Here is a 935,193-nt window from a genome sequence, read left to right on the forward strand (position 1 = left end):
GAGATCTTTTATCAATCTTACTGACCCAAGGTGCAGCCTACATCTACCGTGTTCTTGGCGCAAATAGTGCTGCGTGATGTTGCAGGCTGAAGGGCTTGCACAAGGCATGAAGGCTTTCTGCACAGGAAGCTTCAGATTGATGACCAATCCCGTGGTGGCACAATGGGCTGACAGTTGGCCACACTGAGCCAGTGTTCTCTGCAGGTAATACAGGCAATGACAGGGTTAATGGCATGGTGACTTCTGATTGGCCAGCGTGGCTCAGTGTAAGGCACGGGATTTACCTTGGCAACACATCCATCAGCCACGGCTTGTGGCGGGTGTGGGGAATTTGAAATGCACCTGCGGGAACTGGTACAGATGACTCCATTTTATTGCTTGATTACCCACCGGCTACTCGCCAAACACGTGGACCCTGATATCCCAGACACCTGCCTTGAAGAGATTTCCATTCCTGAGTGGTGAAGGGGCTGAGACATCACGCGCCTTTGGAAATGAGGTAACTCCCAGTAAATCAGTCTTTGGCCCTTCAGAAGTTACAAACAGCAAGAGATTATCTGAGGCGGCAGAGCTTAGCAGAATGCCTGCTCCACTCCGACCAGCTGGAAACGTCTTCAGTGGACGGTTCATGCGGCTGACGACCCACTTGGTATGTGCATCAGCCTAAGTTGTCATGTCATGGAGCCTAGAATATGGTGAAGGGATGCGGTATAAACCCACGTCTTCATCATCTTCCCATGTCTCTTAGCACCTAGTGTGTGCCTTACAAAATAGGTGGCCTGGGGAGATACCTCACCAAAGACAGTGTGCTTAACTAGAATCTTAAAGGATGGATACGAGTGGGAGTTTTTGAGTGGAGGGGCCCAAAGTATACACTCTACATTTCAGGTGTGCAAAAGATGCAGCACAGTGTGTTATAACTGACCTTGTCATGCTTATCTTCTGGGGGTGGAGGTGGCTCCTTCGATGTGATAAGATTAAAACACTGGAGAGTCATCACCTCTGAGAATTTCCCTTACGTGAGCCCGCCACCCCGCCATCCACATTTCAGAGGAGGTAACGGGTAAAGACTGCACTTTCTCATAGTCTAAGTGCCCTGCCTGCCGTTCACAGAATCGTGGTTCTCGATTCATCACCATTAAATTGATTGTAAACTTCAGGAGGAAGAGGGGATACAATGTCTACTTCCCCTGAGTGAATCTTCGAGGGGTGGCCAATGAATTTTCATTAATCACAACAGGACACTTTTTGTTTTTTTTTACTTTTCATTTTATATTGTATAGCCGATTAACAATGTCATGATAATTTCAGGTGCAGAGCAAAGCGACTCCACCATACATATACATGTATCCATTCTCCCCCAGATTCCCCTCCCATCCAGGCTGCCACGTAACATTGAGCAGAGTTCCCTGTGCTATATAGTAAGTCTTTGTTGGTTATCCTTTTTAAATATAGCAGTGTGTACATGTCAACCCCAAACTCCCTAACTATCCCTCCCCTCCACCCTTCCCCCCACCCTGTAACCGTAAGTTCATTCTCTAAGTCTGTGAGTCCGTTTCTTTTTGTAAATATGTTCATTTGTATCACTTCTTCTTAGATTCTGCATATAAATGAATATCATACGATACTTCTCTTTCTCTGTCTGACTTACTTAACTTAGTATGACATCTCTAGGTCCATCCATGTTGCTGCACATGGCATTATTTCATTCTTTTTTATGGTCGAGTAATAGTCCATTGTATATATGTACCACTTCTTCTTTATCCATTCCTTTGTCAATGGACAATTAGGTGGCTTCCATGTCTTGGCTGTTGTAAACAGTGCTGCAATGAACGTTGGGGTGCATGTATCCTTTCGTACCGTGTCTTTCTCCAGATATATGCCCAAGAGTGGGATTGCAGGGTCATATGGTAGTTCTATTTTTAGTTTTTTAAGGAATCTCCATACTGTTCTCCATAGTGGCTGTACCAATTTACATTCCCACCAACAGTGTAGGAGGGATCCCTTCTCTGCACACCCTCTCCAGCACTTATCGTTTGTGGATTTTCTGCTGATGGCCATTTTGACTTGTGTGAGGTGATAATCTCATTGTAGTTTGATTTGCATTTCTCTAATCCTTAGCGACGTTGAACACCTTTTCGTGTGCCTCTTGGCCATCCGTATGTGTTCCTTGGAAAAATGTCTATTTAGGTCTTCTCCCCATTTTTTGACGGGGTTGTTTGTGTTGATGATATTAAGCCACATGAGCTGTTTGTAGATTTTGGAGACTAATCCCTTGTCGGTCACATCATTTGCAAATATTTTCTCCCAATCTGTGGGCAACAGGACACTTTTGTCTGACTCGCCCAGTGGGTTTTAATTGGTAGGCCTCTCAAAGGCAGGATTTGCTGTGGGTAGTAACCATGTTTCTGATGCTTGCTTCAGAGTACATTTGTTTTTTTAAAAAAAAAGGCAATAAATATCTCTCAGTCGTATTTCTTTATGAAAGGCACATGGCTCATTTTCTGACTCAATAGTTGATGTTCAATGATGTTAGGCTCTGCAAAAAGATTAACTCATCTGGATGCTGTGTTCCACATGGAGAATAAAATTTTGACTTACGCTCCTCTATTGATTTTTTTTCTGATACAAAACAGCAAAAAAGGGGAAAGTTTAAGTACAAAATTTATTGCAGGAAAGAGATTAAAACAATGTTCTTATGTAAACCAAAATTACATTTGTCTCACATGACTACCAGTAGTTGGAAAAACCATCTATTACAAATTCAAACTCTGGACGATAGCCCAGTTATAGAGCTTGTTCAGGTCAGTGAATGTGCTCAGACCCCAAGGAAAATTTCAGGATAACCATCTCAGTAGAGGAATAGAAAGAGATGACAAGAGAGAAATAATAAATCGCCTTGCTAATAAATGACCGCCTTCCTGTTGGAGAACCACGAGTGACCTTCATGTCCACTTATGTTCTTGATGTCAAGGATTCAAATCACAGATGCCCAAAGTCCTGCTTTGTGTAAAGGAACCAGGATTTCCTTTTATGGCTTCCTGTGTATTTGTCAGGACATGCTTCATCTGAGCACTCAGCAATAACAGGGAAGAGGAGGCTACAGAGGCCCCATCCTACCTCTACAACCCTTATCCTCTTGAAAGCTCTCCATCCTTCCCACCGCTGTCCAAAGCCCTCCTGTGCCCGTTCACCAAGGCTGTCTATTATCATTAGGAACCATCTTTCATCAACAGTATAAGAATCAGATGAAAGGAAATTACACCAGGAGGTGAGGGCCAAGCTCCTAGGCAGAAAAAGGAGGGCTTATTTACATTTTAAAAGAGCAGCCAGACTGTTAACCCTAAAGCAACCTTTGCTGCCTCTCTTTAAGATAGTGCTGCAACCCTGGGGCTCCACTTCCTGTTAAAGTGGGAGACAAGTCCAAACTGTTCCCTGGGAGGAGGAAGTAGGACAGGATTAGCACAACCTAGCGCAAAAGTGTGAAGTCAGCATGTCTTCCCATGCCCCCTAGGAACCTTTCTTCACCCTCCTGGAAATAACTGTATGTTGTTGGAAAGGTTTCTTAACGTCTCCAAGTCTCGATTTATGCATCTGTAAAATGGGAATAACCATAGCACTTATCTCTGAAGGTTATAGCGAGGGCTAAATAAAAAGCGTAAAAAGTTCATAACACAGGGCCCGTGATATAAAAGGCATTCCCCGATTGTTAGATATTAATCCCAACAGAAAGTCCTCCCTTGATGGGGGAGGAAACTGAGGCCCAGAGAGATGAAGGTTTTTGCTCAAGCTCTAAAGCATCAGGCTGCATCTCCTCCCACCATTCTGCCACCTGATTTGTCCTCTTGCATTAAAACTTATAATAAGATATAATGAAGCTGACGAGGAATCACTGGGCTTTCAAATAAATGTCCTAAGTCTAAAAGTGCCTGGATCTGTATCTTGAGACACAAAGAATTTTCTGTTAATGATTAAGGTACTACAATATAGTCTCCTTTCTTTCAAATCCTAGAGATTTACAGGGGGGGTTCTCTGAAATATATGGGTATTTTAAAACTTTTCAAGATGTATGTCCAATTCTGTATTAATACAACCTATGGCTAGTACAGATTCTTTTTTTCCTGAATCCTGTGTATGATGAATTTTTAAGTATTCTCTTTATTCAACTTGAGTCTCTAAGAAATCTTATCATATATGCTTGTACAACCATCCATTCTTAAAATACTCATTTAAGATTTTGTACTTGAGCCATTTTGAAAGCAAATAGTGAAGTCACTTTCCTTTCACATAGAAATAAAATACACGTATTTAAAGTAAAGTCATTCAAAATAACATTCATGGGTTCCAGAGGCAAATCTCTTACAGTGTGAATTACTGTGTCACTCTGGTAATACTGTAAATGAGGATAACTTCAAAGCCAGCCAGCAGAACCCACAATTTAAATGATAATGCCCCTTCATTGCCAGCATGCTTTCCCTTTGTGATTATTGGTAATTCAGTACAGGAAGGTACGTGGTGTCCAAGCAGCATCTATTCCTCCCTTTTGGGGGTCTAGGTAATGGGAGAGGAGTTGAGAGAGCAGAAAAGCTCTCCGTGGAGCAGAGCTCTCACAACACTTTTGCAGTCCAAAAGTTCACCTGGGTTGAGATCCTTTGAAACGTTTGCCTGGTGCCGACCACACCCTTCCAGGGCTCCGCTCTGCCCTTGCAGGCCAAGCACGTGTGCGGAATTGCATTGCTGTCACACGCAGCATCCCCTCTGCAGACTCCCATGTGGGATCACTGATGTGGCTTTTCCTCCCACAGTCCCTGCCTGGGTTTATTACTAGCAGCTGCATCCCATGAGGGTGCGTCATGAGGGCTGGAGAGCTTCCCCTGCTTCAGCACTCTTGGTTTTGCCTCTCAGCATCCTGCAGTGGCGTTGCTGCCTCCACCCTGTCTGCTACAGACTCGTCATAGGATGGTGGGGCCTCCGGGTGGGCATCACCTTCATCCTCAAATTCGAGGCCCATCTCTGTATACGGAGGTGGAGGAACATCCGAGGTCTCTTGCTCTGCAGGACAGCCTTGCTTTTCAGCATCAAGACTCTCTTCATAAGCAGGAGGGTAAAAATCTGGCCTGGGGGACAAAATGCCACAAACATACATGTGTTATTTAAGCGGTTCATGCCAAAGAGGCATATGTCTGCCTCTCTCAAATCACATCGTGTGAAGTTAAACTGTTAAGAAACATTGATTCGGAAACAGATGTTCTTCCCTGGCATCACCAGTTTTTTAAAAATGTGCTGCTCTTCCAGCAAAACCCTCTTTATCAGCCGTTGGACGTGTGCCTCTATACTCATCTTTTTCCAGACTATTCCCTCTCTCTTACTCATTGGAACCAGGGACTTTCAGTGTGAGATCCTTAGCAGGGGTAGGGGACATGGGGGCCTTGGCTGGAGCATCTCTCTATCCAGTTATTTAGTTCATTCACATTTTTGTCCCCATTCACACACATCCTCTTCTACTCGATTGCACTCACTGTCTCAGATCCACACAACCAACAAAATGGTGAATGAAAACCAGCTCCATGAAGATTCCGGAACTATATCAGATGCTTCTCTCTTTCCTATCACTCTTTCAATCAGCTAGGCCGCCCTTCCTCCCGCCGCCATACTTATTTCTCAAACTATTTCAACTGACAACTTTATGTAGATTTCAGTCGTGGTCCTTTCCATGCCAACAGGCCAATGGCTAAAGGAGCCGTTCATGCCAGAGCTGATGTACTCATCGGTAATCTTGCCCAGTGTTGCTAACTGCTAAATCCTCTGGCTTCTCCGTCGTGAATGGGATTGGGGGTGGCGTGGAGGTGAAGAAGCGGGAGGGTGAGCTTGATTTAGTTGTGTATTTATAGAGTGAGTCCTTCCAGTGCCTACAGGGAGTGTTTATGGTACGTAACCACAACAGAACAGGGACTGCCATTTGTAGCCACAGCTCCATTCCAATGTTACCAGGCCCAAAACCAAAGAGCTGAAGGAGCTATCTACTGTACAGCATAAACCTCAGCCTTCACTCAGAATAGCCAAGGCTGTGCCCTGGGGCACATGTGTAAAGGCATTGAAGACAGAAAGTTGAGCTGTTCCCTGGAGTGATTTGAGAGGCTCCAGGATGACTGCTGCCTGCCCCCATGTCCCATCCACTTCTCCCATCCCCCAGTCTCCCCACACTGCTTCGCTTTCCCAGTGTCCTGAATTCCACCATTGCAGACCCCTTTGGGTACCCATTTTGAATGCAAATCCTTCTGAGAAATGTAACTTAACCATTTACTGACTTACTAGCCATTCTGAGTGGGCTGGGCATCTATTAGATGCAGCAGAAAGGGCAGTAAAAGGGAGGTGTCATGATACCATAGTTTAAAGTATTTCAGCACAGACAGTGCAATATTATGCATGTGTTAGTAAATTAAGCTACATCCTAAAGGCAATCAGTTATTCTTATCAGGAATTCACACTCTGGAGGCAATCATCTAACATTTATACCAAAATAAAAGAAAGAAAGAAAGAAAACCATCACTCTAGAAGCATCTTCTACAATCACTTCAGTTATCTTTAATTTTTTATCAAACCCAGAGACCTTGCAGTTAGTATAATAAACATTGGAAATGGATTTTGGTCATTGTAATTAGTATCTTATTAATTAGCATAATCATGTCAAAAATCAACTGTCATGGATAAAAATCACTTATATTCAAGGTACATGGAGTAGCTAAAATATTGTTTGGCTAAAAAGTTCGTTCGGGGTTTTCCATAAGATGTTACAGAAAAACCCCGAACAAACTTTTTGGCCGACCCAATATCTTAGATGAAGAGAATAAAAGAATTTATGGAGTCTTGCAGACTGTACCTTAAGGATGACGCCTGAGGTTTTATCCCTAAATGATTCCGTGTTCAGCCAGAAATTAGGAGATTTTTGGTTGTCCGATACTTACCATAAGGTTAACTGAAATTTTTTCATTGTGGTAAAGTACATATAACATAAAATTTACCACTTTAGCAATTTTAAGTGTACAGTTCAATGGTATTAAATACATTCACATCGTTTTGCAGCCATCACCATTATCCATCTTCAGAACTTTTTCATCATTCCAGGCTGAAACTCTGTACTCATTAAACAGTAACTCTCCATTCCCTCCTCCCCTGGCACCTGGTAACCACTGCTGTACATTCTGTCTATGAATCTGACTGCTCTAGGTACCTCATATAAGTGGAATCATATAATATTTGTCTTTTGGGCTTATTTCTGGCCTATTTCACTGAGCGTATTGTCTTCAAGGTTCATTCATGTTATAGCTGCATCAGTATTTCCTTTCTTTTTAAGGATGAATAATATTCCATCTTTTGTACATACCATATTTTGTTTATCCATTCATCTATTGATGGATATATGGGTTGTTTCCACAGTTTGGCTGTTGTGAAGAATGCTGCTGTGAACACTGGGGTACAAATATCTGTTCAAGTCCCTGCTTTCAATTATTTTGTCTATATACCCAGAAGTGGAATTGTTAGATCAAGTGGTAATTTTATATTTAATGTTTTGAGGATCCTCCGTACCACAGAGCAGCTGCACTATTTTGCATTCCCACCAGCAGTGCACAGGTTTCCCAGTTTTTCCACATCCTTGCTAACCTTGTTGTTTTCTGCTTTTTTGATAATAGCCATCCTAATGGGTATGAGGTAGTAAGGTTAACCAATGATTACCTCTGGAATATGAGTGCCTTGTCTCAGGGAAATCTTTCATGTAATATGTGATCAGAACACCTAAGAGTACAGAAAGCTGGGACTTCACTGAGTTCACGAAGAGATTGTATAGCTGATTTCATGCTTGCTTGCTCATTTGTTGCGTGACAGAATTTGGTCTGGGACTTGCTTTCCTTACAACCTGGTAGCCAGGTTATGAGGAATAACTAACCATCACCTGCCTGTAAGGACAGCTCCCATGATACAACAAAAGAAAATGAGTTTGGCCTCTTAAATTGGCTTTGGTGTGTTTTTCAGTGGTGATGGGAGAAGGGTGGTTATTCTCTGGCATAAATTCCCTCTACTTCATAGTTTTCCCCAGAGGCAGCACCATTCTTCCTAATGTCTAATCCCAGAGTCATTCCCTGACAATAAAGCTTCAGTTGTAGACACACAGCCCCATGGGACGTGTAAGTTGCTCGCCAGTGGATTAGAAGTCATTGACCTTTTCCGGAACTCAGCCCCACCTCAGTGCTCCCCAGTCCTCTGGCTTCTCAGCACGTACCTGTCCACTGTGGCCAGGGGCAGGGCCCCCTGAGCACCATAGTGTCTGAGCACACGGCTGAACACCCCTTTGCTTTCATTGGCCTGGTGGTAGGTGCTCCAGAAAATTCCACTCAGAAGGATCACAAACCCCAGAGGCAGAAGCAAATAGGCCAGGATCAGGTTCCCCTGGCAGTTGAACAGGGAGCCCGAGGAAATGAAGAAGGCCCCCAGGCAGATCATCAGGAAGCCCGTCAGAAGGGCAAAGGCACAGAGAACTAGACAGGTTCTGTTCTGCATCCCTGCTTCTTTGGAACCCAGCTCCCTGACCCTGCCACTCCCCTGCTTCCCCTGCTCAGAGAGAATGCTCTCATTAGCCAGCTGTCAGCTTTATATGCTCTGGGACCAACTGGCCTTTGGACAATTAAATGAAGCAGGCACTTAGAAGCTATTCATTAACTATTGAAAGTAACTGTAATATCCTTGATTAACCTAAAAACGCAGCATTGTGTACTGCAGGAAGGCGTGGCATAGCTCTCTTGCTCTTCTGAGCTGAATGGGACCCTAGGCTGACCCCAGTTATTTGAGGGAAGGTTTCCCATCCTTTGATTAAAAGAGTCTCTTGATTCCCATGCGGGTGATTCCAAACTAATGCTAGAGAAATTAGCATTCCTTGCTGAACCCTGTTCTTTGTGGTTTGGCAGGGAGTCCTTTCCTAATTGCGTCTTCCTTTTTCTGTCCTAAAAAGATAATTGTTAAGGCTCTTACCATATTTGTCTTGCTTCTCTCAGTGATTCTCCCTTTATTGCCTTCACTTTATAATGTTGGAAAGATTCCATGAAAAAAGCTGAGGGGTGAACTCCCTGATTCAAAGGGGAGTGTCAGCAGGAGGGGGAAGAAAGTGCTATGGAGAAGGATTGTAATGGACAGATCTTCAGGAATGTGAGGGGATTTCTGAGGATGGTTGTAAATGGTAATAATCTGGTGACTTCTGCTCTGAGTCTGATTTTGTATCTTTCCCATCTTTCCCATTGTCCCATTGTATCTTTTCCCATTTCCCCAGCCCCAATGCTGAAATAATCCTAGGGTCATTTCTTGTTCATACATAGGTGTTAGATACATTTTTTTGCTTATTGCTCAACCACTGGCTACCACACTTGGCTCAGTAGAAGTATTTAAACCAGATCTCACCGTTCCTGCTCTCAAAAAAGCCACAGGTATTTGATAAAAGAGCATTCCCTAAACATGTGTAGCATGTTTCCACCTCCATGAAAAACAAATACGTATGAGAAGTGCTGCCTGTTCAATCCTTACCCTCCCCCCAACATATCTTAGGCTTTCACAGAGCGCACTAAAATATTGAAGGCTCTGAAAAGTCCTACAATATTTTCCCCTCACAAAATACATATTAAATGAAATTTGTTTTGGTAGATGCTGCTAAAAATTGTTCCCTGTCTTCTCCTCTGTACCATTGCTCTATGTAGCACTGCCTTAAAAATTCTTTCCAGGGCTTCCCTGGTGGCGCAGTGGTTGAGAGTCCGCCTGCCGATGCAGGGGACACGGGTTCGTGCCCCGGTCCAGGAAGATCCCACATGCCGCAGAGCGGCTGGGCCCGTGAGCCATGGCCGCTGAGCCTGCGCATCCGGAGCCTGTGCTCCGCAACGGGAGAGGCCACAACAGTGAGAGGCCCGCGTAGAGCAAAAAAAAAAAAAAAAAAACAGAAGCAAAAATCTTTCCAGAACCAGCCTTCTGTATTCTGTTTGGAATTGGTTTCTTCCATCTTGTCTGTCTTTGGTTTAGACACCCTACTCCAGAGCAGGTTCATGCTCTGATTCCTTCCTTTTTTATTTGATGCTTTGACATGTCCCTGCCAAAAGTCTCCTCCCACAGGGACTCTGGATCACTTTTGTCCAGAAAGGTTATCTTCAGTTCCTCTTTGATACTCCATTACTGCATTACTATTCTTTTCCATTTACTATCCTAATGGAAAAAGCAGTTCTTTGTGCAGTGCCCTAGTAGAAGTTCCATGTATACCCTTTCGCCTCATACCCACCACCTCCTCAGCTCTACTTTCATGTTATGGGCTAGGAGAAAGAGAGAAAGTCACCGGATAAAAAAGAATATACAGGGCTTCCCTGGTGGCGCAGTGGTTGAGAGTCCGCCTGCCGATGCGGGGGACACGGGTTCGTGCCCCGGTCCGGAAAGATCCCACATGCCGCGGAGCGGCTGGGCCCGTGAGCCATGGCCACTGGGCCTGCGCGTCGGGAGACTGTGCTCCGCAACGGGAGAGGCCACAACAGTAAGAGGCCCGCGTACCGCAAAAAAAAATAAAAATAAAAATAATAATAATAATGTACAGTCCTTCCTCATTTCACCTCGTAACCTTTATCTTTATTAGCTTCAATCCTTATCCTCACCTACTTTCATCTTCTAATCTTGATATTATCCTTGTAGCTTTAAAGCAACCCCTTCTCCCTTTTTCTCCAACTGTTTCTTTTTTTTGCCATATTCAAAATTTTAATCAAATGTATGTTTACTTCCAGTATCTAACATGTCAATTTATATATATGTTTATTTTTTAATTTTTTTAACAAATCTTTATTGGAGTATAATTGCTTCATAATACTGTGTTAGTTTCAGCCATATGCATACATATGTCCGCATATGCCTTCCCTCTTGAGCCTCCCTCCCACCCTCCCTCTCCCACCCCTCTAGGTCATAGCAAAGCACCGAGCTGATCTTCCTGTGCTATGCGTCTGCTTCCCACTAGCTAGCTGTTTTACATTCGGTAGTGTGTATATGTCGATGCTACTCTGACTTCGCCCCAGCTTCTCCCTCGCACTCTGTGTCCTCAAGTCCAACCTCTATGTCCACATCCTTATTCCTGCCCTGCCACTAGATTCATCCGTACCATTTTTTTTTAAGATTCCATATATATGTGTTAGCATATGGTATTTGTTTTTCTCTTTCTGACTTACTTCACTCTGTAGGACAGACTCTAGGTCCATCCACCTCACTACAAATAACTCAATTTCGTTTCTTTTTATGGCTGAGTAATATTCCATTTTATATATGTGCCACATCTTCTTTATCCATTCATCTGTCGATGGACATTTAGGTTGATTCTGTGTCCTGGCTATTGTAAATAGAGCTGCAATGAACACTGTGGTACATGTCTCTTTTTGAATTATGGTTTTCTCAGGGTGTATGCCCAGTAGTGGGATTGCTGGGTCGTATGGTAGTTCTATTTGTAGTTTTCTAAGGAACCTCCATATTGTTTTCCATAGTGGTATCAATTTACGTTCCCAGCAGCAATGCAGCAGGTTTCCCTTTTCACCACACCCTTTTCAGGATTTACTGTTTCTAGTTTTTTTGATAATGGCCATTCTGACTGGTGTGAGGTGTTACCTCATTGTAGTTTTGATTTGCATTTCTCTAATAATTAGTGATGTTGAATATCTTTTCATGGGCCTCTTGGCCATCTGTATATCTCCTTGGTGAAATGTCTATTTAGGTCTTCTGCCCATTTTTTAACTGGACTGGTTGTCTTTTTGATATTGAGATGTTTGTATATTTTGGAGATTAATCCTTTGTCCAATATATTTATTATTAGCATAAAGAATGTTGTACATCCCTCAATGTGCAATTCTTTGAGCACTTTCAGTTAAACTTACAGAGGAGTTCTTAGATTCAATTGGTCTTGAGGTTGACAGATTTCTAAAATGACCCCTGGAGATCCCTCCCGCCTGCTATCCATGTCCTCTTGAGTGTGGGCTGGACATAATGACCTGACTCTAACCTATAGAATATGGCAAAGGTTATGGGATGGTACTTTTTAAAAAATTTTATTTATTTTTATTTTTGCTGTGTTGGGTCTTAATTTCTGTGCGAGGGCTTTCTCTAGTTGCGGCAAGCGGGGGCCACTCTTCAGTGCGGTGCGCGGGCCTCTCACTATCGTGGCCTCTCTTGTTGCGGAGCACAGGCTCCAGACGCGCAGGCTCAGTAGTTGTGGCTCATGGGCCTAGTTGCTCCGCAGCATGTGGGATCTTCCCAGACCAGGGCTCGAACCCGTGTCCCCTACATTAGCAGGCAGATTCTCAACCACTGCGCCACCTGGGAAGCCCGATGGGATGGTACTTCTGTGATCAGGTTACAAAAGGTTGTGACCTCTGTCTTGCTAGCAGACTTTCTGTATTGCCCTCATGGCTTGCTCTCTTTGAGAAGGAAGCCACCATATTGGAGAAGCCCACATGACAAGGCAGCTTCTGGCCGACAGTCAGTAAAGAACTGAGGCTCTTAGTCCCCCAGCCAGTGAGGAGCTGCATCCTGCCAATGACATGAAAGCCTTGCCCAGATGAGCCTTGAAAGGACCAGACCCTAAGCAACACCTTGATTGAGAGAACTTGAAACCGAGGACCCAGCTAAGTCATGGCCAAATTCCAGACCCACAGAAACTGTGAGATGATAAGTGTGTGTTGCTTTAAGCTGCTAAGTTTTGGGGCAATTTGTTAGGCAACAATGGGTAACTAAAACAGTTCTTTAGGACTTGGAAACCAGAGGAGACAATCGGTTTTGTGTGTTTACCCAGTACCGAGCACATAGAAAGTGCCCTATCAAAGTCAGCTATAATCATCCTCACCATTATTATTACTATCATCACTGCTGTAAATCCAAAAAGCTGGGAAAGACCCAGGATTTCCAACGGAAGGGTCTGCACTAGGACTTGGGTCCCAAGAACAGGTAAATGGTAGAGCCCCCGAGCTACAATTAAGTATTAGAGTAAGGAGGGATAACATTCTCATTGAGAACTGCCCATAAAAGCGCATAGGGTTGGGCTTCTTTGTTTTAAACCAAAACTTGAGGATTAGTCAGGCTGGGCCTTATGACAGGTCAGGCCTATAGTTCCTGGGATCACATGAATATCTGAGTAAGGAAGTATCTCTATGTTTTCTCTCCTCCAGTTCCAGTAAAGAGTAGCTAGTGCCTTATAGCTTGTCAAATAGGTTCTTCCTCTCCAACACCCTTTAAGGAGGTGTGTGTCATTCCAGAGCAGTGTATTTTGTTGTGGTGGTTGGTTTTTTGCTTCTTTGTTTTGGTGAGAAATTGAATAGGAAAGAGCAAGATCCAGGAAGTGGCAGAAGGGTGGAAGATATTAGTTATTTTATATAAAATTTATATAAAATAAAGAGTGAGTCCCTGGGCTCAGAGTATTTAAAGAGTTTATCTGGGATGAGATGGGGCCCCAAAGAGGAAGTATAGGAGAATCTGTAGTATATGAAGAAAGTAGATGAGAAAGCGGGGGTGAGGCAAAAGTCAGTATAGAAATATGAAGTATTAGGACTTCCCTGGTGGTGCAGTGGTTATGAATCTGCCTGCCAGTGCAGGGGACATGGGTTCGATCTCTGGTCTGGGAAGATCCCACATGCCACAGAGCAGCTAAGCCTGTGAGCCACAAGTACTGAGCCCGTGTGTCACAACTACTGAAACCTGTGCACCTAGAGCCCGAGCTCTGCAACGAGAAGCCACCGCGATGAGAAGCCCGTGCACCGCAACGAAGAGTAGCCCCCACTCGCCGCAACTAGATAAAGCCCGCAAGCAGAAACAAAGACCCAACGCAGCCAAAAATAAATAAATTAACTAATTAACTTTTTAAAAAAAGAAAGAAAGAAATATGAAGTATTTCTGAGAACGTGTGTGTCTCCTTCATGGTTCTTGAGACACACTAGTGAAGGATTTATGTGGAAGTTATTTTTGCATGATTGTGTTTATTATTATAATTAAATATATAAATTATTAATTTTTTTTTTTTTTACTGTGATTCTCCTTCAGTTCTGAACCACATGCATCACTGCTCTATGAGCATTATTCCCCTCTGATACCTCAAAAATGACCAAGGATAACTAAAACCAGTGATCTGTAGTTTTAAATAATCCTAATTACTTGTGGTTTCCCTGTTTCTTTGTGCTGTGGTATATGCCCTCTTTCCCCACAATCACTAGCAGTGGAAACAGTTTTGAAAAGTGAAAAATGAAAGAAGGTGTGTGCTTGCTTGTGTGATACTACAGTAGCACAAACATTGAGAGGAAGCCTTCTGGTCTTCCTCAGCCTTGAAGGGGCAGAAACCCCAGCAGAAGAGCAGTTGTAATGATAGAGAGGGGAAAAAAAAGCAGGCCAGATCCTCAGAACTGGGGAAAAAATGAAAACATCCAATAAACAGCCAAACACCAAAAATATCACCTTAAAGAGTCAGTTTCAGGAGACCTTTGGGCCTCTGGCTGGCCTTCCTTAGGCTGGGCCCTGTCTTCCGGCTCTGCCTTCACTCCTAGGCCTCCTTTCCTGTGCTCGCCCACCTTGCCACTTAGCCAGCACTCAGTGTGAGGGGAAGAGGCCAATGATACTGACTCCATTTCAGGCAGAGAAACTGCAAGAGGGAGAGATGGATGACTCATCTAAGTTAAGATGGTCAGCATGGGATTGATGAGAAAATGGATACTCTGGGAGGAGTGTGGACAGAGGCCCACCTTCTATAAAGAAACGTTCTGGGACCCAGTGGAAGCCAAGATCCCCCATCCCAATTCCCATCCCCTCCACAAGAGATTCACCTAAGAAATGATGCCTTCCTTCTAAACCAGTTTATTTATTATTATCATTCATTAAAATTCACCAATCAACAGTAGTGCCTGACGTGGCAGTAGGCAGTGACATGTTATTTGGTGGACAGCCCAACTATCTTAAAACGTAATCACTCTTTCAACACTCTGTTCCTTTGAGCATGACTGACCCACCAGTGCCGTTCTGAACATTGAGTGCAGCTGAGTTCCAAGCACTGTTCTGCCTTCTACAACCGAGCCTCCAAAACCTCACCCTTTTTTCAAACTCTCCAGTGTAAGATGTGTCTTGGAACTTCTAACAGCCCTCTGCACGCCCGTCTTTGTTGACTGAGCACACGGGCCAGCACCCTTCTCTTGAAAGCCGGAAAAGCATGTTGCCCTTCATGAGAAGTAGATGGGGACTTTGGAAAGAAGCTAATGGTGTGTAAAGGGTGTTGCGTAGGAGGGACATGGGGCCAAGAGCTGGGACACAGTGGCCAGATTTCAGAAGGTCACTTGGGTTTAGGAAGTGAGGCTCTGTGGGAGGTGGGGAAGGTGAGTATCTGCGCAGTGAGGGATGTCACCTGGTCTGATTTCATGGTGGTGATTACTGAGTGATTTCTGGATTAGCCTTTCACACGTGTGGGTTCACTGGGCACTGGCCACTTCCTCCTCCAGCTCCTTGTTTTTTTTGCTTCTGACCCTTTCCCCCACCTCTCTTTTCTCCCCTCACTCACTCAGGAAGGTTTAAATGAAGGCATTTTTAGGTCAGCAGAGGACAAACAGCTTCAGAGAGCAAGTGTGGTGTAGTGAGGTAAGGAGCTATGAGACCAGCACGCAGGACTCATGCTGCCCCTGCAGGGGGAGGCCCACGAGGCACTCAACTAGAGTACAGACTTCTGGGGGCACCAAAAACTCAGTACTCAAGATAAATCAAAATTTCAGACAATGTTTAAAAAATCAAATTGGCAAATATGGCTTACGAGCTGCCCCCTGTTTCTGTAAGTAAAGTTTTGGTGAGGAAATTGGGTCATGTCTGTGGAGCAAGCAAGACAAATTCTGCTCTAGAGAGAGCTCAGCTTCCAATTTAATCCAGAAACAAGCCACAAGAGATTTAATTTCTTTATGGATCCTTAGAAAACTGAAAGGAGGCCATACTTCGGTGGCCACTTTGGATCAGAGCAGAAGCCTCAGGCCAGGGCAGCTTTGACTGCCTAGCTTACACCAGTTGGTGTGACGGCCAGTGACTTGGAAATATGAAGTGGGTTCTGTATCCCACCTCATGACATTTTCTTTAATATTGATCTTCTATTTCCTACCTCCCTGGTTTTTAATACTCTTGGATGACTTAAATGATAGCATAATTAGATGTTCCTCAAAGATTTGGTAGAACTCACTCATAAAACCACAGGATCCAAGACATTTTTTTTGCTCACTTTTTTATATGTTACAGTTTGGGTTTTTTTTTAATTGAATGCCAGATGGTATGCATATGATAGTAGAGGCTAAGGTAAGTAGTATTTATGCCATGCCTGGAAATGGGAACACCTCCTTCTGTGCTCACCTATCCGTGGACTGGGTCGAGTGAATCTAGTCAAGATTTGAACTGAGTTTGGGTTTCATTGTCACTATGGTTACCTTCAGTGCACTACTGGTTTCCAATTCTTCATGTGTTAACTGGTGCTTGGGGTGAGGGTTGGGTTGCTGGAGGGGTTTTTTTCAGTGTTTCTCCTCTGCTCTCAACTGTAGAGCTTCACTGTGGGCCCACAAGGGGTCTTCACACTCACCTATTCCCTCAGCAGTAGACTGCTGTTGCTTGAGACTGGTGCTTGCTAGCTGGGTGGTGGGGTCAGGGGCTTTCTCTGTTATCCTGTCCACCTCAGTCTTAGGCAGGCTCTGTGGTCCTGGGTCTTGGGGGTGAGGGCTTTCTCAGTGGTCCCGCGATTTCTCCAACATTAGTCTCCTCTAAAGATCTGGCCTCAGGATGGTTCCCTGACCCTCCTCTTGAGGTAGAGGGTTTTTTTCCTTTTCGTTGACCCCAGCTACATGGGTTTCAGCTCTGTCCTGGGGGAAGAGGTTCTGCTGCCCTTCTCTCCCCAAGCTGCAGCTTAACAACGTCAGGTGGGGTTTTGACATTCATGTAGCAGCTTGGTGAAGGTCCACGGAAAAGAACCTAGAAAAGTAGGTGCAAACTCCCCTTGTGCCCGCAGCTCCCAGTGGTTCTGTTCTCTCAAGTTAGCCCACATTTAACATTTAACAATTCACTAAAAATGTTAACTGGATTCTTCCTACCAGCTTGTGTGACCTACCACAAGTGAGCCAGGGCTCACGTCCCAGCTTCCCTTGGAGACTCCTGTCTTTCCTTGGTCTTCAGGCTGTTTTCCCTTTAACTTCAGCTCTCTGATGGATTCAAGAAAAATTATGGTTTTTGTAGGTTATCAGACATTTCCTTGTTGGGAGAGTGAGAACAAAGCTCTTTCCAGCTTTCTACATTCTAGGCAGAAGCAGACCATCCTTGGCACAATCTTTTTAAATGGGGCAATTTTAATTACTTTTTCAAAGTTTCCTAGGGATTAATATAGTGTTATCTCCTTTTCTTGAATCAGTTTTTGCAATGTACAGTTTCCTAGAAAATGCACATAGAATATATATATATATATATATGTTTCACTCATAATTTTAAAATCTCTTCTGATTCTGTAGGTATGTCACCTTTCCATTTCTTTAACATTGCTATTTGTGTCTTTACACTTTTTCCCTGATGAGACAAGAAAGCTATTTTACTAGCTTATTTCAAAGATACTTGTTCATGTACTGATCTTTTCCAAGAGTCAGCACATTTGGTTTTATTATTCAGGCCTTTTTAAAAAGGCCTTTGTGTGGGCTTCCCTGGTGGCGCAGTGGTTGAGAGGCCGCCTGCCGATGCAGGGGACACGGGTTCGTGCCCTGGTCCGGGAGGATCCCACATGCCGCGGAGCGGCTGGGCCCGTGAGCCATGGCCTCTGAGCCTGCGTGTCCGGAGCCTGTGCTCCGCAACGGGAGAGACCACAGCAGTGAGAGGCCCACGTATGGCGAAAAAAAAAAAAAAAAAAAAAAGAGCAAAATATATAAACATATAAATGATAGAAAAAGAAATGAAAATAGCCCTTAAATAATGAAAAAATATTCAACCTTACTTGTAATAGGAAAAACACTAAAATACAATTTCTCACCAATCAGATTGGTAAATCTCAAAGTCTGACAACACATTCTGCTGGTAAGACTTAGGAAAAGGCACTCACTCTCATATGTTACTCGTGGGAACACAAAATCTAGCAAAATTACGTTTGTATTTTTCTTCTGACCCAGAAATCACACTTCTGGAGATTCGTTCCAAAGATACACTGGCAAAAACCCAAAAGTATAAATGCATACATCCACTCATTACAGCAGCACTGTTTATAGTTACATAAGACTGGAAACACCCAAATGGCTATGAATAATGGGTCAGAAAAAAAACTAAGGTACATCCACATAATAGTGTTATACAGTTGTAAAGGAATGAGTAATATTTTTATATTACTATAGAATGATATCCAGGATATATTGATAAGATAAAAAGTCAAAGTGAACAACAGAGTTTAGAGTATAAAAAAAGGAGTAGTTGATAAAACAATGGTAGATACATGCCAGTATAAATTTGTCCAAACCCATCGAATGTACAACATCAAGACTGAATCCTAATATAAACTATGGGCTCTAGGTGATAATAATCTATCACTATAGGTTCATCAGTTGTGGGGTTTGATAATGGAGGACGCTATGCATGTGAGTGTGGCATGGGATATATGGGAAATCTCTGCACTTCCGTTCAATCTTGCTGTGAACCTAAAATTGTTCTAAAAAATAAAGTCTATTAAATAAAGTCATTTTTATAAAAGAATGGGATAAAAAATATAGATGCATCAATGCCTGTATATTTTCAAAAAGAAACAATGAAAGTATCAAACAAAATTAATTTTTAAAAAAGTGATTACCTTTAGGAAGAGGGAGGTAAAAGTGTAGGAGGGACAAGATTGGAAAACAGACTTGTCCGAATGTGCCTTTTAAAAATAGTTTGGACATTGGAACTGACACACGCTTTATATAATTAAAACAAAATTAAATTAAAACTGAAAGACAGGGCAATCCCTAAATATTTTCTTTTTTAAATGAAGGACTTAAGGTTTCTGGTTCTGATGTAAGGAACTTGGAAGTTGCCACACCATCCTAACAAGTAAGGAGCTAAATAGACTGAAAAATCAACAATTTTCTTGGATCCTTGAGAGTAGGGAGGACACAAGGCAAACCACTGCCTCCAAGATTAGAAAGACTGACAGGTGAATACAGGGAGTCATGGCTTCCTGGAGCCCCTCGAGGCCAGGAACCATGGTAGGGACTAGTGCCAGTGCAGGAAGACACTGCACTGAAAATTGAATTGAAAATTGCTGGAGACTCCCCGTGGACAGCTCTGAGAGTTAAAAACTCCAGAGGGGCCCCGTCAGAGGTGGACCCCTGCACAATATTGTGAGATTTACTTCTAGGAGCTCAACCAAGTTCCCACAGTAAATACTGGGGGGAAATCCCCTCATGCTTCTGGCAGGGGGAGGGGAAAAGGAACTATTCTGAAATATCCCTGAGCACTCTGTTCTTCTTAATGAGGCCTGCCCTCAGGAGAAACTAGTTAAGAGGAGCCGAACCAATATGGGAGAATGGAAATACCCAACTCTAGCTGGCTCTAGCCTTTGATATGGAGGAAGATAAATACCCAAATTCATCCCGTCTAGCCATCCTGTCCCACTTAAGGGGGAAGAAACAAAACAAAACAAAACAAAACTGAGAACACTTGTGAAGTTCACAGTCCAGAGGGCACAAGCTCACTAAAAACCTGAGACACAAACATTCTCATTCTATAGCGCTCCAGAACACTTCTCCTCCCTGCCACCTCTCCACCACATTACTAAGGGCCTGTTTACTGCTATTCCTCTTACCTGGTACATCGTGTCCAGCTGTCAACAAAGAAACAAACAACCAAGCAAAAACAAGGCCTACCAAAGGGCAAAAGACAGCATTTGAAAGATTAGAACCAGACATTGTAGGGATGTCGGAGTTATCAGACCAGGAATTTAAAACAACTGTGATTAGTATGCTAAGGACTCTGATGGATAAAGCAGACAGCGTGCAAGAACAGTCGACAATATAAGCAGGTAGAAATCCTAAGAAATAACCAAAAAGTAATGCTAGAGATAAGAAACACTGCAGTAGAAATGAAGAGTGACTTTGATGGCTTGTGTAGACTAGACACAGCTGAAGAAAGACTCTGAGCTAGAGAATCTATCAATAGAATCCTCAAAATAAAGAAGTAAAGGGAACAAAAGACTGGATAAAAAAGAAAAAAACACAGAAGAGACTATCCAAGGACTGTGGGACAACTACAAAAGGTGTGGTATGTGTAATGGGAATACCAGAAGGAGAAGAGAGAAAGGAACAGAAGGAATATTTGCAACAATAAGGACTGAGAATTTCTCCAAATGTCAGACACCGAATCAGAGATCCAGGAAGCTCAGAGAACACCAAGCAGGAAAATGCCAACAAACAAACAAACAAATACATCTGGGCATATTTTCTGGCTACAAATAAAAAAAAAAGAAATAGGAAACAAATAAAGCTAACTCCTGATCAGGTTGATAACCAACCGTAATGAAAATAATTATTTTAAGTAAATTTAAAATGCAGTATTTTCACTTAGTGGAAAAGACGTTAATGAAAAACAAAACAAAAGCAAAACCTAGGAATAAATCCTACTATATATTAAGTAGTCTTATTGTTAGTAAGAATATAAAGTATTATTTTCAAATTTTTATATGTGTATGGTAGGATAAGCCAAACAGGTTAATGTCAGTATGGACAAAAATTTCAGCATAAGATACACATAAAAATCAAAGTTAAATAAGATCTGCATAGTCTTACATTTTAGCTTGAAAAAGCACTTACGAATTCATGATTTATTTTGCTGTTTATGAAAATTGCATATAATCTGGCACTGAAAAGCTTTTAGAAGCAAACAAACCCAACAGCAAAGAGCATCCCTAGCACTCAGATTGTGGTCTCTCCCCAAAATAAACAAACAAAACAAAACAAAACAACCATCTTTGTAAACAAATGGTTGATTCTAGGTCTCGGGCAGAAGACCTAGGAGATATAATAGTGACCCCCCAAACAAGGAAACTAACAAAAACTTCGGGAGTTATGCCTAAGAGGTGTAGGAGCAAACCTGAAGGGGCACTTACTAGCCTGCACGCATCCTCTGCACTACATACTGACATGTTGAACCAAATAATCCTTTGCAGTGGGGCTTACCTGTGCCCTGTTGTACATGGTTTAATAGCAGCCCTGACCTCTATCCACTAGATACTCAGTCATGGCAATCAAAAGTGTCTCCAGGCGTTGGTGAACGTCTCCTGGGGATCAAAATTGTCCCTAGTTGAGGACTGCACTAGCCCAAGAAGGGGCAACCTGGGACCCAAAGTTTCAAAAACTGTAATGAATAGAAACAAATAAATTACCTAAAAACCCATGACTTCATATTTCTTCAGCTCTGAAAAATAGTCCTCTCTGACTTTTGAATGCCCTTCCATCTATTGCCTTTGTTCCCTCCATTACAAAACTCTCTAGACAGATGTAGTAGCTTCTGGAAATATCTTCATATCTTTGCACTGTTTTGAAAGAGCTCCTCGGCCCAATGTTGCAGCTCATTAAAATAATATTCATCTGTGCCCATGTATGGTCAGGCCACCCAAGGTGGCTGTTCTCTTGGTCTCTGTACATCCCCTGCCTGACCAGTGCCAGCTTCACCTACACTCTACTCACCTGACTGACCTCCTTTTTACATACTCGCCTCAGGCCCCAGCTGATGATTGTTCTTATCAAGGGGGCAGTGAGGGGCGTGCCCTCTGCTGGTTTCCCTGGTAACCAGCGAGCGCACCTGCTGTCAGTCCCCCTATAACTGGCAATCTCCCCTCCCCCGGGAGCGAAGCCTGCCATGTTGTCCTGCCCGCCGTTGGACGTACACAGTGGGGTGTAGCTCCAGGACCTTGCTTCAGACAAGTAAGCTCCCCTATCGGTTAAACCATTGACGTCTCTGTCGCTGACCCCGGGCTCTTTCTTCGGTCTTAAAGCTGGGCGAGTACAGGCCTCGTAGGCCTGCGGGGTGCCGCTCAACAGCCCGTTTGAATATTCAGCCCAATTTTTTTTTTCTTTTTTGTTTGCGGTACGCGGGCCTCTCACTGTTGTGGCCTCTCCCGTTGCGGAGCACAGGCTCCAGACGCGCAGGCTCAGCGGCCATGGCTCACGGGCCCAGCCGCTCCGCGGCATGTGAGATCTTCCCGGACCAGGGCACGAACCCGTGTCCCCTGCATCGGCAGGCGGACTCTCAACCACTGCGCCACCAGGGAAGCCCTCAGCCCAATTTTAAGTAATGGTGATTCTATTTTCAGTAATCCAGAAGTCTGTGTATTTCTTTCACAAGGCTGCTTTTCTATGTTATGGCTGCAATAAGCATCCCAGGTGAATGAAGGTTCTGACTGAAGAGCCGCCTTCTAGGGTGTGTAGAGTAGAATGTTGCAGACATGCAGGTAGATTATCTTCGTGTGGGAGATGCCTCTCCCCAGCGTAAGAGGTCTGGGAACCTCTTGTATCAGAAGCATTTTGTGGTTTCTTTTTCTTGTCACCTCTTCCCACTCTAATTCTTGTTGTTATATGGGTAGACGTATCAAGTTCTGCCCTACTTCTCTGCCCAGAGGCCGCCCTTCTGATAGGAGACCACCCAGCTTCACTGGTTGAAGCAGTTGCTGAGGCTTTAACATAGGAGCAGACGTCATTCGTGCCAGAACTTCAGCGTATGATGCACATGCGTGGATCATGCTAAGCCCCTCAGTTCATAATACAGTCTTTTAGTTTATTTACCAGATAATTATTGACAAGGCCCCTCCCTACGCTGTACTGTTAACCCTGAGCTTGAAGTTCCTCTAGAAAGTTAGTGCACAAAACAGCTGTTACCTTTGCAGTGTCCTTCTGCTGGCTTTTCCCCCCCTGCTTTTATTGCTCTTTCAATCCAATTCTCTTTCCTCTGTTTTCCAGGATAATATCTTCACATTATCTGATCTTTGATTGTAACTTTTCTTGTTTGGTATTTCAGTGGAATTTAGTGGGGAAGGAAAAGCAGACAGGTGTGCTCAGCCTGTCAATTTGATCCCCATATTTTTTCTGAGTGTATGAGTAGAACAACATATGTTTTCGAAAACATTATTTTTAATGAATGAGCCTTCATAGTTCATCATACTGGAGTGTATATACTAATTTTCTTCTCTTTCTTCACCACTAAATCATAAGGTCCTTGAGGAGAGAGAAGAATGTCAGCTTTGTAGATCCTTAAGACTAATTGAAATGTCTGGCATGTAGCAGTTCATAAGCATTCCTGATTCAATCTGATTTTTTTTTTTTTCAGTTGAACAGGTGAGAACAAATGTAGAGACTTGGGGTAGCAGTGGAGAGAGAAAGCAGGGAGGAAGGTTGATTTGGGAACAGAGAACACTAACTGTGTGCGTTCCTGTGTTTCTATGTGATTCCCCCTCTCCTACATTTCTGTGCTATTGCAGCAGTTGATCCTCGTGCAGCCACTATGGAAAATAGTATGGCGATTCCTCAGAAAATTAAAAATAGAACAACCATATGATCCAGCTATTCAACTTCTGGGAATATATCCAAAGGGGAAAAAAAAACCCCCACTAATTTGAAAAAATATATGCACTCCTAGGCTCATTGTAGCATTAAGTACTGTAGCTAAGATATGGAAGCAACCTAAGTATCCACTGACGGATGGATGAATAAAGAGTATGTGAGATATATACACACACAGACACATACACACATGGAATACTACTCAGCCACAAAAAGAAGGAAATCTTGTGACAACATGGATGGACCTTGAGGGTATTATGCTAAGTGAAATAAGTCAGGCAGTGAAAGATAAATACTGTGTGATTTCACTTGCATGTGGAATCTAAAAAACAAAACAAAACCAACACCCAGATACAGAAAACAGGTTGGTAGTTATCAGAGGGGGGAAGTGGGTGGGTAAGGGGTGGGTAAAATTGGTGAAGGGTGTCACTTGAATAGTGATGAATGGCAACTAGACTTATGTGTTGATCACTTTGTAGTATATACGGAGATTGAATTATTATGCTGTACACCTGAAACTAACAATGTTATACACCAATTTTACCTCAATGAAAGAAAAAGAAGTTGATCCTTAGTTGGACTGGGAAATATGGAGTTGAGATTTTCCTCTCTCTTTCTAAAGCCGTAGAAATAAGAACCTATCTTTGGAGCACAATGTTTCTTCCAGCACATATCACAGTATGTATAAAACACTCCAGAAGGGATGTGTTTCTAAGTTACAGGTGTAGTAAGAAATATAAAGATGGTGTTGATCTACCCAAGTTGCTCTTTACTGCCTCAGAAGGATGAGTCACTCTGTTTATGTTGAGAGACTGAAGTCAAGACTCCTCACAGCCAGGAGTGTAATCAAGTCGTGAAAATGCTATGATAGGAACTGTAAACTCTCATGGGATTGTGACATTCAGATTGTTAGAAACCTTTATGGAAGCGTATTGGGATGAATAGTTCACTACACTTGAACAAGTATTGGAAATCAAACCAAGAAGGCATAAGACAACATTATACTCACATATCATCAAACCTAGAATTATTTTTTCAAATTTTATAAATATAACTGGGAGCCTCAAAATCTGATGATTCCGATTTTCTATCCACAAAAACTGAAAAACAAATCCAGTCTTATTTTTTTTCTCTTTCACCTCCTGCCCTTTTTTTTTGTTTTTGACCATGCCATGAGGCATGTGGGATCTTAGTTCCATGACCAGGGATCGAACCCGTGCCCCCTGCAATGGAAGTGTGGAGTCTTAACCACTGGACTGCCAGGGAAGTCCCTCTTTCCCTTTTTTCAATGCATCTATTTATTTACTGTGAGTCACTGGTGTCTAGCAAGCATAAAGTTGAATAATTTATTAAAATTTTCCTTTCTCTAAATGAGAAGTGATGTTTATAAGTAAACTGTCATCTCTTCACATATAATAGTTTCATAGATTTTTTTTTAAATCAATAGGGGCCCAAATTTATTTCTTTTTTGAAAGATGAGTGAAAGAAGATTGGTGAGGACAACTTGCTGCTGATGAATAGGAAAGAGTTAGCAGTGAATACCTTGGTTTAAATGGAAATATGTATAGTTTCTCACATCTCATGATCCAACGTGGAAAACACCTAAAACAATTGTGATAACAATTTGTTGAGTACCACCATGTACCAGGTACCACTCATTTACTATTTCTAATTCTTGCATCTATACCACAAGGTAAATATCATAAGCTCCATTCAAGATCGGAGGATGCCGAGTTCTGAGAGAATCAGTGACCAAGGTCACTTAGAGCCTGTCTGCAAACCCTCATGGGCTCTATATCCTACACTCTTCATTGTATATCACAGTGCCTCTCTTGACAGCTCCGTTTAAGTCTGGCGATTTTACTTGATTAATTTACAAGTGATAGACATTGATTGCTGCTTCTAATGGATTTTGTAAAAATTCTAGACTCACAGTATTACCATTTACAAGTGTATCCATCAGGATGGGGTAGGCTTTGCTTTGTGGCAACCTCCAGATCTCAGTGACTTTCAATAACAAAAGTTTATTTCTTGTTCACTCACCATGGCCGTCATAGATCAGCTGGGGCTCTGTTATAAGTTGACATTATTCCAGCTGAGGGAGGAATTATTCTCTAGAGCATGAACAGTCACAATAGCCAAGAAGAAAGGTGACCTAAAGGGTCTTGCATTGGTGATTAAATTTTGTCCCAGATGTGTCACACATCACTTTACTTACAACTCATTGGTGCTGATTGGCCACATGTCCCCAACCAACCATAGGGGACCAAGAAGTGAAAACCTGTTATAGACCCAGAAGACTCTAATAGCCAGAAATATTTGGTGAGTGGCATTAACTCTTAGCAGGTTTGCCCCTCGGTGCTGGGGGGAGCACAGAGAGTAAGGCATGGTCTTTGTCGTTAGAAAACTTAGTGTGAGACATGCAAAAAATCAACCATAAGGCAAAGGAAAATAAGTTCTAAACTAGTATAAGCATCGCATTAGAGGAACACGGAGGAAAGAATGATTAATTTTAAATGGTGAGACTACAGAAGCCTTTGCAGAGAAGAATACAGATGAGCTTTAAAAGCTTGAAGGATTTCAAAGCATTGAAGGATTTTATAGACCCTCTTTTCTTCTCACCATGTGTTCTCTAAATTAGAGTATTCAAACCGTGGGTAGTAACCCATTGTAAGGCCATTAAATCAACATAAAAGTTTTGACCAGCACAGAAAAAGAACAGAGAATCACCGCACATCAGGCGTGGCAGAGGTGAGAATTGTTCAGGGTAATTTGTTTCTGGGATGTGTGTGTGTGTGTGTGTGTGATGTAAAATATATTTCTTACTGTAGATCCTCATCAAAAAAGTTTGAGAGGGGCTTCCTTGGTGACACAGTGGTTGAGAATCCGGCTGCCGGTGCAGGGGACATGGGTTCGTGCCCCGATCCGGAAGGATCCCACATGCCGCAGAGCGGCTGGGCCCGTGAGCCATGGCCGCTGAACCTGCGCGTCCGGAGCCTGTGTTCCACAACGGGAGAGGCCACAACAGTGAGAGGCCTGCGTACCGCAAAAAAAAAAAAAAAAAAAAAAAAAAGTTTGAGAGCCACAGGTGTATATGGTCTCATTATTTCTTTGACTTCCAAACCTTTGTCTTTACCTGTCTATCTATATCAATTCCAAACCCATATCTTCAACTGCCTGCTTAACATGTCCGCTCAGAAAGCACAGAGCAGTTCACAGTCAGAGCTCCTTTTGCCATCATCCCTTCCAGGCCTGCTCCCATCCCTACCCCACTGCCAGCTCCAAACCTCCCTTGTTTCTTTCATCAGCCATCTACATATCTTTCATGACCATCTACCCACTAGGCAAACTGGAACCCTGGGAGTCATTCTTGGCCCTTCACACACTACATTCTCTGTCTCTCAATTTTATTTCACGCCTATATAGCTTTCAAAAAGGTATTTTTGCAATAACTTTCACCCCTCTCCCTTACACGCTACCATCCTGATGCAAACTACTGTCATCTCCCTTCTGGACAAGGGCATTTGCTTCCTAACTTGCCTCTCCACAGCATCCCTTGGCCCTTTCCAATCCATTCTTCACTCTGCAGACAGAGGGATCTATTAACCATGTCACTGCCCTACTAAAATCGAAAGGCAGAGCCACAAATCAATCTGGCTTGAAAGGTGCTCCGTAACTAGTCCCTGACCATCTCCCCTGTCTCTCCCTCATAGCTTCCCATCTGGGGCTGCTCTCAGCCTTTCGTACGTACCATACCATCTCATGTCTGGGTCTCTGGAGATGCTTTTCTTTCCAGGAGCCCTCTTCTCCCCTCATCTCTTAATGTATCCAAGCTTCCCTTATTCCTTGAAGTCTCAGAAGGCTGTCACCTCCTTAGGGAGGCCTTCCTTGGCTCCTGAGTAAGATTAGGTCCTTCCAACGTAACACATAGCACAATTGTAATTATTTACTTGTTCTAAGGTCTATATTCACCATGAGACTCTCAACTCCGTCAAGGCCAAGAATGCATCTGCTGTGCTTCTTCGCCTTGGAACCACAGTGCCATGCCCAGGGTCTGGTACACAGCAGTGGCTCCATCATTCTTTTTGAATAGATTGAAGAAGACTGTGTTTAAGACATTTCTTTAAATAATTACGGTGGCCAATTGTGATGTTACGTCCTCGAAAGAACAATTGTGCTCCATCATTCTTTTTGAATAGATTGAAGAAGACTGTGTTTAAGACATTTCTTTAAATAATTACGGTGGCCAATTGTGATGTTACGTCCTGAAAGTGGAACGTTGCCATGTGAGCTTTTCTGGGAGGTTTGGACTTCTTTGATATTCCAGATAAGGGCTGTCAACTCCAGCTCAACTTCATCTGTCTAACAGAAGCGTGTGTTCACCAGGTGTCTGACTGTGCTACTCATCTGATAGTAAGTTGCTGGCTAATCAGATCCCTACAATGAAATCGTTCATCCCCGTCGGACTTCTCTGTGTCGCTAATGATCAGAACACACATTCAGAGATGTGACTTAGTGATACCTGAAGTGGCGTGATTCTCTCTCTGCCTTCTACTGCCTACCATTCTTTTTCTGTCTCTTCTGCTCCCCTGCCAGCCTCAGGCCTACAGACAGAGAGGCGCCAGCTAGGCCACTGACTCCTGATAACAGAGGCCTCACTTACTTTACTTTTCATGCCCTTCAACATGTTATTCCTCAACCTGTCCCCAGGGGATACTAAAATCATCCGCTTGGCCTTGGCCTCTCTTTGAAGTTGAAAATTAAAATGAGTTTTCTCCAGTTGCTTTAAGTAATATAGTTAAATATTACAGTGTGGTTGACCCCTGCCTCCCGACATCTCCCCTTTGACGTGATTCTGACCAGCCTGCTGATCAGACAAACATGGGTGAGCTACAGAAGGGAGTTAGCAGGGAAAGGGACATGTTATACTTTAATTAAAAAAAAAAAAAAACAGCCATTTCACGTTCCCAAGAAAGTTATCTTGGGACAGGCCATGGAGGCGCCCATACTGCATTCTGTAGAAACTACAAAGGCCAGGCCTCACTCGGGGTCCATCTTCCCTTCTGCACCAACCAGTGCAGGAGATGTGCAAGGGGCGGCTCCTTCCTGCTGCTGGTGAAGAGCCTACACACGTGTGGGGACTCTGCCGGTGTCTCCATCACTTGTAGGCCCAGCACTGCTCAACAGAGAGGAAGCACAGGCCTTTTCCTACCTTTCCAAGCCACTGGTCAGAAGCAAAACACCCACTTGTTCCCCCATTAGGCTATGGGGAGACCTCTGCTGGTGGAGCGAGTTCAAATTTTGTTTAAATAAAGTCCCTGGCAGTGTTTCCCCTTCTCCGTCCATTCAGAGACAGAAAAGGCTGAGGTGGCTGCTGTGTCTTCTTGGCTTTGGGGAAGGATGTCTGCTATGGTTCCCAAAGCAGCTCCAGGGAAGTCATCACACTCTTAATGACCATTCTGCCTCTGGGGACTCTTCACCTTGTCTTCACTCCTGTGAGAGTCCCCATCTTATTTTATGTGGACTCTTCTAATTATTTTCTCTCTCTACTTTGCCCTCTTCCCAGTGGAATATGTCTTGGCGAATTAATTGTTCTTGTTTCTTCACGTGCTTCCTGTGTGAGTGCAATGCTCTGTACACCAAACTAATGCAGCCTTGGCTTAGTTTCGGTTCCCTGGAAATAGGCTCTGTGATAGAGAGCTGCATGCAGGTTCATTAGGGGGTGCTCTAGGGGGCTGTACAAGTAAGGATGTGAAAAAGCCAGAATTGGGCAAGGGGAAAAGCTGTCCCACGATGCGGCTGCAACCCAAAGGCCTTAGCCAATCGTGCAGGGATCTCTGCAGCTGGATGGCCCTCCAGAGGTGTCCCAAAAGGAAGCTAGGGGCCAGGCCTTTGTTTCCCTATATCAGCTGGTCACTGGCCACAGGCTGTCCTTGGGAAGGGGTTTATTTTTGGACCAGGTCAGGTAGTTCCCTTCAGTGGAGGGGAGTTCCTGGGGACGGGGACGGCAGTGAGCTGCCCATAGCTGATAATCCCAGCAACTGGCAAGGGATGCGGCAACCCTCATCTCAGGGAATAGTGCTGCATTGGCTCCAAGGCTGAATTTGGTCTTCAGATACATGTTTTTCTATCCACAGTATTTTAAAAAATGAGTGATTCCATAAAATAATCTAGATACTTAGCTTCTCCGAAAGTCAAAAGAACTGGTGAATCAGTCAGAGTCCAGGCAGGCAAAGAAAACCCACACTGGGTATTTCAACAGAGATTGAATGTCGTGGGGTCATTAAACAAGTGTAGGGGAGGCTGAAAAGTAAAAATGGGGGACATCGTGGTACCCACATGTAGTAACTACAGGAGAGAGCCACCGCTCCTGGGGTTGGTGGAATGAAGGGAATAAACAGGGGTTATCAAAACCCAGGGGCTCAGAGAAATGGGGTCTGTGGAGCTGGGTAGGAGGAGCCCCCTGTGAAGAGGTGGGAGCCCCGGGGCAGCTGCTGGTTCCTTTGTGGGGACACAGGCTGATTCTGGGAGTGGGAAAGAAAGATGGCATCTGAAACCAGATGTTGCTGCTGGCGTGAAGGTAACTGCCGGGGTGAGGCTGGCGCCTCCAACAAGCAAACAGGCACAAGGGACTTTTGCTCCCTCCTGTCTCCCGCCGTCCAGGCTCCCTCTACTGCCGTCTGCTGGCAGAACCTACCAGGAAGGCGGTTGACGAAAGAGAAAGGCCCCAGCATCGCTAAACTGAATGTAGAAGAATAGATAATAGCTTAACAACCGACACGTCACGGGGATTCTGCATCCGTGATCCTGTATGATAACAATCAAGGAGCTGCACCTCAGCTGCCTTTTTTTAAAAAATTGAAGTATAGTCGATTTAAAATGTTGTTTCCAAGGTACAGCAAAGTGATTCCTTTATACATATATATTTTTTCATATTCTTTTTCGTTATGGCTTATTACAAAATGTTGAATATAGTTCCCTGTGCTATACAGTAGGACCTTACTGTTTCTCTATTTTATATATAGTTGTTTGTATCTGCTAATCCCAAACTCCTAATTTATCCCTCCTCGCCACCTTTCCCCTTTGATAACCATACGTTTGTTTTCTATGTCTGTGAGTCTGTTTCTATTTTGTATATAAGTTCATTTGTATCATATACTAGATTCCTTCTAAAGAAGCTTACTTCACTTAGTACGATTATTTCTAGGTCCATCCATGTTGCTGCAAATGACATTATTTCATTCTTTTTTAATGTCTGAGTGATATTCCATTGTGTATGTGTGTATATATATATATATATATATATATATATATATATATATATATACATCTTCTTTATCTGTCGTTGGACATTTAGGTTGCTTCCATGTCCTGGCTATTGTGAATAATGCCCTCAGCTTCCATTTTAAAGAGACAGGTGAGGTGTCCTCTAGTTCACTGATCCCACCTGGCCAGTGTCTCACTCATTTACCTTCCCAGCCGGGCCCTTGGGGGCTTCTGTTTGCTACCCCTGTATGAAAAAACTATTGCCCCCAAAGGATCCACATCTTCTTGAGGAGTTCCAGGAATGAGTATGGGCATGGGATTTAATGCCCCATGCATTAATCACAGCCAGTACCACTACATGATGTTTTTCCTGGGCCTAAATTCTCCTCCTCTGTCTTCTCCCCGAGTCCATAGGCACCCTCACCCAGCCCCTCTGGCTGAGAGAAGGTTGGGGACTTCCCATTCCTGATTTTTCTGGAACCTGGTTGTATACTACCCGGCGCTGGGTTTGTAACCTGTCTGTCCGTCACCCTCCTCTTTTGTTTTCCCTCACTATCTTTGTCCATTGAAGAGGGAGCTGTGTGTAAGGCCAGGCTGTTTTTCACAGCATGGGACTCGGCAAATGCTGTCTTGAGGGAATCAAAATTGTCTTGAGAGAGACCAAAGCCCCAAGTGGAACTATTTCCCCCTGATATGGATTTGTTTTGTTTTGTTTGAAAATTGATGTGATCAGGAATTGGCAAAAAAGTCACATTTTTCTGGCTTTCTAAGAAAGGCCACAAATGTTTTAGCAAATTAGTAGATAGCATTGGAGCCAATGATCATTTTGGAAATCAAGCCCCTGGGACCCAGACTACGGAAATATGGGTCATAGATCTTCAGAGCCTTCCAGCTTTCAGAGCCTGGAGCCACCGATTGGTTCAGGAGAAGGAGGCCGATGGGGCATCAGGTGGGAAGAGCACAGTGTCTGGAGGGGCCTAGGTCTGGCTGCCCCTCACTGCTTAGGGTCCATGGGCAGGGTCCTGCAACGCAAAGGCTCAGTGTCCTGACCCATGACCCGAAGGGGAAGTGGATTCTGTGATCTCCCTTGTTTTCCAACAGTTTTAAGATATTCAGAATTGAACTTTCCCATCTATCCTTCCCATCTACTCCTTAGGACCCCTAGCAGATAAGCAGATTCCTCAAATCAGTAGCCCTCCAAGCATCTTTACCCTGCCTCTGCTGAACGTGAATTGTCACGCCCACCTGATGCTTCGCCCACCCCTGCTCTGCTGAAGCAAGGACAGGTGAGATCCCACACCTGTGCTTTATTTCAAGCACAGAACTATAGTCTTTTTAAGAAGCGACCATTGATCATAGTGACTGATTGAGTGCCTACTGTGTGCCTGGCTTTGTGTACATGTGATGTCTACACCTCTGAGGTTGTTCTCATTTTCAGATAGAAACCTGAGGCTCAGGGCAGTCAGATGACATGGGGCAAGGAAGGGACAAACTCAGATTGGGAATCCAGAGCACATAGTAAGAAAATGATGTTTGAGAGTCTTTTATTCATTATCATTATGTTAAGGAGAAAGTCAAGTTCAGTTTTATTCTGGCATTAATGCATACTTTAAATTTTACTTTTTTTAAAAAATTAATTAATTTATTTTTGGCTGTGTTGGGTCTTCATTTCTGTGCGAGGGCTTTCTCTAGTTGTGGCAAGCAGGGGCCACTCTTCATTGCGGTGCGCCGGCCTCTCACTAACGTGGCCTCTCGTTGCGGAGCACAGGCTCCAGATGCGCAGGCTCAGTAGTTGTGGCTCACGGGCCTAGTTGCTCCGCGACATGTGGGCTCCTCCCAGACCAGGGCTCGAACCCGTGTCCCCTGCATTAGCAGGCAGATTCTCAACCACTGTGCCACCAGGGAAGCCCTAAATTTTACTTTTTGTTATTTGTTTTGTCTTATGTTTTGGTTTTAATATATTTTTAACACCTCAGTAACACCTGCTTCTCTCCACCCCCTTGCTCCTTCTTCACAAAGAGAAAGCAAATCTCTGATCTTGGCAGGCAGGAGAATCAAGCTAGAAGTTAATAACATTGTTTTGCATGAATTCTATCCGTTTTCATAGTTACCTCCTATTTATGGCAAGTGATACTGATTTTCCACCTGCAATTAGAGACATGAAGTTTCCTTTTGAAATAAACTTAAGTTTTAAAAAAAACTTTATCAAGTTAAAAAAAAATCAGTACCTAATAGCTGAGGTGTATTGGCTGTAGCAAATATCATGCGGGCATGACCTTGCATAACGTTTCTGACCATCTCTGTGCCTCAGTTTCACCAGGATATGAATAACACCTACCTCCCAAGGTTGTTGTGAGGATTAAATGTGTTAACCTATGTCAAGGGCATAAAGCAGCACCTGGGATACAGTAAGCTCTACATAGGTGATAGCCAGTGTTATTATAACGCAAATGTGTGACATTTAGAGACGATTTCCATTTGGTTCTTGTGTGTGTCCTGAGCAAATGCAGGCTGATGAAGCAATGACAACCAGGGGCATCCAACTTTTAAATACAGATTTATTGGTAAAAGCCATACCTAGTTCCACACTATTCTGTAAATTTTGCAGAGTGTGGGGAAAATTTTACTGTCATTTATTGTAATCAGCATGCAATTTACCTTTTAAAAATTCACACTGTGTTTATGACTATAAGGAGCTTACAGCTTTCGCAGCACTTTATTTTTAACGTGCTCTCCCTGCCACCCCTCTTATCCACACACCCACAAAAAATTGAGAACAGTAGTCAAGCTGTGGAGATTGCTTCAGTAATCATTTACCAAGTACTAAGCTTATTAAGAGAAGTCCAGGGACTTTTAGCACGTATTTCACTCACACGGGGCATCATTATGATGACGTAAAACTTTGGCGTCTTCTCAAACAACCAAATATCTGGAAATACAAAGTGGCATCTGTGTGTAGAGGTGAACTTTTAAAAGAGCTCGGGGGGCATATTTTAATGTTACCACAGAGTTTCAGCAGGAATTAGCTTTCAACAACCCGCCACGTAATTTTGGAGATTAAAGGCTGGTGTGAGGTGTTGGTCATGGGAGACTGAAATGAAGCTTCCCTGGGCTGTCAGGTGTGAGATATTTAGTAGTCAGCAACAATTAGGTCCTCAGGGTTGAAAGTAAAGGAGCATACTCCATGATATTTAAGGTACAAGGATTCTAAAGGAATACACTGTCGACTGAAGAAAACTTCACAACCTAAAGGACGTAAGTTAAGTTTTATTTGGGGACCTTACTGAGGACTATAGCCTGGGAGACGGCCTCTCAGATAATTCCAAGGAACTGCTCCAAAGAGGTTAGGGAAGAACCAGGATATGTAGGAGTTTTTGCTTGGAGAGAAAAACAAAAACAAAAACCAAAGACAACTCATAGAGTTGAACATCAAAAGATTACTGCTAATCACAAAAACAGACATCTCACGTTATTGATTTCAGAGCTTGTCTGTGTATGGGAGGGTGCAAGAGTCTGGGGTCATTGAAGTTATTCCTTAGATATGCATCTTAACTATCTAGGGCCAGTCTCCTGTTTTTCTCCACGGTGAATTCTCCTCAGTGCGCCCAGTTAGGGGCAGCTGCAGTGGATGATGGCTTGATGGCAGGCAACATTCTTTGTTTACCGAAGCGGCAGCCGACATTCTTTTGTGCGCACTTGCTTTGGAGAGGGTGTTGCAAAGAGCCCAGAGCTGGACGCCTCCTCAGTTTAGTCATGGTTCTCTCACCCTTCGTGAATCTGCAGCCTGTTCGTTAGATGAAACTCGCCCTGTCGCTTTGCACCTCTGGGTCTCAATAAAATAAAAACAACAAAGAGCACGGTGATTTTAGCTTAATCCCACAAAGGCAAGGGAACCTGCCTTTCTCGTTCACCAGTGTCTCTAGGGCCTGGAACACTGCCTGCTGCGGAGGTGATAAACATTTGAAAAAAATCAGTGAGGCTGGCGGTAGTTTGTTATCAAGATGAAAGATGGGGCAGGGTTTTCTCCCTTAGACAGCCAGGCAGGAAAAAGCCAAAGGGTGACACTCCTTATGGAGTAACTTGGTCAGTCCAAAGAAATTGGGGTAAGTGTGAAAGTCCAAAGGAAGGAACAGGGATGAAAACTGGACAGAGTCAGTGGTCCGGAGGTGGGCAGAACTGAACTTAAATGGGATCAAGGGAAGGAAATGGGGTAAGGATAGCCCTGGCATCCATCAACTGCCTGGTACATGAGTAGGTTAGGTTGGCTTAAAGTTACGTTAACTAATATTCGACAAGTATTAAGTCCCTACTATGTGCCAGGTACTAGTCTAAGAGGCACTTGTGATTTTGCAGTAAAGAAACAAAAATCCCTGCAATCATGGAGCAGATAGCAACTGGCTCTGGAGGGAACATTAATAACGGCTACTTAATGATTTGATAATAGCAATTAATGATTGTTTACCATGTGTCAGGCCTTGTCCCCTGCTAGCTCACTTAGCCCTCGTAAATGGCTGATGAAGTGATTTCTATGCTTATTCTGAGTCTTACTTTTCCAAGGGTCATCCTTCTTTAGACCAGCACCCTGTGGGACACAGCCCTAGGAGTAAGTAAGGTCAGAACTTATGGCCTGGAATGTTGCATTTCAACTCTGTTACTAACATGGAGGCAGGCAAGTCACTTTACCTCATATCACTCTTTACGAAAGACCAGATAACATGGTTGTACTTAATGGAATGATATGAGGCTTTGGTGGAATGTTTATATGAATAATAAGTAAAGGAAATGTTTTAAAACAATGAGTATCAAATGTTTTTATCCCATGGCATGTTGTCAGAAGAACATTAATAATGAGCTCGTCTATAAATTCTCTCAACAATGATTTTATTAAAAAAATAATACTGCCCAATCGATAGGAGTTCGGTTAAAAATTCCAGCCAGACGGTGATTACTTGAAAAAAAAATCCTGATAAGTTAAACACACACACATTACACGCTTGTATAAAAATGTTCATTATGAAAAACTAGATAGAGATACCAGCCCAAAGTGCCTGTAGGACAATAGTACTCCTGGATATCAAATAAATTTTTGAGAAATTTTCAGCTTTATCAAGGGGTTCTCATTGTTTATCTCATACCTTCTACACATGGAGTTTGCTTATGTTAAACTAACTTCATTTATTTATTTAACTGACAAATGATTATGAAGCATCTACACTGTCCTCGGTGTAACAAGACAGACAAGGCAATTACCATCCAGTGGGAAGAAATATCCTGGACAAGTAAAGCTCGGGTGTTGACAGTTGTTACAAGAGGGAAACCCAGGATGCTATTGTGGACTTTTGCTGGGTCCGGAGAGACAGGGATCGGCTTCACATGAGTCTTGGAGGAAGTCTTGCTTCCTAGCAGGGGACCTAGTCTTTTGCCATGTATACTTCTCCATGTATTTCTGGGAATGCACCTGGTGAATGCTTCTGTGTGTGAGAGAAGAAAGTATAGCGTTTAAGGGCCCAGCCTCAGTAGCCAAGCCACTTAGGTTCAATTCCTGGCACTGCCACTTACTAGCTATCTGATCGTTAGGCAAGTTATTTAACTTCTCCATGTCTCATTTTCTCCATCTGTAAGATGGGATGGTAGTAGTACATCAGGGGGTGATTAGGAGGCTTGAGTGTGCTCATAAAGATAAAGTGTTCAGCGTGGAGGGCGTCTGGGGAACGCACTGATAGTATAATTCTCTTTTGCAAATCTGCTGGGCTGTCCTTGGCCCATTCAGCTGACCCTAGACTGCCCTTCCCTCTGAAGGTCTCCGTCTTCCATCCAGATCCTCTTTCTTCACATTGCTGCTGCTGTCTCTTCCACCCAGTATCACCCGTAATTCCCCACAGCCCAGAAGAACCGAGCAATACCATTAGTATAGATAAAAAAGAGAGAGGGCACAGAGGGAATGTTCCCTCTCCGGCAGGGGCCCATAAGCATCTTAGTGTTGATTCCTGCGCTGGCTCAGGGCTTAGTCCTGGCCTTTTCCATGTGACCAGAGACAGTTCTGTGCAACGACCCACACCTCAGAATTTGCCCCCAGAATATAGAACCATATTTTCCCCTCCCCCTAGTCTAAGGTCCACCACCAGAGCATCCTGCCCCTGGATCGACCCCTCTCTAGGATGGCTGAGAGTTGGAGCATCCCTTCCCTCCAGGGCAAGCCCCACCCCACCCACAGGGATGTGAGACAGCCCTGAGGCCCCAAAAGACAATCCCATCAGGGTTTGATTTAGAGAGTCTCAAGAAGTGTGGCCGTAATTGCATACGGACCCCCCTGCCCGCCACACCGTGCTGTTCAGCTCCCATTCCGCCAGTTCCTCCAAATCAAGATTCCAGAAGTCTTAGGGTCCAGTCTCACCCGGGGTTGCCTTGACCTGGGAGAGCTTGGGGTTCTGAGAGGCCCACATGCCTAGGATTCAGCGTTCCCTGCTCTATCAAGGACTATTTTAGTTATATTATAGTTTAGGAAGAATTTGAGCATCCCTCTGGAGACTTAACTCTATTTTTAACATTGTTTCTATGGGAAAAGTGTTCCAAGTGACAATTTAAAACAGAATTCTTAGAATACAGCCTTTTCGTTGCTAGAGACTGCAAGTAATTGTTTTTTCACATGTAGCGATGATGTTGAAGCTTTCTTTTTAAAAATGCATCTAGTATAAACAAATAGAACAAGAAAAAACAGGTGTTGCTTCTTGCGTTTTTTGGCAAGTTTTAAAAATTGAGGGTTTTTTTTAAAAAAGAAACTATTTTAATTTCAAATTTCAACATTTATTGAGTATTTATTGTTTCCCGGACACTGAGTTAAAGGCTGTTTGTGTATAATCTCATTTAATCCTCACAACAACACTCTAGGGTGGTATAATAAAGAATCTGACCCCGTTTTTGATGTTTAGCTGCTGACAGCGGTCAAGCCCCCCCAGGCCCCTTGCCCTTCTCCCCCACATCTTGGCAAGTTTATTAAAAAAAAAAACCTCAAGTGCTCCCTACTTTGGTGCTCTTGGGAAATTCGAACCATTTAAACCCCAGCTGCAAGGGGGAGCCTTCACTCCAGCCCCCCACCCCCTCATTTTAGAACCTCAAATCCAGTGTCCTTTCCTTGTTTCCCTAAACTATTCTTGGACCTGCTTGGGGACCCACCTAACTCTCCCCGGAAAGCCTCCTTATGTGAGTTATAAACCTTTTCAGACCCTCTTGGCATCTCTGTGGCGTAAATTTTGGGTGAGGGGTCCATTTCATTTCCGCAAGGCGACCACAGCAGGTGACTACAGTATTCTCTATTCTACAGATGAGGGAAATGAGGCTCAGGGACATTAAGTTGTTTGCCAAAGGTCATAGAGCCAGTTAATAATATCATCTTAACTACTCTACTATTTCCCTACTACAGGCCAGATGAGCTTGGCCTAAAAATTAGTGAATACATTTGCAAATTAGTGAATACATTTGCTTATACCTCTTGCTAATATGTGACATGTGTGGAACACCTACCTTGTTCCAAGCCCTTTTTGTGAGTTAACTCATGGTATCCTCTTAACAACTCTTTGAGTTACATGCCATTATTATCCCTATTTTTATAGATGAGGAAACTGAGAAACAGCAAACTTAAATAACTTATGGAGGGTCAACCAACTAAGAAACAGCAGTGCTTGGATATGAACGCAGGCAGTCTGGCTCAGAACCCAGACTTTGAGTCACAGGGCTACAAGGCCTCATACCTGGTGTACAAATAAAGAAGCTGCTGTTACCCCAGGTTACAAGGATTGTATTCTTGCCACTGCTTAAGTGGACAACACCTGTTTAAAGAAAACCTTATATTAATGACAAATTCATTGATTTCGTTAGTGCTCTTATATTATCCATACATACGTCACTCAATATTGTATACTTCTAAAGGGAAAAGCCAATAATGTGTTGTCTTTGACATTCCTCTCTCTTCCCTCAACAACTAGGAGATTGCTTTTGAGACAAGAGGGGCTCAACAAGTGCCCCTTGAATAGCTTAAAGTCCATGGGTGTTGCAGAATGAATCCCTGCGATTTTACCTTCACCCTAGATACTGCACAACGCATCACTGCAAATAGGCCACGGCTCTTCTGCAATTGCCATGGAAACTCTCTAGAATTCTTGTTCTCTGTCTTGTGCCATCTGTCTGACTAAAGGTATAACAAGGAAAATAATGATCTGTAATTTCTTATAGGAAAGCACCCCAAATTTACTGGGAAAGATTTTTTTTTTTTTAAACCATCTGCTTTCCCTCTAGGCTTTCCAGAAACCTCTCTGCAGCCTAATAAATAAAACTATGAAAGTTTTCATGGCCGGTTCACCATACATGGCTACTGGCTCTAGAAAGCCAGTTATTTGGAAGATTAGGATTAAACAAAAACGTCTGAATCAAAGAAAATCAGCATGAATTACGGCACTAATAGTTGGAACAATTGTTAAAGCTAGTCTCTGATTCAGTCTGGGTACCAGAGGCAAGGCTCGCTGCCTTTAAATATTGGCTCTGACCTTGTCCCTCTCAAAACCCTTGGGCAAATAAGATTTATAATTTGCCCATGAACAAAGCTAGCTAAATAATGGCTTCCATGCAGAGCTGTTAGAAGATAAAGGAGGCTATGAAGGATTATGAGGCATAAAAAGTTACATAATTAAGTGTCAAATATAGTCATTCCTCTGAGGAAATAGTTCAAAGCTAGAGAGTAAAGTGTTTGAGTTGGAAGGCACTTAGTTCAGTGGTTTTCAATCTGTGTTCCAAGGAACCCATGGATTGTCTCCGATTTCCCTCCGGAGCTGCCAGAGTTACGAAGTGAGTGTAGTCACCTCTCGACTCACCTACCAAACTTCCCCAAAGCAACTCTACATTTACTTGATTTTCACTGAGGATTCTCATAAAATTGATCTTAACAAATAGTTAGTTTGAGAAACCCCTGATATAATCCAGCTCCCTCATTTTATAGATGAGGACATAGAACTAGCTAGGACTAGAGCAGTTCTCTTGATTCCCCAATCTGCTCTTCTCTCCATGGTCTTTTGGCTGGAAATAGAACACGAGTGCACAGCTGCCACTCAGAGACAGTTCTGAACCATTCTTCCCCACCTCCGTCCTGAACTTCATTCTCTTGTCTACTAACTTCTTGCTTCTCTAATTTTATTTTCACCGGGCCAGTGGGGTTTGCTGCCTGGCATAGCTTTTTCCAACAATAACCTATTTGCTCTTCAGGTAGATAACTAAGTAAATGTTTATTTCCTAAAAATTCTCAGTGTACTCTGTCTTGGGAAAAATAAACCCTGCAGAGGTGTATCAGCAAGGTGCTGGGTCTTGATATCTTTAAGAAATGGTACTACAAGTGACCCTCTTCAAAGAAAACACTATTTTTATTCATGGAGTGGGAAAATCATAAACTTCTTTGACATAAGTAAAATAACTAAAATTATGGCTTTTCATCAGGTGTTCCAGGTGAAAAAAATAATAATATAAAAGGAGAAAAGTCTATGTTTTCTTTGTTACATGGAACTGTCTCTAGATCACAGCATTGGTACTACTAGACAGGACCATGGAGATCATTTCTCCTTCTGGAGAATCCATGCTTTCCAATATTGATCATTATTATCATCTTTAATTCTGCCACCATTTTTCTGAGCACTTCCTATGGACCAGGCAGCTGTGCTAAGCCCTTCACATGTATTGTCGTTTAATCTCCATAACTACTCTGGGTGTTACTAGTCTCCCCATTCTTCAGATACAGAAACTGAGGTTCAGAACACTTTCATTGAGGCTAGAACCTTGCACTACTACAGACAACCTCATCCACTTCTTTTCTAGGTAAATGGCGCCTCCTGGGGAACAGTGCAGCAGCCCTGGTTAAAACGACTCCCAGCTTCACAGAGCTAGTAAATGGCAGATTTGGGAATCACACCAGGACTGTTGGGATCCAAAGCCCATGTTCTAACCACTTACACAAGCTTTTTTTTTTTTTTTACTTCAGAAATCCTTCTGTGTGCTCAGACTCTGTGAGTCTTGTTTTGGATAATTATTATTATTGGTAATATATTGATAATAATGAATCAAGGAGGAAGGAAGTTGGCTCTTGTATATTGAGCATGACTCAAACCCACCACAAGTGCCCAAGGAGACTTTATTCATATTGGTTTTCTTTTTCCCAGATAGCAAATAATTTTAGTTTCATGGTATAATTTTTAATTTTTTAATTTTTATTTTGAAAGAATTTCAAACTTAAGGGAAAAGTTGCATTAAGGGTAAAGAATTCATGAATACTTGTTACCCAGATTCACCAATTAACACTTTGCTACATTTGCTTTATCAGTTTCTCTCTCTCTCTATATATATATAAATATGGTATCACATATGTATCGTATAATGTATGCGTATATATACATGTACATACACATACACATATACTTTTTAGTTCTTAAAGTGTGGTCCCTGGGAACAAGCATCACCTGGGTAGTTGGTAGAAATGCAAATTCCTGGGCCCAGCCCCGGAACTACTAAATCACAAGTTCTGGGAGTGGCACCCAGCTCTCCAGGGGATACTGAGGTTACCTGGATTTGAGAACCACTGTCCTATGGAAGAACACTTGGGGGGAGATTGTTCTAAGCACTTGCTATTTTTCTCATAAAAGGAGAGAAGTTGGGAAGTGTATGTTAGTTTTTCTAGGGTTGCCTGTGACATAAAAGAATCATTGTTGAATTTTTCTCCAGTCTGCTGAATTGATTCACACAAAGGGACTCCATAGGCTAAGGTAAGTTCTAGGGCTTAGTGATCTAATTAAGGTTCAAATATGACTTTTCCAAATCATTGCCTTGAATGAATTCACTTCTGTGTACTTAATCTCTCTAAAATTGTTCTAACTTTATTGCTCACACTCATACCAAAACAATCTTACAGAAAAACAATCTTAACAAAGAAGCTTAATGACTATATACATTAGTGTTCACCAAAGTGGCTTATTATAATTTTCAGAGGATGAGAGTTCAAATTGAATCTACCCTTTCTAGAAGGCAATTTAATAAGATTGTCAAACATTGAGGTAATTAATGAAATCATCAACTACATAAAATTTCATTCATCCTTACAATTATAAAGTCACATTTCTCCCTTTAAACAAATGATTTAGCGTTTTACAACCTGCAAAGTGAAGATTCCCACTTTGAAAGCGTGTGTGTGTGTGTGTGTGTATTTGAAAGTGGAGCCTGAGTCTTACAACAGGTTGACATTGTTACCAATAATTATGTCTGTAGCCTGGTTCAGTTACCAGCAATCATAAAATAGGCTGATCATGATTGTGTACGTAGAATAAGGAATAAATTTCTAAAGAAGGAACACTGGAAAACATTTATCTGGGCTATTAACGTCTGGGTACATCTCTGTGGCGCAGTCCTTTCAGGGAAGTTCCTTCATGATTAATATGACAATTAAGTCAAATTATAATAAATAGCTTAAATTTCAAAGCCTAGATTGTGATACATTTATTTCAGAGAGAAGGTGGTAAAGAAGAGCAGTAGGGGAAGGAGGGAGAGGAATAATAATCATCATCATCATCATCACCATCATCATCATCAGGGACTGTTTCTTAGAGTGTTCTAAAATGAAATCCTTCCTGTATTTAGGATTTTTGTGTCAAGAGGGGAAGTAGGTTTAACATTCGTTCCCTGGGGTTTATAAGCTATAGGACTTTGATAGTATTTGTGTATGTTTATTCTAAAACTTCAAAGCTCACATCATCTCAGATAAGGAAGATGGGAGAACAGATGAACAAAGGACACGACCTAATATATTTTGGGATAATTTTACTCCTTTCCTACAGGCAAATCAATCTTTTGGAAACTGACCATTTTCAATAATCTCCCTGTAATTTTGATGGTATATCTCCCAACAATCCTAACCATCATTTACATTTAAAAGTCTTCCAACACCCTGCTCATACCACCACCCCCTGCCCCATTTGGTTCTCTCTCCTTAGGATTCACTTTGACAACGGGCAACTCTTTCCTCTGTCCTAACTTCAAACCCAAGATGCAGCATGTGAAGTCCTGCCCCATATCAGATCACATTTCTGATAAGTGATCCATGAGAAATTAACAATACAGGTTTTATGGCAATGTAATCATAAGAGCTCTGAATTTGGGATCCAGACACCTAAATTTGAGTTTGGGTCTGGCTGCTAATTAGTTTGTAACCTTGGACTCATGCTAAAACTCATTGTTCTCATCTGTAAAATGGGGTAGTTGGAGTAGGTGAACCAGAAAATACCCTTGACCGTTCAACTTCTGATACCTTTTCTCCCCCAGTTTTATTGAGATATAATTGACATATAGCACTGTATAAGTTTAAGGTAAACAGCATGACTTACCTATATTGTGAAAAAATTACCACAAGTTTATTTAACATCCATCATTTCATACAGATTAAAAAACAGAAAAAAAAGGGGAAAAAATGGTTTTTTCCTTGTGGTGAGAATTATTAGGATCTATCCTCTCAACAACTTTCAAATATACCATACAGCAGTGTTAACTACAGTCATCATGTTGTGCATTACATCCCTAGTACTTATTTATCTTACAGCTGGAAGTTTGAAACTTTTCATCACCTTCATCCATTTCCTTCATCCCCATCATCTGCCTCTGATAACTGCAAATCTGATCTCCTTTTGGATGAGTTTGGTTTCCTTTGTCTTCTTCCTCTTCCTCTTCCCCTTCTTCTCCTTCTTCTCTCCACATGTGAGATCATTCAGTGTTTGTCTCTCTGTCTGACTTATTTCACTTAGCATAATACCCATCCATGTTGTCACAAATGGCAGGACTTCCTTCTTTTCATGGCTGAGTAATATTCTAGTGTGTGTGTATATGTATATGTGTTTGCATATATATGTGTACATATATATATATACATGTACATACATATATATATATCACGAGTTCTTTATTCATCCATTGATGGACACTGAAGTTGTTTCCATGTCTTCAGTATTATAGATATCATGCTATGAGCATGGGGGTGCAGATATCTCTTTGATATAGTGTTTTTGTTTCCTTTGTATATATTCCCAGAAGTGTAATTGCTGGATCATATGGTAATGCTATTTTTAATTTTTGAGGCATTTCCATACTGTTTTCCATAGTGGCTTTAGCAATTTACAATCCCACCAACACTGCACAAGGGTTCCCTTTTCTCTACATCCTTGTCAACACTTATCTTTTTGATAACAGCTATTCTTATAGATGTGAGGTGATATCTCATTATGGTTTTGATTTGTATTTCCCTGATGATGAATGATGTAGAGCACCTTTTCATTTGTGTATCATTTTTGGAAAAATGTTTATTCAGGTTGTTTGCCCATTTTAAAAATTGGATTATTTAGTTTCTTCTATTGAATTATGAGTTCCTTATACAGTTTGGATATTAACCCCTTGTCAGATATATAGTTTGCAAATATTTTTCCTGTTCCATAGGCTGCCTTTCCATTTTGTTGATCATTCCTTTTGCTGTGCAGAAGCTTTTCAGTCTGATGTAGTCCCATTTGTTTATTTTTGAATTTGTTGCTTGTACTATAGGTGTCATATCAAAAAAGTCATTGCCTAGACCCATATTAAGGCGATTTTTTCCTATGTTTTCTTCTAGGAGTTTAATGGTTTCCAGTCTTACCTTTAAATCTCTAATCCATTTCAAGTTATTTTTTTCAAGTGTTTGTAAGATAGGGGTCTAGTTTCATTCTTTTGCATGTGAATATCCAATTTTTCCAGCACCATTTATTGCAGAGACTGCCTTTTCCCCACTGAGTAATGTTGGCAAGTGTTAGTTGACCATATATGCATAGATTTATTTCTGGACTCTTAATTCTGTTCCATTGGCCTATGTGTCTGTTTTTATGCCAGCACCATGCCATTTTGATTACTATGGCTTTATGATATAGGTTGAAATCAGGAAGTGTGATGCCTCCCACTCTGTTGTTCTTTTTCAGGAATATTTTGGCTATTCAGGGTTTTAGGGGTTCTATATAAAACTGGGGATTTTCTTCTTTTTTAAAAAAAAGCCACTGGAATCTTGATAGGAATTGCTTTGAATCTATAGATGGCTTTGAGTAGTATGGACATTTTAACTATTAATTCTTTCAATCCATGAACACAGGATACCTTTCCATTTATTTGTGTCTTCTTTGATTCATTGATGTCATAGTTTTCAGTGGAGAGAGCTTTTACCTCCTTGGTTAAATTTATTCCTAAGTATTTTATTGTTTTCAATGCTATTGTAAATGGGATCATCTTCTTTATTTCCTTTTCATGTAATTCATTATTAGTGTATAGAAATGCTGTTGAATTTTTGTATGTTAATTTTATATCCTGCAAATTTACTGAATTTGTTCATTCTAACAGGTTTTTTTCTGGATTCTTTAGGATTTTGCTGGATTTTTAAGGATTATTTCTTTATAATCATGTCATCTGCAGATAGAGAATTTGACCTCTTTCTTTTTAATTCTGATACTTTTTATGTCTTATTCTTGCCTGATTGCTCTAGCTAGGACTTCCAGTACTATGTTGAATAGGAGTGGTGAGCATGGGCATTCTTGCCTTGCTGTTGATCTTAGAGGATAAGCTTTCCACGTTTCACCTTTGAGTATGATGTTAGCTATGAGCTTGTCATATATGTTGTTTATTATGTTGAGGCATGTTTCTTCTATACCAAATTTTTTATGAGTTTTTATCATGAATGGATGTTGAATTTTGTCAAAGGTTTTTTCTGCATCTATTGAGATGATTGTATAATTTTTTTCTTTCATTCTATTAATGTGATGGATCACATTGATTTGCATACTTTGAAACATTCTTACCTCCCAGGAATAAATCCCACTAGATCATGGTGAATAATTCTTTCAGTGTGCTGCTATATTTTTGGTTTGCTAGTATTTTGTTGAGAATTTTTTGCAATCATATTCATCGGGAATATTGGTCTATAGTTTTCTTTTCTTGTAGTGTCCTTATATGGCTTTGGAATCAGGGTGTGCTGGACTCATAAAGTGAATTGGGAAGTATTCCTTCCTCTTCAATTTTTTTGAAGAATAAGCAAAGGATTGGCATTAACTCTTTTTTAAATGTTTGGTTAAATTCACCAGTGAAACTATCGGTCCTGAGCTTTTCTTTGTTGGGAGATTTTTTTTTTTTTTTTTTTTTTTTTTTTTGCGGCACGCAGTCCTCTCACTGTTGTGGCCTCTCCCATTGCGGAGCACAGGCTGCCGACGCGCAGGCTCAGAGGCCATGGCTCACGCGCCCAGCCGCTCCGCGGCATGTGGGATTTTCCCGGACCGGGGCACGAACCCGCGTCCCCTGCATCTGCAGGTGGACTCTCAACCACTGTGCCACCAGGGAAGCCCCTGTTGGTAGACTGTTGATTACCTATTTCAGTCTCCTTACGTGTAATTGGTCTGTTCAGATTTTCTGTTCTTCCAGTCTTGGAACGTTATATGTTTCTATGATATCTTTTTCACATTATGTCCCAAGAGCTGCAAATATAAGTTTAAAAAAAGCATAATAAATAGGAATTTAAAAGGAAATGAACATGTTAAAAGCACAATGTACTAGAAACTGCGCTGAGTCTATTTCTATGGATCAGCTAATGTAATCTTTACAACTGTGCAAGATGTTTTCTTTTATCTCCATTTTATAGATAGAAAATTTAATTTCATAGGAGGCAAACAATTTCCCAAGATTACATGGTTTAAAAGTGCCAAGCCTGTCATTTGAACTACTTGGGTTTTAGAGCAAAGAGGTTTGAATCTGTATTTACAATTTTTTTTTAACAGAATAGAACTTGTACAAGCAACCATGTGTGTTTGAATATGTATTTCGAGGTACATATATTACTTAAGGACAATTTAAAAAGTAGGGTCAGAGATCACAACCATTTTATTTTTTAAATTTTTTATTTATTTTGAATGAGGTAAAGATTTATAATATTATAGTAGTTTTAGGTATACAGCATAGTGATTCAAAGTTTTTATAGGTTATACTCCATTTAAAGTTAGTGTAAAATATTGACTCTATGCCCTGGGCTGTGCAATATATCCTTGTAGCTTATTTATTTTATTTTTTAAATTTATATTTTATTGAAATATAGTTGATTTACAATTTTGTGTTAGTTTCAGGTGTATAGCAAAGTGATTCAGTTTTATGTATTTATAAGTATATATATCATTTTTCAGATTCTTTTCCCATATGGGTTATTACAAAACATTGAGTATAGTTTCCTGTGCTATACAGTAGGTCCTTGTTTACCTATTTTATATATAGTACTGTATGTATGTTAATCCCAAATTCCTAATTTATCCCTCACCTCCCTTCTCCTTTGGTAACCATAAGTTTGTTTTCTGTGTCTCTGAGTCTGTTTCTGTTTTGTAAATAAGTTCATTTGTATCCTTTTTTTAAGATTCCTCATGTAAGTGATATCATATTAATATTTGTCTTTCTCTGTCTGACTTACTTCACTCAGTATGGTAATCTCTAGGTCCATCCATGTTGCTGCAAATGACACCATTTCATTATTTTTTATGGCTGAGTAATATTCCATTGTATATATATACACCACATCTTCCTTATCCATTCTTCTCTTGATGGACATTTAGGTTGCTTCCATATCTTGGCTATTGTAAATAGTGCTGCAATGAACATTGGGGTGCATGTATATTTTTGAAGCATGGTTTTCTCCAGACATATTCCTAGGAGTGGGATTGCAGGATCATATGGTAGCTCTATTTTTAGTTTTTTAAGGAACCTCCATTCTGTTCTCCATAGTGGCTATACCAATTTACATTCCCACCAACAGTGTAGGAAGGTTCCCTTTTCTTCACACCCTTTCCAGCATTTATTATTTGTAGACTTTTTGATGATGGCCTTTCTGACTGGTGTGAGGTGACACCTCATTGTAGTTTTGATTTGCCTTTCTCTAATAATTAGCAATGTTGAGCATATTTTCATGTGCCTTTTGGCCATCTGTATGTCTTCTGTGGAGAAATGTTTATTAAGATCTTCTGCCCATTTTTTGACTGGATTGCTTGTTTTTTTTGTTTTTTTTTTTTAATTGAGCTGCATGAGTTGTTTGTAGATTTTGGAGATTAACCCCTTGTCAGTTGCATCATTTACAAATATTTTCTCTCATTCTGTAGGTTGTTTTTTTGTTTTGTTTGTAGTTTCCTTTGCTGTGCAAAAGCATTTAAGCTTAATTAGGTCCCATTTGTTCTTTTTGTTTTGTTTTGTTTTTTGCGGTCCGCGGGCCTCTCACTGTTGTGGCCTCTCCTGTTGCGGAGCATAGGCTCCGGACGCGCAGGCTCAGCGGCCATGGCTCACGGGCCCAGCCGCTCCGCAGCATGAGGGATCTTCCCAGACCGGGGCAGGAACCCGTGTCCCCTGCATTGGCAGGCGGACTCTCAACCACTGCACCACCAGGGAAGCCCCATTTGTTTATTTTTGTTACTATTGTATTTTCATTACTCTAAGAGGTGGCTCCAAAATGATATGGCTGCAATTTATGTCAAAGAGTGTCCTGCCTATGTTTCCTCTAGGAGATTTATAGTATGCGGTCTTACATTTATGTCTTTAATCCATTTTGAGCTTATTTTTTGTGTATGGTGTTGGGAGTGTTCTAATTTCATTCTTTTACATGTGGCTGTCCAGTTTTCCCAGCACCACTTACTGAAGAGACTGTCTATTCTCCATTGTATATTCTTGCCTCCTTTGTCAAAGATTAATTGACCATAGGTGTGTGGGTTTATTTCTGGGCTTTCCATTGATCTATATTTCTGTTTTTGTGCCAGTACCATACTGTTTTGATTATAAAGTATTGACTATATTCCATGTGCTGTATAATATATCCTTGTGGCTTATATATTTTATAGATAGTAGTTTGTACCTCTTAATCCCCTACCCCTATCTTGCCCCTCCCCCCTTTCCTCTCCCTACTGGTAACCACTAGTTTGTTCACTATATTGGTGAATCTGTTTCTGTTTTGTTATATTCATTCATTTTGTTTTTTAGATTATACATACAAGTAATAAGATACAGTCTTTGTTTTTCTCTGTCTGACTTATTTCACTAAGTGTAATACCCTCCAGGTCCATCCATGTTGTTTCAAATGGCAAAATTTTATTCTTTTTCATGGCTGAGTATATTCCAGTGTGTGTGTGTGTGTGTGTGTGTGTATTTATCTATAAATAGATATTTATCTATATATATCTATATATATATATATCACATATTCTTTATCCATTCATCTGTTGATGGACACTTAGGTTGTATCTATATCTTGGCTATTGTATTGATAAATAATGCTGCTGTGAACACTGGGATGCATGTATCTTTTTGAATTAATGCTTTTGTTTTCTTCAGATAAATACCCAGGAATTGCTAGATCATATGGTAGTTCTATTTTTAGTTTTCTGAGGAACCTCCATACTGTTTTCTATAGTGGATACACCAATTTATATTCCCACCAACAATGTAGTAGTGTTCCCTTTTGTCCACAACCTTGCCAGCAGCTGTTATTTGTGGTCTTTTGATGATAGTTGTGAGGTGATATCTCATTGTGGTTTTGATTTGCATTTCTCTGATGATTAGCGATGTTGAGCATCTTTTCATGTCTCTGTTGGCCACCTGAATGTTTTCTTTGGAACAATGTCTATTCAGGTCTTCTTCCCATTTTTAATTTTGGGTGTTTTTGATATTGAGTTGTATGAGCTGTTAATATGTTTTGAACATTAATCCCCTGCTGGTCATATAATTTGCTAATATTTTCTCCCACTCAGTAGGTTGTCTTTACATTTTATCAATGGTTTCCTTTGCTCTGCAAAAGCTTTTAACTTTAAGTAGGTTCCATTTGTTTATTTTTGTTTTTGTTTCCTTTACCTTAGGGACAGATTAAAAAAATATCGCTATGATTTATGTCAAAGAGTATTCTGCCTATGTTCTCTTCTAAGAGTTTTATGTTTTCCAGTCTTACATTTATGTCCTTTATCCATTTTGAGTTTATTTTTGTATATAGTATGAGAAAATGTTTTAATTTCATTCTTTTACATGTAACTCTTCAGTTTTTCCAGTACCACTTATTGAAGAGACTATCTTTTCCCTACTTTATATTCTTGCCTCCTTTGTCACAGATGAGTTGACTCTAAGTGTGTGGGTTTATTTCTGGGCTCTCTATTCTGTTCCATTGATCTATGTATCTGTTTTTGTGCCAGTACCATACTGTTTTGATTACTTTAGCTTTGTAGTATTGTCTGATGTCCACAAGGATGATACCTCCAGCCTTGTTCTTCTTTCACAAGATTGCTTTGGCTATTTGGGATCTTTTGTGTTTCCATACAAATTTTGGAATTATTTGTTCTAGTTTTGTGAAAAATGCCATTGGTATTTTGATAGGGATTGCATTGAATCTGTAGATTGCCTTGAGTAATATGGTCATTTAAGCAATGTTAATTCTTCCAATCTATGAAAACAGTATATCTTTCCATCTTTTGTGTCATTTTTAGTTTCTCTCATCAGTGTCTTATAGTTTTCCGAGTACAGGTCTTTTACCATCTTAGTTAGATTTATTCCTAGATATTTTATTCTTTTTGAGGTGATGGTAAATGGGATTGTTTTTTAAACTTCTCTTTCTGATTGTTTGTTGTTAATGTATAGAAGTGCAACGGATTTCAGTATATTAATTTTGTATCCTGCAACTTTACCAAATTCACTGAGCTCTAGTAGTTTTTTTGGTGGTATCTTTAGGATTTTCTATGAATAGTGTCATGTCATCTGTAAACAGTGACAGTTTTACTTCTTCCTTTTCAATTTGGTTTCCTTCTATTTCTTTTCCTTTTCTGATTATTATGGCATTATAACCATTATAGAGAATGAGAAAGTTGACACAGAAGAAATACATAACTCACTTAAGGATTAATTTTCTGGTAGTAGAACTGGAAAGGAAGGGATTTTTCATGGGGTTCTTCTATAGTTTTAGAAGTCAAAGATTCCACAGTGGACATTATGAAAACTATGTAGCCATAAGCAGTCTTCCAGGGAGGATGAAAAATTGTACCCTCTGAATTAAGTTTTTTAAAATTCAAGAAGCTATTTAATAAGTTGCAAATGTTTGTTTGGTGTCATTTGAGAGATACCCCTTGAGGGATGTACAGATGGCATCACCTGCCTGAGAGCCCTAATAGCCATGCATAAGCCCTAGGCTGCATGGTTTGGATAATTTACTCAAATGGAAAGGCTGACTTGTTCCTTTAGGAAAACAGACCATTCATTTAAAGAAAGTGAAAATCTTTTTCTTTTCCTAAGATGGGCACAAAAGGCTGTGTAAATTCCATTCCACAGAAGGTGTCACCAAAAAAAAAAAAAAAAAAAAAAGATAGTGTCAAAGGAAATACTTCTAATGGAAGAATATTGGCCAGTAAAATGTACCTGCCCATTTTCCTTAGACCCCTGACATATGACTCCAAGGAAGTCTCTTTTCAGGACTCTTGTTTGGTGCAGTGAGTTGAGTCTGGACAGGGCTCCAAAAAGATAGTTGCTGCAGGCTTCCGCTAGCAGCGTTTACTGGCAAGGGGAAATATTCCCCAAGGTCAGGGGCAGGGACATTGCCTACATGCAGATAATCAGAAGGCACAGGATGGACTCAAACATTTGTGGGTTTCTCACCCCCTTCAGTGTTTCTCAATATGTAGAAAATCTCTTTCTATAAACTACTGACACCTTTTAACTCAAACTGTCAACACTAATAGTGGTACCAACCCATTTTTTCTACCACAGGTAGTGACTCATTTTCTTGGGACCAGAGATTCCATCACACATTTTTCAATCTGTTGCCCCTGCTCCCACACCACCCTTCCCAGCTGCAGAGCAAGGCATACCATGGGTGTCAATGAATGGTTAGTGGGTTTAGTTCATTCCCAGTTCGATTTTTTTAATACTTACAGGTTGGGCTATACAAGTCTCACAATTCCCTTGACGATTGCACATTACTACTAGTAGTGAAAGCTCAGAAGTAATCATAATTACTCAGCCATAAAAACGAATGAAATAATGCCATTTGCAGGAACATGGATGGACCTAGAGATGATCATACTAAGTGAAGTCAGTCAGACAGAGAAAGACAAATATTATATGATATCACTTATATGTGGAATCTAAAATATGACACAAATGAATCTATGTACAAAACAGAAACAGACTTACAGACATAGGAAACAAACTTATGGTTACCGAAGGGAAAAGTGAGGGAGGGAGGAACAAATTAGGAATATAGGATTAACAGATACAAACTACTATACATAAAATAGATAAGCAACAAGGATTTACTGTATAGCACAGGGTACTGTATTCGATATCTTGTAATAACCTATAGTGGAAAATAACCCGAATATATATCTCTATGTATATTCAGTTATATATATAACAAAGTGATTCCGTTATATATATATTTATTTATTTATTTATTTATAAACTATATATATATAAAAAAACGGAATCACTTTGCTGTACACTTGAAACTAACATAATACTATAAATCAACTATACTTCAATTTTTTAAAAAAGGAGTAATCATAGTGGGGATTAGCTGTACATTTCTGAACTGCAAAAGCCAGCCCAAGTTCGCGGTCAGGGCTTCTCCTTCTGCTTCCTTGAAAAGTTGTGACAAGGGTCAGGTCACTTCTTGTCTTAATCCTTTAAATCAATGTGTGCCTGTCCGTCCGCAGTGAAAAGGGTGCATGAAGCAGACAGACCTTCTAGATCCAAATATGGTGGAAAGGAAAGGGCCTGGGTTCCCTTCTGCAGCATCAGGCACTGTCGCCCCTCACCCTTCCAGAGTCACTATCCTGTACCTTCAACTGCTAGAAACATAGTTGAGAATCAGAATGTACTATTTGTTTGTTCCCTTGTTTGTTTCTAAGACTCTGAAACATACAATACTTATGTAACAAAGTCTGTATACCAGGATCTTATTTTGGGTATGGTTTCTATGGCAATTTCTGCCCAGTCTTCTAGACTGGACAGCCCAGGTGAGATATGCACAGATCCCTCAGATTCACTGCACATTCCTACTACAGTGCCACCCATGTTGGGGGTCCTTTAATGCAGACATAAGAAAGGAAAGTATCTTTATTTGAACATAACCACCTCACTATAGGCAAACAAAATTTCTACTAAATAACTTGACACATTTCAACTAAGAAAAACCTCATGAATGGAGGTCCGGTTTTAATGTTTACTCCTTCTTTTGGACTAGTGGGTAGGGCTGTAGTTCTCTGTCCATGAGTAGCTAGGACAGAGCCACCATCTTATTTATGATGTTTTCACATGTCTGTATATGCTCTTCATCATTATGCAAGATGTTTATGACCACGAAAAGCATCTCCTAGACCGTTTGTTGCTGCTTCTCACAGGGTTATTTACATTGGTCTCTTCTTTTTCCGTCCTCATGTTATACTCATGATCACCTTCTTATGCTGCCCTGGGGATGGACTTCCAGGGACTCGTTTATTCTCTGGTCATCCACTTAGTAAGAGGCCTGGGGTCATGTCAGACCCCATCCTGTCCATTTTAATTCCAGGTGTAAGACTCCACTGGTCACATCTTTCTCGAGGGCATTCTTGTCGTGCACTGGTGACTCCAGTTCTTTAGAAGGTCTGACTCTGGCAGCTGACTCAGTCCTGCACTCTCAGTCTTGGGAGGGTCTCTTCCCTAATCACAGTGCCCTGGATAAGGAAAAATTAGCTCTCTGGATGAGCAATGTTTCTTTACCAAAATCGAATCCATAGAATACTAGGTAATAGGGATCTAAATACATGTAACATAAAGCAAAAAAATGATACCCTGTGTGTCCATATGGAGGGATTTGAGGGCCTTTACTCATTCATTGATTCACTCATTTACCACATCCATAGTGAAAGTTCTAGAGGACACCACTGATATCCTTCCCAGGTCCCCAGCTTTTCTGTGCCACACAGCTAGCTGCTCACAGCTTCGCCTTTCTTTTAACTTTTGACTGTGACTGCTGAAGTCACCTTGTCCACTTAGAGACTCTGGGAGTTGGTGACCCACCGTGCCCTCATGGCCTCTGCTGCTTAATGACTGGCCTTACTGTGGAGGAAGCATTTGACATACCACCTTCCTTGCCTCCCAAAGGGACAAACTCTGAGGTGCAACTGATGCTCCAGAGCTCCCGTGGGACCCGGAGACCGGGACTTTCCCCTGGCATCACACCATTGCTTAACTTCATCCTCTTTTCTCTCTTGCCTCCACGATCCCTTAGCAACTTCTCCCAGGAACACATCCTTAATAAATCACATGCACTCATATGTTTTTTAATTTAAAAATTTTTTTAAATTTATTTTTAACTTTTTATTTTATATTGGAGTATAGTTGATTAACAATGTTGTGATAGTTTCAGGTGTACAGCAAATTGATTCCGTTATACATACACATGTATCTATTCTTTTTCCAATTCTTTTCCCATTTAGGTCATTGCATAATATTGAGCAGAGTTCCCTGTGCTATATAGTAGGTCCTTGTTGGTTATCCATTTTAAATATAGCAGTGTGTACATGTCAATCCCCAACTCCCTAACCATCCCTTTCTCCCACCCTTCCCACCTGGTAACCATAAGTTTAGTTCTCTAAGTCTGTGAGTTTGTTTCTGTTTTGCAAATAAGTTCATTTGTATCATTTGTTTTAAGATTCCCCATATAAGTAATATCATATGATATTTTTCTTTCTCTGTCTGACTTACTTCACTCAGTATGACAATCTCTAGGTCCATCCATGTTGCTGCCAATGGCATTATTTCATTCTTTCTAATGGCTGAGTAACATTCTGTTGTATATATGTACCACATCTTCTTTATCCATTCCTCTGTCCATGGACATTTAAGTTGCTTCCATGTCTTGGCTATTGTAAACAGTGCTACAGTGAACATGGGGGTGCATGCATTCTTTTGGACCGTGTTTTTCTCTGGATATATGCCCAGGAGTGGGATTGCTGGATCATATGGTGGTTCTATTTTTAGTTTTTAAAATAAACTCCATACTGTTCTCCATAGTGGCTGTGCCAACTTACATTCCCACCAGCAGTGTAGGAGGGTCCCCTTCTCTCCACACCCTCTCCAGCATTTATTATTTATGGATTTTGATGATAGCCATTTTGACTGTTGTGAGGTGATATTTCATTATAGTTCTGATTTGCATTTCTCTAATAATTAGCAATGTTGAACATCTTTTCATGTGCCTCTTGGCCATCTGTATGTCTTCTTTGGAGAAATGTCTATTTAGGTCTTCTGCCCATATTTTGATTGGGTTATTTGTTTTGATGATATTAAGCTGCATGAGCTGTTTGTAAATTTTGGAGACTAATCCCTTGTCGACCACATCATTTGCAAATATTTTCTCCCAATCTGTGAGTTGTCTTTTCGTTTTGTTTATGGTTTCCTTTGCTGTGCAAAAGCTTTTGAGTTTAATTAGGTCCCATTTGTTTATTTTTGTTTTTATTTCCATTACTCTGGGAGACGGATTGAAAAATATCTTGCTGTGATTTATGTCAGAGAGTGTTCTGCCTATGTTTTCCTCTAAGAGTTTTATAGTGTTCTGTCTCACATTTAGGTCTTTAATCCATTTTGAGCTTATTTTTGTGTATGGTGTTAAAGAATGTTCTAATTTCATTTTTTTTTTACATGTAGCTGTCCAGGTTTCCCAGCACCATTTGTTGAAGAGGCTGTCCATTCTCCCTTGTATAGTCTTGCCTCCTTTGTCTTAGATCAATTGACAATAGGTGTGTGAGTTTATTTCTGGGCTTTCTATCCTGTTCCATTGATCTATTTTTCTATTTTTGTGTCAGTACCATACTGTTTTGATGACTATAGCTTTGTAGTATAGTCTGAAATCAGGGAGCCTGATTGCTCCAGCTCTATTTTTCTTTCTCAAGATTGCTTTGGCTTGCACTCGTATTTTTGGTTCAGGGTCTGCTTCTGAGAAAACACTGTCTAAGATAAGCACCTTCTACATGCAAGACAATGTGATTATGTTCTAGTGAAGAGACTGTAGTGGAGAAATTAAAAAATGAAATAAATGGGTTTTAAAATGTTGTTAAGCATCGTGGATCTCTAATGAAATACCTGGTCTATGAGTCAGGATCATGAAAGAAAAGAGATGGTATACTCAACTTACCTATGGGTGAAGGATCCATACTCAGAAAACTATAAGATGCAAGTGAAAGAAATTGAAGACGACACAAACAGATGGAAAGATATACCATGTTCTTGGATTGGAAGAATGAATATTGTTAAAACGACCATACTACCCAAGGCAATCTACAGATTCAATGCAGTCCCTCTCAAAATACCAATGACGTTTTTCACAGAACAAGAACAAATAACTTTAAAATTTGTATGGAAACACAAAAGACCCTGAATAGCCAAGACAATCTTGAGAGAGAAGAACAGAGCTGGAAGAATCATGCTCCCTGACCTCAGACTATACTACAAAGCTACAGACACCACATCTCCACTTCTTACCTTGTTATTTATACTCTCAATCATAGACCCACCTTGCTTCTCCTCACTGTGATCTTTGCTCCCGTCTTGAGTCTGGTTCAGATTCTCCTCCAGTTATGCTCCCCTGAGCAATATCTGCTTGCCCTCCTCTTATCACTACCTGCAGGATCCTTTTCTGTGAGACAGCAGCCTCCGGCAGCACCCTGCCCTCCTAACCACTAGAGGGCAGTGCTTCCAGCCTAGGGAGCAGAACCCAACTCTCCTTCCCCACCCCTACCCCCCACAAGGAGACAAAAATCAAAAGAGAGCTTCCTCAAGAGCTCTCAGCTCGCATGATCAGCTTCCCATCCTAAGAAAAGTCTTTTAACACTTCCTTTTTTAAATTTTTGCTCTTTCCTACTCCCTGGGTATGGATTCCATAGGCACTAAAAGGCATACTTGTATTCAGATAGGAGATTATGTGTTTTGCAAAGAGGGGAAGAGTTCAGACGTTCCCGCTAGAGTCTATTTAACCTATTGCATAAAACAGAATTCTAATCAGCTCTGTTACCTCATTTCTGACTCCACAGTGGATTCGAAAGAAGGGTGGAGTCAGCAGTGGTGTTAGAAATGGGCAGTGAGATAGTGAGGGAACAGGTGAAAATGGAAATAGAAACCAGAACTCAGAATGCAGTGCAGGCAGTTCACATGCAGACCACCAGCTTTGTAGTAGAAAAAAGTCAGAGAACTGTACTCAGACCTCAGCCACTTCTTAGCACCTTATTGCTCTTACTTATGGGCGCAGAGTCATTTTTTACAAGGAAAAATATGAGCCTCCTAGAAAATGGTTAATGTCGGTCATTGTACTCTGTTTAAAAACTCAGTGAAGAACGTAATGCACCTTTTAAAAAATGTTCGTCTTCTGGTTAAATAGTAATAGTTAACATTTGCTAAGTACAATGAGCTAGGCACTGTGCTAATATATTTATTACATTCTTTAATTGTCATAACTCTGCAAGGTAGGAACTATCATCCTCCTCATTTTGTAGGTAAGGAAGGTGAGGTTTTGAAAAGTTAAGTCAGGTGCCTGCCTGCCACCCAGTTAGCAGAACCAGTGCTGGAATTAGGCATGACAGCCCATGCCTTTAATCACTATCTTCTATCTGCAAAACCTGACAAACGTTATAGTGGTTCAGAGGCTACACCATCAGCTCTCTGAAGCATTCCCTTCATCCATAAACCATGTCTGATAAATGGGGCAAAATCGTACTACTGAAACTGGGTAATTCCAAGAGGATGCTCAAAGTAATGGAATAAACAGAACAATAACAAAAGGTATTGAATAAAAAAGACATACAATTCAATCATCCTAAAGGAACGAGAATCGATTTGATTCAGCTTTTAATAAATCTCTGAGGGGGAAAAACATACACAAGCTCTGCCGGAGGTGACTCAGTGTTTACCAATCCGTCAGGTCAAGTCTGTCTTTGTCAGTCCACCGGTTTCTCTGTAGCCTTGGTCTCTGCCATCTCAGAAATGTGGATGTCTTCTCCTGCCCTCCACAAGAGGGCGCTGAGTTTCCCAGCACGGGACCCACCTCATGCCAAGAGACCCGCTGAAACAGGATAGAACCACTAGGGGGAAGCAGTGAGGTCCTTATGCTTCACTCTTCCCTGAGATTTCAAATTTGTACTCTTTGTTTTTGATGTCATCATTTTAAAGATGCTCTCATCTGAGAGACATATTTCATCGTGCGTGGATGGTGCCACAGAAAACCGGGCTCTGCAAATCACCGGGGCACACTTCAGCTCAGCGTTTCCATCTCATCAGGGCGAGTCTGATATCAGCAGTTAACTTTGCAGGAGGCCCCAGGTAAACAGCTTGCCTAGTAGAAAAGCCATTTTCTTCTACTCAGTCTACTCATAACATTTTGCAGGACATATTAAATCCATTAAACTTTTCCCCGTTTCAAGAATGCATCATCAATCACAAACAACTGCAAAATATCTGATTCTTGTCATTTCTTTTTTGAGGGAGTTAGAGTGAATACAGAAATACAAAGACAATAGGAGAGGTCAAGTCCGGATAGAAGTAGCCCACACACTCTTCAAATGAGTCGTTTGGGTTCTGAAGGAACTGTGCCACCTAACAGCACCTCCTGAAGACTCTTCTGGAAGACTACAGAATGCTACATCAGGTATGCCCTGAAAAGAGCTCTGAAGTGATTAACTCGACGATGATTACTCTGGGTTTGATTTTTCAAGCGCCCTCTTCTGTACATGTGGCTAAGAACACATCGCTTGAATGGATACAGTTAAGATTTTAACACAAATAGAAGTGGGAGATTGGAGACGGTTCAGGATGTTCTTCAACAGGGACTAATAAATGGCCATTTAAAATGATGCCGAGGAGTGTACGTATTGATACAGAAAGATAGTCGCAAGATATTGAGTTTTCTAAAGTAAGTTCTAAAGCAGTGTGAGCCCATTTATGTAACATAGATTTATATCCATGCATTCAAAAAAGTCTGAAAGGCATGTTTATTATCTCTGGATGGTAGAATTATAAGTGATATTTCTTTTTTCCCCTTCCTTTTGCTTATCTGTGGCTTCAAAATTTCCTACCCAAACCATGTATTGCATGTACGATTTTAAGTTCACCAAAATATGCACTTTGTATCGTTTGCTCTGCAAGGGTTTGTTTAGGTAGAGCCTTCTGAACTTTTTACACAGGATGTTCTCAGACTCACACAATTCTCATCCCTCTGTGCGTACCCTGGATCCGCAAGGTTGAATTAAGAATGAGCCAGGAACAATTGCTGCTCTTATGTGATGTCGTATTTGCCGTCTTGCTTTCAGAGGGCAATGCCACGTCTCCCAACTGTCCCCGCTCAAGGCTCTGGTCCCCAACGCCACCCCAACCATCTGACGTGTCCTGTCTTATTCTATTTCCCAAGCTCTGTGATTACATAGACCTTTTCCTCTTCCTTGATCATCCCCTGCACGTGCAGGGCCCCAGGCCTTTGGTCAGTTTTCCCACCACCTGGTAAACCTTTTCCCCTGGGCTCACCTGTCAAAATCTTCTCCATCCTTCAAGGCCCATCTCAAGTGTCTCTTCACTTGGAGCCTTTCCTGAGTTCCCATAGGCTGTGAGCAATCGAGTGTTGCGAGGGTGGGAGTGGGTGGGTGATGAAGCCAAGACGGTGCTCCTGTGGTCTCTGCTTTTCATGGGTGCTTCTCAGGGGCAGTAACCACATCCGCGAACAAGCAGCAACCTTAGCCCCCAAAAGCCACCGGCACCACGGGTGTTTATAAAGTGAAGTGACATATCTTAACCAAAACTACATGCAACAAACAAGAATTGGACTCTTACTAAAATGTTCTATTGTAGTTGACAGGTTGTTTAAGAGAATTTCAAGAGCATATCTGAACACACCTTTCCCTCTTGAGTCACAGCAAAGGTTTTTGCAGAAATGATTTTGGTGGCCGCTGCTTGTCTAAGACGGCGGGAAAAGATGGTCTGGGAGCACACAGGGCCGTGAGGAACAAGCCCACCCCACACGCCCCGGGAGAAATGGCACACCAGTCGCACCCCGGCCTCTGCTGTCCTGGCCGATGGACATGGGCTCCACGGGGCAGCTGGAACTGCTCGGTCCCTGCACCCTCCCCACCTGAGAATTCCAGGAGGCCCCGAAGCCCCTCCCATCCTGTTTCCTTGTTCTGTCCTGGTCCCCCAGTGATATCGCCATTTTCCCCACTGTCCTCCCAGCCCACCTCTCCCGGGCCTGCCCTCAGCCAGGCAGTGGGGGGTCTCCCTGGATGTAAGTGGCCGCTAAGGACAGTCGCAGCCCTCCCGGGTTGGAGGCAGGCAGGTCCTGACCCAGCTGGGCTCAGCTACTCCTGGGTCCTCAAACACCCCACGTGCTTCCCTCCTGTTTCCCACAGGGCATATGTCTTGACCCCTGCCTGGAACTTTCTATCTTAATTCCATTCCAACTCCCACCCAACCTCCAAGGCCAGCTGAGATCTCTCTCCCCTAGGGCTCTTCTTGACCGTCCCCACCCCCAGAGCATGTGTCCCCTCGTCCTCACAGCACTGGCCTTGCTGTCATTCATTTAGTCCTGGGCACATGCAGGCTTTGCAATCAGGCTGCCGGTTCCCAGGCTGGGCCCAACCACTTGCTGGCTGTGTGACCCTGGGCAAGTTACTTACCTGCGGCTTCCTCAGTTTCCTTGCCTGTAAAATGGGAATAATCGTAGTACCTACCTCATAGCATTGTTGTAAGAATTCAATGAACGAAGCCAGCCATTCCTGCTACATAGTAAGAACTTCGTAAGTGTTCATTTTCCCCTGGAGAGCACATCTTTCTCAAGTTAGTACATTCTTATTTACCTTTCTATAATTTACATCTTGTCTTCCTAACAAGGTTACAGCTCCTTTTAGTGCTACGACTGAGCCATTTATCTACAGGGCATTTTTGTAGTCTTCACAGCACCTACCCTGTAACCTACACACAGTAGGCGCTTAATAATTACTTACTGCCCAACTCACAACATGGCAATAGGAGTGTCTTGTCATCTACAAAATAGACCAAAGCAAACTGCCGGTCATGGGTCAGTGTAGCTGACTCTGCAAAACAAACCACCCTGAAACATGGTGACCTAAAGACCCTGATGACTCCTTATTTCTCATGATTCTGTGGATTGGCTGAGGAGTTGTGTTGGTCGACAGCATTCAGCCAGTGGGTCAACGGGGCCGGAAAGTCCGAGATGGCCTGACTCACGTCTAGCCGTTGGTACTGGCTGTTGGCCGGGTTTCTTGATTCTTCTTGACTTAACTTCACATCCTCCAATAGGCTAGACTGAGCTTTCCAGCCTGGTGGGGGGTGTCTCGGGAGTCTAGGGTGTTGCAGTGAAAGACACATTACCCTGGAGGTCTAGGCTCTGGAACTTGCCGTGTCACTTTCACCATATTTTGTTGATCACAGCGGGTCCCAAGGCCAGCCCGGAGCGGAGGAGTGGAGAAATAGGCACCACCGTTTGACGGGAGGAGTGGCAGAGTCATATTGCAAAAGGGGTGTAGACAGAGGGAGGCCTGATCCACGGGGGGCCGTTACCGGAAGCATTTTCCACACATCCTTGGTAAGAGGTTTGGTCAGCTTGTGAGCTGACAACCTCAGTAACCTTCCTCTCCCGTGCTTTGGGGTCTCACAAAGAGTTTCACAATCATTAGCTGTTTTGACCTTCACAACGACGCCAATTCCTCTGAGGCAGGGAGAAGAGGTATTAATCGTCTTTACAACGTAGAATAATAGAAAGCTGAAGTTAGACACGTGCCCTGCCTCGCACGGCGATTATTAACAGAATTGTACTAGTGTGACAGTTTCCTTTTTTATGAGTTATGAAATATTTGTCTTACAGAAAGTGTGGAGAGTAATACAAACACCCACCCACGTGACACCACCTTGCTTAAAGGCTAGAGTGTGAGCGCCTCGTTGGGGGCCCCCGTGCCTGGGTCCCCATCACATGCCCTCCATTTCCACATCAGCGTTCTCTCTATGGTGATAGCAGCCATCTTGGATTTGGTGTTTATCATTTCCATGAATAGTTTTTACATTTTTATTCATAAATAATACCTACCATACTGCATCATTTCTAAGGCACACATCTTTTTTTTCTTTTCCATTATAGTTTATTTCAAGATACTGCATTTAGCTCCCCGGGCTATACAGTAGGTCCTTGTTGTTTATCTATTTTATATATATAGTAGTTTGTATCTGCTAATCCCAAACTCCTAATTTGTCCCTCCCCACCCCCCTTTCCTCTTTGGTGACCATAAGTTTGTCTTCTATGTCTGTGAGTCTGTTTCTGTTTTGTAAATAAGTTCATTTGTGTCATTTTTTAAGATTCCCCATATAAGTGATATCAAAATGTTGATTTCCTTACAAAGCTGGATTGGAAGATGTGGCATGGCTGTGAAGTCGAGTGGGTTTGCTAATACTCTCCTATTTTGAACTTACCCTCCAAAATGTAAAGCACACATCTTTTTTCACATTTGAATATCTCAGAAATCAGGATGCCCTTATACCTGATGACACCTTACAATAGCGGCCAGCCAGGTAGCAGTCATGCCATACTGCCTGCACATCCTCCAACATCAAAAGTAGCAGGACTAAACTTGCAGAAAATTGTGGAGGCAATAGTGGGGCACTCTTTTTCCCTTCAGGAACCAAGTGGTTGTGAGGAGATCGTGGGTACGGAGGTAATTCAGAAATGTCCAGCAATGTTCCAGAAGGAGGACTCTGAAGGAGCTTAGCTATACCTAACTGTAAAAATAGCTTAAGAACCCAACGACAACAGCCATGAGTTCTCTTATGGATTGCTTTCAGGGATGCCTTATCACCAGCCCTCTAGTTTGGTGGAGGATTTATTATGTGGGAAACGCAGACTTCAGTGACTTTAAGTCAAAAGAATTTAGAAGAGTCAGAATTTACATGTGGAAAAACTGATTTATTTCACTTCTATTTATTTTACTTTTTTATGCACACTCAAGAGTAATATATGGTAAAAAAGTGTCTAATCAAGTATAAAGTATCAAATAATAAGTGACAAGAAAGCATTTTGTCAGAGTTTAATTCTCAGCATCTTTTCTGTCTTAAGGGTGCATAAAGAAATGATAGACCTTAGAAGCTTTAAGTACAGGATGTCAAGTCGTACCTGTATTTCTGCAAACCATGGCTGTTTGTTCAACATTATGCTTTTGAGATTTTTTCAGTTTGATAAATCCAGCCCCAGTCCATTCATCTTAACTACTGCATAAAAATTCATTGTATAAATATAGCATGTTTTATGTATTGCATTTTATCCATTCTCCTATTAATGGGCAGTTAAATTGCTTCCAATTTTTTATTTCAAAGAATACAGTTATGAGCAACTTACTCATAACTTCTTGTGAACAGAATTTCTGGATCACAGGGTACACATATCTTTGACTTTACTAGACATTCCCAAACTGTTCTCCAAAGTGTTTGTCTAATTTACACACCCACTAGCAGTGGTATGAGAGGCCCCAGTGCAAGAGCCCCTTGACGGGATTCCCAGTCTCATTTCTCATTCCCTCCAACTCACTCCCCTTACATAGTCCAAGTGATCACGAAAACACACAGCAGGTCAAATCACAACTCAGCTTTACCCCTTCCCTGGCCCTAACTGAGCTCTACCACCTCTTTCTGCCCTTGCTAACCCTCTGTCACAGCAGACCCATCCCTGACATTACAATCCAGCAACTTCAGAATCCTGCTATAGTTCCTAGCATGACACACACCCCTTCTCTGTCCTCAACCTCCGCATCTGCCGTTTCCTCTCTCAGGAAGCCTCTTCCCAACTAAACTACCCTGCCGCACCTGACACCCAGTTTTTGCCAACTCACCCTCCATGGGTTAGAACAAACTTATCCCTCTCTTTCTCCTCAGAGCCTCCTTTGACCTCCCCTACACACACACCACTGCCTCTGGAGTAAGTGCCTCTCCGCATCCCCCACAGCGTTATCTCAGACACGCCCCATCGACACCTCCTCACACGGTGCTGAAATGGCCTCTTTGCTTGTTTGGATCTCGCATTAGACTTTAAGCTCCCAAAATGGGAGCGGAGGGGAACAGTGTTGACCTTGCTCACCGCAGTCTTCTCACCCAGTAGCTAGCCCACGTGGTCTTCAATAAATTCTGTATTTGTTGAGTGAACAAGAGCATGTGTCAAGTCAGCAATGGAACCTAGTCATTCGGGTCCCAGTTCCTTGAATTTCCTACTACGGGTTCCCACGCCACCCAAGACAGCTCTCCTTCCTAAACCTACAAATTATCAGCAGAGGACCAGGTAGGCTACAGAAGCCACCGTGAGGGGGAAATACCAGGGAAGAAATGGGGAATTTGGGTGTCAAACTACAGAAATTCCTTTCGGCTCACTGCAACTGAAAGCCTTTAAGTGGGTCCTTGGGTGTTTTGGTTTTTTTTTAAATTAGTTTTTATTGAAGTATAGTTGCCTTACAATGTTGTGTTAGTTTCTGCTGTTCAGAAAAGTGAATCAGTTATACGTATACATATATCGCCTCTTTTTTAGATTTCCTTCCCCTTTAGGTCACCACAGATCATTGAGTAGAGTTCCCTGTGTAGGTTCTCATTAGTTATCTATTTTATGCATAGTAGTGTATATATGTTAATCTCAACCTTCCAGTTTGTCCCATCCCCTCTTCCCCCCTTGGCAACCGTAAGTTTATTCTCTACATCTGTGACTCTATTTCCGCTTTTTGTTTGTTTGTTTAAAGTATGTTTTTTTTTTTTAATTATTTATTTTTGGCGGCGTTGGGTCTTCGTTGCGGTGCGTGGGCTTCTCATTGCGGTGGCTTCTCTTGTTGCGGAGCATGGGCTGTAGGTGTGCGGGCTTCAGTAGTTGTGGCTTGCGGGCTTAGTTGCTCCGCGGCATGTGGGATCTTCCCGGACCAGGGCTCGAACCCATGTCCCCTGCACTGGCAGGCAGATTCTTAACCCCTGCGCCACCGGGGAAGTCCCTCTATTTCTGCTTTGCAAATAAGTTCATATATACAATTTTTTTCTAGATTCCACGTATAAGTGATATTATACGATATTCGTTTTTCTCTTTCTGACTTACTTCGCTCTGTGTGACGTCATACAGAATGGATGGCCCTTGGGTGTTTAAAGGACGAATCTATACGGTGTAATGAGGGAGCCAAGGAAGGAGCCAGCTGGGCCGGTCCTGTTCGCAGCCACCTACAGTGTACAGCTTGGGTAACAGAAGGCACATCTGGAGGTGTTCGAGAAGAAACTAGCCATTCTCTAAATAGGATGGAAACAAAATGGAAAAGGTTGAGTTAACGTTAAGAGATTAAAAATAGTCTGAGATTACTTTGAAAGAATGGGTCTAATATTCGATGTGTTTTTTAAGACAAGGAATGAATTTGGCAGATCCTGAAAGCCTTCTCCGACAACTCAAGAAAAAGGCAAAACCATTTTTGCTTTTGAAACGTCTATACTGACTCGGGGTTTGGGGCAGAATAAAAAAATCCTGAATTTAGGAACCTAACAACTTCCTTCTATGTCAAAGAGCGTAGGCTGACATCTCCTAAATCAGGAGTTCTTAAACGCTAGGATGCCTTCAAGTAACCAAAAGGGCTTGTGAAAACGCCAGTTGCTGGACCCCACCCTCAGAGTTTCTGATACACTAGGTCTGGGTGAGGCAGGAAATTTGCATTTCTAAAAAGTTCTTAGAACCGTAGAAAGGAATGAAGTGCTAACACATGCTACAACCTGGATGAACCTCAAGAACGTTATGCTAAGTGAAAGAAGCCAGACACGAAACGTCACGTATTGTGTGACTCCATTTCTATGAAATGTCCAGAACAGGCAAATCCGTAGAAACAGAAAGTGATGAGCGGTTGCCGGGGGCTGGGGGAGGGGAAGTAAGGAGTGACTGCCTAATGGGGACAGGCTTTCCTTTTGGAATGATGAAAATGTTTTGGGACTAGGTAGAGGGGGATAGCTGCACAACACTGAGAACGGACTACATGAGGACGAACTGTACGCTTTAAAATGGTTAATTTGATGTTATGTAAATTTGACCTCAATTGAAAAAGAGATTCCTAAGTAGTGCTGATACTGCTGGTCTAGGGGCCACACTTGGAGAGCCACTGGCCTGAGTTACAGCGCAGAGAGGGGAAGAGACTGAAGGGAGGTCGACCTCCAAAGTGAATGGAAGCTTCTCTGGACTCCACCAAGCTGGTCTGTGACTGAGAATTCTGAAAGTCTGACACAGGTTGTTGTATTGAACCTTAGTTCTCAATTTGGGCTGAGACCCAGCAGCTGGCAGCAGCTTCCACATTTCAGATCTAAGCCCTGGACCACTTAACACAGGTGTTTAGCTGAGAACCAGTTTTGCCCTTCGCAGCTGATCATTCACCTCTGGCAGCTTATTCTTTATAAGCTTTATTGGTTTTACAGGATGAGGGGAAGTTGCCAAGTAGAGAGAGAATTTCTTTGGATGTAGTCATTGGTGTTCCGTGAGTCTGACCACAGGCACTGGGGAAAGCATGAGAAGTCTTCCCTTTCACCTCATCAACCCTGTCTCCAAACACTACTTGCTATCCTAGGACCATTTATCTTTGTAAAGAACTTGAGAAGGTGGAGACGATTTAATCCCCGCTATAATATGTAAAGAGAGCATTGAACCTGAAGCCAGAAGGACTAGGCACTTTTGAGCACATTGACCAGTGGTTTCCTTTCTCTGTGCTTGTTCCTCAACTGGAAAATGCAATAAGAATAGCCCCTTCACAGGGCTCTTGCAAGAGCCAAACCAGATAACTTGTAATTATCAGTTATTTCCCACAGTTACAATGTGGCTCTACTCTTGTCTTCATGGATCCAATCCCTGCGTCTCACATCCTCCGAGTGACGCCTCTCCTCACGTGGAGGGGCAGTTCTTGATCTTTGTTTCTATGGCGACACATGAAAGATGGCATTTATGTGTGTCACAACACAATATGCATTTGTGTATTATTTAAGAAAAATCACTGCTGCTTCAGAAGACAAGAAATACAAATGGGAAGTGTGGATAGGTACGTTGGTGACTCAGGGGACATGATAGGGCATACAGAGCGTGTAAATGCGGAACTGAGAGAGGAAAGAATGGAGGGACCAAGAGGCGCTTAAAATTCGTGAGGTAGTCAGTATTCATAAGGCCTTAAATTGACCCCAATGATGATGGCCATTCTGGTCCCAAGAAACACAGTTGAAGACCACAGCTGCTCGTCAGGCTAAAGGGTAAACTACAGCTTGGGCCAAGTGCACCTGCTCCTGGGATCCGTCATAGGAGCAAATGTGTGTTGTTGACTCGAGACCTTTCATCCGCCAATCTCCCTTGTTCAGACATCCGCACTGTGTTCTGTGTTCTGAGAACACTGTGGTCTGTGTTCTCATGCTATAGGGAGGGGTAGGATCAGTGGTTGCCAGGAGCTAGTGGTTGCGGGGGGGGGGGGGGGGGGGGAGGATTGACAACAAAGGGGCATAGTAGGAGAATTTGGAAGAGGGGGTGGAATTGATCTGTGTCATGACTGTGGTGGTAGTTTCATGAGTGTATACACACTGGCCAAAATTCACAAAACCGTACACTAAAAAGCATGAATTTTATTGCATGTAAATTATAGCTTAATGAAAAAATAAAAATAAATATGGTTTATTTAGCCCCCCCCCCCAAATTATACTTCATTTGTTCTGGGGTACAACCAAGAAATTGTTTTACAAAAACTCCCCAGGTGGGGAATATCTGCTTCCGTCTAAGATGTAGTAACAGGGTGGATTTTCCTTCCTATTCCTACCTGAGACGACTAAAAAAACAGACAAAATATGTGAAACAGTCATTTCCAAGTAAGTGGATGCCAGGCAGCACCAAGGACAGTGAGTGAGCCTTGCAATCTGGAGGTGATAAATATGTTTATTATCTTGATTTTGGTGACGTATGTTAAAACTTATCAAATTGCTCACTATATGTACAGTGTATTGTACATCAGCTATATCTCTATAAAGGCTTTGGTTTTATTTAAAGGTTCCCAGGTGGGCTTCCCTGGTGGCGCAGTGGTTGAGAGTCCGCCTGCCGCTGCAGGGGACGCGGGTTCGTGCCCGGTCTGGGAAGATCCCACGTGCCGCGGAGCGGCTGGGCCCGTGGGCCATGGCCGCTGAGCCTGCGCGTCCGGAACCTGTGCTCCGCAATGGGAGAGGCCACAACAGTGAGAGGCCCGCGTACCGCAGAAAAATAAATAAAGGTCCCCGGGTGATCCCAAGTGTATAGCCAGAGTTGAGCACCATCAGCCCAAATACATGACCTTACTTGGCCCTGGGATCTACCCTCATATGATTCTAATAATGTGAATTTAATGTTATGTTGAAGAATATAAAGTATTAATGTTTATTAGAAGACAGACTTTGCATAAATGGAACTCATTTTGGAAAATAAGTCTGCACTTGCAGGAATAATATTTATTGATAAGGATTCTTTTGATAGCTCACTGTAAAGAAAGATAAAATAGACCTTCCATGGAGAATTTTTAAGTGTTAGTACAAAACATGTCAATAGGGGCTCCTAGGCAATTTGGAATATGTATTAAAAGTCTCAAAATTGTTCATAACATTTAACCCAGAGTTTAAACTAAGGAAGTAAGAAATGAGTGCAAGGGTGTACCACTGCAGCAATGCTGGGGTTTTTTTGAAGAGCAAAGGAACTTTTCCCAGAAGTTCCCTACAGACTTCCTTCCTGTCTCTTTGGCCAAAATAATGTCACATGTTTATTCCCAAGCCGGTCACTGGCAAGACGAGTAGAATTATCCAGAACGACCTAGACCAATTTAGTTGCATTACTTCAGGCTGGAGAAGGTCCCGTCCTTCCCTCAGGCACATGGCTGTCCTCTATTTGGACAAACCCAGGGTTTACTGGCAAAGGAGAAAGCAGAGAAGTGGCTGTTAGGTAACGTGATGAATGTGATATGATTCCATTTTTAGAAATAAAAAGTGAACATAGATAGGCAACCCCCCCAAAATGAATGAAATGCTATATATTCTTAAATATTATCTCCAGTTGGTGGGATTATAGTGAATATTTATTTTTCTTATTTCTGCTTTGCTTTTTTTCTTTCCTACATTTTCTGTAATGCATATATAATCTTTGACCAAAAAATTACCCAAGAAATGTCATTTTAAAATAAAACATGTTTAGCCCTCACCAGAGCTCTTTAAAAAGTAAGTTATAAGAGTAATTATGATAAGATCCAAGCCAGGGCATTCCGTGGACATTGGAATCTGTCTGATGTAGCGTCCAAGGCAGGGCCTCTGCAGCTACATGAATCACGAGGACCCAGAGGCCCCACAGAGATTCCAGCAGCTCGGTTTTGAGGGGCCACCCCTGCTGCCTGGAAGACTGTGCCAGTTAGTTCTTTTCCCAACCCAGAGGGTTGAGCAGCAGATTCTAAGCCCGTCCTTAGAACACGGGGGCCGAGAAGGTAATGTAGATCAGACGAGGGAACAGAGTTACACAGAGACCCTTGCCCCTCCCCACCCGCTATAAGCAGGAAGACAGAGGTGGAGGAATGGAAATGAAAGGCATGAACAAGAAGATGATTAGAGACAGCGAGGCCACTGTCTGCCCCCAGGCCACATGTCCGACAACTTGTGCTTGACCCTTAAGCACACTGATGTTGTGGCCAAGTCAGAGTGGAATTCTGGTGTGTCCCAAGTGTCACCTGTGGCCACTTCTCAGTCCATACCTGGGATTCAAAGGGATGAAGGAGACCCAGAATGGCCAAAGTTGACCAAAACTGAGGGAAGACGGCCAACAGCCGAGACATTTGACGGCAATCTACATTGTCACTAAACCTCTGAGCTGCCCTCACACCCAGCCAAACCTGGCCCCTGCATCCGGCCCAGTCTCCACCTCCAGCCCGGTCTTGGGAGCACAGGGCAGGCAGTGCCGTCAGGGAGACGGAGAGGCAGCCCAAGGGGAAAAGACACCAGCTTTAGGGTAACACAGACCTCAGTTCATATCCACCTCCACCAACTCCTGGTTGTGCAAATTTGGGCGAGCTGCTTCCCCTCCCTCTGCCTCAGCTTCTTTACCTGTAAAATGGGGATAAATCTGTTTAAGGCACTCAGTGAGCTGGTGTATGCAGGGTGTGACAAACCTCCACATAATCCAGTGGAGAAGCTGGGAGAGGAGCAGTTGCCTGTGAATGCACCTCTGACACTTGCCCAGGAAATCTTTCTCTCCCTCACCTTGGACTTGGAGCACAGAAATTAACCGAGTGCCCTGAGGCCAGGAGTCTGGGGCTGTCATTTTCACTTCTCTGAATCAAAGTTTCGTTTTTTCTGGTTTTTTAAAATAAATTTATTTAATTTATTTGTTTTTGGCTGCGTTGGATCTTCGTTGCTGCGCGCGGGTTTTCTCTAGTTGTGGCGAGCGGGGGCTGCTCTTCGTTGCGGTGCGTGGGCTTCTCATTGCGGTGGTTTCTCTTGTTGCAGAGCGCGGGCTCTAGGAGCGCGGGCTTCAGTAGTTGTGGTGCGTGGGCTTCAGTAGTTGTGGCCTGAAGGCTCAGTCGTTGTGGCCTGCGGGCTCTAGAGCGCAGGCTCAGTAGTTGTGGCGCACGGGCTCGGTTGCTCCGCAGCATGTGGGATCTTCCCGGACCAGGGCTCGAACCCGTGTCCCCTGCACTGGTAGGCGGATTCTTAACCCCTGTGCCACCAGGGAAGCCCTGAATCAAAATTTTGATGGAGGCAGATGACAGGTGCTTACTCTTGCCAAAAATAAACAAATAAATAAATGGTTTTTGGGAAATGATACCCGGCTCACTTCACCTGTTCACAGCCGGACCACCCGGTGCTGGGATGGCGAGCTCTGACTCTGGAGAAGAACAAATCGTGCCTGGGAGACCAAGGGAGATCACCAGAACCTCACTCTCTGCGGAGGATGGTGTGGGTGGTAGAAAGGAGGAGCAGAGAGGGAAGAAAGAAAAAGCAGCAGGAGGTGGACACTGGGGAGAATCCTCTGTCTGGGAGTAGCTGTGACTTTGACTTTGACTTATCTTTCCTCTGTTGAGCTCTTTGCTGGTTTAGCACAGTGAGGGAACTGGCTCATGGGAACTTGAGGGGAGGTGGAGAAGAAATTCTCTCCAATGAAAATTTCTGAACTCTCCGCTTCATTAGTTCTACACAGGGCATCTTATGCCTGCAAGGAACACACAGGGATCTCTCTCCAGGGGGAAGATTATTCTTGGTGGCTTTTCTGGACACCAAATTCTGGTTCAAGAACTATTGAAACTGTCCTGAGGTGCCGGGGGCGGGGGCGGTGGGGAATGGGGCATGTGAAAATGAGAACCCTCAAGGTCATATTCATTTATGTATCCACATTGCATAGACTGAAAGTGGATCTCTTACAAGGCTTGCCAGGCTATGAAAAATGATACATGACAAAACATGGCCAGTATGTCAGAGTTTTTGTACTCCTTTCTTTCTTTTTTTTAACCTAGAGTGTTTTGGTGTGTTTTAGTATTTTATCTATGAAAAAGACTTGCGCTTGTGAAAATAAGGAGTTGTCTTTTTACAAGTGTTACAAGGTATTTTACAAGTTTGCGTTTTGGTAATAGTGCATTTGAGATTTCAGAGATCATAGATAATCAATTCAAACCTCCCACCTACAGATGGGGAAGCAGACTCAGAGGTGCAAGTACTTACCTGAATCCTTGCTGGTGTGGTTGACTCAGGACTGGAACTCAGGGCTTCACGTAAATATTAAGAATATTTATTAGTATTTACACAGTAACTAATCCTTAAAATATGGACACAATATTGCTCTGAAATAAAGAGTCAAACTGCACTACCCAATTTGTAACTGGAAACATAAACCATAGAATCAACATAGAGATGTTACTGGTTCAAAGGATTCACTCGTGTCAAGTTGAAAGCAAGACCAAGAAATGCTGATGTGCAGAATCAAAGGTTAAGGTTGACTTTTCCAGGAACTGGGACAAGGGCACCCAAAACCATCTAATCAGGCAGCCTTGCTAGCAGCTGTTGCCGTAAGTGGTCTCCATCCCTGAATGCATCTCCTCAGAAGTAACCACGTCCACATCTGTCGTGTGGCTCCTCTGGCACGTACGTGCCTCTATGTTTTTAAATAATCTACTCGTGGTGATTTCTTGATTTACCTACTTTATGCATCATCTATTGATTTCCTAATTTGCAAGATGAAGATTTAGTACGTCCCCAATTTCTCCATCTGTCCCACCTATATTTGGCAGTTATTATAAAATTTCTGATTAGATCAATAATCAGCAAAAAATTTATTCTTGCCTGCCAAGTCAAGTAATAATTATGATATCCTTTTTCAACATTTTCTTGTTCTTAAGAGTTAACAATTGCCTTATATTTTTAGATGCCCTCAGTTATCCAGGTACTGTCATTAATTTTTCCCAATAAAGTGTACTCTCCCTCTAGTACTATTTTCCACATACATCAAGTTTCCCACCAGTTTTTTGTTTTTTTATCGGTACGCGGGCCTCTCACTGTTGTGGCCTCTCCCGTTGCGGAGCACAGGCTCCAGACGCGCAGGCTCAGCGGCCATGGCTCACGGGCCCAGCCGCTCCGCGGCACGTGGGATCTTCCCGGACCGCGGCACGAACCCGTGTCCCCTGCATCGGCAGGCAGACTCTCAACCACTGCGCCACCAGGGAAGCCCCCCAGCAGTTTAATGTAGTTCCTGGTTAGGGCTCCCCTGCAGACCCAACCTCCTGCTCCAAGCTGGCCAATGCTCTCGAGGCTCTGCCCAGACATCAAGCTGGGGATGCCTTTCAACGGACTCTCTCTATCTTGGGTTGGATTCCTCTGTCTCCTAATCCTGTGTATTCTTCTTGGATGAATATCATTGCGGTGGAATACTTTCTGAGGAAGGGTGCATAGGCTATAAAATATTTTGTGAAAATGCTTGTATTCAACCGTCATCCTTACTTGATAGTTTGGCTGGGTAAAGACTTCTCTTTCATAGTTTTGAAGGTGTTGCTCCTTTGACATCTCTACCTTCCAGTGTTGCATTTGGGAAGTCTGATGCAACTCTGACTTCTAATTTTTTTATATGATCATTTTCTAGGGTATTCTCTTTGTCCCTTTGCACAGGAAGCATGTACTGAGCATCTACTATATATTAGACATTGTATTAGAGGCTTTCCATGTGCTCATCTTGTTTAGTCCTTACCAAAAACAAAAATAAAATCCTGAAATAGAAACTTCTCTTTTTAAATAAGGGAACTGAGACACAGAGAGGGTAAGTAATTTACCCAACATATGAGAGACCATCACTGTAGGTTTTGCTTATGATATAGTGACGACCCCAAAATCTCACCAAAGTTTCTCATGGATATCACGAGTTGTCAGTGGGCTCTATTTTTTATCACAGTTACTCAGGGACCCTGGTTCTGGAGGTTCTAATCCAACATGTGCTTCTATGATTAGTGCAGCAGAAGGAATGTGACAAATCTCATCACAGTTGTCACAGTTTCCGCCTGGAAGTAACATGTTCCATTGGTCAAAGCCCACTCCATGTTGCACCTCACTTGTAAAGGCCATGGTGCTGTTTCCATGAGTAAATGCCTTCTTGGCATTTTTCTAGAAATGTGTATGTTTTTCCAAATCCCAAGTCCCAATACAATTCAGTCAAGAAATTGGGAAAACAGGAGAAAGTTGTGATTCTCCTGAAAGAATTAAACCATAAAGAAGCAACATAGAGATGTTACTGGTTCAAGGAATTCACTCATGTCAAGTTCAAAGCAAGATCAAGAAACACTGATATGCAGAATCGAAGGTTGAGGTTGACTTTTCCAGGAACAGGGACGGGAACACCCTAAAAGCCAAGACCATCTAATCAGGCAGTCTTGCTAGCAGCTGTTGCCATGTTTTCAGTGTGTGTTCATGGCCATGTCTGCTGGGTGAGGCATTCTTTCAAATAAATATCAATAAATTTGTATGCTTCATATATACCTCATCCGAATCCCTTGAGTGATGTTCTAAGAAATAAGTTTTGGAAACATTCAACACACGCTCCCATTTAGTGCTATTAACTTTGCTAGTAGATCTTAATGTTATGTTATTTGAACACAACCCAGTAATGTTCACTGGTGTTTTCCAGTGTTTGAATATTCCCTCTAGGCTACAGTTCTTTGTAAATACTTTAGCTGAAAGAAATGCAGAGAGCTGATGATGGGAAAATTGTTGTGGAACGCTCTGACAGGAAATCAGAAACTGAACAAAAATCTGAATTAGCAAAAGCAATATCAATTTCAACAGCAAAATCAAAACCAGGGCAAGAAGAAAAGAAAAATAAATATTTTTAATTTTCATCATTATTAAAGGAAATGAACTTATATGAAGCAGTATGTACTCTAACACTTGACTTGAAATTGCTTTTGGATGCACTGCTAACAACTGAACGAATGTCAAGGCAAAAAAGAAAATTGGTTAGGCAATTAATGCTTTGTGGGTTTTAAATTTTCATTTTAATAGCAATACCTTATAGAAATATTTGTGTTACATTCCATTTTTATAATAATTTTATTGAGTGTTTATCTTGTGTCCCTCCCCTTCTTTTAATATTTTTATTATCAAATGTCTCCATAAGGAAGAGATTATTTGTACATGTTATTGAAATATATAATCTTGTCACAAGAAATTGATTCGTAACTATAATAAACCATGCGTTTATTATTATATCATTTTTACAGAAAACCTCTGTCAGTATAACCCTATCACAGAAAAATGATTCAATGTTCATTATTATGGTTACCCATTATTATTTAAATATAGGTAAATAAAATGTCATGAAAAATACAGAATAATTTATGATTTCAGAGTTCCTGGGGATTCTGACCCCTTATTCCCAAATCCCAAAGACTGATGCCTTTTGGGAATTTGAAAAACACTAAGCAATGCAAGATAGAATTACCAAGTGCCTGAAATGACTGTGGCCAGAAATATTTGGTGAATACTTTGTACTTAAGGACCACCCAAATGATAGAGCCAGAACCCAAACCTTTTTTATTCCCAAACTCATATTCTGTCCTCTACCTGAAACTTCCTCTGTTGTCACTAACTATGTTTTAGTGTTCATTCATCCATCCATCATTCAGCAAGCATTTACTGAGCCCCATGTGTGGGAACCATGTTGGTGCAGCACAGAGAAGTTCAACAGTATTTGTTGACTGCCTGACTATGAGGCACAAAAAGTACTTGAGCCTGAATCAGTGGTCCTGAGGGAATGAGACACAGGACAATCCACTTTTGATTGGGGGTAGAAGATATGGTCTAGGAAACAGTGGGGCAGCTTGGATCTAGAGTGTGGTAGAGGTCTGCTGGAGTTACACCTAGTATTGTAAGTGTACTCATGGCAGGAAAAGAGGAAAGAAGGAAGGTCCTGAAATGGAGATGGTAGGCTTTTAGGAGAAAGATGAGAGGTCTCCAAGATGCAGAGCTCACTGAGTAGGAACATGGACTTTGACATCTGATAGTCTTGCGTTCAAATCCCAATTTTGTGATCTTAGAGAAGTTACTGAAGTGCTCTGAGGCTCAGTTTTCTCGTTTGCAAAATAGGAACAATAATACTTACCTTTAAAGCTTATTCTGTGAGTTACATCTATTTATATTTACTTATAATGCATATCAGACTCTTAGCATTGTATCTGGAACATAGTAAATACTCAGTAAGAGGTAGCTATTAATCATATATTTGTGTCATTTTGCCTGATCCTAAGTACTGGAAATTAAGAAATTTCCAGTATTTATGAATAATGTGCCATGAAGAGTTTTAGACATTTCTTTAATGAATCAAGAGTTCTTTGCTAAGGGAACCCTCTTGCACTGTTGGTGGGAATGTAAATTGATACAGCCACTATGGAGAACAGTATGGAGGTTTCTTAAAAAACTAAAAATAGAACTACCATATGACCCAGCAATCCCACTACTGGGCATATACCCTGAGAAAACCATAATTCAAAAAGAGTCATGTACCACAATGTTCATTGCAGCTCTGTTTACGATAGCCAGGACATGGAAGCAACCTAGGTGTCCATCAACAGATGAATAGATAAAGAAGATGTGGCACATATATACAATGGAATATTACTCAGCCATAAAAGAAACAAAATTGAGTTATTTGTAGTGAGGTGGATGGACTTAGAGTCTGTCCTACAGAGTGAAGTAAGTCAGAAAGAGAAAAACATACACCGTATGCTAACACATATATATGGAGTCTAAGAAAAAAAAAAGTGGTCATGAAGAACCTAGGGGCAGGACAGGAATAAAGACGCAGAGGTAGAGAATGGACTTGAGGACACAGGGAGGGGGAAGGGTAAGCTGGGACAAAGTGAGAGAGTGGCATGGACATATATACACTACTCAATGTAAAATAGCTAGCTAGTGGGAAGCAGCTGCATAGCACAGGGAGATCAGCGTGGTGCTTTGTGACCACCTAGAGGGGTGGGATAGGGAGGGTGGGAGGGAGATGCAAGAGGGAAGAGATATGGGGACATATGTATATGTATAGCTGATTCACTTTGTTATAAAGCAGAAACTAACACACCATTGTAAAGCAATTATACTCCAATAAAGATGTTTAAAAATAAATTAATTAATTAATTTAAAAAAAGAGTTCTTTCCTAAGGAGAGACTATTTAAAATGTAGTCTAACTTTTGGAGGAAGAAAATAGCCCAAGCTTTCATATTTCCTTTTCTATTCAGTGATGGGAAAGGTTTTTCTTAGCATGTTTGTCCTGAAACCATGGATACGGCACAAAAATAAAAGAACGTGGCTGCCCTGGGATTTGGGATGCATGTGTTAGTCAGAAAGCCTAAATAAATATATCTAATATGTTTCCAATATCTTTTCTTTCAAGATAAATGTGGAACCCATCCCTCCTCAAGCCTGTTGTGGTGTCACGGTGCGCCCTCTGGTGGCCCATTTTTCAATGGCTTCATCGACCCTGATGCGCAAAGTTAAGGAACCGTCTCCTGGTGAGTGCTTCCCTCTTCCACTATGGAGGAGGAACCACAGGTGGGGGACAGGTTTCTGAAGTCAGAGTCTTGTAAATGGCCAGGTCAGAGCTGCTTCTATGATTTCCCCAGGAGAAATTGCTTTATGTGTGCACATTGAGGAGCTGCACATGTTTTCTCAAGAACACGTTTCATATACGGTATGTTTCCTTGTTCCCATCTTGGTCTGTCTGGCCAGAAGTGAGGCCAATGGGTAAGAGGCGGTTCCGTGATGAAACATATCACTGGCGAAGTGGGCCAACTCTAGGCTGTGGGCCTTGTATGCCATGTTAGGGAGTTGAGACTTACCACTTTAGCCAAATGATCCTTGAGGGAATGGGGAGCTACCAAAGGGTTTTTTGTGGTGGTCGGGACATGATCAGATTTATACTGCAGAAAGGTCACTCTGAATGAAGTGAGAGGAATGGATGGTAGTTCACAAAATCTTGGAGGCAGGGGGACAGTCAGGAGGCTGTTGCAGAAGAGCAGGTGAGAGATGCTGGTCGCCTGGACCAGGTGGTGTCATAGGGCTGGAAATAAGAGGGTGAATTCTTGGGGATGTTTGGAAGGTATCCTCACACAGGATGGTTGGTAATTAGGTGTGGAGAGTCAGGAAGAGCTGGGACTAGAGACTGCCGCCCAGATTCTTGGCTTGCGCAACTGGGTAGATAGTGGTGATGTTCACTAAAATTAGACCTCTGAGGGAGGCACAGGTTTGAGGGCGTGATCGCCTCAAAGGAGTTCAGTTTAGGATGTGTTCATTTAGAGGAACCCGTGGAATCTCCAAGTGCAGATGCCAGATCATTGCTCATCTGACTCTCAGGCTCAGGCTCTTGCTGCTGCACCATGGCTGCCTCATCCTCCAGGCAGAGCTCAAACTTTGGAATGGTGGGGTGAAGGTGCTGTCAGGGACCTTGAGTCATTTTGGCCCAAATGGCTTGCCTGGGGCCTCCCTTGTCCTGTTAGAGGAGGAATAATGGGGAAAGGCTGCAGGGAAGAAACCTCACTATTACAATATTCCCTTTTCCGAAAGTATCTATGCACCATAGTAATATTGTAATTGATTCAGGCAAGGGTTGTCAGTGGATACTAAAGCCAGTTTCCTTGTAAACAAGATATCTACACAGTCTAAAAATATCTCTCCATATTATTTATTACAACAAAGGGAAAAATTACCTTTAGAGTGAAGAAATCTGGGTGAAAATACCAATGTCTACTCATTGATTATTTACTGATTATGAAAAGGGCAAGTATCCCATAAAGTGGAGAAATCATCTGGGTACCACATGATCAAAGTCAATGTCACCAATAATGGGACAAATTGACAACAGGTGCCTCTTACTGTGATGTGCTGAGAAGGACACAGCATGTACATAATTTGAATCTTGTCCGAAGGAAACACCAAACAAACCCAAATCAAAAAACCTGCTAGAAAACCACTGGCCTGTACTCTTCAAGAATATCAGTATTGTAAAAGACAAAGGCTCAGGCACCATTCTGAAACAAAAGAGACTAAAGAAACATGACAACTAAGTGTAAATATGCAATCCTAGATTGGGAGAACATGTTATAAAGGACAATATTAGAAATATGGCAAAATCTGAATATGATTGTGTTCAGTAATAGTATTACATCATTGTTAAGTGTCCTAAATTGGATCATTATACTGTGCGCTCATTCTTAGGAGACACTTGCCCATATGTTTAGGTGGAAAGAATCACAATGTCTATAGCTTGCCTCGAACATTGATGTTTCCTGCCGTAGTCTATATGGGTTGCTATCACAAAATACAACAGACTGGGTGACTTGTAAACAACAGAATCATATTTCTCACAGTTCTAGAGCCTAGAAGTCCAAGGTCATTGTGCACATTTGAGTGAGGGCCCTCTTCTAGGTTGTTGACTTCTCCTTGTATCCTCAAATTTGGGGAAGGGTCAAGGGAGCTCTGTGGGGTCTCTTTTTTCTTTAATTTTTTTTGTGAATACTTTAAAAAAAATTTATTTTATATTGGAGTATAGTTGATTAACAAAATTGTGTTAGTTTCAGGTGTACAGCAAAGTGATTCAGTTATACATATACATGTATCTATTCTTTTTCAAGTTCTTTTCCCATTTAGGTTGTTACAGAATATTGAGCAGAGTCCCCTGTGCTGTACAGTAGGTCCTTGTTGGTTATCTATTTTAAATATAGCGGTGTGTACATGTCAATCCCAATCTCTTGATCTATCCCTCTCCCTCACACTTCCCCCTGGTAACCATAAGTTCATTCTCTAAGTCTGTGACTGTTTCTGTTTTGTAAATAAGTTCGTTTGTATCAGTTTTTTTAGATCCCACATATAATCGGTATCATATGCTATTTGTCTTTGTCTGACTTACTTCACTTAGTATGATAATCTCCAGGTCCATCCACGTTGCTGCAAATGGCACTATTTCATTCTTTTTTATGACTGAGTAGTATTCCATTACATATGTATATACCACATCTTCTTTATCCATTCATCTGTTGGTGGACACTTAGGTTGCTTCCATGTCTTGGCTATTGTAAATAGTGCTGCTATGAACATTGGGGTGCATGCATCTTTTCAAACCTGAGCTTTCCTCTTTGCCAATATATGCCCAGGAGTGGGATTGCAGGGTCATATGTTAGTTCTATTTTTAGTTTTTTAAGGAACCTCCAAACTGTTCTCCATAGTGGTTGTACCAATTTACATTCCCACCAACAGTGTAGGAGGAGGGCTCCCTTTTCTCCACACCCTCTCCAGCATTTATTTGTAGACTCTTTGATGATGGCCATTCTGACTGGCGTGAGGTGATATCTCGTTGTAGCTCTGATTTGCATTTCTCTAATAATTAACGATGTTGAGCATCTTTTCATGTGCCTCTTGGCCATCTGTGTGTCTTCTTTGGAGAAATGTCTATTTAGGTCTTCTTATAAGGGCGCTACTCCTAATCATGAGGGCTCTGCCTTCATGACCTAATCACCTCCCAAAGGTCCCACCCCAATACCATCACATTGGGGGTTAGAATTTCAACATATTGGGTTGACCAAAAAGTTCGTTTGGATTTTTGGTAACATCTTATGGAAAACCGAACAAGCTCTTTGGCCAACCCAATATGAATTGGGGGAGAGGGAGGCATAAACATTCAGCCTACAGCAGTTGCTGACAATAATATTAATATGTATATTTGTATATATAGAGATAAAGCAAATATGATAAAATGTTAACAGTTGGTGAATGTAGGTAAGAGTGTATAGATGTTCAATGTACTCTTTTTGCAGTGTTTCTGGGGGGTATTTTTTTCAAGGTAAAAAGAAAAGAAATACATCTATCCGACCCATATACAAATAGAGGGGATTCTGAACACTGAAAATTCTAACCAGGGTCTCTTTTTTAAGGTCAACTCTAATATTATCTTTCAAAGCCACTAAATTCCATCTTGATGAAATATCAAAATAGCAAACAGGTGAAGGAGCAATTTCCTGTCCTGCCAGGCTCTTAAGAATGTACAGTATTTGCTGTCAATTTAGAACCTTCAGTGTTTAGAGAGGAATTTGTTTTCTTTTAAATCAAGGTACCTAAGTTGAAAGTGCCCAAGGTCCAAAGAGCAGCTGGAACAATCATTACCGCCCGCAGGCGTTCCTGTCCACTAGCCACATGTCAGTGGGCGGCCTCCGGAAGCAGCCAGGCTGTGCATGCACCGGCTGTTCCTGCTGCGGGTAGGAGTAGGGGGCCGGGGCCATTTGGAGGCTCCTGTTCACAGAGCTCCTGAATCTTTCTCACTGCCTGCTGAGCATGCGCAGGAAGTCAGGGACGCAGAGCGCTGAAATGGATCTTGGAAGGCGCTCAGTCCAACTCTCCCCGCCTTCCCATCTGTGGCTTTAACCTCCTCTACAATGTCCCAACCAAGTGGTCATCCACCCACTGCTTAAACATAGCCAGTGGCCAAAACTCCTAGACAGCCCCTCCATTTTCAAACGTCTTAAAATCATTTGAACATTTTTCCTCTTACGAACATGTATCAGAGCAAAATATCTACTATTTTTTTTTTTTTTTTTTTTTGCGGTACGCGGGCTTCTCACTGTTGGGGCCTCTCCCGTTGCGGAGCACAGGCTCCAGACGCGCAGGCTCAGCGGCCATGGCTCACGGGCCCAGCCGCTCCGCGGCATGTGGGATCTTCCCGGACGGGGGCACGAACCCGTGTCCCCTGCATCGGCAGGCGGACTCTCAACCACTGCGCCACCAGGGGAGCCCTTCTCTCAAAATTTAAACAACAACAACAACAACAACAACAAAAGACACGTCACTTAAACTGAGGCAAAATCTGATTGCCTGGAGTTTCCATTCTGTACCACACTCTGGGCAACTCAAAATAAGCCTATTCCTTGTTGCACATGGTGGCGAGTCAGCCACCTGATGCCACTTCTGGGGGCCCCCATGTTGTCCTTATTGAAGCTATATGTTCCCATTTTCTTCAGCTGTCGTTCAGTTGACAGGGTTTCAGGTCTCCTTGACATCCTGTCACCCTCCACTGAGCTAGAGCATATCAAGTGAGCTCAGAAAAAATCTATTTGCATGTTCAGGTGGCAGTTGGTCATCTGTTGAAAATCAGCAAGTCCATGTGTTCGTCCACTAACTTGGCCTAACTTTGTGGGTTCTCAAGTGCTCTATTAAGTGATTTTATCAGTGATGGACAAAGCAGGTCCCCCATGCAGTTTTTATCTCACAGCGCTTATAAAACCTGGCTGCCTTATCAATGCCAACCCAGGACAAGAACAGAAAGGGTGTCACATGATATCCTAGTTGGGCTTATCCAGAATAAAACCTTTGTCATAGCTCGAAGATGCTAATTCTGGATGGAAGGTTAAATTAGGAGAATGGGATTAACAGATACACACACACACACACACACACACACACACACACACACACACACACAAGATGCTAGTTCCAGTTTCATTTATCATTAGAGTGACAATACCTTCTGTTGGCCAAGTTGAGTCTTGGTTTAATGCCTAGTTGTCCTTGCATAATTATTAATGCCACCTTTACTCTTAAAAGTATTGCAATTTGGATGATTAGCTATATACATGGTCACCCCACTTATCACATACCAATAATAATATCTCCCTCACATAGAGAAATTTTCTTAACATTGGAAAGGGAACTTATCCCTGGCTTCAGCTAAATCCAAAACATTTCTGAACATTTCAGATCTATAGATGCTGAAATTCAGGGGATGAGGCTGCTGCTAACATGATTTTTCCTCTCTGGAATTACATAACCATTTGAAATGGGAGCCCCCAAACTTCATATTGCGAAGCCAAGAACCAGATTCCTTGAGACAACTGATTTCAACGAAGTCTAAGGTTAACAGGGTGGCCATGGTACATTTTTTCTTTCCCCTCTTCCTTAGCAATATGCATTCCCTTGAAACTCCATCCCACCTCTCCCACCCAGGAAAATTTATTCCCCCAGGAATCAAGAGAATCAGCCAATCGGTGCAAATTACGTCAGCACAGATCAAAGATGAAAGCACAAAGCACATAGTCCAGAGTACTGAGTCTGCCGCTTACTTGTTCAGGTTTCTTAACCACTCCGTGCCTCAGTTTCCCCATTTGTAAAATGGGAATGATAGTGGTCCCTACCTCATACAGTTAACAGGAGGCTTAAATGAGTTATTAATTTAAAACAGTGCCTGGCACGTAACATGTGCTACATGGGTATTTGGTAAACAAACAAAAAAATGAGGTAACTTGACCTTGATTCCATGATTCCAAGACTGGAATGGTCAGAGGAAAGAATATAAACAAGAGGTGTGTGAGTGGATCTGCTTGACAAATTTGAGAATTAAACTGGGCTCTGTTAGGAAACATCCCTGGAGAATAGAGTTCTATCAGCTGAAGCATCCCACCCGGTGCAAACAGAGCAAATTGTCCTTTCATAGACTGGTGCTCTGGACACCTGTCTGCCTGCCATTTCCTCCTTGTCAATAAAGTCTAAAATGGACCAGCCTCATTAGTGCCAGGAGGACAGGAACAAATTAAATGGTGGCTACACTGAATCCTGTTCAAAGGTACAATGACTGAGGAGGAAACCACTGCCATTCCTTCGTTTACATGAAGCCTCAATGAGTGTTTTTTGGGGGGGACACACAATTGAAGCTCTATAATTTCTCCCATAATGTACCATCATTGTTTGTACGCAAGGCAGATTGGATGTTCAGGGAACTAGGGTTCTCACTATGCTGAACATATCAACAAACTACAAGTTATCCTTGAACCAGGTCTTTCCTAATTCTGAGTTCTTCCCCTGTTGTCTTCAGCTTACCCTCACTTCAGCTGGTATCTCCCCGCGAGGCATTGCCAAGAACTTCCTCTTCCAATCTGTCTCTCCCATGCGCAGAAGTTAATTACCCCCTTTCATATCATAACTTCCTTTCATGTATTTGCTAATGTCACAAGTTTTCCTGCAGTCACATGACTGTCCTGGGAAGTTTTGAGTCGATTTCATTAATTCAACTCAGAGTTGAAGTATAGATCTTGTTTCCCTTTTTTAGGTTCTGGGGAGATATCTCACTTGGCCTCCCATGCTGCCTTTGGTCGATTATAGATTTTGCTGGTTTTTAAAAAAAGTACGTCTGTGTGTGTGTGTGTGTGTGTGTGTGTGTGCGTGCGTGTATACTATATATATAGAACTTTAGTGAAAGAAAAATAAAAACAAGAAAAGAATTACTTTTTCCCTGAATTTAGAACCAGACTCTAATTCCTGTCCTAGACTGTCATGACCACAGGAAATGAGGAATATCCTCCCATAAAATGTTTTCCCTCATGATTTCTTTCAGATGCTTCAAAACTGAAGTTTTCGGTCTTTGCCCAAAATCTGGTTCAGGTTGTGTATTTATTCTGTGCCTGAGGGTGGCATGGTTTAGGAGGAGCAAATAACATTGGAAATCTCTTCTAACTAGGGTTGCCAGATTTAGCAAATGATAATTGAATTTCAGATAAAAATGAATACATATTTAATATAAATCTGTCCCATTCAAATTGGCAGTATCTGCAATATATGGGACATACTTATACTAGCAAGTTATTTCTTGTGTATCTGAAACTCAAACTTAATTGAATGTCCTGAGGGTTTTCTTTGTTTTGGGGTTTTTTAAAAAAATTATTTATCTTATTTTTGGCTGCATTGGGTCTTTGTTGCTGCGCGTGGGCTTTTCTCTAGTTGTGGTGAGCAGAGGCTACTCTTTGTTGCAGTGCACGGGCTTCTCATTGCGGTGGCTTCTCTTGTTGCAGAGCACGGGTTCTAGGTGCGTGGACTTCAGTAGTTGTGGCGTGTGGGCTCAGTAGTTGTGGCTTACGGGCTCCAAAGCTCAGGCTCTGCAGTTGTGGCACACGGGCTTAGTTGCTCCACGGCACATGGGATCCTCCTGGACCAGGGCTTGAACCTGTGTCCCCTGCATTGGCAGGCGGTTTCTTTTTTTTTTTTTTTTTTTTGCGGTACGCGGGCCTCTCACTGTTGTGGCCTCTCCCATTGCAGAGCACAGGCTCCGGACACGCAGGCTCAGCGGCCATGGCTCATGGGCCCAGCCGCTCCGCGGCATGTGGGATCTTCCCGGACCGGGGCATGAACCCGTGTCCCCTGCATCAGCAGGCGGACTCTCAACCACTGCGCCACCAGGGAAGCCCTGTGTTTCTATAACGTTTTTATAATGTAAAAAATTCCCTAACTAATACATGTTCCTTAGAGAAGTTTAAGAAATACATGCAAACAAAAATAAAAATCTCTTCCGTAAATCCAACGGGTGGGTATTACTCCTGTCACCATTTTGGTGCATGGTGAGAGCACGTTGGTGTGGGTACCAGCATTCAGTCTTCCTTCTTCAGAAAGCCACACCCATATTTTCCTCTGAGGATAGCCCCTCAATCAATGGAGCATCATTTCTAGTCCAACTGCCAATCCAGATGTCATGTCCTCCACTGCCAAAGCAGGTGACCAAGATGAGATTTCAGTCTCCAGCCAAGTGATCCTCAGGGATTGAAAATGGTAAAATTCCTTCATCCTGAGAGGAGAACCTTGAGGAGGTCACCCATTAGTTGCCATCACCCAGACACCTGAGCATCCCTGCGTCCTGGGCCTTCTGAGAACAAATTCTTCAGCTTTTCCTTCAGTTCTGTTATGGTAAAATGATTGCACTGATGGTCCCAACTAGTGGCCTTCATATCCATGTCCTTTGCAAGAGTTAGAGCCCTATGAAGAGGTGGAGTCTAGTTCCTCGCCCTTTGGGTCTGGAATGCCTTGTGACTTGCTTTGGCCAACAGAATGCAGGGGAAGGGAGAGTGTGCCAGCTCAGAGCCTAGGCTTCAGGAGGCCCCGTGTGTTTCCACTCTCTTTCCTGGAACATTGACTCCACCATAAGAACTGACCTTGTGGGAGATTGGGATTGATGTGTATACACTGATGTATATAAAATGGATGACTAATAAGAACCTGCTGTATAAAAAAATTAATTAAATAAAATTCAAAAAAAAACTTACAGTGTTGCTTGATATGACATTTGAAGGCTTTAATTCAAATGAATACTTATAACAAAGAACTAAAATATATTTCCATCAAAAAAAAAAAAAACTGACCTCATCTTGGCCAGTCTGCTGGAGGATGAGAAACCATTTGGAGGAGAGCCCAGGGGCCTCAGCCAACTCACAGAAGCAGAACCACCTAATGGACACACAGGTGCATTCAGATAGATGGAAGACCAGCCTACATTCCTGAGCTAAATAAATTGATTTTTCAAATCACTAAGTTTAGGGTGGTTTGTTATGCAGCAGTAGCTAACTGATACATCTGTGAACTTCCACATCCTTCCAATAACTTCCTGTCCTGGAGAGCCAGAGTGAATTTCTGTGGCTGCAAACCAAGAGCTCTAATTGACACTTTCAATTCTTCTACCAGAATATGATCATATGATACATCTTCTTTTGTAATCTACCTTATTTCACTTAGCAATTGATTTTGAGCATCTTTCCCTAACAATAAACTGGGCACAGTAAAGAAGGAAAAATTGCCAAATACCACTTCAGAGCCTCTGCCCAAATCAGTTTCCATCATGACATAATGGCCTTTGGTCAAAAAGCCATTCTTAGATAGGCCTAGAATGATCCGTTCTGTTCAGCAGGAAGTGCCTTTAACCTGTTTCTCAGCGAGATTATTGAACAGCAGGATGATTTTTCACAGCTTGATGACCAAGAGAAGGACAGAGCCATGTCTCAGAGGTGCTTGAGAACAGTAACATTTCCCGTCATTGTTTACCTCTTTGGAAAAGGAAAGCATTCAAAATGTTCTATTCTTTACAAATGTGTAAGACATTTGGATGGAGAAGACAGAAAAAGAGATAGGTATTCCCTATAATGATTTTATTTTTGGACCTAAAACTGAGTGATGGAAGTTCTGTAGTCCTTTTCTTCCTGATCATCCTGTTTCTATTATCCTTTTTTTTCCCCCACTAAATGGTAGCTTTAATTTGAGATACTATTTGTTTGCCAGAATGGGACAAGGGAAGGTGCAATGCTTGCCTAATAATCATAGTGCTAATGGAAATACATTCATACTTTCCAAAAAAAATGAGCGTTTGTCAAAATGGATCCCCTGCAACTCTGCAAATGTTTCTATTGGAGGGAGTTTTCTGGATGCATTATCTACATGGGTCCTTTCCAACAAGGTGCACCACTGGAAGTCAATTCTTGTCTTGATTGGTTTTCCTTTGAATTTGATTTTTGCTGATAATAACAATAGCTAGCATTTGTAACACTTCCTATCACATTTATCTCATTTAATCTTCACAAAAACTCCGTGAGGTAGATATTATTATGATTCCCCTTTGAATAAATTGAGGCTCAGGAAAGGCAAGTAAACAGTGCAAGGGCCCACAGGTAACAAGGATCAGAGCTGGAATGTCAACCCTGTTTATCAGACTCCCAGGTGAGAGTGCTCTATGGTACCTCGATGTTATATTGCCCCAATCACTCTGGAATTTTTTCCATAGTGATATATGGAAAATTCATGATATATATATATATGTATATATCAAAAAGACATGATATATATATGTATAAAATCACCAAAATATGGGTTAAATACCTCTGATGCCCTTTTTATCCAATGGGAAGCAATAAGCGGTCTTAATGAATTTCCCTTCTATTCTAAGAGGGTATGATGTTGAAATCATACTTGATCTTCTCTGTTTCTTTCCACTTGAAACACCTTCCTCAGTCTTCCACACAAGCCTGAAGGGGCCAGGAGAACACACAATATCTCCCTGAATGAGACGACTGGGAACCCTTGTACAAAACATCATTCAAGAACTTGAGAAACGTGCTCAGTATTACCGCAGGCAATTGCTGTGGTACTAGATGGTGAGAAAGAATACGCTGTGTGTAGAACAGGCTCTCCTCTTTCTGAAGTGGATCTCACCTTAAAGAGTAAACATGGGAAACATGAGAATACCTACAAGAGACACCAGAACTAAGAACTGCAGTACATCCTACAGATCTGTACTGTCCCACAGAACTTTCTATAATTATGGAAATGTATAATGTCTGTGCCATCCAGTATCCTAGCCCCTGACCTCATGTGGCTATTGACCACTTGAAATATAGCTAGTATGACGGAAGGACCGCATTTTAAATTTTAATTAATCTTAATTAGTTAATGAACCAAAATTTAAATAGCCACATGTGGCCACGTCTGGCTGCCATATTGGACAGTGCAGCTCTGGATGGTTGCCAAAGTATAGTGAATGAAATAGGGAAGGGTGCCTGGGGAAGCTCTCAACGAGATGTATCTTGAGCAGTTTTTGAAGAGGGGTAGGGAGGAAAGAAAATGCAATTGGGTTGAAAAAGAAAGGAAAGGGGGAACACAAGAGCTTTGTCCTAGGAGAACACCACGGTTATAGATTCAAATGCCTACCACAAGGACTGTGAAAGTAACTTAGACAAGGGAAGCAGGTTGGGGGTAATGGGGTATGGTGGGGGCTCTGGAGAATTAGGGACCCTGGCCCCCTCTAACGCATAGGTCACTAGTCAGCTCCAGCCAGCTGTTGTCATACAGAAATGCAGACACAATGTTGACTACGCTATTTTTTCAGAGAAGTTAGAAATCCAGATTTGTGTGTGAAGTCATCTAATTTTAAATGTTGGCACCCATATCAGTCAGTGTAGGCTACGTGTCTTCAGCAGACACTGTTGGTGCCCCCGTTCATGTCCACATGGCATTCACCTTTGCCAGGCTGCCCCCGGTGAACACCTTTAACTCTCCTCCTGAAGACGTGGCACACACACTTGGCCTTCATGCAGGGAGGGCTGAGAGAGAATCCTGCAGAGTCTGAGTTCTTGGAAGCAGCTCTCCACCAATGCTAGACATGAAGGAAGCCCATCAATACCCCAGTCTCCCACCTCTCAGTTGGGATGGCTGTGAGGTACCATCTAAACTGTCTCCCAGAGAGACCAGCTCGGTGCTTTGTGACCACCTAGAGGGGGTGGGCTAGGGAGGGTGGGAGGGAGACGCAAGAGGGAGGCCATATGGGAATATATGTATACGTATAGCTGATTCACTTTGTTATACAGCAGAAACGAACACACAATTGTAAAGCAATTATACTCCAATAAAGATGTTAAAAATAATAGATGAATAGATAAAGCAGATATGGTATATGTATATGTATGGAATATTACTCAGCCATAAAGAAGAATGAAATTGTGCCATTTGCAACAATGTGGATGGACCTAGAGGGTATTCTGCTAAGTGAAATAAGTGAAATAAGAGAAAGACAAACACTATATGTTATTGCTTGTGTGCTGAATCTAAAATATAAAACGAATATTTTAAAATATATATATAAAAAAATAATAAATTGTCTCCCAGAGCTCTCTGTGAGATGAACTCCAGCTGTCCACAGCAGAGACTGGCAGAGGCTGGAAACCCATTGGTTTCCATGCCTTCCCCATCTCACTCCCACCCTCGCCTACTCATGTTTCCTGGGATCACCTTCAAATAAACGACTTACACACCAATCCCTATCTTAGAACCTGATTCTGGAGGGACCTGAACAAAGATACAGGTTGTAACAAAGAAACTCAAAATCTCAGTGGTGAACTCAGCGAAGTTTTAATTTTCACTCCATCACAACTAGCGTGGGTCATTGCGGAGATTTCTGTCTGGTCATTCAGGGACCTGGGTTCCCTTCATCCTATGGCTCTGCATCCTCTATGATACCTTTCTTCTCTGCATTCAGCTGCAGATGGAGAGAGAGAACCTGCAGCCCTGGGAGAAGGATTTTTATTGGCAAGGCCTAGAAGAGGTGAGGAACCCTTCTGCCCACTTTCTACTGGCAAAACAGTCATGTGGTCCCTCATCCGCTCTGAGGAAGCTGGGAAATGCAGTTTTGCCGTGCATCTGTTACAGAAGGAAGTTGCTGTTTCTGCAGCTTACCTAGATTTTGTAAAACACCGTCCAGACCAAAGAAACCACGTCTGGGAACCAGATTCAGCTTGTCAGCCACCAGTTTGGGATTTCTTCCCCACACATCACTCCCTACAATTGAGAAAAAATGCTAGCAAGTCACCCAACAAGTCCTTAACGTACACAGAAACAAGCGCGACACATTTTACCCAATTGTGTAATCAAATAAGTGTATGAAAATTGAATCTCTTCTTCCTTGACTATAATTTTGTAATTTCAGGGAGAAAATTATCATTTCATTTCTGATAGTTCTTACATGGACAGTGTCTCCCAACGGGGTCGCTTTCTTTACTTCCTGTGCTCTCTGTGAAGTGATTATCTCTCCGTAAACAAAAGATTTAAAGGTAGTCCTACACCCACCTCATCTTTGAGCATCCTCTCCTTGGCTCTCTACACTCCAGCCATGCCGCCTTGGGGTCTTTGCAAATGCTGTTCCCTCCTCTAAGAATATGTACCCTCCCTTGTCTAGTCTCCTTTTCTCACCCTCTACCTAACTGCTCCTATTTCTGATTCCAGTCTCAGTATAAACATTGTTTCCTCGCAGAAGCTTTCACTGACCGCTTCAAATCAAGTCACTTTCTTCTGCCCAACGTTATTCTCTCGTTCCATCCATCACAATTCAGGACCACATTTGTATATTTTATATATGTCTCCTCCAGAGACTGCTCACTTCAGCATCATACACACAGCACACAGTGTCGGGCACACTGCTAGTGCCCAAAATAGATTTGTCCAATAAATAATACCGAGAAAAATCCACTGCTTCAAAGAATCTTCTAGGGATATTTTTTATAATTAAAATAACATTTTTCAATCTGTTTTGGAAGTTTAGTTAAACTTTATTGGGATTTAAGAACGAGGAGTGTTTGTACATTGAATGCTACCTGAAGCAATGAAATAAAATAAAAATCCTTTCTTTATCCCAGAAATCCTTGAACTTAGTCTCTTCTAAAACTAGCCTAGATAAAACTCCATGGGATCATTTATGGCAACAGGGGTGGAAACATGAAAGCTCTTTGAAAAAGTGAAAGAGGTATTATTACAATGTAAAGGGTTATTTCTTAAGAGCGTAATTGGCCGAAATAATCTACCAAATTGCCTGGGCAGGGGAGCAGGGTGGAGTCGGAGTTAACTTCCCCAATTCTTCCCTTTACTTTACCCTGCGCATTTCCAATGCATCTGCCATCACTCCTAGTTGTACTCCCAGCTGGAGCCCCTCCCCCGCCCCAGTCCTTTGCCACCAGCAGTCAGAGTGGTCTTTCCTGTTTGTAAACCTAACCTTGTAGGAATTGCTCTTGGTCTTAGAATGAAATCCAGATTCCTACAAGGTTCTGCACAACCTGCTTCTGGGCTACTTCTCCATCTCATCTGGTGTTCCTCTCCCTTTCTGTCAATCTACTATAGGACTATTAGTCTTTTTGTTTCTCAGACTCGCAAGATATTCCCCAGAGGGCTTTAGCGCCCTCTGCTTGGGATGCCATTCCCCATCTCTTTGCCTTAGCTGGTAAATTCTCAGCTGTCTGAAACATGATTTCTGCAAAGCGGCCCTTCCTGACTACTCCTCTAAATGTAGACCCCCCTCTTCACTGCCAAGTGCTATCACATCACTCTTCATTTTTCCCACAGAACCTATCCCCATCTGTGAGCATCTACTTTGTTATTACTTGCATCTCCCCACTAGGTAATGAGGAACATGTCTGTTTCTATTTGCTACCATATCCTCAGCATTCAGGACAATGCCTAGCAAATAGTAGATGCTTAGTTAGGTGTTTGTTGAATGAATGAATGAACGTTTAGCTAGCATATTATAATAGAAGGTTTATATCCACAGATGTTACATATCAACGCTGTTAATGTGTCACTATTACTATTATTATATCTGATATACACAATATCTTTATGCATGTTGATTCTTTGTGAATGTTCGGCCCAATCAGAGGTCACTTATATATTCCAATATTTCAACAGACATTTCTCGAGCACCCACCAGATGCCAAGCTCTGGGTTACTCTAAGTACTAAGCTCTCATTCCTAGCTGCACATTAGAATCATAGTGATGTAAATCATTTCACAATGTATACATGTATCAAAACATCACGTTGTACACCTTAAATATATATCATTTTATTTGTCAAAAATAAATGGAGTCCAATAAACCACTGATGTAAAAAAATTAATTAATTAAATAAATTTTAAAAAGTTTAAAGAGTAACTATGGATACAGTCAGGGAAAATGACTCCTGCTAAAGGTTATGTTTTGTATAGAAAAAACAAACAAAAAAAGAATCAAACTGATGTATACTGGGTCCCACCCAGACTAAGTAAGCTACATTCTCTAAGGGTAGAACTTGGGCATCTGAATGTTTTATAAACTTTGTAGTGTGTACCGTGAGAGCTGAGAATCCCTTGCTCTGTGCTGCGCAATACAGTAGCCATTAGGTACATGTGACCATTTAAATTTAAATTAATTAAAATTAAAGTTTCAGTTCCTCAGTCACATTTAAAGTGCTCACTAACCACATGTGGCACGTGGCTACAGTATCAGTGCAGACGTAAGGCATTTCCACCACCAGGAAGTTCTACTGGACGGCGCTGCTTGAGATATTCAAAGGAGAAGAAGACAGTTTCTGCTGTGGAAATGCTCACAGTCTAGGGGAAATTCTTCCTGAAGTCTCATCTTCTAGGAAATTTGAACCTATAGTATTGCTGTTAGATAATTCGTATACCAATGAAATGTCCACAGGAAAGATACAAAACCAACCCAAGGTTTAAGAGGTAAACAGTGTCCTCACAGCTAACATAGAAATGATGTCAAAGAGGCTGGCTTGTGATGTGCACAGTGTCTGGAACAGAGAGGAGCTCAATAAACACCTATGAATGAATGAATGAATGAACAAGTGAGCAAATGAATGGAGAGCTGTAATGTATATGGACCAAAATGTGGTGTGCCCAATTCCCTTTCCTGCCTTCAGAGTCAAAACTAAAGAGACAGAATGGCCTGTATGGAAATAAGGTCAGAGTGTTACATGAAAGGATTGAGGAGATTCTTAACAAGACTGTTTTCTTCTTCATGCCTGAGCTACATTTTGTCTTCAGTTGCTCTAATGTGGCCCTGGGGATCTAAGATCAGGAGTGAGCTGATCAGAGATTAGGAGTGAGCTAGTCAGACCATTTGATTCCAGGGCCAGCACTTGCCAGCTGTGATGCCGGGCGAGTCACTTAGTCAGGTCTCAGCCCTGATTCCTCATGTGTAGAAGAGGAGTATTGGTACCTCCCTCATAAAGTGGTGATAGCCAGGGATGAGTACTGCAACATGTGGACACTTTGAAAAAGAAAGAAAATGAAAAGGACACTTTACCTTGAGTGCACTGTGAACTCTTTATGTATTTAGGTCCTTTAAACTGTCCGGGATGCCCCGATTTTTTCTAAAACAGCAAATGAAGGGGTGGTAGATACAGGACTTGTATTGTGCTTTACAGCTGACATTCTCCAGTTCCTGGTAAACGATAAGAGATGTGAAGGTTCCGCTTCTGCCAGAGATTGTGTCACTCTAAGCTACCAAATGCAGAACAAAGCTTTAGTTTGGGTTTGACATGATTTTTGGTTTTGGGCTTTTGTTTTGGAGGGATTTGTTGCCAACTGGTGGGATTTGAACGTGTTTTCCCTGTAGGAGGCAGAGTCGGAAGTCTGGCCTGCTAAGACTCTTTTGGAAGCTGAAACTAATTAAAATGTTTATTTTAGCCCCTGTAGCTAAGACACGGCAGGGGAGAAAGTCCAGCATTCATTTTTATGCAGATGTAATTATACCCACCAAGCTCGGTGTGACCCGTTCAGCATCTGCCCCAGGGCCACCCCACCTGTTCAAACACCTGCCCAGGACACGAGTATTTGGTGGAACAGTACTTAATGCCAAGCCTAAGGCACCAGGATTCCCCACCCACACCCAAGGACAATAAAGCCTTGTTCCACCTTTCGTTACCTACAGACTCACCTCTGAGTGAAGTACAGTCTGCCTTCCTGTCGGCAGATGTGGAAACCAGGGATACAGAGGGCCAACCATACAGGGTCATTTTATCTAAGGGACTTGAGTATCCTGGATTTTGGTATCTGGGAGTTTGTGGTGGTTCCTCGAACAAATGCCCCACGGATACGGAGGAACGACTGTACTTTCCTAGTTTCCTTCTCAATGACATCCATAAAGTTACACAAAAGAGAAAAAGAGAAAGGGAAAGAGAAGAACTCAAAATAAAGTAATTGAGTGTTAGTTTTTTGTGTGTGGTATCACAGAGATTGAGAAAGATACAAGAATTGGTGTGAGTCCTCTGTACTTCCTGAGTACTTACAAGGTCCTTGAAGAAGTGTAAAGGTACAAGACAAAGCTAATGGAGACATTCATGGTTTTGAATGGAGGAAATTAATGAGGTCACCTCTGAATACCCAGTTTGTCTGAGCTCGGGGTGGCTGCTTCACTTACATCACCAGGTTACTCCCCGATACTCCCCACTGTAGGTGCTGTTATGAATAGTCTGCAAGAAGTTCAGTGACTTGGGAAGTATAACTAGAGGGCTAAGAACATAGGCTTGGCGGCCCCATGGATATGGGAAGGAGCCCCAGCTTTGCTAATGACCAGCAGTGCAATTTGGGGCAAGTTATTCATCTCACTAAACCTCTGTTTTGCCATTTGTAAACTGGGGATGCTAATAGTGAACTACCTTTCTTATGAAGAGTCAATGAATGAGCATATGCAAAATGCCTGACGTACCACCTGTCACAGGAAACATGTCCTCAAAGCAAGGTTTACCATCATCCTCCTGCGAGACCACACACTGAGGGGCGTGGCAGAGCCAGGAGACCAATTTGGGTTGTTTTATTCCACTCATAAACCTTCCATATGTTCACTTTTCAAAAACTAAGTTCAGAGAAGATAGTGGGAAGTAGAAGGGGATAAACAGGGAGAACACCACAAGAACTGGAAAGAGACAGACCCGTCCTCCTGTCTCTGGAACACACCCTGCATGTAGGTCCTTTGACTCCCATCCCAGGCCCTAGAGAAAATCTGTTTGGTGGGCTAAGAAGTATTTGTTTTCATCAAGAGCAGAGACAGTAAGGCCTGTAGAATTCCCAACCTTGATGGTGAAGAGAAATTACAAGGTACATATTATATTGTTACAGGCCAACTCCCTGTTTTCTTCCCCCCAAGACTTTTCTCACACCCTTTTCCCTTCTCTCCTTCTCCATCTCTTGACATTGGCTTCATTCTTCAAGGGACACTTCACATCCCACTACCGCCCCATGATCTGGTCTCCCCTTTCCCTAGATGCCAGAACATGTATTTTCAGTTTAACATTTAAATTGATTTCTCTGTTTCAGAAGGACTGATCTCCCTTAAATAGACTTATGTACTTCCTTTGTCTATGCCATAGGGTTTGCTACTAAGTTGAAAGCCTAGGAGGCTCTAGTGACCTGCTTGGTATGAATTCTTGTTGAGAACCAGACTGATTATGGCATTTTTGAAATGCTAGTGAGGTAACGAGGACCGAACTGAGAACTTGGCACAGAATTTTAAGACTTGGGTCTCCACCTGCAAGACACTTTCATCCCTAAAGAGAACAAAGCTCACAGTATTTTGTACCCGGGAGACACTGTAGCAGAGAGGTTAGCAACATGGGTTCTACAGTTACCTAATTTCCCTTGCTTTTCTTAACAGTAAAATGAAAATAATAGTAGTACCTACTTCATGGGATCTTTGTCGGGTTTAAACAAGATAATGCAAGTCAGCCTCAGTGCAGAGCCTGGCATCTCCTAAGAGCTCCTAGTTAGCTATAGGTAGGTTCAGAAATGAGAAAAACAATTGTTCAAATGCCAGGGTAGAACAGCAAACATACCCAAGAGGCTCACCTGGACATATCCCAGATACAGCCCAAGCTCTGTGGAATTATTTTGAAGGTATTTAGTGCTAAGCTCGCAGTAGGAACAGATACTGTGCCCATGCCAGTTTCTATGCAGTGTGCCAGGGGACAGGGAAAAAGAGCTGAAGAATGGCAAGGACCTTGCTTCTGGGCTTGGGAAAACCCAGGTGGAAGTCAAAGCCACTTCTTGTCCTCTCTGACCCGGATCACAGGGACGAGTCAATTGAAGACACATGAAGTGACAGAGTTCCAGGTAGTGAACGTAGAGTTTTGTTGCTGTGTATTCCATCACGAGGGGAGTGGAGGGCTGAGGACACTGGGCTACAGTGGAACTGGGAGATTTTTTTTTTAACAGAGGCCCCTTTTCAACACAGGCAATATTTCTTTTCTCTGAAACTGCTTTGAGGAGAACAAGCAGGCAGATATGATATCACTGAGCTGGGAACATCCAGCCTCAGAGGCATCTCGGCACAGCAGTCTGATCCCGGGGGGCAGTTGTGTTCGACACTGGCACAGTGTGGAGGGGGGATATCAGCTGTTTGGGAAATGACTTTGGTCCACATTAATGCGCTGTCCTGAGGAGGTGGGGGGAGGAGTTCTTGGACTAGGTAGTGACTTGGTTTCTGGTGGTTGCTGGTCCTGCTGGAAGCACTTACAGCACTAAAATGAAGCTCCCCCAGCCGCTGCACTTAGCATGAGGGTGCCACACGTAGCTGAAAGTGGGTTCTGGTTCAGAGGCTCCTGTTCCAAATTTAACTGTGTGGTTTTTTTTTTTTAAAAAAACTGAAAGGGCTTCCCTGGTGGCGCAGTGGTTGAGAGTCCGTCTGCCGATGCAGGGGACGCGGGTTCGTGCCCCGGTCCGGGAAGACCCCACGTGCCACGGAGCGGCTGGGCCCGTGAGCCATGGCCGCTGAGCCTGCACGTCCTGAGCCTGTGCTCCGCAACGGGAGAGGCCACAACAGTGAGAGGCCCGCTTACAGCAAAAAACAAGAAAACAAAATAACAAATTTAACTGTGTTTTTGATGAACTTGGTTGGGGGGGTGGGGTGGACACCTGCCAAGAGGGTCTCCGGTGGATCCTATTAACATGCATCCCCGCAGCTGGGGAAGTCACAGTGCTAAGGTGCACTTGGTTGAGCTCTGGGTTTGGATGTGATCATCCTCCTAGCCTGAATGGAGATAAAAGAGAACCGCCTGCGATTACAGATTCAACAGAAGCACGTGTTGAAATGCACAGAGGAAACGTTGCAGGCTCAGCAATGATGAGCTCCAACTCTCTTAGGAAGGTGATACGGTAGACTTCCTAATAACAGTATCCGCTCCAGGGACAGCACTTGCTGCATGCCTCGTCTGTGCGCTGCACTCAGGACCACACCCACATTAATTATCTCAGACTCATCGCCATCGTCACTCTGTGATCTTCCTTTTCTGTTGAGGTGCCCGAGGCACTGAGAGGTCAGCCACCTGCCTGGAGTCACACAAGCAGAAGGCGCAGAGGCAGTGCTTGAATGCAGGTTAGCCTGATTCCAAAGTCTCTGTTCTTCCTACCAAGCTGCCCGTGTCAGTCACTAATGCAGGTGGCACTGACAGCAACACGTACCGAGCACCTGCTGCGTGTGAGGGGAGACAGAAACCGTGCCTCCAAAACAGTTCTGAAAAAACAGTGAACTTCTTGTGTGTTACTAATTGGATGAGAATAAGAGCCATCTCCCAAAGAAAACAGGAATCCTTTTGAGAGGGGGGACTACGTCTGCTTCCTACCCAGCGTGCTTTGCTCAAGAGCCTATGCCTAGGAGGCCCTGGGCAAACATCTCCTGATGCTGAAAGGAGAACAAACCAAGTCTTGGGGCTGAGGGTCCTGAATTATGGTCCCAGCTCTACCCCAGACTAGCTTAGTGCCGTGGGCAAGTTACCTCACCTCTTTGGGACTCAATTTCCTAGTTTACAGGATAGAAATAATAAAGTGAAATTTTAATGTATGTCCTGGCCGACATCACAAGTTCCAGTGGAGATCAAACGAAGTAATTACATAAACGTGCTGGAAAACACTAAGAAATGTCGTTATTGGGCTTTATTCCTTGGATTATTAGGGAGGGGATATTACTGAGGCCTGAGTGCTGGGGGATGGCCTCACAGATGCAGAGGATAAAGGGAGCTATGGAGTCTTCGGCATTCTAGAAGCCTTAAACTGGTCAGTTCTCCTTTTATGGTGGCTCATAATCAAGTTTGAAAGTCAGGGGGTTAAGGATGGGATCCAAAATTCCGTCCAGCTTTGGGATCAAGGGTCTCCTTGTTCAGTGCAAGTGGTCCTGCCACCCTTCCTCCCTGTGAGCTTTGCTGGCTTCCTCTTCCACACCCTCTCCACACCCAAGGAGTGACATTGCCTGGGGCTAACCCTCAAGACCCAGGGCCTGGACTGGAGTCGTTCTTATTATGACAGATTGCTTCACCACTCTAAACTGCTTCCTCAGCAGGAAAGAAGAAAAAAAAAAAAAAAGAAAAAGAAAAAGGAAGATGATAATGGAACCAACCTTACAAAGCTATTGTAAATATTTTAAAAAGGTAATCACTATAAGATGCTGAGCCCAGCAGCTGGGAAATAAATATAGGCTATTATTAATATTATTACTATATTTATAATTCTAAGTACTATGTAGTTCTGACCTTCTGCCAGACTCATCCCCTGATATACTTGTTTTTAGCTAAAGTTCAATTTCCTAGAAAGAGATTTTAAAGAATTGGGAAAGGTTAGTGAAATCAAGGAACCAAAGGTCGCTAAAAATTTATAAGGCAAGAAGCCGGAAGCATCACTTTCCCAGGATCCAGGTTTTCCCCCAATAATCCAAACTGAAAAACATAAATTCGGACAGAGATAACCTGCCTTGCAGGGTTATTTATAAATGACATCAAAAGAATTTCACATTCCGTAGCCCCTCAGTTGCGAGTTTTGGAGAGAGCAAATTTTTGTGCGCCGTCATCACTATCATTTGCTATGAATCGCCTTAAATTTCCAGGCTCGCCATAATTCCAAAGCCAACCCCCTGGAATCTGCCAACAAAAGCACACTGACTAGATTACAAGTCTTCTAAAGTTTCCTGATTCAACCTCGAAAGGCCAGGAATTCCTTCCAACAAAGAAGGTGAAGGAAAAGAAGGAACTTCAACAAAAATGTCTATTTGTGTTATCTCATTAAATATCTTCAAGGTTTATAGGTTTGGGGAAAGATTTCCTCTTTGGGTGAAGTGGCAGGAGGAAAGAAAGAGGCTCAACAGCATTGCTTGGCTTTCCAGAAGTAATGGTGGAAAATCCGCACCCCAGAGGCTTCCTTTCTCTCTAGACAAACAGTGCTCCTGGAGTCACCGGAGCTTAAAGGTGAGGTAGTGAATTCATGCGCACATCCTGGTAAACCTGCAGCCGCGGGTCAGATTTCACTACGGTTAATTAAAAATGATGGAAGACCCGTCCTTTGGAAAAAAACCAAAAAAAACTCTGGGCAACCATTTTGTCTCAAGGAGGCTGCTCAGACCCAATGTAAAGTAGTTCTGGATATGTCTTGGTTGTGTATGGCGTTGCCTTGAAATAAGCAAACAGTTCTGGAAAAGATCTCATGACAGAAGAAAGTGAAGTGCGCTGTGGGGAAGTAGCAAGACGTAGCCTTTCCATCCTGGCAACTATCTGCCCTCAGGCTGCTCAGTAAAAGCCTGGAAATCCCAGAGCAGTAACTTGGTGGTCCCACCTGCTATATATTTGCCTGAGCACTTTTATGGTCATATCGACACTTGTCCTTCTGTTTGTGTAGTTTAACTTTAAACACACTTGTTCTCGTTTTTGGTGGCATTTTCAATTTCATTTCTTTTGATTCTTGACCCTCTCCTATTTCACGATCACTTCCATTGCCTTTGTGACACTTCAAGAAGAGAAAGCCTTTAATGAAGGGATGATGCCGTGATCGCCTTCAAGCCATAAACACAAGCGTTAATCTTAAATGAGAAGACTGTCTGCTTCCCTGCCCAGACTGGTTATATCTGAACTGACTTGTCAATCAGCATCTTTTCTGGTGAGGCATGTAGCCCAGAATGGCAGTGAGAACCCTGCAGCAGGCAGATAACGTTTTGAATCCTGTAGTTACCACTGAATAGTGCATGATGTCAGGTCAGTTACTTAACCCCTCTGCCTTCAGCTTCCTGATCTCTTTTTTTTTCTTTTTGCGGTACGCGGGCCTCTCACTGTTGTGGCCTCTCCCGTTGCAGAGCACAGGCTCCGGACGCGCAGGCTCAGCGGCCATGGCTCACGGGCCCAGCTGCTCCACGGCATGTGGGATCTTCCCGGACCGGGGCACGAACCCGTGTCCCCTGCATCGGCCGGCGGACTCTCAACCACTGCGCCACCAGGGAAGCCCCTGATCTCTTAAACTGAGAATACAACAGCATCCTCCTCACAGAGATGTTATGAGGATTACGTGATTTTATAAAGCTTCAGTAAACCCTAACTCCAACTACAGTATTTTATTGCGGGCTCACTGAACTAGATGCCTGATAGAAAGAAGATAAAGTGGAGATGCTTAACATTTTATGACAACTTCAATGTGAAATTCACTTTCCCTAAGGATTACAATGCTTGCGTGACTTCAGTTTTCCCAAGATGACAGGGACAAGATATCATTCATTCTGAACGGCAGTTTCCTACTTTCTGGCCCCAAATCTGTGTCTATCCTCCAATTTTAATTATACCTTCTCTTCAGCCTCATTAGCGTCACCACATGACATGTGCTTTTCATCCAATACTCTCCTACCTTCCCAGAAACCTTAGATGTATCAATTATCCCTTCTTGCCTCTCAACTAGGTCCTTCCCATCAGTATCTAAGCCCATGAGTACTAGAAAATAACCTCCCTGGTCCGTGTCCCCACTCTTGTTACTATTCCTTTTCTCTCTTTTCCTTCAGGGCCAGCCTTTTAACAAACGGTGTACTCATTGCTGCCATTTTTTCAAAACTGATTCACTCCTTAGCCCATTATGATCTGGTTTCTAGCCCAAAAGTTTCTCCAAGAGTGCTCACTAATATCCTTAATGCTCTTTGTTAAATCCAAAGACTGTGTCAGTCTTCATCTCATTGATGTGTCAGTCTTCATCTCATCTTCATCTCATTGACCCTTCATCAGTGTTGGACGTGGTCCCTCCTCCTTGACCTTCCTTGGCTCTGGGACATCACATCTTGGATTTCCTTTCATCTCTCTGGCTGCTTCTTTTTTGTCTACATTTCTGCCTCATTCTCCTCCACCTCCTTTCATTAAATGTTGAATTTCCTCAAGGCTCAGTCCTAGACCCTCTTCTCCCTTTATGCACTATGTCCAGGAAATAATTATCAATTATGATTTCAGTTATCATCTACATGTCAGTGGGTACCAACTTACATCTCCAGCACAGACTGTTTCTCTGTGTTCCAGGCCCAGATGTCCAACTACATATTAAATCTCCATTTGGAAACATTCCTTTTCAGCATGTCCAAGACCAAGTTCATGATCTTTCCCAGCAAATCTACTCCTCTTCTTTGTTCCCTATTTCAGTGAATGGCACCATTATCCAGCCAGTGTGTAGCATCCTTGCTGCCTTCCTTTCCCTCATTACCATATGTAAGTTATCACCAAGATCTGTCTCTTTCCCCTACAAAATGTCTTTCAAAACAATCCTGATTCTAGTATTTCCATAGCCATCACCCTAATCTATGCTGCCATCGTGTTCTCTCTGTTTTATTGTACTTCTTCCCCTATTTACTCTGCTTTCCCAGGCCCCTTCCTTTCACACACTATAGACAATCAACCATGTGACATCTTTCCATAAAACTTGCCAATTGATCACATTGGCACTTCCTATAGATCACAGGAAAATAACTAAAATCCTTAATACGGTGTGGCAAGGACTGACTTTCCATCATATCCATTTTCCCTTCTTCCTTACAAAAATATTAGGATGGTAATGTCTCTCTCTCTCTCTCTCTCTCTCTCTCTCTCTCTCTCTCTCACTCACACACAAACACACACACACACACACACACACACACACACACACACACGACACACACATTTCCTAGCCTCCTTTACAGAGAGAGTTATAACCTGTAAGATGCAAGCAAAAGTTGTTAAGTAGAGTGGCCAGGGAAGCCCTCTAAACTTTTCCTTTTAGTTCTTCTTCATGCCTGGGTTGTGGATGTGATAACTGGAAATCCAGCAGCCATCTTGAGACCTTGAAGGTGGAAACTAGTAACTAGAGGTGATAAGGCAGAAAGATGAAAGAAGCCCGGGCCCTGATGACTTTGTGAAACCACTGTACAAGACTTGACTGTCTACTTCTGGGCTTCTTTCCTATGAGGAGACAAAATCCTTATTTGTTTAAATTCACTATCATTGAATTTCTGGCTTTAAGAGTTGAAGTCAATTTCTAATAGATTCATACAGGATTTATAAGGCCCTCCATGGTCTTGCGTCTCTCCATAGCTTCTTTCTGCCCCACCTTTCGCCCTTACATTCTTCAGTTCATACTGGCCTGAATTCAGTTGTTCAACTGCACCATGTGGGCTTTCCTTCACGGGGCCTTTGTATGCTCTTCTCTCTGTCTATAGGATTTTCCTTCTTGACCCTTCATCCTCCAGCCTGACCTAATTTACCTCTACTCATCCTTCAGATCTCAGCACAGCTTTCTTAGGGAAGCCCTCCCTGAACGTCCCTTTTACTCTTCTCATCCCCTCCCTCCACCAGTCTAGACCAGGTTCCTTTGCTACGTGCTGTCATGGAACTCTATGCTTTTGCTTCAGATACTTTTCCTAAGTTCAGTAATTAGACATTTGTTTATGTAATTTTTGGATAAATATCTGTCCCCTCTATTAGATTTAAACTTTATGAAAGCAAGGGCCATGTCTATCTTTGTTCAGAATTTTATTTCCAGCACCTGGCACAGTTCTTGTGTATGTGTGTGTGTATAAATATGTATATATTTATTAGGCACAATATATATAGACACAGACATACCTCATTTTATTGCACTTTGATTACTGTACTTTGCTTTATTGCACTTTGCATACACTGCATTTTTTACAAGTTGAAGTTTTGTGACAACCCTGCATCGAGCAAGTCATTTTTTGTGTCATTTTTCCAACAGCATTTGCTTATTTTGTGTGTCTGTGTCACACTTTGGTAATTGTAGTAATATTTCAAACTTTTTCAGTATTACTGTATTTGTTATGGTGATCTGTGCTAGGTGATCTTTGATGTTACTACTATAACTCACTGACGGCTCAGATGAGGGTTAGCATTTTTTAGCAATAGAGTATTTTTTTTATTAAGGTATATACATTGTTTTTTTTTAGACTTAATGCTATTGCACACTTAATAGACTACAGTATGGTGTAAACATAACTTTTATATGCACTTTTATATCATGTGACTCACTTTATTGCAGTGAACCAAACCCACACTATCTCCAATTTATACCTGTATTTCATGCCTAATAACTAAGAGTCAAGTGAATGAAGAAAGGAAGACCCCCAGTCTCTTTTTCATAATCGATCTCAGTTCCCCCCATTCTCTCTTGCCTCAATCACTCTTTTGCCAAAACTCTCAACCACCTTGCACTAACGTTTTCATAGTAGAGGTATCCTCTACTTTTTGAAAGTTTACTTTACACCACTTCACTTTTACACAAGACCTACATTAGTACCTGTTTTCACTGACCAAAAGAAATCCGAAGAATTTTGCTTTTACAAAAAAGGGCAGAAAGGGCTTCCCTGTTGGCGCAGTGGTTGAGAGTCCACCTGCCAATGCAGGGGGCACGGGTTCGTGCCCCGGTCCGGGAAGATCCCACATGCCACGGAGCAGCTGGGCCCGTGAGCCATGGCCGCTGGGCCTGCGCGTCCGGAGCCTGTGCTCCGCAACGGGAGAGGCCACAGCGGTGAGAGGCCCACGTACCGCAAAAAAAAAAAAAAAAAAAAAAAAAATAGCAAGAAGAAGTAGGATGACATCTCTGACTCCACTTTAACTCTACTGATGGCTTATAAACTGGAATTATTTCCTCTGTGATCCTAGCCATCCACCCGAGTCTGATAATCTTGGCAATCTTAATATCTGAGCATTTTACGGTTTTCTCCCACCAAGATACTTAAGTTGTTTCACGTTTTCCTTTTAAAATGGTCTGGGGAATTCGGTTTGTTCGTACAGTGTGGTTGTGTCTACTTTCATAACTGATGTTGAAAACCTGTTTGGGGTATAAGGCCCAGGACCAAAATAGAGACTAGTAAGATTTAACTATTCCTTTAATCCACTCAACAAACCTTTATCAAGTTGCAGACTGTGGGAGGCACTGGGATAGGCAGGGACACACAAAAAAAGAAAAATGTCTTCATTGCTCTTAAGGATCCTCTCTGAAGCCTCAGTTTCCTCACCTGAAAAATGAAGGTAACAGTAATAACCCCTATCTTACACAGTTGCTGTAGGAATTAAGTGCGATAATATCAATACATATTAAGTTTTTAGTAGCATGCCCAGTGCATCACTGGTTGTTATTAAATTAGGTAGAAAGATAACAGCACCAGTGTTTCAACTGATAGGCAAAAATATATTATGACTTTATCATGGTTTGAGTAAACCAGTACTTAAAAGTGTAAAATTTTATTACAACTCCCATCACTAGCATTACTATCCTAATAGTCACTTAGGTTATTACCCACCGCCTTTGTTTAAGGGGAATTGCATAACGCCTATAAACCAGTTTAAGTTGTGTCTTTACAGCCTTAGTCTCCGGTGCATGTACGATGACTACTACTGTCAAATAATAATAACTCCTAACACTTTCTGAGCACTTACCATGTACCGTGCACTGTTCCTAAATGCTTTGCAAGTATGATCTCATTTAACCCTCAAGAGCACACTAGAACACAGATACTATTTTTCATCACCCTTTTACAGATGAGGAAACTGATACCCAGCGAGTTTAAGTAACACAGGAAACTTCCCATGGCTCTTACTATAAACATGTATAATACTTTTCAGATATGCTCATGCGTGTGTGTCAGGAGGAAAATGAACAAGTATGTAAGTGTCCAGCTCTTACAATGCTGAGGATTCTGGTTCTACCTGCTCCATTTCTTCTCCTCTACTGCCTGAGGAAGGTCCAGCTTGCCAGAGGTCCATTATGTTGAATCTTTATGCTGCAAAATGGGTAAAACAGATGGAGGGGGAGAAGAATAGGAGAAACCTGAATTAGGGTTGTAGGAGGAGTTTGAGGAGCGTTGAGAAAAGAAGTGTGGGAGTTGCCACAGTGTGTGTCAAACACGGATGAGGGAGAAGAGGAATTTTGAGAGACGCTCACTCTATTGTGTTCTCAAAAGACAAGTAAATAACTTGAGTTATTTTTGACTAATTTTTTTGGATGCCAGATTGGGTTTCTTTGAAGAAGATGTGGATGAACAACTTTTAAACATCAAGGTTGTATATTTAAAACATTATAACTTTATCAAAACTGTCCTGATTTTATGTGTTTGTTTGCAATATAGTACCATTGGTGACAACAGGTTTTGAAAAACTTTGTCCTGGGATACTGTTTCTTACATTTCTTGTCAGTCAGAATGCCTAGAAATTACAGTGCCCTTTGCAGAATGCCATGAAATATTGCTATGTCTAATTCCCTCATAGAATAACTTTAAAAAATTATCAGTCAGGCTGAAAATAGATAAATGGAATTTGAGAGCTGGACAAGTATCCTAAAGAGATGAAAACACTCAGAATCGTAGAAAAGTTTACTTCCAGAAATGAAGACTTTATTACATAAACTCTGTGTAGATCTCTGCATCTTCACAGAGAACCAGTATATATATGATAACCTAACAAGTCAAGTTTATGAGTTTTTCTGCTACAACTTTCCTACTAATTCATCCATTTTTGAGTAGTAGCCAGCAAGTACTTCTGGGTACAAAACATTAGAAAAACATTATGGGGAAATTTTTAAACTGAGAAAATTGATATTCGTTAGCAAAGAGTTTTCTGCAAGTTGGGGATCTGTTATTGGATATTGGTGGTAGAACATTTTAGTTTAGATCACTGAAAACTAGTGTTCCATAGGAACAAAATATGAGAACCACTGTTACAGAAACAAAGGCGGTTACAAAGGGATCAATATGGGAGCTGTGCCTGTTGAAATAGGGTACCGATGTGCCTTCAATCATATAAATGTTTTGAGAGTGGACATCGGATTGTGAAATGCAGCTAAGAACCAACATTTTCGCTCTCAAGAGTCCCTTTAATTGACGCTATCAAATGTCATTCAGAAAATGTAATCCACATGATATACTAATATTTTTCAGACTTGATGTTTTGACTAGCTTGTGGATGTAGATACTCAGACTTGTATAGATTTAAATGAGGTTTTTGGGAAAAGAATTTGACAGTGGGTTTCTGTATCTGGCATTATGACAAACTACATAGCCAGAAAACCCAAGGAAATGATCAGTGACCAAAAATGAAGAGGAAATTGAAAACTACGGTGATAAGCAAATAGACTGATGCTAGGGAAGCTTGGGAAAGAAGGGTCTCAGTTACTTAGTGTCTTGTGTTTTAATGGCTTTGGACCCATGCAAGGTGGGGAGTTGAAAATGAAATTCCTGAGTAAAGCCAAGACCCCTGAAGGGCTATAACTTTGCCCACTGGCACAGGGCAACAACCAAGAAACTTCTAAATTTCAATCTAGGTGTTGGTGGGGGAGAAATATCTCCCCTAAGAATTTGTAGTCATAGGAACGTCCTCACATGGGTTAGGCATGGGTTTGGATTTCAAATTTACATGACTCACATGACTCAGGAAGCCTAGGAAATAAAAATCAAAGTGGTTTTTGGTGGGTCATACCCAGTAGCGACTGGCAAATGCACATGCAAAGCCTCTCTAGAGGGACACAGAGCAGCATGAGACTCCTAGAGTTTCAGATAATAGAATTTCAGAGATTATAAAATCAGTTTTAAAAGCGATTAAGGATTAAAAAAAAGAATTAAAAATATATGAAAAGAACAGTAATGAAAAATGAACAAGCTGAGTTGAAAATTGACAAAAAAGAATTTCGAAAAATGTCAATGTAGTCAATGAAATTAGAAACTCAAGGGAGTAATAACACAAGTAAAATGCAGCTGAAAAAAACATAAACAAACTGGAACACAGATCAGAAGAAATTTCTTAGATGGTAGCACAGAGAAATAAAAATATTAAAGTGAGGATAAAAATAGTGTTTATAGAATGAGAAGGTATAACATACATCTAATAAGAATTTCAGAAGGACAGAATAGAGAGTAGGGAGAAGCAATGTTCAAGGCAGGACACTTAGACATATCATAGTATAACTGGAGAATACCAAAGGCAAAAATAAAGAAATTGGAGAGACTATTGACTGAAAAATGTCAAGAAATAATGATGAAATTCCATCACAATAAGCACACCAAACATCCATTTTTTTAAATGCAAGATACCAGTTTGTACTAAAATAAGCCAGGCCCCCTTGGGGACATGGCTGATTCCAGATCTGTCTAGGAAATACCCAAAATGAACCTAGAGTATCTTGTCATAACCAACAGTAAGGAAATATCAAAGACTATGAAAGCCATGTTAAAATGGCTTGAGAACCAACCTGAATAAGCTCCCTTTGGCCAGAATGGGACAATTGAGTGAGAAAAAGGAAAATAACTGAAATGAGTTAAAGTAAATCAGATGTGTTAAAATCCATACTTCATACTAATACCAGTGATCACCTGGGAGGATGCCAAGGTATAATAATAGACACATAGATCAACCACAGTATTTTGAAAACTGGTAAACAAAGAGAAAACATCTGTCATTTGTCCTAATTTTCCTATATGATCTCAAACTCAGGATAACCAAAAGTATTTACAAAGGAATTTATAAAAGAGTTTAGCTAATAACTGAAAAAGTAATTAAGGAATTAGACTATCATTTTACACACCTTAAGGAAATAATGGGTCTAGACAAGGCTCACCCAAAACTGCTAATATTCCAAAAAACTAGCAGACATTATGTACCTCCTTATGTAAACATGCAACACCAACTATGGAGGTGTCTTGCAAAACACAAAATGCAATAAAAACACGAATCTGGTCAAGCCTCTAGATTAACTATCAACTTACAGGAAATAGAAGGGAGTGGGGGAGTGTTCATACCTTGGGGACGCGATCAGCAAAATCCAGATTGTGGGAAATTCTACAGAGCAAACTAACCAGGTTCTTCAACAAAATGTCTCAAGAAAAACAAAAAACGAGGAGGAACCTATAGACTAGAAGAAATTTAGGAGACCTACTAACAAATTACAATGAATGGATCTTATCTGGCTCCTGATTCAAAGTGTTAAAAACATATATAATACAATCAGAAAAAATGTGAACATGAACAGAGTATTTAATGACATCAAGGTATTATTATTAACTTTAGGTGTGTTAATTTATCTTGGTTATGTTAAAATGTACACACATACACAAAATTCTTAAAGTATTCTGCCTTAGCACAATTTGTTGTCTTGTTAGTTAAAAAATCAAAAATATCTAGGAAATCCAGGACAAGGCAGTGAGAGTTGATGTGCAAGTATTAATTAGGTAGAACAACATATGATGACCAGTGAAAGTAGTTATTCTTATGTTCAGGAGCAGCAGTGAGGAGCTGGTTTATACACTGTTGGGAACATGACAAATTGGGAAAATCTCTGAAACAGAGCTCTTAAACTTATTCAAAATGCCCATCAAGTGAGTTTTAATAAAATAGCGCTTTTTAAAAATGGAAGCGCATGGTAAGGAAGTGAACCACTTGGCATTCAACATCCTTTCAACCATGATGAGGAAAGCTATGAAGGCGTGATAATAAACCTCAGAGCTAAGTGAATCTTTTTCCGGGGGAAAAAGATTATACAAATCATGTTCTCACAGTTTGAATGAGATGTCTAGGTCTATTTTATTTCCAACATTGTATAAAATGCTAACTCTAGGAAACTAGAAATGATTTAAAATATTACATTAGAGATATCATAATGGGAAAATATCATTTAAAAACTATTCAGGTAAAACTAACACAACATTGTAAATCAACCATACTCCAGTAAAATTTAAAAAACAGAACCAAACAAAACTATTCAGGTAAGCACATGCAAATTGCAGGAATTATGGGACTTACAGGGGAGAATTCAGAGTTAGAAAAATAGTGAGATTCCCCCATTAATTTATTTTGGGTTGATATGTTAACAGACAGATGTTAAGGTTGTTTTATTGATTTTTCTTTAAATGTTCATCTCTTGCAAAGAGTTTTTTTATTTTTGGAACTGAGGGTCTTTTTATAGTCATCAAAAAAAAAAAAAACAAACCACATCCTCATGATGTGTTATTGTTCAGAAATACATTTTTTAAAATTTTTAATAAAACCGATTTGAAACTATTCATGGGTCCGAGAAGAAATTATAATGGAAATTAGAATTATTTCAAATTAAATGAGAGTCGTGAAATTAAAAACCCAAGGTAGCAGTAATAGAAGTAAATGCAGCTGAACGGAACATGAAATAATCCAAAGCAAGAAGGGACCACACAAAACAGAAAGAGCACAGATTAATGAAATTGGAAACAGAAATATTGTTGGTGTTTGAGAGAACCAAATAGATGACTTCGCTATGTTCTTTCACATGGTGAACACACTGAGAGATCAAAGATCAAAGATATGAAGATTAAATTATCACCTTTATTGATGATAAACTACTAAGAGGGTGTGACTTAGAGCAAGCATCAAATGGGTCTACTAATACTCCCCAACCACCGTCCATTTGTAGAACTTGGAACCACACACTAGCGAGAACCAGATGTGCTCACCCAGCATTGTTATCTTGCGCTGGTCTGGAGGGTCAAAAGAGAGCCGATTCCCAAGTGCTTAGGAGGTTTGATGATTGACACTCACCCAATCAAGAAATGGCATAGATGCAGTGTCTGTAGCCTTAGTGGAAAAACTCAAGTTTAGTGGTTTCAGCCTCGTGTGGCAAATAGATCTTAAAGGACAAAGCAGTATATTGGTAGCTGTTAATAGAGCAGGGCCAGCTCTGTCTATATAAATAGGGAAATGGGCTTAGCCATAGAAGTTCAAACCATCTCGTTATCTCATGTATTAACACAAACTGGGTCTCAGTTACACAGTTGTTTTTAATGTTTTATGATCTCCTAGACTTTCTAGTCCAGGCACTTTTTGGCAAACCTTTGTCCTCATTCGAGGGGTTTTGTTGTCGGGTTTTTCTGTTCGTTTTTGTGGGTATTTGCCTCATTCCATCCCTGAGCTTTGCAGCTAGACAGGTGTGATTCAAAACTATGTTCTAAGGTGTTTCCTGTAGTGGAGTAATTGGTTTGCAGTAGTAAGTCATGCTTTTCCACTAAAAGGGGACGGAGAGGTGGTAATCCACGAGATAAGCTAAAGTTAACTTGTTAGAAGAATTCCTTGATCAGAAATGATAAATTTGCGTTGTGTTGCTCTATTTCCTGAAAATCACTTGGAGATGCCCCTGATTTGTCCATCTACTGCTTTGATTCCTTGGATACCACTCATTCTTTCACGTTAAGCAAAAACAAGTAATTGTTGCAGAGGTCTCTGTATTTTGCAGCTGCCCTTTTGTAAGACGCACTTTTCCCAAATAAAACAATTTTAAACTGCCCCCACCCCCAAAAAAAAGAAATGGCTGTCACCCAACTACAGATACTCAAGTTCACCTTTATGCAGAGGGATAAGGAATGGAAGAAAAAAGTCAGATTACTTAAGGAAATCTGTTCACATGTAAATCATAGGAGTGGGGAATTAGTATTTCCTCCTGTTAAACACATGCAAAGGATCAACCAAATCAAATACTTTAAGTTTAATCAAGTAGACACATTTTGGGCAAAATTGAAAAAGAATATAAAAAGGAGAGAGAGAGCACAAATAAATACATGGAGGTGAAACAGGGAATATACATGAAGATAAAGCAGACATTAAAATAATAAAACAATAATGTGAACTTTATACAGATAAATTTAGACAAAATGGATAATTTCCCAGGAAAATATAATGTTGCATAACTGAGTCAGAAAAAAATAGAAAACCAAACAGGCTTATAACCATTAAAGAAATTGAATCTATAATTGCATAAAAAATCTACTCCACCTCACCGCCCCCCCCGTACAAATAAATAGGAAAAGAAAGAGAAGGTGGAAAGAAGAAAAAGGAGAAGGCAAGGAACCGTCACCAGGTTAAAATTATTTTAGTGCTAAGTTCCACCAAGTATTGGAACATGTAAGTCCAGTCTTATACAAGTTCCAGACAATTTGGACCACCCAAATATTTCCCAAGGGTGACTTAAATTTCCTCTCTGAGAAGGAACAATTCTGTTTTCCTTTAAGTTTTTGAGTTTTTTTAGTTTTTTACTTTCTTTTCATAAAGTATTCAAAGGGAGGCGAACAGGCTGTAAAAATATTGTTCTTTCATTTAATGGAATAATGGCTGTTGTGAAATGAGAGATTAGAGATATTTATATATATATTATATGTGTGTGTGTGTGTGTGTATATATATATATGGTATATGTATTAATTTTTAAAAGGTTGCAGAGGGGACCACGACACATCTATTAGAATGGCCAAAAATCAGAACAATGACCATACCAAATTCTGGGGAGAATGTGGAGCAACAGGAATTTTCATTCATGGCTGTGGGAATGTAAATACAGCCACTTTGGAAGACAGTGTGGCGGTTTCTTACAAAAGTAAACGTACTCTTACCATACAATCTAGCAATTGCACTCCTTGGTATTTACCCAAAGAAGCTGAAAACTTATTTCTACACAGAAACCTACATACAGATGTCTATAGCAGCCTTATTCATAATTACCCAAACTTGGATGCAACCAAGGTATCCTTCAGTGGATGAATGGATAAACTGTGGTACATCCAAACAATGAAATATTAATTAGCACTAGAAAGAAATGAGCTATCAAACCATGAAAACACTTGGAGGAAACTTAAATGCATATTACTAAATGAAAGAATCCAATCTGAAAAGGCTGCATACTGTATGATCCAACTATACGACATTCCAGAGAAGGCGAAACTAAGGAGACGGTAAAAAGATTAGGGGTTGCTAAGGGCTGCGGGGGAGAGATGACTAGGTAGAGTACAGAGGATTTTTAGGGCAGTGAACACACTCTGTTTGATACCATAATAATGGACACATGTCATTCTACTTTTGTCCAAACCCATAGAATGTACAACACCAAGAATGAACCATAATGTAAACTGTGGACTTTGGGTAATTATGATGGTCAATGTAGGTTCATCAATTATAACAAAAGTACCACACTGGTGGGGGATGTTGATACCAGAGGAGGCTGTGCATGTGTGAGGGCAGGGGATATCTTTGTACCTTTTGCTCAATTTTGCCGTAAACCTAAAAGTGTTCTGCAAAAAAAAAAGACTAGTACGTTTTTTTAAAAGAGGAGACAATGCATGCATAATTAAGGTCAATTCATTTGATTACCTGTTCACGGGAGGAAAATTTTATGTTCCTCCTTCAACCAAGAAAAGCCAAGGAGTCCCATTCTAAGTTCACTGCCATAAGTGATCATGTTTTTTTTTAAGAGGTGAAGATGATCCTTTACAGGTGTTATTTCGGAATTGCCAGCCTGCCCCCAGATTTCTTTCCAAACCCTAGTGTTTTCCAGAGTTTTGCTGCTTGGGAAGCCCTAAAGATTCCTAAAACATTGTCCACGGGCATCCCTACCCAGATTCATTCTATTTACTGTTGGCCTGCTTGTGGTATAACTGTGAACTTTCATCGGCATCCTCTTTCTTTTAATTCCCCAAAGTTATGAATTATGAGATAAAACGTGGGTTGCAAGAAGTCACTGATTAAGGATAATGGTCATAATCTAGCTTTTGGCCACCTGTTTACTTCCTTCCAGATGGCCTGTGAGCCATCACCTCTGTGAGGGTGCCCTGTTGCCCAGGTTGCCCGCTCTGAGCACCACCCGAGATGGGCTTTCTATGTGACCCTGAAGACTTCATGTCTGTTCAATGGGGTTTTTTCCCCTGCTTTCTGTCTAGAACTCATCTTTGCAAAGAGTTCCACTTCTTTGATTTAAGGCCTCCTCCCCCATTATATGTCATCATTCCTGGGAGGAGTAACACCGTAAGCTACACAATGGAAGTGGATGGTAGACTAGGATAAGCTTAAGATGGCATTTTGCAAGGGGTGGGGGGTGAGGGCTGAATCTTATGTTGGACCAGTCACTCCTCCTTCTCCACAAGATCTTCGGAGGAGGTAAATACAAACAGTAGGCAGAGCAAGAAAAAGTGATGCTTTTGATTAACTTCCTCAGTGAGGAGGTGCTGGTCTGGTTATCAGGGTGGACTTCATCTGATACCCACCCAATGCATCTAACATTGAACCTCAGAACCTATCATCCCAATGAAAAGCCACACACCTCCAGTGCCAGAGGAAAGGGAATTCAGGAATGCTTAGAGCTGGCTCCCGACTCCCCACTCCATTCTTCTCCCCAGCCCTCCCAGGTATGCCTGCTGCAGAAGAAGACAGACCATCTAAAGAGAGAAAAAGAAAAGGCAACCCCATGCAATCTGACCATTATAACTGGAAGAATATTAGTAAAGAGAGACACGCGCCATTCCATGTGCGGTCCTAGAAGCCATTCGGAGTGCCCTAGAATTTCACCAAGTCATTGTTGGCGACAGTGATCAAAGCAGATTAGCACATCCTCTCCTTGGAGTAGGATAAAAGGCGGGGAGAGAAGAAGGGACTGAAGAAGACTTTCTAAAGGTCAGAATTTACCTCCTACAGCATTTACACATTAATATGAATTAATTAATCACAGGAAGTTGACAAAATAAACATACGTTAGGAAAGGCTGAGAGGAAGGAGTCTATCCAGGGAGAGATGGGGAAAGTGTGGAGGTTCTGCTGTGCTAACATGTTCAAAGTCCCAAAGCTGGTCGGTGGCAGAGGAAAGATTTCTATCAAGTTCCTTTAGGTTTCAAAGATCACGCTCTTCCTACCATCTTGCGTACCAAAAAAAAAAAAAAGGGTGTCTAAAGAAGGCTTGACTGCATCTCAGCTACCTAAGATAGTATCACACCAAGAACTACTTGAAAATAAATTCCTGTGTCGGTATCTGACTTAATTCTTTTATGGTATTCATTCTTGAGAAACACCAGAAGAGAATGAATGCCTCATTTTATTTGATTAAAATAAACTTGTTAAAATAAACATGTCAGAAAAAGATTTGAGAGAGTTGTTTTCTAATCCTTCACGCATATTTTCTCTCCTTAAAGAACAGGAGTCAAAGAGATGGAATGCATCATCATACTTTGCACTTCAGCACCGCATATTCCAAATGCCTGTTAACTATTCAAGTTATTCTGTGATACCAGTTGACACCTCAAGGAGATCTCCAGTGGCTACACTGAGTTCTCAAGAAGCTGCCTGTTCTAGATTCTTTGAATCTCTACACAAGGCAAGCCACCCATACTATTAAAAAAAAAAAGTTTCACTCCCTGGTATGTCATGCGATACCAGCAATGTGTATGGGAGACCGTAAAACGACACCCTGTGTCATTTATTTTCAAGAGAATGAAGGATTGACGTGGACATTTATTGTGGGAAGGAGTCACTGTGCTGCCGTATTGTCAACTGAGAAATATGCTTCCCAGAATCCCCTCCCCTGTAATGATTCTGAGAGTTGGCCAAAAGTGACGCTGTCGAAGATCTGGAAGTGAAAGCAAAGAGACTGCCACTACTCTTTGAAGGTAGTTGTTGCTTAGAGGTCATGAGAGACCGCTTGAAAAGGCCGTTGTTAGAGACTCAATCTTCTTTTGAGACAAGTTAGTACCATCCTATTCTGACAGGCACTCGGATTCCAAAACGCCATTTCAAAGATGGCATAGACTTAGAAATCACACTGGTTTAAGAGTCAGAAGCTTGTCCTAAGACAACTAATAATAATAGCACACATTTATTGTTTGCGATCTGCTCTGTGATTCACAGTACATATCAGTCTTCACAATGACCCTATGAGGTAGACACTGCAATTATCCTCATTTTACAGATGAGGAAACTGCGGCACTGAGATGTTAAGTAACTTGCTCATGGTTGTATATAGCTTATACGAGGAATATTACCAGGACCTGGATATTAAGCTTCACTGAAACTCTAAATTTCTAGTTGTGTGTTGGTGGCCCAGTCACTTCAACACAAGAAGTCTCATTTTTCTCATCTGTCAAAGGAGAACCTCATACTGCATGGCCTCTGAGGCCCTTTCTGGGACAGTTGGTCTATTACTCTACTTCCCTCATATTACGCAGTGACATTCTCCCCAGCAAGAATTTGATGCCACCCATTTAAAATTCCTTCATCAAAAATCACCTCTTGGGCTCCCCTGGTGGCGCAGTGGTTGAGAGTCCGCCTGCCGATACAGGGGACGCGGGTTCGTGCCCCGGTCCGGGAAGATCGCACATGCCGCGAAGCGGCTGGGTCCGTGAGCCATGGCCGCTGAGCCTGCGCGTCCGGAGCCTGTGCTCCGCAACGGGAGAGGCCACAACAATGAGAGGCCCGCGTACAGCAAAAAAAAAAAAAAAAAAAAATCACCTCTTAGGATAGATTGGGAGTTTGGGATTGACGTGTACACACTGCTATATTTAAAATAGATAACCAAGAAGGACCTACTGTAAAATAAATCAATAAACAACCAAATAAATAAATTTGTTGACAAAAATAAATTAGTTTTTAAAAAATCACCTTTTCGCTCCCCTCTAAGAAACTCATCCCAGGTGGCTTCATCTTGTCTTCATCTTTGTATCTTTTCATCCAGTACCAAAATGCAGTGGAAGTCAATGAGAAAGTGATTTTATATACAAGTTTTTGTTTGTTTATTTGTTTTTACACAGATCTTCCCAGCAAGTTACCCAGAGTGAATGTCTGAATTTTCTTATAACTTGGCATGCTTTCTCTCTTCTGCATTCTAGTATGCAACAAAATTCATAAAGTATCACCATTTCCTGTTACTAAGCACCTGTTGTCCAACTTGTTTTTAGAAGGCAAAAGACTCTGGTATTCCTGGTTTTCATTTTGAAGCAAAGAAGGAGTTCTGAAGCTAAGCTGAGTACAAGGAGAAGAAGATCAGCTGGCGTTCCATGCTGCCCTTGGAAATGCTCACAAGGCCTACAACTTGAGAAATATTTGGAGGCTTTCAAGTTCGGCAGGTTTCACAACCCATCCCTTAACTGGGCTCAAGGATAACAACGGCTCTAGTGAATTCTTTCCCACACACATTAGTAAAGACCGTCAGAAGCTGTTTGCTTTCATCTGGCAGGCTCGGCAGTAAACCTTCACTGTCCTACCCCAGGACTCTATCCACTTTCTGGTCCTCTGTCAACATCTAGTCTGCTTGGATTTCATTGCCTCTGTATTCCACAGGATATGACGCTGGTCCACTGCATTGATGATATCATGCTGTTTTGACCCGGGGAGTAGGAAGTAGCCATTACCCCAGACAGCGTGATATAACACATCCATGCCAGAGGGTGGGAGACAAATCTGTCAAAAATTCAGGTGTCTGCGATGTTTCTCCCATGGCCAGGATTTATGTGTCTTGGAATCAAGGGGTGCAATGAGACTGGCTTCTTTCTCTTTTATCCCTGGTGATCCGTTAGTAAAGTCTTTGCTTTTTGTTCCCACAATTTTGCGCTCTTAGTTTAGAGATCTCAAATCCCAGTGGAGAAATGTTGCCACCGGCAGACACAATAGTGGGTTTTTAGCTGATATCTGACATGCTCTTCTGATCATTTTAGGCAACTCGTACCAAAGAACAAACTAACCAAAAAAAAAAAAAAGATCTCAATACTTACTGGCTGGGGTGATTGACCCTGACCATCAAGGAAAAGTGGGGTCAAGGAAGAGTATGTCTGGAACTTCGGAGATCCTCTTAGGCTGCCTTTTAGCCATCCTGTGTCCTATGATAAAAGTTAATAAAGGACTTCCCTGGTGGTGCAGTGGTTAAGAATCCGCCTGCCAATACAGGGGACACGGGTTCAAGCCCTGGTCCAGGAAGATCCCACATGCCGTGGAGCAACTAAGCCTGTGCACAACTGCTGAACCTGTGCTCTAGAACCTGAGAGCCACAACTACTGAAGCTCACGCACCTAGAGCCTGTGCTCTGCAACAAGAGAAGCCACTGCAATGAGAAGCCAGTGCGCCGCAATGAAGAGTAGCCCCCACTCGCTGCAACTAGAGAAAGCCCATGCACAGCAATGAAGACCCAACGCAGCCAAAAAAAAAAAAAAAAAGTTAATGGAAAACTACAACATCCAATATAAACTGGATTGGTAATGGCTGAGACCCTGCTGGAATGAAGGTTTGGTTTACTCCATCATGCAAGATTAGGATCAGCTGTACTGCTTGCTGATGGAAAAGAAAATATGAAATATAGTAGTGAAAGAGAAAAGTAATAAATACCAGCTATGACCACATGACTAGTTGTAGAAATGAGGACTGTAGTATTTATGACTGTTTCTTCCTTGCTTTGATGTGAACATGTTTGTAATATATATTAACCAATACATTTTTATTTTTACTTCCCCAATTCTCCTACTATCTAACATAGGATGTGTCAATAGCAGTTAACTTTATATCTCACTGTTTAAGTTAAAGGCTATCAGAGTGTAACTCAGCTAGAAGAGGACTGAGCATCGTTCAATAATGGACAAATGTTACACGTGAGCTTCCAAGTAGCCTTTTTTGGGAAAAGGGTTTGCGTTTTTCTGCTATATAAGGAATACCTGCGTCATGTTAAACGGAAGCATGATTTCACTATTGTCTTTATTTGAAAGTTAAATGTAATTTGTTTGTTTTTTAAGCATTTATATACATGCCAGGGTGACGGAGAGTGGACTGTGGTGGTTTTGCTGTGTCACCTTGGTTAAACTTGAAGCTACATTTTCCAAAGATATATTTCGTGTGTGGTTCCAAGTTATAGTTGGTCAAAAGAGGAATTCTGTGAAATTTAGGAGGCAGAAGTCAAACAGCAGCCTTTATTCTCTAATGGTCATTTTGTTGTCCAATGTGGTAACAGATGGACGCAGAGGTATCCAACAGTTTCCAGCTGGAACTTACTCTGTTCTGTTGCATGTCCAACTCCTCTTCCCAACTCTTGGCCCTGCTGACACACCCCAGATGTTTGGCTGAGGACCCCCAGACATGGGAGCAGCTTCCCATATATCTCGCCGGGAGCTCCCCCTTTCCAGCCCCTTCAGCAGCTCGACATGCTTGGCTTCTCAAAATAACCAGTTGGTGATGCCTTCTCTGACGCACCAACTTTCTGCAGCTTCTCCCAGAATGTAGGGTCTATTTTTCCATAATAAATCCTTTCGCCCATAACACTTATAATCACTGGAACTCTGATGGATACCGACAAAATCAGAAACATCATGTGCAACTTCTCAAAGTAGCTATAAAGGGAATAGGCGTTCCATTCTTCATCCATTCCTTCTCCCTGCTGCCTGGAATGCAGAAGTGATGGCTGGGGCTCTAGTAGCAGTTCTTGGACCATGAGGGAGCAGTCACATTCCATGGATGGAGGAATAGCAAAAGAAGAAGCCTAAGTTGATGATTGGTAAACCACAACCTGCTTACTTCTGGCTTTTGTTTACATGAAGAAAAGCACATTTCTGTTTGGGCAACTCTAATGTCAGGTTTTATATCAGTCACAACCACTCTAATTTCAAATTTTCTATCACTCATAGCCCAAATGAATCTTAACTGAAATAGTACCTGAAGACCTTATTTTTTCTTTTTTATTTGTTACATGTTATGTCATCATATTAATATACCATATTATATTTAACCATTTCTCCCTGTAGATGGGCACTAAGGTTTTCTCCAATTTTTTGATGTTATAAATGATGATGCAGCAAATATCTTTGGGAATACACCTTTGCCCTTCCCTATTTACCAGTCTCTCCCTCCACCCATCTGTAAAGCCCCTCACGGAATTTTACTGTTCCCCATCTTTGTGCCTGGAACACTATAGCACTCCAAGCATGTCTGAGCATGAATGGATAAATAAATGAATGCCACATGGCTCTAGCCACGGTGCTGCAAGCCCTTCCCAACTGCTGGTCCTACTGACCAAGTTCTTACCTAAAAAGCCACATCCTACAACCACCCTGAGCCCAGGAAATACCTACACAGCCCCAAAATGCAAGCTAATTTTTGTCTTAATATCAAGTCCATGCTTTTTATGCCTTCATGCATCTATCTATCCATTAATCCACCTGTCCATACATTCATTTCTTCAATGAACAGTTATTGAACCTCCCTATAATATACCAGGCATCAGTGTCTGTTGCTAGAGATGCAATAATGGAAAAGAATGAAATAAATAATGGAAAAGTCCTAACACTCAGAGAAGTCTCAGCCTAGTGGGGAAGCCAACGGGCGACAATTATAAGGCAGAGGGGCAAATACTCTGATGGGATAAGGTCCATGTGTTGTGGGTAGAGAGGAGGCGTTTCAACACAGACAAGGCAAGGGGGAGAGAGAACACAGAATTCTTCAAGGGCAGCTCCTCTGAGTGGTGGAGGAAGGTAGAGGGTATCCCTAGGAAAAGAGAACAAGGCCCATTCGTGGAGAGTGTGTCCTGCAATTGCCTTTACCTGGACTTAAGCTTCTTGAATCTTGTCCCTGATCCCTGGTGACTCAGAGACACCCCGTGCGATGTTAGACTCATAACATCACTTCCTTCTCTGTTCTTTAATCGTATTATGTTCTTTTTTTTTAAACATCTTTATTAGAGTATAATTGCTTTACAATGGTGTGTTAGTTTCTGCTTTATAACGAAGTGAATCAGCTATACGTTTACATATATCCCCATATCTCTTCCCTCTTGCGTCTCCCTCCCACCCTCGCTATCCCACCCCTCTAGGTGGTCACAAAGCACCAAGCTGATCTCCCTGTGCTATGCGGCTGCTTCCCACTAGCTAGCTATTTTCCATTCGGTAGTATATATAAGGCCATGCCACTCTCTCACTTCATTCCAGCTTACCCTTCCCCCTCCCCACGTCCTCGAGTCCATTCTCTATGTTTGCATCTTTATTCCTGTCCTGCCCCTAGGTTCTTCAGAACCTTTTTTTTTTCTTTTTTTAAGATTCCGTATATATGTGTTAGCAAACAGTATTTGTTTTTCTCTTTCTGACTTACTTCACTCTGTATGACAGTCTCTAGGTCCATCCACCTCATTACAAATAACTCAATTTTGTTTCTATTTATGGCTGAGTAATATTCCATTCTATATATGTGCCACATCTTCTTTATCCATTCATCTCTTGATGGACACTTAGGTAGCTTCCATTTCTTGGCTATTGTAAATAGAGCTACAATGAACATTGTGGTACATGACTCTTTTTGAATTATGGTTTTCTCAGGTATATGCCCAGTAGTGGGATTGCTGGGTCGTATGGTAGTTCAATTTTTAGGTTTTTAAGGAACCTCCATACTGTTCTCCATAGTGGCTGTATCAATTTACATTCCCACCCACAGTGCAAGAGGGTTCCCTTTTCTCCACACCCTCTCCAGCATTTATTATTTGTAGATTTTTTGATGATGGCCATTCTGACTGGTGTGAGGTGATACTTCATTGTAGTTTTGATTTGCATTTCTCTAATGATTAGTGATGTTGAGCATCCTTTCATGTGTTTGTTGATTAGTGATGTTGAGCATCCTTTCATGTGTTTGTTGGCACTCTGTATATCTTCTTTGGAGAAATGTCTATTTAGGTCTTCTGCCCATATTTTGGATTGGGTTGTTTTTCTTTTGATATTGAGCTGCTTGTATATTTTAGAGATTAATCCTTTGACAATTGCTTCATTTGCAAATATTTTCTCCCATTCTGAGGGTTGTCTTTTTGTCTTGTTTATGGTTTCCTTTGCTGTGCAAAAGCTTTTCGGTTTCATTAGGTCCCATTTGTTTATTTTTGTTTGTATTTCCATTTCTCTAGGAGGTGGGTCAAAAAGGATCTTGCTGTGATTTATGTCATAGAGTGTTCTGCCTATGTTTTCCTCTAAGAGTTTTGTAGTTTCTGGCCTTACATTTATGTGTTTAATCCATTTTGAATTTATTTTTGTGTATGGTGTTAGGGCATGTTCTAATTTCATTGGTTTACATGTAGCTGTCCAGTTTTCCCAGCACCACTTATTGAAGAGGCTGTCTTTTCTCCACTGTATATTCTTGCCTCCTTTGTCAAAGATAAGGTGACCATATGTGCGTGGGTTTATCTCTGGGCTTTCTATCCTGTTCCATTGATCTGTATTTCTGTTTTTGTGCCAGTACCATACTGTCTTGATTACTGTAGCTTTGTAGTATATTCTGAAGTCAGGGAGCCTGATTCGTATTATGTTCTTTATCTTCTTTATCCCCTCTCACTGCCCCATCTTTCTCCCGAAGCTTGGACTTCACTTTGTTTCCTTACTTCAAGCCTCTTTTAGTTTCCTAGGGCTGTTTGTGGTACAAAGTACCACAATCTGGATGGCTTCAACAACAGAAATGTATTGTCTCCTAGTTCTAGAGGCTAGAAATCTGAGATCAATGTGTCATCACAGTTGGTTCTTTCTGAGGGCTTTGAGGGAGAATCTGTTCTTGGACTTTCTTTGGCTTTAGATGGCATTCTCCCTGTGTCTTCACATTGTCATCCTTCTGTGAGTCTCTGTGTCTAAGTTTCCCCTTTTTATAAGGACACTAGTCATATTGGATTCAGGCCCATCCTAATGACCTCATATTAAATTAACTTGATCATCTGTAAAGACTCTGTTACCTGAAAACTGGGTTTGCCTCTTGGAGGGTGTCAAGCCAAAAGATAAACCAAGCTAAAGATCAGGAGAAGGAAGCTTTTATTACTTGCTGAAAGTAAGGAGAACACCAGAGATCCTTCCAAAAGCAGCATCTCCTTGAACACCAAAATTGGGGAAGTTTTAAGCTAAGGGTACATGCATATTCATGAAGGGGCTGGGTGGTGTTTGCAAAGTCATGAGGGCGCTTGAGTGGAGGTAAATTCAACGTAGTGTTGGGGCAAAGGTTGACAGACTCCAAGCTTTAGTTGATTGAAGTCACGAGGGTCAGAAAAGGTCAACTTCATCATTCCCTAGGTTCCGACCAGTCTGGGGTCTTAGCATGTAGTTACCATCCTCCAGCTGGTTGGGGGCCTTGGTTCCTGTAGAACAACTCAAAAGTGTGTATCAGGTTGTTATGTATATCCCTTGAGGAGGAACTAGGACTCTGTTTTATTGCTGAACTATTGTTTCTTGAGTGCTTTTCCTCTGTTCCTGCATTCCTTTGTTCTCTTAAGATCATTAATTTCTGAGACCTGTTCAAGGGCAAGCACTGTGGCCAGGCTTAGATCACAAAATGGGCTTAGGTAAAAAGTGGCTTCCCTTATGTCAAGAAGGCCATACCTGGTTTTCTTTCTCCAGGGACCCCTACCCTATCCGCTTACCACTCTACTTCCAAATAAGGTCACATTCAGAGGTACGAGGGTTTAGGACTTCAACATCTTTAGGGGAGGGACACAGTTCAACCCTAAACAGAACTTAAGATCTCAGCTCCCCTCCAATTGTTCCTGCTCTGCTCTCACCTCCTCCAATGTGACAATTAGGAAAGCCACCACCAAAAAGTCCTGATGCTTATGCCTGGGATTTTTAAAAAATTGCATTTCATCAGTAAGGCCCCCATGTGCTGCTGGTTTATTTCTTAATAAAATTGACCACCTCCTCTGTGGGCTTTAATTATAAGGCAGAGGAAATGAATAACAGAGAATCCAATCTGAGGTGGCAGTGAGGCCATTTCCATTTAACTTTTTTGCAGATCCCCACTGTGTACATCATTCTCATAAGCCATGGAATTAAGCAAATGAGCCCACTGCGTCAGACCTTGCAGCTCACTACTGTCAGAGTGGATGTCTGGAGTAAATAGTGATAGCTGGGTCACGTGCACAGATGGGGCTGCACTAAGCTGAGCGGGCTGGGTGCAGTCCTCAGCATGAATGTCTACTACAGGCTGCTCGGGAGAGGGCTCACTTGAATATCTGCTCCAAAACTTATGCCTGAGAGGACAAGAAAGCTGTCCACTGCTTAAACAGGACAATAGGCTCTTGCAACTAGAAGAGATGTTAGTAAACCTCTTCCAAAGGCTCTTAACCCATGTGCATGGATGAGCTTCCCAGGATCCGCAGCAGTGTTAATGCCCCACCCACATCCCCCCTTGGCCCACCCAGAACTTACCTTCAGCTTCAGTGAACAATTCCCATACACCTGGAAGCCTTCTCAAACACCTGAGGGCTTTCTTTTACCTGAGGGCTTTTTTGGCTGCAGGAATGTGCTTGCCCCAGGGCAGAGCAGTCTGGAATAGCTGGAAAGTTAACGCCACAATTCTAAGGTATGTTCTGCACATTGTCTCAGAGGGACCTCCAGCAAAATGGAGCCTCTCTTATCCACAGTGGTACCTACTAGGTAACACATCCTTTTTTGGGTTTCTTCCCTTCTCTGTTTTACTTCCTCAATGTATTCCTCTGAATCGCCTACCAAATAAACTACTTACATCCAAGTCCTTATCTCAGGGTTTATTTCTGAGGGAACGCAAATTAAATCAATGTTTATAAACCCCCTGAAACTACGTGCAAAAGTCTGCGTGCCTGTGCGTTTTTCTGGGAAAGGGTACATAGCTTTCCTCAGATCCTCAAAAATTTTTACCCTAAACCCCCAAAATGGTAAGAACCACTGCTCATCATTTCATGGATGACAGCAGTTTCTTTCAGGTCTAATCTAATCACTTTCAGCCTGGGAAACCAAAAGGAAAAGAGTCAACATTTCAACTTGTTGACAGATCAGCACAATAGGAACCAGGATGGGAAAGAGAACAGCACCCATGTGTGAGAGTTCAGAACAGGAAAGATCTTTACATACAGTCCTCAGATGCTGTTTCCAAGGCCCGTGGTTGTTTAAGGCTAATCTGATGTGTGTATGTGTTTTATTTTATTTCCAAATAGAAGGGCCGGTCACAAAAAGACAAAAACTGTATGATTCCACTTATATGAAGTACCTAGGGTGGTCATATTCATGGAGACAGAAAGTAGAATGGTGGTTCCCAGGGGCTGGGGAGAGGTGGGGAATGGGAAGTCGTTGTTTAGTGGGTACAGAGTCTCAGATCTGCAAGATGGAAAGAATTCTGGAGATTGGTTACATAACAGGGTGAATGTACTTAACACTATTGAACTATACACTTAAAAATGGTTAAGCTGGTAAATTTTATGTTAAATGTGTTTATCACAATTGTAAAGGAAAATGTGTAAAAGCCACTGATCTCAATAAACAACAACAACAAAGTAGAAGGAAATGTGACCCCCATATTGGCACTACCTCTTTTCAGGGATCATTGCTCACAGTGTACAGTAATGACTTCAGAGACAGATTCTTGGGATCCTCAATGCTCAGTAAGAATATTTTAATGTATTTTTTCTCCATCATGATAATCAAAAAACAATTTAAGTATATTCCGCATGATACGGCATTTGAGTATGTGGAATTGCTAAACAGTCCCCTCGCGTTAGTGAATTTGACTTCTGTTGACTTTGACTGTGTGGCCACTGTTAGATGGGTTCAATGTCCTAATGTCAGACTGTCAGTAATAGGGCTGTGTCTGCCACTGTCCTCATGTCAAAGTCCTGTACAGTGATAGTTTTCCATTGGACAATCTTTTTTTCTAGAATAAGATTTTAGTCTCTCTGTTATTTAATAAATTGAGACTTGAATTCGCCATCATGACAATGACAGGGCTTGGCAGTTATGTACCACTGTGATTGCTGCAGGAGATGTAAAATGTAAGTGAGATGCTGGAGCCAAGTAGACACCAAAGGACATGTGACTCCTCGACATCAGCAAAGGCTTCACAGGAGCTTAAACAGCCTAGCTTGAAGTCAAAGAGACTATGATGTAAAGAAAACTTGGCTTAAGGTCAAGTTGTTAAAATGTTCTCTTTCTAATATTTACAGGATTCTGTCAACATTCTAAGAGTTAACTCTATAAATCCAGACATTTGTTTTTGGCATCTGCTAGGAAAAGGACTTCAGATGTTATTTTCCTACACTAATGCTACCAAAAATTAGATTAAAGAACACATTTGGTCCAGATTTTGGTAATTCAGTAGAACTAACAAATTTTAAGTGAATATGATAACTTTTCACAGTTTGTAAAACAATGTAACATTAAAATTGCCTTTTAAGGTTGGTTTTTTTTAAAGTTATAATAAAATATTGACTATATTCTTTGTGCTGCATGATACTTCCTTCTAGCTTATTTATTTTATATATAGTAGTTTATACCCCTTAATCCCCTACTCTTTTTTTAAAAATTTTTTTAAACATCTTTATTGGAGTATAATTGCTTTACAATGGTGTGTTAGTTTCTGCTTTATAATGAAGTGAATCAGCTATACATATACATATACCCCCATATCTCTTCCCTCTTGCGTCTCCCTCCCTCCCACCCTCCCTATCCCACCCCTCTAGGTAGTCACAAAGCACCAAGCTGATCTCCCTGTGCTATGCGACTGCTTCCCACTAGCTATCTATTTTACATTTGGTAGTGTATATATGTCAATGCTACTCTCTCAGTTCATCCCACCTTCCCCATCCCCCCTCCCCATGTCCTCAAGTCCATTCTCTATGTCTACATCTTTATTCCTGTCCTGCCCCTAGGTTCATCAGAATCATTTTTTTTAGATTCCATATATATGTGTTAGCATATGGTATTTGTTTTTCTCTTTCTAACTTACTTCACTCTGTATGACAGTCTCTAGGTCCATCCACCTCATTACAAATAACTCAATTTCATTTCTTCTTTTGGCTGAGTAATATTCCATTGTATATATGTGCCACATCTTCTTTATCCATTTCTCTGTCGATGGACACTTAGGTAGCTTCCATGTCCTGGCTATTGTAAATAGAGCTGCAATGAGCATTGTGGTACATGACTCTTTTTGAATTATGGTTTTCTCAGGGTATCTGCCCAGTAGTGGGATTGCTGGGTCATAGGGTAGTTCTATTTTTAGTTTTTTAAGGAACCTCCATACTGTTCTCCATAGTGGCTGTATCAATTTGCATTCCCACCAACAGTGCAAGAGGGTTCCCTTTTCTTCACACCCTCTCCAGCATTTACTATTTGTAGATTTTTTGATGATGGCCATTCTGACTGGTGTGAGGTGATACCTCACTGTGATTTTGATTTGCATTTCTCTAATGATTACTGATGTTGAGCATCCTTTCATGTGTTTATTGGCACTCTGTATATCTTCTTTGGAGAAATGTCTATTTAGGTCTTCTGCCCATCTTTGGATTGGGTTGTTTGTTTTTTTGATATTGAGCTGCATGAGCTGTTTGTATATTTTGGAGATTAATCCTTTGACAGTTGCTTCATTTGCAAATATTCTCTCCCATTCTGAGGGTCTTTTTGTCTTATTTATGGTTTCCTTTGCTGTGCAAAAGCTTTTCAGTTTCATTAGGTCCCATTTGTTTATTTTTGTTTTTATTTCCATTTCTCAAGGAGGTGGGTCAAAAAGGATCTTTCTGTGATTTATGTCATACAGTGTTCTGCCTATGTTTTCCTCTAAGAGTTTTATAGTGTCTGGCCTTACATTAAGGTGTTTAATCCATTTTGAGTTTATTTTTGTGTATGGTGTTAGGGAGTGTTCTAATTTCATTCTTTTACATGTAGCTGTCCAGTTTTCCCAGCATGACTTATTGAAGAGGCTGTCTTTTCTCCGTTGTATATTCTTGCCTCCTTTGTCAAAGATAAGGTGACCATATGTGCGTGGGTTTATCTCTGGGTTTTCTGTCTTGTTCCATTGATCTGTATGTCTGTTTTTGTGCCAGCACCATACTGTCTTTATTAATGTAGCTTTGTAGTATAGTCTGAAGTCAGGGAGCCTGATTCTTCCAGCTCCATTTTCTTTTCTCAAGATTGCTTTGGCTATTCGGGGTCTTTTGTGTTTCCATAAAATTGTAAAATTTTTTGTTCTAGTTCTGTGAAGAATGCCATTGGTAGTTTGATAGGGATTGCATTGAATCTGTAGATTGCTCTGGGTAGTATAGTCATTTTCACAATGTTGATTCTTGCAATCCAAGAACATGGTATATCTCTCCATCTGTTTGTATCATCTTTGATTTCTTTCATCAGTGTCTTATAGTTTTCTGCATACAGGTCTTTTGTCTCCTTAGGTAGGTTTATTCCTAGGTATTGTATTCTTTTTGTTGCAATGGTAAATGGGAGTGTTTCCTTAATTTCTCCTTCAGATTTTTCATTAGTAGTGTATAGGCATGCAGGTGATTTCTGTGCATTAATTTTGTATCCTGCTACTTTACCAAATTCATTGATTAGCTCTAGTAGTTTTCTGGTAGCATCTTTAGGATTCTCTACGTATAGTATCATGTCATCTGCAAACAGTGACAGTTTTACTTCTTCTTTTCCGATTTGGATTCCTTTTATTTCTTTTTCTTCTCTGATTGCCGTGGCTAAGATTACCCTGAATTAGCAAACAAAACCTTACTGTTATTAATACAATTTTGTGCAAAGTACTTTACAAATAGATTTATTGTTCACATTGATATTTATAGAAATTAAAAATACAGAACAGGATAAATGTAGATCTGGACTTGTGTTTTGGCTTTTTTTTTTTCTTTTCATATACCAGTTTATTATAAAGGATACAGAAGAACAGCCATATGAAGAGGTACACAGGGCAAGGTCCATAGGGTCTGGAGCACAAGATCTTCTGTCCCCATGGAACTGGGATGGACCCACCCTCCTGGCATGTAGGTGCATTTACCAACCCAGAAGCTCTCTGAATTCCAACCTTTTGTGTGTTTATGGAGCCCTAATAACATAGGCATGATTGATTAAATCATTGGCCATTAGCAATTGATTCATCCCCTTGCGCAGAGGTCAGGGTGTGGAGGTGAAAGTTGTTTGTCTTTTCAGTATTAAGCCTTACACCTACAATTCAGTTTTAGCCAAATAATAATTTCTCAACATTACTTTAATATTATAAATATGAAATCAATTGCTTTTCTTGTTTTAGCCAAATAATAATTTCTCAACATTACTTTAATACTATAAATATGAAATCAATTGCTTTTCTTGTTTTAGTTTGCATTTAATTTATACATTTTTTCCTTTTTGTCTAGTGTGTAAGAGCTATAGCACAATGAGAATATACCTAGCTTTACTTGTACTTAAATAGTGTTATACTAGAAGTGCTTAAGTGAACCCCAGGGAGTCTATGAGACTTTGTTTTTTCAGAAGGGCTTTGTACATCACTCAAGCTAGAGAAATACTGTCTTAAAGATTCAGAGGAAGGTGTTATCAATGTAGCCTGGGTTGTCAGTGTTGGGAGATAGTTCTCCATGGGACTCTCATGTTTCTAAACATCTTGTGAGCAGAGGTGCTCACTGACTTGGTTCTGGACTGTATCTTCAAGGATGTTTGCATCGTGAACAACATTGGCAGATAGAGACAATGTGTCTATGAAGCGAAGTGCAGATTGGGTTATAGCATTGGAAGATAGAGATAGTAAAAGGGGACCATGCTTACTGTCCATTATAAAAGGTTCTAGTTCCTTAAGCTCTGTGTTCCTCTCCTGTAATGCAGCCTACTGTGTATGCAGGTGTCACCTGATCCACTTCACAGTACCCTGTGGGCATCAGGACTTGGGAAACTGGCACAAAAAATGCTAGTACTCTGGCTATTACTACTGCTGTTGGTAAAGAAAACAAAACAAAACAAACAAACAAAAAACTATCCTGTGCCTTTGTCATGAAACCCAGGAGTTTCATGGCTCCTGCCACATCCATGAAACTGTAACTGGTTAAATTGTCAACTTGCAAGTAGCGTGGAATTTCAGACCCTTCATAGTTCTAGACAATCAGGTTGGCCCTATGGATGAAGTGGAGTTTGAGATATGACCTGAAGAATGGGTACAAATTGGCTGGGTGGATATGAAGCTGGCATTCCACCTGGGTGAATGTCACAAGATTCGTAATGGGAATTGGCTGTGGTCTCTAGTGGGGTGGTGAGTAGATTAGCCTGATGAGAATAGAGGATTGGGACTAAGAAATAACAAAAATTAGATTAGAAAATTAATTTGGGGCTATTTGTCATGTGTTTAAATGTTAGGTTAAAACAAATTCTGTATGTAATAGAAAATCTTTGAAAGTTTCTAGTCTCCTTCCTTCAAGTCATTGATTTATCTGTTTATTTACTTAAGTTTCTAAGCAGGGAGATGACATATTGAATCTCAGAGTATGATGTCATAAAAGAGTAAGGTGTGGTGTGATAAAAGAAGATCACCAGGTTTCTCATTCTGACTCTGCCATTTGCCAGCTCTGTGACCTTAAGCAAGTTAGTTCTCTGAATGCAGTGTTTCTATCTATAAAAGAAGGAATAATAGTCACCTTAGCTTAAGAAGGCGTTGCAAATGTCATAGATAATGTCTCTAAAATGCTTAATGTAGTGCCCAGTACATAGTGGGGTCAATAAATGGGGAGGAGTTTTAACTAGCTAAGTGCAGAATGTAGAAGAAGTGAGGACACCGGTTTCCTCTGTTTTGAAGTTATTACAGTTATATAAGGATAAGGTCATTAGGACATGGGCTAAGATAGTGATGGTGGTCACAGGAAGGACCCTGAATAAATGAAAATCTACTCGAACTTGGAGATAGATTAGACATGAGAGCTAACATTTATTGAGTGCCTACTATGTGCCAACTGTTATTCGAAGCACTTCAGTATAATAACAGTTCTCCTAAATATGCTCTAAGGAGGGACTATTATTGTTGCTATCTCACAGTTGAGTAAGCTGAAGTTCACTGAGATGGAATAACTTGTCTGAAATCAAATAACCAAGAAAAAGCCAACCAAGACTCAAACCCAGGCCGCAGAGTACCAAGCCTGTGTGCTAAAGTACCATGCTGCACTCTCCCTGGCCATCAGAAGAAGTAAGGAAGCAGTCAGTGAGGACTTGCTGGTCTGGCCATCCCAACATCCTTGCCATGTGTGGTTCTGATGCTTCCTCTGTTTCTTCACATTGTGCGTTTTGCTTTTTAGTATGACTTGTAATTTTTTTTTTTTCATAGCTGGACATGGTGTACCAGGTAAAAGGAATTGCTATAAATATGTGGTGGTGAGGTATGGGGGAGGGGAAACGTGCTGTAGTCCTATGATTAGGTCTCAGTCTTTGACCTGTGCCCCTGGACTGTGAACTTCACAAGTGTTTCTCAGTTTTTTCCTCCCACCTTAGATGGAACAGGCTGGCGAGAATGGGATGGAGTTGGGCATTTCCCTTCTCGCAATTAGTTAGGCTCCGATAATACCCCAGCAGGTTAGGTTCTGGTTAACTAGTTTCTCCTGAGGGCAGGCCTTGTTAGGAAGAGCAGAGTGCTCTGGGATATTTCAAAATGGTTCCTTTTTTCCTTACCTTGCTGGAAGCCCAAGAGGAATTCCTTTTTATTTATTTACTATGGGAACCTGGCTGAGCCTCTGGAGGTAAATCTCACAATATTGTGAGAGCCCCAGCCAGGTCCCCCTGGAGTTTTTAACTCTCAGAGTTATCCCTACTGAGTCCACCACAATTTGTCAGTTACAGTTCAGGTTTTCCTCCCTCGGCAGTGGGGCACCAGGGCGGTTTCTGTTCTGTGAGTCTCAGCTCTCTCTATGCACCTGTCTTTCCAGTCTTGAAGGCAGTGGTTTGCCCTGTGTCCTCCCTCTGTTACAGATCCAAGAAGAGTTGTTGATTTTTCAGTCTGTTCAACTTTTCACCTGTCATTGGTGGACTTCCAGTTCCTGTGGGATCAGGAACTGGAAGTCTTCCTTGCTGGCCTGGGAACTGAGGACGGTGGGGGGAGCAGAAGCTTGCACTGAGAAAATGATGCTGTGTGTCCTGACATGTTGAGTCTGTGGTTGGGGAACATTGGAATGGAGGTGGCCTGGAGGTGCTTGTGTGAGAGGCTACGTACGAAGGCACGGGTGTGAGGGTCACCTACTACACAGGAAATGGTTGCGCTCTTTCATCAACGTCACCCTCTTTGACTGTCAAAGGTGTGTGACCTTGGGCAGAGACAGCCCAGCATAGCTGACCAGGAATTGGAGAAGAGCTAGGACACCTGGCACCCCTTGGACTAGGCTTGCAGGAGGTGGTGTTACACCTGAGCATACTATCTTCTCAGAAGGACACTCAGGCCACAGGACACAGTTCTGGGACACACTGCCACCAGTGACTCTTATTTCCCAAAAGCAAGGAGGTAAGACGATGGTCTTTTCCCTTTAACCCCTTAGCCCCCATCACTGCACTGTCTGCCGTGGTTGACTCGTCTTCCGTTCTCTGTGGTAGACATCATGGTATAGTGGTACAAGCTCCAGAGTTGGAATTACATGGGTCTGGGTTGAAATCCCAATTCTCTAACTCAATAGCCCAGCCACTGTGTGTAAGTTAATTGTAAGTCATTTAATTTTGGATGTGTGGATTTTTTAAAGCTGTAAATGGAAATAATAATACCGTTCTCACAAGGTTTTGGTGAAATAACTATGAAAAGCCTTTAGTAAATGTTGGTTGCCTGCCCCCAGTGATTCCCTCGTCTTCCCGCCCATCCCCGGCCGGTTGTAAGCCCTGACCACAAATTCTTTGGCACTCCATTGAAAGGTGGGGAATCTGTGTCCCCTCTCCTCGAATCCAGGCAGGCTCATGACTGCTTCAACCAATAGAGTAGGGTGGCATGTCATTATGTGACTTCTGTGACTAGGTCAAAAAAGATGCTGCAGCTTTTGCCTTCTTCGCTGGTACACCTGCTCTTGGTGCCCCGAGCTGCCATGTAAGAAGTCTGGCTACACTGAAGCTACCAGGCTGGAAAGGCCACGTTCGTAGACATGGTGGACAACCACAGCAGAGCCCAGCCTTGTAATCACTCCCACCAAGGCACCAGACAAGTAGTAACGCTGAATTGGACCTTTCAAAGTAGCCCAAATGTCAGCTAAATACCACCCAGGGATCTCCACTGATGCCACATGGAACAAGGTCAGCCAGCCAAGCCCTGTCCACAAAACCATGAGATACAATAAATGGTTGTTTTAAGCTGTTAAGTTTGGAGTAGCTTGTGACCCAGCAACAGTTAACTAGAACAACCCCTTTAATCCCATACACTCCAATCTCCCAGCCTCCTTACCTGAAATTGCCAGTCCTGAGTATATTCTGATTTTAGGCTCATTCTTCTAATATTTCATCATGTGAAATGTGATTTGGGGGAAATTCATTCTATCTCCCTACGCCTCCTTCCATCCTTCTTTCCTTCAATAAGAGGTTCCTGAGTGTTTTCCCCGTGTCAGATGCTACATTGGGCATGATTGCTTTCCTCTACGTCAGGGATCAACAACCTTGTTGAAACTAGCCGAGAGTACATAATTTAAGCTTTGCAACTCTGCCTTTGAATCACAAAAGCAGTCATAGATGTGAACGTATAGGTATGGCTTTATTCCAATAACACCTTACTTACAAAAGTAGGTGTTAGGTGGGGCTTCCCTGGTGGCGCAGTGGTTGAGAGTCTGCCTGCCGATGCAGGGGACACGAGTTCGTGCCCCGGTCCGGGAAGATCCCACATGCCGCGGAGCGGCTGGGCCCGTGAGCCATGGCCGCTGAGCCTGTGCGTCCAGAGCCTGTGCTCCGCAACGGGAGAGGCCACAGCAGTGAGAGGCCCGTGTACCACAAAAAAAAGTAGGTGGTAGGTTTGATTTGGTCCGCAAGACTATAGTTTGCTGACAGTCTTCCCATTGAAAGGTGGGGTACTTTGCATTGGCAGGGGCTACAGCAAAAGCATCAGGAAGAGGAAATTTAAGACATGTTTTGTTTTCTTATCATTTAGCAAATGCTGCTACCACCTTTGACACTGGTATTAAAAGTCTACAAACCCATCCTATAGAAATGGTACTTAACAACTGGCTGGGAACATGTTACCTGTGCAGATGTCCTTCTGGGCAATGTGTGGTACATGCCAGCACTAGTGGCTCAAGAAAGATTCTCCCTCCACCCCAACTCAGATAGGACTTGGGATGCAAGGTGAGTCTTGGCTGACAGAAGGATGGATGTTCAGATGCGGAGATCATGGCACAAAAGCAGGTAGCCCCAAAGTACCAACAAGGATTTCAAAGAGGCTGATTGAGCTGGAGATGAGAATAGGCCTAGAAGAACTATAAGAGGTAAGGCAGAATGCTAGAGGATCTCATTCTGTGAAATTGAGAGAATGCCTCTTTGGCTCACTCATTTTTTCTGCCAGGACTTGTAAGGACAAATCAGATAAGGTAAAACAGTTGTGAGCTCCGCAGATGCCTGTCACGTGTGCCTGAGGCTATCATCTTTCCTATTCAGAAAAATAGCTCCTGAAAGGAGATGTCTTCGGAACATGGTGTAAACCCTCCCCCACCCTGCAACAGAGCTGGCGTTCATGGGAGGGAACCAGAATAACATGTCATGTTCTAACAGCTCTTCCAGCAGTGAGACTAAATACACATAAACTCTTCCAAATTTGTATCTGCTGTGAACACGAACAATGACACAGTGTCATTCCGCTGTCAAGTTCATCTGGACAGATTATATGCGAAGAAGGAATTGCACGCTCCATCCCTTTTCCTGACTTTTCCAGCTTCAACCTTTGTGACCAAAAATAAATAAATAAATAAACTCTGGGGCTTCCCTGGTGGCGCAGTGGTTGAGAATCCACCTGCCGATGCAGGGGATGCGGGTTCGTGCCCCGGTCCGGGAAGATCCCACATGCCGCGGAGCGGCTGGGCCCATGAGCCATGGCCGCTGAGCCTGCGTGTCCGGAGCCTGTGCTCCGCAACGGGAGAAGCCACAACAGTGAGAGGCCCGCGTACCGCAAAAAAAAAAAAACCTCTGGCTTCACTTTTATTATCCTTTATTGGGCAGTTCTGTCACAAAGATAGTGGATCCAGATTAAGATGGAAACAGGACATTTACAGGAGATACAATGCAGGTTTTTCTGGCTATCTCAGCTTTGTATCTTTAAATCAGTTTATCTTAGTTAAAGGAGTTTATCGGAGGGTTACACAGGGAAGTAAATAGGGTGAGATATCTTTTCAGAGCTATAGATATCTTTTCAGAGCTATAAAGCAAGGCAGTCTTAAGAAGAACTAACAAAGTGTGGCGTACGGCACTAGCTCTAATCCTCGACGCAAAGGTCTGAGAACCTAAGAGCAAATGAGCCTTGCTGCTGAGGCAGCTTCTCTGTCTACCTGCTGCCTATCCTGACTCTTCTCTGTGCCTCTTGCCTGGTAGCTTTGTCATTGTTTTCTGTCTGATTTCTTAGTGTCTTTTGACTTATACCTCCATTGTCAAGTGCTTACTCACTCTTTCTATGTCTCCCACTAAAACTCCATTAGAGAAAGGGTGTGATTAGGGTAGTCAGTCCCTTTAAGAGTAGAACCCACCAGTGGGAAGAACAACGCAGGACCACTGAACAGCCTGTGATAGCTTGGGATCAGTTACTCGCCCTTGGTTCCAGCAGCGGGGGCAGGGGTTGGGGGTCGGGTGGGAGTCGCTTTCCTCATAGGCACCTCTCCTGACCCAAGTCAATACACCTTAGCCCCAGTGTCCAGCCATGAGCACAAAGAGGCAATGCTCCATCAACTACCTGTAGTGCTTCCACTCTTGTCCTGTGTCCACCAGTTTCCTAATTCTGAATTCTCAATCATGATTCCACACCTGGCCACTCATGTTTGTACATGTCTCTCTGGCTTCTGACTCTTCAATACCCTTCAAGGGCTTTGCCTCAGCCTACTCTGGCCAGCTCTCTCCATTGCACGTTGCCTCTGAAATAAATCCTGACCCAGCAAGCCCACTGGCAGTGAAGGGTACAGGTTAAGCTGCTGTAACAAAAGACCCCCAAAGTATAGAGGCTCCAGCAAATATGACCTTACAGCTCTCAAGTAATAGTCCAGAATGATGTGGTCTACCATTATCTGCTGTCATTAACACTTAGCTTAGCTCTCTGGATCCAAGGTGGCTACTGCACCAATGCCGTTTTACCAGCCAGCCGAAAAGGGGGAAAGAGAAAAAGCGAAGGGCACATCCTTGATATTTCTCACATTACCTGTGCTCACACTCCACTGACAAAATCCTAGTCACGTGGCCCTCCTTGGCTTATAATAAGACTGGAAAATATTGTCTCTAGATGGGGAAGTCACACCCAGCTAAAACTTGGCGAGGGGATGGGTGATTGGATCATTGAAAGGAATGGGGGAGAGTGAGTTCCGTAGAACAACTAGTGGGCTCAGCCGTAGGGAACAACTTCTGGCCCAAGTCCAGGGGCAGTTCTGGATTTTAGGAGGCCTGAAGTTTATGCAACTCTTGGGCTCCTCTTTAAGATAAAGAATGTAAACTGATAACCACAAAATAATGAAGTCAGGACTTTGGAACTGGCCCAAGCTAGTGAGGGGCTGGAAAGCCTAAGTTTCCTCAGCTTCATGGTAAACCTGCCTCTGCTCAGGTCCATTAATCAATGTCCCAATCAAGTTCTCCCAACCCCTGCAAAGGGTAGTTTAAACCATTCCTACAGGATGAATTTTGTAGACTTTCCATGCCAGTGCCAAAGGTGGTAGCAGCATTTTGCTAAATGATAAGAAAACAAAACATGTCTGAAATCTGCTCTTCCTGATGCTTTCACCGTAACCCCTGCCTGTGCAACGTAATTTGCTGGTGGGCTGCCCCAGGAAGGGTTGAAAAATGTTCTGTTGCTAATGGTGTAACTGGGTTACAGTGATAAAACTTGCTGCTGTGATTTCTCCTTCGGTACAGTCTACTTCCCAGCCCCTGACTGGTGGAGAGACCTCCTTATTTATGGGCATTTATTCTATGCAGACAGGATACCATAAGAAACCTGTGTCGCAGCTGATCTTGGAAACTCTTACTGTGTCTTCATTTTCGTATCAGTAAGCACGCTGTAGGAGATGAAGAACAGACAGGACGATGGCATTTTCCCGCACGCAATCAATCAAGCCCAGGCTAATTAGATTTTCCAGGTGCTTGGATACTACGGGACTGCATACTACATAAACATTCCCGGCCATGAGAACCAAAGAATTACTGCAGAATAAGTCTTTAGAAAAGGCTTCAATGCTCTTGCTTGCATGCTCTCCCTCTCTTTTTTAGAAAACATAATGAAACTTCAATACAATTGAAATGCTATGATTTGTGTACTATTGATGTTTCACAGGGCACAGCAGTGTTCCTCAAAAAGTGAAAATCTGAAAATATACATCCTGGAGGTTAGATGAAATCGAATATGTAAATACTTGGCAGGTTAGGGAAATATCCAAGAACAGTTTGCTGTGAGGGATAATGATTGCTTCCTTATCTGTGTTCATACCATCCCTCAGCTACATTTAATCTCCCTGACTTTATATCAGAGGTTTTTAAAAAAATCATCTTCTTCATTCATTAAAGCTATAGCCTTAATTACAGCTTGCTTCTGGCTCTTCAGAAGCCATGGGTTTACTGATGAGCAGATCGCTCATGCACAGCAAACCCGCTCTTCAATAGCCTTAGCATATCTCTCCCACCCCCCAAACACCAGTATCTGTGTACCTAAGAGCATTGTGACTTCTCTGAATATGGACATCTGGGCATTTGCCTGGTCACTTCACTAGCATTTCCTCTTACGCCTTGCATGGATATTCTTCGGGGGTTCATCCTTAGTCCTTCCCCTCTCCTTTATTTATTTATTTGTCTATCTATCTGTCTATCTATGTATCTATTTATTTATACTGAAATATAGTTGATTTACAATATTAGTTTCAAGTGTACAACATAGAGGTTCAGTATTTTATAGATCACACTCCATTTAAAGTTATCATAAAATAATAGCTATATTTCCCTGTGCTGTACAATATATCCTTGTTACTTATTTATTTTATGCATAGTAGTTTGTATTTCTTAATCTCCTACCCCTATCTTGCCCCTGCCCCCTTCCCTCTCCCCACTGGTAACCACTAGTTTGTTCTCTCTATACACTCCCTTCTTTAATTCAACATTCATATGTTGATGGTGTTTCATGCTTTATCTCCAGCTCAGAACTCTTCTTCCTCCCTCAATTTGGGATATCTCCACTTGGATGTAACACTAGGACTGTAACATTTCCAAACCTGAACTCGTTTTCCCCCCAACCAATCTGACCCTCTTCTCGTGCTCCATATCTCCATGAATGGCTGTCATCCCACCAGTCTGGGAGCCGTACTTGACTTCTCCCTCTCATTTTTCTCACTTTCCATGTTCAGTCACCAGCCTGTATTGATTCTGTGTCACTAATTTATTTCACATCTGCCTACTGCTCACTCTTCACTGCAGAGATGTTCAGCCAGATTCTCATTCTCTCTTACCTAGATTACCGAACAACTTTTTGTTCCCCTGCTTCCCACTGCTGGGGTGATTTTTCTAAATACACATATCAGTTATGTTACTGCCTTGTTTAAAACCCTTGACAACACCTCGCAACTTTCAGGATAAAGCCGAAGGTCCTTAGCATGACATACGAAGCCCTTCTTCTGTCTCTTTCTTACCTATTTGCTAAAATCGAGTTACATCAGAGCTCAGAAAAGTCAGTGCTTTCTTTGTTCTCTGGAATTTTAGTGCCCTGCTGTTCTTCACTTGAAGACCTCGCCACCATTCAGGAAGCTCCCTCTCACCCCACTGCACTGGGTTTGGTGCCTCTTCTCTGTGCTCTCACAGCCCACTGTGTCTCCCTGTCCATGGCTCCTGTCACACTGCATGGATACTGTCTGTTATTTTTTGAGTTCCCCACACTTAGACTAAGCCCCTGAAAGTACTTGTTCTTATCATAAATAGACACTGTGCCTTGTTTTTCTTTGTGTTGCCTTCATCTTAGCGTGGTACTGACATATAATAGATACTCAAGAAATGTGTATTAAATGAGTGAATTTGGTAGCAAAGAATCAAGTATTAGATGGATAATTGGAAATTTCTAGGAATTATTCAGATAAAATTCCTTGGGCAGATTCTACTCTACTGTTTAAGCTATTGCTTTCCATACTCTCAGATCCAAGTTTCTTACCACTTAAACCATAGCTAAGTGTTTGATGAACACCTACTATGTGCCAGGAACTGTACAGTCACCAAGCATGTCTGGCACATAAAGTAGTGTGTAACACTGTCCCTCCCTCAAGAATCTCGCAGTGCAGGTTAGAGACGTGGCTACTAACAAATAATGATATTGCAACGAGACACTTCCTATTGATTAATACAGGTGATAAGGGAAGTCAAAGGAATGAACACTTTATTTTTCAGAAAAGGAAATAAGGAAGGGGTGATATTTGAATCTTGAAGGCTGGAGTGGTGTTTACCAGGACGATAAGGGGTCGGGAGTGGGCCTGCGGAGGACATTACAGAGGGAAAGATCAGCCTCTAGATTATGTGTATGAATGAATTCCAGGGATAGGTCTTAGAGAGTTCAGGTGGACAAAAATTGTGAAGGGCAATGCAGGTCATGCCAAGAAGTTTGGACTTCACCTTCCAGGAGATGAGGAACCACTGAATGGGTGAAGCAAGTTTAATCCAATTTGCATTATTGAGGGATCGTTTGGGTGGCTATGTGAAAGGTCTTAGAAGGAGAAACAAGAGGCAGCAGGAGCAGCTAGGAGGCAATTGCAGGATTCCAGGCTAGACTACGGAGGCCACATATCCTGTGGTTACTCACGCAAATTCCTGCATTCAAGTTCCAACTCTGTTGTTTACTAGCTTTGGCAAGTTACTCAACTTCTCTGGGCCTCACTCTCTTCAACTGAAAATGGAATTGTGAGAATAATAACTGATGAGCTAGCTGTGCAGGATTAAATGGAAATTTATACAAATGTTTAGAACAGTGCTCATCTAAAAGTATAAAAGCATTATTTTTTTATTCTATGAGAGCCTGAACAAAAGATGAGAACATAGAATACCAGAGGTAAGCCAAGAAATATCTAGCAAGTAAAACTGAAAGTATTTGGAGTACGATAAGATATGGGGGTAAAGAAGATGGATAAGTGGAGGGTGATCCCCAGGTTTCTGGCTTGAGCAGCTGGTGAGTGATGATATCTTTCACAGGAATTTCTTTGAAAGTAAGTGATTGTAAGTGAGTTTGATGTTTTTTATCTTTTTAATTTTTATTGGAGTATAGTTGATTTACAATGTTGTGTTAGTTTCTGCTGTACAGCAAAGCGAATCAGTTATACATATACATATATCCACTCTTTTTTAGATTCTTTTCCCATATAGGTCATTACAGAGTACTGAGAAGAGTTCCCTGTGCTATACAGTAGGTCCTTATTAGTTACCTATTTTATATATAGTAATGTGTTTTTGTCAGTCCCAATCTCCAGATTTATCCCTTTCTCCTTGTCCCCTCTGGGAACCAAAAGTTTGTTTTCTACATCTGTGACTCTATTTCTGTTTTATAAATAAGTTCATTTGTACCATTTTTTCTTACATTCCACATATAAGTGATGTCATATGATATTTGCCTTTGTCTGGCCTACTTCACTCAGTATGACAATGTCTAGGTCCATCCATGTTGCTGCAAATGACATTATTTCATTCTTTTTCATGGCTGAGTAATATTCCATTGTATATATGTGCCACATATTCTTTATCCATTCCTCTGTCGATGGACATTTAGGTTGCTTCCATGTCCTGGCTATTGTAAATAGTGCTGCAATGAACATTAGGGTGCATGTGTCTTTTTGAGTTATGGTTTTCTCCGGGTATATGCCCAGTAGTGGGATTGCTGGGTCATATGGTAGTTCTATTTTTAGTTTTTTAAGGAACCACCATACTGTTCTCCATAGTGGCTGTATCAATCTACATTCCCACCAACAGTGCAAGAGTGTTCCCTTTTCTCCACACCCTCTCCAGCACTTGTTGTTTGTAGATTTTCTGATGCTGCCCATTCTAACCAGTGTGAGGTGATACCTCATTGTAGTTTTGATTTGCATTTCTCTAAAAATTAGTGACGTTAAGCATCTTTTCATGTGCTTTTTGGCCACAATGGCAAATCTGAGTTGCTTGCAGCAAATTCAGGGCAACTTATTCAGTAGGCTGGTGGGAATATAGATCTGGGGCTTAAGGGGAGATTCTCAGGCTGAAGATGGAGAATTGGGTCCTATTAGCATCCAAGTGGGGATTGAAGCCATGAAAGTGTGTGTGGCCAGATGGCTTAAGGAGAAAGTACAGAGGAAGAAAGGAGGTGAGGGCAGAGCTCCAGAAGACACTGACACCAAAGCAGTAGTGGGAAAAAAATGTCCCAGAGAAAGAGGCAAAGCAAGACAAAATAGAGGAATATGAAGAGAATCACAGCAGAACAAACTAAAGAAACGACAAGGTCACCTGTTGCTTAGCAATGGCACAAAACAGTATGTGCCTGAAAATATACTGTACCAGATCAGTGGCTCCAAATTCTAAATTTTATGAGAATTTTTAGGAAAGTCTGTTTTGTTGAGTCCAGCTTCAATTCTTTGAAGCTGCAGGTTTGTACTAATTTGCACGGATAGTTTATATCCCAGAATCAAAGCAAAACTGTGGTATTGTAGCTGAGATAATTTTCCTTTTCAGGAAGCAGGCTGTAGGTAATTCAGTTTTCTAACAAACACTCACTGTTCGTTAAATCAAGAGTTAAAACACCTACAAGGATTAACTCTTTGACAAGTGATGAGGAAAGAGCCATGTGACACGGTGGTCCGCCTTTTTGGCAGTTCAGGAATTCAAAACAAATTCTCCAGTGTGGGTCATTTGAAACAACACCTAGTCTGTCATACATGAAAAATATATACATATCAGTAAGTGATACTTGCTCACAAGGAAATCAGTAAGCATTATCCCATAGAATTCTCATAATTGGCAGTTATCCTGCTGAGGGTCTGCTAGAAGGCAGAAACAAAACTCCTCTGTACAGAAATGCATCTACCTAGAATTTTAAGACTTCAAGAAATTCCAATTCAGTGTTAGAATGTGCAGTATGATTGTGTGTGTGTGATTTGACTTTCATTTACTCGTCACATAGGTATTGAACTTCTACTTTTGTCAGGCAGTATACAGAGGGCAGGGCACACAGTGGCATCCAAGGCAGATACCCCCATGCCTTCCCAGAGCTCACAGTCATGCAAGGACATCAGCTCAAAAGGTAACAGAAAAATAAACAAAAGTTGTTTTAATTTGTAATAAATACTGTGATGGAAAGAAGGGGCTAAGCAGGAGGACTACAGAAAGAGCTCGCTGTAGTTACTATGGTTGAACTAGAGGCTCACTTAGGAGGTGACATTCAAACTGAGCTTAGAGATAAGAAGGAGTAACCCTGGGGAGAAAATATTTGCAAATGATGTGACTGACAGAGCTTAATTTACAAAATATACAAACAGTTCACACAACTCTACATCAAAAGAAACATAACCTAATCAAAAATGGGCAGAAGACCTAAACAGACATTTCTCCAGAGACGACATACAGATGGCCAACAGGCACTTGAAAAGATGCTTCACATCGCTAATTATTAGAGAAATGCAAATCAAAACTACAGTGAGTTTTGATCATCTCACCCCGGTCAGAATGGCCATCATCAAAAAATCTACAAACAATAAATTCTGGAGAGTGTGTGGAGAAAAGGGAATGCTCTCGCTCTCTTGGTGGGAATGTAAATTGATACAGCCACTACGGAGAACAGTATGGACGTTCATTTACAAACTAAAAATAGGGCTACCATAAATGATCCAGCAATCCCACTCCTGGGCATATATCCAGAAAAGATGAAAACTCTAATTCAAAAAGATACATGCACCCCAATGTCCACAGCAGCACTATTTACAATAGTCAAGACATGGAAGCAACCTAAGTGTCCACTGACACAGAATGGATAAATATATGGGATATATATATATATATATACACATACACACACACAATGGAATATTACTCGGCTATAAAAAGGAACAAAATGGTGCCATTTGCAGGGACATGGATGGACCTAGAGACTGTCATACAGAGTGAAGTAAGTCAGAAAGAGAAAAACAAATATCATATAATATCACTTACATGTGGAATCTAGAAAAATGGTACAGATGAACTTATTTGCAAAACAGAAATAGAGACACAGATGTAGAGAACAAACGTATGGATACTGAGCAGGGAGGGGGAGTGGGATGAACTGGGCAATTGGGATTGACATATATACACAATTGACACTATGTATAAAATAGATAACCAATGAGAACCTACCGTATAGCACAAGGAACTCTACTCAATGCTCTGTGGTGACCTAAATGGGAAAAAAGAGGGGATATATGTATATGTATAACTGATTCACTTTGCTGTACAGAAGAAACTAACACAACATTGTAAAGCAACTATACTCCAAAAAAAAAAAGAATGAAATAATGCCATTTGCAGCAACATGGATGGACCTAGAGATTATCATACTAAATGAAGTAAGCCAGACAGAGAAAGACAAATATCATGTGATATCACCTATATGTGGAATCTAGAATATGATATAAATGAACTTATTTACAAAACAGAAACAGCCTCATAGACATAGAAAACAAATATATAGTGACCAAAGGGGAAAGGAGGTGGGGGAGGGATAAATTAGGAGTATGGGATTAACAGATACACACTACCATATATAAAATAAACAACAGGGATTTACTGTAGAGCACAGGGAACTATATTCAGTATCTTGTAATAACCTATAATGGAAAAGTATTGAAAAAAATATATATTGGGTTGGCCAAAAATTTCGTTCGGGTTTTTCTGTATGATCTTATATATGTATAATCGAATCACTGTGCTGTACACCTGAAACTAACACAATATTGTAAATTAACTGTACTTAATTTTTTAAATTTATTTTATTTTATTTATTTTTTATTTTTGGCTGTGTTGGGTCTTTGTTGCTGTGCGTGGGCTTTCTCTAGTTGCAGTGAGCGGGGGCTACTCCTGGTTGCAGAGCAGGGGTACTCTTGGTTGTGGTGCGTGGGCTTCTCGTTGTGGTGGCTTCTCTTGTTGTGGAGCACGGGCTCTAGGCGTGCAGGCTTCAATAGTTGTGGCACGCAGGCTCAGTAGTTGTGCCACACGGGCTTAGTTGCTCCGCGGCATGTGGGATCTTCCCGGACCAGGGCTTGAACCCATGTCCCCTGCATTGGCAGGCGGATTCTTAACCACTGCGCCACCAAGGAAGCCCTGTACTTAATTTTTTAAAAAAAGATTCTGAAGACAGCCATTAAAAAAAAAAGAGGAACAACTCTGGAAAGAGTTGGGGGAGAGCATTCCAGGAAGTGTAACCACACCGGCAAACCCTACTTGGGAATTCAAGGAAGAGACCGGTGTAGCTGGAGTTTAGCAAACAGGATTGGTAGGTGAGAGCTTCAAGAAGCATCATGGTATCCTTTTCAAGTAAGCAGCCTGAGGTGAGCTCTAAAAATGGGTTGCCATTCACTTGATCCAGAAAACCCCACAAAATCATGCAAGTCAAGAGGTTCAAATCTTTGTGTTCACTTCAAGAATATTCGTGAAACTGCATCCGAAAAGCACCAAGTATCTGAAGGATGTCACTTTACAGAGGCAATGTGTGCCATTCCATTGTCACAATGGTGGAGTTGGTAGGTGTGCCCAGACCAAACAGTAGGGCTGGACGCAGGGTCAGTGGCCCAAAAACAGTTCTGCATTTTTACAGCACATGCTCAAAAATGCAGAGAGTAATGCTGAAGTTAACAGCTTAGACGTAGGACTCTCTGGTCACTGAGCACATACAGGTTCACATACAGGTGAACAAAGCCCCCGAGATGTGGCAGAGGACTTACAGAGCTCATGGTCAAATCGACCCATACATGAGATCTCCCTGCCACATTGAGATGATCCTTACTGAAAAAGAACAGATTGTTCCTAAACCGGAACAGGAGGTTGCACAGAAGAAAAAGATACCCCAGAAGAAACTGAAGTAGCAAAAACTGATGGCCCAGGAATAAATGCTGTAAAAAAATAAATGCAAATAAAAGTTAAAAAAAAAACCCATCATAGTAAAGATCTAAATGTTTCCCTAAATTCATTGGGAAGGGTTGACATGGGAAGGGATGTGGCTAAGAAATTTAAATTCTTAATGTTTAAGAAGTTTCAACCAAGATGATACCAGAAAACTACTAGAGCTAATCAATGAATTTGGTAAAGTAGCAGGATACAAAATTAATGCGCAGAAATCTCTTGCATTCCTATACACTAATGATGAAAAATCTGAAAGTGAAATTAAGAAAACACTCCCATTTACCATTGCAACAAAAAGAATTAAATATCTAGGAATAAACCTACCTAAGGAGACAAGAGACCTGTATGCAGAAAATTATAAGACACTGATGAAAGAAATTAAAGATGATAGAAACAGATGGAGAGATATACCATGTTCTTGGGTTGGAAGAATCAACGTTGTGAAAATGACTCTACTACCCAGAGCAATCTACAGATTCAATGCAATCCCTATCAAACTACCAATGGCATTTTTTACAGAACTAGAACAAAAAATTTCACAATTTGTATGGAAACACAAAAGACCCCGAATAGCCAAAGCAGTGTTGAGAACGAAAAATGGAGCTGGAGGAATCAGGCTACCTGACTTCAGACTCTACTACAAAGCTACAGTAATCAAGACACTATGGTTCTGGCACAAAAACAGAAATATAGATCAATGGAACAGGATAGAAAGCCCAGAGATAAACCCACTCATATATGGTCACCTTATCTTTGATAAAGGAGGCAAGAATATACAATGGAGAAAAGACAGCGTCTTTAATAAGTGGTGCTGGGAACACTGGACAGCTACATGTAAACCAATGAAATTAGAACACTCCCTAACACTATACACAAAGATAAACTCAAAATGGATTGAAGACCCAAATGTAAGGCTGGACACTATCAAACTCTTAGAGGAAAACATAGGCAGAACACTCTGTGACATAAATCACAGCAAGATCCTTTTTGACCCACCTCCTTGAGAAATGGAAATAAAAACAAAAATATACAAATGAGACCTAATGAAACTGAAAAGCTTTTGCACAGCAAAGGAAACCATAAACAAGACAAAAAAAGACAGCCCTCAGAATGGGAGAAAATATTTGCCAATGAAGCAACTGACAAAGGATTAATCTCCAAAATTTACAAGCAGCTCATTCAGCTCAATATCAAAAAAACAAACAACCCAATCCAAAAATGGGCAGAAGACCTAAATAGACAGTTCTCCAAAGAAGATATACAGATTGCCAACAAACACCTGAAAGGATGCTCAACATCACTAATCATTAGAGAAATGCAAATCAAAACAACAATGAGGTATCATCTCACACCAGTCAGAATGGCCATCATCAAAAAATCTACAAACAATAAATGCTGGAGAGGGTGTGGAGAAAAGGGAACCCTCTTGCACTGTTGGTGGGAATGTAAATTGATGCAGCCACTATGGAGAACAGTATGGAGGTTCCTTAAAAACTGAAAATAGAACTACCATACGACCCAGCAATCCCACTACTGGGCATATACCGTGAGAAAACCATAATTCAAAAAGACACATGCACCGCAATGTTCATTGCAGCACTATTTACAATAGCCAGGACATGGAAGCAACCTAAGTGTCCATCAAGAGATGAATGGATAAAGAAGATGTGGCACATATATACAATGGAATATTAATCAGCCATAAAAAGAAATGAAATTGAGTTATTTGTAGTGAGGTGGATGGACCTAGGGTCTGTCATACAGAGTGAAATAAGTCAGAAAGAGAAAAACAAATACCATGTGCTAACACATATATATGGAATCTAAAAAAAAAAAATGGTCATGAAGAACCTAGGGGCAAGACGGGAATAAAGACACAGACCTATTAGAGCATGGACTTGAGGATATGGGGGAGGGGAAGGGTAAGCTGTGACAAAGTGAGAGAGTGGCATGGACTTATATACACTATCAAATGTAAAACAGATAGCTAGTGGGAAGCAGCCGCATAGCACAGGAAGATCAGCTCGGTGCTTTGTGACCACCTAGAGGGGTGGGATAGGGAGGGTGGGACGGAGGGAGATGCAAGAGATATTGGGATATATGTATATGTATAACTGATGCACTTTGTTATAAAGCAGAAACTAACACACCATTGTAAAGCAATTATACTCCAATAAAGATGTTTAAAGAAAAAAAAAGAAGTTTCACCCATGACCTGTCTGAAATGTTACCCCTGTCCATATCCCTCAGTGCATAGTAGGCTGTGATAGCATGGCTGCCATTATAAGGGGCAAGATTCTTAATGGCATTTCCCCCATTGGTGACAGGTGCTTATGAATCTAAACAGCAGCTAAGGGCACTAAGCACTCCTTCGGATCCCTGGAACACTTCTTACATTACACTAGGGAGATGTTTACGCCTGCTCTTGACAGGTTTGGGTGGCAGATTCTATCCGTCTGAAGGAGAGCTTCCCTGACCTCACTTGTGAACTGATGTTTAAGTCAGGAAGGCTTAGCCTCTATTAACCCACGTAGGAAAGACTCACATTCAAAAGTAGCATCGAAGAGCTGGAGTGGTGCTAGCCATCCTATAAACAAGATTTTGAGAAAGTAAATGGATCTTAAAAGGATGTGGGGATCTCTACCACTTAGTGACAAATAATTTTTGCTGTTCTCAGCATACAGCTTAGCAGTTTGTAGGTAGTAGATGGCTGGCTGGCTGAATGAGTGAGCAGCGTGGCATGAATTGAGAGGCAGCCTGGCGTAACAGAAGGCAGCCACGCTCTGGAGGAGCCAGACTTTGTCATGCTGGGTTTCTGGGACCCTCTGCTTTTGTATGTGTATTGAGGGGATGATGATGCTTTGCTGGGAGGTTGGATGAACATTGGAGATAGTACTGATAATTTGGTTGCTGTTTTCATTCTTATCATCTCATTGTCCTTACTTGGTACCTTTGGCTCTCAGCCATCTCCTAAGTCACCCCAGGTGGGGTTGCATCCTGCCCCCTCTTATTGTCTCTGGTCATCTCCTGGGCTGGCTTGACTCACTCATCTCTTGCCAACCCCTGCTCACTCTAAATCCACCCTCATCCTCAGACCCTCCAGTTTCTCTGACAATACCTTCCGGTCTGGAACCCTCTTTCCTTCTTTCTCCACCTTCTCATCTTTCAAGACTGGGTGACACTTGGAAGGCAATAAGTTGAGGCCCAACATTTGAGTTTTGAATGAAAACAAGCAAACCCACTGTGGCCTCATTCCTCGTCCTATATGCCAAAGGTGTTCCTGGAGGCCTCTAGTTACCTAAGATATTTTTGTGCTTAGTGACTCTCTGCATAGAGTCATATTAGGTTCGGTTATTTTTCAGATTCTTCATAAAGCTGTGTTTCAGAGCCCAGAGTTAGTGGTGGGGAAATATTGCTTCCGGGAAATAGGAGGGATCCCTGGCTCGTGCTGGGGAAATAAGATTCTGTAAGTCACACCCTTTATTTATCTGAGACACATCAATAGTAAATAGATTTGATGCACCTCACCTGCTCACAATAAACAAGTGGGCGTGGTACTTTAAGAGCATAAGACATGCACTTACAGTTTATAAAAAAATGAAGCGCTTAGTCATATAAGAAACCTCTAGCATCGGATTTTTAAGGTTGCCAGTGAAGCTGAAGAGAGACAATTCAGGAGAGATATCCACTAGACACAGTGTAAGCCTAGCCCTCCTTCCTCTATCTCAGCACCCTGAGCTCTACGAAAGTGATTTCTATCAGGCTGTCTCTTCATGGAGAAAGATTTGTAACTCATTCAGTAAACAAATTCCTTTTTTCTTTAAAGTAAGAATGGGAACCATGTCGATAATAGGAAAATAAGTAACTGTAAGTGTACTGAGTGCTTAACAGGGACCTCGAGCCTCTCCCCACTGGTCCTCCAGAACACTGGTGACCAGACATTTACCTACAGGAGGAGGATTTTAAACCTCTTCTTGGAGGCGGAAGGGTAGGAGTGCAGAGATCTGGCCAGCCTAGGAGGAATGACTCTAGGATACTAGCACCAAAGTCCCCCCAGAAAGCCTACTTAGATCACCTTAGAGGGATGCTCTAAGTTAATAAGCTCTACCCATGCCCTAAGAGATACCAATCAGCATTTTAACTCCCCCCCCACACCCAAGCAGACAACCAAGATTGCCAGACAGCTTAGGAAAGCCTCCAGGAATCACAACAAACAAATAAAAATGGAACTAGGAAGAAACAGGCTATTCAGGGAGAAAAAAACTTCATCGCCATAAACTAAAATAAATACCTGGAGAGAGAGAGAAGATATTGCAACCATGAAGTTAGAGTAGGACACAATAGTAAAGGACAATTTAGAAAACAAAAAGAGCTTTTGGAAAAAGAGCTTTTGAGAGCCGAAATAATCATGTAAAAGAGAGGTCAGAAGATAGAGCTGAGGAAATCTCCCAGATAGTAGAGCAAAATGACAAAGAGGAAAAAAGAAAAGAAAATAGAAGAGCGGTGGTCCAGAAAGTTCACGCTTACATGATGGGACTCTGCGAATGGGAAGATAGAAAAAACAGGGGAGATAAAATCAGTGATAAAATAACTCAGTGAAAATTTCCAGAACTGAAGAAGTGGGATTGCCAGATTCAAAGGATATACAGCATAACGAATGAGAATAGACCCACACCAATGCACATCGTTATAAGTTTGCAAAAACACTGGAGACAAATACAAGATCTTAAAAGCATTGCTCCCCTACAGAGGAGCAATTAGAATAGGCGCAGACTTCTTAACAGCAAGACTGGAACCAAGAAGGTATGGAGCCATTCCTCCAAGATTCTGAAGAAAAATGATTCTGCCCTAGAATTCCATATCCAGCTAAGCTCTTTGTGTAGGAGGATAGAAGAAGGATTTTTCTGGAATGTATGATATCAAGAAAGAAATCTCCCATGCACACCACCCAGAAAGAGGGAGTACACCTAGAAAAGGTGAGATACCAAAAAACAGGAGATGCAACACAGCAAATGGTGAAAGCATTCCCCAGGGATGTGTCAGAGGGAGAGCTCAGAGTGACAGCTCTGCCGAAGATGCAAAGGGCTACCTGTCCGGATGGAACGACGTGGCATGATAAGAGCGCTGTCACCGTCATGATGCTTGCCGCCACTGTCCTCACTTAAACGGCAAAGTGTCGGGCTTCCCTGGTGGTGCAGTGGTTGAGAGTCCGGCTGCAGATGCAGGGGACACGGGTTCGTGCCCCGGTCCGGGAGGATCCCACGTGCCGCAGAGCGGCTGGGCCCGGGAGCCATGGCCGCTGGGCCTGCGCGTCCAGAGCCTGTGCTACGCAACGGGAGAGGCCACAACAGTGAGAGGCCCGCGTACCGCAAAAACCAAAAACAAACATAAAAAAAGGCAAAGTGTCTAGGTGAAACTGGCCGGGTCTGACTCCCCTCCATGCCCTCCTCCCTGGATCAGCAGGGACACCTATCACACCCTCACAAATGTGTCTGCTTTGCCCTATTGTTTTTTTTCTAATTGTGGTCAAATATACGTAACATTAAATTTACCGTATTAATTATCAAAAATTTAACTATTTTTAAGTGTGCAGCTCAATAGTACTTAGTCCGTTCTTATTGTTGTGCAACCAATCTCCAGAACCCTCTTCATCTTGCAAAACTGTAACTCTATACCCATTAAACAACTCCCCATCCCCTCTCCCCCCAGCCCCTGGAACAATCCTTCCCCTTTCTATAACTATGAATTTGATTACTCTAGGTACCTCATATTAGTAGAACAATACAATATTTTTCATAAAAACGCTGGCTTATTTCACTTAGCATAACGTCCTTAGGGTTCATCCATGTTATACCATGTATCAGAACTTCCTTCTTTTTTAAGGCTGAATAATATTCCACTCGCTGTACATTCCACATTTTGTTTTTTCATTCATCCATTGATGGGTATTTAGGTTGCTTCCATATTTTGGCTATTGTGAACAATTCTGCTGTGAGCCTGGATGTACAAATATCTCTCTGAGACCCTGCTTTCAATTCTTTGGAATACATACCCAGAAGTGGAATTGCTAGATTATATGGTATTTCTATTTTTTCAGCTTTATTGAGATATAATTGACATATAGCATTGTATAAGTTTAAGGTGCACATGGGTTGACTTGATACATTTATATTTTGCAAAATGATTACCAACATAGCCTTAGTTAATACCTCTATCACATCATATATTTACCATTTCTTTTCTGTGGTGAGAACATTTAAGAACCTCTACTCTCTTAGTCACTTTGAAGTATATAATATAGTATTATGAGCTACAATCACCATGCTGTACTTTAGATTCCCGAGAACTTACTCATCTTAAAACTGGAAGTTTGTCCCCTTTGACCAACATCTCCCCTTTTCCCCCACCCCCCAGCCCCTGGTAACCATCATTCTAGTCTCCATTTCTGTGAGTTCAGCTTTTTTAAGATTCCACACGTAAGTGATATTATATGCTATTTGTCTTTCTCTGTCTGACATCTCATTTAGCATAATGCCCTCAAGGTCTGTCTATGTTGTCACAAAAGGCAGTATGTCCTTCTTTCTCATGGCTGAATAGCATTTCACTATTTATCAATAGTGTGTATACACTATTGATAAATCTTCGTTATCCATTCATCAGTTGATGGACACTTAGTTCTTTCCATACCTTGGCTGTTGTGAATAATGCTGCAACGAACATAGGAGTGCAGATATCTCTTCAAGATAGTGATTTCCTATCCTTTGGCTATATGCTGAGAACTGGAGTTGCTGGATCAAATAGTAGTCCTAGTTTTAATTATTTGAGGATCCTCCATACTGTTTTCCACAGTGGCTGCGCCAATTCACATTCCCACCAAGAGTGCACAAGTGTTCCAACTTCTCCACATTCTTACCAACACTTGCTATTTTGCTATTTTCTGCTTTTGTACTTTATAGTAGCCATTCCTAATGAGTGTGAAGTGGTATTTCATCGTAGTTTACCTTGTTTTTGAGAGCTGAGGGAATCCATGATGAATTCAGAAGACACAGGTTAGAGTACAAATCCCCTTGACCACATTTCTGGTAGACATCTAGTATCTGGGTGATTGTACAATATCGCCAAATGCCCCCACTATCGTGATCTGTATTGAGTTCATACAAAATGTCAATTTGTCAGATGGGATGATGAGAATCCTAGGTTTTACTCAGCACCAAACTTTACTAATGATTAAAAAGATACAGGCAAGCAACAGGCACAAAACAGAGCATTCTTTCCCTGGAGGGTCCTAAAACCACCAGTGTCCAAAAGTGTCCCTTTCACCTACATTAGGACATATCTTGGTGTCAGATCTACGTATGGGTTTTGAGCCATATATGCAGTTACTCTCAAAGGAAGCTATATCTGTTTGGGGGCCCCCCTCAGTTTTATACTTCATTTATATTTTATTTATTTATACGGGTAGGAAGTAATTACACAGTTAGGAAATGCCCTGCCCCTCCCATTCTCCAGCCAGCCATGCTCTTAATCCATAAATTCCACATTTATTTACAGCGATCAATCTAAACAGAGCAGGTAATTCATGTTGAAAACACTTTATAAGTAGACCTTTTCCGTATCTTTCTCCTCCTTAATACCATCGATGGAATTACAGCAATGGTCTGACAGAGGCATCCCCTAGTGGGGAAGGAGTGAGTTACAGGCCTGTGTTAATCTTTTTTCTCCCCCTTCTTTCCCCGGGACTCAGATGTGACGTTTGCCCACTGACTTCCCTAGAAAAGGCTCCATAAGCTCCCAGGGAACCTGAAGGCCTATTCTGGCTCTGGGGATCTTCCGCTTATTTTTCCTGGGAGTCTTTGTCTAATAGAGGTAAGATCATCCTGTCCTTACACAGCTAGGTATGTGCTTGCTACTCAGTATTTAAAACTAAAACATATTTTGTTTAGATACATAGAGTAGTCACCACTTACCCATGGTTTCGCTTTCTGCATTTTCAGTTACCCCTGGTCAACCACAGTCTGAAAAGATTAAATGAAAAATTCCAGAAATAAACAATCCATAAGTTTTAAATGACACACCATGCTGAGTAGATGAGGCAATCTTGGGCCATTCCGCTAGGTGCAGCCCAGGTCGCGAATCATCCCTTTGTCCATCATATCCCACCAGGTGGTCATTCAGTAGCCTTCTGGGTCTTCAGATGACTGTTGATGGTACCGCAAGGCTTGTGTTCAAGTCACCCTTATTTTACTTAATAATGGGTACAAAGCACAAGAGTAGTGATGCTGACAATTCGAATCTACGAAAGAGAAACAGTAAAGTGCTTCCTTTATGTCAAAAAGGGAAAGTTCCCGATTTAATGAGGAAAGAAAAAAAACTTTTTTAAATATGTATTTATTTATTTGGTTGTACCGGGTCTTAGTTGTGGAAGGCAGGCTCTTAATTTGTGGCTCACGGTCTCCTTAGTTGTGGCATGTGGACTCCTTAGTTGCGGCATGCAAACTCGGTTGTGGCATGCATGTGGGATCTAGTTCCCCAACCAGGGATCGAACCCGGGCCCCCTGCATTGGGAGCGCAGAGTCCCATCCACTGCACCACCGGGGGAGTCCCTAGGAAAGAAAATTTTATGCTGAGGTGGCTAAGAACTATGGTAGGAACGAATCTTCTATTGGTGAAATTGTGAAGAAGGGAAAAGAAATTCATGCTAGTTTTGCTGTTGCCGCTCAAACTGCAAAATTATGGCCACAGTATTTGATAAGTGCTTAGTTAAGATAGAAAAGGCATTAAAGTTGTACAAGTAAGTATTTTGACAGAGAGAAACCACATTCACATAACTTTTATTACAGTGTATTGTTACAATTGTTCTATTTTATCATTACTTATTGTTAATCTTCCTATGGCACTTAATTTACTAAACTTTATCATGCGTATGTATGTATAGGAAAAAAAATAGTATATATAGTGTTTTGTACTGTCCGTGGTTTCAGGCATCCCCCGGGGGTTTTGGAATGTACCACCTGCAGATAAGGGAGACTGTTATATGTATAAGTAGGAAATCTGTAAAGAACAGCAAGGGACTGGTTAACCCCAAAGTAAGCTAAAGGTGTACTTCAAGGTGGGAAGGAGGGGACGTGGTTAGGGAAGGATGCATGGGAGGCTTCTCAAGTGCTGGAAATGATCTACTTCATAACCAGGATATACGTACATGGATCTTTATTGTTTTTCAAACTGTAAAATTTTATACTTTTCTGGATGTATGACACATTTTACAATACAAATCATTGAATAAGTTATAATATTCTGGAGATTTCTCAGTGGTTAGAAGACATACCCGTGAATTCGTACAAAAGCAAGCCCATCATTTTGACCTCCGTGTTCTTTGGCATATTCCCCAAAGTCAGCATAGGATAGGGAGGTAGTAAAGGGAAAAAGACCCCTAACCTAGGAAAAATCAGGTCACTGGGATCCCGACGTTCTGCCCTAACACCATAGCTGTGCTTCACTGGACAAGTTACTTACTCTCTCTGATCAGCAGTTAGCTCATCTGTAAAATGGGATACTCACACCTGTCCTGCCCATCTCTCAGGATTGTGATGAGAATCAAATGAAATAAAATATGAATGTGCTTTTTAGTGTCAGAGCTTTGCTCTCTTTCACTGAGCATTCACTGAGCAGTTAGAATGCACTGGGCACTGTGGCAGACATTGGGGAAATAATGGGGAATAAAACTCAGCTGCTGTTTTCATGGAACGTGGAGGTTGGTGGGACAGAGAAGCAAGTAAATATAGGCTCTCCAGGTGCTCGAATGGGAAAAGCAGAGAGCACGTTGGGAGCACAGAGAAGGGATCTCTACCTAGTCATCACAGTTTGAAAATAAGATAGTACCATATATTATATATCCATAATATATATGTGTGTGTATTATTTTTAAGGGAATTTTTCTACTTTGGGGCTTAAATAGAAGGCTATAGAAGTTCTATCTTACAAAATATGAATAAAGGATCATTCTTACCTCTCTCTTGCCTCCTACCTCTACTCCTCCTACACACCTACCTCAATTACAGTACTTTGCCCACTGTAGTGCATTTGTTCATGTGTTTGTCTCTTTCACTAGATCACAGCCTCCTGAGGGCTAGGCTCTGTCTCACTCACCTTTTTGTGTCAGAGACACTTGGCCCAGGCATTGCTATCTTCTAAGGACTGAGAATCAAGTCTCCTTTATCATGGCTTCTCCCTACCTGCAGCGCCTCTTTGCCTCTTTAGGCTCTTTTGTACCACCATCCCCTGCTTAATGAAACTCCAGACTCTCTGGCCCCCTTCCTGTGCCTCAGTCACACCAAGCTCATTCTCACCCCAGGACCTTTGCACTTGCTGTTGTCTCTTCCTGGAGGGCTCTTGCCTCAGTTTGTTCTTCTCACTCAGGCCTTGGCTTAAATGATGCCCCTCGGGAGAGGTCTTCCGCAACCACTGTATCTAATACCACCTTTTTCTCTGTCTTCTCACCTGTCCCCTCTGTCCTATTACCTTGACTTATTTTCTCCAAAGCATTTCACTACCTGAAATTAGCTTATTTATTTACTTGTCTACTTATTGTCTCTCTCCTCCATTAGAGCAGGGCTCTTCATTTTGTGTGTGTGTTTTGTGCTATACCTCCAGTAGCTAAACTATTACCTGGCCTATAGTAGGTACTCAATAAAATTTTTGAATAAGTGATTTAATGGATGTATAGGTACTGTATAAGTATTTCTATAATTGAGATGAATAACTGCTTCTTGAAGTATTTAGCAATGAACAAAGTTGACTCAAGATTAGTGTGCTAATATAGTACCTGATACACAGCAGGCACTCAATAAGTATTTGGCCAATGAATAAATATACAGAATATATAAAGGACTCTTGCAAATCAATTTTTAAAACCCACAAACCAAGATATAAGTTGGCAAAGGAAAAATTTCTGGAAGTAATGGGCTTAGCAATGTTGCAGGATTCAAGGTCAACATACAAAAAGCAATTATATTTCTAGATACTAGCAACAGGAAAGCAACCTTTTTTATTTTAATTTTTTAATAGTTGATTTACAATGTTGTGTTAATTTCCGATGTACAGCAAAGTGACTCAGTTATACACATATATACATTCTTTTTTATATTCTTTTCCATTATGGTTTATCTCAGGATATTGAATATAGTTCCCAGGGCTATACAGTAGGACCTTGTTGTTTATCCATTCTGTATGTCATAGTTGGAAAGCAACCTTTTTAAAAGTACCACTGACAAACTGCACCCCAAAAAAGAATACTTCGGTATAAATCTAACAAAATATGTGTAGGATCCGTATGGTGAAAACTGGAAAACACTGATAAAAGAAACAGTGAACTAAATATGTCAAAAGCTACATAGCCCTGGGATAAACCATAATGGAAAAGAATATATATATATATATATATGCACATTAGAAATCAACTATACTTCAATAAAAAAAAATTAAAAAAAGACACATAGCATGTTCATTGTTATAATCTCAGTTCTCCCCAAATTAATCTACAGATTTGACATAATCCTAATCAAAATCTCAGCAGAGTTTTTTGTAGATATCAACAAGCTGAATCTAAAACGGATATGAGAAGGCAAAGGAATTAGATTAGTCAAAATAACTTTGAAAAAGAGGAACCAACTTGAAGAGTCATGCCACCTGATTTCAAGAATTACTGTAAATCTCCAGTAATCAAGACAGTATGGTATTGGCAGAAAGATAGACAAATAGATCACTGAAATCGAACAGAGAGCCCAGAAATTGACCCACACGTGTATGGTCAATTGATTTTTGACAAAGTTACAAAATAGTCTTTTCAACAAATAGTGCTAGAACAATTGGACATCCGTAAGCAAGAAAATGAAATTCAACTCATATCCTGTATTATGTACAACAATTGACTAAAAATGCATCATAGACCTAACTATAAAACCTAAAACTATAGAACTTGTAGAAGATAAAATAAGGGGCAAAATCCTCGCAACCTTGGGTTAAGCAAGGATTTCTTAGACATGTCACCAGCAACATGACCCATAAAAGAGCAAACTGATGAACTTTGCTTCATCAAAATTAAAAACTTCTGCTCTGCAAAAGACACTTCAGAGAGTGAGAAGACAAGCCACAGGCTGGGAGAAAATATTTGCAAATCATATAGCCAACAAAGGACTTGTATCTATGATATAAAGAGTTTACAAAACTCAATAATAAGAGAACAAACCCCAGTTTTTCAAATGGGCAAAAGATTTGAACAAACACCTTACCAAAGAGGCTATATGGACAGAAAATAATCCCATGATAAGATGCTTTTCACTATTATACATTAGAGAAATAGAAATTAAAACTGCAATGAAATAGTTTTACATCCACCAGATTATAAATATAAGTTTTACAACTCCAAGTGGTGTGGAAGATGTGGAAAAACTGGAACTCTCATGGCCTATTGATAGGAGTATAAATTTCAGCTGACTGACTCTGGTCCATCCAAATTATCTAGGATGATCTCCTTTACTTAAAGTCAACTGATTATGGAGTTTAATCACACCTACAAAATACCTTCACAGAACACCTAGATCAGTGTTTCATTGAATGACTGAGCACTGTAGTCAAGTTGACACATAAAACTGACCATCTCATGTATCAATAAAGATAAATCTTGTAAATATAATGCTGAACAACAAGTTGCAAAATGATATGTGAGGTATGGTAACCTTTATATGAAAGCTTAAAATAATCATAACAATTTAACAAAATTGATGTATACATGGATATATAAAACTATGTGGAACAATGATAAACAGTATCATAAAAATGATACTGTTTGACACTGGGGAGGAAGGAAAGGAATGGAATTGAGGGTGGGTATACTGTATCTGTAATTTTTTTTTTTAAGGCAAGAGACTCCAAAGCAAGGGAGGCATGTAAGAATCTTAATAAGCTTCACCCTGGTATTGCAATTTTAAAACTGTATTATTAACACTATGTGTGTTTGTAATCTTTCACAATCATTATTTTTTTTAAAAAATCATAAGGATTGCCCTCCTTTGGACAAGCTTGAAAAAGCACGTTTGCACTGTGCAGTCAGCTTCAAATCAGCACCACACTGGATAGGATCAGAGAGTAAAAGCTTCTTTTTTTCCCCTAAATGTCAAACACCCTCTTTGGGGGCTACTTCAGTTTTTTTGCATGGATCAGTATTTCAGGGACTGAGCCTCACATCCTGGGAGCCGAGCATGGAAAATCACAGTGTTCATCGTGCTCCAGCCTGTGCCCAGAGGAGAGCATGGAGCGGGGTGTGAGTCATTCTTACTGGAGCCCTGACCTTGGCTGACCTCCACAGTGTCAAGCTCTGTAGCCAAACAGAACTCCTGACTTAAGGAGCTAGAGATAAAGAGGCAGGTGGCTAGTCACATGGCACCTGGCTGCTGATGGAATGAGACTTGTCAGACCTCCCAGGGGGCTCTCACCAGGGCCCGCATGTGTGTTCACACACTAAGGGACACAGCACTGAGCATTCTTCCTGAAGAATGTCAGAAGATTTCTGATTTAAGAGGTGGTTAAGCACAGATCCAGAGATTGCAACCTCCAGTATGCCTGCAGAAATCGATCAATTGACGTTTCATACAGCAAGGCAACATGACTCCTTTTGCAAAAATTAACTCTTTTTTATGATTCAGAAAAGTACATGATCTTTGTAAAAAATTGGAATATCTGAAAAGCTAGAGAGAAGAAAGCAAAAATCCCCCTATGCAGAGTTATTGGTGGTTATATTCTACTATTTTTTCTTTGTCATATATATTTTTTTCTATAGTCAATTCATCTTTTCAGCAATGATTATTGAGTACCTACTATGTGCCAGGCTTTATTCTAGGTGCTAGAGATATATAAATAAACAAAACCAAAAACATCAAGGTCTCTACCTTTATGGAGCTAGTAACGAGGAAGGTAAACCAACCATGGAAAAGTAAATACATAAAAATGCAAGAGAAATTTAGACTATATGTGGTATAGTGGAAAAAATAATACCTAAAAATACTTGACTTAACAATGTGCTGTTCTAAGCCCTTCACCCCATATGTATTAATACATTGAGTAAAACCAGTGTGCATGTGTGTGTTTCAGATGGAAGATCGTTACCATAAACCTTTCCGTACAATGGTCAGGAAAGTCCTCTTGCAGGAAATGACACGGGAGTCAAGGTTTACATGAAGGAAAGAAGACAACCAGGGAAGATCCAGGTTTTAAGGGCTTTCCTGGCAGAAGGAACAGCAAGTTTAAGTTCCCTGAGTACACAATAGTTTAGCATGTTCGTGAAACAGAAAGAAAAAGACAAGCGTATCTGAAACTTTGGGGAGCAAGGGACAGAGTGGTCTGCAATGACACCAAAGACGTATATTTTGTGATCACACCATGTAGGGCCTTGAGGGCCACAGTAAAGAATTTAACTTTTATTCTAAGACATTAGAAAGACTTTAGAATATTTTAAACAGCAGAGGGACAAAATCTGATTTCCACTGGTTTAAAGATCGCACTGCACAGTGTTTGGCAAATGAATTTTAAGGAGGCAAAAGTGGAAGCCAGAAGACTTAGTTAAAAGTTTCCTGAGGTCATCCAAGCAAGAGGTGATGGTGCATTGGGCCAAGGTAATGGCAGAATAGATGTACAAAAGTGGAGAGAGTTAGGATTTTGTTGAAGTGATACTGTTTTTGTAGTTTTATGTATGCCCTAATTATTTTGCTTAATTTTATAAAATAAAAAGGATTTAGAAAAGTCTTCTAAAACAGAATTTTAAAATATATCAGCCATACTTCAGGAGACCCAAGCTGGAGAACAAGCTGGGAAGCCTAAGAATGATAGATCCTGAGAAGATGAAAGGGTAACCCCAGACTGTCATTTTGGGGGCTCCAAGGAACTCTTAAGAAGAGAAGAACCAGGCAATTTTTTCCAGCTGTTTCATTCTCTCCCCATCCCAACCCCTATTTTCACACTCTCATTTCAGTATGAGTAAAGGCCTGAACTTTTGTTACAGTTGCCACTCAAGGAAAAATTGAGACCCCCTAACTGACACAGTGCTTGCGCCTGACTTACCAACATCTTACAGACAGAATTTGAAGCTTGGGGGCCCTCTTTGCTGAAACTCTGCCCACGCTTAGGTCCATGCAAAGTTGAAGGCAGTCGCAACTGGGGTTTTACCAAAGGCTGTAGAGCTCACATTATGGATTGCTACACAAAGTCACTCTCTAGTACTTCTTCCTCTCCTGAGAGCCTGCCCTTTACTATAAAGAGTGACAATACCAGATATTTTTCCTAGCCTCCCTTGCAGCAAGATTACCAATCTCAGAGTCTTGTCTTGGTTCTTAGATTTATTTCCTAATGACCACAGGATGCCTGCCTCTGTTTCCCAACAAGACTTTCCTACAGTCTGGATTTTGAATCTTTATGATGTCATTTAACATGGTCTTCTGATCTCTATATTTCCTATAAAATGATAGTTGTAAACCTCCACACATATATAATCCTTGCAACAACTCAAGGAGGCAGGGCTATTAATGTCCCCATTTTACAGAGGAATAATCAGCTAAGGCATAGAAAGCTTCCGTACTAGAGGTCATGTGGTCAGGGTTTGAGTCTAAGCAGATGCTTCTAACCTCTATGCCGCACACAAGGAAATATATCAGAAAGACATTTATGCAACTCCCATTGTTTGAACATTCACCAGGAGCAGATAATTGGTTGGCTTGTAAGCCTAGAAATCAATTAAGTCAATTAGCAGCAGTTAGTGAGCATCTACAGCATGTGCTTATCTAAGCTGTGGGATGCAAAGAGTGACAAGATGCTGTTGAAGATTATGATGGCTGCCCTACTGAGAGCTTCCTGTGTACCAGACCCTGGGCTAGGTGCTATGAATACAGCGGTGATCATCACAGTCAAAATGAATTTTGCTGTGTATCTCAGTCTTGTGAAAGATGAATCACAGTGTGTTAAGTGCTATAATGGGAATTGTTGAGAGCTGTGTGGTCCATCCAGTGGTCACTAGCCACATGGGGCTATTTCAATTTAAATTAATTACAATTAAATAACACTTAAAATTCAATCTGTCAGTCTTTGTAGCCACTTTTAAAATGCTCAATAACCATATGTGGCTAGCGGCTACCTACTGGGTAGCACAGATTACAGAACGGAATCATTGCACTAAGTTCTACTGGACAGCACTGGTTTAGAGAGTTGGGAAAGCACAGAGGAGAGACACTGCCCTGTCGAGACTTGGAGGTGAGGAGGGGTATATGAAGAAAGGGATCCCAAAGAAAATAATATTTAAGCTGAGACTTGAAGACTGAGTAGTTTTAATCCTTACTGTACTCCTGTAAGATGTCTTATATCCCTATTTAATGAATGAGGAAATGGACTTTGAAAAGTTACAAAATTTGCCCAAAGTCTCAAGAAAAATGTGAGTGGGAACATTTGATCCCAGATCCATCTGTCTACTCAAAACACTAATGATTGAAATGCTAATACTCTAACTAAAGGAAACCAAGATATAAGTTGGCAAAGGAAAAATTTGGAACCTGGGCAAAAGAGACCTCTTTTAGAAGAAATGGGTGACAGCTTCAGAAATTTTTTTTTAATTAATTAATTTATTTATTTATTTTTGGCTGGGCTGGGTCTTTGCTGCTGCCTGTGGCCTTTCTCTAGTTGCAGCGAGTGGGGGCTACTCTTTGTTGCGGTGTGCAGGCTTCTCATTGCGGTGGCTTCTCTTGTTGCGGAGGATGGGCTTCAGTAGTTGTGGCACGTGGGCTCAGTAGTTGTGGCTCGCGGGCTCTAGAGTGCAGGCTCAGTAGTTGTGGCGTGTGGGCTTAGTTGCTCCACGGCGTGTGGGATCTTCCCGGACCAGGGATCGAACCCGTGTCCCCTGCATTGGCAGGCGGATTCTTAACCACTACGCCACCAGGGAAGTCCCAGCTTCACAAATATTGATTGAACACTTTGTGCCGTATTTCAAAGCACTTGGTAAGCACTGATGTCGTTTGGGCAGTTTACAAGAACGGGGGCCTCTCACCACAGGGAGTTTGCCACCTCACTGTGAAACGGGTGCAGAAAAGTGAGTGTACTCTAAGTGCTTTGGGAATCACAAGTGGTGGCGATGGCTTCCTGTGAAGACGCCTTCGAAAGAGGAAGATTTAAGGGGGTCTTGAAAGACCCATGGGATGTGATATGATATTGCTTATATGTGGAATCTTTTAAAAAGGGTACAAATGAACTTATTTATAAAACAGAAGTAGAGTCATGGATGTAGGAAACAAACTTATGGTTACCAGGGGATAAGGGGAGCAAGGGATAAACTAGGAGATTGGGATTGACATATACACACTATTATATATAAAATAGATAACTAATAAGAACCTGCTGTATAGCACAGGGAACTCTACTCAATTCTCTGTAATGGCCTGTATGGGAAAAGAATCTAAAAAAAAAGAAAAAAAAAAAAAGACCCATGGGATGTGAATAGCAGGAGCATTCCAGGATGGAGGAAAGGCTTGTAGGAAGGCTTAGGGTGGGAGTATACAAGGCCAATGCCAAGACCACAGGTAGTACCTCCATCAGGTTGGAGATTTATTAAGACGAGATGTCTCAGTCCTTTCTGCAGGCATGGAATTTCAATGCAAATTCTTCCTGAACAACATTTATGGGTATGTTTATAAACAGATCAATTCAGAGGCAGGTCAAAGACATTGCTGATTTCCCCCTGATCTTAGAGAGCATCACTGATATCACAGCAGAGTCTGTCTCTTTCCAACAGGAAAGTCTTCAGGAACATAAACACGAGAGGTTTTGGGGGTGACGCATTTTTGATTTCAGAAGCATCATGGTGCTGCCCCTGTCTTTCACACCCCTCTTCAAACCCTCAAATGGACCCCAGCTCCAGAGAGGGAAGGACATTTAATCATAGAGTGCAAAATTAGTTTTGGGAATTTTAAATCAATGTACTGTTATGCACTTCACTCTATGGGGAAAATAATCCAATTAACAAAAAAATCAGAATTGACTTGTGAACAGTGCAAATATGACACATCAATGTTGTACAAACGTTTTTTATAGTAGTGTTCACTCTTCACAAACTGTCTATGGTGTTCCATTTTTTTGTCTTAAATTAATTCATGTACATCTTTTTGCACATCAATATAGTCCAAATAATATTTCCTTATAGTGATAGTCTGTAACATAATGTCTTTAGTTGTTGACTGTTGAGTTTATTTCTTGTCACTATTAATATCAATGCAATGAATAGTTTTGAACAATCATTATTTTTTAAGTTATGTAATTTTTTTAGAATATATTCCCCAAAGTAGAATGTCTGGGACATAGGTATTAATAAGTGTATGCTTTTTGTTAGTTGCTCTCTAAAAAGACTATGCCAGTGTTCATTTGGTGTATCTGTTCCCCCAAAACCCCATCAACACCGGGTTTTGTATTATTCCTTTGCTTTCAGTAATTTAAGGTATTTGGAGCCATGGAGAATCTCAGCCCTGTTAGCTTAGGGACTTAGCCTTTCTGCCTCAACTGCTTCATTTCAGAATGTAAATAAGACTAATTTCTTGGGTTGGGGATTGCATGAGGTAGTTCAGGAGAAGCAGCTGGCACAGGGCCTGATGCACAGGATGTAGGCAGCCAATGTCTACTCCATGTCCCTTCACAGGGGTCAGAGGTACCGTAGAGCTCTCACTTTGCGTTTTCCCTTTATTGCTACTGAGGTTAAGCATTTTTTTTCAGGTAATTATCATTGGGATACCTATAGAATATGTAAGAACTACTGTCCCTTCCCACTCTTCTCCATCTCCTCTGTCCCACAGGATGCCCCAATCTTGAACTAGACTCTGTCATCCTCTCTTTGCCACCTGGTCCAAGATAATCACCACAGCATCCGGATGTGAGGTCCAGTGCTAACAGGATATAGCTGAGCATCCTCCTTACAAACCCAAAGTTCCAGACTCACAGACTCTCTGAGTTTAAAGGAAGCCACAGTGGTTATCATCCCACTTTCATCTGGATGTTTGACGGCTTCCCGTCAGCATAAGTGGTCTCTTCTTAAAATTGATTAAATAATGCCTATTGGGTAAATACTATGATGAATTTAAGGTGAGGCTAGTATTTGGTCTCTCTATTCTTGGCCCCCAAGCAGCACAGCGTTCTTGTACACTATGGTCAATTCTCACAGAAATTTTTTATCACTTAGCCAAATTTTGAGAAACATTTTAAGTTCTGAATGTCATAATTAAACAGGGTAGGAAGCAGTCTTCTGTTGATAAAACTCAGTATTTTATTTAATTGAATTTCTCCCATGTAGTTTATGTAGTTATGAAACATCTAAGGTCTACCTCCTTCTAGTTAATAGATGGTGTCTAAGATTGATAAATCAAGAAATAGAGGCTTGAGTATATTATTAAAATTATAAAAGTGGAAACTATTACAAAAATAAGAAACACAAAAATTGGGAGGCAGAAAGGAGGAGAGGATATGAGAGTTAGTAAAACCATGTTAATTTTCTTCTCTTTCAGAGCAGAAAGTCAGATACTTTTTAATTTGATAGCTCAATTAACAAAAGTATAACTATATTATTTAATGTTAAAATGAGAACCACATGAAGAACAAAAAACCAGAAACTTAAAAATGGTCTTCTCTAGAACTAGAGGTTGGATGGTGAGTAGGAAGGAAAATCTTACTTTTAATTTTAGATTCTTATATGGTTTTAATTTTTTGACATATGTATGTTATTTTTTTCCTTTTTAAAAAACTGCTTTATTGAGATTAATTTACATACCACTCCATTCACCCACTTAAAGTGTACAATTCAATGTTTTTCAGTATATTCACAGAGTTTGTACATTCATCCCTGCTATCAACTTCAGAGTGTTTTCATCATCCCCCCCCAAAATCCAGTACCTATTAGCAGTCACTACCATTTCCCCAGCCCTAGGCAACCACTAATCTATTTTCTGTCTTTATAGATTTGCCCATTTTGAACATTTCATATAAATAGAATCAAACAACCTGTAGATTTTTGTATCTGGCTTTCTTTGAATTACCATAATGTTTCAAAGTTCATCCATGTAGTAACACATATCAGTACCCCATTCCCTTTTATTGCTGAATAATATTCCTTTATATGGATATACCACATTTTGGTTTTTGGGTTTTTTTAAAATTTTATTTGTTTTTTTATACAGCATGTTCTTATTAGTTATCCATTTTATACATATTAGTGTATACATGTCAATCCCAATCTCCCAGTTCATCCCACCACCACCCCCCCGCTTCCACTTTCCCCCCTTGGTGTCCATATGTTTGTTCTCTACATCTGTGTCTCAATTTCTGCCCTGCAAACCGGTTCATCTGTACCATTTTTCTAGGTTCCACATATATGCGTTAATATACGATATTTGTTTTTCTCTCTCCGACGTACTTCACTCTGTATGACAGTCTCTGGATTCATCCACGTCTCTACAAATGACCCAATTTCGTTCCTTTTTGTGGCTGAGTACTATTCCATTGTATAATATTCCTTTATGTGGATATACCACATTTTGTTTATCCATTCATCAGTTAATGGAGATTTGGATTGTTTTTACTTTTTGGCTATTGTAAATAGTGCTACTATGAACATTTGTAGACACGTTTTCCTGTGGATGCAAGTTTTCGTTTCTCTTGGGCATATTACTCTAGCAGTGAAATTGCTGAGTCATGGTAACTCTATGTTTAACCTTTTGAGGAAATGTCAGACTGTTTTCCAAAGCAATTGCACCTTTTTTATATCCCCACCAGCCGTGTATGAGAGTTCACTTCTCCACATCTTCACCAACACTTGTTATGATGTCTTTCCGATCTAGCCATCCTAGTGGGTGTGAAGTGGCCTTTTGTTGTGGTTTTGATTTACATTTTCCTAATAGCTAATAATGTTGAGTATCTTTTCATGTACTTATTGGCAATTTGTATACCGTCTTTGGAGACATGTCTGTTCAGCTCCTTTGCCCTGTGCACATGTTATTTTCACCTTTAAAAAATAGTATAAAATATATTAAAGCAAAGTAAGCAAATTCCAAATGTTAGAGGTGATGGTCTCTGTGTGAAGAAGATTAAGTTCTTTCTTTTTTGCTTTTCTAATTTTTTCTAAAATTTTAAAACATGCATAATTTTTATTCATCATCAAACATTAACATTTCCCTCATTTCTTTATCTTTCTCTGATTTGAAAAATTAGCGCAAGGAGTTTTTTTGAAAGGAGACACGATATTAACCTAAAGGCAATCATAGCTAATATTTTAGCAGATTTCCCTCCAAGATATTTTACTAGACTTTCTGTACTTTTTGAGGTTGTAGCATACGTGCAATTTCAAATTATGCCTTTTATTCTTATCATAATATAGTAAATAAGCCGCTGCATATCAAACAAAGCTCTTTAGCCATTTCGTCTGAAAGTTTCTAGAGGAAATGCCACTAAATCTTTTGGTGTACAGAATGGTCATGAGAGAGGGCTTCTGTCTTATATTTGTTGCTTTAGAATTAAGGGAAAAAATTAGGTCACACACCTAATACATACTGTCCCCAAGCTGTGGAAAACACAAACCCAGTAGAACTTGTTGAGGACATAGCCTGGTCTTTTGCTGCAGTGTGATGCTCTCTCCCCACTTCACATAGGAAAAGACAGAAAGGAGTCTCATGCAGTAGGAAGAAGCTGGGCAACTCTCCAACTTCTTCTAACTTCTATCTTCATGGTGTGGCTTTGCCTTCTGGCTTGAAGTATTTGTAAATCCCCACGGTACCACCAACTCCTGTATTTTTCCTTACAGAGTATTTGTGCTAAAAAGAACAAGTATACTTCTCTTGCTTGTCATGCTTTTTCTCTTTCCCTCATTATAACTCTTTCTTCTGAAATCACTCATGCCATCAGGACAGGCTGACTGCAGATAGAGCTATGACTTATGTTTCTTTTCATCTTTTTTTTTCCTCCCAAAGGCTCCAGAGTTTGCAGTTGCAGCCACTTCAAAAGCTGATTGCACGGATTCCATTTTCTCCCATGACGATGGAATCAATAGCCCTCTCCTTGTGGCAAGAGTTCCAGAAAGACACTTTTTAACACACTTGCTTCAAGCGTTCAATTTTCTGTAACAATATAGGCTGCTGACTCTTTATGCTTCCATGTATGTCCACAAACGCTTCCAAGATAGCAATGCCATCCCAAACTACACACATACAACAGGCTGCTTCTCGTCTAAAAATGCAGGGAAAACACCGGGATGCAAGCATAGGAGAATAAATCTGACTACCAAAGACTCCCCCCAGGCCTCCAATCACAGCTGTGCAAGAATAAACTTAAGATGAATGATTCATCTTTAATTCAGCACATTGGGAAGAAAATATAGCGCTAACACCCATGCTCTCCTCTTCTTCCTGAGCACAGCACTTAGACATATCTTTCCAGGCTTCATACTGGTAGGTGGGGCCCTGGACCGAGTTCTGCCCAGTGGAATGTGGGTGGATGTGATATTCACCACTTCCATACCTGGCATCTTAAATCCTTTGCTCACTCTCCCAGTTCAGCAGGGATTTTGGAGACCACTTGTTGAAGATAATGGTGCCACAAGATGGAAGGACCCAGGGTCCCTGAATGGCTGCAGAAAGCCAACCCCACCACCAGACCATGTTGAACAGAGTCATGAACAAGCAATGAACCTTTATTATATTAGTCCGCATTAATTGGGGATTGGGGGTTGTATCTTTCATCATTTGCATATCCTGATTGACACATTTGCTTTTTCTATCTCCTACCCCAGCAAAAGATTCTAGGTTTCTGTGATAGCTTGCAGGCTATATCTTTTAAAAGTGGACAAAATAAGGGCTCCATTTTGCTAGCAAAGCATTCAAATTCAAATATCACCAAGAGGAGAAGCTTGCTAGTAAGGTTCTGCCTAAATGGTTCCAAGTCCAAGAAAGTTCCTAAATTTTTTGAGAAATAAACGCAAAAATCAACCCTGTCTTCCTGGTTCATTCACATGGTGAGGTGTCACAGAAGACTTGAGAAATCTTAGTGGGGGCTTCATTGGTTGACTGAAGTTAACATTCGCTTCTCTTCACCAAGTATCTATTGTGTCATCAGCGTAATTCACACCGTCTCCCTTCAGACAGCAAGGCTGAGAAACTCCAAGTCTTGGCCCTGGAAGCTGCCCCTCCACAAAGGGTGGGAGCTAATCTTTCTCATTGTAAGCACCTGAACCCTTCCTGAAATGGCTGCAGAAAAGCATCGGTTAACCCAGGGACATCTTGGGTAGGCAGCCATTGCCTCTATTTAAGAAGCTCAAGTGTCTTTGTTGAATTCATTACCTTTTCTTCTTTTTCAGCCTTCCTTGTAGATTCCATTATTTCTTGGTATTGTTTCTAGACCTATCACCCTTTTATTGTGACCCATTTAATGTCAGATGTGCTCACTATTAATGAGAAACTGTTTTAATATTTCAATGAGGTAGAACACAAACTGAGCATTTCACATTTTAGGGCAAATGAGGCTTTGGCATGAAAAACCGATGCTTAGTCATGAAGAGTCCAGGGCCCATTCTGCCGACCACTTCCTGATCCAGGGATAAGACGGCAGCCCTAGGTTTTGTTCCCGGTTCTATGGCTGGGTTTCGTGACTTTAGATAGATTATTTCGATACACTCTTCCTCAGGGTATAACAATTGCAATAGAGTTTGCGAAGTTTTGAGGATCCCTGCTGATTCGTTTCTGCCTCCTTTCTCTACTTTAAGCTTTTAAATTAGCCCCTCCAACCAAAAAGGGGTTTCTTTCTGTCTTATGAAGGCCTTGACTTTCAGCTTCTTTAAAACCCAAGTTCAGACTTGATATACAAAATGTGTGTATAAATTTTACATGCCTTTAGAATGCTGTCTTAAATGCCGCTTGGTTCTCTGTGCCATCCTACCAATTCTCTATTTTTTCTTCTTTCTTCCCTTCATTCTGATATTCTCTTGTTTCTTGTTCAGTCTTCAAATCAAACACTTAAGTTTACGTGGTTTTTGGAACTTCTGGGCAACGTGAACATTCACCTAGAAAAGGTATGCCTGTGAGTCTGTTTGTAACTAGAGAAAACCATTGAAGAGAAAAGGAGTAACTGAACTCAACAGAAAACAGGTTGCACAGGCCAACAGAAATTAGAAGTTGTAATGGCATATGCATTTTTTAAATGTAAAAACAACATAACATCGAAACTTTTTAAATCTTAGAATTCCCCTACCCTAGCACAAGCACCTTAATTTTTAACTGTTTTCTTTCAGGAGTTGTTCACGTGCATGTTTTTCCACATAATTGTAATCTCAATGCATATAATTTTGTATTTTGGTATAAATTAGTTACGGAAATCTTTCTCAGCTCTTTTTCATATTTCTTAGATGAGTTACCAGGTATTTGGGGAAACATTTTTAGGGTCAGACCTGAACGCCTGCTAACACTGGGCCTCCAGTTTTCAGACTGTTTCTGGCTAACAGATGTAAAACACCAGCTGGTCTTGAGAGCTAGGATGATACCAACCTCTGGGTAAAGAGTAATGAGTTAAATAGATAGGGCTTGTAGATGGTAGAGTTGCATGTTTTCTAATTAAAAACAAACAAACAAAACCTTAGGGAAAAGTATTGAGGTGCTGGGAATTGCCTGAGAAAGGTTGAGACACATGTGTACCCCTTCTAAAGGGTTCTGAGTCCTTAATATTCAGCCCCCTCCAAGCCTTGCCACTGTATGTATTGCAGAAGCATCTAAGGATCATAGACTGTCAGGCTTGTGACCTTTCAGAGCATCTCATGATACAGACATGAATCTGAATCCAAGAAATATGGAGCCAAGAGAGAATGCAGACTTCACTGTTGCAGGGACGGTCCTAAGCAGGCCTAGGACTCCTAGTTCAGTGCTATAGGGTTAAGGAAGAAAGGATGCAGCAGGAAGAGAAAGCATAGCTAGAGGAAAGGAAGATGGTACAGGGAGAAAGAAGAGATGGAAGGGAATTGGGGGTGAGGTTCTCAAGTCTTTGCTAATTTTAAGAGCAAACCTGAAATTAGAGAGCATAAGGTGCCCCGCGTAAACGCACCCTCTGAAATGAGCATCTCAAGTTATACAGGGGAGTCAGCTAAGCAGTTAACTTTTCTTATCTGCTTAGAAATCAAATTTCTAGAAAGTGAAGACAAGACAATGTTATGAAAGATGATCCTTGAGGAGTCATGATGGATGCCTCCTCTACTTTACTGTTCGATGTCCATGGAGGCAATGCATGCCTTTCACGTGGCATCTTGAGAATTTTTTCTTGAAAAATAATTAACAGATGAACTGCTAAAAGTGCCCATGGTTGATCAATGTGCCCCAGATTCCCTCTGGCAACTCCTTTTTAGATATTTATTGGACTTCAGTTTGCCCTTGAGACATCACCAAAGAAAAGTTAAATAGGCATTAGCAATATAGAGAAACTCAACCTCCCTCATTTCATAGAAAGGTCCAGAAAGGACTTGTAAGTAGTCCAAAGTTCCATAGCTTAAAAGAACAACCACTCCAAAACTTAGGAGGTGCGGTCGTCTCCCCACAATGGCTGTGATAAGGTCCTTTAATTCCTGTACATACATGCTGCCCCTCAAATCAAAAGTTAGAGTCTATTTCCTCTCCTCTTGAATTTGGTTGGTCTTGTGACTGCTTTGACCAATAGAATGAAGTGGAAGTAATGTTCTAGAACCTCCCAGCTCAGTTCTTAAGAGGACTGGCTGTTTCCAGTTCCTCCCTCTGAGAAGCTAGCTGCCGTGCAAGAAGTCTGACAAGGCTGAAAGGATCACATGGCACGAGGAAGTCCAAGCTAACTACGTGGAAGGAGAAAGGTCAGGGGAGGCAGATGGAGGTAACTGATGTGTGAGTGAAGCCTTCTCAGACCTTCCCCTTTGGTCCAGTTGTCAGCGGCCACCTAAATGCAGCCAATTGAGTGACCCTAGCCAATGCCCAGCCGAGCCCAGTTGACTCACAGACTCATGAGAAATAGGAAATGGTGGTTGTTTTTGGCTACGAGTTTTGGGGTGGTGTGTTACGCAGCAATAGATAATTAATTGAAGCCATGACTTAAAACAGCGACCATGTAATATCTCTCATGAACCTATGAGCTGGGTGGGAGGTTTGGCTGACCTGGACCAAGCCTGGCAGATCTCATTTGAACTTGTTTGTACCTCTGCAGTCAACTGAGGGCTGGCTGGTCAAGGATGACCTCAGCTGCAATGACTCAGCTCTGTTCCACAGGGTCTTTCATCGTCCCGGGGGCTTGTTCTCCTGATGATGGCAGAATTCTAAGAACAGAAACAGAAATGCACACAATTTTTTAAAAATAGACTTTATTCTTTAGAGCACTTTTTGGTTCACAGCAAAATTGAGGGGAAGGTACAGAGATTTATCATATACCTCCTGCCCCGGCACATGCATAGCCTCCCCATTATGACCATCCCCCACCTGAGGGCACATTTGCTACACCTGATGAACCTACACTGACACCATCATTATCACCACAGACCACGGTTTACATTAGGGTTCACTTTTTTTTTTTTTTTGCAGTACGCGGGCATCTCACTGTCGTGGCCTCTCCTGTTGCGGAGCACAGGCTCTGGACGCGCAGGCTCAGCGGCCATGGCTCACAGGCCTAGCCGCTCCGCGGCATGTGGGATCTTCCCGGACCGGGGCACGAACCCGTGTCCCCTGCATCGGCAGGCGGGCTCACAACCACTGCGCCACCAGGGAAGCCCTAGGGTTCACTCTTGATGTACATTTTAAGGTTTCGGACAGATGTATAATGACATATCTTCATCATTACAGTATTGTACAGAGTAGTTTCACTGCCCTAAAAATACTCTGTGCTCTGCCTATTCATCCCTCTCTCCCTCCAACTCTTAACAGCCACTGAGCTTTGTACTGTCTCCATAGTTTTGCCTTTTCCAGAATATCCTATAGTTGGAATCATACCATATGCAGCCTTTTCAGATTGGCTTCTTTCACTTAGTAATATGCATTTAAGTTTCTTCCATGTGTTTTCATGGCTTGATAGCTCTTTTTTGTTTGTTTGTTTTTAGCACTGAATAGTATTCCGTTTTACCACAACTTAGCCGTTCACCTACTGAAGGACATCTTGGTTGCTTCCAAGTTTTGGCAATCATGAATAAAGATGCTATAAACATCCACATGCAGGTTTTTGTATGGACATAAATTTTCAGCTACTTAGGGTCTACACTAAGGAGGATGATTGCCAAATCACCTGGTAAGAGTATGTTTAGTTTCGTAAGAAACTGAAAAACTATTGTTCAAAGTGGCCATTCCATGTTGCATTCCCTCCAGCAGTGACTGAGAGTTCCTGTTGCTTCACATACTCGCCAGCATTTGGTGTTGTCAGTGTTCTGGATTTTGGAAAATTTAATAGATGTGTATTTCTTTGTTGCACAAACGTTTTTCAAACCTTCGTTTACATCAAGTCTGCTATTGTTCCACTGACCAAAGTAACTCATGTGGGTGAGCACAGAGTGGGAGGAGACTACAAAGTTAGAAGGAAAGGACCTGGATAAAGGGAGGTCATTAACTGGAGCCATTAATGCTCTCAAATCTACCATAAGAAATCTATGCATGTTTCTCATAGGGGAGTATTACACAGCATCATTAAGATTTTGGACTAAGATCTGAAATCAATTGGAGAAATTATACTCGAAATCAAGTAAAACAATGAGATAAGCATTATCTGATTTTTCAATATTTCCAGATTTTATGGCCAAGCCACTATTGCTAATGGTAGTGATACTGTTTTATTTCCAAAAGAAGGTGACTTTCGCAAATTGCTGTTGATAGATTTTGAGCTAGAATCCAGGAGAAATATCAGGTCTCATGGTATGTGGTCCCTTGTTCCATTAATTAATTTACAGTAATGATGATCTTAAGGCTCTTGGTAGATTTCCTTAAAATCCTGTTTAATAGAGTTAGCTCTCTAAATGGCCAGTGGAGAGTCTGCTTTGTGACTTCTTTCTGGAAAATGAAGCCTGTTGGCATCTGTGCTTTACAGAAGGGAATCAAACTGGCTCTTCATGGAAAAGGGGGAGCGTGTATACACATGTATGCATCCATTTGTATGTAGCATGTCCGACCACCTCTGAGCCACTGTGTTTTAAGTTCGGTTTTACCTGTTTTCACCTCCTCTGCATTCCCAGGAAATATTGAGAACTGACTTTGCATTTTCACTTATCACTACCTCTCTGGGAAGCAGATTTGTTTTCTTCTCCTTGGATTTCAGAGCAAACGTCTGAGAAGCAGAGAAGAGACTGGGATTACCATCCCCAGATCCCAGGCAGTCTGCTACTTACAGCAGTGTGCTTCTGCCCTCTGCACAGTGAGTCACACCAGGCAGATGAAGGGTTCTTTGATCTGTTTCTCTTTCCTCCACCTGTCTCTCTTTAGACCCCAAATGGAACTTTGTTAGTCCAGTGTTTCTGGGAGTCATGGAACCTATGTTCTCGCCCTTTGGTCACTTAATGTCTCTGGGTCTCAGTTTTTACTTCTGTAAAGTGAGCATATGCTGGACTAGACTTGTGTTCTTGCTCTGAGCTTTGAAGAGCCTAGGATGCTAAAATAAAACCAGACACGAGTCACAGGGTCCTAAACAAGCGATGCCAAAAAACACAAAAAAACAAAAAACCCCAAAAACAAACCAAAAAAGTGATGCCCTAAAACTCCCAGTGATGGCTAGACACATCTGGAAGAAGTATGCTGGAAAAACAGTCTAACAGATACGTGTTACCAAGGAATTATTGCACTCCATTCTGAGCTCATGTGGTGGGAGGTGGGAGGTAAAAAGGATTTCAAAACTGAAAAAGAGGGTTTTCATTTGCTGAGAACGAACAGAGTATCCTTTCAAAGAAATTCATTTTGGCTTGCCAAGCCGGTGGTATCTGAGGATAAGGACCATGAAATGTTGGCTTTGCTCGGACAGAATGTATCCCACATTTCCCATGAGTGTGTTCATTTGTTTTTTAAATAAGGGTAAGGTGGAAGGAAGGGGTGAGGGTGAGAAATACCACTTGCTTTGATTCAGCTGGGAGAGATCCACTCCCTTTTCGGTTCCAATTAAGGACATTTAGCTATAGCTTCCACGATAGCATTCCCCTCCCCCGCCCCGCAAGAGAGCCCTTTAGACCTGGCCCGTGCCCTCTCCGCAGCTAGGCTGACGTCAGGTGAGATTACCAGGGCCCCACGCCCACTCAGTGCTGTTAGTAAGATTTAGCCCGAACTCCCATCACCACCTATCCGTGCTTAACGTCCCTCCAGCCTTCTCTCTCCCAAGACCCCTCGCCTACCCACTTCTACCTGTTTGGTAGGTCTTACTTCCTGGGAACACCTGCTGTCCTCAGACTAGCTTGTCCCTTCCTGGTGAAGGGGACACCTGTGCTTAAGTGCGGGTTCGGCACAAGCAGAGTTCCAGAGGACAGGCGACCAGGTGTTGCTGAGGAAGCGGGGAGCCCTATCCTAACAGCCCTGTTTTCCGGGGCTACAAGACTTTTAGCACCGCCGGAAAGCCCTTGGCTAGCCCTGGAGCCCTAGAGGAACCGGCCAGATCGAGGGGTCCGCCCCAGCCCCGCTCTCCGTCTTAGGCACGCGGCGGCGGGACGGAGCGCCTTGTCCCCGAGCATCGACTCGGACGCCCAGTCCGACTGCAGCGGAGGCTCCCGCCACCTCTGCTGCAAACCCGTCTGCTTTCCCTGCAGGGCGTGCGGGGATGGAGCGAGGGGGTGGAGAGAAAAGGGGAAGAGCCTGGGCGGCCGGCGGGCGGGGCTTGTAGCCTCCCGGAGCCGCGGCCGCCGCCGCGCAGCCCGCTCGGTCTCCGCGCCTCGCTCTCTGCACCGGGACTCGCGCCCGAGCCCGGGGGCGCCCTGCTCCTCGGCCCCCGGCCCCCAGCCCCCGACCCCGAACGCGCCGCGGCCAGAGCGCGCCCGGCTGCGGAGCCGCTCGGAGCGGCTGGGGCTTTGGCGGCCGCTCGCGGCTCAGTCTGGCCGGAGGACCGGCGGGGAAGGAAGGGGAAAGCGGGGACACACACCCGCCGCGGCGCGCGCGCATTGCACACTCGCAGCCGCGCGCCCCCGCCGAGGCGCGTCGGGGGCGAGTTTGGCCCCGCGGCACGGGCCCCGGCACCTGCCCGCTCCTCGAGCTGCGCCCCGGCCCGGGCCCCGCCCCGCCAACCCTCCGCCCCTCCCGCCCCTCGCCTGCACTGCTCTCCTTTCGCCCGGGGGAAGCGACAACGTCCCGATAACTTGCAGACTGTGGCGCAACTGGTCTCGACACCGGAGGCGCCCGAATGCTGTCCGGGTGAGGTAAGTTTCCTGCGCGTCCCCGGCCCCTCCTCCCGCGACCCTCTTTCTGGGCTCGAGCTTGGGGGCTCTGAGTCTCGGATGAATCCTGGAGGTCTCTCGACGCTTTCACTTTGTCCGCCTTGTGCTGGGGGTAGGGTGTAGGGGTTGCGCGTGGCTACCGAAGCGGGACCTTCATTCCCCCGGGCCACGGCTGCGCGCTCCCCGCGGGCACCCACCCGCTTACCACCCGGATCCCCGGAGCCGCAGTGACACTCGGGGGTCACTCTGGGTTCACTTAAGCAGGAGCCCCCTCCCCTTTAATGGGAGCCAGCTGAGTTTGGCTGCAGAAAGAGAGATCTCCCACCACCCTTCCCCGGTATTAAACAGCGGAGAACTTGTTAGGCGCCCCTGGGATCTCAAGAGGGGCTTGCGAGTCAGTGTTTGGTCATTTTTGGCGCCGGAGCCGGGTTGAACAGGTGCGGTATGGTTCCAGCCTAAATGCAGCAACCGACTTCTGCATTTCCCCTGCTTCTCTCCCCTAGCCCCGTCAACGTGAAGCTTCAGCAGCTGGGGAGGGGGGGTGGGAGTGTGGGGCACCGGAGAGGGAGAATGCCGGGGTTTGATTTGCCACACCGGTGCCAGGAGTCACCAAAACAGCAGACAACAAATGTCTGCTTATCGTTCATCTATGCAGATGAGCCTGTTGTCAGTTCTTACCAACCCCCCACCCCCGGCTCACTTGTCTCTGGTGCCCAGCGTGGTTGGATAGAAACCTGTTCCAGAGAAGTTGTTTGGGTAGGCTGATGAATTCTTTCTTCTGATCAACTGAAATCAGGGTTCTCAGCAAGGAAATGCTAGTTACTCTGATGCCTTGTTAAAGGCAGCGTATTGCAGACCCAAAATACCGGCCCCCGCCCTTACTATTTTTCTATGACATTCTCAGCCTGCCAGAGGCCCTAGGTCCTAAGGTGAATGACTCTTGAGGGACCGGTTGGGCCTCAGAATGTGTTAGTCTCCTGCAAAGAAGCAGCAGTCTCCTCATCAATACTACTGAGCGTGGGTTTGGGTAACCCTTGTTGCCCCTCCCGTGAAAAGCGTCCACCCAGACTTCTGTCTCATTCTATGTAAAGGCTGAAGTGTTCTGCAGTGGTTAGGAGTGGAGAAAAGCCAAAGGGTTGGATTCATTACCCCTCTAACGTGATGAAGTAGAATAGTGTTCATGGAAGCTTTTGTCAGAGCGTTTCCAGTCGAAAGGAGGCCCTAGAAAAAAACCTTTCTTAGTCAAGTCCATGCCAGTGGGAAGTTGAGTAAGCAGTAAACATCTCTGAGCTGAGGGAAATGGTGCGTTCTTTGGAGACTTAGGAAGACTGATGAGAAAGCTGGTAAGTCTGAGACTGAATGCACAATGATGTCTTAGTTGAGGAGGAAAACTGTTAAAAAATGAATAATAAAACCATGTTACATTTTTGTCCAAATTAAGACTAGAGGGATTTGGTAATAATACCTTACGTTTGCATCAATGCCTTGCTATTTGTAATTGTTTTTTAGTACTCTGAAAAGCATTTAATTCTGTCCATTTCTGAGGGAGGCAGGGCAAAGATTATTAACCACATATTCACAGGAGGAATGTGAGGCGCACAAGTTCAATGACTTATCAAGGTAACAAGTGGCTGGAATTAGAGTTGAAGCCTGGTTTCACCACCATTTCAGGTGGTGAAATCACCACCACCACCACCACTACTATCATCACGCAGTGTTAGTCTGTACTTGTATAAGGTTTTTACAATGGCCAGACTTTTGCATTTATTGTGGTCTGTACTGTCTTACTGTGAATTACTGTTCACATTTCAACGGATGAGAAAACTGAGGTTTAGACAAGTGATTAGAGTTTTCTATAGTATCATGTCTAATCTAGTAGCTTACGGGACTAGAACTCAGAGCTTCTGATGTCTCGTCCTTTGCTTTGTGGATTATGCCGTTGTTCCGCTTGTGATAGCAATGAGGACACATCATGGGATACAGTACATGCAATACACCAGAGACTGTTAAGCATGCCTGCTGGTGACCTGGGTTCTAGTTCTGGCACTATATTTGGCTGTATAACCTGGACCAAATTCTACCACCTTTGAGCCTCAGGTCTCCCACATATAAAACAAGAGGTTTGTATTATTTTTCTCCTTCTAGTTTTAGCATTCTATAATGCTTATCAATATATTTGTAATCCAGTGGTATCATTTTTCTCTAGGGGAAAGAGAAATTTTCACCCTGTATTAACTAAGGGATTTAGCTAATAACCTATTCCACCTGTATTCTAATTTACTCCCCGTTCCTCGTCATCGCATACCACTTAATGAAGGGAAAGAAAATTCCAAGTGCACTTTAGCTTAGCATCTGTATTGTTTAGTATTATTTTTTGATTTGGAAATATTCTCAGGGGCTGAACTACTCTAAAATAAATGTCAAGATTCACCTGAATATTCCAGACAGTCGACTCATACCTTTGTTTATTTATTTATTTATTTTTTTGGCTTTGGGGTTTGCATATAGTAAGTATTTAATGAAGAGTTGCTGAGTGAAGGAGGGAATGAAATCACTCATAAGGAAAACACATGCTGTAAAACATAGAAAGCATCTTATCATGCAAATTCCCAGCATCTGCTGACCCGTAAGGTAATTTACCTACACGAGGTATGCCTCCTGAAGCTGGCAGGTGCAGGTGCCCATTGTGTCTCTCCTACCTGAATACATCATATAAAGAAGAGTTTTTATTTCTCCGGGTCGACAGTAGACTCACATCATCTATGTCATGCTCTTTTGCTTGCCTCCCCCTGCCCCTTTAGTTGTTAGTAATGTGTAACTGGCTGAAATATATATTCCTAGAAATTGACTTGTGCCATTTTCTGAAAGAGTATATCTTGAGATGAAGAAACCAACCACTCTTATATTTGGGTAAATTTCAGCAGGTGCTAATACTGGCTCGTGGTTTCAGAGGGGGAACCTAATTAACAAAACCAACCTAGTTTCTGTTCCCTTTAAGAATCCTCTTCTCTTTCCACCCCTTCGTCCTATACGCACAAAAGTAGTGTTTTTACCTTTAGGAGTATGATGACAAATAATTAGAATGGGTCTTAAATATTATTAACAGATTCAGCCATTGGGGATTGAGGTAGATTTCTTTCTGATAGAGAATTAAAATATTAGCTAGTTCAGAAACTCGCACCTTTTATGGGTAAGACAGCTGAGGCTTGGAGAGGTGAATTGACTTGTTCATGGTCGAACAGATGTTTAGCGACCAGGGCTAATGTGGAATTCTTAAGAAGGTTCTTACTCAAGGTTTTGCTAGGGGTTCTATGGTGAAAGTGCATTTTTGACTTCTAGAAATCATAGAGGTTAACAGAAATTTTCTGTTTACTAGTAATTAATGAGTTGTCACTTTTTTTTTTTTTTTTTTTTTTTTTTTTTGCGGTACGCGGGCCTCTCACTGTTGTGGCCTCTCCCGTTGCGGAGCACAGGCTCCGGACGCGCAGGCTCAGCGGCTATGGCTCACGGGCCCAGCTGCTCCGTGGCATGTGGGATCTTCTCGGACCGGGGCACGAACCCGCGTCCCCTGCATCGGCAGGCGGACTCTCAACCGCTGCACCACCAGGGAAGCCCGAGTTGTCACATTTTAACATTGTTTAGTATTTATATTTTTATACCTTCTTGTCCAAGCAGATAATTAAGGAGACAATGTCCATTTTCATCCATTCACCGTGATTCTCTTGGCTTATATATGTCCCTGAACTCAGAATTAATACTTTGCTCCAACCGGTGCTTGGGCAGAGAGAACTATTTGAATAGAAGTACAAATGTATGGTGGTTTTCCAGGCTTCTCTTCCTGGTTATTAAAGCCAGAAGCCAAAGGTGGCCTTGTCATACATTGGTAAAGTCATAAATATGTATACATTTAATTTCCATTTTCATTTTACTTGTACTTCTTTTAAATGGTGAGTCAAAAGATTTAATATCCTGGAAAAATCATTTTTTTCCTGTGGCTGGAGCCTTCATTAGTTACTCTGTAAAGCGTCAAGCCTGAAATGTATTTGTTGCAGAAACATGTTCTCTTTATATCAAGTACATTAACTGGGGTTGGAAGGAGTCCTTTTATTTTTTTTTTAGAAGCTGCGCCGTTAGAACTGTACATTATGCAGCTCAGCTGTTCATTTGTGAACTTATCTATGGCAGTTCTTCTAAATGCCAGGGAAATCGGGGAGGAAGGAAACCTAGCCTTTTGTTTTATTTAGTATTTTTCTTTTTTAAAATAAATGGTAAACTTAATCTCTTCATGACATTTTTGAAGTACTGTGTAGTCAAGATTGGCTGCCATTGATGAAGCATTTTATTCAGTCAGGTTCCCTTTCAGTATAAAAGATGAGGGCAGGGAAACCAGGCTTGATTTTGTGTATTCCATTCTCAATTGCATACGAACTTCAGCAGAGGTGTATAAGGAGATGATATAAGAAAACACAGGAATCCTACCCAAATTAGGTTACTCTTGGGAAGATTTGAAACATAGTAATTGAGATGTTGTTACATGTCTAGTCAACTGGCAGTCCTTGTTATTATCATTTTAAGTTAAACCCCTGTTTAAAAGGACAACTCCATGAAGTGTGTATTCTTCTTGTAGAAAGTCTTCTGTGTTGTTTATGGGATGAATTAAAAATAGGTGTGCAGTATGTCTGTGGGAGTTGACATAATGGGTGAGCAAGTTCTTGAGACCTGTTTCTCTAAGAGTTTTAGAAAGTCAGTTATAAAATTGAGTATTGTATTGAACTATACAGCATTGTGTGTGCAGTATTGCTCCCACTAAAAATGGGCTTGTGTGTCTTTCAGTAGAGGTTCTTCAGGCAAGGGTTGGGCTTGCAAGCACTGGAGGCCTAGAAAGTATAATTACCTGGTGTTGGAACTAAAATCCCAGGACTAAAGACACAGGACTGTAGACTATTCCTCTATTTCGTAGGAGAAAGGTGATATCTAAGACTTCGCCATCCAGTAATGCTGAGCAAGGGGTTTAGGAGGAAGTTATAGTTAGCCATAAAAATGTGTTTCTTTGCTTCATAGACTGGCACAAGAAATGCAATCGATTCTACTTATTGGGTAGTGGGTTTTCTTGTTTTTGCTTAAGTATAGTTGATTTACAATGTTGTGTTAATTTCTGCTATGCAGCAGTTATACATATATATTCTTTTAAAAATTCTTTTCCATTATGGTTTATTAGAGGATAGTCAGTATAGTTCCCTGTGCTGTACAGTAGGACCTTATTGTTTATCCAGGGTTTATCCAGGATTTTGCCCATCATAATCATCTCTTGATCATTTGGTCATGACGTTTGTTGATAAAGTAAGGAAACAAAACAGTAGCAATAAAAAGAAGCAAAACTATGACCAGCTTGAGGAAGCGGTAAGTGCATGATAGGTGTTTAGCTAATATTTGTCAGTGGGAAAGGTTAGGCATCATGTTTTATCTTTGTATTCTTGGAACTTAGCACTTTGCATGGGAAATGGTGGGGATTTAATGAATGTGTACTGAACAATTTATGAATTTACATGATATCACTCTTCAAAACCTTGGAGTGTTTTATAATTATTCTGATGTTATTATTTTCCAGACCATTTTAGAAATGTCAGGCAGGCTGATAAACACTAGTTTCAATAGTTTATAGTGGTCCTTCCTTTTACATCCTAAATGGTATTTATTCACTGGACCTCCAACTTTTTGTAACCAATATGCCTAGGAATGATGTTTTTTCTCTTCCTTAACAGAAATAATAATCTAAGTATGAAATGTATTATTCTTTTTACTTTTTATAAGTATCAGATAAACATATTTTTAAAGCTCCCAGGGTGGCTTAAGAGTGAATTTAGCTCAGGGTACACAGACAAGAGTGGACTTTAAGCTTCTCTAAGTTAATCAGTGTAAACATCACCTCCCTTAGGGAGGTGATCATCTAACCTAAAGGGGACCTTCTTCATATGTTTTCTTCACCTATCACAGTGGGCACTTATACATTTATGTATTTTACTTGTTTATTTTTTATCACCTCTACTCAAATTCACACTCAATTTATACGCTCCTTGAGGGCAGAGGTCATGGTTCGTTAACACTTTTTCAAGAAAGTGCTTGAGGTATAGTAGGTGCCCAGTAAACATGTAAATGAATGAATGACTAGGTCCCATCCATCCTGTCAAGATGAATTGAGCCACCATTGAGGTCACTCAAGCCAAGCAGGTTGAGCTGTGAAGACAGTTCTTAAAGGCTGGCTATGGCAGGTCCATGAGAAGGACAACTAGGTCCTCCAGAAGAAGGAAACAGTGCTTGTTTAGGTGAATAGGTTCTGGCATGCATATGAAGTAGTATCTCTATTTAAAGAGTTCTCACATTTTATTTACTGAAAAATGAATAGCAGAGAACAGATAAGTAGAACTTACGAAGCGTAAGACAATATGTTCCAAACCTATTAAAATAAGGTCTGGAAGTACCTAAATCCCAGACATATGTAATTTCTAATTAAGACACCTTAGTGATGGTATACAAGACAACATCCTGTGACACTCCACGTAAAAGCTTCCCAAGCTCAGCTGGTTTTTCTTTAAATGTTAGAAACATCAATAGCCCGGTCGCAGGGAAGAAGCCAGGACAGTGGTTCTCAGGTGTGGCCCCTTGACCATCATCATCTTGAACTTGTTAGAGAACTTGTTAGAAACTTGTTAGAAATGCAAATTCTCCTACTGTTCCCCAGGCCAGCTGAATCAGAAACTCTGGGGATGGGGTTTAGCAATCTGGCAACAGGTGATTCTGATGTACACTCAACATTGGCAGGAAATGTTAAATCCATTGCTCAAAATCTACGCCTCCTGAAGTGCTTGGTATTCCCAAGTGAATTTCAGGACCTACGGAGAGGGTACCATCTGCCTGCTCCACTAGAAATACCAGAGGAGAAGTAAAGCCAGTCTTTGCTTTTCTCACATCCTTGTGGATCACAAGAAAACAATTTCATATGACTGGATTGGGTATCTAGGACTTCAGACAGTACAAAACCGCTCTGGTTCGTCATTGGCCCTGCCAAGTGATGGTTACTCCCAGGGCTGGGAGATGTGGCTGAAGAGGGGTAAGACACGCTCCATGCATAGCTTACGTTTGGGTGTTGCTTCAGTAGGACCCCAGGTGGAGGAATGATTTCGGGAGCTAGTGGTTGTCTAGGAAACAGTGGCTTACTGACAATTCTGAATATTTCAGGTCAGTTCAACATACTAGATACTGATGGACCCCTTGGCCAGGACAGTACCAGGTGCCATGGGGTATACAAAAAAGTACAGACATGGCTCTGGCTCCACTGTGCGGAGAACTTGCTGTGTTCCAGGCACTTCTCAAGTGCTGTTTCTTTCATCTCCACCATGCTCCTGACAGCGGGCTGCAGCATCCTTGCTGATAGAGGAGGAAATGGAAACCTAATCAGGCAGGTACACGCTCATGGGCCCAGAGCCACTAAGGCAAGGTTCCGTCTCTGGCTTTTCTGATTTTAAAGCCCACATTCTTTTCTCTGCTTCATGCCGTTGTGCCTCGAAATGTAGTTCTGGTACAAGAGTTTAAAAAAGGAGGACACAAGTGAATCTAAAATTTGTATCTCCAACCTAGGCCTCTCTGTGAGCTCTAGATTACATAATTGACATTGCACCTGGATATCTCAAAGGCACCTCAAGTTTTTCATGTCCAAGACCAGAATCCTGATTTTTTCTCTTCATACCTCATCCTCTTGCACGGATGCTTAGCTCTGTGATGGGCACAACTAGCCACTACCTCGCACAAGGCAGAAACTTGGGAGCCATCCTTGCCCCGTCCTTTTCATCCACCACATCTAACCCGTCACCCATTTCTATAGATTTTGCTTGCTTAATAGCTCTCCCATCCGTCTGCTTCTCATTGTTTCTGCTGATTCTGTCCTAGTCCAGCTTCTCATCTCTCTGCTGGATTCTAGCCATCGCCTCCCTGGGCTCCTGAGTCCACCCTGGCTCTCCTCTAATCCATCGTCCATACTGCAGCCAGAGCAATTGAAATGGCTGGAGAGGACCCTAGACTTGGCTGGCTGGATCCTTACCTCTCACATCTAGCCAGGCCCTCCAGGAAGCAGACACATTTTGGTCCCTGAACTCGTGCACAGGTCTGAGGACTTGCTCTTCTAAACAGCATCCTACTCTGATGCTTTTGCTCCCTGGAATGTGGTCAGGCCACGGTCATAACTATAGTCGGCTGCTCTTAAAGCCACAGGATGAAGACTTCAGTGTGATCCTAGGGACCGCCCAAGCCACACCGAATACCAAGATTTTAGAGTGGTCTGGAATCCCGAGGTGCACTCTTATTCTAACAGGAACCAGAGACTGCTATTTAGATAAGAGAAAAGCAGTTGTTGAGTAAGGAGTTAGTTGGAGGCCAAAAGCATTATCTTTGATGTTCTAGGTGTTTTTAGGATGAATCCGAGGCAGGATTGTAGGATCCTACGGAAACTAGTTAAAAGAAATTAGCCTAAGCTAAGCTCGCATTTAATCTTTGCACGTGGCTTTTTCAGCTACTTGGTGTCCCTTGACTGTAAGTAATTGAGAAGTACCAAGCTGTCTGAGTCAGTTCCGGCTGCTGAAACAAAGTAACATAGACTGGGTGGCTTGCAAGCAACAGAAATTTATTTCTCACAGTTCTGGAGGCTGGAAATCTGAGATCAGGGTGCCAGCATGGTCAGGTTCTGGTGAGAACCCTCTTCCAGGTTGCAGACTGCTGACTTCTCTTTGTGTTGTCGTACAGTGGAAAGAGGGCAAGAGAGCTCTCTGGGGTCCCTTTTATAAGGACACTAATCCCATTCGTAAGGACCCCACCTTCATAGCTCTGTTACCTCCCAAAGGCCCCATCTTCTAATACCATCACACTGGGGGTTAGGATTTCAAAATATGATTTTGAAACACATTCAGTCCATTACACAACCCTTTATGGCCAACTCAGTGCCCTTTAGGAAGCACATTCTGTGTTGAGACCCAGTACAGACATAAAGATATAAATAATAAATATATTCAAAATAAAGCTTTCATGGAGCGATACTTAGCTATACTGCGTGAAATGTGCTCTAGTATTTTCTGATAAGTTCCATCCCACCTCCAAACTCTACCAAACACTGATCATGATTCACCAAATTGATTTTACTCCCCGCTGATGGGCTGAGACCTGCAATTTGGAAAACAGATCTATCCTATTGAGCCTTCCAGTGCTGCCTGTACAGAAGCTCAGGCCAGAGGTGTGCATTCATTGAGGAACTGAGTATAACTTCTCATCCGGTGCTCTGTCCATCCCTGTGTGTTCAGGGAGGGTTGTGAGTTAACAACTCCATAAGGCTCCCTCTGCAAGTTTTTTTTTTTTTTTATAACATCTTTATTGGAGTATAATTGCTTTACAATGGTGTGTTAGTTTTTGCTTTATAACAAAGTGAATCAGCTATAAATATACATATATCCCCATATGTCCTCCCTCTTGCGTCTCTAATTTCTGTCAAAAAGCATTGTGAAATCGGGAAAGTAGGCATCTGATAGAACTTGGCGTTGGGGGAAAGTAACTCATAAAGCCACCTTGTCAATTGCATAGGATAAATAATCTACAGTGATGAACTATGACCTTTAAACTGGGGCAGGGCTACATTTTTTCATCTACTGTTCACCCTAAAGTTCCTAATAATTTATTTTAGCAAGAATCTAAATAGTACTTTAAGAAAGAAAGACCTTACTTAAAAAATATGTCAAGAACAGTTTGACAGTGTGGTTTGTTTCTGCCTGAATTTCATTGAGACATCAAGCCTGCCAATTTTAACTGGCTGTTCAAGCACAAAATGAAAGAAGCTTAAAACAGGGAATTCTTAGGTACTCAGAACTTTGGGGCAGGCTGTTTTACTTCTAGAATAAATTTCCTGATTGCTGAGGGTTTGCTTATTTAAGAATCAAAATTTATTATAGCCAATTTTTGTATAGAAAATTTCCCCAAAGTTGCTACAACCTTCCCTGATTCTTTAAAAGATTATACAGCACAGAGTGTGTCTCTAATGTTGTAATAAAGTGATAGCTTTCAGACTCATTCACGGATACAAGGCTCTTTGCACCTGTACCAAACGGCCCCGCTTTGCTGTTTTTGAAAATCTTACCTGCCTTGATTTTTTTTTTTGTTTTTTGATGCTATTTCTGTGGCTTTCAGCAGTGATAACCCTTCACTCACTCATTTGCTACGGAGAATCTGTTGTGATCTTGGGAGCCAGATAACACCCATATTGTCTGAATTGTGTTTCCGAAATAGACTCATCTTATGCATTGACTTGAAATTTATTTTAAGAAAGAAAAAAGGGGTTTTCGAGGGAGGGTCTCAAGGAAGCAAGCTTTAGTTCTTTCTCATTCACTTAGGTCCTTGGCCAATAAAGAGCATGTTTTTCTTATGTCTTGTTTTTGGACTGTTCAGGTAAATAAAGTGCTACTTTTTTAGGCTGAGATATTCATGGTTTCTTTTTTATTTGTATAAAATATTTGTGTTTACTATATTATGGTCTAAAGCACACTTTCATAGACTTTTATCATTTAATTTAAACAGAGTGGTAATTTATGGGTGTTTTGGTGAGAGTTTCACTTTTAATATTTTATGCCCTTGGAGGATATAAATTACCAAAGGTTATTTCATGTCCCACTGGAGAAATTGCATAGAAACTTCTATTGTATAGGACCTCTGATGTCTATCTTCTATTGGAAAACTAACTTTAATACCTACAATAAAGCAAATAAGGTGCATATGAAAATTTTAACTGTTTTTAAGAAGTGATGTGAGCCAGAGTGTTCTTAGACTTATGAATTCATCATATGGAAACAAACAGTAGCGTCATTGCTTTGGCAAGCTCTATTGAAATGATGCCCTTTAGTGTTTTTCCCATGTAGTTTAGGCAGAGTGGTGAAGATTTATGGAAAATGAGAAATCAGTCTCCCATGCTAAGGATTAAGAGAGAAACATGCCTTTGCTTATATTTGTTTATAAAAGATCGAATGGAAATGCAGCTTTTAAGATTTGTATGGAGTTGGGCTTCACTATTTAGTTTTGCAGTTTCTCAGAAAATTCCTCTCCTACGTGGCAATTTATAATGTAAACATGATGCATCATTTCATTTTGTGCAAACTATCTGTAAGGAACAGTCACTTTCCACATATGTCAGGGGACTCCTGGCAGCATTTTAGAGCCTAAAGTATCCTCCACAAGCCCTAGCAGCTTTAGAGACAGTCGCCAGCACTCCCTGACAATCCATTTTTATTTTCTTCATTGTCTGCCTCTTGTACTGGAAAGTGAACTTCCACAAGGGGAGGACTGTGTTCTGTTGGCTCCTGTATGCCTAACACCTAGAAAAGTGTCCAGCGCAGATGGCTCTCAATGAAAGTTTATTGAATGAATGATTTTCTTAAGCCACAACTGTCTTTTCTTCAACTTCCTAGGTCCCTCTTCCTTTGTAAAATGTTAACAGTCAAGCTTCTAGCCTTCCCGCTGCTTCAAGCTCCTTTCCCAATGAGTGGCCTTGTTTGTGGCCAAATTTTAGTCTTTTTTCTATCTCTTGCATTTTGATCTGTTACATTTAGAACCATTTAATAATTCATGCCTCACTCTCTCTTAGCTGCTTATCTACTCTTGTGAGCCCAACTCTTGCCTCTGTCAAAAGTCCCTATATTATGAAATCTGAGCTTGTGCCTTTCAAAAACCCGAATCTGTCTCCTTCCCCAAATTCTAGATTTTCATCAAAGATACCCCCTTTTTTTTTTTAACCTACTTTTAAAATTTCAGCAATCTTTTTATCTTGCTCATCTTTGTTTCTGTGCAGCTACCAAGTCCAGAGGAAGTTTTTGAAAAGTTCTCTTCCATTTTCACGTGTATTTCCTATATTAAATGCTTCTTACCTGGACTATTGTAGCAGCTTCCCAAATGGCCCCTGTACCTCCCTCTCTCTCCCCCTTTAGTCAGTTATAATACTTGCTACCAGAGATTATAACTTCATCACCTCCATGCCCCCAAATCCTTAGATGCTTTGTTATGCCCCAAATTTAAGTACCTTGGTTTGGTCCATAAGAGCATCCACAGTTTGGCCCTAGTTCTCTAACGTCGTCATTGTCGTTGGTGTCATTGTCATCCTTGTAGTAGTGACAGCAACTACCATTTCTTAAACTCTTACTCTGTACCAAGCCCAACACATAGGAAGAAATGAAGTCATAAAGGTTCGTGGTATGTTTGGAGCTATATCTGATAATGAGTAGGGTAGGTGTGGGTGGGAGGAAATAGGGCTGGAGTGGTATGTTGGCTCCAGACCACGAGCAGCTTGTCAGATGGGCTAAGGAGTTTGAACTTTTCTTCTATAGGCAGGGAGGCAACAACTAGAAGATTTTCACAGACGAGTGATGAGCTCATGCCTTAGGTTAGATCAGCAGCATGGCCTCCAGTTTGGGAGGTGAATGAGGTGGGAATGAGACTGGAGACAGGGAGACTAGTTAGAGGAGATGATGTCATTACAAGAGAAATGATGAGAACCTGAATTCAGTTATGGAGGGGATGGGGAAGAGTGAGCAAATTAGAGATTTAGGAGGAAGAATCGATAAGACTTGTTACCACTTGCATGTGGATTTTGAGGGAATGGGAGAGGTAGATGATGATAATTCTCTGGCTTTGGCTTGACTAGCTGGAGAGATTGGAGAATGATGATCAACAGAGAGAGTATGGAGAAGAGGCAGCATGTATGTGGTGGCAGAGGTGGGAGGGCTGTAATGATGAGTTCAGTTTTGAACACGCATTTCAGATCCTTGTGGGGTATCTGGGTGGAGTGTGGCTGTAAGGAGAGAGGCCCACGATGGACACACTGGCTGTGTTATGGTCATGGGTCTTTGGGCAGCGATTCAAGCCATCGGCCTGGATGAGACCGAGATGCCTGCAGGACTTCAAGGTATATGAGCGTGGAGGCGAGGAGAGAGGCCTGGGATGGAGACAGCGTTATGATCTCTTGCCAGCGATTAAAGCCATGGGATTAGACGAGGCTTCTGGAAGGGTTTGTAGACCAAGAAGAGAACATGTCTGAGAACCACCATCATTCCCTGATCTTCCTTTGCGATTTCATTTCTTTATACCTTGGCTCATTACATTTTTCTCTTAGTGAATCTTCTTCCGTTTTCTTCTCCGTTGAGGGGAGTGGCATCAGGGTTTCATGACACCACATGGATCCCACTTCTCTGATCCCCACAAGTGCCCAAGAGTGATTTCTCGGGCACACACTCCCTCTGGCATTCTTGCTCTTACCACTCTCTTGGAACTTTCCCTCAAGGCTGACTTTTCGTTTGTTCTCCACTTAGCTCTCCACGCAGGCTCGAGTCCTGACAGCAGGGACCACATCTTCTCTCACTTCATGTTTCCCACCCAGCCTGACAGCTCCAGTGTCTCCTTCACACTAGCTGCTCCTACACCTTTTTGTTTATTTTCATTCTTCTGTAGAGAAATAAGGAAAAAGGTGAACAACTCCAAGTTCTCTAAGGATTTAGAGCAGTTGAGGTGCCTTGAACTAAATTGGAGGTGCCTGCTTACAATAAGTTTGTGGCTAGAAGTTTCTGTTTCTCACTAAACAAACAAACAAGAAACTTAACTAGCAAAAGAGTCCATAAAACCAGTGCAGAGGTCTTGTCATTTATCATTCTCACTATTTGAAACTTTCAGAGGAAGAGAATATATCTTTTGGCAGCTCCCCTACAACTACCATTGCTTATTGCAAGCAGAGTTTATCTCCAGGTTTCACTGGGTTGTACTTCCTGTGTTTTTAAATAACACTTCACATACATTTGCACAGGCTGAATCTGGGTGCAGTGAGAGATCTGTCCCTAGAAGCAGGGATTCTGGCTTATCCTGCCCCTCTCCTGATACTTTGGTGACCTATGGTCAAGTGGCTTGACCTCTCTTGTACCTTTTTGTTCTCATCTGTGGAATGAGAATCTGTACACTGGCTCCTGGCCTAGTTCAAAGGTATGTTGTGAGGCCAAATGGAATGATGGCCTTTGAGGTTCTTAGAAAAAAAGCATCATGTACATTACATTAGAGAATTTATTTCATAAGAATTATGAAAGGAGGTCAGGCTCCAGACAGCCACCTTTATAGCCCATGGATAAGGAAATTTGAAGCAAAGGTGGTAGCATCTACTGTGATGGGTTTCCCATGAAAGAAGTCTCCTCCCCAATCCCCAGAGGCCAAGGGTGAAAGTGGGACTCTTCGCTAAAGTCTGTCTGATCAGAGTTCCAGAATTTAAACACACCCTCAGCATGGATGAGAAGAGCAACATACTCTGATCTTTAAAAAGGGATGGATCTTGGATGTGGAGGTTTGTTGAAGAAAGCAAAACTCATGTTTACTTGTTAAAGAAAAAGAATGCCGGTCGAGTAATCTATGACAAAGGATGTAAGAATATGCAAGGGAGAAAAGAGTTCAGTAAGTGGTACTGGGAAAACTGGACAGCTACATGTGAAAGAATGAGATTAGAACATTTCCTCACACCGTATACAAAAATAAACGGATTACCTAAATGTAAGACCTGAAAACATAAAAATCCTAGAAAAGAAAGTAGGCAGAACACTCTTTGGACATAAATTATAGCAATATTTTTTTGGATCGGTCTCATAAGGCAAAAGAAATAAAAGGCAAAATAAACAAATGGGACCTAATTAAACTTGAAAGTTTTTGCACAGCAAAGGACACCACCACCAACACGAAAAGACAATCTACTGAATGGGAGAAAATGTTTGCAGATGAAATGTATGAGAAGGGGTTAATATCCAAAATATATCAAAGAAACAACCTGATTAAAAATGGGCAGAAGACCTGAATAGACATTTTTCCAAAGAAGACATACAGATGGCCAACATGCACATGAAAAGATGCTCAGCATCTCTAATCATCAGGAAATGCAAATCAAAACTGTATGAGGTATCACTTCACATCTGTCAGAATAGCTATTATCAAAAAGTAAATAGCAACTGTTGGCGAGGATGTGGAGAAAAGGGAACCCTCATGCACTGTTGTTGGGAATGTAAACTGGTGCAGCCACTATGGAGAACAGTATGGAGGTTCCTCAAAAAACTTAAAATTGAACTACCATATGATCGAGCAATTCCACTCCTTGGTGTACTTCTGGAAAAAACCAAAATATTATTTTGAAGAGATACATGCACCTCAGTGTTCATTGAGCAGCATTATTTACAATAGCCAAGACATGGAAGCAACCCAAGTGTCCATCAACAGATGAATGGATAAAGAAGTGTGTGTGTGTGTGTGTGTGTGTGTCTGTGTCTGTGTCTGTGTCTGTCTGTCTGTCTGTGTCTGTGTGTCTGTGTGTGTGTATGGTGGAATATCGTTTAACCATAAAAAGAATGAACTTCTGCCATTAGCAACACAGTGGATAAACCTAGAGAGTATTCTGCTTAATGAAGTAAGACAGAAAAACAAATACTATGTTATCTCTTATATGTAGAATCTAAAAAATAAAACAATTGTATATAATGAAATAGACTCACAGATATAGAAAACAAGCTAGTAATTACAAGTGGGGAGAGGGAGAGAGGGGCAAGATAGAGACATGGGATTAAGATATACATACTGCTCTGTATTATTTAGATGAGGAACAAGGATATACTGTACAGCTCAGGGAAGTATAGCCATTATTTTGTAATAACTTTAAATGGAGTATAATCTATAAAAATATTGAATGACTGTGCTGCACACCTGAAACCAATAAAATCTAAATTAACCATATTTCAAATTTCTTAGAAAAGGAATGTTGGTGGGCAGCAAATAATTCATATGCTAGAGTCCAAAGTAGGACATCATGCTCAATGTATTAAACAAGTTCATTGCTTATTCAGTTTAGATTGAATGGTATGTGGTGGTCATTATCACCCCTAATGCTGTGCCTCATATACAAAGATGGTCAGTGTTTCAATGAGTGCCTGTTTAGATGGAGTAGGAGAAGCTCCTAGAGGTCATTCAGGAGGCATTTTTAATACCTGTGGAATCCTTAAGGCTGCTTGAGGTTAATTGGACATTCCTCAAATGCTAATAAAAGCTTCAATTAATAATATAAATATTTATAGTTCAATGACCTGTATCACATGGCAGAGAGGTTTGACTGGAGTCACTGATGTAGATAATATCTGATCAAAAGTGAGGGGAACTCAAAGAGTTTAACATCATTGGCATAGGGGTAATAACATTGGATCTGTAGTCATGACATGGGATCCACAGTAAGAGACCAAAATCTTAATTCCTTCTGTAGCCTGGCTGTGAGCATACTGGCATAATCATAATCATACAGGTGCTTTTTCTCAGTTTTCTGCCCTTAGAGTCGACTGTGGACTAAGTATGGTGGACTTGGTTATGTTGGTAGGCTAGATTGCAAATTGTAGCAACCTCAGCAGAGTAAAAGTATAGCTGACAGAAGGTGGAATGTGGAAACAGGGAAAAGGGTTAAATGTGCTAATATTCTCACCTCCTAAAATGGGGAGTAACATATAGTTGTTAAAACTTGGTGGGGGGACTTCTCTGGTGGTCCAGTGGTTAAGACTCTGGGCTCCCAATTAAGGGGGCCTGGGTTCGATCCCTGGTCGGGGAACTAGATCCCACATGCGTGCCACAGCTAAGAAGTCCTCATGCCACAATAGCCTAAATAAATAAATAAATATTTCCCATCCACCACAATGAAGAGTAGCCCCTCCTCACCACAATTAGAGAAAGCTTGCGTGCAGCAACGAAGACCCAATGCAGCCAAAAATAAATAAAATTAAAAAAAAAAAGTTGGTGGAATTCTGGAGTTGTGCCATCTTGCATTCCCACTGGTGGCATATGAGAGTTCCAGTTGCTCCACATCTTCATCAACACTTGGTATGGTCAGTCTTTTATTTTAGATATTCAGGTAGGTGTATAGGGGTAGCTCATTGTGGCTTTAAATTGTACTTCTCTAAGGGCTAATGGTGTTGAGCATTTTCTCATGTGTTTATTTGCCATCCTTACATTTGGTGAGGCGTTAAACTCATGTATTCATTCTGGTAACTTCTTTTTTGTAGTATGCATAGAATTTTTTACATGGACAATCATGTTGTCTGTAAATAAAGACAGTTTTACTTAAAAAAAAGTTGGCGGAAACACACATGAAGACCTGAATACGTAAAATTGCAAAGGTAATGAACAGAGGAATTAAAACAATGATATATATTAAACTTTGGATGGAAACCAGGGCAGTATGAGCAAAGTCCCTGATATGAGTCAAGAACAAGAGATTTAAGCATGTTATCAAGAGTTATGGAGATAACTGAGACCAAAATAGAAAATTTTAAGAATGGTTGTCTTGGGAGAATGGAACTAATGGCAGGAATAGGAAAATCAAGAAATGGTGACTCTCACGAGGTCCTTTATATCATTTGATATATTACCTCGTACATGCATTTCTTTGATAAAAATAAATCATTGGCATATTGGTCATTAGATCATAAAGATAAAAAGCAACATGAAATAAAACAGGTAGAGGGTGAGAGCTGAATATTATAAAATAAGAAATACTGGGGAAATAGTCTGGGGAAATTATAAAATAAGAAATACTGGGGAAATAGTCTATGTTTAGAAAGCTGTATAAAGGAAGGAGGGGCCCTAAAATGGCCCAAATAAGTGTTAGGTACATTGCTGATATGTACCTAACACTTATTTGGGCACTTACTACATTCTAGGTATTTTTTAAACAGTAGACATTCATTAACTTGTTTAATATTCACAGCAACCTGTGAGGTCGGTATTATTGTCATCATTTTATAAGTGAGGAAGCCATGGAGCAGAGATATACGTATGTAATTCGAGGCCACACAGCCAGGTTTCAAAGCCAGGTGGTCCAGCTCCAGAACCATCTCTTTTAGCTATGATACTATGTGATATCTCATGGTAGGGTGACAGGTGTCACACCCCACAGTACATACAGTGCATGCTCACTGATTCTAAGATGATGACTTGTTCTTTGAAGCTGTCTCCTAAAGAGGTACTTGACTTAAGTTCACTAATAATTTAACAGATATTTGAGTGTCTATTGACATGGTTTTAGGTACTAGGATTATCCCATTTTAGTGGGGGAGGCCAATGATGAAGATGTAGAATTTATATTTACAAAAAATACGTGTAGAATTTAACATAAGATGCTGTAGAGAAAAAATAAAGCAGGATAAGGAGTAGACTGATGGTAGGGGTGGTGGAGGAATGTTATTTTAGAAAGCAAGGTCAAGGAAAACCTCTCTGAGGGGACTATACTTGAACATTGTCTTAGCTCAGGCTGCTTTAGCAAATATACCACAGGCTGGGTAGCTTAAATAGCAAACATATGTGAAGGTCCCAACAGATGTGTCTGGTGAGTGCCTGCTTCCAGGTTTGCAAATGGCCTTCTTCTCATGGTATCCTCATATGGGGGAGAGCAGAGAGAGAGAGAGGGGAAGCAAGCTCTCTCATGTCTCTTCTGATAAGGGCACTAATCACATTTATGAGGACTCCACCCTCTTGACCCAATTACCTTGCAAAGGCCCTACGTCCTAATAGAATATTGGGAGTTAGAATTTCAGCATGGGAATTTTGGGGGGGGATACAAACTTTCAGTCCAACACAAACATAAATCTAAATGAAGGAGAGAAGTGAACTATTCAATATCTGTTAATTATACTGGGAAAAGCATTCCAGGTAGGAGGAATAGTAAGTGCAAAGCTCTGAAGCAGAGCTCCTTTGGCCTGTTTGAGGAACTGTACAAATGGCCAGAGCTGTGCGAGTGGAGGGAAGTACTTGGTGCCCAGGCAAGTAGAGCCTCTTAAACCTGATAGTGACTTTTATTTTTGGTGCCCGACTAAGGCACTTTCCTTGCAGTCGTAGTTGAAACCTGGTCCTCCTTTACTCACCCTTCAATCATTAACAAGTAAATAGATATGACCTTCGTAGTCATCACTCTTAAGGCTGTCACTCTTAAGCCTATGGATCCTTTTCTTTTTAAAATTATTTTATTTTATTTTTGGCTGTGTTGGGTCTTCGTTGCTGTGTGTGGGCTTTCTCTAGTTGCAGTGCGCGGGGGCTGCTCTTCGTTGCAGTGTGCGGGCTTCTCATTGTCGTGACTTCTCTGGTCGCAGAGCACGGGCTCTAGGCGTGCAGGCTTCAGTAGTTGTGGCACGTGGGCTCAGTAGTTGTGGCTTGCAGGCTCTAGAGCTCAGGCTTCAGTAATTGTGGTACGTGGGCTCAGTAATTGTGGCTTGCAGGCTCTAGAGCTCAGGCTCAGTAGTTGTGGCTCACGGGCTTAGTTTGCTCCATGGCATGTGGGATCTTCCCGGGCCAGGGCTTGAACCCGTGTCCCTTGCATTGGCAGGCAGGCTCTTAACCACTGTGCCACCAGGGAAGCCCCCTATGGATCCTTTTTAATATGTGTGATAGTTTAGTTCAAGGATCATGGGTCATGTTCGAGTGCCGCTTTAGAATCTTAGAGGCTTGTTCTAGAACTCTTGATGTCTGAAAGTTGTAGTATTTCAGTGTGACAACAGTGTATGAATATCTGTTGACCAATATGATTCCTGATGCTCCCAATGTCTGGATAAGATGTGTATGTTTTGCAGGGGAAAGTGAGGAGAGGGGAACCTGACATCGCATTGTGTACAGTGGACAGGGTCTGAGATAATTCAATCTCTTTGTCTTCCTAGCAAAGAACAGCCTCTAAAATGAGCCTAATGGTGCCCACTTCAGTGTGTTCTTGAGAGAATTAAAGGAATGCGGGTAGTAGGAACGAAGTAAATGTGAGTTCCTTTCACTTTTTATGTGCGAAGCTTTTTGTAAGGTGCTGAGGACAAAAGGGGTAGCATTTAGAGCGAGGGAGTGGGGTAAGGAGGCAATAGCAAAAACGGATGAGTGGTCCTTGCCCTCAAGGAATTTACAGTAGATAGGGGAGCCAGGCAGATACCCTTAATTAGGGGAAGATAATGCAATTAAAAGAAGAGTGGCAGGGGCTTCCCTGGTGGCGGAGTGGTTGAGAGTCTGCCTGCCGATGCAGGGGACACGGGTTCGTGCCCCGGTCCGGGAAGATCCCACATGCCGCGGAGAGGCTGGTCCCGTGAGCCATGGCCGCTGAGCCTGCGCGTCCAGAGCCTGTGCTCCGCAGCGGGAGAGGCTACAACAGTGAGAGGTCCAAGAAGAGTGGCGAAAGTGCTGAATGTGGCTTGAGCTAGGGTAAAAACCAGCCTCCAGTTTCCAAATTAAGCCTTGGAGTTTGTAGCGTGTGATGCTGTTTCTCTTCAGGTTTGAAGATAGGCTGGTGCTGAGGGCGAACACAGCTATGAAATTACTCTGAGAGAGTCACACATAATGCTAGAATTATGCTCTTTGCTTTTCAGAATTGCCTGTTTTTCACTGTATTTCAGGCAGTATTTCGTATTAAGCAAATTGCACTCCTTTTTGTTATGTGGATGAGAGGAGGCTGGGAAGGGAGCTCATTCTATTCCTCTTCCTCTTCCAGGGGCTGCTGTCAACTAGTCCCAAGGTAGAATTCTTCGTGAAGCTCCTGAAACCTTTGTGACACTGGAGTAAATAGGGAGGTGGAGGAGATAAGCATTTTATTTGTACTTCTCTGACGGGACTTACCGCCTTTCAGTGTGTATTTTCAGTTATTTGCAGGCGTGTCTTGTCTTCTCTGCTGAATTGAAAGTTCCCTGAAGGCAGAAAGATCTCTTGTTTATTTTTTAAATAAAACTTGTCCAAAGCAATTCCCTTTATCCCAAAGTCTTGCTGACAGAATGAATTACATGGATAACTTTTGCTTAATAGGGCTGTTCAAGGAGTATCCGAAACTCTGCATTCGTTTGGGTTTTGGCGTATTTGGGATTCAAAGGAAATTCATTCCCTCACCATTTCTAACTTAATCCTCTGCTAGCATTTTGCCTTTCGTCTGTTTAGGAATCAGCTACGGTATGTTTTAGTCTTCATTCAGATTTTTTTTGGAAACTCAGAACTATAGCTATGTACTGTTTGCAAAGGGACATCATTAGAGGAGGCACTGGTCCCAAATCTGATAGCTAAACCAGACATGTGGGTCTGGTAAACAGAAGCTGGTGGGGCCCAAAAGATGAGTAATTAACACGTCTAAGAGATGGAGGAAGGACAGTGTTTTTCCCTGGGCAAAGCTTTCTGCGAGGCTTAGAGTTCAGTAGCAGCTGGCATGAGAGTGATGGCAGGAACTGGGCAGAGCAGAGAGGTCTGCCTGTCCCTTAGGCAAAGCCTGGTGATTCTTTTTTTTTTTTTGCGGTACGCGGGCCTCTCACTGTTGTGGCCTCTCCCGTTGCGGAGCACACGGGCCCAGCCTCTCCGCGGCATGTGGGATCTTCCCGGACTGGGGCACGAACCCGTGTCCCTTGCATCGGCAGGCGGACTCTCAACCACTGCGCCACCAGGGAAGCCCCAGGCATCCTTTAAAAGCTCATCATCTGGTGGTGCTGCTAGTGATGATGATGATGAAAAAAATGGAGCCTTATACCAGTTTTGACGCTTTGCACCTGCTGAGGCGTTCAGCACCGTCTTCCTCTCATAGATAGGATAGTGGTTTAATTTTAGCCATGGGCTGCAAGGTGACTGTAAATACTCATGTACTTGTGTAATTGAATTGGTGGTAAACTTATTTTTAGAACTCTTCTAAGAAGCTGATCATCCAACCACAAAGTTGCCAGGGGGAAATGAGAAGCAGATGGCTGAAGAGGACCTCGCTGTGTTGTCTGTGCCCATATGGGATGGTGCTGGGTGCTGGTTGCTCCTCTAGCAGGGTGCCTTGCCTCTGCCCAGTTTCCTCAAAGTGTATGAGCCAGCCTGGCACTGCAGTCCCAACTGTCCAGACTTGCATATTTTGTTTTCCTCTGTTGGTTCATTCTGTGTCCATCAGCCCTCCGACTGGTTCATGTGTGAAGAATGATGGCTAGCCACAGTGCTTGCTAAAGAATTGGTTTATGATACAGCTTTATTGAGGTAGACTTTATATGCCAAAATTTCACCTATTTTAAGTATGTATTCGGAAGACTTTTAGTAAATTTATACAGCGGTGCAACCATCATTACCATCCAGTTTTAGAACATTTCTGTCACCCCAAAAGTTATCTGGTACCCCTTTTGCAGCCAATTCACCCTTTCCCATTCTGCCCCAGGCAGTCCCTGAAAATGATTTATGTTTCAGTCAAAATGCAAATAAGGATTTTGGTGATGCACAAAGTCAGGATATATACAATGGAATTACTAAAATAAATCCATGGAGAGACATTTGCGCAAATAATTGCACATATAACACACTATTTCCTAAAGACTTGTTTTACAGTACTGTCTCCCACGAGTCCTATTGTCTGTGCTATAAACAAACTGTGATTTTTAGGTTTTTTTGGAGGAGGGACAATTGAATAAAAATATTCTCAGTCCATTTGAGGTCCACAGACCAAGGGTTTTTTGGTTTTTTTAAAAAAATACTTATCGGAGTATAGTTGATTTACAGTGTTGTATAGTTTCAGTTGTACAGCAGAGTGAACCAGTTATACATATATCCACTGTTTTTTTCTTTTTAAGATTCTTTTCCCATATAGGCCATTACAGAGTATTGAGTAGAATTCCCTGTGCTACACAGCAGGTTCTTATCAGTTTTTTTTTTTTTAGTTATTTTAGTTTTGGCTGCATTTGGTCTTCGTTGCTGCGCGCGGGCTTTCTCTAGTTGCGGCGAGTAGAGGCTACTCTTCGTTGCAGTGAGTGGGCTTCTCATTGTGGTGGCTTCTCTTGTTGCGGAGCACGGGCTCTAGGCGCGTGGGCTGCAGTACTTGTGGCACGCGGGCTCAGTAGTTGTGACTCGCGGGCTCTAGAGTGCAGGCTGAGTAGTTGTGGCGCAGGGGCTTAGTTGCTCCGCGGCATGTGGTATCTTCCCGGACGAGGGCTTGAACCCCTGTCCCCTGCACTGGCAGGCAGATTCTTAAACGCTGCGCCACCAGGGAAGCCCTAGTTTTCTGTTTTATATACAATAATGGATATATGTCAGTCCCAACCTCCTGATTTACCCTCCCCCTCCTTATCCCCCGGTAACTATAAGTTTGTTTTCTAAATCTGTGACTCTACTTCTGTTTTGTAAATAAGTTCATTTGTACCCTTTTTTTAAAATTCCACATATAAATGATATCATATTTGTCTTTCTGTGTGCAACTTACTTCACTAAGTATGACAATTTCTAGGTCCATCCATGTTGCTGCAAATGACATTATTTTATTCTTTTTTATGGCTGAGTAATATTCCAGTGTATATATGTACCACATCTTCTTTATCCATTCCTCTATTGATGGACATTTAGGTTGCTTCCATCTTCTGGCTATTGTAAATAGCGCTGCAGTGAACATTGTGGTGCATGTGTCTTTTTGAATTATGGTTTTCTCTGGGTATATGCCCAGTAGTGGGATTGCTAGGTCGTATGGTAGTTCTATTTTTAGTTTTTTAAGGTACCTCCATACTGTTCTCCATAGTGTCTATATCAATTTACATTCCCACCGACAGTGCAAGAGTGTTCCCTTTTCTCCACACCCTCTCCAACATTTATTGTTTGTAGGTTTTCTGATGATCGCCATTCTAACGGGTGTGAGGTGATACCTCATTGTAGTTTTGATTTGCATTTCTCTAATAATTAGTGATGCTGAGCCTCTTTTCATGTGCTTTTTGGCCATCAGACCAAGATTTAAAATTTTCCTTCTGGGATCACCACTTACTAAAATACCTAGACTCTGTAAAAGATCAGTTAACTAGTAAGTGTGTGTTAGGAGGCAGTGGATGTACTGAGGTGATTAAGAGCTTGAATTTGGGTTCGTATTCAGGCTCTGCAACTTGCATGTAACCCTAGTGAAGTCACTCAGCTCCTTTATTCCTCAGCATTTGCAGCTCTAAAGTGGAGGTAATTATGTGCCTACCTCATTGTTGGCAGATTAAACACTCAGTGGCAAGCTTTCAAATATTTGCTGATGTTTACTGGGCAATTTGAATGATCCGTGCACAAAGCGTATACAGAAAAGTAGATAGAGGAGTTCTCCCCAGTGAGGAGCTTGCAGTGTAGTTGAGGAGAGAATGCTCATGAAACCAGTGGTGCTAAGAATGCAAAGTGAGTAAGGTGGGGTTTAGGAGAGTTCAGAGAAGGGGAAGATCACTCCTGTGTGGGAGGCACACAAGATTAATGAAGCTGGAAGAAACAAGAGAATAGGGAAATGGCCTACATGGGAGGGAAGGACAACAAGAACAAAGGCTCAAAGCTGCACCCAGCGTGTCTCTACTGCTTGGTTAAGGACTTTTAGCCAGTGAGGGCTGGTGTTAGCAGGCAGGTGGTCCAGAATGTGCCAAGTGGACCCGATATGGCAGGTCCTACTCCTTTCCCCCATACTTCTTTTCTTTAACATGGGGGTTGATGTTTGCCCCCAGGGCTTCCTGCCCAAGTGGTCCTGAGACTCACAGGAATGGACTTGTCTCTCCCATCCACGGAAGAGAAGAGGAGAAACAGGATTGATAAAGAGGGTGGAACACGCTTATCTGTAAACCTGCAGTCTGATGGAGGAGCCATTCTGCAGAGCGTTTGGTGAAGTTAAAAGGAAAAAAACCAAAGCATCAGTTTGACTGTTGTGCGGACATTCTGCTAACCAGACAGATGGAGACTGAAGCTGAGGATACGTTGTTGACACAAACTGCAAAACTGGAAGAGGCAGTAGGAGATGGCTGTCTCAGCTTCTGCGGGCTGGATAATTGGGCTAAAAAAAATCGAATACCTTGTGACCTTTTTTGGGTCATGTCTCAGAATAAAACAAAGGAAGTTGTTATATTAGACTTAACATTAACCGCTAAGGCAGAATCACTTTATGAGGTGGAAGATGGAGGAGCCTTTGAAGACAGTGATTATGATCTCTTGAAATTATTTTTAGCACATTTTGAGATGTAGAGAACTCTCCAGAAGATAGTATAGAGGATTCTTGTATACTTCACACAGAGTTTTCCCTGTCATTGTCTTTCATGAGTATGGTACGTTTGTCCCAATTCATGAACCAATGCTGATACATAATTATTAACTGACGTCCATACTTTATTCAGATTTACTGTTTTTCCCTGCTGTTTTTTTGTTCATCTCGTCTGGGACAGCACATTACATCTAGTTGTCACGTCTCTCTAGGCTCCTATTGGTTGTGACCGTTTCTCAGATTTTTCTTGTTTTTGATGATCTTGACAATTTTGAGAATTACTGTTTGGAAGGAAGTCACTATTTGCAGCCCACACTTAAAGAGTGGGGAGTTAACATTTCTCTTCTTTTAAGGAGGTGTCCCTATAAAAATTATGTGGAATTTTTCTGCGTGAGAGATTTGTCTGTTCTCCGTTTGTTTATTTATTCAATCATTTATTTATATCACTATGGACTCGTATTTGTTATACTTTGAGTTACAATCCGGGCCATGATTAGGGGCTAGAATTCCTGAAATTGAGGTGTCGGCAGGGCTGTGTTCCTTCTGGAGGCTCTAGGGGAGAATATCTTGCTTTTTCCAGCTTCGAGAGGCACCTGTACACTGTGACTCATGGCCCCTTCCTCTGTCTTTTTTATTTTTAATTTTTAAAAAATTTTTGGCTGCGTCCTGTGGCATGCGGGATCTTACTTCCCTGACCAGGGATCAAACCCGTGCCCCCTGCAGTGGAAGCGCAGAGTCTTAACCACTGGACCCCCAGGGAATTCCCCCCTTCCTCTATCTTTAAAGCCAGTAGCGTAGCATCTCCGCATCTCTCGCCTCCCTCCTCCCCACTTCAGTCTCTCTGTCTCTCACCTCTGCTCCTGTCATCACATCTCCTTTTCTGACTTCGACCCTCCTGCCTGCCTCTAAAGTGGACACGTGATTACATCGGGCTCACCTGTATAATTCAGGATAATCTCCCCCTCTAGAAATTCTTAATTTATTCACATCTGGAGAGTTCCTTTTACTATGTAAGGTGGCATATTCAGAGGTTCTGGGATTGGGGGTAGCTGTCTTTGTTGTGGGGCAGGGGCATTATTTGGCCTACCGCAGTTGGTATTTTGTGGTTCATAGCCATTGCCGTCGTTGGACACTTAGACTATATCCAGTTTGGGCTATTATGAGATGCCTAAAGACATATTTTTGTATACTTCTTTTCTTTTTGCAATGTGTCCCTTAAGATAAATGTACAAGTGTAGGGTTCCTGGAGCAAAGGGCATGAACATCTTGTATTTGCTCTCCAAATACAAGTACATTTCTGGTAAATATAAGTATGTCCATTCCCCTACAACCTCATGAACATTACTTTGATCCCTTAAAAGGTATGTGCCTATGGTTTGTTATAAAATGACATTTCATTGTTGGGTTCATTTAATTTCTTGACTGGCTGGTTTGCACATTTTTGGTGCACGTGCGTGTGTGTCCAAGTGTGTAAGGTGTGTGGTGTGTCATTTGTATTTTGAGAATAGTATCTTAGTTTGCTTTGCTCTTTAGTTGTATATGGAGCTAGAAGAATAGAGACAGAGGCGGACTCTTGCTTAAGTAAGTGTGTAAGGCGGGTATCAATAGATGACATATACAGAACTGTCTTGCTTTCACTTCTCCATCGAAGAGAATGATCTTCAAAATGGAACAGAATTAAGAGGGATTTTAGAAGACAGTGAAAGATCATCTAGGTAAGTTGAATGAGTTCACATCTCTAGGGCCCACTAGATTGTGTCTCAGGGTGTTGAAAGAGTTAGCAGATAGCATCTCTGCGTCACTGCCAGTGATTGTTGAGTAAATCTTGGAGAGTGGGAGAGGTTCCAGAAGACCAGAGACATGCAAATGTTCTGTATAGCTTTTGAAAAAGTCGAATTCCTAAAGCTGTTAATGTGGAAAAGCTCCCTTGCAAAAATTCTGCATTATTATCGTACAAATGATTTATGAGCCTGTAGGAGACACTGCATTGATCCCTAGGAACCAGTATAATTTTACTAATGTGTAGTGACTGATTTATCACATTTTTTTAAGATAAGGGTTTTAGATTGGTAGAGTAAGAAAATGTCATAGACGTTGAAGCATCTGATAAAAATCTCCCACAGGTCTCCCTATGCACTTAATAGAGAAAAGTTGGAGGATGATGGAATAATTACATTCACAGTTGATTCTGTTCAAATGCCATAGCATAATTAATGACTGAGTGTCGGCCTGGGAAGAAGTTTCTAGTGTCAGAACTTCAAGTTTTCCTTTGGCCCCAACTTAAGAAAGCTCCTTAGGATTTGGATAGAAATCTAAAAAGTCATATATTTTATGTGATTGATGATGGAGAGTTCAATGGGTTAGCTAAACCTATAGAATAAGGATTCACACTATGCAATACATACCCACCAATGATGAAAATACACCAACTAGATCAATTTAATAGAAGTGATGAGAATTTTTAAAAACTGAGGTTTTTAGAATTGAAATTGCAGTTCATTTTCCTCCTCCTTTGGCTTTCTTGAATTTCCCCCAATTAAAAATGAAAGCAGTAGTACTTGTATGGTGAAAATTATTATTTTATTTCATGTATGATGGGAGAATGGTGGGTCCACCTATATATGGTTGATATGAGAGCAAGGTATAATATAGAAATTGCTGGAATGAGAGGAAAATATCTGGGTGCTAACCCTGGCACTGCCATGAACTAGTTGGCATCTTGGGCGAGCAGTTGGCATCACCTTTCTGGGTCTGAGTTTTCTTATCTGAAAGTTGGGGATGGCAAAGGGTGGGGTGAAGCTAATTGCTTTGCCCCATTCCCGCTCTCAGGTTCCATCAGGCTGTTACAAGTTCATCCTCCTGTTCCTTGGTAAGTTTGGCCAAATTTCTAGACTAAATGGAACCTTCCAGACTTTTCTGGATTAAACAGACCCTTTCAGGCCCTCTCTGAAAGGGGCTCCATTTTCTTTTAATCTGCAGGTTCCTTCAGGTCTCCCTCCTTCAAGGTTCTGTTAGCCCATCCTTTTTTCAACCCTTTAATCCAAGGGTAATGAAGCACTGTACTTGGGCCCCTTTTGATCTTAGGAAGACCAACATCTTTTTTTGTTTAGGGCTCAGGCCGACCTTTGGGATTTCTGGATGAGCCTGGAGCCTCTCCTTCATCACCCCAAAAAGTTCTCCATGGCTTTACCCAAGGGCACTTGCCTTCAGCATCTCCATCCTCCATCAGTCTACCCTGGACCATCCTGGCGACCACTGGCTCCTGGTCCTTGACTCTTCTCCTAGCTATCTTCCCAGCACCATTATTTTGATTTAGTTGTAGCCATAATGAATGTTTAATTTTGAACTTTTAAACTTCATATTGGTTCTCATTTGTATCTTCATGTTATCATTTCTAAAGGGGTTGAGAATATTTCATGTGCCTTAATTTATTCTTGTCTAATTCTCCCCTACCATTAGTCACCAAGTAAGATCTAGTGTTTTTACTTTTGCTTTTATAGAGTACAATGTATTATGCACCTTCATACAACCTAGCCTTTTGCTCCTTTTGTCTTATTGACTTAGATTAAATTCTCAGAGTTGATTCTTTTTATTTTATTCTTTTAATTGAAGTATGGTTGATTTACGTTGTGTTACTTTTGCTTTACAGCAAAGTGATTCAGATATATATATACACTTTTTAATATTCTTTTCCATGATGGTTTATCACAGGTTACCGAATATAGTTCCCTGTGCTATACAGTAGGACCTTGTTGTTTATCCGTTCTGTATATAATAGTTTGTGCCTGCTAATCCCAAACTCCCAGTCCATCCCTCCCCCAGCCCCCTCCCTCTTGGCAACCACAAGTCTGTTCTCTATATCCGTGAGTCTGTTTCCTGGATAGGTTCATTTAAATTCTGAATTCTCAGAGATGAGAGTCTGATTGAGAGGTACATTGGTAGGATCCTTGTTGCATTTTAAGTGTTTTTGACTGACGAAATAAAGAAGAGAGATCACTTCAGCACATTACATTCTTTCCTTAAAACTTACAGATATTTAAGAATTTGGCATTTATAGTTAAACATATAAAATTCAGTCTCCTTCTAGGGCTTCCCTCAATACTGAAATAAGTTTGGTAGGAGGAATGTTTTGCAACCTGAAATATCTCAGGTTGCAGTACTTTTCAGCCTGCTCTTACCTAAATTTCTCCTTGGAGTCTTATACCGTAAATTCTTCCAGTGTCAGCAATTTCACATTTTCGCAGCCCGTGTTAGGTCCTTCCTGCTCTCCTATGCCTGTGCATGCTATAAGCTTTGCCTTATTTCGTATGACGTGCGCAGCTAACTTCAGATTCTAAGTCTAAGTTAATTACTGCTTATCTCAGGCAACTGCTGTATTGTCCAGACTCCTGCACGCTCTCTGCCCAGCGTAAGTATATCTTGGGTTGCCTGTTATGTTTCTGGTTAGCACACTGGGCAGGAAACAAGCTAGCTGCTGTGCCTGTGACCAGGGTTAGAGTCTTTGCTTACCTGAAAAACAGTTCTTTGACTTGCCACCTGTGGCCCGTCCTCTGCTACTGTGTCCTTGGAGGCCACCTCCCCACCGCTTGCCGAAAAAGCTTTCCCAGCCCCACCAGCTCAAGATAAGCAGAGCAAAATAGGAAGACACTTCTGTGTGGCCCATGGCTGCTCTGTACTTGTGTTTGCATCAGATGTCTGAATTTTCTCCCTTAAGAAATGAAAGAGCTTGAAACTGATCTTTTTGTCAGATTTAGGTGATGCTTTGTTCCTAACAAGGTTTCATGTTTATAAATAGGAAGTACTTAAAGCCTTTAGGATGTGAGAGCTTCTAAAGAAGGTTTTCAGTCTGTCTGCTTTTTCTGCGTGTTTTGGGGCTGGATAAATGTTAAGTAGTTCTAATACAGCATGATATGGTGGAATGGAAGTTAAGTGACTGTTGTATGTGATGTTAGCAACAGTGGAAGACGGAAAATAAGCCACTTCTTCCCCCATCGTCACAGAGATGCCTAGCCTGTGGACAGAGGCGCCTTCTGATTTTGTTCATCTTGAAAGTCTCTGAAGGTGGGTTTCTATGCAATGCAGGAGTAAAAAATGTAACCAGAACTCTGGTTCAGTAGCTCTGACGAAGTCACCAGAGCTCCTTTAGCAACTGAGTTGTTTGCATGTCATAAAACTATGATATGACTCTAGGCAAATATTTATTTAGTGAGAAGTATAGGTGTGCACAGTAAGACTTTCTCCTTCCGTATGGAGTATTTCCTTCTGAAGTTCATTAGTCCCTGACTCCAGGACACCGTGATGTCATGGGAGTGGCACAGACCGTACATGTCACAAGATCTGAGTTCAAGCCACAGTTTGGCTAGTTCTCCATTAGTTGGAAGACTTCAGGCGCATAAGTCACCTGAGGGGCCAGAGGTGTTTTCCCTATAAAATTAAGAGGGGTTGGAGGAAGTGTTGGATTAGGGCATTTCTAAGAATCCTTTTTGCTTTAAAATCTCTTATTCGAGTTTCTAAATTCCATTTTACCCCTTTTAATATAGTTACTTATTCATTTAACCAAACTTGGGAAATACAGAAAATTATAAACCAACACACACACACATACACACAAACACACCCTGTATTTCCATAACACAGACAAAATAATTGTTCATGTTTTGGAGTCTTTTTCCTTCTAGTCTTTCTTCTAAACAGATATGTAAGGATGTACAAAACATAGCGTGTACATGTATTTCAAAATTGAAATCATACCGTATATACATTTTCATGAAATGACTTCTGTTTCATTTAACATTGTATCATAAGTATGGTCCCATGTCATCCCAGTAGTGCTCAGAGTTTTATGCAAAACCAGATTCCCTTGGTCATTTCTGCAGTTTCTTTTGACTTTTCCATATTAGAGACAACATTATAGGAACTGGCCAAGCTGCATACACTCACTTAGCCCGTGAACATACTGTAAGTCCAAACAGCCAGCCTCTGCCACTCCAAAGACAAGCAGGGCGGAATACCCCAGGGCACTCTGTGCCTTTTTGCTGCCCATTGCATGAAGTCAGAGTGGGCACGGCCAGGGGTCAGACTGAGGCTGACAGATAACCCCTACAAAATTGCGTATGCATGGTGACCCATCGGGGTCTCAAATGACCTCCACAAATTGTTTTAATTTGTGCGCAACCAGGTGAAACAGGGCTGACGCTGGGAAAAGTGAGAAAGGAGGTGAAGTTGGTAACCAAGGCCTTTCTTCCTGTGCCCTGCTCCACACCCACACCTCGTCCCCTTTGACACACCCCCTCCCCCAGTTCTCTCTGTCTCCCCTGTGGGCCTGCTACATTTTGTTCACGCTGCAGATAAAGTTCCTATCTCATGTTAACTGGAAGTTGTTGGATGTGGGGAGGGGCAGGGTAGGTTATAAGAAAGAAGAAATTGTCTCCCCACTTTCTACATCAATGAATTTCCAAGTGGAAAGCTAATCTTAGCTAAGGTTAGAAGATCATGTGAAGATGAACTGGTCAACATTTAAAAATCATTTTCTACTATTTTTTGTTTGCTGACGTGTAGTATTTCAACTACATTATAGGTCATGTTGGTTTTGAGTGACTTACCTGAAACTTAAACCCCAGGGAGCGTACATTAGGAAATACTCCATTCAGTGGGAAGTTTTATTACATCACTAGATGAGCTTTGAGGCACCTTCTAGTTCTGAAACTCTACGATTTATAGCATTGTTCCTATGGGAAAATGCATTCCAAGTTCCAAACAGCTGAGTCTTAGATCTCAGCTCCTTTAAGAGTTGTGGACCACTTATGTATAATATCATCTTTAGATGCAGGTAGGTGTATGTAATTCTCTTTATGTGTAGATAATGGTCATAAAACTGCTGTTTGAGCCCATATGATGTGTCAGATACTATAATCAGAGCCTCCGTACATTCCCTCGTTCTCTGCACAGTGGTTCTTTGAGGTAGGCGTTATGATCTCTATTTTACAGATGAGGAAGCTGATGCCCAGCAGAACCAAGATATGACGGGCTGCAGACCTGTCCCAACTCCAAATCTTGTGAGCTTTCTTCTTCGGTGCCTGATGCCTCCTAACCATCTGCTAGTGAACCTTTCCTCTTTCTGCTTTGCCCCCAAAGGTCCTTCCACAAGAGAGGTGAAAGTCAGTTCTTTTCAGTGTATCTATTTTAAAGCAGTATTATTCCCTTTGAGAGACCCAAAACATGGATTCCCTTAGACGGAGTCACGTACCATGACGGATCTTTGCTGTTGCTCAGTGGGGGTGCATGGACAGTTGACCTGGTCTCAGGGGCCTGTTGAAAGAGTAGCCTTAGAAAAATCTTTTATACAAAGTAACACTAAAGTATCCAGTTATAAGATTAATACACACACTAAAATTGGTAGAGAGTAGAAGGGTGTAGTCAGAAATGATGGACAGCAGGTTTCTCCCTTTTTTAAAACATATTCAATTACAGTATTCACATAAATCTAGCTTGAAATGTAAGCCAAGATATTCATTTGTTTGTTCATTCACTTATCAGCTGTAGGACTTTATTGAACCCTCTTAGGTACCAGATTCCATGCTAGGCCCCAAACGACGCAAAACAGATGAGACACAGTCTCTGCCTTCATGGAGCTCAAAACTTAGCGAACGCAGGCCCAGAAATACCTTTTAAAATTATCTTGATTTTAAATGAACTCTCATCAAAGTAGAGCATATATATCTTGTATAGCATGTATTTGGTACCAATATTTCCAGTAACATAAAGACTAGTCCAGTATGTGTCGATTCTCTAAAACCAACTCACATATAATGATGCTGAAACTGTTGATTTTGCACATTTGCTTGACCAAAGTGTCAGTTTATTTATCTATTTATTTATTTATTTATTCATTTGCGGTACGTGGGCCTCTCACTGTTGTGGCCTCTCCCGTTGCGGAGCACAGGCTCCGGATGCGCAGGCTCAGCGGCCGTGGCTCACTGGCCCAGCCGCTCCACGGCACGTGGGATCTTCCCGGACGGGGGCACGAGCCCGCGTCCCCTGCATCGGCAGGTGGACTCTCAACCACTGCGTCACCAGGGAAGCCCCAAAGTGTCAGTTTATTGAAGATGAGTTCTGTTTCATGTTTTACTGCTCTGCATCCTAAGATATGCTTCTCATGACCCATAAGACAAAGGGAAACTGAATGGAGGGAGTTAGAGAGTCCGCCATTTTGGGATTGATACCCTTGGGTTTACCGCTGGGTGTGAGTTGAGGTTCTGGGCTTCTCAGCTGGGTCCCAGTGGAAGGAATCCTATTAGAGTGATGTCTAAGGAGAAGACTGGTGAGGCTCCAAGTTGGGAACTCAGTCAGAGACTATTTCACACAGATCAGAGCTGAGCATGGTGGTGGCTCCCAGCGGCAGGATCCCCTCCTGGACCGTGTGTGTATTTCTGGAGGAGCAGGAGGGTGTTGGGGACAAGAACTCTGCTGTGCGCAACAGGTCAGTAGATTCAGCTGCTGCAGACTCTGCATGGCCCTCCCAAGGCTGGAGGGTGTTACAAGGGGAACCCAAAACCCACAGGGATCTTCATGTTCAAGTTGGGACACAGTGGACCTCATTTCTGGAAAGTACACTTTCCATGAGATGTGCTGCCACAAATCGTTCCGTGTATAAAGTGCCTCCAAGTAGATTTTGTGGGAGAGAATGGGGAAGGGGGGAGGGAGAGAGCCAACTTTATCTAGTTGTCAAAAACCAACTTTATCTAGTTTCCCACTCTCTCATTAAAATTTATTCAGTGGAAAGCATTTCCCCTGTTTCTGGATGAAAACATATCCCATGACTATTCTGATTCGTCTTACATAATAAAAAGTCCCAGTTTAATGTGCCAAATACTGAAAATGTCTTGTGTCATCTCATAGTCAGAGCTCCCAACTTCCAACTTCATTCCTACTTAGCCTGCTCCCCTTTTTCCAGGGAGGGCCAGTTGCAGCGAGAAGGGGCTGGGGTTGGATGCTTTCCCTCTTGCTTACTCAGTAGCTATTGCTTCTGGCTTGGGCAGGGGTGAGGGGGACAAGAAGGGGCTCAGGAAAAGTTTGATTGGCAGGCAGAATCACAGGTGAGCCGCTTGTGTGTTGTAAGTGTCTAGAATCGGTTCTTTCTCTGGTGGGACCCTTTTGTGGTTCCTCAGAGATATCCTCTTACCTTGTCTCTGGAGACCTCTTACCTCCAGTTTCTTTGGTGTGACTGCTGCACTCTGTCCTTTCATAGACTCTGGAAAGCCCCCTGGTCCATGTGGACTCCTGTCTACTGGGTTCCATTGTTGTACAAGAGGTGGCCCTTGTTGGGCAGAGCCTGAGATAGCCCCATACATGTGCTCAGGGTGTGGTCCATGTGTGGTCTTTGGGAAAGACTCATACATCTTTGCTCCCGCAAACTTGGGGGGAGCAAGCCAGTCCCAGGGCAACTGTTGTTTCCTCTGGCTTGTCCATCAGCATCTAGCCAGCCTACTTCTAGTCCTTTAAATTTCTTAAGTAGAAGTCATCAACAACGTTACCGTGTCTCCCACTTTGCAGGAGTCTCCTGCTCTCCTAGGCCCCTCACTAGGCTAGCAGGGGAGGGCTGGTACTTCTGCCTCTTCCGGAATCTTTTACCCTATGACCAGAGCTACAGCCAGCTTGCTTCAATCATTCCCTCCTTTTAGCTACCAACAGGCTGGCCCATCTGCACCCTCACTGTGGGCGAGGAGCTGAAGGTCAGTGAAAATAGTTTGGGACCATTGTCCTTTGAAGAATTGCATCCAGGCCTGGCACTTAACTTTGGAATCTGATATCTAGTCTTAGTGGTTGCCATGTCCATTTTGATATCCTGTAATACTCTTCTGGGAGGCCGTGCTTACCATACCCCCGATTTTGCCCTAGTTTCTTCCTCTCTCTTTTTTTTCTCTCAGTACTTTTTACTGAAGAGAAGTAACAGTACATGGACGAGTAGGTTATTGCATACAACAAATTCTTCAGACACATAGTTCAGTGTTCTTCCCAGCTTGTGCCTTTACATTCTAGTTTATCAAAGTGTCTGTAATAGATTCTCAGTGCAGAGGAGATCAGCTCTGCCTGGTTCTCTCTCTCTCTCTTTTTCTCCCTCCCCATCTCCCCATTCTCTCTTTCTTCTTTTCCCTCCCCCGCCTCTTTTCTTGGTAGCTGTTTGGCACAACGAAAGGATTTTCTAAGACATTTATTTAAAGTTTTTTTTAATTTATTTTATTTTTGGCTGCATTGGGTCTTCGTTGCTGCACGCGGGCTTTCTCTAGTTGCAGCGTGCAGCGGCTACTTAGATTTCCCCCTAATTTTCTGCCACTGCATTCTCTTTATTTCCTTCACAACACATATTTAGTATCTTTCTGTCCCATCAAATTGGAAGCCCTACAAAGGAAAAGTTCATACCTGTTTTATTCAGTAATATATACCTAACTGGTGCTCACTAAATATTTGTTGAATAAATGAGTGAAGGCATGAATAACCAAGTCAACTAAAGCCATCATTTCCCAAATACATCTCTTCTTTTGTGTGAACTATTAACATCTGGGGGCTTGGTTGCATGGGATACACCTGTGGGGTTTAGGAAGCGCTGATGGCTTAACTTTTGGTGTACTTTTCATTATTGTCCCTTTCCCCCCTTCACTCCCACTTTTTTTCTCTTTTTCTAAAAATTTAATTTAATTTTTATTTAGTTTTGGCTGCGTTGGGTCTTCGTTGCTGCGTGCAGGCTTTCTCCAGTTGCCGCGAGCGGGGCTACTCTTTGTTGTGGCGCGCGGGCTTCTCATCGCACCGGCTTCTCTTGTTGCGGAGCACGGGCTCTAGGCGTGAGGACTTCAGTAGTTGTGGCACGTGGGCTCAGTAGTTGTGGCACGTGGGCTCAGTAGTTGTGGTGCACGGTCTTGGCTGCTCCACAGCACATGGCATCTTCCCGGACCAGGGATCGAACCCGTGTCCCCGGCGTTGGCAGGCAGACTCTCAACCACTGCGCCACCAGGGAAGTCCCTTTTCTCACTGTTTTCTAACAGGAACTTAGTTTGAGGCTGGCAGGGCCACCGCCCCATTTTACAGGTAACCACAGCAACAGGAGGAGGACTTAGGGGTGAGATCATGGAAGGGGTTACTGGCCAGTGTGGCCCAGAGATCAGCACTGCCAGCTGTCTCCTGGGCTTTTCCCTGTCGTCACAGCTGTCCTCTGGCCTTGCAGCAAGGCTGTGGCCTGGCTTACCACTTCCAAATCACACAAAGGTGACAGCAGCCCAGCTGCCGTTTGGAATGCACTAGTTCCCCGCCCAGAGTCTATTGTGCATGGTGCAAAGCAAGAGAATCTCTAAGAGTCATCCCTAGGAAAGTGGTGCGTTTGCAGGTGGCATGTCCCCTCCCTGTGCTCAGCCCGCATAGTTGGAGGCTCCTGGGCCTGCTTCCTGAGGGAACAGTAGCAGCTGGATTCTGAAGCAAGGTGTTGGGCTTGGACTGGGGTAGGCTGGGCAATTGCCTTAGCTTTCATTCTCTCCCAGCTGCTCACCAGACTGCCCTGACCCGGCCACAGTCGGAGAACTTTACATTCTTGAATGTTTTACTGGCACAGGGCCCCTGGGGCAGCCAGGCTCCCTGAGGCGACAGCCTTGAGGTGCTCCCTCAGGAGGAGGGAAGCTTATCTCATAAGTGCACATTCTTCTGGTCTGTCCTATCTGGTTATTATCACATCGAAACTGCAGCTGTTGACGTTTGCTTAATTACTGTCTGTTGATTGTGCAGTAATAGACCATCAATTTCTTTGGTTAGTTATTACTGCCTTGTCATTTTTTTTTTTTTTTTTTTTTTTGCGGTAGGCGGGGCCTCTCACTGTTGCGGCCTCTCCCAGTTGCTGAGCACAGGCTCCGGACGCGCAGGCTCAGCGGCCACGGCTCACGGGCCCAGCCGCTCCGCGGCATGTGGGATCTTCCCAGACCGGGGCACGAACCCGCGTCCCCCGCATCGGCAGGCGGACTCTCACCCACGGCGCCACCAGGGAAGCCCTGCCTTGTCATTTTAAAGTGCTCACTGCAACATGGCAGTGTTTTACTTGCTGCTGCCTTTTTGATGATTATCATTATGTGTACTAACAATAAATGCCTTACATTTGAGAGGTGCTTCAGAGTTAGCAGAGCATTTTCATTTTGTTATCTCATTTGGCTTTTTTATAGGAAAATCCAAGTAGGCAACTTATTTTAGGAGAGTGGGAGGTAAGGTTTTTATCCTAGGTATTACTTTACTACAAATTTGGCGTAATTAGTTCCTACACCAAGTATGTCTTACATTAGTAGTAAAAATTAAAAAGTGAATTAAAAAATTTTATGGCCTCCATTTCTTTAACACTTCTTTTCAAACTTCAAAAAGTAGAATAGTAGAGGACAGATTCTGTCCAGGGACGTATAAAATAAATCATAGTTTCTGGGCTAGGTGCCACTACTCTAGGCATTGAACCAGATTATGGTTTAACACTGTATCTATCATAAAGAAATGGGTTGTCTACCCCAGAGTTTGCTTAGCATAGAGGTCTCCGTTTCTTTGTCTTTGTTCATATTGAGGTGAAATTCGCACGACATAAAATTAACCATGTTAAAGTGAAAAACGGAGGCAACCGCCACCTCTATCTAATTCTGAAACATTTTCATCACTTTAAAATAAAACCTCATGCCACTAAGCAGTTACTTCCCATTCTCCATTCCCTGTAGCCCTAGGCAACCAGTAATCTGCTGTTTCTATGGATTTAACTATTCTGGACGTTTCATATAAATGGAATCATACAATATGTGTCCTTTTGTGTCTGGCTTCTTTCACTTAGCATGTTTTTAAGGTTCGTCCATGTTGTAGCATCCATGCATACTTCATTCCTTTGAATGGCTGCATATCCAGTATTTTTAATATCAAAAAATTTGCGGGGTTATGAAAACTCCAATATCTACCCACACGTAGACCCACCATATCCTTCCCTCCATTGGCAATAACTTCCTCTCACCATAAGCTTGGGATTTTAGTCCATTATAATGTACATATCCTGAAGGAACCTGTGCAGTTAAAGCTGTAATTTGTAGCATATTACGTAAGACTCAGGAAGTAGGCTGTAGGCTGATCTGTGCAAGGCTTACACATAACTCGTTGTACCGTAAGATACCTCCAAGGGGGATAAGAAATGATCACTGGGGGCTTTCCTGGTGGCGCAGTGGTTAAGAGTCCGCCTGCCGATGCAGGGGACACGGGTTCGTGCCCCGGTCCGGGAAGATCCCACGTGCCGCAGAGCGGCTGGGCCCGTGAGCCATGGCCGCTGAGCCTGCGCGTCCGGAGCCTGTGCTCCTCAACAGGAGAGGCCACAACAGTGAGAGGCCTGCGTACCGCAAAAAAAAAAAAAAAGAAAGAAAGAAATGATCACTAAATTATGTAAAGAAAATAATGAATTAATGCAAATATTCTCAAGACCCTCACATCATGGAAGTTTGTGCTTTCATGATTTTTACTGGTTATTCTTGGAGCACATGTCGATTTTTAGTCTCCTTTTATTAGTGCCCACTCGGTGGTTGGGACCTGCTAGTTTAAAATCTTTTCTTCAGCTTTCCTAAGTGTCGTGGCATAAAGATAAGAGACTGAGCTTCAGAGATGGACAGAGCGAGGTTCAAATCCCACCTCCACTGCTTGTTAGCCATTTGTCCTTGGGCACATGACTTAAAACTCCACCATGGGTATAATGGGAGTGTGCTATCTGCTTGTAGTAGGCTGAAAAATGGCCCTCCAAAGATATCCATGCCCTAATCCCTGCAACCTATAAATATTACTTTATCTGAAAAAGAAGAGGCTTTGCAGATGTGATTAAATTAAGGATCTTGAGATGAGGAGATTATCCTGGATTATCTAGGTGGGCCCTAAATGTCATCACAGTAGCCTAATAGGAGAGAGACAGGGGGATTACACATAGAGGCCCAGAGAGGAGACGGTGATGTGAGGATGGAAGCAGACTGAAATGACATGACCATCAACCAAGGAGTGCCAGTGCTGGTAGCAGCCAGCAGCTGGGAGAGGCAAGGGACAGAGTCTCCCCTAGCACCTCCAGAGGGAGTATGGCCCAGCCAACACGTTGATTTCAGCACAGGAATACTGGCTGTGGATGGCTGGGCTCCAGAACCATGAAGGAATAAATTTCTGTCGTTTGAAGCCACCAAGTTTGTTGTCATCTGCTACAACCTTCTCAGGAAACAAATATCCTTCTTTTATATAATAACTTATAACTGCCTATTACTGGCACGTTATACTTAATTTTCCTCCTTTAGTCCTTGTGTCAATGGTGGTGTTTCTCAGACTTTGAGAACAGTGGCTAAGAGTTTTAGCTCTAGAGCAAGGTTTCTCAGCCGTAGCACTGTTGATAATTCTTTGTTGGGGAGCTGTCCTCTGCATTATAGGAGGTTTTGCAGCATTTCTACCCACTAGATGCCAGCAGCACCTTCGCTTCAGTTGTGACAACAAGAAACATCTCCAGACATTGCCGAATAGCACCTGGGGAACAGAACACTCCCTGTTGAGAACCACTAACCTGGAGTGTGACTTCTGGGTTTGATCCCAGCTCCATCACTGAGTAGCTGTGTGGTCCCGAGCAGGTTAGGCAACCCCACTGGGCCTCAGTTTCATTATCTATAAAATAGTAATAGTACCTACATCACAGAGTGGTTGTGAGGTTATTCAGATGACGTGAAATACGGGAAGGCCTCAAAACAGTGCCTGGTACCTAGTAAAATGTTTAATAAGTGAAAACAATTGTTAACTCGTGCTCTGCCATTACTAGTTTATCATATGATTTTCTCTAGTTTCCTTTGCAGAAATAATGAGCATTTTAAAACATTTCCAAATATGTAGTGACTTCCGTTGTAAAGATCAGTGTTTGAAATTAAACATCCTGCTTTCGTTGCCCTGGCCTCCCACCCCGCTACTCCCCAGCCCTGTGCCTGAGAGTTGAGGAATCATGGCTTGAATTGCATGCTCCGATCACCTGTCAGTCATACTAACTTACTGAACTCTTCATATAATTCCCTGGGTAAGGCGTAGCAACAAGAAAACCCCCTTCCATCTGTCAGTGATACTTCTATGATTCCATAATTACAGCTTTCTCCTCAGTGACATAGCTGTTGAATTCATGTATGGATGTGTCAGTGTCTCCACTCAAGTTTGCGAAATATTTAGCAGCATTTAGCAGTTTTTGGTGACATGTTAGAAAGCGTTTTGAATAGATACCATCATCTACTTTTGTGAGGAAGAGGAAAGCACTCCAACTGTGGTTTAGGCCATTGTGTTTCTTAGCACGGGGGACACAGCAGTGAATAAAACAAAGATTCCGCCATTCTCAATGAGCTTGCGTTCTAGCACAGAGGAGAACTATGCACGGTCCGTAAGTCAGCGGTGTAGTGTATTAGATGGTGATGAGAACTGTGGGAAAACAAATAGTCCAGCGTAAGGGGGATTGGGAGTGCTGGAGGTGGCACCCGGGAAGAGATGCGGTCTTGAGCAGGGCAGGAACATGTTTGAATATTTTCATAGGGATAAGTGAAAATGTCTTTGACGTGGATTGAAACCAATGTTTGCTAATGTATTTCTGCTGATAACGAACAGTTGGAATATCCGAGGAGCTGAACCTCTGTTCCTTCTCCACAGTACTGCCTGGGAGTGTCTTTCACAGTTAAGCCATGTGGCTTTGGTTTATCCCAGCTGCCGTGGGAATTCTTGATAGAAATGGTTCCGGGATAATTACTGGCAGTGCAGTCTCAGGGAAGGACTATGCCTAGCAGATCAGAGCACTTTTTTTTTTTTTTTCCTCTTACGTCAAATAGATCATCTTTTTCATTCTGGCTCTCCACATATAAAGTGGATGATCTGGGGACAAGTCACTTAATCTCTCCAAGCCCCAGTCTCCTTATAACCTTTGTCAGGACTAAATGAAATAATGTATTGAAAGCACTTTGACCTGTGTCAGGAGCATGATAAACCCTCAGAAGATGCTGGTACAGGCATACCTCGTTTCATTGCACTTCACTTTATTGTACTTCCAAGATACTGCATTTTTTACAAATTGAAGGTTTGTGGCAACCCTGCATCAAGTGAATCTATGGGTCATTTTTCCAACAGCATTTGCTCATTTTGTTTCTCATGTCACATTTTGGTAATTCTTGCAATATTTCAAACCTCCACTAGCAAAAAGATTATCACTCACTAAGGCTCAGATGATGGTTAGCATTTTTTAGCAATAAAATATTTTAAAATTGAAATGTACATTTTTTAAGACATAATGCTACTGCACACCTAACGGACTACAGTCTAGTGTAAACATAACTCTTATATGCACTGGGAAACCAAAAAATTCGTGCGACTTTATTGCAATATTCATTTTATTGTGATGTTCTGGAACTGAACCTGCGCTATCTCTGAGGTCTGCCTATAGTTGTAATTTTACAATTAGCACAATAAATATTTCTAAGGGAATATGTAAATATGGTAATTGTAAAGTGTACCCGTAATTGTAAAGTGTACCCGTAATTGTTGGTTTCAGATGCATGCAAACATCTCTGTAATAAACTCTGCCTGCAAAAGGGGGGTCCTAGGTAGAGAGCCCGTGAACTGGCCTCTTGTGAGCTTGGGCCCCAGACACACTGTAAGGACTCTGTGCAGACCCTCACAAAGGGAGATTGAAATGAGAGCGTAGACACAGTGAATAATTCAGATAATAAATGTCTGGCTGTTGAAAAACGTGATTAATTAGTCTCATGGATGGTTCTGTTGATTGGCTTTTCTAAGTAATTGCGTGGCTCTTCACTTTACTGATAGAGACCTAGATGGACATTTGTTAAATGGTTCTGGAGTAGAATGAGTCACCCAGTTATGCTGAATGACTTCAGAAATTCCTCCAAGAATCAAAGGCTTCGCTGGGAAAAGGTCAGGAGCGGGGGTGGGGGGGGGGGGTGCATCTGGGATGGAGGTGGTGGCTGCACAACATTGTGACTGTACCAAGTGCCACTGAGTTGTTCACTTTAACATGGTTACTTCTGTGTTATGTGAATTTCACTTCAGGAAGTTTTTAAAAAGTAAATTTCTGACACTGCCAAATTCCCCACCTCCTTGTCCAGTCTTTAAGAGTTATTAAAGGATATGATAGTCTGACATTTATATATATATAAATATATATGTAAATTTACATATGTATAATATATGGAATACCTTTTCTTTAACTTTACAAATGTATTAGAAGTTTAATATTTCAGTATATGCCAACACTTTGTGCTTGTTTGCTAATTTATGCAATTCAGGCCTTCCCAGCTCTAAAATTTTATGGTGCTATATTGGTTACATAGATAGAGGCCAAAGCGATATCCCCACAGTATCTGTCAGGGTATCTTGCCCATAGTAGATGCCCAATAACTGTTCATTGAATTGAACGTATGTTGTTTTCTGTGTTGCTCATAGGTTATAATTTCATACTTTAATGGAAGTGGACTTACACTGTACAGTATTAGAGATCTTCAAGTTCAGTTTGCTCTAAAATGAGTAAACCTAGGCCCAGAGGGGTTAGGTTACTCCTAGAGCTAGGGGAAGGGCAGGAAGTTGTGGTTCCCTGCCTTACCCAGTTTTATCGAGCTATCATTGACATACAGCAGTGTATAAGTTGAAGATGTACAGCATAATGTTTTGACTTACATATATTGTAAAATGATTACCACAGTAAGTTTAGTTAACGTTCATTATCCCATACAGGTACAAAAAAAAAAAAGAAAATGGTTTTTTCCTTATGATAAGAGCTCTTAAGATCTACTCTCTTAACAGCTTTCAAATATAACACACAACAGTGTTAACTATACTCATTATGCTATAGATTACATATCTCCAGTACTTATTTATCTTATAACTGGAAATGTGTACCTTTTGACTACCTTCATACAATTCCCCCTTACCCCATGCCCTACCTCTGGTAAACACAAATCTCAACTTTTTTTCTTTGAGTTTGTTTTTTTCTTTTTCTTTTAGATTCCACATGTGTGAAAGATCTATAGCACTTGTCTTTCTCTGACTTTTCACTTGGCATAAAGCCTTCAAGTTTCATTCATGTTGTCACAAATGGCATGATTGCCTCCACTTTTATGGTTGAATAATATTCTGTTGTATGTATGTGTGATATATATCACAAGGTCTTTATCCATTCATCCGTCAGTGGACACTTAGGTTGATTTCATGTTTTGGCTACTGTGAATAAGACTGCTGTGAACATGGGGCTGCAGCTATCTCTTCAACATAGTGTTTTTTCCTAATTTAATTTTTATTTTATATTGGAGTAGTGTTGATTTGCAATACTGTGTTAGTTTCAGGTGTATAGCAAAGTGATTCAGTTATACATATATCCATTCTTTTTCAGATTCTTTTCCCATATAGGTTATTACAGAATATTGAATAGAGTTCTTTGTGCTATAGAGTAGGTCCTTGTTGGTTATCTACTTTATATATAGTAGCGTGTATATGTTAATCTCAAACTCCTAATTTAAGTTTTTTTGAAATCTGTGAGTCTGTTTCTGTTTTGTAAATAAGTTCATTTGTATCATTTGTTTAGGTTCCACATATAAGTGATATCATAGGATATCTGACAGTTCACTGAGTATGATAATCTCTTGGTCCATCCATGTTGCTGCAAATGGCATTCATTCTTCTTTTTATGGCTGAGTAATATTCCATTGTGTATATGTAGCACACCTTCTTTATCCATTCCTCTGTCCATGGACATTTAGTTCCTTCCATGTCTTGGCTGTTGTAAATAGTGCTGCAGTGAACGCTGGGGTGCACGTATCTTTTCGAATTACGGTTTTCTTCAGATATATGCACAGGAGTGGGATTGCTAGTCAACATAGTGTTTTAATTTCCTTCAGGTATATTCTCAGATGTGGAATTGCTGGATCATATGGTAATTCTATTTTTAATTTTTTGAGTACCCTCCATAATGTTTTCCATAGTGCTTGCAGCAATTTACAATCCCATCAACAGTGCACGAGGACTTTCTTTTCTCCCAGGATGTTGTTTTTTAACTTAGCATTTGTGAAAACGTGTGGGTAATTCATTCATCCATTGGAATGGCCACTGGAATATGATTGGAATATGGAATATATTGGAATAGCCATTGGAATATGATTTGGTGTCCTTTTTTTCTTTGCCTTTTCTCTTTTTCCTCCCTCCCTCCCTCCCTCCCTTCCTTCCCTTCCTCTTCCCTTCCTCTTCCCGCTCCTCCTTTTTTAAAAGATTCATGTGACCTGATGCTCTAGAAAACTTACGTTTCTAGGAACATAAGACCAGAGTTTCATTCCTCCTTTTGCCACTAGTTAACCGTGTGTTAAAATTTTAGCCAGTTCTTCCTCTCCGGGTTTCTCTTACCTCACCTATCAAAAGGCCAGAGTAGTGCTTTCCCTGCCTTAAGAGTCAGGGACCAGACTAGATACTAGAAGTGCTTTTGAGGCTTCATTTGATTTTACATCCCAATTCAGTGATTAGTTGGTGGATTTGCTTTGAGCTGACTTAAAGATGAGGGGCTATTGCAGGTTCTGTTTATAACTATCTTTCATACTGTTCTTAACTATTTTTCATACTGTTTTCATGATAGCACTTGAGAAAGGATATAGGAGGAATGGATATTGCTGTGGAAGAGGTGGAAAGGGGTCATATCTGGAGTGCATGCAGACAAGGATTCTATTGTATGTTAAGTTCAATGTAATAGAGTGTGGTTGGGTGAGATTAGAAAGTTTGAAGGGGTGTTGTGAACAGTAGGATCATTAGCCCCTGGGACATAAAAATGAGGCTGGCAAACTGTGTCCAAAACAAACAAGGTAGTTCTTTTGTTTTTTTAGTGAAAGTAAAGGAGGAAATGGACATTTTTTTAAAAAGGGAAATAACCCAGGAAGAGCAGGCAGGAGGAAAAAATATGGAGAAAGGGGCAGTTTAGATTCAGTAAAAATAAAATCCAGTACCTGAGCTTACTGGCTAATATAATGCCACGTGAATCTTGAAATCTGCAAGTTCTATTTCATCTCTTCACAAGTCTTCCCCCAGCAAAATTTGCTGTAAATCTACTTTGCATAAAAGTTAAATATTTATTTGTATAAAAGGAATACATTGCTCATGTAGAAAATTTAGAAAGTACAGATGATAAAAGAAGATAAAACCTCTAGTAACCTAACAATTTGGAATAACCAATTTAAATAATTTTGGTATGTATCCTTCAATCTTTTCTACGTCCATTCACTGCACATCTTCTAAAAACATAATCATAGGGGATATGCTGCTTTAGAATCTGCTTTTGAAAAAGTTAAGATGGCTTGACTATATTTTCTGTCTCTAAATAGTCTTCAATAATATTTTTAATCATTGCATTTTTAGTGGACATCGCATAATGTATACAAATTACTAGTGTCAGAAATGTATTTTAATCATTAAATATTATAAATATGCTTTAAACATCTGCAGTCATTTCCATGCGATAAATTCCTGGAAATGCAATTACTGGATCGGTGTAGTTGCAGAATGTTAGGTTTTTTAAATGTGCATTGCCGAATTTCTCTCTTGGAAAATGATACCTATATAGATTCAGACCAGCAGTGGGAGTGGGCAATTCCTGTTTGCTTGAAAGCACTGGATGTGATCACTTTTTTAAAGCCTTTGACACGTTAATGTTGAAAACAGTGTGTCATGTTTTAATTTGCACATATTTGCTTTTAGATATGTTTGAATTTGTTTGTATGATTTCTTTTGTAAATTGTCTTATGTCACTTGCCTGTTTTTGAAAGCAAGATTTTTAATCAGTTCACAAAAACTCTCTTTGGTTAAGGTTATTAACTCCCTTTCTGCCACATGTTGCAAATATTTTGTTTAATTCACCTGCCTTTCAGTTTTGTGTTTGGTGGTTTTATTTTTCTCAAAGATTAACATTTTTATGCTATCAAATCTAATATTTTTCCCTGTGATTTTGGCCTGTATTAGGCTTAGACATTTCTTTTCCACCCCATTATTATATAAATATTACCTTAATTTTCTTCCAGTACTTTTGTGGTTTCATTTTTCACACTTAATTTTATTGCATCCAAAATTTATTTTTATGTGAGGCAGGAGATGGGGATCCAACTTAATCTTTTCCAAAATGAATAACTGGTTGATGAACCTGATTTAATAATCCATCCTTTTTGCATTAATTTGAAATGTCATTTTAATTGTATGCTGAATTTCAGACTGTATTTGGACCTTCTTTTCTGGTAAGAACAAAACAGGTTTCAACCCCGATAGCTTATAACACATGTTGATATCTGACAGTGTGAGCTCTATCTAGTTAACTCATCCCTTTTCCTCCAAATTTTCGTGAATATTCTTGGCTATTTATTCTTCTAAAGGAACTCTGGAGTAATTTTGTCAAGTTCTAAAGACAGTTTCTAATGAAATATTATTGATAATTGGAACTGCATTACATTTCTGAATTTATTTGGAGAGAAATTCTAATCTTTACAATTAAGCTTTCACATTCAGCAGGATAGTACCTCATTTCATGAATTCAAATCTTCTTTTGTGCCGCACAGTAAAGTTACATGGCCTTCTTTATGTTGGCTCTGTATACCTCTCTTTAAATATATTTCTATTTGTTTACTGTCTTTTTCTTCCTTTATATATATGACTTTTACTCTGTTATATTTTCCTGCTGGTTATTTCGGGAAATTAGGGAAGCTGTGGATTTTGTATGTTGACGCTGAATTGTTTTCAAGCATTTCTACGGGGTCTTATCAGTGAATTATCATGTCATTTCCAAATAATGTTAATTACATTTTCCAGTTTCCATTATCTATAATTGTTTACCATTTTGGCTAACACTTGTAAAAACAATAAATATTAAAATAACAGAGCTGATAGGAGGCATCCTTGTCTGCTTTCTGACTTTAAAGGGAGTGTCACTAGTCTTTCACCGTCATACATGATTTGTGGGGTACTAAAAGTACTTTGGCAATGCCAGTCTCTTTCCTCTCCAAATAAGATATTTTTAGTAATATGTTATTTGTGTATGGCCTTCTTGATGTATAGCAGTTAAACTCTGTGAAAATGGTAGCTACATTTGCCTGGAGCTCTATGACTAAAAGGTGACATATCAATCAAATAGATACCTTTCGTATTAGATTCTAAGTGATTTGTACCTCTCTGCCCTGCTGAACTTTTAAAAATCTGTAAGAAATAATTTGAAATATATCATACTCAAGGTAGAAAAGTGGATCAAAATTCATGTAATGTAAAGTCTTAATTTTTCATGCAGTATTATCAAGACCTTAGACGTACAATGTAATTGAATGGTCGAAATTTCCACTCGTACTTCAGAGAAGAAATGTTTTAGGTTTATTGTATCTTACTTTGGAGACTACTTTCCTAAAAGATCCACTTTTTAGTAGTGATCCTGTTTTTTGGATTAGCAGGGTGACACTTTGAAAGTACACTTATAAATATACCTCTGCTTAATGATGTTACAAGCAGTTTATAAAATGTATTAGGTGCTAATATCAAAGGAGCATGCTAACTCAAGATATTTTCAAGCACCTTAGGAATGTGGACCCTTTTTATTTGTTAACACTCCCCTGTACCAAAAATAAAAATAAAATAAAAAGGAAAATTGGTCTGTATGAGTAATACAGGTTTCCCCCCACCAAAATGTGGAAAATATTGAAAAGTATAAGCAATATACTCCTTCCAGTAGAGTTAACCACCGTTGGCATTTGCAGTTGTTTTTTCCTGTGTTCATGTAATTACAACCACACTGCATATATGGATTGTATATTGTCCTTTTATCTAAAATTTTTTTAATCATGTGTTTTTTGCCTGGTGGTGGAGCTTTTAAGTATGAAGGCTGGACTGTTTGGGCTGTGGGAATGGAGAATGAGGTGATCTGAGCAGGCTTACAGATGGCCAGAGTCCTGAGGATGAATCCCAGGATGAGCTCAGCAAGGTCCACCACGGTCCTCAAACAATCACTGACCCAGGTCCTCAGAGTGCCTGGAAAACAAAGCTGAGATTATCCCGCGTGACCTCTGGGAGGCTTAGGGTCAAAACAAAATACTCCTTTTCTCTGAGCAACCGGGTGTCCTCTGGAAGCTGGCCTCCTCTGAGCGGCAGTGTAGACTGCCGTGACTTCTTTGGTCAGTCGTCTGGCACACGGGGATATTTCCAGGGTAGACTCACTCCTGTTGTGCATGAAGAATCCCGTGAAGAAGGAAGTCGGATAGATTGGTTTACTCCTAAGGCCAAATTCCAGGGATTTCTGTAGGGCCTTTGGCCATGTGATATTTTTACATAAACATTTTTTAAGACCCCTGTCTGATCGATCAGCATTTCTCTCTCTGTGCAGTAATACTAGTTCTAAAAAACTTATAGCTAATCCATTACCAAGACTGAAAATAGGGAGAGCTTGGATTGGCAATTTAATGCAAAGTATTTGTGAATTGCTTGTATTCTCATTTTGTCAGCTTGACACATTTGTAGAAAAAATAGATTTCTAAAAATGTATAATAACTGCTATGCAGTCTGTGTGCTCATTCTTAGTTTACAATTTTGTTTTACAAGGTTATCTGTAAATTAAGAGCCAATAACAAACAAGGGATGTTTTAAGAAGGGTAATTTTTGTTCGAATCGTCCTTGTATTCCAATTGATTAAAAATAAAATTAGAAAAAACTTTTATCTGTGCCCTTGTTACAAAGTTTGAGGATTCTGGTCATATAGATGTGTATTCTTCTGTCATGTGTTCCCTCTATAATTTCTTCCTTGCATCAAACAAATGCCTGGTATTTTTGCTGTTTCCATTTTGTAGAGTATCAAATTAAAATACATGTGTATCTCAATCTGTTCCTTTAGGACATCACTGTCTGTTGGGAATATGAGAGCCACATGTGTAATTTAAAATTTTATAGTAGCCACATTTAACCTAATATATCAAAAATACTATCATTTCAACATTGAATCGTATGAAAAATTAAGGATACATTTTATATTTTTTCTTCAGACTGGATCTTCTAAATCCAGTGTGTATTTTACACTTAACAGCGCATTCAGACACTGGATTTTCATCAGAAATACTTGATCTGTATTTAGATTTCGGAAGCTTTACAGTTGAAAAAGTAGACTCACATCCCCAGGTTGTTCCAAACATACCTAAAAGTTTCCCGGTAACAGAAACATCAGGTTTTTTAAAAAATGAAATAAAATTTAAAATTTACCTCTTATGTAACTAAGCAAGTAAAAGCTCAAGTGCCATTTTAGTTGTATGCCCAGCATTTAATTTTAGTTACTAGTAGCATAGGGCAGTGAAAGAATTGGAGAGAGAGGGAGAACGAGAGAGAACGTGTACGGCTTTGTGATTAACTAGCTGTGTAACCTGGAGAATAGTGCTACCTGCGGCCTTCTGGCCTGGATGTCATCATTTATAAATTAATTATGGGGAATGGACCAGATGTTCTTCTCTGAGGTCCCTCTGGCACTCATAAAATGTTATGAATCTTGTATGCACAGAGCCTCAAAACGCCACACCAACTTGACTGTATTTCAGACCATTTCTGTAAAATAGGTGGGTGTGAAGTGTTCTGTTTCATGATAAGGCTTAAGTTTGAGGGCAGAGATGGGAAGGGCCACATCAGATCTGGTCGTCTGCAGGAGCTCTTGGCTCTCCTTGGGGGGAATAAATGGTCACCTGCTACAGAAATTATAGAAATCATGTATCTCTTCTCTCAGGTGAAATTCCCTGTATTCCTTTCCTGTTGCTCCTGTTACAAATTCCTACAGATTTAGTGGCTTAAAACAACACAGATTTATTATTTTCGTTCTGAAGGTCAGAAGCCCCAAATTGGTCTCACTGGACTAAAGTTAAGGTGTCAGCAGGGCTGCGTTCTTTCTGGAGGCTCCAGGGAAGAATCTGTTATCTTGGCGTCTTTCAGATTGTTGAGGCCAGCAGCAGTCCTTGGCCCATGACCTCCTTCTACCATCAAAGCCAACAATCCCCGGTTCAGTCTCTCTGTTCCCTTTAAAGGCCCCTTATTTTAAGTTCTGCTGATTAGTAACCTTAATTCCACCTGCAACTTTAATCCCCCCATGCCACAGTCACAACATAGTTACAGGTTTGGAGGATTAGGACTTAGACATCTTTGGGGGAGCATTTTTCTGCCTACCACATTGTCAAGTCTCTGAGGTTTCATAGTTTATATGAATAATTTCAGAGCAAGTCGTTTTTGTCTCTCTGTTCCCTCTTCCCACTCCGAGTTAGGCACAGTCAGCCAATAGAAGGTAGGAGTCAACTGTGGGAATTAGGGCTAAATAGTGACCTTGAATGACTAAAGAATTTCTCTTCAGCGAAGCCTGCCTCAGTCTCCAGCTGTTTCTTAAAGCTAATTGTGTGTAGAAAGTTCTTTGACCAAGGACCATGTTCCCACCCATGGAAAGACAGAAACTGTGTCCTTCTAAAGAAAATAAGAATGTATTGCCTAAGCTTTTTTTTTTAACCTCTAATCAAAGATATCATAAATGTTTGCCAAAGTTCAGTGTGCAATTTTTTCTCTCTGCTGAGCAGGTGGTTGCAAGTTGTGGAATGTTGGTTTTCTGAATTTAGAATCATGCTGTCTTTGTGAACGTGCTCATTAAATAGAAAAATTGGACTGTCTTAATTCGTATTTCAGTCCACTCTTTTGGGTAGATTTTTATATCTGGCTCTCACTACGATTATTTGCGTCTCTGGTGAAAATGCCACATTTATTTGCAGATTAATTATGCCATTATCAAAAGCTTAGAGGGAAATCTAAATTCACTGTTAGCATTTAGAGAAAATGTACAAGAAACTGATGTAGAAGAGACAAGGCCGGGGTTTTCTGAGTGTGCAAACTAGCACTTATCTTTCGGTTGACAGTGTTGTTTAGGCTTTACCCTGTGAAGTGTTGGTTTGGAGGGGAATGAACTGGTTGGGAGACCTCAATGGTTAAGCACCATTTCACATTTATTGTGAGCTCTGTCCCGGCCATTCAGTCACTCAGCAACGTGCCAAATTCTTTGGAAGGCAATGGGGATACTGTCCTTCAGAGCTGCCATATCGTACAACCCCAGGAGTCACCATTTACATCACTCTGTAGTCTATGAATGGCACCCCCTGGATTTGTGCGGTGAAAGACTATGAGGCCTTACTCAGTGACCCTGATATTGCCCGTGAGAGAGCCTGTAGCCCAGTGGGGGACAGATTTGCATACAGACTCTTACAATCCCCATGTTAGGTGTGAGTGGATACATATTGGTAATAGGAGTGCAGAAGAGGGAGCATCTAACTTATCTTAGGGAAGTCAGGGTATCTAGAAAGGTTTCTCAGAGGAGGCCCTGCCTCAGCTGAGTCTTGAAGAGTCAATAGGAAATGGTCAGACAAGAAAAAGTGGAATGGTTTTTCGGGCAAAGCCAATCGTGTGCAAAAGCATATGGCGTTTGCAAGACCTGCAAATATTTCAGTATGACTGAAGTGTGAGATTCATGTGGGAGCGTGATGATGCAAAGCATTTAACCTTTCTGTGCCTTAGTTCCCCGTTTAGTAAAACAAAGAAAACAACGCTCGCTTACCTTGTGGGGTTTTATTAGTAAGATCTCATAAGTAAAATGCTTAGAACAGGGCCTTAGATATAAAAAAAAACACTTAACAAATGTCAGCTGTTGATGTTGATCACAATCATATTACATGAGGTTGAAAAAGTAGGAAAGGTCTGCATAGCCCATGCTGAGGAGTTTCAACATCAGAAATTGTTGGGGAAATTGTTGATTTTTTAAAAAAAATTTTTATTTTGCAAGGCTGATTAGACCCTGGTGATTCGATTCTTACTACTCAAAATCATCAGAGAGACTGATGAAGAAAAATGACACTGTGATCAATTCATACTCAAAATGGAAACCTCTCAGCGTGCTGTGACAGTTGTGGCAATGAGGTGGTGTATTTTCTTCCCACGAGCTGGTAAACTTTCTTGAGCTCCTGTGTTAACATCAAATGGTCTCATAAGTAAGGATGAGGATTTGAAGCAAATGCAGATGAATGCTTTGAAGGGCTGGTTTCAGCAGACGATGCCAGCCCAGTGGATCAGCCTTACTTAACGCCATGTCTGCCAGACAAATGAGAATTCTCAGAGCATTTGGTTCAGGGCACCATCTCTCTGGAGACACCAGAGACACTGATTTTCTCTTCTCTCTCCTTTTATAGATATCCCTTTTTTGGGACATATTCCTCCCCTGATTTTTTTTTTTTTTTTTTTAAATCATCACCTTTGTTTCAGCATGCTGTCAGGAGATGTCATGATGTTTCGGTTTATCTTGACTCTCTTTAAACTTGATTGCTTTTTGATGATACTAATCTCAACAATAAACAGTCTCCACAGTGGTCATTTTTTCATTGCATTCAGGAGCTAAGTGGTGGGTTATTTCCGGGAATATTTACTCGGTTAAGTCCATCCATTGTGGGTGAATTCACAGTACTATTAATTCCATAAAATGGCCTTTCCATTTCTTAGTGTCATCTTATTTTCCTAACCTGTTGCTTTAATCATCTCTTATACTAGATTTTAGAATCTGTTATATTTGGGGGCCTATAGCTCAATGAATGAGTTGGGAGGATAAGATTTGTTTCCCAAAGTTGCTATATTTGTCTAGTAATTCTTTCATCAAAGTACTGTTGAAGGACCTTAGAATTTTAGTATCTTTCTACTGAATGCTTTAGGAATATAAACTTTTTTTTTTTTTTTTACTGGATTTTCATTTAATGCTAGAGTGTTGCTTTATACATTATATCAAGCGTTGCAAGGTCAGACAGATTAGGCAATACTTTATCAAAACAAAAAATAATAATGGTAAAAAGACTAATAAAGTAAACCTTTTCTTGCCCTCACCTTTATTATGTGATCTCTTGATGTAAACATAAGCATCAGTGTTTCCCACAAAATTGATTTTATGTTTCAATTTATAATTACCTTGATTTCTTTAATGATAGTTATTTAAAAACACTGAAGCATTTCACACATTTGACGTGTGCCTTTTAAAATAAAACTAGAGTTTAAGAAAAAGTGGAGAAGGCCCATCTAAATTTGCTGCCTTTTGGAATATGTATTCTGAATCTTGTTTTTAAGCATTTAAACAAAAATGCTTTGATGGAATGCTACAATCACTGCTCATTATCTTGAATTCACTCGCAGGTCATTTGTTCTTAACTGTTTAAAAAAAATAAAAGTGAATGTTCACTATGTTATTGCTCCAAAGGAAATCAGTCACAATTGTTCATAATGGGTGCTTATTTAAAAATGAAAGCCCTGAAAAAAACGAAAGCTCTGAGAAAGATTGCACTCCTTATTTTTAATGCTTCAGACATTACAGATGTTGACAATGTGATGAAACTAGCCTGCCTCTAGTATTTTAGCGGTCTGTTCCATGGAGCAGTTAGAGATGAGACTGTATTATAATGAAATATCTATTAAAATGCTTATGCTATACTGGAAAGTTGGGTGTGTACCCGTGCTACACTGAATTCTGTGCTCCAACAAAACATTTTGTAATGTTCTGGTACCTGTTCATGTTAATGCAACATGGAGAAAATGGTTGCTCTCCCTTACTTGGAATAAACTTAGAGCAAAATTCCAACAAGAGCACCCAGAGCTATTTCTAAAAATGCAAGGCATGTTTTTCTTTTTTTTTTTTTTATTTCTCCAAAATAGGACTGAAGATTTTAAGAAATAAATATGATTTATTATGGCTATTCTGTTTATAGATAGATACTAGATCATATAAAGTGATTTGGTAACTTGTGAAGAGCCAAAAAGTACATGAAAAAAAAATACCCAATTTATTAATAATTTTTAAAATGCAAAAAACAGGGATTTCCCTGGCGGTCCAGTGGTTTAAGACTGCGCTTCCAATGCAGGGGGCGCGGCTTCAATCCCTGGATGGGGAACTAAGATCCCACATGCTGCAGGGCGAGGCCAAAAAGTTAAAAAAAAAAAAAAAAAAACGCGAAAAACAGCAAACCTAAGTGCCACTTTTTGTTATCTACGCCTAAGTTTAAGAACAAAAATGTTGAGGTTGAGGTTGAGGTGCATGTGGAGAGCAAGCACTCAGACTCTGTTGGGAATGCTGATTGATGCAGACTTTCTCAAGGGTCTTGTGTTCATCAGAAGCCTTGAAGTAAAAATCCTTTGATCTAGCAGTTCCACCTCTGGGAATTTAGCCTAAGGAAATAATTGAACAATGGAGCCAAAACTAAAGACAGTGATATTCATTGTAGCATTGTTTATAGTAGCAAAAATTGGAAACATCTCACATTTACATCAGTAGTTAATCAAATTATGGTTCTTTTATCCATTGAATATCTTATAACTGTACAGAATGATGCTGTGCAGGAAAAGATGGCATAATATGGAAAGTAAGTTACAAATTAGTATGTATAATATGGTCTCATTTATGGTTTAAAAAAAAGTATACACTAAGGCTTGGTGGCTATACCCCTAACAAAATGTGAACAGAAGTATCACTGGAGAATGGATTGCAGGAAATATTTACTTTGCTGATTTTTTAAATATAAGAAATATAGACTTTTTATAAGCAAAAAATTGTTTTTAAATATATCTATCTTTGACTAGCACTTCTACTTTTAATAATCTGTCCTACCAGTATAACTGGAGGAGCATGCAAAGATGTTAGTTAACGTTCAATGCAGCATTGTTAAAAATAGTTTTAAAAAAATAACCCATCTACCTATCCCCTATTGTCAGGAATTTAAATAGGAAAGTCATGGTATAATCATGCTTCACCGCCATTGAAATTGAAGATGTAAATATGTATTTATTGATATGGAAAAGATGGTCACACCATATAACAAGGAAGAGACTGATTAATAAACGCTGTGTGTAGGTAGGAAGGTAGGTTTGTAGGCAGCCAAAAGTCTGAAATGTTCCACATGACAGTGTCAACAGTAATTATTTCTGAGTAATGGGTAATTTTTAACTTTGTGTGTGTTTTTATTTTTTAAATTTTGTTTTTATTTGTGTTTTTATTTTTAAAATTTTGTATGGTGAACAAGTATGTCTTTTGTTCTCTTATTACCAGAGAAAGTAAAAGTCAACAAAATTAAACACCAAAAAGAAGAAATAACCAAAAAATATTGTAAGGTACTGTGTGAAATTCCATGGAGATAGATGAAGTATATTTCTAGGAAATTTTACTGTTTCAAAGTGGCTCCCAGGAGAGAGAGCTTAAATCAATAACCATGGAAGAAATGAAAAATTATCAGAAGATGCTTTCTAAATTCAAAGTGCAAGGTCCAGTTGGCCTCAGTAAATTCTTCCAACATTCAAAGATATTAAGTAGGGTGACCATATAATTTATTAAAGGGAGTTTTACTTGGGACAAGTGATGTAAACTGGAGCTTTCCCATGTAAACCTGGATGAGTGTTCACATTACTGTTACAGCTTTTTCTAAGCAAAGAGCAAAAGGCAAACTTCCAAGTTTTTTTAATTCCAAAATGATCTTTATATCAGAACTTCACAAAGATAGTGTGTATGAACATGTACATGTGTATGCTCACACACACCGAAGATCAATCCGGCTTATGAATATCGATGCAAAACCCTTCAATAAAATACCATCAAATAGAATTTAGCAGTACATTAAATAAATACGTGGTCAAGTGGGGCACATCACAGGAATGTGAGCTTGGTTCAGTATTGGAGAAGCTGGGCTCCATATTAGATCAAAAAAGAAAAATCTATATTGTCATCTTAACAGGTGACAAAAATGCTTTGCTAAAATTCAACATCCAATGATATATTGATTGTGGCAATGGTTATGTGACTATATACATTCGTCACAACTCACTGAACCGTATTCTTTATAAAGGTGAATTTTATTGCATGTAAATTATATGTCAATAAACTTCATAAGAATAAATAAAATCAGTCTTTGGTAACAGAAAACATATCCAACACACATTCTGGATTATAAAGAAAAAATTTAAACTTAGTAAAATTAGAATAAGGATATGTTACTTTTGTTGCTTTATTTTAAATACCGCATAGTCTCATGACAAAGCAGCATCATATTTTGTGAAACACAAGAAGCATTCCCATTTAAGTCAAATGCATGATAAGAATGCTCATTTTCATTGAAATTATAAACCTGACTCAGAAAGTACCAGCCAGGAGACAAGAGAAAGTAGTAATAGATATAAACACTGAAGTGGAACTTATTATTTGTAGATATTTGAAGTACGTACCTAGAAAGAAGAGAATCAACTGGAAAATTATTAAAAACAGTAAGAGAAGTCAGTAAGACACAGGGCTGGTTATAACTGGTGCTGGTAGGGGTGGCAGTAGGAAGAAAAGGAAAAACTGGATGCATCCATCATCCACTAGGAGAGGTTTCAGAGGTATCACCCACCATCATTCTCATGTTCCTGACGTGCACCAGGCCCCAGGTCAAGCACTGCAGGGTTTCCCTTTACTTCTAAGACATGGCTGCTGTCCTCTTAGCCTGTAGCCAGAGACTAGGTTGAGTATAAAGAAAAATGACAAAGGATATTGTGGAGGGAGGGGTCATCATGCAGCAGACCAGGAATGACAGTCCTGGGGAAAGAGGGCTGAGACTAGAGTGGCATGGACATATATACACTACCAATAGATAGCTAGTGGGAAGCAGCCGCATAGCACAGGGAGATCAGCTCGGTGCTTTGTGACCACCTAGAGGGGTGGGATAGGGAGGGTGGGAGGGTGGGAGGGAGGGAGACGCAAGAGGGAAGAGATATGGGAACATATGTATATGTATAACTGATTCACTTTGTTATAAAGCAGAAACTAACACACCATTGTAAAGCAATTACACTCCAATAAAGATGTTTTTAAAAAAAAAAAATGAGAGAAAAGAATGGGTTTTCAGAGGTCATGAGCTGGTGCCTCAGAGCCTAAACCAGCATTTATACCCTTTTGATCAGGCCCACCCAGTGTGTTAATTAGCTTTTTTATTTTTTTGTAATTTAACATGTACAGATTGTGAGAATCCATGGTTTTGAAAATCTGAATGCTCAGCCTCTCTTGAAAAATTAGAAGCTTCAGCATTGAATGACACCCTTTTCTGCAAAGGGCAACAGTTGGCTAGAATTGCACAGTGGCTGTCTGTCTCCTTTAGATGCCCCCCAGCTCTCCAGTCTGCTGAGTGCAAATGCTCTTTCTTGTAGTGCTATCACTCCTCTGTCTGCCTGCCCTCGGAAGCATTTCAGTTGTTGATAATAAACTGAAGCGAGATACTGGGCACACGTGTAGACAGTTGACTTAGTCACACTATTGGGAAAAGTGGTGGAAGCATTTGAAGAAATTAAATATTTGCTTCATTAAATGCACAACTTCTTCAAACCCAATAATATATCCCTAGTTCCCTCATCTTATTTTAAAAATTAAAACATTATATACATTTAAAAAATTATTTTATTTTATTTTTGGCTGCGTTGGGTCTTCGTTGCTGCACGCGGGCTTTCTCTAATTGCGGCGAGTGGGGGCCACTCTTCCTTGCGGTGCACAGGCTTCTCATTGCAGTATCTCATTGCAGTGGCTTCTCTTGTTGCATAGCGCGAGCTCTAGGCACACGGGCTTCAGTAGTTGTGGCACGCGGGCTCAGTAGTTGTAGCTCACGGGCCCTAGAGCACAAGCTCAGCAGCCGTGGCGCCCAGGTCCAGTTGCTCTGCCGCATGTGGGATCTTCCCGGACCAGGGCTCAAACCCGTGTCCCCTGCACTAGCAGATGGACTCCCAACCACTGCGCCACCAGGGAAGCCTAGGCTGTGGGTTTTTTCTAGCTTATAGTCTATATCCGGCTTCCAGAACTGCTAAGTATAATAAAAGCACTAGCATTAATTGCATTTTCCCTTCATTTTTGCTGAAGAAAAGTGGAAGTTTTCATGTTGTCAGTGATGGAGTACATCAAATGTAAGCAGCCCTCTGAAACTGTAACTAGCTATTATTGATGAAGAAAAGAGCGATGTAATTCCCCCAGATTTGACTTCTCTAAAGCTAAAGGATATTTTTATAGACTTTAAATAAATATTTATAACCTGTTGCTTGTGCCCCCAATTCCATTTCCTCCACTCACTCCAGGACTTTCTGTCCCAATTATTTTTCCTTTCCTATCATTAGTATTTCTCTTACCACTAGTCACTTCTCGGGAAAGAAAAAAAGTTTAAGAAAATCCTGTCCTTAAGAACCCTTCCGTGACCCGTCATGGTGATGTTTTATTGCTTGCTTTCCTCTGAGTCTATGCGGAAGCACCTGGCACCCGTCAGAACTTGAAAAATGTTTTCTCAGTTTGAATCAACCACATTTTTCAGAGCATAGTCTACTGGCTTCCTCCAGTTTCTTATCACCCACCTAAGGTGCAGCTCCTCCCAATTCCTGCACACTCCCTCCCTCTGTTTCTATCTCCCTCCCTCTGCCTCTCCCTAAGATCCCCAGGTATCTCCCGGACATCATCCTCCCTCCCTACAAACAAAACCAAATCCTTCAGCATTTCTGCCACATTTGACAAGTGTCATTTTATTTTATTTATTTTATTTTTTTTGCGGTACGCAGGCCTCTCACTGTTGTGGCCTCTCCCGTTGCGGAGCACAGGCTCCGGACGCGCAGGCTCAGCGGCCATGGCTCACGGGCCCAGCCGCTCCGCGGCATGTGGGATCTTTCCGGACCGGGGCACGAACCCGCGGCCCCTGCATCGGCAGGGGGACTCCCAACCACTGCGCCACCAGGGAAGCCCGACAAGTGTCATTTTAAATCACGGTTTGCTGCTGGTATCTCCAATGTGATTGGCAGAGCCTCCAACTTCATTTCAGCTCTTCTCCCCTCCTTCGGTAAGGCCTGCTGCAGGCAAAAAGCCTCTTTCTCAGCCTTTGGCCATCTTGCTGAGCTCCTGTCCTCTCCAGGTCAAAACAGGGATAGGAAGGAGTCCAGATAACAGAAAAACAAAAATTCTCACATAAAGGTTTCACTCAGCTAGTGTTATTATTGGAAGATGGCTTCTCATGCTCCAAATTGGGCAGGTTAGAACAGACTCCCTGGGGATCCTGTCTGCAAGAATTCTTCATAGACTTTGTTATTCCCCTCAATCAGCTGAAAGCAATCTCCTCATCTTCTAAAATGTTAATATATATATATATTTTTAGATGTTGGGGGTAGGAGGTTATTAATTTATTTTTATTTATTTTTGCTGTGTTGGGTCTTCGTTTCTGTGCGAGGGCTTTCCCCAGTTGCGGCAAGTGGGGGCCACTCTTCACTGCGGTACGTGGGCCTCTCACTATCGCAGCCTCTCTTGTTGCGGAGCACAGGCTCTTCTAAAATGTTAATATTTTAATAAGTACTTGTGAGCAGTAGAGATGCTTTTCATTCCAGGAGTTTCCAACCTTCGGAGCACATCAGATTCACTTGGAGAATATTTTTTTTTTAATAAAAATGGCAATACCAGGTCCCGGGCCTATTGAGTGAGAATCTCTGTACTGGGGCTCTGTTGTGTTTGTTTTAAAAATTCCGCAGATGATCCCGATGCTCACTTAAGGCTGAGGATATGAGAAGTAGCTTATTGTATGGTTAATAATGTGCTGCTTACCTCCTTCCTGGATTCTCAACTTCCCTGGGGTCTTTTTCATCTTTATAATACCCACTGCAGAGCCTTCATTGTAACAGGTTTTGAGTGTTTTGTGGTTTGAAGGATTTTGAAATCTCAGAGTTCTAGCAGAGAAGCTTTGTCACCAGTATTTGTTCAGTCTCCAAACTGAACTGCATGTAGATGCGGCACTCAATACATATTGCAGGAAGAGCTGGCTAGGTGGTCGGTGCCTAGGAAAGAGAAGTGAGGCAACAGTCTGGTTAAATAAGATGTACTGGTTATGGTTCTAGGATCTGTTTTGAGAAATCTCATGTCTGGCTGTGTTCTAAGAGTTTCGTGCATATTACCTCAATTAATGTTCACAACAGTCATTTGATAGAGGGACTATTATCCTCATTTTTCGATGAGGAAACTGAGTCTCAAGGAGGGGAAGTAACTTGACCCCCAAGCCACGCCTGTGTAAGTTACACAGTCAGGATTTAAACCCAGATTCTCTGACTTCAGAGCATGATTTCTTAAATACTGTGTTGTAGTACTTTCCATTCAAAGGAAGTAGAGCTTTAGAGCAATTTGGGCAGATACTAGGGTTAGCCTCTTCCTTCCTCCCTGCCACCCTCCTTCCTTCTTTTCAGTCTGTCTTCCTCTCTGTAGTCTGTCTGTCTGCTCTTGTGGTGAGATTATTTCAGAAAATTCATCCTGGCAGCACTTATGCAAATTGGGTAGGATTGGAGCCATCCTCACATGCCCAAGACTCATTGAAGTTGTTGTAGTTCAGGGGCAGACGGAGTGCTTTAGTAATAGAGGCCAGAGAGAAAGGGGAGGCTATCAGATGTTAAGCAAGTAAAATTGAAGAGATTTAGTGATGGTTTAGATGGAAGACGTGAAGGGGTGGAGAGATCTAGAATCTGTGCAGTTTTGCTGTGGCTGTCTGGAGAGATTATTGTGTAATTCATTCTCAAGAGAAGAGTGGATCTGGGGTAGGGAGAAGTGAGCTTGTTCACAGACAAGTTTGAAGGACCTGTGAAGAGTAGAGTGGAATTGTCTAGTAGGTAGTTATATATTACAGTCTAGAGATAGGACAGCCCTACTTAGGGACATGAATCTGAGAGACGTCAGCACATTGGTCATAGTTGAAACCATGGAAGTGGATGCTGTTTGTTTAGAGAAAGAGTTGAAAGTGAAAGGGGAACCCGGAGAGCAAACATGAGGAAGCAATTTCTATGACTTAAATAAAACGTCTTGCCTCTGTGCTGGATGCCTTTTTGACCTTGAAGAAATCACTGGCTCTCTCTGAACCTAATTCCTTGCTGATAAAGGTTAGTGTAGGTGATTTCTAAAGCTCCTTTCAGAGCTGACATTCTGTGGTTCTAACACTTTGCATTCGTTTTCGGGACTGCTTTGGGCCAAGTAGGGCATTTATTCATTGCTGAATTTTGTAACCTTGCTAGTGTCTGTAAGCCCATGCAATTACATGGATCCCTCATCTGTCTTTCTGATAAGCAGAATGATTATCCTGTACGTGTCAAGTCCACCATCATTCTTTCAAAATAGCCTGGAGCACCATGAACATGGCAGGTTTGAGGAATCCACTTGTGTTACGTGAGCTGTGAGCCCCTGAAAGCCAGACCCCTGGGCTTAAATTCCTCTACCCCTTAACTGGTTATGTCATCTCAGGCCCCTACGTTAACCTCTCTGTTCCTCCTTTCCCTCATCTATAAAATGAGGGTCATAATCCTAGAAATGGTGTAGGGATTAAATGAGTTCATATACACACAGTACTTAGAAGGGTACCTGGCACATATGCCCTCAGTAAATGTAAGCTATTATTGTATGATGATGATGATCATGATGACGACATTGTCTGGTAAAAGTGTCACAACCATAAGGGCTGAAGAAGTCTCCTCTTTTAGACTTTGAGTTTTCAAACGGAGAGTGAAGAAGAAAAATCTGTACCACTTCCTAATAAGTGGAACTTTCAGATGATAGAACTCCATGGGTGGTAAAACTTCATTTCCTACCAACAAGTTGAGCTGCAGGTGGAAAAGGCATACAGATGGTGAATTACGGTTGCATTCAGTTTATAAATTAGTAAGTATGAGATAGGAGGAAATAGAGCACTCCTCCATAATACATATTAGCTTAAAGTATAGCTGGGTGAAAGGAAAAGAACACATTAGAAACTGCCCTCTCTCTCAGTCATAGAATCTACTTTCTTCAAGCGTCTTAGAGATTAGGTGACTCTTGGCTATGCAGCTGTCATCCTCTAAAGCCAAAAACATTTCCCTTTTATGAATCTTTAGGTCTGGGGCAGCAGCTTCAAACTTCTTAAGATCGTTTGGCGTGATCTTCAAAACATACCTACAAGGAGTCAGCTACCTGGAGAGAAGGGTGTGCATCTCGAGGAATGCATCTCTTGAAACTTCTTGCATCTTTTTCTGGTCCCTTCCCCTTTCCTCTTCCGGTTTTGTCTGAGAGTGGCTGGGTTCATCTTGTTTATCAGGCTCAGCCTGATGTGTGTCTGTGCAGTTCATTATATGCCAGCAAAGACAGTAGCACGACAGCAGAATTCAAAACAGGGTTTAAAATGAATAAGTGACAATAAGCCTGTGGGATTAGTCCCAGTTGAAAAGTTCAGCGCCATCAGGGAGGGTAGCTGCTGCTGTTGGGGACAGACAAATGACTTGCTGCGGGGAATAGGATTCACTGATCTAGCCACATTTTTAGTTCCTGATGGCCTCTCCACCCTGTGGGGTCCATCTCCTCTCAGGCAGACTCAGAGAGTGAAATTCTTAGAAATGTGTTTTTTCTTATTTCTCCTTCTTAGAAATTGTCCACCTAATTGCACATGAACTTTTCAGTTCATACTTCTGAGACCACAGAAACTGTGTGTCTCTAAAAATGACTAATTGTCTTAGGGAAGAAGGCGGGGAGAGAATTTTATTTCACAGAATCAAACTAAAAGCAAGAAAACAAAGGAAGCTTTTTGATGAGAGTAGGGGAAGAGTAGGCAGGGTCATTTTGCAATCATAGCACTAAGTATTTTCATTGAGAGAAGCCTGTTTGTATAGGGCCTTTACCATTTGCAAGGCCTGTTACGGACATAGCTCGTTTGATCTTTACAACAGAGAGGTTGTGTCCCCACTTCATAAATGAGAAAAGCAAGCCCAGAGAAGTTGACAGACTTGTCCAAGGTCACTGTGCTGGAAGTATGATTGTCTGACTCCAGGTTTGGTACCTTTTTTTTTTTTTTTTTTGCTATAGTCCTACTGGCACTAATATGTTGAGCCCTTTTAGAAGTTTCCCAGACATCCAACTGGAAGACCCAAGTATATAATCCAACTAGATTTGCAGCTTTTGCATGTTTCAAAGTTAACTTTATGCATTATCCGTAAAGACATCAGTTCTTTTTTCTTGCTTGCCAGATGGCCTAATCTTTTAAGGGAAAGATAGCAGACAGGTAGAGAGAAACATGAAAACAGTAAAGGACAACAATCATAACCTTGGTTTATGGCCTAGGAGAAGTTTAATGCCAAAGAGAAGGCACTAAAAAATGGGTACTGCCTAAAATGTATAAAATTGGCGAGGATCAAAAAATGATACCAACTCATTGTTCTACTTTAGTCGAAGGACTTAAAGTAGAGAGTGGGGGCTGGATGGCTATTTTTAATACCTTCCCTTGAAAAAAATTGAACAAAATAACTACAATTCACATATATTTGTTTGCTTGAACTTTGGTGAGGACCTAGGCTGTTTAAGGCTCCTCTGTCAGGCCTTTGAGGCCCCCTTTCTGCCTTTTTACTTCTTCCCTATAAAGATTGTAGCTCCATGCAAGTGGCGTGATGGCTTTTAGCAGTTATCAAAAATGAAAGGTGAGCGGGTCAAAAGCCCCTTAGTAAGCTTTGTGCTTTGATCTTCTAATCCTTGCTGCTGCTTTAAAGTTTTAAGGATTAGATTAGCAACCTCGAGGGTAGATGCTAGGAAGAGTCTCTGTACTTACTGGCTCTCAGTAAGTGTACAGTAAATGGTTGATAACAGTTTCTGAGATCATCTACTATTTTTCTTTCATTATGATAACAAAATAAGTTCCCTGCGGCCAAAGTTGCGTCCTCAAACACAATTCTCATTCCTTCCATATGTAATAACAGGCCCCGCTGAGTTCCTCTGACGTTACTTTAACTCTGTTTCATTTCATGAATTATGCTTAGGAGGATACTGCAGAACCGACTGAACAGAATACACGGATTGCAGTTGAGAAAGTCAAAGGCTCTAAAATGGGCTTCATTTCCTCTTTCATGCCTTCATAGAAATAAGTAACTTTGAGGGCTCTTTGGGAACAGGGCCAAGGAGAACGGATCGTTCTGTTGGTGATCTGGCCTCAGACAAGTGTCCAGTGTTTGTGTGAGGCTCCTGGAGTCTATTGGTGTTTAGGGCCCCAGTGAAAGGCAGCTTGAAGGGCGTATGTGTGTGTTTCTGTCTGCTTTCTTTGTCCTGTCAAGGCCAACTAGCTATTCTTCCCCTGATAATGTTGTGTGTCAGAGAGATTTGGAAGCTTAGTGTTCGAATTTAGAGTTAGACTCGTGGTTAGCGTTTGAACAAAATATCTTCATCCCGACTAAAGTACATTCTTATTCTGTTTTGTCCTCCATTTACATTCCAAGTTCCCATTCTGTTTTTCTCTGTGTCGATAACATTTTGAGGACAAACTTGATATGCAATAAAGTGTATACATTTTAAGTACTTACTTAATAATTTTTTACCTATGTTGATGCCTGTGTCAACAGCACCCAGAACAGGATATGGAACATTTCCTTGTGTCCCTCCCAGTTAGTAGTCCCAAGGGTAACCACTATTTTGGCTGCTACCTCCATCGATTGCTTTTGGCTGTTCTTGAACCCCATAAAGAGGTAGTCAAAGAGTATGCACTCTTTATGTGTTTGATTTCTTTCATTCAACATTGTACTGTAACTCATCCATCTTGTTGAGTAAAAAATTCCATTGCATAATGTGTTCACCCTTTTGACTGTTCTGTTCATGGACATTTGGGTTGTTTCCAGTTTGGGGCTATTATGAATAAAAATGCAAGGAACATTCTTGTACATGGCTTTCAGTAGACATAAGTACTCATTTCTCTTGGATATATACCCCAAAGTGGAATTTCTTAATCATAGAACATGCATATATTTTCTTTTAGTAGGTAGTATGATGTACTGCCAAACATTTTCCCTAAGTTGTTGTACCAGTGAACACTCCTGAGCTCCTATGCTTGGAAAGTATACTTTTCCTCTGCAATATTTTTATTCTAGATAGGTGATATTAATAAATGTGGGATATGGAGACATTTTCCAGCTCATCTCAGATTATACATGCACACATATTTTTGTATTTCACATTCATTCAATATGGATTCAGAAGTGGATATCTGCCTTTTTATATGCTTGGGGGTTTAATAGTCAAAAATTGCTCCTAGATGTTTATAGAACTCCTATTTGCTGTAGCCCCAAACTGTAAACGGTGCAAACTTCCACTACTGTTGGAATGGATAAATAAATTGTGGTACATTTAAAGGGTAGAATTCTATACAGCAACATTATGTTGAATCTCAAAAATAAAATGTTGAGTTAAAAGAAATTGCTCCTAGGAATTAAAAGGAAACTACCTGTTAGTTTGAAAAAATAAAATATTAATCACAATAAAGTTTAATGAGCAGATGTTTGATTTTATGACTTACTCCTAAGTGTGGTATTTAATTCATACCCGGAGTGAAACCAGAAGGGTGAATTGACTTAGGGAAGATCTAGACCTGCCTCTGGTATTATTTTTGCAGCAGGCTGAATTGCATTTTATGGCTGCTCTTTTCTTTCATTTATCTTTTATTCCTTTGAGACGAAGCACTAACTCAATATATTACATACTGCTTAGAATCCTCAGCCTGAGCATTTTAACTCTGTCAAGTGTGTATAAGCAGATGGTTTAAAAAGAATGGAAACTTAGGACTTAAACGTCTTGGTTCACGTAATGGTTTGTTTGGGTAGCCTACCTGCATGGACTGGAGGGCCCTGTAACTAATAATGATATTCTTGATATGAGAAAAGGAATTGTCAAAGTAAGGAGCACTTAGAATCAGTCTAGAAAAGCCTATTAGGCTTTTCTGGACTTTCAAATACCAGAGTTCTCTTCCCTTTTGGACAGAGCTACATTAGTCCATTCATTCATTCATCATTCACTTGCACAATGACTCAACAACTGCTTACTGAGTGCTATGTGCCAGGCCCTGTTCTAGATAATAGGCTTATGGTAAGGAACAGAGCAAAGGCCTTGCCCTCGTGGAGTTTGCCTTCTTGAGGATGAGGCAAGAAAACAATGTATACATATTGTCATGTGGTGCTCTGGAGGAAAATGAAAACAGAGTGAGGGGGATGGGAGTGTAGACTTGGTATTGGGAACTGTTGTTGCTTTTTACAAGGAAGGGTCATTCGCGCAGAGAGCTGAAGGGATGGAACAACTTGATGTCCACTGGAAGAAGAGTAAGCTAGGTGGCGGGGGAGCATGCCAAAGCATAGCAAGGAGGCCTCTGCAGTTGGAGGAAGGCAGTGACTGGGTGGGTAGGCAGAGGGATGGCAGGGAACCCAGATAGAGCTCTATAGATCATTGTAATGACCTCGGCTTTCCCCCCGCCCCCCCGAGTGGGAATCCACCAAAGAGTTTTGAATAGGGAAGTGACTCTTCAAGTCTTATTTTTAAGGATGACCTTGAACATAGGGTGGAGAATTGACTGTAGAGAGAAGGGTAGAAACAGGGAAACAAGTGAAGATCTCTAATAGGTGTATGTTTGATTTTGTAGTTGTCACCATCTCTGTGCTTTATTAGTAAAGATGATTATTGTGTTTATCCAGACATGGATGAACAATGTTGGCACATTTGAGGCACACTATTGATAGAAATAATTTAGTAATATGCAAATTAGCAATATGCTATGGATATTATAAAATAAGCTCTGTAGTTAATACTTTTTTCCTATTCATCTAATATTGATTTTCTTACGGAAGCTCTTCCTCTCTCTTCTGTTTTTATTCAGTACTGTTGTACCATTCTTTCAGCTGCTCATGCATGAACTTCAGTTGTTTGTGACTCCTCTCTGTTTATCCTCCATACAGCCACGCAGTCAGGTTCTGGGTTGTTACCTTCCGGTCTCCACATCCACCTCCTTTTTCTGCCATTCCCAACTTTAGTTTCGACCCTCTTTTCATCTCAGAGTCAACCATCAAATTCTCCATCTTTATTTTTTTTAATAGATCTTTATTGGAGTATAATTGCTTCCAATACTGTGTTAGTCTCTGTCGTACAACAAAGTGAATCAGCCCCATGCACACAAACATCATCCCCACATCCCCTCCCCGCTGAGCCTCCCTCCTACCCTCCCCATCCCACCTCTCTAGGTCATTGCAAAGCACCGAGCTCATCTTCCTCTGCTATGCTGCTGCTTCCCACTAGCTAGCTATTTTATATTCAGTAGTGTGTATATGTTGATGCTACTCTCTCACTTTGCCCCAGCTTCCTCCTCCCCACCCCCCACCCCCGTGTCCTCAAGTCCATCCTCTATGTCTACATCTTTATTCCTGCCCCTAGGTTCATCAGTACCATTTTTTCTTTTTTCTAGATTCCATATATATGTGTTAGCATACGGTATTTGTTTTTCTCTTTCTGACTTACTTCACTCTGTGTGACAGACTCTAGGTCCATCCACCTCACTACAAATAACTCAATTTCGTTTCTTTTTATGGCTGAGTAATATTCCATTGTATATATATGCCACATCTTCTTTATCCATTCAACTGTCAATGGACATTTAGGTTGGTTCCATGTCCTGGCAATTGTAAATAGTGCTGCAGTGAACATTGTGGTACGTGACTCTTTTTGAATTATGGTTTTCTCAGGGTATATGCCCAGTAGTGGAATTCCTGGGTCATATGGTAGTTCTATTTTTAGTTTTTTGGGTTTTTTTTTGCGGTACGTGGGCCTCTCACTGTTGTGGCCTCTCCCGTTGTGGAGCACAGGCTCCGGACGCGCAGGTTCATCGGCCATGGCTCACGGGCCCAGCCGCTCCGCGGCATGTGGGATCTTCCCGGACCGGGGCACGAACCCGTGTCCCCTGCATCGGCGGGCGGACTCTCAACCACTGCGCCACCAGGGAAGCCCTATTTTTAGTTTTTGAAGGAACCTCCATACTGTTCTCCATAGTGGCTGTATCAATTTACATTCCCACCAACAGTGCAGGAGGGTTCCTTTTTCACCCCACCCTTTCCAGCATTTATAGTCTTTAGATTTTTTGATAATGGGCATTCTGACCGGTGTGAGGTGATACCTCATTGTAGTTTTGATTTGCATTTCTCTAATAATTAGTGATGTTGAGCATCTTTTCATCTTTCATCTCTTGGCCATCTGTATGTCTTCTTTGGTGAAATGTCCATTTAGGTCTTCCACCCATTTTTTAATTGAATTGTTTGTTTTTTTTGATATTGAGCTCCATGAGCCGTTTGTATATTTTGGGGATTAATCCTTTGTCCGTTGTTTCATGGGAAAGCAGCAAAAAGAATATAGGTTTCGAAGTGAGGTCTTGATTCATATTGGTTCAGATCTTTGTTCTTCCATGTAGCTATAGGGCCTTTTGCAATTTTTGAACCTCACTTGTCCCTTTATAAGATGAGCATAACAGTATCTGCTTTATAGGATTACAATGAGAATTAAGTGGAACTATAGTGTTTAAAGGGCCTGGCAGCATTGGGCATTTAGAAAATGTTGGTTCTTTCCACCTTCCTTCTTCCACTTCCCTCTATCTAAGATCCATCCACCTGGCAGGCCCTAAAGCATAGCTCTCATTGTGTCATTCCTCTTGTCAATGGCTTCCTATTGCCCCACATGTTAAATACAGGCACTTTTGTTTGGCATTCAGAGCTCCAATTCTCTGACTCCAACTTTAATTTCCAACTTTTTCCCATTACCTATTCGTCTTCATGTACTTTATGTATTAGCAGATTTGCTATTTTATACTCATGCTTCCAATTCTATATAAAATATCATCTATTAAAATCCTACCTGTCCTTCAAATTCTGTCTCAAATACCATTGCACTCACAAAGGTGTAAACTATCTGGAAGTGGTTTCTCCTAGTCTGAAGTGTTACTGCACGTGGAGGAGGCACCATCGTGCCCATGCTCTGGAGCCCGAAGGGCGAGGTCCCACCGCTTCCTGTCATCCTGGGCACATTACTGAATCCCTGCGTCTCAGTTTCCCCTGCAAACTGGAACAAGGCTACTTACTTCCTAGGGTTAGTGTGAGGATTACATGAGATTCTACATGTGATGCACCTTGAATAGCGTGTGGCACTTGGAAAATTTAAATCAGTTTCTATAACTAGAGGTATGAATAATCAACATTGTTTCATTACCAGGATCTGTATTCTATGGGGACTTCAAATTAAAAGCTGTTTGAGAGACAGTGGAGAGGGCATGGATTAGGATTCTCATACTGGATTCTAGTACTGGTTCCCACTACTAAACAAGCTATGTGATGCTGACTGTGCTGGCCTCTCTGGATCTTACTTTCTTCAACTGCAAAAAGTAGGCCAAACAAAAATCACTAAGCTCTCTTTCAGTTACCTAGGCACATGGATATCTAATAGACACTTCCAACTCAAATCAAGCAAAACAGAACTCTTAATTTCTACTCCTCTAAATACACTCTTTCCCTATCTCAGTAAATGATACTGCCATCTACCCAGTTTACGTAAAACACCTGTGAGTTGCCTTTGAATTATCTATTTCTTTCACCATCTAAATTGAATCCATCTGCACATCCTATAGGTTCTACTTCCAAAACATATCCTGAATCCATCTACTTCTCCCCCATCGCCATTGATACAACCCTAGTCCAGTAATCTCTTGTCTGTACTGTTGCCATGGTTCCTAATCCATCTTTGTCTCCACTCCTGCCCTCTTTCAGCCTGTTTTCCACAGAGCCAAAGTGACATCTAAAACATAAACCAGATAATATCACTCTCCTGCTTAAAATGCCCCAGTGGCTTTTCATCATACTTAGAATAAAAGCCAAACTCTTTTACCCCCTCATACCACTCCCCCCCGTTATGCTTCAGCGGCACGGCCCTTTTTTCTTTTCTTGCCAGCTCACCACACTTACGTTTGCCTTGGGCCTTTGCACCTGCTAGTCTCTATGGTTGGAATATTCATCCCCCAGATGTCCGCAGGACTTGGTTCTCGTCATTTAGATCCCAGCTCTATCTAATTGCCCCCTCCCTTCTACCAGTAGTGCTCTATCACACCACCCTATTTTATTTTTTCCTAAGGCTTACCACTATCTGAAAAATAGCCCATATATTTATCTCTTCTCCCCCAAATAGAAATTAAATGTCTCCATATTAGGGCCTAATTCCTACCACATTGCCTGGCACACAGTTAGTTATGTGCGAAAAAATCTGACTGAAGACACTAAAGAATAAATATAAACCGATTTTTAATGATATGAAAGTTTGTTACTTACATGAGCCAAGTATTGTGTTTTTATTTTTAAAGTTCGAGGACCTATTGGTTTTCCCCCATTAAATTCCTCATCCTAAATGAACATGATTGAGCACATATGCCTGTGCTGGAAATACGATTCTAAATAAAACAATAGTAATACAGGTTGGTTTTTTTCCCTCTTTGACCGCGTTCCCAGATTTTCCCATTCTCTCCAACTCCTCTCCTACAGTACCACCTTACTGCAAATTACCATCATCTCTGGCCCCGAGGATTGCCTCCTCTCTGGTCTTTTTCTGTAGGTTCTAATCTCCCAGTAACGTTATTCCCCGGACTGCAGCCATGGACCTTTCCAGTCGCTATTATATCCATGGCTGGGAAACCTTCCGAGTTTTCACTGTTCTCAGGGTAAAGGTCCACCACCTCACGTCCCGCCAGCTTACTCTCCACTCCAGGCCACACTCCCTCCCTCCCTTCCTGGTTCCCGCCAGCCACCCAGCTGGCAGCCCTCGCTTCCCGCTTCCCAGGCAGTTCTACACCCCATCCTTTTGGCCTGCTTCTTGGGATCTCAGGAGATGGTTTCTTGCTCAGGGAAGGCCTCTCTGGTTAGGACGAACTCCACTCGTAATCATACAGCCCCACATCGCCAAGGACCTCTCTTTCAGAGCTCTAATTTTATAAATATATACTCCTGAATATGGTGGTAACCTTATTAACATGCGTTAAAGCAGGTCTGCGCTCACAGATATCAGCGGAAGGAACGTACTGACTGGCGGCCCAACCACTCCTCCCCCCTCCCCCTAGGGCTGCGACGCAGCTATTCTGCGTTAAGCGGGCGCCACGAAGAGAGACATTGTAGGGCGCCTGCGCCAAGGGGCACGCATGCGCAGAGGGACGAGCCCGCTGACAGATTCTCGGTGGCGGTGGCGGCGGCAGCGGCCCTGGACTGCGGGGAATGGGAATCCTAGGTCTTTGAGCACCGCCCCCGCCTCCCTGCCCGCGACATGGCTCAGGAGAAGATGGAGCTGGACCTGGAGCTGCCTCCAGGCACGGTTGGGAGCCCGGCGGAGGGCGGCGGCAGCGGCAGCGGCGGTGGCGGCGGGGGCCTCAGGAGGTCTAACAGCGCCCCCCTGATCCACGGCCTCAGTGACACTTCGCCGGTGTTCCAGGCCGAGGCGCCGAGCGCCAGGCGAAACAGCACAACGTTCCCGAACCGCCACGGCCTGCTACTACCGGCCTCCCCCGTCCGCATGCACAGCAGCCGCTTGCACCAGATCAAACAGGAGGAGGGCATGGACTTGATCAATCGAGAGACCGTCCACGAGCGCGAGGTGCAGAACGCAATGCAGATAAGCCACTCCTGGGAGGAAAGTTTCAGCCTGAGTGACAACGACGTGGAGAAATCCGCCTCCCCGAAACGCATCGATTTCATTCCGGTGTCGCCAGCACCGTCACCCACCCGGGGAATTGGGAAGCAGTGTTTTTCACCATCCTTGCAAAGTTTTGTGAGTAGCAATGGATTGCCTCCAAGCCCTATTCCCAGCCCAACGACCCGATTTACTACTCGGAGAAGCCAGAGTCCAATTAATTGCATTAGACCAAGTGTTCTTGGACCATTGAAAAGAAAATGTGAAATGGAAACTGAATACCAGCCAAAGAGATTTTTCCAGGGCATCACCAACATGCTTTCTTCTGACGTTGCACAGCTGTCAGATCCTGGTGTGTGTGTATCTTCCGATACCCTTGATGGAAACAGCAGCAGTGCCGGATCTTCTTGTAATTCACCAGCGAAAGTCAGCACTACCACCGACTCTCCTGTGTCACCTGCCCAAGCGGCCTCTCCATTTATTCCAGTAGATGAACTTTCATCTAAGTGATTCACCCACCCATCCTGAGACTCGGTTTTGTTTTTGTTTTTGCAATGGAGAGAAAAATGAAGTTGGAACAAGCACTGAACTTTGTCGATTAATTTGAGGCTATTTCCTATTTTACCCTTTTCCTTTTTTGGAATTTCCTGAAATGTTGTTATTCTAGAGAACTTTTATGTCAGATTCCTGCGGGTGCCCTTGAATTCAGTGTAATATTTTCAGACGTTTTCCCAATAAGTGTGTTGAAGCATACATCTTTACGCTGCTAATATGTCTAAATACATATGTTATCCCTTGATTTTTTAAAATAACTGAGAGCTCTATTTATTTATGCGATTATTAAGTTCTGATGCAAATATAAATGTTGAATTAATCAGCATAGTAAACTGATGTTTTAAAATTCCATACTTCATGCCCACACTAATTTTTAATGTTATTTTCAGTGATTGCTAATTTCTATTTGATGAAGAACAATAACTTACCTATGTACAGGTATTTTTAAAATGTTAGTTTTATCCATCCAGTGGTTGTCTGTTTTACCCAGGAATCCTTGAATATTTAAGTTTCTGGGTACAGAAGTGGATGGGGGATGGTGATAAAAGAGCAGAATATAAAAGTTTGCAACAAATCTTTTAAAATTAAATATATAAAAGTAAACATATTTAAAAAACATTTTCTAATGAAATTTTAATAGTAATTCTAATAAGTTGTACAAATATAGCTACTATACAGAATTTCTTTTTTTTTTTTTTTTAACCAGAAAGTGCATTCTTTTGGGCATAATCCTAAAGTGAAATGGGACAGTGCCTTGCAGTCTTAGCCCACTGTACATAGGCTGAGGCCAGGTTCTTTGTACCACTGCAAATTTTAAAGTTTTTCCATTGTAGAAGATGTGTGGGAAGCCCTGTTGAACTTCAGCAGAGCACCCAGGCAGATGAAACTCTCTCAGTCATTAATATGCTTTAAAATACCCAATCGTGCCTCAGTGAAAATCCTTGCCAACAAGGAACCAGTGCAACTTTTGGCTGCTTTTATGCTCTGCCCATCTGTCACCTTCTTGGTTTTCCCTGGCTCAGGAAGGAAGCAGCTGTTTCCTTGCCAACAGGTCCTTCCTCTCCACCTCCCAAGAAACTAGGGCATCATCGGTTAGACAGAGGTACAGTGTGACTCAAACTTCTGACAGTAAGCAACAACAGGACCGTGGAATTGTTTCAGGAACCTCTGTGGTTAAAGCTACAGCTGGACTTGACTGCCTGGGGGATGTCGTTTAATTAAGGGGCAGTGACTTGCCAGAGGAAATCAGGGGAGAGTCATCTAGGTAAATCATTATTTAACTTAGGTTTTGTTAAAGGTAGAATTGTGAAATGTTCTTTTCTTTGCCTTTTACAATTAAGACAAAGTATGAAAATATTTAATAGCAAATTTTTTTATATTATACTTCCTTATATTTCCTGTATCTTCCTTAACTAGATAAGTAGGTAGATAGAAAGAATGGCAAACAAAAGGGGAAGGGGAAAAAAAAGAAAAAGAGAGACCAGGAAACCAAGACAAAATGTTCCGCCTCACTTTAAGTTATGGCCTACAGAGACTTTAACAATTACGTGGAATTTTTACAACTATGAGAATAAATGGAACTGGTCAACTTTTGGCAGTTGCCTCAAGAATTCAGTTCATTACATCGAGGGTAAGATCGTGTCCACAGGCTTAAAATTCTCTATTCTGGGTAAAAGGGTTAATGTGCTCCAGTTCTGACCTTGTTCCTCAAATTCAAACGTATGTGTCCAACTTCCTGTTGGGCACTTTGACCTGCTTCCAGAGGTACTTTAACCTCAGCACCTTCAAAACAAAATTTATTATCTCTTCATTTAACTTGTTCTTGTATTACCTAAATTGATGTCATCCTATCTAATTTCTTACAACCATGGGAAGCATCTTTGACTTGCCCTTTTCTCTGTGTGTCAAATCCAGCTCAATCACCAAGTCCTGTCTACTTGTGAAGTGAATCTTGTGTCTCCCCTTCTCTATCTCTGTTGCCCTGATTTAGCTTAAGTTCCGGCGTAAGTGATCTCGCAGCCTATTTTCTTACCTCCCTTTTGGCCCAGTCTTCACACTGCCTCTAAAGTGATCTTTCTAAAATATAAACTTGAGTTTGTCATCCTCCTGCTTAAAATCTTTATATGCTTCTCCATTTTCTATAGTGTAGAGAATGCTTTCTTTAACTTGACATATGATAAGGTCCTTCATGAGCTGGCTGTACTCTAACGCAGGTTTAATCCTCTGCTCATCCTGTCCCAATTACACATCTTCCCTTCTTACTCTGTAAACACTAGACCACTTGATACTCTAAATATGCCATGTACTTTCATGTGTTTGTACCTTTGATTAAATTGTTCCTTTCCCTAAAATGCCATTTCTATCCTTTTTACCCAGGAAAATGCTGTTTCTTTTTATTGCATTTGAATTTAACTATGAAATAATGTATACCTTCTGCTTATAAAAATATTTAAACAATACAGATATCTATATAGTAAAAAAAAAAAAAAAAAAGAAAGTCTGCCTTTTACTATGTAAAATTCATCTTCACTACCCATAGGTAATTTCTGTTAATAATTCGCTATATGTCATACAAGATGTTACTTTGCCTTCCATGTATATGTGTATATAAATTCAGGAAACCAACATCTCACTGACATCTCTCTTTTCTTTCCCTCATATCTAATCATTCACCAAATCTTATTGATTTTATCTTCCAGAATCTATCTTCTTTCATCTGTACTGCCACCTGGATCCAGCCTACCATCATTTCCCTCTTAGGCCTCCTAATTCCCACTTGTCCCTTCACACTCATTCTGGTTGGCTACCCGTTCATCCTCCATACAGCAACTAGAGTAATCCTTTTAAAATTGCAGATCTGATCCTTCCATCTCCCAGCTTAAAGCTTTTCATTTGCTTCCTGTTGTTCTTATGGTATACCAAAATGTATTAATTCTGCCCTAGGAGGCCCTGTGCAGTCTGACCCTTGCCTCTCCCTCCCCTTGCTTTCTGTGCTCCACCCTCACTGGCTTGCTTGCTTCTTGTTCAGTACATCTTGTTCTCCTGTTTTATGGGCTTTTACCAGATCCTTTTCCCTGAAGGTATAGAGAAGCTTTTATTTCTATAAGTTTATTTTCATATATAGGTGGTAAGTTTTAAATCAGATAAGGCTCTAAGAGTTTATATAGACAATTTAGATTATTATATTATTGCTCATGGCTTCAGTCATTACTCTATAGAATGTATAGGCTTAGCTCATGTAAGAATTAGCTTCAAAAAAACCTTTTTAAGGTATTAGTATTGCTAATCTATAAACTTTGTGCTAGAAGCCCCAAAGCACATACCAACATTGAGTTAAGGTACAGTTTGTCATGTATAACAAACCTCTGCTGTATATTTTCCTTTATGATGTTTCTCAAAAACACAGTGTAAATGGAACATATAATTAATGGTCACCAAATCTGCAGCTGTGGGATGTCGGAACCTTTAAGCGTACTTAAAAGATCGATTGTAATCAAGAATAACCTGTATGGGATTGCCTTCCAGTGGTTCACATTTATCAGTTCAGCCGGCTGCATACCTATAGCAAGAGACCACTCTTAGATATTTGGCATATAAGGGGGAAAGGGTCAAGACTTATGAGGGAAACAGGACTGAGAATTGTTTTCTTATTGGCATGTTTTTAGATGAGTAGAAAAAGTCTGAAGATCCAAGAGAGAAGTGGGAGATTGGGGGGAATAGTCGCCAAAGCAACAAACCGAAGAAGATGATGTAACTGATACTTCCTGAGTAGCATCAGTGAATAGAAGAAGGAGTTGGTCTTGGAAAGGTTGTCTAGAATAATTTTTTTTTTCTTTTGCAACAGGAAGGAGAGTGAAAAGGCTAGGCAAAGATAGCAGTAAATGTTGAACTGATTTGTGTTGCAGGAGTTTAGGGGTTTGGAGGCAGGTGTATATGAAAAGTGAAAAGAATTTGTATCTGATTGCCTCTGTTTTCCAAGTTTTAAGGAGTGTAGGATGTTTCAGGGTGGGGCAGGAGTAGATTTGGAAGCTTGAATGAAGTAAAGGTTTAATGCTACCTCTGTGAGAATCTGTAAAGGAGTGACAAGGGTGAGTAGGAGCTTTATTAGGCCACATTGGATGACAGGTTGCCATTGGATGTCCGGTGCAAAAGAAGTAGATTGGATTGACCTAAGTTTGGGAATTGGTTAAGCGGGAACTAGGTAAAGTCAAGTGTGTGAAGCAAATAAGTATTCTGCTGAAAGTGGAGTTGAGTGATTGGCCAAGATCTTGGAGATGCTAAGAGAAGTCAGCAGCGGGTCATGGAATAGGCCGTTTTTTTTCCCAAGGTCTTACGTTACAGTCATCCATGACAAAGTATACAGAGAATCTGATCTCACTGCAGAACTCTCACTTTAGCAGTTTTGCCCATATTTTTCATGTCTCATTGTGTTCAGAGACTCAATCCTGAATCAGCAAGCCTTGAGTTCCATTTAGTGGATTTAAAAAAAAAGTTTTTTTTGGAGTCAGATTGCTCACTGTAGCCAAGACAGTTCTTTATGCCTTCCCTACCTTGCCATGCAAGTAAAAAGGTTTTCTTAAAAGTTGATATGACCTTTATATTAAAAAGTATATGTGAAGTACTTGCTACATGTCAGGCACTCTTCTAGCTGCTAAACAAATGTATTGTTTCATTTAATCTTCATCAGTATCCTCTGAGATTAGTGCCATATTATCCGCATTTTATGTGTCCTCACTTATCATGGAGGCACAGAGACATTAGGTACCTTGCTCAGGATTCCGAACTGGGAGGCAGTGGTTAAAAACACAGACTGTGGAGCTGGGTGGCTGAGGTAAGGGTCACTCTAGGTAAAGTCCTTACAGCGGTGCTGGGCAGTTAGTATCAACTGTCATTACTGTCCTTGTGGTGGTGATTGTTGTCATTATTGTCACCTAGTGTGGACTTGCTAAGGAATCTTCTTTATTATCCATGAGTGATGAAACTCCTACTTTCACACTCAGTAACAGTATACTCTATCCTTCTAGGCAGCCTGTCCTTTTATAAGATGAGAGTTTTTTGACGTTGGAGTATTTCTTACACTGAGCAGACATTTCCCTCTGGAACTTACACCATTTAATTCAAGTCCAACTCTCTGGAAAATGCAGAACAAGCCTTATCTCTTTTTTAGATGATAGCCTTCCCTTCACAAATCAGAAACACTGATCCCTCGGTAATGACCTCTTCTTACTTCTGGATCGGGGGAACCTTGAGCAATTTCTTTAGTGTACTTCCTCTGTGAAATCAGGCTATCGTTGCTCGGCAGCCAGGATTTTCACGAGATTGTGATCCCTTTAATACTGTTCGCTTTCCCTAGTAGAAAAGCAAGAGATGGTCTAATAACATGAGCCATTGCCAATAGTAATAATAATAATTAGCACTAATATTTACTGAGTATTCAGTAAGGGCCTAGACACTATTTTCCATGCTTTGATTGTAATGAGTTTATTTAATCCTCATGACAGCCCTGTGAGGTAAATGCAATGATTATTCCCATTTAACAGATGAGAACACCAAATACATTTTCTCAAGTCTGTTACTTTCTATTATTTTTTTTTCCGTTTGAATTTAAGTCTTTTTTGCCTTTTCCTTATGAACAGACTTTTTTGGTTTTGTTTTTTGAGATAAAGCCTATTTTCCAGCTTGCTAGGGTTGCCACTTGTTTTGAATCAAACGATATGTTTACTTAAAATGATGGCTTTAGACATTATTATCATATTAGGGGAAGCAATCAGGAGGATTGCTTTCTTTACTAATAGGTTAAAAAAAATTAAAGTTGTATAGAAGGATATCATGGTTTACATATTTTAAAACTGATTTGCTATTCGAAATAAGAAATCCCCAAACTACAAATTTTAGATTATTGTTTTAAAAAAATTTGTATATATATGTATATGTTATATATGCTTTGTTATACTTGAGTTATACAGTATCCTTGGTTGTCCTTAGATTTTCACTCCTGGGGAAACAAAAGCAAGAACCATTTGACCGCCCCCCCCCCCCAAACAAACTCTATAAGGTAAAAATGTATCATTTTTAGAGGAAAAGTAACAGCAGGATTTAAAGAGTGATCCAAAATCTTTTATTACCTAATTAACAAATTCGCCTTCTTTCTCTATAAGAAGCTCTCCCCAGAGGTTAGAGATTTAAATTCAGAACACTTGAGCAATCCCTGAGAAACTATTATTCTTCTTACCTTTACTTCATAGAAAATCACTGTTCAGCAAAAGGACCCAAAAGGAAAACTTGCCTTTGAATGCATTTTAGAATTGGTGCTTAAACTTCAAGTTTCACAGTGTAACGTCCCTGCATTAGATATTTTGAAACAAACCATTGAAAGCCACAGTTTGTTCCAAAAGGTTAGTATCATTTTTGGAAGTTCAATAAATATTTTAAAATCACCTTAAAAGTGACTTTTGATTCTACCTATAAGGGAAATGAATCTGAAAAAGAATAGATAGGTAGGTAGATAGATAGATAGATATGTGGATAGATAGATAGAGATAACTGAATCACTGCTGTACACCTGAAACTAACACATTGTAAATTAACTATACTTGAATTAAAAAATAAAAATAAGGAAGTTAACCTTAGTGAAGTTAAGTGATTTACCCAAGCTCACAGAAATAGTAAGTGGATGCAAATAAAATTTGTACATAGATCTGTACACAACCCCCCCCCCCCCCCCGCCAAAAAAGTGACTTTTGGTTCTATATGTAGCTTGTTTGTGAAAACAGTTTTATAACAGAGAGGTTAGGCAGCTAACATCAAATACTCCAGTCCTGTGCATGCACAACTAAATGCACATGCACATTTGCACGTACACACACCTGACCTACTTTATGAGTTTTGTTCTGTGTGCTTGGGGCCTTATTTAGCTTTACTCCCATTTTAGATTTCCCCTCATTTTCCTCTCCTTGGTCTACTTAGGTAGGTTAGACTTTGTAAATTACACACACACACACACAGGTACTGTTGGCGAAAGCGTTTTGTGCCTTGATTTTGCATCAACTTTCCAAATTCCAAGTGCTGCCCTAAAAGAGAAATAGGTATTTGGTTCTCATACCTCATTTCTTTGTGCCTGATTTCTATTTCTCCTTTTTGAACTTTCGGAATAAACACTTGGGAGATGTGAAAATCACTCATTAACAAATTCTTAGGCAGTGTGACTGAAACTAGAAAGCAGAGTATGTGTAGCTTTTATTTACCTGTGAAAGTTCAGTTCTGTATCAGTGCCAGGGATAGTTCTGGTTCTTTTCCAATTGCCTACAATGGTCTTCCAAAACAAACTGACCTCTAAGGCTTGGCTAGCAAGGCAGGTTGTGAAAGAAGACAATTGAAAAAGATCTTTTGTGCCCTCGCAAAATAAAATTGGTTGAGGTGACCATTCCTGTGATTCAGACGATCCCTCCCTCTTACTTTAAGGACAAAGAATGATTTCACTGTTACAATGCCCGGAGGGTTACTGGAACTCCAGAGTGACAAGTAGCTATTGCGTGTTGGTGTCTTTTGGAAAGAAAAATGCGAGGTGTTCAGGAAGGGATGGGAGTGAGCAGATGATGTATGGATTGGGTATTCCTTTTGGCATGTGAGCCCTCGGACTACCATTGTGAGCTCCCTGTTGACTAGAGAGTGACATTGATGGTGGTTTTCTTCATGAATGTTTTTTTTTGTTCCATTTCATTTGGGATTTGATGTTGAATCAGTATGTGTTTAAGAATGTCTTCGACCGTCTTTCCCTTAATGGTCTCGTCTTTTTAGTCTTTGAAAAATGGTAAATAATAATAACAACGATAATTATCTTTCCTTATTATCAAAGTTTCCTTTGAGTCAAGAATTAAAGTTCTTGGAGCTCTTTACCTTACCAATTTACACTAGGTTTCTAACTCAAGTAAAATTCTACACCTATCTATATATGGTCTTTCTGAAGGCCCCATTTTACCACACTGCTTGCTACCAGTATTTCTAAAATGCAAACCTGAAATTCAACTTTAATAGCTACCTCTTAACTTCAGGATTAAGTCCAATTACACAGTATGATAAGCTGCATATCTCCACATACCCCCTGAACCCCGGGACTCTAGCCACACTGAGCTGCCTGGGCTCCCCCAGCTTCAGGCTCCCATGTACTTATCTGTGCTTTGACAAGCTGTATCCTCTGCTGAGAACAGCACTTCCTCCCTTCTTCCTCTGCACTCCTTACCAACCTTTTGTCCTTATAACTAACCCCTTAAAAACTTAGCCCGAGGGAGCATAGCTTCTGGAAAGCTTTTCCTAATGGCCTCTGCCTCTCCAGCCCTGGTGAGTTAGCTAGCTTTCTTGTGGGATCTTGTTATACCCAGGACTTCCTTCTATAAAGGCAGTTAACAGGCTGATGTGTGTTTGGGTGGTTTCTTGTTTCTTTAACCTATGTAAAAACAAAGGCTCTGTCTTTTACTTCTGTTCCTAATGCCTGTGCAGAGAACATTATAGTTACTCGAATTTATATTGAGTGGATGATTAGTGGATAGGTAAGTGGGTGAACAAATGGCACAGACAGTTTTTAAGGGAAAGGAATGTAGTAAGATTTTTAGTGGACCAAGTCTGGTCACATGGCTGGGCTCTTTATAGTTTGCTAAGAGACTAGAAATTCATTTGTTAAATAATTTTGATTTGAGCACCTGCCTCACATTGGCTAGTCTCTTAGGCTACGTCAGTGTACAAAACAGACTCCCGCCCTTGTAGAGCACACATTCTGCTTACATCCTAACAGGGTGGAGGTGGAGGGAGGGGTTGGCAATAAACATAATAAATAAGTAAATTACATCATATATACCGTGAGAAATGGCAAGGAAATCAAGGTGGCTGGAGCAGAGTTATTGAAGGGAAGGATAGTTGGAGGGGCTTAGAGAGGTGGGCAGGGATGGGAACTGCTGCCAGTACAGGTGGCATAAGGTCTCGTGTGCCATTAAAGGACACTGACTTTGACTATGAGAGATGGAGAGCCAGTGCAGGGGTTTGAACGTAGAAGTGGCATGACCTATCTTAGGTTTCAAAGGAAACACCCTTGCTGTCTTGACTATGAGGAAGCAGGGGGACCAATTAGGAGGCTTTCCAACAATCCAGGTAAGAGACAATGGTGGCTTGAACGAGGGTGGTAACAGCGGAGGCGTGGAGAAGTGGTGAAATTCTAGATATATTTTGAAGGTAGAGCCAGTAGATTTTGCTGACAGATTTAAGGTGGGCATAAGGCGGGGCTGGGACAGAGGGGAGAAGGAGAGAGAGAAACTGAAAGGATGGAGTTCCCATCGACTGAGATGTGGAAATCTGTAAGGTAGGATTTTTTGTTTCGGGTTTTTTTGTGTGTGTTTTTTTGCTGCTGTTGTTTGGCTGAGGGGTGGGGTGGGTTGAGGACGGGAGGTATTAGGAGCTCAGTTTGGATATGTTAAGTAAACGAACCTTATTAGACATTCAGACGGAGATGTCAAGTAAGCACTTAGATTTCTGAATCTAGAGTTCAGGAAAGAAGGCTGGGCTGTAATTACAGCACTGGGAGCCATCTTCCTGTGATGACAACTTAAAGAGAATACATGAGATCACCAAGGGTCATGTGAATGTGGATAAAGAACAGAAGAATAAGAACTGAACCTTGGGACACCCTGTAACATTAAGAGGTCAGGAAAAGGACCCTGAGAAGGAACAACCAGGGAGGGAAGGAGACCAAGAGAGTGTGCTGTCCTAGAAACTAGGGAAAGGAAACGGGGGAGAGGATAGAGTGATCAAATGTTACCAGTTGCAGCTGATCTGACAAGAGAGGATTGATTGTTGAGCCCTGGATTTAGTAACATGTAAGTTACAGGTCGCGGTGGTGAGAGTCATTTCATTGGAGTGGTGGGGTGGAAGCCTGATTAGAGGAGGTTTAAGAGAAAATAGGATGAGCAGAATTGGAGACAGCCAGATGGCTGAAGAAAGAGATTGAGTTCTTCTAGATCCTTAAGGATGAAGAGGAACTAAAGTGAAAAGGTCACCCCCTCTCCCCTTCTTACGGGTAAATTGTTATTAAGCATTTCACAAGCAATACCTCTTTACATATATGTGATTATAATTTGGGAAAAACCAAGGTCAAAAGAAATTGTTTTCTTTCCTTTTTTTTCTTTTTGGCTTTTTTTGTGAGGAGAAAAACCTATAGGTAAATGCTTTTACGCCAAACATGAGGAGACTGTTCAAGCAGAAGGCTTACTGATTCACTTCCTTCATGAATTCATCTGGTTCATTTTATTCCCTTGTCATCTATTTCTCTTAATGGCTTTTTTTTCCACTTATAAATTGAAATTTAATTCCACACCCGTGACACAATTATTTCTGCAAGTTTGGCCCAGTTTCTTAACCCAGAGACATTTTCCTCTTCAGTGAGTACTGTGAATTTTTTTTAAAGTAGTTAATTGTCCTCTTAGGTTTTATTTAGGGACAGATTTTTTTTTTTTCCTTATCCCTTTTCACAATTGTTGCTGAACGGTGGGAGAGGAGAGTGCCAGGAATGATAAGAAAGAAAGAACGCTTTCCTTACTTTAAATTGCTACGATTTCATTCTAATCATAAAATATTGTCAGGTTCCTTCTTGTGGGTTGGGCAGTCCATCCCAGTCTTTCATACAAGAGGACTCAGGGACATCCAAGCCATATTTGTACTCAGGAGGGAAGAGTGCTTTTTCCTGGACCTCCTTCTCTCTCCTGATACTGCATTTCTGCCTTTCAAGACTCCAGCCAAGTCCTGCTGACTTCATGGAGCCTTCTCTGCTTCTCCTGGCTCTAGGTAGTATTGGTTTCCTCTTCATCGCTATACCTACTGCCTGTAGCCCTTACTTTGTCGGGTTTCTTTGGGGGGGGGGAGGGGAGTGGGGGGGTGTAATGTCATGTAATGGTTAAAAAGCACTACATCTGCAGACTTGTAGAACTGCATTCCTGACCTAGCCCTCCCACTTCCCTGCTTCGTGCAAATTAATCTTTGTGTGCCTCAGTCTTTTTACCTGTTGAATAGGAGTGGTTCCTACCTCAAAAGTCGTAAGAATTGGAGGGGAGAAGGCGTGTAAAATTATTTGGCAGAAAACTAATCATTTGAAAAAATGGAAACCTGAAGAATATATATAGTATATGAAATAATCCCCTATCTTTATGGCAGATTTCCTGAAAGAAAGAGACAATGGCTTATGTATCTTTCCTAATAGCAGTGCGTCTCTATAGAAAGAACTTGGGGTTTATCAGTGCTGATAGGTGGAGCTTGGGAGACATGGAATGTTTGCTCATGGAGACCTGTGATACACATGTCATGATGTATTTCATTGTTGCACGTTAGAGAGTATTGCAGGCTTTAGGACCTCTTCCAGACTAAAACCCTTACAAGGCACAGGCTAGGGAGGGTGATGTTGCAACTTTGATGGTATGTGAAGTCAATACGCTTTCGTTTTAGTTTTCTTAACACTCGTGAAAGTTGCTGGGTTTTTTTGCCTCTCATTCACATTTTCACAGCCCAGAATTCAGAAATCTGCTTTAATTTTAACACAATCGATCAAATTCTGTATAATTAGGACAAGAGATTAGATGACATTTACTTTTAAGCAACCTTTCATAAGCTGTGTATTTTAATAATGTGAAAAAAGATTGAAAAGAAACAACTAAATAGGCTAAAACAAAGCAAATTACACTTTCTAATGGTAAAAGCAATACAGATTCATTTGAAATTAAAAGAATTCCAATAAGCAAAAAGAAGTACACTTCACTGAGTTGCTGCTGTTTATCTTCCCATGTATATTATAGGCTTTTTCTCTTTTTTTTTAAATTATTTTTTAAATTATTTTTGGCTGCGTCGGGTCTTCATTGCTGCGCACGGGCTTTTCTCTAGTTGCGGCGAGCGGGGGCTACTCTTCGTTGCGGTGCGCGGGCTTCTCATTGCGGTGGCTTCTCTTGTTGTGGAGCACAGGCTCTAGGCGTGTGGGCTTCAGTACTTGTGGCACGTGGGCTCAGTAGTTGTAGCTCGCGGGCTCTAGAGCGCAGGCTCAGTAGTTGTGGCGCACGGGCTTAGCTACTCTGTGGCACGTGGGATCCTCCCAGACCAGGGCTTGAACCCATGTCCCCAGGCGGATTCTTAACCACTGCACCACCAGGGAAGTCCTATTCCAGGCTTTTTCTATGCTTAAACATGCACATGTAATTTTTACCCCAAAATGGCATCTATAGTCAGCTCCACAAACTACTTTTTTCCATATAATATACAGTGAATGTCTTAAATATACTTTTGCATCATTTTGCCTTCTGTGGCTGTACCATGTTATAGGTAACCAGCTGCTTTTGGTTCTCTAGCATGTTTCTAATTTCTTCTCAGTTACAGAGCGTTCTGATGTACATCTGAACAACTTTTAAAACGTAAAGACCACAGAACTTTCTTGGACTTGCCAACGTCAAATAGCTGGCATGTTAATTTCAATTCCATTTTGTCCATTCCTAAAGCATTCTTCTCCAACTCAGTTTTGAGTGATTTATTTGATGGTCATGTTTGGATCTCCAGTGTGTGACTGAAAAAAAAAAAAAAAAGAGCATAGTTCTCTGAAAATAATCTGTATTTCAATTTTTTTCATGAATCTAAGACAGCCTTTTCTTCATTTAATCCAAACTAGAGAGTTTTGATAATGTCGCTAGGAACATGTTGCTCTGAGGCCTTTATCTCCTCTACTAGACCTATCTGTAATTCAGGATTAGTGAGGTCTCCAGGAGGTCAGTTACTGCTGTTTTGTCATTTCAGTGGAAAAAAGCCTGGAGCATTTGGAGGTGAGAAGGGGTGCGGAGATTGCATGGGTGGGTGGGTGGTGATGGAGAAGGAGGCCAGGATTAGACAGATACCTGCCCTCACAGACTTAAGGTTCCCACCCATTTTCATCTTTCACAGCTATGGCAACATGAGATCTCACATTTTCTAGGGTAGTCAAGATAACAAATATTGCCTCCAGCTGCCCATTGAAATGTCTCAGAAATCTTGACATTAAAATTGGCATACTTCTGTTTCATCCATCTAGAAATGATATGAAAATCCTTCGTGATGTCATGTTTGTCAGTATTAGGGTTATAAAATATGGTCACCAAAGGTGTAGGTCTTAGGAGAAGGAATAATAGAGATGACTTACTCATTTTTGCAGTAAATGTCCAGTGAATACCTAGTATGCACCAGGCACTGTGCTAGGGGCCGGGGATACAAAGAGGGGTGGGCAAGTCTTTAAGCTGCTCTTGGTGGGGAACACACATAGAAATTAAAAATGGACAGTGCTTTGCTGAAATATAGACATATTTCCAAGATTCTATAGGAATACAGAGGAAGGAAATACAAAGGTGTTTACAAAAGAAGCAGGTCTTTAGCAAGTTGATATCCTCCAAGGGGAACATGAAGAGGGTCATGTAACATGTGCAAAGAACAGAGTGTATTCCAGCAATTTCCAGCCAACAAGAATTGCAGTGTTCATTTAAAACAAATAATTAATTCTTAAGTTTAAAAAAATTTTTTTTACTAATTTAATGTTTTCTTATTTCTCTATATTTCTGATTTTTAAAAAACCGAATTATTTGTTTATTCCTTTTTAGGAAGTTATGAAATCATTTGATCCTAAAAGAGTAAATGAAATGAACTTGACTTAATAAGGTGTTCTTGTAACTGCCTCCATCTCAATGACATTCTTTTTCTCCTGCCTTGGATTTAATAGCTTAGAAATTATGGCTGTAGATTCATAAGGAGATCGAAAGATAGAATAGACAAAGACTATGTAGATCAAATTATCTGAGAATTTTTTCATGCTCTTAGTAATATTCCAAAGTATGATCAAGGTCACTGTGCACGGTCTTAGCATTGGAAAAGCCCTGGGCTATACATTCTGAGATTTCAAATAAAGTGGATTTATAGTGGAAAGGAACCAGAGTGTTAGACTAAATAGATACATTGTAACAGAGCCATAATGATCTTATTTAGATATTTTCCACATTAAATAAGGCATGTAGTACTGCTCTGTTATTGTCATGATTTTTTAAAATAAATGAATTTGCATCCATGGTAGGTTTTTTTTTTTAATTCTCCATGGAGTACCACACGTGAATAAAATAATCTGTTGGAGCCCAGATTTGAATTAAGCTTCCTCAAAGTATAATGATTCCTTCATTAATTTTAATCTTGTTTTATAAGCAAGAATTTTTTTAAGTTTAGGAAGCCTAATTAACAACATTTTGGAGAGTGATAATTGGGGTGAATTTCTAGTATGGTTGTAACATTGTTCACTTGGTAAGTATTTCTTAAGCACCTACTCTAGGCCAGACACCAACCTTTCATTGACAATTTTATCTCAGTTTTCTAAAAGACACATTAATTCCCTTGCTTCATGGAGTTTATATTATAGTGAGAGGTAACACACCAAAAAAAAAAAAAAAAGAGGAGAGGGAGGGAGGGAAAGTGAGAGAGACAAACAGTGGAATCCTTGCCAATTACAATAAAGGTTAGGAAGGAAGTAAATGAGGGACTGAGATCTTGAATGATAGAGAAGCACCTGTTTTGTACAGGCTGGTCAGGGAGAAGCGTTACAGACCTGGAGTAGTGTGTGCAGAGCCCTTGAGCTAGAAAGAGCTTGGTGTGTTTGAGGAGTTGCAGTAAGGCTAGTGGGGCCGGAGCCTAGTGAGTAAGGGGAAAAACAGCATGAGATGAGGTTGAACAGCAGGGTAATCAGCAGATCTTACAGGGTCTTACAGGCCAAGGCCAGGAGTCTAGATTTTATTCTAAATGCAATGGGAAAGCATTAAAGGGTTTTACACAAGGGACTCACCTGAACAGATTTCCTCTTCATGATCATTCTTGCTTGTGGAGAATGGAAGCGGGGAAACCCATGGGGAAGCTGTTGTATTCATCTAGGCAAGAGATGCTGGTTAACAGGGACCCCAAGGGGTAGCAGTAGGATGGAGAGGGGAGGATGAAGAGGGGACCATGGTTGTGAGACATCAGCAGGACTTGGGGGGAGGGCGGGGGGAGGGGGAACAGCAGGCATGATTCCGAGTTTACTGACTGGAATAAAAAGGGGAGTGGAGTGACATTGAACGAGATGGGAGATTGGAAGAGACAGGAGTAGGGGTGTTTGAGTTCTGTTTAGGATGTATTACGTCTAATATACTGTGAGAAGCACCAAAGGGAGATGTCACTTGGACATGTAAGCCCAAAGCTAAGGAAAGTGACGCTCTAGCTAAAATTATATTTGAGATGACCACACTACCCATTAGAATGTTAGCTTGAATCAATTTTTTAAAAGTGCTGAGAGTGTGATTGATAATACTGAAACCCTCTCTCTAGTGCATATCCTTTGTTCATCAGTGACTCAGTTTAGGGCACACGCCAGTTGTGAAAATGAACGAAGTGATGACTCTTCTCTTATTCCAAACGCATGGCACACAAGACCTTCCCTGCAGAACCTTCCAGATTCATGCCAGACCCCTCCCCAACATGTACCTCTGTATTTCCACCATGACAAATAACTGGTAATTTCCAGAAGGCACCATGTTGTCCCACCTCTGTGGCTTTGCAAATGCTACTCCTGTGTCCTGCAAATACCCATTCCAGCTTTTTCTACCTTGCTCTCCACAAGTCATTTAAGATACAACTCAGGGGGCTTTCCTGGTTGGCGCAGTGGTTGAGAGTCCGCCTGCCGATGCTAGGGGACACGGGTTCGTACCCCGGTCCGGGAAGATCCCACATGCCGCGGAGCGGCTGGGCCCGTGAACCATGGCCACTGAGCCTGCGCGTCCGGAGCCTGTGCTCCGCAACGGGAGAGGCCACAGCAGTGAGAGGCCCGCGTACCGCAAAAAAACAAAAAAAGATACAACTCAGGTAGGAATCACTTCCTCAGAGGAGCCTTCCTGGAATCCGGGTAATGTGCCCCTTCCATGTGCTCCCCTGGGCAACCTGTATCCGCCCCATCTCGGTGCTGATTACACTGTTTTCTGACTGCCAGCTGGTCTTCCTGTTTCTTAGGCAAAATCTCTTAAACCCAGGCAAGAGGGGCCCTGTTCTTGAGGTGTTTAGGTGTAAGGATTCCAAGTGTCAGAATTTTTTTTTTTTTTTTTTTTTTTGCGGTACGTGGGCCTCTCACCGCTGTGGCCTCTCCGGTTGCGGAGCACAGGCTCCGGACGCGCAGGCTCAGTGGCCAAGGCTCACGGGGCCCAGCTGCTCCGCGGCATGTGGGATCCTCCCGGACCGGGGCACGAACCCTTGTCCCCTGCATCAGCAGGCAGACTCTCAACCACTGCGCCACCAGGGAAGCCCGTCAGAATATTTTGAGCTGTTGTCTCCACACCTATATCTCCTTCTTCAACCTCCCCTCGATTCCCAGACAGGAAACTTGACCCGAGTCCCTGGTGTCCGTGCCCATTCCCAGTGCTCCCAAGGCTCTCTCAGTTAGCACTTGCTGCTGCCACACAGGTAGGTGGTCCAGAGGTATTTTAGGCTGTCACTGTTCCTCTGCCTGCCTGCCTGCTGATAAGGTGAATTGAAATCATGTGTATGGGGGAGGGGGGCTTGCTGCCTTCCTTGAACCAAGACTCAGTCGTCCTGAGCTTCTGATGGAAACTCCCCACGTAGGGCTATTCAAGGGGAAACGACAAGCCTGGGCAGCAGAGAACTTGGAATTCCAGGGAGACTTAGTGGTATTAACACTAGGAAAAGGGCACGTATTTTTCCATGGATTGCTAATAATCAAAACAATGCTCGATCCTTCCTGGGTTGCATTCCTGAATTTAAACATCAGAGATTTATCCTTTTCCTTGATGTTAAGAGGGTATGTTTAGTACTGAGATACCAGCATGGTGGTGAGCTTTGAGGCAGCCTGCCAGGTGTGTGGGATTTGAAATAAATCCTAAAGCTGAAGATTGGGGATTTCACCCCCTATTTTCAAAGCCTTAGGAATTGAAATAGTTTAATAATAAGATGGAAAGTTACTCCTGTGAACTTAATACAGCACTTGAAAAGAAATCTTTGCCAGAGTGGACTGAGTCTCATTCAACGGATAAGTGAAAGTCTAGACAGTTTTCACTTAAAGGTAAGGTTACTTTGCAGCATAGATATACCCAGTAGGGTTTGAAGATGAACAGCTCGCTCCAAGAGAAGCCCAATCTCAGACTGAAGTTCACTCCTTAGAACGGCCGCTCCACAGGGTTGTCTTCTTTTGTTCTGTGACTCATGCTGTGTTGAATTCTGCTGGAATGAATGACGTAGGCTTGCCGCAGGGTATCACAGCCCAGTTCAGCCCCTGTGCCATAGAAGCAGTAAGGGGATGGAGAGCAAGGCAGTGTGTGAGCGTACCAGAAAGCAGATTAGAAGAGACGCCAAAGGAGCACGGTGGGCATCTCCAGGCGGTGAGATTGCTGGCCAGTTTTATTTTCTTTGTGATTCTCTATATTTGCCCAATATTTCTATAATAGATACGAGTTGCATTTATAGCCATATATATATATATATATATATTTTTTTTTTTTTTGCGTTACGCGGGCCTCTCACTGCTGTGGCCCCTCCCGCCACGGAGCACAGGCTCCGGACACGCAGGCTCAGGGGCCATGGCTCATGGGCCCAGCCGCTCCGCGGCGTGTGGGATCCTCCCGGACCAGGGCACGAACCCGTGTCCCCCGCATCGGCAGGCGGACTCTCAACCACTGCACCACCAGGGAAGCCCATGTAGCCATATTTTTTTAAGTGTTCAAAAAGAGATCCATTTGAAGAAAATGAGATGGGGGGAGGGATAAATTAGGAGTTAAGGATTAACAGATACACACTACTATATATAAAATAGATAAACAACAAGGACCTACTGTATAACACAGGGAACTATATTCAAGTTATTGTAATAACCTATAACGGAAAAGAATCTGAAAAGTAATTCATGTACACCCAAAACTAACACAGCATTGTAAATCAACTATACTTCAGTTGTGTGAAATAAACCTAAAACAGGGATGGAAGGAAGGAAAGAAGGAAGGAAGGGAGAGAGGGAGGGAGGGAGGGAGAAAGAGAACTCTTGTAGAAGTATTTGGGATGCAAAATCACCGTCCTAGTTTTTCATCTTGTTTCTCACTCTGAAAACTAAACATTCATTTATTATCCAATGCTAAAAAGAAGGAAGAAGAAAACATTTATGAAGCATTGACTTAACTGAAAATAAGTAAGGACTGAAAATAAGACTTCCTTTCTGTACTCAAGATAGCTTATCTAAGAAGTGTGGCAGACATTCTTATATGTACATTCATTACACTTTCAACTTTTAAGTCCGTGTGCCAAGCACTGTGCTAAGTTCTGTGATTTACAGAGAAATACACAGAGGTTATTGCCCTAAAAGGGCTGATAGTGTAGTGGAAAGAAAAGAAATTGAAACTGATAATTACAGTGTAATCAGTAAGTGTCACAGTAGGGGCAGGACCAGGGCACCATGGGAGCACAGAGAGGCACTGAGCCCTGACTTGGGAGGAGGAAGGGTGAATTCATAGAAGGAAACGATTGCCTTCGGTGCATCTTGAAGAATAAGAAACACCCAGCCGGGGAAGGGGTGGAGGAACAGTGGCATGTCAGGCTCTGGAGAGAGTGCAATGGAAGGAGGCAAGAGAGCACTATGGCTTCTGAGAACTGCAAATCATCCCATATGGCAGCAACCATGCTGGGGTGGGCAGCAAGGAGAGATGAATTGAAGAGGCCAGGTCATGAGAGGTCATGTGCTGTGCTAAAGACTTTGAGTTCCCCCCTGAAGCAGTGGGAAGCTACCACAGGATTTTGAAGAAGGAGAGTGACATAGACAGATTTGCATTATAGAAAGATTCTTCTAGCAATAGTGTGCCCCAGCAAGGCAGACTAATTAGGAGGCTGAGGCAGCAATCTGCGCAATAAATAAAGAAGTCTCAATTAAGAGAGTAACCGGGAAATGCGGAGAAAGAATCGAAGAACGTCAGGGAGATTGATTGAAAAGAATTTGATTGATGCGCTGTGGGATGAGGTTAAAAGAGGAGTCGGGATGACCCCTTGGTTTCTGGCTTGGACAACTAGATGGATGATGGCAGCATTCTCTGAGCGGGGACAAGTGTGATAAACTAGAATTTATAGTGCCCCTAAGATGCTATATAAGAACCCTGAAAGCAACTGAAAATATAGATCTGGAGCTCAAGAAAGAGATGTAGGCTCAAGAGTTATTGGGGACTATTCCAAGTAGGTGGCAGTTGAACCCCTGGGTAATGGAAGAGATTATGCAGAGGGAGTGAGAAGAAGAGAATAGAGAAGACCACGAGGAACAGGAATTTTAAGAGGCAGCCCAAGAAGAGGGAGCCTGCCAAAGAGACCAAGGTGTGTTCCGAGACGTAGGGGGAAAGTCAGCTATATCAGGAAGGGGAAAGCAGGTGTATGTGGAATCCTGGTTCAGGCTCACTCTCAAGCCTGCCATCCATGGAAGAAAGGGCAAAGAGCCAGTGACAAGTGGCAGAAATGCCCACACCAACTGAGTTTGCCTCTAACAAGTCTCCCTGGACATAAACGTCTGCCAACATTTCATTTGTAAAACGTCTGGCAATATAAGTTTTCTGTTTGTTTAACTGGGCGTATTGCCTCCCCCAAGCAAAATCAGGCTTCTGTTAGTAAAGACCGTAAGGAAAGGGATTTGGGGTAGGCAAACGACAGTGTTGGCCATGTGGGATAGCCAAGGGCGGAGGCACTGTCGATGGAGGAAGACTGGTCATCCATCAGTTCAACACAGATCTCAGAGCCCAGCGTGTGCAGGCTACTCCAAGGTCAATGCCGTGAAGAAGTCCAGAAAGGTGACGAATGAAACTTCATGGGTGAAGTAACCAGTAGCCAACTTGTGAAGTTGGGGTGGTTATGGGGGGTGGCTGGATTGCTGCTGCATCCGGAAGTGAAGGGGGAGGGGAGGAAGTCAAGGCAGGGAGCGAACACTAGTCTTCGGAGGATTTATCTTGAGCGTAAGGGGAGTGAGAAGGTTGCAACCAGAAGAGGGCGTCAGGATGAAAAAGGCGTGTGCGGGAGGAAGGGTCTCAGGAAGGGTACCAACATGCTCATATTCCCAAGGTAAAGGGGCAGATGAGAGAAAGCCGTTGAAGGTCCAGGTCAAAGGATAACTGATGGAGAGAGGGCTCCAGACTGGTGTGTGCGGGAGGGAACACAGAACATTCCTTAGCTGTGCATTAGAGAGGAGGAGAGAGCCCCGGACTAGAGAGAAGGTTGGGGACCAGCGTGTGAGAGTTCACAGGTGGGAAAGGCAGCAAATGAAGGGACCATTCATCCCTCTGTGAAGCAGGAGGCAAGGTGCAGAGATTGTCAGGCAGGGCACCTAAGGAAATAAGTGAAGTCTTAAAATAGGCAGTCTTCGTAGAGGGGTTAGGAGCCCTTCTTTGGAACTGGACAGTCTGTATGCTCACAGCCTGGTTCTGCCACTTGACTGTGTGAATTTGGATAAGCTATTTAACCTCTCTGCGCCTTAGTTTTCTCATCTGTAAAATGAGGGTAATAACAGAAGCCTGTTACTTGGAGTCGTTGAGAGAATTAAATGGCTTGATTAATGTACTTTTTTTTTTTTTTTTTTTTGGTGGTACGCGGGCCTCTCACTGTTGTGGCCTCTCCCGTTGCGGAGCACAGGCTCCGGACGCGCAGGCTCAGTGGCCATGGCTCAAGGGCCCAGCCGCTCCGCGGCATGTGGGATCTTCCCGGACCAGGGCACGAACCCGTGTCCCCTGCATCGGCAGGCGAACTCTCAACCACTGCGCCACCAGGGAAGCCCTTGATTAATGTACTTTTAACTGTGCCTGGCACAGAAAAAGTGCTCCGTATGTATTATCTGTAGTAATTACTATTAGCAGGACTGAGAGCAAATGCAGTCTGGGGTCACACAAACACCGAAATGTAAGCGGTCGATGGAGATTCTGCGAGCACAGCCAAGGAAGCACTGTGTTCTTCTAGGATAGAAGGTTAGAAGGAATCAAGGAAGTCCTCAGAGACGAAAGACACTGGACTGATGCACAGGTCACGGAGAACAAATACTGGGCTTAGGCAAGAGGCTGTGGAAGAGCATATGCTCTCCTGAGACTTGAGAGGGGGCAGGTGAGGCGCGGGGCGCGGTGTGTATGTGTAAAGGCTCCTCCCACCTCCAGGGAGGCAGAAATGCGCAGGCAGAGCAGAGCCGTGAGCCCAAGACTCTGCAGGGCCTTGAGTGCTGGGAGTCTGCCCCGTAGCCACGGGAAGTTTGGAAGCACAGCAGTGACAGGATCCGCTGTGGCTCCTGGTGCCCCTGCTGGTGCGAGTAGCTGAGGAGGCCGATGATAATAATAATGCTAAATTTATGGAGTGTGTGCTCTATGCCCGGGACACCGTGAATGCTTTGCATGTTGGTCACTCCTCGCAGATGCCCTGTGAGAGAGATACTGTCATTTCCCCCATTTCTCAGGTGCGGAGGCTGTACAGCTGGTGAAGCCGGGCAGTCTGACTCCATCCCGTTTCCATGACCACTTGGTTGTCACCACCTTGCCCATTAGGGCGTGACTCGGAGGAAAGGGTGGCAGGCGGAGGATGGGGTGAAGACCTCAGTTAAGCCTGTGGTAGCTTATTGATAGTGGATTTTCTGTCCTAGTCAAGGAGAGTTTGGCCATAAAGATGAGAACCTCCTGCAGAGAGCTCAGGGGAATGGTGGATGTGTTATGAAGCTACAGGACTCCCCCAGAAGCCAGCTGCTAGCTAGGGAGTGTGACTGGATTCCAGGGCTGGGTGTCGGCAGGCGGTAGTAATATCTCTGTCTGTCTGGAAACACAGAGCCTTGTCTGTGCACCATTCTCTAGTCTGATTAAATGGCGAGGTTCTCAGTTTCAGTGACTCTGGCTGGCTTCTGGCTCTCCCTGACCTGAGAAGTCCAAGACCAACCCCACTTGACCACTGAGTCCCTGCGTTGTGGGAAAGTTCTCGATATGGATATAACCCAGTGGATCAGCCTGGGCCTAGCGTGGCCCCTCGGTTCATCCTGAGGCTGGGATGGAGATGGGGAGGGTACCACAGGCGGGGAGACGGCTGCTCTTAGAGCTCCCATGATGGTCCACAATTAGCAAGGCTTGAAATATTAGTCACCCCGACTGGCCCCCAAATTCCCACAGACCCTGGCAGTGCCTGGGTTCTGACCGTGTTTGCATTGCCAGCACCACTCAGGGCTCTGTCCTTTCAGTGTCGAGCTCAACCTGGCCTTCAGGGCTCACCGTGACCCCTGCAGCAACTGCTGCGTTCACTCTTTCAATCCAGTCTTCCGTTCCCATTTCATCCTGTCTCCTTTTAAGCAATATTATTATTTTTAATATTATTGGCCACCTACTCAAATGCCTTCAGCAGGTGTTCTCTAGTTTTTCGTACCTGTGGTTGGCTCCCAAGGCCATCTAGCCCGGGACTAATCACTGTCTCCAACTTCATCCCCCGCTATTAGGTCAGGACGATCTTCCTCTCTCACCAGGAGTAGTTTTCCCAGATGCACCCACCGCTGTCACCTGACAGCTGCTCCATCCATTAGGACTGCCTACTCCAGACCCTGTCACCTCCTCTTCTCTGAACAACTCCTTTAGTCTTGATTCTCCAGTTAAATTGTTGGTTTCTTGAAAACAACTCTCTGTCACGATGTCTCAAACCTGAACACAGAACTTGGGAAATTTAATATTCAGGGACTAATAACTGATTTATGATCCCATGGCCTTGGGTTTTGGGGGTCAAGGTTTTTAATTTTTAATTGCATTTTTTAGAACATTCCATGTAAGCCCTCTGACTGTGATAATTGAATACCTGTTAGAAGCGAAGCCAAGTAAAAGGTATTAGCTCCTAATCCTGTTAAAGACTTGCCCATTATTTCTGTGCTTTTGTTTTGGCTTCTCTTTTAAGCACCTTGACAACAGGGACCATCTTACTCATTGTCATTTCCCCCCAAAGTACCTACCACAGAAGTGCTGGAATCAATGTTTGGGTAAATGAATACTCTTCCAGGTGAAAGTGTGTCATAAGTGGTCATCTCACCGCTGTTTTCCCTCTATCTAGACTTTTATATTTGTGCCTCGTTTGAAACTTCTCTTATTACTTGTTGACTATTAAGGTTATTAGCCTAGAACTCTAGAAAATTTTTCTCCTGCTCAGAGTCTCTTCTACTCTTCGGAGCGTTTGCCATTCCCTTGAGCAGTGCGTTTCTTTTAGGGTCCTATCTACCCCCATCTCTGTCCTTTCAGATTTCCCCTCAGACACTCAGCCCACAAACACTGGCCAAAAGAAAGTGCTTTGGGGTAAACTACTATCTGTCCCTTGTTTGGGGGGCATATAGGAGATCTGTGTTGCTGTGACTTTCTTTAAAGAAGATGAAATAAGCCCAGAAATACCCTGAACACTGCTGCAGGAGCAGAACCAAATCGATTTTGGTTATTTTGTTTGGACTACTTCTTTTTACCAGTCATGACTGCATTCATTCCCCTATGGTTTACACAATTATTATTATTGGAATAATTGAATAATTTCTGAGGCATATACTCTTGGGGGGAAAAAAGAGGAAAATAGGTTAGAAATAAAATGTGGAAAGGAGACATCATCTGGTAAATAAAAAATGAGAAAGTTTACAGTGTAGTAAGAATATAATGTTGTGAAGTCTACCCAATATCAAATGTCTAGTAAAACCGGGGAAAGAAAAAATGTAAGCATTATATAGAGGTAGAAAGTCCAACTATGTGCAATTCTTAGTGACGGTCCCAGATGTCTCTGGGAAGAGACAAAAAAGTGACAATGTTTGTGAAGTCTTCTTAGAGGCTTTTCCTTGTGCCAAATGGAAGCCCAGGTGTCATGACCATGTATGAATTTGCTCTCCTGACTTTTCAGCTCTTTCCCCAACCCTCTTACCCTACCCCTAAACACACACGAACACACAGTAGGTCTTTGTGTATTTAACATGAAAACCAGGGCAGGAGAAGATTGTACAATCATGGTGTTTTCCTGAAAGGCTGTGAGTTGCACTGGTCTGAAACCAACACACCCGCCACAGTTGTTTCCATGGGCTACTTTCTTCTGTCTAATGTTTGCAGTGAAGCCTTGGTTTGAAAAGACGTATGAATTCTTTTAGCACAACCTTTGCTGGGAAAATGAATTACGAGTGGTTCATTTTATGCTGAGCCTTTTGTCATCGCCATTTATAGCTATTCTGTTTATTCACTTGGTGAGAGCCATTCTGAGAGTTGATGAGTGTGTTTCGTGAGAGACTATAAGAGCCCTGCAATTTGTTTTGATTGGTCTCCATTTGGATTCATAGCGAGCAGGTGCCACCGTTTGGAATTGGTTTTGGCAGCAGCTTGGTTATATAAATATTAGATACATGAAACGAAACCTCATTTAAATTATTTTCATCAGTAGGAATAGGGGAGCATTACGCTGAATATAAGAGCACCACGGTTTTATTTTTACAGCTTCTGAGCTTACGAATGTGTAACATACCATATGTCTGAACATATGTGTGTATAGGTGGCCTCCTTTGTGCAGATACTCAACATGCAGATCTTTTGCATTTCTTTGAGAGTTTATGCAAATATTCTAAAGAAAGAAATATGAGCCTATGATTTCTTAATAAAACAGAAAATTTTTCCCATTTGAAAAATATAGGCATTTCTACTTTGGAAAATCTGTCAAGGATGGTTTTCAGTTTGGTGTATTCTCGTTGCTTATATTTAAGCCTTGGAAAATAACCTATCACATTTTTAAGCCTTTGGTTTTTCCTGTCCTGTTGTTGTTGTTTGTTGCCAAAGCCACATTAGAAGAGTACCAAACCCCTTCCAAGTGCACGGGAAGGACTACAATACTTCTTACCTCCCCAGCAAAACTACTTACGAGGCTGACATTTTCCTAAGAATGACTTTCTAGGTTTTCATGAAAACCATATACATTTTTTACAGATTTATTTTTATTTAGGCAAGGGACTGAACAGGGGTTTGTGACCATAGGTAGAAAGAGCAATCTGGATGTCTGTCTGTAACCCTATAAGTAACATCCTAAGCCTGCTTCTGGGTATATTCTTAAAATGCCAGATTCAAGATCTCAGAGAACACGCCGGAACATGTGTTAAATATGCTTCGTCCTGCTGGGGCTTTCTTTAAGCTGCCATGGCACCTGGCATCTTCCTCACCCTCTACGTCTCAACCTTGTGTCCCCCCAGAAACTGCTCAGTTTCAGTGTTCCTCATAAATGAAGCTTTCCATGGTCCCTACAGGCTGACTTGGGCAGCTCTTTCTCCAAGAACCCTAGTAAAGCACGTGGCATGTTGTATTGTACCTGTCCCCATGTCTGTCTCTTCTGCTGATGTGACTTCTTTGAGGGCGAGAATCTGTTTCTGTCTTTATGGCTCCAGGGCCAAGCTCATAGCCTGACATGTACTGTTCAATGATGTTGATGAATGCATGAAAAAGTGAATTAGTTTTCTGGCAGATAACATGAACTCAGAAGAGCATAATTTAAACAGAAATGATTAACATTAACAGGCAGACACGACCAAGGCCCAAATTGTGTTTTAATTGCTTTCTCTATTGGGAAATGATCTAGGAAAGGTTACCATAGATAGCCTGAATGGCGTGAAAACACTTGAATTTGGCTAACTTGTGGAAGATCAATTCCCATAGGGCAGGTTGTACTCATGATGATCAAATGATGAGTGAGTCTCCTCATTCCGAAGAGGATCTGAGGGGAGGCTCTACCCAAGAAAGTTGGCGATGGCTCCAAACCAGAAGCGCCATGTAACAGAGTCAGCAGGATTCGTGATAGAAAAGAAGTGGATAGGACCCAAGGTCATAGAGAATCAGTAGAAGAGATGGACCGAAAACCAAAGCCTTCAGAGGCCTCTTGCACTGTTCTTCCCATTAGTCCTTGTTGCGTTGCTTCATTGGTGTTTAATGAAGGGGTTGTTTTTATGGGAAGATCGGTAAGGACTCATGGCTAGTGCCCCTCGCCTCTTGTATCTATAGGTTGGCCTACTTAGTTGGGTAATTTGATAATTAGTCATTTCCCCCCTCATTTGGCCTTGCATGAGGAGCAAACTCATCTGTGGCAAATTAAAATACTGACTTCGATGGCCCTAGCTGGGAAATTAGAGGTTGAAAGGGTTGCATCTGACTAACTCGAATATGGCCTCCAAGTATAATATATCTAAAACCTTCGGTAACTGTAGAGCTTTTGCTTTTGTTTTTGTTTTTAACACCTTTATTGGAGTATAATTGCTTTACAATGGTGTGTTAGTTTCTGCTTTATAACAAGGTGAATCAGCTATACATATACATACATCCCCATATCTCCTCCCTCTTGCGTCTCCCTCCCACCCTCCCTATCCCACCCCTCTAGGTGGTCACAAAGCACCGAGCTGATCTCCCTGTGCTATGCGGCTACTTCCCACTAGCTATCTATTTTACATTTGGTAGTGTATATATGTCCATGCCACTCTCTCACTTCATCCCAGCTTACCCTTCCCCCTCCCCATGTCCTCAAGTCCATTCTTTAACTGTAGAGTTTCAAAAAGCTCCCCTACCACCTTGTAAACTCAGAAATGCCCTCCAGGTTGAGACTCATTGATGTCGAACAAGTTTTACAGGAAATAATTATGTAAGTTAATATTGTCAGCTAACCTCCTGATTGCCTTTACAAAATTGAAAAATGTAATGCAATATTTAGTAGACAGCCTTCCAACATTTTGTCAAATAACTAGGAGGGAGAGTGTGGTATGGTAGAATGAGCAGTAGATTTGAAGTCAGACAGCTCTGGATCAAGTCTCAACCCCACCACCTCTTGACTTGACCCCAGGCAAATTGTCCCAAGTCACAGCCTCACTCCTACGCTTAATGAAGAGGCTGCAGTAGACCCTCGCTACTTTGTAGTGATCTATTTAAGCTCTTTGGAAATCCCCAGAGTCATAAAAATAGAAAAGTTTGTACCAGCTCCTAGCCTGCCTCCCAATCCACATTTTCATTGGGAACCATGTATCTTGTGCATATCATTAGCTCATATCTGCTTTCCCACATTCATATTTTTATCTCATTTTTGTATCTCATTCTGTAGCCCATCACTGGCCTGTTTGTCTCAAAGCCATTCCTCACTCTTCTCCTGTTCTGTGTCACAGGGCAGGCATTCCTAGAGGATACATTTCTCGGGCTCCCTGTGTCACATGGTTTTCAGTAGGCTGGCCCATGGGAGCCATAGACAGGGATTGCTGGGTAGAGGGGCTGAGGGAGAATCTAGAGTGTATCCCCCTCTCTGTGCCCTGGGTAGTATCCGCAACAGTGACTGTCTTCACCATGCCTCCAAATATACCCCCTCCTTCTGTAGTTCCAACCTCTTCCAGTTCACCCTCGCCATGATGTTCCGCAGATCCCTCCGACTTTTGAGGTCTGGTAACACCCCTTCCCTTGGTGTGCCTCTAGCCCTTGGGGTGCCAATGTTAGTCTCTGCATTTCATCACCATCTTTTGCTTAGCTTTTTAACTCACCCGTCACTTTTATAACTAATTCCATGTCTTAAATTCTCTTTCTTTAACATACCCAGAATAGGTTCTGTGTTCCCTCCTGGACCCTAACATCTCTCTTGAAGTGATAAAACATATTTATTGCCTCTACTGCTTAGAGTAGCTTAGATGAACCCAAGGCCTTGAAGCATACTGAAAAAACTGGTTCCCCAGACCCACCATGCAGAGACAGTGATTTAGTTGTTTTGGTGCATGGCCTGAGAACCTGAATTTTCAGAAAGCTCCCCAGGGGTTCTGATGCTCAGCATTGGTAAAGACAACAGCAAACCAGGCTGAGATGGAGGGATTTGGGAGTTGCTATATTTCTTCACCAGTAAGGGCTTCACTTCTACAAACCAGCCTCACAGCGAGAGCCTCAGCAAAATTAAAAATGACTGCGTCCCATGGATATTATAGAACAGTCAGTTACAAGTGTCAGAATCACACAAGCTAAATGGAAGAATGCCAAAGGATTCGTTGCAGGATTAAATGAAATCTTTTTTGTGACAGCGTCTCACACATAGTTGTTGCTCAATAAATGAGTCTTTCCTTCCCTGCAGTTGAATGAAAGCATAGAAAGGTAGCAGGCTCTGAAATAGTATAAATTATTTATTCCTTATGCTAACAAAATCCAGATACCAAATACCAGAAAGGATAGATAAGCCATCATCAAGTCAAAAACATTTTCATTGCTTGGCATGTATTATTGTTAGCTGAGCTGGTGTTTCAACAGTCTAATCATATGACACTATTAATTGGCTCTGTTTAATGTCAGAAATAATTTAAGGAAATAAGTTCTAACAGGGAGTCTCGTGTCAGATTACATATGAACACATCTGCTAAGGAGACCTGAGTCTTATGATTATGCCCTTACTTGGCCATTAGAATTTCTGCATTCCAGGCTCTTGCCAGAGACTATAATTTTGAGTGGTCCCCTGTCCAGTTCTTATCAAAAGGTTGGTCACGAGAAATAATTTTCAGAGAGCACTGCCTGAAGGATATGAAGTCTGTTTGTTCCTCAGCTAGAGAGCCTACATATTATTCATGGTTTAAGTCATCAGATCTCCGTGTAACAGCTTCTTGTCAGTTTCCCTTTGCTGGGCAGGATTGATGAAAAAAGACACATCTGTCCTTATGGAATTTTTGAACTATGTGTTCAAAGGGAAAACTCTCATAGGTTTCTAGACAGAGAAAACCAATAAGTTACCAAGACAGAAGCATCAGACTAGTGTGAAACTACTCACCTGTAAGCCAGGAAGCAAGAAGACAGCAGTGACATAGCAATAGGGAGATGAAAGAAAGGTCTGGGAGCCAAGAATCCAAGAGATCTAGTTATACATGGGGACAAAGGAAAGACATTTCTGGACATGGAATGACACAGAGCAGACCATCCATGCGCCACTTCTTAGGAACTACTTGAGAAGTTGTTCCAACTGAATGAAAATTGAATCAGAACAAAGGTGTTCGGATAGGAGGAGATGAAGAGTCAGAGAAACAATGATGAGCAATGAACCTTGTAAAACTTGTGATCAAGTCAAATAAATGTTAATAATATGACTGTGAGCTATAAATTGTTCATTAAGAAGAGCTGTGTCGGGCTTCCCTGGTGGCGCAGTGGTTGAGAGTCCGCCTACCGATGCAGGGGACACGGGTTCGTGCCCCGGTCCGGGAAGATCCCATATGCCATGGAGCAGCTAGGCCCGTGAGCCATGGCCGCTGAGCCTGCGCGTCCGGAGCCTGTGCTCCGCAACGGGAGAGGCCACAACAGTGAGAGGCCCGCGTACTGCAAAAAAAAAAGAAGAGCTGTGTCAACTAAGAGGAGCTAGTTAGTGGTTCAAAATGGAGCAGTCATTGAGAGAGTAAAAATATTCCATATATCTCCTCTTGCGGGGGAGGAAGAGAACAGATGTCATGGGTTGGGCTCTCTAGAAGCAGGCACTGGGACAGAGTTTTGGGTGCAAGATGTTTTCAGGGGTCAAAAAAACATATTGAAGTCCTAACCCCCAGTACCTGTGAAACATGACTTCATTTGGAAATAGAGTCTTTGCAGATGTAATGAAGTTAAGATGAGGTCATTGGGCGGGTCCCAATCCAATAGGACTGGTGTCCGTATAAGAAGAGGAAAATGCCACGTGAAGGCAGACAACAGAGGCACAGACTGGAGTGATGCAGCTGCATGCAAAGGAACGCTCAGGATGAACGGCCACCACCATGCAGCTAGGAGGAGGAAAGGAAGGATGCAGTCCAGAGCCTGGGTGGAGCAGGGCCCTGCTGACACCTTGATTTTGGACTTTCAGCCTCCATAACTGTGAGAGGATGAATTTCCGTCGTTTTAAGCCACACAGTTTGGAGAGTGATACAACCTGCGAAAGGAGGAGGGGGGAAGCATGGTCAGGCAAGCAGAGGAAGAAGTCAGACTTCCATGTAGGACCCACAAAGCCGGGGCCAACTCAGTGGGGAGCTGCCCCATCGTTCAGTCACAGGCTGTGTGCAGCCCCAGCAAGGCCAGGGCCTGCGAGAGGAGGCTCCCTGCAGAGGCAGACCCTGAAAGGGCTGGCAGCCGGAGGCGTCTGCTGACCACACTCTTAGTGGTGAGCAGCCTGCCCTCCTTGAGGGGAGATCTGGGTGGCACAGGTCTGCGTCTAGCACAATAGACCATAGGAAAAATGCCTGGGTAGTGGGATGGCATAAAGTCATTTTATTATTATTATTTTTTTACTAGAAATACATAGACTCTTAATGGTTTAAAAATAGATAATTATGAGCAAAATATATGTGGAATAAAAAATTTCAATTAATGGGAAAAAATAGAATTGTAAATTTTATTAACCCAGCAAGAAAGGAATAGATAAAAATAAATGCAGGAACCATAACTATAATTAATAGTAAACAAATATGATGCAAGTAAACCAAATATAATCTAATCACAATAGATGTGAATTTGTTAAGTCCCCTTTCAAATGACAAAGACTCTTAGATTGGTTAAAAAAAAATCCAGTTTTAAGCTGTTTGTCAGGAACACAGCTGAAACCAAATGACAATAACTAAAAAAGCTGAAGATAAAAAATGGACAAGAAGATGCCAAGCATGTGCAAATAAAAGGGAGGAAGTGAGGATATTAGCATCAAGATGGAATCCAAGACCAAAATTATTAAATAAGAAAAAGAGATACTTTTGCAGATAAAGAGTACAATTTGCAAGGACACTATTATACATACATATATCCTTTGTACACGGCCAGCATAGTTACGGAAATTTTAAGGCAAAAAATAAAAAGTAGAAATACAGGAGAATATGATTAACCTATAACCATATCAGAGAATTTTACTGTATTTTTTCATAATTTGACAAAGTAGACAATGTTATAAGGTGGCAATAATATAGTGTTTTTCTACCCTAGAAACAGGGCACAGGCACGTTTTTCTCTTGTGTCTACGTAACATTTAAAAAAATTGTTTCTATGGCCATAGGAAAAAACTTGAACTTGAGTGGGAGGGGAAATTTTACTTATCCCATATTTTGATCCCAGTGCAATAAGCAAGAATATAGCAATGAATGAAAAGATTAATAATTAAAATATAAATACTTAACGTTAAGAAACTCTTATAGATGATTCCTGGATCAAATTGAAAATCAAGTCCAAAATTACAAATTATTTGGAAATTAAACAGAATACTTCACATCAAAATTTATGAGGAAATCATTAATATATTCAGGAATACTTTGTAGCCTAAGTGATTTTAACACTATCTTTTTAAAAGAGTGAAAATAAACTAAGTAGTGCATCTAAGAAATTCTTTAAAGCCCAAAGAAAGAAAATATTAAAAGCTAAAATTAATGGAAATGGCCACAAAAACAAATAATAGAAAAGGGAAGTCTGACTAACAAAAATACATATTTATAACATATATATGCAACATATAATACATATACATTTTATGTCTACACACACACACACACATATACATATGCATACATGCACACACACACACCCCATCAAGAATAAGGAAAAAGACATTACCTGGATCCCAAAAGAATCGAAAGACTTCAGTAGCAAAATATTATGTGTTAACTTTATGACAATAAATTTAAAAATCTAAAGGAAATCGATGGCTTTCTAACAATTAAATTATGAAAATTTGATTCAAAGAAAGGTTATAAATTCCAAGAAATGAATAATCCCCAAAAACTAAGTGCATATAAAAAGCCATCCAATTTTATGAAAAGTATTAATTTTTTACTACCCAAACCTGGTAAAGATGGGAGAAAAATCATTCAATTTCAATTATGAAAATATCCTTTTAAAAATGGTAGCAAATCAAATCTAAGTTAGGGTTTTTCTAGAAAGATATAATTTTTCATTGTGAAATTTCTCAATGTTATATTTGGCACAGTAGAATAAGGAAGAACAATTATGATTATATCAACTGATGCTGAAAATGCATTTGATATAATTCAGTAGACGTTCCTAATAAAGAGTAAAGTAGAACATAGCAGAAAGAAGCTACTATGCTACCAAACAAACAAGACCATTATAGAGGATGGTGACTACTGTAGGATTATAATATAAATATCAAGCACTACTACTATTACTCAACTGCTATTATTCAACATTTATTTGGAAGTTCATTGAATGTAATAGGAAAAGAAATAGAAGTACGATGTATAAATATTGCAGGTAGTGTGATTGAGACTCTGCCTAAAATCTTTTAAAATTCTGTAAGAGGATTTGATTAAATGACTGGGTGAAAGACAATAGATGAAACCCAATCATTTTCTTTCTATGAGTTAATAACCAGTTAGAAATGCAAATAGAAAAATCCCTATTTAAAAGCATGACAAACTAAAGTATCTGGGAATGAATTTAGTAAGACATAAGACGAAAACAAAAAATATGGTTGTAGTAAAAGATATAAAATAACATTTGAAGAAATAGAGAACTATACCATGATTTGAATAAGGAAACTTAAAATTCCAAAGATATTAATGCTTCCCAAAGTAGTATATAACTTTAATATAATTCTAGTCAGAATTCCAACTTGGCAGGGGGCTGGTGGGGTGGGCGTGTTTTCAGGTTAAGCAATGTGCTTTTCAAGTCCATATAAAAATATAAACTTGGAAGAAAAATAGTGTGGGGAACTTGTAGCAGCAGCATGTTACTGCATTTAAGACAACATATTAGCTTAGAAATCAACAAGTAAGTCTTTGGAACAGAGAGCCTAGAAATATATTGAGGTATACAGGAAAACTTAATATTTGCTAAAGGAGGCATGAAGGCATGTCCTTCCAGTAAGAAGATAGATTATAAAGTAAATGATGTTGGGGCAATTAGCTACCCATCTGGGAGACGATGAGGTTAGATTCCATTTGAAGCAAAGATCTAATGCTAAAAATGAGCTATAAAGGTATTTGAAGAAAATACAGGAGAATACATGTAGTGTAACATCAGGCTTGGGAGAACTCTCCCAAGTAAGACAGTAAATCCACAGTCCATCTAGGAAAAATTAGTAGATTTGACTATGTAAATATTTTAAATGTCTACCTGACAAGGCACCATAAACAGAGCCAAAAGATGAACAATAGCTTGCAGCTCATATGACACAGTTAATGTTTAATATACCAGGAGATCTTACAGATTGATTATAAAAGAAAAAAAGATAAACAGCACAGTATAAAAATAAGCAAAAGGAAATGAACTGAAAATGTAAATCACCAGTAAAGCTGTGAAGAGGATAGGCCCCGTTAGTGGTAAGAGACAGTGAATTAAAATGACTGAGGTGTCATTCTCTGCCCATTAGATTGGCAAACATTTTAAAGATGGCAAACATCCAGTGCTGATTAGTATGTCATTAAGCAGGTACTCATTATGCACTGTGGGACTCATTGCTTCACCCTTTTTACAGAAAAGAATGTAACAAAGGTCCTTCAAATACTTAATGCACTTATCAACTTTGGATCAATTTCCAGGATTCTTTCCCACAGAAATAAAAGTACTAGAACATTAGAGATGTTTATGTAAGTCTGTTTATTCCTTCTCTGGTTACAGTAGCCAAACCTGGAAACTGTCTGCATGTTTGTCCAGGAGGGAGTGATTGCTTAAATGATGGTGTATCCATTTTGTGGAATATGGTACAATTATTTTTTTTAAAGGTTACACCATAGGATTCCATTTGTAACATTTTTTTTTTTTTTGGTTGTGCCGGGTCTTAGTTGCGGCAGGCAGGCTCCTCCTAGTTGTGGCTCGTGGGCTTCTTAGTTGCAGCTCGCTGACTCCTTAGTTGTGGCATGCGAACTCTTAGCTGCGGGATGCAAGCGAGATCTAGTTCCCTGATCAGGGATTGAACCCAGGCCCTCTGCATTGGGAGCGTGGAGTCTTAACCACTGCGCCACCAGGGAAGTCCTGATACAGTTATTTTTAAGTGAGAGAGATATATAATATAGATTTGAAAAATATCTTTAAAATGCTGATAGAAGTGGCTGAAATAAGTGTGTGCATGTGTGTGTGTAAGCATAGGGAAGATTTTGGAAGGATAGTCAACAAACTGTTACCATTGGTTATCTCATTGGGGAGATACTGATGGGACCTTATTCATTTTTACTTTAAACTGTATTTTTAAAATTGGGTACCATAAGCAAGTATCTCTTTTGTATAAAAACATAATTATAGGGCAAAAAGGTTTGTTGAACTGTCTTTGAAGTTGTGTTATTGAACCAACCTTCATGAAAATCACAGTTGATTTATCACAGGGATAATATTGCAAAATTATCCACACATCACGTGGGGTCTCTTTTTTGAAGACCCACAGGAGAAACTTCCACTGCAGCCTCAATCCCCAATGTGGTTCATTTGAGCAACTGACTTGTTTTTATCTTATGAACATTGGGCATTTATGTAACTGATTATTTCTTCCTCTGCTGTGACCACTAGGAATCTCAGAGTCAAACTGGAGACTGACCAGGGTATCCAACAACTATACAGGATTACACGGCTCACATTCTGTGCACAGCCCATACTGCTGGCACCATCTTGTTCCTCACCTTTATCTTCCCTTTATTTATACACACATTTCTTTATTTTAGTTTTAACTGATTGCATTGTGTGTATCCCTATAGCCACCTCTGATCTCTTCTGGGAGATGACGTAGAGGTATGAATAAATAATGAATAGTGATTTCTATTTTAACAGGAACCTGGGGAGGAAAACAGTCTCAACAATGAATAGGCCACTCATCACGACCAATTACAGATGACTTGCCATTTCATTGACAAAGGTAAGGCAGTACCGTCTATATTTTTAATTAATTCCAACGGACTCATTATAAGCCCTTACTCTTTTGTTTTATATTCACAAATACTCTAAATCATGTATCTAGTTCATGGCCTTTAACTTTGACATTATCAAATTGAAAACAAACAGCAAGCAAATAGAAACAGGAAATGTTGTGGATGTTGGCATGCCAAAAGGGGCAGAACCCAGGAGATGTGGTCTCTGCTATTAATTACTGTGTATGGTTAAATACTTGACTAGCATTAGTGTTTTCCTTATTTCTAAATGTAGCAGTGCTCACTGCAGCATACTTGGAGAATATAGCAAAATATTAACATGATAACGCAAAGCATTCACAATCCCACCGTCTGTAGATAATTACCAGTACTTCTGTGAATTTCTTTCCTCCTTCCTTTTTGCATATGTAGAAATATATATGATTATAATGTTTTTTAAAGCAATGTTTTTAATCCATACTTACCTTGGCTTCCATAGTTGTAAATGATGTACCTTAACGAGTGCAGAACATAGCAAGTCTAGGAAGAGACAGTAATTGTCACTGTGACCATTTTAATAGCCATTTGCAGTTGACCAGAGCATCCCCAAGCATCTCATTTGCCTCTCCTACATGGACGTCCTGGTGAATAAGTCCGTGTGACCTTTGTTAAACAGAGACAAACAAACAAAACCCTTTGAATCCAGGTGATGTCTCATGGTCTGCTTTTAACATTATTATCTGCTTTGTGCTGCCTAAAGGGAATTGTTTTTTTTTTTTTAATATATTAAGTTTACCCACTTCTTTTCTACTGTCTAGTCAGGAATGATTTACAAAGTAATAAAAAAAGACTCATCATCCGTCCTTCATTCATGCCAATTTGTCAACCCCTCATTAAGACTGTATTTTCAAGCCCTTTCAGCATTGCTCTTGAAGTTTTTCGGTTTTAAAAGCTGCAAAGGCTTAGAAGTGAAATTACTGAAATGGCATTCTTTAGGGAAGTCTTCATTCTGTGGGCCCTATCAAACAGTTGAAGATTAAGGAAAATCCTACTCTTATTAGTGGTAGTACATACTAAATTGCACAAACATACTCTAATACGGAAATAGGGATCAAATATCAGATAACTCCTTATATATTCTTATAGTGATTATGTAATTTGAGTTTTCCAGGGGAATGATACAGGGTTGGGTTTGGTTTTTACCCTGAGCCTGATATTGTAAAACCTTTCAAATATTCCAATTCCACTAATATATTATTCAAAACTCATATTATGAAGTAACTAGAAAAATCAACTATTCTTTAAATAAATTAAGCAGATACAGTGTGGGAAGCAGTAGTGTATGAAACATCTGTCCTTGAAAACTTCATATTCAAATATGGACAGATTGAATGGAGACAAATGGAACTGAAAGTTTATCTAAGAGAATGCTTGGATTGGTGGGCAGTCATAGGTCTGGTGAGGTTGGCTTGCCATGGTCCGTTCTTTCATTTTCTTGGGTGGTTTTTAGTCACATCCAGTTCATGGCAGTCATTTAGTTCCAGTACAGAGAAATGGCTGGCAGATCCTTAGGTTTAGTGCATACTATGTTTATTGAAAGCCCAAGATTTAAAATGTGCTTCAAAGGCTTATGAGAAAGTCAGAAGTTTTCTCCTCCATGGTGTATAGAATGCTGTTCATTGCAATTTAAGATAAGACCCTTAAACATCATGGCACGCTGAGTTATGTAGTTATCCTTGTTTACCACATAGGTAACTGGTTTTAAGAAATCAGATGAATTAGAAAATGTAAAAACCTTATTATTAAAAGATGAGAGGAGCACATGTTTAAACATCTGATACCTCCCAATGAAAAATAAAATTTTATCTAAAAGCATTGGAAGAAATCACAAAAATAGTCAATAGTTTTAAGTATGAAAAATGTAAAACTTCTCCATGTCATAATTATAAAACAAAGTAAAAGACAGCAGCATGGAAGATACTAATAATGTGCTTGTGAACAGATTAATAACCTTAATACATAAAAATCAATAAGGAAACCACTAATACTACTAGCCATAATAGGTAAAAAATCAATACCCAAGACCCCAATAGACCAGTGGGCAAAATAATAGAAAAGTTGAAAGAAGAAATACAAAGAACCAAAAAAAGATATGCAAACAATGTTAACCTTCGCTAATAATTTTCAAGGATGCAAATTAAAATCAGGAGGTGCTTCCTTTCACCTGTCAAATTAGCAAAGAGTTAAAATGATAATAGTCATTGCTAAGCGTGTAATGAAACCAGCTTCCACTCATTGCTGTTAGTGTGAATGGGTGTATTCTTCTTGGAAAGAAATTTAGCAATATGTGGTAAGAGCTTCTGATTTTTTAGTGACCTAGTAATTCTAGGAAACTAGTACAAGAAAACATTAAAGGTGGACAAAGGTAGAAGCACACGGTCATTACTGTTGCATTATTTGTAGAAACAAAACCCCTGATCCACCTCAACTGTCCTTCAGTGTTGGCATTGTTAACTAAAGTATTAACGTGCAATTGTGTTCACCCAGTGGTGTCTCTTGCAACTAGAAAAAATTATTCTTACATTGAGATTTTTATAATCAAATGGGAAAATGCTTATTACATAAGTGTTCAGTGAAAAATGCTGTGTTAAGATAGTATCATAATATTTTTAGTATGAAAGTGCATGGAACAAAAGGTGGAAACAAACATACCAAAATGTGAATAGTGGAGTTGCCCAAGGGCAGTAGAACTGGGTAATGTTTTTGTTCTGATTCATGTTTTTGGTACTTTCCAGATATTTTTACAGGAAGTATATATAACCAGAAGAATAGGGGAAAGAAATTAATTTTTTAAGGCTTTGTAGAAAGAAACTTATACACATATGATCTGGGCTTGGACTTCCATGGCCTCTTTCTTAGAGCATACGGAGTAAAATGTGCGGCCAAAATGATTTATATGTAAAACTTTATTTTGGAAAGACTGGAGAACACAGAATTTTTTTTTAGTATTCTGAGAAATCTCTTCCTTTCTTGGAGACAACAGCATAACAACAAAAATGTAATTAACCAAAACAGGTAACAATATTATTAGCATATTATATTTCAGAGTAGAATATCTAAATTCAAATAGGTACATTTTTCTCTTGTAGATGTCGTCTGCTGCTGAGAATGGAGATGCAGCACCTGGGAAACAAAACGAAGAAAAAACCTATAAAAAGGTGAGTGAGTGTGTTATCGTCTTTTTTCAGTTCAAAAAGAGGAACACTTGTATTGCTTAGAATGCTAATATTGCCATAAGCCTTTTCTTCCTCCAAAGCATTTGTATGTAAGTTACCGCCTTAGTTTCCTATTTCTGTAACAAATTACCACAAAGTTAGTGGCTTAAACAACCTAAATGTATTTTCTTACAGTTCTGTAGGTCACAAGTCTGGCATGGGTCTCACTAGGTCAAGATCCAGGTGTCTACGGGGCTGCATTCTTTTCTGGAGGCTCCAGGGAAGAGTTCATTTCCTTGTCTTTTCCAGCTTCTTGAGGCTGCCTGCATTGTCTATATCATGATTTCTTTCCGACTTCAAAGCCAGCAAAGGCCAGTTGAGTCTTTATCGGGCCCTGTCACTCTGACACTTTAAAGGATGCTTGTGATTACATTGAGCCCTCGTGGATAATCCAGAATAATCCCTTTATTTTATTTTATTTTTTATTGGGGTTTTTTTTTGGTGGTACGCGAGCCTCTCACTGCTGTGGCCTCGCCCGTTGCGGAGCACAGGCTCCGGATGCGCAGGCTCAGCGGCCATGGCTCATGGGCCCAGCCTCTCCGCGGCATGTGGGATCTTCCCGGACCGGGGCACGAACCCGTGTTTTCTGCATCGGAAGGCGGACTCTCAACCACTGCGCCACCAGGGAAGCCCAATCCCTTTATTTTAAAGTCATCTGATTCGCAGCCTTAATTTCTTCTCCACCCTTACTCCTCATTGTCACATAATGTAGCATATACACAGATTCCAAGGATTTGAACATGGACATCTTTGGGGGCCATTTTTCTGCCCACCACAGTTACCATGATACAGAACACTGACAGAAGGTAGTTACTTGAAAACCCTTTTTATGCCTAAGAAGAAGGCCCTTATGTGTGTGCAGTGTTCTTTGTTCACTATGTGAATCTTTTTATTGACTTGCTACTTGCCACCATAATTTCAAACATCTTCTACCTTTAGAGAAGATTTTTAGCCTGGAATTGCCTCTCACCCCTTTCTAAGCCTCTCAGATTCCATGTCTTCAGCCCATTTCACAAAAATCTCTTTCTAGACCTCCCAGAGTATCTTGCCTGACCACTCTTTGACTTCGATAAATTCTTGGTTCCTAGCAACCAAGTTAATGTTCAGAAGCATTACTGGGTGATATATGTTCCCAAGCACTGCTGTTCCTGATTTTAAATGGACTGTGCATTTTAGCTTTTTAGCTTTTAAAAGACCTTGCCCTCCTCCTCTCTGGGGAGTAGAAGGTTTGCGTATTGAAGCTTTGATATACCTTAACATTTCCTTTTGCCTTTTACTCTGTAATGGATAGCTAGCAAGAAGTTTTGTCATCAAGTCCCATGAACCGTGTGATCTGACCACAGATTTAGGTCATGGAACTAACATGATGTATTTCCTGTTCCATTTTCATGTGGAATAACATGACTTTTTCCTGGTATATCTTTTCTTCTGACTTTTCTACTCAGCCAAACCTAGAAGTATAAACAGAGAGCTTGCCATCCAAAGAGGTGATGTGTTTGGGGAATAGTAGGTTAAAGATTCATGAGCTCACAAGTGTCATGTTACAGCTTCTAAAATTTGTTAATCTGAACAGAGGCAGCAATACAGAATTATTTATTTTCAGACACAGGTGGAAAACAAAATCCTATCTCATTTACCCAAGACTCTTTGTAAATTCAGTCATACATGGGACCAACACAGAGATGGTCAAACTGTCAGCCTGGCATTCCTTCAGAGCAGTTTCAGGCAGTTTTCTCAGTCAGCCTCAAGATGCCTTGTGATTCTTGATTGTGTTCTGATTTGCAGGAGCTCTCTAGTAATGCAAAAGTAATAGAAGGCATGTGACCATGCAATCTCGGAGTTACTAAGTGTGTCTTGCTCAAGAATTAGTAAAATAGGTTTTCAGTAATATTATAGGTATGATTCTGTGATGAATGTCCCTAACAGGGTATCTGACTCAGCAATGTTGGGAAGGTTATAAAAACTAAAAATCATATTGTATGATAGCAAATAATTCTGAAAAATAAAGAGAAGATGCAGGAAACTTAAGAGGACCAAAAAAATCTATGATTTTTTTTTTTTTATGTGTGATGGCATAGGGACCTTTTTGATGACCTCTGATTTTAAAAGGAAGGTTAGCAAGGGAAGAGGAGGACCCTCTCTGTAAGAAAAGCACCAAGACACAGCATAGTGCCTAGAACTTTAGCCCTCGGTGAATATGGTGTTATCATGCAAAGCAGGAAGAAGGGATCATTTAGAGAAAGTGTTGCTTTGCCAACAGGTTAACAGCTCTGCTGAACTATTCAACTGAATTCTTCCCCATTAAGCAAGAGGTCTTTTTTTTTTTTTTACATCTTTATTGGAGTATAACTGCTTTACAATGGTGTGTTAGTTTCTGCTTTATAACAAAGTGAATCAGTTATACATATACATATGTTCCCATATCTCCTCCCTCTTGCATCTCCCTCCCTCCCACCCTCCTTATCCCACTCCTCTAGGTGGTCACAAAGCAGGAGCTGATCTCCCTGTGCTATGCGGCTGCTTCCCAGTAGATATCTATTTTACGTTTGGTAGTGTATATATGTCCATGTCACTCTCTCACTTTGTCCCAGCTTACCCTTCCCCCTCCCCATATCCTCAAGTCCATTCTCTAGTAGGTCTGTGTCTTTATTCCTGTCTTACCCCTACGTTCTTCATGACATTTTTCTTTTCTTAAATTCCATATATATGTGTTAGCATATGGTATTTGTCTTTCTCTTTCTGACTTACTTCACTCTGTACGACAGACTCTATGGGTGTTAATGGTGGTGTTAGGAGTGGTGATAGTAAGAGTTACATTAGCTACTGCAGATGTGTGTCTCTAGGCCCAGCTGAACCATGTCCCAGAAGAAAGAACTTGAAGCTAGAATAGGGAAACCACTGAGTGTGAGCTTTGAAAAATCGGGAGAATGGAAGGCTCCCATCAAAAGACAGGAGATGAGCAAATATCATCCCTATTTTCAGAAATGAGGAAAAGGTACATTCTGGAAACCAGATGTGAGACTGTTCCTCGGCATAGTTTGAGCATGGGTTTGTAAACATGTAGCTATGTACATTTAGAGAAGAAACACATGTCTTTTACAAACCTGCAGAGGTTCATAAAGATAGAGTTTATGTCAAATTAACTGCATTTCCTATTATGAAAGAATCATTAAATTGGTCGCAGATACGGAGAATTCTCAAGTTTAGTGGATCTTGATTTAAAGGTACCTGGAACATTCTTGTCTCTACTGACATGATGCGAGTTGACCCTGTGTAGGTCATAATTTTTACCCATGACCTGCATGAAGACATCAAATTTATACTTTGCAAATGTGCAGATGACAGAAAACTGGGAATGATAACAGGTTAGGTGGGTGTCATCAAGGCTTATCATTAACTATTTCATTTCATTAACTATTAACTATTGTCCCTTGCATTTCATTAACTATTGTCCCTTTTACAAATACTTTAAAATTAACTTTCTTTCCCAACCCTGAAGCCCTGACCATGGGGTATGCTCCTTTTTAATGAGTTGTTGGATGAGCAATTGGATTTTACCTGTGACTGAAGCCAATCCAGGTTCAGAACACTCTGATCTTGGGTGCTAGGCATGAGAAGGATATCAAGGGAGTTTATAAGGAACTGACGGTTGAGTGGGAGAGCCAAGACATGAAAACAGTTTTAGAACACAGTAGTCTATAACAAAGGTTCAAAAGAGGAGAAATCAATATGGGTTAGAGTTAATGAGCGGGTTTAGGCTTTCTGTGTCAAGATGCATTGGGCAGCTGCCAGCAACACTCAGCATCGTGAGTGCTGTGATGTCCACGTGTTTTTAGGGAACACTCAGAGTTCATGGAACACTGTTATGCTCTCTGAGTTTCAATTATTTGCATGTGATTGTTTAGGCTGACTGCTTTTTGTTCTTCCAGTTGACCATTTCTCTAATCCACTATCAGTTCCTGACAAGCCCAGGAGGAGTAGCTAAAATCAGTTGGGAAGGTTAATGTCTTCAGCTAATGGCTGAGATAAGAATTCTGATTTTAGCTGCTTAGAACAAACATGACGCCCATGAAGACAGGCATTAAGGGCTGTCTGGCTTCGTTACAGAGCGTAGTATTTCTGTTCTCAGTTCATTTACTGGGTGTCTTCCACAAGAATTGTAAACGCAGAGGCTTTAAGGGGCCAGGCAGGTAACAAGGGAGTAAAACAAGCAGGGGGAAGGTGGTAAACAGGAGAATACATTCCTTTTATAAAGGGGACCGGTGGCCTTAAACGCTAGCTAATAGAGCTTTGCATGAGTCCTCACCCAGGGTTGCCAGATAACTGATTTCTCTAGAAACCAAAAATGTAGATTCTGATGTAAAATCTCCTAATTGTTAAAGATTGGCAACTGATTCAAAATTGTTCAGAAATACACTCTGGAAGAAAGACTGTACATAGTGGAAGATAACAAAGACTCCGGCCCCTTCCCCAAATGATTCTCCTTTTAAAAACTTTCATGGTCTAGCAGAATGTTGCGGTTAGTTTTTGGAAAGGAGTCCACCGTGTCCCCAGGTGCTGGCCTGCTGAATAAAGCAACCTTTCCGTTCTTACCAAAAAAAAAAAAAAAAAAATACACTCTGGAAAAAGCAACAAACTGTATCAATCATATCTGGTCCTCGCATGGTGGCCAGTTTGCAATCTCTGCACTCTTTGGGTAGAGAAGTGAGATAGGAGAGGAAGATGCAAAAGATATGCGTGTAAGGCCTGGTCTCTGCTTCCTATATCCATACAATTTATTTAAGAGAAAAAAACAGATAGGAGGCCCGTGTGAAGAAAATAACAACTCAAAGTGGCGTGAAGTGCCAAGACAAGTGGCATTTCACTTAATCCCCTAGCGAGTCCTGACAAGCCCAAAGTTCCCTACAGTCTCCTGGGGAAAAGTCCTTTTCTTGGACTTGTTTGTTAGCAGAACATTTTGCTGGGATAAAAAGTTCTTACATGCCTCATTGCTTTTTGTCATGGCAGAAAATGCCACTCATTCGACGACTGTGCATTGACTAACCGAGTCATCTGTCTCAATGACGGGGAATCCGATGGGCACAGGCATAGAATCAGGGATGAGCGTGATTTGTTGGAGGGACGGTAGAGTCTGACCTAGACAAAGCTACGTGTCATTGTTTGGGGAAAGCAGAGGCGATTTCAGAAGTATGGGCTGGCTCTAAGTGACAGCTAGCTTTGCGTGCTGGTTGGAGGAGTTTGGATTTCATGTTCTGAGCCAGCACTGTCCATTAGAACTCTTGGCAATGATGGAAATGTTCTGTAATCTGTACTAATACAGTAGCTACAAGCTGTGTGTGGCTATTGGGCACTTGAAATGTGACCCATGTGTCTGAGGAAGGAATTTTTTTTTTTTTTGCAGTACGCGGGCCTCTCACTGTTGTGGCCTCTCCCGTTGCAGAGCACAGGCTCCGGATGCGCAGGCTCAGCGGCCATGGCTCACAGGCCCAGCCGCTCCGTGGCATGTGGGGTCTTCCCGGACCGGGGCACAAACCCGTGTCCCCTGCATCAGCAGGCGGACTCTCAACCACTGCGCCACCAGGGAAGCCCTGAGGAAGGAATTTTTAATTTTCATTTTAGTTAAATAAGCGCATGTGGCTAACACCTACCATGTTGGACAGCGCAGCTCTAGGCAGTGAGGTACCATGACACTGGTTCGGAGATCAGCGACATGATGAAATGACAGTCTAAACCACGATGAAGGGTGACCTGAAAGTTTCCAATCAGAGTAACTACTAGAAATTTTCTGCCATTGATGGAAATAGAGAAGTTTGAAGAAGAGATGTTTTTTAACAAGGTGATAAGGAAGGAAGGAAGCAGAAAACAGGACATCAGTTCACTTTAAGAATGGTTTAAACTCGAGTTAAAATACCAATGCCAGAGGTCTGAGTTTTTTCTTTTTTGTATGTGAGGAAATTACCCACCCCACATCCCCCACCCTTCCAAAACAAACATGTCAGCGTAGTTCAATGGCTTATCCCAGGTCCCTTAGCAATTCTTTGTCAGGAAGATGATGAAAAGGTCCAGGCATATGATGTCCTAATTGGTGACTTGTCCATCAGAAGCGATCAGTGTTTCCCAGTCGGCTGGCCGTGGATAGGTGTGGGAAATTTTTAGTCCTGCCACTTGCTTTCCTCCCTCTCTCACCTCTCCATCCCAAAGGTGTCATTCCAGGCTTGTCATCCTCCCTCCTCTACTCCTCCTTCCATCCTGGGCCTACCCACAGCAGGCCCCCACTAGGAGATTCTGGTGTTGATGACTACCACAGGCTACTTGAGGTCTGGAGGGCCCACCTTTGGCACCAGCACCCTGACTTCAGGTGTGGTCTGAATCTTGTTAACCAACTTCCGCCAGGACGGGCACACGTGATGAGAGCACTCAGCGTGACCTAGTAGGAAACTGACCACTCTGGATACAAACAGGGTCCTTGACCCAAATTCCCCAGGTTGTTTTCATTTTGTTTTGTTTTTTAAGACCTGGGTTGTCATGTAAATCCACTGTCTCAGTCAGTGTTCCTCTCAGTGGAGGCAGGCAGGGACCAGGTGGGAGGATGATGCCTGCCTCTTACCACATGGCAAGGGAAGATGTCCCTTACGACTTTTTAAACATGAGTGAAGTCATGACTCAGCGATACTTTGAACTAAGAGGAAGCATTTATTTAAATACAAGCTCTTTTATAAAACGTCTCTGACAGATACGCAGGCAGCTATCAACATTGACTGCCTCTGGGGAAAAATGGGTGGCGGGAATCTTGAGTCAGGGGAAGCTTTTCTGTATATACATTTAATGGCTATTTAATTTTGAACCATATGAATGTTTTGCCTGTTCAAAAACTGAATAAGTAACATTTTAAGATGGGAAGAAGGGGTGGGGGGAAGGGTTAGCATGTGTCCCAAGCCCTGACTGCTCTTCCTTCCCTTCAGACTCTAGAAAGCCACGACTTCCAGAAATAAGACCCTTGCTTTCCGCCCTGGTGGAGCTACACTCTGTAGCTTAACAGAGACAGCTTTGTCTTTGCATTACGCAGCCCTTGTCATCAATAGCAACTACATTGGTCTATAGGAAGAGTGATGCTTTGGCATTCCAAGTGTTATTCCTAATTCACCTTAATCCAAAACACCCTAACCCAGTGGTTCTCAACCAGTGCCCAGGGAACATTTGGCAATGTCTGGATACATTTTGGCTGTCAAAACTGGGGGCGTGGTGCCGTTGGCATCTAGGAAGTAGAGGCCAGCAGTGCTGCATCCTACAATGCCCGGGGCAGAGCCCACAACAAAGAATTATCAGAATTTTAGCAGTGACAAGGTTTTTCAGCCAAACTCAACTGCCCTTTTAAGTGGAGGGTAGATGTGAGTCCAGCTCTTTTGTTTTATTATTTATTTATTTAATTTTTGGATGCGTTGGGTCTTCGTTTTTGAACGCGGGCTTTTCTCTGGTTGCGGCGAGCGGGGGCTACTCTTTGTTGTGGCTTCTCATTGGGGTGGCTTCTCTTGCTGCAGAGCACGGGCTCTAGGCACGCGGGCTTCAGTAGTTGTGGCGCGTGAGCTCAGTAGTTGCAGCACGCGGGCTTAGTTGCTCCGCGGCATGTGGGATCTCCTTGGACCAGGGCTCGAACCCTTGCCTCCTGCATTGGCAGGCGGATTCTTAACCACTGCGCCACCAGGGAAGCCCCAGCTCTTTTAGATACTGGTTGTATCATCGTAGGCATTTTCCTTAATTGATCTGAATCTTAATTTTTCTCATTGATGACATGTGATTAATACTTGCTCACAGCTCTGTGAGGGTCAAACAATTTAACAGATGTGAACACATCCTGGGAAAAGTGGAATGCCAAGGAGTGAAGTGACTGTTGTATTAGCAAAAGCAGAATCCCTCAGCCTCTGATTTCCAATCAGATTTTAGTTCTGTTAGAACTGAGCACGGCAGCCAGTGTCGCTTCCTCCCCCAGCACTGGGCTTATGGGGAGAAGTGTTGTCACTTAGCATCCTGAAGCTGGCTCTGGTCTGGCCTGGGCATCAGAGAGTAGACGGAGCTGGAAGAAGTGTTTCCTTCCCAGCAGCAGTGGCTTCGGAAATAAGAGAGAAAGATGTGCTTCTAATGGTGGGCTGCCTTTGTGCTTTGAAAATTAGGCAGCAAGGAGATGAGCTGCACCATTCAGAGAGCTGGAGTTTTTAAATAATCTCGTTCAGTTTAGAAGCATGTATAATCATTTACCATTGCCACCCACCCCTTTGTACAGATCTTCCCTCCAGATCCCTCAGCTTCCATAAAAGATCACCTGTGCTTGTCTTCTTCCTTGAAAAGTCCTAAAGCAAATGATTTCAAATCTGCCTTGATGACTTGTAAGAAAGAAGTGGCAGGTAATTAAGCAAAAACTCTCAGCAGCTTCTGAATAGGAAGAGAAGCCAAGCCACCCCCGCCCCCAGGGTGGTTCCCTGAGCTGTTCATTTCTCAGTGACCTCGTTTAGCATTCACTTCGGAGGAAGCATCTGTATGTTAAGCCACCCAGGTTTGCCATGCTTCTGCATCCTGGTTAACCATGGAAAGCCCCCTAAACACTGACTCCAGGGGATAATATGCTACACGCTAAACTTGCTGCACAGTTTCCTTTGGGGGCAATAAGAACCACTGCATTGTTGCATTTGGTGTTCATGACGGGCTGGGAAGCTGGGGTTTCCAGTGTTTCTGTAGCGTCTGAGCTGGACCACCTGCTCTCAGGGCACAAGGGTGCTTTTGCTTTCAAGTTAAAAGGGTTAATATCCGCGGGTCATCTGCACGCCTCCCTGCAGCTTGGCCAGCGGGTTCTGATCTGGTCAGCAGGCTCCTGTCCCAATGCTCAGGGCTTGACCATTTTTATCACTACCACCCCTCTTCCCTCTCCTGGATACTTAACAAGGATTTTTAAAGGTGGCTTTTAAGATGTTGCATAAGATCATAGATATTTAAAATTCTGGAATTCTTCATTCTGGATTCCAAAAAAGATGACAGGCAATGTATGTTAGATTCTCGGCTTATATCTACTTAATAGACACTAATAAGACATATGCCATGTGCTTATTCAGGACTTTTGATGTTTTATGAAGTTAGAATCATTGGTTGCTGGAAGCATCTTATTTTTCAGACTCCAGTGGGTTTATTCTAGCCAGAAATCTATTAATTCAGCAAATCAAAGTATAATTATTACCAGTTGGAAGCATTTTAAAAGCTATGCTAGTAATAAGAACTAACATTTATTAAGTGCTTAGCATGTTCTAGGCACCATTCTAAGTGCTTAGAATTATTAACTCATTTACTCTTAAAAGTACCCTATGAAGTAGTACTATTACTCCCATTTTACAATGAGAAAACTGAGGTACAGAGAGGTTAAGTTAACCTGCTCTGGGGCACACAACCAGTAAGTGGCAGAATAAAGCTGGGATTTTCACCCTGATTGTCTCTCTCTAGAGTCTGTCAGACCCTAACCAGTACATTCTCCTCTGAATACTGTGGTGCCTATGACGTTAAAATGGAAAATTCTCAATTATCCAGTAGAATAATGGGGGCCAGTGGCACAGATAAACCCAGCCATCTTTGGAAAGGGAAAAATGAATGGAAATAAACAATTTTAGAGCATGATTTCCCTAATTTAGTGGTTCAGAAGCCAACTTGTCTCCTCCAGAGTGTCTCACCTCTGAATATAGAATCTGAACTATAGCCTCAAGAATACTTTTTTCTGGAAAGTGCATAGTCATTTTGAAATGAAAAACAAATCGATTCCTTGGGCACTGAGCAGAACACTGGAAATAAAATGACGAATAAAGTCATAACTTCAAAAATTATTCTTGACCACAGAACTCAAAATTGTCAGGAAGGGATGAGATCTACTTGGAGGGGGTGACATATTCTGAACTGTCAAATTAGGAGAACATGTTTTAAAAGCTAACTATTCGGTAGACTGTCACAGGGGGGTAATAACTCACTAATAATCTACTCAGTAGCTGAAAAGACCTGATAAAGGAAGCACTGGGTCGAAGGGTGACCCAAGTTAGAAGTTATTTTCCCCTATGGGAGTCAGATTCCCCCAGATGGCACACCTGTCTTTTCCGGTGAATTCAGTTCACTGCGTCTGAGACTTTTGTTATGAAAGGAAGATGAGATGGCTCGCCCTCTGCATGGAAGCCATCACCCCTGAGACACATAGCACTAGGGAGAGAAGAAAAAGAGGTTGGTGTGGTCCCTGGGGACTGTAATATTAAGGTCCTTTGTCCTCCTGAATTGATTTTGCTCAATTCCTGAGACATATATACATGTAGACACCCAGAGATATAAACTGGGTCCAATTGTAAGGAATATAAGGAATTATATGGAATTGGGTTCAATCAGAAGGTCTAACTGTACTTATTTCCCAGTGGAGAGAAGATGGAACTACTGTTACTTTTATGCAAGTGCTTTCTCCTCATCCAAGATATGCTGCCATCTGCTTTGCATTATGGATCAGGGTGCATTTGGTTATTGAAATATAGGCTGTCTAGGTGACATTCTAGTTCTCCTGAGCTAATTTTTCATATTGTGGCTTTGTCAATTTTAAGGGTGTGGTCAGTGCCTGGGCTATACGACATACGTCTGATTGTACGTCCATGCATTCACTCAGTTATTTAGTTGGTGAATATTTATTTAGCTTAGCACTGAGCTAGACCTTGGAGGTAGGACAGAGGCCAAGACAGACATAATCCTGGCCCTGCTTTCATTGTTGTGGTAGAGACAGACCTGAAAAAGTAAGCATAATAAAATTATTACTACCTTTAAAAGTGTTATGAAGAAAATAAACACAGGCAGTACTGCTACCTTTTAGGCGAGGTATTCAAGGCAGCCTAAGGAGGTGACACAGGTCTGGGATCACAAGCTTGAGAAGGGGCCGGCTGACAGAAGAGTGGAATTGAGAGCGTTCTTGATAGAACAGCATCTGCTGAGCCTTGGAGGCAGGAAGGAGTGGGTGGATTCAAGGGACCTGAAGGAGAGCCCAGTGTGATGGAGCGTCCCAAGCATGGAAGAGAGAGGCAGCCTGAGCTGAGAGCCGTGGCTTTCAACTGGGGCTGGTTTTGTCCCCCAGGGTCATTAGACAATGTTGTCACAGCTGTGGGCAGGGGGTGCTCCTGGGCAGCTAGAGCCCAGGGATGCTGCTACACGTCCTACAATGCACAGGCCAATCCCACAAAGCTACTGTCTGGCCCCAAACGTCAGTAGTGCTAATCGGAGAAGCCCTGGCTTAGAGAAGGAGGCGGTGGCCTAAGCTAAGGGTGTAGGCTAGGAAGAGGAGGAAGGAAAGGAAAGAAGTTCAAGGTATATTTCAGAGTTAGGATGGACTGGGCTGACGCATGGTTGCATGTGGGGGTGAGGTGACAGGCATGACTGATGAGCCCAGCATTCTAACTTGAGCACTTGGGTGGATTTCGTGGCCATTTATCAAGATGGAAAGGAATGGTGTGGGGAAAGGTTTGTGAGGGAAAATCAAGGTCTCCAATTTGGACATGTCACTTTGGGGGTGTCAGTGAGCCATCGAAGGGGAGAATCAAGTAGGTAGTTGGAAGTGTGGATTGGGGACACTGGGGAGAAGTCCAGGTTCTGCTTCAGTTTGTCAAGCTGTTGATTCACAGGAATTAGTGAGACAGATGGAAAAGAGAGGCCCCCAGACTAAGGAACACCCACATTTTGATATTACCTCCTAATACCCTCTCCTCCAGAGTGTCAGATTCCTGAAATAAACAAAGCTGGCCAAGTCATTCCCTTATGATCTTCCACTGGCCTTCTGTTACCTACAGGGAAAACCCACACTCCACAGCACAACATACGAATCGTTGGCAGTCCTCCCTGCACTGGGTGTGTCTTAACCCATCTTCTGCCATTGCCTTCAACACACACCAGACTCGAGGCACACTGAATGAGTCCATCCCTGTACCTCTCTGCCCATGCTGGTCACTGTAGAATGGCTGCATTCCAGAAACAGCTCTCTCGTGGCCCTTGCCCATGCTCCCAGGTAGTGACTGTCACTGCTTCCCAGACCTCCTGCACTTACCTCTGTTATCATGGATGACTTTGTTTTGTAATAATCGTTTGAAGTTGTGTCCTGCCAACTGCTCTGGGAGCAGCTGGAGAGCAGGGGCCTTGCCCAATCATCTTGACATCCGTAGGGCCCACACAGTGCCTGACACATAGCGTTGAAGAAATGTATCACTTTTTTCTTCTTAATTCTAAAATTGTTGTAGACTTTCCAGAGAGATATGTTCTTGAGCCTACAGTTCCAGATCTGCAGTTAGAGGTGAGATATTTTGGGGGGAGGGAGGCGGGGAAGAAGTGGGTAGAATTTGGGCTTTGAAAGTGCAGATCACGGGAAGAACACTTTGAAAGAGCTCAGTTCGCTTCTGGCTTTTTCTGTTCAAAGGTGATAGTGATTGTCTGTGTCATGGGTCACCATATGGGTGTTTGAAAATGGGCTGTTCATGACATGGCATCTCAAGTCCCCTAGTCTGTGGCCCACAGACTGTTTATGATCAGCCACATAGGGAAGAGCTTCAGCAATGAATTTTAAAAGGCATTCGTCTCCCGTGCCTGTCATATAAAGGTTCTCTTGTTTCCGGATGTTGGCCCCATTAAAGGCTGCCCTAGATGGATGCCAGTAATTGTCAGGGGGGTTGGGATTTGGTTGGCAGTCTGTTTCTCTGGCACAGCAGCGTAGTAAACACCCTTTTTTTTTTTGTAACTTTATGTTACAAACATACAGTTTGTAACATAAAGTTACAAAAGTTTGGAAAGAAACAGGATCCATGATTTTTTCAGGTTTGCTGTTTCAGAGGGAGGGAGAGGGAATCATAACTTAGCAGTTTTAAAAGCAGCTCCGTCCCTCACAAAATCGTGGAGGAGTGCAGACTTTAAAGCTGCACGCAGGACCCAAAAACAGGCAGTGATGAGAGTGCCGGCCCTTGGGTCTTCCTGCCTGCCTTCCTCACCAGCCACGGATGAGAGGGGGTGTGGCCAGGCAGTCAGGCTGGCTCTGCCGTTTCTGAACTCAGCCTCGTGCAAGACAGTGAATGTCTGCGCCCAGGAGTACCACAGTGTGGTTTGAGCGTTAGATCTGAGGATGTATGAGAAGGCACTTGGAAGATGGTAGTTGGCTGTACAAATGTTAAATCTCTACTCTTGTTGCTGGATCCCAACTCACCCACAATGAAACTTAAGCCGCTTGAGAGCAAGGACCTGGCAGACCCGGCAGAACGCAGCTCTTAGTGAAGCAACAGATATTAGTGCCCCCTTCTCCACACTGGGACCCTGCTCGAATTTGGAATTCCAAGGAGCTTGAGACTCTGTCCTCTCTTGATGGTAGTTCCTACTATTGACAGGTTGTTTTCGAAAAGCAGTGGGATTCAGTGGCACAAGGAAATCTAACTTTTGTCTATTAAAGAAACCTGAAAAAAAAACCAAAAGACTGCATCCAGAAAGGGGAAATGTTTTCTTTGCTTTCCAGCATATTAAATAAAAATTTGAGGTCTTCTGCTGTAGCTTTACCATCGCCCAGGGTCTGAAATAGTCTGAGGTAACTGGATAGTGTTTCAAGAGCCCTTTCTCCTCATTTGTCTCTGCCTCTAAGTGTTCTAGCTGCTCGTCCTGGGCCAGTGGAATTCTCCTGAGGAAATGAAAAGTCATTCTTTCCAAGGACACAGAGTGCAGTAGAATGGGGTGAGGATGTGTCATGGAAGACAGCAGGAGGGGAGAAGTGGGGATGGGCAGGGAAGTCCAGCTTTGCGTTACATGCATTTTCAAGAAAATCATGGAAAAACTAAGCAGCACGATCAGCACGGTCCTCCCCCAAGATCATTTCCTTATTTTTAACTTAATTATTTGAAACTTGAAAGCAAATCTATTCCACCATTCCCTCCCCTCCTCTGTTCTATGGAACATTTAATTTGGATATAACTGTCATATAAATTAGGGGTGTCTTAAAATTGTAAATACAAAAGAGATTTTGAAGCAGTGAAGTTGCACTTGTGAACAAAATCAAAGGATGAAGTCTTCTGAAATTTTGCTTGGTAAGATGAAATCCTGTTTCTCAAGGGAGTTTTACGTATAAAAATGTCCTAAGTTTCTATTTCCTTTCGAAATCTGGAATATGCCTACCTAAGCCACCTTGATGTTTATCACCACACTTGTTATTCATTCATTTAATTTGTAAGCAGGCTTTTAAAAGCATATTGAATACTTCCATTGGCATATGTATTGCTATTTATTTATTTGGATTACGGAGGTTCTGGAATGTTTCAGGCAAGTTTACAAATGGGTGGGAAGAAGCTACACAGTATGATAAAGCTCCTGGGTGCTCTAGCAAAGGGAAAGGTATCCTGCCAGAAGACAAGTGGCTGCACAGAGCAGCAACAGATGGAGCATATGCCAGTGGAGCATCCCTTGGCCCTCAGAATCCTTTCAGGGACACACACAGTGCTTGGTGCCCAAGGGAGAGTCTGGCCAAACGCGAGGCACCAGGCCATAGCCTTTTACCCTCAGGCTTCCAGCCCCATGAAGGAGGAATTTAGCAATCTACTCTTGAATAGCAAACATTACAACCATCCACACTCTTCCTACTTATTGACCCAGACTCATCCTCAGCAAAATCACCTTGAGTGATTTTGATTTTGATTTCTAATACCCTGTGGATTAGAAACTCAAATGACCAGAGAGCATTCAGCACCCAATGGCCCAGGCAGGGTAGAATCTTTGTTCTCAGCTTTCCAAGGCCTTAGGATACCTATCTCCTCATGTGTTCTTACTCAGTAGATAAATCTGGGCACCTACTGGTGTTAGGCAGCAGGAATACAGCAGGGAATACAAGGGACTTGGCCCCTGACCTCATGAACCAAGTTAAACTGTCTGGACATCTTAGCACTATTACTGAATTACCTTTCAAAAAGTTATCCCACTTTAGACTCCCTCTAGCTGATCAGGGGAGCGCATATTTTCCCAGGTCCTCACCAACACTGAGCACGATTCTTCTCAAAAAGCTTTGCCAACAGGATAAGTGAAAAATGCCCAAATTTTCATTTTTTTTTTTTTTTTTTTTTGCGGTACGTGGGCCTCTCACTGTTGTGGCCTCTCCCATTGCGGAGCACAGGCTCCGGACGCGCAGGCTCAGCGGCCATGGCTCACGGGCCCAGCCGCTCCGCGGCATGTGGGATCTTCCCGGACCGGGGCACGAACCCGTGTCCCCTGCATCGGCAGGCAGACTCTCAACCACTGCGCCACCAGGGAAGCCCTCAGTTTTACTTTTGAATGTAATTTTGTATTATATTTGATGATCTTTTTCTTCATTTGTAAAATTGAGGATGTGGATGACAAGCAAATACCCTTTAAGTTGCTCAGGTTTTTAATGTTGTTTTGTTTGTTGTTTGGTTTTGACTCTGTGATCATCCCCTGTAGCAATTGCTTTACTAAGTGCATGCAGGATGCTATAGAAAAGTGAAAGTGAAGAAGGTGAAAGGTGGGCAGGAGGTTACATTTTACTTCTCAACTGCTTTAAGAAAGTCTGTGCTAGTTTTCCTTTGGTGCAAAGGTGATAATATCTTGCATACTTTCCCACCCTTTCTTAAATACCCTGTGGATTAGAGACTCAAATGACTCTATGGGTTTAAAAAGATTAATCCTCTATGGGAAAAAGTGGAGATTTCCCCCTTTTTCTATGGTCCAGGGAAAATGAGTATACCAGGAAATGATCAAAAGCCTGTCATGAGACTTACAAGACAATCTTGTAAGGAAATAAAATAAACTGAAGTGTGTATAAGCTTAAAATAAGTGTGTATAAAGCATGGCACTCTGACCCTACCCCACTTGCTCTTCAAGCCTAGGGGAATCATGACATAACCAGAGACTAAGATATAGAAGTGGTCTCATGGAAAGAAAAGGAGAAAGACCAGAGTGCTGTGTTCCTATTGGGTCCATCCTGGTCATCTCTAGTCCACAGAGGTCCTGTAGAGACCGTCTCCCATCCGGAAGGCCAGATGTGTACTCTTCCATGTCAAACCCGTCACCCATATATTCATTCATTCAACAAATGGTCATTTAGAGCCTGTTTTCTGCCATTCACTGGTACTATAGAGATATAAGCCCATCTCCTTAATTTTAGCCCAGTGCAAATTAGCTGTGAAGAATGCCTTGGAAATAATTTTGTAAGTATTGAGTGTAAAGAAAGAGATAGTGAGCCAACAATCAGTCCCCTTGGTCTGACTTCAGTGTGTTTAAACTTACTGTGTGCTGCCAGCGTGTGACTTTTGCCTTAAAAAAAAAAAAAAGATAAACCATTCCAGACAGGTCCCAGTAGAACATTTTGTTTATAAATAGATCCATCTTTTGGGGGCTGGTGGATGAAAAGGTGGGGTGCCTCAGGTAGACAGGACCTAAAAGTATTGAGAGTGTTTTAAAATTGATACATGCATTAGTTTCCCTGCTGCAATAAATTTCCACAATCTTAGTGGCTTAAAACAGCACAAATTTATTATCTTACAGTTCTGTATGGTAGATATCCAGTACCATCTCACTGAGCTCAAATCAAGGTGTCCCAAAGGGCTGCATTCCCTTCTGGAAGCTTTAGAGGAGAATCCATTTCCTTGCCTTTTCCAGCTTCTAGAGGCCACTTATATTTTTTGATTTGTGGCCCCTTCCTCCATCTTCAAAGCCAGCAATGGCAGCTGAGTCCTTTTTACATCTCACTCACCCTCTCTTTTGCCTCTTCTTCTTTCACTTTTGAGGACCCACATTTACTACATTGAGCCAATCTGCATAATTCAGGACAATCTCACCATCTCAAGTTCAACTGATTAGCATCCTTAATTGCATCTGCAACCTTGTAGGGTAAAATTTTGCCTTCTAAGGTAACATTCTCTTAGGTTTCATAGGTTCTAGGGGTTAGGACATGGACATATTTAGGGGTTGATCTTAATATAATTTAACAGCGTCTTCCTCTGTGTACCTAGAGCACTTTTCCATCCCTTTATCATGTCTGTCTGAGACTGTCAGTAGACCTTGGTGTAGGGGTCCTGAGGTGTAGACTATCTCCTGTCTGTATTTCTTTTTCCTCCTCTCTTTCCCCTCTCGCTTCTATTTAACTCCCTCCCTCCAATCAATAAGAGTAATAAACATATCTCCAGGACCTAAATCTTTCTGTAATAAATTTACATAGATAAGAGATCATTTTACAAGGTGTGAGCACGAAACTTGGCTTCTGATATTATTCCATGTGATTAAAAAGCAAATATGGCTCATGTGTTCAAAGATCTACTGTTTCATGTTACAGTAGTAACATAAGCCATATTACTTTTCAATCTTTGAACACAGTTTTGAAAAGCAAATGTTGATCTCGCTGCTGGAGATAGTACAGATGGTGTCCATCATTTCCTGTATCTCCCACAGTACCATTTGCCATGTGATTTCTTCAGTGTTTACAGAAGCAGGTCACGTTTATGAAGCATGTCTGGAAGAAGGAAATGATTTATGGAAAATCTCTCCATGGGGTATAGAGTCAAGTGATCCCTAGGTTGGAATCAAGGGCTATAAATACTCTGGTGACTTCATATGCGCCATGGGACTGGTATTTTCCATCTTTCAGCACACAGTTTGGGTTAACTAGAATGGACCTTTTTAGTAGTTCTTTGGAAATGGAACACTAGCTATCCACAGAGATTTAATCTTGGGCAAAAACATAGGAACAAGGTCATCACCTCCGATGACAGGATTAGTCCTTTTTCTTGAAAGTAATTGGATATCTTGTGCATTTTTGCAGTTTCTGTTGAATTGAGAATACTCGTCATCACTCGAGGTGGAAATAACAGGAATGATGAATTTAGAAGGAGAAGGATTGTGGGGTGGGTGGGAGTGACATTTGTCTGCATTATATTCTTAGAAACTTAAACTGTTAAGAGTTGGAAATGCCTCTGATAAAACTGTTCATTAACATGTAAGGAAGTAAAAGCCCAAATACTTATCTCTAGCCAAGAATGTGCTGAGTCAAGAAGCAGAGCTGGAGCTTAAGTTGCAAGTTTCTGGGTCCTCAGCCTTTCTCAGCACACTGCACTTGTTGCCAGTGCCTTTGGTGGCCGCACGGGGGTGAGCAGACCAAGCCATCTGCCCCAGAGACACCCTTCATGTCCATTTCCACGTGGGCATTTCTTCTGAGCAGATGGCCAAAATACTTCCTGTGCCATTTACCCTGGAGAATGGAGAGTCATCTGCTCTGGGCCACAGTAGCCCCTGTTTGTGTGTACGTGTGCAAGTAGACATGGAAGGCAGGGAGGGTGGGCAGGCTCGTCTGCACACACACACTACGCCAGCAGCATTTTTAAGGACCAGGATCATGACACAGGTGAACAGAGTGCACTTTCCTGTCCTGCTGTATCATTGGTTTTTTGTTTATAAATCGCTTCAGTAATTAGGTTCTGCACTTGGCTTGGTGCAACACAACATGAATTAAAACAACTGTGAAACTTCAAGACATTGTTCTTGATAAACCTAACATGCAAGGCATTCTTTTGACATGGACACCATATACGCAGACAACAAATTAAGCATCAACACAGTACTTTCACCAGCAGATGGGAGGTGATTTATCTTGGTGTATATTGTGAGAGTTTTGCACTTAGATGAAGTTGTGGTTTTCAACCAGGGCTAAGTTTGTCCCCCTCCCCTCGGGGAACTTTTGCCAATGTTTGGAGACATTTTTGATTGTCCCATTTGGAGGAAGTAGTGCTACTGGCATCTAGTGGGAAGAGGCCAGGGATACTGCTAAACATCGTACGATGCACAGGACAGACCCCACATACACAACAAAGAATTATCCAGTCTAAAATGTCAGCAGTGCCAAGGTTGAGAAACCCTGGCCTAAGGGAATCTATGACTTAACTGATACTTGGCTTTAGAAGGCTATGTGAAGAGTTGATTAATTTAGAAACAGCTTAGATTGTGCAATAAACATGCCAGTTTAATACATGGCTTGAGGAAGTTTCCCTAGTGCAGTTAGGTAAAGGAATAAATTTGCCCCCCGGTCCCAGAACTGCCCCTGTGCACTGTCTTTCAGGCCTCTCTTCTCAGCGACTAGAACTGAAAATCAGCTTCCCTCTGCTCTTCACATCTGTGGATTCTGTGGTTGAGGATTTAGATGTATTGTTTTTGTTTTGGGGTCATGATATAATTAGATAACCAAACATAGTATTAAAGAAGATAATTAAGATTATAAAGACTAAGGAATGCCTTACCCTTATCCATTCTTTACAAAAACAGCCCAATCAGGGAACCCTGTGGCAGGTGAGGAATCAGGCCTCAGTATGGTCAAGTTGTGGCGAAGTCTACTATGACAACAGTAGTTGAAAAGGGAGAAGGGTCCAGGGAGGGAAGACGTGGTAAGGAGGCTGCTGGAGCCCTGGCCGGACGCTGTGTTCTACTCAGGCACTGAGTGTAATAAGAATGATTTGTATTTCCTTGCTCCTTTTTGAATCTTTGAAAAAAACAATTTCCAAAGGGCTTCCCTGGTGGCGCAGTGGTTGAGAGTCCGCCTGCCGATGCAGGGGACATGGGTTTGTGCCCCGGTCCGGGAAGATCCCACATGCCGCAGAGCGGCTGGGCCTGTGAGCCATGGCCGCTGAGCCTGCGCGTCCGGAGCCTGTGCTCCGCAACGGGAGAGGCCACGACAGTGAGAGGCCCGCGTACTGCAGAAAGAAAAAAAAAAAAAAAATTTCCATATTGTTTGGGGTTTTCCCCATTACCAGGTGGTTAAATTCCAACCACATTAAATCATGGGCTAGAGACACAGGTATTTCCAATCACGCTCATTTTGCAGGGCTGATGGCAGGTGGTTCCACTCCCATGAAATTAACGCTTCTTGACGATGCAAACCCATCAGTACGAGTGGCTGTGGTGCTTCGCATCAGGACCATCTGCACTTTTGTCTAGCAGCCCTGGTTGGTGGTGGTTGATTGAAGAGACTGGGGCTGCTTTCCTTCCCTTCAGTTCACAGTGAGACACCGCTCCTCTTGGGAAAAGCTATTTTCTTACCCAGCCAGACTGCAGAAATTTCCCCGAAGCCACATACTATACCAGGTATGTCTGTTTCACAAGCCAAGCCGTTTCTAAGCAACCATCCACGTCGCCGCCTGAAGCCGAGTGTCGGATACTCGTGCTGGAAGAAGGGTGCAAGGATTGTGCACAGGTCCAGGTCATATCAAAGTAGACCTGGAAGAGCAGAAGTTAGAGGTGTGGGTCAGGACACAGGTGGAGGCCATCGGAAGTCAAGACAAGGTCGGGAATCAGCCAGGCCTTTTCTGCAGCAGATTAAAGGAACATGTAAGAGAACATAACACAGACATTTCTAGACAGAAAACTGCTTCCTTATATGCATCCTGAGAGTTAGCTACCGCAGGGCCTAAAGAGGTGCTGTGGTAGATGGCAGACAGGTTAGCACAGTTGGAGAGAGAGTGAGTATAGGGTCGGAGGTCTGGGCTGCAGAAACCCATCGCAGTTTCCTCTAACTGTTACCAAGAAAGATGGAAGGAAGCAGCCCTCTATCGAGCACTGGACTGTGGGTCAGGCACTTTCACTTTAATAGCAGGTCATCCACCAGCTGGGGCCATCCGTGATCCATCCTGAGCTGGGCCACTGGAAGGCTGGTTTGTTGGGATCAAGTCAAGAGGTTCTGAGAAACTTGCTAAGAACAGTCACATCACCTGAAGGTCCAGAAAGTTACCTGAATCTGGTGGCGAGCTCCCATAGGAAGAATCCCAGACTAGGTGCTTATCTGTCGGTAACTCTGACACCAACTTTTATGACCTTAGGCAATGTCAAAATCAATTTAATGATGCTCTGAGTTCAAGAGAAAAAGACCAAACACATAAGTAGCACCTTCAGCTTTACCCAGCTGGCACTTCTGGAAATTGCTCATGGGTGAAGCAAGGTTGCTTCCTCCTGCTTCTCTTGTGAGAAAAGACTACCCTGTTCTCCTTTCTCAGTATCAGTCTTACTTACTTTAAGGGTTGTAGTCTAAAGTAGGCAAAATGCATTTACTTACGTTGTATTTTTTTTTTACATCTTTATTGGAGTATAATTGCTTTACAATGGTGTGTTAGTTTCTGCTTTATAACAAGGTGAATCAGTTATACATATGTTCCCATATCTCTTCCCTCTTGCGTCTCCCTCCCTCCCACCCTCCCTATCCCACCCCTCCAGGCGGTCACAAAGCACCGAGGTGATCTCCCTGTGCTATGCGGCTGCTTCCCACTAGCTATCTACCTTATGTTTGGTAGTGTATATATGTCCATGCCTCTCTCTCGCTTTGTCACAGCTTACCCTTCCCCCTCCCCATATCCTCAAGTCCATTCTCTAGTAGATCAGTGTCTTTATTCCTGTCTTACCCCTAGGTTCTTCATGACATTTTTTTTCTTAAATTCCATATATATGTTTTATTTGTAATGAGGTGGATAGACCTAGAGTCTGTCATACAGAGTGAAGTAAGTCAGAAAGAGAAAGACAAATACCGTATGCTAACACTTAGGTTGTATTTTTTAAGGAGCAACTGTAATGGGAAAAAAAAAAAAAGCAGAGAGAAAATGTTGGAATGCAATACGTTAAACCTTGCAAAACAAGTGGCTTCTGGTTGGTGACTGCATAGACTGAAAAATAAGTGAAATTAGAAAGTAGACTTACAGAATTTTAGATGGGAAGAAATTTTGGCAATCATCCAGTCAAATGCCTTCATTTTACAGAGCAGGAAATTGAGGCCCAGTGATATCATTAACTTTCTCAGTCTCACAACCTCCCCTGTAGCAGAAGGGGTCCCAAACTCAGATTTTTCTGCGTACTGCTGATCCCAAATGTCTGTTCGTGTCTGTTCATTAATATGGTGGGCCTTATGAAATATGGGCAGTAGTCGTTGTCTGTGAATGCTTTTTCTTCTCTTTTTCTCCCTTTGGTGAAAAAGCTGGTTTGGCAGAGCTAGGAACCTCCAATCATGTGTCTTTTCACTTGGGTCTGGACCTCGTCCTGCACCCCCAGCATCCAGCTGTAGGTGAGAGGAGGGAGAGGGCCTGGGACAATAGGTGGTGGCGTGGTGCCATGGAAAGGATCTGGGAGAAGCTTCTCCAGCGACCCGGAGCTGTGGTGAATGCAGAAGCATCTTAGGCAGGCAGGACCTCACAGCAGAGCTTCTCAGGGATTCAGGGGGAGGTACTGGCCCCTGTCAGTCCATCACATTCGCCTCAGTGACCGGCAGCCCGCTGGCCAGGGACTCTTCCCTTCCATCCTTATTGCAGCCCAGGTGTCCAGCTGGGTTTTGATAGTGCTTCTATTAGAGACGTAGGGAGCTTTTCTGGCAGAAGGGGCTGATCCTAGCTTTTGGGACCAGGAAAACCACAGTAATTGAAAGGGCCATGATAGGAGGGACCCAGAGGCAAGGGAGAAAAAGCCATCAGACATGGATCGAAGGAGCTGCAAGCAGATGGGAAAGTCCTGAGCTCCTACAATGGCTGGGGTTTTGTTGTTGTTCAAATGCACAGGGTTCTAAGACAGAAGATTTTGGAAATGGTTCCATGATTCTAAAAGAGAAAATGTGTAGGGAGAAAATCACATCTTGAATGCAATGTAATCCTAGATCTTGAAACATACAGGTTACATGGGCAAAGAATGCTTAATCCCTACTTGAAACTGTGCACAATGTTTCAGATTATCCCCTAACTTTAACCTGATTATTGAGATTCTTGAAAGATTCATGAATAACCTCTACTTCTGTCTATACATTTTAATTGCATAGTCTTTAGTGCAAAATGACCTAGAATTTATCTTTCAGATGTGCAGTGTTTCTGAATTTCAGTATTCATCCATAAGAAGAAGATCATAGGGTTATGGTGAGAAATCACTAATGCAAGTAACTTGACCTGGCCCGTACATAATAAGCACTTAAAACAATTACAGCAGAATCTAAGGCAGTATTATAGAAGTATATGTGCATATCTATCTCACAAAAGGAATTATTATATTAGGGCCTTTAAATCCTTAGAACCAATCCTTTTGTATTGAGGAAACACCTAAATTCCAAATTTTAAAGCCCCATCAGATAAATACTAGCATTAACATTTCAGATCTTTTTGTTAAAAACTCTCTTGGTATTGTTTTTCTGTGGTTTATCAGAAATATGGGCAGAACTACCAAGCAAGTAGTAATACCACTGTTAACAATTACTGTTACGATCATTTAAACTAACTTAATGGTGAAAGGAGGGAGAGCTTCACTCCCCATTCTTTCAGAAAAGACAGCTTGATCCTAGGAATTTAAAGAGAAGCCATTTTTTTTCATCCTTTGTCAGCATCCATCATTCCTTGGTCTGACAGCTGCTGGTTCTGTTCTATAAGGAGCGTTAGGGCCTACCTATAGAAGAGGGGTCGAAGATTGACAGCACATCTCTAGCAGATGATGCTTTTCATTGTCAATCTACAGAAATCACTGTATTTTCAGTTTGTAAAATTATTTTTGTTTTATGTATGATTCTGTCTCATTTAGCAATTATAAGCCTTCCCCTTTCTTCCCTCTAAATCTTGGATCCTTTTTTTCTTTAAATTTATGTATTTATTTATTTATTTTTGGCTGCATTGGGTCTTCATTGCTGCGCACAGGCTTTCTCTAGTTGTGGCGAATGGGGGCTACTCTTTGTTGCGGTGCATGGGCTTCTCATTGTGGTGGCTTCTCTTGTTGTGGAGCACAGGGCTAGCAACAAGCCTGTGGAGCAGGCTTCAGTAGTTGAGGCATGCTGACTCAGTAGTTGTGGCTTGCGGGCTCTAGAGCGCAGGCTCAGTAGTTGTGGCGCACGGTCTTTGTTGCTCCGCAGCATGTGTGGTCTTCCCAGATCAGGACCCGAACCCGTGTCCCCTGCATTGGCAGGTGGATACTTAACCAATGCGCCACCAGGGAAGTCCCAGAAATCTTGGATCCTTGAGCTTTGCCTCTCTATTCCATAAATATTATTTATTCCTGTAAAAATATATATATATACACATATGTGTATATATTTTTCCATAAGTGTTATTTATTCCTATAGCATACGTATGGATATGTATATATTATAGTATCATAGAGAAAAACAAATACCGTACGCTAAAGCATGTGTATGGAATCTAAAAAATTTAAAATGGTACTGATGAACCTAGTGGCAGGGCAGGAATAAAGACATAGACATAGAGAATGGACTTGAGGACATGAGGTGGGAGGGGGAAGCTGGGGCAAAGTGAGAGTAACATGGACATATACACACTACCGAATGTAAAATAGACAGCTAGTGGGAAGCAGCCGCATAGCACAGGGAGAACAGCTTGGTGCTTTGTGACGACCTAGAGGGGTGGGATAGGGAGGGTGGGAGGGAGGCTCAAGAGGGAGGGGATATGGGGATATATGTATGCATATGGCTGATTCACTTTGTTGGACAACAGAAACTAACAGCATAGTGAAGCAATTATACTCCAATAAATTATAAAATATATACTTTATATATTTTATACTTTATTAATATATATTCATTAATATATAAAATATATTAAAATATTTTAATATATATTATACATAAAATATTTATATATAATATATATTAAAAATATATTCATAAAAGTCCCCTCTGGCCTACTTAAAGAGTTTGTCATGAAAATTAAACTAAGAGGGGAAAAAAATTAAACTGGGAGAGATTTGAAAGAAGAAGCAAAGCTATTTTATACTATGGTATATGTCTGCTTCTATACCATTTATTATTTTTCTCATTTTATCTATTTTTTATAGATCAAGAAACTTAGTTATTAAAAACATTGTGACTAATACAAATCGAAGCATAAATGGAAAAAAAAAAATCCAGTGATCCCTGCCCCAGGAAGAAGTTTCATTTCTGTTTTTGTTCTCTTTATTTGAGTAAATGTATAGCAATTAAGCCCACCTGTTTCATGAAGTCAGAGACCTTACCTCCTGAATAGTGACCAATGGCCCTGCCAGCAGTACTGGAGCACTGAGAGGTGCTGGGTTATTTCTCCTCCTTAACTAAAGACATTCTTCTTTTAAAAACTGAAGAAGTCAGTGGAATGAAAAGGAAAGGTTTGCAGTCTCTTCAAGTCGGTGATAAAAGGTAGAACAACAAGATCTTATATACCACTGGTAGTTCCAGAAGTATATTAAATGTCCCTGTATGTCTTAGCCTCCCTTAAGGAGTTGTAATTATCCCCTCCCATTCCCTAAAACAGCAACAACAGCAGTGCGTGTGTGTGTGTGTGTGTGTGTGTGTGTGTGTGTGTGTGTCTGTCTGTCTGTCTGTCTGTCTGTCTGTCTTCATATGCAGCAAGAGCATAAGAGGCTAGGGGTGTAGGTGGGCAGCGGTTAGTATCCTCGCAAAGTAAGCGGGGCTAATACAAGGCTGGGAAGGATGGATAAGAGAGTGGAGGTTCCTCGAGGGTTTCTTTTGGCGGAAAGGGGTTGGTTGTTTGTCCTCCACCTGCCCTATGGAGAGCTGGTAGACAAGCCTAGATTCTAATTCCTTTTCTAAAGATTCCAAAATGCCAATATTGTAGTGAAACCTTTCTACTTTGGCCCCATTTGGAAGCCTTTCAATCGAGTGCCCACGTCTCCGTGTACCTAACTGGCAGAGTTCTGTGAAACTGTCTCGTGGGAACTCTAGAGGAGTGAGGCTTGGCTTGTCCCTGACCCACCTCCACACCTCTGGGCAAAGAGAGTTAACCATGAACTTGCTGGTCAATGGAGAGCACAGATAAAAAGAATAGAAACTGGCTTGATATTGCTTGGAAACAGGCCCACACAGCCAAGAAACAAGTAGTTAGACTAACCATAGAATTTAGCTGGGTGTGTGCTAAGTTGAAAGGCATAGTTGGCAAAGCTGATATCTCTGTATTCCTGTGTCTAGTTATGATGTCAGATGTGATGATTATGAGCGTGGACTCAGGGTTAACAGATCTGGGGTTAAGGGCCAGCTTTGTCACTTCCTCATTGCGTGGCTCTGAATAAGCTTCTTTATCTTTCTGAACCAGTTTTATCTTAGGTAAATCAGGAGTAATAGTTTTACATTCCTTGTCAAGTTGTGTTGACATAAATGCACCTAAAGGAGAAAATACCTCTGACACACTTAGGACAATGCCTAGATAGACAATAAACCCTCAGAAAATGCCAGCTATATATATGTCCACTCCACTTTCTCACTTTGTCCCAGCTTACCCTTCCCCCTCCCCGTATCCTCAAGTCCATTCTCTAGTAGGTCTGCAAACGTAAAATAGATAGCTAGTGGGAAGCAGCCGCACAGCACAGGGAGATCAGCTCGGTGCTTTGGGACCGCCTAGAGGGGTGGGATAAGGAGGGTGGGACGGAGGGAGATGCAAGAGGGAAGAGATATGGGGAATATGTATACGTATAACTGATTCACTTTGTTATAAAGCAGAAACTAACACACCATTGTAAAGCAATTATACTCCAATAAAGATGTTAAAAAAATTAAAAAAATAAAGATGGCTTCACTCACGTGGGAAAAAAAGAAAATGCCAGCTAGATAGGAGAATGGTGAAGTGCTCTCAATGTGCTTCATTCATTCCCCCCTAAAAGGAGTGAAGCAGAAGTATGGCAAGAAAGATACTACCATAATGTAAAACAATTCCAGCTAAAGAGACCTGATTGCTTCTCACCACAGGGAAGCTAATCCTAAAGGTCCTTTTCAACCCTATAGTATAAGATTCTAAAGGGATAGGTAAACACGCACTTTTTTTTTTTTTTTAAAGAAGATGTTGGGGGTAGGAGTTTATTAATTAATTAATTTATTTTTTTCTGTGTAGCGTCTTCGTTTCTGTGCGAGCACTTTCTCTAGTTGTGGCAAGCGGGGGCCACTCTTCATCGCGGTGCGCGGGCCTCTCACTATGGCGGCCTCTTTTGTTGCGGAGCACAGGCTCCAGACGCGCAGGCTCAGTAGCTGTGGCTCACGGGCCTAGTTGCTCACGGGCGTAGTTGCTCCGCAGCATGTGGGATCCTCCCAGACCAGGGCTCGAACCCGTGTCCCCTGCATTAGCAGGCAGACTCCCAACCACTGCGCCACCAGGGAAGCCCTAAACACGCACTTTTACAGTTTCTCTGTATGTCTCTCTGCCCAGGTGTGTTTCTCAACCCTCCAAACACCTGGCAGGCTGTTGGTATATATTCCTCCAAAAGAATCCCCTGTCCCTATCAGCTGATTATGGAGTGCATCTCTTATTTGTTTTTGCAAAAAAAAAAAAAAAAAAATTGTGAATATGGGTATAAATTCTTCTAAACTGCTTTCAAATTTCAAAAGCTATCTAGAGAAGTGCAAATTTTTATTATAGTAAAAAGGAGTAAAGAAGAACTATTTGGTAGATGATGAAGAATACCTACAGTTTCTGCCCTGTGAGAGCTAATAAGTTTAACAATAAAAACTCCTAAGAGCAGGCATGGAATCTTATTCATTTTAGAGTTTCCAGGACGATTATTTTGTAAATGCAGTTTAATTGGTATAAAATATTTGAGCATGTTATTAGTGTATAAACATAAAACAGGAAAAAATTATGAAGTTAAAGGCAAATAATACAATGAACACACAAAGAGGGTCTGCTTCGCTAGTGGTCAGGAAAATGGGAACTAAAACAGCAAGATTTGCAAAAATTAACGATATCAATGGTACCAGTGTTGGTGAAGGGTTGATGAAAAGTGCATTCTTCTGTTCTGTTGGTGAGTGTACAAACTGATGAAATCTCTTTTGGAGAGCATTTTGGCAGTACCGGCAAAAGTACAAATGTGCATATCCTTTAACTCAGCAGTTCTTTTTCTAGGAATCGATGCTGCAGAAATTTGCAAGGAAGAAGTGTGCAAAGTTATATGAGCAAGAACATTCATTACAGCATTTTTTGCTGTTAAAAAGAGAGAGTAAGAGGGCTTCCCTGGTGGCGCAGTGGTTAAGAATCCACCTGCCAATGAAGGGGACATGGGTTTGACCCCTGGTCCGGGAAGATCCCACATGCTGTGGAGCAACTGAGCCTGTATGCCACAACTACTGAGGCTGCGCTCTGGAGGCCACAAACCACAGCTACTGAAGCCCGCATGCCACAACTACTGAAGCCCGCGCACCTAGAGCCTGTGCTCCGGAACAGGAGAAGCCACCACAATGAGAAGCCCGCGCACCGCAACGAAGAGTAGCCCCCAGGGGCTCAATGCAACTAGAGCGATGAAGACCCAACACAGCCAAAAATAAATAAATAAATATTTTTTTAAAATTTAAATTTCAAAAAGAGAATAAGAACCTCAATGTCTATCAATAGGAGAGTAGTTAAAACAGTTGTTTTTACATACAAGCTGTGAAAATCTGTATAACTATTAAAAATAATGAGAATCTGTACAGATAGACATGGAAGGATGTTGTGTGAAAAAAACAAAGTGCAGTAGAGCATGAATAGCAGGATCCCATTTTTATATTTTTTAATGTATATACATGTGCATGTATTTTCAGTGTGTAAAGAAAAGATAACATGGAAGGATACACACTAAAGAAGTGACAGTAGTTAACCCTGAAGAGGAAGATTGAGAAAGGCACATTTGTGTTTTACTTTCTATAGCTGAGTTGTTTGACTTTTTCTCGGTGAGTGTGGGCTACAATTTAATTTTTTTAATTAAACAATGCTATCTGTGTAGACATTTCTCTTTCAGTTTGAGATATTTTTGAGTCTGCATCACTTTTCAGGTAAAGAGCTCTTGGTCATAATATCGTAGGTTTATAAGCAGTTGGAATATAGGTTCAGTTACATGTAAAAGCAAGAACGTGAATAACTGACTTAAGCAAAGTTGAAATTCGTTTCTCTCTCGCATAAGAGTCAGAGGTAATTTACTTCCTCTTCGAGTCATCAGGGGCCCAGGTTTCTATCTTGTTTTTCTGTCGTCCTCAATGTACAGCTTCCGAATGAGGAGGACTGCTGCAGCTCCAGCCATCACAGCTGCAGAAGACATTCCCCTCCCTGTGAACAGTGTGACCTGGGAGTTGGAAACATTTTTCTCTCACATCTTGATGGTTGGAAATTAAACACATGACTACACCTAGCTGCAAGAGAACCAAGCAAACTACCCAATTCGAGTTTCTGTTAGCATCTAACAGGGGTTCTCAGCCTCGGCACTGTTGACATTTGGAGCTGGATAACTCTCTGCTGTGGGGTCCATCCTGTGCATTGTAGGAGCAGCATCCCTGGCCTCTGTACAATAGATGTCAGTAGCACTCCTCAGTTGTGACCACCAACATTGTCTCCAGACACTGTTCCATGTTTCCTGGTGGACAAAATCAACCCTTATTGAGAACAACTACTAAACAAGGAGGGTGAAGGGATACTGGGGACAACTAGCAACATCTGCCATAAGCATTGTGTTGCTCCCCCCAAAACAGTGCTTAGCACCAATGTAATAGTTTACCTTTAAAATCGACACCCCCTTACCAGGAAATATAATACTCAAGACTGTGGTAAGGTAGGGTTTTTTGATTCCAGAGGATGAAAATTCAATCCTTTCTTATTTTTATTTATTGAATCTACATTTGTATTTGTATCAAATAAATACTATTTTTATTTGAATATACAAACAAATGAAACTTTCTTCCCTAGTGTGTAGGGTAGCATTAAGGATATTATACTGTGCCACATTTATGATGAATGTCTCAGTCTACACTGTAATAATTGTAAAAGACTAATATAGCAACATTCATAATACTGTTCTATCCTAAATCAAATATTTCATGTGCGGTTGATGGCATATCACTTTCTTTTTTTTTTTTCTTGTATGATCATTTTACAACTCTCATTTTGTCTTTTGTTTTCTTGTGTTTTTTTTTAACATCTTATTGGAGTATAATTGCTTTAAAATGGTGTGTTAGTTTCTGCTTTATAACAAAGTGAATCAGTTATACATATACATATGTTCCCATATCTCTTCCCTCTTGCGTCTCCCTCCCACCCTCCCGATCCCACCCCTCTAGGTGGTCACAAAACACCGAGCTGATCTCCCTGTGCTATGTAGCTGCTTCCCACTAGCTAGCTATTTTACATTTGGTAGTGTATATATGTCCATGCCACTCTCTCACTTTGTCACAGCTTACCCTTCCCCCTCCCCATATCCTCAAATCCATTCTCTAGTAGGTCTGTGTCTTTATTCCCATCTTGCCCCTAGGTTCTTCATGACCTTTTTTTTTTCTTAGATTCCATATATATGTGTTAGCACACGGTATTTGTTTTTCTCTTTCTGACTTACTTCACTCTGTAGGACAGACTCTAGGTCCCTCCACCTCACTACCAATAACTCAATTTCATTTCTTTTTATGGCTGAGTAATATTCCATTGTATATATGTGCCACATCTTCTTTATCCATTCATTTCTTGATGGACACTTAGGTTGCTTCCATGTCCTGGCTGTTGTAAATAGAGCTGCAATGAACATTTTGGTACATGACTTTTTGAATTACGGTTTTCTCAGGCTATATGCCCAGTAGTGGGATTGCTGGGTCATATGGTAGTTCTATTTTTAGTTCTTTAAGGAACCTCCATACTGTTCTCCATAGTGGCTGTATCAATTTACATTCCCACCAACAGTGCAAGAGTGTTCCATTTTTTCCACACCCTCTCTAGCATTTACTGTTTATAGATTTTTTTTGTTGTTGTTGTTTATAGATTTTTTGATTATGGCCATTCTGACTGGTGTGAGATGATATCTCATTGTAGTTTTGATTTGCATTTCTCTAATGATTAATGATATTGAGCATTCTCTCGTGTGTTTGTTGGAAATATGTATATCTTCTTTGGAGAAATGTCTGTTTAGGTCTTCTGCCCATTTTTGGATTGGGTTGTTTGTTTTTTTGATATAGAGCTGCATGAGCTGCTTGTAAATTTTGGAGATCAGTCCTTTGTCAATTGCTTCATTTGCAAATATTTTCTCCCATTCTGAGGGTTGTCTTTTGGTCTTGTTTATGGTTTCCTTTGCTGTGCAAAGGCTTTTAAGTTTCATTAGGTCCCATTTGTTTATTTTGTTTTTATTTCCATTTCTCTAGGAGGTGGGTCAAAAAGGATCTTGCTGTGATTTATGTCATAGAGTGTTTGCCTATGTTTTCCTCTAAGAGTTTGATAGTGTCTGGCCTTACATTTAGGTCTTTAATCCATTTTCAGTTTATTTTTGTGTATGGTGTTAGGGAGTGTTCTAATTTCATTCTTTTACATGTACCTGTCCAGATTTCCCAGCACCACTTATTGAAGAGGCTGTCTTTTCTCCACTGTATATTCTTGCCTCCCCTATCAAAGATAAGGTGACCATATGTGCGTGGGTTTATCTCTGGGCTTTCTGTCCTGTTCCATTGATCTATATGTCTGTTTTCATGACCGTACAATACTGTCTTGATTACTGTAGCTTTGTAATATAGTCTGAAGTCAGGGAGCCTAATTCCTCCAGCTCCGTTTTTCATTCTCAAGATTGCTTTGGCTGTTCGGGGTCTTTTGTGTTTCCATACAAATTGTGGAATTTTTTGTTCTAGTTCTGTGAAAAATGCCAGTGGTAGTTTGATAGGGATTGCATTGAATCTGTAGATTGCTTTGGGTAGGATAGTGATTTTCACAATGTTGATTCTTCCAATCCAAGAACATGGTATATCTCTCCATCTGTTTGTATCATCATTAATTTCTTTCATCAGTGTCTTTTTTTTTTTTTTTAACATCTTTATTGGGGTATAATTACTTTACAATGGTGTGTCAGTTTCTGCTCTATAACAAAGTGAATCAGTTATACATATACATATGTTCCCATATCTCCTCCCTCCCGCGTCTCCCTCCCTCCCACCCTCCCTATCCCACCCCTCCAGGCTGTCACAGAGCACCGAGCCAATATCCCTGTGCCATGCGGCTGCTTCCCACTAGCTATCTACCTTACTACGTTTGTTAGTGTGTATATGTCCATGACTCTCTCCCGCCCCGTCACAGCTCACCCTTCCCCCTCCCCATAACCTCAAGTCCGTTCTCTAGGAGGTCTGCGTCTTTATTCCTGCCTTACCCCTAGGCTCTTCATGACATTTTTTTTTTCTTAAATTCCATATATATGTGTTAGCATACTGTATTTGTCTTTTTCTTTCTGACTTACTTCACTGTGTATGACAGACTCTAGGTCTATCCACCTCATTACAAATAGCTCAATTTCGTTTCTTTTTATGGCTGAGTAATATTCCATTGTATATATGTGCCACATCTTCTTTATCCATTCATCCGATGATGGGCACTTAGGTTGTTTCCATCTCCGGGCTATTGTAAATAGAGCTGCGATGAACATTTTGGTACATGACTCTTTTTGAATTTCGGTTTTCTCAGGGTATATGCCCAGTAGTGGGATTGCTGGGTCATATGGTAGTTCTATTTGTAGTTTTTTAAGGAACCTCCATACTGTTCTCCATAGTGGCTGAACCAATTCACATTCCCACCAGCAGTGCAAGAGGGTTCCCTTTTCTCCACACCCTCTCCAGCATTTATTGTTTCTAGATTTATTGATGATGGCCATTCTGACTGGTGTGAGATGATATCTCATTGTAGTTTTGATTTGCATTTCTCTAATGATTAATGATGTTGAGCATTCTTTCATGTGTTTGTTGGCAGTCTGTATATCTTCTTTGGAGAAATGTCTATTTAGGTCTTCTGCCCATTTTTGGATTGGGTTGTTTGTTTTTTTGTTGTTGAGCTGCATGAGCTGCTTGTAAATTTTGGAGATTAATCCTTTGTCAGTTGCTTCATTTGCAAATATTTTCTCCCATTCTGAGGGTTGTCTTTTGGTCTTGTTTATGGTTTCCTTTGCTGTGCAAAAGCTTTGAAGTTTCATTAGGTCCCATTTGTTTATTTTTGTTTTTATTTCCATTACTCTAGGGGGTGGGTCAGAAAGAATCTTGCTGTGATTTATGTGATAGAGTGTTCTGCCTATGTTTTCCTCTAATAGTTTGATAGTTTCTGGCCTTATATTTAGGTCTTTAATCCATTTTGAGCTTATTTTTGTGTATGGTGTTAGGGAGTGTTCTAATTTCATTCTTTTACATGTACCTGTCCAGTTTTCCCAGCACCATTTATTGAAGAGGCTGTCCTTTTTCCACTGTACATTCCTGCCACCTTTATTCATCAGTGTCTTATAATTTTCTGAATACAGGTCTTTTGTCTCCTTAGGTAGGTTTATTCCTTAATGTTTTATTCTTTTTGTTGCAGTGGTAAATGGGAGTGTTTTCTTAATTTCACTTTCAGATTTTTCATCATGAGTGTATAGGAATGCAAGAGATTTCTGTGCATTAATTATATATGCTGCTACTTTACCAAATTCATTGATTAGCTCTAGTAGTTTTCTGGTAGCATCTTTAGGATTCTCTATGTATAGTATCATGTCATCTGCAAACAGTGACAGCTTTACTTCTTCTTTTCCAGTTTAGATTCCTTTTATTTCTTTTTCTTCTCTGATTGCTATGGCTAAAAATTCCGAAACTATGTTGAATAATAGTGGTGATAGTGGGCAACCTTGTCTTGTTCCTGATCTTAGTGGAAATGGTTTCAGTTTTTCACCATTGAGGATGATGTTGGCTGTGGGTTTGTCATATATGGACTTTATCATGTTGAGGAAAGTTCCCTCTATGCCTACTTTCTGGAGGGTTTTTATCATAAATGGGTGGTGAATTTTGTCGAAAGCTTTCTGTGCATCGATTGAGATGATCATATGGTTTTTCTCCTTCAATTTGTTGATATGGTGTATCACATTGATTGATTTGCATATATTGAAGAATCCTTGCATTCCTGGAATAAACCCGGCATATCTCTTTTAAGGGCAATTAAGTGGGCCTAATTTACCACTGCTGAATACCTTAGAGTATAGTATTTTTATGTTAATGAGAAATGTTTGCTGAATATGCTTTTCCATTCCAATGAGAGTACGTGCTTACTGCCAGTCATATATATAAGGGGAAGATCATTTAAAAGAGAGCACAAAACACCTTTTCTTTGTTCTGCCTTTCCATCACGTTTAGAGAATCAAATCTTCCTTCCAACAAGTGGATACACTGGGATCTTGTTATAAAGGCTGCTTAGTAGTAAGGGAAAATTAAACAGAAAGTGAATCCGTCTTGGGCTTCTTCCAAGGTGGTTGAGTGCTTAGTGTGTCAGAATGACCTTGTTATGAGGCAGTTTCACCCCATAGGAGGTCTCTGCAGGTGCAGCGGAGGACATCATTATAATGGTGCTCCAGTATTCTTGTTTTCAAAAATGTCAGCTGCAGAAATTGTATCAGAAAAGTAGTTTCCAGCCGTGAAAATAACAATACCCCAAAAGTATGAAGCCGCTCATACTGGGACAGGGGCGTAGTCATGTCTAGCTGCTGAGTGAGCAAACACTGTGTGCAGAGACTAATGGTAGAACTGGACCTGGAAGAGTCAGTGGGGAGCAAAGGAAAATGGAGACAACATTGAAGGCAGGGCGATCAGCGTGGGCAGAGACCAGGAATCACATGGCAAGTTTAAGCAGGAAAGTTTGGCAGAAGGTGTGGATTTGTGCGAAGGCAATAGGGTCTGTTGTGTGGCCTAGACAGCAAACTGTCCACCAGAATTGTGTTCCCTCTTCCATAGCAAAGCTGGAATTGGAAAGCAGCTGCAAAACAAGCCCTCCTTGTGTCTTGGTGAGGCCATGTGGTTCTTCCTTGCTAATGGACCGTGAGTGGCCCACTAGCTTTAGCTAGAGGATCTGGATGGCAAATGGATGGCAGACTCAAATTAGATCACTTGAAGAGAGTTTAAGAAAGACACTGTTTGCAAAGATGCAGGAGTGGATAAGGAAGCTACAATGGATAGTATAGTATCATGAAGCCCAACCCTACCCCGTTAGCTCTTTTAGACCTGAAAGAGAAGAGAATGGTACAGTTTCTAGGAGTTAGAATAGGAGTTATCTGGAGAGGCCCACAAGAAAGGAAAGGAGCTTTAACCCTCAGAAGGACACAGCAGCCTGAGTCAAACCCGAGGTAAGGGAAGGAGGGGAGTGGACACCCTGATGTCACTCTTCAGCCTCTTGTCAATCTTCTGTGGAGGCGTCCTATTGGCCAAATCCAACTGGAAGCCAGAAGGATAGGAAGTATTTTAATGTAGTTGTACAGGGAATGTTCCAGGACACAGAGTAGGATGGAGAATGGCTGAGTAGCAGACCTGGGGTAAGTATCCTGCACTGTGACTTCTGGCAAAGGTAGTCAGAAGTGGAAAGTGGGTGTTCCTTCACCATTCCTGCTCCTTCTATCAGCCAGCTGGATTTGGAGGACTTTGAGACCCTAGGGGATGTCACAGCCACAAGGATACAGGATGCCAACCAATAGAGGGAAGCAGAGCACCAATCAGGGACAACCATAGAAGACTATTCCTGATTGAGAAATCAACGTGTATAGAATTAAGACACCAGATTTCAGGGTTGTGCTTTTTACAGAAGTTAGAATTTGGAAATTTATGTATTACTGCAGTTAGCATTAGCAGGAAGTAGATTGTAGAAAATTTTTGAAGACCATGCAAGGAATTGAGGTTCACTTCTGCAGATAGTGAAAAAACATTGAAGGTTTTTATGCTGGGAGTTGGTGTTTAAAAACAAAAACAAACAAACAAAAAACACCTGAGAATGGTGAGTCTGGCAGTCTTATGACAGGTGGAAAGGAACACAGAAACCAATTGATGCCACTGACCACAGCCCCACGTTTTAGCAGCAGGACCTGTGAATTAGTGAAGGACAGTGCAAGCTGAAAGGGTGCCAGTCCTCCACGCGGAACTTGGGAAAGGAGGTGGTCTCAGACCACTGCAGTGATCATCCTGGTCTGTGAAAGAGCTTGGCTGGCCCATGTGAAATGTGGAGACTGGAAAAAGAATTTTGGAGAGAGTTGTTGATGTCATGAGTTACCCCTATGAGGGGGGACTGGGATTAGGAGAGTGTTTGCCCGTCATCTTAAGCCTAAGGAAACGGGGCTTCAGTGAGACCACTGTGAATGTGATATGACCCCTGCAGCCTGGGGGATGCAGTGAACTGTAGTATTTTCTGGGAAACTGAAAGAACGAGAGAATTGTTGGTGAGCTGCTCTGATGGTGGCAAATCTAAGAGAGGGTTCTTAGGGAGGGTGGCAGATAAATGAAATGTGACCAGTTGAGGACACTAAGCTAGAGATAAAGCTGCTGTATGGTCATCACTGAGCCTGTCCAGGTAAGGACCTGGAGGAGCAGCATGGACCTACCAGCCAGAAGGAGATGTGTTCTTCCCCTAAAGGGGAGATGCAACCACCATGTAGAGGGGTAACTGCCGACCCTGTGAAAGCAGCATGCAAGAGAAAGAGGTGTACATATACACCTGGTGAGCCTTGAGTGCCTGGGGCATCTTACAACTGTACCCCTCTCCTCAAGTCCGACCTTTCCTGCTCCCTCTGGCAATCAGTCAGAAAAGAGAAAGAAGCTTCCCCAACTCTTCCCCTTCCCATAATAAAGTTCATTATGATTACACTTCATAAGAGTATAATAGTTACATGGGTTTCTAGCATAGAGGCCTTGACTTAGAAGAAAACGAGATTTTAAGAAATGAGCAAATCCTAAGCATGCCTTTGTCATCCTTCAAAATGTACTTATAAACATAGTAAAAGTGCTTTCATTGAAGGACGTTTCCATTCCTGCCTTGAACACAAAATTTAGAAAATCTGAGAAGTACAAGACTTGACAGTAAAAAATCACCCAGTATCCCACAACCCAGAGATAATCATACAGTTTGATGTATTTCCTTCCTGTCTTGTTTTCCTCTGTGGTTGTGTATAAAACATTTGGAGTTTTTCTTTTTCAAAGTTTATTGTACGTATTTTGTATCCTGCTTTTTTAATGTAATATTTTTAAAGTTATAGAACATTTTTAAAATATGGTTTCAATGAAGGCATAAGTTGACTGGAGTTTATCAAATAATTTTGTCCAATATTTTAGATCTGTACTTGGACTATGAATCAGTGATATGAATGAGAAAAGAATAGAGAATTTAATGCATAGCTTTAGATATTCCAAATTGTGACATTCGTATTATCAAATGAAAGAGCCACTTGTTGAGACTATTGTCGTTTCAAATTCTTCATGTGGTTTTCTTAGTTTTTCTGAAGCCATGTTTTCCTGATTTTCTTCCCACTCCTGTAATCACTCCTAAATCTCCCCCAAAGGTTCTCCTTTCTCTGTCTCCACCCTAACTGTTGACTGTGCTCAAGGCCCTTCTAGAGAACTCCCCTTTCTCCCTAGGTTACTCATCCAGCCCTTTGGTTTTCAATACCATTTATATGCTCAAAACACTCAAATTCGAATTTTCACCCCAAACCTCTGTTCTAAGCTCCAGACTTGTATCTTGACAACCTCCGTTTGGATGTCTCATTGGCATCTCAAATGGAACTCTTAATCTTCCCCCCAGAATACGTTCCTCCTTCAGTCTCCCCAACTCAGTAAAGCAACCTCAGTCCTCTCAACTGCTCAAGGAAAACGCCAGGAGGTGTTTCAGTACTTTTCTCTCCCTCATTTCTAGTTCATAGCAAGTTCTGTTTATTTCCCTCCAAAATGTATTTCAAATTCAACTCTTCTGTCCATCGTCTTGTTGATCACCCTGCTCTAAGCCATGCACATCTCAGTATGAACCATGACCATTGCCTCCTAATCACTTTTCTTCGTATGTTCTCTCCAGTCTGTTCTCCACACGGCAGCCAGAGTGAACTTTTTCAAACTAGACAATAACCGTTCCCTTATTGGAACACATCAAACCCTTAACAGGATCGATAAGGCTCAGACCTAGATTCATCCCATCTTTGCAGCCTCCAATTCCGATGTTCTCCGTGATGCCCACCTTAATTTACCCACAGTGATTTGCTTTCTGCTAAACTGCTATTGCTAAATTGCTAAATTGCTAAACTGCTGCTTCTCTATGTCTGGAAATCGATTCCCCTGATCTCCTAATGTGACTCTCAATTCCTTGAGGGCAAGGACTCTGGCCAGGTCACTTCTGTATCCCCAATTTGTAGACGAGTGCCTGGCACGTGGTGGGCATACAGCCAGACTCCGTTGACGTGACCTGCCAACTCATCTTTCACATCTCAGCCTGCATGTCATTCCTGCAACACCTCTGCTAACTCCCCGATTCTAAACTGAATCCCCCACCCCCGCTTTCGGCCTCAGTCACATCACACTGTTGTTTGTATCACTGCCTATTATGAATGTGTATCTTTATTTTTAATTTTATTATTATTATTTTGAACATCTTTATTGGAGTATAATAGCTTTACAATGGTGTGTTCGTTTCTGCTTTATAACAAAGGGAATCAGTTATACATATGTCCCCATATCTCTTCCCTCTTGTGCCTCCCTCCCTCCCACCCTCCCTATCCCACCCCTCTAGGTGGTCACAATGCACCAAGCTGATCTCCCTGTGCTATGTGGCTGCTTCCCACTAGCTATCTATTTTACATTTGGTAGTGTATATATGTCCATGCCACTCTCTCACTTTGCCACAGCTTACCCTTCCCCCTCCCCATATCCTCAAGTCCATTCTCTAGTAGGTCTGTGTCTTTATTCCCGTCTTACCCCTAGGTTCTTCATGACATTTTTGTTGTTGTTGTTTCTTAGATTCCGTATATATGTGTTAGCATACGGTACTTGTTTTTCTCCTTCTGACTTACTTCACTCTGTAGGACAGACTCTAGGTCCCTCCACCTCACCACAGACAACTCAATTTCATTTCTTTTTAGGGCTGAGTAATATTCCATTGTATATATGTGCCACATCTTCTTTATCCATTCATGTCTTGATGGACACCTAGGTTGCTGCCATGTCCTGGCTATTGTAAATAGAGCTGCAGTGAACATTTTGGTACATGACTCTTTTTGAATTATGGTTTTCTCAGGGTATATGCCCAGTAATGGAATTGCTGGGTCGTATGGTAGTTCTATTTTTAGTTTTCTAAGGAACCTCCAGACTGTTCTCCATAGTGGCTGTATCAATTTACATTCCCACCAACAGTGCAAGAGGGTTCCCTTTTCTCCACACCCTCTCCAGCATTTATTGTTTGTAGATTTCTTGATGATGGCCATTCTGACTAGTGTGAGATGATACCTCATTGTAGTTTTGATTTGCATTTCTCTAATGATTAGTGATGTTGAGCATCTTTTCATGTGTTTGTTGGCAGTCTGTATATCTTCTTTGAAGAACTGTCTATTTAGGTCTTCTGCCCATTTTTGGATTGGGTTGTTTGCTTTTTTGATATGGAGCTGCATGAGCTGCTTGTAAATTTTGGAGATTAATCCTTTGTCAGTTGCTTCATTGGCAACTATTTTCTCCCATTCTGACGGTTGTCTTTTTGTCTTGTTTATGGTTCCTTTGCTGTGCAAAAGCTTTAAAGTTTCATTAGGTCCCATTTGTTTATTTTTGTTTTTATTTCCATTTCCCTAGGAGGTGGGTCAGAAAGGATCTTGCTGTGGTTTATGTCATAGAGTGTTCTGCATATGTTTTCCTCTAAGAGTTTGATAGTGTCTGGCCTTTCATTTAGGTCTTGAATCCATTTTGAGTTTATTTTTGTGTGTGGTGTTAGGGAGTGTTCTAATTTCATTCTTTTACATGTAGCTGTCCAGTTTTCCCAGCACCACTTATTGAAGAGGCTGTCTTTGCTCCACTGTATATTCTTGCCTCCCCTATCAAAGATAAGGTGACCATATGTGCATGGGTTTATCTCTGGGATTTCTGTCCTGTTCCATTGATCTATATTTCTGTTTTTGTTACAGTACCATACTGTCTTGATTACTGTAGCTTTGTAGTAGAGTCTGAAGTCTGGGAGCCTGATTCCTCCAGCTCCGTTTTTCGTTCTCAAGATTGCTTTGGCTATTCGGGGTCTTTTGTGTTTCCATACAAATTGTGAAATTTTTTGTTCTAGCTCTGTGAAAAATGCCAGTGGTAGTTTGATAGGGATTGCATTGAATCTGTAGATTGCTTTAGGTAGTATAGTGATTTTCACAATGTTGATTTTTCTGATCCAAGAACATGGTATATCTCTCCATCTATTTGTATCATCTTTAATTTCTTTCATCAGTGTCTTATAATTTTCTGAATACAGGTCTTTTGTCTCCTTAAGTAGGTTTATTCCTAGATATTTTATTCTTTTTGTTGCAATGGAAAATGGGAGTGTTTTCTTAATTTCACTTTCAGATTTTTCATCATGAGTGTATAGGAATGCAAGAGATTTCTGTGCATTAATTATGTATGCTGCTACTTTACCAAATTCATTGATTAGCTCTAGTAGTTTTCTGGTAGCATCTTTAGGATTCTCTATGTATAGTATCATGTCATCTGCAAACAGTGACAGCTTTACTTCTTCTTTTCCAGTTTAGATTCCTTTTATTTCTTTTTCTTCTCTGATTGCTGTGGCTAAAAATTCCAAAACTATGTTGAATACTAGTGGTGACAGTGGGCAACCTTGTTTTGTTCCTGATCTTAGTGGAAATGGTTTCAGTTTTTCACCATTGAGGACGATGTTGGCTGTGGGTTTGTCATATATGGGCTTTATTATGTTGAGGTAAGTTCCCTCTATGCCTACTTTCTGGAGGGTTTTATCATAAATGGGTGTCGAATTTTGTCAGAAGTTTTCCCTGCATCTATTGAGATGATCATATGGTTTTTCTTCTTCAATTTGTTAATATGGTTTATCACATTGATTGATTTGCATGTATTGAAGAATCCTTGCATTCCTGGAATACACCACTTGATCATGGTGTATGATCCTTTTAATGTGCTGTTGGATTCTGTCTGCCAGTATTTTGTTGAGGATTTTTGCATCTCTGTTCATCAGTGATATTGGCCTGTAGTTTTCTTTCTTTGTGACGTCTTTGTCTGATTTGGTATCAGGGTGATGGTGGCCTCATAGAATGAGTTTGGGAGTGTTCCTCCCTCTGCTATATTTTGGAAGAGTTTGAGAAGGATAGGTGTTAGCTCTTCTCTAAATGTTTGATAGAATTCGCCTGTGAAGCCATCTGGTCCTGGGCTTTTGTTTGTTGGAAGATTTTTAATCACAGTTTCAATTTCAGTGCTTGTGATTGGTCTGGTCATTTTTTTCTGTTTCTTCCTGGTTCAGTCTCGGAAGGTTGTGCATTTCTAAGAATTTGTCCATTTCTTCCAGGTTGTCCATTTTATTGGCATAGAGTTGCTTGTAGTAGTCTCATAATCCTTTATATTTCTGCAGTGTCAGTTGTTACTTCTCCTTTTTCATTTCTAATTCTATTGATTTGAGTCTTCTCTCTTTTTTTCTTGATGAGTCTGGCTAATGGTTTATCAATTTTGTTTGTCTTCTTAAAGAACCGGCTTTTAGTTTTATTGATCTTTGCTATCGTTTCCTTCCTTTCTTTTTCATTTATTTCTGATCTGATCATTATGATTCCTTTCCTTCTGCTAACTTTGGGATTTTTTTTGTTCTTCTTTCTCTAATTGCTTTAGGTGTAAGGTTAGGTTGTTTATTTGAGATGTTTCTTGTTTCTTAAGGTAGGATTGTATTGCTATAAACGTCCCTCTTAGAACTGCTTTTGCTGCATCCCATAGCTTTTGGGTCGTCGTGTCTCCATTGTCATTTGTTTCTAGGTATTTTTTGATTTCCTGTTTGATTTCCTCAGTGATCTCTCGGTTATTAAGTAGTGTATTGTTTAGCATCCATATATTTGTATTTTTTCTTTTTACAGTTTTTTTTTCCTGTAATTGGTATCTAGTCTCATAGCATTGTGGTTGGAAAAGATACTTGATACGATTTCAATTTTCTTAAATTTACCAAGGCTTGATTTGTGACCCAAGATATGATCTATCCTGGAGAATGTTCTATGAGCACTTGAGAAGAAAGTGTATTCTGTTGTTTTTGGATGGAATGTCCTATAAATATCAATTCAGTCCATCCTGTTTAATGTATCATGTAAAGCTTGTGTTTCCTTATTTATTTTCATTTTGGATGATCTGTCCATTGGTGACAGTGGGGTGTTTAAGTCCCCTGCTATGATTGTGTTACTGTCGATTTTATGGCGGTTAGTATTTGCATTATGTATTGAGGTGCTCCTATGTTGGGTTCATAAATATTTACAATTGTTATATCTTCTTCTTGGACTGATTCCCTGATGATTATGTAGTGGCCTTCTTTGTCTCTTGTAATATTCTTTTTTTTAAAGTCTATATTGTCTGATATGGGAATTGTTACTCCAGCTATCTTTTGATTTCCGTTTGCATGGAATATCTTTTTCCATCCCCTCACTTTCAGTCCGTATGTGTCCCTAGGTCTGAAGTGGCTCTCTTGTAGACAGCATATATACAGGTCTTGTTTTTGTATTCATTCAGCCAATCTATGTCTTTTGGTTGGAGCACTTAATCCATTTACATTTAAGGTAATTATCAATATGTATGTTCCTATTCCCATTTTCTTAATTGTTTTGGGTTTGTTATTGTAGGTCTTTTCCTTCTCTTGTGTTTCCTGCCTAGAGAAGTTCCTTTAGCATTTGTTGTAAAGCTGGTTTGATGGTTCTGAATTTTCTTAGCTTTTGCTTGTCTGTAAAGGTTTTAATTTCTCTGTCAAATCTGAATGAGATCTTTGCTAGGTCGAGTAATCTTGGTTGTAGGTTTTTCCCCTTCATCGCTTTAAATATGTCCTGCCACTCCCTTCTGGCTTGCAGAGTTTCTGCTGAAAGATCAGCTGTTATCCTTATGGGGATTCCCTTGTGTGTTATTTGTTGTTTTTCCCTTGCTGCTTTTAATATTTGTTCTGTGTATTTAATGTTTGATAGTTTGATTAATATGTGTCTTAGTGTGTTTCTCCTTGGATTTATCCTGTATGAGACTCTCTGTGCTTCCTGGACTTGATTAACTATTTCCTTTCCCATATTAGGGAAGTTTTCAACTATAATCTCTTCATATATTTTCTCAGTCCCTTTCCTTTTCTCTTCTTCTTTTGGGACCCCTATAACTCAAATGTTGGTGCATTTAATGTTGTCCCAGATGTCTCTGAGACTGTCCTCAATTCTTTTCATTCTTTTTTCTTTATTCTGCTCTGTAGTAGTTATTTCCACTATTTTATCTTCCAGGTCATTTATCTGTTCTTCTGCCTCAGTTATTCTGCTATTGATCCTTTCTAGAGAATTTTAAATTTCATTTAGTGTGTTTTTCATCACTGTTTGTTTGCTCTTTAGTTCTTCTGAGTCTTTGTTAAACTTTTCTTGTATTTTCTCCATTCTATTTCCAAGACTTTGGATCATCTTTACTATCATTATTCAGAATTCTTTTTCAGGTAGACTGCCTATTTCCTCTTCATTTTTTAGGTCTGGTGGGTTTTTACCTTGCTCCTTCCTCTGCTGTGTGTTTCTGTGTTCTCATTTTGCTTAACTTACCGTGTCTGGGGTCTCCTTTTTGAAAGCTGCATGTTCGTAGTTCCCGTTGTTTCTGGTGTCTGCCCCTAGTGGCTAATGTTGGTTCAGTGGGTTGTGTAGGCTTCCTGGTGGAGGGGACTAGTGCTTGTGTGTGGTAGATGAGGCTGCATCTTGTCTTTCTAGTGTGCAGGTCCACGTCTGGTGGTGTGTTCAGGTGTCTATGGACTTATTATGATTTTAGACATCCTGTCTGCTAATGGGTGGGGTTGTGTTCCTGTCTTGCTAGTTGTTTGGCATAGGGTGTCCAGCACTGTAGCTTGCTGGTCATTGATTGGAGCTGGGTCTTGGCGTTGAGATGGAGATCTCTGGGAGATTTTCGCCATTTGATATTACGTGGAGCTTGGAGGTCTCTGGTGGACCAATGTCCTCAACTTGGCTCTCCTACCTTGGAGTCACAGCCCTGACGCCTGGCTGGAGCACCAAGTGTCTGTCATCCACATGGCTCAGAATAAAAGGGAGAGAAAGAAAGAAAGAAAGAAAGAAGAAGATAAAATGAAATAAAATAAAATAATGTTATTAAAATAAAAAATAATTATGAAAAAAATTATTTAAGTAATAAAGAAAAAAAAGAAAGAAGAGAGCAACCAAACCAAAAAACAAATCCACCAATGATAACAGGCGATAAAAACTATACCAAAACAAACAAACAAAAAAAGCCAGACAGAACCCTAGGACAAATGGTAAAAGCAAAGCTATAGAGACAAAATCACACACAGAAGCATACACATACACACTCACAAAAATAAAAAGGGAGTATATATATATATATATATATATATATATATATATCTCGTTGCTCCCAAAGTCCACCTCCTCAATTTGGAACGATTCGTTGTCAGTTCAGGTATTCCACAGATGCAGGGTACATCAGGTTGATTGTGGAGATTTAATCCGCTGCCCCTGAGGCTGCTGGGAGAGATTTCCCTTTCTCTTCTTTGTTCTCACAGCTCACAGGGGCTCAGCTTTGGATTTGGCACCGCCTCTGCGTGTAGGTCGCCTGAGGGCGTCTGTTCTTCGCTCAGAGAGGACGGGGTTAAAGGAACCGCTGATTCTCGGATTCTGGCTCACTCAGGCCGGGTGGAGGGAGGGGCACGGATGCGGATCGAGCCTGCGGTGGCAGAGGCTGGCGTGTTGCACCAGCCTGAGGCTTGCTGTGCGTTCTCCCGGGGAAGTTGTCCCTGGATCCCGGGACCCTGGCAGTGGCGGGCTGCAGAGGCTCCCCGGAAGGGAGGTGTGGAGAGTGGCCTGTGCTCGCACACAGGCTTCTTGGTGGCCGCAGCAGCAGCCTTAGCGTCTCATGTCCGTCTCTGGGGTCCGCGCTTTTAGCCGCGGCTCGTACCCGTCTCTGGAGCTCCTTTAAGCTAGTGCTCTTAATCCCCTCTCCTCGCGCACCGGGAAACAAAGAGGAAAGAAAAAGTCTCTTGCCTCTTCGGCAGGTCCAGACTTTTCCCCGGACTCCCTCCAGGCTAGCCGTGGTGCGCTAACCCCCTGCAGGCTGTGTTCACACGCCAACCCCAGTCTTCTCCCTGCGATCCAACCGAAGCCCGAGCCTCAGCTCCCAGCCCCGCCCGCCCCAGCGGGTGAGCAGACAAGCCTCTCGGTCTGGTGAGTGCCGGTCGGCACCGATCCTCTGTGCGGGAATCTCCCCGCTTTGCCCTCCGCACCCCTGTTGCTGTGCTCTCCTCCGTGGCTCCGAAGCTTCCCCCCTCCGCCACCCGCAGTCTCCGCCCGCGAAGGGCCTTCCTAGTGTGCGGGAACCTTTCCTCCTTCACAGCTCCCTCCCACTGGTGCAGGTCCCGTCCGTATTCTTTTGTCTCTGTTTTTTCTTTTTTCTTTTGCCCTACCCAGGTACGTGGGGAGTTTCTTGCCTTTTGGGAGGTCTGAGGTCTTCTGCCAGCGTTCAGTAGGTGTTCTGTAGCAGTTGTTCCACATGTAGATGTATTTCTGATGTATTTGTGGGGAGGAAGGTGATCTCCACGTCTTACTCCTCCGGCATCTTGAAGCTCCTCCATGAATGTGTATCTTTAATATCTCTTTCACCCACTAGACTAGAAACTCTCATGAGAGCAACAACAGTGTCTTTTTTTGGTTTATGCTTTCCCCAACATCTAGCACAGAAAATTCTCAGATCTTTGTTAAACGAATGAACAGCCTGTGACTGAATGGAGTTTTGAGGGGAAGTCTTCTCTTTGCCTGTGCAACCCTGGAAGAAATGCTGGAGTCAACCCTGAAATAGAGTGTGGTATGCAGAATTATGGAGACCCCAAAGATGGCCACACCCTAATCTCCAGAGCCTGTGAATATGTTACTTTACATGGCAAAAGGGACTTTGCGGAGGTGATTAAGTTGAAGATCTTGCGATGGGGAAGTGATCTTGGATTATCCAGATGGGCCCAGTGTACTTACAGAGGTACTTGGAAGAGGGAGGCTAGAGAGTCAGAATCAGAGGAGGTGTGATGACAAAAACAGAGGGGAGACAAAGAGAGACATTAAGAAAGATTTGAAGATGCTACTGGCTTTGCAAATGGAGGACGGGGCCGTGAGGCAAGGAATATGATTTACCTCTAGAAGCTTGAAGGGGCAAGGAACTGGATTCTCATCTACAGCCTATAGCATGCAGCCCTTCCAACACTTTGATTTTAGGACCTCTGACCTCCAGAGCTGTAAGGTAATACGTTTGTGTTGTTTGAAGACACAAAGCTTGTGGTCATTTGTTACAGCAGCAGTAGAAAACCAACACAGCAAGGAGGGACTGGAGAAATGGGTTGGGGAACCTGCAGGTGAGAGGCAGTCCTGCCTCCTTTCAGAAAGCTTTAGGCTTGCCTGCTCACAAGGTATCCCATGTCCATAGTCCTACAGCCAGTTTTGTGCAAGCTATCCCTTTCTTTTTCCTTAATTCTCTCATTGGGATGAGCAAGAAATCTCTGCCCTCTTTGCCAAGTTCAGGTTCAGAGACGGGAGGGAGAACCTAGAACTGGACTTGAGTTGTCAGATGGGAAAGAGGGGCCGGGGTCTCCCTGGCTGAGCAAGGATTGTCTCCTCTTACTCTTAAGAGGTGTTACTGAACCATTTGTTTTAATGGCCTTGTTTAAGGTGCTTCTCAGTAAACATCTCTGACTTAGAATTAGCCTCTCTACATCTGTGGTTTTGAGAAAATGGATGTTCTGAGATAAAGAGAAAGCATTAGACCCCCTCCTTGGAAAAAAAAATGCCCATAGCAGAAAATTTCACACATAGTTGTTAGGGGTTCATGGACCTGTAAGGTCCCCTTGCTCAAAGGGTAGTGTGTGTGTGTTTAGGATCTTTTTTTATGTTGGCATGCAGGAGTCAGTGGGAGGTACGGAGGGTCTAATATCATAGATGGTTTCCGTGTCAAGCTAAGGTACTTGGAGTTAATCCTGTGGTGACGATACTACAGACCCATTAGAAGGCTTCGAGCAGGATGGTGACAAGATTAGATCTCTGCTTTTTAAAAAATCACCCTGGTAATGTATATATTGGCTATAATCCTGTAATTAGGTTATCAGGTCACCTTAGGGAGGAAAATGCTGTTGACTTGAAATGTTTTCATGCTTCCTTTTAAAGCCGGTGATATCAGATTGCATATTAAGTGATCTAATTTCATAGACAATGTGCTGTAGAAAGCAGTTTCCTGTAACCAATGTAAGAGCTTTAAAATCTTACTGTTGTCGGGATCATTGCTCCCCTAATAGTGGGCTTACATAGACACTTAGTCTCATTGATAGTATCATCATTATTATCTCACGGTTCAGGTACGTCTCGGCTTCAGTCACATCCATCTCCTGCAGAGAAAATTCAGGCAGGTAAAGCAGTGCACACTGGTAGAGCCCTGAACTGGTACCTTCTAGACCAGAATATCACTCCTGGCTCTACCACATACTAGCCAGGGGACTTAGGTCAAGTTAATCACCCACAGCCACAGTTTCTTTATAAAATGGGCATTAAAACCCCACCTACCTGCATAACAACTGTGACAATCAAATGCAATCATTAAAAGGTAATATTGTGAAAACCATAACATATTATCCAAATGCAAGCTGACCTTAATTTTCTTCTTAGTATTGCCATCATTGCTGAACCAATTTGGGTTAGTAAAGAGGAACTATGAAATTAAGTGTGTGTGGTTTGCCTTTGTGGTGTGGTCTGGTTCTTTCTCCAAGTATCAGAGGCTTTAGAGGTGTTCCTAGTATCCACACAATATGTTGCCTCCACTTAGCCCTTGAAAAAAAACCCCGAATTAAAAATAGACTCTATTTGGCTGTGTTCTGAAATCTAAACCTATATGTTTTCACAGAGGTCAAAGGAGAAATGGTCACGTCTCAGCATATTTAGAGCATATGCAAAGCCACACAGAGAAAATTGGAGGCACTGAGTGTGTGTGTGCGAAGCTGCCAACTCGTTACAGACGCACTGCTCTGTTGGTGGCATCCCCGAGGAAGGAGGAGAGTTTTCTCTCAGAGTGTTCAGGGAAACAGCTGCTGGTTCTAGAGGAGCAGACACCGGCACTACACACAGCAGGTTCTTTGTCATCATGACTTACTAGTCTGCTAATCAGAGACTCTCCAGCTAGCATTTCAAAGTGTTCTCGTAATTTTAAAGCACATCTTGCCCAAGAGTGATTGTGTCAGAAAATACTATGGTTTCTTCCATCCCGGCCACTGCGCCTAATGTCCAATGGGAAAATGTCAGGTAATGGGGCCTTTACTGCTGGTGGCTCTAAAGACCACATGCCACAGTGAATACAAGCGGACGTTTCCATGAAATAGACAAGATGCTTTTTAATTATACCCAAACACGTCAATGCTAAAGCATTTAATTTTACACAAAGATGGGGAGGAGGAAACCTTGGGGTGACGATCCTCCCGTGGCAGCAGAATATCTCCTTTTGTTTCTTCCTCCCAAAGTTATCAGTAGTGACCTTAACAATGGAGTTCATACGGGTTTACCAAGTGGTTTACAGGTTTTTCTTACGCTTACCCATGGTTGGCTGTGATTAGAAGCAAATAAAATATTTTATCCCTATTTTCATCAAGAGGAATGGCTCCCACAGAGCTGCTTCCTTTGCTGAGGTCAAACAGCCAGACTTAAGACAGAGCTTCCAACTCTGATTCCAGGCTCATTTTGAAAAAAAAAAAAAAGAAACACTGAAGCAGCGCAGGTTTTGCAGCCAGACTACCACGCGCTAACAATGTGAGTGGGGCAAGTCAGTTAACTTTGCTGAGCCTTAGATCCCCACGGGTAGAATGGGTGTGATTGTCGCTACCCTTCAGTGTCCTTGAAAGGCTTAAATGAGGTCAGAGATACTAACATGTACTTTATAACTTGGACTCAGGAGCCATACTCCCCAGGTATGAGTCCCAGCTCCACCTCTTCACTAGCTGTGTGACCTAGTGTAAGTTACTAAACCTTCCTGAGTCAGTAAGATGGAGATAATAATAGTACCTACCTCATAGGGTCGTTGTGAAGATACAAGAGTTAATGTAACCAAAAGCACTTAGAGTAGTGCCTGCCTTTTTGTAATCACTCTATAAGTGTGTGCTATGATTATGGTAGATTGTGATTATAATTGTTGTTATCTATATATTAAGTGCCTGGCACAAATAGTTGATCAAAAAAGATTAACTTTATTATGATTTCTTTTACATCTCTCTTCAAAGCACTTGCATTTTAAGGAGCCTGAAAGGAAAGTAATAGTATTACAAGTCTGGTTTTTGGTTTAACTAAACAGATGTCAGCGGGGTCCTTTCCAAAATCTTATTCCTTCGGGGATTCAAAATTTAATCCTATACCACAGGACAGAGATTTTTTTAATGCTCCTTAGAGCAAGAGCACATGCCTGAGCCTCACCGCACACCTTCAGAATCAGAAGTTCTGGAGATGCAACCCGTAAGTCGCTTTTCTTTTTTTCAGTGCCTAATGACTTTTTTTTAAGACTTGCTTCTTAGCGTAGTTGTAGGTTAACAGCAAAATTGAGAGGAAGGTCCAGAGGTTTCCCATACACCCCCTGTACCCACACATGCACAGCCTCCCATTATCAGCATCCCCCGCCAGAGGGGTGCACTGTTACAACCGATGAACCCACGTGGACACATCATAATCACCCAAAGTCCATAGTTTACATTAGGGTTCACTCTTGGCGGTGTACATTCTGTGGGTCTAGACAAATGCATAATTATGTGCGTCCATCACAAAGGTATCCTACAGAGTCTTTTCCCTGCCCTGAAAATCCTCTGTGCTCCGCCTCCCCTCCCCCAGCCCCTGGCAACCACTGATCTTTACACTGTCTCTGTAGTTGTGCTTTCAGTCTGTTTTAACAAGTGTCCCAGTGAATCCCCGACTTGCTAAGGTTTGAAAATACCAGATATATCCTCCTGCACCTTTGACCACCCTCTGTTCCTGGGGGTGTGGGAGGGGGGACGTGGTGGGTGGTTGACAAAGAATTGGGTACTCCATGTTTGACAGATGTTCCAGTCCAAGAAGCCCTAAGTGACTGAATTCAGCAGAAATCCAGGTAGTTCTGGAAGCAGAGTCGGGGTGGGGTGCGGGGAAGGAAAAGCAGTTTGAGAGCATGTGAGTCTGTTGATAGGTCTGGAACAGAACGTTTCGGGATGTTGGGTCCTCTGGAAAATGCTGATGTCATGTCTTGTGCCGTACTGCCCTGAGTGATGGATAGAAGAGAAATCTCTTGAATTTTTATGTGAGGTTAAAATGAGAAAAATTCATTTCAGCCTTCAGAAGTCAGAGCTATTGGTACAAAAGGTCACTGATGCCAATTGGCATTGCTAAGCTCAGAGCGGGAGTATTAAAATAGCAACTTTTTGTTTTTTAAGCACTGGTTGCACTATTTGGGCTTGACTCTCAGTCTTTTGCCATCTTGCTCTGGGATCATAAGTAAAAAAGAAAAACACCAAGATGTTTCTCTTACCTCCTGCAGGGACAGGGATAGGTAGTTTTCCTCACCCTAAGGGTGGTGTAATATTTGCAGTGAGGTAAGCAGAGCGATTCAATGATGACTCCATGGGAAAGTGATTGTTACTGCTTGTAGAGTGGAGGTGCCTGAGCGGTGTGAATGATCGTGGCCATTTCAAGGGGAGTTAGCAAGTATTTACTGGGGACCTCGCCCTGTGCAAGATGTGGTTTGTTTGGGGTTCAACCTTGGTTGACAGGATTACTGAACCTTGGGAGAGGAAACCAGTCTCGGGGCAGGGGGGGTGGATTGGTTGTAAGATAAAATTTAGTTTGGTGCCGTATATACTGTGTTTGTGATGATAGAGTCGCATCCAAGTAGGTTTAAAACGTCTGAGAGTCATATGGATAGAGCCGTTAGTTCCAGTATTTGAAGCCATTAGGAATGGATTGATTGCATAATTAAGGAAATCTAAGGATCAAACTTTTAGGGGCACTGCAATTATAACAAATAAAATGTGAGGGGCTTCCCTGGTGGCGCAGTGGTTGAGAGTCCGCCTGCCGATGCAGGGGACACGGGTTTGTGCCCCGGTCCGGTAGGATCCCACGTGCTGCGGAGCGGCTGGGCCCGTGAGCCATGGCCGCTGGGCCTGCGCGTCCGGAGCCTGTGCTCCGCAACGGGAGAGGCCACAGCAGTGAGAGGCCCGCGTACCGCAAAAAAATTAAAAAAAATATGAGACGTTAGTGAAGACATGAGAGACTATCAGAAGAGGTGGAAGTGGGCCCAGGACCATGTTCTATCATAGAAATCAAGAGGATACATTTTTTCAAGGAGATATGTTTTTTGACATTAAAAGCAAGAAGAAGTAAAAAAGAAAAAAAAAGCATGTGGGAAAGTGGAGCTGGGTCTTGGATTTGCTAAGTGAAAATGATAACTCAAAAGGAATATTTTTTTAATAAAACATGATCTTTATTACATTCATTTAAGGCATGGTTTCTCAGCCTCAGCACTAATGATATTTGGGGCTCGATAATTCTTCGTTATGAGCTGTCCTGTGCACTGCAGGATGTTTAGCAGTGTCCCTGGCCTCTACCCACTAGATGCCAGTAGTGACACCACCACCATCACCAGTTATGACAACCAAAAAATGTCTCCAGACAATGTCAGATGTCCCTGGTTGAGAACCACTGATTTAAGTATTTATTTAGCTCGTGCTGTGTACATGGTACTACATTAAACATTGCAAGGCATAAAAATATGCCACACTTTCACCCTTAAGAGGAATGCATTCTGATTTTCCTAAATTGAGTTATTCTGCTATTTCTCCTATTATGTTGATTGAAAGTATTTATGTACACATGCACATTTATGTGTACACACACACACACACACGTATGTTATTCCTCCAAGATAACATTGTCAATTTAATTATGGATTAATATTAGAAAAGTAGTAAATTGGAAATATTGGTGTTCCAATGCTATGTGTTTTATCATAGATCAGTGAAGGAAATTTTGATTATGGACCCATGGCAAAACGAGTAAGCAGTTTTCAAATCAAACTTTATCTATTCCATTTGCATTTCTCTAATGATTAATCATGTTGAGCATTCTTTTGTGTGTTTGTTTGCAATCTGTATATCTTCTTTGGAGAAATGTCTGTTTAGGTCTTCTATATCACCTCACACCAGTCAGAATGGCCATCATCAAAAAAATCTACAAACAATGCTGGAGAGGGTGTGGAGAAAAGGGAACCCTCTTGCCCTGTTGGTGGGAATGTAAATTGATACAGCCACTATGGAGAACAGTATGGAGGTTCCTTAAAAAACTAAAACTAGAACTACCATACGACCCAGCAATCCCACCACTGGGCATATGCCCTGAGAAAACCATAATTCAAAAAGGGTCATGTTCACTGCAGCTCTATTTACAATAGCCAGGGCATGGAAGCACCCTAAGTGTCCTTGAACAGATGAATGGATAAAGAAGATGTGGCACATATATACAATGGAATATTACTCAGCCATAAAAAGGAACAAAATTGAGTTATTTGTAGTGAGGTGGATGGACCTAGAGTGTGTCCTACAGAGTGAAGTAAGTCAGAAAGAGAAAAACAAATACCGTATGCTAACACGTATATATGGAATCTAAAAAAAATTTAAAAAAATAAAGGTCATGAAGAACCTAGGGGCAGGACAGGAATAAAGACGCAGATGTAGAGAATGGACTTGAGGATATGGGGAGGGGGAAGGGTAAGCTGGGATGAAGTGAGAGAGTGGCATGGACATATATACACTACCAAACGTAAAATAGATAGCTAGTGGGAAGCAGCCGCATAGCAGAGGGAGATCAGCTCGGTGCTTTGTGACCACCTAGAGGGGTGGGATAGGGAGGGTGGGAGGGAGGGAGATGCAAGAGGGAAGAGATATGGGAACATATGTATATGTATAACTGATTCACTTTGTTGTAAAGCAAAACTAACACACCATTGTAAAGCAATTATACTCCAATAAAGATGTTTAAAAAATTTTTTTATATATTCCAAAGGCTCAAATTATTTTTTGCTTTCTCATTTCTTATGAAGACAAACACTCTTCCTGATCCATAGGTATGTTACAGAACTTCTGATTTTTTAAAAAATGCAATGGTATCAATTATCCTTTGGTAGAAATTATAATTCTGTATATTGCAAGTGTTCTACCAAGTTTCTAAGTTCTTAATAAAAGAAAGATGGAGATTTTGGACTGTAATTTGACCTTAGGAACACTTATCGGAAAGATTACCACGAAATAATTTCATGGCAAGAAGTGTCCTTGATGTTTGGAAAGTACTCTCCCTTAAAAGAAGCAGCCTGTCATCTTTCCAAACCTAGCTTCCTCTTTGCTTAGGAACAAGAAAGGAAATCTAACCTCGCTCTCCTGTTTTTGCTGCTTGTGACATTGAGCAAGGCCCCAACTACTGAGGCTAACGCCGAAATCCTTGTTGTCCCTGCAGACTGCATCATCTGCCATCAAAGGTGCTATTCAGCTGGGGATAGGATACACAGTGGGTAATCTCACCTCCAAGCCAGATCGAGATGTTCTCATGCAAGACTTCTATGTGGTGGAAAGTGTGTTCCTACCCAGGTAAGAACGTTGTTACTTGTGATGATTTCCATGCTAAGGAAGCTTCGTTGTGACATCTCCATATTGAAGACTTTTCTACCAGTACAAGGCTTTATTTTCCATGCCTGTGTAGATCGTGTACTGATGTTCACGTTAGACCTTTGGCTTGCCCAAGACAATCCAAATGATTAGTACTTTCGGTTGCGTCGGGTGTCTTGCGTTTGTATGTGGTGGTGGTAAATAGGGTTCATCCTTTGGGCCAGTTGTAATTAATTAGTTGTGATAATGCTTAGAAGACCCTATGGAGAAAGACTCTGAGATTCAGTGGGAAAGACTACAGTAATCACAGAGTAATGTCTGCATAGGTTTAGAAAAAGAGGGCACCCAAGACGCAGCAGCTGGTGCCGAGTTTTTGCTAGCCCTAATTTAAAAGATGAGTTGGGGGATGCGCGTTTGGGCCTCCTGTCTGAGTACACTCATGTATCTCCTCTTTTAACTTTCCTCCAGAAAGTTTATGAGGATCCCCCTATTTTGATGCCATATTTGCAAAAACACCCAAGTTACCCATACATATCACGTCTAACTTTATTATACTGGGCGGGGGGAAATCAAACTAATAAGTCTGAGATGGATGGTAGGGATGGTTGCACAACAATACGAATGGACATAATGCCACTTAACTATGCATTTAAAAATGGTTAAGATGGTAAGCTTTATGTTATACATGCTTTACCAAAATAAATAAATAAATAATTTATAAGTCTAATACTGGCTTAACATAGGAAGAGAACTACTCATGATTAAATTGGAAATGTAGTACTACAGACAGGACTTTTCAAAAAAATAAAAATATTTGATTTGGGGGCTTGGGGCCAATTATATTTTCTTTGGGGCTATGAGGATTGACTTGTCATTTATTTTAAAATAACTTTCTCTCCAAAATAAGCCAATTTTATTATCAATTATTATTTGGCTTGAGTGAGAATGGTTGGACTGATACTTTTCCTCTCAGTGTTCTCATTGTCTTATTTTTTTAAAAAACCTTCAGGGAGATGGTACTTACATTTATTTCTATGTCCAGGTGTCAACTGCCTAGAAATAAAACCTTTAGGTGAGGGTGTCCATGTAGCCACAACAGAGCCCATGGATAAAAGAAAGTCAGCTATGAACCCAGACAGCTTCATTTTGCTTTAAATGCTCTGGGCTGAAGAACAAAGTTGGTCTATGCAAGTTTTAAAGTTTGCTTCTCTAGGTTTCCCTAGCAGCCACAAGAACTAGTTTCCATGCAGAAAATGGACAACCCCAAGGCCTAAGATATAATCCTGTCTGCTCATGACACTGCTCTTCTTTCTATAGCTGGAAAATGTCTGTTGTGTTTGTTTTTAACAACCTATCATTCCAAAACAGCATGTATTAACTGTTTTTTCTCTTTAAAGTCAGGAGGTTATGAGTTTATCTTAATCTTTTGGTATGTTCTGTTAGGCTCAAATTCCTGCGAATCAGGCTCAAAGTCCTGTAAATGTGTTTCCAGAATATTCTAATTCTCATGGTCTTCTAGGGCCTCTACCCAAATATTCCAACCTTATTTTTTTCTTCCACTGCAAAGAACAAGAGGAGCAGAGGCCTTTTGTAAGAGGCTGGCTGGCAGTGAGTTCAGGATGCCGGAGCAGTTACAGCTCAAGATGGGTGTATACAGAAGGGCAGGCTGCTGCATCCTGGCTGATCTTTTCTTCTCATAGTGTCCCATCAACAGAGCCAGCCATTGATAGGAACTGCAGGAAGGCATGGCCCAAGCATACGGTCCCCAGGCCGGCAGCATCAGCATCATCTGGAACTTGTTAGAAATGCAGATTCTTGGGCTCCCCCCAGATCAACAAAATCAGATACTCTGGGTCTGGGACCCAGGAATCTGTTTTAACAGTTGCTCCAGGTGATTCTAAGCACATAAAAGTTTGAGAACCACCGAGCTAGCACATTGCTTCCCATTTTAGGGTGACAGTTGCTCTAGTTGATACCAAGTTTTGTTCTTGCAGCTCATAAAACCCTAAATGATTTTTTTTTTTTTTTTTTTTTTTGCGGTACGCGGGCCTCTCACTGTTGTGGCCTCTCCCGTTGCGGAGCACAGGCTCCGGATGCGCAGGCTCAGCGGCCATGGCTCACGGGCCCAGCCGCTCCACGGCATGTGGGATCTTCCCGGGCCAGGGCACGAACCCACGTCACCTGCATTGGCAGGCGGACTCTCAACCACTGCACCACCAGGGAAGCCCCCTAAATGATTTTTTAATTAATATCTTAAATATCAAAATTACATCTGTTTAGCAACTGAATTGTACATGACACTGTATGAAATACGTACAACAAGGAGCACATAACTGAGGTCTTCATAGGCTCTTTTAGGCCCTTTGAGTGCCTTGATTCCTTTTGTTCACTGACAATTTTTCATAAGCATACTGCATCGTTATGATTAAGACAAGAATGAGAGTTTTTTTCACCTTTTTATTCAGGAGTAAGAAACCAGAGTTGGACCTGGCTGGCTTCTGTATCTTTGACCTTAACTCTATATTCCAGGATAGAAGCGGGAGCCGCTGAATGGCACACATGTCACTGGTGAGGGGCACCTAACTGACCCTATTTAGAGGAGTCCATTGTCACATTTAAAATATAGCATTTAAAGCATATATAGCTTTTAAATGTCAATATGACATTAAATGTTTGATTCAGGCAAGAATTTCTTTCAGCAGATACTGTATTGTTTGTTTAAAGAACATATGTGCTCCAGATGCATTTATATGAAGCAGAAGAAACTTACCTGGGGTCTTGTCTCAGTTTCCTCATCTGGGATCAGTTTCTTCATTGGTTTAGCAAAGGGATTGGGCCCAGTATTTCTCAATGGAGGTGCTATTGGCTTTTTTTGGATGAGTTAATTCTTTGTGCAAGACTGCACATTTGTCAACCCCAGTTGCCAGTTGCCAGTAACTGTAGCAATCAAAATGCCCCCCAAAGTGATGGATAAATTCAGTATCTTGATCATGGTGGTGGTTTCACTGGTATATGCATATGTGAAGATTAATAAACTTTATACTCTATTGTATGTCATTTATAACTCAGTAAAGGGGCCAAATAATGCTCCTTCCCTACCTACCCATATGCCTGTGGATGAGTAGAGAAAGGTGGACAGGACTGGCCCTTGTTGAAGCGACTGAAACATTCTGAAGTCTCTGGTGGCTCTAAAATTCAATGCATTTATCTGGGTCATAGAACTAATTGATTAGGGTACCTTGAGATGTTTTAATTTACCACTGCTAGGAAGCTGCTGGTTCTGTTTCCCTTAGCAACAAAGTGCATTGTGTTATTTTTTTATTTCTTTATTTTAAAGTGGCTCAAAGTTATTTTCAGATATTATGTATTTGCACTACAGATTATTTCATTTTGTAGATGGAGAAAGCTCTGGACCTGTTTAAGACTTGAAGGATGATATAATACCCTTTTTAACTGTCTGGTTCCATGATCTTCCAAGGTCACAAAGTAGATGAGTAAGAGAACCATGGTCATATCTTAATCTTTTGACCCCAAATTCTGTGCCATGATCAGAAACTCAGGGTTGCAGATAAATGTTCCCATGTAAATGGAATTAGGAAGAAAGAGGATGTTTTATAATGTTTCTACCATGTAAACCTGAACCTGAACTGGCAACGGGAGGCAAAGTTTATGTGCCAACTATGGACCAAGCATAATTTTATTAATAATATTTATATAATATGCATTATTCAATTATTGTTATTACTTTCATCTTTGCCATAAAAAAGCCATTTTATATATGAAGTAACTAAGGCCCTGGGAACCAAAGTGATAAACCAAAAAATGGTAAAGCCAGGATTTGAACTCCGGGGTGCCTGACTCCAAAGTTTTGTTTCTCCCGACACTATGGTGATAAAGCACAGGAACAGTATTTCTCCATTTTTGAATCAAAAAAAAATCTAGAATTATGAAACTAAATCTACCTGTCTGGCCCCTTGACAATGAGCTTGAATCCGTCCCTCTGCTCCCCTGCAGGAGACACCATCACTGCCTTCTCTGGAAAGCTGGCAATAAAAGTTTATATATCTTTCCATATTCAAGAATAATTATCTAACCAAAGACTTTGTAAAACTCTCCTGAATTTTCATCTCTTCACTTATGAAATGGAGTTTAGCTTGCTGTGAGGACCATTGCAAAGCACAGACTGCCCTTAGATTGATGGACGCTCTTTGGGATTTATTTGAATCTCCAGGGAATACCCTCAAAGAGAGGAGAGAATTCCACAGAATTACTGTAAGGGTGAAACATTATTCTAAATGACAAGCAAACATATATGTCAAAGGTCATATAAGTGTTGTCATATAAGTGTTGCCAGATATCAGTGCTAGACGTTATGGTTTTGACAGACTAGCCAACCACCTGCATTTCAAGTTTCACTGACATAAACTCATCCAAGAATCTGTCTGTACCAGGGGTCAGCACACTACAGCTCAAGAGAAAAAGCTGGCCCCCTGCCTCTTTTTTTAAATAAAGTTTACTTGTAACACAGCCTCGCCCATTCACTTACATATTGTCTGTGCCTCCTTTTGCACTACGACAGCACAGTTGAGTAGTCGCAACAAGACTCTAAAAAGATCGCCAACCCCTGATCTATACAGACATTCCATACCAGGTTTTATATAGATGTGGATAGAACACAAAGCTGCCAGAATATTTTTCTCTGGATTAAATGAGAGGTGTGACTGTCACTGGACAAGCCGATAACACAAGGTCCCTTCAAGTCAAAACTTTTTAAATATTTGTTCAACATTTATGTAGTGGGGATGCGGAAAAATGATTTTCTGTCAATAAAAATTATATACCTCTTCCTTTAACTCAAAATTGAAAGATTTATTGCATGCACTGAATATTACATAACATTTTAACTTATTTGAAATTGCCTTGAAAACATAATTTCCCAGTGTGGTAATAACTACTTGAGAAGTTTAACATTTAGATGATGAACAACGATATCACATGTTCCCAGTAAATGACACCGCAGAATGCATTCTTTGGTTTTGGAATTTAAGCTGTCTTCAGCTACTGACTTTTAAAGACTGGCTGTCAGCTGATTCGCCTCAAAAGATGGTGCAGCCTCGTGTTTCACAAGGCGGCTCAGGGGTACCCATCACAGATGTGCTCAGCAGAAGGAGGTTGGCACCAGCAGGGGGGTATGTCTGTTATTTTCTTATGTTTGTTTCATTTTTCCATTCAAGAGCACTGTCTAATTTGGCAAGAGAGAGGACCAATTTCTGTTTCACAGGTTAAATAGTCATATGTGAAACCTGTGCGATCTCTGCCTTGCCTGAGTTGGCAGAGGCAATTAACAATGCTTAAAGCTGCTTCTTCATACCCTGACTTACAAAGGTCTACTTTGAAGACTGGCTGCCACCACTAGTTTGTTACTGGACTGTAGTGTCACTTGTCCAATTGTATTGCACTTAAGTTTTCTTTGTCTCAGTATCACCATCTGTACATTAGGACAAAGGACCCTTCACTGATCCTGCCTCATGGGAGATGTGGTCATGTTTGCTGTGATGGTTAAATTTATGTGTCACCTTGACTGGCTAAGAGATGCCCAGATAGCTGATAAGACATTATTTCTGGGTGTGTCTGTGAGGATGTTTCTAGAAGAAATTAGCATTTGAATCAATAGACTGAGTAAGGAAATCACCTCACCAGTTTGGGTGGGCATCATCTAATTTGTTGAGGGCCTGAATAGAACAAAGAGGTGGGAAAAGGGCTAATTCACTCCCTGCTTGAGCTGGGACATCCATCTTCTCTTGCCCTGGGACGTCAGCATTCCTGGTTCTTGGGCCTTCAGACTTGGACCAGGCCTTATACCATTGGCTTTCCTGGTTCTCAGACATTCGGGTTTGGACTGGAATTACACCACCAGCTCTCCTGGACCCCCAGCTTGCATATGGCAGATCGTGGGACTTTTCAACCTCCATAATTGCATGGGTCGATCCCTCATGATAAATCTGTCACCTAGAAGTTGCTGACCCACTTGTTTTGCCAGGAGGCCACAAACCCACTAACTGTCGGTTACAGTTTGAAATCAAGGAAGCTCACCATATATAAAATGCTGCCTCTAAAACCTCAAAGCTCTGGGCCTCAGCTCCAACACTGGACCCCTTAAGGGTCCTGGAGATGCTTAATCAGTTTCACCCCATTGCTTCGCACCACATCTCTCCACCCAGTGCCGCCAAAACTAGCGCTTGGCTATCAGGCTCTGAAATCACATACACAAAGCTGGGTGTTCACGGTACATACAGATGAGAACCCCAGCATGGCTAATCAAACGCAGCCTACCTGAGGCCCTCCTGGGGAAGTAATTGGGGTATTTGGGCAGGTTGTACCTGAAGCCTCTAACTGGATCCTGAAAAGGAAGACTAACTGGGGAACATTAAATTGAAGTTAAGGCAAAGCTGACTGCTTGTGACTTTTCCACTGCCCTGATGTGGATCTAATCTCCCCTCTTGTTTGTTCCTGACTAGCCTCGGTCAGTACTTTCCCTCCCTGGACTTTGATTTCCTTATCTGCTAAATGGGAAATTCCAGACGGTGGCTAATGCTTCCTCGAGCTTCAGCGTTGTATAATCCTAAACATTTATTGCCATTAAGAAATAACGTACTTTTGGACTTAAGACGAACACTAACTTTAAATTAAATGTAGTTAAATTAACAATTGAACACTCCTCCGAAGAGTGAATATCAAAATGCCAGAGCAGATCCATAATCAAACTTTGCTTCTTGGTGAAATAAGGGAGGAAAGGACAAGAGAGAGAAAAGTACAGTTTTTTAGTTGAAGTTTCTTCCTCCTCTGGTGGAGTTAACAAACCCTTTCTTTAATAATTTGATAGGACAGTACTGTGTGTTGGCTTACTTGCTTAGGTTCTTACTTGGCAAAAGCAAGTTGGAAATCCCATGTCGGCCTCCAGATTTTTATTGGTGACATTTTACCAGCTCTTGGGATCCAGACATGTCAAACCCCTGGTGGAAACCTCACAGCTGAAATTTCCAAAGGCTCGATTTTATGCCAAGACAGGAAAGTGGAGTTTTTTCCCCCAATCACTACATAAATGGATTGAAGAAACATCAGTCTTAAATTGTGAAGAAGTCTGCTCTTCAGCAGAGTCCGTTTTTGCTGGAGAAGTCTAGGTGCTGGACAGTCTCCTGTGGGCTACCACCCAGGCTCCAGCAAGGAAAGCCTGCAGGAGTCTTTGGTGGACCTCTTCCACGGGCCAGCAGACTAACGCTGATCGCGGTTGTGTTACTGCCTTGGTTTAGCCTTTCGTGCGCGTACAGAGGAGCCTCTGTGCTGGGCATCAGTGGACCAGCACCCACACTGGTACCCAGTAAGTCTGCCAGTGCCCAACCTGAGAAAATCAGGTTAGTGTCTGCTGGCTTATCCTCACTGCACCCGCTGTTTGGTGTTGCACTTGTGCCCTATACCTCCTGAGAAACTCCAGCTGGAGCCAACAGCCCATTAATTTGCATTTCCTGCAATAGAACTTCATTCATGCCGAGTTGGTATTTGTTACTCACTGGAGCAGCTTAATAAGCAGAAGCAAACCCTTCTGCTGTGTGGTACCCAGTGTGCAGAGCTTTGTTTTGGGGTTATGGCTTTTACCCCTAACTTAAAAAAAAATTTTTTAATGTTGTAAATGGTAATATGTAGAAGGGTTAATCTTCATGATGCTTTTAGAAGAAATACTGTGAAAAGTGTCCCTTTCATTCCTGTGCCTTTATTACCTGTCTAACTCTAGTGGTCACTGTTACTTGGGGTCTGTATATCCTTCAAGCATTTTTTGTGCAGATACATGCCAAAGATATAGTTTTTGCTTTTGTATGCAAATGGTGGCATGCCATACACAGTATTCTGCATCAAGCTTCTTTCACTTAATCTGTCTCAGATCTCACCACGTCAGTACATAAGCCTCCTCGTTCTTTTTTAATAGCTGCGTGGTATTCCAGTGTGTGGCTGAACCATAATTACGTTGACTGGTTCCCTTCTGAGAGACATCTAAGTTGCTTCCAATCCTTTGTCCTTACAAACAGTGCTATAATGAATAACCAGGTACAAACATGTCATTTTGTACAAACAGCAGTTTATCTGTACTGTAAATTATAGCCATGCATTTGCTGAATCAAGAGGTACGTACATTCGTCATTTTGACAGGAGTTGTGAAAATGTCCTCCAAAGGAAAAGTATCAATTTGCTTTCCCACTAATAGTGCCTCAGGGTACCAGTCTCCCTTGAGCTATATCAATGTTTTAAATTTCTGCCCATCTGAGAGAGAAAATGATATCTCGGTGACCGTTAATTTGCATTTATTCCATTATAAGTGAGGTTGGACATCTTTTCATATGCATAAGCCATTTATGCTTCCATTTCTGTGAAGTGCCTGATTATACCCTGGGCTATTTTTTTTACATATATAACTTTTCGGTCTTTTTCTTTGCTGTATTTTGGAGCTCTTTGTATTGGGAGATTAGCTCTTTGTGATTTGAGTTGCAAATATTTTCTCATTTTGTCACTTTCATTTTCCCTTTTTTTTTTTTTTTTTTTTAAGCCAGTTAGTCACTTCATTCTCCACGTGACACGTCCAACCCTGGGCTGTCTCCCGTCAGCACACAGCCTTAATCATCCAGACACACTGAGGGCTCCCCACTGGCCAGGTGCACGGCCTTTCATGTTTCCATCCACTTGGCCATGTTACTTCTAGAGGCTCAGTACCAGGCCTCAGAGAGCACAGCTTGTAAATGGCAGAGATGGGACCGGAACCCAGGTGTCCCTGGACCACAGGGAGTTAGGAGCATCTTAACTCCCATACAGGGTATCCAGTATGATTTAACAGAATGCAAAGTCTTAATGTTTGTCAAAGGAAAGCAGAATTCATAAGCTAAAACCTACTAAGAGAAAAAAAGTGGCAATGTTTTATGATCCACTATTAGGGAATGTTCCTCTCCATTTCAGGCAAATGGAGAGGTTCAAGATTGTATAACCTCAGCAGTTAATTATTAATATATTGTTAGTTATGCTGTGAAGAAATTGCCACTTTCTATAATGCCTGTGTTAAGTATTACCCCTGCCCCCTTTTCATCATCTCCATTTATACAAATACAATTTATTGATGACCCCATACAGGCAAGCCTGCCTCACAGTTGACCCTTACCATTCTCTGTATCTTAATGTGGCCCAAAGCTAGCTAGATTTTTCTCATTTTTAGTGATGCGGTGGCTTTTAATACGAGCTGTGTCAGGGTGGATACCTAAAGAAACGAATGTTCCCTTTCTCTAACCAGAGATGTTCTCTGTGTGTGTGTGTGTGTGTGTGTGTGTGCGCGCGCGCGCGCGTGTGTGCGTGCGTGCGTGCGCGCATATGTCTGCCTGTCTCATTGCCAAGGAAACCTAACACTATCCTTTTTACACCATTGCTAAATAAACCATAGTACTCAGGGAGATGTGAATCCAAGGAAAACTATTGTAATTAATACTTGCTTCAGGGAAAGGTGAACAACTCAAGAAGCTCAGAGTTACCAAAAATGAAAATGATAATAAAAAATACTGTATCCTCAGGGGCTTCCCTGGTGGTGCAGTGGTTGAGAATCTGCCTGCTAATGCAGGGGACACGGGTTCAAGCCCCGGTTTGGGAGGATCCCACATGCCGCGGAGCAACTAGGCCCGTGAGCCACAACTACTGAGCCTGCGCGTCTGGAGCCTGTGCTCCACAACAAGAGAGGCCGCAATAGTGAGAGGCCCGCACACCGCGATGAAGAGTGGCCCCCGCTTGCCACAACTAGAGAAAGCCCTCACACAGAAACGAAGACGCAACACAGCAAAAATAAATTAATTAATTAATAAACTCCTACCCCCAACATCTCCTTAAAAAAAAAAATACTGTATCCTCTCTAATAAAATCTTGGGCCCCCCAACTGCATGGAAATAAATCATTTAAAGAATAATTCCATGTAAGTGGAACGGGTGTTTTATTTTACTCTTGAATGTTGAAGGTGATCTGCTGTAATGGAATGAATTGCTTTGCCTGAGATTGAAAGGAGAAAACAGAGTGGAACAAATTAAAAAATTGGCAACACTCTTAACCCACCGAAAATAGCCTGCTTCAGAACCCAAGGCATTGTGATTATTTTTACTTGCTTGCAACAGTGAAGAAGGATGTCAGAGGTCATTTTGAACCTCTGCTTTTACCTCTTATGTCTACATAGCGCATGTTTTCAAGTTATATTCATATAAGTTCCAAAATTATTCCTTTTGGCAATCCCATAAAAGCTGTAACTGAGTGCATGTCTCCTCATAAATCCCAAAATATGGAATGAGGAAATGTTTGAATACCATACCTGGGTGTCATACAAGCATTATGAATATTCAGCTGTACTTACTTAGGGCAACAGTAGCCATTTAAGTGAGCAGGTGATATGGGGGCTCTTCCATACATGAGCTCTTCTCCCAGGCAGCCTCCGTTCCTGTGTCACTCCCCTCCTGTGTGTGCCTTGCTGCTGCTTGAGTGCAGTCCTGGCCGTTCCAGATAAGATTTATTATAAGAGGATGGCCCCTAACAACACAAGCCAACTACTTCCTCTGGAACTCACCAAAAGGAACAGTCATCTGTAACCATGCAGGGGAAAACCTGGCCGCACTGGATACATTGAACAGATCAAGGATGGTCTTTGACTATGGTGATTTTGACTTTATATGTTGACTTTTGAACCTAAGCGTCACCTAAGAATCAACTTTACTGAATTAGCATTATCTTGAAAACTCATTTTTTCCACTCAAAAAATACTTATCGTCTACCATGTGTTAGGTGCTGATACAAAATTCTGACTGACCTCAGCAAACTTAGTAGATTCCAAGTGCTTGTTGTGTGCTAAAAGCCTTTTTATTTGCACAGTTGATTCGTTTAACATCCATGAAAATCAGCCTTCAGTGTCCCATCTAGAATATGGTAAAAAGAGATCCTGTATCTCTACATAAAAGTATATTATTCTGCATTGTTCTAATTTCTTACAATGAAGGATTAGGTGACTTTTCTGATGTCATGTGAAATATATCTAGTCAAAGAATAAAATGAATGGTAAACATTGTAAACATCAAAATTCAGGGTAGTGGATGCCTCTGAGGAGAAGGAAGGGTATATGATCAGTAAAAAGTACAGAAGGCAATTCAACTATATGAATAATATTCTTAAGCAGCATTTTAGGTTCATGAGTATTCACTGATTTCTTTATACCTTTTATATATCATAAATTTTGCACAAAAATGTTCAAAGGTGAACCCAGAAGAGGGAAAAAAATATAATGATATATATATATGGGAATGGAAATCAGGTTTTAAAATCCCTAAAATATCTAAGGTCTTTTTCCTGTAACTATGGATGTAAGAAAGAGTTCAGATTCAGGACCCATCTATTTCCACTGTGATGGTTCTCTCTGTTGGTGAGATATTTTCTAAATTATTTTACTTATTCCTAGTTTAAAATGTTTATCCAACATTCAAAATTCATTGCCAAAAAAATGCATTTTGGGCATTGCTCCAAACACTGAGCCCTGGATCTTATACCTAAAGCATTACATCAGTGGTTTCATTGGGGAAAATGGAGAGATTTTCCCAAGAAGGAGGCAGAGGGGGATGATGAATTTTCAGGTTAAAGACACACTGTGATTGGCAAGGGATGCCTGCTTGGAGTGGCCCCTGCTGCGGTAGCATCTGTTTTTACCTGATGCCCATTGGCCTTTGTGACATGAGGTTAGAGAGACCCAGTATCAAGGGATGTTTTCCTAGAGGGGAAATTGGCACAGGACAAATAGAGCTAGAATTTGAAGTCAAAATTGTCTTTGCTAATGTTCCTTCTCTCTCTCTTTCTTTTTTTTTTCTTTTTAACATTTTAACTGCAGTGAAGGGAGCAATCTGACCCCAGCACATCACTACCCAGACTTCAGATTTAAGACATATGCTCCACTAGCATTCCGATATTTCAGAGAACTTTTTGGTATCAAGCCTGATGATTACTTGGTAAGAACCTATCATTTTCCTTCCTTCTCCAGAAATGTGTGACGTCAACATTTTTCTCATAGCAACAGTGACAAGTGGCTTGTGTCTCTTATTTTACAAAGCTCTGGAGCATAGTAAAAGTTCCAAGTTTCATAAGGATTATAAATTTAGCTTCAGGAAATGTAGTTTGACTCTGCAGCTCTTACCTGATAGCTACAAAATGTGCTATGGTAATTGATAGTTGAATAAGTGGGGTATCGGTTGCTACTTCAGATAATTATTCTAACAGATATATTATAATTAGTTATAAAGACTCCTGTGAATTTTGCTGATTGGATTCTGTATGAAAACCTTCCTATTTTAATTGACTTATTTATACCATTTGTCTCAAACCTGCCTTGGCCCACAGCCATTTTCACCTTGACCTACAATTTGAATATGATTTTAAAGCAGCTGGATAGTTTTGTTTTCAACAGCTCTTCATGCCAGCTCTTTCTAGAGGTGTTTTTGTTTGGTACCAGAACATGTATTATCCTTAGGCCTGTCTCTTCTCCCTGTCTGCCTCCTTGCACACAGTGGGTACAAACACAGCCGCCTTATTGTGAGAATGTCTGATGTGACCTCAGAGTTTTACCTTATTCCTATTCAAGAAGCCAGGAGCTCTCTTTCTGTTTCAAGAGAAAAAGTGGTTTATCTCATAATTTGATCACTGTTAACACCCTGGGGCTCTTGAAAATTGGTTTTCAAGAAGCTTTAGGAAGGATACCATCAAATAGTTATTGTTCATCCCATTCTGAACGATCGTAATAAGACTTGAGTCAGATCCTAAAAGAATCCTTTGCAGAGGAAGTACAGCAACATGTGTTACTTCTTAACAGAGAGTATTTAAACTGTATCTTATAATTTGGGTAAGGTATAAATGGTTAACTTCAGAGCTGATTCTGTTCTGGGATGATGAAAACCCACGAATTTAGCTGGGCCCTAAGAAAATAACATGACTTCTGCCTGATGAATGAGAGAATACTGGTTCCTCAAGACACATTAATAAGTCTTCACAGAGCATGAGAACTGAGTAGAAAGTCCTTGGGTGCCCTGCTGCCCTTAAATGTGCACTGATACAACTCAACATCAAAAATAAATAAATAAACAACCCAATTTTAAAAATGGGTAGAGGATCTGAATAGACATTTTCCCAAAAAAGACATACGGATGGCCAACAGGCACATGAAAAGATGCTCAACATCACTAATCATCAGAGACATGCAAATCAAAACCACAATGAGCTATCACCTCACACCTGTCAGAATGGCTGTGTTGATCTCTGCCTCACCACACCCCTTGGATGGAGAGACCAGGTGCCTCTACCCAGCACTACCAACCCTGCCCTCCCAACCACTCAAGTACAACACAAACACACACATTTGCAGGATTGGGGGGTGGGGTGTACCTTAGAGAAGATCCTTTAGTTTCTGGCCATTCTGTAATTACTGAGGGTCACTGTCATTCACGAAACATGTTTGGAGAACCCAGTGGGGTCTTGATATTGTGTTATTGAAAATAAGATTGATAGCTCATCTTCTGCCATACGTTACCAGTTAATGGATTCTCTTCTGACTTACCTTGAGCTCCTGCCAGCCAAGGAGATGCCACCAGACTTGCATTTCATAACACAGATTCAATCAGTGTGATGAGATGGCTGTCTACCCTGAGTAGGTCTTCCTTTAGTGTTCCTGTGGCCGCTGACAGGCAGGCTGGGAAGCCCATTCTTTTATTTAGTCTTTCTCACAAGATTTCTCTCCTTGGGGAAGGCCTTTTTCTGAGCAACAACTCACACAGCTTATACAGTTTCCTAATGAGCCTTTAAGCTGGAAAAGTTACCTTCGTAATGAGGTCAGAGTATTTACAAAGGAGCAGGGGAGACCAAGCTGATGACTTCTCAAAGCAAAAGTCCTCCTTCGTGTACCTGGCAAGAGGTGGTTAATTGATCACTGGGTACTTTGAATACCAACTGTAACTAATATACTTTGCTAATAATTATGGAGAGATTCAAAAAATTATGAGTCATGGCACTCAGAGAACTTAGAATCCAATTGGAATGATGATTTATGTGGGAAAACAACGAATTCTACCAGGCAGTAAATAAAAAGATGGAAGCAAAACAATAAATACTCCAGGATTTCAAGGGAGGGAGAGGTCTCTCTCTGTTGGATTGATGATTAGGGGGGCTTCTTATGGGCATGGCGTAGTTTAACTGTGACTTAAAAATTGCAAGGGATTTGAGTAGGTGGGAAAAAGGGAAAGATGTTGGGACAGGGTATAAGGGTAGGGAGCAGTGTTAGCACTGTCAGCCAGAGATGCAAGTGCATTAAATATTTAGAAGGACTTTGAGTGGTCCAGTATAGCAGGAGGGGAAGGTTTTGATCAGGAAGATTAGAAAGACAGTGCTAGATAATTCAAATAACCAGTTGTGTGTTTTGTGGTTTTTTTGTTTTTGTTTTTTTAATTATAGGAAATTGGTGAAATGTCAAGACTGACTAGATATTTGATTATGTTGAAGTTTTGGGGGTTTTTTGGTGGGATGATGGTATTGTGGTTGTGTTTGTTTTGTTTTGTTTTGTTTTGTTTTTTTGCGGTACGCGGGCCTCTCACTGTTGTGGCCTCTCCCATTGCAGAGCACAGGCTCCGGATGCGCAGGCTCAGTGGCCATGGCTCACGGGCCCAGCCGCTCCGTGGCATGTGGGATCTTCCCAGACTGGGGCACGAACCCGTGTCCCCGGCATCGGCAGGCAGACTCTCAACCACTGCGCCACCAGGGAAGCCCGTGTTTGTGTTTTAAAAGAGGAATCCTTGTCTTTTATAGACACATACTGAAATATCTGTGGGAGAAATGATATGATGTCTGCGATTTGCTTCAAAAGAATCTGAGGGAAGCAGCCAGGCCAATGGTTGAGGGTGTAAAGGAAACAAGGCTGGCCATGAGTTGATAGCTGAAAATAGACACGTTGAAGCCAAAAGATAGACACGTGTGTCAATTCACACACAATGTTAATTAGTTCTCTTTACTTTCGTGTATGTTTGAAATTTTCCATAATGAAAAGTTAGGGGGGAAAAAAAGATGGGATCAGACAGATAAGTGTGCTTTTGTTTGATTGCATTTTCCACCTCCCTTATTAATTGTACACACAGTTCAGTAACCGGACCCATCTCCGGGACCTGCAAGAAACAGAACAAGAGCAGTGGGCCTCTAGCTAAACATGGCTGCCTGGTCCCCAGTGGCTGGGGCCACCCACAGCCCAGGACCAAGGCAGCTCACCTTATTGGTCTTGGAGCTTCTGGAAGCTCACTCTAAACTACTACATCTGAGGAGCCCACCCAGTCATCTGGAGTGTGGTAGATGAGGAAGGGGTCTTTTGCCGGACACAACATACTTCAGAAAGTCAGGTGGAAACTCAGAGACCATTTCTTTTTTTAAATAAATTTATTTATTTATTTTTGGCTGCATTGGGTCTTTGCTGCTGCGCACGGGCCCTCTCCAGTTGCAGTGAGCGGGGACCACTCTTCGTTGTGGTGCGCAGGCTTCTCACTGCAGTGGCCTCTCCGCTGCAGAGCACAGGCTCCAGGCACCTGGGCTCCAGTAGTTATGGCTCGTGGGCCCCAGAGTGCAGGCTCAGTAGTTGTGGCGCAGGGGCCCAGCTGCTCCGCAGCATGTGGATCCCCCCAGACTAGGACTCGAACCCGTGTCCCCTGCATTGGCAGGCAGATTCCCAACCACTGCGCCACCAGGGAAGCCCTCAGAGACTTTTTAACCCAACTCTTCATTGTAGATGAGGAATCTGAAGCTGGTGAAGGGAGGTGCCCAAGGTTACCCACGTTGGGGACTGGAGGCAGAGCCCAGGCCGGAACAGTGGTCTCACCTCCTTCCCTGGTGCTCTTTCCCTCTACCAGTTGGCCTCATGCTTCCCAACCACTAAGTCTCAGACCTCTTATTAGATGTGGTCTCAAGATGGCCACTCCCTAGCCATCAGACTATGAACGGTGGTTATCCATTCTGAAGAATACAGCCAAAGAGGTAAAAGACCCCTAACAAAGCACATTTTCAAAGAGTTGAGGCCAAAAAAGCACAGAAAAATGAATTAAAACATCCCCTGAAAAACTGTGTGAAGAAAAAAAAAGGATACGGTGCAGATCACAAACGCATGCTGGCATCTATCAAACTGGGGTTATCTAAACCCAAATTTGTGAAGATGTACTGATCTAAATGGGAGAGGAAAGGAGAGGGTAACTTTGCGTACGGATTGGTAACTATTGGTAGATTTGATATTGGATCTCTGTGATGTTTGTATTTCTACTTAGTCTTATACTGTTGCATCTGGATTTCAGCCTGAATAACTCTGATTACATTCTCAGTACCATTAAAACTCACCACGTGCGTGCCAATTACAAGTTCATGTTGAAACGTGCATAATTTGGATATAAGACAGTGTGGTGAAGGTATGTCCACGTGCACCGCACAGCAATGCAAATGCTCCTTATTCCTTATTTGTTCCTAAATAAATGCCTCCCAGGGGAAGGCCAAGGGGCCCCAGAGCATTTTTTTCCCATTTCTGCTTGGGCAACAGGCCTTTGGTTCATTTCCTTCTTTACCAGGTGCCTGGGTATTCCCAAATCCAGGGTGATTTATATGATATTTTTCAGGCTCACCAACACCCATAAGAAAGAGAGCGGGGTGAATATTTGACACTGTCGAGGGTAAGAAATGGCAGGAAAAATGATCTCCACCTCACTGTGCAAGTTTACAACGTTAATTTGCCTTGGCAGGTTCCAGCTGGGTTGTACTTTGCATTCTTGCCAGTGGGTACATAGGGAGGCCCTGCAGGAAATACAAGGCAGGGAAGGAACACGTCGGAACAGCTTGCGCAGATGAGAGGGCTGGGAAGGTGCGTCAACCCAGGCGTGTACACAGGGGCTTGTTGATCGTGGCTAATTAAAACGTTCCCATAGCTCCTCTATATTTGCTCTGAAAAGGCAACATTTCAGAGAAGATTGCTCAGCAAGAGAACACGGTAACCAAGTTGCAGGGTGGAAAACCATAGAACTACAGGTGATAATGGTAATAGTCCCAGGTGTTCAGCATCATAATGCTAGTTTATGGCAGACTGATGCTGTGCTAGGAGTGACCCCAAAATGGTTATTAAAATAGGTCAAAACAACAGATTTCTCCATTCATATTCATTTATAAATTACATAATAAAGGAGTATTTGGCAATTAAGTAACCAATGAAATAGCCTCCAGATTGTGTTACTGCTTGTAGAAGAATTTGAGAGTTTAATTGGAAGCAGATGTTCACATCTGAATCCAGTTTTCCCTAGACAGCTCTTCCTGGATCACCCCCTAATTTCTCTATTTGCAGAAATAGATCACCCCCTAATTTCTGCATTCTTTGCTTTTTTTGTACTTTCACAACATTTACTCCTATCCATAAGAAGGTTCTGTGCCAGAAATTCAAACCCCATGGAACAAAAAATCAGAATCCTAAAGGGAGTCTGGGGTCTGCCTTCACTTTTTATGAGAATGGGATCCACACCTTTATTTTCCCAGGTCTCAAATTCATGATTATACAGAAGACCCAGGTTTTTTCTTTCTTTTTTAAAAATTAATTTATTTTCTAATTGAATTATAGTTAATTCACAATGTCATGTTAGTTTCAAGTATACAGCGAAGTGATTCAGTTACATGTGTGTGTATGTGTGTTATACACACACACGTTCTTTTGCAGATTCTTTTCTATTATAGGTATTACAAGATATTGAGTAGAGTTCCCTGTGCTATACAGTAGGTTCTTGTTGTTTATCTATTTTACGTATAGTAGTGTGTATATGTTAATCTCAAACCCCTAACTTATCTTGTCACCCCCAGCCCATCTCTTTTCTTGCTTCACCAAGAATATCTTAGTGTACCTTTGGGTAGCCCTCTTGTCGTGGGTCTTAGGCTGAAACCCTCAGTACATCCTAGGGCACTGCTGGCTCTCCAGCTGTGTGTATGATCATGTAATGAAAAATGGCAACAGCAATGACTAAGTGGTCACTCTGCTTGGGGTTTCAAAAGCATTCGTTTTTAAAACTTTGAGCTGCTGTTGGGTAGATACTACCCTCGTTATTTTAGAGATGAGGTTCCTAAGACTCCAAGATGCTAAGTTCCTCACTCAAGGTCAGAGAGCTGGCTACTGACAGAGTCATGATTTTAGAAACATCAGTCGATTCCAACTCCCAGGCCTTTCCTTCCGCGTGGACTCTGCGCACAGCAGGGAAGGTGCCCTCTGCTTCTTCTTGGCTTTTATAGCATCCTGTGTGCAGTATGAGGACTATTTTTTTTTTTTTTTTAACATCTTTATTGGGGTATAATTACTTTACAATGGTGTGTTAGTTTCTGCTTTATAACAAAGTGAATCAGTTATACATATACATATGTTCCCATATCTCTTCCCTCTTGCGTCTCCCTCCCTCCCACCCTCCCTATCCCACCCCTCCAGGCTGTCACAGAGCACCGAGCCAATATCCCTGTGCCATGCGGCTGAGGACTATTTTTGTTTTCCTCTCTTATCCTCAACTGCTTCATAAGGGCTTAGGCTGCATTGCTGCTTAGCAAGAGAGCTTCAGGAAGCAAGGCTAGAGGAAAAAGAAGGAGGAGGTAGCAGATGGAAGTTGCCAGTGACGCTTAGGAGGGCAGCAAACACTTGCTTCTTTCTTTTCCTGGTGGATTTTGTTTCCCTTACCCACAGTGCTGCCAAAGCAGGTTAATTTAAAAGGTAACATCTAGAAACTTCCTTTTCATCATTCTTCTCCCAGCTTCTCTGTTTCTTCTCCTCCCTCCTTCCTTTTGTTCCTCACTTCCTCTCAGATTTTTCTGTGATGAGGACTGAAATATTCACAAGCCCAGATAAAATGCTTTGGAGGATGTTCAGCCCTGGTGTTTTCAGATGCCTCCATCCTCAAAGTACAGTTCCTTAAGTCCCTGCTTTTGCCTCGCACCAGGGCTCATCTGATCTCACACCATAGCGTCCTTACCTTTTTCTCTGCCCTTAATGTTTCTCTAGTCAATAATTGGGATTTATTAGCTAATAAACACTAAGCTCATTAGCCCAAAATTGACTGTCCTGCTGGGTTGGGGCACTTCTTGGTGAGACAGCTCTTCAGTTGGTAAATTTCAATCATTCATTTGACAAAAATTTATTGAGTTCCTTCTGTGTACAAGGCACAGGTCCTGAACTGTATCAGAGTATGAGACAGTCATAGTTTCTGCCCTCATAGAGTTTTACAATCTTATGGGAACTTGGAATAACTAAATAGGCAATTAAGGTATTTTGTGGTAACTTGTGTGACGAGAACATTCAGTGCCAGGAAGCAGTTGATCTGGATTCACAGAACCAGGGAGAGTTTTCCAGGGCAAGCGCTGTCCAGCAGACACTGAAGGCCAAAGTCACTGTAACAACCTCCTCACTGTGTCTTCCTTTTGTCCACCTACTGTGGGCTCTCAGCACAGCAGATGGCATGGTCCTCTGCTCCAGATGCTGCAATGGCTTTCAGCTCCCCTAGAGAAAGGGCCAAAGTCCATACCATGGCCTATGGCTCCCTATGTGTCGGGTCCACCCAACCCTTCTGGCTTCTTCCCTTTCAGCTCTCCTCCCTGCTCCCTCTGCTTCAGCCATGGCCTCCTTGCTGTGCCTTGAACTCTCCAGGTCTCAAGACCTTAGCATTTGCCCTTCCCTCTGCCTGGAATACCCTTTCCCCAAGTATCCCCAGGCCTCTCCTCAAATGCCACCTTCCTAATAATGCTTTTAGTGACCACCCAGGCCTCATCATTGCTGGCACCCCCTGCCCCCCTTTCCATGCTTCCTTTTTCTCAACAGCACTTGGCACGTTCTGATGTATAAGTTATTTACTTGTTTGTTGACTGTTTCCTCCTACTAGAATATAAGCTTCCTGAGTGCCTGGGACAGTACAGACAGATGCTCAGTAGATACTTTTTAAATGTTGAATGAACACATGAATGATGCATTTCTGGCATACAACTAGAATCATGTGTGAAATTAACCAAATCACCCTGAGGGTTTTCATGAAGAATCAGCAAGCTGAGTATATGTTAAAACTGGTATGTCAAGTATATAAGTGCATACTCATTCTGCCTAAAATACTCTGTTATAATATAATGCTAGTCTAGTTTCTGTTCTCAAGAAAATAAGGGTTTTTTTTTTAGGATAAGTTTTATTCAGTGGTAGTCAACCGGGTAAAGGTAGCATGGAGGTTGTTTCCGATAGAGGAAAATGCAAAAGCCAGGAGTGTGTGGCACACTTAAGAAAATGAGAAATAGTTCTCTGTGTTTACAGGTAGAGTTTGAGGAGAGAAGTGATGAGAGAGAAGGCTGGAGAGCAGGACTCCATCATTCATGGACTCAAATGCTCTCTTAAGAAACTTGGGTATTCTCTTCTTTGTAAACAGTGGAACCCATTGAAAGGTGTGAAGGCGTGGAAGGCTATGCAATATCAGACTATTATCAATAGTCTGGATATGGAAGGAGAAGAAATGTGAGACATCAAAGAGGATGCCCACGTTTCTGATTTGGGGAGCAAAATGAAGATAATGATGCTTCCATTATCTAAGATAGAGGAAAAGGGGAGAAGATGGAGGATGGGAGAGGAGGCAGATGATCTAGAGTCACCACGTACAGTTGTACAGGGTGTGCACTGCCCAAGAACACCTGGCTAAGGTGAAGGAATGAAGACCGGAATCCATTCCTTCACCTATTCACCAACCTGGTCCAGAGCTGCATCTGCCAGGAAAAAGAGTTCTGTCTTTCTAATTACTACAAAGTCACCACAAGGGCTAACCACAGGCCCGAGATGAACTTGCTTTTGAATTTGTTACATGTGCAGTGTTTCTGGTATAACCAAATAGAAATGTCTGTTGAAAAGTTAGGCATACAGGTCTGGATCCCTAGAGAGAGATCTGAGCTGGAGATTGAGAGGTTAGAGTCATTTCCTTGTTGAAACCATGAGTGGATGACCTCCCTTGGGAGAGTAAATAGTGAGAAGAGAATAGGTGTTGGTGTCAAGTGACAAATACACAGTGTGGATCACACCTTCTGTTGTTATTCTGTGGGCACTTGTTGGAAACAAAGCACCTTGGTCAATACCACTGTTGGAGTTGTCTCATTGGACAAATATGGTGATTGTGATTCTGTCATACTGGGGGTGGAAGAGGGCATGTTGTTTCCCATCGTAGAGTATTAAGGTAAATGGATCAAGTAACTGTTTAGAAATCTCAAAAGAGACCTCTTAGCATACGTGGAGTCTTCTTTTAAAGCTCTTGGAGAGGGCTTCCTATTTTAACATGGCCAAGATATGTAACGCTGTGATTTTTCTTCCTTGTATGCATCATACACATTAAATGTATTTCTACTATTTATTTATTTGCTCTTGTAGTATTCCATATGCAGTGAACCTCTCATAGAGCTCTCTAACCCTGGAGCCAGTGGATCCTTATTTTTTGTGACCAGTGATGATGAATTTATCATCAAAACAGTTCAGCATAAAGAAGCAGAGTTCCTTCAGAAGCTCCTGCCAGGCTATTACATGGTAAGTAACTACACATAATTGAAGCTTCGACTTAAGGTTTAATTACTTTCCTCCACAGTTTTCTTTTATATGTTTTTTTCAGTGGCTCTTTGGCATGTTTCCTTGTCTTTGGTGAGCTTTATTTTGCATTTAGAGTGTACTATGACATTCGTTGAATAGATTTTTAAAAGTAAGTAGAACTGAGTAGTAGAGCATGGCTGTTGACTGACTCAGTCCTGAGCTTACATCCCACTCAGCCGTCAGCTAACTATGTGAATAAGGTAAGCTCTGAGCCTCAGTCTCCTCAGTCTTTGGAGGCTGGGAAACACCTATCTTCCATGGTTGTTGTAATAAAGAAAGGATCTAGGATGTAAGATAAAGGAAGCAATGCATTGCAGAGCTCTTTGCCGCAGTACATAGTACTTACATGAGTAGTTAACATTCATTGAGGGCTAAGCTCTGTGTTAAAACACAGCTGTAAGTGCTTTGCATGCAGTAACTCATTTAATCCTCACAGCATCTTGGATACTTCAGTCATTGCCATTTTATAGATGAAGTAGTTGAGACAAAGATAAATGGAATCACTTGCCAAGGGTTATTTAGCTAGTGGGCCGTAGAAGTGGGGCTTGAATACAAGCAGTAGTGTTCCAGAGGCTGCATCTTTAACCCCTGCACCATGTACTGGCATACATTCCGTATTAGCTATTCTTAGCCATTACACTTCAGAATTTAGGATTTCATCGGTTAAATATAACGTGAAAATCGCCTTCCGTGTAATGTTTTAGAGACAAAGAAACAATAACCTAGCCCAGGTGGATTTGCTAGTCATTTAGACCAGATTTTTAAGAAATAAACACTTTTCCTCAGTAGTTTTGTCATTTTCATACCTCTGGTTTCTTTGTACTTTCATAGCGGTTATTAATTTTTTGTGATTGGAATGGCTACAGGGAGAAGTTTGGATTTCAGAAGCCCCAGTTCTGCCATTCATTTGCTATGAGAGGTGATAACTGTCATCTTTGTTTCAAAACAAAATTGATGAAATATGCCACTTAGTATGTAAAAATATTATTTAGTTCCAACATCAGATAAGACAACATTAAATGCTATAAATTAATCCCACATATAAATATAGGAATCAAAACTCTAAACAAAAATATTAGTGGGCAGCATATACAGATTTTAAAAGATTTTGATCCTGAACAAAACTGGGAAATATTTTTTAGCACAAATTGTCTACTTTATGTCAGAGAAAATAGAAAATACAGAAAAGAAAAACAATGCAACCAACTATATTTTTCTCAGAAGTACATATTACTGATATTTTGTATATATCGTTTCAAATATATTCTAGTCATATACACATTTTTAAATAATTTAAAATTGCAGTCAAACTGACAGCACTCTTTACTAATCTGCTAAGTGAGTAAATCTTAAACTTCTATACTTCTAAGCTTAGATAGACTAGTCTCTTTTATAAAACTACATTGTCCAATATCATAGCCATTAGCCATATATAGCTATTAAATTTAAATTAATTAAAATTAAATAAACTTTTAAAATTTAGCTGAACAAGTAATTTTATCCCAATCATGTAAGCTAGTATAACAAACAATAGAATTCATCCCATTAACAAGAAGAAATGTGAACATTACATGGTTGTCCATATAGATATTGAGGAGAAATTAAGGCACTCAAAGTTCAGTATCTTCTCTTAATTCTTAAAATTGGCATGGAAGTTTTTAACATAATAAGTAAATAAATGAACATATACATATTATACATTTATCAGTCTCTAAGAGTTCACATGATGTCTCATGGAGAAGAACAAAAGCTCTTTCACTGGAAGTCATAGAAAAAATAAGGATGCCCTCCATCAATGGTCCTTTCTGACATATTTGCTAAAATTTCTATCAATAACTTTGAGTATAAAAAAAAGAAGAAAAGTATAAATACTGTTCTCTGCAAATGATACAATTGAAAATGAGCAGAAAAAAAAAAAAGAAAATGAGCAGAATTTCAAGAAAATAAACCAGTAGTTTCTAGAGGTAATGAGAATCCAGTAGATTTTTGGGATATATGATAAATCTACAAAATCTATCATATTCCATTATGTAGATCATATAAATTTGGAGGGTATAAGGGGGAAAAAAGAATCCCATTCATGATGACAATAAATTATACTGATTATTATTAGAGAAAAATAAATAAATAAATGAAGACATACTATAATTCTGATTGGGAAAGCAGATATAGTAAGTATAACATATGAACAACAATCCAAAAAGAATTTTTGTACTAAGAACTCAAATACTTAAGTCTATAAAAACAAATGAACAAGACCAATATGAAGGAAACTACAAAATGTTATTGAAGGACATAAAGTTCTGAAATAATGAAGAAATGTGCACCATTCCTGAGCTCAGAATTGTAAACATTTTAATTCCCCCCATACCAACTTATAAATCCAGACTAATTCCAATCAAAAATTCCAATAGGATTTTTTTCCCTGAACTTGACAAAGCTGGTTCATTTGAAAGTGAAAACAAATATTATTTTAAGCACATTTTAAAAAACAAACAGTGGAAGGCAAAAGTCGACAAACTTTTGGACAAGGAATGACAAACCATTTTCAGGAAAAAAGAAAAATGGTGGGCCTGCCATAACGTACACCAAAAATATGTAAATCTATAGTAATATTAAAGATGTGGCTTTAGTACAGTTCTAGACAGAAAGATTAATGGATTCAAATAAAGTGTCCAGAAATATTTGACATTTTATTGTATGATATAGGAGGGACTTAAACACAATTGAGAGAGGACAAATGGTTACCCATTTCGGAAAAAAATTAAATCCCCTATTTCAGATCTTTCCCACACACAAAATTGCTTCCAGGCAAGGGAAACAAAAGCAGAAATAAACAAACAGGACTACATCAAACAAAAACACTTTTGCACAATGAAAGAAACTATAAATAAAATGAAAAATGAATGAGAAAAGATATTCAGAAGTGGTATATATGATAAGGTGTTAATATCAAAAATATAAAAAGAAGGGACGGTCCAGGATCATGACGAGTTACGGCGGGGATAAGGGAGGAGGAGGGTGTGGGCTGCTTCTTCTAGATGCTAGGGAATGCAGCTGGACCTGGATCCAAAGGAGGCTCTCCATATCAACAAGTCCTAGAGGACATTGCCCAGCTGGAGGACCGAGCAGAGCGCAGAAGGCCGGCCACCCTGTGCCTTTGGATTAGAGAATTTAACCCATCTACACGTAAGGATCTTGGTGCTCAGGCGAGATGTCAGGCCTGAGGCTCTGAGGTGGGAGAGCCGAGTTCAGGACATTGGACCACCAGAGACCCCCAGCCCCACGTAATCTCAATTGGCAAGAGCTCTCCCAGAGACCTCTGTCTCAAAGCTAAGACCCAGCTCCACTCAATGACCAGCAATCTCCAGTGCTGGACACCCCATGCCAAACAACTAGCAAGACAGGAACACAACCCCACCCATTAGCAGAGAGGATGTCTAAAATCACAGTAAGGTCACAGACACCCCAAACCACACCACTGGATGCAGTCCTGCCCACCAGAAAGACAAGATCCAGACTCATCTGCCAGAACACAGGCATCAGTCCCCTCCACCAAGAAGCCTACACAACCCACTGAACCAACCTTACCACTGGGGGCAGACACCCAAAACAACGGGAACTATGAACCTGCAGCCTGCAAAAAGGAGACCCCAAACACAGTAAGTTAAGCAAAATGAGAAGACAGAGAAACACACAGCATATGAATGAGCAAAGTAAAAACCTAGCAGACCAAACCAATGAAGAGGAAATAGGCAGTCTACCTGAAAAAGATTTCAGAGTAATGATAGTAAAGATGATCCAAAATCTTGGAAATAGAATGGAGAAAATACAAGAAATGTTTAACAAGGGTCTAGAAGAACTAAAAAGCAAAAAAACAATGATGCACAACACAATAAATGAAATTAAAAATTCTGTAAAAGGAATCAATAGCAGCATAACTAAGGCAGAAGAACGGATAAGTGACCTGGAGGATAAAACAATGGAAATAACTACCACAGAACAGAGTAAAGAAAAAAGAGTGAAAAGAATTGAGGAGAGTCTCAGAGACCTCTGGGACAACAGTAAACACACCAACATTCAAATTATAGGGGTCCCAAAAAAAGAAGACAAAAAGAAAGGGTCTGAGAAAATATTTGAAGAGATTATAGTTGAAAACTTCCCTAATATGAGAAAGTAAATAGTCAAGTCCTGGAAGCGCAGAGAGTCCCATACAGGATAAATCCAAGGAGAAACATGCCAAGACACATATTAATCATCGACTATTAAAAATTAAATACAAAGAAAAAATATTAAAAGCAGCAAGGAAAGAGCAACAAATAACCTACAAGGGAATCCCCATAAGGTTAACAGCTGAAATTTCAGCAGAAATTCTGCAAGCCAGAAGAGAGTGGCAGGACATATTTAAAGTCATGAAAGGGAAAAACCTACAACAAGATTACTCTACCCAGCAAGAATCTCATTCTGATTCGACGGAAAAATTAAAACCTTTACAGACAAGCAAAAGCTAAGAGAATTCAGCACCACCAACCCAGCTTTACAACAAATGCTAAAGGAACTTCCCTAGGCAGGAAACACAAGAGAAGGAAAAGACCTAATAACAAACCCAAAACAATTAAGAAAATGGTAATCGGGGCCTTCTCTGGTGGCGCAGTGGTTGAGAGTCCGCCTGCTGATGCAGGGGACACGGGTTCATGCCCCGGTCCAGGAAGATCCCACATGCCGCAGAGTGGCTGGGCCCGTGAGCCATGGCCGCTGAGCCTGTGCGTCCGGAGCCTGTGCTCCGCAATGGGAGATGCCACAAGAGTGAGAAGCCTGCGTACTGCAAAAAAAAAAAAAAAAAGAAGAAAGTGGTAATAGGAACATACATATCGGTAATTACCTTAAATGTAAATGGACTAAATGCTCCAACCAAAACACACAGACTGGATGAATGGATGCAAAAACAAAACCCTCATATATGCCATCTACAAGAGACCCACTTCAGACCTAGGGAAACATACAGACTGAAAGTGAGGGGATGGAAAAAGATATTCCATGCACATGGAAATCAAAAGAAAGCTGGAGTAACAATTCTCATATCAGACAAAATAGACTTTAAAATAAAGACTATTACAACAGACAAAGAAGGACACTACATAATGATCAAGGGATCAATCCAAGAAGAAGATATAACAACTGTAAATATGTACACACCCAATGTAGGAGCACCTCAATACATAAGGCAAATGCTAACAGCCATAAAAGGGGAAATCGACAGTAACACATTCATAGTAGGGGACTTTGACACCTCACTTTCACCAATGGACAGATCAAACAAAATGAAAATAAATAAGGAAACACAAGCTTTAAATCACACATTAAAAAAGATGGACTTAATTGATATCTATAGGACATTCCATCCAAAAACAACAGAATACACTTTCTTCTCAAGTGCTCATGGAACATTCTCCAGGATAGATCATACCTTGGTTCCAAATCAAGCCTTGGTAAATTTAAGAACATTGAAATCATATCAGGTATCTTTACTGACCACAATGCTATGAGACTAGATATCAATTACAGGAAAAAAACTGTAAAAAATACAGACACATGGAGCCTAAACAATGAACTACTAAATAACCAAGAGATCACTGAAGAAATCAAAAAATACCTAGAAACAAATGACAATGAAAACACGACAACCCAAAACCTATGGGATGCAGCAAGAGCAGTTCTAAGAGAAAAGTTTATAGCAATATAATCCTACCTTAGGAAACAAGAATAATCTCAAACAACCTATCCTTACACCTAAAGCAATTAGAGAAAGAGAAACGAAAGAAGCCCCAAATTTAGCATAAGGAAAGAAATCATAAAGATCAGATCAGAAATAAATGAAAAAGAAATGAAGGAAACAAGAACAAAGATCAATAAAACTAAAAGCTGGTCTTTGAGAAGATAAACAAAATTGATAAAACATTAGCCAGACTCATCAAGAAAAAAAGGGAAAAGACTCAAATCAACAAAATTAGAAATGAAAAAGGAGAAGTAACAACTGACACTGCAGAAATACAAAAGATCATGAGAGATTACTACAAGCAACTATATGCCAATAAAATGGACAAATTCTTAGGAAAGCACAACCTTCCGAGACTGAACCCGGAAGAAATAGAAAATATAAACAGACCAATCACAAGCACTGAAATTGAAACTGTGATTAAAAATCTTCCAGTAAACAAAAACCCAGGACCAGATGGCTTCACAGGTGAATTCTATCAAACATTTAGAGAAGAGCTAACACCTATCCTTCTCAAACTCTTCCAAAATATAGCAGAGGGAGGAACACTCCCAGACTCATTCTACGAGGCCACCATCACCTTGATACCAAAATCAGACAATGATGGCACTAAAAAAGAAAACTACAGGCCAATATCATTGATGCACATAGATGCAAAAATCCTGAACAAAATACTAGTAAACCGAATCCAAAAGCACATTAGAAGGATCGTACACCATGATGAAGTGGGATTTATCCCAGGGGTGCAAGGATTCTTCAATATATGCAAATCAATCAATGTGATACACCATATTAACAAATTCAAGGAGAAAAACCATGATACTCTCAATGGATGCTGGAAAACTTTTGACAAAATTCAACACCCATTTATGATAAAAACCCTCCTTAAAGTAGGCATAGAGGGAACTTACCTCAACATAATAAAGGCCATATATGACAAACCCACAGCCAACATCGTCCTCAATGGTGAAAAACTGAAACTGTTTCCACTAAGATCACGAACAAGACAATGTTGCTCACTCTCACCACTATTATTCAACATAATTTTGGAAGTTTTAGCTACAACAATCAGAGAAGAAAAAGAAATAAAAGGAACCCAAGTCGGAAAAGAGGAAGTAGAACTGTCACTGTTTGCAGATGACATGATACTATACATAGAGAATCCTAAAAATGCCACCAGAAAACTACTAGAGCTAATCAATGAATTTGGAAAAGAAGCGGGATACAAAATTAATGCACAGAAATCTCTTGCATTCTTTTACACTAATGATGAAAATTCTGAAAGAGAAATTAAAGAAACACTCCCATTTACCATTGCAACAAAAAGAATAAAATACTGAGGAATAAACCTACCTAAGGAGACAAAAGACCTGTATGCAGAAAACTATAAGACACTGAGGAAAGAAATTAAAGATGATACAAACAGATGGAGAGATATACCATGTTCTTGGATTGGAAGAATCAACATTATGAAAATGACTGTACTACCCAAAGCAATCTACAGATTCAATGCAATGCCTATCAAACTACCTATGGCATTTTTCACAGAACTAGAACAAAAAAATTCACAATTTGTATGGAAACACAAAAGACCCCGAATAGCCAAAGCAATCTTGAGAAAGAAAAACAGAGCTGGAGGAATCTGGCTCCCTGACTTCAGACTCTACTACAAAGCTACAGTAATCAAGACAGTATGGTACTAGCACAAAAACAGAAATATCAGTCAAATGAACAAGCTAGAAAGCCCAGAGCTAAACCCACGCCCATATGGCCACCTTATCTTTGATAAAGGGGGCAAGAATATACAGTGGAGAAAAGACAGCCTCTTCAATAAGTGGTGCTGGGAAAACTGGACAGCTACATGTAAAAGAATGCCATACACAAAAATAAACTCAAAATGGATTCAAGACCTAAGTGTAAAGCCAGACACTATCAAACTCTTAGAGGAAAACATAGGCAGAACACTCTATGACATAAATCACAGCAAGATTCTTTTTGACCCACCTCCTAGAGAAATGGAAATAGAAACAAAAATAAACAAATGGGACCTAATGAAACTGAAAAGCTTTTGCACAGCAAAGGAAACCATAAACAAGACGAAAAGACAACCCTCAGAATGGGAGAAAATAGTTGCAAACAAAGCAACTGACAAAGGATCAATCTCTAAAATAGACAAGCAGCTCATGCAGCTCAATATCCAAAAAACAAACAACCCAATCCAAAGATGGGCAGAAGACCTAAATAGACATTTCTCCAAAGAAGGTATGCAGATTGCCAACAAACACATGAAAGGATGCTCAACATTGCTAATCATTAGAGAAATGCAAATCTAAACTACAATGAGGTATCATCTCACACCGGTCAGAATGGCCATCATCAAAAATTCTGCAAACAGTAAATGTTGGAGAGGGTGTGGAGAAAAGGGAACCCTCTTGCACTGTTGATGGGAATGTAAATTGATACAGCCACTATGTAGAACAGTATGGACATTCCTTAAAAAACTAAAATTAGAACTACCATATGACCCAGCAATCCCACTACTGGGCTTATAGCCTGAGAAAGCCATAATTCAAAAAGAGTCATGTACCACAATGTTCATTGCAGCTCTATTTACAATAGCCAGGACATGGAAGCAACCTAAGTGTCCATCGACAGATGAATAGATAAAAAAGATGTGGCACATATACACAGTGGAATATTACTCAGCCATAAAAAGAAACTAAATTGGGTTATTTGTAGTGAGGTGGGTGAACCTAGAGACTGTCATACAGAATGAAGTAAGTTAGAAAGTGAAAACAAATACCATATGCTAACACATATATATGGAATCTACAAAAAAAAGTTGGTTCTGATGAACCTAGGGGCAGGACAGGAATAAAGACACAGATGTAGTAAATGGATGCGGGAAGGGGGAAGGGTAAACTGGGACGAAGTGAGAGAGTGGCGTGGACATATATACGCTACCAAATGTAAAACAGTTAGCTAGTGGGAAGCAGCCGCATAGCACTGGGAGATCGGCTCTGTGCTTTGTGACCACCGGGGGTGGGGGCTGGGGATAGGGAGGGTGGGAGGGAGATGCAAGAGGAAAGAGATATGGGGACATAAGTATACGTATAGCTGATACACTTTGTTATAAAGCAGAAACTAACAACATTGTAAAGCTGTTATACTCCAATAAAGATGTTAAAAAAATATATACAAAGAACTCATACAACTCAACATGAAAAATAAACAACCCAATTAAAAAATGTTAGAAAGTGGTCAGAAACAGGCACATGAAAAGGTGCTCTATATTGTTAATTATTAGAGAAATGCAAATCAAAACTATTACAATGAGGTATCACCTCACACCTGTCAGATGGCCATCATTAAAAAGCCTATAAATAATAAATGCTGGAGAGGGTGTGCAGAAAAAGGAGCCCTCCTACACCGTTGATGGGAATGTGAATTGGTGCAGCCACTACAGAGAACAGTATGGCGATTCCTTAAAAAATTAAAAATAGAACTACCATATGATTCTGCAATCCCACTCTTGGGCATATATTTGGAGAAAACTCTAATTTGAAAAGATGCACCCCAGTGTTCATAGCAGCACTTTCTACAGTAGCCAAAACATGGAGGCAACCATGTGTTCCTTGACAGATGAATGGATAAAGAAGATGTGGCACATACATACATAATGGAATATTATTTAGCCATAAAAAAAGTGAAAAATAATGCCATTTGCAGCAACATGGATGGACCTAGAGATTATCATACTAAATGAAGTAAGCCAGAGAAAAAAATATCATATGGTATTACTTATATGTGAAATCTTAAAAAAGGATACAAGTGAACATTTTTACAAAACAGAAACAGACTCACATACATAGAAAACAAAACTTATGGTTACCAAAGGGGAAAGGGGGTGGAGGGATAAATTAGGAGCTTGGGGTTAACAGACACACGCTACTTTATATAGGATAGATAAAGAGCAAGGTCCTACTGTATAGCCCACGGAACTATAATCAGTATCTTCTAAGAACCTACAATGAAAAAGAATGAAAAAGTACATATATATATATGTATGTATATATATATATATATATATATACACACACACACACACACATCCACACACATATGCATGCATATAAAACTGAACCACTTTGCTGTACACCAGAAACTAACACATTGTAAATCAATTATACTTCAATAAAAAATAAAAATCGGCAGAGGATCCGAATAGGCATTTTTGTAAAGAAGATGTACAGATGTCACAGAAAAAGACGGTTAATATCACTAATCACCAGAGAGATGCAAATCAGAACCACAGTGAGCTATCACGTCACATCCATCAGAGTGGGTATTATCAAAAAGACAATAAATAATAAGCGTTGGCAAGGATGTAGAGAAAAGGGAACCCTCATGCCCATTGGTGGGAATGTAAATTAGTGCAGCCACTATGGAAAATAGTATGGAGAGTCCTCAAAAAATTAAAACTAGAACTACTGTATGATCCAGCATTTCCACTCCTGGGATTTATCCAAAGGAAACAGAAACACTAATTCGATAAGATATATACACCCCTGTGTTCATTGCACCATTGTTTTATGATAGCCAAGATACGGAAGCAGCTCAAGTGCCCATCAATAAATGAATGGAAAAACAAGATGTGGTATGCATATGCAATGAAATATTACTTAACCTTAAAAAACAATGAAATCTTGCCATTTGTGACAACATGGATGGACCTAGAGGGTATTATGTTAAGTGAAATGTCATACAGAGAAAGACAAATACTGTTTGATTTCACTTATATGTGGAATCTGAAAAACAAAACAAATGACCAAACATAACAAAACAGAAACAGAGACATAGACACAGAGAACAAAGAGGTGGTTACCAGAGGGGAGAGGGGTGTGGGGGGAAAAGAAATAGGTGAGGGAGATTAAGAGGTACAAACTTCAGTTGCAAAATAAATGAGTCATGAGTATGAAATGTACAGTGTGGGGAATATAGTCAAAAATTATGTAGTATCTTTGTATGGAGACAGATCTTAACTAGACTCATTGTGGTGATCAGTTTGAAATGTACAGAGGTAGCAAATCACTATGCTGTGTAACAGGAACTAGCATAGTGATGTAGGTCAATTATACTTCAAAAACAAACGAACTCATAGAAAAGGAGATCAGATTTGTGGCTACCAGAGGCGGGAGGTGGGGGAAGGGGGCATTAGAGGAAGGTGGTCAAAAGGTACAAACTTCCAGTTATAAGATAAATAAGCATTAGGGATGTGATGTACACCATGGTGAATATAACGACCACTGCTGCATGTTATATAGGAAAGTTGTTAAGAGAGTAAATCCTAAGAGTTCTCATCACGAGGAAAAAAATTTTTTTCTATTTCTTTAATTTTATATCTATATGAGATGATGGCTCATTGTGATGGCTAAACTTATTGTGATACTCATTTCATGATGTATGTAAGTCACATCAATGCTCTATGCAAACTTTCTGGAAGAAGAAAATTCCATGTGAAGTAAAAAACCAAATGTAATCACCAAAATTATTAAAAATTTGTAAGACCATAGAAGAAATTTATAAATATCTTGGGGTATAAAAAGCTTTGCTAAATAAGAAGCCAAAAAAGCACAAGAAACAAGTACATAAATGTGATTACATGAAAAAGCAAAACATTTGTATAACCAAAAAAAAAAAAACCAGGTATAAAATTAACATAAGCACATAGGATATTTCTAAAATGATAGAAAGTGAGGACAATAGTTTCCACAAAAGTTGGGAATTGGGGGAAGGATTAAGAATAGTAGACTTTTCATTATATAAATGCCTTTTAGTAAACTATTTTTTACTTGTTGCCTACTTTTAAAGTGAAACAAAAATAGGTGTGTATTCCCTATTTTTATAACAAAAAACAACATAGTGGAAGAAAATATTTACCCCGAATAGAATAGGAAACTAATAAATATCCAGAATATATCAAGAACTCCGACGATGACAAAAACGTAAAGAGAAATGAGCAAAGGATAGTAACACAAAATTATCTTTGAGGTGGCTAAAAATATGTAAAAATATTAAATTTCTCTAGTTATTAGTGGTATTCACATTTAAATTAAATTAAATTGGAAACAAGTTGTCATTTTTCACCAACCATGCTTACAAAGATTCTAAAGTTAGATAATATTCAGCACTGGTAAGAGGCGTGGGAAATATGTAATCTTACAAAGTGTGGTAAAGCGGTCTGGCCATTTTGGAAGACAGTTTCTCAGGAGCTATTAAAATTTTAAATGTTCATCCCTCGTACCCCAGCAATTCATTTTCTCTTGAGCTACCTTAGAGAATAATCACACATGGCACTAATCACGTCCTTGCCTGATTTTAGTTGGAGCTAATTTGGGACATTCCGTCCATTTTCAATTCAGCCACTTTTAATGCCCTGAGATCAGAATGATAAAGTTGCTGTTCCCATAAGCCGACTTAAAAACTAGGTTAGGAACAGCAAAATTTTAACAATGGCCGTTAACAAAAATAATCACATTCCATTTTTAATTATCACTTTAGATGAAAACACGTCATAGTGGAACATTATTTTGTAAAAGTAGAGTTTAAACCTTTTTTTCCTTTTTCTTTTTTTAGAATTTAAACCAGAATCCAAGGACTCTTTTGCCCAAATTTTATGGACTGTATTGCATGCAATCAGGGGGCATTAACATCAGAATTGTGGTGATGAACAATGTCTTACCACGCTCCATGAGAATGCACTTTACATATGACTTGAAAGGCTCAACCTATAAGCGAAGAGCCTCCCGAAAAGAGAGAGAGAAATCCAGCCCCACGTTTAAGGACTTAGATTTCCTGCAAGACATGCACGAAGGGTTGTATTTTGATACAGAAACATACAATGCGCTCATGAAGACGCTTCAGAGAGACTGCCGGGTAAGGAAATGTCATTGCTGTGAATGCCTTTGAAAAGTCATCTGTGGTAAGGTACCTTTGTAAGAATGTCCAAAAACTGTCACATGGAATCCCATCATTACCAATCCTGATGCTGATCCAGGCTTCCCCGTTCTTGAAGGAACTGGTGGATGATAAGGGAATTGTCTGGGGTCTGTTGGTTTTATTAATAAGCTAAGTCAGCTTTCTTTGATCAAATGAAACAATAATTTTGTTTTTCTTTTCATCCTCCCCTGTGGGAAAGGTGTTTAAAGTGGAGGGAAAAGAAGTTTAGGTTTAACACAGTGATTAGCGAGAAAAGCCATATACAAGACGGATGAAGTAAGATTCCAACAGAGGAGAGTAGCTTAGAGAAAATGCACTTGGTGGGATTGCTAAGTGGATCCCTGGAAATCCACTGTATATGCAGAACCATGAGGTGGGCCCATTTGCTGAAATTGCTTTATGTGATCTGAATAAGAGGCGATCAGGAATGAGGCTTGACAGAGCAAAGACCGTTCCATGCAAAGTAGCCAGAGAGATTATCAAGAGGAGGAGTTCCCCCAGCCAGCAATGCATAAGAAGAAAAGAAAAAAAAGTAAAACCAAAGTCCAGGATAAATTTTTCTGACATGGTAAATTTACAGAAAGTAGGTAAAAGCCCTTTTGGAGAAATAGATGCAAATGCAACTCTGCTAGGTTCTGAAGGATGATGATCATTTGATTAACAGATTCTCAGGAATGCTATTTCCTGGCCCAGATGAACTTAGGAGAACCATGCAGGTTCTCAGCTGGGTTGGGCATGTTGGAGATGGGCTGAAGGTGTGCTGGTGCGAGGTTGTGACCAGGGCTTTCTGGAGAAGAGACTAGGACTCATGGGGCCTGATCACTGGGAAATATGGGGTGTGCCTTGGCTTCCTGGGCCTTCTGTGGACTTGGTCAGATGACACACCTTGTTACAGGGGAGGGAAGGTCCCTTCTCTGCCAGACTCGAGCTCACCTGAAGGTGAAGAAGGCGGTCTAACCACCGCATGTAATGTATAACATGGGGAATCCTCAACGAGAAGCACAGCCCCACTGTCGCTGGGTTTTTTCTTTCTGTGTGTTAAAACATCTCTGATAACGCATAAAGATGTGTCCTTGGAATTGTTTGTTTCATCGGTAGAGGATTTACTCCACAGCTCCTGTCCTTTAGATGCCATTCATTGATGCTTCGAGTTTACCAAGCTAGCCTAAGATATTTCCCTTTTGTTTTTAAATTGAAGTATAGTTAACTTACAATGTTGTGTTAGTTTCAGATGTATGGCAAAGTGATTCAGTTATACATATATGTATATATATATTCTTTTTCAGATTCTTCTCCATTATAGGTTATTAGAAGTTATTGAGTATAGTTCCCTGTTCTATATAGTAGGTCCTTGTTGTTTACCTGTTTTATATATAATAGTGTATATGTTAATCCCAAACTCCTAATTTATCCCTCCCCCCCTTTCCCCTTGGGTGACCATAAGTTTGTTTTCTGTCTGTCAGTCTATTTCTGTTTTGTAAATAAGTTCATTTGTATCATTTTTTTAGGTTCCACATATAAGTGATACCATATATTTGTCTTTCTCTGTTTGACTGACTAAACTTAATAGCCTAAGATTTTTTAATGCATTATTTCTTTTAATTATCTCAGCCACCATTTGACATCAGTACCATTCATACTCCCATTTTAATTGGTGAATAATTAGGTTCTTAAAAAGGTTAACAAACCTGTCCAGCATCACCTAGCAAGTCAGTGGCAGAGCCCACACCTGTTTGGGGACAAAGCATGTGCTCTTAACAATTGAAATTTAAAGATTCAATGTAAGGATTTTTTTAAAACTATCTTTTCAGAAGTCATGGGAATAACAGTGGGAACCAAGCAAACAAAAAGCTATCCAGCTGATCTATTCAGATATCTGGGTGCATATGAGTGACTCTTGTTTTTCTTTAAAAAGGAAAAAATAAAACATATACACATTTTAGGAGAAACCTTTTCCTGTGCTTTTCAACCCTGACAGGATGTGGGTGAAAAGTGACTCTCAGTTCCCCAGGGTTTCAAACAATTTTAGATTTGCTTTCTCTTTGTGTGTGTGTGCATTTCTTGCCTCTTGAATATGGAAAGCCTTTTTGCTGCTGTTTTCTAAAGCCACAGGCTCCTATGCCAGAAAAAAAAGGAAAGGTCAAATGTAAAAAGCCATTGCACAGGATTTGTCTGTTTATTAGCATTTCCTAAGCCCAATCCTGATAGAACAAGGTCAAACATGACTCTTCGTCAGGAATGAGACCCTGGGGATTTGCCTTTTTAGTTTTTATTTTTTGAGGATTTGTTGTGCTAAGGCACATAAAGGTCAATGTGGAGGTATCCTAAGCCTGACTCCCTGTCTTTCATTGCATTTGAACTTGTCAAAGACACAGATCATGAAACTTCCTTAAATTGCGCACATCGGCCTTCAGAAAGGCTTTTCTTGGGGTGGAGCTGGAGCATGGGAATGGCATGCTGCGGGGGAACCTGAGTCCCTTCTGTGATCTGCCTTGACTATGACCAAGGCCTCTGTGATCTGGAGTCAGCAGCTGATTCTCAGATCAGAGCTACCTGGAGGAAGGCACTTTTCTGGAATGGTAGGTCTTAATATTTAATAGTCATGGGCCTCTTTGTAAAACTGATGAAAGCTGTGAACTGTCTTTCATGAATCCCTTGCAGCCCATCGTCTCTCTACCGGCTCCCTACCCCGGGCTAACGACCCCCATCCTAGAGCCGAGCAGACTCATCTCTCTTTCTTCAGGTCATCCTCTGAAGGGCTGGAATAGGATGTGTGGTTGGCATTGCCCACAGCATCTCTTACCCTGACATTTCCCTCACTTTGCAGAGCTGAGCTTTAGCACCAGATGAGGTGCTGTGGAGATCCAGGGAGGATGTAAGTTCCCCCTGGGGCTGGCACCGGCCCCAAACGATCGGGAATCTCTGCTGTTAACAATCCTCTGAGTGAGGCAGTGCTGCTAAGGCTCTAGAAACAAGTCAGGCAGGGGACTGGATTACTGTGTCACCAGCCCAGCCAAAGAAAGGTGAGCTACACCCATCACTTATCAGACATGCATCGCAGGCCTCCTGTGTGCCAACATGAGGTGAATGACCTCTATTTTTATTTTTTTGCATTTTTTTGAAGCATCAAAAAATGTGATTTATTAATATGTGATAAACATACTCTCAGCAAGAAATTTCAATCAATTCTGATGTCAATTCATCATCTCAGCGGTAGCAAGATCTTTAAGACAGAAGTAAGGTTAGGATGGAGGGAGGGAGGGAGAAATGAAGGAAGGTCAGGTGTCTGGATGCCTGGATATTAGATCTTCCATTGATAAGCTGTATGATATTCGACAAGTCATAAGTTCTCTAAACCACAATTTTTCCTTAATATATAAGCTCATCTTATGTCCCAGGAGCACTGTGATGATTAACTTAGATGGTGTAGGTGACATTATTTTATAAATGATAAAGCCAATATAATATAAATGTTTATATTTATAAATACTTATATTTATTATTATAAATTATTTATTATTATTTATCTTTATAAATAATATGAATTTTGAATTTTATTGATTTTTTATACAGCAGGTTCTATTTTTAATCAGTTGCCATTCAGAATATTAAGTGCAATGATAATATTCTAAAGCATTTGAGGGATCAGAGTAGGTAACATCATAGCTTGGTTCTGAAGAAGGAGAAGAGTTCTCCAGGTAGGCAAAGAAGTAGAAGCATATTTCTAGGAAGAGAAAATAATATAAGCTAAGCATGAAATGGCATAACATGTTCCAGGAACTAGAGTTGTTTGGTGTTGCAACAGTTAATAGTAAAGGAACATGTGAGGTAGGAGAGAAATGCCGTCAGGAACCAAAAATGTCAAAAGACCCTTTCTGCTGGTGCCAGGTCCTCTTAAGGGTAAAGCCAGGAATCCCAGACCTTTAGACCTCAGCTTTTCTGTTGTTCCCAGATAGAAACGATAACCCTCCTCACCTCTTGCTGCCGACTTCTTGCTTCCTGCCCCCACCTCTTTCATACTTCGGCGTGACGTCTCAGATCCCAGGACTCCATTTCCCTTGCGTAACTGCTGGCCGGAAGATACCTGCCTGACTCATTGACCCAGCCTGACCTGCATGCATTGTGCCCTGCTCCCCACAGCCTACTTCCCTGACCCCCCATCAGAGCTGCTGCTTCTGGACTCTGCATCCAAAACAGCCTGGGCCGCCTCAACCCACAGTGAGCCCTCTTGACAAATGCCATCTTCCCCTGCGCCCTTTGAGCAGCCCCCGAATCCTTTTCCCCAGCTTCCCCAGCCCGGCCTCGGGCCCTTGCCCGTAAGCCTGTCCCCCTGTGCTGGTCCATGCCTACCAACTCCTCCACGTGGCACGCTGGCCACTTGGAACTCTTCTAGGGAACGGAGCGCACTTTATCCTTCAACCCTGCCAAGGCCACTTGCCCACAGGCTTCAGACAAAGGGCTCTTTCCAAAAGCAGGGATCCAGATCTTGGGTTCTCTCTGGCTCCCACATTGCTGTTCCCTGTAGGCTACGTCTGGGGAAAATGGACATGTGAATAACTGGGTTCCCTTTCTGGAAGCATTTCCTCTTCTTTGGCCTCACCTCTGCCTGCTGTGACAGCCATCTACACCCATAAGAGAACCTGGCCCAGGGTAAGAGTTATGTCAGCAGAAAGTACCACCAGGGCATCACAGGTCACTTGCCATCAAAAACAGGAAGTAGGATTTATTCAAACCATCCCCTATGGTCCCCATGTGACAAGCTGAGAGACACATCCTATGTGAAAACTGGTGTTCCCAGGTACTCCATTATCTTCCCACAGCCTGTTCCTCTGCCCGTCCTCCCTGGCCTGGGGATATGATCAGCATGAAGCCAGTTGCCCACATCAGTACCCTGAAGCTACTCTTTCCATCCTTCTTTCTTGTTCTCTTTCCCCACACTCAGTGAATCACCGTGTCCTATCCAGTCCTTCTCCTAAATAACTCTTGGATCTGCCCCCTCCTCTCCAGATGCACAGCCACGGCCCTTATTGAGACCTTTCCTCACCTGGAGTTTTGCAGTAGCCTCTTTGCTAGTTTTCACTATCACTGCCTTTCAGCATATCCCTAATGCTGCTGCCAAAGTGATCCTCAGATCAGAAGACCACCAGTTCCTGAAGATCCTCTAGTGGAGGTCCTCTACTGCCTCTGGGCCAGAGCCATACTTACTTCCTAGCTTGGAACATTCAGATCCTTCCTGATCTGTTCCTTGCTGCTTCTCCAGATGCTCCTTCAGCTTCCTTCTTCAGCCTTCTCTCCCCTCTCCCCAGAGCATCTCTACTCTCCAGCCATTCTGATCTACTGGACATGTTCTCTAAAGGTTTTGGTTTTTTTTTTTTTTTTTTTTTTTGTGGTACTTGGGCCTCTCACTGTTGTGGCCTCTCCCGTTGCGGAGCACAGGCTCCAGACACGCAGGCTCAGGACGCGCAGGCTCAGCGGCCATGGCTCACGGGCCCAGCCACTCCGCGGCATGTGGGATCCTCCCAGATCGGGGCACGAACCCGCGTCCCCTGCATCGGCAGGCGGACTCTCAACCACTGCGCCACCACGGAAGCCCAAGGTTTTGGTCTTTTAATACATGTGTCAGTCCACTGGACCATTCTTCCCCTGTCTCCTTTACCTGTCCCCCTCCTACTCATCTCTTCCATGAAGACCACCATGCTGCGGTTCCCCAAGCCTCCGGGGCTGACCTCTTTTGAGGGATTTATCACACTATTTTATTTATTCACATGTAGATCCTTGAGCATGAGGATCAAACCTTAAAGTCTTTGTTAGCTTCACTGCCTGGTGCTTAGTTAGTACTTAGTAACTGTTCATTGAAACACATATTCGAGGGACGTCTCTGGTGGAGCAGTGGTTAAGAATCCACCTGTCAGTGCAGGAGACACAGGTTCAATCCCTGCTCCGGGAAGATCCCACATGCTGCAGAGCGGCTAAGCCCATGCGCCACAACTACTGAGCCTGTGCTCTAGAGCCCGTGAGCCACAGCTACTGAGCCCGCATGCCACAACTACTGAAGCCTGCACGCCTAGAGCCCGTGCTCCACAACAAGAGAAACCACTGCGATGAGAAGCCTGCGCACCGCAATGAAGAGTAGCCCCCGCTCGCCACAACTAGAGAAAGCCTGCGCGCAGCAATGAAGACCAAATGCAGCCAAAAATAAATACATAAAATAAATAAATTTTAAAAAGAAAAGAAAAAAAATACATATTCGAGCAAGGGAATAAACTATCTGATGATAGAGGGAGACAGGTTTAGTCACACTTCCAAAAACAATCTATCTTTGGTGACTTTTGTACATCTAGCTGTCTTTCAAGTTCTGCGTATTTTTGAAGAAGTATCCGCTTTCCCTGCAATGCCTGCCACATATAGCATTGAGAATTTAATAAAGCAGATGATCTCCCTTTTGAATCACTTGGGATTTTTTTTAAAAACTGTACTGATTGTCCCCATGTTAAAAGTCATTTGTGTAACAGAAGTATTTTTATCTTTCAATTATTTTCCCATAGAAATAGTATTGTAAATAGTCATTAGACTTTATTTTATTTAATACTGATCCTTATCTCCTTTAGGTGTATATCCAGTCTCCCTAGCTAGACTGTAAATGTCTCAAAGGCCAAAGCTCATTCCTTATACCGCTCTGCAGCTGCGTACCTGACTTATTGTGTACACTCAGTACATATTACAAGATTAGGAAATTAAAGTTGACTTGAAATTTACATATTAATTTTGGAAGAACAATTGGGAACTATTTTGTGTGCATTTTAAATTTACTATAATTATTTCTTCTCTGACATATGTATGAAAAATCTAAAATGTCTCATATCATTTAATTAATTTGATAAATTATTACATCCTACAATATTTATTGATAATTCTGGGGAGATGACAATGATAAAGTATATTAGTAAGAACTTGTGTTTGCAATTCAAATAGTTCTTATGTGGGAGTCATATCAGACAGTCTTGATAATTAATGACCTAAATGACTTATTTTACATTTATTATTTTTTTTGTTGAGCAGCAAATTTATTAATTTTTATGTGGTGTGGAACCAATTTTCCTTTTTCACACAAATGTCTGTCATCATAAATATTAATATTAATGAAATATTAATGAAACTGGTCTTAAGAATACTGAGACTTTTTGATCTGCAAACTGGGATTTCATCCTAACTATGTATGGCAAGCTCTAAATTTGTAGATCAGATTCTTCTCAGCTATAGGCATGTTTGTATGAGTTACAGTGTAGGTTATTTTCTTTAATACGTAATTTAGCATAATGTTACTGCTTACCCCATAGCTATAAATTTCTTTAGCATTAATTTTTTTGCATTTAGTTTAGACAGGTTCTTTTCTTTTTTCATATGTATTGGTTGCCTTCCAGTTATCTTTAAGGAGGAAAAAAATGTTTCAGACCTAATAGAAAAAAGATGTACATCTCTTACTGATGACAACACTTACATTTAAGCTATTTCCTTTATCAGTAAGGAACTGGAGTTTGTTTTTAGACTTCAGCTAAAATATGGGAAGGGGACAAGGATATCATTGACTCCACATCTCTGTTCCAGACATTGAAAGATTACTTCCGAAAAAAGATATAGATAAATGCACTATTTTGCAAATTATGTCTTTAAAACACTATAATCCCATGATATATTTTATTTGCTCCATTGTTTTAAGTTATGAGTTTTGCTATCTCTTATTAGTTATTTGTAATACCAACATAAAGCAAAGATAAAGTTGGTGAAAAAAAATAAGTAAATAAAACCAACTTACGGAGTCCAAGATTGTTTGAGCTGGGAAGAATCATAGGACTTCCCTGGTAGCGCAGTTGTTAAGAATCTGCCTGCCAATGCAGGGGACACAGGTTCGAGCCCTGGTCGGGGAAGATCCCACATGCTGCGGAGCAACTAAGCCTGTGCACCACAACTACTGAGCCTGTGCTCTAGAGCCCGTGAACCACAGCTACTGAGCCCGCATGCCACAACTACTGAAGCCCACACGCCTAGAGCCCATGCTCTGCAACAAGGGAAGCCACCACAATGAGAAGCCTGTGCACCACAACGCAGAGAAGCCCCTGCTCGCCTCAACTAGAGAAAGCCCACGCGCAGCAACAAAGACACAACGCAGCCAAAAATAAAATATAAATAAATTAATTAATTAAAAGAGAATAAATTAATTAATTAAAATCATTAAAGGGCAATGAGTTTAAAAAAAAAAAAAGAAAATCATGAAGTTTCTGAGAAACAGTGGAACAATGCCTTCTGTGCTCTGGCCTGAGAGGAAATGATCTTGGACATAGATGTCTGTGTCTAGCCAAGCCAGATTTCCCTGTGAGACTGGAAATGAAGGTGTCACATATGCAAGGACTTTAAAAAACTTCCTACCTCTAAATCTTCTTTTATAAAAAAAAAATTATTTTGAAATAATTGTAGATTCACATGCAGTTGGAAGAAAAAAAATACAGAGAGATCTCATATACTCTTCACCTAGTTTTCCCAGCAGTAATATCTTGTAGGACCTTAGTACAATATTACAACTAGGAAATTGACATGGGTACAATGCAGGGATCTTTTTCAGATTTCACCAGTTTTACATGCACGCATTTGTATGTGTGCGTGGGTATGTATATATATCGTTTATGCACATGTGTATTTATGTAACCACCACAGTCAAACATAGAACAGTTCTTCCACAAAGATCCCTCCTGCTCCCCTTTTATATGTGGCCACAGACACCTCCCTCCCATCCCACCCCTCCCCAGTCCCTTGCAACCACCAATCTGTTTTCCGTCTCTATAATTTTGTTGTTTCAGGAATCATATGGTGTGTAACCTCTGAGATTGGCTTTTTTCAGTCAGCATAATACGCTTGTGATCCATCCAAGTTATTTTGTGTATTGGTAGTTTACCCTTTTTATTGCTGAGTTATGTTTCATGGTATGGATATACCACAGTTTAAGCATTCACTCATTGAATAACGTGGGTTTTCTGTAGTTTTTGACTGTTATAAATGAAGTTGCTATGAGTATTTTCATAAGGGTTTCTGCATAAGCACAAGTTTTCATTGCTCTGGTATAAATGCCCAAATGCAGCTTCTGTGTTGTATGGTAAGCACGTGTTTAGTTTTGGAAGAAACTGCTAAGCTCTTTTCCAGAGTGGCTGTACCATTTTGCATTCCCATCAGCAATGTATGAGTGATCTAGTTGCTTTTCATCCCCACCAGTATTTGCTGTCATCACTGTATATCTATATAGACACACACACACACACACACACACATATTTTGGGGGAGGGGGCTGCATCGGGTCTTTGTTGCTGCATGCAGGCTTTCTCTAGTTGTGGCGAGCCGGGGCTACTCTTCGTTGTGGTGCGCGGGCTCAGTAGTTGTGGCTTGCGGGCTCAAGAGTGCAGGCTTCACAAGTTGTGGCACACGGGCTTAGTTGCTCTGCGGCATGTGGGATCTTCCCAGACCAGGGATCGAACCCACGTCCCCTGCATTGGCAGGCAGATTCTTAACCACTGCACCACCAGGGAAGTCCCATGTCATCACTATACTTTTTATGTTAGCCATTCTGATAGGTATATATTTAAGTCTGTTAAAAAAAAATTGCTTAAGTATATACTTCACCAAAGTAAAAGATAAATCCAAAAAAGAAGTAGTTTGGGGATAAAGAGTGGTGAAAGTGAAACAAAAGAGCTTACAGTTAACTCTAATGGCTGATCATATGTCTGTGGGTCTTAATGCAATTGGTAGGGATTCCTGAGAAAGAGACACCTGAGGTACAGGACTTTAGCGCTAATAATAATCATTTCCATGAGACTTTAAAAGTTCATAGCACTTGATCTAACTCTATTCTATAGCCATTGGTATCTCTATATTGTATTGTAATTACGTGGGTACACGTTTTATGTTTGCCTACTAAAATCTGCTCTCTAGGAGAACAGGAATTGTGTGATTTCATTTTCCTACCCTTCAGATCACTTAACAGAATAGCAGTTGTCTCAGTGTTAATCTTTTGATGAAGCCTAAGAGATAACCTTTTTTTTTAATGTTTATTTATTTGGCTACGTCGGGTCTTAGTTGCAGCACGAGGGATCTTTTGTTGCGGCACGAAGGATCTTTTGTTGCGGCGCGCGGGCTTCTCTCTGGTTGTGGCGCATGGGTTTAGTTGCCCTGTGGCATGTGGGATCTTAGTTCCCCGACCAGGGATCGAACCCACATCTCCTGCATTGGAAGGTGGATTCACAACCACTGGACCACCAGGGAAGTCCCAACAACAACATTTTTGAAATTATAAATCTTACCTAATCAATAAACATAATAAGAGCAAGCTTTGTTAATAGTGTACCCATGGTTTGATACGAAATAGTACCAGAGTTAATCATCATACCAGTGTTGTGAATTGGAGGATAATGGTTTGAAGTACATTTGTATTGCTCACCTGGCCAGCATCTGTTAATGACGAATAAATTAATCAATTGCAACTGTGTTGACCGCCCAGTCCACTCAGGTATTTATTTAGGTGGTGACTGGTGTCCCCATTTAAGACTCTCTGAACGACACAGCTGTTCATCAGTCCTGGAACGGGGCTGATGTTTGTCCAGCTTTGGCACTTGCTGCTCTGCATCTCTCATGCAGGTGGGTGATGGGAAGGAGCTCCCACCGCAGTAACAGAAGGGACAAGATGGTCAGTACCAGAGAATTTCAGGGTAGCTGCCAAAATCCAAATACTCTTCTATGTTGTTGTTCATGCCTGACTTTCTACTGAGTAAGACATAGCTCAATTTGAGCCAGACAAGTAATTCTCAATATTTCAAAACAGCTATTTCAGTTTTGGGTAGAGGGAGCATTCTATCTTAGATATAACCTGTAGTTACCAAAGTAACTTAGCATTTAAAACACATCATACATGGTATATAGTCATGAAATACGTATGCACAATATAGTACCCAATACATGATTTTGTGGATGGTAAGGACTCATTTCCAAGGCTCAGTTCATCCATAGGTTGTTTCCATTAACATTTGCTCTGAGCCAGGCAGTGCTTGACATTTCAGATAGATTGTCTCACTAATCCTCACAACAGCCCTGCAGAGTGAGTGCCATGATTCCATTTTGACAGATGAAGTGGGGACCCAGGAGAGGTTCAGCTTCCCCGGGTCTGCAGAGCTTATAGTGCTGGAGCCAGGATTTCCACCCAGGTCTCTTTGGTTGCAAAACCCAGGTTCTTTCATCTGTGCACTCTCCTTAAGGGGCTTGTAGGTGTAATGGAGGAAAGTCTGTGGAAATGAAAGTGTTAAGTAATAATTTGGATGGACGCAGAGAGGGTGGGCTGGAAGTGCCCGATCACTGGTTTTCTAGCTCTGACACAGAGCTGGTGAGAAGGTGCTATAGGGGTTAAGAAAGGGCTCCATCAAAGTAGAGAACTTGGTTTGGACAAGGCAAAGAGTTAATGAAGTCTCACAACCTACTTCAAGGAAGGAGGGAGAGAGGAAAATCGTGCCAAGTGACTGAGGGAACAAAAAGTAAAATTAGTAATCCAAACATTTAGTTTTGAAAGTTTAATGAAAAGCATAATCAAGCCCATTGACACTTGCCAACTGTTACCAACATGTGTGCACATGAAATCCTGTTAACTTAAAAGCAAAACTTCTTTCTGAGAAATGTGATGGTTACAGTGGAGTCGATTGTTTTTCCAATCCGGTGGAGAGGGAGACTGGGGACGCAATGTGGGCTGTTGAATCCTGTGTGAGCAGCTTTTGAGAATTCTCATTAACTCCAGAAATTGAAGGATTATCGAGCCAGTAGTTGTTTTTTTAATGCTCACTTCAAGCCAAATGGAACAATATAAAAATTTCTACCGAAAAGAATGGAAATGAGAGACTGGAAATATCTTCCTCGACTTCTTTAAAACTCCTTTATCTTTTCCTCTCATAAGAAATAATACCTAAAGATTAGAGAACTCACATATTTCCTAAGGTGTGGAGGTGGTGATGTGTCTAGCTAACTTTCATTTTAAGTAATTTGTCACATATAAATATACAATAATTCCAGTCAAAGGAAGCTAAAGTCTTTGGGCTTTATGAAATAAAAATAGTGTGTGAGGGTTTCCTGCTTTTGTGTGAATAGAACCTACCTGTCTTTGATTTTGTAGATGACCCTGGGTCTAGAGGTTAGGTCACTGTAGGCCCCAAATAGGAGGACTCACAGAGTATCTGAGGGCAGGGAGCAACGGGAAGGAAATGTCCCCGTGGCCATATCCTCCTCCCCTGCGGGAATCCTGGGAAACCAGAGCAAAGAGGTAGAGCAGGAAGGGGAAGTGGCCGCGGGGGACATGACAGTAGCAACCCTGGCTTTGAAGATGTGTCTGGAAAGGCTGTGAGGTTGGCCGGAGTGGATCCGGTTGTGGGTGCCAGTGTAAGTCTGTCACACGGATGACCCTGTGAATTAGAGCAGGGTTGTAAATAACCAAGCCCATGGGAGACGGAGAGGTGGCGGACCCCAGCAACTTACAAAACGGAGTTGAACCTCCATAGCTTAGGAGATTCTGGAATCTAGTAAGAGACTGAGTTCCAGAGACTTAAGAAGTATTTGAGAGTTTCCAGGGTCTGGGAAAATGTTACAAAGTTTAGGAAATGGATCAGAAATATGCCCTGTGGAAACACTTTTAAAGGGGGAAAAATCTGTTTGATTTTTATAGGGCTTTATTTTATTCATTCAACAGTGCCCATTTACTGAGTACCCACGTTATGGAGGAAGAGGGCCTACATGACTGCCTTGTGAAAGGCAAGGTACTTCTTGGGCCACGCACTGGTTCTAGTTCTTTCCAAAAAGCTCAGCACATCTGGCTTCTGAGAGGCTTTGGCTCACGTACACAGCTCTTCGTCCCTGGCCCTATCAGCACTTTTATATGCGTCCTCTCTCCTGCAAGTGACTGTTCCTTTGATATCACCATTGTTCTTCCTTCAAAGACATACCTTAATTGAGTTATTTCAATCCAGCAAGGATAACTACTCTCCTCACTTCTGTTCCTCGAAATTCTGCACTTCTATACTGTGAGGTAGAGAATCTCCACAGGAGAATTTCTACCTTCCCTCAAAGGAGTGAAATGGCCAAGGACAATCTGTTATTAGTGAATTTATATATTAAATTTCAACTTTTTAAAATTTATTTTTATTTTTGGCTGCTTTGGGTCTTCGTTGCTGTGTGCGGGCTTTCTCTAGTTGCAGCGAGCTGAGGCTTCTCTTCGTTGTGGTGCGTGGGCTTCTCACCGCGGTGGCTTCTCTTGTTATGGAGCACAGGCTCTAGGTGTGCGGGCTTCAGTAGTTGTGGCTCACGGGCTTCAGTAGTTGTGGCTTGCAGGCTCTAGAGCGCGGGCTCAGTAGTTGTGGCTCACGGGCTTTAGAGCTCAGGCTCAGTAGTTGTGGCGCACGGGTTTATTTGCTCCACAGCGTGTGGGATCTTCCCGGACCAGGGCTTGAACCCGTGTCCCCTGCGTTGGCAGGCAGATTCTTAACCACTGCGCCACCAGGGAAGCCCTAAATTTCAACTTTTTATAAACAAAAGGATATATCTGTGCACTTCTCTACATGTATACTTGAAAAAACTATTTTAAAAGGGATACATAGTCCACTGGTTATATTAGTTGTCCGTAGCTATTAGGGAGGCAGGGAAGTTAAAACCTAATGTTTATTTAAAATATCCTTATCCGGCCTGAGAGTGAGCCTGGCTAGAGTCCGATATTGTTGACTTCCTCTCTTCATTCCTCCACATGAAGACCTCGTTTGTAAACTTTGCCCGTGTTCAGTCAACTTCAGCTGTTCCAAAAACAAACCATTCTAGATGCCAACTCATGGTTTACTGTGTTTTCACAAGAACTTGGTAATCTGGCTTCGGATGATCATGGACATTCTCTGGAGATAGAGCTCTGCCAGACTCTGATATTCCTCTTTATGAAAGAGCTGTACAACTTTTTCTAGATTATTAGCAATTTCAGAAAATATGTCGACAACCGTATTCTCAAGGAACAGAGAAAGCAGTGATTCCGGGTTGCAAATTTATTCTCTCCACTCAGAGGTGTAGGGAAAATTGAGTCTCTTAATTTTCCATGACTACTCTTTTGCTCACTAAAATCCAGTCTTGAACTTACCAATTAATAATATTTCAGGGCTTCCCTGGTGGCGCAGTGGTTGAGAGTCCGCCTGCCGATGCAGGGGACACAGGTTCGTGCCCCGGTCCAGGAAGATCCCACATGCCGCGGAGCGGCTGGGCCCGTGAGCCATGGCCACTGGGCCTGCACGTCCGGGGCCTGTGCTCCGCAACGGAAGAGGCCACAACAGTGAGAGGTCCGCGTACCGGAAAAAAAATAAATAAATAAAAAATAATATTTCAGTCTTTTCGGGTTTAAATAGTCACGTCTCAATTTTAATAGTCTTCTTATTCAAAGTTGAACTCCCTCTGAGGACTGGTGTAGACTGACCCTCTTTTATTGCTCCATCTTTTTAGATACACACCATTGAAAATGTAGGGTATTGATCACATCTTGACATACAGAGACTAGAACATTGCTACAGGGCCCTCCACTTACTATATTCTATTTCCACCTCAAAACATCACCCTCATGCTGTGTGGGATGTGGCACTGAGCTACTATCCTATGCTTTCTTTAATTTTGACCATGTACATATATAATTGTTTCTTAAATAAATCAAAATACCTCAAGACCCCAAAGAATTCATTTCTAGTGACGGCTCCCACAACCTGGGTTTTCTGTCACTTCTTAAAACTTACCCCACGGGTAGGTACTTGTTCTTCGTAAGTCGTAAGTTTTTCCGTACAAATGATGACTTTCCCAGACTTAAGACTGTTCCTGCCCTGTGGAACCTTTTATGATCTCAGAGCATGGTTTGGCTTGATTTTTCTGGCTTCAAACCACCACAGGAATCTTGGTTGACAAATTATACCTTCCCTTCCTACCAAATTAATTACATGTCATTCAACAAATAGTTTAAATTCTTGCTCTGCAAAAGGCTCTGTGCTAAGTCTGTGGGAGGGATAAAAATGAATAGGATATGGCCCTCGCCTCAAAGAAGCCTAGTGTTTAAACCATAAGGCCAGACCACTGAGGTCTTATTTATTGTGGACAGATTACCCCATTCTTCTTTGCTGTCTTTGTTTATTAAAGTGCAGAGGGGAGGGAAGAGGACTTTTTTCCTCTTTACCCAGAGAGGCAGTTCACCACAGCAGGTGGACTGTAGTAGACAGTGAGGAAGATTCAGGAATTGCACCTCATACATTGAAGTGGATGTGGAAACTTGTGCCACGTGTGGCCTCTGAGTCTCACTGGACAGCTGGACAGCCCCAGACTCTCAACTGTCCCACCAGTTAAGCCACAGTGAAGCAAATTACTCATGGCAAAGCAAACCAAAAGATAAAATGGGAAGTCCTTGACAATTTTAATGTGTTACTTTTAAATCTGTTTACAAATAATTTATTAAGACATATTTATGTGTAGAAACAAAGTGTCTTTAAAGAAAAAGATCCATAACCCATCTAATATAGAAGATGATGAATATATATATTATTCATTCATATATCTTTTCATAGATAGATAGAGGTTTTAAAATAATAAATGACTATTTCTAGTGCCTCTAAGGTATACTTCTATTACTTTAAGCTTTTTAAGTGAGCAAAAAAAGCCTCTGTACAAGGTAATCAAGCACAGCTCAGAATTCTAAATCACCACATTAGACACAGTGAAAAACACACTATTGCCATCACTAGGCTAAGGACTGAATATTTATTTCAGTCTGCTTTACCAGTCAAAATTGTATGGCTTGTCACAGCCTGTTTTTTCTCTTTATTATATTAGCAAAGAACACTCTGAGCTGTGTTGAGGAAATTAAGTTAAATTATAAAACAACATTTAGCTTTAACTGGGCTTGCACATGTGAGTAATTCTGGAGCTGTACTCCAAGGAGCCTACTTTGCGGGTAAATGGCAGACCCTTGGATTCATTTTACCGTAAACCAGTGGGTCCAGGAATGTTTTACCGTAAACCAGTGGGTCCAGGAATGTCAGGATACCGTTTTGAATTGTGTTGTGTCATCGAATTAACACAAATGTTTTTGCCAGTCATTTACTCTTTTTTTTTTATTTTTTTAATTTTTGGCTGCACTGGGTCTTCGTTGTGGTGCGTGGGCTTCTCATTGCGGTGGTTTCTCTTGTTGCGGAGCACGGGCTCTAGGTGCGTGGGCTTCAGTAGTTGTGGCTCGTGGGCTCTAGAGTTCAGGCTCAGTAGTTGTGACGCATGGGCTTAGTTGCTCTGCGGCACGTGGGATCTTCCTGGACCAGGGATCGAACCTGTGTCCCCTGCATTGGCAGGTAGATTCTTATCCACTGCGCCACCAGGGAAGCCCAGCCATTTACTCTTCATTCAAGGACTAGACAAGGCCAGTTGGAAAATTACTCAGGGCCCTTGATACATCTTCCTGTCAGCTCCACATCTTGTTAATTTGGTTGGTCTTTAGATCTTTCATCAAAGAATGATCAGGTGAGATGAGTGTAGAACATAACAACTTTTCTGCTTTAATTATTTTAGTTAAGGTCCCAAATAATTTTTTATTTTTGTCTGTGCCATCTCTTGCCTGTCATTAGCAGAGGTAGTGGTAAGTTAACTCTAAACAGGCATATGAATGCATTTCATCTAAGCATTTCAAAGCAGTGTATTAGACTTTACGTTTTGAAAAATTCAAACCTATGCAAAAGTGGACAGAATATTATAATGAACACCCATGTACTCTGTACCCAGCTTCAACAGTTTTCAACTTGTAGCCAATCTTGTTTCAGCCCACTTCCAACCCCCCCACAGAATTTGAAGCACATTCCAAACATCACATCATTTTGCTCAAATATATTTTAGTAAGAGTCCCTAAAAACTAAGGACTCCTTTTTGTAAAAGTAACTAGAACCTCTTTATCATACCTTTACAAAATTAACAATTCTTACTCGTCAGTGTCCAAATTTCTGGTTGTGTCAGACATAAAACCTTGTTTTATAGTTTAGATCAGGATTTAAATAGGATCCACCCCCCACCCCTCACCCTGGTCACTTATTTTTTCATTGTGGATATTTGTTGAAGAAATTGGTTTGTTTATTCCATTGTCCAGCTTTTGTTGATTACATCCCTATAATTTCTTTTAATATGTGCCTCTCTCCCCCTTTTTTTTTTCCTGTAGAGTGGTTGTTGGATCTAAAGGTTTGGTCAGATTTAGGTTTGACTTTATTTTTAGTGCTCTCTCCTCGCATCTGGAGGGACATAGTGTCAGAATGCCTTTCTTCCTGTGATGTTAGCGGCATTGCTGACCACTGACTAGATCCGTTAATTCATTAGGGGTTGTAAAATGGCAATGTTCTTGTTTTATCACATATTAGCTAGAATGCTCAAAGGATTTCTAAAGAAGAGAGTGCTGAGCACATAACAGGTGCTCAGTAAAATATTTAATGAATGGATTAATTTTCATAAGAGCCCCCGTGACATGGGAAGTCATTAGAAACCTTGCCTAAGATCTGATTGAAGAGCATCTTTTTCCTCCTAGCATCACCACCCTTCTTTCTCCACTTTGCATAAAGCATCGCTTACAGATGACTTGAATTATTTTTGCCACTCTTAATATCTTCTGGTGCTGTTCTTCAACAGTCTTTTGGACTTATCTGATGATTTTCCTTTCTCAGTCTTATGCCAACTTAACTTCACATTCCTTACAGATTGGAAAAGCAGAGAAACGGAGGACAGGAATGCTAAGGAAACCCTAAGATGTGTTTCAGAACAGAGCCTCCACCTTAAACTCAGCACCAAGCACTCTCGGGTAGTTAAAGGGTCTTTGAAGTTGACCCAGCCTGTGACATGCTCCTTCTGCAAAGCCTTCCTAAAAAGAAATGTGATGGTCTTACCAGCTTCCACGCTCAGACTAGTTTATAACCAACAAGCTTGCCTTTTATCTGCCATTTAGTTGCGTGCCTACTGAACAGTGAATTCAGAGTCTCTAAATAACAGCTTGATTTTTGTCCCTGACACAGTGCGTATAAATACCTCTGGTGTGGGAACGTTTGAAAATACTGTAGGCTATTAGCTCTCTTTTTTTCTGACGACAGACCACAGAATCACAGTAAATGCTTTCAGTGCTGAAGATTTTTCACAAGCATTGTAATTGTGAAGCGGAGAATCTAAGTTCTTATATTTGAGATATAAGATGTATTGCTATACATTTTTTGCTGCTGAATATTTTTTCACTTGCTTGCTCACAGGGAAAGCAGTATAACAACTGCACATTTCTGCTGTGATCTGAGTGTACAGCAGGGAGCACAAAGTAAAGCAAGTCTTTGGTGAGCAGAGCAGCCTTATGTGCATCGTAGGAAAAGTATAGATAAACCGAGGGTCAAATTTTATTCCGTAGAGGGGCACTGATAATGTGCTTGGGTTTTCAGAGAGGAGGTGTTTTCCTAATATTTCGTGCAGATCATGAGTAGAGTTTTCATGGAGCTAAGAATTGAGATAGACTTTGAAAAAACAGTGTGATTTGAATAAGGACCTTCTAGAAGAAACATGAACAGCATGAGCTGTTCATCTTACCTCTTCAGGGCACATTTTGGGGTAATTAAGGGATTTCCGTTTACTAGCCTGGGAGGTATCTCTAGACAGGTATGAAATAACAGAGAGATGTTGGCTGGGGCCACGGTAGCAAGGACCTTCAGTGTCACTTGAACAATGGTGAGAGACTACAGGCTTTGAGGAGAGGTGTGATGTCACCTGGTCAAGTAAAGGTGTCAGGAATGAATCAGAAAGGGAAAAAAGGGAAGTTGAAATCAAAGCTTTAGCAAGGAGAATCATTTTGATTATAGAAGCTGCTGGACTGGGCAACTTCATGAAAGGAAAAGGAGTCATGGAGTCTGAAATCCACATTAGAATGATTTCAGGTAAGAGAGAAAAAGTGAGAAAGAACTGCCTTGGGGGGAAAGTGTACAGAAGTTTAGAAACGTCCAGAAGGCTATGGGAAATGTACAGGACTGGAGGTTAGGAGTGAGTTTGGACTAAAGGTAACATTTCAGGAATTGTCTGTAGAGCAATAATAGTTGGAATCTACCCCTAAAAGATTCTTAAATCTATCCACATCTCCCTTGAGCTCCCCTGCTGCCACCTCATTCAAGTACCATCAACCCTCACCTACACTATTGATACCCTTCAGTCAAAAGTAGGTCCCCGTTTTGTGGGGTATCTCCACAGCACCCTGATTTTTCCTTCCAGGCCTTATTCCAATCTGTGGTTCAAGCTTGTGTAATTTTGAGGATGGTGTCATTGTCTGTTTTACTTACTCCTGAAGATCTGGCAGCTTCCAGGGTGCCTGGCACAGACTAGACCCTCAACTTGTTTTTTCCAAGCAAAAAGAGTAAATGAACATCACTACCAAAGAGAAGAAAAAGAGAAGAGTTGAAGAGAGAACTCTGGTGACTATTTTTAGGGCCTAGAAGAAAAAAGTGGGAAAAACGAATAGGAAGGCAAAGAACCAAGAGAAGCTGGGCCCCAGAAGCTGAGGATGAGTGGAGGTTCCAGTGGGGGGTGGTCAGCAGTGATGGATTCTACAGGTGGAAGAGAACAAGGACGACAAGAAAAAGTAGTATTTATTGGGTGCTTTCTGTATGCCGTGACTGTCCTAAGACTTGATGTGGTTGAACTAATCTTCATACTAACTCTGTGAGGCAGGTGTCCCTGTTATTTCTGTTTTACAGATGAGGATGCCAGGCCCAGAAAGGTTACATGCTCTGCTCAAGGACAAACCAATGGGGGAGCCACGAGTCCAACGAGGCCACCTGGCCCCAGAGCACAAAGTCTTTACAACCGTGCAGCCATTCTGGCTCCTTCTAGCAGAGGGCTAATGGCTATGGCCCAGAGATGGAAAAGGAAAAAACTGGCCACTCTTTATGACCTTTGGCTGTGAAAAGAGGATAGCAGTGCCTGTCATTCTAAGTTAGGACATCTCCCACGTTAGGTGTAGACCAAGTCTACAGAAATCATATGTGAATGGGAGCATACCTGATGCGTTGCCAGCCATGAGAGCCTAGAGGATATGCTTTATTTCAGAAAAAGATAGGTTTTTTAAAACTTTTTATTTTGTATTGGAGTATAGTTGATTAACAATGTTGTGTTAGTTTCAGGTATACAGCAAAGTGATTCAGTTATACATATACATGTATCTATTATTTTTCAAATTCTTTTCCTATTTAGGTTGTTACATAATATTGAGCAGAGTTCCCTCTGCTACACGGTAGGTCCGTGTTGGTTATCCTTTTTAAATATAGCAGTGTGTACATGTCAATCCCAAACTCCCTAACTATCCCTCCCCCCTACCCTTCCGCCCTGGTAACCTTAAGCTTGTTCTCTAAGTCTGTGAGTCTGTTTCTGTCAGAAAAAGATAGTTTTGATCACATCGTCAGGATTTTGTAGCAGCTGCTTTAACATTGACTTTTATACCACATTCCGGTATTATTACTGACTTAAAAATAGTCCTTGAGAAATAAGAGAAAAAATAATCTGGCTCTGACGATAAAAAGCATTGTGGTATTTCAGCTTGCTTTCAGTTTTACATACATCTGTGAATCTTTCCTGGAGTAAGGTCTTGCCCAAGCTAGATGGGAAAGCACCTGTATTTGACTTGCAACTGTGTTTTGCGTAGCAAATGCATAGGTACAGGATCCACCAGCAACAGTGAGGTCAGGCTTACATTCTGGGCGGAAATGTGCGCCTGAGTGACTGATTAGACTGGCGTCTGTTACGTTGCAGGATGTTGCACCCTCTCAAAGCTCGCATGTTAAGATTTGGCAGATGTATCGATTCCTTTCATTAAAGATCTGAGAGGATATGAATAACAGAGCTATTTTGTTCGTAATTGATGCAGATCTGCAGTGCACGTGACTAAAATCTGTTCCCGGAATTTTTCATTACACAAGTTTGGGAATTTGATTTAAAATATATGTCTAGGGCTTCCCTGGTGGCGCAGTGGTTGAGACTCTGCCTGCCGATGCAGGGGACACGGGTTCGTGCCCCGGTCTGGGAAGATCCCACATGCCGCGGAGCGGCTAGGCCCGTGAGCCATGGCCGCTGAGCCTGCACGTCCGGAGCCTGTGCTCCGCAATGGGAGAGGCCACAGCAGTGAGAGGCCTGCGTACCGCAAAAAAAAAAAAAAAAAAAAAAAATGTATATATATATATATATATATATATATATATATATATATATATATATATATATATTTATCATTTTCTTCCTTAACATTTTTTATGGATGGTGACTTTCCCTAACCCCAAATCCAAATATCATGGTCAACTTTCCACACAATAGGAATAAAATTTATCCTTTTTTTTTTTTTTTTAAGGCTTTCACTCAGAAAGTAGAAGCCTGGCCCCCTGAGGACAGTGAAGCCCCTTCAGGGTTGCTGGCAATCCAGTTTAAAAGTACAGAGGAAAGGGTCTTCCCTGGTGGCGCAGTGGTTGAGAGTCCGCCTGCCGATGCTAGGGGACGCGGGTTCGTGCCCCGGTCCAGGAGGATTCCACATGCCGCAGAGCGGCTGGGCCCGTGAGCCATGGCCGCTGAGCCTGCGCGTCCAGAGCCTGTGCTCCGCAACGGGAGAGGCCACAACAGGGAGAGGCCCGCGTACCGCAAAAAAAAACAAAGAGAGTATAGAGGAAACTAATCTCTGTTTAAAATTTATTTGTAACTTTTTCTTAGTTCTCTAAGTTTTGGTTTGTATGTTTTTTAAATAAACCCAGACTAATATTTGACCACTTAAAGCAATGAAATCATTTCTTGCCTTGTCTACCAGTTGAAGTTGGACCACAGCCTGACTTCATATTTCTTATAAAATGCACATGTTCTCTTTGGATTGTCCTTGGGCAAGAAAGGAGATTCTAAATACAAATGAAACAGTTCACGTTGAATCATGCATTTAAAAAGTATTATAAGAAATTATAAGAAAAAGTATTGTATAAAGAAAGCTTATTAACAAGCAGGACTATTATATGGATGCTTTGCAGAGAAAAATGAAACAAATATGGAGTCCACGAGTGCCTTTCAGGTTTCACTACTCTAGATGCCTGTTAGGAACATTTACAATATTGTCACAGGGACTGATTAGAATTTGCTTTTGAAACCAGTTCACTGCTTTGGGGTGGGGGGACATTTACCAATGGGCACTTTGAGCTGTGCAGGGCACAAGGTTGTGACTTTCACCCATTGAGCATAGGGCTGTTCCCTCCGGCAGATCGTGAAGCCATTATTTTATAGCCCATTGACCAGAATTTCTGTGTCAGCCAACCTTTTCCTGCTGAACATCCAAGCTGTGCTCCTGGGTACCACAAGCCCAGAACCTTTAAAGGAATCGGGACACACCAAAAGGGTACTAGTAAGCAGGCTAAAAGTACAGTGATATTTTTGTTGGCTTTTTTTTTTCTTTCTTTTTTGCGGTACGCGGGCCTCTCACTGCTGTGGCCTCTCCCGTTGCGGAGCACAGACTCCAGACACGCAGGCTCAGCGGCCATGACTCACGGGCCCAGCCGCTCCGCGGCATGTGGGATCTTCCCAGACCGGGGCACGAACCCGTGTCCCCTGCATCGGCAGGCGGACTCTCAACCACTGCACCACCAGGGAAGCCCTTGTTGGCTTTTTATGATTTCCGTTTTCAGAAGTATAACCCGATCAAAAGCACTTGGGCTGAGGGAGAATGAGAAGTGTAAGATATTCTGGGTACGTATTCAATCCCTGGTTAAACAATTATCTATAGACTCTGATCTTCAAAGGCATTTCCTAGCTAGGATACAGTGATAGATTATCTTGTTGGTTCAGAGATAGCTATTCTGCTGTGCAAACTGGTCTTTCTGGGCTGTTTTGATTTCCTGAGCAACTTTGTGTGAAAAATGCCAAGGTGTTAAAAAAAAAAAAGAAAAGAAGAAAAAAAAAACCTGTTGTAGGAAGAGAATCATAGACAAACTATTAGGAAAAGAACTTTATCATAGAGGAACACACCCCATTTTCCTGAACCCCTCCTGAACACTCTTCCTCACTTGAAGGGTCCTGAGTGTCAAAGACTTACCCACACTCGGAAGCCATGTTGATGGCCTGTCTCGCATCTCGACCGTGTCTCCGTCGTTTTCCTGTCAGAGCATTGCTATCTCCTTTGGCTGCATCCAGCTACTTTCAATTCCTTCTCTTTCCCACTGTTTGCTGAGTGGATAATTAAACAGTGAGTCCTGTTCTTTGTTGAGACGATACATTTAGGAAAGACTTGCTGCAGGGAACCGAATGATAACTTTGAAAGTCAAGCTTTGAAAAGGAGACCACTAAACTCTAGGAAGATGAAAGTTTATGAGAACAGATTTCAGACAAAAGCCCATTCCAGCTGAGTCTTTGTGCTGAGGAGGGTATACAGGCTTGTAGAAACCATTGGTTGTTGGTGTCTCTCCTCTAGTACCTAAGATGCTGGAGTTGACTGCCTGGGTTCAAATCCCGGCAGTGTGAGTTATGAGCTGTGTGATATTGAGCAAATTATCTCTCTCTCTGTGTCTCATTTTTTGCATCTGTAATACAGAGATAATAATAGCACCTAGCTCAAAGAGTTGTGAGGATTGAATCCGAATGAACCGTTTAACACCTGGCACATGGAAAGTGTTCAATAAATGCTGTTGGTGAAACATTCATGGAGTGCTGAGGAAAGATGTGCTTATTCTATATTTACATAAAAATATCATCTCGGAGCCATGGTGATAATCCTTACTGCACATGACCTAATCATAACCTCAAATGTTTTTATTTTGATTTTTCCTCTCTCAGCCACCCTCTGGGAGGCAAGCAAGAGCTGCATGTCTGCGTATCTCTCTGATTCTGCGCAGATGAGAGTTACAAGCCATTTGAGTGACGGGCCTCCTTGTTCTTTTCCTTACTCAGGTGCTGGAAAGCTTCAAGATCATGGACTATAGCCTTTTGCTGGGAATCCACATCTTGGACCATTCCCTCAAAGAGAAAGAAGAGGAAATTTCACAAAATGTGCCTGATGCTAAGCGGTCTGGGATGCAAAAGGTCCTCTACTCAACAGCCATGGAATCCATCCAGGGTCCAGGGAAATCAGGAGACGGGATCATCACAGAGAACCCGGACACGTAAGTGCAGCACCTGCCCACACATTTCCTTGATCGTGGCAGCCAACGTCATTGGGTAATTAAATGCAAGCATGTTCCCTTCATGGTGGCTCTTTAGGAATAGATTCCTACCTGGTGCTAAAGTGGATTAAGCCAGCCTTATTTCCTTTCATCCACGGATAACTAGATGAGTGGCAGTTTTTCGAGTTATTGCCATTCTTTCACCCACATGGTTTCTTTTTTCAAATGGCTCCATTTTTTAACAATGGCTAAAAATGTTTTTATCTCTATTTACTACATATTCAAAACATCCACCACAAACAGGGTGAATATTCTTTGAATTTGAATAAACATGTATTTAAGCAAATACAGGCCAGAAGTTATGTCCGCAATTCAGAGCTTTTTATGTGCGTTAGAGGATTCTGTTGTCCTAGTCCTATACCCTGGCAGATGTGATCTCTTGCTTCAACGAGGTGTGATAGTAACTGCAGGATTAGTTTGCATGTATAAAAAGTGCACATTGACTAACAGAAACAATTACAGTCAACCATTTCAGTAATTTTCTTTGGTTGTGTCACGTGTGTGTACTTAGCTGAGCAAGGAGACTGAAAGAAAGAAATCATTTCTCCAACAATGACTAAATCACAGGCACATTTCACTTTTATGAAGGAAATTCATACACATTAAAGATTTTTTTAATCCTTCCTATAAATCCATCTAAATGTCCAATAACTCATTAAACAAATTATTCTGTATCAGTATAGTGAAGTACTATACAGCCATTAAAAGCACATTAGCACTGAATATGAAGAAATGTTCATCATTTAGCAAGTGAAAAATTCAGGTTATAAAACATGATAAATTAAATAATAGCTTTTGTGTATTAATAAATATACACACACAGAGGAAAGATGTACCAAATGTTGATAGTGTTTATCTTTGCATCCTAGGAATGGATTCTTTATATACTTTTTCTTTGTGCTGTTCTATATTTTATTTAAAAATCTCATGGTAAGTATATAAAAGTTTTGCATTTTTGATGAGCAGTATTTTGAAATACTTTAAAATTCTTGCTCTTGGTTTTAAAGTAGGAATGATTTTTTAAGTGAATTCTTCCCATCCAGCTCTTCAGAATTGACAGCTATGGTGTTATTCTCCTTCAGGGGAGGTACATCATTCTGGATTCCCAGGAAGACTTTAGCTGAAGCAAAAAAAAAAAAAAAAAAGATGAAGGGAGAGAGAGTCCAGGATTCTTAGAGACTACCCATTTTCATTTACAGTCTGTTTATTAGAAATGATTTTTAACTTCCTATTCATATAAATTTTTTCTCTTTTGCTCTATTCACAGAATGGGAGGCATTCCAGCTAAAAGCCATAAGGGAGAAAAGCTACTTTTATTTATGGGCATTATTGATATTCTGCAATCATATAGGTAAGAAATTTGGGGAAGTAGTCTTTTATTATTTCACAATAAATGAGTGAAATGTTCTGAAAATTCACCAAATGGGAGTGATTTTATCTTCTTATTTTTATTTTTCTGTCCATTTATGTTTAGGTTAATGAAAAAGTTGGAACATTCCTGGAAAGCTCTTGTTTATGATGGGGTAAGTGATTTATCATGCTCCTTATTAAACTGTATATTTTTCTGATTTCTCAGAGACTTCAAAGTATGTCTAGGAAGCCATGTCACTTGAAGAGGAAAGGAAACAAAGATCTTTATAAACTCAGAGTCTCAGGCTAGCAGATTGGTTCAAATCTAAGGACAAAGACAACATAAATGTGAATAGCTCTTCAAATAGAGGCCATCCAGCCGGTGACTAGGTAGAGGCCAGAAAAACAAAATGAGGTCTCGTTTTTATGTGCAATCTGCAGGGCCCAATTATGAGATGGTGAGAAAAAGGAGGAGACTTTTCAAAGACGCTGGGAAGACCAGTAGGGCACTTGAACTCAAGTTGTCCCAAGACCAAGCTTCAGAGGGATTTGAACCCTACTTTGATGGTAAACAGCCCTGGGCTTGAACTCTGCGTTCAAACCACTTTACTAGCCATGTGTCCCAGACACATTGCTTGCTTGTCATCTCTTAGCCTGGTTTCCCATTTGTAGCAGAAGCCTAGTAATAGTACCTCGTACCTGCCTCATAGGCTGATGTGAGGGTTAAAATAAATAATGCCCCTTAGTGTTCAACATGATGCCTAACATAATAAGGACATAGGAAGGGAAAACTTTTTCGGTTGTGTTGGATTTATACATGACAAAGGCTGACTGACATGAGGATGTCTTTTGGACCCAGAAGTGGCATGACTGAAGAAAACCATCGGTTATGTAAGAGCAGCCTCTGTCTCTCTCTCTCTCTGTACACGCACATGCACGCGCACGCACACACACACACACACACACGAGACTTCCTATCTAGATGTTAAATTTGAACTTCCTGCTGTTGACAGAACATTTATGGCCTCAACCTCCCTCAGTTAATAACTCAAAGTGACACTTCCAGAGAATATATTGGTCAAAGATTTGCTCACACATTTTTTTAAGATGTTAGCAGATGCTTTCCTTTGAAGCAAAGATAAATTATAGATGCTATTCTTCTCCTTTTTTGGAAAAGAACACCCACTTTTTCAGTTCTGTGGAAGACTGGGAATAACCTTTCAGCATGAAAGATCTGCATTTTGTCCACAGGCTAAGGAATGACCTTCGACAGAATGCACTTTTAAACAACAGGTTCACAAGTTTGTTTCTGAGAATCAAACTTAGGCTTGTTACTCAAATCAAAGATTCTTTTTATGAAAAGGCCAAGATGGTAGGTTAATTTTTTTTCCTTCTAGCTGAGAAAAGTAGCAACTACATTAATGCCTTGAACATGGAAGAGAAAGAGAGTAAACACCCTCTGTTTCATTCTCCTTCTGTTTATTGACACAATTTCAATTCCCTGTTACCAAATGAGATTTGTGCTCTGAATGGCCTAGTCCTCTATTGGTCAGATGCTTCTAAGGAGCCCCTACTTTTGTCTAAATAAGATATATCTTCTGTTTTTTGGTGTCTTTTTTTAATTACACAAATATATAATCAGCATCTCTGTGCTGATTATATATTTGTATAATTATAAGCAATAATTAAGACTTATTTTTGTCTTTTTACAAAAGTGCCTCTTCTTTAAACACTGCTTCTTCATACCAAGGAGAATCACAATCTAACTTCTCTTGGAAAGCAAGAATCTTAATCATCTTGCATCGTACATATTTTTAAATGATGGTACTTGTGAATTTGTGTCCACTTCCAACAGGAGCTGACTGAATACTGGGGAGAGTGCATGTCAAACCAGTGGGAAATTTTCCACCACATCTGCAGCATCACTGATAGTCTAGGGGACCATTTTAACTTGGCAAAGAGGGTTTCTCCATACTGTGTCCTTCGTAACTCAATCATTACAGAATTACCTTATGCCTCATTGTAACACCCAGTTTCACAGATGAAAAGACTGAGGCACTGAGATAGTGTCTTTACCCAGAACCACACAGCTTTTTAAAATTAGAGCTAACACCAGAACCGGGTCTCTGGATTCTGGTCCAGTGTGTGTTTTTTCTTCTAAACCCATCACAGACACTTTATAGTATCTAAACGTAAATTTTTAGAAGTTTCCCTGTTGGACGCCATGAACCTGAAATCAAAATGGAGCACTAAATAAGCAAATTTACTATTTTTAGGAATGTGTATCTTGGATAGTAAATAAATGACTACTGAATAAACATATAGAATTAGCTCCTTCATCCATCTTCTTTCCTGGACTTGTAATAAAATGCCCCCTCAGTCCTTAAGACTCCTACCAAGCATGAGAGAATTAACAATTTAATTCAATTCAACTCTATCTAATTAGTAGATAAATTGAACATAACAGGGGTCATCAGTCAGCCTTGTCTCCTAGGAGTCTTCCCGGTGTCTACATACCTTATTATTGGGAAGTGAAACCAGCAAACTTTTTTTTTTGCCCTCTATCTCACTCTTACTTTAGGGCTGTTTTGCTCCTTTATGTCCCCAGTTTTTGTTCCTGACTGAAAGTGATATGTCTTTATTCCAGATGACACTTGAGGCACTGGCTTCCATGTTAAAAAATGGAATTTAAAAGCCCCTCATGGCACACAGTGGAACAAGGATCAGCTGTTTGGGTTTATGAAGCAGAGTCTTTGCTATCTCACCCCTGCCCCTCTTAATGCTCTGTTTCACCATGAGTATCTGGAACCTCTGCTCAGATTGAGCCTTGTGCTTCCTGCCCCAACCCAGCTCCTGGGCACACAGCACATGGGCATCACTCTTTTGTGGCTCCCAACATCCCCACCTTCTGGTTAAGGACATTGGCTAACAGAGAGCCAACTGCACAGAGCTTTCCTCTAGCTTGAAACAAACTGAGAGGTAAACCTCTGGTACCTGATTTGTCTTTTCAGGACACTGTTTCGGTTCATAGACCAAGCTTTTATGCAGACAGATTTCTAAAGTTTATGAATTCCAGAGTTTTCAAGAAAATTCAAGGTAAGATTTTTATGAATTTCTTTTTTTTACCTTTAGCACTTACTGGCTGACTTCACTTTGTAAGATTTTTATTGGAAGAGTTGGGACTATTTATCTCCCAAAAGTGGTAATCACTTAGTAACTATGGTTAAGTATCCTAGCCAGGTATTTATTGATGCTGTAATCATTAAAGTCTAATTTTGTGCTGGAAAAAATTATAAAGTGCCTAAAATCCAACCCTATAATATATTGGTTAAATATGTTATGATACAGTTAAATAATGGAATAATATGCAACAAATAAAAAATGATGTATTAAAGGTACATTTAGTCCTTATAGCTAGCTTCATTCACATATATATAGTTATTGGTCTGCATACCTAAATGCACAACAAAATTCTAATGGGATATATAAAAATGTTAACAGTAGTTATTCTCATGGAGTGTTCTCCAGAATAGACCATATGTTAGTCCTCAAAACACATTTCAATAGATTTTAAAAGATTGAAATCACGCAAAGTGTCTTTTCCAATCACAATGGAATGAATCAATAAAGAGTGAAAACTGGAAAATTCACAAATATGTGAAAATTAAACAACACACTCTCAAACTACCAATGGGTAAAAGAAGAAAACACAGTGAAATTAGGAAAAACTTAGAGATGAATGGAAATGAAAATACACATTCCTAAAACTTAGAGGATGCTGCAAAGTCAGTGCTCAGAGGGAAATTTATAGCTATAAATGCCTACATTAAAAAAGAAGAAAGATCTCAAATCAATACCCTAACTTTAAACCATAAGGACATAAAAAAAGAAGAGCAAACTAAACCCAAAGTTAACAATGGTTATTCCGAACCATGAGATTGTGTGGCATTTTCTTTTTCTTTACATCAATATTTATCAATTTTTCCATAATGGATGTGTATTATTTATGTAGAAAATTTTTTAACTATATGAAAAGGAAAAAGTAACCCTGTTGTTACTTATGTTATTTTATCATTTATGTATTTTGTGGTCCAATTTCATAACAATTTAGCACACAAAAAAAACTGAAAGAGTAGAATGTTCATATTTTGTATTTATATAAGGCAGATTTTTTTCTTATAATATTTATTGGAGTTTTTTGTTAATGAAAGTAAAACAATTTCTTTTTTAAGGCTTTTTTTCCCAGCTTTATTGAGATATAATTGACATATAACATTATGTAAGTTTAAGGTGTACAGTGTGATGATTTGATGCACATATATATTGCAAAATGATTATCACAATTAGGTTACTTAAGACTTTCATCATCTCACATAATTACAAATTGTGTGTGTGTGTATGTGTTTGTGTGGTGAGAACATTTAAGATCTACCGTCTTAGTAACTTTCCAGTGTGTAAGACAGAATTATTAACTATAGTCTCCATGCTGTATATTAGATTTCAAGAACTTATTCATCTTATAATTGGAAGTTGGTCCCCTTCGACCAATGTCTCCCCATTTCACCCACCCGTCAGCCTCAAGTAACAATTCTTCTACTCTCTATGTCTATGAGTTCAATTTTTTAGCACATGTAAGTGAGATCATACAGTATTTGTCTTTCTCTTTCTGGTTTATTTCACTTAGCATAATACTGTCACGGTCCATCTATATTGTCACAAGTGGTGGGATTTCCTTATTTTTTTCTATCCATTCATCTGTCAGTGGACGCTTAGGTTGTTTCCATGTCTTGGCTGTTGTGAATAATGCCTCAGTGAACATGGAAATGCAGATATCTCTTCAAGATAGTGACTTCATTTCCTTCAGATACATACCCAGAAGTGGGATTGCTAGTCATAGGGTAGTTCTCTTTTTAATTTTTTGAGGAAACTCCATACTGTTTTCCATAGTGGCTGCACTAATTTACATTTCCACCAAGAGTGTACTAGGACTACCTTTTCTTCACATCCTCACCAACATTTGTTTTTTTTTGTCTTTTTCATAATAGCCATTCTGACAGGTATGAGGTGATATCTCATTGTGGTTTTGATTTGCATTTCCCTAATGATTAGTTATGTTAAGCATCTTTTCATGTATCTGTTGGCCATCTGTATGTCTTCTTTGAAAAATGTCTATTCAGGTCCTTGCCCAATTTTTAATCAGATTATTTGCTTTTGTTACTATTGTGTTTTATGAGTTCTTTATGTATTGTGAATATTAACCCCTTATCTGATATATGGTTTGCAAATATTTTCTCGCATTCTGTAGGCTGCCTCTTTATTTTATTGATTGTTTCTTTTGCTATGCAGATGTTTTTTAGTTTGATGTAGTCCCACTTGTTTATTTTGCTTTTGTTGCTTGTGCTTTTGGTGTAATATCCAAAAAGTCATTGCTAAGATCATTGTTGAGGAACTTTTCCCTATGTTTTCTTTCAGGAGTTTTACAGTTTCAGGTCTTATGTTTAAGTCTTTAATCCATGTTGAGTTAATTTTTGTGAGAGTAAAACCGTTTCGATGTAAAAATATTGGAAAATACAAAGAAAACCATAAAGATTATTTGATATCTCACAACCCAGAAATATCCACTATAAATATTTTTTCTTCCAGTTTTATTGAGATATAATTGCCATACAGCACTGTATAAGTTTAAGGTGTGCAGCCTAATGGTTTGACTTACATACATCATGAAATGATGAGCACAGTAAGTTTAATGACAGCCATCATCTCACAGAGATACAAAATTAAAGAAATAGAAAAAAGTTTTTCCTTATGATGAGAACTCTTAGGATTTACTCTCCCAACAACTATACTTTATAACATGCAGAAGTGTTCGTTATATTCACCATGTTGTACATCACATCCCTAGTGCTTATTTATCTTGTAACTGGAAGTTTGTACCTTTTGACCACCTTCGTCCAATTCCCCCTCCACCGCCCACCCCCAGCCTCTGGTAGCCACAAGTCTGATCTCTTTTTCTATGAGTGTGTTTAGTTTTGAAGTATAATCGATCTACAACACTGTGTTAGTTCCTGTTATGCAACAGAGTGATTTGATATTTTTATACATTTCAAACTGATCACCACGATAAGTCTACTTATGATGTGTCACCATACAAAGATATCACATAATTATCGGCTACTCCCTACACTGTACATTTCATACTCATGACTCATTTATTTTGCAACTAGAAGTTTGTACCTCTTAATCTCCCTCACCTATTTCTCCCACCACCATCTGCCCAGCAGCTACCTGTTTGTTCTCTGTATCTATAATTCTGTTTCTGTTTTCTTACGTTTGTTCGTTTGTTTTGTTTTTTAGATTTCACATATAAATGAAATCATACAGTATTTATCTTTCTTTGTCTGACTTATTTCATTTAGCATAATACCCTGTAGGTCCATCCATGAGGTCACAAATGGCAAGATTTCATTCTTTTTTATGGCTGAGTAATATTCCAGTGTGTGTGTGTGTGATCTTCTTTATCTATTCATCTATTGATGGGTGAGCACATAGGTTGCTCACATATCTTGGCTGTTGTAAATAATGCTACAGTGAACATAGGCATGCGTGTATCTTTTCTAATTAATGTTTTGTTTCCTTTGGATGAGTATCCAGCAGTGGAATTGCTGGATCATATGGTAGTTCTATTTTCAGCTTTTTGAGGAATCTCCATACCGTTTTCCATAGTGGCTGGTCAATTTACCTTCCCACTAACAGTGCCTAAGCGTTCCCTTTTCTCAACATCTTCACCAACAGTTATTATTTGTCATCTTTCAGATAACAGCCATTTCTGTTGGCATCTCTGTGTCATCACTGGAAAAATGTCTATTCAGATCCTCCACTACTAATATTTTCACATACTTCCTACCATCTTTATTACTGTGCTTTGTGTGTTTATATAAAAATGGTAGCATAGTGGTGTACAATTTTATGTATATGTCCTCTATTTTTCACATATTATAATATGAATAGTTTCCCGTATCACTGTATATTGTACAAAGAAACCATTTAAAATTACACTACAACATTAAAATTATATGGGTATGCCCTAATCTATTTAAGATTCTATCATTTGGACATTTACATTATTTCTCCTTTTTCTAACGAGTATTTTTGTGAACATGATTTTAGATAAATATGGTGTCCAAGCTTATGACTATTTCTTTAGGATAGATTCCAAGAAGAAGTACTAAGGGTTTAAAATGCAGATAACTGCACAGAATGATTATGCCACTCTAGACTTCCACGAGAGTCTATATTCTTCTAGCCTTTAGCCAGAATTATTCTTTTTAAATTGTGCTACTTGGATAAGTAAAAGATGTTATCTGGTTGTTTTATTTTGTATTTCTTAAGTACTGGTGAAGTTCAACCATTATTCATGTTTATTACCCATTTGTAGTTCCTTTGAGAATTGAGCTTTGTAATATTTGCTCATTTACATTAGTGTTTATTATTTTTCCAAATGATTTATATGAACTCTACATGTCAAAGATATCAATCTCTTTTTTTAACCTTATTTCATTCTAAGAAAAACTTTTATTTCGCATTTGACTATCTCAGTGGTATCTTGAAATTGGTCTCAAATTGAGACCACTACCAATTAAATTTTCTGTTTAAGGTCTTTTTTGCCTAAGATGGACCATAACATAGTATTTATTCAGCCTGCAATCCTGTGTGAATACCAACTTGGTTCAAATTTTGAAGGAAGATTTTCTGCCTCTCTTTACGCTTTGCCGTGGTTGAAAATCATGAGTTTCCTTGTGGTCCCTGGTAGGTTTATGGAGGATGTAACCCATGGGATCCCAGGTTTAGTGAGGCTCCTCCATGAGATTCCCCATGTTGGGAGTTTTTGCCTTCTTAGTAGTGTATAAATTAATGGTGCAGTCAATGGCATCCTCAATTGCATGAAATATGGTGTGAGTTTTGAACCTTTCCAGTTTGTATAGTTTATCATGTTTTTGATGTAACAAGTCTTTTACTTCTCAAGTAGTCAAATCTATTTTTTTCCCATTTTGATTTCTTAGTCTACTTTTTATAGCATCTTTATTCAGGTATAATTCACATATCAGGAAATTCACCCTTCTAAAATGTGCAATTTGGTGACTTTTAGTATATTCACAAAGTTGTACAAACATTACCACTATCTAATTTTAGAACATATTTATTACCCTGAAAAGAAACCCCATATCCATTAGCAGTTACTCTTCATTCCTTCCTCTTCCCAACCCCTGGCAACTACTCATTTATTTTCTGTCTCTATGGATTTGTCTATTCCGAATATGTCACATAAATGGAATTATCCAGTATGTGGCCTTCTGTGTTTGGCTTTTTTCGCCTAACATGATTATTTTCAAGGTTTAGCCATCTTGTAGTACTTTAGGTTTAGCCATCTTGTAGTACTTTATTCTTTTTATTGCTGAATAATATTCCATTGTACGGATTTAACACATATTGTTTATCCTCTCACTAGTTGATGGATATTTGGGTTGCTTACATTTCTGGCTACTACAAATAATGCTGCTATGAAAATTCATGCACAAGGTTTCTGTGGACATAAGTTTTCATTCCTCTTGGGTACATACCCAGGTGTGGAAACACTAGGTCAGATGGTAACTCTATTTAACATTTTGAGGAACTGCCAGGCTCCTTTCCAAAGAAGCTACCCAATTTTGCAATCCCACCAGCAATGCATGAGGGATCCAATCTCTCCACATCCTCCCCAACGTATGTTACTATGTGTCTTTTTCATTTTAGACATCTAGTGAGTATAAAGTAGTATCTCAATGTGGTTTTGATTTGTGTTTTTCTTTTTGCGGTACATGGGCCTCTCACTGTTGTGGCCTCTCCTATTGCGGAGCACAGGCTCCAGACGCGCAGGCTCAGCGGCCATGGCTCACGGGCCCTATGTTACTATGTGTCTTTTTCATTTTAGACATCTAGTGAGTATAAAGTAGTATCTCAATGTGGTTCTGATTTGTGTTTTTCTAATGACTAATGATGTTGAACGTCTTTTTATGTGCTTATTGACCCTTTATATCTTCCTTGGAGAACTGTCTATTCAAATACTTTGCCCATTTTTAATTAGATTGTCTTTTTATTGTTGAGTTGTAAGAGTTCTTTATATATTCTCAACACATGTTTCTGTTATCAGGTGTATGATTTACAAATATTGATTTAATTTATAGTATATGGTGTGAGGTAGGGTCCAAATTCATTCTTTTGCATGTGGATATCCAGTTGTCCCAGCACCATTTCTTTTTTTTTTTTTTTTTGCGGTACACGGGCCTCTCACTGTTGTGGCCTCTCCCGTTGCAGAGCACAGGGTCCAGACGCACAGGCTCAGCGGCCATGGCTCATGGGCCCAGCCGCTCCGCGGCATGTGGGATCTTCCTGGACCGAGGCACGAACCTGTGTCCCCTGCATCGGCAGGCGGACTCTCAACCACTGCACCACCAGGGAAGCCCCCAGCACCATTTCTTGAATGGGCTCTTCTTTCCCCCGTTGAATTATCTGGGTTCCTTGTTGAAAAATCAGTTGTCCACAAATATTAGGACTAATTTCTGGATTCCCCCAGGTTGGTCAAGAACCTGCCTCACATCCTGAGTCCATGCCTCCCTGAAGGTCACCACAATTTACTCAGTTACCCAAACCAGACATGCAGGCATCAAGCTTTGTCAAAGCCTAACCACCCACATGCAGTCACTTACCAATACCTAGTCTCACCTGGAAATATCAAGAGTTCGTTCCCTTCTTTCACAGCACCTCTCCTAGTTCAGCCATTGTGATTTTTATGGTTTTGGTTTGGGCTTTTTTTTTTTTTTTTCCACATAAAGTTGTGGCCCTCATGTTCCTCTCTTACCTCCAGTCATATCCCCTTCCAATCCAATCTCCCCCAACCCCAGCCAGAGGCATCAGTTTAAATCTCCTCTTGCTAATTTCCTATTTAAAACCCTTCCATGCTTAAAAAAACTTTTTTTCTTAATAAAAACTTCAGTGTATTTCCTAGTACACAAAATCCTAACTTCGCTTCTGAGTCCCTGTGTGACGTGGCCTCTCTTTCCCTAGCCGTGACTTTTCTCACACCCATTCCATGCTCTACCCTACCCTCAAGCCTCCAGCAGCTCTGAGTGCCCTGCAGTTACCCCTAACATTCCAGGCTGCCTCCACATCTGTACATGTTCTTGTCCCTTTGCCTGTAGTGATCTCCATCCTTCCCCTGGTCTTCCTTCACATCTCAGCTCAGATGATGCTTCCTTCACAGCAGTTACCAAACTCTGCTATAGTAAGCTGTTGTTCTATCTCCCCCACTTGACTTTGAGTTCCTGAAAAGTAGGGGCTGTGTGTGGTTCTCATATATATTCCCAGAAGCTAGCACATTTCCTGGCACATTGTAGGCCCTCGATCATTATTTGATGAATAATTGAATGAATGAATGGACTTTTCATCTACTACCAGCTTTTCAAAGGGTAGCCATTTAATTAGTAAAGTTGACAGTTTAAAATACAACTTCCAGATCCTTTATCAGCTATGATTAACTTAAAGCCCTTAATTCCTACAGTCATACTTTCTTTTTTTTTTTCTGATTGTGAAAGTAATACATGTTTATTATAGAAAGTTCAGAGGAACAAAATGCAGATTGAATTACAATAATGAAAATGCATTACCCAGAGAAAGTCACAATTTAAACTTGGGAATATAAATTTCCAAATATTTCACTAAGCACATACACACACATTCACATACCCCTTCTGTTGTGATTTTATTTAAAAAAATAGTTTATTACTCATGTTAGCTAAGTTTTACTGCAGCAATAAATTAACTCTGGATTCTCAGCGGCTTAATAAAACAAAGATTATTCCTTGTTCAGACTTTCCCAGCACAGGTTGGCAGGGGGCTCTGTTCTACTCAGCCATTCAACGACAGGTATACTTTCTTTGTATGTGAAAACTTCCCCTCCCCACCCCTACCCCCAAGAAAACAATACTTGGTCTTCAAGTTTCTTTTTTTAAATCATTTTTTTTAGCCTTCTTAAATCTGTTATCCCACCCCAGAATTGAGTCATGCTGTCAGTGTAGTAATGTTTGCAAAATCCTATAATTCTTTCTGCAAATATTAGTCACCGTAATGTTGGAACCTCACTGAAATTCTCTACCCAGATAATGTGTCTAGAGTACTAAAACTTAGTTTCCTGAAAGGAATAGAATAGTACTGATGCATTAATTAATTAAAAATCAACTGTCCTAAAATTTCAGAACAATAGTTAATTCTTTCAACCAACATTTGAGCACCTATTATGTACCTAACACTATGCTAAGCATTAATAATATAGAAAGCTTTTTTTAAAAAAAAAATTAAATTCCCTCGGTAACTTCATGGTCCGTTTTGGGTCAGGGATTGTAACACGTAAAAGATTTATAATGTAATAAAGCAGCTGTTAATAGAGTTTTTCCATAGGCTACTGTAGGTACACAAAGAGAAATAAAACCAATCTTCCCAAAGAGAGCTTCACAGAGAAAAAAATATTTAAATTAAGTCCTGAAACTATAAGCCAGCGTTAATTAGGAAGAGAGGCAAGAAGGGCATCTGAAGTAGAAGGAACAGCATGTACAAAGGCCCAGGGGTAGGAATGAACATGGAGGTTCAGGGGATGGCAGATAGGTGAGCTGAAAAGCAGTTAAGGGTAGGAGCAGTTGAGTAGCGGGATGTAGAGCTGGAAGTGGACACACGATACCTGTCACCATTATTTAGCCAAAGACAAATCCAAGAGTTTCTGTGGACAAAAGAAAGTAACCAGCAACCCAAACCATCCTTTGAGATTTTCCAGTCGAAACAATTCCCTGATTAGGTGCTCACCTCCTGGTGGCAGTAACTTTCCAAAGTCTCCACAGCCCAGCCAAGTCCAAACACAACAGCTCTAGGCTCTGGAGAAGAAGGAGCTTGGCTCTCTGCTTGATGTTTTATATATTCTCCAAAAACCACGCCCATTTCCTCCAAGTGACAGAGTTATCAAACCTTACGAAAGGTATAGGTGCACATGATTAGATTTTTACAGAGTTGAAAACACACCCTGATGCCAATGATTGACGTCAAACCTTTTGAAACCTACTGAATCCAATTGCCACAACCCAATCTCTGGTATAAAAAAAAAAGTCACAACTTGAGTTCATATTTGTAATCCATGAAATTGTTTGGAAAATAAATGATCTCCCCAAATGTGAAAAAAAAAAAAAAAGTCCCTGAGGTATTCAATTTCTGCAATATTCAAGTCCTTATCCACTGAATGGGCTCAGATAATTCCTTTAAGGAAGATTGACCATTTAAGACAAAAGTAAAGGCTTTCTTTAGGTGCCATCTGGTCCTGGCAGGGGTTTGTTTTGGGGTCTTCTCTGCTGTTCATTGTATGTGTTGCTGATAATGAGCAAAGAGCTATTTCTTTGGGGGGATCTTGGCCTTTGGTCCATGATAAGCCACAACAAGTACAGACAGTTGTCTGAGCATCTTCCCCTCATTCACTCTTCCGTGATGCTGCCAACATTCTTCTGATCCTGGTTGTTTCTCAGTTTAGAGAATTAGCACTGACCTAAGAACTATGCAATTCTCAAACCTTTTGGTCTCAGCGCCGCTTTACACTCTTAAAAATGACTGAGGGCCCCAAAGAGCTTTTATTTATGTGGATTATAACTGTCTATATTTAACCTATTAGAATTTTAAATTGAGGAAAATTTTAAATATTCTTACAAGGTAACAATAAAAAAAATTGCATGTTAACATACATCAATATTAACAAAAAAGTAAAAAATTTCTAACAAAGTAATTATGAAAAATAATTATGTTTTCCAAAACAAATAATTGCTTGGGAAAAGTGGCATTATTTTATATTTTTTCAGATCCCTAATTCTGGCTTAATAGAAGACATCCAGACTCTCTTGTATGCTTCTGAATTCAGTCTCTGTGGCGATACCACAGGTCATGTAGCATCTAGAAAACTCAGGAAAGTGTGGGAGTGAGGAAGATAAATAACTTCTTAATATTGTTAAGAAAATAATTTTAACATCACAGACCTTCGAGGAGAATTTCAGGGATTCCTAGCAGTCCCTGAACCACATTTGAGATCCTCTGACTTAGAAATTTTAAAACACAGTTGACCCTTGAACATCACAGGGGCATTAGGAGTGCCAAAGCCCGACACAATGGAAAGTTCACATGTAACTTAGAGTCGGCCCTGCACATGTGTGCTTTCTCAGCACCCAAGGATTCAACCAACCCCAGATCATGTGGGACTATAGCATTTGGTATTGAAAAAAATCCATACATGAGTGGGCCCACACAGTTCAAACCTGTGTTGTTCAAGTACCAGATTCAAACCTGGACTGGATTGAAAGGTGAGAGTTGAGAGTTTATGAAAGCTAGCAGATAGAATATTAAAGCCAAAGCCAGCATATGGATAATTACTTCACACCTGTAAAGCAAGTGTGACCACTGTTTTGATGAGATGAGGAGTTCAAAAAATGACACATTTGGTGCACTTATTTGCCACTAAAATCCATTTGATCCGTTTTTAAACATTCCGAGTCTCCTCCCCTCAAAGAAAAACAAACTCTAGTTTTATCTTATTCCTCCCTCACTTTAACCAGAAAATAGGATGCCACAGAGCTAGGAAATGAACCACAGTTAGGCAGCTTCAAACAAAGATACCTGGGATTTCATGGTTTCTAGCTCTGTGACCTTGAGCAGGTCACAGTTTCTCTGCTCTCAGTTTCTCGACCTGTAGAAGGGCCTACCTCCCTCAGATGACCACCTGGATAGTTTGAGATAAGGAATGTGGCTGCTGGCTTCCAAATTCTTAAGGCTTCTAAAATGTTATTGATTACAGTTATGTTATTATGGTTCTAAGACTGCTCACGGGACACATAAACCTTCCCTTCGCTTTAAGTGGAGAGATTGCCCTCTATTCTTTCCTCATCTGTGTGTCCCAAAGTCCTTCTCCAATTAAGTTTTTGCAAGCTGCTGATGGGATGCCCCTGACGAGCAGTGTCATCTAAGCTCTGAGATTCCCAAGGCTGAACACAGTCACTGTAATGCATCTGCTGTCAGGTTATCCCTATATGCAAACCTCCGAAGGAAGAGAGACACTGCTACCACCAAGTTCAGGGGAAAGCGTAAAGAGGTCTCAACCTCCCTCTCCCTCTCCCCTCCAATAAAATTCTCCAACAGTGTTGAGCAAGAAGAATGATTGCAGCATGGAGAAAATATACATGGGGATGGTCTGGCTGCAGCTGAAGCAGCTCCCACTGACATATCAGAAGTAAAGTCCCAGCCTTCAGTGAGCGTGATTGATGGTGAAGTACACTTGCCTTGGTTCAGGTTCCCAACACACTTCAGAAGTTATACAATGCTGTCTGGACAAAAATCAGGAGTGAATTATACATCTGAAGTAACCATGACCTAGAAAAGACCCAAAGGCAGGAAATTTCAGTGGAAAGTCACTGAAAGAAAAAAGCAACCAGAAGTAACTTGGTTAAATTGGGTAACATGAGTATAAGATTAAACATTGGCATGTTTAGAAATTCCCAGTCCCAAGTTCATAAAACTGGGGTCATGAGAATTCTCCTTACTTTACCATCTGTGCTTATCGACCCACTCAACCTCTTCCCAGCCCTAGAAAAACATTGCTTGGAGGAGGAAATATAATTCTTCAGCAGCATTTGAATTTCACCTCAAATAAGACTATATTTCAACATCTGGAGAGATATATCAATCCAAATTTATTCTAAGCTATTCTGATTTAAGTCAAATCATTTTGGACAAATAAAATTGCCAAAACATAATATCATCTCCCTTTCCTCATGTATATAAAACAAAGCATCTTGCATCCTACTGAAATAATGACTAAGATCTTAATAAATCATGAGTAAAATTTTAATTTAATAAATATATTCATGTGGTTTTACAATAACTATAATTCTCTCCTTTTCCTTTTTCTAGCTTTGAAGGCCTCACCTTCTAAAAAACGGTGCAACTCCATTGCCGCCCTGAAGGCAACCTCACAGGAGATTGTGTCCTCAATCAGCCAGGAATGGAAGGATGAGAAGCGTGATTTGCTGACCGAAGGGCAAAGTTATAGTAGCCTCGATGAAGAAGGTAAAGACATGGAACTTAGAAAAAGAAGAAAAGATAAAAGTTCTTGTGACTTTACTTGTATAAGTAATGTAAACTCACAGTAGAAAAATGAGAAAGTACTTCCTCTAGGAAACAAAGTCTCTTAACTAATTTTTAAAATGATGTTTACAGTATGACACAGTTAATGTAAAATTTTTGTAACACATAAACGATACTGTATATGGTTTACGGTAAAAAAAATTAAAACAGACTAAAATATTCAGAAACAAAGATCTATAATTCCACCACCTGAAGGTAACACATGTGAAGGTTTTGGTGTTTTTACTAGTAGACCTTGGTCTGGGCTTGTATATATATATTTTTCAAACATACACACACATTATATACATATACATACATACGTACACAATGTAACAGTGAATTACCAATTTATTTAGGTCCTCTTTAATGAGTTCAATAAAAGTTTTATAATTTTCTCCTGGCAAGTCATATATTCCTACCTTTTGTTAGATTTATTTCTCAAATGGTTATAAACATAAAGACATAGATACATATTTTCTGTCTTTTCAGGTAATGTGTATATATATATATATATATATATATTTTTTTTTTTTAATGACAAAAATGATTTAATGGAGCGGCTGGGGTTTCTGACAAATACCAACCTAAAAGGCCAAACAAAGAGTCATTCCCAAGAGCATCAACTTTGCAGGTTACCCTCAATTAATTTCATCAACCGCCCATCAGAAATCTGTTTCAAAGGCTCTGATGGCAGATCACCATTTGGGCAGACCTTTGGAAAGAAAGCCTCCCGTTTGCTCTGGCTCAATTTCTGCCTGCATCAGGGAACTACAGAAGTTAAATCTGCACTCAGTAAAAAAGGGCGTGTCTGAATCTCAATGATACTTGAGTGTCTGAGAGAAACTCTGTTCTCTATTTCTATTTCACAAAGGACCCGTAATGCATGAAGCTGACAAAGCAATGATTAAGGCTGAGCTTCCTATAGCCTCAAACAGTGTTGCTTAAATTGGGGATTTGGGGAGGCCACCAAAATCCCGCGCAAGTGTTGACCTTTGGCAGAGTTTCTCTTCAGCACCACCCTCTTCTCTTTCTCTCTGGTGCTGGGGAAGGAGTCTTGGGCTTAGAATGATCTGACATACGTTTATTGAGGTCCTACTATGTGCCAGGCACAGTTTTAGGACCTTGAAATTTGGCTTCAAATCCAAGATCCAGCAGTCCTAGCTATGGAACTAGCTGTGGACCCTTAATATCTGAGCCTCACTTTCCGCATCAGTAACTGGGGCTGATTGTGCTACATTCTTCATGGGGATATTTTGATAATTCACTTGGATAATATACAGCATAGAACCTGGCACAAAGTAGGTGGTCAATAAGTGTTGCATTTAATAGGATCTGTTTCCAATACCCCTGGAAAACTCCTCCCACGTTGGCACCTTTCGAGACTATTCAAAGCTGCCCCATCCAGGTGCACCATATTCTGAGACAATCCAACCACTATCAAACTTTTGAATTAAAGAACATTCTGGAAAACGAATACAATACAGCATTAGTATTATTTAAAGAATGGCTTAATAGGGCACCTTCCCAGAAATGTTTAGGTTTAAACTCCACTCATCCTTTTTTTTTTTTAACATCTTTATTGGAGTATAATTGCTTTACAATGGTGTGTTAGTGTCTGCTTTATAACAAAGTGAATCAGCTATACATATACATATGTCACCATATCTCCTCCCTCTTGCGTATCCCTCCCACCTTCCCTATCCCACCCCTCTAGGTGGTCACGAAGCACCGAGCTAATCTCCCTGTGCTATGCGGCTGCTTCCACTAGCTATCTATTTTACATTTGGAAGTGTATATATGTCCATGTCACTCTCTCACTTCGTCCAAGCTTACCCTTCCCCTCCCCATGTCCTCAAGTCCATTCTCTATGTCTGCGTCTTTATTCCTGTCCTGCCCCTAGGTTCTTCAGAACCTTTTTTTTTTCTTAGATTCTATATATATGTGTTAGCTTATGGTGTTTGTTTTTCTCTTTCTGACTTACTTCACTCTTTATGACAGACTCTAGCTCCATCCACCTCACTACAAATAACAATTTTGTTTCTTTTTATGGCTGAGTAATATTCCATTGTATATATGTGCCACATCTTCTTTATCCATTCATGTTTTGATGGACACCTAGGTTGCTTCCATGTCCTGGCTATTGTAAATAGTGCTTCAATAAACATTGTGGTACATGACTCTTTTTGAATTATGGTTTCCTCAGGGTATATGCCCAGTAGTGGGATTGCTGGGTCGTATGGTAGTTCTATTTTTAGTTTTGTAAGGAACTGCCATACTGTTCTCCATAGTGGCTGTATCAATTTACATTCCCACCAACAGTGCAAGAGGGTTCCCTTTTCTCCACATCCTTTCCAGCATTTATTGTTTGAAGACTTTTTGATGATGGCCATTCTGACTGGTGTGAGGTGATACCTCATTGTAGTTTTGATTTGCATTTCTTTAATGATTAGTGATGTTGAGCATTCTTTCATGTGTTTGTTGGCAATCAGTATATCTTCTTTGGAGAAATGTCTATTTAGATCTTCTGCCCATTTTTGGATTGGGTTGTTTGTTTCTTTGATATTGAGCTGCATGAGCTGCATGTAAATTTTGGAGATTACTCCTTTGTCAGTTGCTTCATTGGCAAATATTTTCTCCCATTCTGAGGGTTGTCTTTTCGTCTTGTTTATGGTTTCCTTTGCTGTGCAAGAGCTTTTAAGTTTCATTAGGTCCCATTTGTTTTTTTGGTTTTTTTTATTTCCATTTCTCTAGGAGGTGGGTCAAAAAGGATCTTGCTTTGATTTATGTCATAGAGTGTTCTGCCTATGTTTTCCTCTAAGAGTTTTATAGAGTCTGGCCTTACACTTAGGTCTTTAAATCCATTTTGAGTTTATTTTTGTGTATATTGTTAGGGAGTGTTCTGATTTCATTCTTTTACATGTAGGTGTCCAGTTTTCCCAGCATCACTTATTAAAGAAGCTGTCTTCTCTCCATTGTATATTCTTGCCACCTTTATGGAAAATAACGTGACCATATGTGCGTGGGTTTATCTCTGGGCTTTCTGTCCTGTTCCATTGATCTATATTTCTGTTTTTGTGCCAGTACCATACTGTCTTGATTACTGTAGCTTTGTAGTATAGTCGGAAGTCCAAGAGCCTGATTCCTCCAGCTCCATTTTTCTTTCTCAAGATTGCTTTGGCTATTCGGGGTTTTTTGTGTTTCCATACAAATTGTGAAATTTGTTGTTCTAGTTCTGTGAAAAATGCCATTTATAGTTTGATAGGGATCACATTGAATCTGTAGATTGCTTTGGGTAGTATAGTGATTTTCACAATGTTGATTTTTCTGATCCAAGAACATGGTATACCTCTCCATCTGTTTGTATCATCTTTAATTTCTTTCATCAGTGTCCTATATTTTTCTGCATACAGGTCTTTGGTCTCCTTAGGTAGGTTTATTCCTAGGTATTTTATTCTTTTCGTTGCTATGGTAAATGGGAGTGTTTCCTTAATTTCTCCTTCAGATTTTTCATCATTAGTGTATATGAATGCCAGAGATTTCTGTGCATTAATTTTGTATCCTGCTACTTTACCAAATCCATTGATTAGCTCTAGTAGTTTTCCGGTGGCATCTTTAGGATTCTCTATGTATAGTATCATGTCATCTGCAAACAGTGACAGCTTTACTTCTTCTTTTCTGATTTGGATTCCTTTTATTTCTTTCTCGTCTCTGATTGCTGTTGCTAAAACTTCTGAAACTATGTTGAATAGTAGTGGTGAGAGTGGACAACCTTGTCTTGTTCCTGATCTTAGTGGAAATGATTTCAGTTTTACACCATTCAGTTTTTCACCATTGAGAACGATGTTAGCTGTGCGTTTGTCATATATGGCCTTTATTATGTTCAGGTAAGTTCCCTCTATGCCTACTTTCTGGAGGGTTTTTATCATAAATGGGTGTTGAATTTTGTCAAAAGCTTTCTCTGCATCTATTGAGTTGATCATATGGTGTTTCTCCTTCAATTTGTTAATATGGTTTATCACATGATTGATTTGCGTATATTGAAGAATCCTTGCATTCCTGGGATAAACCCCACGTGATCATGGTGTATGATCCTTTTAATCTGCTGTTAGATTCTGTTTGCTAGCATTTTGTTGAGGATTTTTGCATCTCTGTTCATCAGTGATATTGGCCTGTAGTTTTCTTTCTTTGTGACATCTTTGCCTGATTTTGGTATCAGGCAGATGGTGGCCTCGTAGAATGAGTTTGGGAGGGTTCCTCCCTCTGCTATATTTTGGAAGAGTTTGAGAAGGATAGGTGTTAGCTCTTCTCTAAATGTTTGATAGAATTCGCCTGTGAAGCCATCTGGTCCTAGGCTTTTGTTTGTTGGAAGATTTTTAATCACAGTGTCAATTTCAGTTATTGGGTCTGTTTATATTTTCTGTTTTTTCCTGGTTCAGTCTCGGAAGGTTGTGCCTTTCTAAGAATTTGTCCATTTCTTCCAGGTTGTCCTTTTTATTGGCATATAGTTGCTTGTAGTAATCTCCCCCGATCTTTGTATTTCTGCAGTGTCAGTTGTTACTTCTCCTTTTTCATTTCTAATTTTGTTGATTTGAGTCTTCTCCCTTTTTTTCTTGATGAGTCTGGCTAATGGTTTATCAATTTTGTTTATCTTCTCAAAGAACCAGCTTTTAGTTTTATTGATCTTTGCTATTGTTTCCTTCTTTTCTTTTCATTTTTTTCTGATCTGATCATTATGCTTTCTTTTCTTCTGCTAACTTAGGGGTTTTTTTTATTCTACTTTCTCTAATTGCTTTAGGTGTAAGGTTAGGTTGTTTATTTGAGATGTTTCTTGTTTCCTGAGGTAAGATTATATTGCTATAAACTTCCCTCTTAGAACTGCTTTTGCTGCATGCCATAGGTTTTGGGTCGTTGTGTTTTCATTGTCATTTGTTTCTAGGTATTTTTTGATTTCCTCTTTGATTTCTTCAGTGATCTCTTGGTTATTTAGTAGTATACTGTTTAGCATCCATGTGTTTGTATTTTTTACACATTTTTTTCCTGTAATTGCTATCTAGTCTCATAGTGTTGTGGTCAGAAAAGATTCTTGATACGATTTCAGTTTTCTTGAATTTACCGAGGCTTGATTTGTGACCCAAGATATGATCTATCCTGGAGAATATTCCGTGAGCACTTGAGAAGAAAGTGTATTCTGTGTAGGGAATGGACTTGAGGAGATGGGGAGGAGGAAGGGTAAGCTGGGACGAAGTGAGAGAGTGGCATGGACTTATATATACTACCAAATGTAAAATAGATAGCTAGTGGGAAGAAGCTGCATAGCACAGGGAGATCAGCTCAGTGCTTTGTGAGCACAGGGGTGGGATAGGGAGGGTGGGAGGGAGACTCAAGGGGGAGGAGATATGAGGATATATGTATATGTATAGCTGATTCACTTTGTTATAAAGCAGAAACTAACACACCATTGTAAAGCAATTATACTCCAATAAAGATGTTAAAAAGAAAAAAGTAAAAGAAAGTGCATTCTTTTGTTTTTGGATGGAATGTCCTATTAATATCAGTTAAGTCCATTTTGTTTATTGTGTCATTTAAAGCTTGTGTTTCCTTATTTTCATTTGGGATGATCTGTCCATTGGTGAAAATGGAGTGTTAAAGTCCCCTACTATGATTGTGTTATTGTTGATTTCTTCTTTTATGGCTGTTAGCATTTGCCTTATGTATTGAGGTGCTCCTATGTTGGCTGCACAAATATTTACAATTGTTATATCTTCTTCTTGGATTGATCCCTTGATCATGATGTAGTGGCCTTTTTTGTCTCTTGTAATAGTCTTTATTTTAAAGTCTATATTGTCTGATATGAGAATTGCTAACCCAGCTTCTTTTGATTTCCACTTGCATGGAATATCTTTTTCTGTCCCTTCACTTTCAGTCTGAATGTGTCCCTAGGCCTGAAGTGGGTCTCTTTCATATGTACGGGTCTTGTTTTTGTATCCATTCATCCAGTCTATGTCTTGGTTGGAGCATTTAATCCATTTACATTTAAGGTAATTATTGATATGTATGTTCCTATTACCATTTTCTGAATTGTTTTGGGTTTGTTATTGTAGGTCTTTTCCTTCTCTTGGTTTCCTGCCTAGAGAAGTTCCTGTAGCATTTGTGGTAAAGCTGGTTTGGTAGTGCTGAATTCTCTTAGCTTTTGCTTGTCTGTAAAGGTTTTAATTTCTCTGTCAAATCTAAATGAGATGCTTGCTGGGTAGAGTAATCTTGGTTGTTGGTTTTTCCCTTTCATCACTTTAAATATGTCCTGCCACTCCCTTCTGTCTTGCAGAGTATGGGGATTCCTTTGTATGTTATTTGTTGTTTTTCCCTTGCTGCTTTTAATATTTTTTCTTTGTATTTAATTTTTGAAAGTTTGATTAATATGTGTCTTAGTGTGTTTCTTCTTGGATTTATCCTGTATGGGACTCTCTGTGCTACCTGGACTTGTTTAAGTATTTCCTTTCCCATATTAGGGAAGTTTTCAACTATAATCTCTTCAAATATTTTCTCAGTCCCTTTCTTTTTCTCTTCTTCTTCTGAGACCCCTATAATTCGAATGTTGGTGTGTTTAATGTTGTCCCAGAGGTCTCTGAGACTGTCCTCAATTCTTTTTTCTTTATTCTGCTCTTCAGTAGTTATTTCCACTATTTTATCTTCCAGGTCATTTATACGTTCTTCTGCTTCAGTTATTCTGCTATTGATCCCTTCCAGAGAATTTTTAATTTCATTTATTGTGTTGTTCATCATTATTTGTTTGCTCTTTAGTTCTTCTAGACCCTTGTTAAACGTTTCTTGTATTTTCTCTATTCTATTTCCAAGATTTTGGATCATCTTTACTGTCATTAGTCTGAATTCGTTTTCAGGTAGACTGCCTATTTTCTCTTCATTTGTTTGGTCTGGTGGGTTTTTACGTTACTCTTTCATCTGCTGTGTGTTTCTCTGTCTTCTCATGTTGCTTCACTTACTTCGTTTGGGGTCTCCTTTTCACAGGCTGCAGGTTCGTAGTTCCCGTTGTTTTTGGTGTCTGTCCCCAGTGACTAAGGTTGGTTCAGTGGGTTGTGTAGGCTTCCTGGTGGAGGGGCTAGTCCTTGTGTTCTGGTGGATGAGGCTGGATCTTGTCTTTCTGGTGGGCAGGACCACATCCAGTGGTGTGTTTTGGGGTGTCTGTGACCTTATTATGATTTTAGGCATCCTCTCTGCTAATGGGTGGGGTTGTGTTCCTGTCTTGCTAGGTTGGCATAGGGTGTCCATCACTGTAGCTTGCTGGTCAATGAGTGGAGCTGGGTCTTAGCGTTGAGATGGAGATATCTGGGAGAGCTTTCGCTGCTTGATACTACGTACAGCAGGGAGGTCACTGGTGGACCAGTGTCCTGAACTCGGCTCTCCCACCTCAGAGGCACAGGCCTGATATCCGGCTGGAGCACCAAGACCCTGTCAGCCACACGGCTCAGAAGAAAAGGGAGAAGAAAAGAAAGAAAGAAAAAAATAAAATTATTAAAATAAAAAATTTAAAAATTATTAAAAATTAAACAGTAATAAAAAAAGAAAATAAAGAAGGAGCAACCAAACCAAAAACAAATCCACCAGTGATAACAAGTGCTAAAAAGTATACTTAAAAAAAAAAAAGACAGAACCATAGGACAAATGGTAAAAGCAAAGCTATACAGACAAAATCACAGAAAGAAGCATACACATACACACTCACAAAAAGAGAAAAAGGAAAAAAATATATATATCTATATTAAGAAAAAAAAGGAAGAGAGCAACCAAATCAATAAAAAAAAAAACTATCAGTGATAATAAACTCTAAATACTAAACTAAGATAAACATAAAACCAGAAACAAATTAGTTGCAGAAAGCAAACCCGAAGTCTACAGTTGCTCCCAAAATCCACTGCCTTGATTTTGGGATGATTCATTGTCTGTTCAGGTATTCCAGTGATGCAGGGTACATCAAGTTGATTTTGGAGATTTAATCCACTGCTCCTGAAACTGCTGGGGAAATTTCTCTTTCTCTTCCTTCTTCGCACAACTCCTGGGGTTCAGCTTTGGATTTGGGCCCGCCTCTGCGTGTAGGTTGCCTGAGGGCGTCTGTTCTTCACTCAGACAGGGCGGGGTTAAAGGAGCAGCTGATTCGGGGGCTCCGGCTCACTCAGGTCGGCGTGAGGGGTACAGATGCAGGGCGAGCCTGGGGCGTGGGAGGGAGGGGTACAGATGCAGGGCGAGCCTGCGGCGGCAGAGGCCGGCATGACATTGCAACAGCCTGAGGCTCACCATGTGTTCTCCCAGGGAAGTTGTCCCTGGATCATGGGACCCTGGCAGTGGCGGGCTGCACAGGCTCCCAGGAGGAGAGGTGTGGATAGTGACCTGTGCATGCACACAGGCTTCTTGGTGGCTCCAGTATTAGCCTTAGCGTGTCATGCCTGTCTCTGGGGTCCACGCTGATAGCTATGGCTCGCGCCCGTCTCTGGAGCTCGTTTAGGTGGTGCTCTGAATCCCCTCTTCTCGCGCACCCCGAAACAATGGTCTCTTGCCTCTTAGGCAGGTCCAGACTTTTTCCCAGACTCCCTCCCGGCTAGCTGTGGCGCACTAACCCCCTGCAGGCTGTGTTCGCGCCGCCAACCCCAGTCCTTTCCCTGCGCTGTGACCGAAGCCCGAGCCTCAGCTCCCAGCCCCGCCCACTCTGGCGGGTGAGCAGACAAGCCTCCCGGGCTGGTGAGTGCTGGTCGGCACCCGTCCTCTGTGCGGGAATCTCTCCACTTTGCCCTCCGCACCCCTGTTGCTGCGCTCTCCTCCGCGGCCCCGAAGCTTCCCCCCTCCGCCACCCGCAGTCTCCGCCCGCCAAGGGGCTTCCTAGTGTGCGGGAACCTTTCCTCCTTCACAGCTCCCTCCCACTGGTGCAGGTCCCGTCCCTATTCTTTTGTCTCTGTTTTTTCTTTTTTCTTTAGCCCTACCCAGGTACATGGGGAGTTTCTTGCCTTTTGGGAGGTCTGAGGTCTTCTGCCACTATTCAGTAGGTGTTCTGTAGGAGTCGTTCCACATGTAGAAGTGTTTCTGATGTATTTGTGGGGAGGAAGGTGATCTCCATGTTTTACTCCTCCGCCATCTTGAAGGTTTCTCCCCAGGTAGTATATTTTTAAAGTTTGGTTTTTCTGGCTGTTTGTTGCTACTGCATAGATCTCACATCTTTTTTTCTTTCTTTCTTACTTGCTAACTAGGACTCCTGGTAGAATGACGAATAGAAGTAGTGATTGTGGGCGGCCTTGCCTCGTCCTGATTTTAAAGGGAATGCTTCTCGTGTTTCACTGCTGAGAAAGAATTTTGCTGTATTTGATGCCCAGAATCAAGTCAAGAAAGTTTCTTTTTATTCCTAGTTTCTAAAGTTTTTATCAGGAATGAGTGTTACATTTTATCAAATATTTTCCTCTATCGAGTTGATCATTTGGATTTTCTCTTCTAATCCTATAAGAGGAAGTGACATTTTAGATTTTATTATCAGTATATTCTTTTGGGAATGCCAACATCTCCCGAAAATTTCTTTTATTTCCTGTAGAAGATTAGATCTCTTCTGGGATTTTTCTTTTCCTCAGTCTTCAGAATAGTGTGTTCATCCTTTTCCCTTCTGCAGCACTTTTCCATATCTGTCATGTTGGGTTTCTTTCTCATCTTATAAACCAACTTTTATGCAGATTTGGTGATTTCAGCTGGAGTTACTGAATTGCCCTTGCTCCTCTCTCTGAGTGATGGCTCTAGTTTCTGACGGGCATCCACCTCTTTCCCTAAACTTCCCTGCATTGGCATCTCCCTACCACACTGCCTAATTTTCTAGGATAAACTTATTTTTAAACTGTGATAGTTAAACTTTCAAATAGTGTGCTCAATATGACTTCTATCAGCTATACCTCAGTAAAAATGTATATATTGCTTCTAAAGTTTAAGCCATGAGTCCAGTTGTTAATCTTAGGGTTAAGTATAATAAATACACTACACAGCATCTAGAAAGTCTGGAAACATAAGAAGCAGTGCACAAATTATGCTTTTTTCAACTGAACTATTGGACTCATTGCTTTAGATCTAAAGGTACTTCACCAGAAAAAGTCTTTGAAGGTTGAAGAAAAACCTATTGAACATATTCTTTGAAACTGTTGACGTACTATTTTTAAATGAGTTTATCTTGACAATTCTCTGCATCTACAAAGTTTGCTGCAAGGTTCGGCCTTTCTATAATGCTCTATACTTGGGGACTTCCCCTTTCGTAATGCACCAAGTTATTACCAAATTTCCCTCCAGTTTTTAACCATTTGTTTTCTATCATTCTCAGTATGTCTGGGTTGTATTAGTTTCCTTTTGCCATGTGACAAATTACCAGAAAGTTAGTTAGCAGCTTATTATAACCTCCATTTATTAGCTCACGGTTCTATAAGTCAGAAGACTAGCAAGGCTTACCTGCGTTCTCTGACACAGCTTTTCAGGGTCTCAAAAACTGGGATCAAGGTGTCAGCTGGCTGAGTTCTCATCTGGAGTTTCTGGAGAAGAATCCTCCTCCAAGCTCATCCTGATGTTGGCAGAATTCACTTCCTTGCAGTTGTAGAGCTGAAGTCCCATGTCATTGCTGTCTAACAGCTGTGGGCCAGGCTCAGCCCCTAGAGAGCATCCTCATTCCTTTCCATGCAGCCCCCCTCCATCTTCAGACGGGGAATTTCTTTCAGGTCAATCCCCCTTACACTTGGAATCTCTGCCATTACCATCTCTGACCTCTAGACACAAATTTAAAGGGCTCACATGACTAGGCCAGGCTCACCTGAATAATATTCCCTTTGACTAACTCACAGTTAACTGATTAGTAGCCTTAATTACATCTGCAAGATTCCCTTTGCCACATAAGATAAAATAATCACAGGAGTAATACCTCATCCTTCTCACAGCTTCCACCCACACTCAAAGGGACATTATACAAGGGTGCAGGTCATTGAGAGTCATCCTAGGATTCTGCCCACCACACTAGTTATTTTAAAAAACTGAAGAGTATGGGCACATAAGGGAACAGTTCTCTACTTCAAAGAACTGCTCCTAAGGGTCAGCTACCCAGTGTCTGGGTGCTGTCTGACCTGGGCCCGAGTCACTGGACAGGTAGTGTTTTTCTGTATTCTGTCCCTCAGCGAGCCTCTGGTTTATGAAATCAGGCTGAGGATGCCCAAGACCTGAGTCTGCATTAGTTGTTCTCAGTCTAGCTCTATCTGCCTTATATTTAGTAGTGATTGATTGGAATCTGATGTGAGGTTATTTTTCAGATTCAGTTTTCTATGTTACTGAGAGTTTTCATATTTTTCTCTGTATTTAATGAGAAGGTGGGATCAAGTATATATATTTTTTGGGGGGGGATCAAGTATATTGAAGATTGCTAGCCAACTGTCATATTGAAGCCTTTCTGATTTTTGCATGTTGAGCATGTTGTCACTTGTGTTTTCATATGATTATCATCTGTTATTCATCATGGCAGTTCTTTATTTTGATCTGAATCGGATGCAGAGCTGCAGCATCTCATACATTTTAATGTGTGTCTGGATTCCTAGTCCAGAGTCCAGGCCTTCTGTGCTTGCCCCCTTCTCCCTCCATGCCTCGCCCCACCTCTCCATCTATATCCCTCCAAGTCCAAAATCCAAACCTCACACTCACATGATAGTGCCTATTAGGATCAATTTCCATTCGTTCACTTCCTGACAGTACATAATTTTGAGCCTATTGTGCCTATAAAGGAATACAAGAAACACTGTAAGGTTATATTGTATTTATTATCATCTGTTTTAGTTTAGTTTGGGGAAGTGATTAAAATGAATCCACAGTACAGCGTGGTGACACGAGCTAATAATACTGTATGGCATATTTGAAAGTTGCTAAGAGAGGAGATCTTAAAAATGCTCATCACCAGAGAAAAATGCTGTAACTGTGGTGATAGGACGTTAATTCAACTTACTGTGATGATCAGTTCACAATATATACATAAGTCTAATCACTAAGTTGTATACCGTAAAAGTAATACATTGTTATAGGTCAGCTATAGTTCCATAAAATTATATAATATCTCCACTGGTGAAAAATAAATCAGCTTGAGCCCAACTATAGAACTTTAAAGACAGGATTCATCCACAGTGTTCTGTTTCTGGGAACGTGCTTGTCTCTTTTTAAAGGAGCTCTGTTCTGTGTGGCTGGACCTTTAAACAAAATACTATCTCTGACAAGCTGACCAATAATGAATGTGAATTTGTCCAAAGTTTAGGATAAGATGATTAAAAATTATCCAGAAAAAAAAAAAAATCCAGATTCAACTCTCAAAAAAAAAAAAAAATCCACATAGAGAGAGTAGGCAGAGTCACTGCTCAGCCTTGACTGTTCCACTTTCCTGATGAGGGAGGGCTCTTGCATAAGTATTTTCATAGGTACCTACATTTTAAAGAAAAATAAGAGTTTTTCTCATTTTTAAAAAGGCAGCTTTGCTGTTAGAATATAATGTCAAGAAGAGCTGTGGATAATTTTCAAAGATGTATGTGGGCTCAAACAGGGTTAAGGTATAGCTGGCTGTTAGTCTGTGAAGCATTTGTTTCTTGGCTGTTAACAAGTCTGAGTTCTTAGATCTGCACTGAGAATCACAGATATGGGCATAGCCTCGGGAGAGGAAAGCAAGTTCACTCTCTGTTTATACATTTGCCAATCATCCTTTTAATCTCTGTCGAATTATCTCCTTAAGCTCCTAGGAGCTTTTTATGTCATCTTTCGAGAAACAGTAAATCACTTTATTAGGTTTTTAAAAGAACATTCATAATGGCATTTCCATAAGCCATTTTGTAAATTAATGCAGTTTCCTTTCTGTTTTACCTGTTTGCAAGAAGCTGTTTTACATTTCTGCTGTAGTTCAGAAGAGCACAGTTATTTCCTAATTTAATTTGCAGCCTGGTATGTAGAATGAATGCCTTTGACTCATTTAAATTATTATATACACTAAAGCAGCATTTCTTACCGAGATTCATGAGTGTTTGTTTGCTTTTTGTCACCCAGCATTGGGATCCCGACACAGACCAGACCTGGTGCCTAGCACTCCATCGCTGTTTGAAGCTGCTTCCTTGGCGACCACAATTTCATCTTCTTCCTTGTACGTCAATGAACATTATCCACACGACAGGACCACGCTTTATTCAAGCAGGTAATACTTAGTGCAATCAAACTACCAGTCGGCTATTACCACACTAACATCACAGCTAGCCAGTATCTCTGAATGAGAACAAGTCATCCCTAACAACCAGGATGGGACCGTCGCCTGCCCTGTAAGAGAAAGAGAGAAAATGCTGGATATTTACTGTGACAGCAGGGAAAACCCTCCTGATTTTTCTGTACGGTTAATCATTATGTCCTGTAGAAACTATATACTTTGTGGAAGAAGATGAATCTTTCATCATTTTTATTTTAATAATCGTATGAGTGGATTTTTTAAGCAAGCGCTCCTGGTTAATGTTTACACAAATAGCTACAAAGTATCTGAATATTTTCTTTCCGTATGAGTGACCTTAGTAACTACTGACAGAATAACAGCCCCCACAGATCGTGCACAGTCTAATCCCTGGTATCTGTGACGCTGTTACCTTATAGAGCAAAAGGGGCTTTTTTTAAAAAAATTTTTTAAACATCTTTATTGGAGTATAATTGCTTTGCAATGTTGTGTTAGTTTCTGCTGCATATCAAAGTGAATCAGCTGTACGTATACATATATCCCCATATCCCCTCCCTCTCATGCCTCCCTCCCTCCCACGCTCCCTATCCCATCCTTCTAGGTGGTCACAAAGCACCGAGCTGATCTCCCTGTGCTATGCGGCTGCTTCCCACTAGCTATCTGTTTTACATTTGGTAGTGTATATATGTCCATGCCACTCTCTCACTTTGTCCCAGCTTACCCTTCCCCCTCCCCGTGTCCTCAAGTCCATTCTCTACATCTGCATCTTTATTCCTGTCCTGCCCCTGGGTTCTTCAGAACCATATATTTTTTTTTTTTTTAGATTCCATATATATGTGTTAGCATACGGTATTTGTTTTTCTCTTTCTGACTTACTTCACTCTGTATGACAGACTCTAGGTCCATCCACCTCACTACAAATAACTCAGTTGCGTTTCTTTTTGTGGCTGAGTAATATTCCATTGTATATATGTGCCACATCTTCTTTATCCATTCAACTGTCGATGGACACTTAGGTTGTTTCCATGTCCTGGCTATTGTAAATGGAGCTGCAGTGAACATTGTGGTACATGACCCTTTTTGAATTATGGTTTTCTCAGGGTATATGCCCAGTAGTGGGATTGCTGGGTCATATGGTAGTTCTGTTTTTAGCTTTTTAAGGCAACTCCATACTGTTCTCCATTAGTGGTTGTATCAATTTCCATTCCCACCAACAGTGCAAGAGGGTTCCCTTTTCTGCACACCCTCTCCAGCATTTACTGTTTATAGATTTTCTGATGATGGCCATTCTGACTGGTGTGAGGTGATACCTCATTGTAGTTTTGATTTGCATTTCTCTAATGATTAGTGATGTTGAGCATCCTTTCATGTGTTTGTTGGCAATCTGTATATCTTCTTTGAAGAAATGTCTATCTAGGTCTTCTGCCCATTTTTGGATTGGGTTGTTTGTTTTTTTGATATTGAGCTGCATGAGTTGCTTATAAATTTTGGAGAGTAATCCTTTCTCAGTTGCTTCATTGGCAAATATTTTCGTCCATTCTGAGGGTTGTCTTTTTGTCTTGTTTATGGTTTCCTTTGCTGTGCAAAAGCTTTTAAGTTTCATTAGGTCCCATTTGTTTATTTTTGTTTTTATTTCCATTTCTCTAGGAAGTGGGTCAAAAAGGATCTTGCTGTGATTTATGTCACAGTGTGTTCTGCCTATGTTTTCCTCTAACAGTTTTATAGTGTCTGGCATTACACTTAGGTCTTTAATCCATTTTGAGTTTATTTTTGTGTATGGTGTTAGGGAGTGTTCTAATTTCATTCTTTTACATGTAGCTGTCCAGTTTTCCCAGCACCACTTATTGAAGAGGCTGTCACAAAAGGGGCTTTGCCATTATGACTGAGTTAAAGGTCTGGAGATGGGAGGAGTATCCTGAATTATGCAGATAGGCCCAATGTAATCACAGGGTCCTTGTCAGAGGAAGTCAGGAAGATTAGAGTCAGAGAAGGAGATGTGATGGCAGAAGCAGAGGTCAGAGAGAGAAAAGATTTGAAGATGCTACACTGTTGGCTTTGAAGGTGGAGGACGGGGCATGAGTCAAGGAATGCAGGCAGAGTCTAAATGCCAAAACAGGCAAGGAAACAGATTCTCCCTTAGAGCATCCACAAAGGAACACAGTTCTTCCAACCCCTTGAATTCTAGGACTCCTAACTGCCAGAGCTATAAAATAATAAATTGGTCTTATTTTAAGACATTAAGCTTATGACAATTTGTCACAGCAGCAATAGGAAACGAATACAGGGACTCTCAAACATTTAAAGTGAATTTGAATATTGGGGAGGGGTACTGAAGTTTCTTAGATAGAAAATTAATTTGTTATTATTATTTTTTTAACAAAATATTCTCAAACATTGGTTCTCGTAATAGAAAGTACCTCTACAAAGAGGTCACAACGTTGTGGGATTAGCTATTTTTTCTATGTTTATATATGTACTTTTGTAACCAGCTTCAATTACAGGTCAGGGATAACTGTGTATACGTTGTCAAAAATTATCTGTTAAATGTTGAACTGGTTCTTGTCATAATTCAGCTCTCAAGAATCAAGATCAAATTTGTGCAGGTGAAATGTTTTTTATACTGTAAGTCATTTCCCCCTCTACCCTAGCAACTTGGTTCACTTCCAGAAAGAGGACTCAATATGGGAGATTCATTTTTAATGTGTGCACATTTATAAATTCTAGCTTGGTCTTTTGGCAAGTTAAGTTTTGGTAGTTGGAGGTTCTAGAAATTCTCTTTTTGTTGCTGTTCCCTTCTCTCTTGGCTAGATACAGGTTAGGTGGTAGCAGGTGAGACAGCCCATCTAGGTCTAGAGAAAAGGAGCAAATGACAAGGTGAATCACAAATCTTGGCTGGGCTTCTGTTTGGATAGCTCTGCTGTAGGACCAACAAATAAGGCTCCATTGTAAATTATTCAACTCACCTGAACTGTAAAAGTAATTTGGTTAGCTTCCTCAAATTAGAAGAATTTAACATGACTTATACCTAAAACGAATGTGTACCTTGAATGTTCAAGTTTGTTATGCAAATTTGTCAAGCAACAGTTTTTCCTATCTGTACGGTACAGCTGAAGGCGGTTGTTTTGCTCTCAAATATAAATAGCAGCTCGAAAGATGACTGGAAAGTTGCAGGAAATGCTTTGCAAGGTCAAAAACAATTCTCATGTGAAGCTGCGGTGGTTTCTTACCATTTGCTACTGTTCTCATTATCAGGGCAGATAATTGGATATGTAATAAATTATTTACTAGAATTTTCAGCACAAAAATAAAAGGGTTTTGTTTGTTTGTTTTTGGTGGCAGTGGTTTTGACTAAGTATTCAGTCTCTTGGCCAGAGGTATTCAACTCTTGGGTATTCATAAGGTTCCTTCAGGATCTGAATCAGAGTTCCTTCTGACTCCCAATCCTTTCTGGCCAGCCTGGGAGCAAGCTACCTCTGCATGCTCCAGGGCTATGGTGTAACTCTTGGTACTTTTATTTATGCTGACAGTGGTTAACATGTATATTTAGATGGGAAAAGCATCAGTGTTATCTATGATATTTCTGCCCCCTCCCTTTTTTTTTTGAAGAGAATTGTTTGAAATAAATCTTCTGTGGCATTGTATCTCCAAATTGCGATTTGATATCTTATATTTAGCTATCCATCCGGGTTCAGTTGCAAAAATAAGAAACCACTCTATCTTAAGCAGAAAGGGATTTGATACAGGGAATTCACAAAGTCTTTAAAAAGGCTTGGGAAGTGAGCTCTGGGCTGAACATCAGAAAACCACGCCAGCTACACACCACTGAGCTGGCCCACCAGCAGCCTTTGTCACAATCAAGTGGGTGTTCTTCCAAAGGAATGCAAGCCAAAGAAAAGCATGTTGTGAACCTAGAATTTTTTTTTCTAGAGTGCTATACTATTTATTTATTTACTTACTTACTTACTTACTTATTTATTATGTTATCTAGTTTACACATATTAGTGTCTATATATGTGAATCCCAATCTCCCAGTTCATCCACCACCACCACCCGCCCTCTTTCCCCCCTTGGTGTCCATACATTTTTTCTCTACATCTGTGTCTCTGTTTCTGCCTTGCAAACCAGTTCATCTGTACCATTTCTCTAGATTCCACATATATGCATTAATATACGATATTTGTTTTTCTCTTTCTGACTTACTTCACTCTGTATGACAGTCTCTAGGTCCATCTACGTCTCTACAAATGACCCAGTTTCGTTCCTTTTTATGGCTGAGTAATATTCCATTGTATATATGTACCACTTCTTCTTTATCCATTCATCTGTCGATGGGCATTTAGGTTGCTTCCATGACCTGGCTATTGTAAATAGTGCTCCAGTGAACATTGGGGTGCATGTGTCTTTTTGAACTATGGTTTTCTCTGGGAATATGCCCAGTAGTGGGATTGCTGGGTCATATGGTAATTCTATTTTTAGTTTTTTAAGGACCCTCCATACTGGCTGTATCAATTTACATTCCCACCAACAGTGCAGGAGGGTTCCCTTTTCTCCACACCCTCTCCAGCATTTGTTGTTTGTAGATTTTCTGATGATGCCCATTCTAACTGGTGTGAGGTAATACCTTATTGTAGTTTTGATTTGCATTTCTCTAATAATTAGTGATGTTGAACAGCTTTTCATGTGCCTTTTGGCCATCTGTATGTCTTCTTTGGATAAATGTCTATTTAGATCTTCTGCCCATTTTTTAATTGGGTTGTTTGTTTTTTTAATATTGAGCTGCATGACCTGTTTATATATTTTGGAGAGTAATTCTTTGTCCATTGATTCATTTGCAAATATTTTCACCCATTCTGAGGGTTGTCTTTTTGTCTTGTTTATGGTTCCCTTTGCTGTGCAAAATCTTTTAAGTTTCATTAAGTCCCATATGTGTTTTGGGTTTTTTTCCATTACTCTAGGAGGTGGGTAGAAAAGATCTTGCTGAGATTTATGTCAAAGAGTGTTCTTCCTGTGTTTTCCTCTAAGAGTTTTATAGTGCCTGGTCTTACATTTACATCTTTAATCCATATTGTGTTTATTTTTGTGTATGGTGTTAGGGAATGTTGTGATTTCATTCTTTTACATGTAGCTGTCCAGTTTTCCCAGCACCACTTATTGAAGAGACTGTCGTTTCTCTATTTTATTTCCTTGCCTCCTTTGTCATAGATTAGTTGACCATAGATGTGTGGGTTTATCTCTGGGCTTTCTATCCTGTTCCATTGATCTATATTTCTGTTTTTGTGCCAGTACCATATTGTCTTGATTACCGTAGCTTTGTAGTATAATCTGAAGTCAGGGAGTCTGATTCTTCCAGCTCCATTTTTTTCCCTCAATATTGCTTTGGTTATTCGGGGTCTTTTGTGTCTCCATACAAATTTTAAGATTTTTTGTTCTACTTCTGTAAAAAATGCCACTGGTAATTTGATAGGGATTGCGTTGAATCTGTAGATTGCTTTGGGAGGTATAGTCATTTTCACAATATTGATTCTTCCAATCCAAGAACATGGTGTATCTCTCCATCTATTTGTGTCATGTTTGATTTCTTTCATCATCAGACAGGTCTTTTGTCTCCTTATGTAGGTTTATTTATAGGTATTTTATTCTTTTTGTTGCCATGGTGAATGGGATTGTTTCCATAATCTCTCGTTCTGATCTTTCATTGTTAGTGTATAGGAGTGCAAGAGATTTCTGTGCATTAATTTTGTACCTTGCAACTTTATCAAATTCATTGATTAGCTCTAGTAGTTTTCTTGTGGCATCTTTAGGATTATCTATGCATAGTATCATGTCGTCTGCGAACAGTGACAGTTTTACTTCTTCTTTTCCAATTTGTATTCCTTTTATTTCTTTTTCTTCTCTGATTGCCATGGCTAGGACTTCCAAAACTATGTTGAATAATAGTGGCGAGAGTGGACATCCTTGTCTTGTTCCTGATCTAAGAGGAAATGCTTTCAGTTTTTCACCATTGAGAATGATGTTAGCTGTGGGTTTGTCATATATGGCCTTTAGTATATTGAGGTAGGTTCCCTCTATGCCCATTTTCTGGAGAGTGTTTATCATAAATCAGTGTTGAATTTTGTCAGAAGCTTTTTCTGTATCTATTTAGAAGATCATATGGTTTTCATTCTTCAATTTGTTAATATGGTGTATCACATTGATTGATTGCATATATTGAGAATCCATGCATCCCTGGGATAAGTCCCACTTGATCATGGTGTATGATCCTTTTCATGTGTTGTTGGATTCTGTTTGCTAGTATTTTGTTGAGGATTTTTGCATGTATATTCATCAGTGATATTGGTATGTAATTTTCTTTTTTTTTTTTTTTGTGGTACGCAGCCCTCTCACTGTTGTGGCCTCTCCCATTGCAGAGCACAGGCTCCAGACACACAGGCTCAACGGCCATGGCTCACAGGCCCAGCCGCTCTGCAGCACGTGGGATCTTCCCGGATCAGGGCACGAACCCTTGTCCCCTGTATCGGCAGGCAGACTCTCAACCACTGCGCCACCAGGGAAGCCCTAATTTTCTTTTTTTGTAGTATCTTTGTCTGGTTTTGGTGTCAGGGTGATGGTGGCCTTGAGAATGAGGTTGGGAGTGTTCCTTACTCTGCAGTTTTTGGAAGAGTTTGAGAAGGAAGGGTGTTAGCTCTTCTCTAAATGTTTGATAGACTTCACCTGTGAAGCCATCTGGTCCTGGACTTTTGTGTGTTGGAAGATTTTTTATCACAGTTTCAGTTTCATTACTTGTGATTGGTCTGTTCATATTTTCTATTTCTTCCTGGTTCAGTCTTGGAAGGTTATACCTTTCTAAGAATTTGTCCATTTCTTCCAGGTTGTCCATTTTATTGGTATAGAGTTGCTTGTAGTAGTCTCTTAGGATGCTTTCTATTTCTGCATTGTCCATTGTAACTTGTCATTTTTCATTTCTAATTTTATTGATTTGAGTCTTCTTCCTCTTTTTCTTGATGAGTCTGGCTAAAGGTTTATCAATTTTGTTTATCTTCTCAAAGAACCAGCTTTTAGTTTTATTGGTCTTTGCTATTGTTTTGTTTCTATTTCATTTATTTCTGCTCTGCTCTTTATGATTTCTTTCCTTCTACTAACTTTGGGTTTTGTTTGTACTTCTTATTGTAGTTCCTTTAGGTGTACGGTTAGATTGTTTATTTGAGATTTTTCCTGTTTCTTGAGGTAGGCTTGTATAGCTATAAACTTCCCTCTTAGAACTGCTTTTGCTGCATCCTATAGGTTTTGGATCGTTGTGTTTTCATTGCCATTTGTCTCTAGGTATTTTTTAATTTCCTCTTTGATTTCTTCAGTGATCTCTTGGTTATTTAATAACTTATTGTTTAGCCTCCATGTGTTTGTGTTTTGTACGTTTTTTTCCCTGTAATTGATTTCTAATCTCATAGTGTTTTGGTCAGAAAAGATGCTTGATACGATTTCAATTTTCTTAAATTTACCAAGGCTTGATTTGTGACCCAAGATGTGATCTATCCTGGAGAATGTTCTGTGCACACTTGAGAAGAAAGTGTAATCTGCTGTTTTGGGATGGAATGTCCTATAAATATCAATTAAATCTATCTGGTCTATTGTGTCATTTAAAGCTTGTGTTTCCATATTAATTTTCTGTTTGGATGATCTGTCCATTGGTGTGAGGTGTTAAAGTCCCCCACTATTATTGTGTTACTCTCGATTTCTTGTTTTATAGTTGTTAGCAGTTGCCTTATGTATTGAGGTGCTCCTATGTTGGGTGCATATATATTTATAATTGTTATATCTTCTTCTTGGATTGATCCCTTGATCATTATGTAGTGTCCTTCCTTGTCTCTTGTAACATTGTTTATTTTACAGTCTATTTTATCTGATATGAGTATTGCTACTCCACCTATCTTTTGATTTCCATTTGCATGGACTATCTTTTTCCATCCCCTCACTTTCAGTCTGTATGTGTCCCTAGGTCTGAAGTGGGTCTCTTGTAGACAGCATATATGTGGGTCTTGTTTTTGTATCCATTCAGCAAGCCTGTGTCTTTTGGTTGGAGCATTTAATCCATTTACATTTAAGGTAATTATTGATATGTATATTCATATTACCATTTTCTTAATTGTTTTGGGTTTGTTTTTGTAGGTCCTTTTCTTCTTTTGTGTTTCCCACTTAGAGAAGTTCCTTTAGCATTTCTTGTAGAGCTGGTTTGGTGGTGCTGAATTCTCTTAGCTTTTGCTTGTCTCTAAGGCTTTTGATTTCTCTGTTGAATCTGAATGAGATCCTTGCCAGGTAGAGTAATCTTGGTTGTAGGTTCTTCCCTTTTATCACTTTAAATATATCATGCCACTCCCTTCTGGCTTGTAGAGTTTCTGCTGAGAAATCAGCTGTTAACCTTATGGGAGTTCCCTTGTATATTATTTGTCGTATTTCCCTTGTTGCTTTTAATAATTTTTCTTTGTCTTTAATTTTTGTCAGTTTGATTACTATGTGTCTTTGTGTGTTTCTCCTTGGGTTTATCCTGCCTGGGACTGTCTTCAATTCCTGGACTTGGGTGGCTGCTTCCTTTCCCTTGTCAGGGAAGTTTTCAACTATAATCTCTTCCTATATTTTCTCAGTTCCTTTCTCTCTCTCTTCTCCTTCTTGGACCCCTATAATTTGACTGTTGGTGCATAATGTTGTTCCAGAGGGCGCTTAGGCTGTCTTCATTTGTTTTCATTCTTTTTTATTTCTTCTGTTCTGAGGCAGTGATTTCCACCGTCTGTCTTCCAGGTCACTTATCCATTCTTCTGCCTCAGTTATTCTGCTATTGATTCCTTCTAGTGTATTTTTCACTTCAGTTATTGTATTGTTCATCTCTGTTTGTTTGTTCTTTAATTCTTCTAGGTCTTTGTTAAACATTTCTTGCATCTTCTCTATCTTTGCCTTCATTCTTTTTCCGAGTTCCTGGATCATCTTCACTATCATTATTCTGAATTGTTTTTCTGGAAGGTTGCCTATCTCCACTTCATTTAGTAGTTTTTCTGGTGGTTTATCTTGTTCCTTCATCTGGTACGTAGTCTTCTGCCTTTTCATTTTGTCTGTCTTTCGGTGAATGTGGTTTTCATTCCACAAGCTGCAGGATTGTAGTTCTTTTTGCTTCTGCTGTCTGCCCTCTGGAGTGAACCTAGAATGCTTTAAAAGAAACTAACATTTTAAAATCATATTGTTTCACTACAATGCCCAGATCCTTTTGAAAAATCACTAGCTTTGGCACCACTTGGCTCCATTGCTTCCTGGCATTTATCTGCTGGAGGGGAGAAGCATGGACCCGCCAGGTCAGCAACCTCTGCTTTGTTCACCTCTGCTCTTGCCTGCCTGCTCCTGTGGGCATTTCTGCTTTTAGCCTTGATGTATAAGAGAAGCCAAAGACATGCCTTGGATCTTAATGACTGCCTTATGGAAATCATAAGGAAAAGGTGCGAAAAAGGCACAGACGTGCTAAAGAACCCTGAAGAGAAGTTATGGCAAGTGAACCCCTGGGAATCCATATCCCTCCTTCCCTCCCCACCATACCCACCCCTAATTATTCAACAGAAAAACCTTACCAGCAAACTGAAAAGAAGTTGTCATATTTTGTTCCTATCATTTTTTCCTTTAGAGCCCTCCTAGTCCTACGTGGTATCTCTTGAGGTAATACATAGACAATATTCTAAGTCTCATGTGGCCCGCTAAGGTTTTAAGACCTAATCCAGATAGCCTGGAAAGAAAACTGACGTTATAATTCACGTGTTAGGTTTTTCTCTTTCTTTATCTATGAATCATTTTTCTGTTAAGGCAGAGTGGTCTGTTTTCCCACTTTGCATTATACTAAACATATCTGCACTTAAATACGCTATAAATACTTCAGCTAGTGGTTGTCATTCTGTCAGTCTTTTCAGAATCCTTAAGTTTGAAAAGTGTCAGTTAGTGCCTGGATGTCTCCACACCTAAATTATATACCGCAATGGGAAGCTGCTGTCTCTTAGAATTTTTCCTTTTTTAAAATGATTATTGTTTGTGACTTCAAAAACCCCAATTGCAATTTGTTCTTTTTTTTTTTAAGCATACTCCAAAAATTGACTAGGAAGCAAAGAAAAAAATAGTATCATTTTTTAAAGTATATATTTGACCTGTTTATTGGGGGTACATATTTTCAAGTTCTGCTCAACAGTCCTGTGTTAGAGCATGCAATTCACAGGAATAAAAAGAAACTATTGTGGATTCTTGCTTCCCAGTCAAATAGTGGGATTTATATTCTGAAGTTTTTATTCTTAAATTTTTCTTTCCTAATAATAATTCTGTCCTTTGAAAGGAGGTATAAATTGAGCACTAAGAAATGCAGAGGCAAATGTGTTCTATCTCAAAGTTAAGAACAAGTTAGTTTAATGTTGTGGAAATTGGTTACACACATGAATATTAATTCTTTTTGTGATTTCCTGCACAGTTGGTAGCAAAGCTGAAGCTTTGATTATGCATAAGGATAGAAAACCCTACTGCATTCCAATATATTTGTCCTTTCCCCGTCAAAGATGCCTTTTCCAACATCACCACTCTGTCTAGTCTCATGTTTTGCTAGTGGCTATTTCTAATAGTTGACTCATCCTGAAGACATTTGGTGTATTGTGAGAAGGGCAGATAGGTCAGAGGAAAACCACTGGTCATTTGCCCATAGAGGGACAGCTGACAAAGGCTCCCTAAATGATGGGTCCAACATTCTAGACCTCAGAGGCTGCCTCAGTGGTTCCAAGCAAAGTTCTGTGCCGCTTTCTTCCTGCCTGTAAAATATGGCAAACCTAGGAGGGGTGGAACCATTGCCTACAGCTAAAAGTACCTCCCCACAAATCGCTTACCCCTCAAAGTTAAAGACATACAAGTAGAGCCATCCCAAAGAATATTAGAGACCCATTATCTTACAGATGTGTCTAAAAGATGAGGAAAGAGAAATGCAGAGACGTGCATTATGTGACATGTCCAAGGTCACATAGCCTGCTAATAGGATTTAAACTGTCACACAGGTCTCTGGGGTCCAAGCCTCATGTTCTTTCCACTGTACCACCCCTTTCGTCATGGTCTCCAAAGACTTCTGGTCTTATCCTTGATGTGTGTGTTATGCACAGATGGTCAACTGGTTGATTTTTTTCCTAACGTGAATTCTGGCCCTGTGTTTGAGCCGTTTTTTGCTGCTTAATAACTATAGTATTTCCAGTAGGCAAAGTGCTGTGCTTATGTTAACATCTACCTATGATGTTTATTCTAGAAGTCATTGGGCTAAGTTTGCTTACTAAAAACGTGGTAGCTATGGGAACTTCTCTATCATAGTACTAGTCATACTTCAAATCGCCAATAATAATCCAATAACAACTACAAAAACAGCTAATTATTGGACCTTAGTAAGGGTCTGTGTTAAGTCCTTAACATGGGATCAAGTCACTCAATTCTCACAGCAACCCTATAAGGTCATTATCTTCGTTATCTCCAGTTTACGGATGGGAGTTGCTTAGCAACATTAGCTAACTTTCCTGAGGTCAAATGGCTAAAAAGTACAGCATGATTTCCATGCACAGCATTGACAGAGAATATCAGGCACGAGCCTCAGCCGTTCAACAGCTGCCCTCGTCCATATCATCACGTCTCAGACAAGATGGCTTTTAGATGATGCTTTTAATGGAAGTTCAGTAACATCCACACAAGTTCTCTTCTTTCTTACCCGTTTTGCCTTTTCTTTTTCCATGTGATTTTGAGTAAAGGTTTTTCATTTCAAAGATGTTAGATTCTTAGTGTTCAAACACTAAAAATATGACATATTAAGTTAAATTCATAAGAAACCTAAAATAACTATTTCCTTATGTTTTTATTTTCCAACTCTACAGGTTGACTCCAAATTGTTACATGATCATTGAGAAGAGACTTATTTTTAAATTGAAATATAGTTGATTTGTAATTCTATATTAGTTTCAGGTGTACTACATAGTGATTCAGTATTTTTATAGATTATACTCCATTCAAAGTTATTATAAAATATTAGCCAGATTGTCTGTGCTGTACAATATAACCTTGTTGCTTATTTATTTTCTACATGGTAGTTTGTATCTCTTAATCTCCTGCCCCTATCTTGCCCCTCCCCCCTTCCCTCTCCCCACTGGTAATCACTAGTTTGTTCTCTGTATCTGTGAATATGTTTCTGTTTTTGTATATTCATTCGTTTGTTTTATTTTTTAGATTTCACATGTAAGTGATAACGTACAGTATTTGTCTTTCTCTGACTTATTTCGCTAGGCATAATACCCTCTACGTAATACCCATTACATTGTTGTAAATGGTGGAACTTCATCGAGAAGAGACTTTTGTTAGGTATGTTGTTGCTTGATTTAGGAAATCCCATATCCTCTGTTGACATAGTAAGGTTAAAAGGAAGCTTCATTACTTACAAAATGAAGGGAGAAGAAAGTTGGGTGCAAGAACTTGCTAGTAATTCCAGTTCTCTAACCATAACCTCCAGGGAGGGCCAGCACGTGCCTGCAGTCTCCGCTGTGGCCACGGCAGCTCCCTGCCATACCCAGATGCCAGCTGGGGGCCCTGCCAGCCCCTTGGAAGGTCTCTGCAACCCTCCTGTTGATGCTGAATTTTGAATCTGACCTCTCCAGACTCTGTGCTTTTATGCTTCTTCTTCTGAATACTCCTACCTGCAGACAGACCTCCTTGACCCCTCCAGCCCCGGCCAGGTTTTTCTCTTTCACTTTCACTATTATAAATCATCAGTTAGGGCATTAGTCCTCAAACTGCCACTTCTGGCTATCGAACGTTGGGCAAGTCACTTTACCTTTGTGTGCCTCCGTTCTTCATTTATAAAATACGGATTATGATGCTACTGCCCCAGAGCGTTGTTAGAAAGATTAAATGAAATAATAATTAGAAAGCACTTATGCCTCTTGGCACATAGTAAGCAGCCTCAAAACACTTGTTAAAATAATCAAGTGATTCCAGACCCTAACACGTTGCAGCGTCCCCGTAAGTCCCACTGTTAGGGGCAAGATATAGTTGTTTTTGGCAAAAAGCCCTCATGGAGTACTTTATTAGTCAGAGTTCTGTCAAGGAAACAGAAAACACATTTGGAACTTCAAAGAATTCAGGCAAGGGAATTGGTTACAGAGCATGGGAGGCTGGAAGAGTGAAAGGAGGGAGTTGCAGAAACGCAGGTAAATAACTAACTGCAGGAGGCAGCTCCTAGCAGGAGCCCTACCGTGTCACCAGAACCTAGACTCATGAAGGAGGGCCCCACGTGGGGACCAGATGCCCCCTTAGGAGCAGGGACAATGGAGGAGGACGTCGCCTAAAGAGCTGGGATAGTGGCAGGGACAAAACCGGCTCCAAAGACATCGTCCAAAGAAGGAAGGGAAAAAAATAAGGGAAGAGACCCTTCTCTCTAACGCCCACCCCGCTTCCTGACAGTGTCCTCAACTGGCAGAACCTGTCCAAGGAGACTGAGGAATGTGGTTTGCCCAGCATTGCAAAGGAGACTTGAGACAGCATATAAATAACAACCAGAGCACACAGAGCAAAAACTTAGATAGAAGTAAGGTCTTTCACAGAAAAGAATTACAAAGATCAAAGCTTCGCAGAGATGGTGTGTGCGTGCAAGAGCAAGAATCGGTCTAGACTCTTATAAAAGGAATCATAGAGTCAATTTAGTAGTATGCCAAGGTAATAATGGAATGTAAGGTAGCCGTAATTTTTTTCAATACTGTGTGCAATTAGAGACTCTGATATTTACCAACAAGTCTGTCTGACAGCCAATAACACTTTCCCTGGTACTGCGCTAGAGTAGATGCTGGTTATTCATAGAAATGTCTTAGCTAATTCCAGGCACATGGGATAGATAAAAAGGTTCTTCAGCTCAAGAATTCCACAAAGAGGTTTGTAAGCCTGGGGAATCCAGGTGATAGAGCAGCTGATATAATTTGGAGGCGAGATAGCTATCCCCCATGCCCTAACAAAGCACTTTATTGCCAAGACCCCAGCCTACCCCATCTCATCAACTGAATAAAACTCAGTTCAGAGCAAACACACTTTTGGCTGGTGGAGAGGTGTGGTGTCACTTGCATTCTCCTTAGAGTGAAGAGAAGGATTTAGTCAACTTTTCTCTCGTGTCAGGAAACTAGGTCACCAAGAAAATGATGATACGTGTTTGGGGGAGAGTAACACTCCCAGAATCCTGAAGCAGAAGGCTGCTTTGTTACCCAGCCTCCCAAGAGAAGAATATCTCATTTTAGAAATTAGGACCTTTTTAGGCATGCTGGGACTACAGGCGAACCTAAGAGCCGTGTCATATCTTTCTCCAGTTGTGACTGGGGCACCTGCAGGGAAAATTGGAGCCTGATAGCAGCTTCATTATATGCCTGTTAGTTTAGCTTCCCCTCCTCAAACCCAGGCCTTTTTTTGGCAAAAAAGAAACCAGATTTACATCATATAGTCTACACCTGGATCCTGAGTTTGATTTTGATTCTCCAATACACCTAATATACACAAAGTAACAAACCTCATTTTTTCCAAGGCTAGCAGGAAGTTGATCCCCAGCATCCTGTGTTAAATCCTTCTGTTATGTGTGGAATTATCTCCCCAGTAGCCAGCTTCATCTCCCTGTGACTTAGATGACTTGTGCTTTGGGGTAAAGATTTCACCCTGGAAGTCCACAAATGTAAACCTGCTGCTGAGGACTCATTAATTGTGGAGAAACTAACGGACCTCCCCGCCCCCCCACTGGCTGACTAAACACGTCTACACAGCCAGCTTAAGCTCATGATAGTCTGGGTGACAGGAGAATTAGGTAAGTAATGAGGGAATTAGGAGACAATGATAAAATGTCAAATCAGAATAATATTAATCCAAAATGTAATTATTTAATAACCTGCTTTCAAGGATAAAGTAATAAAGATGAAATATATAATGATATAAAGGAGCTCATTACTTTTCTGGCCAGCCATATTAAAAATTAGTGTTTGGAAGGTCACAGAAGACCTTAAAAACAACCAGACTTGTTTTCTCGACAAAGGATTTGGCTAAAATGAAAATTCATCCTGATGGCTACTGGAGAAAATATGTGTTAGTTTCTCTGTCTTTTCTTTTGTTTGTTTCTCATCACACTGGAAGAATACTTTTGAGTATTTAAGCACTAATGTCTGGGAAAAGGTGTTTTATCCTTTATTTATATGTAAGTGCATTTGGGTCCATGTCCTGATAATTCTATCTGCTATTACTGGCCATTTTCTTTGTCCTCACTGAGTTGTGGTAGAAGAGAAGGCAGGCAAGCCAAGGCCAAGTTAATGAGTGAATTTCCCTGCCCATCCTCCTGATACTTTTCCAATCCCAGTAGCAAAACTTGCCCTAAAAGAATCATGGAGCTTTGGCAATGGAAGGGTCCTTTTCACATCATGTCATCCAGCCCTTTTATTTTTTTATATCAAAATTCTGTGTACTGAATTTAACAGTCAAATAGTTGTATAAAGTTTATTAGGAAATAGAGAAGGTCCTTGTTCACCTCCCCCTACACTTTACTGTCCCCAGATGTGACCACCTTCAATTCTTTTAGCTGATTTGTTTGACAGTTAATTCTGTAGCTCTAAACAGCATGCTTATATTGCTGTTTCTCAATCTTTCAGGTTTAGACATTAGCTAATAACTTCCCACTATAGAAGATGAAGATTTAGCTGTCTTTTCCCCATTCCACACCCACCACCTACATGCCTCCTTCCCACCCACTCTTCTAGTCTTCCAGTATAGTTATATCATGATTGTGCTTAGATCTATATCGAGTGTTTTATTATAATCGTGTGAATATTGTGCTTGGGTTTCCTTTTCTGTATGACTTTTTATTTTCTCTGTAATAATCATCTTGTTCTTTCGCTTGCTTAGCTTTCTATGTATTTGTATTTAATGGAAGCCTAAACTCTCCACCAATTGTCTTAATTGCTTCCCAGACTATTTAGATGCATCATGTTCTGTTAATTTCACTGTCTTACAGAAGTTTCCCCCAAAGCCTTCTGACTTGCTCCCATCTGGATTGGATTGCCCTCTAGGGCCTGAAGTTCATATGCTATCTTGGAGTCTCCCTTCTCCACCATCCTGGGATCCTTATCAACTCTTGTCTGTGTTGGTTCCCCTGTTTAGCATATCCTGTATCTGCCTCTTTTTTGGTTTACTCCCTCATTTTGGTGGAGCGCATCCTCCAGTATCTTCCTGAGGATTCATGGGAGGCAAAATATTCAAGGCCTTGCATGTCCAAACAAGTCTTTATTCTCACCCTAACACTTGATTGATAGATTAGCTGATATAAAACTCTACACTGCAAATCTTTTTTGTTGTTGTTTTTAACTGTGAAGGCTTTGCTCTGATATCTTCTAGTTTCCAGTTACCATTGAGAAATGCAGTGCTGTTCTGATTCCTGATCTTCTGTATATGGCCTGTGTTTTTTTCTAGAAGCTTGTTATCTCTTCAGTTTCCCCCTAGTGTCTCAGTGGTTCATGATAATAGGCTTTGCTGCAGGTCTATTTTCCACCAATCTCAGAAGACCTTTTTGATCTGCAAACGCATGCTTTGGAGTTTGGGAAAATTTTTGTAACTGTTTTTTTATTTCCTCCCTCTACTTTCTTTCTTCTTCCTACAACTCCTTTTATGCATATAGAATCTCCTGGATTTGTCCTCCAGTTTACTTTTCTCTCTTTATTTCCATCTGTTTGTCTTCCTATTTCACTCGCTCAGAGAGTTCCTCCACTTTATCTCCTAATCTTTCCACTGAGGTTTTCATTTTTGTTGCCATAGTTTATGAGAATTCTTTTTTGTTTACTGATAAAAGATTCAGTAAAAAAAATTCTTTTTTGTTTACTGGACTCCTTTCTAGCAATCTTTCCTTATTTCACAGTTGAAATTTCTTCTCTTTTCTCTCTGAAGAGATCAGGATTTTGTTCTTTGTTTTGCTCTGATTTTTGTCTCTTTTGGTCTCAATTTTCACGTGGGTTGCCTTTTTCTCTTCGTTTTGGTCTGCCTCTTTCATATTCAACGTTTTCCTCAAATTTCTGGAAATCTTTGCTTGTTGCTCAACCACATGTTTGAATGGGAAATTAAAAGTCTGACTAGAAGCTTAAGCATTTGAGTTGACCAAGCTTCACTAAAGGGCATCCAGTTGGACCCTTTGATGTGGAACCAGTGTTGGTGTCCACCAGTCTTTGCTGTGACCCGATCTGATTCCCTATAGAAGATGCTCCCAGTTTCTTGCTTGGAGGGGAAAGTCCTGGCTGTCAGCCTTCTGGGACCTTTGGCAGGGAGGAGGGCTGGGTGTCTCAGCATCTAATAGGCACATGTTCAACCTCATCACTCTCTTTTCCCTCAGCTGCCTCTGGTGTCCCTAGGTCCAGATGTCCTCTGTTCTATGTCCTCATCAGAGGGGAAAAAAAGCCTTCGAGTGTAATGCTGGAATGGACCAAGTATTTGCGCTATGTCTCTCTCTGCTTTCCCCACTGGTGGCTTAGGATTCAGCTCTCTTGGGTTTGCAATCAGTTACTACCTGTCTACGTAGCTTCTAGACTCCAAAATGTTGTGTTTGTTACCCTCTCCCCATCTTCTGCCCTTTTTTTAAGTTTATGGCTTTTTTTTAACCCTTTATTGTTATTTTAGAGGGGTTGGAGGTGACAGAACAATTAAATGTGTTGTATTCCATCTGCTTCTACTTCTTTGTCTATAAATTAAGAGAGGCCCAGAGAGTTGCCGACTGAGTATTCTGAAGTTGCAGCATAACTTAATAGCAGAAATGGTACTAGGACCTATACTTCCTGTCCTTGTTTAGGGCACCCTCTTTCAAAATAGACATCATCAATAATGGATTCCTCCATAACAAGTATGTGCCTGGTTCGGTGTGAATGAGTTTAAAAGTCTATTTTGCCATGAGTCCTTTGTATTTTTGCTTTGACTGGTAGCTCATCACGAGGCTGTAAATCAGGAAGCATCCCCCACTCTGTGACTTTCTCTGTGTCTCTAGCCCTAGGAATAAAGCATGAGTCCTTGGGGTTAGCCTACCACTGAACTAAACATATCGTCTGATAATTAAGACATGATTCAGTTCATCTGCTTTCTTAGATCTCCCTCAACCCTCAGCAAATAGACTTGCACTGGGCCTGCCCCACCAGCCTATCAGACAGATCTAAATCCTAAAAGTAGACATTGCCTCATCTCAGTGTCCCAGGCTGGGATCCTTACCACATCTATTAACATAGATAATACACATTCTCACGTACTTTAATTCAGTATCCCCAAACATTTGGGGAGGACCTTCTAGTCACAGGACATTATATAAGATGCTAGAGAGGATGGAAAAGATGGAAAATCTTTGCTCTTAAAAAACTATCATATTTGAATAAATAGAATGGAAGGTGAGTGGTATTCAGTTCAATGAAAGATCTGTGCAAAGTGAGTTAGGAGAACAGAGTTAGGAAAGATGACTTGCCCAGAGCTGTCTGTGACGCCCGCAGCAACGGAAGGCGCTAAAGAGCAAAAACTATGCAAAAACTATGTCCCTAATGGTAGTGTCCCTTTCTCTAGCTCAGAAAATGTTTCTTCATTATCCAAATGCAACATTTGGGGTGTATATTCTTAGTTGAACTAAGAAGGGATCCCCAAAAGGGAAATGCTGTTTTATTAAAAACTTAATTCCAGGAAGATGTATGCTGATCATTTGCTTCTAGCCATATTCGTAACAATAATTAACGCATCTGCCTTTTCAAGTGCAGGCAGATGCCTTGAGCTTATCACTCCAGACAGTGTGAGAGAGCAGAGTTCCCCAGTTTGCCCTTGATTGTCATTCAGTCCCATGTGTCATTCTGTGGCTGAGGCAGATTTAAAATTCATTTCTGTGCCTTAGTGACATAAAAACAGTTCTTAACAAACAAGGGGCTCCCACATAAAGTCCTCTCAGTATGTTCTCTGGAGAACTAGGGAATTGGATATTTTTGTTGAAGAACACACAGTTCTCAGACATAACCGGAGCATGGTACCTCTTTGCTAAGACAGGAAGGCAGATCACCTGGGAGCTGGCCTGAGATTAAATAATTACATGAATTCTGGGGGATGGTGAGCGCTTCATATTTTTATAGCACTTATCTAATAATATTTATAAAGTCTTTTGCTAAATATGGAAGATTTTTGAAAATTGATGAGTTATATGGTACCGTTAATTAATGCATAATTTTTACATTTCTTGTTACGATAATAATATTAAGAACATGTATTGGATGCCTACTCTATACCATGTAGTCTGCCAGGCACTCTACAGGTGTTATTTTATTTAATGCACCTGTCAACCCTGTAGGGTAAGCACTAGTAGAGTTGGTTAAAGGGACTTACTTAGAAACATACATGACAAGAATGTAGAAAAGTCAGTTATTATCAAGGCCACTGTGTACCCAAACCTAAGAATGTATTTAAAAAATGTAATAACTTGACCCATAAAATGAATTTCTAGATACTAATGAATTTTTTTCCTTAAAAATCTATAGTTCTTCAATTATAATGACTATATTCTCAGTTGCATCGTTTGAAAGCTTTCCTATTTTAAGATCTCATGAAATGTGACCTTAGTCAATTAGGAAGTACCCCATAACTGACAAAAAAGAACACAAGTTAAATAACAAATAGTCCAGTCAGTGGAATCATGTGATGTGATTTAGGCTTAGATCAGTGTTTCTTATATATTTATATGTTGTTAGAGAATGTATAAGATATCTTATGAAATCCTGTCACTTTGCATTAAGAAGTAGAAGTGAGCCCAGTAATAGTTAGAAATGCTTTCAGCCCAAGTAACAGAATACTGATTGGTAAGCACAGCTTAAACTAGAACTTTCCAACCTGTATGGTGAGACCCACTGCTGAGCCACAGAAAGAGGAGCAGAGATATTTATTCCCCCCTCAGTCTAAAGGGTGGTGAGGGAGACCTAGGACAGCCAAAGTCCCAAGGGCTATTCATCTCAGGAGCCAGCAGTCTCCTCCATGTTCCCTGTAGGACAGTACAAATATCATCCTGTCCTATGAATGTCATGACACTAAAAAAACATTGGGCAGTAGTGGCTTAAAATATAATAAAGAAGATTTGTCATTTATTTGACATGGAGTCTGGAAGTGTGCAGTCCAGGATGGGTGCAGCTGCCCAGTGACATTCTCATGGATCCAGGCTCTTTCCATATTGTTGCCCCATGGTCACAAAGTAGCTGCCACAGCCTTAGACATCACGTCCTCACTCCAGGAAATGCATTCAAGAAGGAAACAGAAAGAGCAAAGCAAAAAAAAAAGGGAGGGTGTTTCCTATGGTGATGGTATGTTCTTTTATCCAATGGGTAGGGGAGCTGGGGGGAACTTTCCCAGTCATGGCCCCAAAAGACCTCCTTAACAACTCATGGTCAGAAATAGATTGCATGACCACTTCTTGTTGCATAGGAGTCTAGAAAGAGGCCTACCTACTCTGAGACTACTGATCTCCACCCACTACCTAAACTCAAAATTTGGGGGTTCTGTTAGCAAAGACAGGGAGCTGTGCCAGTTGTATAGGCACCAGTGGTAGTACCAAACATAGCCTGTAAGGAAAAAGTCAGGATTTTTTTTTTAATGAGACAGATTTTCTGCTTCTTAATTGTTCAGACGGTTTCAACTAAAATACCACCCACAGGATCATTTACCCCTGAAACTAAAAGCCTCCTGTGTGGAAGTGGGTTTCAAACAGAGCATCCTACAGATAAGAGAAAAAAGTTTGTGCAAATATTAGTCAAAGAAATTTACGTTTTTTCAGTATTCATTTTCATTCAGAGACATCCAAGCAGCATTTATGATTTTGTAGCTTTGAGTTGTAGAACTAGGTATGGTTTTTTACCTTTTTTTCTCCTGTTTGATAGTTTACTAAATTTCATCGTGTGTCACATTCACAATGAAAAGGCATTAATATTTTTAATTTTTAAATCTGATGGAATCTTTGGAATGTTGTGTGAGATGTCTCCAGAGTTAGACCACAGAGCTGGTTTTATTTCATTTCTTGAACGTTAAAATTAAAAGTCATTGTAATGCATATGTCTCACACCACAAATTTTTAAAGATTAACTTTTCTTTATTTGAGCAGTATTAACTTTGGATATTTGGAGATATTTTTTCTCATTTCCTGAAAATTGACAGAGCAATTATTTTTATCGCATTGCAAAGACTATATCTGAGACTCATGGTACTGAGTGGAGAAACTAAACATAAACCCTACCTTTGATTAATTGATCATTTTTAGAAGGTTGGTTCATAATATTCCCAATACTGACTTGGAAGTAAAAAAGAATAAGAAAAAGAGAAAACACCACTCACCCAGAATCCTTCCTTGATAACTTGATCTTGGATTTGGAAAATAGAACTAATTCTTGACCAATTTTCGGTCCATGATAAGGAATACACTTTTTCAGCTTTGTGAATTCATTTTCTGATTATAACAGTTATATAAGAACTTTATAGTGTAGGGAATTTGGAAAAGAAAGCAGTTATTCTTAATCCTACCACCATAATACAATTTTTAATGCCTTTGTAAACCCCAATCAAGCTCTTTTCAGATTTGTTATAGGATTATAATTATAGCATAAATGCTACTTCATATCATGCATGTTTTTATGGCACTGTTCTCATGCTTTTTTTCATATTTTTTTAGATTTTATTTTTATCAGATATATACTTTAGAGTCAAATAGTTCTTCAGTTACTACTAATGAAAACCACCAACCCATCCATTCCTCACCCCCATTTCCTCCTTCCCAAAGGCAATCACTTTCACCTTTTTCTCTGATTTTTTGGCTGTTTCTCTCTCTCTCTCTAAACAGAATGCTTGTGTTTCTACTTCTTGTTCTCATTTTGGAAGAGGATAATATAGCTCCCTTTTATTACGCCTACCTCCACACTAACCCTTCTCTACCCCTCTATCCCCGTAGTAGAGTTGCATCATAATTTTGGTTAGATTGTTATTTACCTTATTATGTCACAATCACTATTTACAGCTGTGCCTTATTATAAAATTTCATTACTTTTCCTTGTATTTTTCCCAAAAATAAATGATGTTCTGTTCTTTTTTGTTTACTTAGTTGTCTAATACTTGTTACTAATTGAATCTCAAGCCATCACCATGCATAACTGGTTCAGATGCATCAGACATTGCATCACTGTCATCACCTGAAGCATCTCTCCCTGGAGCCTTCCGACCTGATTCAGTCTGCCCTCTGTGCCTGATGTACAACTGTCATCCTGAGAACTTCCTTTACCTTTGTCTCCGGTATTGGCTCCCCTGCTTCATAGTTCTCAAATCTTCCTCTTTTGGGAATTGTTCCCTTGTTTTTGTGGAGCACATCCTCCAGTATCTTTTTGAGAAAAGCACTCGTGGGGAGCAAATTTTTTGAGTTCGTTTATGTCTGAAAATGTCTTTATGCTTAGCTCACTCACATAACAGTTTGGCAGGCTGTAGGATTTTACTATGGAAACAGTTTTCCTTTAGGTTTTTAAAGGCATTATTCCATTGCCTCAGGCTCCCCAGGTTTTTACTGAAAAGTTCAAAGTCATTCTGCTTCCTGATCCTTTATATGTGACCTATTGTTTTCCCAATATGAAAGTTTAAAGATCTTCACTTTGTCCTAATAAAGTATGTTGGAGTGGGTCTTATTTTTATTAATTGTAAAGTATATCCAATGGACCTTTTCACTCTGCACACTCATGTCTTTCAGGTCTAGGAAATTTTCTTTTACTTTTTTTGTTTTGGTTTGGTTTTTTCCTTTTTTGTTTTGTTTTGTTTTTAGATCTAGGACATTTTCTTTTTTTTAATTGAAGTATAGTTGATTTACAACATTGAGTTGGTTTCAGGTGTACAGCACAGCGATTCAGCCATACACACACACACACACACACACACACACACACACACACACACACACACATACATGCACACTTTCAGATTCTTTTTCAGATTCTTTTCTCAGATTCTTATATTCAATATCTTATAATAATAGGTTATAAGATATTGAATATAGTTCCCTGTGCTATACAGTAAATCCTTGAGGTATTTTATATATAGTGGTGTGAATCTATTAATATCATATTCCTAATTTATCCCTCCTGACCCCTTTCCCCTTTGGTAAACATAAGTTTGTTTTCTATGTCTGTGAGTCTATTTCTATTTTGCAAATAAGTTCGTTTGTATTATTTTTTTATATTTCATGTATAACTGATATCGTATGGTATTTGTCTTTCTCTGTCTGACTTCACTTAGTATGATAATCTCTAGGTCCAAACATGTTGCCGCAAATGGCATTATTTCCTTTTTTATGGCTAAGTAATATTCCATTGTATATATGTTCTACATCTTCTTTATCCATTCATCTGTCGATGGACACTTAGGTTGCTTCCATGTCTTGGCTATTGTAAATAGTGCTGCTGTGAACACTGGGGTGCACATATCTTTTGAATTAAAGTTTTCGTCTTTTCCAGATAATATGCCCAGGAGTGGGATTGCTGGATCACGTGGTAACTCTAGTTTTAGTTTTTTAAGGAACCTCCATACTCTTTGCCATCGCGCCTGCACCAATTTACATTCCCACCAACAGTGTAGGAAGATTTCATTTCTAGGACATTTTCTTGATGATTTCCTTGCCTCTGTTTTCTCTCTTCTCTCTGTATTTCCTCATTTGAAAATCAGAACTGCTGGGCTGGCCTTCTGTGTTTCTCTTGTTTTTCTCTATCTCCCATCTCTTTGTCTCTTTGCTCTGTTTTTGTGTGTGTGAGATTTCCTCAAATTTTCATCCAGCCCTATTACTGAGTCATTTCTACTATTGTATTTTTACTCCCCAAGACCTGTGTCTTGTCTTTATTGTTTTTTAGGTATCATATTCTTTTGTTTCATAGTTACAGTTACTTACCTGAGGATATGAGAGATAGTTGCGATGTGGATGTTTTGGCATTTTCTTCTCCATGCATGATCTCAGTTTCCCTCCAATTAGGTTTTTTCCCTGTATTTTCCATCTCTAGCTTTTAAAATAGTGACTTTTCTCAGATTTATGGTAATCTTCGGTTGTCTGTTCATACTTAAAAGGGCACCACTACGAGTCTATAGAAACAGAAAGTGGATTGGTTGTCACCTAGTGCTGAGGGAATTGGGGAAAATGGAGTGTCCTGCTCATAAGTACAATTTTCTTTTGGAGGTGATGAAAATCTTCTAATATTGGTTGCAGTGATAGTTGCACAACTCTGAATATACTAAAAACGTTGGATTATATACTTTAAATGGATCAATTGTATGGTGTGTGTATAATATCACAATAAAACCATTTCAGACAAAAAGTGGGACACTAACAAGATAATGAAAAGCTCCATGTGTGTGGCTGGGGCTTGTCATCTGTGGTTTTCACTGTACAGTGATCTGGCTGAATTGTTTACTTGGGGGAACCTCTGATAGTCGGTATCTTTCTCTTCTTGGGTTGATGAGATTCCCCAGGAACGACTCCACCAGTCTCTCCAGCCTGGAGGATAAAGGCTGGCTGCCAGTATTCTGGGACCTGAGTGAGGGAAGAAGGCTGCCTCTGAATCGAGCAAGCTAACACCCACCTAATCTCCTCATTTCCAGAATGATCTCTAGCCCACCATGGTGCCTGATGGCCCCTGGTCCAGAGACCCTCTATTCTACCCACTGTAGAGAATCAGTCTCCATTTGTGTGTGTTTGCATGTGTGCCAGGATTGAGAAAGGGCAGTTGCCCCATGGTAGGGAGTGGGAGAGATGATCTGCCTGCTTCTTTTTTTTTTTTTCGGCTGCATTGGGTCTTCATTTCTGTGCGCCCTTGGTTGTGGTGCGCGGGCCTCTCACTGTGGCGTGCTGGCTTCAGTAATTGTGGCGAGTGGGCTTAGTTGCCCCGCGGCATGTGGGATCTTCCCGGACCAGGGAACGAACCAGTGTCCCCCGCATTGGCAGGCGGATTCTTAATCACTGAGCCACCAGGGAAGTCCCAATCTGCCTGCTTCTTAAACGTACTTATCTTAGTTGCCCCCCACCACATACACACACACTTTCAGAGACCCCTGGTGCTTCTATTTCCTAAGCTTTGGGGGATTCTGTGAATCAGGTTGGTTCTAGGCTTTTTTCCTATGGAGGAAGCAAAGGTGGAAACGTGTTTACACCATTTTTACCTGAACACAGATACAATTTTGCCTTCTCCAATTTTTCAGGAATGTAACAATATGTAGTATTGAGATTACTTTATTATTTAAAATTCTGATTTGGGAAAAAAAACATAGAATGAACTTTTGATTCTGGACAAAATAACTCTTGTTTTATGCAGAATCCAAAGATTTGATGATATTTCTCTGCTATCAAAGGAGGATATATTATTTTTCATATGCAAATAGAAAAACCAGTCCTCTCTGAATTCAGAGAACCAGTTAAGTGCATTCAAAATTATTAGGCTTGTGTTAAACTGATTGAAGATAAATAGATGAAGTAAGCTTCCCCTCAAATCATGAAGCATTTCTTTACCTTAGCAAGTGAGCAAGGTTCTCAAATTCTGACTGCCTCATAAAGATTAGATGGATTTTATTGTTAATTTTCCATAGATAAAATTAGATGTTTAATACTTGCCTTAAATACTCTCACATTGTTCTTTGATTTGAAGAGGACCATTCAGCCCATCTAGACTGAATCTGGAGCTCAGGGTATTAAAATGATAGAAAAGACACTGGCCAAGCTTACCATCCTCTATGATACTTGACCTTGAGGCCAGGGGCTGACTTAATTCCTCTTTGCATTTCTGGTACCTAGAATTGTACTTGGTACCTAGTTAACATTTCTTGAAGCTTATCACGTGAATAAGAGAGGGCAACGTTCATAGTCAAAAGCACAACTGTGTCATATATATTGACAACTTCAAGACAATTGTAAATTGTACCTCCAACTAAACATTTCAGTGTAATACAACCTTGGGCCAAGTTCTGCTTGATAATAACCATGATCTCTACTATTACCACAGTCTCTAAAACCTTACGATTCTGTTTCTCAACCTAAAATACCATCCTTTTACTTTTAAAAAGAACCTTTATCTTGCTGTATTGAAACTTATATTTAATTTAGATTATTATGCAAAGCCACTTGACCTTTCCAAAGCATCACAGCCATTCAGGACTGACTACATAATTCGTGGGATCTCCTGCAAAATAAAAATGTGGGCCCCTTGTTCAAAAATTATTAATAGTTTCAGGATAGCAACTTCAGGGCATTAAACCAAACAAGCGGTCCCTCTAAGGATGACATGCTGACCATTTCTGGAAGGAGTATACTTCTGATGTTTCTTCCAATAAAAGTTTACTTTGGTTCAGTTGTTACAGGGCTGACATTCCCCTGCTCAGTGACCTTTCCTATGAGAGCAGTTGGGACATTGATTATACAGTCTTTGCCTGAAACTCTGCATTTCAGATACATGCTGGCGTTCAGTCACATAGCTATTACACTTCGGACTTCAGTTCCTTAGACTGCACACTTCCCACCGTGGGCGTTCAGTAATTGTTGGTGATAATTTTCAGGTGCTTTCTTTGTGCTCTGACAGTAGCTTTCCATGGGTGAAATTCTTCCAGCCAAATTAAAGTAAAATGCAAGATCTGATCCCCAGGGGGAAAAGAACTTGAATAAAAATATATCTTCTATTTCTCAGCTCCTGGCAGTTGGTAGAGCTACTTATTTTCCCCCATCACACTTGTTTGTCAGTTCAGTGTGTCTGAGCACCTGCTATTCATATCAGAAGGAAATGAAACCAATGGCATTTTTCTTTCCCAGTGGCAGTCTTGAAACTTCCTTCTCTTTTGCCAGTAAGCCATCATTCTTCTTAGAGACTGCTTTTATACTCAGGCATGTCCGAGTATTGACTTGTTGGTTTTGAACCTTGAATCTGATAGGCACTTAGAAATGTATGCGGTTCCACCTTCACCCATAGGGGCACTTTACATGAACCCAGTGGACTAAATGTCTCTTGAGGGTTTACCAAAGGATGATTGTGATCCCGTTAAGAGAAGTAAAGGTCCTCAGGGAAGTAAAGAGCTAATATTTGTTGATCACGAGTAAACGTTCGATCTTTGCTATCTCAGAAGAGGGGCATGTATTCATATGTTGACTTTGGATAAATTGGCATCGCAGTTCTGTGGTTGCCTTGCTGTGAAGGATGCTCCCTTGGATCCGCCCCAAAATAAGCAGTACCTGACGCAGGGCTAGCCGGACTCCCCGCACAGTGCAGGAAGCTGATGGGGCTGGCATGTGGAAGCAGGCTGAGAGCTCCCCTTCCCAAGGCAGAGAGTCAAAACCCATGTCTAGAAGTTACAAAGACACAATTGTTCTCTAGAAGGAAGAGTTGATAGTGTGGTTAGAGAAGAAATAGGCTACCTCTGAAAATGCTAAGCCTCTCGCTGGAGCTGAATGACCATCTGGGAGAGCTGCTGGGGAGGGGAGAGAAATATCACGTGGCTTTCTTAGCTAGAACGCCTTTTGGTTTCCTTGTAACCTTGCAGTTCTGGGTTTCTCTTAAGGTAACTCCCAAGAGAAGAATGCTTGATTGTAACCGATACAGAGCCTTATGGGAGGAAAGTCTAACCCATCTTTGCCCTTTCTTATGAACAGGGCGAAGCCAGGCCAGCAAGCATGTGGCCTGAAATGGGCCTAAGGCTTACGCTGCACACACCTGGCATGGCATGCCTCCTTTGAGGAAGCTGTAACATTATATAGCCATAATTTGCAGTCTGGAGGGGTAAGCTAGCGTAGAGACTTTTGAATTAGAATGCCAGTCTGCCGTTCAGCAGCTACGTGACTTAACCTCCCAGACCTCAATCTCCTCACCTGTGATAAGAGAATAATGATATCTTGCTATAAGATTATTGTGAGGATAAGATGAGAAAATATGTATGACTATCTAGTGCCTAGAATGTAACATATACTCAAATGTCCAGTTTCTTAGTAAGATAGCCCTTCAGACATTCTTGTAGACACACTGCATGCTCAGTAGTATGCCCAACTAACACCATTAGAGGACGCCTGAACTCTCCTGGGTCCCCAAGGATGAATGATTCCATATTCTGTCTACATTACCCCAGGACCTCCAACCAGGAAGCTGGTTCCACCAGTGATAACCAGTGGATTGCTTCTAACTGGTGATAACCAGTGGACTGGTTCCAACCAGTGACTGTGAAGATATGACTTGAAAGTACAAGGTGAAGTACAAAGGAGCAGAGAGTATCCCTGGAAAGGCTAATGTTGTAGCAGAGTTTACTTCACCGTTGCCACCTCTGATGGTCAGCCTAGTTCTGAAAGACCCAGCCTTGCAATGTGAATTAATACCATTCATGGGCTAGGAATGGTTTAAGGAAAGTAACCCAGTTCTGAACCCCTGTACAAAGTTTGTCCAATAAGTGAATGACGAAGTGAATGAGGTCAGTCTTCAACCTTTGAATTAACTGTAAAATGATGCCAGAGCTCAATATTTACTGAGGATTAGAAGATTCAACCTAGTCCCTCAGTGGTTCCATAGATAAGCCATCCAAAGATACAGATATCTATCCTTCTGTATTAAAAAAGAAAAAGTAATTGGTGTTCAAACAGCAAAACGACGGGGATATGTCAGAGGGCATGGGAGCCAACGCAAAGAATTCTCAACGGGTGAAACTGGAACAAGTCGAGCAATAAAATAACATAGTATTGAATTATAAACCAAAGAATAAATAAATATACAAGTCCATGCTGATATTGCTGTGTGATTGAATAAATAAATAAATGGGGGAGAAGAAACAAATCTCCCATCAGAAGAATTCCAAATAATTATGTAGCTTCCCTGCCCTCAAAGAGGTGGAGCCTAACTCCCCATCCCTTAAGTGTGAGCTCTACCTAGCAGCTTGCTTCCAAAGAACACAGTATGGAAAGGGAGGTAGGGGTAACTTTACAGTGAAGCAACCTGGTAAACACCACCTTGGCCAGGTAATCAAGGTTAACATCATCAGGGATCAGTCATGTTAATACTTTACACCCTTGATATGATATGATGAGAATGGTACTTTACCTCTGTGATCTTCCTCCCAAAAGCCTATCATTACTGTCTAACCATGAGAAAGACATCCGCCAAACCCAAATCCTGGGACATTCTACAAGACACCTAATAAGTACTCCTCAAAACTGTCAAGGTCTTCAAAAACAGGGAAAGTTTAAGAAACCGTCACAGTCTATAAGCTTATAGCCCAAGGAGATATGATGACTAAATGTAATGTGATATCCTGATGGGGCCCTGGAACAGAAAAAGAGCATTAAGGAAAACTTACAAAATCTAAATAGAGTATGGTATTTAGTTTTTTGTTGTTTTTTTTTAAGTGGTTGGTGTTTCTTCCCGCAAAGTGACATCACCAAAACCTACACGACAATCATTCATTATAACAGCATTTCTTATAATGTGAGTGTTGGGGATCACGTTTTAAAACTACCTGTGAGGCTTTACTTGAAATGCGGTGTACTCGGTATACGTGTTGTACACACAAGGACACAGGTAATCTGTTGAATGGTGTAGGTCTTTTTGCAGCCACACTTAACTGTGATTAACGTTTTATGCAGATTATATTTTAACCTGCCTTGGAACCTCGACCCATGTAAGGCTGGTATGGATACCTTTGGCTTTTATAGCTCAAATTTCCCAGTTTCCAGAATTTGGGGTTGGGTCAAAGAAATTTTCCATGCGTTTGTGTCCGGGGTAAGGAAAAGTTTCTTGCTTATATTTAACTGCCCATAGTTGACATACAGACAGCCGTAATTTCTCTATGTCCCAAATATAGGAAACCAGGCTGTGTCTCTCCTGAGGGAAAGGTACATGTAGTCAGACCATGTTCCATTCACTGCAGGCTTAGGAAACTTTACCCAGAGATTGTTGCCTTGGCAACACGTGTCATCGTCATCACTCTAAGGCACTCCTTTTACATCAACTCCAGCCTTTTCCACTGTCGAGGAGACAAAAATCAAAGCAAGAAAGGCGTATGATTTCTTTGATACTGGTTCTGTGCACACTATTGGCTTTTATATCTTGATACCGTTCCTCAAAAACAATCAGCCCATCTCTTCCTGAGAAAACGTTAATATTTTCTGTGAACTCATATGCTGTTTGCATTGATTTTGTTTTCATGACTGTCCCTGGATAAACGTGTGGAAGTTGGTCCAAATTTCAGATGAGTCAAATGCAGTGTAGAAATAAACTACTTCCTCACATATTGTAGCTGGTCTTTTTCATAGGGACCTGTATGCCACTTAATAAATTACCTCTCTCCTGTGAGATTATGTAGTTCCTTGATGCCCCAATTGAAGAATTTTCTGTCAGCATCCTTATTTAGGGTGACAGTAGTGGGTAAAATACATTGCTTTAGGAGAATAGAACGCCACAGGGCTGTGTTCTCAAATATTACGGCACATGTAACAATTCCGGAAATAATAATCAGATAGGGTTCTTTGCTTGCAAGCAAGAGAAGCTGACATTGCAACAGGAATAAAAGCTGGCATTACACTGGGAAAATAGCAGTTAGTTCACATAATGTAAAGAAAAGGCTAAACTGTCAAGTCAAGGGAAGAATATGAAATGTGACAGGGGATTCATTCATTCATTGAGCAATATTTACTGAGCGTCTACAATGTCCCAGGCACTGTGTCCACGGTGAGGATATAGCAGGGAATCTGTGATGCTCTTGCTTCCACTGAGCTTGCTTTCTGAGGATGTCAGACCCACAGACAGCTTCACATTTGCCTGCTGCTGGTGTTATTACTGAGCTCCTATAGTTTTCATCCATCATTCATCCAAGATTCAGATCCCTTAGAGTGTCCAATGAGCATAGGTTAGTCAAAGACACCCTCACGGGGTGAGGTGCTGTCATGTACATTCCCCACAGGACCACATGGAATGAGGGAAGGCTAGTTCTCCAAAGGCTGAGTGGGCTGCCCTTACCAGCAGAGGAAAGGAGTGCTGGGTGGGCAAAAAGAGAAATCCACTCTAATTTAATACTACTACTGTGAAGAAAGCAATGAGCAGGCTCAGATGTGGCTTAGAATCCTGGCTAAGGCCACTTATAACTAAATAAGTATAACCTTGTGTATGTTTTCATAACCTCTCTAAAGGTCCCTTTTTTTATCTGTATCAAAATAATCCCTACCTCATAGAATTGTGTTTTTTGTTGCTATTTTTCTCGGATGCCCTCTCAAGGCCCTTCACAATCACTACCCACTTCCTCCTTCCCAAACCTCGCCACCCGCCTGACTTCTAATGCTGTTTGTTAGTTTTGCCTGATTTGGGACATTATATAAATAGAATCATACCATGTACTCTTTTGTATCCAGCTTCTTTGCTCCATATTATTATGTTTGTGGGTTTCATCCATGTTGTTTGGTGTGGCTATATTTATTAATTTTCATTGCTGAATAGTATCCATTGTATACCAATATTTGTTTATTGATAATGGACATTTGTGTTGATTCTGGTTTAGGGCTACTATATAAAGCTCCTAAGGATATTCTCCTACATGACTTTTGGTATCACATGCATGCATTTTTAGGGGGTGTATACCTAGGATTGGAATTGCTGGGTCGATAAGTATGCTTTTCTTCAAATCGTTTTCACCGTACACTGCCCCCAGCAACGTATAGCAGTTTTAGTTGCATCACAACCTTGCCAGTGCTTGGCATTATCATAGAATCATTTTGATGTTTAAATCTGGATCACATTTAATAGCCAGTTGAGAGCTTGTTGTGACAGTTGCTTAATAAAGTTGTATATTTCCCATGCTTTTCTAACAAATAATATTTCAGTACATTCTGCAGGTAAGGTTTTCATCTTAGCACGGAAGTCCTTACTGGGTTGGATAATGTGTTAGACAGTCCTTACTGGATTGGACCCTTTTTTGCATGTGTTGATGGTAAAGCTTTGTTTGGTAAAGTGTCACATTCACTTCAAAATGGGCATTCTGCCCCAGCTCCCAACTGTGTCTCATGAACGATGTTATTGGTGAAACTGCCAGGCACTGAATCTCTCTAAGCTGTTCACTGCTCTCTTCCCTGTTCAAAACCAAGACAGGCATCAGTCTTGCCTGGGTCGTGCTGGGGTTTTAATCTGCAGTGGCAGGTAGGGTAAGGGAGATCATACACTTACTAGCCTGCCAAACCTGGGTCTTCGGGCACAGTACTTAGCTTCTCAGGACCTCCTTTGCTTCAGGTATGAAACTGTGTTGATAACACCCACTTTGATAGGTTGGTAACATTGTAAATGAGATAATATATAGAAAGGGCCAGGTTCAGTGTCTCGATAAGGGGCAACTATTACTATTCTTAGGGGCGGTGGTTTTTGTGGTTGTTTAATCTCAGGCACGATATGCTTAAAAGTGCAGAATTTTTTAATTGGACAGTGTTGAAAAAGACCACAGACTCAGCATTTTAAAGTAAGACTTAGCCATTTGAAGAACTACACTGCCAGAGGTAGAAGAAGAATACTCACCAGCCAAGGGGCCGGGACCACCACACCCTGTCTTCCTAACATATCAACATTATAAGATATCTTTTGTACCTGGGCATATCCTACACCTCCCACAACAGCCCCTTCCGGGAATTGCTTTATGATCTACTAGAAAAGAGAGCCTTGTTCTCACAAGTAAACAAGCTTCAATAGGGAAAACTGAGAATACACATTTGAAAGAAGGTCAAGTGTACATTTGGAAACTAGAGGAATCACAGTGTGTGTTCACGAGAACAAGAGGCGTGTGACATTGAAAATCTGTAAGAGGGTCTTAACGGTTGTTCAAGGGAGTTGCATGGAGGATATATTTGTTGCGTTTTAATTTTTAATTCTATCATGGGACATGAAATGCTTTTGATTGTGGAGGTTGATTTCCTCATTTAAAGAAACTGGCCATTTTTTAGCCCAACACTTTTACTTTAAAAATTAGGAAACTAGGGACTTCCCTGGTGAGCAGTGGTTAAGAATCCGCCTGCCGGGCTTCCCTGGTGGCGCAGTGGTTGAGAGTCTGCCTGCCGATGCAGGGGACACGGGTTTGTGGCCCGGTCCGGGTAGATCCCGCATGTCGCGGAGCGTCTGGGCCCGTGAGCCATGGCCGCTGAGCCTGCGCGTCCGGAGCCTGTGCTCCGCAACGGGAGAGGCCACAACAGTGAGAGGCCCACGTACCGCCAAAACAAAACAAAAAAAAACAAAAAATCCGCCTGCCAATGCGGAGTCGATCCCTGGTCCAGGAAGATCCCACATGCCACGGACCAACTAAGCCCGTGCGCCACAACTACTGAGCCTGCGCTCTAGAGCCCATGAGCCAGAACTACTGAAGCCCGTGCACCTAGAGCCCGTGCTCCGCAACAAGAGAAGCCACCGCAATGAGAAGCCCGTGCACCACAGAGAAGAATAGCCCCCGCTTGCCACAACTAGAGAAAGCCTGCACGCAGCAACGAAGTCCCCATGCAGCCAAAAATAAATAAATAAATATTTTTTAGAAAATAAATAAAAATAAAAATTAGGAAACTAAGGTAAATAGAGGTGACATTACTTATTCAGCATCACTCAGCGCACAAGATAGGTAGTAGCAGAATCAAGAGCAGAATCTAGGTCCTTCAACTCTGAATCCAGTGACCTTTCCACTGATCCTTTCTTAAATATTATGAGGGTTGAGGCTGACTTTCCAAAACCATTGCCCGGTGAAGTCTAAATTTATTTAAAGGAGCATTTGTTTTCCCTGAAATTGTTTTTCACTGAAACTCTGTTCCATCTAGAATTATAGCCGGGGTTAATTATAGGTTGTCAAGACCAGATACTGTGTCAAGTCTTTTAGATGCTTATTCATTATGTACTTGGAACAGGACTGGCCTACGCTTTCACGATTACCGCTGGTGTTTGGTTGTTCCTGGCAATTAGTAGGAAATTGTCCTACACAGGCAGTATTGCATCAAGGGGATCATCTGAGATCATCTTTCCTGCAATGTGAAGAAAAGCGTTGGTTAAACAAAGTAGGTCATTAATACCAAGATAGATGAACTTTTGTTCATCCAAATGTTGTAGATTTTATTCCCTAAATATATATTATCTTCCCTACAAGAAGGTATACACTCTTTTCTAGCTCTCAGTTTGTAGAACTAAAAGGAGTGGGCTCTCACTCTTCAAAGTTGAAATGTTCATGCAATTGTATTTTTAATGTCTGTTGATTAAGAAATTACATATGGATGTATAGATTTGATTATTCTGAAATCCCACCAGGCTCTATTGTTCACTGACTGGTAACATTTTTTTTTAACATCTTTTTTGGAATATAATTGCTTTACAATGTTGTGTTAGTTTCTGCTGTATAACAAAGTGAATCAGATATATGTATACATATATCCCCATATCCCCTCCCTCTTCTGTCTCCCTCCCACCCTCCCTATCCCACCCCTCTATGTGGTCACAAAGCATGACTGGTAACATTTTGCCAGCAGCCATAGTGATTCCGGTGGAAGCAGCAACTCCAATAGATTGTGTCCAAAATGTCTCCTAAGGTTTTCCTTTAGCGTTTGTCCAGCTGTGTGCTGGAGCCCGCTCCTTCTGGCTCTTGAGAGTCAGCTGTGAAATTTTGCAAGCCAGTTGTTAAGCACAGCCATTATTAGAAATTAAATTACATAAACTAACAACTAAATGAGTTATATTTTTTAAAAGATAATACTCAAAAGTCATCCCTTCCTAATTACTTCACTATATACCTACTGTTATTTGCCCTTGAGGTTGTTTATGTACACTGGATCTGTATCATGGGAATGCTAGGTAGTCTTCTATGGTGCATTCCATTCCAGCTCCTCATTCAGCGACATCACGTTGTTAAACTGAAGCAGAAGTATTTATGCCACAGCAACTGTCAAGCGCTATAAGTCAGGGCTAGATTTATTGTTTTGTTAATCATCTCTTTTTAAACCTTCGAAGTGTGTCATATCTATAGCCATTGTATTGTCAATAGCATAACATACTGAGGAAGTAATTTTCCATTATTTGAAAACTGTTTTTCCACTCATCAGAAAAGTAGCTCATATCATTGACAAATGAGTGAAGTTCTGACGAGTGTCTTTATTTTATTTTTGTCTTATTAATGTAAAGGAAAATACCAACCAACATCATGTTAGAACTACACAGTCATCTACTGCAATCATAAGTTGGCTGTGGAGGCAGTTCTACCAAACTCAACAAAAGCATTCTATGACAATCAATTGGTTATATGGAATTGACAGTAAAGACTATTGCATGTTTTATTATTTTTTGTATATTGTGTGCTACACATTCTTTGCCAGTAAAATTTATAGTAAACATATATATACACAGACATTTTTTCCCAAAATTCTAGTTGTTAAACACTTCCCAGTACACCACTCCTTATATGCCACTGAAGTCCATAAAATGTCTATTATAATTATCTTCAGTGATAATATTAATAAGAGCTAAAATGTATTCAACACAAGTGACAGACTTTATAAGAGTTACCTCACTGAATCCTCACAAATGCTGTTATATTGCTAGAGGCAAGGGGCCAACGAGGAGGTAAATTCAGGCACCTCCAGCTTTAGTGGAGAAGAGGATGTTTCAAGGGCAAGAAGCATGGGAGACACTTGCATATAAATTACTCACGTCAGCCTTGTGTTAAACAAGGAAAATTATAGATAAAGAACAGTCTCAGAGAGATGGAGTAACTGCCTAAGTGGCAGCTAAGTAACACTGGTTAGAAGGGGAAACCACGAGGGGAGAACCAAAGCTTTCAGGTGCCTCTTCCTAAATCAACTCACGTGTCATGTAACTATGTCATCTAAGGAAATGCTGTGGAGGCCTCTGAATGGTAAATACTTTGAGAACATTTTTATTAATAGCCATTGAGAAATTTCACATTAATAGGATGTAGACATGCATATGAAAGATAGGCATTATCCAAAATTAATAGCCTAAATCAAACTCCAAAAATGGATAATTTAGACTTCTCCAGAGTAGGTAGAATAAATGGGAAAGGGTATAATTTCAGTGACAACTTTTAAACATTAATATTTGTATTTACAGATTGCTAAGCACATTTACACATATCAAAGAGTCAGGTATGTGAACAGTGTAAAATAATGGGTAGCCTTTTTTATGGTGTTTTACAAAGTGCCTAATCATTTATTAGATGACTTATGTGTTTCTTCTGGAAGGTAGGATTTCTTGAGCGTGACACCTGGTAAATGGCTACATATCTGACCCCAGTAAAGTCAATGGTATTCAGAGCTCCTGAACACCAGCCAGGTCCAGCCTACAGAACTGGACGCCAACCCTTGCAGGCACTCTCAACAGCAGCTGCAGAGCAGAGCCAGCATTGAACCTCGAAGGCATGGGCGAGGCCCTTCAGCAGTGACCAACATCTTCCTCATGCTTTGCCAGGCTCCCCAGGACGGGCCGTTCTGGTCCTTAGTCATTCGTAGACGCATACCACACCATGTCTGGACTGCATGTCCCACTGCCTTACCATTCTGTTAAGCCAGTATTTCTTTTTTCTTTTTAGGTTTTAGTGTTTATTTATGACAACCTGATATATTAACTTGAATGCCTATAACCATTTCTCTAAAATACTAGTTTCCCAAAAATTACCTAGGAAATAATACATATGCAAAGTTTTATCGTGCTGAATATATTTGGAACTTATTATATTTCCTGTTCTTATTTTGCATAGGTTATTACAAACTGTTCTCCCCCAGAACTCTTATTTTTACAGTATATACTTTTAATAAAAATGGCATATGTTTAAGGTGTAAAACATGATGAGTTGCTATACATAGTGAAATGGTTACTGTAGTCAAGCTGATTAATATATCCATCTCCTCGCATAGTTACTTTTTTTTTTTTTTTGAGACTAGGAATTGGTTTTATTTACTCGAAGTTAGCTTGTTTCTTCACTAGATTATGGACTCTTAAAGGTAGGGACTGTGTTTTGTGTCTGTTTTAGTTGGTTTTGTTTTGTTTTGTTTGTTTTTAAGATCTACTCTGTCTGCATCTTTCAGACATACAATACAGTATTGTTAACTACAGTCACCATGCTGTCCATTCCATCCCCAGGACTTATTTTATCTTATAACTGGAAGTGTGTGTGTGTGTGTGTGTGTGTGTGCGTGTGTGTGTGTGTGGTGAGAGCACCTGAAATCTCCTCATGTAAATGAGATCATGCAGTATTTTTCTTCCTGTGTCTATAAGGCAGTATTTCTTAAACTACAGGTTCTAGAACCACCTGCTTCAGAAACAGCAAGTGGGTAAAAATTCAGCTTCCTGAGCCTGTGAATTCTAATGCATGGTTGTACGAGAACCACTATTGAAGCTAATGGGGTGTCCTGACTGTTGATTCTAAAGCACCTAGTTTTATTCCTTAACTTAAAAGAAGGGTTTTGGTGTATAAAAGGACCACTGCGAGAGACAATTAAAGCTGAGCCATGATTGGGAAGCCAGAACAATTCCCAATTCTTCTCAGAGATGCCAATACTCTATTCCCACCCATCTCAGCCAGCCACCTCCCATCCTTGGCAAACTAGGGCTCTGTGCGATTTCTCTCTACTTAAGCTCCTTCTGTTCCTAATGACTCCAGACAGGGTGTTGACCTGTCCAGCAGAGACCAGTAGTTTCTGTGACATTTTCCAATTATTCCAGTCAGAGCTTATAATGAGTTTGGCATTGGCCCGGCCACATGTGAGAAACCTTCATGTCATTATGCACCTCTTTGAAGCTAGCAGGCCCACTAAAAATCAATTCTGCTAATGGTTTTCTGATAGCCCTGAACAGTGATAATTACAGTGTACATGTGTGAGAGCAAAGCTGCCTTGTAGTCTGTTCTCGTATTATTTTTTTCCAGCAGCTTCTGCAGACTTGATAGTAATTTGGATTTTGAGTAAATGATGCCACTTATGTGCTGAGGTGGTCGTTTCCACCCAGTGCATGTTTAGGACATTGACATGAGGAGGACCTGAGTGGAGTCCGAAAGCTAAGGCACAAACACTATCTGGATATTCCTGGTAGGCTCAACAAATGTTTGGGAGATTTTCCTGGAGTGCCTTACTTTTTAAAAACAGGAAATGTAGTGTTTAGCAAAGAAAAGGAATAGTACGTTTTTCAGGTACCCAAATTATAAATTCCTGAAGGTTAAGTTTCCTGATGTTATGGGCTAAGGAAAGGAAGGGAAAGTTAGTGAGCCCCAGCCCACTGGCCAAGGCAGGGTTTTCCTTTAAGCATTTATACCACCTGTACTAGTTTGCTGGGGTGGCCGTAACAAAGTACCGCACGCCGGGTGGCTTGTCTCGCTGTTCAGGAGGCCAGGAGTCTGAGAGGTTGACAGCGCTGCTTCCTTCTGAGGACTGTGGGGATGAATCTGTTTCATGCTTGTCACCTGGCTTCTGGTGATTTCCTGGCAATCTTTGGCATTCCTTGGCGTACAGAGGCATCACCTGGTCTCTGCCTTTATCGTGACATGGCATTCTCCCTGTGTGCATGTCTGTGTTCGAATGTCCCCTTTTTATAACAACACCAGTCATATTGCAGTAGGGCCCACCCTACTCCAGTATGACCTCATCTTAACTAATTACATCTGCAATGACCCTATTCCCAAATAAGGTCACATTCTGAGGTACTGAGGGCTAAGTTGTCAACATACAACTTTTAAGGGGATACAATTTAACCTATAGCACCATCTCTCTGAATAAGGATTTCTTTTTCTGGAATCTTTTTCCCCAGTCCTGCTAGGAAGTAAGTGTAAAGAGATTGCAGAGTATCTGACTACAAACCACCATCCGTGGGAGTCATGTCATTGAGGTACAGTGTAGGGGGTAAGGGTGCTGTGGTTCGGAATTATTTGTTCACTTTATCTTAAACCCTAATTGGTTCCATTGGCTTACACAGCACGGGCATTTCCATTTCAGCATACTGTATTCCTGATAGGCTGCTCTGACCTCAGACTTGGTTTTCTGGGGAAGTTGAAAGAGGGCCAACTAGGCTAAGGATCAAAGCTTTTGAAAGCTGGAAGGACCTTTCCGAGTTCAAAGCCCTGATTTTTACAAAGGAGGAAACCGGGGCTCAGGGCAGTTAAACGGCTTACCCAAATACAGCACCCACCACACTTAGTGCCAAGTTAGTACCAGAAGTCAGCTACCCTGCCTCTTGTTCTAGCTATTCTTCCACATACCATGGAGGCCATGGGTCCCCTGTGATTTAAAAGGTCCCAGTTCCTGTTGCCTTTGTGGTGCTTTTCTCTAGCTAGAGTACTGTTTTCAGTGCGTGCCACACTTATCTGAGGGTGTTTGCATGTTTATATTTGATAATAATGACATATATATAGTCATTTTCCTCTTTTTAACATCTATCATCTCACCAACTTTTTTGAAAGCTCCTTAAGCCAGTGACTCAGCCATGTGAGAACTGTTTACCAACTTATTTTTCACTTTCAGCACAGTACCTGGATGAAGTAGGCACTCATTTGAATGGATGACTTATAGTTTTGTGAGTAGAAAAGCAGATACTGTTTTTTCATGCAGACAGTTCATTGTTGAAATATAATTTGTATACAGTAAAATGCACAAATTTTAAGCGTATAGTTTCATAAATTTTGACAAAAATGTGTACACTCCATTAACCATCACCCAGATCGAGATAAAGAATATTCCCATCATACCAGAAGTTCCCTTCTGTGCCTTCCTAGTCATGACCCCCCGAGGTCAAGGAGACATTCCCCTTTGTTTTCTCCTGGAAGCTGAATAGTTTTAGCTTTCACATTTTGTCTGTGATCCATCTCAAATTAATTTTTGTGTATGGGGGCATCAGAGTTCCTCTTGCTGTTCTCTAATATCTATTCCTGCCTGTCTTAAGTCAGATAATCAAGACTTATTTATAGTAATAGATTTGTCATTTGGAAACAGATTTATATATGTCCTTTTTTCTTTTATATGATTAAACCATTGTTGCTGGGGATATCTTAGGAACGTAGCAAAGGGTGAATTTTTTGCAGTGGTTGGACACTTGAGGGAATATGTGTGGCATTGCTCCAGAGTCAGGCCTGGGTTCAAATCCAGTGCCACCATTTATTAACTGTGGTTAGATACGTTAGCCTTAAAACTCACATGTACAAAATAAATAGGAAGAGACCCAACCTAACAGGGCGATCTTTATTGTTTTAATCTTTATTGGAGCATAGTTGATTTACAGTGTGGGGTTAGTTTCAGGTGCACAGCAAAGTGAATCAGTTATACATACACATATATCCACTCTTTTTTTATTTTAGATTCTTTTCCCATATAGACCATTACAGAGTACTGAGTAGAGTTCCCTGTGCTGTACAGTAGGTTCTTATTAGTTATCTATTTTATATATAGTACTGTGTATATGTCAATCCCAGTCTCCCAATTTATCCCTCCCCCAACCTTATCCCCCTGGTAACCATAAGTTTGTTTTCTACATCCAAGACTCTACTTCTGTTCTGTAAATGAGTTTATTTGTACCTTTTTTTTTTTTAGATTCCACATATAAGTGATATCATATTGACATTTGTCTTTCTCTGTCTGCCTTACCTCACTCAGTATTACAATCCATCCATGTTGCTGCAAATGGCATTATTTTGTTCTTTTTTATGGCTAATATTCCATTGTATATATGTAGCACATCTTCTTTATCCATTCCTCTCTTGATGGACATTTAAGTTGCTTCCATGTCCTGGCTATTGTAAATAGTGATGCAATGAAAACTGGGGTGCCTGTATCTTTTCAAAGTACAGTTTTCTCCAGGTATATGCCCAGTAGTGGGATTGCTGGGTCGTATGATAGTTCTAGTTTTAGTTTTTTAAGGAACCTCCATACTGTTCTCCATAGTGGCTGTCCCAATATACATTCCCACCAACAGTGTAGAAGGGTTCCCTTTTCTCTACACCCTCTCCAGCATTTATTGTTTGTAGATTTTTTGATGATGGCCATAGTGACCGGTGTGAGGTGATACCTCTTTGTAGTTTTGATTTGCATTTCTCTAATGATTAGTGATATTGAGCGTCTTTTCATGTGCTTTTTTGGTCATCGTATCAGGAGGATCTTTGGTGATTAAATGAAATAATGTCTGTAATGCAATCATCACAGTATAAACATCACCGTCAATGAGGACTGCTAGCTTTATTTTTTTTCAATATCTTTATTGGAGTATAATTGCTTTACAATGGTGTGTTAGTTTCTGCTTTATAACAAAGTGAATCAGCTATACATACACATATATCCCCATATCTCCTCTCTCTTGCATCTCCCTCCCACCCTCCCTATCCCACCCCTCTAGGTGGTCACAAACCACCTAGCTGATCTCCCTGTGCTATGCGGCTGCTTCCCACTAGCTATCTATTTTATGTTTGGTAGTGTATATATGTCCATGCCACTCTCTCACTTTGTCACAGCTTACCCTTCCCCCTCCCCATATCCTCAAGTCCATTCTCTAGTAGGTCTGTGTCTTTATTCCCATCTTACCCCTAGGTTCTTCATGACTTTTTTTTTTTAACATCTTTATTGGAGTATAATTGCTTTACAATGGTGTGTTAGTTTCTGCTTTATAACAAAGTGAATCAGTTATACATATACATATGTCCCCATATCTCTTCCCTCTTGCGTCTCCCTGCCTCCCACCTTCCCTATCCCACCCCTCTAGGTGGTCACAAAGCACCAAGCTGATCTCCCTGTGCTATGCGGCTGCTTCCCACTAGCTATCTATTTTATATTTGGTAGTATATATGTCCATGCCGCTCTCTCACTTCGTCCCAAATGTGTGTGGGAGGATGTTGAAAAGAAAAATAAATCTCCTAGAGATATATGGTGAAAAAGTTCCCTGAACTTGGATGGGGGTTCCTTTTTGAAAGCATTCTCCCTCCAGCCACCACCCACACACGTACACACGTTTTCCTCAGACGGAGGGCCCTGACCTCCTTCCTCTGCTTGCTTCTGAAGCTGCTGGTCGCAGGAGCTCAGTTGCTGCCAGCTCTCTCAGCAGCTGTGGCTTCCGGTCCCCAGAACTAATAGACCTGGCAGCACACTGTTTGCCTCTCTCTTCGCCTGCCAGTTCAAAGTGCTACTCTTTGTGTTCTGTCTACAACAGTGTTTGTGCCTCAGGTGTCACTTACGCAGGGAGAGGCGAGGGTTAAACCCAAGTGTTAGACCCATAAGGCAGCCATTGCTCAATTCCAAAGAGAGAGCCTGCCGCTCTGCTTGCCTTTATTAGAAACAGGCAGCCTCCTTGTCTAAAAACAGCCAAAGTGGGAAAGCATGGAAGTGGCTGAAAAGGAGAGAAGACAGAAAGAAAGCATCAGATCCTTCTGAAAGGCTCCTGTCTGGCAGGGTAGGTGAGCGGTAAAGCATTCTGGATGCAGTGACCATAGCCAAGGGCTTCCCACTTCTCTGGGTCCATACTTGGTGGGAAGGGCGTGGGGGGGGGGGGGTCTTGCAGATGTGCCTGTACACTCAACCAAGGAGCTTGGCATGAAGGAGATGCTCATCCTGGCACAGGCATGAGACTCGCTGCAGGCCGACACTATCCCAGCTGCAAATAGGCACCCCGGTGCCAGGGCTTCAGAACTCCAGACCCTAGAGCAGCCTCCACCCCCAAGCCACCCCAGCCAGAGGTGAGCCTTTCCAAGAGGGGCATGTGGCCTTGCCTTGATCATCACATCAGAAGTGCCTGAGTCATGCTGGGGTGGGCCTGCCCATACGCAGAGTGTGTCTCTAGGACTGAACAAGTATTTGTAGCCTTTAAGTGAGACTAGGCTATACTTGTCGATTTTCTCTGCAAGTAGAGCTTTCCCGTCCACATTTGTTATCATCAGTCAGTGTTCCGGTAGCTAAACTTAGACTAGCAGAAAAAGAATTCTTTCCAAAGTGTTATGATAAATCTGTCTATGCCAGCAGACCTCCTCCAACAAACACCCCCTCCCCCCACCCCCAGGAAACAAGCAGCGTCCCGGAGGTAGAAGTCATAGTGATACTGCAGGTAGTTTATAAAGAAGAGCATTACCCTCTGTCTGCCTTTCTTTCACTTGCATGTTCTGGCTTGGTCCTCTCAATGGCCCTGGGAGGTGGGCTGGACGGGGACTGCCGTTCTCACTTTCAGAGGAGGAACCGGGACCTCAGGGTCATGACTTGCCCAGCGTTGTAACTAATAATCCGAGAAGCAGGGCTTGTCTTCAGGCCTCCACACTTAGTCCAGATGCTCCCTAGGTTTTACCCACATGGCATTCAGTCCATTTCTAAAGGGCAAAAACCTCCAACCATGAAGCAGACTAAAACGTGGTAGGAATTTGAGCAAAAGTTTAAAAAAAAAAAAACAAAAAACAGAGATTCCAGTTAACCTTGATGATGGGAACATTTTTCTTTGCATGGCCCAGCAATCATGATTTTGAATCCAGAGAGGGAAATGTAACCCTAACACACTGTTGGCCAGGCATTAACAACATTTACATAGTCATAATAATATTAAACTCTGTGTATTGATTTTCTAATTTTAGAATCAGTCCATGGACAAGCAGGAAAAAATGGTTACAGCTACAAGATAAGAATAAAGGGATATAAGTATGAATAGCCAAGACAAAGTAAAGATTTTTAAAGATCTTTTTAAAGTGTGTCTAATACAGAGTGAGAGAGGAAAGCAGGGACAAAGAGTAAATAATATGGGAAATTAAAGATACATGGTTTGTGGTTGATGGACTAGAAAAAGTTATTAAGTATATGATATACAGTTACACAATAAATAAAATATAAATAGCAAATTTTGGGAGGAAGTACGAAGTAGGGGTAGGCAAACATCCTTTATGTTGAATCAATAGATGCTGCCTTGGGTTGAGAATATATTTTATTCCCTGATTCATCAAAAGATATGAAGGGAACCATCAGAAGGGCTAAAAAGAGAAATGGTGAAAGGTGCCGCCTTTGGGGAGATGACTGGGGTGCAGGTGAGAGCAGGAGGTTGTTTATTTCATCATAAGTCATCTGTATTGTATGATACATTATGATGTTACTTTGACCAAAAAGAAATTAAGGCAGTGAGAGGATGACTTTCAAAAGACAGAAACTGTGCTTTTAAAAGACAAAAACCCTATGTTCTCTGAGCAAATGCCTTCAGGAGAATTAGCTATAAAACACTCACTAGGTCTGCAAACAGAAATCAGAGTGTTCCAGGCTACTAAATGACTGATGTCTGTTTTCAGCAGTCCAGCCAGGCTAATGCTCTCCAATGAAGCCAAACTAATGTTGCTGGTAACAGAAAGGAGCATTTTTGTAAATGACAGAGAAGCCTGCGTGGCGTCAGAGAACCATTAATGTCAGCTCCCAGAGGGAGCTAGGAGGACAATAAAATTTCCCCTCCTTGTACTGCTCTTACCTGTGACAAGTTTGTGATGTGTGCAGAGACCAGAGCACAGAGCAGCTGAAGAATATTGGCAGTTCCTCTGCTTTTACAAGGGAGGAACAGAACTAGATAGATTAACGGTTTCCTGAGCGCCTTGTTGCAAATTAGGTGCAATTAGCCCTCAGACAGTCTCAATTGAGGGAACTGTGGCAAAACTTGATGGTGCAGAACCCAGGCAGCCAGCCAGACTTTTAAACCCATTCACGTAAAATTGCTTCTAGACATGGATCTTCCCAAGCTGCAAGGCTGAGGAATGGCAGGCCCTCTGACTGGATCGCTGGGTTTGGAAGGCATTCTACCCAAGAGAGATGCTCTCACTTAAAAGTGACCCTTAAAATGGAATCTGGAAAACTCTCAGCCAGAGAAATTAGAAATTGATTCCAAATAGGCTTGTGCCCAGGAAATCAACAGTGAGTAAGAAAACAGGGCAATAGCAAGAATATTTCCCAGTGTCAGAACTGAAGAGAAATGAACATGAAATTGATCAGTGACATAAACATTTAAGTGAAAATCCCGTTTTAAAAAAATTTATTTATTTTTGGCTGCATTGGGTCTTCATTGCTGTGCGTGGGCTTTCTCTAGTTGAGGCGAGCAGGGGCTACTCTTCGTTGAGGTGCGCGGGCTTCTCATTGTGGTGGCTTCTCTTGGTGCGGAGCACGGGCTCTAGGCACACGGGCTTCAGTAGTTGTGGCACATGGGCTCAGTAGTTGTGGCTCGCGGGCTGTAGAGCACAGGCTCAGTAGTTGTGGCGCACCGGCTTAGTTGCTCCATGGCATGTGGGATCTTCCCGGACCAGAGATCGCACCCGTGTCCCCTGCATTGGCAGGCGGATTCTTAACCACTGCGCCACCAGGGAAGTCCCGAAAATCCCTTTTAGAACATATCTTACCTTTCTACTTGGGGCCTCTTCAAAGAAGGAGGAATTTGCTGTCGGCTAGGGATGCCTTTATTTAGGTTGGATGGTTTATTCTTACATTACCTCCCTACTCTTTTAATAATTGCTCTTCATTAATTTTTTAAGTAGCAATGACATACACATTCAAAGTGTAGTATAAAGGTTCTTAAAGCCCAGATAATACTTTATGTCCTTATGTGAATCATTTTCATGTATAACCTTTACTAACCTCTTTGCTAAAAATAACATAACGGAATGTTAAACTGAAATATTTTTGCTATCAGTTTCACCAGAGACCCAAAACAAAAGCAAGGTGTGAGACTGCAGGACATGCAAAGGAAGTGGTCAGAAACCGTTAGCTGACCACCACCTCCAGTCCCTAAAAGAAGTTAGAGAAGCCAAGAAGAGTTGGCAGTTTGAGTGTGATATTTGGAGAGAGCTGTCAGGGAGTGTGGGTGCCTGTCCCAGCCCAGGGAAAGGGGCTTCAGAGGGCTTGCTAGTGTGTCCCATGGAGTATAGGAGACCTGGATGTGTCCCCTAGTGTCTGACTCATGCCTGAGACCCCAAAATCTCCAATGGCAGAGCCCGGAAAGTATGCTGCTTGGAAATGGTCTATGCCACTCACTCACTTCTCTCCCTTCTGTGCTTTATTTTTCTCCTTGGTGCTTTTGACCAACATACTATGTGTTTTAGGTATTTTTCTCGTTATCTGTTCTCCTCAGTGCTATGTAAGTTCCATGGGGCAGAGATCTCTGTTTATTTTAATCTCTGCTGCATCCTGGCACCTAGAATACAATGTGCAACAATGGCTGTTTGTGTTGTACATTCGTTATCACTCATCACTCCAACAATCCTGCATGTTTGGTATTATTATTCTCATTTTACATGTGGGAAACTGGAGTTCAGAGGGGTTAAGAAACTCATCCAGTATCACACACACAGCTAAGAGGAAGAGCCAGAATTCAAAGCCAGTCATCTGATTCCAAAGTTCATGCTCTGCCTGGAATGCCTTATCTGCTCAGGTATCCGTTTCCCTAGGGTGTATTCTCATTCTTTCTTGGGCAGTAGGTAGGACCTAATCTAAGAGTTTTAGGGAAGTAAAATGCCAGTTCTGTACTCTGATCTCACTCAGTACATACTGAATAATGAAGATAACAAATATTTTTTAAAGATTAATCAATTGATTATATAGCTTTTGCTATTTTTTTTAACATCTTTATTGGAGTATAATTGCTTTACAATGGTGTGTTAGTTTCTGCTTTACAACAAAGTGAATCAGTTATACATATACATATATCCCCATATCTCTTCCCTCTTGCGTCTCCCTCCCTCCCACCCTCCCTATCCCACACCTCTAGGTGGTCACAAACCACCTAGCTGGTCTCCCTGCGCCATGCAGCTGCTTCCCACTCGCTATCCACCCTACGTTTGGTAGTGTATATATGTCCATGCCACTCTCTCACTTTGTCACAGCTTACCCTTCCCCCTTCTCATATCCTCAAGTCCGTTCTCTAGTAGGTCTGTGTCTTTATTCCCGTCCTAACCCTAGGCTCTTCATGACATTTTTTTTTTCTTAAATTCCATATATATGCGTTAGCATACAGTATTTGTTTTTCTCCTTCTGACTTACTTCACTCTGTATGACAGACTCCAGCTCCATCCACCTCACTACAAATAACTCAATTTTGTTTCTTTTTATGGCTGAGTAATATTCCATTGTATATAATGTCAGATTATTCTGAGTGCATTTAATGGGACTTTATAAATGCCTGATTATTTATATAGAGCTATATATTTATATGTCATTTTGTTTTAAGTATTAAAACATTGGAAGCTTAAATAGCTTTGTTGTTCTTGTGAACTATTAGATATTTATTATTTTTAATAATGAATATTAATTACTTTTTTAAACTGTGGTAAAATATACATAACTTAAAATTTACCATCTTAACCATTTTTAAGTGTCCAGTTCAACAGTGTTAAGTACATTCACATTGTTGTGCAACCAATCTCCAGAACCTTTTCATCTTGCAAAACTGAAACTCTGTACCCATTAAACAACTCCCCATTTCCTCCCTCCCCTCAGCCCCAGCAACCACCCTTCTACTTTCTTATCTCTGTGAATTGACTACTTACATGAGGAAGCAGGTGGAATGATACCACCTATAGGCTACTGTGAAAAATGCTGCTGTGAACATGGGTATAGTAGTTTTAGGGTTACCATAACAAAGTACCACAGACTGAGTGGCTTGAACAACAGAAATGTATTTTCTCACAGTTCTGGAGACTAGAGATCTGAGATCACTGTGTCAGCAAGGTTGGTTTACTCTGAGGCCTCTCTGCTTGACTTGTAGACGGCCGTCTGCTCCCGCTATCTTCACAGGGTCTTTTCTCTGTCTGTGTCCTAATCTCCTCCCCTTCTTATAAGGACACCAGTCATATTGGATTAGAGCCACCCCAATGATCTCACTTAACCTTAATCACCTCTTTAAAGAGCCGATGTCCAAATACAGACACATTCTGAAGTACTGGGGGTTAAGAGTTTCAAGATATAAATGGAGGGTTGGGGGAGGCACACATTCCAGCCCATAACACTGGGGGAACAGAAATGAGATTGCCGGCTCATATGGTAACTCTTTTAACTTTCTGAGAAAGATAGATATGTGGCTTATAAAGCATACTTTACCTGCTTACTTTTCCTCAAACCTTTCTGGCCATCATAACTCTTCTCAAACAGAAGATCTCCACAGCTCATATCAAGCTCACAACAGTCCTGCATGTTTGGTATTATTATTCTCATTTATCCTCAGATCCTGCATTTGTTTATTATTATTCTCAAATCTTTATTAGCATTCTCAAATGGTTATTATTCTCAAATCATATCAAAATGCATTTGTTTTTGCTGGTTTATATGATGATTTTCAAGCTCCTAGGTACATTGGCCTCAGCTCCCTCAACTTCTGCAGTGGCAAATTTCTAAAATTTCATCACAGATGACCATAGAAAAAGTGTTTAATTGGAAAACAAAGTTTATATCCCAGCTCTATTCAACTGCAGTGTGACCTTGGGCGAATTACTGTGCCTCCTCGGGCCTTAGTCCCCTCATCAGCGGAGTAGGGATGTTGGGCTGACACATACACAGAGGGGCCAGGCAGGGGTGATGCAGATGGGTAGAACAGGCCAGGTGTGACGCCGAAGAGAGCAGTGGGGACCCTGGGGAACCAGAAAGGACATGCCGCAACCTCATCGCTACTCAGAAATGTGGGCTCAGAGTTGCCTGCTCTTCTCGTTTCTCATAAGAAGCTGTGGAAAACTGGGTTTGGTAGGAATTTCCTGTTTCTTAATTTAGCAATCATTCAAATTTAAAAAAATCTCCTTGGGCCCAAAACACACTTCTCCCAGCCAGACTGGGTCTGTGGGCCAGCAATTTGCACCTTGTAGGCAAAGCATCCTCCAGGATAAAGGTCCCCTTACCTCTGCTCGTACTTCAGCAGCCCTGGCCCTGTGACACTGCAGATGGTCAGGCTTCCCCAGCCTGCACGCAGCATCTCTCCACCTCAGGCCTTGAAATCACAGAGCCCAACTCTCTCATGTCAGGTCAACTAGAATTTTTTTCTCTATTAGGAAAAAGAAGATGTTTTCTGAATGACCGGCAAATAAATCGGGGGGTTATTCAAAACAGATAATTCTAAAATGGATGTATTCCATCACATTTCTGATATTTCTAATACTATGTACTGAGAGATCAAGCTTAGAATCATGACCCTTGGTGGGAATATACGTTGGTGCAGCCACTATGGAGAGCAGTATGGAGGTTCTTTAAAAAGCTAAAAATAGAGTTATGTGGTACATATGATTCAGCAGTCCCTCTCCTGGGCATATATCCAGAAAAGACAAAAACTCAGTTCGAAAAGATGCATGCAGCAATGTTCATAGCAGCACTATTTACAATAGCCAGGACATGGAAGCAACCTAAATGTCCACTGACAGATGAATGGATAAAAAAGATGTGGTGTGTATATATGTGTATTATGTATGTATGTGTGTATGTATGTATACACACACACACAATGCAATATTGCTCAGCCATAAAAAGAATGAAATAATGCTATTTGCAGCAATATGGATGGACCTAGAGATTATCATACTAAATGAAGTCAGACAAAGACAAATATCATATGATATCGCTTATACGTGGAATCTAAAATATGACACAAATGAACTTATCTACCAAACAGAAACAGACTCATAGACATAGAGAACAGACTTGTGGTTGCCAAAGGGGAGCGGGGGAGGGAGAGGGATGGACTGGGAGTTTGGGGTTGGTAGATGCAAACTATTACATTTAGAATGGATAAACAACAAGGTCCTGATATATAGCACAGAGAATTATATTCAATATCCTGTGATAAAACATAATGGAAAAGAATATAAAAAAGAATGTGTATATGTGTATAACTGAGTCACTTTGCTGTACAGCAGAGATTGGTACAACATTGTAAAACAACTATTCTTCAATATAAAAAAAAGAATCATGACCCTTAGGTACCTCATGAAACTTTTTTAAAACTTTATTAATATATATTTCACATACTACAAAATTCACCCATTTACAGTATACAGTTTTGTGAGTTTAGTATATTCACAAAGTTGTGTAACTGTTACCAGAACCTAAATTTAGAATGTTTTCAATGCTTTAAAAAGAAACCCCACACCCAATAGTAGTCACTCCCTATTGCCCCCTCACCCCTGCCCCTGGCAGCCACTAACCTCCTTCTATCTTATAGATTTGCTTCTTCCGTACCTTTCACCTAAATGGAATCATACCACATGTGGTCCTTTACGACCAGCTTCTTTCACTTAACCGTGTTTTCACGATTCACACATGTTGTTGCGTATATCAGCGCTTTGTTATTTTTTGTTGCAAAATAATATTCCATTGTATGAATTATTTATCCATTCATCAGTTGGTGGACATTTGGATTATTTTCACATGTTGGCTATTATGAGTAATGCTGCTGTGAACATTCATGTTCAAGTTTTTGTGTAGGCATATATTTTCATTTTCCTTACGTATATACCAAGGAGTGGAGTTGTTGGGTCATATGGTTTTGAAGATACACAAAACTGTTTTCCAAAGTAGCTGCATCATTTTACGTGCCCATCAGCAACGTAAGAGGGCTCTCACTTCTTCACATCCACCCCAACACTTTATCATCTGTCTTTTTTATTATAGCCGGCCTAGTGGGTGCGAAGTGGTATCTCATTGTGGTTTTGATTTGCATCCCCCTAATGAGTAATGATGTTGAGCATCTTTCCATGGGTTTATTGGCCTTTTGTATATCTTTTTTGGAGAAATGTCTATTCACATCCTTTGCTCATTTTTAATTGGGTTATTTGCCTTTTTGGTTTTTTACTGCAAGTGTTCTTTATATAATCTGGATATAAGTTCCTATGAGCCTCACTTCTGTCCCCCAAATTTAAGGATGCTCAGAATATTCTGCTTACTAAGATAGGAATTATTCTAATACATGTGAGAAACAGTGTAAATAACAGGAGGTTTGTGGGTTTTTTTAAATATGCTTGTTTGATTTTATCAAATTTGGCCATATGCTACTAAGGAAATCTGGTATTTTTTTCTGTAATCATATTATATCTTAGCTAAAAGAATCGATAAATGTACCTATTAAACCCCAAAGAATACTCTAATTTTTTTTCTATTTTAATTTAGTCTTAACCATGCTAGTGGCTCACTCATCATCTCCAAAAATAAAACAAATATTAGATTGAAAAATAACTTGCAAAATGGATTTACTCTTAGGGAGGTGAACTCTGGATCACAAAAGGAAAAGAAAAAGAGAAGGATTACTTTTTGCTGTATTTTATGCTACATGTGGTGCTATTAAAAAATTAAATTTAAAAAGAAAAAGCACTTCTAGAATATTCTTGGTTATACCCTTAATCTTAGGATGGAAATCATTAAGAATCATAAGGAAAACCTTAGACAAAAAGAGGTAAACTTAGATTTGAATCTCATCAAATAAATTATATGTTTACAAAATAACCCAGAAGACAGTAGAGATTTTTTTAATTGTATCAAATGTGAACCATACATAATTTCCGACCACTTTGTTTCTTGCTTTGCTGTTTAAGTAGATAAAACATTCATCTCTCTCATAAGGCTTAACCAGGCTGAACTGTTCTCTACACACGGGATTAGCGAGTGGCATCTTAGCAGTTAAAAGGCAAAAGCCAATTAAAACCCATCACTGCATCCTTGCTCTTGATCCAGAAAATAACCTGAGCAATGTTCATTACCACACAGTGCCTCTCCAAACAGCATCCCTTGAAACCTGATGGTTTACTTAACCCAAGAGATCTGTGAAGGTTTACAATATAAAGTCATCAGCTCAATGGAAAAAGGCCACATTCACCCTCTGCTCTTTAAAATCAATCAAAACAGACTCTGTTTCCCACATCGTATAACCCATCTTGGGTTTTTGAAAAGCAAGAGGACTTTTTACCTGTGTCCAGAATTTAAAGAGAAAATATGTCAAGCCAAGGTGAAGTGGCTTTCATCTCTGAATGTCCACATTCTCAAATATCACCAAATGGAAGACCTATGGGAGATCCCCCCTTCTCATTCCTCTTACTACTAGTCTGGATTCTTACAATTTTGCATTATATGTTATATAAATGAACCTGATTTAATAAGATCCACACAATTCTTTTGACGATTTTTTTTAATATTGAAAACCTCAGAATTTCTATTTCATGTATCTTCAGTTAATAGGTAAACATGTACACAAGTAGAATTATGTGTAGTCCCCAGACTAGGGGAGGGCAATAGTCCTCAGTAGTCGCCTGTCCAGCTGGGAAGCTCAGACAGAAAGCCCAGAGGATGACTTAGATGGAGAGTTTTCAATGGGGTGAGCTCAGAGCTCAGCCCGAAGGGGTGGCAGCCCTGGTGATGGGGAGTGAGCGAGGAGGCCAGTCTTCTGCACTCGGGCTCTCAGCCCTAGTGCCCGCTGCCAGGTTTGTCCCATGTGGCCAACAGCCAGCCCCCTAGCCCACCTCTTCTAATATCAACGTCACACTCTTCCACCATTGCTTGTAGATATTTTGTTCCTGCAAAGCCATCACGTGGAAATTTCCACAGGTTAAAAACATAACTAATTTTTATTTCAGTGGGGGAAAGATTGTACATTCCTTCCGTCCTTCCTTCCTTCAATCCTACAAGCCCAGGAGGTTGGGCTTTCACCAGCCCCCCATGCTCCTTTGAGAACCATGGATGTAATTGAACCTTTCATGCCAAAAAGAAAAAAAACAATAGAAATCATCACTGCTAATGAGGCACAAGGTTATCTTCTATAAACTAGCAAAGCATCAGTACTGTTGAGAGAAGAATTTAAACAGTGAGAGCTAACTGTTCAGAGTCAGAGATGATTGGTGGGCCTCTAAATTCCCAGCAGTCCACGCTCACAAGGCGTGGAGCCCACAGATCACCTCTCAGAAGTGTGAAGTGTCTCACGCGCTGAAGTAGACAGAGAAAAGGCACTGGCAGTAAAGCCAGATCCTTGAAACTCAAGTGAGCATCTCTCTAGGTATAACCATATTTCCTTCAAATGCCCTAAATTTGTTTTCTTGCCCCAAAGCTTTCCCACCTCAGCCACCACTTTGGAGAAGTCCTTTGATTTTTTTCTGAAGGTCACATGCTCATCATTCTTCTTTATTTTTCCAGTAAAGGGTTACCTTCCAGTTCAACCTTTACCTTGGAAGAGGGGACCATCTACTTGGCTTCTGAGCCAAATGCCCTGGAAATGCAGGATGATAATGCCTCCGTGCTTGATGTCTATTTAGTAAGTAATTTCTGGTTTCTTCCCCTTCCCCTCCTGGTTTACAAATGGGCCTGGGCCATGGCTCACACAAGAACAAGTTCTGTGAGATCAGACATGCTTGGGTTTTAAAAGAAATAATAGCACCCTGTCACTTCTCCAAATGGTGTGTCTTTTCACAAGCCATGTCGTCCCACAGTTCCTGTAGAACAGCACACAAAAGAGTATCTAGCATAAAATCCTAAATCACTGTATGTGATGAGAACAAATCCCCTACTGGTGAAGCCAAGTGGGGCGCCTCAGTGTCACTGCCCACAGTTATGTCTTCTTTTATTTATTTATTTTGGGCTGTGTTGGGTCTTCGTTTCTGTGCAAGGGCTTTCTCTAGTTGTGGCAAGTGGGGGCCACTCTTCATCGCGGTGCGCGGGCCTCTCACTATCGTGGCCTCTCTTGTTGCGGAGCACAGGCTCCAGACGCGCAGGCTCAGTAGTTGTGACTCACGGGCTTAGTTGCTCTGCGGCATGTGGGATCCTCCCAGACCAGGGCTCGAACCTGTGTCCCCTGCATTAGCAGGCAGACTCTCAACCACTGCGCCACCAGGGAAGCCCGAGTTATGTCTTCTTTGACTCAACTGTATCCACTTGTGTGTGAATCTTCTTCGCCTTGGGCTTACTCCCTTGATAAATTGGTAGCCTAAGACGCACAGAACCAGGTTATGAGAAGAACCTGAATTCAGTGCCAAATGATCTTGACTCACTCCCTCCCTCAGTTGTCACCAGCTGTGTGATCTGGGCAGAAACTTCTCGTTACCGAATTAAGTCATATGGACTGTGCCCAGGCCCTAGCTTGGCTAAGGCCCTCTGCCTCAGCTAGGAAATGTTCTTTTTCCATTCGGGTTCGTGTAGCCAAATAATGAAGCTGAGATCAATGCGGCACAAGCTTGATTCAATGGCCAAAAAATGGAGAAGCGAGAACTTAGTTCACAGATCAACTTCTCACCCACGTGGTGAAAAGGATTGTATTTTAAAGAGTAAAGACAAAGGGAGGAGGAGTGAGGCTAATGGTGGAGAGGCATGTGCGTTAGTCCACCTGGGAAGGGGCAGGGCTTTTCGAGGGAGTGGGGTGCCACTCTCTTTTTATCCTTTTTTGGTCCTTAATCTCCGGTCGTGGCCACCAGTAGGTGTATCACTGAATTTGCTAATGTAGTAAAATCAGTGTATAGTGAGACTCAAGGTCTGTCGGAGGTCAGATTTGGCGCCATCTTGGTCCCTGCTGGTTCCATCTGATGTTTTTGTCTGTCTCTCCCTATAACTTCCTTTCTTATCTCCAGACCCTGTGACTTAAAGATTTATGTTAACTCCTGCCAAAGGTGGGGAGTTGGCGGGTTTTGAGCAAGGACCTGGTGCAGCTCTGGCAACACTCTATGTGTCCTTACCGGCCAAAGGAGGGAACTAACACCTGCCCTCCCTACCTCACAAGGCTGCTTGGAGGATTGTGAGTGATCACGTATGGGAACACCCTTTAGTGCGCCTCAAGCTGTCTGTGGAGGCTTAACTGAATTGTTAGCTGAGGCCCAGAAAGATACCCCGATGGTCTGGACTGCAAAAGAGGAGACTGAGTATTTTCCTTACAAAGTACATCTCACGCTCATTCTGCACGCCCCTTCCACCTGCACAGAGTCTCGTGAAACGGGCAAGTGCTGATTCCGAGTTTGCTACTTTTGAAAGCTTTGCCGAGCCTGAGCAAACACTCTCCGTCACTCTCCATGTGCAGGCTCAACCTTGGGCATCAACACCACTCGGTGCGTGTCTACAGCAGCACATCTCCACGCCCCCATCCTCTGCTTCCCCGTATCCCCTAGCCTCGCACTGTATCTCCTCAAGTGTACTCAGCAGGACATCAGCCCCAAATTGCTACTCCTCAGCCCAAAGCCTTGCAGCGTCTTCCCACCTCTCCCAGCGCACCATCCAAAGTCCTCAAGGCCCTATGCCTGTCTGGTCTCCCCCGCCTCTCTAACCTCCTGCCTTACTCTGTGCTTGCAAACGCTGTTCCGGTCACACTGGCCTCCTGGGCATTCCTCCCACAGACCAAGCACATTTCTGCCTCAGGACCTTACTGTTTCCATCTGGACACTTTTTCTCAGCTGTCCCGTGCTTGCTTCCTCCCTCCCTTCAGGTCTCAGCCCAAACATCTCTTTCTCAGATGAGCTTTCCTTGATCCCCTGTATAAAAGAGCAACCTCCTCCCCACCAACCATTGTGAGAGGATTTTTTTGTTTTTACATCGTAAATATCCCAGTTGTGGTACACGGTCTTTTTGCACTGAACAATACTCCTCCCCACACTGCCTTCACTTTTTTAAAAAAGTAGGTTATGGGCTTCCCTGGTGGCGCAGTGGTTGAGAGTCCGCCTGCCGATGCAGGGGACGCAGGTTCGTGCCCCGGTTCGGGAAGATCCCACGTGCCGCAGAGCGGCTGGGCCCATGAGCCATGGCCGCTGAGCCTGCGCGTCCGGAGTCTGTGCTCCGCAGCGGGAGAGGCCGCAGCGGTGAGAGGCGCGCATACCGCAAAAAACAAACAAACAAAAAAAGTAGGTTATACTGCAAAATCCTTGCAGAAGAGTTGGCTCCCCTCCACAACCACGAAGATAGGGAATTAACTAGGAAAAAATATACGGTATTTTTAAATTTTTCATCCGGAAGTAGAAATCAGGAAAGCTGAAAGACCAGGTGAAATATCATCTTCCTGAGCTGAGGGCTCATGCCACTTGCGCGTATCTTTACAAAAAACCAGATTTGCACCAACCGGGGGCCTGTGATACTCCTGCGTGGAATGTAAAACCACAAGGTAGTTAAATGGCAATGCTGGCGCCTGTTCCTTATCTGTTATCCCTTATTCCTTTGGTAGAAAAGTTATCTTATTCATTGTTTTGGTTGTTCCTCCTTGGTACTATCAGTTTCATTTCTAAGAATGTTGCTATTTATTTGGTTTTATTAGTGTCTAACTTTATTGGGTTTTTTAAATGTCTATTTGAAATTGAAAAGCAAAGCACTTCAGAAAAGGATCATGCTTCCTCAGAAGCCATAGGGAAAAGCCACAGCATTTAATTGTTGCTTGTATTGAGAGCATTTGAGGACCGATTAGAAATATCATGGGCCTTTAGAACCGAAAGAGATAGCGGTGGTGGTTAGCTGGCTTGTGTGGTCAGCTGAGCAGTCTTCCTAGCACAGCGTTTGTTGTGATTCAGAAGCATTGGAGGACAGGAGAGGAGAGGGAAGTCGGGCTGTAGGAGGGTAACAAGACAGTAGAAACTTTTCTCACCAAGCTTGGAGAAAAACTGATCTAGTTTCATCTTATTTTATAGCTAATAACAATAAGCTGTGAAATATTTTGGGCATTTTCTTTATTTTACTGGCGTATAGTTGATTTACAATATTGTGTTAATTTCTGCTGTACAGCAAAGTGATTCGGTTATACATATATACATTCTTTTTTATATTCTTTACCATTATGGTTTATCATAGGATATTGAATATAGCTCTCTGTGCTATACAGTAGGACCTTGTTGGTTATACATTCTCTATATAATAGTTTGCATCTGCTAATCCCAAGCTCCCAACCCATGCCTACCCCACCCCCCTTCCCCCTTGGCAACCACAAGTCTGTTTTCTATGTCTGAGTCTGTTTCTGTTTGGTAGATTTTGTGCTTTTATTTTGTTTTTTTATTGAAGTATAGTTGACTTACAATATATTATTTTAGCTTCAGGTAATTTGATACTTTTATAGATTATACTCCATATATATTGATAGTTATAAATACTGGCTGTATTCTACATTACATACATCCTTGTAACTTGTTTATTTTATACTTAGTAGTGTGTAACTCTAAATTCCCTTCACCTATCTTGCCCCTCTCGCCACCCCTCTCCCCTCTGGAACCAACAATTTGTTCTCTGTATTTATGAGTCTGGTTTTGTTTTGTTTTATTCATTCCTTTATTTTTTTAGATTCCACATACAAGTGAAAACATATAATATTTGTCTTTCTCTGTATGATTTATGTCACTAAGCATAATACCCTCCGGGTCAGTCCATGTTGTTGGAAAATTACAAAATTCTCATTCTTTTTTATGGCTGAGTAATATTCCATTGTGTGTGTGTGTGTGTGTGTGACATCTTCTTTATCCATTCATCTATTGATGGGCATTTAGGTTGCTTCCATAACTTGGCTATTGAAAATGATGCTGTAATGAACATAGGGGTGTGTATCTTTTTGAATTAGTGTTTTCATTTTTTTCTGGATATATACCTAGGAGTGGAATTGCTGAATCATATGGTAATTCTATTTTTAATTTTTTGAGGAATCTTCATACTGTTTTCCATAGTGGCTGTACCAATTTACATTTCCACCAACAGTGTACTAGGGTTCCCTTTTCTCTACATCCTCATAACACTCATTATTTGTTGTCTTTTTGATAATAGCCATTCTGACAGGTGTGAGGTGATATCTCACTGTGGTTTTGATTTGCATTTTAGTGATGTTGAGCATCTTTTCATGTGCCTGTTGGCCATCTGTATGTCTTCTTTGGAAAAATGTTTGTTCAGGTCCTCTGCCTGTTTTTTAATCAGGCTGTTTATATATATAACGTTGAGTTATATGAGCTCTTTATACATTTTGGATATTGACCCATTATCAGACACATCATTTGCAAATATCTTCTCCCATTCAGTAGGTTGCCTTTTTGTAGCATAGGATTTTGAACAATAATTAGAATGGCCAATATGAGTGCTTACCATATGCAGGCACTATCCCAGTGCTCTTCTTACGCTAGCTCTTTCATTAAGGTGTGTGTTATATTTGTCTCCATTCATGCAGATAAGGAACCTGAGGCTTAACTGATCAGCTCTCAGAGCTAGTAAATGGCAGAGCCAAAATTCAAATCCAGCTCCTACCTACGCCCCCTAGCACTGTAGTGTTAACCATGAAGCACCGTATCACTGTAGTTGTTACTGATTGATTGACGTGTCCATCTCATTGGAATCATGCTCCTCATGAAGGTGAGAGATGGATCCAAAAAAGAAGTGAGGGCTTCCCTGGTGGCGCAGTGGTTGAGAGTCCACCTGCCGAAGCAGGGGACGCGGGTTCGTGCCCCGGTCCGGGAAGATCCCACATGCCGCAGAGCGGCTGGGCCCGTGAGCCATGGCCGCGGAGCCTGTGCTCTGCAACAGGAGAGGCCACAACAGTGAGAAGCCCGCGTACCACAAAAAAAAAAAAAAAAAAGAGTACTTTTTATAAAATTCCACTTTCATCTTGGTTTCCTTTCTATTTTTTCAAGTTTTAGTGCCATAGTTCTTAAACTTTTTAATCTCTGAATCCCTTTACATTCTAAAAATTGAGGATCCCAAATAGCTTTTGTGTGTGGGGGTTATATCTATCAATATTTTATATTTTTAAAATGCGAAAATTTTAAAATACTCATTCATTTAAAATAGTAACTATTAAAATGTTACATAAATTTTTATGAAAATAACTTTTCCAGGACAAAAATAAGCTTAGTGAGAAGAGTGGCATTATTTTTCTTTTTTGCAGTCCCTATTGTCTGAAGAAGCTGGATTCTCATATCAGCTTCTACCTACATTGGTCTGGCATGCTCTGGCACACGACTGTATTCAACTGGGCACCCATGAGAGGGAATGAGAATGAAAGGGTAAATCACATCTTAGTATTAATAGGAAAATAGTTTGACCTCATGGACCCCCCGAAATGGTCCCCCACACCATTGTTCTAGTACTTTAACTTAGTCCTTTCAACTCTTGCAGAATCAAATAAGAATTAATTAGAAATAGGCACCAGGATACTATGCTTATCTCTGCCTCTCATTAATCACTGACCTTGAATTAATCAACCTTTTTGGTCCTCAGTTTTCTTATCTATGAAATGGATCATTAAGTCACCTCTTAAGACCCCTTCTAGGTCTGACTGGCCATGACTTATTCTAAATTACAAGGAGTTGTAGAAATAAGGTTTTTCCCAGAAGAGCTATAGCTGTTTCTTCAAATTTCACTGTTTCATCACATATTCTACCATCAACCGTCACAGTATTTAATTTTTGTGGCAGTGCATCTAGAAAGTTCTGCACCATTAACTTGTAATTCCAGGGTGTGTTTTCATGCTGGAGACTTTTATTTAGCATGCTCTTCCAATCTTAAAGGATACAGCTCATTGCCTTCCCGTCAATATTTTCATTTGCCTCCACACTGTGAAAGAGTGGATGGCAAAGAAAAGCATCAGAAGGGAAAACCAATCTTGCCTACACCTTTGTCTCTCCTTCCTCTTGACCTGATTAGAATCCTCTTAATCGTAGCCATCCTTACTGCAAGGGCAGTTGAAGGCTTCTGTGGTGACATTATATTGGGTGTTATAACCAAACATAGATTTCTCTTGTAGTGTTTCTTCTCCTTTAAGAATTGGTAGTTGTAACTAATCGCCTAGTGCTACTGTTTGTTTGCATACGAATGGACAATACTGTTTATATCACTGTAAAATATGATTTAAACTCAAGTGATTTATGCACACCAGATAACATATGAAATTTCCTTATTAAAGATCCACCCACATTATGTGCATTATGTGCATGTAAATTAGGCCAGCTATCCTGCTTTTTCTGATAATTTGACATGAAATTAAAAGGATAGGTTACCTTAAAAGGCTGCTAATTGTTCCAGCACCCTATTGAAGCATTTGGTTCAGGTTCCATGTTCCTAGTTATTGCTTGGAAAAGGCCATTCACCTTCACGCTGTAGTTCCAGGCTATCTGATTCATTTTCAAATATTCAGATCATCGTGTTTTTGAAGATGATTTTATCCAATGACCAAAGCGGTGTTTCCATTGAGTTTTGAGTTGATGACACAGATTAGGGTATTTAAAAGAATACAACAGAGAGAAGCAGGCTCTTGCTTTTAAATGGGCAATCATGCCATCTTCATAATAGGGCTAGATTCCACTTTTTGAATAGTCCGATATTCTAAGGCACTGATCACGACAGCTTATTATTTCAGCTCCTCAGGCGACTCCTTTACCTGATGTAGAATGCAATTTGGTGTTAACGGAAAGAGGAACAAGCCACAAAGGCAGTGCAGCTGAAAAATGTCATGGGTGAGCGTGTCCTTTTTTTATGACTAGCTGAGAATGGATGGGTAAGTGGGAGATAATGGAATTGCTTTTTTAAATAATATAGAAGTTTGAAAGAGGGCTGCCACAAAACGACGATTTTCTCACTTCTGTTATTTAGGTCTTGAGGTTATGCCCTTTTCTTTTTACACTTTTCCATATTAACAGCCTCTCAATAATATGTCCTTTCATCCCGATATGCGTTTCTTGCAAGGTGGCTGAAGTACAGAAATAGCTGTGGGCAAAGAAACAGTTAAGCATTTTTTTTAGCCGTGCCGGTAGTGGAGATCAGTGCTCTGATGTGCAGTTGTTGGACAGTTTTGTTATTTAATGTGTCTTTACGGTGCTTAATAATACTCTTTCATCGTGGGATGAAGGGTGGCAGAGAAGTGAAAATGATTGTGAATTAACAGCTTACCAGACTATTATGTATGAAAAAAAGCCCGAAAAAGAGAAGAAAAACACTTTAAATTAGGTCACGGGGGTCCTAGGAAATTCAGTGGAACTTTTTGGCGAGAGAAACTGCCTTTCTGGACTTGACTCTGCTGGCATGGACATTAATGACTCGTATGTGAAGAATCGGGTCTCTTGAATCCCTCCTTGCATGAGCCAGCATTGGCTGCTGCCAAAGATGTTTATTTGAAACAGTGGCATTTCTATCGCTTCTCAGCAGAGAGCTACAGTCCCCACCAAACAAAGATGCTGCTCGGAGTTTTTGGCAGATTTCAGTGAGACCAAAACAGGAAGAGAAGAAGCAAAGGCTGCCTTTGGGCTTGTAAGGCATTTCACCAGAATGCCATTTTCTTTCACCATATGACCACATCGTTGAGAAATGAAGAGATTTCAGAAAGAACAAAATAGGGCCCTTTTTTTTTAATCTCTAGGAAGGCTTGACCCTCTTAAGTCACTGACCAAATAATATTTCTAAGACGTGGAAAAGCTGAAAAAATGGATCCAACTTCCTGCACCCCGTGGCGCCTAGAGGGATTCCTGTCCTGCAACAAGAGCGATGCCAGCTTCAAGTTAATGAGGCAACCCGCTGGGCCGGATTAGGAGGTCACTGTCGGATTTTTTTCTTTTTTTTTAACAAACAGTATTAAACTGCTGTTTAAGGATTAGCTTAGGGAATTGGAGTTATAAACGCATACTGGCTTTTCAGTTATATTAGGCCCACAGTTAACAATTAAATGACAGCATACAGGGCTATGGTAGATTCTTTTCTGTTTTGTCCTAGCTTTACAGTGAATCCTGGCCTCACAGGCCAGGTGATTTCCACCTTTCTCAAGGCCAGTTCTGCTCTTGCGCTTGGCTGTGTCTATTCATCCAGGCCCTCCTTGGGTGGCACCATTATTCTTCTTTCTTTACCTCCTAACACCAGCCTCTCTCTCCTTCCCCCGCTCCCTCCACACTTTGCTGCTTTTGTTTCTGATTTTGATTTCCATCTTCTCCATCGTCATAGGAAGCCAGTGTTTGCTAGGCTCCTGAGCCTTCAGAAAACACAAAAACAATTCACAAGGAACCAGATTAGGAACAAATGAGAACTTTAGGGAAAGCAAGTTTAAATCACACCTGTGGACCTTGTGAGCGGGGCTGTCCTCCTTCATGCCATTCGCTCTCCTGGGACCTGAGAAGGAATGGGAAAATTGGGTAGAAGGGAGGATGCATAAATACTGTCCAGTTAGTAAAGAATAAGGCCTCCCCAAGTGTGATGGATGGTATGAGGATGACTAGGGAGTGGAGATGAGGGCCTGGCTTCCCTTTGGTTTGTCTTTGCCTATGCTCCTAGGGCTGCCGTGACAAAGTACCCCAGGCTGGGAGGCTTAAACAACAGAAATTTGTCTCCCAGTCTGGAGGCCAGAAATCTGAGGTCAAGGTGTTGGCGGGGTCCTGGTACCTGTGAAGGCTCTAGGAGAGGATCCTTCCTCGCTTCTTCCAACCTCTGGTGGTCCACGTGGTCCTCAGCATTGTTTGACTTGCAACACTCTAATCCCTGCCCCAGTTCACACTGCCTCCCTGTGACTCTGTGCCTCTGTGTATCCTCTCTTCTTGTGAGAACACCAGTCACTGGATTTAGGGCCCACCGTAATCCAGGATGAACTCATCTTAACTAATTACATCTGCAAAGACCATATTTCTGAATAAGATCACATTGCAAAGGTTCCAGGTGTACGTGAATTTTCAGGGGACACTATTCAACTACACCGCCTTACCGAGGACATGTGACTTACCGAGGACATGTGAAAGGGCACACACGCTCTTTACCACGCTTGGCCCCGTTTTTTCATTCACTTCCGGTCTCCCTGGCTTAGTCACTGTGAGGTTGGGTAGATGTTTCCAAATTATTGTGGACTCCTCGCAAAAGGGTGTCAGGTAAACGAATGTATTAACTGATACAGTCACTGTTGGGAACATATTGTGTATTAGAAATAAAATCCCTGAGGGTGGACCAGGGCAATGGTATTTTTAAAAGCTCCCCAAACATACAGGGCTGAGACCCAGTCAGCTTGTTGACAGGGTCCTTCAGCTCTGAGCATCCTATAATTCTTCAGTGCTAGATGAAAGGGAAATCTGTATCACTTCCCTAAGGGCCCTCCTAAGATGGCTGGCCAGTTAGCTTTGCTTTACATCGGAGGAAAAATGAACTTGATTCTAAGGTGAACCTTAATCACATTCAAGTTTATGAACTGGGCTTGGGACTGCGTTCCTGCAGCAGACCCTACTGCCACCTAGTGGTAGGAAGGCGCCTCTGCCCAACCAGGATAAGGAGCTTTTGAGGTCCTTGAATTGAACGCTGCTATTAAGTGCGAGTGTGAGGCTCAGGGCTGTCTCCACTCCATGTACTTTACGGTAGCCTCGCACTGCTGTGCACGCACGTTTGGCAGGGGCACATCCTTCAGACGGCAAAGGCAGCTCCCTCAACCTTGCAAGTTGAACTAGAGGCTGCAATTACAATCAGGCACAGAAATGAAGGTGCTAATCTTCCCTAGGATCCCATCGTGCCCTTCTCATCCATTAAGGCCAGTTGCACTTGAGCCTCTTTGAAAAGGCTCTATGGCAGTTTGGGGATTCAACCCAGAAAATGCTTCTTTCTGCTGCTTAGGCAGCAACTTTAATGAAGTATCAAAAAATATGGAGTGAAAAAAAACCTTTTCTTCACTTTCAATCTTTGACAGGTTGTCCCCTTACAGCCACTCCACCCACCCCCCCCCCCAGGTAACTGTAGCTTTGGTGGTAGCCCCCAGTGGAGGATAGGATTAAGTACAAAAAAATTCAAATATGGATCCTTATTTTTTTAAAAAAAACTTTCTAAATCCCAGTAATGGCTACTGTATTTGTTTCCTAGGGCTGCCATTACAAAATATCACAAACTGGGTGGCATAAACAACAGAAGTGTATTGTCTCACAGTTCTGGAAGCTAGAAGTCCGAGATCAAGGTGTTGGCAGGGTTGATTCCTTCTGAGGGCTGTAAGGGAAGCTTTCCTCCTTGACTTGTTGATGGCCGTCTTCACCCTGTGTCTTCCTTCTGTGTGTCTTGTCTCTGTGTCCAAATTTCCCCTTTTTCTAAGCATACCAGTCCTATTGAATCAGAGCCTACCCTAAGGACCTTATTTTAACTTCCTTACTTCTGTAAAGACTGTATCTCCAAATAAGACCACATTCTGAAGTACTAGGGGTTAGAGCTTCAACATATGAATGCAGGGTGTCGGGGGCAGGTGGGTGGGTGGGGGAGGCACAACTCAATCCATGCCGGCTACTGTGTGTTTTTGTAAAGAAAAATGGTACCAAGAAAAGTGCTGAGAGGGGCGTCTTGGTAGGGGTGCAGCTTCTGGTTCCTACACTCTAGCCTGTGGCTGGGGGCCTCTGGCATCTCACCCTTTCCTTCTACGCAGGGAGAGAGAAGCCAGTGGCCTCATCCCAAGGCAGTGCTCCTTTTTGAATGAAACCAGTACCATATTCCTCTCCCTACACTATCCAGAGTGAATGTGGTTGCAGCCCCAGGGCTGCATGATACATTAGATAACAAGGTGACCGTTTGGATTTACAATTAGCAGAAGTCACTCTCATGCAGGGAAGTCCACTGTAGAATTGTCAGCCCACATAAATCACTGATTTCCTCCAGCTTTTCTTAGGTCTTTAGAAAACAAATTAATCAGGCAGGGAACTGTATTAAAATACTGCTGCTGCACTAACAGTTTTGAACTGAGAGGCCATAATCCTAAATACATCCCACGAGGCATCTGAAATCAGTGCCAGCTTTTTCTTGGGTCTGTTCTCCTCTTATCAGTAATCTATCTGCTGGTTGGTGTGGAACGCTTTGATAGGGCATTTGAAGGTTGGCAGGAGGCCTGGTACTCCATGTGCTGCCAACACCTCAGAATTCAACAACATTCTACCAGATAGGCACAACATGGTAGTTTTCATCCAAATTGTACATACTCTTCAAGGTTGTTCCAAGTCCCACCTTCTGCCTCAAGGATTTTTTTTTTTTTTTTTTTTTTTTTTTTTCTGTACGCGGGCCTCTAACTGCTGTGGCCTCTCCCATTGCAGAGCACAGGCTCCGGACACACAGGCTCAGCGGCCATGGCTCACGGGCCCAGCCGCTCCGCGGCATGTGGGATCTTCCCGGACCAGGGCACGAACCCGCATCCCCTGCATCGGCAGGCGGACTCTCAACCACTGCGCCACCAGGGAAGCCCCTCAAGGCTTCTTAATTAAGGCCCTGTAGTCTCTGGTTCTTGGGAAAGAATAATTTCACCACTGATTCTGAATCTAAATATTTTTTTAAGTGCAAAGGTAGGAAATTTAGACCTAAGTTTCCTTCCAGCTATAAAACCCCATAGTGGTGTGATTGGACTCCATATATATAGACTGTGTCCTGATTTCTGTAGCATTAGTGTTATGTATTTGTTCACCTCCTTAAAAAAAATGGTGCGCTTTTGGACACCAGCAACTGTTGTTCAAAGAGAAATCCCCTATTCCAACCTATTTCCAAGTGATTGTGCCTTGTGAAGTACCCCCAATATGAGGTAGATATGAATGTGATAAAAAGTAAATATAGAGCCTTATGTTAAAAAAAAAAAGATTTCCAGAGAACATGGTGGCTGCTTGGTGTTTGAAGCATCTCTGGTGAGCCCAGAGATGGAGGGGACTCCAGACCCAAAGGGATGATTAGGGTGGGGCGTTGTGAAGCCTTTACATGTGTTTGTGGTGATGCTGTGAGTTTAGACTAAAATGAGGGGAGTGAGGCAGGATGAGCTGGTGTGCTCTCATGGCAACAGATAGAACACTGGCCAGAAGAACAATATGAACTAGAAAGGAAAACAGTGGGGCTGGGGAAAACGGGCTCAGTATAGGAAAAGGAAATAAGAGACTTGCCACCTACAATAGCCTGGAGAGAAATCAATATTTTCCTCAAGGGTATTTTGGCAAAGAATTTCAACTTGAATTCAAAAATGAGGCTGCCCTTGGACACCAGAGAGGAAAAGATCCTGCTTCTGTGGGACCCTGGAGCTGAACTCTGAGGCAGTTGTAGTTTAAAAAGAACATTGCCCCCGAGGGTCAGGAGCTCATGGAACAAGGATACCCCAGGGACTATTTAGCGTGGTCATCTTAGCCAGTCTGACTGTCCTGAAGTTCTGCTTTGTTTCAGCTCTGCCCTTAAATCCCCTCACAGCACATTCCAGATATCATGAAATGCTATTGGCTAAATATGTCTTTTAAACAGTAGGTTGAGGGTATATATGTGTGTATATCTTTTAGGGAAAAGGTTGAAAAAAAGGGAGGGTTGGAAATGAGCCTAGAAATGAGACCTTGGAAGAGAAACTTCTCGTCTTTGATGCCCTCTGCACCTGGCTCTAAAAGTCAACTTAGACCCTCCAACTTAGCCCATCTTGAAGTGATCTATACTTTGGGGGTCCCCTGGGGCAATCTGGCTCCCAAAAAGTGCAGTCCACCCTCCCAGAGGGCTTTGTGGTTAGCAAACAAACTGCTTTTGCTTTGCTGTGTTCCCTTATTTCTCTGGGTCTGTGTTTTAAATCATTTTATTGAAAAGGCTTTGAAGTCTTTGACCACATGTGTGCATGACTGTGTAGTTTCAATCACCGAATTAAGTACTTGAGTTTAAGTGGAAATAAAAATACAAGCCTCTCACACACCCACACACTTACTCACATATGTGGATAAACAATGCTAAGGATTAAGGCCACAGAAATACCTAAAACCTCTACTCCTTTCATGCCAACTGTTATCACACCTTTACCTTCAGGTCCCAGAATTTAAAATATATCATGCATTCTCAAAGCATCACATGCTTAGGAAGAGACACTGGCATCTGTGTGGATGTATGATCGCGTGCAGTCAGACTGGCTAAGGTGACCACACTAAAGAGTCCCTGGGGTATCCTTGTTCCATGAGCTCCTGACACTCAGGGGCAATGTTCTTTTAAAACACAGCAGTTGGGCTTCCCTGGTGGCACAGTGGTTGAGAGTCCACCTGCCGATGCAGGGGACACGGGTTCGTGCCCCGGTCCGGGAAGATCCCACATGCCACGGAGCGGCTGGGCCCGTGAGCCATGGCCGCTGAGCCTGCGCGTCCGGAACTTGTGTTCCGCATTGGGAGAGGCCACAGCAGTGAGAGGCCCGCGTACAGAAAAAAAAAAAAAACAGCAGTTATTAGGCATTGAGGGAACTTACCTCAACATAATAACAGCCATATATGGAAAACCCACAGCCAACATCGTTCTCCATGGTGAAAAACTGAAACCATTTCCTCTTAAGATCACGAACAAGACAAGGTTGTCCCCTCTCACCACTATTATTTCAACATAGTTTTGGAAGTTTTAACCACAGCAATCAGAGAAGAAATAAAAGGAATCCAAATCGGAAAAGAAGTAAAAGCTGTCACTGTTTGCAGATGACATCATACTATACATAGAGAATCCTAAAGATGCTACCAGAAAACTACTAGAGCTAATCAATGAGTTTGGTAAAGTAGCAGGATACACAGTTAATACACAGAAATCTCTTGCATTCCTATACACTAATAATGAAAAATCTGAAAGAGAAATTAAGGGAACACGCCCACTTAGCATTGCAACAAAAAGAATAAAATACCTAGGAATAAACCTACCTAGGGAGACAAAAGACCTGTATGCAGAAAACTATAAGACACTGATGAAAGAAATTAAAGATGATACAAACAGATGGAGAGATATACCATGGTCTTGGATTGGAAGAATCAACATTGTGAAAATGACTATACTACCCAAAGAAATCTACAGATTCAATGCAATCCCTATCAATCTACCACTGGCATTTTTCACAGAACTAGAACAAAAAATTTCACAATTTGTATGGAAACCCTAAAGACCCTGCATAGCCAAAGCAATCTTGAAAACGAAAAATGGAGCTGGAGGAATCAGGCTCCCAGACTTCAGACTATACTACAAAGCTGCAGTAATCAAGACAGTATGGTACTGGCACAAAAACAGAAACATACATCAATGGAACAGGATAGAAAGCCCAGAGATAAACCCACACACCTATGGTCACCTTATTTTTGATAAAGGAGGCAAGAATATACAATGGAGAAAAGACAGCCTTTTCAATAGGTGCTGGGAAAACTGGGCGCCTACATGTAAAGAATGAAATTAGAACACTCCCTAACACCATACACAAAAATAAACTCAGAATGGATTAAAGACCTAAATGTAAGGCCAGACACTATAAAACTCTTAGAGGAAAACATAGGCAGAACACTCTATGACATAAATCACAGCAAGATCCTTTTAGACCCACCTCCTAGACAAATGGAAATAAAAACAAAAATAAACAAATGGGACCTAATGAAACTGAAAAGCTCTTGCACAGCAAAGGAAACCATAAACAAGACGAAAAGACAACCCTCAGAATGGGAGAAAATATTTGCCAATGAAGCAACTAACAAAGGATTAATCTCCAAAATTTACATGGAGCTCATGCAGCTCAATATCAAAATAACAACTCAATCCAAAAATGGACAGAAGACCTAAATAGACATTTCTCCGAAGAAGATATACTGATTGCCAACAAACACATGAAAAGATGCTCAACACCACTAATCATTAGAGAAATGCAAATCAAAACTACAATGAGGTACCACCTCACACCGGTCAGAATGGCTATCATCAAAAATTCTGCAAACAGTAAATGCTGGAGAGAGTGTGGAGAAAAGGGAACCCTCTTGCACTATTGGTGGGAATGTAAATTGATACAGCCACTATGGAGTACGCAGTTCCTTAAAAAACTAAAAATAGAATTACCATACGACCCAGCAATCCCACTACTGGGCATATTCCCTGAGAAAACCATAATTCAAAAAGAGTCATGTACCACAATGTTCATTACAGCTCTATTTACAATAGCCAGGACATGGAAGCAACCTAAGTGTCCATCAACAGATGAATGGATAAAGAAGATGTGGCACATATATAGAACGGAATATTACTCAGCCATAAAAAGAAATGAAATTGAGGTATTTGTAGTGAGGTGGATGGACCTAGGGTCTGTAATACAGAGTGAAGTAAGTCAGAAAGAGAAAAACAAATTCCGTATGCTAACATATATATATATATATATATATATATATATATATATATATATGGAATCTAAAAAAGAAAACAAATGATTCTGAAGAACCTAGGGGCAGGACAGAAATAAAGTCACATTGAAAATGGACTTGAGGACATGGGGAGGGGAAAGGGTAAGCTGGGACGAAGTGAGAGAGTAGCATGGACATATATACACTACCAAATGTAAAATAGATAGCTAGTGGGAAGCAGCCGCATAGCACAGGGAGGTCAGCTTGGTGCTTTGTGACCACCTAGAGGGGTGGGATAGGGAGGGTGGGAGGGAGACGCAAGAGGGAAGAGATATAGGGATATATGTATATTTATAGCCGATTCAATTTGTTATAAAGCACAAACTAACACACCATTGTAAAGCAGTTATACTCCAATAAAGATGTTTGAATAAATAAACAAACGAACACACACACACAGCAGTTCAATTGGTGATAGAACTGAAATGTTCTGCCATCCCTTACCTGAGATATGGCTAGGTTCTCTCGCCAAAGCACCAGTTCCCATTTCTGTTTCTAAATCCATCAGGTCAGGAGAGGGTTGAGTCTCAGCACCTCAGAAGTTGCTGGCGTTCAGGGCACTAATACCTGAAGAACCCATCTTCATGTTGGGGAGGTGGAGGGGATTCTACATGCACCATATTTTGAAGAATAAACTCAAGCTATGAGTTTCTTCCCAGGGTAGACAGACAGCTGACACCTTGTCTCTTCACTGATGGCTAATATAGGACTTGTGGATTATAATTTGAAGAAAGGAAAATTATTGCACACTTAATACCAAATAATGGATAATAAAATTGCCTTCTGGAGCCAGCTCACTGTGGCCAAGTTTACAAGCAGGGAGATGCTGTGCTTTCAAGTTCCACAGAAGACTTAAAGACCTGTCAGGAAAAAAAAAAAAAAAAGACCTGTCAGGCCACCTCATTTTATTAGGGTTATAAATGGACACTTTCGGGTAACCAAACATGTCATCCCAGGATTACATTACAACATGGATATAGAATTGGCAGTTCTCACCCAACTTTGACATTCTTGTACCCTGGGGGTGAGACTGCTTAACAAAGTTTATAGAAACTTCTACAAGACCCTCAGTTTTCAAAAAACTTGATTCCAACGGGACAAGAAATAAGATGATGGAGTAGAGGACTTGAGCTCACCTTCTCTCACAAAAACACCAAAATCGCAACTAACTGCTGAACAACCATCAACAAAAAAAGACTTGAATCTAGCAAAAAAGATATTCTACACCCAAAGACAAAGAAGAAGCTACAATGAGATGGTAGGAGGGGCACATTCACAATAAAATCAAATCCCATACTGGTGGGTGACCCACAAACTGGAAAATAATTATATCACAGAGGTTCTCTCACAGGAGTGAGAGTTCTGAGCCTCATGGCAGGCTTCCCAGACTGGGGTTCTGGCATTGGGAGGAGGAGCCCCTAGAGCATTTGGCTTTGAAGGCCAGCAGGGCTTGAGTGCAGGAGCTCCACAGGACTGGGAGAAACAGACTCCACTCTTGGAAGGCATGAAGAGGTTTCACATGAACTGGGACCCAGGGCAAAGCAGTGACTCCATAAGAGCCTGGGCCAGACCCACCTGTGGGTCTTGGAGGGTCTCCTGGGGATGTGGGGGTTGGCTGTGCTCATTGCAGGGGCAAGGACAATGGTGGTGCATGCCCCAGGGAATACTCATTGGCTTGAGTTCTCCTGGAGGTCGCCATGTTGGCACTGAGACCTGGCCCCACCCAACAGGCTGCAGGCTTCAGTGCTGGGATGCCTCAGACCAAACAACAAACAGGGTGGGAACACAGCCCCACCCATCAGCAGACAGGCTGCCTAAAGTCATCCTGAGCCAACAGCCACCTGTAAACACACCCCTTGATGTGACCCTGCCCATCAGAGGGACAAGACCCAGCTCCACCCACCAGTGGGCAGGCACCAGTCCCTCCCACCAAGAAGCCTGCACAAGCTTCTGGGCCAAATTCACACGCCAGGGTGTAGACACCAGAACCAAGAAGAATTACAGTCCTGCAGCCTGAGGAACAGAGACCACAAACACAGAAAGTTAGACAAAATGAGACAGCAGAGAAATATGTGCCAGACGAAGGAACAAGATAAAACCCCAGAAGAACAACTAAGTGAAGTGGAGATAGGCAATCTACCTGAAAAATAATTCAGAGTAATGATAGTAAAAAATGATTCAAGATCTCAGAAAAAGATTGGAGGCACAGACCGAGAGGATACAAGAAATGTTTAATAAAGAGCTAGAAGTTTAAAGAACAAAACAGATGAAAAATACAATAACTGAAATGAAAAATACACTAGAAGGAATCAATAGCAGAATAAATGAGGCAGAAGAATGAATAAGTGAGCTGGAAGACAGAATGGTGAAAATCACTGCTTCAGAACAGAACAAAGAAAAAAGAATGAAAAGAAATAAGGACAGTCTCAGAGGCCTCTGGGACAACATTAAATGCACCAACATTTCTCCTTCTGGGACTCCTATAATGCAAGAGAGAGAAAGAGGGCCTGAGAAAATATTTGAAGAGATAATAGCCAACAACTTCCCTAACATGGGAAAGGAAACAGCCACCTAAGTCCAGGAAGCACAGAGTCCCATATAGGATAAACCCAAGGAGGAACATGCCAAGATGCATATTAATCAAACTGACAAAAAGACAATGAGAAAGCATTAAAACCAACAAGGTAAAAGCAACAAATAATATACGAGGGAATCCCCATAAGGTTATCAGCTGGTTTTTCAGCAGAAACTCTGCAGGTCAAAAGGGAATGGCATGATGTTTTTAGCGTGACAAAAGGGAAAAACGTTCAACCAAGAATACTCTACCCACCAAGGCTCTTGTTCAGATTTGACAGAGAAATCAAAAGCTTTACAAGCAAAAGCTAAGAGAATTCAGCACCACAAAACCAGCTTTACAACAAATGCTAAAGGAACTTCTCTAGATGGAAAAGAAAAGGCCATGACTAGAAACAAGAAAATTACAAATGAAAAAGCTCACCGGTAAAGGCAATCATATGGTAAAGGTAGGAAATCATCCACACACAAATATTATATAAAAATCAGCAATCATGAGAAGAGAAGGTGCAAGTGTAGGATATTGGAAATGCATTTAAAAATAAGAGACCAGCAACTGATAACAGTCTTGTGTGGGTGTGGCTGTGGCTGTGGCTGTGGGTGTGTGTGTGTATAGACTGCTACATCAAAACCTCATGGTAACCACAAACCGAAAATCAACAATAGATACACAAAAAAGAAAAAGGAATCTAAACACAGTACTAAAGTTAGACATCAAATTACAAGAGAGGAGAACAAAAGAGGAAGGGAAGAAAAAGACCTACAAAAACAAATCCCAAACAATTAACAAGATGGCAGTCAGAACACACATATTGATAATTACCTTAAAAGTAAATGGATTAAATGCTCCAACCAAAAGACGTAGACTGGCTGAATGGATACAAAAACAAGATCCATATATATTCTGTCTACAAGAGACCCACCTCAGATCTAGGGACACATATAGACTGCAAGTGAGGGGATGGAAAAAGGTATTCCATGCACATGGAAATCAAAAGAAACCTAGAGTAGCAATACTCATATCAGACCAAAGAGACTTTAAAATAAAGCCTATTACAAGAGACAAAGAAGGACACTACAGAATGATCAAGAATCAATCCAAGAAGATATAACAATTATAAATATATATGCACCCAACAAAGAAGCACCTCAATATATAAGGCAAATACTAACAGCCATAAAAGGAGAAATGAACAGTAACACAATAATAGTGGGGGACTTTAACACCCCACTTTCATCAATGGACAGATCACCCATACAGAAGATCAATAAGGAAACACAGGCCTTACACATTAAATCAGAGGGACTTAACCATTATTTATAGAACACTCCATCCAAAAGCAGCAGAATACACATTCTTCTCAAGTGCACATGGAATGTTCTCCAGGATAAATCATATGCTGGGCCACAAAGCTAGTCTCAGTAAATTTAAGAAAATTGAAGTTGTATCAAGTATCTTTTCTGACCACAACACTATGAGATTAGAAATCAACTACAAGAAAAAAACTAAAAAACACAAACACATGGAGCTTAAACAAAATGCTACTAAACAACCAGTGGATCACTGAGGAAATGAAAAAATACCTAGAGACAAATGAAAATGAAAGCATGACAATCCAAAACCTAAGGGATGCAGCAAAAGCAGTTCTAAGAGGGAAGTTTATAGCAATACAATCTTAGGAAACAAGAAAAATCACAAACAACCTATTCTTACACATAAAGCAATTAGAGAAAGAGGAACAAACAAACCCAAAAGGCAGTAGAAGGAAAGATATAAAGATCAGAGCAGAAATAAATGAAACAGAGATGAAGAAAACAATAGCAAAGATCAATGAAGCTAAAAGCTGGTTCCTTGAAAACATAAACAAAGTTGATAAACCTTTAGCCAGACTCATCAAGAAAAAAAAGGGAGCAGACTCAAATCAATAAAATTAGAAATGAAAAAAGTTACAATTGACACTACAGAAACACAAAGGATAACAGACTACTACAAGCAACCATATAAAATAATAATAATAAAATAGACAACCTAGAAGAAATGGACAAATTCTTAGAAAGGTACAATCTTCCAAGACTGAACCAGGAAGAAATAGAAAATATGAACAGACCAATCACAAGTAATGAGATTGAAACTGTGATTTTAAAACTTCCAACGAACAAAAGTCCAGAAGCAGCTGGCTTCATGGGTGAATTCTATCAAACATTTAGAGAAGACTTAACACCTATCCTTCTGAAACTATTCCAAAAAACTGCAGAGGAAGAAACACTCCCAAACTCAGGCCAACATCACCCTGATACCAAAACCAGTCAAAGATACAACAACAACAACAACAAAAGAAAATTACAGGCCAATATCACTGATGCACATAGACGCAAAAATCCTCAACAAAATACTAGCAAACCGAATCCAACAATACATTAAAAGGATCATACACCATAATCAAGTGGGGTTTATCCCAGGGATGCAAGGATTCTTCAATATATGCAGATCAATCAGTGTGATACACCACATTAACAAATTGAATAATAAAAATCATATGATCATCTAAATAGATGCAGAACAAGCTTTTGACAAAATTCAGTACTGGTTTCTGATTAAAAACTCTCCAGAAAGTGGGCATAAAGAGAACCTACCTCAACATAAGAAAAGCCATAGATGACAAACCCACAGCTAACATCATACTCAGTGGTGAAAAGCTGAAAGCATTTCCTCTAAGATCAGGAAAAAGACAAGGATGTCCACTCTTGCCCCTTTTATTAAACATAGTTTTGGAAGTCCTAGCCACAGTAATCAGAGAAGAAAAAGAAATAAAAGGAATACAAATTGGAAAAGAAGTAAAACTGTCACTGTTTGCAGATGACAGGATAGTATACACAGATAATCCTAAAGATGCTACCAGAAAACTACTAGAGCTCATCAATGAATTCGGTAAAGTGGCAGGATACAAAATTAATACGCAGAAATCTGTTGCATTTCTATACACTAGCAATGAAAGATCAGAAAGAGAAATTAAGGAAACAATCCCATTTACCTTAGCATCAAAAAGAATGAAATATCTAGGAATAAACCTACCTAAGGAGGCAGAAGACCTGTACTCTGAAAACTGTAAGATGCTGATGAAAGAAATTGAAGATGACACAAACAGCTGGAAAGATATACCATGTTTTTGGATTGGAAAAATCAATATTGTCAAAATGACTGTAATACCAAGGCAATCTACAGATTCAGTGCAATCCCTGTCAAATTGCCAATGGCATTTTTCACAGAACTAGAACAAAAAAATCTTAAAATTTGTATGGAGACACAAGAGACCTTGAATAGCCAAAGCAATCTTGAGAAAGAAAAATGGAGCTGGAGGAATCAGGCTCCCTGACTTCAGACTTTACTACAAAGCTCTAGTCATCACAACAATATGGTACTGGCACAAAAACAGAAATATAGCTCAATAGAACAGGATAGAAAGTAACAGTGTGAACATGTTTCAGATGAGAGTGAGCAGTCTCAACTATAAAACAACAAAAGGTACAACTCACAATAGGCTCAAATTACGAGATGTAATACTTTTAAACAGAATCCTCTTTGATATAGTTTCTTTCCTAATAATTTTCAGTCATTTCAAACTGTTTACTCAAGTATTTTCAGCCTCCAAATGAATGTGTTGGGCCACACAATCTCTGTGATCCCAACTGCAACCTTCTTAACTACTATTTTGGAGACACTACTATTGCCAGGCACTAAATGATATGTACAGAATTTGTGTATATCATGTATGTGTGTCTATTTGTACAGATACTGTTTCCTCATAGAAAAGTTTATCACTTATAAAGTAGGGTTTATTACTCCCATTTAACAGATAAATAAGGTGCACAGATGATTAACTAACTTGCATAATGTCCTGTAGCTGTAATAATTAGAGAGAATCAATAGATTTAAGCCATTGTGTCTGACTGACCATGGTACTGCTTCCCCGTATATATCTTGGTACAGCTGTCAGGGGTTGAATTAGCTGCCTCTGAGCTTAAGTGGCTACCATTTTAGGTCCAGTATTTGCTGGACATATTTTTTCCTCCCCAGCCACAGGGATAGTGTGTAAAAATGCACACAGCATTCATGAGTTCCAGACCATGTTCAAGTTGCTCTGATTGGCTTCAGGCCTGATATACCACAGCACATCCCCAAAGCCCTGTGCACTTGGAGGGCAGGAGTGTGTCTTAGCCAGCGCTGTTTCCTTCAGAGTCCCTAGCACTAAGCTGTGATGTGGTAAGCGCTTGGTAGATCTTGGTGTAATTTACATGTTGCAGGTCCAGGGAAGCAGATGTTCATCATTGCAAAAGAATCAATTCCAGACCTAATGCCCTCCCATTTCTACATGCATGTTTTCCGGGCACAAGTCATTGGAAGAAAGAATGAACTTGTTCGCAATCATGAGGCGCCATTATAAATTGATGCAAAAACTTAGTCTTACATCTGCTTTCTTTTTTTCTCCCCCAGTAAGTGAAAATGGTGACCACCTAAGCAGATGGATGAGGCAGGAACACGGTTGTGGGAGAGAAGTTTCTCCACTCCACAATTTCCCAAAGGAAACTTGGCTGAGCCCCACTACACACAGAGTCATCATCAACTGGACTTGGAGTTTGCGAGATGTCAGGGGAGCCTCGGCCGAGAGGCTGATCGGCAGATGTGATGTGAAAAATACCACACTCTTCTGTCATTTGCTGTTGCTTGCTGAACTGTGAAGAACTGCATGAACTCTATTTAAGCTGCTTTCTATACCATTGCCAATCACCTTTTTGGACTTGGAAGTGCTATTTTACTATTGACACTTGCATTGTTTCATTTTGCATGCATCCAGTGATTATCCATAAGCAACATATGTAATCTGCTTATATATTTTTAAAAAATCTATCCATGCAAAATGGTAACGTCTGAATTATGCTCTTTTTCAAAGTTATAATCAGCCCATGTCATTAAAAGTTTAAATTGGTTTCATATAAAGATCAGTGTAATAGGTCTGCATATACTTTATAGAAAATTAGCTTCTATAAAGATTTTTTCACTGTTTACTAGTGAAATGAGAAAAGCAAAGCTATTTATAAAAGGCCTTATGTCGTGTACATACATTGTCTTTGAAATATTTGTGATTTAGTTTATTGCTTGTAAAAGAGATTATATAATTTATTTAGTAAATACTATTGTAAACTATAGTTTTATTGAGAGAAATAAAATATTTTGTTCTCAATTGTGGTATTATATTAATTCAGGTGGTTTATGGTCTTCACATTTCTTTCTTTTGTTAATAAAAAAGAAGTAACTTAGATACCCATCATTTTTACATATTCTGGAATCCTAAATAAACTGACTCTCGTGATTGATGAAAATGGAGAGAAAATTACCCGGGCCCTGAGAAAAGACTCAATAGCAGATTCTGCTCAACTTGTTCAAGAGACTTTCCCAAATGTCCTGGTGTGTTAGTCAGCTTTCACTATGTTATGTTGTGGTGACAAACAATCCCCAAATCTCTGGATTGGGATCCAGAGCAACCCGTCTAGGACATGCCACTTTTACTGCAGAAGAAAAAATGTGATAGTGGAACCATGGGAGCTCGTAAAGCTTCTGCTTAAACATGGTTTACAGAACTCACAATCCACTGGCCAAAGCAAATGACATTGACAAGTCTGTCGTCAAAGTGTTGGGAAGTGTACTTTTCACATAGGAATAGACTCAGCAGAGAGGGGCAATGAATATTTAAGCAGTTAATACATCTATAGTATCACATGAGTGTCCCAAGCAGCAGCAGGTTAAGAGGTTGCATAATCATACACTGCAGAAAAAATCATTAGAAAACAAAAAGACATTCCTGATGAGTAAGATGCTCAGTGTAAAATACTTCAAGTTAAAGCAAGCTGGTTCTCATAAACAAACATAATATTAGCTTTTGTAAATACAGCTTGGAGCCATGGTGACTCCGTATAAGTATTCATTTCATCTGCAGAGTTGGTGCTGGGAATTTATCCTGGGTTGGGCTGTCAATGGGAAATTTTACTGAAGTGGATCGTGGAGGATTCTTTGCCTCTCTCTGCCTGGTATCCATATGTGCTAGCAGATGCCCGATCTTACTATAGGGGTTTACTTAGCTGCAATCCTGCTCTTCCCCCTCCCATTTGTATCCATTTATCTAAGCAGGGGTCCTTAAGCCCAGGACCCATTGATTCTTAGGAGGGTCACAGATGGATATTAATAGGGCCATGAAATAATATACACAAGTTGGGTATGCCTTTGTGTATATGGGGGCTTTTTTCATGAAGAGAAAGACAATAATTTCCATCAAATTCACAGTGGCTTTGACCCAAGAACTGTTGAGAACCACTATTTTAAGGCTTAACTCAAATGCTATTTCAATGCCATGAAGCTGTCCATGATGCCCAATCCTGTCTCCCCACCGCGACCGTCACCCTTGACCAGTCTGCGGTCAACTCACCTGTCTCAGAAAACCTCAACACTTTGTACCTTCTTTTAAAAATTGAGGTATAATTTACATATAATAGAGTGCACAACTATTAATTGTATGGTGCAATGATGTTTTACATATATACACACACCCTTGTAAGCAGCACCTAGAACAAGAGATAGAGTATTTCCAGCTAACCTACAGGTTCTTTCATGACCCCTCCCCATCAATACCTTTGGTAGGATTGATGCCTTCCCATCAATGCCCCAAAGGTAACCATTATTATTATTTCTATCATCATGGATTAGTTTTGCCAGTTCTTGAACTTCATATAGAGTAATAGAGTATGTCCTCTTTATCTAGCTTTTTGGTGTTACTGTTGTTCAACACTGTATGAGAGCCATTCATTTCATTGTATACAGTGAAAGCTCATTCTTTTTCATTGCTGAGTAGTATTCTGCCACATGATTATCCCACAATTTTCTACTCTATTGCTGACTGACATTTCGGTAGCTTCCAATTTGGGGCCATAAGCATGTGCACTGAAAGATAAATAATGAGTCCCTAGACCTCTTCCTCCACACAGTTCCTAGATGCATACAGCTTGACTTCTAGCACCCATACTGGGTGTGGAAGAATTTTCTCTGAAAAAACTATCACTACCAGGAGGTAGATGACCATATGCTAATTTGCCTAAGATAGTCTGAGTTTATGCCGGACACTCAGGCATAATAACAGTATATACTTTCACTCTCAAAAATGTTCCACTTTTACCACAAATTATATAGTTACCTTACCGAGGGGGAAAGCTTAAAGGTAATAACACTGGAGATTTCCCTAACAACTGGCTCAGCCAAGGCACCCTACAGTGAAGTTCCACTACACCCGCCACAGCCAGTGCTCACTCACATTTTAGTCCCCACTCAACGCACAGCCAACCAAATATCACAAGACATCTAAGGATATTCTCTAAAATGAGACTGAAATATACAAACAGAAAACTGCCGCTGGGGTTAACAAGGACTGCAAGAAGTAAACTTCAGAACAAAAATTACCATACATCTTCAAAGATAATAAATTATACAGCATCCAAGAAGCATGATCAGGATGCTGTGACAAAAATGAACATTCTTACAGATGGCCAAAAAGCACATCAAAAGATGCTCAACATCACTAATCATTAGAGAAATGCAAATCAAAACTGCAATGAGCTATCACCTCACACAGGGCAGAATGGCCATCATCAAAAAACTCTACAGGGCTTCCCTGGTGGTACAGTGGTTAAGAATCCTCCTGCCAATGCAGGGGACACAGGATCAAGCCCTGGTCTGGGAAGATCCCACATGCCACAGAGCAACTAAGCCCGTGTGCCACAACTACTGAGCCTGCACTCTAGAGCCCGCGAGCCACAACTACTGAAGCCCGTGTGCCTAGAGACCGTGCTCTGCAACAAGAGAAGCCACCGCAATGAGAAGCCTGTGCACCGCAACAAAGAGTAGCCCACGCTCACCGCAACTAGAGAAAGCCCACGCGCAGCAACAAAGACCCAACGCAGCCAAAAATAATTAAATAATTTTTTTTAAATACTTAAAAAAATTTTTTTTTTTAATCTACAAACAAGAAATGCTGGAGAGGGTGTGGAGAAAAGGGAGCCCTCCTACACTGTTGGTGGGAGTGTAAATTGGTACAGCCACTGTGGAGAACAGTATGGAGGTTCCTTTAAAAACTAAAAATAGAACTACCATATGTTCCTGCAGTCCCACTCCTCAGCATATACCTGAAGCAAATCATAATTTGAAAAGATATATGCACCCCAATGTTCACTGCAGCACTATTTACAATAGCCAGGACATGGAAGCAACCTAAATGTCCATTGACAGAGAAATGGATAAAGATGTCGTATATATATACAATAGAATATTACTTATCCATAAAAAAGAACAAAATGATGCCATTTGCAGCAACATGAATGGACCTAGAGATTGTCAGACTGGGTGAAGTCAGTCAGACAGAGAAAGACAAATATCATCTGATATCGCTTATATGTGGAATCTAAAAAAAGGTTACAAGTGAACTTATTTACAAAACAGAAATAGAGTCACAGATGTAGCAAACAAACTTAGAATTAACAGTGGGTAAGTGGGGGGAGGGATAAGTTGGGAAATTGGGATTGACATATACACACTACTATACATAAAATAGATAACTAACACGGACCTACTTTATAGCACAGGAAACTCTACTCAGTACTCTGTAACGGCTTATATGGGAAAAGAATCTAAAAAAGAGTGGCTATCCTTTACATCATGTTGGAGTTAGTATTTTTGAGAACTTTGGGGACAAGAATGTGGAGGTGACACACATCAAGTCAGAAAATGAAAAAAAGGAACACAGATGACCAATTCTTCCTCTCCCCATTTCTAACCTTATAAGAACCCATACTAATATTTTATGTGCTAGCTTCCTTACATACAGTATATCATTCAATAGGCACAGTGGTCTTGAGCAAACATAATAACCTGTATTATATATAAATAATAGAATGTATAAAGCACCTCAAAAATTTTGTAATTAAAAAAATTAAAAATTGGATATGTGTATATGTATGGCTGATTCACTTTCCTGTACACCTGAAACTAACACAACATTGTAAATCAACTATACTCCAATAAAAATTTTAATAGATAAATAAATAAATACAAGGAGTCTAGCCAACCTTAAGAGCCCACACTTCTAACTACTATACTATATAACCTTGTATATGTAGCAACCTACATATGTATATAACCTATATATGTTATATAACCTCATATATGAAGGTTCTATGCAGACAAAATGATCACTGTGACAAAGGGAGAGATTTATGCAGGGAAAACGTAGAAAACAAAAAAAGATAGTTGCAGTTTATATAAGAACTTAGAGCTGCCTGTGTTAAATGAGAATAAGAAAGTATGAAAACAGTAGGTGTTAAATAAAATTACAAGACTACATATTGAACTGATACATCTTGGCATGTTAATAAACCCATGGAAAAAAATCTAGGATTAACTAGGATTAGTGTAGCAGTTAAGAAAAATGAGATAGCATACCCAAATTTTTGCATAAGTAGATGGAATTAAATGCAAAAATAATCAGTAAGAATAGCATCTATGCATTGAAAACACATTCAAGGACATGTGTTATGCTTCACCAAACAAAACAAGGCATTTCCATAATGTAAGCATCACAGAGGCATTTATTTAGTCTGTTAGTAAATACTTACTAACTAGGGATATCAATACTTATAGAATTTTCTTTTAATTTGTTTAAGTTAATTTTCTTATACATGAAACAAAAATTAAATTGTAACCTTCAAAATTTTTGTGCAGTGCATTTGCATTGCTAAATTTTATGGACCAAAATATTCCAGAAATCATACAGATTTAACTTTCTGTTTTCAGTTTTATAACAAAGAAAATGATAATTTATAATATTCATTGTTTGGGGCAGACAGATAATGATTTCAGTATATATTTTAGTTTTTAAGCGATTAAATAAATATATGGAAAAAGAATGAACATTCTGAAAACATACAAGAGCTCTTGGAAATTAAAAGCATGATGGCAGAAATTAGGATCTAACTGAGAGAGTGGTTAGGAGATAAGATTCAAGATACATCCCAAAAAGATTAAAAATAGGTGAAACGAAATAAGAAAACTTGAAGACCATTCCACTAGAACCAATATCCAAATAATAGGACTTCCAGAAAGAGAAAATAGAGACAATGGATGTAAGAAAAGCCTCAAACAAATGTCAGGAAAATTTCCCAGAGCTAAAGGGTGTGAGTTTCCAGATTGAAAGAGACTCTGAGCACCCAGAACAATGGATGAAAATGAACCTTACCATGCAATTTCAGACCACCAAGGATGATGACAAAATTCTACAATCTTTCAGAGTAAAATTAATTTTATATAAAGGCTCAAGGCTCAAAATTGTATCAAATTTCTCAACAGCATACGGTAGCTAGAAACCAATGGAACTATGCCTTCAAAATTCTGAGAGAAAGGTATTGCTAACCTATAATTCTATACCCTGTGTATTAGTCCGTGTTCTCTAGAGAAATAGAATAGTAGAGACATAGAGATGGATAACAGATTTATTTTAATAAATTGGCTCACACAACTGTGGGGAAAGACAATTCTGAATTTCACAGGGCAGGTTGTCAGGCTGGAAACTCAGGCATGGGTTAATAGAGCAATCCTCAGGCAGAATTTCTTCTTTTCAAGGACACTTCAGTTTTTGCTATAAGGCCTTCACTTGATTGGATCAGGCCCACACATGTTATTGAGGGTAACCTCCTTTACTTAAAGTCAACTGATTAAAGATCTCAATTACATCTATAAAATATTTTCACAGCAATACCTATATTAGTTTTTGATTAAATAACTGGGTGCTCTACCCTAGCCAAGTTGATACATAAAATTAATGATCACACCCTGGAAAACCAATTAAAAGTGAGGGTAGAATAAAATTATCTATGAAAAATTCATTTCCATCTTCCCTTTATCTAGAAACTCCCCAAAGATGCGTTTAACCAAAATGAGATAGTAAATCAAGAAAAAGAAAGCCATGAAATAGAAGGCCATTGGATCCAGAAATCAAGAGATCCAACCCAAGAGGAAGGAATCCCCAGGATGAACATAAAGGGAAATCCCAACATGGCAACAATGGAGGAGATCTATAAATAAATCACTCCAGATTGGAGTAGGTCAGATGGCTCTAGACACAACTTCTCCAAGAAGGTAAAGATACCCAAAAGACTTATAAAGTAAGGACAGAAAATTAACTCTAGGTATACTGTATCTGAGCCTGGAGCAGGGGGCAAAGGGGTAGGGGTGGGGAAGGTTATTAACAGAAAAAAAAAAAAAACTGGTGAAATCTGAATAAAGTCTGAAATTTAGTTAATAGTATTGTACAAAAGACAACACTGAGTTTGGAAAAATAATATTAGCATCTTATGTAAGTATGACTCAAGAGAAACTGGGTAAATGGTATATAGAAACTCTGTTCTAGGGAATGCCCTGGTAGTCCCGTGGTTAGGACTCAGTGTTTTCACTGCCACGGCCTGGGTTTGATCCCTGGTTGGAGAACTAAGATCCCACAAGCCATATGTGGTGCTGGGAAAACTGGACAGCTACATGTAAAAGAATGAAATTAGAACACTCCCTAACACTATACACAATAGTAAACTCAAAATGGATTAAAGACCTAAATGTAAGACCAGACACTATAAAACTCTTAGAGGAAAACATAGGAAGAACACTCTTTGACATAAACCACAGCAAGATCCTTTTGGATCCACCTCCTAGAGAAATGGAAATAAAAGCACAAATAAACAAATGGGATCTAATGAAACTTAAAAGCTTTTGCACAGCAAAGGAAACCATAAACAAGACGAAAAGACAACCCTCAGCATGGGAGAAAATATTGGCAAACGAATCAACAGACAAAGGATTAATCTCCAAAATATACAAACAGCTCATGCAGCTCAATATCAAAAAATCAAACAACCCAATCCAAACATGGGCAGAAGACCTAAATAGACCTTTCTCCAAAGAAGACATACAGATGGCCAAGAGGCACATGAAAAGATGCTCAACATCACTAACTACTAGAGAAATGAAAATCAAAACTACAATGAGGTATCACCTCACACTGGTTAGACAGGGCATCATCAGAAAATATACAAACAATAAATGCTGGAGAGGGTGTGGAGAAAAGGGAACCCTCTTGCACTGTTGGTGGGAATGCAGATTGATACAGCCACTATGGAGAACGGTATGGAAGTTCCTTAAAAAACTAAAAATAGAATTATCATACGACCCAGCAATCCCACTACTGGGCATATACCCAGAGAAAACCATAATTCAAAAAGACACATTCACCCCAATATTCATTGCAGCAGTATTTACAATAGCCAGGTCATGGAAGCAACCTAAATGTCCATTGACAGATGATTGGATAAAGATGTGGAATATATATACAATGGAATATTACTCGGCCATAAAAAGGAACAAAATTAGGTCATTTGTAGAGACGTGGATGGACCTGAAGACTGGCATACAGAGTGAAGCAAGTCAGAAAGAGAAAAACAAATATCGTTTATTAACGCAAATATATGTGGAATCTAGAAAAGTGGTACAGATGAACCAGTTTGCAAGGAAGAAATAGACACACAGATGTAGAGAACAAATGTATGGACACCAAGGTAGGGGAAGGGGGAGTGGGATGAATTGGGAGATTGGGATTGACATATATACACTAATATGTATAAAATAGATAACTAATGAGAACCTGCTGTATAGCACAGGGAACTCTACTTCATTTTGCTGTACAGTAGAAACTAACACAACATTGTAAAACAACTATGCCCCAATTAAGAAAAAGAAGAAGAAAAAGAAAGAAACTCTGTTCTGTCTTTGCAAATTTTCTGTAAATCTGATATTATTTTCAAAGAAGTTTATTAAAACTGAAAAAGAAATGAGCAAGAGATTTAAACAGACACTTCAAAGAAAATATATGATTGGCAAATAAGAACAAGAAAAGGTGCTCAACATCATCAGTCATTAGGGAAATGCAAATTAAAACTATAATGACATGCTACTATACATATATTAAGATGGCTAAATTTTTGTAATTGACAATACCAAGTGCTGATGAGAATGCAAGGCAATTCTAACTGCCATACTTTGCTGTTGGGAATGCAAAATGGTACAGCCACTAGGGAAAAATGTGTCAGTTTCTAATAAAGTTAAACATACCCTTATCATATGACTCAGCAATTCAACTCCTGGTATTTACCTTAGAAAATTGAAAACTTACGTTTGCATAAACATTTGTACATGGATGCTCATAACAGCTTTATTAACAATCACCAAAAACTGAAAACAACCCAAATGTCCCACAATGGGTGAATGGATAAACAAACTGTGGCTCATTCACACAATGAAATGATACACAGCAATAAAAAAGAAAAGAACTATTGACATACTCAAAAATATGGATGAATTTAAAAGGCATTATGCTGAGTGAAAGAAGCTAGACTCTACAGGTCACTTACTGTATGAATTCGTTTATATGACATTCTAGAAAAGGCAAAATGATGGGGTTAGAGAACAGGTCAGTGATTGCCAACTAAAACAGGGGAAACATGAGGCAATTTGGGGGGCAAAAGAACTGTCCTCTATCTTGATTATGGTTGTGGTTACACAAAATTACATATGTGTTAAATCTCATAGAATTGTTCACCAAAAGAAAAAATTAAATTTTACTGTATGTAATTTTTTAACCAGTTAATTTTAAAACATACATAAAATAGACTATTAAAACTCTTAGATGGCAGAAACTAACACACCATTGTAAAGCAATTATACCCCAATAAAGATGTTAAAAAACAAAACAAACAAAGAAAACTCTTAGATGTTTTATATAAGTCTCATGGTAACCACAAAGCAAAAACCTACAGTAGATACACAAATAATAAAGAGAAAGGAATCTACATATACCACTTAGAAAATCATTAAATCACAAAAGAAGAGAGCAAAAGAAACAAAGGAAATATAAAACAGCCAGAAAACAATTTTTAAATGGCAATAAGTCTGTATCTATCAACAGTTACTTTAAATGTAAATGACCTAATTTCTCCAGTCAAAAGAGGTAGTATGGTTGAATGGATTAAAAAATGATAATAAGGCCCAACTATACGCTGCCTTTAAGAGACTCACTTCAACTCTAAGGATACACAGACTGAAAGTGAAAGATGAAAAGAAAAATATTCCATGCAAATGGAAACTGAAAGAAAGCTGGGGTAGCTATACTTATATCAGAAAAAAACATAGACTTTAAGATAAAGATTGTAATAAGAGACAAAGAAGGTTATCATGTGATGATAAAGGGGTCAATCCAACAAGACGATACAACATTTGTAACTATTTATGCACCCAACATAGGACTACCTAAATATATAAAGTAAATATTAACACATTATTGACTGGGGGATTTTTGCAGAAACAAACACCTGTGGCCGTAATACGTCTCCAGCAAAAATGTGTTAACAGACCTAAAGAGAGAAATAGACAGCAATACAATAATAGAAGAGCACTTCAACACCTCACTTTTATCGATGGGTAGATCATAAAGACAGAAAATCTATAAAGAAACACTGGACTTAAACTACAGACTTGACATTTTCAGATCATTCTATCCAAAAGCAGCAGAATACACATTTTTCTCAAGTGTACAGGGAACATTCTCCAAGATATGTCATATGTTAGGCCACAAAACAAGTCAATAATTTTAAGAAGCTTGAAAAAAGTCATACAGCTTTCCTGACCACAATGGTATGAAAATAGAAATCAATGACAAGAAGAAAACTAGAAAATTCTCAAATACATGGAGATTAAACAACATGCTCCTGAACAACAAAAGGGTCAAAGAAGAAATGAAGAGAAATCAAAAAAATATCTAGAGGCAAATGAAAATGGAAATACAACATATCAAATCTTATGGCATGCAGCAAAAGCGGTTCTAAGAGAGAAATTCATAGTGATAAATGCCTACATTAAGAAACTAGAAAGGGCTTCCCTGGTGGCTCAGTTGTGGAGAATCTGCCTGCCAACGCAGGGGACATGGGTTTGAGCCCTGGTCTGGGAAGATCCCACATGCCGCAGAGCAACTAGGCCCGTGAGCCTGCGTGTCTGGAGCCTGTGCTCCGCAACAAGAGAGGCCACGATAGTGAGAGGTCCACACACCACGATGAAGAGTGCCCCCGCCTTGCCACAACTAGAGAAAGCCCTCGCACAGAAAGGAAGACCCAACACAGCCAAAAATAATTAATTAATTAATTAATTTTAAAAAGAAACAAGAAAGAGGGACTTCCCTGGTTGCACAGTGGTTAAGAATCCACCTGCCAACGCAGGGGACATGGGTTCAAGCCCTGGTCCAGGAAGATCCCACAGGCTGCAGAGCAACTAAGCCTGTGCACCACAACTACTAAGCCTGTGCTCTAGAGCCCGTGAGCCACAACTACTGAGCCTATGTGCCACAACTACTGAAGCCTGTGAACCTACAGCCCATGCTCTGCAACAAGAGAAGCCACCGCAATGAGAAGCCTGCACACTGCAACGAAGAGTAGCCTCCACTTAGTGCAACTACAGAAAGCCCGTGAGCAGCAATGAAGACCCAGCACAGCCAAAAATAAATAGAAAAATAAATAAATTTATTTTAAACAAAAGAAACAAGAAAGACCTTAAACAACCTAACTATACATCTTAAGGAACTAGAAAATTAAAAACTAAGCCCAAGTTAGTAGTAGGAAGGCAATAACAAAGATCAGGGGGAAAAAAAATGAATGAAATAGAGACAAGGAAGACAATAGAAAAGATCAATGAAAGCAAAAGCTGGTTTTCTGAAACAATAAACAAAGTAGACAAACCTTTAGTTCAACTTTCCAAGAAAAAAGAGGAGTCAAAAAAATAAATAAGAAATGAAAGGTATTACAACTGATACCACAGAAACACAAAGGATCATAAGAGACTAGTATGAACAACTGTATGCCGACAAATTCGACAACCTAGAAGAAATGGATAAATTGCTAGAAACCTACAACCTACCAAGACTGAATCATTAAGAAATAGAAAATATGAACAGACCAATTACTAAGGAGATTCAATCAGTATCCAAAAACTGCCCAACAAAAGTCCAGGCTTTCATTCGCTGGCTTCACTGGTGAATTTGACCAAACACTTAAAGAATTGACACCAATCCTTCCCAAACTTCCCAAATGTTAGCAAGGATGTGAAGAAAAGGGAACCCTTGAACACTGTTGGTGGGAATGTAAATTGGTGCAGCCACTATGGAAAACAGTATGGAGGTTCCTCAGAAAATTAAAAATAGAATTACCATATGATCCAGCAATTCCAATCCCGGTTATATATTCAGAAAAATCAAAAACACTAATTCAAAAATATACATACACCCCAATGTTCATAGAAGCATTATTTACAATAGCCAAGACATGGAAGCAACCCAAGTGCACATCAACATATGATTAGATTAAGAAGATGTGAGACATAAGATAGATAGACAGACAGACATAGATATAGATATACAGATATAGATATATATCATGGAAAAGAATGAAATACTGCCATTTGTAGTAACATGGATGGACCCAAAGATTATGCTTAGTCAAATAAGTCATACAGAAAAAGACAAATACCATATGATATCATTTATATGTGGAATCTAAAAAATAATACAAATGAATGTATATACAAAACAGAAACAGAGTCACAGACATAGAAAACAAACTTGTGGTTACCAAAGGGGAGAAGGAAGTGGGGAGGGACAAATTATGCATACGGGATAAACAGATACAAACTACTATATATAAAATAGATAAGCAACAAGGATTTACTGTATAGCACAGGAAACTATACCCATTATCTGTAATTACCTATAATGGAATATAATCTGATAAATATTGAATCACTATGCTGTACACCTGAAACACTGTATTTTAAAGCAACTATACTTCAATTTTAAAAAATCAAAAAAAGAAAAAAATCAAAGACAATGAAAGAATTCTGAAGAGAAGTTACATACAAGGGAAGTCCTGTAAGATTATTGGCAAATTTCTCCACAAAAGCTTTTTAGACCAGGAGATAATGGGATGATATATTCAAAATACTGAAGAAAAAAAACTGTGAACAAAAAAATCTATACCTAGTAAAACTGTCCTTCAGAAATAAAGGAGAGATAAAGACTTTCCCAAACAAACAAAAGCTGAGGGAGTTTATCCTCATTATTCCTGTCTTATAAGAAATGCTAAAAGGGAGTCCTTTGAGTGGAAATAAAAGGACTTTAAAATCATAAAAATTTAAGAAGGCAACCTAAAACTCACTGGTATGGTAAATATATAGTCAAAGTTAGATTCTATAATACTGTATGGTGGTGTGTAATTCACTTACTACTCTAATTTAAAAGTTAAAAAAAATGTAAAAACCAACAAGGACCTACTGTATAGCACAGGGAACTCTGCTCAATATTATGGAGCAATCTAAATGGAAAAAGAATTTGAAAAAGAATAGATACATGGGGCTTCCCTAGTGGCGCAGTGGTTGAGAGTCCTCCTGCCGATGCAGGGGACACGGGTTCGTGCCCCTGTCCAGGAAGATCCCACATGCCATGGAGCTGCTGGGCCCGTGAGCCATGGCCGCTGAGCCTGCGCGTCTGGAGCCTGTGCTCCGCAACGGGAGAGGCCACAACAGTGAGAGGCCTGTGTACCGCAAAAAAACAAACAAACAAAAAAAGGATACGTGTATATGTATAACTGAATTACTTTGCTGTACACCTGAAACTCTCACAAGATTGTTAATCAACTATACTCCAATATAAAATAAAAAGTTTTAAAAAAATGTAAAAATAACCATAGCTACAACAGTCTGTAGTTAGTTATATAACAGAAAACAATATGATCATTAATGATCTAAAATGTGATGGGGAGGAGAAGTAAAATTGGAAAGTTAAGGAACTCTATTTAAGTTAAGTTTTTATCAGTTTAAAATAGGATGTTAGGGCTTCCCTGGTGGTGCAGTGGTTAAGAATCTGCCTGCCAATGCAGGGGACACAGGTCCGATCCCTGCTCTGGTGCGTGGGCTTCTCATTGCAGTGGCTTCTCTTGTTGCGGAGCACAGGTTCTAGGTACATGGGCTTCAGTAGTTGTGGCATGCAAGCTCAGTAGTTGTGGCTCACTGGCTCTAGAGTGCAGGCTCAGTAGTTGTGGCACACGGGCTTAGATGCTCCACGGCATGTGGGATCTTCCCAGACCAGGTCCAGATGGCTTCACTGGTGTATTTTACCAACATTTAAGGAATTGATGCCAATACTTTTCAAACTCTCCCCCCAAAATCAAAGAGGTGGAAATACTCCCAAACTCATTTTATGAGGTCAACATCACCCTGATACCAAAGCCAGGAAAGGACACTACCAGAAAAGAAAACTATAGGCCAATATCCCTGGTGAATATAGATGCAAATATTCTCAGCAAACTACTAGCAAACTGAATTCAGCAGCATATTAAAAGGATAATACACAATGATCAAGAGGGATTTACCCCTGGAATTGAAAGATTGTTCAACATACACAAAATCAGTGAGATAAATCACCATAATAGAATGAAAGAAACAAATCATATGATCATCTGAATAGACAGAGAAAATGCATTTCACAAAATTCTAAACCCTTTCATGATAAAAATTCTTGACAAATTAGATATAGAAGAAATAGACCTCAACATAATAAAGACCATATATGACAAGGCCACAGCTAACATCATACTTGATATGGAAAGCTTAAAAGCTTTTCCTCTACATCAGGAACAGGACAAGGGTGCCCACTCTAACCACTCCTATTCAACATGGTACTGAAAGTCCTGTCCAGAGCAATCAGGCAAGAAATAGAAATAAAAGGCATCAGAATTCGAAAGGAAGAAGTAAAACTGTCTCTGTTTGCAGGTGACATGATTTTATATAGAGAAAATCCTAATTATTACACCAAAAAAAAAAAAACCTGTTAGATCTAACCTACAAATTCAGTGAAGTTACAGGATACAAAACTAACCTACAAAAATTAGTAGCATTTCCATGCACTAATCACAAATTATCTTAAAAGGAAATTTTTTAATGATCCCATTTACAATAGCATCAAACAGAATAAAATAGAGACCCATCCAGCTGGTAACAGAATTCAGGTCACAGTGATTAGTTACCATAACAGGAGGAAAACCAAAGGTCAGGCAGTTCATTTCTGAAGAGACCAGAGCCCACAGCTAACCCCAGATGTTGAGCATGAAGCGGGGGCAGAGACAGCCCTTCTGACCAGCTGCAAAATAATCTCTGAAAAAGCTGGGTTCAAGATGGCAGGGTAGAAGGACATGCTCTCACTCCCTCTTTTGAGAACACCGGAATCAAAACTGCTGAACAATCATCGACAGGAAGACACTGGAACTCACCAAAAAAGATACCCCACATGCAAAGACAAAGGAGAAGCTACAATGAGATGGTAGGAGGGGGCACTATCAAAATAAAATCAAATCCCATAGCTGCTGGGTGGGTGACTCACAAACTGGAGAACACTTATACCACAGAAATCCACCCACTGGAGTGAAGGTTCTGAGCCACACGTCAGGCTTCCCAACCTGGGGGTCTGGCAACGGGAGGAGGAGTTCCTAGAGAATCAGACTTTGAAGGCTAGCGGGATTTGATTGCAGGACTTCAGCAGGACTGGGGGAAACAGAGATTCCACTTTTGGAAGGCACACACAAAATAGTGTGAGCATTGGGACCCAGGGGAAGGAGCAGTGACCCCACAGGAGACTGAACCAGGCCTACCTGCTAGTGTTGGAGAGTCACCTGCAGAGGTGGGGGGCAGCTGTGGCTCACCAAGGGACAATAACACTGGCAGCAGAAGTTCTGGGAAGTACTCCTTGGTGTCAGCCCCCCCCAGAGTCCGCCATTAGCCCCACCAAAGAGCCCGGGTAGGCTCCATTATTGGGTTGCCTCAGGCCAAACAACCAACAGGGAGGGAACCCAGCCCCACCCATCAGCAGACAAGTGGATTAAAGTTTTACTGAGCTCTGCCCACCAGAGCAACATCCAGTTCTACCCACCACCGGTCCCTCCCATCAGGAAACTTGCACAAGCCTATTAAATAGCCTCATCCAGCAGAGGGCAGACAGCAGAAGCAAGAAGAACTACAATCCTGCAGCCTGTGGAACAAAAACCACATTCACAGAAAGATAGACAAGATGAAAAGGCAGAGGGCTATGTACCAGATGAAGGAACAAGATAAAACCCCAGAAAAACAACTAAATGAAATGGAGATAGGCAACCTTCCAGAAAAAGAATTCAGAATAATGGTAGTGAAGATGATCCAGGACCTCGGAAAAAGAATGGAGGCAAAGCTCAAGAAGATGCAAGAAATGTTTAACAAAGATCTAGAAGAATTAAAGAAGAAATAGAGATGAGCAATACAATAACTGAAATGAAAAATATATTAGAAGGAATCAATAGCAGAATAACTGAGGCAGAAGAACGGATAAGTGACCTAGAAGACAGAATGGTGGAATTCACTGCTGTGGAACAGAATAAAGAAAAAAGAAGGAAAAGAAATTAAGACAGCATAAGAGACTTCTGGGACAACATTAAATGCAACAGTATTCGCATTATAGGGGTCGCAGAAGGAGAAGAGAGAGAGAAAGGACCCGAGAAAATATTTGAAGAGATTATAGTCGAAAAATTCCCGAACATGGGAAAAGAAATAGCCACCCAAGTCCAGGAAGTGCAGAGAGTTGATACAGGATTAACCCAAAGGGAAACACACCGAGACACATAGTAATCAAACTGGCAAAAATTAAAGACAAAGAAAAATTATTGAAAGCAGCAAGGGAAAAATGACAAATAACATACAGGGGAACTCCCATAAAGATAATAGCTGATTTCTCAGCAAAAACTCTACAAACCAGAAGGGAGTGGCATGATATACTTAAAGTGATGAAAGGAAAGAACCTACAACCAAGATTACTCTACCCAGTTAGGATCTCATTCAGATTCGATGGGGAAATCAACAGCTTTACAGACAAGCAAAAGCTAAGAGAATTCAGCACCACCAAACCACCTCTACAACAAAGGCTAAAGGAACTTCTTTAGGTGGGAAACATAATAGAAGAAAAGGACCTACAAAAACAAACCCAAAACAATTAAGAAAATGGTAATAGGAACATACATAACGATAATTACCTTAAATGTAAATGGATTAAATGCTCCAACCAAAAGACACAGGCTTGCTGAATGGATACAAAAACAAGGCGCATATATATGCTGTCTAAAAGAGACCCACCTCAGACCTAGGAACACATACAGACTGAAAGTGAGGGAATGGAAAAAGGTAGTCCATGCAAATGGAAATCAAAAGAAAGCTGGAGTAGCAATACTCATATCAGATAAAATAGATTTTAAAATAAAGAATGAATAAATTAATTAATTAAATAAAGAATGTTACAAGAGACAAGGAAGGACACTACGTAATGATAAAGGGATCAATCCAAGAAGAAGATATAACAATTATAAATATATATGCACCCAACATAGGAGCACCTCAATACATAAGGCAACTGCTAACAGCTATAAAACAAGAAATCGAGAGTAACACAAAAATAGTGGGGGACTTTAACACCTCACTTACACCAACGGACAGATCATCCAAACAGAAAATTAATAAGGAAACACAGCTTTAAATGACATGGTAGACCAGATAGATTTAATTGTTATTTATAGGACATTCCATCCAAAAACAGCAGATTACACTTTTTTCTCAACTGCACTCAGAACATTCTCCAGGATAGATCACATCTTGGGTCACAAATCAAGCCTCAGTAAATTTAAGAAAACTGAAATCATATCAAGCATCTTTTCTGACCACAACGCTATGAGATTAGAAATCAATTACAGGGAAAAAATGTAAAAAACACAAACACATGGAGGCTAAACAATATGTTACTAAATAACGAAGAGATCACTGAAGAAATCAAAGAGGAAATCAAAAAAATACCTAGAGACAAATGACAATGAAAACACGATGACCCAAAACCTGTGGGATGCAGCAAAAGGAGTTCTAAGAGGGAAGTTTAAAGCTATACAAGCCTACCTCAAGAAACAAGAAAAATCTCAAATAAACAATCTAATCTTACACCTAAAGGAACTACAGAAAGAAGAACAAACAAAACCCAAAGTTAGCAGAAGGAAAGAAATCATAAAGATCAGCGCAGAAAAAAATGAAATAGAAACAAAACAATAGCAAAGATCAATAAAACTAAAAGATGGTTCTTTTTTTTTTTTTTTTTCCAGTACGCGGGCCTCTCACTGTTGTGTCCTCTCCCATTGCAGAGCACAGGCTCCAGACACGCAGGCTCAGCGGCCATGGCTCACGGGCCCAGCAGCTCCGTGGCATGTGGGATCTTCCCGGACCGGGGCACAAACCTGTGTCCCCTGCATTGGCAGGAGGACTCTCAACCACTGCGCCACCAGGGAAGCCCTGAAAGCTGGTTCTTTGAGAAGATAACCAAAACTGATAAACCATTATCCAGACTCATCAAGAAAAAGAGGGAGAGGACTCAAATCAATAAAGTTTGAAATGAAAAAGGAGAAGTTACAACAGACACCACAGAAATACAAAGCATACTAAGAGACTACTACAAGCAACTCTATGCCAATAAAATGGACAACCTGGAAGAAATGGACAAATTCTAAGAAAGGTATAACCTTCCAAGACTGAACCAGGAAGAAATAGAAAATATGAACATGCGAATCACAAGTAATGAAATTGAAACTGTGATTAAAAATCTTCCAACAAACAAAAGTCCAGGACCAGATGGCTTCACAGGTGAATTCTATCAAACATTTAGAGAAGACCTAACACTCATCCTTCTCAAACTCTTCCAAAAAATTACAGAGGAAGGAACACTCCCAAACTCATTCTATGAGGCCACCATCACCCTGATACCAAAACCAGACAAAGATATTACAAAAAAAGAAAATTACATACCAATATCACTGATGAATATACATGCAAAAATCCTCAACAAAATACTAGCAAACAGAATCCAACAACACATGAAAAGGACCATTCACCATGATCAAGTGGGATTTATCCCAAAGATGCAAGGATCCTTCAATATATGCAAATCAATCAATGTGATACACCATATTAACAAATTGAAGAATAAAAATATATGATCATCTCAATAGATGCAGAAAAAGCTTTTGACAAAATTCAACACCCATTCATGATAAAAACTTTCCAGAAAGTGGGCACAGAGGGAACCTACTTCAACATAATAAAGGCCCTATACGACAAACCCACAGCAAACATCATTCTCAATGGTGAAAAACTAAAAGCATTTCCTCTAAGATCAGGAACAAGACAAGGATGTCCACTCTCACCACTATTATTCAACATAGTTTTGGAAGTCCTAGCCAAGGCAATCAGAGAAGAAAAAGAAATAAAAGGAATACAAATTGGAAAAGAAGAAGTAAAACTGTCACTGTTTGCAGATGACATGATATTATATATAGAGAATCCTAAAGATGCCACCAGAAAACTACTAGAGCTAATCAATGAATTTGGCAAAGCTGCAGGATACAAAATTAATGCACAGAAATCTCTTGCATTCCTATACACTAATGATGAAAAATCTGAAAGAGAAATTAAGGAAACACTCCCATTTACCATTGTAACAAAAAGAATAAAATACGTAGGAATAAACCTACCTAGGGAGATGAAAGACCTGCATGCAGAAAACTATAAGACACTGATGAAAGAAATTAAAGATGATACAATCAGATGGAGAGATATACCATGTTCTTCGATTGGAAGAATCAATATTGTGAAAATGATTATACTACTCAAAGCAATCTACAGATTCAATGCAATCTCTATCAAATTACCAATGGCATTTTTTACAGAACTAGAATAAAAAATCTTAAAATTTGTATGGAGACACAAAAGACCCCGAATACCCAAAGCAGTCTTGAGGGAAAAAAACAGAGCTGGAGAAATCAGACTCCCTGACTTCAGACTATACTACTAAGCTACAGTAATCAAAACAATATGGTGCTGGCACAAAACCAGAAATATAGTTCAATGGTACAGGATAGAAAGCCCAGAGATAAACCCACACACCTATGGTCAACTAATCTACGACAAAGGAGGCAAGGGTATACAATGGAGAAAAGACAGCTTCTTTAATAAGTGATGCTAGGAAAACTGGACAGGTACATGTAAAAGAATAAAATTAGAACACTTCCTAACACCATACACAAAAATCAACTCAAAATGGATTAGAGACCTAAATGTAAGACTGGGCACTATAGAATTCTTAGATGAAAACATAGGAAGAACACTCTTTGACATAAATCACAGCAAGTTATTTTTTGATCCACCTCCTAGAATAATGGAAATAAAAACAAAAATAAACAAATGGGACCTAATGAAACTGAAAAGCTCTTGCACAGCAAAGGAAACCATAAACAAGACAAAAAGACAACCCTCAGAATGGGAGAAAATATTTGCAAATGAATCATCAAAGGATTAATCTCCAAAATATATAAACAGCTCAGGCAGCTCAATATTTAAAAAACAAACAACCCAATACAAAAATGGGCAGAAGACCTAAATAGACCTTCTCCAAAGAAGACATACAGATGGCCAAGAAGCACATGCAAAGCTGCTCAACATCACTAATTATTAGAGACATGCAAATCAAAACTACAATGAGGTATCACTTCACACCAGTTAGAATGGACATCATCAGAAAATCTACAAACAACAAATGCTGGAGAGGGTGTGGAGAAAAGGGAACCCTCTTGCACTGTTGGTGCAACATTCCCACTGTTGGGAATGTAAATTGATACAGCCACTATGGAGAATAGTATGGAGGTTCCTTAAAGAACTAAAAATAGAATTACCATACGACCCAGCAATCCCGCTACTGGTCATATACCCAGAGAAAACCATAATTCAAAAAGACACATGCACCCCAGTGTTCATTGCAGCACTATTTACAATATCCAGGTCATGGAAACAACCTAAATGTCCATCGATAGACAAATGGATAAAGAAGAAGTGGTACATATATACAGTGGAATATTATTACTCAGCTAAAAAGGAACGAACTTGGGTCATTGGTTGAGACGTGGATGCATCTAGAGACGTCATACAGAGTGAAGTAAGTCAGAAAGAGAAAAACAAATATCGTATATTAACGCATATATGTGGAACCTAGAATATGGTAGTGATGAACCAGTTTGCAGAGCAGAAAGTGAGACACAGAAGTAGGGAAAAAATGTATATACATCAAGGGGGGAAAGAGGCAGGGGTGGGGGTTGTGGTGTGATGAATTGGGAGATTGGGATTGACATGTATATACTGATGTGTATAAAATGGATGACTAATAAGAAAATATAAATAAATTAAAAATAAACATAAAAAAAGAACCTAGGGGCAGGACAGGAATAAAGATGCAGATGTAGAGAATGGACTTGAGGACACAGAGAGGGGGAAAGGTAAGCTGGGACAAAGTGAGAGAGTGGCATGGACTTATATATACTACCAAATGTAAAATAGATAGGTAGTGGGGAGAAGCCTCTTAGCACGTGGAGATCAGCTCAGTGCTTAGTGACCACCTAGAGGGGTGGGGTGGGGTGGGGAGAGGGAGATGCAAGAGGGAGGAGATATGGGGATATATAAATAAATAAATATTTAAAAAGAATAAAATACCTAGGAATAAATTGAACCAAGGAGGTAAAAGATCTCTACTCTGAAAACTACAAGACATTGATGAAAGAAATCAAAGGTGACTCAAATAAATGGAAAGGTATCCCATGTTCATGGATGGGAAGGGTTAATATAGTTAAAGTGTCCATATTACCCAAATCCAAATGCAATCCCTATCAAGATTCCAATGGCATTTTTTTAAAGCGGAAAACACAATCCTAAAATTTATATGGAACCACAAAACCCTGAATAGCCAAAGCAATCCTGAGAAAGAAGAATAAAGCTGGAGGCATCATGCTTCCTCATTTCAAGCTATATTATAAAGCTGTAGTAATTAAAACAGTATGGTACTGGCATAAAAACAGACACATAGGCCAATGGAACAGAATCAAGAGCCCAGAAATAAACCCATGCATATATGTTCAACTTGGACAAAGGAGCCAAGAATACTCTTTGGAGAAAGACAGTCTCTTCAATAATTGGTGCTGAGAAAACTGGATATTCATGTGTAAAAGAATGAAACTAGACCCCTGTCTTACACCACTCAAGAAAAGCTAACTCAAAATGGATCAAAGACTTAAGTATAATACCATAACACTCCAAGAAAAAAAAACAGGGAAGGGCTTCCCTGGTGGCGCAGTGGTTGAGAGTCCGCCTGCTGACGCAGGGGACGCGGGTTTGTGCCCCGGTCCGGGAAGATCCCACATGCCGCGGAGCGGCTGGGCCCATGAGCCATGGCTGCTGAGCCTGCGCGTCCGGAGCCTGTGCTCTGCAACGGGAGAGGCCACAACAGTGAGAGGCCTGTGTACCGCAAAAAAAAACCCAAAAAAACATATGATTCAACGATCCCACTTCTGGGCATATATCCAGAGGAAATGAATACAGGATATCAAGGAGATATATGAACTCCCATGTTTATTGCAGCATTATTCACAATAGCCAAGGTAAGGAAACAACCTAAGATCCATCGATAGATGAACGGATTAAGAAGATGTGGTACATATATACAACGGAATACTGTTCAGCCATGAGAAAGAAAGAAATCTTGCTATTAGTGACAATATGAATTTGCCTTGAGGACATTATGCTAACTGAAATAAGTCAGAGAAAGATAAACACTGTATGATATCACTAGCATGCAGAGTCTAAAAAAGTCTAACTTGTAAAAACAGAGCATAGAATGATGGCTACCAGAGGCTGGGGGTGGGGGGGATTGGGAAACAGTAGAGATGTTGTTTAGATGTACAAACTTGCAACTAGTAGATAAATAAATCCTGGAGATCTAATGTGCAATATAGTGATTAAACATAAAGATATTGTATTGTAGATAAACTTGATAAGAGACTAGATCTTAAGTATACCCACCACAAAAAAATTGATAATTATGTGACATGATAAAGGTATTAGCTAATGTTACACTTATTACCATTGTATCAAGTCAACATGTTGTATACCTGAAATTTACATAATCTCAATTATATCTCAATTAAAACAGTAAAAATTAAAAGCTTCTGTACAGCAAAGGAAACCATTAATAAAATGAAAAGGCAACCCACAGAATGGGAGAACATATTCGTAAATCATGTATCTGTTAAGAGATTAATATGCAAAATACATAAGGAACTCATACAACTGAATAACCAAAAAAATCTGATTTTAAAAATGGGCAGAGGAACTGAATAGATATCTTCCAAAGATATACAAAAGGCCATCAGGTACATGAAAAGTTGCTCAACATCATTAATCAGCAGGAAAATGAAAATCGAAACTACAATGAGATACCACCTCATACATGTTAGAATAGCTATTCTAAAAATACAAGTGCTAGCAAATGCTGGCGAGGATGTATGCAAAAAGGAACCCATGTTCACGGATCAGTGGAATTAATATTGTTTAAATAGCCATACTACCCAAAGCCATCTACAGATCCAACACAATCCCCATCAAAATAACAAAGGCATTCTTCACAGACATAGAAGAAACCATCCTAAATTTTGTGTGGAACAACAAAAGACCTTGAAGAGCCAAAGCAATGCTGAGAAAAAAGAACAAAACCAGATGTATCACACTCTCTGATTTCAAACTACATTGCACAGCCATAGTAATAAAACAGTATAATATACACTGGCACAAAAATTGACACATAGACCCATGGAAAAGAATAGAGAGCTCAGAATTCAATCCTGGCATATATGGTCAACTAATATTCAACAAGGGAGCCAAGAATACCCTATGGGGGAAAGGATAGTCTCTTCAGCAAATGGTGCTAGAAAAACTGTAGAAATACATGCAGAACAATGAAATTGAACCCCTATCTCACCTCAGTCACAAAAATTAACTCAAAATGGATCAAAGATTTAAACATAAGACTAGATACCATAAAACTCCTGAAGAAAACATAGGGAAGAAGCTCATCGATGTTGGTCTTGACAAGGATTTTTTGAACATAACACCAAAAGCACAAACATCAAAAGCAAAAATTAACACATGGGACCACACCAAACACAAATCTTCTGCATAGCCAAGACACTACTAACAAAATGAAAAGGCAGCCTTCAGAATGGAAGAAAATTTTTGCAAGTCATATATTGGGTAAGGGTTAATATCCAAAATATATAAAGAACTAACACAACAACAAAAAGCTTTTATTTTAAAATGGGCAGAAGAACTAAATAGTCATTTCTCCAAAGAGGCTGTCAAAATGGCCAACAGGGGTATGAGAAGGTGCTCAACATCACTAATCATCAAAAAATGCAATTCAAAACAACTATAAGAGGGACTTCCCTAGCAGTGCAGTGGTTAAGACCCTGCACTTCCAATGCAGGAGGTGTGGGTTCGATCCCTGGTGGGGGAACTAAGATCCCACGTGCTGCACGGTGTAGCCAAAAAAAAAAGGATCATTTAACATAACAACTCACCTCACACCTTTTAGAATGGCTATCATGAAGAAGACAAGTGACCACAGGTGCTGAAGAGGATGTGGTGAAAAGGAAACTCTTATACACTGTTGATGGGAATGTAAATTGGTCCAACCACTGTGGAAAACAATATGGAAGTTCCTCAAAAAATTAAAAATAGACCTACCACACAATCCAGCAATTCCAATACTCCTGGGAATATACCCAAAGGAAATGAAAATCCAAAGATGTGATATATACACAATGTAGTATTATTTAGCCATGAGAAAGGAGGATATCCGGCTTTCTTGTGACAACATGGATGGACCTTAAGCACATTTTGCTAAGTGAGATAAGCCAGACAGACAAGTAGATGTTACATAATATCACTTATATGTGGAATGCAAAAAAAGAAAAAAAGTAAACCAGTGGTTAACAGGGGATGGGGGGATACAGGGATAAGATTTAGGATGTTTAAGAGCACAACCTTGTAACGAGTACTAACATAGCCACAGAGATTTAATGTAAAGTTTATTAAACATAGACAGTAATATTGTACTATAAGTATGTACTGTGAAATGGGTGGAAGGAACCAAAAGGTATAAACTTCCAGTTGTAAGATAGATACAATCTGGGGATGTAATGTACAGCATGGTGACAAATATACAATATACTACAGTCAAATCTACGATACTATATTGTATATTTGAAAGTTGCAAGGAGATAGGATTTAAAAGTTCTGTCAAAAGGGAAAAAATGGTAACTGTGAGGTGATAGATATTAACATATAGTGGTAATTATTTCAAAATATATATCAAACTATGTTGCATAGCTAAAACTAAAATGTTACATGTCAGTTACATCTCAATAAAAAATTAAAATTTTTAAATGTATATTATTTCCTTTCTTCTGCTTGCTTTGGGTTTAATGTGCTCTTCTTTTGGCTTCTTAAGATAGAAACTAAGGTCACTGATCCGAAATCTTTTCTAATACAGACTTTTAGTGCTGTAAATTTTTTTCTAGATATTGTTTTAGTAGCATCTCATAAATTTTGATATGGGGTGATTTCTTTTTAATTCAGTTTGAAATATTTCCTGTTCCCTTTTGATTTCTTCTCTGATCCATAGGCTACTTTTAAATGTATTATTTAGTTTGCAAATATTTGGGGACTTTAAGAATTTTCCTGTTGTTGAGTTCTAATTTAATTCCATTGTGATCAGAGAATATACTTTGTATGACATAACTCTTTCAAATTTATTGGGACTTATTTCATGGCACAGAATATGGTTCATCTTGGTAGATGTTCCTTGAACACTTGAGAAGAATGTTTATTCTGCTGTTACTGGGTAGAATGTTCTATAAATGTCAATTAGGTCTGGTTGTTTGATAGTATTGTTCAGGTCTTCTATATTCTTCTTGATTTCCTGTCTATTCTATGAATTATTAAAAACATACCATAGGAATTTATGAGAAGACAGAGTGTATAAGTGATGGGCCCTTCATCGCTCCCTCAGGCCACCATGTCAGAACACCCACCAGAAGAGACCCTTGACTGCCCTCCCCTGTCAATTCTATACAATAGATTGTATCCCCCATTGCAAACACCTAGCTAACAGACATAACCATTTATCATCTCATTTTCTCTTCATCCTGCCCTTTAAGTTTGACAGTCAGTTCTGCGTACCTGCAGTTCTGATTACACACCTGGGCTACATCACTTTTAGCTATGCTTTCACCTGGTCCTGCAGGCTGGAATGAAAATAAAGAGGAACTCCCAATTGCTTGACTCCAATTAGAAGGTTTCTACTGTAACTGTGAATTCTTTCCAGTTAACTCAGCAAGTGTTGGTTAAGCAAGTGTATATACTGTGTGCAATACCCGGTTCTGAGCTTAGGTTTTAATCTTGGACCAATAAACGGGGATTGACTACATATTCAGTGAGGGTCTGATTGCAGGGGAGGTGAAGGAGGAAAGAAATAGTGTTGATAGCAAGAGGAGCCCAACTTCCACAAAAGGGAAACCCACATTCCCTCAAGAAGAACATAGCAGCTGGGGAACATTGCCCCTCCGCATTTTGGATCAAGGCAGTGCCTTGGCAGGTGGGACTTCTAAGTCTTCCCCACAGAATAATCTTAGAGACCCCCTCTTTGCTTTCAACACAGGCAACTGAATAAAATTCTGCCCATTTCTGATAATAATTGCCTCCAGATTATTCAACAGAATTGATACACAAAGAACAATTACTACTAAGTTGCCTTCTTAGCAGTAGTCCCATGCTTTGGAGGTGGGACAGTTGGTTGAGAAGCAGCCATGTGCCATTCAATGACAAGTTTATATGGCATTAGTCTCTGAAGTTCAATTAGAAAAACTGAACAGAGTCTAGAATGAGCACAGGCTGCATACAAGAAACAGCTCGATACTTTGTTTACAGGTCAGAACATTAAGTATTTAGTTGTCCCAGAGCCAGCACAGAATAATTACACTCAACATCTTTCCACTTTCCCTTCTTCTTTTCCTCATGGTCTTGGGGAGCAGGGGAGTCCTTAGCATGTTAAGGGGAATGGGGATCCCTCTGCAGTCATATAAATTCTTTCATTTGATGGGAAAAAATCAGAGAAGCAGGCCACGATGCGTCCAGAATGTCCTGCGTGGAGCCCAGTGAAGAGGGGAGAGCCAGCCCTGCTTTGTGTGCTCATCTGAAGACAAGATAACCTTTCGCCCCCAAAACTGTTTAGTGGGAACACACCAGCTGATGCCCCCCTTTACTGCTTACGTAGCTGTTTCCAAACGGCCAGTAGTATAAGAAGGCTTGTTATGAGTCAATTCTAACTTCCTCTCTATCTGTAAAATATTTTATGAGAAGAAAAGTATTCCCCCAGACTTCAAACAAGAAAAAAAACTGCAAATATCTATCTCCCCAAGAATTGCTTATGTAATACTGCATTTTCTGGTCCAGAGAGAGATACTTAACTGGATTTTGACAAACCAGCTTCTAGTTTGTTTCCTTCCTATTAGCAGAATAATGTAGAAGACCTTTGAACACCAGTTTCTATATCAGATTTATAAGCAGCAAGGATATCTATAAAATGTTGATTTTAAAATTGGCATGGCCTCTGTTTTACGGAAAAAATATATTTGGGGAGTCAGGAAGTTTAGAAGATGGAGAAAGTTTACTGACAGTAACTTAACAAGTACTACATTACTTAACAAAAATCTTGGCAATTATCCATCCATCCATTGATACTATTGATTTTGCTCTATTATGGAAATGGGCTGAAAAACATGATAATCAGCATTGTAATATTGTTGGGATAAAGAAAGGGAGCGGTCCTAGAAATAGGCCCTACTTGTTTACCTTAAAGTATTTCTTCTGATACAAAAGAAACTTAACAGTGGTTACCTCTGGGAAACAGCACTAGGAATTTAGGAAAATGTAGATTAGGAGGGAAATTTTTACTTTTCATTTTATAAACTTCTGAACTGCTTAAATTAATGTTGCCCATGAATTACTTTACTTGTAAAAATACAAATGAGGTAGAGCTGTAAGTTTTGAAATGGTAAAGATCTGTAAATTAAGTGAAGTCAGTACATCATATTCATTTAAAAATAGTTATATTAATGTGTATATACATGTAAGTTTACATATATATTTACAATATCTAAATGTACCAAAAATATCTATAAAAAACACCATAACTTGGTAGTACTTACCTCTGGGGATGAGAGTAAGATGAGGAGTAAGGTATTAGTCTACATTCCTCATTATTTGGCTTTTCACAAATGCATTTCCTAATGTTTATCTTCTTATTTACTTTTTTTATTATTATTTTTTTTTTTGGCTGCGTTGGGTCTTCATTGCTGCGCGCAGGCTTTCTCTATTTGTGGTGAGCAGGGGCTACTCTTCGTTGCGGTGCACGGGTTTCTCACTGCGGTGGCTTCTCTTGTTGCAGAGCACGGGTTTTAGGCACGTGGGCTTCAGTAGTTGTGGCTCGTGGGCTCTCGAATGCAGGCTCAGTAGTTGTGGCGCACGGGCTTAGTTGCTCTGCGGCATGCGGGATCTTCCCGGACCAGGGCTTGAACCCGTGTCCCCTGCATCAGCAGGTGGATTCTTAACCACTGCACCACCAGGGAAGTCCCCATAATGTTTAAATTAATAAGATGAGGACAGTTTTTATAAAATCTTTTTTCCCCTCCTTGGAAGATCTTCTCCTTCTCCTAGTAACAGCACCCTGCTGGACCTGCACCTATTCCATTTCGTCTGTTTCTGGTGGGTTTCCAACCACAGGCTCCACCCACCTGAGTTAAAGTCAGGGGTGAGCACATGACCCAAGATAGGCCAACCAGCTCATCTCGCTCAGGAATTTGAATCTTGAGCAGAAACACATGGGGACTGGAGGTACTTGTAGATGAGTCATCCAAAGACAGCGTCTTAAAAGGCTACCCATGTGTATCTGAGGCTGTGAATCAACAAGTTTCCTGGGCTCCTGTCCTCCTTACTTCTGGTTTATCAATTCTTCATTTCTGTGTCCTTTCAGTAAATTCCTTAAAAAAAAAAGAAACAAAGCAAATGGAGAGAGAGTAACAAATTTATTGAAAATAATAAATTCAGGATTTATTATTTAACCACTGAGTCCATGGTTCCTATAAGACATTCAGGTGGAAATGTCTAATAGACGGTTGGAAATAGGGGCTTGGAACTCAGCAGAGAATAAGAATTCTTGGCAGAGATTTAAGAGGTATGAGTGTGCAAGCCAAAGTAAGTGATTCAAGAGAGACAAGACAGCAGAGTCAAGGATGGGATTGTGGGAAATACCTCCACCTGAGGAGGGGGGAAGGAATATCAGAACTGCCATTTGCCCACCATGGTTAATACCACCATAATACCATGGTATCTGGGGAGGCCCGCCATACTCAGTCCTGAGACCTTGAAGATGATTTTTTGTGCATACCTACCCACTGGGCATTGTCACATGGTTGCAATGTGACTGCACCTGCATGACATATAGTCATTATCATATAACATATAGACAGTATACCCAGGTGACTGAATAAGAAATTGTACCCAGGACAAGATGTTAAATCAGATAGTGTGGACCATGAAAAGAGGCTTTGCACCCATTTAAGGTAAAACAACATATGAGTTTCTCAGGGACCTCTTCTGCCATCACCATAAAAACCCACATTTCATGACAGAGTTGGGGCCCTCAAGAGAAATAGAACAGGAGAGCATCTAATGTTTTCCTTTGGAGGTCCCATCCAGGGCACCTGACACCTGGTGATCTAGCACCCCTGCCAATGAACGCTAGAAAAGGCCCAGGTGGAGCAGATCACCCATAACAGCCTCCTGCCGAAACATGCCCTTAGAAATGAGAGGTCACAAACGAATGGTCGTCAAGCCCAGTAGTTCTGAACCTTAACTGCACTTTGGAATCACCTGGGACACTTTGAAAAATACTGATGACTCATCCTGCCTCCCAAGATTCTGACTTAATTGGCTGGGGGTGTGATTTGGTATCAGCACTTTTAAAAGCTCCCCAGGTGACCCTAACCTGCAGCCAAGGTTTAGAACCCCGAATGAGCCCGTAAATGTTTTGTTTGACTTGCATTATACTGACCTATACAGTATTTTTTAATTATTTTTCAAAAATTAAAAATTAGTCAATTTTCATAGAAAACAAACTTATGATTACCAAAGGGGAAAGAGTGGGGGGATAAATTAGGAGTATGGGATTAACAGATACACACTAGTATACATAAACAACAAGGATTTACTGTATAACACAGGGAACTATATTCAATATCTTATAATAACCTATAATGGAAAATAATCTGAAAAATATATATATATATAATTGAATCACTTTGCTGTACACCTGAAACTAACACAATATTCTAAGTCAACTATACTCCAATTAAAAAAAGGAAAGGACTTCCCTGGTGGCACAGTGGTTAAGAATCCGCCTGCCAATGCAGGGGACATGGGTTCGAGCCCTGGTCCAGGAAGATCCCACATGCCGTGGAACAGCTAAGCCTGTGCACTACCACAATGAGAAGCCCGCCCGTAGCAACGAAGACCCAGTGCAGACAAAAGTAAATAAATAAAATGAATAAATTTTAAAAAAAGGAAAAACAGTTAATTTTATATACCCAAATCACCCAAGATGGTGGTCTTCTGTTGGAATATCTGTACACAGTAGGCCTGCATTCCCAAGGGATGCTATTCAGCCGTCCTGAGTTGCAGCCACACCTTATATACACATTTTGTCTGCGTTCCACAATCCTCCCCAGCCCACCGCACTATCACCACAGCACAGAGCCCATGACAGTTGCTGCTTATCATCCTGCTTGTGCTGTGGGTTTTTCACATCAGTGTTGAGAAAAGTGAAATCGTGCTTATGCCTGTGTCTCCAGCAGCACAGGAAATAGAAAGGCACTCCAAGATGGCCGTGTGTTCCATAGGGCCTGCTGCTCATTTCCAGTAACTGCCCGGCCCCTACGGCATTTGGGTGTGTGCCCTACATTGAAATCTCTGTTTTCCCAGCAGGAGAACCAACATGCCTCATAGCCTATGGAGCAAAAACCTGAGAAGTGAGAGATCCCACCTCTCATTATCTTAATAATTAGATACCTCTCTAATACAAAAGGAAGTTACATAAAAACAGTAAGAAAGGAGGAGCACGCAATGGCACCAGAGAGCAAGTTCCAGAATTAAGGAAATGCAGGAAGTTTATATCCTTTATAGGGGACACAGGGGGCTGGAGCCGAACCTGACCTGTGAGGGGAGAATGGGGAGCTGCTATTTAACAGGTATAAGTGTCCCCTACGCAAGATAAGTTCTAGAGACCTGCTGTGCCTATAGTTAACAATACTGTATCGTGAGACTTCCCTGGCGGTCCAGTGGTTAAGACTCTGCGCTCCCAATGCAGGGGCGTGGGAGCGATCCCTGGTCGGGGAACTAAGATCCCGCATGCCACACAGCACGGCCAAAAATAAAAAATATATATATAAAAATATATATATACTGTATCGTGCACTTAAACTTTGTCAAGAGGGTGGATCTCCTGTTAAATGTTCTTACAAGGTTTCAGGAACTATGAACCTGGAGTGGGACAGACCTTCATCCTCGTGAATACTGGAGCCAGCCTTTGACAATCCAGAGGTGAAATAGAGGGACGACTGTGGCCCGGGGGCCAGAGGGCTCAATCAATGTCAATATTTAGGAATGATTTGGAGGACAAGAGATAAAACAAGGAAGGGAAAAGGGCGTTCGTGTTACATCACAAGCCTGGCCTGAAAAGAGCAAAGTAGAGGTGCAAGATCATGAGACCTTAAGGACCCAGGTGTGAGTCCCAGCTCAGACACTTCCCAGCTGAAGGATTTGGGCCTATGAATTAGCCTCTGAGCCTTGGTCTGTAATGGAGACAATAATGGTACACTCAGTATGGCTGTTAGGAGAATTAGGTGAGATAGTAGACATAAACTACTTAGCACAGGGCCTAGTGATGGTAGCCATGCAGAAAGTACATTCAGTCTACGTTCTCAACTCTAGAGCACTGAGGAAAAGGCTTCCTCTGAGCTCTGGTCCAGGGTCTCACGTGAAGTTGTAGTCTGTTGGCAAACCCCTTTCCTCACTGGCTTTTGACTGGGTAACTCAGCTCCTGGCCATGTAGGCCTCTTCGTATGCTGCCTGACTGTCCACCAGTTTCCCCTAGAGTGAGTGATCAGAAAGTGAGTCCAAGAAGTATGGCCACCAGTTTCCCCTAGAGTGAGTGATCAGAAAGTGAGTCCAAGAAGCAAGTCACAGTCTTCTAAGACCTAATCTCAGGCATGACGTTCCATCACTTCTGCCACATCCTATCGCTCACACAGACTAACCCTGGTACAATGCGGTACAATGTGGAAGGAACCACACAAGAGTGTGAATACCGGGGGGATCCTTGGAGGGCCATCTGGGTCTGGCCACTACACTTCCTCTCCATCTTCCTTGCTTTATTTTTCTCCATACCACCTATCACCAACTGACACATTATTTAACTTATTTGGTTTATCGTCAGTTTCTCCACAATAGAATACAAGACGGAAGAGATTTTTGCCTGTTTTGCTCACCGTTGTATCATCAGCCCCTAAAACAGTGCCGGCACACAGTGGGGCTTCATTAAACATTTGTTAAATGGTGAATAGTGGGCCACCCAGCTGCACCATTTCTACAAGCAATGAGCCTGAGTTCCCACCCAGGACATCACTGCTCATAGGTCCTACCCCCACTTCTTAAAAAAATTCTAGTACGTGATTCTCACAATTTTATTCGTGAGGCAATTGAAATCCAGGGAGATTAAGGGTCTTCTTGCCCAGGGTCAGCAAATGGTGCTGTGGATCTAGGACCCGTTGCCTTGCCCTTGACCTGAGCACTCCCCGTCTCCCAGGGCCTACCTACAGCCCGGTGCAGCATATGACCTTACTGACAAGTCATGATTCACACAGGTTGGTTCACTAATATGATAATTCAGAGTGCTTCCTATAATTAATAGCTTGTGTATATTAGTTCGTATGGCTTCCACTCAGGTAGCGAGGTACTGTGGGAATGAGAAGCGGAGCTAAAGAGCTTGGAGAGAAGGCGCTCACCAAGTGCTCTGACTCAGTTCTCCTTTTCCCTGGAGGTAGTGTCATTTCACTCCAGAGAGAGCCTTAAGCCCAGGCTGCACCCGTCGGTGTTCTATACTTGGGGAATGGGGAGCAGTTGTCCCCACAGATGGGAGAGGGTTCTATCACCTCAGGATGAACCAGTTCTGAACCACTACCCCATGCAAAAAAAAAAAAAAAAATTACCACACATTTAGCAGCTTAAAAAAATAGAAAAGAAAAAGAAGACAGAAACCATAACATAACCCCTTCCCCAGTCCCAGGGCCCCATGCGCGCGGGCCCCTTTGCTGGACGATGGAGTCCCGGGGTGTCCCACGGAGGGAGCTGGGCTAGTCTGAGAGTGGCTTCCTAGGTAATCCCTTGTCTCCTCCTTCAGGGAGGGGGCCTGGGACCACAAAAGCCCCTTTCCCCTCAAATCCTACCAAAGTATTAAAATATGTTAACAATACACACGTATGGTGGGGAGGGATAAATTGGAAGATTGGGATTGACATATACACACTACTATATATAAAATAGATAACTAATAAGGACCTACTCTATAAGTACAGGGAACTCTTTTCAATACTCTGTAATGGTCTAAATGGGAAAAGAATCTAAAAAAGAGTGGATATATGTATAACTGATTCACTTTGCTGTACACCTGAAACTAACACAACATTGTAAATCAACTACACTCCAATAAAAATTAAAAAACAACCACACACACACATAAATTCAATTCAGTTGATCAACAAGCTCACCTCCGAAAACCAGAAGTGCAAGGATAGCAACAAAGATGCCAGTTACACTTCCATATGGAATTCCTGCCCCCTACTGTGGTACCCTGATTGCCTAAGCCAGAGGAGAGAGGAACAGGCAGGGCCAGAGTCCTCGCAGAAAGCAATGGAGGGGTTGACAACAGCATCAGGTTAGGGGGAGGAGAGAGGGCAACACCACGATGGCCAAGGGCAAAGAAGGGTGGGTACCCAGCCACTCCCCGTTCCTCACCTAAGTCTCGTCACGACGACCCCACTCCTCTGCCCCACCTGCAGCAGTGAGGAGAGGTGCCCAGATCAGCTGCCGGGCCCTGGCTTCTCAGTGATCCATACAGGCCTGCCATCTCCTGAAGTGGGGACTGGATGTCTGCGCTCCACCAGCCAAAGTGGTCCCAGGGGAGCTCTCAGCCCTCTGGGGCCACAGGTGTGTGGACGTGGCCAATCATGGGCCTAGCGCATGACAAGGGTTAGATGATGTCTTTGTTTTGCACATACAGTTTCACTTAATCACACAAAACTCTGAGGTAAAGGTGTGTTGCTTGGTTTTACAGCTAAAGAAACAGAAACTCAGGTTAAGAAAACAGACCAAAGTCATACCAATAGGGAGGGGCAGAAATATGAATACTGTTAATGACAGTTATCTAAAACTTGGAAGTCAGGCAAAAAGATGGCTTTGGGCCTTTGATTCAAAGTTATACTAACTAGGACAGTGGTTCTCAACTAGGGACAGTTTTGCCCACCTACCACCAAGGAACATTTGGCAAGAAGCATTTTGTCTAGAAGCATTTTGATTGTCACAAGTGGACGGGGGAGCAGATCCTACTACCGTCTACCGGGTAGAGGTCAGGGATGCTGCTAAACATCTCATGAGGCACAGGACGGCCCACACAACATAGAATCGGCCAGTCCAAAATGGCAATAGTTCCACTGATGACAAACTCTGCTCTAGGACAATGTGACAAAGTCTGACTTGTTACTTGGTATTTATTAGGTCTCAAGAACGTCAACTTGTAGAAGACTGATAAGATGCAAACGGTTCTTGGGACTTCCCTGGTGGTCCAGTGGCTAAGACTCTGTGCTCCCAATGCAGGGGGCCTGGGTTCGATGCCTGGTCAGGGAACTAGATCCCACATGCCGCAACTAAGAGTTCGCATGCCACAAGTAAAAAAAAAAAAAAAAGATCCCGGATGCCACAACAAAGGTCCTGCATGCTGCCACTAAACTAAGACCTGGCACAGCCAAATAAATAAACATTAAAAAAAAAAAAAATGATGCAAACGATTCTTGTCTAGGAAGGTACCCGGAAGGTTCTAGTTTTACAGACCTGAAGGACACTCACCTGTCGTGGCTCTAACTTAGCAATCTCACTCCAGCACTCTCATTATCACTGTCCATATAGCTCAGTCTCTTCCATCCTCTTTTTTTTTTTTTTTTTTTTTTTGCGGTACGCAGGCCTCTCGCCGCTGCGGCCCCTCCCGTCGCGGAGCACAGGCTCAGCGGCCACGGCTCACGGGCCCAGCCTCTCCGCGGGATATGGGATCCTCCCAGACCGGGGAACGGACCCGCGTCCCCTGCATCGGCAGGCGGACCCCCAACCACTGTGCCACCAGGGAAGCCCTCTTCCATCCTCTTTGAAACCACCTTTGCCTTCCTGCTGGTTCTCTCTTGTACTTCTTTAGGGCTGCCATAACAGAATACCACAGACTGGGTGGCTTGAATGACAGAAATTTATTTTCTCACAGTTCTGGAGCCTAGAAGTCCAAGATCAAGGTGCCAAAGGGGTGGCTTCCTCGGAGGCCCCCCTCCCTGGCTGGTAGACGGCTGCCCTCTTGCTGCCTCACATGGTCTTTTCTCTGTTCCTGTGCAACGCAGGTGTTCCTTCCTCTTCTTATAAAGACAACAGTTATATTGGATTAGGGCCCCACCTTTGTGACCCCATGTAACCTTAATTATCTCTTTAAAAGTTCTATCTCCAAATATAGTCACATTCTAAAGGACTGGAGGTTAGGATTTCATCCTATGAATTTGGGGGGAATGCAATTTAGTCCATAACACCTCTCCACTTAATCTTTGACACATGCTCAGTACATATTTGTATGAGAATTATGTTTTTAACTTTTTAAAAAATTATTCTTTGCAAATATATCTAAGTCCACAGAGTCTACATGTTTCTGCTATACCAGTTTGAGGGCTATTGTTACATTAACAAAAATTCAACAAGAGGACTCTCCCAAAGTGATATTTCAGATACATCGTATGCTTCTCTCTTCCTGTCCTCTCAACAAGACTCCATTAAGAGGTTTTTGTACAGTGAGAGTCCTCTGCCTGAAGCTTTCCTAATCTGTCAGATCAAGGATCAAACACTATGACACATGTCCCCAAGGGATCCTGCAGGGACTCTCAGCAAATAAATCCAAACCTCCTTTTCTCTGTCCACTGAAAGTTTCCATATTTAGCATATTATTTAAATAATTCACATGTTTCTGTTTATTGTCGAAAACATTTTAGAGTTATTGATCGATTAATTTGTTGAATCGCTTATGAACTCAATCTACAGTAAATTCAAGGTCATGTATCAAATTGCATTCCAGAGCTGGGATTCAGATTCTGGCCCCATAATCAGTCTCCTGGGACTTACGGCTAGTTCTCATTCCTCCTTATAGAAAAATTTGCCCCTGGCAAATGTCAGAAAAGAACATCCTTGGTAATTTCTCTTATCAATCGATCCAAGCAAACACAATGGGCTTGCTTCTCCCCAGAGCTGAAGTCACCTCCTGGCAGGAAGTTAAGTGTTAGGCTCTGAGTCAGGGCACTAAGCTGAAGCTGAAAGCCAAGCAAGAATGAGTGAGATTTGGAGACGAAAGTTTTTACCACCTGTGGTGGACTGGGAGAGCACGCATTTTGGGCACCCTGGAAAGCTTTCCCATCCGCCTTCATCTGGCAATATGCCCACACCCCCTGGCATGACCAATCACATCACCCCATCCCCTTAGCAACAGCGATTGCTCCAAGGGGTAGTAGGTACATGACCCCAGCAGAACCAATCAGAGCCCTTCCCTGGGACTGATAGAGGCACACCTTGGGATATTACAGGTTCAGTTCCAGACCACCTCAATAAAGTGAATATCCTAATAAAGAGAGTCACACAAATTTTTTGGTTTCCCAGTGCATATAAAAGTTGTGTTTGCACTATACTATAGTCTATTAAGTGTGTAATTGCATTACATGTTAAAAAAAAAGCAATGTACATACCTTAATTAAAAGTACTTTATTGCTAAAAAATGCTATCATCTGAGCCCTCATCGAGTTGTAATCTTCTTGTGGTAGTAACGCAAAAGATCGCTGATCACAGTCAACATAACAAATACAATAATAATAATAAAAGTTTGAAATATTTCAAGAATTACCAAAATGTGACACAGGGACACGAAGTGAGCAAATGCTGTTGGGAAAATGGCTCTGGGAAAGTTGCTCGACACACAGGGCTGCCACAAACCTTCTCTTTGTAAAAAATGCAATATTTGTGAAGTATTGTACAATAAAGCGAAGTGCAATAAAATGAGGTCTGCCTGTATATGGAAACTAGTGAAACTATTGTTGTCTAAGATTGTAGGGTCAGAGCACTGAGTCAGAAATCCAGAAGCCTGGGTTCTAGTCCCATTCCAATCATGGGCACATCACTTAAGTTCTCTGGGCCTCCATTTCTTCAGCTGAAAATTAGAGGCAAGTCGGAGAGGACCATATTAGCACCTACCACACACACACCTATGAACACAACACTTTCCTTTGGCCCAAGAAGAGTGCATTTCAGTAAGAAATCTGGTTTTCTTTTCCAGTAAGAAGGATACAGAAAGGTTTGCTGTGGGAAATCAGAAGAAATGTTATCCCAAGGCAGGTGGGGCCGCTTGGCTGTTTTCACCACCTGGGCTGCTCTCTTCCCCGCAACCCATCTCAAGACCCTCTGGGCAGAAGGCTTTGCTGGCAGTCAGCCGACTCCTCGAATTCTGACGTGCTCTCAGATCATCAGACATTGCGCCGTATCAAGCAAACTCACTTTCAAACACACACAGTCGGAGGAGACCTGCCAACTCGTCAGACAAGGCCAGTCCTCAACCCCTCCTCCAATCAAAACTCAGTCAGATGATTCCAATTCCTAAGTGACCCAGAATATCAGAGAAAGTATCCAGGCCATCAGACATCTTGGAATGTAAGTTCCATGAGAGCAAGAATTTTTGTTTATTTTGTTTACCACCGTATCTCCAGCACTAGAACAGTGTGTAGGCACTCAATAAATACCTGACTGAATAAATTCTGACAGCCCAAGAGGTTCTGTGATTAGCTCAGGTTTGCCCAAGCAGGGTCAGAGTTGAGCCTAGAATTCAGGGACAGAGAAATAAAAGAGAATAACAACTGTCAAGGTCTAACTATATGCAGATAATCATTTTTTTTAATGTATTCCTTATTTAATTTTTTTTTTTTTTTTTTGCAGTACTCGGGCCTCTCACTGTTGTGGCCTCTCCCGTTGCGGAGCACAGGCTCCGGACGCGCAGGCTCAGCGGCCATGGCTCACGGGCCCAGCCGCTGTGCGGCACGTGGGATCTCCCCGGACCGGGGCACGAACCCGTGTCCCCTGCATCGGCAGGCGGACTCTCAACCACTGCGCCACCAGGGAAGCCCCTTATTTCATTTAAATTCTTACTACACTATGTGGTGGATACCACTATCATCCTCGTTCTACAGATGACGCTTAGGCAGCAGGTCACACAGCAGCACTGCTCATCCATTCCCTCACTTGGCAAATAGTTACTGAGCACCTGCTGTTTACCTGGCACCACATCCAGCAGGAGGAGACAACAGTGAACAGGACACACGTGGAGCTGCTATTCTAGTGTGGGAGACATCCAGTGAGCAAGCAAGACACAGACAATATACTTGCCAGTTAGGATACATGCTACAAAGGAAATCAATGGAGGGAGGTGACGGAGAGAGACCGGAGTGGAGGGAAAGGTCTCCGTTAGGTACATTGTTCAGAGCGGGGCTCCTTAAGGAGGGAACATGCAACCTGAGGCCTGAAAGATGAGAAGGGTCCCCCTGGGATGAGCTGGAGAAAGAGCGTCCAGCAAGAAGAGCAAGTGCAAAGGCCTGAGGGACAGAAGGGCGTGGCGAGTGGAAGCACTAGAATGGGGAGCAGGTGGAATGGTGAGGAGGGGGTCCAGGATGAGTTCCAGGGGTAAGCAGAGGTCAGATCTCTTTCCCCAGGAAAACGTAGAGATGCTGTCCTTCTCCATACACTTTCTTAGAATGTTTCTGGAGCTTGTTCTCCATCGAAACAAGGAAGTAACCCCAGAAGAGGGAAGGCATGGAATTCAGATGGGGAGTTCCAGGATGGAATTGTGCCCTGAGCCTAAAGAATATCATTCCAGGGCTTCCCTGGTGGCGCAGTGGTTGAGAGTCCGCCTGCCAATGCAGGGGACACGGGTTCGTGCCCCAGTCTGGGAAGATCCCACATGCCACGGAGCGGCTGGGCCCGTGAGCCATGGCTGCTGAGCCTGCGCGTCCAGAGCCTATGCTCCGCAACAGGAGAGGCCACAACAGTGAGAGGCCCGCGTACCGCAAAAAAAAAAAAAGAAAAGAAAAAGAATATCATTCCAGGTTGGAGCAGGAGGGAGGAGCCTCCCAAGAGAGGAGTTTCTGCAGGACAGGACATTCCAGGGATTTCACACAATCCTGGGGAAGCTGAGGAATGTAAGAATACAGTCAAGGCAGACAACACAAGTTGGGGGAAGGCAATTAAAACTCCATGAAAAACACCTAACTGTCCATGAAAGAAAATGTATCAAATATAAATATTGGTTGTGCCATGGATAGTATTTGCATAGTAATAATTTATTTATTCAAGAAATATTGAATATTTATTGAGGACCTTCTATATGCCAGGCCTTTATCTGGCTCTAGGGACATATCAGGGAACAAAAACAGGCAAGCTTCTTCCTCTCATGTAACTTGTATTCTTGTTGGGTAGACTCATGTATTTAAAAAAGAATGAGGGACTTCCCTGGTGGCACAGTGGTTAAGAATCCCCCTGCCAATGCAGGGGACATGGGTTCGATCCCTGGTCCGGGAAGATCCCACATGCCATGCAGCAACTAAGCCCGTGCACCACAACGACTGAGGCTGTGCTCTAGAGCTCACATGCCGCAACTACTGAGCCCACACGCTGCAACTACTGAGCCCACGCCCTCTAGGGCCCGCATGCTGCAACTACTGAGCCTGCGTGCTGCAACTACTGAAGCCTGTGCGCCCAGAGCCTGTGCTCCACAGCAAGAGAAGCCACCACAATGAGAAGCCCGCACACCACAACGAAGAGTAACCCCCCCGCTCACCGCAACTAGAGAAAGCCTGTGCACAGCAACGAAGATCCAACGCAGCCAATAAATAAGTAAATAAAAAATATTTTAAAATTAAAAAGAATGAGGTTGGTTTTGCCTTGCATCCTTGTTCAACAGACCAAATACATACACCTGCTGCGTTGTGTGGAAGAAGGTTCACTACACATTTACTGTAGAAAACATATTCCAAGGGGTGATTTCTTGCTCTCTTTGAGTACTTTTTCAAATCTCCTAACTTTTTATAAAACATAGATCATTTGTGCAAAACACTAAGTCATTGTTTTGGGAAAAAAAGAATGCCTTAAGAGAGGCATTCTTACACTGCCTTCTGTGTGAAGAAACAGCTGGCTGTGGTGGGAGGTGAAAGACCAGGTATGAGGCCGTTGCAGTTATCCAAGCAAGAGAATGGTTTTAAACAGGGACCAAAAAAAAAAAAAAAAAAAAAAACTGGGCAGATTTGGTATACATTTTGGAGGTGGAACTGACAGAACTCATTGAGGGGTTGCGTGTGGGGAGTGAGGGAAAGGAAGGTGGAGGTGGGAGGGTGACAACCCAGGTTACTGCCAAGAACCATTCAGTGTCTGAAGATAATATTCATGGAGACGGTATAGACTGGAGAAATTTCAGATTCAGGGTAAGACTATTTATTTATTTATTCACTTATTTATTTTCAGGGGTAAGATTTTAAAAATCCATTCACTGGGTCTTAAAAGTTTTGAGACTCCAAGTAAAATACAAACAAACATCTCGAGGATGACATTACTCTGTAAATCTCTACTGGCCAGTATCAGTTAATTCCATACTATTCCTTGGCAGTGAGACCCAAGATAATAAAGGCATTCCTAGAGGAATAAGGGGCCAACAAAGAAGAACATCATTCACTTTTTCTTTCATTCATTCACTCACCAATAGAGTGTCTTATTTAGCTAAATAAGGAAAGTCACAATGACATCACAGCCTGTGGAAACACAGAGGAGGGTGCCTAAGACACACTTGTGAGAACAGAGAGGTTGGTTTCAGCAAAGACTGTGGAAAGGGTCACATCTGACATATAAGTTGAATCCTAGAGGAAAAGAAGGAGATAGCCACATGTTCTAGTTATCATGACTGTTGAACAAATTATCCCCAAACATACTGGCTTAAACCCATGCCCATATCTTTTATGCTCACAGATGCTGTGGGTCTGGAATTCAGACAAGGCACAATGGGGATACCTTGTTTCTGTTCCATGGTGTCTGGGGCCTCGGCTGGAAGGCTCTAAGGCTGGGGCTGGCATCATCTGAAGGCTGGTTCGCTCACTTGTCTAGTGGTTGATGCTGGCTGTTGACTGGGGGCCTCAGTTCCTCTCTATGTGGTCTCTGCTTGGGCTAGTTTGGATTTTCTCAAAATAGGATGGCTGGTCCCCTGAGCAAGAATTCCAAAACGATGGAGTTAGGAGAAACCCATATCCTTTTTATGACCTAATCTTGGAAGTCACCCAGCATCACTTCTGAGGAGTGTCAAAGACTTTGGAGTCCATGTGCGATGAAATAAATATTTGTGTGGCGCTCTTTGAGAAATCCAATCTTCCACACCAGGCAAAGAGATGGAAAACTAAGGAACAACATGAGGGATGACCCAGAAGGGAAAGAAAGCATCACTGGTTCTGGGAACTGTGAGTAGTGTGTGAAGGCAAAGATGTCTAGCTGCCTCCTAATATCCATTCACCCCACCCCCCAAATTTTTTTTGGTAGTTCCCTGACCAGGAATCAAACCCATGCTCCCTGCATTGGGAGTGCAAAGTCTTAACCACTGGACCATCAGGGAAGTCCCATCCCCTTTTTTTAAATTTATTTTTTAATTGAAGTATAGATGATTTACAATGCTATGTTAATTTCTGCTGTACAGCAAAGTGACCCAGTTATACACATATACACATTCTTTTTTATATTCTTTTCCATTATGGTTTATCCCAGGATATTGAATATAGTTCCCTGTGCTATACAGTAGGACCTTGTTGTCCATCCGTTCTATATGTAATAGTTTGCATCACATAACCCCAAACTCCCAGTCCATCCCTCCCCCATTCTCCCCTTTTTTTTAATAACAGGATTTCCAAATTTTAGTTGGACACATAGGCTGCTCAGCTAAATGACTCCATTTCCTGGCCTCCCTTGCAGCTAAGTAAGGTCACATGATTAATTTCTAGCCTATGAGATGCAAGTGAAAGTATTAGGTGAAAATTCCAGAATGTGTCTTTTGAAGGGAGAGGATGCCTTTCCCTCCACCCTGCTGCCTAGAATACACGTGTGATGGCTGATATACTGGCAACTATTCTGGACTGTGAGGACAAGGTCCACACCCCAGATAACAGATTGGAGAGCCGGAAGGATGCCTAATAACTTTGTTGAGCTGCCCAAGAAACCTGGATGCCAGTTTCTCAACATCTTTGGATGTGAAAGAGAAATAAACTTCTAAATTGTTTAAAACATTATTTTCTTGTTCTCTGATATACTCAACAAAATCTAACCCTAATTGGTATACTCAGATTACCTGGAGAGTAGGGTACACAAAAGGGAGTGGAAAAAGCACTTACCTTTTTTTTTTTAATCTTTATTATAGTATAATTGCTTTACAATGGTGTGTTAGTTTCTGCTTTATAACAAAGTGAATCAGTTATACATATACATATGTTCCCATATCTCTTCCCTCTTGCGTCTCCCTCCCTCCCACCCTCCCTATCCCACCCCTCCAGGTGGTCACAAAGCACCGAGCTGATCTCCCTGTGCTATGTCGCTGCTTCCCACTAGCTAAGAGCACTTATCTTGATGGTGGTGAAAGGGAACTAACAGGAGTGCTATGGTTAGATTAACATTTTAGATTTAGAAAGATAACCTCGTGACACCAGCTTAATTCACAATTTTGCCCAAGATGTACCCTACTGCAGTGGTTCTCAAACCTCAAGGTGCTTCAGATTTCCCTGGAGGGCTTATTAAATCACAGATTGCTGGGCCCTACTCGTAGAGTTTCTGATGGGTAGGTCTGAATAGGACTTGAGAATTTGCCTTTCTAACAAGTTCTCAGGTGCTGCCGAAGTTGCTGGTCTGCACATTTTGCAAATCACTGTCCTAGAATACATCTCATCAAAGTACCCTAAGGGCCGACAATGTGAGTTCCAGGGAAATTCTTCCCCCCTTCTCAACCAGACAGGCATTGGGGTTGCCACACACCACCTCCTAGCACCTGCCATTAGGGGGAGGCAACCTAGTGAGCAGGGGAAAGGCACTGGTACCTACAGGGTCCCTCCACATCTCTGCACATCCATGGGTGGGGGGGGGGGGGAGCGGCCGCAGCCTCTTACCAGGTGTGCCCAATTGCCTTTGATCACCTCCCAGAATCTGGAGAAGAACAGATTCTTGGGAGACCTTAATATTCTCTGCTCTGCTATTCCAAGCCTGTTTCCTTGGCTGAAAAGACAGGGCAGTGATGTCAACTTTGCAGGAAGTTGGAGCAGGTACTGGGGCGCTTTCTATGCCAGAACATGCTAAGCATGCTGGTTAATAATAATTCAACTCTCTAAGGAATCATATTCTGAGTGTGTGAGGAAGGGCCTCACTGTTAGTGCCACGGGTCTGGGGCCGAGGCCAACAACCAACACACTTCTCTTTGCCTCCAGTGGATTCTACCAGTGGCTTTAGTGAGTGCTTCTCAGACTTGGCACCATTGGCGTTTTGGACTAGATAATTCTGTGTTGTGGGTGTCCTTCCTGTTCATAGCAGGATGTCTAACAGCATCCCTGGGCTCTACCTACTAGATGCCAGTAGGGCACACACACCCTACCCCGGCCTAGTTGTGACAATCAAAAGTATCTCCAGGGCTTCCCTGGTGGCACAGTGGTTAAGAATCCGCCTGCCAATGCAGGGGACACGCGTTCGAGCCCTGGTCCGGGAAGATCCCACCTGCTGTGGAGCAACTAAGCCCGTGTGCCACAACTACTGAGCCTGCCCTCTGGAGCCCGCGAGCCACAACTGCTGAGGCCCGCGTGCCTAAAGCCCGTGCTCCACAAGAGAAGCCACTGCAATGAGAAGCCCGCGCACCGCAACGAAGAGTAGCCCCTGCTCACCGCAACTAGAGAAAGCCCATGCCCAGCAACGAAGACCCAACACAGTCAAAAATAAATAAATTAATAAAATTTATATTAAAAAAACAGTATCTCCAGACACTTTACAAGGGGGAAATGGTTTCTCCATGCCTAACATCTACATAACAGGCGCTCAATAAAGTGCTGCTTAGAATTACCTGAATGCAGGAAAATGTCTCCCAACCAAAAGAATGAACTGTCAGAGAGCCAGTCAGATCCCACCTCCTTTACCCTGTTTTTCAAGGCCCTGTACAAATGCCCCTTCCTCCATGAAGACTTCCCTGACTGCCCCCACCCCTAGTTGTATATACTCTCCCATGCAACACTGCACCCATTTAACACTTGTCATTGTCCTAAGTATTTATACGTGTGTCTTATCTACTCTATTCACAAAGTACCAAGGTGGCTTTGGTAGAATTTTAACTTTCTATCTCCTCTTCTCACTATCTTACCCATAAAGATGATATTCTCTAGTACACATATTTGACATTTTCTAAAGCATATTAAAATACGAAAGAACTTTCACAGTTCGTATTCCTTTGCACTACACTACCTAAGTAAAATTTTATTTTAAAATGTATTAACAACTTAGTATTTATTGTGGACTTAATAGGATCCAGGGCCTGTCCAAGAAAACTTCACATAGATTAACTCATTTTATCCTTATAACAACCCTGTTAAGTAGAAACTTGTATACCCCATTTTACAGATGAGGCACAGAGAGGTTAATTAACTTGCCCACTGGCCACACAGGTAGGAAGTGGGCAGGGGACATATTTAAATCAGGCAGTCAGTCTCCTGTCCGCAATCTCCTAACTGCTGTAACCTATACTGGCGGCCAAGCAGCTTCAGGACCCCCACCCGTTCACAGCAAAACTGCAGCTCCCAAAGCCTTTTGTATAGAATTCGTCAGCAGCGGGTCACTAAGCTGAAGTCTCTGGGGTCAGGGACCTTGGTTACGCATTCACTATGTTGCCCAAGGGGTAATCCCCCTGCTTTGCACGAAACAGGTTCTCTATTTTTGTTAAATGCATAAATAGAGCAACGCATGGAAGTTCTTACTGAAGTCTACCTTCTGCTCGTTTCCCAAGCCTGCAGAAAAGGGAAGCTTGCGACTGCAGCTGCAACCCGTGACCACCAGGCGGCGCCCGGCGTCCCCGGAGCAGGAGGCGGAGCGGCCGCAGATCGGGAGGAGCATGTGGACGCTAGGGCGCCGAGCGGCTGCCAGCCTCTTGCCCCGCTCGGCGCCCCCGGGCTCTGCCCAGGCCCGCGCCGGGGCCCCGCGGCCAACGAAGGACTCCCGGCTCTACGGCTGCCGGGGCCTGCGCACCGGGACCGCCGCGGCCGGCACACCCAGCCAGCCCGTGAGTATCCGCACAGGCAGCCGCACGGGCCGCACGCCGGCGTAGCGAGGCCGCGCACGCCGGGCACGCGCACCCGCTCCAGCTCCCGCGGGGCCGCGCTCAGGCGGGGGAAGGGCGGCGGCGCCCGCCGTGCATTCCCCAGTCTCCGTTTCTCCCGGTTACAGTTGCACTGGCTTCCGCTTTCTGGTGAGAAGACAGAGATCTTATCATGCAGTGCAACTGCGGGAACCGCGCGGGCAAGGGCAGGGAAGGCGGGCGGGCATCGGCTCTTAGGGACCTGTGGTGGCTCTAAGCTTGTCAATTCTCTTTGCGATAACTTTAATAATATATGCCAGGTACTATAATATACATGGGCTTTTATGAACGAAACGCTTTCAGCGAGCGAGGTAAAGATGTCAAAGTTGTGGAGCACAGTAGCTAGAGCAGCAGGGCTTTTGGATCGGACCTGGGTTCCAAACTCTGGCCCCTGGACTCAGCAGAGCTCGGGGACGTCGGGGGATCCCAGAACCGCTCTGAGGCCTGTCTTCTTTTTCTCTGAAGGGGAGAGTACCCATTTTGCCGAGCTGGCATGCAGTTTAATTAACACATAAAGCCTTCAGCACTTAATTGCACTTATCTTCCCTCGCGCGGGGATACAAAGAAATACCTGACCCGGTTACTCCACGACTTGAAAGGAGGAAGCCCAAAGAAAGGCTGTGGGGTTGAGAAGGTTACACCGGAGGATGGAGGTGATGTTTAATCAGGGTCTGAAGACGGCAGGGGGTGGTGAGGGGCTCTCAGAGCAGAGAACGGCGTGGATAAAGGCCGGGAAAGTGGGCAACGATCAGCTCTGAGTGGTTGGTCCGCTGGATGGATTGTGGATGGTGAAGGAGGCAGGTGAAATCCAACCCAAATTGTTCACGGAGCTCCGGAATTTGGACTTTAGGCCTACACCTCCTGTCGACGTGTGTTACTTGACCCTGTTTGAAGAAACACTGGGATTGGTTGTCAACACTCAAAGCTGGAATCACGGATTTCCCCCTCTTCTCAGGCAAACTAGGTAGTTATGGCCATGCTGGTCCCACGATCCCCTTCTGCAGTTTATTACTCTGATCCTTCTGTGCTGCTCTCACCTGGAGCTGCCCTGACGTGCCTTTCCACGCCTGCCTGTGTCCTCAGCAGTTTTTAATTTAGGAGAGTGACAAGATATGGTGGTGTCTTTTGGACGGTACCTAGTGGCTGTTAAGGGCTGTTGATTCAGAGGCGCACCCGGGAGGTGGGCACTTGGCACATACTGGGATTTGGGCCACTGGGAAATGCTAGGTGGTTAACAACCTAGGCTACCCATTGGGCCCCTTTTTCCATAGTTAATCAGGTTGGTTTAACCTGTCTCTTCTGCAGTTCCCTTGCACATCTTCAGTACTTGTGGAGTTGGGTGGATGATAGTGGCAACTGGGATCACGATCCTGTTTCATTTTTTTAAGGCCTTAACTGTCCTCAGGTTGATCCCTTGGACTCCACGTGGGTCCTGATGACTTCTGACCCAAGATCGTTTGGGGAGTTCATTTGGGGACCCTTTTCTCCGGCTTTATCTTCTCTACCCGCTGCTTCTACTTCCACAGCAGAAATAGAATGGGAGCCACCTGTGCAATAAGTTTTCTAGTAGTCACATTGGGAAAGTAGAAACAGGTGAAGTTAATTTCAAGAATACATTTACGTAACCTAGTATAGCCAGAATGCTACCATGTCAACAGGTAATCAAGACTGAAAGATCATTACTGAGATAGTTCACATTCCCTCTTTGTACTCATTCTTCCAAGTCCAGTATGGATTTCATACTTCCATCCCTTGTCCATCAGATGTTAAACTGAGGTTATTGTGGAAATACTTGATCTATATTTAGATTTTATAAAATTCACAACTGAAAAAGTAAATTCACACACTTGAGTTGTCCCAAACATATTTTAAATTTTCCAGTAACCTTATTGAGTATCAGTTTTAAACTAAAATTAAGTGAAGTTTAAAATCCAGTTCCTTGGTCACACCAGCCATGGTTCAAGTGCCCAGTGGCCACGTGTGTCTGGCGGCTACTGTGTGCATAGCTTTGGAGGTGAGCACATGTAGCTTCTGATTGTCAGGCCTCAGTTCCAGCTGCTCAGCAGAACCCAGAATCCACAGAAATGCCTTGCAAGCCTGCAGCTCACAGCCCTCCACTGCCTGCCTTATTCACCCCGAGGCTTGGAGAAGACCCTGCTTCCAGCAGGCAGCCTCCGACCTTAATAATAAGAGAGTGTGACAGTGACAGGGTCTCTAACCGTTCCCCTTTAATGCTGGAGGCAGCTCCAAGGAGGAGATACCTAGGTGCCACTGCTCTTAAACAACTTCAGAAGCTCCTACTGCAGCCACTTCTGCATACCTCGGAAGGCGTTTAGGCATCTATTAATCTTTCTAGAGGGACACACGATCATCACTTATGACCCCATGGCCTTTGCCTGGGTGGGTTATGCCCTACTTCACTCTAAATTCATTGTTATTGTCTTCCACAGACAGTATACATGACTATATGTGGAGTCTATACACAAAAGGGTATTTAAAATATCCATGGGCTTCCCTGGTGGCGCAGTGGTTAAGAATCCGCCTGCCAATGCAGGGGGCACGGGTTCGAGCCCTGGTCCGGGAAGATCCCACATGCCACGTAACAACCAAGCCCGTGCGCCACAACTACTGAGCCTGAGCTCTAGAACCCGTGAGCCACAACTACTGAGCCTGAGCTCTACAGCCCGTGAGCCACAACTACTGAGCCTGAGCTCTAGAGCCCGTGTGCCACAACTACTGAAGCCCACACGCCTAGAGCCCGTGCTCCGCAGTAAGAGAAGCCACTGCAATGAGAAGCCCGCACACCGCAACAAAGAGTAGCCCCTGCTCGCCGCAACTAGAGAAAGCCTGCATGCAGCAACAAAGACCCAATGCAGCCAAAAATAAATAATAATAAAATATTTTTTAAAATATACCCGTATTGTTTAAAGATTAATAGCAAACTCCCATGTTCCCACCACTAGGTTAAGTAATTGAATATGGAGTGTTCCAGGGACTTCCCTGGTGGTCCAGTGGTTAAGAATCCACCTTCCAATGCAGGGGATGTGGGTTCGATCCCTGGTTGGGGAACTAAGATCCCACATGCCTCAGGGCAACTAAGCCCGTGCACCACAACTACTGAGCCAGCGTGCCGCAACTACTGAGTCTGCACGCTCTGGAGCCCTCACACAACTAGAGAGAAGCCTCTGTGCTGCAATGAGAGATCTCGCATGCCGCAACAAAGATCCCACGAGCCACATCTAAGACCTGACGCAGCCAAATAAATAAATAAATATTTTTTTAAAAAATAAAATATTGAGTGTTCCATGAAGGCCTGGTGCGCTTTCCGCTACAGCCTGGTCCTCCCTGAGAGGACTCTGCTATCCTGAATTCTGTCAGGCATCCCCTTCTCAGAGTTTCACCTCCTGTGTATGTCTCCTTAAAGCATGTAGCATTCATTTAAAAAAAACCATTTTGCTGTATTTATTCTGCTGTGCCGTACTCCTTGTGATCAATGTCGTTGTGATCAGTGTTTGAGACTCAGCGACACTGATGCACACAGTTGTCATTTGTTTGCTTTGTCTGCTGTATAGTAGCCGTTGGGTGAGTCTGTCACACCTTGTCCAGGCTCCTCCCGTCACATCCGGTTGAGTCCAGTGAGCTGCTCTTACAGTGGCGCTGCACTGGGCGTGCCCGTGCGTGGACAGAACCTCCTCTTGGGTGAAGTCCTCAGACTGGCATTGCTGAGCGAGGGGCCAGCAGATATCCCACTCACTAGATACCAAGAGTGGTCGTGCCAGTTTGTCCTCCCCAGCAGCGGATGAGAGCTGATTCTCTCTTCAGGCTTGGGGTTTGACAGGGCCCAGGAGACCGAGGGGACCCTAGGGTGAAGGCTGGCCTCCCTGCCGACCACCAGGCCAGGCCTTAGTTGAGTCGTGTGGTTCCAGGGCCTGAACTTGAGCCTGTGGGCCCAAGAACTATCTAGTACCTCCTCCGGTGTCTCCCACGAGCCAGCCCTGTGCTGCGCTCACGGAGTCACTGAACCCTGGAGACTCGAGTAAGTAGACCCGCACGAGACACATAGTCGGATGGCTCCAGGTGACGTGGCCGCAGGAAGGGTGGCCCTGGGGGGCTCCCCACCGTGAAATCCACCTGCCTCCCTCGGGCAAAGGCCGGATTTTGCCTCTCTGACCTCCTGCCTCTTCACACTTCCGTTGACATGCTTCCAAATGGAAATCGACGGAACCCTCAGGCCCCGGGTTTGGGATATTGATGTCCTATTGTTGGATCCTCATAACCAGTCTGCGAGGCTGGTACCATGATCCCTACCTTCAGAGGAGGAAGCAGAGCTTGGGAGGGTTAAGCATTTATCCAGGGAATGTTAGATGGGGAAAGCAGGTGAGAGACAAGGCAGGGAGTCTTCGGCCACTGTCCTCTTGTGATTCCACACAGCTGAATGGAGTCTTCCACTCTGGCTGTGAATGACTACCTTGCTTTTAGACCAGCCCTCCCACCAGACCATCGAAGATGTAAAATTAAAAGACAAAAACAGCTGTGTGAAGGTAGCAGCGAGACTGAGACAGCTAGGATCTGAGGGGCCAGGATCCTGGAGAAGGGGAATTGACTGAGGGGAGCCCTGCGTTCTCAAACCCCTCCCCTCCGTGTCTAGAGTGTCTGTATCATTCCCAGGATGTGATTCTTTCCTTTGGGGCCCAGACCTTGGGTCCAGACAGCGTGGGTTCCAATCCCAGCTCTCCCACTTTGTGTGTTTGTGTGACTCTGGGCAAGTTACCCTTCCGTGCCTCAGTTTCCTCATCTGTAAAATACAGATACAGTCGATCCTCCTTATTCCTGCATCCTCTACTTGTGAATTCACCTACTCACTAACATGTATTTCTATCCCCAAAATCGATACTCAGGGCACTTTTGTGGTCATTTTCGAACGTGTACAGAGCAGCAAAAAATGTGAGTCACCTACACTCACATGTCCCTGGCTGAGGTCAGACAAAGTGCCACTCTGTCCACTTCTCAGCTCCCACACTAGAAACAAGGGTCCTGTTCACAGTCTATCTGGTGGCGCGTTTTTCACATTTTCGTGACTTTCGTTCATAATTTCACTGTTTAAAGTGGCCCGCAAGCATCGTGCTGAAGTGCTGTCTAGTGTTCCTCTGTGCAGGAAGGCTGTGATGGGCCTTAGGGAGAAAATACGTGCTGTTGGCTGTGAGTTCAGTGTCAAGGAATCAATAATATTTATTAAACAAGGCACGTTTGAACAGAAACACGTAAAACAAGGTTATGCATTGATCATTTGGTGGACACGTGACCAGAGGCTCGCAGGAACCTCTCCATATTTCCCTTAGTAACTTGCTAATCCAGTGTTTGGGGCAACTTTATAGGACATCACTGTCGTGAATAGTACTTCCCTCATTGGAATGTAATGAGGACTGAGTCCCTTTGTCTAAAGTCTGAGGACGCTACCCCGCTGATGGTGAACGCTCTAGAATGTGCTGTGGCGATACTGTGCTTATCACAGCCGCTCTCTCACTTCTCCCTTCTGAGCCAACGTTTTTAAACGGCCATCCGCGTTCCGCACCCCCATTTCCTCCGCTCACTTCTCAGCCTCCTCCTTTCTCAGCTTGCCCAGGGCCCTGATGGCTCAAGAGAGTAACCACAGCCTCTGCCCCCTTCTCTTAGTGGCAGCCACGTGCTCTGTGGAGAAGGTGAACCTTGCCACCAACCTCAGGAAGGTGCTCGGTGCCTTCCTGAGATGAGGTCCAGCAGCCCACCTCTCCATCACTCCCCTGCCGTCTCCGCTCGGCTGTACCACTTCTCCCTCCGTCCAGACCTCCGTCCCCTCCACCATCTCTCTGGCTGGTCCGCCTGCCTGGCAGTCATCAGCTCAGACCCCAGTCCTCAGGGCCGGGCTCCAGGGCGCTCAGCAGTTACGTACTGAAAGAAATCAGTGGGTCACGGTGTCCCCTGCAGATCGTGTTCGTGAGATCTGTCACATAGCACTGGAGGCACAGCCTGTCTTCTGGACACCTGCTATCTGTTGTCGCTCACTTTAGTCACATTCTAAGAACGTTGCTGACACTTCCTACCGCACCCCCCAACCCCCCTCTGCCCCCCCCCCCACGCTAACTGCCCCAGCCCCATCCGGACCGGTGCTGCCAGCAGCACCTCCCGTGGTGGTGGGTGTGTCCTGTCTGTGCCACGAGCCACATGATGCCACCGGACACCCGAAACGTGGCCCATGGGACCGAGGAACTGACTTTTAAATTTTTATATTATTCAATAAATTTACATTTAAATAGCTGCCTGTGGCTTGTGGCTACCGAGTTGGACCGCACAGGCTTAGCGAGAGCCCGGGAGAGCACAGTTTGATGCACTAAAAGAAGGCGAAACAACTTCCTGAGAAAGATACACTCCGAAGCACTTTAGCCTCGTCAGTCCCGAACGTAGTAGTGATATTCAAACTGTGCCTTAATGGACTGTACGTTGTAAAATGGTAACATTCTTCTTCACTTTGGCTTTTAGAGTCTGAGCCTCTGCTGCCTCAACCAGATGCTGAATGTCAAAAAGCAGTGGGTCTGTTGGATGAATTTGAGGACAACGGGAACTTTGGGTGACGCTGGGTGAGATAAACACCTTCCACATCAGAGATCTCTTCCTCCCTCTCCCTCTCTCTCAATATACAGCATATGCACACATACACATACTTTTTTTTCCTTTTCTCTTACCTTTTTTAACAACGACAACAACAAAAAAAAATAATAAAGAAAACCAAAACCCATCCCATAGCAACCCATCCCATCTGTTTTCTCCCTAAGCAGCAGCATTCATAAGCGTCTTTCCACATCACTACTTACCCACCGCATTATTATTATTATTATTATTTTTTAGCGGTACGCGGGCCTCTCACTGTTGTGGCCTCTCCCGCTGCGGAGCACAGGCTCCGGACGCGCAGGCTCAGAGGCCATGGCTCATGGGCCCAGCCGCTCCGCGGGATGTGGGATCTTCCCAGACCGGGGCACGAACCCCTGTCCCCTGCATCGGCAGGTGGACTCTCAACCACTGCGCCACCAGGGAAGCCCCCCACCGCATTATTTTTAATGAAATAGTATTAAGTTTTATGGATGTACCATAATTCATTTAACCCATCCCCTATTGTTGGACATTTAGGTTGTTTCCAGAGTTTTGTTATTATTCTCTTTGACAACTTAGTAGTTAGGGCAGGCCAAACTTCTGTAACAAGTAGACCCCAAACTGCAATGGCTCCAACCAGGAGAAGTTCGTGTCCCCCCTCTCTGTCGGTGGGGGGTGGCCAGACCTCTATGAAATGATTCAGGGAGCCGGGCTCCTTCCACCTTCCTATCGCCTATCAGCAACTTACTGTCCTCTGCAGGTCGAGGCCAGGTCACCCTGTCCAGATTCCACTCCACAGAAAGGGACAAGAGCATGGAAGGTCTGGAGGTGACATCTGTCCCTCACTCACATTTTAGCAGGAAGGACTTAGTCTGGGGGCCCCAGCTAACAGCTGGGGAGGCCAGGAAATGTAGCCTAGCGGGTGCCTGGAGGGAGGACGCAGTGGGTTCTGGGGAAAAGCTGCCAGGCACCGCTGCAGCCCACCGCCCCGCACCTGTATCTGCAGGGACTCCCCTTCCACACACACCCCCAGGCTGCAACCACAGGACCATGCAGTCACTCATCCACCTCGAAGGCCGAGGTGTCCAGTGGCACTGGGACAGCCTCTGCCCTGGCTCTGGGGGACTCCCCTCTATGAAACCCTGGTTGGAGGCTCTTCCTTGTCTGTCACTCCCCATGGCTGCAGGGGAGGCAGGCGGTGGGACCTGTGACCTCCTTGGGCAGACTCTCTGCTACTGTCTCCCAGTCCCTCCAAGCAGTCCTCTGAGGTTGGGTGGGACCTTTGCAGGAAGCCCCAAGTCCAGCTTCCTTCTTCAGGGTCTACTTCTGGCCTCTGGGAAGCACACCTTCGACCTGCCGTGCTAAGGACAGCCCACTTCTGCCATGGCCCCCCTGTCATCGACAGGTAGCACCTGTCAAGCTCTTGACTTTGGACTTTATGCCTGAGTCAGGGGTGCCTTTATGTTCCCCAAGCTCCTCCAGGCACATGTCAACCTCTCCTGGTTCTCTCCAGATCCCCCCTCCGTCGGCTGTAGCCGAGGAGACGGAGAGGGAAACATCCAGCACAGCCCCACCGCAGGCCCCCCACTCGCCATGTCCTGATCAGCCCTGTAGCCTTCCCCACATTGTGCCCTTGAGGTGGGGAATGGGCTGGGTGGGGGAGGGGCCATACTGCAAACCTCTGTCTTGCACTGACTGACTGGCAGCCACTGGTGTCTTCCTGGGGCCACTTAGAAACTCTCAGATGATGGAGCTGTCCAAGACGCCTCCTGTAACCTACAGACATGTCCTCACCTGGGCGCAGAAGCTCAAACAGGGAGGTTTATGGCAATTTTCTTTGTCATAATTTACATACCATAAATTCCACCATTTTAAAATGTACCATTCAGTGGTTTTTAGTGTCCTCAGAAGGTTGTGCAACTTTCACCACTGTCTAATTCCGGAACATTTTCATCACGCCAAAAAGAGACCCCATAACCATTCGTAATCACTCCCCATTCCTCCCTCCCCCAGCCCCTGGCGACCACTAATTTACTTTCTGTCTCTATGGATTTATAGCAATTTAAAAAAATTAAAAGATAGTACCTATAGAGGAATGTCTCCAAGTTAGAAGTATACAGCTTGATAAATTTTCAAAAACCAAAGATACCATGTAACTCAAGAAATGCTTCAAGAAATAGAATGTTAGTTACCAGCCCCTTAAAAAGCAAGCCTTCTGCTCACTTCGAGTTATTAACCCCTCCCTGCCCTAGAGCAGCACCATTCTGATTTCCAATAGCATGGGTTAGTTTTGCCTGTTTTTTAACTTTATATAAATGATATCATCAAATATAAATATGTCTCTATGTGGCTTCTTTCGGTCACCATCAAAAGAAGTGTTTCGTCCATATTGTTATATTTACAGACAATTCTGTTTTGCACTGTAGTATTCCATTTTATGAATATATCACAGTTTATTTACCTATGGTATTTCCTGTGGATACCTGGGCATAGGAAACTGGGCATAGTCTCCAGTTTGGGCTGTTGCATGGTTCTGCTATGAACGTTCTAGCATGGTGCATGTCTCTTGGTGAACTTGGGTATGCTTTTTTTTTTTTCTTTCTTTTTTTTTTAAGAGCAATTACAATATTTATTAAGTATCAAATTGTATTATACAATTCTATATTTCTGTCATCTGAATTATTTTTTTCAAATCGAAATTGGTTTTGGTCTTTTCACTGCTAAGGACATTTATATTTGGGTATGCATTTCTGTTGCGTAAATGCCCAAGAGTGGAATTGATGGGTCATAGGATATGAATATATTCAATTTTAGTAGAAGTATCAACAGTGTTCCAAAGTGATTGTCCAATTTACTTGCCCATCAGCAGTACCTGAAAGCTCTGGTTACTGTACTTCCTGGCCAACTCTTCATATTATCTGTCTCTTTCATTTTAGCCATTCTGGTGGTATCTCAATGTGATTTTTTAATTTGCATTTTCCTGAAGATTAACCAAGTTGAGCCCCTTTTCATACGTTCATTGGCCATTTGGATATCTTTTTTCTTTTAATGAAATCTGTTCAAGTATTTTGCCCATTTTTCTATTGGATTTTCTTTTCTTAATGATTTCTACGAGTTCTTTACCTGTTCTAGATATGTCCTTTTTCAGATATATAGAATAAAGATATTTTCTCCCACTTTGTGGTTTGCCCAACAAATTTTAACAACAAAAGCAATGGAAGCAACCTCAGTGTCCTGCTGAAGGGGACAAACTGAATGAATAACGTAAGATAAAATACTATGAAAACTGTATGTGCTAATATGGAACGATTTCCAAGACATATGAAAGGAAAACTGCAAGGTGCTTCATTGATATATTTAAAAGATTGCTCATCACAGCTGACTCTGGGATGGGGGCTGCCTATTTGGGAAGAAAGGCTTACTTCTCTGTAAACCCTTTGATGCTGTTTCAATTTTTACTCGGTATATGTTAGATATTTTCCATCGATTTAAAAAATCTAAGTAAAAAATAAATGTGTCCATCGATGTTAATAGAACGGAGCGGTTTGCTGATTGCATGATCGGGGTTGTTTCTGTTCCCCTCACAGCCCTCTGGACGATACCACCTATGAAAGACTGGTCGAGGAGACGCTGGACTCCTTAGCAGAGTTTTTTGAAGACCTTGCAGACAAACCTTACACATGTGAAGACTATGATGTCTCCTTTGCGGTACCTATTTGCTTCTTTTCATTCTTCTGTATCCTCCCTAGGAATTTCAGCTAAGATAAAGAATTCCTCTCCGGCAGTATGCGGTTATGGATGGGACCAAAAGACTGGGGTTCTGGTGTCAGCCCTGCATCACCAGGCTTGTGACCTTGGGCAAGTCACTCAGCCTCTCTGAGCCTCACGTTTGCCTAAAAATACAGATTCTCCAGCTTCACTCAATACCTGTGAAGATAAATCAGGGAGGGACCCAGGCATGTGTTTGTGCAGCAAGACGCCTCTCATCGTGCAGGCAGGCTAGTTCCTAAGCGGGGTGAGAGATTGCCCGAGATGTATTCAGACTAGACATGGGCCCCACTCCTGGAAATTCTCATACAGTGGTCAGGGTACAGTCCTAGGAAGCATGTTTTTGAAAAGCTCACCTGAGGTTCTAATGAGCATCCCTGGGTCTCATCCCTAGGGATTTTTATTAATCAAATAAAAATCGGTCTAGGGTGTGGCTCAGGCCAGGCTTTGGGGTTTTTAAAGTTTTTAGAGTAACTCCTCAGAGGATTCTAATGCAGCTGGGTGAGAACCCCAGGGCTGGATGAAATTTAAGCCCCAAATCCTAGAAGCCAGGGCAGTGCTGGTGTGTATCAACTGGCCACCAGGTGGCAGACTTGAACAAGGGTCTGCCTTTGGGTTTAGAATTATTGCTTAGGCCTTAGGGAGCAGCTCTTTTTTGCCAGTGGGAGCACATCCCCTGCAGAGGTTAACCCTCTTGACAGCAATTAATTAATACCAGAAAATGTCATGAAGAGTGCATTTGGGATTAAATCATAGAATTATTTAGGACAACCAGCTGTCAGGCTAAAGCAATAGAAATGGTATTGGATATTGCTGTTGGGGGCACTGGATAGAAAAGGACTCCATCAGATGGGCAGGTGTCAAGCCTAGTTGTAAGGACAGTAAGGGCCTTGGTGGTAACGAGGCAAGAAACGATTGAATGCCTTCCAGGTGGATTCGTTGGTCGCTGTCAGCAGCAGAAATGTCCCGGCGGGGCTGTAGACGTGCTTATGCAGGCAGCCTCAGAAGACAGAGCTACTTGGGAACCATTACAGACTGGCCTCCAGAACTTGACCGTCTGTGGGATGATTAGAGCCGGGGAAGTTACAGGTCTCCTCCACCCCAGCCTCCTTACCAGGCTCTGTAACTATGGGGAAACCAAGGCTCAGGCTAAACTCTGCCACACATGCAAACCTTTAGGTACATGCCACAGAAACAGTCACACCACCTGTTCTTACAGGATTAATGAAGCCCCTGCCTGACTCAAACACTTTGCGTGAATGTTTCATTAGAGGCAAAGGTGCCAGTGTTGTAGCGGCTGGATTCTGCTTACCTCACTAAGGCAGGCAACAAAAGCTTCTGCTCAGTGGTGGGTCAGGACCTTACCTACCTTCAGAGTGTATCTCTGAAGAGTGATTCAGCTGCTACGCTTTCCAGAGTCTAAAACCCATTCTTGCAAGGGAAGAGGCACCTGAGTTTTTCTAGCCAATCCATACACTGTGCATTGAGTACCATTCTACTCACTAGGGAAGAAGTATTTCTAGCAAATCATTTGCCAAGTAGGAAAATCTCTAGTGTAGGTGTAGAAGGCTAATGGCATATAGTAGCTCCCTCTGTAGTTTGGACTTCTAAGTACTTTGAAATGCTATCTACCCTCGGGTGTGAATTCCTGATTAGAGTCCTTCAGGTGCTAGCAAACTCATGTATTTCACATATAAGATAAATCAGTTGAAATTACATTATAGACAGCAGAACACCTGTAACACCATTACTTGAGCTTGGCTGGAGTGCAGTCTTTCTGTGCCCTCAGGGTGCAGCTGGATGTCACCTCCTCTCTGCAGCCCTCCTAGATGCTCCAGGCAGACACCACCCTGCCCTCCTTGCCCAGCACTCTGAGGATGATCACCCTGCGTTGTAACTGTCTCTTTACGCATCAGTTCCCACGGCTACACTGAGCTGGACAGCTGGAACACTGCCCATTCCTGGTCTCCCAATGCCTGGAACATTGCTAAGTACTTAGCGGGGACTTAACGAATGTCGATTCACCATGTAAATGAAATGAGGCGCACCTACTTTTCCAGAACATGCTTTCATTGATGCCACTCAGCACTTAGTGCTGTTTTATCCACTTGCTACTGGCCAAATAGGCAAATGAAGGGAATTCTCTAGATACACCCAGGCCACGTTTCTTCACTTTCCTCCTGGACTGGGAGACGTGAGCAGCTTCTTGGCTGCTGTGTGGTCCATCAAGTGGGGCGGGTCGCGGTGGATGTCAGTGTCTGGGTCCAGGCCTCGCTGCTCACTGATAATGGTTATCAGAAGGAGCTGCCTACGAGAGCCCAAGCCCCTCCCATCACCAGGCAACCACGGAGTCCGCTACACTTGATGCGTGAGAAGCACCACACCATTTAGAGAGTTACCTCCAAACTGCCCTCGTTTTTCTTCCAGGCAGAGCCCTGGCCTCTTAGACACTTTAACGAGAATCTGCTTGCCGCCATGTCCTTCGTTCACTGAGTTGTCTGTCTATTATTGCCATAGAGCAGAGGTTTCTTAACCACTTGGCGATCAGGACACCCTGTGAGAATCTGACCGCTCTCCCAAGAAAAACATCCCTGCATACCTATGAGAGCTGTATGCGAGCTGTATGCAGACCCCTGAAGGCCAGCTCTGGGTCCTAGGTCACACACCCCAGCTCAGAGTTAGCACTTCATTGGATATGGTGACAGAGGGCCTGGCCTAGCGTCCTGCATTTGTATTTGCTTTCCGAGAGCGCGTCAGTGAATTATCTGCGAGGGCAGGTCCTTCAGCTGTAAAGGAGACGTGACAGTAACCTCTACTTCCCTGGGTGTATCTTAGGATTCAGTGAAACAATGTAGGTAAAAGTGCTTTATATTCACTATTCTTATTCCTTAAGGGGAAGTCAGCATCTGTTTTAGGAGTGTGGGAAGCCACATGCACGTATGTGAAATCCCGACTCAACATGCCATTCCCCTATGTGCCTGTTTCTGCAAATGAGCTGGTGACAACAGAGCCTGAGCCTCGCTATTTTTGCTTCCACTGATATTGCCTGTCGGGAATCAAGCCTCACCAGCTGTGGCCAGGGTCTCTTCCAACTGGTCAGTGCCTGGGTCTCAGCAGCTGCTAAGTATTGCCTCTCTCTCCCGCACTGCCCTGCATTAAAGTCTACCCACTCTCTCCAAGTAGACACTCAGATTGCCCGTTAAGGAATAACACTAATGGACAAAAAACTCTCTTTATTTGGTCTACTTGAAGACAGTTGCAAAAGCTTTAAGAACTCCTGGGAAACCAGTAAGACAGCTAGTTTCCCTTCTCTTGCCACTTTCCCTTGGAAACAGCTTCTGGCTCTGTGGGGAAAAACGTCTAATTACACACCACGAACAAGAGGGGGCGTGGTTGAGTGTTGCCTTACATAACCTTGCCCTTCATGTGGTATGTGTGTGTTATCACAGTGCCCGGTTATCAGCCACTCAGTTCACTCATCCACAGTTTTTTTCTAATTCAGTGATATTTTGTACAAATACTGAAAGTGCTAGGATGAAAAGACAGATCTGCTCTCAAGGTGCTTATAGTAGTGGAGCGAAGGGGCAGGTGACCAGCAAACAAGCTAGCAGCTCAGACGCAGTGAGGAAAGCACAGAAGCTGTGGGGACATGCACGGGTCATGGTCCCAGCTGAGGGACGTCAGGGGAACCTTCCCAGAAGCACCTCAGCCCCTCGCCCTCGCACTGTCTCTGAAGGAGGCAGAGCAGATATTGTCCCAAGGAGACGACACAGCTGATGGGGCTTAACGCACATCCCTAGACTTGGCCCCCTGCCTTTTCCGCTGCATCACGCACCTCCCAGGTGTAGGGTCAATGCACGTTGGAGCATTTAAGGGCCACAAGTAGGTCACATTAGAAGAAATTATGTCTTGATTCTCTGGGCCTCATATCGTATGGAAAAATAAGCCATAAACTATATATGGAGGGGGGGAAGGAGTGACTGCTGATACGTACAGGGTTTCTTTGGGGGGTGACGGAAATAGTCTGGAATTAGACAGTGGGGATGTTTGCACACTTTATGAAAATACTTTGTGGAATGCTAAAAACTACTAAATTATACAGTTGTAAGAAATTTTTAAATAAATGAAAGGTAGTCCTAACAAAATAGTACACGTGGGTTTCAAGAAAAAATGTTTTAAAAAGCAAACTTATGTATACTGTGATCCTAGCCCTGCATTTAAAAACTGCAGCCAATACCTGAGAGTAAACAGCTCATGTCGCTGATTAATGGGATTGAGAGAGCGCTTCGTGTTATGGAAACAACAGCATCTTATGGACCCGAGCAGACCTGCATTTAAGATCAGCCCTGCCGTTACTAAGTTTTCTTTATTACCCTGTCCCTCTGTTGTCCTCATCTATAAATTGGGATAATGATTCCTACCTCCATGGTTATGGTCACGGAGGAAGCAGTTTTACACAAAGTGCAAAGCACAGTGCCTGGCACAGAGTAGGTACTGAAAAACAGTAGATGCTATTTTTATTGATGTTTGCATTTTATTTATACCACCTGTATTTATTATACCACCTGTATGCCTCTATAATTTTGCTACGTTTCTTTTTTAATCAGAAAAAACATTATTTAGAAAATAACCCAATAGTGTCCTCCCCATCCCATGCCTATGAGTTATATTATTATTGGCACTTTCTCCGCCATGTTTTGTTTGTTTGTTGTTTATTTTTTTCCATACCGCTTGTGGGTCCTAGTTCCCCGACCGGCGAGCAGTGGAACCCGGGCGACCTGCAGTGGAAGCACGGAGTCCTAACCACTGGACCGCCAGGGAATTCCCTCCACCTTTTCAACAGCTCTTTGTGTTTACAAACCAAACACAAAACTTTTTCTAAGAACCACCAAACACAAAACTTTTTCTAAGAACTTTTTCCTTGGTGGACAGGGGCTCTGAGAGGCACAGAGAAAGGCTGCCTGTCTGCGGGCCGTGCAGGGGATGGGGGGCAGCGAGGCTCCCCGTTCACCAGCTCAGCCGTGTAGCTGTTTCTTTAATATCCTGCGCATTCTAGAGAGACCTCAGGCCTTGGGAGTAAAGGGCTCCTTTGTTGAAAGAGGGTTTTCAAATTTAAATGAGCATTTATTGGGCAAAGGTGGACCAGCCAGTCTTTTGACGAATTCAAGGCTCCTGTAGAGGAAAATAAAGCTGGAGAGGGGTATCTGAGAAGCTTGTGAGCTTGGGAAGGGTCTGGGAATAAGAACCCTAGTCTGGAGTGTCAGCCTTCTGCTGGCAGAGCTCAGGCTACTGCTCTTCTGAGACCAGCAAAGCAGGTGGTTTGATTATTTCCTTCTCTCTTGCCTTTTTTCCTTTCTTCGGTCATGAACTTGGCCTGCCCGATGTTTGTGCTGACTGGGACGTCGGTAGAGTTGGTGTCTCCATTTTTTTTTTTTTTTTTTTTTTTGCGGTTCGCGGGCCTCTCACTGCTGTGGCCTCTCCCGTTGCGGAGCACAGGCTCCGGATGCGCAGGCTCAGCGGCCATGGCTCACGGGCCCAGCCTTTCCACGGCATGTGGGATCTTCCCGGACCAGGGCACGAACCCGCGTCCCCTGCATCGGCAGGCGGACTCTCAACCACTGCGCCACCAGGGAAGCCCAGTGTGTCTCTATTTTTTAATGTCTCTAGTATGTTCTGGCCGGTATTTGAGGAACCAAGGCACCAATAAGGATGTGGATCCTTTCGTTTGCCAGCTGCAATACCTCTGACTAGTCACTTAACTAAGGATATTCTCACCTTGCCCACCTCATAGGAAACGAGGAAAAGCACTGATTTTTAAGTGTCATCGTGATTAATCATAGTCTGATTCTGAGAGTAGAGCTCTTTCTGCGTTACCTCCTAATTCCAAACACTAAATTAAAGACAGTTCTTTACGGTGTATGTTGCGTACCTGTATAAATGCAAAGTGTTGAGATATAACAAAATAGGAGGCGATTATGACACAGTGATAACTCTGTCTTGTTTTATTTTCTTCATGCTTTTTCCATCTGATGCACCAGAGTGGTGTTTTAACAATTAAACTGGGTGGAGATCTAGGAACGTACGTGATCAACAAGCAGACCCCAAACAAGCAAATCTGGTTGTCTTCACCATCCAGGTACGTTCAGAAGTCAAAATCTCTCATTGTTCAGCTTGCTTGAAACAAGACTTTGTGGACCATTTAAGAAGGGTCACCCTCATGTGTTAGCAGCTGTGTAAGTGAACCTTTTCTGATGTTTCACAGCATGTCTCACGCTCAGTAGGAAAGCTTACTGTGGTTCTATCACTTCTTGTCTGGTGATTCTGTGGCTCTAAAAGCAGATAGTGGGACGTTAACAAGACGCCAAGTGAAAAATTTTCGGAGCCCACCTTGACAGTTTTTCTCTACTTAATCACTGCCGTGCCTTTGAAAAAGCCACTTTTGCTTTTACAGCATCTGAACAAGTTGCCCTTTGTCTTCAAAGTTTGGCCTCTGGTTCATTTTGAGCATCTCAGTTAAAGGCCAGTTTAATTCCATTTGCAGAACAGGGCTGTGTACTCTGTGGAGGTGGGAAGGTGTTTTAAACAGCCCTTCTAGGGCTTTTCACCCCTCCTGCCTTTTCCATTGATGTGCTTTCAATCTAGCGGAATAAAAGATTGTATTGGAGACGGTCTGTACTGCGTCTCAAGGCCTGAGAACATGCAGGGAGAGAGGGTCCCTCATCCCTCTAGCTGCTGTTGAAGTGGTTGTAAGACAGTAAAAGAGACGCCCACAAAAAGCTCTCAGACCAGCCTTCCTGGTCACTCATTAGCACTTCCAAAGAGAACGCGCTGTGAATTGGGAAAGGCCCAGATATAACCAGCATGGAAGTCTTTGAAAGCCCCACGGTTTTTGCATCAAAACAAAGAAAGTATTTAACTCTTCTCCTGCCCCAGTGTTGACATCACTTTTAGTCAGTTAATATTATACTGTTTATGGTGCTGTGTGGTTCTTCATTCAAAATAAATAAAGCATTAGGCCTCCTTCATCCCAGCCTCGTCTAGGAAGTATGTTACAATTCAAGAAAAACAACTCCAAGGAATCACTTGTCATTTCTAGCGAGGCCCTTATTCACAGATGGTCTTGCTTTTAGATCCAGGTAATTTACTTGAAGTTTGGCAGGGGCCGGGGGGTTACCCTGGGAGGGCCTAATTAGCCTGTTCTCTTTGGCCTCAAACAGTTGCCCTGACCCTAACTGCGGCCATGCACAAGGGCTGCAGTCTTGTCCTTCATCTCAGAGGAACTGGCTGGATCAGCTCCAATCCAGCCATCAGCTTCGGGAATCAGTGGCTTTGTAAAGAGCAGGCAGGGCACCAGAACCAGCTGTGATGGCTCCACTAACAGAATTCCCTCGTGTTGCATCTTGAGACAGAAAAAGTCCTTATAGCATTTGGACACACCTACCAGCAATAGGATCCTACCGCAGGCATGTTTAGAAAAATCTACTGCTGGATAATAAGAAATTCTGAGAAATTCCAAGTTTTGTTGTTTTTTTAAAATCTGTAATTCATGATGGGAATCTGGAAAGAAAATCTGCCGAGCAGCCATTTACTGTCATGGATACTACGTTCCTCAGAGAAAGAATTTATGTTCCACTCAATTTTTCACGCTGGTCCAAAATAATCCTTCCTAGGGCTGCATTTCTGATATTTGGGAGGCTTTTTCATCGACAGCGTTTCAGGTCAGAGGACACAGTGGCCTTCCCCCATCACCTTGCTTGAGGAGATTGTAGGGTGGAATCAAGGAGAGGTCTGGGTGGACAGCTGGGCGTCCGAGGCAGCGTGGAGGGGCCTGGAGGTTCTCACACTTGCCTGGCACCCCGGCAGCAAATCGGAGTCCAGGGCCAAGGGAACGTTCTCTGGATTTGATCCAGGTTATTATGCCTTTACGTGTTCAGCTATTTGTGCATAGTAAACAAAAGTCCAGTGCTTTTGGTTTGTCCCCATTATCATTATCCCCATTGTTAAGTTAAGTGTTCAAACCCCTGCCTTTGGTGGATAATACAGAAATCCTTGATGTTTTCCTAACCCCCCAAAGATGCTTCCCGTCTAAGCTTTCCTCGTCCCTGGCAAACCCGTCCCAGTCTTGGACTTTGGAAGAGCTCCCCTGAGTGTGCAGGTGGACTCAGGGGCCCCTTCCTTCCTGTGGGCTCTCAGCATCCTCTGCTCCTTTGTCCATCAAGGCGTCATCATGTAGCACCATTAGCTGCTGGCACTGATCTCGGGTGGCCTCGGCCTGCAGCGGCTTGAAGCAGGATTTCGGTTCCCGGCCGGAGATTGAGGTCAGGCAGTGGCAGTGAGAGCACTGAATCCTAGCCACTAGACCACCAGGGACCAGTGGCTAATGACGAGGCCCTGACCCATCAGCTGTGTAGAAATGAATTTCCACATAGAGACGGAAAGTAGTGAAGCAAGTAAAGTGTTATTAGGAGGAAAAAGAGTACAGTACGTGTGGATAGACACACTTGCGGGCTCAGAGAGAGTCGCGCCCTTGTGGTAGTTTGAATCACTTTTATGGAGCATTTCTTCCACGTTTCCTTTAACCGATCATCTTGCTTTGCCTGGTTCTGAGGCCATATTTGGTATATCTCAGGGTCCTCCCCTGTGTACATGTGCATCTCTTAGCCAAGATGGATTCTAGCGAAGAGGCCTATGGGTAGTTGACATCACTTACTATGGGGTGGCGCCCCCTCCCTTTTGACTTGCAAGGAGCCTTTCTCTGCATGTGTAGTTGGGAAGGTCTCCTTGACTTTGAGAATGAGGGATATGCGGCCTTTTGTCTCTTATCTGGGCAGGGCTCAGCTCTTCTCCCAACTGTCCTGCTATTGATACTTTGGAGTTTCTGTCCACAGGGAACGAACTCCAGGTGCTTACCCTGAGGCCTATCTATCTCCTGCCTCAGCACGTGTTCCCCCCACTCCCCACCCCCGCTCCACTAGGCCCAGAGGAGGTGGAATTAATGGGCACACTCTGTGTCCATCTGGAATAATAAGACACGGCGAAACCTAGCCACACCTGGGTCCACACAAACACAGCGTTCCCAGCATGAAGTGCACGTACGGCTTGTGTTCACTAGATGAGCTTGAGATGGGTGGACTAGCCCATCAAACTCTCACCTTCATGGACTTAAAATTGAATTAAGAAAACTATTTTTTAAAATAATAATACAGATGGTTGCCAGGGGCTGGGGAGAGGAGTGAATAGGGAGTAACTGCTTAATGGATATGGAATTTCCTGTGGGTGATGAAAATGTTTTGAAACTAGATAGAGGTAGTGGTTGCCCAGTGTTATGAATGTACTAAAATGATAATAATAATGTAGGTAAGGGACAAATCATGTCAGTGGTACATGAATGGCCATCATCTAAAAGACACTGCTGTGATATTTCAGGTATCATATGTGAGTTAGGAGAAGCAAAAGATCAGAAAGTTTTACACGGAGACTCATCAATAGGGCTGAAATATTTTCAGGTCTTGAGGGGTGTTCTGTGAATCGTACCAGAGGATAATTGTGTAGCTGCTTTTTTTTTAATTGGAGTATAGTTGATTTACAATGTTTTGTTAGTTTCAGGTGTACAGCAAAGTGATTCAGTTATATTAAATAGACCCTAAGAGGAGAAGTCAAATACATGGCTTGTTAAGTATTACTTTCTAGACCTGCACTGCAGTCATTCAATTTCTTGGTGAGAGTTTCTTCTGAAGGGCTGTCCCCATGGACTTACTCTGACTGTGTTTTGTCCTGCAGTGGCCCCAAGCGTTACGACTGGACCGGGAGAAACTGGGTGTACTCCCACGACGGTGTGTCCCTCCACGAGCTGCTGGCCACAGAGCTGACTCAAGCCTTAAAAACCAAACTGGACTTATCTTCTCTGGCCTACTCTGGAAAAGGCACCTGCTGCCCAGCCTAATGCTAAAGACATGGGAAGCTCTAAAGCCAAGACCCCAGCTTCGTTCTGCAGCTGAATGGCTAGTTCTTTTCCATTCCTGCTTTTGAGGACAGCTGCATTATGTGTAACGGCTCTGTGAAAAGACCGTGTCGCCTCCTGCCCTGCCCCTGAGTTCAGATTTTTAATTTCCGTAGGTTTCTTTGGATTTATTATCTGATTTCCTCCCTCACGTGATAGCCCTTATCTTTCGTAATGTCTGTATGCCCATACCTTTAATATATAACCTCACAACAGAGAAAAAGAGGAAGGACAAATTCCAGGAGGAGAAATGAATTGGCTTCACCACTCATTCTCTGAAAGACTTACTACAAAAACTGCATGAAGAGCGGCTGGCCAACCTTGCCATCCCATCTCAAAATGAGACTCATTAAAGGGAAGCCTAATACATTCCTACTTCTCTTGAAAGCGTAAACACTTCTGAGCCCAGTGGCAACTCGGGAATTCTGAAACCAAAGACCCTTTTCTGTTTGTGCTTTGTGACTGCCAGGGTGTGGCCCGCATGGGGTGACACAGGGAGATGCGGTGCCGTGTCTTCCATATGTGCATGTATATGTACGCACACATTTACATGTGTGTGTACATACATAGTTTTTAAATTTAAGGGTCAGTATAGAATAAGCTATTGCAACACTGGTCTGTGGATGCAAAAAATCTCCCAAAAGCCATCTCTGTAAGCTCATGGATATAGTATAATAAATGAGGTCATGGAGCTGACGAGGTGCTTGGTAAATTGTGAAAGGCCACGTAAATGAAAAGATGTTGGTGTTAATGAAAGGAACCCCGGTCTTACACTTGGCCCAGCCCAAAAGTAGTTGTCTGTCTCTGGGCAAGTTTCTCGAACTCCCTGGACCTCTGTTTCCCTGTGTTAACAGAAAGGGTTAAACTGGATAGAATATAGTCGATTCCCAATTTAGACATTTAGTGGTCCTGTCAGGCAACTTAACAGGCCAGCTTTAATTCCCTCTAGTAGAGGAGATGACAGTGAACAGTTTTTTTTAAGCTATAGAGTAAGTATATGGTTTTGAGTTTTGTTCTGCTTGAATTTCAGTTGAATTCGTGTTCAAATAATCATCTTTTATTGTGCCATTACTGTGCTAAGCCTGGGCTGTAGGCTGAATGCTAAGGTGTTGATCCTAACCCCCAATCACAGCCCTCATAAGTGAGATTAGTGCCCTTATAAGAGAGACCCCAGAGAGCTCCCTCATCCCTTTCACCATGTGAGGACACAGCGAGAAGACAGCTGTCTATGAACCAGGAAGCAGGCCTTCACCAGACACCCAGTCTGCTGGGGTCTTGATCTTGGACTTCCCAGCCTCCAGAGCTATGAGAAATAAATTTGTTTATAAGCCATCCAGTCTCTGGTATTCTGTGACAGCAGCCCTGATGGACTATGGCAGCCTGCTATACCATATGACCTCGTTTGCATTGTTACTGACCTGCATTTTACACATGAAGAAACCAGGGCTCAGGAACATTAAAACTCGCCCAAAGTTAGGCTCCTGTTCTGCTACTTCCTTACTAAAGCAAGATTTTTTAGTGACTAGTCTATGCAAATCTATAACAAAGGCTTTTGCAGTAGGAAAACCAAAAACACATTCCACTGTGGAAAAAAAACTCTTAACAATAGAATATAAACAAATGCTAAACGAGTATTTAAAATATAGTCCTTTTTCAAAAATAAATTATTTTTTAGTCCAGTAGAAATTTTTAAGTGGGGTAGGTCAGTACCAGTGAAAAAAATAAATCGTGTGTGTGTATATGTATTTCTTGCTTCTAATGAAAGTTTCGTTGTCCCTCATTTACCTAGAACTCAGTTAAGTGGTGCGCTCTCCTATATGGGACACAACATAAAATTTAAAGAAGTATTTAATTGGGCTGTGGTAACATGAAAATGGAAATTAGGGACTGTGCTCTTAATCTTTTCCTTGTGCAGCCTTTCAGGCCTACTTACTTGTATTTACGTACAATTCTAACTGGTTTAATTATTTAGATTCTAAGACCCTGGGAGATTCCCATTTAAGGCGGCAAAAAGACTGCAAGCACAAACAGCAGCTGGGGGAGGAATAAAAATCATGCTCTGACAAACTGGAAAAGCAACACGGTGTGCAGCCAGTGCCCCCCATACCTCGGACCCTGGGAGCATCATCTCATCTCTGGTATCACCCGTATTAAGGATGAATTCTCAGGAAAACATTGTAAATGTTCAGTATTATTTAGCATAATAATGTTAACGGGGCAAGAAAATATATTACATAATTTTAGAAAGCTTTCTATTATGTTTCGCTTCCTGAGTGGATAGACCCTTTGCCACTAGAAAATAAAACTACCCAGAATGACTTATTTACCTCTGTGAAGATACAGAAAAGCACTGGGGTATGTAAAAGAGAGCCTGAATTTTGGAGTTTTTTTTTTTTTAATCAGAGTTTTAAAAATTTGATCCAAACTCTGCCACTTAACTTGTTTGTTGACACTAGCCTCAGTTTTCTTGTCTGTAGAGTGGAGAACCTAACCTGTGGTACGTGGGCCATGAGCAAAGCAAACACATGACAAATACTATCACGTGTGCAGCATAATTTCATATTCAGATTTGGGATTTTCCCCCAAAGTATGATTTATGACATCCTCTACTCAACCTCAAACTTAGTCAAAACACTTATTTTGGTTATCTTGGTGATGGATTCTGATTCCCTGGAAGAATTTTTCTTGCCCCTTAACAGTACTTGTATTTTACTCCATCTTCTTCATAGCTTCTAAAACTAATAAGCCAACCTTATGTTTGACAGTTTGTATTAAATAATAGGTTTATAATAGGTTTCTCAAGCTATACCTGACTCGATATTCCAATAAACCTCATTGCTACTTCTGAAGAAAGACCCCTGTTCATACATGTAAAGTCTGTGTGGATTGGCTATACACGGTTGCCAAGGAAAGCGGACTTTATACCTCCAAGGTACATGCTAAGATTAAAGTAATTTTAGGGGCTTCCTTGGTGGCCGAGTGGTTGAGAGTCCACCTGCTGATGTAGGGGACGCGGGTTCATGCCCCGGTCCGGGAGGATCCCACATGCCGCGGAGCGGCTGGGCCCGTGAGCCATGGCTGCTGAGCCCGTGAGTCCAGAGCCTGTGCTCCGCATCAGGAGAGGCCACAACGGTGAGAGGCCTGCGTACCGCAAAAAAAAAAAAAAAAAAAGTAATTTTAGGTCATGTCCAGTTGAATTCTTGGCATGGATTTATCTTTTGCAAATGAAAACAGCTACATACCAGAAAAAGAAGGAGGGGCACAGGTATGAAATTTCATATAAATTTACCCTGCTGTTCAAAACTATGACTTCATGACTGTCTTTCTGTGTATACTACTATTAGAGTAAGAAATGGCTTCAGATCCTTGGCTTGACTTAATTAACCATGACATTTTAAAGATCCCAATTAGTGGCCCCTGGGAATTTATAAAACTGAGCTGACTTATATCCTGATGTTTGCTAGAGAAACAATCTGAGCTCACCTGGTCCATTTTCTCTGGATGTATTATTTAAGATAAAATGTTTCAGCTCTCAACACACTGGGTATAGAGGGAATATACCTCAACATAACAAAGGCCATATATGACAAGCCCATAGCTAACATATTCAAGAGTGAAACGCTAAGAGCTTTCCCTCTAAGATCAGGAGAAACACAAGGATGCCCACTCTCTCCACTTTTATTCAACATAATATTAGAAGTCCTAGCCAGAGCAATTAGGCAAGAAAAAAAGAAAAGGCATCGGAATCAGAAAGGAAGAAGTAAAGCTGTCACTATTTGCAGATGGCATGATATTATAGATACAAAACCCTAAAGGCTCCACCAAAAAACCGTTAGAACTAATAAACCATTTCAGTAAAGCTGCAGGATACAAAATCAATATGAAAAAATCAGTTGTGTTTCTAAACACCAACAATGAACTATCAGAAAGAGAAATTAAGAAAGCAATCCCATTTACAATTGCATCAAAAAGAAATAAAATGCTTAGGAATAAACTGAATCAAGAAGGTGAATGATCTGTATACTGAGAACTTTTAGACATTGATGAAAGAAATTGAAGGAAATACACATACATGAAAAGGTATTTTATGTTCATGGATTGGATGAATTAATATTGTTAAAATGTCTACAGTACTCAAAGTGACCTACAGGTTCAATGCAATTCCTATAAAAATTCCAATGGCGTTTTTCACAGAAATAGAATAAACAATCCCAAAATTTGTGTGGAACTACAAAAGACCCTGAATAGCCAAAGCAATCTTGAGAAAGAAGAACAAAGCAAGAGGCATAACACTTCCTAATTTCAAACTGTACTACAAGGCAATCAAAACAGTATGGTATTGACGTAACTGAGACACATAGATCAATGGAACATAATTGAGAGCCCAGAAATAAACCACCACATATTTGGCCAATTAATTTACAACCAAGGAGCCAAGAATATACAATAGGAAAAGGATAGTCTCTTAAATAAATGGTATTGCAAAACCTGGACAGCCACATGCAGAAGAATGAAAGTACACCATACACCAAAAAAAGAATGAAAATCTTACACCACACAAAACAACTCAAAATGGATTAAATAACTGAACCTAAGACCTCAAACTATAAGACTCCTAGAAGAAACATAGGCAGTAAGCTCCTTGACATGAGTCTTGGTGATGATTTTTTTGGATTTGACACTAAAAGAAAAGGTAACAAAAGTAAAAAAACAAATGGGACATCAAACTAAAAAGCTTCTACACAGCAAAGGAGAAGAAAATATTTGCAAACCACTTATCTGATAAGGGGTTCATGTCCAAAATATACAAGGCACTCATACAACTCAATAGCAAAAAGTAAATAATGCAATTAAAAATTGGCAAAGGACTTAAGTAGACATTTTTCCAAAGAAGGCATGAAAATGACCACAAGGTCCATGAAAAGGTGCTCAACATACTAATCATCATAAAAATGAATATTAAAACCACAATGAGATATCACACCTGTTAGAAGGGCTCTCATCAGAAAGACGAGATAACAGAGGCTGGTGAGTATGTCAAGAAAAGGAATTCCTTGTACACTACTGGTGAGACTGTAAATTGGTACAGTCACCATGGAAAACAGTATGGAGGTGCCTCAAGAAATTAAAAATAGAATTACCACATGATCTAGCAATCCTACTTTTGGGGATATATCCAAAGGAAACAAAACTAGTATCTCAAAGAAATCTATGCCCTTTATACTCACTGCAGCGTTATTTACAATAGCCAAGATACAGAAACAACCTCAGGGTCTGTTGATGGACGAATGGATAAAGAAAATGTGAGACATATCTATAGCTGTATCTTTACTTAGATATAGGTATAATGAAATATTTATCAGCCTTAAGAAAAGAAGAAAATCTTGTCATTTTCAACAATATGGATAAACCTGGAGGGCATTACACTAAGTAAAATAAGCCATACAGAGAAAGACAAATACTGCATGGTATCACTTATATGTGAAATCTAAAAATAAATAAATGAATACATAAGTTTTTTTTTTAAAAGTCAAACTCATAGAAACAGTAGAAAAGTGGTTGCCAGGGACTGCGGGGTAGGAGAAATGGCATGATATTGGTAAAATGGTAGAAACTTTCAGCAATTAAAAAAAAAATAGAATGTTTCTATTCTTATATAAGAGAGATAATAATCCAGAACCAGAGAGTTTAAGCCAATAAACCAGAACAGATTTTTTGAGCTGTCTACTGAAAACTTATTTAAACTGTTGAGGAAAACACCTGTACCCAACAGGAAAATTGGCTCACAAAGACTTTCTGCTGCTCTAAAAAGAAAAGTCAAGCCCATTGAGGCTCTATCCAGTTAGAAATATTAGTGCAAGGCAAGCCTCTATTTCCACTTGTGTTTCTGTGATATGTGGGAGCATTGGTAATGCCACATCTTGACCCCAAAGTTTTTTGCTCCAATTTCTGCCATGTTAAGTGGAAAAGTAGTTAAATTATATAGAAAGATAAAAGAGTGCACTGCCCAGTTACATTAACTTCCTACCCCTTCCTTCAATGCTGAGATTTTTCCAAAAAGAAAGTGAATGAAATAAAACCAGAAGAGAAATAAAAGTTTAAAATCTCCAAGGTTCAAAAGTAATAGAAGTAAATGAATTTAGGGTCAGGGTTGCTGTGTAAGGCTGCCCAGGCTGTGCACTGCACAACTCTCAACATTACTATTGATGAAGATTACAACAACCACAATGTGATGTGAATGGTGTCACCTAGAGCTGTGCAAACTGTTCACAGCATATCCACCTGATCCTGCTGGAATTCATTTTGCCAGTTTATCAGCAATTCTCCTCAAATGCTTCACCAAACATTCCTAAAATCTGCCCTCCTACTCACCCCCAATTCAGGTCTACATCATTTCTTACCTGTATTATTGCAGAAGCTTTCTTGCTTCCACTTCCCTCCCTTTTTTTTTTTAGCTCATCACCCATGCTGCCTTCAGAGTGAGCTTCCAAAAGTATAAATATGATCTTTACCTCTATAAAACCTTAGCAGGACCAGGTCAGACAAGACCAAGTATCATAGCATAAAAAGTGAACTTCTCTGACCTAACCCTGCACTGACACCACAGTATAATTAAGCTTTTCTCACCCTTCTCTCTCAACATTTGGCTACAAGTCCAAATCCCCAGCTCCCTAAAGACGCTACGCTGTTTCACGTGGTTCTGAGACGTGGCCAGCATTGAATCCATTTTTGTCCTTATTACCTACTTTTCTGCCTCGGGCATTCATTTTACCTGAAAAATGTTCTCAGCACAACCTTGCTGACCCCTCCTGCACTCAGCCTCTTAACCTGGACACCCTTGATTGTTCCATAATCTCACAGCACCTCATGTTTCTCCTTCCCAGCACTGATGGCAAAGGGAATTCACTACTCTAGAATTTTTCACTTCTCCTGGACTATACACTCCAAGAGGACAGAACTTCATCTCCCCCGTTTACTGCTGTAGCTCCAGCATCTAGCAGTTCCTTGCATACAATAAGAGCTCCATAAATGTCAAATAAATGTGTTGTAATTATGTGTTTACCAGTACAGCCCAAGTAAAGTTCAAATAAACCCAGCTCCTGAAGTGTTAACAAGAAATATAACTTTTACAGAAAAATGGTTGGGGGGGTGTCAATTGAGGGTGTAGAGGAGGGGAGAAATCCTTTTCCTCTACCCATTTTAGATTGTTCAGCTGGGGGGGGGCTATAAATTAGACTGGCAAGAGACAAATTAAGGGGAGAAAAACAAACAGAAGTTTATTAACATGTGCTTTGCACATGCATTCACAGGTATTGAGTACTAAGTATTGAGTAGCTCAAATGGGTGGTTGGAATTTGGGTTTAATATACAAACTTAGGTTAAACAAAGGCAAAAGGGTTTTGGGTGGCTTTTGAGCATGTAAGGGAAGTAATGGGAAAGTGACCAGGGGAAGTATGATAAACAAGGGTTGTTTAGTAATGTTTGTTATGCAGATTTAAGTTGCTGCCCTCTCCACTGGTAAGAACTGTTAAGAGTCCTCCTCTTCCTGGCAAAGGGGAGGGAGATAGCTCTACAAATGGAAATTTCCTTTATAAATGTAAATTTCCGAGGAGGGGAGTAAGAGGGCATGGAGCTCTCCTCCTACCATCAAAAATACATCTACAGGGCTTCCCTGGTGGCGCAGTGGTTGAGAGTCCGCCTGCCGATGCAGGGGACACGCGTTCGTGCCCCGGTCTGGGAAGATACCACATGCCGCGGGGCGGCTGGGCCCGTGAGCCATGGCCACTGAGCCTGCGCGTGCGGAGCCTGTGCTCCGCAACGGGAGAGGCCACAACAATGAGAGGCCCGCGTACCGCAAAAAAACAAAACAACAACATCAAAAAAATACATCTACATACAGAGCATTCTCACTGAAAACAAACTGAAGATGGTCAGGAAGACTCTTGTACAACCAGGGCTATAAGAAAGATTCACACAGAATTGGGTAGGAAGGGAAGAGAAGTGATAAGGTCAGGACATACACCCCTGGAGGGGACACAGAGGAGGAGGGTGATTACACAGTCTCGGAGATCCTCCCTAGGAAACAAGTAGCTTGAGCCACATATTGAGTGCCCCAGGCCTGGGGTCCAACACAGGGAAGACAAATCCCCCTAGCTGGTTTGAAAACCAATGGGACTAACAGGAGGGCTGTAAGAAACCTGGACTCTGCTCGTGAAGAGCACACACACATTTGCTCACTCCCAACACAAGGCAGAGGAAGCAGATTGAAACTACCGGGGACTCTGGCCGTTTTCCCATGACCACCCCAGCACGTGCACCAGCCTGAGCTGAGCACCCACTCCAGCCCCTATTGCTCCATAGCGCAGCTCAACACCAGCCTGAGGGTGGCAGCCGAGGGGAGCCATTGCTGGCATTACAGAGGCAGCAAATCAGGAGAGATTCAGGGCACTGACTGGGGCTAGGACCGCCACAGCCTTCTCCCCTACCCATGCCAAGTGCCCGTTCAAGCCCCACTTGCTCCAGCACTGCTCCCTTTTGGAGTGAGAGTGCCAGTACTGGGTAGTGTACATTAAGAGGGAATGGAACCAGCTCAGACCCAGCCCTCAGAGCTTTTGCTCCAGAAACTTGTGACCCACCCCTGCCCCCAACAGGGTGGTGCTGGCCACTGAGCAGAGTAGAAGCCCCACACACCTGGCTCTGGCTCTAGCCCCTCCATCTCCAGCCTCACTTCCTACCAAGATGAGAGTTGCCAGCACACTCTGTGGGGAAGACATGACTCATTCTCACATCAGATCAAGCTCTACCACCAAAGCCACTGGGCGCTCACAGACTGTACAGGGACAATCCCATACAAGAACATCCCTTCAAGACCTAAATAGGTAACTATTTCACCTGATTTCATAGAGAAATTAGGCAAAATGAGAAGACAGAGGAATTTTTTTCAAATGAAAGAACAAGAGAAAATATCTGAAAGAACAACTAATGAAAGAGAAATAATTTACCAGGGCTTCCCTGGTGGCGCAGTGGTTGAGAGTCCGCCTGCAGATGCAGGGGACACGAGTTCATGCCCCAGTCCAGGAAGATCCCACATGCCACAGAGTGGCTGGGCCCGTGAGCCATGGCTGCTGAGCCTGTGCTCCACAACGGGAGAGGCCACAGCAGGGAGAGGCCCGCGTACCAAAAAAAAAAACAAAACAAAATTTACCAGATAAGAGTTCAAAGCATTAGTAATAAGAATGCTAACTGTATTAGGGAAAAGAACAGATGAACACAGTGAGAACACTAACAAGGAACTAGAAAATGAAAAAAAAAAAGAACCAGTCAAAACTAAAGAATACAATAACTGAAATGAAAAACACACTAGAAGAAATTAATAGGAGGCTAGGTGATACAGAAGAATGTATAAGTGATCTGGAAGATAGAATAATGGAAATAATCCAGTCAGACCAAAAACAACCCCACAGATTTTTAAAAATGAGAATAGTTTAAGGGACCTCTGGGACAACATGAAGCATACCAACATTCACATTATAGGAATCACAGAAGGAGAAGACCCAGAGAAAAGGATCGGAAATGTATTTGATGAAATTATGGCTGAAAACTTCCTGAACAGGAAGAAGATATCCATGTACAGGAAGCACAGAGGGTCCCAAACAAGGTGAACCCAAACAGACCCACACAAAAACATATCATAATTAAAATGGCAAACGTTGAGGATAAAGAGAAAAATTCTAAAGGCAACAAGAGAAAAACTAAAGACTCATATACAAGGAAACTCCCACAAGGCTATTAACTGATTTGTCTGCAGAAACTTTGCAGGCCAGAAGGGAGTGGCATGATTTATTTAAAGTGCTGTATGGGGAAATTCTGCAACCTAGGACACTCTACACAGCAAGATAATTATTTAGAATTAAAGGAGAAATAACGAACTTCTCAGATAAGAAAAAACGAAAAGATTTCATCAATACTAAACCTATCCTAAAAGAAATGTTAGAGGGTCTTCTGTAAGTGGAAAAGAAAAGGCTATAACAAGAGTGAGAGTCAATAGGAAAGGAAAAATCTCACTAGTAAAGGCACATATACAGTAAAGTCTGTAGATCAACAACCTAAATAAGCTATTACAAAGACTAAAAGACAAAAAAAATTGTAAAATCAACTATAACTACAATAAACAGTGAAAGGATAATATGAAGATATAAAATATGACAGCAAAAACACAAAATGTGGCAGAGGGGAGTAAAAAAAAGGTAGATCTAGGGCTTCCCTGGTGGCGCAGTGGTTGAGAGTCTGCCTGCTGATGCAGGGGACATGGGTTCATGCCCCGGTCTGGGAAGATCCCACATGTCACGGAGCGGCTGGGCCCATGAGCCATGGCCGCTGAGCCTGCGTGTCCAGAGCCTGTGTTCCGCAACGGGAGAGGCCACAACAGTGAGAGGCCCGTGTACCGCCAAAAAAAAAAAAAAGGTAGATCTTTTGGGTTGTGTTTGAACTTAAATGACTACCAGTTTAAAACAAGTAGACAAAGTTATAGGTCAACATATACAAAGCATATGGTAACCAATAATCAAAAACCTACAATAGATATACAAAAACTAGAGAGCATACCACTGTAGCAAATAATCAAGCCACAAGGGAAGAAACTAAAAGAAGGACAGAGAAGAACTATAAAAAGAACCAGAAAACAAGTAACAAAATGGCAATAAGTAAATACCTATCAATAATCTCTTTAAATGTTAATGGACTAAATGCTCCAATCAAAAGACATAGAGTGGCTGATTGGATAAAAAAACATGACTCATCCATTTGCTGCTTACAAGAGATTCACTTCAGAGCTAAAGACACCAAGAGACTGAAAGTAAGAGGATGGAAAAAGATATTTCATGCAAATGAAAACGACAAGGAAGCATGGGTAGCAATACTCATATCAGACAAAACAGACTTTAAAATAAAGTCTATAACAAGTAACAAAGAAAGGCATTATATAATGATAAAGGGATCCATACAAGAAGAGGATATAATGCTTGTTAACATATGTGTACCTAATATAGGAGCACCTAAATATATAAAGCAAGTATTAACAACCATAATAGAAGAGATTGACAATAATACAATAATAGTAGGGGATTTTAATACCCCACTTACATCAATGGACAAATAACCCAGACAGAAAACCAATAAAGAAATAGTAATCTTAAATGCCTCATTAGATCAGCTGAACTTAATAGATATCTTCCAAAAAACAGCAGAATACATTCTTTTCAAATGCACAAGGAACATTCTCCAGGATAGATCATATGCTATGTCACGAAACAAGTCTGAACAAATTTAAGAGGATAGAAATTATATCAAGAAATATTTCTGACCACAATAGTATGAAACTAGAAACCAATTACAGGAAGAAAAGTGGGAAAAACACAAACACATGGAGACTAAACAACATGATACTAAAAAATCAATGAGTCAATGAAGAAATTAAAGAGGAAATCTGAAAATACCTTGAGACAAATGAAAATAAAAACACAACTTTCCAAAATCAATGGGACGCAGCAAAAGCAGTTCCAAGAGGGACATTTATAGCTATATAGGCCTACATCAAGAAACACGAAAAATATCAAAAAGCAGGCTAACCTACTATCTAAAGGAATTAGAAAGAGAAGAACAAACAAATCTGAAAGTCAGCAGAAAGAAGGAAATAATAAAGATCAGAGAGAAAATAAATAAAATAGAGATCAAAAAACATTAGAAAAGATCAATGGGGCCTCCCTGGTGGTGGGATGGTTAAGAATTAGCCTGCCAATGCAGGGAACACGGGTTCAAGCCCTGGTCCAGAAAGATCCCACATGCTGTGGAGCAACTAAGCCCATGCCCCACAACTACTGAGCCTGCACTCTAGAGCCCGTGAGCCACAACTACTGAGCCCGTGTGCCACACCTACTAAAGCCTGCACACCTAGAGCCCATGCTCTGCAACAAGAGAAGCCACCACAATAAGAAGCCCACGCACCACAACGAAGAGCAGCCCCTGCTCACAACTAGAGAAAGCCCCGTGTGCAGCAATGAAGACCCAACGCAGCCAAAAATAAATGAATAAATAAATTTATTTTTTTAAAAAAAATCAATGAAACCAAGAGCTGGGTTTTTGAAAAGAAAAACAAAACTGATAAGCCTTTAGCTATGCTTATCAAGAAAAAAAGACAGAAGACCCAAATAAACAAAATAAAAAATTAAAGAGGAGAAATTTTTAAAAAGACAAGATATCACAGAGATATAAAAAATCATAAGAGAATACTACAAATAGTTGTATGCCAATAAATTGAATAATCTAGAAGAAATGGACAAATATTTAGAAAAATACAGCCTTTGGGACTTCCCTGGTGGTCCAGTGGTAAAGAATCTGCCTTACAATGCAGGGGATGTGGGTTCCATCCCTGGTCAGGGAACTAAGATCCCACATGTCGTGGGGCAACTAAGCCCGCATGCCACAACTACTGAGCTCACATGCCTCAACTAGAGCCCACGTGCTGCAAACTACAGAGCCCACGCACCCTGGAGCCTGTGCGCCACACTAGAGAGAGAAAATCCGCACGCCACAGCTAGAGAGAAGCCCGTGCACCACGACAAAGAGCCCGCACACTGCAACGAAAGATCCCGCATGCCGCAACACCCAATGCAGCCAAAGAAAAAATAAAAATTTAAAAATACAGCCTTTAAGACTGAATCATGAAGTAATACATAATCTGAACAAAATGATCACTAGTAGTGAAATTGAATTTGTAAAAAAAAAAAAAAAAAAAAAAATCCCAGCATACAAAAGTTCAGGACTTGATGGCTTCACAAGGAATTTACCAAACATATAAAGAAGAGCTAATGCCTATCCTTCTCAAACCATTCCAAACATTGAAGAGGAGGGGACACTCCCAAATTCATCCTACAAGGTCACCATTACCCTGATACCAAAACCACAAAAAGACACTAAAAAAAAAAAAAGTACAAGCCAATATCTCTGATGAATATAGATGCAAAAATACTCAACACAATATTAGCAAACAATACATAAAAAGGATCATACACCATGATCAAGTGAGATTTCCAGGGATGCAGAGTGGTTCAATATCCACAAATCAATCAATGTGATATACCACTTTAACAAAAGGAAGGATAAAAATCACATGATCATCTCAATAAATGCAGAAAAAGCATTTGACAAAATTCAACATCCATTCATGATAAAAACTCTCATCAGAGTTGGTATTGGGGGCTTCCCCGGTGGTGCAGTGGTTGAGAGTCCGTCTGCCGATGCAGGGGACATGGGTTCGTGCCCCGGTCCGGGAAGATCCCACATGCCGCAGAGCGGCTGGGCCCGTGAGCCATGGCCACTGAGCCTGCGCGTCTGGAGCCTGTGCTCCGCAACGGGAGAGGCCACAGCAGTGAGAGGCCTGCGTACCGCAAAGAAAAAAAAAAAAGTTGGTATTGGGAACATATCTCAACATGATAAAGGCCATTAATGACAAACCCACAGCTAACATCATACTCAGTGAAAAGCTGAAAGCATTTCCTCTAAAATCAGGAATAAGACAAGGATGCCCACTCTCACCACTTCTATTTAACATAGTATTGGAAGTCCTAGCCACAGTCATCAGATAAGAAAAAGTAAAATGCGTCCAAATTGCAAGGGAAGAAGTAAAGCTATCACTATGCAAATGACATGATACTATATATAAAACCCTAAAGTTGCCACCAAAAAAACTATTAGAACTAATAAACAACTTCAGTAAAGTCATAGGATACAAGATTAATGTACAGAAATCTGTAGCTTTTCTATACATTAATAATGAACTGTCAGAAGGAGAATTCAAGAAAACAATCCCATTTACAATTGTTTTGAAAGGAATAAAATACCAAGGAATAAATTTAACCAAGGAGGTGAAAGATCTATACCCTGAAAACTGTAAAACATTGATGAGGGAAATTGAAGATGATACAAAGAAATGGCAAGATGTTCCATATTCATGAATTGGAAGAATATTTTTTTAATGTACATACTACCCAAAGCAATCTACAGATCTAATGCACTCCCTATCAAAATACCCATGACATTTTTCACAGAACTAGAACAAAAAATCTTAGAATTTATATGTAACCACAAAAGACCCCAAATAGCCAAAGCAATCTTGAGAAAAAAGAACAAAGCTGGAGATATCACACTCCCTGACTTCAGACTATACTATAAAACTATAGTGATCAAAATAGTATGGTACTGGCACAAAAACAGACGCATAGATCAATGAAACAGAATAGAGAGCCGAGAAATAAGCTCATGCTCCTATGGTCAATTAATCTATGACAGTGGAGGCAAGAATATACAATGGAGAAAAAACAGTCAATCCCTGGTGGGGGAACTAAGATCCTGCAAGCTGCACACTGCCAAAAAAAAAAAAAAAAAAAAAAAAAGGTGGGTGGGAGTGTTTGCATAAAACCTAAGCACATTCTCCTATATACTATAAATCATCTCTAGATTACTTATAATACCTAATACAATGTAAATGGTATGTAAATAGTTGTCAGCTCCCAGCAAATTCAAGTTTTGTTTCTTAGAAATTTCTGGAATTTGGGGGGGGGATTTTTTTTTTCTTGCCAAGCCATGCGGTATGAGGCATCTTAGTTCTCCGACCACGGATTGAACCCATGCCCCCTGCAGTGGAAGTGCAGAATCCTAACCACTAGGCCATCAGGGAATTCCCCAGAGAAGAATATTTTCTATTCACAGTTGGCTGAACAAACGGATGCTGGACCCGTGGATGCAAACAGCTGAATATATAGTTATTTATCATAAACTGTGTCATTAACATTAATAGGTCATGAGCTTATTATTATTTCTAAATTAATGAATATTTTGAATATTAAATTAATAAGTACATAAAAATTTCTCAGTTTTAATTTTAAATATGGGACTTCCCTGGTGGCACAGTGGTTAAGAATCTGCCTACCAATGCAGGGAACACAGGTTCAAGCCCTGGTCCAGGAAGATCCTACATGCCGCACAGCAAATGAGCCCGTGTGCCACAACTGCTGAGTCTGCGCTCTAGAGCCCGAGAGCCACAACTACTCAAGCCTGTGCACCTGGAGCCCGTGCTTCATGACGGGAGAGGCCACCGCAATAAGCCCACGCACCGCAACAAAGAGTAGCCCCCGCTCACCACAACTAAAGAAAGCCCGCGGTGCAGCAACGAAGACCCAATGCAGCCAAAAATAAATAAATAAATATATAAAAATTTTTTTTTAATTTTTAAATATGGTAAAAATGAATAGATACAGTACACACAAACAAAAGCTCTTTGGAATCCTCGATAACTATTTTTGTTAATAGACTTACCCAGGCCCCCTGCATTGGGAGCACAGAGTCTTATCCACTGTGCCACCAGGGAAGTCCCTAGAGCAGTTTTAGTTTTACAGCCAAACTGAGCAGAAAGTAGAGATTTCCCATAGGCCCCCTGACCTCACACATGCACAGCCTCCCCTATGATCAATATCCCCCCGAGACTGATACATGTGCTGTAATTGATGAACCTACATTGACACATCATAATCACCCAAAGTGCATAGTTTACATTAGTTCACTGTCTTGGTGGTGTACCTTCTAGTTTTTTGGACAAAATGTATAATGACATGTATCCATTATTATACTGAAGAAATTGAAGACCTGACAACCTGAAGTATGCTGCTTTGGCATACTGACTATTTTGAGCTGAAGGCACTTGGAAAAACAGCAAATGCAGGGAGAGGCTTTCTCTGAACTCCCCTTATCTGTCACCTCCTTTGGAGGCAAAAGAAATTCACCTGTCATGAATCTCCTCCCAGGTAATTTCACAACCAGGAAAGATTGGATTTTCTCACACTCAGACAAATTTTGTTACAAACTATTGCTGGCAAGGAAATTTTTTCCTTCTAGTTTCTTCTGGCTGATCTAAGAATTAAACTGACAGGAGACAGGCTAACAGGGGAAAAGTCAAACAGAAGTTTAATAACATCTGCACATGGGAGACACCCAGGAAAACTGTGTTACTTGCCAAAATGGCCAAAACCCTCCCCTTAAAATACCATCTACAGGTAAAGACACAAAGGATGTTGGCGGTAGTGTTTTGGGACTTCAAAGGGGAGGAAGACAATTCACATGGAGATGGAAAAGCCAGTGTTTGGTAAACAAGTGTTTGCTGGGGGCCAAGCACAGACAATGAGACAGAGGGGATTTTCAGCACCAACTGCTACGTTCCTCTTTGTCTACCATGCCTGATTCATGTAATACTATAGATATCTGTGGTGATAGTTCATTTCCTGGAACAGGCTCTCTGTATAAATTATTTTAGGCAGTTAGGGGGAAATGTCAAAGGTTCTTCCTGAGGTTTTGGGGCCACGTTTGTTTTCAGCTTGAAATAATTCCCATGCCAAAGGGACATATTTGGGGTGGCAAATTTTGCTCCCCTACATTTTCATATCTCCCATCTATTCTTCTAAGGGCCCATTCATCTTTTCTAAATATTATTTACTTTTCTCTAAACAGCCTACATCCCCCAATAAAGATGTTATAAAAACTCTCAAATATCACTGCTTTTGGCAGTATTCTCTTTTCTTCCTGTGATGTCTCCGTGCATATATTAAAAATTAATACATTTGTATACCTTTTCTCCTGTTAATCTGCCTGTTGTCAGTTTATTTCATAGACCCAGCTCTTGAACATAGGATGATAGAAGGAAAGTCCTCCCCCCGCCCCATAACTGTATCATACAGAGTAGTGTCCTAAAAGTGCTCTGTGCTCTGTCTCTATAACCGTTAAGAGTATAAGAGATCCTGAGATTTTTTAAGTTTGGGAATCACTTCGCCATCCTATCTCACTAGAGATCCGCAGTCCCACCCAGGTTTCCTGAATTTGTGGAATTGCTGTGAGACTCCAATTTTAGACCCTCAAAGGCCTCTCACAGCGTCTCCTAGCTGTTGTCCAAGAACCCTCTCCGCATTTGGGCTTCCTAATTTTTCCCCCCTTTTAAAGGCCTTTTTTCATTCAATTCTGTGGTATGTCACCTGCAAGGTCCTGCTTCTTCCAGATCTGACAGCCAGTCCTTTAACCCCAAAGGACACAGAGGGCACAGGGGCATGGAGGAGGGGAGAAAGTGAAGAGTCTTTTCATTCATCTGCCCTCAGGGTGTGCTATCCACAAGATAATGGGACCTGACTCCTTTCTCCTAACTGAGTTGTGCCCAACCCTGGTGGGGAGGAAGCAGGAATCAGAAACGTGAACCCTGCCTCCCGCTCTGGGTTGGAGGTCTCTGGATGGGTAGCGGGCTCTACCCTGCTATATGCCCTGACATTGCTTCCAGTGCGGACTTCCTGCCTCTGTAGGCTCATGGTGGGAAAAGCCAGAGCAACTCTGGTAGGGGGTGTCTTGCAGAGCTTTTAGCAAGAATTAGTAAGGGGAAAGTTGAAAGACTGCAGGATGCGGTAAAAACATCACAGTAGACACCTTTCCAGACACTCACTGGAATGTAAATGGGGCTCAGCCTCCATCCCATCACAGCTGCCCTGGTCTCATCTTTGTGGTTCACGGCACTATATGACTGTAGAAGAACTCCAGCTCTGGTCTGGCTGCTCTTTTCCTCCCTCAGGATTTTTCACCAATGTTTACAAAACTTTTGCTCAAACTACCCCAAGCTCAAGGTAAAAAATGCAACCCATACAAAAAGGTAAAGTCATCTGACTCTCAGGGAGAGTTCTGTTCACTAAGCAAACTCCTGGACGAACTCCAGGTGCAGAGCAGAGATCTGCATCTCTGACCAACTCCCCAGGGGGATTCTTATGTAAACTGCAATCTGAGAGCAGAAGGAGAGAAATTAAGGGTTTTAGAGATGCTAAGAGCGGTTATTTGGAAACCATAGAATAAGGTGGCTTCTGAAAAGGAGGAGAATCCAGACCTTTCTTTCTGCTCTGAGAGAAGCCTGAAAAGAGCAATTATTTCCTGGAGAAGTAGCCAACTCAGGTGGAAGGAAGTAACCTGGGCTGGGAAGGGAGGGAGGAAGTTGGAAGCAGAGATTATTAACATCCCCTGCCTCACCCCCATGGCTTCCCTGGTGGCGCAGTGGTTAAGAATCCGCCTGCCAATGCAGGGGACGCGGGTTTGAGCCCTGGTCCGGAAAGATCCCACATGCCATGGAGCAACTAAGCCCCTGTTCCGCAACTACTGAGCCTGCACTCTAGAGCCCTTGAGCCACAACTACTGAAACCCGCGCACCTAGAGCCCATGCTCTGCAAGGAGAAGCCACCGCAGTGAGAAGCCTGCGCACTGCAATGAAGAGTAGCCCCCGTTCTCCGCAACTAGAGAAAGCCCGCACACAGCAACGAAGACCCAACACAGACAAAACTAAATAAATAAAATGTATATTAAAAAAAAAGAAAGCATTCACGGCTGCGTTTGGCTGCAATCCTATAAATACATTCTTCTCTCAGATCGGACACATGAGTATAGAAGACTGGCCATTAAAAAGATAAACAGTATTAATAATATTAATAATCATGATTGCCAGTAGTGTTGAAATTTTCTGGAACCCTTTCCTGAGTTGCCTAATGCCCAGAGAAGGAAAATAACAGTGTTTAGTAGACATGAATTATAGGATCAGTGCACGTAGCTATCAGCGCACATAGATGATGAACCAAGGCTTGTAAGTTGGTTTCATTTTGGTCTAATTACATGTTTGTGGTGTGTGTGTGTTTAATTTCACTTTTTTTTTTTTGCCTCTGACTCTTCCTGATTAAAAAAAAAAAAAAAAAAAAAGAACACAGGGCTTCCCTGGTGGCACAGTGGTTAAGAATCTGCCTGCCAATGCAGGGGACATGGGTTCGTGCCCTGGTCTGGGAGGATCCCAAATGCCGCGGAGCAACTAGGCCCATGAGCCACAACTACTGAGCCTGCGCGTCTGGAGCCTGTGTTCTGCAACGGGAGAGGCCGCGACAGTGAGAGGCCCGCGCACTGCAATGAAGAGTGGCCCCGGCTCGCTGCAGCTGGAGAAAGCCCTCGCATAGCAACGAAGACCCAACACAGCCAAAAATAAATTAATTAATTAATTTTTTAAAAAAAACTTTAAAATGGTAGGAAGTGACATACACCCTTGATGGATCTGTATTTATGTTAAAATATTGGCTTAGTAAATTTAACTGAGAAGAGGAAACTGTTAAAGGCAGTGTTTCTGCCTTTATTTAATGATTCCTTTGTTCAACTGACTTTTATTGATTGCTCATTTGATCCAAGCCACGTGCTAGGATACAAAGGTCAATGAAGGCATTGCCTCCTCTCAAGGAAGTCATGGTCTCCTGGAAGAAATAGAAAAGTAAACGAATAAAATGCATTGTGAAAAGAGTGCATACTATAGGCATACAGAGACCACCTTATATTTGTCCAAGAATATGTAAGACTGCTTTTTAAAGTTATAAAAGGAAAAAAAATTAAAAATAAAATTATAAAAGATACTACATTGTACCAACAGTCTAGCACCTTGTTTTTTTTTCTTTGACTGATTGATTGTTTTAATTCAAGTAGTTGATTTTGGGTGTGTGTGTGTGCGCGCACGCGTGCATGCTTTGTTTTTCACTGTACAATATTCCCTGGAGATCGTTCTACTGTAAAGAAAAAAATGTTGCCTGCCATTCCAGTTTTATAGGGATCAAGCCATTATCCACTGCAGTGCACCTTGTGGGAATTCAGAATAGAGAAAAACAGGAAGCATTCTGTGCTTAGGATATACCAGCCCCTAGATAGTTAAGATACATAACTAAGGAAATTTTTCAATGACCCCAGATTCTTGCATGTTTCCATACATAGAAAAGCACTAAAAAAGAATGAAATAATGCTATTTGCAGTAACATGGATGCAACTAGAGATTATCATACTAAGTGAAGGAAGTCAGAAACAGAAAGACAAATACCATATCACTTATATGTGGTATCTAAAATATGACACAAATTAACCTATCTACAAAACAGAAACAGACTCATGGACATAGAGAACAGACTTGTGGTTGCCAAGGAGGAGGGGATTGGGGGAGGGATGGAGTGAGAGGTTGGGGTTAGCAGATATACGCCATTATACATAGAATGGATAAACAACAGGTCCTACTGTATAGCACAGAGAACTATATTCAATATCCTGTGATAAACCATAATGGAAAAGGATATTTAAAAAAACAGAATGTATATATGTGTATAACTGAATCAATTTGCTGTGTAGCAGAAATTAACATAACATTGTCAATCAACAATACTTCAATACAAAGAAAGAAAGAAGGAAGAAAAGAACGAAAGAAAGAACTTGAGATGTCTGTTCAACAATATTTTTCTGCTTGACTACATGTTTTTCTCAGCAAAAAAGTTCGTATATATCCTGGGTCCTCCCTTCCAGCTTCAGAACAGTTTCCTCAGGAAGACACTGAAAAATTCTACTTACAGCTCTTATGTAGTGTGTTTTTTTCAAAAGGACGCTACCGAGTAGCCGTGCATTTTTGAATAGATCCTCTGGCCCTAGGTGAGTGGTGGGTAGGAGGAAATGGGACAGTGGAGACTGAACCAGGGAGGAGAGTTAGCCACGGTGGGGCTGTTGCATTTTCATGGTTTGATGCCTGGTTGGGAGTGGAAGGCATCCGGGCTGGTACTCCATGTAACGGGCACTTCACTCACCCTCTTGCATTACTTTACGGTTTCTCTAGTGGAAGAGGAAAGTGGTGTAACTGCTAGGGTAAAACTGAAAAGCTATTCTATTTATGCTGCAGATATGGTGGGCTAAGTGCTGTGCTGGTGTTCAATAATTATTGTGGTAAATACAATTTACTGCAAGGCTTAAGATCTAGGTAAGTCCATAGGAGGATGTTAAACATATAATTCTTTTTTTGTGGCGGGGGGGGGCAGCACGCCATGTGGCATATGGGATCTTAGTTCCCCGCCAGGAATCAAACCCGTGTCCCCTGCAGTGGAAGCGTGGAGTCTTAACCACTGGACCGCCAGGGAAGTCCTGATCTCATCTTAATGTAACTACCTCTGCAATGACCCTACTTTCAAATAGGTTTACATTCTGAGGTACTAGGGGTTAGGGTTTCAATATATTTGGGGTCGGGGGGAGACACACTTCAACCTATCACAACCCCTCCCCCAATATCTAAACAACCCTAATTAATAAATCTTCACTCAATGTTTCAGACATATAGGAGTTCTAAAACTTCAATCTGTCTTAAAGATTTTGCCATATACATTTGTAACTGAAGCATTAAATAAATAAAAATTTGCCAATTGTAGACTCCTCTGGCTCAGTTTAAAAATGCTTTGTTAGAATTATTTCTGGGTGGTGAGAATTGGGGGTAAATTTTAATTTACTTGTACTTCCCTGTATTGCATTGTTTTCAAATAGTCATATCATTTTTACATTTTGACAACGATGCATTTAGATTTTCAGAGAAATGAAGAAACCCATGTTACTCTGTTTGCACTGAAAGGATAATGGCTGGGAGATGAGCCGATGGGAAAAAATGGGACTCGTGCAAAATAAGGTAGAACACGACCAGGAAAGTCACAGTGAGGCCAGGCGTGGGAAGGGCAAGTAAGCTTGGAAAGGAAACTTAGAGATTCTCCATTGCAGCATCTACCCAAGTGAGTCCCAGGGGTTTATGGGAATAAAAGAATTCTGTGGCCAAGGAAATCTGGGACACCCAGCACTTCTCTCCCTCTTGAAAAGTTACAATGCATACATCTGAGAAGTGCCGCAGTGCAGAAACCTGTCCGGCCCAGAATTTCCCAGACATCTGGATTCAAAACCCTTTTTGGGAAAACCTATTAAATCTATTAGAACTGGCATTTTACTCTGCTCTAGTCCACCTCTCCCATTTTATACATTAGAAAATCGAGGCCCAGAGAGGTGAACCGAGGTCACACAACTAGTCAGAGGCAGAGCGGGGACAAAATTCCAGAATTTGTCCCCATACCCGCTCTTTCCTGAATTTCTTCCTGCTCAGGGTTGGTGAAGTTCTGTCGGGAATGCTGAAGAAGAGAAAGATGAGTAGGACATCTCTGTCGGATTTAGGAAAGGAGGAGTCAAGCTGGAGCTAGAGCAATAGAAGTGTATTTGTTTCGAATGGTTGTTGAGTTTTTGTTTGTTTTGCTACCTATCATAATTCTCAAGTAACTTAAATTTTTTTTAATGTTTATTCCCTTAGTTCATACTCCAGAAATCAGTCAAGTTTTGTGCATGAGTTTCGCAGCTTGCACATTGGTTCCCCAACTTAACTCCATCTAATCTTCCACTGGTCCCTGGTTGGACTCTCCCATGACAGAGATGTCCGTGGTGACATGACCAGACCATGGGGTTTCCTGCAGGTCAACACGGATCTCTCCCTCCACGCTGCCTCAAAGGTAGAGGCTGACAAAGCTCTGCTTTCCACGGTTTCAGGATCCGCTCATCAGAGGCCCTTTTGCTCCTCTGATGAGATACAGTAAACATCTGCCCCGGTGACTCCCTCGGAAACTCCACCAGGCCTAAGGGCTCAGTCGGGTGGACGCAGACAGGGCTGTCTCTTCTCTCTGCTAGTGAAGTCTGTGTGTTCTGGCATCACCGTGCCCCGGCAGGACACAGCCACCAGCATCCATGCCTGAAGCTGACGGACAGCAGCCTCATACAGGGTCTAGCTGTGGAGAATTGTAATGTCCTGGAGGCACACGTGACTAGAAGCCAATTTTGACAGGCGCGCTTTGAGCACCTATTGTGTACACTGCCACCCTCCTCTCAAAGTTTACAGTCTGGTCATGAAGAGACGCAGAGACATACAGGACCTTGATCGAAACCCAAAATAGTGCTTGATGAGAGGCTTAAAATACCAGATGAACTCAAGGAAGTCGGCAACTGCTTCTTGTCATGGTCCGAACGTGGGGTGGAAAAGAATTTCCAGACACAAGCCAGAATGTAAAGAAGATAGAACTTATTAGAGGGGAGGGTCACTGCCAGAGCAGCGGGCCGACTCCCAAGTAGTCTGGGAGAGTCGAGCCCAAATAATGTGCCATTGATCAATTTTTAGAGCCAGAAAACAAAAGAATGGTCCGAGGTGAAAATTTTGTTTACTGATTGGTCGAGGCACATATATCTTTCTTCTGTAGGGTGGGAGTGGGACAGGCCAGATGCATTTCATTATTTGGGACAGGTCCCTTCGCCCAGGTGGGCTCAGGAATTTCGTAACCATCGCAACTTGGTAGGGAGAGCGATTAAGAGTCCGGTAGGGGGTGTAACACTGAAACCTTTCCAGGCAGGGCTGTCCTTTGTCCTTGAAGCATCACTGTCCTTGGAGCGCCACACTTTTGCTTGGGAGAAGAGGGTCTTGAAGGATGAGCACAACTGTGGCAGGTGGAGAGGGGAAAGGGGTACAAAGGGGTCAGCTGGAGGGGGAAGTGGGACGTTTTGGATACAGGGGAGGTTTGAGCAGAAGGAAGCGGGGAAGAACACGGGTGTGATAAAGTGAGGAGAAAAGGATACTCTTGCTGGGGTGTGGGCAGCACGGTGCGGGAGAGGAACTAATTCCTTCTAAGTTTTTCTGGCTGGTCTGAGAATTAAATTAACATGAGTCAGATTAACAAAAGAAAAATCAAACAAAAGTCTAATGACATCTATACATGGGATAAAGCCAGGAAAACTAACTCACCAAAATAGCCAAAACCCTCACCTTAAATATCATCTTCAGCTAAAGACAAAAGAGGATATTGGGGGTAGTGGTTTGGGACATAATGCACATGAAGATGGAAAAGCAAATGTCTGGTAAATAAATGTCTGCCGGCCGTGCAGAGACAATGGGACACAGAGTGGACTCTAATCGCTAGGCCCTGCCTCTCCACCACACCTAGCCCATCATCTTTGCAGATGTCTCTGGTGATAGCTCTATTCCAGGAACAGGCTTTTTTTTTTTGAATTTAATTTTTTATACAGCAGGTTCTTATTAGCTATCCATCTTATACATATTAGTGTATATATGTTAATCCCAATCTCCCAATTCATCCCACCACCACCTCCCCTCCCCCCATCACTTTCCCCGCTTGGTGTCCATACGTTTTTTCTCTACATCTGTGTCTCTATTTCTGCCCTGCAAACCGGTTCATCTCTACCATTTTTCTAGTAGGAACAAGCTTTTTATGAGAATTCATTTAGGCAATTAAGGGGAAGGTAAGAAGAAAAACTTCCTGAGTTTTCCAGCCTAAATTAATCCTCATGCCAAAGAGGTATTTGGGGTAGCAAATTTTGCTCCCCTACAATGGGGTGGAGAGGAGATGGAAAAAGACAGGTAGGGTCTAGACTGTAGAGGCCATGAATCTATCGCCAAGAAGTTGGATTACACTCCTGTATCCCTACTCCATGAAGTGATATGGGGGAAGGAGAGACATGCTTATAAATTATACGGCTATATTAATTATTATACTGGGACTGTTACCTTCAAAGAAATTAAAATGTCACGCCATCTATTAAATTTGGACCTTCTACTACAGTTAGTAAAAAGCCACAGCTGGTTTGGGGAATTTTTTTGTTGCCGTTATTCATGGTGTTGGTTTGCTTATGACCTAGTATCTTTGTTAACTCTTACACGAGACTTTGAAAGGCAGAGAAACTAGAATGTTATTTCTCAGAGATGATCTAGGTAACATTCTGTGGTTATCACTTGTTATTTCTTCTTCTCCTTTTAGAAATAGTATTTGTGTTTCTTCTAAACATGCAGAATTTGAGAGCACAGGAATAGTAAGATCAGATCTATGTTTTAAAAAGAAAACCCAGGTAATTCTAGGGTCAATGTCTAAACTGGATTGGATTAGAAGGAGAGAAGTTAGAGATGGGAATAATAGTTTCAGACCTAGCTTGCTAGTTTGCTTTTATTGACTCACTCAGAAAATCTTTAGGAGTATCTACAATGTGCCAGGCACTTTCTGGGCAACACAAATAAAGGAGTGAATGGACTTCCCTGGCGGGCCAGTGGTTAAGACTCCACGCTCCCAATGCAGAGGGCATGGGTTCGATCTGTGGTCGGAGAACTAAGATCCCGCATGCTTCACGGTGAGGCCAAAAAAAAAAAAAGGAGCGAAGAAAACAAATGAAGCATCAGCTCTCCTGGATCTTCCATTCATCTGGGGGAGTATAGATAATAGACATATGAATCTACAGTGTTGGGTATTGATGTGCTAAGAAGGAAAAAGAAACAGGTGAGAAAGATGAAGTGTGCTGGGTGGAGCTATTTTTCTTCCTTTTTGTCTTTTTTTTTTTTTTCTCATTGTGGTAAAAACGTCCATAACATAAAATTTACCACGTTAACCATTTTAAAGTTACAATTCAGTTGCATTAAGTACACTCACATTGTTGTATAACTGAAACAGGAGGGAAGGGGGCAGGGCACAACCTTTAAAAGAATGACAGCTGTTGGGGATACAATATAACTGGTTACAACCAACTAGGTCCAAGATGGCGGGAGATTCAACTTCCAGTAGACCTTGAGCCTCATTATACGCTAATTGTAATACATCAACATGCTAAATGACACACCCACCAGCGCCATGAGAATTCCAAGGCTAACCATAAAGGGCCAAAAGTGGGCCGTGGCCCAATTCCTGGGAAATCCCCACCCCTTCCACAAAATAGTGGGAATAATGCTCCCACTCATTAGCTTATGAAATTACCCAGCCCATAAAAACTAACCACCCCCATATTTCGGGGCCGCTCTTGCCTTTTGAGACAGACCGCATTCTGTCTATGGAATGTGTATCTCTGTGAATAAAGCCACTTCTTACCTATCACTTTGTCTCTCACCGAATTCCTTCTGCATTGAGACATAAAGAACCTGAGCTTCATTAAGTCCTGAGACTAGGTGTGCAAGATTTTAATTAAAAGACCATGGGGGGCCTCCCTGGTGGCACAGTGGTTAACAATCCGCCTGCCAATGCAGGGGACACGGATTCGAGCCCTGGTCGGGGAAGATCCCACATGCCCGGAGCAACTAAGCCCCTGCGCCACAACTACTGAGCCTGCGCTCTAGAGCCTTTGAGCCACAGCTACTGAAGCCAGTGCACCTAGAGCCTGTGCTCCGCAGCAAGAGAAGCCACCTCAATAAGAAGCCCGCGCACCGCAATGAAGAGTAGACCCTTCTCGCAGCAACTAGAGAAAGCCCCCGCGCAGCAACGAAGACCCAACGCAGCCAAAAATAAATAAATAAATAAAATTTAAAATAAATAAATAAAAGACAGTGGGTTCAAGTCCCAGCCCATGGGTTCAAGTCCCAATCTGAGTTGTGAGGTTTCACAACTATAACCACCATCCATCTCCAGAACTGTCTTGGGTGGAGCTCTTTTTGCTAGAGTAGTTGAAGCTTCTCTAATACACTAGCATCTGAGTAGCAGCCTCAACGAAGTGAGAACAAGCTTTGTGCACAGCTTAGGTTAGCGTGTTCCACACCCTGGAAACAGTTAAGACGACATCAATAGCCCAGGTGAGAGTTGATATAATAAGGTTTGGTGTAGCGAAAACCGCACCTCCAGAGCACAAAGAAGAAGGGACTTGGGAGTCACTTTTCTCCTGGAAGTAATGCATTGAGCAGAGATGTCAACCCAGATCCATGAAGAGACAGACAATTCAGTGCTAAGCACAAGCTCTTTAATCATGAAGAGGATCTTCATATTTTTCCTGAGATCCTGCATCAAAGAGCATATGGTGGTTGTGAACACAATTTATGAGGCTGTGAAGTTTACTGAGTTTCCTTTTTGAGTTATAGAACTTTCTTCCATCAGTTATGATTGAGGAGTCATGAGTTTCCTATGGAATGTCCTTTAGCTTGTTGGTACAAGTTTCCCCTGTGCAGGAGCAATTAATCATACATTATTGAGTACATTCCATTTTTCTAGGTACAGAGGAAAACAGGGACATGCCTATGTCTCCTCTACTTGGTCATCAGAAATACCTCTAGACCTTAATCTGTTCAGCTAACCTAATAATTTGTCGTCCATGAAACCTTCATATGTTCTGCATTCTGCATCCGATTCTTCCTGTTCAATGAAAGATCCAAATCATGATTTCTGACTTAGGTGGATATTTGAAAGATTAACTTGCTGTGCTAATATCATACAGGAGTCACAACACCAAGCCTTGTGCCACAGTCACATAAAGAAAATTAAGGGATACACAAAAGAAATTGAACATGTTGTCCTCCTTTGAGTTGCCCTTCAAATTTGCTTTCTTTGGAAACTTGCACAGAAACTTAAATATGTTTGCCCAAGGTGGGTGCTTGTTTTCTTACTGATATGAAAAGCAGTAAGAGGAAATGGAGTTGTTTTGCCCGTAAGGAGGAGCAATCCTTGTAAACAGAGGCCGAGTCAGTGAAAATTCACAGTGTAAGAATCTGGGGGTATGTAGGGACTTCCCTGGCGGTCCAGTGGTTAAGATCCCCCCTTCCAATGAAGGGGGTACAGGTTCGATCCCTGGTAGGGGAGCTAAGATTCCCACCTGTCTTGGGGCCAAGAACCCAAAACAGAAGCAACATTGTAACAAATTCAATAAAGACTTTAAAAACGGTCCACATCAAAAAAAAAAAAAAAAAGAATTTGGGGGTGTGTATAATGAGTTTGCAAAATTTTCTACAGGGCTGATACAGCGTGCAATAGTTAGGGTTACATATATTGTGTGTTTGGGCAGGGAAAGCAGAGACTCTACAGTTTATAAAGAAGCTGCAAGTACAGCGTGATGTGTTGAATAACCCATCACTAACTACATATCTCCCTGGGGTTTAATTTTACAAGTTCCTAATCCTTTATCTGAAACTCTTGGGCCATGTGTTTTGGAATTCAAAATTTTTTTTTCAGAAATGTGGTGTATATACTACATAGCATTACGTGATACTTCCAGCGGAGTCTGGAATTATTTAAACCCATCGATATATTCCCAGTGAAATGTATGATTATTTGTACTAGGTAGAATAAATAAGGATCATAAACAGACTTACATCAACAGTTCAGGTCAGATTCTGCTGCCAAATTAGTTTGAGCACCAAACCTTTGGTTTCAGAGGCAAAACTCTGAAATTTCAGAATTGTGGCTAAGGGATTTATAGCCACAATCTATGCTAGAAAGGGCATAGATTTATATGCCCTTTCTCTGTGTAATTCTGAAAAGCAAGCAATTGCTTGAACCAATCTTATGAGTAGCTAGGATGCTATGAATCAACAATCTGGGTCTGGGCAGGAAGGAATTACTCAACACCACATCCTTCTACACGCTGCGGATGTGTCTGTAACAGGAGGTCTTTTGTTGGGGGGTATTTGGTATACATCAGTGGGACCTGAAAACACACAAGTAAGAACTAATAGACATATGCAGGGCGCTTTTTTCTGGCTCACCAGAAGGCAGAAACCCAATGAATCATATCCCGCTAGGCAGGTGCAGGCAACAGACAACTGATATCTCCCAAGTGTATCTGAAAGGATCTTATTACCTAAGATGCTAAGGGGGGTCGTTGCCTTGTTGCCTTGGCAACCATAGGTAAGGATAATGAAGTCAGCTCATTTTAGTCACTGTTCAGTTCTCAATACACTTTCCCGCAGACATGGCTGCCTAACAGTTGCCAGACCTGCACTCAGGACATATTTCTTCTCCTGGAAGATTCACGTGGCACCTGTGGCTGCTCTATCCCTGGGCGTGCTCGTGGACCATGCTCTCCAAACAGGCCACACGCCGGACAGCCTCTGGTTTCTGTCTCCTGGGTTTCAGATTAGCTAGCCCAACGCAAAGCAACCTGGACAATGTGGGTCGTAGGATGGCTTGGGAGCCAGGTGAGTAGCTTTTCATTTTTTCCTCACTGTGGGTATTTCCTAGTGAAGGAACATATAGAACTTTCTTGACAGGAGCCTTTACTCATATCAAGTCAAGAAATTAATATTTTACTTTTGACTTATTATTCAATAAGGAAAGCATACCTTGATGAGGAGACTAATTTTTCAACTCAACACATTATTTTTTATTTTTGGCTGCATTGGGTCTTTGTTGTTGCATGTGGGCTTTCCCTAGTTGTGGCGAACGGGGGCTCCTCTTCATTGCGGTGTGTGGGCTTCTCATTGCGGTGGCTTCTCTTGTTGCGGAGCACGGGCTCTAGGCATGTGGGCTTCAGTAGTTGTGACTCGCGGGCCCTAGAGCGCAGGCTCAGTAGTTGTGGTGCACGGGCTTAGTTGCTTCACAGCATGTGGGATCTTCCCGGAGCAGGGATTGAACCCGTGTCACCTGCATTGGCAGGCGGATTCTTAACCACTGCACCACGAGGGAAGTCCTTATGAATATGTTGAGCACATATTATATGTCACTATGCCAGGTGTAAGCAGTATCTGCAAAAAGTTGAGAGGCTAGAGTGTGTATGGGTATGTGTGACTGTGGAACTAGGAATAGCCTTAGGAGCTACGTTTGGCTTATGTAAGCACAAAAGCTTACAGGAAAGTTCATAGGCAGACTCAGCTGGTGCAGGCCTTTGCCTACCCTATACACTAGATGTCTGAAGGTGGAGGAACGGTCTTGGACCCATGAAGATCAAAACCACAGGCAGAGGGGTTCCCTGCTGGCACAGTGGTTGAGAATCTGCCTGCCAATGCAGTGGACATGGGTTCAAGTCCTGGTCCAGGAAGATCCCACATGCCGCAGAGGCCCAATGCAGCCAATAATAAATAAGTAAATAAATTTATTAAAAAAAAAACACAGGCAAAGATGGCAGAGCAGAAAGAATGGAAAACCCTTGTCCCCTGTGTGGTTGTTGGGTCTTTCTTGTCCCCTGCTTTAATCTTAGAATTGCTTTACAAAAACAAACAAACAAAAAAAACCCGAACTGTTTACCTCCAGATATTTCATGATGTGAAACAAAATAAAGGCCTATCTTGTTTGGCCACTGTGGCTGAGATTCTGTTATCTATAGCCAATTATAATCCTGATACAATGTTCTTCTAGAGTTTTTCCTCTTGTGTATGTAGATACATAAATTCTAACACTAACAACAATCTATGAAGCAGGTAATATTAGCCTTATTTTTAAAAGGGAAAACAGGTTCAGGTAAATCCAGGGAGCTTACCTCAGTCACTCAACTGGAAAGTTACCACACTGGGATGTATGCCCAGGTCTGGGGGACTCCAATACCCAATGTTCTTTCTCCTGTACCGTGTGCCTCTCTCTAGAGTTCCTGGACTGGCAGAGGAAGACACCCCTCCAAGTCTCTTTTTTTTTTTTTTTTTTAGTGGTACGCGGGCCTCTCACTGTTGTGGCCTCTCCCGTTGCGGAGCACAGGCTCCGGACGCGCAGGCTCAGCGGCCATGGCTCACGGGCCCAGCCGCTCCGCGGCATGTGGGATCCTCCCGGACCGGGGCACAAACCCACGTCCCCTGCATCGTCAGGCGGACTCTCAACCACTGCGCCACCAGGGAAGCCCTGTTGTGTTTTTAAATTGTGGCTATTGACTTAAGCAGAAGAATCCCTCTATCACTTAACATGCTTATATAACATCAGTTTAGGGTCACAGGCATTCTATGCCAAATAAATACTCATTAAAATGTGAGCTCATAATTTTGGTCATGTCCCTAACACCCCTACTATTATCCGATGCATAATAAGCACAGGTGCAATTCAACTGTATCTCAGCCTCTAACTTCTATGATTGATCTATACATGTAAATACTAGTTGTAATTATTACAAAACTATTAGTTTATTGTTTAAAGCTATTTGAGCATCACGAGAAAAATGATTTTTACACAAAACACTATAAATAAACACATCCTTGTTTTTCTACTAAGTTGTTCAATGAATTTATCCATATCTCTATATATTTCTATCTCCCTGGAAATTCCAGCCCCAGGGAAAGTATGCTTTTCATGCATATTTAAAATTAATATTCAACAGAAGCTTAACTAAAACTAGAGACAAGACAAAGTACTATATTTTTATGAGCTGTTTGTCAAAGTCCAAATAATTAACACTGTTGAATGTCATAAGGCAGGCAGTGTGCCACTTACTTGAACTGATATTTTCTTAGAAAAACTTCCAAAGCTTTGGCCATAGGAACTATGAATCTAGAGGTACCTCCTGGCTCTAAACAGAGAATCGTAAATTGGATGACTTAAGATGTCATGCCAAAGCAGAGCGACTACAGAGGGTGTTCAAGGGGATCAAAGTAATCTTCAACCCAGTGATCGCTGAGCATGGCTCTTGACTTGCTTCTCAACACTGTGACCGCCAGCCACACATGGGGTGTTTACCTGCCCCGTTCCTGCCTTTGCCCAGGGAGAAGGTGGGGCTGCTGCCTGCTGTGGCCCCATGGAGGAGGGCCTTGGCCCAGGAGCAGCCCTGCTCTCAGGTGTGTCTGGGGATGAGGCCAGGGTAAGGACTGTTGAAAGAGCACTTAGCAGTCCTTTGACCCATGCAGTCATGGCCTGTTTCTCGGAGCTGCAGCTGGCCTCATTCAATCTTCAGAGAGCACTAGAGCCCCATGACCACGACCTCCCACCAAGTCCCCCTCAAGACAGATGTGCTCCATCCCCCTAGGATCACGGCAAGTGTCAGTCGGAAGATGGCTGGCAGGTTTTCTAGTCCACCCCATGCATTCATTTTACTTTTGCTTTTAATTAAATTCAAAACAGTACCCCAAAAATGCAGGTCTGTCTTCACCACCATTCACCTCTCCCCCTAAATCACAGCTTCTCTCACTCACTTTTCCAGTTGACCACCGTTGCCAAGATGCAGAGCATCCTTCCAGCCCTTTTTCTACTCATTTGCATATAGATGTGCATGTATTTATTGCATAAGCAGGTTCATACCATATGTATTGTTCTGTGACTTGCCCTTTTTTTTTTTTAGCAACGTGTCTGGAAGAACTTTGCATATTGGCTCATATAGATTAGCTCACTGCTTTTTTTTTTTTTTTTTTTTGCGGTACGCGGGCCTCTCACTGCTGCGGCCTCTCCCGCTGCGGAGCACAGGCTCCGGACGCGCAGGCTCAGCGGCCATGGCTCACGGGCCCAGCCGCTCCGCGGCATGTGGGATCTTCCCGGACCGGGGCACAAACCCGTGTCCCCTGCATCGGCAGGCGGACTCTCAACCACTGCGCCACCAGGGAAGCCCCTAGCTCACTGCTTTTAACTGATGGAGAGCGCTCCTCAGTCGGTCAGCAGAAACAGCTTAAAAAGTTGTGACCCCCAAATCAGACAAAGCCAAGAAAGACATCAGAATTCAATTCAATCCCCCTCCCTCAATTTTTATACAGGAAAAAAATCAAACATACAAAATAGTGGAAAGACTGGTATAGGAAACACACACATACGCTCCACTAGATTCAACAACTGTTACCACTTTCATTGGCTGTCATTTTAATATCTGCTAGAGTTGTTTGGTTCTAAGTTGAGAGGTATATGGAAAGAAGCAGGATTCATTAAGTCCCAAGGTCTTAAGAATTAGGAAGAAAAGACATTTACAAATTGTAAGAGCCAAAGAAATATAAAACCTTCTCAGGTGCGTGGAAGGTGCACATTTCTATGAGCAGAAGAATTAGTAACCTAGGGATGTGGGCTAGAAGGCTACCCCTTCTTGAAATTCTGGAGTGACTGGCATAAGCATAAATGATACTTAGTGAGCTCCACCCAGCTGTATTTCTCTGGTAGCTATGCATCTCTGACATACTTAGGCAAAGTATGGGATGATATATGTATTTATCCCCAAAGACAGGGGATGATATATGTATTTCCTTGATGAGTGAAAAGAAGAATCACTCTTTTTGCCTGCAAATTCTGATGGTCTGAAATGGTCTGAAATCTTTTCCTTAAAGTTCACTAAGAAAGTAATCATCTGCCTAGAGGGTGGGCATCCTTTGATGCAAAGGAAAACTTAAAATCAAATATAGAAATGGAATATTATACAGGAATAAAATTGGATGAAATATAGCTATACTCAAGAAGCTGAATAAATCTTAGAAACATAATTTGCAGTGAAAAACAGCTGGTTGCAGAAGACTACATACAGTGTGATTCTATTCTTATAAAGCTCAAAAACTAGCAAATCCAAACAATATATTGTTTAGGAAGATGTACATGTCTTGGTAGAAAAAATTTTTTTTCATGAATGCATAAATTAGGATAGTGATTACCTTGAAATGGATGCGGGGTGAGTAAGATTTGCAAGCATGTGGCATAATCAAAAACACTGGTAATGGTCTATCTTTTTTAAAAAAATTTTTTGGCTGCATTGGGTCTTCGTTGCCATGCATGGGCTTTCTCTAGTTGCGTAGAGTGGGAGCTACTCTTTGTTGCAGTGTGTGGGCTTCTCATTGTGGTGGCTTCTCTTATGGCGGAGCATGGTCTCTAGTGCATGGGTTTCAGTAGTTGCGGCACGTGGGTTCAATAGTTGTGGCTCATGGGCCCTAGAGCCCAGGCTCAGTAGTTGTGGCTCACGGGCTTAGTTGCTCCGTGGCATGTGGGATCTTCCCGGACCAGGGCTTGAACCCGTGTCTCCTGCATTGGCAGGCAGATTCTTAACCACTGCGCCACCAGGGAAGTCCAGGTAATGTTCTATTGATTAACAGTGTGGTGGATTCCTGTATTCATTTTATTATATGCTCCCAAGCTTACATAGATGGTACTTATATTATTTTGTATGTATCAAATATAACATAATAAAATTTTGTAGGTGAAAATAAAAGCTAGACTTACAAGATAGAATAATAAAAATGTGTAAAATTAAAGCCTAAAGAAGAATTAGGGTTTGGGATCTGTAACTTTGATTAACTGGATACTCATTTTGGAACCAAAGCAAACCTCTGAATAGTTCATACAAAAAACTACCCTGAAAGGTACCAAAATACATTTAGCACATCATTCAGATGTACCATTGTTTATCTAGCCATTCTTTTAGTGGCATTTAATTTTTTGCTATTCTAACACAGAGGAATAAGCATTCTTAAACAGATTTCTTTCAATATGTGTGTAAATATTTGTGGGGTATCTAGGTATCTAGAAATGGAGCTGCCAGGTCAAAGAGTGAAAGACTGAAGTTTACACTCAAGGAAATTAAATATAAATTTGTGGCCTGGGTGGTGGGGCATTGCAGAGAGAATTGGAGGAAGATGGCCAAAAGGTAAACTTCCAGTTATATTATTATAAGATATTATAAGATAAATATTATAGCATAAATAAATACTAGGGATGTAATGTACAACATGCTAACTATAGCTAACACTGCTGTATGATATACAGAAAAGTTAAAAGGGTAAATCCTAAGAGTTCTCATCACAAGTAGAACACTTTTTTTCCCTTTTTATTGTATCAATATTCATGATGGATATCGATATCCATGATGATGGATTTTAGCTGAACCTATTGTGGTAATCATTTCCCAATATGTGTAAATGAAACCATCATGCTCTATGCCTTAAACTTATACAGTCATGTATGATGATTATTCCTCAATAAAACTGGAAAAAATACAAAACTCAGGATCATACAGGCAGCAAGTAGCAAAGTCAAAACTAGAAACAAGGCTCTTTCTGGGGCTCGATAATGCACCTATTGCCCATAAACACCTATCTCACCAAGGCAAGTGCCCCACTTTAGACTGTGATTTGACCCTTTCCCCATCCTGTCTGTCCAGTCTACAGGTGAAGCACAGTATTGATTTCAGAACCTCAGGACACAGAATACAAGAGCTCCCTGTCACGAGAGGCAGCAGAATAGGGCTTTGTCTCCCGGGAAGGCAAGACAGTTTCTATGGGACTGACTTGGTGTCAGTGGTGGGAAGGGAACCTCTGCTGAGTTCTGAGTCAGAACCCAGAGTTCTTGTCCCATTTTTCAGAGTACTGTCCCTGTGGTCCATGGAAGTGTCTTTTTTTATTTCTAAGAGCAGATTTTGCAATGTTTAGTCTTCAGAGTGGAAATATTTATTACTGAATATGCTGAAAATGCTGTTTTGCTGATTACAGGAAAGCACAAAGGCATACATAAAGCCTATAACCAGAACGAAAAGAGTGGGTGGGAAAGACAAAGAGAATGTCAGTTACCAGCTGTGCCAGCCAGAGTCCCTTTCTTCCCACCTGAACACATTCAAAGAAAATCCAGAATCCAAGTCTTCTCTGAAATGTTCATTTCATTTCAGATACAGAAAGAAATTAAACAGGTGTTTTATTTTGTGTGTGTCTGTATATGTGTGTGTGTGTGTGTGTGTGTGTGTGTGTGTGTGTGTGTGTGTGTGTATGGCACCCAAACACATGTAGTAGCAACGCCAACTCCATACAGTAGATTAAATCAGTGGCATGTGATTAAAATATTTAAAAAATTTCCCTAAAATTTTACTAACTTAGGGACTATCAAGTTTCCCCAAATATCTCGCCATTTTGAATCAGGCCCCAAACAAGAAATACATGTTGTATTTTATTGGTATCACTTAAGTCTTTTAATCTATATGTTTCTTATCCCATCGTTTTTAATGCCTTGCTACTTTCTGAGGAAAGTGGGTCATTTGTCTTTTCGAGTTTCTCACATTCTGGATTTTGTTGATCATGCCCCCTAGTAGCATTAACACATTCCTCTATTCCAGTAGTTCCTCTAAACTGGTAGTTGGATCTAGAGCTTGATCAGATTCAGGTTTGCTCTTTTTTGGCAAGAATGTGTCATTTGCAGTGTTGCGTATTTCTATCATATCGCACATAACGTCTGGTGATCTTTTCTATGAGATTAGTGGCCATTGATGACCATTGCCTTGATCCATGATTTTATAGGGTTTTGGAAAATACTGATATTCTTATTTATTTGCTAGAATAATTTCCTCATCAACTATTTAGTTACCCTGAGATACAGGTTGTACAGGTCTTAGCTTGGGTTTCCCAGGAAGCAGAGTTCTTGAGACATGGGCTTTATTGGAAGCATGGTCCTAGGGAAAGAAGTGAGGGGTGGGGGAAGCCGAGAGAGCCAATTCAAGCCCGGTAGGCTGCGGCTTCAAGCACCCGATTGGTTGATTCTTTGTGACTTGATTTCTGAGAAGTGATATAGACTGAGTTTCAGGACACTTCGTCCTGGGAGAAAAGGAAGGAATATTTATTTATCAGCTTCTATCCCCCACTAGTCTTAGGTTAGACCACGAAACATTAACCCACGCACCCTTCAGGGTGGTGTACGCATAGGCACCTAGATAGTTTCCATGGATCTCCACACTGGCATTAACAGGGAAGTGCTGGGGTAGAAGGTAGGAGATGAGGTTATTTGGGTTGTTCCTGTATGAAGGTGGAAAGAGCCCACGTAGAACTTACTGCTGCAGCAGTGGCTGCAATAAGAGACAGGTGAGGCAAAGAAGATCTGAAGTGGTACATATGAAGTGTTAGATACAGTCCAGAAGAGGCAGGTAAAATGTGTAATTCTCTCTTGCAATTTACCAGCTTTCAAAATAATGAATTAGTTCTACTGCATCTGCAAAGGTAACCAATCAGGTTTTTTTTACCCCATTTTTAAGTATCCTCGTGAATCATGGAGATATACATATTTGATATGTCTCAATTCATTGCAGTTACTTTCCTTACTGATGCTCAACTTTATCCCACTTTAGCCAGTGGGTGCTTCTACAGGTTGGCTTCCGCTTCCATTTCATGTGAACCTATTAGTTTTTTATAGCTTCCTTGCTTTCTGAATTGACAAGATGCTCCAGTCTTATTTTGGGTACTTCTTACCTTTAAACTAAAATAAATCACTTCTCCAAGTAGGTCTAGTTCCTTTTAGGGAAAAATGCTATTTAGAGACTACAATCTGGGATCTAAGAGTGCTTACTCCTACTAGGTTGGTCACTGTTTGGTGGACATTTTGAGTAAAAGACCTTGGAAAAACATTTTTTAAGTATATCATGAGTTCTAAATGATAATTTCAATTCAAATTTAATATCGCTTAACTTGATTTTGTATTTATCTCTTTTATTCTGAAAAACATTGATTCTTAAAAACACTAACATAAATTACTAATAACATTGTGATTACTGAAAAGCTGTTTCTGTTTTGTTTTTTAACATTCTCTTCATCCTTAGGGTATATTCCTAAGGGATGTAGGGTCAAATAATTGTGTTTTAAAGTCACCTCACATAATTTCCCTTTACGTGGTTAAGCCATCAACTCGATACTACATTCATTAGTTGCATTTTGCTTTTTAAATTTTTGATTTAATTTTTCATAATTATGTAAAATTGACATCATTCCAAAGTCAAAACTACAAAATCAGATATAGTCAGAGAAGTCTAGCCTCTTTCCTTGTACCTTCCATCTTGTTTCATCTCTCCCAAATAAGTAACCATTTAATAATTTATCTTTCCATTTAAAAAATACATAAGCAAATGTATCTATGTGTTCCTGCTTTCTTAGATAAACAGTAAGACACTATTTACACCTTTATTCATCTTGCCAGCACTATGTTTCTGACAAACTACTGCTCATCTTTTTAAAAACTGTACTGTCCTCTAGGCTCAATCTACTCACTTCTTGGAATAACTTGTTGATATGTACTCCCCCCCCCCAAAGTCTAAACTAAATGAACTTTAGTTTTACTTATTCCATTACTTCTGGCAAACGTTTGTGTCAGGAAGAGGGAAGGGGGGCTTGGCAATCATAAACAAAGCTGTCTTGAATGAATGAGGGTATGATCTTCCCAGGATTTTTTCTTGGTAGTAAAATACACAACATAAAATTGACCATTCAAACCATTTTTAAGCACACAATTCAGGAGCATTAAGTACATTCACATAGTTGTGCAACCAACACCGCCATCCATCTCTACAACTGTTTCATCATCCCAAGTGGAAACTCTGCACCCATTAAACAATAAGTCCCCATAACCTTCCCAGGATTTTTAACAAGACTAAATGGAAGAGGCACCTGCTTGCCAGTTGCAAGCTTGGGTCCTAGGAGGATTCTGCCCTCCCAACGGAGCAGAGATTCCCGTGGTGACTAAGCCAGCCCTCGGGTTAACGCTCCCGCCCTCACCTATTGTCCCAGCGGGAGGAACCGGTATTTCCGGATTGGGGCCTCAGACCCTGTGATCCGGCTAAGGGTGAGGTTGGTGGAGGAGGGGAACGGAAGCTGATCATATAAGTTAACTTTCCACCAAAATAATTAACCTGCCTTCCCATCCCCCCCACCCCCCCCACCCCCCCGCCAATACCACCAGTCAAACACCCACATGGTCCACAACGATCCTCCCGTAGTTTTTGAAAGGGGAACGACGCTCACCCCTTCCTTCCTCACACCCCTGGAAGGGATCGAAAAGCCGACCAGGTCACGAAGAAAGAAGGCAGCACAGCGAATTCCGCTTGCCCTTCGGGGGGAAGAAAGCTCACCGGCAGTTTTACAGAGAAGGAAAGAGGCAGGGGAGTGGGCGCGCGGGCTGGAGTGACCAAGCGGTCCCTGCGGCCGCAGCCCCTACCCCAACGCTGGGTGGCGTGTGTGAGCCACCCTCTGTCCTTCCCAGTACCCCAAAGTAGCACTGCAATAAACTACATTTCTCCTCCGGCTCGCGCGCTAGGCACCCTCGGGGGCTCGAAATAAGCAGGTGACAGCCGCTGCCCACCCTCGTCTCCTCCAAGCCGCCGCTCTCTGGCTCACCGCCGCCCCGATCCCCCTGCCCCCACCCTGGATTTTTTTTTTTTCTTTCTCCCAAACCTCCAAACAGGAAATAGCTTGAGTCACAATAATACACAGGAGCAGCGGCCGAGGCCACTCGCGCCCGCCCATTCGCTGGGCCGCCTCCAGCACTCCGGCTCCGCGAGGCGCCGCCGGCGACGCGCGCGGGGAGCGCAGAGAACACCGGCCCAGCAGCCGGCGCCGCGTCGGAGGCTCCCAGGCGCCCGTCAGAGCCGCCTTCGCCCTGCCCCCGACTCCGCCGACTGCGGCCGCCACCCGCCTCCAGGCGAGTACCCTCCTCCCGGTCCCTCGCTGGCCACTGAGCGCCCGCAGGCGTCCCGGCGCTGCCCTCCGCGAGGCCGGAGAAAAGCCGCCCCAGGCGCAGCCTCCACGCTCCAGCAGCGCCCGGGATATCTCCCTCCGGTCCCGACTCTGGCGGGGGAGGGCTTTGCGGGCTGCGGCGGGGCGCTTGCCCCCTGGTCCTTCATGGGGGCGGAGGTGGGGGGCAGCGTGAGTAAATGCTCTGTCACCCCATGCCCCTGTGGATTCGGGCTGGACTTTATTGGGCATTGATTATTTTCCCTTTCTGGGGATGCTTAACTGACTTTTGCCTCCCCATCTTGGGGACCATTCTGGAAGTGGGTTTGGGCGCGCAGCTGGGGCAGCTACAGGGGACTGGGAGCCACCTTCTTTTTCCTACCTGGCCTGGAGCCTTCTCCCCCAAGGGATGGGAGCTGTTTCACTTTCTGTTGAGCTTCTCTTGAACCAGATTCAAAGGGCCTCTGAGTTTCTGTCGGCGCAGTCAGCGTTTGCAGTATCTGGAGGAGGCAGGATCTGGTGGCTTGGATTTACGCGGGCCGAGGGGGGCGCTGGGTAGTTGAGAGCAGGTGGGCGCCGCCTGGGCTGCCGGCGGAGTCTCAGCCGCGGAGCCTGGAAAGTGCGCACACCTGAGAACCCCGGAGATGCTTGTCAGCCCACGCAGCCCGGGAGCCGAGATCTGTGCTCCCAGCTCGGCAGAGTTTGAGGGAACTTTTTTTTTTTTTTTTGCACTTTCTGACCCATTAGTAAGGAAGGGGCCGAGCTTCTCAACATGCTGGGTGTTGTCAGTCTTCAAGGGCTACATTGTGAGGTTCTTCTATAGGGAACTCAGTCAAAACTGAGTTGGACATCTTTATGTTGGATAAAGGCCACTGAATTCCAGGCATTCTTCGAGGTTGAGAAGGGTGTTTTCAAGACTGTTTTGAAGTCGGCTTGAGGGCTTTCTGCGAAACTGCCGCTGTCAATTATCCTTATCAGCTGCGGCTGCTTGCTAGTCCCGGGGTGAGTGGGTTCTCTTAGAAGGCTCCATTCAGTCAGGCCTTCTATACAAGTTTCTCAGCGCACTTTTACAAACTGTGGTTGGGAGGTAAGTTAAGTCCTTAGCCAATTCTTCTGAAACACATGATCAACCCTCCACGTTTCCCGGTGAGGGAACCGTGGTTCTAAAGGGTTAGATTGATAGGGTGACTGTCTTTACGTCAAACGCGCTGGGGCCTTGCGGCTTTGAGTGAGGTTCAAGGTCCAGCAACAGCGATATCACCTGAGGGCCTGTTAAAAATACAGGACTTCACGCCTGCCAATGCAGGGGACACGGCTTCGTGCCCCGGTCCGGGAAGATCCCACATGCCGCGGAGTGGCTGGGCCCGTGAGCCATGGCCGCTGAGCCTGCGCGTCCGGAGCCTGTGCTCCGCAACGGGAGAGGCCAAAACAGTGAGAGGCCTGCGTACCGCAAAAAAATAATAATAATAATTTTTAAAAATACAGGACTTCAGACCTACCCAGAACTGCTCAATCAAGGTCCCCAGGGGACCCTTTGCATATTAAGGCTTGAGACTGGCAGAGGGTTATGTTGGGGTGAAGTTTTTTGTCCAGTTTGAAGAAGTGATTTACATTTCCCTACATGTCCACCCAGTCCTACATTTGAACCTTCGTTTTGCCAGACCAGGACAAACACACTACAGCTTTATGGGTCACAGCACCTCCACCCCAGGTGCCAGGCTCCTTAAGCCTTTGGGTTTTTTGTTTCTAGGTACTTTGATTCTTTCATCGTTATTATTGTGATAAAATACACACAACATAAAAACTGTCATTTTAACCATTTTTTTTCTTTTTTTCCTGCCCCTCTAGGCGTCTTGTGGGATCTTATTTCCCCCACCAGGGATTGAACCAGGCCCTCAGTAATAAAAGCGCAGAGTCCTAACCACCATTTTTTTTTTTTTTTTTTTTTGTGGTACGCGGGCCTCTCACTATTGTGGCCTCTCCCGTTGCGGAGCACAGGCTCCGGACGCGCAGGCTCAGCGGCCATGGCTCACGGGCCCAGCCGCTCCGCGGCATGTGGGATCTTCCCGGACCGGGGCACAAACCCGTGTCCCCTGCATCAGCAGGCAGACTCTCAACCACTGCGCCACTAGGGAAGCCCCCTAACCACCATTTTTAAGAGTACAATTCAGTGGCGTTAAGTACAGTCACAATGTTGTGCAACCATCACCACTATCCTTTTCCAGAACTTTTTCATCGTCCCAAACAGAAACTCTGTACCCATTAAAGAATACCCTATTCCCCGCTCTTCCCAGCCCCTGAGTTTCCGGATACTGTTAATGACATTTTCTGTAGGGTACAGAAAAGGTTGAACAGGAATGTAAAGTAAAACTAAAATCATCTTCTCAGAATATTAATAAACGTTTGGAAATTCCTGGGTCACTGGCCTGGTGGACTTGGCATTTTAACTCCAGATTCTTAAAGTGCATGTGCTTTCTTTTAATGGAGACAACCTGAAACTATGAGGGCTTCCTCTTTGGTCTGGTTGAAAAGGAATGGAACTACCCAGGGCTCAATCTGCACTAATTAACTAGGTGCAGATGACTGGTAAAATCTCTGTGCTTCTTTTAACTGGCTTTATTTTAGGGGTCGTGTTTACATTGAGTTTAGCATTTTGTTTTTGTTTTTTAATACTGATCCAAACTCATTGTTGAAAGTAGTTGAAAGAAAGCTTAAGAAAAAGTGTTGTTGCTGGCGTATATATAGGAGGAAGAAAGATTTGAAATAATTTTCTAAAAGACCCCAATCTATTTTGTTACTGCTTTAATGTTAAGTGAGTCTAATGGTCCAAGAACATTATTTCTGGTTGTAAAACTGTTTGTATAATTTAGAAAAGCTTTGTTGTTGTTGTTTCAATTGAAGTATAGTTGATTTACAATGCATTAATTTCAGGTGTACAGCAAAGTGATTCACTTACACACATATGTATATCCTTAAGATTCTTTCCCATTAGAGGTTATTACAAGATATTGAATACAGTTCACTGTGCCATACAGTAGGTCTTTGTTGTTTATTTATTTTGTAGATAGTAGTGTGTATCTGTTAATCCCAAACTCCTAATTTATAGAAAGCTTTGTAATACTGAAAGTAATCTGCTTGCATCTGCTCAAAATTATCCAGGTTGTGGTTTGAGGACATGCTTTTCAGTGAGAACAGAAATGTGAATTGGCAAGCTAATAAAAATGGTTTCATTCATGATCTAACAAAGGCATTGTTATAGATCAAGAATGTGGTTCAGAATACATAAGTGATCAGAGATATTGGGAAGATTTAATAAGTAGCTGAATAGTGGCAGATCCTTAAAATTCTTCCCAAATTCTTTTTTCTCTAAGACCCTTGACTTTTCTTGTCTTATGACTTTCATCAGAATGAGTCTGTCACCTTGTAGGAAGGAACTTAGAGCTCCCTTTGATTGAAAAGTCCCTTTGAAATGATGAATGAAGATAATTCAGATAGGCAAGATTTGGCAGAAAATTCTCCTTTTTCATGATATTCTTGCATTCACAAAATTTCAGAATATTATTATTATGGTAATGCAAAGAGAAAATGTTTCCCCTCCTCCACTGTGTTCTCTTCGAAATAGCAATATAGTTCAGTGTTTTATTTGGTGAACAAATGCTATTTTGTAGTCCACACAGGAGAAAACATTCCTAGAAAGTGTTTGGTGAATGGATTTATCAGTAATTCAGTGATGCCTGGAGAATCACTTGGGGAGTTTAGTAAAAATGGAACCTCTCCAACTACTCCAGACCTTCTCTGAGTGAGACTCCGTGCATTGGAATCTGTAGGTTTTAATAACACCTTGGGTGATTCCGATATATAATTAGGTTTGGGAGTCACACACACATGCAAACTAAGATATTGAGAAATTAATCTGAAAGTACAAGAGAACACAATTTTCTATTAAACATGAAATAAAATTAATGATGAATTCTTCCTTAAAATTAGGTAGTCATTGTTTCAGTTTGGCAAATTGAATAAACACTTTTTGATGTTGGTCTTCATTCTTGAGATCTGAGGTTCAGAATCCTGAATGTGCAGAAAAACCCACTGGTCTCCCTAAGGTATCAAGGTATTAGACTATTTGATCCAGCATCAATGAACTTTTGTCGAGTGCCCATTTTGAATCGGGCATTTTCATATATATTCTCAATAAATCTTTACAATGACTTTGAGAGAGGTGTTTCTTTTTTTATAATATTACAGATGAGAAGACTGAAGCCAACCTGGGCCTTCCTACTGTAGAATATGGTCTTTTCCATGGTCCTTCCATGTAGAATAATAAATCCCTGCCTACTAACTCCCTTTCACCTCCAAGAAACTATGTATTCATTAATTCTTTTTTTTTAATTAATTTATTTATTTATTTATGGCTGTGTTGGGTCCTCAGTGTTGTGCGCGGGCTTTCTCTAGATACGGTGAGTGGGGTCTACTCTTCATTGCGGTGCGCTGGCTTCTCATTGTGGCTTCTCTTGTTGTGGAGCCCCGGGCTCTAGGCGCGCAGACTTCAGTAGTTGTGGCACGTGGACTCAGTAGTTGTGGCTTGCGGGCTCTAGAGTGCAGGCTCAGTAGTTGTGGTACATAGGCTTAATTGCCCCGCAGCATGTGGGAATCTTCCCAGACCAGGGATTGAACCTGTGTCACCTGCATTGGCATGCGGATTCTTAACCACTGCGCCACCAGGGAAGTCCTCATTAGTTCTTCATTCAAATCTTTTGGAACATCAGGTACTAGCTGCTCTAGGCTTTGAAGCAAATAAAAAATGAGCCCAAACTGAAATAAATTCCAAAAGAGCAAAGGAGTCGACAGCAAAGTGTTCTTTCCATGGTACCACAAGACCTCTCATGAGTGATCAATTAGACTATACGTGGCTTGAATGTAGCATTAGCATAGCTAGTCCAGCTCCCGGAAAAAGCATTGGGCATTCTCCTTACTGAGACCGGTCAGCAGTACCATCTCTGCATATCAACCTGATGGTATTTACGAGGCACCCCAAGATGCTACACAGTGTGGAAGAAAGGGCACAGAATTCAGGTGCAAAAGAACTGATACTTACCCTGACCAGCTGACTGAGCGGGAATAAACCTCATAAACTTGGAGCCACCGTGTTCCTAAATGTAAAATTAGGGAAATAATTATCTCCCCCTAAGATTATAGTAAGGACTCAGAAAGACCTTTTTTATAAAAATGCTTGTAAACTGTAAAATGATAATAAAAATGTCTTACCTTCATTTGGGAGAAATTTACAACGCAAAGGAGACAGAAGAAGCCACACATCTGAGGTACCTCACACATTTTACTTAACTGAGTTTGTTTGTAATTCTCTTCTAGCTTCTAGGTCATTCTTTAAAAAACAGTCTTATTGAGATGTAATTCACGTGGCATACGATTCACCTATAAAGTGTGCAATTCATTGATTTTGAGTATATTCACAGAGTTGTGCAACCATCACCAGAATCAATTTCAGGACCTTTGTGTTGCCCTAAAAAGAACACCACCCCTTCGTGAAGCCCTTCCACCCCTTAGCTGGCACCTTCTAATCCCCTGCTTCCCCCACCTTAAGCAACCACTAATCTACTTTCTGGCTATAGATTTGCCTATTCTGGACATTTGATATAAATGGAATTATACAATATGTAGTCCTATATTTCTGGCTTCTTTCATTTAGCATAATGTTTTCAAGGTTTATCTACATTGCAGCATGTATCAGAGTTTTCTTCTTTTTATTGCCAAATAATGTTCCATTGTGTTTATCACATTTTGTTTATCCGTTCATCTGTTGATTGACATTTGGGTTGTTTCTACTTTTTGCCTATTATGAATAATACTGCTGTGAACATTCATGTTTTTATGTGGGCATATTTTTTCATGTCTTTGGGGTACATACCTACAAGTGAAAAACATATCTAACTCTATATTTAACATTTTCAGGAACTGCCAGACTTTTCCAGAGTAGGTGAACCAGTTTACTATCTCATCAGCAATGTGTGAGAGTTTCAATTTCTACACATCCAAATCAGTCTTTTTTATTTTAGCCACCCTAGTTGGTGTGAAGTAGTTTTTTGTGTGTGTGGTTTTTTTTTGCGTTATGTGGGCCTCTCACTGCTGTGGCCTCCCCCGTTGCGGAGCACAGGCTCCGGACACGCAGGCTCAGCGGCCATGGCTCACGGGCCCAACCACTCCGTGGCATGTGGGATCTTCCCGGACCGGGGCACGAACCCGTGTCCCCTGCATCGGCAGGTGGACTCTCAACCACTGCATCACCAGGGAAGCCCGTGAAGTAATTTTAATTCACACTCCTCTGATGCCTTATGATGTTAAACATTTTTTCATGAGCTTATTTATTAAGCCATTCTTTCCTGACCTTTTTATAAATCCTCTTCTAGGGGAGCACTCGATAGAGGAAGAGGAAAATCAATTTTGAATAAATTCCCTAGTTTCAATGGTTTAGAAAAATACTAAAAATGTAAATTGAGCCCTTTGCTCTTTTAAAATTTATTTTGGTTTTGGCTCATCTTTTTATTTGCCTTGGGGCCTAGTACATGTAGTACCTGATGTTCCAAAGGGTTTGAGTGAAGAATTAATACATAGATTCTTGGAGGCGAAGGGGAGTAAGTAGGCAGGGACTTTTCTTCTATATGCTGATTTAATGCGCACCAAAAAACCGTGCACCTCTCAAATGTTAATACACCAAAAAATATGCTTATGCTGATGGTGGACATTTTATTATTTATTTGTTTGTTTGACTGCACAGGGTCTTAGTTGCGGCACGCGGGATCTTCATTGCTCCGTGCGGGATCTTTTAGTTGTGGCATGTGAACACTTAGTTGCGGCATGTGGGACCTAGTTCCCTGACCAGGGATCGAACCTGGGTCCCCTGCATTGGGAGCACAGAGTCTTAGCCACCTGACCACCAGGGAAGTCCCGATGGTGGATATTTTAAACACTTGAACGAAAATATCGTTTGATATTTTGTTGGTTAACATCTGTCCATTCTACTTATTAAAATATGTAAGAATATACTTTACAAATCATATTAATAAATTGTTGATATCTTTTATTAGGGTACTCTCTTTTTTTTTTTTTTTTTGCGGTACGCGAGCCTCTCCCATTGCGGAGCACAGGCTCCGGACGCGCAGGCTCAGCGGCCATGGCTCACGGGCCCAGCCGCTCCGCGGCATGTGGGATCCTCCCGGACCGGGGCACAAACCCATGTCCCCTGCATTGGCAGGCGGACTGTCAACACTGCGCCACCAGGGAAGCCCTATTAGGGTACTCTTGATTTTATTTTCAAGTACCCCCAACAGGAGGGTAGGCTGATGGACATTTTGATGTGAGTTTGTACATTTTTGTTCTTTCCCAAGCTGCATGGCAGTGTTTTTTTCTCTATAGCCATATGGAGAATCATTTTCATGTTCTACAGTTACAAATCAATCCTGAATTTTTAAAATACCTATTAGCATTTTTAGAGGCCCACTCTATTGAACTTGGGTTGTGCTGTTTGGATCTTGTATTACTGGCGGCTGTAGGGAGCAGTAAGAGAAACAGGGAAATCATCTGGATTTAGAAAACGAAAATCACTTCCATTTGAAAATTAAGACAGCCTTAGAATAAGCAAATGAAAGTGTGTGGTTCAGTGGTCCTAACACATTGGGCTGTGTCTGAATCACCTAGAAGTTTGTTAAGACCCACATTACTGACCCCCTGAGTTTGGTTTCTGAGTCAGTCAGTCTGGGGTGGGGGCCAGAGAATCTGCATCTCTAGCAAGTACCCAGGTGATGCTGATGCTGCTGGTCTGGGGGCCTCACTTAGAGAACCAGTGGATTGGAGGCATTTGGAAGGGTAGGACCAGAGCAAGAGTGAGGGAGGGGACAAGGCTACAGGTGAGCTCACGGATCCCGTGTGTACAGGAGCTTAGTAGAGCTGAGGAAGTAGATATGACCCAGGCTGGGCTGGGAACTGGGACATAGGGATTCTGTGGGGAGGGGTGGCTGGAAGAGAAGCCTCTGAGATGCGGGAGAGGTGGGGAGAGAATTCTGAGGAGACAAAGGCCAGTGAGGCCCCCCACTGTAAACAGGGGACTGAGGACACGCCTCTTCAGGACACGCCTCCATGTAAACAGGGGACTGAGGACACGCCTCTTCACCACTTCTAGGAAGGCCAGCATTACCAGGTAGTGGGATAGGCTGCTTGGGGACAGGGCCAAGTGTGGACTTGCCTTCATAAGATAAGGCGTCCTTAGGCCACAGTCCTGGAGTCGTGACTGGCCCTCTCCCTCTTGCCTGTTACCATGAATCATAGTCAACCTAGAACCCAAGGAGCTTTGTAAGCCAGAGCAGGAGTCCTTTGTGCAGGTAGTGGCCATCGAGTTTTAGTTTTCTTCCTTTCACACCTTTGCCTGCTCTGCTTAATGGCTTAAAAAATCTGTGCTACCAGGTGTCTAGTCTCCTTAGCATAACTTGGCATAAGCCTATTCTGAGGGTGGGTGCTGACAGTCAATGCTGTGAAGGTCAGAAGGTTTGCTACAGAAAAGAAATCCAGGAAGGGCGGCGGCCCACTGCTATTGGGTCCTGTGAAGCTGAGCTGTGTCCCACCCTCCCTGCAGTTTCACAGACGTGAGACAAACATCTCCTAATTTTATTTCATATTTTTCTGAAAGGAATCCTCATTGTACCTGAGGATATAAAGCACTTCTCTTGGGCTTTGGAACAAGGCCAAAACCTGCCCCGCAGTGTTCTGTGTTACCATCTGGGGGCACTTGCTGTCAGCAGAGGGAGAGGGCTTAGCATCAGTGGGTGTTATCCCTGCCCAGCTCTGCCTGTGACTTGCTGCTGAGCTCAGGAGCTGAGTAACCACCGCCTACTTTAGACTCACCTTTGTGTCCTCTGTCCCACTCAGCGAGTTGCACAATTTTACATGCCTGTGGGCCCAGGGTGTGCAATTCCTCTGGTAATGGTCAGAACTGCACAGGAGGTATTTCTCAGTCCTGCTTCTGGGAGAGATTGTATCTCGGGATACTTAAGGTCACCTCCAGTTTCAGTGATTCACTAGGAAGACTCACAGGCTTAGCATATAGTCATAGCCACCCCTATGATTATTACAGTGAAGGCAAAAGTACACGATCACAATCTGAGACCACCGGGCGCAAGCTTCCAAGTATCTTCTCCCAGTAGAGCTACGCGGGACATGCTTAATTCCGATAGACCACATGTGTGAAATGTTGCCAGCCAGGGAAGTTCATTAAAGACTCAGTACCCAGGGTGTTTTTTCTGGGGACTTATTATTGTTGGCATCCTCTGCAGAGCATGTACTAAAAGTTCAGATGCCCAGAAGGAAAGCAGATGTTTAGCCTAAACCACATTATTTGTGTACAGAGTTTAGGGACAGTGGACAACTTTAATCAGTCCTGAGAACGGTGGGAGATGCCTCAGACCCAAGTTCCCTGACACCGTTCAAGGGCCAGTCTTGGAAGCAGGCCTCTCAAAGGATGTTAAGGCTTTTGTGCTCAGATGGGGATGAGGATGGAAAGCAAGGACGGTGGCAGAAGCCCTTTCACTTGGAGGAGGGGTCCGTCCATGCAGCTTCAGAGGCTGGTTCTGTAGGAGTTTTTCTCCCTTTGACCAAAGCGGCAGAGGGTAGAAGTGAACTTGGGTTTTGCACTTAGATCTTGGCTTTAGGAGGGTAATAGGGACTCCTTCACTTCAGGGACAGAGAAGGGTGAGAGGGCACATTGGCAAAGAGTTCAAAGCCCTGTTCATTCATGTGTTCATTCATTCTCAGCATGCCCCATTGATGCCATACTCTGCCAGGCCCTGTGGCAGCTGCTAGGGCTACAGTGGTCAACAGAGCGAAGTCTCTGCTGTCATGGGATCCTAGAAGGAGACAAATCAGTAAAGAGGCAATTCCATTTCATTATGATGGGGACATACCAAGGGCCCCAGGGCACCTACCCAGGCTTAGTGGGTGTCAGAAAGTATGAATTTTGTCATCAGACCAACCTGGGTAGGAATCCCACCTCCACTACTTCTTACCAGTGTGGCCCCGGGAAAGTTAACCTGGGCATTTGGTGCCTGAGTTTCTTCATCTGAAAACAGGGAGAATTTCCACCCACCTCTTAAGGTCCTTGTGAGAATTAAACAAGGTAATGCCTGTGGGGAGCCCTTATCTCGGTGGCTGGCACAGAGGACGTGTTCACTATGTAATGGTTCAGCCACATCTAGGCAAGGGGAAGGGTGTGTTAGCAGGAGCGGGTGGCATCTGCCATACCTGCTGTGTGCAGAGCCTAAGGTCAGAAGGCATCTCTAGCCCTGAGTTCACGGGTGCACCTCAGGCTTCCTTCCTGCCAGCTCATCCTACTAACCGATCTGAGAACATTCTTCGCTGTTTTGCTTTTCTGACTCTTGGGGATATTTTTTCCTCTGCCTGGGGTGCCTCAGCTGCTTTTGTCCGCCTCAGGAATGCCTACTCATATTATTAAAACCTAACTCAAGTACATTTTCTGTGAAGAGTTTCCCAAGCCAAGCCCCTTGGGCAGGATTATCCCCTCTTTCCTTTGTCCCACCCCTGTTCCATGGTCACTCGCCTCCCTACTGCAGTGTGCTGGGTTGCAGTTACTTGTTGCTCCATTCGACTGGATGGCTCTGGAGGGCAGGGACAGTTTCGTATTTTTCGTAGGTACAACATCCATGAGAGTGTTGGATAGGGAGCAGTTCAGTGGTTGTCCCAGGAGTGAATGAATGAATGGAGTATCGGGTTGGACTTAGAAAACCCAACAGGAGATGGATGCAATGTCAGCCAAATAGGTATCTGCCTTCAGAGCAGAGCTTACAGTCTAGTGGGGGAGATAGATAGTACACAGGTATAATGAGAGAAGCGACACAAGGGAAACAGAGTCTGGCCCAGCAGCAGGTGCAAGGGGAGCGGGAACAGAGAGAAAGGGGCGGTCCAAATGTTGATGCCCTGGGCAGTGTGAGGTTATCTTCTGGATATCTTCTGGAGCGTGGGTGGCGTTGGAGGCTGGAAGGACTGCTCAGCAGGGAGCCGCCCCAGGAGAGCCAAGAGTCCTCCCATTGGGGATGGAGAGGTGGATCAAAGGATACCAGCACCTCAGCTGCCAAAGGGCAGGAGATCTAAGTGGACACTTGGAAGGTTGAAGTGGTCCACTTGGGAGCATGGAAAACTGGGGTTGAGGAACACAGGGTTGATTGAGGAAGCGGCTCCCGGTGAGCTGAACAACCTGTGGGCTGGATCCCCAGCCTTATTCTGCTCAGGCTTCCATAACAAATTACTGCAGCCTGGGGGGCTTAAACAACAGACATTTGTTTCTCACATTTCTGGCGGCTGGAAGTCTGAGATCGGGGTGCCAGCATGGTCCGGTTCTGGGTGAGGGTTGTCTTCCTAGCTTGAAAAAGGCAACCTTCTCACTGTGTGCTCCCATGGCCTTTCTTAAGTGCATGCGTGTGGAGAGAGAGCCATCTCTCTCCATCTCCTTATGAGGGCGCTTATCCCATCATGAGGATCCTACCTTCATGACATAACCTAAACCTAATTTACCTCCCAATACCGCACCTCCGATTACCGTCATGCTAGGGGTTAGGGCTTCGATTGATGCATTTTGGGAGAACACAAACATTTAGTCCATAATAACCTGGGCCAATAAATATTTGCTGAGTAAATAATAATCATAGCTAGCACTTAGATAGCACCTCAGATGGTTAAGGCCCTAAGTGTTTTGCATATACTTATTCAATTTAACTTTCACACAACTTTAATAGGTAGGTGCCATTTTTATCCCCTATATACAGATGAGGAAACTGAGGCCCTGGAGAGGTATAGAGGCTTGACCAGGTCACACAGCTAATTAAATGTGAAGCTGGGATTCAAACCCAGGCAGTCTGGTTCTAGAGAGCAGGGTTTTAACCATTACACCCTATTGCCTCTTAGGAAGTAAACCCTAATATTATTGGGTATCTGTCATACGCTGATGCCTCTTAGGAAGTAAACCCTAATATTATTGGGTATTTATCATACGCTGATTCCTGAGAGAGGAGAGATGCTGCAGATACAAGGTTGAGTATGACATCATATCTACCTTCTAGGCCATCATAGAATGCTGAGAGAGACAGAGCTGTGATTTTTGAAGACAACTGAAATATATTGAGGCCAACAAGGAGCTTTGTTTCACCTTTCTTTTGTAACTGTAGTACATAGCACCATTGACAGAGGCAAGTGTTTTGCTATTTCAGATGTATCTGGTGGCTGAAGTGCTCACAAAATTATATATATATTGTTTAGGGAATAGTGGGCTGACTCATCAAATTAAAACTGACTATTTTTACTAGAGTTTCTAAAGTACTGATAATAATTAAATGATGGTAACACATATCCTAAAATTTATAACACTATCAAGATACAATTTGAGAAAAAGTAGAACCACTGATACGAAAAAGTTTTTTTAACTAAAAATAAATATAGGTAATTTAGAAATATTTTACAGGAAAATTTAAAACCAAATGACTTTAAAAACCTTGTGGTGTTTCAGGATCTTGACTATTAGGGAAGCTCGTGTATATGTGGAAGCTCAGTAAACCCAGGAGGTAACTAACTCACTTTTATTGTCTGGATGGGGGTGTCCGGGGGAAAGCCCAGCCCATGAGGAGGAGAAGGACAGTGACCCCTAGGTGGGAAGCCAGCTTGGTGATGGTTGTGGAGAGGCAGAGCTTCCTGGAGAACGAGAAGGAAGAGGATGTCTTCTTGCCACAAACTCCACATTCGGATCCACTGGAAATAGCGGATTTGGGAAAGAGGAGGTGAGGGAAGAGGAAAGCCTGCAGTCAAGAGGCGGTTAGAGGGTAGGGGTGAGATATCCTTCTGTCTCAGAGGAAGCAGCACTTCTTCTAGGGATCAGGAAGCAGATGTTCTGTCTGAATCCTCAGCTGCGTGGAGGTCCACTCAAGAAGGCACTAGAACAGAGTAGGAAAGGGTCAGACCTGGGCTTGAATATCGGCTCTGCCACGTAGGAGCCGTGTGATCTAGGGCAGGTTTCTCAACTCTAAGCCTTAGTTTTCTCTTTGTAAAAGGGAGTCAATAATATTGCCTTCTCCCTGAATTGCTGTGGTTCAAGTTTCATTGCTCTTACGGTTATTTTTTTGTCTCAAGTCTGCACCCTTCTGTTTTGAGAGGAGGGGGTTTTGTCTAGCCTCCCACACTCCTCCAATGATCATAAGCTCCTTTTGAAGGAATAGAATTTGGCTTGAGAAGAACACGGGGTCACTGTAGCTTTTCTTCCAGGTCTCCAGCTACTCACCGTCACAGCTCAGCCTGTTATTTGCTTCAGACCTTTCCTCCTCTGGCTCTGCCTCAACAGGCAATATCCCAACAGGCTGTATTTCTTTCTTGTGAAGGAGTCATATCATCTCATTTCCTCTCTCCTGAAGGTTTGGGGCTGCACTTTCACTCGAGGCTTGTTCAATCTGACATCACTAAGATGACCTGTTAAGTCTGCTTTTCTGTTCTCTTCTTCTGCAACATTGGTGTAAATTGATTTTTCTCTCCATCTTGGGTGGTGAGATGCATGCTTGGTTTTGGAACATTAGTCAGTTTCCTCCTGGATCTTCATGCCTGGTCATCAACATTATTGCCATCCCCTGATTCCAATTTATTACCCCGTTCTCTTCTCCAAGAGAAGGTAATTTTTTTAAAAAAATTTATTGAGATATAGTTGATTTACAATGCTGTGTTATTTATATATACATGTATGTATGTATATATACTTTTAAAGATTCTTTTCCATTATAGATTATTATAAGATACTGAGTATAGTTCCCTGTGCTATACAGTAGGTCCTTGTTTTTTATCTATTTTATATACTTTATAGTAGTGTAAATATGTTAATCCCAAACTCCTAATTTATCCCTCTCCTCCCCCCACTCCCACTTCCCCTTTGGTAACCATAAGTTTGTTTTCTGTGTCTGTGAGGGGAAGCTGATCTTCAGTCGTCAGTCCCACCAGACACTTGATCTAACTCCCCACACAAGCCCTAGAGTGCCGTCTGGAGATCCCAAGTCTTTCTCAGTTGCTCATAATAGTTTTATGTGGGATTTAACTTCTTCCTCTTTTATTTTATTGGATTCAGCTTCCAGAGAACAGATCCTTCTCACAGCATCAGACATTGGCTCATCTTGAACGTGATGCATTTTCTTTTCCCAGTTGATTTGCTATAAAGCACATAGGCTGGACCAAATCACAGGCTGGACGTGTCCAGGCAACTAGCTTCTTCTGGGCTTTTATCTTTTTCATCTCAGTTGATGAGGACTTTCCTTTTTTTTTTTTTTTTCCAAGTTTAGGTAGCATTATGGATTGAATTGTATCCCCCCACCACCCAAATTCACATGTTGAAGTCCTAACCCCAGTACTTCAGAATGTGACCTTATTTGGAGATAAGGTCTTAACAGAAGTAATCAAGTAAAACTGAATTCATTAGGGTGGGCCCTAATCTAGTATCACTTGTGTCCTTATAAGAAGAGGAAATTTGGACACCGACATGTACAGAGTGAAGATGATGTAAAGACATAGGGAGAAGGTGGCCATCTATAAGCCAAGTAGAGAGCCCTGCCTCATGGGCCTCAGAACTTTGATCTTGGACTTCCAGCCTCCAGAACTGTGAGATAATAGATTTCTGTTATTTATGGCACCAGTCTGTGGTACTTTGTTACGTCAGCCCTCGCAAACTAATACAGTCAGAATAAGAAATTCTGCCTGGAACCAAGAGAGATGTTAACACAGCAGCTGTCATGCACACTCCACCATCTCCCACTGATGTCCCAGGAGAGCGAGACAGGGGTTCACATCATCAGGTTCTTCTGCCTTGAACTCTGAAGTGTCTCCTGGGTTTGCCAAAAATACAGAATGGGGCAGAATGAGGCTCCTCCGGGGGGCCCCGCGCTGAGGCTCTGTGGCCAGCTCGGCCACAACACTGTGATCACTAAACAGGCTCTGCCTGGAACCAAACCTGTGTCTGACACCCAGGCAGACCACCGCTGAGGTGGATTGGGGTGGAAGCCAAACCCACCAACACTGCCCCAGACTCCTTCTTAACCTTTAATTAATCTTCTCCTTCCATGGCCCAGAGGACCCACGCTATCCTCTGCACATGCCTAAACACATAATTTAAATTCATTGTGGTTCTACTTTTTTTTTCTTTTTTTAAAATTAATTAATTAATTTATTTTTTGGCTGTGTTGGGTCTTCGTTGCTGTGCACAGGCTTTCTCTAGTTGCAGCGAGCGGGGGTTACTCTTCATTGCGGTACGTGGGCTTCTCACTGCGGTGGCTGCAGAGCATGGGCTCTAGGCGTGCGGGCTTCAGTAATTGTGGCTTGCAGGCTCTAGAGCTCAGCCTCAGTAGTTGTGGTGCACGGGCTTAGTTGCTCTGCGGCGGCATGTGGGATCTTCCCGGACCAGGGCTCGAACCCGCGTCTCCTGCGTTGGCAGGCGGATTCGTAACCACTGCACCACCGGGGAAGCCCTGTGGTTCCACTGTTGAGAGATTAAACAGAAAGTATTTGAGAGAGAGCAGAAGTAACCTAGCCAGGTCTAGGTGGTTCAACCAAGAAGAGCTTTCTGGAAAAAATGAAGACGTAACTAGCAAGTAAAAGAAAATAACACACACACATGACATATATTTTATGCTGGACATTACATGTGCTAGGTGCTTTACAAGTAAAAACTGATTTAGTGTTTTTTTTTAATTTTCCCTGTTTATTTCTTTTTTTTCCCCTCCAGTTTTATTGAGGTATAATTGACATACAGCACTGTATAAGTTTAATGTATACAGCATAATGATTTGACTTACATACATCATGAAATGATTATTACAAGTTTAATGAACATCTGTCATTTCATATAGATACAAAATTAAAGAAATAGAAAAAAAATCTTTTGTGATGAGTGCTTTTAGAATATACTCTCTTAATGACTTTCATATGTAACATACAGCAGTGTTAATTATATTTATCATGTTGTACATTACATCCCTAGTACCTATTTATCTTATAACTGGAAGTTTGACCTTTTGACCACCTTCATCCATTTCCCCCTCCCTCTACCCCCACCTCTGGTAACCACATATCTGATTTCTTTTCCTATGAGTTTGTTTGTCTGTTTGTTTTTGAAGTATAACTGACCTACAGTGCTATGCTAGCTCCTGGTATACAACATAGTGATTTGGTATTTCTGTACATTTCAAACTGAACACCACAATATGTCTAATTATGATATGTCACCATACAAAGATATTACACAGTTATTAACTATGTTCCCCATACTGTACATTTCATACCCATGACTCATTTATTTTGCAACCTGAGGTGTGTGCGCCTGATTTAGTTTTTAAAACAGCCCTATGAGGTCAGTGTTATTAGCCCCACTTTACAGATGATGAAATTGAGGCAAAGAAACATTAAGTGACTTGTCCAAGGTCACACAGCTAGTTAGTGGTAGAGCTGGACTTCAGTCCTGGGCAGTGTCGTGCCACAGTTCATGCTAAGGAGGTTGGGGGTGGGTGTCAGCAGGTGGGATGTGGGATTATGTGAACTACTTCTCTCTAGCCACTGGCCACAGACTGCTGGATCTCAACACTTCACACCTTGTGTAGTCCCTACCAAGTTCCAGAGACTCTGTCCCTTTCCCAAAGTTGCAGAGCAGAGGTGACTGATATCCCCTAACCCAATGAATGGCCAAGCCCCTTTGTGACTTAAACCAGCTCCTGTCAGTGTTGTAAATTCTGTGCAATGCCACTGCTCATCTGCTCCCAGGCGAGAGACCTGCCAGAATCCTACAACTCTACGTTCAGAGTAGAAATGTAACATGAACACAGTTTCTACCAACGGTAATAAGGAGTGAATTTCCCTCACATAAGGAGTTGAAAGTTTTTTATTTCTTAGGAATGAGGGTACTTATAGAATTACTATGTATTCAAGTTATTTGGGAGGTACGGTCAAGTGATTTTAATTTTGGCTTTTAATTATTCAGTAGCAGAGATTAAAAATTTGTGAAATATGGTAAGGGAGAACTTCCCCAGTTGGTGAGTACCACCTGAGCTGGGCCCCTTTCCTCTGCTCCCTGTAGCAGGCCCGGAGACCCTACTTTCTCTTTTTGATGGTTTCCATCATTCACTTCAGCCCCTAGGTTCCTGTACCCTTCAGTCAGTCTCCCTATTTTCCCCACAAAATCACTCATCCTTGGGCTTTTCTGTAGCTGCAGGGGAGGGTCAGAAGTTTGTAAGTACTCCTTGTGCTTGCCTGCAAAGAAATGAGGAGTAAGGAAGGTTTCTTACAGAGGTATTAGGAATGGAAAAAGAAGGACAGACGGGAGAGATGGAAGGAAGGAAGGGAGAGGATATCCACTGACTACAAATACATCATCTCATTTATTATTTAAAGCCACCTCTGCAGTGTGGTCTTCTTGCAGCTTTACAGATAAAGAAATAGGTTCAGAAGGGTCAAGTAACTTGTTCAAGGTCCCATGGTGTTAAACAGCAGAGGTGGGATTCAAATCAAGTCTTCCCACTTAAACTCAGCTCTCTTTCCCTGTGTCACGGGTTTGGTATGACTGGGCACCCCAGGGATGGGTGAGGATGGCTTCAAGGTCTCATGCCAGGAGAGCCAGGAAAAGGCAAGAAGCAACTGCTGCTGGGGGCTGGGCAGTGGGTTCCTTCAGGTAGATATTGGGTTGATGGGAGGACAGGGTTGAAAGGACAGATTTGGTGACATCCAGTTGAAGGTAATAGTATAAACCCAGTAGTGAGTGCATTTTGAGACTGGCGATGAAGAGAGAAAACTAGTATGAGATGACCGGGGGTTGGCGGGGGTGGGGGGAGAAATGGGGGGGTGTTAAATCTAGGAGATCCGCAACTAATCTTGAACTCTTTGTAATTCTCTTACACCACGTAGTCTGTTTTTCTTACAGTGTTCTAGTGGCTCATCTGAGTAGCAAACATGTAAAGATGTATTCTATATGAAGCTACTGGGGATGGGGTGTGGGGATGAAATTATGCCTAAAGTCATATAATTTATCTTATGTGCAGTGGAGTTAAAAAAAAAAAAAAAAAAAGGACTGTTTCCCCGACTCTTGTACTTTTAGTTAAGGCTTTTTTCAGCTCTCTGAAAAGCAGACCACACCCTGTATAACAGCCTGTTTGGGACATTAGTTCATTTCCATTTTTATACTTCTAAACACAGGAACAGTTAGAATACCCCGTGAAGAAGGATGTCCACTGTTTTCCTCCCACAGAAATAAGTAGAAATAATCAGTTCAAAGAGAAGGTCAGTCTTATCTGTGAATTTTTATATTCAATTTTGATTATTCAGAAAGAGAACTTGAGCATCCTGACTTAAAAGTTTTTTGGATCATGTATATTTAACAATTTTTTAAAAATAAATAAGTGATTTTTAAATCAGATAGTTGTAGTTATAAAGAATTTCTAGAACTCTAGAAATTGGAATTAACCAAGTAAATGAATATTTCCGAAGATGTTATAGAATTACAAAGAAAATAGCCTTATAATTACATATCTGGATGGAGTGTTTTGGTTAGATTAATTTTTCTCTGTATTATTGTCCTCATGTACTATTATGAGGGAGTTCATACAAAGATGACAGTTTTTAAAAATGAATAAATAAAGTAGAATACCGAACAATCTTATTTGTGGAAGAAAAGCAAATTCTTTCTAATTACTTGCTAAAGCAGAACTTTTTTCCCAGTGAAAGACCCAATTTTAATCTTGTGTGACATCATCATAGATAAGAATCACTTTGTAAGAGTTATTACGTTAAATGCATCCGAAATTCCTACAGAAAATGAAACTCTAGTATATACCTTTTATAAAGTATTGTCACTTTCACTGTAGTAAGACAGCTTCCAACGGATAACAAGTTGAGCTTGATTTTTGTTGTTGGTAACTCAGACTTCATTTCTTGTGTGAGAGGGTTGTGTCATTTCTTGTTTGAGAGGGTTGTGTAGTCATTTTTATCACACGTCATTAGAAATACAATTTGTTAGAACAAAGACTGTTGTATAAGTATAATTACATCGTCCTGTATGATTAAATGAGGGCTGTATCGGAGCTTTTTCTGGCAGTGGCAGCTGTAGCCAACCAAGTTCAGCCTATAAAAGAATTCCTGTGACTAACTGGTACTAATTGTTTGTAGAACAACCAGTGGGAGTAGTATCACGAATGCTATGGAAATGGAATATTCCAAGATCAAATGGTTTGTCCCTTGTTTTCACCACTTACTTGTGGTCAGATTATATTACAGTATCCATGGGAGATTCATTCCAGGACCCCCAAGGATACCAAAACCCAGAGATGCTCAAGTCCCTTATATAAAATGGCATCGTATTTGCTTACAACCTACACACATTCTCCTGTATACTTTAAATCATCTCTAAATTACTTATAATATCTAATATAGTGTAAATGCTACATAAATAGCTGTAAATACAATGTAGTTGCTATGTAACTAGTTGTGAGTACTATGTAAATAAACAGTTGCCAGAGCTAGGCGAACTCAAGTTTTGCTTTTTGAAACTTTCTGGAATCCTCCCCCCCAACGTTGGTTTTATCTGTGGATAGTAATCCTCAAATGTGGAGGGCCGACTGTAATTATATAATCGGGCCAAGTGAAGCGGGGGCTTTTAGTCTGTTGCTGGTTTTGGAAGATAACTTGGTGTTCATCTGTTCAGGCCTCCAATAAAGAGGGAAATTGAGGCTTAGAGAGCAGTTGAAGTGTTAAGTTACCGACCTTGAAACTTTTTTTTGCTCACACACACACACCCCATCAGATTTTTAAGCATACTCTATAATATATATGAGTATATTACTTTATAAATTATATACTTTGGGAACTAAGATCCTGCATACCTCGAGGCGCAGCCAAAAAAAAAAAGATATACTTTTATGTAATTTAAAATATACAGTAAATTCCCTACATATGAACCTTCACATTGTGAACTTTCAAAGATGCGAATGTTCATTCCCATGCCCAGTCAGGTAAGTTCGTTGCCATGTCTAGCGTACATTGTCACATGCAGCTCGCCCTCCGTCTCCTATCGCTGACGATCCCTCAGCTCTACCATCTCCCACCTCCTCTCCCTCCTCCTGTCAGTAACTCTTCTTGCCTGTTCACTTGATGCCAGCCCCTGTATGCCAGCTGTTGTACTGTACTACTGTACTTTTCAAGGTACTGTACTGTAAGATTAAAAATGTTTTCTTTATTTTTTGTTTGTTTTTTATGTATTAGTTGTGTGAAAAGTATTATAAACCTATTACAGTACAGTACTATATAGCCGATTATGTTAGTTGGGTACCTAGGCTAACTCTGCTGGACTCATGAAGAAATTGGACTTACAAATGCGCTCTTGGAACGGAACTCGTTCATATGTAGGGGACTTAACTGTATTAGTCCCTAAAGTAAACATTACAAATATTTAATAACATAAATGCTTAAACTAAAATTTTAATAGAGAAGAGACAAAAAAGAAATAGATGGTTTAATATTTTCTTCCCACACCCCAAAGATTGTTGGTATATGCACCCTACTTTGGAGACAACTGATTTAGGTCCCTTAAGTTAAAAAAGAAAAAGAAAAAGAAAAAAGAAACTTGCTGTTAAGGAAAGAGAGAGACTGTGGAAGAAGAGTTCAAGATTTGGGGGGATGTGGAAGTGTTTGCGACACTTATTCACTGTGAATATCTAGGTTAGTCAGAAGTATTACAGGACGACTCTCTTTGATTTTACTTCCCTTCTGTATATGAGTTTGTTTAGACAAGGAGCACTACAACTCATATTGCAGTAAAAAGAGAAGAAGAGAAAATAGCTTGAAGAAGTGGTCAGGGAGGCATATAAATCAGAACCCTTTCAGAGTGACAAAAACTCAACTAAAACTAAATTTCACAAAAATCAATTTATTATCTTAATAAAAGTGTACCTAGGATCTCCTAGGATGACAGTTATCTTAGGCATAGCTGGATCGAGAAACTCAAATGATGTCATCACATTTCCCCTGGTACTGTTTCTCAGCAGCTAGTGGAGAGCCCTTTCCACCTGGTGGGCAACATGATTGCTAGCAGCCCTAACCTCCTATCAGCCCTGGTTACCAACTCCAGTGGAGAGAGGGCATTTCTCTCTGAATGTCTTATTTTCAGCCCAGGGAGGGCTGGTCTACCCAGGCTGGGTCATGTGGACTCTGACCCATTAGGTGGGCCATATGATGGACCATCCACCTTTACCCCATGAAAAGAGGGTAAGAAAAGTCCTTACAGCTGAGAGGAGACATTTATAAAAAAGGGAGAGGGGTTTGATTCTGAATATCTCCAAATAGTTATTATTTCCATGCTAGCAGAGCTCACCTCTGTTGGGTTTTAGAGGTATTTAAAAAGATATTTAAAAAAAAAACAGAATTGTTTCTCTATTAATTAATCTTTGCTTTGCAGTTGACTCAAGCAAAAAGTTTATAGCATTTAGAAATGCATTGCCATAAATGACAACTGGAACTCCTTTTTCAGTGTCAAGAGCAGCCTTGAGAGAGGTATTTATAGAAGGAGCAGATCTGCTTCTGATTTTAGTTCACCCAGAGGCATGCAGGCATTTTGGACCAATTACTATTTTATTACTAGACCTTGAGATAAATCACATCCTGTGCCGTTAGTACTTGAAGGATTAGTGGCTTCAAGGATTTATGTGTGGATTAATTGGGGATTGTACGTTAGATTGCCGTGTTTAAAACCACCGTCATCCTGCAAATCATTTTCATTAGTGCTTTATTCAAAATTCTCTAGCCTTATATAATACTGACGTTGCAGGGAAGTTTCTTTATTTATTCGTGGTTTGGCCATGGCCTCTCCCCCATGCCTTACCCCCTACAGTGGAGTGTAATAGCTCTGCCTAGGGGTATGCTGAGCATCTAAAAGCAGAGCAGCTTCTGGTATTGCAAAGATTATTTCATCTGCTTCAGCGGAACAGTGCCCAAAATTTACTTGACCTTGTACTGAAAGAGACAACATGAGGTACAAGAAATATATGGCTATTCTGGAAGCAGCAGTTGGTATCACCCCACTTAACAAAAGAGAACTTCTACCTGAGAGCAGAAGACACGTGAACCTTTGGCAGCACCCCGGGTAAGCAGCGGAGACCAGAAGATGCTTTGTGTGTTTCTGGGGCCTAGATGGAAGAAAGTGTCATCCCTGTCATAAGGGTAATAGATGTTGAGTTCTTCGCTGAGAACTTGTTTCTTTCTTTGCTTTTCTTTTTGTGTAGTTAGCCTCCCATTTATTTGTTTAGTTCTTATCAGCATTTTAAATAACATTGCTCCCCAAAGCAATTTATACACTTTATCTCACTTATCATATTCATTTTCTAAGCACACTACCTTTTTATGGCTAAAGTTAAATTCCATTTCAAGTTCCATCTGAGCTGATTCCCAATTTGTGTCATCTCAGCAAATGAGAACTTGTCTCTTCCTGGCAGATATGGCCTTCCCAGACTGAATTAAAATAGTCAGTAATGAAATTCATGGAAATAATACTCTAAGAAAATTCCTGGTCTAGCAGTCAAGAAGATGAAGTAATGGGTGTGTCTAGAGCCCATTTTTACATTCAGATATTTTAATTTCATGATTTTGAAATTTTTTTTTACACGGTCTATAAACGTAGCAGTTCTTAAAGATGAAGTAAATTGTGACTTATTTTTTTTTCCTACAATGCAAGTATTTTTCTGACTGAAATGTACATGCAGACTATGTTTCAGGTAAACACTTCTCTTGAAACAGAAGTCTTTGCTTCACATCTCTTTTTATAGCCCCACTGATTTACCATGTTGAAGAAGCGTTTCTGAATGGTTAAGAGGCCTCAATCCTGACTTTATTCTCTGAAGTCCTTCATCCATGTCTTTTATATGTTGAGAAGTGTAACTGAAGGTGTCTGTATGGTACACAGTATTTTTTTTTTTTAAGAAGATGTTGGGGGTAGGAGTTTATTAATTAGTTTATTTATTTTTGCTGTGTTGCGGCTTCGTTTCCGTGTGAGGGCTTTCTCTAGTTGTGGCAAGCGGGGGCCACTCTTCATCGAGGTGCGCGTGCCTCTCACTGTGGCGGCCTCTCTTGTTGCGGAGCACAGGCTCCAGACGCACAGGCTCAGTAGTTGTGGCTCACGGGCCTAGTTGCTCCGCGGCATGTGGGATCCTTCCAGACCAGGGCTCGAACCCATGTCCCCTGCATTAGCAGGCAGACTCCCAACCACTGCTCCACCAGGGAAGCCCCGGTACACAGTATTTTTAAAGACCAAATTCAATTTTTAAACTGAACAAGCCACACATTGCCACTCAAGGACCAGCTTGAGGCATCTATCTAGCTAATATTTCTTTTTAAAAAATAGGAAGTCACTAGCTCATTTTATCATATAAACAACAGATATTCAGAAAAATAAGGAAGAAAAAAATCATCCGTAGTCCCATCTTCCTGAAAGGATTACTATAATCATTTAGGTCAGTAGTTCTCAAGGGAGGGGGTGCAGTGGCAGGAATTGTCCCCTAAAGGATATTTGGCAATGTCTGGTCACAGTTCTGGTTGTTCCAGCCCTTGGGGGTTGGGTGTGGAATTGGTATCTAGTGGGTAGAGGCCAGGGATGCTGCCCAACATCCTACAATGGACAGGACGGCCCCCGCCCCCCACAATAAAGAATCATCCAGTAAAAAAAAGTCCATGCTACTGCTGTTGAGACACTTGATTTAGGTAGATTCTCTTCGAATCTAAAAGGTAGTTTTTGTTGGAAATAAATTAGGTATTTCTTTGGGAAGTTTCAGAGATGCTTTAGAATGGAATCCCGAGGCGGCATGATGACAAGGATGACTTTGCTGTTGTCTTGAAAGTCAAAGGAAGTGAGTATATGTGTAGAGGGTGCAAGAGGTATAGAGTGACCCTAGGAGAGGCATTGTGGGTCAGTGTTTAGTGATGACTATGGAAAACATGTTGTAATGACCAAAATGTGATTCCTCAAGTAGCCGCTAGAGATTGGGCATACCTTAGCCCGGCCCTTTGTCCCAGAATGGCAGAAATTTAGAGCTGGGAGGACCTTTTGTAAGGGGTGGCAAACAAGTGTCATAAGTCAGGCCAAAGCCTGCTGATGGGTGGATGACTTAGAGGGTCAAGTCAGGGAGGATCCCCAGGCCACGTATGGAATATTGTGAATAATGAGGGATGTTTGTTCTGGACATATAATTTGGAGAATTGGGAAGCTGCAATACACATGGCTTATATCTTTACCATTCCTTAATTCTAATTTGGTCTTCGAATTTTACAAGTGTGAAACAGCCTCATTTGAAGTCATCATGATCAAGGGCTTGGCCCTCACAGACAGCAGCTGGATGTTCTTAGTTTCTGGCTCAGGACCATTCATTAAGGGATTAACCCTAAACAAACACACATGATTCAGATGTGTAAATTGATTGCCACATTCTTTATTTCTTTTTGGAGATAACCTTTTCCAGCCCTCAGGATGAGTAAGTACCCTAGGTAGAACCACCTCTGGTTCTCCTCAATTCCCAAGTCTAGCCAAACAGAAGTCAAATTATTCATTCCAAAGTGATCCTTAATAAGGGAAGTTGAGTGTTCCTTTTTTTTTTTTTTCTTAAGAGAACATTCCTTTAAACCTGATGAAATAGCACTGCATCACAGGTCAAGATCTTCCCTATATCTGTAAAACTTTGAGTTCCTTGAATATATACATGGACAAAACAGTATTTTGCTGACTCTCATGTTTTGTTTGCTGACTCTCTTATCACCTCACACAGCCTTCCTGTGGACATATAAATATCCCTTGCTGACCTTGTAGTAAACTCTCCTTTCCCAGTATCCTAGGACGGATTATCTCCTACTGATTAATTTACTTAATGAGTTCTAAATCCTTCAGAGGCACCTTGATATCTTATTTCTCACCCTTTAATGTGCATATGAATCACTCTGTTAAGTGCAGATTCTAATTCTGCAGATGTGTTGGGGCCTGAGAGTCTGCATTTTAATATGCTTCCAGGTGATACTGTCAGTTCAGGTGATGCCCACCCAGTGGATGGTCCAGATGTTGCTGATGCTTCAGTCTTGCACCACACTTGGAGGAACAAGCATCTAGAGAGGCACTTTCCATGATATCCTACTTGTTCTCTCTTGACCTCAGAGTTCTCTGATCTTCCTGAAAACTTTTTGTCCCAATACCTTGCCTCCCTGCTGCTGTTAGACATCTCAGGGGGAAGAAGCTAGGTGGTTGGCTGTGCTTCTACAGAGGGAAATCTGCCCACCAGCATTCATACTGGAGATTTCTGTTGAGCTGGTTGACTGAATAGTGGGGCCAGTGTTTCTTCCAAGAGTTCTATCCCTTTCATTCTTTTCAAGAAATATTCCAGTTGCTTCAACTTACATATAATACTGCATAGTATTTAAGAGCAGCTCCTTTTGTGTTTCAAAACATAATTGGAAGTCAGTTCATGATGGAGTTTTCAAACCTCGAGGAATTCTTTCACCACCAACCCCCTCCTCTTTTTAGTACTTTTGTCTTGCTGTCTGCAAACAGGCCTGTGCTGGGGCTTCTACTCTGCAAAATGTAATCACATGATAGGCCAAAACTGGCTGAACCAACCAATTGACTGTATGTTGCAAGTTTATTGAAGCACAGATTGGATGTCTTACACATGTGTCTATTGACCCTAATGCCCGGCAAATGACAGGTGCACAGCAAATATTTTGCCAGTGCTTGGTTTTAGCACAGACACAAATGAAAAAAAAAATTTTTTTTAAGAATTGACATCCATTTACAAAAATACTGAGCCACTTATGGATTTCCCTTTTATTTTTTTATTTTTTTTTTTGTGGTACGCGGGCCTCTCAGTGTTGTGGCCTCTCCCGTTGCGGAGCACAGGCTCCGGACGCGCAGGCCCAGCGGCCATGGCTCGCGGACCTAGCCGCTCCGTAGCATGTGGGATCCTCCCAGACCGGGGCACGAACCTGTGTCCCCTGCATCGGCAGGCGGACTCTCAACCACTGCGCCACCAGGGAAGCCCTGGATTTCCCTTTTAAAATTCTGTGAAGTTTTCCAGCACTAACTCATGTTACCTGACAAAATATTTGCATATTGAACACCAAGAGTATTATTTAGGTTTTTCTTCCAAGCTTATTACTGACAAGGTAGCCCTAGTCAATAATAGTGTATTTCAGAAATGGCTGATTGTTATTGGTGGTTCCTGTACATGTCAAAAACATCAGGCAATATCATAAAAGAAAGTTAAAATCAGGATGTTATCAAAATTCAGAAAACTGATTTAATTCAAAAGCAAGCCATTTCAATAAAAGCAGCAAACTCTCTTTGGAACTGACACCTGTAGGAAAATTTCATATTAAGGCCAAAAGCATAACCAAGCCCATCTTGATCTGCTGGGCATGTATTTATCGTGGGAAGTAATAATAGAAACCATATATGGCTGGGCTGTAATCCTGTTGCTTGCTTTGTAGGATATCCAGATGGCTCAGCTTTAGCCTGTGCTCACATTTCCTGCTGATCCTTGGAGAAGGGAAATGTGTCCCCTGCCTGTACAAATAGAATGGACACTATCTCTTATTTCTGTTTCATTGTGTAGGGAGTGTTTTGCACAGATGCCACAATATCACTTTGTCTAGCAAACAGAAGAGTATGTCCAGAACTGGTGAGAAGCCACATTCCTCCTCCCACTGTTAGGGCTCTCTGCGATGCCCCACGTGAGGCTGCCGGGGCCCAGGCCCAGCCCAGAAATGAACTTGCCTCCTTGTGTTGTGTGAAAGGCACATGCAGGATTCAGAAAAATGTCCAGAAAGGGTTTTCTTGGGTTTCCCTGGGATGAGGGGTAAAAAGAAAAACGTATTTGCCATCTTTTCTGATTCGTGGCAACCCACACATAAATATATAGAGACTAGCCGGTATTGTAATTATCTTTTAGTTGAAAATGTTTTCTCTATTGTATATTTTAAAATGGTAAATTTTATATTAAGTGTATTTTACCACAATTTTTAAAAAGTTTTCTCTAGATGTTTTCTCACCTGCCGGGTACTTTTTTTTTATCCTGAAAAGTAAATTCTTATAAGAACTTGGTCCTCAGGTGGATTCATGGTGCCCAACTTCACGTGATTACTCATTTTTTTCCATTTTTTGAAGACTGGAAACATTAAGGGCAGCAATTTCACTCAGAGATATATTTCCAAGAGAAATGAAAACTAGGTCCATATACACATTTGTGCATAATAGCTAAAAAGTAGAAACAACAAACCAAATGTCCATCAGCTGTAAAGTAGATAAGTATGACATATCCATACAGTGGAGTGAAGCTCTGACACAGGCTACAATGTAGATGCAACTTGGAAGCCTTAATGCTAAGTGAAAGAAGCCAGTCACAAAAGGTCACGTATTGTATGAGTTCATTGTATGGAATCTCCAGAAGGGGTAACTCTATAGAAACCCAAATTAGATTGGTGGTTGCCTAGGGCTAGGGTGGGGGAAGGGAGGGAATTGGAGGATTAGGCAGTGATATCTGAGGGGTCCTGGGTTTCTTTCTTGAAGTAATGAAAATGTTCTAACATAGATTGTGGTTATGGTTGCACAAGTCTGGGAATATATTAAAAGCCATACTATAAATGGGTAAATTGTACAGAATGTGAACTTCAGTGCATTTCGAAGATCTTGCCAAGCTGGGCATGACTGCCGGATTTTTAACAACACTGTCTTTTTCAGGGTGCGAAGTACCACATTATTGTCATCTCCCTGTGAGTGGGATTGGCACTCCAGCTGCACCTCCGGGCACAAGTGCTCCAGGAAACACAGACTAGTGCCGGTTGACAGCCTGCTTTACCAGGTACTTGCTTTTTTTTTGTCTCTCATCAGCCTAGTTACTGGCTTTCCTCCACCAAAAGTGTGATGTAAATTATGTCACATCCTGGAAGTCAAGGCCACCATTTTTGATGTTGCTGATAGTGAAACTGTTTAATATCCAGGAAAATTTAATTGTAATGGCCTATTTCCCAAAGAACCGAAAGATCTTACCCGCATTTATGATCTGAATGGATAGGTAATTTTGGGCGAATGCCAGCTGAGGTGCTTCCTGCTAAAGCATGTAAGTCCAACCCCCGTAGTTCAGAATAAATGCCTAGCAAGGTAGTTTGAGGTCTAGGGTTATAGGTCATTTTGGTAGGTCACGTTTGTTCTATTAGCTTTGAGGTAGCTGAATTATATAACAGTGGTAAGCACTTTGCTGAAAATAAAAAAGACATCAGTCACACTGGCTTCTAAAGATTAATTGTGTACAGGCTTTTAGCAAAATAGGTGAGTATTACCTGTTTACTGATTCAATTTTAAGTACGAATTAAATGGGATTTACAAGGTATTAAATTTTATTTTGACAGATGCTGGGATGTATTTGTTCTTAGTTACACTTACCACTGATGATAGGCCTGACCATGGATGGCTGGAATGGGGTTAGAATTTTTTCCGTGTGCTTGTTTCATAATTCCTGTCTGTTTAAGCTCGAGGACCCTGCTGGGGTGGATTCCAACTGCATGTCAGCATTGGAGTTTAGTGGAGTGTGAATAGCAGCTGTTCAAATCCTAGGGTTCCTGCCTTCCGACTCTGTGATCTTGGCACATCTTAATGTCTGAGAGCCCCAGATCTGTAAAAAGGGAGGGTTAGGGAATTCCCTGGTGGTCCAGTGGGTAGGACGCTGCGCTTTCACTGCTGAGGGCATGGGTTCAATCCCTGGTCAGGGAACTAAGATCCCCCAAGCCGTGCAGAGCAGCCAAAAAAAAAAGGGAGTTTTAACCTGAAGCTGAATGAGTTAACATACAGCAAGCACTGGGCACGAACCGAGGCCTTTCTTGGAGTCTAGTTGTCCAAATGGGGACACTTGCGTGGGGAAGTCCTTAGTGTCCACTGAACTGACAGGGCTGGGAGTGGATTTTGTTTACTGAGATGTACTCTATGGAGCTCGTAAAGGTTCCAAACATAAGACAGATGCTTGCCCAGACCCCGGAAGTGGTTTTCCTGAAAGTAGATTTCTAGGTAGGATCTGTTGCTTTAGGCAAATGACTTAGAGGGGCGGCATGGAGTATGGCAGAGGGGTTGGAGCCGGCGTTGTCTTTGGAGGGAAGGATCTTTCTGACTCAGGCAAGCCCTTTCTGATAAATATCTCCCTGGTCTGATTCCCTACACTAGTGACCACATTCCCTTCAACATCAGTTTGTTTTCCCAAGTCAGAGTCTTATTCCAAAGCTCTTTCATGTGTAAACACTGAAGCTTGGGTTTCTGGGTAAATTAGCCTCAGGTGAGCTTGTGTGGTGAGGTTTTTTTTTCCCCCACATGGCTATAGTTTCAAATCCAGCAAACATTTATTAAGAGCCTTTTATTTGCCAGGCACTGGGCAAGGTGTTTTCACCCATCTTGTTTATCCTCAGAACATTCCTGAGGAGCTATTGCCAGCTCCCTCTTGCAAAAAGGAAACTGAGATTCAAAGATTTTAAATGGTTTCCCCAAGATCGCATAGCCTCTGATTCCTAAGTTCAGTGAGATTCCTATAGTAGCAGCTGTTTTCTATACTAACTTTACAGAGCTTGAAGACTTAACTCCTAAACTAGGATAGTAACAGGCTTTTCTCAAGGGCCAGTTCCGATCGATTGATAGTGGCTGCCTGGAGCGAAGGAATCCTAGATGCTGTCCACGTTTGTTGAGTAAGAATGTTGTGATCCATAAGCAATGTCTGGTATGGGCGGAGGAGGGTCCCTGTAGAGCACACTCTTGACCTGAGGTTTCTGATCGTCAGCTTCTACCTGCGGCTGTCCTCCTTTACAGTCTTGGAGGCTCTGGAGAGCACTATTTGCCTGGCACTTGTTTGTTGCTACTTTAAGGGGCTTTGGTGTTCACTTTTCTGATGTGGCAAAATCACCTTTGCCTCTTTGCTCTCAGGAAGGATGCTAAGAGTCTGGGCAGAGACTCACTTCCTAGATACGGATTCTCACTGTTAGGTAATTTAGATACTTTAGAGTTATTACCAGCTCATCCCATAATATGGGCATAGAAAAGTGAGTTGAAGGTAAAAATTAAAAACTTCTGTGCCCCTGGGAGCCCCTCTGCAGTGCCCTCTCCCCTGGGGGCGCCTCATCAGTAGGGGTACCTGGGGAGCTCACACCAGCAGCCCAAGCTCTTCATATGGAATTGAAGACACTCATCACAGTAGCTCTAACTTTAACTGCATCAAAATCACCTGGAGGGCTTGTTAAAACCACAGATTCCGGGGTCTCACCCCCCAGAATTGCAGCTTCAGTCAGTCTGGGGTGAGGCCCAGGAATTTGAATTTCTAACAAGTTCCCATTCAGGCTCATACTTCTGCTTTCCCAACCATGCTTTGAGAACCACTAACTTGGACGGTACTTTTTTTTTTTTTTAATTAATTTTATGGCTGTGTTGGGTCTTCATCGCTGCAGACGGGCTTTCTCTTGTTGCGGCAAGCGGGGGCTACTCTTTGTTGCGGTGCGCAGGCTTCTCATTGTGGTGGCTTCTCTTGCTACGGAGCACGGGCTCTAGGCATGTGGGCTTCAGTAGTTGTGGCTCACGGGCTCTAGAGCACAGGCTCAGTAGTTGTGGTGCACGGGCTTAGTTGCTCCATGGCATGTAGGATCTTCCCAGACCAGGGATCGAACCCGTGTCCCCTGCATTGGCAGGTGGATTCTTAACCACTGCGCCACCAGGAAAGTCCCTGGACAGTACTTTTAACAGCTGCTGTAGAGCATGGTTTGTTTATAGGTGGTGTGTGGCCAGTTTCCCTACCTGTGGTGAAGGGTTTCTTTCCACAAACATTTAATGTGCACCTCACACAGCACTGCCTGAGGGAGATTTAGAGGAATGTAAAGGCTTGTCCATCTGGGAGTCTAATTTGGGATCATTAATTACATTGCTGTGTGAAAAGGGCTGCTCTCACCCTGTACTGTAAGCAGAAGGCCTGAGGCAGTGATTATGTGACAGGAGGCCTCCTGGGGGAGGTGATATTGGAGAGGAAGCTGAGGAGGGAAAGTCGTTGGCCAGGTATGCAAAGAGGGGAAAAGAAATGCGGGGAGCCGGGCTGTGCATCAGAGGCCTGGAGATGCTGCACTGAGTGAGAGGAAACGTTGCTTGTGGTGAGAATTCCATTGTAATTCTGATAGGAAGTGAAGTATCAACCTACAGTAATAAAGGTGGAAGCTTTTTGTTTATTGGGGTGCTTATTACAGTGTACTTGGTACTGCGCTGAGTGTTTTACCTGCATGTCTTCATTTAATTCTCATACCCACCCTATGAGGTGTAGGTCCAACTGTCATCTTGATTTGTATTAGTTTCCTAGGACTGCAGTAAAAATAAAATATCGCAGACTGGGTGGTGTAAACAACAGAAAGTATTGTCTCGCAGTCTGGGAGGCTAGAGGTCTGAAATCAAGTTGTTGGCAGGGTTGGTTCCTTCTGAGAGTTATGAGGGAAGGATCTGTTCCAGGCCTCTCTCCTTAGCTTGTCGGAGGTCATCTTCCCTCTCTCTGTGTCTGTCTCTGTGTCCAAATTTAACCTTTTTATAAGGATTACCAGTCATACTTGATTAGGGCCCACCATAAAGACCTCACTTCAACTTGATTACCTCTTTACAGACCCTGTCTCCAAATAATATCATATTCTGAGGTAATGAGGGCTAGAACTTCAACATGTGAATTTGAGGAAGCACGATACAACTCATTACACCATTTTACAGATGCAGAAATGGAAGCTTAGAGGGTTTAGATAAGCTGACCAAATCACACAACCATTGGGTCCAACCATGTAAACTTGCCATTTTTATAGCTCAGAAACAGTTGAATAGTGGCGATGTCATACTTTAAACCTAAGAAGTAGCAGAACTGGGGCTTGTCGAAACCCAGGTCTGATTCATCTTGTGCTCTTTCGCCCAGTGCTTCAATTTGTTTACTAGCTTTTCCTTTTTTTCTGCTGTTTCCTCATGGTTCACTGGGAAAAGCAGTGGTGTGGAGATTAGGATACCAAGCCACTAGCCTGTTTGTTTCTGGTTCTTGAGTTTCTGGATGAGATACTCTTATATTACAGTTTTCTATACTGCCTGTTTAAGGAGAGTGGTCAGAAATTGAGTATGTGAAATTTAAAATTCATTGCTAGTAAAATGTTAAATACCTATACATACACAGGTTATCTGAGTATAGATGTTCTATTCTTTTTTCTGTAAGAAGGGAATTACACCCCACCTTTTTTTTTTTTAACATCTTTCTTGGAGTAAAATTGCTTTACAATGGTGTGTTAGTTTCTGCTATATAACAAAGTGAATCACCTATACATAAACGTATATCCCCATATCTCCTCCCTCTTGTGTCTCCCTCCCACCTTCCCTATCCCACCCCTCTAGGTGGTCAAAAAGCACTGAGCTGATCTCCCTGTGCTATGCGGCTGCTTCCCACTAGCTATCTATTTTACATTTGGTAGTGTATATATGTCCATGCCACTCTCTCACTTTGGCCCAGCTTACCCTTCCCCCTCCCCATGTCCTCAAGTCCATTCTCTACGTCCGCGTCTTTATTCCTGTGCTGCCCCTAGGTTGATTAGAAGCACATTTTTTTTAGATTCCATATATGTGTGTTAGCATATGGTATTTGTTTTTCTCTTTCTGACTTACTTCACTCTGTATGACTACTTCACTCTGTATGACAGTCCCTAGGTCCATCCACCTCACTACAAATAACTCAATTTTGTTTCTTTTTATGGCTGAGTAATATTCCGTTGTATATATGTGCCACATCTTCTTTATCCATTCATCTGTCAATGGACACTTAGGTTGCTTCCATGTCCTGGCTATTGTAAATAAAGCTGCAATGAACATTTTGGTACATGACTCTTTTTGAATTACGGTTTTCTCAGGGTATATGCCCAGTAGTGGCATTGCTGGGTCATATGGTAGTTTTATTTTTAGTTTTTTAAGGAACCTCCAAACTGCTCTCCATAGTGGTTGTATCAATTTACATTCCCATCAACAGTGCAAGAGGGTTCCCTTTTCTCCACACGCTCTCCAGCATTTATTGTTTGTAGATTTTTTGATGATGGCCATTCTGACCAATGTGACGTGATACCTCATGGTAGCTTTGATTTGCATTTCTCTAATGATTACTGACGTTGAGCATCCTTTCATTTGTTTGTTGGTAATCTGTATATCTTCTTTGGAGAAATGTCTATTTAGGTCTTCTGCCCATTTTTGGATTGGGTTGTTTGTTTTTTTGATATTGAGCTGCATGAGCTGCCTGTATATTTTGGAGATTAATCCTTTGTCAGTTGCTTCATTTGCAAAAATTTTCTCCCATTCTGAGGGTTGTCTTTTCGTCTTGTTTATTGTTTCCTTTGCCATGCAAAAGCTTTTAAGCTTCATTAGGTCCCATTTGTTTATTTTTGTTTTTATTTCCACTACTCTAAGAGGTAGGTCAAAAAGGATGTTGCTGTGATTTATGTCATAGAGTGTTCTGCCTTTGTTTTCCTCTAAGAGTTTTATAGTGTCTGGCCTTACATTTTGAGTTTATTTTTGTGTATGGTGTTAACGAGTGTTCTAATTTCATTCTTTTACATGTAGCTGTCCAGTTTTCCCAGCATCACTTATTGAAGAGGCTGTCTTTTCTCCATTGTATATTCTTGCCTCCTTTGTTTATCTCTGGGCTTTCTATCCTGTTCCAATGATCTGTATTTCTGTTTCTTTGCCAGTACCATACTGTCTTGATTACTGTAGCTTTGTAGTATAGTGTGAAGTCAGTGAAACCGATCCCTCCAGCTCTGTTTTTCTTTCTCAAGATTGCTTTGGCTATTCAGGGTCTTTTGTGTTTCCATACAAATTGTGAAATTTTTTGTTCTAGTTCTGTGAAAAATGCCATTGGTAGTTTGATAGGGATTGCATTGAATCTGTAGATTGCTTTGGGTAGTATAGTCATTTTCACAATGTTGATTCTTCCAATCCAAGAACATGGTATATCTCTCCATCTGTTGATATCATCTTTAATTTCTTTCAGCAGTGTCTTATAGTTTTCTGCATACAGGTCTTTTGTCTCCTTAGGTAGGTTTATTCCTAGGTATTTTATTCTTTTTGTTGCAGTGGTAAATGGGAGTGTTTCCTTAATTTCTCTTTCAGATTTTTCATCATTAGTGTATAGGAATGCAAGAGATTTCTGTGCATTAATTTTGTATCCTGCTACTTTACCAAATCCATTGATTAGTTCTAGTAGTTTTCCAGTGACATCTTTAGGATTCTCTATGTATACTATCATGTCATCTGCAAACAGTGACAGCTTTACTTCTTCTTTTCCAATTTGGATTCCTTTTATTTCTTTTTCTTCTCTGATTGCTGTGGCTAAAACTTCTAAAACTATGTTGAATAATAGTGGTGAGAGTGGACAACCTTTTCTTGTTCCTGATCTTAGTGGGAATGGTCAGTTTTTCACCATTGAGAATGATGTTGGCTGTGGGTTTGTCATATATGGCCTTTATTATGTTGAGGTAAGTTCCCTTTATGCCTACTTTCTGGAGAGTTTTTATCATAAATTTGTCAAAAGCTTTTTCTGCATGTATTGAGTTGATCATATGGTTCTTCTTCAATTTGCTAATATGGTATATCACATTGATTGGTTTGCATATATTGAAGAATCCTTGCATTCCTGGGATTAACCCCACTTGATCATGGTGTATGATCCTTTTAATGTGCTGTTGGATTTTTTTTTGTTAATGTTTTGTTGAGGATTTTTGCATCTATGTTCATCAGTGATATTGGTCTGTAGTTTTTTTGTGACATCTTTGTCTGGTTTTGGTATCAAGGTGATGGTGGCCTCCTAGAATAAGTTTGGGAGTGTTCCTCCCTCTGCTATATTTTGGCAGAGTTTGAGAAGAATAGGTGTTAGCTCTTCTCTAAATGTTTGATAGAATTCACCTGTGAAGCCATCTGGTCCTGGGCTTTTGTTTGTTGGAAGATTTTTAATCACAGTTTCAACTTCAGCACTTGTGATTGGTTTGTTTATATTTTCTATTTCTTCCTGGTTCAGTCTCTGGAGGTTGTGCTTTTCTAAGAATTTGTCCATTTCTTCCAGATTGTCCATTTTATTGGCTCTTAGTTGCTTGTAGTAATCTCTCATGATCCTTTGTATTTCTGCAGTGTCGGTTGTTACTTCTCCTTTTTCATTTCTAATTCTATTGATTTGAGTCTTCTCCCTTTTTTTCTTGATGATTCTGGCTAGTGGTTTATCAATTTTGTTTATCTCTCAAAGAACCAGCTTTTAGTTTTATTGATCTTAGCTATTGTTTCCTTCATTTCTTTTTCATTTATTTCTGATCTGATCTTTATGATTTCTTTCCTTCTGCTAACTTTGGGGGGGGGGTTTGTTCTTCTTTCTCTAATTGCTTTAGGTATAAAGTTAGGTTGTTTATTTGAGATGTTTCTTGTTTCTTGAGGTAGGATTATATTGCTATAAACTTCCCTCTTAGAACTGCTTTTGCTGCATCCCATAGGTTTTGGGTTGTCATGTTTTCATTGTCATTTGTTTTTAGGTATTTTTTGATTTCCTCTTAGATTTCTTCAGTGATCTCTTGGTTATTTAGTATTGTATTGTTTAGCCTCCATGTGTTTTTATTTTTCACAGATTTTTTCCTGTAATTGATATCTAGTCTGATAGCATTGCAGTCAGAAAAGATACTTGATATGATTTCAGTTTTCTTAAATTTACCAAGGCTTGATTTGTGACCCAAGATATGATCTTTCCTGGAGAATGTTCCATGAGCACTTGAGAAGAATGTGTATTCTGTTGTTTTTGGATGGAATGTCCTATAAATGTCAATTAAGTCCATCTTGTTTAATGTGTCATTTAAAGCTTGTGTTTTCTTATTTATTTTCATTTTGGATGATCTGTCCATTGGTGACAGTGGGGTGTTAAAGTCCTTTACTATGATTGTGTTACTGTCCATTTCCCCTTTTATGGCTGTTAGTATTTGCTTTATGTATCGAGGTGCTCCTATGTTGGGTGCATAAATATTTACAATTGTTATATCTTCTTCTGGGATTGATCCCTTGATCATTATGTAGTGTCCTTCTTTGTCTATTGTAATAGTCTTTATTTTAAAGTCTCTTTTGTCTGATATGAGAATTGCTACTCCAGCTTTCTTTTGATTTCCATTTGCATGGAATATCTTTTTCCATCCCCTCACTTTCAGTCTGAACGTGTCCCTAGATCTGAAGTGGGTTTCTTGTAGACAGCATATATACAAGTCTTGTTTTTGTATACATTCAGCCAGTCTGTGTTTTGGTTGGAGCATTTAATTCATTTACATTTAAGGTAGTTATCGATATGTGTATTCCTATTACCATTTTCTTAATTGTTTTGGGTTTGTTATTGTAAGTCTTTTCCTCCTCTTGTGCTTCCTGCCTAGAGAGGTTACTTAATCATTTGTTGTAGAGCTGGTTTGGTGCTGCTGAATTCTCTTAGCTTTTGCTTGTCTGTAAATGTTTTAATTTCTCTGTCGAATCTGAATGAGATCCTTGCTGGGTAGAGTAATCTTAGTTGTAGGTTTTTCTCTTTCATCACTTTAAATATGTCCTTTCACTCCCTTTTGGCTTGCAGAGTTTCTGTTGAAAGATCAGCTGTTAAACTTATGGGGATTCCCTTGTATGTTATTTGTTGTTTTTCCCTTGCTGCTTTTAATATGTTTTCCTTGTATTTAATTTTTGATAGTTTGATTAATATGTGTCTTGGTGTGTTTCTCCTTGGATTTATCCTCTATGGGACTCTCTGTGCTTCCTGGACTTGATTGACTATTTCTTTTCCCATATTAGAGAAGTTTTCAACTATAATCTCTTCAAATATTTTTTCAGTCCCTTTCTTTTTCTCTTTTTCTTCTGGAACCACTATAATTCGAATGTTGGTGCCTTTAATGTTGTCCCGGAGGTCTGTGAGACTGTCCTAAATTCTTTTCATTCTTTTTTCTTTATTCTGCTCTGTGCTAGTTATTTCCACTATTTTATCTTCCAGGTCACTTATCCATTCTTCTGCCTCAGTTATTCTGCTATTGATTCCTTCTAGAGAATTTTTAATTTCCTTTATTGTGTTGTTCATCACTGTTTGTTTCCTCTTTAGTTCTTCTATGTCCTTGTTAAACATTTCTTATATTTTCTCCATTCTGTTTCCAAGATTTTGGATGTCTTTACTATCATTGCTCTGAATTCTTTTTCAGGTAGACTGCCTATTTCTTCTTCATTTGTTTGGTCTGGTGGGTTTTTACCTTGCTCTTTCATCTGCTGTGTATTTCTCTGTCTTCTCATTTTGCTTTACTTACTGTGTTTGGGGTCTCCTTTTCACAGGCTGCAGTTTCGTAGTTCCTGTTGTTTTTGGTGTCTGCCCTCAGTGAGTAAGGTTGGTTCAGTGGGTTGTGTAGGCTTCCTGGTAGAGGGTACTGGTGCCTGTGTTCTGGTGGATGAGGTTGGATCTTGTCTTTCTGGTGGGCAGGACCACACCTGGTGGTGTGTTTTGGGGTGTCTGTGAACTTATTATGAGTTTAGGCAGCTGCTCTGCTAATGAGTGGGGTTGTGTTCCTGTCTTGCTAGTTGTTTGGCATAGGGTGTCCAGCACTGTAGCTTGCTGGTCGTTGAGTGGAGATGGGTCTTAGCGTTGAGATGGAGATCTCTGGGAGAGCTTTCACCATTTGATATTACATGGGGCCGGGAGGTCTCTGGTGGTCCAATGTCGTGAACTGGGCTCTCCCACTTCAGAGGCTCAGGCCTGACACCTGGCTCAAGCACAAAAACTGTCAGCCACCCACCTGGTTGGTGGGAGGAGTCTTGGTCAAAAGCAGATTCTGGGGAATTCCCTGGTCCAGTGGTTAAGACTCCATGCTTTCACTGCAGGGGGCATGAGTTCGATCCCTGATTGAGAAACTGTGGCAGGCACCTGACACTTGAGAGAGCAGAAGGGTTTAAAGTCAGAAGAAGTGGATGAAGTGATGCCTCAGTCACTTGCTGGTTGTGGAACCCAGGCACAGCCCAAATCTCCCTCAGCCTGTTTCTCACATTAATGGAAATTTGGAAGAAGTTGATTCCAGTCCTCATGGATGAGTTTGAGGGGTTCAAGACTTCAGTGGAGGAAGTACCTCCACTCAGCCCAAGGGCTGTTACAACGTTGTTGGGCTTCGCCTGTCACTTGTGGCTGGTGCACCTCCTTCCTGGCCCTCCGCTGAGCTGGAAGCAGACACGAGATGTTCTATTCTTAATTTCCATCTCAAACCAGCCTAAATGTTTTAAGCAACGTGCACTTGTATTATAAATACATTTTCTTGGAATTATTTCAGCATTCTGAGATTCAGGCAACTTAATTGTCTAGCTATAGAGATTTCAGACAAATAGTTTTGTCAGTACCCAAAGAATAAGTCCGTACTTTCTTCTCTAAGTATTTAAAATGAAAGAGCATTGCTCCAAATACGTAGATACAAAGACTTTGTCATTTTAGGAATTTAAGCAAACTTTCATTGTGACAAATTGGTGTACCATTGAAGTGGAAGAAAAATAAAAATATGAAGTGTTTATTTTTGAATGTGTTCGTTATAGTCTACCATGTTTTCCAAACAAAAATTAGAGTGCATTGTTCACTTATGAAATCAGCAAGACAGAGAGGTGGCCATTGGCCTATCACTGGAATCTGAGATGTCTGGACATTTTAAGTATAGCACATAGATGAGTAATATTCCATCTAGGTTCTGAAACATAAATTTAATTATACTCCTGCATGTTTTAGAGAGCCCAGAACCCAAAAATTCAAAGATGACTAGGGGCTTGTGAACCCAGAGCCCCACCTCTCTCTTACTTTTCACAGCCACATTTCTTAAATGGAATCTCTGTACTTATCACCCTTTTTCCTCCCCACCACCTGCCTCTCTCTTCAGCACTTCATCCTCCACCTACTCCAGACACTCAGGGATCCAGTAACTGGCTTTAGGTACCCTCTAGGCTAAGCACAGTACTGCCTAAGAAAATTTTCATGGACAAGGGCTCTTCCGTGGCTGAGGTGTGCAATTGAATTTTCAATCAGCAGTTACATTGTCTGTGTGTGTGCTGCCTTTATTGTGCTCCTGGTGCTGTGGCTGTGTGGGGAAGGCTGGAGTAAGCTTATTTTATGATTCCCATTATAATAAAATAATGCAATGAGCTTCTGGTTGGGAGGAGTGTCATCACTGGAGCCCTGATTTTGGTACTTCACGTTTTCATTAGTTCAGTGGTTGGTGACAGTGATTTTCAGTTCAGACAAAATTTTGATTCATTTAGAGGTAATGTGATTGTAGGGCGAGATTAGACAAAATACCCTGGACAGGAATTCCCTGTTGCTTGCTTCTCTCCATTACTCTAGGAATGTGGGAAATTACCTTGATGCAGTCTTAGCCTCCAAGGACACTGCCAGGCAAGCTCTCCCAGAGATTATGAGACAGAAAGGCTCAGACACCAAAGTCGGGTGTTGCAGTCACATGATTTATTCAATTTGAAAACATGCAGTGAGAAGCAAGGGAAAAGATTTGAACACTTTAACATAGTTAGGTTAGGATATTAATAGGGTGAAAGGTCCATACTCTGGAACCTGTGCTTGCAATCTTTATATGTCCTGTCTCTGTGCGGTGTCAGCTTTCCCCAGTGACGGTGTGGTCACAAAGATCAGACCTGTTGTTGAACAAGGGGTCTTAGCAGATAAAAGGTGTCTGAAGCCAGCATAGGCTTGCTCCATCGGAGGGACGCAGGGCAAGTATTCCTGGCCAATAGCTATAGCTCACTAGTAATTTGTCTGCATTTTGGGACAGAGATCACCAATGGGTGATCAATTTAGGATGATTTAGCTGTCAATATGGAGGCAACATGAGCTGGGCTTTATTATGTATCATTAATATTTTATTAGGGAATATTTATTATTAACAATAATATAGTTACAAAAATGTATTATTACATTATATTATATCTAAACAAATACAATTGTAAATTAGATATTATTACATTTATTAATATTTTATTCAATATGAATATTTACGATTTACTTTGTCCTTCCATCAGAACCCTTCTATTTATAAGTAACATTCTTATTTGTTTCATTCTTTTCATCTATATTTAACATAAAAAACACTCCATTTATTTTGTTTTATAACATATCTTACACGTTACTAACATACTATGTACACTATAAACATCTTTTTTTAAAAAAAAATATTTATTTATTTAGGCTGCACCATGTCTTAGTTGCAGACTAAGTTGCGGACTTCTTAGTTGTAGCATGCGAACTCTTAGTTGTGGCATGCATGTGGGATCTACTTCCCTGACCAGGGATCAAACCTGGGCCCCCTGCATTGGGAGCGCAGAGTCTTACCCACTGGACCAGCAGGGAAGTCCTGTACACTATACACATCTTATGAATTGTGCCTGAGTCTTACAAGCTACTTGTTTTCTCATTGTCTATGGAAAATCTTAAGAGTTTCATCCATCTGATTTTTACTTTGTCCTCTATACCAGTTTTTAAAAGAACTTTTAAGTATTTATTCAGCAAATTATGGTATATTCATACAAATGGAATATTATGCAGCTAGAAAAATGATAATATAGATCTATATTGCCATGAAAAAATTAGTCAAACGATATTCCTATGTAGAAATAACAGGTAGCAAAAGAGCGTGTCTAGTATAGTCCCAGGTATATAACGTTATGTATGATATCTACATGCTTACCTGTGCATAGGGGTACCTGGAAGGATGCTCATCGAATTATTAACAGTAGTTTGCTCTGGATGATGACACTTTAGTTGCATTTTACTGTTTTTTGTGTGATCTACTGTATGGCTTGTGTAAATTAAACAAGTATCATTTATTTAAAAATAACTGAAATCCAAACATATGTGTATATATAAATACGTATGCAAAACAGCATACCAAGAGGATTATAAGATCAGACCCTTTCGTTTGTAAACCAAAGACGTTTTGCAAGTAGAGAATTATTTTCTGACCTTGGAAATGTTTTACCTCCCTTCAAAATGGTAACCTTCCTGTCTTGGGTCAGAGAATTGTAACCATGTCCCTTTGGCAGAATGTCCTAAACCTCCCTGATGATAAGGCTCACCCTGGTGGGTACCTGCTGAAAATGTAAATTTCCCCAGGGCCCTTCTCAGATCCACCGAATCAGTATCTCAGGGAGGGACCTGGGATGCCTCAGGTGATTCTTATCATCAGGAAAATTTAGGAAGCTGTTCTTATAGAAACAAATGCTACGAGCCATGTTTCAAGCTTTAGAGCCATGTTTCAAGCTTTATCGAATGCCTCTTGGAAGTGCCTTTCCCAGGCCCAGCTTCCTTTGTTTTAAGAGGCCTGCACTGTTTTGCGTGGCTGCCCTGGAAAACTGTCTGTTTGCAGCTCTTTTCTAAGGCCCCTTTCAGGTCTGAGGATTCTTTGACAGTCAAGGAGACACTTCAACAATTTCAATCTGTGTCTATCAGGGTACTGAGATCTTAGGGCTAGAGGATTCTGTTGATAATTTTTTTAAAAGAAATTCAGGTGTTGCCAGGGACCCCTCTGGTCTTCCTGGAGGACTTGTGTATCACGTGGACAGTCCCCTGGGCCTCTCTCACCTTGGATTCCCTCCCTTGCATGGGAGATGAGGGCATTTTTCCTTAAAAAGGAAAATTATGACCTTATTAAAGTGTTTTTCTTACAGAACTTATTCTGGGAGAGGGATCGCTGGAATTCTTAGCACCAGAATCATATTTGAATTGAGAATTCTAATTCCTGGCTCACCTAGCTGGAGTCAAATGACATTTGCGGCATTTACCTTTCTAATATTGTAGAGGAAGATTTTCACAAATATTCCCCAGCATTGTTTGTTCGGTTGTTGTGTCAGCAAAACCCCTCTTAAGTTCTGTTAAAAGGAGCCAAAAGGAAAACAACAATAATAACAACCAAAGACTTACCTCTACCCCAACTGTGTGCAATTGTTTTATTGCTGTAGAGGCGAGGGGCCAGAGAGCAGTGATGAGAATGGGCTTTGAGTCCAGTAGGTCTGGAGTCTTACCCACCATCTACTCCGTGATGACCTTGGGCAGGCTGTTTTCCTCCGGGAAGTTTGGTTTCCTCATCTTAAAGTAGGGCAATAATGCCAAATATACAGGGGCGATGCGAGGATTTACATTAAATCAGTTAAAGTAGTGTTTGAAAGATTTTGCGGCACACAATGTGCATTTAATCAATTACTTTCTATCCAGGTTTTTTTTGTTTTTTTGTTTTTTAATGGAGTAAGGTTAACAAGCGGCACCTGTCCCCGAAGAGTGTGGATTTTATATACTCTGCAATGTAAATAGTAGTGAAATAATTAAAAAAAAAATATCAAAACGCAGAGCACAGTGCCTCTAGGACCCAGGGCACCTTGCCAGGAGGGGAGGGTTCCCCCACAGGCAGAGTGCTCTCTCTAGCAGGGTCTGTCCAGATGAGACCATACCCCAGAAAGTGCTTTTAGGATCGCCAGGTTTGGAGTTGGATTATGCTTTATCTCAACTCCCTGTTCATCAGGCTGAGTACACCTTGCCTTGCCTGCCAGCCTGAGCACACCCAGACCAGCCCCATAAGTCTCCTAGAAGCCTGCCCACTGACAGCCTTGCACCCCAAGGTCAGCCCAGACCACAGCCACCTCCTTCCAGCCAGAACTGCCCCCCGTAACGCCAGTCTGGGGCCTCCTCAGACGTATAATCCATGCAGCTGACTCTGAGTTGCACAGCTAATTCTTTTGACAACTTTGTGGCCAGATGAACCCATGGCCGAGTTCTTACCCAGGGCGGGGCGGGTATGGGGGATGCTGGGGTTTGGAGTTTGTGCCACTGGCAGGGAGAGGAGAGGCGAATAGAAGGCAGCATTCCCCCAACTGAGAACTTTCTCTCCCCGTTAAGTCTGATTCCTGATGTGTTCATCCTTTTTGCTCTTACTCTAACCCTTTTCATCATAGTGATGATAGCAGCAATGCCAACATGTTACCAATGGTGGTAATAATGATGATGATGTTTAAAAAGAGGGGGCCCTTTCTTGGGCTGTTCTCCCTTCCTGCTGTTGTTCCTCTCTGGTCTTCACTTCCCCTAAACAAACCTGCTACCGCCCCCCCCCCCCACCCCTTTCATACCCCTGCACTGGGCTCTCTGAAACCCTTGATTCACAGTAAATGAAACACTCAGCTGGACTCCACCTCCTTGCTTTAATTTAGACTTGGCTTTCTCCTGAGGGCATTGCTTCCTGATAACTACCTCGGGATGCTTCCTACTTTAGATGGAAAGAGAAATCTAAGCAGGAGCTGGCTCTGTGGTCCAGGCAGAGAAGCTCCAACAAAGGCTCTGGGGCAGAAATGAGCTTGGCAGGGTCTCAAGAGCAACAACTACAAAGAAAGGCCAGTGTAGCTCCAGGAAGTGAGGTTGGGAGTCTGCAGCCTGAGCTGTGCTTGGAGAACGCAGCAGGGTCCACTCATGTAGGAGGTGGAGGCTGCCTTAGCTCAGGCTGCTATAACAGAACACCACGGAAAGGGTGGCTTAAACAACAGACATTTACTTCTCACAGTTCTGGTGGCTGAGAAGTCCAAGATCAAGGTGCTGGCAGACTTGGTTCTTAGTGAGGGCCCTCTTGCTGGCTTGTGGACGGCCACCTTGTCGCTGTGTGCTTACAGGGCCATTCCTAGGTGCACGCACGTGGAGTTAGCAAACTTAGAAAGTGAGCAAGCATAACATTAAATAACGAAAGGTGAAGGCATGAGGGGCAGAGCAAAACTTTGAATGCCTCTCTCCTGGATGTTCTTTTAGGGGCTGTGGGTGGCTGCTTGTGGAAGAAGGAGTCCTTTAAGTGAATATGCACAGCTATTGGTATGGTCCTTTGATTTGGAAAGTTAAGGGGATGCCGGGCCTTGTCTCCTGAAAAGTGCCCTTTCCTCAGGCGGAGTTTTAACCCGTCAGCACTTCAGTCGTACTTGTACTTGAGCAATTCTTGTGCCTTGTCATTGTTTGTTTACATGTCTTTCTCTTCATGCTGTGAGCAAGCCCCCTGTTTTATATTGCCTTTATCTTCTGTATACCTACCCCAGGGTACATGCTAGGCATTCAAGAAACACTTATTCACCAGCTCGGTGCTTTGTGATCGCCTGGAGGGGTGGGATAGGGAGGGTGGGAGGGAGGGAGACGCAAGAGGGAAGAGATATGGGAACATATGTAAAAAATAAAAAATAAGAAAAAGAGAAACACTTATTGAAGAAGAGTGTCTTTATAATTCTAATCTGCCATCCAGTGTGCAGGCCAATTAAATTGCTCAGTTAGCCTGGACCTTTTCATGTCAGGTTCCTTTGCTCCCATTTAATCATACTTTATAATCATGTTGCAAATATGTATGTAAGCGCGCATGTGTGTGTCTATCCCCAAATCTTAACATTCTTGAGGAAATCTAATTAAAAGTGTTTAGTTTATTACATTTATTTGAGGTCTTCTGACTATAATTTAAGGATCTTACACTGTAATACATAATGACAAGTGTTGAAAAATTATCTATTGCACAAACAATAACTACAATTTAAAAAGAAAAATACACACAATCCTATCCATTCATCAAACCATGTTCTCATATAGTTTCCAATTCTTTTCTTTTGTAATTTCTTGGTTATTGCCATCAGGATAGATACTTTTTTTTTTTTTTTGGCTGCACTGCATGGCTTGCGGGATCTTAGTTCCCCAACCAAGGATCAAACCCGTGCCCCTTGTAATGAAAGCGTGGAGTCTTAACCACTGGACTGCCAGGAAAGTCCCAGACTTCTTTATATAATTTTAAATGATGGCTTGCTATGCCAATTAAGTTGATTTGCTGTAATTTAATAGCCCTCCATCCTTGAACATTGATGGTTTCCACCTTGTGTTATTATAAATAGGCATACAATGAAGTGCTGTCCCACCTCCCAGTCACCCTCTGTCATCTAACTTCCAGTCCCATCTTGCCATTGAAACAGCGCTGGCCAGGATGAGCAGTGGTCCTCTTCCTGGTGAATGTCTTCTGTTGTTATCTTAGTTGAACTCCTCGAAGTTCCATGTTGGCTATTCTTCCCTTCTTGAAATTCATTCTTCTCTTGACTTTTTGGACACCTTGCACTAGAGGATTTTTTCCTTCCCCTTCTGGCAGTTCCTCTTTTATCTCTACTCTGAGGACTTAAGCTTGCCCCTTAAATATTGGCATTCCCAGGGATGGGTTCTATCCTTATTCTTCTTCTGCCTCAGTCTTCATCACTTCTCTGAAAAGTCTCTTTATCTCCCATGACTTCAGCTTTCTTGATACATTGGTGATTTCCAAATCTCTTCCTCCACCTCAAATCTCTCTACGCAAACACTCATCAATACCTGGCATATAGTAGATACTTGAGCATCTCCACCTGGAGAACGCGTAGTCCTCAAAACCCAATCAGTCCTTAATCGAATTCACCATCCTTCCTCAAGCCCCTCTCAACATCTGCTCCCACTCCTGTGTTTCCTATTTTGGCAAAAGGCACCGTCATCGACTTAGTTAAGCCAGAAACCTAAGAGTCACCGTAGACTTACTTCCCTCTTCCTTACCTCGCATCTGGTCAGGCAGGCACTCAGTCTGCTGATTATACTTCCTTAATTTCTCTTGAAGTGGCTCCTTTTGTCTAACTTCATAGCCGCATCATCTCTCACCTGCATTCCCACAAAAATCCATTTTTTTTTCTTTTTTTTTTTTGCTGGTCTTGTCATTCTTACTGATGCCCCTCCCCACAACTGCCACCCAACTCATCCATCTTCCAAGAAGCTGACAGAGTGATCTTCATAAAATGCCAGTCTAATCCCTCTTCTATTGTGTCACAGTAGAACACTGCCCTTGCTTGTCTGGACAGCCTTACTTCCTGGCACCTCAAGAGCAAGCCCATGGTCTTCCTTCCTTGTTTCTCTACTTGTTATTTATTGCCTTCATCTGGAAAGTTCTTGCCCCTCTTTTTGTCTCACAAACTCATTCCTGCCTGTCCTTTAAAATGTGTAAGCTACCTCATTTCTGGAAAGCCTTCCCTAAACTCCATACCCCTAGTCTGGTGAGGAACACCTCTCCTGAAAGCCCCCAGACTACCCTGAGTCTGCCAGGAATGTCAACACTTACGTGGTTTCTTATAATTTACTGATTGTCTACTACAATAAACTGACTCTCTGAGGATAGAGCCTAAGTCTTTTATGAGGGGGTTCAGACTTGACAGAAGGTGTTTGGTAATTACTTGTTGGATAGAAGGTCTTCAGAGAAAAAAATTCTAGGAGTGGGGTTCACATGTGCACGCCCACATGTGAAAAATATGTACTACTATAACTTGTTTTTCCAAAGAGTTGTATTGATTTATACTGCCACCAGCAATGCTACTGTATCAATTGAATCACTTTTTTTCAACATCTGAGTCAGAACTATGTATTGTGCCAAAATATTTGTATTTCTACTGTAAAAGTATGTCATCATTTGGAGTAGTGTGATGCAATAGAACTTTCTGCAATGATGGAAATATTCTATATCTACACTGTCCAATGTAACCACTAGCCACATGTGGCTACTGATTGAGCACTGGAAATGTGACTAATGTGACTAAGAAACTGAATTTTTTGTTTCCTTTAATTTCAGTTAATTTTTAAAAATAAATTTATTTTATTTATTTATTTTTGGTTGCATTGGGTCTTCGTTGCTGTGCGCGGGCTTTCTCTACTTGCGGCGAGTGGGGGCTACTCTTTCTTGTGGTGCAGGGGCTTCTCATTGCAGTAGCTTCTCTAGTTGTGTAGCTCAGGCTCTAGGCGGTGGGCCTCAGCAGTTGTGGCACACAGGCTCAGTAGTTGTGGCTCGCGGGCTCTAGAGCGCAGGCTCAGTAGCTGTGGCGCACGGGGCTTAGTTGCTCCGCGGCACGTGGGATCTTCCCAGACCAGGGCTCAAACCCATGTCCCCTGCGTTGGCAGGCAGATTCTTAACCACTGCACCACCAGGGAAGCCCTAATTTTAGTTAATTTAAATGTGTTCAATAGTCACATGTGGCAAGTGGTTATCATATTGGACTGTAGAACTCTAGAGAGAAAAAGGAAATCACTCAGCAGATATAATTGCTACATTCTGGGTTCCTTTGTTCCTCTTTAAATGCTTAGTGGTGTAAGCTCATGTCACTAAGGTGTGACCAGTTCACAAATGCTGCCATTGTTATTATTTGTCCGAACCGCCTAATTTGGGAAACATTTTTTAAAAATGGCTCTTTCATCAGGAGAGTAACACCTTACATCAGGAATACAGCCAAAACGTCTAATTCTGGAGACTTGAAGGAAAATGGGAAGTGTTACAGTGCTTTTTATTCAGAGGTAGGCACTTAGCCATTCCAAAGGAGGCCAGAAGCCTCACACTTTCAGAGAGGCATCTGCTGTACTTGTTTTTCCACATAAACTGCCAAACTTGTTTTGATTAGGCAGGAAGTCAAGCAACTTTTCAGGGAGAGAGCCCGGCATCTGTATCTTGTCAGCTGGTCAGATCAGACCTTTTACCTTTTACCTTCTTGTGAGTGTAGGCCGAGTTTCGCTTTTCAACTTAAGAGCAGGATGGGCCATACTTTTTTCTCTTACAACATGGTTTCCTTAAGATTTCAAATCCACCATTATATTTTTAATCAGTGTACCTGTTTTGATTCTCCAAATAATTTACATGCCCTTAAAATAAGGAAACGTTCATTTATCGTGCACAATTCTTTATACATAGAGGACTCTAAAACGAATAAATGTACTGAGTTGAATTCGATGAATCCTGCCTGATAAGCATTTGTGACCTACTTTTGTAAAGAAAGCCTTTGAAAAGCTGGTGATGGGAGAGGAGTTTTAATCGCTTTACTGGAGTTATTGGAAATGTGCCAAAAAGATAACCTGGAGTGCATTTTTCTCAAAAGTCGTGTTTTAAACGTAGGGGTACAGTGTGTGTGTGTGTGTGTGTGTGTGTGTGTGTGTGTGTGTGTGTGTGTCTGTGTGTGTGTGTGTGTGTGTGTGTGACTTTTCGGTTTCTGCAAACCTCTCCAGAAAGGGTTCCTACAGGATGCGCACGCGACCTTGACGGAAGAACCCGTGGACAAACAGGCCGCCCAGGGCTCGCTGCTACACGCAAACTTGCAGCGCTCCCCCGGCGGGCGCCCGGAGCCGGACCTGCTGCTCGCAGAGCTCGCCGCGGAGCGAACCATCAGGTCCGCCGGTGGGGGGGTTGGGTGTCGGGGCCGCGGGACGCTCTGTCCTCAGGATCCCCCTGCTGCTGCCGCCCTCCTTCGTCCCCGGCCGGGAGTCGCGCGTGACACGGCCCTCTGCGGGCCCCTCGAGGGTGTGGCGCCGGCGAACCCTCCCCCGGGTCGCGCGGGGGTGGTAGCGGCCCGTTTGAGAGTTTCCCGGGCCAGGCGGCGGGCGCAGAGGCGCTGCCTCGGGCCGGGGGCGGGCCGACGCCGCGACGAGGGGGGAGGGACAAAGGGGTGGGTTCCCGCGGGCCGGCACCTGGCTAAAACCCGGCCGCGGGTCGGAGGACTGACCTGACGCCCAGAGGAGAAGGAGGAGGTGGAGCCGGGTCCTGGACCTGCGCGACCACGCGGGACCCTCGCCTGAAGATGCCGGTGCGAGGAGACCGCGGGTTTCCACCCCGGCGGGAGATGTCAGGTTGGCTCCAAGTAAGTGCCCTCTTGCGTCCCGCTTGGTTGGGAGAAGGGTCGCGAGGACGGGTCATGGGAGCGCGTGGTGGGCTTCCCAGATAAGCATTAGGTGGCTGGGATTCTCCCATCCGGAGGTGGGGTTGAGGGCAGGGACTAGGTTTCACCGGACAGGGGTGGTGGCTCGTGGCCTCCAGGGCTCCTGGACCCTTTTCTCTGTTCTCTAAAGTCACTTGGATTTCAGGTTAAGTCGGAAGTAGGGAAGACTGTCTTGAACTCTGTCTTGGATTGGTGCTACTTCGGAGGCATCTCGTTGTTCCTGTTGTGTCGCCTGCCCTATGCCTTTGTGTTTTCCTTCTCGGTTTCAAACCGCACTCTCTACTTGATGCAAAATTACAGGCGTGTGTGCGTGAGACAAACTGACAACTCTCTGGAGACCAGAATCCTCTCTTTCCCTTTTAATCAGTTGCCTCTGCAATATAAGTAAAAGTTATTTGCAATAGGGAATGGATATGTACTCTGGTATTATCTTACCTGTCACCAGTTCCTTTTCTTTTGTGTCTTCATTTGTAAAGTTTGTGCTTTACACAGTAGTTTATTTTAAGTTATAAATAATCAGGGTTTTGACTGCAGGGTTTTAACATTCTTGAAATGTGGATGAACTTGGGAGGGAATACTCCAGGGCTTAGTAATGGAAAGGAATACAGCCTCCCACCTCTATTTTAGCTTCAGTTCTTAGGCAGCGCTGCTTCCTTGGCAGCTGTCTGGCCTGAGTAATGGTTGTGGTTTCCCTGCAGTTCCCAGCGTAGACTCATCCCATCCTAGAAATTGCCCTCCCTCCCTCCCTCCTCCCTCCCTCACTCCCTCAGCTAGGGGAATCGCAGCAGAGAAGAGGCCCTTTTCCTCAGATCTCTAGGTGGTCTGAGCTGGGTGCGCTGACAGTCACCTTGGGAGAACAGGTCCACCTGTGTCAGGATTATTCCTGGGAGAGACAGTCTACATGCAAACCTTGGAAGTGGACCATTTTCATTTTAAGTGAGGAGTTACTAGTAGTGATTGCATTTGTGGCAAAGTGCCATTTAATATCTTGCCTGAGAGAATGAAATATGGTTATTCAATAAATTTTCATGAACAACTTCACTTCACTGTGGGAAATACAAATGTTAAGAGTGTGCCTCTACCACACTGTCTTGTTGGGGAAGAATGCAAATAATTAAGACTCTGATGCATTCCAATTAGAAGCAGGAACAGGATGCTGTAGTTTCCCCTCTCCGGGGAGACTAGAGAAGGAGGGTGCTTTAGTAAGGCAACAGTGGCTTTTGAGGTGTTTCTTGAGCTTTTTCAGAGCTGCTGTCAGAGATTGATGAAGGGAGATTGTTTTCCCCCTGAGTTGCTGCTGCAGCTTTTTCAGGACCACGCAGCTGATAACTTAATGAGCACCCACTTGTGCCGGTCCACTGTGAGCAGGTGGGGTACAAGATAAGCAAGACTCAACTTCTCCTGTCAAGAGTCTGTTCGATCTGAAAAGTTTAGATGTTTTTTAAGACTCTGCAAACTCTCTCTGCTGGGATACCTGCGGCTTACGGAGGGAGTATGCGATACAGATGCACACTCTGCAATACAGAAATGCAACAAAGTGTGGGTTTGTTCCGTGCACACTCCCTTCAGGGTTTCTTTTTGGGAAGAAAGTTTGCCTTTGAACAGATACCTTACAGGGTAAACCAGTCTAGAAAATGGGGCTAATAACACGTCTCATAAGACGAGGACTGAGTGAAATGACATAGGGTGCCTGGCTAGTGGATGCTAAGTAGACAGTAGCTAGTAGTCATCCCTCAGTATCCTGGGATGGGGGGGAGAATGGTTCTGGGACCCCCCTCGGATACCAAAATCCAAGGATGCTCAAAGCCCTTTATATAAAATGGTGTAGTATTTTCCTATAACCTAAGGGCATCCTCTTGTACACTTTAAATCCTCTCTAGGTTACTTACAGTACCGGATACAATGGAAATATTATAGAAATAGTTGTAAATACAATGTAAATGCTGTGTAAATAGTTGCCGGTGTGTGGCCAATTCAAGTTTTGCTTTTAGGAACTTTCTGGAATTTTTTTCCCCCACTGTATATTTTTGATCCACAGTTGGTTGAATCCTTGCATATGGAGGGCCAACTGTAATAAGAACCAAAACAGGTGCTGAAAACTCTTAAGTGCTGGGCTCTGGGTTACTAAGCACAAAAAGGAGGTACCAGGTATGTTAGGGCAGTTGCTGAGGGAAAGAGCAAGAGATGCGCACACTCTCTTGAAAGGCTTTAAATGCCAGGAAGAGAACTTTAAGAAAAAGAAAAAGTCCCAGAAATCCCTAATGTATTAATGACTTGACTTTTCCTATAAAGAAGTGAACCAGTTTCCCAGTAAACAGGGCTACCCCCCACACCCTACACAGGGAATATTACTCTTTTGGGGGCTCTCATATGCATAAGACCCAAAATTTTTTAGCATCACCCCCTGGGGAATTCCATTTGCAAGGGTTTCTGCCTACATTTGTTTAACTTTTAATCTGATTCTTTGTACATTGACAAAAGGTCACAGCCAGACATTGCTCTTATGCTGGAGAAGTGCCTGGGAATTCGAGGGAAATGATAAAATCCCTCCAGTGACTTTTTTTTTTTTTTTTTTTTTTTTTGCGGTACGTGGGCCTCTCACTGTTGTGGCCTCTCCTGTTGCGGAGCACAGGCTCCGGACGCGCAGGCTCAGCGGCCATGGCTCACTGGCCCAGCCACTCCGCGGCATGTGGGATCCTCCCGGACCAGGGCATGAACCCGTGTCCCCTGCATCAGCAGGCAGACTCCCAACCACTGCACCACCAGGGAATCCCCCTACAGTGACTTTTGAGCTTAGCAAGGTTTTCTCTTCTGAAGGCTTTCTTTTTAGGAGACAGAAAAGTTTTTGAAACTAGGCGGGGCCACTGTAGTCCTGTGTACTGTCATATGTTCCGTAGTTAAAAGTTATGCAGATTTGGCTGGGGTGTGGCATGAGGTGTGGGAGGGGCTGGTGGGGTGAAGATTCAGGAAGGGTTAGTAATCACGCTGAAACTTTCGACATACCTCTACCAAGAATATGAGCCATCCGGGAATTCCTTGCCTAATCCCTAAAACAAATCCCATTGAGGAGCTGTGGCTGCAGATTAGTTTATCGAGGTTGAGAGCTGACACCCTATCAAATGCCTCATTGGACAGACTCTAAGCAGTAATGGGGGCCAACAAGTGCTGGCTGGAATGGCCTTGGACCAGCCAGCCTTGGTATTGAGAGGCATTTTCCATTGAAAATTGGGTGGGTGCGGCAGAATGATTATCTCATGTGTTTTACTGAGTTGTTTCTTCATCCTAAATCCAAGGGGCAGGGGCAGAAACATACAGTCAGACAGAAGTCAGATTCAACACCTATTTAGTGGGTTAAAAACTTCGATGTTTTACATGGACTTTTTTTTTTTTAATTTATTCATTTATTTATTTTTGGCTGTGTTGGATCTTTGTTGCTATGCATGGGCTTTCTCTAGTTGTGGTGAACGGGGACTATTCTTCACTGGGCTGCATGGACTTCTCATCGCGGTGGCTTCTCTTGTTGCAGAGCACAGGCTCTAGGCGCGTGGACTTCAGTAGTTGTGGTGCGCAGGCTCAGTAGTTGCGGCATGTGGGCTCTAGAGCAGAGGCTCAATAGTTGTGGTGCACGGGCTTACTTGCTTCACGGCATGTGGGATCCTCCCGGACGAGGGCTCGAACATGTGTCCCCTGCATTGGCAGGTGGATTCTTAACCACTGTGCCACCAGGGGAGTCCCTACATGGGCTTTTCTAAGGTTAAAAAAGAAATATTCCCTAAAACGATTTAGAACCTACTTCGTCCCCACAAGAATTTTTATGACGACCCTTGTGAGAGAAAGCTCGTATAGCTAGCAAATTTATGAGGGTCTGAGGTGGCATTCCCATTAAAAATTTTGCAAAACCTGTATAACAGCAATGGAGAAAAGTTATCAGGCACTCAGTCCTAACATCCGGTATTGGCAATAGCTAGTTCCAGGTTTGAAGGAACCTGGAAACCTAGGAAAGCAGTCGATTAACTTTGTACACTGCCTATGGCACCGTGTGAGGAAGAGAGTTCTGAGTTGGGAAGTACCTGCTTCCGCTTTTGCAGGTTGATTAGAAAATGCCCTTCTTGGAACTTAGCATCTGACTGCTAGAGCCTGGGCAGGCCTGCATGGGCCTTCCCATGACGGTGACTGTTTCATTCGGGTTTTTTAAGGGGGCTCGCGCCTCCATCATCCAAAGCTGTGTCAGTCTCGATAACCTGTGAACTCAAAAGGGAGACTCAGGACTGTCATACTGAAAAAATGCCTATTAAATTAAACATTTTCTCTGCCTTATTTGCTGCCTTCAAAACAGTGTTGTTTCCAAAGTGTGCTGTGCAGACAGATTTACAGGTGGCACAGGGAGGGACATAGCCCATTCTTTAATTACTGTGCATGACCCTTGTAGTTCAGGACTAAAAAACATAAAGCCGGTCACCAAACTCATTTATTTCATGGATAGATTGCTTCGAATGAGGCAAAAATAAGTATGAAATAAAACGGTGAGTTCGACTTAAGAAAAATAGTAAATTATCAGGATGAGTGGTATGAGAATAAGGCCAAAACTGTGAAGACAGCCCTTGAAATCAGATTTGGAAAATACTCTCAAAATACGAGTGTGACGCTTAGGTATGGAGAGCTAGGTGTACCTCAACCACACCTTAAGGAAAGTCGGACACAGAATGGCCCAGAAAAGCCAGGAAAGTTGAATTTGATGGACTTTGTGTCTTAATATGTGCATCTTGCTCTTGTCCACCCAGTTCTCTTTTCTGTTGCTGCAGACAGTGTATTCGTGAAGCTATTTAATGTCTTCCCTAAGTCTCATTCCTTTCTTTGCTTCCCGCAAGCCATTCTGCAATTTTAAGGTCTGTTGGTGTGACATTTGTGGTAGGATAGAGTGAAAAGGGGGAAATGCTTTGGCACTCCTGGGGGACATCACTCTGTTACCAAGCGTATCTCAGTCACCATCCGTCAGCGCCTAAGAATACAGAGACCCAGGCAGCCTCACATGTAATGCATCTAACTCTTTAAAAATGGAGCTTTTATTGGGTCTGCAGAATAGGCTTTAACAAGGATTGTTGTAGGAATTGGAAGTCTTGAGGTAGGAAAAAAGAAACCCTGCCGTGACCTGGAGAAATGAGCAATTGAAGTTCATGTTCATGATAGGTGAATAAAACCACAATAGAAAACACTTTGCTTCAGTCAGCAGAATCCCTAATTGTATGTGTGTGCATACTCTTTATGAGAAGTCCTAGGCTTTCAATTAGTAACTTTAGTCATTTAAAATCAGTACAGATATTTGTTTAGTGCCCCTGCCAGATGGTTAAAGTTAAATCAGGTCTTTAACCTTAAAAACATAATGCAGCTTTTCTTAGTCACTTATACACCATTGTGTGTTGCAAACCATAGCAGTATAAATTTCTGTAATAATGAATGTTTATTTTTACTTTCAAACTAAATATTTAGCCTGATTAGAATATTCATAGATTAGAGGTTCTATTTGTGTTTCTCTTTCCCCATCATTGTGTGTGAGTGTTGAGGGGTTGGAGAGTTTGGAGGGTGGCAGGAACGGTAATAGTGGTGAAAGACCCTTGATAGATCCTTTGAGAGTAAGATATTTGTTGGGTGTTACATGGGAAGCTCTACTGACCCCAGAATTTCAAATTATACCATTAATTATGGCAAAGACTTCATGTCACATCCTTGAATACAAATGTTTACTGAATTTTACCCATATGCATATGTAAACATGGATTTCAGAGTTAATATGATAATTATTATTTGTATTGTAGACTTTACTCAGCCAACACAATATATACATTATGTTCACAAGAGAAAATGACATCATCTTTGAAAACTAATTATAGTATGCTTCATCTGACACCCGATATAAGCAAGGGACTAAATATATAGCTATATATTTATAGTTAGTGACAATATAGTTAGTGACAAGTCAGAGGCATTTAGAGAGAATATATGTAATACATTGTGGGAGAGAATTATTGGGATAGTTTGCTGGTCGGTAAGAGTTATTAGGCTGTAATTAATAGATAATGATTAGAATCCAGTTGTATCTTTGCCATTGTATGTGTTAGAAAAACCTTTCATAGAGATGAGAGGACACTGCAGATACTCTAGACTTTGTCACTTAGTTGAAGTTGAACCGGGGAAATACTGCATTCTAGTCATCAGTAGGATTTACTGACCTTCTCTTCTAAGACTTGTAGCTTCTTGGAGCTTTGTTCTTCGGAGGAGGAAATAATGTTCCAAGTGTAGCTGTTTGTTTCCATTCGCTGAGAGCCATTTCTTATAAGGGAAGTGTTCCAAGTCCTAGGCTGTGGGGTTCCTTCTCTGCCTCCTCTTGCCCGGAGCACCTGAGAGCCTGGGTGGCGGGGAGAAGGGGTGATGTACCTGTGTGAGGCAAGTAGCCCGTTCTCAATCCTAGGAAGGCTGTTGCCAAACATATCTAGCAAAGCAGAATGAAATTCTTTGAAGGAGTTAGTATTAGCAAAGCTCGTCCGGACTTCCCTGGTGGCGCAGTGGTTAAGAATCCACCTGCCAGTGCAGGGGACACGGGTTCGAGCCCTGATCCAGGAAGATCCCACATGCCGTGGAGCAACTAGGCCTGTGCGCCGTAACTACTGAGCCTGCACTATAGAGCCCACGAGCCATAACTACTGAAGGCCGCGCGTCTAGAGCCCGTGCTCCACAAGAGCAGCCACCGCAATGAGAAGCTCACGCACTGCAATGAAGAGTAGCCTCCACTCCCCGCAGCTAGAGAAAGCCCGCGCACAGCAACGAAGACCCAACGCAGCCAGAAATAAATAAAAGTAACGATTTTAAAAACCCGATCTTTAAAAAAAACAAAAAACAAAAAACTCGTCATTTCTGCTTTTGAAAAGAATGAATAGTTTAGAAGAAACTTCCTGGTGAGCTCATTTTTAGAAGTCCAGTTTCTCCCTTACCCTTCTTCACTCGGGCTGAATCATTTGCCTCCTGGCCTGTGACAGGTTAGCGTGCACATGCCAGTGTTTATTCGAGCCCTTATCACATCTGCCACATGCCAGTCATTTCCCGTCAGCCGTGAGCCCCTCCCTGGTCTGAGTCATCTTGGTCACCCCAGAAGCTGACAGGGCACCAAGCACATGCACTAAGTGTTGACCTCATTGTACTGACTTGATCAGAAGGCTTGTTGCATAAACTAGTAAGAATTGAAGACATCGAGAACTTAGAAAAGTGGATTCCTGACATTGATATAGTGAGTGGATGATAGTTTGTCCATAAGAAAAAAAAGGTGTAGAATTTTATACAGACCCTTTCTTTAATGGTGTATAAGCTGTTCTACGAATTAGCTTGGTGACTTGAGCTAAGGCGTGTAATTCTAGTTCTCAGTTTCTTTATAGGGAAATGAATAATTATATTTGATCAACTCTGAAGTCTTTTACAGTGCTTAAGATTCTGAGTGTTTGGTATAAAGCCTAGAGAATATTCTAGGTAATTTCTGTTGGTTCATGCCATCTTTAAGTGCTTCCACACTCCTTAAACAACTTGTGTGTTTTCTTTCTCTCTGTTTTCTCTTTTAAGAAGAGAGCCAATGCATTCTCTCTGCAAAGCAACTTCCAAAGAGTGGCTGTCTTGTTTAGCTCATGAAGTGATGGAAAGATCTATTATTCAGTTGCAGCTTAAATAATGTACCAGCTCAGTGGGTGCTGAATTCTCTTCCTCACTCTGCAGCCCCAAGCCAGCAACTGCAGCCATCTCCCAGGGCTTCCTGAGAATCGTTCTTTCTCCTTCCTCTTTCCCTCCATCCTTCCTAGTAAAAGCTGCATCCTGGGAGCCTCCAGCACCCCTCCTTTCCCCATGGACTCCTCTCCCAGGGACCGCATTGCCTGTAACACGAGCATGGAAGGTAAGGCAGGCCTGCCACTGGGAAGCCTTTCTGATTTGTTCTTCACAAATGCGCTCAAGACGGGCCTCCTGGTGACTGTCGCAAGACCTCATTCACTGTTACTGACTGATGTGAAGTCACTCGCCAGCAGCCATGTTTCAGGGTTACCTCAGGCACATCAAAGTTTTTCTGCCTAAGTTCAGGGAGAGCACTTCGCCTGCCTTGGCCCGGTCTGTTTAGTGTCTGGGTGAGTTTTGAGAGGGGAGAGAGATTTGTGGCATCTCAGACACCCATTGAAATTTTCCAGAAATGGAACGGGAAACATTCATGCTTTTCCTTCTGGCGTTATTGTTAAGTGTCTAAAAACAGTCAGGTGGCGACACATTGCAATGAAGAGGCAACGAGTTCATTTTGAACATCGGTGGCCTTCTTTCTAGCAGAACCTAATTTGGATTTTAATCAAAGGTCTGGGAGAAGTATTTGGTCTGCTTATACTGCTTAAGCGCACAGTTTGCAGATGTCTTTACTCAAGAGTCAGGAAGAGGCAGGAAAGGTAGACTCAATTTACCAAAGAACTGAGGTGAAAAACATTTGCCTGAAACTGAGAAAAATTTTCCTATGGGAACAGTGGTATCCTGGGTCTGTCCTCCAAAGCCTGCTTACTCACAATGGAGCTTTTTCTATATTATTACTTTTAATTTTTAAATTGAAGTATAATTTACAGGCAGTAAAATGTACAACTCTCAAGTGGAGAGCTTGATTTTTTTTATTGTAGTAAAACACAATAAGATCCACTATTTTAACCATTTTTTTTTCTTTTAACGTCTTTATTGGAGTATAAGCTTTACAATGGTGTGTTGGTTTCTGCTGTATAACAAAGTGAATCAGCTATACGCGTACGTATATCCCCCATCCCCTCCCTCCCAACCTTATTTTAACCATTCTAAGTGTGCCCTCAGTGGCATTTCATTGTGGCAATTAATTGCAGCCACCACCACTATCCAGTTGCAGAGCCAGATGAACTTTTACGTGAATGTATTCACCTGTGTGATTACCACCTAGATCAAAAAATAGAACTTTCCATCACTCCAGAAGGTTCTCTCGTCACTTTTCCAACTGTTCACCACCCCACCCACAAGGGAACCTCTCTTCTGACATCTCTCACCATCCTATAGCCTCGCTTCACCTTGAGAGGATCTGTATAAATGAAATCAGCATTTGGTGTCTGGTTTCTTTCCTCAGAGTAACCTTTGTGTTGTTATACAATTCAGTACTTTTCTTTTATTGCTGAGTAGTAAATACTCCATTTGTATGAATTTACCACTTTTGTTTATCCATTCTTTTGTTGACGGATATTTGGGTTGTAGTCAGGTTTTTGTTTTGTTTCTATTATGGACGAAGCTGCTATGAAAATCACCTATAGCTTGTTCTGTGGGGTTACGCACCCATTTCTTTTGTGTAAATTCCTGGGAGTAGAATTGCTGGATCATGGGTTGGAGATAGGCTTACCTTTCACTCTGTGTGTTTAACTTTCATTTTGTGATGTTGAAGTCAGGCAGACCTGGGTGTGAATTCTTCTTGTCCTGCCTGCTTACTTGCTTGGCCTTAGGCAATTTACTTTTCTCAGGTTTGGTTTTCTCAGCTGTGAAATGGACACTACAGACCCTCTGGGTCAGGGTTCCGTGAAGAAAACAGACATCATTCTAGCTAGTTCAAGGAGAATGAAACTTAATGGAGAGAATTAGGTGCCTACAGAGCAGAAGGGCCCATTGCTAGTCTCTGATTTGCCCCCTAGAAAGTTAGAAAGCTGCTGCTGCCCTGAGCCAGGACCTCCAAACAACCCTGTTACTGTCTCAGCCTCTGTAGCCCAGAGGAGGCTGAAATGATAGGGAGCTTGGAGGTAACTGCAAAGCTCAGGTCTGGGAAATCAGTTTTTGCCTATGACTGCTGCTACAGGAAAATGAGAACAAATGGCATCTGCTTCCCTTCATCCTTTTAGATCTTAAATAAATACTTGCACCTCATTGGTACCCTGTTGGCAAAGGGATTGGGGGCTTCTGGTCTCTGGGACTAGGGGAAGCTGAGTGCCAGCAAACAAAAGGCATAGATGCCTCCTGGGGTTGCAGTGGCAATTTAATGGCAGTGGTTATAATTTACTTGTATCATCATTATTACTGAGGACTGCTTTCTATAATTCGTGTTCAGAATTATAGAAATCAGTCCTTTGACTTTATAATCACCTGCTGGAGTGTGGATGCTACCATAAGTCCTACCTGTCACATAAGGTATTGTTTCTCTGAAGGGCCTCAGATTCTCAACTGCTCTGTGATTCTTGGTACTTTTCTATATGAGTAAGCTTGAGAAATTATAGTGTGCTAGCCTACAAGTTAATACAGACTGAGAAGTAACTTGATTCTAAGAGCTGCTGCTTTTACGTATAACTTTATGAAACTTAATGAGTATTTTCTTTTTGAAGTCATTTTGATTTATTTGTTTTTATTTTAATTTTTAAAAAATTTTATTGAGGGCTTCCCTGCTGGCGCAGTGGTTGAGAGTCCGCCTGCCGATGCAGGGGACACGGGTTCGTGCCCCGGTCCGGGAAGACCCCACATGCCGCGGAGCAGCTGGGCCCGTGAGCCATGGCCGCTGAGCCTGCGCGTCCGGAGCCTGTGCTCCGCAACGGGAGAGGCCACAACAGTGAGAGGCCCGCGTACCGCCAAAAAAAAAAAAAAAAAAAGTTGATTTACAGTGTTGTGTGAGTTTCAGGTGTACAGCAAGGTGATTCTGTTATACATATATATAAATATATATACTCTTTTTTAATATTCTCTTCCTTATAGGTTATTATAAGATAGTGAGTATTCCCTGTGCTATACAGTAGATCCTTGTTGGTTATCTGTTTTATATATAGTAGTGTGTATGTTTTAATCCCAAACTCCTAATTTATCCCTCCCCTGATTTGTTAGTTTTTAATAAAGTAAAAGGTGATATATAAATCCGGTTTATAGATGGGCTGAAGAGAATGTCCCCTTTTCCTCCCTCTGTCTTATCTTTTGACAAGTTAAATGGTAAGAGATTCAATCTTTATCCTATTTTGTGCCTCAAATCTCATGCTGACAGCACGTTCTAGTCTACCAAAACATTGGCAATAGTGTCTGTCCTACTTCTACTTATTTGTGAAGTATGAGCCGTAATGTATTGTTCTTGAAACATTTAAAAATATAGCCTCAATTTTGGCAAAATCCTCCCTATAATGATGTCTCATATGGAAAGAACTGAGTTTTTCTTATTTTAGAATGTCTGTGGATCTTCTCTCTCATTCGAATAATTTTCCCTATGACCCTGACTGATTAGGGACCTTACTATTATTGCTTTCAGGAAAGTAGCTAGAAGCAGACTGGCCAAGCAATTTATTGATTAATATTTTATTTTAGGCTTCTATCTACAGTGCTACTTCTGAAGACTCCTTTCAGAGAAATTTGAAGCGATAAGGAAAGCATATATTCTAAGGGCCAAGATAAGCATGAACAGTAACTTCATTTCAGCCACTTGTTTAGCAGTTAGAGTGAGCTGGTTCTGTGCGAAGCTTGCTTAAATTTGAATGTGCTAGAAATATATAGACAGAATCTCCTGTTTTATCTCTTTTTCGCCAGACTTATCCAGTCGGCCAGGACTAACAATGGATGTCCAAACAGTTTACAGTGGCTAATACAATGCACAAAGGTTTTCTTTGTTTGGAGAGTGGAAAATAGAGCTGAAGGGGAGCTTCTTAAGGGCACTGACCTAATTCGCTCCTTCAACAAAAATGATTGGTTATAAACATGTAGGTATTTCTGATCCAGGTGCCTATAAATATTTCAGCTAGTAGTGTTACAGCCTGAGGAAGGGCCGTGTGGTGCTGCTTTGTGTATTTTTGTAAAATAGCTTTATTTTTATTTGACAATATCCTTTAAAATTAAGGAAAAAAAAAAAAAGTCAAGTTCTGGCATGAGCTGATATTCCACAGAAGCTAGGGAATTAAGAAAGGCTGCTGGCATTGCATCATCACCCTCCTCAGTCCTTGAAACCTCATATTTGGGGACTGGTTAGTCATCTGCTTTTTAAAGATAAAGTTCCTCTATAAAATGTGGGGAAACAGAGCTTGGTTAAAATTAAAATTAGTTCGGGCATTGCTAAATTTTCTGAATTTCTTAAATTTCGTGGTTGTGATTTACTTTGTCCAGAAATCATACATCGGTGATGGTTTTGCTGTTTATTACCACAGAATATTTGCAGGCAGTATGCACTGTCTTAAAGAATCTCTCGCACTTATTAATAGAACAGGAGCCAAGGAGAGTACACATGTCACTGGGCGGGGGTGGGGCGAGGAAGCTCACTTGGCTTTAGCTGTAGTAATAAGCTCCAAGGAACAATGGCATTGTTGTTCTCAGTTGTCTTTGAGTGTGATTGGATGATCACATATAAATGTTGGCCTGATTGGATTATATCCCAGTAATGAACTGTCCTGAGAAAACAGCAGTCACATATCACTCCAGTCACCAGATTTGTCCTTTTGGCTTTATATACGGGATAGTGATTTATGTAGCCAAGTGCCCTGGCAACTGGGGTGCTGTCATGTCCGTCTGTCTGTCTCTTTCATCTCTTCCAACTTGGGTATGTTGGCCCTATTTGTGTAGTCTGCTACATTGGATAGGTTATTATCTTCCTGAGAAGCCACGTAAGCTTTTTGATTGGGTTGAGCTTAGTCAAAACGAATGCTTGGAAAACAGTGAACTGCCAAAAAAAAAAAAAAAAGTCCTCAATTAGATGTAAACTTCAGTGCATGTGTTTATCCTTTCGGAAGAGCAGTGTGTTTTTCACGAGGCCTGGATTCTGCCTAGTGTTGGGAGGAGGGTCACTTTTAATGTGGGGGGTTGATTGTGAGTTCTCAAGGGCAGGTCTGATTCTTGGCATTACCAGTCCAGGCATAGAATAGTTACTCATTAAATGAAGGAAGGTGAAAGGAAGAGAATGGAGACGGTAAGTCCTAAAAAACTGAAACGAGATTGGCCTGGGTATGTTTTCTCTTGCCTTGCTGTGTTCCCCCCTACCTGCCCCTCCCCCAAAAAAGCACTTTGTAGGTAGCTTGGAGACTGAAGCTGCAACATTCCATTCTATTATTGGACCAACAAATGTAAAATATGCATTAATGGAGTTTGTAGAAGGGCTCTGAAGCTGTGTCCTTGATTTTTGCCAATAGGGGTGTGTTGGGGGTCGGCTCACTCAGCTCAGTTCCCAAGTGTCCATCAGAACTCCTGATGTCTCTGTAAAATGCCTAATTGTGAGGGGGCCCAGGACACAAAGTAAGATGCAGTCAGACCGTTCTGTAGTGAAGTGGTTGATGCAGTGTTAGACCCTTGGTACAGATCTCACTGAACCCTCCCAACCAATTGGGGGTAGGTGTTAAAACCCGACTTTTTTTTTTTTTTTTTTGCGCGGGCCTCTCACTGTGTGGCCTCTCCCGTTGGCGGAGCACAGGCTCCAGACGCGCAGGCTCAGCGGCCACGGCTCACGAGGGCCCAGCTGCTCCGCGGCATGTGGGATCTTCCTGGACCAGGGCACAAACCCGCGTCCCCCGCATCGGCAGGCGGACTCTCAACCACTGCGCCACCAGGGAAGCCCCTAAAACACGATTTTATAGGTGAGGACACCGAGGCTCAGAAATGTTAAGTAACTCGTCCAGCATCACATAGTTTGTACGACAGGGAGGGAATTTGAGCCAAGGTCCCTTTAATTTGAAACCTATAGATGCTTTCAACTCCCAGCCTCTGCTTTTCAGAATCATATGAGCAGAGAAATAAGAGGGAGAAGCTAACGACCCTCTGTTGATCTGAAGGATTTTACACATTATCACTGAAAGTATACAGAAATTTTTTCTTCAGGGAATCATGAGTCACAATGAAATATCAGTGTTTTTAAGAGATGTTTTCATTCTTCAGTGACCCATGTGTGTCCATTACCGTAGGATGCCCCAAAGACGCTAAAGTGTGTAAGACACAGCTTTATGGGGAAGTAGATTTCATAGACAACTAGTTAAAATCATAATTTTGTTATAGAAATATTAAGACTGTCTTGTCAAGTGAGAGAGAGTCCACTGTCTTCAAGTCCACAGCCTCTAGTTAGAAATGACGGTGTAATCCCATCCCACAGAAAACAACAATTGTAATTAATGTCAAGAAAAACTGGTTGTGGCTACAAAGCGTCTGGATTGTGGAATTCGAAAGAATGTTCATCTTTGATGTGCTGTGTTTGTGAACTTGCCTGTTAAGGATCAGAATTCCATCAGGAGTTTCATCAGGGTCAAAGTACATCTTTTAAAAAAACACCGAGAGGTATAGGTTACCAGGCACTCACACTTTAGTGGGAAGTAAGTCATCTTTTTCTGATATCTAGCTGAGACTGAAAGCATTGATACAGTGAGAGTTTGGGTTGGGGATAAAGGTAGAGAGGGAATTTGGGAGCCAGAACATTTTTCTGATGGAGCAGACGTTGTGTGTTGGGAGTTCATCTTTGAATGCTTTGGGGTAGGAGGACCTTGAAAGCCAGAGCAACCAGCAAGGGGTAGAAAGAGCTAGAAAGGCTCCAGATATAAACTTTGTTTCTTCCTGTTCCCCCTGGAGTCTTATTACGGGTGCTTTTGTCTTTTCCTCATTGCCTCACTGCATGGCTTTCTTCTCCCAGGATCCAGAATTGATGAGTTTGATGAGCTTCCATGGACCGTCTAATAAGATTGACACAATTAGAAATGCTGATTCTTGGTTCTAAGTTCAGCCCTGACACAAGCTGGATATATAGAATTCTGACCAGATTCTAATTCTGACCAGATTCTAAGTCAGACTTCATGGTGGGCAATGGAAACTTCTAGTGTTTTCACGTTCTCTTTAAATTTGTCTTGGGTTGTGGGTGCCGCACCCTTACTGTCTTTTTGTGAGGGTACACAGACAGCAGCCCAGCTTGAGGTCGGGAGCAAAGGTTTTTACTTCTCTGTGTCCAACACATCTCCTCATTCTTGCCCAATAAGCGTGTTGATAACGCGCCTCCCTGTAGTTAATCATCCACTTGGAGGATTATCTGAAGCAAGATTCTGATCTCAGGCCAGTTTCCCCTGTGGTATGTGATTGGAAATTGTGAACAAGTTCAGATTTTTTAGGTAAAATATAACCAGAGAAGTTAAGTTGCTACCAAAACCAAGTGCACTTCACTTTGTTTTGTTTTGCTTTTTAAAAAGTTTTTGGCTGCATTGGGTCTTAATTGCGGCACGCGGGATCTTTCTCTGTTGAGGCATGCGTGGGATCTTTCGTTGCAGCGCTTGTGCTTCTCTCTAGTCGTGGCGTGCGGGTTTTCTCTCTCTAGTTGTGGTGCACAGGCTTCAGGGCGCGTGGGCTCCGTAGTTTGCGACACGCGGGCTCTCTCTTTGAGGCGCTCGAGCTCAATAGTTGTGGTGCGTGGGCTTAGCTGCCCCCGCGGCACATGGGATCTTAGTCCCCGACCAGGATGGAACACGCGTCCCCTGCACTAGAAGGTGGATTCTTTACCACTGGACCACCAGGGAAGTCCCGAGTTCACTTTGAATTGACCTAACTTTTGTATTATGTACCAACTAAAAACTTATGCCTTATTAATTAAAAAAAGAAAAGAGGGCTTCCCTGGTAGCGCAGTGGTTGAGAGTCCGCCTGCCGATGCAGGGGACACGGGTTCGTGCCCCGGTTCGGGAGGATCCCACGTGCCGAGGAGCGGCTGGGCCCGTGAGCCATGGCCGCTGAGCCTGCACGTCCGGAGCCTGTGCTCCGCAACGGGAGAGGCCACAACAGGGAGAGGCCCGCGTACCACAAAAATAAATAAAAAAAGAAGAAGAAATGAAAGAAAGAAGCAAACAAAACAGGATTATCCCCAAATAGTGACTGGGTGCTGAGTATAATTCTAAGGCTTACTGAGGATAGAAGTGAAAACCAAGGTGAAGGAAAGCAGGAATCAAGAAGTGTGTGCACCTCCCTGTGTGCTGCTTGTGAGCACCTCGCTGGCTAAACGTGGTGCCTTGCTTGGTGAACAGACACCTGCACATCTATTACTAGTCAGTTATTAAATTTTGCATAAGTGTGGACTAGGGGTTGGCACACTATAGCCGGCTGCCTGGTTGGGTGGTTTTTTGGGTTTTTTCCTGCCTGGTAGCTAAGAATTGTTCTTACCTTTTTTTAATAGTTACATTTTAAGTTGCTATATAAGTATCTCTTTAATATCCTCTACTTGCAAAGCCTAAAATATATACTATGTGGCCCTTTAAATAAATGTTTGCTGGGCACTAGTTTAGAACTTCCGGAAGCAGGATGCTTGGTTTCTAGGCAGTTTTTCTGCCATCTGGGTATAGGTATGTCAGATGCTGACTATGAAAGGTTCTGGCTTCATGAGGACACTCTTGTCCAAGGTCCCCCTTGGCTATGGGAAAGCCAGATGCAGAAGAGTGTGGATCTTAGCACTGAAGGGCTGGTTTGCTTCTGGTTTCAGTCTCAGAAGGTGACTGGTAACAGGCCAGTCGAGAAATTATGAGTGTAGACTTCCTCTGGTTAAGCAGTAACTTAAGTACAAGAAAGTGTGGAGAAAGTATATGTCAAAGCTCATTTTGGTTTTAAGATGTTGAAAGGTCATAAAACTGAGATGTCCCTCTACGATAAAACATGTGTCTGTGTTTTGGACTTTCTTATTTATGCTCTGCATTTCCAGCTTTGGAACAGATAATGTTTGTCGCATTTCTAAGTTGTTGGCTATTTCATTTCCAAACAATTCATTCTTTCCTGTGGCTGGCGAGCGGGGTGGTGGGGGCGGGGAGACTTCAAAGATATGATAAACCACCGTCATGGTCAAAGTCGTGAAGAAATGTAACGCAGAAGAGGAATTAATGTCGTTTTTCCAACTCAGGGGATTTGGAAAGGCTTGAAGCTGATAGATCAGTAACTGATACCCCAGTTCAGTACACATTCACTGCCATTGTTCTCTAGACTATTCCAGGCCTTTCTGTATCCTAAAAAAGGCAACCTTTGAGAGTGGGGACTGTGTTCTATGTTGATAGGCCTTTGTTTTCAAAGCCTGAGTCATAGTAGATACTTAAATGCTGAATGACTAAATGCTATCTATTTCCAAAATCTTTTATTAAATGTGTATCATACTGCCTTTTTTTAGAGTGAGATTAATTTAATATAGGAAGTACTCTTCATTTGTGTGAAACTTTCTGGTTTGTAAAAACTTCCACATAGGGCTTCCCTGGTGGCGCAGTGATTGAGAGTCCACGTGCCCATGCAGGGGACACGGGTTCGTGCCCCGGTCCGGGAGGATCCCACATGCCGCGGAGCGGCTGGGCCCGTGAGCCATGGCCACTGAGCCTGCGCGTCCGGAGCCTGTGCTCCGCAACGGGAGAGGCCACAACAGAGAGGCCCGCGTACCGCAAAAAAAAAAACAAAAAAAACAAAAGAAACTTCCACATAAAATTCCACTTGATCTTCTCAAGAACCCTGTGAGGTGGGTATTAACACCTGAGATGTTCAGCAAACTTAGAGGTTTTACAGCTGCTTAATGACAAACCAAGAACTCATCCACTGACAAACTAGAACAGCTGGAGAGAGCTCAGTGTGTTGTGTTGTTGTCTGGACCCTGGCCCCAGCCCTCCGGGGAAGCAGAAGCCTGAGTCTTCTGGCAAATGCAGTAGAAGTCCTTACCTGAATTTTCTTTCAATAGACAGGTTTTGGTTGTTGCCTTTCTTCAGACGAGCACTCTTTTTTTTTTTTTTTTTTTGGCCGTGTCTCGGGTCTTGTGGGATCTTAGTTCCCTGACCAGGGATTGAAACCTGGGCCCTCAGCAGTGAAAGCACTGAGTCTTAACCACTGGCCCTCCAGGGAATTCCCCCTGATGAGCAGTCTTGATGGTGCAGTTTGTTGCCTTGGTCCTTTGGCTTATTTTGGTGTCTGCATCCATTTCTCAGAATGCCTGGTAAACATTCCTGTTTCCTGCCCTGATAGCAGTTTCTTGCCCACTCCTAAATTATGTACTTGCAGAGGTGGCTTTGGAACTTGGCTTAGAAATTATGGTTTGCTTTATTCTTTCCTCACAGTATAAGGGGATCTTGACTGGGGCTTAAACCCTTGGGTGGGCCCTGGGGTTCAGCTGCCCTGAGAAAGCCGTTACTGCCCTGGGAATTCAGTGCACCTCTCCCTTACTTCCTTCTTCCCACCTCTTGTACCCAGTAATCTACTGGGGCTATTGACCTAGGCTTAGATTTCTTCCCTGCTTCTCAGTAAAATGAGGAATTTGGACTCAAATATATAAAACTACAAATCCACTTGTGCTATTGATCTGCCTCAGACTTTTACTTACTTTACTCGTAAATGAGACCGAGATCCTTACTGAGACCCAGGCTCCCCCATCTGCCTCCCTCTTTGTGCCTCAGCCGTGGTGGTGGTCTCTTGTCTTGTCCTCCCTCAGTGGGTTGCATTCCCTGTTTCCACGGGGTCAATAAGAAGGAAAGCCTTCCCTGATGTCCCTGGAGAGGCCAGTTCTTCCTATTCTAGACCTTTCTGTACTTGCCCTTTAAAGCACGTGTCACAGTTTTAGTTCTACGGTTGCTGACAGGCTCCTTGATTTACAGCTGGGCCCACATTAGCCTGTAAGCTCCATGAAGGCAGGACCTTGTTTATTTTCCTCACTGTTTAATCTCTAGTGCTCAGTACAAAGCCTGGCATGAAAAAGGTGTTTAATAAATATTTATTGAATGAACCAGTGAATGGACTCCACATTCTACGTGAAACTAAATCCTGTAACTTTTTCTCCTGGAATATGTTCCACCATACCAATTAGGTCCTGTGATTAACAATTAGAAAGTGCTGTCTTCTACCTTCCAGATGGTTTAAATTGCTTTGACTATCCCACAACCAGAGCAGGGTCAAAAACCTCATAGGATGTTAATTGATTGTAATATCTAGTAGCTTTTTAAAAAATATTAATGAGTGACAAATAAAAGTGTAATTTTCCTCTTTTAGTTTTCTCCCTCGAGTTGCAAATGTACCTTGCCTCTTATAAAAGCTATAATGGTGGGGTTTTATTGTAATTTTTAAAGTTTGTTTCTAATCTCCCCGAATTACGTTTTGAAGTTTTAAATTTGAAACAGCAATCTTTTTTATTTCTGCATCATTGCGCCACCTAGTGGGTTATATGTTTGTTACTATGCGGTGGCCTTTGCTGATTTCCTAATAACCACAAATTCCACAAAAGGGAAATGTTAGGTGCCTTTTTATGCTTTAAGATCACATACAATTTCTGCCAACAATTTATGTTACTAGGCATAGACAGGTTTTTTGAGAGGAGCTTAACATTGTTTAATTCAGAATTTAAAAAATAATATTGACTTATATCTGAAATTTCCCATGTCACCAATAAAGGAAAACAGTGGCAAAGAGTGGGGACAGGAGGGTGTCCTACACATTTTTTTATGGACTGTCCATTCAACTCAGTTTATATAATAATGCCATACAAGATACTAGATCAAAGAATGTGGTCCCTTTCTAAGTTTAGCAATAAGGCTGTCTCAAACATCTGAACTTTTTCTTTCAATTTTGTCATGAGAAGAAAGGATTAGAAGCCTAACTATTTAGGTACAACTTGCTTCCATTTCATCTGCTCTGTTTTCTTATTAAGTCAAAATCATTAGTAAAGCTTGCTGATGTGCATTTTCATTATTTTTAATAACTTGCTTGGGCTCCCACCTTTCATTGGTGTGGGAGCTGGATGTAGGAAACCTCACCTTTCCCCTTCCTGTCTCTAGTCTTTGCTGTCCCCTCCCCTGAATGGAGTGTATTCTTGAATAACCAGGTGGGTCTTTGTTTTCCTCTGTTGATTCCCTGAGATACAGTGCACACTCATTATTCTGAATGTACCGTGCAAGTACACATTCCATTGTCAAGTTTATGATATTTAAAATGTACAACAAATATACAACTCAACAACAACAACAAAAAACCCAATCAAAAAATGGCAGAAGACCTAAATAGACATTTCTCCAAAGAAATACAGAAGGCCAATGAAAAATACAGAAGGCCAATGAAAAGATTCTCAACATCACTAATTATTAGAGAAATGCAAATCAAAACTACAATGAGGTATCACCTCACAACAGTCAGAATGGCCATCATTAAAATGTCTACAAATAGCAGATGCTGGAGGGGGTGTGGAGAAAGGGAACCCTCCTACACTGTTGGTGGGAATGTAGGTTGGTGCAGCCATTGTGGAAAACAGTATGGAGGTTCCTCAGAAAACTAAAAATATATAGAATTACCGTATGATCCAGCAATCCCACTCCTGGGCATATATCCAGACAAAACTATAATTCAAAAAGATACATGCACCCCTACGTTCGTAGCAGCAGTATTCACAATAGCCAAGACACGGAAACAACCGAAACGTCCGCGGACAGATGAATGGATAAAGAAGATGTGGTACATATGTGCAGTAGAATACTACTCAGCCATTAAAAGAACAAATGCCATTTGCAGCAACATGGATGCAACTAGAGATTATCATACTAAGTGAAGTCAGTCAGAAAGAGAAAGACAAATACCCTATGATATCACTTACATGCAGAATCTAAAATATGACACAAACGAACCTATCTATGAAACAGAAACAGAATCACAGACATAAAGAACGGGTGGTTGCACAGGGAGAGGGGGTTGAGGGAGGGATGGAGTGAGAGGGTGGGGTTAGCAGATGTAAGCTATTATATATAGAATGGATAAACAGCAGGGTCTGACTGTATAGCACAGAGAACTTTTATTCAGTATCCTATGATAGACCATAATGGGAAAGTAAATTTTAAAAAGTATATATATATGTATAACTGAATCACTTTGCTGTACAGCAGTAATTAACACAACACTGTAGATCAACTACTTCAATTAAAAAATTAAAAATAATAAAATGTATAACAAGTACTTAGGCAGTTAAAGCCATAAATTATAAACTTTGAAATCTCATCCATAGATTAACGATTTAATAGAAAATTATTGTGTCTCTTACTGAGAGCTAGTTAAATTAGTGTTTTCAAAGGGTCATTTGCTAAGTTTTATCGATGTGCCTACAGAAGGAGTTCAAAATATTCTTTGCCCCACAATCTCTTCCTTTTCTTGCAGGAAAAGTTTTAAAAGAATACCAGAAAGATCTTTAAAGTATGGAAACAAGCACTGCTTCTGTAAATAAGTAGTATTTTGTTCTCAAAATGACATTTGACTCATCTTGATACAGCACTGTAAATTGCTAGAACTTGTTTTAAAAGTAATAGGTCAGTACACATGAAAAGGCTTAGAAATGAGTATGCTCTTTAATTCAGAAATACTGCAAATTATGGGGGGAGTGGCTACATGCACAACAGTGGCTGCCATAGTATTTGTTATGTAGCAAAAAATTGGAAACAGCATTAAAGGATTGCTAGGGACATGGCTAACTAGTTACTAAATGTGGCTGTTTACAGTTAATTTACATTAAAAGTTAGACATTCAGTTGTTTAATTGCAGTAGCCACATTTCAAGTGCTCAGTGGCCGCAAGTGGCTAGTGGTTACCATATTAGACAGCACAGCTACAGAAAGAACACTGCAAACTTCTGTTGGGGACCCATGCTTCTCCATCTTTAATGTGCACATTAATCACAGGGGGGCTCTTGTTAAGATGCATATTATTATCCACAGGTCCAAGGAAGGGCTTGAGATTCAGCATTTCTATGAGGCTCTCAGGTGTTGGCAATACAGTATCTAAAGGTGAGGTTCTTTATGTGCCTGCATTTATTCCCCAATTCTCAGGGGAAAGGCATGTCTTTGAGGCTCAGGACTCTGTCTGTAGGCTTCCTAATTTTCTGGGGATTAACCAGGCACACTGAAATATGGCAGAAGCGTCATGTTGCTCCTTTTTTAAAAAAAATTTTTAATTTATTTATTTTTGGCTGCATTGGGTCTTTGTTGCTGCACACAGGCTTTCTCTAGTTGCTGCGAGCGGGGGCTACTCTTGGTTGCGGTGTGCGGGCTTCTCATTGCGGTGGCTTCTCTTGTTGCAGAGCACGGGCTCTAGGCGCGCAGGCTTCAGTAGTTGTAGCTTGCAGGCTCAGTAGTCGTGGCTCATGGGCTCTAGAGCACAGGCTCAGCAGTTGTGGCGCACGGGCTTAGTTGCTCCACGGCATGTGGGATCTTCCCCGACCAGGGCTGGAAACCATGTCCGCCACATTGGCAGGCGGATGCTTAAACCACTGCGTCACCAGGGAAGCCCCATGTTGCTCCTTTCTGTGTGAGCTATCCTCTGATGGTGCCTTGGGTCTGGGAGGGACAGTTGACCTTGGGTATTTAATACAGGGCCAATCCTGCTGGCAGGATTTAGCTGAGCACACTAATTGGTTTTCTAACCTGCCTTTTGACAAAGCAGTTTATATACCTTGGTACCAGCATGGGTGGTGGTTTGTACATGTTTGTTTTTTTAAGTAAAGCTATATTTTAAAGTTTATGGGCTTAGATTTAAAATCATAGAGTAGACAGGGCTGTGTCTGTGTTGCCAAATTAGCTCCTTTTTTGGCTTATCAATGGCTTCTTTGTGATTACAAATAAGAATGGCCTGTTAAATTATAATTATACTTTGTAACTTAGTGTAGCAGAACTGTGAACATAGAGGTCTTAAATGTAATTATTTGTTGATGGTGTGTTTTTGTTTTTGCCTCATATCTTACTAAAATTGAACTTATGCAGATCCGGATTCAGATCATGACCATCCACTTACTAGCTGTGGAGTTGTGTGTGAGTCCCTTAATATCTCAGGGTATGTACATATATGTATATATATAAAAACATATATATATATGTATATAAAAATGGGTTCCAGGACCCAAGGTGGATACCAAATTTCAGGGATGCTCAAGTAAGTCCCTTATATAAAATGCCATAGTATTTGCACGTAACCCAGGCAGTTCCTCCTGTATACTTTCAGTTATCACTAGATTACTTATAATATCTAATAATATAATGTAAATGCTATGTAAATAGTTGCTTGCATGTGGCAAATTGAAGTTTGTTTTGTTTTTGTTTTTGTTTTTTTTTTTTTAACATCTTTATTGGAGTATAATTGCTTTACAATGGTATGTTAGTTTCAGCTTCACAACAAAATGAATCAGTTATATATATACATATATTCCCATATCTCTTCCCGCTTGCGTCTCCCTCCCTCCCACCCTCCCTATCCCACCCCTCCAGGCGGTCACAAAGCACCGAGCTGATCTCCCTGTGCTATGCGGCTGCTTCCCACTAGCTATCTACCTTACGTTTGGTAGTGTATATATGTCCATGCCTCTTTATCGCTTTGTCACCGTTTACACTTCCCCCTCCCCATAGCCTCAAGTCCATTCTCTAGTAAGTCTGAGTCTTTATTCCTGTTTCACCCCTAGGTTTTTCATGACATTTTTTTTTTTTTTTAAATTCCATATATATGTGTTAGCATACGGTATTTGTCTCTCTCTTTCTGACTTACTTCACTCTGTATGACAGACTCTAGGTCTATCCACCTCATTACAAATAGCTCAATTTCGTCTCTTTTTATGGCTGAGTAATATTCCATTGTGTATATGTGCCACATCTTCTTTATCCATTCATCCGATGATGGACACTTAGGTTGTTTCCATCTCTGGGCTATTGTAAATAGAGCTGCAACGAACATTTTGGTACATGACTCTTTTTGAATTATGGTTTTCTCAGGGTATATGCCCAGTAGTGGGATTGCTGGGTCATATGGTAGTTCTATTTGTAGCTTTTTAAGGAACCTCCATACTGTTCTCCACAGTGGCTGTATCAATTTACATTCCCACCAACAGTGTAAGAGGGTTCCCTTTTCTCCACACCCTCTCCAGCATTTATTGTTTCTAGATTTTTTGATGATGGCCATTCTGACTGGTGTGAGATGATATCTCATTGTAGTTTTGATTTGCATTTCTCTCATGATTAGTGATGTTGAGCATTCTTTCATGTGTTTGTTGGCACTCTGTATATCTTCTTTGGAGAAATGTCTATTTAGGTCTTCTGCCCATTTTTGGATTGGGTTGTTTGTTTTTTTGTTATTAAGCTGCATGAGCTGCTTATAAATTTTGGAGATCAATCCTTTGTCAGTTGCTTCATTTGCAAATATTTCCTCCCATTCTAAGGGTTGTCTTTTGGTCTTCTTTATGGTTTCCTTTGCTGCGCAAAAGCTTTTAAGTTTCATTAGGTCCCATTTGTTTACTCTTGTTTTTATTTCCATTACTCTAGGAGGTGGGTCAGAAAGAATCTTGCTGTGATTTATGTCATAGAGTGTTCTGCCTATGTTTTCCTCTAAGAGTTTGATAGTTTCTGGCCTTACATTTAGGTCTTTAATCCATTTTGAGCTTATTTTTGTGTATGGTGTTAGGGAGTGATCTAACTTCATACTTTTACATGTAGCTGTCCAGTTTTCCCAGCACCACTTATTGAATAGGCTGTCCTTTCTCCACGGTACATTTCTGCCTCCTTTGTCAAAGATAAGGTGACCATATGTGCGTGGGTTTATCTCTGGGCTTTCTATCCTGTTCCATTGATCTATCTTTCTGTTTTTGTGCCAGTACCATACCGTTTTGATAACTGTAGCTTTGTAGTATAGTCTGAAGTCTGGGAGCCTGATTCCTCCAGTTCCTTCTTTCGTTCTCAAGATTGCTTTGGCTATTCGGGGTCTTTTGTGTTTCCATACAAATTGCAAAATTTTTTGTTCTAGTTCTGTGAAAAATGCCAGTGGTAGTTTGATAGGGATTGCATTGAATCTATAGATTGCTTTCGGTAGTAGAGTCATTTTCACAATGTTGATTCTTCCAATCCAAGAACATGGTATATCTCTCCATCTATTTGTATCATCTTTAATTTCTTTCATCAGTGTCTTATAATTTTCTGCATACAGATCTTTTGTCTCCTTAGGTAGGTTTATTCCTAGATATTTTATTCTTTTTGTTGCAATGGTAAATGGGAGTGTTTTCTTGATTTCACTTTCAGATTTTTCATCATTAGTATATAGGAATGCCAGAGATTTCTGTGCATTAATTTTGTATCCTGCCACTTTACCAAATTCATTGATTAGCTCTAGTAGTTTTCTGGTAGCATCTTTAGGGTTCTCTATGTATAGGATCATGTCATCTGCAAACAGTGACAGCTTTACTTCTTCTTTTCCGATTTGGATTCCTTTTATTTCCTTTTCTTCTCTGATTGCTGTGGCTAAAACTTCCAAAACTATGTTGAATAAGAGTGGTGAGAGTGGGCAACCTTGTCTTGTTCCTGATCTTAGTGGAAATGCTTTCAGTTTTTCACCATTGAGGATGATGTTTGCTGTGGGCTTGTCATATATGGCCTTTATTATGTTGAGGAAAGTTCCCTCTATGCCTACTTTCTGCAGGGTTTTTATCATAAATGGGTGTTGAATTTTGTCAAAAGCTTTCTCTGCATCTATTGAGATGATCATATGGTTTTTCTCCTTCAATTTGTTAATATCGTTTATCACATTGATAGATTTGCGTATATTGAAGAATCCTTGCATTCCTGGAATAAACCCCACTTGATCATGGTGTATGATCCTTTTAATGTGCTGTTGGATTCTATTTGCTAGTATTTTGTTGAGGATTTTTGCATCTATGTTCATCAGTGATATTGGCCTGTAGTTTTCTTTCTTTGTGACATCCTTGTCTGGTTTTGGTATCAAGGTGATGGTGGCCTCGTAGAAGGAGTTTGGGAGTGTTCCTCCCTCTGCTATATTTTGGAAGAGTTTGAGAAGGATAGGTGTTAGCTCTTCTCTAAATGTTTGATAGAATTCGCCTGTGAAGCCATCTGGTCCTGGGCTTTTCTTTGTTGGAAGATTTTTAATCACAGTTTCAATTTCAGTGCTTGTGATTGGTCTGTTCATATTTTCTATTTCTTCCTGATTCAGTCTTGGCAGGTTGTGCATTTCTAAGAATTTGTCCATTTCTTCCAGATTGTCCATTTTATTGGCATAGAGTTGCTTGTAGTAATCTCTCATGATCTCTTTTATTTCTGCAGTGTCAGTTGTTACCTCTCCTTTTTCATTTCTAATTCTATTGATTTGCGTCTTCTCCCTTTTTTTCTTAATGAGTCTGGCTAGTGGTTTATCTATTTTGTTTATCTTCTCAAAGAACCAGCTTTTAGTTTTATTGATCTTTGCTATTGTTTCCTTCATTTCTTTTTCATTTATTTCTGATCTGATTTTTATGATTTCTTTCCTTCTGCTAGCTTTGGGGTTTTTTTGTTCTTCTTTCTCTAATTGCTTGAGGTGCAAGGTTAGGTTGTTTATTCGAGATGTTTCCTGCTTCTTAAGGTGGGCTTGTATTGCTATAAACTTCCCCCTTAGAACTGCTTTTGCTGCATCCCACAGGTTTTGGGTCGTTGTGTCTCCATTGTCATTTGTTTCTAGGTATTTTTTTGATTTCCTCTTTGATTTCTTCAGTGATCACTTCATTATTAAGTAGTGTATTGTTTAGCCTCCATGTGTTTGTATTTTTTACAGATCTTTTCCTGTAATTGATATCTAGTCTCATGGCGTTGTGGTCTGAAAAGATACTTGATACAATTTCAATTTTCTTAAATTTACCAAGGCTTGATTTGTGACCCAAGATATGATCTATCCTGGAGAATGTTCCATGAGCACTTGAGAAAAATGTGTATTCTGTTGTTTTTGGATGGAATGTCCTATAAATATCAATTAACTCCATCTCGTTTAATGTATCATTTAAAGCTTGTGTTTCCTTATTTATTTTCATTTTGGATGATCTGTCCATTGGTGAAAGTGGGGTGTTAAAGTCCCCTACTATGAATGTGTTACTGTCGATTTCCCTTTTTATGGTTGTCAGTATTTGCCTTATGTATTGAGGTGCACCTATGTTGGGTGCATAAATATTTACAATTGTTATATCTTCCTCTTGGATCGATCCCTTGATCATTATGTAGTGTCCTTCTTTGTCTCTTCTAATAGTCTTTGTTTTAAAGTCTATTTTGTCTGATATGAGAATTGCTACTCCAGCTTTCTTTTGGTTTCCATTTGCATGAAATACCTTTTTCCATCCCCTTACTTTCAGTCTGTATGTGTCTCTAGGTCTGAGTGGGTCTCTTGTAGACAGCAAATATATGGGTCTTGTTTTTGTATCCATTCAGCCAATCTGTGTCTTTTGGTGGGAGCATTTAGTCCATTTACATTTAAGGTAATTATCGATATGTATGTTCCTATTCCCATTTTCTTAATTGTTTTGGGTTTGTTATTGTAGGTCCTTTCCTTCTTTTGTGTTTCTTGCCTAGAGAAGTTCCTTTAGCAGTTGTTGTAGAGCTGGTTTGGTGGTGCTGAACTCTCTCAGCTTTTGCTTGTCTGTAAAGGTTTTAATTTCTCCATCAAATCTGAATGAGATCCTTGCTGGGTAGAGTAATCTTGGTTGCAGGTTTTTCTCCTTCAACACTTTCAATATGTCCTGCCACTCCCTTCTGGCTTGCAGAGTTTCTGCTGAAAGATCAGCTGTTAACCTTATGGGGATTCCCTTGTGTGTTATTTGTTGTTTTTCCCTTGCTGCTTTTAATATGTTTTCTTTGTATTTAATTTTTGACAGTTTGATTAATATGTGTCTTGGCGTATTTCTCCTTGTATTTATCCTGTATGGGACTCTCTGTGCTTCCTGGACTTGATTAACGATTTCTTTTCCCATATTAGGGAAGTTTTCAACTATAATCTCTTCAAATATTTTCTCAGTCCCTTTCTTTTTCTCTTCTTCTTCTGGAACCCCTATAATTCGAATGTTGGTGCGTTTAATGTTGTCCCAGAGGTCTCTGAGACTGTCCTCAGTTCTTTTCATTCTTTTTTCTTTATTCTGCTCTGCAGTAGTTATTTCCACTATTTTATCTTCCAGGTCACTTATCCGTTCTTCTGCCTCAGTTATTCTGCTATTGATCCCATCTAGAGTACTTTTAATTTCATTTATTGTGTTGTTCATCGTTGCTTGCTTCATCTTTAGTTCTTCTAGGTCCTTGTTAACTGATTCTTGCAATTTGTCCATTCTATTGTCCATTCTATCTCCAAGATTTCGGATCAACCTTACTATCATTATTCTGAATTCTTTTTCAGGTAGACTGCCTATTTCCTCTTCATTTGTTAGGTCTGGTGGGTTTTTATCTTGCTCCTTCATCTGCTGTGTGTTTTTCTGTCTTTTCATTTTGCTTATCTTACTGTGTTTGGGGTCTCCTTTTTTGCAGGCTGAAGGTTCGTGGTTCCTGTTGTTTTTTGTGTCTGTCCCCAGTGGCTAAGGTTGGTTCAGTGGGTTGTGTAGGCTTCCTGGTGGAGGGTACTAGTGCCTGTGTTCTGGTGTATGAGGCTGGATCTTGTCTTTCTGGTGGGCAGGTCCACGTCTGGTGGTGTGTTTTGGGGTGTCTGTAGACTTACTGTGATTTTGGGCAGCCTCTCTGCTAATGGGTGGGGTTGTGTTCCTGTCTTGCTAGTTGTTTGGCATAGGATGTCCAGCACTGTAGCTTGCTGGTCGTTGAGTGAAGCTGGGTGCTGGCGTTGAGATGGAGATCTCTCGGAGATTTTTGCTGTTTGATATTATGTGCAGCTGGGAGGCCTCTTGTGGACCAGTGTCCTGAAGTTGGCTCTCCCACCTCAGAGGCACAGCACTGAGTCCTGGCTGCAGCACCAAGAGCCTTTCATCCACAGGGCTCCTTAATTTGGGATGATTCGTTGTCTATTCAGGTATTCCGCAGATGCAGGGTATATCAAGTTGATTGTGGAGCTTTAATCCGCTGCTTCTGAGGCTGCTGGGAGAGATTTCCCTTTCTCTTCTTTGTTCTGACAGTTCCCAGGGGCTCAGCTTTGGATTTGGCCCCGCCTGTGCGTGTAGGTCGCCGGAGGGCGTCTGTTATTTGCTCAGACAGGACGAGGTTAAAGGAGCCGCTGATTCGGAGGCTCTGGCTCACCCAGGCCGGGGGGTAGGGAGGGTCACGGAGTGCGGGGCGGGGCCTGCAGCGACAGAGGCCGGCGTGACGCTGCAGCCTGAGGCGCGCCGTGCACTCTCCCGGGGAGCCGTCCCTGGATCCCGGGACCCTGGCAGTGGCGGGCTGCACAGGCTCCCCGGAAGGGCGTGTGGCTAGTGACCTGTGTTCGCACACAGGCCTCCTGGCGGCGGCAACAGCGGCCTTAGCGTCCCATGTCCGTCTCTGGGCTCCGCACTCTTAGCCGCGGCTCGCGCCCGTCCCTGGAGCTCTCTCAAGCAGCGTTCTTAATCCCCTCTCCTCGTGCACCAGGAAACAAAGAGGGACGTAAAAGTCTCTTGCCTCTTCGGCAGGTCCAGACCCCTCCCCGGACTCTCTCCCGGCCAGCCGCGGCGCACCAACGCCCTGCAGGCTGTGTTCACGCCGCCAACCTCAGTCCTCTCCCGGCGCTCCGACAAAAGCTGGAGCCTCAGCTCCCAGTCCCGCCCGCCCCGGCGGGCGAGCAGACAAGCCTCTCGGCTGGTGAGTGCCGGTCGGCCCGATCCTCTGCGCTGGAATCTGTCCGCTTTGCCCTCCGCACCCCTGTTGCTGTGCTCTCCTCCGCGGCTCCCAAGCTCCCCCACTCCGCCTCCCGAAGTCTCCACCCGCGAAGGGGCTTCCTAGTGTGTGGACACTTTTCCTCCTTCACAGCTCTCTCCCGCTGGTGCAGGACCCGTCCCTATCCTTTTGTCTCTGATTAGTTTTTTCTTTTGCCCTAACCAGGTACGTGGGGGGTTCCTTGCCTTTTGGGAGGTCTGAGGTCTTCTGCCAGCGTTCAGTAGGTGTTTTGTAGGAGTTGTTCCACGCGTAGATGTATTTCTGGTGTATCTGTGGAGAGGAAGGTGATCTCCGCGTCTTACTCTTCTGCCATCTTCCCGGAAGTCCTCTGTTTTTGTTTTTTTATTACAGTATTCATATTTTATTTTTCTTTAGTGAAAAGATACTGGAAGTACAGAAATATAGCATCACTGTGAAGAAATCCTTTTTTTAATTTTTATTTTATATTGGGGTATAGTTAATTTACAATGTTGTGTTAGTTTCAGGTGTACAGCAAAGTGGCTGTACATATACACATACATATATCCATTCTTTTTCAGATTCTTTTCCCATGTAGGTTATTACAGAATATTGAGTAGAGTTCCCTGTGCTATAGAGTAGGTCCTTGTTGATTATCTATTTTATATATAGTCATGTTTATATGTTAATCCCAAACTCCTAATTTATCCCTCCCCCCCAAAGTTTTGCTTTTTGGAACTTTCTGAAATTTTTTTTTCTTAATATATTTTCAATCCATGGTTGGTTGAATCTGCAGAACCTGCAGATACAGAGGCCAACTGTAATATGCATTCAGGTTCCTCCATGTCTTTTCATGGCTCCATAGCTCATTTCTTTTTAGCACTGAATAATATTTCCTTCGTCTGGAGGTGCCACAGTTTATTTATCCATTCACCTACAAGAGGGACGTCTTGGTTGCTTCCAAGTTTGGGCAGTTATGAATAAAGCTGCTAAAAACCACATGCAGATTTTCGTGTGAACATAAACTTTCATCTCCTTTGGTTAAATACCAAGGAACATGATTGCTAGATCATATGGTAAGAGTATGTTTAGTTTTTTTAAGAGCCTACCAAACTGTCTTTCACAGTGGCTGCACCATTTTGCATTCTCACAAACAGTGAACGAGAGGTTCCATTGGTCCACATCCTCACCAGCATTTGGTGTTGTCATTGTTCAGATTTGGATCATTCTAATACGTATGTAGTGGTGTCTCATTGTTACTTAAATTTGCATTTCCTCGACGACGTGGAGCATCTTTTCATATGATTATTTGGCATGTGTATATCTTCTTGGTGAGGTATCTGTTGAAGTCTTTGGCTCATTTTTTAATCCAATAGTTTGTTTCCTTATTGTTAAGTTTTAGGAGTTCTTTTGTATATTTTGGATAACAGTCCTTTATCAGATGTGTGTTTTGCAAATATTTTCTCCCAGTCAGTGGTCTGTCTTCTCATTCTCTTGACATTGTCTTTCACAGAGAAGAAGTTTTTAATTTTAATTGAAGCTTCTTAATTCCTTGTTTTGTGGATCATCAGGCCTTTATGTTTTCATATGTAAAAAGGGAGGAATTTTATAGTTTTTGGAAGGATCAGTGGTCAAGAGCCATAAAGCATTTAGCACAGTGTCTGGCACGTTGTGACATTCAGTTAATAATGGTGTATGTCATGCCCCCTCATTTAATCGTGTTTTCACAGGGGCACGGCCATTAGGGAACTTATACCTAACTGGTTATTGAAAGAGCCAGAAATGAAACAAAATAAAGTCCGACCCTATTCCCTTCCTGCACTCTCTTCTTACCAAGTCACTGAGGAAGAGTTACTGAGCTGGATTGACTGAACCCAGGCCAACTGCTTGAAAGTGACCATCATGCTTTTTAAGATGTTCTGAGTTGTCAGAGTGATTGGATCCGTTGCAGGTCTGGTGCCCAAGCACCAACAACTATGGCTTTTTTTTGGTTGGTTGGTTGGTTGGTTTCAAGGCCAGGGACCAGTCATCACTCATGGATAGGTTCTGAAAGGCACAATCGCTGTATAGTGAAAGGCAATGTACTTCAGTCGAAAGTATACAGGCTTTGTAGCCACACTGACAAGGGTTAGAATCTATCCTCTGCCACCTTTAACTTGTATAACCTCAAACAAGTTACTTTATTTCTCTGACTTCAGTCTTCTTTTCTGTAAAATGAGTCCAATAATTATGATAATGATAATAGCTGAAAGTGGCAGAGCATTGGTTGTGTGTGCAGCACCACCCTGAGTTCTGTACATGAACTACCTGATTAAATTCTCACAACAACTCTAGGGGAGTGGGTCTTGTGACTACCACTGCTTTACAGATGGGGGAAACTGAGGCAAGGAGAAGTTAAGTAATGGAAGTGGTGGAGCAAGGATTAGAATCCCCACTTTCTGGGAATTCCCTGGCAGTCCAGTGGTTAGGCCTCCGCCGTCTCACTGCTGAGGGTCCAGCTTCAATCCCTGGTAGATCCCGTAAGCCACTAAGATCCCATAAGCGCAGCCAAAAAAGAAAAAAAAGAATCCCCACTTTCTGACTGCAGAATCCACGATGCATTCTTTAAATTAAAAAAAAAAAAACTGTACTGATATAGTTCACAAAATAAAATTATACAATTCAGTGGTTTTTAGTATATTTACAGAGTTGTGCAACCAACACCATATCAATTTTAGAACATCTTTATCACCCCAAAGAGGAAACCCTGTACGCATTTAGCCAGTCACCCCGCATTTCTCCCCGTATCCCCCTGTTCCTAGGCAACCACTAGTCTACGTTTGGTTTCTATGGATTTGCCTCTTCTGGACATTTTACATAAATGCAATCATAATATTTTGTGATTTCTCAAAATATTATGCATCTGGCTTCTTTAATAATGTTTTCAAGGTTTATCCTTGTTGGAGCATGTATTGGTATTTCTTTCCTTAATAGGCTGAATAATAGTCGATTCTATGCATATACCACACTTTGTTTACCCATTTATTATTTGATGGACATTTGAATGGTTTCCACTTTTCGTCTATGATAAGTAGCTGCTGTGAACATCTGTGTACAGGTGTTTGTGTGGACATACATTTTCATTTCCCTTGGCTTCCATATGTGTTCTTATTGTAGTTAATCATACTCTGGGAGAGTATGATTTCTTCTGGGAGAAAGAAAACAGTTTCTTACTTGGGAGTGGTCACCTTACATTGCTGCTGCAGAACTAATGGTGGAGACCTTTACGGAGAGTGGTAATTGTGTGATGGCAATGGGCAAGGCTCTTTTTACAAGCATGACTCCATTCAGTCCTCACAACAATTATAATAGGGTAGGGATTTTGAGCCCATTTTATAGACGAGGCAACTGAGCCTCAACAAGCAAACTGCTCAAGGTCACAGAGCTTGTAGAGTGTGTGAGAGATGAACTTGGACGCAGGCATGTGCAGTGACCTACAGGGCTATTCCCACCATGTTATGTGGCTGCCATTGTCAGGGGTATTTATGACAACCCCACCTCCCCATTGAAGGTTTACTGGCCTGGATTTTACAGTGTTTTTGTGGGAGTTTGCTTCATTTCACCCTGTGAAACAGATGATGATATACTTGTTTTCACCAAGTGGCAATGGAATTGAGTGGGTGCCCAAGGTCATGGATCAGTTGGGAGGGGCAGAGTCTTGGCTGGAAGTGTCTTCCTGGGAGTCTGGGTTCATTGCTTTGTGCCTTTCAGCACAGCTGCTTTCAAAACTGCAGACTGCATCCCTAGGAATACTGACTGTCATCCTCTCCCAGTTCTCTATTATTTCCTTAAATATGCACTGAAATTTTACCTTAGGTAGATACTCTGGTACCCATCAGCAATAACTCCAGAATCTAATCCTGTGAATTCTGTTGAGCTATCAAGAATCCCTCTTTAAACTTGTGTGTAGCTTTTTTCTTTAACCCTGGTCACACCCAGGCTGCGTCCGCTGTGAGTTGTGTGCTATAAGCACACCGTGCGCACTAGTTGTTCCCTGTCAGCGCTCACCTTCGTGAGTTGTGAAGGGAGGGTAAGGAGCTAGTGGTGACATTGTAATCGCATTTGAACATGAAATACTTATGGAATAAACTATGAAAGATTTTTTTTTTTGGAAACCAAGAATTACATAAGGGGTTGTTTAACTCACTGCTTACTAGTTTACTGCTACCAGGAAGGGTTTGGTTTTGAAGAGACACAGGCAGGTGCCTTGAAGCCAAAGACTTGGTTTATAATTTTAAAAACTACTCATTTTAGGAAGAGCAGTTTTTTGCCTTTTCTAGGGAAAAGGGGTTCCTGTGTACTTATTTGACGGGTGTTTCACAACTGGGTCTGGTGAAGAGAATTTTGACTAATTCACCGCCATTAAAATAAGACCAATTTCCTGGGGGAAGGGTGGGGGGAGAGTGAAACACAAAAGCCCTGTGATCAGCTAGAGGTAGGTGGGCTGTGGTTTGCCCACCCATCCTGAGGCTGGCTGGCTGTTTGTCTATACTCTCTCTTGAGATGCCTTCTAAAATGACATACTGGACACAGCATAAAAACACCATAGGGGGCTTCCCTGGTGGTGCAGTGGTTGAGAGTCAGCCTGCCGATGCAGGGGACGCGGGTTCGTGCCCCGGTCCGGGAAGATCCCACGTGCCGCGGAGCAGCTGGGCCCGTGAGCCATGGCCGCTGAGCCTGCTCGTCCGGAGCCTGTGCTCCGCAACGGGAGAGGCCACACCAGTGAGAGGCCCGCGTACCAAAAAAAAAACAAAAAAACAAAAACACCATAGGAATCCTGGTGCAGGTAACCATTAGCCCAGTTTATCCTGGTGGTGGTCTCCCAAGATTTCATGTCTGCTGTATAGAGCCTCCTGGGAACCTTGATGATTTCACTTTGTGCTCCTTATGTCTTACTTGCTTTCTTCCTCTCTCCTTTTATTTCCTTCCTTATGAGGTGTCCACATAACATTTATTAAGGGCTTAGTGTGTGCAAAGCACACATCACATTCTACACATAGAAAAGGAATCAAATCTGGGGTGGGGCTCCAGCCTCACATCCGTATCTGACAGCGTTAACTGTGTGAATTAGGGCTTCAGCTTTCCTGTTTGTAGAATGGAGACAGTCGTAGCTAACTCACAGGGTTGTGGGCATCAGTGACAAACTGAGAGCCATGGGCGAGGTGCCTGCTGAGTGTTAATGGCTTCCTTCCGTTCCAGTTCCCATAGCCGTCTGGTCTCCTGTTTCCAGGATGGCTGTGTGTTTTAAGACTCCCAAGCTGTAATTAAGTTATTTAACACATCTGTCCGTGCTGAGGACGTAGCATCCCATGTGTGTTATTAAACAGCTTACTTCCCAGCCACACCGAGTGCTTGCAGTGTCTTGCACACACCTTACAGATTATCCCTCCTGCTCTGCAGTTCCCTCCCCAAGTCATCCACCCACCCGACAAGTTAGTCATCATTCAGCACTGAGCTCACGTAGAACGCAGGAGGGCCTCCCCTGCCACTGGGGCACGCTTCCATCCACTGCAGACCTCCCATCCCGGTTAATAACACGCATTCATGCCATCAATTTCACATTGTATATACCTGCCATTACTTCAGGGGTCGCCTTGCTCCAGCCCCATGTAGCCTTTTTTCTTTCATGATTATAAGCTTGTTTCTCACCTCATGACCTTTGCATCTGCTGTTCCCTCTCCTTGGAGAGAGGTCCAGGTTTTCTTATGATTCATTCTTTCCAATGTCGCATCCCATGGCATTTACTGCTACTGGAGATTATAATATATGTTTACTTGTCTGTTATCTCCGTTAAAATCCTCCCGGTGAGGGGGAGGACACTGGGTTGTATTCCCCCCAGCATCTACAGCAGTGTCTGACACGTGCTGGGTTCTTGGGGAATATTCGTTGAATGAATGAGCCTTGTATATTCGTCTGCTGTTGTAGTTGCATTGACTTGTGATTACTGTTTATGTGTCCCAGTTCCCCACTGGACTGTGACTGCCCGAGGGTGATGATGTAGGGTAATTTTTCTTTTATCCACAGGGCGGGTGTCTAGTTGCTCGGTAGATGTTTCTCGAATGTGTGACTATGGAAGTTAGGAATCTTGGAAAAGGTAAATCCCTAAACTATTGAGATCTTCTCATGGCGGCAGCTGTTCACCACAAAGTGTCCTTTTGACGCCACTGGTAGAATAGCTGCTCATCAGAACAGGCTGCAGGGGTTCTGATGGCCTTTTCACTAGCGGCCCCTCCTGCCTTTCTTTTTTCAGGGTCTTTGCCCTGTGCTGTTCTCTGGGTCCTGCACAACCCCACCCTATCCCCAATTGTATTCACTCTACAGACCTCATCTCAATGTCCCTTGCTCATGAGAAACACCTCCCACTCCCCACTCAGCCAGGTAGGTCAGGTGCTAGCTGCTGTCAGACTTCCTGAAGGCAGCGCTGTGTATGATTTGATGTTCATTTGATCCTCAAGGTCTGGCATATTGTACTTGATAAATATTTGTTGAATGAATGAGTAAAGAATTAGTATATGTGCACACCTCCATTCATAGCAGCATTATTCACAATAGCCAAGAGGTGAGAGGAACCCAAGTGTCCATTGGTGGATGAATAAATAAAATATGGCATATGTATACAGTGGAATATTATTCAGCCTTAAAAAGGAAGGAAAGGCTGACACATGTTACAAGGATGAACCTTGAGGACATTATGCTAAATGAAATAAACCAGACCAAAAAAGTCAAATACTGTATGATTTCACTTACGTGAGATATTCAGAGTAAATTCATGGGAACAGAAAGTAGAATAGTGGTTGCCAGGGGCTGAGAGGAGAAGGAATGAGAAGTTGTTCAATGGGTATAGAGTTTCAGTTTTGCCAGATGAAAAAGTTCTGGAGATTGGCAACAAGAAAGTTCTGGAGATTCACAGCAACGTGAACGGACCTAACACTACTGAACTGAACACTTAGAAATGGTTAAGATGATACATTTTATGTTATGCAGTTTTTTTAGCACAATTTTTAAAAAAGAGTGAGCGATGGCAGAGACTGTGACTTTTGGAAATCATAGAAGAAGAATCTGGAATTTGTAACTTGTGGGATGCCTATGAGTTCTGGGCAATATGCATAAATGTAAGGGAAAGAAGTGTTTATTTCCTCATCGGGGAAGCAGGAGTGTTTACTAAGGACAGTCACAGTAAAGGAGTGAGCTGCTTTGTGCCCTCTGTCCTTGCTTCTCTGCGCCTGGGGCCCTGGGCTGGTCCTGGCTGGTCAGCCGGGGTCGCGTCCTGAGAATCCCCTCGGCTTCTAAGGGTCCTGCTTCAGTGGGACTCCTTTGTCCTCCCTGCCCTGCCCAGTGTAAGATTTGAAACAAACTTTCATTCATTTCCTATCCTATTTTGCTGTCCCAACACTTCTGAAGGACTTACTCTTGTAGAGTCCAAGGGAAGGACGTGAACGTGTTCGAGTGCCCGTTCAGCAGTGCACTTTGTAGGGAAAGGTTGCCTCATCCCAGGCTGACATTCGCCCTCCAAGGTGTAGGTGTGTTATCCCCATTTCGTGAAGGAGACAGATTATCCCAGGCCCACAGCTAAGTGACGGAACAGAGATTGCCCCCAGATCGTCTGCCTTTAAAACTCACGTCCTTGCGTCTGCTTCAAGTTGCTTCCTATATGGTCTGCATCTCGTGGTCCACATTTATTTCACATCTCAACCTTAAATAAGTCAGGGGGCTCACTCTCACTCGCTCTGGCCCATTGGTGTCACATACACTGTGGTAGTGAAAAGGACCCCCAGCTCCCTGAGACCATGCTTCCAAAATCCCAAGCCCAACTTTCAAACCCCCAGTATCCCATACAGTCTTCCTCAGCTGTTCAGAAACCCAAAATGTGCTTTTCCACCCCACCCCCACAAGTGGTAAAGACAGAGAGAGAAATGGATAGCAGGGCGCTTTGTTATTCTTTTATCTTCGAAATTTACAGAAAGGGGAGAGAGAGGAAGAAGCTCTGCTTCGTGAGCGTTCTGTCCCTGCGGTGGCTCTGAGCTGCACCAGCAGCCCAAGTACAGATTTATGTATCTCCAAGGATGAGCAACTTCTTATCTTCATGCCTTTTAATTTTCTAGGTAACAGTAGCAATTCCATTCTTCTGAAACATTACCAGTAGCTGTTCAGCCAGTTTATGCTTTTCTTGTGTGTGTGTGTGTGTGTTCGTATGTGTGTGTATGGGAGTATCTATGTAAATAAAACTTCTCTACGTGTCTCTAGAATGCCCTACTTACTTAATAATTTCTACTTGGATATTGAATCATTCTGCATGTCTAAAAGGAATATTTACTCCAGTTCTCTGGTTCCCTGGCACAGGAGAGAGGGAGGAAAAGAAAGCTAAAAGAGCGGTGCAAATCCAGACTGCTTTCTTTTCTCCTCACAAGTGGTGCTTTTCAAAGCGTTTGGCGTCCCTGCTGTAGGGATGTGTCACTGAGAGATGACAACAGGATTTGCTGGCAATGTGGGCCACTATTGTATCTGCCTTACGTAACCACGTGGAGTGATGGCAATGGGTGAGCAGCCTGGGATGTAGGCAGTGGTCTGGTTGCTTAACCTCCAGGGGCCATGAAGACCACTCAGGTCCTCCAGAGGATGTGGATCCAGGCTGTTAAAAAGTTGGGGAGATTGAAAGTCCATGTGAGTCCCTCTATAAGCTCTCCCCCTTTTCTTTCCTGACCTTTCTTTTGTGGGAAGTTGGGTGGGGGGAGCCTTCTCACAGTGATTCCTTTTTCCTTTGCTTTATTTGTGCTTCTGGCAGCTTTCAGTAACAAATTGTGAGATGCAGATTGTAGTCATTGGTGGGTTTTTAAAATGCTTGTATTATTTTTAGCAGACGTATGCAAAACTGATAGCCTCTTATGGGGTTTCTGAATCAAAGGCTGCTGTTTTCCATGTGTTGGGAATCTGCAAGCGCGGTGTTGCTTCCTGGGGGTAACTTAATAGTTTGCCTATTAGATGTTTGTTTGTATTTGGGTAATTGTAATTTCTTGTTTGGGGAAAAAACTTTTTGCTTCCTTATCCTGCAGAAATGTATATTCTTATTCTTTTTAAAAATACTCTTATATCTCAGATTCTAAATGATAGAAAAAAAGCTTTTCCCTTGTTCTGTTTTTCCTTTTATAGTTTGAACATCTGTAGCACTATAACATGTGTAAGTGTTTACTTTTATGGTGGGTGGGATTTTTATCAAACATGTACCTTATGGGCAGATGTTGATCAATCTTTAGCTTTGGCTCTGACCCTCCATCACTGGGAAGCAACAACTTGTAGACAAAAAGCTTAAAGATTTCCTGTTGGGGCAGTGAAGACTTTTGGTGTTTGCCTTCTGGTTGGTTTTTAACACGTTTCCATATTCTTTATGTAAAATATGGGATTTACCTGTTTGGCCAAGATTTTTCAAAGGAAAGAAACTTTATAACAACTAGAGAATATTTTTTAAAAGATCGAATAACTGTTTGTGTTTGTCCCTTTCTCATTCTGCATGTAAATACCTTACTGCTAACACAGTGTTTTATTTATGGTGAAAAAGAAAAAAATTGGCCCCCTTTTATCTTCCTGTGTTGTCTAGGAATGAGTCATTACAATTTTGTGGGGGTGTTTATTCACACTACTTACAGGAAAAGTGAAAGTGATGCGGGGAAGCGGAGGTCCTCCTGCTGCTGGAATGTTGACTCTTGGGGTGAAAAGGAGACTTGGCATCTTCTGCAGCCTGCTGCTCCCTCAGAGCTAGCCTCTCCTCCACCTCGCCTGCCTTCATGCACCTCTCAAATTACTGCTACGATCCCCACCCTGCCCTCCTCCAGTCCAAACGTTCACACTTTCTTCTGCTCTTTGGCTTTGCAAAGTCTGTACTGAGTTAACAAATATTTGGTATGAGGTCCTTGGGCCAGGAATCATTGAGTACCCTTTGTTCACTCATGAACCCGCCCCACTTTCCCCTCTGCTTTTTGTTTTGTTTTTTTGGGAGGGCGGGGGCACGCGGACCTCTCACTGTTGTGGCCTCTCCCGTTGCGGAGCACAGGCTCCGGACGCGCAGGCTCAGCGGCCGTGGCTCATGGGCCCAGCCGCTCCGCGGCATGTGGGATCTTCCCGGACCGGGGCACGAACCTGCGTCCCCTGCATCGGCAGGCGGGCTCTGAACCACTGCGCCACCACGGAAGCCCTCCCCTCTGCTTTTTAACTTACAAAATGTTCGGTACATATCAGAGAATTACGTGTCTAAATCATAAAGCATAATTATAAAATATACCCATGAGCCCATCACACATACCCATGAACCCTCCACCAAAATGGACCCAAGGTCCCTTCTCACTCCTCTGCCTCACCCCAGGTCACGTACACATACATACACACAAACATCTCTAAACAAAAGATTGGTTTTGTTTGGTTTTTTTTCATTGTAATAGAAAACGCATAACATAAAACTTATCGTTTTATTCATTCTTAAGTGTACAAGGCTATATTAAGAATATTCACATTTTTATGAAAGTGTTTGCTCTTTGAATTATATAAAACTGATAGCACACTCTCTAAATTCTTCTGGGATGTTTTTCACTCCATATGATGTTTGAGATGCATCTGTGTCGTAGATGTGTGGCTCTAGTTTATTTTCATTGCAGTATGACACTGCATTTTAATAGTATATCACAATTTATTTGTCGCTCTTGAGAGACCGTTTGGGTTGTCTCCAGGTTTGGGCTGTTCAAACATTGCTGCTGTGAATACTCTCTATGTGCATCTATGTGCACATACTGGCACATTGTTCTCGGGCCTCTGCGCAGGAGAGGAATCACTGCGTTGTGAATACGCGTACCTTTACCCTGATATGTGTGTGCTTGTAAAGCTCTCCAAAGGCTAAGCAGCTCCCTGCCGGCATTCATGCAGTCTAAATATTGACAGCCATTCTCTGATCTCTGCACAGCCCAGCACAGGTTGGGTGGGGCCCAAGCCCGTTGGCCCAGTTCGAAAGGCCTGATCTCAGCTGTCAGCTGAGTTGCTGCACGCCAGTAGGCTGTCCCCGGCCATGTACCCGGAGCTGATTTTCTGGGGCATATGTGTGATTGTGTGGGGTGTCTGTGTTTCTGGAAAGATAGTATATAGTTGAGACAGACTTGCAGTGATTGGCTTTTGGGGGCACACCTGTGGTTGGTAAGCTCTACATGGGCTTTGGCTGTTTTTTTTTACCAATGTAGTCCAGGTGCCACAAACCACATACTTGGCACATAATGGATACTCAGTAAATATTTTTGAGTGAGTGAGTGAGTGAATAAGTGAATGAATGAATGAAGGGTTTTCTCTGAGACTTTGTAAAAAGTCACAGCTTTGTGGGCTAAATACAGCATGGTGTACTTTTAATTCTCAAAGGCACTATTAAAATTTATTTTACTCTAATTTCCTCACCTTTAAACTTAAGATTTAAAATTTATCACTTAATATATTCTTTTAATATTATATTTAAGTAGTCAGTGGTTTGTGTCACAACCCATTAACCCTAGGTAAGAAGAAGTCTCTTATAATCTGAGCAGTTTCATGACAAGTTGGTGAAGTCTTTGGCACCTGGCAAGGTCTGATTGATTAAAAATTTGATTCAGTCCTGTTGGCATGGTAGTGGTAAGGGATTCATCCTTTCTCTGCCAAATCGAATTTAAATTACTACTGCAGGCAGCACAGGAATGCTTAAAGACAGTATAATCTTATTAAGGAAGAACAGTGAATTTCAAAAGCCAGGTGCTTGGACAACATTTTGAAAATAAATTTTGTAGTAATGCACTTATTTTGCTAAATAAAAAATTTTAAATCCAAAACTTTTAATGGAGAGTTTGCTGTTTTTATTTTTGACATTTATTCTAAAAGCACTGAACTCATAAAAATATTCTCTGCCATACCACAACTCCTGGGGAGATTTAATATTTTTTGGTATTTACTCTTCCAGTCTTTTCCCTGTATGCTTATAAAAATAAATATATCAGGGAAATAAAAAACAGAAACAAACTGATGTTTTGTGTCTTGATTTTTCCCCTCAGTAGACATTTAAGTATAGATATGTATATATGTAACCAATCTGTTGTTGGACATTTCACTGATTATCTATTAAAAATTATAAGCAGCTGTAAACAAATTTATATGTATATCTTTGTGCACTTGTGCAAATATTTCTGGAATAAATTCCTAGAAGTGGAATTGATTGATCAAACGGTATGTAGATTTTACATTTTGAGACATATTAATAATTTGCCCCCTGGAGGGTTTATACCAATTTATATTCCCACTGCTTCTACCAACAGCAGGCAGACCTGAAAATATAAAACGAATTCTCGAGTTTCCCTGGTGGCGCAGTGGTTGAGAGTCCACCCGCCGATGCAGGGGACGTGGGTTCATGCCCCGGTCCAGGAGCGGCTGGGCCCGTGAGCCATGGCCGCTGGGCCTGCGCGTCCAGAGCCTGTGCTCCATAACGGGAGAGGCCACAACAGTGAGAGGCCCGCGTACAGCAAAAAAAAAACAAAACAAAAAAACCAACGAACTCTCTTTCTAATTGAAAACACAGGCATCATAAAGAAAAAACTTTAAAAATGGACAGAAGTTAAATGAGTATTTCAGTGCCTATGTATTTCATTGTGTTGATTCATTTAATCTAAATATCACTCTCTTTTTGGACATTGTGCTCCCCTCCACCCTATAGCACTGCCCAATCCTAGGGGTCATTGTCATGGTACTGGTTCTTTTCTGATGACTTTTAAATACATTTTTGGGGCAGGGTACTGTGTGCTGTTTTTCTTAATATACAGGAGTATAGCTATATTCAAAGAGTTGGCAACTGTATTTATTTTACCACAACTTACAGAGTAATTCACTTTGTTGAAATTTGTCAGCTTTAAGGTATAGTGAAGAGCAGAGAAGAAACTTGGAAAACATACATGCTAGTAAGGTCACTTCCGGGTGATAGTGGATTGGTTGTACAAAAGCCACTTTGAAAACCGAAGGTGCCAAGAAGTTAGGAGGTATTCTTTGGAAATGGAAAGAGATGCTCAGTTCTGAACAGCTGGGTTTCTGCTTACTATTTCCCTTTAAGAAAAAATCCTTTTCTTGTTGTTTTAAATTTACTTATTTATGTATTTTTTAAGTCACAATTTTTTTAAAAAATAAATTTATTTATTTTATTTATTTATTTTTGGCCGTGTTGGGTCCTCGCGGCTGCGCGTGGGCCTTCTCTAGTTGTGGAGAGCGGGGGCCACTCCCCATTGTGGTGCGCAGGCTTCTCATTGCGGTGGCCTCTCTTGTGGTGGAGCACGGGCTCCAGGCTTGTGGGCCTCAGCAGCCGTGGCACCCGGGCCCAGCTGCTGCGCGGCACGCGGGATCCTCCCCGACCAGGGCCCGAACCCGCGACCCCTGCATTGGCAGGCGGACTCCCAACCACTGCACTACCAGGGAAGCCCTATTTACGTTTTGTTTTGTTTTGTTTTTTGGCTGAGTTGGGTCTTCATATGGGCTTTTTCTAGTTGCGGTGAGCGGGGCCACTCTTTGTTGCGGTGCGCGGGCGTCTCATTATGGTGGCTTCTATTGTTGCGGAGCACGGGTTCTAGGCGCGCGGGCTCAGTAGTTGTAGTTCGCGGGCTCTGGAGCGCAGGCTCAGTAGCTGTGGCGCACGGGCTTAGTTGCTCCATAGCATGTGGGATCTTCCCCGACCAGGGATTGAACCCGTGTCCCCTGCATCGGCAGGCGAACTCTCAACCACTGCACCACCAGGGAAGCCCTGAATTCCATTTTTAAATCTCTCAAGAGTTCTTGGAGCCAGATGATATTAACCAGGGAAATGTCCCTAAAGTGAGTACATAGAGGGAGGAGGGAACTAAAAGACTATAAATTCCTCTCAATTTGAGTAATCAGTTATAGCTACTCAAGAGTGGCTGGCTCATCTTTCTTCTCTACATACAAACAAAATTGCCTTTTCCTAATCCCGTTCTATCAAAGGATAAATTACCTGCTCCAATATATCAGTTATTAGAATTGCCTTTTGTGCTAAACGTCTTTCCCCCCCAAGCCTAAGAGTTTGTTAACTGGGTAAAACAGGGGCACATTATCTGGACATGTTTTGATTCTTTTCTCTGTCGTTAGTAGCAGTGCAGGAATGGCACAGTTGATTTTTTTTTAAATTTTAATGTAAAGGAAATAGTTTTTCTTAGATTATTTGTATATAATAAGTACAGCAAGGCTTTTTATTCATATAATTAGATTCCTTTCCTTTGTGTCCTTATGTTTTAGATATTCTCTGTTTAAAAAAAATGTAGCAGGATCTACTTGTTTTTAGTCCATCTTGACCATCTGTCTTTATATTTATTGTGATTACTCTTCTATATTCTTCTATATTCATTTCTGCAGTCACAGTTTGTTTTGTATTTGCCCTGCTTTTTCTAAATTTCCCATTTTGTCTCTTCTGCCTGCTTTTGGATTGACTTTTGTTTTGCTTTGTTTTCATTTTATTTTCCTCTCTGCTATCTTGGAACTTATATATGCCAGAAAATTTAACATGTGGGTTTTACCCAGTGAAATTCAAAATTAATCTACAGTTTAGCTCTACTCTTGAATAAAATATTTAGAATAATTAAATCATGTTTAAGTCTTCTGGATTTACATGCTATGTTGCCCAGTGTTCTACTTCTGTCTTATTTGTTTAACTCTCACAAATCGCACGTTATTATATTGATTAGTTGCATACAGCCAATATATGTCCAGGCTTACATTCCTTCTTGCATCTTAGGTCTTCCTGCTGGGATTATTCCTTTCTTAAATTTATCCTTTGGAAGTTCTTTTATTGCTTGTGATAACCTTTCCCAATTTTTGTTTTAAAAAAATATGTCTTTCTGCCCCTAAATCAACAGATACTGTTTTAAAGATACTGTTCTACCGAGTTCAGTCTTTCATTATTGCTGTTTCAAAGTCGGCTCTTATTCTCTTTGCTCTTTTGTAACCTCTTCTACCTATATGCTCTCATCTCTGTATCTTTTTCTACAGTAAGATTACCATGAATTTCAAAGTGGTTTTCTTTCTTTTTGAATTTACCCTGCTTGTGATGTATAAGCCTTCTTGAACCTGAAAAATCATCAAGTCCTGTAGAGCTGTTGTGACTTTGAGTATTGCATCTCTCCCACACTCTCTTATCATCTCCTTCAGGAAATCTTAGAAACATTGTACAGCTTTCTCACTCTTAATTTCTTTCAGGTGTCCCATTTTTTTTAATGCTTTGTGCTGTATTCTGGGTAATTTCTTCACATCTTTCTTCTAATTCATTATTGCCTTCAACCATGTGTCATATGTGGTTTAATCCATTTTTTAAATTTAATACATTATTGACTGGGGGATTTTTGCAGAAACTAACTCCTGTGGCCATAATATGTCTCCCGTCAAAAATGTGTTAATTTTATTATATTTTTTTATTTCTAGAATTTTTTCTTTAGATTTGCTTGGTCATTTTTTTTAAAAATAAATTTATTTATTTATTTTTGGCTGTGTTGGGTCTTCATTGCTGCATGCAGACTTTCTCTAGTTGTGGCGAGTAGGGGCTACTGTTCGTTGCGGTGTGCGGGCTTCTCATTGTGGTGGCTTCTCTTGTTGTGGAGCATGGGCTCTAGGTGCGCGGGCTTCAGTAGTTGTGGCACACGGGCTTAGTTGCTCCATGGCATGTGGGATCTTCCCATACCAGGGCTGGAACCCGTGTTCCCTGCATTGGCAGGCGGATGCTTAACCACTGCGCCACCAGGGAAGTCCGGCTTGGTTATTTTTGATGTTCTCTTGTGCTTTCATTATACTTTTCATTTCCCCTTTTAACTTCTTATGATAAACAAACATATGAAATATTATACATACTTTTTTTGGTCTGTGGTTATATTTCCAATATTTATAGTCTTTGATTCTGCAGTTTTTTGTTTCTTTTAACTCTCACTTGCTTTGTGTGTGTTTAAATTGTGAACTCATGTTCCTCAAATGCTTATCTGTGGGATTCTCTGAAGCCTGTGTTTTAATGTGTTTCTAGGGGAGAATTTCATTCTCCTCCATGTACCTGGGTGGTGCTACCAATGCAGTACCACTTTGAGTGTGAGGGTTTTGGAGGGGAGAGGGTGTGGTCACATCTGTAATATGAATTTCAGCCTCAAACCTGAGTGAGTACAGGTCTATTGATACAGGAATTCTCCATGGAGATATTTTTAGTTATTTCCACTCTACCCAGAGCCAAGAATAAGGTAGGCAGGCGACTGTCCCTGCTGTCTCCATTGCCTGATAGTGTTTTTGCCCCAAATACATTCACTCTGATCTGATCTCCACCCTGTTTGGATCCTACAGTTTCTCTTTTCCCAGACTCCTGTTGAAATGCCTGCTTCAGTGCTGCCTTATTTCTCTGGCTTTGAGCTTTCTTGGCATTTCTTGCCTTTAAGGATTTCCCCTCAAAGGCAGCCTGCATTTAATAAATTATTATTATTATTATTATTGAATGATATCCACTGTTTTCAGGTTTGTCTAGACATCTATTTTATTTTATTTTTTTATTTTTTATATTTTTGCGGTACGCGGGCCTCTCACTGTTGTGGCCTCTCCCGTTGCGGAGCACAGGCTCCGGACGCGCAGGCTTAGCGGCCATGGCTCACAGGCCCAGCCGCTCCGCGGCATGTGGGATCCTCCCGGACTGGGGCACGAACCCGTGTCCCCAGCATCAGCAGGCGGACTCTCAACCACTGTGCCACCAGGGAAGCCCTAGACATCTATTTTAGAATACTGTCAGAAACTGAAGCCCAGTGGTCTTTATGCTGGCATCATCATCTTTCACACCCACAATACTGGTGGAGAAAAGGCCAAGGGGTCCCACAGATTACACAATTTGGCAGTCTCTGTGATAAGGCCAAGGATTCCTTTAGACATAAAAATCCATAAAACTTGAGTTCCCTGGTGGTGCAGTGGTTAGGACTCAGCACTTTCACTGGCATGGCCCCGGGTTCAATCCCTGGTCAGGGAACTAAGATCCCACAAGCTGCACAGCGTGGGCATCCCCCCGCCTGCCTCCACACACAAAAATGCATGAAACTTGCCTAGGAGGTCACCTTTGACTGGAGGAAGGGAGTTGTTTTTTTTTTTTTTTTTAAAGAATGAGAGTATATCTGTTTGCAACTCTAGATAAGGGCTTTTATCATGAAAGTGTTTTGGAGTGGTGATAGTAAAAAAGCTCAACACTTAGTATTCTAGTCGTTCTTTTTTTTTTTCTTTCTGGCCGTGCTGCACAGCATGTGGGATCTTAGCTCCCTGAGGAGTGATCGAACCCGTGGTCCCTGCATTTGATGTGCAGAGTCTTAACCACTGGACTGCCAGAGAAGTCCCTAATATTTCATTCTTCTTAGGGTACATCTCTCCCTATGTTTTTCTCTAATTTTCTAGTATTGTTAAGTTTGCCATTTCATTCAAGGAGAGTATATTTGAAAATATAATAGGTAGTGTAATGTTCCTAAAAAATACCCACTCTTTGGTGTATAGAATGTGTGAGCTGGCCTTTCTATGGAGACATTTTGAATTATAGTTTTATTTCTAACATTGAAATGTTTGTGTTTTTAATCAAATTGGTTTTGATTTTTCTAAAACAGGCCCCAGGCATGGAGGAGTTGATATGGGAACAATACACTGTGACCCTACAGAAGGTGAGTACTACACATGTCATATCTGCTACAGTCTGTTCTTGAGTTTACAGATCATGGATCTTTTTTTTTAATTGAAGTATAGTTGATTTACAATGTTTCAGGTATACAGCAAAGTGATTCATTAAACACACACACACACACAAACACTTTTTCAGATTCCTTTCCATTATAGGTTACTACAAGATATTGAATGTAGTTCCCTGTGCTGTTCAGTAGGACCTTTATCTGTTTTATATATAGTTGTGTGTATCTGTTAATTCCAAATTCTTAATTTATCCCTCCCTCCCCTTTTCCCTTTGGTAGCCATAAGTTTATTTTCTATGTCTGTGTATATGTTTCAACTTTGTAAATAAGTTCATTTGTATCATTTTTAGATTCCACATATAAGTGGTATCATATGATATTTGTCTTTCTCTGTCTGACTTACTTCATTTAGTGTGATAATCTCTAGGTCCATCCATGTAGCTGCAAATGGCATTGTTTCATTCTTTTTTATGGCTGAGTAATATTCCGTTGTATATGTATACCACAACAGATCATGGATCTTATTTATTTTTACACAAACACAGTTATTGCATTAACAAGGATTTGCATGTTGTTATTTTTTTGGCTAAGGTCTGTATAGTATAGAAAATTATAGAGGTTAATTAATGTATTGAGGTTAATTAATGTATTCACCTGTCTCCAGATAGAATAGTTTATGAAAAAGAGGGGAAAGGAAGGGAGGAATGGAAATAATCTGTTCCATTTAAGGACGTTGAGGTAGCTTCTACAACTTTTGTAATTTTAATTATAGCATTTGTAACTTATTCCCTCAGTGAGTTTTAAGTCCAAACTGAAAAAAACGTTTTTTTTAATTAAAAAAAAAATGTTTTTTGGCTGTGCCACACGCATGAGGGGTCTTAGTTCCCTGACCAGGGAATGAACCCGTGCCCCTGCAGTGGAAGCTTGGAGTCCTAACCACTGGACCGCCGGGGAGTTCCCCAAACTAATTTTAAAATGTTAGTTTAGCACTCAGGAGACATGGGTTGTAGTCTTTGTCTCACTCCTGATTATATTAATAGGTTCCGAATTAATCAGATTTTAAACAACAGCCCCCTCCCCACAGTGGGGTTGAAAGTAGAAGTAAGATCACATGGAAGTGTATTTTACTTAATTTTTAAAGGTATTTCACAGGTATTGCCCCTCTTGATTAAATTAATTAGGTAATACAAAGAGCTTCTAGTACTTGGAATCCAGCACATAATCACTGCTTAATAAATGTTAGCTCTGTTCCTTTTTATTCTGACAGCAGAGTTTGAGGTGGGCAGGATAGGTGCTAGCCCCACTCGAAACGAGCACAGCCACCAAGAGTTTGTAAGTGACTTGCGTGCGGTTGAGTCAAGCTAGGCATGCACTCGTGATCCCAAAGGCTTATTCCATCAAGCTGCCTTGGTCAGCATCTAACTTTTCCTGGGCCCTGCATGGCTCTTTCTCCACTCTGAGTCTCTCCAGTCTCTGTCACCTCTTAGATGGATTGTAAGTTCCTCAAAGGGAGAGTTTTCCTTTGACTGTCACAACCATGAACTTCAACCCTTGACTTCAGTGCAAATTTGGTTCTTGAATAAATGTGTATTAAATCGATCCAGGTAGAAAAACACAGATTGGTGCTCAAGTACTGAAACTTCTGGAGCAGTAATCATGATTTCTTCAGTTGAGCGGCTTCCCCCTTTAGGTCTTATTTTTCACCTCTTGTCATCTTCTGACTCTTCTCTCTGCCCTTCCACCACATACCATTTGAGTTTGGACCCCGAACTGGCAAAGGTGAGAAACATTTTTGGCCTGGTATAGAGGATGGAGCTCTCCCTGTGTAAAACCAGGTACCAGGGGATAGCACTGCCAAATTCAAAGCCGTGTGATTAATGAACAACAAGCCAGCTTGTCTGTGTTGCTGTTTGTTATCGATTGCCACAGTGGGCCCCACGTGGGAACTTATCTTGAGGTGAGGGTTCTTTCATTCTCTGAGAAGATTTTTACGTAATGAAACCTGTATTTAGTGTGATAGTCACATACTTGCCCCTGTGATCTGGATGAAATCCGGGAGCTTAGCTTTTTTAAACACCGAAATGAGTTGGGATTCTCTATTATTTGGGTTCACTGTGATACATTTCTCTATTAATCTTGAATCTAATTAATCTGTATTTCCATCTTATATGCATGTAGAAAAGAATTTAATGCTTTGCTCTCTCATGAGATCTCAAAACTAAGTTCATCTTCGGATTTTATCTTTAGAATCCATTTCCTTCTTTTTGACCCTATATGAAAGTGAAACCACTAGCTCCCCTAACTTGGAAGTTAAAGGTATTCTTTAAAAATATGGTTTTAGCATAGATTCAGTTGTGACCAGCCCATCTGGCTCAGGCCTAGATATGAGAACAGGTATGATTGGTGAATCCAATAACACATCCTTATTTGGACAGAAGATGTAATTTCCCATCCCCTGCCAGCTTCTAGTGATAACTCCAGTCTGTGCTATCAATCTTGTCCAGCTTTCACAAGGCTGTTTCTTTTAGATAAGGAATTTCCCTTTATAAACCTGTCAGCTAACCATGATGACGCTGTACTCTGTTTCTCACTTGTTTCTCTAAGCCTTCTGTTCCTGAGCTGTCTCCGGTTATTGGTTTGACCTTTATTTTATCAAATGCTTGTAATAAATCCTGAAAACCACTTATAGAAGGATTTTATTTTAATTTTTCTCTTAACCCCAATGAACAGGATTCCAAGAGAGGATTTGGAATTGCAGTGTCCGGAGGCAGAGACAACCCACACTTTGAAAATGGGGAGACATCAATCGTCATTTCTGACGTGCTCCCGGGTGGGCCCGCCGATGGGCTGCTTCAGTGAGTGTCCTTACTCCCTGCCCCCAACCCCTGCCAGCCCACTGGTTGGCCCTAAACAGGGGGCTTTGAGTGGTGTGCACTTTTAAAATTCAAAAAGAAAAGAAAATTTTATATATGTATATTGAAAAGTCTTCAGGCAGTAATGGAGACCATAACACACTATGTTTTAACAATCCCCAAACCTTTGGGAATATCCAGACTTTGAATAGAGGAAAGCAATAATTTCCACAGGAAGATGGTTATAACTATCTATCGTAACTATCATTCCTGGGTTTAGGAATCATTTATGAACATCGAGTGTAAAATTGGCATGCTCTTTTTTTCCCCTAATGCCTACCCACACTGTCTATATTTATTTTCATTTTTATTCGTTAAGAATGAGGATAGTCTGATTAATGATTATCTAATTTGTAAGAGGGATGTAGAAATTGGAAAAATTTACCAGATGAAAACCCAAGTTTTCCAACTGCCAGGCTTCTGGTCTGAAGAGCAAATGCCATTGGAAAAGGTGCATGTCTGAGTCCCCTTAGGATAATTTCTCAGGGCAGAATCTAAAGTTAATTACACAGCTGCCTTGGCCACATGGCTCCAAAATTTAGCTTCTGTTGGCATTTCATCTCCATGATCCTCTCCAAGTTAGTATTCTTTCATACAGAGAGCATGGTAGAATTTTTACATGATTTTTTTTTTGATGAGACAAAGTAAGAGTTAGGATTCTGTGACCTCAAAATTTCTTTAAGAATCTGAGGCGAGCTCTTGATTTCATCCCCTCCAAAACACAAGTGAATATCAACCTCCTTTGGGGAGATCTGTAGACTTGCTGAAGCGCACCGTTTTCCATGGGTAAGGAGGCCCTGACACACAAGTTCCACTTGTGCTCAAACCTTGCTGCTATCCAGTGCCTCCTGGAGGGACCCCGTGGGTTTGGGTCCTTTTCCCCAGGTGGTTTCCAGGAGACACTGTCCACAGTGGGCTGAGTGGCTCCTGGGTTCCTTCCTCAGAAGAGCTCAGACCAAGTTGATGGATTAAGCCTCAGGAGTCATTAGACGCTGAGCCCTTTAAGAAGCATTTTGGGTCAATCCGCCACTTTTATTTGTTCCTAAATAAATGATTCAGAGGGATGAGATGGGAGTTTTTCACATTCCGTTTTTCTGTTTTATTTGCAGAGAAAATGACAGGGTGGTCATGGTTAACGGCACCCCCATGGAAGGCGTGCTCCATTCATTTGCTGTTCAGCAGCTGAGGAAAAGTGGGAAGATCGCTGCCATTGTACGTTCTGGGTTTGTTTTCAGCTTGCCTCGGTAGGACTTTGTTTTTATGCCCAGAAGAAAATGACTACTTGCTCTTCAGCCCTATCTAGGGACCACTATTTCCATATCCTTAGTACTTTGGGAGAATGATGTTAAGGGTGATGTAAAGATGTACGTGAGGGATGCCTCCCTGCCGTCTCCTTATCCTACTCCTGACTTAAGATCAATGCTTCTCTTGTCTGAGTGAATTTGCCTTGAGCCAGGTTAAACAATTATTCCCTAAGAGAATTAAATAGATTGAGAACAATGGTAAAACAGCATTCATTTAGAGACTAAATTATGAGCTCAGAAACTCATTTGTAAAGGCCCTCACAGGATCTGTTCTATCTTCATAAACTCCTGTTTCTTAGGAGATACTGGCAATCTGTACCATTCACTCATTTATTAGCTCACTCAGTCATTCAGCAAACATTGGTTGAAAATGACCTGAAGCAGGTCTGAGCTGCAAGGAGTGTTCACTCCAGTGGGGCAAGTGGACACACTAAGCGAGAATTGGAACACAGTGTGTTAGGGGCAGTGCTGGGGGGGGGATGCATTGGGTGTGTGGTATTTAACTTTTTTTTCAACTTTATATTATGAAAATTTTCAAACAAAAAGAAAAGTTCAAAGATTAGTATAATCAACACATATATCTTCTACAGTGTTAATATTCTGCCATATTCACTTGATTTTTCTTTATGTATGTATATAAAGACATACTTGTGTTTTTTTGTTTTTTTTTTTTGCGGTACGCGGGCCTCTTACTGTTGTGGCCTCTCCCGTTGCGGAGCACAGGCTCCGGACGCGCAGGCTCAGCGGCCATGGCTCACGCGGCATGTGGGATCTTCCCGGACCGGGGCACGAACCCGTGTCCCCTGCATCGGCAGGCAGACTCTCAACCACTGCGCCACCAGGGAAGCCCAGACATACATATTTTTAGTGAACCGTTTGAGGGGAAGTTGCAGACATGACAGTTTAATCCTTCTTACTTCTCAAGTCTCCTAAATAAGGACATTCATCTGCATAATTATACTACTGTTATCCTATTTAAGAAAAGTAGCTACAGGCTCTATGGCAGGGCTAATGGCGGTCTCTGGGAGGGCTCACGAAAATGAGTACTTCCCAGAACTGCTGCTGCCAGTGCCCTTGTCCCCATGGTGAGCCTCAGCTGCCTGCCACCTCTGCAGGAGACCCTCCAACATTAGCAGGCAAATGAAGATAAGACATCATCAGCCAATCTAAAATACCTTTCCTTGGGAATTTTGGTCTTTCAGGCTACCAGTTTGGTTCTAACAATGTGTTATTCTAGGACTTTAAAAGAGGAGGGGCCTCGTTATCTATCATCTACAGCTGTGGCTGTTGCTGAACTTTTGAAAACAATGGCCTGCATTTTATTAGTCTACAAAGACAGCAAATGTAGTCTAAGAGCACTGAATTGAATACTATGTGGTGAAATTCTTAACAAACCTATGGAAACGCTTAAACTTGCTATTCCATCAGGGATATATACTCTTCAGAATTATTTACTCTCTGTGGCACTGTCAAATCTAGACGCAGCTACTTATCAGGTCACATATCAGTTGAAAATTCTTAGGACTGCATTATTTTCTGTGTCGATGCTTAGTAAAAAAATTAGGTGTGTACCAGTGGCTCTCCCTAGTAATTTTGATGACAGGAGTTGCTTTTGTACAGTGGCCCTCAGATTCTCAAGCGCTTAATTCTTTTTCTTTTAATTTTTTATAAATTTATTTATTTAGTTTTGGCTGCGTTGGGTCTTCGTTGCTGCGCGCGGGCTTTCTCTAGTTGCGGTGCGCGGGCTTTCTCTAGTTGCGGCGAGCGGGGGCTTCTCTTCGTTGTGGCGTGCAGGCTTCTCATCGCGGTGGCTTCTCTTGTTGTGGAGCATGGGCTCTAGGCACACGGCTTCCGTAGTTGTGGCACGCGAGCTCAGTAGTTGTGGCTCGCGGGCTCTAGAGCACAGGCTCAGTAGTTGTGGCGCACGGGCTTAGTTGCTCTGCGGCATGTGGGATCTTCCCGGACCGGGGCTTGAACCCGTGTCCCCTGCATTGGCAGGTGGATTCTTAACCACTGAGCCACCATCGAAGCCCCACAAGCGCTTAATTCTAAGGAACTTTCACCTGGCTCACAATTCGTAGGCCTCATGGCAGTTCGCACAGCATGTTTTTCAAGTGGCTTTGCTGGGTTTTAGTTTGAGAAAATCTTAAAAGAAACCAAACAATCAGTGTGGGTAAGAAACATCCAGCTTGGTTTTTGGGGGAGTATATTTGGGTTAATGGGTGTATATGTTTATGAAGGAGAACTGGAATCAAAGAATGGATTTTTTCAGGGGTATAACCAGCTGACATGGATAGTTGTTGTTCAGGCACTGGGAGGCCTGGTAATAGCTGCTGTGATTAAGTATGCGGATAACATTTTAAAAGGATTTGCAACCTCTTTGTGAATAGTATTATCAACACTGATATCTTATTTTTGACTACAAGATTTCGTACCAACCAGTGTCTTTTCCCTTGGAGCCATCCTTGTAATAAGAGCTACTTTCCTATATGGTTATGATCCTAAACCTGCAGGAAATCCCACTAAAGCATAGTGGTAATACTATCTTTACCTGGTTTTTCACATTGGCGCACTGGGAGTCTCTACATTAATTCTGAACAGAGGACTTCTACAGATTCTAAGAAAAAATCACCATGCTGAGTCTGATTATAATGTTCAAATGGTTTGAAAATATACAAGTTTAGGGAAAAAATACATGTATATGTATCAAAATGCCCATTGCATCTAGAAATCAAAACTTGAAAGTATTTCCAGGGAGTAGAATAATTATCAGAGGAAACTTGAAATCTGAGTTTAAAAAGATTTTGTTTTTGATTGCTGCAGAAATAACCTATGCACTCTTTGTTGCACGAGCACACAACAAATGTCAGACATCAATTTTGCAAATTAGATATATTTAATTTTATTAAATGTTTTTTATCTTACTCTTTCTGTACAGATATATCAAATAACATGGATATTCAAAGTTTGAAAATTATAATTACGTATAATTTTGCACATATAAAGCTGTGAAGAAATAGAAGTATGATTTGAAAAACATTCTCATGTATCTCAGATTTTTATATTTATACTGAAGATTACTAAACAAAGGATTGCTATATGTTGCAGATGTTCAAATGCATAAAAATTGATAAAGTAACATTCTGGGTCTGACTTGTCAGAATAAAATTCATATTTAACTTTAATATAAAGAAATATACACATCTGTTTCTCCATCCACATTTTAAGATCTTTTAGTGCTTCAAAACTGCTGGAAGCAATCCAGTTGTTCCTGTGCTAGATAGTAGCCAGTGACTTTTACACTAATGGAGTTTTGTCCTTAATCTCTTAATTGTATTTCTTTTCTGTAAATCAGATAAATACTTGTTATTACTTTAAAATTAAAAAAAGAAAAGTAATAATAACTCTACAATATCATTTAATATACAGTCCATATCCTAAGATGACTTTGGTAGATTTTTCTTCCCCATCCAGGATCCAATCAAAGTTCACTCATCACATTTGGTCCTAATCACTTTAGTCCATTTTAATCTTTTTTTTTAAAGAGACAGCCTTTATTTTTAGGATTTTTACATTGAAGACTTCAAAAAGTGGTAGGTTTTTAGAACTTATTGACCTGTATTTAAATGGAACTGTTGACAAAGATTCACCAGAAATAATCTGAACAAGCGGGAAAATACAGTTAATGCTCCTGAAATCTACTAAAGTAATTCCAGGACATATGGTTTATCCAACATAACAATACCTCTAAATGCTGTCACTGATATGAAACTGACTGCTTCTTTTCTAAACATACAGTGGTATAATTAACAATATTCAATCACTTCTGTTCTTTCCTGAATATATAAAAATTAAAATATCAATTAAAAAACTAATATATTCTTGTCTTTAAATGTTTCTTACAGATACAGTTTCAATATTTTCGTTCAATAGTGGTGTGGTTTAAGAGACTTTTCATTCACAAGTCAAACAACAATCCACCCAAAGGGAACTGACAGTCTATAGGCTCATAGTGCAAATAAAGAGTTCGGGAATTCGGCAACTAAAATACAAAACATAAAATTCTTAGAAGATACATGCAGTAAGCTCTGCTAAGCAGCTGGCCACAGAACTAGAACATTTGGTAATTTTCCTGGTGATTTCAATGGGACTCCAGAGGTTTCCAAACTCGAACTCTCAGGCTTTGTATTTTGCTTTCCCAGTTTCGCTAATGACACAAACATGATTCAAATCCCTGAAGTATTCATTGTAGTCAAGGGCATATCCTACAACAAACTTGTCTGTAATTTCAAATCCAACAAAGTTTGGTCTATATCCAACACTTTGAGGGGTCCTTTTCACCAGCAAGCTTGCAGCCTTGACCATCTTTGGATTATGCTGCTTGACCAAGGAAAGCAAGGTTTGCCTTGTTTTGCCAGTGTCAGTTATATCTTCAACAGTCAAGACATTCTTTCCAGTTAAAGTTGAGAGATCATCTCCACCAATTACTTTTTTTTTTAACATTCTTTTTGGAGTATAATTGCTTTACAATGGTGTGTTAGTTTCTGCTGTATAACAAAGTGAATCAGCTGTACGTATACATATATCCCCATATCTCCTCCCTCTTGCGTCTCCCTCCCTCCCACCCTCCCTATCCCACCCCTCTAGGTGGTCACAAAGCAGCGAGCTGATCTCCCTGTGCTATGCGGCTGCTTCCTACTAGCTATCGGTTTTACATTTTCCACCAATTACTTTTACCTCACCTGTTGACTGGTCATTACAGTAGCTCTTCAGTCTGATAAAATCTAGGCATAGGTATAGATCTATCACTATTTCTGTTCAGTGCTTGGATGTAATCCAGCAGGTCAGCAAAGAATTTATAGCCCCCGTTGAGCACACAGAGGGCCACGATGTGATGGCCTCCCATCTCCATCACATTCTCAAGCCAGCTGTTCGGTCCTGTCCATATTTAGTCCATGAAGAATAAACACCTTTTCCAAATCCTCAGCATAATGATTAGGTCTACAGAATAAATCTAGGTCATGACCTGGTGCATCATCACTAATCACGACTCTGGGGCTGCGGGTCGCCATAGCGGAGCCGACTGGTGCGCGGGCTGAGGGCAGTCTCGGTAGGAGAAGCCGGCGGCGGGTCTGAACAGAAGGCGGAGGGCGGGAGGCTGCGCGGCGCGCGAAAGCGGAGTGGTCCGCCCGAGCGCTCTTCGCTGCCTCCACTCAGCGCCCTCGTCGGTCCATTTTAATCTTAAAGGATCCCTCTTTTACCTCCTCTCTCCCCTTACCTGCCTCCCACCTCTTTTGAATGACATTGACTTTTAGATGAACCTACGCACTTGTGTACAGAATGTCTCACTTTCTGGATTTTCATTTTTGTAACTTAGTGATTTAAATCCCTTTGGTGCTTTTCACACTTTGAGTAGAAGCAGATTTTGGAGGCACTGTGCTCAGAGTTTTATACTTATTGTCTTATTTTATCCTTGACCCCCCTGAGGGGGTCCTCATTTTCCAGATGAGGACCCTGAGGCTTAGCAACTGGGTGGGGACACAAGAGTTTTACTGGAAGGAGAACCCGGGCTCTTAACCACTGCATTCTCTATGTTTGGTTGTGATTGTCTTGCGTCCCCACTGTTTGTTTTGTGACAGGTGGTCAAGAGGCCCCGGAAGGTCCAGCTGGCCCCGCCGCAGGGCAGCCCTCCCGTCCACGAGCATGACCGGGCTTTCGAGCTGATGGACGAATTTGATGGCAGAAGCGCGCGCAGCGGGTACAGCGAGAGGAGCCGGCCCAGCAGCCGCGGAGAGTGCAGCCGCAGCTGGGAGGACAGCCTGGAGAGGGGTCGTCCCCACGACCGGGCGCGCAGCCGGGAGCGGGACCGGAGCCGCGGCCGGAGCCTGGAGCGGGGCCTGGACCACGACGACGACTACTACTACCGGCGAGCCCGAGAGCGCAGCCGTGGCCGCAGCCTCGAGCGGGGCCTGGACCACGACGACGATGACTACCGGCGAGCCCGGGAGAGGAGCCGCGGCCGGAGCATTGACCCGACCTACGATCGCGCCTACAGCCCGGAGCGGGAGTATGGCCGCAGGGCCCAGCCCGATGCCCGGTACGGGACGTCCTGGAGCCGCAGCCGCGAGCACCTCCACTCCCGCAGCCCCAGCCCCGAGCCGCGGGGACAGCTGGACTCGGACAGGCCCATCGGGATCCTTCTGATGAAAAGCAAAGCAAATGAAGGTAGTCATGCTTGATGAAGAAAAAGCACTATAGTAGCTAACTCTTACGTGGAACCTGCTGTGTGCCAAGCACTGACCTAATAAATGCTTTGCACAGATTAGCTCATTTTGTCCTCACCACCACCCGCTGTGGGAGTTAGTCATATCTTCATTTTATAGACAAGGAAACTAGTGGCACAGAAAAGTTCATTGACTTGCACAAAGTTGTATCATCAGTGACTAAGCCAGGTGGTGGAAATCTGGCTTTAAACTAATAGGCCAGTGGTTCTCAGAGCAGCATAAATATCACCTGGACGCTTATTAGAAATGTAGATTCTCAGGCCCCAGACCAGCCCCCACTGAATCAGAAGCACTGGGGTGGCCCCTGGGGTCTCTGTGTTAACAGGCTCTCTTGGTGAAACCAGTGCAGCTTAAACTGTTGAAACCACAGTAGGGGACAATACTCCAGGTAATCTTGATTGAGTTTTTGCTCTATGCCAGGGCCCTCTGTGGAATAAATACTTTCTAATTTAATCCTCACCAGAAGCCTTTGTGGTAGGTAGGAGACTTCATTCCTCTTTTACAGGTGGGTATAGCAAGGTGCAGAGAGGTTTTTGGTGTGTCCACAGATGAGGCAGGCTCTGGCCCAGGCTGCCCGTCCCATGTTGCGTGCCTGGAGCAGTTGCATACGCTTAAGCACATCCAGATTAACTAAACCCCTTTGTGGCAGCTGGACAAGCAAGTAGCACTTGCAGTGAGGTGAGGCTTCTGCAACTCAGAGATGGGAGGTGACATGCCCACATCTTGAAGCTGGTAAGTAAGTGGTGGAGTTGGAGCTCAAACTTCATCTCTTGGAAATAGATGATAGGAAACAAGTAGGTGAATGAACAGGGATTTAGAGCCCCATGTTGAGCTATTCCCTGCATTGATTTTTAGCTTCCAACTTTTTGAATTCCTGGTAACATCTTTTATCTCTGCATGTTCTCTAATTGTCCTCCTTCAAAGAGGAAAAAAGATAAGAGTACCCAAGAGGGCAAAGTGAAAGACCTCTTGCTTTTTAGGTTGGGAATTTGCATTTTAAAGAGCCTATCAGATGAGAGGGTTTGTTTTCTTTAGTTCTTCTAGAGGAGCTTAAAGAGTTGAGTTATACAATTGGGTATCCATTGAAAGGATATTGAGGTAACTGCAAGGATGCGAATAATGGGATACTGGAGCCCAGGTCCAGAAAACAAAGGTGAAAGTTGAGATGGTACTATCTCTGAGGAATGTGAATCTTGGGAGATTTAACAATTCTAGAAAATCTTTATAACCATGGACAATGACGTATTAATTCATCAACCCCCAAGAATTGCAGAGTAAAAACCATTCTGCTTCCAGATTGTGGACCGTAGAGAAGTTTTGAGAAAGATAACTTGACACAAGGCCTCCTTCACAGAAGGCTGATGCACGTCCGGTAGGACTTGCACCCAGATTCTTGAGTTCCCCGTTGCAGTGCTTTTCAGTATTTTCCTCCCCCTCTCTCTCCTCTTCCCCTTCTTCCTCTTTCTCCTTCTCTTCCCCCCCCTCCTCCTGCCACAGAAAGAACCACATCTTGCAAATAATCGTGGAGGCACCAATATGTGAAAAACTTGGCCAAGTGTTTCACGGAACGGTACTTAACTCTGAGTGATGATTTTTGAGAGGTTCTCTTACATTAAATTAAAAGATACTGGTCCCAACTCACTAAATTGATTTCAAGACTCACTCATGAGTTGTGACCCACAATTAAAAAGATGTTTGTCCTAAGAAACTGCCCACATCATGCCTGGTCTTAGTAATACTAGTAAGGAACAGAGAGGGCTCATGCCCCTTTGCTGATGCGCCATTTTACTGCTTCTGGGCCATTTTGCTTTTTAAACTTAGAATTCAGTGTTTGCTTGTTTGTTTTTTCCAAAGTTCTGCTTTTTAAAAGATTTTTTAAGCCACCTTTTGCTAAGATGACACGGTAGTTTAGCTATCACTGGCTAGAGTTGCATAAGAATTAATCTTTACAAATATCTGGCTGCAGGCAAAACCTACATTTGATTAAGAAAAATAGGATCCATTCACATGGCCAGCTTTTACATGTTTCATGGGCATCAGATAGCCTTGCTGGTAGAAGTCTTAGAAGATGGCCAACTGACTTTTTTTCCTCATTTGAGAGGTGCCCACAAACATACCAATAGCAACCTATTTGTAATTTTACAATAAGAGTGCAGTTTTTAAGAGGATGGAGGAATTGTTGACACGTGAGAAAGAAGTCATTGCTCAAGTTTGTCTCAACCTTCTGTCCTGGGCTGTGAGGCTGTTTAACCTGTAAGGAATTGCCATCCCTGAAGAAAATGCTGTCTGTCTTACCTTTATTCTTTCTTGAGTATCAGCTCCCTAAAGGGCAGGGGTGGACCTTAACAGCTTTAATCCTTGTGGTAAGATCTGAATCTAACTTACTATAAGTCACTTAAAACTTCTCTTTAAATCTACTTCTAAGTGGCAGAAAGTTACTTTATTTTGAATTGATAAGATTTTTTTTTTATTGGAGTATAATTGCTTTACAATGTTGTGTTAGTTTCTGCCGCACAGTGCGGTGAATCAGCCATATGCATACACACATCCCCTCCCTCTTGGACCTCCCTCCCACCCCCCATCCCACCCAACTAGGCCATCACAGAGCACCAAACTGAGCTCCCTGTGCTATACAGCAGGTTCCTACTAGCTATCTGTTTTATACATTGTAGTGTATATATGTCAAACCTGGTCTCCCAATTCATCCCACCCTCCCCTTCCCCACCGTGTCCACACATCCGTTCCGAGTCTGCCTTTCTATGCCTGCCCTGCAAATAGGTTCATCCGTACCATTTTTCTAGATTCCACAAATATGCGTTAATATACGATACTTATTTTTCTGTTTCTGACTTCACTGAGTCCATAACAATAATAATAAAATTTGAGTGTGCCTCTTTTCAAACCTGCTAGGTTTAGGTAGCTTCCTAAAATAACCAAAATTCATCCTTAAAGTGTGTATTTTTACATGTTTAATAAGTAAAATCAGAATAGTCTGAATAGTATTTAAAATATTTTCAAATGTACATACTTAGTAAATACAGTGGTTTTTCTTGAGAACAATGCAAAGTCCATAAATCCCCAGAGCTGTGCCAGTTTTAGTTGAATACTTTATTTGTTGCTTTGCTGGCTTATCTACCCCTTTTCTTCACACAGTGACATTTTTTCAGTGCCAAATCCCACACAATCTAAATTGTTACAGATAGAGGGTTTGCTATTTGTGGTACTTTCCTGTAGGCAACTGTATTGTCAGTAGAACACGCCTGTTAAGATGTACTGAATTGTTTTTTTTTTCTCCCCAACATTTTGTTTTGAAAAGTGTTAATTTTGTGGCAAATAACTCAAATAGCCTTCACCTAGTTTTACCAATTGTTAACATTTTGCCACATTTGTTTTATTTCTCCTTTTTTTCCCTTTCTCCCTCCCCCGTCTTCCTCCCCTACCGCATCTCTCTGTCTCTAAATGGTGTTTTGGAACCACTTGAAGGTAAGTTGCAGGCAAAATGACCCTTTACCCCTAAATATTTCAGCAGGTATCTCCCAAGGATAGAAACATTGCCCTTCATAACCATAATGCCATTAATACTCTTAAGAAAGTTAGCATTAATATGCCTTTTAGTATATTATAGTGCAGTTTATTTTGAAGTTGCTCCAAAATAATGTAATCCACCCCTACCCCCCACCTCTACCCCATATTGGATTGAGGATCTAGTGAAGTTTCACGCAGTGCATTTGGTTTTTATGTCTCTTTTAATCTAGAACAGTCCCTCTGCCTCTTTTTCTTTTTTTTTTAATGACATCGACTGTTTTGACAAGTGAAGGCCGGTGGGCTTACAGACTGTCTCACATGCAAAATTAATTTTGCATACATATTTTTAAATCATCCTAAAAGCCAGCCTTAGTTTTCTGAACACGTTGATGAAATATGTGTTTGTTTGTGTGTTTGTCTTCTAGAGTATGGTCTCCGGCTCGGGAGTCAGATCTTCATAAAGGAAATGACCGGAACAGGTCTAGCATCTAAAGATGGCAACCTGCATGAAGGAGACATAATTCTCAAGGTGGGTGGGTTCATGCTCAGCTTCCTAGTCTGTATTTCCGCATTCAAGTGCCAAGTCAGTGAAACTTTGTTGAGATAGGAGTCAATAATAAGACAAAGCCTGGAAGGGCAGCAGAGAGATCATTTTTATCAGGAAAACCAGACTTGGAGATTTGTAATAGTGTAGTGTCAGTTAAAAACAAAAATCTTGGGGGTTCCCTGGTGCAGTGGTAAAGAATCCGCCCACCAATGCAGGGGACACGGGTTCGAGCCCTGATCTGGGACGATCCCACATGCCGCAGAGCAACTAAGCCTGTGCGCCACAACTACTGAGTCTGCGCTCTAGAGCCCACGAGCCACAACTACTGAAGCCCGCGTGCCTAGAGCCCATGCTCCGCAACAAGAGAAGCCACCAATGAGAAGCCCGCGCACCACAACAAAGACCCAACACAGCCAAAAATAAAATAAATTAAAATAAATTTTTAAAAAATCTCAACAAAGTCTTTCTTCTTCCCTGTTTATTAAAAGTTTAAGCTCCTGTTCTCTAAACGAAGGAAAGATGAGAGGGCAAGTTGGTGGTATATGAATGCTGAATATTTAATCGTTTTTGTAAACCTCTCTAGTCAGGAAACATGTTCCAGTAGTAAACCAAACCATCGTCTTGAGCTTGGAAGTTAAATAAATTAGCAGAGTAACTTAAGTACACTACAGCTTTCTCAGGCCTGTGTTTGGGTTCCAGGCATGTGGGGTTATATTTAATTTAAAGGATAATTCATTTTTATTCAGTCAGTCATCCTAAAGCCCACGTCTGTTTGAGTAACTGAGCAAAGCCCTTAACTTTTTAGAAGAGGAAAATAAGAATTTTCTGTTTTGCTGTGGGTAGTTGTATTGCATGGAACATTACTCTTCTTCATAAACACAGATAAATGGAACCGTAACTGAGAACATGTCTTTAACGGATGCCCGAAAACTGATAGAAAAGTCAAGAGGAAAACTCCAGCTCGTGGTGTTGAGGGACAGCAAGCAGACGCTCATCAACATCCCCTCGTTAAATGACAGCGACTCAGAAATAGAAGGTAAAGAAAGGGGAGGCTGTGAGCTGAGCTGGAGGAGAGGAAGACTGTTGCTTCTGCATTGTCATCTCTATCTAGCATAGCCATTCACCTGGAAGTTAAATTTCTAACAGAAGCCTCTCTTTTAAACTTTAATTCCAGGTTTGGTTGTTATTTTCTTATTAAAGGGTCTGTTGAAATTAGGATTCCAGTATGAAATTCTGGTGTACTTGTGAATCCCTGCGGACTCTGAGGCCATTGAAAACAAAACTTGTTAGTAAAAAAATGTATGTGGGAGTGGTTCACAGAACTAACCACATACATTTGTAAATTGCTCATTCTTGTGCTTTATCATGTGATTTTTTTTTAAGTGACTGTTAATATTTCCAACAAAGAGAAGACAATGTAGAGGATAGTTAAAACTGGTAGACACTATAATAGACTCAATCAGAATGGATGAATAGTCTGGTATTCATTGGTTAGCAATCTGTGTCACCTCTTCTCTTATGAAGCTATAGTCGTTTCTTTTTTTTTAATTTGAATATGAATTTTACATAAGATAACATTTATTTATTTGGTCTCTCTTCATTAATTTCCACAGCCAAATCCAACTTCTTGTCCTTCAAAATGGTCTTGTGTCTTCTTAGCCCTTTACTTTTTGGCGGGGCGGGGGGCTCTTGGGCATGTCTTTATTATTTATTTTTATTTTTTTAATTGAAGTATAGTTGACATACAGTACATACGATAACATTTTAACCATGTAAAAACTACCAATAAAAATAAATAGGCATGCTATTTCCTACTTAATCATCTAGTATTGGCTTTGTGCAGAAAAGTTTAGAAAATATTAAGTTCTCAAGTTTAGAAATGGACTTGTTGATCTTTAAAAGAATTACTTTATAAAACCTTAAAACTTGGTTTAATTTCTATTATATACAATGTCTAATCAGGTGGTTACTGCTCTGAATACAGGAAAACACGTAGAGCACAGGAAGTAATGCCAGGGTGCTAGGAGCTTACGGGTTATTTCCTTGTTACTCCAAGTGTGCTGCTTAGCCCACTAGCAGCATCGTGTCATCCAGGAGCTTGACAGAATTGCAGAATCTCGGGCCCGGCCCAGAAGAGTTGCATTCTAACAAGATCCCAGGTGATATGTACGCACATTAAAGTTTCAGAAGCACTGGTCTATGTGCACACTCAAAATGAGTGTGTGTGTGTGTGTGTGTACCTGTGTATATACATTAATATAGATTCACACATACACACACACATATATATATTCCCATCATTGGATTTTGTCTCTTCAGTGTCAGCTTTGATGGAAAGTATGATGAAAGAGGAACATAAAATTCTGGATTTAGAGCCCTCTTTGTTAATTAATGCCTTTCCTTTCAAACGATCAGATTCTTTTTTTTTTTTCAACGAAAGACTCAGACTAATAGCACATTTACTGCCTGCCCTCTCTTCCATTTCCCCTGTTTCCTTGCCCAGAGAATAGAATAATTTCTGGCACAGGTCTCAAATGTTTTATTAAGAAGTCTTTTCTTATTTTTGAAATCAGATATCTCAGAAATAGAGTCAAACCAATCATTTTCTCCGGAGGACAGACGACAGCAGTATTCCGATTATGATTATCATTCCTCGAATGAAAAGCTGAAGGAAAGACCAAAGTAAGATGATGAGTATTTTCCCTTGCCCACATCCCTGTGAGTGTACGCACATATGTATTTGCAAATCTGTCACATGATGAGACGTTAACATGACGTGTGCTTAAGTTCAAGAGAGGACACGCATAGCAGATGGTCCAGGATGGGCGCCACACCCACTCCCTTTAAGTCCACTGGAGATATTGCAGCTGCAGTGAGCGCAGAGCCCAGCAAGGAACCCACATACCAAGAGGAAGCCCCAGGTGAGGCTCATTTTAAACAGTCATGTTCAGGTGTCAGTGCTTGGTAATTCCAGAAGGTGGCTGGAAAGAGAGAGAGAAATTATTTTAAAATCATTTTTATATATGGAAGAGGCACTCCTGTCTCATTTAATATTGAGAAAAATACAAAGAATAACAGCTCTTTCTGTGTGCCAACAGATTGGTCACCTTTTGTTATGTTTCATTAGTCATGGTCCTTTTGTCTCCCATCCCTGATCCCAACCTGAACTGTTATCTGCTCACAACACTTCTGACACCAACTGTGTGGGTTTTGTCCTCTGCCCAACTACCAGTTCTCGAATTCTCCAGACACCGACCGGGTGTCGTACAGTTCAATTCAGTTCTGGCACTGACTACCCAAGTTCGTGCAGACCCCACAGGTTAAGGGCTCCGTCTCACAAGATGCCCCCACTACAGGCGCCAGTCACGAGTCCCGGGTTGCCGCCTTCACTTCCGACCAACCAGCTCTAAACTGGGGGTTCCCGTGACTCTTTCCTCAAGTTTGATAATTTGCTAGAATGACTCACAGAACTCAGGAAAGCACTTTATTTACTATTACTTTTTTTTTTTTTTTAAATACAAGATACAATTTAGGAAGAGCCAAATGGAAGAGCTGCATAGGGCAATGTCTGGGGAGAGGGTGGAGAGCTTTCCTGCCCTCTCCAGGCACGTCACCCTCCCAGCACCTCAATATTTTCACCCACCCTGAAGCATTCTGAATCCCCTTGTTTATGGGGGCTTTGTCATGTGCATGGCTTTCTCTTCCTGGTGACCAGCCCCATCCTGAGGCTCTCCAGGAGTCATCTCTTTAGAACAAAGGATGCTCCCATCACCCAGGAAATTGCAAGGGATGTAGGACCTCTGTGTCAGGAACTGGCCTCAAAGATGGAACATTAGAGCAAAAGATACTCCTGGCACCCGTTTCACTCCAGAGATGAAAGGGACTTTAGGATCTCTGAGGGTGGGGAAGAGACCAAATACATACTTCTAATTATGTCACAGTCACATTTTGTCAAATTTGATTAGTTGAAGTCCTTTTATGTCCCATTTCTGATCTCAACTCCATTCCCTACCCCTGCCCCCAACCCCATAAAATTATCATGATTTAAATGCATAAATATTTATCCATGGGAAAAAAACAGCATTATTACATGGCTTTTAAGTTACTTAAAAAATGCTACCTGCTTGTAAACGTGATTATGCACCTTGCATTTTAAAGGTTCATTTTCTTCTCACTTCTTTTGAGAAATCATTGACACCTACTAATGCCTCAAACTTAAACTTAAGACATTTTTGTTTGATGTGATAACATATGTAGCATAGGGTACAGACTTGAATTTTTTGTGGATTTTGTGATCTTTATATTTAGAGACAAGACAAAGCCTGTTCGTCCAGGTCGGTAATGATGTTTTTTAATCCACAGTTCCTCCACCAAAACCAGCCCCAAGAACTGTTCTTCGTCCGAGTCCTGAAGATTTAGCAATATATGGGTATGTATTTCAGTCTTTCTTGCTTTCCCCCTTTCTTCCTCCACACAGCTCTATCTCCTTAATGGAAATTTGGAAGAATGGTTTTCTTAAACTATAGATGGTGATTTTGCATATAATCAGCTGCCCTTTAACCAACCCCTATTGCTACTGTTTGTGAGAAAGAGAAATCGTTTGTAGGACGAGTAAAATGTGGAAGTGAGTGAATGTTAACTTTGTCTGCTTACCTGGCTAGTTTTCCAGATGTTATTTTGAATACTTGAGTTTGCCAGGTCAAGAACGCCCACATGGATGAAGTATTGCTTAAGTATGGTGCCTCTGTAGGGGCTATAGTGACAGGTGATCCTGGCATGTGGAGGGAGGGGAGAAGTGATACAGTGCTCTGCACTTGACAGTGAGAACCCCTGCTTCCAAGCAGTGGCCTCTGGATTCGGATCCTGCTTCCCTGGACCCAGGCTGTGTCTCCATTTGACAGGATCCCTATGGGGTCAGCAGGCTTTCCTTTGAAAGAATCCTGAAGTAGGAATCAGATGGCCTTTATTTTTGCTCTAATCCTGCCCATTATTTGCTTTTAATCTTGAATGAGTGTACTTAAACATTCTCTATTTCTGTTCTTCACTGGTAAAGTGGCCTACTGATATTCATCTCATAGCCCCAAGGAAGATAAAATTATAGATTATGTGAGAAAAATGAGAGAGAGCTTTTTTTTTTTTTTTTTTTTTTTTTTTGTGGTACGCGGGCCTCCCACTGCCGTGGCCTCTCCCGTTGCGGAGCACAGGCTCCGGACACGCAGGCTCAGCGGCCATGGCTCACGGGCCCAGCCGCTCCACGGCATGTGGGATCTTCCCGGACCAGGGCACGAACCCGTGTCCCCTGCATCGGCAGGTGGACCCCCAACCACTGCGCTACCAGGGAAGCCCCGAGAGAGATATTTTAAAAGGGTAAATCACTCTATAGATAGAATAAATTAAATTGCTCACTGCTAATGTTGGTTTTCCTTTACCCCGCCCCCAACCCCCCCCCAAAAAAATCTCCCATCTTTCTTTCCTGAAACGGAACCCATTGCAGCCCCAATACCAAAATGGTGAGGTTCAAGAAGGGAGACAGTGTGGGCCTCCGGTTGGCCGGTGGCAATGATGTCGGGATATTTGTGGCCGGCATTCAAGAGGGTACCTCAGCGGAGCAAGAAGGTCTTCAAGAAGGGGACCAGATTCTGAAGGTAGGAAATCCCAGCCCTGTTTCTAAATGTTACTGGGGAAGAGTGGGGTTTTCTGGAGGGTCTTACATAAGGGACAGGAAAGTGGTCCAGCTTGTGAAAATAGACCAACTGCAGGTTTGTTGCTGCCAAGCATCAGGTCTCTGTTTCCTTCGAATGGGTCCTGTCTCCTAGTCCTGGAACCCAAAACTCATCCCTATGTCTGTGGGACTTTATAGTGTTCAAGACCCTCACAAAGATTTTTATTAGTTTGATTAACAAAAAAATGGAGACTTCAGCTAAAGGGCTAGGTAGAAGAGCTTTCAAAAGATCCTGCTAATGGTTGGGTTTTAGTTGATGCCCCTGCTTGGTTGTCACTCTTCAGGCCGTGTGCTGGAACTGAACAAAGGTGGGTATTGGCATCAGATCATCTGATTTGAATCCTGTCCCAGCTTCATATGAGTCTGTGGCCTTGGCTTCGGCTGTGAGACTCGGGTTTCTGTATCTGTTCAATGGGGATAAGCATACCTGCCTCGCAGGCACCCTGGGAACATTAGAACAGATGATACTCGCAAGGCGCCCAGCAGAGTTCTTGGCACAGAGTAGGAAAGTCAGTGTCTGTTCTTTATCCTGTTGGAAACTAACGAGTTGCTGCCATTCAGTGTGTTACTTACATCTAAAATTGTCCAGGAAGGAGAATCCCTGGTTAATCAAATATTGGTACTTTTCAATTTACTATATATATGTTTGTATAATCTATTGGTTTAAAAAAAGGATAACCAACTCATCTCTGACATTTTATCATGTATTTTCCACTGACTTCAGTATTAACTTCAGGAACACTGAGTACCTTGTGACTATAAAAATACAGAATGCTGGGGAATTGTCTACACCAGAATTTCTGCTTCTGTAAACTTGCATTTCTTATGCGTACTAGGTGGTCTGGTAAGAGCGTCTAGCCTCAGAGGAGAGGGGAGAAAAGCAGAATTCCCAAAGGAAGCAGGCAGAGCACAAAAAGAGGTGGTCCTTTTCCTTCTTGGCCCTTGGCCTCATGGTGGTAGTTCAGATTTCATTTCTGGAGCCGATGAAGAGCAAACCTTGACCTTGAGCTTTGCTGAAGCTTTCCAGTGACATTCTAGACCCTCTTCGGCTCTGGACAGGATCCTAGAAGACTAAGTGTACCTGAGTGAACCTCAGGGTACCACATGATCGTAGGAAATAGCACTTACCAAGTGCTACCGATAAGAGCCCTGTTTGAGTGCCAGCTTATACCAATTTACTCGTGGGCTGATGCCAAAGAAGAAAAAGCGTGTTTCCTAACTGATGTGGGACCGTAGGAAGTCAGGTAGGAATTTGGAAACTTTTGCTCACGAAGGTTCAAGGATGACATATTTTTGTACCCTGTGGGGAAAAGGATTTTTAGAATTTTCATAAAAAAAATAGTAAATTCACTTAGGGGCTTGACAGACCTCTCTAAGTCGTCAAAATGAGAGTCACTTCCATGTGTAAAAGTCGTGATACACAATGTTTTCTACTTGAGAAAGTGTCTTGTTTCCTGTTACCACCTTGGCGACAAGGAAGAAACTGTGGGAACCAGCTTCTTTTTTTTTTTTTTTTTTTTGCGGTACTCTAGCCTCTCACTGTTGTAGCCTCTCCCACTGCGGAGCACAGGCTCCGGACGCGCGGGCCCAGCTGCTCCGCGGCATGTGGGATCTTCCCAGACCGGGGCACGAACCCGTGTCCCCTGCATTGGCAGGCGGACTCTCAACCACTGCGCCACCAGGGAAGCCCAGGAACCAGCTTCTTTTGCAGTAGTCTCATCTGGAGGTCAGGCAGTAGATGGTCCTCATTCTTGGGTGTGTGGAAATTTTCTGTTGACTACAAAAGGAGCCCTCAATTCTTCAAAGGGGTGAAAAAGATTGAGCTCACCTACCGGGGCAGAGAAGTTGCGACACAGCCTTAGCGTAGCTGACACAGAATCCTCTTCAGGCTCACAGCAGACACAGCTAGACCGTGTAGACTACTAAATAGATAATGGAAGAGGATATTTATTGGGGAGGGCTGTACAACCTAACCAAAGTGCTGTCTTGGCCTTTTTTCCTTTAATTTGTTTCAGCACTCCTTTTCATGGTCAAATTGAATATATCAGGGTACAATGTACATACAGTAAGCACTTTACTCTGCTGTGGGTTTTTTAAGTGCAGCTCTTCCTTTTGTAAAGGTGACAGCTTGACATGTGGAACGAAAAAGTGAGTGTGCTGTGGCGAAATATGTGCCTTGTAACTAACAGAAGTGCACGTGCTTTAGTGCTTGGCTTACCTATCTCTTTGCTTATTTTTTTACCTGGTATGATTGTCATTTCTCTTTCAGAAACTATTAGAGGAAGGGAAAGAGAAAAAAAAGCTCCTAAGTTTGGTTATTAACCATGTGGATTTTAGCTACCAGGTGTTGCTTTAATTTTGACCATTATAGTTTTTGGCTTGACAGAAGGTCAGTCTCTGAATAGAGAAGGACAGAGGGACCTCCAAGGTCTTCCCCCATGCCCTGTGGCCCTATCTTATTTAAATAAACAAATGCAAGCATGTACAGTGCATATAAAAACATACACGTGACCACATATAGACACAGATGTAGATCTGCAGATGGTGCATAAGAAAGGATTAATTACCAAAGCGTGAATATCCCTAATTCAGGGACAGAGAGATGGGAATGAGCTGTCTTAAGTGCTATAAATATTGTTTCAATGGAAAAGTTGACGTGATTGGTTTAGTAAATCACTCTATTTTAAACGCACCAAGTAAATTTTAATCTCATGCCTATTTTCACTTAATGGTAAATTCCAACCTTAATTAAATTAGACTCAATTAATGATTTTTTTCAGTAGTAAGGCATTACTCTTTGATTAAAGGATTCTACAAGTCCTCAGTGACTGAAGAAAATATTTCAGAGGAATTCTGTATCTTCACTTCTGTAATACATTATCAAAATATTAGGTACTTTAAAATCATTTTTACATTTTACTTATGTGTAATTATTCTGTTTTAAAGTGGTTTTCAAGGTACAAGACAAAGATGTCAAAATGTCTTTTTCTTTGTCCCACTTTTCAGTTTTACCTGCTTTCTAACTTGTCTTCTGAGCGCTATTTACAGTGTACCCTACTCAGTGGGGAATAAATGTGAACTTCTTGCCCATTATGTATCAGAAGCTTAAACTAAAAGCCTATAGATTAGGCTAATGGTCTGCCACCTAAGACTAATGTTCTTCAATTTCAGGTGCTAGAAGCTGTAAGAGAAAGGTGGATTTGGTCGGAATCCTTCTTTGCAGGCTTTTATTTGAATCAATTTGAAAAGTATTAGTGCCTTAAGCTGGGCCAGCACGCTCATTTACCATAGACCCCACCAGTCCTTATTGCATTACAGTAATTGGATTTGTACCTTCCTGGCCACCTCTACAGGAGATTCAAAGAAGAGAGGGAAGCAGACACAGCTACAAGAAATTCTAACCTGATCCAGTGATGAGTCCTTGGTGGAATGGCATAGTCCTAAGGGGTGTGCAGTGTGGGGAGGCAGGAGGATATGGTGGTACCCACAGCCCAGGCCGGGTGCTAAGAGTCCCTGGGTAGGGCACGAAGGACTTCTTTACATCTGAGGTTTGCTGTGGGCAGGCCCTGATGAAAACAAACAGATCAGAAGCAGGTGGCACCTTTTTGAAAACAACTTATTTCTTCTTGTTTTGCTTTTTCTGTTTGCCCCTCCGATCAGGTGAACACACAGGATTTCAGAGGGCTCGTTCGGGAGGATGCCGTTCTCTACCTGTTAGAAATCCCCAAAGGCGAAATGGTGACCATTTTAGCTCAGAGCCGAGCTGATGGTGAGCAAGTTTGGTTATGAGTTTAGTGGGCGGTAGGAGAGGGAGGTAGCTTGGGAGCACAACAGGAAAATCTGGGTATTAAAATATCGAAGTGGATCCTGACACCTGATCTCTAGGTCGTAGGTATGTGGAAAGAATTCGGGTACCATTTAACTTTCTATACACATGTTTTCTGTGCACCTACTGAAAGAATTTCACTAGTTGTGTGATTTTGGAGTAAAACTGCTTTTCTGGACAGAGATCCATCCTTAATTACTGCCTGAAGTTATTATTGAGTTTTTCCATGACAGATGGAAAGGGCCACACCTGCTGGTCAGCTCTCATATTAACCCGTATCAGTCTGACAAGTTGCTTCACCTTTCCAAGCTTTATTGTTCTCATCTGTAAAATGGGGGTTAATAGAATCTTCTTGTCTGCTTCAGCTAGTACAGTTGATTGGCAACTGTATTAAGGTTCTCCAGAGAAATGGAACCAATAGGATGTGTATGTGTGTGTGTGTGTATATATGTATATCTTTCTATACATAGAAAGAGAGAGACAGAGACAGAAACAGGCAGACAGAGAAAGGGAGAAAGTGAGCTATTTATTGATACTGTGAGGAATTGGCTTACATGATTATGGAGGCTGGCAGGTTCCAAGATCTTCAGGGTGAGTTGGTGAGCTGGAGACCCAAAGAGAGCCAATGGTTTAGTTCCAGTCCAAGTCCAAAGACCTGAGAACCAAGAGAACCAATGGTGTAGTTGCTGTCCAAAGGCGGACTGGCTCAAGATCCAGGAAGAGCCAGTGTATCTGTTTGAGTCTGAAGGCAGGAGAAAAGCTGACATCCCACTTTGAAAGGAAGAAGAGTTCATTTTTCTCTTACTCGGGGGACGGTTTACCTTTTTGTTGTGTTCAAGCCTTCAGTGGACTGGCTGAAGCCCACCCAAATGAGGGAGGGCAATTGGCTTTACTCAGTCTGCCCGAGTTAAATGTTAATCTCATCCAGAAACACCCTCATAGACACACCTAGAATAATATTTGACCAAATATCTGGGCACCCCATGGCCCAGTCAAGTCGATGCATAAAATTAACCATCACAGCAACTCGTGAACTTAGTTACTTGTCCTTCTTCCTGTTTGAACTATGGTTCCCGTGGGGCCTGTGTGCTGAGTTCACTAAATGCAAAGAAAGTAAAGAGGGTGATCAGAGTTCAGAGAGCTGATAACTCTTCCAGAAAAGACCTCTGGCCAAGCTGAGTACCACATGCAATGATGCTTTTGTCTTTCAGTGTATAGAGACATACTGGCTTGTGGCAGAGGGGATTCGTTTTTTATAAGAAGCCACTTTGAATGTGAGAAAGAAACTCCACAGAGCCTGGCTTTCACCAGAGGGGAGGTCTTCCGTGTGGTAGATACGCTGTACGATGGGAAACTGGGCCACTGGCTGGCCGTGAGGATTGGAAATGAATTGGAGAAGGGCTTAATCCCCAACAAAAGCAGGTATCTTGAGACTGCACACTCCCACGCAACCCCTTTAAGCCTTCCTCCCACAAGTAAACAACACCTTCCCCCGCCAAAGGAAGCCCCATATAACTTCATCATTTGTCATCACGACCTCTCCCATCATCCATTTCTTGTGTATGAGGAGACCTTGGAGATACTGCGGGTTTGGTTACAGACCACCGCAATGAAACGAATATCGCAGTGAAGCAAGTCACACAAATTTTTTGGTTTACCAGTGCATACAGAAGTTATGTTTATATTTTACTGCAGTCTATTAAGTGTGCAATAGCATTATGTGTAAAAAGAAAATGTACATACCCTAATTAAAAGTTCTTTATTGCCAAAAAATGCTAACCATCATCTGAACCTTCAGTTAGCCATAGTGTTTTTGCTGGTGGAGGGTTTGAAATTTTGAGAGAATTCCCAAACTATGACACAGAGGCACAAAGCGAGCAAATGCTGTTGGGAAAATGGTACCGATAGATAGACTTGCTCGACACAGAGTTGCCACAAATCTTTAATTTGTAAAAAAAAAAAAGCGCAATATCTGCAAAGCACAATAAAGCGAAGTACAGTAAGACAGGGTGTGTCTTATATCAGCCTAAACAGAACAAGCCATGTCATCATGTTTGTTACTGAGCTATTTCTGCTGGATTTTATGTGCACCTAGCCTTTCTCTGCCTCCGTCCAGAAGAGGAAGGCCCTGTGTTTCTCACCCCGTGCAACTTGCTCATTGTCAAGCTGCACCTCTAATCTAAGTCCATGAGTGACATTGACTGAATTTGATTAGTGACCCACACATTTGCACATTTCCTGGCTTTAGACCTTTACTTCCCCTGGTTTCTTCTCTCAGAGCAGAACAGATGGCCAGCGTTCAGACTGCCCAGAGAGACAGCAGTGGGGACAGGGCAGACTTCTGGAGGATGCGCGGCCAGAGGTCGGGCGTGAAGAAGAACCTACGGAAGAGTCGGGAAGACCTGACGGCCGTTGTGTCAGTCAGCACCAAGTTCCCGGCTTACGAAAGGGTTTTGCTTCGAGAAGGTGTGGAAGCCAAGTGGGCCAGGAAATAATCCGACTGGGCTCAGAGCCTGTTTTTCTTTGTTTTTTAACTTTAATTATCACATTCCAACTTATCTGTATCCATTAGGCCAAGCCAGCTTACAGATTGGAATCATGTTTAAACATGAAATAAGACTTACAAAAAAGTGAGCTGTGCCAACTCGTAGTTCTACAATCTCAGTTATTTATTTTTTTAATACTACCATTCAGAAGTTTTTATATATTCTGTAGAGCAAAGCTTATCTTTAGTAATAGTGGGAGGAGTGAACTATAATAAAAGAGGGAGCTCTTTTATTTTTCAGAAAAGAGCTAGTCTGAATTGGAGGTGGGAGAACACACAATTTCTTTCATTTAGTTGTGTTATCAATATATAAAATACTTTTGCTTCTTAACAGCTAAGGACATGTAGATATCTTCATGGCTTTTTTTTAAACTGAAGTGTAGTTGCTGTACAATATTATATGTTACAGGTGTACCATATAGTGATTCATAATTTTTAAAGGTTATACTTCATTTGTAGTTACTATAAGATATTGGCTATATTCCTCATGTTGTACAATATATCCTTCTAGCTTATTTTATACCTAATTTCATGGCTTTTCTTATCTCATTTCAGCTGGTTTCAAGAGACCTGTGGTCTTATTTGGCCCCATAGCAGATATAGCCCTGGAGAAGTTGGCAAATGAGTTGCCTGACCTGTTCCAAACTGCTAGTAAGTCTGTCAGTGATTTTTTTTTCTCCACCAATTTTTATTTTGAAAGATATCTAACATACGGAAAAAATAATTAACACCCACATACCCTTCATCTGGGGTCACTGTCAACAGGTAACGTTTTGCCATCTACACTCTTTCCCCCATAGACACACACATGCATACACACAGGTACACACACAAATTTTTATAATTTCTGCTGCACTGTTTGAAAGTTTAAGTTGCAGGCATTATAACAGTTCCTACCTCTGTGAATCTCCTAATTCTCCTCCTATACAACCACAATATCATTATCACAGCCAAGAAATTTAACACTGATACAATAATTTTATGTAGTATATAGTCCTTTATTCAAATTTTCTTCATTTATCCCAACTATGTCTTTCATAGCTTGTTGCTACTGTTTTTTTTAAATTCAGAACGCAACCAAGGAGCATGCAGTGCATTTGATTTTTATGTCTTTCTGATCTCCTCCTTTTTCTAAATTAGTTTGTAATGTGATATTTTGAACAGTCCAAGCCATTTGTCTCATAGGATGTTCCCTGTTGGCCTGGCCTGTTTCCCCTGGTTAGATTTTGGTTAAACAGGTAGTGTGGGTCCTTCCCATTGCCTCTCATTAGGAGACAGCGAATGTTAGCTGTCCCATCCTTGCTGATGCTAGGTTGGTGTACTTGGTTGTTACTGGTTTCGAAAATTTTATTCAGTCCCTCCCCCCCCCTTTTTCTTTTTTTGCTTTTGCAGAAACGGAACCAAGAGACGCGGGATCTGAGAAATCCTCCGGGGTGGTGCGGTTAAATACCGTGAGGCAAATTATTGAACAGGTGAGGAAATTCACCAGAAGGCCATGCTGTCAGAAAGAATTGGGTCATGGATTGCTGCAGTCTTTTCAAGAATAGAATCTATATTTTTAATAATTATTAACTGTTAATGATAAAAGCTGACTATAAACATAAGCTGTTTCAGTATGTGGAAACCAGATGATGTTCTGTGGCACTGATGTGTTGGTTCTCTCTGAGTTCTAAGCATTATACCAAATAACCTGTTAATTCATTTTCTCAGAAGTTCTCATAGATTGGTAATATTAAAGTGGAGGGTAACATTTTCTGCTTTTTGATTTAAATTGGTACATTTTATCTGATGCAGCCTTTACTTATCAATACAAACTCGTTGATGCTATGTGGCTTTACATATTCACTCACATACCCATTTATGTAACTTTTTCCCATTTCTAACAGGAAAAGCATGCGCTCCTGGATGTGACTCCTAAAGCCGTGGACCTGTTGAATTATACTCAGTGGTTCCCGATTGTGATTTTTTTCAACCCAGACTCTAGACAAGGTGTCAAAACCATGAGACAGAGGTTGAATCCGTCATCCAACAAAAGTTCTCGGAAGTTATTCGACCAAGCCAACAAGCTTAAAAAAACTTGTGCACATCTTTTCACAGGTAAGTGAAATGCAGAATGTAGCCTCTTTGCTCAAAAGTGAGAAATAGAGAGTTGTAGAATGGAAGGAATAGGAAAATAATCAGAATGGAGATTAGTAATCTGAAATTCTATCCATGACTCCTTGAAAAGTCGCTAATCCTATAAAGTGAGTATACTAGACTCCTGGCGTTTGTACATTTAGCTTTGTAATTTTGACTATTTGAAAATGATCATAAAGATCCATAATACACAATACCTGGTCATTTTGATGAGGCTCAAATTTTGGGGTGGGACTACGAAGCTAGTGATTAAGCCTGGTGTAGCACCGAGTACCCATATCTGTTATGGGTTGTGTCATGGTTCTCTGCTTACCATCCATGCATGTGCTGACTTACAAGGTGATCAGAACTTGGTTTCATTATTTTAAAATGTCCTTGAAATAGAAACTTGAACACTCTGGATATTAGATGATATTAAGGATTTATTACTCCTATTTTTAAGGTGAAAATGATATTGTGGTTATGGGTTTTTTTAAGAGTTCTTATTTTTTACGCATATATGCTAAATAAAATATTTTTGGATGACCTAATATCATGTCTGGGATTTGCTTAAATAATCTTAAGTGAGACTATAGGCCAGACTGGCCAAGAGTTGATAGTTGTTGGGTGACGTGTACATGGGAGTTTGTTAAACTGTTCTCTTCACTTTTGTGTATGTCTACAATTTTCCATAATAGAATTGTTAAAAATATTTATTTATTTGGTTGCACTGGGTCTTAGTTGCGGCTCATGGGCTCCTTAGTTGCAGCTTCAAGCCTCCTTAGTTGCGGCACATGGGCTCTTTGGTTGCAGCAGGTGGGCTCCTTAGTTGTGGCACATGGGCTCCTTAGTTGTGGCATGCATGTGGGATCTAGTTCCCTGACGAGGGATCAAAACCGGGCCCCCTGCATTGGGAGTGCGGAGTCTTATGCACTGTGCCACCAGGGAAGTCCCATAGAATATTTTTTAAAGTTCCTGAAATGAAGACCTACTGCCTACTGCTACTGTTATTCATGAAAATAAAATGATTTAAGAATGTGACCTGTTTTAGTAACTGAATACGTGCACTATCTATGAAAATGACTAGTTCTGTGAATGTGGTATAATTAAGGGTCTAACAGGGTGGCATGAAGTTTTTGGTCATGTAGTTTTGTGGGAGCAACATGAGGAGACTGTGTGGATGTAATTAATATCCTTACGATAATGATAGCTCTTTTGAGTTCAGTGCCAGTCATCACCAACCTGTGTCATTTTTAGCTTATCTGACACTGGGAAGGGGAGGGGAGGGGGTGAATGATTGATGAATGTCCACATTAGACCCTATTTTACTCTTACTGGCTTTTCTTGTTAAAGAGTGAGATGCACTCCTTACCACTATGGTGAAGTGCTCTAACTAAGAGGTAGGTAATCTAGCCAAATGCAAAGAAGGGAATGGTGTGTCATAAACTGGGTTTTTGTGAATGTAGCGTCTTAAGAGCTTGTGCTTTTGGTATGTTCATATATAATCTTTCCTCTGTTGTTTTTACTACTACTACTATAATTATTATTATCATCATTACTATTTTTATTATAGCTATGGCTAACAGTGGTACAGACTTTCATGTGTACTGTCTTATTAGGCCATAGGAAAGGCCAGGTGATTTCCACAAGGTCACACATTAGTGTATGGCTAAGCCCAGACTGACACTGTAGTGTCTCTGACTGTGGGTCCAATATTCTACATACTTTACAGCACAGACGTATTATCCTAATGCTGAAAGGGGTCATATAGTGCTGTTTCTCCATTTAATAGATAATTTGCCCATTGAACTGAGATCCATATGATTGCGACTAAGCTAATCAGGAAGTAGAAGGTTTGGGGATAACTAAAGTTGGAGGCTGTGACTCTGTGAGTGTCCAATTTCATCTAGAACTTGGAGGTGATCCACTGTCAGCATAGGTTGCCAACCTTCGGTATGGAATTATTTGGTCATCAGGATGGATGGAGCAGGGTGCCAGGTAACTTATCAAAAGGCCCCAGTTGTCTGTGAGATGGCCTTTCGCAGCAATCTTCCAGACTTCTAAGTTTAACTCTTGAGAGCTGTGTGAATGGCCCCACTGAGCGCTTTCTATGCCTCGTGTCTCACTCAGCCTGGCCAGGCTATGATTTGATTGTGTGCACCATGGCCAAAATCCAAGGTTTTTTTATTATTTTAAATTTATGTCATTTTAATGAATTAATAATTGGGAACGATAGAGCTACTATGATGAACAGTAATTCAAAATCAAGGCTTATGTTGCAGGTGGTCTCACCAGGCTCAATATCCTTCTTTTTTCCTTGTTGCACAGTAACAAGAAAATCTTGTTTCCCGCAGGTGATTATTTAATTATGACTGTCTGAAAATGGCTCTTCTTGAAGTTACTGTGTAGTAAACGTGATTGAGTAGAAGAACTAAAGATTTGTAAACTGTTAGTGTGTTGGTAAATTGTTAGTATTTCAGATATAGGACAAATCAGGGCTTAGTATGATAATAATAGTGCGTGGTTACAGGAAAAGCTAACATTGCTAGTGCTTGTTGATTTACATTTTTTGTACTGTTATACTTATTGTTATGTCTTGGTCATTTTTGAAAGTTATAATTTATTTTATAAATTATTTGGTCTTTTGTTTTTTTACATATGTCCATTACTATTTTTACAATATAATAAATGCCTTTTACCTAAAAACTAAAAAAAATAAAATGGCTCTTCTTGCAAACTCAAGATACTTTTTAATTAAGTGGAGATGACCAGGGAAATTTCATTCTGAGATTTGCCCCAAAGCAAATTAACTTGTCAATGTAAATTAAAATATTAGGCTGCCCAACCCTCCCCCCTCATTTAAAAAAATTTATTTTAGAATACATTTGCATGCATATGTTGCAAAAATTATTTTTTAAAACCTGAATTTTAAGTTACATGCTTTCTTGGAATTCCTGAAGCACTCAGTTCATGGTTTAAATACCACGGAAATGGAATTATGGACTTAGAGACCCACACAGGGCCACCCTTTGTATGAAACTGTGGGATTTTTAAAGTACCAAAGGATAGCACTTTTATCAGTTTTCTAAGATTTCATTAATGTGAAATTTGTATAATTCAGTCCTGAGATTTTGGAAATGCTAAACAAATGCTATTAGTGATACTATTTTACGCTTTTTAAAAATCTTTATAGGGCTTCCCTGGTGGTGCAGTGGCTGAGAGTCTGCCTGCCGATGCAGGGGACGTGAGTTCGTGCCCCGGTCCGGGAAGATCCCACATGCTGCGGAGCGGCTGGGCCCATGAGCCATGGCCGCTGAGCCTGCGCATCCGGAGCCTGTGCTCCGCAACGGGAGAGGCCACAAGAGTGAGAGTCCCACGTACCGCAAAAAAAAAAAAAAAAGTCTTTATAAACGTTACATATTGTAAAAGAAATTTTCTATGCCATAATATAGTGTTTGAGAAAGCCTGGGGAGAGGAGTGAATCATGTACTAGTCAAAAGTACCCAAACCGCAGGAGGCAGTTCTTGGTTTCCCAAGGACACGTAGGGTCTTGTGAGGGCCACAGGAAGCAGATGGAAGTTGCCACACTCCCTGGCCGGGCACTTCAGTTGATGCTTGTCCATTTAGAGAGGGTCCCTGCCACATGAATAGCTTTACTGAAATTTAATTTATATATGCTATAATTCGCCTACTTAAACTGTACAGTTTAGTAGTTTTTAGTATATTCAAAGATGTATAGCCCTCAGCACCATCAATTTTAGAACTTTTCCATCACCCAGAAGAGAAACTTCATACCTATTACAGTCACTCCCGATTTCTCCCCAGCCCTCCAGCCTCACATGTCACCTTTTGCTGTTGTTCTCGGTGCTCCCCAACCTCCTTGGGTAGAGAAGGAGAAGAAGCACCGAGCGCACTTGTGCGGGGGCTGGGAAGGGATGCCCCTAGAATCCCAGGACTCCCACCCGCGAGGGAGGCTGAGTGAAGCTCCTTTCAATATTTCACTTTCTGGCGTTCTATCCAAGGGAACATGGGTCTAGTCCAGAGGTTGGGAACAACAGGAATTAACCAGTATTGCTTGTAGTCAAAGAATCTGAAAAAGTTAAGGAGCAGAAGCCAATAGTAAACCAAAGGAACTTGATTTCAAGTGAAGGGAAGCATCATAGCTGTGCACCCACCTGTTAAAGAGAGGTCAAGTGCATGAGTTGGATGTTACCAACTTAGTCGGAAATTACATTTTTATGGGGCTTAGGAAATTAGTTACTGTAAAGCTCTTTTTTTTTTTCATATACTTGCCTCAATGTGGGTTCAATAAGAGGTTTCTGACTTTTTTCATTTTATCAGGGGGCATGAACATATTTTCTGCATTTCACAAATGCCCCTTTTTTTTAGCGGTACGCGGGCCTCTCACTGTTGTGGCCTCTCCTGTTGCGGAGCACAGACTCCGGACGTGCAGGCTCAGCAGCCATGGCTCACGGGCCCAGCCTCTCCACGGCATGTGGGATCTTCCTGGACCGGTGCACGAACCCGCGTCCCCTGCATCGGCAGGTGGACGCTCAACCACTGCGCCACCAGGGAAGCCCCACAAATGCCCCTTTTAACTTTAGGTTTTCCTCATGATAAATACAAACTGTACTCATCTCAGACAGCTCCAACATAAAGCTTTAAAAGGCAGCTGAATGTTCTCACTTAGTGCAAATCACCCATTTTGTCTATATGCCTGATCTCACTTCTGTTACCAAGAGGACAATAATCTTTTTAAAATACCATGATAAGGATACAGAAGTCCAAGGAATCAAGGTTAATTTTCCTTGAGTTGTCCAAGGTATCGGTTTATTCTAATGCTGTAAATAATTAATAACCAAGGAAACTGTAAGCTCATTCAGGATTTTCCAAGGTCAGTGTTAGGACTCTTTAAATGAAAGAATGCTATACGTTACTAGGAGGAAAACCTGAAGCATAATTGCTTACGAAATTTGCTTACTGGTTCTTTGTGGCTCTTTACCAAGAATTATGCAGACTTCAGGATAGGTGGGACAGGCTGCCAAAGAACTTTTATCAACAAGTTCCCATTTTCTTTTGGGTGCCACATAATGCAATACCCCTTAATTACAGGCCATGGTGTGATATAGTTTTTAAAAATCCTAATTTACCTTCAGTTTGTTCATTTTAGGCCAAATTTTTTTTTTTTTTTTTTTTTTTTTTTTTTTTTTTTTTTGCGGTACGCGGGCCTCTCACTGCTGTGGCCTCTCCCATTGTGGAGCACAGGCTCCGGATGCGCAGGGTCAGCGGCCATGGCTCACGGGCCCAGCCGCTCCGCGGCATGTGGGATCTTCCCGGACCGGGGCACGAACCCGTGTCCCCTGCATCGGCAGGCGGGCTCTCAACCACTGTGCCACCAGGGAAGCCCTAGGCCCAATTTTGATTATCTGGTTTACCCTAGGTCCATGAATACATATTGCTGAAGAACAATCACATGTGTTTTACTTGGTTGGTATTTTATACCGGTGCTCTAAATTCATGTTTGTCATGCCGTGGCCAAGACCATAGACTCTAAAAGCAAACTTCTGAGTTTGTATCGAGGCTTTTCCACTGGCTTGGTGCGAGGCCTTGGGCTAGTTACTTTCACTACTGTGCTTCAGTTTCTCACCTGTAAAACAGGGATAATAGCAATACCCGCCTTGTGAGGTTTGTTAAAGCATGAAATGAGCTAATCCATGTAAGGTATTTGGAAAACTACTTGGTCAATCATAGTAAGTGCCATTACATAAGATATACTTTGTTCTGAATAGAAAATGTATGTTCTGTAAATACACACCTGTACAGTTTGGTTAATCTATGTCTATATTCTAAAATGTTTAATCCTATCAAAATGATATTCATTTAAATGTTATCTTTAGTTTTTTATTGGAGATAACATGTACCTTGGTATATGTTTTTCTCACTTATAATGTTCCTGTCTATGTATTGCTCTTTAAAACACAGCATATTTATATTTGGTTCAGATGTGTTATCTTTGCCCCTGAAAACACACTGTTTAAAAACACATTTGGGAAAAAAAAAAAAAAAAAAACACATTTGGGAGTTTCCTGGTAGTCTAGTGGTTAGTATTTGGCGCTTTCACTGCCATGGCCTGGCTTCAGTCCCTGGTTGGGGAACTGAGATCCCACAAGCTGTATGGCGAGGTCAAAATGAAAACAACAAATTTTTTTAAGGTAGCTTTTCTGAAAAATAGACATTCTTTAAAGAAATTAATCCATTTTTAGCTTTATAACATCCACCTATAATGTAAACTCCAACGGCCAGTTGGTAATAGGTTTTTTTTTTAATATAAATTTATTTATTTTTATTTTTGGCTGTGTTGTGTCTTCGTTGCTGTGCACAGGCTTTCTCTAGTTGTGGTGCGCGGGGGCTACTCATCGTTGCGGTGCGCGGGCTTCTCATTGCAGTGGCTTCTCTTGTTGTGGAGCATGGGCTCTAGGTGCGCGGGCTCAGCAGCTGTGGCACGTGGGCTCAGTAGTTGTGGCTCGTAGGCTCTAGAGCGCAGGCTCAGTAGTTGTGGCGCAAGGGCTTAGCTGCTCCGCGGCATGTGGTATCTTCCTGGACTAGGGCTCGAACCCGTGTCCCCCTGCATTGGCAGGACGATTCTTAACCACTGCGCCACCAGGGAAGCCCCAAGATGGTAATGGTTTTAATTACATTCGACTAAAGGGATTTAGTGTTCAAATATTTGTAAACACTTTCTCTTTCATCTGCCAGAATTTTAACTTAAATATGAAAGTTAGGATAAATTATGTCCAATGGGATTTCTAATAAAAATTTCTCTGAAAAAAAAAATTTCTCTGGAAATTGAGGCACACCTTTTGGTTTGCATTTCTATAGCTACAATCAACCTAAATTCAGCCAACGATAGCTGGTTTGGCAGCCTGAAGGACACGATTCAGCATCAGCAAGGAGAAGCAGTTTGGGTCTCCGAAGGAAAGGTATGTGGCACAGATACTCTGCTATGAGGTGAGAGTCCGCGTTCTGAGTTTTTTCTCCAGAGGGTAGTGAATGTAGTAAAACCATGCCCATTTCAAGTGATCCCAACATGTGCATCAGTAGTTCGAAAATTTATAAATTCTCTGAAAAAGTAATAAAATGAAGGGACGTTTACAAGAAAAGCAGAATGGGATATATGCAGCCCTACATTCACTTCCCTTTTGCTTTTAACGTAGTAACTAGTGTTTTGTTCCAAGCACACTAATCAGAGCTTACAAGACCTTGTGTTGAGCTCCACAGCTTATTATGAAGGACTTGGGAAACTCAGAGTGGAGAGGTGAGGTTGAGCTATGTGGAGAACACGGTTAAAAATTAATAGAAAGAAGAAAAGCTAATGGAGTTTGAATCATTGGCTTAGAAAGAAGTCTGGCAGAGAATGTGTCCTAGGGATTTGAGTAGATGATGGGAGAGCATTGGGTCCTTGTATAGGCGCCTAACCTTGGCTCGCGTCTCATCTGTGGAGGCAGTTTACACGCAGCCCTACTTCAGGGAGGAAGCAAAGAAACTATAGAATTCCCTGTGGTGCTAGGAGCCTTTGGTGCTGGTATTCTGTGGTCCAGCTGAATTGAGGTAGTTTGTGAGACGTTCGAGGTACGATGTTTGTTGCAGAAGTGCCTCCATTACCGATTAGATGGTTGAGCCTAGTCTTGCCCTTTAGGAACTGCGTGTTTAGTCAGAGTATCTAGTAGCATCTACTGAGTGCTTATACCCACTGTGGCTTTATGCTAGCCTCTGTGGTGAGAACACGTTGAACGGGACATAGCTTCTGCCCTCAAGGATTTGAGAATCTCATGGATGAGCGGCGAGGTGTGCAGCTCAAGGCAGCGTGCACTATTGGTAGGAGACAAATACAACAGAGACAGCTGGAGGAGAGCCAAATTCTGGAAGAAAGTGCAACAGTCTGAGGAAGCCTGGCTCAGTAGTGGTATATAGGACGGATGGTGGCAAGGAGAGATAGGGCGGAGGGTTTCTAGTCTGAGTCTCTCTGCACAAAAATTAACCTAGTAATTTAAAGCCAAGTGATTCCAGGAGGATAAAGGTGACTTCCCTTTCTAGAACAAGCCAAGGTTTCAGGCACTTGGCTGTGCCCTTGGGAATTTTCTTGAGTCCTCACTCCCAGGAGCCATGTCAGATCCCACTGACCCTCCAAAACAAATTCCTCTAGATGGAAGGGATGGATGATGACCCCGAAGACCGCATGTCCTACTTAACCGCCATGGGCGCGGACTATCTGAGTTGCGACAGCCGCCTCATCAGTGACTTTGAAGACACCGACGGCGAAGGAGGTGCCTACACTGACAATGAGCTGGATGAGCCAGCTGAGGAGCCGCTGGTGTCTTCCATCACCCGCTCCTCGGAGCCGGTGCAGCACGAGGAGGTGAGGCGAGGAGGCCATGGGCTGCCCGGCCCTGGGCAGGAAAAGGAGGTTCTGGCGTTTCACTTGAATTCCTCCGGCCAGCTGTTTATTCAGGGTGCTGTGGCAGGTATTCCTAAGGGTTGGAGTGGATGATGTCTAGGGAGCCTCTCATTCCAAGCCAGTGCCTGTATGATTGTGGATGTGGTCCATGGGGGAGTGGGACAGGAACTAAGCGCCGGGAGAGGTTGAGTGATCAGCATTGATCACACAGATGCTGTCGGGCATGACGTCATGATATCGGGCCAGCTGTCCAAATTACAAGTGGGACATTATTTTTAAATACAGTATTGTTATATTTACTTGTAACCTTTGATTAGGTCTCTCTCTGTACTCTTAGGTATCCGTGCTTTTTCTTCTCCACCCTACCTTTAACCTTTTTAATCTTGCAAAAACTCCTGTTTCCCCATCAGTTTCCTTCTCTCTTGTATTTCAATTTTTTAATTGAGTTCGCTGATTAATGATATGTCTGATCTCATGTACTATGCATCCACTGACCAGCGAATAGACAGCTTCTGTGATCCTAGGAATCACATGGCCAGCACTAAGGATCAGAGCGATTATTAGTTACACCTCAGAGAACATTGGGATAATTACCTTTGTAGACAAGACGCTTCATATATTTGGATAATTATTACTGTGGACTTCTCTTTAGCAGTTTAGCTCATTTCAATGAATGGTTTTATTCTTTACGAAGTATAAGTACCAAAAATACAAGTTGAAAGGAGGAGCAACTCACCATGACAAATTAGTATATACTGCTGGACAAGTGGTAAAGAATAAATTAACTCATGAATGTCTGCAGATACAGTTGAGCTAATGCTTTAAAACGTTAACAGCTGTTAGTGACAAAAGAAATTTTAGACTTTAGGAAGACCTTTTGTTTTCATACTTTAAAGGGAGAGATGCAGCTAGTTTTGGAAAAATGTATCTTAAGCACTTGCTAATGGGAGAATATGCCTGGTACCTGCCTTTTTAGTAAAGAAGCACTGGGTCAGTAGCTCAACTTATGCAAGTTATGAACCTTAACGTCTGAATTCCCACAAGTTTGAAGAACTCCAGCAAAGCAGACCAGTGCTCTCTTCTTTCTGCTGGGATGTTCTTGTTATGAATGAACCTTTATGTCTTGTAGAGCATAAGGAAACCTAGCCCAGAGCCAGGAGCTCAGATGAGGAGGGCTGCTAGCAGAGATCAACTTAGGGACAATAGCCCGCCCCCGGCATTCAAGCCAGAGCCGCCCCAGGTACGTGGCTGGGAAGCCCAGGATGGGAAGGAGAAGGAAGCGTATGCCCCTGGAGCTCCTCGCATAGCCAGGGAGGAGCACGCACAATCATATGGTATTGGATTATGTTTTTGACTTACCAGGTTCTCTATTAGAGCCTATCTTTTGGCCTTTTGGATGAAACCAAAAATTAGGAAAAGGTGAAATAGTAGAATGGAAAGGCAGTTTTAGAAGAACATATAATTTTAGGACTATTAGTGTTTGTTTCCTTTTGTTTTGGTTTATTTGTTTATTTATGTAGAAAGAATAAAAGTTTGATAAATACTGCATGCCCAGAATCACCTGTCTTAGAATCTGTTTTTCTTCTTCTGTCCAATTAAATTTTTCTGCCCATGATCTGATTTAGATGCACCTGAAAAATCCTTCCTGGTGACGTGCTAAAGAAAACAATCACCACCATTGTTGACAATGCGTCTCATTAGGAGGACCATTTAATTTATTTTTTAAATAAACCATTGTCCAGAACAGAATCGGTGCGAGGACACATGGGCGTATGTCGTACGATGGTTTACCCCTCTCTGAATCAAAGCTATGACTCTAGGCTTTTCCTTATAACCCAATAAAATTTCTCTCTCTAACTCAATACTTTAGATAAGAAGAAAGTAATAATTGATTGGGCTTTCAGAAGTAATTGGTGACCTCCTAAAATAGAACAGTGAAAACTGACAAGCAGGCCTAGGATGGAAGTATGAAGAAAAAGTGGCCATCAGCGTGATATGCTCCCTCTCTACTCCCCACCCCAGTCTCTTGCACCTCTGGCTGGACCTCCGGGCCGGGCACGCACCCTCTGCGTGGTGTGAGCTCGGGAGCCACTATTCCATCCTGAAGCCTGACTTGTTCTGAGGTCTTCTCCAAAATTCTGATCTCCTCTAGTACAAAGTTAGGTCTGATCCACCTCTAGCACTTGCGGGCCTCCTAGCACGTCCCCAGCACCCTCTTGCTTTCCTGAGCACTTAATTCTCTTCTGTAGGGAGTGAGGTAGGGCTCCGGATGCCAGATCAGTGGCCGTGTGCCTTGCCGTATTTGATTCCTTGTCGGAATGGAATTTGTTGACCACCTTTGGAAACTGATCAGGAAATGGAGTGTATTAAATCACTAATAGAGATTTGAAAATAAACCGAAAGCTCACGGTTAAAACTATGTCATTGCTCTCTGCAGGCCAAAACCCAAAACAAAGAAGAATCCTTTGACTTCTCTAGATCCTATGAATACAAGTCAAACCCCTCAGCTGTTGCCGGTAATGAAATCCCCGGGACATCTACCAAAGGATGTCCACCTCCTATTGCAGCAAAACCTGCCTTTGGACGGCCTATACTGAAGCCGTCCACTCCCGTCCCTCCCCCAGAGAGTGAGGAGGTGGGAGAAAGCAGTGAGGAGCAGGACAGCGCCCCCAAGTCTGTCCTGGGCAAAGTAAAAATATTTGAGAAGATGGATCACAAGGCGAGATTACAGAGAATGCAAGAGCTCCAAGAAGCGCAGAATGCAAGGGTAATTCTTTTTCAACCACTAGGTCATCTTAGCGTGTCATCAGTAAGAATTTTAAAGAAGTTTCATTGCAGTATAATGATTTGCAGTCCTTTTGCCCCTGCGACAAACATGAAAGGATGTTCACACGCGTGATACAAAGGCACATTCTGTATGTGTGTCATTTCCAGGTGGCCAGCTATCAGCGCATCCCTTTTTCTTCCAGTCAAGAAAACCTAACATTGTAGGTGAATAGGATTCTGCCCTTCATACTTCAGAACTTTTTATCAGGTTCTAGAATGGGGAAGTGTGACAAGAGAGAATTAATGGCCTCTTTGAAATTGTTTTTTGTTAAAACAGTTGATAACTGAGTTTTAATTTGCTCCCAGATTTGCCATAGAAACTCTGCACACCTTGGGTGCTAAAATTGAAAGGCCCGTAGATTGTCCTTTTTGATACTGTTTGAATTTTTGTGCCGTGTGCACAAAAGCCTTTCAGAAGCCAGAGAAGAATTTAAGCATATTCTGCCCAGTGGTTATGGGAGTTTTTTTCATTTAAGTTTGTCACAACAATGGCAGTGCTTCTGAGCCTTTTTCTGATTTTCTTTTTTGTTTTTTTGGTGGCGGGGGCAGGAGAAGGAAGGATTTATTACTCACCGTAAGTAAGGAGAACACTGGGGATCTTTTCCCAAAGTAGCGTCTCCCGAACTGCAAAACTGGGGAGGTTTTAAACTAAGGGTACGTGCATATTCATCAGGGGGCTTGAGTAGAGAATTCAGCATAGAATTGGGGCAGAGCTTGACAGAGTCCAAGCTTTAGCTGATTGAAGTCAGGAGGGTCAACGTCATCGTTCCATCCTCCACCTGGCTGGGGGCCTTAGTTCCTGGTGTCAAGACTTACTGGAGCTCATTTTTTTTTTTAACATCTTTATTGGAGTATAATTGCTTTACAATGGTGTGTTAGTTTCTGCTGTATGACAAAGTGAATCAGCTATACATATACATACATCCCCGTATCTCCTCCCTCTTGCATCTCCCTCCCACTCTCCCTATCCCACCCCTCGAGGTGGTCACAAAGCACTGGAGCAAAGCTCAGGTTCTTTGTGTCTCATCTCAGAAAGAATTCAGTGAGAGATAAAGTGATAGATAAGAAGTGGCTTTATTTAGAGATACACATTCCATAGACAGGACACTGTTCGTCTCAACAGGCAAGAGTGGCCCTGGGAGAAACACACTCCACAGAGTGTGGGCCATCTCAGAAGGCAAGAGACCTCTTTTTTCTTTTCTTTCTTTTTTTTTTGGTGGTAAAGTATACATAAAACTTACCTTTTTTTTTTTTTTTTTTTGCGGTACGCGGGCCTCTCACTGTTGTGGCCTCCCCCGTTGTGGAGCACAGGCCCCGGACGCGCAGGCTCAGTGGCCATGGCTCACGGACCCAGCCGCTCCGCGGCATGTGGGATCTTCCTGGACCGGGGCACGAACCCGTGTCCCCTGCATCGGCAGGCGGACTCTCAACCACTGCGCCACCAGGGAAGCCCAAAACTTACCATTTTAACCGTTTGCAAGTGTTCAGGGGCATTCAGTGTATTCACATTGCTGTGAACTACCTCCACCATTCGTCTCCAGAATTTTGTCATCCTCCTCAGCTGAAGCTCTGTATATGTCAATATTAATGACCCCCACCACCTCCTTCCCCAGTTCCTTAACCAGCATTCTACTGTCTGTCTCCATGAATTTCACAGCTTAGGAGCCTCATATAAGTGGAATCATACAGTATTTGTCTTTTTGTGACTGGCCTATTTCCCATAGCATAGTGTCCTGAAGGTTCAACCATATTGTAGCATGCGGCAGAATTTCATTAGTTTTAAACATTTTTCCTATTTGACCTATACCACTAGGCATCACGTACAACCCTAGAAGCTAGAGATTTGCTTCTCTTTTTCCTCTTCTCCTTGAAATGGGATTGGAAAATGGAACCAGCAGGGAATGAGCAAGCTGACTGTCTAGTCATTCATCCCTTCCCTCTTTTTTTTTCTTAATCACCACAGATTGAAATTGCTCAGAAGCATCCCGATATCTATGCAGTTCCAATCAAAACACCCAAGCCGGAGCCCGGCCCACCCCAGTACACAAGGTAAGAGCTGCTCGGAAGGTATAGGTCTAAAAAAGGGGCTTGTCTAGGACTTGGATGCCTAAGAAAGAATTTTTTTCACCTACATTTCAAAGTAACAAGAAGGTTTGTTCTTTTTCCTGGTCAACCGTTTGCTTATTCGGTCAAATTAATTGTAAAGATCATAGAGTCAAAATTTTATGGTAGTGTTGATCGTCTGCTAAAACTGACACGGTGTAATCATTGACGTTCCAAGTCAGTGCCGTTAGACCCATTGGGGCACAGATGTGTTAAATTATGTTCAGATAGCACATGAGCAAAATTCCTGGGGCTTAGATGCCAGTTGTTTCATTGCTAATATTTTCGAGCTCTTAGCCAAGCTCGTTAATTCCTTTGCGTCACCTAGCAAAGTCAGGCCACTTGTTCTGAGCTGTGGTCTGAAGGGAAGGTGACATCAATCAACTGGTGTTGGTAAGATGCTTTCTGTTGAAAGTGCTACATAAGCACTAGTAATTATCACAGTGTCTTCCTGTAGAGGTTTTACGCTGGATCATTTCCTGCTTCTGAGAATAGGAAACAAAAGAAAACAATCACATTTTCTTGCAGCCATTCTGACTGGAAACTGGAGTCTAGTTTTAACGCGCAACAGAAAACTAGAGGCAGATTTCTTCTTTGCCAGTTGAACTGTGGCACAGCCTACCAAGTGGCCCCTGGAAACTGAGGGGATTTGGTATAATTGACTGAAACTGGCAAAGAACTTGCTCTGCTTGTGAGCTTTTAGCCAGTGAGCTTAAGTAGGCACCCACATCCGGCTGGAGAGTTCTTAGGTCAGGGGGAGCACGTGACCAGCTTCCCCGCTCGCTGCTCAAGGGGGCATTGGCCTTGTTATTCCCGTCCTCACTCCTACCACTCTGGGAACCTGGGGCCGGGCCAGGAGTGCCCTGGCTTGTCAGCAGAGTGTGACTCAGGTGAGCCAGCCGTCCTGGGCAGTTGACCACTGCATGCATCACGGGCGGGGAGGCCCGAGATTTCGGCTTCATGTAACCCTCTCACTTTGTTAGTTCCAGGCCCCCCGAGCCGCAGAAAGGCCCTGCCAGACTTTATCAGGATCCCAGAGGAGGTTATGGCAGTGACGCCGAGGAGGAAGAATACCGACAGCAGCTGTCGGAACACTCAAAACGCAATTATTACGGCCAGCCTTCCCGATACCGGGACACAGAATTATAGATGCCCGAGGATTGACTCTTGGGTGCCCCGCTGCCGCCCACTCAGAGCAGCATTCCCACCAGCCGTGGGAGGATGGTTCTTTGCAGTTTTGATGCACTGTGGAGATGTAGGGGCACTTCCTGGGGAGCCCAGGGGACTGAGTCTGGGGAGCTTATGGCTTTTGGCTCAGAATTAAGAGAAACACTACCGTCTGATACTGTTACCTGCTTCAGTGGACCAAAATCTGTATTAATTCTGTTTGCGTATTTTTAACATATATATTAAGAAATGATAACTATTTTTCCTCATTAATAGCTGCTTTCCAGGACCGTTTCAATGAGAGACAGAATGTGAAAAAAATAAATAAAAATACTATGTGACTCAAATTGAATTCAAAGAAGTAGTTTATTACAACTATGTAAGTGCCTTTGATGAGAAGTGTCTTAAATTTTCTCCTTTTGAAGCTTTATACAAAGCCATAATGGACTAAAACATTCTGATTAAATTTTTATACCAGTTTAAGAGCTATGGTTTTCTCTGTACCGTGTCATCTTTTCAAGACATTTGTCTTTGTAATATTTTCCATAAATTCTGACTGTATATATAATAGCTATACTTGGTAGTGCTAAATAGCTTGAAGTCCAAGAAGTTGGTATAGAAATATTTTTGTCTGTCTGTTTAAAACCATGTGTTCCACGAAAGCAGATACTTGAGAAAAACACATTCCCAAAATTGTGTGTATTGACTGCAGTCAGTTTTATAATTTAATAAAAAGGAGGACATTGTAATCAAGGTGCTTTGTGGTGGATTTCTACACTACTTCCTACTTTTTAGGGCAGCTTTTATTTCAATTACTGATCATAAAAGTGAGGACATGCTCATCGCTGAACGTCGGAAAATAAAGACATATGAAAAAGGAAATAAAAATTACTTATAGCCCCATCCCTCAGATAATTTTGGTGCATTTCCTCCAATTATATATTTGTGGATGTCCATGTGTGTAATAGCTGGGTGTACACTGTGCAGTTCTCTTTCCTGCTTTTTCTGTTTGAACGTTTCAGGTAGGTAAAACTTACGCAACATCATTGCTCATAACTGCAGAATAATAATACATGCCGTGACCACTTGCTGCATAAGTAGATAGTTCTACTAGTGTTGGCCGTTTCGATTATTTCCTATTTTTTGCTTCTTTTTACAGGAGATGCACCTTTTTATATATAATCCATTTTTGTATATCAGTGATCAGCATTCCAGTCCTCTTCTTTAGGTGGGTACTCAGAAATGGAATTACTGAGTAAAAGCAGAGGAACATTTTTAAGACTCTTGATGTTACGCCAAATTGCTTCCTAGAAAAGTTGCATCCGTTTATACTCCCGCATTCACTCTTAAAGGCTAAAATATGTTTAGACTTTTTAAAAAACAGACAAGGAATTTAGGTTTGTGTGAATCAAAAGTACCCTGAATGTAGGAAAGGAGAAGAGTCTTGGTTCCATTAAGGGCTTTTTGTAATAAGAATTCACACAAAGATGATAAGCGTGTGTTTAGCAGAGTTGGTAATTCAGCTTATTCATAACTGAGTTACATTACAAATTTATCCTTGGTTGTATTGTCAGTTTGGTGCTCTAATTTATATACCATCCAGTGCAGTACCTTGAATTGAGCAGACTTCAAGGCACTGACTCAGATCTGCATATTTCATAAATAAAAGCCACCTTTTGTGGGTGGGAAAAAAAAAAACAGGTTAAATATATGATGGTTTAGTTTGCTTGTGTTCTTCAAATACAGGAATGAGCCCTTTTGCAAACTCAAGGAAGGGAGGAGAGGAGGCTTTTGATCAGGAGCTGGGCTGTCATCTGGCTCCAGCACTTCTTTGTGATGCGTTAGGTGGTGCAGGCAGGAAGGAAGGACCTCTGTTCCCTAGAATGTCCCAGTGGTGCCCAGTGGACCACCAGTGTCTGCCCCATACCTTTTTAGTTCATTTTCAGCTTTGTCCTAGGGAGGATTTAAGGCTGCCTACAATATATGTGGAGTATAAGGAAGAAAAACTGGTGCTAGGCAAATGAGGAAAGGGAAGAATGTCAGAATAGGAAGGACAAGCATGAGGAGGGAGCATAGTGTTCACTCTACATGCAGGAAGCGGGGGAGTTGTCCCAGAATTCTCTCGCCTCCCCCATTCTTTTTATTCTGTGGGGTCTCATTTTGCCTCATGCAATCATGACCACTTACTTGCAAGGAGGATTTTGGAGGTCCATTTCTTACTGTTTTTTTTTGTAGGGCAGTAGCGTGATTCTGAGGGCCATTCAGTAAATGTTCTGGAGAAAGCACCTAAAACTGCGGTGTTGAAGCATCACTCTGACTTCTGATCTAATCCAGAGAGCAATTCTAGAGCATTCAGGGCCATTCCCTCTCAAATAGCAGCATGACATGCATGAAACCCCAAGGAAAGTGCGTTATCCATCTTTCTGCAAAATCCGTTGTACTCAGAGTGGGTGGTGGGTGTTTAAAACACAGGGTAGGTCGTGCAGCGGAGTGCAAACCTCACACGAATTTGTAGGATAAAACGGGGGATTTATGTAAAGTTTTGTACCCTCAGCAGGTCTCTTTGGGGCACCTTCTACCCTCCAACCTGAGACTTCCCGAGTCTGCATGGTAGTCCTGCTTCATGAGCCGCGTGTTCAGCCTCTGCTGGTTAGAGAAGTGAGCATAACCTTCTATCCATCCCTGAGTTTACTGCTTCTGTCAACCGTGCTTTTGTCTGGTGTAGGAAACACCAGTAGTTGCGGGGTGGAGGCTGGGGGAGATGGTAATTTGGGAAGCAGACCCCAAGATCAGGTTTTGAGTTCAAGTAGTTGGTTTGGGAAATACAAGGAAACTCTACAACGGGAGACCAGAACTCAATCCCCCCAAGAAATGCTAGTCAATGGTATGAAACACGTGCCTCAGAGTTTTCCCACCCAAGTTGGGGGCAGGGGCTGTGCTGTTTGTTCACCAGCTGTCTTCAGACTTTGACTGAGGGCTGCTTAGTGCAAGTATGCTTGCTTTTTTTTTTTTTTAACATCTTTACTGGAGTATAATTGCTTTACAATGGTGTGTTTCTGCTTTATAACAAAGTGAATCAGTTATACATACACATATATCCCCATATCTCTTCCCTGTTGCATCTCCCTCCCTCCCACCCTCCCTATCCCACCCCTCTAGGTGATCACAAAGCACCGAGCTGATCTCCCTGTGCTATGTGGCTGCTTCCCACTAGCTATTGGTTTTACATTTGGTAGTGTATGTATGTCCATGCCACTCTCTCACTTCGTCCCAGCTTACCCTTCCCCCTCCCCATGTCCTCAAGTCCATTCTCTAGTAGGTCTGCATCTTTATTCCCATCTTGCCTCTAGGTTCTTCATAACCTTTTTTTTTTAACATCTTTATTAGAGTATAATTGCTCTACAATGGTGTGTTAGTTTCTGCTTTATAACAAAGTGAATCAGTTATACATACACATATATCCCCGTATCTCTTCCCTGTTGCATCTCCCTCCCTCCCACCCTCCCTATCCCACCCCTCTAGGTGATCACAAAGCACCAAGCTGATCTCCCTGTGCTATGCGGCTGCTTCCCACTAACTATCTATTTTACGTTTGGTAGTGTATATATGTCCATGCCACTCTCTCGCTTTGTCACAGCTTACCCTTCCCCCTCCTCATATCCTCAAGTCCATTCTCTAGTAGGTCTGTGTCTTTATTCCCGTCTTGCCTCTAGGTTCTTCGTAACCTTTTTTTTTTTTTTTTTTTTAGATTCCATATATATGTGTTAGCACACGGTATTTGTTTTTCTCTTTCTGACTTACTTCACTCTGTATGACAGACTCTAGGTCCATCCACCTTGCTACAAATAACTCTATTTCGTTTCTTTTTATGGCTGAGTAATATTCCATTGTATATATGTGCCACATCTTCTTTATCCATTCATCTGTCGATGGACACTTAAGTTGCTGGCTACTGTAAATATTGATGAGGGAGACGGTGTCCTGACTCTGCTCCCTCTCCTTACCCCTCCCCCCACCTTCAGGCAAAGAAATGCAGAGAAATGCAGAGGCAGGCGGTTGACAGGCTAGAACATGCAGCGGTACAAATCCTGAGGAGCCCTGACTGCTTGTAAGGTGATGATGATTGGGCTGTGAATCTACTGAGCCCTCCAAGGCGAGGGATTTTTTCTGTCTAGTGTCTTAGAATGGGCTTGGAGAACATGAGTAGAACAAGGGAACTATCTGCTAGGGAGAGTGGAGCGGGAAAGCCTGCATACCTGTATTAGGGTTCTCCAGAGAAACACAACCAGCAGGATGTGTGTGTTCAAATAGAGATTTATTTTAAGGAATTGGCTTTTACCACTAGGGAGGCTTGGTAAATCCTAAATCGGCAGACTAGAGGCCCAGGGAATCTTGTAGTCTGAGTGCAAAGGCGATGGCCTACTGGCAGAATTCCTTCTTGCTCGGGGAAGATCAGTTGTTCTATATTCAGGCCTTTAACTGACTGGATGAGGCCTACCCACATTAAGAAGGACAGTCTGCTTTACTTAAAATCCACTGATTTGAATATTAATCTCATCCCCCAAGCACACTCACAGAAACATCAGGAATAACCTTTGACCAAATAATCTGGCCACCATAGCTCAGCCAAGTAGACACAAAATTAATCATGTCGGTATCCTTACAGGCTACCCCTGCAGCTGTACTTCTTGTCCAGTGTTAAAGCATGAGTGAATGAATGAACAAATGAACGAATGACTGAATGGACCAAAAGAAGGAAAATTACATATATTTACACATCTTTATAGATTTTATATGATATTTATATAATCACACATGCATATATTATATGTGTACTTGTATTTTGTTTTAAATAAAGAAGAGTTAATTTAATTTTAATGAGTAGAAAAGCGCTAAAAATTAAGAGAAAATGGAATTCCCTGGCGGTCCAGTAGTTAGGACTCAGCACTTTCACTGCCATGGCCTGGGTGCAATCCCTGGCTGGGGAACTAAGATCCTGCAAGTTGTGTGGCACGGCCAAAAAAAAAAAAAAAAAAAATTATGAGAAACAAAATGAATAAAAAGGATTCAAATAATAGAGTCTGCTTGCCAATGCAGGGGACAGAGGTTCTAGCCCTGGTCCGGGAAGATCACACATGCCACAGAGCAACTAAGCCCATGCGCCACAGCTACTGAGCCTGCACTCCAGAGCCCACGAGCCACAACTACTGAGCCCACGAGCCACAACTACTGAGCCCACGAGCCACAACTACTGAGCCCACATGCCACAACTACTGAGACTGCACACCTAGAGCCCGTGCTCAACAAGAGAAGCCACTGCAATGAGAAGCCCGCGCACCACAACAAAGAGTAGCCCCCGCTCACCGCAACTAGAGAAAGTCCGTGTGCAGCAACGAAGACCCAACTCAGCCAAAAATAAGTAAATAAATAAATTTATTTTAAAAATTAAATAAATAATAAGTAGTGAAATGAGATTTAAAATAAAAGGCTCAATGGCAATTAAAATATATGTGAGTAAATAGGGAGATAAATACAACCCATTGCCATCCTACCTTGTATTTTACTTTTTTACTTTTTAAATTTTTTTATTTTTTGGCCATGTCACATGGCATGTGGGATCTTAGCTCCCCAACCAGAGGTGGAACCTGCGCCCCCTGCGGTGGAAGTGCGGAGTCTTAACCACTGGACCGCCAGGGAAGGCCCCCTGCCTTTTATTTAAATCATGCCTATATGTACATAGGTATAAAATTGGCACAGTCTACATTCCCCAAACTATTGGTTGCAATGGCAATATAGTATTTTGGTATTTATTTTGTGCAGTAAAAAGTGAGATGTGGTTTCATTGCTTCTCCATTGTCCTCAGATGCTATTCCACCTCAGAGAGGGCCAGAGTCCAGGTTCCTCTCCTTCTGAGCTTAAGTCTCTCCAGGAAGGATGGTTGGGGAAAAGATATTGACTGATATAAATCATCCTGGGAGAGATGCGTTGAGTTAATGAGAGTAGATCTGTCTCTGAGGACGAGAGAAGAGAGGAGTAGAAAAAATGAGGGGGGGCTGGAGCTGGACTAGAAACTTCCCAAACCCCCTTTCTCCTCCTTCCCAAATCCCCCACTGAATGCTCTCTTTGCTTTCCACAACCCTCTCCTCCCCCTCTCCGCCCCCGCCATTCTAAAATAACTCCATTACAGACTGCTGTAAATATAGATGGAGCAAAGGATCTGTGAGAAACAAATGGTGAATACACATAAACCTCATTAGAAGCCCAGGAAGAGGGAATTATAGCAAGATACTTTGGAAGGGTTTGAAAGAGCGGAGGGATGGATTCTGAATCTTTCCAAATGAATGCACCTTTGAGCCAAAATGTAAATGACTCAAACTTCAGGCATTTTAAAATATCAAAATGATGTTTTATACCAATAAATAAACTGGCATTTTATTACTCAAAAATACTATGATGGCCAGGAAATAAAGTCAGTAATCCAGTCCCTTCGCCAAATCAAATGTTAGTTCCCCCCAGAGCTGGTTCCCTCATTATCCCTATCCTGCTGAGGCAGCCCATATAGGTTATGAACTCAGATTCTGGAATCAAAATGGCTTTATGTTTAAACCCCAGTTTTGTCAGGTATTAGCTTAGAACCTTGGGCAAGTTACTCAACTATCTTAAGGCTCAGTTTTTGCATTTATAGAATAGGGATAGAAAATTATAACACTGTATTGTGGGTTTTATGTGGCACTTTAATCAAATGATCTGCATAAAATGTTTGCAATAGTAGCTGGCACAAAATAAATGCTCAATAAAAGTAGCTAGTGGTCTAATTCCCAGTGGTTTTCCCATATCAATTTAGAAATCTGAGTGGTGTCTGATTTTCTTACTCTTCATCCAAATGATGACCTACTTTATTCTACGTGAGAACTATTTTTAATTTGTCTCTCTGTCCCTTTTCCCACAGCCACTACCCTAGTTCAGGTGGTTGTAAATAATCCTCCACTAGCCAACAGGCATGATCATCTTTCTAACATAGATCTGAGAATGTCTCCCTGCTACTTAAAACAACAGTGATGACTTCTCCTTGCCTAGAACGAAGTTTACTTCTTTCATTTTTTTATTGAGATATAGTTGGCATACAACATTGCACGAGTTTATGGTGTATAACTTGTTGATTCGATACACTTACATATTGCAATATAATTACCACCTGGATGTTAGCTAACACCTCTATCATATTATATAATTATCATTTCTTTTTTGAGGTGAGAACAATTAAGATCTAATCTCTTAGCAACAAAGTTTAATTGTTAATCATGGCATTCAGGTTTTCCTACTATTTGTCCCTGTCGAGTCTGTTCTTCACCCTTCTGTGTATCTATGTTCTTTGCCTTGTGACTTTACAATTCCTTCCTCTAAAGACTCAGAATGTATTTCCCCACTCCTTGGCTTTGGATTGACCATATGACTTGCTGTCCTGCGCCTCTGCCATCCTCCAGGGAACTCCTCAGACTACCTGCTGTGGCCCAGGCAGGGTGGAGGGATATGGAATAGAAACATGCTAACTGACCCCAGCTTAGATCAGCAGATATATGAGAAATATTACACAAGCTTTGTGTGTAGCCACTGAGTTTGGGGTAGTTTGCTTTGTAACAATAGACCCCCAAATCCTTTTTCAGGTAACTTTCTCCTGCAAAGTAATGTATGTTCCAACTTCATAGGAGGACTTGTCCTCACTGCATTTCTTGAATTCTCTGCTGTTTCTTCTGCTGGGAATACCTTTCCATTTTCTTCACTGTTTTTCAAAATCCTAGGCATTTTTCCAGGATTTTTCCAATCAGCTAATATATCCCATTCTCTGGCAGGCCTTCTCTGATGCCCCCAATCCAATTTAACACTGACTCCTTCAACAAGTTTCCATAGCCCTTCATCTATATTCTCTGATATTCTAGTTATCAATGTACAGAACTGCTCACCACTCACTTCTAAACTCCCTTAAAAGGAGTGTGTGTGTGTGTGTGTGTGTGTGTGTGTGTGTTTGTCTGTGTGTGTGTGTGTTATTCATCTATGTATACTCTTCAGTGTCTTGCATATATTCCAGAAATGTTTGTTGGAAAATGGAATGAATGAATGAAGGGAGAAATAAATTAAATGCAGTGTCTGTGTTTTGTCACAAAAGCATGTCATTGACGTAAGATTTTCTAACATTGTGCCCAGTTTAAACTTCAACACTGATAGCTCTGATATAAACTGGAGAACTTTAGTAAAACAAGTTGAGGAAAACTATTAAGAACTTAGTTTGGCTAGCAAAAGACAGGCTAATAACGATGTATAGTTTTCAAAAGGATAAAATTATGATTCTCATGCAAATATAAAATGAATCCTTGTCAAAGATTTTTTTCAGCCCATTACTTTATGAGGGAACCAATAAGATATTAAGACTGGTTTAAAGAACATCTGAGGAACTAGTTATAGATAAGCAATTAATTAAGTAATATTAGAATAAGAATTCAGAGTTAAATAAAAACTGGTTAATATCCTACAGGATAGGAAATGATAACCTTTGTCTTTGTCTTTTCCACCAGGCAGAAATTGTTTGCATCTCTACGAGACAAAAATCTACACATTAGCGTGTAATTTGACCCTGTCTGGGAACTTTGATCAATAGTTTTAGCCATCATCAGTCACTATGTGAATTATTATGCTTCATAGTCACACAAAAATATTTTGTAGATCCTTAGAAAGATTAGTTCTCTAAATTTGGATTATAGCAGGAATTTCGGTAAGCTAAGTCAATGAAAAATATTTATTGAGTGTCTCTGTGTGCAGATAAACATAGGCACTATGTACTGAATATGAACTATTCTCTGCCTTTCAGAGGTTTACATTGCAAATTACTTCATTTGCCTGAGAAATGCCTAAATGGATAATCTGATCTGTTCTTTGCAACAGCCCTGCATAGTAAGAATGGCAGGTGTGGCTATCCCAGTTTTATAAGTAATCTATAACTTAGTTGTGTAACTTGTTCAGAATCCTTCAGCTGATAAAAAACATGTATAGTTTGGGTTCAAAACAAAGTTTTCTGCTTGTGAATCCAGTCTTCCAGTCTTTCTTTCTAGAGTCCGCTTCTATAGGATCTCTCAAAATAGTTTGTTGATCATGTTGTATTGTTTTCTATTTACAGTTAAAATTTAAAAAGCACTTTGAAGCCGATTCTGCAAATTGCCAGAAGCTATGGAACTAATCTAGTTCATAAACATGTTTTGTTTGACCTGCACAGGGTGATGAAATTTTTTTTTTTTTAATTTAAAAATCAGCAGATTTTACGTACAAGTCCAGATTGGGGGCTTTCCTTTTAAAAATGGTAGATGTGGCAGTTCTGGGCGCACATCTTTGCATGGCAACCATAGGCTGGGGCTGGGTGTTTGCTGCCCCATATAGAACCCACCCAGGCTCATTTACTAATATGACCTTCATGACAGGTGAGAGGGCATTGAGTCTGCAACCCTCCCTTACCTCTTCCCTGCATCCCTTCCCCACCGTGGCTGCTGAGTGTGCAGCATCCACGCAACTGCAAGGGATGCCAGCGTTCTGAACGCGCAGAAGGAACTCTGCTGCTCCCTGGCATGGTTTGTAACTTACTCTACAAGACGGGCCAGAAATTTCACCTGGCTCTGGAAAGAACTCATGAGTATAGCTCTTCAGGTCCTGTTCTCTGTGTCTACTACAGTTGAAATGTGTTGGAATAAGAAATAGAGATTTGGGAGAAGGTGACAAATATATTTTTGTTGCTTAGAAAATTAGCTCCCAAAGCTCTGCTGAATAAGGACCAAATGGGATTTCAGAGGGATGGCTGTCCACCTTTGTTAGCAGGATGATTGCAGAGGTCACATTTGTGGAGCTGGTCTGGGGAAATGCATTCTGAAAACTTCTCTATAGAAATAGAATGTAGTCCAGGGCATTACAGGAGATTAGATAATGGTTTTAGGCCCAGCTCCTGGACTTGTCCCTGGGCCTGTATTCCTCTTCAGGCCTAGATGAATTAACATTTCCTAACTTAGTCAATACTTACCTATTAATAGATATGGATGTGACAGAGGGGAATGGGAACCAGCTCTCCAGCCTTGTGCATTTGTACTAACTGGACGGAAGGATGGTAACGTTCTTTCTGTGAGATGGGGGGCAGAGGCAGTGCCTTCTCCCTGTTTGTCACTTTCTTATCTGCTGCACAGATGATTGAGCTGATTGAGCTGAAAGAGGAAAAGAGTCCTGTGAGAGAGAACCTCAGAGGCTGGGCTGGAGCTAGTCCCATCCATCCTCATTTCAGAGCAAGGGCTGGTGTCTCAGCTGATCTGGATGCAGTGCCTCACTGGTCCTGGGACATGGGGTAAGTTGCCTGAGCCTCAGGCTCCTCATGTACAAAATAAGGGTTGAAGTAGTTCCTTCTACAAAGTGTGATGGTGAGAATTAAGTGAGGAGCCTACCTAAGGGACTGGCCCAGGGTAGGCACTACAAGAATATTAGCCCAAACCTACCACCAATGTATGTCAACCTCCTTTCTTTTTTGAGAAAGTCTAGGGAGTAGAATTCCTCTGAAGGCAATGAATTCACAAAGCACAGTGATTGAGGATGTTGGCCCCTGAGCAGACTACCTGTGTTTGAATCCCTCTCTGAAAGCTATTGATTAGTTTTATAACCTCTTTGTTACAGCCTCAGTTTCCTCATCTGTAAACTAAGCGTAAAAATTGCACCTATCTCAAGAGGCTGATTGTGAGGGTTACATGCTATAATACAGCTAATTTCTTAGCACAGGGCCTGGCACATGGTAGGTGCTCAACAGATGTAAGCCTTAAAAAACAAAAACAAAGAAACCTAGATGCAAAAGTTCTTCTTTTTAAACTGAGGTAAAATTCTCATAATATGAAATGAACCATTTACTATTTTAAAGTATGCAATTCAGTGGCATTTAGTACATTCACAGTGTTGGGCAAGCATCACTCCTATCTAGTTCCAAGGCATCTTCATCACCCCAGAAGGAAACCCGGTACCATTAAGCAGTTACTTCCCATACATCCTGCCTCCGAGCCCCTGGCAGACATGAGTCTGCTTTCTGTCTCTATAGAGATGGCTATTCTGAATGTTTCATATAAATGGAACCTTTTGTTTCTGGCTTCTTTCACTTAGCGTAGTATTTTGGAGGCTCGTGTGTGAATGGAAATTGACTGAGGGGCCATGCCTCTTCATTGCGATTCATGCAAGTCTCTTCCCAAACCTGAAGTTTTTCAGCTTATACAAATCAAATAAGACTTTTGAAGCCTAGCCATCTACATGACCATGATCAACTAGCCCACGTCAAGATCTCTGCAGATCGGATTGCTGACTACTGATCCACTCTGCTCCCTGTTACCATAGGCATGCCCACCATGTCTTTGAGACTTACCCCGGGATCCCGTCATTTCCCTCCCTGAGAAGCTCACCAACAAGGAAAGGACCAGAAATTGCACTTTCTAACCTCAAAAGAATGTCTGAAGGCTCAGATATAGATGTCTGGATATTGATAGAATATAAATGTGTGGGTTAGTGCTCTCAATCTATTTTATTTATTTGTTTGTTTATTTTTGGCTGCATTGGGTCTTTGTTGCTGTGCACGGGCTTTCTCTAGTTGTGGCAAGCTGGGGCTACTCTTCTTTGCGGTGCACGGGCTTCTCATTGTGGTGGCTTCTCTTATTGTGGAGCACGGGCTCTAAGCACACTGGCTTCAGTAGTGGCAGCACACGGGCTCAGTAGTTGCGACACGTGGGCCCTAGAGCACGCGGGCTTCAGTAGTTGTGGTGTGTGGGCTCAGTAGTTGTGGCTACAGTAGTTGTGGTGCATGGACTTGGTTGCTCCACGACATGTGGGATAGTCCCGGACCAGGGATCAACCCCGTGTCTCCTGCATTGGCAGGCGGATTCTTAACCGCTGCGCCACCTGGGAAGTCCCTATTTTTTTTTAAACCTTCCTTCAAGTCAGTAAGGAAAGCTGAAAGCCCAATAGAAAAATGGGCAAAAGATAAAGTTTCCTTAAAAAGTGATACGTATAGCTAATAAAGATATGAAAAAATATTCAACTCCACTAATAACGGCATGAAAAATAAGACAACAAAGAGTTACTATTTTTCATCTGTGGGGAAGGAAGTGGAGACTTAGAGTCTCATGTTTTAAAACTGGAGTATAAATTGGTACACATTTTTTTTGCAGGTCGACATAGCAATATACATAAGACCCTTCAACATGTTTGCTTTTGCTCAGCAGTTCCACTTCAAGAATTTATACTAAGAAAATAATAAATGTACGCTCAAGTTTTTATGAGCATAAACTTGGAAACAACCTAAATATTCAACATAGGAACTTGCTTTAAATAAATTATGGTATATACATGAAATATTATTCAGGCATTCAGTCATTCATTCAATAAGCACTCATTGAGCACATACGTTGTGAGAATATCATTGTAAAATCTAGGGATACAGATATGTCTTTTTTTTTTTTTTTTGTCTTTTTTTATGGACCTTACATTTTAAGGGTTGGTGACCTGGAATAAATAGATAAAAACTTTTTTAAGCTGGGGTGTGTAAGTGCTATGATGGAAATGAAAAGGGTGTTGTGATAAAAAGTGATTAGGGATGGGGCTACTTTAAGTAGGTCAGAGGAAGCCTGACTGAGATGACATTTAAGTAGAGTTTTACATGGCAAGAAGGGCATTAGAAATCACTATTATGTAGGCCTATATTTCTTGACCTGAAAAGATAGTACAATCCCTGTTTTTTTCATAAAGCCATATGTGTGGGAGTCAGTCAAGTGTGTATGCCAGAAAGAAGTCCAAAGAAACTGACATTGATTAGGATCCTTTCCCAGCTGCTGGTAACTGAAAACTCAGCTCAAAGCTGATTTAATAATGAAGTCAGTTGATTCCTGTAACTGAAAAGGCAGGGTTGCCCGGGGCTCAGTGACATCCCAGAGAGCCTGGTTTCTGTCTCTCTCTCTCTTCTGCATTCTGTGGAGTTGCTTCTTTTCTTATGATCCCAAGATAGCTGCCAACGGTCCCTGGGGCTACGTTTCCTCATTCACTTCCAGTAGGACATAGAGAAAATCTTTGTTTGAGTGTCCTAGAAGATGCACACTTCACTGGGGTTGGTCTGGCTTGGGTCACATAACCACTGCTGAACCAAATTCTCTGGCCACGGAAATGGGCTACAGTGGTGAGCTGAAGCCATTAAGGACTGGACAATGGAACCGAGAGTGAGGCAATCCCTAACCACCAGGCTGAGAACTAGAGGGAGAGAACAGGTGCCAAAGGAATTTGGGCGGATTTTGCCCAGAGAAAGAGGGAAAGTCCTGGGTAGCAAATACCAGTTGTTTACGTACAACAAAAAAACACACCATAAAGTGAATAGTGTTTGGGGCTTCCCTGGTGGCGCAGGGGCTTCCCTGGTGGCGCAGTGGTTGAGAGTCCGCCTGCTGATGCAGGGGACACGGGTTCGTGCCCCGGTCCGGGAAGATCCCACATGCCGCGGAGCGGCTGGGCCCGTGAGCCATGGCCGCTGAGCCTGCGCGTCCGGAGCCTGTGCTCCACAACGGGAGAGAGGCCTGTGTACTGCAAAAAAAAAAAAAAAAGTGAATAATGTTTGTATTTCTGAGCTTTGGATAATGGAATTACTGCTGATTTTCACTTTCCTTTTTATTATTTATTTTTTTATTTTTATTTTTTTGCCCAGGTCTTAGTTGTGGCACGTGGGATCTTGGTTGCTCTGTGCGGGATCCCTTAGCTGCACGTGAGGGACCTAGTTCCCTGACCAGGGATTGAACCCAGGCCCTGTGCATTGGGAGCGTGGAGTCTTAACCACTGGACCACCAGGGAAGTCCCTACTTTCATTTTTATACTTTACTGTATGTCTGTGTTTTTTTGTTTTGTTTTTTACAATGAGAATATATTGATTTTATAACTGCAAGACAACAAAGTTAATTCCATGTTTTAAATCTGGCAAAATGAAGAAAAGGCATTAAATGAATGAAGACTTTTTTTTGGCCTTTGTGTACTAGCTCTCTACTTTGAATTTACTTCTTCTCCCCTAAAGCATTGTTTTTGCAACAAAACCGGCTATTCCGGCCTTTTCCCTGAGTGAAAAGAAAGGCCCTTTGACCTGGCTCTCAGTGTCCACAGAACCTCCCTCCTCCCCACCCAGTTTCACTTAACAATGTAGCAGCGTGCCTGCTGGCTCGCTCTTCCCGGCTTCAGATGTGCTATTCTGAGCCACTGGAATTATTCAGCCAGTTGAGAGTTCTCTTCGGTGACCACTGAGATACCTCAAACTAAGAATAGGACTGTGACTGATGAAGAAGGGCGACAGCGATGGGGCCACGAGGAGCTTTGCTTGCTTCCTGCCAGGGATTCCGTAAGACCTAAAACTCAGCTTTGTTCTCTGCTCCTAGGTTTTCCATCGGTCTGTGGTTTGCTGTCCACATGTTTCTGTGAAATCTTATCAGCTGCATCATCACAAAAATAACATGGGCTGGAGAGGCTTATCAGAGTTCTCAGGGAATGTTCCTTCTCAGGTCGCCTTGCAGCTGGGAGCCCTGGGTGTAAATGTGCCAGACAATTCCTGTTGTACACTTGGGGACTTTTTCCTCAGAGGCCTTTTGATTTGAGGCCAAAAAAGATAATTTTGCATTTTCTAAGAGCTTCTGAGAGAGACCAATGAAACTGTCTGCCCTCTTTGCACAGTAGAAGCGGTTCTAAAGAGGCAAAAGATTTTAAAGTTAGAGGGTGGGCCTCCACCTCTGCCTAGCTCTGTGGCCTTGGGCAGTTTTAAGATTTTTAAGCCTCAGCTTTGTCATCCATAAAATGGGGATTATTAAAACCCACCTCACGGTGCTGTTGTGGTGATTAAACTGTGTTTGGAAATACGTAGCACAATCAATGCCCAGCAGATACTAGCCGATATTATCCTACAGTGGAGAAATTCCATATGCTTCTCAGGAAGTCTCATGGAATCACGCTCCACGATCTAGAGTAGCAACTTCAAAGATGTACGCTTTTATTGGTTTTTCCTTCTTGCAGGTCTGTTCTCCCCTCTCTTTCACTCTGGCTCCCTGGGATCTCCTACCACATAGACCACCTGCACATAGGTCCTTGTCTTGGGTTCTGCTTGGGGGACCCAGGGTGAGATAGCTACAGATGAATAAAAAACAGCAGAATATACTCAAGTGGTTTGGAGTTATACTTTTCATAAGATTAAGCATTACTTGGTCATAACAAAGATAATGGTGACAACAATGTTGACAATGATTATGATGATTGGGGATTATTGTGGGGAGGATTGCTGATGGTGCCGCCACTATTGGGTATTCTGCTCATTAAATTCCACAAATTCTGTTTTTAGCAAACTAAGCAATAATGAGTAGACGCGTATGAACGGGAGAGAGGGTTTGGAGGAAGCCAAAAAGCTGGAGGTGAGGCTTCCCTGGTGGCGCAGTGGTTGAGAGTCCGCCTGCCGATGCAGGGGACACGGGTTCGTGCCCCAGTCCGGGAAGATCCCACATGCCGCGGAGCAGCTGGGCCCCGTGAGCCATGGCCGCTGAGTCTGCGCGTCAGGAGCCTGTGCTCCGCAACGGGAGGGGCCACAGCAGTGAGAGGCCCGCGTACCACAAAAAAAAAAAAGAAAAAAAAAGCCCAGGGGAATGAAATGATTCAAAGCCCCACTGCCCATATATCTTTTCTTCTTTCTTAAAAAAAAGTGGGGTAGGGGTGACTATAAAATGCCACTGCCAAAAATAGAGTTCTAGCAGACACAGCATCAGGGTTAGAAATGGTCAGCATTGGGTAAATTACATTCTACACAGTGTACAGTCAACTCTCAATGATTCTTTTTGTTTTTTAATAAATTTATTTATTTAATGTTGGCTGTGTTGGGTCTTCGTTGCTGTGTGCAGGCTTTCTCTAGTTGCAGCGAGCGGGGGCTACTCTTCGTTGCAGTGCACGGGCTTCTCATTGCGGTGGCTTCTCTTGTTGCGGAGCATGGGCTCTAGGCACGCAGGCTTGCTTCAGTAGTCGCAGCACGCAGTCTCAGTAGTTATGGCTCACGGGCTCTAGAGCGCAGGCTCAGTAGTTGTGGCTTCCCGGACCAGGGCTCGAACCCATGTCCCCTGCATTGGCAGGTGGATTCTCAACCACTGAGCCACCAGGGAAGCCCCCCCAATTATTCTTATGCTTCTGCAGGTCTCTTCCCATTTTTCATGTCTTTGCCTCCCTCGTGGCCAAGCTGTCTGTGGCAGCAGAACCCTCCCTGTGGTTACCCCTCCAGTCTCGGTGCGTTGCTACTGTGACACAGGACAAGTAGGAGCCTGCAGATGCCAAGGTAAGGACCTTAGAAGGTTTCACATTTTATGCTTGGTTTGCTGTCCTAGTTACCCTGGCTGTCTAATAAATTACCTTAAAAGTAAGTGGTGGAGGGCTTCCCTGGTGGCACAGTGGTTAGGGGTCCGCCTGCCAATGCAGGGGACACAGGTTCGTGCCCTGGTCCGGGAAGATCCCACGTGCCGTGGAACGGCTAGGCCCGTGAGCCATGGCCGCTGAGCCTGCGCGTCCGGAGCCTGTGCTCCGCAACGGGAGAGGCCACAGCAGTGAGAGGCCCGCGTACTGCAAAAAAAAAAGTAAGTGGTGGAAATAGCCACTTATCATGCTCATGGATTCCGTGGGTTAGGAGTTTGGACAGGGTGCAGCAGGGACAGCCTGTGTCTCTGCTCCACAATGTCTGGGACCTCAGGTGGAGCCCTTGAAGGCTGGAGGCTGGAATCATCTGAGGGCTCATTCACACACACATCTGCCAGTTGATGTCGGCTGTTGGCTGGAGCCTCAGTTCTTCTCCACTTCAGATTTCCCACGTGGTTCCTCTGTGAGAGTTGACTTGGACTTCCTCACAGCATGGCGGCAGAGTTCTGAAGGCAAGTGCTCCAAGACAGGGAGCCAGGAGGAAGTTATATCTCCTTTTCTGACCTAGCCTCACAAGTCATGAATAATTTCTACCACATCCTCTTCACTGAAGCAGTCACAAATCCCATTCAGGTTCAAGGGGAGACTAAATAGAATCTGCCTCTTCTTGGAGAGAGGCAAGGTTCTGGAAGAATGCGGGACTGGAAATTTTGCTGCCACACTTACATACAGGTCGCTAAGGGAGCTTCCACCAAGGTGCTTCCAAGACTGGATAATTGCATTTTGAAATATGGAAAGGTGATGGTGTTGGGAAGGAGTAAATGGCTGGCTCTTCTGTGACAAACAAGGATAGATTTCTTTTTTTATTTTTTTTAAATTAATTTTTATTGGAGTATAGTTGATTTACAATGTTGTGTTAGTTTCTGCTGCACAGCAAAGTGAATCAGTTATACATATATATGTATAAGGATAGATGTTTGATCTACTTTTCCTGAGAGACCCCTGAGAGCAAATCCAAGAAAAAGGAGGGCCAAAGCAAAGAGCCTAGGTAAATAGTGGTTACCAGATTGGTTGAAACACACTGCCTGCCCCATGACAGTGACCTTAAGTTTAAACAGTTGAATCTTCTGACAAACCTGAAGGACAAAGCTCTGTGACGGCAGAGACTAAGTCGGCCTCGTTCTGAGATGTGTTCAAAGAGCCTCACACATACAGCTCTGGCAACGTGTGTGGACAAGGGGGCCCTGGGGAGAGCTGGGTGTTGGCGAAGATCTGGGAATAAAGATTATGTCCCTAGCTTGACCAGTAGGGTTACATTCTGAATGTCCTAAGGGGGGACTCGTGCTGTCAATGTACTGATCTTCCAAAGGTGGCAAAAGGATTGCAAACCTCTGAGGTGCTCTATGAAGAGGACCCTCAAGCCTTGTATGTACTTTGGGGCCCAATTCTTCATTCATGCCCGTTTCCTCAGGAAGGCACCTGAAAGTTGCAGAGGATTTCATGAGATATTCAGTCCTTGCTGAGAGGGGGCAGGACCAGTTGCCTCTATTTGCATACTCTGAGTGGATTCATTGGGTGACTGTTAGGCACCAGATGTTGGAAACAGGTAAGATTGTGTTTTACTGACTCTGTAGCTCCAACAATGCTCTAGAGTCTGATGGGGAAATGCTAAACAAAAGAAGGAAGAATGAGAGACAAGCAGGATGGGGGAGAGGTGGCCCGAAGGAGAGGGAGGAGAGGAGACTGAGGCTGAAACTTCTGCCCCCTTCCTTTTACTAGCACTTCTGGGCTACCCCTTGGTGAAGGGCCCACATGGAAGGACCCTTCTGGGTTCCCAGCACTGTGACTCTCAGGTAACTACCTGCTGATAACAGCCAGGACCGAAAAGTGGATGAGAGTGGATGGCTGGGGAAAGGGTGCTTCTCGCCTGGAGACCCAGGCTTTGCAGACTTTTTCTTCCCTTCCTTTAACAAGCATATCCTCCTCTAGAAGGTCAGCTGGCACCTGCCTTTGCTCCCTCTTCATTCCTTCCTTCATTCCTAGAATATGAACCTGATGTCTGGATCTGAAGCTGCTATATTATACCATGAGGCAAGAGTCATGTACAGAAAATAGCAGAACAGCAAGATCAAACAAACCTACATCCCTGATGACTTTGTGATGCTATCTACCCATCCTGTACAGGCTGCGCCTGGAATTCTTTTATATCTCAGAGATAAAAACTTACGGTTTGTTGAGCCAATGGTATTTTGGACTTTCTGTCAGTCATCAAGAGCACTGAAGATGTATAGTACTTCTTAAAGGAGTGCTGAACTATTGTTTACAGGAATTTTTGGCCAAGTTTCTGACACCCATTTTGAGAAGTTTCTTAGTATGTGATGGGCAATTCTTTTGCATGCATTTTAGTCACAAAATATAACACAGTGTCATCTAGTCCTTTCTTAGGTCTCATAAAGCACAGACCTGCAAGGGCATATCTATCTAATCAAGGTCATTTCTCCAACAATGAAAATTTCTTTAACTAATATCAATTTTCTATGCAACTGATCTGTTTCAGCACCTTTCTCTGCACACAATAACGTTTCATTTCCATGCTGAATTTTAGTGCAATCTTTTTGAAGATCGCTTAACTCAACACATGCATACAATAATGCATTCTATTCAAATGAGGTGATGATAATGTGAACAGCCATGACCAAGTTCAGTCTTTGTGAAGGTAGCAACAAATATGTCCTGACTGCTGCCTGGTGAAGAGTAATTCCACAATGTCATAGATTGTTAGATCCATGCAGCCTGATTTCAAAGATAATAAAGTGTGTCTTAGAATCAATGACATACAGTAAGTTTTGATGTCTAACAAAGAAAAATCCTTCCATCTTGATGACTGTTGTTTTAAGTTACAAAATTTTGGGGGTGATTGTTAGGCAACAAAAGCTTAGTGATACAATCATTTATAAGAATAACCAGGAAATGCATCTGTCTCTAAAATTATACAAATTCCTCATTAAATAAAAGTTAGACATGTGTACAGCTTCAATTCTTGACACACATTTTCTGTGCTTATGAGAAAAGGAGAAATGACTTCTTAGCCATTGCCTTTATTTAAATGGAAACTTGTTCTTTCTGTAAATAACCATCTACATTGGAAAAATCTGAAAGTCGCCCAGATTTAGGCCAAGGAGGAAAGACAAGTGAGTTCAGATAAACCACGAATCACACCGTGGCTGAGAACTCAGGCTGATATCTCTGAGCATTTATAGCCAAGATTCAGTCATTTAAAAAATGTGTGCTTAAGTGATGAGTAATAAACCTTCCGAGAATTAAAAGGGTTCTTCTTGCTGTCAACTCCATTCCAATTCCTGTTCTCTCCTCCAGAGGAATAAAGAGTCAGATGATCATTTGAGCAACCTTATGCCTACATTTTTTTTTTTTTTATGCCTGCCTTTTTAAAAGGAGTACCATTTTGCTATTGACAGTCAGTGAAGCTGGGTGATGGGCACATGAGGGTGCCTTGTTCAATTTTCTCCAGTTTGTAGTATGTTTCAAATTTTTTATCGTAAAACATTTCTTTTAAAAGGCTGCCACTTTAAACAAAGTTCCAAACAATGGTTAATATTCAGTAAGTATTTACCCATATTGGTATTTGTAGTTAGGTGCGCACAATGTATATTACTCCCTTAAAAATATCTAGATCATTTCTGCTAGAAGTAGACTCTGAAGTATTTATAAATGTAATGACAGGTGTCTGGGGTTTGCTTTAAAATAATTCAGTGATAAAGGGAATAGAGAGCATGGATGCAACAAGATTGGCCATGGGCCAGTAGTGGTTGAAACTGGGTGATGGGTACATGGGGCTGCTTATAATGTCCTCTCCACTTTTGTGAATGTTAGAAATTTTCTATAATAAAAATACTTTAAAACGATATGTCTAGGAACTTCCCTGGTGGTCCAGTGGGTAAGACTCCGTGCTCCCAATGCAGGGGGCCCGGGTTCCATCCCTGGTCGGGGAACTAGATCCCGCATGCACGCCACAACTAAGAAGTCCGCATGCTGCAACTAAGAGTTTGCATGCCGCAACCCAGACCCGGTGCAGCCTAAATAAATAAACAATATATGTTTATGATCTGGCAATCCTGCTTCTAGGCATATACTCCCAAAGAATTGAAAGCAGAGACTTGAACAGATATTTGTACACCTATGTTTGTAGCAGTATTATTCACAGTAGTCAAAAGGAGGAAGCAACCCAAAAGTCCACTAATGAATGAATGGATAAGCAAAAAGAATTATATACATATAATGGAACATTATTCAGCTTAAAAAGGAAGGAAATTCTGACATATTGTACAACATGGATGAACCTTGAAGACATTATGCTCAGTGAAATAAGCCAGACACAAAAGGACAAACTGTCTGATTGTAATTATATGAAATATCTAGAGTATTCAAATTCACAGAGACCGAAAGTAGAATTGTGGTTGCCGGGGGCTGGGGGAGGGGAGAATGTTAAATGTTATTTAAAGGGTATAGAGTTCAGTTTGGGAAGATGGGAAAAACTGGGGAGATGGGTGGCAGTAATGGTCGTACAACAATGTGAATGTGCTTAGTGCCACTGAACTAGTATACTTAAGAATGGTTAAAATGGTAAACTGTACACTTAAAAATGGTTAAAATGGTAAAGTTTAACCATTTTTCATATATATGAAACATATATATTGCACCACACGAAAAGACATGCCTAGTTTTAAAAAGTGTTCCTAGGGAGAGAGAAGTAGACAGGGAAAAACAGAAAGTATATGTGAACGTCATAAGCATTGCTTGATCTCTAAAAGCAACGGTAGGGACTTCCCTGGTGGTCCAGTGGTTGAGACTCCTCGCTTCCTCCACAGGGGCGCAGGTTCCATTCCTGGTCGGGGAACTAAGATCCCACGTGCCATTCAGCCAAAATAATAATCGTAATAATAGTAATAAAATAAAAGCAGTAGTAACCCTTTCCATCCTCATCCATACCCATCCATCTGTTCCCTGTACAGATGCTCTGGGTTACTCTCCTGCTCTGCCCTTTTCCCCCAAAGTCCCGGTGCTTCAGAATCAGGAGATGAGGTGTCACAGAGCGTCAGTCACAGACAGAACTGTGCAAGGGCGCTCTCCTCCACCTGCCTGTCATCCATGCTTCCCCTCTCCTCTCAGAGGGTGTTCCGACCTGTTCCTGCCTTTCTCTCTTCCTCACCAGACCGAACCACTAGGCCACTCTCCTCATTTCTCTGAGGAGAAACCTGAGGCCTGGAGGAGGAAGGTGGCTCATTCACTGTGGCCAGAGGAAGGAGGCTGTGGGGAGGGACAGACCAGTGTGACCTTGTCCTACTCTTTACACATCACACACGTGACGTCAGACCTCTGGGTTCTTCCCCCTGGCTGTGCTGACTTTCACCACTGCCCAGGTTTGCCGGTGCTTTCTGAATAGCTAGAAGTCTGTTTTGTCGTGGAAAATACTCCCAGAATGCTCTAGCAGAACTCAGTAGAAGCTCCTTATGACACATCATTTGGAAGAAGACCCATCATGGGAATAAATTCTTCAAAAGTTAAAAATATCAAGGTCATTTAAAAACACATGCTACACCTCGGGATGGAAAACGTTGTTTTGTAAATAGAGCTGTTGAAAGACAGGCAAGGCAAGATTACCCAAAAAAAGGGAGGTGAACGTATTTTCAAACAAGTTGTTTCTGCCAATTACCCATCTGATTTGTCTTTTCACTTGTTCATACCTTCTCTCTCCCCTACAGGGTGTTTAAAGTGGCTTGCAGAGATGTCACAGTAAAATAGGATTAAAAAAAAAAGTTGACACCATCACACTGAAGAAAGCCTGGTATAGGAAAAAAAAAAGATGTTCCCAGGGATGACTTGGGTATACACGTTTCATGCCATGGGATCCTACACTCTCTTCTGGTGGTACGATACCAACTGAATTCTGAACTACTTGGCAGCCAAAACAAAGTGGGCAGTGCCATCGATGACAAGAATCACAATTGCTAAAACAAAAATAAATCAGCTCTTCGGGAGAGGCAGAACTTTTCCTGGAACTTCCCTTCCTACAACTGCCAGGAAGCCCTGCGTGATGTAAGGGACAGTATCCTCATGATTACCCCCGCAGCAGAAACAGTAGGCAGTGTCAGTGTGCCATTGAAACACGTCCTGTGTTTCTGTATGTGTATTCCATGTGAGAAAGGAGTGACACAGAAGTAAAGGTTAAGGAACCTCCAGAAGTGGGCAGAAGGGTGCAGGCCAGGTGTTTAGCTCTCAGATGACCAGACACAGTTGAAAGTCAAAGTTAACTTGGGGCTATCAAGTGGAGTGCAGATAGTGTAACATTCCTATTATTCCCCATAATAATACCCTTGGCAAAATCTGGATGACAGGGAGACCCATCTGACTGACTCAGGGACTTGTCTATGGAACTCGCATCTGATCCTTGTCTGGACCCTCCCTCTGGGTGTGGAAAACCTTGCATACAGCTTCTGTGACCTGGTTCTCTTTCTTGCACACTGTACTGTCCCAGGCTCCCCCACACCCTGTGGGGCGAACCCTCATGAACCCGAAGTCCTGTCCCTGTAGTGGTCCTGGTGCTAGCAGTTCTTGCATTGGCCTGATCCTCTGTTGACTAGATATTCAAAGACACTTCCCAAAGAATGCTCAGCCTCTATAGCTCTTGATTTGACAAAAAGGTTTGTGCCAAGGTCGAATCTACTTCCTCCACTAGGCTCTAAATTGCTTTGTTATCTTCCCGGCAGTGGAAGTGATAAAAGAAAAGCCTTCTGATTGGGAACTAGAGCAGATATGTTTACGGCAGTGATAAACTGTAGAGGTTTTTTTTTCCTACCACCTTCATCAATTTAGACAAAAATGTTTCTGTGCAAAATCCAGAACAGAAATAATAGTTTGTTTTCAATTTTGGTTTCACTGGTGTTTTATAGATTAGTAGTCGTTAACAAAAGCTCAACACAGGGCCACACTTGGGCATTTTGTTCAGCCCTGCACACTTGCTATTTTTATGGGCCTGATCCTGTGTGTCCCACGTGGGCTCTGAGTGGTAGGGAGAGAATGACCAGATACCACCCATCACCAGGAGGCGCTTGAAGCAACAGGCTCTCTGGGTGCCAGGCACAACGTAGGAGGAACATCTTCCCTAAAGAATCCTGATCCTGGATCCTAAACAGCCCAGACCAGAGAAGCCTCATCAACAGGCATTGCCTAGTCTTTGGGACTTCCAAGAGTTGAAGGGAAGGGCTCAAAGGGGAGCTTTGCCTCCCCTACAGCAGATATTGGGTCTAATCAAAGAACACACAGCTGGCTTCTGGCAGATGCAATGGGCTTACGGAGTCCCTCACAAGGACTGTGGGAACCACACTATTGGTCCCCTCTCAGCCCCTTCCCGAAGCTCTTGGATATGGGGACCTGCCCCTCGTTCTTTGGAAGGGAGGATTGGGGGTGGCCAGGAGGGAGTTGTGCAGATGAGTCTGTACACGATGTTGACTTAAAAAAAAAACATACACAACGTGAGAGTTGCAAGTTCAGTTTTATTTGGGGCAAAATGAGGACTGCAGCCCGGGAGACTGTTTCACATGACTCTGAGAAACTGCTCCCAGGAGGCGAGGGGAGGAACCAGGATATATAGGAGTTTTGCAACAAAGAGCAGGTAATTGGGAACAACAAAAGATTATTGTTAAATAAAGAAAACCAGGTATCTCAAGTTAAGGAATTTAGCGCTTTTCAAGGTATGGGAAGATGCAAGACTCTGGGCTCACTGAAATCATTCCTTTGATATGCACCTCAGCTATCTGGGGCCTGTATTTTCACACCCTGAGTTTCCTCAGGGCTCACCGCAGGGAGTGGCTGCAGTCTGATGGCTGCTAGATGGCAGGTATTCTTTTCAGCCCTGAGTTTCCTCACGGCTCGCCAGCTCACGCTGGAGGGCTGCAATCATTGGTGGCTGTGACATCCTTTGTATATGGATGTGGCAGGAAATATTATATTTATAAATATTCCATTCCATTTATAAATATTCCATTTATCAACAACTTACCTCAGCTCTGTGCACGGATGCATCACTTCAACGTTTCATTGTGGTAACTTCACAAAACCACCCGTTTTCAAGAAAAACCATTTATTTGAACACATGAAAATTTTGGTATATTTACTTTAAAAATCTGTACTCACAACCTTCAATATATTTAAACAGGTACAATTCTGATTAACTTGCTTAATAAAAAAAGTTGACTTTTTTTTTTTTTTTTTTTGCGGTACGCGGGCCTCTCACTGTTGTGGCCTCTCCCGTTGCGGACCACAGGCTCCAGACGTCCAGGCTCAGCGGCCATGGTTCACGGGTCCAGCCGCTCCACGGCATGTGGGATCTTCCCGGGCTGGGGCATGAACCCGTGTCCCCTGCATTGGCAGGCGGACTCTCAACCACTGCGCCACCAGGGAAGCCCAGAAGTTGGCTTTTGATATACAACCTGATTATTTTTCCATCTTTATTGAGGTACAATTGACAAATTGTAAATGTACATATTTAGGTGTACAACTTGATGTTTTGATATATGTGTACACTATGACACAATCACAGTCATCCATTACCTCACATACTTATCATTTTCTTTTTTTTAACTTTCTCTTTCCCCTTTTTCTTTTGGTGTGTGTGTGGTGAGAACACTGACGATCTATCCTCTTAGCAAATTTCAAGTATACAATGAAGTGTTATTAACTATAGTCACATTGCTATACATTACATCTCCAGAAGTTAATCATTTTGCACAACTGACTGTACCTTTTGACCTATGTCCCCATTTCCCCTCTTACCAGCCCCTGGAAACCACTATTCTACTCTCTGCCTCTATGAGTTTGACTACTTTAAGTTCCACATATAAGTGAGATCATGCAGTATTTGTCTTTCTGTATCTGGCTTATTTCACTTAGCCTCCAGGTTCATCCATGGTTAATGTCCTCCAGGTTTGTACATGTTGTCTCAAATAGCATAATTTCCTTCTTTTTTAAGGCTGAATAATATTCCATTGTGTATATATTGATATATATGTGTGTGTGTATATATATATATGTATATAATCTGCATACTGTGTATCAAAATGCCCATTGTGAGTATATGTACACACATATTCATATACAAAAATATATACATATATACAATGTATATATAACGTGTGTCCATTGGTCAGTGGACACTTAGATTGCCTCCATATCTTGGCTATTGTGAGTAATGTTGCAATGAGCATGGGAGTGCTGATGCCTCCTCAAGATACTTCATTTTCTTTGGATATATACCTTAAAGTGGGATTGCTGAATCGTAAGATTGTTTTACTTTAATATTTTGAGGAAATTCCATACTGTTTTCCATTATGGCTATAACTATTTGCATTCCCTTCAACATTATGCAAGGGTTCCTTTTTCTCCACATTCTCGTTAATATGTGTTATCTTCATATTGTAGTCAGTTTCTCCCTTCAGATCTGTCAATATTTGCTTTATATATTTAGGTGCTCTAATGTTCGGTGAGTATATATTTATAATTCTTATATCTTCCTGTTGAATTGACCCTTTTATCATTATATAATAGCCTTTTTTGTCTCTAGAGAGCTTTTGATTTAAAGTCTGTTTTGTCGAAGTGTAGCCACTTCTCCCTTTTTTTGTTTTTTGTTTGGTTACCATTTGCAGAGAATATTTTTTTCATCTTTTCACTTTCAGCCAGTGTGTGTCCTTAAATGTAAAGTGAGTCTCTTGTACACAGCACATCACTGGATCCTTTTTTTTTTAGTCCATTCATCCATTCTTTTGATTGGGGTGTGTAATCTATTTATGTTTAAAGTAATTATTAATAGATGAGGACTTACTATTATCATCTTGTTAGCTGTTTTCTATCTTTTTTGCAGTTGTTTTGCCCCTCTCTTCTTCTTTTGTTGTCTTCCTTTGTTATTTGTTTTGTTTTGTTCTTCCTAGTGATTTGCTTTGATTCTTTTCTCTTTGTCTTTTGTGTATCTGTCTATAGGTTTTTTCTTTGTAGTTATCCTGAGGCTTGCATTAAAATATCTTGTAGTTATACCCATCTATTTTAAGTTGATAACAACTGAACTTCAATCACATACAAAAACTGTTAAATCTTGGTTTTTCTGGGGAAATGAGGTCTGGGACCTCCTAGTCTACCATCTTGCTGATGTTACCTCTTTGATATGTGACTTTAATTTCCTAAAGTATTTTGACACTTTCTGTCCAATCCTTCCTCTCCCGTGCTGCAAAACACCTCATGGTAATTTATATTGTGGTCAGTTTGTCTGTCCTTCTCATGTGTTTATAGGTCATGTATATATCCTCTTCTGTGAAACATCACATCATGTCTTCTGCTCATTTTCTAATTGGATTGTTTGTCTTTTCATTGTTGAGTTTTGAGAGTTCTTTATGTATTCTAGATACCGGTCCTCTGTCAGATACACAACTGCAAATTTTCTTCTCAATTCATAGCTTATCTTCATGTCCTCTTAACAGCTTTTTGCAAAAGTTTTTAATTTTGATGAGGTCCAATTTTCAAATTTTCTTTTCATATATTGTATGATTGGTGTCAGAACTAGTAAGTCTTTACCAAGATCTAGATTCCAAAGATTTCATCCTATTTTTTCTGAAAGATTTATAACTCTAATATTACATATAAACCTGTGATCTATTTTGGATTGATTTTTGTATAAGGTGTGAGGTTTAGGTCAATGCTCTTTCTTTCTTTCCTTCCTCCCTCCCTCCCTCCCTCCCTCCCTTCCTTCCTTCCTTCCTTCCTCCCTTCCCCAGGGATTTCCAGTTGATCCAGCACCATTTGCTTAAAGGATCCTTACTTTTATTTATTTCTCATTCACAAACAGGAGAGGAGACCAACAGACGGAGAAACAGATTTTAATGACATAATTGGATCTAGGCTGTGGCAGGTATAGGAACACTGGATAAAGATAATTAGGTAAGAGGGAAGGATTGCCCAGGGAGTAATTAGCGTAGTTACGCACTGTTAAAAACTAAGGAAAATAGGGAGACATTTGATCTATGTGTTTTCCATTTTTAAGGGGGGAGGAAGATTGGTGGGAAAGAGAATGGAAAAAGTCCATCTGCATCTTTGTCCCTAGGTGAAGTAGCAAAGTTGAGCTGTCTTGTAATTCTATGGAGAAGGAGGGTGAGGAGTAAAACAGGATAGCATCCAGGTGGGTGTTTCAGGAGATTGTATGCAGCTGATTAGAACCTGGAGAAGACGCTGTTTCCCTCCAGGTAGCCTCCAGGACTATAGCGGTGGCAACACCTCTTGCAGAGCACCCTAACGTCTCTATGGCATGACCAAACTTGGTATCTCCCTGGAGAGGAATGCCAGGGCTGCCTCTAACCCTCTCCTCACTGCATTTGTCCTCTTCAGCTTCCCTGTGATGTTGGAATGTAACTACTTAAGGACTCAAGAGCCTTCCACAAGAGACAGGAAGGTTTTGCATTCCAGTGCTTGGTTCCCTGCTATGTAACCTGCTCCAAATTTTTCCGTTATTTTTTGGAATGAAAAAACCAAACGCAGTATGGCTTCTTCGGAAAAGCAAGGTGATTGCTCTTCAGCTTGTTTTCAGAAAATAGACACTCTGGAGGGCTCTTTTCAATAGAGATTTAAAATTCAAGAAGAATGAGGCTGTAAGGAAAAAACTATTTTGAAACAGTTAATTCTGTGTGTGCACTTTGTTAGTGGTTGTAGTGAAATTTGGAGCAGAACATAACCAAACATTTTGGCACTTATATAGAGGGAGCAAACAATAGGAAGGGTGATATAACTCACTTAAAATTTTTTGTTTAAAAAAAAATAGGGCTTCCCTGGTGGCGCAGCGGTTGAGAGTCCGCCTGCCGATGCAGGGGCCGCGGGTTCCTGCCCTGGTCCGGGAAGATCCCGCATGCCGCGGAGCGGCTGGGCCCGTGAGCCATGGCCGCTGAGCCTGCGCGTCCGGAGCCTGTGCTCCGCAACGGGAGAGGCCACAACAGTGAGAGGCCCGGGTACCGCAAAAAAAAAAAAAAAAAGAAAAAGAAAAAGAGCCACCTGGCTAACTGATTAGCTCTGGGATTCTTCCAGCAGGAGCTATTAACATAAAAGAGGGGAGGATAGGACTATCTAAGTGGTAATGGCTTATTTTCTGTCTTCATTATACAACAAACTGGGTTGCACCTGTAACATACATTCATGCCATATGATTCTTTCACAGCTTTTCTTAATGTAATTTCTTCACATTATCTCCAACACTTGTTATTGCCTATCTTTTCTATTCTAGCCATTCTTGTAGGTGTGAAGTAGTATCTCATGATTTTTCCCCAATGTTGAGCATGTTTTCATGTGCTTATTGGCCGTTTGTATATCCTCTTTGGAGTAATGTTTATTCTGATCATTGCCTATTTTAAAATTGAGTTCCTTGTCTTTTAATTTATTGAGTTGTAAGAGTTATTATAGAGTTATTTAGCATACCAGTCAGATGTATAATTTGTGAAAATTTTCTCCCAATCTGCAGATTGTTTTTTCATTTTCTTCATGGTGTCCTTTGAAGCACAAATTTTTAAAATTTTGATGAAGTGCAATTCATCTATTTTTTCTTTTGTTGCTTGTCCTTTCGGTGTCATATCTAAGAAATCACTGCCTAACTCCAGGTCAGGAAAATTTACTCCTATGTTTTCTTTTAGGGATTTTATGGTTGTATCTCTTACACTTAGGTTTATGAGGTAATTTTTGTGTATTGTGCAAGTTTAATATTCTGTATACGACAAGCAGCTTAAATACACGTTTCCTTATTGCAGCATTTCCCAAGACTCTTCATTGTTAACAACTTGGTGATATTGACTATGACACAACTCTCCCTCTGTGAGCTGGGATTCTCCTGCTATACAGCTCTTACCTGAAATTGTCAAGGTCCCTGGGAATATTGAAATGTTTGTGTTGCCAGAGGGAGAAATCTAAATCAAAGTAGCCAGAAAAGGCGATTTTGTTGGAAAGATATCAAGGTACCTCATGTAACTGAAGGAAGAGTTGAAGACCCTGAATGCAGGACGTCTGAGGTGCGGCTGGTCCGGAGGAATGGCTGGAACTAGGACTTGAATGCCACTAGGACAATTCTCTCTCTTGCTCTCTCCCTTCCTCTCTACCCTTCCCCCCTCTTCTTGCTCTCACTCTTGCTCTTTCTCTGGGTCTTACTTCCATTTCTCTCTGCCCGTCATCTCCACTCTCCATGCAGGCTGGGTTCCTCCACGAAGCCCACAACAAGACTATGGGCAGGGCTTCCCTGGTGGCGCAGTGGTTGAGAGTCCGCCTGCCGATGCAGGGGACACGGGTTCGTGCCCCGGTCCGGGAAGATCCCACATGCTGCGGAGCGGCTGGGCCCATGAGCCATGGCCACTGAACCTGCGCGTCCGGAGCCTGTGCTCCGCAACGGGAGAGGCCACAGCAGTGAGAGGCCTGCGTACAGCAAAAAAAGACTATGGGCAGCTCACAAGACCCTGGACTCCAAGCTCACACCAGACTCTTCTTTTTCCCCAGTTCCAGTTTGAAAAACTTCTGGGTAAGATCTTTGATTGGCCACTTGGGGTCATGTGCCCCTCTGGACAGTCAGTACAAGCTTTCTGGTAACACTGAGGGTGGGTTTTATTTGTAAAAAAGACTCTTCAGAAGTTTACTTTGGTTTAAACAAGTTGTTCTCAATGTATTATAGCTCTAGTTCTTGCAGAACTTTTAATTCTACTTATCATCTTGCAGTTGTTAATCACTTTTTAAGTGCTTTAAATATCATTTGGTCTGTTTGAAAACTCAGTTAATGAAACTGTTTCAACGTTTCAAACATCCTTTATCACTTTAATGTATTTGATTTTCTTTTAAAGTATTTTAATTGCTTGACCAAACAAGCCAATCTTCCTGAAGAGTTAAATAACTCTTAGAAATGCAGTAAATTAGCCTTATAAATAAGGGAAACCTAAAATTCTCATAAGTGTTCCAGTTCTGTGCCTGAACTTGGTAGGATTTCAACATAATATCTTAAGTCTAACTTATTCAATTGAATGTTTTATACTGGAGTTACAAGGCTGTCACTCTAATGGAACAAATTCTCTTCAATATTACAAACATATGGGATATCAAATCTATTCAGAGTCTTTCTAAACACCGAAGTATTAATACCATGGTTTTGATCCCCTTAAAAGAAATTTTTTAAACTAAATTTATTTATTTATTTTTGGCTGCATTGGGTCTTTGTTGCTGTGCACGGGCTTTCTCTAGTTGCGGCGAGTGGGAGCTACTCTTCGATGTGGTGCAAGGGCTACTCATTGTGGTGGCTTCTCTTGTTGCGGAGCACGGGCTCTAGGCACGCGGCCTTCAGTGGTAGTGTCACGTGGGCTTCAGTAGTTGTGGTGCACGGGCTCTAGAGCGCAGGCTCTAGTAGTTGTGGTGCAGAGGCTTAGTTGCTCCGCGGCATGTGGGATCTTCCTGGACCAGGGCTCGAACCCGTGTCCCCTGCATTGGCAGGCAGATTCTCAACCACTGTGCCACCAGGGAAGCCGTAATATATGGTTTTCTGTGACTGGCTTCTTTCACTTAGAGAAATAGTTGCTGAACTTGATCAAACATCTTTTTAGGAAATATTAGAGGGATAGCTTACTTTTTTATTTGGACATTTCATATGGATTTGTCTGACTTGCAGTCACCATGATGAGGTTGTTCTATTGAAATGGACCAACCAATTGTGGTCCTGAAGGGCGGTGCTGGGAGGGTCCCCTCAGATCAGGTGCCTGCCCCAGACCCAATCTGCAGATGGGGGTGGAGTCAGGCAAGAACAAGGCATCCCTGACTGGGAACGCATGGTTGTGGTAAAGCAAAGAACAGTCCCTGGAAATGAGGACAGAGAGAATTGAAGATGCTTCCTTAATTCAGCTCTTTGTGGGCCCTCTCCCATGTTTTCTGAATCATCAGTAATGTGGTGCACAAAATATTGCTGTGGTATACCGGGAAAGAGACTGAATTAAAAGTCAGAGGCCTAGGTTTTTCCTTTGACTTTGCAGTTTGACTTGAAGGAAATCCCTCTATATCTCTGAACCTCAAGTTCTTCATCTATTTAAAGAGTGAAAATTTACTACCCAGCATGGTTGTTGGTGTATTATGAGATGATGTGACTGAAAGATCTGCGCAAACGTGAGACGTATGAGTGTCCAGTGTCTGTCTTCTCACTCTTTCTGATCCTTGGTATCCTGCAAGGTTGCTCCATAGCCCACTGCTTCCTGGAGCTATTTCAGGTTTAACTCTGGTTAAGTGCAGCGTCTACCCCCCCAGTGCATGTTGCCATTGGGGGTCTCTGTTTATAAGGCCCATTATCAGTGACCTCTGGGGTCCACAGAGGGTTTCCCCAGGCTGCATCCATCCACACTTCCAAGAACACTGAAAACCAGGCACCACTGCCTCCCACCCCACTCCCACTTTAGGTCTCCACTCACCCACTCCATCCCAGCAAAGATGGTTTGGTTGTTGGTTACATCAGTCCCCTCAGAGGTCTGTCATAGACAAGCTCATCCTTAGTCATATTCTAAGCTGCAAAGGCTATGAGTTGCAGAGGGGCACAGCTCCTGCTCTCTGAGCTAAGTTCTGAGGCTGACACATAACATAGCCACCACAAGTGGGACACCTGATATGTGGGTGGCAGGTAGCCTGACACCAGGGCTGTGGGGCCCTGGCCTGTCTTTCAGCTTCATTTACACACACACACACACACACACACACACACACACACACACCCCTTTCTTTGTAGTTTCCCATTGAGATGATTCATAATCAGGATATTCCTCTTCAAAGGAGACCAAGGCACCTGGAGAAGAGAGAAATTCTATATGCTTGCATTTAGAATTATATGTCAGAGCTGGAAAGAACCTTGTACATGATCCAGTCTAAATCCTGCCCCATCTCTCTCCCATCCCTCGTTAATGGAAAAGACTGAAGCTCATTGAGGTGATGTGACTTGTCTAAGATCACACAGCAAGTGAGAGAAAAAGCAAAGATTACTCATTCATTCATTCAGTAAAAGTTTATTGATTCCTATTTACCAGACACTGCTCTAGGAGATGAGAATATAGGCTTATTCCACACAAAGTCCCTCGTGGAGCTTACATCTGTCATATCTCCATGGAGATAATAAACAATGTAATGCCAGATGGTGTTAAGTACCAGGAATAAATCCAGAATATGAAGATAGGGAGTGAAGGAGGAGGGGAAGTGCCACATTTGATAAGAAGGTCAGGGATGGTTTCCCTAAAAAGTGACTACAATGAGGGAACAAGACACTTCCGGGAGAAGAGCATTCCAGATAGAACAGCAAGTGCAAAGGCCCTGGTGCAGTAAGGAGGCCACTAAGACCAAGATGTCTAGATTTGCCATCCTGAGCTCCTTCATCAAACCACACTGCCACTGAGTCATCAGGGGTGTCCCAAGGGACTTCATGCCACATAATGTGTCCAGGTTTGAGGATGACTATATAAACCCAGAGTCACCATGCTGCCTGGGTTGGAACAGAACTTGTGTCCCCCATGTGTACAACATTGACCCAGTACCTCAGTGTAACATAATAGAAACAGCTCTGAGCTGGGGATCAGGAGACCTGTTCTATTGAGTGAGTCATCTAGGTCAAGCCCTCTTGGAAGACCAGATTGTTGCTTAAAAACATTTCTTTTTAAATTTATTTTTGGCTGTGTTGGGTCTTTGTTGCTGCATGCGGGCTTTCTCTAGTTGCGGTGAGCGGGGGCTACTCTTTGCTGCAGTGCGCGGGCCTCTCATTGCAGTGGCTTCTCTCGTTGCGGAGCACGGGCTCTAGGTGCGTGGGCTTCAGTAGTTGCGGCATGTGGGCTCAGTAGTTGTGGCTCGCGGGCTCTAGAGTGCAGGCTCAGTACTTGTGGTACACGGGCCCAGCTGTTCCATGGCATGTGGGATCTTCCCGGACCAGGGCTCGAACCCATGTCCCCTGCATTGGCAGGTGGATTCTCAACCACTGCGCCACCAGGGAAGCCCTGCTTTTAAAATTTTAATTAAAATTTAATGTTTAGTTTTAGAATGAGTGAGTACCCAATTTTCATGTATCCTGACCTTTTCTTGTTGTGGTTGTTATAACTAAGTACAGAGATATACACGAATCTTAAATGCACAGCTTTATGAACTTTTATGTATGTATATATCTGAGACTATCACCCATATCAACGTGTAGAGCATTCCAGTGTCTCTGAAGCTTCCTTTATTATGTATCTTCCCCCATTCCCCTCCACCCCCCATACACCACCCTCCCCTCCGGCAAAGATCACCATCTGACCTCTGTCAGCGTATATTAAGCTTGTCTGCTCTTAAACTTCATGTGGAAGGACTCATACAGGATGCCCCATTTTTTTTTTTCTTTTATGGGCCTCGGCGTGTGGCTTGCGGGATCCTAGTTCCCCAACCAGGGATCGAACCTGAGCCCCCTGCAGTGAAAGTGTGGAGTCCCACACACTGGACCTCCAGGGAATTCCCAGGATGCACTTTTTTTGTGCCCGTCTTCTTTCCCTCAGCATTGTGTCTTTGAGATTCATCCATGTTATTGAGAGTAGCAGTAGCTATTTTTTTCATTGCAGTGTAGTGTTCCATTAGATGAATATCACATTTTGTTTCTGCAGTGTCCTGTTAATGGCCATTTGGATTGTTTCCAGTTTGGGGCTCTTATTGAAAAAACTGCCATGAACATGCTTGTGCACATCTTTTGTTTGGACAATAAGAACTCATTTCTCTTTTACTTAGTGTTTATACTTAGAAGTTGAATTGTCTGAGCTTTTTTTTAAAGTTCAGGTATTTCTCAGAAAATCATGTGACAGTAGCTATTTTTAGTATCTGTTAACCCTAGATCCTGGAGTCATTATGCTTTTAATGACTTTATTCATTATGAACATACCTGTGTACATTTGGAAAAATATCCATATGAAACATTATTTATTCAGTCTTCAGATAAGGCATGGTGTCCAAGTGGTTCTTGAGCTACAGGTGGGGAATCATGGCCTTAGAGAATGACTAAAGTGTCCTTGAGACATAATCCTCTATGATTCTAAAAGGCAGTTTTCCTAAAGGTACACATATATTTTAATTCTCAGTAGAGCTTTCTCCTCTTGAGCTGTATGCTGGTGCTTAGAAATGGGGCTCCAGGACTTCCCTGGTGGTGCAGTGGTTAAGAATCCGCCTGCCAATGCAGGGGACACGGGTTCGAGCCCTGGTCCGGGAAGATCCCACCTACCGCGGAGCAAATAAGCCGCGCCACAACTACTGAGCCTGTGCTATAGAGCCTGTGAGCCACAACTACTGAAGCCCGCGCGCCTAGAGCCCGTGCTCAGCAACAAGAGAAGCCACCGCAATGAGAAGCCCACGCACTGCAAAGAAGAGTAGCGCCTGCTTGCCTCAGCTACAGAAATCCCGTGTGCAGCAATGAAGGCCCAACACAACCAAAAAGAAAAAGAAAAGAAATGGGGCTCCATGCTGAAATTGTGTGGCTGTTAGACTCACAACATTATTCTAGCATTGAGTGATGAATATATGCAGTATCAAGTATTTTCTTTTCCTTTCATCAGGGACCCACCATCCCCCAAATTAGAGTCTAGAGTGCCATGGAAGGGTCCAGCAAATACAGTATGCTAGTTTATTCTTGGGGATCAACAGGGAGTAGGGGTCCCTAAGACATCCTCTGACCAGGGTGACGGCTCGTCAAGGGGTGATGTGAAGGTTTTGCTGCAGGAAGGACGGACGGCAAACCAAAATGACAGCTAGATGGGTTGTGGCGAGGTTTGGTATGGCAGTATGGGAGCTACTTGTTCTGTCTGTCTAGCGCAGTCCCTCCTCTCTCCATTCCTAGCACAGACCCTACTTCCTAAACTAAAGTAGGAATGTGACCCAAGATGGCCCGTTATGGTGCTCTATTTTCCTGGCCTCAGGGATTGCTCAAAGAATAGGCAGAGAAGCTGGGCTGCACCAATCATGATCCTTCTAAGGACTTTCCTCGCTAGAGAGATGGGAGGATTCTTCTTTTCTTGGATGTAAACTGGAAAGATGAGATGCCAGAGTTCCTGTAGCCATGTCTGCTGTCATGGACACAAGCCTGGTAGAATGACAAGAGGTAGAGAGATGGTCCTGGCAGGTTGCATCCCTGTTTCTTGTCTCTGATGGCCACAATACACCCCCTTTCTTTTTTTTAAAATAAATTTAATTAATTAATTGATTTATTGGCTGTGTTAGGTCTTTGTTGCTGCACGCAGGCTTTGTCTAGTTGGGACGAGCGGGGGCTACTCTTCGTTGTGCGCGGGCTTCTCATTGTGGTGGCTTCTCTTGTTGTGGAGCACGGGCTCCAGGCACACGGGCTTCAGTAGTTGTAGCACACGGGCTCAGTAGTTGTGGCTCATGGGCTCTAGAGTGCAGGTTCAGTAGTTGTGGCACACGGGCTTAGTTGCTCTGCGGCATGTGGGATCTTCCCGCACCAGGGCTCGAACCCATGTCCCCTGCATTGGCAGGCGGATTCTTAACCACTGTTCCACCAGGGAAGCCCTTACATCCCCTTTCTGGTCAAACTGGTATGGATTAGCCTGTTGAGCTTTGGTGGAAAGAATCTGAACAAATACACAGCCAACTCCTTCATAGCCAAACCTACTACTTAGTAGATGGTCTGGGTGGACTTAGTCTTGAGAGCTGGCAAGAAGGGCACACATGGCTGGCTCTTCATTTGGTAATCACTGCCAGTGCTGAGCAGAAACCGAAGTCCTCCCGTGTTTCAAAAATGATCCTGTCTTGACGATGCCACAAAAATATGAGCTACCTTTCTGGAGTGTCTCCCACGTGCAGAGTCTAGACAGGAATCTAGACAAGATGTCAGGCAATCACAATAGGGTGTGGCGAAGACCATGCTGGGAAGTAGAGAGTGAAAGAAAGCACCAAGCAGGCTCACCTTACCTGGCCTCTGGGGGGCCTCGTGGGGGTGTCGAGGACAACTTTCCAGAGCACAGGAGCTCCAGTCTGTAACTGGGGGTGAGTAGGAGTGTCCTGGGAAAATGTTAGGTAGGCTGAGCACCAAGGAGGTAAGCATGCAACAGTATTTTTGGCAGAGGGAACAGCACATTGAAAAGCCCCAAAGTAAAAATGAGCCTGGGATAAGAGACTGATGTATGTCAAGATACCAATTTATAAAATCAGCGCAAGGTGTGCAAGCGAGCGTGTGAGAGGCTTTCAGATGCGCAGAACTCACATCTGCTATCAAGGGCAGCCTGTTTCTCAAATCAGAAGAGGTGCGAGAGTGATTCAGTATCATACCATTTCATGGAGAGCAACTTTATTCTCGTGCTATGGACTGTTGAGGGACAAACAGTGACTACGAGCACAAGAGGCCCAAAGATGAATAGTTTTCCTTTCATTTCTTCCTCTTCTTTTTTGGCTCAGTTCAGCTAAGGAGCTACCTCATAGAGATGTGAGTATTCCAAATAACGCACACAAAGCCTGGTCAGAGCAGACTGCCAAGACCAGTAGCTAGTGTTATGAGGAGGTTCAGAGAAAGCACAAGGTTGCTCCTTTTCCTGCATCTTAAGCTCCACGTTCCTCATTCTCAGTTCCTGTCCCAGGTACATCCTCTCACAGGATGACTGACAGCAGTTGTGCCCTCTCCATGCGGGGGAGACCCCACCTCTTTCTCCCTGGATGACCAAGTGGTCTTCAGTAGGTCAATGGCTAACGCATTTTAAATCCAGTGAATCTGTACATTTCCCATAGGTAGTCAGTCTTGAAAAACCCAATATGTGGGGACATCCACAGCTCCGTCTACATGGGCCATACCAAGCCCAGGCCAAATCCCTCTCGTCCTCTCTCCTCTGGTTTGATGGGCAGGAATGCCCATCCTCTGACTCTCTTTGGGGGCCCGAGGTTTTGTCTTCTGTGAATAGTTGCTAGAAAGAAGAAAACATGCACATACACACGCACACAGATGGAAAGGTATATTCGTCTCTGAGACATAGCTTTTGAGGGCATCTCCAACCTCTGGGGAACTTTTACTAAATAAATATGCTTGGGCCTCACCCCAACACACACCTCATAAATCAGTATCTCAGCAACTGGGGGCTTAGAAATTATATATATATAATTAATTATTTCTTTTTTGTTTTTATTGAAGTACAATTGACTCATAATATTATATTAGTTTCAAGTGTACAACATAGTGATTCAATATTTTTTTTTTTTTTTTTTTTTGGCGGTACGTGGGCCTCTCACTGTTGTGGCCTCTCCCGTCGTGGAGCACAGGCTCCAGATGCACAGGCTCAGTGGCCATGGCTCATGGGCCTAGCCACTCCGCGGCATGTGGGATCTTCCCGGACTGGGGCACGAACCCGTGTCCCCTGCATCGGCAGGCGGACTCTCAACCACTGCGCCACCAGGGAAGCCCAGTGATTCAATATTTTTATACATTACAAAATGATCACCATGATAAGTCTAGTTATCATCTGTCACCATACAAAGTTATCACAATATTATTGACTCTATTGCCTGTGCTGTACATTAGAGTCCCTGTGATTTATTTATTTTATAACTGGAAGTGTGTACCTCTTTTTTTTTTGGCCACGCTGTGTGGCATGTGGGATCTTATTTCCTCGATTAGGGCTCGAACCCATCCCCCTGGCATTGGGAACATGGAGTCTTAACCACTGGATCGCCAGGGAAATCCCAGGAATTATGTATCTCTTTATCTCCTCTTCTATACAGAGGTGGTTCCAGGGGGGAAGGGGGGACGTGGGATGAGTGGAATAGGTGAGGGACAAGTTGGATATATTTTTTAAGCTCCCCTAGTGAGTCTGACAATCACCCCAGACCAAGAGCCCCTTAGTGGAGGATATGAAGTCTGCTCACATCTGGCAAACACAGCCTACCTTGTTATCCTACAGCATTTTCCTAAACATCTTTGTTCCTAAAAGTTCTAGGCTTCACATTTGCATAACTAAAAGTCTTGTTCAAGAGATTTCTTTAAAACAAAGGGATGGTCTCCACTCAAAGATGAATTAATTACAGCTTTGACTTATACAGAAACTTGAACCTGCAGGAAGCTCTGGTATTACAAGGTTTCACACACACACACCCACACAAATACACAAGTTCTCTCACACACACACTTATAAAACACATTTTATTACATATATTTGTGTAGCTTATCTCCCTTAGAAAGTTATAAGCCATAAATAATTTTTACGGCAGTTGACTTGAATTGTATTTTGTGAGATTTGCGTTATAAGAAGCTCTTCAGTATTTAATTTCAGCAATGTGAAAAGTATGGCTGCAGCCCTTCCCGTTTAACAAATAAGTCTGTCTTGGGGCCGGTGGCGTTAGAAATCCTTACAACCAGTCTGCACCATTATTTCAGAAAAATGGGGTGCCTGGTTTGTCCAGCTCTGCTCAGGGTTACTTTCTTTTCTTCCTTTCTCTCTCTCTCAATTAAAAAAAAAAATTCCATAGCTCTTTCCTTGCGAAGTGAATTGTTATTATGGAAGTTGCCATTCCATTTCCTGGACACAAGCCTTGTACAAAATTGTACCCCGTGGAAAACCAGGAGACCATGGAACTGGAGGCCTTAAAGTTTAGAATGAAGGACTTTTCATTTTGCCTGGGTATTTTGGGTCTGAAAGTTTACCATTCTGCACCCCAATTCACCTGCTTTTCTTGGTCTCTGCTCTCTTACTGGTGACCTGACAAATCATGGTGATGAGAATGGCTTGATTTCAAAATGCAGGCCTTGGGGATTCCATGTGGTGACATGGTCCAGCCTCAGGCGGATGAAGCATCACAAATTTGCACTTGACAGATGAAGCAGTTGAGGCTAGAGAAGCTTGATGCTGCTAAAGATCACAGAGTGGAGGAGGGGCTAGGGCCCTGGATGTCTGGCTCCTAATATAGTCCCCTTTCCATTAGAACCCAGTGGTCTAAGCCCTTCCTGTGCATTAGAATCACCTGAGCAGCGGTGTCTGCCTGGGGACCAGCCAAACTCCTCCCTCCAACATATTTACATCTCAGTTTGTCTTCAAGCCAAATCCTCTGTCTTCCCCTTCCAGCTAATTTGCTACTTCTTAGTCCCTTCCCATATAAAAATCCCCAGGCAAAGATTCTCGAGTCTGGCTACTACCATCCATTAACATTTTTAAAAAATTTGTTAAAATGTAGGCTCCCCATCCTCTCCAGAGTGTCAGATTCCGTGCAGGAGGAGGAAGCCCATGAACCTGCATTTTGACCTGCTTCCGGAGTGGTTATTTAGTCCTTGCATCAAACTCTGCGAAGCTGCTCCAGAGTAGCCATGTTGAATGAGGACTTCTAGATTCCATTCTGCCTTACTCAGAGAAGCTCTTCTCGTAAAATGCAAGCACTGGAGGCAGGTTGCCAGGGAACAAGTTTTGAGGAGTTTCTGCAACGGCTCTCACTCTAACGGGGAATAACCTCCTGTAATTAGCTGACACGTTGGGGCTTCTGAGAAATGGTGGGAAGAACTGAAGAGTTTGTGTTAAAGTGCCCAGCGTAACCTGAGTGAGAGAACCTGAATTCCTGGGAGGTAAAGTCTTTGAGTTCGGGGAGTGGAAAATGAGGTAGAGGGAAGGGAAGAGTTGATGGAAATTTCTCCTCCTCGGATTTGGCTTTGATATCGAGGAAAGCTGGCAGCTGGGTTCCACCCAACAATACACTACAATCGTTGTTTCCTTGAACTTTCACCTACATAATGAGATGCCTGGTCAAATTTTCCATGTGTTCTTCTTTAATTACTTTTAATATTTTTTGGTAAGGGCTTTATTGAGTCATATAGATTCACATGTAATTTTTATTGAGATACAATTCACCCATTTAAAGTGTTCGATTCAATGGTTTTTAGTATATGCACAAAATTATGCAATCATCATCATAATAGATTTTGGATTCTTTTCACCTGAAAAAGTAAACTGAGCCTTTAGCTATAACCCTCCCCCAATTCAACCCTCCCCCAATTACTTGGTAATAGTACCAAGTCCTTGGTACTATTAATCACAGGTGCTTTATTTATTTTATTTTTTAACATTTTTATTGGAGTATAATTGCTTTACAATGTTGTGTTGGTTTCTGCTGTATAACAAAGTGAATCAGCTATATGTATACATATATCCCCATATCCCCTCCCTCTTGCATCTATCTCCCTACCACCCTCCCTATCTCACCCCTCTAGGTGGTCACAAAGCACCGAAATGATCTCCCTGTCACAGGTGCTTTAATTATTCAAAAAGTGTACATGTAAACACACATGCATATTGGCAGTGCATCACACTGCGGGCTGAAGTAAGTAATGACCAAAATAAATATAGCCTTTGCAAGCAGAGCATTAAAAACGGATACACATTTCCTTTGGTTTATTGGACAGGAGGATATAAAATACCCTCACCTTACTGATAAAATGAGAAGCCTAATACAAAGGCTGTCTTACTGCAAAGCGACACTGCTCTGGTTCTTAACCTGGGGAAAAAAAAAACCTAATATGATCATTTTATGTATACGAACACTTTCAACACATAAGAATTCTTCCGAGGGAAGGGTAGACTATTAGGTAAAATCATTTTACAAAGGCGAGTCAGTTTTTTAAGCTCTGAATATATCTTATAAATTACCAAAAACAGATTATGTTTTTATTAGGCTGTTTCTTTGGAAGTTTGGGATTCTACATTCTACCAGGTGATGCCTAATACAGCTCATGAGTCAAGATGAGTCGGCCACAGAGTGTAACCCTTGCCACGCGCTCCGGGCCGCCCCCGCTTCTTTCTTTCTGGAGGCGGGATACTTCCAAGGTAACCTTGGGCTCCTGCTCGCTCCTACTCTGGTGCAGGGAAAGCACTCCCCCCCCCCACCGCCACGCCTCAACTTCCAGGCGGAGGGGCCGCAGCACAATGTCAGCGCCCGGAAGCCCCACGCGAACAGTGACTTGGCTCTGCGTTGTGCTTCCCCGAAGCCCTGAGCCTTAGACTTTTCCCATCAAGTCACCCACAGCTCCTCTTCCTGCCACCCTCCCTCCCCGGGGGAAAAAGTTTAAAGCCAGGCTCCCTTCGTATTAAAGGTTGCCAGAGTCGCTCTCTGGGCTAGACCTGAAGGGGCCGAGGGTCCACAGCGCTTCGGCGACGCTCCTGTCCCGCCCCAGCTTGGCGGGTGGGGACAGTCTCAGACCGTCGGCTGCCTGTACCTCCGCGCCCAGACTGCCGTTCCCTCCTAGCCCGAGGGACCAATTTTAAATATTGGGGCAGGGCACCTTTCCTGGAGACCGGGGAGCGAGCGTGGGTTCGGCCGGACCCCAAAGGGTGGCGGCGCTGCGCGGCGTGAGCGAAGGGCGCGCGTGGGTGTGCCCGGGTGGGAGTGGGGCGCACCCGGGCGGCCGGAGGCGGACCCGCCGGCTGGCAGGTGGGTGCGGCCGGCGGGAGTCGGGGCGGCGGCAGCAGCAGCAGCAAGTGGTTGGGCCGTGCGTATTTCCTTCCCTCCCCCTGGGCCTCGGAGCCCGCCCTCTTGCCCAGTGCGCGGCGCCCGCGGCTCCGCTCCGCGTCCTCTTACCGCCGTCACCGGCCGCTCCTTCCCCGCCCGTCCATGTCCCTGCCCGTGGTGCTCCCGGGCTCCTGCTGCCCTGTGGCTGGGCTCTCGGGCGGGCCGCAGGCCGGGGGCCCGGGCGCCGCGGCGGCCGCCGCCCAGGAGCCGCCGCTGCCCCCGCTACGGCCGCGCTGGCCCCGGGCCGCGCTGCAGCCCCCGGCGCGGCCTCGCTGCGCGGCCACCGCCGCCGCCGCCGGGGTGCTGGCCCCGCCGCCCGCGCTCTCCTCCCGCCGGGCCGCCGCCGCCGCCGCCGCTGCGGCCCCGGGATCGGCGCTGCTGCCCGCTCGCCCGCTGTTGTCGCTCGGTCTGCTGCAGCTGATCCTGGGCTGCTGTATGGTGGCACTCAGCTTCGGGGCGCTGTCGCTGAGCAGCTCCCCGCAGGTGAAGAACTCGTGCCCGTTCTGGGCCGGCTCTTCGGTGAGTGCCGCGCGTGCCCCGCTCACTTCGGCAGGGCCCACCCGGGGAGCAGGGGGGCTCAGGCCGTTCGCCTCCACTGCCCCGTGATTGATCCTTCGGGAGCACAGCCCTTCAGGCCAGTTGAAGTTTTTGGAGGCGTTGAGGCTGGGGAAAAATAAAGGGGTAAGAGAGAGAGGAATTCTGGGGTGAATTGGGTTGCACCTGGACAGTGTCTATTCCTTGTAGGCTAAAGGGTTTTGTTGTTCCTGTCAAACTAATAGAATAAACCCGATTTCCGGCTCTTTGGGAGATTGGAAGGATGGGGGTGGGTGACAAAAAAGCGGGAAGAAAATGAATAAACTTCTTTCAGCTATTGAGTATTTACTTGCTGACAACGTCCGCACGGGGAGGGCAAGGATCTTGATCTGTTTTGTTCACTGATGTATCAACAGTGCCTGGCACATAGTAGGAGTATTTGTGGGATGGATGAAGTGACAGGTTGGCGCACGTCACTTGTTTTTATTCCGGACTAAGGCACAAGTAAATGTTAAGTGTCTGGTGTAGGCTAGCTCCACTGTATCTGGGGACGAGTTCAGGAGGTAATAACAGGGTGTGTGAACGCACCCACGTACTTGGTCATTAAAGGAGGGCCCTAAGCCCGCACTAGGTTCCTGGAGCCACGCAGACTGATGGGCAGAATTTAATTCTCCAGAACCCGAACCCATCGTGGATGAGCTTGCCGAAGTCCCAACTAGCCGGAGATGTCTGCCCCGCTCCGTTACAGGCCCTACCGGCCTGCCTCCTCGGACAGGAAGGCTGTTCTGGGGCAAAAGGCTGCTGCCCTCGAGCGTTTATGGAAACTGGTGGCTGCTCGTCCCTGCCTCCTAACGATTTCACAGCTTCCAAGGCATCCTGCGTCTTGAGGTTTGCTGAGGATTGAGAGACCTGGAAATAGGTTTTCGTGGAATGATTGTGGAAGATGAATATTTAAAGTAAACGGCCTTTCTCTAAACTAAATCTAAAAGCCTGGCAATGCCTATAGTTTTTACTAAGATCTGTAATGAATGTATATTTTGAATGGCTGAAAATTGGCCTTGCAGGTCCACACAAACCCAGATTCAAGACCAAATTTTAAGAATATAGGGAGAACTAATTGAACCCAAAGTAATTGTTTGAAAGAACTGTAAGAACATTAGGTACCTAGAGCCTGGCCTGGCATTTTATACTTAAACTGATGCCAGTTTGTTCTTTTTGAAATACTTTAATGCTGGATGATCTTACTGTGGTGGGTGGAATTCACAATCTGTGCATCGTGTAAAAGGAATCCCACCCTCCTGGCCCTACCCTTGGGCTCTCCCACTGGCCTCTGGGAGTCCTTTAAAACTTCAGAAAGAGGAGTATTCCTAACAGGGTAGGGATTAGATCCGTTATGCTCCTTAGTCCGCTTGTCAGACTAAATTCAGCCAAATGGTGGCTGCATTTTATTTCTCTAAATACCATGGGGCAGAAGTGACTCTTGCATACATTTTTAGGGATTTGCTCTTTGTAAAATCATAATCTCTTGTCTTCTCAAAGATAGCTAGTTTAGGATTATTGAAAACTATTTTTTTCTCTCCTAAAATTAAACCCCTAAATCAGTGTACTATTGTGAATTATTTCAGAGGTAAATACACTTTAGATGTCAGTCAAGCCATAGTTAGATTTGATGAACTATTAAAAAAGAAAAAAAAAAAGAGGAATCAACCAGAAGATAAAGGCTGCTAGCTTGGGCCTGCTGGCTGGGCACATCCTTGTCTGTGGGACCCAGTAAACCAGAGCTGGGAAAGAATGAGTGATTTGGAACTAAGTCTCTTCCACAGGGTCCTTTTCCCACACTGTGCCCCCAACTCTATACGCAAACTTGCAACTGTTTGTTATTCTTATTTGTTGTGGCCTGTTTCTGAGGTTGTCCTCAGAATTTGCAAAGTGACAACAGAACCGACAGATAGTACATGTCCAGAGCAACTGAATAGGATTTGAGAATGGCGTCAAGCCCCATGACTCTCCTGGTGTTGCAGGAAAAAAGTCTCAGCAGTAGCATACCTTTTGAGTTTATGTATGTGAGAGAGATGGGTTTTTTTAAACTCTGCTTTATGGAAAATTTTAAATTTATTCAGACACTGTACAATGAATCTTCATATACCCCTCACCCAGCTCTAACAGTTGTTTTATCTCCTGTACCTCTTTCTGACTCTGCTGCCGGCTCTATGTGTTCTTTTTTTTGGGCTGCACCGGGCAGCTTGTGGGATCTTAGTTCCCCGGGCTCTCGGCAGTGAAAGCGCAGAGTCCTAACCGCTGCACCACCAGGGAATTCCCTCTATGTGTTCTGATAACTCCAGAAGGATGGGTGTTCTAAGCAGGGTAGAAATTAGCTTCAGCGTGCCCTCTAGTCCATTTGTCAGATTCACTTCCCACGTTATTTTGAAACAAATCTCAGACATCACATCATTACACCTGTAAATATTTCAATACATGTATGTTTTTAAAAAGAAAATGTAAGTGGACTAGAGAGACAGCAGAGAAGTGACCAGGAAGTCTTAAGAACCCCACTCTACCTTTAAAATTTTATTTTGAAAATTTTAAATCTCAACACATATAGAAAGAACCCCCATTGACCCGTCACCCAGCTTCAGTAGTTATCAACATTTACATGGTCACTGTATACTCACACCTACTCCCCCTTGGTAACACCCACTGGATTATTTTAAGGCAAATCTCCAGTATTGTAGTTTCAGCATTAAATATTTCAGAATGTATTTCTAAAAGAAATGGGCTTAATAGTTAACAGGAAGGGACTTGATAGCACGTTGTAACTAATTTAAAGACAGCTAAACTAAAGTTTTTATGAGAAAAGCTTAAGAATTATGACTTGAGGACTGCAGAATTTTTTTTTAAATGACAGCTTTATTGAGATATAATTCACATTCCATTTAAATCTACTTATATCACCCATTTAAAGTGTGCAGTTCAATGATTTTTATTAAATTCACAGTTTTGCAACCATCTCCACAATCAATTTTAGAAAATTTTCATCACCCCCCAAAAGAAACCCTGTACCCATTAACAGTCATACCCCATTTCTTCCTTACTCCATTATCCCTAAGCAACCGCTGATGAATTTACTTTATGTCTCTATGGATTTGTTATTCTGACCATTTCATATAAATGGGATCATACAACAAATGGTCCTTTGTGACTGGCTTCTTTCACTTGGCATAACATTTTCAAGGCACATCCATGTTGTGACATGTATCACTACTTCATTCCTGTTTATGGACAAATGAGATCCCATTGTGTTGCTCTACCATGTTTTATTTATCGCTCAGAAGTTTGACTGGCATATGAAAGTAGGTAGTTGAGTGGCAGTGCCAGCTTAAGTCTAAGGTTACTTCAAACCCACGTAGGAACACAGTAGAAGGATATCCTCATATTTCAAGCTTTGAATGACCATTATATGCCTGAGTCTGCTGTATCAACTAAGTCAGCAAATCTTTTGGCTGCAGTAAAAATTTTGCTCATAAGGGACAAATATATTCATTTGAAACGACTATTTTGTTAAACACACTATAGTTCAAGAATATTTTTCCATGTATATCGCTGTAAGTGTTATTCTCACCTTGAGCCCAAGATTTGGAGTCTTCCTTCACTTGTCTGAACCTTGAAGGTGTATTTTATCTATTGTAATACATGTTTGAGAATTAACAAGTCCTATAAAGACTCTTTTCCCATACTTTACATACTTACTTTCAACAACTTGAAGGGAGTGTTTTTAATGTGCTCATTGTTTTTGAGCACTCTGTGATCATTATTTTCTTGCTGGTGTCCTTGGTTAATGACTCAATCTATTATTATTCCCGAGTAGACACTTTAAAAACATGCTGAAGTTTGACCCAGGTGAGGGCAGAGGGAGGATCTCCATGTCCGTGTTCAGGCCACGCTATCCTGGCTCCTGATTTGGAGGCATAGTTAGCTAATAGTAGTTAGATTCCACTGGGACTACGGGAGACCAGCCTACCACACTGTTTTAGATTAATGGAAGAGTAGAGAGAGTTGCATTGGTTCGTGTCTCCCTCAAAAAACAAAATTCCTGACTCTGATGACGTATATGATCCTTGGGAGATATTTCAGGCAAGTGGTAGAGAATTAGTTATTGTTTTTTGTTTTTCTCTGGGGGCCCTAATAGCCTTTATCATCTACATACATTCATGTCTCTCTGTTGAAGTCACTGACCTGAACTCATGGTCCCCCCTCCCTTGAGTCTGTGATTCTTTGGCAAGATTCCAGTTCCTTATAAAGAGACAGACATTGGTGAACCTTAAGGTAAACCTATTAAAAAAAATTTACAATGACAGAATGTAAAAAAAAAGAATGAATGGTCCAGAGTGGAAACTAACACAAAAATTCTAGTCTCCACCAGTTAAACAACAGTAAGTACATTTTTTTCTATCATAATCATCAAATACTACTTTAATATTTAAGGAGTATTTTTAAGTATAACTTTTGAGATGAATTTAATTTTCTTTAGTCCTTTATTTTACAGAACAGCAGAGTCACATGATAAGTTCTTTTTCTAATTGGAGTATAATTGCTTTACAATATTGTGTTAGTTTATACTGTACAGCAAAGTGAATCAGCTATACGTATACATATATCCCCTCCTTTTTGGATTTCCTTCCCATTTAGGCCCCCACAGAGCACTGAGTAGAGTTCCCTGTGCTATACGGTAGGTTCTCATTAGTTATCTATTTTATACATAGTAGTGTATATATGTCAATCCCAATCTCCCAATTCCTCCCACCCCACCCCCTTTCCCCCTTGGTATCCATATGTTTGTTCTTCTCTACGTCTGTGTCTCTATTTCTGCTTTGTAAATAAGATCGTCTGTACCCATTTCTTCAGATTTCACATATATGCGTTAATGTATGATATTTGCTTTTCTCTTTCTGACTTACTTCACTCTGTATGACAGTCTCTAGGTCCATCCATGATGATAAGTTCTTGAGCAGGTCATTGAGCCTCTCAACCTCAGTTACTCATCTGTAAAATGGGTGGGATGATTCTTGCCTCAGAATTGATTTTGTGAGAGTGTGATTAGAGAACATTTAGGAAAATGCTTCGTTGCTGAGTCCTAGCCCCAGGCCTGGCACATACTAGAACTTCTATCAATGTTTTTTAAACATCAAGGCAATATTTAATTAAGATAAGGTGAACAGTCTAGTTTTTTTTGTTTGTTTGTTTGTTTTTTGGTGGGACATTGTGGTAACCAACAAGCGTACATGAGAAATACCCAGTTGTCCACTTTGTCAGATCTTTTACTGAGTTACCCTGGGCAGATAAAGAAGGATACATGCACACATACATTTAAAAAATATATCCAGTGTAAAAGCTATAGGGCAAGATAGGTTATTAAGAAGTGGGACACCTATAACATGGCTCTTTTTAACTCTATGTTTAGATATGGCAACTTTTGACAAACAATTCAGAACATTTTTGCCCTAAGGTATGTTAATGGATTAACACAGAAAAATAAGGTAGTAGAATTACATGCTTTTGACTTTAATGATTTGATTTTTAAGCTGGAAAGTTAAGGCACATTCACCACATATGGTGGGTAACAGTGATTCTTGCCTGGAGTATCGTAGAATCCTTCTTTGCAATATCAGAAAAAAAGAAAGGCCTCTGCTTTTCCCCCATGAGCTACAAAGAATGGGTCACAAGTGAGTGAAACCAAAATTGTAATAAATCTCATTATAGTGATATAGAGATAATTTGGTGTTAGAAAATAGGTTCTCGCCTGTTTATTCTGAGCAAGTTGCATCTTGCACTGGGTGGAAAGAATGCTGATGGAGTTGCTTTTTGCTGTTGATGTACTCTTTCAAGAAGCACGGGAGTGAAAAATATGTTTAGGCTTACATAGTCATCTTTGAGCAAGTTCATCTCCTGTTTTTGACCTTCATTCATTTATTTATTCATCATCCATTCAGTTGTTCGTTGACTCTTGCCGTAACTAATTGAGTGCCTCTAGCAGCCTTTAGTGGTACTTGAGTGAATATTCAGAGATCCAAGCCCTCATGAGATTGCAAGTGAGTGTAGAACACAATTGAACAAGGAATAGCATTATGGGGTAATGGAAGGCCAGTGTTAAGGGATCTTGAGTCCCTTCTGATGGAGCTCCAGGTGCTGCTGCCATTGATGGAAGCGGAGGCATTGAATACTCTGCCTCTTCCTCTTTCACTTCCCCATCCTCTCTCCCCAGTCATGAATTGCACACCCCTCCCCGAAATGTGAACCTCCATTCCCTTCAGTCTTGAGCTCTTAAACGATTCATCCCCAGCTGCAGCACTTTTATTCCACATTCCAGAGGCTTCCTACTTCCTCTGCTTCCCCTTCTCTTATCTCACCACTCACGGGGTTCCCCAAGTGTGTTGGGCTTACTTAATCTTGAAGAATGGGAGGGCAGGGCTCAGGACTGAGGTGGATGTAACTACAACTCCCACCTACAACTAGAATGTAGTTTCTTGAAGCATCCTATAAAGAAGGGTGGTTTACAAAAATCCTGTTGAAATTTAACATTTGTGTGTGCTGAGTCTACAAAACAATTCAAATGGAAATGATATCTTTAAGTATTTTGTCTTCCAACCCATGAATGTGGTATATGTCTTGATTTATTTGGGTCTTTAATATTGATCAATAAGCTTTATATTTCTTCCTACTGAGGTCTTAAGTTTCTTTGTCACATATATTTTGAGATTGTTGATACTTCTTTTTTTTAAATTTATCTCATTTTTTATTTATTTAGTTTTGGCTGTGTTGGGTCTTCGTTGCTGTGCGCAGGCTTTCTCTAGTTGCAGCGAGCGGAGGCTACTCTTCTTTGCGGTGCGTGGGCTTCGCATTGCAGTGGCTTCTCTTGTTGCGGAGCACGGGCTCTAGGTGCATGGGCTTCAGTAGTTGTGGCACGCGGGCTCAGTAGTTGTGGCTCACGGGCTCTAGAGTGCAGGCTCAGTAGTCGTGGCACATGGGCTTAGCTGCTCCGCAGCATGTGGGATCTTCCCAGACCAGGGCTCGAACCCTTGTCTCCTGCTTTGGCAGGCGGATTCTTAACCACTGTACCATCAGGGAAGTCCCAACAATTATGTTTTAAATTTAGTTTGCTCATATATGCAAAGTCCTCTCTAAAGAGAAAGGGAGGGAGGGAGGGAGGGAAGGAGGAAGGAAGAAAACTGTCTAGCTTAGGGGACTTCTCTGGCGGTCCAGTGATTAAGACTTCTCCTTCCAATGCAGGGGGTGCGGGTTTGATCCCTGGTCGGGAGCTAAGATCCCACATGCCTCGGGGCCCAAAAACAAAAACATAAAGCAGAAGCAATATGGTAACAAATTCAATAAAGACTTTAAAAATGTTCCACATCGAAAAAATCTTTAAAGAAAAAGACTCTGTGCTCCCAATGCAGAGGGCCCTGCTTTGATCCTTGCTCAGGGAACTAGATCCCGCATGCCACAACTAAAGATTCCGCATGCCACAACTAAAGATAATGCATTCCAGAACTAAAGATTCCGCATGCTGCAACTAAAGATCCCGCATGTGGCAACGAAGATCCTGCATGCCGCAACTAAGACCCAGCGCAGCCAAAGATAAATAAATAAAAATAAATAAATAAAATTCTTGAGTTTAAAAAGAAAGAAAGCTTAGTTCTTTTGTCCTAGAGACCTTTCATTTGAAATGATAATTGTATATGTCATGATCTATTAAAAACATTTTATTTATTTATGTACTTATTATACACATGCCCCTTTCAACTTAGCAACGCTACTCCTGGGACTTTATTCAGCAGAAATAAAAAGCACTTGTTTGTAAGGATATATGGCCATGATGTTTCCTGCAACATTGTTTGGGGGCAAAAAACTGGAAAAAGAGTGAATACCCATGAATATGGAAATGATTGAATACATTAGGTAGTGGTTGTACAAAGGAATATTATGTAACCATTAAATGGAAATGAATGAGAGCTAGTTCAGTAAACATGAAGTGATTTCCAGTGAAGTATTTGTTGAGAGAGAAAAAGAAGAGGAGGAAGAGTATCTTTTATGATTCTTTTTTTTTTTTTGTAAATGTCATACCCCTGTGCATGTGTGTGTATAATTCAAAGCCAAGTAAGGAACCTGGACCCCAAGATGTCATGGATTCCAAGTTCCAATTTGTAAGTAGATGTCACCCATACCCTCTAGACAAGCCCCACCAAGTGTGTTTCCAGGAAAAAATCGTTTAGAGGAAGGAAATATCCTACTGAATTTAAGAAGATAAAAGGATATAGTGCCCAGTGAGCAGGCAGCTGATAGTATGTTTAAACATAGACGTGATACAAAGAAATTGTCTCCTGTCTGCCCATATATGTTTTTTGTGTGTGTGTGTGTGTGTGTGTGTGTGTGTTTTGTTTTTTTTTTTTTTTTGCGGTACGCGGGCCTCTCACTGTTGTGGCCTCTCCTGTTGCGGAGCACAGTCTCCGGACGTGCAGCCATGGCTCACGGGCCCAGCCGTTCCGCAGCATGTGGGATCCTCCCGGACCGGGGCACGAACCCGTGTCCCCTGCATTGGCAGGAGGACTCTCAACCACTGCGCCACCAGGGAAGCCCCATATATGTTTTTTGGTCCTTGATATAAATGGGTAGACTTGTCCTCTACTGGTTTGTTGTGAAATGATTACCCTCAGTCAATAAATGGAGAAGAGAGAGTATCGCAGGTAGGCCTGTGAGCTTTGGGTTTCAAGTAGCACTGTAATCCTTACTGATTTGTAGTTAAGTAAATAGTTATTGTGAAATGGTGCATTTGAGTGATTTTGGTGAAAAGTGCACTTGAAAGAAAATTCTCATAACTGCTTTCAGTAGATGCACTTTATTACGTACACAAAGGTCATCAGAGTGACCCTGGGCTGAATAATTACTTTGCTTATCCTTTCCTAACTGCTTAGTGAACTGTGTTATTCAAAAGGCTGATGTTGTCTTCCAGATTACGTTTTGGCAAAATGCTGGTTCTTCTTTACTGAGGATTTTAGGTTATTGTTTATTGACGTGTCATTTTGCAACATGAGATATTTCTCACTGTAGTCCCTCCGCCTTTGAGGAATAAAGGTTCAGGAACATTTACTAATTGCCAATCATGTGACAAGCACTTTGCTAGGAGCTGGGGATTCAGAGAGACAGGACAGGCATTCACAGTCAGTGGGCAAGACAAAAATGCAATGAGTTTTTTTGGGGGAAAAAGTTATATGTAGAGGGCTTACAGGAGTGTGGGGTGTTAAGATTAATATGGCTTATCAGAGGTGATGACTGTGTGTTGGGGCCTTGCAGAATGCATAGGAGTTCTCAGGCAGCTAGGAGGGGAGTTGAGAAGAGAGGACTCTGTGACAAAGAGAAGCACAAAGTCCTGGAATGTCTAGAGCCTGGACAGTCTGAGGAAGGACAAGTATGCCTGGAAGGAGGGTGGGTCAGGAGTACATGCAAACCAGGCTTGAGAAGTAGGCAGGGGAAGATCCTGGAAGGCCTTTTTACCATTTTGAGGAATTGACTTGTCCTGTGAAGGATGGGTACCTACCAGATGAAGGGAGGGTTGCAGCCAGACATTGTTTTTATGCGGCTGACTCTGGTGACAGATTAGGTGCTACTGGGGGCAGGAAACCTGGATAGGAAATACTGATTCCTTAACTCAGAGGATAGGCTAGTTTCTGTTTGTATGTTCTTAACTGACCTTAAGAAAAAACATACGCAGTCAGTGAAAAAGTTTCCGGAGCTTGGACAAGAAAGATAATCTAAAACCATATACCAGGGCTCATGTAATCAACAGGAATATTAAATGTTTGAGTTAGAAGCCTTTGAAATTTCAGTATTTTAAAAAAATATATACTTCAGAGTCTGGGGATTAGTTTATTGGAATTGGTCCCTTTTCTAGATTTATGATCCTGTTTATCCTTGTAGGTGATACTCTCTGGAATCATAGGATTAACAACTTGGAAACGGCCTATGATACTCCTGGTATGTACTGATCTTACAAATTTTTACCCTTTATAAAATGTGCTGTTTATGAAGTCAGTTGAAATAAATTGTTGAGGAAGTGCTAAAGCTTCCTTGTTCATTAAAAAAAGAAGTTAACAGTGGACAATATTAGAAGCCAGATGTTCTCATGACAGTAAAGTAAGATGATAATTTTGCTGCTTTTCTGATTCACTTTAAGCTTCTTATATACCCATTTCTATACATGTGTTTCAAGTTCCAGGATTAGATCTATTGTAAAGATATAACAAAAGCAAAGCAAAACAAAACTAAATGGCTGGGACTTCCCTGTTGGTCCAGTGGTTAAGAATCTACCTTCCGGGACTTCCCCGGTGGCGCAGTGCTTAAGAATCCACCTGCCAGTGCAGTGGACGCAGGTTTGAACCCTGGTCCGGGAATATCCCACATGCTGCGGAGCAACGAAGCCCATGTGCCACTACTGAGTCTACTCTCTAGAGCCCGCAAGCCACAACTACTGAGCCCATGTGCTGCAACTACTGAAGCCCACATGCCTAGAGCCCGTGCTCTGCAACAAGAGAAGCCACCACAATGAGAAGCCTGCGCACTGCAACGAAGAGCAGCCCCTGCTCACTGCAACTAGAGAAAGCCCACACGCAGCAATGAAGACCCAACGCAGCCAAAAATAAATAAATTAAAAAAAAAAAAAGAATCCATCTTCCAATGCAGGGGACGTGGGTTCGATCCCTGGTCAGGGAACTAATATCCCACATGCTGTGGAGAAACAGCCCATGTGCTGTAACTACTGAGCCTGTACACTCTGGAGCCTGCGTGCCACAACTAGAGAGAAGCCTGTGCGGCACAACGAAGAGCCCGCGTGCTGCAAGTAATAACCCAAAGCAGCCAAATTAATTAATTAATTAATTTAAAAAATAGTCTTAAAAACACCCCCACTAAACGGCTTACTCTGGGCATTTTGAACATACACAAAAGTGAAGGGAATGATATAATGAACTCCCTGTACCAATCATCCAGCTTCAACAATTATCAATCCTTAGCCAATCTTGTTCAGTTAGACCCTTACCCATTCCCCACCCCTTCCATGTTCTTTTAAAGCAAATCTCAGCTTAAATCATAAATACATTGTTTTTTATTGTTACAGTACTTTGGTTGGGCAATCTCAGAATTTCCTTGCTTAGATTTCCTATATTCTCTCTTTATCACACCTATATTATATGTTCATCGTAATAGAGACATATATTGTTGACTTTATCCTTTTTTTAGTTATTCAGGTAAAATTCACGTAGTATAAAATTAACCATTTTAAAGTGTACAATTCGATGGCATTTAGTAAATTCCCATCCTTTATTTTTATTTATGTCCTTTTGATTCAGGGAATACTATAAAAAAATAGACAAATGCCAATGGAGAGGCCAACTTACAAGGATGAGGTAGAGGATCTAGGAAATTCAATTTGAAGTATGCTTAAAAAAATTTGTTTTTCTGTATAGCATCTCTTATGTTTCTCCCATCCATTTTGAAATAGGGTTAAATAATTTTCTGAATTCATTCCATTTATATACATAACGCAGCCAGGCTGTCCTTGAGACCACTGTTTGCTAAGTGATGGGTAACAAATATAAAACTAGTTAAATTCTTAAATACAAGGAGATGAAGCACATTTCAGGATACAGTGAGAACAATGGAGCCCAATACTGTGTTGACGATCTGGAAAAACTGAACTGAAGAGTTTTCAGACCCACAAGACAATGCAGGCAACATTTTACAGGTCCATCAATTATTGCATTTGGTGAAACTTTGTTAATATTTCCAGAAGGAGTAAATGATTGATACAGCATTTTAATATATTAGACATCAGGATAGGAGAAAATGAGGCTTTGGATGAGTCTTCTGGCATGTGTTATGAGTGCTTGGGGTTTGTTTTACAACTCTCTAGGTTTACAGTCACTGCAGAAAAATTTTTGATGGTGTTCAATGTTTATACTAATATTTGGTTATAGGCATCATCTTTGCACTGCCCTTTTCCATTGGGTCAATATTGAAATGCTCAGTCATACGAACCTCAGGTATTTAAAATCAGAAAACTATCTAATCTAATGCTATTTGTACTTTTAAAATTCCAAATGGTGAAGAGAATATGAGTGCTTGTTCTAGATAGATATTAAGAAAGTCCATCTTTTAAAATATTTCTTTCTTTAACATTGTTTTCTTTTGGAAAGATGCCCTTGTAAATTTATTATGTGAGCTCAAGCAACTTTAAATGAAAATGACCTTAATAAAAATGTATTTCTCATCCTTGTTAAGTATATGTACTTTGTCACAAAGTTGTAACCAGTTTGTACATACCATGTTGTGCTCTGCTTTTTCTGTTTAATATGAAATTAAGTTCACATTAGTAGCTATTATGTTTCCCTGTACGAGGGGTCCACATGCCTATCACTTAGAATTGCTACGCAGCATTTTGTCATATTTCTATATTACCATCAGTCCTAAGCCTGTTGGACATCTGAGCTTCGAAGTTTTGACTGTTATGAATTATGTATTTAGAAGGTCATTTAGTGATCATTTTGAAATGTTAATTAACATCAGTTTATAAAGAAGATAAATTAATTGGCAGGAATTGTGCAAGGGAAAACTTTCTGAGTATATCAGTAGGTCATTTGAGCCTTAGTCAGTATTATAGAGGAAAAAACAGTCCATGGGAATCTTAGTAGTGTATCATTATAACCTCTGCCAAATGCTTTTGTTATGTTAAAAAGCCAGATGAAAGAAACTGACGCTCCAGTCAGACACTCCTAGTTTGAGTCCTAGTTCATTTACGGAAGAGCTATGTCACTCTGTGCAAGCCACTTAGCTTCTCTGAGTCTAGTTTTCTTTTCTGAACAGAGGATAATCTAGTGACCCTCAATGGACACTTTACCTTTTTTTTTTTGGTTCCCCACGCATCCCCCTTTCTGAGTTTTAGGGAATCTGCCATCAGATGATTTGAGTGGGAGGCTGTGTTCATTAGAGAAGCCAGAAGTGCCCGTGTGTTTTTGCAGACCCGGGCTGGGCTGGTCAGAGTCACAGCCCTACCGCCATTCACGTCCCACACTCTACCTACAGGGGCGCCTTCTGACTCTGACACAGCCAGGCTGTCCTTCACAAACCTAGGACTTTCTTTCCCTGGCTGTTTGCTTGGCTGCCTTCTTCTCTTCTGGGTCTCAGCTCAGCAGTCATCTCAAGAGAGAGACCTTCCTTGACCACCCTGATTGCAGTGACCCCTCCTCTGTGCCCCTCACCGGGTCCCAGCACTGAATACTGGCTTCTTCTTGGTCTGTAAGTAGCCTGAGTGTGCCTCACCTGTCTCCCCCAGTAGTAGTAGATGGTCAGTCAGTTCTGTGAGGACAGGGGTCTCTCCCCAGGACCACTGTGCTCAGGACACACTTAGGTTTGAACGGTGGCAGTAATTTGGCAACCAATAAGAAATTCAGATCCTGGATTAGTTCTCAAAGTTTCTCTTTTACATTTGTCTTAAATTTTTCTCACTTGTTTTTGTTCACTTGAACTCTGTATTTACCACCTTTTAACTTCAGGGTGGTTAGAGAGTATTTTGGTAGTGGAGTTTGGGAGGGGGCTAGTTGGTCTCTTTAGGGGCTTTCAAGAGGCAAGCTGTTCTCATTTTGAGTTGTTGGGTGTCTAGAACATTTGAACACTTCCTTTTGAGAGCGTTTACATTTGTGCTCCCTCTTTGGGTTTGTTTCAGTGATTACATCAGGTTTATACTGGTTTGAACAAAGAAGGTCAGTTTGACCTAGTTCCTTCAAACTCAAGTTTTCATGGAAACTCAGATTTGGAAGATTTCATTCACTGGGTCCTCTTCTTTCTACTGATAGAATACTCAGGTGTCCAGAACAAAATAATAATTTTGGGAGACACTTTGTGACTGTTTGTAGCTATTTTGGGCTGTGACTGGGATTAAGGTTGGGGGTGTGTGCATGTGTGTGTATGGTATTCTATCAAGAATACTTGTGTATTTTCCATCAAGAGCAAACATTTTCCTTTTTTTTTGCGGTACGCGGGCCTCTCACGTTGTGGCCTCTCCCGTTGCGGAGCACAGTCTCCGGACGCGCAGGCTTAGCGGCCATGGCTCACGGGCCCAGCCCCTCCGCGGCATGTGGGATCTTCCCGGACCGGGGCACGAACCCGTGTTCCCTGCGTCAGCAGGCGGACTCTCAACCACTGTGCCACCGGGGAAGCCCAAGAGTGAGAATCTATCCTAAGAGGTGATTTTTTTTTTTTTTTTTTTTGCTGTACGCGGGCCTCTCATTGTTGTGGCCTCTCCCGTTGCGGAGCACAGGCTCCGGACGCGCAGGCTCAGCGGCCATGGCTCACGGGCCCAGCCGCTCCGCGGCATGTGGGGTCTTCCCGGACCGGGGCACGAACCCGCGTCCCCTGCATCGGCAGGCGGACTCTCAACCACTGCGCCACCAGGGGAGCCCAAACATTCTCCATTTTAAAAGAATGTTCCTTATATTTTCTAGATATCATTCAGTTTTCATTCTAATGAAATGTTTTAGACTTGTTTAGAAATCACAGACTCAGTGCTGGGAATGACCTCAAAGACTGCCTTACTTAGGCACCTCAGTTGGAAAACAGAATTGTCTTGATAAGATAGTTACTGAATTGGTGGACTGGACCCGGGCTGGTGTCCTAACCAGGGTGGAGACCCCCTGTCTCTGCCAGGAAGGTTCTTTCTCCTATTGGATTTGCACAGCCAGTAACAAAACTGATGCTGAGACTGGAACAGCACAAGCTTTTCTTTTTTTTAACTATAAAGATGTTTTTATTTTATTTTTTTTACATCCTTATTAGAGTATAATTGCTTTACAATGTTGTGTTAGTTTCTGCTGTATCACAAAGTGAATCAGCTATATGTATACATATATCCCCATATTCCCTCCGTCTTGAGCCTCCCTCCCACCCTGGAACAGCACAAGCTTTATTCGATGGCCAAAGGATGGAGAAGAGGGAACCTAGTTCTCAAATCCACTTCTCAACCCAATTTGGGGGAGAGACCAAATATATAGGAAGGTCAAGGTAAACGGAGGGAAGGAATTAGGAAGAGTGGGAAGAACACTCATGAGTTATTCGAGAATCAGAGTGTGGTTTGGACCTGGAACTGATGCAGCTCTCCTTTTCAGTCCTTATGTGGGCTTTTCCAGTTGTCATGGCAATCATCAACTGTCATGGTGCTGGTGGGTGTGTCATAACCTGCTAGTGTATTACAAAGAACGTATAATGAGGCTCAAGATCTACTAGAAGTCGGGCTTCCCAGGTGGCGCAGTTGGTTGAGACTCCATCTGCCGATGCAGGGGACGCGGGTTCGTGCCCCGGTCCGGGAGGGTCCCACGTGCCGCGGAGCGACTGGGCCCGTGAGCCATGGCCGCTGAGCCTGCGCGTCCGGAGCCCGCAACGGGAGAGGCCACAGCAGTGAGAAGATCTACTAGAAGTCAAATATTCCGTCATCTTGGGCCTATTTGGTTCTAACCAGTTCTTTTTTTTTTTTTCTTTGCAGCTTCCTCCTGAAGCTTAGATTAAGACTAACTGGTTTCTATTTGAGGGAGGGGCAGGGGTCTGATTCTGGGGCAACAGCCTCAGTAACAAGATGTGTTCCTTTGGTGGTACATTTGGTAAGAATTGCCACTGTGAAAGCCCGGCCAGGCATTCTGCCTACAGTTTTGGTTGCTTATGAAGTGGTAATTTGAGCTATAGTTATTTTCATTTTTCTTGTCAGTTTGGAACAGAGGGGATGAATATGACCTTCAAGCTGATAAAAGACAGCTTTATCCTTTAGCACAAAGAATGAAGGTTCTTCCCTGGTGATGTTCTTGGGTCACATATGTGGTTTATTCTCAACTGCGGGTCCTGTTGATTTGAACCCTAGACTAAGAACAGAAGAGGTAGATGAATTGGCTGTTTTTAGAAAATGATCCATCAGTTTCTCTTCTAACTTCAAGATTATAGTATTTAGGGTAAAGCCTCCCTCATTCCCCAAAGAGACTAAAAAATGGCGTCAGTATGATACACGAATATCTTATTACCCCTCAGCTAACAGTTCAAGTAGGCTAGGCTGGTAAGATGGTCCCACTCCATTTGGGGATCCAGGTTCTTTCCATCTTATTGTGCCTCAAAGGGAGGGTCATGAAATGTCCAGACACTTTGTCAAAAGAGATTGAGGAACTAGTCTCACCAGATAGTCAGAAAATACTTACAGGTGGGTTATGCCGTGGGACAGATGGTGGCCCTTTCATTCCTGATGATAAAAGAACTGATGATAAAAGAACAGGAGGGAGCAGACTACCTAGGCACAGTTTAGGAATCTGTACATTTATAAAAGGAACTCTGAAGCTCTGGCTTGTGCAGTCTGGTTCTTTCAGGAATATTTCATGGTTGTCAGTCATTTGGAATGAGCTCCCTGGTTTGAGAGTTCAAGAAACCTGCATTTTAATGCTGACACGTTACCACTGATTATTGGATGATCTCAGGGAAATCTCTTGATTTCTGCAGGTATAAAATGAGGGGTTTTTTTACCTGTAGTATTTGTTGCATCCCCTTGTCTTGAATACCACTGTTGATTTCCTGAAATCCCGTTGATCAAGCAAAGCTAAGTTTATTGGACCTGCTGAAGTAAGGGAGAACACATTACCCGTAGTTCTCAGAAGGAGTGAGTCTAAGAGAGGATATTTATAGTTTTAGGACCCCGGCTGAGTGATTTTAAGGTGAGTCTTGCAAGATAGGCAGTTGACTGGACTTGGGCAGAACCTATGAGATAGTAGCTTTGGATTGGTGGGCAAATGGAGGGGAGGACCTTGAAGCAAATTTGATGAGTAAGTTGTTAGTTTTGATAACTATTTTAGTTGGTTCACAATCTTACCTTTGAGGAGCAAGTATTTCTTGGAGCAAGTAGCTCAGTTATCTTTGCTTGTTCTCAGTATTGTTTATTATAGGGTCAGAAGAGTATGGCCAGTCCCAGAATTAGCACAGGGACTGGAAATTATGTTGGTTTTAGTTCTCATCATAAATTTCATGGAGGACCCATTCTTTTTTTTTTTTAACATCGTTATTGGAGTATAATTGCTTTACAATGTTGTGTTAGTTTCTACTGTATAACAAAGTGAATCAGCTGTATGTATACATATATCCCCATATCCCCTCCCTCTTTCGTCTCCCTCCCACCCTCCCTATCCCACCCCTCTAGGTGGTCACAAAGCACCGAGCTGATCTTCCTGTGCTATGCGGCTGCTTCCCACTAGCTAACTATTTTACATTTGGTAGTGTATATACGTCCATGCCACTCTCTCACTTCGTCCCAGCTTACCCTTCCCCCTCCTTGTGTCCTCAGGTCTATTCTCTACGTCTGCTTCTTTATTCTTGTCCTGCCCCTAGGTTCGTCAGAACCATGTTTTTTTGGATTGGAGGACCCATTCTTTTTTTTTTTTTTTTTTTTTTAATGTTGAGCCTTTTTAAAATTAATTTATTTTTTTAAATTTTTGGCTGTGTTAGGTCTTCATTTCTGGGCAAGGGCTTTCTCTAGTTGTGGCAAGCAGGGGCCACTCTTCATCGCGGCGCGTGGGCCTCTCACTGTCGTGGCCTCTCTTGTTGCGGAGCACAGGCTCCAGACGCACAGGCTCAGTAGTTGTGGCTCACGGGCCTAGTTGCTCTGCGGCATGTGGGATCTTCCCAGACCAGGGCTCGAACCCCTGTCCCCTGCATTAGAAGGCAGATTCTCAACCACCGCGCCACCAGGGAAGCCCTGGAGGACCCAGTCTTAACATCCATTATGCTAATTAAGCAAACAAATAATTTCATCAATCGGACAACTTATTTCCATTGTCACTCTGCTAATTTAGCAAAGCTGCTCGGATGTTGTTGGGAGATAAAGATAAAAGCAGCAGCTTCTGGAGTATGGCTTTTTTCATAAATGCTGAGTATCCTGGAATTTGAATTCTTAATCGTCCTGAGGGTGTAGCTTGGACCAGTCAATATGTACATGATATCACACTGTGCTGAAGTTTTTGGAGGTGTATTTCAGACATACTGTAGTATGTGTGCGTCTGGGTTGCCGAAGGGCCTTCTAACCATCCTGCATTCTGAGCCCAACAGGCCATAGTGATCAATTTCTGAATATGCCTCTGAGACAACTACATGGACTGTGAATGATTTGGGGCAAGGGAGGAGACCATTTTGAATCAGGGAGCATCTTAAAATAGATGTCGTGTGAAAAGTTGCAGAATAATGTGTATGGTACCCCTTGTGTTTTTTAAAAACATCGGGGGGATCATATGTGTGTTTGTAGTTACATGAAAAATTCTTGAAAAGACATACAAGAAACTGTTCACAGTAGGCACCTCTGTTGAGTGCAGTGGGAATGGGAAGGAAGGAGACTGACTTTCCACTTTATGTCTGGAGAGGACATGTGTTGTGTGAAGTGGAGGATGTTTTAGTTTCCCTGTTTTGTTTGGGTTCTGGCTGTCAGTACCTACATATCTGAACTCTCTTCCTCCGGGGTTTGTTTATCTGCCCTTGTGTGTCCTGATGAGAGGCAGGATCCTGTCTCTGGCTGGAAGCTTCTGAGGCTAGATGCTTACACTCCTGCATGCCGGCAGCCAGGGTGTGAGCCATGACCTCCTCCCCACTGAAGCTCCGGCCCAGGACTTGGAAGCTGGAGCCCTTGATGCAGAATAGCCGGGGCAGTTTAGAATTCATTCGGCAAAAGAGGCAACCTGTGTCCAAGGCTGGCATCCAGTGACCTGGCTTTCCTGTGGCATGACCTTGGTAGAGGTCCCAGCACCCAACTTCCCTGGGCTCCTTCCCAGATTTGTGAGCCTGGTTCCTGTGGATTCTGTGAACTACCCGATAGCCTGCTTATTTAGTCTGAGTTGATTTCTGTTGTTCGTAACATAATCGGGAACTCCGACTGCTGTGGGACCATGATTTTTTTTTCTTCTGCCAATGTTACTTTTACAAGAATTTTTAAAAAACCAGTTCAAAAATAAAGAGATTCATTTTAAACATTTGCTCATTTATGGTAACTCAGCTGAAGAACAAGAAATCCAGTGGGTGCTCAAGTTAGATTGACTGATGGTTTGTGCTTGACTTGGGTGGAAAGTGTTAGGTAGATGAGCTGGTGGGGGCAGTTGTCGGGGGCGGCGGTGGTGGAATTGGGTCTGACTAGCTGTCACTTCTCAACGAGGATACAAAGGGTTGCCTTGTAGAGCTCTTTAGTGAACAGAAGAGAATAATTTATAAACGGACATTGTGTATTAGCAGGTATTCTGCATGTTGATGGAGTGTAGATTTGAGTCAGACCTGGATCTGATTGGGGTCCCATAATTAGATGTATAGTTTAGGGCATAATAAATAAATCACCTCTCTGAGACTTTTCCCTATTTATTTCTATATCTATAAGATATATTTATTTGTATATGATATACATACATGACACAGTATATGTATCAAACATATGTGTATATATGATACACACACACACATACATAGATACCATAGATATATATTTCAAACATACCACTGTGACATTTTATAATTTACTAAGTACCTTTTAAGAGGAAAAGAATCTTTTTTATTTAAAAGGGGGGGAGCTTGGGCTTCCCTGGTGGCGCAGTGGTTGAGAGTCCGCCTGCCGATGCAGGGGACACAGGTTCGTGCCCCGGTCTGGGAAGATCCCACATGCCGTGGAGCGGCTGGGCCCGTGAGCCATGGCCGCTGAGCCTGCGCGTCCGGAGCCTGTGCTCCGCAATGGGAGAGGGCACAGCAGTGAGAGGCCACGAACCCAAAAAAAAAAAAAAAGCGGGGGAGAGCTCCCCTTCTTATTGAATAAGAATAGCCTTCTTATTCTTATTGAAAGTAGTAATTAGACCTCTGTGCATTTTTCCCAGCATCCAAACCTGACCACACTCCCCCAAATTAACCATTTTAATTTCTCTCTGCTTTTAGTGCCCCTGGCAGTTGTCTCCATCTCACTAAAAGGGAGGCATGGGTGACACATTCTCTCCTATTGAAGTTATTTTTATTTGAAAATAATCTTTATTTCTCCTATTGATGGCTTTATAATTTTAAATAATATTATAAAGTTCTGTTTCTTAATTCATTAACTTTGGACAGTATCTTTTGATTCTCTCTTTTATAAGATGAAGAAATTAGCAGTTAGCTCTGCTTCTTTCCCCCTTTTACCTCCTGTTGATGGTAACATTTCCTTTATATGGTCAGTGATTTAACATTAACATTTTACTCTTAAACTAAGTCATACCATTCAGATTTTGTCTGTAAATTGTTTCTAAAAGAGTGAAAACCGATAATAGCATTTATAGTATTTTCATTATATGAATGTGATTGAAATAGGAGGTTAGAATTGGATTCTTGCTTTCCAGATTCACCTGAAGCCAAAATACAACCCATGCCAACAGCTCCCACGTTCCAGTGTGTGTTAGACTATCTAAGCAGGACTTGTAAAGCTTCTGGGTGAAACCAGCTTTGCAGCCCTTAGCTGATCTCCATCCCCCAGCCTATAAAAGGATTAGGGGTTAAAGAGACAAATGTTTGGAGAAAGTTACTGAATTGCTGTGGCATTTTAAGTTCCACCTCTGCATGGGGGAGGGGAGCGGTGCTTAAAGATAAGCACTGGAGAACCTGAGACAGGTCTCACAGTGGTTGACTGGACTGGTGTCAGACTCCTGCCTGGGGAATTTAAAGGGCTGGCTGGAGTCCTTGTGACCTGAGAGTTAACGGCTGCAGTTGGGAAATAATTGTACTTTCACAGACCAAGCCCAAGAAGTGTACTTCCAGCTGACCAGATGGGTGGGCTCTGTGAGAGAGAGTAGGCCTGGGATGAGCTTATATCCTGCCCCAGGGAGCCCCTTAGAGGAGTGAGGGGACCAGAGCAGAGAGAGGCCGGGCCTGCCCTGACAGATGCCCACATTAAGGGAACTGCAAGTTCAAGAATGGGCATCTCAGAGGAGCCAATGGAAGCCTCATTCAGGAGAGCCTCCTGTAAACACTTGCCAAGGCCGGTTGTGAACAATCAAGGGAACTCTTCCTGCCCCCCACCTTGTTTACGCACTTGGCCTGGCCTCCCCCTTGCTCCCTCCTCTCCAGAGTGGCAGGGCTGTGGCCGGCAGGCTCATGAGAAGTGGACACAAAAAGCAAGGAAGTAGAGGAGATTATGTCTTTTCACTGCCTTTCCCACTGCAGACGTGTTTGCTCCCTACAAGAAGAAGCCTGATGAGAAGGAAAGACGGTGAAATTTAAATGCAGTTTCAAGTTTTGACTGGGACACAGGTCTGGACATTTTAAATACCAAAATGGGACTTTTTGTGACTTGAAGTTACTGGAGGACTTTTTGTATCTGATGTTGACCAGAGGAGTCATGGGCCCAGCCTCAGATTTCATCTGAGGGTTCAGGAAGAGCTAGCCCTACAAAGTGGGCGTGAACAGCATCGCTGGGGTGAGGGTGGAAGCAAAGTGGTTTTCTGTTGATGCCCATGAGTCCTGCTTGTTCAAAGGATCAGCTGCATTATTTTCTGTAGCACCAGGAAGAATGATTGGATCTGGAGAGAGAGCAGTTTCAAGCAGCCAAGTCAAATCTATTATTCTTTTTTATTCTCTATCATTTGCTCAGCATCATGTCATATTTTAGTTTGCTTCAGCTTTGGACCATGACTGATATATACAGTGACGTTTTTCTTAGCGTTTCTAAATGACTCTTCTTTTTCTTGTTGGCAAAAAAGGTACCTAATCTCAGAGATCATGTAGCTTCTTCTTTTTTTTTTTTTTGCGCTACGCGGGCCTCTCACTGTTGTGGCCTCTCCCGTTGCGGAGCACAGGCTCCGGACGCGCAGGCTCAGCGGCCATGGCTCATGGGCCCAGCTGCTCCGTGGCATGTGGGATCTTCCCGGACCGGGGCATGAACCCGTGTCCCCTGCATCGGCAGGTGGACTCTCAACCACTGCGCCACCAGGGAAGCCCTTCTTGTATTTTTAAACAGCTTTATGGAGATGTAATTGGCATATCACAACATTCACACATTTAAACTGTACAGTTCAATGGCATGTTCACAGATACGCACAAACATCACCACCATCAATTGTAGAGCATTTTCACATCACCCCAAAAAGAAACACTGTACCCGTTAGAAGTCACTCCTCAATTCCTCTCAATATTCCCACCCTAGGAAACCACTAATGCACTGTCTGTCTCTATAAATTTGTGTATTCTGGGTATTTCAAACAAACAGAATCATATAATATGTGATCCTTTGTAACTGGCTTCTTTCACTTAGCATTTTTTTTTAGCACAATATTTTTAAGGTTCATCATGTTGTAGCATGTATCAGTACTTTTCCCCCTTTTTATTGTTGAATACTATTCCATTGATGGATATACCACAGTTTATCTATTTATCAGTTGATAGACATTCCCACTTTCTGTCTACTATGAATAATGGTGCTGTGAACATTAGTTTTTTTTGTGGACATGTTTTCATTTCTCTTGGCTATATGCCTTGGGGTGGAATTGCTGAGTCATATAGTAACTCCACGTTTAACATTTTGAAGAACAGTTTCCCAAAGCAACTGTGTCATTTTACATTCCCATCAGCAGTGTGTGCGGGTTCCAATTTCTCTGAATCTTTGCCAATACTTATTATTGTGTTTTTAATTATAGCCATCTTTGTGGGTGTGAAGTGGTATCTCATTGTGTTTTTGATTTGATGTTGAGAATTTTCATGTGTTTACTGGTCATTTGCATGTCTTCTTTGGAGAAATGTCTATTCATATCCTTTGCCTCACCATACCTCACCATAGTAACATTATCACAACTAACAAAATTACCCAATTTCCCTTTTCAAGTCCCTTATCAGATATATGATGTGCAGATATTTTCTCTCATTCTGTGGGTTCTCCTTCTTCTATGGCGTCGTTTGAAGCACAAAAGTTCTTAATTTTCATGAAGTTCTTTTGTTGCTGTACTGTCATATCTAAGAAGGCTGGTCTAATCTAAGGTCATGGAGATTTACTCCTATATTTTCTTCTAGGAGTTTGATTGTTTTAGCTTATACTTAGGTCTATTTTGAGTTAATTTTTGCATACGGTGTGTCAGTGGTCCGAGTTCATTCTTTTGCAGGTGGATATCCAGTTGTCCCAGCACCACTTGTTGAAGAGCCTGTTTTTTCTTCATTGAATTATCTTGGAACCCTTGTTGAAAATCAGCTGACTCTAAGTGTGAGTTTTACTTATCTAGCTTCTTAATCATACTTTTTGCTAGTTGTTTCACTTTCTCCTTTGGACATTTCTAAGACTATTAACTTCCTATTCCAGTTTGGACTTAATTGTTTTCTAGGTCTCCTGTACAGATGTCATCTAAATATTTCTTTTCTTGGTATTCTTGGATTAGAGCCATTGTTTCTTAGCTCTCAAGCCTCATGCATTCTTTTTTCTTGAATTCCTTTTTCATTTTGCCAGAGAATATTCTCAAATAAAAGTTTTCATGAAGAATGTAAGGGAAGCGAGCTCTCTAAGGGTTTGAATGTCTTGATGTGTCTTTGTTTTGCCCTCCCACTTGAATGATAGTTTGGCTACGTATAGAATTTGGGGTTCAAAATGATTTTCCTTCCAAAATTGGAAGGCAGTGCTTGATGACTTCTGTCACTGATGCTGACCTGATTCTCGTTCCTTAGTGGGCAGCCCCTTTCTTTCTATCTGGAAGCTTTTAGGATCTTTATCTTCGTACTGATAAAGTTTAATTTTCAAAAAGATAAAATCATGACTCTTAGGCAAATATAAAACGAACGTGTCAGTAATGAGGGAAAACTGGTTCAAAGCACATTTGAGGAGCTAAGTATTGATAGGTGATGTTAGGAGAAGATTGCTGGGATAGATACAAAACTGGTTGATGTCCAGCAGAGCCATAAACAGTAACTTTTGAGGTTTTCTGTTCCATTGGACAGAATTTATTTCCATCTTTACTGAAAAAAAAATCTGCAACTTAAACTCTGCCTCTACAGAGTTATAAAATAGCTGATCAAATAACTAAATAAGTAAATGGAATACCCAGTAATCTCTTTTGCCCATTTGCAAGTTTCAGATAATTTTTCTGACAGTCTTCTGAAATTACATGAAGGTATATTTAGGTGTGGGTCTTTTTTCCTTCATACTTTTTGACTATTTTTACTGTTGAATATTTGAGTTTTTTAAAATTTGAAGACATGTGTCTTTCTTCAACACCAAGCAATTTTCTTTGCTGTTTCTTCAATTATTTCCTTCCCTCCATTTGCTCTGCTCTATTTTTCTAGAACATCTAATAGTCAGATGTTGGACCTCTTGAATTGATCATCTTTGTTTCTTAACTTTTCAAAGTCTTATACTTTTTATTTCTTTGTCTTTTTCTTTTCTATTCTCTGAGTAATCAGTGTTTTCTCCATGGGGGTCAGTAGTTCTGGTTGACATCTTGGTCCTTCTTGTTTGGTGCTGTTAGATTTTTGAATGTCTGTTGTTCCTTGATTATTCATAAATTCTAGTTGTGACTGAAGAACTAGGTTGGTAATATTTTTAATGTTTGTAATAATTTGTAATAATAAGAAGAATAGTAATAATAGTAAACACATAAGTAAAATGCGTGTATTAACCCACTAATCCTATAAGATGCTATTAGTATCCTCATTCTGAGGAAACCAAGGCACAGAGAGGTTAAGTAATCTGCCCAAGGTCACACAGCTATAAATGACAGAGCTGGGTTGCAATTTCAGGTGGTTTCTATGTAGAGTCCATATTCTTAGTCACTACCCTTGTTTTTGTGGGTCTGTTTCCACAGCAAGCTTGTCTGTTAAGGGGTGGGAGGGTTGCTGGGAACTCTGTGCAGCTGAGCAGGCCTTTGTGATGGATAGCCTTTATTTTAAGGTGTGCTTGAGAGAAGTAGATGACTCTGTTATACCAAAAAGAAGACTTGACTTGGAGGGACTATTCCACCAGGACCCCTGTATCCCCAGGCACATTACTCAGCTCTTTTATAAAAAAGTTCATTAGTAATAGCTGGTGGGCACATGCTTCTGCTTCTTGTTACTTTTGCACCTGCAAAAGCCTCTTTAATATTTTTTTAATGTTTTCTTATGAAAATTCTCAAACTTACAGAAAAGTTGAGTAAATAATGAATTCTCCTATACCTTCCACTTGGATTCAATAGCTTTTAATGTTTTGCCTTACTTGCTATGTTTATATATAAATATTTTACATTGAAGTGTTTCAAAGTTTCAGCCTTCATGGTACTTCACCCCTGTATGCTCTAGGAGGCATCTCCTAAAAATAAGACATTCTTCTACCTCACCGTAATAACATTATCACAAGTAAGAAAATTATTTGTAATTTCCTAATGTCATCTAATATTCAGCCCATATTTAAACTTTCCCAATTATTCCAAAATGTTATATAATTTTTTATTCATCAAAAAGCTTTTCAACTGAAGTATGATTTGTGCATATTTGTGTATGTATATGTGTACAGCTTGACGGATCATTCAAAAGTGAATACTCCTATGTGACCCTGTTCTGTTCTTCAAAATCCAGGACCCAGTCAAGGTTCAGTCATTTTATTTGACTATTCTGTCTCTTTAGTCTTCTGTATTCTAGAATACTCTTCCTGCCCCCCTTTTTTTTTTCTTTTTCCAGGAATTGACTTTGTGAAGAGATGAGTCCAGTTGGTTTCTTTATCTTCTCCCCCCTCATCTCCTTCCCACCTCCTCCTTTTCTTCCTTTGATATGGGAAATTTCAAATATACTCTTAATATGAGAGAAACACAGCAACCCCCCACCTTGTACTCATTGCCCAGCTACACATGTTCAAGATTGTCTCCCCTACACCCCTAACCATCCATTTCTCTTCTCCCTTACCACTGCGTTGTTTTCACATAAATCCCAGCCTTCACATTTCCTCCTTCAATATTTCAGTACATATATATAAAAGACATGGCTGGGAGCCCAGCAAGGGCTGTTAACTAGAGCATGGACATGTGACCTCCTCCTGTAACAGCCACCCAGCATGGAGACTGGTTTCTGAGAGGGACTGTCTGTAATGAGTGTTCCAAGAGGCCCAGGTGGCCCAGGCGTCATCTTACCATCTAGCCTGGATGTACCAGAATGTCATTCCTGCTGCATTCTCTTGGTCAAACAAGTTCCCAAGACCACCTTAGAATCAAGGGGAGGGGAATTGGAAATTGGACTCTACCTCTTTTCCTCTTTTTTTTTTCTTTTGTGAGTAAAATGTACATATTTTAAATTTTTTTTTTTTTTTTTTTGTGGTACGCGGGCCTCTCACTGTTGTGGCCTCTCCCGCTGTGGAGCACAGGCTCCGGACGCACAGGCTCAGCGGCCATGGCTCACGGGCCCAGCCGCTCCGCGGCATGTGGGATCCTCCCGGACCAGGGCACGAACCCGCGTCCCCCTCATCGGCAGGCGGACTCTCAACCACTGCGCCACCAGGGAAGCCCCATATTTTTAATTTTACAATTTTAACATTTAAAAGTATACAGTTCAATGACATTAAGTACATTCACAGCACTGTGCCACCATCACTACTATCCATTTCCAGAACTTTTTCATCATCCCCAACAGAAACTCTGCACCCATTCAACCATAACTCCCCATTCTCCCCTGGAAAGTACCATTCACTTTCTGTCTCTATGAATTTGATGACTCTACATAGAATTGCAGTCATACAATATGTGTCCTTTTGTATCTGGCTTATTTCACTTAGCATACTGTTTTCAAGGTTCATTCGTGCTGTAGCATGTGTCAGTACTTCCTTTTTAAGGCTGGATAATATTCCATTGTATGTATTAGTCTTCACCTCTTGACGTGAGGAACAGCCTGTAAAGTACAGAGGGAAGGACTTGACGGCAGCTGTCTTTGAGGACTGTTGGCTCTGGAAAGTTTCTCAAGAGCCTCGATCTTCATTGTGGGAAGTCGTTAAGATCTGACCCTCTAATTTGCTGAACCTTGAGAAGCTAAGAGCACTGGAGAAGGGGCTAGAAGCAGGGAAAGAACGAAGAGTAGAGATGCACAGATGAAAGAGAAGAATAACTTAGAAAGAAAGTGAACTCTTAAGAATCATAGATCTGCAATTTTCCTTAAAACTTTCTGCTGCCTTTCTTATCTTCAAATCCAAATATACTTCTGCCACCTTATTCCCCAGGGGCAGAGCAGACCACGTTCCTGACCCTCTCACCTTGTTTGAAGAGTACATCCCCTGTGTCGTGTCATCCTCTGATTATTTCTCTTGAGGCTCTCATTAGGATATTTTCCTCCTGGTCCTCTGCCACATTCCTGATGAGAATATATTAATTTAGAGTGGCAGAGCTGCCTAAGTTGTACCAGGGAATTATGGAGCCAGACAGATTATGAGGTCACCCCCTTCTCTGCTACTCCTGATTGCTTGGGTCATGAGAAGAGTCACTTTCCTGAGAAATGAGGGGTCAATGTGCTGAAAGGCAGCCCTGGGGGATGGGGGATCTGCAAGAGAACAGGGCAGGGGAGGACCCCCGGTAAAGCAGAAGTTCCTCTCACAAGCTGAAGCCTTGAAAATACCCTGAGATTTGTATATTTTCCTCAGGAATTTGCACCTCTCAGTTATAAGTGCTTTTAGCTCACCTCGAAGCTGTGTCCCAAACAAGTGAAAATTTGTGTCTCACTCTGGTGGGGAGAGGAAGAAGCCCTTCACTACTGTTGAAAAAGGAATTCAAAATAAATGTTATTACACTTGAAATATTTTATAAAAAGAAAATCTGGGCTAGCCATAACATGAGTAAATCTGACACTTAAACATCTCTGAGAGGAAAGAGAGACAGCTGGTTCTGTTCACAGCCACGGGCCTGTGTTTGGCTTGTTGGCAGGGAGAACCAGTCTGGACATTGGTAATATATCTGCCAAGCTTCTGGAAGAAGTTTAAAAGATGTCAAGGGAGTGAAGCCCAGGAGCAGGTTCTCTTGGGATCTGAGGATTAAAGGCGCCCTGGCAAACCGAGTCAGCGCATGTGTGAGCTCCTGAAACAGCTTTAGAGCAGCAGGAGGCTGGGCTTTGTGAGTCGCTGTGATTTACTATGTTTTGTTGGTTGCCGTGGTGCTGAGCGGTCTATCGGAAGATTCATTTTGCTGAACTAGTTCAGAAAGGTTTTAGTTTGGTGTCTCGTCTTGGATTCGTTTTCCTGGTGTCATTGGTGTTGTATTCAGATAACTTTGCTCATGATTCTGCACCTTTGTATTAACGTGCTTCTCCACACTGAATTAAAATTGTAAATGTTAAAAGAGTCCAATAAGTGGTTATGTTCATTGTCATGGGTCCTATGACATTCGTCTTACTAACCGGTGACTGATCAGTGGTTTGGAGCTTGGACTTCTTGTCTCTGAGAACATAAATGTTAGAATGTTGGTCACATTCCCAGCCAGATCACAGAATGTTCTTGTTTCAATGGGAAAATGGAACCTGAATTCTAAGGACTGGGTGCTTTGTTCTTCCACCCAGTCACCCACCACCCCAACTCCTTCCTACAAAGGTTTGGGACAGAAGTCCCATCTTCCAGCCCCAGGAAGGGGTGAGTTCCCACCAGGAGCAGTAGCCATTTTCATGCAAGCAGTGATAGTTAATCTGGTGTTTGCCTTTCAGGGCCTGTCTGTATATGTTGCAGAATATTAGTAAGGATGCATGATACCTCCATATAGTGTTTATAATAAGAATCAATTTTCTTTCATTTGTTCATTGATTGATTGATTGATTCATTCATTCAGTAATATTTAAGACCACCTTGTTTTTGTGCCCCACTGGAGAAAAGTGTATTCTGTTTTTCATTTATTTTTGAGCAGTATCAAAAGAGTGCCTGTGGGGGAAAAAAAGGCATAGTGACTAAATAGGTAGCAGTGATATTTTCTTGGGAAATTAAAAGAAGAAAGAAAGTGTGAAAGAAAAGGATTCTGAGGCAGTAGTAGTATTTTTTGAATTAAAAGTTTTTGAGAAGTTTCTAAAGGAAAGAATTTGGCGAGCTTTTGATATTTAAATAGAAAAAAATACACACACACAAGTTCACTAATCCCATTCATGAGGAATAAATTCTGTTGTTTTGCCTTTCCTCATTGCTATTGTAGGATTCAGTTTTCTCAGGACCACTGAGTCAATTTATGCTTGCCCATTGACTCTGCCCTTGTGACCTAATTACCTCCCCAAGGCCCCAGCTCCTCATACCATCTCTTTGGGATTAGGATTTCAATTTACGAATTTTGGAGGACACAAACATTCAAACCATAGCAGTGGGTTTTATTTCATTTATGAGTGGACTGCAATTTGTTCATCTGTTCTCCTATTCTTAGACGTTTGGATTATTTCTAGCTTTTGGCTATGATGAACCAGTTGCTCTGAACATTCTTGTACATGTCTTTTTCTAGGCATATACACTAATGTATATACCTAAAAATGAATTGCTGAGTCATAGGGTGGTAGATATTTAACTTTATTAGAAACTGCCAGTAGTTTCCCATAGTGGTTGTGCCATTTTCTAATTGTTTCTGAGACTCACAATCAGTCCTTTTCTAGCCTCACTTTCATATCCAGAGGTATCTGCTGCCACCCATTTCTGAACATTTGGAGATTCTGAGGAATAAATTCTGCTGTTTTGGCTTTCCTCATTGCTATTGTAGGAGATTGAGTTTTCTCAGGACCACTGAGTCAATTTATGCTTGCCCGCTGGTTTTCTAACTTCTAAAATTTTACAGCCGTTTTTCTGTTCTCTGTCCTTATGGATTTCTGCATTTAAAGTATTTCCTTTATTGCCATTTTAATGGGTTTTCAGGAATTAGTAGAACTAAATGCTTAAGTTCACTAAAATCATTCATTTTTAAGCTACTCTACCTTCACACAGTTACTGGAACTGTTTATTTATTTAAACATACATAGTTGACTTTTCAGATGCATCTTGAGCTTGGAGCAGTAGGGAAGTAAAAAGCAAAGTAGAAGTCCTTAAGCAGCAGGGAAAGGTCAGTCTATTTAGAGAATGAAATCTTGTATCAAAAAAGACACTCATCAATACCAAGCTGTGATAGGCATAATTATTTAATGATGTTATGTGATGGAGATTATGAGGAACTTTCTTAGCAGGTAGGAATGGGCAAACTGAAGGTGATGCTTCTTCTTGGATAGCTTCAGGTTCCCCAGACATTCTTTTATTGGGTCACTTAACTGAGACCTGGAATGAACTCGGGGCACAGTTGCAAGAGATCAGTGTCAAGGTGAATTCCAAATACTCAATTGAAAAACATACCTTTTGTGTCAAGCTACCTGGTATATAAGTATCAGAAGATACTCATGATTCAAGTTAGTAACAATAAAACCCAAAACATAAAAGGCTTAACTCATGTTGCCTGTCCTTGTGAGAGGACCAGCTCTTTGGATCCTGGATTTTGCATTTTACCCTAAAAAGCCACAGGATGCAGTGAGGCAAGCTCTCTGCTTTCTGAGTCCCACTGTCTTTCATGTCTAAAGTACAAGTTCTAGGAAGACATTTCTCCATCAGCTCTGGGCTTTTCTTTTTCTTGATGGTAAAACCCAGTGATGAATTGGCTTCAGTAGAATTCAGGGACTGTAACCCACGGGGTTCACTTCATTGAACAAGTAATGTTGAATTTGAAGTGAGAACAATAGGAACTAGGCTTAAACAGCAGAAAAAAATTAGGTTAAATGTAAGGAAAAATTTTATAGAGAAGTTGTTGTTAGTCAAGGTCTTGGTAAAACACAGATGACAATAAAACTATAACTTGACAAGCAGTTAATTACGGGCCTGTTCACAAAGGTCTGTGCAGGGTGTAGGGGACAGTGAAGCTGTTACCATCCCTAGTCCTGACGGGAGAACGGTGGTCAGAATCCGGAAGTCGGGATCATGTACAGAGGGACCCCTTGAGACCTTGAGAGGACCTGTGGCTTTTCTTTGTTTTTTTTTTGCGGTACGCGGGCCTCTCACTGTTGTGGCCTCTCCCGTTGCGAAGCACAGGCTCCGGTACGCGCAGGCTCAGCGGCCATGGCTCACGGGCCCAACCGCTCCCTGGCATGTGGGATCCTCCCGGACCGGGGCACGAACCCGCGTCCCCCGCATCGGCAGGCGGACTCTCAACCACTGAGCCACCAGGGAAGCCCGACCTGTGGCTTTTCATGAGGAACACAGCCATCCTGAGGCTGCAGAGAGGGAACCAGGAGAGGAACACCCCAGCCTCACTCTCCTCCCTCCCTTGGATCTTCTGCCAGGCCTCCCCATTGGCTGAACCAAACCAGACACCAGAGGGCAAAGGAGCCCCAGTGATACGGTCTGCGGGTCAGTCTCCATGGGAGGAGGGGATGGAGTGAAGAGTAGAGAGAGGATCTAGAGGGGCCAACAGGAGACACCCCGTACACGTGACAATGGTCAGCGTGGTGGAGTGAGTTCCTAAAGCAGGTCGCAGAAAGAATTATGGAGAAGTTTTGGAAACAATATACCTACAGATCATTCTTACAGTTTGTATATATCCTTTCCAGCTGCCACAAATTCAGGTGCATCACAAGTGTAAGATACAAGGTGCTGGTATTAGATGGAATGAAATTCATTTTATAATAAAAAGGTGCTCCCCTAAAGAGGAAATGCCTATTATTAGTAATAGTAAAACTGGTTGCCTAGCATTTTGCGAGATACAGAAGATTTTCATATACATCATTTTGTGTGAGTCTCTCATTAATCTTGGGAGGTACCTAGGATGATAGACCTTTTTTTTTTTAACCTATTTTGTTGAAGTATAATTGATTTACAATGTTGTGTTAATTTCTGCTGTATAGCAAAATGATTCAGTTATACATATATACACATTCTTTTTCATATTCTTTTCCATTATGGTTTATGATACGATATTGAATATAGTTCCCTGTGCTATACAGTAGGGCCTTGTTGTTTATCCATTCTATGTATAATATTGAGTTTATGTCTGCTAATCCCAAATTCCCAATCCATCTCTCCCTCCCCCTCGCTCCCCCTGGGAAACCACAATTCTGTTTTCTATGTCTGTGAGTCTGTTTCTGTTTCGTAGGTAAGTTCATTTGTCATATTTTATTTCACTTTATTTTATTTTTTTTAATAAATTTATTTATTTATCTTTGACTGCGTTGGGTCTTCGTTGCTGCTGCAGGCTTTCTCTAGTTGCAGGGAGTGGGGACTACTCTTCATTGCGGTGCGTGGGCTTCTCATTGCGGTGGCTTCTCTTGTTGCGGAGCACGGGCTATAGGGATGCAGGCTTCAGCAATTGTGGCACATGGGCTCAGTACTCATGGCTCATGGGCTCTAGAGCGCAGGCTCAGTAGTTGTGGTGCGTGGGTTTAGTTGCTCCGTGGCATGTGGGATCTTCCTGGACCAGGGCTCAAACCTGTGCCCCCTACATTGGCAGGCGGATTCTTAACCACAGAGCCACCAGGGAAGCCCTGTGTCATATTTTAGATTCTACAGATAAGTGATATCATATGGTATTTGTCTTTCTCTTTCTGACTTATGGTAATCTCTAGGTCCATCCATGTTGCTGCAAATGGCACTATTTCATTCTTTATGGCTGAGTAATATTCCATTGTATATATGTATCACATCTTCTTTATCTACTCATCTGTCCATGGACATTTAGATTGCTTCCATGTCTTGGCTATTGTAAATAGTGATGCTATGAACATAGGGATGCGTGTATCTTTTCGATTTATAGTTTTGTCCAGAATATGCCCAGGAGTGGCATTGCTGGATCATATGGCAACTCTGTTTTTAGTTTTTTGAAGAACCTCCATGCTGTTTTCCATAGTGGCTGCACCAATTTACATTCCCACTGACAATGTAGGAGGATTCCCTTTTCTCCACACCCTCTCTAGCATTTATTGTTTGTAGACTTTTTGATGATGGCCATTCTGACGGGTGTGAGGTGGTACCGCATTGTAGTTTTGATTTGCATTTCTCTAATAATTAGCAATGTTGAGCATCTTTTCATGCATATGTTGGCCATCTGTATGTGTTCTTTGAAGAAATGTCAATTTAGGTCTTCTGCCCATTTTTCAACTGGGTTATTTTGTTGTTGTTGTTGAGTTGTATGAGCTATTTGTTTATTTTGGAAATTAAGCCCTTGTCAGTTGCATCATTTGCAAATATTTTCTCCCAGTAGGACAATAGACCTTTTTAACAGATGAGAAAAGTGAGTCTCATGGAGGTTGTCTAAGATATCACAGCAAGCAAGGGAAGGCCTGATCCCAAATTTTGGTGTCTTTCACAAAGAGAAACTCAAATCACCTGCAATGATTTTTTTAAAGGCAAGAATGATGACAATAGAAGAAAATATAAGAAATTCTTCCCTTTTCCAGGTATAGCTCTGTGGGCTTTGTGACTATGATGTTCTTCACTAGTAGCTGATTTTTCACTGTCTTCTGTTTAAGGGGATGCCATCTGGTGATGGTTCGGATGGATATTTGAGTCCTGGATGTTATACCATTATAACTAGGTGAAAGCCAGAGGGGTCCATTCTGAAGGTCCCTGTATATCCTGAATCCCTTATAACTCCAATATTTTGTATGGTTGAGCCTGATCCAACCTCTGAAAGAGATATGCTTGGTATCCTAATATCTGCCATGTCTGATATATACCACAGTGGTCTACACTAGAGTGCGGTAAGTCCCCTAGAGTACGGTAAGTCCCCTACCTACGAACCTTCAAGTTGAGAACTTTCAAAGATGCGAACATGCATTCAGGCATGAGTGAAATGGCAGCTTGTCCTCCGTCTCCTATGGCTGACGATCCTTCAGCTCTACCGTCTCCCACCTCCTCTCCCTCCTCCAGTCAGTAACTCTTCTTGCCTCTTCACTTGATGCCAGCCCCTGTATGCCGCTGTTGTACTGTACTTTTCAAGGTACTGTACTGTAAGATTAAAAATGTTTTCTTTATTTTTTGTGTTGGTTGGTTTTTTATGTATTGTTTGTGTGAAAAGTATTATAAACCTATTACAGTACAGTACTATATAGCCGATTGTGTTAGTTGGGTACCTAGGCTAACTCTGCTGGACTTACGAACAAATTGGACTTATCAACACGCTCTCTGAACGGAACTCATTTGTATGTAGGGGACTTACTGTAATTAGATGACCATTTGGCCAATATTTGGCCAGAGTTTTAATAATAGTAATAAAAAAGCCAAATTTAGGGATAAATTTGGGGAACAGTGCACGGCTATTTTGTACACAGCCGTGTGCCTTGGCCCATGTCCTCATTCTGGGGTTCGCAGGGCGGCATTCTGGTGATGTGGCTTTAACTTCTCATTAGCAGCCCCTCCAGTGTAGGAGAGAAGCCAAGCCCACCAGGCAGTGAATCCCTGGGGCCTTCTCTCGTCTTGTTTTTGTTGTTCTGACATTTTAGAAGTAGATCGTATTCACTATATGATCTCACACTCCTGTCTTGGCAGCTGTACTCAGGATTTTCTTCCTTATTTAAAAAATATATATTAAATATAATTTATGTAAATCCCAGATCATAAGTGTTCAGTTAGCTAAGTTTTAGCAGTTGGATACACCCATGTAGCCAATATCCAAAACAAGATATAGAATATTTTTATCACTCCAGAAAATTCCCTTATCTCTTGCCAGTCAGCCCCTCACTCCACGCCTCCTCCCCAAAACAGGCAACTACGCTTTTTTTTAAAAAAAAGCATATATATATATATATATATATATATATATATATATATTTATTTTATTTTTGGCTGTGTTGGGTCTTCCCTGCTGTGCGTGGGCTTTTCTCTAGTTGCAGCGAGCGGGGGCTACTCTTCATTGCAGCACGCGGGCTTCTCATTGTGGTGGCTTCTCTTGTTGCGGAGCACAGGCTCTAAGCGCGTGGGCTTCAGTAGTCGTGGCAAGTGGGCTCTAGAGCACAGGTTCAGTAGTTGAGGCGCACAGCTTAGTTGCTCCGCGGCATGTGGGATCTTCCCGGACCAGGGCTCGAACCTGTGTCCCCTGCATTGGCAGGTGGACTCTTAACCACTGCACCACCAGGGAAATCCTGTATTGATTTCTTAATGGTGTCTTTTGATGAGCTGGATTTAAGATTTTAATGGAGAGATTTGGGGTCTAGTGTCGGGTAATGAACTCTCACCCGCTCCATATCTGATGCTGCTAAGTTTCAGTTATGAAGATTAGTGGTGGGCTGGTAGGAATAAGGATTATAACCATGTTTTCTTTTTAAGGCATCTGATATTTCATTAAAAAAAAATTTCTAAAGGCAAGTTCAAGACTTCCCCATAGTAACAATTATTGTGTTGCTGGGTGTGAAGATTCCAGATGTATTAGGTCTCTTTGCATAGCAACTGCCAGGGCATGAAAGAAGCCCATGTTAGAAGACCATGTCCTGTCTTTTGCCAATTATGCATTCTCATTTTCCCAAAAGCTTTGGCAGTGCAAGAGGGGGCTCTTGCAAGGGGGCACAGTGCAAGTCAAGTACTACAGACCTGGAAGAATCTAGCCTGGGAAACAGTAACACAGTAGCCGCTTCCAGCTTTTTCCTCAAGATTTGATGACAGGGCACACAGTCCTTTTACAAATTAACAAAAAAAGAGAGAAGCAGAAGCCGGATTCCTCAGTGAAAAACGAGTCGCCTTGTTCATTGGTCAGGAAAGAGTCTTCAGTCAAGTCCAGCAAGGGTCTGGATTCCTGGAGTCACTCGGTATTTATAATTCATAAGCTCCTCTTGGAGAGGAAGGAAGAATTCCTTTTAAGAAAAGTGGCATCATGTGATACTAAATATTGACTCATAACCTGGGTCTGGGGAGATACTTTCAAGCTTCTTGGAATACCAGCAATAAAGGATGAGCTTTCTGTAGTAGAGTTCACGTGTGAACTCATTTGCCAGCCAGTTCTGACATATCAGCTACCTGAAATGTTGCTTGGTTCTAACACTGATAATCATTAGCTCCAATCTTTTATATTTACATTAAGGTTTGATTTTGACAATAATCAGAGTTCTCAGGTTGAAAAGCCTTTGTAGTCTCTAATTTGCGCCAAGTAAATACTGGCTTCTTGGTTGATTTCTGTCAATTCTTAATCATTTAGGGTAGTATTTGTAATATTTAACTTTGGATACAAGTATATGGAAGATCACTGCACACCTTTTCTTTAGTACCAACACTGTTTGGAACTGAAAAAAGACTCATCTTTATTTTCACACATACTGTGATTTCTGGCTGGTAATGGCTCTGAGCTCCTTGATTTTCCTGGGTTCCACTTATATTCTAGAATTCTCCATTTGTCTAGTTACCATGATCCTGTAAAAGTCAGAAAAAAATAACAATGGCTCAAGGAGGAAATAGCCATGGCTTAAGGTAGTGTACAGCTAACAGAACGCCCTCATTTGCAAAGAGCAAGAAAAATAGGGACTGGAAACTGAGAAGACTTGAGGGTCAGGGACATTCCTCAGCACAATTTAAAACATTCTAAAAAATGGAAAAAAAAAGTTTGTACATTAAAAACATTGTTCTGACTTTTTTTTAATGTTTCCTCTAGGGAAAGAATGTGAGTTTTTTTTTACTCAGACAAAACTATCTCTGAATTTAGCCACGGTCTTTTTTCTAACTGCCTCTTTTCTTGCTGTTTCAGGTGAACCTTTTTGTGCTGCTCTCTGTGGTGTGTGTCCTTCTGAATTTAGCCGGATTTATCCTAGGCTGCCAAGGGGCCCAGTTCGTGTCCAGCGTGCCCAGGTGTGATCTGGTAAGCAGTTCTGAATCATCACTGTGCGCCTGGGCCGACCCTGGCCTGCCCGGCTTTCCCGGGTGCCAGTGTGTGGCTGGCAACACCCAGGACCAGGCAGCATCTTAAAATGAAACCTGAAGTTGGTCAAAGGAAGCAGGAAAACAAAACAAAGAGCTTCCTGCTAAGTATTTTACTCAGGTTGTCAATTTTTTTTTCCAAAGCAGGGACCAGCCAGGAGAACCACATGCATCATTAGTTAGTGAATAGATGGATCAGTTGTCCACAGTCAATATCTATCCGCTCTCATCTAAAGAGGAAAAATGAATATTATCAGAATTTAGGTCAGCAGTCCTTTATCTGAAACCTTTGGAGGCCAGGTGTGTTCAGCATTCAGAGTCTTTCCAATTTTTAGAAGGTAGATGTGACGCATCTACTGTTTATTCTGTAGCGTCCCAGTGGAGTCTGGACAACAGAATGTAATCCAGAATTTTTGGTTTCCAGAGCTTCTTGGATTTCAGAATTGTGGATAAGAGGTTATGGACCTGTACTATGTCAATTTCTATTTTTCCTGTTTTTTAATTGTTATAGTAAAATGCCCGTAGCAAAAAATTTAGCATCTTAACCATTCAGTAGTGTTAAGTACATTCGCATTGTTATGCAACCGATCTCTAGAACTCTTCCATCCCCTCCTCCCGCTGGCCTCCCGCAACCATTCTTTCTGGTACTCGGGCCTCTCACTGTTGTGGCCTCTCCCGTTGCGGAGCACAGGCTCCGGACGCGCAGGCCCAGCGGCCATGGCTCACGGGCCCAGTCGCTCCGCGGCATGTGGGATCCTCCGGGACCGGGGCACGAACCCGTGTCCCCCGCATCGGCAGGCGGACTCTCAACCACTGCGCCACCAGGGAAGCCCAACAACCACTCTTTCTGACGCTGTGGATTTGACTGCTCTTGTTACCAGATATAAGTGGAATCATACAGTATTTGTCTTTTAGTAATTGCTTATTTCACTTAGCATAACATGCTCAATATGTACGCATGTTGTAGTAGGTATCAGAATTTCCTTCCTTTTTAAAGCTGGATACTATTCCACTGTATATAGAGGACACATTTTGTTTACCCTTCATCCATCGGAGGGCACTTGGGTTCTTTCCACCTTTTGGCTATTGTGAACAATGCTGCCACGGAAATGGGTCAGTTCTCTGGAATATGTGCCTGGAAGGTGGAATTGTTGGCCATCTCTGAACTTTTTAAGAGGACTTTTCTGTAACAAATATCTCCCTGTGGCACAAAGCAAAAGAAGTGGACTCTTTACAGGTTGTAGTAAACCTCATCTATCTGGAACTTGGTTCCATGGCAATCTCGCCCTTTCAAAACCAGCAGGATGCAAGTGAAGAAGGCTGCCACATTTCTCAAAACACTGTGACCAGGTCCTTGCAGTGAAACTCATGGCCTTCCCAGATAGGAAAGCTCCTCCTGGACTCACTAAAAACCTATTGCTCTTCCTTAACAACCCTTCACAAATTTGTTTGATTTTTGCCATTCCCTCACTTAATAAGTGTAAGTTTTGGAAGCACAGGCTCACAATGTTTTCTGGTTTTTAAGGCCCTGTATCATTTGCCCTCATCCTGCTCTCCTGCTGCAGCAACTCACACTCCCTGTAATGGAGCCCGAGCCCGCATGTCATTACCCAAGCTCCTGCCCTACTTTCCTGTTTCTGACGATGCTGTCTCTCCCCCGACCATTCCCTGTCCCTTACATCCCTGTTCATCCAAATGGTGTCAGCCTTTTAAAGCCTCATTCAACAGTGATCTTCTTAAGGAAATAGTCCCTGATCCCCGGGGAAGGTAATCTTCCAGAATTCCTATCTGTACATCTCTGAAGCATTTCTCTTTCCTTTTTTGGACTAAAGGTATTCATATACCTTTCTTCTCTCTTCTCCTGGTCTGGAATCTTCCTAAGAACAGTGTCTGGCTCTGTATTTTCTTGGGAGTTTTCAACAGCACCTCCCACAGACTTCTTTACATACATAGAGTTCCCAGAAAATAAATTTTAAACAAGGCTTGTTCTTCCTGTTACTAATTACACAGAAAATTGGAAGGGGCAAAGAGAACAGACAGGCTAGAAGTGAAAAGTCATAATATTTTAAAAGACAGTTCGATAAAAGAGTAGCATCTATTATATGCAAGACCCCATGCTAGAAACTGCAGAGAGTAGAAAGAAAAGTCAGACATCGTTTCTGACCTAGACGTTTATCACGTAGCAAGAGGAGTGGGATAACCATGGCAGGTGCTTGATCAGTGTTTGTGGAGGGAATGAATAAATGCCCAACTGCAAAGCAAAGGAGTCTGTGATCAGCCATCAGAGTGAGACACAGTGCTCTGGGGGTGCAAAAGAAGAAGGACTTCTACTCTTGGGAAGACGGGAAAAGGATACCTGGAACGTAGGTATTTGAGATGGGCCTTGAACAATAAATAAATAAAGGGAGTGGGTCGAAGCCAGGAGAGGAGAGGATTCCAAGGGCAGTGGTTAGTTAGTAGTTAGTTAGCCTGAGTGGTTAGATCACTGTTGGCTCTGGAACAAACAGAAGCCAAATTACAAGGCATAAGGGTCTATATGGTTGACTTTTCTGAGAAATTCTGTGCTTCTCTACCCTGACTCCCTGTTAGAATCACCTAGGGGAACTTTTTAAAGAATACCCAGACTTGGGCCCCATACTCAGAGATTCTCAACTGCCCTGGAGTGGGGGTCTTAGCATCAGTATTTTTTTAAGTTTTAAAGTGTATTTTTAATTAAAAATTTTTCCCACCACAAAACCAACTCTGGGATTATTTCTAATTATATAATTGGACAAGCCATAAAAGTGTAGGATGGAACTTAAAAATCATTTGAAATCTCACTGTTTGGGGACATCATAGTTAACCATTTGACAGGTTTTTTGAACTGTCTTTATGGATAAAAACACACCTAATTTTTCATCAACAGGACCATATTGTAATTGTTTTTCATTAGGGAACGTATTTGGCAAGTGGAGTCTTTCTGAGGAAGGGATTGTCTCCTTCCCTCTTTGCCTCACCATCTACCCCAGTCACCCTGAATCCACGGTAACAAGCTGGGGGATTTCCTTTCATGTTTCATGCTCATGTAACCTTATGTAGATGTGTATGGGGTGGGGTTGTTCACTACTTCTTCTTCAGAAATGGGAGCTTTTGTATCCACTTCCCTGCATATTGTTTTTCTCACTTAAAGATATATTAGGTATAGCCTTAACACCCTTTTTTCCTTTGAACAAGTCAGTTCTCTATTTTCTTGTTGTCCGTTGTGGTTTGGGTTTTGACAGATAGAAGCAGTGCTGCTATGAATACTATTCTGCAGATCTCCATCGGGGCTGTGACCTAAGCGGAGCAGGCTCCCAGGACAAGGATTGTTCTTCTGTTTATCTCATTTTTTTTTTATAGCACATTCAACCATTTGCTGATTCTATCCATTTTTTTAAAAAACTGAGATAAAATCTATAGCGAAATGACCAGATCTCAAGTGTGCAGTTCATTAAGTTTTGACCAAAGTCTACATTCATCATGACAAATACACTCATGTGTACACCCCAGACAAAATCTAGAGCATTTTTATCACTTTAGAAAGTTATTTGCTGCCTTCTTTCAGGCAGTCTCAACTCTCTCATAGGCAACCACTGTTCCAGTTTCTTTCACCATAGATTAGTTTCGTCTGTTCTTGAACTTCATGCAGGTGGAGTCATGTACCTTTTTGTGTCTGACTTATTTAGCTCAGCATGATGTTTTTGAGATTCATCCATGTTTTTGGGTCATATCAGTTGTTTGCTCTTCCCTTCTCACTCTCTTTTCTTAATCAGGGCAATATTTCATTGTATAAAAATAGCACAGTTTGTTTTATCAGTTCTCCTGTTGATGGGCATTTGGGTTGTTTCCAGTTTAGGGGTGTTATGAACAAAGCTGTTGTGAACATTTTTGTATAATGTTTTTTGGGGACCTGTTTGCATTTCTCTTGAGTAAATACATAAGTATGGAATTGCTGGGTCATGTGGTAAACGTACATCTAACTTTAAAAGAAACTGCTCAATGGTTTTCCGAAGTGGTTGGGAATAAGTATATTTAATTTAAAATGTATGGACAGTTCCTTTATTAAAGAGCTTTAACTTACATTTCTACCGGTAACCCTCTACCTACAACAAGTGTTACCCTCTAATTTTTTGCCAGTCTGATGGGGCTAAGTCAAGATCTCACCGTTACTGTAATTTGCAGTTCCCTAGTTGCTAAAGATGGCATCGTCATTTTGGGGAAATCTTCCCAGAAGATTCTAACGTGCAGCTAGGATAGAGAGCCATGATAGTGATTGATGAGGAAGGAGGAAGGAGGAAGGAGAGGATCTGACAGCTTCAGGTAATAGTGTCAAGTATGAAAGAGGGATTTTTTCATTTAAGAATGGGGAGGGGACTTCCCTGGTGGCACAGTGGTTAAGAATCCGCCTGCCAATGCAGGGGAGACGGGTTCAAGCCCTGGTCCGGGAAGATCCCACATGCTGTGGAGCAGCTAAGCAGCTAAGCAGCTATGGAGCCTGTGCTCTGCAGCCCACAAGCTCACAGCTACTGAGCCCACATGCCACAACTAAAGCCCGCGTGCACCTAGAGCCTGTGCTCTGCAACAAGAGGAGCCCCCACTCTCTGCAACTAGAGAAAGCCTGCACGCAGCAACGAAGACCCAACGCAGCCAAAGTTAAAAATAAATAAAGTTATTTTAAAAAAAAAAAAAAAAAAAAAAAAAAGAATGGGGAGATTCGACAGGGTTGTTTGCAGATGGTTAAAGACATTGAAGAGAAGTTAGAATAAGTTTTCAGAAATATTGGGCAGATGGGATTAAGAAGGCAGGTGAAGGGTCAGAAACAGGAAGAATGAGGAACACAAAAGGCACGGTTGCCTAGAATCATTTTGCACGAAGCCTCAGGGCTTTCCTATATCAGCTGGGCACAGTGATAGATATTCATTATTGTTTGCATAGTGATTAACTTCCAGATAAGATCCTTTGTTTAAAGGGATTAATTATCACTTACCTGGAAAATCTTGCCATCCAAAGTTTCCAGAGAGCTGAGGTTTCTGGATGTGCAGCCCACACAGGATTGGTTTCTGTCTTAAAATAATGCCTTGGATTAAGAATGGACTCATGTGGGAAGGGAGTACTTTGTAAGATGACACCTAGTCTTACCTAGGGGAGGTGAAGTCCTCAGGTAAGATCTTGAGGCTTATACAATGTAAGAAATGGAAATTGCACTGTGTCGCGTTGAGAAACGTGAGCTTGGTTCCTGCTTGGTGAGAGAGGGCCTTGTGTACTTGAACAGAATGGAGACATGAGAAGAATGAATCATCTCTATTAGGTGCTTCTTTGTTATACTAAATAATGCTGTTAGTATTAAAACAGGAAGTTCTCAGCAGGAGACTTTCAAGGAGGAAGCCCATTGGGAGTAATATTTACCTTATGAATTTAGCCTGGTGTAAGGATATGATTAACTATGGAAGAGCAACGAAGAGAAAGTCAGCGATCCCTGAGGGGAAAGAATAGTTCCCACCTGCCTAGGGAAGTCCTGTCTGAATGTCCACAGAAGTTTTCCTTTAGAAGCCAAGAATCTAGATATTAGCAGCAGGATGTACCTTCAAAAATGTGAGACAATGAAAGAAAAATTCAAACAGAAACAGCCTTGTGCCTTTGTGTGTGGAGTCGTGGATCTAGGTGTGGGGACGTCGCTGAGATAACAATCTCTTGTGGACAAACCAGGAAAAGACAGAAACCAAAGTAGTTGTGAATTGATAGATTATGGAGGCCATCGAGGTAACTCTATTTGTAATTCTTTTTATCAGAGGCAAAATTTATAAAAAATCTGGGCATCCGTGTTTATTTTAGTAATGCGTCCCTTTCAATATGATTTAAGGACAAGGAATAAAAAATGTTCTAGGATTCGTGGAATTCTGTAAGAGGCAAAACTAATCTATATGGAAAAAATATCCAAACAGTGGTTGTCTCTTTGGAGGGTGTGGGCAGGGGTCCATAGGAAGGGACGTGAAGGAATTCTCTCTGGTGATGGTATGTTCTGTATGTTGATAAGGGTTTGGGTTACAGAGGGATATGCATGGCTCTAAATTCCTTGAATGGTATGCTTATGATTTGTGTATGTAAATTGCAGTTCAAAAGAAAAAGAAAACCAAACCAAAAATTGTGTAATCCAGTGGTACAAATTTTTCCCTTTGGCTTCCTAGTCAACTTATATTAGAAGGAACTAAGTTTCCTCCTTATATGGAAACTACCATGAAATTTTCCACTATGACTAGAGGATAAGAATCTTAATTCAATGAGAAAAAAGGCTTTTTTTTTCTGTTAAGCAACAAAAGCATTGTAAATGTTCAGTCATACTTAAAGATTCCTGAAGAATTTTGCAGCTAGTGAAGTCAAAGCCGCCTATTTAATTGAACAAGTATGAAAGAGGTGTGGCCTTTCTGTTTAGCCAAAATAGAATAGCCAACTTTAACAGCTCAAGCTGCAGAGCAAGTAAGAATGAACCTCTGCTCCCAAATTATGGGTCTTATTAGCCCAGATCAGCCAGTTCATATGTTCCCAATCTGACTCAATGGAAACTTGGAAAAGTGACCCAAAGTTTGCAAAGCATCTCACTAAAAATATATGAGATTACTCGTCAGTAATGGTATCACTTCAAATAAAGAAAACTTCTACTAGAATCTATGAACACACTGAAGATGTGAACTAAGAGATCTCTTTAAGCCTACATGGTTTAGGGCTACTGTTCACCAAATAGACCTTGTGCTTCTTCCAGGCACGTGGTAGAGTGAACTTCCTTGCCCTCTTGGATTAAGTGGAGCTATATGATTTACTTTGGAACTGAAACTGGGCTCATGTGTGGAGTGTCATTTCCAAGAGGAAGATTTAAGCTAGGGTGACCAGATTTAGCAAGTGAAAACACAGGACGCCAAATTAAATTTGAATTTCAAATAAAAAGTAATCGTTTTTTACTATAAACATATCTCATGCAATATTTGGGACATACTGACCCTAAGGAATGACCTGTTTATCTGAATTCAAATTTAACTGAGTGTCCTACCTTTTACCTTGTAAACCTGCTTTAAGTGCCGATGTGCAATTCATCATGTGCTCTCCATGTCTCTAGCATAGTGACCCTCAATCCTCAGATAGTAGATGCTCCATCAACTTCGGTCCCTAAGGGAATGTGATGAGCAGAGCCCTCTGCTGACCTGCAGTGGACATGTAGCATAGTCAAGAAATAACCTTGGTTGATTAAGCCACTGAAATTTAGGGGCTGGTTGTTACCCAGCATACCCTAGTCTGTCCTGACTGATGTACACGTTGCCTGACACTGAACCCTGCCATATCTCATTGTGTAGGATTGGTGTTCCATGGTGTGGCCTGTGTATTCTTACTTAATAATTAAATTGTTGTTCTGCCTTTTCCCCTTAAGGTGGACTTAGGTGAAGGCAAGATTTGCTTCTGTTGTGAAGAATTTCAACCAGCCAAATGCACAGACAAAGAAAATGCCTTGAAACTCTTCCCAGTTCAGCCTTGTAGTGCTGTTCACCTTCTACTCAAGGTATCTGGAATAGATTCCATCCCCCACCAGTAACTACACCACAGAGACCCCAAGGAAGGCAAAGCTCCCTGAAATATTCCTCCTTTTTTACCTCCTTCAAATAATCCTATTGAAGCAGAATTATCAGTGACCTAGAGACAGAATTGAGAACCCACAGATTATTGTGTTTCTCTTAAGTTATGAATGGATAGCTTCTTTGTGCTCAAGAATTATAAGCTAGTAAAAAATGTAAAGGAGCCTAAATGCATACACATGTATATGTGTACGTATGTGAATTTACATATACACGCACACATATGCACACATACACACCCATGTTGTAGCTACACATATAAGATGTAGTTTTAGCAGAACCTCTAAAGTCCATGCCCATTTGTTATTGTTCTAATGCTCCTTTGTTGGCTTAAATGAATCCTGTAGGCTGTTGAGTGCTGCCGTTCTAAAACACATAGACTAAGGAGATGTATTGGCCAGAAAGTACAAGAGAAAGTCAAGACACTACCTCTTGTTTAATAGGCCGCAACTATACTAAGCGAAAGAGATGAAAAGCAAATGATACCAGCTGAAGAGAAATACAAAATTAACCTTTATTAGGGAATTGGATAAAAATCACGTCCTGACTTAAGGTCTGTTAGCCCAGTGAGTGACAAGCTCAGTTGGTGAACCCTGAGATACTAGCTTTTGGATGGTCCGTCACTGATGGCTTTCTTTAGATCTTTGTTTTGGGTTTATTTTCTTGTGGGGAAGAGGAGTCTCTAAGCAAAGAGAGAGAAGCGGTCAGCTCTCTGAGTTTTGGAGGATGTGAAAATGGCCTTCTTTCTTTGGCTTCTGGATTTTCGGTAGCTGAGTCACTCCCAAACTTTCTGAGCCAGGACTTTGCTTGGGGAAAGCCCCGCTAAGCAGCCAGGACTGTGGCAACAGAAACTTTTGGAATTGGCTTTGCTGCTATTTTGAGACATGTGTTTAGAGGAGACAAGCCCTGTTGACACTCGGGCCAGCCTGCCCCCTGTGTTGTCTTCATTGGGTGCCCGGGGCAGCTCTGCCAGTGGCTCCTGAAATAGAATCAGTGGCCACGAATTAAGCAGCGTGCTGTCCTGGTGGGAGTCTGTGGGAGGGGGGAGGTTGGGATTTGCTGTCACTGGGTACGCTGACTTCAGAAGAGAAATTCAGTACTTTCCTGGAAGGGATATTTCCAGACAGGATTCTGATGCAAAAGGAAATATGGTAATACCAGGTCTGCCTGGGACAGGAATCTTCTAAGATAAGTTTTTAAAATTAAGAAGTACACACTATTGCATGACAGTGTTAATAATAACCAGTGTTTGTTTGGCACCCGGCATGAGCCAAACACCATCTAAGTCCTTTACATGCATTTTCTCATGGGAATTGTCTTCCTTGGGGCAGTATTATTATTATTTTTTAAAGTTTTTATGTTGCGTTCTGGTCCTCAGTTTTGAGGTACTCAGGTGCGTCCTTGTTTCCTGGTTCCAGAAAGTCCTTTTCGCCCTGTGTGCCTTGAATGCCCTGACCACCACCGTCTGCTTGGTGGCAGCCGCCCTTCGCTACCTTCAGATCTTTGCAGCCCGAAGATCCTGCGTCGTAAGTCCATGCAAGGCGGCAGGGTGTCTGTGACTCCACTGATCCCACCCTCGGACCTTGTTGTGTCATCCGTTGCTTTTCTCCCCGAGCTGTTGACTAACCGAGGTGCTGTTTAATTAGGATGAATCACAGATTTCTGCGGAAGAAGTGGAGGAACACAGACGCATCCCAGACCCTGACGACTTTGTGCCGCCAGTGCCTCCCCCTTCCTATTTCGCCACGTTTTACTCGTGCACACCCCGGACCAACCGCAGGTATCCTCCCTACATACCCCCGCCCAGGTCTCTGGGCTGCTCTCAGTTTTGAGGCCGAAGGGTCTCCAGAACTCACAGCATGGGCTCTGACTTCTCTCCAAAATCTAGACATTGTATTATTTTCCAGGATCGTCCGGTTTTTCTCTCTCTTTTTTGGTCTGACAAACTGCATGAAACCAAAGGAAAGTCAAACCTTGACCTAAGGATATAGTTTTTCAATTTCAATTAGCTTCTTAGGAAAACTGACACCCAGTGAGATAACTGCTGTAATTTGACATGATTGAAAACTGCTGTTGCCCTGGAAACGCTCTCAGTCGGGCCAAATCGATATTCATTGTGAACCATCAGCAGGTCCTCAAATCATGAACTTCTTCCCAGCCATTAAAAAAAGGTTAATTATTAATTACATCTCCTTGGTCTAGAAAAAAAATAGATACCGTGTTTATTCTCCTTTTCAAATTCTAGCTCGAAATTTGATCGTCTGTTTCTTAAATCTCAGAAATCATTATTTGTAGAATGAAGTGCTGCATGCATTCATTTGGTTGTTAGCCACTTCTAGAATTGTACCATTCTAAAGAATGACTTCATTTATTCATTCAACAAACATTTACTCCATCCTCTGCTGCTTACTAGTTACTGTGCTGGGTTATTGGAATTCAAAATGAGTTATACCAACTTCCTCCCCCTATCAAGGAGCTCACAGTCTAGGTCATTAAAAATGAGTGTTGAAAGGATCACAGTAGTACTCAAAAGGGAGATTTTGAGTGCAAGAGGAGGACTTCCTAACCTAGACTGGTGAGTGGGCTGCAGAGAGCTTGAAGGAAGAGTCAGCTGGTCAGGGTTGGCTTCCAGGATGAAGTGATGATCTTACTCCGAATTTAAAGGCTAAAGCAACCCTACATTTAAACTTAAACCCTACATTTAAACTTCTAAACAACAAATCTCTGAATTCTACAAGAAAGACTAGCGTCTTTCCCTTGCTGTTGAGAGGGCTTGGAATTTCTACTTTTTAACCCTGAGGTACACGTGGAGGGTTGTCAGACAAATCTGATGTCAGGCTTGGGGTTTTTGGAAATCCATTTTCTAGTGCTCAGGGCAGCCACATGTCATTTTGAAAGAGCTCACCAGTGGGCTCCCACCCAGACACTGTTAATGTTCTTTTCAATGGGTTATCTTCCTGACTTGTCCCGCAGACTCATATCTAAACCCCACTCTAGCCCCTCCCCTACCCACCCACCTCGGCGGAAATAAGAGATGACCGCAAAGCTGGAAAGGACATCAGCTGGCTGGACAGATGGCCTGGGGGACAGCTCAGCCTCCCTCTTGTACAGGGACTGGTGGGCTGGAGTTTCGAAGCTTCAGGGGCCAGGATGGCTTCGCTGGTCGTTTAGGAAATGAGCCAAGAATTACAGAGGCCAGAGGGACATAGCAACAAAACACATATTCTTTGTGTACCATAGGACACGTTTGCTAAAAACGTAGCCCAATCTCAGGCTGTCTGCAGAGTGCACATTGAAGGACAGTAAAAGTGCCTGTTACTTCATGGTTGGGGAGAGAAATGCCCTCTTCAAGAAGAGTTCCTTGGCTCTCTGAGGTGCGGTGAGCACTTGGTTGACCTAAGAGGAGGCAGCAGACATTTAATTTCATGCTGTGGCAGAAAGGGAAAGTAAGTCATGTGGGTTTAGAAGTAGTGCTGACCTGTGGGATCCCCCGGCCTTCTTGCCTCTTTCCTTTCTCTTCTCTGCACCTCCATAGTCATGCTTATCACTGTGGGTCTTTGAGCATCTGGGTGCATCCCTGGATTTGCCCCTCTGAGCTCTGAGCCAGCCCCTGGCCAAGTCTGAGCTGGAAGAAGACAGACGAGCTTGTCATCAAGGGCTCTACCAACCAGAACTTCCCAGAGGAACGTGGGGGAGGGGGTTATGCAGAGCACCCTTGAGAGAACAAGAATGCTTGGCCTAAAGTATATATCTGGAGCACTAGCTCATATCTCCAATGGGCAAATAGCCTCATTTTCTAAAATTCTACAATATCTGAATGCAGCCACTTTTTTTTTTTAACATTTTATGTATATTTTAAAAATTGTAGTTGATTTACAATATTGTATTAGTTTCAGGTGTACAACATAGTGATCCAATATTTTTATTGTCATATTCCATTTAAAGTTATTACAAAACAATGGCTGTATTTCCCTGTGCTGTACAATATTTTGTGTTGCTTATCTATTTTATACATAGTGGTTTGTGTCTCTTAATCCCATGCCCCTGTCTCCCCCACTGCCCCTTGCCCACTTCTCCTTTTTTAAATGGCTAAATTTATTCACCTTTAGATACATATTCTATCAGAGATATTTTTAAATTTGACTGACTTTGCTAGATTCTCAGTATAAATCAACATCATAGACACTAGCTGTTTAACCCCAATTGATAATTTTCTTTCTTATAAGCAGGCAGGCAAGAATATTAACAGATGTTTATCATTAATATTTCCACAATCAGTTATGTTAAGAGTTTTCACGTAATACAGGCTCCCGTTTTCCTGTAAGGTATTAGGACCTCTCAGAAGAGCTTTATTTATTTAACTTCTATAAATACAACCATTTCATGCATTGGTATCTCCTTGAAAAAGGGCTTCTCAAGTTACTCTCATAAGTAGAAGCCTGATTGCAGTCAAGGCTTCTATCCAAAGATGGTTATCTACTTTGTGAATCAATTTGTAAGTACTGGAGGGGGCTGTGTACCCCATCTCCTCTACTCCAGGGAGTCCCCCAGTCTCAGAAGTTGGCTTGAGCCAGGAGTCAAAAAGGAAAGTCTCCAACCTAATTCGTGAATGTGGACCTGGTTATACTGTGGGATGTTACCTGCTAGAGAGAACTGAAGATGAGCGCATGGGAGCCAGGTTGACCTGGGCATTTCTTAAAGGTGAAAGCGACAAGGCCCACCCATTTCCTTTCCAAATGAACTTCAAAACCCAAACTCAAGTGGAGCTGGGCTGTGCCTAGGCTTGACTCTGTGCTCAGCTTTGGGCTGGGCGACCCTGCCTCACTCCCCACTCCCACACCCCTACCAACATGTGCCCCGTGGAAGGGCCAAGCTCTCTCAGCACACAGAGGAGGATCGTTCTTTGGTTAAGGTCATATTAGTTGCTCCATCAGCCTCGGTAAGTTCTCAGGGCCTATTTGTAGCATCAAAGCAGAACGTATTTTGCATGATCTGTTTGGGTTTCCTGTTCATCTTGAGGTCTCATGAGCATGAACCAGCGAAGGTTTCCTGGAGACTTTGGGATGAATTTGAATAAGCCCAGGCTCTGGAGTCTCTTAAAAGGGTCACCTTGGGTGGATCTCTTACCATTTCTGAGCCTCAGTTTCCTCATTCACCTGCCTTGTCATGTGACTCCTGAGAGGATTGTTATGAGATAATGGGCCAAAAAAATCTTTCTACAGGCAAAAGCTTTGGACCGTGCTCTACCATTGTTAGTTGCATGGTTTCAGATGTTCTTGGCATGTTTCTTACTCTTAAGAAACATTTAGCCCTTAATCTTACCCCTATCTTATCAGGCAACAGTTTTCTAAAGACACTCATTTTCAGTAAAAGTTTGATCACCTTTCCCAGCTATAACAGGGTTTTGATTTCAACCACCATAATCCATTTTGCTTAGCAGTGGTCTCAGTCCTGGCTGTGCCTTGGAACCACCTGGGAGCACTGACAGCATACAGATACCTGGGCCCCACCACAGGCAACTAGGGCAGAGTTTCTAGAGGTAAGGCCTGGGCCATGCCCAGTTTAGGGACCCTCCTGGGTGATTCTGCTCTATAGCTGGGTTGAGTACCATAAGGGATCATGAAGAAAACCTGTAGCAAACAGACCTATTTCCCTCCATGGATCCTTATTTACCCAAAAGTGGTACAAATAAGGAAAAGTTGCTTAGTAGGAAAGGAACTTTCCTGCTACATCAACTCTAGCAGCATCTTCCATCTAAATGAGGCTTTGCTGGTTATTGTAATAACCACCATAGAAGCCATTCATTTTTCAGCCAATTTAGATAAAGTGTACCCCCTTTCTCCCCCCAGTTTTCCTTCTTGAAGAGATTCTGTAGTAGTTTAGAGGATCTAAAGTGAAGCCCATTCCTCCCACTTCTTGGTCCTAAGCAAGCCCTCTCTCTTCTATAGGAACATATAGGTAGCCACTGGGTTGGGAATATGAAATATATAGCACCAGAGCTAACAAGCAAAGCTGGGGGATGAACTTTCCAGGCAAGGACACCACAGTGAAGAAACGCATGGGGAGTTGACTGAGGGGGGATTGTAAGTGCCGGAAAGATGCTCACAGAATTATGCTAATTAAGGATTAAAGATTGGCCCTCTGGAGCCGAAGGAAGGAGTGCATAGGTCTCAGTGAGTAAAACAAGTTGCCTTGTTCATTGGTCAGGAAAGTCTTCAAAGTCAGGTCCACGAAGGGTCTGTATTCCTGGAGTCACTTGGTGTTTATAGTTCTTAAACAGCTTCAGCTGGAATGGAGAGTTGGCGTGAAACCCGTGGGCAAGTCCTCCTCTAAGGGAGAAGAATATCCCTTTCTTGATGACTTTACCAGGACCCCTCCCAGCCGGGCTAGGGAGGGACCATTCCTGCAGGTGCCTCTCCTCAGATGTGCTGAGCCTGCACACATCCCTGCCTGGGGTGTCAGCATGTGACCTTCTCCCTTCCTCTCAGGTCAAGCACGAGCTGAGAGTCTTGTTTTTGAATAAAGATGCAGGAAAAAAGGGGAGCACTTTCTCACTTTTTCGTTCAGGCTGTAGGAGTCTCATCCTTCTAAATCCCAGAACTCCAGAAGTTTTATTGTTAGGAAGACAGAATATCACATCTTTTTCAATTTTTTTCTTCCACCAATTGCATTTTTGTAAATGGGCACAAATGAAACAACCGTAAATGCAGAGAGCACCTTTCGAAAACAAAACAAAACAAAACAAAACAAAAGCAGCCCCTTGTAGGCAGCTGGCCCCAGAATTTGTCTTTTCATCAATCTCCTTTAGTTTATGTCCATTTTTGCATTTCAAGAACAAATGTTAAACTTTTGCTATTATCTTTTTTTTCATTCCCCAACACTTCATGGCCTGAGTACAGTTGTTTTTGTCTTCTGTGTATTTTTAAAGTTGTGATATAATTGACATATAACATTGTATGAGTTACAGGTAAACAAGTAATGATTTAACACTTGTATATATTGTAAAATGATCACCACAATAAATCTAGTTAACCCATCACTACATATAGTTACAAGTTTTATTTTTTCTTGTGATGAGAACTTTTACGACCTACTCTCTTAACAACTTTCAAATACACCATGCAGTATTATTAACCATAGTCACCATGCCGTGTATTACATCCCCAGGACTTATCTGCATGTATTTTATAACTGGAAGTTTTGTCCTAAGGTACAAACTTTCATGTATTTTTTTTTTTTTTTTTTTTTTTTTTTTTTTTTTGCGGTACGCAGGCCTTTCACTGTTGTGGCCTCTCCCGTTGCGGAGCACAGGCTCCGGACGTGCAGGCTCAGTGGCCATGGCTCACGGGCCCGGCCGCTCCACGGCATGTGGGATCCTCCCAGACCGGGTCACGAACCCGTGTCCCCTGCAGCGGCAGGCGGACTCTCAACCACTGCGCCATCTGGGAAGCCCCATTTCATGTATTTTTAACTGTCGTTTTCAAATTTAGGTTCTTTGTTATCTAGATAATTTGTGTGTGTGTGTAACCTTCTGTGAATGCTGGCAGAAAATCTTGTGGGTTTTTTGTTTTTATTTTTTGCTATCAAAGGTCTCTCACCCACAGGCCAACAGCCACAGCTACAGCAAGCGCTCCATCAGTGTTTGTTGAATGACCACCTTTAGGAAGAGGCACTCTGTGATTCCTCCTGCAGCATTGCTGCTTTGTCTCTGAGCTGTGATGTTGTTCACTTTTTTTTTGAAAAATGTATTCATTATTTCAAACATTTATTTAACAAATAGTGAGTTTCTACCATGAATCAGATGTGAGGGAAACCCGGGCAAGAAACTTTTGTCATGTACTAATGTAACAAATAATTGAGTTTTCCTGAATCCTTAGTTTGTTTGTTTGTTTTTTATTGAGGTAAAATTCACATAACATGAAATTAATCTTTTGAAAGTGTATAATTCAGTGGCATTTAGTACATTCACAATATGGTGCAACCATCACTTCCGTCTAGTTCTAAAGCATTTTCCTCACCTCCAAGGAGACCCCGTACCCATTAAGCAGTCACTCCCCGTCCCCCCCGTTCCCCAAGCCCCTGTGCAACCACTAATTCGCTTTCTGCCTCTTACAGATTGTTGCTTGCTCTTTGACTAGTAAATTTAAAAGGAACGATGGTATTGCATTTTCTATGTTGTCACTTGCCTAAGAATTCTGGGCACTCCATCCGAGAGCAGCTTAGGTTATTCCCCTGCTCCTGGACCAGGAGGTTGTAGCGTGGAGCGGCGAGTGATTTTCCCCATTGTCAGTGGATAACCCTCTAGAGGTGAAGGCCAGTATGCTGGAGACGCTACCGTCAGATGGCCAGAACATGCTTCCTGATGCCAGGATGCTCTTCCTAGGATGGTCGGTCCTGATGTTATACCACTGCCACATATCTACGGAGCGCGAATCAAAGGCGTGGAAGTGTTCTGTCCTCTGGACCCCCCGCCTCCCTATGAAGCTGTGGTGAGCCAGACGGACCAGCAGCAGGTACTGTCCATAGAGTTTCTCTTTCGTACATTGACGGCAAGTAGGAAAAGCAGCCACACAGAGAGCGGGGTGGGGAAGGGACCATGCCCTGTAGATCTTTTCAAGTTCACTCCAGTCCAGATGATGGCTGAGCTGAATATCAACAGACAACGCTCTGTTTTCCTGTGTTGCAGGGATCTTCATTCCAAATGCCAGAAGGATCAGGAGCTGCCACCAGCCCTTTGGAACCGATCTGCATGCCAGTGATTCAAGGTAATAAATACATTCTTGCTGCCCAAACTCATGATTCAGCAGACTAAAAATGGTAAAATAATCATCTGTACGATATTTTGTTGGAGGTCAAATATTCTTGGAGCAAATGGTTCAAGCTATATCCTTTTTTCTGGGTATAAAAATATTATCAACTCTTAGGGCTTACAAGTAGGAAATACTATGTGAACAGAAATAAAGATCTCCTTAGAATCTTTTACGAATAACCAGACTTTTCAGAAATGGATTACAGAGTTTAATTTGGTTTTCCTGTGTTTTCTGATCTAAGATTTTTTTTTCTCCTGTTAAAATAAGATAAGCTCTTGTAAAGAGACAAAAAGAGTTTTACCTATTGCAGAGTGATTTGCTCATTTATAACTAAGGACCCAGGTCATACTACCTTCACATGTACTAAATGCTGATTTGCAATCCTGCATTAAATACTAGAGTCCGTTTACAGTTATCCTTGTAACTTAAGGGAACATTGTTACCGCTTTCTCTCTTTGGAGAGGTTTTAAATGGCCCAGAGAACTGTCCACAGGACAAAATTGCAAATGGTGATAAATAATGGATCAACTTTCAGCTATTTTAGGTGGAGGTAATTTTTCAGCAGCGCCATTTAGAATGGATTTCTGCTCTGTTCACCTTCCGTCTTAAGTAGAATTATGCAGCAGGGTTCTGTTTCCTAAGTATGTTTTTAATTCTTACATTTCTTAAAAAAGTTTCCCAAACCACGAGTCAGGCTCACAAGTGATGGGACTTTATTTTCCTGAACAGCAGTCATCCAGTTCCAGAGTGCTTTGATTCATTTAGTGGCCACTGGCTCTTTAACTTGGCTTTCCGGGAGTTTCCCAACCTAGCCCGTAGACACACCCTCTGCTTGCATTTGGCCTGCAGCCCCAGGGCAGCCACCCCGCCTGTACCCCCATCACCTTCCACCTAATCAAGGTCAGCCTGAGTTGTCAGAAAGGGTAAAACGGCTAGGACCTTTCCGATGCTGCACGAGGCTGCTCCACTGGAGAAGACGCCAAGCACCTTTAGGCATTTTAGCATGGCTTCTTTTTCTGCTCCTGGATTTAGAGCTTTTTGTTCGTTTGTTTTAGGTGTGGAGGGGTAGTTTGAGGAGGCAGCATTTCTCACGGTGCTGCAAGATAAAAACTTACTGGGCCCACAGCCTAAGCAAATATTATGAACTGTATTACCCTTGTCCCAGAAAGTTTGGGCTCACAGGTGTTTCCTGCCCAGCATGTTGAAGGTGCCAGCTGAACAGAAATGATTTCTGTTTCTCCTCTTTAAAAAAAAAAAAAAAAAAATCAGGTGGGGACAGTCCTAACACACCTAGAGAAGAAGGCGCAGCCATTTCAACTCCCAGCTCCAGCCAGCTGTGTCCGGCGAGGAACCGGAGAGCTCTCCAGCCCCCGAGGACGAGATCCAAGAGTGACCCTGTGCTTCATCATTCTGCAGAGAGAGGTGATGTCATTTCCCAAGTTCTTCGCAGGGCACTGTGCTTGTTCGCCTATAGGTGCCGAGTGGCTCTGGCCACCCAAGGCCCTGGGGTTCAAGAGAGAGCTTGGAGGGGGGCTGACAGGTCTTGGGAAAATCAGGTATTCTGCATGCACGTTAAGGGTAGACATCTACCATGTCTTTTAAGGCTGCTAAGAATTTTTCTTGTCAAGTCACTGTCATCAGAAGCGTTTGGTTGCACGTGATACTGTGCTGGGTACCACACGAAGAAGACAGTGCAAACCTAGTTCTGATTCCTAGATGCTCCCAGTCCTGTGGGAGAGAACATTCTCTCTCCAGGAAAAAGTCAAAGGGGTGTATTTTTTACCACCCTCTTCTGAAATTCAACACTAGTTATCTTTTTACTGTGCATGAGTAGATTGAATTATTTAAATCTGACCTTGCTTTAAGAACTTTGGATAGAGCGAAGCTCTCACACTCCATCTCTCTCCCTTTCTGTTTTGAGTTTGTTTGTGTATAGATGTTATTTGAATAATTTTAAATTTTAAATTTTTTTAATTAAAAAATTTTTTTAACTGAAAATAACATTGAATCTTCTTTTCTGAATATATGACTGCCTGAACATCTTCAAATACCTCTTCCTTGTAGAGAATTGTAAAAAAATAGAGGAAATAAAGGAAGAAAATGAAAGTCTGTAATCCCACCAGCACAGGCTTCTTTCGGTGACTTGTCCTAACAAGTTGCCTATGCTGTTTTCAAGCTCTGTGCAAATACAGCTTTGCAGACCCTCTGGTCCTGCTCTGTCCCGGGCCCCACGTCACCTCCTAGTTGTATTCTGTCCCCCTGACAGCCTGTGTTGTTTGCTACAGCTCTGGACTGACCGTGTGGGAGCCAGAGGGAACACTCCTCTTGTCTCTCCAGCGGCTTCTGAGCGGGGAGGAGTCCTGCCCGGGACTGAGCGCCCTCTGGCCCCTCAGCTCCCCGAACCTGTCTTCACCGTGGGGTTCTCTGCCCCACCTGGCAAGCTGAGGACTCAGGATGGCCACCTGCAGCTTCCACAGGAACTTGGCTGTCTACACAGCTTAACGAGATCTTTCCAGAACCCGCTCCCCTTCTGCAGCGCTGCAGGGGCAAGGATGACACGTGTTTACCCGTTGGAGTCCTCTGCTGTGGAAGGGACCAGGTCGCCTTCAAGCGACAGTGGAGTCCCTGACTCTGTCCTCACACATGAGTGTCTGTAGTGAGTGTTCCGCGAAGAGTCAGGTTCTCTGTGATGTGCACGTGGCAGCCGAGGAAGACGGCTGCCAACCCCTGTTTAGAACTCCTCATGCCTGCCTTTCTCCAGAGGAAAAGGAATGCTCCCCTTCCTCCACCTGTTTTCCCACCCCCTGCCTCCCTTCTTCCTTGAATATCTAAATTCCTGCTTGTCAGACCTTCACAGACTGAAATCTCCAGTGTCGTGTACCCTGAAGGCTGCTGGCTGGCTTATGAACATGTGGAGACCAGGCCTGATTTCACTTTACCCGTCTGCCAGTGCAGTAATGTTCTGCCAGTCCTTATACCCTTGCTGAAGTAGTAGTTGTGGAAATTAGCCTGTGGTGGATTTCCCAGGCCCTCTGTTGACTTCCAGAATGACGTGTACTTTTTCTGCACTAGATTTCTCTTTCTGTAATAGTCAGCCCTAGCGCCGCCTCCCAGCCATGGTGTGACGTCGATACTATAAGTCAGTACAGTGCCCCTGAGGATGTTTAGGACAAAGGTACAGTCAGTGTGAGCAGAGCATTCCATTCATGCCACAAGTCTCGTCTCTCCTCAGTTCCTCTCTTCCTGTGGCTTCTTCATCCTCTCCCCAGAACATTCTTCCATCAGTCAACTGTGTTTTTTCTGCCTGCCCAAACCATCCCTATGTATTGGTGATCACCCCCATGAAACCATTGCTCCATCATGATTTGCATTCTGGATGCTCTTCTCTGTCATCTCTCTTTACCTTGATGGTTGCGTTTTATGTGGCACAATAAAATATTTGGGGGACGTGTCCTATTGAAATTACACTTCAAGGAGTAAGCTCGTGTCGTAGGTGTTAGGGGTTTTTTTTCTTTTTTTTCCTCCTGCAAGAGGAAAAGCAAGATGTGCATGGCCGTCAGCATTTGTCACATGTTTTCCACATGGAATTTCGTGGTTTGTGCTGTTTCAAGTACAGATGTGTGTTCACGGGGCTTGGCCAAAAGGTGCGTGTTGTTTGTCTCTGCCCACAGCTGTCCCCGTGCTCAGCTGTGAAGCCGCGACTCAGACTGAGGGAAGACCAGACCTGGCTGCGGTGACCTTGAGAAGAGGGTTGAGATCCCGGGCTTCGAGATGCAGACCAAGGTCTTTAATAGATTACAAATCTTACATGGACACCAAGTTGCTGGTGGCGAGGTTCCTGGAGCAGTCCTCCTGCAGCATGACCCCGGACATCCATGAACTTGTAGAAAACATTAAATCTGTTTTGAAGTCCGATGAGGAGTACATGGAGGAAGCCATCACAAGTGCCAGTTTTCTAGAACAGGTAGTTATATTATTAATATCAGGCATGAATCCGATGACTTGTTTCCATAGCAGCTGAAGCGGCTTCTCTGGTTTCCTGTCGAAGGCACAGAAAGTCCATGGTCACTGTATCAAGGGGAATGGGGTTAGGAGGTGTGGGGAAGGAGAGGAGGAAGTTGCGTGCTTTCTTTTCACATGTGACTTTGCCACAGCCTTCTTGGCCCAAGAGAAGAGAAACCGATTTTTCCGAGATATGGAAGCATGCTTGGAAAAAGAAAAGGGAGCAGCTCAGGGATGAAAGCAAGGGCTATGGGCAGTGTGGAGTACCTTTAACATTCCATTTCCTAAGTTGAACGTTTCCCTTGATCTGGCACGTTTTTGCAGCCCTTCAACAATGATGGACATATGTGAATTTTAATACTGGCAAGATTCTGGGAGCCGTTCATGTTCCCATGAAATGTTTGGCAAGATTACCTAAGCTGATAGACTTAAAGGAACGAACACCTTTTCCCTTCCATTTATTAAAAAACACACGGCAATCCCCAAACAAGTAGCCTGTGAAAAGATAAAACCGGGAACGTAAATATTCCACTTGCGTGTCAGGTTTCTCGTCTTTAAAGTGAAGTGTTGGACTAGGTGGTCTCTACACCCGTATCTCTGAGTGAATGGAATTTCCCTCTGACGAGAAGTGGGAATGGGTCGCAGCTTTCCTCACCCACCTCTTTCAAAAGCAGCGTTTACCTTTTGGGTGTTTGCTCTGTAGCTCCGTGTCTGTGGGGTGGCCGTTGGAGACCTCAGTGCGCAGTGGCTCACGGGTGTTACTCGGCTGTGCCTGTGGGTATTATGTGCCCATCAAATACTTCTTGAGTGGAGTTGGCCTGATTCTCAGGGTCATTGCCAGATACTGGATCCTAGGTACGTTTTTCAGGCAGATTGAACAAATCCCCACCTCACTTTCCTTTCTGTTCCCCTTCCCACCTGCTGGCCTCTTCTTACAGAAGCCAGAAGCCAGGTTCTGTCCCATCCCTCAGGGGACCGTGGGGAGCAGAACAGTCTGATTACTCGTGTGAAGAGGTCCATGAACCATGGGCCCTTTTGTTGTTTGCTTTCTAAAAAAGTGGTCAACCAGTAGTCCTAGGTCAGGCTCCAGTTGGTAGCCTGTGTAGGAGAGAGATTTACACGCACATGTCCCTGGTCTCCTCCAGATGTCATTCCCTGCCTCCTTCCCTCTGTTCACCCCAATTGCCTGAAAAACAGAAGCAAGTATTTGGAGCTGCCAAGTTCTGGTGAGGTAAGAGCTGGAGCATCTGCAGAGCTGTGGGTCTGGACCTTCTGCAAAGTCTTGCTTGATGGAAAGTAGCTTTGGGGAAAGAGAACAAGCACTTATAGTTCAACAGATGCTATCGCTATAAATGTTTGCGAGGTCTTTGTGCACAGACTGGATCAAAATTCAGGTACAGGGATTGTTGCAGTAGACTCTGGGCCATCTGCCGGGGCTTCCAGAACTGGATCCCAGTGGTGAGGTATCATAATGCCACACCATCCCCCAGACAGAAGGAGGCAGGGACGAGGGCAAGGGAGCTTTTATTTCTGACTCTACCCAGCTTTGCACATTTTCACCTTCTCTAGTATTATTGGGATGTGTTTTTATATCCATTTTAATTTTTTACCAATATCCAAACCACTTGTCCTAACTTACCATGTAATAACAGTAGACATCTATGAATGTTGGAATTTTCTTCTTACTCAGGAAACAAAAACAGCCTTAAAGACAAATATAATAACAGAGTGTTAGAAAAATTTGATGTCCCATCTTTTGGGGGGATTAACCTTTTAATGACCTTAAAATCTCAGAATGGTGGAAACTAAACAAAAAGACATCCCAATGATCGTTCTGTGATGTTAGATGGTGGTAAATCACTTGAGTTTTTCCCAACATGCTAACAGCAATATAGGTCATACAGACATGACTGTGTAATTTTAAAAACTGTATGTACACAGCAGTTCTCCTCTTGTCAATCTCAGTTGGATCGGGGATTGCCCATTTTTGCTGTTATATGATATATTTAAAGTTATGTATGTGCTGCATTGCAAAATAGATCTAGCAGTAGAAACATTCTTAACAGCTTTTACAAATAAATTGGCCTAGTTTTTATGTTGTTTATCATGTTTTTTCTTAATTGAAGAGTTATCAGATCAATTAGAAGCATCATTAGTTTTAGCTGACATTTTATAAGCTTAAGCAGACCGGTGGTTTTACAATTTTCAAGTATATCGGGATCACCTGAGTTCTTGTTAAAACTACAGATGCTCAAGCCCCGTTCCAGATTCCCATGTCAGAATTGCTAGGGGGGAGCAGGGAATCTACTTTTCTGACAGGCTCCCCTCCCCTCTCGTGATGTGCAGACCCAGTGAGAATCAGTGGCTTAGACCACAGGGAAGTTGGGGAAAAAGTGATGAGAAGAACGTTAAATATAAAGCAGGAGATTGCAACAGACAAAGAGTTAAGCATGGTAGGTCTACAGCTGAAACAACAGAAACTTTGGGCTATTTCTTAGGAACTTCAGGAAAGAGGCAACATGTTAAGAGACTCTCTGGAATTCCAAGTGGGTTCCACCTTGGGAAAACACCCTTTTTTCTTTCCCGAGGCGACTAAACTAAATATTACATGGATAAATGTAGGAGGCAGGTCTGAGGACCACATCTGGTGAAGTTTAATCTCTTTGTCACCCTGTTTATTCTCCCAAAGATCATGGGCCCGATGCAGCCCAGCACTTCCAGGGCCCTCGTGCTGCCCTCGAGGAGACAGCCTGGCCTGCTGCACCTGCGGAGTTGCGGAGACCTGAGCACCTTTGTCCCCGCGGGGAGGCCGAGAGCCGAGAGGAGGCCCCGGCGAGCGGAGGCTGAGAGGCCACACAGCCTCATTGGCGTCATCCGAGAGACTGTCCTGTGAAGCTGCGGGGCCCGGGCTTCTGAGGAGCAGGAAGAAAGATGGGCCCCGGAAGGCACCCAGGGCCTCTGAGGGGATGGATCCCCTTCCTAACCCTGTAGTTTCTTGGCTGGGAGTAGGGGTCCCCCTCTGGGTACTCCTCAGAAAGGGGGGCACTCTGGAGAACATTTATTCCCGTTCTTTGGCTCCCCTTTCTGCCGGCCAAGGGCACTCGAGGGGGAATGACAAGTTATCCCGGACCCATTTGGCTTTTGGACGCAACGAGTTGGAGGCCGTGAATGAAGCCGCATCTCCTTCTCTGCCCGGGTCTGCCCTGCTGTGGGCGGAAGCGGGGGCGGAAGCGGCTCAGGATTCTGTGCCCGCCGCGCCCCTCGCGGCTCCCCTCCTCACTGAGTTCTTTACCTGGCTGGAAGGGCAGATCTGCGGGGCGGCTGTTTATTTGCTGCCAAGTGAGAGTGGAACTGGCACGGAAGCAGGATGATTAACCCTGATATACTGTGATGATCAAGGCTCATGTGAGGTCACTTTCAAATCACACTCTCTTTAGGAAAGACAGGAAACTTGTTTGGTGACACATTTTATTGAAAGACATTTAGGGAGAGGATTCTTGTTGATTCCATTTATTCATGCTTGCAAAACTAGAGACAGCTAAGGCAGAACTGAGAATAAAAGTGTTTACCTTGGACTTCCGGGCTCACTGTGCAACATTTGTTTATGCTTAGGTGGCCAGGCCTTACCTTACAATGGGTTTGGAACTTGCAACAGTGGTGGCCAGGGGGTCAGGTCCGGGCAGGCCACCAAAGCAGCTTAATCTCAAAAGCACCCAAGCCCCGTGGATAGCAATGCATCCTTCATCCATTCAGTCAGTGCTTGGCTTCCCTGAGCTGCCTTCTCGTGGGGTCATGAGCAATAAGTCAGTAAAGTGGTTACAGATTGAGGATTAGTGCTAAGGAGGATGGGGCCATTAGAGAGGGCTTCTTTGAGGAAATGACATTGGAACTGGACTTGACTTTGAGGGTCAGGGAAGAGTGTTCCAGGCAGAGGGAACGGCCAGTGCAAGGACCACGGTAACTGCAGCCCCGAGCGAGGGGAGAGGTGAGAGGAGCCTCAGGCTGGATTTTTCTAACAGTGAGATATGATGGAAGAGTTTGCAACAGAAGAGTGCAGATTTAATTATATTTCAGATGATCACCATGCCACGTGGGGACTAGTTTAGGTCAGGATATGGGATAAAGTGGCAGTGAGGAGCTAAACAAAGAGGCTGTACACTGCGAAGCTGGCTGTCCCTGTCGGGTACCGCCTGGACTCTGGGTACTATGCTGGGGGCTTGACAGTCTCATGTCACCCTCGCAACAGCCTAAGAGGTGGAAGCTGTGATTGTCCCCATTTTAAAGATGAGGAAAATGAGGTTCAGTACCTTGCCCAAGATCACTCACAAGTTAAGCACTAGAGATACCATTCTCACCCAAGCCGCCCGTCTCCAGAAAGCACTCCATTCCTTGACCTCCCAAATAGTAGCAGTTTGCCATTTCATGTTTCTGTGAGAAAGTGGTTGCTGAGACTTCTGGCTTGGTCTGTGGAAGCACAGACTTCCCCAGCTCCAAGACAACAAACAAGGCCAGAGTGGGAATTGGGGTGAGGTCAGGGCACTGAGTAAAGAAGAGGGGAAAGACCGTAGGCACAGAGCTGGGGTGCCTCTGTGTTCTGGGGGAACACAAACTGAGGGCATCACCTGATGCCTATCAGCAGGAAGTGAAGACCTATCTCAGCTTTGAAGAATTGTCCTTCAGCCTGGGGATAGTCCCATGTATTTCCATGGTCTGAAGGTATTGGTGAACTCAGAAAACTGACTTTTGTCTTCAAGGAATATTAAAGAAAAAAATATATATTATATATTACAATATATATTTGCCCTGGGAGGGAACTTAGAGGCCATGCAATTCATCTCTCTATTTGCTGGGTGTAATATACTTTAAAAAATTATTTATTTTATTTTTATTCTTATTTTTAATTTTAAAAAAAATTTTAATTTTACTTTTTTATTGAAGTATAGTTGATTTACAATGTTGTGTTAATTTCAAGTGTATAGAAAAACGATTGTTATAGATTTTTTTTAAAGATTTTTTTCTGTTGTGGACCATTTTTAAAGTCTTTGTTGAATCTGTTACAATATTGCTTCTGTTTTATGTTTCGGTTTTTTGGCCGTGAGGCATGTGGGATCTTAGCTCCCCGACCAGGAATTGAACCCACACCTCCTGCATTGGAAGGTGAAGTCTTAACCACTGGACCGCCAGGGAAGTCCCCTTTATTTATTTATTCTTTTGTAGATTCTTTTCCCTTTTAGGTTATTATAAAATAGTGAGTATAGTTCCCTGTAATATACTGTAAAATATGTAGGCATTAATAATGTGCTATTTATGTGTATGTATAACTGAATGTACCACGGAGGGCAGCTCTTTTGCACTTAGAGCATCTTAAGAATCCAGTCCAGACGTGGTAACAAAACATCTCAAAGGTACTTATCAAAATTACACCAGAGGGCTTCCCTGGTGGCGCAGTGGTTGAGAGTCCGCCTGCCGATGCAGGGGACGTGGGTTTGTGCCCAGGTCTGGGAGGATCCCACATGCCGCGGAGCAGCTGGGCCCGTGAGCCATGGCCGCTGAGCCTGCGCATCTGGAGCCTGTGCTCCGCAATGGGAGAGGCCACAACAGTGAGAGGCTTGCGTACCCCCCCCAAAAAAATAAAATTACACCAGAAGGTTGACTAATTGGCATGAGAGGTGTTTGGAATACGTTTTCACTGGGGAAGTAAGTGATGTTCAAGATCTTGCTAGCTAGAAGCACTGGACAGTCGTCAGTGTTACCTCTGCACCGATGCGGAGTGAGAGAGAAGCCAGAATGTACCACATTTCTTCCATTTCTCTCTCTCTGCAGGAGCTTTCATCCTCTCATTCATTCAGCTGGTATTTATTGAGCTACGGAGTAGCAAGCAGTGAGCCAGGTGCTGAGGAGAGAATGCTGAGTGGTGAGAGGGGGACAGACCAACAATAATAATAATAAATGCAAAGTTACATTTCTCTTGCCTGCTTCTCATAGCTCTGAGGGACTGTTCCAAAGAGGTAAGGTAGGGGCCAGGGTATATACGAGTTTTTGTTGAAAAAACACGTAGTACAACATCAAAAGATTACTACTGACTGATCACAAAAAACAGACATCTCGAGGTAATGATTTCAGTGCTTTTCTATGTGTGAGAAGATGCAAAGTTCTGGGCGCCATTGACAGTATTCCTTAGATAGGCATCTTAACTATCTAGAGCTAGTATCCTGTTTTCCTCCACCCTGAATTCTCCTCAGTGCTCACAATTAGGGGCAGCTGCAGTGACTGATGACTTGATGGCGGGCAACATTCTTTGTTTACTGAAATGGCAGGCAACATTTTTTTTTTGTCTGCAGAACTATGGGAAGGTAAAGGAAACACCACTGGAACCCACGGGAATTGAAACATTAACACCAGTGTATCACTGCAAAATAGTAATCATGACTAATATTTATTATGAGCTATCTTACTAGCAGGCAGTCTTCACAATAACCTTCATAATTCTCCAGTGTATGGTCAGGCCACCCAAGATGACTGTTCTCTTGATCTCTGTATAACCCCTGCTTGCCCAATGCCTGCTTCACCTGTACTCTATTTACCTGACTGATCTTTTTACATACTCGCCCCAGGCCCCAGCTGGGGATTGTTCTTATCAAGGGGGCAGTGAGGGGCGTGCCCTCTGCCGGTTTCTCTGGTAACCAATGAGCGCACCTGCTGTCAGTCCCCCTATAACCAGCGTCTCCCTCCCCACCCGGAAGCGCAGCCTGCTTCCGTCCTGCTCAGTGTTGGCCGCACACGGTGGGGTGTCGCTCCAGGACCTTGCTCCAGACAAGTAAGCTCCCCCATCGGTTAAACCGTTATGTCTTTGTCGCTGACCTCGGGCTCTTTCTTCGGTCTTGAAGCTGGGCGAGTACAGGCCTTGTAGGCCTGCGGGGTGCAGCCCATTAATTGGAGGAGCAGCCTGGAGACCGAGGAAGCTCCTGTGAACGCTGAGATGTGGGGAAATACCGGACGGGGAATGGAATGTTGCAAGGGCCGTCCACTAACTCCTGTGGCCCAGAAGTTCCAGGGGTGATCCTGAAAGTTGCGGGGGAAGTCCCAGGGTGGCCGTCCACCAGTATATGGGGCTTGTGGTGGCTATCCTTGCGGAATGGGGGCTGCCAAGAGATCTGGAGAACAATGGCCCCTGATGGCTCTGCTATTGCATCCAAGTGAGCCTTTTGTAATTGGTTTAATTGGTTCCTCTCTAGAAGAAACTGGTATTTCTCTTCTTGTGCCTTTGAGATGTAAATGACTTACCTGGGCTCTCAGGAACTTTAATCATGTGTGATCTCCAAGACTGAAAGGGAAAAAAAGAGCTTTTAGGTAAACTCTACAGGAATAATTATGTTTGGGGAATGTCTATCTAAAATAATCTCTCCAGATTTTGGAAACTTGAAACTAAGTTTTTGGGTTTTTTTAAAAAAATTGACTTATAGTTGATTTACAATGTTGTGTTAGTTTCAGGTGTACAGCAAAGTGATTCGGTTATACATATATACATTTTTTTTAGATTCTTTTATAGGTTATCACAGAATTTTGAGTAGAGTTCCCTGAGCTATACAGTAGGTCCTTGTTGGTTATCCATCTTATACATAGTAGTGCCTGTGTGTTCATCCCAAGCTCCTGAATTATCCCTCCCCTCCACATTTCGGCTTTGGTAACCATAAGTTTGTTCCCAATATCTGTGAGTCTGTTTCTGTTTTATAAATAAGTTCATTTGTTATCATTTTAAAAAAAATATTTAATTTTATTTATTTATTGCTTTGTTGGGTTTTCGTTGCTGCGCGCAGGCTTTCTCTAGTTGTGGCGAGTGGGGGCTACTCTTCTTTGTGGTGCTCAGGCTTCTCCTTGTGGTGGCTTCTCTTTTTGCGGAGCCCGGGCTCTAGGTGCTTGGGCTTCAGTAGCTGTGTTGCCCCGCGGCATGTGGGATCTTCGTTCCCTGACTAGGGCTCAAACCCACGTCCTCGGCATTGGCAAGCGGATTCTTAATCACTGCGCCACGGGGAAGCTCTGTATCATTTTCTTTTAGATTTCACATATGAGTGATATCATATGATATTTGTCTTTTTCTGCCTGACTTACTTCACTTACTGTGATGATCTCTAGGTCCATCCATGTTGCTGCGATGGCATTATTTCATTTTTTATGGCTGAGTAATATTCCATTGTATATATGTACCACATCTTCTTTATCCATTTCTCTGTCAATGAACATTTAGGTTGCTTCCATATATTGGCTATTGTAAATAGTGCTGCAATGAACATTGGGGTGCATGTATCCTTTCGGATTATGGTTTTCTCTGGATATGCCCAGGAATGGGATTGCTGGGTCATATGGTAGTTCCATTTTTAGTTTTTTAAGGAACCTCCATACTGTTCTCCATAGTGGCTGCACCAGTTTACATTCCCACCAACAGTGTAGGAGGGTTCCCTTTTCTTCACACCCTCTCCAGCATTTATTATTTGTAGAGTTTTTGATGGACATTCTGACTGGTGTGAGGTGATACCTCATTGTAGTTTTGATTTGTATTTCTCTGATAATTAGTGATATTGAGTATCTTTTGTATGTGCTTTTTAACCATCTATATGTCTTCTTTGGAGAAATGTCTATTTAGATCTGCCCATTTTTGATTGGGTTGCTTTTTTTCTTTTTTGACATAGAGCTACATGAGCTTTTTGTAAATTTTGGAGATTAATCCCTTGTTGGTCGCATCATTTGCAAATATTTTCTCCCATTCTGTGGGTTGTCTTTTCATTTTGTTGATGGTTCCCGTTGCTGTGCAGAGGCTTTTAAGTTTAATTAGGTCCCATTTGTTTATTTTTTGTTTTTATTTTCATTACTCTAGGAGGTGGATCCAAAAAGATATTGCTGCAATTTATATCAAAGAGTGTTCTGCCTATGTTTTCCTCTAAGAGTTTCATCGTGTCCGATCTCATATTTAGGTCTTTGATCCATTTTGAGTTTATTTTTTTGTGTGATGTTAGAGAATGTTATAATTTCATTCTTTTACATGTAGCTGTCCAGTTTTCCCAGCACCACTTATTGAAGAGGCTGTCTTTTCACCACTCTATATTCTTGCCTCCTTTATCAAAGATAAGGTGACCATATGTCTGTGGGTTTATCTCTGGGCTTTCTATCCTGTTCCATTGATCTATATTTCTGTTTTTGTGCCAGTACCATACTGTCATGATTACTGTAACTTTGTGGTAGAGTCTGAAGTCGGGGAGCGTGATTCCTCCAGCTCCGTTTATCTTTCTCAGGGTTGCTTTGGCTATTCGGGGTCTTTTGTGTTTCCACACAAATTTAAAATTTTTTTGTTCTAGTTCTGTGAAAAATGCCATTGGTAATTTTTTTTTGGCGGTACACGGCCCTCTCACTGTTGTGGCCTCTCCAGTTGCAGAGCACAGGCCCGTGTGGGCCCAGCTGCTCCATGGCATGTGGGATCTTCCCGGATCAGGGCACAAACCCGCGTCCCCTGCATTGGCAGGTGGACTCTCAACCACTGCGCCACCGGGGAAGCCTGCCATTGGTAATTTGATAGGAATTGTATTGAATCTGTAGATTGCCTTCGGTAGTATAGTCATTTTCAGAATATTGCTTCTTCCAATCCAAGAACATGGTATATCTCTCCATCTGTTTCTGTCATCTTCAATTTCTTCTATCTGCATATTATAGTTTTCAGAGTACAGGTCTTTTGCCTCCTTAGCTAGGTTTATTCCTTGGTATTTCATTCTTCTTGATGAGATGGTAAATGGGATTGTTTCATTAATTTCTCTTTCTGATCTTTTGTTGTTAGTGTATAGAAATGCAGCAGATTTCTGTGTATTAATTTTGTATCCTGCAACTTTACCAAATTGATTGATGAGCTCTAGTAGTTTTCTGGTAGCATCTTTAGGATTTTCTATGTATAGTATCATGTCATCTGCAAACAGTGACAGTTTTACTTCTTCTTTTCGAATTTAGATTCCTTTTATTTCTTCTTCTTCTCTGATTGCCATGGCTAGGGCTTCCAAAACTATGTTGAATAAAAGTGGCGAGAGTGGACATCCTTGCCTTGTTCCTGATCTTAGAGGGAATGCTTTCAGCTTTTCACTGTTTAGAATGATGTTAACTGTGGGTTTGTCATCTATGGCCTTTATTATGTTGAGGTAAGTTCCCTCTATTCCCACTTTCTAGAGACCCATCATAAATGGGTCTTGAATTTTGTCAAAAGCTTTTTCTGCATCTACTGAGATGATCATACAGTTTTTATTCTTCAGGTTGTTAATGTGGTCTACCACATTGATTGATCTGCGGCTATTGAAGAATCCTTGCATCACTGGGATAAATCCCACTTGATCATAGTGTATGATCCTTTTAATGTATTGTTGGATTTGGTTTGCTAGTATTTTGTTGAGGATTTGAGGATTTTTGCATCTATGTTCATCAGTGATATTGGCCTGTAATTTTCTTTTTTTGTGGTATCTTTGTCTGATTTTGTTTCAGGGTGATGGTGGCCTCAAAGAATGAACTTGGGAGTGTTCCTTCCTCAGCAATTTTTTGGAAGAGTCTCAGAAGGATAGGTGTTAACTCTTCTCTAAATGTTTGATAGAATTCTCCTGTGAGGCCATGTGGTCCTGGACTTTTGTTTGTTGGAAATTTTTTAATCACTGTTTCAATTTCAGTACTTGTGATTCACCTGTTCATATTTTCTGTTTTTTCCTAGTTCAGTCTTAGATGGTTGTACCTTCCTAAGAATTTGTCTATTTCTTCTAGGTTGTCCAGTTTATTGTCATATAGTTGTTTTATAGTAGTCTCTTATGATCCTTTGTATTTCTGTGGTGTCAGTTGTTACTACTTTTTAATTTCTAATTTTATTGATTTGAGTTCTCTCTCTTTTGTTTCTTGGTGAGTCTGGCTAAAGGTTTATCAATTTTGTTTATCTTCTCAAAGAACGAGCTTTTAGTTTCATTGATCTTTGCTATTGTTTTCTTCCTCTCTATTTCATTTATTCCTGCTCTGATCTTTATATCTTTCCTTCTACTAACTTTGGGTTTTGTTTGTTCTTCTTTCTCTAGTTGCTTTAGGTGTAATGTTATGTTGTTTATTTGAGATTTTTCTTTTTTCGTGAGGTAAGATTGTATTGCTATAAACTTCCCTCTTAGAACTGCTTTTGCTGCAGCTCAGAGGTTTTGGACTGTCATGTTTTATTGTCATTTATCTCTAGGTATATTTTGATTTCCTCTTTGATTTCTTCAGTGATCCATTGGTTGTTTAGTAACATATTGTTTAGCCTCCATGTGTTTGTGTTTTTTACAGTTTTTTTTCCCTGTAATTGAATTCTAATCTCATAGCATTGTGGTCAGAAAAGATGCTTGATATGACTTCAGTTTTCTTAAATTTACTGAGGCTTGATTTGTGGCCCAAGATGTGATCTATCCTGAAGAATCTTCCATGTGCACTTGATAAGAAAGCGTATTCTGCTGCTTTTGGACAGAATGTACTACAAATATCAATTAAGGCCATCTGGCTTAATGTGTCATTTAAGGCCTGTGTTTCCTTATTGATTTTCTGTTTGGATTATCTGTCCATTGATGAGAATGTGGTATTACTATTATTGTGTTACTATCAATTTATCCTTTTATGGCTGTTAGCATTTGTCTTATATATTGAGGTGCTTCTATGTTGGGTACATATAGATTTACAATTGTTATATCTTCTTGGATTGATCCTTGATCATTATGTGGTGTTCTTTTTTTTTTTTTTTGCGGTACACGGGCCTCTCACTGTTGTGGCCTCTCCTGTTGCGGATCACAGGCTCCGGATGTGCAGGCTCAGCAGCCATGGCTCACGGGCCCAGCCGCTCTGCGGCATATGGGATCTTCCCGGACCGGGGCACGAACCCATGTCCCCTGCATCGGCAGGCGGACTCTCAACCACTGCGCCACCAGGGAAGCCCCTTACTTTTTATTTTTTGTCTCTTCCACTAGAACACAAATTGCAGGAGAGCAGGGATTTTGTCTGTATTTGTTCACTGTGGTGTCCCCAGTTCCTGGCACAGAATTAACCCTAAATAAATGCTAATTGGCTGAATGAATGACCATAATCTGAATAAAGAACCCAAACGTTTCATTCACCACGAAAAGACCATGAGATTTACCATTGTTTAGTAAATGCCGTTAGATGGCTAGACTTCTTGGTGCATTTAGAATCCACTTTAAAGTATTCTATTCCCACGTGATTTGTTGGTTTCTGTGTTTGCAGGAATAACATGACTCTATTTGTGGCTTAGAGATTGGGGGTGGAAGTGGGTAACTGCGGCGGGGACCCTGGCAGAAGGGAGGCTGGGGTTTGCCGGGGCTGATCCTTCCAAGAGTGTGTGAAAGTGCCATCCTTGATGTGCTGGATCCAGCGCGGTGCCCTGGACGCTCCGGTAGCAGTTGTGGGACTGGTCCTGGTTGGGGAAGCACAAGTCCAAGGGTGGTGTCGGTGGTTTCCGCTTGGGGGGTTTCTGGGCATCCCATATCCAACATCCACTGAGAAGGCAACTCCAGGCGGTTGTCAACACATCCACGGGATGAGCTGTGCTTGTGGCTCCCTAGATGTCCCCTGCTTCTGGTGTCCAAAGCTGCAGAGTGCCCCCACCCCCTGCTGGATTGGCTGGGACCCCTGGAACCCTGGCCAGTGAGAGCCACTGAGCTGGATGGAAGGTTCTGGAACTCAGGGTGGGGTTGGTGGAGACCCCTCCCCTGCCTCCTGGTTCCAGCCAGATGTTTCCTCTCCACCTAATCTATTTTTGCATGGCAGTAACTTGAGCAAAGCAGCAGAACAGGAAGGGTTTATTCCGTGCCCTGTCTTCACCCACTATGGATAAGCCAAGGGAATAGCAGCTGACTAGTTTCTCCTTTACTAAAGAGAAATGAGGATAACATAGGCCCTGAGCAGTGCATGGGGAGTGAAATCTACACCATGCCAGCCCTTAGACTTGGTTCCCTCTAGAATCAGAATCATGGAGTTTATTGAATTAGTTGCTATACTCCCATAAGGCCCACCAGGGGGCTGTAGAATATCACAGACCAGCCCAGCAATCGCAGGAGGCCAGGAGAGCCAGGCACACCACAGAGATGCCTGGCTCACCTCCAGACGGGGCGATTCTGAGTATCTTAATGGGGACCCCAGATGAAGATGCCAGCCACTGAGACTCTCCTGGGACAATCCCTGCTGACACCCACGGAGTGCTTACTACAGCCAGGCACCATTCCAAGTCCCTCATCTGTTTATCTCATTTACGCTTCAGAGACACCCTCAGTGCTAAGCACTGCTAGCATGTCCCATTTCTCAGATGAGGATACTGAAGCACAATGAGATGAAGTAATTGACCAAATGCCTCCATGCTGGTGAGGGCCCAGGTAGTAAGGGAACCAGAACTCACCACGTACTTACCCACCCTCCAGCCACACAGCTGATGCTGGGCCCTTGCTGTGAGCCCCCGGGCACAGATGGTGCCTCTGGTCCAGCTCTGCATCCTCAGTTCCCAGCACAGCGGTGGGCACCAAGCTCAGAAGTTGAAGAAATGGACTAAGGAAGTCTCAGGTGTGAGAATGGAAGCTGGCAGATAACAGCACAGGTAGAATTTGCGTGTGCCCTCCCTCAGAGCTACTCTTTAGTGAAGAGTGAAATAAATGAAATACCATGAAGCTGCATATGGACTTGCTCCTGTCTGGACTGCATGGGCCTCAAAACCTAAGTGTAGCCAACCTTTCCTGACACACTGTGACTTGACTGTGCTCCTCTGTGGCCCCAAATATCCTGTTCTTACCCCCTATTCTAAGGTGGCTGCATATCTATCTCCCTGGCCCTCTGGCCTTACCCCACATCCAATCCCCCTGCCACCAAGCCCCCTGTAGGTGACACCTTGTGATGAACATCCTGCTTGGCAGTCCAGGTACCTGTGTACTTGCAGGCCACGCCTCTGACCACACGCTCCTGCAGGAAGAGTGAGTGGCACTGCATAACCAGGATTGAGTTGAAATCATCCCTCTGGTACTTTGGGCAACTTACCTACTACATGTGAGTTCAGATTCTTCATCAGTATCTGCTTTGTGACATTGCTGTGCGATGAAATGTTGTAACATACATGCAACTCATCTGCCTGGCATCTTAGAGGTGGTCAAAGAATGCAAGTTCTCATTGTGACTGTTAGTGGGGCTGGTTAGAATTGATTAAACCCTGGTGAGTGGCAAGCATTTTGTTTTGCTCTGAGGCCACTGCACCCAAGGGACCCTCAGATGTCACCCAGAATGCATCTCTTTTCTCACCTTGCCAAGGCAGGCCCTGGGGACCCCACAGAGCCTGCCCACCTAGTGCTGTGACCAAGACTCACCAAGATTTTGTTGATACTTTGCTCTCAAATGGGCCATAAAAAGATTATTGTTTATTTCATGAATAAAGATTTGCGGGCTAAATCCCCACAAGTAAGCTTGGAGATGGTCCAAGAGAAGCTGGAGAAGCTGGACTGGAGAAGCTGGACTGGAGCAGGTGTGCTGGTAAGGGTTTAACAACCGGCTCTCTGGAGGGGAATATGTGTGTGTGCGCACACATATATACACACGTATATGTACATATGTATTGTAAATACACACCCAGCCCAGGGCTCAGAGAGGCTAGAAGAGGACCTGCAGGAGCCGCTGGATGGTCTTCGCCCTGAGCCAACTGCGGGAACCAGCAGCCCAGGGACACTGTGTGTGTGCTGCAGCAGCATCCAGCTCTCTGCTACATTTTCAGTGCATCGTGGCTGACGCTTCATATCTGCCATCCAAATCTCCCTCGTTCTCTTGTGGACAACCCTAATTTGGAATCACATAGGGAAGAGAAGTCTGGAAAACCAAGTTCCAGCTTAGCTAAGCTGACACGGTGGAAAGTCACCATGCCACACTTTCATAGTACCAAGTGCTTTTGCATCCTCTTACCACATTCTTCCAGGCCTCTATGCCTCTGCATGGACTGTTCTCCCCAGCCATGGCACCTGGAAAGTTCCTATAGCACCTTCAAAACCCTGCAGAGATATCACCTCCTCAGAAAAAATGTCCCTGACACTTTCCCTCCAGGACCAGTTCTGTACTTTGTACATAATGCCTGCCTCTATGGCACATGTTAATGGTTCAAGGACAGAATCTCTAATCTTAAGAACTGAGCCAAGCTGTGCCTATTTTACAGATGAAGACATAGTTGCTCAGAGTAGTTAATTAACTTGCCCAGGGTAACACAGTGAGAATATAATTAATATAAAAGCTGAGCTATAATTCAAATCCTTGTCTATGACTCTTCTAATTATAACCCACCATGACTTTCAAAGTTGAGAAAAATTTGGTCCCTACCCATAAGAAACTATTTAGTGGAGGGGAAAGAGAGCTGTCATATAGTTAAGCAGCTGGTAAGGTGGCCAATAGGAGCAGAGTGTGGAGTGGGCTCTGGGGAAGGGGGTGCAGAGTAGCGATGAGGCTGTGATTCCCACCTTCTGCCTCTCACACTGTCACCCTCAGCCCTCCTGGAGTGGCTTCTCCCAGCCTAGCAGAAGTGATGGGGTACCAGCAGTTTTCTGTGCTTTTCTGCCCAGCTCTCACAAAGACCCTGGAGGTGGCCCAAGGCTGAGGTCACGGCAGTGTGCTCAGCCTGCCCTAGGCAGCTCTCAGCCTGGCCAGTAGGAAGATGAGCCTGCCCCCACCCCATTGGTCAGCGGCTGGGATTACACAAAGGAGCAGTAGCGTGGGAGTCAGGGAGTGGGGTTCTAGCTGACTACTCACTGCGTGGCTTCGGATGAGTCCTGTTCCTAGTTAGGACTTCTGTTTCCGTGTTGTGGCATGCGGGATGTTAGCTCCCTGACCAGGGACCGAATGCGCGCTCTCGGCAGTGAAAGTACAGAGTCCTAACTGCTGGACCGCCAGGGAATTCCCAGGGACTTTTGTTTCCTTATTTGGAAGCAAGGGGCCTGCAATGGGTGGCTAAGATTCCTCATTAACTCAGTCACCATCTGGGATCCAGTTAGTCATCTGGATTGGGTATTTCCAATGTTACGTCACCGGAGGGTGCCAATTCCTAGCTCCTGCTACTGATGGGAGCACAGAAGAGGCGATGAGGAGAGCTGAGTGTGATGGAGTGAGGGGGTTTGTGTGGAAATGATTAGGGGAGTGTGTGTGTGTGTATGTTCGTGCACGTGTGCTCGCGTGGCACCGAAGATCTTACCCTCACCTACATTCACCACTGTGGCACTTTACCCCACTGGAGTGAGTTCATCTCCAACCACTTGCTGCCTCCCTCTCTCTGCTCCAGCTACACTGCCCTACAGCCCTCCCTGCAAGAGGGGGCCTCAGGGCCTTTGTGTGTGCTGTCCCTTCTTTGGAACCCTCATCCCCTAGACATCTACAGGGCCCCACCTTACTTCCTCTCAGTGAGGCCTTCTCTAGCCATTCCATATAAAATACTACCTCCAAACTCATTCCATCCTTGTGTATTTTTGAATTTTTTTTTTTTTTTTTTTTTTTTTTTTTTTTTTTTTTTTTTTTGCGGTACGCGGGCCTCTCGCTGTTGCGGCCTCTCCCGTTGCGGAGCACATGCTCCGGACGCGCAGGCTCAGCGGCCATGGCTCACGGGCCCAGCCGCTCCGCGGCACGTGGGACCCTCCCGGACCGGGGCACGAACCCGTGTCTGCTGTATCGGCAGGCAGACTCTCAACCACTGCGCCATCAGGGAAGCCCCTTGTGTATTTTTATCTTAAAATTTTTGGTAAAATATACATAATATAAAATTTACCATTTTAACCATTTTAATTAGATTAATTTCTTAATTTTTAACATCTTTATTGGAGTATAATTGCTTTACAATGGTGTGTTAGTTTCTGCTGTATAACAAAGTGAATCAGCTGCATGTATACATGTATCACCATATCCCCACCCTCTTGCGTCTCCCTCCCACCCTCCCTATCCCACCCCTCTAGGTGGTCACAAAGCACCGAGCTGATCTCCCTGTGCTATGCAGCTGCTTCGAACTAGCTATCAGTTTTACATTTGGTAGTGTATATATGTCCATGCAACTCTCTCACTTTATCCCAGCTTACCCTTCCCCCTCCCCGTGTCCTCAAGTCCGTTCTCCAGTAGGTCTGCGTCTTTATTCCCGTCTTGCCCCTAGGTTCTTCATGACCATTTTTTTTTTCTAAATTCCACATATATATGTTAATATATGATACTTGTTTTTCTCTTTCTGACGTACTTCACTCTGTATGACAGACTCCAGATCCATCCACCTCACTACAAATAACTCAATTTGGTTTCTTTTTAGGGCTGAGTAATATTCTATTGTATATATGTGCCACATCTTTTTTTTAACATCTTTATTAGACTATAATTGCTTTACAATGGTGTGTCAGTTTCTGCTTTAAAACATAGTGAATCAGTTATACATAAACATATGTCCCCATATCTCTTCCCTCTTGCATCTCCCTTCTTCTGACCCTCCCTATCCTACCCCGCTAGGTGGTCACAAACCACGGAGCTGATCTCCCTGTGCTATGTGGCTGCTTCCCACTAGGTATCTATTTCACGTTTGGTAGTGTATATATGTCCATGCCACTCTCTCACTTTGTTCCAGCTTACCCTTCCCCCTCCCTGTATCTTCAAGTCCATGCTCTAGTAGGTCTGTGTCTTTATTCCTGTCTTGCCCCTGGGTTTTTCTGACCATTTTCTTTTTCTTTTCTTTTTAAAATTCCATATATATGTGTTACAATATGGTATTTGTTTTTCTCTTTCTGACATACTTCACTCTGTATGACAGTCTCTAGGCCCATCCAGCTCACTACAAATAACTCAGTTTCATTCCTCTTTATGGCTGAGTAATATTCCATTGTATATATGTGCCACATCTTCTTTATCCATTCATCCGATGATGGACACTTAGGTTGTTTCCATGTCCTGGCTATTGTAAATAGAGCTGCAATGAACATTGTGAAAACATGACTCTTTTTGAATTATGGTTTTCTCAGGGTATATGCCCAGTAGTGGGATTGTTGGGTCGTATGGTAGTTCTATTTGTAGCTTTTCAAGGAAGCTCCATGCTGTTCTCCATAGTGGCTGTATCAATTTACATTCCCAACAACAGTGCAAGAGGGTTCCCTTTTCTCTACACCCTCTCCAGCATTTATTGTTTGTAGATTTGTTTTTAACAAGTTATATTTATTTATTTATTTTTGGCTGTGTTGGGTCTTCGTTTCTGTGCGTGGGCTTTCTCTAGTTGCGGCGAGTGGGGGCCACTCTTCATCACGGTGCACGGGCCTCTCATTGTCGTGGCCTGTCTTGTTGCGGAGCACAAGCTCCAGACGCGCAGGCTCAGTAGTTGTGGCTCACGGGCCTAGTTGCTCCGCGGCATGTGGGATCTTCCCAGACCAGGGCTCGAACCCGTGTCCCCTGCATTGGCGGGCAGATTCTCAACCACTGCGCCACCAGGGAAACCCTGCTTGTAGATTTTTTGATGATGGCCATTCTGACCGGTGTGAGATAATATCTCACTGTAGCTTTGATTTGCATTTCTCTAATGATTAATGATGTTGAGCATTCTTTTTTTTTTTTACTTTTTAGTTTCTAATTTCTTTTTTTTAATATCTTTATTGGAATATAATTGCTTTACAATGGTGTGTTAGTTTCTGCTTTATAACAAAGTGAATCAGTTATACATATACATATGTTCCCATATTTCTTCCTTCTTGTGTCTCCCTGCCTCCTACCCTCCCTATCCCACCCCTCTAGGTGGTCACAAACCACCTAGCTGATCTCCCTGTGCTATGCGGCTGCTTCCCACTAGCTATCTATTTTATGTTTGGTAGTATTTATAAGTCCATGCAACTCTCTCACTTCGTCCCAGCTTACCCTTCCCCCTCCCCGTGTCCTCAAGTCCATTCTCTAGTAGGTCTGCGTCTTTATTCCCGTCTTACCCTTAGGTACTTCATGACCTTTTTTTTTTCTTAGATTCCATATATATGTGTTAGTGGACGGTATTTGTTTTTCTCTTTCTGACTTACTTTACTCTGTACGACAGACTCTAGGTCCATCCACCTCACTACAAATAACTCAATTTCGTTTCTTTTTATGGCTGAGTAATATTCCATTGTATATATGTGCCATATCTTATCAACTCATCTGTTGATGGACACTTAGGTTGCTTCCATGTCCTGGCTATTGTAAATAGAGCTGCAATGAACATTGTGGTACATGACTCTTTTTGAATTATGGTTTTCTCAGGGTATATGCCCAGTAGTGGGATTGCTGGGTCGTATGGTAGTTCTGTTTTTAGTTTTTTAAGGAACATCCATACTGTTCTCCGTAGTGGCTGTATCAATTTACATTCCCACCAGCAGTGCAAGAGTGTTCTCTTTTCTCCACACCTTCTCCAGCATTTATTGTTTGTAGATTTTTTGATGATGGCCATTCTGACCGGAGTGAGATGATATCTCATTGTAGTTTTGATTTGCATTTCTCTAATGATTAATGATGTTGAGCATTCGTTCATATGTTTGTTGGCAATCTGTATATCTTCTTTGGAGAAATGTCTGTTTAGGTCTCCTGCCCATTTTTGGACTGGGTTGTTTGTTTTTTTGATATTGAGCTGCATGTGTTGCTTGTATGTTTTTGAGATTAATCCTTTGTCAGTTGCTTCATTTGCAAATATTTTCTCCCGTTCTGAGGGTTGTTTTTTTTTTTTTTTTTTTTTTTTTTGCGGTATGCGGGCCTCTCATTGTTGTGGCCTCTCCCATTGCGGAGCACAGGCTCCAGACGCGCAGGCCCAGCGGCCATGGTTCACGGGCCCAGCCTCTCCGCGGCATGTGGGATCTTCCCGGACCGGGGCACAAACCCGTGTCCCCTGCATCGGCAGGCGGACTCTCAACCACTGCGCCACCAGGGAAGCCCTGAGGGTTGTTTTTTGGTCTTGTTTATGGTTTCCTATGCTGTGCAAAAGCTTTTAAGTTTCATTAGGTCCCATTTGTTTATTTTTGTTTTTATTTCCATTTCTCTAGGAGGTGGGTCAAAAAGGATCTTGCTGTGATTTATGTCATAGACTGTTCTGCCTATGTTTTCCTCTAAGAGTTTGAAGGTGTCTGGCCTTACATTTAGGTCTTTAATCCATTTTGAGTTTATTTTTGTGTATGGTGTTAGGGAGTGTTCTAATTTCATTCTTTTACATGTAGCTGTCCAGTTTTCCCAGCACCACTTATTGAAGAGGCTGTCTTTTCTCCACTCTATATTCTTGCCTCCTTTATCAAAGATAAGGTGACCATATGTGCGTGGGTTTATCTCTGGGCTTTCTATCCTGTTCCATTGATCTATATTTCTGTTTTTGTGCCAGCACTATACTGTCTTGATTACTGTAGCTTTGTAGTAGAGTCTGAAGTTAGGGAATCTGATTCCTCCAGCTCCATTTTTCTTTCTCAAGATTGCTTTGGCTATTCGGGGTCTTTTGTGTTTCCATACAAATTGTGAAATTTTTTGTTCTAGTTCTGTGAAAAATGCCAGTGGTAGTTTGATAGGGATTGCATTGAATCTGTAGATTGCTTTGGGTAGTAGAATCATTTTCACAATGTTGATTCTTCCAATCCAAGAACATGGTACATCTCTCCATCTATTTGTATCATCTTTAATTTCTTTCATCAGTGTCTTATAATTTTCTGCATACAGGTCTTTTGTCTCCTTAGGTAGGTTTATTCCTAGATATTTTATTCTTTTTGTTGCAATGGTAAATGGGAGTGTTTTCTTAATTTCACTTTCAGATTTTTCATCATTAGTGTATATGAATGCCAGAGATTTCTGTGCATTAATTTTGTATCCTGCTACTTTACCAAATTCATTGATTAGCTCTAGTAGTTTTCTGGTAGCACCTTTAGGATTCTCTATGTATAGTATGATGTGATCTGCAAACAGTGACGGTATTACTTCTTCTCTTCCAATTTGGATTCCTTTTATTTCCTTTTCTTCTCTGATTGCTGTGGCTAAAACTTCCAAAACTATGCTGAATAATAGTGGTGAGAGTGGGCAACCTTGTCTTGTTTCTGATCTTAGTGGAACTGGTTTCAGTTTTTCATCATTGAGGATGATGTTGGCTGTGGGTTTGTCATTTATGGCCTTTATATGTTGAGGAAAGGTCCCTCTATGCCTACTTTCTGGAGGGTTTTTATCGTCAATGGGTGTTGAATTTTTCAAAAGCTTTCTCTGCATCTATTGAAATGATCATATGGTTTTTTTCCTTCAGTTTGTTAATATGCTGTATCACGTTGATTGATTTGCGTATATTGAAGAATCCTTGCATTCCTGGGATAATCCCCACTTGATCATGCTGTATGATCCTTTTAATGTGCTGTTGGATTCTGTTTGCTGGTATTTTGTTGAGGATTTTTGCCTCTATGTTCATCAGTGATACTGGCCTGTAGTTTTCTTTCTTTGTGACATCCTTGTCTGGTTTTGTTATCAGAGTGATGGTGGCCTCATAGAATGAGTTTGCGAGTATTCCTTCCTCTGCTATATTTTGGAAGAGTTTGAGAAGGATAGGTGTTAGCTCCTCTCTAAATGTTTGATAGAATTCACCTGTGAAGCCATCTGGTCCTGGGCTTTTGTTTGTTGGAAGATTTTTAATCACTGTTTCAATTGCAGTGCTTGTGATTGGTCTGTTCATATTTTCTATTTCTTCCTGCTTCAATCTCAAAAGGTTGTGCATTTCTAAGAATTTGTCCATTTCTTCCAGGTTGTCCATTTTATTGGCATAGAGCTGCTTGTAGTAATCTCTCATGATGCTTTGTATTTCTGCAGTGTCAGTTGTTACTTCTCCTTTTTCATCTCTAATTCTGTTAATTTGAGTCTTCTCCCTTTTTTTCTTGATGAGTCTGGCTAATGGTTTATCACTTTTGTTTATCTTCTCAAAGAACCAGCTTTTAGTTTTATTCATCTTCTCTATCGCTTCCTTCATTTCTTTTTCATTTATTTCTGATCTGATCTTTATGATTTTTTTCCTTCTGCCAGCTCTGGGGTTTTTTTGTTCTTCTTTCTCTAATTGCTTTAGGTGTAAGGTTAGGTTGATTATTTGAGATGTTTCTTGTTTCTTGAGGTAGGATTGTATAGCTATATACTTCTCTCTTAGAACTGCTTTTGTTGCATCCCATAGCTTTTGGGTCGTCGTGTTTTCATTGTCATTTGTTTCTAGGTATTTTTTGATTTCCTCTTTGATTTCTTCAGTGATCTCTTGGTTATTAAGTAGTGTGTTGTTTAGCCTCCATGTGTTTGTACTTCTTACAGATTTTTTCCTGTAATTGATATGTAGTCTCAGAGCGTTGTGGTCAGAAAAGATACTTGATACGATTTCAATTTTCTTAAATTTACCAAGGCTTGATTTGTGACCCAAGATATGAACTATCCTGGAGAATGTTCCATGAGCACTTGAGAAGAATGTGTATTCTGTTGCTTTTGCATGGAATGTCCTAGAAATATCAATTAAGTCCATCTTGTTTAATGTGTCATTTAAAGCTTGTGTTTCCTTATTTATTTTCATTGTGGATGATCTGTCCATTGGTGAAAGTGGGGTGTCAAAGTCCCCTACTATGATTGTGTTATTGTCCATTTCCCCTTTTATGGCTGTTAGTATTTACCTTATGTATCGAGGTGCTCCTATGTTGGGTGCATAAATATTTACAGTTGTTATATCTTCTTCTTGGATTGATCCCTTTATCATTATGTAGTGTCCTTCTTTGTCTCTTGTAATAGTCTTTATTTTAAAGTCTATTTTGTCTGATATGAGAGTCGCTACTCCAGCTTTCTTTTGATTTCCATTTGCATGGACTATCTTTTTCCATCCCCTCGCTTTCAGTCTGTATGTCTGTATGTGTCTGTATGTGTCCCTAGGTCTGAAGTGAGTCTCTTGTAGACAGCATATATACGGGTCTTGTTTTTGTATCCATTCAGCTAGTCTATGTCTTTTGGTTGGAGCATTTAATCCATTTACCTTTAAGGTATTTATCAATATGTATGTTCCTAATACCATTTTCTTAATTGTTTGGGTTTATTATTGTAGGTCTTTTCCTTCTCTTGTGTTTCCTGCCTAGATAAGTTCCTTTAGCATTTGTTGTAGAGCTGGTTTGGTGGTGCTGAATTCTCTTAGCTTTTGCTTGTGTGTAAAGCTTTTAATTTCTCCGTCAAATCTGAATGAGGTCCTGGCTGGGTAGAGTAATCTTGGTTGTAGGTTTTTCCTCTTTCATCACTTTAAATGTGTCCTGCCACTCCCTTCTGGCTTGCAGAGTTTCTGCTGAGATATCAACTGTTAACCTTATGGGGATTCCCTTATGTGTTACTTGTTGTTTTTCCCTTGCTGCTTTTAATATTTGTTCTTTGTATTTAATTTTTGATAGTTTGATTAATATGTGTCTTGGCATGTTTCTCCTTGGATATATCCTGTATGGGACTCTCTGTGCTTCCTGGACTTGATTAACTATTTCCTTTCCCATATTAGGGAAGTTTTCAATATAATCTCTTCAAATATTTTCTCAGTCCCTTTCTTTTTCTCTTCTTCTTCTTGGATGCCTATAATTCGAATGTTGGTGCATTTAATGTTGTCCCAGAGGTCTCTGAGACAGTCCTCAATTCTTTTCATTCCTTTTTCTTTATTCTGCTCTGCAGTAGTTATTTCCACTATTTTATCTTCCAGGTCACTTATCCGTTCTTTTGCCTCAGTTATTCTGCTATTGATCCCTTCTAGAACATTTGTGTGTGTGTGTGTGTGTGTGTGTGTGTGTGGTACGCGGGCCTTTCACTGTTGTGGCCTCTCCCGCTGCGGAGCACATGCTCTGGACACGCAGGCCCAGCGACCATGGTTCACGGGCCTAGCCGCTCTGCGGCATGTCGGATCTTCCCGGACCGGGGCATGAACCCATGTCTCCTGCATCGGCCGGCAGACTCTCAACCACTGCACCACTAAGGAAGCCCTCTAGAGCATTTTTAATTTCATTTATTGTGTTGTTCATCTCTGTCTGTTTGCTCTTTAGTTCTTCTGGGTCCTTGTTAAACGTTCCTTGTATTTTCTCCATTCTATTTCCAAGATTTTGGATCATCTTTACTATCATTACTCTGAATTCTTTTTCAGGTAGACTGCCTATTTCCTCTTCATTTGTTTGGTCTGGTGGGTTTTTACCTTGCTCCTTCATCTGCTGTGTTTCTCTGTCTTCTCATTTTGCTTAACTTACTGTGTTTGGGGTCTCCTTTTCACAGGCTGCAGGTTCGTAATTTCCATTGTTTTTGGTGTCTGTCTCCAGTGGCTAAGGTTGGCTCAGTGGGTTGTGTAGGCTAAATCTCCCTGATGCATGGGGCTGGGTTCCCTCCCTGTTGGTTGTTTGGCCTGAGGCGACCCAGCACTGGAGCCAACCTTGCTCTTGGTGGGGCTAATGGCAGACTCTGGGAGGGCTGACGCCAAGGAGTATTTCCCAGAGCTTCTGCTGGCAGTGTCGTTGTCCCCATGGTGAGCCACAGCCACTCCCCACCTCTGCCGGAGACCCTCTAAAACTAGCAGGTAGGTATGGTCATTCGCCTATGGGGTGACTGCTCCTTCCCCTGGGTCCTGATGTGCACACTACTTTGTGTGTGCCCTCCAAGAGTGGAGTCTCTGTTGAGACTCCGAGTCTCTGAGTGCAGTTGAGACTCTGAGACTCGAAGTGGAGTCGCACAGACTCTGGGTCCTGTGAAGCTTCGATGCTTTGTGGTTCTAGAAATCCTATAGGAGACGGTCCGCAGCACGTGAAGCTAATGCTGTCAGTAGAGGTGGTGAAGCCAATGCTGTCAGTAGAGGTGGTGAAGCCAAAGATCTGCAGTTCCAACTAGAGGTGCCGATGTACATACAGGACAAAAATCATCTTGTGTGAATGTAGTTCAGGCACGTTGAAGATGAATGCAGTCATGTTAATGCCTAACATCTTCTGTCTTGTGCCTCTCCTCATGGACCCCCTCCTCAGTTCCTGAGGCTCCTGTAAGTCATGTACAGGGGAATGGAGAGTGGGCTCTGTCCAGTCTGAGCCCTGAGTTACCGTGTGTGTATCTTAGGATACTTTGTATTTCTGTGGTGGCTGTTGTAACATCATCTGTTTCATTTCTGATTTATTTGGGCCCTCTCTTTTTTAAAAAAACATACTACTGTTGTCTTTTATTATTTACAGAAGTTTAATAAGTGTTTGATCTACTACCCTTACTCTGTGTATACTTTTTGCAGTGAGATTTTTACTCTTGTTTGTTTGCTTGTTACTATCAATAATTAGTGAAACTTCTTTTAAGCTACTGTCAACATTGCTTATAAAGCTGCTTTATTCGTGATGACAGAGCTTTAATGGAAGTCGTGTTCTTGTTGTAAATTAGAACGCAATGTGCCAGCAAAAAGCCCCTTAAGTTTATGTCTCATTGCTTCTTGTTCTTTTTTAAATTTAATTTTTATTTTTTATCAGAGAAAATTTGATGAAAATGTTTTGTTTGTTCTAGGTGTGCAAGATGTGGTTCTTTTACACATATACATGTATCTATACTTCTTCAGATCGTTTTCTCATGTAGGTTATGACACAATGTGAGTAGTCTTCTCTTGGTATTGCGTAGGTCTTTGGTGATTATATATTTCACATGTGTTTGTATATCTATGTTAACCCCAATATCCTAATGTATCCAATCCTCACACCTTTCCATTTGATGAACCATAACTTTGTTTAATGAATCTGTGATTGCCTTTCTCTGTGGAAATATCTTCATTGGTATCAATTTTTAGCTAACACCTATAAGTGATATTATAGGATATGTGTCTTTTGCTGTCTGACTTAGTACAATTTGCCTGATTACCTCTGGAATCATCTACGGTCCTGCAAATGGCATTGTGTCATTTTTTTCCTTGGCTAATATTCCATCTGTACATGTACCAGTTCTTCTTTGTCCACTCACCTCTTGATGGACTTTTTGGTTGCCTCCATGTCTTGGCTATTGTAATACTGCTGCAATGCGCATTTGCCTGCCTGTGTCTTTCCAATTCTGTCTTCTTATGTTATAGGCCCAGGAGTGGGCCTTCTGTATTATACGGTATCTCAGGATTTACCTTTTAAATGCACCATGATCCTGTTCTCATTAGTGGCTCTTTCCAGGTTACATCCCACTTAAAGTTGAGGGTATGCATTTCTCCACAACACCTTCAGCATTTATTGTTTGTAGTTTTCTTGCTGATGGATATTCTGACTGGTGTGAGCTGATACCTCTTTGTGGTTGAATTTGCATGTGACTCATAATCCGTTGAAATTGAGCTTTAAGTCATGTCCTTTTTATTTTTCAAACTGTGATTACAACTTAGTTCTTCAAAGTGTTTTCTTAAAGTATGTGTCACATTTTGAAATTTATTGGCCATTACCTCCCTCAAGACATTTTGAGGGCAGGTTTCATTTACAGCCCTGCAGTACTTGTTCACATGAAGTGACCATTAGCACAGGCTTTAAAGCTGCTTTTGCAGGTAACGGCCAGAGTGCGGCAGCCTTTCTTCATTCCCCATCCTGGTACTAGGGAAACAGACCTTCCGGCCAGTGGTCTTCCTCAGTTATAAATTAGAGCGGAATGTGCCTGGATAAACCCCGAAAAGCTGATGTCTCCTTACTTTTGTTTGTTTTTTAAATTTAATTTATATTTTTATTGGAGTAATATTCCATTGTGTATATGGACCACTTCTTGGTGCACTCCTCTGTTGATGGACATTTTCATTGCTTCCAAGTGTTGGCTATATTAAATATTGCTGGAGTGCAAGATTGCCAGCCTGTGACTTTTTTGCGGGCCTCTCACTGTTGTGGCCTTTCCCATTGCAGAGCATAGGCTCCGGACGCGCAGGCTCAGCGGCCATGGCTCACGGGCCCAGCCGCTCCGTGGCATGTGGGATCTTCCCGGACCGGGGCACGAACCCGCGTCCCCTGCATCGGCAGGTGGACTCTCAACCACTGCGCCACCAGGGAAGCCTCGCCTGTGACTTTTTGATTCTCATTTTCTCAGGTGATAGGCCCAGCAGTGAGTGTGACTGATTGACTAGTAGCTCAATGTTTACCTTTTCAAAGCACCTCCATTGTGTTTTCATTAATGGCTCTTACCCCGTCCCCCTTAGAACCGAGGGTATGAATTTCTCCACAATCCCTTCAGCATTTATTGTTTGCAGCACTGTTGCTAATGGCCGGTCTGACTGCTGTGACCTGATAGGTTTTTGTAATTTCGGTTTCCATGTCTTTAAAAATTCCTAAAATTCACCATTTTTCCACGCCCTTTTCTTTTCTGTTAAAAAAAAAAGAAGTGTGAGTACAATATACCTCTTGAAATTGTCTTCTTGGAAGGTTGCCCTCTTTTGAATTCTTTGTCGATATTCGGCCCCAGGATTTTTTTGGAGGGTAGGTGTCATTACAGACTGCAAGTTTGGTGAATATTTAGTGACCATTAGCACTGGGTTTAAAGCTGCTATTGTGGGAAACGGACACAAGGAGGCAGCATTTCTCCATTCCCAAATCTGGGTACTAGGGCAGCAGAGCCTTTCTGGAAGTCGTGTTCCTAGGTTGTAAGTTAGAATGGAATGTACCAGGAGAAACGCCCGTAAGTTTATGTCTCATTACTTCTTCTTGGTTTTTAAAATTTATTTAATCGGGGTAATGATTAGATATTTTTTGTCCAGGTGTACACAATCTGATTCATTTGTACAATATACATGTCTATTCACGTTCAGATCCTCTTCCCATGTAAAATATTACAGAGTGTTCCGTAGACCTCCCTTGCTATATGGTCCGTCTTTTTGATATGTTTATAATATGTATTTGTATACATATGGTAACGCTAATCTTAATTTATCCATTCCGCCCACCTTTCCTTTTAGATAAGCATACTTAATTTCTAAGTCTGTGAGTGTCTTTCTCTGTGGAAATATGTTCATTTGTGTTAGTTATTAGATAACGCCTATAAGTGATATCATAGGATATAGGTCTTTTGCTTTCTGACTCACCTCATATTCTGTGATTATCTCCAAGCTCATCTATGGTGCCTCAAATAGCAGTGTTTCATTGTTTTCCATGGCTAATATTCTGTTGTGTACGTGGACCACTTCTCTATCCATTCATCTGTTGGACATTTTGGTTGCTTCACTGTCTTGGCTCTTGTGAATAAGGCTGCAGTGCAGCTTTTGCATGCCGGGCCCTCTCGATTCTGGTCTTCTCAGGTGAGAGGCCCAGTGGTGTGACTGCTGGATTGAATGGTACCTCAATTTTTACTTTTAATCGCAGCTCCTTTCTGTTCTCATTATTGGCTGTTACCACTTTACATCTCACCAGCAGCTAGAGGGTACACAGTTCTCTAAAACCCCTTCAGAATTTATTGTTTGTAGACTTTTTGCTGATGGTCAGTCGACTGGTGTGAGTTGAAACCTTTTTGTAGATTAGATTTGCATGAGTCTAATAATTCCTGAGGTTGAGATTTTACCCATTTTCCTTTTTTTTAAAAAAGAGAGTGAGTCAAACTTACGTCTTCATACTATTGTCTTGAAAAATTTGCCAGTTTTGAATTTTATTGACCATTACCTACCTCAGCACAGTTATTTAGGGCAGGTGTCCTTTACAGCCCTGAGTCCTTGTGAATGTTAAGAGACCATTAGCTGTGGGCTTAAAGCCACTCTTGCGGGAAACGGACACAAGGCGGCAGAATTTCTACATTTCCAACTCTGGGTTTTGGGGCAGCAGAGCCTTCCTGGAAATTGTGTTAGTAGGCTGCAAATAGAGTGGAATGTGCCAGGGCACATCCCCAAGAGCTTATATCTCCTTACTTCTTGTTTGTTTTTTAAATTTAATTTTTATTAATTATCAGAGCAAATTTGATAAAAATACTTCGTTTCTCCTAGGTGTACAGAATTCGGTTCATCATATCAATGTATCTGTCTATTTATCTTTGGTTACTTTCCCGTGTAGGTTATTACAGAGTGTTGAGTAGACCTCTCTTGGTATTCCATAGGTATTTTGTGATTATATATTTCATATGTCTTAGTACATGTCTGTTAACCCCCATATCCTAATTCACACATTCCTTACACCTTTCCATTTGGTTAAACATAATTTTTTTTCTTAATCCACGCTTTTCCTTCTCTTGGAAATAAGTTCATGAGTATCAATTTTTAGGTAACACCTATAAGTGATGTCATAGGATATCTGTCTTTCACTTTCTTTCTTACTTCAAGTTGGGTGATTATCTCGAGGGTCCTTATATGGTGGTGCAAACGGCACTGTTTCATTGTTTTCCATGGCTAATATTCCATTATTTACATGGACCACTTCCTTTTTGTGCATTTTTCTGTTGATGGACATTTTGGTTTCTTCCAAGTCTTGGCTATGTTAAATGTTCCTGCAGTGCAGGATTGCCAACCTGCGTCTTTTCCATTCTGCTCTGCTCAGGTGATAGGCGCATCAAAGGACCTACTGGATCACATGGTAGCTCAATTTTTACCCTTACACGCACCTCCATTATGTTCTCACTACTGGCTGTTAGCAGTTTACATCCCCCCAGCAGCGAGAGGGTACACAGTTCTCTGAAACCCCTTCAGCATTTATTCTTTGTAGACTTTTTGATGAAGAACATTCTGACGGCTGTGAGGTGAACATTTCTGTAAATGGATTTGCATGGCTTTATTAACTGGCGATGTTGTGCATTTTTCAATTCCCTTTTATTTTAAAGAAAAAAAAGAAAAGACAAAATGTGCGTAAAATATGCCTCTTGAAATTGTTTTCTTGAAATGTTGACGTCCTTTGAATTTTCTGGTCGATTTACGACCCCAGGATTTTTTTTGATGGCAGGTGTCATTTACAGGCCTGCAATTATTTTGAATATTAAGTGACCATTACCGCTGTTGTGTGAAACGACCAGAAGGCGGCAGCACTTCTTCTTCCCAAATCTGGTTACTAGGGCAACAGAGCCATAATGGAAGTTGTGTTGTAGGTTGTAAATTAGAACGGAATGTGCCAGGAAAAGCCCCTTAAGATTATGTCTCATTACTTCTTGCTCGTTTCTTTAGTTTAATTTTTATTCTTTATCACAGAAAATTTGATTACAATGCTTTGTTTGTTCTAGGTGTGCAAGATGTGGTTCTTTTACACATATACATGTATCTGTTCTTCTTCAGATCCTTTTCCCATGTAGGTTATGACACAATGTTGAGTAGTCTTCTCTTGGTATGCCGTAGGTTTTTGGTGATTATATATTTCACATGTGTTTGTATATCTCTGTTAACCCCAATATCGTAATGTATCCAATCCTTACACCTTTCCATTTGGTGAACCATAAGTTGGTTTAATGAATCTGTGATTGCCTTTCTCTGTGGAAATATCTTCACTGGTATCAATTTTTAGGTAACACCCATAAGTGATATCATCGGATGTGTCTTTCGCTTTCTGACTTACTACAAGTTGCGTGATTACTTCTAGACTCATTTACGGTGCTGCAAATGGCGTTATGTCACTTTTTTCCTTGGCTAATATTCCATCTGTACATGTACCAGTTCTTCTTTGTCCACCCATCTGTTGATGGACTTTTGGTTGCTTCCATGTCTTGGCTATTGTAATACTGCTGCAATGCACATTTGCCTGCCTGTGCCTTTCCAATTCTGTCTTCCTCAGTTATATGCCCAGGAGTGGGCCTGCTGGATCATATAGTAGCTCAAGGTTTACCTTTTAAAGGCACCTCCATTCTGTTCCCATTAGTGGCTCTTACCAGGTTACGTCCCACTTCAAATTGAGGGTATGCATTTCTCCAAAACCTCTTCAGCATTGATCGTTTGTAATTTTTTTGCTGATGGTTATTCTCAGTGGTGTGAGCTGATACCTCTTTGTGGTTGGATTTGCATGTGTCTCATACTCCCTTGAAATTGAGCTCTCAGGCATGTCCTTTTATTTTTCAAACTGTTATTACAGCTGACTTCTTCAAATTGTTTTATTGAAGTATGTGCCACATTTTGAAATTTTTTGGCCTTTACCTGCATCAAGACATTTTAAGGGCAGGTTTCATTTGCAGCCCTGCAGTACTTGTGCATATGAAGTGCCCATTAACACAGATTTCAAAGCTGCTGTTGCAGGTATTGGCCAGAGGACGGCAGCATTTCTACGTTCCCCACTCTGGTACCGAGGGAAACAGACCTTCCTGCCAGCGGTGTTCCTCAGTTATAAATTAGAATGGAATGTGCCCGGATAAACCCACCAAAGCTGATGTCTCCTTATTTTGTTTGTTTTTTAAATTTAATTTATATTTTTTAGTGGAGTAATAGTCCATTCTGTACATGGACCGCTTCTTCTTTGTGTATTCCTCTGTTGATGGACATTTTCGTTGCTTCCAAGTGTTGCCTATGGTAAATATTGCTGGAGTGCAGTATTGCCAGCCTGTGACTTTTGATTCTCATTTTCTCAGGTGATAGGCCCAACAGTGGGTATGATTCACTGACTGGTAGCTCAGTGTTTACCTTTTCAAAGCACCTGCATTGTGTTTTCATTAGTGTCTCTTATCACGTCCCAATTAACACCGAGGGTATGCATTTTTCCACAACCCCTTCAGCATTTATTGTTTTTAGAATGTTTGCTCATGGCCATTCTGACTGGTGTGAGCTGATAGGTTTTTGTAATTTATATTTGCATGTCTTTAATAATTCCTAATATTCAGCATTTTCCCACACCTTTCTCTTTTATTTAGAAAAAGAAGTGTGAGTACAATATACCTCTTGAAATTGTCTTCTTGGAAGGTTGCCCTCTTTTGAATTTTGTGGTCGATTTTCGACCCCAGGAAATTTTTTTGAGGGTAGGTGTCATTTACAAAAAAAAAGGAAAAGACAAAATGTGAGTAATGAGTGTGAATATTTAGTGACCATTAATGAGTGTGAATATTTAGTGACCATTAGCACTGGGTTTAAAGCTGCTGTGTGGGAAACGGCCACAAGGCGGCAGCATTTCTCCATTCCCAAATCTGGTTACTAGGGCAGCAGAGCCTTTCTGGGAGTCGTGTTCCCAGGTTGTAAATTAGAATGGAATGTGCCAGGAAAAAGCCCCTGAAGTTTATTTCTCATTACTTCTTGTTCGTTGTTTTAATTGGGGTAATGATTAGAGTACAGTTTGTCCTAGGTGTACACAATCTGCTTCATTCGTACATCATATATACCTATTCATGTAAAGATCCTTTTCCCATGTAAAGCATTACAGAGTGTTCTGTACACCTCCCTTGCTATGTGCTCGGGCTTTTTGACATATGTACTTAATCTGTATTTGTATAGGTATGGTAAACCTAATCTTAATTTATCCATTGCCACCACCTTTCCTTTTAGATAAGCATAGTTTGTTTTCTAAGTCTGTGTGTGTCTTTCTCTGTGGAAATATGTCCATTTTTGTCAGTTGTTAGGTAACACCTATAAGTGATATCATAGGATATATGTCTTTTGCTTTCCAACTTACCTCATGTTCGGTGATTATCTCTAGGCTTATCTATGGTACCTCAAAGAGCAGTGTTTCATTGTTTTCCATGGCTAATATTCCATTGTGTACGTGGACCACTTCTTTATCCATTCATCTGTTGATGGACATTTAGGTTGCTTCCATGTCTTGGCTATTGTGAATAAGACTGAAGTTCAGCTTTTGCAGGCTTTGTCTTCTGGATTCTGGTCTTCTCAGGTGAGAGGCCCAGCGGTGGGCCTGCTGCATCGAATGGTAGCTCAATTTTTACATTTAAACGCAGCTCCTTTATGTTCTCATTATTGGCTGTTACCACTTTACATCTCACCAGCAGCTAGAGGGTACACAGTTCTCAAAAAATACTTCAGCATTTATTATTTGTAGACTTTTGTTGATGGTCAGTCGACCTGTGTGAGTTGAAACCTTTTTGCAGGTTACATTTGCACGAGTGTAATAATTCCTGAGGTTGAGCTTTTATCCATTTTCCTCTTTTTAAAAAGACAGTGAGTAAAACTTATGTCTTCATACTATCTTCTTGAAAAATTTGCCTGTTTTGAATTTTGTTGGCCATTCCCTACCTTAGGACAGTTTTTGAGGGCAGGTGTCCTTTACCGGCCTGAGTCCTTGTGAATGTTAAGTGACCATTAGCTGTGGGTTTAAAGCCGCTCTTGCGGGAAACGGCCACAAGGCGGCAGCATTTCTACATTTCCAACTCTGGGTTTTTGGACAACAGAGCCTTCCTGGAAATCGTGTTCGTAGGCTGCAAATTAGAGTGGAATGTGCCAGCGCAAACCCGCAAGAGCTTATATCTCCTTACTTGTTGTTTGTTTTTTTAATTTAATTTTTATTAGGTATCAGAGCAAATTTGATAAAAATGTTGTTTCTCCTAGGTGTGCAGAATCCGGTTCATCATATCAATGTATCTGTCTATTCCTCTTTGGGTCCTTTCCCGTGTAGGTTATTACAGAGTGTTGAGTAGACCTCTTCTGGTATTCTATAGGTATTTTGTGATTATATATTTCATATGTCTTAGTACATGTCTGTTAACCCCCATATCCTAATTCACACATTCCTTACACCTTTCCATTTGGTTAAACATAATTTTCTTTTCTTAATCCATGCTTTTCGTTCTCTTGGAAATAAGTTCATGGGTATCAATTTTTAGGTAACACCTATAAGTGATGTCATAGGATATCTGTCTTTCAGTTTCCTTCTTACTTCAAGTTGGGTGATTATCTCTAGGTCTTTATATGGTGGTGCAAACGGCCCTGTTTCATTGTTTTCCGTGGCTAATATTCCGTTGTGTACATGGACCACTTCTTTGTGCATTTTTCTGTTGATGGACATTTTGGTTTCTTCCAAGTCTTGGCTATGTTAAATGTTCCCGTAGTGCAGGTTTGCCAGCCTGTGTCTTTTTCATTCTTGTCTGCTCAGGTGATAGGCGCATCAAAGGACCTACTGGATCACATGGTAGCTCAATTTTTACCTTTAAATGCACCTCTATTATGTTCTCACTACTGACTGTTACCAGTTTACACCCACCCAGCAGCTAGAGGGTACACAGTTCTCTCAAACCACATCAGCATTTATTCTTTGTAGACTTTTTTCTGATGGTTGGTCGACTGGTGTGAGTTGCAACCTTTTTGTAGATTAGATTTGCAAGAGTCTAATAATTCCTGAGGTTGACCTTCTATCCATTTTCCTTTTTTTAACAAGAGAGTAAGTCAAACTTACTGCTTCATACTACCTTCTTGAAAATTTTGACTTTTTTGAATTTTCTTTGGCCATTCCTCACCTCAGGACATTTTTTGAGGGCAGGTGTCCTTTACCGGCCTGCGTCCTTGTGAATGTTAAGTGACCATTAGCTGTGGGTTTAAAGCCGCTCTTGCGGGAAACGGCCACAAGGCGGCAGCATTTCTACATTTCCAGCTCTGGGTTTTTGGGCAACAGAGCCTTCCTGGAAATCGTGTTCGTAGGCTGCAAATTAGAGTGGAATGTGCCAGGGCACACCCCCAAGAGCTTATATCTCCTTATCTCTTGTTTGTTTTTAAATTATTTTTATTATCAGAGAAAATTTGATTAAAATGTTGTGTTTGTTCTAGGTGTACAGAATCTGTTTCATTATATCTATGTATCTATCTATTCATCTTTGGTTCCTTTTCTGTGTAGGTTATTACAGAGTGATGAGCTCAATTTTTAACTTTAAACGCACCACCATTCTCTTCTCATTACTGGCTGTTACCAGTTTACGTCCCAGCAGCAGCTAGAGGGTACACAGTTCTCTAAAACCCTTTCATCATTCATGTTTTGTAGCCTATTTTGCTGATGATCATTCTGACGGTGGTAAGGTGAACGTTTTTGTAGATTGCATTTGCATGGCTTTATTAGTTCCTGATATTGAGATTATTCCATGCATTTTTTTAAACCAAAAGAAAAAGAAAGAAAAGACAAAATGTGTGCAAAATATGCCTCTTGACATTGTCTTTTTGAAATGTTGACGTCTTTTGAATTTTCTGGTCGATTTACGACCCCAGGAATTTTTGGAGGCCCGGTGTCCTTTATAGTCCTACACATATTTTGAATATTAAGTGACCGTTAGCTCTTGGTTTAAAGCTGCTGTTGTGTGAAATAGCCACAAGGCGGCAGCATTTCTCCTTTACCAAATCTGGTTACCAGGGCAACAGAGACTTAATGGCAGTCCTGTTCTAGGTTGAAAATTAGAATGGAATGTGCCAGGAAAAATTCCTTTAAGTTTATGTCTCATTATTTCTTGTTCATATTTTTAATTTAATTTTTATTTTTTATCGCAGCAAATTTGATTACAATGGTTTTTTTTGTGCAAGATGTGGTTCTTTCACACATATACATATATCTATTCTTCTTCGGATCCTTTTCCCATGTAGGTTATGACATAATGTTGAGTAGTCTTCTCTTGGTATTCCGTAGGTCTTTGGTGATTATATACTTCACCTGTGTTTGTATATCTCTGTTAACCCTGACCTCCTAATGTATCCAATCCTCACAGGTTTCGATTGGTGAACCATAAGTTTGTTTAATGAATCTCTGATTGCCATTCTCTGTGGAAATATCTTCACTGGTATCAATTTTTAGGTAACACCCATAAGTGATATCATCGGATATGTGTCTTTCACTTTCTGACTTACTACAAGTTGCGTGATTACTTCTAGACTCATCTACGGTGCTGCAAATGGCGTTATGTCATTTTTTTCCTTGGCTAATATTCCATCTGTACATGTACCAGTTCTTCTTTGTCCACCCATCTGTTGATGGACTTTTGGTTGCTTCCATGTCTTGGCTATTGTAATACTGCTGCAATGCAGATTTGCCTGCCTGTGTCTTTCCAATTCTGTCTTCTTAGGTTATAGGCCCAGGATTGGGCCTGCTGGATCATATAGTAGCTCAAGGTTTACCTTTTAAAGGCACTTCCATTCTGTTCCCATTAGTGGCTCTTACCAGGTTACGTCCCACTTCAAATTAAGGGTATGCATTTCTCCACAACCTCTTCAGCATTGATCGTTTATAGTTTCTTTTCTGATGGTTATTCTGAATGGTGTGAGCTGATACCTCTGTGTGGTTGGATTTGCATGTGTCTCATAATCCCTTGAAATTGAGCTTTCAGGCATGTCGTTTTATTTTTCAAGCTGTTATTACAGCTTAGTTCTTCAAATGGTTTTTTGAAATATGTGCCACATTTTGAAATATTTTGGCCTTTACCTCCCTCAAGACATGATGAGGGCAGGTTTCCTTTACAGCCCTGCAGTACTTGTTCATATGAAGTGACCATTAACCTAGGTTTTAAAGCTGCTTTTGCAGGTAACGGCCACAGGGCGGCAGCATTTCATAATTCTATGAAATGTAATTGAACAGACTATATATATATATTTTTAAATTTCCATTGTTACTTTTTTAAAGTACAATTATAATTCAAGTTCTTTGTAACAAGTGAAATTTAAAAAGATTGAAGGAAAAGATAATATTTTACCACTTGCCCTCCTTTCCCATTTACTGAAACGACCAGCATAATGTGTAGATTTCTCATTGTATCCAGGTGTTCTATACATCTAGAATATCATGTTTCTCACTGTAGAAAAACTGATTTAGCTCTCACACTTTTCATAGGCTACATAACAGTCCATAGAACAGAAGTACCAACAACTTCAGACTTAGCTTTTTGAGGGACACTCAGGTTACTTACTCTTTTGTTTTGTTATTCTGCTATTTTGTTTTAACCCAAGAAAATATTTTTTTTAAAAAAACAAAACAAAATTAAGATAGGGGTAAGGATTAGGGATTAGGGTACGGATTGGGTTAGGTTACAGGTTAGGATAAGGGTACAGGTTAGGGTTAGGGTAAGGGTTAGGGAACAGTTTAGGGTACGGGTTAAAGTTAGGGTTAGGGTATGGGTTAGGGTATGGGTTAGGGTATGGCTGTGGGTTAGAGATTGGGTTAGGGTTAGGGTACGGGTGAGGGTTAGGGTTAGGATAAGGGTTAGGGTACGGGTTAGGATTAGGGTAAGGTTTAGGGTGTGGGTTAGGGTTAGGGTTGTGGTACAGGTTAGGGTTAGGGTACAGCTTAGGTTATGGCTACAGTTTAGGGTTAGGGTAAGGGTTAGGGTACGGGTTAGTGTTAGTGTACGGGTTAGGCTTACGGTCGTGTAGGGGAAGGCTTAGGGTAAGGGTTAGGGTTAGGGAACGGGTACAATTTAGGGTGCAGGTTACGGTACGACAACGTGTTAGGGTTAGGGTACATGTTAGGTTATGGGTTAGTTTTAGTGTACGGGTTAGAATAAGGGTACGGGTTAGGGTAAGGTTTAGGGAGATGGTTAGGGTTAGGGTATGGTTTAGGGTACAGGTTGGGTACAACAACAGATTAGGGTTAGGGTACGGGTTAGTGTTACTGTACGGGTTAGGATTAGGGAACGGGTTAGAGTAACGGTTAGCGTTAGGGTTAGGGTTAGTGAATGGGTACGGTTTAGGGTACAGGTTAGGGTACGACAATGGTTTAGGGTTAGGGTACGTGTTAGGGTTAGGGTGTTAGTGCACACTTTAGGATTAGGGTACGGGTTAGGCTAAGAGTTAGGGTTCGGGTTAGGATTAGGATTAGGGTTAGGTAACGGGTATGGCTTCGGGTACAGGTTCGGGTATGACAACGGATTAGATTTATTGTACGTTTTAGGGTACAGATTAGTGTAGTGTACGGGTTAGGATTAGGGTACGGGTTAGGATAAGGGTTAGGGTTAGGGTTAGGGGTAGAAAATGGGTATGGTTTAGGGTACAAGTTAGGGTATGACAACGGGCTATGGTTAGGGTGTTAGGGTACGGGTTAGTGTTAGTATATGGGTTAGGGTTAGGAAATGGTTTAGGGTTAGGGTTAGTGTACGGGTATGGTTTAGGGTACAGGTTAGGGTACCACACGTGTTAGGCTTAGGGTACGTGTTAGGGCATGGGTTAGTGTTAGTATACAGGTTAGGATTGCGGTTCGGTTTACGGTAAGGGTTAGGTTTCGGGTTAGGGTTAGTGAGCAGGTACATTTAGGGTACAGATTATGGTATGTCAGTGTGTTAGGGTTAGGTTACGTGTTAGGTTACAGGTTAGTGTTAGTGTATGGGTTAGGTTTAGGGTACGAGTTAGGATAAGGCTTAGGGTTAGGGTTAGGGTTAGGGAACAGGTACAGTTTAGGGTACAGGTTAGGGTACAACAATGGGCTAGGTTTAGGGTATGTGTTAGGGTAAGGATTTGGATTAGGGTACTGGTTAGGGTAAGGGTTAGGGTTATAGTTAGGGAACGGTTACGATTTCGGGAACAGGTTAGGGTACGACAACGGGATCGGTTATGGTACGTGATAGGGTACGGGTGTTAGTGTATAGTATAGGATTAGGGTATGGGTTAAGTTAAGTGTTAGGATTAGGTTTAAGTTTAGGGTTAGGGTTAGAGTTAGAGAATGGGTATTGTTTAGGGTACACTTTAGAGTATGACAACGGGTTAGGGTTATGGTACATGGTATGACAACGGGTTAAGGTTATGGTTCACGTTAGTGTATGTGTTAGTGTATGGGTTAGTATTAGGGTACAGGTTAGGGTAAGGGTTTTGGTTAGTGTTAGCGTTAGGGAGCGGGTACCGTTTAGGGTACAGGTTTGGGTACGACAACGGGATAGGGTTAGGGTACGGGTTAGGGTATGGGTTAGTGTTAATGTACGGGTTAGCATTAGGTGACGGGTTAGGTTAAGATTTATGTTTTGGGAACGGGTATGGTTTTGGGTACAAGTTAGTGTACAACAGAGTGTTAGGGTTAGGGTAAATGTTAGCGTAGAAGTAGTGTTAGTGTAGGGGTTAGGATTAGGATATGGGTTAGGGTAACGGTTAGGTTTAAGTTTAGGGTTAGGGAACGGGTACGGTTTAGGGTAATGTTTAGGGTACGACAACAGTTTAGGGTTAGGGTACGTGTTAGGGTACAGGTTAGTGTTAGTGTACGGTTTAGGATTAGGGTACAGGTTAGGGTAAGAGTTAGGGTTAAGGTTAGGGAACGGGTACGGTTTAGGGTATAAGTTAGGGTACGACAACGGGTTAGGGTTAGGGTACGCGTTAGGGTACGGGTTATTGTTAGTGTACGGGTTAGGGTACAGGTTCGGGTAAGGTCTAGTGTTAGGGTTAGAGAACGTGTACGGTTTAGGCTACTGGTTAGGGTATGACAACGGTTTAGGGTTAGGGTATGTTTTAGGGTATGCGTTATTGTTAGTGTATGGGTTAGGATTAGGGTACGGGTAAGTGTAAGGGTTAGGGTTAGGGAACTGGTACGGTGTAGGGTACAGGTTAGGTTATGACAATGGGTTAGGGTTATGCTACGAGTTAGGGTATGGGTTAGTGTTAGTGTATGGGTTAGGATAAGGTTTAGGCTTAGGGTTAGGTTTAGGGTTAGGTAACGTGTTAGGGTTAGGGTTAGGGAACTGGTATGGTATAGGGTACAGGTTAGGGTACAACAGCAGGTTAGGGTTAGGGTACATGTTAAGGTATGGTTTAGTGTTACTGTAGGGGTTAGGAGAAGCGTACGAGTTAGTGTAAGGTTTAGGCTTAGGGTTAGGGTTGGGAACAGGTATGGTTTAGGGTACAAGTTAGGGTACGACAACGAGTTAGTGTTAGGGTAGGTGTTAGGGTATGGGTTAGTGTTAGTGTAAGGGTTAGAATTAGGGTATGGGTTAGGGTAAGGTTTAGGTTTAGGGTTAGGTTTAGGGAATGGGTATGGTTTGAGGTACAGGTTAGTGTACCACAATGGATTAGGGTTACGATACATGTTAGGGTACAGTTTAGTGTTAGTGTACGGTTAGGATTAGAGTACGGATTAGGGTAAGGGTTAGGTTTAGGTTTAGGGAACGGGTACGGTATAGGGTACAGGTTAGGGTACGACAACGGATTAGGTTTAGGGTACATGTTAGCGTACGGGTTAATGTTAGTGTACAGGTCAGGATTAGGGTACAAGTTAGGGTAAGGGTTAGGTTTACGGTTAGGGAACGGGTATGGTTTAGGGTACAGATTAGGGTATGACAACGGGTTAGGTTTATGGGACGTATTAGGGTACGGGTTTTTGTTAGTGTACGGGTTGGGATTAGGATATGGGTTAGGGTAAGGTTTAGGTGTTGGGTTAGGGTTGGGCTAGGAAACAGGTACAGTTTACGGTACAGGTTAGGGTACGACAACGGATTAGGGTTAGGGTACATGTTAGAATACAGGTTAAAGTTCGAGTTAGGATTAGAGTAAGGGTTAGGGTTAGGGTCAGCATTAGGGTTTGGGTTACGGTTAGGGATCTGCTAGGATTTAGGGTACAGGTTAGGGTAAGACAACGGATTAGGTTTAGGGTACGAGTTAGGGTATGGTTTAGTGTTAGTGTATGGTTTAGGATTAGGGTACGGGTTAGGGTAAGGTTTACGGTTAGGGTTAGGGAATGGGTACAGATTAGGGTATGCGTTAGGGTAAGAGTTAGGGTTAGGGTTAGGGCACGTGTACGGTTTAGGGTACAGGTTAGGGTACGACAATGTGTTAGGGTTAGGGTATGTGTTAGGGTATGCGTTAGTGTTAGTGTACGGGTTAGGTTTAGGATACGGGTTAGGCTAAGGGTTATGTTTAGGGTTAGAGTATGGGTTAGGTTAAAGGTTAGTGTACGACAACGGATTCAGGTTAGGGTAGGTGCTAGGCTATGGGTTAGTGTTAGTGTATGGTTAGAATTAGGGCACGGGTTAGGGTTGGGGTTGGGGTTAGGGTTAGGGATGGTTACGGTTTAGGATACAGTTTAGTATACGAGAATGGGTTACGGTTAGAGTAGGTGTTAGGGTACGCGTTAGGGTAAGGGTTAGGGTTAGGGTTAGGTTTAAGGTTAGGAAACGGGTACAGTTTAGGGTACAGCTTAGGGTAAGACAACAGGTTAGGGCTAGGGTCCGTGTCAGGGTACGAGTTAGTGTTAGTGTACGGGTCCGGATTAGGATACTGGTTAGTGTAACAGTTAGGTTTAGGTTTAGGGTTAGGATTAGCGGTAGGGAATGGATACGGTTTAGGGTATAGGTTAGGATGCGATAACGGCTTAGGCTTAGGGTATGAGTTAGGGTACAGTTTAGTGTTAGTGTATGGTTTAGGATTAGGGTACGGGTTAGCGTAAGGGTTAGTGTTAGGTTTAGGGAATTGGTATTGTTTAGGGTACAGGTTAGGGTACGATAATTTTGTAGTGTCAGGGTACGTGTTAGCGCACGGTTTAATGTTAGTCTACGGGTGAGAATTAGGGTACGGGTTAGGGTAAGTGTTAGGGTTAGTGTTATGGCTAGGTTTAGGCTTACGGTTAGGGAACGGGTACGGTTTAGGGTACAGGTTAGTGTATGACAACGGATTAGGCTTAGTGTACGTGTTAGGGTACAGGTTAGTGTTAGTGTACAGGTTAGGATTAGGGTTCGGGTTAGGGTTAGGGTTGGTACGGTTTAGGGTACAGGTTAGGGTACGACAACGGATTAGGCTTAGTGTACGTGTTAGGGTACGGTTTAGTGTTAGTGTACGTGTCATGATTAGGTTACTGGTTAGGGTAAGGGTTAGCGGTAGGGTTAGGGTTAGGGAACAGGTACAGTTTAGGATAAAGTTTAGGGTACGACAATGGGTTAGGGTTAAGATACATGTTAAGGTACGTGTTAGTGTCAGTGTACGTCTTAGGATTAGGGTACAGGTTAGGGTAAGAGTTCAGGTTAGGGTTCGGGAACGAGTACGGTTTAGGGTACAGTTTAGGGTACAACAATGGATTACGGCTAGGGTACGTTTTAGGGTACGGGTTATTGTTAGTGTACGGGTTAGTATTAGGGTATGGGTTATGGTTAGGGAACTGGTACAGTGTCGGGTACAGATTAGGTTATGACAACAGATTAGGGTTATTCTGCGAGTTAGGGTATGGGTTAGTGTTAGTGTATGTGTTAGGATTAGGGTATGGGTTAGGCTAGGGTTAGGCTTAGGGTTAGGGTTAGGGAATGTGTATGTTTTTCGGTACTGGTTAGTGTATGACAGTGGGTTAGGATTAGGGTATGTGTTAGAGTACGGGTTAACGTTAGTGTACGGGCTAGGACTAGGATACGAGTTAGGGTCTGGTTTAGTGTATAGGTTAGGGTACAACAACAGGTTACGTTTAGGGTACGTGTTAGGGTACTGTTTAGTGTTAAGGTATGGGTTAGGATTTGCGTACAGGTTACAGTAAGGTTTAGGTTTAAGATTAGTGTTAGGGTTAGGGAATGGGTACGGTTTAGGGTACAGTTTAGGGTATGACAACTGATTAGGGTTTGGGTATATGTTAGGGTAGGGGTTAGAGTTAGTGTACAGGTTAGGATTAGGGTACAGGTTAGGATAAGGGTCAGGGTTAGGGTTAGGGTTAGTGTTCGGGTTAGGGAACGGGTTTGGGTTCGGGTACAGTTTAGGGTACGACAACGTGTTAGGGTTTGTGTACAGGTTAGGGTATGGGTTAGTGTTAGTGTATGGGTTAGCATTTGGGTACAGGTTAGGGTATGACAACGGGTTAGGGTTATGGTGCATGTTAGGGTACAGATTAGTGTTAGTGTACGTGTTAGGATTAGGGTACGGGTTAGGGTAAAGGTTTGGGTACCACAACGGGTTAGGGTTAGGGTACGTGTTACGGTATGTGTTAGTGTTAGTGTACAGGTTAGGATTTGGGTACGGGTTAGGATTAGGTTTAGGGTTAGGGTTAGGGAATGGGTACGGTTTAGGGTACAGGTTAGGTTATGACAACGGTTTATGGTTATGTTACATGTTAGGGTACAGGTTAGTAGTAGTGTACGGGTTAGGATTAGGGTACAGGTTAGGGTAAGGATTAGTGTAGGGTTAGGGAATGGGTTCGGTTTAGAGTACAGGTTAGGGTACGACAATGCTTTAAGGTTAGGGTACGTGTTAGGGAACAGGTTAGTGTAGTGTATGGGTTAGCATTAGGTTACGGGTTAGGGTTAGGGTTAGGGAACGGGTACAGTTTAGGATACAGTTTAGGGTACAACAACGGGTTAGAGTTAGCATACGTGTTATGTTGCGGGTTAGTGTTAGTGTACGCGTTAGGATTAGGGTACAGGCTAGGGTATGGGTTAGGGTTAAACAGGTACAGGTTAGGGTACGACAACTGGTTAGGGTTTGGGTACGTGTTAGGGTATGGGTTAGTGTTAGTGCACAGGTTAGGATTATTGTACGGGTTAGGATAAGGTTTAGGGTTAGTGTTAGGATTAGGGTTAGGGTTAGGGAACGGGTACGGGTTCAGGTACAGGTTAGGGTAGGAAAATGGGTTAGGTTTATTGTACGTTATAGGGTACAGGTTAGTGTTAGTGTACAGGTTAGGATTATGGTACGGGTTAGGGTAAGGGTTTGGCTTAGGGTTAGGGGTAGAAAATGGGTATGGTTTAGGGTACAAGTTAGGGTATGACAATGGGTTATGGTTAGGGTACGGGTTAGTGTTAGTGTATGGGCTAGGGTTAGGAAACGGTTTAGGGTTCGGTTTAGGGTTAGGGAATGGGTACAGTTTAGGGTACAGGTTAGTGTACCACAACGTGTTAGGGTTAGGGTACGTGTTAGGGTATGGGTTAGTGTTAGTGTACGGGTTAGGATTAGGGTTCGGGTTAGGGTAAGGGTTAGGTTTAGGGTTAGGGTTAAGTATCGGGTACATTTTGGGTACAGGTTATGGTACGACAATGTGTTAGGGTTAGGTTACGTGTTAGATTACAGGTTAGTGTTATTGTTCGGGTTAGGTTTAGGGTACGGGTTAGGATAAGGCTTAGGGTTAGGGTTTGTGTTAGGGTTAGGGAACGGGTACAGTTTAGGGTACAGGTTAAAGTACAACAGTGGGTTAGGTTTAGAGTATGTGTTAAGGTACGGGTTTGGATTAGGGTACTGGTAAGGGTAAGTTTTAGGGTTCGGTTTATAGTTAGGGAACTGTTACGGTTTTGGGTACATGTTAGGGTACGTCAACAGGTTCGGGTTACGGTTCGTAATAGGGTACGTGTTAGTGTTAGTGTATAATATAGGATTAGGGTACGGTTTAGGGTAAGGCTTCGGTTAAGGGTTAGGGTTAAGGAACGGGGACGGTTTACGGTACAGGTTAGGGTATGACAACGGTTTAGGGTTAGCGTACGTGTTAGGTTACAGGTTAGTGTTACTGTACGGGTTAAGATTAGGTTACGTGTTAGACTACGGCCTAAGGTTAGGGTTAGGGTTAGGGAACGGGTACGGTTTAGCATACGGGTTAGGGTACGACAACATGTTAGGATTAGGGTACGTGTTACTTTACGGGTTACTGTTAGTATTTGGATTAGGATTAGGGTAGAGGTTAGGGTTAGGATTAGCATTAGAGAACAGGTATGGTTTAGGGTGCAGGTTCAGGTATGACAACAGTTTAGGGTTAGGGTATGTGTTCAGGTAAGGTTTGGTGTTACTGTACGGGTTAGTATTAGGGTATGGGTTAGGGTAAGGTTTAGGGTTAGTGTTAGGGAACGAATATGGTTTAGGGTACAGGTTAGGTTACATCAATGGGTTAGGTTCAGGGTATGTGTTCGGGTAAGGGTTAGCATTAGTATATGGGTTAGGATTAGGGTACGGTTTAGGGTAAGGGTTAGGGTTAGGGAACATGTACGGTTTAGGGTACAGGTTAGGGTACGACAGCGTGTTAGTGTTAGGGTACATGTTAGGGTACGTGTTAGTGTTAGTGTACGGGTTAGCATTAGGGTATGAGTTATGGTAAAGTTTAGGGTTAGGGTTAGGGAATGGGTACGGTTTAGGATACAGGTTAGCATATGCCAACAGGTTAGAGTTAGGGTACATTTTAGGGTACGGGTTAGTGATAGTATATGGGTTAGGATAAGGGTACGGGTTAGGGTAAGGTTTAGGGTAAGGGTTAGGGTTAGGGTTAGCAAACGGGTATGGTTTAGGGTTCAGTTTAGGGTACGACAATGGGTTATGATTAGGGTACTTGTTAGGCTGTGGGTTAGGTTAGTGTATGGTTTAGGATTAGGGTATGCTTTAGGGTAAGGGTTAGGGTTACTTTTAGGGTTAGGGTTAGGGTAAGATTTAGGGTTAGGCTTAGGATTAGGGTTAGGGAATGGATACGTTTTAGGGTACAGGTTAGGGTATGACAACAGGTTAGGGTTAGGGTACGTGTTAGGTTACAGGTTAGTGTTAGTGTACGGGTTAGGGTAAGGCTTAGGGTTAGGGTTAGGGAATGGGTACAGTTTAGGGTACAGGTTAGGGTACGACAATGGGTTAGGGTTATCGTATGTGTTTGGGTATGGGTTGGTGTTAGTGTACGCATTAGGATTAGGGTACATGTTAGGGTAAGGGTTATGGTTAGGTTTAGCGTTATGCTTACATTTAGAGTTAGGGTTAGGGTATGATTTAGGTTACAGTTTGGGGTACTACAACAGGTTCGCATTAGGATGCGTATTAGGGTATGGGTTAGTGTTAGTGTACCGGTTAGGGTTAGGGTTATGGTTAGGGTTAGGGTTAGGGTATGGTTTAGGGTACAGCTTAGGGTACGAGATCGGGTTAGGTTTAGGGTACGTGTCAGGGTACGGGTTAGTGTTAGTGTACGGGTTCGGAATAGGGTATGGCTTAGGGTAAGGTTTAGGGTAAGGGCTAGGGTTAGGTTTAGGGTTAGGGTTAGGGAACGGATACGGTTTAGGGTACAGGTTAGTGTACGACAGTGGTTTAGGGTTAGGGTACGTGTTAGGGTATGGTTTCGTGTTAGAGTACGGGTTAAGATAAGGTTACGGGTTAGGGTAAGGATTAGTGTTAGGTTTAGGGTTAGGAAACGGGTACGGTTTAGGGTACATGTTAGGGTACGACAACGGGTTGTGGTTAGGGTGCGTGTTAGTGTACAGGTCAGTTTCAGCGTACGGGTTAGGATTAGGTTACGTGTTAGGGTTAGGGTTAGGGAACGGGCATGGTTTAGGGTACAGGTTAGGGTACGACAATGGTTTAGGGTTAAGGTACGTGTTAGGTTACGGGTTAGTGTTACCCTAACATGTGACCCTAACCCTAAGCCGTACCCTCATCCTAACCCATACGTGTCAGCTTCACTTGTGGTCAGGAATGAATGCTTCACAGATTCACCTTATGGCTTCACTTTATTCCCTGTGTGTGTGCTGTGTATATGAATGTGCATGTGCCTGTTTGCATACATATGCTGTGTATGTGCATAGGTATGTGCACTTGCACACTTTAGTTAGTGTTCACTTGCTCACGTTGGTGTGTGCATGGGCATATGCGTGCATGTGTGTTCATATGCTAGCATGTGAATATATTTGTGCTGTGCAGCTGCATATGTTTGTGTGCTGTGTCTGCCCGTGTGCACAAGTGTGTGTCGGTGGAACCACTTGCTGATATATCCACATGAGAGACCCATGTGTGTGAAATGTACCTCCTATGAGATCAGCCCTAAGCTAGTTTAAACATGATCAAGTTCTGTTTACATTTTAGTTTTAGACCTCTGCATGTCCTGTCTACTGATTATTTTTAGAGCTGACCATGTGTTGTCTATAATAAGATTTAGACCTGACCATGTTCTGTGTATGCTAGGACTAGCATGTGTATGGGTAGAAACCCAGGCTTGCCTCAGTACTGGGAAGCTCCGTGCCTGCATCTGAAGGTCAGGGCTTAGATGTCTGGGGTCTGGAGCTGAGGTGGGCTTCTCTACGTAACAGCCTCTCTTCTGAGTGTGGTTACCTGGTCCTCCCAAGGGTCTGTGCTATGGTCGGGGCCTTAGTCTTAATCCCTGCAAGGTTCACCTTCCCTGGGGCTCAGGGAGAATCCGCAGGAGGGCTACCTGGCAATAATTCCAGTTCTCCAGCATGTGCATGGTGTGTAGGGAGGCAGGTTTAGCTGATGAATTCATTTCAGGGCACGCAGATTGGGCAAAAGGCCGATGGGTAACAGCTGAGGCTGCTGTTGAGCTGTCCTTCCAGTCTACCATCCCTACTCAGCAGACCAGAGCTGCCCCTTGGCTTTCAGCCCTGCTGTCCTGTGAGTTTTCTCAACATGTAAGTGAGACGAGAAAGGACAGAGCCTGCCAGAACCAAGGTCATGTGTTCAACTCTAGCATGAAAGCTTTAAAAACAGTTAAAATCACACAGAATCAAAGGGAAAAGAGGAGAACTTCTCTGGGACAAGTGTGGGGAGAGGAGACCCACCTTACACTTTTTCCCATCCCAGGAGGTCCCAGGGACCCAGCTTGTTTCCACAGTAGGGGAGCTACCAGCAGAGCCATGGTGTCCTGACCAAGGGGACGTGTGACCCCAGGTGCAGGGTCTGGGGAGGTGAGTTCACCCTGGGACTGTGGACATGTGACCCAGGTGGAGGTGTCTGGGTAGGAGGGGTCACCTGTTGAGAGAGGACGTGTGACTTTAGATGCAGGGTCTGGGGAGGTGGGTCACGCTGGTGAGTGTGGATGTGTGACCCCAGGTATAGGGTGCGGGGACTGTGTGGGTCTCACCACATCTGCATGGGTCAGGATCACATGTACGGGGAGACCGCATATGTGCTCTTTGCCTGCCGTGTGTCCTGTCCCCTTTGAGATTTCCACCCTCTGCATTAAGGGTTTTGCCCTGATTAACCTTGTCATATTCATATGAGGTCAGGCATGTTTGAGTGGGTTGCTGCTCTGTGTTCTGGTAAGTAACAACACTTGGTTGTATCATGTTAATATCATCACATATCATAAGTCTAATATATGGGGGTCACCACTGCCTGGGTCCCCCTGGACAGAGGTCAGGTGAGCACAGACTAGCCCCCCCCAAGAATGGTCTCCCACGTGCTCTGTGAGGGTACCGTGATGGCCCCTAAGATAGGGGACTGTGTCTGGGCCTCCGACATTTGTGATGAGGGGGAGTCGAAATGGAATCTCAATTAACAAGACATTATTTGAAGAATTTATTTTAAATGAAATAAAACACACGTCACATACCCTTTACCATCACCACCATTTTAAGTGCACGCTTCTGGGGCATCAGATCTATTCACTTTCTCGTGGAGCAGTCACCACCATTCCTAGGACTTTTCATCTTGCAAAACCAGAATTCCACCACCATGAAAGTCTCACTCCCCGTCCCTCCCACTGCCCCTGGCACCGATATCCACTTCAGTCCCTGAGTTGTCGACTCCAGTGCACCCACTGGAGTGGAATCCTGCAGTGTTTGCTGACGGGTCACTTTGCAAGAGCTGACTTTCAGTCTGAAGCTCTGCCTGTTTGCATCTGAAGAATCTGCATTTAAGGAGAGGGTGTATGAGGAAGGGGGTGTATGAGGGACAAAGGTGTCCGGGGTGCAGATGAGCCAGGACCTGACCAGCTGCCTTTTGGGTCCTCTGGTTCCATCTCTTGGCCTGGGCCTCATCTGCATCATCACTGGCCCCGCTGGCACCCCTGGGGTGGTGTTGTCTGAGTGAGATTCCCCTGGTGCCCCTGCTCTCCTCCCTCCTCCTGCTGGTTGGGGAGGGAACTGCTAGCTGTGTGGTCTCTACTCCTGAGGTACGAAAGACCCTGCAGTGTGGGCCTGCAGAGTGTGGGTGTGGTCCCAAGAGCATGGGGCCCACATAGGACACAGCATTGGGGTATGGCAAGTGCTAGGGCTGCCTCATCACCGACAGGGAATGTTGCCAAGATGCTGCTCGGGAGGGCGCGGTGGGTGGCCTGGGACCCTAGAGGCCCCATTCCTATCCTGGAGCTTGGACAGTGCATCCCCATGGGCTCCAGATTCACCCCATGTCTCAGCCATATCCCTCTGTCCTGTCTTTGAACTCAGGAAAACAAGGTGTCTTATGCACAACATAGGCCTGGTCCTGTTGGTATTAGGATTCTTTAACTTAGGCGTCCTGGGATAGCAGCTCTTTTTAGGCCTGAGAAGGAACAGCTCAGGAGTGTACAACAATTTTGGATGAAACTAACTAATATTCAATGACTATCTCTAACTACTCGGTTGTTGACTTCTATTAGTCATTATTCTCCTGGTATTAGCTCTGATGTGGGGATTACAGAGGAGTCAACATTTAAGTCTTCATAATCTGTGTATTTGTAGCTTCAATATCATTACTGACCCATAGTTTTTTATGGTTGGGGAAGAGTTATTGATTTCATGTATCATGTAAAGGATTCACAATGATGATAGAGCAGCTAAGATTGCAATAATGGCTGGTAAATTGTTCACATTTTCTCTCCTTGTGCATCTATTGTATATATATGAGTTAGTTTAGATGTCAATATTAGTGAAATCATATAGAGGACTAGAGAGCTTCTTTTAAAAATCACTATTAATGGGCTTCCCTGGTGGCGCAGTGGTTGAGAGTCCGCCTGCCGATGCAGGGGACACGGGTTCGTGCCCCGGTCTGGGAGGATCCCACATGCCGCGGAGCGGCTGGGCCCGTGGGCCATGGCCGCTGAGCCTGCGCGTCCGGAATCTGTGCTCCGCAACGGGAGAGGCCACAACAGTGAGAGGCCCGCGTACCGCAAAAAAAAAAAAATCACTATTAATGTGTGTGATGAAAATGTAAAAGTTCTTCCATAATCGGTGATGTTGTGTCTTGAGCGCCTAGATGAAATTGATATACCTCAGTGATATACAGGATTTTAGCCTGTGATTTAACTTTGACAAAGCTACATCACTTTTTACTTTTATCTCATTTATTGAGAAAGACATAATTGTTATGGTGTTGGCTTGAAACTGGTTGAAAAGGACTTGAGTCCTTCCGTATTTTACATTTACATAGGTAGGATCTTGAAACATAGGATATGGTGGAGGGCATTCTAGGATATGGTGTAACCATTCTAGGTTAGGAGTAGCAGTTTCCATTGCTAAGGCTTCTTGTTTAGACGCAAATGCTTTTCAAAGTATGAAGATTATTAGCGTTACTGCTGCTACTGAGATGAATGAGCCTAAAGACAGCATATTTCACGTTCTGTGTGCCTCAGGGTACTCAGACTAACGTAGCGACATCCCTGAGAGGCCAAGAAAGTGATGCAGGAAGTCATATTTACTACTACAAATATACTTGTGAAGTGAATTTTTGCTCATGCTGAGTTAACTGTATAACCTGAGAATCGTAGGAATCAGTGTAGGAAGCCTCCTATAATAGTGAAGACTGCTCCCATGGACATTAGGTCATGGAAGTGTGCTACTACATAGTATGTATCCTGGAGGACAGTGTCTGGGGATGAGTTGGCTAAGATGATTCCTGTCAAACCACCTACTGTAAAAAGAAAAACGAAAGCCTAAAACTCATAATACAGTGGGAGGTCATATAATATTACCTCCGTGAACAGTTGCTAACCAGGGACTTCCTTGGTGACGCTGTAGTTAAGAATCTGCCTGCCAATGCAGGTGACACGGGTTCAAGCCCTCGTTTGGGAAGATTCCACATGCCGCGGAGCAAAAAGCCCGTACGACCCAACTACTGAGCCTGACCTCTAGAGCCCGTGCGACACAACTACTGAAGCCCACGCGCCTAGAAGCCATGCTCTGCAACAAGAGAAGCCACTGCAATGAAAAGGCCGCGCACCACAACGAACAGTAGCTGCCGCTCATCGCAAGCAGAGAAAGCCCACGTGCAGCAACCAAGACCCAACGCAGCTAAAAAAAAAGAAAAGAAAAATTAAAGAAAGAGTTGCTAATCAGCTAGATACTTTTACTCCTGTAGGGATAGAAGTAATTACGGTAGCTGATGCAAAGTATGCTCCTGAGTTGACAGCTATCCCTGTGGTAAACATATGATGGGCCCACAAGAGAAATCCTACGAAGCCGGTGGACATGGCTCATACTATTCCCAAATAGCTGAAAGGCACTTTTCATCCTGAATAGTAGGTAATGATATGTGAGTTTATAACAAACCCTGGTAGGCCATGAATACAGACTTCAGGGTGACCAAAGAATCCAAATAGGTGTTGGTACAGGATTCGGTCTCCTCCTGACGGGTCAAAGAAAGTAGTGTTGAGATGTCTATCTCTTAACAGTATGGCAATTCTGGCTGCTCGGACTGACACTGGTAATTATAGTAATATGGCTATAGTTGGGGAAGATTAAACTAATAGTGGTGTTCGGTATTGGGATATGACTGCTGGTTTTGTATGAAAGACTATAGTAATAAAAGTAATAATACCAAGAATTGAAGAGACACCTGGTAAATGTAAGGAGGAAATGGTTAGGTCGACAGAGGCTCCTGCGTGGGCCAGATTGCAGGCTAGAGCTGACTATACGGTTCCACTGGTACCAGAACCAGCTTCTACTGTTGGTGATATGAGTAGGAGTAAGAATGATGGGGGAAGCAGTCAAAATTTTACATCATCTTTTTGGGGAAATGCTACCTCAGGTGTCCGAGTTATTAGTGGCCCAAGTCAGTTTTCAGACCCTGCAATCATAATGGGTACAACTATAAAGAAAATTATTACAAGTGCAGGGACTGTTATGACTACCTTACAGATTTGGGCATCTCCAAGTAGCGCTCCAGGTTAGCACAGCTCAGCCTGGATTAATATACTTAAGGTGCTGCCTGCTACTCCAGGTCAAGCACCAAATAGTAAGTATAAAACGGTGATATCCTTGTGGTTTGTTGAAAATAATCAGCAGTGTATGAACAGAAGTAAAATGACTGAGCTAGCTTTAGGCTGTAAATCTAAAGACAGAGATTGAGCCCTCTTTCTGGCAAACCCTGTGGTGAATCAAATTGGACTGTGACTTCAGAGAAGCAGCTTCAGTTCTGCCGGTGATTTTCCTGCCTTTTTTTTCTTTCTCATATGAAGGAGAAGTAGACTGAAGCCAGTTGACTAGAGGATTTGCCTGTTAACTATAGTTTCCTGGGGTTAACACTCATCAATCTCGTAAAGATTTGGCTTAATTACAGTGTTTGCTTTACATTCAATTGATGTAGGATGAAGTCTTGGAATCCTTATTTTTAGGAATTAAGTAAATTTTACTGGTTTAGCGTTTTGAAAGCTCTTGGTCTGAACTAACCTAAATTCCTAGTCCAGCACTGATAGAATGGGTGTTTTGTGTAGTAATCATGTGGGTATTATGATTGGTAATGATGGGAAGGTTATTTCTTTGTATGTTCAAATTGTTTTGTTTTTGTGTTGTTTCATGAAGAGAATATAGTTAGTGATGTGGAGTATGTTAGCTGCAAGTAAAAATATATGCTGAGGACTGCTATGATGGCTATTAGTGTTGGTAGAATGATATTGTCATTTTTGTTATCTCTTGGATAATTATTCATTTGGGTAAAAACCCTGATAGTGATGGGCGATGTCCTAATGATACTATAATGGTGAGGAAAAGGATTGTGATGGGAGGTGTTTTATCTCATGTGTGTGGTAATGATACTCTTGTAGTACATGATCTGGGCATAAATAAGAAGAGAGTGTTGTTATGATATAAATTAGTATGTTTAGGATTGTTATAATTGGAATATACTTTATAATAGCTGTTATTCATCCTATATTGATGAGGAGGGTGTAATTTTTTCAGGTGAGTATGGCTAAGTCTGCCTCAGCCTCCAGCTATGATTTATAATATCACTATGATTAATAGTATATTTAGCTTGATAGATGGTGACATGTGCTATAAAACTGATAGGGGTGCACTTTTGTCATGTAAATAGCATCAGGCCTGCTGTTCATGGGATGCCTTGTGTAACTTCGGACACTCAGAAGTGAAATGGGGAAAGTCCTACTTGTGTGACAAGGGCGATTGTCATGAGGGTGGATGCTGCTGGATTAAAGATTTTTGTTATTCACTGTGTTCTTTGCCCAGAGTATATTAGATTAATGATAATAGCCATTGTAAGTAGTATTGATGTGGTGGATTGTTTTAGGAAATATTTATTGGATGCTTCTGTAGCTTATGGGTTCATGTTTTTTATTAGAATGGCGATACCATTAACCAGTGTTAGTTTGTTATACAATTATATTTCCTGAGAAAATGGTCAGTAGAATGACAGTAAAAACAATGAGAGTTTATTAGTACAGGAAGGATCAACGACAACATTTTGGGGGTATGGGCCTGAACCTTACTTAGAGAACCTTACTGTATAGCATGTGGTTAAAGTGGTAGCATGGAGAATGTAAAATTCTTAGGAAGAATTCAATTCCAGGAATAAGAACATTGAAACCTCTATGATTTACTCTATCAAAGTAACTCTTTTGTCAGACATATTTCTTAAGTTTGTGGTGGGTTGCCTGGTACGATGACAGGTAGTGAAAACTCTCATATACATAGAGCTAATGTTAGTAGTAAAAAAACTTTTTCTAAGACATATATATGTTGATCATATCAAACTTCTGGGTAGGATGTTCAGATTCATAGAAAGGAGTTTGTTAAATGTGTTTTAATGATGACTTGGGCTGTATATAATTCTCGCACTTAGGGATTGTCGAATGCTCCTAAAAATAGATTGTTGTGGAAATGTTTATTATAAGGAAATTGACATATTCTCTAGGAATATGGGGTGAATGGACCTGCTACATTTTCTACATTGAAGACATATACAGGTTTTGATTCTACTTCTGTTAAATCAAGTGGGGCTTCATTGGATTTCTGCTACTGTGGAGATAATCAAATTCTGGGTAGGGGTCAGGAGAAAATTAGTCATAGGTGTTCTCGTGTAATAATTACTGTTGAAAGTGTAAATGATCCATTTATCAGTAAGACTGAGAATAGAATAACTGCGACATTACTTCATATGAGATTGTGTGTGCTACTGTCCCTAGGGCTCCAGTGAGTGAGTATTTTGAATGCGAAGCTCATCCAGATCTGAGGAGGAAATAAATGGCTAGGTGTGACATGGCTAATATAAATAATATGCCTACACTTATATTAATTAGTGGATAAGATATGGGAAGAGGAATTCATGTTGTGAGAGCCAGGGTTAAGGCTAGCATTGGGGCAATAATATATAAATTGATGATGTTGATGGACATAGTAGTTCTTTAATAAGTAATTTGAATGCCTCAGCAATGGGTTGCAATAATCTATGGGGGCTGATGATTGTTGGCCCTTTCTGGATTTGTATATAGCCTAGGATTTTCCATTTAGTTAATTTGAGGAATGCTATCATGAATTAAATTGGATCATTTGTGAAAGAATGTTGATTATAAACATATTCTTAGGAAGAGGACTTGAACCAGTGCAGATAAAGGTTTCAGTTTTACATAATTACCGGGCTCTGCCACCGTAACAAACCCGGTTCTACAGTAGTGTATGTATAAATTAATTGAATGTAGATTATATCATCATTTAGTTTGAAGACATTTTGTAAAGTAAGCCGTATTGCTCTTGTCTTTTCATACTGGAAGAAATCTGCAAAAGAAAGCAACCAGGATGACTCCAGTCTTAACTCAGATCACGTGAGACTTTAATCATTGAACAAACAGACAATTAATAGCAGTTATACCATTGAAATGTCATGATCAAGCATCAAGGTCATAAACCATATTGCCGAAATGAACTCCAGAATACAATTACACTGTTATCCCTAGTAAAACTTGTTCCGTTGATCAGTGTTTTAGAAGAACAGGTGATAAAGCATTTTGACTAGCTGGTCTAAATTTTGATCACTCAGAGGTGGTTTTATTCTCCAAAAAATAAATGGCGCACAGGCTCAAGGCGCACTGGCTTCAGTAGTTGTGGCGCACTGGCTTCAGTAGTTGTGGCGCACAGGCTCAGTAGTTGTGGCCCCCTGGCTTAGTTGCTCCGTGGCACGTGGGATCTTCCAGGACCGGGGATCGAACCTGTGTCCCCTGCATTGGCAGGTGAATTCTTAACCACTGCATCACCAGGGAAGTCCCAGAATCGCAGTCTCCCTTTTAATATACCTTAAGCCCAAGGAATCCATGGAAAATTGTTACAGAAAATAAGACAATAAAATATTGTAAGGACTCTAACAGAAGCATATAGTACACAGTTCATATAGACACATCCCAGGCAGTTACAAAGTATATTAAAAGGTAGGCTGGGGGCTTCCCTGGTGGCGCAGTGGTTGAGAGTCCGCCTGCCAATGCGGGGGACGTGGCATAGGTTCGTGCACCGGTCCGGGAGGATCCCACATGCCACAGAGCGGCTCGGCCCGTGAGCCATGGCCCCTGAGCCTGCGCATCCAGAGCCTGTGCTCCGTGGAGGGAGACGCCACAGCAGTGAGAGGCCCACGTGCCGCAAAAAAAAAAAAAGTAGCTGCAATTTTATTTTATTTTTTATTATTTTTTAACATCTTTATTGGAGTAAAATTGCTTTACAGTGATGTGTTATTTTCTGCTTTATAACAAAGTGAATCAGTTATACATATGCATATGTTCCCATATTTCTTCCCTCTTGCATCTCCCTCCCTCCCACCCTCCCTATCCCACCCCTCTAGGCGGCCACAAAGCACCGAGCTGCTCTTCCTGTGCTATGAGGCTGAGGGAGGCTGCAATTGTAAAAGAATAAGATAAATTATACCCACAAACTCCCAATATTTCCTGAAACATTGCAATCTGAAACCCTATTGTAGGAAGCAGAAGATTCCAGGAGACATTCTACAAATGAAGGACTCTAAACCCTGTGGTTGGATAAGGAATTCTGGAAGGAAGGTATCCTCACCCAAGGAGAGCAGGTTCCTATACTTCTCTAACATCACATCCCTGTACAATTCCCACTCATCTTGGTCCAGACATTCTCACTCCTCTTGAGAGAAATCTATGGGCACATCCTGGAATGTCAACAGTCCCTGAAATTAAAGGTACACATGCCATGTGGCCACGGGAAGAGTTCATAATGTGACCCAAGAAGAAAACAGCAAGTTAAGAGAACTGGTTTTAATTTGGAAGAGTGTCTTCAATTATCCACTAATTATATATATATATATATATATATATATATATATATATATTTTTTTTTTTTTTTACAAAGTAACTTTCTCTACCTTATTTCTAACTACAAGAAAAGAGTGTGGCATGTGATCCACAAAACCAGTATAGAGACTATACTTATCTGGAAAAGAAATGATAAATGATGGTTTCAACACAGGCATATGCATTTTTGAATGTTTTATTTATATCAAATTGGATAAAATGTGTGTATTTCTCAGACAGAAAAGACCTGTAGAGGTAGAAATGTACCTTTCAACTATTCATGGGTACACAAGTACACTAGGGAGATTGTAAAAGTGCAGATTCTGATTCAGTAGGTCCGGTGGGCCTGAGTTCTATTTTTTTCATAAGCTCATTTTTAACTAGTGATGCCACAGTCTCTGATTCATTAATGACAACTGTGAATAGCAGAGACATAATTAAAAAGGTAAAAATTCGTATTTAATTTTGAACTTAAAGTGTTCTATGGATTGTACACCTTTAGTAGGATAGTAAGCACAGCAGCAACAATCATTTGCGAATATTTACTATAGACCGTGTATCTTTCTAACTGTTTTGTGTAGGATTACAGGAAAAAGGCCTGGGCTGCGGTCACAGTGGGCGGGGCCCCCAGGCCGGGCCGCCCCTCCAGGACCCCCGCTGGGGCCCTGCGCTCCTGGCGGCTCCCTCCCCCGGCGCCCCTCCCTCCTGGAAGGCCTCGGGGCAGAGCCGTCCCACCCCCTGCGCCCAGAACGGAGCCCGCGTTTCCGCAGAGCTGGAACTCCCGGCTCGGGGTCTCTTCCCTCCGCCGTCCCATCCCCTCCGCCCCGGAGCCCGACGGGAGAGCGGCCTCACTGAGGCTGCCGGCTCTGGAGGGGCCCCGGCGGCCGAAGCCGCGACAGTCGTGTGGACGGCTGGCCGGGTAAGTGGGCGCCGACCCTCCGCCTGGTCCGGTGCCCGGGCGGCAGCGCAAGACAAGCTTTTGAGGGGCACGGGTTCGCTGCCACCTGCCGCTGCTGTGTAGAAAGAGCGGCCCCCAGTGTCTGGTCCCGGGGAACTTCGGTCCCTCCTCTCGCCCTTGCCCTTGGCCTGGCTCGCGGGGCCTGGGGGGCGTGGGGAGGATGTCGTCTTGAGCGTCCTGAGGGGAAACTGGGCAAGGGAGGCGCAGGGTCCGGCTGCAGCGTCAGCGCCCCTCCTCCCGACTGCGGGGAAAGCGGCTGAAAATTCCTCCCGAGGATCGCAGGCCCCTTATTCAGCCGAGTCCCTCTGCGCTCCTTCCTCCCTGAGGTGAAGTACCTGGGGGAGGGGACAGGGCAGGACCCTGGCGCAGGTAATGGGGAACATCAAAAGGTGATTGTTACCTAAGGAAAACCAGCTCTCCCAACGTGAGGAATGTAGCGCTTTTCTTTGTATGCGAAGGTGCGAGAGTCTGGGCTCACTGAAATCCTTCCTTTCATATGCACCTCAGCTCTCTGGGGCCTGCATTCTGTAGTTGCATATCCTGAGTTCCTCAGGGCCCGTGGCTCACACTGGAGGGCTGCAGGTGCTGGTGACTTTGACATCCTTTGTTTACTGAGATGGCAAGAAATATTCCATTTCTCACAGGATTGAGGCGCCGACAGTGAGAAAGAGTCGGAGAATCTCACTCAGCATGTACTTTGGTTTACATATAGATAATATTTATATGTAACTGTGCTAATAGAGGTTCTCAAGTCCAATCAACTTGTACTACTGCCCTCTATGTATTAATTTCATCAATATCATAAGATAAATGCCTATAGAATTGACTTAATCCATTTAAATAGGATAATGATTTTTGAAGGAAACATAGTAGAACTATAACAACAAAACCTTTACCACTAAAGGCTGGGTCTGGAACAACCTAAATAAATGTTCCATTGTTAAAATATTGAAAGATGTATTCAATACAAATATCAACAAAAATGATAATAAGGGCAGCAGAATGTTGAAATGTTCTATCTTTACCATTAACGTGGCAGAAAATCATTTATTAGTAGGCACTGGGGGCAGAAGATGCCTGATTTTATATATTTGTCATATTTGTACAGTTGCTTCAACAAGTAACTTAAAGACAAAATGGAAAAACAAGGAGGTTTGTGCCTGAGATCATGTTGATGTGAAACCAGGGATGGCCACCTTGTGCCAGGTGAGTTACGTTTACCTGGCGGGTAGACCGCAGAGCTCCTGAGAAGCAAGGATTGGAATTTTTCTGCTGGGTGCCCCTTAGGTTCTGTGACTTGACTGACTGTGAGTCATGTTTTAGGAAAGACCTGATCACAGGAAAAGGGTGGGAATAGAGTGATTTGGGGAGCAACTAACAACATTCATTATGGCTCTCGGCCTGAATGAATTTTAAAGAAACAGGAAAACAAATGCTTCTTATGGAATCAGAGAATGTGAGGGCTGGACAATCCTACAAAATGAGGAACACCCATCCCATTTTCCAGATGAGAAAACAGAGGCCCATCAAGGTGAAATCCCTCGCCCAAGTTGCACCCGTCTCTCCTCCCCACTACATGGTTCATGAAAGCAGGACTCTTCCTGTCGTGATCACTGCTGAACCCCCAAAAGGGCCAGGCATCTAGCAGCTGCTCCAAAAATTTTGGTTGACTGTAGGAACAATGCTATTTCTTTCTTTCTCACTCTTATTCAGGATTGTGCCAAGAACTCCCCAGTTTGCAATGTAATTCGATAAATGTAAATATTAATTGAGTTTTGTTGTGATGAGGACTTAGGCTTTGAAGGTAACAGACTTGGTTCAGATCTTGGTTCTGCCACTCAATAGCTGTTTGGCTTTGGGAAAATTACTAAACCTCTCTGAGCTTATTTCCTCCTTTGTAAAGTGGGGATAAATGTATCTGAGCCAGCAGAGCACCTGTATGAGAGATGTGCACTAAATATTGGTATTTCTCACTCTCCCACGCCATCTCTCTGTTCTTCCCAGAGAAGTTGTAGAGAAGGATATAGTACTTTTTAAAAAATAATTAATTAATTAATTTTTGGCTGCATTGGGTCTTTGTTGCTGTGCACGGGCTTTCTCTAGTTGCGGCAAGCGGGGGCTACTCTCTGTTGCGGTGGGTGGGCTTCTTATTGCGGTGGCTTCTCTTGTTGCGCTTGTTGTGGAGCACCGGCTCTAGGCGGGCGGGCTTCAGTAGTTGTGGCCTGCAGGCTCAGTAGTTGTGGTGCATGGGCATAGCTGTTCCGCAGCATGTGGGATCTTCCCTGACCAGGGCTCGAACCCATGTCCCCTGCATTGGCAGGCATATTCTTAACCACTGCGCCACCAGGGAAGTCCGATGTAGTACTTTATAAAGAGGGGTTTTAATTTATTTCAGATAGTGTACATTTTTCTTTTAGAAAAGATTATTACACTATAGAAACATTAACACGCAATACCACTACAAATGCAGAATTCTATGGGTTAGGTATTATCAGTAAATTTTATAAGTAATTGGGCAAATGCCAAAGCACTAGGTACTGGGGAGTAAGAAGACTCAAATCTGGGGTGCCCCACCCCAATTTCAAGAACAGGGTGTGTTTTTCAAATCCATGTTTCATCTGGTCTTTGTTTCTCATCCTTCCTCTGTGTCTGCCTTTCTCAAGATGGCTCAGATCCTCCGCTTTCACACCCTCCTGGCTGGCTGTGCCCCAGCTTCCGTCCCGGAACCTCTGCATGCATGGGTGTGCCTGCTCTCCCTGTGCATCACCAGCTGTACCGTGCACTGCTTGCTGTACCCCAGGGTGCCTAGACCCTTCTGGTACATGAAGTACACTCTCATCACCATGAGTGCACGCCCATCCCCTTACCTTATATCCTGCCTCTAAGGCAGGCTTGGGGGTGACTACAGTGTGCATTCAGCTATGTGAGGTGCTGGGATCAAAGTGAAGTTCCCAACTTTTGAAGTTGCAGGCTTGAGGGGCACACAGTGATTTAAAGTCGGGTCACCTGACTTAAAGGGGGGCTGATTGATTTAAAGCAGGGCAGCTGACTTAAACCCTGCATCCCTCAGCTGCAAGATGAGACCAACTTTGGCGGTGCACGGATTCGCTCCAAACCAGCACTACTGTTCAGGAAGAGCTTCCAGTAGCGCCTTAGCGCAGGGGGACTTGGTCCGTTGTCTTGCCGCTGCCCTCAGAGGGGGGCCACCGGCTCTTCTGGAGGAGAATCAGGGAGGGGGAAGTGCAGAGTCCAGGCTGCAGTTGCGGCACCCCTTGTCTGATGGCAGGGAAGGGAGGGCGGGGCTGTGTGGTGTCCTGGGGCTGGAGTCACCAGGTCGACTTAGCCTCTCAGCCTCCTAACCTCGCCCCACACACCCCACAAGAGTTTCCAATAATATGTAATTGCGCCTTAGGTTCTCTGTCTTCAAACTCATACCCAGGCTCCCAGGTCCATTGATTCAGCCAATTCCTCTGTGCTCTTTCTTCTTTTAGATACAGTCCCAGAGGGAGGGGCTAGGGGATGGGACTGGAGGGACCCCGGCAGCACTGGCCTCAGCTGACTAAACAGAGCCAGGGCCTGCGCTATCACACATGTGCGAGGACACTTAAGGCGGAATCGAGGGGGCCAGTTAGAGGCAGTCCTTGCTGCCTCAAGTGAGTGTGGATCACCGTTGGGTGGGGAGCACGCTGAGCCCTGAGAAGTACTGTTAGGAGGATGTGTTCCTCCCTCGGCTTCAAGGACATGGGTGGGCTTCAGGGCTCCAGTTCCCCTCCAGGCCTCCAGGTCCGACTACACCCCAGCGGCCTTGCAGACCTGGCTTCCTGTCCCAGAACTTGCCAGGCTCCAGGAAGAATCCAGACTGCAGAGATGGTGCCTGAGCGCTCCAGCTTAAAAAGTGCTGGCCCTGGGGACCCAACAGTGGAGGGAGGAAGGGTGAAGGGAGTAGGGGGGTGGGGTAGGGAGGGGTGGCTGCCCTGGGAGACGTTGAGAGAGAAATATCGCCGCCCCCACCCCCTGCCCCCTGCAGCTGACCCATTGGTGCCTTAGGATCTCAGGGCCTTTTAGTCAGCGTGCCTTTGCTTCTTTACTCCTGTGTTCAAAACTGCAAAACCAACTCTTCATCCTCTTGCTGCCTTGCCAGGACTTTTAAAGCACTGTTCTTTTGAAGCACTCGTTCCCTAAACTGCAGTTTGGAGCTGTCCCAGCTATTTAAAAGTGTTCTCCTTAAACAGAGACTAAATCCTACTCTTTTGGAAAAACGACCTTCACTTCAGAGGAGATCGTCTTTTCTGTCCATTCCTTCCTTCTACTGCCCTCTTAAGAACCCCTGTGCTCAAAGAGCTTGGTGATTTATTTTTTGCTTGATGTCAAAAAGAAACCTTCCCCATGAACCCCAAAAAGCTTTCCTGGAACATAGGTGTTTCAAAACCATGACAGTGTTTTACAGTTAGTATACACTGGGTAGACTGCCTAGCAATCCCTCCAAGAGCCAGAGGTGAGCGACACCTTTACTTATTTGATTGGATGCCCTTCAAGTTTAGGAAGGTCCCATTCTTATTCCCCAGCAGGTAAGACAGAGCCCTGGTTGGCTGTGGCTGTGATTAGATAACTTCTGATGATTTTATTTCCCTTACTGAGCTGCTACTTCTAGGTTAAATTCATTTTATTACCTGTCCTTTTTTTTTTTTTTTTTTTTTTTTTTTGCGTTATGCGGGCCTCTCACTGTTGTGGTCTCTCCCGTTGTGGAGCACAGGCTCTGGACGCGCAGGCTCAGCGGCCATGGCTCACGGGCCTAACCGCTCCGCGGCATGTGGGATCCTCCCGAACCGGGGCACGAACTAATGTCCCCCGCATTGGCAGGCGGACTCTCAACCACTGCGCCACCAGGGAAGCCCTACCTGTCCACTTTTAAAGAAGGACTGACAAAGTCACTGTAATAGGTCAGGAGTCTGAGCTCAGGGTTGGTCAAAGGTACTCACAGGGCGGAAGGTGGAAAAAAATAGGTGGGTAAAATAGGAGGGTTGGCAAGTACAGCCAGGACACCCGTGTTCACCGTGCATACTAATAAGGGCCAGAATCTCCTCATTTATCTCTGGTGGGAAGTTCTGATGGTTTCACAGGATCAAACTCAAATCATATTCAAAGTAGGGGGCTTCCCTGGTGGCGCAGTGGTTGGGAATCCGCCTGCCGATGCAGGGGACGCGGGTTCGTGCCCCGGTTCTGGAAGATCCCACGTGCCGCGGAGCGGCTAGGCCTGTGAGCCATGGCCGCTGAGCCTGCGCGTCCAGAGCCTGTGCCCCGCAACGGGAGAGGCCACAACAGTGAAAGGCCCGCATACCGCAAAAAAAAAAAAAAAAAAAAAAAAAAAAAAAGATACAAACTAGGGGATTTCCCCTGAGCATAAAAGGAAGAATCCACCCCTCGCAGAAGTTGCTGCTGAGGAATAAAGAAGCAGGTGTAGAGAACGGACTTGAGGACACAGGGAGATGGAAGGGTTAGCTGGGATGAAGTGAGAGAGTGGCATGGACATGTATACACTACCAAAGGTGAAATAGATAGCTAGTGGGAAGCAGCTGCATATCAGGGAGATCAGCTCAGTGCTTTGTGACCACCTAGAGGTAGGATAGGGAGGGTGGGAGGGAGAAGCAAGAGGGCGGGGATATGGGGATGTATGTATACAAATAGCTGATTCACTTTGTTATACAACAGAAGCTAACACAACATGGTAAAGCAATTATACTCCAATAAAGATGTTAACAACAACAACGAAAAAAACAATAAAACTAAGTCAACCACGCCAACAGAGACATTGTATGTGTTTACACATACAAACGGCTTTTTCATCTCTGGCTCAGAATATCATATTTACCTTGGTTTTTCTTATGATTTAGAAAACTTGAGCTGTCTTTCCTTGGAATCATCAGGAGAAAAATACAGTATTTCAGGTTCATTCTTGAAACCAACCTCTCACGGTTAAGGTGTATTGACTAAAAGACCTTCCTTCAAGAGATTCCAAACCTCTGTAGGACACTTCATTGTATTTGGAGAAAAAAGAAGAATGAAATCATGTCAGCAGCTGCAGGAGGCAAGGCAGCACCCAGGACTAGGGAAGGAGGAGGAGGAAGGGCTGAGAGTTGCCATTAGAGCAGATAACGTCCAGAGGGCGCTGAAGCACCGGCAGAGCCCACCTGCACTCCCACTTTGGCACTCCAGGGTCAGAGTTGGGTTTGGAGATGGGGCTGCTGTAACCCCAAGGAGGTGAGCAGAGAGGAGGAGTTGATTACCGGTCGCCTCTGACTCTCTTTCCCAAATTGCCTGGCTTCACAGGGGGGACAGAGTTTTGCTTTCAGCAACTGATGGGGCACTTCCAGGCTGGTGGGGTTGCCCAGTGACCTGACAGGCTGACTGCGGGGTGACCGCCCTTTGTTTCTCCAGCATCTGTACATCAGGAGGTGCATGGCTGCGGGAGCCCATTCACCGCCCTCCCCCCAAGGGGAATGGCACCTTCCCTGGCTGTACCCTATGATCACCAGGTACTTGAAATGAATGCAAGTTTTCTGACTTCAAGGAAGAGCTCACATAACCGCTTCTGCCTCATAATGTGTGGGATTTACTATAATGGAAGGACATTATAAAGAACAGGTAGAAAGCTCACCTGTTGTTCTCCATGTAGGAGTTTATTTTGCATGAATCCCTCCTACATGAGTAGATAACAGAGGTTTGTTTTTGTTCCCGTGTGTGTAGTTGTGACACAGGATGTAGGTATGGTGATTTGAAGCCCTCAAAGAAATATTCTCAGAATTCTCAAGACTTCTCTTGATTGGAACCGAAAGACACCTGGAAAAGGAGGAAAAGAAAAGGAGGAGGGAGAACGAATGACTGTTTCTCAGTAAATTCACCTTCCTGGTTGATTGTTCTGTCTTCTCATTTCTTTTAACTTCTATGTATGTCTAATGGAATAATGTAGAAAGGCTGATTTTTATGCTTGAAAAGATTTTACATCACAAAGAAACTAGAAGTGGCTAGCAGAACTTATTCAAGTCAATGTTACATAGAGACTTTGATATTAAATTTATACTAAAATGGGTTATTCCAAATTTACTCTTTCTTTTTGAGTGAATATTTGTAACATATTTTTGCAAATAATAATTTATCCTAGATATACAAAATTGTGAGAATGGGTACCATTTTTCACCACTTAAATGATTTCTTTTAAACGAATAGATCGTATACTTTAAATGCCAATGTTGAGTCTTACATGTTGTTTTTTAATTCCTTGATTTCCAAAACTTGTGTATATTTAATTGATTTCTAATAATCGGTGTCTCCCCTTTATTGTTTCTTACTTTATATTTTATTGATCTATAGTTAATTTACATTATTAGTTTCAGAGGTACAACATAGTGATTCATAAATGTTTAGATTGTTCTCCATTTATACTTATTATAAAAGAGTGGCTCTGTTCCCCATGCTATACAGTACGTCACTGTAGATTATTGATTTTATACATAGTGGATTCTTCCTCAGAATCTCCTACCACTATTTTGCTTCTCCACCCTGTCTCTCCCTGCTGGTAACCACAAGTCTGTTCTTTAATCTGCGAGTCTGTTTTGTTGTTGTTGTTATTTATTCAATTTTTTAGATGCCATGTGTAAGTGATAACCTAGCAGGCTTGTTTTCTCTGCGGCTTATTTTACTAAGCATAATACCCTCCAAGTCCATCCATGTTCTTGCAAATGGCAAAATTTCATTTCTTGCTGAAGTCATCTTAAAAAGTCTTTTTTATCCCCTAACCTATTAATGAACACTTAGTTTGACTCTGTATCTTGGCTATGGCAAGTAACACTGTTATGAACATTGGTGTGCAGTTATTTTTTTGAAATAGTGTTTTTGTTTTCTTCTGATATACCCGAGTGAAATTGCTGGATATTATGGTAGTTCTATTTTTAGTTTTTTGTGGAACCTCCATTCTGCTTTCCACAGTAGCTGCACTACTTCACATTCACATCAAGAGTGTACAAGAGTTTCCCTTTCTCCACATCCTCACTAACCTTTGTTATTTGTGACCTTTTTGATGACAGCCATTCTGACAAGCCTGAGGTGATATATCGCATTGTTTCGGTTTGCCTTTTATTGCCGATTAGCTATGTTTAGCATCCTCGTGAGTTCTGGCTGTCTATATGTATTTTTTCCTTGGAAAAATTTCTATTTAGGTCTTCTCATTTTTTTAAAAAAGATTTTGGGTGTTGTTCTGATATTGAGTTGTATGTGCTGTTTCTGTAGTTTAGATATGAAACCTTGCTTGGTCATCTTTCTGGTGTTAACCTCTTATCATGTGCAAATATTGTCTCTCCTTCAGCAGGTTGTCTTTTCATTTTGTCTTTGGTTTCCTTTGCTGTGCAAAATCTTTTAAGTTTAGTGAAGTCCCATTTGTTTATTTTTCTTTTTGTTTCATTTGCCTTAGTAGACTAAACCCAAAACTGTCGCTATCATTTATGTTGAAGAATGTTCTGTATTTTCCTCTAGGGGTTTTATGGTCCTACATTTAGGTCTTTATTCAGTTTTGTGTTTATTTTATATATGGTGTGCTAAAATACTCTAATTTTATTCTTTTCCATGTAGCTGACCAGTTATCCCAGTACCACTTATTGAAGAGACAGTTTTTTCTCCATATTGCCTGCTTTGTCATAAATCAATTAAATACAGGTGTGTGGGCTTATTTCTGGGATCTCTATTCTATTCCAGTGATCTTTGTATCTGTTTCTGCTCCGGTCCGATTCTCTTTGATTACTGTCGCTTTGCAGTATAATCTGAAGTCAAGGTGCGTGATGCCTCCAGCTCTATTCTTTCTCAAGATTGTTTGGCTGTTTGGGGTCTTTGTGTTTCTATACAAATTTTAAAATTACTTTTTCAAGTTCTGTGAAAATGCTTTGGTATTCTGACAGTGATTGCATTAAATCTGTAGGTTGTCTTTGGTAGTATGCTTATTTTAACAGTATTAATTCTTCCAGTCCATGCACCTGCTATATTTTCCCATCTTTTTCTGTTGCCTTCAACTCCTTTCACCCATGGCTGATAGATTTCTGAGTACATGTCTTTTACCTGCTTAGGTGTGTTTGTTCCTAGGTATCTTATTCTTTTTGGTGTGATTGCATATGGTATTGTTTTCTTAATTTTTTTCTTTCTGACAGCTTTGTTTTTTCTTCTTTTTCTAATCCCTTCAGGTGTAATGTTAGGTTGTTTATTTGATATTTTTCTTGTTTCCTAAGAATAAGCTTATATCACTATAATTTCCCCCTGTGAATTGCGTTGGCTGTGTCCCATAGATTTTGGTGCATTTTGTGTTCATTTTCATTTGTCTCTGGGTACTTTTAGAATCCCTCTTTAATTTCTTCAGTGTTCCTTTCTTCCCCTTTTATTCCCTTCATCTGTGATGTGAGGACTATCTTTAATATTACGTTTGGATTTCTTTCAGTTTTTTTTTTTTTTGTGTGTGTGTGATTATTTAAGTTGCTGAGCTCTTAATTTCAAATGGACACTAACAACCCTGCACTGTTACTCTGCTCCCCCACAGTTACTGAATTTGACCTTATATTTTACATCTACTTGTTTTGTGTGTCCCTTAACTTCTTATTGTGAATATAGATGATTTTATTACTGTTTTCTTTCATCCTTCCTATTAGCTGTGTACATGGTTTATTTACTGCCTTTGTTGAATATTTGCCTTATCCAATGAGGTTTTTCCTTTAGTAAGTTTCCTTTCCTAATTTTTATGTTTCAGTCGTGGCCTTTTCTTTTTCACTGAGAAAAGCCCCTTTAAGATTTCTTATAAAGCTGGTTTGGCGATGCTGAGCTCTTTTAGTTTTGCTTCTCTGTAAAACTTTAGATCTCACCATCAAATCTGAAGGAGAGCCTTGCTGGGTAGAGTATTTTTGGTTATAGGCTTTTCCCTTTCATGACTTTAAATATACCATGCCACTCCCTTCTGGCATGCAGAGGTTATCCTGAAAAGTCAGCTGATAACTTTATGCAAGTTCCCATGTTTGTAACTTGTTGCTTTTCCTTTGCTCCTTTTAATAGTGTCTTTTTATCTTTATTTTTTTGCCATTTTAATTACAATGAGTCTTGGTGTGGTCCTCTTTGGATTGATCCTGTTTTGGCCTTACTGTGTTTACTGGACTTGGATATCTGATTTCTTTCCCAGGTTACGAAAGTTTTCAGCTCTTATGTCTTCAGGTATGTTCTACACTGCTTTCTCTTTCCTTTTTGCTTCTGGGACCAGTATAATGTAAATATTAGTACACTTGATGTTGTTTCACGAGTCTGTTCAACTTTGCTCATTTCATTTTAATCTATTGTTTTACCGTTCATCTTCAGTGATTGCCAGTACTCTGTCCTTCAGTTTTCTGATTCATTCCTCTGTATCATTTAGTCTACAGTAGTTTCCTTTTAGTGTATTTTTCATTTCAGTTATTGTATTCCTCACTTCTGTTTTGTTGTTCTTTAATGGGCTAACTCTTTTTTTATAAATTCTAACTTCTTGTTCTGGTCGTCTGTTCTTCTCCTGAGTTCTTTGATCATCTTTATAGTCATTACCTTGAGCTCGTTGTTGAGGAGATTGGCTGTCTCCACTTCACTTAGATCTTCTTCTGAGTTCTTATCCTGTTCCTTCATTTGGATCGTGTTTCTGTGTCACCTCATTTTTCTTAACTTGCTGTTTTTATTGCTATGTATGTAGTAGGTTCGTTACATTTCCTGACCTTGGAGAAGTGGCCTTTTGTAGGAGAGGTCCTGTGTGTCCCAGCAGCCCACTGTCCCCTGGTCACTAGAACTATATGTTCTAGGTGTACCCCCTATGCGGGCTGCTTGGGCTCTTCTGTTGTGGTGGGCTGACTACTGTGGGTGGTCTGGTAGGCTTGGCTGCCCCCAGAGTGCATGTTTGCCAAACCCTGCCTAGTATGGAGGCTGTCTGTGCTGCTTGGTGAGGCTAAATCATAAGGCAGCTGGCTGCACAACTCTGGGGGACACCGAATATAGTGCTGGTTCACTATGGGTTGAATTGCAGTCCAGGTGATATCAGGGCTAGTGCCCAGTCACTGGTCCTGGGGCTGTGCTGGCTACTGCGAGGAAGACACAGGTCCTGAGCTCTGGCTGCAGGACCCAGGAGTCGCAGAGTTGGTGTTGGATCACTGTTCCTGACACAGCTGTCTGCAGGGTCTGGGGTATCCCACATCTTGTGTTGGCATTCTGATGGGCAGGGTCAGGACCCAGCTGAGTCCGTGGCTGCTTCTGGCCTGCAAGTGAGTGTTCTGGTCACACAGGCTGCTGGGCTGTGGTATTCCTGGAGCTGGTGTGTGCCTGTTGGTGTATGAGGCTGATCCCAAGGCTAGAGCAGGTTTGCTGTTGGGTACGTCCAAGCTCCATCCAGTCCCTGTGCAGTAATCACCTGCCGATGGTGAGGCTGATTCCGAGGCCAGAGCAGGCTCACTTATCAGAGGGGCCAGGGACTCTGGGGCTGGTTGGTGTCTGTCCACTGAGGTGTGGAGGCTGGTCCTGGGGCTTTTGGTGGCTGGGCCCATGTCCAGGGGCAGCTGTGCATTCAGAGGGTCTGAAGGCAGCCTGTTTATTGGTGGATGGGGCTATGCCCCTGCTCAGTTAGTTGCTTGGCCTGCAGCATCCTAGTACTTGTGTCTATAGTCTGGTGGAAATGGGTAGGGCTAGGTCCTGAGGCTAAAAAATAGAGGGAGGATTCTGAAATTATGCTTGCTGGTACCAGTGGCCACGAGGTAGAAGGAGCTCCCCCAAATGGCTGCTGTCAGTGTCTATGTCCCTGAGGCTGTGCTGTAGTTGCCTCTTGCCTCTCTGGGACACGCTCCAAGATCAGGTGTGACCCAGGATCCTTTCAAATGACTGCTTCTGTTCTGATTCTCGGGTCATGTGGGATTTTGTGAGCATCTTTTTTTTTTTTTTTTTTGGCGGTATGCGGGCCTCTCACCGTTGTGGCCTCTCCTGTTGCGGAGCACAGGCTCAGCGGCCATGGCTCATGGGCCCAGCCGCCCCGCGGCATGTGGGATCCTCCCGGACCGGGGCACGAACCTGTGTCCCCTGCGTCGGCAGGCGGACTCTCAACCACTGTGCCATCAGGGAAGCCCTGTGAGCATCTTTTAAGTGTGGAATCTATTTCCCACAACCCTCTGGCTCTCTGGAAAATAAGCACTACTGGTCTTCAAAGCCCAACTTTCTAGGAACTCTTCTTCCCAGCACAGGATCCCTGGGCTTGAGAGTCTGATGTTGGGTTCATACCCCTTGCTACCTGGGAGCACCTCTGAAATTGTAATTATTCTCTCATTTGTAGACCACCCACCTGGTGGTATGGGTCTTGACTCTATTGAGATTTTGCCCTTCCTTCCTGTCTTGCCGAGGTGCCTTCCTTATGTCTTTAGCTCTAAAGCATCTTTTATGGTAGGTCCCGGCCTTTTTCATCAATTGCTGTTCTGTAAACAGTTGTGGCTTTGGTGTGCCCATGAGAGGCATCAAGCTCTGGGTCTTTGAATGCTACCATCTTGGACAATCTCTGCACTTCATTCTTAAATCATATTATTTAATTTTTCTTAGTATCTTATTTGATTAGTGACAGTTTGAAATTTATTATCACTCATGTTTACTTCTCCTGTTTTAAAAAATTGAATAGTGCATTCATTCATTTTGAAATGAAGGTAGTGACCTGTGAATTTCCATACCTCAAAAATCAAGGATAGGACAAAAGCCTTTTCTACCTTTGTTACCCTCAAACTCTGCACCCCACTCCAGCCTGGGGATTAACCTCTTGCACCCATGTTCACCTTCTGTTTTTGGACCGTTAACCATCACTGCATCTGTATGTGTGTTGACAAAGTGAACTCTAGTCTTTCCAGTTTTTGTCTTTTGTTTTTTGGATTAGGGAACAGTCCTACTATGAATGTACATTTACTGGTCTGCTGAAGTTCATATATAAACCTGTCAAGCACATTACCAGAATTGGAATTGCTTGTATATACACTTTGATAAATTTTAGAGACAATGGTAGAACAGAAGTAAATTGTATTTCAAATCCCACAATATTCTCACACCATGAAAACCCTTCCTTTTTAATATATTTGTGTGTAGTTTATCTTTATGCCCATACTATATTTCCCAGAGATGGGTAAGTTTCTTGCTAGCACATTTACCGTATTGTTCAAAATCAGGTGTTTAGTGGTTTAACATGATCATATTTCCATGAACTTGCAAATACAAGATCTTCTCTCACACTGTCTTTTACTCCCTGCTGTTTTATATTGCCCTCCTAATTCTCACTCCTGGTCTTTCTTTATGTTCTTCATCAACCTGGATGGGTTATACTATTTTCTCCCTTATTCAAGACCAATAGAATAGAATAGAACACCGAGAAATAAACCCTGATATATGGCCAAATGATTTTTGACAAGTTGCCAAGACTTTTCAAAGTAGAAAGGATAGTATGTTCAACAAATGGTGCTAAGAAGTCTTGTTGTCAACATGCAAAAGAAGGAAGATGGACCCTTACCTAATATCATATGCAAAAATTAATGAAAACGTATCAAGAAATTAAATATAAAACATAATAAAATAAAAAGTCTTAGAAGACACAGGACAGGAGCTTCATGACATTGGATTTGGCAGTGTTTTCCTCAATATGAAACGAAGGAACAACAAAGGTACAGCTAACAAAAAGAATAAACAATTTGCAGTACATAATTTAAAAAAATGTGTATCAAAGAAATGTAAACAGAATAAAATGGCAACCCACAAGATGGGAGAAAATATGTGAAAGCCATCTATCTGACAAGAGATTTCTATTCAGAATACACAGAGAACTCCTACAACTCAACAAAAAGCAAACATCCTGATTCAAAAATGGATAAAAGACTTGAATAGATGGTTCTTCAAAAAGATGTACGAATGACTAAGTACTTGAAAAGATGCTCCGTATCACTAAATGCATGTTTATATATTTGTGTGCATGCATACACACACAAGCACACACACACATACACAAGCAGAAAACAAGTATTGGTGAGGATGTGAGGGAGCTGGAAGCATTGTGCTGTCAGTGGGAATGTAGAATGATACAGCTGCTTTGCAGAAGAGTATGGCAAGTTTTCAGATATTGAAAAATAGAATTACTACATGATCCAGGAATTGTACTATGATGTGTACCCAAAGGAATTGAAATCAGGGTCTTAAAGAAATATTTGTACTCCAATGTTTACAGCAGCAATAATCACAGTAGCTAAAATATGAAAGCAACCTAAGCGTTCATCCACTAGTTCCTGGATAAGCAAAGTGTGGTATACCCATATAATACAATATTATTCAGTGTTAAGAAGGAAAAGATCTAGGAATATGCTACAACATGGATGAATCTTGAGGAAATTTAGCTACCAAAATGCCATTTTTGTGACTTTTAGTGAGTCATAACAATACAACTACTTATTTCAATTATATGGGGTACTTAGTGTAGTCAAAACCATAGAAATTGGGAGGGTAATGATGCTTTTCAGGTGGTTATGGAACAAAAAGGAAAGTTATGTTTAAAGGATATAGAGTGACAGTTTTAAAATGTAGAAAAGAATTAGATAAATGGTGATGTTCATCGCCCAATAATATGAATGTATTTAATATCACTGAACGGTGCACTTTATAATAATTAACATGTTATATTTTATGTTATTTGATTTTACTAACATACAAAATTGGGAAAGAATGTAATACCAGGAAAGGGAGTAGCCCTGGGATAGAGCAGAGAGTAATCAGAAGGGTGAGACACTGCATATGTTGAAGAAGAAGAGCTGAGAGTCTTCATTGGACAGAAGAGACTTTATAAAAAAGAAAAAAGAATTACTCTGAGGGTGTATTAAATAGATATCTGTGGGGGTACTGCTGTTTCCCATGGGTTATCTTAAAAGAGTTTTTAATAAAGTCCATAAGGCTTGCTGAGGCTTTTTAAAAAACTGGATTCCCTAGGAGATAATTAGAGGGTGGTACTTAAGTCTATGTCCAGGTTGACAGATTTTGCAGGGAAGACGAACCTGAGAACAGTGGAGGTCCTGAGAGTGTAAGTACATGGAAATTAGAAAAACATAATAAAGGGAATTAGGAAAACTTTGGACTTCGAAGGTCATGTATTCCTGAGTCAGACCTGAGGTTTCTAAGGAGTTATATACACAGTTGCTCTTTGGATTACTTGTTGATAAAGATAAGTGGAAAAACTAGAGTCGTTTCCAAGTGTAGGTAAGATATAATGAGAGGACGGAGGTGGAAAGTAGGGAGGCCCAGAGAAAAGTGGGAAGGTCATATTGGGCAACGATGGTGGTAATATCCCGCAGAACAGATGGTAGGGCAGGCTATGGATTCATCTTTTTTATTTCGGTTCCCCACCGCATCCTTAATAATTCTTTGGGAATATTTTATTGCTCTGTGATGCAGGTACAGAATTCGAGTGAGGAGACTACACCCTCAGAGTCCACCTGTCTGAGTCCTCAGTGTGCTTCAAATGATGGAGAGTTATTTTTTCTTTATGAGAAGAGTTAGTACCTCGTAGCTAAGCTTAAGCTGGAGCTTATGCAATATTGATTCCATTCTATATATACTGTTGGCATGGAGGTTCCTCCTCTTTTCTTGACCATTATGAAATGAATCTATATTTCTCAATATTTGGGTATATCAGATAAATACATTAAGTAAAGGAATCTTATATATTGCTCCCTGCATAGTTTGCTCTTTCTTGTTTCTCTTTTACCTTTACTAAATTAGCACAGGGAGAGACCTTGAAATGTTCTAATCAGGAGAGATTAGAACATCATATTTCTAGAGAGGTTGGTTGGACAGAGCAGGGGTCCCAGTGAGAATCAAAGCTTCTGTTTCTACTTGGAAGTGTACCTGTATAGAGTAGAGGGCTCCAGGAAATATCCTAGAATATTGCAATAAGAGAGGCAGGATCTGGTACCAGATCAGTGTACTATGACATGTTTGTCAGTCATCTGATGTGAGATTCTCAGATCCAATCCCATATGGCAGTGCTGAGTGCAGAGTGATGAAGAACCTGTGAAAGCCTCTGATTCCATGTTAAAGATGAAGCTCTGATTTTGGGGAGAATTTTCTTACCTGACTGAATGTCACCCTTCTGTAGGGATGAGATTCTGTGCTTTTCCTCTCTTGATGACCACTGACTGAAAATCATTAGAGGATCATGTCTCGAATGCATTCTTTATTTAATTTCTTAAGAAAACATAGAAAACATTTTTATCCACTTTCAAATTGAGGATCAAGGGGGATGGCATCAGTGAAAATGTCAGAGTAGGGAACTCTGGCTTGTGTCCATCGCCAGAAACACTGACATACGTGGTAAAACCTGTCAGAATGATATTATCAACACATGTAAGTTTTCTTTTCTTTTTCACCCTGTGGATTTATCTTTCATTGAAACTTAACTTACTACAGGATGTGGAGAATAAACAGGGAAGTAGAAAGTGTATTTCCTGATGAGAGAATCACTAAGTCACATTAGCTGTTCTGAGCTATGTCTTCCTCACCGTGACTGTAATTAAAACAAACAAACACTTTTTTTTTTGTAAGTCAGTTCTGACATTTCCTCATTAAAGACAAGGTAACAGATACAGACTTAGATCTACCAGAATTGAGCAAAATTTTGATTGTACCTATGTTGAATATATGAACATGACCTGCTACAAATCTTCATTATACTTATTGCCACAACTGACAAATTCCCTTCTTCCACTCCTGATATGTTGCATGTAAGGAGTGCATAGGTCACTAACCCCAGCTGGTCACAGGTAAACTCTGCCACATGGATTACTGCATGTTTTCCTGCTGGAAGACCACACATTCTCGAGTATCATGCCTGCAGAGTATCTGGGCTCTTCTTTTTTCTGGATAAAGGTTAGATAATCACCTAATTTCATGAGAAATATATAAATTGTATTTGCATATTCTTCAGGTTTTTATTTATCCATTCTCTTTCAAGTCCTAAGTGCAAATATTAAAGTGATTTCCAAGAGGGTGGTAAATAAGACAGCTGCATTTATGCTCCAAAATCAGCAATAAAGCATAATACAATTGTAAATGCGTTAATGTGTGATTAATATGTAGATACTTATGTAAATGCAATTTTAGTAATGCTTTGTGGAGAGCTTCAGAATCTAGGTATTAAAAAAAAAGAAGAGGGAGTTCTTGAAACTCTCAGGGAATTATAGAGAAGTCTTTGTGTCTATAAATATCAATCTGAAATAATGCATATCCTCAGAAATAAACTAGGCATAAAATTGTAGGATAAAACTTCATGAAATGAAAGAGCATGTGATGGCCATACAAGAAAAAGAATATTCTCTGAGAATATTGAACAGTGTGAGTCTCATAGAAGAACAGAAGTGGAGCATGGTTCATAGATGACGGAAAGATTCAGAGATATGTTATTTATGAAGATACTCTTATGATTTGTCCTCTAGTCTATTTGATTGAACATGTAATTATGTCTTATCATTATGAATAGATGATTTATAGATGACTGACATGCTAAAATGAGTTCCAGAGAGATGTGACATAGAGATATTATTAATGCATACTACATTAATAGAGTGTTTGTGAAACATTTGACAAGTGAATATATTATGATAAAATACACATGTACAATTCTCAATTTACATAGGAAATTATAATCATTCATAATTATCTATAATATTATTAATTATTTGAAGTTTGATGGTAACATAGCTACATGCTTAATTGTTTGAGTACTAATAAATTTACTATATATTTATTAACCAAAATAATACAGAATACTATGTTAATTTTGATGCAGAATACTACTTTCAAATAACTCTTCATTTGACTGTCTATATTGTGATGGTAATACGAAATGTGGTGGTATATTTCTATGATTTTAATCTGATGCAATTTAAAAATATGATGTTTACTCAAAGAGTGTTATGGATTTGGACTGTGCATAACTAGTGAATTATGTTTGAATGCAATCATTGTTGTGGTCATCCATTTACAATGCTTGGTGTCAGTTGATTTATTGCTTGTAAAAATAAAATACAGTCTGTGTGTGTGAGAAAAAAACATACATGATGTCTTGATAAAGTTGTATGGAATTTGAGATCTGGAAAAAAGCATTTCTTCTCTGTAGTGCTAGGATGCTAATTGGACATTTTTGCAAGAAAGAGATTTCAGGATGCAAATCTCATGTCTCTAAGGTGGGAAGTCAGTTCATGGCGGAACATCCTATTAAACTTGTGTGAGTGCAGAAATATTTCTTTGGAAGGAAGAGGTCACGAATCCCTTTTTTAACAGTTAGTGGTTTATAGTATACCGAATGAGCAAAATGCCTATTTCTGAACTTTAGAAAAAAAATAATATAGTTTTTCTGCATTTATATTATGAAGAGGATATCAAAAATTCTTTATTTTGAAAAACAATGTAATCAATTTGACATAATTCATATATTGAACCTGTGGTCCACACACACAATAAAACTTACATTCAAAAAATCTTTTGCACTTAAGAAACATTTTCTAGTGTAGTTGATTTACAATGTTGTGGGTTTTTTAAATACATGTTTATTGGAGTATAATTACTTTATAACACTGTATTAGTTTCTGCTTTACAACCAAGTGAATCACCTATATGTATACATATATCCCCATATCCCCCCATCTTGAGGCTCCCTCCCACACTGCCTATCCCACCCCTGTGGGGGACATAAAGCACTGAGCTGATCTCCCTGTGCTATGTGGCAGCTTACCACTAGCTCTTTTACATTTGGTAATGTATATATGTCAGTGCTACTCTCTCACTACGTCCCTGTCTCCCCTTCCACCCTGTGTCCTTAAGTCCGTTCTCTACATCTGTGTCTTTATTCCTGCCCTCTCACTAGGTTCGTCAGTACCATTTTTCTAGATTCCATATATATGTGTTCACGTATCGTATTTTTTTTCTCTTTCTGACTTCACTCTGTATGACAGACTCTAGGTCCAACCACCTCACTACAAATAACTCAATTTTGTTCCTTTTTATGGCTGAGTAATACTCCATTGTATATATGGGCCACATCTTCTTTATATATTCATCTGTTGATGGACATTTAGGTTGCTTCTATGTCCTGGCTATTGTAAATAGTGCTACAGTGAACATTGTAGTACATGTATCTTTTTGAATTATGGTTTTCTCCGGGTATATGCCCAGTAGTGGGATTGCTGTGTCATATGGTAGTTCTATTTTTAGTTTTTAAGGAAACTCCATACTGTTCTCCATAGTGGCTGTATCAGTTTACATTCCCACCAACAGTGCAGGAGGGTTCCCTTTTCTCCACACCCTCTGCAGCCTTTATACATTGTTGTATTAATTTCTGCTGTGCAGCAAAATGATTCAGTTTTATATATATATATATATATATATATATATATATATATATATTCTTTTCCATTATGGTTTATCACAGGATACTGAATATAGTTTCCTCTGCTATACAGTAGGTCTTTGTGGTTTGTCCATCCTATGTAGAATACTTTGCTTCTGCTATTCCAAAACTCCCAATCTTTCCATCACTCTCTCCTTGGCAACCACAACTCTGTTTTCTATATCTGTGTGTTTGTTTTTGTTTCGCTGACATGTTCATTTGTGTCCTGTTTTCGATTCCACATATAAGTGATATTATATGGTATTTGACTTTCTCTTTCTGACTTACTTCACTTAGTAGCATTATCTCTAGGTCCATCCATGTTGCTGCAAATGGCATTATTTCATTCTTTTCTATGTCTGAGTAATATCTATTGTATATGTATACTACACCTTCTTTATACATTCATTTTTCAGTGAACATTTAGGTTGTTTCCATGTCTTGGCTATTATAAATAGTGCTGCTATGAATGTAGGGTTTTATGTATCTTTTTGAATTATAGTTTTGTCTAGATATATGTCCACAAGTGGGATTGCTAGATCATATGGCAACTCTCTTTTTAGTTTTTTTGAGGAACCTCCATACTGTTTTCCATAGTGGCTGCACCAACTTACATGGCTACCAACAGTGTAGAAGGGTTCCCTTTTCTCCATACCCCAACCAGCATTTGTTAACTGTAGATTTTTTTTAATGGTGGCCATTCTGATCAGTGTGAAGTCATACCTCATTGTAATTTGGATTTGCATTTCTCTAATAATTAGTGATGATGAGCATCTTTTCATGTGCCTATTGGCTATCTGTATGTCTTCTTTGGAGAAATGTTTATTTAGGTCTTCTACCCATTTTTCCATTGAGTTATTTGTTATTTTGTTATTGAGTTGTATGAGCTGTTTGTATAGTTTGGAAATTAAGCCCTTGTCAGTCTCATCATTTGCTAATATTTTCTCCCAGTCCACAGGTTGCATTTTCATTTTGATTATGGTTTCCTTTGCTGTGCAACAGCTTATAAGTTTGATTAGTTCTTGTTTCTTTTTTGCTTTTACAGTAAGTCCCCTACATATGAACAAGTTCTGTTCCAAGAGTGCGTTTGTAAGTCCAATTTGTTTGTAAGTCCAACAAAGTTAGCCTAGGTACCCAACTTACACAGTCGGCTATATGGTATTGTACCATAATAGGTTTATAATACTCTTCACACAAGCAATACATAAAAAACAAACACAAAAATAAAGAAAACATTTTTAATCTTATAGTACAGTAACTTGAAAAGTACAGTAATACAGTACAACAGCTGGGATACTCGGGCTGGCATCGAGGGAACAGGTGAGAAGAGTTACTTATTAGAGGAGGGAGAGGAGGTGGGAGAAGATAGAGGTGAAGGATTATCAGCAGTAGGAGACAGAGGGCAAGCTGCCATTTCACTCATACCTGACGTTGATGACACAAGTTCTGGTTCCTTGCTGGATTTAATTCTATCTACCCTCTTGAAAAATGATCCATTGATGTCTGGGTAGTAGCTCTTTTTTTCTCATCATAGATGACAAGGTAGCACCGGATTGCGTTCTGAATGGCTGCTGCCAACTTTGGGTACCATTCTAGGTTTGGGTCCTGTGCCTCAAAAACTAACAGTGCTTCCTCAAATAAAGAAGATTCCCTTGCCGTTTTCTGTGTTGTGAATCTCTTCAGTTCTTCAGTTACTTCTTCTTCCTCCTGTCCCTCTTCATCCTTTCTCTGGGCCTCCAATTCCATCAGTAAGCTCCTCATGTTGCACAGCAAGGAGTTCAATGAAATTGTCCTCTTGCAGATCTAGCTCCAGCTTCTCTCTGAGGATCACTATGTTGCTGAAGACCTCTTCGGACTTCTGATCTACCTTCTCAAATCCACAAAAATCATGAACAAACTGTGGGCAAAGGTTCTTCCAAACCCCATTCATGGTCACCACCATACCCTCACACCATGCAAAGTCAATGTTTTTATGGTCTTGTAGATGTTATAGTCCTTCCAAAGTTGTCCCTAGGTTGTTCCTGATTTGTCACTTACCTTTACTGCCTGACAAAAAGTGTGACATAAATAATATTTCTTGAAAGTCACTCTAACTCCCTGGTCCATAGGTTGGATGAGCAACGTAGTATTCGGTGACAGATGCACTACTTTGACGTTGGGATGAAAGTCATTCATGGATGGGGCATTGCCCAGAGCATTGTCGAGCAGCAAAAGAATGTTTTGCTGGAACGTCCTTCTCCAAGCAATATTTCTCTACATCTGGGATAAAGTGGTGGCAAAACCAGTCCTGGAACGTGGCCTGTGTAATCCAGGATTTGGGGTTGTGCTTCCACACAACAGGAAGAGAGCCCTTGGCTATGTTTTTAAGGGTTCTTGGGTTCTCTGAATGATAAACTAAGAGAGGCTTCAGCTTCGTATCACCGGAAGAATTGCCACCAAACAACAGTTAGCCTATCCTTTGCTGCTTTACAGCCCGGCATCAACTTTTCCTCCTTACTGATATAACTTCGGTCTGGCATCCTCTTCCAGTAGAGTTGTGTCTCATACACATTAAAAACCTGGTTGGGTAAATACACACCATCATCAGTAATTTCTCAAAGTGTTTCCGGAAGTTCCCGGACAGCTACCCTATCTGCACTTGCTGCCTCTCCACTTACTTTTACATTGTGAAGATTGGCTCTAGCCTTGAGCTGATGAAACCAGCCATGGCTGGCATTAAAAGATGTGCCCTCTGATTCTTTGCCGTTTTTCTTCTTCAAGTCTTCATAAAGGCTTTTAGCTTTCTCTTGAATCAGCATTAAGCTGAGCAGGACTCAGCGCTGATGTTGATCCTGCATCTGCACACTGAGAAGTTTCTCCATCTCCTCCATCACTTTTCCATGCTTCTTCGATATTTTGTCAACATCATCAGCACAGCAGACTTCACATCTTCCATGATCTTGTCCTTGTTCTTTAGATTCGTGCCAATGATTGAATGATTCATGTTATAAGAATGAGTGATGTCTAACATCTTTTTGCCTCGCTCCACTCTCTCAACTGCTTGCACTTTTGTTTCCATCATTATCGCTTGGCCCTTCTTAACAGTACCAGCTACATGACTGCTGCTTTTACTCTTGCTTCCAGACATCTTGGGCTTGAAATAAAGGTACTGTACTACTGTACTCTATACAGTACTGTAAAGTACACAAAAGCACAACCACTTATAGAGGATGCAAGCACATGACAATGTGTGCCAGACACATGAACTAACTTACATGACTGGACATGCGAATGGACGTTTGCATCTTTGAAACTTTACAACTTCAAGGTTCGTATGTAGGTGACTTACTGTATTTGTACTGCCTAGGGAGAACTACCTAGGAAAACTGTGGTATGATTTATGTCAGAGAATGTTTTGCTTATGTTCTCTTCTAGGAGTTTTAAGGTGTCCTATCTTATATTTAAGCATGTAAGCCATTTTGAGTTTATTTTTGTGTATGGTTTGAGGGTATGTTTTGACTTCACTGATTTGAATACCGCTGTCCAACTTTCAAAACACCACTTACTGAAGAGACTATCTTTTCCCCATTGTATATTCTTGCCTCCTTTGTCGAAGGTTAATTGACCATAGGTGTGTGAGTTTATTTCTGGGCTCTCTATTCCATTCCATTGATCCTTGTATCTCTTTCTGTGCCAATACCATGTGGTTTTGATTACTGTAACTTTGTAGTATTGTCTGAAGTTTAGGAGGGTTGTGCCTCCTGCTTTGTTCCTTTTCCTCAGGATTGTGTTGACAGTTCTGACTTTTTATGGTTCCAGATACATTTTAGGATTATTTGTTCTAGTTCTGGGGAAAATGTCATGGGCAATTTGATAGGGATCACATTAAATCTGTAGATTGCTTTGGGTAGTATAGCCATTTTAACAGTGTTAATTCTTCCCATCCAAGAGCGTGGGATGTCTTTCCATTTCTCTGAATCATCTTCAGTTTCCTTTACTAATGTTTTGTAGTTCTCAACATATAATTCTTTCACCTCCGTGAGGTTTTTCATAAGTATTTTATTTTTTTGATGCCATTTTAAAAAGGATTGCTTGTTTACATTTCCTTTCTGATATTTCATTGTTAGTGTAAAGAAATGCAACCAGGGACTTCCCTGGTGGCTCCTTGGTTGAGAATCCACCTGCCAATACAGGGGACATGGGTTTGAGCCCTGATGCAGGAAGATCTCACATGCCGTGGAGCAACTAGACCTGTGTGCCACAAGTACTTAGCCTGCACACTAGAGCCCGTGAGCCACAACTACTGAGCCCGTGTGCCACAACTACTTAAGCCCGCGTGCCTAGAGCCCATGCTCTGCAACAAGAGATGCCACTGCAATGAGAAGCCTGCGCACCACAACGAAGACTAGCCCCCAGTGGCCACAACTAGAGAAAGCCTGTGCACAGCATTGAAGACCCAATGCAGCCAAAATAAATAAAAAAAAAAAAGAAAAACCAAGAAATGCAACCAATTTATGTATGTTAATCTTGTATCCTGCTACTTTGCTGAATTTGTTTATCAGTTCTAATAGTTTTTGTGTTGAACTTTTAGGGTTTCCTTTATACATATTATTATGTCATCTGCATATAATGACAACTTTACCTCTTCCCTTCCAATGTGGTTAGATTTTATTTCTTTTTCTTGTCTGATTGTTGTGGCTAGGACTTCCAATACTATGTTGAAGAGAAGAGGTGAGAGTGGGCATCTTGTCTTGTTCCAGATTTTAGGGGGAAGGCTTTCAGCCTATGAACATTGAGTATTATATTGGCTGTGGGTTTCTCATAAATAGCTTTTATTATGTTGAGATATGTTTCCTCTATACCCACTTTGGTAAGTGTTTTTTTTTTTTTTTTTTGGCGGTACACAGGCCTCTTACTGTTGTGGCCTCTCCCGTTGTGGAGCACAGGCTTCGGACGTGCAGGCCCAATAGCCATGGCTCACGGGCCCAGCCACTCCGTGGCATGTGGGATCTTCCCGGACCAGGGCATGAACCCGTGTCCCCTGCACCGGCAGGCGGACTCTCAACCACTGTGCCACCAGGGAAGCCCCAATTTTCTTTTTTGGTAGTGTCTTTCTCTGTTTTTTTTTTTAAGTCTTTATTGAATTTGTTCCAATATTGCTTCTGTTTTATGTTTTGGTTTCTTGTTTGTGAGGCATGTGGGATCTTAGCTCCACCATCAGGGATTGAACCCGCCCACCCTGCACTGGAAGGCGAAATCTTAACTGCTGGACCACCAGAAAAGTCCCCATCCGTTGTTTTTTGTTTTGTTTTGTTTTTAGTAAATTTCTTTATTTATTTTTGGATGCATTGGGTGTCCGTTGCTATGCACAGGCTCTCTCTAGTTGTGGTGATCGGTGGCTACTCTTCATTGTGGTGTGCAGTCTGTTCATTGTGGTGGCTTCTTTTGTTGCAGAGCATGGGCTCTAGGTGCGTGGGCTTCAGTAGTTGTGGCTGTCAGGCTCAGTAGTTGTGGCTCCTGGGCTGTAGAGCGCAGGCTCAGTAGTTGTAGCACACAGGCTTAGTTGCTCCGCGGCATGTGGGATCTTCCCAGACCAGGGCTCGAACCTATGTCCCCTGCATTGGCAGACGGATTCTTAACCACTGTGCCACCAGGGAAGTCCCTCCCATCTGTTTTTGATATCAGGTTGATGGTGGATTCATAGAATGTCTTTGCAAGTATTCCTTACACTTCAGTCTTTTCAAAGAGTTTGAGAAGAATCAGTGTAAGTTTTGTTTAGTATATTTGGTAGAATTTGCCTGTGAAACCATCTGATCCTAGACTTTTGTTGGTAGGGAGTTTTTTTAAATTACAGATTCCATTTTGCTTTTAGTGATCAGTATGTTCACATTATCTATTTCTTCTTGATTCAGTTTTGTTCGGCTGTAAAAAAACAACATATATTTTTAGGTTATGTTAGCACCTAAATACTTACCATGTATTAGACCACAAAAGAGTAAAGAAAAAAATATTAAAATATTTTTTCAAATAGAAAAAGTATTGAAATATTTTTAAGAAATTGGGATAATAATATTAATTACAATAATGACAAATTGTTCTGAACTTAAAGACTACTTTATCTAAGATGCTTATTATAAGCATGATATTATATGCTTATTGTTTTATTGTTTTTAAATACATGGAATGTTTTCTCCTTTCTAACGTAATTCTTTTAGTTTACCTGTATATTGTGAAAAAAATTTAGTTGCACATAATATAAGCAATTACACTTTAATAGGAGATATTAATCCAGTTACATTTACTATAGTACTGAAAATACTTAGGTTTAGAGTTACCATGTTATTGAGTGCTCTTTTTTATTTATTTATTTTTAAAAAAGATTTAATTTGGGGGAGGGCAAAAATTATTTATTTATTTATTTATTTATATCATCTTATTGGACTATAATTGCTTTACAATGGTGTGTTAGTTTCTGCTTTATAACAAACTGAACAAGCTATACATATACATATATCCCCATATCTCCTCCCTCTTGCGTCTCCCTCCCACCCTCCCTATCCCACCCCTCTAAGTGGTCACAAAGTACTGAGCTGATCTCCCTGTGCTATGCAGCTGTTTCTTACTAGCTATCTCATTCACATTTGGTAGTATATATAAGTCCATACCACTCTCTCACTTCGTCTCAGCTTACCCTTCCCCCTCCCCATGTCCTCAAGTCCATTCTCTATGTCTGCATCTTTATTCCTGTCCTGCCCCTAGGTTCTTCAGAACCATTTTTTTTCTTTTTTTTAGATTCCATATATATGTGTTAGCATATAGTATTTGTTTTTCTCTTTCTGACTTCACTCTGTATGACAGACTCTAGGTCCATCCACCTCACTACAAATAACTCAATTTCATTTCTTTTTATGGCTGAGTAATATTCCATTTTATATTGAAGATGTGCAACATCTTCTTTATCCATTCCTCAGTTGATGGACACTTAGATTGCTTCCATATCCTGGCTATTGCAAATAGAGCTGCAATGAACATTGTAGAACATGACTCTTTGAATTATGGTTTTCTCCAGGTATATGCCCAGTAGTGGCATTGCTGTGTCCTATGGTAGTGGTAGTTCTATTTTTAGGTTTTTAAGGAACCTCCATACTGTTCTCAGTAGTGACTGTATCAGTTTACTCTCTCACCAACGGTGCAAGAGGGTTCCCTTTTCTCCACACCTCTGCAGCATTTATTGTTTGTAGATTTTTTTGATGATGGCCATTCTGACCTGTGTGTGGTGATCCCTCATTGTAATTTTGATTTGCATTTCAATTTTGATTTGCATTTCTCTAATAATCAGTGATGTTGAGCATTCTTTCATGTTTTTGTTGGCAATCTGTATATCTTCTTTGGAGAAATGTCTATTTAGGTCTTCTGCCCATTTTTGGATTGGGTTGTTTGTTTTTTTGATATTGATCTGCATGGGCTGCTTGTTAAGTTTGGAGATTAATCCTTTGTCAGTTGCTTCGTTGGCAAATATTTTCTCCTGTTCTGAGGGTTGTTTTTTGGTCTTGTTTACGTTTTCCTTTGCTGTGCAAAAGCTTTTAAGTCTTATTAGGTCTCATTTGTTTATTTTTGTTTTTATTTCCATTTCTCTAGGAGGTGGGTCAAAAAGCATCTTGCTGTGATGTATGTCATAGAGTGTTCTGCCTATGTTTTCCTCTAAAAGTTTGATAGTGTCTGACCTTACATTTAGGTCTTTAATCCATTTTGAGTTTTTTTTTTGTATGGTGTTAGGGAGTCTTCTAATTTCATTCTTTTACCTGTAGCTGTCCACTTTTCCCAGCACCACTTATTGAAGAGGCTGTGATTTCTCCATTGTATATTCTTGCCTCATTTATCAAAAATAAGGTGACCATATGTGTATGGGTTTATCTCTGGGCATTCCCTCTTGTTCCGTTGATCAATATTTCTGGTTTTGTGCCACTACCATACTGTCTTGACTACTGTAGCTTTGTAATATTGAATGAAGTCAGGGAGCCTGATTCCTCCAGCTCTGTTTTTCTTCTCAAGATTGCTTTGGCTGTTCGGGGTCTTTTGTGTTTCCATACAAATTGTGAATTTTTTTTGTTCCAGTTCTCTGAAAAATGCCATTGGGAGTTTGATAGGGATTGCATTGAATCTGTAGATTGCTTTGGGTAGTATAGTCATTTTCACGATGTTGATTCTGCCAATTCAAGAACATGGTATATCTCTCTATCTGTTTGTGTCATCTTTGATTTCTTTCATCAGTGTCTTATAGTTTGTTGAGTAAACGACTTTTGTCTCCTTAGGTAGGTTTATTCCTAGATATTTTATTGTTTTTGTTGCAGTGGTAAATGGGAGTGTTTCCTTAATTTCTCTTTCAGATTTTTCATCTTTAGTGTATAGGAATGAAAGAGATATCTGTACATTAATTTTGTATGCTGCGACCTTACCAGATTCATTGATTAACTCTAGTACGTTTCTGGTAGCATCTTTAGGATTCTCTATGTATAGTATCATGTCATCTGCAAACAGTGAGAGATTAACTTCTTCTTTTCCGATTTGGATTCCTTTTATTTCTTTTTCTACTCTGGTTGCTGTAGCTAAAAATTCCAAAAGTTTGTTGAATAATAGTGGTGAGAGTGGGCAACCTTGTCTTGTTCCTGACCTTGGTGGAAATGGTTTCACTTTTTCACCATTGAGAGTGATGTTTGCTGTGGGTTTGTTATATATGGCCTTTATTATGTTCAGGAAAGTTCCCTCTATGCCTTCTTTCTGGAGGTTTTTTATCATAAATGGGTGTTTAATATTGTCAAAAGCATTTTCTGCGTCTATTGAGATGACCATATGGTTTTTATCCTTCAGTTTTTTAATATGGTGTATCACGTTGATTTGTATGTATTGAAGAATCCTTGCATCCCTGGGATAAAGCCCACTTGATCTTGGTGTATGATCCTTTTAATGTGCTGTTGGATTCTGTTTGCTAGTATTTTGGTGTGGATTTTTGCATCTATGTTCATCAGTGATATTGGCCTGTAGTTTTCTTTCTTTGTGACATCCTTGTCTGGTTTTGGTATCAGGGAGATGGTGGTCTCATAGAATAAGTTCGGGAGAGTTCCTCCCTCTGCTATGTTTTGGAAGAGTTTGAGAGTAGAGGTGTTAGCTCTTCTCTAAATGTTTGATAGAATTTGCCTGTGAAGCCATCTGGTCCTGAGCTTTCATTTGTTGGAAGATTTTTAATCACAGTCTCAATTTCAGTGCTTGGGATTGGTTTGTTTATAGTTTCTATTTCTTCCTGGTTCAGTCTTGGAAGCTTGTGCTTTTCTAAGAATTTGTCCGTTTCTTCCAGGTTGTCCATTTTATTGGCATATTGTTGCTTGCAGTAATCTCTGGTGATCCTTTGTTTTTCTGCAGTGTCAGTTTTACTTCTCCTTTTTCATTTGTAATTCTGTTGATTTGAGTCTTCTCCCTTTTTTTCTTCATGAGTCTTGCTAATGGTTTATCAATTTTGTTTATCTTCTCAGAGAACCAGCTTTTAGTTTCTTTGATCTTTGCTGTTGTTTCCTTCATTTCTTTTTCATTTATTTCTGATCTGATCTTTATGATTTCCTTCCTCTGCTGACTTTGGGTTTTTGTTTTTCTTTCTTTCTTTCTCTAATTGCTTTAGGTGTAAGGTTAGCTTGTTTATTTGAGATGTTTCTTGTTTCCTGAGGTAGGATTTTATTGCTATAAACCTCCCTCTTATAACTACTTTTGCTGCATCCCATAGGTTTTGGGTCTTCATGTTTTTATTGTCATTTGTTTCTAGGTATTTTTTTTTTTTAAACATCTTTATTGGGGTATAATTGCTTTACAATGGTGTGTTAGTTTCTGCTTTCTAGGTATTTTTTTATTTCCTCTTTGATTTCTTCAGTGATGTCTTTGTTATTAAGTAATGTATTGTTTAGCGTCCATGTGTTTGTATTTTTTACATATCTTTTCCTGTAATTGATATCTAGTCTGATAGCATTGTGGTCGGAAAAGATATTTGATACAATTTCAAATTTCTTAAATTTACCAAGGCTTTTTTTGTGACCCAAGATATGATCTATCCTGGGAAATGTTCCATGAGCACTTGAGAAAAAGTGTATTGTGTTGTTTTGGATGGAATGTCCTATAAATATCAATTAAGTCCATCTTGTTTAATGTATCATTTAAAGCTTGTGTTTCCTTATTTATTTTCATTTTGGATGATCTTTCATTGGTGAAAGAGGGGTGCTAAAGTCCCCTACTATGACTGTGTTACTGTCGATTTCCCCTTTTATGGCTGTTAGCATTTGCCTTATGTATTGAGGGGCTCCTATGTTGGGTGCATAAATACGTACAATTGTTATATCTTCTTCTTGGATTGATCCCTTGATCAATGTAGTGTCCTTCTTTGTCTCCTCTAATAGTCTTTATTTTAAAGTCTATTTTGTCTGATATGAGAATTGCTACTCTAGCTTTCTTTTGATTTCCATTTGCATGGAATATCTTATTCCATCCCCTATCTTTCAGTCTGTATGTGTCCCTAGGTCTGAAGTGGGTCTCTTGTAGACCGCATATTTACCGGTCATGTTTTTGGATCCATTCAGCCAGTCTGTGTCTTTTGGTTGGAGCATTTACTCCATTTACATTTAAGGTAATTATTGATATGTATGTTCTTATTACCATTTTCTTAATTGTTTTGGGTTTGTTATTGTAGGTCTTTTCCTTCTCTTGTGTTTCCTGCCTAGATAAGTTCCTTTAGCATTTGTTGTAAAGCTGGTTTGGTGGTGCTGAATTCTCTTAGCTTTTGCTTGTCTGTAAAGGTTTTAATTTCTCTGTCAAATCTGAATGAGATCCTTGCTGGGTCGAGTAATCTTGGTTGTAACTTTTCCCCTTTCATCACTTTAAATATGTTCTGCCAGTCCCTTCTGGCTTGCAGAGTTTCTGCTGAAAGATCAGCTGTTAACCTTATGGGGATTCCTTTGTATGTTATTGTTGTTCTTCCCTTGCTGCTTTTAATATTTTTTCTTTGTTTTTAATTATTGATAGTTTCATTAATGTATGTTTTGACATGTTTCTCCTTGGATGTATCTTGTATGGGACTCTCTGCACTTTCTGGACTTGATTAATGATTTCCTTTCCCATATTAGGGAAGTTTTCAACTATCATCTCTTCAAATATCTTCTCAGTCTCTTTCTTTTTCTCTTCTACTTCTGGGACCCCTATATTAGAATGTTGGTATGTTCAGTGTTGTCCCAGAGGTGTCTCAGATTGTCCTCCATTCTTTTTTCTTTATTCTGCTCTGCAGTAGTTATTTCCACTATTTTGTCTTCCAGGTCATTTATCCATTCTTCTGTCTCAGTTATTCTGCATTGTTTCCTTCTAGAGAATTTTTAATTCCATTTATTGTGTTGTTCATGATTGTTTGTTTGCTCTTTAGTTTTTCTAGGTCCTTGTTAAATGTTTCTTATA

The 935,193-nt window shown here is 41.8% G+C and overlaps 6 protein-coding genes, 5 long non-coding RNA genes and 3 pseudogenes across 29 annotated transcripts; 8 read left to right on the plus strand and 6 right to left on the minus strand.

The window, feature by feature from the left end:
* Positions 1 to 4,879: 4,879 nt before the first annotated feature.
* TMEM252 (transmembrane protein 252) lies at positions 4,880 to 8,556 on the minus strand. The gene is made up of 2 exons (XM_004312489.2): positions 8,279 to 8,556; positions 4,880 to 5,117 (listed from the first exon to the last, which is right to left on the minus strand). Exons 1-2 carry the CDS (start codon positions 8,554 to 8,556, stop codon positions 4,880 to 4,882), a joined length of 516 nt encoding a protein of 171 aa, XP_004312537.1.
* A 165,042-nt stretch (positions 8,557 to 173,598) lies between these two features.
* On the plus strand, positions 173,599 to 503,660 carry PIP5K1B (phosphatidylinositol-4-phosphate 5-kinase type 1 beta). Of its 9 annotated transcripts, XM_019934736.3 has the most exons (16): positions 173,602 to 174,093; positions 281,129 to 281,213; positions 284,355 to 284,423; positions 336,473 to 336,514; positions 337,968 to 338,098; positions 350,055 to 350,172; positions 359,631 to 359,783; positions 372,256 to 372,555; positions 396,649 to 396,860; positions 398,188 to 398,271; positions 398,395 to 398,443; positions 401,282 to 401,366; positions 413,292 to 413,447; positions 426,594 to 426,738; positions 479,948 to 480,065; positions 502,913 to 503,660. In XM_019934736.3, the coding sequence occupies exons 3-16, from the start codon at positions 284,355 to 284,357 to the stop codon at positions 502,913 to 502,915; spliced, it is 1,665 nt and encodes a 554-aa protein (XP_019790295.1). In that variant the 5' UTR covers positions 173,602 to 174,093; positions 281,129 to 281,213; the 3' UTR covers positions 502,916 to 503,660. The 9 variants fall into 9 exon arrangements, with proteins under 9 accessions (XP_073662289.1, XP_019790298.1, XP_073662290.1 ...); XM_073806188.1 differs by lacking the exons at positions 479,948 to 480,065; positions 502,913 to 503,660 and adding an exon at positions 448,940 to 449,721 and having other exon boundaries at positions 173,599 to 174,093; XM_019934739.3 differs by lacking the exon at positions 479,948 to 480,065 and having other exon boundaries at positions 173,600 to 174,093.
* PABIR1 (PP2A Aalpha (PPP2R1A) and B55A (PPP2R2A) interacting phosphatase regulator 1) lies at positions 245,217 to 247,934 on the plus strand. The gene has a single exon (XM_004323961.4). It carries the CDS (start codon positions 245,424 to 245,426, stop codon positions 246,294 to 246,296), a length of 873 nt encoding a protein of 290 aa, XP_004324009.1. The 5' UTR covers positions 245,217 to 245,423; the 3' UTR covers positions 246,297 to 247,934.
* Positions 295,159 to 296,521, minus strand: LOC141278977 (uncharacterized). Its single transcript, XR_012332540.1, has 3 exons — positions 296,455 to 296,521; positions 296,218 to 296,311; positions 295,159 to 295,265 (listed from the first exon to the last, which is right to left on the minus strand). It is a non-coding gene; the product is annotated as an uncharacterized lncRNA (long non-coding RNA).
* Positions 480,652 to 608,581, minus strand: LOC117312633 (uncharacterized). Of its 3 annotated transcripts, none has more exons than XR_012332538.1 (4): positions 608,268 to 608,581; positions 530,848 to 531,678; positions 496,291 to 496,706; positions 480,652 to 488,696 (listed from the first exon to the last, which is right to left on the minus strand). It is a non-coding gene; the product is annotated as an uncharacterized lncRNA (long non-coding RNA). The 3 variants fall into 3 exon arrangements; XR_004527010.2 differs by having other exon boundaries at positions 480,652 to 488,833; XR_012332539.1 differs by lacking the exon at positions 608,268 to 608,581 and adding an exon at positions 548,117 to 548,235 and having other exon boundaries at positions 480,652 to 488,833.
* On the plus strand, positions 548,241 to 570,207 carry FXN (frataxin). The gene is made up of 5 exons (XM_004325656.4): positions 548,241 to 548,408; positions 555,000 to 555,097; positions 558,695 to 558,815; positions 564,914 to 565,011; positions 568,656 to 570,207. Exons 1-5 carry the CDS (start codon positions 548,241 to 548,243, stop codon positions 568,816 to 568,818), a joined length of 648 nt encoding a protein of 215 aa, XP_004325704.2. The 3' UTR covers positions 568,819 to 570,207.
* Positions 607,695 to 748,216, plus strand: TJP2 (tight junction protein 2). 3 transcript variants are annotated; one of them, XM_019934735.3, is made up of 24 exons: positions 607,695 to 607,853; positions 635,724 to 635,844; positions 704,055 to 704,108; positions 706,863 to 706,987; positions 708,154 to 708,256; positions 713,988 to 714,573; positions 718,583 to 718,686; positions 719,587 to 719,740; positions 721,278 to 721,386; positions 721,492 to 721,625; positions 723,067 to 723,133; positions 724,199 to 724,349; positions 728,087 to 728,195; positions 729,464 to 729,674; positions 730,531 to 730,718; positions 731,353 to 731,448; positions 732,190 to 732,269; positions 732,684 to 732,894; positions 739,792 to 739,892; positions 741,116 to 741,328; positions 742,497 to 742,607; positions 743,805 to 744,134; positions 746,157 to 746,242; positions 747,280 to 748,216. In XM_019934735.3, exons 3-24 carry the CDS (start codon positions 704,064 to 704,066, stop codon positions 747,443 to 747,445), a joined length of 3,480 nt encoding a protein of 1,159 aa, XP_019790294.1. In that variant the 5' UTR covers positions 607,695 to 607,853; positions 635,724 to 635,844; positions 704,055 to 704,063; the 3' UTR covers positions 747,446 to 748,216. The 3 variants fall into 3 exon arrangements, with proteins under 3 accessions (XP_019790294.1, XP_019790290.1, XP_019790292.1); XM_019934731.3 differs by lacking the exon at positions 607,695 to 607,853 and adding an exon at positions 656,125 to 656,753 and having other exon boundaries at positions 635,721 to 635,844; XM_019934733.3 differs by lacking the exons at positions 607,695 to 607,853; positions 742,497 to 742,607 and adding an exon at positions 656,125 to 656,753 and having other exon boundaries at positions 635,721 to 635,844.
* LOC109549901 (uncharacterized) lies at positions 660,158 to 663,896 on the minus strand. Of its 2 annotated transcripts, none has more exons than XR_002176303.3 (3): positions 663,818 to 663,896; positions 663,059 to 663,234; positions 660,158 to 660,518 (listed from the first exon to the last, which is right to left on the minus strand). It is a non-coding gene; the product is annotated as an uncharacterized lncRNA (long non-coding RNA). The 2 variants fall into 2 exon arrangements; XR_002176301.3 differs by having other exon boundaries at positions 663,059 to 663,263; positions 663,818 to 663,859.
* LOC101319252 (UDP-N-acetylglucosamine transporter pseudogene) lies at positions 708,407 to 710,370 on the plus strand (annotated as a pseudogene).
* Positions 710,366 to 710,881, plus strand: LOC141278919 (UDP-N-acetylglucosamine transporter pseudogene; annotated as a pseudogene).
* Positions 712,525 to 713,420, minus strand: LOC109549900 (hypoxanthine-guanine phosphoribosyltransferase-like; annotated as a pseudogene).
* Positions 748,217 to 761,080: 12,864 nt separating the features above from the next.
* LOC141278978 (uncharacterized) lies at positions 761,081 to 768,007 on the plus strand. The gene is made up of 3 exons (XR_012332541.1): positions 761,081 to 761,882; positions 763,706 to 763,844; positions 765,390 to 768,007. It is a non-coding gene; the product is annotated as an uncharacterized lncRNA (long non-coding RNA).
* A 21,543-nt stretch (positions 768,008 to 789,550) lies between these two features.
* Positions 789,551 to 850,961, plus strand: ENTREP1 (endosomal transmembrane epsin interactor 1). 5 transcript variants are annotated; one of them, XM_019934730.3, is made up of 11 exons: positions 789,557 to 790,024; positions 800,009 to 800,065; positions 826,768 to 826,878; positions 834,373 to 834,501; positions 835,993 to 836,100; positions 836,221 to 836,354; positions 842,958 to 843,087; positions 843,261 to 843,339; positions 844,654 to 844,806; positions 847,056 to 847,348; positions 850,076 to 850,961. In XM_019934730.3, exons 1-11 carry the CDS (start codon positions 789,608 to 789,610, stop codon positions 850,277 to 850,279), a joined length of 1,815 nt encoding a protein of 604 aa, XP_019790289.1. In that variant the 5' UTR covers positions 789,557 to 789,607; the 3' UTR covers positions 850,280 to 850,961. The 5 variants fall into 5 exon arrangements, with proteins under 5 accessions (XP_073662292.1, XP_033714041.1, XP_033714043.1 ...); XM_033858150.2 differs by lacking the exon at positions 835,993 to 836,100 and having other exon boundaries at positions 789,552 to 790,024; XM_033858149.2 differs by lacking the exon at positions 800,009 to 800,065.
* Positions 850,962 to 851,105: 144 nt separating this feature from the next.
* On the minus strand, positions 851,106 to 863,275 carry LOC117312780 (uncharacterized). 2 transcript variants are annotated; one of them, XR_012332542.1, is made up of 4 exons: positions 863,196 to 863,275; positions 862,362 to 862,447; positions 862,035 to 862,238; positions 851,106 to 854,710 (listed from the first exon to the last, which is right to left on the minus strand). It is a non-coding gene; the product is annotated as an uncharacterized lncRNA (long non-coding RNA). The 2 variants fall into 2 exon arrangements; XR_004527227.2 differs by having other exon boundaries at positions 851,106 to 853,279; positions 854,671 to 862,238.
* Positions 863,276 to 935,193: the final 71,918 nt, after the last annotated feature.

Source organism: Tursiops truncatus, chromosome 6 (genome assembly GCF_011762595.2).
Source record: "Tursiops truncatus isolate mTurTru1 chromosome 6, mTurTru1.mat.Y, whole genome shotgun sequence".
Taxonomy (NCBI): Eukaryota; Metazoa; Chordata; class Mammalia; order Artiodactyla; family Delphinidae; genus Tursiops; species Tursiops truncatus.

Excerpts from the sequence above, each read along its gene's own strand:
- TMEM252 (XM_004312489.2), bottom strand. The coding sequence starts at position 8,556 with ATGCAGAACAGAACCTGTCTAGTTCTCTGTGCCTTTGCCCTTCTGACG. Across the intron at positions 5,118-8,278 it reads CCCCTGGCCACAGTGGACAG|GCCAGATTTTTACCCTCCTG; the intron begins GTACGTGCTGAG and ends TTTGTCCCCCAG.
- TJP2 (XM_019934731.3), top strand. The coding sequence starts at position 656,694 with ATGCCGGTGCGAGGAGACCGCGGGTTTCCACCCCGGCGGGAGATGTCA. Across the intron at positions 721,387-721,491 it reads AAGCTGAAGGAAAGACCAAA|TTCAAGAGAGGACACGCATA; the intron begins GTAAGATGATGA and ends CGTGTGCTTAAG. Across the intron at positions 723,134-724,198 it reads GAAGATTTAGCAATATATGG|CCCCAATACCAAAATGGTGA; the intron begins GTATGTATTTCA and ends AACCCATTGCAG.
- PABIR1 (XM_004323961.4), top strand. The coding sequence starts at position 245,424 with ATGGCTCAGGAGAAGATGGAGCTGGACCTGGAGCTGCCTCCAGGCACG.
- PIP5K1B (XM_019934736.3), top strand. The coding sequence starts at position 284,355 with ATGTCGTCTGCTGCTGAGAATGGAGATGCAGCACCTGGGAAACAAAAC. Across the intron at positions 396,861-398,187 it reads ATCACAGAGAACCCGGACAC|AATGGGAGGCATTCCAGCTA; the intron begins GTAAGTGCAGCA and ends CTCTATTCACAG. Across the intron at positions 398,444-401,281 it reads AAGCTCTTGTTTATGATGGG|GACACTGTTTCGGTTCATAG; the intron begins GTAAGTGATTTA and ends TTGTCTTTTCAG.
- ENTREP1 (XM_019934730.3), top strand. The coding sequence starts at position 789,608 with ATGTCCCTGCCCGTGGTGCTCCCGGGCTCCTGCTGCCCTGTGGCTGGG. Across the intron at positions 836,355-842,957 it reads ACACCCCGGACCAACCGCAG|GATGGTCGGTCCTGATGTTA; the intron begins GTATCCTCCCTA and ends TGCTCTTCCTAG. Across the intron at positions 847,349-850,075 it reads GTGCCAGTTTTCTAGAACAG|ATCATGGGCCCGATGCAGCC; the intron begins GTAGTTATATTA and ends ATTCTCCCAAAG.
- FXN (XM_004325656.4), top strand. The coding sequence starts at position 548,241 with ATGTGGACGCTAGGGCGCCGAGCGGCTGCCAGCCTCTTGCCCCGCTCG. Across the intron at positions 548,409-554,999 it reads CCGGCACACCCAGCCAGCCC|AGTCTGAGCCTCTGCTGCCT; the intron begins GTGAGTATCCGC and ends TTTGGCTTTTAG. Across the intron at positions 558,816-564,913 it reads ACTATGATGTCTCCTTTGCG|AGTGGTGTTTTAACAATTAA; the intron begins GTACCTATTTGC and ends CTGATGCACCAG.